This window comes from Meleagris gallopavo, chromosome 26 (assembly GCF_905368555.1).
Source record: "Meleagris gallopavo chromosome 26, MGAL_WU_HG_1.1, whole genome shotgun sequence".
In the NCBI taxonomy this organism is placed as follows: Eukaryota; Metazoa; Chordata; class Aves; order Galliformes; family Phasianidae; genus Meleagris; species Meleagris gallopavo.
Genome location: NC_139429.1, coordinates 5,128,000 through 6,152,723, shown reverse-complemented (window position 1 = coordinate 6,152,723; position 1,024,724 = coordinate 5,128,000). Strand labels below are relative to the sequence as shown.

The window sequence follows — 1,024,724 nt, the reverse complement described above, 5'->3', positions numbered from 1 at the left end:
TGGAATGGGACAGAGCCAGGGCCATGCTGAGTACTGGGGCTCCTTCCCAGCCCCCAAGCATCCCCGGGTGCTGCAGAAAGGTGTTGTGAGGCTGCCAGCCCTGCTCCAGGCATGGGTGGTGCCTTCGCTTCGATCTCCTCCGCATGGCTTTATTGGACTATTTATTTGCTCGAGGTGAACAGCAGCTAGTTGAGGTTTACTGGTCTGCTTTGCAAACGGTTTGTTTGGTAACGGCGGGGTGTTTTATTGCTGCCTGGCTGCTGAGCTGGTTTTGAGAGATCCCTTGTGCTGTGCATGGCGTGTGGCACCTCCCACCTGGCCGTGCTCTGCAGCAGTGTCCTGGTATAACAGCAGTTCCCTGGGGGTCACAGCAGCTCTGGGCTGGGGCTGCAGCACCAATGGGGAACACACTTTGCAGCCATCAGGAGGGAACTATTTCCCTATGTGACCCAGGGTTGATGCAGGGAAACATCTCATGGAAATGTCCTGACCCTCTGCCCCAGTCGTTGGGGTGGGATTTCCCCATAAAGACTTTTGGCCGGCTTGATAGCCTTGGAGGGACTTTATCTGGGCATGAATAAGAAAAGGAAGATTGTTCTCTCCTTTTGCTTCTGAGGGATAAAGTCCTGAAGACCTCTTTGTTATCTGCATCAGAAAACTTGCAGGGCAGGGAGGAGGGAGTTTGCAAGGAAGGAATCTTGTTTAAAAGACAAAGGCTTTGTAAAAGAGCACTTCTCTAATGGGAGATGTTTAACAAGGGAATTTTCCTGCCTAGCCTCTACAGCCTCTCAACACTTCCATATTCCAGCTTTTGGCTGTCTGTTCTCTCCTCTGGCAGGTTGCATTGGTGCAGCTTCCCACTAAGCCAGTCAGAGTCCTGTGACTGCCCCCGCTCCTGCTCTCCATCCTCCATCATAAGTGGCAGCGGAAATTGCAGCTAGGGCATCTCTGCTGCCACCTGCAAGCCCCTGGCCCACCCCTGGCCCTGTTTGGTGTCTGCTTTTGGCACAGCTCCTAGTTGACTTTCCCAGTGCTGCCAGCAAACTGTCTCCAGCCCTGGCACGTGAGGGGTTTCCTGGGGGTTTCACCATCTCCCTCCTGCAAACTTTGCACAGGAAAGGGAAAGCCATCTGCCTGGGGCAGTGCAGGTGCTCAGTGCTATTGCGAGCAGATCTGGTGTGAGGACAGACACCCGCACCGCATCACCTTCCCATGGAAAGGAATGTGCCTGGGTGAGACTGGAGCCCTGCACATCGCCAGAGAGCAGAGCAGGTGCTCAGCTGGGCCCTGTTAGTGCTCCCCGTGCTTTATTTGCCTTGCGAGCAGTGTGTTTGTCCAGAGGCATTATCAGGCTGCACCCCTGTTTGCAGAAGGCCCATGGCCGCTGCAGCTCACAGGGCTTCTGCGTTGTGCTGCCCAGCTCAGGGAGCCCCCGGGAGAAGCAGCTGATGGGCGAGGTGCTGGGCTGCCCAGGAGATGGCAGCAACTTCCCACAGCCCTGGCTGAGGACGTGGGCACTGTTCTGGGTATCCCGGGTGCAGCGGGGCTTGGGCCAGAGGGACCTGAGGATCCCTTCTACCTCCACCAGTTTGTAGTTTTGCATCTCGGCTGGGCACCAGTGTGCACCGACAATTCCGGAAAAGGTAATTAGAGTCAGAGGAACATGGCAGAGAAAGGACATGGCTGCAGCCCAGTGGTGTGAGATGCCCACAGCTCTCATGCTCTCATGTTGTCCGTATCCACATTTCACACTGGGGTGTGCCATGTGCAGGGCAGCTCTGAGGGGTGCTGAGGTTGGGTTAGGGGCTGGAAGGCTTAAGAGGGCTGAAGGTGCCTGCAGGTGTGGGTGCTCCTGAGGGTCTATAAATGAGCTGGGGCTGAGCTGACCTCTTCTGACCCTGCAGTGGTGGGAAGGCTCTTTGAGTTGTTGTGGCAAGGGAAAAGGGGAAATCTGGGCTGGGGGAGGAGGGAGGAAGTGAGAGGAATTTGTATGTGTGAGCCAGGTGAGCCAGGGACTGCAAGGTGAGCAGTTTGGTTGGCTCCAGGTCAGCTCCAGCTGCAGTGTGGGGTCTGGGCGAAGGTTTCTGCAACTTCATTCTGGAAAGACAGCTCCCACCTCTATGGGTCTGTTTGTTTATCCCTGCTGCCTCCTCACTGGAGATTTATCCTTCTGAATTTGCCAACAGGAAGGTGACCTCCGATGCAATGAGAAAGGAGAGAGGATGTGTCCTCTCGGAGTGGTTTAATCATCACTTTCTACTGGCATTTGGAGATTTCCTATTTAATCAGTAATGAAAGTGCCTGGCAATTAATTCAGTAGGGCTCTCAGTGCCCTAAGCACTGCAGTGTTGGTTCTGCACAGACCTTCCTTACTTTCATTCCTTTTTGAGGAGTAATAAGGTTGCTGTGATTAACTGCAGAAGATACAGATTTCTTTCCAGGTTTCCCATGGCAAGAGAGACTCCTTGGTTTTAAACTTGGACGTGTGCACTTTGTGATAGGCGAACTGATGGTGCCTACTGGGGAGAAAGGAAAATAGGGGAGGGCAAATACTAAAAATCTTTGCTTGGGTTGGAGATTCAGCACTTGGCGTGGTGCCGGCTGCAGTTGCAGCAGCAGAACCTCTTGTGTTTAGCCCCAGAGGAGTCCCTAATTAGCGGAGAAACTGCAGAGCTCTGAGCATGTTTGGGAATGCTTTAGTGCAGTGGCCCCCCGAGGTTCATTAAACAAATGAATTCAAAGCAGTCAAACAGCCAGGATGTTCAAAGTGATGAGGAGGTGGGTCCCAGGGAGAGCAGCACAGCCATGAAAGCAAGCTGGCATTGCAGCCAAACTGACTTCCCAAATGGGTGAAATGAAGGCACCTAGATCCCCATGGGACACCAGGAACTCCTGAACTCCCAGGCTTACCATTCTGCTTGTCATGAGAACGTACATCAAAAACCCATTTAGGAGCTGCCTATTCAGTCCTGCCTCCTCCTCCATCCCTCCTCCTGCAGCACGGGAACTGCCATGTGCAGGCACCACAGAGCAGTGGGATTGGGGCTGCCCCCTCTTTGTGCCTTGGAAGATCTGAAGTCTGTGCAAGCCTGGGTCTGGTAACACGTGTGACAGTTATTAATGGAAGTGTCAGCAAACCCGAAGTCAAAGGAGATGAGGAATTGCTCATACTGACACACAAATGGGAAATAGAAAGGATGGGGACAGTGGGAGGCAGGCACAACAGATTGCCAGGGGCACAGCTGCACTCGGAGGGAGAGGTATCAGCAATTTGGGCACTGGGCAGGAGTTTGAATCTCATAGAATTATGGAACTGCTCAGGTTAGAGGGGAGCTCAGAGCCCACCCAGTGCCACCCCTGGCCATGGGCAGGGCTGCCCCCCACCAGCTCAGGCAGCCCAGGGCCCCATCCCACCTGGCCTTGAGTGCCTGCTGGTGTCCCAGTGCCGGCTGCAAGGGAGAGAACCAGACCAGATACCTGCTTCCTGGATTGCCTATCCCAATAATTTGAGCCCTGATTTAAAGAGGAAAGTGTATATTCTTCACAGGAAAAAAAGCCCAGCAGGTTCTAATCCTTGCTTTTAGCTTCCCTCTCCCAATACAGGGTTTCCCAGCATCTCTAACTATGCGAAACACGTCTCTTCTTCAGCTAAAAAAGGCAATTTTCCACTCGGGCAGCAGGAAGCAAAGTGCAGATTACAGTACCTGATGGTGTTTTGGAGGAATGCTAGCATGTCCCTCTCCCCTTATGACAAGGTTATTATTGGTGCATGACAAGGACAAGCAATAGGATGTCTGAGCCATCAGCCACAGTGTGGAGCGAGGGATTGCTGGCACCTGGAGCTTTGTGGGGAGCAGGGGAACCCAAGGACAAATCCATGGGCCTGGGAGGAAAGGCGGGGCAATGGCAGCTGAGCAACAGGACTGATGACTCAAAGTATATTAAGATGCCTGAATGTATAAAGATATGGATGGTGTTCACTTCTTCAGGCCCCTTAGGACACACAGGAGCTGGCATTAACCTCGTTAGCCCAATTTCTGGCAGTGTTAGTAAAGATGGATTTACCTTCCTGAAAGCCCATAGCCTGTCTCGGGGCTGAATGTGGTGCAAGATGGAATATGAGTTGTGATGATATATCTTCTTTTATGGTTTGGCTGAACACACTTCAGCTGATGAAAGCACAGTCATTTCTTGAAACTGTAGTTTAACCATCGGCTGCAAATCAGTCTTCAACAATGGCGAGTCCAGCGGTGGGACAAACATGCACCTCTCAGCCCTCCTGCCTTCCCCAGGTCTCTTTTGCTTCCTCCCTGGGCACTGCAGCGCCTTTGTCAGCACTGATCGAGTAAATTGCTGGAGCAGAACGATGCGTGCTCCCTTTTCCAACCAGAGAACACCTCTGCTTGCTGTTGATAAATTATATGTAAATTACCTTCCATTTCTAAGGTGCTAACATTAAAAACAGTACAAAAATACTCTCCACCACGCTGTGAATATCAATGAGGTTCTTTGTTTTTACTAGCTTGAAACAATGATGTTTGATGAAGGCTCATTTGAGAGAGATGCTGTGTTCCAGAGATACCTTCAAAGTTTCACAAATGGAGCGAGGGCAGCCTGAAGCACTCATTGTCCCTCTCTCATTATATCCTTGCTGTACGGATGTAAATTGGGCACTGGTGTGGTAAGGAGCAGTTTTGTTGGCTATGGGTATGATACAAAAGCTCTTATCAGTACAAATCCCTGTGCTCTGTGCTTGGGACTGTGTGTTGGTAAATGCTGTCCTCTGCATTCAGTTATTCACTCCTCTGTCTACCCCCTCTGTTCCTTCCCTTTATCCATCAGCACAGACCAGTGTTGTAGAAGAAACATAGCATAGGTTAGAGAGGGCAAATTCCAAAGCCTCTGGGTGGGAGCAGTGCTGGGATCCCTCTCCCTGAGCTCTGTGCCATCAATCAGAGGATACGCCACGCTCTGCTGTTTGCAGAGAGCACCCTCTGAGCTGTAGCTGTGGGAACATCAGACTGCCCTGTATTGCAGAGTCATTATGCAATGCTGTATGTTAAGTTAAACAGCCTAGTGCATGAGTGTGCAACCCTACGGCTTGCCTGGGCTACATGCGTGGTTGCACTGAAAGTAATGCCTCCCACTTATCTGACATCAGATGCAAAGAGCACTATTGAATAGAGCATGTTCTCAGCTACAAAACACTGCTTTTCTACCTAGGCACCACCACTAGCTGTGCATTTCACCAGCAGTGAACAAGAGCTGCATACTGCGCATGACAAAACCTGCACCAGCAGAGGTGACCACTGTCACCAGTGCTGAAACACACCACCCACCCCTCTCTGTGCTCACATCCACTCTTTGGTCTCCAGAAATGTTCACCAAGCATTGATGGATGCCACTGGGTGCCATTTTTCTGCATGGAGGAATTCAATTCCACACCTTTGCTTCATCTGCACTTCCATGTCAGACACCACTGTGTCAGACTGCCCCTCTGCTGCCATCTGTCACACGGCAACAACATGGAATGGATATTGGTGGGAAGGTTCCACCTCTACTGCTGTACCACCAGCATCCGCCTCTGATGTGGTGGGCTGATGTCATAAAACAGGAGGCATTACTTTTGGAGCAGCCCTCATTAAATATACAAGGTAGATAATGTACATAACTAATAAAGCTTATTTTAATTTTTAATATTTGCTATTCAAACAAAAAACAAAGGGCAGCAAAGCCATCAAACCATTGGGATGTGTGACCTTGTTGTGAAGCTACACATCAGTGTGGTTTGGTGGCAGTGGCTGCAGCTCTCAGAGAGGTCTCATGGTGTTGGTCAGAGACGTTTGATTAAATCTTACTCTTCCTGTGTTTCATCCTTGAAAGTGGCTCCATCTGAAATGGGAGATAGAAAGAAGAAAACTCCCATTCTCCCTTTAGTTTGCAGAAGTGGAAGCACAGGGCTGACGGGCTAAGTGATGAGTTTGCTCCAGTGCAGTTCTGGCAGAAGGCACAGCTCCTTCTCCCTTTGGGGAAGATATAGCATCTCCTATGTAATAGCAGCACCCAGGAGTGACAAACTAACAGATGATGCTATTTTGAGAGCACATGTGGGCACCAGTGCTCAATTTATCAAAGGTGAAGAGGGACTGTAGTTAATTATATACCGCAAGCAGAGCAGGGAGCCTGCCTTGCCCTTGTCACAGGCTTTCTCTCCTGTTTGCTGTGGCCCAAGGATTTGTAGGTAAATCAGTTCTTTCCTTCTAGTCACACTCCTTCACTGTTTTTTCTTCCTGTTTCGGTGACTATCTCTCCCTGATAGGGAGTTTCGTTACTCTTGGAAGGCAGTGGTTTCCCCGGGTGGGATCCATAGAGGCAGGAGCAGGGACTGCAGGAAAGACATCCACCCAGTGAGTGCAAGTCCAGGTGTCACCCTGCATACATCACTCATATTTCTACCCTAAATACACACAGTACTTAAACACTGCAAATCCTTCAATTTTATAAACTCTGCAGATTGATTTTCCGATGAAATCCTCCCACTGCAAGATCCAGGTTCATTTATATAAATTATACAGTGATTTATTTAATGACCTACTTTGAGTGCTATAAATTCCTCCACCTCCATGCGATTTATTATTTAAACACTGCATAAATCTTGCAGGACAGAGAGAGGGGAGAATGTGTGTGGAGGGGAATAGCTGGCATGGTGCCTGACCTGGAGGAAAACAAGGTGTGTGTTGGTGCACTTGTATGGAGGGTGTGAGTCAACTTATGCTGGCAGAAAGCCTGGCTTAGCTTCTGGAACAGCTTTGAGGGGAATCGTTTGAGATTTCTTCAGCTGCTTACATTGTAAAGGCACTGATTTACTGCAATAGAGCCTTAATAGTCAGTGAGTGTGGCACTAGAGAAAAGCCCACAGAAGAACATCAAAAGGCAGTGCGACATCTCATCTCAGCTATCTGAACCTGCGATCATTCTCTCTCTTTCTCTCCCAGAATGAGAAGGTAATGGGCACACAGACACGTGAGTAATAGAATGGCTCAGGCTGGAGAGGATCTCAAAGCCCACCCAGTGCCACCCCCGGCCATGGGCAGGGCTGCCCCCCACCAGCTCAGGCTGCCCAGGGCCCCATCCCACCTGGCCTCGAGTGCCTGCAGGGATGGGGCACCACAGCTCTCTGGGCAGCAGTGCCAGCACCTCCTCTCCTTGCTGCCACCCCTCTGTTGGTGCAGGCCATGGAACGTCAGCCATGCACACAGATTGAGTGAGAAAGAGCTGTGTTCAGACAGCTCACGTTGTGTGCTGAAGGAATGACCTCCATTTAAAGATGCTCTAAATTAAACAAAGGTTTCAACAGTGTTAATTAGTTAATGGTTGCAAAGAGCTCTGAAAATGCAAAGACCCATATAAGTGATAATTATTATTGTTGTTATTATCAGGTCTACAGCAGCGAAGCACATGTAATTGGTGGTTAAGCTCCCCAGACACAAGCCTAATCCAAAGGCACAACACAGCTCCCACCACCAAGTACTATAAGCAGGATCAGTTCAGCTGAGCTTGAGGGAACAGAGAGATTGTGAAGTCCATTGGGTATTTGGGGCCAGACCCTGTGCTGCTGTGTGGCACTGCCTTCTTCAGGAACATTCATTTTACTGTCATTAGCTGAGCTACTTCCCTTTATGATCCATGTCAGGAAAGGCATCACCTTTTTTTTTATTCACATGTGGTCATCATAGGAGGAATTGTTTTCCCTGGAGATCTTGCAGTCTCAGGGGCAGGAAACTCAGAGATCCAGTAATGAGAATCCCATCAGCTGCCTTAGGAAGCAGAGTGAGGAAAGGAAGAATGCTCTGAAGGAAGGTGCTTGATCGCAGCCTGGAAAAGTGATGTTTTCATCTTCGTGTTGCAAAGAGGAAACTGAGGCTCTTCTCACCCCTCTCTGCTGTTGTTCTTTTCTCCTTATTTGATCAATGAACCCAAATGCCCCATCCTTGGAAACAGCCCAGGTCAGGCCATTGGGGCTGTGAGCACTGCTGGAGCTGTGGGTGTCCCTGTGCACTGCAGGGAGCGGCACCAGGCGGCCTTTGAGCTCCCTTCCAAATCCAAGGATTCTATGGTTCGATGAGATCACCCAATGGAAACATATTTCAGCATTGACTGGACTTGCCCTGCTTGCCATGTAGAGATGTTTAAAATTAGCAGGGATATAAAGGCTGGGTACCATGACCAAGGTTGTCTGAGTCTCATCTCTCCTGTCACTGTTAATGGGCAATACTCAAAGATCACACAATTTTTTTTTGTTTTCCTTTGCTGGTGTCATAGTTTTTAGTTGTATTTCTGCATTTTTGGAGAGTGTTAATTAGCTACCTTCAGAGCTTCTCTCACCTTTGTGGATTTTCCCATTTCAGCACACTCTGATTATTATTATTCTACGCTGGAGCAATGAACAAAGGGAAGAAGATGTCATTTTAATATAGGTTAAGTATTACAATGTCAATAGTCTTTTTTTGTAATTACGGAATATAAAGAGGACAAATGGCTAATTGCAGAACATTAAGAGTGGAAATAGCTGAAGTTTCTGATAACCTATCTAACCTTATTTTTTCAATAGAAACTTACTTTCGTGAGGAAGCTTTTGACGTAAAGAATGTTTTCCTCTGACTACAGGACTAGTGGGCAAAGTCAGTGCCAGCCACAGATTTGGACACACTCATTTGGCCGGAGAGCTGTGGTGCCCCATCCCTGCAGGCAGTCCAGGCCAGGTGGGATGGGGCCTGGGCAGCCTGAGCTGGTGGGGGGCAGCCCTGCCCATGGCCGGGGGTGGCACTGGTTGGGCTTCGAGCTCCCCTCCAACCTGAGCCATTCTATGTTCTATATCTTTCTCATCTCATTGCAATATGTGAAGGAATTAAGCCTCAGTGAGCAAGAAACGAGAGGCTGGAGTGAGTCATGGTGCAGGATGCAGCTGATCTTGCTGACAACACACAAGCAAAAAAACAATAGGTGAGATCAAAGGAAAGCCAGAAGGAGTATTCAGCACAAATGTGGACCCCAGCTCCAAAGGCTTTATACATCACCAGAAAACCTGCAAGCAGATGACCCAGATTTCTGGCATCACAGAACTCCCAGGGCACAGGAATAGTTACGTGCTTAGTGAGAGCAAGTAAACAAAGGAAGGAAAAAACCACAAGGGAGCTTTTTCCACAGCAAGAGTTTGTGCTCGTTTCCCTTAGAGCAATTAAAGTTTTGCTAGAGATAATTGTATTTTCAAGAAAATGGTTAATGAACTGGATAAGCAACAACAGGAGGAAATGCAAAGCCAATAACTGTCCAGCTGTGATGCATGGCTCTGTCTGCAAGTTAAACACAGTGCTTCTGTGTGGTCACATTGTCCTCAGTCTGCATGATGCTGGGGGTCACCCAGAGCTGACACATGGACACGGAGCCTGGCCTCCCTGCCCATGGCAAGCTGGGCACCAGGAAATGGGGCGTACATAAGTACTAAAGCTTTTTTGTTCGGTGATGAAGTCCATCCAATCAGACTGATGCATTAGTTTCATAGCAACAAAGCCATGCATCCCACTAGTTTGATGGCTTTGTTGCTCTCTTTTTTGTTTTAATAAAAAAATATTAATTATTAAAATAAGTTTTTTTTTTTAATTAAGTACATTAACTACCTTATATATTTAATGAGGGCTGCTCCAAAAGTAATGCCTCCTGTTTTATGACGTCAGCCCACCACATCAGAGGCGGATGCTGGTGGTACAGCAGTAGAGGTGGAACCTTCCCACCAATATCCATTCCATGCTGTTGCCGTCTGACAGATGGCAGCAGAGGGGCAGTCTGACACAGTGGTGTCTGACATGGAAGTGCAGATGAAGCAAAGGTGTGGAATTGAATTCCTCATGAATCCATGCTTGCTGAATGTTTCTGGATACCAAAGAGTGGATGTGAACACAGAGAGGGGTGAGTGGTATGTTTCGGCAGCATTGACATGTTTTGATGTGTACAGCATTCAGGTTCTTGTTCATTGCTGCCATTGGTGCTGATTATGTTGAAAACTAGCATTTTGTAGCTGTGAATTTGCACTATCAAGTAGTGTTATTGTGCTCTTTGTGGTGGTTGTAGTTTCCACGCAAATAGATGGGAGGTATTACTTATGGTGCACCCTATGTATATGTGGCCCAAGACAATTGCTCTTCACTCAGCACAGCCCGGGCAAGCCAAACAATTGGACACCCACAGCCAAGTGTGTTTGGTGCTGAGCTGGGTGTGGGGGAGATGTGAAGAGCTGCTCACAGAAACATGAGCATGCATTTGCACGGGATCCTGTGAACAAGAGGTTCAGGAAAGCACATCCTTCAGAAGTGTCTGCTGGGTGTCACACACGAGCTTGGCTCTCGAGCCCTCACTGTGCACCATGTAGCTGGAGCTGCACTGCGGTTTGGGTGGCAGGCAATTATTTTTTATAATGGAGGAGAAATGACTTTCCTTAATGGAGCATGATAAGTTCTTGTGTGATTCACTTTTCCATCTGCATGGTTTCATAATGGGGCAGCAAAGTCTACAGCAGCTCAGGGGCAGGTCTTGCTGAACACAGTGCCCATGGGGAGGTGGGCAGGCAGGAGGGGCAGGTAGGGCTGTACAGCCAGCATGGACTCCGAGGGATGGATGGGCACAGCCACCTGTACTTGCTGATTGATAGGATCATGAGCTGCTTTGTCAATGATGGCAGTGAGCTGCCCTGAGTGGGAGACTTCTGCAGTCCTGACCCTTGCTGAGAGTTGGGTGTTCTATAGGGGGAAGGGCTGTTTGCAGGAGACAAAACTAAATCAGACACTTGCTTTATTTTTAACCAGTCAGCACATCCCTGCTTTACAGAGGATGTGGCTCATCAGATCATAGAACCTTCTGAATCATAGAACAACTTACATTGGAGGGGACCTTAAAGATCATCTAGCTCTAACCTCTAGCCATGGACAGGGCTGCCCCCACCAGCTCAGCCTATCCCACCTGGCCTTAAGTGTCTCCTACAATGAAGTGCTGTCTGATTGAGATGGAGCACACGGCTATCTCAAGCACAGCCATCCTCATTTCTTTGTGCTTTTCACTAATTTAATTTCCTTGCAGCTTCCTCCACAGTCATCTCCATGCTTGGAAATGCCTTTGGAGTGTGCAGAAGGAGGTAGTTCTACTTCAAAAGGGAAAAACTCCATCCAGTCTGGGACCTGGAATCTGGCTGGAGATGTGAGGAAGCAATCCTTTCCTCAAAGGGCAGTGAGGTGCTGACACTGCTACCCAGAGAGGTGTGGGTGCCCCATCACTGCCCATGGCTGGGGGTGGCACTGGGTGGGCTTTGAGGTCCACTCCAACCTGAGCTAGTCTATGGTTCTATGACAAAGAGAGGGAGAGATTTAAACCCTTTTTTCTTTTCAGCAGTGGATTCCCACCACCCCTCAGATCCCCTTGGCTGCAGTCTTCCCACCAGGATCTGGGCACCACACACTGCCCAAAGGCTGCCACAGCCCAGGATAGCCCAGTGTGGTGCTCAGCCCAGTGAGAGCATTGCCATGGCAATCCAGCACGGATGCAGAGGGGCAGTGAAAATGGCTGTAATTAATTTAAGGCATTAAGGATAATTAGCATTTATTAAACCGAGTTCACTGAAAGAAGGAAACAAAGCAAACAAATCAGATTTTTAACCCATAAAATAATGACGCCCGTTCTTTCCAATGCAAATAACAGTCAGTAGAGAAAATTGTCTGCAGAAAGGATAAAGCATATTACTGACCGCGTATAAAGAGCAAATCTCATTCCTCTGTGTTATAATTTATCACCTGTTCATCAGAAATGAAAACTACCACCAGTGATTCCATTTAATCCAGAGCAGCGTTTCTAAGATGAAGAGCCTGAGAGGAGTAAGTTGGTTGCAGATAAAGTGCCTCGGTTCATGGCCATAAGCAAAGATCAGTGTGGCTCGGATTGATAAAGCATTGGGAAGGAGCAGGAAATCCATCCAACAGTCTATCAGTCATCTTTTGCTATTAAATGCAATGGCCCTGAGTGCACAGAGGGCATTAAACCACCCCCTGAAATGCTCTTAAAAGGACTTGGTCTGTTTAATTCCCCAAATCTTCTTCTCAGAGTCTTTGGGCTTAACAGATTTCACCGCATTGATATTTCTCCACTGCTCTGGTTCTGGAAAAGAAGGAGCCCGAGTATCCATGGGATAGTTTCAACTGGAATTTAATAGGGTCACTTCTCAGCTACATCAAACACAGATGTCCATATGATGAGATTACACATTTATTGGGCACTGATTAAATGAAAAATCAAAGAAGAGATAGGACATCACAGCTGATCGCCACAGCCCTGTTCCAGCTCTCCCGGAGAGATCCAAGGCAGGGTGTAATTAACACTACACAGACCTGACAAGTGAGATAAAAGTTCTAGCCGGGCCAGGATTTAATTTATCACCTGTTTATTCTCCAGCATAACTTATTAAATTGAACAAACATTTCATGGGAAGATTTGTAGTTAATACATTACGATTTCCCAACAAAGGCTGTTGGGAGTACCTGGAGCTCGCTGCTGTTTGGAGCCTCTCCATCTCAGAGAGCAGAAAGCACCCCTTCCATCACGAAGCCTGCAGATGGGAGCCCAGCTCCAAAGGGATATGCATATGCAAACTGCCCAGCTTGTGCTGCTGCCCCTCTCTGCAGCTGGAAGCTGCCCAGCACTGAGTGCACTACTGCAGTATGAACCTGGGCCATGCTGCCATCATCAGTGCTGTAGCAAACTCCAGAATTCATGTTCTTGGATCGGTGCCTGCTTTTAACACTGTTAGTGGCTGGAAATTCTGGCTCCAATTAAATTGATGGCAAAAGTCCCACCGACTCCAGCAAACCAGAATTTCAGCCTGGTTCCCATAACCCTGTGCTGCAGCACAACAGATTCTTGGGCAAGACCAGTCCTGGCTTTCAGTGCTGCCTTTATGGGCAGTCTCCATAGCGAACATGGGCTTTGGAGGCTGCTTCTCACAGAGCTGTACAGGAAACAGCAGTACCTGGGCAGTATGCAGCCATCTCATCATAGAACACCTCAGGTTGGAGGGGAGCTCAAAGCCCAACCAGTGCCACCCCCGGCCATGGGCAGGGCTGCCCCCCACCAGCTCAGGGTGCCTAGGGCCCCATCCCACCTGGCCTGGAGTGCCTGCAGGGATGGGGCACCACAGCTCTCTGGGCAGCAGTGCCAGCGCCTCATCACCCTCGCATCTAACTGATATCTCCCCTCTTGTAGGGGAGAAGTCCCTTCCTCAGCCTATCTTCAATCAGAGGTGCCCCAGCCCTCTGAGCATCCTCGTGCCCTCCTCTGGACCCGCTCCAGCAGCTCCGCATCCCTCCTGTCCTGGGGGCCCCAGGCCTGGGCACAGCACTGCAGGTGGGGCCTTCCAGGGGCAGAGTAGAGGGGCACAACCCCCTCCCTCTCTTCTCCTCTCCTCTCCTCTCCTCTCCTCTCCTCTCCTCTCCTCTCCTCTCCTCTCCTCTCCTCTCCTCTCCTCTCCTCTCCTCTCCTCTCCTCTCCTCTCCTCTCCTCTCCTCTCCTCTCCTCTCCTCTCCTCTCCTCTCCTCTCCTCTCCTCTCCTCTCCTCTCCTCTCCTCTCCTCTCCCTGCTGCCACCCCTCTGTTGCTGCAGCCCAGGACTGTCGGCCTTCCAGGCTGCAGGCGCACACTGCTACCTCACATCCCGCTTCTGTCCATCAGGACCCCAAGTCCTTCTCCACAGGGCTGCTCTCAACCAGTTCTTCTCCAGTCTGGCCTCATGTCTGGCGCTGCCCCGACCCAAGAGCAGCACCTGGCCTTGTTGAACCTCATCAGGTTCTCAGGGCCCACTTTCTGAGCCTGTCCAGGTCCCTCTGGATGGCGTCCCTTCCTGCTCTTGTGTCCACTGCACCACTCAGCTCGGTGCCATCAGCAAACTGCTGAGGCTGCACTCCAGCCTATCTCTATCACTATCGATCACTCCATCCTATCATCTGTCACTCACAGAGATGCTGAAGAGCTCCGGTCCCAAGATGGACCCCTGGGGGACACCACTCATCACCGGCCTCCACCTGGACACGGAGCCATTGACAACAGCCCTCTGGCTGCGACCATCCAACCAATTCCTCATCCACCAAATGGTCCAGCCTTCAAATCCATCTCTCTCCAATTTGGAGACGAGGATGTGGTGCAGGACTGTGTCAAAGGCACAACTCCAGGTAGATGACCTCAGTTGCCCTTCCTTTGCCCACCGATGCCATCGCTCCATCACAGAAGGCCACCGGATGGGTCAGGCACACTCTGCCCTTGGTGAAGCCGTGCTGGCTGTCTCGGATCACCTAAACCAAAGATGCTGTGAGTGGGTTTGATTTCGTACGGCTCAGGTTCCTCGGGTTCCTCCTGCAGGGATGGGCAGCAGCAGAGGCGGCAGGAGCGGAGCCGAGCCGCGGGGACGTCAGAGCCGGGATGGCCAGCAGATGGCGGCCCCCGACCGGGCAGCTCCGCCTCGGACAGCCGAGCCCCGCGGCGGTTCTAGAGAGAGGGATGCGGTGGGAAGGGGATGAGGAGGTGCAGGGGTTTCGCTTTGCGGCTCCGCACCTCCTCTCCGCCGCTCGGAAGGGGCTGCTCGGGGCGGCTCCATGCATAATTTACGGTTTTGCTGCAGTGGTTCCAAGCCTGTGGGCTTTGAAGTGCTTGTATGAAAGGAAGAAATGCTGTAATGTTTTTGCTCTTCTTTAATGCTTTGGGCAGGAGCCTTAAAGGGATAGAATTGAGATCGATAAGAAGGAAGATGAAGTGATAGGTTGTCTGTAGCTGTTTGGGCACATAATCCACCACTGGGGCAAGGAAGAGCTTTGACATAAATGGGAAAGAAAGACAATACCAGTGCTTCATCCTTGCTGTGACATCGGCTCCCTGCGGGGATTTGGTCACAATCCTTTGCCACTTCCCACTCTGTTCTCTGGCTGTAGGAAGGAATGCTTCTGCAGATGAATACTGCAGCTCTTCTCCCAGGGAATCCCCCATCCAATGGCACTGTGCTGAGGGAGCTGCCTGGGTTTGATGCTTCTTTTGTGTGAATGGCAGCTGCAGCCAAAAGCAGGAGTCGTGAGGCACTGGCACAGGTTGCCCAGAGAGGCGGTGGTGCCCCGTCCCTGCAGACAGCCCAGGTCAGGCTGTTGGGGCTGTGAGCACTGCTGGAGCTGTGGGTGTCCCTGTGCACTGCAGGGAGCGGCACCAGGCGGCCTTCGAGTTCCTTCCAACTCAAACCATCCTATGATTCTAGGAGTGCTTTTGGAGGGGGTTTTAGGTGGGTACAATGAGGTGGGAATGTTCTATGTCATCCACCATCAGACCCACCCTGTTGTTATGCTGCCCTTCCCCAGCACGGGTTGCTCTCAAATCAGTCGCTCTGCTGGGATACAGGGATACATTCTGCCTCTCTTCCTTACTGTTCTGAGTTTCTTCATGGACCAGTGGCTCTGATATTCACTGCTGCTGTTGTTGGAAAAGCTAAATGAAAACACAGGGCAACAAATCAAGGAGCAATTGCTTCAATGGATTTTGAAGAACTCTTTGCAGCTGAGCATGAATTTTCCCAGTGACTATCATGTGCATGCATTTTCCTGTTACTTTTTTTTTTTTTTTTAAATGTTCAGCATCCCAAGAATTGCAATTATTTTGTCTCTGAAAATCTTTCTTGAAACAGAGTAGCTCTTCCTTTTTTCAGCAGCACACTGAGTTTGCCACCCTGGGACACGGCTTTGGCATTTCGGGGCTACCCAGAGAATGGCCAGGACACTGCCTTCCCCATTGCTCCCTCTACAAAGGCAGACTGCAACCTTCCTCTAGGGGAACTCTCCTCCAGGGACACACCTGTTTCTTGGGCAAAGCCTGTGTTGGCATCGCTGTGTGCTCAGCAGGAGGCTGAGATCCCTGGAAGTCACCCATCCCAATCCAATCACCAAATGGAAGTTTTATTCAGTCCAGTGTTTTGTGTTGTCTTATCTTTAGAAGAGGGATGAATTGTGCACTTTTCTTGTATACACATTTTCAGTTCTGGCTTATCTGGGTTTCTCCAGTCCTTTTTAAAACGGTCTCCATCACAGGGAGTGAGTCTTCCCTGCAAACCCCAAGCCAGGTAACCTTTTCTTGCAGTACGTTTTTGAATTGACTGAAAAGCTGTTGGGCTCTCTTTCATTTTTGTTCAGCCTATGCCTCAAAACTATCCATGAAGGATAAATTGTTTACTCTAATGTCTTGATAGATTGCTTGTCTCATTACATTAAAAACATTTTCCAGGGAATGTGCAGGCAGTAGATCAGCCATTTCTGGCACTGTTATAATTTAAAAGCGGGTAGATAATGTACAATTGCAAATTATTTGCGAAACTTCCCTTGCACAAAAATTCTCTAAAGGCTTGTCTGTCCAGGTTTGGATTAATGGGATGGGATTTTTCTTTTGCCAAATTTCTCTTACAAACATTTTCAGTAGCATTTTGCATCTTGGATCTTCTGTTTTTAGTATTGTGGATGAAATCTCCTGGGCTATTATTACAATTTGTGTGTTAAACATTTGAGTCAGACTTCGATTGCTCAGTGTGGACAACTTGAAGGAGTGGGACATTTCTTAGTGGGTTGTGGAAGTATAGAAAAGACTCTGAGCTCTCTCCAAGCCCCCTGGAAAAAGTAAAGGTGGATAAGCATCTGCAGAATGAACCAGAAATAGCAAAAAAGGAAAAGTAGGAAATCTACAGGACTGTCAGTGGTTCTGTGACGGATCTGGCACTAACCAGGACCTTAGGAGTAAGAGCACATCTCAGCAGCTGGGAGAGCAATTGGATGCTCGCAATGTTGGGCACTCTCCAGCTCAGCAGCTTGCAAAACTCTCATCAGTACACTTGCAGTTCAAAGTAAGTAGAAGCTTCTCTTCCTCTTCCTCTTCCTCTTCCTCTTCCTCTTCCTCTTCCTCTTCCTCTTCCTCTTCCTCTTCCTCTTCCTCTTCCTCTTCCTCTTCCTCTTCCTCTTCCTCTTCCTCTTCCTCTTCCTCTTCCTCTTCCTCTTCCCTTTCCTGTTTAAGACTAATCTCAAAAAAACTGAAAAACTTCATCATCAAAAGCAACCCTGGAAGTGATCTGCATTTATTACATTTATTGCAAGGGAGCCAGGTTCCTGGCTTTGCTTGGGAAACACAGCTGCTGGGAAGTCCTTGAGTTATCCCCTGTGTGCCATCGTGGACATGGACGGCAAGTGGGTGGCTGAGGGTTGATTTAATTAAGTATTTTTCTTGAAATGTAACCAGCATAAATGAAACAACGAAGTGCATCAAAACTTGTATTAAATACATCTCAATCATTACAGTTCCTTGCAGTTCCCTTCATGATCCATATCTTTGGAAAGCTCCATTTCGTCTTCAGTTCTTCCTGTTAAAAGATGGCATTTTCTGTCCTGGAGCCTGAAAATGTTGAGCAGGAGGAAATCTCTATTCTGAAAAAAATCTGATTTTGCTTATTAGTGGGGGTAATTAACAGAATCTAGCTAAGCTGAGGATAGCACAAAGTCTGGAAATGCATGTACACATTTGCCAGTCTAAATACTGCACTCAAATTAATAAAGGAATTGATACAGACAATGGCTAGTGTCTGGGAAGAGCTCTTCAGGCTGTAATGAAGGCAGTTGCCTCCTTGAAGCTTCCTTTTGCTATAATACAGCTAAAAATAGCCCCACTCCACACGTGCAATTGAGCAGCTGTGGTTCAGCAGCACGAGATGCCTCAGAAACACCCAAAATAGATGAGGGTGGAGGGTCCCAGTGGGTATCCTGGGGGTTGGAAAGGAAATAGGAGAGTTTGCTTGAGCTCTATCTCCGTGTAAATAACACCAGCAAAAATGAAGCATAAATGCTATGTTAGTGACACTTCTGGTGAAGGTTCCCAAGCTGTCACAGGGCTGCTGCTTGCCCTGGCTACCCAGTGAGGAACAGAATGGTGATATGGCCTTGGAGAAACTGCTGGAGAGATGAAGGAAGCCTGCAGCAACAGTTAGAAGTGAAGGGTTTTGAACAGCTGCTATTTTAGCAGCTTTTAGAATGTTTCTACGAGGGTAAACCTCTGTAAGAGCTTTTGAAGGGAAGAGAAACTGCTGCTGATAAAAATGAAAGAATTAGCTAAGTGCTCCGGTAATCTGTAACAGGTTTATGTGGCAATGATTTGTTTTACTCAGCATTGTGATTAATCACTTTCCTTGTGCTGTGATGCTGCCCAGTGGTGGAATCTGTCACTGGGTGAACTTTATCGCTTCACTACTCAGCATCACAAATCAACAATGGAAACTAACCAAGCAAGAACTTGCCCCAAATCCTAATAATGCAACAAAGCGAGGAGCTGTACGAATTAAGATGCTTTCAGCAGTATCAGTGCTCAGTGACAAGCTGTTATTAGGAGGTGCTGCACGCAGGGTGAGAAGCTTCCAGTGCTCCCCCAGCTCTCCTCCTGAGTAAGGCTAGTTGCAAAGCACTTCTCCAATTAGGCACTGCTGCCTGCCTGAATTTTCTTCCTGCAGGCTGGTAGAAAGTGGGCCCTCTGCTACTACTTGTCCTTCCTGGCAGCTGCGTTAGCTTTTTCTGCCTTAGGTGGAATGTGGTAATGGAAAAGTTTCTCTTTAAAAGCCCAAATGCAGCAACATCTGACCTACTCAGGATGGAATGGAGAGCAGAATGATCTGGTGGTGGGTTTTGAGTTACTCTATGATAATTTATGAAAGGCAAACTGCCACTTGAAAACATCTCCCAAGGTATGCACTTAGTGATGCTCTGAGGTCAGGAAAGAAACTGGTTGTGAGATCATACCCAGAGACTGGTGGTCAATAGTTCAATGTCCAGATGGAGATTAGTGACAAATGGTCAAGGGGACAGAAAGAAGGGGACAGGCTCTTTAGCAGTCTCTGTTGTGATAGGAGAAGGAAGAGGGGAGACTGAGAGTGGAGATGAGGCAGAAGGTTTGGCACTGAGGGCAGTGAGGCACTGGCACAGGTTGCCCAGAGAGGCGGTGGTGCCCCGTCCCTGCAGACAGCCCAGGTCAGGCTGTTGGGGCTGTGAGCACTGCTGGAGCTGTGGGTGTCCCTGTGCACTGCAGGGGAGTTGGCCTTTGGATAGATGTGCTGAAGGGATGTATCTTTGGTTAAGATTTGACCTGTATGTCGGTGTGATTTGCTCACCTGTTGCTCCCAAAGCCCTGAGCAAAGACAGTGCTGGTTGGGATCCAGGGCTGTGGTCCTGCTCGGGTGGGGCTGATGGATGGATTGGGCTGGGGCTGGCAGTGCTCTGTGCCATAGAAGCTCTGAGCAAAGTGCTGTCAGTGTGAGTAATTGCTGGGTTGAGAGTAAAGTTCCCGGTTACTTTCTGATTTTCCAAGAGAGGGTGAGGCTAGTGTTGCAGGAAATGGAGTTTTATGGCTTCAAAGCATGAAATGGCCACAGAGGTCCTGCCCGCAGGATGCTGTTCCTGCAAGCAGAGCACTGCGTGCTTACTGCTGCTGGGCCTCAGCATGGTTGGGAGGCAGCAGGCAATCACAATAGCAGAGAGCTGTGCCTTGCTCTGTGCTTCTGGTGAGGTGACTGCAGGCATTACACCTCCCTCTGAGTGCTCCAGCCAGGACAGCAATGGCAGTGGAGGGCTTAGCATGGGGTCTGAGAACAGAACCACTATTGGGGCTCATCTGGCTTGGGTTTGCTGAGATGATGATGATGCAGACATGGGTAAGGCAGGCTGCTAATACCCAGATATGCAATTACACTCAGCAAATCTGCCTCTGATGGGAACTTCAAGTGTATTAAAATGCTGATCTCCGCTGTGTGGAAGGAAAAATCCAGCTGTAATGACTGCTTGGTAATGCTGAGCATGAAGTCGTGATTAAGGAACTGAATTCTGTTTTTCCATTGCTTAACCCAGAGGGCAGAGCAGCAGGGGGAGGGATCCCTGGGCCAGCAGGGTGCTGGAGGTGGCTGCAGGATGGCACGGAAGCACCCAGTAAAAGGCTGGGGTTGGGTGTGTGCAAATGTGGAGGCTGGTTTGGCTGTGTTCTGTACTGGTGTGATCTGCAGTGAAGAAATCTGACCTTTCTGCTCCTTCCCTTTCCACTGTGAGAAACTCCACATTCACGCTAGTCATCCCAGTCGCTTAAATGGAGATGTAAATGGTACCTGTACAAAATGGAGATCTCATCCTTTCTTTCTAAATTTTTCTGATTTTGGAGATTATCAGAAATAGCCTTTTGCTCCTTCTGCCTTCTCAGTTTGAACTTTCCGGAAATCCAAGATAAAATTCAAGTTGAACTTGATCAAAGAGGATTTTCATTGGAGGAAAAAGAAGTTTTTCTGCAGAGTCTATCCTGATTGAGGTAAATAACCAAGTGGTATACGGGGAATGAAAGACAGTTTCTGGCTGTGTTAGCTGTTCCTGATTTAGCTGGAAATTAAACTCCTGCTTTATTTATTTATTTTTCATCCAAAGTCCCTCATGCTCCTGAAATTATAGAATTACAGAGCAACAGAACGGCTCAGGTTGGAGGGGAACTGAGAGCCCACCCAGTGCCACCCCCGGCCATGGGCAGGGCTGCCCCCCACCAGCTCAGGCTGCCCAGGGCCCCATCCCACCTGGCCTTGAGTGCCTGCAGGGATGGGGCACCACAGATCTCTGGGCAGCAGTGCCAGTGCCTCACCGCCCCCTGGATAAAAGGATTGCTTCCTCACAGGTAACCAAAGTCATGAGATGGCCACACATCTTAATACCAGAGCCACACAAGTGCCAGAAATTGGACAGTACTGGGGGATTTCCATCCTGTCCTGTCTTTCCAGACTGACGAGAGTGTTGGGAGGAGCAACCTGGAGGCCTTGACATTGAATGCTTGCCTTTTCTTCTTTCTCCTCTTAATTCAATGCCATAATCCAGGAATGATTTTTGAGCCTTTCATTGTGTTGCAGTGACTGATGAGACATCTACTCTGTAAAGAACAATTCATTACCACACAATGGACTTGTAATTATTAGCCCAGGAGCCTGGAGCTTAATGTGGCATTTTGCAGTGCTGCACATCCTGCGGGGTTCTGAGGATTGTGCTTCATGTTTTATATCAGTTGTGAAACCTGAACTTGAGGACAATGGACATTTAACATGTTTGGCAATTTAGTTGACATATCTACTTTTCCTGAATGAGTCCATTTTGGAGATGAGCACTAAAACACTCAGGCTCATTAGAGGAGATTAGTGCAGAGCTGCATTGCCTGAGGATATCATCTGAAAAGTAGGCCTTGGGGAGGGGCTGTGGGGCACAGTGGTGCAGGAAGTCACCAGATCACAGATCCTATTGAACAAGAAAGCAGCTAGCACTTGGAGGGCAGTGCTCCTCACTGGAGAGGCACCGCTGGACAGCAGGCGAGCAAACAGCAATGCTGGTGCTTCCTTCTCCCCTCCCCCTGCCCTTCCTTTTCAGCAAGGGAACATGGCAGTCCCAGACTGGGCTTGTCACCACCCCTCCATGGAGCTTCCCAGTGCTGGGCTGCTCTCCTGCTCTCTTAACAACCAACTTAGAATATTTTCCCAAAGTCCCACTAGTTATGTATTAAGCAACAATTGTTCTAGGCTGCTCAGATGGGGGCTTTATCACAGCCCTCACAAAAAGGCAGCCTGGTTTCTGCTCTTTTTTTTCTTGCTTGCCCTTTTATGCAGCTCAAGCAATCCGCTCTAAGTGAATTGCGTGGTTGTTTGTTTGCATTGCTCAAGTGCCTCTGCTGGGCTGGAGCCTGGTGATAGCCCCCTGAATCCAAACCATCCAAAGACTCTCTAATATAATCACAGAGCTTTGTGCATTGCTCAAAATCTCAGCTAATCTGTGTCATCATGAGATATAGGCACTGCTGGTTTCTAGAGGCTGTGATTTAATGTGAAAATGGGGAACGGGAAGCACTAAACAATGCTGTAGCTCAGCCTTAATGCATCTCACTCCCTGTGTGATGGAAAATTACAGATAAACTCATATTATTAAGAATAACTCTAATCCCAGGAGATTTTCTTTGTTACAAATAAGTATTTAATGCAAGATTTTTCCTTGCCACCTGTCTGTAGGTTTGTAAGGTTTTTTTTGTTTGTTTTTAAATATGGGGAATTACCTATGTGACAAAAACAACAACAAAAAGCCAAGCCAATCCTCCCAGCCCGATGTGAATCTAGGATTTTCATCTCAGCCAAATGGTGGCACAGCCTTTCAACTCCATGGACAGGGGCAGGCTGAAGAGGTACATCACCCTGAGGCAGTACAGTGGGGATTTCTTCACTCCCATGATGGGTACCACTGTGGTTTCCAGCCGTGGTGGTGACTGAACCTCATCCACTGTGGTAGAGGATTTCCTGGAGACCTCAATCAGCTCCAGGTGAAAGGAAGGAGCAAACGGCCTTCTGAGCCTATCTTGTGGCAAAGAGCCTGATCCTCTCAGCAGCCATCAGTCACAAAAAGATGGCAGAGCTATTGCATCCTGTTGGGTACGAGGGTGCTGTATGTCCCTGCAAGAGGTGGCTCAGAGACAGCTGTGTGACAGCAGCTCCCAGATGGTGACAAGGATGAGGGAAGGGCTGTAGATGTAGTCTACCAGAATTCAGCAAAGCCTTTGACACTGCCTCCCACAGTATTCTGGAGAAGCTCAGCCCTTGGCCTGGACAGGTGCACTCTTTGCTGGGTAAAGACTGGTTGGATGGCTGGGCCCAGAGAGTGGTGGTGAATGGAGTTACATCCAGCTGGTCACCGTGCTGTTCCCCAGGGGTCGGTGTTGGGGTCCGTCCTGTTCAGTGCCTTTATTGATGAACTGGATGAGGACATTGAGTGCATCCCAGCAAGTTTGCAGACAGCACCACGTTGGGGGAAGCGTGGATCTGCCTGAGGGCAGGCAGCCCTACAGAGGGACCTGGACAGGCCGATCGCCGGGCTGAGGCCAACGGGACGCAGTTCAACAAGACTGGAATAAAAGAAGCTTGAAGATGACCTTGCAAATAAAATTATTTACACAGAGGCTTATGAAAGAGATGTTCTTGCTTGCAAATTCCTTCCCATTCAGCCTGTACATTCTCACCAAATAAGGTTTCAGTTACAAAGTTCTATAAGCAACTTGAACTTTGGACTTACTGCACAGACTTAATGCATCACATACAAGGGAGAACATGTATTAGGAGGACCAGGAAGTCTGTAAACTCTAAGTATGTCAGCCAATAAGGAAAGGAGAGGAGGAGGGACAATGCACTGGGAAGTTAGGAAAAAGGAAATCTGCAGAGTCTGAAGCTTTGAGAGACCCTACAGGGGAAATGCCCCTACTAGGCTTCCTTTATTCAAATAAAGAAAGCTAAAGACTCTCTTCTACCTCTGTGGAAAAAAGACAATTGATCAAGCCTATTTGAGCAAAACATTACCAACAAAGACCAAATGCTGGGTCCTGCAAAAATTTTTGCAAAAAAGTCAGGCTGAAATTTCCTAATTGCCTGTTCCCAGTGCAGTAATGCCTGTGAACTGGCCAGTGTGTGCATTTGACTTATTTGGCATTGCTTATTTGTCTGTGTGTATCTCTGCACAGTAAGGAGGGGACTTCCTTACAGGAGCTATATAAAGAGCAGAGCCCAGAGCTTCAGTCCCATGCACTAACAGTGCATGCAGGAAAACAACAAATTCTCCATGCCAGCCTTACAGAAAGAAGCCTCATCCTCCCCTTTGTTAGGAAACATAAGGCAGATGGTAGTAGTCAGTATACTGACAAGTGGTGTGCAGAGCTGGTGCATGGTGCTGGCAGGGGGCTGAGGTCAGCAGAGGTGAGTGCTGATGGAGGAGGAAGCAGTCTGTAGGAGCTGTGCTGGGTTCAGTATTCTTGAAGTGTATCTGGTCAGACAGCCCTGCACAGCAGCACAGGAACATGGAACAAAACCCTCTCCCCTGCAGCTTCTGACTGAGATAGCAAGCACTGAGCTGTGCCACGCTCCCAGTGTGTGTGCCACCCTGGGGCCAGCAGACAGCAGGAAGTGTGTGCAGGGAAGGCAGACAGGCTGAATGCAGACAGGGCTGCACGAGTGCAAGGGTGCATGCTGTTATGCTGATAGATGGATGACAGCTTTTGGGAACATGGAATAGAAAGAATCCATGGGATTGCGTTGGGCACTGGTGTGGGAGGCTTGAACACATGTGGCCAGCACAGGTGTTGCTGTGTAGATGTGTTTGTGTGTCAGAGCAAGCAAAGGTGTGGGCACAAACTGTAGTGAGAAAATAGATTTCTCTGTCAGCAGTGAAGTTTGAGCTGCTTTCCCATGTACAAGCCATGAGTGCCAGTCTCCTCCTGCACTAGAAGGGGAGCAGATGTTTTCTTTGCCAGGAATGGTAATGCTGGAAAGCTCTGGAGCCCTAAAAGGAACAAGGACAACTACCCGTTTGAAGGAGAGTGCTCCCGATCCCACACAATGTGGCCACCCCATTGCTGAGCTGAAGCTGCTGGGTTTTGTTCAGAAATTGATGTGGTTCTTCAGCTGGGACACAGCTCTGCTCCCACCTCGCATTGCACACAGGCTCTCCAATCTGCATTTGCAGAAGTGTGGCCATCCCCGTGAAATTGTCCTGGGACTGTGCCAGCACACCCTGCCCTGCCACCAGGCGGCCCCGGCACTTCTCCAGCTGCCTGGATCTCTGCATTCTATCACATTGCTCACAGGGATGGTCCCTGCCTTGTGATCCATAGGTGGATGTTCCCCACTGTGTGTTTATACCAGAGCTATGATAAATCTAACTCATCTGGGTGAATACGCCAGGGAAGGGATTTAAGAAGCAGCAATGCCGTGATGATGCTTGGCGTAGCTTGTTGCTATGCAGTGCTGTGCTGTAACCATGGAGACTGCCTTGTGGACCCTTCTGATGCAAGCTGCAAGGAAATCCAGCAGGCATCCTTGTGCTGCTTTGCACAGGGAGGGAGTGGGCTGCCATAACTGGGACCCCACATCCCATCCAGTACCTTGTGGGTTCTCTCTTGCAGTTGCCATTGCCCAGAGCAATTGCTTTCTGCAGTTATTGCATCTCAAAAGAAATAGATTTCAATGCAAAAATAATGGGAAATCAGAGATGGGGGAGAGGTCAAACCAAAGTCTCCCTGGACAGCTGTCTCAGCAGGGCACCTCTGCAGGAGTGGAGGAGGGCTGGTTAGCCATGTCCTTTGTGATGGCTCCCTGATAGGCTGGGAGCACAGATATCTCCTTTGCATCTCTTTGAAATGTGGTACCTGTCAGAGCACGGCTCGAGGCACATTGTGGTTCAGAAAATGTCATAATTATCCCTTCTCACTGCACCAGGAAGGGGAGAGTTCTTGCCCCAGAGGTCTGGTGCTTCTACTTGGGCGAATGCACAATCCACAGGATAAAGTCATTGACGGTGCCAGCTGGAGGTGCCTCTGCAGAAGATAATTGTAGGATGGTTTTAAAAGAAAAAGCAGCTTTTGGGAAGAATGAACAGGCACAGAAGTAGGAGGCTTGTAGTGGAATATGATAAATGTTTGGGATTAAGCATTAAACTCAGAAGGAGAGGGCAATCTGGATCATTCCTGAAGAGTAGGAGTGACTGACTGTCCATCTGGAGCGCCTCATGGGTGTGTGGGTGCTGTAAGCTGGTTGCTGTTGCAGCTCATGTGTGCTGATATGTACTGCAGTGAGGATGTACAACCTCCAGCCACGAGCTCTTGAGGATCTCAAACCTGCTGAGCTTAAACAGGAAGAATCCTGCTGCTTGGTCTGCTCCAAGCAGGAAGGTTTTCAAGTTGCTTCACAGTAGCAAAATAGAATAAGAACTTTGAGCTTTAAAGCTCTGTGTGAGAAGTCAGGTTTTCAGTGGAGAGGGTTTTCCAACTGCTTTCTCAGCCTTTTTTTTTTTTTTTTTTTTTGGCAGGTTATATCTGGTCATTAACTTTTACTGCCATCATAATTTTTTTATGAACTTCGAGGAAAATCTGTTTCCTGGGCGATCACTCTTCCGCAGAGTTCCAGCCCAGCTGCCCACAGCCCCGCTTGTTACACTGAAATTCCTTGTGCCTGTATTTCGCTGGCAGTAAATCCATCCTTGTACCTCGTCCTGCTTAAAAAGCCGTGAAATCTCATGCATCATCAGTGAAATAACTGCTGAAAAAGACATATTAAACAGAGGCTGAAATTCAGTCTGAGTCATTTGTGTTAGACAGGTTGAGATAATCAACCTTTGGTCCCAGAAGAATGGGGTTTACACCATTCCATGGGCACCTATCGCTTACAGAGAGCAACACAGTGAGAGAACAACAGGTTGTGCTTTCCTGCAGGCAGCAGGGCTGAGCTGTGCATGGCAGTGATGCTCTGGGTGCCACTTTGGATGAAGCCATTATGGGCCCTTCCCTTATGTTCGTGCTTTGCCGTGGCTCCTTGTTGTTTTTGACATTTGTGCTAAATAAATAGCTTTGGGTGTTTGATATTTTTTTTTTCCCCTTTAAACACATTTGTGATGACATTAAATATAATTTCTGTGTGATGTTGGACAAATGTATTTTTTCTATCTTTCTTACCCACAGAGAAAGATTTCAAACTTAAAACAAACAAACAAACCCCCAATGACAAAACAAAAAAACCCCATCAGCTCCAGCACGCAAAGAAGCACTTGACAAAGTGCATTTTATGAGCAGAATGAAATTAGATACCTGTCAAAATACATTTGTCCTCAAAATAACTATTCATACATTTCATTTTCCTGCATAAATAGATATTCATCTGTTCCCTTCTGCCTGTCATTTGCTACTCACATTCCAGCGTTGACTGTAGGAGGGAAATATTTAAAGTCACTTCCAAAGCAATAAGCAGGCTGGGCTTGGATCATTTTTTTCCGGCTTTCTTAGCACCGTTCACTTTATTACCTATGAGAAGGCAAACATCTATTTAAAATCAATCCAATAATATTGTGTTCCGAAACATTAATTCCTTGCTGCGATTCCTGTCTGGTTACAAGCAATCTCTGCAGCTGAATGGCTCTGGCAATGTCTGCATCTGCAGGGCAGAGCCTTGGGAAAGAGGAGAGAGGAAGGAGAAAGAGGAGAAGAAGGATTGATATCAGAGGGTCTGGGCTGGGTGTGCAGGTTATTGGTGGCCTGGCTGCTGGGAAAGGCAGAATGGAGATGCATGGTAGAAAACCCAGGACAAGTGGGATTTTAAATTCAAAATGGTTTGGATCCCAGTATAAAGCAACTTCTTATTTTTTAATTTAAAAAAAATGGTAAACTTTGACTGTAGAATCATAGAATGTCTTAGTTTGGAGGGGCCTTGTTGAACCTCATCAGGTTCTCAGGGCCCACTTTCTGAGCCTGTCCAGGTCCCTCTGGATGGCGTCCCTTCCTGCTCTTGTGTCCACTGCACCACTCAGCTCGGTGCCATCAGCAAACTGCTGAGGCTGCACTCCATCCTATCTCTATCACTATCGATCACTCCATCCTATCATCTGTCACTCATAGAGATGCTGAAGAGCTCCGGTCCCAAGATGGACCCCTGGGGGACACCACTCATCACCGGCCTCCACCTGGACACGGAGCCATTGACAACAGCCCTCTGGCTGCGACCATCCAACCAATTCCTCATCCACTGAATGGTCCAGCCTTCAAATCCATCTCTCTCCAATTTGGAGACGAGGATGTGGTGCAGGACTGTGTCAAAGGCACAACTCCAGGTAGATGACCTCAGTTGCCCTTCCTTTGCCCACCGATGCCATCGCTCCATCACAGAAGGCCACCGGATGGGTCAGGCACGCTCTGCCCTTGGTGAAGCCATGCTGGCTCTATCAGACCACCTCCTCATCTGTCCTATGCCTTAACACGTCTTCCATGAAGATCCACCCCATGATCTTCACAGTCACTGCTTCTGAAATTTGGTGGCTTCTCTCTCCCCTCTGTTATGTGACACAGGCAGCTGCTCTTGCTGAGCCCTGCAGAGAGATCAGCAGATGGCTTACAGGTTTCTCTGGAGCTTGCTGGCTGTATTAACGTGATGTTTGCACTCAAAAGAGGGGCTGCCCAGAAGATTTCGTATCTTGTTAAGTCTTTCAGTATGAGAAAATCTGGAAGATAAAAGAGCCTTTTTACCAAAAGGGAAAAAAGATGTGCATTTTAAACACTGCTGAACCAACAACACTCATTAGCATTTGTTTTTCTTCAGTAATGGTTCTCATGGGCAAAGCAAACAGATTTTACTCTGTGCATTAGAGAAATTCGATGGCAGTCCAAGAGGAATATGGCTGCTGTGTCAGAGCCACGGCATCACCCAGCACAGGACATGTGTGAGCATAGCAGAGATGTGCTAAGTGCCAGTATAGCTGTGCTGTGCAAGGCTGCAGAGCTGCACTCTGGTGGTTCACCTCCTGGTAGAACTGAGAGGGCAATGGGCATAGTTTTGTCCATAAGAGGCCTCCAAAGGGTAAACTCCTTTCCTAGAAAACTCATGGACCTTAATGAGATTGGAAATTGGAGAATTAGTGAACTACTGTGGGTAATGATTGTTGTTCATTAGAATAGGCGCATTTCCATTCATTTCATGTACAAGCTGAGGAAAATACTGAGTTGTGGAATTCAGCCTTGAATTTTTAAAAATCTGTTTACTGTTTTTTGTGTGTTGATTATTCCTTTCCCTCCCCTGTGGTTTAGTTCTGGGCTCTGTGTCTGGCAGCCCCTGGAGCAGCTCTCCTGGTGTAACAGAGATTTGCTCTTCAAGGCAGAGACGGGCACCAAGTAGGCAGCACCCAGCAGCCTTAATATGGGCTTCCCCGACCTCATGGGTATCCAACATTTGGCTTACCTGGGGCTCACTGAATGAAGAGGAATTGTTTTGCACCTTATATACTTAAGTTGCACTGAAAGTAATGCCTCCTTTTTATTTCCATGAATGGATGTCACTCTGATGGATGTCAATGGGTGCCATTTTGTCTGCATGGAGGAATTCAATTCCACACCTTTGCTACATCTGCACTTCCATGTCAGACACCACTGTGTCAGACTGCCCCTCTGCTGCCATCTGTCACACGGCAACAGCATGGAATGGATATTGGTGGGAAGGTTCCACCTCTACTGCTGTACCACCAGCATCCGCCTCTGATGTGGTGGGCTGATGTCATAAAACAGGAGGCATTACTTTTGGAGCAGACCTCATTAAATATATAATATAGTTAATGTGCATAAGTAAAAAAAAAAAATTTAATCATTAATATTTCTTATTAAAACAAAAAACAGAGGGCAGCAAAGCCATCAAACTATTGGGATCTGTGACCTTGCAGTTGTGAAGCTACACATCAGTCTGGTTGGATGGCAGTGGCTGCAGTGCTTGCTGCTGGGCTGCTCAGTGGGACATAGCTGACACTGTGATGGTGTAGGGTGGGAGGGGGGTGGGCGGGACTGCTTGTTGGACATTGCTGCCTTACCCTACAGCCATTTTGTACAAACAAAACCCTTCAGGAGGTGACAGGAATATAGAGAAACTTCGTTCTTATAGAGAGGCTGCTCCACCTCCATATTATACAGTACGATTGAGAAGCTGTTTGAAGTACAAGAAGTATGGATCTGAATCAAAATAAACCATGTGCTGCTAATCCAGAATGTAAGAATTTGTACCGAGGTGCTCAGGGAGCTCCAAAGAAGAAAAATTTGAGATCGGTTTGTTTATAGACTTCCTTTTGTTACTTAGTACTGCAAAATCTGAGCACATAAACAATGATTATTATGGGTATTTTGACTTTATTTTTGTCTATTGTTATTAGAGGGAGCAGATGCCGTTACAAGCTTTGACTCCCACATACTACTGCAGCAGAATGCAGGACAGGTAAGGATGGTGATGGGCAAGCAGAAAGGCAGCCTGCAGAGCTTTGGGAGAGTTCTTATTGCTGACAGCCCATCTGTGTAAGGAGGTTGGGTGATAGAGATGGTGGAATCATCAGACTCTGGAGAACTTAAGAGGTTTAGTCCCCATACCTAAGTATTAACTGAATCTGTTGTGAAACCTGGAGGCAGCTGTAGATGCTGAGCTATTTGGCAGGTTCAGTCATTTGGGAGAACATGACCAATGAGTTAAAGGCTGTTTTACATGCAAGGATTATGTCTGTTTATGCTGATCTTGACCTGCACAGCACAGTTATAGCAATAGAGATTTGCTTGTGTAAAAATAGCAACTCCTTTGTCAAAAGAAAAGTATACACATCTGTGCCTGTGTGTACAAATGCCTGCATGTGGGGCATCTCCATACCACTGTAGCAGTGATTGCAGTGTGCCATCAGAGAATCACTGAATCATTTGAGTTGGAAGGGAGCTCAAAGCGCCTGGTGCCGCTCCCTGCAGTGCACAGGGACACCCACAGCTCCAGCAGTGCTCACAGCCCCAACAGCCTGACCTGGGCTGTCTGCAGGGACGGGGCACCACCGCCTCTCTGGGCAACCTGTGCCAGTGCCTCACCGCCCTCAGTGCCAAACCTTCTGCCTCATCTCCACTCTCAATCTCCCCTCTTGTCGTCTGAAGCCATTTCCCCTTCTCCTATCGCAGACCCCACTATGGAGTCCGTCCCCTCCCTTCTCACAGCCCCTTTAGATGCTGGCAGGCCGCTCTCAGCTCTCCTTCTCCTGCCTTCTCTTCTCCACGCTGCTCAGCCCCAGCTCTCAGCCTGTCCTCGCAGGGAGGGCTTCCATCCCTGCCACCATTTCTGTGTCCCTCCTCTGGACACAGCGCTCCAACAGCTCCACGTCTCTCCTGCCCTGAGGACTCCACCTGTGGACGCAGTGCTCCAGGTGAGGTGTCACAGCGCACAGCAGAGGGGCAGGAGCACCTCCCTGCCTGCTGCCCGCGCTGCTCTGGCTGCAGCCCAGGGTCCGCTTGGCTTTCTGTGCTGCCAGGGCACACTGCTGGCTCATGTCCAGCTGCCACCCACCAGTAGCCCCGGTCCCTTCTGGCAGGGCTGTGCTCAATCCTTACGTCCCCCAGCTTGTACTGACAGTGGGTGCTGCCACGACCCAGGTGCAGACCTTGCACTTGGCTTTGTTGAACCTCCTCAGGTTCCCCTGGGCCCAGAGCTCAGCCTGTCTGGGTCTCTCTGGATGGAATCGCATCCCTCAGGTATGTCAACCACACCACACAGCTTGGGGTCACCCGCAAACTGCTGAAGGTGCACTCTTGCACTGTTGGTACCATTGATGAAAATATTAAAGAACACCATTCCCAATACTATTTGCATGTTCTGCTGAGGATGAGATATTTCATCCCCAAGTGGCAGAGTGGCAGTTGCAGGTGCAGAGTGGTTGGAGGATGGCTCAGGGTCACCAGCCCAGCAGGACTCCTTACTGTGATGACAGACTGTGGCTCTGGGGACCGGCCCTCCTTGGGGTCTTCAAGTGCTGCTGCTGTCATCTTCTTCCCAAGGCTTCCAATGAAGATAAAGTAGATGATCAGTCACTCCTACGTTGCAGCTACTTTGCTGCCCTGATGCCTGTCTGAGCTTATCATTGTCCCTTATTTATTAAATGTGAGTACTGCCTGTTTACATGCCTGTTACCTGTGCCACAGTGCTGTATAAAATCACACACAGCCAGCTGGGGGGAATTCAGCCTTTTCCCTCAGTTTTTTCATAGCAAAAAACTGCTGTTTTTGCTCTGGCTGGAGATTACCTCCTACTCTTATTGCTGCAGGCACTGCAGTTTCAATCCCACCATCACCACTTCTGGATTTAATGGGCTGTCGGGTTTCCTTTTGTTATCTCCAGCCGCAGCCAGAATAACTTATCCATAAACATTCCCCCCAACCTGAAGCAGGGTCCAGCAGGGAACAGAAAATTCTCTCTGGTTTCCCGTAAGCATGTGAACACTGCCTCAGTATTAAGCTGAAGATGCTGAGCTGCAGAACAGCTGCTTTGCATTGGTCGGAGCCATGGGTCATGAGCTCTGTGTGCACACCAGCTGCACTGAGCTCCCACTGCTGCGTGCTGTCACAACCATTTCTCTCTCCCCAGTGCCATGTCAGCTCGGTTGTTCCCTGCTCCTGTATGGTCTGTGTAGCATTGGTCAGGGTACCTAGGAGGGTAGAAAAAGGGGTGAGGGGACAGACGGGATGGATCAGATAAAGACTTTGTTTCTCTCTCTCCCACTATCTTCCTGTTAGAGTTGGGAATTCAGACTGCTAACTCACCAAGCAGTGCTTCGGACATGTTCCTTTTTCACTTCTCTGTAGTACCTAACGGAGCGTTTGAAGAAAGGAAGAAAGAGGCTGAGGCAGGAGCTGGAGGAGGTGGAATCGCAGTGCTCAGCTGAACTGCTCCCAGCTCCCCTGGCCATAGGTGCTGTCGTATATTTGGTTGCCCTCTGCAGTGACTTGTTAGGCTTTGGGTGTCCAATCTTTTTGCTTGCCTGGGCCTCACTGAGTGAAGAGGAATTGTTTTGTGCTGCATATAATATACTCAGAAAATAATAAGTTGCTCAGAAAATAATGTCTCCTATTTATTTCCATGGAAGCTACAACAGATACAAAGAGCACAATAACACTATTTGATAGAGCACATTCTCAGCTCTCAACAAACTGCTTTTTCAACATAGTCACCACCATTAGCATTACATTTTCACCAGCAATGAGCAGAAGCCCACATGCCATGTTCGTCAAAACCTGAACCAGCAGAGGTGATCCACTGTCACTGTTGCCACCCACCTCTCACTGTGCTCACACTGTTGGGTCTCTAGAAACCTTCAGCTAATGTGGATTTATGACAGTGGGTTCTATTTTTTTCAGCATGGAGGAATTCAATTCCACACCTTTGCTTCATCTGCACTTCCATGTCAGACACTACTGTGTCAGACTGCCCCTCTGCTGCCATCTGTCAGATGGCAACAGCATGGAATGGATATTGGTGGGAAGGTTCCACCTCTACTGCTGTACCACCAGCATCCGCCTCTGATGTGGTGTGCTATCATAAAACGGAGGCATTACTTTTAGAGCAGCTCTCATTAAATATACAAGATACTTAATATATGTAATGTAAAAAAAATTTTTGATCATTAATATTTCTTATTAAAACAAAAAGAGAGCAACAAAGCCATCAAACTATTGGGATCTGTGACCTTGCTGTTGCAAAGCTAAAACATCAGTGTGGTTTGGTGGCAGTGGGTGCAGCTCTCAGTGAGATCTCATGGTGTTGGTCAGAGATTTGTGATGAAATTTTGCTCTTCCTGTACTTCGTCCCTCAAAATGGTTGTTCACAAGTGTATATACTGCCAAAAAGTGATGACGTGAATAAGGTGTGATTGTGAAGCAAGAGATATCTATCTCTGGTAAGAGAGGTCTTATCTTAAGAGTGGTCTGGTAGAGAGATGCAATCAGACCTTTGAGTTGAATTTCTGATTGCAACTCTATACATTCCATTTGAAAGTTCTCAGATGATGTATGTAAACTGAAAAGGAACTTGCAAATACACCAAGAAGTGCCCATCACACACTGCATTGTGGGTGCTGTGAGGGATGAGTAGTTCCCCAGGGCCATGCTGAGCCATTTGTTTGGGCAGAGCTGACACCATGAAGGCACTGCAATCCATGCCAGGGGAAGAGCTGCACTGCAAGCTGTGCGAGGCTCCATGCAGCCCGTGGGCTGTGAGTTGGGCATGTCTGCATTAGATAGAGGCACCAGCCAGGACTTACTTTCTCTCCCTCTCTCCCCTGTTCTCCTGATGTTCCAGTTCTGCACTGGTATTTGAATTCACTGGGGAAGTGAAGCTGACTGTATTCCCAGCACTGACACAGCCTGTGGTGATGTGCTGTGTGCCTGGGGGGCAGCAGAGACTGGGGGCCACTCTGGTGATGGAGGGGATCTGAGCCCTGGGCTCTGCCCTGCGGATGGGTGGAGCACTGCAGTGAAGGCACCGTTAAATGTGCAATTTGGAGCTGAAATATCCTTTATCAGAAATTTATAACCCATTTTAAATGAATCCATTCCGGGCCCAGTGAGGGTCCTAGCTGAGGGAGGAGGTAATTCCCTGGGTTTATTAATGCAGTTTGATAGCTTTTATACTGGACTAGTATAAAAGAGTCTGTGTTGATAAAATACTTTGTAAAACCAGAAAGTTTTATCTGCAGTGCTGGAACTGTGCTTCCCCAGTACTATGCATGGTACCAGCTCACGGGTACCTGCAGCAGTGGCTCCTTTGGCTCCTTTCTGCTTTCTAACAGAAAGAAGTAGAATAGGTGGGTAAGAAAAAACCCAAAGTTCCAGTCCCCAAAGGGCAGTTTTAGTTCCAGTTCCTTGTGCTAAGCTCTTACCAGACTGAGTTTACTGCTGGTGTAATGAGCACAGCTCTATCATGGTAGTGATCGTGGGATAATAACAGCTGTAACAACAGCAGCTCTATTGTAATACAATTTCTGCAGCAAAAATATTGTTATTACGGAAATTGGTGTGACTGGATCGTAGCTGGGGAAAGGCTGAGGAATCCCACGCAAAGAGAGGAGTGGGATGAGGGGCTGGAGTGGGGCAGCAGGGGAGGGTGAGAAGGGGAAGGGGTCCTTGTGTCAGTGTGAGGGTTATGTGTGAGTGTGAGTGAGGGGGCAATGAGGAGGGGTCTGTGTGTGCCTGGGGAGGGAAATGAGTCTGTTTGTTTCCGTGGTGCCATTCTGGAGCCATTTTGGGGCTGTTTTTTGGGGGGGATTATTTTGGTTCCATTTGGGGGCTGCTTTGGAGCCATTTGGGGCTGTGCTGGGGTCATTTTGGGGCTCTTTTAAATTATATTCCAGACAAAACCTTTGTGCAGTGGGTGAGCAGTTGGCTGATGGGTCGGGCCCAAGGGGTACAGTCAGTGGGGTTCTATCTGAAACCATCCCAGCTGATGGCACTGCTGTGGGAGAGCTCTCCAAAGCTCAGCATCAACTTCAGAGTGAGGAGATAAGGCAGTAAGTATGTTAACACCGAGGAGAATGGGTTGCAGGGAAATTTGTAATTGGACATGCTGTTATATAAGGAAGTTTATTCACGCTGCACCCAGATACACCACTGCAAACAGATGGATTAATGGAGGAATTTATCAGTTATACAGAGAAAAATAATGTGATCAAATCAGAACGAATTTTCCCTTCCTTAGAGATAGGAGAGCAATTACAGCACAATGCTGTCTGTGGAGAACAGAGAGGGGCCATTGTATGCACACAATAGAGAGCAGAGCGAAAACTACAAGGAGATGGTGGCTGAGAAAGAAACAGAATAAATGGCATTATCTGTGATAAGGACATGATGTAAATGTGCAGCATCACAGCAACATCTTGGGGGAGTGGAGCTGGGATAGGTGTGGGCAGAGGCTGCACTTTTAGTTTCCTGACCTTCATATGCTGCTCTTACACCCCAATTAAAACCCTTTTGCAGCTGCTGAAATCTGATGTAACCAAAGGTGAAGTGGTGGTGGCTCTTTGGCTGCTGCTTTGGGGCAGTTCTGGGGATATGTTGTCTGCTCAGGTGTGAGGGATTTCTGACTTCTCCTTTTTCCCAGGCAGCCAGTTTTCTTCTGTACCCAGAAATGGATCCTAGATACTGAAACAAAAGAAGCTCACAGCAAACGCATGGGGAGCAGAAGCTGAAGCATATTGTGCCCCAACACTGTTTTTTATTCTGTAAGTCATTTCCTGCCATACATGCACCCCATGAAAGAATCCAGGAAAGCACAATTAATGTAATGAGCTCCAATTTCACACCGTGGAAAGCCATCAAAACCAAAGCAGAATGCAGTAAAGCTCTGTGTTACTGCTATTGTGGCCAACACTTGAACCCTTGAGCTCTGTGCACAGCAGCCCATGCTCCAGGCAAGCAGCTGGATGCAAATGCCCCAGTCATTTTGCTTCCACTGCTCCCTAATTGTATCTAAAGCTGTTTTACAGACTTTCAGATATTGAGAGAGAACAATGCAGGGTTTGCTATGTGATGAAATGCACCTACTGTGCTGGGCTATTTGCGTGGTGCTGCTCATGTGGTTTAACAAGATGGGTTTGGCAATACTTTTTTTTTTTTTTTTTTTGGGGGGGGAGGTTAATTAGTTGCAAACTATTTTCAGCACCCCAAATACAGATCTGTGTAATAAAAGCATGAAGGTAGTGTGATCATTCTGCTGACTTAAAACAAGAAGTGGTCTCGAAAGGGCAGCAAGGCTAAGGTGGTGATGCTGATGACCATAAGGGCTTGGCAGCAGGGACCTGCAGACGTGTTCCCATGGGGCTGTGCATGGCCCTTCCAGAGGAGCAGAGTGGGGTCTGTGCCAGCTTGGCCTGCCAGGCAACAGGCAGCTTGCTGTAAAGTTGTTCTGAGCTAAACATTGATGTGGATATTGAGGAATTACTGACGTGACAGAGAGCAAAATGAGTCTGGGGCTTTCTGCAATCCCTGGACAATGGCTTCCAGGATGGCAACATTGCAGACACTGATATTAAAAAGGGGGAAATACAGAATACAGATAGAGCAGTCATCTCCCGGAAGATATTCAGAGAAGCAGTGACATTTAAAAGAGTCGGTAGCGCCAGCAGAACCATTACAAGTTGTTTATCATGCGAGCTCATCCAGCATTCGGGAGATTTGGGGTCAGCCATTTCATTTCCATGAGAATTTGATTTCAAGGTGGCAAATTCACCCTACAGTCAGATTTGTGCTGATTGTACATTTTGTAATGGCTCGGGGAAAAGCAACCTGAAAAACTGTCACTGAACATCATCCTGAGTTCAGTGGGACACCCAGACCTTATTGGTGGTAAGAGAGAAAGGGAGTGGCGCAGCAGAGCCCTTGGGAAGGATGTGGAACCCCTAATTTCTGCAGACACCCATGGAACTGCTGTGAGTGCAGCAGAGATGTATTTGATTGACTCCTTTTTGTCCCAGTCTGCAGATCTGCACTGTAGGTATCATTTGGGACCCTAGAGTGCCCAGCACCCTTCTGCTTACAGCCTCATCCTGGTGTGATGGGATTCAAATGAGTCGTCCTCATCTGATTAATCTGATTTCCTGGGGAAAAAGAATAAAAATCCATTACAGTCCCAAGGCAATACTCAGTAATGAACAATTTAAATACATTACCAAGCAGCTTGTGTTTTATAATAAGCTTCCTAGAAAACATGATATTGTTTTTCTAATAATCTCCTTATTGAAGCGTTATTGATTTACAGAAAGGAATACTCACATATTCTTCTCAGGCCTCGGGAAGTGGATGGATTGTGTCAGCCAGCTTCTCATAAGCAGGTTAGCAGTGCTTGGGTCTGCTGTTCAAAGAACTTCTATGTCTCATTCGGGTGTTAGTGGCCTCTGCATCTGCACACAAATAGCAAGCACACTTCCTCAGCTATTTTGTGACCCATGGTTCTGTTATTTGTAGACAGAGATAACAGTGTAGGATGATGTAGTACCTACCTGTAGAGAAGCCCTCCATGCAGCATTAGTGCAGCCTGCAGTGACCAGGAGGGCCCTGGTGGTAGCACACAGAGCCTTTCTCCCAGTGACCTCTAATTACAGCCTCATTATTAATGGATGTTACAATCAGCCTCTTCCCATTGCACTGCTTCTCAATTACAGAGGCTCCTCTTAGCTTCTGTGTTCCTTGCATCTGCTTACTGCCATTCACTGAGTGTTACCAGGTGTGAAAAATGCACAGAGCCCCAGAAGAGCAGATATTCGGTTTCCTTATTGAAGCCACATGCAGTTCCATTATTTTTCAGACTAAAATTGCAGGCTGGTCTTGAGAACAATGACTGCAGGGAAGGTGGACCAAGAGCTCATTAAGAAACATAGAGGACTATTTTGCTAATAGCATGTTGAGACAGCAACCCTGCTGTAGATAAGGAGCAGGAGTTTGTGCATGGGCTATAATGACGTGGGTGTCCCATCCCTGCAGGCACTCAAGGCCAGATTGGATGGGATCCTGGGCAGCCTGAGGTGATGGGGGCAGCTTTGCCCATGGATGGGGGTTGGAACTGAGTGGGCTTTAAGGTCCCCTACAATCTGAGCCATTCCATGGCTCTATGATAGAATTTCAGAGACTTTCACGGTAAATTAGTATTAAAAAAAGGTGGAATACATTGGCCTTACCCATCCGTATACTTGTATTATAAGTCAGTTGCTCCTGAAATCTGTGCCAAATAAACGTTGTCATTGTATTCCTGAGCTCTGAAAGAGACATCCCCATCCTCTGTGGGCTAAAAGCAGAGACAGTCTCAGCTCCGATAGCTTTAGCACGTATAGAGGAGATAGAGAGAGGAAAAATGCCCATATTGTACAGAAGCAGAATTGAGACACAGACAAAGCCATGAGCTGGTGGGAAATTGTGGTCAAATCTCTCCTTGGCTGATGACTGGTGCTTGGATTTATTGAAGCATTTTGGAAACGCATGTAAATTCTGTCTATTTTAGTTCATAACGCAGCATAAAAATAAAAGCACTTTGCTTCGTCTTTTTAAAAATGAATCATTGCTTTTTAAATTTTGAAATGATGTTTCATTTCAAAGTTAATTTGAGTTGTATTAAAAAAAAAAAAAAAGGCTTTGAAAAATGAAACGTTTATTTCCAGATTGAACATGTTTTATCTGACCCAGTTTTCTGTCAGGTTTCCTCTGCTGCTGCTGCACAGAAGAGCCAGGTGTCTGCAGAGCTGTGCGAAGGATCTGCCCTCGGCTGGGCTGGAGCTGTGAAAGTGCAGAGAGGGGAAAACACAGACAGACTTCAGGAGTTCAGGGACTGCTGCTCCACAATGCAGCTCTTGGGGCTAAATGGTTCTAAATGGCTGTCAGTGAAAGCATGTGGCAAGTCAGCATGGATCTCGCACGCACTATGTGTTATAATATTCATTTTTCTAACTATTAAAGTAATAACTATAATCAATCTACTCATTGCCAAAGAACAAGGGTCCCTGTAAAATCAATTCTCAGCAAGTAGGTGCAAAATAACTGATGTCAGTAGGATAAACATTGCTTTAGATTCGCATAATGGCACTGGCTAATGGCACATTGTACTCCTATTAAATGACTGTTTGTATTTATGTTTGCCATGGCAGTGATGCATGTAGCCCTCCTCCATGCCCACCTCCCATGGTCAGGTCCTGGTCCTCTCAGAAGTTTGCATCCTATCTCCAAACAGATGGCAGTTAGAAGGCAGAAATTTTTTCTGTTGCTGCCACCCATGTTAGCTTCAGTGAGCAAGTAATTGGACAGTAAGATGCTAATTGGACTTTGCAATGAGCATTTACCGATTACAGTTTGCCTGATTCTCTCCACTGCTCTCTAGTTGTGAGCACAAATGCTCATCATCTTGCATGCGTTTAATTGCTTTGTGTTCCTTCCATTGATAGTTGCTCTTGATCTGAGTCCTCTTCTCCCAGGCATTATTTACTGATAGGAATGAATCATCTCCTCTATGTATTTAAAGCCACTGGAAAATTAGAAACGTTTTATGGAAACAGTTCATTATTGGACACATTATAGCAATGCTGAACAGGGGCTCCTAAGACACCGCTCTGAGCAGAGTAGGGCAGTAGGGCTGATGGATGTTTCTTGGAAGGCAGTCTATCTTAGAAGTCAGCACATTAAATGAGGAATTTAAAATGGACTTCAGTCCTAATTCTGCTGCTGATCTGGAATACAAGTTTGTCCCTAGCAAAGCTTTCTGTGCTTCTCTTTCCATTCCAACTGCTGTGTGATGCAGCTATTTCAGTTGCATGCTCTTCAGAGGAGAATTTCCCATTGTGTTGCTGTTGGCAGCCTGCAGGAGATGCATCAATTGCTGCTCTCCCTCGCCAGGCTTTTACCTCTGATATTTGTTAATCCCCTAAGAGATAGGGCTTGTCACTACCATATGCTCCTCACTCAACCATCTCATTAATCACAACCAAGGCACGTCATTGCATATTCTTTAGCATAGATAACAGCTGTAGACCCCTGTTTTGGCCTGTGGAATTGGGCAAGCTATTTGACCTCTTTGTCTCACCTCTTGAGAGATGACATCGCAATTCCACTGCAAAATTGGATGCAATCTATCTGCTTCATGAAGAATTCATTAGCTAATGTTTGCAAAGTGCACCAAACAAATAAGTTCTAAACTCCATTTGCACTACTTCATCACATTGGCTTCTTTCATCAACATAATTAGTTCCTGCATGAATAATGTCACCTTCCCCAAATTAACTTTTGGATTTAACCAATTGTGACCTTACACTTAGAGAAGCCCATGAGCTTTCCTTGGCTCAGTTTGTGCCAGCTTTGCTTTGATTTCTGGGCTTGTGTAGCTGAGAGTGCTGTACTGATGGATGCATCATTCAGTTCAGGGCAGCTTCTGTCTGTAGAGGTGAAAGACATGAGATGTAGAGAACAGATGCACCGACCCACTGCAAATAGAAACTCAGAGTTTACTTATTCATGGGAATGAGCTGGCCCTTCATTTTACTCAAGCAGCTGGAACCCCTGCTGGGGCCGTGATTTGCTGCTGAGACACATTCCTTGTCTGAACTAATAGAAGCAGAAGAGAGGCAATCGATACTTTGGAAATAGCCTATTTCTTCATGTGCTGTTTGAGAAGCAGTGCCATTTCTGCACCCCCATTCCCAGCCCAGATGCGGCAGCTGCAGCGCAGTGCATGTGCTGTGCAGTGTGATGGTGAATGTGAGAGGCCCCTTGCAGGCATGGGCACAGGGTGCTGTGTAACCCTCTGAGCCGAGCGCTTGGCTCTGGCGAGACTCACGTGGTCAGTGGCACGATGCCTCTCATTGGGAATGGGGTCGGGACTGTATTTCAGGATAAATGCTGTAATTACAATTGGCATTTCTGAGGCTCCTGCTGGCAGCAGCCAGCCGCCGTGCTGACAAAGCGCTGTTATTTGTGACACCGGCCGGGTGGGGGATCCGTGGAAGAGATGCTCCACCAGATGCACCTGTTTACACAACATCGAGCCATCTGTTAGCAAGAATTCCTGTGCCCTCTACAGTGATGAGGAAGGGAAGGAGAGAGCACTAACCTTGCCCATCCATTCTCCTTTAAAGCTGTAGTGTGGACCATAGCCTCAGCAATTGGTGTTGGGATGCTGCTGAAGCCCAGCGCTGGATTTGATGTGGAGCAGCCTGGTGTGGGACCCAGACGCAGCCTGGGTTTTCTAGTGCTGAGAATTAGATCAAGCTGCATCCTTACCGGAGGCTCAGCTTCACGGTACTCTGTTGGCCAGGAGCTTGGGAGCCCAGAGCCCTGCTCAGTCGGCATAGGGATGCACCTTCCACTTGGAGGCTCTTGGAGGGACACGAGGTGGGGTGGGAATGTGGGGTTGGTTTCTGACCCATCAGCCCCCATGGCCAGCTCCTTTCCCTGCTTCATCACACAGCTGAGGGCAGCAGAAGTCCTGAAGCCAAACACCCCCATCCTCCTCCAGCCGAGGCAGGGACTGACAGCAGTGCTCAGAGCCAGGGCAGCAGAGGAAACTCTCCAGTTGGTGATATTTGCAGTCTCCCTGCATCCCTCTGCTCTGCTTGGTGCTGTCTGGATGGTGCATACAGCACACTCGCCTTTGGCTTTATGTAGGGACCTTTGCTCGGAGTCCTGCATGGGACATCCCTGCTGCAGGGACAGTTGTCCCAGTGCCATAGGGCCGGGTGTGGGCACAGGGGCAAGCTTGGCTCAGTGATTTGTTTACACCCAAAATTAGAAAGGAAATGAGAGCGTTATGTGTGCAAACTTCAGATGATTACAATTAAATAAAGCCTCTTGCTGTGGTGCTGAGCAAGTGGGACATCCTTGTCGTGCTGTGGGAGAAGGCAGTGCATGGCCACGAGCTGGCTTGGGGATTAATGGCCCTATGTAGTCTGAAAGCCAGGCTGGGAGGAGGAAGAAAAAGCACTGCTTTTTTCCTCCTTTCTACTATTAGACTCTAAATAATTAACAGGCGAATCCTGCACAGAGGTTTGACGCTGTGCTGCAGCCCAGGCGGCCCCAAAGCACACGAAACCCATGACTTGCAGCTCTCAGTTCCCTAGCAACCAGCCAAGGCAGGGAAGTGTGCCTGGCCTTACCACAACAAGATGTTAAAGCAATTAATATTCATCACCAGCGGCTCCCTGAGCTGAAGTGCCCAGAGTGCAGACAGGGGCAGCCCTGGTGCATTTTGAGACAAAATTGGGTTGGGCTGAAAATGAGGGTGCACATGTTCATATAAAAGGGAATGTCCAAAAATGAGGGTAGCCACACCCTTACCTATGGGCACCCCTGGAGATTAGGGCTTTCCTAGCACAAGCGGTGCTTATGCCTACGAGAGCATTGCTTACCTTGCTCTGGGATACGTAGGCAGCTCCTCAGGGAGATGGATAACCCGACAGAAATACATTTTGCTTTCCTAAGAAAGCATGAAGCAAATAATGGTGTCTTCTTTTCCTTTTTTTTTTTTTTTTTTTTTTCTTCATTGGAATTCCAGTAGAAAACTGGGGCATGACAATGTTAATAAAGAGGAAAAAAAAAAAAAGACCAGCATCACCACGAGCCACCTGCTCTATTTTCTTTTTCTCTCTTGTTGCTCTAGATCTAAGTTTGTCTATATGTCACAGCTGCAGCAAGAGGCATTTTTAATAATCAGCACTCAGCAGCAGAGGTGCATGAGCCCCAGCCTGCTCCCAGCCCTGCTCTGGTGGTGTTTCCTCTTGGATAACCATTGAAGAATAGAGCAGGAGAGTGTGAGAAGGAGGGAGAGGTTTCCCTCTTCCATACTCCATTTGACAGTGTAGATTTCCAGAGTCCTGTCCAAGTGAGATAGCAGAAGGACCCTGAGGTGCACTTACACGTCCTGAGCTTTTCCACATCCCTGCTGTGAGAATGAGTTCTGTCATTGGGCTGAAGCCGAGCAGAGACTTTGTGGCACAGCACAGAGCTGCAGATCCCTGCATGGCCAGCTTCAGCCGCAGGGGTCCTCATGCCTTTCAGTATCTAAAGGGGGCCTATAAGGAAGAAGGGGAGAGACTCTTTTGTGGGGTCTGCTGTGATGGGAGAAGGGGAAATGGCTTCAGACGACAAGAGGGGAGATTGAGAGTGGAGATGAGGCAGAAGGTTTGGCACTGAGGGCGGTGAGGCACTGGCACAGGTTGCCCAGAGAGGCGGTGGTGCCCCGTCCCTGCAGACAGCCCAGGTCAGGCTGTTGGGGCTGTGAGCACTGCTGGAGCTGTGGGTGTCCCTGTGCACTGCAGGGAGCGGCACCAGGCGGCCTTTGAGCTCCCTTCCAACCCAAATAATTCTACGATTGCATGACACACCAGGCCATCCTGGAGACCTATTGCTTACTTGCTTAATTACTACAAGTGCAGAGTTTGTGGTCCCGTGAACTGCCGGCTCTGAGTGAGGGGAAAGGCAACCAGATGCTCCATGTCAGAAATGGGCTCGTGGTGCTTTGGTTTTGATTTCTTTGGATGTAATAAAGCTGTTCTGCATTGCCATACCAGCAGACGGGGACACAGGTTAACACACACTGAATTGACCCTGGCTCATTACTTGCTTACATGGGGAAACAGCAACAGGTTTGGAATATGTAATCAGTCCATTAGAAGGCACTTTCCAACCATTAGAAATTCTCAGGTAGCGACAGGATGGGTTTTTAAGAGCAATCAGTCTCGCTGGGTGCTGGGTGCGTCTGGGACGTGTCATCTGATGACTGAATTAGCAAAGGCTGTGCAGAGGTACCTTACAAAGGGATGTGTTTGCCACAGGACTTGAGAAAAATGTCATCTTCTTGATCCATGTTTGGAAGGCTTTCAAGGCCTCAGGTTTTAGAAATGCATCAACATTTTATTTGATTTTAATGGGAACAAATGTTCCTGAAAGTCTTCATTCTATGAAAAATTTGCCATTTCTCAGCCATGTGCCATTGCTCAGTTTTCTCTTGGTTTGGAAATACAACAGTGATTTCATGTTTTAAATTCTTTGATACTTTTCTTGCTTCCAAGCCCTCAAGTCAGTGGTGTGCCCAGTGCTGAAAGAGCAGAAGGACTTGGTGTATAGGGACAGCAAAGAAACCCACTGCTACTGTGCTTTTAGCTTTCAAGAGCATGAGTGCCCCAGGCTGGGTGTACCAGGGATGCTCCGAAACTGTGCCTAAATCTACTCAAGCTCTTGAAAAGCACAACAGGAAAGAAAATAACATAGCACAAGGTTTTAATGTGTTATTAAGGGCTGTTATAAATTACAGCGTATCACCGAGACAAAACATTAAATAATAGATATAATACAGTGGCAGCTCTAGGAAGACAAATTCTCACCAAAGCTATAAATAAAAGGAGTTTGTGGAGTGATGGCAGTGGCCCAGGGAACGGCTGGCTGCTCAGCCATGGAGCAGCAGTATTTATGTCCTCTGGTCTGTGGGTTGGGAGCACCTCTGCTGGAGGAAGTTTGCTCACTCCCAGGCAGGGGAGGCAGGGGGAAGAAGGGGCACGCAGCATCCCCAGCCTGCTGTGCACCTGTGCCCTGGGGTTGGTCACAGTGCTCCTGTGGTAACAGTGCTTTTCTACATTGGAGTCACATCTTTGCAAATCCTTTGCCTTTTTTTTTCCTGTGAATTAACAGGAAAGCTCTTCAGTGTTTCACTAGAAGTATCTCTCGTGAGCAGAACAGAACACTTGGACTGGCTGACCTTGGAGCATTGTCCTCTGGGCCCAATGGAGTGCACCATACTGTGGCTGCCCACTTGCTTTTTCTCTTGCAAAATGACAGCCCATCAGCAACCTATGGTTGTTTTTGTATCATAATGAAGCTTGGACTCGCCAGCACAAAACAATGAAGTGCAATAATTCCGGCTGTAAAATCCATCTGTTTGAGTACACTGAGTCTTTCCATGGCGTGGAATTGCTTGTGCTTTCCATTTATATTTAAATTCATGCCTGTGGAGAACCTTCCTTTGCCAAAGCAGCAGAGCCTCCAGTTGTGGGAAATGAGGAAATAGCTGTGTGCAAGCACTTCTCAGAGCTGAGATCAGTGGTGCTGATGATGGATGCATCAAGCTTGTTCTGCACCTGGAGGAATGCAGATAGCTCAGTCAGTGCTGTCACTTTCAAAGCCTGAAATGAACCTTACAAAAGTCTCATAAGACTGCAGTAAACTCTGGGGCAAAATGCTCACTGGTCTAAGTGGTCATCACATAATGAGAGCTGATCTGGAAGTGATGTGTGGAGTGATGGGTGCTTCTTCTGTCCCTGTTATGTTAATGTCTGAGATGTTACCGTTAGGCAATAAAGGCAGTTTGTATGAGTGACAACTGAAGAGCTGTTAAAACTACAGGAATATTCCTCTTTCTCTGATGCAGCTTCTCATGGAGGTCTGCCAAACAGCTGTAGGTTTGTGCCACTCCAGCCAAACGTATCCACAGCCTCTGTGTAGTGTATGTGTGTGACCAGGCTTGGCCCAAGACCTTCAGTTTGTCCTTGGTGTGTATAAGAGGCACAGGGCACCAAGCCACGCCAGCTGTAGCACTACAGGACCTGGTGATATATTCAGTGAAACACAGGGTAAGCAGGGTGGGCTTGCTGCAAGCCGTGGGTATGCGGAGTATAGCTCATAGGAAGGTTTATGCTTCAGACTGTTCTTTGGAGATAGCTTCTTTCTCCCTGCACTGCTGTTTCTTTGAGCAATGCTTTGTTGGCTGTTTATCTCTGAGGCAAACCCACTTATCCTCTTAGGATGGGTATTAGGAAGAATTTCTTCTCATAAACAGTGGTCAGGCACTCGCACAGCTGCCCAGGGGGATGGGGAGTCACTGTCACTGGAGGTGTTTAGGGAAAGGGTAGATGGAGTACTGAGGGACACGGCCAGTGGGCAACACTGTTGGTAGGCAGATGGTTGGACTGGATGATCTTAGAGGTCTTTTCAGCCTTCATGGCTCTGTGATTCTATTCTATGGTTCTGTGGTTCTTATTCTGAAGTTTTCTGCATTAAGCATTGCAGTGAAACCCATCACAGCTCGCAATGGTGCAGGCTGCTGCTGTTTGGCTCACCACAGGTGGCTGCTTACATTCAGATCTTTTTTTTTTAATCAAAGAAACCACGAAAGTCTTTCTGTTATGCGGCAAAGGCAGATCCATCAACAGGTAGACAAGGAGGAAAGGAAAATGTGTGGATGTTTTCACATGTGCAGAAGCAATCAGCAAGAAGATAATTCTAAGAGCTGGAATGTACTTATAGGAGCAAACTCAGAAGGATCAGAGACCAAAAATTCCTGTGTGACCATCAGATGGGCCTGACAGTGTGAAAAACAAAACCAAACCACATCACATTTTTCAGCAGTGTATTATGTGCTTGAGAGGACATAAGGGAATGCAGGGAAATGCTGGTGCTGGCCCAAGCTGCTTTCACATTGGTGCAATTGCGCTGTTCACTGCAGAATTACTTGTGGTTTTTGCATGGGTGAAGGAATAGAGATGCACAAACGTGGCCTGGAAGTGAAACTTCCATTGGTTTGGTCTCCAAACCTGGGTTCTGGGGGAGGAAAACACGTTTATCCTCGTTAATGCACCAGAGCAGAGGTAGTTCTCGGTAGAGCAGGAAGGTGGTATCACGTGGAGCTTTCTCTCCTTAGCAATTACTTGGTTTTGAAGATCTGTTAGGGATACAAAGCAAAGCCCTGAGCACATCGCAGCAGTCGGCACTCCTTGCCTGTAATTATCTCTTTCGCAAGCACTTAAAGTGGAGCAGGAGCACTCGGCTCAGAACGAGGGGAACAGCTTCCAGTTGCTCTTCTGAACACGAGGAGCCCCTCAGCCACTGCCTGGGCAGTGTGTTCCCCCCAGGCTGGGGAAGGGCTCCTTGGGCAGCAGCTCCTCAGGCTCTGCCCAGGAGGAAATTGGCTCCTCAGCTCATCAATCTGAAGTAACCACAGAGAAAGAATTAAATAAAACCAGAAGAAAAGCTTTTCTAAACCCTTCATTTTGTGCCAATAGCACAAGACAGATGTGTCTGCATGCGTTCTGGTTGCTGTTACTGTTTTTCATTCTCAGTGGTCTGCAGTGAGAATATTTTAGGGAGACTTATCCACACAACACATTCTTGCTCCTAACAAATTTTGCACTCCCAGAGCCACAGTGCAGTGTCCATTTCTGCATGAGAGATTTCTCCTCATACTAACAGCCAGCTAAGATGCAGTTTACATGGTTTTAGAGACATTGTGAGCCACAGTGGATGCTATGTGATAGCTCACTTTAAAGCTAGGTGGACAGCAGATTCTTTGATATTCTTGTCTGATGTGTATCTTGTGTACACAGTTTCCCTTCTGTTTTCTTACCTTGGTTGTGTTGGTAAAGGCATCTGCACCTTGGACTGTAAGGCTGAGATTGTCATGTGCAGATGGGCTGGCAGGGAATTCCTCTGCAGTGAAAGCCTTGTTCAGAGCCACAAAATGTCTATGGAAGGGGACATTTCCATATGGCTTGAGCTGTATATTTCAACAGTCAAATATGTAACCCAGGGATGAATCTGCATTTTAAAACCAACACAGAAAGTGTGAGCTGATGCCTCAGAGCACTTAGATCTGTGCTGTATGAGATGCTTTTAGTAGGAGGTCTAGTTTGCCCTGAGAGATCACACGGCAGTAACTCATTTTTGAGAAGAAACTGTCACTCTGTGCAGCACGCAACATAGACTCATAGAACGGCTCAGGTTGGAGGGGAGCTGAGAGCCCAGCCAGTGCCACCCCCGGCCATGGGCAGGGCTGCCCCCCACCAGCTCAGGCTGCCCAGGGCCCCATCCCACCTGGCCTGGAGTGCCTGCAGGGATGGGGCACCACAGCTCTCTGGGCAGCAGTGCCAGCGCCTCACTGCCCCCTGGGTCAAAAATTCCTTCCTAACATCTAACCTACATCTCTCCTCTTCTAGTTTAAAGCCATTCCCCCTTGTGCTATCACTGTAGACAGTCTGAAATCTACTGCAATATTGAAGTAAAATAATATCATTGATAAAAGACAGTTTACTCATGCTGCTTAAATTCAGTCCTTGTTACTTCAGAGAGTTTGACCTCATGTTGAATAACCTTCCTTTTGTGAGCAATGCCCTACAGGAAAGAAGAGATTTGCTCTGCTTTGGGAGCCAGAGTTCCAAATGATTCATGGTACCTGATGAGTGCAGAAATTATGCAACTGGCTTATGAGACTAATCAGGTGCTTCACAAGAGCTGCTGGCAAAAGTTGATGTAGGTTTGGATACTTGTTCATAAGTCAGCACTGATAACTGTCACGAAACAGATGCAATCAGTAAAGAAGGAGCTTAATTGCTGCTTAATTTAGTGTTCAAGGCTTAAAGTAGCATTTGCGGAAGTGTGGAGGAGAATACTGCCCTGTGGTTTGCAACAGCAGCACCAAATTGGTGCCAGAGTCAGCAGTCAGATGTAAAATAGCAGTGTGGGTATCTGATAGGCTCAATGAGTGCGAGTGGTAGTTGGGTGTGAGCAGAGATGCAGTTGAAATAAATCTTTCCATCTCCAAAAGGCTTCTGCAAAAATTTCACCATTATTTGTCATGTGGCAGCAGAGCTCTGCTGTGGATTTCTTGGTGTAAAATAAACAGCCAAGGGTCTTGGCAAAGTAATGCAACATGGGAGCTTTGGGTACGCTGCATCCATCCCAAATCAACTGACAACTTTTATTTCAGGGGTCGGTGCTGAAGATCCTCAGATTAGACAAAGCAGGGGATTTGCAAAGAGCATTCTCGGAGGAGATCTGTGTTACAAATCCCATGTTCTCTTCTCATTGCGCCTTTCAGTCATCAGCAGTGAGTCAGCTTTCAGCAGGAGCTGAGAACTGATCAAAGAGCTCTGAGGGAGGAACGTCACACTGGGTGGCAGATCAGGCAGCTGTGCCACCTGGCAACTGCACCCTTTGCATCTCATCTGCTGCTTTAGGGACAAGGCTGAGAACTCTAGAGGAGGGCAACTGCCCTCACCAAGCACGAGGTGAGCTCTCCTATTAGGATTGCTTCCCCTTTGGTGCTCAGTTCTGGCCCCCCTAGTTGCCTTCAGCAGTGTCCTGGTAGGGCTGCTCAAGCTGAAGCCACTTGCTGGATTCAGAGCTTGTGCTGATGCACATGGGTTTATTTTTAAAGCCATGGATGTTTGTAATTATCTTGACTGCGAACACATGTTTTCTCCTTGCGAAAGGAAAGCACCAGCCCTTAATGAGATTTATTCTTCCAAGCCTGAAATAAATTAAATATGGCAGCATGAGGTTTTTCTGCAGCAATGCAGTGAAGCTGTAAATATTTCTGTAATGAGTCAATACTCTTAGACTCTTCTTCAGGCAGTAGTAGCAACTCCAAACATTTCCCTTTAAAGGCTCCTTCTCCACCCAAATCCCTTTCCCTTTTGGTCACCCATTCTGGTCCTCTGTTGGCAGGAACCAAAGCTGTTCCCCCAGCAAAGTCTGAGAGAACTTTCAGTCTGAAACTGCTCTTGTATACACAAGGTCCTTGGGATAGCAATCTGGAGAATGGGCAGTGCTGCTGTTTGTTCTTGTTGCGTGCCTCTTCCGTTCAGGTTTTCAGGCTGTAGGGAGTCTCCTGCTCTCACATAGTGCTCTCCCACCAACTGCTGCGTCAAGTAGCACATCCTCATGCAGCACGAGGAGAAGCTGGGGCAGGAGACTGAGTGCTGGGCATGGCCTTGGCCATACAGAGTGTGCCATCACTGCACCAGCCTGGGGCAGCCTGGGGCAAACTGGGCATCAGTCTGTGCCTCTTTCTGGTCTCGTCCCTGTCTGACTGCTCCAGCTGAAAACTCCTCAGGGAAGGGATTCATACCACAAACCAGTGACATGCTGGGAAGGTGACAGGGAAGATTAATGCGAGCCTGCAAGGCTTGGGTTTCCCCTCCAAGTCAGGAAGGCTCCCAGCTGTTCGCACATTTGGGGTCTGTGTATGTGGTTAGAAGTGATGCTTGTTCTTCTGTATGAAATAGCTGGAAAATAACTGTTTATGCTCTACTCTCCTGTTGAAAGATCCTATGTGCCATAGCTGCTCCAGGACTTGTCAGGCTCTGAGAAACCTGATTGAGCTGCAGATCTCCAGCTCCCCAGCAAATAATAGGGACTAGATGATCTTTAAGGGTCCCTTCCAACTCAAAAGGTTCTATATTCTATGACTTAACTTTTTAAAATGTAAGATTAGATTCTCTGAATGCAGCACTACCCCAGGGCCTGAGTGCCCACTGTATCCGTGGGGTGCAGAGATGTTCCTCATGAGCAGCAGAAACAGCTGAGGTCCTCAGCAGCCTGCAAAACAGTGCTTATTTCAAAAGAATTTGAGGAAAAGTTCTGGGTCAATATTGTCTTTAGTTGGGCTGTTTGCTGTAACAAGGGAAGAATGAGACCCCCTGGTGCTGACAGGCTGCAGTCAGACCTTGCAGCTGGGTTAATTTCTGAGCTGAATTAGACGGATGAATCCACCAGAGTGAACAGCCAGCTTTTCATCTGCCTTTTGCTGTAAGAACCTTCCTTTTTTTTCTTTTTTTTCTTTTCCTCTCCCTCTAAAACTCTTTCTTCTAGGCAGCCCTAAACTCTTGTGAGCCTTTCCAATGTGGCTGTCGTTTCTCTTGGCTGACCATCTCCAAGTTGGCTTTTTCCTGCAGGTACAACCCCTGGGATGCTCCTAGTGCAGCTCTTTGGAAGCAGCACTCCTGATGGTCAGTGCTGACCCGGGCCCCACAGCATGGCTGAGCTGTGCTAATGGGAACGTTAGCTGAGAACTATGCTGTGCTTGCTTGCTGACAAAGATTCTTTATAATTTGTTCGGCTTTTTTTTTTTTTTTTTTTTTTTTTTTTTTTTGCGAACAGTTGCTAATAATCTGGCACTCAATTTCCATTTAAATGGAGGCATTAACCTCAGGAACCCCACAGAGGCAGGCTGCAGTTTGGAGTTAAACACAGTCCTTACCATCCACTGTTTTAAGCTGCTGTGTAGTTGGAGGTAAATAAATCCTGATACCTCTTAATGAGTCATTTTCTTCTGTGATGCCTTTGTCCTGCTCCTCTCTACGACAGGAGGAAACAAACTCAGTGTGCACTCTCTGCCCATTCCCTTGAACTTTGTTCCCTGCCCTGGGCTCCAGCACTCTGCAAATCTCTCCTCAGAAATCTGAATCTATCTCTCGGTTGCAAAGAAGCTACTCGTGTCCAGGGTGGAAGTCAGTGCTGGTAACCATTGCACACCATTCTCCAGCTGGATGCCCTGCATCACCAGTGTGTGACATCCCAGGGCAGGGCAGCTGCTGTGCCAAAGCCAGGAAGAACTGTGAGTGTCCCAGGATATCCAGTGCGTGATCCCAGTGGAACCAAGGCAAGTGCAGACGTAGAGCAAACGGTATAGAATGGTTTGAGCTGGAAGAGACCAGCAAAGGCCATTTGGTGCCAAATGAGAGCCCTATCCAGCCTGACCTGGGCTGTCTGCAGGGACGGGGCACCACAGCTCTCTGGGCAACCTGTGCCGGTGCCTCACCGCCCTCAGTGCCAAACCTTCTGCCTCATCTCCACTCTCAATCTCCCCTCTTGTCGTCTGAAGCCATTTCCCCTTCTCCTATCACACAGACCCCATTAAAGAGTCTGTCCCCTTCTTTCTTACAGCCCCTTTAGATGCCGAACAAAGGAAGGGGACCACAGGAGCTGCCTAAATCTTGATCATGTGTTTGTTTTTTTAATCCATTCCTGCCCCAGATGCTCTTCCTCTGTAGGCTGGGATGTGCTGGTGGTCTGGCTCACCTCCATAATCCCACCCAGCCCATTCTCACAGGGCTCTGAGGCCCTTCAGCCCAGCACCCCCTGCCAGAAGAGGTTTGTCCCACAGGATCTGATGTGGCTCTGCAGCATCTGTGGGGCAGGCTGTGCTGACAGCTCCCTCATGGCAAATCCCATGGCTCCAAATTATGCAGACCAGTGTCTCCACTTGGGCTCATCTGTGCTCAAGGGAGCTTGCCAGTCTCCTTTGAATCCCTTGACAGATGTTTTCTAAAAATAAGGCTTTAAATGGAGCCAGCTGCTTGCCCTTCCCATTGGTTTTCTCATTCCAATCAAATTTGTTTTGCTTTGGCACAAGTTTGCATCCCATAACCACTGGCTTCTCTGCAACAGAGGCCATGTAAGGAACTAACAGACCACTGAGAAGATGACTCCAAGCTCCATGGTTGCTACAAACTGTAAAGTTAGCCTGGGGGTACAGTCCTGAGGCTGCAGGGGAGGAGGCAGTGCAGGGATGTGCCTTGGGATCTACAGAGGGGCTCTGAGAAAACACAGGGTCTTGCTGTGTGGAGCTGAGCTGCCCATTGTTTTCTTTGATAGGGAGAAGTGACTAAGTTAAATGGAGCCAGGGGAGCCATTGCTCTAATTGCCACATTTCTTGAGTCGGTAAGATGCAATGGTCTGCTTACCTGGAAAATTGATGGCTATTATTTTTACTGCAGGAGCACTCAGAGGCCCTGGTGCATGAAGTGTTGTGCTGAGCCAAAAGACAGCCAGGCTCAAGAAACCTGTGGTTGCTCCTCACAAGCACTGTTGCATCCCTCTGCTTGCTGCAGGAGGACTCTTGTGCTCCTGTTCTGGAGCTGGGACCTGCTGCCGGCCATGCACTAACAGTTGGCTGCTTCTGCTTGCAGGATTCAAGGTGCAGGCTGGTGAATTACAGAATGATTTATGTTGGAAAAGATCTCTAAGATCACCAAGTCCAAACATTGGCCTACTATGATCGCTTCCCCATGGTGGTGTTACACAGCACAGAGAGATAAAGAACAGTGGAAGTGGGATTTTTATCTTTTTTGAAGAAAATTTCTCAAATTGTTGAGCCTTCAAGAGATCAGCTGCTTTCAGCACATGGGAAATGGTCTTGGATTAGACTGTGTTTAAGAGACAAGTTGCAAAGGGGGAAAGGTACAGAAACTTTCTCACCTCTGAGTAATGTTAGTAAAAAGCATTTTGCTAAGGCTGGGGATGAAAACAGACTTTGGGACAAAAAACATTATTTAATACAAAATATTTGTTTCTCAAATAGCCAACAGAATAGCCAACAGAAGTCTCCCCATACATTCGGAAACTGCTGTCATCTAAATAGCAAAGGGCCTTCTGAGGTACAGAGAAGTGTGGAGGAAGGGAAGGCTCTTTCTGGAGGGCAGAGAAATCGACCTTATAGATCTTTATAAGTGAGGCACTGTAATGTCTTCATTTTTAAACAAATATTCAGCAATTCACAGTTAAAGCCTTGAGAGCGCAGCAGGCAGTGTTGTCTGTGGCACTGTAAAATCCATCAGATAGAAAGATTTTGGCATGAAACCTCTTGGAAAAGAAACAAAAGCACTGCACTGAAATTCTCAGAGGTTGGGTTTTTAACTCTCTCCCACAGAACAAAAGGCAGCTTTGATGCAGAGGACAAAACAAACAGGGATGTGTGACAAATGAAACTTCTTGACCATGCTCCTGTCCTTCCCAGCTGCAGAACTCAGTGCTCATCAGTCTTTAAGCATTTGCTGCCTCTGTGAGTGGGGACAAATCCACTTCAATGGCCAGCAGTGACAGGAGCTATGTTGTACCCCAGGCTTACCTCGGTTACCCTTCTTGCTGATTCTCTTGTTCTGCTTGTTCTGGAGAAAATCAAGGCAGTGTACGCCCGGGGGATGTGATGCTGGGATGGCTCTTAGGAAGGCAGCTCAGGGCTGCAGCCAAGGACTTCTGCAGGACTTGGTGCCAAGAATGGCTTTAACTACTTATATCCATTACCATGGTGTGTGGAAACATGGGTCAAAGCAGGTTGTGTCTGCAAATAGTTGAGCTCACTCTGGTTTCAGAATAAATCCACCCATCCCAGGGACCCTCCTTTGATGCACTCCTAATTCACTCATTTTTAAACCGGCCACCCGCTCAGTGACTGGTTTAAAAACAATGTTGTATGAGCAAATGGATGTTTTCTATTAGGAATTCTTGAGACAAACTACTTGCTGCTATCAGCCCCAGGCCCATGTGACGCAATTAAATGGGACCATGGCAGTCTATATCTTGTATACAATTCATTCTTCCTTTGGGAACTGGAAGATCTAATTTTATTAGATTCATTATCCTTTTCTCAAGAATTAATAGCTCCTGAGACTGTTGGCCTAATGTGGCTGATTTTACATTGTAATTGAATGGAATCAGGAAAATTGCTGTCTTGATCAAAAGTATCTACCAGCCCTTCTTGCCTGTTAGTAAAGATGCTGTGTATGCACCAGGAGTTGCCTTCCAGCTGCTTTGCTTTTCACAGTGCTGTTACATGTGCTTGGGAAGAGATTAAAATAAGAGGAAAGAACTGGAGATGGTAGTGAGGGGAAAAGGCAACAAAACTCTCCCCTGAGACCTGGGGTCTCACATCAGGAACATTTGCATGATCTTCAGGCAGAGAAGTTTATCAGGTCTGATGCAAGCCAAGAATCTGCCATGAAGTTTCACGAGGCAAAATGCCACAAGCTGCAATTAGATATCTGAAGTTAGATTAGGGTGAATCCAGACTTTGTGTATCCTTTGGATGGAATCCTCTGAAATGTTGGTTACAGCACATTTGGGGAGAATTGTGTGGGAGTTTAGAGCTGCTCTGTGTAGATTACATGGGGCTGAGATAAGCTGCTCTTGCTGATTTTACTTTGAAGGAGCTGCTTGTGGCTCTGAGCCTTTGGGTGAAATCCTAACATCACAAAAAGCTGAGTTTGAAAAGCCAGAGTGAGTACAGGGACAGCATCTCAATAATTTCTGAATCATAATGATCTTTGCCTGAATATTTGGGTTGAAAAGAAGAGGAATACTTAAAGGAGAGCAGGAAGGGGAAAGATTTGCTGACACTGGAGGAGTGAGGACACTAAGCAGGGAGCTGTGCCTGATGAGTCACAACCAAGGGGAACAAGGTTTTACAGAAGAGTAATGGGGAAAAAATTATTTTAAAAACCCAGCAGAAATAACTGTCAGCTAAGATTAATCAGTTTTAGTCTTGGAAAGGACAATACCACCACCTGAGCTGCTCTGTCTCACACAGGCTGTGGCATTCAGTCTGCTGAGCCCTGCCCTGAGCATGTGCAGCTGTTCTACAGGGACACCTGGGCTCCTTCAGCCAGGATCTGTGCAGGAGAACCCAGTGCTATGAGAAGCCTGCTCATGGCTGCCATTGTGAGAACGGGTTTCTTGACATCTATTTTCTTGATGATACCGAGCTGAGTGGTGCAGCGGACACAAGAGCAGGAAGGGACGCCATCCAGAGGGACCTGGACAGGCTCAGAAAGTGGGCCCTGAGAACCTGATGAGGTTCAACAAGGCCAGGTGCTGCTCTTGGGTCGGGGCAGCGCCAGACATGAGGCCAGACTGGAGAAGAACTGGTTGAGAGCAGTCCTGTGGAGAAGGACTTGGGGTCCTGATGGACAGAAGCGGGACGTGAGGCAGCAGTGTGCGCCTGCAGCCCGGAAGGCCGACAGTCCTGGGCTGCAGCAACAGAGGGGTGGCAGCAGGGAGAGGAGAGGAGAGGAGAGGAGAGGAGAGGAGAGGAGAGGAGAGGAGAGGAGAGGAGAGGAGAGGAGAGGAGAGGAGAGGAGAGGAGAGGAGAGGAGAGGAGAGGAGAGGAGAGGAGAGGAGAGGAGAGGAGAGGAGAGGAGAGGGGGTTGTGCCCCTCTGCTCTGCCCCTGGAAGGTCCCACCTGCAGTGCTGTGCCCAGGCCTGGGGCCCCCAGGACAGGAGGGATGCGGAGCTGCTGGAGCGTGTCCAGAGGAGGGCACGAGGATGCTCAGAGGGCTGGGGCACCTCTGATTGAAGACAGGCTGAGGGAGCTGGGCTTGTTCAGCTTGGAGAAGAGAAGGCTGTGGGGAGACCTCATTGTGGCCGGCCTGTACTTGGAGGGAGCTTACAAGCAGGAGGGGAGTGACTGTGTACAGAGCCTGGTTGGGACAGGACAAGGGAATGGCTTTAAAGTGAAAGAGAGGAGATGTGGGTTAGCTGTGAGGAAGCAATCCTTTTATCCCGGGGCGGTGAGGCGCTGGCACTGCTGCCCAGAGAGCTGTGGTGCCCCATCCCTGCAGGCACTCAAGGCCAGGTGGGATGGGGCCCTGGGCAGCCTGAACTGCCAGTTTATGGTTCTGTGTTACTGAAGGCAAGAAACACAATGGTGCTGGAGAACGCATTATCTCAATAACCTCTGTCAGCACCTGTGTTAACGCCCCATTTGCGCTCAGCTCTGCAGCAACGAGCAACTACAGAATCAATTCCCGGGCTAGAGCAGCAGTGGGCAGCAATGCAATTAATTCCCGTGGTTGGAGCTCCAATGCAATTAATTCCCTGGCCGGAGCTATTGCCCCGCGGTCCTCCCGGCGCTGGGTGGCGCTGCTGCTCTGCGCAACCGCATGCGGACCGCGCGTTAGGTGCAAGGTGAGCTGGGGAAAGGACGGGCATTGACGCCTCCTTGAGTTGCGCTCAGGGAATCTGCAGGTTTCCCTTGCCTTGGTTGGCTCTCCTTCCCAGCACAAATGCAGCTGAGGGAACTCTGTCCCTGAGAGGCAGAACAATGCTGCCAAGAGGCCAGAGACAGTTCACGTGGAGAGAGAAATGGATAGAGAAACTTTGTATGAGATCAGCGAGCAAAAAGTCAACCACTTGACCTTCCCTGAACTTATTTCAGATCCATCAGGCGTGGAGAAAATTGAGACCATAACTCAGGTTGCTCCTGTTGGTCGCATTACCATTTCCATTACACTGGGCTGTTTGTCTTAATTGAGATGGAGACTGTCCTATGACTAATTGCCAGGTCATGCTGCCCCTAAATTTAAAAAGTATTTTTTACTTTTTAACAACTTGAAAGTCCAGTTATTGTCATGCTTCCTCCAAAAGTCTGTCCTTTTCCAGGCAAGCTAACTGCAGTGTCCAAGTTCAAACTAACCCACATTTTTTATTGCAGGGATGATTATTTGTATTTCAGTGCCTCCGCTTGAAATAGCCTGGGAGACTGCAGACTGAGCCCTAAGACTTCACAATATGGATAGAAAAAGTCAAGAAAACATCTTTCTTCCTGCTCAAACAAATACACATAGGTTCATCAAGAGCAGACCATACCAAGTCAGCCAGCATGCTTCCTTGGGGACAAACTGGAGGATGCTCTGGGGAAATATGTAGAGTGATTTGGCAGGGAAAAGAAGCAGATTCTGAGGGGGTATGGGCTTATCCTTCTATGCTGGTCAGTATTTCTGGGGTCTTCCATACCCATGGTGGACAGTGCAAAGCCCATTCTGTGGAGCAGCAGTGCAGCCTCACTCCTCTGCCTTCTTTCACGACTGAAGCTGGATGTATTTCAGACCTATCCTTCTCAGTCCAACTGACAAATCTTGCAGACTCAGACTGGAGCACAAGTATGTTTCCTTAGACACTTGGCTTTAAGTGTAGTTTGAGTTTAGCCTGTGTCACCATGGATGTTCATGCCTAGGACATTGCTGTAGGCCTGGAGTGCAGAGCCTGTGTCACTCCCAGTGACACTCTTTATTAGTGAGCTCATTAATCAAGCAGCTCTGCCATCCTAGGGCTGCAGGGAGTTCTCATCACACGGGATGCTGTCAGAGGCTTTGTCATATTGAGGCACCTCACACGCAACTCCTGAGCCTCAGCCACCTCCTGCTCAGCACCAATGGATGTGTGGCCTCCGGCCATTGGAGATCATCATCATCATAGGATGGTTTGGGTTGGAAGGGCCCTCAGAGGCCGCCTGATGCCGCTCCCTGCATTGCACAGGGACACCCACAGCTCCAGCAGTGCTCACAGCCCCAGCGGCCTGACCTGGGCTGTCTGCAGGGATGGGGCACCACCGCCTCTCTGGAGGAGCGAGGACCAGGACTCCATGTGTTCTGTGTTTCCCAGGGGGTTATTTCTTATCAGGTGTGATCCTGGGGTGGGAAACCCACTGGCAGAGAGTCCAAGGGCAACAACTGACTTTCTGGGCGTGCAGCTGTAGGAAGGCACAGTGCAATGGTTGCACATTACACAGAGTTCCATCTCCAGTAGTGGGCAGGGCAGCAAGGTGGGATGCAGCATTTGTGCATGTAATGTGCAGCAGCACTAAGTTGTCTGTAAATCTGCTAGCTGGGCTCTCACAATAAGCATCTTTTAAAGGGCAAAAAACAAGCAATCAGAGCTGGCAGATTCTGTTCATAAATTAAGTCTGGGCTGCAGGATGTCGTTACCAATTGGCCTGCTTTTAACGTACAGTCAGACAAAGGGCAGCGGACAGGGAGAAGCTGTTAAAATGGAGAAGGACCGTTTAATCCAGTGATATGGATTATTCAGTTCGGTAAACAAATATAAGGGCCCCTCAGTTGCTGTGGTGGCATCTTCATGCCCCCGTGGATTTGTGCTCCACAGCGGTTACTGTGATGTCAATGAGAAAAGCAGAGTGGGGCTGAGCAGTGGGAGGCTGTTAGAATGGGGTGGGCTTGGGCCAAGCTGCAGGAGAAAAGAAAAGGTGCTTCCTTCCTGTGTTTTATGATGTACATGTGTTGTGGGGCGGACTGCAATAAAGCAGTATTGCAGATCCCCTTCATCTGCAATTGAAAGCCTGCAGGCATTTGGTAAGCAAAGTTGTTGCTTGTCAGTATGTGGGGTGGGCATGGGATAAAAAAGGGATGGGGCATGGTTATGGCACAGTGCTTTGCACCCTGAGAGCACAGGACCAAAGTAAGAGCTTGGGCATTCTGCTGGAAGCACAGGGGGATGCAGGAGGACAGTTACACCTCACCAAGACCTTGCAAAGGGATTTTGACAAAATTGTCTGTCTTCTGTTTGAGCAGCCAATTTGCAGGAGCAATCACTACCACAGCAGGAAGCAAATTAGGTGGGCAATTGTGCCCTTGTGTTCTTGACATATTATCCTTATGGTTCTCACCTCTCTTCGCTGACATCCGTTATCTGTACTGCCAGCTCCACTTCCGTACTCCAGTCAGCCTGGCTGATGTATAACAGAGCCATTACAGTCTCTCCCGAGCAGAAGTTGTGTGCAGGCTTTGACAGAGGCCTTGCTGATGAATTTCGTGCCTTGGCAGTCAAATTAACAAATGGTGCTGTCAGAGGAGGGGTCTCAGCTTGATGAGGAAACTAATACTGCAGCACTGTCTCCACTAATAAAATAGCTTGTGCTGAGCTGTGCTGCAATTGCAATGCTCTGATAAGTAGCTGCGTGTGTTCAGCTTGATGCATCATTATTGATACTTATTAGCATGATGGAAGCTCAGACACCATCATTGCTCAACCGCTCTGCGTTGTGAAGGGGTGGCATCAAAGAGTATCTGCAGAAATGACTAATGTCACTGTGACTGATTGTGGTGAGTTATGAGCTGTAGTCAGAGGAGAAATAAGATAATGGTTACCTGTATTATCATATTAATTTGGAGTTTGACCATTGCAGCTGTTTGCATTAGGCACTGGGTCAGGGAAGGTGGGAGCTGTCTCCCCCCAGCTCTGCTCATGCAGCTCACACCCCTGGGCTCTGACCTGGACTTCCAGCTCAGTTTGTCTCAGGTTTTGATAGCTGTCAGCTTTCTTCAGGGGACTTTGTCTGAAGCTTGCACAGTGCCTTGGTGAGGCACTGGCACAGGTTGCCCAGAGAGGCGGTGGTGCCCCGTCCCTGCAGACAGCCCAGGTCAGGCTGTTGGGGCTGTGAGCACTGCTGGAGCTGTGGGTGTCCCTGTGCACTGCAGGGAGCGGCACCAGGCGGCCTTTGAGGTTCCCTTCCAACTCAAACTGTTCTATGATCTGTGGCAAGGCATGAGTGGCTGTAGGAAATCCTCTCCCCAGTCCTGCTTAGTCTCGAGCCTGCATTGGCTGTAGCTGTAGATGAGTAGGCATCAGTTCTTACTGCACAGAGTCCCTGTTGCATGGCAGCTCCAACAGCACTCTGTGGTGTTACAACCACTGAATTCTCCAATCCCTTCAGTTCCCAGATGACCCTGGGATGAGCTGCCCCCTGCTGCTGTGAGATTTCACAGACCTGTTTATTATCTAGGAAAGCCTGGTGTTATGCTTGGACTCAGCCTTGCTCTCCACTGGGAGCAAAAGGGAAGAAATGTGCAGCTGAAGATAGACAAACTTCTGGCAGATTGGATGCTGAAGGTCTGCCTGAGCCTGGCGCGTCCCCTGGGACTTGCAGTGCTTCAGCCTGGCCAAGCTGGGAGGCAGGCTATTAATAAGAAGTAGCTCCAAAATGGAAGATTAAGTCAGTAGTATTTAAAGCAAGCTGCTTGCCAGGATGAGCAGCAACCCGACAGCTGCTGCATGAGACAGAGGTCCTCTGCTCCTTACTTCACCTGCTTCATTAGGTTCTATTAGGCAGTCTCTCTCTGAGATTGATGCAAGAGCTGCTGCTGTGCCTGGATAAGCCACTCTGGCCATGGTTAGAGGTTCCTGTCAGTAGGCAGCAGAGGCAAGCAAAGAAAGGGAAACTATGTAACCTGCATCTTGAACTGCTTGTAAAAGATGTTGGCAAGCTGTATGCTTCTGAACACCTGGTCTCTTTTTTCTGCATTCCATCCCTGAATGAGATTTGGTCTCTGTTACTCCAGAAGTGCCCCAGTGTGTACCTGTGCAACCTGGGCTGGTCAGCTGATGAGATGCAGGCGCTCAAGGCCAGGTGGGATGGGGCCCTGGGCAGCCTGAGCTGGGAGGCCTGGAGCCCCATGGCCAAGGCTTGAATCTAGATCTCTAAGGTCTCCTCCAATTTAAGCCATTCTATGTCTCTGTTCTACATGGCTCAGCTCATGGCCCTGCAGGCTGAAATCCCCTCTCTGCCATGGAGACCAGGCTACAGGCTAATGCCAGTTGCTACTCAATTTGCTACACAGGGTGGAGGGCCTGACTTTGTTGCAGTGCTCAGCGCTCAGTGCTGCTCTCTTGGAGCTGGCCTTGAGCTGCAGCCATTTCCTGCCCTCTGTGCCCTGGTGGCTTTGCAGTCAGCCCTGCTGCATTTGCCTTCGTTGCCTGAAAGCTTGTCATACTGGGACGAAAACACAGACTTCCCCAAGGCAGGGTTGAACCTGCAGGTGTTACCATTATCTGAGCACATTCATTATGGTTAAAGGGCCTTGTCTCATAATTATTCTCTCTATAAATTACACATTCATTTAAAATTATTATTACAGGATGGTTGGCTAATGATTCTTCCCCTTTGATTATTTATAGGGCATTTACTCTGCATTAGCTGTGGCTGCTAGGATGGATTCCAGCACTGGAGTGAGGGCTGCAGGGCCCTTCTTGATTGCTTTCTATCCCTGGGAACCGAGGGATTGAGTGGTGCAAAGGAGCAAAGCTCAGCGTTGCTGCCTCTCCCATGCAGGGGTCGGGATGCTCAGCAGCAGCATCCTGCTGCCATGGGTCCCCAACACCCTTTGGTCAGAACAGAGTCCAGGCTTGTTGAAGGTCTAGCACCTTCATTTCTAGGCTGTGAAATGGGGATAAAACCCTACCCTACTTTGCAGAGGTGTTGCAGAGTAATTAATAAACATGAGAAGCAGTGCTTCTGAGCAGCAGGGAGGGCTGTGTTTGCCTCGACTAAAGAACATCTGTCATCTCCAGCACTGAAAGGCAACAGTCAAATAAAAGCAAGCTTCTAATGCATACCTAGGTACTTAAGGAGCTATCTACCTCTTCACACAAAACAAGTTAACACCTGGTGTGTGAAGCATAGGGACATTCTTTCCAACAAACAGATTTTTTCATAAAGGATATTGCTTAATAGATGCAAAAAGTCACTTCCACAATTAAGCAATTAACTCTGCCATTAAAAGCGAGTTAGTTTACTGAGCCAAAATGAAGAGCACCAAAAAAGTTGAAGTTTGATGTGACAGCCCAGGGCTGTGACAGGCTTTCCATCCCCAATGGATGGTGCTTGAGCTCCCAACTCCTTCCCATCTCCTCTCCAAAATACAGGCCCTGACACTGCTGTGGATTCAGCTGCTGAAACATCTGCTGTTCTCTTGCACTTTGCAGTCAGTGGCAAACACTTCGTGTAAGGAAAAAAAGCACAGCCACATACTGGATTGCGCCTGTTCAGGCATCTTTCAGCATCCTCCTCGTATGTTATCTGTTTCTCCAGGAACTCCTGCTCCTTTCACACATGGCTCTACCCATGCTTTCCAGGCTTGCTCTTCCTGCTCCTCTGAGGTGGTGTGTCCTCTTCAACCACTTCCCAAAGTGGAGAAGAAAATATGCTAACAGTCCCCTGGGCTGCAGCAACAGAGGGGTGGCAGCAGGGAGAGGAGAGGAGAGGAGAGGAGAGGAGAGGAGAGGAGAGGAGAGGAGAGGAGAGGAGAGGAGAGCAGAGGAGAGGAGAGGAGAGGAGAGGAGAGGAGAGGAGAGGAGAGGAGAGGAGGAGAGGAGAGGAGAGGAGAGGAGAGGTTGTGCCCCTCTGCTCTGCCCCTGGAAGGTCCCACCTGCAGTGCTGTGCCCAGGCCTGGGGCCCCAGGACAGGAGGGATGCGGAGCTGCTGGAGCGTGTCCAGAGGAGGGCACGAGGATGCTCAGAGGGCTGGGGCACCTCTGATTGAAGACAGGCTGAGGGAGCTGGGCTTGTTCAGCTTGGAGAAGAGAAGGCTGTGCGGAGACCTCATTGTGGCCGGCCTGTACTTGGAGGGAGCTTACAAGCAGGAGGGGAGTGACTGTGTACAGAGCCTGATGGGGACAGGACAAGGGAATGGCTTTAAAGTGAAAGAGTGGAGATGTGGGTTAGCTGTGAGGAAGCAATCCTGTTGTCAGAGGGCGGTGAGGCGCTGGCACTGCTGCCCAGAGAGCTGTGGTGCCCCATCCCTGCAGGCACTCGAGGCCAGGTGGGATGGGGCCCTGGGCAGCCTGAGCTGGTGGGGGGCAGCCCTGCCCATGGCCGGGGGTGGCACTGGCTGGGCTTTGGGCTCCCCTCCAACCTGAGCCATTCATTCTATCATTCTGAGAGCTCAATTGCATTCAAAATGAGACCAGATTTGGCCAGAACATCCTCTGGTGCGAATCTTCTCTAATTACAGCCATTAGAACGATGAACTTTCAGAACAGACTTTCTGCAGAGCTGTGCCAGTTTCCACAGGCTGAGAATCTTGCTCCATGAGTGCATATCAATTAACACAACCAGTCTGCAAGTTGTTGAGCACCAGCTCCTTCTTTCATGTTTTAATAATATTCACCTGAAGGAAGATAGGTCCTTTATAAAGCACATAGCTCAGGAATGGCTTGCTGCAGACATTCTGTGAGAGCCTTTGTTGTCCACCACTGGCGATCTCAGCCTCAAACAAAGCTCTCCCCTTGTTTGTTCCCGTTGCTGAAACCATCCCGGAGCCAAGTGCAATGCTCCAAAGCAAGAGCGCGGTCTGTTGAAAGTGAATGTGAGGGAACAAAATGCTCTGCAAGAAGAAAGGTCAAGAAATTGTCAATAGAAAAGTCTGCCAAGGTAGCAGCTTCCTCAGGTTTGATTTCTGTGAGTATGTCTTATTTGATTAGCTTTACATCTTCCATCTATTATAGAAGTGTATTGTGTTGGAAACCATTCTCCAAACTGAGAAAATGCCTTATTACTTCTCAGGCCCTTTGTGAGAGCCAGGGAGTGGGAATGTTTTGTGTCTGGGATGAACCATGGCCTCTGCTCTCTTCCTGATGCCTGGCAGATTGTTCTCCCATTTGGGCACACTTCAATGGACACTTTTTAATCTTTTTTTTTTTTTGCCGTCCATAGGTCTCTCATACATATTCTTTTTTTCCTTTTCAGTTTTCCTTTTCAAGCATTAAAGATAGTTAAGTGCCAGAGATGGTTTTGAAGATAACAAGTCCCTTTGTCTCCTGTTTTTTGAAGTATATATAACAATTTTAAGTTTATTTCCCCTAGTCAGCCCGGTTTGCACCTGAAGTCAATGGAACAGATGAATAGGGCCAGAGAAGGAGACTGCCATATCACCAAGGAGAAAACTGGGCTGGAAAGCTGCTGGCACTCACAGAAGATGATTTCAGCTTTTCCACCTTTCTTAGGTGCTACCAGCAAGTTTTGAGCAGATATGAGAAGCTATGCTGGCTTCCCACAGTGCAGTGATGCAGCGGTGTTCAGTGCAGGCTGGTGCTCTTAGTGCTGTCCATACTTCATATTGATTTTTTTCCCATCAAAGTTTTTTTGTTATGAAATTCAGCCCAAGTATATAAGTACATTCCTTTTGCAAGTATGTGTTGGGGGATATTTTGGAATAATGTGAGATTGTCTTTATACTTCATAAGAAGAGGTGCAAGGAGAAATATAAATAAATCATAAGATGATAATCAGCAGATGCTAAGTGACACTGTGTGTCTGAGAGGACAGAAATTTTTGTGTGTTCTTGCCAGGTGCAGTAAAATAACTGTTTTTTTTCATATCAGGTGTGCCAGGTTAACTGTCTGTGTAGAGCTCTGAGCTGAGTACAGTACAGAACTGCTGGACAGGAGGAGGGGCTCAAGTGAGTTTTTATGTTGGATGCCTTTGGCAATGCTTGTGTAGTTATACTGGAGCAAGACATCTTTCTGCTGTAAATCATTTCACACGTGGAGATATGTTGCAGTGGTGAAGTATCCACGTAGGTCAGTGTAGCTGCATGGCATGGTGTGCTTATGCCATCCGATGGTTTGTTTTTGTTTTTTTTTTTGGTGAGGACTTCGCTTTGAATGTTTGGGTCTCTGTCTCATCGTTTTGGTCCCTGGGAGAATTTTCCAAAGAAATACCCTTTCCTCCTGAGAGATGGAGAAGACTGTCTGCACAAGAGGTGAAAACATTCTTCTCACACATAAATGTTGCAATCCTGAGGTGAGAGGAGGTGAGCTATCATTTCACACCTCTTTTGCCTTGGATATGACACTTTAACAAAGCCATTGCAGGCTCTGTGTATATGTTTTTGTAACAAATGTGATGAGCACGTTAATAAGATGCAAATGGTGTCTAAATATTTAAACTAAAACAAAAAACAAGCCACCTCCTCTGTTCTGTACTGAGCATCCAGCTTAGCCATGGCACAACAAACATCTCCAGAGGCTTGAGGTGGGGGGTGATGTGTCAGAAGGGATGTGAAAGGGTGCAGAGAACATTGCTTTCAGCATGACCTTTAAAGATTAAAAGCATTTGTTCTGCACATCATTTGAATGTACAAAGCAGGCTTGACAGCTCTATTATTGAATTTTTACAAACTGTTGCTCCATATTGAAGTCTTATCGTGGCTTCATTGTGTGATGCCTTGTGCACAGTTGTTTGCAGCTTGTTGCTTAGAGAAGGAAAGAAGGGAGAAGAGGTCAGAGGGAGCTGGAGCAAACTGCTAGACCCAGTCTGCTTCCCCTTCTCGTGGAATAGAATTATACAATCATAGGATCATTAAGGTTGGAAAAAACTTCTAAGATCATCTAGTTCAACCATTCACATACAACCAATATTGCCCACTAGCCATGTCCCCTAGAGAAGGGCAGCAGAGCTGTGAGGGGTCTGGAGCACAACGGGGTGTGATGGGGAGCGGCTGAGGAGCTGGGATTGTTTGGTGTGGAGAAGAGGAGCTCAGGGGAAACCTCGCTGCTCTCTACAGCTCCCTGACTGGAGGCTGTGGGGGGGTGGGGGTCGGCCTCTTGTCCTGAGTAACAGTGATTGAATGAGAGGGAATGGCTTCAGGTTGTGCCATGGGAGGTTCAAGTTGGATATTAGGAAAAAACTTCTCCAAAAGAGTGGTCAGGCAGTAGCACAGCTGCCCAGGGAGGTGGTGGAGTCACTGTCCCTGGAGGTATTCAAGAACCATGGAGATGTGGCACTGAGGGACACGGTCAGTGGGCAACATTGGTGGTAGGTGGACGGTTGGACTGGGTGATCTTAGAGGTCTTTTCCAAACTTGACAATTCCATGATTCTATGATCCACAGAGATGCAACAGCAGCTTTGGATTTTTTTCATCAGGATGACTCAAATTTAATTAATCTGGAACTCCAGTTCTTGTGCAAACTATCAATTTATCTGCAATTAACTTGTGACTCTTACAGAACTAATGATTTTTTCCTTGGGAGGAAAAAAAAGGGAGAAAAGGAGTAGTGAGTAGTTCATGGTGTCCTGCGTATGTAATTCTACAGCTCAGGAACTGCTGACTTGCTCTCTTTCCGTGCCTGCTAACAACAAGATCTCTTCCTTTGTTATTTTTATTGCTTATGCTGGATTGAACAACAACAAAGATGTCAGAGTTAAGGCTGCAGGTGCACAGATCGAGTTATTGCCACTTAATGAGTAGCCATGTGTCAGAGGAAATGCAGTGATTGCATGGGTCGTAACCTCAGACAAGCAGAAGGAATTGTCAGAGTCTGTCTTACCAGGAGAAGGGTTTTCGTGAAGCTCCATTAGCTTTTCTTTGCAGGGTGCACACAGACAGGTGCTGTGGTTCAGCTAGGTTGTGCCAATTTGGTATAGCTGGGTGCTCACCTCACTCATGGGCTTCCATGTGACGCATGAATTATTAAAGATAGAGGATTTAGGCTCTGTGTGTCATCAACAGGGAGGAGAAAGCACTTATTTACGGACTATATGAGGCACCAAGGTTCACAGTTTAGACACCTGAATTCAGCACTGCTGTGTGAAATAAAGTGCCTTCCAGGGAAATCTGGGGATTGACTTTTCTACTTTAGAAAAATCTCCAACAGTGGACTTTCACACATCTGAATATCACTGTTAGTCTGGAGCCTCACAAGAATTTAAAAAAGAAAAAAAAAAAAAAGAGAAGAAAAATCAAAGTAAAATCAAATGGTTGGGGTACTTCACTTATCATCAGAATTCATCTGCCAATCACGGTCAGCCAGCTGGACACAATTCTGCAGCTGGAATAAGGGAATGCTTCATGAACTAGGTCACTCCATTTTAATTAATTATTCGACATAAGAAAAAAAAGAAAATAAAGGACAGCTCTCACCCCAACCCAGCGAGTCCAGAAATGCACTGTTCTGTACAAAGCCTCTCACTATCCTGGCTGTGACATGAAAGGCATTTGGGAGTTTCTCCTGGGAAGGGAGAAGGAAATTCTCTACTGGATTTTCAAAGGCTGCATTAGGTGCATGTTATCTATGTGGCTCAACAGTGAGTAAGCAGCATTTCCATAAAAAAGCTGTCCCAATTCGTGGTAATAGGGCTCTTTGGAAAGATTCTATTTCAGTCTGAAAGAGCTTCCCCTTCTTTCAGAGCTATTCCTTTTGAAGCTAGCAACCTAAAATGATAACAAATGTTCTTTGTGCAAGGTACCTTTTCAATATGTGGCTGCACAGGAATAGCAGAGAAACCAGTCATAGCCTCACAGAACAAAAAGCCATTCCCCATAGGTTCTGCAGGATGAGCTAACAGCAGGGTGAACCTCGCAATCCATCTTGCTTTCACATGTCATCTTTCTTTCTTATTACACTCTGTTCAGAAGGTCAGAAGATCAGGATTACATTGCAGTTTTGTGATTCTCAAGACTGACCACCTTTAATATTTTTTATCTTTAGAAGTTGTTTTTGTATTTAGTTTTCTCATATTGAGTCAAGAGAAGGGCATCTTATCACAGTGTGCAGATCTTGTTATGTGCATATCTTCTAATCCCTTAATCTTTAATTACATTTAAAACTCTAATTACCATTTAACTCAATCATAATCTCACTATTGCTGCTATGTTTTCTCTGATACGATGAAGACTCCCTACCAACTATGAGCGTCATTAACAAAGTTCATCTGCTCTGATCTTGACACCAAGTTACCTGAAGGCTGGACCATTCGGTGGATGAGGAATTGGTTGGATGGTCGCAGCCAGAGGGCTGTTGTCAATGGCTCCGTGTCCAGGTGGAGGCCGGTGATGAGTGGTGTCCCCCAGGGGTCCATCTTGGGACCGGAGCTCTTCAGCACCTCTATCAGTGACACATGCAGTGAGATGGAGTGCACCCTCAAGCAGAGGGCGGTGAGGCGCTGGCACTGCTGCCCAGAGAACTGTGGTGCCCCATCCCTGCAGGCACTCGAGGCCAGGTGGGATGGGGCCCTGGGCAGCCTGAGCTGGTGGGGGGCAGCCCTGCCCATGGCCGGGGGTGGCACTGGCTGGGCTTTGAGCTCCCTCTAACCACAGCCATTTTATGGTTCTATGATGTAATTCTATGATGACCTTGCCTGTTCCCCTTCCAGTGGTGGAAGTGGCATCATGCTGGGTAGGAGAGTGTAGGAATGCAGCTTTGGTGACAGCTGCTTGTTCTGCAGCTACGTTCCCAGTGTTCCTCTTGGAAGGACACACACTGCTCCTGGGTCGTGAAAGCTCAGCTGCTCTTTTTCTACAGACCAGAGCAGTCATTAAGGCATGAGCATATCCCCTCTGATTTTCAAACAAGGTCAGTGTGTTTCATACACTATAACTGGCTAAAGAAGAGGACTGAGCCCTACAGGGCATTTTTTCCTACTCTTAATTGCACGAGAAGTGATTGGTAACAAAGAAAGGAGGGAGTGAGACAGGGTGAGTATGAGACAGTGGCTGCGTGCAGGGACAACTGTGCTGAGACAGGGAGAAGTGCCAGGCTCCATTCATTTCCTTGGGCTGACAGTTTTCCTGCATTACATACCACAGTGCTAGCTTATTATTCTTTCTCAGTACTAATGGAAATAACTTAGTCCTACAGATGATGATAACGAGCAGGAAGAAGCTTTTACCACTTGGCTGTAACACTGCAGTGCCTCTTCCCTGTGGCAAGAGTCTTTGCAAATCATAAGGAAGGTCCTTTTCATTCTTCATCCCCCTTCATGAGTGACTTAAATGCCCTATTTAGACGAAAAAAAAGCATTACAGGAAAGAAAAGGAAGCAGCAAAAAAGTGAGATCCCAAAGGAACTTCCCAGCTCCCAGAAGGAGGCAGTGGTGGAGCAGAAGGGTTATGCCTCTATGCTGGTATCCACTTCTTGCAGGGGCAACCTTCCGTGGTGTGCGTGTATATCTAAAAATGAGGCTCAGCTGCAACAAGAGAAGATTGCCTCCTTGTGATTCATTCAATTAAATGGAACGTCAGCAGCTGTGACAAGCAGCTATGGAGATCCAGATTCAACTTGGAAGCTTCTTCCCTGAAATGTTCTCTTCCATGGCTGTATAGCTGAGTCTGACTTCTGCTGCTGCCACTCGGCCCATGGCTCTGGCTTCTTGCTACACACACCCTGGTCACGGTGGCTATCGGGATGTTGCAACAATCGGAGCACTGCTTTGTGAGCAAACAGATACCAGCTGGAAAGCAGGCAAAGTTTTTATCTGTGATTACTGTCTGCTCCCCATGCCTCTGACTCCATGCTACTGCCTCAGCTCTGCTCTTTTGAATTCTGTCACTATTCAGTGGCCAGGCATTGACTGCTTGTTTATTTTTGCCTTCACGTTTAGTATTGATTAAATATTTATCAACGTTAAAAAAGATTCTGCACTGAAAACAAGAAAAGAAATCCTGTCTTCCCTGCGATGGTTGCAAAGCCCAGTGAGGGGTAATTCACACAGAGTGCACGTGGGCTTGGCTGTTGGGTGCTGGTGGTCAGGCTCTGGCTGTAGGGTCTCCCAGTTAAGCTGTTTGTATAAGAGGATGGGTCTGTGCCAAGGTGTCTGTAAGTAAGGACAGGATGCATATGGTGCTGGCCACACAAATGATACCCTGAGCTGCAGTGTTTACTGAAGAAAATGTAGCTTTTCAACACTATTATTTATGCAATTATAGCCAGACAAGAAACCCAAACAAAGGCTCTGTTCCTACCAAAGTTGACTGTGACCCCAGCCTCGATGCTTGCAAGTGTCAAACTGAAGACACAGCGTTTTGACTGGCCTGATGCCATCTCTATAGCCACCAGTTCTGCTTTTGTGTGGACTTTGGTATTAGGTGCTTTGTGCCTTAGCAGGAGCTAGTCACCCTTTGGAACTTCATGGCTGGAAAACACAAAAGATTGCAAAGAGAAGGAGACAGATCCTCAGGGAAGCAGGAAGTCCTTTCCTTCCTAAGCTTTGGGGAGAGGGAAGGGATGGCTAGTACGCTGCTGCCCAGAAACTGTGCAGGGCTCAGCCCAGTGGGGCAGCTTGCTCCCTTTCCAGCAGGAGGATTTCTATCTACTCAAAGCAAACAGGAGCTGGGAGAGCTCTCTGCACAGCCAGGAGACTGTCAGCATCACCTGCTCTGCCACAGCTGGAAGGAGCTGCCCTGAGCTGGTGATCGCAGACTGGGTGCGGATCTCATGATTGGTATCTGCTGCAGGTAAAGGCTTGGGTCCCTCTTTCTGCTGCCTGGGGACTGTTTTCTTTGCTTTTTTTTTTTTTTTTTTTTTTTTTGTCTCCTGCCTTTGCAGTTTGATTTTATTTGAAATGGAAACATCTGTGGCTGGTCTCTCTCCAGAGAGCTAAGCCTGTTTATTCTCTTTCTGGACTGGATTGAGCAATCACTGTTTGTGCCAGGGCATCGAGTCCGTATAGCTCTTTGGGTGAAGTCCCAACTCCACAGACATCGGATTTCTCAGTGACTTCAATGGTACAAATATTTTCTGAGAGGTTTGGTATGTTGCCTAATTTTTTCACACACTTAGTGGAGAAAATAAAGCTAGAATCAGAATCATTAAGGTTGGAAAAGACCTCTATGGTCACCCAGTCCAGCCATCCACCTACCACCAATGTTGGCCACTGACCGTGTCCCGCAGTGCCACATCTCCACGGTTCTTGAACACCTCCAGGGACAGTGATCCTACCACTCCCTGGGCAGCTGTGCCACTGCCTGACCACTTTTTTGGAGATGTTTTTTCCTAATGTCCAACCTGGTGCTCTCCTGGTGCAACTTGAAGCCATCACCTCTCGTCCTATCGCTGTTACCCATAAGAAGAGGCCGACCCCCACCCCCCCACAGCCTCCAGTCAGGGAGCTGTAGAGAGCAGCGAGGTTTCCCCTGAGCTCCTCTTCTCCACGCTGAACAATCCCAGCTCCTCAGCTGCTCCCCATCACACCCTGTTGTGCTCCAGACCCCTCACAGCTCTGCTGCCCAAGGGATGGAGGAAAAAGACAAACTTTGCTAAGGGTTCACAAGGAGCATCAACACTGGGTTCCTGCTCTGCTCTGCTTTCTGCAAAAGCTCCTAGTATGGAGTTGTTTCTAGCTGTTGGGCTGTAAAAGGATCTATCCAATGGGCAGGGGGGTACAAAACCCACCTAACTCTATTAGTATCCTAATTTCGCAGAAATGTATCTTTTTGCTTGTCATTAGTTTATTTTGTCTTTAAGAAAGGAAAGAAAGAAAAGAAACAGAAATGGGCTGAGTACTTTTTCTTCTTGGGGTTCATTGTTCTCCTGGCTTGGTAGGAAAAGTTTGTGCCTAGAAGGAGATTGCACTGCTCTTTCCTTGACAGCTCTCCCCTCCCTCCCTCCACATCTCCATCCTTCCCCCCTGCTTCATATCAGAACTGCCCGGGGAGCTCAAGCCAAGCAAATATTGTTTCCAGAGGATTAGATTAGTTATGTCATTCCTGCTTGTCATGGGTCGATTCTTTCTGAAAGGTCAGCCCAGGAGTTGTTTGTGGAAGCCAGAGATAACGGGAAGCATCATGCTGTGAGTTTGCACAGGCTCCTGCGTGGTGGTGATGGGGCCAAACAGCCCCACAACACTGGGAGCCCCAGAAAAATCAAAGGAGACATGTCCCTAAAATCAGCATGCGGTGGATGCTGTGCCAATGGGTGGTGAATGCTTGCTCTGAAGTGTGACACACAACAAGAACATTTTAGCACAGTCTTTAAATGTTGTCTCTGCCTTGAAAATAGTAGGAATGACATAAATTTTGTATGACCACTCATGCTAATTGGAAGAAACGTAAATGTTCCCGTCCAGTGATTTTGTATATGTTCCTGTAAACATTTTTATGACAGTGAAGCTGGTGTCCTTTGCTTCTGGACACCGTGGTCCTGTCCAGGATGCTGCTGCCAATGAACATTCATAAATCAGGAAAGCCAATAAACCAACGTTTAACTGTCAAGAGAAGATTTGTAGCACACATTCAGGGATGTTAGGATTCTCTTCATGATCCCATGCACAAAGAACAGCACAACCAATGGCAAAAAAAGCTGATGTCCATCTTGGGTCACTTTGACTCTGAAATCTCTGGATGACCCTTTTGTGAAAGGGGAGAAACAAGTCAAAAACTCAGCTCTGTAGCAGATTTCATGCTTGTACCATCACCAGTCTCAGGATTTCGATAAGTAATGGTCAGGAAAATGATGGTTCATTCTGGAATAAAAATTCTTTCATTCCAAAATGAGCTCTCTTTCAACTGGGGCTACTACCCTCTTCCTGGGTCAAGAGCAGTCAGCCCTGTCCATTTCCTGAGCTACTCAAGTGGGCATCTGGGCCTCTGGTGGTCTCAGCAGGAGCTTTTGGAGGGAGACAATGAGTATTCAAATCCTGTAAAGCATTTCTAGCCTTCTTTAATCCTGAGAAGACAAAATCTACCTGGTGTGACAAGAGGATTGCAATTCTTCCTACTTGGTAATTCGGAGCACTAGATAATTAGGGTGTAAAGAAGGGGTCTCGTGCTGGCAATCACTGATGTTACTTAAAGCACGGTGTTTAGCAATGTCTCCTCCCTGCATTGTTAACATCTTTTGCATGCAAATGCACCCAACCGCACTTTCATTGAGCATCCCTTCGCATTGGCTCAAAGTCAAAGAATTTCATTTCAATATCCAAGGATGTAATGGCTTTGCCGACAGGCTAACGGGAAATCAGAGGGAAAAAAAGAGATGCAAAACACATCTTTGGAAGAAACACAGCATGCAAGGAAGGAAGCGTTTGTCATGCTTCCATTTGGGAGAGGCGCGTTGGTGAGTGGGATGCAGTGATTCGCCCACCCAGGCTGCTGCTCCGTGACCCAGCCGTCACCTTAGCGATGCTCCCTTGGAAGCCCCGTGTTGGCTCTGGGCTGCTCGGAGGGAGAGCCCGGGGACACTGCAGGGGAAGGGCAGCACCGCCGCTGAGGGCAGTTAGTGCAGATTCACTGACTTTGCGTGAGTTAATATGGAAACTGGAGCGGGGCTGTGGGTCTACAGCATGCTGGCAATCGTTTGGCTTGCATGGGCTGCTCTGAGTGAAGAGGAATCGTCCTTGGGCTGCATGTATGTAGGCAACACCAAAAATAATGCCTCCTATTTAGTTATATGGAAACGACAATGGCACAATAGCACTGTTTGATAGAGTAAATTCTCAGCTACAAACATGCTCAAGAAACCTTTAGATGTTGTACAAAGGGACATGGTTTAGAGGGGAAATATTGGTGGTAGGTGGATGGTTAGACTTGGATCTTGGAGGTCCTTTTCCAAACTTGGTGATTCTGTGATTCCATGATTCTACAACACTATTCTACAATATAGCCACCACCATTAGCTGTGCATCCTCACCAGCGATGAACGAGAGCCTGCATACCACACACATCAGAACCTGCACCAGTGGAGGTAACCTGCAGTCACTGTGACCACTGCTGAAACACAGCATCCACTGCTCACTGTGCTCACATCTCATGGCCTCCAGAAACCTTCAGCAAGTATGGATTTCTGACAGTGGGTGCCATTTTTCTGCATGGAGGAACTCAATTCCACAGCCTTGCTTCATCTGCACTTCCATGTCAGACACCACTGTGTCAGACTGCCCCTCTGCTGCCATCTGTCACACGGCAACAACATGGAATGGATATTGGTGGGAAGGTTCCACCTCTACTGCTGTACCACCAGCATCCGCCTCTGATGTGGTGGGCTGACATCATAAAACAGGAGGCATTACTTTTGGAGCAGACCTCATTAAATATACAAGGTAGATAATGTACATAAGTAATAATTTATTTTAATCATTAATATTTCTTATTAAAACAAAAAAGAGAGATCAGCAAAGCCATCAAACCACTGGGATGTGTGACCTTGTTGTGAAGCTACACATCAGTGTGGTTTGGTGGCAGTGGCTGCAGCTCTCAGTGAGGTCTCACGGTGTTGGTCAGAGATGTTGGATGAAATCTTACTCTTCCTGTGCTCCATCCTTGAATGTGGTTGTTCACAAATGTCTGTGCTGCCAAAACGTGATGATGTGAATAAGGTGTGATTGTGAGGTGAAGGATGTTTCTCTCTGTTAAGAGAGGGCTCGTAGACAAAGAGAGACGATCAGATCTTTGAGTTGAATATCTGATTGCAACTCTCTACATTTCATTTGAAAATTCACAGCTAATGTTTTTATGTTAACTGAAAATGGAATCACAAATATGCAACAAGAAAATTGATTTTTTTCAGCAATCTTGAAACCTCTTCTCCCATTCCTGTACTGAAACAGAAAACACAGTGCATATTTTTTGCTGCTCACAGCACTCTGTTCAGCCAACGCATCACAGAGCTATTGGCCATCGCTGGGGTCAGCACTGCCCTGTGCCCTCCCCGTGCCCTGGGCTCAGCACACAGTGCCCATCAAACAGCGCTGTGCGGCTGCTGGGAGCGATGGGTGCCCACCAGGGCTGGGCTGCTTGATGGGGCAGAGCTGACATTGGATGGCGTGGGGCAGGGGGTTGGACAGGACAGATAAGTATTATCACCTTTTAGTTGCAAGTTAGGCTCTGATATCTTTTTTTTTTTTTTGGCTGCAAGAATCTCCAGTTATCACATTCCTGTTTTATACTGATTGTAATAGCTCATTCCTCCTCGTGAGCCATTTAGGCTGAAGTTTGAAGCATCTCAAGGTAGGTGTGCGTTATCTTTGAGGAGAACCATGGAAATGCATCAGATTTGGGGAGCAGAAGCTGTGTGTTGGACTCCGTAGCAGGGGGAGAAGCAGATGCTCAGCCCTTTAGCTACGTGTGTATCTTCAGAATGGGGATTTCAAAAGGAAGATAAACTAACATTCTCTAGTGATCAAAGCTTTGAATAATTTTTTTCTGAATAATCTTGAATCTTCCTCCTGTATTTTTAATCGATTGATTTTCTCAGCGCTGCTGCCCTAAAGGCCGGTGAGGCAGCAGGGAGATTTATAGCTGATATTTTCCAAGCTTTGATGGAACTTTTAAAAATGCTTAATTAACTTTGTATCAAGGCATTCAAATCTTCCTGAAGTCTGAGCTGTTGAAAATCCAGTTCTTATTAGTTTATACTCAGGACCTATAAAATCTGAAGCTTTACTTTGCACACCTCTGCTCTCCTGGGTACCCTGTTGGTGCTGGAGAGGCCACCAATGTCACTGCTCTTCGTACTTTTGCCTTTGTATGCAAAGATTTGGGGCTTTCCATATGCTATGTCATCTTGTGATGGAACATTTAGGAAAGTGTGAAAAATGAAATTGGTTGTGTGGCTGAGATGGATAACAAGCATGTGTCTCCTTGGTAGGGTATGTATCTTGTCTGCTTTTAGATAGTGAGGGGGGAAGACTGAGCCAAACATAAACAGCTTTGGGAAGCCGGAAGCACTTTCAAGCCCTCAAAAGAACAATATTTGTGAAAAAGCTGGATAGTTTATACACAGAATGAGAGTATGTGCCTGACCATCTCCTCCAGAGGAACAATGCAAACATCACATCTCCAAAACGTTTGTTTTTATACAAAAGCCACCCAGAGACGTGAATTATGGTTTGAGGCTTTGGCTTTTCTGATGGACTGCGACTGTTTTCAAAGCACGGTGGTTTCAAGGCATTCTCAGGAGATAAAGGCCTTTCGGCTTTGAAGCTGATACTGCAATTAGGACCATATTTATATAGAATAAACACTGGGAATGAGAACTCAGAACTTCCTCCTTTCCTACTGTTGATGTATGTGGCAGTGGCACAACAAGTATTTTGCTGTTTAGTTCTGAACTTGGCAATGGATGGAGTTCTCTTTAGAGGCCAGTGCTCATGGTCAGTATAGATCATAAGTGCTCACAAGAAATGTGACTGACAAAGTGGTTGCTCATGAGGCTCAAGGCATCACTCCTGCTGAATTCCACAACCCTCCCAGGATGCTTGGGAGGAGACTCCAAGAGTTCAGAGTCAGGGCATTTCTTCTAAACATCATTTAGAAGCTATGTTTCACTAGCAGCCACGAACTCTGTCATGTAGAACACTGGAGCAACAGAGTAAGGGGCAGGCTCTTCCCAAAGCATTTGCACTGTGTACTGCATGGGAGGAGGGAGTGAGATGAGTGAGGCCCTAAAGAAGGGCAGGACGGAGTTCTAAGGTTCTGAGTTCATGAACCTTAATCCCATGTTTTAGTCACTACTGTACTACACTGTTCCTCTGGCTCTTCTTTAGCTTCAGGTTGGATATTATGTAGAATTTATTCTCTGAAAGAGTGGTCATTGGCACAGGCTGCCCAGGGAGGTGGTGGAGTTGCCATCCCAAGAGTGTTTATGGAAAGGGTAGATGGGATATTTAGGGACATGGTTTAGTGGACAATATTGGTGGTAAGAGACAGTTGAACTGGGTGATCGTGGATGTATTTTCCAACTGGAATGATTCTGTGATTAACAGGAGGACAAGCTGACCCTCAGTTTCTGAAAGGCAGACAGACTGCACTTGCCTGCACACCCTGAGTACACCCAGCTGGAGTTCTGTTTGAACACCTTCAAGAAGCATTTTGTGCTTCTCTTGAAGTACTTAAAATGTATTGCCTCTTGTGACTATTAGAAAGTGGTGCACCATGCTAATAAGCTCTTTCTGCAAGCACCATTTATTTGCCTTCACTTCAAGTGGTTATGTATTTTCCAGGTCGCAGCTCAGCTCTGTCATATTAGAAAGTGAGAGGTAAGCACTTACAAAAGTAGCTTGATTCTTGGCAGGGAAAGAGAAGGAAAGTAGTCCCCAAATCTTCCTAGCAAATTATTTACTTGCAAGAGGCACTCCAGTGCTGGTGGCACTGCACCACACAAACCTGTTGCAAAGCATCAGAGCATCATGGTCCAGCTCATAATTGGCACATTTTTCTTCTCCTTGCAATCCTGAAGGGTGTTGTCATCATATTCCATTGCTCTTTGCTTGCACCTTCCTTCTACACTGAAGAGGGGAGCTAAAAACACTGGGGAGGGACAAGTTGTTTATTCTCTTGCAAACAGGAAAGTGAAGCAGAGCATCAGGCAGGAGGTGTGAGAACCTGCGGTGGGTTGCAGCTGGGCTGTATGGATAGAGCTCGGTGTGAGTGGGCTGAGGGGAAAGGCTGTTGCCTGTTGATGCGACCTTCAAAAAGAAGGGAGCTGAAGGCTGGAGCATAGGCTGGAATGACAGCTTCCTTTCATGTCGTCTCTCATGAAAGAAACACAGGAAAAGTTGAATTAAGTGATGTATAATTCCCTAAGGGAGTGGAATTTTATTAGAGGAAATGACTGCCAAAAAAATCTTAGAATAATTAATACCAGCACTTCCAGTTTTTAAGAGCTGTGAAAGATAGAAAAGGAGGAGAATTTATAATCCAGAGCACAGGAGCTGAATTCAGGGGGCTGTGTGTTTTGAACAAGCTGATTCTGAGAAGCACGTATTTTACTGTTTCAATTAGCACAGATTACTTTTTTGCTTTCTAGGCCACCAGGCAGTAATTATTTCTGTGATGGGAAAGCTTTGCAGGTTTTCTAATTTGCACTGTACATACTGAATGAAATACAATAATAAACTGTAATGAAATGGAGTCGGATCTTTAAGAGCTCAGTGTCTCAGAATGGATGGATGGTTCAAGAACACATTGGTGAAAATTAACAGCGTACTAATGTTGTAAACGTATCATCAGGCAAATTAATAAAGTGTTTATAAGCAAATAGGAAGAGAGCATTTCTAAATTCCTTTCATTAGGGGGTGTGGTTGGGGAGTCAGTGAGCAGCGTGTGATGCAGCCGTTGTTAGAATGCATTTTGGAAAGGAACCAGCATGGGTTGGAGGATTAATGAGTCTGTGTCTCAGGCTTCTGTGCCTGCACTCAGCCTGCCTAATTGCAGATACTTAAATCAGACATCAATTCTGGCGGCGTAGGGCTTCCCGGACCCTTACTGGGCTCATACTGACCTTCCGGTACAGATGCGAAGGTCCTGGGTCTGTCTGTAGTCTGTGATCCAATCTACAGTTAACCAGCATGGCTAGTGGAAGGTGATGAGCATAGTGGGTAAGGGATGCTGCTACCTCAAAGCCTACCTAGAGACAAGAAGCTGGCTGCCTTGCAATTGGCAGGCAAAGTGTTTGTGTCTGTAGTTTCAGAGGATGAGGAGAACGCTCCTCGCTGTGGTGGTGCAGCAGGACAGCCCTCAGTTGCGCGCTCTGCTTTGCCCAGTGCTGGGAAGAGGATGAAACTCCGGAGCAGAGATTTTGCTTGGATGAGCTGGTGTGAATGGACACCCACACCCCATCCTGATGGCATGCTGGGATCCAGCCTGCTTTCACACTGGCTGACGAATGTGGGTATGCCAACTGGGCTGGCAATGAAAAAATAGATCCAGCCAGTGACACTTTCCTAAAAGAGCAATTAGAATAAAAAAACTCTTTCGTATTGTTCTCCACCCATCTCAGTTGTCTTTGAAAAGAGGCTGGAAGTATAAAGCTTCTACACTTTGGTACAGAGAAAGCAAGCCAATTTAAAGGAAGGTGATGAAAGGGAAGGCAATTCTATTTTAATTTTTTTTTATTATTATTATTGTTTTTTTGCATCCCCTCGTAAGCTTTTTTCTTTGGAGCAACCTCTGTTCCTCTTTCCAATTGCATAATCAGGATCCAGTTGGGTTTAACAAGCTCACGCTGTGACATTGTTACTGAATTCATAATGCTGTCTAATGTAGGGTGCTATCTTCAAGACTAATTGATAATAATAACAGCTTCATACACATAAAGAATGCCAGTCACCAGCCCTCATCAAACAGCAGCAGATTTTCCACTTCAGCCTCCTTTGGTTGCCATCAACTGGAAGAGCTTGTATCTGCTGCCAAAGTGGGACGGGGAGTGCTGCCTCATACATTCATCTCTGCAAAGGACCTTGAGCCCTTCAGAAGGAAGGAAATATGAGCATATAAGGGTTTATTATTTATTTTGATGATATCACAGTCAACGCTGGTGGTAAATGATTTAAACAAAGCTGCCAGAGGAAAGTCATCTCTTCAAGTCATCGCTCCAGGACCAGATGCCTTGTGGAAAGATCCGCTTTTGTCCAACACAATTTGTCAGGCTCAGTAAAGAAGTTACTAAAAGGAATTATTTGCCCTGCATTAGATGGAGGTCAGCTTGAATGATCTGAGAGTCCCTTTTGGCATCAAAATCACTGACTTGTGTTCATAAAGCCTAGAGCAGCAGCAGACACTTACACAAAGACAGCTGCAATTTCAAAGCGGCATTTGGGGCTGTTTTCAGCAGTTCCTCTTGGTTTCCCCCATCTATATGACCTTACTGTTTCTGGGTGGAGTCTGATGATAACTGTAACTGAGTGGAGACTCAGACACCCCAGTGGGCCATTGGAAATAACCCACACTGGAGGGAAAGGAAAACACAAATATATGCACAAATATATGCAGAAAATCTCTTGGCAACTTACCAAGTAAGCACAGGAGCGAGGGACCGGAGCACTGCCTGTGACATCTTTATAGCTCTGAAAATGGTTTCATCTGCAGATCACGTGTAAATGCAGCTCTTAGCACGACTGTGTCGTCATGGACGCCAAAATGCATTTTCACTTAAAGCCGTGGGGATGAAGGATGGGGTTCTCCTGGTGATATTTATTGTCCTTTCGATTCGGAAGCCTCAAGTTGTTGCTGTTTGTGCTGCGGTGGGCAGTGTAGTGATAGATTCTCTAATGCTTGCTGGATTACACAGTGTGTTCCTTATCACAGCTGTCTCTCATTATCAGTTATTAATTTTCTGCAGTGCCCCTAATGTTCTCCAAACTTTTTGATTATAATCTGCTGCACTAGTTCAGGCCAGTTCTTTAGCATATGTATAAGCTTAACTAAGCAAGCAGTGCCAAGATACTGCTCCAAGTTGGAGGCTGAGTGTGTTAAGGACAAAGCCCCAAACAGCACTAGGGGAGAGGCTAAAGCTGGGAGAGGAATGTTTCTATTTCAAGAACCATTTATTTTCTTCTTGGAGAGATTTTGGTTGAGAAGAGAGTAGAGTTATGTCAAAAAAAAAAAGCAAACCCCAAACCATAAACCAAAACCAACCCAAAAAACCAACCCAACAACAACAAAAGCCCCTCAAAAACAAAACCCACCAAGAAAAAAAAAAAAAGGAAAAAAGAAAAAAAGGGGAAAAAAAAGAAAAACCCAACCCAAGAAACCAAAACCAAAAGCCAGGCCTACAAATAGTCATAGGAATTATGGCCAGGAAGAAGCTGCTCTGCCCCTTCCCTGTTTTCTATGCTCAGGCAGAACGGAGTTTTATTTTGCTCTAATACCAATCCATAACGCTGTGATTAGGATGTCTGGCTTCAAAGCTGCCATTCAGCAGATGTGCCCATTGTAAAACTAGATCTCTTTTTGTTTTGTTTTGTTTTTTTATTCCCTGCCTGTTGTTTCCTCCCAAGCATATCCATCGCCCATGACCGCAGTGCCAACACGCACGTGGCACAGCAGGCATGCTATGAGCACCTGGGAAGGATGGATGAAGACAGAGCCAGAACAAGTCTATCTGCTTGTCCTGCGTCTTGTGCTGAGCCACTACTCTTCTCCAAGCAAACATAACTGAGTGGAGTCATAAGTCTGGTTCTACATGGCCATTGTGCACATCCTTATCAGACTCTTTTCAGTGATTATTTTCTTGGCTCCCAGGGAGGAAGGGAGCCCCTCTTCTGCCTGCCTAGCTCAGCCACGTGGCTGCACACTTCTGCACAGAGTAAGGAAGAAGCAGTTCAGGCACTCTGTATCCTGCTGCATATAATCCAGTGGAATTCCACTGGTTTCATAAACTGCAGTGATTTATATTACCTGGTGGCTCTGAGGTGATTCTAACCTCTAGGCAAAAAATTCCATCCTGTGTGGGGACAGACTTGCAGGCACTGATCTGGCTGATGCTGCTGCTCTTTGCCAAGTGTTATTTCATTTATTTATGAAACAGAGCTGGATTTGCCAATAGTTCTGATCCTCCTAAAACTCCCCTACCGAGCAGTAGCAGCATTTGTTATAGGAAGAGGTGTTCCCCAGTGACACATACCATGCATGCTTGGACCGTGGACTGGGCTGCAAAGAGCTGCTGCAGAAAACCTAAAATTCTCTTGTCGATACAAAGCCTCCCTGCCAAGGCTGAGCTTGTGAGCTGAGCTAATGAAGCTGTCCATGAAATGATAGCAGCAGGGAGCAGATAATTCATTCCCCTCATTGCTCTGCAGCTGGCAGTGTGTCAGAAAGGCTCTTCCACCCTTTGCCTGGGAGCGTGGCTGCTGGCAGGGCAGGGTCTGCCGGCCCCTGTGATGTGCGGGCAGCTCTGGGCTGTGAGATTTAGCCTAAAAGACAAAGCTTTGTCTTTCCCGACTTTGGCTGCAGATGAAATGGATCTGTTGGCAGATGAGGGCTGTTGGTGTGTGCAGAGTGAGGCTCCAAGCGCTTCTTGTTTCCTTTCTCAGGTTGTTTCCAGGTGTGGGATGGCAGTGGGAGCCCTTTTTGGTGGCAGATCTGTCCCCTGGAAGTCAGCTGCCGATAATTAAGGGTTGAGCTGTTCTTGCTTTGTCTTCCCACTTTGAGGCCCAGGGAAAAATAAATAAGAATCCTCCTAAGATCAACTCTAAAATTGTGTCCTCAGAAAATGTGAGGTTTGAAATGATTGTGGTCCTGCAGCTCTACCAAGGCCCTGTCCTGATTTCAGTTAAGGGAAGCGCTATAAATAAATGAAAATTGCCATCAGTCTCTGAGTTGTGGTTCTATGATATTTTATGGCATCTGAAAAAGAACTGCAGCCCTGGGGCTGACCCTTTGATGGGATAGCAGTGAGGCTTCTGCACCTCACACCCATTCCTGTCTGGAGTTGGTCTCACTCAGTGCTTTCAATGCTGGTGCTTCTGTCTGATCCATCACTGCACACAGAGGTGCAGGGAAATCCCAGGGCTGTGTAAGTGCACGAGAGCTGCACCCTATAGGACAGGGACAGGGAGGTGATTGTCCCCCTCTGCTCTGCTCTTGTGAGGCCCCATCTGCAGAATCTGTCCAGGCCTGGAGCCCCCAGGACAAGAAAGACAGTGAGCTGTTGGAGAGGGTCCAGAGGAGCCACAAAGATGAGAAGGGGGCTGGAGCACCTCCGCTATGAAGACAGGCTGAGGGAGCTGGGCTTGTTCAGCCTGGAGAAGAGAAGGCTGCTTCTGATAGGACAAAGAGGAATGGTTTTAAACTGAGACAGGGGAGGTTTAGGTTGAATATTTGGAGGAATTTTTCCACTTAGAGGTGGTGACACACAGGTTGCCCAAGGAGGTTGTGGATGCCCCATCCCTGGAGGCATTCAGGGCCAGGCTGGATGTGGCTCTGGGCAGCCTGGTCTGGTGGTTGGCGACCTGCACATAGCAGGGGGTTGCAACTAGATGATCATTGTATTCCTTTTCAACCCAGGCCATTCTGTGGTACTGTGATTGTATGATTCTATCATATGTGATCTTGTTGTTGTGAAGCTACACATCAGTGTGGTTTGGTGGCAGTGGCTGCAGCTCTCAGTGAGGTCTCATGGTGTTGGTCAGAGATGTTGGATGAAATGTTACTCTTCCTATGCTTCATCATTGAACACGGTTGCTCACAAATGTCTGTGCTGCCAAAACGTGATGACACGAGACGTGATTGTGAAGTGAAGGATATCTGTCTGGTAACAGAGGGCTTCTAGAAGTTTGGTAGAGAGACCTGATTGTATTTTGAACCAAATATCTGATGCTGAGTTACTGATCTGACTGCAGCTCTATAAATTCCATGTTGTGAGCTGGACATGTCTGCTGTGGGATCTACAGGGGGGCATATCCTACAGCCTTGAGTTCATTCTACAGAAGCACACTTTGTGCCATGAGAATTAACTTATTGCTGTAAATTACCAAAATAGATGATTAATTGCCTTGCATTAGCACCGCTTTCTCCACTGAAATTAGCACTTCAGCCATCGAGTAAAAACATATTTCATCTCTTCTTCCAAAAATGAAAACAGTAGCACCTTCTTATCTGTTAATCAAGCCTTCCATTAATCAGTATAACACACCATAATTGTGATTACAGTTAGAAATCAATTAATGCTCACCTTAAAATAACATGTAGAGAGGGAAGCAATTAACATAATAGAGCCTGCGCACCTGAAAAAGACAAATATTACTGACGATACCCAAAGTGCGTTTGCACTCCTATGGATTCCTATCATGGCACAGAGGAGCCGAGTCCTGTGCTGTCCTGCAGGGCGGGGAGCAGTGCACAGGGGCTGTGCTGAACATCACTCTGCTGTGGGGATGAGTATGGAGGGCATTAGCATAGAAGCCAAATTCTGCAGCTCTGAGCCCTCCCTTATGCTGCTCCTGTGCTCACTGAGCTCTCGCGGGGCAACGGCCGCAGCCTTTGGCAGACGGCCACTCATGCGCCTATGAGGCCCCCAGCATCTCCTCAATCCCTGTCTCTCTTTGTTATGGAATGGACTTATTTGTTGTCCTTTCATTCCCCCATTTGAAAACATTCTGGCACTGCTTCCAGAGCAAACATTTCCCCAACTCAGGGACATAAACATTCCTCAGCGGCACAGAGATTAGCTCTGCAGCCGGCGGAGTGAAATGTTAAATGTGTTTTTTTTCTCCCTTGATCCCTGGAACTAATTCTGGTTTTTGGCATCCTGCTTCCCCGTCACTGCTTTTGCCTGTCGATTTCTGCAGCCTGATTAATGCTCCGACTGCCCAGGCTCCAAATTCTGTTGAACCTTTCTCTGCAGTGCAAATATTTACAGCGTGATGGAGTGGGTCTGGTACTGACCATCCATTGCACCAGTCCAGAGCCTCATGTCAGGCTCAAGGAGATGCTAATATAAGGAAGAAGGTTGGGCACTGAGGAAGGTGAGGCACTGGCACAGGTTGCCCAGAGAGGTGGTGGTGCCCCGTCCCTGCAGACAGCCCAGGTCAGGCTGTTGGGGCTGTGAGCACTGCTGGAGCTGTGGGTGTCCCTGTGCACTGCAGGGAGCGGCACTTTGAGGGCTCCTTCCAACCCAAACCATTCTGTGATTCTATGCTGCATGTCCTCAAACCTCTATGAGGTCTGGTGATCCTGGTTATGTTGAACTTTCTCTAGCACCAGAGATTCTATCCTGTTCTCTTCTAGGCAGAGCATGGAATAGTAAGTGATTTTTTTTTTTTTTTTTTCCAATTAAAACCCACCCAAAAGCAAAACAGATTTTGTTTATACATAAAAGAGCTTTTAGTGTGTAAAGCTGTGGGGGTGGTAAAAGCTATACTTTAAGAAGGCAATTAACATTTGACAAAATAGAATGGATGTGCAGTTTTCATGGCAACGATGGGAATTTGCAGGGCTTGTCTGAGAGCATCACCTTCTCTGGAGACTCGTCCTACTTGCACAGACAGGGGAAGCACAGTTTTCAAAGCTATTTTTGAACAAGAAAGCTGGGTAGGATGGGGAGAGAGTCCCAAAAAGCTCTGCCTTCAGGGCTCAGCAGTCTGTATGAATCCTGTACAGACTCCTTACTGACGTGTTTGCACTGGGTTTAACATAGGTTGTGCAGACGTCCCTCAGGAAGGGTTTGTACAGAGCACATCACAGACTCAGGAGGTTCTTCCAAGTCCTCTGATTGTCATCTCTGAAGACAGTCTCACGTGATGATTTGACAAGGAGATCCGACAGTAGCAGTGGCTGTAACATCACCTAAAAATGAAGGGGCTGGGAAGAGAAAACAAGGAAAATAGGAGGCAATGTCTATAAGGATGAACTGAAGAGTTGCTGGAACAAACGGAAGAGAGAGAAAGGCCAAAAGGAGAAAAGATTGTGTAAAACATGAAGGCCAAGAACAGAATCAGGGATGCTGAAGTGAACTGTTCAATAACTGAAGGAGGAAAATGTCCTGTGATTCTGGTGATCTGTTTTTATCCCGAGCAGAAATTTGGACATGAGAACATTGATATAAGACCAAAAGTATCCTTGGGTAAGACATAGGTAATGGTGAGGGGGGGTCTCTTCAGAAGCCATTTCCAGGAGCTGCCCGTCCACTCCTGGTTTTGGCTCATTATGTAGGGGTTGGCAATCCCATACTGTCGTGGCAAATGCATTAGTTCTGACACAAATACACTGACACAAATGCAGTGAAAACTTACTAAAATAGACTTACTAGGAGTGGTGAAGTGCTGTACTGTAAATGAGTTGAGGAAGCGCCTTTCTGTTTTTGAGTGGTGAGAGAAAAGACATGATAAAGAAGAAGAGTATTGAACTAACCTTTCCCCTCTGGAATTTAAGTTTAGCTCACCCTCTGACCAAAAGGACTGCAAATCAATTAGATCTGACAAGTCCAACTTCATGTGCATCAGCAGGGCAGATAGTAATGTCTCAGCATTAAGAAAAATTCCTTGGCCAGAAAAAATTTTTGACCTTGGATGAAGTGAAATGCCGTGTGCTGAACTGCTTGTTTGTGCAATACTCACAGGTTACACAGCATAAGTGAAAAAGGGAGAAAATGAGTATTAGTGTGCATGAGAATTGGAAAATAGTCTTCCTAGAGGTTTTTGAATGAGCTGCTGTATTACTTTGGCTGCGATGTGGCCACTTAGAAGCCATTTGGAGAAAGAAACTCAATTTACACTATTGCTCATCTCTGCCCTTCCTACAAGAAAGTACATAGATTTTCTCTGATACGCCCAAACTTAGAGGTCATTCCTCCTTGGGAAAATGATATCTGGTCAAGGTGTCAAACGTCAATGTGCCAAGGAGTCCAAAGAATAAATATAAAATGTGGTGTGTCTCTCTCTGGAAAGCATTCGCTGTGGTGCCAGGGAAATTCAATTCTAGCGTTCTTTCTTCTGCAGCTTTTTAATACTGCAGCTATTATAGTGGAGGAGGAACAGGGCAGCAGGGGACTGAATCACAGAAATGAGAGCTGAAAGTGGTTAGGCCCATTTATTTATACGTCTGAGGATGGGTTTGCTGTAAACTTTTTTTTCTGCATCTCAGACAATAACAGTTCTTCCTTTCATTTGAGAAAACAGATCAATTTTATTTTCTGAATACTATTCTTCTACACAGACGGAGTTCCAGGCTGCATAATCCCCACTTTGACATCCACAGAAACCTTTCTGGAGTGCTTGTGTAAGCATGAACGTGACTCTCAAAGCATAACCAGAGGGACCATAATTCAGCTTGGGACGCACTGTGTCAGAGCAGCTCATCAGCATGCTCCGGGGTCATTCACTCCAAATGTTTTCCCAGGCCTAATTCCATCCCATCATGCTTTATCTTGTTCTCTGTCTGGCATAATCCATTTCTCTTTCTTTTGATGTCTGGACTTTGCACATTTATTAGGTTTGCTGCCTCTTCATTGCTGTTTGTTGGTTGCATGGATAGGTTTACTTTACTAATAGGAAGCAGCCTCCCATGTCGCTGTTACATAGAACATAGGATGGCTTAGGTTGGAGAGGACCTCAAAGCCCACCCAGTGCCACCTCCAGCTCAGGCTGCCCAGGGCCTCATCTCACCTGGCTTGAGTGCCTGCAGGGATGGGGCACCACAGCTCTCTGGGCAGCAGTGCCAGTGCCTCACTGCCCTCACATCCAACTGATATCTCCCCTCTTGTAGGGGAGAAGTCCCTTCCTCAGCCTGTCTTCAATCAGAGGTGCCCCAGCCCTCTGAGCATCCTCGTGCCCTCCTCTGGACCCGCTCCAGCAGCTCCGCATCCCTCCTGTCCTGGGGGCCCCAGGCCTGGGCACAGCACTGCAGGTGGGGCCTTCCAGGGGCAGAGCAGAGGGGCACAACCCCTTCTCCTCTCCTCTCCTCTCCTCTCCTCTCCTCTCCTCCTCTCCTCTCCTCTCCTCTCCTCTCCTCTCCTCTCCTCTCCTCTCCTCTCCTCTCCTCTCTCTCTCTCCTCTCCTCTCCTCTCCTCTCCTCTCCTCTCCTCTCCTCTCCTCTCCTCTCCTCTCCTCTCCTCTCCTCTCCTCTCCTCTCCCTGCTGCCACCCCTCTGTTGCTGCAGCCCAGGACTGTCGGCCTTCTGGGCTGCAGGCGCACACTGCTGCCTCACGTCCCGCTTCTGTCCATCAGGACCCCAAGTCCTTCTCCGCAGGACTGCTCTCAACCAGTTCTTCTTCAGTCTGGCCTCATGTCTGGCGCTGCCCCAACCCAAGAGCAGCACCTGGCCTTGTTGAACTCATCAGGTTCTCAGGGCCCACTTTCTGAGCCTGTCCAGGTCCCTCTGGATGGCGTCCCTTCCTGCTCTTGTGTCCACTGCACCACTCAGCTCGGTGCCATCAGCAAACTGCTGAGGCTGCACTCCAGCCTATCTCTATCACTATCGATCACTCCATCCTATCATCTGTCACTCACAGAGATGCTGAAGAGCTCCGGTCCCAAGATGGACCCCTGGGGGACACCACTCATCACCGGCCTCCACCTGGACACGGAGCCATTGACACCAGCCCTCTGGCTGCGACCATCCAACCAATTCCTCATCCACCGAATGGTCCAGCCTTCAAATCCATCTCTCTCCAATTTGGAGACAAGGATGTGGTGCAGGACTGTGTCAAAGGCAGAACTCCAGGTAGATGACCTCAGTTGCCCTTCCTTTGCCCACCGATGCCATCGCTCCATCACAGAAGGCCACCGGATGGGTCAGGCACGCTCTGCCCTTGGTAAAGCTGTGCTGGCTGGCTCAGATCACCCCCTCGTCTCATTTGTGCCTTAGCACTGCTTATGGGAGAATATACTCCATGATCTTTCCGGGCACAGACTTTTTTTGTCATGTTCTTTACTTACCATACTAAGAAGCCTTGGACAGCATGCAGACTTAGGGCTGGATTCACCTCATCCGTTGGGAGGCAGTGGAAAATGGCAAAAAGGCCTTAAGTGCTGCAGGCAGCAACTGGGAGCCACGTAACTGTGCTGTTGTTGGGCTGTGATTCTGACAAATTGCTGCTCGTTGGTATCGCTCTGATGAAATAGGGTAAGCCTTGGAGAGCCCAAAACTTCTATTTAATTCTACTTTTTAATATGAGTAACTTTAATAGAAAGGTTTAAATGTTTCTCTATATTGCAGAGCCTCAGCGTTTCTACAGTCATAAATTCTTCTCTCACCAGTCTGTTATTACTGACGTATCAATCCTTTCTACTTCTCTGAACAGTAAAATTGAAAGAAAACAAGGTTTAGGCTTTATGTATTTTTAATTTAATGGAATTCAACTTAAATTTTTTAAAAGCTGTTCTTGGCATTGAATGCTGCAGCCCATGGAAAGCCCCCAACAACCCAAAGCAGCAGGATGAGCAAATTGTGGATTCATAGAACCATAGAATGGCTCAGGTTGGAGGGGACCATAAAGATCACCCATTCCCACCCCCCTGGACATGGGCAGGGCTGCCCCCCACCAGCTCAGGCTGCCCAGGGCCCCATCCCACCTGGCCTTGAGTGCCTGCAAGGATGGGGCACCACAGCTCCCTGGGCAGCAGTGCCAGTGCCTCACCGCCCTCTGACAACAGGATTGCTTTGGAGTTTTTCTTTAGTCTGTGCTCATGTCTGAGGCTGCCCCGACCCAATGCAGCCCCTTGCATCTGGTCTTGTTAAACTTCATTGGGTTCTCATGTGCCCACTTTCTGAGCATGTATCCTCTCCTTCTGCCATATCAACTGCACCACTCAGCTTGGTGTCATCAGCAAAGTGCTGAGGGTGCACTCCATCCCACTATCTATATTGTTGATAAAGGCATTAAAGAGCATCGGTGCCAAGATGAACCCGTGGGGAACATCACTTATGAGATGCAGGACTGCTCACCCCTGGAAATCTGCATGGCTGTCCTTCCAATGTTGCCTCCAGAGTTGTCTCTGGGCCTCTGTGAGCAGTGCTTATCACCAGTGCAAAGTGAGCAAAGCACTTTGTTGTTCCACTGCCAGGGAACTTATACTGAAAGACCTATAAATCAACACTGCCAAACAGAAGCAGACACCTAGCTCCCATTCATTTTAGTTTTTGGAAATGGTACTTTAAAGCCTGTAAGAAGCTTTGGAAATCTAAATCTTAATCTCCAGATATATTAGTTGTATTGTAGTAAGGAAAGCTTAACAATAGCAGTCATAGCATAATTGCAGCCTGTGTGCTCTGTGGTTTTTAGCAGAAATCATAGTACTTAAAACAGTATGGAGTGTTGTCCTTTCTTCTCTTTAGTTTAGAATAATAAACTAAACATTCAGCTCCCAGAAAGGCATCCTGGCAGCTTGTTCAGCTGGTTTTTACAGTTGTAGCTTGTCTCAGTTTTCCAAAGACAAGGAGATAGAAACTTTATATTTTAATAAGAATTCTTTTTTTCTGGAGAGAAATTATGTTCTCTTGCAATAGTTAAGCAAACAGTTGAGCTGAATTGCTGCTGAGGCAGAAACTTCCTATTGCATTCCATGTCCTCCAGTGGACCAGCAATGTGATACAAAGTGCTGAGGGCAAATAGTTGACCCCAGGCATGGGCAACAAGCTGGGAGTAATGTCTGCAGAAGGTATCTGGGTGGTGGAGAAAACCTCACCTTTTTACAGGAACAAAGCAGCAAAAACAAAATATGTCTTTGCTTTTCTGAATGTCTTCAAGACTTTTTTGTTTTGTTTTGTTTTGTTTTGTTTTGTAATGTGAGTGTGTGTTTGGATTTATAGGGTTAGGAGACGGTATCTGGGATAATATGGGAGTGTGTGTGTTTTGGTGGCTGATCTCGTGAGCTCTTCTCCAACCTTCCTGGTGCTTCTAAATCTGATTAGAAGTATCTTTATGCAGTTACCACTCATCCCCTTCAGTATCCCTGTGTGAAAGTGCCAGCAGATTCCAGGACTGTGGAGCGGCTGGAAGACTGAGAGAAGAAAAATTAAACAGGGAGAAATATATACATCCAAACACAACATGCTAACAAGTAGTCCACAGGAAAGATCCTGCATTCCGATGACAAAACCAGCATGGAAGCAGCTCACTGATGAGAGCAATGTTCTTTTTAATGATGCTGAGATCCAAACTCAGAATTTGTGAGGAGCATTTACGGACACCCAAATGTTAATTAGCACATGCAATGGTATCATTACCAGCTTAACCAAAGAGTCATGGACTTTTCTGGCTGCCTGTTAGGAGAAGTAATCAAACAAATTAAATTATCGGGAGGACAGTGTGCTGTCAGGTAATGGCTGCAGAACAGAGTCATTAACAGTGGCCATTTGGGGATGGGAATTGGGGCAAGGAAACAGGGCAGGGAACCAGGGCAGGGAACAAGAGCAGTGCCTGTGGGAGGTGGGGGTATGTGGGGACGTGTGCAGGTCTCAGCCCTCAGCTGATGTGGGTTGGGAGGGGTGGTCAGCCATCTGCAATGGAGATCCCTGCAGAGTCAGGGCAGTTGCCCCAGTGATCCCAGAGCAGGGTGACAAGGGAGAAATTCTCTTCCCTTTTTGAGGCACTGGAGATTCAAAACCTCCCAGGGGGTTTATTCTCTCCATCCATCATTCTCCACTCACCCAAAATGTTATAGCTCACCCAAGCCCTTCTGTCCACCTGTTCTCAAGACCCTTAACACTTGTTGCCACTGAAGGAAAAGCCAAACCTTCAGTGTTCCCTGCATGCACTTGGAGTCATCTCTGCACACAAAGATACCCTTTAAACTGACAGTCAGCAGCTTAGCATCCCCAGCCCTGATGTGATGTAAATCTACCAGCTTTAACAATCAAATTATGAAGGCTCAGCATAAAAAATGACTGCCACTCTGCAGCCACCCTGACCCTTCATGCATCAAGCCTTGGCAGAGGGCCAGCCTACCACTTAGTGTGACACTTCTAAAAAAAAATGGGGCTAAATAACATTTTTTGTATTACATCTAATCCTTCCCCTCACCCCAGCGTATTAAATTCAGCTTTGCTCCAGGCATGCCAGTCCAGGCCTCTCTCCAATTCCTCGCTGAGTTTTGGAATGGTATCAAAAGGAAAAAAAAAGAAACATGAATATATTAGTCCAGAAACAATTAAATAAAGTCCCAATGCTATCTGTTAATTATAGGGAAATGGGGAGTTATTTCAGTAAGCCTACCATTGTGCTCTGGTTTTGCAGATCCTTTCCAATGCGACTGTGGTGCAGGAGATGCTCAGCAATATGTATCCATGTCTGTAGATGCTCTTCTCAAACAGGAGCAGGGAATTAAGAGCAGTGGAAGAAACCATGGCAGGCAGGAGCTTCCCGACCCGTGGGATCCTTTTCCTTTAAGACTAAACCTAAAAATTCCGTTTTAAAATTATGCTGGCTGTGCAGTGCCTTTTTTGAGCTCCTGTTTCATTTGGCAAGTTCAGCAGCTCATTAGGGCCTCTTTTTGCTTTTATTTTGACTTGGGTGTTGAACACTGTAAGGAGATGTGAGGCTATATTGGTGCTGATAAACACTACAGTGTGAAGGATGGTGCAGATATTCCTGTGCTGGCAGCTTCCACCTCCACTCTGTGCTTTTTTTGGGGTGAGTTAGGGATAGAGCAGATTGCCATCCCCAGTTCCTTGTGGGCTGCCCATGTCCATGCGCAGCTACACCGCTGAGCCTTCCCCTGCTCTGACCTATGCAGAGGGTTTCACAGCACAGCTGTAGGGCAGTCACAACCACAACTGAGCTCTCTGATGTCATCTGCTATCCCTGTGCAGCATCTGAGCAAATAGAATCCATCCTGGTTAAGATCATTACTTATGATATGGATGAAGGAACTGAGTACACCCCAGCAAGTTTGCAGACAGCACCACGTTGGGGGAAGCGTGGATCTGCCCGAGGGCAGGCAGCCCTACAGAGGGACCTGGACAGGCCGATCGCCGGGCTGAGGCCAACGGGACGCAGTTCAAGCAGCCGAGTGCCGGGTCCTGCACTTTGGCCACAACAACCCCACGCGGCGCCGCAGGCTTGGGGCAGAGCGGCCGGAAGGCCGTGCGGAGGGAAAGGAGCTGCGGCTGTCGGTCGGCGCTCGGCTGAACGTGAGCCAGCAGTGTGCCCAGGTGGCCAAGAAGGCCGACGGCATCCTGGCTGTGTCAGCAGCAGCGCAGCCAGCAGGAGCGGGAGGTGACCGTCCCCTGCACTCGGCTCTGGTGAGGCCGCACCTCGGTGCTGTGCTCGGCGTTGGGCCCCTCACTCCAATGCAGACGTGGAGGCCCTGGAGGTGTGCAGGGAAGGGAACGGAGCTGTGAGGGGTCTGGAGCACAACGGGGTGTGATGGGGAGCGGCTGAGGAGCTGGGATTGTTCAGTGTGGAGAAGAGGAGCTCAGGGGAAACCTCGCTGCTCTCTACAGCTCCCTGACTGGAGGCTGTGGTGGGGTGGCAGTCGGCCCCTTATCCTGGGGCAATAGCATGAGAGGTGATGGCCTCAAGTTGCTGCAAGGGAGGCAGACTGGATATTAGAAAAAACATCTCCAAAAGAGTGGTCAGGCAGTGGCACAGCTGCCCAGGGAGGTGATAGGGTGATTGTCCCTGGAGGTGTTAAGAATTGTGGAGATGTGGCACTAAAAGTGGGCAACACTGGTGGTAGGTGGCCTCTGAGTTACCCTGGGAATGTCCCTACTCCAGGTCAGCTCCACATGGGCTCTGTAGTGCTAACCACTGCAAGCCACCCCTCTTGCACCCACTACATGGTGAGAATGCACTTGGTTTATCCAAAGGAGAAATAAACAAAACACATGGTAATGCCTGGCAGAGCTCCTGTGGGGGTGCGTGACAAATGCTGTAACGTGTGTTTATGTTTGAGCCTTCTGCTGACTTTGACCAATGTTGCTCAGGCTTTGGTCTGCAGGTCCTATGGAACATGGCATCTCCTGTTCCTGTGGTAATGGGATGCAGCACTCTGTCATCCTGGGACCCAGTTCATCTTTAACATGACTAAATCATGGGCACCGTTAAGGAGATTCAGCAATGAAAAAAGGGTGAAGCGGTATTGCTGCCATCTGAATCACCTCTCATTAAGCAAATGAAGTGAAATCTGAGTGGGATGTTATGCTGTCACCATGAGTTTTCAAGCAGTTGATTGCTGGACCTGAAATCATACAATTCTGAAGTTCAACAAAGTAACCAGAAAGTTAAAAACAAAACCAAACCATTTTAGCCCTTAATTAGGTCTTGCATTGCATGGACTGATCTGATAGCATAGTGACACCTCCTGTGCAAGGAGGGGGCTCACCATCAGGAATCCAAAGGTGGGTTGAAATCCCAAAGCAAGGAAAGAATCTGCTGAAAAGTGGTAGAAAGGTTCCAGCTCTCAGCCTGGTTCTTACAGTGAATTATGCATTCAGAACCTATTGGAATATCATGGCCCAAGCTCTGATGGACTGACAGCCTCTGGAAAAAAATTACCTTTATCTTCTGAGCTCGTAAAATAAATGATTTTCCAAGGCTAGGAAGGATAATGCTGTGGCTCTAATGTCACTCCAGTGGGAGGCGTCTGAATGCAATTTGAATAAAAGAAAGGAGAAATCCAGTCTGTGCCAGTGATGGAGTGATGGACAGGTTGTCCCCACCAACGTGTGACTTTTTTTTCTTTTCTCTATCTAAGTGAAACTGAGGATGAGAAGCAAAGAATAATTTCAAGTGATGGGAGTTTTGCTTCGTTTTTAGTATGCAGTCTGCTTCTCGGAACTGAAAATCTGAAAAATCTCTTTTTTTTTTTACCATCCAGGGGGGTTATCAGAACATCTCACCTTGGCTTTGGGGTGGAAGATGAATTAATGCGAAAATAATCATATAAACTCTGTTCATTTTCTCAGTTCATTCTCATGGAGATACTGGGTGGAATAATTACTGTGAATGAATGTGATTCTAAAGCCTTTTGTGGATCTGGGTCACTCTACACCTCTTCAGGATCCGGCCAACGAAATTCCATTATATGACACTTTTTAATCTCCCCCAAATGTGCTGTGAAAGCAAACATCTGTTTAGAGCTGCTCTGCTCAAATGAGCCTGCATAACCCCCAACTTCATCGTCCTGGAGACCAAATGGATTTTATCTCCTGTTATATTTACATTCAATCATGTTTAAAGCATTAATACCCAGGGTATTTAACTGGTTATGATTCCTCTAAAAAGCATTAAACAAACCCGACTGTGTAAATGTGCTCGGCTCCCTCGTTGTGCTGGGTAAATGTGTTTGAGCTGCAGCATAACCGCAGAGAGGATTCCCGGCTGGTTAACTCCTTACCTCCTGCCCCCCATCCTTTCCAGTCCCAATGGGGAGCTGCATCTGCTGGAGGGAGAGGGGGGATAATAGCAGAAGATGGTGGTGAGGCATGGAACAGACTGCCCAGAGAGCTGTGGTGCCCCATCCCTGCAGGCACACCAGGCCAGGTGGGATGGGGCCCTGGGCAGCCTGAGCTGGTGGGGGGCAGCCCTGCCCATGGCCAGGGGTGGCACCGGGTGGGCTTTGAGCTCCCCTCCAACCTGAGCCCTTCCATGATTCTATGGTAAGATGTAGCAGACCCAGATCCCGAGGGCACACTGTTGGCTCCTGGCTAACAGTGTCAGAGCATCCCCCTGAGCCCTGCCCCAGTGCCCTGTGTGCCAGAAATGCTCGTGTTCCGTTGACAATCAGGCGTAATTCCTGCAGCAAAGGTGTTGTTCCTGGAGTGTTCTCTCAGATGGATGGCAGCAAGGCTGCAGAGAACTCCAATTTGCATTAACCCACTGATTGCTGGCACTTAATGAGGAACACATAGCTCTGAAGCTGCAGTGGTTGTGCTGGCTGCCAGTGAAGTGGCAGATAACATTTTCTTTGTGGGGAATTGGCCACTAATTTACAAATTAAACCTTACTTTCTGAAATCCAAGTACCAAATGTGTGAGATCACCAACCAGGTGCATTATTTCAAACATTCCACACAGTTGCAACACCTAAACAAATTTTTTTCTGGCTTGCAAGTGGGAAGGCAAATGGGGACTGTAAGAAAGAAAGGAACAGACAAGGGGAAATGTCTTCAGATGACAAGAGGGGAGATTGAGAGTGGAGATGAGGCAGAAGGTTTGGCACTGAGGGCAGTGAGGCACTGGCACAGGTTGTCCAGAGAGGCGGTGGTGCCCCGTCCCTGCAGACAGCCCAGGTCAGGCTGTTGGGGCTGTGAGCACTGCTGGAGCTGTGGGTGTCCCTGTGCACTGCAGGGAGCGGCACCAGGCGCTTTGAGCTCCCTTCCAACCCAAAGCATTCTATCATGCTATGATTTGCATTACTGTGAAGGAGAGATTCGGGTTTGTATGAGACCTATGAGCTGTGCTCTCTATTTTTGTCTTTCTATGGCAAAGATCTGTTGCTTTCATTTCCTTCTACCCACACCCAACTGCTCCAAAGGCTTAGCAGGGAACACCGTTCAGCTTTCACCCAGCAGCACTCACTAAGCCAAGGATGTATACAGCAACTGGGGTGCTGATAGCTCATCAGAGGCAAGAAGATGTTGAGCAAGGAGGAGAAATGTGCATTTAAGAGATCCCATGCCATAATGGAGACAATGGAACCTGACTTGGATGCAATATCCCTTCAGAGTGAACTGCTGCTGTGAGGGAGCTGCTGGGCAGGGTGCGACCAATGTTTCAATGAGAAATTATCACCTTTAAATGGACTGATCTCAATCCCTGCAGTCACACTGGTTGTGCTCACATCGAGTGTCAGTGAGACATCTGGCTGACTGGTGGCAAAGGGAACAGGCACAAGGACAGTCTGGACGCCATTCCTGGGAAAGCTACCTTTTTGGAGCTGTCTTTGACTTGTCCTTCAATTGGCCACGGTGGATGGAACTGTCAGGAGGCCCAGGGAAGGCACAGGTAGTTCAGAACATATAAAGATTATTATTCTCTTGGTTTGTTGCTCATTATCTGCCCACGCTCTGCCATCCTGCATCTGTCATGTCATTTCTCTCTGCATCTTTGGCACTGACCTTGATGCCAGGCATCTGTTCAGTCTCTGGTACATGAAACATGGCTGAGTGGCTTTTGCCAAGCTGGAGTTAGGTCTGAATATCTGAAGCCATCCCTATACCCACAATGTTCCCTCATTCCCAGGAGTTTCTGTGACATTATCTTCATGGTGTTGGGGAGATCTTTGCACAATGGCTGTGCCCTCTTCTCTCTCTGGTGGTTGATCCAATCTATCAGAAGTTTTTTAATCTTCTGTTAGAAAAAAAATTACTAATTCTCCCTGCATTTTCTGTCATCTTTAAAGACGGGGAACGGACTATTGTCACAGAATTGTAATATCCAATCTCTCCTTGTTCCCTTTGTGCTAGGTATTATTATTAATACTTATCAGTCTATTGTGCCTAGGAAATTAAAAGGCCTGAAGTAGCCTGATGGGGCTGAATGTGTTTTATAAACCTTAGAAATGCAGCTTGGGGAGATTTGTGTCGTGGTAGCACATATGAGAAGCTGGAAGTGATTACACATAAGTTTGAGAACTGCATTTCAGACTGATTTCTAGTCTTGGAAATAAGCACCGCAGAGCCCTCAGAGCAGCAAACAAACAGAGGAAGCTGCTGACTGTGCCTGAAACGTGACCTGATCGTTTTTTGCAGTTATAAAAATAGTGCAAGATTCATGAAAACTGTGGTTCGGTTTCAGCATTTGACCTAAAGGTTGGAAAGGATTCATTTCAAGAAGTGAAAGGCAAGGAGAAGGGCTGTGCTGATCCTGCCCTCATCTGCTCGCATTACTTTTCATGTGACTCCTGAGCCAGGGCTCTGACTGTGCTCGCTGCTTCCACGTGGGGAGGGCATTTCAGCAGAACAGTTTTGGAAAGTTTCTTCCTCTTTCTCACTGCAGCTGCAGATCCCCGGTGCCTCAGATGCGGTTGGTCTCTTCCCAGGGGTGTCACTTCTTCTTCCGCCTGTATGTAGTTTGCAGAAAGAAGTTACTCATTGCTATTAAATTATGCATTTCAGACATCATCAGCAACTAATTTTTCCTTCACAAAAAATACCCAGAGCGTGTGTTACTCTAAAATGGTTTAATTACTATTTCTCATTCTGAATTATTTGTTATGAACTTTGTCTTCTAGCATCAAATCCTGCTAGATTAAATCTCGTTTTTCCACTCAAATATTGTATCTCCGAAAAGAATGGAATCAGCACTTCTGTATTTAGAATGAATCATTTCTTTCCTGTTATTAAAGTGCGATCAAATAGGAAAAAAATGTTTCTTAGGAATCCTGCAGCATGTTCGAATGTTCTGTTTCTTGTTTACAAAGGCCATAAATGCTTCTTGATTTAGACCTATGCAAACACAGCAATCGGGCTAAAATTATTCCTCAGCTGCAAAAAGAAAAGTTCCCTCAGTGCCATGCATGAGCTCACCCTGCACAGCTTTGTGCACCGGGACCGAGGCCATGGCTGCTTCATATGGGTACCTATTGATGGTGCAGTACTGCAGGGTTTGACTTATAAGGCTAATGTTGGTGATTCACTGCCTTGAACTGGAATCTGCTGGAGCACAAATAGAAATCAACATGAAATACCCAATGCTGTTTTTTTGTGAATGTATGAACATAAATTAGCAGAAATAATAGAACAAAGAAGCAGCAAATCCAGAGCTGTCCTGATGGACAGAAGCGGGACGTGAGGCAGCAGCGTGCGCCTGCAGTCCGGAAGGCCGACAGTCCTGGGCTGCAGCAACAGAGGGGTGGCAGCAGGGAGAGGAGAGGACAGGACAGGACAGGACAAGACAGGACAGGAGAAGGAGGGGGTTGTGCCCCTCTGCCCCTGGAAGGCCCCACCTGCAGTGCTGTGCCCAGGCCTGGGCCCCCAGGACAGGAGGGATGCGGAGCTGTTGGAGCAGGTCCAGAGGAGGGCACAAGGATACTCAGAGGGCTGGGGCACCTCTGATTGAATACAGGCTGAGGAAGGGACTTCTCCCCTACAAGAGGGGAGATATCAGTTAGATGCGAGGGCAATGAGGCGCTGGCACTGCTGCCCAGAGAGCTGTGGTGCCCCATCCCTGCAGGCACTCCAGGCCAGGTGGGATGGGGCCCTGAGCAGCCTGAGCTGGTGAGGGGCAGCCCTGCCCATGGCCGGGGGGTTGGAACTAGATGATCTTTAAGTCCTTTCCAGCCTAAGTCATTCTGTTTGCAGACCAACTCTTGAAAGCAAATCTAATGTGAGCAGGATTGCTTCTGCAGGGTTCTGAGGCTGATGGAGCGGAGCTGACTTCCAAAGCGATACTGGCTTCTCCCCCTTCTTGCATGCTGGGAGCAGCAATGCTGGCTGTCGGTCTCACACATCCTTTGTACGTGTAATGAAATGTGTGGGCTGTGGGAAGAGAAATCCTGTCTGTGCGAGGCTGAGTTTAGAGATGGGAAGGATGGTCTTAATAGCACGCCTCTCATAATGACTCAGTTCTCATTCCCAGCTGTCAGAATCTCCCCAAGGGAAGGTCATGTAGGCTAGGAATAAGAATCAGAACTTCTCTCTACACTTCAACAATCTCACTTTTAATTTTATCAGCATGGGGAATGTGATATACAAAGTATTTAGGGCCAGCAGCTCCTCTTTCCATTATTGCTTCTGGATATGACTTGTATATAGAGAGCCATTGCTGTCTGGAAAATCAGCACACACACACACACACACACAAAAATCCTTTTCCCCAAGAATGAGTTAATAGCTCTTTTCTTCCACAAGGGATGATAGCATTTAGCTGTCCCCAAGTAAGCCAATGGTTTTCAGATATGGCCTCATTCCAGATACCAAACAGAAGTGGAAAATTTCCCTCCCTTTCAAGTAAGGGCCAAACTAGTGTAGATTGTAGCAGCCTGGTACAAAGGCGGGGAAGGATCCATTAACTTCTGTCAACTGAAGATCTTCTCTCTGTGCTGCAAAAACCCTCAGCCTGCAGCGTTTGGTGCTCAGCTGAAGGACCTCAGCTGAAGAGGTTTATTTTTTCAGTGGTGAAACAAGCAGTCTCACAGACGTGCCGTCTGACATTGATTAGACAATAGTTGTGCTGAAGCCAGTACATTCAATCAAAGGGTTTGTGTCTTCCAGTAGAGCAGGAAATGTAAAGCACTTTATGTGTAAAAAGAAACATTAATATTTAAGCTATAAGTCACAGAAAAAAAATATCTAATAACCAGAAACTGCTTTAGATGCATATTCTTTTTTTCCTGAACTTGCAAAAAGTTTAGCGGCTCCATTGCATCTTGCAGTTATTAAAAGATAAGCACTTACAGGTCCATAATGTAGCACAGACTGTTGTGTTTGGGGATAAGGGATGTTTGCTCACTGCTGTGGGAAAGCCTTTGTCCCAACTGCCCCATGCAGCCTGGAGTTAGAGCTGCACTTGCTTTGCTTGTACACTCGGAGCCCATCAGTGAGCTCTTTGTGAGATATCCACCCAGCAGCAAAGTTCTGTGGCTGACACGATAATAATCAGTGCTCTTCTCAAGTGCCTTCAGCCCAGATGTCGTTAGCAAACCTCCGTAATGCACCTGGAGTAGAGAAGGCATTCTGGGACCTGTGCACTCACAGTGGCTGAGCCTGGATCCTGTCTGTGCCATCAGCGTGTGACCAGAACAGCAGACTCACGTTAGGACAAATTTACCTCTCAATCCTTACACATTCCATCTCAGAGAAAAGATTATTTGTCCTTGAGTTATTTTTGGCTAATCCAAATGATTTTGAATTAGGAAAAAGTATTCGTGTGCATGCACACAAAGCACTGCGCTTTGTTGCAGCCCTTATTATCACAAGTAGGCTCAGCGGAGAGATCCCTATGAACCACTATTCGAAAAACACAGTGAGATTTCTTGATTTGCATTTGGCTTGCAGTAGCATTGCAAGCCTAGTGGGAGTGGAACTATAAGACAGTACAAGCTTTCCTCCTGGCTTCACTGAGTTTCAGGTGAAAGTGGCAGAGAAGAGTGAGCAGACATTCATTTTCCTAAAGGCAGTTACTATGGTTCTGAGCAATTGCAGGGATAAGAGCTTAGATAGTATCCATCAAATTTGATCACTGCATCAGCAGAACCAGGCAGAGCTCGAGTATTTTATATCGCTCCTCATTTTGTAAGTGCCTACCCGAGGAGACAAATTCCCTTAACAAGAATAGAGGTGTGGGGTATATCCAGAAAAAAGCTCCAGCTACAATGCAAAGGACTTCATAAAAACAGCTTGCTGCTTTTTGCATCAGTCTCCGGAGGTCTGTTGTTACTGCCACTGTGCTGCACTGTTAAATTATAGTGTGGGTCTATAAGCAGTCCACTAAGAAGCAGAAATCAAGATGTAGCCATCGAGTTATAGAAAGACCATGAAAAAGAGACAGATTCAGCTGAGAAGACAGAGTTAAACTGACATCTCATTTCAAGCAGAGACCCAGAGGCACTGGAGAAAAAAGGGACAAACTTGAAGGAAGTCTGAAGTGAGGTGGGTGAAAAATGTGCCTGAATGAGACTGCTTAAGCCAACCTCTGTGTGTGCACTGAGCCAACCTGGAGCTTCTGTTTCTCCTTCCAGGCAGCAGTAGCTCCCCTGGCAGGATGGGATGAGGCTCACAGCATCCATGTTGTGAAGGCAGAGCAATGTAGGGAAGATGCCATTGTTTCAGCTGCTGGAAACATGTATTTTTCCTCTGAAGTTTTGTTAGCTCATCTCCTCCCCTTTCTCTGTTGGCACTGACAGTCATTTCACATTGCATCTGTGATGCTGGATACTAAATTACCTGGTAGCAAATTTTCATTAACCCTGCTGTTAAACATGTCTTTGTTAGCATACATTCAGCCTGGTAAACAGATTAAAGCTCCATAAAATGCACTACCAAGTATGTAATAAAAAGAGAAGTGAAGGGGAGGAGTAAGCCTGTCCCTGAAAACAGGCACTGAGCACTGCTTTTCTGCCATCCCTCATCTCTCTATCTCATTCTTCTGCAAGGAAACTCCTTGTGAATGAGCACGTATAAGCAGCAGGGTGGGAAAGGGCAGATGAGAGGGCTGATGGTGAGAATGGCTTCATATTTTTCCTTATTACTATAACCGTTTACAGTCCTGTTCTTTTAGCAGTCAGCAGGCACAGCTCAGATATATCACCAAGCATTTCCCCAGTCTGTGTTCAGCCTACAGGTCTCAGAGCAGATCACGCTTTTCCCCTGGCTTCTCCAGCTGTGGGTGTGTAGGACAGGGTTGTGCCATAACATCCTTCTCCTCAAGTTGTGTCCCTCCTCAAGGGTCAGTGCTGGGGCCGGTGCTCATTAACATCTTCATCAGTGATATCAACAGTGGGATTGGGTGCATCCTCAGCAGTTTGCAGATCACCCCAAGCTGTGTGGTGTGGTTGACATGCCTGAGGGATGCGATTCCATCCAGAGAGACCCAGACAGACTGAGCTCTGGGCCCAGGGGAACCTGAGGAGGTTTAACAAAGCCAAGTGCAAGGTCTGCACCTGGGTCGTGGCAGCACCCACTGTCAGTACAAGCTGGGGGACGTAAGGATTGAGCACAGCCCTGCCAGAAGGGACCGGGGCTACTGGTGGGTGGCAGCTGGACATGAGCCAGCAGTGTGCCCTGGCAGCACAGAAAGCCAAGCGGACCCTGGGCTGCAGCCAGAGCAGCGCGGGCAGCAGGCAGGGAGGTGCTCCTGCCCCTCTGCTGTGCGCTGTGACACCTCACCTGGAGCACTGCGTCCACAGGTGGAGTCCTCAGGGCAGGAGAGACGTGGAGCTGTTGGAGCGCTGTGTCCAGAGGAGGGACACAGAAATGGCGGCAGGGATGGAAGCCCTCCCTGCGAGGACAGGCTGAGAGCTGGGGCTGAGCAGCGTGGAGAAGAGAAGGCAGGAGAAGGAGAGCTGAGAGCGGCCTGCCAGCATCTAAAGGGGCTGTGAGAAGGGAGGGGACGGACTCCATAGTGGGGTCTGCGATAGGAGAAGGGGAAATGGCTTCAGACAACAAGAGGGGAGATTGAGAGTGGAGATGAGGCAGAAGGTTTGGCACTGAGGGCGGTGAGGCACTGGCACAGGTTGCCCAGAGAGGCGGTGGTGCCCCGTCCCTGCAGACAGCCCAGGTCAGGCTGTTGGGGCTGTGAGCACTGCTGGAACTGTGGGTGCCCCTGTGCACTGCAGGGAGCGGCACCAGGCGGCCTTTGAGGGCTCCTTCCAACTCAAATGAGTCTACAATTCTGTGATACTACAGCAAAGGAAAACCACCAGAATGCACAGCACACTTGGAGCAAAGCCCCGAGTCCTGTAGGTGGGGAGTAAAGCTCAGGGGGTGTTCTCCAGGTATAGGGAAGCTCTGTGGGACAAACTATCACAATGCCAGCCTTCCAAATCTCACACTCCCTTTTGCTGCAGCCTAGGAGCATGAACTGTGCCCAAAGGATGGGTTTTATTTATCGGAAGCCATTCCTGTAGAGCGGGGAAACGGAGTTATTGATTCACTGATGCATGTTTAGTTGGAACTCATCCATGGAACAAGAATAACCACAGATAATAAAAGCCCTGGTGAATGGTGAGGCAGATGCATTTGTCACAGTGAAGAACTCAGTTAATATGGAAATCTATAGGGTAACTCTCTAGGGGAAATTAAGGTTATTTTAATTAGAGACAACAAACCTTGCTCTGACTGGTCAAGAGTGGTGTTACTCAGAGGATGGTATTGGGGCTCTTCTTATTTAATAATTTTATTGATGATGTGGATGAAGGATCTGAGTGCATCCCAGCAAGTTTGCAGACAGCACCACGTTGGGGGAAGCGTGGATCTGCCCGAGGGCAGGCAGCCCTACAGAGGGACCTGGACAGGCCGATCGCCGGGCTGAGGCCAACGGGACGCAGTTCAAGCAGCCGAGTGCCGGGTCCTGCACTTTGGCCACAACAACCCCACGCGGCGCCGCAGGCTTGGGGCAGAGCGGCCGGAAGGCCGTGCGGAGGGAAAGGAGCTGCGGCTGTCGGTCGGCGCTCGGCTGAACGTGAGCCAGCAGTGTGCCCAGGTGGCCAAGAAGGCCGACGGCATCCTGGCTGTGTCAGCAGCAGCGCAGCCAGCAGGAGCGGGAGGTGACCGTCCCCTGCACTCGGCTCTGGTGAGGCCGCACCTCGGTGCTGTGCTCGGCGTTGGGCCCCTCACTCCAATGCAGACGTGGAGGCCCTGGAGGTGTGCAGGGAAGGGAACGGAGCTGTGAGGGGTCTGGAGCACAACGGGGTGTGATGGGGAGCGGCTGAGGAGCTGGGATTGTTCAGTGTGGAGAAGAGGAGCTCAGGGGAAACCTCGCTGCTCTCTACAGCTCCCTGACTGGAGGCTGTGGGGGGTGGGGGTCGGCCTCTTCTCATGGGTAACAGTGACAGGATGAGACGGAATGGCCTCAAGTTGCTGTAGGGGAGGCAGACTGGATATTAAAAAAACCATCTTCTGAAGAGAAGTGATTGGGCACTGGCACAGGCTGACAAGAGGTGGTGGAGTTACAATTTCTGGAGGTGTACAGGAAATGTTGAGATGTGGCACTGAGGGAAACGGTCGGTGGGTAACATTGGTGATGGGTGGATGGTTGGACTGGGTGATCTTGGAGGTCTTTCCCAAACTTAAATATTCTATGATGCTATGATTTGCAGACCACAGAAGTAACAGCCTTCTGATAAGCACCTCCTGCACCTGCCCTGTGACACATTTCTGTTATCTTGGCTCTATCTGTCATAGTATTGCACCTGAACCCGGAGATGCAACTTACTTATGGCAATTTGCAAAGGATGGTCTGAATCCGGAATGGAGATGTACTTCACAGACTGTGACCTAGAAATTTCCTGATATCTGTGGTCCAAATAGGTTCTAAAAAAATGTGAATTGCTCATCTTGTTGATAGAGGAAGGTGACACGTGGGTGGCCCTGCCCCCGCTCTTTGCCAGCCATGGGAACAGCTCTGCTGCCTGCGGTAACCCATTGGACCTGAGCTGTCCAGCCCTGCTCTCTACCTCACTTTTGTTTCTGGGTAATTGCATCTGACAGTGAATGAAAACACATGGCACATGGTGAGCTGCTGCTTTAGCAGAGGTCAAGCAGGCACTATTTCCCACCTCTCCTAACCTAACGGAGTTTTCACACACAGAAAGTCTGCTTTACTCTGCTATGTCTTAGAATTGCATCAGGTGGAAGAAACGTGCTTTCCAGCAGCACTCATGGCATTCTGCTGAGTACCCTGTTCTGTTTGGAGCAAGTGCTAATCACAGTCCTGATTTGTTAGCACAGTGATTTGCCTAGACTAGAAGTCCGGGGAGCCAAGAGCAAATCATTTATTTTCTGGAAACACGAAGATCCACAAATGGTTGATATTGCACAATGTTTCTAACAGAACCACCTCTATATCTGTCCAGCTACAGAGGTGAAGTGAAACTTCTTGTTCAGCCAATGGCATAAACTAGATCATATTATCAAGGATATATATATATATCCTTGCCTCTTACTAGTTTCCATTCATTGACTGGATTAGACTGAAGCATTACTGGTGCAAATTGCCTAAACTGGAGAGCACAACAAGGAGCTTATCAACATATCAGAATTAAAATCACTTGTATCAGGCAGAGGCAGAATATCCTGTCCCAAATTTCATCATGTTTATACAGCAAAGGGGTCTGGCTGAGTGCTGGGCTTCCTGCTGGATTCAACGAGAATTTTTGGAGTAGGAACACAGGAAAAGATGAAACTAAATGATCTTTAGGGTCCTCTCCAATCTAAGCCAATCGAAAAGTGTGCACATGCATTAATTAGTTTTGAGTCACAGCCCAAGGTGCTTTAACTGTTATTCCACAGTAGTAAAGAGCACCTCAGAATTATATCTGTTAATTTTCCTGAGGCTTCGAGAATTCTGAAGCATCTAGCATCTCAAGTTTGAAAGCACTAGATCTAAAGGGGCTGTAAGAAGGAAGTGGACAGACAGTTTGGCAGGGTCTGTGCGATAGGAGAAGGGGAAATGGCTTCAGACGACAAGAGGGGAGATTGAGAGTGGAGATGAGGCAGAAGGTTTGGCACTGAGGGCGGTGAGGCACTGGCACAGGTTGCCCAGAGAGGCGGTGGTGCCCCGTCCCTGCAGACAGCCCAGGTCAGGCTGTTGGGGCTGTGAGCACTGCTGGAGCTGTGGGTGTCCCTGTGCACTGCAGGGAGCGGCACCAGGCGGCCTTTGAGGGCTCCTTCCAACTCAAATGATTCTACAATTCTGTGATACTACAGCCTTTGAGCTCCCTTCCACCTCAAGCCCTTCTATGATGCTATGAAATACTTCAGCCATTTAGAAAATGAAATAAAAATCGAATGCAACACACCTGAAGGATTTCACCCGATGGGCACTGCACTTTTCCCTGGCATTGCTACCCATTTACTTCAGGGTGGAAAGGCAGAGACCCAGCTCTGCTCTCACCTCCATCCAGGTCTGTGCACAGTTCTGCATGCTGAGCACTCGGAGGATGATGTGGTTAATGAGTTGGGAGCCAGCAGCGTTCTGTAGAGTAAACAAAAAGAGAAGTTGGTATTGCTGTTCCCTGCTAGAAAGGCAACATCAGCCTCTTTTATGAACTTTTATCTCGTTGAACTGAAGGCTGCTTCTGAAGTGTTGCTGGCACGGGTGTTGTGCCATGAATTAGCAAACACCCACTCTGACAACAAGCCATTGTCTGTGGCATCTTTGTAATGAGATTTAACAAAATGGCCAGCAACTTAAAATTAATGCAAATGCGTGAAACTTCACACATACCAAATGGATTAGAATATCATTAATGTGAGCATTAAATATTTAAACAATATCAGTATGGAAGAATTACGAGACTTCAAATCTTGTCTGTGCTTTATGGCCATGCTAAAACACTCGTAATGACATTTTCTATGCTGAAGTTAGGAATTTTTTTTAAAGTAGCAGATTATTACCATTCTACACAAAGGTTCTGGTTTCCCCATCTGCTGTTAGTCAGATTTCTCCCAAGCAGATGTGTCAGGTTGGATGAGACAGGGGAAAAGCCTGCATTGCTGTGAATGTTCCACTGTTGCTGAAGAGCTGTCAGGGCTCAGTCTGCCATGGGTGCTGGAGTCAGAGGTCACTCGTGTGAGTGCTTGGTGCGTATTGTAGGATTCAGCCTGCTGCACAGTGGATATTTTTTGCCTGGCTAAAGCAGATCCTGTCCACGTGCAGTATGAAGGCCTCTTGTGTCTCGTGGAAGCCTCCTCAAATCTTAATTTCAGCTGTCTTCCTCTGCTCTGCGAACAACTGCTCATCTTGTGCTGGGTCTCCAGAGGATGCCTTCAACCAGAGCTCTGCATAGGAAGAGGTGCAGTCAGTGCCAGCTGCTGGTGCAGCCAGGCAGCAAGAATGCTTGCTCAGTCTGGGGATTCCTTACTCACATAATTAGTCTCATTATGCCTTATTTATGTCTTCAATTCTCTGTCCAAGTTGTCTGATATTGTGCTTTCCTACCTAGGCCAAGGTTAACTAAGCAGTCCAGGTGCTGTTGAAGTACAGTCACACACCACAGCCTGCTGATGGTAATGTGAAAGGCTTTGATTTTTGGAAACACTGCATGTGAACCTGGTGGAAATGATGCCCTTCCTCCTTATCTCCTCTGAATGTCTTTCCGTATTCAGCCACAAGTGCCAGGAGGACGAATTGACGACACATGAATAGGAGGATTTGGAGAACGTCTCAGCTGATGGAATAGCTTGCAGAAAAAGCTGTCTGTGATCAGTCCCCAGGACAGCTGGAGCTCAAGCTAGTTATTTAAATGGAGGATGTAAAATTACCATGAACTTTGAAGATATTTTTAGCCTGAGAAGTTCATTTTAAAAACTTCCCCTGCTTTGCATAAGCAATATACTCTGGGAAAACATATCTCCTGGATGTATACATTCAACTTCATTAAACCTCTGTTGTTTTGTTTGGTTGGAATATTTTTATTTAAAATCCTTAAGGAAAAAAGTGATTTGCTTTTGTTCCTGAGAATCCTGACAGCATAGGAAAGGGTGGAGCAGCTGCAGGGTGCTTGTGTGTCACACTGCAGAGTGGTCCCCAAATGAGGCTCTGAGTGTGTCCATCCTGCTCCTGCCTCCCTGCAGGGACTGCAAGTGCTCCTCGTGAGCTTACTTAGCCCATTGAATCACAGCAACATTCAGGTTGGAAAACACCTCTGAGAACATCCAAGCCAACCATCCCCCCATCACCGACATTGTCCACTGACTGTGTCCCCTATTGATCAGCCTGCCCAGATCCACTGTGTGATCTGACAGCGATAGCTGACAGATCATTGGGAGTGTCTGAGGTTGTCCCAGTGCCTGCTACAGCACTTCTAAACCCATGTCAGGGTTCTGACACGGAAGTCTGCAATGGGATCTTGTCACAGCTTTCTACTTTTGCTGCAGAGCGTTCTCCATTACTGCGCTGTCAGTTCAAGCAGAGCCATGTGTGACTAACAAATGGAATAATAATAAAAAAAGGGAAAGCGGAGTGGATCACGACAGCAGTGAAAATGATGAACAGTATTATTCTTTGTAGGCAGAAGAGTGAGAAGTGGAGAACCCACTTGTGCAGCTTAATGGAGTTTCAAGGAGCTCTGATACTACACTGGGGAGGATGGGAAGGAGGAGTCACTGGGAGATCTGATGCCTGCCAAGTCAGTGCCAAGATTTTCACTGATGTGAGTGAATTGCTTTCGAGGCCCTCGAATCTTTGCTGGCAAGGCACTTAACTGCACAGTGCTGAAAGCTCTGCAGTGGGAAGCACGGAAAGATGCGGTGGGCTGTGATTGTTTCAGAACTGAAAGCATTCTGCCTTCTGTGCCTCAAACCCCTGCTTGTCACCGGGCTCTGATAGCTTGTTTTAAGTGCTTAAAATAAACCGACCTAGTAGCAGGCATTTGATTAAGGCAATTGCCACTGGAATGAGGCAGGTGAGCAGGCAGTGGAGCTCCCCAGGGAGCTCAGCCTAGCCTCACAGGGAACTGAGGGCTGGCAGATGTTACATGTGAGGTGATTGCTGTTTTTCAAGAAGGATGCCTTGCTCTGCTCGGCAGCTGCAGATGAGAGGAAGCATTGGGACTGCAAAGCACTGACTTGAACACCAGCTTTGCATCCTGTGAGTCAGCACTGCCTCCTTAATCGGGGCTGGGGGCTTGGCTGCTTTCTCCTGGTACCCCATCCCTGCAGGCACTCGAGGCCAGGTGGGATGGGGCCCTGGGCAGCCTGAGCTGATGGGGGGCAGCCCTGCCCATGGCCGGGGGTGGCACCGGGTGGGCTTTGAGCTCCCCTCCCACCTGAGCCCTTCTGTGGTGCAATATGATTCTACGTCCTGGCAGTGCCCACATGTCACAAAACATGAATGGTGTGGTGAGAGGAATTGCCTTGGTGTGAAACAGGAGAGAGTGCAGTTGTAATGTGGTTTGGGAGTGTGGGGCTAGGAGGCTAACGTTACTGCCACTTCTTTGTGAGCCATCCTCTTCAGCAGCAGGTCACTGCAGGATGTGAAGGATGAGGCCTGCATCCCAAAACAAGGACAGGTCGGGCTGCTCAGACTTTTGGCTATGGTGAACAAATGAACTGCATATCTGTGTTCCATGGTACTGAAGTGTTTCCTTGGGGTAGACAGGAATTCAGCCTTGCTGCATTCCATGATTTTGCTTCTGACATGAGCACAAAACAGAGCAAGATATAAAACTGCACAACCTATCCAAGCACTTAAGCTGCTTTTTAAAGTTTATTTTTTACTTGTTTGTAGATGGTAAGATGCTATGGAAATCAATTATATGACTAATCTCATCAGTTTCTGAATTTATTCCTTTCCGTCAGCAATCTGTTTTCGGTGACTACAGGAACCACTAAGTGACCGGTACACGATGTAATTACATACAACATATTAACAATTCCCTGCATCAATTTGTGATCCTTTAATGAATGATGGAACTACATCACAGACCTGCTTGAGTTGGTTGTCTTTGGATTTAAAGAATATTTTCTCTATTTAGTGGCCAAATGATTAATGATGAATCAGTGCATGACACTCCTGCTAAATACTTGATAAAATCTGCTACAGCACCTAAGAAGGACACCAGCATAGCTCAGCTGAGGTGCCAAAAATAATGATTATTTCATCTCTTGCAGAAGGTAGTTGCTAGTAGGTACAGGATAGAGCTCTGTTCTCACTTTGCCAGCTATAGGTCTCCTGTTCATCAGCATATCCACATGTACAGATATCAGTGAGGATGGAGGATAAAGCATGGATGGCATCTGAAAGCTAGAGGGTAATTTACTGCAACGTCAGCTGTGAGATTTTATGTGATCTGCAGCATCCCTCGTACTGGGTAAGGACAGAAAACGGAAAGGTTAGAAGCAAGGCTTGATGGAATGCGACACAAGCGCATAAATATTTATTTGTGCGTATCTGTTCTTCCTGTGGGTGGTGTGCAGATGTGTCCATTAGCCATCCCAGCCCTCCACCAGTGGCCATTTCTCTCCCCTCACTGCTCAGTATGAACGCCAAGTTTGTCACTTCTCTAACCACTGCTGTCTTCACAGGGCAGTGTGCAAATCCAGCAGCATTTGGTTTCAAGTTAGCCATTAGGAAAAGGTTTCTAGCTGCAGGATAGTTCAGAGAATAAATTGTTTGATGGATTGGTAGGGTTGTTATCACACTAGGTAACAGACTTTGTCGGGAATGGTTCAGGCAAGGCTGATCCTGCCTTGGGGCACCAGGGACCAGATAAGCTCTCAGAGCTCCCTCTTGCCCTAGTTCTCAGGAATTCCTCAAATGTTTGTTGAATTTTCTCAATTGGGCATGTAAGCTTGACAAATCCACTTCTGAATCTTGAACCACAGAGATCTCCAGAAAAAAATGAGTGACAATCGCCCCATAAAATAAGCTTGAAAGACTGCATCCCTCATTCGAGTGGGAATCACAATTTTAGGCACCATAGAGCCAAGAGATGTGTTTGGCAGATCTTTTTAGCATGTTGCAAAGTTTGATGATTGGATTGGGTTAAATTTTCTATTGTTTTTGGGTCGTTCTACTGCAGGAAACCTTCTGCAAAATACTTGATGCTTATACCTTGCCTTCAGAAACTTGGATGCCCAAATGTGAGGTTGGCTGCATTTTGCTGATTCCCATGTGCAGCCTGCTAATGACTGCTAAGGCAGATGTGAAGGAAATCTAAGTGCAAGTCTGTCAGAATCTGAGGGGGCTGTAAGAAGGGAGGGGACGGACTCATTATTGGGGTCTGTGCGATAGGAGAAGGGGAAATGGCTTCAGACGACAAGAGGGGAGATTGAGAATGGAGATGAGGCAGAAGGTTTGGCACTGAGGGCGGTGAGGCACTGGCACAGGTTGCCCAGAGAGGCGGTGGTGCCCCGTCCCTGCAGACAGCCCAGGTCAGGCTGTTGGGGCTGTGAGCACTGCTGGAGCTGTGGGTGCCCCTGTGCACTGCAGGGAGCGGCACCAGGTGGCCTTTGAGGGTTTCTTCCAGTTCAACCGATTCTCTGATTCCAAGTCAGCAAAATATGGCTCCTGGCCCTGTGGGAGTTGAAGCCGCTCAGATATCTCCTCTCAATGAATTTGTCTCAAGATGTTCTGTGTGTCCCAAGGGGAACTGCTGGTGGTTTTCAGGTTTTTGTTGTTGTTGTTGTTGTTGTGTTGTTGTTTTTCCAGCTGAGTGCAGATAGAGCTATTTCCATCAGGAAAGGTTTTGGTGAACATGCAGAGGACTCACACAAACTCATCCTGATCTCCTGCACTTGTGAAACCAGGAGTTGCTCAGCCCCTGCTCTGCACAGCTCCTTGCACGCTCATCATCCTCAGCATCCCTGACACAGAGCTGAGGACACCCTGCATTTCAGGAACAATCCCCACATCACCACTGCTGCTAAGGGAGAGCAAGCCTAATTCCCCATTTCTGTGTGTCTATCTTGTTTGTTTGGAGTGCAGCATCTAAGACAGAGACCACGTCTTTAAGTGCTCATGCATCACATAGCAGATGGGAGGCTGCTCTCTCTAGCACTATGTATTGTACCATAACATGTGTTGCTGATGGATAGCAACAACTGCTTCAAAACACAGGAGACATAAAGGCTATTTTTCCTTTAAGGTTAGTAATGCCATTTTATACTAAATTCACTGTGCTTTAGTTCTTCCTTTTTCAATTTGCAATCTTTCTTCACGGAGAGAAGCTTCTCTTTTTTGTTTTTACATGTACTTGAGAGCTAGAATAAAACAGAATCATGGAATGGCTTAGGTTGGAGAGGACCTTAAAGAAATCATGAAGATCTTGAGTCAGAAGAAGGTGAAAATAACCCTCGGTAATAGTGATTTCCAGTGCTGTGTCATCTCCTTACAACTATACTTTGCCTTTGAAGAGACTTTCTAGAATTTCCCTCATAGCTCAGCAAAGCTGTTGGGAGTGTTAGGAGAGTAAATATGCCCTAGTAAGGAATCTTTGGTGAAGGCATTTATTTGCTCCCTTGCTTGCATATCATAAACAACCACGCACAAGGAACTCAGCTAGTTTCAAGTTATCCCCGCTCTGGCTGCAGCACGTAGGGCTTAGTGTGGGTGTGGGGCTGAGTGAGAGAACACTGTTGCTGCGGGATCTGAGCATCTGAAGCCTAAGTTCTTACAAAAATGGAGTCAAGTTCTCATGCCTGATTTCTGTCCAAAAAAAAAAAAAAAAAAAAAAAAAAGGAGTTGAAGCAAGATCTGGAGGATCCAAGCTCTGCATCTGTGCCAAGTCAGTAATACAGAGGAGACTTCCAAACACTGGTGATGAGTGAAACTGGGTCCCACCAGGGTGAGCACAGGGCAGGGCAGCAGACAGACATGGGATTGTTCAGCAGTTTGTCAGTATCAAGTCTTTCTTACTGGTTTCTTCACTTTCCTACTGATAAAAACTTAATTTACTTTGCATATAGATGTATGAATACACATAGAGAAAAACCAGGACACTACATGCTGTCTTTCTTTTGCTTTGATCGGGATGTAGTTTCTCCAGAGCTGTCCTGATTAAATCAGAATGATGACAAATTGAAAGGGCTGGTTTCTAATTTGTAAGACTTCTTAGGTGTTAAAGAAACAGAGAGAAAAACATCTGAAAAAATCCATTTTCATTTTCAGACTAACAAATGCATCAAGTGTTTAAAGACAGCCAATGCCACGACTGTGCCCCCACCTCAAGAAGAGTTTTTCTCTCACCTACTCATCCTTGTTTTGACTAATGCCACATCAAAAGAATTCCTGCAAAGACTGAGGAAATATGGCTTGCTGTTTCATTATCGAATAATAATGTCTTGCTAATACAGAGAGGGCACTGCTACTGGAGAGAAGTGCTGTACTGGGGAAAGATGCTGGCACTGCTGCCCAGAGAGCTGTGGTGCCCCATCCCTGCAGGCACTCCAGGCCAGGTGGGATGGGGCCCTGGGCAGCCTGAGCTGGTGGGGGGCAGCCCTGCCCATGGCTGGGGGTGGCACTGGGTGGGTTTTGAGCTCTCCTCCAACCTGAGCCGTTCTGTGATTCTATGATTTCATGATTTTGTACAGTTAGGAGGGAAGAACCAGTCCTTCCTTACTGAGCTCCTTCCTGAGCCCAGCGTGGGATTAATTCTTCACAGAGAGGTCACAGTATCTTTTTGAGTGTCCTCCACCAAGTCCCCCAGCTCTCAGCTGCCAGTGGATGCCAGGTGGCTTTGTGTCAGCTTGAATGAGCAGAAAGAACTCGTCAGGAGAGAATCTGAGGGCTTAAGCAAGTACGAAAAATCAGCTCAAGTCAGAGGCGTAATCTCAGCAACAGCTGCCCCAGAGTACCCTGGCTGTTCCTATTAATAACCACTGCATCTGCAGAAGGAGGAAGATAAATCTGATCCCACTGAGGTTTTTGATTCTGTAAACACCAGGCTTCTGTTCTCTCCATACCGCAAGCAGTTTCTCTTGCAGGCGGAGCTGCGGGACTCCCTATTCCTGCCCTACAGCTGCTGGGACCTTTGCAATGCTCAGCATCTGCACGAGATCCTGTCTGACTGGGACCAGTCCTGTAATAGAAAATAAACCCACATGCTAGATCCTTAAATTATCATCAGAGATGCAGCTAATACTGTACCCAAACTTGTCAGCCCGTATTTTTCATTCCAGATGTGTGCAGCAACAAGATCTATCCCTGGACTAAATCTTGATAGTTTGCTAATGTTCACCATTACTGTGGGATGGAAGATTAGTCTCAAATTCATCATTCTGTATTTTTCATGAAGAGCCCTAGGAATGTGTATATTTAGCCCAAATGAAATTCTCTTTGAAACTAATGAGCTTTGCTAATTAATTTTATCCTCATAAACTGGCAAACACTCCAGCAAATCCAAGTGTAATGTACACTTCTCTGTGTATTACCTACTGTGCAGTATCAAGGCCCTGAGCATCACTTGTGCAGGCTTGGCTGGGAAAAGCATATTGTCTGCATGTAACTCACACTGAGGTAATCCATGGAGAGCTGATTTCTCAGCCTACATCACTGATGGTCTGGAGCCCAGCATACCTCCAGTGCCAGGAGATGATGCAGGATTGAGCACAGACACAGCACCCACAGAATGTGGTAAAATTATGTGTGAGAAACATGGGAATGAAAGCAGAACAAAGCAATTTTACTTCTCCCACACAGTCTGGCTCTCCCAGCATAGACTTCACGAGCCATAGGTGGAGTTATCAGCAATGTTACAGTGTGATGCTGCAGGTCACTCCATCAGCATTAACACGTTTACCCACAACATGAATATTGAAATCACTGGGACTGCTCACAGTCATTAATCTCACTTCTCCATTGTGGACAAAAGATGTTCTATTCCCAGCTATAAAAAGGCTCTGCGGGGATGATTGAGTTACCAGAGTTGCTTAAAAGCTGCCTGCATCAGTGAAAGCCAACTGACAGGAGGGGAGGAAAGGTCAGAGGTGGAGTTCATCACCTCTCTAACAAAATTAATCAAGGGGAGAAAATTAGAACACATTTTCTATTGAACGCTGAGTCAATGCTCACCATGTAAAGTATCTTGGTGTGGTCCCAGTTTAGAATAAGATGGGAATGAGGAAGGCTTAGGAGAGGTTGGAGGAAGAAGAAGAAAAGAAATCTTTGTTTTGAGAGAGGGAGGAGAAAGAGAGAAGGATAGGTTTGGGAAAACCATGGAAAGCAAACCCTGCTGTCAGATCCTGCTGCTCCTTCAACCTCTCAAGACTTTGCTAACTGTTTCTAAAAATAATGAGGAGAACTAGAATATGAGAAGAAAGTACCAAAAATAAAGGAACAATAAATCATCCTTAGAAGGAAATCCTCCAGGGGGTTTTCTTCAGCAAGACATTTGGGTTTTACTGTGAAATGGAGGAGCAAAACATCAATGTCAGCTTCTCAGTGAGCCTTGCTCCTAGAGTGCTATGCAGTGAATCATAGGATCATTAAGGTTGGAAAAGACCTCTAAGATCATCCAGTGCACTAAACCATGTCCCTAAGTACCACATCTATCCTTTCCTTGAACACCTGTGGGGACAGTGACTCCACCACCTCCCTGGGCAGCCTGTGCCACTGCCTAACTCTTCTCTTCTGGAGAAGAAATTCTTCCTAATATCCATCCTGAACCTCCCCTGGTGCAACTTCAGGCCATTCCCTCTCATTCTATTGTTATGTGGGAGCAGAGGCTGACCCCCCTCACCACAGCCTCCTGTCAGGGAGTTGTAGAGCGCAATGAGGTTTCCCCTGAGCTCCTCTTCTCCACACTGAACAATCCCACCTCCTCAGCTGCTCCCCATAAGATGTGTGTTCTGACAGCCCTCTCTGCATGGCTATCCCATTCCTTTCTGCATCCTACCATCATTTGTGCCCCAGATTTTCTCGTTCTCCCAGGATAAGAAAAAAAGTACATTTTAAAAGAAAGCTGTTAGAGGGAGTGTGTCTCTGCAGTGTAAACATTCATGCTCCTTCTAAAGCCTATTTTTTAAATGGGGAGCATATTCCAAGCTTATTTGCTGACTGTGTGATTCTCAGCTTAGTCCGTCTGACTCCTGAAAGCAACTTGTCCAAGATTTCAAGACAAGGCAGTAGGCCAAGTTATAGTTAATGTGGTTATTAGGAGAGCATGTAGAAGTTACATTTTTTTTCTTCCCCTTTTAAAAATGCATGAATCTTTTACACCACGTTCAAGAAATGGCACTCAGTGATGTTTGCTATGCATCAGGGTCCTGCTTTCAAAAGAGAGCATAGCTCCAGAAACAGTGCAGCAGGAGGCAGAGCTTTTTAGGTTTGCTTTGGTAGCTAGCCATAAAGCAGGCTTGTTGCAGAGTACTGAAGGCAAGGTAAGAGCAGGGCAATGAGCACTTCCTCGCTCTTCCAGGAAAAGCTGCCTTAAAATGAGGCCACATCTGCTGATTGCACCCAGTAGATGAAGGGAAATAAACCTGGACAAAGACTCTGGGGGCTGTTCAGGTTGGGTTTTCAGGCAGGCTGCACATTGCTTGAATTTCCTCTTCATCCCCCTCTCCCACCATGAAATCTGACAGGTCTGTGGAGGAGAGCAGCATGGAATGGAGCCTCTAGCTGAAAAAGCTCATAAAACAATGCTTGTAAGAGCAGAAAAAAAATTACCAGACCATGGGTTCTTCAGAGGGTTTACATTTCAAGTAACCTTCCACAATAATAACAGCATTTAGTAGGACTACTACAACAGTGAGAAGCTCTAGTCTCGCCTCTCCCCACTGCTGCAGGAGGGCGGAGAGGTGGGGAGTAGTAAAATATAGGAATAAATTTTTCAGGAGGAATACAGGGAAGCACTGTGCTGTAACATCTGGAGCCAATACTTGAGAGGAGTATGAGCTCTCCTGTTTTCTCTGCTAATGGTTTGCAGCACATCTAGGCAGCAGGCAGGGAGGAGCAGGGCTCGTGCCTGTGTGCAGAGGCTGTGGTGGCTCTACTGAGTGCTCAGCCAGGGGGTTTGGACCTCAGTGATAACCATGTAATAATATATTGTGCCAGGTCTCGGCACAAACATGCTATTTAATAGCATAATACACGGGAGTCTGGAGAATATGTTTACCAGACATGCAGTCCTGGAAACATTTGCTCCTCCGGTTGCCATGGCTACGATAGTCTGACAATATTAGGAGGAAAATGTTCACATCATTTTTTGCCCTTTTCTTTCTGGAATAAAATATGATACCTGAGGAAAAAAACCCCGCTGGTATAACTGCAGCTTTGTTTCCAGTATCATACCTGGGATGTGTACATACATGGAAGAATTATTCCTCTTGGATATATCCAGCTCAAAGAGTTACCCACAGACCTCTGTTCCTCCCTTAACCCTTTGGCTGCTATTGTGCATTCTGTAGGAAGAATCAGGCCATGTGGACGGAGAGGATTATTGATTTGTAAAATCATATAAATCATAGAATTGAGCTGGGAGGGACCCTCAGAGGTCTGGTGCCACTCCCTGACCTGGGCTGTCTGCAGGGACGGGGCACCACCGCCTCTCTGGGCAACCTGTGCCAGTGCCTCACCGCCCTCAGTGCCAAACCTTCTGCCTCATCTCCACTCTCAATCTCCCCTCTTGTTGTCTGAAGCCATTTCCCCTTCTCCTATCGCAGACCCCACTATGGAGTCCGTCCCCTCCCTTCTCACAGCCCCTTTAGATGCTGACAGGCCGCTCTCAGCTCTCCTTCTCCTGCCTTCTCTTCTCCACGCTGCTCAGCCCCAGCTCTCAGCCTGTCCTCGCAGGGAGGGCTTCCATCCCTGCCACCATTTCTGTGTCCCTCCTCTGGACACAGCGCTCCAACAGCTCCACGTCTCTCCTGCCCTGAGGACTCCACCTGTGGACGCAGTGCTCCAGGTGAGGTGTCACAGCGCACAGCAGAGGGGCAGGAGCACCTCCCTGCCTGCTGCCCGCGCTGCTCTGGCTGCAGCCCAGGGTCCGCTTGGCTTTCTGTGCTGCCAGGGCACACTGCTGGCTCATGTCCAGCTGCCACCCACCAGTAGCCCCGGTCCCTTCTGGCAGGGCTGTGCTCAATCCTTACGTCCCCCAGCTTGTACTGACAGTGGGTGCTGCCATGACCCAGGTGCAGACCTTGCACTTGGCTTTGTTGAACCTCCTCAGGTTCCCCTGGGCTTATTAGCTGAGTGATTGATTTTTTTATTTTTTTATTTTTTTTATTTTTTTATTTTTTATTTTTTGTATACAAGAAGGTCAATATGATTTATCCAAAAGCAAAATTTTAGCACAGTGTTGCTTCATTGGTGCTCAGAGGAGTGTGGGTGCTCTCATTTCATTTTATACCTACAATTCAGACCAAGTCAGCTGGGAATAAATTTAAGGAAAAAAAGCATTAAGGTGACTTGCCCTGCTGTAAAGACAAGCACTGTCATAGTAAATGGAGCTTACCCTTTCTGGCCTGGTAGCGTAACACTTACTCATGTCTCTCATGCTCCAAAGAAAGAGCACCCCAATCTTCTCTTGTCAGAGTCCGGTAATCCCTAAAGCTCCAGCAGTGAATGGTGAAGAGGAGGGCTTGCTGGCTGCAAAAGGCTATTATTTCTGATCCATCCCACCAGCTGCCACTTTGCAAACCCCCTATAAAAGCAGACAACAGATCATGAAATGAACATTTCTGCTTCCTTCACCCTCCTCCCAAAATTGGGAGTTTCATTTCTGCAGCTTAATTCTGAAATTAACAAACCACAAAGATGAGGATGGGGTTGCTTAGCAATGCTGCACAAAGATGCCTTTGAGTCGGTGCTTAGCTCCAGCACTTCGGCTCAGATAAACCCAATGCTTATGTCACAAGTTGGCACATAACTCCTTCAAGCATCACTTTATTGTGTAATTTAACTGTTAAATATTTAGATACAAACATCTCACATGTAGAATGCCTAGTGGTTTAATTTCTCCTTGATCTTTGTCCTTTAACACTATGAGATCCTGCTCCACAATTCATTCCTTCTATACCTATTGGACAACTCAGGCAGCAATGGAGGATTACAAATGTATTGATGTGGTTTTTATCTTCGCTGAGTGTTGCAGAGAATTCAAATCACCTGCAGGAAGTAATCCTTGGCTTAAAGGTGCCTTAAACTCTGCAGCTGGAGTTTTTGGTGCTTGATACAATTATCTACTGATAAGTGGATCCAGGAGAGAAAAAGAGAAACAATGTCACTGACGATTCAGGAAGGTAAAAGAACAGTAGAAGCTATTAAGCTGTTGTTCCTTCGGATAATCCTTGAATTGATACCTGCCTCTGCAGTCAAAATTAGGTTTGTAAAGATAACAAATAAAGCAGTCATCCCAAGGGGGCTGCTCTTTTGTGACGGTGGAAAAAAGCACTAGGAGACAGATACAGGGGTTACAAAGAGAAGACACTGACACTCCTGGAACAAGGTGCTTCACTGCATCCATCACGATGTACATTGCCTTTCAGGGCCCCGCAGCTTTCTCCTTGGTCAGACCTCCAGCTCTGCATGGACAGCTGCCCTCGAACTTTTTCTTTGTGCTGTTCCCCAAGGGGGAAGAACACCAAACCACCAGGAGTGCTTCCTGCACCAGGGATGCTCTCCTCCCACAGTGCCAAACCCCACGTAGGATATCTGCTCTACCAGGAAAAGGCATTCCTGCTAGAGAAAAGTTCTTTGAGGTTTCTCCTTCAAAAGTATCTGAGAAGCATTAATATGAAAACCTGCTGTGTTTTTCTCCCCCCTTCCTGTGATATTTAAGCTAATAATATTTCTCGAAGCAAAGAGAAAGGTATTTTAATGGAACATGCTCAGCAGATGGGATTTCAGTGGCTCTAGCTGATCTAATTACTCTCCATCTCTGCCATAGTTCTATGGCATACTTCATAGCCTTACATATTTCTTATAAATTTTGTGACTTTACAGCCCTAAGAAATGAAACAATAACATTAATTGATTTGGAAAGTTGCCCATTGACTGCACTATTACAAGTAGCAAGCGGCTAGTTGTGTCGGTAAATGAACACCAAGAGGAACAGAGAAAATTGAAGTCCATAATTCCAGTGACAGCCACTTAACTCTTACAGCATTAGCACTATCCCCACTGCTTCTGGCCAGCAGACATCTCCAGAAGCCAGAGGTATTTCTAAAACACACATTTTTTGTATGAGTACTTCTGCCCCTGAAGACAACAAATCCAAGGAAAGAGCACAAAGATTAAAAACTAAAACAAAACAAAAAGACAAAGAAATAAAACAGGACAAAAATCAAAAATCAGTTTGGATGAGTAGTCCTCAGAAAACTCAGAGCAAATTTCTGAGTGGGATCACTTTGCCCTTGTGCCCAGCACGGAGCATCCTTCAATGCCTGGGTTGACTACATCCCACAAGACCCTTCTGCTCGCTGTCGGCTTTGCCAGTTAAACAACCACACAACATGCACTGCACTGCAGGAAGCAGAGTGCCTGCCCTGTGCAGAGGCCATCAGCTCCACAAGCCCCATTGACAACTGACATGATGGAGAAAATTGCCATGTCACCACTTATTAGGGACAGCAAATTTAATGACTGCGGAGGAGGGCTGAGAGGGGCTGAGCAGGCTGCAGCCCAGAGAAGCGGGGATCCCTGGGGCTGGTGGCCCAAGACTGTGCTGGGCGCTCGGTGGGAGATGGCTGCACCCAGAGGCCTGCAGGGCTGCTTCCGTGCTTCTCATGCTTGACCTGTGCCTCACCTCCTGGTGCCCAGGAGCAGGGAACAATGTGCTCCTTTCTAATGATGGTGCTTGGACTTTTTTGTCTGTGCACAAGGGATGAGATCACAGAAGGGACTAGTGGAAAATAATTCTTTTTCTTCCTAATTAGGAAGCACACCCTCTCTCACCCTGTCTGGGTGTTCCTCTAGCTCTATTCAGCTCTAGCTTGTGTGGCCAAGCCCCACACAGGACTTGTTTTTAGGCACAGCATTAAGCTGGCTCCAGCTGTGGACTTTGGGCCTTCATGAGGGTATGGCTGCTTCTCACCAGGCCTGGCATCTCATTGCCATCCCCTAACTGGGGCTCCACTGCCTCCACATGCTCCCTTTTCTCTCTTTGGCCTCTTCTCTTTGACAGTTGGACTAAGGTGATCTTACAAGTCTTTTCCAGCTTAATGAGTTCACGAGTCTCCCAGTTAACAGCAATAGATTGAGAAGTGATGTCCTTAGGTTGTATCAAGGGGAGGTTCAGGTTGGATATTAGGAGAAACTTCTTGGAAAGAGTGGTCATTGGCACAGGCTGCCCAGGGAGGTGGTGAAGTCACTGACCCTGGAGGTGTTCCAGAACCGTGGAGATGTGGCACTGAGGGACACGCTCAGTGGGCAACATGGGTGGTAGGTAGACGGTTGGACTGGGTGATTTAGAGGTCTTTTCCAATCTTAATGGCTCTATGATTCTGTGCAAACACTTTGCACATGGGGTTGTCTTCTGTAGGAGGCCAAACTGAACACTGAAGTCTGTGGCTGGATTAGGCCTAGGAGGGCACTACCATAAAAACATGTTAGCTCCCCACCTGGTGAGTACCATGGGCAGCTGCCACAGCGATCAGTAGGAGAACAAGAACCTTTTGGCTGCAGAGACCCTTGGCAGAGGAGCACGGGGAATTGTTTGCACTATGGGAGACAGCTGTCACTGATACCTGCCTTTGCTTTCCCTGCCTTTGTATCTTCTTTCTCCTGGCTTGTGCCACAGAACCCTGAGGACAATGCAGCCAATTTTCTTGTTTCTACAGACCCAGCCTGCGGAAACGGATAATCACCGTCAGCAGACCAAACGAATTCAGAGGAATCTTTAGTACTGGGAAATGACACTAACAATCTCTGCCATTAGCAGAGGATGACTCCTCCAGGAAGACCGGCGGCAGATGCAGTGCTGACAGACTGATGTTATATCTGTGGTGAGGGGAGAGAGAGCTTTAAAAATACAGATTGCTCTGGGAAGAAATATTTGCATAAATATTTTACTTCTAGCTGATATCACATCTCCCCAAATCCAGGCCTGCCTGGGAAGTGAAACGAGCTTTTTTGCATGCTATCCACAGCCAAGGTAATGGGAGATGTTCTGCTCTAAACTGAGATAGTGGAACCATATTCAGCAGCTGAAAAATTGCCTCTTGCTTCTTTGCAGCCAGTTTCACTCTCACAGTTCTCATACAAGGATTGTGTGTTTGTACAGGGAAATAATGTCACCAGAAAAGTGTAATAGCACTTCAAGTATCAGCCCTGGGAGGATAGGAACCTCATAGGTAAGAAGAGTGCAATGCAACATAATAAATGCAGATTAATATTAAGAAGAAGCAATGAATGTAACCAACTCTAATGCTGCATTTTTCTTCAGAACATATTTTTTTTTCTGCTTTCTTTTCCTTCAGCTCAGTGTGAACCCTTTGAAAACAGCTCAGATGATTGCAGGCGATTCTCTGCAGACAAATGAAATGATAGAGTTTCTTTGTACTCATATTTTTACACATATAACTGATGGAGCAGATTGCCCTGTTGATACAGCTGGAGCTCCGAAATCCTTGCAGGTATTGTGTGTCTTGAAGGAGTCACTAAAAATGTGTCAATTATATTACATATTTGTTGGGGTTTCAGTTCTTTCTAAGCTGTCTGGGTGTTTTTTAGTGATTTTGGTTGTTCTGGTTGGAACTTAAATGTGTTTTAATTAAAGTAAGAATGTGAATGCTGCACAAGCATCCAAACAAACAGCTGCTACCCAGCATGCAGCAGTTATTTCCCCAATGACCCACCTAAGGAGAAAAAATGCATCAGGTTGCAGGTTGTGCCTTTACACTAAAGTATGCCAGAAGCTTTATTTAGTGTTCACCCAATTTATTTTTCCAGTCCTGCCTGACATTCCCACCCTTGGACTGGACTGGGACTGAATGCTATCCTCACAGATCAACCTCACAGCCTGTTATCCAGGAAGAATGGAAGTTAAATTGCTCAGTCCTATGCAAATTCGATAAGGGAATTGTAAGGGGATTGTAATCAATATGACAGCACACCTACATTCATTTGAATCTGAGTTTATATCTTTTGCTATAATCAATCTGAATTCTTCTTTCAGTGCAAGAGTATAATCACATGGCATCAATAACACATTAATATATTCCTGTGTACAAAGCAGCTCTTAATAATTATCCCAAACCTTAATTTGCTGAGACTCAATTACACTAGCAGCTCATTGACATTGTTAAGGTTAATAACTCACTGATTCATAAGACAGGACACATTACAAATCAAATTGATCGTAGTAATTGTGGCACTGAACCATGAGAACAACAGGCAGAGCGCTATTTAGCGACACTGAAGCAACAACTTTCCATGACATCCAACACCTCTGGAGAGCTACAGTGGTCCTTAGCTTTGGGCAGGTCCTGTTACAGCAAGGTTCCTGCAGCTTTGGCCACGCAAGTCTTTTCTGCACAGGGAATTTCACATCCTGGCTTCTGTTTCTGCGAAGGAGGACTCACATCCTCAATCTCAGCTGTACTCATCCAAGGAATAAAATCTAGATTGTTTGATGAGATTTGTCACCTGTGTATAACTGCAGAGCTTAGCAGAACCCAGGCAGATATTTTTGGTGGGATGCAGAATGATGGTGACTCTTCTCCTGCCCTGCCTGGCTGTGATAGGGAGCTGCTGAAACTGATTTGTTGGTGGGAAAATCACAGTGATTATCAGTGTATCGTCTCAGTATTTAAAGGGGCTGTAAGAAGGAGGTGGACAGACTGTTTGGCGGGGTCTGCGCGATAGGAGAAGGGGAAATGGCTTCAGACAACAAGAGGGGAGATTGAGAGTGGAGATGAGGCAGAAGGTTTGGCACTGAGGGCGGTGAGGCACTGGCACAGGTTGCCCAGAGAGGCGGTGGTGCCCCGTCCCTGCAGACAGCCCAGGTCAGGCTGTTGGGGCTGTGAGCACTGCTGGAGCTGTGGGTGTCCCTGTGCACTGCAGGGAGCGGCACCAGGCGGCCTTTCAGCTCCCTTCCAACCCAAACCATTCTGTCAATCCTGTGATCAGTGGAGTGACCCTGGCACTTTTTCTCTTAGGATGCCCATCTCAAGCATTTGTGCTTTTCCATTGTGTAGCTGGATGGAGATAGGACTGCTCTTCCTAGTCATCGTCATCAGAGAGTAAAGGAACGATGGTTTTATGTATGTATTGAAGTGACTTCTCAAATGAATCTTAATCACATGGACTAATTAGAGTCTGTGTTTGTTAATCAAATGTGAATAGCGGTCTGATTTCTCTATTTAGATAAATGTCAGCTGGAAAACCTCTTGGCAGATGGGCAAATGTTTGCTACCCAGCAGCCTAAGTGGGCATTTTAGCAGGTTGCAAACATAATTTCACAGCTAATTGAGGAAAAATGAAAACAGCAATTCTAGTGTCCACCATAGGATCCCAGACACTTTCCCAAACGCAATGGGAGCCAGGGAAATGTTATACATTAGGTCTGCATTTGGTGCTCCTGGTTGCTCCTTGGGCCAGTTGGCAAGAATGGAAACAAGAAGACAAGTGTGCTCAGCCTTAGCAGGTCCTCAGGTCTGTTCCATGGGGAGCAGATGGTTGCAGTGCTTTCTCTTTGGCCCAGCTGTCCCCTCTCTGTCACCTTCACAGATCTCATCTGGTGCAGTGAGCGCAGTGCCTCGCAGGGACATCACCATCCTGCTGAGTCCTGCAGTGAGCAGAGCTGGCAGCTGGAACTGGAGTGCGATTTGGAGTGTTTGGGTTCCCTTGCCACTGTCAAGAATTACCCTGAAGAGTACTTAAATATTTCTCTTAATGATTGCATTAAGTTTCATGCCACCGATATTCCTGGCAGTTCCTCTGCCAGCTAAAGTGCTAAATATCCTGATTTTATCGTGCATACCTATGGATTACAAATAGATCTTATTAACTGCTCAGAACTGACACATCTATTTGAATAAAGGGGCTCATTTCTTTGCAGGCAGTAGAACAATCTTCCTGTTATGCTAATAAATATGGATATTTGCATAAATGTAATCAGATGTTGAGTCTTTCTGCATATGTAGTCCTGCATTATGTGCTTGGCTCTTGGATGCTTGGAGGTTCAGCTCCTGCACTGAGGCTGCAAGGGCACGCTAGGAAATGGCTACAAAAATCTTGAACTGGGCAGGGACTGCAAAGAAAGAGGTGAAATCAGAAATCAGCTCCAACTTCTTCACAAAAATGTGCCATAGAGACACTGTATCATAGATCATATATTCTGTTATTTATTGTATTGCAGATAAGAAGAAAAAAGAATTATCTCAGTGTTGTCTGGAAGAGCTCAGATTGTGCTAGAATAGTCCTTTTGATGAATAATGCACCATGTCATATCACAGCTTTGTACATTGGGAAAATATGCAAATGCAGCACCCCCAAAACCATGTGGCATCTGGCAGTGGCACGTGCTGCTGCTCTGTGTGTGCAGGAGGGAACGGGAGGGAGAAGTTCGAGCCTTTACAGAACTGGTTTTGCTGTTGTGATGAATAACCACTTGCCTTCACCTTCAGCTAGATAAGGAAACAAAACCTCCTGCAAATGTAGGGAGATGAGCATCTTGAGCGCTGGAGGGACTCGTGATGACCATGCAACTCAAACTTCTGCATAGTAAAACAATTTAGGGTCTTATAATCCTAGAATCATGAAGGTTGGAAAAGATCTCTGAGGTCATCTAGTCCACCTACCCAACCCCAAGAACCTGTCCCCATGTACCCCAGAGCTACATGAGGAGCTCTGCACCAGGCTGAGCTGAAGCAAGGTTTTACAGGGCAGCAAAGGACAGAGTTCCTGCAGCCTCCCTTCTTAAGCTGACTTAGAGCTGTAATTGCTAGAAAGGTGCAGCTTCTTTTCAGCTGCAAGGGTATTTATAGCATCCATGTATATCCCTGCTTAGCTGCACTCTACTGCTGGTTCCCTCAATTTCACTGTGCTCTGCCCTCCAACAGTACTGAACTTGCTTTTGGAGGGCAGAAAACTGCTCTCTTCCCATTTTAACACATGCAAACATTTAGCAGATATCTGCTTCCCTCTGTGAAGCTTTATTTGGACTGAAAACTAGGATACAGTGCTTTTTAATAAGGAGAAGCTCTCGTTTTGACAGAGGTGCGTACAGTTGACAGGTGAAGTCAAGGTACACTTTCAAGACAATAACAGATGCACCCAGAAGAGAAAGCCACCTCCCCCACATTCCTTAGTCTAGCTCCCATCCGGACTTCTGGCTTAAAGCACTGATAATGAGTCCTTCCTCTCCTGCTCTTCTTTCCTTGCTCACTGAGCAGGGGCTTGGAATATGGGGCTGGGAGTGCCAGGGCTCGTGCAAAGTAATGCCCATCTGCAGGCAGAGCAGTGTCAGAACTGCTATTTATTCATTTCAGTAACACTCCATACATTTCTAAATGCTTTACAGGCAGAACATCACTACAGGTTCACTAAGGCACTAGCTGGCGACATTTCACGCATTTTCTAACTTATCTCTAACCACAGTTTATAAAACTCTCTTCAAATGCCTTCAGACTCACTTCCCTCTTCCATTCCCCATGTGAGCACTTGAACTGGCACTACTAGTTTGCCACTGTAGGGCTGCACACAAGGCTATTTACCTCTGTCAATATTTCTTCCTCTCAATACAAGGTAAGGAATTCCCAGCACAGATGCTGCCAGAAATCCCAGCTGAGATGAACCTACATGAGCACCCATCAGCCTCACTGTGTGGTACAGACTCTGCTTACATCCCAGCATCTCCTGTTGCTCCTTCTGGTCTTTAGGACAGAAGAGCCTTGTTAAGAGAAACGTGCGCTGTGCTGACCTGGGCAACCGGCATGGACTCTGGTCTTCTGGAGGAGCATTGGTTCTTATAGGAATTGAGCACCAAGAGATAATGTGAGTAGTGATAAGGAGGAGTGAATAATGAGAACAAATTACACCCCTCTCCTGAGAAGGAGAACCACTTTCCTATCAACTTCTCTTACTGGGTTCACTACTGCTCCCAGTTAATAAATATAATATTATACATATATAAAGAAGTGTATTTCATTGAAGGCGGTGAGGCACTGGCACAGGTTGCCCAGAGAGGCGGTGGTGCCCCGTCCCTGCAGACAGCCCAGGTCAGGCTGTTGGGGCTGTGAGCACTGCTGGAGCTGTGGGTGTCCCTGTGCACTGCAGGGAGCGGCACCAGGAGGCCTTCGAGGTCCCTTCCAACTCAAACCATTCTAAGATTCTATTATTTCCACTTTCCTCCCCAAAAGTAACTTGGCTGCAGGCTCTTGCTTCTCCTCAGGTCACCAAGAGGTTTCCTAATTAGAGCATCTCTTTCCACCTTGTTATCTTCCCTTGGTATTGGTACTTTTTCATTAGTATTAAATTCCCACTTTCATCCCCTTGGAAGGAGTTTAACCGAAGTGCTCTGACAGCAACAGGCTGTCCTGCTTAACTAGAGTTTGCTTTTTACCTCCACAGCTGAGCCCTCTTAGATTCCAGGAACTTCCCTGAGTATCTCTTTGACTGATGCCTAAAAATAGCTAAAACACTCACAGAGCCAAAGCAGACTCTGCCAGTTGCTACTAGAAACTTGCTGGCATCCGGAGGAGCAGCCTGTGGCTTTGCTGAGGGCATTGGCTCAGCACCATGCCTGGGAGCCTCTGAAGGTGCCCCTGCCCTCCTGATGGATTGCTTTCAGTTCCCATCTTGCTTAGTGCAGGCCTGTGCTCCCAAAGCAGAGTGCAGAGAGCAAACGTGCCAGCACTGGGCTTCCATATGTTGGAAAATTATGTCAAAAACTCAGTGCAAGATCTGATGGATAGGGAAGGTGGTCTAATTTTTTAATACAACATCTCTGAGCATGTTGACTCACTTTCATACTTCTGTGCGAGTTGGAAGGGACCATTAAAGACCAACTGGTGCCGCTCCCTGCAGTGCACAGGGACACCCACAGCTCCAGCAGTGCTCACAGCCCCAACAGCCTGACCTGGGCTGTCTGCAGGGATGGGGCACCACCGCCCTTCTGGGTGTCTTCACTTTGTGCTAATGTAAAAGAGCATCAGTGTTTTCAATGTGCTGCAACCATTTTTTGCTTTCCTTTGGCTGTCAGAAATCAGTGTCTGCAGCTGGCAGCCAGCTGTGCCGCTGCCTTAGCAGGGAGCAGCTCTCTGGGGCCTTTTGACTGAATGGAAGCCCTGTCCTTGGCTGTCATTCTTGAAATCCTCACACATACACCTCCGCTCACACTTCGCTCCTGCCAATCTCAGTACTTCTGCTGCACTCCCTACACACATTGTGCCATGCTCAAGCTGATGGTGGCCACTTGCCAGGATCCTGAGTCACAGGGAACAGGGCTCACAGAAAACTGGCTGCTACTGCTTCTCACTTCTCCATAAGTTGGTGCGGCAGCTCCAGGAGATGAGAGAGCTCACAGAGCCATCCATAAAGCTTCTTGTCTTGCTGGAGAGGGAAAGGAGACACCTGGTAACCCAATATACCAAGGCTCATCCCAGTAGTGCAGACCTGCTGCTGTTTCTTCCTTGCCATTACAGCCCCAGCACAAGAAAGCTCAGTTCAATATCAGCAGTACTCCAAAGATCTCAAAAGATCTCAAAGAATCACATTATCAACTGCTTCCCTAATTAAAGCTTTCTCCTAACATGCCCTTCCGTAGCCAGCCCCTTGCAATAACCATAGATGAGGATGTGGGCCCCACAGAAACATGCAGATCTCTGGAACCTTTACTGATTCTATTCCACCCACAAAGCTCTCCACTGTTGCTCTCAGCTCTTCTTTGCTGAAGCACTGTCATGGATGGGTTCCCTTTGCTCCACAGAGTGGAAAGAAGCTTCCTTCACTTAAACAGCCAGTGAGCTCCTGTTGGCACAGCAATGCAATGGAAAAGAGGGTTCCTCCTTTTAGGATTTGATTTCCACCTGCACGGAGGCTCTCCTTGTTATGATAGCAGTTGAGGTGTTCCATAAAGGAGTTAAGGAAGGCTGTTTGCGTTCCATTTCAGTAGGGGAGAGGGTACAATTCAGTATGTTCTAGGAGCTGTAAGTATGTTTCACTTAGAAAAACTAACATAGGATTTCATATTCTTGAGATTTACCCAGCTGACCTGTAGGTGGGCACCAGTAGCAGTAATTGAGGAGAAAATCCTGAATCCAAAATGTGGTTTATTTTTTAAGGAACTGCAAATCACCGGGGATGTTCAGATACAGCAGTTGTTTGACCTTAGGAGAGGACTCTTTTGTCTGGGTACTTGAGATCACGGTAGCTCAGTTGAGGACTGATGCATAACTGTGCCTGATCTCCGAGATGTCAACTAGATTTATTTATTGGCTCTGCTCAGTGTTGTTTTTGTGTTGTAGGGAACTCATGGGATTTTTTTTCACAGAAGAATTTGAGAGGTTGCTTTCTCAGCTAATGCATTTTTCTACTGCACAAAACCTCTCAGTTTAACTCCAGCCAGATGCATCTTCTCTTCCTTCTGCAAACCTCTTGTGAAGGAAGATCATAGCATCACAGAATGGTTTGGGTTGGAAGGGAGCTGAAAGGCCGCCTGGTGCCGCTCCGTGCAGTGCACAGGGACACCCACAGCTCCAGCAGTGCTCACAGCCCCAACAGCCTGACCGGGGCTGTCTGCAGGGACGGGGCACCACCGCCTCTCTGGGCAACCTGTGCCAGTGCCTCACCGCCCTCAGTGCCAAACCTTCTGCCTCATCTCCACTCTCAATCTCCCCTCTTGTCGTCTGAAGCCATTTCCCCTTGTTCTGTCACACAGACCCTGATGAAGATTGTCTCCTTCCTTCTCATCACCGCCCCTTTAGATACTGAAAAGTCACTATCAGCTCTCCAAGATGTTGTCACACATTCAGTGTCTGGTTTATACCACAGATCTTAAAGCACTTTATGAATGAGATGAGAAGCTCTCTTCCCATGTCTCAATTAGCGACTGAGTAACAAAATGAGCTCCTCAGTTTTCCTCCATGCACCACTTGCAGTGAGTCCAGGTCTCTTCAAGCTCTCTTGGGAAAGATGGAGCAAGACAAGAATGGTTGCTGTAAAAAGAACGACTTTCAAGCATCATTGGAGACCTTTTCCCTTCCAAATACACATTCCTCTTCCCTTGCCATTCCAAAAACAAAGATAGCATGGAGTCAGGAGTATCCATGCACCCTAAGAGTAAGTCCTTGCTTGAAGGTTTCTATGAATCTTTAGGGGGGGAGGGGGCTCTAGGGGGAGAAGAGGGGAACAAAAGAGAAATGGTGAAGAAAATAAAGGGCTGTGATGTGATGCCTTCCATCCAGCCTACAGGGAGAGCTGCCCAGCAAAGGATGGGATGTGGTGCTTGGGAGATGCTATGAAGGTGGTGCTTTGATATTGGAGGCTGCCAGCTCCCAAATCCTCATTGGTGCCCACTGGATTGCCAGAGAAGTAAATCAGAGGTAGAGAGTGCCTTGAGAAAGCAGAAGGAGGATTTGAGGCACTTGAGGTATTGCAGAGCAGGCTGTGGGGAAGGGTTGCTGGAGGAAAGCTTGCTCCCAGCCTGCTCTTCCAAGGCTGTCAGCTGCTGTGCTGCCTTATGGGTGACGTGCAGGGAGTTCTGCCAGGCTGGTGGGTTAGAAGCCTTATGCAAACAAGAGCATGGTATCAACCCAAGCTGAGACTGTCAGCATGCACGTGTTTTGGAAAACAGGGAGAAGAGAAGAAGCTGCTCTGTGCTGCATCCTGTTGGCTCTCCCATGCTTACAGACCCTTGTTAGGGCCACGAGGCACTCAGGGATGTCCCCCTGTGGTGCACAGTCCAGGGCAGGTATTGCTTTCACTTGCATGAGGATTGAATTCCATCCACTTCACTGCAGCCCCCAGTGCCACTGGGTCCTGAACACCATAGGGAGGTTCTACCTGACAGTGTCTGATGATGCTGTTGTGGCTTGTTGGATGTATTTTGGATCTTAAAAGCATTTATTTTCCCATCACTCCTCACCACAACAGCGTTTCCTGTAGCAGTTACAGGTCAGGCAATAAGTGCAGCATTAATGTATGTGAAATAAAAGCAATCCTGGTCCCTGTGTCCCTACAGAATTCATTTAATACCAAGCCTGATGGAGAGGTAATTTATCCTAGAAATGATGACTCAAAGTTTGGCCATTTGGTATGGTTCCAAGAGGCACACAGTACATTTGGCTTGGAATTAATGCAGGAAAGGACTTTCAGACATTTTAACAGGGCAGAGCATTTGGAGGAACTGGAAAGTATTCTTGTGAACATTCAATGTCGCCCTAAATTAGACCATAAAAAGTAAGTGCTTTTTAAAAGCAATTTTGCACAGTAGGGTCTGCATTGTCAGTGCTTCCTCTTGATTTAGAAGCTCCCTTTCCTTGCAGCTCCTGTGAAAAACATAAGAAATGGCAGTCTGGCTGCTGTGAGAAATATCCTTGTCTTTAAATTCTGAAGAAAATATGTGTGTGTGTATAGATATAAATATGATTAAACATCTATAAACCGAAGCCCATAAAACTGAGAGTCTGACAGCAAAGGTGCAGTCATGTGGGAGCAAAACCTGGACTTTTATCCTCTTTGCTGTACGTGATACTGAGTGTGATGCTGGCGCTTGGATAACTTCCCTCATTTTTGGCTGCAGTGTTTGCTTGTTTGGGAGGGTTGTGATGAGCAAGAAGAGAGCTGCAGTGCATAGAAGAAGCTGAGTTATTTTTCTTGTCCTTTCTAGTACATTATTTGAGTCACCCTCAAAGTTGGCACTGGGTGACTTTAAGCATTTCCTGGGCACTTTTGAAAAACTCTTGCGCCAACATGGAACGTTTGAGAGAAATAGAGGGAGACCCAACCAGAAGCAGACAGTCCTGCCCAAAAGCAGCTGAATATTGAGGCTTTGGTCACGCAGAGGGAGCAGAGCTCCTGGCATGCCCAGAGCAGGCAGGGATAAACCAGGGCAGCTAAATGGATCTGATGAAACCACATAAAACCAATGAAGTGACAGGCAACTGCAATTATTTTTGCTCCATAAACTCCACATAAGCTGTAAATGCTTATGAATGGAATGAACAATCTCCTGTGTGTCTGGTTTAAAAGACCTGAGGAGCACCACAAGCTCGTCTCCCAGTCAGCACGTTCCGTGCCAGAGCATTGGGACACTAAATGCCATCTGTATGATGCTGCTCATCTCCGAAGAGCTGCAGCTTTATCACCACTCTGTGCTTGCTGCTGAGTCAGAAGATGAATGGGAATGGCCAGGAGTCATATTTTTTTGAGTGCATACAAATTGTCTGTGTGACTATTTCCTTTGTGCTCTTCATGTTCTATTGTGTTCCATATATCAGTGACACTGACATGGGGATGCTGTGGGGTGCACTGGGATGCACCCTCAGCAGTTTGGATGACTCCAAGCACTGTGGTGTAGCTGACACTCCTCAGGAATGGGATGCCATCCAGAGAGACCCAGGCAGCTTCTCTGGACCTAGTTTATTGGGAAGTGCGGAAAAGGAAAAGCAAGCTTTGTTTCTCTTTGTCATTAATAATCTAGGAGCTGTAATAGGTGTCTGTATATACATACACAGCCTATTATAAGATCCTGCAAGTGCCTATCCATTGGAAGTCAGGCTAAAATCATGGTTAGACTCTGTTCTATTACCTTTTATATGTTCAAACTAAAGAGGTTCAATTGTTTTGATTGCACCACATGTACACACCCGTGATAAATCCATAACCAACCCTCTAGATGCATCCTGACAGCGAGGCGCTGGCACTGCTGCCCAGAGAGCTGTGGTGCCCCATCCCTGCAGGCACTCGAGGCCAGGTGGGATGGGGCCCTGGGCAGCCTGAGCTGGTGGGGGGCAGCCCTGCCCATGGCTGGGGGTGGAACTTAATGATCTTCAAGGTCCCTTCCAATCTAAGTTGTTCTATGATAATCCTCATCTCCTTTCCAGTCCTTCCTCATCTCTGTTCTTACCTGTAGGCACTTCTCACTGCATCTTCCTTCTCTCCGTGCCTTCCTCAGGTGTTAACTATTCCAGTTTCGAACTCCTTAACTCATACTTGCCTTCTATGATCAGACCTGCATTACCAATGCAGTCAAAACATTTTTCTGATGGCCTGAGAAATTATACGGATAACTGCAGATGGAGCCCATTCCTCCAAACATCGCTAACAACTTTTCTGTGATCCAGCAGTTCCCATTCAAAATGCCTTGTTTCTCTGTGGAAATAAATGGGTTAAGAAAACAATGTGGAGAGGAATTAGTGCCGGGCAGTGAAGTGCTGGCCTTTCCCAGAGCCTCAATGAAAAGCCCTTTCAGAGCCGTTTAGCCTCTGATCAGTGGAGGGACCGTGTGACCCAAGGGACTTCGCAGCTCGTCTATACCTTGTTGCTTTGGGTCAGCTTATGGTTCTCAATTTTTTTTCTGATAGAGAAAAAGGAAAAAATCAGCCTGGTAAATAGTGCTCTCTTCCCCTCAAAGTGCTTAAGAGAGGAGGAGATGACACAAGCACTGCTCAAAGAGCCTTATCCTTATCTCTAATGACATATCAGGCCAGCAGCATGCAGAGGAGGAGCTCTTAAACAACAGCCAAGAGCAAGAGAGAATAGAGTCATTTTTCATATCTCTAGTACTTTTGTCATGTCTATTAGGCAACTCTTAATTGCTCCAGTAGTAGCTGTGCCTTATAGCCCCTTCTGAATTGGGATCTGCTCGGGCTAGATCTGCAAGTCCCAGCTATGGTCTATGCATGAACTTTGTAGCAGCACAGCTCAGCTGGTGCAATCAGCAGAATTCACTCAGGCTCTACTTAACCACGTGCTACTGACTTCAATCAGGAAATGGACTGATGCTCTTTAATATCTTCATCAGTGACATCTATAGTGGAATTGAGTGCACTCATAGCAGTTTGTAGATGACCCCAAGCTGTGTGCTGAAGCTGACACTCCTGAAGGACAGGATTCCATCCAGAGAGACCCAGACAGGCTGAGCTCTGGGCCCAGGGGAACCTGAGGAGGTTCAACAAAGCCAAGTGCAAGGTCTGCACCTGGGTCATGGCAGCACCCACTGTCAGTACAAGCTGGGGGACGTAAGGATTGAGCACAGCCCTGCCAGAAGGGACCGGGGCTACTGGTGGATGGCAGCTGGACATGAGCCAGCAGTGTGCCCTGGCAGCACAGAAAGCCAAGCGGACCCTGGGCTGCAGCCAGAGCAGCGCGGGCAGCAGGCAGGGAGGTGCTCCTGCCCCTCTGCTGTGCGCTGTGACACCTCACCTGGAGCACTGCGTCCACAGGTGGAGTCCTCAGGGCAGGAGAGACGTGGAGCTGTTGGAGCGCTGTGTCCAGAGGAGGGACACAGAAATGGTGGCAGGGATGGAAGCCCTCCCTGCGAGGACAGGCTGAGAGCTGGGGCTGAGCAGCGTGGAGAAGAGAAGGCAGGAGAAGGAGAGCTGAGAGCGGCCTGTCAGCATCTAAAGGGGCTGTGAGAAGGGAGGGACGGACTCCATAGTGGGGTCTGCGATAGGAGAAGGGGAAATGGCTTCAGACGACAAGAGGGGAGATTGAGAGTGGAGATGAGGCAGAAGGTTTGGCACTGAGGGCGGTGAGGCACTGGCACAGGTTGCCCAGAGAGGCGGTGGTGCCCCGTCCCTGCAGACAGCCCAGGTCAGGCTGTTGGGGCTGTGAGCACTGCTGGAGCTGTGGGTGTCCCTGTGCACTGCACGGAGCGGCACCAGGCGGCCTTTCAGCTCCCTTCCAGCCCAAACCATTCTACAATGCTATGAAAAGTCCTAGGTGATTTTTTCTGGCCTGAGTTGCTGCAGGTCAAGCTATTGGAACAAAATGATTGCGGTTGGTTTTTTAGATGGTGTCTCAGGACAAACTGCAAAGCAGGAGATCGTACACCCTCTGCTTCATGGATGAACCACGCAGCTCACTCACAATGCACTGGCTGCTATGGGTAACCTGCTCTGCTCCCATCAGAAGCCACTGCTGACAAGTTATTGTAACAAGGTGGTAAAGGGTAGTTAGAAAGGCAGTGATTTGCATACAGAGTGTTTAGAGTCATGGAAAAGTCAAATTAAAAGCATAAATTGAGTACCTCATGGTTTAATCATGAGGGCTGGCAGAACTACAATATCCCTTACAACAGCAGATGTCTGCAATGGAAGTGCCTTGGAGGATATCTCCACTGGAGGGATCAGAATGAATTCTGACATCTCACACAGTCCTAGAGGCAGGATTTTTCCTTTTCTTTGCCTTTTCTGAGCATCTTAAATTAGAATCAACATTTGTTTCTGTATCAGGACTGAGTCCAAGGACGATGTCAGTGTTTTGTGGCTTGTGCCAGCTTTGCAATGCCTCGATTGCAGAAGCTGCTGTCTTCCAGGTTTTCTATATCTCTGCTTCAGGAGTTCTTAACTGGAGGTGAGCCCAGCACAAAGAGAAACTGATAGCAACATCGTGAAAGTAGGGCCCACTAAGAGACACACAAAGCCAAACTAAAGGAATCCATGTGTTGATAAGAGCTTTAAAAAGAGTTCTTTACAAGACTGGACATCTATTCAGATGGCACAGAATACAGATTTGATTAAAAACTATCTGCTTGAAAGTGATTCAGCTTTAAATTACGGCTCTGTTTTTCCTGCAATGCTATTTTTATTAATGTGAAATAAGCAGCACAACAGGAAGGGTTGGTGGGCTTATACTAGACACAAGTCTATTAATTCTGATCCCCAAAGAATGATGTGGGTTCATGTCTTACGCCTGCCACAGTCTAAAATTACCAAGAAGGTGATGCTCCCTGGCCTGTGCTATACATCACAACCATCCCTCCTGGCACCACAATCCATTATACAGCCGTGCCTGTTATGTGGGGACACTTAAAGATGATTCTGCCTTGAGATTTCTGGGCCAAGTGAAGGACATAAACCCAAGGACAGAAATTCTATTTCAGCACACCTTACACACTCCCCACCCACCCCAGTGATGCTGTACTCTACCATTTTAGAATGTGATGGTGACTCATTGTTCTGAAACTTTTTGTCACTCGATTAAAAGGAAGTTTGCAATTTTAAAGGCATCACTTTCTCTTCTTTTACTTTAATTAGTTATTTTTCATTCGAAGTGTTGAACTCTTCCCTGTTGCAGACCTGAGCTTAACTAAAGTTCCTCTATCTTGATTGCTTCCATATAATTCTGCTCTGCCCCTGATGTTCTTGGGACGGAGCATCTTAACCACAGCTCAGAGCAGTTCGGTGAGCTGCACCCATCCCCAGGGACATCTTTCTTAATGCAGGAACACTTCTAGCCACCTGCAGCTCCTTCTTCTGTTCATTCCTTATTGCTGTGGAGGATCAAATCTGGCTCCTGTTGTAGTCATTTCCATGCAGGTGCCTGTGCTCTCTGCAGTTTGTGGCCAGGACAGTTGGAGAAGCTGCAATCCAGATGTGGAGTTGGGTTTTGGTTAAGAGGAAGCATAAATCACACAGAATAGTGGTGAAGGTTCATAAAGGTTGGAAAAGATCTCCAAGATCATCCAGTCCAAACATCCACCCACCTCCAGTATTGCTCACTGACCGTGTCCCTCAGTGCCACATCTCCATGGTTCTAACACCTCCAGGATGGTGCTTCCACCACATCCCTAGGCAGCTGTGCCAGTGCCTGATCACTCTTGTGAAGAAGTTTTTCCAAATATCCAATCCCAACTTCTCCTGGTGCAACTTGAGGCCATCAGCTCTCATCCTATCACAGCTACCTGAGAGAAGGGACCAATCTCCACCTCGATACAAAATAAAGCAGTCATAGAGAGCAATGAGGTCTCCCCTGAGCCTCCTCTTCTCCAGATTGAGCAATTCCAGTTCCCTCAGCTGCTCCCCATCACATCCTGTTGTGCTCCAGACCCCTCACAGCTCTGCTGCCATTCTCTGGAATTCCAGCACAGCTGACACCGGAGCGAGGAGCTCAGTGCTGCTGTGTCAGTGGTGACTTTTGCTCTCTGCAGGAGCCCTCTACCTCTTCTCTCCTGGGAGAGGGGCACTGGGGAAAGCCATGGACAAGCTTTCTCATGCAGCTGCCCCTTCAGAATGTCTTTTATCTATATTATTTATTATCATATTACTTAATGTGAAAGGCCAATTCAGCTCTGGGCTCTGGCAATTAGTGCTAATAGATGATTACACAGCAGAGCAGTACATGAAGACAGCGCTCGTTATTTGCAGCCATGTTCACCACAGAGATTTATCTGCTGTCTGCAGTGCTGCGCTGCTGCTGATACATGGACACCACCAGCCCTGTGCTGTGGGCAGCTTGGCTTTGTTCAGTGCTGTGTGTGCAGTGTCAGAACAGACGTGGCATAGCAATGGGAAGCCTCACCCAGAGCTGGATTTCACACTCAGTGTTTTGAGTTGTTTGCTGGAGCAAAATGCATCTTTCCCAGCTCCATCTGACCTGCTTGCTCATCTGTCCGAGGGAACACCAAGCAGTGACATACAAATGCAGTGCTACGCATCCTTCCTGCCCCAGAGAAATGTGGCACCAAGCAGGGGAGTGGCTGTGTGTGCTCTCTGGATAAAATAAATCTTTCTGATGGCGATACTCATCAGTAAGGCACTCCTTGGCAGCTCAGGATTGAGCCATAAATATCTGCGCCAAACGAAGCAGAAGGCTGTTTGCTGCTTGGGGTAATGCAGGAAGCACAGAGGGAGGACTTTTCCCTGACAAATCTACTGGGAACAAGATCAGTCTCCTTTCTTTTCTCATGTACACCCTAAGATGCTCACAGAACAGAGATAAACCCTCAGAAAACACTGTGTGCACAAAGATGACCAGAAGCTGCATTGTTAATTCCCTGTTTTGGCCATAATCTATTGGGAAAACAGGGAGCAAAGTGTCTGGCAGAGGTGGTCCCCTCAAAGGAACCATAACAGGGACAGTGGGAGCAATGAGCAGAGCCCATCGCAGTCTCCCTAGCAGGGAGACATCTCATGCTCAGCATTCTGCCTCACATTCTGTGAAGAGGCAGAACTCCAACCTGCGCTATGGATTGGCCTCAGCTGGGCTATATCTGGCTTTGGATCCTCAAACACCTGCATTACGCTTTTTGCTCTCAGGATGCAGTGAGGCTCCTCTGCTCTCACAGCCTCTCCTCATCTCCTGTGGTTCTTGGAGCGCAGCAGCAGATGTTGCATTTATCCGGTTCAGCCAGGTTCAAACCTTGATAAGAATATCCATTGTTTTAACCAAATCTCTGTTCAGTATGACTTCCTCTTATCGGGTGTTTTAGCGACTGTCAGGATAACCCTGGTTCCGATGCCTGCCTTATCAAAACCCCACACTCCAGCGTTTAACTGCTCTAGAACAGCAATGTCCTCTTCCTAAAGAGAGCAGATAAGCGAGCGCATTTCATCTTTACTACATTCAGATAGGGCTGCACGAGGACACGGAGGCAATGCCTGTCCTGGATTGCTTAAGATAATGTGGTTTTTTCTTATAGGAAGTCATTTGGGAGTTGCACAGATCATTTAATTTCCTTCCTCGATGTTTAGCTCAGGATCTCCTCTTCTCTTCACTGCTGTGATTGCACCTCTCTGCAGAGAAGGCATAATGGGAAGCAGCAAAGAATAAAGCAGAATATTAAGTGATTCGGGAATCCTCGGGGGATCTCTCTGCTTTAACTGCAGAGTCATCACCAGGAAAAAAAAGTGTAAATCATTTATTCTCTCCCTTCCTCTCAATGTCTTTCTATTTAAAAATGTAATTAGATCTGTGTGTTCCTTGTTTTTTAATTTTACTTTTAATTAGGTGCCTGGAACTCTATTGTTAAGGTCGTTTGATGTCAGTTTCTGGGTGAAAATAACTGTGTTGTATCCTGAATATCACCATGCTTTATTCCATTTTAGCTTAGGGAAACAGATTTAACAGAACAACAAACCCCCAAACCCTTCCAAGGCAACATATTTTTTTCCCAGACTTTTTTCTATGATTTTCTACATACTAAAGCAGTTCATATTACATTTAGAATTTAATAATGGGCAGAAATGGTGACCCTCAGCATTTCAAATGGAGAACACTGAGGTTGAGCAAAGCATTTTATTCGCTAATTCACATAAAGATGGTGCAGGAGGGGCTCACAGCAGCAACTCTGATCTGGGAGCACAAGGTATGAGATGCTCTACGCACACAGAGGGAGAAGATGTGCAGCTCCTGCTCTCCTTGCAAAGAGAGGCAAGCTACAGATGTTATAGTGTGTCCAAAATACCTCTCTAAAACCTGCCTTGCAAGCTTCCTGCTTGTTTTTTGGGCGCATTGACGCAGCAGAGACCCAGGAAGTCAGCAGCAGAAGAAAGGTTCTTTGAAGTAATCCAAATCTTGAAGTTTATTAGACGTTAGCAAAGCTGTGATGCTGGAAAGCAAGAGCTGAAGATGAAAAGCTGTCAGCATTCTGCAGGTGCCACGCCAGAGGCAGCTTTTAAGGAGGAGCAGAGGAGCTCTTTCCCATCTCCGTGATTTTGGCACAAATAATGCCACGCTCCGGTGTGTCCGTCTGTCTGCTGCTCCTGGCCTCCGAGCCCAGCACTGCATTCCGGTTATTTTATGCTCCCTAATGGAGTTCAGGCCAGGTCAGCAGCTACGCCCAGAATTAAATGCGACACACTCCACGTCGCCGCGGGGACTTCAGCTCCTGACGAAATACTGCTCCATGCGGGGCCCTGGGCGGGTGGCACGCTGCTTCCCGGCCATCTGGCCACTGCTGAATAATAAATATCATCTGCTCATCTACTTTAACAACCACAGGCACATGACCACATGTGTAACTGCAGGTCCCCGAGCACCAGGCTCAGCTCAACGCAGGGCTGGTGGCTGCGCGCCCTGCAGGCAGTGCTGTGCTGGGTGCCTGCAAACCAGCACCATCGCATCCCCATGGATGCAGAGCACTGCAGAAATGCTTAATGTCTCTAACTTCCAGAAACGGGTTCTTCTCAGCTTGGATGCAGAAGAAAAATAGAGCTGCTCTGTTCTCTCAAAAGCATGGATTTAGGATAACCGGAATGGGGAAATCTGCCAGCACGTTTAGTGCAAAGCTCTGTGCTTGCTCCCAAGCACTTTGGCTGAACATCCAAGTATCTTCAAAGGAGCTGCAAACTCCATTAACACTACAAGTAAACGGGGCACCTACATCCCTGGAAAACTGGTGTCAGGGTATTAATTACAGGGCGCAGTGCCAGCTGAAGCACATTTCACTCCAAGTGCAGTGAGAGGACTAAAAGAGAATCACTTTAACAACAATTAGGCTGGTAAATAAAGCCTGTAGACATGCCAGACAACTACTGCATCCCTGTACCAAAGCGTTGCCTGCACCAGTGCCACTGCAGTCCATCACCAGTCCCTTGCTTACCCCACGTGTGGCAGCACAGCCTTCACATGCAGGTGTGCTTTATTCCTCTGAATGGGATTTGCTGCACCCATTCATCTTGAGGGGCTTCCCTCTGCAGCACAGGCACAGTTTGAAGGGAGTTAAATGGTACTTTGCAACTGTGGAACAAGTTTGTTCCAGCATCATTCAAGCTTATCTTGGGAGAGCCTGAGGAACACAAGGTGACTGTGGCCATGTGTACAATCAATGAACATACAGGCGATATAGAATAACCAGGAGCTTGGCAAATGTAATTGTTATACTGGAGCATAAAACAAAAAAAAAAAAATAAATATATATATATATATATATAAGAAAAAAAGGACACTCACCCTATAGTGGGCTTGTGTGATAGACTCCAGTAGAGTGGATCTCCAGCAGAGATCCTTCCCCACTGGCAGTCAGCTCTTAAATGGGTCTGGGAGAGGTGCAGCCAGGCTCCACCCCTTCCTGCAGCACAGCTGAATTGCCTTCACCTGTGCTCCCGTGGCTGACTCACTGCTTGCCTCAGGTGATCAATCAGAGGTTCAGGCCGTGATTCAGCAGCCCCATACACCATGGCTCAGCAAAAGTGCTTAAAGATGGGGCTGGCTTGGAAAGGCTTCTAGAGACTGCTTTGAAACAGTGACAAAGGTAAAGGGGCTGTAAATGAGCGTGTTGCATAGTCAGGGACCTTTTTTTCCTTTCTGCTGCTGAAAATGGTGTAGTGTTTTTTTTTTCAGTAGTGAAATAGAAAATTGTCAGAGAAATTGATATAAGTCATCAACTAGAAAAGTTATGCCAACTTCTGTTTGGATATCAGCTGTTTGGTCACCAAGGGGTGTATCCTGCTGCCTTTGTTCCCTGGTGGATGAAACAGACACAATGGTCATGCACTGGTAGGTTTCAGGACCCAACTAAACCCTTTGTCCTACTTCTTAGCCCTGCAGGGAAAAAGAACTCAGGATTCTGGTGTGATCTTTCTGTGCAGTTTCAAATTTGGGACTTCTAGGTTACAGGACCAAGCTGTGGACAAGCGAAAGGAAAGCTCATTTCTCATCTTCACAGCTTCAGCCTCTTCCCTTTGCCTTATTATTTTGCTCTAAACCCTTCTATTCATGGTAATAGGAGCTCTGATGCAGCTCTCTAGTCTTTGTTCTGCTGTGTGCCTGACTTGCATTGGTTTTCCCAGCAAGCTGCCTTAGGGAAATACATCTTAATGTTTCCCTCTGCATGACCCTAGAGTTATCTCAAATCTTCTTCTTGCCCTGTGATGCTGGTTGTATGCAAAGCCCTTTCTTAATCCTTAGAGCCTTCACAGCTTGGTGAGATTTCTGAATTTACCTGCGGGATGCCAAATGTGGGTGCATCCTCTGATTCGTTCCCCTTCCCCCTCTTCAATCCTATCCATACAGATGCAGACAAAAATCTTCTTAACTCTCAGAAATCATGACCTAGGAGATGGTCCAAGGTCAGGCTGGATGGGGCTCTGAGCACCTGGTGCAGCTATGGGTGTCCCTATTCACTTGCAAGGGAGTTAGGCTAGATGGCCTTCAAAGTGCCCCATCCAACTCAAATGATTTTAGGACTTTATGATTCTGTGTAATGATGGCTACTATAGAGTCTGCATGTGAAGTTTTCAATGAGAGTCAGGTCAGGAAAATTCCACTCTCACCTCTAGTCATGTCAGTGCAGCTGAGTAATCTGGTCCTCCTTCTGAAACAATTCCTTCCTTATTTATTTTGGTTCCTCCTCTTAATGCCCCCATACTGAATCATAGAACCACAGAACGGCTCAGGTTGGAGGGAGCCCAAAGCCCACCCAGTGCCACCCCCGGCCATGGGCAGGGCTGCCCCCCACCAGCTCAGGCTGCCCAGGGCCCCATCCCACCTGGCCTGGAGTGCCTGCAGGGATGGGGCACCACAGCTCTCTGGGCAGCAGTGCCAGCGCCTCACCGCCCTCTGACAAAAGAATTTCTTACTGAAAAGGCAAGATGTATTCCTTTTTGTAAGGAAGACAGTTGGGAATGGAATTACAATGAGACAAATTCCAATCTTTTCCAAAGAAGGCTAACTTTTGTGAAGCAGGAAGCCTTGCTTACAAAAGGAATAATCCTTTGAGATCCAGGTACCTCCAGCTTAATAAATTTTCAGGGTCAGAGGAGCACTGACATAGAAAATCAAGGATTTTCTATACAGGATGCAGTATTTGGAGCCATGTATATGCTTCTGCAATTTGCATTCATCAGCCACCAAAAGTTAAACAGAGCATTGCTCTTTTCTGCTTTGTATTCCTTAGGAGCCTGAATGCTTGGGAAGGAAGGGACTAAACCTCTTTATGGAAAAAGATTACAATCCTGCCACTGGAATTTTTAGTTCCACTTTTATCCTGGAACAGGACTGCGAATACAAAGGTAAAATGTACAGCTCCATGAGGCAGCTGCTGCTTTGCATTACCGTGTGTCTGGAAATCATTAGTGTACACGACAAGAGCTTCAGGACCTGAGTCCTGCTTGCAAGTCCTTCCCCACCCCCTCTTGTTATGAGGAATTCTTTCTACACGGCTTCTTGTGTTACAGATCGTCGTTTGTTTCGTGTTTCCCCAGCTCTGGGCACGGACACACAGATGCTGCAGCTCTGCACAGCTCAGTACAGCTCCCCAGGAGATGGGGGTGTGCAGTGCACGTCCCTGCCTCCAGACATGAGCTGAGGCAGTGGGGACGGCCCCAAGGCGTGCTGGTGGCTGTGGCTTCAAAGAGGCTTTTCTCCCAGTTTGCTGTAACACAGGGAAGAGGGAGACCCAAGACATCCATGCCAATCTGCACGCTGTATTATCGACTTCTTTATCTGCCTATTTACATAGTGGCTTTAGTTTAGTTTACCTACTATTGCTCGGGGGCTCTGATTTATCAGCTGCATCTCGGTGGAAAAGGGAGCTGGCAAAGGCCTTATCATTTAATTTTGCTAACGTCCTTCATTTCTAATTTATACACCCAGCTCTGTGACAAATTGAATTTGTATAACACAGTAAACAAAAGCACTCCTAACTCTAGTTTCCTGTAATGGAATAACATTGTTGGAAACAGACATTAAGTGGAACAGACAGAGCTGGGGAAAGGGCTTGGCTTCCTGGCTGCGATTCACATAGGGTCCAACCTGGTTATTTAGCAATAAAGCTAATAGGAATTTGTAACAAGTGTAATTATTCCTAATGTTATTATCTCCTTCTCAAGCCCCAGGCAGCCTCCTGGAAGGAAAGGGGAAAAGAACCATCTAACAACAACCTAGCAGCACTCAGTATTACTCTGGGCACCCTCTGGGGAGGGGGTGGCAGGGAGGAGGTGGCCTTTATTGCTCTCACCCTCTGCGTGTAGATTGCACAGAACAGAGAGAGGGTGCTTGTCACTTCTGTGCATCAAAATACAGAATCCTAGGAGACAAAGTCTAAAATTAGAGTGCATCGCAGACAGCAGCATCTGAGTAAATTCATTTAATGTCACTCCAGCAACGGCCCCTGGGGAGGCTGCAAATATACCTGGAAGCAAATGATAATAAATAACGTATGAAGTAGAAACAAAAATAAGCAAAAGAATCTTTGCTGTGTGTGCCCAGCAGCAGCCTCTTCCCCAAGCAGTCACTTCTGCAGGATTTTTGGTGGCTGAGGACAGAGCACAGCTTATGCACCTGAGGTGATACTTAAAGGAACAAAAACATGTGTTGCCTGCAAATGGCAGCAGTCTGAAGGCCCATTTCTGCATCTGATCAGGAGAACAACACATGGTAGCCTACCCCTGAATTTCATCTCTGGTTTTCTTTTCCATTTCAGGTGTTGATTTCAAAGCAAAAGTAAAAAATATTCTCAGAATGGATCAGAGCCATTTCCAGTCTTTCTACATATCTGAACACTAAGACTGATGTTCAGATTGTCTGGAGGCACTCCAGGCCAGGTGGGATGGGGCCCTGGGCAGCCTGAGCTGGCGGGGGGCAGCCCTGCCCACGGCCGGGGGTGGCACTGGGTGGGCTTTGAGCTCCCCTCCAGTTTGAGCCAGTCTATGATTTTATATATAAGCTTGCTTTCTGACCAGCATGGAGCTGGAGGGCGATGCTGCCAGCAGGCTCCTTGGGATGCAGAATGGAAGCAGCCCCTGTGCAGCTCTGAAGCTGAGCACTGTTCTCTGTGCAGCTGTTCCAGAGCCAAACTGGGAGTGGTTGCAAATATATCTTTGAAACTTAAGATTTTTACTACAAATTCTATTTTATGCTTTTCCTATGCTACTACGCTTTCATTACATGGGTAAATGAAGTATACATCGAATTTCATAGTTTCAGTAGGAGAACAGTCTATAGGTCTGACAAGTTGTTAATGTGTTGTCAGCATACAAAAAGGGATACCTCGTACCAGCACTGGCTGATTAACAAATTGCCTTGTCTGGTATTACCAGGAACACCACAAAACTGTCAGGGAACAGCCAAAACTGTTATCTTTAACTGAAAAATGAAGCTTGAAATGAGCTGGCCTTTGGATGATGGGGCAATATAAGAAGCATAGAATGTGTGTCCCTTCTGCCAGCCGAGGGGCAGCTTCCTTGCAGCAGCAGCAGTAGCCTGGCCTTGGCACCTCCAGAGATGGGACACCCACAGTGCCCTGGGCATCCTGTGATGCTGCATCACTGCCCCTTTACTTTCACCATATAAAAAACAAATTTCAGCTTCCCTCACTTCCTTTAGTCACGTTTATTTTAAGGGTAGCTGCAGACGGAAACTGTACTACAGCATATTCTGCAATTTATATTTCTTCTGGAGGATCATTTTCCCACTGCGTCATCCTTTTATTAAACAGTAATCCCTAAGAAACTGTTTGCTTGGAGCAATGGTTTGTTAGTTAATTGCTGGAGAGTAAATGTTGGAAGAGTTTCATTTCTGTTGACAAGACAAGCTTGCTGGGCTGTGTTTTCAGGAAGTGTTTCCTAAAGCCTGTAGCTGCTGATAGGGAACAACAGCGAGGCAGTGGAGGAGGGCTGCTGGCTGCTCTCGGCCATTGCTCTCAGCTCATTTAACCAGCACAAAGCACACAGACGTGATACCTCAACGAGGCAGCACTGTAATAATGCCGGATGTGCAAGTTCAGTGCATAGCTTGAAAGGTAAATACTGTAAAGGTGAATATTTGTGGCACAGTGTCTTGCAGAGATCAGGGAAAGGAGGCCAGTGGCGAGGTGGTGCAGTGTACTGAGATCTCTGCCAGGAAGGCACAGATGTGATTGCGCTTTGGCAAATCTAATTCTTACAGCTTAGCACAGGTGCTTGAAAGCCTCTTGTCTGCACCCCACATCTGTGTTGTTCCCAGGAAATGGGCTGAGATCGCCCTTAATCAAATCTCTTCCCAGAGCAGTCTGTTACCGCAGTCGTTACACAGAAGATAAGGTTCTAACTGAGTTATGCCTGAAAGCTGCACGATGTAATTACGGATGTAACATTGCTTCTGGAAAAAAAGCAGAGATCGTTTGTCTGCCCCTCATTCCTCTCGTGACTGCAGAAAGCAGTGCCATGCAGTGTTAGTGCAGGTGGGCTGCAATGGGGCAGTGACAGCACCTGTACCTGCAGCACAGGCAGTTACAGCCAAATCCAAATGTCAAGTCAAATGCTAGCTGCAGAAAAATCCCTAGCAGGAGCATTACGTACAATGGATAATTTAAAGCAGGATTGGAATATTATCTGCATTATTATCTCCCTGGATGGCACTTGGAAGACGATGACATTTCTGCTGTTCCCAGAGTGAGGCTTTGCTCTTAGGACAGGTAGGAGTTTCCAGTTTGGGGCATGCAAATAAATCTGTTGGTTGGAATGATGCTGCAAAGCTGCCTGGGATGTTTCCCTCCCCTTTTGCAGCTATCAGGGTATCAGGGGCTTTCAGAACCCTGTCTGGAACCACCCTGCGATCCCCCAAGGCCTTGTGTCTCACTGTGCCTGGCTCTGTGATGTGGGCCAAGGTAACAGGGAGATTAATGGCAGGCCATGAGCTCTGGGAAACAAAGCCAATTTGGAGAATTGTTTTAAGCACACATGGGAATTTCGGCAGAGGCCTTTTTAAAGATAATCCAGTGCCTTTCCATTGCTGTGGGCTGCGTACCGACCACACAACAGCTGGAAGCTGCAACGCCAAAATAATCACAAGATTAATGAAGCTACTGCGGCTGTCTGACACTATTTCTATCAGAGGATGCTCTTGCAATTGCAGTACTGGATTATTCCCTTTCTGATCTCTGTCATGTTAAGGCATCCACATCTCAGTGTAAGCACACCCAGGGTTTAAGAACAACTTTGGCTGTTGATTCAGCTATAAGTAAATGGATAGGGAGTTGTTAAATGTGTCAGAGAACAGCCCCATGAGTCTGGTCAGGATTTTCTCTCCAAAACCTGGAAAAGACTGTAGCCCTGATGTAAGGGACGACCTATCTTGAGCAGAAGGATGTTCAGAGATGGGGCATTACCCACCTGTCCAGAGCCCTTCTGACCTGCATGGACACCCTGCTCCAGGAACATCCAACTCGTGGCCTGTAGGCTGCGCACAGCCCAGCCCATCAGTGAATGCTTCTGGTGACCAAACAGTGGATGTGAGCACAGTGAGGGATGGGTGGTGTGTTTCAGCAGTAGTGACAGTGACAGTGGTTACCTCCACTGCTGCACATTTTATGAACATGACATGCAAACTCTCGTTCATCACTGTTGAAAATGCACAGCTATCGGTGATGACTTTGTTGGAAAATAGTATTCTGTAGCTGAGAAACTGCTCTATCAAACAGTGTTATTGTGCTCTTTGTACGGGTTGTAGTTACCCTGGAAATAAATAGGAGGCATTACTTTCAGAGCATCCTACTTATATGCAGATGATTCCTCTTCATTCAGTGTGGCCCAGGCAAGCCAAAATGTTGGACACTGATGTTCTGGTCCTTGATTCTCCACAGGAAGATTCTCCAGCATTCCCAAGCCCTGCTGAACTGCAGGTAAAGCTGAGCAGTAGTTTTGTTGCATATGACATCACCAGTTTCTGGTGAGATGTATTTCTGGGAGATGTATTTATGTCATGCTTTTAGTCCTCTCTTTTCCTTATATAAAAAAAAAAAAAACAAACAGTTTTTTGGTGATGTCTTGCAGGTGCCCACCAGCTGTGGCTAGATGTTGTGCCTGTGCCCTTGTCTCAGGACATTGCTTTGTACAGGCAGTAAGCACCGACTGGTTGATTCTCCTTTCTTCTTTTGCCTTCTGCCACTCATGGCAGTGCCACAGAGCCTGCCTTCATTTTCTGGAGTCCCGCAGAGGTTATGAGAAGGGCTTTTTTTTCTTCCTGCTGCTGTTGCTGCTCACTTGTTCCCATCACAGACATGGTTTAGATGGGCAGCTTGCGTCCAGCATGACCATGTTTCTGCCTGATTAAGCAGCACAGTCTGTGCTCATGAGTTGCTGGGATGGCTGGCAGAGGAGTGTTCTCTCTAAAAGCCTCTGGCATTGAGCCTGGCACAGCAATGGGAGGGGAAGGGGCAGAGGTGAGCTGAGCGGGGGAATGCAAGGAATCCTGACCCTCAGCTTTGCTCTGCTTGGCATCCCTTTAATCTCTGGTGAAAGCTTTGGAAGGGAAACCTGAGCTGAATGCATCAGCGCTATTTATTTAGGAACAGGAGTTTCAAGGCTAGTTGGGCTCACCACATGCTATAGGATTTCCCTGTATTCCCCTGTACTTACATCTCTCTTGGCAGCCACTAACAAAACCCAGAGCTGCAGCAACTTTCCTCTGCAGAGTGCTGAGTGTGAGCAATGTCACTGTGTACTGCACAGCCGCTTGTGGACTTTATCCCACGGATTTATTAGGAGGAAGTTTTTCACCCAGAAGGTGGTGAGGCACTGGAACAGGTTGCCCAAGGAGGCTGTGGATGCCCCATCCCTGCAGGCATTCAAGGCCAGGCTGGATGTGGCTCTGAGCAGCCTGGGCTGCTGGTTGGCGACCTGCACACAGCAGGGGGTTGGAACTGGATGAGCGCTGTGGGCCTTTGCAACCCAGGCCATTCTGTGATTCTATAATTCGGTCACTTCTATCCCATGTCTGGGCACCACAGCCATGTGAAGGCTGCTAATCAAAATGAAACAAGTTCTGTGCTTTTTTCAAGCAAAGCAACTAACTGGAATTTGTGCAGACAATATTCAAGAGCTGTGACTGAATACAGCGCTGAAGTCAGTGCTCAGAGATGACATTTCTTGGTCCTGCCCTGCAGAATGATCAGTCCACCACCCTGGGGCATCAAGCAGCCAGCTGGTCTGCATGCAAGCACTATACTCCCTAGCCTCTAGCAAGCTGCAGCACTCAGATCATTCTGTAGATCAGGAGCCCATATGGGCTCTATCATCAGGTTTGCCTCTTGCAGGCAGAGGAAATGAGTGTTTTGTCTCGGAAAGACATCCAGCCCTGGTGTGCAGACTGCAGGAGGTGGGGGATGTACCACATCCCTTCATAATCGTTACCACTGCTTAATTACCCTAAAATTTGAAAATTCTTGTGCCTCTGCCTATTAAACTAAAAGGCTTTCTCACATTTGAAATCTCCCACTTGAGTGCTTGCAGGCTGTGGTTAAACCACCTTTTCACTTTCCAGCTGAAGCCCAGATGAGAACTATCTCTGTGCCATGACTCAGCCTTAGCAGCTTCCTGAGCCCACCCTTCTTTTTATGAATATTTTTGTAACGAATTATAGATACTGGCACAGGAATTAGTTTCCAGATATGGTCTTGTAGAAAGGGCACTGCCATCCGCTCCTCCATGTTTTGTTTTCTTGAAGATCCTATTTTAACCATGGAAGTGCTGAAAAATATTAGTTGAGGACATCTTAGAACGATGGAATTATTTCAGTTGGAAGGAGCCCTCAAAGGCCGCCTGGTGCCGCTCCCTGCAGTGCACAGGGACACCCACAGCTCCAGCAGTGCTCACAGCCCCAACAGCCTGACCTGGGCTGTCTGCAGGGACGGGGCACCACCGCCTCTCTGGGCAACCTGTGCCAGTGCCTCACCGCCCTCAGTGCCAAACCTTCTGCCTCATCTCCACTCTCAATCTCCCCTCTTGTCATCTGAAGCCATTTCCCCTTCTCCTATCACACAGACCCCACTGAAGAGTCTGTCCCCTCCCTTCTTACAGCCCCCCCTAATAGCTCCAGTTTGAAAAGGGCCTCTGAAACACTTTGGGGAGTGAACAGTTCTAGCAAGTTCAGGGAAGTTCTGCTGAGTATCAGGAAACAAAAGAGAAGTAATGGCTAATGGTTCACTTTCCATCTATAACAAAGGAGAAAGGCATGGGGTTAGTGGGAACTGCTTGTAATTGCAGGTTTCAAAGGGTGTGATTACAATTTGTCTCCATTGTGAAAGCTCAAGTTTGGAAATAATTGCTTTGTTTAACATCAGCTTTGTTCCTTTTGTGCTGCATTTAAACACGCTCAGGAATATCTTCAGCACTGCACCTCCATCAGCAGCACAGAGCTGTGTCTCTGAACAGGGATACAACAGCTCTTTATGGGCAGCATTGCTGCGTGAGGCATGGCAGCACCAGACAGCCCTTGCACAACAGCACAGCATAGCTGAGATAAGGACCTAAGTGAAACGAACAGCCCCAGTGAAGCATTATGTCTGACGAGCTCTCCTTTCTCTTGAACTCTTAGGAAGGCAAAGTGTTCTGGTAAGCAGAAGAATCTTGCCATGTTCCTTTGAGAGATGAATCATAGATCTTCAAAAGGTTTGGGTTGGAAGGGAGCTGAAAGGCCGCCTGGTGCCGCTCCCTGCAGTGCACAGGGACACCCACAGCTCCAGCAGTGCTCACAGCCCCAACAGCCTGACCTGGGCTGTCTGCAGGGACGGGGCACCACCGCCTCTCTGGGCAACCTGTGCCAGTGCCTCACCGCCCTCAGTGCCAAACCTTCTGCCTCATCTCCACTCTCAATCTCCCCTCTTGTCGTCTGAAGCCATTTCCCCTTCTCCTATTATTTCTGGGACCTTCTTCTGGCTTTGGAAAAAGATGAGACAAATTGTTCTTGCTCTAAACCTCAGCTCGCATTCCCTTTCCAGTAGAACAGTACAGTAAATACATCATTTGCTGATTAATTGGGCTGTGCTGGCTATTGACTAAATACCACATATGAGTTGCACTTTCTCCCTTTGCAGTTTGTCATTTTGCTGCATGTAACAAAACAGTTCTCTTCTGCAAGGCTTACTCCTAGTCATAGCCCTAGCACAAGGCCTGTCCATAAATCATAGAATCACCAAAGCACTAAAGTTGGAAAAGGCTTCTAAGATCATCTAGTCCAATTGTCCACCTGCCACCAATCTTGCCCAGATGTGTCCCACATATAAACACCCTGTATAACTGATTTAACTTAATTTTTTCTAGTTAAATCAACACAGAAATGCTCTGAAAACTTTGATTACCTTGTTAGAAAAACAGAGAAATCACTGATGCTTTGTTTTAGAGGTGCCAGGACCAACACTTCCCCTGCAGGTGATCCAGTACCCTGCTGCTCCCAGGTTTGTAAGCTGTGCCTGCACTCACTTCATACACATCTCTGGAAGCTCAGAGTCTCTTTAAAATCTCAGCCCAAGACACCGTTATAATTTGCAGTCCTTCTAATGGCCCTTCTTCCCTCCCTGCCTTTCATCACTCACCTGAGAGCCCACATTTTATTGTTATTGCCTGCTGCATATCAGCTCTCCGGGCCATTCAGTGCTGTGGCCCTGTACCCATGTAGCTCTGTGCACAGATCCTGCTCAGGACACAGCAGCCAGGTGCAAATAACTGCAGCCCAGGCAGTTGGCTGGGGGGATTTATCTGTGTTCTTTGCAGCTGGGCTTGTTTTCATCACTGAGGACTCGTTTGCAAATTTAAATCCCATTCTCCAGCTGAGTGCCCAAGAGGAACACAAGCCAGCAGCATCGAAACTGATTAAGCACCTTCCTGCAGGATGAGCTCTGGTTGTGTAGTGGAGGTGCAGGAAGAACATCGAAGCCAGAGGCTGAACCTCAGCACCAGCTGTCAGCTGCTGACAGGTTCCACAGTGGGAGGATGGGCTGTACCGATATATATACATACATAGATCTGCTGCAAGGGGCTGCTGCTGGCATCTGGAACCACAAACAGCTTCACTGTGGTTTCAGCCCCTTTTGTGCCACAGTGCAGCTCAGTGTACTCCTGCAAGTGTTAACAATGGCTCAGGACACCCCTCGTTTATCTCAGTTTTGCAGATGGGTAGGACAGAGCGAGACCTTTCAGGACTCCCTTGGGGCTGCATAGAGGCTCAGCAGCATAATCAACATGAAAGCACTCACAGCCTTTGTTTCAGTCACAGTGACCCTGCTGGAGCAGGCAGCAGAAGTAAGGACAGGTTTTCAGCCCTTAGCTTTTGGGGACTCAATAGGTGCCTTGCTTATAATCAAGGGTCATTGTCTGTAAATTCAGGTTGTAATTTACTACACTCTCTAGTGTAGATGGTTTTACCACAGGGTTTATGCTGTCCTCTGAAGACAAACTGGAAGCCTGGCCCTGCTTTGCTCCAACTCCTTATTATTGTCTATGCCAAGGATTCCTTTAACACTTGGTCTTTTTTGGGGTCATAGAACCATAGAATGGCTTAAGTTGGAGAGGACTTCCAAGACCACTCAGTCCTTGCTATGGGCAGGGCTGCCCCCCACCAGCTCAGGTTGCCCAGGGCCCCATCCCACCTGGCCTCGAGTGCCTGCAGGGATGGGGCACCACAGCTCTCTGGGCAGCAGTGCCAGCGCCTCACCGCCCTCTGACAACAGGATTGCTTCCTCACAGCTAACCCACATCTCCTCTCTTTCACTTTAAAGCCATTCCCTTGTCCTGTCCCCATCAGGCTCTGTACACAGTCACTCCCCTCCTGCTTGTAAGCTCCCTCCAAGTACAGGCCGGCCACAATGAGGTCTCCCCACAGCCTTCTCTTCTCCAAGCTGAACAAGCCCAGCTCCCTCAGCCTGTCTTCAATCAGAGGTGCCCCAGCCCTCTGAGCATCCTCGTGCCCTCCTCTGGACCCGCTCCAGCAGCTCCGCATCCCTCCTGTCCTGGGGGCCCCAGGCCTGGGCACAGCACTGCAGGTGGGGCCTTCCAGGGGCAGAGCAGAGGGGCACAACCCCCTCCTCTCCTCTCCTCTCCTCTCCTCTCCTCTCCTCTCCTCTCCTCTCCTCTCCTCTCCTCTCCTCTCCTCTCCTCTCCTCTCCTCTCCTCTCCTCTCCTCTCCTCTCCTCTCCTCTCCTCTCCTCTCCTCTCCTCTCCTCTCCTCTCCTCTCCTCTCCTCTCCTCTCCTCTCCTCTCCTCTCCTCTCCTCTCCTCTCCTCTCCTCTCCTCTCCTCTCCTCTCCTCTCCTCTCCTCTCCTCTCCTCTCCTCTCCTCTCCTCTCCTCTCCTCTCCTCTCCTCTCCTCTCCTTCTTCTCTCCTCTCCTCTCCCTGCTGCCACCCCTCTGTTGCTGCAGCCCAGGACTGTCAGCCTTCCGGGCTGCAGGCGCACACTGCTGCCTCATGTCCCGCTTCTGTCCATCAGGACCCCAAGTCCTTCTCCACAGGGCTGCTCTCAACCAGTTCTTCTCCAGTCTGGCCTCATGTCTGGCGCTGCCCCGACCCAAGAGCAGCACCTGGCCTTGTTGAACCTCATCAGGTTCTCAGGGCCCACTTTCTGAGCCCGTCCAGGTCCCTCTGGATGGCGTCCCTTCCTGCTCTTGTGTCCACTGCACCACTCAGCTTTGTCAGCATCTTTCTCCCTTCTCTTGCTGTGTTTGGAAGGAAAACGAATGCTTCTTTAGAGTCTGTGCAAAGCAAATGTGCATTTTGAGCACTGTGGTCCCCGGAGTGCTGTCTCATTAAGGGTTAGCTCAGGCACTCATTCAGCTTTGCAGCTCAGTGGCTATCACCCCTGGCTAGCGCCTGCTGCACCTCAGAGCAGATAGAAACAGTGAGAGAGGGCTGTGCTGCCTTTGATGTTCTCACATCACAGCTGTTGCTCTTAGAAAACTCCATAATTATTTTTCTTTTTTTTTGTGGATTAGGGCTATTAGGGCAATGCAGTTTCTTTACATCTTTTCCTGTGAATGGCCCAATTGCATCAGGAGAAATATTATGGAAGTGGCTCTATTTGAAGCATAGATGCTGCAGATGACCAGAATTAAATTGGCAGAGCAGGGAGTATACTTGCAATTGGGAATGCAGCCAAGTGCTCGCATTGCAAGGTCAGTGCCATAGGAGTCAGCAGGTCAGGCTGCTGCAGACTGTAGCAGCCCATTTCTGCTGCCTGCCCTTTGTCTGGCTGCTGTCATTTGACGTGTTTCTGTTGCTGTCTTCTCTCTGGGCTGCCACCATTCTGAATATAATGAAACAGCTTTTGAAAAATGAAGTTCTTGCTACATAAAACATTCACAAAGACACCACTCCCCCAGCTTCTACAGTCACTCCTTACCAGGGGCAAGCATTTAGAAAGCTGCTCTAGATGGGTGAGCTGAGTTTGATCAGGAGAGAATATTTTACTGCCCTTCTCTTGTACTCCAGAAACAATCCAGCAACAAGGGCAGGTGTCCCCAGCACAGTGCCTGTGAGTGACCCTGTGGCTGAGCAGCATCTCAGCACTGGCAGCATCTGTCTCAGTCACAAGGAGGAGCACTTGGCCTCACTTCAGTTAATAGAGATGCTGCAGCACCAAGGGAGGTATGTTAGCTGGTGTCTTCCTTCCCAAGGCCTTGTTCTGGTTTGATTTCTGCTGGTAGGATGTGTGTTCTGTCAAAGCACTGCAGGCAGGCCAGATCACTGCCATGAACCAGCATCTGGGTACAGCTTGTATCTGTCCACCTAAGGAAGGCTGAGTTGAATCACAGAAATGCAAAGGCCCAGAAATGGAGCCAGGGATGGAAGCCTTCCCTGCGAGGACAGAATGGAGAAGAGAAGGCAGGAGAAGGAGAGCTGAGAGCGGCCTGTCGGTTTTGAGAAGGGAGGGGGCGGACTCCATAGTGGGGTCTGTGTGATAGGAGAAGGGGAAATGGCTTCAGACGACAAGAGGGGAGATTGAGACTGGAGATGAGGCAGAAGGTTTGGCACTGAGGGCGGTGAGGCACTGGCACAGGTTGCCCAGAGAGGCGGTGGTGCCCCGTCCCTGCAGACAGCCCAGGTCAGGCTGTTGGGGCTGTGAGCACTGCTGGAGCTGTGGGTGTCCCTGTGCACTGCAGGGAGCGGCACCAGGCGGCCTTTCAGCTCCCTTCCAACTGAAATGATTCTATAATTCTGTGGTGCCCACAAAGTGTCTTTCAGCACCCTCTGGTAGAAGCATGAAGAAATCCCTAGGGAGACCCAGAGTGCCAAAGAGAGCCTGGAAACACATCAAGAGAAAATAAACTACTGAAGGCATGAATGAAGCCCAGGGAGGAAGGCTGGAGGGCTGGAGGGCAGCCAGCAGCAGGTGGGTGCTGGGCCCAACCCAGAGGGACACGACCTCTGTCCCCACCATGTACAAACTTATGTTTGTTTTTGTTGGTCAAAATTGGCTTTGTTTTGATTTGATCATAGGATGTTTTCATTGTAAGGACCAAAAACGTTTGCTAAAAGAAGAGATGACAATTAAAAATGTCAGTTTTCATCTAAATGTTCCACGGGAACTAATACACATCTAACGACCATTTTTGAGGCTTTACTGGAGCCAGTTCTGCCTGTCCAGAGCACGTAATTACAGTCATATCTGTACTGAAAGGCAAAAATAAAGAAAGAAGCAGATCACGCTTCTTCCCTATGCTTTGTATTTGGGCCAAGAACATCTCTGTTCTACTCACGCGTGCCGTTAAACAGGCAGTTCCTTCCTTTAGCATACTGAATTTTTCTGCAAAGCCGTCATGGAAGTTCAGATGGGCTCATCCAAACTGAGTTATAAAATCCTCATCTGCTTTAGGGTTCATGAGTATTTGTAGGCTATGGGCTGTTTAACATTTTCTGCTCCATTTCCCAAAGGCTGCAGAATCCTGGTCCACCCCTTTAGCACTTACTGTGTAGAGCAATTTCTTAAAATGTTAAATGAATCCAATGTTTATTTCTGTGCCCCTTTTGTTCTGCCCTCTTAAACCTTAGATAGTAAGATGGTTTACAAGAAACGTGTACTTTCTACACTCTATTAAATCTATTTGGAACAGAGTAGTAATGAAGCACTGCAGCCCTATAATAAGCCACGGCGAATTATGTCTGAAATACGCAAAGATGCATGCAGAAGTGGATGGTCTATTGATCTTAAGCTTCCTCAGTTCTTTTCAAGAAATCTCTCCTGATTTCTTCTTGTTGTTGTAGGTGTACCTGTCAGTTTATTGTCACCAATCTTAACCCTACTCTAGTGCCCTTTCTGCCCCTCTTTTCAATCCCATGCATACCAATGGAGTCCCTTCCTTGACACAAATGCAGAGAAATCCTCACAGATTGTCTGCAGGCTTCTCTGTGATGCCTGAAATGCCTCGTGCTGGAGAAACTCCAGGGAGAATTGGAGCAAACAGTGCTGAAGGTTTCCATTCCTGTATCTCCCAGTTACATTGTGAGGGCTTGGAGGATCCATCCTTACAGTGCTTTGGTTTTATCCCACTCTCCACCCACCGCAGAGATTTATGTGTGCACCACAGGCAGGTCCAGCAGGCACAAAGAATGGAAGATGTAATTAAAACTTCCTCTGCTAAAGGCAAAGGCTGCCATGGCCACCAGGTAGGTGTCATGGTCTGTGTGCCTAGGAGAAACACGTGCTGCTTTAGACTAGATTTGCCTTATCCAGGGGTCAGGCAGAACATTTTCATCTCTAAAACTGATGAATCCACCACAGAATTTCCTGAGAATATGGTAATGAGAGAAAATCTGAGTAAACAGCAGAGCAGTAAGGAGACAGGTGCAAAAACAGCAACTGCCTTTTGACACACTAATCAAATTATGAGGCATGAGTTTCTGTTTGAACTAAGCAAAATAAATACTCTTAACCCAGAAACACTTAGGGAAAAAAAATGCCAAGAGACTCATAAAGCCATTGCTCTACTATTTGCATTGATAATTTTCACTGGCACTTTACAGTGTGGCATTTCATTCGTGCGCTCAAGGCAAAAAACCTATCCCCAAGTCAAAAACATTAAAGTAAAAAATGGATTTCAATAAAACAGGATATAAAAACAAGAAATAACTGTAAATGGAATTGAAAGCAAACTGCATAAAACTCCAGAGTGAGTCTTTCATTTCTGTTCCAGAAACTTTACCTCTTGCAGCTGCAGTGTGATCAGTATTCATATCCATTTTCCCAAGAATTTACTGCTTATGGTAATATTCAGTGGTCCTTCAATCACAAGCATTTGTCTGCTCATTTCCATAGCTCCTGGAAATTAAGCAGGAGCAGAAATTAAGCTTTCCTCTTCTCACCTTCTGATCTACCACTGCTGGAACGAACGGAACAATTTCTAGATTACACAAGTGATGAAATGTGGGAAGTGCAGAAAGGAGCAACACAGGTAAGGGAGACAGAAAACCTTTCTGAAGGCTGAATTTGGTTTTCATTCCAGAAACGACTTTTCTCCCCACAGACACAGACTGCTGTGCACAAGCTGGCTCTGCCTTGAGCTCAGCCATCCAACCTCTTCCTTTGGTACACTCCTCCCCGAGCTGCAGTTCTGCTGTCACCATTTACAGAGACTTCCCCAACACCTGTTTCACCAGCAGCTGAATAGTTCCCTTAATTTCTAGGCTTGAATATAAACCTTAATATGAATGATTGCTTAGCTGGGAAGGGAGGTGAGTGTAATGACAGTGAAGAAGCGAAAGCAGTAAATGAGTATCACACGCAGGGAGAAAACAGCTCTGATTTCTATTATCTCAGTAATAGATGGCTGTTTGACATTCTTCAGTGTTACTATATATGGTGTGATATTACAATACACACCGTATAACTCAGTTACTCAATACAAGGGGTTGTGGCATCTTTCCAATTTCTAATGTAAGTGAAAGAGCAATTCATGCAGGGAACCCATCTCTGCCACTGTCATGGGTTTGCTGAAAAAAATGGTTGGCAACTAGTTATTGAGTGAGGTGGGTTTAAAGAGTATAGATTTAATATGATTTAAATATAGATTTAAGGGTGGTTGGGCATGGGGATAGGCTGCCCAGGGGGGTGGTGGGGTTGCAGTCTCTGGACATGTTCCAGAACTGTGGAGATGAGGTACTTTGGGACATGGTCAGTGGGCAATACTGGTGATAGGTCGGCAGTTGGACTGGGTGACCTTAGAGTCAAATTTAATGATTTTCCATATTTAATGATTCTATGACTCTATGAATATCTAATGATTTTACATGGATCAAATCACAAGCTTAGAGTAAAGTCGCTGCTATTATTAGCCTATGAGAAGGTGCCAAATTTACTGGGAGAATATGTTAGATCTCAAATTGAAAGAAGTGGCTGCTTTGCTGGGAAAGAGCTGCTTTTCAAGTTGACTCTTGATTTTACTTTCTTTCTTTTCCATCTAAAGATGTACTGAAAGCCAGAAATGAGAGGCAGGAATGAAAAGCAGATCCATGGGAGATTGTGTGTTTCTTAATACCATCCTGGGTATAATATTTGAAAGTAGTAGAAGACCCTGTGTAAATGAAAGATGATGCATAAGTCAAGGAGATCTTCTGTAGTTAGTAACTGTTTCATAAACAACTCATTTCAGCCTTCAGTATGAGGAGTGGCTCTGCAAGGACATCCCTTCGGACCAATGCCCTGCCATTAGTTGTGTCAGCCACATCCCTGTTCCTCTGTCATCCTCCTGAGTCTTGCATCATCCTCACCTTTGCTGCAGATATATGTTCTGTGCCATCACCCAGGTCTCTGGATCTTGTTGGGCAACATGGGCCCTGATATGGATTCCCGGAATCCGTATTCCCATTATCCTTTAAGCCTGGTGAGGCAGCCCAATTTCGACTCACCTCCTTGCCTATCCATGGGGCTCATCCTTCCTTAGCTTCAACATACAAATCCTTCAGGAGACAGTGTAAAAAGCCTTACTACTGAAGGGCATCTACCTGTCTTCCTTCATCCTTGCTGTCATGTCCTCCCATTTCCCCAATACCTCTGGTGCCTCCCACCCAGCCATGCTTTGGGTCACACAGCCACCCCAGGCATGTTTCACAGAGGAACTCTCCTCTTCCTGTCTTCCCTGTTCCATTATATTTAACTTCCCAAGGCTCATTAACCACAAGCCTGTACCTTGTTACCACGTCAAATCAGAGGAGTTATTTTTCGACTGCAGTTATGCTTCAATTTGGAGTATTAATTTCCTTTAACACTTGCCCTATTAATCACCTTAACAATCAAATTAAGACAATTATTATAATGAGTTAATGGATTATAAAGAGCAGATGATACACATTTATAACCACTTACATACTTTTATAAAAGTCAACCTATTCAATAATATATTAGACTGTAAATGTACTCCTATAGGGTCAAGGTAAGGAATGGGGAAGTGTTCTGTCTGACTGATTTTAAGTATGTCTGCCTCATCCCTGTGAGAAATTTTATGTGCTCTGGCCCTATAAAAACCAAGTGCCAGACAATTTAAAGGATATTCCCTTTTAGATTGCCCCTATTTTGACTATTTTGCATATGTCATCAGAATGAATCTCTTCTTCCCCTCAGTCTTTCATATGTGTTACCAAGTAGGCATTGCATGACCAAGTTTCACCATCTCTCCCATGTTTTACAGCTCTCCATGCCTCATGTGGAAATTCTGGTCTGAGAAAATGGGGAAAAATTCACATATTGAGCCCACCACACCTGTCTTATTTCTCCAATTCAAAGCATGGTTTCTTGTGGGATTCCCTTATATTGACATTAATGTGGAAAGACAGCCAGGACAAGAGTGGTGGGACCAAACTCAGCCTGTGCAGGAAGATGTGGGCCTGCTCTCATCCCATGAGTTATTGTGATCTCGCTCATCTTAACTCCTCCTGAAGCTGGAACAGATGCACCAGCACCTACCAGGGAAACTGAAACATGATGGATTACCTCAGACTTAACCACTTTATTTCCTTTGAGCCAGTGTCTGGGCCACAGTCTCTTGCCTACAAGTAGCAGGTGCCTGAACAACTCTTTTTAGCAGAAAATACACTTCTCTGTGTTGTGCACTTTTGCACTTCTGAAAGTGGTGTCCTCATCAGCATAAGTCCTCATCAGCCCTCATCTGGCTGGGCTAGCAAAACGCTTGCATCAGTGTTTCCAAACTCATGACAGTTCAAGATAGAAAGCAACTGTTTAAAATACCTTTCTAATGGCAGAGATACATCAACAAGTCTTTGCTTTCTGCAGCTGAATCTTATGATTGATTGTACCATTTCACTGCGCAGAAATCCATCTATGTTCGTGAAGCAGTTTCTGCTAAGATAATACTTCAGTTATGTGGCCATCTATACCAATAAACTCTGGGGCTTACAAATCTATTGGAATCTTTACAAGGAGTACGGTGCAATGCTGTCTAGATAAATGACATCTTTCCAGTTTAAAGCATCGATTTCCAGAATGAAGGTATGTGCTTGTGGGTGGGATGGAAGAATAAAGTTCAGGAGGAGTAAATCAAAATGACCAGGATGACTCAGGAGGACCCAAAATATTTATCATTGTGACCATGGTTAGAGAGAGTCCCTCTGCTCTCAAAAGTGCTGAGAACTCACCTTCCACCAAGAGGCAGGGATTTAAAGGCAGTGACTTTGCCCTTCAGCTTATTGAGTGAAATCTGAACAGCAGAAAAAAAAGCACCCAAATAAAGTATTTAGCAGGAAAGGGATGTCCCTTGCCTTCTTACCATACCACGATGAGGTCACTGGAGATCCATTCCCTTGAAACATTTTGATGTCATTGGAGAAAAGTGCATTAGAAGTGTGTAATTTCTACCCATGAACCATTAATCTATGTGCAAAAACAATGTGTAAATGTGAAGTATTTATTATTTGCCAACCATACCTTTTTTTTTTTTCTTTCCCTGTTAACATCAGCAAGAGTAAGTGATGTTATTCTCTTCCTGGTTTGCTGGGCAGTTAGGGAGTTAATGGGGTGAGGCAGGCAAATAGGCAGTCCATGAATCTTTCTCCTAAAAAAATGGAAAAGGCAGTGTTGGTCTCATTGCATTTATACACGTGGCTCTTCCTTGGTGCGAGTGGGGACCTCTGGAATTTTATTAGCCTTCATTTTAAATTGATGCTGGGAAGACATTATGTCCTAAATCTGAGTTGTCAGCTTATGAGTGCAGAAGTTCGGAATCATTTAGGCGGTTCATTAAATATTGTGCTCCAAGACAATGGTCCTTTTCGTTTTGAGGATTTGGAAGTACATCTTTCAAAGCTGCTGCGTTCAACACATAATTTAAGTTCCAATAGAAAACCGTAATATGCTTATATTCAGATACATTTTATTTTCTACTTTGCTCTTTCACACCTATTACTGTTTCAAATCCTAGCTACTTTAGAGTAACTTTTTAACAGCAAAATCAATTTTCCTCAACCAAAATTTCATTATCACAGACTTCTCATTACAAAGGTGTCTGATATAAAAGAGGATGAGGATGAACAAAGTGCAAATTATTACTGTATCTTTCTTCCAGATTTGTTTGCGTTCTGAAGGAATATCCAGTACTTGCACTGTTACAATAAATAGTGACCTCATGGAAAATTTGGGGTACATATTTGGAGCTCTGAGTTGGATAACACTTTGGCGTGCGGCTGCTGTCAATGGGATTCAGCATAGTACTTGGGAGGCCATGTCAGCATTAAGAATTCAGGCACAAAACCAAATTAAGATGAGATGGGCAAAGCTGTGTGCTAGGAATCCAGAAATGCTATTAGAAAGCCAAGAGCATTAAACATTGCCTCTTCACTTTCTGTCCCAGATTCTCCCTTTTTCCTATGACGAGCATCTGCTCAAAACATTATTTCCATGATTTATATATATTTTTTATTTTTATTGACACTTGCACAGGGCTCCTCTCTGAAATAAAGAAGATAATAAAAAGTTATTGCCATGTTCATCACAGGTATAGGAGTAAAACCGAGTTGTGACTTATTTCCTGCTACCCAGGAAAGTCATGCTGATTCCTTTTCATTCTTGGACCTTAACTGCATGCTGTTGGATGCTCTGAAGACAAATAAAAATAGCCTGGTTGTTCTGCCAAACAGCCATGTTGCTAAAGGGACAACAAAGAACTACATATAATTTCAGGGGTGTTATGTGAGATCAGAACCATACGGCATTAAATATTGTGTATAGATTTGATGATAGTGTCAGGAGAAGCCTGAGGGGTCCTTCAGGTGGTGGCAGGGTCTGCTTGGAAACAAGGTGGGAGAGAAGCTGTCACTTCTGCTTTCCAGTGGAAAAGCTGAGGAATGAAGCAAAGAGCATCACATCATTTTAATGTTTTCTTGAAGAGTGAAACTCCAGGTGAGTATATAGAGCTGGTCTATGGGGAATCATAAAATCATAGAAAGGTTTGGGTTGGAATACATCCTCAAAGGCCGCCTGGTGCCGCTCCCTGCAGTGCACAGGGACACCCACAGCTCCAGCAGTGCTCACAGCCCCAACAGCCTGACCTGGGCTGTCTGCAGGGACGGGGCACCACCGCCTCTCTGGGCAACCTGTGCCAGTGCCTCACCGCCCTCAGTGCCAAACCTTCTGCCTCATCTCCACTCTCAATCTCCCCTCTTGTCATCTGAAGCCATTTCTCCTTGTCAGAGCTACAAGTTCACACTGTGAAGCACATTTACTAGCAGACATTATCCATGGTTTAAAGCAAGATGAGTACATCACATATCTAATGCTCTCATCCTTTTGAATGTAACGCAGTTATGAATCTCTGGGGAGGGGATTTCTGCTTGTACCTCCATGAATTTTTCTAACTGACAACAGTAAGTAAGCAGATTCAGTGAAACAAAATGTGTGTTCCCCTTCTCCATCTCCATCCAAGTTCCTCACCATGCCCAAAGCTCTGTTTCAGTGTGCGAGTGCCTTCCTGTGATACTGTCACGATGGTGGATGGAGCAGTCACCAAGGTCAGCCCATGTGTGTCCCCAAAAGACCCCTGGGTTGAGCCCAGAGGGTGAGGTGAGGCAGAGGAGGGTTGTTGGACAGCCACAGGAACAAGTTTGCTAACAAATACAATCTTCCCACACTGCACAAACTGACTGCAATGCCAAGAAGCTTCCCAGTAGTACCTCCCACACTCCTACAGTGATTCAGATGGTGGGCAATGAAGGCAAGAATCCAGAATGAATTTCTTGTAAATAGGTGAAGCATTTCATCACTGTTCGGCCTTAAATCAGTGTTTAATAATAGTTGCCATGTCTTCCACGTTTTTGCGGGTTTCTGTTTGATTGAGTTTTTTCAGGATGGGTTGAGGTTGGACTCTCCCTCACTTGGCTGGCAGTGCCTAGGAAACAAGTGGTCTGTTTCACTGCAGGCCATTGTTCTGAGCAAGGGAGCAGGAAAAAATTGCACTTGAGCATATAAGAGGTCAGATAACTGTCCATAAAGGAAACTGTTTTTCAAGAGTTAGGTCTAAATTGGAAGGGCATCTTTGTATGACAGAAATTGGGGTTTGCAAAAACCAGCACTATCTCCTGGCAGATGGCAGCAGCCCAGGTGCACAGACTCTTGTCCTTTTGGGATGTTCCTTGCACATAACCCATACTTCTCAAATAAATTATTAGCAAACTCTCTCTTGCTCCTCCCCCTCAAAGTGCTCTATTAAGCAAATGAAATAGAGGCATTCAAGCTCTCTCCCTTTTTATTCTTCCTTGTGATTAACTGCATAATAAAAATGATATTAAGTGGCTATAAATTTTAAAGAGGCCCATCTAAATGACAAGCCATTATAACTACAACAATAAACAAGGGCCATATTTTTTTCATAGTGTTTAAATGCAGCCTTCCCAAGGATCACAATTAACAGCAACACTGTAAAGAAACTTCAGCCAGGGAGTTTTGTTCCTGGATCTTACTGCAGAGCAGGGGTGATGGATATTACTGGTGCCACTTCTGCTTCCCTATGATCTGGATATGTTTTTTCACGAAACCAAGGCAATTCAGGTGCAGTTTAAGGAGCACAGAAGACTGCTGAAAAGCCCTGATGGATGCAACAATTGTTTCTGTGCATCAAAAAGGTTCAAGCAGGCATCTGTCCCAGTGCATCTCTTGCACTAAAAAGGAAAGAAAAGCCAATATCAGCCTAGAGCCATGAATTTATGGAGGCATAAATACACTGATGAGGATACAAATCAATTACAGAAATAATGCTTCTGCCTATACAACAGACTCATGAAAAGTTAGCAGAACAGAAGAGTTGCACTGAGCTGATGGGCAACATGCGTCTGTCCCTGCCTGCATACAAAGGTCAGGACAAAGGAAACCATCATGGAAATCAGGACGCATTCATCTTACATTCTCCTTCAAAACTGAAGTTGTTCTCCCTACCATTCCTGCTGTTACTACAGTCTGCATGAGTGCTGCTGACCCACGCTAACAGTGTCATAAAAATAAACTTGTGGTTTGAAAATATGCAAAGTCACCTTCTCACCCTGCTTCGGAGAAGACCTTGGCTGTTATGCTTGGAGACACATGTATAGATCGCACATAGTAATTTCATTAAGGCTGCAGAGTCTTGTTATCAATTCCTCATTTAGTGCAATTTACAGAAAAACATCAGTTATGCTAAAATCAAGAGAAGAACATTTTTCTCTGTTCTTTTTGTTGGTCATTTTCCAACTGGAGGTCGCAGTTCAGCTCAAACTGCTCGTGCTTGCTCATCTGTAACAGATCAGCCTGGCGAAGAGCGTGTCCCACTGGGGAGAGGGCTTCCCAGAAGGGCGCTGCAGGAGACAAGTCATTCACAGAAATTACTCTAAAAGGTCATTTTGGCTAAATATCATCCCGTGAACTAAACTGTAATCATCCCATGCTGCTCCTATATATGGTCTGAGGAACCCAGGCTCCACTAAACAAGGAGATATCTGTCCTGTTCTTTTATGAGCTCTGTCTGAGACTCTTAATCATAGAATCATAGGATAGTTTGAGTTGGAGGGGACCCTCAAAGGCTGCCTGGTGCCGCTCCCTGCAGTGCACAGGGACACCCACAGCTCCAGCAGTGCTCACAGCCCCAACAGCCTGACCTGGGCTGTCTGCAGGGACGGGGCACCACCGCCTCTCTGGGCAACCTGTGCCAGTGCCTCACCGCCCTCAGTGCCAAACCTTCTGCCTCATCTCCACTCTCAATCTCCCCTCTTGTCGTCTGAAGCCATTTCCCCTTCTCCTATCGCACAGACCCTGTCTGTCTCCTTTCTTATAGTCCTCCTGTAGGTACTTTAATACAGAGTTTAGTATCTAATGTCTTTTCAGGGAACGTTGTAAAGGTTCAGATCCTCTTGCAAGAGACCTCACCTGCGAGTATCGGCAGAGGTAAATCTTATCCTTGAGCTGTAAGGTAGAGATAAAGAAAAAAAGCAAACCCCAAACCAGACTGTTTTAGGCTGATTAACATTTTCACCTCCCGCAGCATTTACAGGAGACAGTGTACTGTCTGTTAGGACATGTTCTTAGTATAAAGAATAAAGTATGACTCTGCTTTAGTACACAGCTGGATGCTGATATTCCTTGTATTATTCCTCAAAGCAGCCCTGGTCACACATCCATCACTCCCGGCACCTTCACACTGGTGTGTGATGGGCACTGTGTGCCCTGAACCCAGGGTACGGGGAGGGCACAGGCCAGTGCTGACCCCAGTGATGGCCAATAGCGGTGTGCTGTGTGATGGCTAAACAGAGTGCTGTGAGCAGCGAAAAATATGCATTGTGCTTTGCATTCTGATAAAGGAATCTTATTTTCAGTTGACATAAATACATTACCTGTGCATTTTCAAAGAGTATGTAGAGTTGCAATCAGATATTCAACTCAAAATCTGATCATTTCTCTAAATCAAACTTTGTGAGCCTCCTCTTACCAGAGAGATATCCCTCGCTTCACAATCACATCTAATCCATGTCATCACATTTTGGCAGCACAGACATTTGTGAGCAACCGTGTTCAAGGATGAAAGACAGGAAGAGTAACATTTCATCCAACATCTCTGACCAACACCACGAGACCTCACTGAGAGCTGCAGCCACTGCCACCAAACCACACTGATGTGTAGCTTCACAACAACAAGATCACAGATCCCAATGGTTTGATGGCTTTGTTGATCTCATTTTTTATAATTAAAAAAAAAAAAGAAAATTAAATGTTTTGTTACTTATATACATTAGCTACATTAGATATTTAATGAGGGTGACTCCAAAAGTAATTCCTCCTCTTTTCATAACATTGGCCTCCAACATCAGAGGCGGATGCTGGTGGTACAGCAGTAGAGGTGGAACCTTCCCACCAATATCCATTCCATGCTGTTGCCATGTGACAGATGGCAGCAGAGGGGCAGTCTGACACAGTGGTGTCTGACATGGAAGTGCAGATGAAGCAAAGGTGTGGAATTGAATTCCTCCATGCTGAAAAAATGGCACCTAGTGGCATCCATCAGTGCTTGCTGAATGTTTTTGGAGACCAAAGAGTGGATGTGAGCACAGAGAGGGGCAGGCGGTGCATTTCAGCTGTAGTGACAGTGACAGGGTATCATTTCCACTGGATGCAGGTTTAGATGAGCATGGCATACAGGCTCTTGTTCACTGCTAGTGAAAAGTCATAGCTAATGGCTGTGACTATGTTGAAAAATTGAACTTTGTAGCTGAGAATTTGCTCTATCAAGTGGAGTTACTGGGCTCTTTGCGTACATTTTATTTTTCATGGAAAAAGTCATTACTTTTGGAGCAACCCAAGTTCACACTGCCTAAATCAATCTGCTCTTTACTCAATGTAGTACAGGCAAGCCAAAAGGTTGGACGCCTCTGGCCTTGGTGGAAGCTCAGGTATTTGCTAAGTATGTTTCTCCCAGACCAGAGCCATGGTGGATTAGGAATATGGGCCCCTCTGGACCTGAAGGATGCAGGAAGGAGTTTTCTGTAATGAAAAGACAGAGCACTTGAAGCTCCTGCCATCGTCCCTTAAAGAACTGTGGACAGTTTCTATGTTTAGCAACAGAGGAAATGAGGCTTCAAGCTGCAGATTAAGTCTAGAAATCTCTGGCTTGCAGCCAGCATCCAGGGAGCCACGGAGCACAGCCGAAAGGGAGCTTGACTGAGAGCCAGAAGAATGGGCTTGGATTCCCCAGATAAGGATTTCTCTCTTTCTGGATGACTTCTAGACACACATGCTGACAGCCGTACTAGCAGTGCTTCCAGTTACCCTGCTCTATAATGCGTTCATGTCACTTTGTTTTGTTTTGTCTTTTTCTTTCTCCAACTGCTTGGATTCCTCTGGGTGCAGAAGGAGTGCTGAGTTCAATGGGAGCTGCTAGCTGAGTGCTTGCAGAAATCCATAGGCAGCCTTCAGATGTTCAAGATGCATCTGATGTCAGTCCCCGTGCTACCTGTACATAACATGCTTGTCATAGGAACAAGAGTTGTTTCAGTTTCACCAAGCAGCAAAGATAAATAAGTCACGTTGGTGTGTAACCTCCATCTTCCTTTTCCTTTATAAAGTGTTTTGAGGTCTGGCTTAAGAAGCACTAAACTTACAAAGCATTTTTCAGAGGTACAAGCTATTTTTATTGAAGTTCATAATTGCATTCATTTGTTTTCAATATCTTATTTAACGGCTCAAGGAAATAAAAGACCAGATTTTCCAGAGAGGGCTAACAGTTAGGAGGTTAGTTACAGCAGTGGACACAAATTCATCACCATAGAATCATGGAATGGTTTGGGTTGGAAGTGGCACCTCAAAGTGTCGCTCCCTGCAGTGCACAGGGACACCCACAGCTCCAGCAGTGCTCACAGCCCCAACAGCCTGACCTGGGCTGTCTGCAGGGACGGGGCACCACCGCCTCTCTGGGCAACCTGTGCCAGTGCCTCACCGCCCTCAGTGTAATGCACTTTGTTTCCTTCCCTGTATGGTGAGAGGGAAGTTAAAGCATTACCCATGCTCTATTTTAACCAAACTAATAATCGACAGACCAGATGCATGGCCCACTGGCTACTTCTTACACTGCCAGAAAGGCTTCTCTGGTAATTTGTTTAAAAACCATTTTTTTGGCTTTTGCATACATAAATGGGGTTTGGTTTACCTTCCCACGTTTAGTAAAAAACATCTGCAGAAGACATTCAGTGTAATTTCAAGGAAAATCATCTCGAAACAGATTGGATTCTATAGCTTTGTATTTACTGAGTAACACTTATTTTCAGAAATAAGCTCAGCAAATTCATTTCCCGTTGCTTTACTACTGTGCTGGTTCCTGGGGGCATGGCTGGGGTGCAGGCCTCGTTGTCAAGATGCTGCACAAACACACACAGGTAGGGAACAAACAGAGGGCAGTGCTGTTATCAGCCATGAGAACATGGGCAGGGCTGCACGTCTCCTTTTGGTGAGAGCTGCTGACAACCCAGAGCTTCCACGCAGACACAGGAACATGCTTTGGTGCAGGATTTCTCTAAAAGTAAGGAAAATGTTATGCCAAGAAAATAGGAAGGTTTTTTTTTTTTTTTTTCTGCGAGTATTTTGGAGCAGCTGTGTTTGTAATCCTGCAGCTGCCAGCAGTGTAAGGCAGTCAGTGCCTGTGCACCCCAATTCAGAGCAGTGCTCTTAATTTTCCACGCAGTAAAGCCAAATGTAAAATAAGTGTACCTGCAAGTTCTTCGCTTCAGGAATTAAAAACTTTCAGCAATGAACAGAAGGAAAGAATGATACACATCCAAGGGCTAAAAGCAGCACTGGTCTTTGAACTGCACAAGTACAAGATGAAAGCACGCCAGCTACAAACTGCCCCCACAAATCACAGCTCTCAACCAGCGTTTGTTGCACATGTGAGCACGCTTCTCACTGGAGCTGAGAGAGCTCTCCTGCAGCACATAATCGATAGGAGGGCAGGGGAGCAGAGAGAAACCTGTGTGACTACAGAGCTCAGCAGCGTTTTGCCTGGCAAACCCCAGCAGCAGGTCTGTAGGATGCCAACTGTTCTCCCATTTGATGATGGCACGAGAAACGGCTGACTGTAATTTGGAAAGTAGCACACTGCTCCAAGAGAATTTATGCAGTTTTGTGGGGTTTTCTTTTTTTTTCTTTTTTTTCCCACTTGGAAGAAAGCAATTGTGTGTCTGATGCTCTGATAGCCCTGCAGAATCATAGACAGACTCAGGTTAGAGAGGACCATAAAGCCCACCCAGTGCCACCCCCGGCCATGGGCAGGGCTGCCCCCCACCAGCTCAGGCTGCCCAGGGCCCCATCCCACCTGGCCTCGAGTGCCTGCAGGGATGGGGCACCACAGCTCTCTGGGCAGCAGTGCCAGCGCCTCACCGCCCTCTGACAAAAGGATTGCTTCCTCACAGCTAACCCACATCTCCTCTTGTCGTTTAAAGCCATCCCTCCTGGAATATCTCTCTGGATGGTGTCCCTTCCTGCTCTTGTGTCCACTGCACCACTCAGCTCGGTGCCATCAGCAAACTGCTGAGGCTGCACTCCAGCCTATCTCTATCACTATCGATCACTCCATCCCATCATCTGTCACTCACAGAGATGCTGAAGAGCTCCGGTCCCAAGATGGACCCCTGGGGGACACCACTCATCACCGGCCTCCACCTGGACACGGAGCCATTGACAACAGCCCTCTGGCTGCGACCATCCAACCAATTCCTCATCCACCGAATGGTCCAGCCTTCAAATCCATCTTTTTCTAATCTAGAGATAAGGATGTGGTGCAGGACCATCCATTGTAACAGAACAGAACTGGTTTTTGCCTGCCTCTACATTCAGAACAATGAGGATACTTAACAATATTTCCCTAAGACCCTTTGGTTAGCAATCAGAAAACTTCCTGAAGCTGCTGCAGCCCCTGCAGCTGGACACATTCTGGGGATAATCCCATCCCTGTTCTCAAATTACGCAGCCCTGTCTCTGCTCCAAGCAGCTCCCCTGGGAGGCAGGGGGTTAAGCACCAAGTATCAGATGATTTGTGAGGGGTAATGCTTCTCCATTGCTTTGGGGTTCTTGAGGCTTAGATCACATTAGATGAGCTTTGATATTGAAGTCCATATTTTTTCCAGCTTCTGCTTGTAATTTTACTTCCCATCTCAGGACAACAAGACACAAATAAAACCCAAGACTTTTATTGCAGACCTCCATGCACGTTCATTCTGAATCACTGCATGTTATCACCAAAACAATTCACTCTTACTAACTCGAGATCAGATTCAAGTGCTCCTGCTCAGGCTCAGTGTTTTCTTACTCCCATTTGATGAAGCCATAGGATGCAACCCCATAGCATCTGAATCAGAACAGCAAGGCTTGCTTTTATTACGGTACATCAAAATGAGAAGTTTTACAGGGTTTTATTAGCTTAGAATGGCTTCTTAAGGCCTTGGTGTTTGAGAAACTTGGATTTCGTAAATATTCTGTGTTTACTCCTCTGAAGCTGGGCTAGATACCCTAAAATCAAGTTTGTAGTAAAATATCATTTGTAAAGGAGTACAAAGAGAAGTGATTTCAAGGTATTTAAGGAAAAAATTTAATCTTTAAGCCAGTGGTTCTATACACCATAGCATGGAGTGCGGATGCTCTAAAGGAGTTTTCTTGCAGTGTGCTCCTGTGAGGTGTATGAAAGACTCCTGGTTACGCCTGCAAGGGTGAGGGAATGGCTAAACCATGTCTGCAGCATCCTAGTTTGTTCCTTATTGACTATTTTTAAATGAGAGCAGGCAACAAGATTTGAGCAACACGCTGGATACAGATGCCAGCAGCAAGTGCTAGGAATTCTTGATAAAGGTACTGGCAGAGGAATAGGACAGGACAGCTCAGAGATGCTCATGCACAGTGAGGAAAAATTGTCCTTTCCCAAAGCACACAGGGAAGGCCATTGAACCACCAGGTTCACCAGGTCTCAATAAGCAACCCCTGTCCCTATGGGAACAAACCCACAGGGGGAGAGTGGCTTTCTGCCTTCCCTTCTCCTGCCTCACCTTTACTGTAACACTCTGGTTTTGCTTCTAATTGTGTCTAATTGTTTTTACATAAAGGTTAACTGTTTCCATGTATTGAAGGAGTCAGCAAACATCCATGGGAAAGTAAGTGCTGAATGTGTAACTGCTGCAGAGCTTGTATGGAGTGCTTCCTCTCCTGATGGGATCTGCTCACAGACCTTGGAGCTGCTCCCTCTGGTCTGTCCTGGTCTCCTGTTCATCTCCTCCTTATTTTCATTCTTAATTTTCCAGTCCCAGTGCTCTACCAGAGCCTCATTGCAGCAGCCAGCTTTTCCTGCCCTCTGGACACAATGCCCAAAGGCAAAGGGACAAAGGGACACAGAAAGGGATGAGAGGAGTGGGGTTCACATCCCAACTTTGCTAACTAGGAAGAAGGCTGGAGAAGCAGAGCAGCTGTTCCAATGCCATGCAGAAATACCATGGCTAGCAGCTGAACCCAGGTCTCCCATTCCCCTCCTGGTGCCACTCCCACAAAAACACCCTTTCTTCTAGGGCAGATGTTTCATCAGAGGAGAAGGTCTCCTCAGACAGTGGGAGGATAATGAGCCCTTTGCATGGATGTTTGCTCATCTCCATGGCAAGTAGAGAGGCTGCTGGAGTAGAAATAGCACAGCTTTCTGGACCTTTCAGCAACAGTAACTATGTGGAGGGAAAGGCATCCTTCAGGCATCTGAGGGAGTGGGATTATGCTGTGGATGTGCATTCTGCAGGGTTTTATTTTTAATTCATTTATGCAGAACTTTAAAAAACTGTCTTAAAGCAGCTTTGGGTTGTGGGAGATATACAGTTAAAGGCGGCCATGAAAGAGTGGTGAGAGGGGAGGAAAAAAGCACAAGAGGAACAATACTGTAAGATGCCTGACTTCTGTTAGCATTTAGAGCTGCATGTAAATGAGTGATTACTTCATTCTGAGCGATGTCTAGCAACCTTTCCATTTGCTACTGTCTCCATGGCAAATATTTGGTGCCTGACAGAAAGCAGTGGAGACCCTTGTTTTCTCTGTACATAAGGGAGATGCAGAAAGTCCACTAGTGGCATGAGCACAAGGATTCTGACTGCCATCTCTGCTTGGCTCCTATCTTCCCATTTGGGTTCTCTTTTTGGAGTTCATCTGAATAAGACCAAGAGCACCCTGCTCAAACCCTGCTCAAACTTCCACTTAGGAGCAGCTTTGAAACAAATCCCACCGTAACATCTCTTTGCTCCATCAGAATTTCCCATTTTTAACTATTTTGGAGAGTTGTTTCACTTTTGTTAAATTATATAAATGAAGCAGTGCTGGAAGGAAAGTTGATCTTGTTTCCTGTGAATAATGCAGTCCTGGGAGCCTGGAAATTCCAGGAGTTAAGGCCAAAGTCATACCGAATTATGAGATTCTCAGTATCCCCCAAGTTTTTTTCAGTAGCTGTGAAAATAAACCTGTGCCTCATCTGTGCACTTTACTTTAAAACAGGGAGAGAAAATCAAAACAAAAAGAAAAGTAAAGCAAAGCCAGGTGTCATGTTGAGTTCTGCAAGTGAAAAGCTCCAGTTTAACAGGAAATTCCCCAAATAGCAAGTATTCGTTTCCAGATGGAGTATTTTAACATTTCAGAATTGCCACGGAATAGGGAACTCTGGCTTCCATCCACCTGTATTCACATTAATGTCTCAACAACTTCGTGGCTTTTGTATCAAAGGAGCTATAAAAGTGTAAATCACTACTGCACTTTTTCAGTCATAGAAAGGTTTGGGTTGGAAGGGAGCTCAAAGCGCCTGGTGCCACTCCCTGCAGTGCACAGGGACACCCACAGCTCCAGCAGTGCTCACAGCCCCAACAGCCTGACCTGGGCTGTCTGCAGGGACGGGGCACCACCGCCTCTCTGGGCAACCTGTGCCAGTGCCTCACCGCCCTCAGTGCCAAACCTTCTGCCTCATCTCCACTCTCAATCTCCCCTCTTGTCGTCTGAAGCCATGTCCCCTTCTCCTATCACACAGACCCCACTATGGAGTCCGTCCCTTCTCACAACACCTTTAGATACTGAAAGGAAATCCACATTTTGCATTTAGCGTGACACTGATATCCGACTTACAGATAAAACTCTTCTTGGATTAATGCCACAAAAGCAGCATACATCTATGCACACTTGTACACCATCATCAGGGCATGTTTGGTTCATTTTCAGGGTGACTGAGGGAGACAAAGAGAAAAAGAAATCTTAGGCAGGGTGCAAAGAGGATGGAGTCAGATTCTTCTTGGATTTGGGACATATTTGAGCCTATGCCATTGTGGAAATATAAAGCAAGACATTAAAAATACATGTGGCACTGTAAAGCAATCCTAAATATTTATACTGCCTACTGACATTCTTTTGTTTTTTTTGATCTTACACAATATAATGAAGCAGACTTAAGATATAATAACCTTGCTGCATGTTAGGCTGTCAGAGAATGACAGTACCATTACAGGTCATGAAACGCCAGGATGTTTGGTGAATTTACACAGCTTAAGATTTTAAAGAATGTGTCATCAGCCTCCTTTCACTGTAATTCTGCTCGGGGGATGACTTTTGTCCCCATGCAGACACGTCATGGTGAATCCAGTCTGGGATGGGATGCAGCATTTACTCCCTTTGTTCATCCTACAGTGCCTGAGTCTCACCTCATTGCCATCCTTTGGGCTGTTGGCCCAAATAGCTAATGGTGGTGACTGTGTTGAAAAACTGGATTTTGTAGCTGAGAATTTGCTCTGTCAAGCAGAATTACTGAGCTTTTTGCATATGTTGTATTGTCCTTGGAATTAAATAGGTGGCATTAATTTTGGAGCAATGTATAGGCTGCCCAAGACAATTCCCCTTCAGTCAGTGCAACCCAGGCAAACTAAAAGATTGGGAATCCATCAACTAGAAAACAGCAATGCAACACTCATTCCTCTGCACTGCACAGCCTCCACCTCTGCCTCTCTCAGCTTCTGTTGCAATGAGCTGCTTGTTTACTTTGCATCCTCTCTGCAAACCGACGGCAGGCAGGGTATGGCCAAAGATCGTGGCAGTAACTGTGGCTGAAGGATGCGTTGTGTGTTTCTGCTGTGCTGGGATGGCAGCAAGTGCTGCACAGTCTGAGGGGAGCAGTGCCAGGTGACAAGCAGCACTAGGTGTGACAGGGCTGGCTCCTGGGGTTCATCGTTTGACATATTTCTCAACTCCTCCTCTTTAGAAAACAGAAAGAGAGTTAGTTTCTAGCTTTCAGAACTTGGAAGAGAAGCCCAGGCCATGTAGGACACATCTCATCTGCATTACAGCTGCTCTCTTTTCCCTATTTGGAGGTCAAGAAAATACATTTTTGAATCCAAGAGAGGAGAAAGTTGCCAAGAGAAACTCAGTGTTCTAGAGGGAAAATTGTTATTACATTTGCAAAACCTGAAATTTCTGCAACAACTAAATGTAAAACAAATGTGACATAAGGAGGAGGAAAGAGTGGGTGGGAAAGCAAGGAGATGAAGCAAAAAGTCACATCAGGTTTAGCACAAAACCTTGATGTCAGCTCTGTCCCTTTACAGCACAGGATTTGCAGCACTGAGCTCCCCAAAAGATACACGGTGCTTTGGGCATGGACTGTGTGTTGGTATGGCTTCGTGCAGCAAAATGCACTTGGCTCCACTCTTATGTCATTGCAGCAGTAATGAGAAGCCACAGCAAAAATCTATGGGGAGTCACAGGCTCAGATGAGGGGCTATTTCAGGTCAAAGTTGTCAAACTGTACTGAGCTTCTAAATATACCACGAGCACTTACACGCTGTTTAGCAAGCAGACATGAGCTCATGCTGCTCATGTTCCAGATTGAGCCTGCCCCAATCCACAAATTAAGCAGCTGCATTCAAAGGTGCTGAGCTCACGCTAATATCCCTCGTGTGATTCCTGCTCTGTAAGCCATCTCAGGAAATGCTGTCATCAATATTCATAGATATATCACTAGTTTTCCATTTTCTTCTTTTAAAAATTGAAAGTTGTAAAAACAGATGAAAGATCATATGATGCAACTTGGAACAGGTAATGCTCCCTGTGCACCCGTATGTAAAGTGCTCCCATGCACAGGCACTGAGCTGCTCTGGACACAGAATGTGAGAGATGGGAAACAAGAAACATGCGTTATGTTGCAACAAGGCAGGCTCTGCTTCACTCCTGTTCTGGTGTTTGCCAGCAGCATTGCTGGTCAGAACAAATGTGCAGCGCAAGATTACCTGCAGCACAGCAGCACTGCTGGGCGGGTGGCACAGTGCTGTTCTCGTGGCACTTCTGAGAGCCATAGAATCACAGAATCATTAAGGTTGGAAAAAAACTCCAAGATCACCCAGTCCTACCATCCACCTATCACCACTGTTGTCCACTAAATCATGTCCCTCAGTGTCACATGTCCATGATTCTTGAGTACTTCCATGAACAGTGACTTCACCACCTCCCTAGTCAGCCTGTGCCAATGACCACTCTTGTGGAGAAGTTGTTTTTCCTGATGCAATGATGATGATTCCCCTGGAGCAACTTAAAGTCATTCCCTCTCATTCAATCTCTGTTATCCAGGATAAGAGGCCAACCCCCACCCCCCCACAGCCTCCAGTAGGAAGCTGTAGAGAGCAGCGAGGTTTTCCCTGAGCTCCTCTTCTCCACGCTGAACAATCCCAGCTCCTCAGCCGCTCCCCATCACACCCCGTTGTGCTCCAGACCCCTCACAGCTCTGTTCCCTTCCCTGCACACCTCCAGGGCCTCCACGTCTGCATTGGAGTGAGGGGCCCAACGCCGAGCACAGCACCGAGGTGCGGCCTCACCAGAGCCGAGTGCAGGGGACGGTCACCTCCCGCTCCTGCTGGCTGCGCTGCTGCTGACACAGCCAGGATGCCGTCGGCCTTCTTGGCCACCTGGGCACACTGCTGGCTCACGTTCAGCCGAGCGCCGACCGACAGCCGCAGCTCCTTTCCCTCTGCACGGCCTTCCGGCCGCTCTGCCCCAAGCCTGCGGCGCCGCGTGGGGTTGTTGTGGCCAAAGTGCAGGACCCGGCACTCGGCTGCTTGAACTGCGTCCCGTTGGCCTCAGCCCGGCGATCGGCCTGTCCAGGTCCCTCTGTAGGGCTGCCTGCCCTCGGGCAGATCCACGCTTCCCCCAACGTGGTGCTGTCTGCAAACTTGCTGGGATGCACTCAATGCCCTCATCCACATCATCAATAAAGGCACTGAACAGGACGGGCCCCTACACCGACCCCTGAAGAACAGCACGGTGACCTGCTGGATGTAACTCCATTCACCACTGAAAATCTCTCCTTCAGAGAGATCCAGATCATCAATAAAGGTATTGAATTGAATATGAAGGGTCCCAGTACCAACCCATGGGGAGCACCACTCCCTGTCCCAGCATTGCTGTGCACTCAGTCCAGGTGAGGCTGTCCAGGGTGGAATCTTGAGCTGAGATGTGTCTCTGTGCTTGCTGGGACTGAGGTCCCAGAGCAGGGGCAATCTTCTCCCACAGGAGATATGTTGAATGCACGACAGGATTTTCCATTTTGTCACATAGCCCTCAATTGATTTTTCAGTGCTCTATGTTGGGGTTGCCATTAGCTGCAGATCGATCAGGTTTGAACATCAGCAGGGGGCTGGATAATGGTGTGGGGCTGCTCCAGCCATTGCACGTGCTCCTCTGGGTTGAACAGAAATTTTCCTAGTGTGACACAGCTCCTGCAACACTGTCCGTGGGTGCTCTTCTTCCTGACGTGGGCTGAGTGAAGAGGCTTTGGGTTTCTTGCTTTGTTTGTTTAGTTGCTGGGTTTTTTTGTTGTTGTCATTTTTTATTTTTTTTTCCCCCTTACTAAGTACACTAACAAAAGCTTCTGTGTTTGAAATTGATGTGTTTGGGAAATATGTGTCAATTCTGACAACATTTACATTTCATATGTACACAATTGAGGCAAAGTGCTTTAGTGTCAAAACTTCCCACAGTGATGTTTTCACAGCAGTCGGGGGGGGTTGTTTGAAAATGAAATTGATTTTTTTCAATACCAAAATCACCTGAAAAGAATGTGAAAGCCTCGACTTCTACACTGGATTTTTGAAGTACTTTTATTCCTTTAGTGTAATACTTTAGAACGTGAAACTTGTAATTTCCGCCATTTCCAAGGAAATGGAAGATGAACCCACCTGCCTGCTTCCCCCTAATCTGGAGGTGGCTTCATTACAGCAGTCAGCTTGCTGCCTGCCCTCTGCAAACACAGGCATTTTCCTCTCCATCTTACAGCATGGACTGTGCCATCGATGTGAACAAATTTCTCCTCAGATCTTCTGAGATGCAAAGAATCTCAGAATTATTCACGTTGGTAAAGACCTCTAAGATCACCCAGTCCTACCTACTACCAATTTATCCACTGACCACAACCCTCAGTGCCACAACTCCGTGGTTCTGGAACACTTCCAGGGACTCTTCCACCTCCCTGGGCATTTTGTGCCAGCACCTAACCACTTTTTCCAAGAAGTTTTTCCTAATATTCAACCTGAACCTCTCTCAGTGCAACCCGAGGCCATGGCTGAGGCCCCACTTCACCACAACTTCCTGTCCGGGAGCTGTAGAGAGCGATGAGGTCTCCCCTGAGCTCCTCTTCTCCAGACTGAACCTGCCTACCCTCAGGCAGACGAACACTTCCCCCAACTTGGTGTTGTCTGCAGATGTACCAAGGGTGCACTCAATGTCCTCATCCAGATCATCAATAAAGGCACTGAACAGGATGGACCCCAACACCGACCCCTGGGAAACAGCACGGTGACCAGCTGGATGTAACTCCATTCACCACCACTCTCTGGGCCCAGCCGTCCAACCAGTCTTTACCCAGCAAAGAGTGCACCTGTCCAGGCCAAGGGCTGCAGCTTCTCCAGGAGAATACTGTTGCAACTTTTGGCAGCTGGGAACTGGAGAGTTTTAGGTACCTAAAGAACAGGTATGTGAATAATGTTCCTCGTAAGAGTGCCAGAATCAAGCTGTTTCCTTCCTCAGGATCTGTGCCTGGCACCAAACTCCATAGTCAGGCTGCATGCTGGAAGCAGACACTTCTAAGCGCACAGATTTAACCAGCTAAGCATTAATCTCTCTTTCCTTGCACGCACCAGTAATTTTCAGGCTATAGCTTAAAACAGTATGACACTTCTGTCACATTGGAGGCACTGGAGGAGTCACGCCAGCTCCAACCTGGGAGCAGCCTGTCCCACAGATACACACTGTGTTCTCCTGGCCCGGCTGCACGCACATGGATTTGGTTTTAATACAAGATATTAAAAAATCCTCCAAGGTGAAACAGTGCCTGCATACAGTACTTCACCATGTGATTGCACAGGTGGGTTGATTGGGAGCATGCCAAGCAGCACGTGAGCAGGGAGACCACAGAACAAACTCGGGACATCTGGCTTCACTTCTGTAAGGCTTTGAGTGCCCACTGACTTGGCACACTTTGTCAAAGGCACTTTGTGAACTATTTACAATATGCAATCCCAGCTTGAGTCCTTCACTTGCACAAAATAGTGTGATGGGTCTGTAAGGAGTGCAGTCCCCAAGTATCGGCCAGCATCCAGTTGTGTGTGTGGGACAATGCCCAGTGCCGCATAACGTGTGTGAAAGGCATTATGAGAGGGTTTCTGGAGAGGGAAACCATAAGACAACAAGAAAGACCCATTATGTTTCGGTATTTTAGTACAATAGCAATTTTAAGAAGGGATTGACCAGTTATAAGTGCAAAGAAATTAATGGATGGTTTTAAGCAAGAAATAGAGGGTAGGTAGTACTGCCCCATAAACACTTCGTTTGGGCACAGAGAGACTATTAATTTTCATGATTCTTCATACCACAAGACAGAAAAGTAATAGTTCAAGTCGTGTATGATGAAATCTAATGCTGTGGTATAATTTTTTCCCATTGATCTGATCCTAGTCTATCTGGGGTGATTTATAGAAATAACCAGGGACAGGAACTTACTGCAGTACTGCAAGGACCAGTTACGTTTATGTGCTGCACTGATGTTCAGAGTTAATAGATTTTAAATTACAGTCTATGGAGTGCTCCCACTGATGCAGGCTTCCCTTGGGGATCTGATAAGGATGGGAAGAGTTGAGGGAAGGGCTGCAGAGAAGTGTTGTCTTACTTGTGCCACCTTTTCACTGTTACTGCTCAGAAAACAATATCCTTAGCGTCTACTTTAATCTAACTCAGCCAGTGGCAGTGCAAAATTGCCTGGAAAAAAATCATAAGCAGACCTGAAAAATGACTTTTTTTTTTTTTTTATTGGCAGCTTTCTTAGCGTTTAGCCATGCTGAATTCATAGAAATCGAAGAATAAAATAGTTCTTTCTTCTGAGTAGAAGCGAGGCAAGATGTTCGTTTGAAGGAAGATTAGGTGCAGAAGTTTTGTTTTTCCACATGCTTTGATGAATTTTGAAAAGAAACAAGGAATTAAATCCCTTCAAAAGGAAATTGTAACAATGGAACATATGCTCTAAGCAAGAAGAAATTAGGCTTCACTTCGTGCACCACAGCATTGCAATGGGCCCAAGCGCACACCTGAACAAGTACACACCTGAAGAGAGTGTCTAGGAGAGCCTTGGGTTGGAGCTGTGGAATTTAGGGTTTGGCACCTCTATCATTTCATTTGTACAGTGAGAATGGTGTTTACTCCTTGCAGTCCTAAGGAACGACTCAGCCTTGTGCACAGCCTGAAGAGCAGAAGGCCCTGATTTCAGTGCTATTGGAAATAGGAATAATGGCCAATGGGCTGCGTGTTTCTCCCAACCTAAAGGCTCTAAGTTCAGCAGAGAAAGGAGAGGTCATTGTTTTCCCTATTCTTCCAGTTTTTCTGCCCCATTTTCTCTGCCTTTGTCCCTGTTTTTTTGGCATAGCTTTTATCTTGATATTTTCTTTAATGCCAAAGCCAGAATTTCAATTACTTTCCCTTCACTTTCTCCCTGTTTTGCAAGGTGTTGCTATGGGAACAGTACACATCCATTCAGATACCTGATCCCAATGATTTTTTGAAACAAAAAAAAAAAAAAAAAAAAAAAAGAACTTTTTTTCATTAGTCTCCTGGTCCCATCCCCTGCCTGTTGTAGCCTGGCCAGATTAATATGTTATTTTCGGAAGAGTAGTAGTATTAAAGGAACCTGCTAGGAAGCCATGCATGATCACACAACAAGGAAGATTTCTGCTTTATGATTATTATTTTATTATTCTGCCAATGCCCGAGCACACCTCGAGGCTCTGCTGACTCCATTGTTCCATTCCCACACTTTGCAGCCACCCCAGTCAATGACAGAAGCCCTTCAGCCCTTCCTCCCCTCTGCCCTGCAGCAGTGGCACCCAATTCTCTTATATTAGGTGAGGGATGTACAACAAAATCAATTCAATTAAAACATACTTGCTAGAAGAACCAAGATCAATTTCCAATATCATCCTGTACACGGACCCAGTATGGCAAAGGGACTCCTGCAGTTCAGCTACATTCAAGTGACATTGATTAGTTTGATGTTCTGTGGATTGCAAACCAATTCCAACTGTTGTTTTTGTTTCCATATGGTTCAATGGCAATGTTAGGCAACCTTGTTCCTTGCGTTGTTGCTTCATGTCTGAAATATTTGCAATACCTGCTGGCAACGTCATCAGACAGATGCCTGGAAACATTGCTTGTTTCTGCTACAACACAGAGTGGCATTAAGTATGAGCAGAGTTCACCAGGGACAAATTTTTTTTCCAGGCACAGGGAAAGCTGCTGCCAGAGCCTGGCCAGCTGCTGACCCCCTGCCAGTGAGCATGCTGAGCACAAAATATTTTTAAGCATCTTGTAAAACTCTGCTCTGAATGAGAAATAAATGTTTTACTCTTGTCTGTCACTTTGCCAGAAAGCTCTTAAGGATTATGGCTGTCAGGCGAAGTCTTTGTGGCTGTCAGGCGAAGACCCTGGTGATGAGAAAAAAAGGGAAACATCATTCCTGTTTTTAAGAAAGAAAGAGAGAGGAAGACCTGGAACTGCAGGCTGGGGAGCCTCACCTCTGTGCCTGGGAAGATGGTGGAGCAGATTCTCTTGGAAGAGATGTTAAGGCACATCGACACAAGGGGGTGATCCGAGACAGCCAGCATGGCTTCACCAAGGGCAGAGCGTGCCTGACCCATCCAGTGTCCTTCTGTGATGGAGTGATGGCATCAGTGGACAAAGGAAGGGCAACTGATGTTATCTACCTGGAGTTGTGTCTTTGACACAGTCCTGCACCACATCCTTATCTCCAAATAGGAGAGAGATGGATTTGAAGGCTGGACTATGGTGAATAAATAATTGTTACCCCACAACATCCTTCTCTCCAAACTGGAAAGATATAGATTTGATGGGTGGGCTGCTTGATGGACAAAGAACAGCCTGTAGGATTCCATGCATGAGAATGGTGGTCAATGGCTCAATGTTTGGATGGAGATTGATGATGAGTGGTGTCCCATAGGGGTCAGGGCTTGGACCAATAATATCTTCATTGATGACATTGACAATGGGGTTGAGTGCACCCTCAGAAAGTTTGCTGATGATAGCAAGCTATGGAATGTGATTGACACACCAGAGGGATGGGATGCCATCCAGAGAAAATTAAACAGGCTGAGCAGTGGGTTCAAGTGAACCTCATGAGGTTCAACAAATCCAAATGCAAGATTTTGCACCTGGATTGTGGTAACCCCCACTACTAATACAAGCTGGAGGATGAAAGGATTGAATGCAACCCTTCCAAAAAAGACCTGATTAACCCGGTAGATGGCAAGCTGGATATGAGCTAGCACTGTGTCCTCACAGTCCAGAAAACCAACCATACCTTGGGCTGTACCAAAGAAATCATGGCCAGCAGGTCAGGGAGGTGCTCTGCCCCTCTACTCTGTGCTGGTGGGACCTTGCCTGGAGCATTGCACTCTGATGTGAAATCCTCATTGCAGGAGAGATGTGGATTTGGTGGAGCACTTGCAGAGGAGGGCCACAAAAATGATCTGAGAGATGAAACACCTCTCCTATGAGTATAGGCTGAAATAGTTGGGGCTGATCAGCTTGGAGAAGAGAAGGCTCTGAGGTGAACTGAGTGCAACCTTTCAATATTTAAAGGTGAGCTACAGGAAAGAAAAGGACAGACTCTTTCACAAGGTCTGTTGTTATAGGACAAGGGGAAATGGTTTTAAGCTTACAGAGGGGAGATATAGATTAGATATAAGGAAAAAGTCTTATACAGTAAGGATGTGAGGCACTGGAACAGGTTGTCCAGAGATGTGGATGACCCATCCCTGGAGACTTTTAAGGTGAAGCTGGATCAGGCCCTGGTCAACTTGAGGTAGATGTGTATGTCCCTGTGCATTGGGAGTCGGACTAGATGTAATTAAAAGGCCTCTTCCAACTGAAAGGATTCTATGATTCTATGGTTCAAATTGGTTGGATGGTCGCAGCCAGAGGGCTGGTGTCAATGGCTCCGTGTCCAGGTGAAGGCCGGTGATGAGTGGTGTCCCCCAGGGGTCCATCTTGGGACTGGAGCTCTTCAGCATCTCTGTGAGTGACAGATGATAGGATGGAGTGATCGATAGTGATAGAGATAGGATGGAGTGCAGCCTCAGCAGTTTGCTGATGGCACCGAGCTGAGTGGTGCAGTGGACACAAGAGCAGGAAGGGACGCCATCCAGAGGGACCTGGACAGGCTCAGAAAGTGGGCATTGAGAACCTGATGAGGTTCAACAAGGCCAGGTGCTGCTCTTGGGACGGGGCAGCGCCAGACATGAGGCCAGACTGGAGAAGAACTGGTTGAGAGCAGCCCTGTGGAGAAGGACTTGGGGTCCTGATGGACAGAAGCGGGACATGAGGCAGCAGTGTGCGCCTGCAGCCCGGAAGGCCGACAGTCCTGGGCTGCAGCAACAGAGGCGTAGCAGCAGGGAAGGGAGAGAGGAGGGGAGAGGAGGGGAGGGGAGGAGATGGGGTTGTGCCCCTCTGCTCTGCCCCTGGAAGGCCCCACCTGCAGTGCTGTGCCCAGGCCTGGGGCCCCCAGGACAGGAGGGATGCGGAGCTGCTGGAGCGGGTCCAGAGGAGGGCACGAGGATGCTCAGAGGGCTGGGGCACCTCTGATTGAAGACAGGCTGAGGGAGCTGGGCTTGTTCAGCTTGGAGAAGCTTGGGGACTGTATGGGGCTGCTGAATCATGGCCTGAACCATCGATTGATCACCTGAGGCGAGCAATGAGTCAGCCACGGGAGCACAGGTGAAGGCAATTCGCCTGTGCTGCAGGAAGGGGTGGAGCCTGGCTCCACCTCTCCTAGACCCATTTAAGAGCTGACTGACAGTGGGGAAGGATCTCTCTCTGGAGATCTGCTCCATCAGGAGTTCATCTCATGAGCCTAGGACTGGGTGAGTGACTTTGTCTCATTTCTCCAATATAAATTATATTAGCCAAGCTCCTGGATATCGATCTATACCATCTGTATATCCATTGATTAAACAATTGGCGAGCCAGGCAATTGTTTGCCGTAAATCCACTTTACATCATGTCTCTCTTATGGAGTTTCTATAAATGGGTCAAGGGGAAGAACACCATTCCCCTTGATAAAATGATCCCTAGGCAGATTCCAGGGTCTCTGGGATCTCCTTATTATCAACTGGCAACTATAATTGAGAAATGGGCTCCCCTGTGTACTTTGGGGAATATTTCCCCAGTATGCTTAACAGAATACTTTCAGGGACTGAACAAAAATGTCTTAACTACGAAAGAAAGGTAATTAGCTGCATCCACAGTGGCATGGCCACTGTTGAATGCTTTAAATCAAGCAGAGACAAGATCAGATAATTTAGAAAATGAAAATCAGCTACTAAAAGCTCGGATTGACAAATTGGAGCAAGAACTTAATGTATTGACTGGAAAAAAAACAGTTTTACAGTCTCTAGGCCAGGTCCGTAGTATTTCAATAGATGATAGTCATACCTCTGAAGTAGCGGACCTGGTTCAAGAGGAAAACCGGAGTTCCAAATCAGACCTAGAGGTTCCAGTTATGGCGGATCCCCTGGAACTCCGTCCTATTATAACTCAAAAAACGAAAAAGGTGCAAGATAGACCAGCAGGGGTGCCCCTGGACCAATGGCCCCCTGCTGAAACGCATTTGCATGTGACAGCCAGACCATACACTCCTACTGAATTAATGGACCTGGTGCAGCGATTTTGGCAGAGGCCGAGAGAGAGTATACCTGCATGGCTGCTCAGGTTATGGGATTCAGGAGCAGAAAGTGTTATGGTTAATGGGCCAGAAATGGCAAAGCTGGCCACCATAACATTACATCCTGCTGTCAGGCAGAGACTATACGCTGCCATCCAGTATAGCAATGAGAACCACTCAATAATAGATTGGTTAATGGCAGCATGCCGGATGGTCTGGCCAAATAAAACAGATATTCCATTAAACATAGGACTATGGTCCTCCATGGAGGACCTTCAAAACTACATTCGCGACTTAGGCATGAGAGAAGCAATATATGAAGACTTGTATGATAGCCCAGATATGATCAAGTTCTCGGCGGGCATGCGAGATTTAATCAGGCCCCTTCCCACCTATATGGGACCTTGGTTTCAATATTAAACCCTCTGGTGACCTCGGAAGCCGTAGTTCAGCAGGCTGCTCAGATAGTTGCTGATCTGGGGGAGACAGAACGCCTACGGACCAGGCGCAACATTCGGATGTTAGAAGAAGCTGAGGTCCTGCTTCCGGTGACTAAAACCAAGACGTCGGCTATTCGAGCTCCTCAATCGGGACCCATAAGGGTTTCCCAAAAACAAATGTTTAATGACCTAATTTGCGCTGGGATCCAATTTGCTAAGATTGACCGCCAGCCCAACCATGTCCTTCTCCAGCTGAGAAACTAAAGGACATCAATTTGGCCCTGTTCATGGCGTGACGAGGGATGTTAGTCCCCCTAGGGCCTCCAGACGGGACCGGAGGCCCTATGTAGAATTAACAATTTATTGGTCCCGAAAAAATATTCAGAGAGTTATGGCATTAGTGGACACTGGAGCAGAAACATCAATCGTTTACGGAGATCCAAACAAATTTCATGGAAACAGAGTGATGATTGGTGGTTTTGGGGACAAACTATTCCTGTCACCCAAACATGGTTAAAACTGGGGGTTGGGCATCTCCTACTCCGGGAGTATAAGGTATCTATTGCCTCAGTCCAGGAATACATCTTGGGCATAGATATTCTATGTGGTCTGGCTCTCCAGACAACCGTGGGAGAGTTCAGACTCCGACAGAGATGTATCAGTATCCGGGCGGTGCAGGTAATATTAAGAACCCATGCGAAACATGGGCCAATTTGCCTGCCAAAACCGCGCCGGATTACTCATGTGAGACAGTACAGACTCCCGGGTGGGCAGGACGAAATATCAAAAACAGTGCAGGAATTAGAAAAAGTGGGCATTATAAGACCTGCCCACAGCCCATATAATTCCCCCATATGTGCGAAAGTCGGATGGCACGTGGAGAATGACAGTAGATTACAGGGAATTAAATAAGGTCATGCTGCCTATTCATGCAGCCGTACCCAATATTGCTTCCCTAATGGACACATTGAGTAGGGAGATAAAAAGCTATCATTGTGTCCTAGATTTAGCAAATGCGTTCTTCAGTATCCCAATTACAGAAGAATCGCAAGATCAATTTGCATTCACATGGGGAGGCAGGCAGTGGACCTTTCAGGTCCTGCCACAGGGGTACGTGCATTCACTAACATGTTGTCACAGTCTAGTGGCGCGTGACCTGGCCGACTGGAAAAAACCTGATAATGTTAACTTGTATCACTATATTGATGATCTCCTGCTGACATCTAACTCACTGGAGGCAGTGGGACAGGTGGCGGATTCATTAACCGCCTATTTACAACACAGGGGATGGGCTATAAATCCCCAAAAGGTGCAAGGTCCAGGCCTGTCTGTAAAATTCCTGGGGGTGGTTTGGTCAGGAAAGACCAAAGTACTGCCCAGTGCTGTCATCGATAAGGTTCAGGCGTTCCCAGTCCCTACAACATCGAAGCAGCTGCAAGAGTTTCTAGGTGTATTGGGTTATTGGCGTTCTTTTATACCTCACCTAGCGCAGCTGCTAAGACCACCGTATAGACTCACAAAAAAGGGGCAGCTTTGGGATTGGGGGAAAACAGAACAGGATGCTTTTCAACAGGCGAAACTGGCAGTTAAACAAGCCCAGGCATTGGGTATATTTGATCCTACCCTCCCAGCTGAGTTAGATGTTCACATCACTCAAGATGGCTTTGGTTGGGGCCTGTGGCAACGCCACAGGTCTGTTCGGACCCCCATTGGTTTCTGGTCTCAGGTTTGGAAGAAGAGAGATACAGTGTGATTGAAAAACAGTTATTGGCTGCCTATTTGGCATTGCAGGCAATAGAGCCAATAACTCGAACGGCTGAAGTTATAGTCAAGACCACTCTGCCGATTCAGGGGTGGGTAAAAGATCTGACCCACCTTCCGAAGACAGGGGTGGCCCAAGCACAAACAGTGGCACGATGGGTCGCCTATCTCAGCCCAAGGAGCAGTCTGTCTTCATCCCCTTTGAAAGAAGAACTCCAGAAGATCCTAGGCCCACTAACATATCACAGTGATGCACCAAAAGGAATACTGGTCGCTCCACCACAGAAGAGTCCCGTTCAGGAGGGAAAATACCCTATCCCTGAAGATGCTTGGTACACAGATGGATCCAGCAAGGGCAATCCGAGCAAGTGGAGAGCAATAGCATACCATCCTTCTACTGAGACTATCTGGTTTGATGAGGGGGATGGTCAGAGCAGCCAATGGGCAGAACTGCGAGCCGTGTGGATGGTTATAACTAAGGAACCCGGTGATGGTATCCTGAACATCTGTACGGATAGTTGGGCTGTGTACCGAGGGCTCACTTTGTGGATTGCACTGTGGGCCACCCAAGAATGGACTATCCATGCCTGGCCAATCTGGGGCAAGGACATGTGGTCAGACATATGGAATACAGTCAAACACAGGACTGTACGTGTCTACCATGTTTCTGGTCATCAGCCCCTACAGTCACTGGGAAATGATGAAGCTGACACACTGGCCCGAGTTCAATGGATTGAGAATTCACCATCCGAGAACATCGCCCGTTGGTTACATCAGAAGCTACGGCATGTGGGACAAAAGGCAATGTGGGCAGCTGCTAATGCATGGGGTCTGCCCATACAGCTACCTGACATCGTCCAGGCATGCCGGGATTGCGACGCTTGCTCAAAGATGAGACCGAGACCGCTGCCCGAAACAACAACCCATCTTGCTAGAGGACATAATCCTCTAGAGCGATGGCAGGTCGATTACATCGGGCCCCTTCCTCGGTCTGAGGGGGGCGAGATATGCCCTGACCTGTGTTGACACTGCAAGTGGGCTACTGCAGGCTTATCCAGTACCGAAAGCAAACCAGGCATATACCATCAAGGCACTCACCAAACTGATGTCTGCCTACGGGACACCTCAAGTCATTGAGAGCGACCAAGGAACTCATTTTACTGGTGCACTGATACAACGCTGGGCAGAAGAAAATAACATCGAATGGCGATTCCACCTGCCATATAATCCAACGGGGGCAGGCCTCATCGAATGTTATAGTGGTATTCTTAAGGCTGCCCTGAAGACAGACTCCCAGTCCCTGCAGGGGTGGACAAAGAGACTGTAGGAAACCTTGCGAGACCTGAATGAAAGATCCCGAGATGGTAGCCCCAGTGCCCTGAGAATGTTGCAGACAACGTGGGCTACCCCGCTTAGGATCCAAATGACGGGCACTGATCATCAGGTAAGACCCCTGATTGGTAATGAAAATGATCTTCTGCTCCCTGCCCCTGAGAATTTAGATCTTGGCACCCACAGAATAAAATGGCCATGGAAGGTGCAGGTAGGACCCAAGTGGTGTGGCCTACTTGCACCTTGGGGGAGATTGTTGGAGGTGGGAGGCTCAGTAGTCCCTCCAGTAATAGGTACATGGCCTACTGATGTTGTGGTCAACACTCCGATTTTCATTGCTAAAGGGACCACCATCATGTCCCTGTGGCAGATCAGGACACCTCCTTTGGTGCCTGATATTATTATGCAGCTGCAGACATCCGGCCAGAAAGTGTGGTACAGGCGGCCAGGACGTGCCCCTGTACAAGCGGAAGTGTTGACCCAGGATAGAAACACGGCCTGTATTTTGTCCTGGAGGGCAGACCTTCCCCTCTTGGTACCTCTGAAACATCTGTATTTCTCCCCGTGAGTCTTTGAGCCTTCAGGATCACCGGAAGGAATGAAATGTCATCAAAACGTTCCAGTGTTACTGTCAGATCATGTGTAACACCCGGTGATGGTCTGCATGGGACTGATGGAACATAGGATGGATCTGCACCTCACGACCGTATGCCTCCGGTAACATCATCGAGCGCTGGCCCATAGAAGGAAGTCAACTTTCACCGATCGTCACTCATCTTGAAATTTACCAACGTGTCGCGATGAAATTGTATAAGCGTCGCGGTGTATTGGATCTCTGCATTAGGGAAAGCTCACCCTTTAGTCAACCTAATCATTGGTTTACGCCATGAAGGGGTGGAGTGTATGGGGCTGCTGAATCATGGCCTGAACCATCGATTGATCACCTGAGGTGAGCAATGAGTCAGCCACGGGAGCAGAGGTGAAGACAAATCACCTGTGCTGCAGGAAGGGGTGGAGCCTGGCTGCACCTCTCCCAGACCATTTAAGAGCTGACTGCCAGTGGGGAAGGATCTCTCTGGAGATCTGCTCCATCAGGAGTTCATCTCACGAGCCCAGGACTGGGTGAGTGACTTTGTCTCATTTCTTCCAATATAAATTATATTAGCCAAGCTCCTGGATATATATATATATATATATAATATAATTTTATATATAGATTATATATATAGATATATAGATATATATATAGATATATAGATATATAGATATAATATATAGATATAGATAATATATATAGATATTATAGATATAGATATATAGATATAGATATATATAGATATAGATTAGATTATAGATAATAGATATAGATAGATAGATATAGATAGATAGATATAGATAGATAGATATAGATAGATAGATATAGATAGATAGATATAGATAGATAGATATAGATAGATAGATATAGATAGATAGATATAGATAGATAGATATAGATAGATAGATATAGATAGATAGATATAGATAGATAGATATAGATAGATAGATATAGATAGATAGATATAGATAGATAGATATAGATAGATAGATATAGATAGATAGATATAGATAGATAGATAGAGATAGATAGATTAGATAGATAGATAGATAGATATAGATAGATAGATAGATATAGATAGATAGATATAGATAGATAGATAGATAGATAGATAGATAGATAGATAGATAGATATAGATAGATAGATAGATATAGATAGATAGATAGATAGATAGATAGATAGATAGATATAGATAGATAGATAGATAGATAGATATAGATAGATAGAGATAGATAGATAGATAGAGATAGATAGATAGATAGAGATAGATAGATAGAGATAGATAGAGATAGATAGATAGAGATAGATAGAAGAGATAGATAGATAGAGATAGATAGAGATAGATAGATAGAGATAGATAGATAGATAGATAGATAGATAGATAGAAAGATAGATGAGATAGATGATAGAGATAGATAGAGAGAGATAGATAGAGAGAGATAGATAAGAGAGATAGATAGAGAGAGATAGATAGAGAGAGATAGATAGAGAGAGATAGATAGAGAGAGATAGATAGAGGAAGATAGAGAGTAGATAAGAGATAGATAGGAGAGATAGATAGAAGAGAGATAGATAGAGAGAGATAGATAGAGGATAGAAGAGAGATAGTAGAGAGAGATAGATAGAGAGAGATAGATAGAGAGAGATAGATAGAGAGAGATAGATAGAGAGAGATAGATAAGATGAGAGATAGATAGAGAGAGATAGATAGAGAGAGATAGATAGAGAGAGATAGATAGAGAGAGATAGATAGAGAGAGATAGATAGAGAGAGATAGATAGAGAGAGATAGATAGAGAGAGATAGATAGAGAGAGATAGATAGAGAGAGATAGATAGAGAGAGATAGATAGAGAGAGATAGATAGAGAGAGATAGATAGAGAGATAGATAGAGAGAGATAGATAGAGAGAGATAGATAGAGAGATAGATAGAGAGAGATAGATAGAGAGAGATAGATAGAGAGAGATAGATAGAGAGAGATAGATAGAGAGAGATGAGAGAGAGATAGAAGAGAGAGAAGAGAAGAGAAGTATAAGAAAGTAAGAGAGAGAAAGAATAGAGAAGATGAGAGAAGAGAGATAAGAGAGAGAAGATAGAGAGAGAGAGAGAGATAGAAGAAGGTAGAAGAAGATAGAAAAGAGAAAGAGATGAGAGAAGTAGAGAAGAAGAAAAGATAGATAGGGAGAGAGAAAGAAGATGAATAGAAGAAGAAGAAGAAGTAGAGATAAGAGAAGAGATAGAGAGATAGTAGAAGATAGAAGAGAAGAGAGAGATAAGAGAGTAGAAGAAGGATAGAGAAAGAATGAGAGAAGAGAGATAGAGATAGAAGAAGATAGAGATAGAAGGAGATAGATAGAAGATAAGAGAGTAGAAAGAGAGAGATAAGATAGATAGAGAGAGAATAGATAGAGAAGAGAGTGTAGAGAGAGTTAAGAGAAGAAGAGAGAAGAGAGAGAAGGTAGAAGAAAGATAGAAGAGATGAAGAGAGAGAAGAGAAGAGTAGAGATAGAGTAGTAGAAGAGAAAGAGAAGAGAAATAGAGTAGAAAGATAGAGTAGAGAGAGAGAAGAAGAGAAGATAGAGAAAGAGGAGAAAGAAGAGAGAGAAGAGGAGAGAGAAGAGAAGAAGAAGAAGATAAGTAGAAGAGATATGAGAGAGGGGAAGAAGATAGAGATAGAAGAAAGAGAGAAGATAGAGTAGAATAGAAGAGAAGAGAAGGAGATGAGATAGAGATAGAAAGAGATAGAGAAGAGAGAGTAGAGATAGATGAGAAGATAGAAGAGAGAGAGAAGAATAAGAAGAGAGAGATTGAGAGAAGTAGAGAGATAGAAGAAAGAAGAGAGAGAGAGGAAGAGAAGAGATAGAAGAAGAAGATAGAGAGAGTAGAGAGAGAAGATAGAGAAGAGATAGAAGATAGAAGAGAAGGAGATAGAAGAGATAGAGAAGATAGAAGAGAAGAGATAGAGAGAGAAGAAGAAGAAGATAAGAGATAGAGAAGATAGAGAGTGAGAAGAGAGAAGTAGATAAGAGAAGATAAAGAAAGATTAGAGAATGAGAAGAGGAGAAGATAGAAGAAGAGAGTAGAAGATGAGAAGAGAAAGAGAGAGAGAGAGATATAGAGAGAGATAGAGTAGAAGAGAAGAGATAGAAGAGAAGTATGAGTAGAATGAAGAAGATAGAGAAGAAGAAGAGAGAAGAGAAGATAGAGAGAAGTAGATAGAAGAAGAGATGAAGATAGAGAAGAGAGAGATAAGAAGAGAAGAGAGAGAAGAGATAAGAAGTGAGAGAAAGAAGTAGAGAGAAGAAAGAGAGAAGAAAGAGATAGAGAAGAGAGAAGAGAAGAAGAAGATAGTAGATAGAGTGAGAAGAGATTAAGAGAGTTAGAGAAGAGATAGAGAAGAGAAGAAGATAGAGATAGAAGAGATAAGAGAGAAAGAGAGATATAGAAGATAGAGAGAAAGATAGAGAAGAGAGATAGAGAGTAGAGAAGATTGAGAGATTAGAAGAAGTAGAGAGAGAGAGAAGAAAGAAGAGAGTAAGAAGAAAGAGAAGAGATAAGAGAGATAGAGAAGATAAGAAGAGAGATAAGAGAGGAGATAGAGGAAAGAGATAGAGAAGAAGAAGAGAAGAAGAGATAGAGATAGAGATTAGAGAGAGAGAGAAGAAGATAGAGAAGAGAGAGAAGTAGAAGATAGAGGAAGAGAAGAGAGAAGAGAAGAGAGAAGAGAGAGAAGAAGATTGATAGAGAGAGAAGAAGGAAAGAAGGAGAGAGAGAAGAGAGAGAAAGAGAGAAGAGAAGATAAGAAGAAGAGAGATAGAAGAGAGAGAAGAAGATAGATAGATAGAGAAGATAGAGGAAGAGAAGAAGAAGAGAGAAGATAGAGAAGAGAGAGATAGTAGAGAAGAAGAGAGAGATAGAGAGAGATAGATAGATAGAGAGAGATAGATAGATAGAGAGAGATAGATAGATAGAGAGAGATAGATAGATAGAGAGAGATAGATAGATAGAGAGAGATAGATAGAGAGAGATAGAGATAGATAGATAGAGAGAGATAGATAGATAGAGAGAGATAGATAGATAGAGAGAGATAGATAGATAGAGAGAGATAGATAGATAGAGAGAGATAGATAGATAGAGAGAGATAGATAGATAGAGAGAGATAGATAGATAGAGAGAGATAGATAGATAGAGAGAGATAGATAGATAGAGAGAGATATAGATAGAAGATAGATAGATAGAGAAGATAGATAGATAGAGAGAGATAGATAGATAGAGAGAGATAGATAGATAGAGAGAGATAGATAGATAGAGAGAGATAGATAGATAGAGAGAGATGAGAAGATAGATGAAGAGATAGATAAGATAGATATAGATAGATAGATATAGAGAGATAGATATAGATAGATAGAGATAGATAGATAGAGAGAGATAGATAGATAGAGAGAGATAGATATAGATAGATAGAGATAGATAGATAGAGATAGATAGATAGATAGAGAGAGATAGATATAGATAGATAGATATAGATAGATAGATAGAGAGAGATAGATAGATAGAGAGAGATAGATATATATCCAGGATATATATATATATCCAGGATGTATATGTATATATATATATACACCATCTGTATATCCATTGATTAAACAGGGACCAACTGTTTACATGGTCTGATAGTGACAGGACAAGGAGGAATGGCTTGATATGACAAGAGTGGAGATGTGGGTTAGCTGTGAGGAAGCAATCCTGTTGTCAGAGGGCGGTGAGGCGCTGGCACTGCTGCCCAGAGAGCTGTGGTGCCCCATCCCTGCAGGCACTCGAGGCCAGGTGGGATGGGGCCCTGGGCAGCCTGAGCTGGTGGGGGGCAGCCCTGCCCATGGCCGGGGGTGGCACTGGCTGGGCTTTGAGGTCCCCTCCAACCTGAGCTGCTCTATGATTCCATGATTGTATGATTCTGTGATCTCTGCAGAACTGTCTGGCTCCTGCTCAATGTCTGCACTGCAGAAGGGATCTCAGATGTAGAAGTTCTGGAGAAGCATTGTTTGGGATGGAGTGGGCACATGAGCTTTTCTTCTGCAGGGCTGCCTGATGCTGTTCACTTGCAAAGTGCCACTTCAGTATCAAATGCAAAATATTTCACAGGAAATATGGGAATTAATCTTGCAATGGGGAAAAGTCAAGGTGAACCTTGACATTCTTCTGATTTTATTTCCATAGTGGTGGGATTTGTGCTACCTGTTATAGGCAACACTTCCTGTATTTCATTTCAAGTTTTTACTGCTATTTTAGCACCTTTTAAGCAGAACCATTTTCAGTGGTCCCAAGATAAAAGTTTTCCTGATTTGTAAGAAATTTGTAAGAATTTCTCCCATTTGTTTATTTGTTGAAATTCTTAGGAAATGTTGATGTGCTAATTCAGGACATCAGTGCAAAACAAAAACAACAAAACCAATAAAGTTGAAAATATTTGAATTTCCTGCCAACCAGCACTCCAGTTCTGGCAAGCTCTATTGATTTCCTATTGCATAAGCCACTTTCTTGTAGTCATACCACAGGAGAGGAACAATGTGTTCTGAGGTCAGATTGTGTTTCGATGGCTTTGTCCCTGTGTAAGTGCAGGCCTGGTGTAAGCCCTCATTGCTGTGGTGCACTCACAGTGTGCTCTGGTGCAGTCCCTAGGAGATGATGGGTGCTTCACCCCCCCACACTTCTGCCCTGGGAGTTGAAATGCAGATCATGATGTGCATCTCCAATGTTTGGGCTCGGTGCTGGGTCCAATCTTACTCAGCATCTTCATCAGTGCTCTGGTTGATGGGATAGAGTCCACTCTCAGCAAGTTTGCTGATGTTACTGTTCTCTGTTGATGTTAATGTTCTCTGAGGAGAAACGGCTGACACAGCAGAAGTCTGTGTTGCCATTCAACAGGGCCTGGGCAAACTGGAGGGTTGGGCAGGGAGGTACCTGATGAGGTTCAACAAGGGCAAGTATGGAGTCTTGCACCTGGGGAGGAATAACTGCATGCATCAGAACAGGTTGGGGGCTGACCTACTGAAGAGGAGTTCTGCAGAGAAGGACTTGGGTGTCCTGGTGGCCAACAGGTTGGCCATGAGCAGCAGTGTGCCCTGGTCGCCAAGAGGGCCAGTGGTACCTGGGGTGCGTTGCACAGAGCATAGCCAGCAGGTTGAGGAAGGTGATCCTCCCACTCTGCTCTGCCCCTTTGAGGCCACATCTGGAGCACTGTGTCCAGCTCTGGGCTCCCCAGTTCAAAGAAGACAGAGATCTCCTAGAAAGAGTGCAGCAGAGGGCCACAAAGATGGTGAAGGGCCTGGAGCATCTCCAGTATGAGGGAAGGCTGAGAGCCCTGGGGTTCAGTCTGGGGAAGAGAGGGCTGAGGGGCATCTCAGCACTGTCTGTAGATATCTACAGGGAGTCAAGACATTGGGGCTGGGCTTTTTTTGCTGGTGTTTAGTAATAGGACACGGGGCAACAGGCAGAAACTGGAACCCAGGGAGTTCCATATGTACACAAGGAGGGACTTCTTTACTGTAGGAGTGACAGAACACTGCAACAGGCTGCCTAGAGAGGCAGGAAGAGTCTCCTCTGGAGATACTCAAGACCCACGTGAGCACCCACATCTGCATCTTGCTGTAGGGTACTGTCTTAGCAGGGGATTGGATTCGATGGTCTCCAGAGGTCCCTTACAATTCTGTGATTCTGTAATTCTGTGATCCCAGATGGGTGCCATGTTCCAAAGGGACACAATGTGAATTCAGAGTATGTGCACAGAGGGAAGGGGAAATTTCAGCTGCAGATCCCTGCACCACACTACTGAAAGCTTTCTCTCACAGCAGTCTTTAAGAGGAGCTGGAAGATGGAGATGGAATTTCATCTGAGCGATTTGGGATGTGCCATCTCCAGCAAGCCAGGTTGTGCTCATCCTCTTCCTCTGCAGAGGGAGATGCTGCTCCCCTCCTTCTCCTGCGTGCCCATTCCCCTCAGCAGCACACTGCAACCCCTGGCCCCTCTGCTAGGAGAAGGGAATACTGATTGCTTGGAGACACTCCACAGAAAGTGGACATTAAGTGGACTAATGCTGAACGGCCATGGAAATTACAGCACGGACGCCATCAGAATCCATCGCAACTAATGCGATTAGAGCAGGCAGTGTAGGAATTCATAATGATCTGTGTTGTGCCCTTAAGTTGTGACAGTGCATCTGAGCCATGCTCTGCTCTTCTCCTGCCCTCTACTTGCACACTTTGAAGAGCTATAGACAAGGGAGACCCCCCAGGAGCCTTTCATCCCACCCTGTACCTCTCTCATACTGCCCTTGTTTCTAATTGTATGCAGAGACAACAGCAATGGCAATGACTTCATAACAAACCCTCCTAATGAATAAATCATCCTAATTTCAAGGCAAAGTTAGCACAGCCATCCACTGTGTCATTTCCATGAATCACAGCGATAAAGGGCCATGCTTGTTGAGACATTGCCTATGCAAATGCAGTGCAGCACTAATGAATGTAAGCAAAGTCCTGCAGTGCCAGGACAAGGCGAGTTTGTGCCAAAGCTCCCAGGAAGTGGCTGCTGCTTTGTCCAGAGGAGTAAGTGATGGGCTGAGGGGAGGCTGCAGGAGTCTGGCTCCATCCTGCATAGCTACTGCTGATCCCAGGTTAGTATCTTTGTTCTTTAGAGAAACGTATTTGGTCTATTCCTGATTTATGAACAGTGAGGGCCTCTCTGAGATCCTGGAAAGTGCAATACAGAAGGGGGCATTGTGCACCAGGGCAACCCAAAGCTCAGCTCCATTGTGCGGGGACAGCAGCATACTGGGAGGGCAGCGCAAGGTGCTGCTGGAAAGAACCCATGGCACTTTGGATTTCCAAAGCCTATTCTAATTTAACACCTCACAAAGCAGGGTTTTGCTGAGGAGGTATCTCTGCTCTCAAGCAGATTTCGGAGCTATTGTGTCTGTGCCGATACTCAGTACCTTGATGTTATTGTTTGTATTCCCTAGAAGCCTATGAAAGAGGTCTAGAGCCAAACAAGGGTGAGTCCTGTGGAGAGGGATGATTTATGGCAAGGAGTACAAGAAGGCCCTGCCATGAGCAACCAGGATGACCAATGAGGGACCGGCAGCAAGAGGAGCAGCAGCTCTGCAGGCACTGTGCAGCACTGGGGTGGCCATGGGGAAGCTGATGTTTGTCTGATATCCTGACTAACACACCACCAAGAAATTATCTCACACTCTGGAATCCTCTGGCACCAAGTACCAGCCAAAAAATGTCTAAAACAGTGAATGTAGCCCAATATACAACACCAAAGGTTTTCCATTCACAGTGAGTGCCAAGAACAATTGATTTTTTTTTGACAGCTGCTTTCTTTGTTAGATGATGTCATGGATTATTTATCTCTGAAAGCATTAAATGATACAAAGCACTTGATGAGTCACTGGGAAGAACAATCCCCAAGCCTGGCTGGTGTGAGAAGAAAGGAGCAGTGGCAATCTGCTCAATGGGCTGCTCCAGCAAAAGGCCCATAAATTCCCAAGTCTGCTTCCAGCACTTGACAACAGTTGTGTTGCTCCCACCACTCCTGAGTCCTGTAGCCCAGCAGCAAGTGGTTCCCTGCATGGCCTTTGGGTTTCAGAGCCTCTTGTACACCAAGCTCTGTCCCAGTACCTTGGGCTGACTGTGCAGCTCTGGATTTTGCAGGGTCCCTGCAGTCCCCCTCTGCAGCCTGGTAACGAAGGCAAGGCATGCCTTGAGCACACTGATAAAGGGCTTTTGAATGGAGACAGCTGAAGCACACATCATTTCACAATTAGCACTTTAATTTTGAACATTAATTAGGACGCTGCTGTTTGTAGAGTTTAGTTCTCATCGACCCACTTACATTGTTCTGAGAAGGACTAAAGAGATACTGAAGTTTGCAAATAAATCAATGGGGAAAAAAAAAGAGTAAAAAGAAAAAAAAAGAAAAAAAAAAAAAAAAGAAAGAAAAAAAAAGAAAAGTCAGGACCAGCTGGAGCCCATGGGCTGAATTCTAGTGACCTGGGAAATTCTTCACAAAAAGGTTTGCTTGCTAGAGCATGGGAAGAAGCAATATTTCAGATACAATATCATGGCACTGAAGAAATATGGGCACACTGAAAAAAAGTTTTCATTGCAAGGTGTAGAATGGGCTATAGATGAGAGTTCACAGCTCCGCCTGCGTTCGCCAGATAGTTCTTCTAGGGACTACTGCAGTTATCCTATCCATAGAATCACAGAATCATAAGGGTTGGAAAAGACCTCTAAGATCACCCAGTCCAACTGTCCGCCTACCACCAGTGTTGCCCACTGACCACATCTCTCAGTGCCACGTCTCCATGTTTCCTGAACACCTCCAGAAATGGTGACTACACCACCTCTCTGGGCAGCTGTGCCCAACAACTTTCCCAGAGAAGCAATTTTTCCTAATATCCAACCTGACCACCACTCCATCTCTAACATCCTTTGAAAACCACATTATTCTTGTGTGAGTCAAAAAAATGTTATCTCTTTGGAGGTGTGAATGCAATAAAAGCCCAAAGATGCTTAGATATGAATTCATTATGAATATGCTCTGACGAACTTAGATTTACTGGCTCTTTGTGTAAGGAGTTGAAATGAAACATGGAAATAAAAACAGATGTAGATGGGCATGTCCCAGCACTATTAAGCAGCAGCTACAAGTGAGGTAACAAATACAGTTATCCTGAAGAATTTGAGATAGTGAAAACACCTGCTGCTTTCCAGGAATATGAAAGCCTAGAGAAGGTAGTTCCTCCAAAGCCAGAAAGAAGAAATGGAATTACTATGAGGTCAGTTGAAAGATAAGCATTTATCACAGCATCAGTGGTGCTGAGGTCACCTGGTAGCATGTCTCACTCATCCCCTCCCCTCTTTGTGTTCCTTACACAGAAGGGACAGCAGCTCAGACTCCAGCAATTTGCATCAGAGACCACTGCTGGAAAACCACAACAGATTGGAGAGTTGCATGAATGCCATTTGTATTCCTTTATGGAGAAAAAAAGCTGCTGTGGCAAATGGGGTCCTATTACTCAGTACTCTGTGGCATTCTGTTTGATTTAAGTGGCAGAAACCTTAATTAAACAGCCTTCTTCATGCTGCAGTTCAAACGAGTGGGAAAGAAACATTGGTATAGTCACAGAGAAGAGTTTTGATGGGTTCCCTGAGAGATAAGAGGCACAAACAGGAATAGCACAGAGGAGACATGGAGTCCAGCAGGATATGGCTGGGTTATTCCTCTCATACCCTCTATATTTTTCAAACCATCTGTCCGAACTGCAGTGAGCCTTGTAGCCTGCAGATGTAACTGATAACATGCAAGTTAAATCTGTGGAAGAAATCAAAATTACAGCCTATATTGTCCTTGGGCTCCTGTTCTGTATGAGAACAAATCCATCAGCACAGAGGGGTTGCTTCAGTTACGTGAATCATAAAATTATATCATAGAAAGACTCAGGTTGGAGAGGATTTAAATGCCCACCCAGTGCCTCACCGCCCTCTGACAACAGGATTGCTTCCTCACAGCTAACCCACATCTCCTTTCTTTTAGCTTAAAGCCATTCCCTTGTCCTGTCCCCATCAGGCTCTGTACACAGTCACTCCCGTCCTGCTTGTAAGCTCCCTCCAAGTACTGGCAGGCCACAATGAGGTCTCCTTGCAGCCTTCTCTTCTCCAGGTTGATCAAATCCAACTCCTTCAGCCCTTCATTAGAGCGAAAGAAGCTGTGAAAGTACTTGGAAGAAGACTCTAAGAGCAAAATTATCCCAGATCATGGTCATCGCAGAGGCAAGCACTTACTGAGAGGGGAGTAATGAGCAGAACAATTGTATCTGACTCATGCTCTCTGAGAGCCCCGATACCAATGCAAACAGGTCTGTTTACTTTACAAGTGCCTGTACACATAATATCAAAATCAAATATTGATTCTGGAGTAGGGACTCATCGTGGGATCGTTTCTCACTTCATAAGTAGCTGAGTTGGTGTGGGGATCCGTGTGGGCTCCATACAAACAATTCTGAAGTCAATATTTGCCGTCGCGCTTGCGATGCCGCCCACCTGCACAGCACAGCTCAGTGACCCCACTGCACTGCAACCATCCAGCTCCACGTGCAAAGACAACAGCAAAAGTCTTACCATTGTCCTAACTCAGGCCAACCCAAACTCAGGGACCTTCGGGTTAATTAAAAAATATATGTCTTAAACGCCTCTCAGCCTTTCCAAAGAGATCGCGGCATTACTCGTTCTCGATAACAAAGTTGTCCCTGAGGATCTGAGCTCTGCAAAGAAATGGGCTGGAAATAAATGGCTGAAGGTTGCAAAGGGGATCTGTTGCTGCCTAAAACCAAACTGCTTCTTCATTCCTAAAGATTGCATCCATTGAGCTGCCTCCTCCCACGCGGCATCTATTTTCCTATACACGGATATATAAATACAGTTACTATTTTAAGTGCTCGTTAAATACAAATGTTGCCAATTAGACCATGTTTTGCACTCTGCCTGGAAAATATGAAATCAAAGTATTCGTCTAAACCCACATATGGTCAGATCCATAGTTGGTGTCAATGTTTGCAGCTCTGCTAATTCTTTTGGAGCTGGGCCATTTTATGCCTGCTAAGGATATGGCTCTGTAGGATCCAAGTGAAAGATGCTCTTTGGCTCCTCTAAGATACAGCTCTGGACCATTGTTATTACGAGCGCTTTAAAAAATCTGGAGTGTGTTAAATGTTGGGACTGCTGCTCCGGTAAACAATCATACGCTGGAATATTTTCCTGCTACCTCCAAGCCCATAAAGCAGAAAATGCAAAGTCTGCTCTCCCTCCTCCTGTGTGTGCTGGGACCAACGATGGTAATTTTCAGTTTTAATTTAACATATGCCTGAACATTCCCCGATGGCCCTGGCCAAAACCTGTGCTTGGCAGCCTCAGTTCCTGCCATAGCTGAGCTCAGACTGTCCCTGCAGGTTCATACAGAGCAATGGGAGCTGCAGTGCTGGGCCATGACCTGAGCCCAAAGCACAGCCTGGAGAAGGAGGGTGAAGGGAGCACGTCTTGCTGCATGTTTGCTAGGAAATGATAAATCACCCTGCTTCTCTTCTTACCAGGAATATCCTCAGGGCAGCATCACTGGTACAGAGCTCATTATGAGACCACAAAGCAGAAAGCATCCTGCCTGGCTTTAACCATGGGCAGGAATAAATGAAATTGAACAGTGATTGAACTCACCAAAGGGCCTTTAAAAAATTGAGAGAGGAGGGAAAATGGACAACAAACAGAGTAGCAATGGTCCCAATGAAGTGCAAACAGCCACGTGGTGGTAGGTGCTACATTGAAAAATACTTTCTGCATTCTGAAATGGAGCTGCCCTGGCATTCTCCCTGCCAATGGGGCTGGTTACTATTGTTGAATTCTGCCTGCTGAGATTCAAAACGTGGCTTCTTTCAGTGCATGAATGCAGTGCTTGTAATCAACAAAGAGAACTCCCTTTAAATAAGAGCTGAAGAAAGAATGCTTGAGGCACAGAAAACTTGCTGTTTATTAACTTCCACTCTACATTATATGGAAAGCACAAGAGTTTGTGGTACTCTATTTGGGGAAGGGGTGGTGAGTGGAGCTTCCTCAGACTGTGGGATTTCTCCCTCCATCCCTCCCACAGGCAGTGCATGGGGACAGAGCTGTGCCACTGCAGGCAGCTCACAGCTAAGTGCCTTGTAAGCTCTTCAATCAACTCATTTGTAAGACCAGCTCTTACTGCCACTATTTAATGACAGATCCAATGGAAATCATTTGTTTTTCTATTGAGATTTGGTGATTGCTGCAATACACTGGTGCTGAGCAGGCTTCAGGATGAATTCCAATGAAGTCCTCATTATATAATCATAGAATCACAGAATGCTCAGGTTGGAGGGGAGCTCAAATCCCACCCAGTGCCACCCCCAGCCATGAGCAGGGCTGCCCCCCACCAGCTCAGGTTGCCCAGGGCCCCATCCCACCTGGCCTGGAGTGCCTGCAGGGATGGGGCACCACAGCTCTCTGGGCAGCAGTGCCAGCGCCTCACCGCCCTCTGACAACAGGATTGCTTCCTAGAAGGTCTTCTCTGTCCTTTTTCTTCCATTTTATGAGCTGATTTAATACGTTACCAAAGCCCCTGAAAGCTCCAAACAGCTGCATTCCTGTTGTGCACAGTACCAACCATGCACAAGGTTGGGAGGTGCAGCAGCAAACAGTGGACAATTTATAAACTGTTTCTGCTCATTCTGGCCCACATCACCAGAACGATCCCAGCTAGATCCAACAGTATCACACTTTGGCTGGGATACAAGTGGGAAATCTTCCACGTGCTGATTATGTGGTGAAAGAAAACACCTATGCAGAGAGTGTCAGAGCTCGATCAGGGACCTAAATTCATAGGGCTCCCAGGTGGAGAGCAGATGCCATGGAAATGACACAACCCAGCAGCTGGCACACCTGGAGGCACTTCAGAAAGTTGCAGCTCCAAAGGCTGCCTTTACTTCCTTCGTGTTCAGGTCCAGAGCTGAAGCGAGGTTTGCAGACCATGAGCAGAGCAATATCTGCACAAAGGGGCTGTGGGGAGAGAAAGGAGAGAAACTGAGTCCGGGATGGGGAGAGCCGTGGGGCTCCATTCTATGGAGCATTCTGGGGGATGCTTAGGGAGCGTCAGAGAAGGCTCAAGGAGACATTCAGCACTGAAAGAAAAGGAATTTCCACTGCATTGAGCAAAGTGCTGGCAGTTCCTATTTTGAGACAAGTGACACAAATAGGAGATGCCAAGCAGATCCACAGCCAGAGCATCTGATTAACCGGTCTGCCGTGCCCCTCCTTCTCCTGGCTTTACATCAGGCTGGCACCAGTGACATCAGTGCTTTTACCTCTTGTTTACAGCAGCACTACAGAGAGGAAAAATCAAACGTGCTGCTTTCAGAAACCAGCCCAGCCTCATTAACTCTCATCAGCTTGCTCCAACATGTCCAGAGAGCATTTGGCTTAGAAAGAAGGTGGTATTCACTCCTCTACAGGAAGTGAGTGCAGCCCTACTGGCAGGGTGTGCAGTGCTACAGGCAGTGTGTGCAGCCCTACAGCGTGCAGGTACACAGCACACCCAGACGTTTGGGCTGTGTGCATCGCTCCCAGGAGGTTGCTGGGAGGGCTGCAGGGAGCAACTCGCCCTTGGAGCTGGTATCTTTCTTCAATCCCAGATCCAGCTGGTGGCACAGTGCTGGCTGCAGGCATGGCACAGTGAGGCTAAAAACAAGCTCACTGCATCTGCTCCACAAAGCACAGGAGGCTCCAGCGGAAAGGTCAGGCTGAGCAGTTCCAGCATGCCGGGTAGGTAGGAGCTATTTTTGGTCAGATAGTGAGATTCCTGCACATCTCCTCCTCGTTTCTATAGCAATGCTGGGCCAGGCTTTGCTGGGCTGCGCAGGGAATCGGGCAGCAAACATAGATCAGAACAGCACAGAAAAGGGAATGTCAGCTGCCCTTTCCTGTCCAGCAGCCACAGCCCTGCTCCCAAGGGCAGAAAGCAGCACCCGTTCCAGCTGATAACATTTAATTACATGACAGTCAAGACAACCAAGATATTTGCAGGAGACTGTGAACATGCATGAGGTACTGGGAAGGAAAAGGCCCACTGAGTGCTTTGCTTGCCTACTTCTGCCTCACTCCAACTGTTCCCCACGATGTGTCTGGCAATGCAGACAGTTCTCCCTATGTGAGAACAACAAACTCTCATGGGGCAGCGTTGCAACAGTTTCTCTGTCTCACCCCTCCTGAAATGACATTGACAGCCTTCTTAGTTCCCCAGGGCTTAGATGCTGACATTTCTGCCTACCAGACTGTCTTTTCAGGAACATGCACTTTCTTGAGCTTTGCGTATCGCACAGTTGATGCCACAGACTTTCAGCTTTTTTGAACACCCAACTGCAAAACCATGAATAGTATGAGCAGCAGGGCCCAGCTGGTCTGACAGCACTGAGATGTTCACCACAAAGCACATGCAGCCCTCTCCACAGATCCAAACCCATCTCCAGCAGGAATCATAGAATCTTTAAGGTTGAAAAAGACCTTCAAGATCACCCAGTCCAACCACCCATCTACTATCAGTACTGCCCACTGACCGCGTCCCTCAGTGCCACATCTCAACATTTCCTGTACACTGCCAGGAATGATGACTCCACCACAACCCTGGGCAGCCAGTGCACTGCAGGTGGGGCCTTCCAGGGGCAGAGCAGAGGGGCACAACCCCCTCCCTCTCCTCTCCTCTCCTCTCCTCTCCTCTCCTCTCCTCTCCTCTCCTCTCCTCTCCTCTCCTCTCCTCTCCTCTCTCCTCTCCTCTCCTCTGCCCTCCCCTCCCCTCCCCTCCCCTCCCATCCTCTCCCTGCTGCCACCCCTCTGTTGCTGCAACCCAAGATACAAATCTAGACCTAAGCTGCTTAATAAGATTCCCTGTGCAGTGGATGGGAAGAAATAGATTCTGAGGGATGGCTTGGGCCTAATTTCAATGCTTTAGATGATATGCATCTTAGAAGCAACTGCCTCTCTCAAGTGAAAATAAAGAGATCACCAACTGCCTCAGATGGAGACATCTGCACACATGCATCTGTGTATCGGCAGCTCACTGCCATCTCATTGCAACTACCTTGGCTTTGCTGCCCTTTTGTCTCAGTTTTGTAGCAGCTTCAGTTGGTTTCAGCTTATCCATAGGCTGCAGTGGCCTTATTGTCTTTGGAAGTTTTTATTGAATATTACTGTCCTCTATCCAGAAATTGTCATTGAAGTTTAGTTCAGTAAAACAAGACAAACAAACAAAAAGCAAACAAACAAAAACACAAGGGAAGACATGCATGAAGTAAACTCTTGAGAAACATCTTCCTTTCCAGCAGTGTGGTAAATATAAACGTTCTTGGGCATAATGACAGGATAAAGTAGAAAGAAGGAGCTGAGGGATGGCCTCTGCTTCTGAACTATTCCAGAGCAGGAAAGGAGCACTGAGCTCATTGGGACCCACTACAGCAGTAGTAGGAACTGCTGGGGAACAAACTGCAATGCTTTGCAGAAATCAGGCAGTGCTGTTTCCTCCCTGAACAGTGCAGCTTCCCCCAGCCCTGACCCATTCCTGCTGTGCATCCCAGCCTTTAGGTTTCTTTAGGTCTATTATTATTGCGACCATTTCCCAATCATTCCTTTTTTCATCCACTTGAGAAAATAATTCAGTTCTCAGTCAGCAAGCGATAATGTTGGCTCTTGCATCGTGGCCTGATTTCCTATTAATCCTCTCTCCATGCCATTAACCTTCAACCCAGGCCCTCAAATTCCCTAATAATGCAGTGTCACTGTTAACAGTAGCAGAGCAAGCTTTGCGTTTCTGTTAGGAGGAGGGAAGCCAAGTGGCACTGGGCTTCTAGCTGCTTCTTCCCTAATGCATATACAAAGCGCAGCTGTCATTAGGAGATAATTCAATTAGATAAGATCAGCTATCAGAGCTAATAAACCAATACAAAAACGAGCTTGTGCCAGCCGTCAGCAAAGCCAGATGAGGAGGTGGCTCCATCCTGTTAATTAGTTTAAGCAAATGTGCATTTGTGAGTCTCTGGTGTGACATCACCACTGGGCAGCCCCAAGCTGCATTCCCCCACCAAACCCACGGGCAGAGCCCACCAGATGTGCCCTACACACCTTTGTCCTCTCAGCTCTCATTGTACTGGGTGCCAAAGCAGCGCTGGGTCCCTGCAGGGCTCTGCTCCAGTCTGGTAATGGCTGTCTAGAGAACAGGAGGAGATGAGGACGGACCTTTAAAGTCTTTAAAAGTTTCACTGAATTTCCCCAGCTGTTTTAAAAGGCTTTTCAGTGATTTGAAATGGCCTTGCAGCACAGCCTCTGTGTGCTATGTGGGAAAGTGATTTTCTCTGGGACAGTGGGATCCTGAGCTGTGCCTCCAGGCACTCATGTAATTACTTATTCACCATAACAACAGCTACCAAGCTGACAAGAGATGGGCACGTGGCAAGTTATAATTAACGTTCCTTCTTGCCTGAGAGTTGTGCATGTCCTTTTCTTGGTCTAATGTCTGCTGGCCTGCCCTGTCACATGCCTTGTCCCCAAAGTGTTTGGGGCAGGGACTAGCACTTGATCACTTTTAGCTGTCTGGGTTGGCTGTTTTGCTATGCTAAAAGTGGCAACGATTAAGAGAATAAATAGTGCCATCACTGACTTCCCTAAACCAAAGAAAAGTTTTCTGCAAGAATGTGGAATTTAGAATCACAGCATCATAGAGTGGTTTGAGTTGGAAGGGAGCTCAAAGCGCCTGGTGCCGCTCCCTGCAGTGCACAGGGACACCCACAGCTCCAGCAGTGCTCACAGCCCCAACAGCCTGACCTGGGCTGTCTGCAGGGACGGGGCACCACCGCCTCTCTGGGCAACCTGTGCCAGTGCCTCACCGCCCTCAGTGCCAAACCTTCTGCCTCATCTCCACTCTCAATCTCCCCTCTTGTCGTCTGAAGCCATTTCCCCTTCTCCTATCGCAGACCCCACTATGGAGTCCGTCCCCTCCCTTCTCACAGCCCCTTTAGATGCTGACAGGCCGCTCTCAGCTCTCCTTCTCCTGCCTTCTCTTCTCCACGCTGCTCAGCCCCAGCTCTCAGCCTGTCCTTGTAGGAAGGTGTTCTATCCCTGGGTTCATTCTTGTGGCCCTAAATTCTGAGGTCCAGACCCTACTCGGGCCCTGGTTGGTTGTGTTTGTATTTCCTTTACCAACAGTAGTTGCAGTCTCTGACCGCAGTTTGACTGCCCACACAGTTGAGGGATGTTTCACTTATTTCATCAGTTAACTTGGTAGTGAAAATACACAGAGTACTATTGATGGTTGGGGTGAGATGCTCAAAGTACCCTGTAGCAAACAGCTTGTGCAGAGAGCTTCTGTGTTCAGAGGAAATGCTGAGACTGAACCTGCCCCAGATTGCTATCCGTCCTTAGTTCACTTACATGATGATTCTCATTGCATGGGTCTTCTATGTGACAATGCCAATTAGAAAAGCTTCAGTGTTTCAGATGATCATTCTTAGTATCTTTGTATCCCTCCCCACACTGTGGACCTTCTTGCTTGCAGAAAGCAGTGTCTGTGTGTTGCAGTGTGCTTGAAACTTCATTTAGGTGCTACTGCCCAAGCCTACCCTCCTGCAATGGCACCCTCCAGGAGCTCCTGGTGTTGTTGGTCTCCAAAGACTTCCTCTGGGAACCTGCTTATAATTACTTGGTAAATTTCTCTGCAGAAACGCATTGTTGGTTCCCCTTGCCTACCTGTGTCACAAGATAGGGAAGCAAGAAACTTAAAGTCTGCTCTACAGAGCAGAACAAGCTGGATGAAGTGGCAGTGGGAATTGATAAGACCTAAAAGTAGATCTGCTCCATTACACACTCCACATCACCAATGAGAGCTACTGAGAGAGAGACAACCCAAATACATGAAGGAGAGATTTTCAGTGGTGAATGGAGTTACATCCAGCTGGTCACCGTGCTGTTCCCCAGGGGTCGGTGTAGGGGCCCGTCCTGTTCAGTGCCTTTATTGATGATGCGGATGAGGGCATTGAGTGCATCCCAGCAAGTTTGCAGACAGCACCACGTTGGGGGAAGCGTGGATCTGCCCGAGGGCAGGCAGCCCTACAGAGGGACCTGGACAGGCCGATCGCCGGGCTGAGGCCAACGGGACGCAGTTCAAGCAGCCGAGTGCCGGGTCCTGCACTTTGGCCACAACAACCCCACGCGGCGCCGCAGGCTTGGGGCAGAGCGGCCGGAAGGCCGTGCGGAGGGAAAGGAGCTGCGGCTGTCGGTCGGCGCTCGGCTGAACGTGAGCCAGCAGTGTGCCCAGGTGGCCAAGAAGGCCGACGGCATCCTGGCTGTGTCAGCAGCAGCGCAGCCAGCAGGAGCGGGAGGTGACCGTCCCCTGCACTCGGCTCTGGGGAGGCCGCACCTCGGTGCTGTGCTCGGCATTGGGCCCCTCACTCCAATGCAGACGTGGAGGCCCTGGAGGTGTGCAGGGAAGGGAACGGAGCTGTGAGGGGTCTGGAGCACAACGGGGTGTGATGGGGAGCGGCTGAGGAGCTGGGATTGTTCAGCGTGGAGAAGAGGAGCTCAGGGGAAACCTCGCTGCTCTCTACAGCTCCCTGACTGGAGGCTGTGGGGGGGTGGGGGTTGGCCTCTTATCCTGGATAACAGAGATTGAATGAGAGGGAATGACTTTAAGTTGCTCCAGTGGAGGTTCAGGTTGGATATTAGGAGAAACTTCTTCTCCACAAGAGTGGTCAGGCACTGGCACAGACTGCCTAGGAAGGTGGTGAAGTCGCTCTTCCTGGAGGCATTTAAGAAACATTAAGGTGTTGTACTGAGGGACATGGTTTTGTAGGGAAATACTGGTGTTAGGGAAACAGTTTAACTGAATGATCTTGGAGTTTTTTTCCAACCTTCATGATTCTGCGATTCTATGACAACAAATGGAAGGGAAGGGGCAGCAGATGGAAGTGGGAAAATTCCCCAAGCCTGCAACAAGCTGATCAAACAGAACTGGTTGTGTCCTGGGCTCCTTCTCTTCCTCTGGATTCCTCACATCTCCAAAGTGTGTCTGTCCTTGCCAGGAAAACATCCCTGTGGATCTGAGCTCCGAGAAGCATTCTGAGCCTCTGCAAATCTGCTCTATGAAGGTGGAGCTGCTGTCAGCCAGCAGAGCTTCTCACCAAACAGCTGATACCGGCAGCTCCAGAGAGAAACATTCCTGACCCACCGATCTCCAGAAGCTCAGAGCATCCACATGGAAAGCAGCCAGGATTAGTCCACTCGACTCATTTTTAACCTGGACTAAACTGCCTTGGAACAGTTTAAAAGGTGAATCTAAAGGAAATGCAACACCCCCAGACTTTCTCTATGCATTTGCCACCATTTGAGAATGCAGCTTGACACAGTGCAGAAGGCTCAGCTGGAAAACAATGGCCACTGCTATAACATTTCAATTGAAAAAAGAATGCCCTTATCAACTTGGCTGTTCTTCAGTCATGGGCAGGGGAAATTGGCAACACTGATTCATTTAGCTCAGGCACATTCAGGTCAAAATCAATCATGTCAAAAATACATCACCTGAATTCAATAAGTTTTTAAAAAAGGAAAGGAATATAGACTACAGGAATAAATCACAGTGAAACGGGGCTTGGTTTGAAGCAAACCTATCATTTGCTTTGAAAGGATAAACATGCTGTTCACTTTGAACATTTTTCCCAATATTTAACAGCTGACTTGGCAAGGAGACCAGGCTCAGCTTGGTCATATCCCCAGGAATGGGATTGAGAAAAATCAGGGGGCCAGGATCAGAGCACCCCTTCTCCAGACACAGGTCCCTCCTGCTGCTCCCCAGAGAGGCTGCGTGGCCCCTTCCATGGGCAAGGCTTGGAACTGGAGAGAAGAGATGTTGTACTTTCTGCTGTTGCTGTGGCACTCAGTGGTGTAGAGACCCCAGGATTCTCTCCTGCCTGCTGAGGCCGGATCCCACAGAGCCTAGCCTGCTGCTGCCATGCCTGCTGGTGTCAGCACGTCTCACCACAAGGATCAGCTGTCAGGACTGCAGCCAAAATAACTGCGGTGTGATTCACCTCTGCGTGTCTCCATTACACAGCAGGCGTGCTATCAGAGATTGAACCAAAGTGTAACTAGCTGAAAGCACTCTTTTAACTTGCAGCAGCCGTGGATGCAAAGCAATGGTCACAGAATGCTCCAGCAGACGTGAAACAGTGAGCCACTGTAGATATTCATGTTTGGTCAGAGCTGAGATTATCACTGGATAAACACAACATCATGAAACCTCAAGAGAGAGAAAAGCAACTGAGCCGGGGCTACAATGAAAGCAATTGTTCTCAGACAGAAATGGTTAAGTTGAAAATAAAAGGTGGGAACTCAGACAGGGGATGCTGGAATGGTTGCTGAAAAGCCAAGCCCACCGTGAAATAAGAGATAAGAGGCTGAAGACTGGGATTTGCTTTTCTGAGGACCAACTGCTGAATTCACAGCCATTAATGGGTACCCACAGGTATGGGTAGGGTGGAGAGCAAGGCAGAGGTTAGGAAGAATTGAGGCTGGAAAAGTATCATAGAATCATATCATAGAATCATAGAATGGCTTAGATTGGAGGGGGCTTCAATCCCATCTCATTCCAATCCCCAGCCATGGGCAGGGCTGCCCCCCACCAGCCCAGGCTGCCCCATCCCACCTGGCCTCGAGTGCCTGCAAAGATGTGGATCAGCAAAACAACATGAACTACTTACTGCTCTTGAACTTTTTGGCAGCGCTCTGCTCGAAATAAATGCATTGCAGAGAAAATGTTGGTGCACACAGAGACAAATGGTAGTTCATTACTCTTTACAAAGAGTAGGCAGCTCCTAATGGGGGGGACTCAGTACTACTGCTCTGCTGCAGACTGTCCCTCCAGAGCAGCAGCTATCAGGCAGCTCTGTGAAAATCAAGCAGCTCCTGCTTCATGCTTTGGAAATCGTAGGTTTTTTCCCCTCTGTGAGAGTGCAAAATGACACATTCCCCTGAAATCTGTTCATTTGTTGAAGGCAGCAAGAGCACTGCCCATTGGCACGCCCTGAGGTCTTTGAAAGGCCATGAGCTCAATAATCACAGAGCAGAATGAGGTGGGATGGGGGAGATCTCTGTCCTGTCTCACTTTATACTCTTGCACAGTCCTGGCAAGTGAGAAGCAGATCATCTGAGTGCTTGAGACATGCCTGCTGGCTCAGCTTGCTGCCTGGGTCTTGCAGCTTCCCAACAGCAGCACCTGAAGCACAGATCTGCATGCCATGCAAGTGCCCTCAGCTGCCCTGTCTGATGCATGCAGGGCAATATCCAAAGCAAAGGATCAAAACCAACCTCTTACTTGCTCTGTATCAAGTACAGTCTTTTTTTGAAAGCTTTGAGTCTAAGCACCATTCACATCCCCTGAATTATTGTGAGCTTTGCAGAGTGAGGCTGAAGCTGTAGCCCAAGGCTGGCAAATGACAGCGAGTGAAAAACACCTTCATGGCTGCTGTGAGAGCATCCTGTCTGTAAGCAAAGAACACAGTTTTGCCTTGGGAGCTGTGAATTACAGCCACGCTTGGCAGGAAAGCTTTCTTTCTCCTGTACATGAAGCTGTGATCTCTCAATGGCTGCTGACATCGACCTCCTGCCCAACATTTTGAGGTGTTTCTTTGCTGAAGCAAAACCTGTTCTCTCAGTCACAGAATTATGTCAGACCTCCTCTCTTGCGGATTCATCTCACTAAAACACTGTAGTGGCAAATTGTCTCTGAGAAACATTTACTCTTTTTTGTATCACTTGGGGATGTGGATGGGCACAGCCTGTGCTCAGAGGCCATCTCAGTGTACAATGCTGGCAGTTCAGCTGCAGCCATCCCCTTCTTCCCATCAACAATTGATACACAGGTCTTATCTCACAGAATATTTGGAAGGAGGATGCCTCTGTGAGACGAGCAAACATTTGTGGCAAGGGTTAAATTTCCAGAGGAACAACTGATGGAAAGTGCTCCAGTTCTGGCATCTGAAACTCGTTGTCACGTGGAGATGTCCACATGGATTCAATCAGAGGGCTCCAGGAGGAAACATTTCCCACCTCAGCATTCCTCTCTGCTTAGGAGGTGTCAGGAGCTCCTGCGAGAATACTTCTAATGTTCTTAATTTCACAGATGGCAGAGTGAGTGTTGCACCAGAGGAGATGGGTTCTGCCACACAAGCACTCAGCAAGAGCTTGTCCATCTCCTTCCATCCAGTTCAATCACAGGGAAAGTTCTGCAATGAGTAATGTGTGCAACTGCAGGGGAAAGAGATGGTTTTTATCACCCATACGCCACAGATTCCAGTTCTTGTCTTTTCTGTTGATGGGATGTTTTGTTTGCTCAGTTGCTGCCACATTTCTGTTTTTAACAGGTTTTCTCACCTCATAAATGAAAAGCGACTCATGCAGGCAGAGCTCTCCTGGACCTCGGGTCACCGAGCGCAGCATCAGCCCAGAACCAAAGAGCCTGCAGGAACCACCTCCCTGCTTCCCAGCACACAGCCTCGACTCACTGCTCAGTCCCTGGACTCAGTGCTCATAGATCCCACTGCTCCTTCAGCAGGGGATGCTGCAGAGCAGACAGCAAGCAGAGGCATGCATGCAGTAATTCAGCACTGCTTGCATCTGCGGGTAGCCCTCGCAAAGAGTTGTAACATTCATGGGAAGTGTCCCAGTTTCTAATTTGCAGTCAAGAATGGGTTCGTTGCTTTGTTTTGAAGTAATTGCTCGTGAATCAGCTGATGTTTCTGGCAATATGTGGGTGAGCTGGCACAGACGATCCCTCTCAGGATAAAGAGGAGTTTTGTTGTATGTGAGCAGCTCCTGGGTTTTCACAGAGCTAGCAAGTCACACTATAGAAGCAAATGGCCAAGTGATCAAAATATGTGCTTCCAAAGCCCTTCTGTAACACTAAGCTCGGGAAAGAAGAACAGGTGGTTGTGACAGATGCTCAGTGGTTTAGAAACACTTAGATGTACCGAGCACCACCAGGATCCCACATTTGCTATGTTCTTGAGACCATCTTCAGATAACTGAAATTCCACCTCAGTCCCTATGTTTACTGTGTTAAGTGAATTACCCTCTCACTTTTAAATAGTAAATCAGGAGCACTGAACAGGATGCTATTTAAGCACAAGGACTTAGAAGTCACAAATGCTGCTAAAAATTCTCCTTTCAGTATAACAGTCACAAAGAAAAAAGTTAAAGGGAAGTTTACAGTCAGCTTGGCAAACAGTAGAAAAATCACTTACTGCCCTGGACACCAAGTTGCCCACATACTTTCTTCTTTCAGGTTAAAGGAGAGCCCACTGGTCTGTGCGTAGACATGGCCATGGCCATGCAGACCATGACCTGTGAACCATGGGGCCCAATGCTTCGCGTAGCCTTAGTCCATCTATGATCCATGGCTTTGTGACACCCATGGAGCAGTCACTTGTGATGGAATGAGTGGCCAGCACCACACAGGAACATGGCAGCACAGGCACAGATGCGTAGGTGTAAATATTACAGTGTTGCTTCCAGAAGGAGCAAAACCTGGAAGTGATGAACCAGAAAATTTTATGATTGAGATGCTCAGCCCTGAGAGTTGTTCATCCTAGATATTTAAAAGATAGATATTGGTTGCTTTGGGCCATGAGAGAGAGATGAAGAACACACTCTAAAAATGGAAATTGGCCTGGCACTCCATTTATCAAAGGGACAAAAGCGGAGGTTACCTTGTCAGAATTTTGCACCCAGCCTGGGGAATATGAACTGCATTAACATGTTTCCAGTGGAGGAAACATCAGCTGCAAGCAGGGCAAATATTGCTCATGACCCACCCCACAAACATCCCCCAGCCCTGCATTCCAACACAGAGCATCCGAGACTCCTTCCCTCTCAGAGAGCAGCCGGCGGTAGCACATCTCTGACATGGCCAGCTGCCAGCTGGCATGAGGTGTGCTGTGTAATGCACGTTGGCAACACCAACCAGGGCTCACCAGATGGTGCCCTGCCCGTCTGGGTGCTGCTGCCTTGTGTGGTCACCCAGATGGTCAGGGAGTGCAGACAGCATAGCATCATCATCCCAAATGGGGCTGCATCAGGCTCCAGACACAGGGTGGCATTGCCCAAACTCATTTATAGAATCATAGAATTGTTTGAGTTGGAAGGCACCTTAAAAATAGTCTAGTTAAATTCCACAGCTTTGCTTGTCCTGTGAAGGCCCATAGCCCATCCAGGCCCTCCCAGCCCCCCATAGACTCTCATAGACCTCCATATTCCTACAGGATCTTCTTAAGTATTCTGGAGCTGCTAAAGAGGAGAACGTCTATGTTGTCTATTGCTACAGTTCAATAAATGCAGATGATTAATTCAGTACATTTAATAAATGTTTAATAATGCATTTCATTGTGTGAGGCTGGTTGTATCTTCAGATTAATAAAAGGAGTTCAGAAAGCAGAAGACATGCTGGAAATACTGGGAAGGGAAGGTCTCTGTAGCTCCTGTAAATTCTTGGATGAGGGATGGGGGATTTGGGAGGACTGAGTGCCAAAATCTCTTCTGCCACCAGGGTGGTGGCCTTGTGACAAATGTTTGTCTGTATCACAATGAGGAGGAGAGCAGTTTGAAGGTGTTCAGTTATTCCCAGTGGTGGCTTTAAGTGGATTTCAGCTGTCATGCAGACTGTAATTCACGTTTGTCAAGAATGGGAATTAACCAGCTTGATGCTTTGGGTTGCACAACGCAATCATGAGGAATTTGTTGCCCAATTGTAGTGCAGGCAGCCAAGATCATTAAGGTTATCTACACCAACAGTCACCCTGAACAGCTGTTTGTCCATAGCAGAGATACAAAGCTCCATCTCATCTTGATCTGGTGGGTGGCAATCCTGCCCATGGCAGAGGGGTTGGAACTGGATGATCTTTAAAGTCCCCTCCAACCTACACTATTCTATGAGTCCATGATTCATCCAGAACTGTGGTGGCAAGAAGAGAAGCCAAACCCCACTGAGTTCTTCCATGGAGGAGAGCAGAGGTGTCTCCAGCACTTAGCACCAAAGTGCCATGATCAGCTCATGGCTTTCCTGGAGTCTCAGAGAACAGCAGAAACTGCCACCTGGCACTGTTAAACCGCGAGGATCACTGGGATGAATAAACAGTGCATTGAAAGAATCAACATAACCCATTCATTTCATAGGAGCAGCCCCCAGAGAGTACGGCTGCTGTCAAGTCCGTGATTTGCTGGGGGTGAATATTTTTAAATGACAGCCCTGTTAAAAACATACAGATAGTCCTTGGCACAGAGAGGATATGGTGAGAGTCCAAGCCAAAAGCTGTTTTTCAAGGTAGGTGTGGAAAAAGCAGTGAGCTGTTTATCACCTTATTAATTAGGGAAATAACTGTGAGTGGCCTCAAAAATGATCTCAGGGATGGAAGCCCTCCCTGCGAGGACAGGCTGAGAGCTGGAGCTGTGCAGCATGGAGAAGAGAAGGCAGGAGAAGGAGAGCTGAGAGCGGCCTGCCAGCATCTAAAGGGGCTGTGAGATGGGAGGGGACGGACTCTGCAGTGGGCCTTGGAGCACCGATGGAGCTGTGGGTGTCCCTGTTCATTGCAGGGGAATGGGACCAGATGGCCTTTAAGGGTCCTTTCCAACTCAAACCATTCTATGATGAAATCAGTCCACCCATGACACATCTCCAGACACCTCAGCCCTTCCTACAGAATCACCCAAAAGGACCCCATGCTCAGCGTAGGGAGTGACTACAAACATGCTGATTTCACTTATTTACTATTGATAAGCTTCGTGTTTATACATGAAGCAGCTGAGGGAAATAATAGAAACTACGTGGCTTAATTTGGGCATAAATTAACTGTGATTTCCACAGCATGCATTTATTAAAAGTAATTAGCAACACAGTTGTGGTTGTGAAGAATGCTGATCACGCTCTCTGTGCTGGGGACTGCGATGCTCACACTGCTGGTGCAGATCCTGTGTGCAGATAGGAGCAGTTCATGGGGGTTCTGATGCACTCCAAAGAGTTCTGTTCGGCTCCATGTCTGCTTTCAGCACCAGTGTGGACATTGATGCTCCATCACAGCAGTGCTTCTTTCTCCCCATCTCTCAGGCTTCCAGCTCCAGGGAAACCATGTCCTGTCCTGTAACTTCTGCATAGTAGTGACAGCTTTAGCAATGGAAGCCACGTAGTGGTTGTAGGGTACACTGGGCACGAAGGGAAGTGGTCTTTGAGGCCTGCAGACCTTTAGGCCACAGAGATTCTTGATTTTCCATTTCACCGGCGCAGTTTTGCTCTGCCTTTTTCCTCCATGTGAATACTGCTGGGTCTGTTCTTGAAAAACCACCTTCCCTTTTTATTTCCCATCTTCCAGAAAGCATCTGCATCTCATAATTAACAGGGTTAGAAGCCAAGGTGCTAACAGCCAGCTATAATTGCAAGGAGGCAGTCAGGATAGGACTGTCATCCTTCAGAGTTTCCTTAGAAATAATAGGGAGGAATTCCTTAAGAAACATATGTGGAGAACTCTGGGTTGATAGAAGTGTGTGGGTGAGGAAGGTGCCTGGGGATGTGAGCAGGGTGTGGATCTGCCTGGGGAAGCATTGCCTTTGGACGCAGGGCTCTGTAAGAACCACCAGCAAAGTAGTGAGAACAGCAATGGTGGCCTGCTGAGTGACTAATCCCATTGCAAACAAAGTAAGGTTAGCGTTTTCTCTTCACCTCAGCAATGAAGCAACACATTCTCGGTGTGGGGCTGGGGATCCCAGCCAGGCTGTGCTGGCTGTGCTTATCAGCCCACTGCGAGCCTCTGACCTTGGGAAGCAGATCTTGGCACAGCTCTCTGACAAGAGGCACCGCAGTCAGCAGGGAAGGGTATTTGTTTTAATGCTGGCCTTCCAGTGCTTAAGAAACCTTTTTTGGCACCTCTTCAATTTTGAATGATTTCAATGATGCAAACCCATTCCCCTCTTGCCTTGAACTCTTTTCTTGGGGCCAGGCTGTTTGGGTGATGTTTTCTGGATGATGCAACCAGCACAACCACGCATCCCTCTCTCCTCCGGGGACCAATTTGTTTGCATCTAGCTTCAAAGCACTGCTTCATTCTGACAAGCAGGGCACTAATTAGCAGCATGGCTCACCTGAAGCCACCTGTATCCAAAGTGAGAGCAGCTAATGGCAAGGCCACTGCAAGGCTGGGTTCCACTTAAAGAGGCATGGCTTCTGCAATGTTACAACCAGAAAAAAAAAAAAAAAAAAAACAACAAAGAAATGCCTAAACGGCCCTGTTAATTAAGAAGAACTGTAGTTATACCTTGCCCTTTGATACAGCTTTCCTTGCAAACACTTACATATAAATATGAGGTGAAACCCATTTCCTTTAGTTTCAGTAACATTTGTGAAAAAAAAAAGAGAAGTGAAGAAAAAAAAAATGTGGAAGAGTCACAGCAAGGGTGAGTAAAAATGATGTAAGAGGAGGATGGTGGTGGTACAGCAGTAGAGGTGGAACCTTCCCACCAATATTTGCTCTATAAAATAGTGTTATTGTGCTCTTTGCATCAGTTTCAGCCAACAGCTCCTTCTTCCTCTATTGCTAGAAGAGTTCTTCTTTGTTTTTATCAACTAGAAAGCATCCAGAAGTGTTGTGTGAAGCCCTGTTACTCTGAATCACTTTGGTTATATCTCTCATGTGATCTATTTCTCATTAATAGTGTAAGTCTGTTAGCCACAAGTCAGACGCAGGCTCTCTAGGGTAACAGCATGCATAACAAGTTTCCCTACAGAAATAGATGGATTGAGCATTATTTCTCCTTTCAAAACTCTAACAAAATTGGGAAGTAAAAAGACACATGTTTTTTCCATGAACCTTTAGTCTATGTAGTTCAGATACATGTGGCTGCCATGTATTCATGCTTCTTTGAAGACTCAATGGGCCATGGAACAAATCATGAGGGTTTATCGGGCTCGTTTGAAGCTGGGCTGTTGGTTTTTTTTTATGCTTAAGGCTCACTTTCTGTGTATGAACTACAATGCTTCACTCTGGCCAAAAATACCTTAGAAGCTCCCTGCAGCAGCCCTCTAATTCAGCCCATTCTGCAGGCAGAATCTGTAAGTGGAGCATGTCTGGATCTCCAACAAGCTGGAACGCAATAAAGAATAGAAAGCAGACATTTACCAGTTCAGCTCATTCCCAATAAAGTATCCAGCCAAGTACAGCGTGTACCTCCCTCTGCACTGCAAGCTCACTCCGTCCTTTCCCATGATGGAAGCGCCCACCCACCAACGCAGACCCGGTGCTGCTGTGTTGGGCACTGCGGCGGCAGAGGCTGCAGGAGCTGTGAGCAGGAGGAGCTGTGAGCAGGAGGTGGGCACAGAGCTGTCCCCAAACACGGCCCTGTGCACCCATCGCTCCCAGCAGCCGCACAGCGCTGTTTGATGGGCACTGTGTGCTGAGCCCAGGGCACGGGGAGGGCACAGGGCAGTGCTGACCCCAGCGATGGCCAATAGCTCTGTGATGCGTTGGCTGAACAGAGTGCTGTGAGCAGCGGAAAATACGCAGCCGTGATTTCTGTTCTGATAATGGAATCTGAAAACAGATTTCAAGATTTCTGAAAAAATGATCAATTTTTTGGTATATCTGCACCTCCATTTTCCGTTGATATAAATATATCACCTGTGAATTTTCAAATGGAATGTATAGAGTTGCAATCAGATATTTAACTCAAAGAGCTTACCAGACTTCTATGAGCTACCTCTTACCAGAGAGGCTTCTACAAAAGTAATGCCTCCTGTTTTATGATCCCAGCCCACCACATCAGAGGCGGATGCTGGTGGTACAGCAGTAGAGGTGGAACCTTCCCACCAATATCCATTCCATGCTGTTGCCGGGTGACAGATGGCAGCAGAGGGGCAGTCTGACACAATGGTGTCTGACATGGAAGTGCAGATGAAGCAAAGGTGTGGAATTGAATTCCTCCATGCAGACAAAATGGCACCCAGTGGCATCCACTGATGCTTGCTAAACGTTTCTGGAGACCAAAGATTGGATGTGAGCACAGAGTGGGGCAGGCGGTGCATTTCAGCTGTAGTGACTGTGACAGTGGGTTACCTCCACAGTTTATGACAATTGTGGCATCCACCTGTTCATGGCTGTTGAAAATGCACAGCTAATGGCTGTGACTATGCTGTAAAATAGTGTTGTGTTGCTGAAAATATTCACTATTCAATATACTGATACTGTGCTCTTTGCATCGGTTGTAGTTCCCATGGAAATAAACAGGAGGCACTATTTTTTTTTTTTTTTTTTTGGTGCAACCTATATATGAACTGCCCAAGACTATTCCTCTTCCAAGGGAAACCAAAAGTTTGGAGATTCATGCTGTAATCCCTCAGATCAGAAGTGAGGAGACATGAAAGCAACCAGCCCAAAGCTGCTCAGAACCAACCAGTGCCAGGTTCCTTTGCTCCATCAGGAGCATCAGAAGGCCACAAATGCTGAAAGAACAGAGGAAGACTGAGACAAGAGCAGTGCCAGTGGGTTCAGCTGGGTGCTCATTCACAGCCATCCTGTAGTAACACAGCGAGGGAGCGGAACCAGCAGATGAGTCAGTGACAGGAAACCCAGCAGAGCCTCGAGGCGTGGGAGAAGTTTGGCATGAGATGGGCTCTGCTGCACCCGGAGCAGCCACCCACTGCTCTGCCAGCGTGCTGCAGCTCGCTGCTCCTGGATGGGACACACACAGATAGGATCTGCTCCACTGTCTGTGCCTGTGACCATTGCAGCTCTCTGCCTGCACACAGCTCGGCGATACTCCAGCATGAGGGTTCCCTGCTTGCTGGCATCTTCCCTGTCCTGCTCATATCTGTGTGTCTGGCACTTTGTGCTGCGTGTGATTACCAGCTGAGGGTTTGATTAACACGTCTGCTGAAGTGAGGTGGGTGCTGGGAAGGCTGATGTCTCTGGGATAAAGATGGCACCAGGCAGAAACTTCTCTATGCCCGTGGCTTTTCCAGTGAGAATCACAGAACGGCTCAGGTTGGAGGGGAGCTCAAAGCCCACCCAGTGCCACCCCCGGCCATGGGCAGGGCTGCCCCCCACCAGCTCAGGCTGCCCAGGGCCCCATCCCACCTGGCCTCGAGTGCCTGCAGGGATGGGGCACCACAGCTCTCTGGGCAGCAGTGCCAGCGCCTCACCGCCCTCTGACAACAGGATTGCTTCCTCACAGCTAACCCACATCTCCTCTCTTTCACTTTAAAGCCATTCCCTTGTCCTGTCCCCATCAGGCTCTGTACACAGTCACTCCCCTCCTGCTTGTAAGCTCCCTCCAAGTACAGGCCGGCCACAATGAGGTCTCCCCACAGCCTTCTCTTCTCCAAGCTGAACAAGCCCAGCTCCCTCAGCCTGTCTTCAATCAGAGGTGCTCCAGCCCTCTGAGCATCCTCGTGCCCTCCTCTGGACCCGCTCCAGCAGCTCCGCATCCCTCCTGTCCTGGGGGCCCCAGGCCTGGGCACAGCACTGCAGGTGGGGCCTTCCAGGGGCAGAGCAGAGGGGCACAACCCCCTCCCTCTCCCTACTGCCCTCCTGGTTCCCTCTTTCCTCATCCAGAGACTTGGATCTCATTCCTCCTTTCTCAGTTCCCAACAGGTGGCATCTCCTAGTTACAGCCATCAGCCGTTTCCCCTCCCCTGTCAGAATCCTCCTCGTGCCACCTCTTAAAGGCCATTCAAACAGCCTTTAGACCTTTAGGCCAGATCAGTCTCCGAGGGTGAAGAGGCCACAAAAGCTCCTAATCCACTTAACTGCCAATGGGAACCTCACCAGTGAAAAGAGCAAGCCATTTTGGGCAGGACTTCCCTGCAGTTGGGTACGGGGATTTCCAGCAGCTGCAGCATCCTCCCTGCCTGTGTTGTCTGGTAATGAATACTAACGATCCTTCACTTCTATTTTAATTGCCTGCCTATCAAGCTTTGTTAATCTTCCCCATTTTCCTTAATCTTTCATCAAGTGTCACTTTTTTCTGTGTTTCTCTGTGGTGACAAGGCATTTAAACATTTCACTAATCAGGAAGAAAGAAAGTTAAAAAAGGAAGAAAGAAAACCTCCCCTTTGCATCTGGAACATTCATTTTCTAGATTACAAAACAAGTGGCTGTGGTATCTAATTAAAACTAATAGGTTAATTAAAGAATATTCAGTTTCCCATCCTTCCAAATGAGCTATTGCAGACTACTTTGAAGTAACCCAAACGAAGCTTGCAGGTCTATGGGGCACCGTCACACACTTCATGTTTCTGGAGCTGAAATCATGGCTGTGCACTTACAGAGGTGATAAATGCCATTTGTCTTCATGATCCTGGACTCTGGTTCTCAGCTGTTCTTCCTCTGCATCGTTAGGATCATGCCAGCTTCCTGCAGCTAAGAAATGGGAGTCTTCTCTCCTACTGGGATCAATCGGGCATGACTGCACTGAAAACGATGAGGCTTCGGGTGTGACAGGTTAATTGAGCCCTAAACATCAGCTTTCCACAGGGCCATGCAGGGTATTCATGGCTGATCTCGTGGGCCATGTCACCAGTGTGCTTTTTTTTTCCTACGAAAACATAACATTATTTGAGGAAATAGAAGATTTTTGTTTGTGGGGGAATGTGGAGGAGTTTCAGACAAAAGAACCACTGAAGCAGCCCAGCTCACGTCTTTTGCATGCTCCAGAGAAGCGCAAGAATCCCAGTTTAGAAGGGTATGAGATAGAGGATGCTGCACATCCAGTCCCTTCATAGCTGCTGGGTGAAGGCAGTTGATGTTTTTATATAGGACTGAATGCCCCTCGTCAAATGTGAGGTTATTTCTGATAAGTGCATGCTCTGCTCCCTTGCCAAATATTGCCATGCACCGCTCCTACTGCGAGGAATTCCACAGTCTGGTGTGTTAAAACTTCCTTCTACAGCTTAGTAGAAGGTACAACTTGTTCCTTCATTTGCTGGGCTCTTCTGGAAAGAAAGAAACAGAGATTCAGGGACTCTTGGGCCAAGGTGTGTCACCATCTGCCAAAACACCTTGATTCTGAGCCACGATGAGGTTGAGGGTTACTTTGGAGACAGAAATTTCATAGCAGTAACTGTGCAGATGCTGGCAGGAATGAGTTATGACCACAAAAATGGTCCCAATGGAGAGGTTGGTGGCCCTGCCTGTGGCAGAGGGGTGGAGATTCATGATCCTTGAGGTCCCTTCCAACCCTGGCCATTCTGTGATTCTGTGATTTTGTGAATGCCTCCCTGCAAGGACAAGCTGAGAGTTGGGACTGTGCAGCATGGAGAAGAGAGGCGGTGGTGCCCCGTCCCTGCAGACAGCCCAGGTCAGGCTGTTGGGGCTGTGAGCACTGCTGGAGCTGTGGGTGTCCCTGTGCACTGCAGGGAGCGGCACCAGGCGCTTTGAGCTCCCTTCCAACCCAAACCTTTGTATGTCTCTGATCCTGCCTGTGCCACCCTCTCCTCAGTTTGGGAACACACAGAATGACCCTGCAGAGGAATGGGCACGCAAGGAGTGATCAGGAGGATGCCCAGCACTTCCCTCTGACAGGGAAAAAAAAGGCTGCCCGTGCTTTCTCCCACTCCTTGTCTCTTGCTGAAAAACCACTGCCGCTAATGAGTCGCGTTGGTTGGAGCAACAACCTGCCTCGCTGCGCGCCGAGCCGTCTGCTGCCTGGCTGTTTGCATTGCACATCGCTGTGTTGCACCAACAGCCAGCCCTAGCTCCTGCTGTGCTCGCACGGATGCGCTCCCTCCTATGCGCAAATGCTGCAGCTTGCTCGGTTTCCCAATTCTTGAGGCTTTGGGAATGTTTCCCTGTGAATTAACCCAAGCAGAGAGGAAGTGGGTCACCAGCTCTGCGTTGGCAGCAGCCAGGAGAGGAGTGAACGAGCACAAAGAGGAGCTGTGGGCGACTGCTGTTAAGGGCTCTCCGTGGAGGAATGTGTTGAGGCTGCTGGGGAAGCTCATACAGTCTCTCCCTATGCTGGCAGCAGAGGCAGGGAAGCAGCGTGAGAAGGAGGCACTTGGTGCACAAGTGAGAGGCTTGAAAATCCCTCAGCTGAATGTATAGGCTGTGATTTTTTCTTCTTTTCTTTTCTTTTCTTTTCTTTTCTTTTCTTTTCTTTTCTTTTCTTTTCTTTTCTTTTCTTTTCTTTTCTTTTCTTTTCTCTTTTCTCTTTTCTCTTCTTTTCTCTTTTCTCTCTTCTTTTCTCTTCTTCTTCTCTTTCTCTTCTCTTCTCTTCTCTTCTCTTCTCTTCTCTTCTCTTCTCTTCTCTTCTCTTCTCTTCTCTTCTCTTCTCTCTCTCTTTTCCTTCCTTTCTTCCTTTCCTTTCCTTTCCTTTCCTTTCCTTTCCTTTCCTTTTCCTTTCCTTTCCTTTCCTTTCCTTTCCTTTCCTTTCCTTTCCTTTCCTTTCCTTTCCTTTCCTTTCCTTTCCTTTCCTTTCCTTTCCTTTCCTTTCCTTTCCTTTCCTTTCCTTTCCTTTCCTTTCCTTTCCTTCCTTCTTTCCTTTCCTTTCCTTTCCTTTCCTTTCTTTCTTTCCTTTCCTTTCCTTTCCTTTCCTTTCCTTTCCTTTCCTATTTTTCCCTCCCCCAGAAAACTCTAAAGGAGTGTTTGTAGGCAAACCCTCAGCCTGTGGGAGCTGCGTGCACTGGGGCTGCCATGCATCACTGCAGTCAGGGTTTGGTGCATTGCTGCAGTGCTGTGCAGCTGATGGGATCTGGCTTCTGCTCCCAATGAGATCCAGGAGTTGAGAGCAAAGTGCAGGGAAACAACAGCCCTGTCTTGCTGCATGAAGGCAGCCTGCAGGGAGTGGAGTTTGTTTGTGCACACCCAGCCCGACCTGGAAGGCCCCAGGGCCCTGCAAGTATGAGGGATGCACTCCTACAAACTCCCACTGCTTATTGCCAGTGCTGGGAGCCTTTCTGAGGACAGGCAGCTGCTGCTGTTTTAATTAAACCTGCTCTGACCAGCTCTGTAACGAGGAGTTTAAAGTAGCAGCAATTATAAGCCCTTAATCCATTGCGACGTGGGAGTGGAAGACAGTTTGCTAACAAAAATAGTCCTGCAAAGTGGGGCACAAAGCAGTAAAAGGAGAATGACAGGAAGACCAAAGAGGTAAACGGCTGAATATTGATGTGGAGGTGCAGCTGTGGAATTAACTGTTCGTGCCTGCTTCCTCTCTGATTTTTTGTCAGCCCTGTTTGTCAGCTCTTCTCCCACCTTCCTCTGCTGTGAGCATCAGTAGAAGAAGCAAACACTGAATTCTTGCCTTGTCTGGAGGATGATGTGTGGTGGTGACTGGGAGCTTTCACGAATGGTAGAATCACAGAATCACTGAGCTTGGAAAAGACCTTTCAGAGCATCTACTCCAACCATCCACCTACCACCAGTACTACACACTGCCCATATCTCTCAGTGCCACATCTGCTCAGCTCCCAAACACCCCCAGGGATGGGGATCCCCCCCTACCCCGGGCAGCTGTGCCGTGAGGTGCTGAAGGTGGAATTTTTTGCTTTCTGGTTTGTACAACTTGTCCTTAGCACTGAGAAATGCACAGATGAGTTCATCCTTCAAACGTTGAACACACGGTGCTCAGCAGGGACTGCCCTGCACTCCCTGGGAGCTGAACATCCCTGGGACTTGGGCCACTGAGCAGCAAAGCAATAAAGCACTTGTTTAATTGGAGGCGGAAGTTTTATGTCCCACTGACTTTGTTGGAGTCTCACCGTCCCTCTGAGGATGGGATAAGGCATCTGACAGGTTCTGTGGTTTATTAAATCTGCCTCTCTTCTGTTCATATCGCTTTACTCGAGCACACACACCGCGGATTTCTCTGCTGCCTTGTCACCTGGCTGATAGCTCCAGCTCTATTTCTTTAAGATGGATATCACCTGCAGCAGCAAGAAGCATTTCCCTAACTGGAGCATCTTGGTGACTATTAATTTATAGCTGAGCCCTCGTGTCAATTGTCTCCTTCACAAAACCGAGTCAATATGGCATTCGCCAGGCAAAGTGTGTTGGTTCCTGGGGGAGGTGAGCGGTTCGGAGCAGTTCTGTTTGTGTTTCAGTTATCTGGAAGCCATCCAGAATGTGTTTGTGCCAATATTTAAAGTTTGTACCCACCTCTCCAGAAAGGGAGGGGAGAGAAAAGAGGATTTGGCTCATGTTTACCTTATCTTGCTTTAAAACAGCAAACATTTGTAGAACAGTAATTGGCATTTCATTTTATCTCATTGATACATTGCATTTTAATAGAGAAATGCACTCAAATAAAAAGAAGTCTGAAGCCAGTTCATATAAAAATGTAATGGATGGGTCTCTGTTGCACCCATGTCAAGAAATAAGATCAAGTCAATAGTCTTAAATCAGAGGGCCCTGCCAGATGCCTCCATCTAATCATCTAAAAGCAATGGCACATGATATACCGCCCATACGTACTGCTTCCCTGCTCCTGCCTCAGCTATGAACCAAAACCACACTTCATTCAAGGTGGGAATTGAGAAATGGCTGTTAGCACAGTTTTAGCATTAGATACCATGTATCCTGGGCTCTGTTGCTTCTAAAGGAAATTCTGCTACTGTTGCTAAATAGGAAAACACAAAGCAAGCTTATAAAAACACAGAATCATAGAATCATTCAGGTTGGGAAAGACCTCTAATGTCATTTACTCCAACCATCCACCTACCTCCAGTACTGCCCACTGTGCCCCTCAGTGCTGCATCTCCATGTTTCCTGAGCACCTCCTGAACACCCCGCACCCCTGGGCGCTCTGTGCCACTGCCCCAACCACTCTTCTAGAGATGTTCACCCTCATACCCAATCTGAGCATCCCCTGGTGCAACGTGAGGCCGTTCCCTCTTGTCGTAGGCATTTGCATTCTGCAAAGCTGAAACAAGAGACCAGAAACAACCCATCATAGGGGGGTGGTATCAGGCAGTTCTCTGCACCAGGCAGTGTTTTATAGGTTAGAGTTTATGGGAATTAGCATGACCGTCATTCTAAATATTGCTGCTTGAGTGCTGCTGAAGGTGTCACATCCCCACAGCAAGGCTGCCAATGTTCGATCCCAGGGGATGGTGGAGGATACAGCAGTCTGGAGACCTTCTGAAGTGCTGCCATCATTTCTGAGGAGACATTCATTAACTCCCCGCAGGTATAGCTCAGCCCGTGTCACCAGTGCAATCCAAAAGCTTTGCGCTTTTAATACTATGGGCCCACGAAGGTTGGAGCTCTACCACAAAACACAGAGCTCAGAACAGCGAAGGTTAGATCTGAAAGCCAAAAAGTCACCTTTGCATTTCACAGTTATTCTCCCAGCGGCTGAATGTCAGCAAAGGTCTTGTAGCAGTGTGTTACTCCCACTGCTAACCTGCTCCACTTCAGCTCCTAACATTCCACATCAAATAAATTACTTAGTGCCACAATTAAATCCTTACTAGCCCCTCTGGGGCTGTCACAGCTGCTTTAGGAAAAAGGAAAATTACCTCGAGCTCTTCTTTAAAAACCAAATTATGCTGGGAAGTAATTGCAAATGATTGTTGTTATTTATTACTTGTGTAACAGCGGAGATATGCAGGATCTGAATGCCTTCAGATCTCCCCTGTGCTGACTGATGGGTGCATGGCATTGTGGCTCTGCAGAAGATGCAGTCTCCACTCTAAATTCGGAAAAAAATCAAAGAGCAAAACTGAGGGCTGGGAGCTGAGACATGCAGGAAAAGGGCTCCACGCTCACAGACATCAGTGGGAAGGGCAGTGCTGGGTGGTTTCTACCTGGGAAGAACATGTGGAACAGCAGGAATCAAGTGCTACAGATGATATCAGAGCACGTGTTCCCCTACAGAGGGCTGATAGGAATAACTCGTTCTCGTATATCACAATATCACAATCCAAATATGAAATTAATATATGAAGATGAGGCTGTGGATGCCCCCTCCCTGGAGATACTCAAGGCCGTGTAGGATGGGGCCCTGGACAGACCTGGGCAGCCCTGCCCATGGCCAGGGGTTGGGACACAGTGGTCTTTGAGATCCCCTCCAACCTGAGCCATTCTGTGGTTCTATGATGTTAATCTGATGAAGAAAGCACATCCCTTCCCACATGGAAGAGATGCTCAACAAAGTTTATTTTTAACTCGGAATGGAAGCAACAGAAATAACTCCCACCCTCATATTTATTTTTGGGAAGAAACCTCCTAGCCCCAACCCCTTCTCAATGAAGTTTAAGTGGTTTCGATTACAAACATGTGCCAGGAGGAGCTTTCTGTAGCCCTGAAGCCTTATTGCAGGGAACTGCGTCCTGTGATCCCCACCCAGGAATTTATGAGCTCCGCAGCAGGGCACACCACAGAACAATGCTGAACTATATTGTTGCTGCGTCCCTTCTGACTCCACTTGCATTATGGAGATAAATTAGAGCACGGTAAGGTACAGTGTTCTGCCTGCCTGATGGCATGCATGCAGCAAATATATTAAGAGAGATACAGGGCTTTGAATCACTTGTACAACCACATTCGCTTCATAAATCCATGCCAGAGGATGGATTAAAGAGAATTTCTAATTGCAGAAGCTACCCAGAGGCACCAGCACTTCGCTCAGTAAGTGCCCCCTTCATTACTGCTGAAGTGCCGTATATTTATCATGATTGCGATTCCTGGATACAAATAGGGGAAGGATCTGCTGTGTCCATCAGGAGTTCTATCCACTCTATCACTTTTCTTGGCCAAAAGATCTCTCACCTTTATCTTCAACTCGAAAGACTCTTCCAGTTAATGACTGAAGCAAAATAAGTTTAGTGACAGGATGACATCCATGCAGGGTGACATGAACCCTGCCCCATCCTGCAAGATGGAGATTGGACTTAGAGTCCTCCAGAGCTCTTATAACCACTAAAGAAGCTGTGGCTCCAGATTTGTTTTTCTGCTGAGACAATGAAGAATCAGTAAGTTTCATAACATGGGCATTGCTGGTAGCTGGGTGTGCTGAGAACTGCCAAATGCTGCCCTGGGCTGGAAATGCTTGGAACCATCTCAACTTGCAAAAGGCAGCTGTACCATTTTCCCATGATAGCTGTTCTCCAGACAAAAGAAAACAAAGTGTTATCAAATCTCCACCTCTCTATGCAGACGTAAAAACCGCAAACCCAAAAGGTGTGGGGAGTCACATTCACACATCAACTGTTTGAAATGTTTGTGATGTGGAGGGCCAATTGGGTCTCAGCTCAACGTCTGAAAGCTTCAACCCTCTGTATTCTCTCCATGGATCTCTTCCTCCTTCCCACAGGTATTGCTTACGAGGCCTGGCACTGGTATGTATCTTCTAGGTCAATCATTTCCAATTCCAGGGAATTTGTCCAATAAGTTTTTCTCTGGCAGGGCACAAATGGGATGCATATTCCTCTATGTCCTATATAGCTCTGCCAGTTACTTCTGAGTTTATTTATTTCTAAACAGAGTTGCATTCACTTGATTCCTTAGAGCAATAGTCATTTCTACCTCCTAGCTTGCCAGCAGCATTGCTCTCACCACTATAAAGCTCCCAGAAACTTTTCTGTCTCCCCCGTTGCTGCTGCAGCTGTTGCAGATCTCGAAGAGGCATCTCAGCTCTGACTCAGGTCGGTTTCTGATGTGCCAGCAGATTTTGGCATGTGAGCTAACCCTTGCAGTCAAGCACGCCTCATCGTCTGAGGCTGCAGCTGAACCCACAGTGACAGCACTGCAGGGTGAGAACAGAGGGGGCTTCCCAGCACCCCCCCATCCTGCTGTGCATGTGCCAACCAATGTCCCCATTGGTGCCACATCTTTATGACAGTCAGCCTTCTACCTAAGCTCCAAGCCTACCCAACCCCTGTCATTGTCCTTGATCGAAAGCAGCAAATACTTTCCATTTCCTCCACATCCTCTTGTCACACCATAGAGCTAGAGAACAGCTCAGGTTGGAGAGGACCATAAAGCCCATCCAGTGCCACCCCTGGCCATGAGCAGGGCTGCCTCCACCAGCTCAGGCTGCCCACGTTCCCATCCCACCTGGCCTGCAGGGATGTTAAGCGAGTGTTACGATGTGCTCGGCCCATTCTTGCCTCAGAAGATGCATCAATTCTTGCTCTCTCTGATCTCAGTAGAGGTGATGACCCTTTCCCAGTACAGGAACCTGCACTCAGTGACTGGTCAGAGTACTGTTGATGCCTTTAAGCACTTTCTAAATTCCTCATGTAAGGACATGAGCACCCCTCACAGTCTGTGATGCTGCGTTTCTGATCAGATTCATGATAGAGGACAGGGTTCCCCAGCAGCACAGCACAGTTCCTTGCCATGGGGATCCACCACGGCTCCAACAGGGGAAATAGCAGTGACCCTGTCTGCGTCCTCTGGGAGCCAGGTGAGGGCCATCATCCCACCGGATGGATGTATCAAAGAAAGGCACAGGCGCAGGAGGAGATGGGGTTTGCTTCAGGTCATGCAGTGATCAGTGGCCAGGAACAGAGCCGGCTCCCACGGCCCTTCCCAGGCCCCTCTCCCCCCGCACTGTGCTGAGGCACACTTTCATCACCAGACCGTGTTTGTTTGCACAGCCCCGTGATCCCCAAACAGTGCTCACCCCCGTGATATCGAATGCCTGGGGCCGTGCAGGTGGGCGCACAGTGAGGGCAGCACTCAGTTCCCACAGCCATTCCAAGCCAGAAGCATTCCCTCTGTTCTTGCTGGGCTCCAAGCACGGCTTTTTGTGGGAAATAGAGCCTCGTGCAAACACATATCTTCTACCGCCTGCATGGCAGTGTGCTGCGTCCTGACACAGCAGCTTGCAGTGCCAGGAGATTCGGGGGAACAGCACAGGAACAGCTGGCTTCAGCCCAAAGCAGGGAATTACATGGCAGGAGCAGGATGCCTAAGAACAGATGTGCTCTGCCATGGAGGAAATGGAGTAGGGCAGTAAACTCTGGGCAGTGACAGGCGCTCTGCTGCTGCCACTCAAAGGGATGATGAGCACAGAGTGCCCAGCTGTGTGGCCAGCTGTGCCCTGCTGCAAGGAGCATCTGACCAACACCATTCCCTGAGGAGACAGACCTCAAGAAGAGGCAGGGAATGCCCGTGGCATCACTATCAGCAGCTTCCCACAGGTGCTTGCAGGCTGCTTGCCCAAGCATTGCTTGCATTGCACACTTTGAAACAACCACACAGCAGCAAAAGTATGGCAATGCCGTGGTGCAGCCAAATGGGGTTTTCCTTGCAATGCTCAGCACCAGCATGGAGTGTCCTTTGTCACCCAACGCTGGCACACAAGCTGTCTCACCTGTGTGCAGTGCCAGGGGCTGAGCAGGAGCTGTTGTGATCCATCAGATCCTGGCTCCAGATAGGCCCTTCAGGCTCCTTGTTTTCTTGAGATGCACATTAAAAAAACCTCCAGTTACCATGACATCGAGCCCTGCGCATTTTGATCTGTCTCTGGGATGATAATGCCAGCAACCCGTTGCTGCTAATTGCAAGTGTTACTTGTAGACTGTAAATGGTGAAATCTCTCTATTTTTAAAAGAGACTTCTGATGTTGGGTACCATGTAAATATTTATGTTATTCCTGTAAAGGAATGCCTTGCAATCAGACAACCCACACAAAGGCAAACGAACTCATCAAAAGAAACCACAGCTGAAATGCGAACAGTATTTAAAAAGAAAAAAGATGTACAGGAGCCCTCTGAGCACACCTCAGCCCAGGTGGCACGGGGTGCTTTCCCAGGAGCCACCGTCTCAACTGCAGATGCCTCTGGATTACTGATGAGTCTTTATTCAGTCGCAGCAGAGAGAAAAATCTGTGTTCTGTTCAAGTGGGTTCCTTCTTTTGTTTTATTTTGGATTTTTTTTTATATCAACTATGCCCAGCACTGAAACAACATGAAAACTTTGTAGGAAGTGTGCTGCTAGCAAGAAATCCAGTTACATTTATGTATCCAGAGGGGAATAGAGACTTAACCAATGCTACAGGCCTGGGGTAGGCTTCTCACAGCACAGAACAGCTCTGATAGCTCAGCACCACCTCTTCCTCAAAACTGATCTGTTCTCATGTGAACCACTCAGAGCAGCTTCCATCTAGATATCTATTCCTAATTAAGTTACCCTTTAACGAGCCCTACTTCCATCTTTTTTTTCGAAGCCTTGTGAAGTTATCGATCATTATTCCCATGCACCAGGATGCAGTCTGCTTGCAACAAACTCTGACCTTTTCCAGGCTGGCCTATGTCACTTTCCACAGAGAAAGACAGTGAAAGCTTTCGATTTTAGCTCTGCTCCTCTTTACTTGTATTTTATTTCTTTCTCAGGAAGGTCAGATAACTTTGGATTCATCCTAATGGGATTTGGAGCACTATAAGTACTGAAGCAAGTTTGCAAGAAGCTGAGGTAATGAAAATTGTAAGCCATTATCTGTCTAAAACTTGAAAATACGTTGTCTGCATTAATGGTTGATTTCAGTGACATGAGTTTCAACGCAGTATGTCAGGAATTATACGCTAAGTTGTCAGCCATATTCCTACCAAATAATTGGAATGGGAACATTTTCCAGGCAGGAGCACAGTGCGGTCCTGCAGAGGGTCACAGCAGCCGATGAGTGAGCACTGAGCTCAGCAGCATTGCTCTGCTTGGCCACAGGATCACACTGCTTCCACAGTCAGAAACTCGAGCTTCCCAAGTGCCTTTTTTCAACCCATAACTACGTAAAATAAAAATGAAATCTCTCATTTTATGTTGGTGATGAAGAGCATGGCTTTTGCTACTGCTGCCAGTCATGCTGGCAACCAGTGGCATTTGAGCCGTGTTCCATGAGGACAACCAGCTCAGCAGGCAGCGGGAGCCACGTGCTGTGGGTTACAGACGCACCGCCCTCGAGCAGGGCCACTGCACATCAGGTTGTCCTTGTGGAATAATAGGATCAGTAAGATTGGAAAAGACCTCTAAGATCCCCGAGTCCAACCCAAACCCATCCCCATCATGCCTGCTGACCGTGTCCCCCAGTGCCACATCTCTACAGTTCCTGAACACCTCCAGGGACGGTGATACCATCCCATCCCTGGGCAGCTGTCCCAGTGCCCGACCACTCTTTCAGAGAACAAATTTTTCCTAGTGCCCAAGCTGCTGCTGCTCCTCTTGCCAAGAGGCACAAGGCTCCAGACAAAGTGCAGACCCCACGCTCTTATCTTAATAACTGACTGTAATAAATTAATCCCATTAAAGATCCCATAATGTTGTACACGACAAGAGTAGCACTGCAACGGTTCTCCTGGCAGAGTTCCAAAGCAGGTAATTATCCTCTGCCTCCTTCGGTTCCCTCTGCATCACAGCGGTGTGAGCAGCACTGCGCATGGTGCTTTTGGGAGCCGTAAGCTGTCGGCACCTCACGAGACACCTGAACCCCAAATGTGTTTGATTTCAAATGGCATCTTTGCCTAAACATCAGTATTCAAGGGAGAAGCGCGCTGAAGCGCTCATCTGTGATTGTTTACAGCCAGCACTGTCCACGTCTGACAAGTGCTCCTTGTTCTGCAGCTGCAGCACTGCACCGTTCTGCCAAGCGCTGCGCGAAGCCCCAACACCACAGACAACCTACCATCAAGTGTGAGGTGTTCTTCTCAGGCTGTCTAAAAAGGTGAAACTCAGCCTGTGTGTACAAGAAATCATAAACTGTGCCAAAGAAAAAAAAAAAGATGGCAAATCCTTGTGATGGCATTGCAAAAAATTCTGGTGAGTTTTACTTTTAGTCATAGAATCACAGAATCGTTTGAGTTGGAAGGGATCCTTAAAAGTCACCTAGTTCAAATCACCAACTCTCAGCCTGTCCTCGCAGGGAGGGCTTCCATCCCTGCCACCATTTCTGTGTCCCTCCTCTGGACACAGCGCTCCAACAGCTCCACGTCTCTCCTGCCCTGAGGACTCCACCTGTGGACGCAGTGCTCCAGGTGAGGTGTCACAGCGCACAGCAGAGGGGCAGGAGCACCTCCCTGCCTGCTGCCCGCGCTGCTCTGGCTGCAGCCCAGGGTCCGCTTGGCTTTCTGTGCTGCCAGGGCACACTGCTGGCTCATGTCCAGCTGCCACCCACCAGTAGCCCCGGTCCCCTCTGGCAGGGCTGTGCTCAATCCTTACGTCCCCCAGCTTGTACTGACAGTGGGTGCTGCCATGACCCAGGTGCAGACCTTGCACTTGGCTTTGTTGAACCTCCTCAGGTTCCCCTGGGCCCAGAGCTCAGCCTGTCTGGGTCTCTCTGGATGGAATCGCATCCCTCAGGCATGTCAACCACACCACACAGCTTGGGGTGATCTGCAAACTGCTGAGGATGCACCCAATCCCACTATTGATATCACTGATGAAGATGTTAATGAGCACCGGCCCCAGCACTGACCCCTGAAGGACACCACTCGCCTCCCATCTCCATCTGGACACTGAGCCATTCACCACCACTCCCTGGGTACAATCTCCCAACCAGTTCCTCATGCATCAAACAGCCCACCCATCAAATTCATGTATTTCCAATTTGGAGAGAAGGATGTTGTGGAGGACCGTGTTAAAGGCCTTACTGAAGTCCAGACAGGTGACATCGGTGGCTCCTCCCTTGTTCACTGATGCAGTCACACCATCAAAGCCACACGGTCGGTCAGGCAGGATCTGCCCTTGGTGAAGCCATGCTGGTTGTCCCATATCACCTCCCTTTCTTCCATGTGCCTTAGCACAGCTTCCGGGAGGATCTGTTCTGTGATCTTCCCCAGCACAGTGGTGAGGCAGACAGGTCAGTACTTTCAAATGAAACTCATTTCAAACTCAGATTGCAAGAGGCACTCCAGGGACAAACTCCAGAAGTATTTTTTCCCATGAAGTCTGTAAAGAAAGAAAAAAAATCCATCACAGCTAATGATTTTGTCATCTGGCTAACCACAAACTTGGTTATAGATAACATTATGGAAAGATATCCAAATGTCAGCTCACACACCTAACTATGTATATCACCCAAATATTTAATTACAAAATAATATGAAAGTTCAAATCAACACAGTTTAAAGATATTCTAACCATCTCAGGTGACAGATGTGCTAATTATTCAGTACCTGTGGTAATGTAATGTCTGGAGGCTCCTATCAGTAAACCTCATTGTTAAATACTCCAAATGTTAGTCAAAATTTGGTTCCTAAGCTCAGTAACATATATATTCTGTAAGACCAAATTGCACAAGGAGAGGAAGCACAAGATAATGGAGATAATCACATGTGGGTGAAGAATAACAGCCACGGAGTCCCAGAGGCTGACATCACCCCTGCATTTGCCACTGTATCACTCCATTAATTTTGTTTTACAGACTCCGCTGTAGTTTCATGCCCTGTGTGTAAGAGAGAGACCAGGGGACAAAGCAGCACATCAATAACAGGGCTTAGCACTTGAGCAGCATCCTTCCAAAAATAACTTTTGGGGGTGTGCTAGCTCAGAGGTACAAAATCCTTATCTTCCATGAATTACTATTTATTGAAATTTTAATAAATGTTCATCTCACTGGCTACAAGAGAATCTCACACAGCAAGAAAGTAAAGCTTATCTAGAAGGAAGAGTCTGCTTATCTTGTGCTGCTCATCCTCCGCAGATTTGTTGAAAACACAGGCTAAGAACTTCTGCACGATCAACTTTAATTTCATCTTGTGAGTTGAGTTTTTGAAGTTAATGTGATGAGCGCTATGGCACACAAGGTCATTCTCTGCATGCGACTCCAAATAACAGGAACACACAAACAGCAGGAGTCTGAGCATGTGCAGGGGAACATTTTGTAGAAGCATAGGGTGGTTTGAGTTGGAAGGGACCCTCAAAGGCCGCCTGGTGCCGCTCCCTGCAGTGCACAGGGACACCCACAGCTCCAGCAGTGCTCACAGCCCCAACAGCCTGACCTGGGCTGTCTGCAGGGACGGGGCACTACCACCACACCTCTGTAGGTTCTAAGTGTGGCACGGGTTTCATTTTCAGACTGAAGAGCTCTGAACTGGAAACAGACCACTGAAATGAGAGAAAGAATCTTCTGCTATTGCATTTTTGTTTTATTTGCTCAATTTGTTCTGTGATTTATACGGGGAAGGCAATTTGGGAGATTGCATTGTTATATGAGCAATAGGACCACACGATGTTCTTTGACTCTCTTACACTGAGATGTATTACTTTGCAACCCTGACCATGCTGTTAAAAACGTAAATGGGGGCAATCGGTAGAAAATGGATCTGTGATGAAACCAGATTTTCTGTTTTGTGTGGGTTTTCAGATTTTGGAATTTTTTTGTTACACACTAGAATGTACTCAGGGGGAAAAAAGCAGTAATTTACTACAACAACATAATTTCTGAAGAAAAATCTAGATTTTAGGAGGTACAAATTCTCATTTGAAGAACCTCTCTCTCCGTTCAGAGAGACAGAGATAAGTGCTGGACTTCACTGCCTCAGTTAATTACTGAAACTTTGATGAGCTGAATCCAGGTTACAGACCATGAAAGATAGCATTCACCTTCTCCAAATGCCCCTTTCCTTGATAAAGAGCAGAAATTAATTGCACAAGAACGCTGAAAATATATTTCCACTGATGTGAATTCTCTGGACAATTTACTGGAGTAAAAAAAGAGCAAATTTTCCAAAATAACAACTTCCGAAACAGCAAACTTCTGGCAGTCACAAATCAATGCCCCCAGTGCCCCCATAAGGGATTTTCCTCCTTTGGGGAACAGCTGGGAAGGGGAGGTAAGGGCCTTAGTCAGTCATGGAGATTTAAAATCCCTCCTGATTCTGAAGGCATCAGGATCACTGTCTACAGCAAAGGCAAAAATGTGACACTCCTCATCCCAGCTGATGGGCTATTTCTTCTTAATGACACAACTCCGGGCAGATTAGTCCTTGCTCACTGTGACTCAGCCGTTCTCACGTAAGTTTCCTAAATAAACATAGGACAGAAGTTTGCAGCTGGCACTGTGATTTCCCTGCCCAGTGCAACAACTTTCAGAACTGTTTTACCATTTACAAAACAAATGCTGACGATGAACGTAAGCCCACTACAGATGGTCATATTTAATGGCCTGATGATGCGGACGTATCTGACTCTCAGTCATGTTGTGAAAGAAATGCATTGTGGATATTGATTGCTTGTGTAATTGAGTCATTTCCTCTGATACAGTGCGTGTGCCAATGGAGGTTAGGATGCCCAAGGGACTGTTCCAGGCTAAAAAAAGGAAATAGAAAGGGAGGGTGCCCTGTAGTGTGGCAATAGATTTCATTCAGAAAACATCCTAGGGGAGAGCTTGGCTTTGGGTAGGGAGAGGTTTGCATCCCTTCCACAGTAGAACAGAAAAAATGGGAAATCAAGGTACCAAACCTCCAAGGGCTCTGTAGCATTACATGCACTTGAAAGAACAAATCATGGTCCAGACTTACGATATTTAACAGTCATTAATGTGGTTTCATCTGGTACCATCAAGAGGGCACATATGTTGTGTGCCACTGCCCTCCCAGAAAGGGATTTTCGCACATAAATCACACATGGTATGGGCTCTGCTTGCTTATATGGGGTTCCCCATGCCTGTCCTAGCTGTGGTGTCAGTGGGACGGGGTTCACGCAGCTCTGTGGCAGCCGTAGGGAAGTGACAGGCCTACACTCACTATGGGGACAGCAGAGCTGCACGAGACTCCAATGTTCTGCTGTCAGCCTCTTAATTACCGACATTATTGCTACAGAGCCCTCTGCAAAGTGGGGGAGGGGAGGGAGGGATAATCTTTTGTTGTTCCTGAAAGCAGGAGGATGGAATTAAATGCAAGGCTGGCCTTTTGGTTAATGGTTTAAACTGAGGCCCAGGAGATCGCTTCTCAGTTTCCCATTGGCCACAGACCCTACACGGACACACAAGGCACATCACTAAATCTAATTTCTCAATGTATTCAGCAAGTTGCTTTTCTTTGTCTCATCCGACCAGGCCATGTGCTGTCCTGAGCCAGGGACACCTTGTATTTTGCTTTTACACATTACAGTTTTGTTCAGCTGACTGATCCCCTGAAACAAGAACTCTGGAAAAGCCAGGTTCTAGGTTGGCATTGCTCAGTGAGAGTAATAATAGACAGAAATACGAAGTAACAGAAAGGAAAATGTTGAATCACAGTATTGTACCGATACAGCTAGTGGAATGCAGTGTCACCTACCCCAGATTAGCTGCATTTAGGCACAATGAGATGCATATCCTTTTCCTAAGACTTGAAAAACCGCCTTGTATCTGCCTCCCATAGTAAGTATGGCCCTTCTCCAAAAAGATTTGGTGCTGCTGTGCAGATGGCAGACATCTGCAGAAGAAATGCCTCATCTTACACGATGCGGTGTTGCTCACGTCGCTGCTATAGGCACAGAGCCATTTGTGTGTTACCTAACAACCACCTCATTAGAGATGAAGCTTCCTCCTGTGAAGGGAGCTAGTGCCACACGTCCAAGGAATTGCCTTAATCCTATTTTGAAGCCTTGATTAGCGTTTATGCTAGCGTAAGCCCTTTCACCTGTAGGTATAGAGACACGAACTGCCACAGACACTAACGTGTAATGCTTTATAAAACAGGCAGTGTCTGCAAAGGGAACAAAGTGCTTGTCTACATCCCACCATTCGGGAGATTACTTAGTATCATGTCAACTTGGACTGCAGGTTTGTGTTATAAAACCAGCAAAGATGAAATCTGGCTTTCAAAATCAAGGAAAGATTCATCAGACCTTTGAAAATCATCCTCTGGATCAAATGGCTCCAGGATGCCTTGATCCAGTCTTCATTAACAAACTGAAGAACAAATTCAGTCCAAGAACAATGATTCTGCCTCAACAGCAAGAATTTTTTAGGATATTTTCTTTCTCACTGCATTTCAGCACCATCTTAAGACCATCACATAAAAACAGAAACATGACTTTCCCTCATTTTTATCTTCTCTAAAAGATTTTTAGAGACATGTAGGGCTAGGATAATGCAAAATAGGGACCGACATTCCATTACTAGCCTTGTTCTTCTGTGCCTTAAACTAAAAATGGTGAGGAAATGGAAGACATAACCCTGAAAGACTGAAGGAAAATATGGCATGGTTGCAAGTTGCCTTAGACTATGCTCTGGGCTGATTTTTAGATGGATTCTTCCTTCTTCTGTTTCAGTAACTGTCTACCTGTGTGTTTTAATGTAGTCAGCACAACCCTATCTAGCTGGCTTGCAGCTAGAGGAGAATTGAAGGTATGATGTTGCTCAAGTTGTGTCAGATGTGGGTGCAACACTTTGCCTGGTGATACGTGTGCATTTTTTGTACAATACAAATCCATTGTGTTATTCTCTCTCCTACTATGTCACCTACTTGCACATTTTATTCTGGAGAAGTAGGAAGACATGTCTTGCATTGGAAAATGGAAGCATCTTTTCTCCTGCCGGGGTCTTACAGGAATTAGAGAGCGAACCTAATTTGTGGAACTCATGAAATGTGCTTGTCCAGCCCATAAATTCCAATGCTTTCTCCAAGGACTTTGTTTACTCATAAAGCAGCTCAGTCTCCAGTCCTTTAAAGTAACTTGGGAAGCGTAATTTCTTTACCTTCTGTCAGCTCGTAGCTTTATTTGCTCTCCTAAAAGTCTGAGCCTTATGTTTGAGCAGTGCATGACTGTTTAATGGCATCCTGACAGAAGGGTCCTAAAGCACACGGAAGCAAAACAGAAGCCCGTCCTGCATTTAGTATTTGCAATATATTGGTAATGTCGCCCAAGAACAAATAAATGGATTTCCTTTGCTACGGGGTCACTTGGAACCCTCTCCAAGCAACTTTAGCATTAGGAGGATTTAGAAAAGTCTTTTGATAATTATAACCAGAGACTTCTTTGTATTTCTATTTGCATAAAAATGGCCAAAAGAAACAGCCAACTACTATGTCACTGCACAAAATTTGACCTTGTTTCATGTTGCTGCCACAGAGGAGAAAAATCCCTTTAATTTTCCCTATCTGACAAGGGAGCGGTTATATCAAGGGCCAAGCAACTGTTGCTAGTGTTACAGAAAGCAAAAGAAAAAAGCTCTTGAACAAATTCTTAGATTTCCTTCACATTGGAATTGTGGATAAGAGCAATGGGGTTTTTGTTTTCTTTTTTTTTCCTTCCTTTTTTCTTTTTTTTTCCTGCCTTGCAGATGTGTAATCTTTGACCCAAAAGATTTCTGGACTCCAGAGGCACTGCTGGGAGCTGACAGACGAGAGATTAGCGATGGTGAATAGGGTCTGGGACTCCTTGGGCTCTGGCTGTAGCTGAGAGTGGTATATATCAGAACACACAGCCACCCAAGTTAGCCAGCAAGACAGTGCTAAGGGTACAGATTTATCCAGGGGCGTCCCAACACTGTAGTCTCTTCTAATTCTGTGTGCACTGGTTTTGCACATACATTACTCCATAAAATACAATGGTGAATCCTCCAATTAATGTCAGCATAAGTAACGACTCAGCTAGGATGGCTGTTGTTCTCAAACAGTTAGGTGATGATAGTGATGGCTACACTGCCATCATTGAGAGGCATTGGGTGATGTCCAGGCTAATTAGAATGCTCCCAATTAAAGCAGCCAGTACTGATGGCATGGGAAGAGTGTGAAGAACAGGCGATTCGTCCTGATGAGGTCTTCACAGCCCATTTCTGACTGGGGTTCTGAGCAGCAGACAGTCTTTCTCCTTTCCAAATTGAAACATCTGCACAGATTAAAAAGAATTAGGACTATTAAAATGAGACATGTACTGCACACGGTAAGTATAATGGTTTTCTATGCAGAAGCATGCACATTAAATTTCAAATTTTAACTTCAAGGATGGAAGAGCTTTGGAAATTATTAAAAAAAAAAAGTGGAAAGTAACTGCCAGATAATTTCTAAGAACTGCACAGGTGTGCCAAGCAAATCGCAGAGCAGGACAAACATGGAGATCAGTGTTGGAGTATGTGGGCAAGACATGTATGCTTTTAATGCCAAGATTCAGAATTTCTGGACTGCCATTTTCTCTCTCAAATTTAGATTACTTCATCTTCATTCTTGTGGTTGATGACATCACCAGAAGGGCCTTAACAGTTTTCTGTGACATATTGCTGAAAGGAACCAAGGCAGACACTGATTTTACTCTTCGGTAAATCCTCCTACAACAAATTCAGCTACAAACAGAAGGGACATCGCTGCCTGCACTGCCAACCTGAGAAGAGCAGCACAGACCTGAGGAGCATTTTGCACAGTGTTGTTAACCCAGCACAAAGGCAGAGATGGAATAAGGCTGACCGGACAGTGATAGTGTGTTCTGTCAGCATGCCGCTGAGGTAGGCTAAAAATGCAGTCAGCAAGTCCACTTTGTGGTTTGTAACCCCGAGCTGAGGAGATCACACAGAAACAGTAGGATTTCAACAGTGTGATGGAGTGCAGCCTCAGCAGTTTGCTGATGGCACCGAGCTGAGTGGTGCAGTGGACACAAGAGCAGGAAGGGACGCCATCCAGAGGGATCTGGACGGGCTCAGAAAGTGGGCCCTGAGAACCTGATGAGGTTCAACAAGGCCAGGTGCTGCTCTTGGGTCGGGGCAGCGCCAGACATGAGGCCAGACTGGAGAAGAACTGGTTGAGAGCAGCCCTGTGGAGAAGGACTTGGGGTCCTGATGGACAGAAGCGGGACGTGAGGCAGCAGTGTGCGCCTGCAGCCCGGAAGGCCGACAGTCCTGGGCTGCAGCAACAGAGGGGTGGCAGCAGGGAGAGGAGAGGAGAGGAGAGGAGAGGAGAGGAGAGGAGAGGAGAGGAGAGGAGAGGAGAGAGGAGAGGAGAGGAGAGGAGAGGAGAGGAGAGGAGAGGAGAGGAGAGGAGAGGAGGGGAGAGGAGGAGAGGAGAGGAGAGGAGAGGAGAGGAGAGGAGAGGAGAGGAGAGGAGGAGGAGAGGAGAGGAGAGGGAGGGGAGGAGAGGAGAGGGGAGGGAGAGGAGAGGAGAGGAGAGGAGAGGAGAGGAGAGGAGAGGAGAGGAGAGGAGAGGAGAGGAGAGGAGAGGAGAGGAGAGGAGAGGAGAGGAGAGGAGAGGAGAGGAGAGGAGAGGAGAGGAGAGGAGAGGAGAGGAGGGGGTTGTGCCCTCTGCTCTGCCCCTGGAAGGTCCCACCTGCAGTGCTGTGCCCAGGCCTGGGGCCCCCAGGACAGGAGGGATGCGGAGCTGCTGGAGCGGGTCCAGAGGAGGGCACGAGGATGCTCAGAGGGCTGGGGCACCTCTGATTGAAGACAGGCTGAGGGAGCTGGGCTTGTTCAGCTTGGAGAAGCTTGGGGACCAACTGTTTACATGGTGTGATAGTGACAGGACAAGGAGGAATGGCTTTAAGCTAGAAGAGGAGAGATGTGGTTTAGCTGTGAGGAAGCAATCCTGTTGTCAGAGGGTGGTGAGGCGCTGGCACTGCTGCCCAGAGAGCTGTGGTGCCCCATCCCTGCAGGCACTCGAGGCCAGGTGGGATGGGGCCCTGGGCAACCTGAGCTAGTGGGGTTGGCATTTTGACGGTCTTTAAGGTGCCCTCCAACCAAAGCCATTCTACGGTTCTGTGATTATCGCTCTCTACAGCGTCCTGAAAGGAGGTTGTGGTGAGGTGAGGGGTCACCTCCTCTGCCAGGTTACAATGACAGGACGACGGAGAATAGCCTCAAGATGCTCCACGGGAGGTTCAGTTTGAATATTAGGAAAAACTTCTTCTCCAGAAGAGTGGTCGGGCACTGGCACAGCTGCCCAGGGAGGTGGTGGGATCAGCATCCCTGGAGGTGTTCAGGAAATGTGGAGCTGTGGCACGGAGGGATACAGTCGGTGGGCTTCATCGGTGGTAGGTGGGTGGTTGGAGTGGGTGATCTTAGATTCCAGCCTGAATAATTTTGTGATTTTATTTTTTGCCTGAACGGTTCTTCCTCATCAGTGTTCTGTTTAAGAGTCATGAGGAGTCCTTACACGCAGAACTGTCTGCTCATACAGCATTAATGATGGAAATGGTCATTGAGCAACTGAACCGTGTTATTTTGCACTTTATGACAGCGATCAGCTCCGCGCATTTCCTCCCCTATGAAGCACACCCCGTAGTCGCTTCGCTCCGCACCGCGTTTTGCGGGCGGCCGCCAGCGCCCACCGGCGCGGCCTATTTGAGGCGGGCGCGGGCGGAAGGACACGGCGGTGCCCGTCCGATTCAGAGAGCGGCGCGCAGGGATCCGCGCGGTGCTGCGGCGCTGTCAGTCACGGCGGCGGCGCCGGGAGGCGGCCGGGGCGCAGCGGGCGGAGCGGGGACACGCGCGGAGCGGAGCGGCGCGAAGGGGACGCGGGGCAAAAACGGGAAGATCCATCCGGAGGGCCGCGTGGTGCTCCGCCCGCACGGAACGGCTATTTCGGAGCGGCCCCTTTTCCCCCCCCTCCGGCTGCGATGCTGCCCGCCGCCGCGCTGCCCTGGACGTTGTTTTTCCTCGGAGCCGCAGGTACCGGCGGGGCGATGCCGGCTGCGGGCGGGGGCTGCGGGGCGGGGGGAAACCCGGGCCGGGGGCTGCGGGAGCGCAGACAATGGGCGGCGGGGTGCGGCCGCGGCGGGCGCATTGTGAGCGGCGGGGGGAGCGGCTGCACGGGAATGGGTGCGACTGCACGGGAGGGGATGCGGTCGGAGGGGATGCGTCGCGAGTGATGCGACCGTGAGGGAAGGGATGCGATTGTACGAGACGCGGTTGCAAGGCAAAGGATGCGATCGCGAGGGGTGTGATCCTAAGGGAAGGGATGCGATCTCGGGGAAGCGGATGCAATTGCAGGAGATGCAGTTGCACGGGAAAGGATGCGACCGCAAGGGATGCGGTCGCAATTAAAGAGCGGCTGCGGGGAATAAGAAGGAAAAAAGGCGAGCGGCGGAGCAGGGCGGCTGCGGCGGGGGAACGCAGCCGGGACGCGGCGGGGGGGCGCGGGGCGGCGGCGCGGGAGCGTGCGAGGGGCGCGCGCCGCGGCGGCGCGGGGAGCGGCGGCCGTGCACGAGCGGCGCTGCCCGCGCGGGAGGGGAGGGGTCGGCGGCGGCCAATCAGCGCCGTGCTGGAGCGGCCCCCGGGTCGCCGACGGCCCCTGCGACCCTCGGGGGGTGGGCGCGGCCCCGGAGCCGGGCAGGTGCAGCGGGAGGTGCTGCCGGAGCCGAGTCCGCCCCACCCGCTTTCCGAGCACCTGAAGCCCCCCCGCGCTTTGGATCCCCCCCCCGCCCCGTCTTTAACGCCCAGCATCGTTTGCTGCCCCGCTCCTGCGCGTGTTTATCCAATAATAGCAATTAAGAATGCAGAGAGAGCGCCTGGGGAGCTGCGCGGCTGGGACTGGGCTGCTAAAGCTGCATAAAATGATGAATCCCGAGCCCAAATAAAATATTAAAAAGCCAGAACAAAGCGGCAGATGCTGTTGCTGGTAAAGGCAGCCCCAGCCCGTCCGTTCGGCGCTGTGTTATGGGATGCTCCAGGCTGGCACCGACCTCCCCGTGCTGTGATGGGGGAACGCCGTGCTGTGTATTCCCGTTGGCACAGTGATGGTTTAATTTACTGCTAAATTAAAGCGATGTTCTCCCGTAACATAGAACTTGATTTATGGGTCCAGCAGATGGCTCGTCTCCTTTCATTTACATCCCGAGGGCTACGGTTTCATAAATAATAGTCTTTTATGTGAACCTTTTATGTGAGGATACTCTTGACCTAGGCAGAAGTCCTGGCTGGCGTGGTTTTAGGTTGTTGTTTCTTAAAAGACACTTAATATAGCAGTAACTGAATGAATACCCGGTGTTTTAGTGTTAGGGATTGTGGCTGCTCTCCAGGCTGGAAGTGCCTTCGCTCCTCGGCTCATCTCCAGGAGCACATTTTACAGCCAGAGCTCCTTGCCACTGGGAAGCAGCGATTCCTTCCTTGTCGTGGGATTTGGGGTTGGGTGTTTGCGGTGGTGGTGTTTTGTTGGGTTGGTTGGTGGTTTTTGTTTGGCATCACCATGGGTTTGCCTTGACCGGCTGTCAGAAAGCAGAACCAATCGGTGGGGGAAGGAGGAAGGAGCGCCGCATCTGCTGCCATCAGTCTGCAAGGAGCAGAGAAAAGCGTCAGTAAGAGACAAAAAGCACGCTTTATTTTCTCGTTTAAAAGGTCGTCCTGCGTTTTGCTCGTTATTTAACACATCTGCTGTGATCGTTTGTGGAGAGAATGTATGATTCTGTTGTTCCTCTAACCAGCAGCTTGCAAATAGCAGGAGATATTCTGAAGTTAATGAAAGTGCAAGCAGAACCAGATTGGGGAGAAGCTGTTCTTCAGTGGTTTGTCGTAGCTTTTATCCAGGGGACTGTTGGGAAAAGTAGGGCTGTGTCAGCTTTTTCCAGGTGGAGTGAAGAGGTTGTGTCTTTGTTTTCCTGACTTTGTACCCTCACAGAGATTTGCAAGGTGGGTAGAAATAGTGGAGCAGTTGTTGTCTGAGGGCTGGATTGGGATTTTGGAGTCGTTTTCAGTGTACAATGTGGGTGCCTGAAAGGAGACATCTATTCCCAGATACAAAGCAAATAAAAACTATATGTTAAAGTAATTAATTTTCCCCACTTATGGTCCGAGTCTGATGGTTTCCAGTGTATCTAAGAGGGCAAATAATGGCAGTCCATGCAGCAGACAGATGTGCAGCGTCCAAACCTTCCACGAGAGATGAGAGAAAAGCGTGCGCTGAGCTGTGCTGGGCTGTGAGCAGAGATGCTGATGTGTGTGAGAGTGATGGAAGCGAGCGGACAGCTTTGGTTGTGGCATTTTTGGGCAATGGGATACGAATGGGCTCGGACGTCTGAGGTGGCTTTTGTTTTATCACTTGCAGTATGTGTATTGCAGATACTTTGGTGAAGCTGTTTGGACAGATGCAGAACATCAATAATGGCCTTAATCCTGGTAATGTCAGATCTTTGGGCAGCTGCTGATGAAAAGCTTCTTTTTGGGAACGGCTGACAACTGAAGGTTCACCCAATTTAGCAAGTGCAAATTGCTTCAGAAAACCAGAGTTGTAATTTACTGAGTTTGGACCATAGATGCTTCCAACTACATCCAGTTGGACTCAGTGATCCTTATGTGTCCCTTCTGGCTAGGGATATCCTGGGATCTTTGTCTGCACGGTGGGGAAGGTTTGATGGGCCAAGTGGAGATGATAACATGGGTGAAGATGGATACAGCAATACAGCTCTGCGTGGTGGCATTTTGAGATTCTGAGCTCAGTTGGTGATGTCCAACCCATGCCTTGAGGAGATGTCTTGGAAAGTGGAGTGAGCTGAAATCCAGACTGTAGGAGTGCTTTTTGGAAGACGTTTTTTGGCTCCAAAGGGAATGGCAGGAACGCACCCCAAAGCTGTAGGAGGGGAGTGGATGGGTTGTGTGGAGGGATGTTGGTCGGGTGGTGAGTGAGAATTGGTGTCTCCATGGAAATAATATTTTGAGTTGTTATTGGAATTGTGTAATACATCCATACAGATGTTAGTTAATTGTCACTGTAATAAGTTTCTAATGAGGTAGTGAATATTATTTAAAATATTTCAAGTTTTGTAGAATTTATTGCTGTATTTAAAAAAAAAAAAACCTGCTACTAAAAAAAAAGCTATTATTTGTATTTTTAAAATGTGATCTTTTTAACAAGAAGATTGGGATTTATAAAACATTCAAATTTCAATTCTTTTTTTTTTTTTCAACATCTTTGTAGCTGGGATATCCAGGGCTGCATTTAAATATGACACAAAAGATGAACGGTCAATTTGGCGTTGTTTACATAATATTGGTAAATTGGTGTTAACGTGTGGTATTACTGTTAATCTTATGTTTAAAATAAAGAGTGGAAATAATTGAAGGAACCTCGGAATTTGGAAATGCCCGTTGGTGGTTCTTCGCATCCCACAAAAAGCGGGCTGTCTTTGCATATTAATCACTCTTTCAAAGGAAGTTTGCCTTATTTGCATTGTGCATGCACTGAGGAGTCCCATAGTGCGCCTGAGAAAAAAAGGGGGGGGAATCGGAATTGTTGTTCTGAAAAGGGTTTTTATTCCATTCAAGTGGAGGGACTGAATGCAGGAGAATTAGCGCAGTGTTTTGTAGAAGAACAGTCCCATTTGGTCGCTGCGTCGTATGCGGAGCCGGCCCGGCTTTCTGAGTGCTGGGGGTAGGGTTGAGAGGGGAGTGACTCCTCCGCGTGCAGTGTCATCTGTAGGGTGGGAGATGCCCTCAGCTCACCCTGTGTGCACTCTGTGGTGCCTGCCTTCTGAGTGCAGTGACCAAACCTCCAGGCATTTGGAAGACGTACAGGAGATGTAAAGGCTGGGAGCATCTTCAGGTTGCTTCAATTTTGGAATAACAAGCTGTCTTAGGGGTGATCTGCTCCTTTGGTGCTGTGGTTTTAGGCTGTTGTGACCGCTGCTTTGGAGGAAAGTTGGGTCGATGCATACGAGTCTTGCTGTCTTTTCTCCTTTTGACGTCCGTTGGCAAATTCAGGGAAGGTAAGCTTTCCTGTTACAGTAGGCATCCTTGCACAAGGCAGGATCTAAAGTTCAAACTTCAGAAATTTGAACTTCAGGGAATGGTAGAATGGAAGAGTTGTAGAATATCCCAGGTTGGAAGGGACTCCCAGGATCAAACCTATAGAACGGCTCAGGTTGGAGGGGAGCTCAGAGCCCACCCAGTGCCACCCCGGCCATGGGCAGGGCTGCCCCCCACCAGCTCAGGCTGCCCAGGGCCCCATCCCACCTGGCCTGGAGTGCCTGCAGGGATGGGGCACCACAGCTCTCTGGGCAGCAGTGCCAGCGCCTTCTGGCTTCTTCATCATCATCTGGCTCCACACAGCACCGGCTAAAAGTGAACCGGCATGTCTGAAGAAGTGTGCTGGAGAGGATTCGGTGAGTGATGGCTCTCAGACTGTTTTGCTTGGTATCCTAAATGAGAAGATGTGCAGATAGAACACGTGTAGGAGCATTGGCCTGCTGGTTGAGTTTGTAACTGCGGTTGTTCAGAGCGGCGTTGCCAGCACCTGTTTTCAGAACAGGTGAATCCAAATGTATTCCTTTGCTGATATTATTCTATTGGTGGCAATGAGGAAATAAGGCAATCTGTGAAAGGGAGAAAATGTAGCTGGGATAAGTGATGTAGTTGCTGTACTTTCCGAACCCAGAGACGTTACCATATGCTTGTGTTTAATCAATAATATTGAGCTCTGCTGTTTGCTAAAGACTCTGCTATCTCTTTTCTTTTGCTTATCCCTGAATTATCTACTAATTGGGCATATTTTCTTACACGGAAATAAGTTAATTTTGTGTAGTTAGGAAAACATGAGGTACTTCTCTACTAACATGGATTCCATAAGGTTCTGGCCCCAGTGTGAGCCAGTGGCAGTTTGGGATATTCAGCCTGGGGTGAATTTGCTGCGATTTATTTCTGGAAGTTGCTTTTCAGGAATAGAACTGTTGCTGTTTTGGTTGTCTTCTGTAGCAGCAAATAGCTTTTTTTGCTGTCTGGGCAGTAGATGGTTGGGTTTGTGGTTGGTTTTGTGACTGTGAGAAATGTAGGTGTGCACTGGTTAATGCTATTGCTCCGTTACGGTAAAACAGTGTGCTCGGTGCACTTGGAAAGCCCTTTAATAAGCAGTTTAAAATCATCGTAGCTGAGAGTTTAAATAGCACTTGTCAGTGTGCTCACAGCATTCATTGGTGCAGTTCGTGATCTGGAATGCAAACTGTATGCTGACAGTATCGGCTAATTACAATTTTTCAAGAACTTGATTTTGTGTTTTTTTGAATGTGTTAATACTGAGAGAAACAGTCATCAGGCACTTGTGTATAGCATTGCAGAAAATATAATCAACAGCTGCTTGTCCAAGTAACTTATTAAATTATTACAAGCCTGTGGAATTCAAAGGAACAGACAACTGTAAACATGCTTCAATTGTGGTGCTTTCAAGAGATAATCTCTTAGACGTATAACATGCATCCAGGGCTGGGATAGACGTGCAGTGCTGCTCTGCAGTCTCCCAAATGCTTTTGGAGTTCAGTCTGCTCATGGTCTGTGGATGCAGCTTGAGGTGGGCAGTGCCCGCAGGAAGGGAAGTCATGTTACAGCAGCATTAAGGAAACAAAATGTGGCCGTGTGCTTCTGTGTTATGGCACCATGTTGTTCGTGTGCTATTTTGTGAGTGTAGTCGATTTATTGGTACGTGCAGAAGTACCTGTAAGCAGTATTTTTAGGGGAAAAAAAAGAGGAAAACAAGGTATTTTCTTATCAGGTGAATGGCTTTATCTTATCTCCTCCTTCCTAAGGATGGCAGTGAGTTTAGGTGGTGAGTGAAAGCAGTGCTGCTTATTCCTGTGGAACTTAGCACTTTAAATGGATTAGAACTATAAATATCTCTGCCTGACTTCGTGTCAGATCCGGACACATTTGGAAGTACCCACATTTACTTATTTGATGTACGTTTAACAAGAATTCCACAATTCTGCTAAATGATGAAGTAAATGCAAGCTCCTTAGGAGTCACCAATTCTTTTGTTAAAGAGAAAGCAAAGCAAAAGGTCTGTGATGGGTTGGGGCTTTCTTCTGCATTGCATTTCTTCTGTGTGCCCACGACTGGGCGAGGGTCAGCCTTGCATTCCTTGTGCTTTGTGGGTGCAAGGTATTGAAATCTCTTTATCCACACATCAAACCCATTCTGAGCTATTCTGTGCTAACAGAGATCGCATGCAGCACTACAGCTAGACTTACTGTAGGGTGGAGAGGCACAGGTTGCCCAGAGAGGCGGTGGTGCACCGTCCCTGCAGACAGCCCAGGTCAGGCTGTTGGGGCTGTGAGCACTGCTGGAGCTGTGGGTGTCCCTGTGCACTGCAGGGAGTGGCACCAGGCGCTTTGAGCTCCCTTCCAACCCAAACCACTCTGTGATGCTATTTTCAACTTACTGTCAGGAAGTTTTGATATTTGTAAACGAGGTCATAATTTAAGGGCAGTGTAGTGGGAGGAATGGTTTGAAGCACTGTGCCAGGTTAGCGCCCTGAGCTCCACTAGGTGGCACTCAGTTGTTGTTCTCTTTGTGAAGTTGCTTTCTCTAGGGGGAAAAAACAAACACACTGTGGATAATGGAGGGGATTTTTGATTTCGTTTGGAATAATAATCATAAATAAATCCTTGGAGATAATTAACACACAGCTATTCACCTTGTGTATGTGGTGTTCTTCATAACCCTGCGCTTTTGAAGTAGAATAATGAGCTGAAATTTCAGGTGAGATCTCACAGTGAGATTGAAGCGCATCACAACTAAGGTAGGAGAAAAGAGAGGGGCTTCTGTGACACTGGGGGGAAGAGCACAGGTAAATTCATCATTAGTCCTGAACCAGCAGCTGGTGTTTGGCTGCACACAGGCCTGATCTCTGTGTTTTCAGCAAATCAGAAGAACTTGATGGGCGGGCAGATTAACTTTCCGTAATTCTGTCTCAAGACATCTCTGTGCTCAGAAGCTTGGTTGGATGAAGGCAAGAGTATTTCCAGCACGCTGTAATCATCTTTAGTGAGTGTCAAAGTGATTCAGACGTGATGGTGCAGAAGGGCACTGGTACGACACGAGCATATTTTATTCCCACACAAAGGGTAGAAGGGCCACGATGGCTGTTCTTGTCTATCTGATGCACAAAGGATTCTCAGCAGAGATCTCCATATCACACTGAGCTGAGCTATAGATCTGTATGTGCTCTGTGCAAAGATAACAGCTTTATCAGATGGCTCAGCTGTGTGTCACTCACTGGCCTTGAGTGCATGCTTCCAAGAAAGATGTCTGGAGCTAGTTGCCTTTGATTCAGTTAGCTGTTGATTTGTGGCTTGCTCGGGGGAAATTTGTCTTTGCTGTTGGTAAACTGGCTGAGGAAGAGAACCTTCTACCACAAATACCATCCCGGAACACCTCCAGCTTGTGCTCAGAAGGTCTCTCGCTCGGTAGAGCTCGTACTTGGGGACGTGCAGTAAATTCTATTCTGTCACCTTTTTTCTCTGTTGCCAGTGCTATCAAACAGTGTCTTTGATGGCACTGTAAATACGTGAGCTTCATATGGACCCCGGTTTCAAGATAGCATGGGAGATTTTTAGGATGCTCAGTGAGAATACATGCTGAATAAGGCTTTGTTCTACCAAACAGTAACTTATTTTGTTCATTTAATCTTGTTTTCCACCAAGCTGAGGGAAGCCTTAAGCAATGTTGTAGTTCTGCATCTGTTGCTTAGGATCCAGAATGGTGGATAACTCAACTGAGCGCTGGAGAAGAGAAGTGCAGCTTCTCTTCAGATCAGTGTGTGGACTACAGAGCCAGGCTGTTGTGTTTGCAGCGTGTATAGGTCCTCTGGTCTCTGTCCCTGCATAGAGAAAACTGTGCTCTACGTTCCTGGGAAATGATTTGCAAGTGAGTGGCTCTTTCACACAAAACAGACTTTTCTTTTTGCTGTTGAAAATATCTGTCTTCTGTCTTCTCGGTGTTGGAGGGGATGAAGGCTTTCAGGAAAACATCCGACAGCAGTTTTCAGGACCTCAAATCTTTCTCTCATGTTAAGCAGCTCTTTCAGCCATGTCGTTTGGGTGTTAATCTTTCAAAATCTGTCAATGTTTGCACTGACAGTGGTTTAATTGGGCAAGGCTGTACTGATGCATGTGAGGGGGTTAAGATATTCTTGTTCAGTTGGCAATCTACCTTCTGGCATTTATCTTTCAGGTGCCACGAGACAATCCAATTCATGTTTTGATATTCTTTGTTGGTTTTAGTTGTGTGTTTTTTGTTTTTTGCTTCCCCCCCCCCCTCCCCCCGTTGAACTCTAGATTCATTTGTTAGTCTGGCTTCTAATATTTAATTACAGTTATCTTTCACCAGGTATAGCACACCAGTCTGCACAGATTCCTCCCATCAAAATGGCAGGCTTTTAAAATACAGTTTGCTGTTTATTTCCACTTGATGCCATTTATTTTCACAGGAATGTATGTACATCAGGCATTCAGAGCCATAGAGTCATTAAAGGTTGAAAAAAACCTCTAAGATCATCCAATCCATCCATCCACCTCCCATCAGTATTGACCATGTCCCTCAGTGCCACATCTCCACGTTTCCTGAACATTTCCAGGGATGGTGACCCAACCACCTCTGTGGGCAGCTGTGCCAGTGCCTGATCACTCTTTGGTATCAGGAAAAGCTTCTCCAACAATGTACAGGCACCTTTCAGGCAGTATAACCTGAATATAAATGTATAGCTGATGTTAATTATTTGGATCTTATTCAGGCATATGCTACTGAATAAATTTTTTATGGAATTTTGTGAAAATGTATTACTGCTTGTTTATAATCATGTTCTCCAATGACTCTTCCCAGTGCCATTTGTCTGTTCTTCACAGTATCTGCTGCTTGTTTGCAGCATATGGTTGACCACTTTGCAATTTTGGTAGGACTGTATGAGTGCAGCGTGCCAACGTTGTTTGCTGGGAGGAGCTGTGAGCTGTAGGAACACCTCTGTGTGCTGTCCCAGGCCGGGGCATTGGGTGCCTGCTGTTCTTTGGACACCCAACCATCCAACTGTAAATTAACCTAAAAGGAGGAAGTTTGGCAAAGCGTGTCGGGGTCTGTTTGACTCGTTCTGGTGGACGGCCGTTGGGGGCGGTGGGTTGGGACACGGCGGGGGCGAGAGCGAGGCCTGCCTGCCAGAACAGAAGGTGGAATAGTAATTTATTATCTTCCATTCTTTGAAAACAGATGGAAAACACTGTGCTCATAAATTTGCAAGGGAAAGAATTTTGGAACCAGGCTTTGCATATGCCTTCTTCCCCCCTCCTCCCCCCACACACCTTTTTGTTTTTTGCTTGCTTAGAAAAACAGAACAGTGAGATCCATTGGTGGGAGGAAACTGCGTGGTGTTCAGCTGAGTGCTGCTGGGATGGGCAGTGCTTCTAAAGATCCCCAAAGCATCCAATAGGGCTGTGAAATAGAGGGAAGGTGTGTCAGTAGTGTCAAAAGGTAACCTGAAGTGTGGGATGAGGCCATGGAGGAGATGGCACTGAGAGTCTTAGGGCTTCTGGACACGTGGCATTACATGAGAAGTATGTTTGATTTGGACATCTCAATTTGAGGTGCCTGAAGTCAATGGCTTTCTTTTGTTTGTCTGGGTTTTTTGTTTCAGTTTGTCTTTTCCTAATAGAACTGAAAAACAGCATGAATGTCAACAGTAGACAGAGGCTTTTTTTTTTTTTTTTTTTTTGATGGAAGACTTGGGTACCGACCACTTGTCCCCCATCATTCCTCTTTGTAATGTATTGACATCATCCGATGGAAGGATTAATTTTAAACTCCGAAGCTGTGACTTGCTTCTTCCATTTCCTGGTATGAGAGCTTACATTTCTTTTTTTTCCTTATTTCACAAAATAAGAATTATTATAACGCCATTATTTTCGGTTAAAAGCTAAGCAGGTCCCACATGAGCCTCGTCTGATTCATTATGGATTACTGCTCTAGAATTAGAAAATTGCATTATAAATCATGATGTCATCCCTAGCAAAGCAGCTCATGCACAGCCCCTGGAGCTGCCCACCTCCGGCAGCTGCGCTGCGTGCTGTGCTGTGCTGTGCTGTGGGGAGGACAGGTGGGTCTGCTCTGCCACCAAACTGCTTCCCAGCACTGTTTCTTTGCTTAGCGCTGAGCTCCCAGCGCTGAGCAGGACGCGATGCAGAGCACTTCATGCGAGGCTTTGGCTGGAAATGGCTTAGGAATTTAAACTCCAGCGCTATGTCAGAATTTTAGCAGCGCTGCGTTTTATAAGCAGCAGCTTTTCATGCTGACTGGTAGATGAGAAGGGAAAAATTGGCCTTCTTCAAGGGGAAAAATCTAACTTAATTGAGGGGGAAGTGCACTTCAAAGGGGAAAAAATCCTAGAGCTGAGAGAGAGGCTGTGGAAAAACTTCTACTTGAAGTGACTTTACATTTTGGCAAAACAGAAGCAGCTATTTCTGCTTAGAATTTGTGAATTTAAAGTTAAGTTTGGGGCTGGTGTAAAGTAGCTAAGATTTTTCTTTTACCTTGCCAACTAAATGGTTTCCTTACTTACTGAATATCTCTAAAACTTGTGGCAGATGTTTCAAGATGAACTAAGCAATGGGAGATGGAGAGCTCTTTGCTCCTTATGGGTGCCTATCAATGAAAAGATGGAGTAAGACCTCATGTTGGGGTGTTCAGATGGGCAGCCTGATGAAACATAACTGTAGCTCTCAGCTTCCAGAAGCAGCGATTTGAGGCTGCTTATTGTTGGCCAAGTGGAGGAGCTGCATCCACAGTAGGGATTGGAGACTGCGTGGTGTTGGGGTGCTCCTGTATTGCTGGGGGTTCCTGTGGTCTTAAGGTGCTGCATATCTTCAGGTCTGCTCAAATTCCAGAGAAAGGAAACACCGGATGGGTGTGAGCACGTATAGCAAGAAGAAACTTCAGAAATACCAATCAGTGTGTGGTTATCTTCTTGCTTGTTAACTTCTAACCCCATAAACATATTTGGTTTTATATTCAGAGTTTTCTGTATGGGATTGATACATGGGGTTTTTCACACACAGCATGGTGAGGCACTGGAACAGGTTGCCCAAGGAGGCTGTGGATGCCCCATCCCTGCAGGCATTCAAGGCCAGGCTGGATGTGGCTCTGGGCAGCCTGGGCTGCTGGTTGGTGACCTGCACACAGCAGGGGGTTGGAACTGGATGAGCGCTGTGGGCCTCTGCAACCCAGGCCATTCTATGATTCTGTGATTGAACAGTTGTATCTGACTGCTAGGTTGCAAGGAAGCTTACTAATACAGTCTCATTTATATTTTCGATAACTTTTATTTCCGAACAAGTCATGTTCTCACAGGGCTTTTGTTGTTTTACTGAGTGACAGAAGTGACTAAATTCGTGCTTTATGCATACATCAGACACCACATTCTCATACCATCTGTTACCAAACTTTGAGATTTTGTTTTTTGCCAGTTTGCAGCAATTTTAGGAGGAAAAGGGGAAATAGAACAGGTGATTAAGAGTAAAAATCTAATGGGATTTGGGCAATACAGAGCATTTGTGTGCGTTTCGTTGTTAGTGTAATGGTAGGAGAAGTATCCATGTTGGGTTTTTAAGCTGTTCATTAGCCTCCCACAGAAGATACCCTGTCATTAACCAGTCGCTGTTTCTTTTTTTTTCTTTGAAAAGTGTTTATAGTTGTGATTGTGCTTCATTATCTCTGATGAACCAAAGGATGTCCCGGGAGGAAACAGCCGATAACAAAATCACCTGTGGGTTGGTTCCAATTCACACCACATCCTGCTGTGTACGCGGTTTAATGACTTACATAATAGAAAGGTACCTCATTCTGTATATTAACAACTCCTAGTTTGTCCTATTCTGGAGCTTCCCGGTTGGACGTTGATGTTTGCTTGCTATAGTAGCTGTTATTCGGGTTTGGTTTGGTTTTCCTCCTTTCAGTAAGTGCAAGAGGAAAAATCATTGAAGTGCATATTTAATTATTTCTGCGTTGGTGGTGTAAGGCTTTCAGTTTGCTGTTTGACACAGAAAGCCTTCAGAGCTGTCTTTTGAGGAGATGGAATCAGCATGAGAACAAGCAAAGCGTAGTGTTCTCCATCAAGAGAAGATGGGTCTCGACAAGACCTCGTCATTTAGGAATCAGTACTGATCCTGTGTAGGCAGGGCTTTGTTTAGAGGTCAGAAAAATTTCTGTTCCAATGGAAGTCCTATCCTGTCACCACAGTGAATTCCTGAAATTTCTAAATCTCTGCAGGGTTTAAATCTGATATTTCAAAGCTGTTCTTATCTTACCAAAACATCTCAAAGTGCTCAGTAGTTTTTTGTTGGCCGTCTTAAAAAAGGATGTTCAGGTGTCACTGGAACACCAGCTTATAATTAATTTCCTCATTGACTTCATTGGCTTTCCTAACAAATGTGCATAAGTGTAGGAGTTGCAGTTAGCTTCATCAAGAGGAGATTTGTCTCTGCAGAGCATGTTTTAGAGTTACGGAATTGTACAAAATGTTTGTGATGAGCGAAGGACCTGCAGATCTTCCATCATTTTGTACTGCAGCCATGTTACGACCAGTGCTAGGTTTGTAATGTTAATGAAGGTCACTGTGTCTTACATGCACTCACTATATTTCTCAAGTGTCTTTGATGCTTTGGAGTGTTTGTCAGGATGCTGGACCGTGGGAGGTGTTTTCCACAAGGAGTGGCACAGATGGGATGCAGTCTGCTGTGGGCTCACCCTTCCTTGTGTCGTGTGTAGGATCAGCATGGTGTGCACACTGCTGTTCTGCTGTGTGCCTTCCTGTAGGCTCTGGTGGGACTTTGAAATACTGTATCATCATCAGAAGCAGAAATAGTCAGGTACATAAAGTCATCAGAGGGCTGGAGCAGCTCTTCCATGAGGGCAGGTCAAGGGAGCTGGGCTTGTTCAGCTTGGAGAAGAGAAGGCTGTGGGGAGACCTCATTGTGGCCGGCCTGTACTTGGAGGGAGCTTACAAGCAGGAGGGGAGTGACTGTGTACAGAGCCTGATGGGGACAGGACAAGGGAATGGCTTTAAGCAAGAAGAGGGGAGATGTGGGTTAGCTGTGAGGAAGCAATCCTGTTGTCAGAGGGCGGTGAGGCGCTGGCACTGCTGCCCAGAGAGCTGTGGGCTGTATGGTCTGTCTGTCCAACCTAAGCCACTCTGTGATTGTGATTACTGCATGCTCATTTCACTACAGGAACAAGATGGGGGTAAAATTCAGCTACCCACAGAAACAAAGTAAAAGCTGTATCAGACAAGGCAAAGTTGAGTGCAGTTAAATCTAAAAGAAGCAAGCTATTGATGTGTATGAAGAACGATATAAAATAATGGCTGTATTTTAACACCAGCCTCTTGATCGTGGAATTGTATGAGCTGGAAAGGACCACGAAGGTTGTCTAATCAGCCATGTGCTTGCAAAAGGAATACTGTGCTTATTGCTTAGCAGCATCCTCTGTGGCATTGAGTTTTTTGCAGTCTTTTAACTGTTTCTACTGAAAAGTTGTCTTAATTTCATGTTGCTTTCTATTTGTTATATTTTAGCAGAAGGCTGTAGATAACTGCAATTCAGACAGTGGTTTGCATGTCTTTGAACTCAACTGTTTCTCTCCATGTGAAATGAACATTAAAACACTGTTCAGTACAGATGCCCTTTTACACAGCTGACACTGCTTGTACAAGCAAAACTATCATATGCAGCCAAAGAACAGAAAAACGGAAATAATCAGATGCCAGCAGCACGAGCTGTATAGCGATCTATTCAGCTGTCTCCCCACAACGCACTTCCAGAAGAAGTTAGAGCCAAGACTTCACTTGGCAATGGTTGCTTGATTTTTAATTCATTTAAATGATCATCACCTCCTAGAAAACACTTGACTAAATTTTCATGTTTTAAGATGTTTTAAGACTTGTCAAAATTATATGGATGAGATCTATTTCATTTGATATGAAGGGCTTAAAAGCATGTGAATTCTCAATGGTGGCTGAAATTCTGCTGGTGCTGTAATTCACTAAGAGTGTGATGATGCTGAATTTTTCCATGAAGGGGAAAGCTCTCACATTTCTTTGTGTGGTGAGAGGACTGTGAAAATGGCTTTACCTGTCAGCATCTAAAGGGGCTGTGAGAAGGGAGGGGACGGACTCCATAGTGGGGTCTGCGATAGGAGAAGGGGAAATGGCTTCAGACGACAAGAGGGGAGATTGAGAGTGGAGATGAGGCAGAAGGTTTGGCACTGAGGGCGGTGAGGCACTGGCACAGGTTGCCCAGAGAGGCGGTGGTGCCCCGTCCCTGCAGACAGCCCAGGTCAGGCTGTTGGGGCTGTGAGCACTGCTGGAGCTGTGGGTGTCCCTGTGCACTGCACGGAGCGGCACCAGGCGGCCTTTGAGGCTCCCTTCCAACCCAAACCATTCTATGGAAATAACCCTGTTCATGTAAATGCCAAGTGCTATTGGCTCTGCTGCACCCAATGCATCAGGAAGGCCGCAACTGGTGGAGCAGCAGCTCTCCCTTCTTCCAGCACTGCGGCTCTCGCTGCCTCCCAGGAAGCACACAGAGGTCACTGCTGGCTCGATACACAGGCTTCCTTCTTTCTAACGGGAGAACAGCTGATTTTATCCAGTTTGCTTTGCTGAGAGGCACATTCCTGAGTGATTACAGTCACGCAAAGCAACGTTACTGGAAGTGGAGCTCTCTGGTGCCTGCTTCAGAGCAGCCTGGGTCCGGCTGCCAGTGTGGGGATGAGGGTGGAAATGGGAGTTTGAAAGTGATGGGGGTAGAAACAAAATAGCCATTGACCTGTGAGGGAAGAAAGGACCCTTGTTCTGTTCCTTCAGCTGCCTCTTCTCAGTGGGGAACTCACATTTGGTTTTCTGGTTTAATTGCCATAGGCGGTGCCTTGTCTATCTGTAGGTGTGATCTTAGATATCTTATCGTATTTAAATGAACTTCTTCAGAGTTCTTTAGAAACTTAGAAATTAAGTTCTGTAGAGTTTCCAGCTGATTTCTTTCTTTGTATTTGAATGACTCTGCATGACACCTCATTTCATTGATGAGGAGCACAGTATCCTTAGGACAGCATTGAAGGGAGTACTCATTGATGGTGCTGTCCTGAAATCTGTCCTTCTGTGCCATGTAAGCCTTTAGGAAGTACGGACTGCTTTATTCATGTATAAAGTGTTCATCTCAAGGCATGTATAGTCATCTCAATATTTTTCCCTTTTTAAGGATTGCTGCTGTGCAAAGAGTTCATGAGAACATTTTGTACATCTGCTCCTAAGGAAACTCATTTGAGGTTTTTCCTTTTTTCTGAGGGGTTCGTAGACTTGTAATTAGCGGCAGTATTGTTAGTGTGACTCTAATGAACGGGGCAGTGTGCTGGAATGAAAAACTCTGCTTCCTTGTTGTCTGTCCCCAGTTGGTGAACTTGGCCGGACACTTCATGATGCCACAGGATGAACAAGAGTGCTATTCATGATCACAGTTTTCTTATGAAAACAAATATGGAAAATTCACATGCTGGTCTCGCTTCTTGTCCCAAATCACATCTCATAGGTTTGACTTTGTGCAGAGTTATTATCCAGGAAGAAGAACAGGGCCTCTCGTTGGTCGCTCCCAGAGTATCCGTGACAGGTATTTAAGGAACGGAATGCCTTTGTGCCATGAGTGCCGTGGTGTTGCTGACTCCTGTTGGTGTGCTCTGCCACGCTGTGCTTTGCTGCAGTTGCAGATGAAGATCTCAGCTGTATTTGGCCGTTTGGTGAACACAGTGAGGCAGTGCTGTTGGTCAGGAGCTGAGTGCTACAGACAGCATCGGCAGCGTGAAGGCATCTCATGTAGTCAGTCTGTAGTTTTTTTCCTTTTGCTTTTTTTCCAGGGCTTTTGGTGGTCTTTTTTTTTCACTTTTTATTAGCAAAGTAAAATCCCTTGTGGTACCCTGGCCCACATACTGTGTTGTTCCTTCTGATTTTCATTTTATTGCAGCTCTTCTTTTTTCTTAGTATTCCACCTTTGCTTACACAAAATAAATAAGAAATAAAGCAAAATATGATTTCCTGCAATTAGTTTGCCCATTAGAGGCAAGCAGAAATACGCACTGTTTGCCTGGTTTCCTTTGGTGTTTATTTGCTGAATCAATAAACAGCACCAATTTCCCGACACATTCATTCATCTTGAGCTTTTTCAAGAGAATCTGATGTGACATGATGAACAAAGCACCAATCAAACATACCACCACGTTCTTCTTCCTCTCTTTCATTCCTATAATTCTCTCAGTTGGAATAATGCATATTGAATGGTTTTTGTGGTGGTATTTCAATTTGTGAGGATAAAGGCAGATATGAGTGTGTTTTCCTCCCTTTTTGTGAAGACATTTCAAAATAATACAGAAGTGTATCTAAATATGAACTAGGCTGCTCGTTTCCTCTAGAGGAAGATTCTTGGTATTGTAGCTGTATTCTTTTCTAGAGCACACAGTCTTTTTCAGTAAGCAGCATCTAAAATACTGATGTCACTGTCTGCTGCCAACGCAGTGATTGATCTGCATGGGGCACTCGGGTGACTGAAGACAGCCTGAACTTCGATGTGGTCTCACGTATTTTCTACTGTGTAGTTTTATTTAAACACAACCCAAGGGAGGAAGACTAGTCCCCTTGCCTCTCGTAAGGGCTGAGCAATTCTGTCACTCATTTGGTGTCCATGCAGGTGAGGCCCTGTGTCTTTGTTTACCGTCACCACATAGATGCAAAAGCAAATATCAGCAACCTGAAAGTCAATTTCATACTGTAATGAGTGGAGCACCTGAGTTTATACAAGAGTTTGTTTAAACTGGTGTTTATCTTCATGTCTGCTGTTTTAAGGACAGGTTTTACTGCTGTCAGAGATCAAGTAATTGCAAGGAAGTTGGGATTTACTGTGCAGGGTTGCACTCCCTTCCTGCTTTGATGTTTGTGCCATTGAGTTGGATCTCACCCGCCAGCTGAACTAGTTCACATCCTATTTCTGTTGTACGATAGAAATTGTTAAAATATGTCAGAACTCAGAGGAGGTGTCATAGAATTCTGATTTCCCATGAAATCTCTGCTGGCTCAATCCATCAGTCACCTTTTGTTTCTTTTGGAACTGTTTACCTGCTCCGTGTCATTTCATCTTGCAGTGAGAAATACAGGTCTCTGGAACTTGTCTAGCTCCCTCGGATTTGCAGACAATAATTAAGCAGGTATTAAAATCTCCTCTGTGTACAAATGGCTGCAGAAGCCCACGTGTCCGAGCGCTCGTTGGAGCAGTAATGACCATCCCTACTCATGCTTGGTAGCTAAGCTCGTGTCAGGACTTCTCTTTCAAACACCCGTTGTGGCTGTGTGGAATTTGCCACTTATGAAGTGATTCCTTGGAGAAGATTGGTTTATGTAACTGCATGTTGCTCGCCATTAAAATTTCATGGGGCTTCTGTTAAACAGTCATCCTGACCTTGTTTATATGGGACTTGATGAAACTAACGGGGTTGCACTGTGCAAGCCTTGTATAATCCATTCCCTGGGGATGTCTGAAAGGCTGCTCCCTTATCTTTTTTAAGGACTGTGCATCCAGCAATCCGTTCATCCCTCTGATTGTTTAGGAGAAGAGCATCTTTGCATTTTGTGCAAAGCAAATTAGCATTGTTTTAGTTCCTTCATACAAACTCCTTCTAGAAGAGATCGCTGCCGTTAACATATACATCTTTTTTCACTGTTTTGTATGTGACGGAGGGTAAGTGTACTGACAGACATGTTTAATGGCTCATCTGCTGCACAGAAACTGTGCAGCAGTGCTGTGTCGTGCAGGTTTGTTCCTGACTGCCCATCAGCCGCATTGTTTGTTCTGCTTTTGTTAGTCCAAGCTTTTGTTCCCCATTCCCTTGTTTCTGCCAGTTTGCTGTGTTTGCCTCAGGTAGGAACTGCAATCAGTTGCACAGCATTCTGTAAAGTGAGAGCTGCTCATAATAATACACTTAATGTATATTGTCGATATATCAAAATTAAGCTTTTCATTATGCTTAATTCTGGATTAACATCTTCAAAGTCTAATTAGATCATGAAAGCCTCGTCATTATGCCGTTATGAGATGCAGTTGATAACACAAATGCCATCATTCACTATTTATTGTCTTATGCTCTAGCATCGGTTAACTTTGACGTGCTGATTATGAACAGGGTAAGAGTGATGGATATGGAAGTGGAAATTCCCATTTCCTTGGGAATGAAAAGGACGTGGCAGCGTGTTTTTGCCATTAGCTGAAGAAGTATGCAATTCCTCGTTCCACATCTGGAGATAGGAGGCTGCTTAGCTGTCCTGCTTTATTGGCTGACTGTGGGGATGAAGCTCAGTAATACCAGCAGGTCGTACTCCGGAGCCACAGCACTGCTCTGCGAGGATGCATCTGGGCAACTCACAGCTACCAGTGAAGTACACAAGTTCTGACCTTCTGCAGTTCTCTCTCCAAAAACTAAAATGCAAACGAAGTAAAAGCATTTTAATGTAGAAAATCCATGTAGATTTTAATGTAATTGGATTCTCCGACTGAGGGACTTTGCAGATTTCTGCCAGATGAGATTTCATCTTCGCTTCCTTAGGCAGATGTAGGTGCTGGAAGTTACAGCCTTCTGGAATTGGTTTAAATTTAGTAAATGTAACAGCAACCTCACAGTGCCAGGAGACTTGTGACACTTCCTGAGAAATGCAACCTGGGCTGGACATGGGCTTCCAGGACTTTGTTTGAGCAAATGGAGCTGCTTGGTTCTAGAGAGATGACTGCTATGAGAACGCTGCTGTGCCCAGTACTTCTGCATCAGACTTTGCTGCTGGCCTTCCTGCTGAAGAGAAAAGCAGGCGCCCAGGGGTGAGTGGGAGAAAAGCACAGCTGAGGTACTCATAAAAAAAAAAAACAACCAAACCAACCCTTAGATGCACATGGGCTCCTGCACCATTTTGTTTCAGGTCTTTAAGCAAGCAGGTCATGGTGGAAATCCAGGAGTCACCCTAAGATCCTATCCTTTTCATGGAGCATTCATTTAATTTTATGGCACAATTCATTCCTGAAGCAGCAGGCAGTTAGGTTAGATGAAGGACTGGAGGTTTCCTGAAGACAGCCAGTTTGCAGTCAGAAAAGCACTGTAGCATCAGGCTGCAAGCAGGAACGCCTGGCAGCATGTCTCCTAAAGGCTGGAGGTAGCTGGCAGTGTCCATCTGGCTGCTAGCAAACAGCCCAGCTTACAGCAAAATGACGTCCAGCTGCCATCTGAGCATGCTCTTTTCCTTTGGGAAGGAGCACTGAGGCTGTGCCCATGCAGTACGAGTTCAGCTGCTTCACTGCCACGTGATGTAATGAGCGGTCAGGGCGTGTGCTGATAACCGCTCCGTCTGTAGCACTGAACAATGCTGATCATCTCGTGGGCTGTAATTAATGAGGGATTCAGTTCTAGAAAACTGCTGCATCCATTTTGAAGATCTTTAATTATAGACACCAGCGTGCGGTGTCAGAGAATGGGGTAATTCATTTCTTATTAGAAATGTTCCCATTCCTACACAAACGCACCTTTTTAGGGAAAAAGAAAGGGGAAAAAAAGCTGTCGGATGTTAAATGCAGCGTGGAAGGGTGTGGTGGGGGTGGTAAAGCATGGACTGTTTCGGTGTGCAGTGTGGGCACAGGGGGTGGCTCTTCTCTCGACTGCTCACGCTTGTCAGCTGTATAAATGCCTTCCATGGCCCATCTGCTAATTGCCGCTGTGGCATTTTACATTTCGGCTCCATTCTGATGCCCTTGGCTTTTTGACTGTTTTGTTGTTTTTTTCCATGCCTATTTCAATGGCTTTGGTTCAGTGGAGGACGTAGAGCCGATCCTGGGGAGGACCCAGCTGTGCTGGTTGTGTTCCCCACTGGCCTTGTGTGAGCTCTGGGGATATCCTCAGTTCATGACGGAGTGCCAGCAGGTAAGTCACAGCACAGAGGGCTGTCTGAAGGTCTCTGTACCGTTCCCCAATTCAGCACAGACGTTCTCATGGCCATTCAGACACATTCGTGCTAGGAGCAGTAGTTCCTCATGCAAGATGAGGTCTCTAGTGCAAAAAAACCACTGTGAGATTTGCAGGGGAATGGCAGCGATCGCAGTGGGAGATAGCACAAGTGCAGCATCTCCCTGTGGCTAATTTGCAGCTCTATCACTGGCGAGTGTATAATCTGCAATGCTAATGAAGATGGAGTGACTTATGTTTTGTGCTTTTCTTCTGCTGCTTCTGTGCTCCCCTGACTTTCAAGGTGCAGCAGAGCTCTTTGGAGGAGCTCTTTGCCACTGCAATAGCACACACTGTTATGTGTGTGCTCAGGCAAAGGTTAATTGTCAGTTCTATCTCTGCCGGGTTTTTTTTTTTTTTTTAGCTGTTTTACTCTCTGAATGGTGATAAAACAAGGCAAATAAAATAAAAATCCAGAGTCATTTTCCTTTCTAAACCTCCTTTCTCTGCGCTTCTGAAACCTATTTATGCACAAGCCTCCATCCTAACAAAGGACTCTTTGAGGGTTCTGTGTTAGTCTAACATTCCCTTCTTTCACGTGAAATTAAGGGCTGTGATTTACTGCCATGACCTGAGTGCTCTCCTTTACAGCTTTTTTCTTTCTTTCTTTTTTCTTCTTTCCCTCTGGTACTTTAGTTATGCTAACAGGCAGTGGTAGATGTGAGGGGTGGGCTTGTGTCAGCTCACAGTGAGGGTCCTGGGGTTACTGGGTGGACTCATACGTATCTTCATTCTGTTATCCCTTAAAGATGCTCAGTTCTTTTGCTTTCCGTTAAGTGAGGAAGGGGGACGTATTTTTTTTAACTTACATAGGTTTGTCTGGGATTTTCTTAAATGATGATGGAGGGCATAGCAGCAATTGGTCAGACTCTGAATGTCGCTGTTTGTTGCTTGGAATTCTTAGGAAATAATCATTTTCTTATCAAAATTCAATGTTAATGTCCCACTTAGCTGCCCAAGCCCTTTGAGGCGCTGGCACTGCTGCCCAGAGAGCTGTGGTGCCCCATCCCTGCAGGCACTCCAGGCCAGGTGGGATGGGGCCCTGGGCAGCCTGAGCTGGTGGGGGGCAGCCCTGCCCATGGCCGGGGGTGGCACTGGGTGGGCTTTGGGCTCCCCTCCAATCAGAGTTCTGTGATTCTAATTACCATGGAAAGAAATAGCATGGAGCTACTGATCAGATGTTTCAGTACTCAGGCATGGGGCTGTGCAGCTCATCACTTGTCGTCCTGTCCCTTCTGACACATAGCTGCTGTCCTTGTCTCTTTGCTGTGATTTTGCTCACAAACTTGTGGCATTTAGTGGTGGACTTAAATAAAATGTACTAAGAGTTGTACTTCATTTCTTTACTTCCTTTAAGGGTGCCATTTCATGGAGTATGCCATTTACAAAAGGGCCCCTGCTATCTTTATTACACTGAGCACAAAACCCACTAAGACTTTGGTTTTTTCATAAGAATGCTGTGGGATTAACCAGAGAGGAAACCCTGCAATGCGGGTGATGCGTGAAAGCTTGGAATACAGCAAAGATTTGGCTTATTCTGTAGGACTGCCAACTGAGCCACCTGTTGGGTCTGATATGACTTCTTGCAGGAGAATCTTGAGGGAGGGATTTGGCTGGAAGCTCATATCAGTGTGGAACTTCTTCCATTTTCATTGCTCCTTTCTCTTCCTCCTCTCACAATGTTTCTTCCAGCAGGTGGTTGCTTTGGAAATCTCAGGACTTTTTTCTTCACTCAAACGATGGTGTTGCTTCTTATTGCAAGGAATCGGAGCTGCACAGTTTTTCTTCAGTGTCCTTCTGAGGTTTCCTTCTGGGAATGTTTCAAGACCAGAACATGGTCAGACTGAGCTGGAATCTTGCTTTGGGAGGCATGTGATGGTTGTCAGACCTGCTATACTGCCATGAATGATAGCCATAGTTCAGGGAGCACTGCTGGAAGCACATCGTGCATGCCGCTCAGGGTTTCCTGAGTGTTGGTGGTTATTTTACTGCAAGATTTTACAAATCAGTAGATTAATAAATTAAAGGAACTTCAGAGTGATGCTTCTTTCAGCGCAACAATGCGCTTGCATTGCTCTGTCATATTCTCCCTCTTTTTCATCCTCTTGTTTTTATCTGTCCTTGTCCTTTGTTTTACCAGAAACAAAACATCTCTTTCTGTTGCAAATTCGGTGTGCCAAATAGTTTGAATAACTGTAACCAAAAGTGAATGTAAAACATGGCAGTGGCAGTAAATTCCTTTTAATGTCCTCCTATAACAAGAATTCCCACTTCAATAACTGGGGCAGCAGAATGGTTGACCTTGTTGTTTGATGCAGCCATTAGCTTGCTTGGCTTGGTTCAAAGTCTGCTTGCATTCTGTGTTTAACTCTGCAGCCAGTAATTTAGTGTTAATGATGCAGCATTCATTAACATCCCAATGAGACCTTTCTCTTTCACGGTTTTCTTCATAGGGCAGCTCATTCAGTTACCTGCCTCCCTGGCTTAATAAACGCTTGCATGAAGCGTGGATTGTTTTACTGCCTTTGTTGGGTGCTGGAAAGAAAGGGTCCCAAAAGCAAATCAGTTTGGTGTTTTTGTGCTTGCACTTTGCATTAACGCTTCTAGCATGCTCATAGGTGAGTAGATAATTGGGTGCTACCACATCGTTGGGAGTGTTACTTAGCAATATTCTTAAGAAGATCCCCAGATTGAATCTGGGGTGTCAGAGCATTTCTAGATCATAAGGTAGAGTTCTGCAGTGGAATACATGTGGCCCAGCTTCCTTAGGATCTGTATAATTCAGTCTGTTAACTTTCTGAACGTTCCTGCAATGTCTGTTACGTATTTCTGAACTGGGTTGCTTGATGCCAGGTAATTGCCAGGCATGCAACAAGGTATTGTTTTCTCTGAATTTGTGTTGGGGTGAGGGGAAGACAGCCTGAGTAAGCTCTAGGGATTCAAGTTAATAATTTATGTGTATGGAAAGCATACTGCACTCCAGGATAGGCAAGCACGGTTTGATCTCGGGATCAAAATCAGCCCTCCTATGAGTGAGATTTTGCTGTGCTGGTGCCAGATGTCCCGCTGCAGAGACGACTCATGTGCCCCCAGCTGGCACAGCCACCCAGACAGCAGCTGAGGCTGCCAGACAGAGCCTGCTGGCCCCAGCCCGGACATCAGGTACCAGCCAGCCTCTGCAGATCCCGCCTGAGTGTGCTGCTGATGGAGCAGTGGCAGAGGGGGAACACACTTTGTTTCCTCATTCCTACTTTATTATTATTGTTACTATTATTTCCAGGTCTTGGCTTTATTAAGTGTTCATTTTTCTTCAGAGCAAGTATTGGAAATCTAATTAAGTTTTCAAAGAGAGGTAACTACCCAACTGAAGTCACTGAATGCAAGTCCCAGAACTCAGCTGACTAGCTGGCCTGGAGGTATTGGGTGTTCCACCACTTTGCAGAATCCTCGTAGTAGTGAGCAAGCAGTGACCAAGCTTTATTTGCCTTCTGATGCAGCCCAGGACTGTCGGCCTTCCGGGCTGCAGGCGCACACTGCTGCCTCATGTCCCGCTTCTGTCCATCAGGACCCCAAGTCCTTCTCCGCAGGGCTGCTCTCAACCAGTTCTTCTCCAGTCTGGCCTCATGTCTGGCGCTGCCCCGTCCCAAGAGCAGCACCTGGCCTTGTTGAACCTCATCAGGTTCTCAGGGCCCACTTTCTGAGCCCGTCCAGGTCCCTCTGGATGGCGTCCCTTAACATTTCTTCCAGGAGAACCTACTCCGTGATCTCCCCAAGCGCAGAGGTGAGGCTCCCCAGCCTGGATCTCCCTTTCTTAAAAATGGGAGTGATATTTCCCTTTTCCCATCCCTGGGGCCTTTGCCTGACAGCCACAGTTTTTCAGATACGACAGAGAGCAGCTTGGAACCACATCAGGCTGTTCCTTTGGAACCCTGGGATGCTTATCATATGGCCCCACAAACCTGTATACATGTAGCCTCATGAAGCGGTCTCAGCCTTGAACAATGTACAGACAATGTAAGACTCTGCTCTTACATTGGGACGGATTTTTGCTCCCTGACTCTCTTTTACATTTCAGGAACACAAGAGACATGGGAAGCCTGAATGGCCATGAAGACCAAGGCAAAGAATGAAGTACCTTAGCTTTCTGCATATCTGAGGAGTCCACCTCTTCCTTTATGTTTCTCAGATGGAGTACTTTCTGCTTTGTAGATCTTTGTTTCCAGCTCTTGGCAAAGATCTGCTCATTGCTGGAAGGAACTCATTGCTGTTGGTGAGAATCACTCCAGCTTCTTCCCTGCTCTGGGAACACCAGTTTTGAGTATTGGCTTTTTTCTAGGTTGATCCGAGCAGAACAGAAGCAATTTAGGGTTAGTGGGCATGTCTCTCTTTCTTCTGTCAGATGGCCCTTGAGTGAGAAATGCTGGTTATTTCACTTTGGTCTGTTTGTGGGCCCATTGGCTTCATGCTTCTTGCAGACTGTACTGGTCGCTTTTGGAGCAGGGAAGAGGATTTCTGGCATCTGTTCATAGAATTTCATTGTGGAATACAGAAATACACTGTGGCTCAAAATAAACCCATCAATGGCTCTTGACACTGGAAGAGAGCTTTCCAGACCCACTATGGTCTCCTTTGCAGCGAGGAAAGCAGTTGTTAGTAGCAGGAGAAATTTATTCAGGAGATTGCTATTTCGGCAATTTCAGAGCAGCGCAGCTGTGCGGGGAGGCTTGATAATATAATAGCCAGGGGCCCCATCTGTTCCTAATAAAACATGTAGGCAAAAACACGCAGCAGTGGCAGGCAGGAGCAGTTGGGTGGTGTGTGCTGGGAGGCAGCTGTCTGCTGCAGCATCCCCTCCCTCCTCCCTGCCTTTCCCCGAGCAGAAGTGAGCACCAAAGCAGGGATGGGAGTAGCGGCAGCGCTTCTCCCTGCATTGTTTCTGCTGGGAATGCACGCTGTTGCATTGAGGGTAGAGGTGGCGCTGAGGGATGTGGTTAGTGGGCAGTACTGGTGGTTGGATGGGATGTCTAGTGATCCCTCCCAACCTTATTGATTCTTTGATTCTGTGATTATGTGTTGTCTGTAAAAAGAGTTGGCCCCGCAAAATGCCTGCTTGTAGCCAACATGTAAGCAGATCAGGTGGGGATGGTAATGGAACTTTTTTCACCTCTATGAGAGTTAAAGCATTATAATTGAAGGTATTTCTGTAGGATTTTTTTTTCCTTGTTAATAGTTTTTGGCACTGATAGATTTGTAATGGTGTTCAGAGACCCAGCAAAAAACTGGCATTCATTAAAAATACTTCACAAAATGCACAAAATAGCGCTGTTACGGGGAGGTGGGTGAGTTGGGTGGGAATGCTGCATTCTTCTGCTCCTGTGGCGGGTGTGAGCTGCCCTGCTGTTGCTGCTGTTGCTGCTGTTGCTGCTGTTGCTGCTGTTGCTGCTGTTGCTGCTGTTGCTGCTGTTGCTGCTGTTGCTGCTGTTGCTGCTGTTGCTGCTGTTGCTGCTGTTGCTGCTGTTGCTGCTGTTGCTGCTGTTGCTGCTGTTGCTGCTGTTGCTCTCCGCGGTGCAAAGCAGGCAGCAGTTGCGCAGTGCGTGCCGTGCCGCTGAGCGCCGGCGAGGCGGGACACGCGCGCCCCCTGGCGGCGGAGAGCGGCGCTGCAGGAAGGCGGTGCTCCGGGAGCCGCTGTGGTTTTCAGAGGAGGTCGGTAATGGAAGTTATTGATCCCCCCCGACAACTTTATTGCATCCATTTGGTTTTTATGTAACACCTCGTGCCCGCTGCTTTGTGAGAGATGGCCGATACCGCCCATCCCTGCAGGCTCTGGAATGCTGCTTTGGCACTGTGCTGCTTGGCTGCTTCTCAGGCTGAAATGGATGCAAAAATTGGATGGGTTGGGATTGACCTGTGTGAATCTGTGATTATTTGCATAGCTGTGGTGCTGGTAAGGTTAGGAAATGAAGCGCTGGGACTTTGGCTGCAACAATAAACATAAGCTTTTGATGATGGAGATAAAAGGCAGGATATTGTAGCTGGGAGAGTCAGTCACTCGTGCATCTCACTGCTCCCTGGGGGCCTGTAGAGCAAAGAGCAATTAATAGTGGTAACAGTTATTATAGAAGCTGCTTTTTAGTGGTGCAGTGTCTTTTGCTATTTTTAATCATGGCAGCACAGTGACACTAAAGCTTATTCTTTCAGCAGGACTCTGGTTGTTTTACTCCATTTTTTTCCTGTATGTTTTCCTTTTCCTTCTCTGTTTGAGGACACTTTCATTCTTCTCGTACTCCCAGAGGATACTGATCTGATTCCTTCTGCGTTTTCTCTTCTGCTGTTCCATATCACATAACAGCAGTGTTCTCGATAGGCCTTTATTTCATGGTCTGGAAAGTGGAGGAGGGAGGAATGCTCTTCAGGACGGGATGCTTGAGTGGCCCAAAGGTCTCTGCCCTCAGAGCAGCTCAGGCAGAGCACTGAAGCCTGGCATTCCCTGCAGCCCTCCCTGCTTTCTTTCATTGGAGTTCCTACACTCCAGCGTGTAATATTGAATATCATCTAAATAGAAATGAATTCTTGGCATTCATTTAGCTGACATTTTCTTCCCTGAGCTGGCTAAGCGGACAGGAAATAGGTTCTGTTGAAAACTCTTCTAGCTAAATGTCACTGGGTTCAATATATCATTGCTGTCTGCCCCTACGCAACACCTCCTATCAAGCCCCATTTTAATGCAGTGGCAATAAACTGTTTTATTAATGTCAGCACCAAAGATTTACAGTCTTAATAGTATTGCATTGTGCAACTCAGGGCTACTTGCATTCGTGTTTTTGATGACAGAGGGTGGTAGGAAAGATGGCTGAAATGGGAAACTTACATTTAGAGAAACAATTTGCTGTTCTGGCACTGAGGAGTGTCACAAATGGATTGGTTGGGAAGTTCATTCTGTTGTTTGAGGTCATCGTTGATTGTTTTTTCCAAGTCAAAAACACACCGGGCTGTTTGTTGTTGTTTTAAACAGGAAAAAGAGAAGATATATCTGCATTCAGCAGTCGTACCTTGACTTTGGAAGTCATAGACCTTTTAGTGACAATTCTGCCAGTGAGGGCTTGATGGAGTTAGAAAGGGAGTTAGTGTGTACAGGAGAGCTTTAGGAGACAGATAAAGGGTACGCCCCAACCAGTAGCAGATGGGGTTGGGTAGAGTCTTATGTTGGTTACACGTTATCCTGGAGATACCATGCTTGTGTTTCAGGAGCTGGTGCTGTGTGTGACACTGCACCCAACTCAGCTGTGTGGTGGGAGGGCACCGGTGCTGTGGTTACTGATGGGTTTGTTGTGCTGAGGGCTCTTGAAACCAGGAAGAAGCACAGCCCTGAAGAGCTCAGCTGCTGTTCTGCTCAGTGTAATCCCTTGTGACAGTCTCTGCTTTCCTCTTTAGGGAATGCATCTCAGTGGGGGAGATGTAATGTTTGGAAGTGCAGAGCAGACACGGGGCATCTCTTGGCCCCAGGTGCTCTGTGCTTTAGCTCATGGTATCTTGTGATTCTCTGACTCCTCATTTAAGCTTTGCTGTTCTCAAAGTCTTGGTTGCCACTCACTGCGTGGTATTGCCACAAATTCCAAGCCTTTGCAGTCAGGCTGGTCAGCAGCTGCTGAGCTTTCTCCAGTTATCAGAGGAACCCAGTGAGTGTTCCCCTTTCCTGCACCCATGACGTGACTTTTTAAAAGCAAACATTGTGCCCTATAACAGCTCAAGGCTGGGTTGTCACTGCCTTTATTCAGATGTACTCATTTAGTCTGGCTACAAAATAAATCTATAAGCCTGCTTTATTAAGAGCCCTGCTGGCCCCTCACGTTATTGCAGCAATCAGGACGCTTGCAGTCTTGCAGCTTGTGCTGATTTATTCTACTGAGGAGATAAACTTTAGCCAAGGCACGGCCATTCCGTGGTCACAATCAATGAAGAAGGAGGGTGGGCAACTGGCATTGCTATGGAAACGACCGCTGCATCCTGCAAAGGACGTGGAGTGGTGCAGGGAATAACAGCAGCACTTCAGAGAGGAGGAGAGCAGAGAGCAGTGAGTGCTGCATGGAGCTGTGCAGCATTGCTTCTGGAAGGCAGTGAGCTGACAGCACGGGGTGCTCAGCTGTGAGTCCTGCAGGGAGGAGCTTTAGAGGGGCAGGGTGAAGTGGAAGCAAAAATGTGAGCGTAGCCAAGCGACAGCTGGAAAAAGTGCAAGTGGTACTGATGTATAGGGCTGCACCGGGCTGATTTCACCTCCCTAGGATTGTGGATTTGTGCTTAAATTTTGATGGGTATCTTTGGTACAGTTGCAGTTGTTTTAGCACAGATTAGGTGTGTCCTGCTTTTGTCTTGCCTTTGTGGGTTTAATACGAGGCTGCCTAGTTGTAATCTTGGCGATTAGCTGTGGCTTAGGCTGAGTGACCATGGTTTACAGCCTCCACCTGTTTGTTTCCTTTCCACGAAACCGCTGTAGCAGAGCGTTCATTTTTATGGACTATTTTGTGTGCAGAATAAATTACACACACAGAATGCTTGATGCCTCAGCTTCCTCCATCTCCAGGAGGAGGTGCGGATCATTGCACGGTGCCAATGCATGCCATCAACCTTCTGCCTGCATGGGACAGGATAGCAGGGAGGGCACGGGATGGGAGGATCATGCTGTGTCACACGGCTCCCAGGGCTCCAGCTGGACACCTGCTTGGGCGAGCACAAGTACAGGCTTTTCTGTGTCATGTCATTCAAAATCAACGATCCCGTGTGACTCCTGAGCACAGTTTCTGGCTGTGGAGGGAGCTGAGCCTTTGAGATCATGCTGCGTCTGAATGTGGAGTGCCAGAGCACCACATAACGCCTCAGTTAATTGGCCAAGAGTTTGGGTGAAATGAGGTCACCTCTGTGTTGAGATGAATAGGAACCAAAAGCAAGAGCTGATTTCTGTGATTTGCACCAAGGAAGAAAATGAGCGTGATGTTGTGTGGGACAGCTACTGAATTGTGTGGAAAGCTGACTGTTAAAGAATCACAGAATGGTTTGGGTTGGAAGGGAGCTCAAAGGCCGCCTGGTGCCGCTCCCTGCAGTGCACAGGGACACCCACAGCTCCAGCAGTGCTCACAGCCCCAACAGCCTGACCTGGGCTGTCTGCAGGGACGGGGCACCACCGCCTCTCTGGGCAACCTGTGCCAGTGCCTCACCGCCCTCAGTGCCAAACCTTCTGCCTCATCTCCACTCTCAATCTCCCCTCTTGTCGTCTGAAGCCATGTCCCCTTCTCCTGTCGCACAGACTCCACTATGGAGTCCATCCCCTTTTGTCTTATTGCTGCTCTTTTAAAGAACAGAGCTCAATAATCAGAAGTGATGGGCCATTTTCTAATTAATATTATTATAAGGTGCATTTCAACAGCAGTTTCTCTGTAGAAGGAGACATTCAATGTTACTTCTCCAGGAGAGGAGGAATTGGATCTTAATCTTTGCAAAAGTGTACTGTCTTTGGAATCTTGGCAAAAAAAACAGCAGATTTTATGGTAAAATTGTAGGCTGAATTGAATCCCAGAGTTGTGGGATGGCTTAGGTTGGAGGGAACTTACAAACCATGCTCTGCCCTGTGCAGGGACACTGCTTACCTAGTCAAAGTCTGATTTTTCAGCTCTTTATAAACAGAAACTTGATAAATTGTGATTCTTGCTCTGCCTTGAACAATGGAATTTTCTTCCTCTTAAAGAAAAGATCCACAGGTAATAAATACATGACCTGTGGGTTAGAAATGCTGTATGTACAGCTCCTCTTCCATGCTGTTGTCAGCAAATGGGTGTTACTGCTGTAGTGCTGAGTGCTGCCCTGTGACAGTGAGTGTGCACAGCTGCTGGGATGGAACAGCTGCTGCAAGATTGCATCCCAATCGTGAGCTTTTCAAATCCATTTTTTCCCTCTTTCTCAATATACCTACACTGCAATGTCATCCACATACGTATCTATTTAGCAGAGGATGGTAGCTTAGTTTTTAATTAAAGTTGTCCATACCCTGGTTTGATGGATCCATAAAACATCATGGCTTACTCTGCCTCCGGTAACCAAAAACATTTGCTGTGGCAAATAGGGCTGTTAGTTTTATGATCCAGAGCAGTAAAACGTGTTTTATCAAGAATGCCATCAGAACAGGCATAAAACTATTCTGTGTAAAAACCATTGGTATCTCTGGGAAGCTGTATGAAATCATTTTGACCTGAGTTCAGCTTACAGGAAATCCTGAACTCCGTCTTTGTGTTTTTGTGGTTACACATCCACTCCCTCTGCCAATCTTCCTATTCCCCAAAGGTACCACAGCCCCCTCCTCCAGTTGGTGGCAGTGCACGGTTGTCATGGCGACGGGGAGATGAGATGGGATGGGATGTGCAGAGCAGCTGAGCTCCATCCCTGCTCGCCTGCCCTCGTGGCACAGTGGCCCTGCGCAGGAGGCAGCGCTTTGTCCTGTTGGGCCTTTGTTGTGCGTTGCATCTTGAGTCATCCGCAATGGGTCTCTGTAATCTGCTGGATTTCAGGCCTTTACACATCCTGTCCTTAGCCCTGTCTGCTTTGCTTTCTGTGTCTGCTGTCCAATCAGTTCTGCTTATTTCTGGAATATTGCGTGAGCTTCAGAAGTGTGCCAAATGAAAGGTATAGTTTGCAAGAAGTGAACTTCAAGTTCATAGAATCACAGAATGGCCAGGGTTGGAAGGGACCTCAAGGATCACAAATCTCCAACGCCCTGCCGTATGCAGGACCACCAACCTCCACATTTCAGAGCAGCCCAGGCTGCCCAGGTCCCCATCCAACCTGGCCTTGAACATCTCCAGGGATGGACGGGGCATCCACAGCCTCTCTGGGCAGCTGTTCCAGCACCTCACCACTCTCATAGCAAAGAACTTCTCCCTGACATCCAACCTAAATCTTCCCTCCTTCAACGTAAACCATTTCCCCTTGTCCTGCTGTTATCTACCCTTTCAAAGAGTTGACTCCCCTCCTGTCTGTAGGCTCCCTTTAGGTACTGAAAGGCTGCAGTGAGGTCACCCCACAGCCTTCTTTTCTCCAGGCTGAACAAGCCCAGCTCCCTCAATCTGTCTTTGTAGGGGAGGTGCTGCAGCCCACTGCTCATCTTTGTGGCTTCTCTGGACCCTCTCCAACAGCTCCCTGTCTTTTTTGTACTGGGAGCTCCAGACCTGGATGCAGTGCTGCAGATGGGGCCTCACAAGCACAGAGCAGAGAGGGACGATCACCTCCCTGTCCCTGCTGGCCCCCCCTCTGCTGATGGAGCCAGGATCCCATTTGCTTTTCGAGCTGTAGGAGCACACTGCTGGCTCATGTTAAGCTTTTCATCCATCAGGTCCCCCAGGTCCTTCTCTGCAGGGCTGCTCTCAAGGACTGCTCCTTCCAGTCTGTACGGATGCCTGGGATTCCTCTGGCCCAAGTGCAAAACCTTGCACTTTGCTGTGTTGAACCTCGTTGGGTTCGTCTGGGCCCACCATTCAAGCCTGTTGAAGTCCTTTTGAATGGCATCTGCACCACTCAGCTTGGTGAGGGTGCACTCAATTCCGTCATCGATGTCATTGATAAAGATGTTAAAGAGCACCAGTCCCAAGACAGAGTGGGAAGGGAGCTCAAAGCGCCTGGTGCCGCTCCGTGCAGTGCACAGGGACACCCACAGCTCCAGCAGTGCTCACAGCCCCAACAGCCTGACCTGGGCTGTCTGCAGGGACGGGGCACCACCGCCTCTCTGGGCAACCTGTGCCAGTGCCTCACCGCCCTCAGTGCCAAACCTTCTGCCTCATCTCCACTCTCAATCTCCCCTCTTGTCGTCTGAAGCCATTTCCCCTTCTCCTATCGCAGACCCCACTATGGAGTCCGTCCCCTCCCTTCTCACAGCCCCTTTAGATGCTGACAGGCCGCTCTCAGCTCTCCTTCTCCTGCCTTCTCTTCTCCACGCTGCTCAGCCCCAGCTCTCAGCCTGTCCTCGCAGGGAGGGCTTCCATCCCTGCCACCATTTCTGTGTCCCTCCTCTGGACACAGCGCTCCAACAGCTCCACGTCTCTCCTGCCCTGAGGACTCCACCTGTGGACGCAGTGCTCCAGGTGAGGTGTCACAGCGCACAGCAGAGGGGCAGGAGCACCTCCCTGCCTGCTGCCCGCGCTGCTCTGGCTGCAGCCCATTAGAACTCATTTGAACATTGGTGTGTTTTCTCTTAGCTTCCTGGGCACACTGCAAAGTAATCCAGAGGAAAAGCACTGGGCACACACAAGTGGTGTGCTTTTGGCTGGTTTACTGCTGGACTACCGTAGGGGTGAGTTCTTACAAATACAGCTGTTGGTGTCACAGCTCTGTGTTTCCAGACTTGTTTGTTGCAGTCCTGGCTGCTGAGCTTCTACAAAGGGATGAGTCCCTTTCTTTCTGAATCTCCCCTCTGCCTGCTGCAGGCACTGTGCTTGCTGAGGTCACAGCAGTTCTTTCCTGCTAACCACAAAGTGCTCCATCAGTTTTCTCTCTCGGACTATTACTGGAACCGCTGCAGAAAAGCAGATGAGAATCCTGAGCGTTTGGGGAATTGTTCCATCAAGCTCGAGGGTGCTGAAAGCTGCTTAGATCCAGTTGATCCCAATAATTCCTCATCTGGATGGATTGAAGCAGGATTCTTGGCAAGGATATAGCGGAGGCAACGCTTCATTCTGTGCTTGCTGTCACAAAAGCAATTCATCTGGCTCTCGGATTTATGGCTTGGGTCCGTGTGATGAAAGGTTCAGTGTTACTGTGTGCTCTGATTCAGAAAGGCAGCAGTGTGGGCATCAGCCTTCCTGCATGTAAGATGGAGCGGTGCCTGTGAAGCCAGAGGGGTGCAGAACCAATTCCCAGCGATGAGCACACGCACCTCTGCTGCTCGTGGCACGTTGCTTAGCAGGTGCAGCCTGCCGTGCTAGCCTCAGTCATAGCCCAGCAGGGAGACTTCCCTGCCTTGTACTGAAATCATGGCTTAATTTGGGCTCATTTCTTTGTTTAAATGCAAAACTAATTGTATTTAACCGCAGATGAATGTGAAGTTACATTAACAGTTTTTCAAATCAAAGGGGAGTTATTCAGTGTTATTTGGGAGCTGGGAACTTTGCAACCAGATAAGAGATATGGGGGAGGGCAGACCTATAAAAAGTGTTATTGTGCCATTATGAAGAGCCTTTTTAATGCAGTTATTATGCAATGCTAAAAAGGCCCTTATTTCTGGAAGTTCGAAGTGGAATATAAATGGCCTTACGGTGTCTGTTAAATGAAGAGTGGGGAAAAACAGTCTCTGTTCCTCTGAACGGCAGAGCAAAAATAATAATTAGTGATTACAATCCATGTTGGTGCTGAGTTTGTTAGCCTGATCATATACCAAGCAACGAAGTAGCAGGTAGGGAATAATTGTTGGTGTAATTTAAGGCATGTTCGTTGTTAGGATGAACCCATTTATCCAGGTTATGAGGTCAACAAATTGTTTCAACCTGCCTTTATCAGTAGAACAATTAGAGTTGAATTCTCCCTGGTGCAAAATAAAGGCTGTAGATGAGCTGAATATGAATAATTCAGAGGAACGTTCTGCTCAGGTAGTGCCTGATTTCCAGAAGTGCCTTTCAGTCTCCCTGACTCGAGGGCTCCTGGATGCACTCAGCTGGGTTCCTGTGTGCTTAGTGGTATTACTGAGGGTCTGCAGGGCAAGTGAGCTGCATGGAGTGTCCCTGCAGGGCAGAAGGAATTGGGGAACAGCTCTCTGCTGAATAATTCACCCTTTGCACAGGAGAGACTGAATCAGCAGAGCAGAAGGGTCAGCCCAGCAGTGCTGCTGTTCTGCCCTGGTTTTCCAGCCTGCTTAGTACTGGGGCACTGCCTACCACTGGCTTTGTAGTCACACAGTCACTGTTTAATAGCAGCATTTGATGAGACACTGACATGTTTAGAAGACAAATCAGTGCTTCTGACAGCAGCAGTGTGCTCAGTGACACCAGTGTTATGCAGCCTTCCTGGGGAAAGGTGGGTGTGTGAGGGGCAGGGATTCATGTGTCAGCACTTCCTCTCTTATAGTGAGCATTTGGGGGTCGGCCTTTTCTGCTTGTTTTAAAGCCTGTCCTGCGAAAGGAGTGAATGTGTGCTAGAAAGGAGATGAAAGCAGGGAGAGCAACCTAAAATAGACACAGTTCATCAAGCAGTGTGAGGCTGTCCCAGAACCAGAGACACAGCTGGTGGATTGTCACCTGTCTCACTGCTCCCTCTGTTCAGATGCTTCATCAGAAAATCCCGCATCTGTTCTTGTCTGTTTATCAGGAGTCCTTTGCTCTGTGTACAGCTCTGCGCTTGCTGTCCCAATTCCCTGGTTCATGCTTGTTTCCTGAGCACTGCAAGGAGCGTTGCCCCTGGCACGTAGCTGCTCGTTTCTGAAGCAGAGCGTGTTCTTTGAAAACCCAGGTGTGTTTGGCAGCTGGAGGAATGCCTCTGTGGCCTGGTGTGTGCACGGTGGCATGGAAACACCCAGCACAACAGACAAAGCACTTGCAGTGAAGTTGCCAAGATGTGCTCTAGCTGCATGGGAGAGAGGAATAGCTCCATTAATGGCCGCAGTCTAGAAATAAAAACTATTCGCTCAGGCCTCTTGAGATTCACACTTGAGCTGGACTTGTTAGGCCACAGCAATGCTGCAGCATCAGGACCTAGCTGAAGGAAATCCAGAAATTGATTACATTTTCTGTCTAATGTATGATTGTATATGAACAGGAAAATGGGGAGCTATCGTTGAACCTCAGAACGGCTGAGGTGGGAGGGGAGCCCAAAGCCCAGCCAGTGCCACCCCCGGCCATGGGCAGGGCTGCCCCCCACCAGCTCAGGCTGCCCAGGGCCCCATCCCACCTGGCCTGGAGTGCCTGCAAGGATGGGGCACCACAGCTCTCTGCTTTCCTTTTTCATTTGCTTAGCACTAGTATAATTCAAACCATAAAAGAAACAGTCACACGGGATATGCAACACAGGCCGGAAGTTTGAGTAGCTTTCATCTGGGCTTTTTAACTTACTTTGAAGTGATTGTTGATTTCCTATCCTCAATGTATTGAAGCAGGATTGTTTTGATACATGTAGCAACCTTGGATTTTCTTGTGCACATGCAGAAAATGGTTGAAGTTGTAGGGGAACTTGTGGAGATCATCTGTTCCAACCTTGTGCTAAAGCTGTTCCACCTAAAGCATGTTGTAGGCTGAAAGGATTTAGGGAACAAGAAATGGACACCAAGAAGTATACCTGCAAAAGGAGGCCATTTAGTCCTTGTTGCAGTGAACCTAATAAACCTTAAGTCTTTTATTATATCTGGTTCTTTGTATTTGCAGCTCTGTCTGGGAGTGAATTATACTGAAGTAGTATAGTTGAGAGGAATTAGATTAGCCAGCAATAAAACAGGCTGAATGCAAGAGCTGAAAGGGCAACTGCGCTTCATTGAAAACAGCAGGGAGAGAGAGAGTGCCCTCAGACAAAACATATGAGTTAAATAAAGATATCCTAAGGGAGATTTCAAAGGCCTAAGAATTATTTTCATTTCTTTCTGGAATTATTATCTAACTTAGATTGTTTTTAAGTGATTCTTTAGGGATGGAGCTGCAGTCAGTTGCAGGGAGCATAGAAGTGCACCATCTTTTGCTGAGTCCAGGTTACAAGCAAACAGGTAATAGATGCTTCACCCAGAAGTGTTAATCATAGACTCACCAAGGTTGGAAAACACCTCCAAGATCACCCAGTTCAACAGTCTGCCTGTCACCACCATTTCCCCACTAAACCATGTCCCTTAGTACCAGATCTAAATGTTTCTTGGACACTTCAGGGACAGTGACACCACGACTTCCATGGGCAGCCCATTCCAATGCCCAGCCACTTTTTCCTGACATTCAGCCTGAACCTCCCTCAGTGCAACTTGAGGCCATCTTTCCATGCGGGAGAATTATTTCTGCTGCCACAAACAAAAGCACAGCCCCAGCCTAAAAGCCAAGAGTTGATGATCTCCTGTGAGAAGACGGCAAAAGAGACCAAAATATTGCTACTGCTTTTCAGTAGGACAAAGTAAGGGGAAGTGTGCCTGGATTAATTTGGAAGCAAGTCTCAGCCACTTCTGTAAAGGCAGAAAGGACAACAGTCAGTGGTTGTTGTCAGTATTTTGGAGATTTCTTTCTTAATGCAGGCATGCTCTGGCTGCTGTAGATATCCATCTGGGGTTCATTGGCTGTTTGGACTTGGAAAATGCTGCAGAGAACCCAGAGTATGCCGGTGGCTCCCAACCATGACTGATGGTTGGGCTTGTAAGAATGTGGTGTCGGAGCAAGAAGTCAACTCCAAAGCAAAGAGAATGGCTGCCAGAACAGGTTTGTGAACCAGTTCCAATCAGTGTTCAGGGATGTGCTTAAAGGCTGTGTGCCATCACTGCTCCCAGTGTTGTACTGTGGATAGGGATTTGAAGGGAAATCGGCGCTTTCTGTATCATTTGATGTGGCTTTATGTTGGGCTGGAAGTGACTCTGAATGTTTGCAGGTGTCCCAGAGGTCTGTGGCACTGTCTGCTCAGATACATATTGATAAAGAGCCAAATGTGCTCCACCCAATGCTCTTCAGTCGGATGAGTTGGAATCCTGGCCAAGCTTCTTTGCTGAAGACAGCTGCTGTTGTCTAAACCTCTTCTGTGTGCTCCTTTCTTTTGCAGCCTCTCTACAAGTGGATATTGTTCCAAGTCAGGGAGAGATCAGCGTTGGAGAATCCAAGTTCTTCTTATGTCAGGGTGAGTGCTGGCTTATGGCATAGGGTGTCTGCACGTCTGGGTTTGCTGGGAAGGCTGATCTGCATGTTAGGTCTGAGATAAAAGGTCTGCTGCTTAGTCAGGCTGTAGGGTTTCTTGCTTTCTTTCTCATATGCCCTCAGATATGATAAGATTTAAGTGTAAAAGGCAACGTGTGGTGTTTGCTGGGAAGAGTAAATACACTCTCCCTTGAGAGCTGGCAGCAGAAAGCAGCTCCAGTAAACAGCTTTTAAAATGGGAAAAGAAACAAAACAGCAAATTAAGTGTTGCCTCTGTGCTGGAGCAATAGCCACAACAATGACACTTTGCATCGTTCCACAGCTCCTTGGTCTTTTGAGTTTAGAATTAAGCTTGATTTTTGATTGTTAATTTTTTTCCAAATTATATCTCTAGCCCATTGCTAAGAGAAGCAGTGGGAATTTCCAGGTCACTTGAGAGTCATCACCTCAGCAACTAAGGATTTTAATGCCGCTGAAAATCTTTTTTTGTGACAAAAGTTTGTGTTTGAGCAGCTCCCTTACTGCACCGTGTGCTGCAGTGCTGAAACATTCCCTGCGCCCCAAAGACGTTTTTTCAATTTGATGATGTTTTTCAAATTAGTACTTGTCCTGTTCAAAGCAGCTGGCCTGGTTTCTGATGGGAGGAACTGCTGTGTTGGCACCCCAACGTGATAGCATCCTGGGGCATGACATATAGCTAAAAGGTGATTAGTGAGCTCTGGGAGCAAAATGCCATCAGTTCCTCGAGAGCATACCAACAGGAACAAGTGAGGTTGTCTGATCCAGGGATGCTTCACTGCAGAGTAATTAGTTAATGCCAGAGCTTTGAAAGCAAAAGCATACTCTTAATAAGTGCTGTTGTGATGATGCATACCTTCAGAAAAGTTTGAGATCAGTTAAAGCCCCTGCAGTAATAGGAACCTGTCCCAAATAACGGAGCCACATGGGGGAATGCAGAGGGATGAGCTGCAAGAGGGAGGCAGCCTGAACCAATTAGTGACAATACTTGCTTACATTGAATGCAGTAAAAGGTTTAACCTGATGAACACCAGAGCTGCTGCTACGGCATCATCACAATTTTGATACACAAAGCAGCAAATACACATATCTGTCAAAAATACGGCAGAATTGGAGCAGAAAGACGTGGTTTGGTTTTTTGCTCTCAAACTGACCAATGTGGGGCTTGCACAGTGGAGGGGCTGGGACATAAAATTCCAGGATGCATAGAAGGTCATTCTGAAATGAAATGAAATTGTTCCCCTTTAGATTTCAAGAAACAACCTAATGTAACTTCTGCACAATAGCAGCTGACCATTCACAGTGCTGTGAGAGAATTTTCTCGGTTTGCTTCTCGGGTACCAGAAGCCCTTCTTCCCTTGGGTCAGTTTTCCACAAAGTGCTACTGGTTGTATTCAATTCCCTACTGCTGGTATTTAATTTCCTTTGTGCATGTTAGTTGGGAACTCACTTCAGTTTGCTTTGTTTTCTTTTATTCTCTGCAGTGGCAGGGGAAGCCAAATACAAAGACATTTCCTGGTTTTCCCCTAATGGTGAGAAGCTGACGCCCAACCAGCAGCACATCTCAGTGGTGCGAAACGATGACTTCTCCTCCACCCTCACCATCTACAATGCCAACATTGATGATGCTGGCATCTATAAATGTGTTGTCAGCAGTGTGGAGGAGGGAGACTCTGAAGCCACCGTCAATGTGAAAATCTTCCGTAAGAGAACAACTCCAGGGCTACTTTCTGGGTTTCCCTGCACATATATGAGGCAAGATTAGGCAGGGGGAAACACCTTACCTTCCTACCAAAAGCTATTATTGCTGAAGGGGAGAAATGAGGTTCGAAAAAGAGCATTAAGAAGATTCTCCTCCTTTCTTGGTTTTGAGGAGGAGGTGGATGTTGAGACCTTTGTTTGTCAGGTGTTTACCAGCTTGCCTACTGCTTAAATTCTTCTGAAGGATCAGAGAGCAAAAGGCAGAAGGAGAAGATTCTAGTGCATCATAAATGTGTAGGAGGAGGAAGTGTACATGGCAGTTCCGTGAGTGACAAACACACTGTGAGAGTTGGGCTGTTGCTCCCAAGTTAAATGGGGTTCTGATGTTGCAGTGCAGTGTGTTGAGTCAAGTGCAGCTGTATCCTCCTCTCTGGGGCATGCAGGTTTCCATAGAACAAGCCCTCTGGGGTTTCATTGCTTTTTTTCAAGCTTGAGTTGGGTTGAGTTGGGAACACAGCTTGATATGTGCTGAAAAAGCTGCAGCAACTTTCTCCTTCCATTGCTTTCAGAAAAGCTCATGTTCAAGAATGCCCCCACTCCTCAGGAGTTCAAGGAAGGGGATGATGCTGTGATTGTGTGTGATGTAGTCAGCTCGCTGCCTCCTACCATCATCTGGAAACACAAAGGCAGGGATGTCATCCTAAAAAAAGATGGTAAGGTGCAAGATATACTGGTGCTTGTCCATTTAGGGGTCAAATATCCATCTCCCAGCAAGTTCATACCTTCTTGTTCTCCTGTACCCCTTGTACAGTCACAAGGAAGAAGGGGAAGCCATTTGTATGTTACCCAAGGTCTTAGGATGTGAACATCATTATTCCAGGTGCTTTGATTTGGGAATGGTAGGAATATAATGTTCCCATGGGGATGACCATCAGGCTTTGATGCTGCAATAAAAATGCTAGAAGCATTTTTTGGATTTAAAAAATGAAAACAAAACCATCAGGACAGAAAAGCTGTATGTTGTGATGCTCTACTCTACAGTATTTCTAAGGAAATGGCTGAAAGCTCCTAGCAAGTATTTCCCTTTCATTCAAAATGCTACAGACTGTCTTTCCCAGAGTGGCATTTCACTGGCAGTGAGGAGTCCAGTGCTTGCCTGCAACTGAGCACTGGTACCTCACCTCTCTTTCCAACATCAGCTTCTTACAGGCACAAGGGAACTGTAGTAAGACTCAGACTCTTCCCTCACTCAGCAAGAGGGGCAAGTGTTAACGTGATTCTTGTTTGATATTAGTTAAATGTAAATGTGTTTGTGTATCTTTATTTATCTCTCTGTACTTTGAGTGTAAAACACAGAGCAGTTTGTCTGCTACCTTTGTCTGATTTCTTTCTTGGTAATGTCAGATCTGACTGCAGCAGTATCTCCATTTTAACGTGATGCGAAAGGAAGTTTCATTGCATTCAGCCTTCCCTCCAACTCAGGAAGGGTGAGGGGAGGTGGAGAACCTGTTTTGTGCAGTGAGCTTTCCCAGGGATCTTTGGATGAACCTTCCTTTTCTCTCTTCTAGTTCGGTTTATAGTGCTGTCCAACAACTACCTGCAGATCCGGGGAATCAAGAAAACAGATGAAGGGACGTACCGCTGTGAGGGCCGCATCCTGGCTCGTGGGGAGATCAACTTCAAAGATATTCAGGTCATTGTAAATGGTGAGTGGCAACAGAGTTAAGAGCAGTAAGTGACAAAGGTCTGTACCATCTGCACTCCAGACTGCTGATGGAAATGTTATCCACATTCACACACAGAGGTTACTATCTATCAGCTTACTAATCTTTCTCTGCTGTGTCAAATAAAAACATCCATGGTTACCAAATGTGTACTGGAAATGATCATATCCAGAGTAAGTTTAAGTGCCTAACGACTTAGTGAGGTGTTGAGGCTTACAAGTGGTTTTGTCGACAGCACAGATTTTCTGTGCATCTCTCCATCCTCACACCAGTTGCTTTGGAGAGCTCATCCATCAAACCTGACAGTTGAAACCTGCACGTGGCAGCTGAAAGGGTTTGAATCGCTAGTGACATCTGTCTATATTGCTGAGATTTAGTTAGACTTCCAGGCCTCGTTCTTGCTCACATCTTCTGTCTCCCCTTTCTAACTTCAGTGTGGTTTCCTTCTCTTCTAGTACCTCCTTCTGTGCGTGCCAGGCAGAGCACTATGAACGCCACTGCCAACCTCAGCCAGTCTGTCACCTTAGCATGTGATGCTGATGGCTTTCCTGAGCCAACCATGACGTGGACAAAGTAAGATGTTATATGCAGTGTCCTGATTCTTTGTGAGCATGGATGTTTTCAATAAGGCCCTGGAAAACCAGGCAGGAGGGAAAACCTTTTAACCACAATGACATGAATCCATTTTTCTCCCAAGAGTAGGAATGACCTCCTAGCAGGGAATTGCAGTTAGTTTTGGTTATGAGTTAATGTTGATAGGCAGCGAAGCACCACACAGCAGCTCTTCCCTCCCACTGTTGGAAAGAGGTGGAGATACCTCTGACACTGAGTTTCAGTGTAGTAACGCAGTTCTCATTAACATAAAACCTCACAAGCAGCATTTGACTGCTTCTCCTCCCCATCACAGCCAGTGTGCTTTGTGCCCTGCAGGGATGGAGAGCCGATAGAGCAGGAGGATAATGAAGAGAAATACAGTTTTAACTACGATGGGTCTGAGCTGATCATCAAGAAGGTGGATAAGAGTGATGAAGCAGAGTACATCTGCATCGCTGAGAACAAGGCTGGCGAGCAGGATGCCACCATTCATCTCAAAGTCTTTGGTGAGCTTTTGCCTGTTCAAAAACCCTCTTTTCCCTTCATGTTGCTTGTTTCAGACATTGCTGTTTACAGACGGGCTTCATTATGAGCAGCAACTGAGTGAAGGTTGTTTTTATTTTTCTTTCCAGCAAAACCCAAAATCACGTATGTGGAGAACAAAACAGCTATGGAGCTGGAGGATCAGATCACACTGACCTGTGAGGCATCTGGGGACCCAATCCCTTCCATCACGTGGAAAACTTCCACCCGGAACATCAGCAATGAAGAGAAGGTACCACCACTCCCAAGACCCTGGTCTTTTGGGCAGGGGTCAGTGCTGCATGATGGCAACAGGCAAATGGAGATCAAGGTGCTTCCCCCCTCCATAGTGAGAATGCTTGCGGTCCTGCAGAGTAACTGCTGGAGGCCAGCTCTGTAGCTGAAGTAATCCCATGGGTGTCCTTTTTACAAAGAGCAATCACAGTTTGTAACAAAACTGAGACTGTGCTTTTTAATTCCTGCTTGTATTGGCCTGAGCTGAATTTGTTTGCAAAGCAATAAGACCTGGACCCTCCTTGGAGGAGTTTCATGGTGGACATAGAGATACAGGACTTCTGAAAGGGTTTCCAAGCTGAGACATGGGAATGAGCGCCCTGATTCCAGTGTTGTCCATGCTGTCATCATGAAGATGATTTCACTGGGGAGGGTGGCAGGTGAAGAGGTGTGGGATATTCTTTCAAAAATGCAGTGGACCAAAATGAACCTGTTAATTCATTCTTGCTCTTCTTTATTGTATGCTAACTCTACACGTACTTGAAGCACAAAAGCCTGGCTGCCTTTGTGTTCACTTGTTTTGTTGATCACATCAAAACCATTTTGTTCTTAAAAGGCAAAAATAATTAGCAGTTTTTCTCTTTTAGAAGGGTGCTGTTTCATTTATTTTATTATTATTGGCTGTAATTCCCTTTTACCAGAGAAGATTAGGATGCACTTTGTTACTCTGGATATTACATAATAGTTATGTAAGAAGTTGACTAGGAGGCATAGTATAGAGCTGAAGGAAGCTTAGACACGAGTTAGAGTAGGGAGTTACTGCTTATTAATAGTCCTATAACGACAGGATGCTTCAAGGCTCAGCTCACGTGGGAATGTCAGGGGCCTGACTTGGTATGAAGGTAGCAGCTGACAGCCTGCAAGTCTCAGAGGCAACGGCTGTCAGTCATTTGGAGGTAACCACTCTTAGTCATCCACATTCTGCTCCGTTCCTCCTAAATGAGCTTTTTGTATTGCCCCCATGATGTCAGCTCTTCACTGTGTTAATGTGGAACTTTTTCAATCAGGGTGCCCTCTGCAGAGAAATGTTAGTATCTTCTGTATTCAGGAGTTTGTGTGGATCCCTGCAGCATTTCGGGAGAGATTCCTGTTGCCTTTGAAAGCCCTTGGCTTGGTCTCTTAGCACAGCCTGTGGTCTTTTCTCAGTCTAGAAGGGTGATGGGAAGAGTTAAATGCCTCCTTTGCTTCCAGCACTAGGGTTTGGATCACAGCCAGGGAGAAGAGCTTTGTCAGGAAGAAGAATATAAGACCTGAAATAAGGCTCAATCGAGTAGAAGTCTGTAGGAGTGCCTGTTTGCAGGGAGTCCTGTCTGTCAAGCCTAATTAAGCTAACAAGACCTCAGTGGCAAAACTGCTAACCATTTTTGAGACTCATATATTCTATATCCTTTTTAATGCAGTTGAATCAGTGATCAGTGTTAAAGAATGACATTATATGTTCTGGTAATATCTTAGTAGATGGGGAGAAAATCAAAGGTTTGAGGTACCACCGTGTTGTTCATGTATGGATTCAAACCTTTAGGGCAAAGATTTGCTGTCATACAACATTCACTTTCTAGGCAGGATTTTCTTCCCTTTCTCTCTCTTTTTTTTTTTTTTTTTTTTTGGTTGTTGTTTTCTTTTTTAATTTAAACTTTTTCCCATTCTCTGTGGGTAAATGGTACAGACTTCCAGAAAATTCTCAGGACAAAATAGCTCTATTGGACATTCCATGCTGTGTACAGCCTTTGTGATGCACTTTGATTGTGAATGTAGAAATGTGTTATCTAGGAGAAGTTTTATCCCTGTCTGAAATTCTTGTTTGTCCCTACTGCAAAAGATAGCAAGAGCTATAAGCCATAGGAAGTCATTAACATAAATGTCAAGCCATTTAAAGTCATTTTATCTTTCCTCAACTATTTATTGCTGTGCCGTTGTGGGGAGGAAGAATGTGGGGTTTTTTTGTTACCAGATGTAATGCTGATTAAGCCAGTATGCCATATTCCTCATCACCTCCACTACATTTCCTCCCTTTGTAAAAGATGTGTCAGTGTGCGTAGTTTGGATCTGTTGTACATTGGTGTTCCTAAGTTTTAAGATTTCCGTGGCAGCAGCTGAACCTGTGGTGTGAGCCTCCCTGGCCTGCCATGCCAGCTCTCAGTACCTGCATCACATTTCTGTTTTCACAATAGCAAGTCATCCTTCCCAAATGGAAGGGAAGATGTGTGAGTTTCTTGATTTTCCTCTGGGGAACCCACATTGAACAGATTGGAGCTTGTATGTCTCTTGGCCTTGGTGAGGAAGGGTTAAGATAGAAACTCTTCAGGATGGAGGCTCTGTTTCTGCCTTCTCCCCACACCCACCAGCCCCAGTACAAAGAAGCAGCAAACTGGGGGAATGTGGGAACTGGCTTCTTCCCTCCTTCATCTTCCTGGAGCCTGACAGAACACAGTGTAAAGGCACGTCTGCTCTTTTTACACCTCTGTGCTGGTGCTGTAGAACCTCATTGGAGAGAACTGAGAGGAGACTTGCATGGACATCAGTGAGGTGGTCCTGACTGGTTCTGGTAGTGACTGGTGCATGAAAAGGGAATGATGCTGAGACCTGATGATCCTGTTCGGTTTTCAGGGAACTTGTGCATAAGAGGATATAGATACATAGAAATTAAGAGATATGGAGTTTCTGGGCAGAGCCCCAGCCCACACGTGTGTTGGTGAGCTTTGTTTTTTCCACTGGAGAGCCCACCTCAAGCCTCCAATCAGAAGTAAATAGCCTGCTTTTGCCAAAGACTTCATAGAATTGTCTGTACCATTTGTTAATACTGAAGTCTCATAGTTTTCACTGCAAGCACTGTGGAAACAATACTGTGCTTTTTCTTCTCATTTCCTTAACTTTCATCTCCATTTCTGTAACATCACTCTTGTGTATGCTGTTATATCCACATGCCAGCAGTGCTTGTGCTATTGTGACTGTGATATTAGCAGGTGATTTTTGACTCCTGAATTGAAATGGATCAAGTTGTGATTGAAATAGACACTAGAATTTAAAACAAACAAAAACATTTGAAATTCATAGAGAAAAAGGGAACTCTGCAACTTTGGTCGTTGTGAACCAGAGTGAATATGGTCCACAGTGTTGCTGTGTGTCTCTGAATGGCAATGTGTGTTTCTTGGTAAGGTTTGTGCATGTTTGACTGATGCCTGTTTGCTTAGTTGCCCCAAGTTGGATTGCAAGGATTGGGTGCACGTAGCCCTAAGCCTGATGAGCTGGGTGTGATGAACTGGAGGTGGGGGTCAGACTGTTGCAGTGCTCTGCAGTTCGAGGGCTCCCACTCCTCACAGTGTGCATGTCAACCCACACAAATGCATGAGCACATGAACCAGACAGGAGTTAATGGTAGTCGGTGTGTCCAGGTGGCAACCAGATCAATAGCTTATCTTTCAGTTAAGTGACCTTGGTTATCAGGATTATTTCCCTTGGATGCCTAGATGTGTTTCCAGAAAGGATGAGATGTGACAAGGGAAATAGTCACTCAGTTTTTAAAAACAGAGGCAGAGAAAGGGTTTAGGTATTGTTAGAATAATTTTGAGGATATTGAATTTTGAATGCAAGTCTAAATGCAAGTTCTGTTGGGAAATGGAAATTGCAATCACCCCACACACGAAATACACAGCTCGGAGCCTGCATGCACACAGACGTAGCGTGGTGCTTACACTGTGATACCTGAAAGCAACCTTTGATAAACTTGTATTGCTTTTTTTTTCTCCTGTTGTTGTGTTCTATATCTGCTCTCTCCAGGCTTCGTGGACCCGGCCCGAGAAACAAGAGGTATAATCTTATACCAGACCTTTAATAAACTTCCTAGTTGTTCTTATTTTTGTTTTTTAAGCATTACAGATTAACAAATCTCTAGTCCAGCAACCACGCCAACTAAACCAGCATTAATAATACAAATAAATTAAGTACTGGTACTGAAGAGAAACAGCTAATAGTGTTAGAAGTTGCTTGGCATGTAGTTCTGCATCTCTGGATGAGCAAACTAGCTGTGTTGGGAGTGAGTAATCCTGGTTGTCACTTCAAAAAAGGAAAAAAAGTGCCGGGGGAGGGAGAAGAAAGGGAAGGCAAATCTGCAACCTAACAAATACAGCTTCGCCATTTCCTTCAGTGCTACAAGTGTGGATCATGCCCCTTTTCTGGAGTTTTAAGAGTTAGCTGCTGTGTGTATTGTGGGATAGTACCTTTTTTCTGAGATAGCCTCTTCTGCTCCAGCCAACTCATCTGTTTGCTCATGGCACCTCTTCAGTTTGGCCTTCTTTTAGAGGATAACTGCATCCTATTCTGTTTCAAAATCAATGCAATTAAATCTCTCCAAAGTTATTTTTTTTCCAGAAAATGCTCCCACTTACTGAATCATTGTCACTTGCCTTTAATTTTCAAGGGTCAGTGAAGGGGAACAGAAAATACAGTATGGTTTGTTGCTGTTTATGTTTCACATTCATTACTGTGTTGTAGAAATAATACTCATCTGCCATTAAGTGCACCTCATTGGTTTCAGTCATAAAAACACTGGATGCTTAAAAACTCAGTTAAAAGCAAAATTGTACCTCAGTTACATCCCTGATCGGTGCTGCCTTCCTGCTAACTGGGTATTAGCTGAGCTTTGCAAGTATGAGGAGCTGCAGATGAGTTAGTGAAATGCAAGCACAGGGCTAGGAGAGGTCACCTCACTTTCTGTCCCTGGAGTTTGTGGCTGTGGTCAGGATTTCCAGGGGCTATCTGTAATGACCTCTCCTGTATGGAAAGTGGGCAAGGAAGACTGTGTTAGATTGGCATGGATGCTTTGGCTTGTGAAAGGATTGAGAAGTCCTACAGAGGGGAAGGGGAGGGTGCATTCCCTGCCTATCTCGTCTGTTCCCCCTTTTCACAGAAGCATTAACGTCTACTCAAGTTGTTGCTGCAGTGACTGTGCCACATGGCATGGCTGGAATTTGAAGAAAAACACCATTGTGCACCTCAGCCCCACCTGTAGCACTCAGCAATGTGGAACACCATCACACACTTCTCTGGAGAGGAGAGCGGTACCTGCAATCACAGAACTATAGAATGGCTTAGGTTGGAGGGGACCTTAAGGACCAGCACCCAACTCCCTGCCTCGGGCAGGGCTACCCCACCAGCTCAGGGTGCCCAGGGCCCCATCCATGGCCTTGCGATGGTGTGAGTTGTTGCCTGTGTCTCGTAGGTTGTCCCACCACTATGGGAAACATTGCTATGCAAAATTATGCAAAAATCTAAGCCAGGGCAGTTAGGTGAAGGGATTACAGGTGCCCACAGCTCTGGCTCACAGGTTTCTACCTCCTCCATGTCTCTAATAGCCTGGGATTGTTGATATCTGATGGTCTGAATCAGGAATGAAGAGAAGCAGCAGCATGATTTCTTGCGTGGAGATTATTCTCTTTGAATATTTTTTCCTAATCTTCCTTTTCCTTTACACATGCCTTTTGTACTAAGATACACAGCCACATCTTCAGGATTGGTTATATTACTGGTTAAGTTATTCATTTATCTGAACTGCCTAGCACTGTTCTGTTTGTATCGAATCCTGGAGAGGCAGGTGACTCGACGTGAAGTCATCTTTGCTGTAGCGATCGTGGGCTGCTATTTTGCTATAGGTATAGATACACTCCTGCCTGATTGAGTCAGAGACCAACAGAGTGGTCACCTGCATCGTGAGCTAAAAGGCGAGGAAGCTTTGCAGATCTGAAGTCTTTACAGTCATGGATCCTCCTGCAGTAGTTTCAGAAGAGAGCTGGATCTTGGCTGTGTAAGATACCACAGTTATGGGGCCCTTCACCACTTCTAGGAAATGTGTTCTTGAAATAAATCAGTTTCCAGCAACATAAGGGACCACGGACAGAGAGGGCATAGAGTTTGTACCATGTGGCATTGGCTGTAGTGGTCCTGTGTGCGTGGTAGAAGAGGTGCACATACTAACTGCTTTTGTGTCAAAAGATAATAACTTTCTTCGTTTGAAATTTGACTAGCTCAAATGGACTAGTGTTCAGAACTAGCAGAAGTAATGACTTTTTCTGTGTAGAAGCTTAGTCTCGCAGCTGTAGGCCCCCAGCTCAGAACAGAAGGATGCCTCAGGCCTGCAGGATCCGAGCACTTGAGGTATCAGAAACATATTTGGTGCTACAACTCAGTGCCTGTCTGTGTGATTTCCTCGAGGTTTATCCTCATAATCTCAGTGCTTGTCTCACATCCTTCAAGAAGCATCGTGCTCTTGGGGCTCTGATGGTCTGAAGAGTGGCAGCAGGGCACTCAGTTTGTTGGAAACAGGATGAGAAAGCTTGTCCTTTAAAGCTTCCAAGCTGACCACATTTGCACAAGGATCAGCATGGAGGCTGTTTGCGTTGGATCCCTGAGTGGTTGCAATCCCTTTGGACAGATGACAGCCTGGATTTTACATTCCTTGTCTCTCACTGATGTCCCTGCACTCTCCTGCTTGTGGGAGCAATTTCTGAACTGGTTTACAATCAACAGAGTTTGCTCTAGAATTTTCTTAGAGCATCACAAGAACTTGAAGCAGGCTGTCTTTAGAAGGGTCCCACAGTTTGCTTGCCCTGTTTGCTGTACCTTGCTCTGTTTGGTGCTGTGCTCAAGTGAAAGCTCTGAGCTTTCATTTTGCCTGATTCAGCTCTGAGGTTTGGATCTGTTCTTACTAATGTCACTTCACGGATGCTGAAATAAAACAAGTATCAGTGAGAGAAGAGTAAGTCTCAAATTCTCTGAATGAAAACGGTACTAGTTACAGAGGTTTTCTGCAAAAGCATCCTGGCAAAAATGCTTTAACCAGAGCTGGATCTCCGCAGTTGTTAAGCTAAGAAGCAGCTTGATGTTATCCAGCTGTCCTCAGTTGTGTAGCAGCATCTGATACTTCAGTCCCTCATTTCTTTTCTTTTTGTTCCCGTTACCCGAGTGCTTTAATATGCTGTATTCAGATCTGTGCAACAAGGCTGAGCTGCTTTAGGAAGTGCTGTGCCCATGGTTTCACCTACCAGGTGATCGCTTCCAAGTGCTGAGCACTGGAGAGCTGCTGTGAGGTAGATTTGTGTTTTTTCTGTCCCTGAGCTGCAGCGCTGCCCAGAGCCCAACCCCTGACTCTCAGTTCCTTTCCTGCCAGACCCTGGATGGGCGCATCGTGGTGCGCAGCCACGCACGGGTTTCGTCCCTGACTCTCAAAGAAATCCAGTACACAGATGCCGGAGAGTACGTGTGCACAGCCAGCAACACCATCGGGCAGGACTCGCAGGCCATGTACCTCGAAGTGCAGTGTAAGTGGGTGAGGGGCAGGGCGTGTGGGATAGGGACGGGTGGGCAGGAGGGGATGATGTTTTCTGATGAGGTGGAGGCACCTACGAGTAGGGAAATCTGTATTGTTGTTATTGTTGTTGTTGTTGTTGTTATATGCTGAGGGCGTGGGAAGCAGCTCAGTCTGAAATAATGCTGTTAGAGTTGCGTTTTGCTGTGTGCACACGTGCAAATGGTTGCACTAGTTGACTCCAGCTGAGACACTGTTTGCAACCTGGGAAGATCACAGGCCATGAATCTGCCGTGGGCTCATTCATGGAGGATATCAGCGTTGCACTTCCCCAGGCGTGTAGCTTGCTGTCTGCTTGTCCTCCCACTCTGCATGAGGGACAGCCTTTGGTTCTGGGCAGATTTTTCCTGTGTCCTTCAGCAAAAGACCACTACCAGCAGCAGCCCCCTGGATGAGAGGGCTGTCTCCTATCCCCACGTTAGGTTCCTTCTCCCACATCAGCCTGGGTCTCAGCCAAGGAGTTCTTGCGGTGAAGTTGGCTGGGCTCCTTCAGGAGTTTTTCTAGGTATTGTTGCCTTCACAAGAATGTTTGTTTCAGATGCTCCCAAGCTTCAGGGCCCTGTGGCCGTCTATACCTGGGAAGGGAATCAAGTGAACATCACCTGTGAGGTATTTGCTTACCCCAGTGCTGTCATCTCCTGGTTCCGGGATGGACAGCTGCTCCCCAGCTCAAACTACAGCAACATCAAGATCTACAACACTCCATCAGCAAGCTACCTGGAGGTGAGGAAAAGCACTAAGGGATGCGCAGCCAGGAAGTCTCAGTCCTACCAAGTATTTTGTTTCTGTTGCTAAAGCCCAGTCTTTCATCAGGGTGCCGTGTTAGTGGGCAGCAGGTTGTGCAGTATTTCTGGCACACGAATGCAAGGGGCATCAAGTCATGGAAACACCACCCCCTCCTTGCTTTTGACGTTCTGCTCACTGTAGTTCTCCCATCTGTGGGCAGCCCTCTGTGTCAGCACATGAATTTTATTATTACTTCCTTCCCCAGTAAAACGCAAATGGCATTAGCAGAATGAAAAGTGCCTTCTGATCCAAACATGCACCTTAATCTCTTCTGTAGGTGACACCAGACTCTGAAAATGACTTTGGGAACTACAACTGCACTGCTGTAAACCGCATTGGCCAGGAATCTTCAGAGTTCATTCTTGTGCAGGCGGGTGAGCATCCCAGGCAGGGACATAAGGAAATGCTACTCTTCAGGTTGTCCTTTTTTCTTAATGGAAATATTTGATTTGAGAAAGTACTTTGAGTCTCTGACCTCTTATAGAAGACACAAGAATGAGGTTTCTACATTGCTTAATTAGTATTCTTAAAAGCTCTTTAAGGACTGTCACAGGCTGCCCTTGTCCTCTCCTTTATCAAGCCATGACTAGAGCGTTCTTGGTGTTCCTAGTTTTCTGCTTTCTCTGCCAGGATGGGAGCTGGTAGCCCTTGCTTCCTGCTGTCTGATGTATCACTGCTTGTTTCCCCTTCCTCCCCCAGATACTCCGTCCTCTCCTTCTATTGACAGAGTTGAGCCCTACTCTAGTACTGCCCGTGTGGAGTTTGATGAGCCTGAAGCTACTGGTGGGGTGCCCATCCTCAAATACAAAGCAGAGTGGAGAGCACTGGGTGAAGGAGAATGGCACTCAAGATTGTATGATGCAAAAGAAGGTAAGATGGTAAAGCAATATTAAAAAAAAAAAAAAAAGTTACCTTCTCTATCTGCATCTCAAAACATCTCTTCTTTCCTTTTGGGGAAAGCTAGTGTGGAGGATTCTCAAGCTTTGCAATTTCAGTAGCTACATTGAGGCCCCACACCTCAATGTAGCTTTAATGTTCTTTGTTTTTCAGTAACAGCTTGGTACAAGCAGAGTGCTGATTCCCTTTGATGTCTACTGTGAGCTCCACTATATCCCCTCTAGAAAGGCTGTGGCTCTGTCCCCCCCTAATCAATTCTTTCAAACAGAAATGGTAGCTCTGACCTTTATACTTGTCTTCACTGTTTATGTGTCTTTGTACATGGTCTAGATGTGTCAGGAGTGCAGTAGGAACGCGGCATTGATGACTTGACTCGGAGCTTGAGTGTCTCTTTGCTTTTTCTCGTTTCTGCAACAGCAAATGTGGAGGGCACAATCACTATCAGTGGCCTGAAACCTGAGACAACCTATTCGGTGAGACTGTCTGCAGTCAATGGCAAGGGTGTGGGTGAGATTAGTCTGCCATCCGACTTCAAGACACAGCCAGTTCGTAAGTAAAACTGAGACCTCCCTCTGCTTCTCTGGTTTCTCTCTCCTTGCATCTTTCCAAGGACTCTGTCATGCATGGACAATGCCTTTTTCTCCTGCAGACCTTGCTGCACCCTTTGTTTTTGTTGTGTTTTTTGATTGTAGTGAATTTCCTCGCTAACTAAAGATCTTATTTAAAGGTGAGAGGCAGGGAAGTTATTCACACTGGTCTGTGCCCTGAGTTACAAGTATAAGCTGTGTTCTGTCAAATAGAAGGGACTATGCAATGGAGAGTTGTAATAAGAACAAGCAGCAATTTGAGAAGGGCATGGTAATAAAGAAAATGAGGTTCCTTGCAAATCAGAAATCAGTAAGTTCAACAATGAGCTATGTGAGGAAAAGAAAGAGGGCGATTTCTTTTTTCTGCACATTACTTGTTAAGGATGTCCACACAGTGCATGAAATGATTTCCATAGACTCTTGTCTGCCTTACTTGGCCCCTACTTGGGCATCCTCTGATGGCAGGATGCTCTGCTGTGCCATAATACTTTTCTTCCTGTTTCAGCCCTTCATGGTTCTCTTGGTTCTTCTTCCCCATTCCCTTTGTGTTTAGACCTAGAGCATGTTTTTCTTCCCTCAATCACACCTGTACTTGTGAACCCAGTTCATAGCTTTTCTGAAAACACTGTGCAGGATTGTCTCCTGAGCTCAGAGCCAGCAGGATTCCTATCCCATACATATATGCATGCTTGGAACCCCTGAGATCTGTGCATGGTCTTGAATTTGTCTCCCAACTTCTCCGTCACCAGAACTGAGCAGTGTGTGGCAGTACACTTTCCTTGCTGCTTAGAAATCCAGGCCCTGTGCAGGAAGCCACAGTACACACCAGCCCTCATGCTTGAAATCCAGTTCTGTTGTAATAACTCCTATTGCCTCCCCCACTCCCTAGGGTTGAATTTGGGACATCTGGTTGTATTCTGAATTTCCAGCTCCGTATTCATTGTCTACTCTTCTCATCTCTTCCACATTTTTTTTTTTTTTTTTTTTTTGTGTGTGTGTGTGTGTTTATCTCTGTCTCTTATTTTTGTCTCTGTTCCATCCATGGAAATACTGCAGGTATCCCTCACTCACGTAAGTGCCTCTCTGCATTTGTTTTGTTTTTTTTTCTGTTCCTAGAGTGTTCCTTTAACACACATAGCACTAGCTGTTAATCTAGTGCCTTTTTCCTCCCAGGTTCATTAGAAATGAAATAACTGGTACTGCCTGTTTCCTAACAAAACTGACACTAGAATAGTCATCCTACTCTGGGTAACACTGGTCTTTTATAGAACAGATCTGTGGGTTAACATCTGTCTTTCTTGTACAGCATGTGATTCAAATAGTTAACTTAGAGTGCTTGTCTAATTATTAATTAGTGGTTATGTAGGCTGTACTTCTTTCCACGCGCAGGGCTGGCCAGCATCTCCACTGCCCTTATGTGGCATCGGTTCGATGGGAGTGCTGGTGAATGACAGTGTGCTCAGTGATCCTACATTATGAGGAAATTGCTTTAGAACAAGGATTCAGAGTCCAAAATGCAGGTTTAACAAAGTGCCAAGTCCTGAGTTAGGAGGCAGTGCTTCCGTTGCTCGTGCTTTGTGTCCAGAGAGGCTTGATCTGATAGTCTTATTGTTTTGCACTGTAGTTGCCCTCCTTTGGGCAGCATTTAACAGGACTCCCTTCCTCACCTTCCTTTCTTTCTTTAGCAAGTGCTGCTGCCCCCACCTGTTTAGCAGAGAGTGAGTATGGTGGGAGAGGTTGTCTGTTGGATTTGCTCTGCATGCATCTCCTCACTGAGTGTGGTGCAATCTGCCTAACATCCCTGGGTGCTTTCCTTCTTTTCTATGCTGATGTTTTTCCCTGATTAAGAACTGAGTCTCCTGGTAGAGGAACTGCAGATGAGCGCAAATTTGATTTCTAGGAGAGGGAAATATCACAGACGACTCCCAGGTGTGCTGCCCTGGTGCAGAGTGCAAGCCTGCCTGTGTGAAAGCTCTTGTCGTTGGCCTTTGATTTTAAGATTCCTAATCAGCTTGTGTTCCACTTCATGGGATGTGTTTGGCTTTTGTGGTGTGAGGTTGAATTTCTTGAAATCCTCACAGCACAGAAAACAAAATGGACTGTTTCTTATCTAAACAGGGGGGAAATGATCAGCAGCAGATGGTGCTTCTGTAGAGCAATAGAGAAATCATCACAACTCAGGTTTCTCATGCTGCATTCACCCCAGGGCTTTTGGAATTAGTGACATTCTTCTTTGTGCTTATTTCCTAGTAATCCTCATATTTGGTGCTTATACAGTCTGTCTTCTGCTCTTGGAAGGGAGCTGCTTAGCAGCACTTCTAAGGGGCTTTTCATTCTGTTACCTCCTCAAAAAATGCCGTATTTCTTCTTGAGCATCCTAGTGCTTAGCAGTCTGGCAACTGAACCAGGTTACTATTTGGGCCCAAATTAGTCAGAAACACTGTAGCTGTCTCTGAAGTTAGATTCAGAGCTTCAGAATTCCTCAGGACAAAAAAGCCTCAGTGGAGACCCTTGGAGCCTGGCATGCTGCAGGACCCAACGAAGGCTGGCTCCTTTTCCCCTGGCAGGGCAGCACAGTTCTGCAGTCTCTCCAGGTAATCCATATCTGCCATAGGGATTCAGTGTCATTCTCATTCTCTCTTTGTTAGGCTTTCTCTTTCCTTCCTATCACCCCTGCTCCCTGCCTCTGATAACTTATTTTCATGCTGTGCTTCACCTTTACATGTCTTATCTATCCTTCATGTTTCCATAGCAACTCAGCCTCTCCCTGCATCCGAAAGCACAGAGCCACCAAGTGAGTAGATGGGAAGTGCTCCCCTTTGGTCCAGAGTGCTCTTTGTTATGCTGTAGCCCTTCTGTCAAGGGAATTAAGGCATGAGGCTTTGTTGGTTTGATGTCTGTTAACCAAGAACCAGGCATTAATCTGTTACGTGAGCATGTAACTGTTAAATGCAGCATGGTTCCACTCTGACTCTTCTCCTTACTGTTGTCCTGCCAAGCATGAGGTAAAAAATTGACAAGTGGGATTTAGAAGAAATGAGGGGAAAAGAAAGGTGCTCATTTCCAAAAGGAATGTTTTCCATTTGTGATTTTGAGAGGTAAAGCTGCCTTCACAAAAGGGACACGGAATAGAGATAATCTGCTTGATATCCTGCCTTGGTCTGTTCCCTGTGAATTTGGAGACAGGTGTTAATATTGTCGCTCTCAGTGCTGCATGCTGAAAGAAGATGCACATGATGAGTATCTACAGGAGAGAGGACTGCAGGAAGAGCAAGCATTGCTCCTATCTGGCCCGCATGAGAGTGTCTGAGACTTCACAAGAAGTCAGCATCTCAGCTGGGAGTGGGATTTGAATTCCCTCCATCCTTGCTCTAGGCCTTCTTGGTGAGATTCATTCTGGTACTGAATCAGGTTTGGTTACTTCAGTGCTGGATCTGAGCACTCTGTGAGAATAAAACTTGAATTATGTAGTGAATTTGGAGGCAGAAGAGCAATTGTGAAAAATCGGATTTAGGCTAGCTGTACAGAGTTCAGTGGTAGAACTTCCTGACACAGAGGAGACATAGAAATGGTGTAATTTTAGTCACCACCCACAGAAATAGGGATTTCTCCTCTAAGGGTAAAGCTGCATGCCGTAGGGAAATCAAGCAATTACTTGCCATGTAGTCCTGGAACACAAAAAAAGCAGTTCAGAAAGACACAGGTTAACGTGGTGCATGTGTGTGTTCTCAACTGATCATTTCTACAGACTCCAGTTTTCTCTTTTGATTTGCAATAATAAAATGTATGTCTGTGAAGATGGCCTTAAAGTGAATGAGCCATTTGTTCACGTGTCGTGGGTTTGAAATGGCCCACGGCCTCTAAATGGGAAATAATAAAAGCATGAAGCGTGTGATTATTTTTGTGTTTGGGGAGAAGGGAGAGTTAGTTTAGAGCTGCTGAAGGAAGCTTTAAAATAGATCAAAATGATGTGTATGATTGGCACACTGCATGGTCTTAGACATAACATGACTTGTGCTTCCAGCTGCTGGTGATCACAATGAAGACTCTTCCATTTCCGTGGTTTCAATAAGGCAAACTTTAACTCCTGACACATCTGAGGTGACAGCAGTTCTGTGCTGCTGAAGAGAACTTTTAATTCTAATTGGACTTTGGGGCTGGGTGGAGAAGGAGAGGCAAGCGAGTAGCAAGGCTGCAATAGTCTTTGGGATGTTTTAGGAGGCAGATGCTCCTTTTTGGCTGTTCATCTATGGGGCCAGGAGGTAGCATTAACTGTGAGGGAAAATACTGTGTTGCTGTTTTGTAGGACGTTGTTTAGGAGGAGTGGATCCTTTTACCCAGTAGCCTCTTTCTTCTGAGGCAAAGGAACACTCATGAAGAAGGCAAGCTAGAAAGCAGATAGCAAATTAGGAAGGGAAGCAGTGCATGGAGTTAGCAGTGTCCTCCATTCCACCAACTGTTTTTTTTTTCTTATTTTTCTATTTTATTCCTGTCATGCAGTCTTTGGGGTTTCTCATCTCAGTGAGCAGTCGCTGCCATCCTCACACTGTCTTAGTCAATTTCCAGTGCACCACGTTTTGTTCCTCACTGGCAGAGAAAATCCTTGCACACCTGAGCTCATCAGTGGAAATCACTGCACATAACTCATCACTATTCCTGAATATGTTGGATGGAGCTTGTGTGCCTCGGGTGGTAATTGTCAGTCTGACCAAATCCTGCTTGCAACTCTTTGGGCAAAAGCTCTGTCCTTGGAATGCAATGCGTTGTAGGTTTTCCTTTTTCAGTTACTGTCGTTAATAAATAGGAAGACCTTTCTTTTCTGCAGAGGGGAGAACACATCAATGTGAGATGCCAAGTTTTGTCTCCACTGAACTGCGTGGGCTGTGATTTTGACCATTTCACCTCTGATGCCTGGACTGTTTCTGAATAACAATGTGTTCCCTTTTTCTTCCCGACAGTCTTGTGGATTCCTTCAACTGTCCAAGTTCTGGGGCACAGTCCTTCTCTTGAATAACTTTTGTTCCTTCCCTGACTTGGTATTAATGAGCAGTGACACAGCTGTGCCTAACGTTCCCAGGGTCATAACCCAGCGCTTTAATATTCCTGTGTTTCCAGGCAATTTTACTGTTTCCCCACTGTTTCTGATATTACTGGCTAATTCAGTTTCTATTTTATTTAGTCTGTAATTCTGTTGTTGATTTTTTTCCCTTGCCCATTGTTTACATCAGTTTTTAATTTTTTTTGTATTTTCCATGTGACCTCCTCCACTTTCCTTTCAACCAATCATGTCCGTGCCTATCATGTGCCTTTGTCATGTGGCTTGCATGGTGCTGATGATGTCGTCCTCGCTGGTGAACAGAAGGTAAAACACTTTGTTCTGATTGGTTGCCTAGATCTGGGGGGAGGATGCCCTGTGGTCAGTGACCAGGGTCCTCCAAATTCCACGGCTCCAAAATCATTCTGCAGCTTTTTGGAGAAGTTGCTCACCGCTGTCTGCATGTGAAGAACTAAACTTCAGTCGTCTGCACTGAGCTTGAAGAAATTTCATAGAACAGAATTACTGAGGTTGGAAAAGACCTCTAAGATCACCCAGTCCAACCACCCACCTGCCACCAGTACTGCCCACATCCCTCAGTGCCACATCGCCATGGTTCTGGAGCGCCTCCAGGGACGGTGACCCCACCCCCCCTCTGAGCAGCCTGTCCACTGCCCCATCACTGCTGCACGACTTTTTCCTCATACCCAACCCAAACCTCTCCTGGCACAACTTGAGGCCATCTGAGAGAGGAAAAAAAAAGTCAGAACCCACACGGGTCAGTCATTTGCTTCTTTCCCTGTCAGAATTACAGTCAGCATCCAAGTAATGCTTGAAAACTGTCTGCCATTAGCACCAATGACTAAAACCCTTTTGCATCTTATGGGAGCAGAGTGCCAACTACACACTACTGGGGTAATTGTGAGCTAAAGTGTTCAGATGATGCAAATCACCTTATTTCTTGTTGAGCAACTCCCTTCTATATATGTCTGTGTACATACATTTATGCTGTCCAGGTTCAGTAGCTTATCCAAAGGATGAGACGTTCCTTATCTCTGAAATCAGTTATTGGTAAGCATGTCACGTTATGAGTTAAGAAATAAATAATATCAAGCACAAAACTTAACCACAGCTAGTGCAGGAGATACACTTTTTTATAAGTTGTATGGACACATATAGGCACACCCAGAGTAGGTGACAGGAACTACACGTAGCATAAATACATGAGAGGCACTATTGCACTGTTCTTGCCAGAGCAGTTCACCCCTCCCACACGATGTCTTAGAGCCAGGCAAAGGAATTGATCCAGGTCTGAACTCCTTTAAGAGGAGCAGTTACAGTGGCTGGGGATGTCCGTGACACCAAGAAGCAAATGATTGACCCTTGCAGCTCATGGAGATGGAATTAGTCTCTAAAACACAGTAGGAAAAATATTTTCTGTAACACTGTGTTTTTGAAAACTTCACTCAATACTCTGTGCACAGTCTGAAGAGAGGAGGGGAAGCCCTGCTGCTGCCCCCGTTAATAAATCACTTTGAAATCCAGAGAACAAATGGATTTTGAGTTTTTTTCCCTCAATCAATGAGTTTTGAAGTGCCTAATTCGTGGACCACCACCAGGCCAGTGTTTGAGCAGGGATTTGCCAGGAAAACAAAACTAACACCAGTAACCTTCCTGCCTGACTGCATGCACCGAAGCAGCCCCTCTTCCAGATTTTCTTCCCTCTTTAGGCAAAATCCTGGAGGGCTGAAGACGTGGTTGTCTCGTTTTTGCATGTTATGTTTTTTGTTCCTTATTTCTTACTGTTGATACTCATTTCTCGTGTACATTCTGAAGACTTCTACCTACTCTTTCTCACCCTGCTGCATTTATCCTGGAGACTTCGATAGCTGTGATGTGTTTGTTAGCTTCAAGTTGTGACACTGTAGATCACAATCTAATCCCATTTACACGGCGGTCAGAAATGCACAGATCAGCTTTTTTGTTTGCGTATTGCAGAAATAACTGCAGACAGTTTGCAGCTGTATTCTCTGAGCACAGCAGGGATGCAGGATTGTCCTTTGCTGCCAGCTGGACAAGGATTTAAGCTCCTAGTCTCCAGTGCTGCAGTTGTCTGGTAACCAAATTGACCTGCTTTTTGGTAGCTGGGAGGAAAGACCATGTTTGGTGAGAGAAGAGAAGTGGTGAGAGGCTCCAGTGTAAATGGGAGACCCCCCCCCAGGCATGTAGCACACCTTTATAAGCACTTTTGTTTTTCAGCCCCTTTTCCTGTAGGGAGGATGCATGTCCTGTGAGCATGAGTTCCTTCTCTAACCCTCAGCTGACAGCCTTTTCTCTTCAGCTACTGACACTGACTCACTGTAGAGATGCTGACTCTGCTGGACTAAACTCCTCCCACTAAACTTCTTCCTCCTCTGTTTGAAACTACACACTAACCCATTTTTAATTTTTCAGCCCTGTATCTGGATTATATCTTCCTGACTGAGGTCAATTAAATCCTGTGTACTTAAGGAGAATATTCGTCACCAGGTTTCACACCGCTGCAGCTGTGTGTTTCAGCAGTTAGGAATGTCCATGTTCTCCTTTTAGAAGGGAATTTTCTTGAAGCAGAAGCACACTTAAGCCATGGGGAAAAGAAGGAATCAGGAGCTAGAAACCATGCAGCTCACAATGAAGAAATTTCAGCAGTGAAAGCAATTAATGCTTGGAATGGCTGCATGTAAAGTGCAGCAGTACCTCAAAGTTTCAGAATCTTTGTATCAGAAATGAGCATCTTTATAAAGGATGTTCATTCCCAGTGTAGTCTTGGTACTCAATCACTGGAAAAAAATTCTAGTCTTGTTAGATAAGAGGACGATTATTTAAGTACAGTATTCCCTTATCACTTCAACATCTGTTTACCTATTAATAATTTTCTCTCTGAGATAAAGTTGGGAAAGAGTACGAAGGAGATGTAGATCTTACACTGTCTTGTTATCAGTGAAGTCATTTATCAAGTCTGTCAAAGTAAGGCAAAAGCCAAGTACTGCTGCTCATGAATGTTTCAGCACATGCAGCTCAATGCCTAGCAGAATGATGGCCTGTGAGCGCTGCTGGGATTTGGTTCCTTGCATGAGGAAAACGTTGAGCAGGACATTTGTTCCTGCTTTCATTTAGCTGTTGGGTGTTATTCCAGTAACAGCTTCTTCAACTCAGAATTCAAAATCAATAACCTTGACAGTGATCTTTTCTTTCAGGACTGAGGGAAGGAAGATGACTTTGGGGTTAATCTGGTATTTCTGTAATCTGGTATTTTCAGTATGCCTGACTGAGGTGCCTCCGTTCATCCAGAACTCACCTGTTCACATTTGATTTCCAGTCTGTAATGTGTTCCCTGCTTTCATCATTCATAATTCCAGGAGAAGCATGGTTTGGGAAGAGATTCTCAAATATGCAGCCTCAGTAAGCTCACAGGAAAGACAAATCCCCAACTTTGTACAGTAGATGGCAGATGTGGTCACTGCTTACTGATGAAAAAGGAGCGTTCCATCCTTATTGCTTTAAGAAAAGTAACTACTCTGTGAAACACCAATGTGTGTCTCTTACATCCAAGAACTGTGCATCCATGGATTGTAAATGCCTTCTTGGAGCAGCTGGTACTGGAGCATGTGTCAGCCTGTAAGGAGATGGAATTAATCTGAAATTACTGCTTCAGTCTAGCTTTTGCATTTTTCTTACTGATGTTTATAAAAAAAAAACAAAAAACAAACCCAACTCTACTTGATTTCTTTCTTTAGAGGATTTCTTCAAGTTACTTCTGAGGATCAGCTTTAAAAGATATTGGAAGATTAACCTTTTTCTGGCCAGTTCAATGCTGCACGTGCTTTCCATCAGCAGCTGAATGCATATCCAGGCAGAATAGATTTAGAACTGGGGATGTTTGTTGGGCTGAAAGAAGGCCCTCTGCATTCCCATAGCCTGTGTTACTGGCCAGTGTTGATCTCAGTGCAAGTACTGCCTTACTGTGTCCTTTTAGTCTAACAGCAGAGCTGGGTTTGAGAAGCCTTATTCCAGGCAATGGGCTGAGCTCTAATGTCACAGTGTGATTTTGGTGGCCTGGTTGTGGTCAGGCTCTGAAGCTGCAAGTGACACAGTTTCTGAGTGTGGGTGTTGTTCTCTTTGGGATCTATCTAGAATTGATCCATCCCTTAATTGTATGTTTCACTGCACTCCAGGGTGTCTGTCAGCATGTGCTTAAGAGAGACATTGTCCAAGTCACAAGTGCTCTGCAAGTGAAGACAGAGGTGCTTTGTCAGAGCCATAAGTCGCCTTGAGTTAGAATGGTAAAGCGTCTGCTTGTCATTCACAGGCCTGTACAGAGGTTTGTGTTCTCTGTATTTGAATTTCCTGTGGCCAGCTGTAAAACACACTCAGATAAACAAATGGAAATGCTTTTAAAGTGCCTGAAGTCTGATTGGCAAAATAGAGGTGCAGGAGGTTTGTTGAGTTGGGTTTTTTTTTTGCTTTTTAACATTCAGCCACTTTAATTGATGTATAAAATACTGTAAGCATTATGAGCCTGCAAAGAGAACAACCAACAGAGTGCAATTAATCTTAGGAGTTGATTGGAAGTGCCAACTGCAGGTGATTTGAAAGCTTTAATTTACAAATAATTGCAGTGTTGGTTTTGCTCAAATTACCTGTAAAGAAATGAAGCAGATTATTCTTCAGATAATAACAGCTGAAATGGTCAAAAGTTCCTAAAGAGCTTTTAAGCCCAGAGCTCATGGCTGAAGCAGTGGGACTGCATCGCAGAGCACAGTCAGGAGGTGCTGCAAAACAACCTGGCAAGCTTCAACAAGATTTACGATTGCATTTGAGTTCTTGGGATATTTCAGTGCTGGAGAAATAATATCTCCAAGTCCAGTCTCAAGTTGGATCGATGTAGGGAACCCATGCCTTCATCTTGCATGGAATGGAGCAAAGCAAGCATCGAGGAGCTGATAAAGTTTAGCAGGATCTGAGCTTCTGGAGTCCGTGTCATTTATTAAAAGAGAGCCCAGCACTCTTCTCGTCTCAGTTCTTTTGCTAATTTGATGCATAGGTTGTAGTGGTTGTTTGATGGGTTTCCTTTTCCACAGAAGCAAATAAATAGGTGGACATGTCTGTTGCACAGTGAGTTCCCAGGCTAAGAAGAAGAAAATGTGTCTGTTGAATAGTCAGCTGCATTATTTCTGAAAAGGAGATGCTGTAAACATATAATGAAAACATGGGTTTGATTTCTGTTAGGAGAGGTGACAGAAGTTGCAATGTGAGGGGGGAACCATCCTGCAGGCTGTGTGTGAAGGTTATGGGGCAGCTGGTGAGGAAAGGGCAGTTGGAGGCATGGTATGAAAAGGATATGGATGTAAATCAGTGTGCCCTGAGGAGGAGAATGAAACTGCGATTTCCTGCTGATGTCAGGGGTGCAAATTTGGAAAGGATGGCTTTTTCTTTTAAAGGTGGTTATTACAGAATGATGAAATGGGTCACATTCTTTCCAGCCTGTATTTATTGCCATTAGGTAAACCAGTGAAAAGTGTTGTTGCCCTTCTATCGTTTTCTCACACCCATTCAAGTGACCACAGCAGTCAGTCTGTGGTCCAGGGACTATATAAAACCTAAACAGCATGCAAAGTACAAACACAGGTCAGTGTGACAAGGATGTCAGTTCTCAGTAATGCTTCTTACATCCATGTTGTAGAGGAGAATCCTGCCTGTTTGCTGTATGCTCTAACTCAGCATTTTCCAGATGACTCAGACAGGCGTTTTTGAACAGAAACAGTGAAGAACTGGGTTTTGCTCCAGGGTGTTCTCATGGAATGATGGTGTCTTTTTCACTTAACTTCTGACTCCATTCAGCATATGCAACGATGATAAATTACATCAGTGAAAGCAAACTACCAAATGCAAGCAGAACTTGGGTCTTGCAGGTGTGTCTGAGTAAGGCCAGTACAATGTAGCAAAGTATTTTTTCTGGTTTTGAGTACGTTTTTTCCTAACAGTTTATTTTTTACAATTAAGCATAAATCCACCATTGTTTCAGGGGAACCCAGTGCACCCAAACTGGAAGGGCAGATGGGAGAAGACGGAAACTCCATCAAAGTGAATGTTATCAAGCAGGATGACGGTGGCTCCCCAATCAGGCATTACCTGATCAAATACAAAGCTGTAAGTATGACCGATGCCTAAACCTTATCTGTCTGTAGCCTGTTCAGTACTCGTGCATTACTATGCAAGCAGATACCTTAGCAGACTGAAGCTGAGATCTTGTGGGAGCCCCCATCCCTGCAGCCACTCAAGGCCAGGTGGGATGGGGCCCTGGCAGCCTGAGCTGGTGGGGGGCAGCTCTGCCCATGGCAGAGGGGTTGGAACTGGGTGGTCTATAGGGTCCCCTCCAACCCGAGCAGTTCTGTGGTCTTGCAGATAGATCTGAACAGAATATCAAAGAGGATAATGTAATATCAAAACTGTAAATTCCAGCAGAGATTAAACAGCTTGTAAGCCTACCCCACTCTGCCTTTGTCTCAAGGTCCCTTGGAAGTAGGTTTTTCAAAGTAGTATAGGCAGAATGAACATCTGCATTTCCTGAAACTGGAATAGGAATCATCAAGTTGCTGGTTGCGTACCCTGTTGAAAGTATTTCTTAAACACTGCCGAGAACGGTCCTGATAAGCTAGGACAGATGCAAGGTCAGAGGTAGGTCTGTCTTGCAGAAGATCCAACTTCACACTCTAAGGGTTGTAAGAATGCTCTTAATGTAGAACCCTTCCTGCGTTTTCCCTTTGTTAGTTAGCTTTTACCCTGCTCTCAGAGCTAAACACTAACGTTGTGCTGTTTGTTTTGCCACATCATTGTCCTGCAGAAACATTCCTCAGAATGGAAACCAGAGATCAGACTGCCTTCTGGCAGTGACCATGTCATGCTCAAGTCTCTGGATTGGAATGCAGAGTATGAGGTTTATGTGATAGCTGAAAACCAGCAAGGGAAGTCCAAACCCGCTCACTATGCTTTCCGGACATCTGCTCAGCCTACTGTCATCCCAGGTATGGCAATCATAAGCTTTACCATTTTTCTGCTTCCAATTAATGCAACAGTGCTGCATCCTTTAATGTGCCTGAGTAACCCTGACAACTTGCTTGCTTAAAGCCATTATCATAATTGGTTACCCATCTAAAGCTTGATTTTTGCCACGTACATACCTGCAGTGTAGCCCACATTATGGTATGTACAGCATTAGCAGTACACTGGTAGGAATGCAACATGGCAGAGCTGTCTGACTGCTCGCAGGGAATGGTGGCTTTAGCATCAGGGTAACAGCATTGCCAGATGTGAAAAGCAGTGGACAGAAAAGGATTTCTGAAAGCAGAAAGTAAGAGTCAAAGCTTAAACTAAAGCAAAGGAGACCACTTACATCTCTGGTGCAATGCTTTTCACAACTCAGATTTCCCTTCCAAACCTGCTTTGTGCTTGCTTTCTGCCCATTTGTCCATCCAGTTCAGCCTCTGGAGGAAAAAGACACAAGGAGTTTGCTAGCAGTCATAAAGGAAGAGAGGGAAAATCTTTCTCTAAAGAGTTTTTATTAAGTAAAATGGAGATTAAATACAAATGTAATTGTAAAGTAGCATTGTTTTCATGTCTGGCAGGGAGTTAGAGAATGGTAACCAAAGTGCATCAGAATGCTGTTGGAGACTTGTTTCAGACAGACTTTTCTCCTCAAAAAGTGAGGTAAAAACATAAATGTTATGAGAAACTGGCAGGCCCTATGAGCTGAGGTGCCAGCAATCCTACACTTTGCTGGCAGGCATTAGAAAGACAGACAGTGTTTATTGCTATGCAGGTGTCGTCTTGAGCCATTTAATAACAAACCCCAAAGCTGAGGGTTGGAATTGCTGGACCAGCTGTAAATTAAAGCTCAGACTGGCTGGAGGCAGATGGGCACACTGCAGGTCAGCTCCTCACTGCACAGCCTGACTTAAGCAGCTCCGTGCCCAGACGGTGCTGACAGCCCAGGCTGCAGGGAGTGATTAGGTTGTATTCTGTCCTCTAGGTTCTTAGGTCAGTCTTGTGTTTTTGCTCAGAATTATCTGTTTTCATCAGTCTTCCCTTTGCATTGAGAATTTAATCCTTAATCTGCCATACCTCTGTCCTGTCTGAAGCAAACAACTGAGAGCTGGTGCAGTTTGTGTGCTGAACCTCCACTCAGTCAAGCCAGATAGCACTGTTGAGCGTCCAGATGAGTGCCCTGGATGGCTGGGGCTTGAAATGTGTATAGCAGCAAGCATGACGATGGGGAGGGGGAGAGATATGGGGCAAAAGAAAGATTGGGAAGTGTGTTTGAACAAGGCTGCAGTTTGCGTTGGAACGACACTCCGTAACTCATTAAGCAACTTACCCTCTGATTCTCATTTTCAGCAGCACTACTACTACTTACTACTCTCATATATTTGAAGGACAACTGTGACTAATGAGGCAGAGGAAGGTGGGGATAATTTGGCAAAGAGTGCCTTAACTACAGGCTAGAGCAGTAGAACACAGAGTGGAAGCAGCAGACAGAGTGTTCCTTTACTGTTGTGCATCTCCTCGGGGAAAAGTTCCAAGAACTGATATGCAGTTTTTTTCTTCCACGCTGCAGTGCTGCCTCTCTGTGCTGGTGCTCTCTCTCAGCCTTTGTTGCACACTTGTAGGGTACCAAGAGGTACCTGGGACAACTGGGATGTCTTGCATAGGGTATTAGCAATCTTTAAGAACTCTGTTTCCTTTGGAATACACGGTTCATGCTGTAGTCCATGGCAAAGGGAAGAGCAATAATCTCAGATTCCACTGAGCCCTTTAAATGCAACAGAAACATGGGAAAAGACTCCCTAAAAGAACAGAATTTTTTAAAATGTCCACTTTGTTTCCATGGGTGCAGTTTCCTCTCAGGATTTACTCCTCACTTGATCTGATGCGAAGCATGGGAGAGGTCAGGATCTCAACTTGCTCCTTCCAGTGTTGCACTTGGAAATGTGGAAGCACTTTGAAAAATGGTTGTTTTCACTCTGCAAGCTTGCTCAGGATTAACAGAGCAAATGAATGCAGATGTTTCTTGGGAAGAACATGTCTTGGTTCAGGAACAAGTAGAGCATGGTGCAAGGAAGTGGCTGCTGCTGCCTGTGCTGCGTTGGTGACTTGTTTCTCTAGCTTGTTTCCTTTTGTTCAGACCTTTGGCTTTTATTAGGCCCTTCGAGGTTCTTCCAGATGCTTTGGTTCCCTGAGCTTTCTCCAAACTAGCATGTTCAACAAAGTACTTCCAGAGGGCAGCCTAGATTTCTCTGGCATGCAGTCACAGGGCTCTGTTGACATGAAGGCTGCTACACCAGATTGCAGTGGCGAAGAGGCTCCGTGCATTTCTTTGCTTTGTCACCTCTGTAGAGTGTCCTGGAAGGGTGAGAGAATTAACAAAAATCTGATCGCATCAGTTCACAGGCAGTTGGAAGGTTGAATGGAAAGACCAGCCGTGCTCCCAGGCCTCCCATCTGCAGAGGTTTTACTCACCCAGGTCTGTTATGTGAAGCCCCGTACAGACGGGGCAGACAGGCGGATCATTTGCTGTGGAAAAGCCGTTGTTCTTTTTCTTTCTCTCTGGAAAAGGCGGTGTTGTCCCTTCAAATATCAGACAGGCTTCTTCTTGTGTTGATTGCTGAGCCTTCTGTTCCATCATTTTGAATCCCATTTGCTTGCTAACCTCGTAACCTCTGCCTTGAACTCTGCTCTGCGGCTTTGACTTTGCTGAGCTTCTGGACCTGGCCCTTTTGTCGCTGTGAATGTGCTAGTGCTTTTTTCTAACCTTTAGCCATTTTAGTTTACTTAATTAAATAAACCTTTGATTCTTAAGTTTTCTGTATTTATGACCTAATTTTTTTTATCTATTTTTTCTCTGTCTCTCTTTTTTCTTTCTTTCTTTCTCGTTCTTTCTTCCCTCCCCTTTTCCCCTTATTCCTTTCCTATGTCTGTCGTCATACATGTCACCTTGGATCTCACGGGACACATCCACGCTTGCCACATGCACCAAATTTGCTTTTTAAACAACCATATTTTCCCCTCCTGGGAACCATTGTCTGGCACCTGCAGCGACCTTGGGAAGTCCATCAACGTCGTCCTCCTTTGTTTCATTGCTTCTTTCTGCAGTGACTCTGCTTTTGCTCTGTTAGAAACTTAAAATAAAGCAATATTTGCTTGAAGAGGCCTGGGTCCTGCCGAGGTGTTGAAAGCAGATAACTTTGTTTCAGAGGATCCCGTCAGTTCGTGGGCGGGGGGGAGAAAAAAATTGTGTCATTTGAAAGAGTTAATATTTTGTAACAAGGAAAAAAAGTTTAAACCGAGTGTTTTATCTTTAACAACTTTTGTTACTTGTAATGAATTTGCCCTTTTTAATGAATGTAAAGGAAGAATTTTTTGCTTGCTCGCTTTTTTCATCGTAGGAGAGTACAGTATTGAAAGCCTTTTAAAAAAGTCCGCCATGCACACATGCACATAAAAAGCCCCAAACGGATCTTTATTGATTTGCTGATACATCTGGTGCATCTTGAGCACAGAGTTTCTGAAGCCCTACCCGCAAATGTCAGCCAGGAGAGTGAAAACAGGGAAGCAAAATTGCCAGAGAGAATCCTGAGCGCCTGTATTCCTCTGTGAGCTTTTGCAAGTGGGTTCAATATACGGCCATTAGGTTGTCCTGGTGTGGTGGTGTGAATACAAACATCTGTGGGAGTTGCACTGAAGACATTTCTTTCCTTCTCCTTTCACTGGTTGATCCCTTGGGACTTCATTGGCCCCTGTGTGCAGTCAGATATCCCATGACCCATAGTGGATCTGAGGCATCGTCCTGCCCAAGAATAGACAGATTTGCAATGGATGTTTGTCTAACGTTGCTTGGTTCTCTACTACTATACTGTCAACTTCATAGAGAGATCTCTTTTCTTGCCATTTTAACAGAGAAAATTAGCTTGAATCAAATGACCTGACGATCTAAATGGTTATTACTACTGATCTTTAATCATATTTGTGGTAACTGTGCATGTGACACTGTTAGACAGGATTAATCCTTGGTGTAAATATAATGCAGCTTTGTTACTGAGCTCTGTGTATTGCGTTTCGTTGAACAAATTGCAGGTGATTTTCTTTTTTTTTTCCCCTTTTTTTTTTTCCACCTCAAAAAGAAAAGAAAACAAAACCCTATGCACCTCATGAATTGTCTTTTGTGATGGGAAATCCATTTGGTTCTCTAGCTCTTCTAAAAATGGGTGTCTGTCTCTTCTCTTTCTCTGTAAGTGGGCCTGGAGTGGAAAAGAATGGAATTGTCGGTGCAGTTATTGAGCTATCTGTACAGAATGTCTCAAAAACTATCCGTTGTGCAGAATGAGCTTCATCTTTCTACCCAGATGCTAACAGGGACAAAGAACAAGCCCTGCCATCATCAGTCTTGTTTATCTGTGCATTTGATGCTCTGCACATAAGACTCTGCTGTGTTTATTCAGACCTTGTTCGTGATAATTTGTGAACTTCTTTTCTGTCTAAATTATAAATGAGAACTTTTTACGAGCATTGCATTCCAACCATGCGGATATTTTTTTAACCAAACAAAACAGACAAAGCCATGCTCTCACCTCCAGTGTTCTGGAACAGCAGATTTGTTTGGCTTCCTGCATTTACACTTTACTATAATGGAAGTAATCGTAATCCTAAAAAGCTGAGTTTATTAAACTCATCCATAGATCTACTATCAGCTTGTATTCACCTTATCTGTAGGCACAGGTTGAGGCATAGGTGAGGTTGAGCACCCAGCTCTGGAGTATTAAAACCAACCTGCTGAAGTTATTACTGGTCATAACTGGTGGATGAAGAGAGAGCAGCCCCTCTGGGAGCCATTCTTCCTCCACGGTACTGGGAATGCATTACCTTCCCACAGGCTGCTACCTGCAGAGAGCAAAGGCCGGGTCACTTACATGGTGAAAGCTGTATTAAATGGTCCAGTTAACATGGAATATATACAAAAAGAGGTCCTGTCCCTGTGTTTGAAAAAATAAGGAGCATAAGTGATATTTTCACTGCCTGTTTACTTGGGTTTGTAACATGTTAGATACACACATTAGATCCTTGTTCTCTGACAGTCAGTGGTGGACAAGATCTCAGGCCTTATTCCTGAAGTCAGTAACATTTTAAAAAGCCTGCAAAAAAGCTAGCACTCTTTTTCTGTACTCAGAGGTGAGACAGATGCAGAGCTGGAACCTGAAGGGGCTCAAATATTCAGATTTTCAGCACACACAACTTCACAAGTACATGTTCTGTGGAATGTCATACCTCCAGGAAGGCTGGGATCTGGGTCCTCTAGAAGAGATGATTCCACGTGCAATGAACTGCAGAGCTGTGCAGGATCTCCCCTGGCCCCTAGGATGCCAGCAGCTCTATTCTTAGTTTGTCGTTTAGTTTCTACATTCTTGGGGAGATATCTGATGATACCATTCCTTTGGCTGCATGTCAGATGGGAGAGACCTTGTTTGGTAGGAGGGAATGGCCTCAGGTTGTGCCAAGGGAGGTTCAGGTTGGATATTAGGAACAACTCTTCCAGAAGAGTGGTCATTGGCACAGCTGCCCAGGGGGGTTGTGGGGTCACCATCCCTGGAGGTGTTTGAGAGCCATGGAGACACAATGGGCAACGTCGATGGTAGGTGAGCAGTCAGACTGGATGACCTTAGGGGTCTTTTCCACCCTTAATGATTCTTTGATAATTTTCTCATTAAAAAAAATCAGTTGCAATTGCTCACACCTAATTTATTTTAGATAAAAACAAATTTTTGAAGCTTTCCTGATTCTTGCAGCTAGCGGAGTGCAGTGAGCAGACAGGTGGCACGGGGGTGTGCACTGCAGTAGTGCAGAGGAAGGACATGCTGTGGCAGGGGTCAGACTGCAGATCAGATTGTTTTATTCCTGAAGGCAGGATCTTCATATGACTTCCCCTGTGCTTGCAGTTCTTCCTTTTGTATGCTCATTACCCTCATGTTCATCCTTGCAAAGGGAGACAGTCGTAGGGAAATACAGAACTTGGTGCTGGGAGCCAACTGCTGGAGGAGCCAACATGTTGGTGACAGTCTGAAGAGTTCAGTTGTGTTTCTGGAAAGTATCTCTTGCCTTCTTGGTGTGAAAGGAGTGTTTTCAACAGACCGCTGGGCTTTTCTGCTTCATGATATTTAAGGTTAAAGCAAACATGAGCTGTTGGACCTAATTCCATGTGGAAACAGATACTATTGTCACATGGAATAGATGATTACTTGCGTTCTGCATTTCTCCCCTGTAAGTTGTGCAAGGTGTTTGACAATGCTAATATAAGCTGTGCAGGTGCTTGCCAATGGCTGTCAGAGAGCTAACACTGCTTCCAAACATTGGCCATAGGTACACACAAACACAGGAGAACCTGCTGCTGTTATTTGAAGTGGAATGGCACGTGTTGTTTGGAAAGCCACCCATCTGTTCCTTCTAGTCCTTGTTTTCTGTTACTAATCCTAAGTAGAGAAAGGTGAATGTTCAGACAGTCCTTTTCTGCAGCAGCACTAAATAACCTCTATATCATCCCTCCTTAGAAAGTAAAGCAAATATGTTCAGTCAGATGGGTGGAGGAAGATGTGACGTTTTGCTTTCGTGTGGGGATTTCTTACAATTTCATACCTTATTTCTGGCCTGAAGTCATCCACCTCCTATTTGCAGCTTTTGGAATTTATGGTATCTTTGCTAAATAAAGTGCCTTTATTGTATGTACTGTTCTGCTGCATGTAGGTATTTATAGGGCTGCATTGACCTAATCCATCCCTGCACATTTATTTGGTTGTGTTATATTGACTGCATTTCCCAAGTCAGTTTTTTTTTGTTGTTTCAATTCTTCAAACTGGGTTGTGGTGTTTCCCTGTGTAGCCTTCTTCCTCAGCACTGTTTTTGAGCAGCAGCTCTGCGTGGTGCTTTCCCACGGGGCCCTCCAGCAGCTGCCAAGGAGCTCATTCCCAGGGAGATGCTGTAAATGAGAGAAGTTTAACACAGCCTTAGTTTTTCCTCCAGGAGCTGCTGTGATCAGGACTCTGTTAACTATTGCATCATCCATGCAAGAATCCTGAATACATTAGGAGTCAGAAAATATATATCCTCCTCCCTCCCTGCATACACTGGAGGCTGATGAATTCATTTAATTACACAGCTTGATGCGAGGTGCTGGCAGGGGCTGTGGCACAGTCATTCTGCCAAGCACTCGCTGGACTTGTGATCCAAGCGTCAGAGTTGGGCACCTCAGAGTGACTTTCAGATAAAGTAAAATGCAGGAAAAAAAAACAAAACTCTTTTCTGTTGGAGTGCCAAGTCCCTCAGTACCTTGTCTCAAAATGAAACGTTTACCTCCCTCATGCTAAGGATGTTCTGTCTCCTGTTTTTAAGTAATAAAAGAATGGCAGAGACCAGGAGGCTTCCCAGAGCTCTGGAATTAATCTTTTCACATGCTACAGTCAGCATGGATCAGCCTCAAGGGCCAAGGGCTGCTTTACAGGGCTTCCCAGCAAAGAGATTCCAAGTGTTTGGGGGCTGTGACATCCGATGGTAAAAAAATGGTAGTAGAAATTGCATCTTAGTGAAAGAGCAATGCAAGGCTCCTAATGACAACAAGAAATATGCTCATCCTTCTCAGCTGTCTCAGTAAACTTGAGTGACAAGCTCTACCAAATGCACAGCCCTTGCTGAGCATGCAGGCTGAGAAGCAGAGCATGGGATGGCTGAGATCTGCTGGTCTGAGCGGTGCGGGACCTCTGATGGATGCTGAACTCTGTCTGAGCTCAGCGGATTGCTCTCCCTGCAGAGCAGCAGCTTGGGAAGAACTATTCTGAATCAAACGAGGGGAACCAAAAGTGGGTTGTGTTTAGGGCATGGGAGCAGGAGGCTGAGAAGCCACAGCTGATAGCTTTGAAGAAGAGTTTCCTTTGCCAGGGATCAGTTCTTGCTCGAATTACACAGACTTAGTCCTGTCAGCCCAGTATACTCCAGCCCCCATCAGCCTTCCTGCAAATAACATGGAAAGTTTTAGCTGATAGCAGAGGAATTACTGAGCAGCTCGGCCCAAGCAGTCCTGTGGACGTCCTTTCTCTAGTACGGGTCAGTGAGGATGTTGGCCTACACAGGCAGTGTTAGTGCTGCTTGGTTTGCAGAGCGCCTGCCCTGACGGTGCCTCACGTCCGGTCTCGGGCGCACTCACACCCTCACACTGCCCGGCTGCACTGCCTTGGCTGTCGTAAATTTGGAGGCCGGTCTTACTTGTGCAAGTACCTTTGTATTCGTGTTCTGAAATCAACAAAGATTGTAAGTTTCAGAGAGCAGCATGAATTTGGGCCAAATTCTGTGCTGCAGTGCATGTGAACATACATTTCTGCCTGTGGATTTTACTGCTTATTGCCTGGCTGCTGCCTTAAAATCACTCTAGGTTTCATTAGTACAACTCCTGCTGCCATGTACACCGTGTTTTGAAAGACACCATGGAAGAAGTTAGCAGATCTTCCCAGCCTGTGCTGGTTGGAGGAAGGTTGGAGGATCTTGGCAAGTCTGGTTCCTCCAGCAATTTCATTTGCTTCCTGGAGCGAGTCCCGGCTTTGCTGCATGCCTCACTCACATCCCCAGATCCTGGGAGACGCTGATCTGTCCCTGCCAAAGGCCACTCTTCATTTCTTTCATGCTGCTGAAAGTTGATGGCAAAGCTCATGAGTCCCTGTTCTGAAAAGGGCTTGCTTGGGAGCAGCTTTGTGACACCCCTGTAAGAGCAAAGCTTGTCGGCTTCTCGAAGTGGGCTCATTTGCACCGTACAAGGGGCTAATCAACATTCAGGCCTCTCTGGTGTTTCCCAGCATTCAGTGTCCCACCAGAGAACGTTGTGCTACAGAGCTTCACTTCCAGCCATGATGCTTGTCCTTGTTCTAGACTGGCAGCATCAGAGTCACTGTGTGCCCATTGGGGCGGTGGTGAAAGAGGACAGGAACCATTCAGAGTTCCAGCTGGGTATACATTACAGTGGAAAAGTTTTCCATGGTCTGCTTTTCCTGTCCTTAGGCCAATAGAGACTGGAAAGGCCCTGTGAGGTCCCAGCAAACCTGCCTTTTCAGGTAGATTGTCCTGCACGTCTATACGACAAAGTACTGATTATTACACATGGCTGCCGGAGAAAAAGTGCATGTTTTGTGAGTTTCCCATGCTTGCAACCTATAGCCAAGTCTGAGCCATAGGTATCCCCAGCTCACCTTCTAACTGCAATGCTTTCTTTTCTTCTCTTTTGGTCTCTAAAGCCAGCACTAGCCCTACGTCAGGCCTGGGGACTGCTGCCATCGTAGGCATTCTCATTGTTATCTTTGTGCTGCTCCTGGTGGCTGTGGATGTCACCTGCTACTTCCTGAACAAATGTGGCCTGCTGATGTGCATTGCTGTCAACTTATGTGGCAAGTCTGGACCAGGAGCCAAGGGCAAAGACATGGAGGAGGGCAAAGCTGCCTTCTCGTGAGTACCATCATCACTTCTTCTACTCATTCTGTTGGGAGTGACAAAAAGGAATCTGCTGTCCAGGGCAGCTTATTTCTCACAGTCGCCATCAGTATTTGAAGCGTGTCTTTGCAGGAGAATACCTACTGTGAACTCTAAGCAATCTCTATGTAATCTCTGTGATTCTAATTAATTCCCTTGTTACAGGAAAGATGAGTCCAAGGAGCCTATTGTGGAGGTGCGGACTGAAGAGGAGCGGACCCCCAACCACGATGGGGGAAAACACACAGAGCCTAACGAGACCACACCACTGACAGAACCAGAGTATGTTGCTATTCATCAGTCTTAGCACAGAGTCAGTACAGAACCCTCATTTGCTTTAATTGCTGATCACTCATGCACATGCCACAGGGCAGGAAGAGAGGAAGAAAGCTAAAATCTTTGCATTTGGTTTCTGATATAGCAACGAGAAAATGCTTCCTCTCTTCCCTGCCCGATTCCCACCTGCTTTGATGGCATTTGCAGTGGAGCCCACTGGTAAAATGGCTCTGCTGGAAGTCTCTTTAAGGTGAGAAGAGAAAGGAGGCTGTATCCACAAGCACACTGAAATGCAGAAGCAAAGCACAGTAGAGTAGCTAAGATCTATATGCTTGTGATTTTCTTGCCTTGTCTTACTGGGATTTTATCTTGATTACCTTCCTTTACAAAGATTTTCTCTTAGTTCATAAGCCTGAGGTGGTGTTCTCAGGCATGCTGGCTTCTATTGGAGTAAACCAATTGTTGTTTCCAACCTCTCATCCGTGTACTTAAGCAATCAGTGCTATATTGTGGCAGCAAAAGCATAATTACACTGTCAGGCGTTGTCCTAAAGCAACCCCTATTCCAGCTAGAACAACAGGCAGAGATTAATCTAGTCAGAAGGGTGGAAACTGTCGCCTCTAAGCTGCATGAGTGTATATATATTATGTGTGTGTATATGAGGACAGGAATTAAATTACGTGTGGTTTGATGGAGGCCTTAGACTTGTTGGCAAAAGCAGAGGGCCAAGATAAGAGACTGAATTCAGGAGTCCTGCACTGGGATGTTGTTGCATGGTTACAGATGGCACAAGGCTGTAAGCTCTGGGAATTGGTAGAAAGCTTCCTTGTAAAGCTAGATCTAAGAGGATGAGAAGGAAGTTAGCCTGAAAGAGAAGACTCTGTACAGGGTTACATTTGACCAAGACTTGAAGCATAATCTGTGTGAGCAAGCCACTCCTGAAGGTTGTGTCCTCTCTGCTCTTCCTAGTTGTCCTTCAGTCACCCTGCCAGCCCTTGCTGCCCTTTGTGTATTTCATCTCTGAAAGCTTTCTCCTTCTCTGCCTCCACGCTGTGTTTGTGTTGTAACACCACGCCATGCTGCTGCTGCTGTGCCACCCACTTGCCTTCTCATGCTTACGCTTTGCTTCCCTTTCCCCATGCTGTCGTTTATGGGCTTCATTGTCTCTATTTCTCTTCTACTCCTGCCCTCTTCACAGGCACACCGCCGATACCGCAGCTACCGTTGAGGACATGCTGCCTTCTGTAACTACGGGCACCACTAACTCTGACACTATCACTGAAACTTTTGCCACTGCTCAGAACAGCCCCACCAGTGAGACCACCACCCTGACCTCCAGTATTGCCCCACCAGCCACGGCCATTCCTGACTCAAACGCCATGTCGCCTGGCCAGGCTACTCCAGCCAAAGCGGGAGCTGCCCCGGTCTCTCCACCACCACCCTCTTCTACGCCCAAAGTGGCTCCCCTTGTTGATCTCAGCGATACCCCAAGCTCTGCTCCAGCTACTAATAATTTGTCTTCAAGTGTCCTGTCCAACCAAGGTGCAGTGCTGAGCCCCAGCACTGTTGCTAATGTGGCCGAGACCTCCAAAGCGGCAGCTGGTAACAAGTCAGCTGCCCCAACCCCTGCAAACCTCACTAGCCCTCCAGCTCCATCAGAGCCCAGGCAGGAGGTCTCAAGCACCAAGAGCCCCGAGAAAGAAGCTGCACAGCCCAGTACAGTGAAGAGCCCAACAGAGACAGCCAAGAACCCAAGCAATCCGAAGAGTGAGGCTGCTTCAGGCGGCACCACAAACCCTTCCCAGAATGAGGACTTTAAAATGGACGAAGGGACCTTCAAGACACCAGACATTGATCTTGCAAAGGATGTTTTTGCAGCTCTTGGCACTACTACTCCTGCCAGTGTGGCTAGCGGGCAAGCTCGTGAGCTTGCTTCTTCCACTGCAGACAGCTCTGTACCTGCTGCACCTGCAAAGACCGAGTATGGCTGCCTTTAATCTTCTGTTGGTTGTGTGCTGTGTCTCTCGTGCACTGGTGCTTGTGCTGTGTTCTTGTTGGGTGTTCTCTGAACTAATCTCATTGTTTCCGTAACAAACTAACTCACCAGTGAACTAACTAAGCAGGGCTTGGCTTTAAAGGTTCAAGAGGAAAACAGGAATAGGCTGTGCAAGGGCAACAAAGACAAATGTAGGGATTTCTCATAAACGTGATTCTTTAATTTTTTAGCAGCTTTCCCTATCGTAGATTATTCTTTCCTAAAAGAGATTAGAAACAGTTTGGTTTGCTGCAAAGGAAGTGTTGTCTACAGAGGCAATGAGTTCCTCCAGTTCAGTGAGCACAGGCACCCAAATTCAATTTCCCAGCAGATCAGTGGGACCATTCAGAACTTCTGTCTGCATAAGACAGGGCAGAAACTAGAGCCATGTGAAAGTGTAAAAGTGTGAGACCTCTGGATTTGCCCAGAGAGGTTGTGGATGCATCATCCCTGGAGGCATTCAAGGGCCAGGCTGGATGGGACCCTAGACAGCCCAATCTGACCATGGCAGGGATTTGGGAGCAGATGATCTTTAAGGTCCCCTCCAACATAAGGCATCCTATGGATTTGTACCTAAAGTAACAGGTCAGTGCAAAAGGGTAAGGCGTTGTGCTCCTGTCTGTGCATTGGTGAGCACTCAGTACGTTTGGGTCAAGATAACTTGTAGTGTGTTTGTTGTCCTGGTACATCTGGGATGAGTCTCCATCCGCTATACTTCATCTCCTGTATACCCAGCTGAGAGAGCACCAGCATGCTCCTAGGCAGGACAACACTAGAAGCCCTTTGGGAGCCTTTCCTCAGGTGAGATGAATCCACAGCTTGTGTTTGGCAGAGACACCATAACTGAAGTGAAAACAGCATGAAGTTCTCACCTGCTAACTGGGAGAAGCATCCCCAGCTGTTACACAGATGCTGGACAAGAACATCTTCTTGCTCTGTCAGTTTGGACAGTGGTTGGTGGCAGAGCCATTAGAGCAGAAGCCTGGAAAATGCTGATTGAAACAGATAAGCTTCTCTTTAGGAAACAAGTACTGCAGTTCCCCATTCCTTCTGGCTTCCTATATGGACACTGTTGACAGAGGCAGCTTCAACTAGGAGGAGCACCTCCTGCTGACTGAGCAAGGCCTGTGCTTTATTGCTAGAAAGACTCAAAAGGGCAGCTCAGATCTGTTGTGAAAGCAGCTCCCAAAAGCAGGAGGCTGAGACCACGCCAGGACTTTGCCTTTTGCTAAGGAAAGCATGTTGGTGACACAGAGCTCATTCATGATGAACATGAATCCTTGCAGCTAAAAGCTGCTGCCCCGTCATGCTGGGTGCTATAGAGACAGAGAGAACAGAGGGTTGTGAGCTGGTGCTGAGCTGAACAAGGAGGTAGTGAGGAAACATTTCAGCTGAGTGAGTGCAGCTTGGTCTGCACCACACAAAGGAATTCCTGGTGTGGTGGAACACAGAGTGGTGTTCCTTCTGCCAGTGCAGCCACCTTCTCCCTGTGCTGCCCATCTGCTTCCCCTTCTTGAAACCAGTTTGGCAACCGTAGGCTCGGGGTCATCTCACCCACTGGTCAGAGTGCAGTGGGGTTCCAGCTGTCTCATGCTGACTTTGCAGCTAGTGGGATGGAACAGGAAGGCTACCAGGAGTGCCTGGTGTGACACTTCCATGGCTGTGAAGAGTGGTGGACCAACAGGCTTCTCTGATTCTGCAGTAAGTGCCAAGGACAGGTGAAGAATCAGCATTAGGTGATGACCTTCCATATGCTTGTGAAAATGCATTTGACTTACTGTATTTTCCTTCCTGCTGCATACTGTGAAATTATGGAGATGGCTTCCTATAGGAAAAGGGATCTACTGCTAAAGTGGCAGTGTGTTCTAACAGGACGCTTAGGTGGCATAAATGAGTGGTGGTATAAATCAAATTCATTTGCAACTGTGTGAGTTTTGCTGTTTTGCTGTGGCATTCCATACTGCTGCACACCCTCTGTGCTTCTGCTGCAGCCCAGTGCATCCTCCTGCTATAGTAGCCCAATGCAGGAGGAAATTCCAGAAGGATTTCAGTAGAGCTAAGTGAGCTGGGGGGAGGTGAGTCTGGTTGTCCTTATCTTTGCATCTGTCATTTTGCTCTGTCAAGGAGACACATTTGAGTGTTTCCAGCAACGTCTTCTTTCCTGATCGCTCATTTACCACAGATGGTCTGTATTTCTCTGTCTCTAAACTGTGCCATTTTGGTGATTCTTCTTCAGGAAAACCCCAGTAGAAGACAAACCTGAAGTGCAAGCAACGGAAACTAAGACATCTCCAGCAGAAGTGAAGACGGTCCCCAACGAAGCCACACAAACAAATGAAAATGAGAGCAAAGCATGATCAGCAACAGATGAAAAAACATGGCAGAACGACTTCACCCAAGCATTTACAACACGAAACACAACACACATCTCATTCCTCTAGTGTCTGTTGCCTTTTTTAAAAAAAAAAAACAAACAAAACAGAAAATGCATAAATGGGGAGGGGGGGGTTCTCTCTTTTTTTCTTTTTTTTTTTTTCTTAAGATTTTTAGAAAGGTTCTATTTGTTGTGCACTTGCTTTTAAAAAGTAATACATTTTAAAAACAGGGTTTAACCCATCACCAAATCGGGGGCTCAGCTGTCCCCTTGTATGCTCAAACAAGCAAAATTGCAAAATACCACTTACAGCATTGCTGAGGAGCTCAGAGTCAACCAGTCTTAGATGAAAGGAAAAAAGAGAAAAGAAAAAAGAAGACCCTGTTCTTTCCTTGGTTAGAATAGTAGATACAACCACTGTACTGCTTGCCTACCTGGTACAGGTGGTACTTAGTGAACAAAGTCCACAATTTATTTTTATACTTTTCAGTCGAGTTTGAAATATGTAAAGCCTCATAAATAAGTTATAATTTCTGTTCACCTTGTGTTCAGTATGCAAAGTGTCGTGAGCATTTTGTGGCTGAATTCTGTTCTCCACTTTAGACATTGATTTGGGGGTTTATCCTTTTTGTTAGGAAGAATGCCAAAATTGCAGCTTTGGGGGATGTATTTCAATTTGCAGTATTCAGACTCTACATTTCTTTAAATTTTATGTTAATTTTTGCCAACTTTTGTTCTCTCCAGTGTTTACAATTGACAATTTTTTTTTTAACTTTTGTTGTGTTTAAATGTATTTGTAAAATAGCTGCCTTTTTTTTTTTTTAAAGTAAATCCAGATTCTAGCTACTAGGTTAGCAGCATGCTTGCTTTGCAAAGGGAGACATTTTAAAATATCGATGTTTACAGTAGTTTCCCCTTTATCTTTTTTAATTATTATTATTATTATAATTATTATTATTATTTCTTACTGAAGTAAGAAAAAAGAGTAATGCTGGTCTTTGGTTTGTTTTTGGGGGGGTGGGGCGTGGGGAAAATCCCAACCACTTGTCACCAATTGAGGTCTGTATCCAGCAATCCACATAAACACGCTTAACTTCGAACAAGAGAGTTGCTGGTGAGAGTTTCCTTATATACTTAAATTTATAAAGAGTGTAAGTCCCTTGCTGGACCTGGGCCTGACTGCATAAGAAAAATATCATCTCTGCTTTTTTAGGACATTCTTCTCTTTCCTTCATGGAACCCTCCCAGAGCTTTGAGAAGCAGAAGAGGGATTGTACAGTTAGGGCTGGGCTGGTCTTGTCTCCACCGTTTGACTACATCCATTTCTCCTTAGAATGTTGATAACTGCCATTTCCTTTGACCCCAGAAACTGATTTAAAAGCATTGACTTTCTGCACTTAAATAAAGTTTCCTTTTGAGGAGTGGAAACACTAAAAACAGAACGTCCTGCTCTCATGTGGGTGATGTTCACGAGCAGAGCAGCATGTAGGTGCCGCTACTCATTGCAGGGGAGTTGGACTAGGTGACCTTTAAGGGTCCCTTCCAACCCAAACGATTCTATGACTCTCCATAAGACCCCTTCTGCAAAGACTGCTCCAGCACATCGTATCTGTTAAGTCATCCACGTATGTAACCATGGCTGAGCGCTTGGGCATCAGTGCCAACACTCCCATTGATGTCCCTGCTCTTTGCATCATGCCTTTAGCAGTCAGAGAAAGGGGCTGATGTCACACGCATTGTTGTAGTCATCACTGGGAGTCATGGAGTAACACTAAGAGTTTGGAGTGGGAAGAAGAGAAGGTTGAGCAGAAGGAAGGCAGAGGAAGGCCAGCCCGTTGTATAGAGGTGCTCCTTCTCTGGGGGTTTTGCTTTGTTTGTTTTTCCTTTGTTTTCCTTTTTTTTTTTTTTTTTTGTTTTTTGTTTTTTGTTTTTTGTTTTCTACTTTAGATCTGCAAGCTTGTGCACTGTGGGTGCGTGACTTTTAGTGTGAAACGTGTTTTTTGTCATAGTATTGAAATAATTGAAAAAAAAAAAAAGCTTCAACATAGTTTGGATGTGGAAGGTGTAGCGAATAGTTCAGATTTCAAATATATATATTCAGGAAAAAAAAAAAAAAGAGAACAACTCTTAGAAGGAACACAAGCCTTTAAATGACAAACCTGAGCTGACGATGGCATCTGTTGCATCATGCCATGAGGACGAGCAGAAGGGTGATGGGGTTGGGGAGATCATGCTTGGCTTGGGTGAGCTGAGCCACTCTTGTTGGTGTGTCCTTCTGATATGCAGTCTTTTACAGTGACATCACATGATTTCAAACAGTGAAAAACAGTGGTTTTGTCATTTGCTAAGTGTGGGGTTTTTGCATTTTTTCCTCAGCTCCTGGGGATGGAAGTGGAGGATGGCTGGATGTGCAGGCACAGACACTCAGGCAGTACCGTCCCAGGCAGGACAGCAGGGCAGGACAGGTCCTCACTTGAAAGCCTTGTGTCAAATTCGACCCATGCTTGCCCCGTCACAGCAGTGTTAGTGTAAGTAAGGCGAAATTTGGTCCGTGGTCCCTAGACCTTACATGTCATGCCTCCCTGAGCAGCAACAGGAGCAAACACTGCTCAGCACAGTGACCCAGAGTGGCATGTCCAGTGCCACTGCTCAGCACCCATCGGCTGGCACTGTGGTGGCTGCCACCCAGACTGGCATTTCTGCCACGTAAGGCCACCAGCCAAGGGCCCCATCCAGCACCTGGCCATGGCACAGTGCCCAGTGTGTGCTGGGCTGTGTCTCATGGATGGAGCCTCTATCCATTAGTACCCCTGACCTCCCCATCCTCAGTACCCTTAGATTAATTTTGGAGAGCGTTTTTATACTTGCCCTTAATGGAGAATAATTTGTTTTAATTTATAAATATCCCATTCCCAAGGTAGCTTAGGCTTCATTGCTTTTATTTAAACCTTTTATAGAGGGACCAACCTGATGCCGTTTGCGCTGTATATGTTTATATATGTATCCATGCCATACATATATATATCTATATGGCAACTCAGACTGATCAGCTTCTAGTTGTGGAGTGACTACATTTCATGCTGCACCATACGTAATGATGATGAGGTAATAGTGCATCCAGTTGTTCAGCTTTTAGAGTGGAGTTTTATTTTCACACTTTTCTATGGAGCCTTCAAACCCCAGGTTTTCACACTAGGCTGTTTTGATAGTTGTTCTCAGACCTCCACTGACATCCTTACCCAGCATTCCCTACTTTTGGGGGCCTTCTATCTTGTTAAAAAAACAAAAAAACAAAAAATCTTTTTACCGAGTGAAACATCAATTCCACCTTTATTCCCATTCTCACTGGTGTAAATACTGATACTAACTGAGGATTTTGACTTTGCATTCTGTCAGAATACTGTGTTCAAATAAAAATTACAAAAAAAAAAAAAAAAAAAAAAAAAAAAAAACCTCATGCCTGCAGTCTGCACTTCTTCAGATGTCAGCAGTTGTGTACAGGGCTCTTCTGGAGTGCCGGGTGCCACAGAGAGGAGCATTGGTCAGGTCTGTCCTTCTGTCCCACTCGCATTACTTCCTTGAGATGACGAACACACCAATGCTGCTGGATGTTGCTGTGAACCCGAGTCAGCTGGGTGTCCCATAGGGAGGCTGAGTGGTGTATGCATTTGTGTGAGTGTTGGCTTCAGAAGGTGTCAGTAACGTATCCCAGGTTGTGTCCCTGAGCATGGATGATGCTGGAGTAATCAAACTGCATTTAATTCTATCTTAAGCATTGATTTCTCCTACAGTATTCTGGACAAGCAGCAGCCCATGGCCTGGACAGGTACAATCTGCTGGGCAAAGAACTGGCTGCACTGCTTGGGCTCAGAGAGTGGTGGTGAATGGAGTTACGTCCAGCTGTGCTGTTCTTTAGGGGTCGGTGTAGGGGCCCGTCCTGTTCAGTGCCTTTATTGATGATGCGGATGAGGGCATTGAGTGCATCCCAGCAAGTTTGCAGACAGCACCACGTTGGGGGAAGCGTGGATCTGCCCGAGGGCAGGCAGCCCTACAGAGGGACCTGGACAGGCCGATCGCCGGGCTGAGGCCAACGGGACGCAGTTCAAGCAGCCGAGTGCCGGGTCCTGCACTTTGGCCACAACAACCCCACGCGGCGCCGCAGGCTTGGGGCAGAGCGGCCGGAAGGCCGTGCGGAGGGAAAGGAGCTGCGGCTGTCGGTCGGCGCTCGGCTGAACGTGAGCCAGCAGTGTGCCCAGGTGGCCAAGAAGGCCGACGGCATCCTGGCTGTGTCAGCAGCAGCGCAGCCAGCAGGAGCGGGAGGTGACCGTCCCCTGCACTCGGCTCTGGGGAGGCCGCACCTCGGTGCTGTGCTCGGCGTTGGGCCCCTCACTCCAATGCAGACGTGGAGGCCCTGGAGGTGTGCAGGGAAGGGAACGGAGCTGTGAAGGGTCTGGAGCACAACGGGGTGTGATGGGGAGCGGCTGAGGAGCTGGGATTGTTCAGCGTGGAGAAGAGGAGCTCAGGGGAAACCTCACTGCTCTCTACAGCTCCCTGACTGGAGGCTGTGGTGGGGTGGGGGTCGGCCTCTTCTCACTGGAAACAGCAAGAGGATGAGAATTATTCCAAGGAAGGTTCAGTTTAGATATTAGGAGAAACTTCAAAAGAGTGATCATTGGCACAGCTGCCCAGGGAGGTGGTCACTGTCCATGGAGGTATTCAGGAATTCAGGAAATGTGGCACTGAGGGACACGCTCAGTGGGCGACATTGGTGATAGGTGGACGGTTGGACTGGGTGATCTTGAAGGTCTTCTCCACCCTAATGATTCTATGATTTCCCAGGACATGGATTGAAAAGCTGAGAGCTCTGCTATACGTCAGTCCTTTATTGTTGGAATTGCACACAGAAAATAACACAGGTACGTGTACTGAGCTGCAACATTTTTTATCCCACACAGAGATCTGCCATTCTTGCATCCCCAGCAGCGCCGTGCTCTGCTCTGAACCAGCTCAGCATGCTGTGCAGCAGGGCAATACTGGAGTAGAGCTGCTGGGAGTGACCACATGTGCTGCAGCTTTACACAAGTTTGTCCCCATCTCCTGGAACACAACAGCGAGCTGAAGCAGTCACAGTCGATGTTAATTGGCAGCGTGGCTTCCATAGGAAAACCACTTCTTCGGGCTCTGGGAACGTCCCCTTTCGGGGCTAAGCACCAGCCCAAAGTAACACAGATACACTTCCCTCCATTGTTTCTTTTCCAACTGAATTCAGCTGAACAAAGCCTCCTGCATAAGCTGCGCTTCATGGTGCATCACTCGGCTTCCTTCTCCCCTCCAGCCCTTCCTCAGCTGCTCCACGCCAGGCGATGTCAGCGCAGTCAGCGCAGTCATCCCGTGACAAACGGCACCGAGCACGCGGTGACAGCAGCGGGCAGTGACGGCATCAGCCGGGGTTCTGCAAGCTGTCACTCACCCGGCACGGTGTTTGTGGTGTTGATTTAAATGGCAAAGCGTAGAGCAAACAGCATCACTGCTCAGAAGCTGAAATCTGCAGAGCCGAGGAGGTAAGCACCTCCAAAACAGCCCTAGCTTAGCAACGAGCCCGGCTCTTTGTGCTGTGTGCGGCTTAACTGCAATAGCTTTTACTCTCTTTGATCTTCCGGGTGGCTTTATTCCCTGGATTTCCCAGGACAACGAATACACACGGCTCCACAAGGCAGCGCTGCAGGCGCAGAACGCGAAATGGCGGCCTGGGAACCCCGGCCGCCCTATGCGTAGCCACGCCCACTCTTCGCGTAGCTACGCCCCTACGCTCCCTTCGCGTTGTCGTTACGTCAGCAGAGTGGTATCCATGGCAACACCGCAGACGCTCCGCAACCTGCGGCCTCCCGCCATGGCCGCCCTGGCCGATCCGCAGCAGGAGGAGGAATTCCAGCGCTTCCTCCGCCGTGTGGACGACATCAGTGAGTGCGGCAGCGGGGTGGTAAAACGGCCGGGAGATGGAACGGGGAATGAAACACTCCGCGTCCACATCTTCCCTATCGGGTCTCCCCAGGCCGCCTGGTGCAGGGCTTGAGCTCTGCGGACGCCGCTGTCCGGGACGGAGCGATCGCCGAGGCGGACCGACGGCTCCGGGAGCAGCGGGGCAGCGAGCAGAGCGCGGCCGGGGCAGACAGGACGGTGATCAACACGCGCCATCCCGTACGATTTTGTGCCCCATTCCTGTGGCCCTGCCTTCTGCGCGTGGTGCTCCTTCACCTCCTGCCAAGCAGAAAAACTCCAACGATGCGTAACTGGAGCCCAAAGCCCACCCAGTGCCACCCCCGGCCATAGGCAGGGCTGCCCCCCACCAGCTCAGGCTGCCCAGGGCCCCATCCCACCTGGCCTCGAGTGCCTGCAGGGATGGGGCACCACAGCTCTCTGGGCAGCAGTGCCAGCGCCTCACCGCCCTCTGACAACAGGATTGCTTCCTCACAGCTAACCCACATCTCCCCTCTCGTAGCTTAAAACTATTCCTCCTTGTCCTGTCACTCTAATACCATGTAACAAGTCAATCTCTTGCTGCTTGTAAGCTCCCTTCTGGTGAAGGCATACTTCACCACCTGTTCCAGTGCTGGTATAGGTTCTACTGAATTATCCATATGCAAACCTACATGTGCTTTACTTCTCCTTTTTTTTAGGATTCTGTAAACACAGAGGCAGTGCACACAGGTAAGGCAGTGCAAACAGGTAAAGCGGTGCTCCCTGCAGCCCTCAGCACCCCTTCTGTCTGCTGTAGCAGTGGTGCACTGAGGATTGCTTTCAACTCACATAAGACCTTGTTCCACTGCCACTAAAGTGGAGGCAAACTCTTTGGACACATCTAGAAATGCATTTGTGGCTCATACCTGTGTGGCTGAGCACGTCCATTGGTGTAGTTTGTCACTGCCTCATGTTAAAGGTTGTTCTTTTGGATTCAAAAAGAAAGAAATGCCTGTCTGGAAGTGAGCTGCTTTGTGGAAAGCACAGTCCTAAGAGCTTAGATGTGTAATACATTCCCATTCCAGTTTAATTTCCAAAGTGTTTCCTTCAATGTGGTGGATGCCCCATTCATGGAGACTTTCAAGGCAGAGCTGGATCAGGCCCTGGGCAACCTGATGGAGTTGTGCATGTCCCTCAGCATCGCAGGGGAGTTGGACTAGATGGCCTCTAAAGGTCCCTTCCAACTCTAAGGATTCTGTGATTCTTTATAGAGAAATGGCTCAGATGTACCTTAGAAATGACTTTTTTTTCTTATATGCAATTCAATTTTTAATAAAGTAAATTTTTCTTTTTTAATTTTTCATAACAAAAATGCCACTAACTCTACTCCTGGCTCCAAGAGGGCTTCCTGGCTGCTTTGGAGAAGGATGCAAAAGAACGAGCTAAACAAAGGAAGAGAAATGAACGCTTAGCAAATGGTAATCACCAGGGGCTCTCACAGCTAATGCCTTGGGGAGGTACCCAGCTGGTGTGCTTAGAGATGTGCATGGGGACAAAACAAATGCCAAAGCGTTACTTGGAGTGTGTGTGTATTGTTCTGCAGCTCTGAAGGAGAAAGGAAACGATGCCTTCAGGAAAGGGGACTACAACACAGCTGCCCAGAGATACACTGATGGCCTGCAGAAACTGAAGGATGTGCCGGAGCTGTACACCAACAGAGCACAGGTCAGTGTGGGAGCTGCTGGCGTGCTGACCAGAATAATGCTCTCTGTGTTCTGTTAGTGGCACAGGGCCTGAAAAGGATGGTTCTGCTTCCTGTGGGAGTTTCACAAAAAGTGATGGATGTTGCTTGATTCCGAGGCTTAGAAAAGGGACTTTTTTGGCTGTATTTCAGGCCTACCTGAAGATGCATGAATATGGAAAAGCCATTGGTGACTGTGAATGGGCGTTAAAGGTACGTTCAGTGTGTTGTTCTGTGGTCAGGGTCAGTATGGAGATGGCATGCTAATGGAAGTGGGAATATGTTGGGGGGAGATATTTGAAGTTTCTAAACACTTTGTGTAAAATTCCTTTTTTAACACAGTGCAATGCAAAATGCATTAAAGCCTATTTTCTAATGGGGAAAGCTCACCTGGCGCTTAAGCACTATGATGAGGTGAGTTGACTAATTCTTGTCTGCTAGACCATTCCTGTGATTTTGATGTGCTGTTGTGGGTGAAGGGACTAATCTGTTGTCTTTTGCATCAGACAGACGTGTACATGGAGCTTGAAAGAAATTCTGTTTTCCTGCAAATACAAATAATTTTAAAATCTAGTCTTCTTTCTACTTCTTGTGTCCTTTCTGATGGTTTGCTCAGAAGGTGTGGCAGCTGCACTGGCAGCCTGCAGGCAGAGAGGCAGTGCTGTGTTCAGTGGCCGTGCTTTATCTGGTGGGGGTGGCGACAAATGAGCAAAGTGTATTTCTTCTTTTTTATCCTAAATTGCTCCACACAGAGCAATTAAACTGCAAAGCAATAAGAAGTGATTGTGGGTCACCTCTGAAGGAGAAAAGCTCCATGCATTTCGGGTTAAGTGAACTGTTAAGATGAAAAGTGCTAATGGGAGTGAGTGTTTCTTTTTCTTTCTGTGATGCTGAATGTCAAACAAAAGATTCAATTCCACATTCGTGTCTGAAGTCCTGATGGGAGCTAAAAACTGTTAAAATAATGGAATATCAAAGCTTTGGTTTGCCTCGTTCTGTAAATATTATTCCTCAGACTTTTACAGTTGTGTAGGCCAAGCACTGACAGCCAGGAGTGTTAGCACCTCCTCATTCCTCTTTAAACATAAGAGCCTGTTTCTTTTCTGAATTAAGTCCAGGCAGTGCTACCAGAAGCTCTTACAGCTTGATCCCCAAAAGAAAAGTTTATTTAAAGGTAAGGAGTGTCAGTTTTGCTACTCTTGTCACTTGGTTTCTGATCAGAACATTTTGTTAACTTACTTTGATTTCTTTTGCTTTCCAAGATTGTATGAATGAGGTTAACTTGGAGGAAAAAAGAATGCAAGAGGAAGACAGAGCAATGAAAGCATTTCAGTCCGGAAAAGATGCAGCTCTGTCCATAAAAGATCTGCTGCAGAAACTCAACAGGCCAGACCAGAACATCCTCTACTATACAGGAGGGATCCAAGTTCTGATAGGAGTTGTGAAGGAGTGTGAGTGTTTGATGCAAAGCTTGTTTCCGTGGGGGGTAGTAACCCGTGTGGATGAAAACAATTGCAGTAGTTTTTGAAGGACCAAAAAGCCATTCCTCTGTTAAAAAAATATAACCAAACAAAAAGGTGTTTGCTATTTCAACGTTTATGTACAGTGGATGTTTCCTTTTTTTTTTTAAATAACTAAACCAATTCTGTAGCTGAGCTGTTGATACTTCTTAAGGATTTAGTCATGTCATAGAACCTTAGAATGGCTCAGGTTGGAGGGGAGCTCAAAGCCCACCCAGTGCCACCCCCGGCCATGGGCAGGGCTGCCCCCCACCAGCTCAGGCTGCCCAGGGCCCCATCCCACCTGGCCTCGAGTGCCTGCAGGGATGGGGCACCACAGCTCTCTGGGCAGCAGTGCCAGCGCCTCACCGCCCTCTGACAACAGGATTGCTTCCTCACAGCTAACCCACATCTCCCCTCTCGTAGCTTAAAACCATTCCTCCTTGTCACTATAATTTAAGAGGTCTCAAATTACTTTTGAAAAGTTTGCAGTCCTCTGTTGAAGAACAATGATTTGCAGGACCAGTCTCCTGCTTAAGTCCTCGTAAAAACCCTTGAACATGAAGTCAGTCTTTCTCCACTGCACCAGGCATCAATTAGAGTGGTCTTCCACTTCAAAGCTGTTTCTGCTTCAAGTGCTCTTGAAGTTTTTCCCCTCTTTTCACATTGCAAATCTCCTTTCCCCAAAGCTGTTGATCCGGTGACCTTTTCCTTCAACGCTGTGTTGCAGCAGAGCAGGTGTCTGCCTTCACCATGGTGCATCAGCCAGATGGCTCACAGAGCTGACTTGTTTCTCTCTGCCCCTTTTCAGGCACTGAGCAAACTTTATTTAGAACAAACAATGGGTTCAGTATCATCAATGACAACGAGGTCATAAGACGGTAAGAGCTCTCCAGAAGAGAACAGTAGCACGTTACAGCATGAGGAAGTGACAGTGTTGTTTTCAAGAAACTCAATCGCCTCACAAAACGCAGATGAAATGATCACAAGATAATGAAATAACTGGTTGTAATGTCTGAATAGACTGACTTGTATTGGACCCAAACAAGTAGGGCTCTTTTGGATGCAGTGGACTCACGAGTTTCTGCTTCTATCTCTGATCTCCTATTTCTGCACAGTTCCTCTATCTCTAATGGTGAGAGCAAGGCTGTAAAAGCTTACTGTAAGAGAACAGCTGATGTAAAAGCGTAGTTGCCTGAAGTATGTCTGTCTGGACACCAGTAAATGTCTCACCTCAGCTCTGCAAAAACTCTCCTCAACCTGTAAAACTCTTCAGTCCTGTAACTGAGGAGGGAGATTCCCTCTGGGACCTGTGTTCTCTGCTGCTATGTGTTCTGGGCAGCCATTAGATTGTGTTTTGGTAATCAAGAAACAAATCCAGTTCAATTGCTTTCTAAACTTTGTTCTGTAAGGGATCTCTTGCCTAGTAGATGATAGACGCAAACAAGATCCATAGGAAAGATGTGATCTGAAAATTTTGCACAACTAAGTTGGTTCGGAACAGTGTGATCTGGTTGGAAAAGGGAAGACCTGTTCTGCTGTTGCTGTGTGCTTCCAGATTTGCCCCAAGCTCTCCTGCCCTGTCTCACCACAGTCATGTCAGTGCAGAACTGAATACATTACTTGTGCTGCATACTGATTGTGGGTGGTCTGTGTGTGCTTAGGGTGGTGTAGATTCAGTAAAACATCAATCTGGCATTGGAGGAGGTCATCTGGAAAGCACATCTGGTTAAAGTTGTTATTAGAGCTTATGAGCATAAGTGTTTGTGTGGCAGATCCTCATTGCTGTGAGGCTTTCCTGATGTCCCCAGCCAAAGAGCTAACCCTCATTGTTTCATCTGCCCTGGGTTCCTTTTGCAAGCTAATGTTTCTCATTTAGGGGCTTCTGTGCAGGAAGAAAGAGCACTGCTGAAGTGGATCTGTGTGTTTCTCTTCTCTCCCTTTGGCAAGCTGTGTGCGCTGGGAACGGTAAAAATGTGATCAACATTAATCATTGTTCATGTTCTCTTAATATGGCACACACTGGGTCTAAAATTGTTTTTTGGCACAAGCATCGCTTTCCCAGAGCACTTGGGTCTAGGCCTTGCTGTCAGCAAAGCTTTATGAGGGTTGGAGCTATTCTGAGCGGTGCTACAGCACGGGGCTGAGTTTCCAGTCTGTTTCTGTGCACATCTTACATATGCTGAAGGGGCAGAAAGTCAATTCCCTGTGATTATTGCTGGCTCTTAAGATAACATCATGTTTGTTTTGTCTTTTTTAAGCAGTTCTACCTGTAAAAAGCAGAAGTGCTGTTAGAGGAGGGTGAATTCCTTTGGCAGTAAGGGGTCACTGGTTGGGCAGCTCGTGCCTCTGTTTCCCTGAGGTTCGCAGGGAGGTCGGGAGCAGAGTGGAGTGGTGAAGTGCTGCAGGCTGCCGTGGGGAAAAGCAGAGTGCTTGGTGCCTGCACCTGTGTTCACTTGTGTGTTGCTGGGTCCAGCTGATGCATGAGGAAGTGTGTAGTTAGTGAGAGAGCAGGAGTGATGATGGGGATTTCATCACCTGTGACGCTGTACTTAGATTCCTCTTTTTTCAGAAGAAAATCAGCGACTGCTGTTGACTCACCCTGATGTGAATGCACAGCTGTTGGAATTGCTGTGTTCTGGTGTATTGGAGATCCAAAAAGAGACGCTGGCACTGATTGCTCTCTATTCAGATAATGAGAATGGGAGGAGACTGTTGATCAGGCACCAGGACCTATCCAGGTAATAACAAATACAACTATAATTTGGTAGAACTCCTTTAACCATGGGCTCGCAGAGGTCCAAAGCTTGCTCTGCTGGCACCAAGCAGAGCACTAGGTGGGTGACAGGCTTCTGAAAGGGATGTCATGATGTTGAGACCTAGACCAAAGTGAGCAGAAGTGGGAGTGAGGTGTATGAAGAAAGCAAACTTTGCCCCTGGAGATGTCTATGAAGCTAAGCAGGAGCTACTCCTTTCTGAAGAGGTGTAACTTTGAAGCATAGTTATGCTTTTTAAACCAGTAAGGCTGTGTGCCTAGCACTCCCATAAGAGCTCACATTGTTGCCTCTTGATATAGCTCATGCTTTCAAGAGCTGCTCTCTCCTCATCTGACAAATGGCATTTATGATGAGTCGGTGTTGCCAAGGCTCACTAAGTGGAGAAATAAAAAGCCTGTTACCTCTTTGCTCTTGTCCTGCCATTTCCTTCTTAGAATGGTTTGGGTTGGAAGAGATCTTTAAGATCATCTAATTCCAACTCCCCTGCTGTAGGCAGGGACACTTCCCCCTAGACTAGGCTGCTCACAGCCCCATCCAGCCTGGGTTATTCACAACCTCACTGGGCAACCTGTTCCAGTATCTCACCAACATCACAATAAAGAATTTCTTCCCAATATCTAGTCTAAATCTACCTTCTTCCAAGTTTAAAACTATTCCCCAGTTAACCTGTTAAGCAGAGCAGAAATTTTTAATGTGCTACTTTGCACTAAAAGATTTAAACCAGTGGATGAACAGAACAGATTCTCCAACAGATGTGTGCACTTCACTGTGTTACGTACAGTGTTCATCCCAAGACCTGTAAAGCTTCTTGGTTAAAACACCCACCCCCAAAGACTGTTGGGTTTGCTCACCACGTCCTTCTAAACCACACAGTCATCACCAGTGATCTTCCCTGCAAATGTCTTCAATAATTAGGCCAAAATTGACATGCAGTTTTTTTGTCTCTTTTTTTTATTTATGACAGATGGCTGCAGATATTGATGATGTTCGTCAACAGCACTGATGCAAGGGCCAGCAGTGCCATGAGTATACTGTCGGATTTAATTCAAGAGGAAAAGTAACTTGCATTTTTTCATTTTTTTAATAAGTTACAATAATATATACTAAATGACCTTGTGATAGAGGCTTCCAGCCTTCTTTACTCATTTTACCTTCTCTATATGTTGCTGTTTTGTTGCTTTTCTCTGTTTGTTTGTTTGTCTGTTATTCTAAAGCTCTAAGTGTCCAAACATGGCTTTCTTTATCCTCACAGGTTCAAAGCACAGTGTCGCCTCACGTTTTCCACATCTGTTTTACCATTGTTCATCCAACTGCTGGTATGAAAGGTCTTAATTTCTGTTTCCAACATATTCTTCTGTAACATGTCTCATGACAACTTCTTCCAGTATCAAAAGGGACTGTAAGAAGGAAGGAGACAGACTACTTAGGGGGTTCTGTTGTGATAGGACGAGGGGAAATGGCTTCAGACCACAAGAGGGGAGATTGAGAGTGGAGATGAGGCAGAAGGTTTGGCACTGAGGGCGGTGAGGCACTGGCACAGGTTGCCCAGAGAGGCGGTGGTGCCCCGTCCCTGCAGACAGCCCAGGTCAGGCTGTTGGGGCTGTGAGCACTGCTGGAGCTGTGGGTGTCCCTGTGCACTGCAGGGAGCGGCACCAGGCGGCCTTTGAGGATCCCCTTCCAATTCAAACCATGCTGTGATTCTATGAAAGATTCTGAAATCTCAGTCAGAGAGATAGGAGCATCTGTATGTTGTAATTTGTTCTTAATGTGTCCTTCTACTCTTCTGTTTTTAGGCCTCAGCCAAGCTGGTGGACCAGACAGCCCTCTCATGTTGCATTGGCATCATGGGGAACCTGTGTGCAGATGCAGCCATCCGAGTGCATATGGCAGAGTGCAAGGAGTGCTGGCAAGCCTGCTTACAGCTGGTGGTAAGGAGGCTTGGTGGCTCCCTATAGCAGCATTTTCTGCCCTGCAGTCTCTGAAAATGGCACCTGTGTGATGTGTGTGTGCCTCCCCCAGCGGCACTGAACCTCTGAGTTGATCACACTTTTCTCTCCTTTGTGCATAGGATGGATGTGCTGATGTTGGCACACCCAAATATCGGGAGTGTGTGTTTGCAGTGCTGGGCCTCATGATGAACTTACTGCTTGAATCAAACTCTGTCATCCAGGTAAACGAGACCAGAGATGTTCTTTGGTAGTTTTCTTCTTGTGATCACTTTCTTGGTGATACAAAATTTTTTGAGCAGTTTGAGCACCTTGTTACTGTAAATGGGCCTCATGAAAGTTCTGTAGCTAAATGGGAACATTTTGATAGAATGAGAGAGGGGATGGCCACAGGACAGCGCGAGCCTCACAGTCTGTAACCAGGAGAGGAGCACAGCTGTGCTGTGTGGATGTAGAGCCTTCTGTCACAACAAATGTGCTGAGATGCTCCTAAGGCTCCAACATCAGATTTTGCTGGTGTTTGGTTAATTGTTAATTTTTGTTGGTGTTTGAGGTTACCAGTCAGGGTCCTTGAAAGGAGGATGTAAGAAATGTCCATTAACGCCACCCTGTGTAAGCATGAAAATGTGGTACTGAGGGACATGGGTTAGTGGTGGTAGGTGGATGGTTGGATGAGATGATCCTAGAGGGCTTTTCCTACCATAACTATTCTGTGATTCACCCACAGACACACAGTTTTGACAAAATGCAGTGTTAGGCATAGATGGCACCATGCCATCCTGTTGCAAATGGTTTGTTTTGCATCAGTCTCCAATTCTGGAATGTTCCTAGGTGCTTGGCACATCCCAAAATTACTTTAAAGTAAAGAAACGTTAAAAAAGAACAACTGCTGAAGAGTTATTAACAAGGGCCATGTGTGCCCCCATTATCTCCATTTGTAACATAAAATAATTTGTTAACGCATTTCTGCTTGAATGCTTTCTGGCAGTCAGCTGTTCCTGAGTTCTTGGCTTTGTTTTGCAGTGCCTTGCTGTGGACATAAGTGGCAGATGCATGTCCCTCCTCAGGGATCAGGATGGAAGAACTGTGACAGTAAGTAGACATCTCTGGAGTAAGAAAAGATCACATTGCTCAATCAGACCTGAATACTTCAGTGCCAACTCCTGACCTGTGCAAGCTTGTGGGAGCCTTTCTGCTAGGCTTTGAAGCCAAAAACAAATGTTGAGTATTAGTAGTAGCAACAACAAAAAATAACATGGCACATGGATTATTTATATTCTGGTTGATGCAAGAGATGCTCAGTGTTTCCTTGAAACCTACAAAGTAGAAGCCTGCACAAGTCGTTTCATCCTTTGGATGGTTTTCAATGCAAGGCATTAAATCAATTCTGGAAGCAAAGAAGCAAGAACAGTTTGGGTGTTTAACAACTGTTCCTTTTTATAGTTCCTGTTGTGAATCATTCCTAGGACATTGTACTCCTACTAATGGTGTGTAACTCCCACATATAGTAATTATTCAAGGCAAATGGGTGGAAGCAGATGTGGTCTCAGCTGGGAGTCTCTTCACCTCTCTGAACTCACATGAACTGTTCTGATCTGTTTTATGTGCAATTAGAGACTCAAGTTGTCACTGGTGGTATTTGTTTCAAAAAATAAGTGTGCAGAGTGTCCTTGATCATACTTTGATATCACCCTCCCTATATTGGAATCTTTAGAAGCTGTGCTGAGCTCACTTTCCAGTAAGTGACAAAAAAAGCCACGTCCTAAAGATGTTCTTCATTATATTTCTACAAACTTCTCCCTTTGTCATTTGAATGACTTCAGGTTTCTTCTGCCATCTGCAAAACCAAAATAATTTGAAAACTCTTTAAATAAATTTGTCTGTACAAATAAATGTTGGCTTTTTTTTCTTTTCTCCCACACTTTTCTTACTCAGAGAGCCATTGGAGTGCTGAGTCGCATCCTGGCAGCATCCTCACTGGCAGTAGAAGAAGCAGTGAAAGGAGGAGTGGTGAAGAAAATGATCAAATTCTTGAAGGTAAAGTAATTCCACTGATTTCACTTTGTTTTTCCTTTCGAAGTCTCTAAAGAAAACCTAAATTGCCCCTGCATTCAGCCTCCTTTCCCAAGGAGAAAGACCTGTGCAGTCACTCCGCGTGTGTTTGCATCCATTCCATCAGAGTGCTGGGGCTCTCTAGCGCAATGTCAACAAGTCTGGAGCATAACTGCTGCCTTGTAGTCTGTATCCCAAATTTTTGAGTTGTTTCTTCATGTGCCAAATGCCCCTACAGCTCTACTTGTGGAGATCTGCAAATGCAGGAATCCACTACTGCAGGCTCCATTGCAGGATTAAAGCTTAAGATAGGGGTGATGAAATCTGGACCACTGAAAAGGCAGTGGAGCCCTTTGCCCTGATGACTAGCGGGTGCTGAATCAGGCCAGAGAGGAATATATCCCTAAGTATATACATGTAATAGTCTGTAGGCACTACTTGGCTGTGTATCTGTGCACCTGATGGGATTTGTATCCACGCAGCCTTGTGCAGATGCCACAGATTTGCTGTCCTGCAGATTGAAGCAGCCTAAACAAAAGATTGTAACAGTCTAACTCTTGTAACTAGCAAGCACCAGAGCTGTTTGAAAGAAACTGGGCTCCAGAGATTGAGAGAATTCTGTATGTGTGGTGCTGGCAGGGAAGAGTAGTTTCTATTCTATTTTTCAATCTCTCTTCATTCTGAGATCTTTATTTGGGATATGGTTTTAGGCATAGTGTACGACTGTATCCGTGGTACCTAAACCGTTTTGTAACCTTGAGTAAGTTGGGGCATGGACTGTATGTTTATTAGTTTACACTTTGTTCTAATCCAAATCTAGGCTGGAGGACAGACCACATCCAGTTATGCTATAAAGACTCTTTCCATCTGCACAAGAAGTAGCAGACAAGCCCAGGAAGAGGTGGTGAAGTCAGATAAGAGTAAGTGACAGCTTCACTAATTAGAGAGAGAATGCAAGAATCTCAGCATTGGCCATGTACCTTCTTCCCTTCTAGGACAGAGATATACACTTGTTTTACTCTTGCAAGACTTCTGTCATGTTTTCTAAGTAATGCTTAATGAGCCTTAGTTTGTGTGGATGCAAACGTGCATCAAATAGAAAGCTTGAGTTAGAGAAACTGCCCTTTACATTCACAAAATGGCTTGAAATACTTTTTTTGGCAGAAATCTCTGAAAATAGTACTTCTGGAAATGTGACCCAATTTCTGTTACACCTCAGAAGTTGGTGGCCAAAAGATGAAGCTGTATTTAGACAACTGAATTCCACAGGTTGGGGTTGCTTACTGTTTCCTTCAACTTGTGTGTGGACATTTGGTCTTATGTTAATATATGAGATCTCATATTAATAAAATAAATATTAATAAAAATTAATATTTGGTCTCATATTAATATACTAATAGGAAATGGGTGAGGAGGTGGATTGCCAGTATCAGACAGGTGGGTGTCTCGGGGTATTTTTGAGTTATTAATATTTGCTCTAGTTGTGCGGTATAACACTACTTAGATTGCTTTCAAATCCAGATTCAATTAATGCTTATGTAATTACCACAGAGAATACTTAAGTGTGATCTAAATGGTTGAACCTGTCAAGAAATTGTCAGCTCATGCAGCTCTGCTTGAACCCAAAGGATTTTCACTCATTAAAAGCCTCTCAGAGCATCATCTTCCTTTTGTACACCCAAATTAGTTTCACTGTCATCTGCAGGTGAAGCTTCCGTTTCCTCAGATAGCAAGAGCAATTCTCTCATTGTTTTCACCAAAATTCTGGATCTTCACCCTGTGAAAAGTCACTATTTTTGTCATCATTTTGCTAACACAGACTTAGCTCTGCTGCTAGGAGATTCATTCCTGTTGGAATTGAGCTGTAAAACCCATCACAGTGCAAGATGTCTTAGTCAGCAAGCAGCAACGGTGGCACGTTCAGATTCAGGGGAATGTGTAACAAATGGAGAAACACAAAGTCTGTACTGAAGAACCTCTTGGCATGCAGATGCAATTTGCTGGGACAGATGTCTTCACGGGTGATGAGGAGAAAGCATATGGCATCCTGAACCTGGCAAAACAATACTTTTGCTCTTCCAGGTTTTCTAGGAAAATACTTCCCCATGGAACAGTGTTGGGAGTTCTGCTCTATTGTTTAGATAAAAGCAGCAGAAGATACTGTTCATTGCAGGCCAGTTGGACTAGATGACCTCTAAGGGTCCCTTTCATGTCAAAGGATTCTATGATATCAGTGCTATTTCAGCAAGTCTAGGTGCATTGTATACATGAAATCTTTCTTGTTCACAGAATTCAGCGTGCTGCTGAAGCTCTTGGACTCAGAAAATGAAATGATTGTGGGAAATGCTGCTTTCTGCCTTGGGCAGTGCCTCGTTGTTCCTGGAGCAGCAACATCCTTACTGAATTCCAACATTGTGATGGCTCTATTGAAACACGCTGGTGGTGATGCTGCAAGAACTTCAGTGCAGGAGAATGCAGCAATTGCTCTGGGGAAGCTGTGTGTTGCAGAACCAAGGTATTGCAAAAAACCAAAAAAAAAAAAAAAAAAAAAAAAAACCACCAAAACCAGTGGAAACAAAACACTGTTGTTCTCCTGCACCATCCAGATTAAACTTGTCGGTAATTCTTGGAAAACTGACATGTGAACCTATATGGGGACTGGGACGTGGTAGGGGGAGGAAAATGAGGAATCCAGTAATACCAAACCAGTGTGGGTCAATTCCATGCAGAGAGGCAGCAGTACAGGGCAGATGAGCAGCTTGTTTAAGTGTTCTATGAAATGTCACTCTTCCAGTTGGAATTCCCTCTTGCTGTACTGTCTGCCCCATCCTGCTTTAGGATTTTTTGTTTCTCTCACTCCAATTGCTTGCAGGAGCTCATTTTGCATTGTTTCATGTTACTTGTGCTGGAAGAATGGACAGAGGAGGAGTGATCAGTTAAGCTTGTTGAGGTCAGAAATGAAAGCACAACAAAAGTATAAATGTCAGCACAGAATGTCTGTGCTGCTGCCTGCCAAGAGCGTGCCGAGCCCCAGGTGGCTGCACGCTGCCAAGTGGACACAGAGATGTGTTCTTACTAGAAGAACTGAGTTCCAGTACCTATGTTTCTGTACCTCCTGAACCACTGCAGAAAACAATGGGTAATGCAAAGGGTAATGCTGAAGTTCCAGAAGTGCTTTGTGTTTCTTGGAGCTCCCAAATGAGCAAGAAAGGATCTGCTCTGAGCTCTGCAAAACACTGCGGAGATGTGAAAACCTTATTAGGAGTGTCACCTATATGAACAGTTGTCAAGTATTATTTGGAACTCTGGCTTTCCTTTTCATGGGGAATAGTCATTTAGAAACCTTCTGTCATGTTACTTCAGGAGTTAAGGTGTTCAGTGTCCTTGATGGTTTGGTTGGGGGGCATAGCAGAGCAGTGGGAGCTTAAGAATCTTGTTGTTAGTCACTTCCTATCCTCTCAGCAACCTCTCCCTTTGTCTTTTCAGGCATATTTTTCAACTGCGGGAGCTCAATGGCATGGCCATCCTCAACTCCTCTATGAAATATGTGCACAGCTCCTGACGTCCCCCAGAGAGCTTTGATAAATGCTGTTCATATCCCTTGCTGTTCCGTGTTTTCTTCTTTTCTTAATAAAGCTCATTCAAAGCAGATAACCTTTTCAATCGCTTTCAAGTGTTTGCTCATACATAGAAGCCAGAGAAATGATATCAATATAAATATCAGGAGAAAGAAGATAATTTATTATCTAGGCTAACAACTAAAAATAACAACTTCTGCTCTGTTCATATTCACTTCAGTAAATGATGCTGCCCTTTCTTAGGGCCAAGTTTCTTGTTGCTTAATCATCGACGATTGGGTCGTCTGCCTTGTGGTGTGAGTCAGTGCCCAGAGCTTAGAAGAGAACAGAAACAATCCCTTGCCTCCTGGGGGCTACTTTATGCTTTGATATTGCATGTGTGATGTCACCTGCTTAAATACATTGATTTTAGCATACTAATTTACTGAACTGTGGGTCTTAGTGATAACTTATGGTAATGAGGTTAATGAATGAATTAGGGCCTCATTTAGCAGCATTACTTTTGTAAATTTGGTCAAATCCCTTTGGCCTTTATATTTGAGTGGAGTTGATGACCTTCTTGATCCTAAGGACTTTGTCATGGCCTCTTGTGTTCACCTCTAATTGTTAAGAGACCATAACACAAATGGTTCATCCTTTCCATGTCTGTGTTTTCTGGAGAGGTCAATAACGAATTAAGAGCAGTGCCAAGTTAAGTGTGACCTGCAAAGAAAGGCAGTAACGCATTGCTCTTCTTAAGTGCCCTTCCAAAAAGACATTTTAAATCATATAAAGAGGAGCTTAGTTTGAAGAACTGTCTTTCTGCACTGAAGTGTAGCAGTTTTATTGCTAAAGTTCATTGCCTGCTATAAAACAGAGCTTTAGCATGAAGGCAAAGCACCAAAAGTGTGCTTTAATCATCCATGAATCAAAGCCCCACGGCTTTAGTGGATGTCTTCAATGCTTCTGAAAGGTTATCCGTTGCAGATTCTTCATGGTGAGCAGCAGTAGCACTGCTGGTTAAAGCTATCAAATTTAACAAATGTTTGAAAATAAACAGGTGAACCTACATACAAATCTCTGGTAAAAGCTTGCAGAACTTCACCTAAACAAGGACGTGACCATAAATGCAGTTCTTTTTGGTCTTTGTTCTGAGCATGGAAACCAAGAGATGTACTGCATTTACGACGAAGCATGGTCAGTCGTATTTGACTATGAAATGGCTTTTCCAGTTGCCTCCGTGACACTTGTGATGGTCTGTGTACATAATCTCATCCCTTTAGAACAGTAGCCTATAACTTATATATCATCTCCTTTTTGATATCATCTTCCTTACAGAACAGCAGCTGGATCTTCTCACTTTAGAAAAAAGAAACTCTCTTGCCCCTGCTTTTCTTCCCTGAAAGTGAAAAGCATCTGATCGATAATCTCATCGTGTTTTATAAATCCCTACCATTACATTGCACCCAGCCAAGGCAAATAGGTAACACATATTTGATACCTTTGTGCAGCAGTCATGTCCAAATAAGCAGTACTGCACTTCAAGCTTGGCAAATGCCAACAATGTCTTACCAAAAAACCCCAAAACATTAGTTCTGTGTTCCAGAACTGGCTGCCCATGTGCCAGTCAGGATACATGCCTTTCCCAAACAGCTGTGGCAGTGGGAAGGAGATGACCTTGGTGAGCGATGGGGCGGGATGGGCACAGATCAGGACTATTGCTGGGCTGTGTTTCATCAGCCTGCTGCAGGACAGATAATGCCTCATTGTTGGTTTCCCTCAAGAGCGATCACCTCTTCCTTGGTGTCTTTTACAGAGCTCTTCTGAGCTGTTTTGTTCTGCTTATCTGAATGTTGCTCATTTTTTAAATGTGATTTCCACTACACTCACGACATTCACGGCTATGTAATAATGTTCTCTCTTATCTCCTCAGCCTGCACTGTTCCAAATTTCCTGTCTCCCAGAGTTTCTTTTGCTTCTGTATGTGTATGGGTGTCTGGTGCTACCTGTGTGATGCTACTCTCCAGCTCCAGGTCACTGTTTGCAAGGACAGGAGGGCCTGTTAAAGAAAATAGGCATGTACAGAATTGCCAAACAAGCCCCCGGCCTTCTCTTCTGTTGTTACGTGAGTTTAAATTGTATCATAATCACAGAATGGCTGAGTCTGGAGGGGAGCCCAAAGCCCACCCAGTGCCACCCCCGGCCATGGGCAGGGCTGCCCCCCACCAGCTCAGGCTGCCCAGGGCCCCATCCCACCTGGCCTCGAGTGCCTGCAGGGATGGGGCACCACAGCTCTCTGGGCAGCAGTGCCAGCGCCTCACCGCCCTCTGACAACAGGATTGCTTCCTCACAGCTAACCCACATCTCCTCTCTTTCACTTTAAAGCCATTCCCCCTGGAATATCCCTCTGGATGGCGTCCCTTCCTGCTCTTGTGTCCACTGCACCACTCAGCTCGGTGCCATCAGCAAACTGCTGAGGCTGCACTCCATCCTATCTCTATCACTATCGATCACTCCATCCTATCATCTGTCACTCACAGAGATGCTGAAGAGCTCCGGTCCCAAGATGGACCCCTGGGGGACACCACTCATCACCGGCCTCCACCTGGACACGGAGCCATTGACAACAGCCCTCTGGCTGCGACCATCCAACCAATTCCTCATCCACCAAATGGTCCAGCCTTCAAATCCATCTCTCCTCAATTTGGAGATAAAGATGTGGTATGGGACCACGTCCAAGGCCTTGCACAACTCCAGGCAGATGACATCAGCTGCTGGCTCAGAATGCTCTGGGCTGGACAGTTAGCATAGTGCTGGGATCCACTTCCATTGATCTGAGCCTCAGCTCTGTAACTGGAGCACAAACCCTGGTGTGGCTCTGCAGACCTGGAGCACTGACAGAAGCAGAACTGTGGCCTCCTTCCTGCCACTGAACACATCTAGGGGGTCCCGTGGGGAGAAAGGCTGTTATTTGGGCTCACAGGGCTGGGCAGCTTGCTTTATGAGGATCCTCCATCTGAGACTCAGGCTCATCCATCTGTGTGTGGCTCACAGACATTGTCAAAAGCTTTGGATCTTGGCTCAGGTAGCATGTTGAACTTTTCTTCAGAATAGAAGAGCTGCCCTGCACACTGCCTCTCACACTCACAATCAGTTTTTCTGTCTTTGCCATGCACGTGAGCACAGTATCTTCTTTTGTTAAAAATCAACTGATTCCCATTGGTCCAGGCTTCAGAATCTTTCTTTTGTTTTTTTGGGGGGGACCAAGATTATTGGTTGTGGCCTGACCTAAACTCTTATAAAGTAACCCAATACTCTGCCCCTCCAGAACAAACACTGCTGAGAGGCAGCAATGGCTGCTTAGCAAGTTGCCTCCTCTGAACACATTGTTATTGGATTGACTGCTGCTTCACAAAATGCAGGACCTGCTTCCCATTTTTGTTCTGATTGCATCGGAGCTGCTGGATCTCTCTGGTGAGTGATGCATTCTGTCCCGATGTCATTTGCCTTCTTTCCGCCTTCTTTCCAGTTCTGGATGTGGTGCCATGGCTCTCAGGTGTGTGATAAGGGGACGAGTGAGCACAACCTTCTTTGGAAACAGCTGTCTGGCCGAATACTATGGACAGTGTGAAAACAAATTGAGTTTGTAACGCTGTTGTGCCTCAAGCAAGTTCCTAGGGCTGCTGCCACTCACAGCAGAGACTGGTCCCCATAAAGGTGTGCTTATGTATATGTGTCACTTTCCTTGTCTGAGACTTTGATTCATTAAAGAATTTGAGTTCATGCGTATCCATAGACACTTGTATTGCTTTGCTGAGTTGAGGTTAAGCTATGGAGGTTCCATCTATTTGTACAAAATCATAATTCATAATTTTTGTAGACTTAACATCCCAGTCTCCATCATCCATCAGAATCCATTTTTTTGCAATGTCTGCTTTTTGGTTTCCCTTTACTCTGCTCACTATTCCCAAAGTAGTTCCCTAACTTTCCACTTCCCTCTCAGCCTGTTGTAAAGTGCTGCTGCAAACTGTTGGAAGTTGATGGACAAGGAAGTAGACAAAGCTCCATTTCTGTCTGTTAGGTGCCCCCAGAGCCAAGCACCAAGACCTGAGCTTTCCTGGAGAACCCCAACCAATATCTGGGACCAGTCCGCTGTCAGTCACAGAAGATGACTTGGGTGAGGCAACCAATTCTGTTCAGACTCCAGCGGCCGATCCTGCAAATGAAATGACAGCACACTTCATCCCCAGCCACACAGAGGTGGCTGCAAGAGCAACAGCCACTCTGCCAGTGGAGCCAGTGAGGGATGTGGAGGGATCTGAGCGGGGGCACACGGCATCTGCTGTAAAGCTCCAGGACAGACAGCCATTTCCTTACAAGCTCTTGAGCAGCACAAGCAGCCCCATTTCCACATGGGGGCCACGGGCTGCCACCCACCCACACCCCTCAGGAAAGGCTGCCACCATTACCAGCCCGGCCAGCTCTGGCGCTGGCACCCCTCAGCCCATTCCCAGTGCAGGGGTGCAGCAAGGTGTTCCTGCCTTGTCCACCCCGGGCATCCAGCAGAGGGAGGCACCAAGTCTTGAAGCATCTCCTCTGACTTCAACAGCACATTTCCATGCTCTCAAAAAAGAAACAGCATTTCCATTTTCCACCAGAGAGAAGATGGTGACCAATCCACCATCAGCACCTCCCACCAGCAAAAGGCCGAGAGATGCGAGCCCCCAGGCACAGCCCCACAGCAGAGCTGCACAGCCTCGGGGTATGGCTGCTAAGGTCACCACTTCTGCATTCCTACCAAAACCAGCTTCAGGAGGCCCTACTGCAGTTCCTTCCAGAACAACACAGACAACTGCTGGTCACTTCTCCCCTACGAAGCGAGGGACGGTGGGCAGCGAGGGCCAGAACTCTACAACAGCCATCATAAGTGGGTCTGGACACACAGCCCAGCTGCCTGCTCTGCAGGATGTTCTGCAAGGCCATGCACACTCCTCTTCCCTGCCGATGCCTCTGGAAGCCCTGGATCGTGGTGATTTACTCCACTCTCCATCTCAAGAGCCCACTAATGCTGCTGATGGACCAGAGCCTCTCCCTTTGCCCTGGACTCTCAGCTGTACCAAACACCACTCTTCCCAGGAAGCCCACAGGAGCTCTCAAGGAAGCGCGGCCCCAGTCTTGAAAAAAGATGCTGATCACCAGATGACAAGTAAACCTGAAAAATCCAGATTTCCTGAGAAGCCACAGGTTCCTGCCAGTGCATCTTCAGTAAGCCAGTCCCAGATGTCCACCTTAAACATTTCCCAAACTACTACAGGGACAAAAGAAGCTACATCTGCACTCTCCCCAGGCACACCCACCCTGGAGCACGCAGCCCTTAGAGCTGTGAGCACTCCTGATGTTGTTCCTGCAGCACTTCAGCCAATGGGTGTATCTGCTCCTTCTGCTGGACCCCAATTAGTGGGCATCCCCACTTCTGCTGGGCAAGGACTTCACATACCAACTTCACCCACTTCAGCTCATTCCAGGTCTCTGCACCCACCTTTTGCTCAGGAAAGCCTGCCCAGCACAACTGCACATCTCAGTGTGGTGGAGGCTGCTGTTTCTGATGGGATCCCAGCACACCTGGCACAGCTGCTGGTGCAGCAGTTGGGTACATCGCACCACACACCTACCAAAAACCTCAGTGCTATCAGAACTGATCACCTTAGCACATTACCATCATTCCCATATTTGTCCTTCCTGCTTAGAAATACCGATGGCATGCTATGCCTGCTTCCCACACAGGATTCCCCTTTGCCTATGCAATTCCCAAATATCAGCATTGGGACTCTGGTTTCCGCTCAGCAAATCCTCACAGTGTCAAATTCTTCGTTATTAGATCTAGGGGACTTACCAAACATGAGTCTTTCCAGCTTAATCCTGGTTAAGCCCATATTTATCCTCTTTCCCACCGGCAGACCAGGCTTACAGGGGGGGCCCTCTCCTGAGGGTGAAGGCAAACACAAAACCCTCTTGTTCAGCAACCAGCAAGGTGTGAATGCAATTACTGCTGAGCACAGCCATGACATCCCCGCGGTGTCCGCACGCATCCCCCGCACTGCCCCCCTCATAGCTGGGAAGTTGCTTTCTTTATCACCGCCAGCGGTAGGACTGCCCGATCCCCCACTCCCAGCCCAGCCTCCGTTTGCAATCACAGGGGCAGTGGATCCGACTCAGCCCAGCAAGGAGGCAGCGCTGCAAGGCACCGGCCTGGTCTCAGCTCCCGCACCGTCCTCTGCCCCTGCACAGTGCGCTGAGTGCCTGCGCTCAGCCAGGACCACGAGTTACCCGTTGAGGCTGTCCGCAAGCACCGTGCCTTTGCAGTCCACACCGCAAAGCATTCTCAGCTCCGAGCCGCTTCAAAGGCTGCCGTCACCAGCTGGGGTTGTGCCCAGCACCGTACCAGCATCCCCAGCGCCTCCCATTGGCAGCGAAAGGAGAGCTTCAGCTGCGGGCAGCACCGCCTGTCCGGGAGCGGCTCTGCATCCCAGGGCAGCACCAACCTCACCCTCATCTCTAAGCCCCGACCTTCCCAAGCACCTGGAGCTCACACCCACCGTGCCCAAGCCCTCTGCAGTGATGGAGACCCCAACACCAGTGCTGTCACCATTTTCAGCAAAGGTTCACGTGAAAACAACGTCTGGGAAGTTGCTGGCTGCAGTTACCCGTCCGAGAACGTACACCGGGTCCCCTGCAAGCCCGCCTTCCTCTGTGGCCATGCACATCCTCCTGCCATCAGCCACAAAACACGACCGGAGCACCCGAGCACAGGGCAGTGTGGGAGAAGATGCAAAGCCAGCTGAAGTCAGCACGAGTGCAAGGAAAACAGGACTCGCGGGAAGCAGTGCTCCTCTGCCAGCTGTGTTTAACTCGAGGCCGGAGCAGCACCCCGCGGCAGTGCAGGACAGCGAGGCTGCTTTAGCCCCAGTGCAGTCTGCGTCTGCAGAAGCTGTGATTAAGACACATAGCTCCGCTGGGCAGCACCCTGGACCGCCTACAACAGGATCGGCTGTGGGGCTGCCGCTGAGCACTGAGGAAGAAGAGGAGGTCGGACCCCGCGAGGTGACAGAAGAAGCAGCCGAAGGCTCGGTGACCGAGCTCACAGCGCTGGGGTCACAGCCGGGAGACCCCCGCCGCCGCAGCGCCGTGCAGCCGGAGGGCACCGTGCTGAGCGGGTAATTGGGTGCAGGAGGGCGGAGGGGTCAACATCTACAGCGCTCCATGGGCTCAGCTGCACGGGCTGCTGGTTTGAGAGCACTCAGTTCATTCTGTAGTGACCTCATAAATGTATTTAAAAAAAAAAAAAGAAATCTTTCTACATGTCAGATGTTAGCGCTGTCCTTCCAGACCCAGCTTTCTTTTGCACAGCAGCCTTTGACTCTCTGCCTCTCCTCCTAAGCAGCTCTATGTGCATCTCTGTGATGTGGGAGCACCTGACGGCACAATGAGACATGCCAGCTAAATGTGGACGTTCCCCACATGGTTATGCAGAGGCAGGAGGTGGTTTTGGTCACACCAGGGTCTACTTGCTCTTCATTTCATTCAACTTGCTTGCAAACATCTTACAGATCTGTTTGGTTTCACCAAGGAAACCGTCTCTAGCACTAAGCAGCTGCATAGCAGAGTTGGGCTCAGCTGGTTTCTTCTTTCCCCTGCAGCGTTGCAGTTGTCAGCGATGAGCTCTGTGGCTCCGGGAACTACACGGTGCGGATGACCCTGCGCCCTGTGGAACGCACCAGCCTGGGGCTGCAGGGCTCACCCCCCGCCCAGGACACCTTCCTGGCTCTTGTGGCTGTGCAGAGCAGCCTCCAGCCCGTGTTGCAGCTCCGTTCCTGCTGTGTGACACCATCCAGCAACCTGCAGGGCCCCAGCGCCGTGTGCTGCTCGCTGCCCAGGTATGGCACTGGGAGCTCCAGGCGGGGCCGGGGGGGGGGATAACATGTTCTGTGATCAGCACCATAAGACACATGGCTGTCCTTCCTTCACACGTTGACTCGTACAAATAACCTGTCCCACTTTCTTGTGTAGTGTTATCATTGTACAGCATCCTCCTGCCCTTCCTGCTGGAGGAGCACACAGCCTGGGAGCAGAGCAGCCCAAAGGTGGGAGAGCCTGGCTACAGTGAGAGCTCACCTCTGTGTTGCTGCTGCATCTGAGTCAGGCAATGAGAACCACACTACTGCAGCTGTTTTAGAGGTTTTAGCACAATAAACATCCAAGAAACAACAGCAGGCAAACATCCAGGCTGGAACACTGAGATTCTGGGGATTTTTTTGCCTGGGGCCTGGCAGACAGCCTATGCAGAGCAGTGTCTGCCCTTCCCTGCCCTAACCTGGGAAGTGCTGGAAGCTGAAACTTTTTTCTGTTTGCCCTTGCCAGGCTGCCAGCTGAATGCAGACACATCCAGCTACTGCCGAGCAGTGAGTCCGGAGCTGCCAGCTTCACCATCCAGCTGTTCCAGATGCTAAACCACTCCGTGGCCTACCTGCACTGTGAGCTCAATGTCTGTCTGCAGGGCCACACAGGCTGTGAGCAGGTACATGGGCAGGGTCTTCCTTCACTTATCTGAGCACCTTCCAAAGATTGAAGTCTTCCTTCCCCAAGCTTGGCAAGGCTCACGGATGGGGTGCCTGCCAAACCCATGCCAGTGCCTCGTGCTCAATGTGGGTCGTGCCATGTGTTTAAGAGGCACAGCGCTATGAGGCAGGCAGTGCTGGGCTCTGCTCAGTGCTCCCCATCTCTTTCCAGGATTGCTTTGTTGGTGCAGAGCCACTCCTCCTGCCAGGGGACAGGAACAGGCATGGGAACCCACACAACCTGGTCTCGTTCGGCCCAGTTCTGAGAGCAATGGACAGCTTAGAGTACAAACCTGCAGAAGGTGGGTCTCCTGCTTCGCAGTTCTATCCTGCAGAAATCTCAATTTATGGAGCATTTTTTTTCTTCTTCCCATCCATAGTTGAAACGTAGCAACTGATTTCTGTTAATTAGATGTTGCCCGGGCCGTTAGAATGGAGAGGGATTCAATTTGGCACACCAAGAGCGTGACAGACCTCCAGAGCTCACTGCCACCATCTCTGAGAGTCATTTAATTTCTTGTATGTCTGGTTGTTATTATTTATTTATTTATTTATTTTAACGAAGAATATTTACTGTTGAGATCTTATGGCAAAGCAGGCAGTGTGTCTGAGGGGGCACCACCCATTCATAGCATCACAGAACCATGGGATGGCTCAGGTTGGAAGGGATCTCAAAGATCACTTAGTTCCAACCTCCTGCCATGGGCATGGCTGTCATTCAGACTGCTCTGTGGAAAGAAGCAGCCACCCCTGGTTGGCATGCTGGAAAGAAGAAGGGATTTTAATCCCCTATTTCCTCTCCCTTAATGCTATTCACAGCTAGGTGACTTTTCTCTTTCCAGGTCCTAATTCTGCCATGCTGGTGCCCATTCTGCTGGGATTCCTGACTGGCTTTGCTGTCTTGGGCAGTGTTTTCATCTGCCTTTTGTTGCATCACAGACAGAAAACCAAAAACCAAAGTTATCCACAATTTGGAGAAATCTGTGGTCTATGAACTGCACATAACTGCCTGGTCCTGCCTATCCCACTTCACTGCTACAGTAATCAGAAAAGCAAACACTTTTGAATTGCACGCTATATTGTTTTTGTAGACCTGTTGGCCCCGGGAGCAAGATCTCTCTCCTTCCTTTCTTTCCTTCTGCACGCATGAGCCCACAAACTGCAGAGTAGAGGACTGTAGAAGCAGCCCACCCAAAGGGGAGAATAGATCTGCCAGGTAGCTAAAACCTCCGGGTCAGGGTTCAGTGTCTGTCTTGCAGAAGCACTCATTATTCCTTGCGCTGCAGTAGTGCTGTGAAAATTAGCACCACATGCCATTTGGCATCGCCTTACCCACATAGCTAGTCCCTGTGCTGAGCTGTTAATGCCGTTTATGCCCCAGACAATTGTCATTAAAACCTGCTGGAGAGTTGAGGCATAGAGCAAGTCCAAGTGTGTGTGCATCGAAGGTGACATAGCTACAAAGGAGCAGTGCCCCAGCCCCAAAGGTTTGCCCTCTTCCCTGCGACACATCTGTAATCACAGCAGGTTCTGTGCAAAGCTGCAGCTTGAGGGACGCTCAGTGGTTGTTGGTAACACGCATCCCAACCTTCCAGAGCTATGACAGGGCACTGGGCTGCCGAGATGTGTCAGCAATGCAGCTGTGCTCTTGGGAAGAAATCACTGCAGCTGTGTGTGGCCCTGCAGTAGTGCTGTGTGGTGCTGGGGCAGTGCCTGCACTCACTGCTATCTGCAGAACTCAGCTGCATCCTGCAGGGCCCGGCGCTGTGCAGTGTTGTGGTGTCTCTTACAAAGGTGGGCTTCAGTACCTGCATGCATTGTAAAGGTGAAAAGCTGTAAATAAAGAGCGGGCACCTCTGTGCTTTGTGTGATGAAAGCTTGTTTCTTAAAGTGGTCCCTTTCTCAACTAGGGTAAGCTGGTCATAAGAGATAAATAAGGATGAAGTCGACTGGAACAAGGCAATATAAATCCCATTTATTGAAAAAAAAAGGTAGAAAGGATGACCTGAGGAACTACTGACCTGTCTGCCTCACCACTGTGCTGGGGAAGATCACAGAGCAGATCCTCCCGGAAGCTGTGCTAAGGCACATGGAAGAAAGGGAGGTGATATGGGACAACCAGCATGGCTTCACCAAGGGCAGATCCTGCCTGACCGACCGTGTGGCTTTGATGGTGTGACTGCATCAGTGAACAAGGGAGGAGCCACCGATGTCACCTGTCTGGACTTCAGTAAGGCCTTTAACACGGTCCTCCACAACATCCTTCTCTCCAAATTGGAAATACATGAATTTGATGGGTGGGCTGTTTGATGCATGAGGAACTGGTTGGGAGATCGTACCCAGGGAGTGGTGGTGAATGGCTCAGTGTCCAGATGGAGATGGGAGGCGAGTGGTGTCCTTCAGGGGTCAGTGCTGGGGCCGGTGCTCATTAACATCTTCATCAGTGATATCAACAGTGGGATTGGGTGCATCCTCAGCAGTTTGCAGATCACCCCAAGCTGTGTGGTGTGGTTGACATGCCTGAGGGATGCGATTCCATCCAGAGAGACCCAGACAGGCTGAGCTCTGGGCCCAGGGGAACCTGAGGAGGTTTAACAAATCCAAGTGCAAGGTCTGCACCTGGGTCATGGCAGCACCCACTGTCAGTACAAGCTGGGGGACGTAAGGATTGAGCACAGCCCTGCCAGAAGGGACCGGGGCTACTGGTGGGTGGCAGCTGGACATGAGCCAGCAGTGTGCCCTGGCAGCACAGAAAGCCAAGCGGACCCTGGGCTGCAGCCAGAGCAGCGCGGGCAGCAGGCAGGGAGGTGCTCCTGCCCCTCTGCTGTGCGCTGTGACACCTCACCTGGAGCACTGCGTCCACAGGTGGAGTCCTCTGGGCAGGAGAGACGTGGAGCTGTTGGAGCGCTGTGTCCAGAGGAGGGACACAGAAATGGTGGCAGGGATGGAAGCCCTCCCTGCGAGGACAGGCTGAGAGCTGGGGCTGAGCAGCGTGGAGAAGAGAAGGCAGGAGAAGGAGAGCTGAGAGCGGCCTGCCAGCATCTAAAGGGGCTGTGAGAAGGGGGGGGACGGACTCCATAGTGGGGTCTGCGATAGGAGAAGGGGAAATGGCTTCAGATGACAAGAGGGGAGATTGAGAGTGGAGATGAGGCAGAAGGTTTGGCACTGAGGGCGGTGAGGCACTGGCACAGGTTGCCCAGAGAGGCGGTGGTGCCCCGTCCCTGCAGGCACTCCAGGCCAGGTGGGATGGGGCCCTGGGCAGCCTGAGCTGGTGGGGAGCAGCCCTGTCCATGGCCAAGGGTGGCACTGGGTGGGCTTTGAGCTCCCCTCCAACCTGAGCCATTCTATAATCTGTGATTCTGAATAAAGATCTGTTGGTAATAACTGCAGGAGAGCCCTCTGGAGCTGCAGGAAGGCCCATTGCTCACTGAGCCATCACATCAATGTTCCACAACAGTTGCTGCATGCACTATGGAGCATGGGAGCAGCCATTGTGAGCGGGGTCACCAACCACCATCAAAGCAGCCAGCAGCCAGAGCTGGCTGACCTGCCTCGACCAGCTCCTTGCTGTGCTCTCCTGACCTGAAATGCCCCTCCAGTCAGTCACCAGCTCCTTCATCCCTGCTCCCTGCCTCTCCGTGCTGCTTACATTTATTTTCAAGCAGTTTCTCAGTTTTACGTGCTGATGTTCCTTACATTCAAGGTTTGGAGACCCACCCCTTGGCTCACCACGCACCTCCCCATTCACACTGGGAGTGGAGGAGTTCCCCAGTTATTCTCACACACACTCAAGCAGCTGGCAGTGCCGGGCTGCCTCTGATGCCATGGCTTTGGGGACAGAGCAGCAATGTGGCAGCCTCACTGTCTTCAGCAAGGAGGACTTCGAGGAGGACTGGGTGAAAGTGGCTAGTGGGGGCTTTGGGTGTGTGTACCAGGTCAAGCACAAGAAGTGGAGGACGGTCTATGCGGTGAAATGCTCCCCATACCTGCTGCAAGACCCCAGCGCAGAGAGGTAACGCCTGCTCTCCTTCAGCATTGCAATCTGGCGTGTATGTGTGTCTTAAACTTAATTAGCAGAGAAGTTTCCAGTGGTTGTTGCTGGGCTCACTGGGTTGATGAAGGTATTTATTCTAAATTTTTATTGCATTCAAGCTGAATTAATCCTGCCTGGTCCGTAGCCCCACACTGATATTTCTTTTCCTGGGATGTTACTGACTCCTGTGGAGGTGGCTTAATTTGGCAGTGACCATGCCTTTGGTTTGCAGTGCTTATGCTCTGCATATTGCATTTACTCTTTCCATTCTGGGGAATAAGTGAATCAAGTTGATCAGTTTTACTTTTGTATGTATCAGTTCAAGAAAGTTTAATCTTAAGGATACTCCCAAAGCAAGAGGGCAGAGGCTAAGCAGTGCTGTGCCAGCACCCACCATCCTATGCCCTGTGCTGGAAGGGAGTAAGTGGGGGCCATGCCTTGCAACTCTGCCCCGGAAGGGAGCCAGAAACCACACGAGTCCCTCCTTGTGCAGCACTCCATGCTGCGGGTTGTGCCTTTCTGCAGTGAGCCTTTCTACTGCAAATAACACACCTGGGGTAACCCAGTGTGGGGTCCGTTCCACTGGAAAAGTCTGGCAGAGGGTTTTGCTCAGCTGAACTGTATTTAGATATGTGGGTGGCCCAGCAGGATGTCATTGTGAGCTCAGATTCATTCCCAGGGTGTGCTTTCTAACTTCTAGAAGTCTTTATACTTGTACTGCTTGATGTCTGTCAGCACACTCTGGGCACCCTGACTTGTTCAGCAGGTCGGGAAATGCAAAGATTTAGTAAAGCAGGTCTGGCAGAGCTGGCAGCAAGGGGCAGACTTGTCTAGACTGCCTCGGGACTAATTCAAGGGGAAATTTGAATGTTTTAGGGATGTACGGGGCTGCTTGGATAGCCCTAAGCTGCTGTACAGGAACTCCACCTATGGATCAGCTCTGACACCATCTCTTGGTTCTTTTTCTTTTTGACCCAGAACTAGTGTGAACTGTCTAATGGAAGAAGCAACCAAGATGGAGAAAATAAAATTCCAGCACATTGTAACTATCTACGGGGTCTGCAACAGCCCTCTGGGCATAGTGATGGAATACATGGCCAGAGGGTCCTTGGAGAAAATCCTGCCCACTCACAGAATGTCATGGCAGCTCAAATTCCGGGTTATCCATGAGATGGGCTTGGCTATGAATTTCCTGCACAGCATGACACCTCCTTTGCTTCATTTAGACCTAAAGCCAGGGAACATCCTCCTTGATGGGAATATGCATGTCAAGGTATGGCCTTATTGTTTGCAGGGACAGGTCATTTCTCTTGGTAGTGCATAGGTTGTTTTGAGTCCAGAAGACCAATACAGATCTTCAGGAACACTCATCATTAAGACTGACATCTGCAGCTTGCAAGAAGCAGCTGGTAAACAAATTGCATGATATATTCCAGATTATGTAGGAGATTCATAGAATCACAGAACGGCTCAGGTTGGAGGGGAGCTCAAAGCCCACCCAGTGCCACCCCCGGCCATGGGCAGGGCTGCCCCCCACCAGCTCAGGCTGCCCAGGGCCCCATCCCACCTGGCCTCGAGTGCAGGGATGGGGCACCACAGCTCTCTGGGCAGCAGTGCCAGCGCCTCACTGCCCCAGTTGTGCCAGAACTGGGAATATAGAGGAAAATGCTGATCTGCTGGACTCGGTGAAAAGCACTGACTTTGGTTTTAGCTGGGTTTTCTCAGGTTTATCAGACGCCTCCTCATATTCCTGATCATGAAGGACAGAGATATCTCCCAGCTAAAATAAGGAGAAGTGTGATTGTGAATGCTAGAGAGAATGTCATGTTCTCTGCTTGCAGATCTCAGACTTCGGGCTGTCCAAATGGATGGAGCAGTCGAGCCGAATGCAATATATTGAAAGCTCTGCTTTGAGGGGCACTTTGAGCTATATCCCCCCAGAAATGTTTCTGCAGAACACCAAACCTCCAGGAATCAAATACGACGTGTACAGGTGAGGACTGCCTTTCTGCACATGGGTGAGACAGCATTCAGATATCTTTGCAGCCCACTTATAAAAGCTATATTCTGGATGTCTGTCAGCTCCTTCACTACTACACTGCAATGTACTGCAGATCACTACAGTGATCTGAGAGAAATAGCAAAGGAGTATTCATGCGGTCACATGCACTTGCACCAGTCAGGGACTCTATAACCCAATAGGAATAAAATGGGCTCTATAGGGATGTAGACTGTCATGAGAAATGCTATAAGTCACTCATCTGCTACTCAAGGCCTGTGGCAGACATCAGAGATGTATGTGATGATTCATAGCATATTGTCCTCTGGGGGAGTGGTGGGTGCAATCCCAGTTCTTCCGTCATGAAGGACACCTTTCCTACATTTCCCATTTCTTGAGAAGACAAAAGTAATCAGTGGATTTTATGTTTGTGTACGATGAGAACTCTATGGAAATGATTGCTCACAATCTCTCATTGCAGCTTTGGAATTGTCATTTGGGAGGTGCTTATGCAGAAGAAGCCTTATGCAGGTAAATATGAGAGTGAATGCACTTCTTACATGCTCTGTACTCATTAAAAGTTTATTATTACAGCCACCTACACAGAGAAAAACCCCAACGTATGCTGCTGTGACTCTTTCAGGAGCCAACATGATGGCCATCATCGTCAAGGTAGCAGCAGGCAAGAGGCCCTGCCTGGAACCCATCAGTGACGACTGGCCAGGGGAATGCCAGCAGATGGTGGACTTGATGAAGAGGTGCTGGGACCAAGACCCTAAGCAAAGACCGAGCTTTACAGGTGTAGTAGCTGAACAGGGAATGGATTAGGCAAAGGTCAGCTGCAGGAATTAACAACTGGGGGATAAGCTTGCATGTAACTGGCTGCCAGATAAAGTGCCTGTCGCCTTGGCAGTGCTTGGCACCCATCTGCTGTCAACACATCCTTTTTGTCCCTCTTGCCTTCCTCCCCATGCGGAGGATACACAGAGGAGTCCCACAGCCCTGGGTGCTGACGGGGTAATCTGCACAGCTAACAGTCTCCCTGCTCCTGCAGATATTCCTGTAGAAACAGACATGCTGCTGTCACTGATACAAAGCCTTGTTGTGGATCCGGAGAACGAGCGCCTTGTCAGAAAGATGTCCCACAAACCTGCCATTGCTGGGAACCAGCAGGTGAGCAAGGCTGCTTAGTGCCTGGGGAAGTGCTCTGAGTCCCTCCCTCTTCTTACTAGCTCCTGAGGAAGTATTTCCTCTCCCGTCATTATTTATCATCAGAGCACCTCAACATCCTGTGTGTGCTTGCAAAGGTGCACATCTGTCATTCATTTATGGGGATGGGAAAAGTCGAAATAAATCTAGGAAGCTGTCCATTGTGCTAAACGATAGATGGTCCAACAGAAAGATCCTTCCTTCTAGCTCTATTGTGGTGGCTTTGTCATATCTAAAAGTTGGAGCAAAGGAGCAAAGTCTCATGATATCCCAAGATATCTTCAGGCTCCTGCATGCCCATTAGTGTCATGACTTGCTCTGCTCACGGGATTGGATAAAAAAACACATGAATAACAGCACAAAACTTTGGAGCAAAGACAAAATCTGTGCAAAAAATATATAATGCAAATAAGCAACCTTCTCTTATGTTTTTTTCTTTTCCCCCCTCCCAAAAATGAGAGTGACAAAGAAGAGCTTATCTTCTCTCAAGACACCAGAGCCAGTGGTAAGTAGGGAACTCTTCTTCATCATTTAAAGATAAGGAAGAGGGAAACTAGATGAATAGGCTATTTTGTTGCTCTCTAGAGATAAGGATATGGCTCAAGGAGGTTTTCTCTGTTTGTGACTTTTCGTTTTAAATTAAGCAAAGTGAACTATATGGGAAATAAGTTCCCATGATGTAGAGACCAAACATCTCATGGCTTTGAAAGAGACATTTCACATTCCCTATCTCTAGGATGCTTTTATTTCATCACACAACATAAGGAGCCGCATACTGTCCCTCCTATTTTGTGCATACTGAGCTGTTCCACTCTGCCTTTCTCCCCCTGATGTTCTGTTTCCCCTGCCTTTAGGAACTGGTCACCAGGAGGTTCGTGTCCCACCTTTGCACAGTGAGATGGAAAGCCCAGAGGACATCCTGTATCAGCAGATCTGGAGAGTTCATGAGAACGGCCTCACACTGCTTCACTTTGTGGTGATCCAAGGAAACGTGGAAAAGGTGAAGTTTCTCCTGAGCTGCAAAGCCAATGTGAACAGCCAGGCAGTCTGTGGCTACACCCCCCTCATCGTGGCTGTTCAGAAGAGATCACCAGAGATCTGCTCAGTGCTGATAGAGCACGGTGCGGACACCAACATGCCTGATGAGGATGGCTGGACACCTCTTCACTTCGCTGCTCAGAATGGGGATGACCGAATTGTTCGCCTCTTGCTGGACCACCAGGCTCGTGTCAATGCTCAGGAGCACGACGGGTGGACCCCTCTACACTTGGCATCCCAGAACAACTTCGAGAACGTGGCCCGAGTGCTGCTCTCTCGCCAGGCTGACTCCAACACCCAAGAAGTGGATGGGAAAACCGCCCTCCATGTGGCAGCCTGCTTTGGGCACGTCAGCTTGGTGAAGCTCCTCGCCAGTCAGGGAGCAGACCTGGAGAAGAAGCAGAAGAACCACAGGACTCCACTCCATGTAGCTGTGGAGAGAGGGAAGTTCAGGGTAGTCCACTATTTGCTGAAGAACAGGGCCTCTGTCAACAGCCTGGACCAAAACCACTACAGTGCCCTGCACCTGGCCGTGGTGAGGGGGAAGTATCTCATCTGCGAGAAACTCATCAAGTATGGAGCCAACGTCGAGCTGCGGACGGACAAAGGCTGGACCCCCCTACACCTGGCTTCGTTCAAAGGACACATTGAGATCATCCACCTGCTGAAAGACAGCTGCGCCAAGTTGAATGTCAGGGGAAGCATGGGCTGGACACCGCTGCATTTGGCCACACGCTACAGTGAAGAGCCGGTGGTCTGCGAGCTGCTGAGGTGTGGGGCAGATCCCAACATTGCCGAGAAGTCCGAGTGGACCCCCCTGCATTTTGCAGTGCAGCGGGGCTCCTTTCTGTCCGTCATCAATCTCCTGGAGTGCAGGGCAGACGTCAATGTGAAGAACAAAGTGGGCTGGACACCGCTGCACCTCGCCGTCCTCAAGGGCAACATGGCCATTATAAAGACTTTGATTAAGGCTGGTGCTCTGCTCAATGTGGAAGATATTACTGGCTGCACAGCACTCCAGTTGGCAATTAGACATCAGAAAGAAAACATCATTACGTTGCTCCAAGGCAAGGACTTGCAGATGAATACATTGCAGAATAGGACCCTGGTGAACGATGTTCAGATTTCAAGACCCAGAACTGTTCCAAGACGGACAGATTTGTAGATTCATTGCACCTGGCATTTATCACTCAAATTTTCCACTATCAGGGCCTTAAGTCACTATATCCTGTCACCTGGTGATTACAGGGGATTTTTTTTTTTAATGGCAATTCTTCAGTATAAACACTAAAGGAATAAAAGAAAACAGAGCTATAGAGGGAAGATGACAAGTTATTTTTGAGAGTGACCAAATTTATAGCCTCTTTTGGCTTGGTGATGCTGGCATTAGGCTGTGCTTCTCTGTTCTCATACTCACTGCACGGGAATGGAAAAGGATGTGTGTACTCCCCTTTAAAATGGACACTGCTGAAATCATGCATAGCAGTGCACATATAGATATCTTCCATATATTTTCTTGGTTTTATTCTTTGTTTTCTGACAGAGCAGATTGGTGTAAAACAGCTTGTGCAGGTGGGAATTGAGTCTTCTCACCTGCTGCTGGAAATAGACACCAAGCAAATGGTGCAGTGATGTGTCAGATTTTCTGACATCTCATTTTTGTAACAAGAGCCTTTATTAAAAATAAATCGAGTAAGAAAAATCTCTGGTGAGAAGTATTTAAACGGATGCAATGCACTGCAAAGTAATTCCGCTCCATCCCTTAAACACTGAGGCTGTCATTCTGAAGATGGCTTGAGGGATAAGCCAAGAAATAGGTGCAGTTGGTGGATGCAGTCAGGAGGGGTTCCTTCCTGCCTTAGCTGAGGGCTATTAGTTTGCAAGGCTGCTCTCAGGATCCTCTTCTCTTTGACCAGACAGGCTTGTCTGGAAAGTGTTGCGCATGGTATTGAATGAAATTGTCTAGATTCAAATTTTTTTTTGCTGATAGTATGTTTTTGTGGATGTTTCTGTGGATGTGTAGAAAAAGCGTGATGACAAATGCATCCTATTTATGCAGCTGGTCCTACTTTAAGGGTTGTTTTTACAGGCAAGAAATCAGTGGGATTGTCCTGAAGCAAGTTAGGCAGCAGTGCAGGTGATGCAGTGTGGCAGCTGGGAGACTTTGGGGTTATCACAGAATCATAGAGTGGGTTAGGTTGGAAGGGACCTTGGATATCATCTAGTTCCAACCCCTGCTGTGGGCGCCAGATCAGGTTGATACAGAACAGAACCTGCTATTTTCTACTGAAGGCTCAAGTCATGTCACTGGTGGGAAGTCATCTTTTAGGTCTATTGGGAAGATTTTCTAGAGCTTGACAACGTTTGTGGAAAACATGAAGCCTTTAAGGATTTTGTTGCAGTGAGCAGCATTTTTGTGCCACTTGTGATAATCCCACTGTGATCTGCCAAGGCCTTCCAGACTCATATGCAATGATGTCTTTCATTTTAGCTAGAAAGATGTGGCAATACAAATAAACAACCCACAGCTCTGTTTACAATGTACAGGGTGAATGCCACAGGGCAGGGAACTCCTTTTCCACCCCAGACAACAACAGGATCTGCCCTGTATAGGGAGGATCTGCTAGTAGCTCATTCCAGGCATAAGAAGTGCTCATTGTCCTGGGAAAGCTGGCAGCTGCTTGATCAGAGCAGAGCAGAAAGACAGAACAGAAGCATCTTTAAGTGCTCTGTGAGACTGAAGATATATTGCCATATGTGAGTCATAACTGTATTTCACTGCTTAATGCAGCGTACATTTCCCCTTGCCTGAGCTCCAACCTACTGAAGCTGTCTGGACTGCGCTAAATAAAAAGCAGGTGGGGTGGCTGCAATGGCTGTGACTGCTATAAAACGTCCCTTTGTCCCTTCTTGCACATTTATTTTCCTTTTGAAATTTGACAAGCTGAACTCATAACGGGGTATTGCCAAACGCAGAGCAGGAGGTGGGCTGCTTCCAGGCAGGGAGAAACTGGGAAACCTCCTCCAGCCGCGGGAGCAGAGCTCTGTGTGCTGCTGGTGTGTGGGCACTGTTTGCAACTGAGCCACATTCTGTGGGGAAATACACAATGTTACTTTGGAAAAAATGGAATTGGCTTGGACAGGTACACTCTTTTCTGGGGAAAAAACTGGCTGGAGGGCAGGGTCCAGAGAGTGGTGGTGAATGGAGTTACGTCCAGCTGTGCTGTTCTTCAGGAGTCAGTGTAGGGGCCCGTCCTGTTCAGTGCCTTTATTGATGATGTGGATGAGGGCATTGAGTGCATCCCAACAAGTTTGCAGACAGCACCACGTTGGGGGAAGCGTGGATCTGCCCGAGGGCAGGCAGCCCTACAGAGGGACCTGGACAGGCCGATCGCCGGGCTGAGGCCAACGGGACGCAGTTCAAGCAGCCGAGTGCCGGGTCCTGCACTTTGGCCACAACAACCCCACGCGGCGCCGCAGGCTTGGGGCAGAGCGGCCGGAAGGCCGTGCGGAGGGAAAGGAGCTGCGGCTGTCGGTCGGCGCTCGGCTGAACGTGAGCCAGCAGTGTGCCCAGGTGGCCAAGAAGGCCGACGGCATCCTGGCTGTGTCAGCAGCAGCGCAGCCAGCAGGAGCGGGAGGTGACCGTCCCCTGCACTTGGCTCTGGTGAGGCCGCACCTCGGTGCTGTGCTCGGCGTTGGGCCCCTCACTCCAATGCAGACGTGGAGGCCCTGGAGGTGTGCAGGGAAGGGAACGGAGCTGTGAGGGGTCTGGAGCACAACGGGGTGTGATGGGGAGCGGCTGAGGAGCTGGGATTGTTCAGCGTGGAAAAGAGGAGCTCAGGGGAAACCTCGCTGCTCTCTACAGCTCCCTGACTGGAGGCTGTGGGGGGGTGGGGGTCGGCCTCTTATCCTGGATAACGGTGATTGAAAGAGAGGGAATGGCTTCAGGTTGTGTCATGGGAGGTTCAAGTTGGATATTAGGAAAACCTCCACAGGAGTGGTCAGACACTGGCACAGCTGCCCAGGGGAATGGTGGGGTCACCGTCCCTGGAGGTGTTCAGGAAATGTGGAGATGTGGCACTGAGGAGCACGGACAGTGGGCAATATAAGTGGATGGTTGGACTGGATGATCCTAGGGCTCTTTTCCAACCTCAGCAATTCTGTGATCCTCTGATTCACTGGCTGCTTCCTTGTAGCTTTGGAATATCCAGTTTTGATAAGATGTAAAGCGAAGGCAAACAAAAATCCTTAACATCTACTAATTTCACTTTGATTCTTATAATAACTATTTGGTGCCAGTTTTCAAAGGGAGGAGGAAGAAGGCTTACAGGGTGGGATTAGAGGCTGCTGCAGGTGAGATGAAAGAACTTTGTAGCCTGGATTTGTGTTACAGGAGAATGAAATAGACAACACCTATATTACATTCTTATGCCTCCACTGGCATGCTGAAGGAAAACTCATTACATTGTCATCAACAACAGTAGAATTAAGAATAGATGCTTGGCCAACACCAAGCATTGCCTCCATGTGGAGTGTCTTTCAGCACTGTAAACCTGGATGTCCTCAGGATGTACCTGGTGTCACCACATCAGTCTCTGGGGACAGACATTGTGCTGCTGCCCACAGCAGTGCCAGGACTGGATCCATGCAGCTGCAGCGCTGCTCACAGCCTCGAGCAGACCAGTGCTGCTAGCGAGTTGGAAGCTTTGCCTCTAATTAAAATGCCTTGTTTCTCGTTCTCATAGAGCTTGGAGATCTCTTGCTGAGACCTAAGCTGTTTAGCTGTTGTTAAGCTGTCAGAGGCATTACATTAAATATGAGACACAGACAGATAGCTCTCCCTTGGTGTGACATTTTTACTCCAATACCACTTTGAAGATGTTTTCTTAGCAGCGATGCTTGAAATTCTGCAGGATGATGGATGTGACTGGCAGCAGGAATGTCTGTCTGCCTGAACTTACAAATGAAGAAATACATCAACCCCAAGAACAGCTCAAATCCACAGCAGTAACCCAAGTCAGTCCAGGGAGGGCTTTTGTTGATGAGTGCTCACAGGGGCTTGGATTTCTGACAGAAACTTCTGGTGCTCATTTCACATGCTTTAACCTCCAAATAGGAGGAGAAAACAGTGAGGCATGAGGGACTGTCTTCTGCCTGTTTCCCAGCCTGTCTGGGCTGATTGCAGTCATTGTTCACACTGAGCTGTAGGACATCACATGGTCTGATAGTGATGGGATGAGAGGGAATGGCTTTAAAGTGAAAGAGAGGAGATGTGGGTTAGCTGTGAGGAAGCAATCCTGTTGTCAGAGGGCGGTGAGGCGCTGGCACTGCTGCCCAGAGAGCTGTGGTGCCCCATCCCTGCAGGCACTCGAGGCCAGGTGGGATGGGGCCCTGGGCAGCCTGAGCTGGTGGGGGGCAGCCCTGCCCATGGCCGGGGGTGGCACTGGCTGGGCTTTGAGGTCCCCTCCAGCCTCAGCCGTTCTATAATCTATGACATGGGAGTTGGAAGCACCACTGCTCAGCTCCTCACTTCTCGTACATACATCCCCAGGAGCACAGCCATGATGCTGAGTTGGAGCAAAGCTTTCAGCACTGCTGGGGGAACATGAGCATCTCCATCACTTGAAATATTTACACAAAATAAAGAAATCCAATTGCCACATAATTCAATGGCTCATTTCTATCATCGCTCTGACAGAAAAACAAAACTCAGCTCAGATGTCGTGTAGCGCTCTCCAGAAGAGCTTAATTAAATTTATAATGAAAATAACAGGGGATTAAGAAGGCACAAGGGAAATGTATTCCTCTTGCAGAACATTATGGAGGTGATAGAAGCAATTTTCAGAGAAAATTACCTGTTTGCTACTCAGTTTCTTTAGAAATTAAATGAGTCTTTACAAACTCTGGAAAACTGCATTTCAGCCCCCAGTTTCTTTGTGACTGCAACTTGCTGCTTGTTATTTCTATAATTAATCGTGGGTCTTCATCTCAAACCCCCCTCTTTCCCTTCTTCAGATATGTTTTAGTCTTTTGTCCCTGCTGATAACATGACATAACCATCCATATATCTCTTAACCAAGAGCTGCCAACGCTGACAGTGCGTGTCAGCTGTGCCTGCTGTAAGGAGCAGGAACAAGACCTAAATCTTCCACCAGCTCACGTGCACCACTCAGATTCTTTGAAAGGCCAGCAATGGCCTTTTGGCCAGATTCTTTAAAAGGCCAGCCTTAAGTCTCGTGAAAATCCTGTCTTTACGTTATTTTCAGTTGCCTGGGTGAAACCAGAGCAGCACTCCTCACAGCTTTACTCAGGATGCTGTGTTCCTCCAGCACACAGATTTGCTTCTCTCCTTGGCATGTTGCATTTCTGATTTTCTTCCATTGCCTAATTTCTGCAACGAGATTGGGAAGGTCATTAGTAGACAGTATCTGTAAAAGGCTCTGAGGTCTGTGGATGGAAAGCAGGGATAGAGCGACAGGGTTCAGGAAACATGGAGATGTGGAACTGAAGGACACAATCTGTGGACAACATTCGTGGTAGGTGGATGGTTGGACTGGGTGATCCTAGAGGTCTTTTCCAAGCCTCATGATTTGATGATTCTGTGATCTCACATCAGCCTACATAGGCCAAGCTTACCTGGCTTGGGAGTGCTACCTTGCATCTACAGCAGCCCCAGCCGACGTGCACTGCTTGAGCAGCCCCAGGTCATTGCTCCTGAAAGCCTTCTCTTGTTGCTCAAATCCCTCTCGAAATGACATGCTTTACAGTGCCAAGGGGCAATGTTCAGATGACATCACTTCTGTGCGTGGGACAGAAAGGACTTAATGCATCTGAAACTTGGGTTCTCTGTGATTTGTGCTTGTGAAACAGAAAAACAAGTTAAAGCCAGGCAGGCTGAACCTCTGTCATCTGGCACCTTGAAGAGTTATAGACGTGTATGTGCAATGAGTGTAATTAACTCCTGGTCTGATTTTGCAGTCTTTTCCACTTATTTAGCTCTATGCATTGTGGAAGATGCTGGAGGATCAGTTCTAGAGACCATTGGGTTCTTTTGCAATTTCAGATGCATTTAGTTAATTAAATGCTTGCTGTTGAAACAGACTGGCAGCAGGGGTGACATAAAATATCTCTATACAGATATGGCTGGGAGACTGAATCCGAGCAGCTCCTATTTATTTTTTAAGAAAACAAGCAATTGTTCTGTTCTCTTATTTATTCAGATTGCTATTGTTTTTCCCCTTGCATTGGACCAAAAGTATCACTGACTTCAATTCTTCGAGCAGTTTTTCAATCCCTTGCTCCGTTAAGCCACAGGAGTATAATGTGGGGATGCTGGACCAGCAGTCTGCATTTGATTCCTGTTGCTCCCATCAAAGAGACCCATAGGGAAAAGGCGAGGGTGTTAAGGGTTAAAATTACATAACCTGGGAAAGAGCTATTTGCGAGCACTATCCGTGCACTGACAGCGTCTGCATTATGTTTGTGGGTGTTCAAGTGACCAATGGTTTCTACCCCCATTACCATATCTCTGTAGCATCTTTGAAACCTTCTAGATCTTTACAGGTTGTTTATATAAAGGAAAACAGCTCTATTCATAGGATCTCCAAGTCTCCAGACATTCATGGAGCATTTTGGAGTACGATGGATGCTATCAGCATTCTGCTTCTTGCTTCCCTTCTGACTCTTAACATACAAGGTTCTCAACCAATATTGCATAAACAAATCCAGTGGAGAGTAAATATATCTGGGGATGCAAGGAATGGTCCTGCCACATCTCACATTCATACCAGAGAAGTGAAAGCTGTGACTGTTATTGATTTCTTAAGTGGTTTCTTAGTGTCACATCTGTCTAGAAATAATTTTTCACTTGAGAAATTTACAACCTAACTAAGGGGAAGTGAGCAAGTGGGGTTTGTCATGCCTATCATGGAATGATGGATTTTCTGCTTAAAAATTTCTTTTCAGAAGAAGTGCTTTTGCCTTGGTGAAAGTAATTTGTGAGAATTTCAGGGAAAGATTTCAGTTTTCCATGTTAAACTCTTTAAAGGAGAATATTTGAAAATCAGATAGACACAGAATGGCTGAGGTGGGAGGGGAGCCCAAAGCCCAGCCAGTGCCACCCCCGGCCATGGGCAGGGCTGCCCCCCACCAGCTCAGGCTGCCCAGGGCCCCATCCCACCTGGCCTCGAGTGCCTGCAGGGATGGGGCACCACAGCTCTCTGGGCAGCAGTGCCAGCGCCTCACCGCCCTCTGACAACAGGATTGCTTCCTCACAGCTAACCCACATCTCCTCTCTTTCACTTTAAAGCCATTCCCTTGTCCTGTCCCCATCAGGCTCTGTACACAGTCACTCCCCTCCTGCTTGTAAGCTCCCTCCAAGTACAGGCCGGCCACAATGAGGTCTCCCCACAGCCTTCTCTTTTCCAAGCTGAACAAGCCCAGCTCCCTCAGCCTGTCTTCAATCAGAGGTGCTCCAGCCCTCTGAGCATCCTCGTGCCCTCCTCTGGACCCGCTCCAGCAGCTCCGCATCCCTCCTGTCCTGGGGGCCCCAGGCCTGGGCACAGCACTGCAGGTGGGGCCTTCCAGGGGCAGAGCAGAGGGGCACAACCCCCTCCCTCTCCCTGTTGGTGCAGTCTAGAGGACTGGCGGCTGCTTGAAATAAAGTATTTCAGTTTGCATTTGTGTTTTGCATTAACATCAAATGTTTTTGTTTTGATATTATTGGAATCAAAGTAGAGGTTGATAAATGTAAATTGGAATTACATCTGCAAAATTTCCAGACAAAAATCTGGAAAGGAGCCAAAACACTCTGGTCCTTTCTTCCTTTCTAGTACAAGTCCATTCCTGGCATTACCTATGTTCTGAGTTCTATCTCATTGTGTTTTCTATCAGTGTTAATCTGCTCAATAGATGATAGCACGGTGCCATTCAAATCCCTGCAGGTCCTGCTTGTGATGCCATTTGTCTGCCTGTGAATGCATGCTGCTGTTCTTCCCTATCTCCCGTTGTTCTATTCTTGCTCTGAGGATGACTTGTTAAATCTTAGGCTCCCCACTGTCCAACCCATTCCCACCCTGCTCTAATCCATTATGGCTTGCAGTGATCCAGACTTGGAGGCAGCAGGGAATGAGATCAAGGCTGTGACAAGTCTCTTGCCATGTTTTATCACACAAATGGATCTTCAGAGGCTGTCTGCATATGATACTGCACTTTACTCAAACTGCACCGCTCTTTCTGGCCGTGATGGGTGTTACCAAGAGTGTTTTGAATAGGGCTGGGAGGAAATCTGGAATGGGATCCTGTTGTCTTCAGGAATGGTTTTATGCGACACATTTCTCTAACTTGTCCTTAAAAGCCATCTGTTACAGAGATCGCTTCCCAGAGGACTTTGTTCCAATGCTGCACTGTTGTTGCTGCAACTAAATCAGGTTGCAAATAACTGCACCTGACAATAAGCAAGTCCCAAATTAGAGACATACAAAACATTTATTGTTTTTGTTACTGCACTGCACTACTACTGCACTACAACATGGGCCAAGTTCTCCTGCAAATGTGACTTACAAATAGAATAAAACCCTATAAGAACAGAATGAAACATCATGCTTCAAAGAGGCAGTAGCTCATTGTACCCATGTTGAAAAGCTGTGCTTTGGTTCACAGGTAATGCTGCTGATGCCTTTATGAGTCACTCATAAGCATTGCTGCATTTAATCAGTTGCTCTCCTTTTCAAGAGGGTGAGGCCAAAACTTTTCTTTGGGTGAGTGTCCAACTTGTTGGAGTTGGAACTTCCAGGCACAGATTGCCAGATGGGGGCTTTAGGTCCACATCTGAAATGTGCACCCATTTTGTGCATCCATCTGCACGTGTGTTCAGTCTAAGGCAACAAATTTCCACACAGGATCAGCGTGAATAGCTCACATCTGGTTTTATAACAAATCTCTCCATCCAATGCCACTTGACAAGGGGGAGTTCTGGAATAAATATCCCAGAGCTTTCCTTGGTTTCTTGTCTGAAATAGCTCCAGAATACAAGTACTCACTTATGATATACTGAGTTGCATGAGTGCAAGTCAGTTACTAGAGGCAGTTTGTGATCCAGTGGCCAAAAAACACAGCCAGCCCCCACAGAACAAGACTTACCTCTTTATCCTAGAGACATGTGATCATTGTTCTGAATTAAAAACCTTACTCATCAGAAAATACTGGGTTAAAGATTCCATCTCCCTTTGGAGCAATTATGCAGAGGAAGATCTGGCCAGGATGGACCAAAAAAGATGCAGTAATCAGATGCAATAAAGGAAGGTTGGGCTCTGAGCACCTGATGGAGCTGTGGGTGTCCCCATTCATTGCAGGGGAGTGGGACCAGATGGCCTTTAGAAGTGCTTTCCAACTGAAATTATTCTATGGTTCTATAAAATGAGCCTTTCTCTGCTGCTGTTAACCCAGAGGTAAACTTCTTCAGAAATGCAAAAACGTGGATGCTGACAGCTTTTGGCTACGGCCAGATCTAAGTCTGGGGCACAGCTGGACTCATTCCATGGCACTTGTGCTGCTGCTCTCCACCAGAGCTTGTTTCTCAGAGAGGCAGAGGAGAGTTTCTCTGATAATCGCAGATTTTATTCTTGTTCTTTGGACAAGCTTATCTGCCTTCTCCAAGCAGGAAAAAAGTAACTCTTTAGAAGAGATTTGGGGAATTGGTCTCTTTGGGAATGACGCAGTTTGCTACAGGGCTTTGCTGAGCCTGACCTGCCTCACTTTGCTGGAATATTTGTTGTCTCCCCAGAGAGCTGAGTAGGGCCATTTGTCGGCTGGCTTGTTCCTGTGACTGCACACAGTTGTGCTCTGCTGAAGGCTCATCCCCAGAGACACCAGTGAGTGCAGGGAGATGTCAGAGGACAGAAATAACGGGAGGGGGAAGCAACAAAACAGCCATCATGAAACAAGCAGCAGCAACAACAACAACAAAAAAGAGAGAAAAGGTGGAACTTGTCCAAAACCTGCTGAGACTCTTGCAAAAGTAGTGTCTTCATGTTAACAAGATGTTCAGGATGTCAGAGCAACTCATATTGCTGAAGGGTTGGTTAAGTGGGCTCAAGGGCCAAGCAGGTAACAGCAGCAGTGATACTGTGCAACACAGTCCTAACCCATAGCAAGTGCAAGCTAAGGGAGTTACTGCAAGCATAATGAAAGTGTAGCCCAGAGCAGTTTACTGCATGTCTGCCACCAGCTGAGAACATGCCCAAACTCAATTACCATAGCACAGTAAATTGCCAAGCCTCAATAATTCAGTCATAAATCTCCGTCCCCAGGTTAATTTGGTGTGACTTTCTCATCTAGACTCCAGCCTTCATATGTACTGCAGGAGCTGGATCCCCGTTGTTCTGGACTTGTAACATCCTTTATAACAAAACAGTGCATAGAATAAGCGTTGTTCAGGTTGGAAAAGACCTCTGAGATCACCCAGTCCAAACATCCACCTGCCACCAATATGGCCCACTGACCACATCCCTCAGTGCCACATCTCCGTGGTTCTGGAACACTTTCAGAGATTCCAGTATTTCCCTGAGCAGCCTGTGCCAATGACCACACTTTTGGAGAAGAAATTCTTCCAGATGTTCAATCTGAGCCTCCCCTGGCACAACTTGAGGCCGTCCTCTCTTGTCTGATAGGGGACAAGAGGGAATATGTGCTGTGCTACAGATGAATAAGTGCATTTCTCAGTGTCCCTGCCTTCAGCCAGCCAAGTTGTTAGACTTGCATTCTGCAGCCTATGTGCAAAATCACCAGTTTTGTTTTGGTGTCATAACCCATCTTGTTCTCATCACATCCCATGTTTCTCTCTGTACCCCTGTACATTTTGCAGCTTATGGTTTGACAGAGCTTATGAGATCTGCAGAGATTCTCTCAGTTGTCAGCTCCTTTGTCACTGTTAGTATTTGCAGACAAGATTAAATTTCTTGCAAACATTAATTTTGTGGTTCCTTGTGGTCTGCAAAACCAGCCTCATGGCTGCATTGCTAAATGAACGGCTAGTAGCAAATACTTGGTGCAGTTACAAAGCCTGAAGCTATGGCCCCATTTTCTCCCAACTGAGGTTTGTTTACTTCTGCTTTTTAAGTCTCTTTAAAGTAATTTCTAGGTCTGTTAATTATTCATTATACCTTAATTATATTTAGTCCATCATCACCGCTCTTCCTTTGGTGAATGAAGTTGTTATTTATGAGTCAAAAGCTATTTATGAAACAGACAGTCTGGTATCCTCAGAAAGATGTGAGTTGAGGGACCTGTTTTAATTATTAAAGCCTTGATTACAGAGAATGAGTTAATTTAACAGGTACAACTGGTATTCATTTTTCTGCTGTGTGTATATCCTGCTGCTTCTTCCTGGAATCTCTTTTACTTCGTTGGGTTAGAATGGGGACATTGTCTGAGTTGAACTTAATAGCTTTGGAAATGCTTTTCACTTTGTAAATTGAAAGCTTCAATGTAGAAATTATCTTTTTGCCCTGTTTTGACTCAAGACTGAGTAGACTGAGGCCTTTGGTTCATGCCAAGGAGCAAAACGCCATCAAGTGGAATTCCGTGTTAGCTCTACCCTGGCAGTGTTAGCTCTACCCTACCCTGTGGTAGCTCTACCCTGGCAGCAGGAACGGCTGCTGGGTTTTTTGTGGTTGTTTTGTTGTATAATGAAAGCTAATCCTGGAGAGAACCCCAGTGGTGTGGCAGCCAAGGCTGAGGCTGAGGTCTTGCTGTTGTGCTGAGCCTGGCTGAGGTTTGTGTGCGTCTATTGGATTGATTCTTGCATTAGTGTCAAATATCTCAGCAGCTGGCACGAGGAAACAGTGTGGCATAAGCACAGCACAAGTGTGAATGTTCCTAAATGAACATCTCTCGCACATTCTAGCAGTCTCTAGCATAAGACAAGAGAAAGGCAGGAGGAGAAAAGCTCCCCGTGAGCCCTTCCTTTGTCCTCAGTAGTGCTGCTGGTGGTGGGAATTCTCTCCTCGGGTGGGCTCAGAGCAGTGAAGTCCAGAATTAGGTTTTCTAGGCATTTGCATTCCTACATAGCTATAGTGCTAAAAATATTGTACCTACACAGATTGCCTGCAGTGCCGTAGTGCTCTGACAGCTCGTGTGTGTTTTCTTCGTGAGGAGACTGAGAATCTGTTCATTCCGCAGAACTGTTTATTGCTGCACACCAAACTGGTGGCAGGTTGGTGGATGAGTTTGGCTCATTTGTCTGTTTTCACGACTCATGCAGGCCAGGCAGATGAATGGTGTCCTGGTGAGAGCGGGGCCTTTCAATCACCGCCTTCAGCCTGTGCTGCTGCAGGCTGGGCTGAGCAGAGCCATGAAGTCAGTGCAGGCGGCTGCTGTGCCAGCAGTACCAGTGCGACTGCGCCCGGCTGTTTGTCATCCCTCCCTCCCCTGTCTGCCTCTGTCTAGACCAGAAGAGACATGGGGAGATTTAAGAGCTTTTTCTGCCTGGGTCTCTGTGCACGCTTTCTTTCCCACATCTGAGGCTTTGTCTAGACAAAAGTTGGGATTCCTGGACAAAAACTGAGATAAAGGAGAAAGAAGAAATGCGACTGATTTGCAAAGCAAGTCAGAAAAAATACAAGGTCTCACCTACAGCCCATCCTTTCCTGCTGTGTCTGTATGGTGTATGATATAATCGGACTGACCCATTACAGCAAAGCAGCTTTGTCACAGCTTCTGGTAAAAGAATGAAACAAGCAGATGACATCAGAGTAGCTTCTGCAAGTCTCTCTTTAATTACAGTGCTGGGTGAGGACATTTGTTGCCGTCACATGTACTGGTGATAGGTAATGTACATTCCTGACTCTCCATGAGCCGTGTTTTCACTGGAGATGTTCACCACAGAGGTAGTGGCTTTTTGTTTTTTTTGTTGTTTTTTTTTTCTGCTCTCCTTTTTCTTTCAGCAAGATTCAATAAGCTGGTCAGGAGGATCAACAGACCCATAGCTGCAGTGGGAGCAGGCAGGGAAGCATCAGCGCAGGCAGGAGGTCCCCCAGCTGCTTTGCTACACCACAGCATGGGGCCGTGAGCCACGGAAATGCAGGAATGGGAAGACTCCATAAGCAGAACTCAAGCTTCAAACACAAATACTGAATCACAAAATAGGGACTGCAGCAAAGGGTTGTAACAAGTGTTTCTGAGCAGATTTCGCCTTGCAGCAGAGAAAGAAACCTTTCTCATATTGTGTTCAATATTGTGCCCAGGTCTGAGTCAAGAGACCTCATTGCTCCGTGCACTGTAGCTGCCTTATTGCTGTGAGGAGCTGCCCAGCCCAGGGCTGGATGTCGCCATGCCAGGTGCTGTGCCAGTGCAGGCTGCCCTTGCTCTTAGCAATTGTTCATTCTGTGTAAAGCCACAGGTGATGAGCTCTCATCTTCTCACAGAGCTCTGGAGGCTTGGTTCGTACACGGGAAGTGCTATAGCTTGTTCGCTAAGAGTGGGTACTTTTGGGAAAGGCAAACCTGCCACAGAGGAGATGTGCAGACATGGCATTGCTGCCTTCCCAAGGACAGCGGAGATACAGATATTCCCATAGAACACCTCTGAGTCCAGAGTGTTAGGAGCAGGTGGCTTAAAACCTCACTGGGATTAATGGTCATCACAGAAATGCTCAGGTTGGAGGGGAGCACAAAGCCCAGCCAGTGCCACCCCCGGCCATGGGCAGGGCTGCCCCCCACCAGCTCAGGCTGCCCAGGGCCCCATCCCACCTGGCCTCGAGTGCCTGCAGGGATGGGGCACCACAGCTCTCTGGGCAGCAGTGCCAGCGCCTCACCGCCCTCTGACAACAGGATTGCTTCCTAATCCAATCTAGATCTCCCCTCTTTTATAGTCCCATGTCCTGTCACCATCAGCCCATGTGAAAAGTCATTCCCTTCCTGCTTGTAAACTCCCTTCGAGTACTGGAAGGCCTCAATGAGGCCTACCCATGATGATGGGTTGTGGGTAATTCTTTTTCAAAAAATACATAATCTCTATGAAAATATACCCATCCTTCTTTACCCTAACTAGCAAATTTATGAAGAACACAGACTCCTTCTGAGAACTTCTTTCTCCCCATGGTGTTTTGGAAGAGCTGTTCATCACCAGATGAACCTAAAATTGGATGTGTTGAGCTGGATTCAGAAAGCAAGTACAGATGGTGGTTTTGTCCCATCCTGAGTTAACACTGAACAGAAGGTAAAGTTATGGCACAAGGTTGATATTTTATCCACATTTGGGTAATTTTCAGGGCCCACACCAAGCGTTAGTAAGGAGGAAATATCACCTGTAGCGACTTCCAAATGCTTTAATTGTTTGGGTTTTTTTTGTTTGTTTTGTTTTTGTTTGTTTGTTTGTTTGTTTTTTGGTGTACATGCATATTATTTTCTGTTTTGATTCAGCTCCTCACCTGGGAATTCACAGAGTCAAATGGCACATTTCTGCTTTTGTAAATGTGATAGAAAAATAAGCATTGGCTTATCAATGTTTTTTTCCTCATTCAATGATTCTTTGAATCTTTTAATTAAGACCAGTCTGAATTGATTCCCATCACTGCATGCACATACCTGGTTGAAACTTCTCCAGCTTCTGTGCCTGAGACCTCTTGAGTCACACATTCAGGCATCTGTAATTTAAATTTATAGCTGTGACCAGACCTTGAAGAGCCATGTTCAAATGTTATAAAAGCCCATGGGCAAAATACTAATAACACTGGTTATCAGCTTCTTCCAGGAACAGAGGATTAGATGGGAAAGCTTCGGATCAAGGTGGGACTCCTGCCTTGGTTTCAGAAGACGACTGAGAGCATGTGTTACAGCCACCTGACACAGTCTCTCCTTGATGTACAGCTGGAACACATACAGCCTATGCAGCCCATCCCATGGGAAAACACTTTGTTAACTATATAGGGAAACACATAATAAAAGAAGCGCTGCTTGGCAGCGGTCTTTGTCTGATCTAAAGCAGAAACTGAGTGGATATTCCACAAACTGCATAGAGAAAAAGGGGATTATATTGCTCTCTGGATTGCTTTAACATCTTCAGGAAACAGTGGGTAATTGGAATGAGGGAGCCTGCCTCTGCATATGGCTATTGTCATCATGAAGCTCTCCAGAGCCTACATCAGTTTTTAGCCAGACCTGTTTCCATGTCATTTTATTCATCTTACTGTATTTTATTTACAGAGATATTACAAAATATATTGTGAACTGAGTATGATAAGCATCAAGTGGATTTGGCAATGCCAGAGTCATCATGGTGACATTATGCTGTTAGGGATTTCCATTTGTTTTAAACCATGAAACATAGCAGAGGGTGAGGGATGCTGGAAACATCCGGACCCATCCAGAGTCCCACCTGGACACAGAGCAGGTCTAGCTAGGGACATTCTTGGGCTTTTATTCTGGCTTTTTTTTCCAAAATTCACAGTCTCAATCTCATTTGCTATTAATTTGTAGTAGGCACGTGTTACACACTCTCTGTTAAGAAACATAGGTAAACCATATCTGAGGTGATCCTTGGCTTTATGGTGCCTTAAAGTTAGGTGGGAAGAACTGGACCTAACTTGTCCTGTCCAAGTTCACTTCTGAAATGGATGTGGCCCCAGATGCACAGCCTCTCCTGGCACAGTCTTCATGTCTCTACATTCATCATGCTACCACTCCTCACCTGGCTTTAACTTCTTGGGAGAGTCTGGAAATGAAATGCTGGTGGGTAGAAATTGCTGCTGGGCTGGCTGAGAATCAGTGATGGTTGGTGTCTTGTTTGGTGCGAGTGCATACTTTGCAGTACACAGTGTCACTTCTTTAATTTCTCTCTCCTTTTATTTTTTGGCTTGGGCTTCTGTTCAATTCATCCTATTTACTCGTATTTACATTGATGTAGTGGTCCTGCATGAGACTTATGCTCCCCCTTCTCCTTCTGCCCACTGCTCGTTGCAGGGGTTGGATCTGTAGGTGGCAGAGACTTCCTAACCCACCCGGGGACCTCTTAAATTCGTGTGTGTGTTTTCCCTCGGAGCTGCAACAGTTTGATACTGGGTAAGTCAGCTGAAGGTGAAGGCAAAGATATTGTACGGAGTTTCTGCAAGCTCTGTCTGGCTCCTATTGCAAAGCAGAAAAGATGCTCTTGTCTTTGGTGAGAATCGTATCGGTGACTCCATGCACGAGCCAGCAGCAGTGACTCATCACTGCCTGCACGCGGCTCTGCGAGTGTCTGTGTTTAATGCACTCAAGGTTAGATGGCCACAGGCAAGAATCAAGCGAGTGTGTCTCGATTTTTGCTTCCACTTCAAACACAGTGTGAGAGTAACTCTTAGACATGCCCCTGGGATGGATGTCCCGGAGCCCAAAGGTCGCCCCAAGGAGTGGGAGAACCTCAGCATGAAGGTCCCCATGATGTCCCTGCCAAGAGGTGTGTGGGCACGGCACTCCATCGCACTGCGCTCCTCATGTCCAGCACAAGAGCTCAAGATCTCTTCATGGCTGCCTGTTTGTGCGCGTGAATGGCATTGGTTTCTTTTTCTCATTCGTAAAATTGTGGTTAATGTTTTTACTTTTAACAGTGGAGGATCTTCATGAAAGCCTTGCGAAATTCAATATTGAAGGTGGTGTAAATAATTGGATTGACAGCACTGTTGACATATCCAAGCCACGTAAAGGCGCTGTACATTGCTGGGGGGATGTTGCAATCGCAGTGCATGTTCAAGATGTGAGTGATGAAGAATGGGAGCCAGCAGATGATGAAAACACCTGGGGGGAAAGGAAAGAGACAGATCTTGATTGCCAAAAACTGGAAAATTTCTGAGATGGAGAACAGTAAACCTTCTGTTTGTTGCTATGTCTCTGACTATATCCTAAGTAACCAAGTGGTAAAGAAATTTTTTGCTGCTGTAAATAGACAGGCTACATCAAAACCTCTGCCCTTCAGGGGCACCGGTTTCTTACTGAACTATGCTGCCTCTTGTGCTATAAGCTGTATTAGAAAGCATATGAGATTTCTTGCCCCTGTCTTTTGGCACTGCAAACACTGGACAGCAGGACGGCTTCCTGAGCCTTCTTACAGCCCCGTGCCACATTCCTGGCTGCAGGGATGCAGCCTTCCTACTTGAAGCCTGCTGCCTGTTTACACAAACACATTTCTGATGTACTGAATGGAACTGTTCCTTTAGGGACCTGGGAAAACAGCCTGTGTCAAGCATTCAGCCTGGGTGCCTTAACCCTGAGTAGCTGTTGCCTGTCTTGAGGAATACAGGGTGAAGCCAATATGCGCTCTCACCAAGTACAATGGCTAGCATCTGGGTGGCTTTCTTCTCCTTCTGCTGTGAGAGTTTCCTCCTGTTCATAGCCTTGAGAAGAGTGCTCCTCGTCTTGCCATTAGGCATGGACTGGATCTCAAAGACCTTGGCTGTGTGCAGATTTTCTTTGGCATGTCCATTCTTCTCTACTTTCCCAGGGCTGTCCAAGGTGCACCGGCTTGAGGCAACGGGCACAACCAGCTGGTGGTTGCTTGGTGCTGCTGCCTTGGCAATGGTTCTCTCAGGGGGACTGGTACTGGACACCATCTCCATTTCCATCTCTATGTGACTTTCCGCCTCCTGGGTGAGAAGCAAATGCCCACATCATAAGGCAGGTAAATATACAGGGAGGAGCGATGAACGTTTCTTACAGTGAAGCTGGATGATGCTGAAGAACAATCAACACCTCTTCTCCCTCCCTGCTTTTTGGGAGAGCCTTGGAGAAAGGTCTAGAAGTTGTTTACACGTGAGAATACATTTGGGTAGATGGGTTTGACAGAACTGCAGGAAATGACTCTTGCTCCTTTATTGCACAAGGAGGTTAAGAGATGGGAGAGACACTGTCTTCCCTCCCCATATATTTGATTTGAGTTTTAACAGTGTAAATAAAAACAAAATCTACAAAACCCAACACAGCCAATGCAGTCCAAGACTTAAAGTAAATAATAGAGAGGAGAAGAAAATCAAAGAGACAAAAATTGTTAAAATGTCATGGCTTTTATAGCTGCTCTTTAGGTGATCTTAGTCTGGCTTTTTGAGCTCTGTGGTGTTAAACCCGCTGCTTCACGCTAAGGAACAGGAAGAATATTTAAATTTTGAGATTGAATGGTAACCTTTGCTCTTAGCTTATTTTTCTCCCACACTGCATAAATTCATTTTGAGCCCTGAGAAGGGAGAAAAGGGGAAAGCTGAACGCTCTGAAAAACTACCACTTCTCTTTAACACTCACCACTTTGCGCTTATTAACTTGGAAACTCCCATTGGACTTCACAATAACTGTGCAGAGCTTCACGTCTTCTGGATGAGTGCATTTGTCCTAAGGGGCAAGCACCGGCTCATAGGTTACACAAGCAGATAGTAATTAGGAAGGGTTGCTGGTAGGGGAGGCACGTGGAAACACAAGCACAGGGCATGAAGCAGAAATTAATCGATGTGACCAGGGTGCTAAGATGGAGAACTACTCTGGAGAGGCAGCAATGGAGGCAAGAGTCCCTCATGGTTTTAGTGAAGGAAGGAAGCCACAGAGTTTACCTTCAGCGGTGCATGCGTGTCCGAGTCCAGGCCGTGGCTGCTGCGCTTGGTGGTGACGCGCTTCCTGCGCCTGCGGAGCACCATGTAGATCTGCACGTACACCAGCAGGGTGACGATGAAGGGGACGTAGAAGGAGACAACGGAGGAATACACGACGAAGGCAGGATTGGCAATGATGCACTCCCTCTCATCTGGAAGACAGAAGGTTTCGGGCTCGCTGACCCCACTGTTGGACCTGCACCAACATCCCCCTGCTCCATCTGAGAGCACCCAGAGTGGAAGGAGCACTCTACCTCGCAGAGCCAGGTAGATGCCAACAGCCAGCTGCAGGTGGCACAACTCACCTGCCTTGTTGAGGCCAAACAGGATTGGGCTGGAGATGGCAAATGAGAGCACCCAGACCACGGCAATCATGACGGTGACCCGGCGCTTGGAGCTGTAGCGGGTGTTGTACAGCATTGGCATCGCTACGGCCGTGTACCTGCAGCGGGAGGCACAGACCTGCATTACTCTGCAAGAGCTGCCCTGGGTTTGTCGCCGCAGAGCCCTCACCTGTCAATGCTGATGGCACAGAGGTTGAGGATACTGGCGGTGCACATCATGACATCGAGGGTGACGAAGATATCACAGTGGATCCGACTGAACCTCCACTCCCCAACCACCTGCAGAGAGAACGCAGTCAGTGCAGGAGATCCCCTGCTAGGAGTGCTATGGAGGGGTCTGACAGGACAGGCATTGATTGTATATTCCAAGCAACGCTAGTTGTACTTGTAGCTCTTATTAGACATGCTTTAAATTTAATTACACCTGGCAAAGATCGTAACAGGGAAGAAGGATCCTTCCTTTTGTGTCTTTGTTTATAAAAACGGGGAAGAAATTTAATGTGGATTAATTTTTGTGAATTAATTCAGAGTGAAAATCCTTTGACACGTTACTTGTGATAAAGACAAAGACTGAGAGATAACGCTTCTAGCTACCAGTAGACTTTTTCTCCTGTATTACGCTGTTGAAACTGAACTTTGAAAATTAAGTTTAATAGCAATTATTAGGACTACTGTATTTGGCATGTGATGGAAAATGTATATTTCCCTCTAATAAAAATAGAGTCCTACTGCATTTGAAAATAGAATGAATAAGATAACTATTCTTCAGTTATTTCTGCTCTGACATACATAACCATAGGGAGCATGAAAAAGAAAGAATGACTGCATTGAAGCTTGAGTGACAGATGAATACTCAGTGATTAAAAAATCTCTTAAGAGACAAAGTCACATCAGTAACTTCAACTAGAGTTTGCCCGAAGGCAAAGGTTCCCAGTCAGATATAAGGCTGTGCAAAGTCACGTTCCTGAAATCATGGGTTTGAGTGTGTGGAAAACACTGCGATCCCCATGGCTGGCCCAAAGAGAGCCAGGGCTCCTCGCAGCATGAGCGCTGTGGTCAGACAGAAATACAATAGATGAGTGAAACTAACCCCAGAGGCATTAACTACAGTCACATCCAGCCTGTGGTCATGTTAATGTGCTTCAGCACACGCACAATGCTTTACATTTTTAAAGTGCCACACAAACAGTAATTAACTGGAGTGATAATTAGTATTGTGGCTTCTCGACAGCCCATGTCACATCAGCGGATTTGTTTTGCTTTGCATTAATACTTAACGAGCTGATTGATTATGGCTTCTTCCACTGCTTGCCTCTGTTTTATCATTTCCTCTCCTAATGAAATGCCTGAAAATGAATTGCAAATTCAGTGTAGTTCCAGTCTTATGCTTTCTCTGTCGGTCGCCAGCATCCCAGCTCTCGGCTGCTTGAGGAATGCAGCCATCCCAGCCAAGGGCAGGGGGAAGCTTCTGCTTCTCCACTCTTTTCTCCAGAGATGTATTTCATTCTTTTGTGCTGTTTACTGATGCAAGAGTCCTTTGCTGCCGGGTAAACAGTATTTTGGGAGTATTTGGCTCTCTTAAAACAATGTGCCACTCAAGTATGGCTCTGTGCTGCAGAAGCATAGAGCTCTTTTGTACCGAAGCGACAGGCTAACGGCAGTAATGTGACAAGTAGCTCACTTGTGAGTCTGCTTCTCTTATATATTGTGACATAAAAGCTCTGGATTTACAACCTACTTCTACAACTGCTTGCTCTTCTTACTACTCTAGTCCTTCAGGAATAGGTTTCTGATTACTGCTCGGTGCAGTTGTAGTGTGACACCCATGATGTTGTTTCAGGATCATTCTTGTGCTTGGGAACGTTCAGTTTGTTGGTGCAGTCTTGAAAACTTACTTGAGATCTTTCTCTCTTGATCCCTGGATTTACAGGCCAGATTTTCAGTGCAATTGGGTGGTAATTCAGACTTCTGAACAGTAGCGTATTTTCAAGTAAACCTGTCATATACTATCATGTCTGTCTATTGAATAACTCGATTATTAGGAAATTTAAAACATAGAATCATAGAATTATTAAGGTTGGAAAAGACCTCTAATATCATCCAGTCCAACCTGCCACCAACACTGCCCACTGACCATGTCCCTCCATACTACATCTACCCTTTCCTCAAACACCTCCAGTGATTGTGTCTCCACCACTTCCCTGGGCAGCCTGCTCCAATGTCTGACCACTCTTTCTGGGAAGACATTCTCCCTAATAACACTCCTGGGGAAGTTCAGGAGGTCTGGAGATAGCCGATGTCCAAGCTGCTAAACCTTCCCCCTTGGTACTCCTATACCAGAACCATTCAGTACTGGGAGGCAAAGCTGGGCCACCTACCTCCAGATAGACCACCCAGGGCATGACCAGTGTGGCCACCAGGAGATCCGCCACCGCCAGGCTGACGATCAGGTAATTGGTGGTGGTCTGCAGGGCTTTCTCCCTGGACACAGCCATGCAGACCAGCACGTTGCCAAACACAATGACGAAGATGAGGAGGGTGAGCAGCACGGCATAGTAGTTATACTGAGGCTTCTGGTCTGCACTGGACTCGTTGAGCGGCTTGCTCCAGTTCCTGTCCCCGGTGTTGTACCAGGAGAGGTTTAGGGGATCCATGAAGGTGAACTTGCCAGGTCCCAGCTCCACCCTGCACAAAGAAGGTGTTGGGAAAACAGTCAAATGTTGACATGTAAAATAAAACCAAAATGACCATGCGTACGCGGCCTTGCTTCTGAATTCCCATGTGCAGATAGCTGCTGAACAGGAGTGCTACGGACATCCAGAGCACAGCTTGAGCTGATGGTCAGGTACCTGGGCAGGGATTTGGGAAGTTCATTTCCATTTTGGGTTAATTCCCCCAGATTTCTGCAGTTTGGGCTATCAGTTGCAGTCATTACATAAAGAAAAGGGGACATGCCAGAGGTTGCAGTCAAAGAGCTGTTTAAAAGCAGCTGGAGGTTTTGGCTGCTTGTTTGGGGTTCCAGGTTTGAAACAGACCTTGTTTCACTTCTCAGCACTTCCTGAGATCACCCATTTCATATTTGCCAAGCTTCACCTCCATAAAGACCACTGTGATTTGAAAATCCGGCCACGTTCTCAACAGACCTTAAAAAAGGCCCTTTAATTTTCTCACTAAAAGACAAAGCAAATTAGATTTATTAAACCACGTAAGTGATCAAAATAGCAAAACATTTGCAAATATCAAATTCACTTGGGAACAATGGTTTCTTTATGTTTCACTGAGCTTTTGTGCGCTTTTTTCATTCAGAGAACAATTTGTATAATAAACCCTGGAAATTTGTTGCATATGGGTCCTTAATAGCTGATAATTCAAAAAGTGTCTGTCTGACAGTGCTATCAGCGGCACTTGATAGCTCTACAAATGTCTTCTTAAAAACTGTCAAAGTGTCAGAAATTAATTAAATGTTAGCTTATGTGACTCAGAGTGAAGGGGGAAAAATCAATGCTAAATGCAGCGACAATTTCTTCTTTTCTCCTGTTGCCCTTTGATAATGCAAAGCTATCTACAGAAGGCAGAAACATGCATATAATGCAGGATGGGGAAAAAAATAAAGCAGGAACATAGAAAAGTATCTGGAAAGTATAAAAGGAGTTGAATGATTTGGTACGTGCAGCTCCTTGACTGTTCCAGCGCCTGAGCTCTGACTGCGGTTCATTTCCAACTCAATAACTGCACAAAATTACAAAGCCATGGGTCAGATTCATTCTAGAACCCAGAAAAAGAATGGGCATGAAAGGGTGTTTGGTCACCAGGAGGTTTGGTAAAGTCTGGGCTCTGGTTTGGGGAACAGAACAGCTCGAGGCCAGCCCACTTCCCTTCTCCCACTGCCCTTCCCACACCCGATCACGTTCCTGCCTGAGAGGCACAGCGATGTCCCATGTTAGTGCTGTTGTTTCCAGCACATCTTGCACAGCTGTTTCCAAGACCATTTTGTGCAAGGCACAGTCACATCATATTGATGAACACCAAGGTTATTTTCCAGAGCAGAGTAATAAGCTGACCTTGTGCTTCTTGTAACTCAGTGTAATGGCTTTGGTCTGTTTCAGCTTTTAGTCTGGTGGAAAAAAGGGGAAAAGCATAAAACTGGCTTATGGTTGCAAACCCAACTGCACCGCCATCCTTCTCCTGTATTTTCATTTCAGGAGAAAGTCAAGAAGGTCTGGTGTCAGTTCACAAGCAGGAAGGGAGGACCAGTGTCCCTGACCAACTGGGAAATGCCTCTTGGTGCTGCCTGGAATAGGACGGTGCTTCATGGTCCTTCACTGCTGATGGTTTCTCAGCAGAGGACAGAGCAACACCCAGAAAACTGCCCTGAAAGGAGGGGTCTTCAGTGCTTTTATCCAAATAGCTGCATGGAGCTGGGGGATGGGATCGTAAATGTAGGGGAGAGGGAGGACGGGCCTGCGGGCACTTGTGGGAATGGGGTCGGAGCTCTGCACACCGCTGCCAGGGCAGCACAGAGCCAGGTCTGCCTGTGCAGGGCCGTGGGACGCAGGTGTGGGCAGAGCCCTGAAACAGAACAAATTCCATCCTGAATTAACTGCGGCAAAGCCACCTTAATTCCAGCTGGGAGCCCACACGGATTGTTAGCGTGCCTGAGCTAATCCAGCTGCAGATTTACCGAGCGGTCAAGGGCAGGATGGAGAAGCAAGGTCATAGCCCTGTGCCCAATGCCAGCCCTGGTTCCTCCCCACACTTTGCAGCTCCAGTCTGGCCCAAGGCTGTGTGGGAAAGGTGTTCAGAGACAGATTTGCTCCAAAGGCATTTCTGTTTCCCAGAAATCAATGTCTAAGTGATGTTTGTACACTACAGCGCCTTCCTGAATATTGTCATTTTCTTCAGAAGATGTGGAATCGATGGGCCACAGGAAAGCTGTCAAACTGACAGCCTCTCTGTCCTACAGATGTCTCCTGGTGCTGTTTACTGGGCTCCACCGAGAATACAATGCAGGCACCGCAATTAAGGGCTATGGTGTTGTGCTGGAGGAGGGAGGTGGAGGAAGAGGAGGAGGAGGTGCTTTGTTTCCCTGTCCAGGAGCTCTGTGTGAGGGGAAGCAGCTCCTGGAGCAGTTGTGTTGTTCCTTGCATATTAGCCCTGAGCTGCTGTGCGTGGTGAATTGCTGGCCCAGAGAGCAAGGAAGGCAGCAGGCAGGGAGCAGGGAGCTGCAGAGCATGGGGTCCACAGGCACTGAGGAGGAGGCAAGGTCAGGAATTAGGAAAACATTGTGAATTTGGACTTGGCTGAACCTGCTGCTGCTGTTGCTGCTGCTGCTCGTGCTGATGAAAAATCTCTTGAATTACTCATCATAGAATCACTGAGGTTGGAAAAGATCTGTAAGACCACCCAGTCCAACCGTCCACCTCCACCAATGTTGCCCACTGACCGTGTCCCTCAGTGCCACATCTCCACGGTTCTTAAACACCTGCAGGGATGGTGAGTCCACCACCTCTCTGGTGCAGCTGTGCCACTGCCTGACCACTCTTTTGGAGAAGAAATTTTTCCTAATATCCACTCTGAGTCTTCCCTGGTACAATTTGAGGCCATTCCTTCTCACTCTATTGCTGTTACCTGGAAGCAGAGACCAACTCCTAACTCACCACAGCCTCCTGTCAGGGACTTGAAGAGAGCAGTGAGTTTCCCCTGAGCTCCTCTTCTCCACACTGAACAATCCCAGCTCCCTCAGCTGCTCCTCATCACACCCCATTGTGCCCCAGACTCCTCAGCAGATTTGTTGCCCTTCTCTGGATATTCTCTCATTGCATTTCTTAGTGGTTCTCTCTCTCCAGCAATAAGATTATGCAAGCAGCAAGTTTAGTTACTTGTGCACCTCCAGATATAGAGATGAGAGACAAAGATTTGGGTTTTTTGGAACTGAATTTTAACTTCAACGTTGCACAACCTTCACGTCTATAAGATGTAACAGTTCTCCCTATCAACTTCTTGTAAAAGCCTGAGGAAAAGCTTCCTCTGTGCCCTTTCTCTAGGGGACCCCTTTAGAGTGAGGGCCTTTAGGGGTGTTCAAACACTCTGTTATTCAAAGCATGACATTTTCTATGCACAGAGTTTTGCTTCTCAGCAGCACTCAGAGCTCTGCACTAACCCCGTGTCTGAGCTACTGATCCAACAGCAGCTCAGGGAGGAGAATCACAGCAGCCCCAGCTCCTCTCCCTCAGTGATGAGGAACCCCCAGCACTATTCACACCCCAATCAGGTTTCCAAGCTCACAGCATTGGTCCCAGCCAACCCAGCATCCCTTGGAGATGCCAGTCCTGCTCAGAGAAGGCTTAGCAGGTGCCTAGCAGGAAAGACAGGAGGGCTCTTTAGGCTGCAGATCAGTGGTTTTCCTTCCAAACTGCTAGGATGTATAAATAGCTTCCTCCAGCAATAATCTCCTTCTAGAAACCATCCTCATTGCCTTTACCCATGTAATGAAAAGGGTGCTCTGGCTCCTGCCTGGCAGGCTGCTGGTGCAGAGCCATTGGTTCCTATCAGTCCTGGAGAAGACGTGGGTACAAGGCAGGCTGTACCATGTTCAGCATTTGGCAGATGAAGAATTTTGCAAGCTGGAGCTGCTCCAAACAATCACAATTCTGTGATTCTGTGATTCTGATTCAAACACAGCCCACTTGAACAGTGCTCAGCCTGGTGGAAAGGATGGGCAAATAAGGACTGTTTTTCACATTGTTTTTGACTGTGTGTGCTCTCAGTCTTGGACTTCCAGCCAGACCATGGAATCACAGAATGGTTTGGGTTGGAATACATCCTCAAAGGCCGCCTGATGCCGCTCCCTGCAGTGCACAGGGACACCCACAGCTCCAGCAGTGCTCACAGCCCCAACAGCCTGACCTGGGCTGTCTGCAGGGACGGGGCACCACCGCCTCTCTGGGCAACCTGTGCCAGTGCCTCACCGCCCTCAGTGCCAAACCTTCTGCCTCATCTCCACTCTCAATCTCCCCTCTTGTCGTCTGAAGCCATTTCCCCTTCTCTTATCACACAGAACCCACTAAAGAGTCTGTCCCTTTCTTATTTTCAGTGTTTAAGGATGAAGAATTTCTTTCTTAAAATCAAGGATCCTTCTGTTGGGCACACATAAAAGCCAATTGTGGAAATAACCATGTTTTGCACCTCAGGATCTCCTGAAATCTGTAATGGCCACAGTGAATGCTGCATTGGTAGGGTGAGCATCATATGTGTCATCATTCCTGTGTTCTCACATGAAGATGGCTGCTGTCAAAGGCAGGCCTTCTTACTAGGAAGACATTCCTTATTAACTATTGCACTGCAGTAGACCTAACATCCTGTTTTGTACAAAAGACCATTTTCCCTAATTCGTTAATATGTAAACTAATGCTAGATCTCTCTGAGCAGAGCCTCTGACTAATAGAATAGCTCCCCAGCCTTATGATGCTGCTAATCCATCTTTCAGATTTTGTTCTGTATTTGAGATCATCCACCAATGTCTGCAAATAACTTTTTAATCACTGGTAGAGCTAATTATATTATTTCTCAGGAAATGAAGAGGTTGAATCCTTTCCCTCCCATCCCCAGCAGTTGTCTATAAAAGTAGTTGAAATTTGAGCAAAATATTTATACAGGCTGCCCAGAGAGCTGTGGTGCCCCATCCCTGCAGGCACTCGAGGCCAGGTGGGATGGGGCCCTGGGCAGCCTGAGCTGGTGTGGGGCAGCCCTGCCCATGGCCGGGGGTGGCACTGGCTGGGCTTTGAGCTCCCCTCCAACCTGAGCCGTTCCATGAGTCTATGATTCACTTTTTAGTACTGGTTAAAAAGTGGAAACTGTAGAAAGATTTAAAATATGCTTTGGTTTGGTCTGACAAATGTTCCCCCTACGTTTTGATGCTTGGTATTTGAAGAGTATAACTTAATTTGATTGCAGAAATAGATTGTGCTAATTCCTCAGTTGAATATACAATGTTCCCTCCAGTCGGGCTCTCAACATGGATGCAGCACCTAACACAAGGACATCTTAGCACTGAGGCCCTCAGCCATACTTTATTAAAAGTAAATAATAATAATTCACATTGAGGATATCAAATATTTGCCTTCCACTTATTCCATCTAACATTCATTTAGCAGCTGCTCTTTTCACTGCCACTCCTATCACTAAGCTTGTTTGCAAAAATGTTTGCCAAAAGAAGCAAATTCCAAAGGAAAGCAAAGCAGCCCTTTTTCCTCTTCCCTTTCTCACTTCCCCCTCTATGTCCCAGGTTTGGTGGGGTTTGCCCTGAGCTGTGCATGACTTTTATTTTCCACAAAGTCTCTTTTAGTGGATGCTCTGTGCTTCGTGGTGAGTGGGGACCAGAGGTGGCTGCAACCCATGGAGGTGGGGAGGCTCCCTGTATTCCTCTGTAGAGATCAGCCAGCACTGCTCAAATTTCAAATCCTAATGATCTTTAATCATTTAATCCCTGACCCAAATCGGCTCCACTGTTCTGCCTAAATCCTGACTTCCAGCACCAACCTTTGTCAGCTTTGCAAGTGAACTGGAAGTGCAAGGACACATATGTGGTCCGGGATGTATCCTTTCCATCTCCTGCCATAGTGTGGGCACTCAGCGTCGAGCAACTGAGCTCTGCAAAGCAGCAGTCATGGCCACAGTGCTGGGAAGGACTCGGGGAGACCCTGTTGTTCCTGCTCTGCACTGTGGCAAGTGTTTGTCTAAACGTCCCCACCCAGCTTTCCAGATAAGCCCAGCACTTCTTTACTCTTATACCAGCAGCATACATTCAGCTGTACTGCTGCTACATTCTTGTGTCCCCCTCCTAACTCAATAATTTGGCCCATGGGCACAGATTCACTACACAGCAGATCCTTTTAGCTCTTACTTATGACACAGAGGTGTGAGTTCTTGGAACTTCTATTGCTGCCAGGCACAACTTTCTTCCCACTGGAGATTCTGACATTATTACAGATGGATTTGGCCCTTAGCTTGGGTAGCAGGTTGGAGATTCATGATCCTTGAGGTCCCTTCCAACCCTGGCCATTGTGTGATTCTGTGATTCTGTAGCAGAAGAACCATGTGTATTTGGGTCTCAAAGAGATACATAAGAAAGATGTGCAATATGGAGACCGAACCTGTTTGAGAGTGCCAACAAGATGATTTTTCTGAACAAACAAACAAAACCAATCCACCAACCAAACCAAGAGCTTTACAGTAAATCAGCCTGCAGAGAGCCACCAGCACTGCAACCCCTGGCCAGACTTCCCCCTGCTGCCCTTCACACTGCAGAGGTTAGGAGGGAATTTGTAGCCATGCCCCCATGACAGCACTGCAGTGACACTGTGCTGTCACCACTCTCCCCCCCGGGCACCTGAGGACAACTCCCCCTGTTCACACACTGCAGGGAAGCAGTGCAGAAGGAGCTGGGCGTCTCTCCCCCATCCCTTGGTCTGAGCTGACGGGAGATGCAGTGTGACAAGGAGTGTCACACGCGATCAGACAGCACCATGAGACAGCTGTGCTGCCCCACCTGACTCACCCAGCCCCTCACTGCTGTCCCCGTGCTCTCAGCCCCACCGAGCACTGCAGAGGTGGTGAGGGGAAACTGCCTCTGTCCTGCCAATGGATGGGAAAAAGAGAGAAACCATCTCAGAGCCCAGGTGGATGGCATGAGCCGTGGGAGAGCAGCGGCCATGTCCCCATGGTGCAGGGCACGCTTGTTTTCCAGCACACAGATGTTTTGCCAGTGCCTGGTAATCTGGACCTGTTTAGTTACAACTTTCCTATCATTTGCATATCCATTTAATCCAGAAAGTCATTAATGGGGCTCCGGATAGTCATGAATATTTCCATCCTATTTGGGAGGAGCAGGTACTCTTTCCAGTGAAACACTGCAAGGAGTCACTAATGTTTTTAATTATGGAGTGCTTGGTACAAGTAATTGTGGAAGTTAAAGTTGGGCCAAAGCCAGCGCTACCTCCAGTGACAGTTTTATTCATCAGCATTATAAATAAGGGGGCAGAGGTGTCCAAAAGCAAAGTGTGCATGGCCTGAACAAATGTTCCCTGTCTGCTGGAGGTGAAACAAGCAGAGAAGTGCAAGGAAAGCCTCTGCCTGGCACTCACCTTCCTAAAACAAATGCACTGTAACACTGCAAAAAGGAGCATACTCTCTAACACACTCACCCTGCAAAGTTTCCTTCATCCTCCCATCAGAGCTCAGTCTTCTCATCACATTTTGAAGAAATTACTTGCAATGAGGTTCAAAAGAGGTTTTATTTGCTGTTTTCCACTGTATCTGTGTCTTATTTTTCTCTGCAAACTGATGTGTAACAGTACTGAAATAACACCGAGTTCCCTCTCAGCATTAAATGCTGTTCCAGCAAACAGAAACAAGAAGAGAGTAAAGACTCAGGGATGTGTGAATGTGATATCCCTTGCCTATATATGCTGGCCCACCTCCACTGCCTCTCAGTGCTGGTGCCACCTGTGCCCTCCTCGAGGTGTTTTGCGAAGTGCAAGGACCAGACCTACAGTTTTGTTCCTAACTCAGACATGGGGTGGGTTGGACGGGAAAATTCTTATGATTTGACTTCATCACTCAGAAATGAGATTTGTTCTTAGTGATCAATGTGCTCTCACACCGGATGCACTGGGAATGTCTTCAATGTGATGCTATTAGGATGGAGTGCTGAGAGAAACGACCCAAAGCTGAGATATTTCCTATTCAGTCATTGCTTTACTTCAGTGTTTCCTCTGAGTGCCCTTTTCGTTTTCTTATTCCTTTCTCCTGTAAACCGTCTCACATGGAGGCTCTGTGATCTGAGCCCTCCTGAATCAGAAATTCAGCAGTTAACCACACTGCAATGTGAGGACCCAAGGGATTTTTACTTTATTATCATTATTTCTTTTCATCGTTTTCTGTCACTGCTGTAATTTCCTAATTGATTCTTCTTCCACACTAGGGGAAAAAAAAAAAAACCTCCGGATAAATAAAAATAACAGTTGGAAAGGAAATTGCAAAGCAATACACATCATATGTAGGCAAACATCCTCCTACATAACGAATAATTGCACATTGTTATCGCGTGGAGCTCTTTTTATTAGTGAAGCACCTTTCAGAAGAAATACATATGCTTCTATTCTAGAAGGGATATTTGGAGAATATTTTGGCTTTACTGGTGGTGTGGAACAGGAATGGCAAAATTCCTCTTCCAGAAGCACTCACCTCTGTCGTAAGCACTGAACCCAGAACTTTGCAGCTAAAGAAGCTGTGATAGCAAAGACAGATTATTGAGTTTGTAATGAGGAAAAAAGCCAGCACAAAAATTTGTGGGAAAATTAGCTGCATTTTGCAGAACACTGATTCAGTTCAACTGCCCATGGAAATAGCTTTGGCCATTAAGTTTTTGGCAAGTCCAAGCTCTTAATGCTCTGCAGAACCAAAGTCGTGACTGGGGGCAGCAGTTACCCCTGAGCTGTCCTGGGAAATCCCAAAGCCTTCTTTACTGCTGTTTGACAGCAAAGAACAGACTGCTCTGCTCATCTTTTTTGTTTTCCAGAGTGGAACACCAAGAGAAGCCCAAAGGTTGGCTGTACCTTCAGGTGCAGCTGTAAAATAATAACAGCAATGTTTTTGTAGAGTCACAGAATGGTTTGGGTTGGAAGGGAGCTCAAAGCGCCTGGTGCCGCTCCCTGCAGTGCACAGGGACACCCACAGCTCCAGCAGTGCTCACAGCCCCAACAGCCTGACCTGGGCTGTCTGCAGGGACGGGGCACCACCGCCTCTCTGGGCAACCTGTGCCAGTGCCTCACCGCCCTCAGTGCCAAACCTTCTGCCTCATCTCCACTCTCAATCTCCCCTCTTGTCGTCTGAAGCCATTTCCACTTGTTCTAGCACAACAGATCCATCTGAAGACTCTATCCCTTTCCTTCTTTCAGCTTATGTACACTGGAGGAGGTCTGGAATCCTGACGTATGGATCACAACTAAAGTGACATACATGTTGTAAAGCCAAAGACAAACCAACAGTAACGACATGCAGAAATCCTGGCTAGCACACAGATTTGGATGTTGAGTTGGATTCTCCTGTTAGTCAGATAATTAAAAATCTCTGATTATTAGCATCAGATTGCCATTAAGAAAGTGAAAATAAGGAGCTTACGCATTCACTCAATCACAGCATGCTGAAGTATTCCTGTACAGTCACAGACATTTTTATAGCATCCATAACCTCACAAAGATTATAAATGATTCACGCAATGGGACGAGGGCCGTTCTTAGTGTTCAGTCATATTGATGGCTTTTTAAAAATATATATGTTATTAATGATTTTTGAATTAATAACCTTTATAACTGTGGCTAATCTAGCATGGACAACTAAACTGGGACTCCTCCATCTGTGTGTAGGACGGTGAGCTGCTTGGGGGCAACCTGTTCTCTATGCTGCTGGGAGATGCAGGATTTCCAAGCAGGTAGACAAGGCTCTGCCTGGACTGGCTTGTCTGGGCTGGTCACCAGAGAAAAGAGAACAAGGTTAGAACTCCAACCTCAGGATCCTGCAGTCCTGCAGATAATCACACTTCTCCAGACTGTGCTCAGAAATACGTGAAAGCTTGAAATATGCAGATAAGGAGGTTACAGGAGGTCAGGAGAGTGCCTGTGCCAAGCAGAATCTTAATTTGTTAAAACTCCAAACTGCATGAGAAATCTAAATAGTGCTTGGGGCCAGTGCTCAGATCAGACAAGTAATTTGCAAGGTGTAATGTATTGGGTAATGCATTTAACTGTTCTGATGTCTTTCCTCAATTCTAGTGTTCAGGAGAATGTGATTCAGAAACCTGAGATGCTGGTGAAGGGTTCATTTCTCTACAAAGCTGCAGATTGCGCAGTGCGTTCTCAATAGTGTTGATTTTGCTGATGCATCCACAGCGCTAGCGGTTGGCAACCTGAAAAGTGAGTAAAATCAGATACTTGTATTTATCAACTAATAAGTGTGTTTTCAGCTCTCAGACAGAAACAGCTGAGGCTACAGATTCTGAAATTTGGGATAAATAATGGAACACGCACAGAAAGGAAGATAAAAATCAAACTGAATGGTAAGTGCAAGGGCTGCACAGCCACCGTGGATTTCACTTAGTTCAGCAGGGCTGGATTGCACTCTGATTAGCCTTTCCCAGACAGCCGTACACAGGTTTGGTGTGTTTATTCAGCTCCATTAGAAATGTGAAGTGTGGACGTCACTCTGATCATCCAGGCCTTCTGACAGGGCTCGCCACTGTGTTCTATTATTGACTGCTTTTATTGCTCCTTCCAGTCTATCCCTCTTTCTCCAGTGCTACAGAACACATAAGGCTACATTTACATTTTCTGAATGGACTAATCATGGCTCTCTGCTTTGATAAAGATTGTGCAGCCTCCCACATAACCACATGGAAACCAACAGGGAAGAGTAAACCAGAAATAAACCCGTTCCAGGGGGCTGAGAGAAAAATACCCACCAAGATAATTGGGAGGGATGTACAGCAAAGAAGCAGTTGAACACAGAGTCACATCTTTTAAAAAATTATAATGCTAAAAATATCCAGATGAAGGACAGCAAGAGAAAACATGATTGAAGCGGAACAATTGGTAGGGGAGTTAATACTTATTAGCAACCGTTTTAGATTGAATATAGGTTGGTTTTGTAACAGCACAAGGAATGATGCATCTGACAGGACTTAAACAATTGCCTCCCCCTTCCCAAAGAATCTAGTTAGCAACACTGCTGCAAATTAATCGATCTCAGTTGTGTGCTTCTGAATAGTTAGCCAAAGCAAATCTACCTACTGCACATTTGTCTCCATAAAATTCCGTAAAAAAATTTGTTTGTCTCCAAACAAATCCTGGCAAACCTTCTACCCCTGAGTTCCAAACCTCATTATGGTTCAAGATGTAGCCCACCGTATTTTTTCCTGTAGCCTTATAAGAATAACCTTGAGGAGTTGGACAGATTTCCTTTAGTCCATCGCTGCTCCTCCAGCAGAAGCTGAAACGTATTGCCTGGGAAGGAGCATGAGAACGGGGCAGTGTGTGTGATATTTCTGCAAGCTGCCACTCATCAAACAAGAGTTTGTATCTCAGGCTTTCACTGAGTAAGTTTCCTTCCTGTACATTTATTGCCCCTGGGAGAATTTATTTCTTTTGCACTTGAAACTGCCTAACCCAGATTAGCAGTAATCTCCCCTTAAATCTGGGTTAGCAGTGTTTAGGAACATTTCGCACCCAGACATCCTGTGCCAAGAAGCTTTACAGCTAAATTACCTTTGTGTGAACATGCTTCCCATCCTATATCTCTCAGCCTTGAAACGTTGGCTATGTCCATGTCAGAAAGCTCCTTTCCAGATTCCCTGATAGTTCACAGGAAATTTCTGCACGCCGGGTGAAATTGCAAAAGAGTTGCTATGAGATGATTGTGAGGTTCACGGGCCAAATCCTTCTTATTCGTATCTGAAGAACTGCAGACACTTGTGCACTTGAAGATAAGTATTCTTTTCAAAGTTGCTTGCATTAGAGAATTCATACGTGGTGTTTGTCAAAAATATGGTGACTTACATAAAGAAGTGTGTGAGAAAAAGGGCAAGCCTGGCAAAAGCGGGTTAAAGTCAAGCAAGTAAATGCTTTTTGTAAAAACACAGTAGGACCTAGACCTTCATTCCACCACTTCTGCACACAGTGGAAATAGCAATGTCCAAATGTTTCCAAGTAATATGAAACCCTACTTTCTTCTGGGGGAAGCTTGATTTATTTTCCTATCCAAATACTCCCTGCACTTTCACAGGTAGATAATTCCATACAACACACTGGATACCCACAGCTAAGGCAGTTCGCATCGGTCCTCAGGGTCCTTATGGCCATGGGCAGTTTGGTTGTTACATAGAGTGGATTCAGCTGCCCCATAGGACTGAAGTGATCCATCCAAAATGTAAAATTCTCTCATAACTATTTTTTTAATCCAGCAATGAACACAGGAGCATCCAGGGTAATTACTCCTCCTGAAAGGTTTTGCTGTGTCCTTTTGAGAGGCATCAAAATATCAGCACTATAAGCTCTTAAAAGGCAAATTTGAAGTTTAAGCAAGCACGGCAGGGGGAGTGTGGGGGGGAGGCGGAGTGTTTTTTGTGTGCGTGTTTTAATGCTAAGGTGGAATTTTAGAAGAAGGATGCACAGGAAATCATACCAATCATTTATGGTTGGACTGGATGATCTTGTAGGTCTTTTCCAATGTTGGTGATTCTGTGATTCTGTTTTTCTGTGATGCTGTATGTGCTAAGCCTTTCTGCTCAGTGGTGTCACGGGTCCTCGCTGTCAGTGCCATTGCTCAGCACTTTCAACTTGATTACAAAATGCTGTTGTTCTCTTCCAGTTGCATTTAACAGCAAGTTTGTAACTTGTGCTGTCCGCTGACCAGTGCCTGGAGCCTTTGCTAAGGGTAGCAGCAGCCTGAGTGTGCAATCCCAAGAGCATATGGGGAGGAATACACTGAACCTGCAATGAAGTGCCATTAAGGGAAGTGCTGAGTATTTCTCCCAGGCAGGTGCCTTACACTTCAGCAAAGCTGGGAAGGATTGAAGAGCAATCTTTGTGCTTGCTTCCTTGCATGCATGCAGTGCATGCAGAGAGAATGGATGCCAAGCTGTGATTCCTTCGTGAGAGCTGCGCGTGTATCCACACCGCCGCCGCTCCGCGCATTCACACGGTGTAACCTCTCAGCACAGAGGGTGCATGGTGACATGGGGCTGCTCAGGGGACAGCTGTGTGGGTGGGAATGCAGGACAACATGTGACCTCTGACCTAACTGACATCACAACCGAGCCTTTCACCAATGTGAAAGTGGCGCAGAAGGAAAAGGAAAAGGAAAAAGGAGGTTCTTTGCTGCTTGATACAGACCACGTTTGCTACCAGTCAACCTGTACCATCAGCCCAGCCTCACCTGGCTTCAAGTTCATGTGCCTCTCTCTGAAGTCTGAAACTTGCAATCTTGCTTTATGATGCCGTGACACCTCACATAAGGCAAAGCACTTAATTTATATCAGATAATTGCAGCTCTGTAGTTACCTCTAGAAACATTAAGGCAAAATGTAGGATCCAAACTCACACCTATGTAATCCTGCCAATGCACAGTTGTTTCTCCCAATGCTATTATTTCAGATATACAGAAGATCTGAACTCGGCCTTTCTCTTTCTCTCTCCATCAGATTTGCCTGGCATACATGCCCTGCCTATGTAAGCAGAAGATAACCACACAGATCAATAGAAAGTGCTTTTACAACTCTGCTCTAAAGAATGAGACATAAGGAATAGATTCTGAAGTAGCAGAATTTCTGGTGAGTGAAAACAACAAATGGAGAAAAAGTACACAAAAATTACAGATGGTGCTATTTCCACTTCTTTGGTAGGGTTCTTCACACAGCTTTGATGGAGTTAGCAGTATTGCCAATAGACTTCTCCTAGATTGCTGCAAGCAAGTGACTTTTACATAATTTCAAAAACATAACCACAGGATTCTGTGGTTCTATGATATACTTATGAATTACTAAGACCATTCTGTGGTTAAAGGAACAACTGAATGAGACACTGTACATGTACGAAATATAACACATGCTATTTTGCAGTGAACTGTGTGTGCAATCTATTTGAACATTTATATCATAATTTTCGGGTTGGTTACTTATAAAACAACGATGCTTTTTTCCCCATCTTTTTTACTTTAAATCCTACTTGTTGAACAGTGATTCATGCTCCACATGCTGTTAACTCTACGGCTTCATGCTTTGCATGGGTAAGTCAGGCTGAGAGGGACTTGACAGTTAATGTGAGGATGTGTGATCTGTGTAGAAACCACCTACAGTCAACAGCTTTGAACAAAAATACTTCAGTGCTGAACTGGACCCAACACAACCCTCTCGTCTGCTTCCCTGCCCTGACTCCTTGGTTTCTTCTGGTTTCAAAAAGCCAGATGAAACTTACAGCTGAAAGACAACTGGGAAATATTAAAGTAGAAACAGGAATAATTCAGAGTTCCTTCACGTCACAAAGGTTATTATAAACCTTGCAGGATTTTTGAAAGCTTGCCTTACAGGGCTTGTTCTGGAAAGGGTGATAGAAACCAATCTGGTGTCCTTCACTGGGAAGAATATCTCAGCATCACAGCTGGTACTGAGAAGTGAGTTGCGAGGTGTGTGAACTTTGCATTGCGTTGCATTGCTTTATGTAAAATAATAATAATAATAATAAATTAAAAATCAATGTAATGAGAGAAAAAACAGTGTTTTACCTAAAGCAATTTGATTGAACAATCTCTTTCTTTGGGGAAGTGGAATATACCTACATTATACTCTATCTACACATCCTCCTCCCACAGTTTTCCCTGACACTTTATTTCCATTCTGTGTATGTGAAAGCAACGCTGAGTATTAAACTTCTAAACCCAAGCCTAGTTTCTTAGCATCTCTGCACGTATCTTTAGCATTTAAAAACAACTTCTTATTGGTTTGCAGTGTTTTAGAAGAAAAAAAAAATCAAGATAGTCTGTGTTTCAGATCTTGCTTTCACCTACTCTATTTCAAGAGAGATCTGATAGTACAATGACAAATATTTTGTCTTTCCATTGTCTTTATTTACACTGCTAGGCAGTGGTGAATACACCATCTACTTATCTCTCTCTTCCATTACTGCGATATTCACAGCATTTGTATTTCTTGCAGAAAAGCATCGAGATTTGTCTCTTACCTTCAAGCCATATGAATTTCTCGAGCAGAGGCAGCAGTACTTTGTGCCAAATATATCCAAAACACCACAACTCTCCACCGTGGCTTTTCCTGAGCTCTCCCGGGTTTCCAAACAGACTTTTCAGTATTCAGATGCACTTTTCCTGACCGTGCGCATGCAGAGGAGCAAAAAACAAGCTGGGTCTCGTGCAAATGAACCTTGCTGTGGTTAACCCCAAGCCAAGCTAGGAACTGCTGGAACTTCAGGAGCTCGGGGAGCGCTTTGGCTTCCCGGGAAGACGCGATCTGGGAGCAAAGCCTGCAGAAATTCTCTGTCCATTTCCTTCAGCACATCGCTGGGTGTAGAAGCGGCAGCTCCATCCCCGTTCCAAGAGCCCGCATTGGGCTCGCCGGCAGCCAGAGCCGCCCCTTCCTCCCACGCCGAGATGCACACAACCTGTTTCCACTCCAGCTGCCGGGGCTGGCCGCGAGATCCGTCCCCTTCCCTCCGCGTCCTGCCTGCCGGGGGCAAACTTACCCCTCGAAGCCCACCGGGAGGCGGCTGGGGCAGGCGAGCGGCTCTACCGCCCAGGGCTGCGGAGCGAGCGGCGGATTCAGCACCGGCAGCCGGACAGCGGCACCGGGCGGGGCGGGGCGGGGCGGGGTTCGGCCGGAGGGAACCGAGGAGCCCCGAGGAGCCCCGAAGGCTCCGAGGTTTCTCTGCTTCCCCTGCGCCCGCCCGGCTCTTTGCACAGCTGTCGGGTTTCACGTGGAAGGCAGGCAAAATGCGGAGTGACCCCCGATACGGGTAGGGAAGGGAAGGAGGCTGGATTTTGTGGGTAGGGGAGCTGCCTCTAAGTGTTATTTCTGCTGTACTTTCTTTGTAAAGAAGCAGATCGATGACAAGGAGAGAGATCGCTGTTCTGCATTCTTCCCCGTAAGAAAAGTCCCAGCACGGTCCTGTGTTTGAGAACCAGACAGGCTGAAATTCTCAGCAGTGCTCCTGCTTTGAACACTGTAATGGTGAATAGATCTCTCTGCAATTGAAACACTGCCAGAAACCATTTCCTGAAAGGATGATGAAAGTAAAGCTGCTGTTGCAATATTTTAACATCTTCTTGTATATGAATATCTAACTTTTAAAGTATTAGAAGTCCCTACATTTCAAGCATTTCATAAGAAAGCTTTTCTTTTGACAGAAATGGCTTAATTTTCATTTCTGAATGTGTTTTGCATAACACAGTAATTGCATATTACTAAATAACACTGGGCAGAGAAAGGTGAATGAAATATTTTTGGTTAGGCTTAAAAAAGGTTTGATTTCTGGCAAAAGACAGATCTCAAACAGGGCTTCCAACCTCTTCCCTAAACATTTTACAGCAGAGCTACTGACCCCTTTAGGATATGGCATACATCACTGCTTTGAAACTGACATACACTCGTCTTTCTGATTCATCTCAGTCAAACCAGATCAGTTTGACTTTCCAAGCATTACTGAAATGCTGTCCTTTTTGTCCAAGTGATGCCCTGCTGTGAGTTCTGCGGTGCTCAAGAGGACGGATGAACACCAGAGCTGACACCTTTAGCACAAAACCCAGCAATGGTCAGAAGAAGAGCTTTTGTATTGCAGTAAACTGGAAGTTTTCATCTGAAAACTCAGTCCCAGATCAGGAAAAAGCAGCTGTTGGAAACTATGAGGGGTGTTAACTGGGCTGTGTGTCTCTCCTTGCAAACTTTTAAGTGAGATTCTATCAAGAATTTCAATAAATGCCTTCAAGCTAGATGAATCATTGGAGAGAATAAAACACAATAACAACAAAAACTGATGCATTAAAAAAAAAGAACATCCCTGTACCCGAAGCCAAAATAAAATGAAACTTCAAAACCACGACTATAACCTCTAATAGAGTTTTGTCCACAAGCAAAATCTCTCTTACAGAGAGAGTTTGGTTTTTTGGTGCATCCCTGGTTGTGATTGCTTGCTGAGGAGGCCCTGCGTGCTGCTCTTTGGTTAAAGGTTGTTCAACAGCAGCTCTCTGCAAGCAGGCAATTCCAACCTGGTGGTACTGGTTAATTTGGAGCGCACAATTCTCTCCCAGAACATATCTCCTCTTTGATTTTAGGAGTATAATTGGAGTACATTTCCGGAAGCAAATACCATGAGCGTTTTGCAGTATTTCTTCTACATGTGTTCTCTCTTTTTGCTTCTCCAACAGAAAACGTGGTCGTCTGATCAGCACTGGAAGCATATGAGGATAAGACACATCCCGCACTGCACCACGGCACTGAAGAAGTAAAATGGCAGTGATGTATCAGTCATCAAGATCATCAGGGCGAGATAGCGTATTATTTTACTGTTCTATTACGTGCTGCTGGTGTGGAAATCTCTGAAGAGAAAAACCTTTGACTGACAGCTTTATTTTTCCAATGCAAGGAGAAGCTGGCAGCAAGCACAGAAGGTGAGGTGTTTCTGACCCCACCAAGTATAAGAAAGAGGTTTCTTAGGGTCCAGACCAGGACGTTATCGCCTTTTAAATGGTGCAGAGATTTCTCCTGAAGTGTCATGTAAAAACTAAGGGCAGTGCAGAAATCCCTTGGTCACAGTGCAGGGCTTGTTGGCTCACAGGGGTGTTCAGCATCTCACAAAACACGGGTTCTGCAAGTTCCTGAAATGCCATTCTTCCAAAGGCCTTTGCTGTGCAGGCCAGGGGGAAAGCTAGAGAAATACAAGTACAAGCTCAGCAACTCCTGTCCTGATGACTCTTACAGTGTCCTGTAGCCTATTCTACCCTCCAGGTTTAGCAAGTGAGATCCCAGACAAGGTCTGAAATGCCGGGTTGGTTGGTTGGTTCGTTTAACCAGAAGATGCTCTCCTTCAAGGTAGACCTATGTCAGATTTCTGAACAGAAGACCAAAATCCCAGGAGGGCAGGTTAGTCCTACACGCATTCTGCTCTGCATTTGTTTACTCCATTTACCAAAACTATTAGCATTACCAGACTCGTTCTTGTATCTCACTTTGGCAGTACAGGAACTCCTTGCCAAAGACCTGTTGCATTCTCAGTGCATTTGAGCCATCATCCAGTCTGTGACACTGGAAGTGACTGACTTGGTTTATTTCAAGTTAAAGTAATCAGCTTTTTTTCTGCCCAAAATACCTTCAGAAGCCAAGATGGATTCTGATATCTCTCTGGATGGGAAATGTAGATCTCTCATCTTCTCACATCTTTTGCAAAGGAGGCCTAGAAGAATGCTGGTTTCTCCCGTGAATAAAGAGTAAACATTGAGTTCAAAATACTTCCAAAAGTAATGTATGAGAAATAATATATATATTATTATATTATTAATATTATTACTAATATTAGAGAGAATGCTGGGAAAAGGGAGCTCTGCCCTGCCTTCTGCTGCTTCACCTCAAATCATTTAGTATTCCTACAGCTGCTTTTTCCTCCAAAGAGGTCCATTCTATTCCCACAGGGTTCTCGACTGGGGAGATGCTATTAGTGCACATCCAAATAAAACAACGTTTGCTGTAGCTGTTCTAAAACATTTGTTTTCGTTCTCTAGGGAGAAAATCCAGGTTTGAAGCAGGCTGTCAATAATAATTGGTAACCAAAGGAGGGGTTGAAATATGCATACTGATGCTCTTGGGGCTGTGGAGCACACACTTCTCCTTCAGAGTGACTGTTTGGGAACTAAAAGGGGACTTAATTTGCTTCTGGATAATAAGAAAAACACACTGCTGAAAATGGACAAGATTTCATGGTGTTACCCTTGTTCTTCACCCACTGGTGTGGTGGATATTCATCTCACTGCAAGCAATATTTTTCATGATAGGTGAGGACAACTCAGAGTTTAGAAGCGCCAATATAGCTGTGATTTATGAATTCTGAATAATTTTGAGAAAATGCAGTACCTAAATGTTTTGGTGCAGAGGGAGTTGGTCGAGTGCTGTCAGACAACCAATGTCACACATCCTTCACATGGGGAAATAAGAGAGTTGTTAAACTGTGATGGCCCGCATTCAGCTGGACACACTCGCAGAGCACAGTCTAAATGTTCCAAATTTTGAATGCTAACCAGATTATCTTACAAGAGAGAAACTCTCCCTGTTCAATCCATCTCCTTGTCTGTTGCCTTTGCTATGCTAACAAAGGCCCTTGGGAACTTTGAGTGTTCGCAATCAGTTTGGAAAAATTCACCTGGATTGCAAGATTTTTTTTTCACCTCCTTGTTATTTTTCCAAAGCTCAGCAGCCAGTGAAGATATGTAATTAAAGTAAATTGTGATTGCTCAATGATGCACCTGTCTCCCCCCTCCCTACTGACATGGCTTCAGGGTGCCTTTGGCTCACAGCTACTTCCCATAGGCATGAGTGGGCACACTTCATCAAGGGAGGTGGCAAGCCTGGTCCTCCACCACCTTCATAGAGCATAACCATCCAGCCTCTGTGTTTTCTGTACCTCATAGGGGGTGGAGGTAGTAAAGCTGTGGGTCTTTATGGTTTTGTAAGATAAGCAGTAGCATGCTATGGCAGTATCAGGAACTAGAGAGCTCAGCTTTCTCAAGGGTTTTAGTGTCTGCCCAGCATGGTTGTTCTGTGGTTGAGCAGCTAACTTGGGGATCAGTCAGTGGGGATTTCCTTAGCTGTACTGCAAACGTTAGTAAAATGGGAATAAAGGATCTTTCACCTGTTGTTGCCTTAATCATGAGCTTTTCTGGGCACAGGTTATCTGTACGTGATGGTATACTGTTCTTGACTGTGGTTCCTAGATGTTGTGTTACAAAAAGCGCTATCACTGTATTTCAGCAGAAAACAGTTTAAATTTGTGTTATTATTAAAATTGAATTGAAAGTAGTTTTCCTATCACCTAGAGATAAGATCTACACACTAAGAGAAGTATGGTTTAGAAGCTTGCTTATCAAAATGTCTGATTTACCCTTATTATGGTCTGGTTGTGGTGGTTACTCAGTGCACTGCAGTAAATCATAGAATAGCTTAAATTGGAGGAGGCCTTGAAGATGATTTAGCTCCAACTCTGTGTTGTGAGCAGGGTTGCCAACAACTAGATCAGGATCCCATCCAGCCTGGCAATGTCCCATCCAATGCAAGTCAACATGAAGACTATCAGTGCTTTGCTGATAGCACCTGTATGAGCTCCTGCTGCTGGATGAATTAATTACTTGACTCTTGGGCAGCACGTGTTCTGAAGGAGGTACACAAATATGATATAAATCCCATTCTGGTGTTATAAAGAATGTCTGATGGCGATGTTAAATTGCTGCTAGACAGGCTATGCATAGCATCAAATTCAGCCTTGTAAGGGGGTTGTCCTGGAGAAATACTCCATAATAAGCTATTTATTCCTAACTGAAAACAGGGTCAGCACCAAATGTGAAGGAGCTGATTATACAGAAGTCACTGGTCAGGGAACTATCACCGAGTCCATTTTGGTGCCACATGTGTCCCCTAATGCATGAAAGTAGTGAAATAAATGAGGCTGCAGCTCAGGAAATGTAGAGCTGAGGGTGCACAGAAGCACACGAAAGGTGTTTTCACAACAAAGCAGGAAAGCTGCAATTTCAATATTAGCAAAAACTCTGGGGATGGAGATATCCCCAAGGGATCACGATCATGTTCCTAACATGATCAGAGACAAAGCCCATCAAAACTGTGAATACTTCATGGATTTCAGGCTCCACAGCAGATTCGGCTGATCATCCTGGAAGTTCCTGTTGCACAAGGTGAGCGTCAGTTGCAAAAGGTACTTTTGTGTTCAAGAAACATTCAGATGTTGGACATGGTTTAGTGGGGAAATATCACTGGTGGGTGGCTACTTGGACTGGATGATCTTGGAGGTATTTTCCAGCCTTGGTGAGTCTATGATTTTAGGCTTCTCTGAGATGTCTGCATGCTGCTGCTAGATCAGACTTAAATAACACACTTCCTTATCCTGGCTAACTTCTAGTTGCTGGACTTTATTTCCCCAAAATGGCTCTTCAGCAATTTCCCCTCAGACACTGCAAGCGTAAAGTTTCTATTAATCATGAGGATTAATGATTATTGGTGCAGGAACACCTTGTAAAGGAAACAAGTTTGCCTTGATGTTTTGAAATTAACAGTGAATCTGTTTAATTAACAGATTGGCTTGGCAGAAATCTATTCCTTCCAAACGTATGCTGCTAATTAATCAAGGCAGCTCACCCCTTTCTGGGTTACAAAGGCCTTTATATCCTTAACTCTGCTTTCCTATACCTTACACAGAGGGCGCTCCGCCAGCTCTTTTTTCGGAAATCAGATTCACAAGCTACCTGGATCCTCTTTGCAGTTAGAGAAATAATTACTTTACGCAATATAATTTGCTTAAAACCATGACAGTTTTAACTATAGTTTAGGGCTAAATGACTGCTCAGCAAGACAGCTGGTAAAATTCACCCTGTAATAAGACTGAAGCAATGTAAACAAGCCCAGCCCATTTAGGGCTTTGAGTTAATATAGATGTCAAATACTTCTTTCAATATCTCTAAATTTCCCAAGCCATCAGACTTTTTCCTTCTTTATAAATGTATTTAAAACAGATCTTATCCTTTGTCGGCTAAATGCACAACATAACTGTCCCAAATCCAATAATAAATTATGTTTGAGTATAAATTAACCTCCAGTGAAACATCATGAAATTTGTTGAAACACTATAGGGAGACATGACACAACATTGCAAAGAACTTCTGCTGAAGTTTAGTTTTGTGGAGCTCTAGGCCTGGCTTTCTTTTTGCTTGGAAATGGCTGTTCCAAAGAAAAAGCAACCAGAAGTTGACCTTGAGTTCTCTGATAGCAGTGGAAAGGCTGTTTCAATATGCATTGATCGGGTCATTTGTTTAAGGTGTCTGAGTTGGGAAGAGAGCGGAGCACCAGGCAAGTGGAGATGGTGGCTGTAAAGAAGCTAAGTTGTGGTTGTAAAGAAGAGCCCAATTTCAGAAAACTAAAGCCATTTATTTGCAGCTTACCAGCAGGCTGAGTAACATCAACCAATTGAAATGATACCAGTAAGGAATAATCTCTAGAGCTCGATGTCCTCTATCCTACTGAGATAATAACGGGGATAAAATGGTAATTATGGTGATAAGGCTCAAAATTCATTTGCATTCAAGTTGTGGTGATTTATTGTTTGGTGATTATCTTGCTGGAGTTTTCCCCTATTTACGTAATCAAGGCATCAAAATCTTCAGAATAGAGCATGCTATCGACAGCTGGCTGTGCTGCGTGTGTTAGGATCCCTTTGATTTTATAGCTTGTGCTGCATTCAGTCTTGGTGTCTATTAACCTATAGTGAAAAATCTACTGTCTTCTACTAACTATGTTTAATTTGCATCCATATATGAGGTTGTTAGTGTGTTACGTCAGCTGTTGAAGCCCACTCAGATGCAGTCCTGTGCCTCCGCTGTGGCACCCAAGGTGTGGTTGGGAAGGACAGTTAAAACAATACTTTTGTCAAATGCTGGTGAGAAATTGCATAAAGAATTAAATTCACAGGCAGAACAGGTCTGTGGATGTTCTCCATGATGCATGTATGGCTGTAATCTCAGAAACATGCGGTGGGTGCAGACCTCACCTGGGGGATTATGCTCCACACCTCATCAGCCACAAAACCTTTGTATTGAAACTTACAATTTTTCACTCAATTACTCCTACAAAGCTTTTAAAATTAGTTGTATTTCTCACGACAAAGAGGTGGTTTAAAAGACTCATTTTCATAACATCTTTTCCGTAAAATGAAGTGCATCTTACTCTGCTGGATGTCAAACCAGGTGGGATGACATTCTGTGAGAATAAGTGAGATGGGGCTACCAGTCATCAGCACTGCCCTTTTCTCTCTGTAATAACATTTCTGAGTTCAGAAGGGATTTTTCCCTTAGAGGAGGGGATGTGAGGAGTCACTGAGAAGAATTCATTAACAAAAATATGATTTTAATTATGTTTGGATATCTGTTGTGGAAAGAACGTCTAGTGCATGGATGTCCAACATTATAGCTACATTGAGTGAAGAGAAACTGCCTTGGGCTGCATAGATGTAGGTTGCTCCAACAGTAATGCCTCTTATTTCCATGGGAACTATAGCAAATACAAAGAGTACAATAACACTATTGAATAGAGCACATTCCTAGCTACAAAACACTGATTTTCAACATAATCACCAACATTAGCTTTGTGTTCTCACCAGCAATGAACGAGATGCATGCCACGCTTGTCAAAATCTGCACCAGCAGAGGTGACTCGTTGCTGCCACTGCTGAAACATACCATCCACCCCTCCCTGTGCTCACATCCACTATTTGGTCTCTGTAAATGTTCAGCAAACTCTGACGAATGTCAGTAGGTGCCACTTTTTCCCCATGGAGGAATTCACTTCTCAGCTCACTTCACTGTCCATTCATCTGTGCATGCCTTCTAAGTTTTATTATCAGGATGATGTGGGAGACAATGGCCTTGCTGAAGTCACCAATGTGTGCTGCTGGGGACAAGTGTGAGCACAGAGGAGCAGCACCTGTCATAGAAACATAGACTCATGAATTTGGAAAAGATCTCCAAGATCATCCAGTTCAACTGTCCACCTACCACCACTAAACCATGTCCCTTAGTATAACATTTAAATGTTTCTTGAACGCCTCCAGGGAAGGTGACCCCACCATCTCCCTTGGCAGCTGTGCCAATGCACTCTCTTTTGGAGAAGTTTCTCCTAATATCCAACCTGAACCTCCACTGGAGTAACTTGAGGCCATTCCCTCTCATTCAATCACCGTTATCCAGGATAAGAGGCCGACCCCCACCCCCCACAGCCTCCAGTCAGGGAGCTGTAGAGAGCAGCGAGGTTTCCCCTGAGCTCCTCTTCTCCACACTGAACAATCCCAGCTCCTCAGCCGCTCCCCATCACACCCCGTTGTGCTCCAGACCCCTCACAGCTCCGTTCCCTTCCCTGCACACCTCCAGGGCCTCCACGTCTGCATTGGAGTGAGGGGCCCAACGCCGAGCACAGCACCGAGGTGCGGCCTCACCAGAGCCGAGTGCAGGGGACGGTCACCTCCCGCTCCTGCTGGCTGCGCTGCTGCTGACACAGCCAGGATGCCGTCGGCCTTCTTGGCCACCTGGGCACACTGCTGGCTCACGTTCAGCCGAGCGCCGACCGACAGCCGCAGCTCCTTTCCCTCCGCACGGCCTTCCGGCCGCTCTGCCCCAAGCCTGCGGCGCCGCGTGGGGTTGTTGTGGCCAAAGTGCAGGACCCGGCACTCGGCTGCTTGAACTGCGTCCCGTTGGCCTCAGCCCGGCGATCGGCCTGTCCAGGTCCCTCTGTAGGGCTGCCTGCCCTCGGGCAGATCCACGCTTCCCCCAACGTGGTGCTGTCTGCAAACTTGCTGGGGTGCACTCAGTGGAGAATTAATCAGATAATCAATAAAGATATTGAACAAGATGGTCAACAAAAACAACAGAATTTATTTTCATTTTAAATATTTTCTATTAAAACAGATTAACAAAAAAAAAAAAGGGCATCAAAGACACAAAATTGTGGCATGTTTGACTTTTTTTGTTTGTGAAACTAACCCATCAATCTGGTTCAGTGGCAGTGGCTGCAATTCTCAGTGAGCTCTCAAGGCGTTCATCAGAGCTTTTTGATGAAATATTGCTCTTCCTGTGCTTCAGCCTTGAAAGCAGTTGTTCACAATGTATGTGCTGCCAAAACACTGCCCTGGTTTCAGCCCACACAGTGCCCATTGCACACTGACGTGTGGGTGCTGTGAGCAATGGGTGCACTCTGCTCGGAGGGAATGGGCCTTGCCCCTGGGGTTGGGAAGCAGCAGTATTAGAGCAAACGCCCTCCCTATCGGAGGGATGGCCAATAGGGATTTTATTTTTACCTCTCACAAAACAGTGGTGGGAATGAAGGAGCAAACCTCTGGGCATATCCTGAGAGGAACCAATGGTGAAAGGAGGAAGTACCAGAGATGCGCTGTAGTGGTGGAGAAGGTAAACGAGGGGAAGAAGCTCCACAGGAGGGAAGAAAAAGTAGGAAGCAAAGAGAAAAACTTAGCCTTTGCATAAAATTCTAGTTGCTAATCCATAGAAGAGTTCCATAGGATCTTAGACTCACCAAGGTTGGAGAACTTTAGGCTGCCCAGGGATGTGGTGGAGTCACTGACCCTGGATTTGTTCAAGGAACGTTTGGACGCTGTGTTGAGGGACATGGATTAGTGAGAATTATTGGTGATGTTTGGATTGGAGGGTCTTGTAGGTCTTTTCCAATCTTGGTGATTCTGTGAAGCTGATTCTGAGAAAACTTCCAAGATCACCCAGTCCAACCATCCACCTACCACTCGTACTTCCCCACTAAACCGTGTCCTTTAGTACAACTTCTAAACCCCTCCTGAACACGGATAGTTTCAGGACTACCCATGGCACTAGATGTTTGGCGCTGGCAGTCTCACTTCTGACTTATCACATTACCAAGAACTGATAGAACAGAACAATGAATTTGTGCGAGCCTGAAGGATGAATCCCAGAGATCAGACGAGGTTTCCACAGGTGTAAGTAATTACTAAAATTGCCTTTCACTTTAGATCTCACATCAGCACTGCATTTTTTTTCCAGAGAGACATAACAATATCTCAATAAAACTGGAGCCTAGAAATTTGTCTAACTTCTTTAATGCTCTCTTTTTGAGATGTTATTCTCTATTTTTTATTTGGTATCCCATTTCTAGATAGCAGTGATGACCACGCATTTTTAGAATTAAAAAACAAAAAATATGTAAGTTTTTTATCTCTTTTCAAAGGCGATTTACATTAGTATGATAGTAATTTTTTATTCTTGCAGATAAGAAGAAACTAGATACAAAAACCTGATACATTTTCTTTAAGAAAGCTGTTCGTCTTGGTGCAGTGTTCCAGCTTGTCAGTAGTTTGAAGTAGCACATATAAAAGGCTCAGAATTGTATTTCAAAATGAAATTTTGACTTGACATTTCTGAGCCTTGTAACTCTGCAGAAAAAAATGACACCAGCACTTTTCATCTGCTTTTAACATTGGTTTTATACCAATAATTACCATACCTTGTAATTAGTTGCGTGTTCTGAATCTCTCTGCCTGTCATCACATAAGTTGGGCTGTTCCCATGTAAGTGTGAGCGCTCATCTTATTTGTCTGAAGTCCTTGAGTTTTTCTTTCTTGATTCAAATGGCCATTGCGTACGAAGCAGTGATCACCACAAATTACCTCGGTATCAATCTGAGCTCTAATTCTTGTTTGTGGTTGGATCCTTGATTGACTTATGAGGTTTGTGCTCCGAGAAAAGACTCCCCCGTGTCTGGGAGTTTGATGTGGATCCCTCTGGAAAGGTTAGGCAATACCAATGAATTTATATAGCACTTTTATTCACTGGGATGATGATTCGGGGAACTTTACTGAGCTTCGTACTGTCATAGATATATAGAACCATTTTTTGAGAACTCTTTCCATTTGATAAATTAATTTGAATTTCTCCAGGGAAGTCAGAGATTGCTGAAGGAACACCCCATTCTGAGGATGGATATGTGGATGTCCAGATCACATTTTCCTCACCAGCAGGGAAAGAGTTAAAAGCAAAAGGAAGCAAAGCAACAGTGGTCCTCAAAACAGTTGGAGCTGAGGCCTGCCCAAGGTTTTGCTGCCCAGACTGCAGATGGGGACAGTCTTATTTTTCTTTGTATTATCAAGGTTGACCCGAGAATGAATTTGTTCTTACAGAACCAAATGTTGTTTCTACCATCTCCATTTCTGTTCTAATTATGTAACATTGTCATAGGTGCCCAACTCGCACTTGGTTGGGCAAACTCATTGCTTGAATGTGATACAGTAGTTTTTGCCTCTATTTATCATTGAATTCATCCCTTCTTCCTCGGTATTAATTCACAGTGCATTTCTGGATTCCTTCTGAAGAGAGCAATCTATGAGCATCTGAGAAGAGTCCTAGAATGATTTCTCCAGAGGTTGGGATATGGATATGTGTGCCACGACCTTGAAGGATCAACTACTGAGATTGGTCAAGACAGCAGTAATTCAGCTAGGTGTGTTTCCAAGAGGCTTATCTAGGCACTCACTGTCACGCAGTTTTGCCTTTCAATTGATCTTCAAAGGATTTTGATCCCTTAAATGGCAGAAGAGGAAAAAAAAACAACATTTTTTTCAAGAGTGATTTTTAATTATGTTTCTAATTAGGGGAAAAAAGAAAAAACTGACACAGAAATTACGCCTTTGAATTGTCACAGAAAGAAAACCAGGTGCCAAGTTCACGTTCCTTTTGTTATTGCATTCATCTTATAATTTGGACAGCTTTCGTACAAGTGCAGCATTTTGTTGTGCTAATGCAGCCTGTGAAATGCAAAATATCAAACTATCTATGCTCAGGACCTGGAGATGCTCTGAGTGAGAGAAATTCAAAGCAGAGTTTAGAAAGCCTTTGCCAGCTTTTCACCCAGCCAGCCTTAAATAGACCCAGCCAGGTCTTAAATATGGCTCAGGCTGTCATTTGAGTTGTATAAGGTAGGTTTTCTGTATGGAGTTCTTCATTATGGTCACTGTCCGTGGAGGTATTCAAGAAAAGAGTAAGTATGGCACTCAAGGAGTGGGGATGGGCTGGGGTTGGGCTGGATGATCTTGGGAGTCTTTTCCAGCCTTGGTGATGCTGTGATTTGAAATACAGTAGAAATTATGCAGCTGATCATACAGCTTTAACTGCTATAGTAGTTTAGATCCGTGTATGTCCCACTATCCACTAGCTTTGCAAGCAAAGAAGACACATGACCAGGAAGAACCATTTTGCTGCTTCAAAAACATCACTGCAAACAAAAATGCCATTGTGTCTGGTGCCAGTGTGCTGTACTGGGGAACTCATATGTGCTGTAGAACATGGTTAGTGGGCAATATTGGTGGTAGGTGCACAATTGGACTGGATGACTTTAGAGGTCTTTTCCAACCTTAATGATTCTGTGATTCTATGACCATGACACCAAGAATTATAGATTGGACACGCACTACAGCAGCCATTGATTTTCGCTCCCTAGATCCTACTGCACATGTTACCCAGGCCAAAGGATCTTCCCTCTAGAGCCAAACCTAATAGGGGGGAAAACCAGTTCCAGAGGTATCATTTGCCATGTACTTCTGAGATCCTTTATTTAAGGCCTTACAGGGACTTAGAAGTTCATCTTTTGCGTTAGCAGCAAATCAAAGACTTAACAATTAGGCTTAAAGACAATCTAGGTATTTTCTCAGGATCTACAGAGCATTTCACATCTCCATCTCCACTCATGCTTTGAAGCATGAGTGACAGATCGCTGAGTGCAAATGGATCCTTTACGGAAGTCTCAGTGCCATAGGGCTGATGGAAGCTTTCCCTGGCATCCTTCCCAGAGCAACAGGTAACATGACAAGGTGCAGCACTGGGGTAGGAGTGCCAAGGAGTTCTGCTCCTCGTGATCAGAGTTTGCATTCAAAAGTCATGCAGCAGCATTTGCTTGTTTTCAGGGCTTGCAAGAAGGGGTTACAGAGCTGGAGTATGCATTGCTCACATGAGCCTTTTTCTCTCTAGCAGAAGCCTCTGCAAAGTTCACTAACAGGCTTCCCTGTGTTTGCAGAGAGCTCACCTGCCACGATGAGCCCAAGCCTCTATCCTCTAGGAGAGTCTCCACTCCCATTAAATAAAAGCTGGTAAAGGTCAGCACTGCATGCCTGATAAGTTGGGTTGGAGCCCGTAGGATCCTGCCCAAGAGACAGGAGTTGACTTTGGGTCTCCTGCTTTTGAGGATGACATCCCAGAGGCCTGGCTTTCTTGTATTCTCTCCCCTAAGTTTTGCTGAAACTTGCAGATCAGCTGTAAAATCTAGCGTTACAAAACAAGCAAGAATGTTCCAGCCATCCCCACTCACTGCCTCCTGCCCCGTCTGCTCCCCATTGCTGGCAAAGTGTTGTTTAGGGATCAGTAAATCACCTCTAATAGGCAAATTGGTGCCTGGAGATTATCTGCACTTCTTTATTTTTCCTTCTAGTTTGCATTCACTTCAGGTCTAAGCACCTCGTCTGGAGCATGTGCTGGTGCTGCAAACAAAATGCTTACATCAATAAAGAAGAGAGGGATTTAGCTGCTAACTGGACAGAAAAACTCGTTAGCAAGAATGGTGTTTCTGATCAGAGAACAGGGGATCTGACCCGATCTGAAAGCTGGCTCTGGTGCTCACTTCCTATGCATTCTCAGGAAAGTCAGTTCCTCTACAAGCTCCACTCTGCATCCCACAGTGCTCAGGTATGGTTTTCCCTGTTGGAAGGGCTGTGTGGGAACGGGATGCTACAGGAACAGCTGGGAAAACATCGAGAATGGATGGAAATCACTTCAGCACTGCCACTATTTGTTAGAAGATAGGATGTGCTGGTGCCACTTTCCAGGCATCCCTTGCATTAGGTTTTGCCCATACGTTGGGAATCTCAGTATCATTAAGCAATACATGTACCAGGCTATGTGCACGTGCCACTGCCTGTAATTAGGAAGGTGCCTTCCTCCCACATTAGGACTCTAAACTGGGGACTTCCATTAACCCCAGAGCAGCCCATTTCTGCTCAGCCATCAGTGAAAAAAATATCCGCTCGTTAAACCCACAATGGAACTGTTCTAATTATAACTGTTGAAGTGTGAAGCCATCCTGCAGCACTGCGCACGTTGTTAGGATGATTTAAAGTTATTACCAAGTGCTTGGGGCACTTCTTCTGCAGACATGTTCCAAAGGACGGGGAAAGCAAGGAGTCAGCCTTGGAAGTGCTGCTTAGCAGCTGGAAGCGCTCTCAGGAGCCGAGCACAGCACTGCAGATGGCTGCAGGCTGACACTCTGCTCACTGGCCTGGCCATCTGACATTTGTGACAATAAGGCAGGGAAGTTGTCAGATTTCCCCATGAAAAAAAAAAATTGAATGTAATTATGTGGAAATCTTTCTACAGGTCCAGTTGTTTGAGGAAAACACACAGTCCTCTGCCACGACAGAGTTACTTAAGCAGGAAAAGTTTATCCTTGACCTTGTGGAGGACTGACGTGCTGAAGAAGAGAGGCTGTTAACCCTTCTGAAGCATCCAACTGTTGAACCTGTGTTCAGAGTAAGAAATCATAGAATCACTAAGGTTGGAAAAGACCACTGACATAGCCTAGCTCAACCACCATCCCATCACCACCATGCCTTCCAAGCCATGTCCCACAGGGCCTGTAAAGCACCAACAAACAACACTTTCTGACTTTCTGGGGTGTATTTGGTACGTGGTGCCCATCTGAACATCCCACAGCTTTGGCAGTCCCCGTTCTCCACTTGCTCTACTCATCCTGGACCTGTGTTTACTCATAACAGTTGCTGGCTCATTCTTCTCCAAGTGTCTTTTCAGCACCAGGGGAAAACACAAAAAACTACAGCAGGATGGAAAGCAAACCATTCACTTAACAAGATCTAATGATCAGGGGGTTCTCACAGGGAGGACCTCTCTGGGTAATTGCCACTCATTTTTCAGCTGTGAATAGAAGAAAAAATAGATTTAAGAAGCTTAATCAAGTCCTTTTAAAATCCTGTCATCATCCAGTGGCTGAACCCTACTTGACCAGGGCTTGAGTGGGGGCAGTGAGAAGAAGCTACTGAGAAAGCATTCTTGAAAATCTCACTGAGCAGCTAATTAATCAGAATTCATGGAGTCATAGAATGGTTTGGGTTGGAAGGGAGCTCAAAGCGCCTGGTGCCGCTCCCTGCAGTGCACAGGGACACCCACAGCTCCAGCAGTGCTCACAGCCCCAACAGCCTGACCTGGGCTGTCTGCAGGGACGGGGCACCACCGCCTCTCTGGGCAACAATTTCCACTGGCAGCTCTTCCAAGACCTACTTTCTTGTCCTTCTGTGAATACTCAAACCCCAGCTGAGCACTTTCAGTGGTTGTGCTTTGGTTGGGGCAGTTGGGGAGGACTCCTCTGGGCAGGGATTGCTCTTGCAAGAAGCTTCAGGGCTGTACCTGAGGCGCAGAGCAGCCCCCAGCCTCAGCCCACTGAGCTCAGTGCTGGGAGCAGGGCGCTCGGCTGCATCACAACAAATGTATGCGTTGCTCCTCCAGCAGAAGGGCTGCACAGCTGTGCACACAGCTCGGAGCTGGCTGTTGTCTGCTCTGACCCCAGGTCTCGAGGATCTGATCGAGTTGGTTTGCCTCTTGCATGGAGGCTATTTTTTGAGGTGCCAGGCAAGGGCTACTGCAGGATTTGCTTCTAGCACCTTCTGCCCTCTGTTCTCATCATCCAGGTGTCAGACACTGCTGCCCAGCAGCGTCTCTGGATCTGTAGCACAAATGCATTTTCTTTTAAAATACCATAATTGGGTTTGAATTAGCACCAGAACTGCTTCTGTGCTAGCAAGGACAGCCCTCAAACTGCCAAACAACGGGGCTTTCAGTGTCTGGCAAAAGAGCCACTGCCAGCATCCAAGCCATCCATGTCTGACTGCTGAGATAACAAGATACCCCACCCAAACCCCAACCTTAACACAAACACTAACCCTAAGCCTAACCCTCTTAGGGTCTTTTCCTTTGTGCTTCTGCTCCCTGCAGAACAAACCCAGCAGTGCTACAGCTGCAAAAGGCTGTGTGCTCCTGCAGCTCATGACTCTCACCCTGCGAGCAGCTTGTTCTGCTGGCACGATAAACACATGCTGCAGAGGAACAGCACTAATTATGACCCTGTCACCTTCATCAGCTCCCCACTAATTGTTTTGGCTTTTTTTAATCTCACTGTTCGGAGATGAAACATGATGTTTGGTTCTGAAAAGGAGCTGAAAAGAAAAGAGATGAAAGAATCACATTTTAAAATAGCAGCATCAGGTAGATCTTTCAGTTGGATTTGAAATTCAAATGACAGAAATTATAACTATTTGATGTGTTACTGAAATCAGGCATGGCAAGTTCTTGGAGGACTTTCTAGGGCTGCCCATCCCAACCTGCTGCGTGCTGGGTGCTCTCAGGTTTCCCAGCCCAGAAGAAGGGTTTTCTGTGTCACACTGTAATGAAGTTTCCCAAATCTCTCCAGGCGTTACCAGCTCAGAGACCTCACATGTTGTAACTTTCTTCCTAGGTTTTGAGAATGAAGAGTGAGATCTCTGACTTCTTACATGGTCTGATAGTGATAGGACAGTGGGGGATGGCTTTAAGCTAGAAGAGGGGAGATGTGGGTTAGCTGTGAGGAAGCAATCCTGTTGTCAGAGGGCGGTGAGGCACTGGCACTGCTGCCCAGAGAGCTGTGGTGCCCCATCCCTGCAGGCACTCCAGGCCAGGTGGGATGGGGCCCTGGGCAGCCTGAGCTGGTGGGGGGCAGCCCTGCTCATGGCCAGGGGTGGCACTGGGTGGGCTTCGAGCTCCCCTCCAACCTTCAGGTCCCTGTGGAACGATCTGGGTGGGACATCACCTCTGCTTTGCAGAGCCCTGTGCTCTGAAGGTGCCTTTCAGAGCTCCTTGCTGACAGCTTCGTGTCCTTGCAGCATGTAGACACTAAGCACTGCTCGATCCCATGGGTGATGTGCACCCAGTAAGTGGGTTTTTATATGCCAAATCAGCAAAGCAAAAACATCAGAGGAAGGCAGAGCTCTCTCCACGCTCATGAGATTTGCTGTGGCAAATGACTTAATGGCTTAATCAGCATGTTCATGGCCTTGCTACAAGTGCTTACATGGAAAAAGTGCTACGATGGCTATAAAGGAATGAAGCCAGCTATATCGATAATGATGAAAGGCGTAAGTGTAATCCTCCCACATGAATCCAATCACTCTGGTGCCTGATTTCCCATGGCTGCCTCAAATAATTTCCACAAGCTTTCTCTTCAGCAGCCTATGAAATAAAAATATCTTGGTAAGCACACCCAGTGTTCTTCAACTACATGAGTTTCCATTTTACCCCATCTTTCTAACTGAGAGAAAATGGTTGGGCTTACTGAATGTTGCTTTGGATGTGTGTGGGTCCACCCCAGAGAATCACAGAATCACCAAATCACAGAATGGCCAGGGTTGGAAGGGACCTCAAGGATCATGAATCTCCAACACCCTGCCACATGCAGGGCCACCAACCTCCACATTTCATACAAGCCCAGGACCCCATCCAACCTGGCCTTGAACACCTCCAAGGATGGAGGGGGCATCACAGCCTCTCTGGGCAGCTGTTCCAGCAGCTCACCACTCTCATAGCAAAGAACTTCTCCCTGACATCCAACCTAAATTTTCTCTCCTTCAAATTATCACCATTTCCCCTTGTCCTGCTGGAGGATCAGCTCCACATTCTGGGATGGTTTGGAGGCAACCATGCAGATCCACCACGTGCTCTTCCACTGACACACAGCAATCAAGCACAACTCATTAATATTTTAAAATGCGGACTTTAATTGCGAGCCCACGTTTCTCTACATGCGTGGGCAGAAGGGAGAACTCTTCACCCAGCTGCATTGGGATGCTGACTTTTGGGGGGATGAAATGTTGGGAGCTGGCTCCATCCAGTGCCGGAGCTCTCTTTGCACAGAGCTGTGCACGGCGGTGCCGGCCCGGTGCTGCTGCTGTGCCTCATGCCTGGCTCCTGTCAGGCTATGTTCTCAGGAGGGCTGAGCAGTAACTGAGAGCGATTTGCCAGCTGCTGAGGTGCAGTTCTGTGTGCTGCACCGGGGGGTTCGGCCTTTCTTTTATTCATTCACACCAGAGCAAAGCTGTTGTTGATGGCTTCTGTTCATTTCCCATTCCAAATCAGTAAATAACAGACTCAGGGTTGGGGAGAGGAAGGAAGTGGTCACATTCCAGCACCACGAGCAAAGCTCGGGTGAGAGGCTGTGTTCCAGGGATCAGGGAGCTGCCCCTGCAGCAGGACTGGCTGCACACACCTCCAGCCATTGAGAACAAGGGCTTCTGCTGCACATCACCATTGGTGGCATCGATCCTCCTCCTCCATCAGAGCAATCGAACTGGGATGGGAGATGCTCTGAGTCTCGTTTGCTCAGATTAATTCCACTCACCTGCCTCCCTATGGAACCTGGCGGCACAGTTTCGTTCACATGGAAAACAGGGCCTGGTAAAGCCATCCATGGTTATGTAACACCACGAGCTTGTGTGGTGGAAGCTAATTTCATACTTCCTATAACGTCCTTTTCATTGCCTTTAGCATCCAACCAGCAAAACAAACAAGCTGTCCCTGATTGATTTTCTAAGAATAAAACCATGGCTGTGCCTCTGACAAAGCCCTGCTCAGCCCCGACTGCAGCCCAGGAGAGGGAGGTTCCTGCACATCCCTGCTCACCCCCTGCGCACGATGGGTGTGCACCCACCAGAGCCCCATCACAGCGGGCAGCCCCCAGCCAGGCTGCTTCTTTAGTATGGGGTCACACCATTTGGGAATTCACCAGTAGCTTTGCTGGGCTGCACGCTCACCGTGACCCCATGGGCAGCACCTGCAGCACAGCAAAGCACAACCCCAGCAAATGGATGCGAATCCGCTCAGCACCACGGATGAGGCATGGGGAAGATTAATTGAAGACTTCATTTCTTCTATTTTCATTTGGTTAGCTAAGTGGAAGAGGCACGAGTCCCTGTGCTCATGGAGGCTCGGTGTTGGCCATAAATCACAGCTCCCAGCTGCCGAGCTCTGGCTGCACGTCAGGTTAATTACGATGCTGTAGTAAATATTCTCGCAGGCAGAACCCATCCATTAGAGCCTCCACATGGGAGCTGCACAACTCTGCTTTCCATCACTCGCCCCAGACAGGACAAGGATGACGAAAAGCAGCTCAGGGAGGGGGGGACAGACATCTCAGTTAGAAATTCTCTTTGCCAGTGCTGCTCACAGGTGCTTTGGGCTGCTGTTGGCCTAAACCTGGCATGTCCCACAGTGTCAGCTCTGCCGCACCGAGCAGCCCGATCCAGCCCCAGTCATGCAGCCATTGTTCACAGCACCCACACACCGCTGTCAGATGAGCACTGTGTGGACTGAGACCAGAGCACAGGGTTTTGGCAGCACAGACATTTATGAGCCACATTCAGGGATGAAGTACAGGAAGAGTAACATTTCATCCAACATCTCTGACCAACACCACAAGTCCTCACTGAGAGCTGCCACCAAACCACACTGATTCACAACAAGGTCACACATCCCAATAGTTCCACAATTTTGCTGCTGTTTTTGTTGTTGTTTTAATTAAAATATATTTAAAAATAAAGTAACTTTTGTTACTTCTGTATGGGAACTTTATTTTATGAGGTCTGCTCCAAAAGTAATGCCTCCTGTTTTATGATGTCAGCCCACCACATCAGAGGCGGATGCTGGTGGTACAGCAGTAGAGGTGGAACCTTCCCACCAATATCCATTCCATGTTGTTGCCGTGTGACAGATGGCAACAGAGGGGCAGTCTGACACAGTGGTGTCTGACATGGAAGTGCAGATGAAGCAAAGGTGTGTCACTGAATTCCTCCATGCAGAAAAAATGACACCCAGTGGCATCCATCAGTGCTTGCTGAATGTTTACGGAGACCAAATAGTGAGCGCAGAGAGGGGTGGGTGATGAGTTTCAGCAGTGACAATGACAGTGGGTCACCTCCATTGGTGCACATTTTGACAAGTGCAGCATGCAGGCTCTTGTTCATTCCTGGCAAAAAACGCACTGGTGGTGACTATGTTGAAAAATTGTGCATTCTAGCTCTAGTGTGCTCTATTCAGTAGTGTTATTGCATTCATTGTAAATGCTGTAGTTTCCATGGAAATAAATAGGAGCCATGATTTTTGGGGCAACCTACATAAATGCAGCCCAAGACAATTCGTCTTCACTCAAGGCAGCTGGGCAAACCAAAAGGTTGGACACCCATGATCTAAATGTTGCTCACATGGAGCGTTCGCTAGAGCAGGGTCAGCAGTGGCTTCAGAACATGGTGTTCTGTGCTGTGCCGCATGAACCCACCAGCCCTTACACCATGCCACAGAACAGCCCTTCTCTGTTAGATTGTTGATTTCTTTCTGGCTTTCATTCTTCTTATCTTAGCCTTAGAACCCTAAACATCGCACAAAGTACTCGCTGATATTTGAGACAGATGGAGGGGTAAAAAGATGCAATGAGAAGATACCACCCGCTTCCCTTTCATTATTAATCCTGCAATGAAATCAATTAGTCATCAGCACTTTGCTAGCATTTGAACATGAACTCATCTTGGGAAACAGCTTTATTTCAGTTTGCACACCAAGAGCCCCATCCTGAGCCATTTTGCCTTGGGATCTCCTCACTGCTTTCCCACTCCCAGCTTTTCACCTTGCCCTTCTCTTCCCAGCACTGCAGGGCTCTGCAACCCATGAGGGCAGAATGGAATTTGGGCTGGGAATGAGATGGGAGTGAGATGAGAGATGGGATGGGAGTGGGATGAGAAACAGATGGGAGATGAATTGGGAGCTTGGATGGGAGATGGGATCAGTGATGGGATGGGAGGGGGATGGGGGCGGCTTAGGAATGGGATGGGAGTGGGATGAGAGTAGGATGAGACTTGGGATGGGAAATGGGATGGGAAGTGGGATGGGAACGGGATGGGAGATGGGATGAGAGAAGGTTTGAGAGCGTGGATGGGAGTTGGGATAGGAGGAGGAGGAGAGCTGGGATGGGAGCCAGAATCAGAGGTGGGCGGGGAGCTGGTTTGGGAGCTGGGATGGGGTGGATGGAAGCCAGGATGGAAATGGGGATGGGAGTGGGATGGGATGGGATGGGATGGGGGTTGGGAGATTGGACAGGAGCTGGGATGGGATGTGGGATGGGATATGATGGCAGTGGGATGGGAGCATCATGGGAGCTGGGATAGGAGCTGGGATGGGAGTCCTGGAGAAAGGAATGAGCACAGCCTCAATTCCAATGACAAGGCAGGGACTCCAGCTGGCAAAGAAATCCAGGCTGAGAACTGCCTAAGGCTTTCCTGGAGCTTTGGAGTAATTACAGGGAGCAAAAAAAATCATACTTTAAAATGTCAAGCAGTGTTTATCTGAAACTCTTCCCAGCTAAGGGGAAATGAAAGAAGACACCGCAATAAAGGAAAGGAACACCAAATCCACTGGTCTGCCTGCCAGCCTGATCCTGGGGGCCCAAATCCATGGGGCCCCACAAACCTGTCCCATTCTGGGGGCAGGGATTCCCTGTTTATCCACAGACTCCACAAATGGCCCTCAGCACAAGAACAGAGTGCTCAGCTTGGTCTCAGGACGATGCACTGGAGGCATCCCACTTCTATTTCCTTTCGTGTGAGTAATCGGAGCACCTATTGATTACATTTGCATACACAGGCAGGTAGTGCTTTCAGCAGTATATTTGCATATGCAGTTGAACTAATGTGCTGCTGTAAGAGCGGCGATTACAGCTTGGACCTGGCAGGCTCTTGGGTTCTGACTACGGGAATTTCAGGCTCCCCGTCTCGCTGAACAGCGGCTGCTGCAGTTTGTATGGAAGCTGTAACCAGATAGTAATGATTTCCCGCAAAGTCTGATTAAATATTGATACACATAATTGGCACTCATAAACCTTGGTGTCTTTGACCTTTCTCGAGTCAGAACGACATAAAAGCAGATCTGTTTAAAGAAAATATCAGCACATAGGCTGGGAAAAACGGCACTGCATTGACAACAACCTGTCATTACTGATGCTATTGACTAGCAAGCTTAGAGCAGAACGTTAATGACTCCAGCAACAAATAAATCAGCTTATAAAGCCATTCACCACATTCGTTGTTTGCAGGTCTTATTAGCAGCTGTGCTCATGGCTCTGAGCTGGGTGACACACAGAGCCTCCAGGTAAACCCAGGGCCATGTGGAGGGGTGTGGAAGTTTGCCTCCTCCTCTACCTGCCCTGGGACTCCCCACAGGGTCTCCTCTCTTCCACTTCCAACCCTGCACACAAGAATGGATGTGGTACCTCTGCTTGCTTTGCCTGTTGCCAAGTGAGAAAAAAATTGAAACATTGAAAACAGATTGTCTAGAGATGCCCAGTGGAGGTGCTAAGCTTCATAAAGACAAACCTAATGAGCTGGAAGCCAGCAGAAAGGCGAGGCTTTGCCAAGTTGCAGCCAAAGCCATTTCTAATAAACAAGTTCTCCATATGCAGGGATAGAAGTCCCATGCAGAGAGAGAAGCCTGTATCACTCTGTCTCACAGCAGGAACTTGAGAAGGAATCATAGAACCACAGGATATCTTAGGTTGGAGAAGAACTTAAAGATCAGCCCCTCCCCTCTCCTCTCCTCTCCTCTCCTCTCCTCTCCTCTCCTCTCCTCTCCTCTCCTCTCCTCTCCTCTCCTCTCCTCTCCTCTCCTCTCCTCTCCTCTCCTCTCCTCTCCTCTCCTCTCCTCTCCTCTCCTCTCCTCTCCTCTCCTCTCCTCTCCTCTCCTCTCCCTGCTGCCACCCCTCTGTTGCTGCAGCCCAGGACTGTCGGCCTTCCGGGCTGCAGGCGCACACTGCTGCCTCACGTCCCGCTTCTGTCCATCAGGACCCCAAGTCCTTCTCCACAGGGCTGCTCTCAACCAGTTCTTCTCCAGTCTGGCCTCATGTCTGGCGCTGCCCCGACCCAAGAGCAGCACCTGGCCTTGGTAAATCCCACCACCTCATCCCTCTGCCACTGACCCCCTGAAGCAAGGAACGCTCAGCATCACTTCACACCACTGTGGGAAGGTCATCTGTCCTCAAGTGCTTATAATTCTTCCCATGCAGCAGCAGCATAAGTCATTAGCAGCAACTTCAGGCTCTAATCATAAAGCTGCTATTTATGTTTAATCCAAACCACATTAAATATGAAGTTTAGTCCCCTCAGTAGCTGGCAATATTGCTCTATTATTATTGTACGTTATTATTATTTATGTGACACGGTGAAAAACAGAGCACAGTAGTAATCTGACCCTTATTTATTTACACTTGTGTGCATCTCTTGCCACCCTGGGCCAGGCAGTGTGGTGCACTGGGAGCATCCCACACCCTCAGAGCAGTGCAGGTCCTGGGTATGGGCAATGCCTTTGGGAAGGTCCTAGCAGGAGGGCTGGCAGCACTGCAGGGTGCAGCTCTTGCTCTCACATCCCTGCTATGCTTTTCTCTTTCTCTCTCTGGAACCAACAGCTTGAGCTGAACTGTGATTTGATGTCTGTAAACGGTTTGCATGTAAACATCACCGCAGAACAAAAGGACCCAAAGCGAACCTGTGAGGCTTTCAATCAGGAAGCAGCAGTTCATCAAACGCTGCAAACTTCCCCAACAGAAAGTGTCAGAACAACTCAGAACACTTCATGGAACAGCATTATTAACAAGCAATTATCTGCTGGGATCAATAGAGCGATTTTACAAATGAGACTTAAGAACCCCTTACTAACAGGTGAGAGAGCTGCTTTCAATCTGTGGGCTGTGCTCAGCCAAGTGAAATGCCTTGATTTGCCCTAAAATGAGAGAGAAAAACTTCTTTGTGATGTGATGATGCTCTGGAGATGGGAGTTGGTTTTCTGCCCCTCTTCCAGAAGTGAAACACACGAAGGGCTGTGCAGGACAGACCTACTTTAGGCTGAGTGCATTTCCAGCTATATTTACTATCAGCAGACACCAGAGCAATTCCTACACCATGGGAAGTGTTTGCTCCTCCTGCAGCCAGGAATGAGAACACAGCACTTCATACCTCATTTCATTCGCTGTGCAGAAAAACAGGAATTTTCTGAGCCTCAGGGAGCGACGCAGGCTGTGCTGACTGCAATGCATGGATGGCTCTTCTGTGGTTTTTTAGGGAATTTTTTTAACCTGGGAAGGAGAAAATCATCCCCATTCCCAACACTGTCTGAATTTTGAGTGTGTAACTTTGAATGCTTCACCGCATTCCTCCCGCAGTGCCTTTCTGTTTGTGTATACTTGGTTTATTGTTGCTTTTTTTGCATTCACTCATTTCACTGTCAATTTAAGCTTAATGTCATTAAAATTGCTCTGGTTTGCTCTACTTAAAATTCTCCAATTAGAAGGCATTTTTTTTCTTTGGCAGGAACTGCTAAGTCAATTACTTTCTCCTATTTTGTATTTTTCCCTAATGACTCATTAGATAAGCACCTTTGCAATTGCCTGCAGGAAGCAATCAGCCCGCTATCAGCAAACGCCTCGCACAAATCAGTGGCAGAAAGCTCTGCAGGTTGAAGGCCGGGCATCAGACCTGGGCCAAGACAACAATCTTTTCCCAAGGCCTAAGCACCCCCAGGGATGTACGCAGAGCATCGCTGCCTTCCCAGCACAGCGCTGTGGATGCAGGAGCAGTGGGTTGGGACTTGGTGGAAACATCCTCTTCAGACTGAATTCACCTCGGGTAACATTTCCATGTGCTTCATCTCCCCACCTTTCACGGCCCTCCTCCATGTGCTGTGCTGAGCAGCAGGGGAGCCTCACCATTTGCTGATCAGCTATTAAACGCTTGAAATCTAATTAATAGCATCACTCTAACTTTAGTCTGCTTGCAAAGCTTTGTTATCAAACTATGCCTAGAGAAACAAACGTGCTAATTAGCCACATTGGAAATAGGATGGAAGTAATAGCCTATTATTGTAAAATTGTGCTATTTATGCCCAACAATAACCATCCCTTGCAGGGATAAATGCTGAGTGCTTGTTACTGTCTGGATGGGGGCTCAGTGCTGTGGAGATGGGGACAGACGTTCAAGGCACAAGTAGGGATTCATGGTGATGCAGGATGACAGGGCAGGGAGGTTTCCTTCCCTCAGCCTCTTCTGAGGGTGAAGGGGTGTCTGTTAGCAGAGAATGGAAAATTGCTCAGTGCTTATCAGGGCTGTGGTTCATTGCTGGTATTGACCATTAGCAACCTGACTGTGTCTCACCTAGATGTAGCAGTTAACAGCACATGTTCCAAGTGCAAGGTCTGCACCTGGGTCATGGCAGCACCCACTGTCAGTACAAGCTGGGGGACGTAAGGATTGAGCACAGCCCTGCCAGAAGGGACCGGGGCTACTGGTGGGTGGCAGCTGGACATGAGCCAGCAGTGTGCCCTGGCAGCACAGAAAGCCAAGCGGACCCTGGGCTGCAGCCAGAGCAGCGCGGGCAGCAGGCAGGGAGGTGCTCCTGCCCCTCTGCTGTGCGCTGTGACACCTCACCTGGAGCACTGCGTCCACAGGTGGAGTCCTCAGGGCAGGAGAGACGTGGAGCTGTTGGAGCGCTGTGTCCAGAGGAGGGACACAGAAATGGTGGCAGGGATGGAAGCCCTCCCTGCGAGGACAGGCTGAGAGCTGGGGCTGAGCAGCGTGGAGAAGAGAAGGCAGGAGAAGGAGAGCTGAGAGCGGCCTGCCAGCATCTAAAGGGGCTGTGAGAAGGGAGGGGACGGACTCCATAGTGGGGTCTGTGTGATAGGAGAAGGGGAAATGGCTTCAGACGACAAGAGGGGAGATTGAGAGTGGAGATGAGGCAGAAGGTTTGGCACTGAGGGCGGTGAGGCACTGGCACAGGTTGCCCAGAGAGGCGGTGGTGCCCCGTCCCTGCAGACAGCCCAGGTCAGGCTGTTGGGGCTGTGAGCACTGCTGGAGCTGTAGGTGTCCCTGTGCACTGCAGGGAGCGGCACCAGGCGCTTTGAGCTCCCTTCCAACCCAAACCATTCTGTGATTCCACGATGGGACAGACGGGCGATGGCTGCAGGACGCTCCGCGCCGCTGTTCTGCAGAGCCCGGGCTGCCCACGAGGAGGCGGAGGTGCTGCTCCCCGCCGGGCTGAGCGTAGCTCACGTCTCTCAACCCCTCTTTTGCTGCGGTGCTGCTTCGGGGCAGCGTTCTCCCCTCGCGCTGCCGTCCCGAGGCGCTGAGCTCCTCCCTCTCTGCAGCGGTGCCGGAGGGGCTCGGTGAGGAGCTCGGGCCGATCCTCCCGGGGCTGCAAACCTTCGGCTAACGCGCAGCGGCGGTGCAGGAGCGCTCCCTGCAGCGCTGAGCTCAGCGGGCGCGGCCGGGATTCCTCGGCTCCCGCAGGAGATGTTTTTGCGGCTGATTTATGCCGATGTTTTTTGCCGGGCGCGTTGCGTTACCCCAGCAACCGCGATGCGGCCTCCGCCACCCCCTCGGGGTGGGATGGGAGGCGGGGGAGGGGCTGCCCCACGCAGGGACCGTCGGGGCACCTCGCTGCCCGGAGCTGGCGGCCTCCTCCTCCCGCACCTCCGCCAGATGAGCCCGCCCTGAACACCGGCGTCGAGGGGCAGCTCCGGGCTGAGGGCGGCCCCTCCCGCCCCGAGTGCCCCCTACCCCTCCCGCCCCGCTTCCGCCCCCTCCAGCTGCGGGAGGAAGGCCGCTGGTTGCCGGGGCAGAGGGTGTGGGAAGGGGTGAGAGCTCTCTGAGCGCGTTAGCAGCTGCGGTGGGAGCAGGCAGCCAAGTTGGACGGAGGCTGTGGATGCTGCGCGGTTTCCTCCCCTGACTCATCCGAGAGGCCGGGCGGAACGTCGAGCACCGGGCTCAGCTGCAGGAAGGGCTGCTCCGGGCTTCCCCAGGGTGGGGCAGAGCTGCCTGGTGCCCGTCCCCACGAGCAGAGCCCTCGGACACCGCAGGAAGGAAACGGAGACCCGCGGGGTCCGTGCTGCGGTGCACGGGGAGAGCGCGGAGTCCCCCGCTGTGCCCCATCCCGCAACGCTCCGCCGCTCCGCACGCGGCCATCGGACCCCCGACGGCTGGCACTCTTCTGCGGCCGGGCCCTGGGTGCCACCGGCCCCGTTTTCATGCGGGCAGGGCTCGGCTCTGCTGTGCCTCCCTCCGTGCAGCCGTGGGCCGATCTTCCCTGTAAGCAGCTGCGGTAGTGGGGTCACCCCGCAGCCCGCTGGGTGGGGACGGGCTGGAGGGGCCACGGGGCTCGGCGTCCTCCCAGGTGAGGCCCCGGCCCTGCACGGCAAAGAAAGGGACTTTTGTCTTCGTGCCGGGAGCCGCCAGTCCGAGGGCAGCCCTGCACGCAGGGGGCACGGGGACTGCTTGCTATTTGACGGTAACTGAGCCCGACCCTTTGGCATTTGCTGCCTCTGCCTCTTCCCACGGCGGGAACAAGCGGCGTGTTTAGCAGGCTGCGGCGGGAGAAGAAAGGCCGCCTTGTCCGCGCCAGAGGTGGGGCGCCGGCCGGGGCGGTCGCACTCCCGCCCCGCATTCCTCTGCCTGAGGCTGCGTGTGCGGGGCTGCGCGGGCCGGGGGCTGCGCTGCAGGCGGAGGGCCGGGGGCCGGCGGGCATCTCCTCTACGGGAACCGGTGAGGAGCGGGCAGGACGCTGCTGGGGGGAAGGAGCCGTCCCAAGCAGGGTGGGCGACGGGGAGAGATGGAGCCCGTGATGGGGTCCAGCGGGGGTGATGAAGCGGAGGGCAGCGGGGTCGAGTAGGGTCGTGCGGCAGGTGGGGGCGGGAGTGCGGGCAGATCCTAACGGGAGCGGCGGGGCCGGGGCTGCCCCAGTCCCCCCGGCGGAGCTGCATGCCGGTGCGGCGGGGCTCTCCGTGCTGGGAAGGGGTTAACACCCGCACAGGATCCCACCCTGGCTCCGCTCCCTTCCTATGCCGGAGCCCAGCCCCTCGCTGGCTTTTCCTCCGGACGTCGTATCGGGGCCTCGGCGCTGGCGAAGCTGCCGGCGGGCTGTGTCTCACGATGTTGGGGAGCGTGACTCCCCTGCCCATGAGCAGCGGTAGGAAGCCCCGCCAGCATGTCGGGGCCTTGGGGATTTTGCCGCGGAGGCTCCCTCTCAGCGCCCGCACCAGGACCGGGTGGCAGGTAAGGGAAAGCGGAGGCTCTGTGTGTCTGCATCCGACGGGGACCGTGGAGCTGCTCCAGGGTATCCAGGGGCTGTGCCTGTCCTCTGCCCGTCAGCTGGCACAGCCCTCCTGTGCGGTGCTGCTGTAGCACCGCTGAGCCCTCCTCGAGCGGAGCAATCTGGGCTCCGTCCCAGCCCTAAATCTGACGCCTGCTGTTTTCCAACATTTCATTTTTTCCGTGGTGTGTAATAGCTGCCCGCTCGCCCCCGCAGCTGCGTTCAGGGCCAGCCGGGCTGGGAGTGCTGTCCCTCTCCTCGTGTGACACTGTGAGCGATGCTGGTGCTGCGGGGAGCCGAGCCCGGGGCTCACACTGCACCCCATGTGCCTCAGTTGCTCTGCACAGGCCGTGGAGCCGGGAGGGAGAGGACTCTGTCACCGTGAGCAGCAGCTGACCTCGGGGTCCCTAGCAGGGTGATCCCACTCCCATGGCGGGGCCAACCTGTCCAGAAAGGGTTAAGCTGCGTGCAGCCAGCTTGGCGGAAGGGAGGGACGTTAGGAGCAGACGGTAAATTCAGTAACCAGAGCGTCCCGGCACAACAAGCGGTGCGAGCGCCAGGCAAGGGAAATTGCCGCTCATGGGCTGCGTTCCTCCCCATGCACAGGAAGGCCGTGGGTGGCTGCTGGCCTCGTGCTGTGTCTGTGCGTCATGTGGGCCAGGACTGCTGCTGGGGGCTGCCCTCGGGGGGCAGGAGCGGGTTAGGGTTAGGTTGGGAGGCAGAATGCACGACCAGAAAGCCCTGGGCTGCACGGAAGGGTGGGCAGTGACAGCTGTGTCCCTGCTGCCCCGCTGGCTCTGGGTGCTGGTGGTGGGAGGGGACGCCGCGCTGAGTTCGTGCACCCCCAAATCTGGCTGCTGCTGGCCTGTGAAGAGATGGGGATGAAGGCATGCAGCTGGGTGCTGGAATCAGGCGTGTGTGGGTGTGCTGGGCTGCACTGTGAGCTGCTGTGTACGGAGGCAGATGTTGCTGCAGACAGCTGGATGCTGCTCTGCTGTGTCTGCCTGTGGCCATAAGGGCCCAGCTGCCGACCACTCCCAGTGTGTAGTGGGGTCTGTTTTCTACAGCATATGTGGGGTTGTGCCAGAGTGGTGGCCGCTTCCTATGATTAGCATGCATGCGGGTGTTCCAAGATGCTGGAGCCTGTGCTTGCTGGGCAGGGATGTGTACCAGCTTTGGGCAGCTGCTGCAAGGCTGGAAACAAGAGTTGACACAGGTTCTGCAGCACAGCCAGAGCCCTGCACAGTTGTGCCCATACAGGCACTCATACCAACACTTCTCTCTCCCAGCCCGTGCCCGACATCACCAGGCACCTCCGTGCGAACACAATGGAGGCTCCCAGCAGGACCACCACCAGCCCGACCCGCAGGGTGCAGACCATCATCCAGGTGAGGCTCAGGGCTGAGGCAGGCAGGGTGAGTTGTGCCCACCAGCACTGTCCCAGTGTGTGGCAGGGTCCTGCCTTGGTGGTAGAGAATGCAGGGAAGGGTGAAGAATTCTGGCTGCAGCACAAGTATCGAGCCTGTGTGGGAGCATGGAAATGCAGCAAGGAGCCCTTCTCCTCTGTACCAGCCCTGCTACAATGCTCTCCTCACCCACTCCTCACCCCGATCCTATTACAGGATCGGCAGTAAAGCCAATTGAGCTAAGTGGCTGCTGCCTCAGATCCTCTTAGAAACAGCCCAAGCTTCGGGGATCTTCCCTGTGGGAACTGACCTGGGCACACTCCTGCTGCAGCTCCCCAGGGCTGGCAGCATGGGAGTGAAGGAGTTCTGGGCTGTCTGCATCCTCTTGTTTGTCCTGCCTGGCCTCCACCCCTCAGTCTGCATGGCCATACACACACAGGCAGGTTAGAGGGCACATGGTTCTTGCAGGAGAGGTGCTGCAGAGAGCGGCCCAAAGCAGGCAGCACAAAGGAGCAGGCTGCTGCCACAGGTGCTATGTGCACCCCTCCCTTCTCATCCTGTGCCGTGGAAAGATAAGGAGCCTGTAAATATTTATGACCTGTTACTGCGGGGCACGGCAAGAACAGAGGCAGCTTCTGTCTCTGCTTGCTCCAGGAGGGGCCCAGCAGGACACATGTGAGGGCTGCCCCTACTCACAGTGCTGCACAGCCCTGACCCATCCTGCTCTGACCCTTGCAGAACAGCCCCCTGGACCTGATAGACACAGGCAAAGGGCTGAAGGTGCAGACAGAGAAGCCGCACTTGGTAAGCCTGGGCAGCGGCCGCCTCAGCACTGCTATCACACTGCTACCGTTGGAGGAAGGTGAGTGCTGACTGCTGGAGCATCCCACCTTTGGGTGCACCCCAACCCAGGTAGCTGCTTCTTGCCTGGGGCGGCTCCCGGAGGATCCCCGTGGGCATGGCTGGGAGCCCATCTCACCACAGGACTGCGGGGATGCTCAGCCTCTCTCTCTGCAGGGAGGACCACAATTGGCACGGCTGCGAAGGACATCGTCCTGCAGGGCCCTGGGCTGGCACCCGAGCACTGCTACATCGAGAACGTGCGAGGGACACTCACCCTGCACCCCTGCAACAATGCCTGCACCATCGACGGTGTGATGATCCAGCAGCCCACGCGCCTCACTCAAGGTAGGGCTGTGGATAGATCACGTTTAGCAGCTCCTGGGCAGGACCCGGCCATCCAGGGCACGGCCGTGCAGTCAGATAGCACACACGTCTCCGGAGCTATCCTGCCACTGCCTGTCCCACGTCCGCAGCTCCTGGCTGGAGGTGTGGCAGTTTCGGGGGTTGTATTTGCTCCGAAGAAAACCATCTCAAGACCTGTTGCTGATATCTGCGAGGAGCAGAGGGCCCGGGTACTCAGAGGGCCCTGTGTGACTGGAGGGGCTTGGACCTCATCGTCCCTTCACAGCCCCCCGTGAGCGTGGGGGGAGCTCAGGGCGGTCCCCGGGAGAGGAGCGGGGACCCCAAGCGGCCACGACCGCGGGCAGCGCCGAGACGCAGAGCGCAGCGGGTGGCTTCGCCACGGCCGCTCTCACATTTTCCATGCCTGCCCATTTTGTCCGTGAATCACTCTTTCTGGTCTCGGGGTCCCCACGCTGCCGCGCCGGGAGCGCCGTCCGTGCCCCGCGGAGCCGCCCCGCCCGTGCGGCTCCTCCCCGGGGCGGTCCGGTGCGCAGCTCCCGCTGCCCGGGCGGCGGCTGCGGCCAGCGGGCGGCTCGGGCTCGGTGAGTGCGGTGCGGCGCGGCGTGGCGGTGGGGGGGACGGCCGCGCGTGTCCGTGCCCGGAGGGGCGGGGGGTGCAGCGAGGGGGACGCCTGGAGGGGCGGAGGGCACCGCGCCGGTTCTGGGCTTTGTTTGGCGGCCCCGGGCTGCCGGCGCCCCGCGGAGCTGCCGCCTGTCGCCTCGCCGCCAGCGCCGTCTCGCTCGTTTATCGTCCTCCATCTGTCTGCATCGGTCTGTCGGGACCGGGCCGTGGGGCGGGGGCGATGCCGAGCTGTCACCGGGTCGGGCTTCGGGCGCCGCGCCTCCGCGGGCAGCCGGGGCGGGGGCTTCGGGCGGGGGTCGGCTCCGGGCAGCCCGGCCCCTCCGACAGCGGTGGCTGCTTTCAGCCTTTCTCCATCCGCCATTTCATTCATCGCCCGCGGTGTCGGGTTGCGCCGGAGTTAGAAATCCGGATCCTGCGCTCCTTTGACAGCCTCTCATTAGCGACGGTGATTTATCCGAGGCGCTCCCGGGGCGGGGAAGCCGCACAAAGGCCTGGGAGCCGCGGGCCGGGGGGCTCCCGCACTGCCGGGCGGGGAGGGGCGGCTGGCGGCGGGGCTCGGCCGGTGCGGAGCCCCCCGTAGCCGGGCCGGGGGCCATTCGGCCCCGCTGCTGCTGCAGAGAGAAGGTGTTCCTCTTACCTTCCCTCGCTCCCCCCGCAGGAGGCGGCTGGGTGCTTCGGGGGGAACCGGGTGCTGCAGCGGGTCACCCCAAGGGAACAGTGAGAGCCACGTGAGTGGACGAGAAAAGGACCCGATGGGCAATGGGTGCAGGCGCTGTTGACATCCCCGTGTCCACACTGTCTGGACAGCACACACAGATCCTACGGGATGGGCACAGGGGGGTCACGGAGCAGGAGGTTGGTGGCCACTGCTCTGGAAAGAGCAGCTCCTGGAAAAGCATGGGTGAGTTAGACCCATCTGCACGGGGACACATCGGTGTGCTGAGTGGCTCTGCCAACTGAACCCAACACATGCAGGACTTCTCTTAACCTGGTGCGATCTGTGTTGCCTGGAGCTGATTTGCGTGTTGGTGTCACACGGAGCACCAGGCTGCTCTTTGCCAGCTCCCTGGTGGGACCTGGGATCGGCACGTGCTCTCCTGTTATTTTTGCTCCCCCATACCTGGCATAGGGTGATCTCTGTACATGCCCCCCCACTCCGTGCTGTCTGCCTGGGGATTTCCCAGCCCAGCTCTCTCCATCCGGACCCACCTGCTCTGCTGGGGCTGAGGCTGGGGCTGCACTTGAGCTGCACGCTGCCAGCTCAGCTGCTCCAAAAAATGCATCCCCTCCAGCAAGGGATTTTCAGCTGCAGCTGACAGCGAGCAGTGAGCCTCTCCCTGGGGCCCTGGAGGCGCTTCAAAGCGGGGTGTGTCGGCAACACGGCTGCCAGGCAGGAGCCTCGCACCGCTGGCTTGGTGCTGGCTGGCAGCAGCCCCGTGGGGAAGATGGCTGGCTGTGTGTTGCCCGCTCCCAGCACCCTGCGCTTGCTGCACGTGTGGGACTTTTGCACCTTGGCTTCCGGATGCTGTTGTCTTCACACACCGGTGTGTGCCTCTGAGTCGCCTTTTACAGCCCTTGCAGGGCGGGTGCAGGCAGCACTTTCCGCTGCTGCACACTGAGCTGCATCCGGGTGGTGGCAGAGCAGTGAATGCAGCTCTCAGTGGGGCTGCTGCCCTCCCTGTGCCACCTGGCCCTACTTCCCTGCCAGTCCCCCAGCATGCAGCAGTGCAGGGAGCAATGCACAGCGTCTGAGCCGCCTGCGCTCAGCAGGGACCATCTGCAGCCTCTGCTGCTGTTCCCTGGGGCTGGCGCTGCCTGGCTTCCATCCCTGCATTCCTCCCCGATGGCGAATCGGCAGCCTTCTCTGCGAAGGCTCCGGGTTTGGGCCAAGAAGCAGCATTCTCCTACAGCAGACAGGAGCTGTCTTGTCTGCAGCTGGCGGCAGCACTGGAGTGCTGCCAGCCCTGCTCTGTGCGTGGCCCCAGCTGTGCGGGATGCACCCGGCTGTGGGGATGGCGGGCAGTGACCTGGATTCCATCCCTGCCCCCCCCACCCCAGAGCTGAACCTCCTCTCTCCCCAGGGTGCACCATCTGCCTGGGCCAGGCAACCTTCCTCCGCTTCAACCACCCCGCTGAAGCCAAGTGGATGAAGAGCATGATCCCGGCAGGAGGAAGGAGCCCCGCAGCTCTCTACGGACTGCCAGCAAGTACGTGGCCCTTCTTCATCCTGGTGGGGCTGTGGGGATGTTAGGAGTCTCCAGAGTCTCACTGCAAGGTGCCTGCAGCAGGCATCCCCCTGACCTTGTTTGGAGTTCGCCTGGGTACGGGTGGGAGTACACAGCTGTGCAAGGTCGTCACAGTGGGATCTGCATTCCTGTGATGCCCATCCATGGATGCTCCGTGGTGCCTTCATTGGCTGATGACTCAGCCTGGTGGCTATGCTGATGTCTGTTAATTATTAATGGTGCCTGGGAAAAGTGTAACAGGTTTCTGCTCAACCCGAGCCCCATACTGTGTGTGGGTCTGGGGGCTGTGCTGCTGCTGAGGCAGAGCTCTCAGTCCTCGCTCAGCCCAGGAGTGTAGGGCTGTTGGGTGCACGCAGGCCCCCCTGCTGCCTGAGAGCTGCTGTTTACATGTAGGGCTGGCTACAAGGAGGCTATGAAGGCCGTTTCCCTGGCTGCAGCACTTAATTGAAGCAGCTGCTTATCTCGCTGTGTCTGTCTGTGAGGCACGAGGTCCCTGCCTCCAGCCTGGCTCCAGGGAGGGGGATGAGACAGGCCCTGTGCTGATCCAGGCTGGCAGCTCCCACGTGCCATCCCCACACTGTCTCCATGGCTGTGCATCCCTGAGCAGGACACAGCTGGAGCTTTCAGCAGCACTGTTTGCTGCTGGCTGGCTCTCAGTGTGGTCCCTCCCCATTGAGGAGGTGGCAGGGACCTGCTTGGTGCTGGGACAGCCCCCTGCCCTTCCCCAGTGGCAGCTGGTGCCAGGCACGGGATTCTCTGGGTGCTGGAAGTCACCAGGCACTGGTGCTTGTTGGGTCTGTGCAGCTGCACCCTGCTTATTATTACCAGGGCAGGATGCTGTGAACTCGTGGTGTGATTTGTGCCATGTGCACAGTGCTGAGGGCCCAGAAGACATCAGGTCCTACAGCTGGGAACAGGGAGTAGGAACCTGAGGAGGTGCTGTGTCCCCTGAGCAACCTGCAGCTGCCCACAGCTGCTGCCCTGCTGGTCCCTGGTTGTGTCTTTGTCCCTGTGACACCCAGCAAAACTGCATGTGCAGAGGTGATGCTCGGGGTCCCACCCGGGCCATGGGGCTGATGGTGTCTCTCTCAGCAGGGATGCACTCTTGCTGTGCACGAAGCAGGGGTCAGGTCAGTGTCAGGTCTCATGCTGGTGTTTGCCTGCTGCCTATCTGTTTTGCTGTGGCACCTCAAGATCTACCAATGTGGTGCTGCTCCATGGCAGCGTGGTGACACCGTCCTGGCCAGGAGCAGCCACTGCTGTTATTAGCATGTCCTTTGAGTGACAGGCACATCGGTGGCACGCAGAGCTGTGTCCAGACACACCACGGCCTCAGGCCGGGCTCAGGCAGGGAGGCTGCATGCCAGCATGCCTGTGCCCTCCTGGCTGGCTGTGCGCAGTATGATTTTGCAGGCAGGAGCCTGTGGGGAGGGAGAGTTTAATGGAAGTGAACTGAGCTTTGGTCTGCCAGCTGGGTGCCAGCCTCCATCTCCTGCCCCATCAGTGTGCCCTCTGCAAGCCCTGCAAGGCAGCGTGGAGTGAAGCTGGGCTGGGTGAGGGGCTGTCTGCAGAGCTGTGCTGCTCAGGAGCTGCAGGAGCAGGGCTGTACGGTGCCCCTGCCCGCTCTGACTCCTGCTCCCACGTCTGCCCACAGAGCCCGAGGCCCTGGTGAATGGCAGCTGCCAGCTGCCGGCACGGGAGCCCAGCCACAGCTCCCTGGTGAGCTCCATCGAGAAGGACCTGCAGGACATCATGGACTCGCTGGTGCTGGAGGATCCGGTGTCCCCCAGCAAGAAGCCGCCGTCCCGCGGGCAGTCCCCGCTCTGCCCCATGGTGAACGGGGGTGGGCGCTGCCTCCTGTCCCCCCCGCTGAGCCCCGGTGCCGCCTCGGGGGGCTCCAGCTACGAGAACGCCTCGCCGCCCTTCTCCCCGCTCTCCTCGCCCGCCAGCAGCGGCGGCTACACCAGCCACTCGCCCAGCAGCCAGGAGCAGGGCCCGGCCGTGCCCCCCGTCGTGCCGCTCCGCTCCTCCAGCTACAACCATGCCGTGCAGCCCCCCCCGCAGCGCCCACCACCGCCACCCTACGGGGGCCCCAATGACACTCGGTCGGCGGAGAGCCCCCGCGCCTGGCGGGGTGCCCTGGACAGCCCGGCGGTCCCGCACCCCCTCCAGGAGCACAGGGCGGGCAGTCCCCGCGCCCAGCCGCCCGGCAGCCCCCGGGCAGCCCCCCGGACATTGGGCTCCTCGGTGCCGCGGGTTCGGGCAGCCCTGCAGGAGCGGCCGCCCAGCCCCTTCCGAGAGCCGAGGGACCCTCCCGCTCCCGGCCGGCAGCCCGCACCCAGGCTTCTCCCGGACGCCGTGGGACCGGCGCACGGCAGCCAGAGTGGCCGTGGGCTGCAGCCCCCCGAGAGCCCGCGTGCGGCCCGGAGGAACGTGGAGAGCATGCGGGATCTGCCGCCCCTCAGCCCGTCCTTATCGCGCCGAGCCGCCAGCCCCCGGGCGGCCCCGGATGCCCCGTCCCCTCAGCCCCGGCTGGGCAGGGAGATTCCTGGGAGCCCCCGAACCAGGCGCAAGGGCCACGAGGAGCCGAGCCCCGCGGGCGGGAGGAGCAGCAGGGCCGGGAGCCCCTCGTCCCCGCTGTCGACGGAGCCGTCCGCACGCCGGCCCAGCTTCAGCTCCTGCCTCAGCCCCGCACACAGCCTGGGCTCCCTGGCCGTGCCTTCGCCCCGGCAGAGCCCCCGCGCCCAGAGGAAGCTGTCGGGGGACGTGCGGCTGCCGGCGGGCGTGCGGGAGCGTAAGAACAGCATCACCGAGATCAGCGACAACGAGGACGATCTGCTGGAGTACCACCGGCGGCAGCGCGAGGAGCGGATGCGGGAGCAGGAGATGGAGCGCCTGGTGAGCCGAGGGGCGCGGAGGGCTGCTGGCTGTGGGAGGGGGTCCTGACCTGGATTTGGCAGCTGGAGCCGAGGGTTGGAGGGCCCGGGGGAAGCCCCGGCCAGTGCGAGGTGGCCTCTTTGCAAATGGCTTTGAGCTTCTGTTGTTTTCAAAATGTAGGCCTTTTCTCTCGGAGATTTTGCTGACGGCAGCTTATGAATGATGTGAACAGGCTCCTAGGCTTGAGCTTATCCGGAGAGATTATGGCCAGGAGTGGCAGTTGGTGCCCCTGGTGTGCGGGGAACTGCTGCCTCACATCAAGCTCCTCTGCTTGCAGCAGCCAGGGAAGTCTACAGGCTCAGCCTGTGGCAGTGTTGTTCTGATGTGCACGGCTGCCTTCAGTTGTGGACGTGTAATTTTTAGTGCCTCTGGGTTTGCAAAGTGAGGCGTGCCTTGCCATGGCTGCGGCTCGGCAGGGGCACAGTGGCTGCTTGCGCGTGGTGTGCAGATGCTGTTCCTGGCTGGCGACTGCTGGGAGGCTCTGTGGGCATTGCATCTCTATATTTAGGGATGGAGATAGAGTTTTTATAGAGCGAGCAGCTGCCTGGGTGGGGCTTGCCCTGTGCATCTGTCTCTCCCTGTTGCCCAGTGGATTGCTGGGAGCAGCCGGGGACTGCAGGGGCAGCGGGGCCAGGGAAGTGCTCTTTGGGGCCAGGGCAGCACAGCTTGGCCCTGGCTCACCCAGATGGGCTGTGCAGTGCAGGAGATAAGTGTGTGTCCCCACCAGCATTGCACCCAGTGCTGCCCAAGTCTGCTGTGGGGTACCACTTGTGTTTCCCCAGGGAGGGCCCTGGGCTGATGGTTTAGCACAGCCCGCACCCTCGAGGACTTGAGATGCCCTGCAGATGCCCTGGCTATGTTCACTTCCCCAGGTGCCATCCAGAACCCTGCTGGGTGCTTCCTGCCCTCTGCCCATCCCCATGTTGTGGCACAGGCAGCAGAAGCCCTGTTTACTCAGTCCTGAGTCACGGCAGGCACAGACAGCCTGAATCACCACCTACAAATAGCCCCTTGCAGAGGCAGCGTGGCGTTCAGCCGGGGCTGCTGTCTGTAATTAGTCTGTCTCCAGCCTTGGGCATGCCACACACACTGCAGGCCGATGCTCTGACTGCTGCCCAGGGCTGGTTGAGTGCACTGGGCTGGGCATGGAGCAGCGCAGCCCCCGGTGTGCAGAATGCTGGAAGTCCATCAGGGCAGCCGGGATCTTCCAGACATGGGCGATGTGCCCAGAGCTGGAGGAAGCGCTTCCTGTGTGCGGAGGTGGTGATGACCCGGGGTGCGTGGGAGTGGGACACGCAGGGCAGGGTGACACACAGAGGATGCTGCTGGGAAACAGGGAAGTGCCCTGAGTCCTGCTGCTGTGGCTGTGGTGAGCTGCTGGCAGCCAACGTTCCCCAAGAAACAGTTTTCCTTCCTCAATGTGGGGATGTTGGCCCTGGCACCGTCACGAGGCGGTCTGTGTGTATGTGTCCTGCTGCCAGATGGGCACTGTGTCCCCTCCCTGGGCACAGCAGCGATCCCTGTGCCCCGCAACAATGCAGGCAGCCGTGCTGGTGAGGGACGCTGGTGGGCACTGGGATGGGAGCTGCAGGTCTGCACTGACCAAACCTCCCTGCAGGAGCGGCAGCGCCTGGAGACCATCCTGAACCTCTGTGCTGAGTACACCAAGACGGATGGCTCTGAGCTGCTCCCTGGCCATACGGATGCCGGCCGGCGGGCACCAAGGGGCACAGCAGGGCTGGGCCGTGCCACAGAGGAGCTGGGCGTGCTGCGGCAGAGGGAGAGCCTGGAGAGGTCGGATGAAGAGAACCTGAAGGAAGAGTGCAGCAGCACCGAGAGCACACACCACGAGGTGAGGGGATGGGGATGTCTGGGCTGAGCCGTTCCGTGCTGCGCTGTGCTGACCTGCTTCCTCTGCAGCATGAGGAGCTGGCGGGCCCACGCGCCAAGGAGGCACAGCGGCTGGAAGAGGAGCGAGCCTGCGTGTTCGGCCGCCTGGATGAGCTGAAGGGCCGCGTCAAGGAGCTGGAGCAGCAGCTGCAGGAGACATCGCGAGAGGTGAGGATCTGGGCAGCACCCGAGTGGGCACTGGGTAGCGGATTGGACCGGAGCGGCTGTGCTGACACAGCTGTGTCACCCCAGGCAGAGATGGAGAGGGCACTGCTGCAGGGCGAGAGGGAGTCAGAGGTGGCACGGCTGCAGCAGGAGCAGGAGGTGGTGCAGCAGCTGCAGGAGAAGCTCTCCAGCCTGGACGCCAGCATCCGGAAGGAGCGGGACAAGGTGAGCCCCGAGGCAGGGCTGTCCCCTTGGGCTGTGACATGCTGTCCCCTGCCCTGGTGCCCGCATGAGGGCTGACGCTGGTGGGGTTCTCCCATGCTGGAACATGTGGCTGGATTCTGCAGAGGCATTCGGTGACAGCTGCTGTGTCAGCTCCATGGGGTCTTCCCAGGTGTCTTCATGTGCAATGGGAGCACCGGTGTTTGTGCAGAGAGGGAGGAAGAAGAATGGGCGAGCGAGCTGAGCAGTGCCTTTCTCTCTCCTCTCTCTGTGTTCACGTTGTGCTGGGCTCTGTCTGTCTGTCTGCTTGGTATCAGCGTGATGTCCCTCAGGGAGGAGGGCAGAGGCGGATGCTGGGGTTGTGCTGTTGATCTCGCTGTCAGGCTCGGTGCTGCAGGGCTGCCCCGGCACTGACCATGAGGCCTCAGCACTGCCCAGCTCACTGCCTTCCTGCAGGCTGAGGTTTGCAGCAGGCCCACCGGCTCTGCTGCCCATCGGGATGCTTTGGTCACACACAGTGGTGGTGACTGCTTGAGCATCTGTCTTGCTAGAGGTGGCCGGGTTGCTCTCTTCTGAGCATTTTGCAGCTTTGTCCAGGAACTCCCTGCAGGTTGTCGAGCAGCAGCTCCGGGCTGCAGGGTGCACTCCTGCTGTAAGCCTTCCTGGGCCTGGATTCTTTTTGCAGTCCTGGTGGGAGGGCAGACCACGTCCCGCCTCCCTGCGATGGTCTCAGGCTTTGAGACCCCGACGTGCATTGCTCAGTGCCTGCGTGCAACTGGGGCCGTGTGGGGCTGAGCTGCCACCAGCACATCCCAGCAGCACTGCTGCAGCGCTGGGGATTTGTGGTTTGTCTTTGATTTTCTGACTGTTTGCAGGCGTTTTCTCTAGTGAAAGACTGCGTTGTGCAGCGCTAGGAGAGGAGCAAAAAGAAGCCCCTTTCCCAGAGTCTCAGTTGACTTAACCACCTGCTTTCCTATTCAGTCTGCACTAACTGGCTCTAACAGTGGCTGCTCTGAGCGCTGTCACTAACCTCTGACACCTCTGCTCTCCCCACTCACAGCCAGGCCCAGAGCGTGGGGCAGCAGCACGTCCCATCCACCTCTGCATCCTCTGTCCGCTTTGCCCCCACGTCTGTGCCCAGGAGGGAGGGATGGCCTCTGCTCACCGTGCTCCTGTGCTGGAGGGAGCAGGAAGCAGCTCCCAAAGGGGGTGGGGGAATCCTGCACCACTCCAGGGATGTGTCTTCAGTGCCGGGTGGGAGAAGGGCAGGGGCAGCTGTGGGACATGCTGGTGCCACCAGAGCCATTGCCGCTGAGATGTGGCTGCTGTTGTGTGTGAGGACAGTCCTCAGAAGGGGATGGTGTAGGCACACACACAGACAACACAGTGCTGTTACCTGAATGCTGGGCAGCAGCAAATCCAATAGAAGCCAAGCAAGCAAAGGTGCTTGTGAGACAAGACCTTGAGGCAAAATATTCATGGACAAGATTCCTTCCCAGGATTGCAGGAATTTTTGGAGTTTCTAAGTAATGTCCCAGCAAGGATGGGGCTTTCCTTGTTTGAGCAATGCACAAAAATGCAGCAGTGCACAGTCTGATGTGCCAGGGGGTTGTCCTGGCAGAGAGCCTGCAGGCGGAGAGCTGGGACTCCCAATCCTTTCTGTGCTCTCTGCTCTCAGCAGCTCAAACCGGGGTTACATGTGGGTGCCCTGCCAGCCGGGTGTCTCTGGCTGCACAGACTCTGGACAGAAGCAAGCATTTGTTGTGCATCTGCCCTGCCACTAACGTGCTGAAGAACAGCCCAAGCAGCTCCACAAGGACAGCACAGACCTTGGTCTCCTATTGCCCAACAGGCAGCCACGCTGCTGCAGAGATGCACAGCAGCCACATCGCCGGCACATTAGAGCTGCTCTGGCTGCCAGCAGCACCCTGGGTTTTGGGCACATTAACAGAAAGCTCTGGTGGTGGTTGTGAAGATGGCTGTGTGGTAAATCAGGGGCCTCTGGCAGCTCCTGGACCTTTGGTGGCAGTGTGCAGGATTAGGATGACTTAACCCACGTTGCAAAGCCAGGTCAACATTGATCTTTCCACTGCCCTTAAGTCTTTGGCACGGAAAATGAGACAGAGGTCCAGGGCTGGTCATAACCTCTGTAACGCTGCCCAGCCCAGGGTTCTCACGGCTTTTGCTCTCTCAGTCTCTCGGTAAATGCCCCTCTTTGGCTGACCCCTGTCTAATCCTGCAGCTTCTGCATGGCGCGGATTTGAGAAGTGTGTTTTCTCTCTTTTTTTTTTTTTTTTTGTTTCCCTTTTTTGTTTGTTTTGTTTTCTTTTGTTTGTTTTCGTTCTGTTTTGTTCTCCCCTAATTCAGGAAAGGGCAAAGATTGATGCTGAAAGGAAGGAGCTAGAGAAACTCCGGGCGCTTTACAATGAGTCGAAGAGCCACCTTGATAACTGCCCTGAGTCAATGCGGGAGCAGTTGCGGGAGCAGATGCGAAGGGTCAGTGTCTCACCCCCACCCCTCCTGGACCATGGCCCACCTCCCTCCGCTCCAGCTTAGGCCAGCTCTTCCCTGGCAGCTGGGGCCGCACTGAGAGCATCGCAGCCGGGCCGGAGGAGGCTGGCGCCGTGTTGGTAAGCTTGCTGCTCACCCGGCCCCATGGCACGGTGCTGGCTCCGGACCGGGCAGGGCACGAGCACGGATCTGCCCCAAGCATGCTGAGGAGGAGCCGTGTGCCCTGCAGCACAGCCCCACGTTGAGCGTGGTGTCCTCTACTGGGGTCTTTCTTGACCCCATGCAATGGGATCTGCCCCACACGTGGGCTCAGAGAGCCGGGCTGTGCCCTGCCCGCCTGCCCACAAGCTGCAGTGCTCTGCGTCCAGATGCTGAGCATCTCTGAGGTGTGGAGGCGTCGCTGTGTCCGTGTGTCCGGCTGGGCACTGCCTGTGGAAGTTGGTCCCTGTTCTCCCAGGGTGCCGTCCCCAGGCTGCCTCTTCAGAGGGGAGCCCCAGGGAGCTCTGTGTCCCTGTGTGTGTGTGCTTACAGCTATTTCCTGCGAGTGTTTATTTACACAGCACTGTCAGTTTATGTTAGCATCGGTCTGCAGCATTTTTTCCCATTATCTGGTATTTTCTGGTAGCTGCTGGCTTTCCCCAGTCTGTGGCCGGAGCAGCCCTCGCTGCACAGCTCTAGCACACAGTTGCTTGCATCCCCTTTCCAGGCTGGTGGTGGATGCTCCTGCGTTTGACATGGGTCTGGGTGACAGCAGGTGCTGCCCGCAGAGCGTGATGGGATGCTCAGGGATGCTCAGTGGTCCTGGTGTGCAGGAACCCCGGCAGCTGCCCTGCACGCACTGCACTCTGTGTGGCCGCAGAGTGGTGGTGGTCCCATTCCTGGTGCATGGGAAGTGTGTTCTTGCAGTGAGAGCACTGGCAGGATGGTGTTTGCAGACCCTGAGTTGCGTGCCAGCATCCCAGGATGCTACCATTATTTAAAGGCTGGGGGGCCAAGGGCATTTGTCTGTTGTAGTGCTGGTCTGTGGTGGATCTGCCATCAGCTTGGTGACACGGGTGCTTGCCATGCTCCCTGCGTGCTGCTTGGCAATGGTGATGCTGCTAGCACGGGGCATTTTCTGGCTCTGCAGCCTAGCAGAGCGTGGCCATATGCTGGATGGGATCAGGTGGGAGCAGCTGATCCTGGATGCAGCTCCCAGCCACTGCGAGAAGCTCATTCCATGGGATCTGTGCCAGTGCCTCCTCCACCACCTCTGCACTGAGGCAAGGGAGTGAGTGGCCACCCCATTGTGTGTCTGAAGGAAGCAGAGGCCCTGGAGACAGAAACCAAGCTCTTTGAGGACCTGGAGTTCCAGCAGCTGGAAAGGGAGAGCCGGCTGGAAGAGGAGCGTGAGAAACGGAGCCAGCAGCTCCTGCAGAGCAGGGCTGAGTACCACCGCAGCATCGCCCGCAGGAAGGTAGGGACACAGGGCAGCAGTCCCATGTGAGTTGCTCCTCAGCACCCCGTGTTCCCAGCACCCCGTGCCCGTAGCACCCCATGTCCCCAGCCCAGTCACGTTGCCGAGCTTCCCCTGTGGCCAGCTCAGCCCTTGTCCATCCCCAGGAGCGGGTGGCTGCACTGGATGCTCAGGCTGCCCAGATCCGGCTGCAGAGTGCCCAGGAGGCTGAACGCCTGGCCCAGGAGAGGAATGATGTCCTGCGGCTCCTTCAGAAGGTAAGGCTTACATCTAGGGCCAGAGGGTCGTCACACACTCTCTGGTCTTGCATGCTTGCACCACAGGTGCAGGAGTGGACAGTGAGGTGGGTTGAGAACTGGCTGACTGGCAGAGCGCAGAGGGTCGTCGTTGGTGGTGCAGAGTCTGGCTGGAGACCTGTAACCAGTGGTGTCTCCCAGGGGTCTGTGCTGGGTCCGGTCTTGTTCAACATCTTCATCAATGACCTTGATGAGGGGATAGTGACCACCCTCAGCAAGTTTGCTGATGATACAAAGTTGGGAGGATTGGCTGACACGCCTGAAGGCTGTGCTGCCATTCAGCGAGACCTGGACAGGCTGGAGAGCTGGGCAGTAAGAAACCGGATGAGGTTCAACAAAAGCAAGTGTAGGGTCTTACACCTAGGGAGGAATAATTGCATGCACCAATACAGGCTGGGGGATGAGCTGCTGGAGAGGAGCTCTGCAGAGAGGGACCTGGGCGTCCTGGTGGACGACAGGTTGGCCATGAGCCAGCAGTGTGCCCTCGTGGCCAAAAAGGCCAATGGCATTCTGGGGTGCATTAAAAAGAGCGTGTCCAGCAGGTCGAGGGAGGTGATCCTCCCCCTCTGCTCCGCCCTGGTAAGGCCTCATCTGGAGTACTGTGTGCAGTTCTGGGCTCCCCAGTACAAAAAAGACAGGGATCTCTTGGAAAGAGTCCAGCGGAGGGCCACAAAGATGGTGAAGGGCCTGGAGCATCTCCCCTATGAAGAAAGGCTGAGTGAACTGGGTCTGTTTAGCCTTGAAAAGACGACTGAGAGGGGACCTGATCCAGGTTTATAAATATCTGAGGTGTGGCGGCCATAGCGGTGAGGCCAGTCTCTTTTCAGTGGTACGTGGAGACAGGACGAGGGGAAACGGACATCAGCTGCAGCACAGGAAGTTTCGCACGAATGTGCATAAGAACTTCTTCACGGTGAGGTGACGGAGCACTGGAACAGGCTGCCCAGGGAGGTTGTGGAGTCTCTTTCTCTGCAGATATTCAAGTCTCGCCTGGACGCCTACCTGTGCGACCTGGTGTAGGGAACCTGCTTTGGCAGGGGGTTGGTCTCGATGATCTCTAGAGGTCCCTTCCAACCCCTACAATTCTGTGATTCTGTGATTCTGTGAGTGTGCAAAGTGCTCCCAGGGGGTCAGAGGTCACTGCAGCATCCCAGCTTGCAGATGTTACTGATTAGGCTGAGAGGGGATCCTGCCTCCTCTTGCAGCAGAGGTTGGTTGTTAGGGTGTCAGATGGGGCCTGGCCACCACGTGATGATAACCTTCCTCCTCTTTCTGCTCTTGTTGTTCTGTGCTCAGGAGAAGGAGAAGCTTGCATCTCTCGAGAGACGGTACCAGCTTGTCACAGGTGGCAGAAGCTTCCCCAAGATGTCCTCAGCTCTCAAAGAGGTAACTGGGGAGATGGGGCACTGTCCTGATTGCTGCTCTCCTGCGTGCTGAGCTGCTCCCATCCCCAGGGACAAGCCTGGGACACTGCAGTTTATGTCTGCAGCAGTTCCTCTGCTTCCCATTGCCATCTGTCTGAAGCTGGGCACTCACACTACTCCAGGCTTGTCTGTGGGCTGCAGCGACTGTCATCAAGTTGGCAGGGAGGGAAATGCAACAGAACCAGGCTTGGGAGCAGCAGCATCTCCCCTGTCAGACTGCTGGGATGCTGCAGGAGGCCTGTGCCAGCCCGTGTTGTTAGTGGGTGGCATGGCGGGGTGCCCTGAGGAGAGGGGATAGCACAACTGCAGAGCATCTCCCAGTCTGGCTCTGACCAAGTTGGGGCTGCAGTGTTTCCCAGCCTGCTGCTGCTGGGAAGGGATGCAGGATGGTGGGGTGCCCTCGTGCCTCAAGTAGTCCTGCTGCCTACCTGGGCATGTGGGCTGCTGCTGCTGCTGTGACCCTTCTGCCTCTGCGTGCCTCGCCTATGTGATCTTTGCCTTCCCACAGGAAACCCTCCATATTTCAGAGCCTTATGAGCTGCTGGAGGGAACTAAGCCCCTGAATCCCCCACTAGGAGCAGCTGCCTCCTTAGCTTCTCCTTCTGCCCACTCCTACCCCAAGATGCAAGAGGTAATGGCACTAACTGCATGTGCTTGCGTGCTTGCCTGGTGCAGGGCGGGCTGATCCTCTGTATGGATATCCTTGCTGGCAATGGGGTGGGTGCAAGACCCCTAATGATGCCTTGGGGCAGCATGTCACACCCTGTAGCAGCAAGCTGAGGCAGTGCAGACAGGTTCTTCCCCATTTAGCTATCTGACACTTGAGCTTGGTAACACCAGCTGCCTGTCCCTGCCATGCTCCTCCTGCTCCGGGCTGTACCCGTCTGCTTTAATCCTGTGCAGTGTGGATGCCCGCATTTCGCCTTTGCTTAGCACTGGCTGAGGAACTGCCTTCCTGCAGTGGTGCTGGGGCAGCTTGAGGCACCTCCTATTGCCATGGTGCCATCTTGCCATGGATGGCTTGTGCCTGGGGACCTTGGGGACTCCTGGCTCAGGCTGATGGAGCCGTGGCAGTGCAGGCTGGAGTCTTCTATCCCTAGCATGTGGTGATGCTGCATGTAAAGCAGCAGAAAGGCATCGTGCTGGGACTCCCAGCGCTGCTTTCAGGTAGCTGCAGAAGGGGACGATAGCAGGCAGGGAAGGGTTCGGCTGGCGGTGGTGGGTCACGTGCATGCATGGGGAGGTTTGCTCCTGTTTTGAGGTCAATGCTATGAGGCCAGCACATGGGTCTAACTCTCCTCCTTCTCCGCCGTGGATTTCTAGGAGTACATGAGGCTGTCTGACGTTTTCAGGTTCTACAGCAATGCATACGGCTCCAGCCTGGACACTAAAGCTTCTGCTGCTGCTCCCGCTGCTGCTCAACACTCTTTCTTGCTTGCTGTGCCCCCTGCAGCCAACGAGGTACCTGCCCCAGAGCATGCTCGGGTTGCCTGCTTGGGGCTGTGGTGGGCTGGCCATGTGGCCGCCTCCTGCTCCCAGTGCTCAGAACTCACCTCTTCCCTAGGCTGGGCAATTTCTTTTGCTGCAGCTGAGCAGGGAGGAGCGGTGGGAGCAACCCAGCTAGGGAGTGCTTCTTGTCTGCTCCATGCAGGGCTTGCCCTCAGAGTGCTGGAGCAGAGCTCAGGAGCAGAGCAGGGAGCAGGTAGATCAGTGTGGCAGCTCTTTGCCTTTTGGCCCTGGGGATCTCTCAGGCTGTGGTCATCGCACCTATGCAGGGAGGATGCGAAGCAGGGGGGAGCAGAGCTTTGTCCATGATGCATGCTGCCTGGGCTGGGGGCATGATGAGGGAATGGAGAAGGGATGTCTGAGGTCCATGCTCTGCGCTCTGCAGCATCAGCATCACCACCTGCTGCCATTACTCCTGGGGATGCTGATACCTTTTCTGAGGGCTTGTCCCCATCACTGTTTGCTTGCTCCTCTGTACCTATCTCTGCCTGGCTGTCCCACAGTCCTCCTTCACAGCACACTTTGCTTCTCTCTGCCCAGTACGTGACCATTGAGCAGCTCTCAGGGATCCTGGGCAGTGTCAGTGCCCCTGCTGGTTCCCCACTGGGCCGTGCCCCTCCAGCTTCTTCATCCTCAGACTTCACTCCTCTTCCTCCTTCTCTGCCGGCTCTCTCTTCTCCCTCCATCTCCGCAGAGGTTTGTGTCCCATTTCCCTCCCTATATCCCCAAGCATTCCCTGGGCAGAGAGAGGTGCTGGCAGGCTGAGGGGCACATACAGAAAGGGATGGGGTGCTGCTGAAACAGCCCAAACAACGCCATGAGCTGCAGCCCCACTGCCACCTTTGCTGTTCTGCTACCTGTGTGGCAGCAACCCGAGCTCTGCCCGGCATGTGCTGGGCTGCTGATGAGCAGGGGTGTCAGGAGCTTCTAGGGCTCATCCAGTGGTCACCAGGGTCCCTGGGGTCTGTACCTCACCTGCCATGCCCCTGCTACCTGGGGCCAAGCACCACACAGGGCAGTGATGCTCTGACCTCTCACTCTCTTTGTCTATGTCTTTGTCTGTGTTTCTGTCTGTCCCTCCCATCTCATGCGGTGTCTCTTCAGATGGAGAAGCAGCTTCCAGGGGGCCCAGTATGGCTCCCGGCTCTTGATTTAGAGAAGTGGTACCAGGAGGTCATGGCTGGCTTTGAGACCTCCTCCCCTGTCTCTCCTCCTTCTTCCCCTCCTCCACTTCCAGCTAAAGCTCACTCTTCTCAAAAGCCTCTCCAGGTAATGCCCTGCTCCCCCTGCAGCTGCATGGGGCTACAACTCAGGCCTTGGGGACCACATGGTGCCAATGTGTTGGGGGAGGCTTATGGGCCAGGGGAGCTGGCAGGTGCTCAGCTGGATACTGGAGCCTGCAGCAGTGTGGGACCACTCCCTCCAGCACCACTTTGTGCTGGTGTCTCAGCTGTCACCGTGGCAAGGGCACTGTCAGGGTTGTGCAGCGTGCACAGGGCAGGAGTGGTGTGGGAGCTGATACCAATGTTGGAGCTGAAGCTCTCAGCCTGATGTGGAAATTTGCAGCTTCCCTTTCCTTTTCTCACCTCTGCATCTTTGTGCCCAGGTCTATCGTGCCAAAATGGAGGGTGATACTGGTGCCCTCAGCCCTCGGATGAAGAGTGGCACCCCGTCATCCTCACAGCTCAACATCTCCATGCTGGGTCGCAGCCCGTCGCCCAAGGTACGGCCATGGTGGGAGCTGTGCCTCATGCAGGGCTGCTGCTGCCCGACGCCAGCCCCATCCTGAGTGCACAGGGTGGTGCTTAACACATGCTGTATTGCTCCAGGGTCCCCTGCATGCCCCGAGCCAAGCAGGCAGCCTGCCACGCAACCTAGCAGCCACACTGCAGGACATCGAGACCAAGCGCCAGCTGGCCCTGCAGCAGAAGGGTGAGTGCCAGCTCCACACTGCCGCAGCTCCATGGGGCTGTGCTCCCACTGGGCATGCCTTTTTTCCCAGACACAGAGCAGCCTGGGATGTGGTGGAGGTCCAGCTTCTCTGCACAGCTTGGCAGAGGAGGGAATCTGGCTATGTCCCTACCCACCCAGCCAAGGGCAGCGGGATCAGCCAGGGCCATGGCAGCCCTGTGGGTAGCATGGTTGGAGGCAGCAGCCAGGCTCCAGCAGGACACAGCGCCTTGCTCACGGTCTCTTGCTTTTCCCCTCTCTCTCCCCTTCCCTCAATCCCTCCGCCTGATGGTGCATCTCCAGCCGACCTGCTCCCAGCAGAGCCCTTGCAGCCAGGCGATGTACCAGGTAGAGACGTGGAGCGGCTTGGATTGCCTAGAGTAGCCCCAAGGCAGAAGCATGGCTGTTTGCTGATACCTTCTGTGTGGATGGGGAGGGGGCATGGCTAGCCAGGACCCTAGGGTGCCTGTCAGTGTCTGCTTATGGACAAACCCCTCAACCCCTGCAGGCATTCTGCACGACACAGGAGCCAAGAGAAGCTCAGTGCTCCCACATTCCCCAGGGACATGGGAGCCCAGGTCCTGCCTCATCCTCCTGAATGCTGTGCTGCATGGACAGACAGTGCCTCTGGGACAAGAGGCGAGAGCAGGCATGCTGCAGGGCTGCGCCATGGCCAGCACTTCTCTGCAGCGTTCTTTAGGCCAGAGCTGCTGCTCTCTGAGGCAGGGGAGGCACGATCCCAGGCTGTTCCCCTGCCAACGCTTTGCCAGCCTGCTCCCGCCAGCCTGACGCATGCGCCCCTTGGCTGCCACCACCGCGTGTGTCAGAGCGCAGGCAGGGCCCTGTGCCAACTGCTGGCCTGGAACAGCGGCTGCTGCGTGTCCCTGGGGAGGGCTGTGCCGCATGTCAGTCCTGCGCCTGGAGAGGGGCACTGGGGGAGCTGCTGCAGCTCTGGCAGCTGTGAGCGCAGCAGGGCCTGGCCACTGGGTTGAACCTCCCAGCCCTTCTGTGGGGCCAGGGCCAGCATCAGGGCACTGTCTCTCACTGAGCCCTGGGCCCAGCTCCTCCTGACGGGTGCTACTGCTCACAAACCAGAGCCACAGCTGCAGCCCGCCTCCATCTCCCCCTGCCCCACCTCAACCCCTTTCACTCTCAGGGATGCTGAGCCAGGAGTGCAGCTCCTGCTGGGTACAGTCTGCACACCTGTTGCATGCGGTGCTCAGCAAGGCATGGTGCTGCTGCAGAGCCAGAGCTGGGCTCTTGAGGACAGCCCTGAGTGGGGCTGTGGCAAACTCTTGAGTGCGGCATTCCTTTGCAGCAGCTCTGTGCCCTTCCATGCCCAGGCAGCAGAGCCTGCAGGCCCACAGCTGCCTGCCGACCTGCTCTCTCCTTCTTCCCGGGGCGCAGGTCAGCAGGTGATTGAGGAGCAGAAGCGGCGCCTGGCAGAGCTGAAGCAGAAAGCAGCGGCTGAGGCTCAGTCGCAGTGGGAAGCCTTGCACGGGCAGCCTCCCTTCCCTCCCTCCTACCCTCCGCTCATGCATCACTCCATCCTCCATCACCACCATGCCCACGGTGCAGGCCCACGGGCCGAGGAGCTGGACCACGCATATGACACCCTCAGCCTGGAGAGCTCGGACAGCATGGAGACCAGCATCTCCACAGGCAACAACTCAGCCTGCTCACCTGATAACATGTCCAGGTAATCCTGGGACTGGCTCTAGGCCCTAGGCTGAGCAGTGCAGGCTACGTATCTTCTTTGGCTCAGAGTCCTTGCTGTAGGCATTGTAGCTACCTGCTGAGCCAGGATTCCCTTCACACATGAGGGGCACAGCTTGACTGCAGAGACAAGAGGGTCTCTTTGTCACTGCTGCATTATGCAAGGAGGGGCTTGAGTGCTGCATGAGAGCTGGCTGCTGCAAGCTGGCTGCTGTGGCACTTTCATGGCACCATCCTCCATCCCATGCTCACCTGCAGCTTCTGTCAGCACCAGCTCTGCAGGGCTGACCCTGGGGGCATCTGTTGGAGGGACAAGGCCCAGCATCCTGTCCTTGCCCCAGCCAAGCACTGGGGCTTTGCTGCTGCATCCTGAGAACCACCAGCAGCGTTGAGTTGTGCTGAGCCAGACCCTGGCACAGGCAGGGCAGCAGGAGTTATGTTGTGGGTGTGCGTTGACCCAGTGGTGCTCAGTCATCTGCAGGATGGCAGCTGAGCTTGTCTTGCAGTGCAAGCGGGATGGACGCAGGGAAGATAGAGGAGATGGAAAAGATGCTGAAGGAGGCACATGCCGAGAAGTCCCGGCTCATGGAGTGCAGGGTGAGCAGATGTACCCCTGGAGCAGGCTGGGACAGGGGCTGCATCCCCGATCCATTGGGTCCCCAAGCCACTGGCCTGAGCACCTCTACACCTGCAGGAGCGGGAGATGGAGCTGCGCCGGCAGGCGCTGGAGGACGAGCGCCGGCGCCGGGAGCAGTTGGAGCGCCGGCTGCAGGACGAGACGGCCCGCCGGCAGAAGCTGGTCGAGAAGGAGGTCAAGCTGCGGGAGAAACATTTCTCGCAGGTGTGGGGCTTGGGGACAGAGCTCTCAGCTTCTCCTGGGATGCCGCAGCTCCCTCCCCAGGCAGGGACCTGCCACTGGGCTCGGTGGTGCTGATGGGTGCACAGCGCTGTGCCCACACAGTGGGGTTTGCAGCACGGTGTTGCTTTCCCAGGCTCGGCCTCTGACGCGGTACCTCCCCATCCGCAAGGAGGATTTTGACCTGCGGCTGCACATCGAGTCCTCGGGGCACAGCGTGGACACGTGCTATCACGTCATTCTGACAGAGAAGATGTGCAAGGGCTACCTGGTCAAGATGGGAGGCAAGATCAAGTCTTGGAAGAAGCGCTGGTTCGTCTTTGACCGCATGAAGCGCACCGTCTCCTACTACGTGGGTGAGTCCCTGTGCGTGCCAGGCTGAGCTCAGCCCCAGCACCACGGCCAGGTGGCTGTCCCCCACCCCTTTCCTACGTCCCCGCTAACATTGCTTGTCTCCGTGGGGCAGATAAACACGAGACAAAGCTGAAAGGCGTCATCTACTTCCAAGCCATCGAAGAGGTGTACTACGACCACCTCCGCAGCGCCGCTAAGGTGAGCCCGGGCTGCGGCTGCCGCGTTGTGTCGCGGGATGCGGGTGGGTGGGAGGGGCCGGGGGAGCCCACGGCCGTGCTGACCCTGCGCTCTCCTCCGCAGAGCCCCAACCCCGCGCTGACGTTCTGCGTGAAGACTCACGACCGCCTCTACTTCATGGTGGCCCCGTCGGCTGAGGCCATGCGCATCTGGATGGACGTCATCGTCACGGGGGCCGAGGGCTACACGCAGTTCATGAACTGAGGGCTGGGCTGGACAAAGCTGGGCGGCACAGAGCTCTGCGGGCGCGGCCACGGGCCCGTTTTTTGTTTTTTTATGTTAACTTTTTAAAAACAATTTACTGGAAACGCGTCAGAGCACTGAGATGTGAAACCGGGCAGCGCGGGGCCGGGGAGGGGCGGCGTCCTCCGGCCGCCAGGGGGCGCTCGCGGGCAACGGACGGCCCGCGCCTTTGTCACCGCGGAGGTACTTCCGCACGCACGCGCATCGCGCCGTCACGCGCGCTTCCGCCCACCCCTGCGTGCCCGGCCAATGGCGGCGCGGCTCCCGTCATGCCGGCTTCCGGCTTTCCCCGACGTGGCCCAATGGGGGCGCGCGGGCCGGCCGGATTGGGCGTGTGGCGCCCGGCGTCGCCGTCCGCGCCAATGGGCTCGCGCCGCGTCCGGGCCGGGGGTTGCGCGAGCCGCGGAGCCGCGGACGCAGCAGCGGCGGGAGGGAGGGGGGCGGCGCGCCGCCGCAGCGGGCCGGGAGCCGCGATGGCCGGGAGGATGGCGCGGGCGCTCCGTTGGATGCTGGGCTGGATGCTGCTCGCCTGCTGCGTGCCGCATGCAGGTACTCGGCCGGGCCGCCGCGGGGGCGGGCGGGATGTCGGGGGCTGCCGAGATGTCGGGGGCTGCCGTTCCTCCGCGTGCCGCCGGGCCCGGCTCGGGCGATAGCGGCCCAGAGGTCGCGTTGGGGCCGGCGCAGCCCCGGCCGTTCGGGGACGGCTGGTGGCCGTGCGGTGCCGAGCCGCCCCCGCCCTCGGGACGAGCGCTCACGTCTGTTTCCTGCCGTGCCGCAGAGCCGCTGGCTGTGATGTCCGTGGATATGGGCAGCGAGTCCATGAAGATTGCCATTGTGAAGCCCGGGGTGCCGATGGAAATTGTCCTGAACAAGTAAGCTGCTGTCCTAGGGCACACCTACGTGCTGCTGTCGGCTGTGGGCTGCCGCTCACGTGGGGGTTTTTAGGGGCCGGAACTTCGAGATGGAGAGGGGAGCTCAAATAATTCTGTTCCTGTGGCACAAGAGGAACATCCGCTTCCATCTAACACAGAGTGCTCTGATTTCAGCACTCGTGCTTCCTGATGTGGCTGTGGAGCACACACCTGAGCAGTAGGGTGGCAGCTCGGCCTTTACCCTCATCTCGGGGTGCTTGGTCCCTCTTTGTAAGGAGGGGAGGTGTTAAACGCAAGCAGCCCGCAGTCTGAGTAATATCTTGTGCTACAAACTCGAGAGGATGTGGTATCATGTTTCTGTGTGTAGAGTTAAGAAGCTGGATTATCACTTCTCCATAAGGGAACACGAAGGCTGGTTCGTTTTCCTGCACCTGCCACAACCCGCAGTCACTTGTGAAGTGAATAAAACCCTCCTCTCACTCGGGTGCTATCACAACTTCCAGTCCTCAAGACAATGAATGGAGAAACTGCAGCTTGGAGAGGATGTGTACTCAGGCCTATCCTTGCTTCATAGGAGTCTAGGCTCAGACAGATAATAAGTGCATTTCTCATTCTGAAACTTGGCAGGCATTGGCAGAAGCTGGCTTGCTTTGCTCACTGGTGGAAGAAAGCAAAAATAAAGCAAGTTTTGTCTAATTATGAAGTAGCGTGTTCCAGAAAATGACTTGCGAGTCTTTGCTCTTCAGGGCAAGTTGTTTTCTTGTAGCTTTGTTAGAGAACTGCTGTTACGTTACAAGGCATTCAGAAATGGATGGCATGCAGAGGTATTTGTGAGCTTAGTGGACAACTTTGAGCCATTTGGTAGTTGTTGTAGTGAAATACTCTTCCTAGAGCCTTCGTGCTGGATTTGTAGCAGAGAGGATGCGTCCGTTCTGAAGTTCTCTAATGCTATGGGAAAAACAGTGATCTGTTCCACAGCTTCAGTTATTAATTTGAAAGATTTCTGTCCATGTTTCAGTCAAGCTTATCGTAAGGAACATTAGAAAGTATGAAAGTTTTCTAGAGAGGTGTTACTGCAGCGCTTCCAATTAACGGAGTTTGTCTTCCTCTCAGTAGGTGGTATCTGAGCATCTTGCTGTACTCTTTCTGAACTGAAAATGTTGCCATTTGTCACAAGGACTTCTGTTTTGAGTGTTGACATGTGTTGCTTTTTTCCTTTCTGTACAGGGAATCACGGAGGAAAACACCTGTGGCTGTTGCTTTGAAGGAGAACGAGCGTCTCTTTGGTGATAGCGCACTAGGAATGGTAAGAATTCTTGTTACTTACTATGCCAGTTGCAATTCACATTCACAGAATGCATGTTCCTGCTCTTGAGAGAGGTTTGTTTGACAGTAACAAAGCCAAAGAGATGCAGTTGGGTGATTTTCTTTCTTTCTGTAGTCTATAAAGACCCCCAAGATGGCCTTCAGATACTTTCAAGATCTGCTGGGTAAACAAATTGATAACCCTCAAGTCGCACTGTACCAGTCCCGATTCCCAGAGCATGAGCTGGTGAAGGATGAGAAAAGACAGACGGTTATCTTCAAGCTGTCACAGTAAGTGACTGCTTGTGGGTTCCTGACGGGTAGGACTTCTGATGTTGGACTTGCATAGCTGACTGTATTTGCAAACTTCTCTTTCTTTCTTATAGAGCATTACAGTATTCTCCAGAGGAGATGCTTGGAATGGTCCTGAACTATTCACGTGGTCTGGCTGAGGAATTTGCAGGTTGGAAGGATTTATCTATTTCTTGCAGTATCTACATATGTTTATCTATTATAGGACTTAAATAGCTGCTATTGTATTAAAATGTATTTGCATGTGGTTGCTCTAATGGAACAACATGTCTGTTTCAGAGCAGCCCATCAAGGATGCAGTGATCACTGTTCCTGCCTACTTCAACCAGGCAGAGAGGAGAGCAGTGCTGCACGCTGCTCGCATGGCTGACTTGAAGGTTCTGCAGCTGATCAGTGACAACACTGCTGTAGCTTTGAACTATGGAGTTTTCAGGAGGAAAGACATCAATGCCACTGCACAGGTAGGTGTAGCTGGGAGATGCAGAGTACCATACAAGTGTGTGCATGCAGGGGAGAGAGTGCTATTGAGTGAAAAGTCAAAATACCATAACAGTGAGGAAACAGACCTGCTGTGCAGCTAGTTTCCTCAGTCTTCATGTGTCCATCAATGAGATGAAGAGATTAAACTTCTCCGTGTATGGGGTACAGCCGTAGAGGCCACTGAGCTTCTGTGGTGAAGGCCAAGTGGATAGGAGTTCACATCTTGTAAAGCTGTTTGTTCCTTGCCCATCAGCTGGTGGGGAATAATACCAGCAATTTTTTGAGGTTTTGAAGGCTGGCTCTGAAGTAGTTCATCTTGCTGAGGTTTAAGGAACTTTGAAAGAGCAAAGTTTTGTTTTCTGATTTATAGAATGATTGAAAAAGCTTTCTTGTCTACTTGCCGTATATGATCCTGAGCATCTCCTTAGTTTGATTGAAGCACAAGTTCTGCATCGCTGTCATATGGAGTAAAGCCATTCCAGGGAATGGATAAACTTAGTGTTATATCAAGCTTGGAAAGCCGTGGGTTCTTTCCTTGTTCATGGGGGATATCGAGGTGTTTCTGCTTCACCGTCCCAGCTTCTCTTTTCAGAATATCATGTTTTACGACATGGGAGCAGGAAGCACCGTTTGTACTATTGTAACCTATCAGACAGTGAAAACTAAGGACTCGGGAACCCAACCTCAGTTGCAGATCCAGGGCATTGGGTAAGAATTCAACACGAGTCTCACAAAACCTGCAGGTCTCAGGAAAGAAATCTTCTGTTTCATGGTCTCTTTTACACAGGTTTTTTCAGTGAGACTTCAGGATGATAATTTGGTTAACAAAGTGGAAAACATTTAGAGTGAGATGGTTATGGTTATTAATAATTCTGACATCACTGTCTTGTGCAGAAGGTAGTTGAGAATTTGCAGGAGCCCAGGAGGTAACATTGATACTTAGTCTATTTCAGACTGCTGCTTTTTACTTTTCTTGTTTTTTAAAGAGCTTCAATCCATTTTTGTTCAATTCCATTTCATACAGTCTTACAGAAGTAGAACATGAAAGTGGAATATCCTTCTGGAGAGGAGTGAAAATGCACTGCAGTTAAATGTTGCCAAATAAGAAAGGGGAGAGTTGCTTTACATGTTCAGCTCAGCAATTTGAACTCTAGAACACAGTACTGTCTCTGAGAAGATACCTAGGACCTGGCACAGTCATCGCTTGGCTTCTCAGCTGTTTGATGTGCTTAGCAATAAGGCCTTTGCCATAAACATCATGATGTTTCTTGTTCAGTGGCTACTGTGGTGGTGAATCTTTCTTTTCTTGACATATAATATGTTTTTGGGGGGTAATTGTTACTCTTTTGCAGTCACTTACAGCTGATAGTACATCAGCTATCTTTGACCGCTTTCTGCTCTGAAATAATACGTGAGGTTTCTTTGCTTTCAACCCGCCTTAGCTTATTATATCTTGGTTCTTTCTTTTGCTCAGGTTTGACCGTACTCTTGGAGGTTTAGAGATGGAGCTTCGTCTCCGAGATTATTTGGCAAAGCTCTTTAATGATCAGCACCCCTCAAAAGATGTCCGAAAGAACCCCCGGGCCATGGCCAAACTGCTGAAGGAGGCCAACCGCCTGAAAACTGTCCTGAGTGCAAATGCTGACCACATGGCACAGGTAGGACAGGGTGCAGAATTCCAGGAGTTCTTAAGGCTGAGAGTGGGATAACGTTATTTAGATTAATTGCCTAGTATAGACAGAATTAACTGCTTATAGTGTAGATAATGTCATTAAATGCCAGCTGTTCTCTGCAGTGTCAGTATACTGAAAAGCATCACCCGTAGTATTTCAGGGGTGGTGGCACTGGCAGTTCCTTTAGACCTGTGCCCACTTCATAGCTGTACTGATCAAATGAGTGCGTTAGATGAAGGTTAGTTGTGTGGAGCTTGGTAACTAAACTTCCATGGGGTTTGAGAGAAGCTGTCTGTTGTGCCTGTGTTCCGTCCTTTCGTAAGAGCAATTACAGGGTTCAGGTGGAATGCTGTAAGGTCCTAGGTGCAATAACAACACTGGAACTTTTGCATGTTAGGCAAATGAGGCAGAGATTCTGGTTGTAGAATGCTCTGTGAAATTTTAATTCTTATATTTCTTACTGGGCAGATTGAGGGGCTGCTGGATGACATTGACTTCAAAGCCAAAGTCTCAAGGCAAGAATTTGAGGATTTGTGCTCTGACTTGTTCCAGCGAGTCCCAGGACCTGTGCAGCAGGCTTTGAGCAGCGCGGAGATGAACCTGGTATGTTTAGGAATGCATTAGGAAGTCAGAAGGTTTCTGTTGATAGAGCTGTTGTCTCATGATCAAAGCATCAGTGGCTGTGGCAAGGCACTAGCACTGCTGAGAGGTACAGATGCCTGCTGTTGTAAAAGGGAGTGGTGTTGGTGCTGCAGAAGTTATTTCTTGCGCTGTCAAGCAGGAGTCTGTCATGGCTGTCTGCACTTTCCACCTGAAACAAGGTAGCTGAAGGATTGATTTGTTTCTGTTACTAAATTTGTACTCTTGGGGTGTAGATTTTAAAGACTGCCCTTTCACTGTTTTGTGTGGGATGACAGTTCTGGTCTCTCTTCTGCAGTTTTATCTTAAAACTGCGTGGAAGCTGAGTTACTGCTGTACAGGCTTCTCCTTTGGGCACTCCAGTTAGAAGCCCTTTTGCTGACTGTAGTTGAACCAAATATGATGCAATCCTTTGGAGAAACTTATTATACTATAAAATGTTCACATTTTGGCATTTCAGCCAGGATGCTCTCGAGCATCATTTGGCTCTGATACTCAGAGCAACACACTGATTCCCCTCTTAAGATGCTGTGTCTTCATCTCTTCGGGTCCAGCTCGCTCTGTGAGTCATTGATCCTCTGGTGTAAACTGTAGTCTGTTTAACTGATTCAGATCAAAGTCCCGTGTTTCAGGTGACTGAGCAGTGTCTGTATCAAAGCTTTTTGCTAGACCTGATTCCTGTTGCTGGCATGGCTTGTGTCAGTCTGTCTGAGACCTCTCAGGCACTGATCTGCACTGGGACTGCAGCATGTAGCATGGTTACTCTCAAAGCACCACATTGCTGTGTGGTGACTAGGGAAGGAGCGTAAGGAAACCCTGAACTTAGCTCTCCAAAATTGCTTTCTCAAAGACAAGGTGACTGTTTCCAATCCCTAGGATGGAATTGACCAGGTGATTCTAGTTGGCGGTGCCACACGGGTCCCCAAAGTGCAGGAAGTTTTGCTGAAAGCTGTGGGCAAGTGAGTATGTGAGGCCCCCTTCTAGTATGTCTCCTATTGACTAAGTGCTGCACGTGGCAGTGGCTGCAAAGCTCATATCTCTTGCTTTTCACTTCATAGAGAGGAACTGGGCAAGAATATCAATGCTGATGAGGCTGCTGCCATGGGTGCAGTCTACCAGGCAGCTGCTCTGAGCAAAGCCTTTAAGGTGAAGCCTTTCATGGTTCGAGATGCAGCCGTGTTTCCTATCCAGGTAATCCTTTGTTCACCTTTTGTGCATGGTATAGGTAAGTGGACTGTGCTGGGAGGAACGTTTCGGGTGACCTGTTAGATTTTTTTAGTGGGTAAAGAAGTTAAGCAGATCTTTCTGCCAATCATAAAAAGAAAACCGAAGAGAGTATTCAGGAATGTAGAAGGGACTTCTATAGTCAATATAAGTCAAACATGCAAAAATATGTGTTGAAAAATGTTTGTGTCCTCCAACATTTACGTGAGGTAGAACATCCAAATGCTGTTGTAAATCTCTTAACGTAAAATGCTGTGAAGGAAGCTTGTAGTTGTGGTGTCTTATTTTATATTTGTGATGCAGGTGGAGTTTACTCGTGAAGTTGAGGAAGATGATAAATCCAAGAGTTTAAAGCATAACAAGAGGATTTTGTTCCAGCGCATGGCTCCTTATCCGCAGCGTAAAGTGATCACTTTCAACCGCTACACTGATGACTTTGAGTTCTATGTCAACTATGGAGATCTGTCTTTCCTGAGCCAGGATGACTTGCGGTGAGTCGAGGCAGCTGAGCAGAGAGCTCTGTGATGGTGCAGTGTGCCCAGTCTATGGATGGGACTGGCCACCAGCACGTACTTAGCACACCAAGCAGTGGTAGTTCCTTACTCTGTGCAGTTGTCCATCGCCGTGAGTGTGAGAAGTGATTGGCTGTTCTGCAGCTGATGTTCAATCATTTTCTCTTTTTGTCTCTATCATCAGAATTTTTGGTTCTCTGAATCTCACTACCGTGAGGCTAAAAGGAGTTGGGGAAAGTTTTAAGAAGCACTCAGATTATGAGTCCAAAGGCATCAAAGCTCACTTCAATATGGACGAGAGCGGAGTGCTAAGCCTTGACCGGGTAAGCACTGCCCTGTGATGTTTGTCAGCCTGTGTGTTTCCCCAGTTCTGTCCCTGTCTATGGCAGTGAAGGTCCCTGCTTAAAACTAATTCTCTGCTTGCTTCTCCAAGGTGGAATCTGTGTTTGAGACGTTGGTGGAGGACAAGCTGGAGGAGGAGTCGACACTGACAAGTAAATGCTGAACTTTGATATTCATGCTCACTTGTTTTACCAGCAGTAGCCGGGTTTACTACGAGCGTGCTGTTTATCTGAGCACAGCAAGCACTATGTGTGGGAGGAGAAGGAGGTTAAGAAGTTAACCATAGCCTCAGGTTGTATGTACAGCTCCAGAAAACTTAAAAGCCCTTTGCAGGAGTCTTCTGCAAGGAGGTCTGAGATGTCATCTGCTCCTGTGGTGACTGGCATGTATTGCAACTTGAAAAATAGGTGTTCTCTCCTTATTGATCTACAATTGATCATTTCAGAAAGCCTGTCCAGAAAGCAAGCCCTGCATTCACAGCCCTGCATTGTTCTCCCTTCTATTTGTGATATTCTGATCTTTGCTTTGCACTGTTTGGATTTTAGAGCAAGTGCAACTACCATATAGAGAGAAGTTGGAAATGTGCATGTTTGGCAGTGAAGGAGAGATGCAGGGAGGGCTGATGCAGGCACAGGCTGAAACTTGGAGCTTTTTAGCTGAAGTTACAAATTTCAGGTCATATTCCTGCAGAGGTGGAGACCAAACTTCTGTGAGCACACAAAATTAAGTCAGGAAAGAATGAGCTTCTGTAGTGTATGTAGCAAAGTAGTTAGGAAGCTCCCTGGTGGTTATCACAACTGGAAGGAGAACTGAGTGCTGAAGATGGCTGTCATCCACCTTTGCAAGCACTATATTCTGCAATTTTTGTCTCCTGTTGACAGAACTTGGTAACACCATCTCAAGCCTGTTTGGGGGTGGTGGCCATGCACCAGAGGCTGGAGAGAACCTGACAGATTCAGTTCAGGTGAGTCACCTGGGCTAAGTGTCCTGATGCTTAAGGGCTGGGGAGCCCCTAGGTCTTGCTGCAGCTGGTAAAGAGGCAGCAACTTATGTGAGCAGGATTCAGGATGACTGGCAGAGCATCAGGACATTAAATCTGTATTTTTCAGGAAGTGCAGTATTATTCCAAGTTTCATGTGGTATGCATTTAAAGAAATTCAGGGGGCGTTTTTTGCTGGCAAGTCTAGCAATGGTGGACTAACTTTAAATAATTTGTTTCTGAAGAAGTCTCTCATTTCTAAATTGTTCTGGTGGCATACAAATAGGTTTCTGCCTGTGCACTGTTAGTGCAGGTCTACCAGGCTCCTTGCATCCTCGTGGGTAACATAGGCACAACTGTAGTTACTCTGGCAGTACTGATCCAATTTCCTTCCAATGAGAGGAAGATTCTGTGCCATGGATGCATGTCCTGCACTGAATTATCTCTTAATCAATTATCTGGCTCTGGTCCTCCTAGAGCATTCCCTCACCAATGACTACAGTCACTGTGAATGCTTTGTTTATGCAGAGAATTTTCTGTTCTGTGAAAAATTTGCATGGAATTTCTACTTAAAAAGCACTTTCTTGGTTTCCCACACTGACCAGGAAGAAGAAGAAAGCCTAGCAGAAGCAGCTAAAGAAGAGCAGGGGTTGAAACAAGGCCAGAAGAGTAGTGCAGAAGATGCTGGTGAAGAGCAGGGAGAGGAGAAACAGCAGTCACCACCTCCAGATCAGGCAGAAGCCGTCCATCCTAAGGAAGAGTCTCAGAAAAACGAAGAAGGCGAGAAATCAGAGGCTCAGGTAAGCATTGTGTTGAAGGAATGGGACTGAGATTTCGGTGTTTGAGTAGTATGTAAAGTAGCAAATACAATTCTTATAGTCTTGAAATGTTCAGTGGCATTCTTCTTTCTCTATAAATGCCCTGCCTTGGAAAAAGTTGCTTAGTTTGTCTTCAGTTGCAGTAAATGCATTTTCTCTCTCCTACACAAGCCTCTCTTAGAACACTCTGAAAGGATAAAGGACAATGTCTTCTCTGCATACAGAATTCCACAATATTCCTGTGGAAATGTCAGTGCACACTTCCACTTCTGTCCTGCTGACACACCTAAGTTTTATTTTTGCTCCCTTGTCCAATCTTGGGTAACCAGGTCCTTCGAGTTTAGCTGCATTAAAATGTCCTTCAGACTATTTGGAATACAAAGCAAATCTGTCCCCTTACCTGAAAATTCATTCTGTCTGTTATAGGATCCTAAAGAAGATAGAGAAACTGTGAAAGAGGAAGAACTCGCCAAAAGTTCTGGTGCAGGCACTGCTGCCAAAACAGAGGAAGAGAAAAAAATCAAAGCACCCAAAAAGCAGAAGCTCGTCCATGAGATCACGATGGAACTGGATGTAAATGATGTGCCTGACCTGTTGGAGGATGAACTGAAGAACTCAATGAAAAAGTACGTTTTAAATGTCTCTCTTTGGTTAAAGTTTTAGATGAAGGAAATGAGTTGCTTTGGGACCAAACAAAGAGAAGGCTTAAAAAAAAAAAAAAGTAGATTTTCCTGAATTCTGTTCCCCATGCAAAAGTGATACCTTTACTACTCCCTTAAACTGATGTGCTTTGAGTGAAAATTGGGTTTCACAGACTGAAGCAGCTGTCTGGTCTTGGATTAGCTTCCTGTCTTTGGCAACTTGAAGTGAACCAGAGGAAAATATCTTTAAAGTAGCTGTTGGCAACCTTGTTGTGTCAGTGTTCTGGGACTGCAGCAATCTGCCTAGAGGTGGCTCTCAATCTAACAGAGATCTTGGAGGTACAGGAGGTGGCAGCAGCCAGAGAAGGGCTATGCAAATAGTAATACTTTGTGCTGTGTTTCTTGAGTCAAGAGTGTTTCAGATTTTAAATTGTCAGTGCTCTTGAGTTTGGTAAAGAGTTGAACTTAGAGTTCTTTGCTCTTTATTATTTTTCCTTCTTTTGCTAGAAATGGAGGACTGAAGGAATGGTAATTGCTCACATGGTACAGATGTGCACAGGCACATGTGTGTATGATATGGTACTCAGCTAAAGGCGTTGCTGCCTTCAATTTCTGTTCTGTTCACTTGTTAGGCTCCAAGACTTGACAGTCAGAGATCTGGAGAAACAGGAAAGAGAAAAATCAGCCAACAGCTTGGAGTCATTCATCTTTGAGACGCAGGTAAGAGGAATATATGGGAATAAGAATTCCTGGAATGTTGGTAGAAGTGACTTGTGTAGCTTGGCTGATTTGGATCTTCTCTGAACTGATTAGAAGAGCTCAGTTCTCTTCCTTTAGTCACTTTTTCTACTAACATTAGGCCTACCAAATACATGGAACTGAGAGGGTTCTTCAGCACAGAACGACCACTTCGCTTGAATGTTTCTAACATGATAAATTTGTGTTTCCAGTACCCCATATGTATGCTTATATGTGTATTTTGGATCAGTTGCACCCAGGCTGGAAAGAAGCTACAGCTTCTCAAAGGCTGTTGTACGGAAGAGGCAATTAGCAACAATCTTATTATCATCATGTACCTGGTGACTCCCACTGCCTGCCCACCCCACATCCATCGTGCATCTTGTAATGCTGTGAGCAGGAACTCAGATTTGGGAGGCTTGAAGGAGAATCTCTAGTCAGTGAATGCAGCACCCTTGGAGATCAGGGTCCAGTCCAATTAGAAGCAGGTGAACGCCAGTTTTTCCTTCCGGATTCAGTGGTATTTGAAAGAAGTCCTTTATTCTTTACAGGATAAGCTTTACCAAGAAGAGTACCTGTTTGTCTCAACAGAGGAGGAGAGAGAAGAAATTTCCAAAAAGCTTAGTGAAGCTTCAAACTGGATGGAGGAGGAGGGCTATGCAGCTGCAACTAAGGTATTGCAGTTGAGATACCAGTCTGCTACAATTGACATGGACATAACCACATGGGCTGATAGATCCAACTTGATCCTTTCTAATGTAGTTCTTGAGAATGTCTTGCTTCCTCACTGCATTATGCACGGACATAATGTGTATTAGGTCTTCCAGTCACAGCTTTGTAAGTGATCTTGAACAGCCTCATCAGTAACCTGTTGACTTAATATTTTTACTATATGGAAATAATGTATTTGATAGAGAACTACACAGCTGTAGTTATAACTTCTGGAGTTGGCACTGGGCAAGCTAATTTTCTCCTTTCTGCTCTCCTCCATTTACAGGAGCTGAAAGACAAGCTTGCAGAGCTGAAGAAGCTTTGTAGGAACCTCTTCTTCCGTGTCGAGGAAAGGAGGAAATGGCCAGAACGGCTGGCTGCCCTGGAGAGTCTGCTTAACCACTCAAACATCTTCCTCAAGTAAGACAAGCTGCTAGGAAGAAGAGTTGTGCAGATGATACTGTAAGAGATGCATACAAAACATGACCAATATTTTCTGAAAGTCACTAATGCCTGCGAGGAGAGGTGGGCAAAATTCAGCTTCCCTAGAGCTTAGTTCTGCACATTGTGTTAACAGAAGCTTGCAAACCCTGATTAAAGTGGAAGGAGGAGAACCATCCAAAGCTATATGCACCGTTTCCAAGCAGAGTTTTTTCTTTGTCCTATGGCCTCACACAGTTGTGATGGCTCTGTCTGCTGGCCTTGCTTCCCATTCCTAGCACAGTCTGTACATGGTCTGTTTGGCTAAGCAAAATTAAACTTTCTTTTTAACTTTAAGGGGAGCCCGAATGATCCCGGAGTCTGACCAGATATTCACAGAAGTGGAACTGGGTACACTGGAAAAAGCAATCAATGAAACAATGGTAATGAGGGATGCAGTGATGGGGCAGGTTGGGTTGTGCTGCTTGTTCTAAGTGACAGTGTGCTTTCACTCCAGGTTGGGGAATAGAGAGTGCATGTCTTCTTTCAATGGGACCAGAAACCTTTCATGTGTTCAGTGTCTTGTAATCCCCACTGTGACCTCAGAAAGCACTGGGGGATAATCGTTCTTGTTTTGCATGTGGACAGTTGTCTCAGCCCATCATCGGCCTATATGTAGTTCTCCATTGGGTTTTGAGAGTTCTGTTTCTTTTTGCCCTTTGGGTAACTAAGAAACTAGCTGAAAGGAGCAGTGTTATCCTGAGCAATATTAGAAGGCTCAGGAGCAGTGACTTCAAGATGGTTTGATGTAGAGTGATTCCTGGAACTAAGAAGTGTCCAAAATGTACTTTTCCCCACCCATCCCACAGGCATGGAAAAATGAGACCCTGGCAGAACAGAATAAGCTGTCTCCTGCTGAGAAACCTGTCCTGCTGTCCAAAGATATAGAGCTGAAGATAGCAGGCCTGGACAGGGAAGTGCAGTATCTTCTGAACAAGGCCAAGTTTGCAAAACCAAAACCCAAAAAGGAGAAGAATGCCACTAAAACTGATTCGGGCAAGAATGCTACAGCAACCTCTGAGAGTGAGAACACTATCCCTCCCACGGAGGGGAAGCAAGAAGGTAAGGAGCAGTTGGAGAGTACAGCCTTACTATTATACAATTACTATACAGTAACACTCATTAAAGGCAGCTAAATCCTCTGAAACCCTGTATTTCCTAGGATATGTTAGCTATATCCTTTATAAGAAAGATAAGCTGTCAGTTGCCTTCTGGATGTCAGAACAAGTATTCACAGTTGTGTTCTGTGTCAAGGAATAGATAGATGAGAGAGGTTTGTAGCTTAGGGGGTACTCGTTAAAAAATAATCATCATCATCAAGACTTGGTGTTTTCCTAAGTTTTTTTTTTTTAAGATCCTCAAATTCTGAGTGCCCTGTTAGTCTTCAATCTAGACTGCTGTGTTTGTCAGCACAGTTCCTCTTGCCTAAGATGTTCTGCTTATAGTCACAGCCCCTAAGGCAGCTGTGTGTGCAGTAAGTGAACCTCCAGGGCTTCTAGGGACTGAAAGCTCAGCAGAGAGGCACTGAGAAGATGAAGTTTTCTTTTCTTTTGAGTGTTGTAAAGAGATCCACTGTCAGAGTGAAGTCCTGCAATGTACTGCTGAGATACCACTGCTGGTCACCTGATCTCCTTGCACCTAATCTCTGTAGTTTCACTTCTGTGATGTTTCTTTCTGCTTGAAATGCAGAGAAACCTGAAGATATCAGTCCAGCCAAGGAACCCCCTACGAATGAGAAAGTAGTGATAGATGATGAGCCTGGATCAGACTCCGGTGAGCATGTTTGAATAATGGTCTGGAACTTGGGGGCTGTGAGTGCAGGCTTTTTGTCTTCATGTTCTCGATGTAGGAGGGGGTAATGTGGGAGAACTCCAGATTATGGAGTAGATTTTAGGATGAAAATCTTTGGTTTCTTACTGCTCCACATTTTCATTGTTCAGTGCAAAACTGTTTTATGCCTTTGTGACAGTGGTTTATAGCAGTTTATGGCCAGAGCTTTTGCTTAAGCCTGTCTTTATCAAAGCACTTAAGGAACTGATGTGCAGGTGTGTGTTTTTCTGCCATCTGTTCTGAAGACATCCAGTTTTCAACAGGTGGGGGGGGATCACGTGTTGAGCACTCTGCAGCTGAGTATCAGTTTCAGGAGCATTCCCTTGGCTTATGTACCATAGATCAAAAGTTTAATTGAATAGTTAATGAATGTCAGTGACTTTTGATTCTGCACTGTGTGCTGTTAAAGCTGTTACAGCGTGTAACAGTGTTTACTTCATTGCACAGGGTCCAAAAAAGAGAAGAAAGCAGAAGCTGGAGGAGAAAGCAGGAAAAACGATGAGCTGTAACACCCCCTGAAATCCCTCTAGTGTCAACATCTATTTATTTCATCGTTACCTTCTTGTTTTTATAATGGACTGGGTTAGTTATGTAAATGGAACACAACAAACAGTCTGAAAACACAATGGGATAGAGATGTACATTTTCTTCTTTCTGGGGATTTTGCCGCTACTAACTTAGTGAATTTGGGTTGTTTTTTGTTTCTCTTTCATGTTTGAAGGTGGCAGGAAGGTGCCCACCAGGAGTTGTTTCAGTACAGAAGTCACCGCCATGACTCTGCTATAGGGAGAAAGCGATTTAAGAAATGTTTGAAGCAAGTTGGAGCGTGTGCTGTGTGCCACAGCTCAGCTGGAGGAGAGCAGTGGGGTGAATGGGAAGGGTGTTGCTGGGATGGTTGGTGTCTGGGCAGCAGACCTTAACTTGGAGCGTGGTTTCAGTGAGGGGAGGCGTGTTCTCCTTTGGAGCTGTGGGAAAGGGGGGCAGGAGCGGGGAGGCAGATGAGAACGAGATGTGTCTATTTCCACAGACTGCAATTAAAACCATTTCTATCCACGCTCTGTAGCAGAGTCTGAAAACGATTAACTGAGCGTTTAGTTTCCCGAAGCCAAAAGTTCAGAGACTGCAAGAATGAATGACAGCAGAATGAAGGCGTCAGTGCAGCTGGTAGTCAGACCGACCCCTGCAACGGACTGTGGGCCGAACCAGACCTTCCCGGCAGTGTGTGAACTCTGCTCCCTCGCTGTCCGTGTGCCCGCACTGCTCGCCGCGCCCCGCCTGTCCCCGCCCCGAGCTCCCACACACCGCGCGTCGCTGTGCATCCCGTGTTGTTGTCCGTTTTCCTCCGCCCAAACAAATTAAAGCGACGCTTCCTGCCCGTCTCTTTAAGGAAAAAAATAGGTTCTGTTTGCTTTGAGAATTAGAAGCTGGCGGCAGTTCCGCGCGCAGGAGCGGAGCCGCACCGCGACCTTCGGCAGCGCGGGAAGCCGAGCGCGGCGGAAAGGAACGGAACGGAACGAGGGCGAGGCGCGGGGAGCGACGCCCAATGGGAAACGCGGAGGGGGGCGGGGCGCGAGGCGGGGCGCCCAATGAGGAAGGCGGGGCGCAGAGCGCGGCGTCCAATGGGAGAGGCGGAGGGGGGCTGGACTTCCGCGCTGGGCGGAGCCGCCGGGGTCGCTCGCGGCCGCCGGTTCTTGGCAGGGCTCGGCGCTGCTGGCCGCTCCGCTCGGCCCGGCGGTCCCTGGAAGCGCGGCGCGATGGCGGTCGGCGGGTACGGGCGGTACCGGGCGGTCATCTTCACAGCCATGTTCGTCGGGTACACGCTATACTACTTCAACCGCAAAACCTTCTCGTTCGTCATGCCCGCCGTCATGGCCGAGGTGCCGCTGGACAAAGACGACCTGGGTGAGTGCGGCCGGGCGGGGAGCTGCGGGCCGGGCTGCGGGAGCGCTGACAGCGCGCCGTGCCGCCGCAGGTCTGATCACCAGCAGCCAGTCCGCCGCGTACGCCGTCAGCAAGTTCGTGAGCGGCGTGCTGTCCGACCGGCTGTCCGCACGCTGGCTGTTCGCCGCCGGGCTGCTGCTCGTCGGGATCGTCAACGTGCTGTTCTCGTGGAGCGGCTCCGTCGGCGCCTTCGCCGCGCTGTGGTTCCTGAACGGGCTGGCGCAGGGGCTGGGCTGGCCGCCGTGCGGGAAGGTGCTGCGGAAGGTGAGCGTTCGGGATCCAGAAGCGCTGTGGGAAACGGGGCGAGCGGCCGCGGCGTCCGGCTCCAAGCGGAGCAGCCGGGCTGAGAGGAGCCGTCGGAGCTGCTGTGAGCGCTGCGAGCCATCCGCGCCCTGGTTCTGAAGGCGTTCGCGAGCGGAGCTTGCAGCCGTTCTCGCGTCGCCGACAGCCGAATGGCTCCGAGCGCACCTTTTGGTGAGGAGCTGACGGTTAAGCCCGGTGCTTAATCACAGAATTGCTGGGGCTGGGAGGGATCTCTGGAGATCGCCAAGCCCACCCCCTGACCACCTGCCCAGGTGGGCTTCCAGACGGGTCTTCAATATCTCGGGAGTGGGAGACTCCCCCGGCTCTCTGGGCAGCCTGTTCCAGGGCTCCATCACCCTGACAGTAAAGTTCTTCCTTGTGTTAGCGTGGATCTTAATGCGGCGGTGAGTCCTAAAGATCCCCCCAGCTCTCCCCTTACTGCTCACAGCGCAGCGCCAGCAGACGTTTCCAGGAGGACGCTGCTCCTACCCAGTGAGTACACAGAACTGCATGCTCACAGATTTGCCTTTCCCATCCCATGGCTCAGTTTCATCGTCTGTAAATGGAAATAGTCCTGAGCTGGCTCACGGTACGAACACCTGTCAAGCTCCTGTGACTGACACTGGCATAACATTTGGAGCTTCCTACATGACCGGGGTCGAGAGGAGAGGCTTCCACTTCCTTTGGGCTTGTAGAGCTGTGCTCGGGTTGCCCAGAACGCTCAGACTGGACTTATATTGAGGTTTTTCAGGTACAACGTTGCATTCTTCTTTCACAGCCCTTACTCCATTTTTCTTGTTGTTGCACAGTGGTTTGAGCCTTCCCAGTTTGGGACTTGGTGGGCAATCCTGTCTACAAGCATGAACTTGGCTGGAGGCTTAGGCCCCATTGTCGCTGCTCTCGTGTCTCTGAACTACGATTGGCGCATGACTTTGTCCTTCTCTGGCTTCATCTGCGTGATTGTCTCTTTTGTTTGCCTTGTCCTGATTAAAAATGAGCCAGCGGATGTTGGGCTGCCCAACATTGACCAAGGAACCAAGAAAGGGAAGAAAGGTGAGCAATAGATTCAGCTGTAAGTGAGCAGTGAGTGAGATGCTGCTGTGCCTTCTGTGTGTTCTGGTACACGTGTGTCACCCTTAGTGGACAGAGCTCTCAGTCCTTCCTTCTTCCTGAAGCTGCTGTTCAGGAGGATACATTTAAAGGAATGCTTTCAGCAGCTTTATTCTGCTAAGTGCCAAGCTGTTGTATTTTACTTTAAAATCATACATACACATATATATGTGTGTGTGCTTTATTTTATATGTATGTATATGAAATAATATGACTTATAGCTGAAACACACACACATATATAAAAATCATACACCAAACCACATGCAGGTGGGGGCTGATATTTCTGAGGCTGTGGAATCGACATGCAGAGGGAGGGCCTGGCCACCACTGCAGTTCTGTTGCTCAGTCCACCAATCCATGTTGTTTCATCTCCCAGTCCGTATTATTTCCTCATACTGAGTACCACCCTGCTTTCACAGGACCTTGGTTTTTATGGATTATGAGCTGAGCCTTCCAAGGGGTAATGGAGAGGAAAAAGTGCAGCAGCAGGAAATGGCTCCTTAAGCTTTTCTCCCCTGTTGCAGAGCTCTCCCCTCTGCAGCTCTCCCCTCACCCCTCCACGGTTCTCCTGACCCCTGCCTTGTGGTGGACTCTGCTCAGTGTTTTTCTGTCCTAACTAGGACATCTGGTTAGTAAATGTTTGTTCAAAGCACTGAGTGTGATGCTTCTCTGAAAGCAGAAGAGGTAGAGGAGAATTGCAACATAGGTTTGCTGCCGAATTTTAAAGACTAGTGGAAACTCATCCATCACCTGCACTGTCCTGTGATGCTTGTGTTGCTGGACTGCCTTTCTTAGTGTAAGAAAGCAGTGTTGCTTCCCCGGGGTGTTTTTTGGGGAGAATATGTCTGCAGGGTGTGACTGATGCAAAGACCAAGGTACAACCTGAAAGCCAGCATCTCTGGATGAATATCTTCCCTGTGAGGGTGTCCTTATCAGAAATCCTCCTCTGACAGCTTTTCGTGCTGCCCCTGAGTTGCTGTGGTTCTGTGGCAGTGCTCAAGCAGGAGTAAGGCTGATCCTGATCTTTCTTACAGGTTCCCCCAGTGACAACAGCACTTTGGCAGAGCTGCTCCTCTCGCCATACCTTTGGGTGCTCTCTACAGGCTACCTGGTGGTGTTTGGTGTCAAAACCTGCTGTACTGACTGGGGACAGCTCTTCCTGATCCAGGAGAGGGGACAATCCATGCTTGTGGGTAAGAGGCAAAGCTGCACTTTTAGATGTTGTGGCTGTAGTTTGAGAGGTGTTCAGAGAGCTCAGCTGGGAACAGCAAGAGAACCCAGACGCACCTGGCTGCTTTGATGCACACAGGTATTGAGATAAGTTGCTGATACAGTTACTGCTTGTGCTGAGTGCCTCGGTGCTGTCCTGTGCCCTCCTGGCAGACTGTGATGTTCCTGCACAGCTGGAGGATCTCATCCAGCAGTGCTGCTTGAAGCTCACAGTAAGCTGGCAGCACTGAGCTTGGTCTAAAGCACATCAACCACAGCTGATGGACTGTTGTTTCCTTGGCTCTGTTCTAGGTAGTTCCTACATGAGTGCCTTGGAGATCGGGGGCCTGGTGGGAAGCATTGCTGCTGGATACCTTTCTGACAGAGCAGTAGCAAAAGTAAGTATACAGGTTGCATGCTAGCTGTGTGCTAGCATGGCTTCAATGTGAGCTGCTTCTGAACTTTTTTTGGCTTCTTTGGGGAGTGCTTAAAGGTATATTTTTTTTCCTCCTGTAATACCTGCATCGGTGCACACAGACCTACGCTTTTCTTGTGCACACATTTATGTTATTCTGGAGATTCAGGATGTCTAGAATGCATAGGCAGAGCATAGCTGCTTTGTGCTAGAAAATATTCAGTTTCACATCATCTTCTGCCTTCCCAAGCTCTTCTGGATGTAGCTGTGTCTAAGTGACCCTGCTTTGAAATGCGACTTATAAAAACCAGACCATTCCTGGTTTAACCCCTCTCTTTCCCTTCACGCAGACATAGTTTGAAGGCATGCAGCCCATCTCAACAGCATAACAGAGGTGTTAAATGGGTGCAGTCAGGTTGGCATTGCCTCTGCAGGACACAGCTGCAAGAAGTAGACCCGTTCCCAGTTCTGCTTTGTGCTTTCTGAATTTCCATGTTAAAAGAGATGCAATGTGGTTGTTGATAGTTTTGTGGTTTTTTTTTTTCCAACCTGAAGAAACTAAAACCCAGCTCACTGGGTTCTTCTTCAAACGAAGCCAGAAGTCTTGCTAAAAGATGTGCTTCTGATGCACCACTCGTGTTTCTGACAGGGCTGTGAGGATGGCATTCGTGACTGTGAATATAAACTGGCAGGAATCCTTGCAGGCTCTCACCCTTGTTTTTCCTGGCTGTGTCACAGGTCGGTCTGTCGAACTACGGGAACCCTCGGCACGCGCTGCTCCTTTCCATGATGGCAGGGATGTGTGTCTCCATGTTCCTTTTCCGAGTAACAGTCACAGGCAACTCTCCCAAGGTAATCCATGCCCAAGCAGTTGGGCACCAGTTATGTGCAGGGTGTAGGTGTGGGAGGGGTGCCTTCGTGGCTTGAGGGGAACCACGCAAATGCAGTGGGGTGGCAGGGTTAGGTGGTGTGTGTTTGAAGGCTGATCAAGTGAAAATGTTTCCAGTGGTGGCGATGGATGAGAGGTGTAAACCAAGAGAAAAGATAAAAATTCGTTATGGTGGAGAGTAACTTTAAGCAGTTCTTGTCAATGTAATGTCATTATGTTATGCTATGAGAAGAACTGCCCATGCAGAGAAATGTAGGGCACTTCTGCTGACATTTGATCAGCAAGGAGTTTGGTGCAGCTTTGAAGCTTCAGTGTGAAAACTGACTGTAGTCCTAGATGCAGGATCTGCCTAGCAATGACAAATGTGTTGATGTTTTGCAATAGGTGTCTGTCAGGTTCAGTGATTTTCAGCATTAAAACTAGCTGGCAGTTTTTTCTAAGCATAGATCTGACTTGAATCTGACACTGATTGCTAAATAACTGAAATGCATTTTCTCCATCTTACTCTTTTCTTCTTCAGGAAAATCACTTCTGGACTGTAGCCTTCCAACCTCTAGCTGATCTTACAGGCCTAAAAGAACACGAGGTTTCTGCCTTGCATTTCTTTCTCCCTCTGCCTGTTTCTGCTTTCACTGATCTGCTTTTTTCCAATCCTGCAAGGTTGGTTAGCACTACAGACCTTAGAACCAGGGCATTGAGAAGATTACTGTAAGTTTTGTAAAAGAAATCTTTTCTTATAACCATTTGATAACACTAACTGACTGTAAAAAGTCTGAATTCAAAACTCTCAAGTTTCATATAAGAAGTTCTGAGGATATTTGCTCATTGGGTGAAATTTAGTTACTTAAGGGGGTTTGAATGTGCTCAGAAGGAATGATCCTTCTCCTGCAGGTGCTTTTCTGTGTAACTTTGGCAAGTTCTTTCCTAACTCTGTTTCTATTCCCCACCTGGAAAATACGATGTACTTATTCCCTCCTGAGCATCTTGAAACAGTGTTTATTGTTCATAAAGCATGCTGCAGTCTGGAGACTGGACAGTTACTTACTCCTTGTTGTCTTTCCATAAGCGATTAGAAAGAACTACCTGGTTCGGAATTTTTCAGAGTGTATGCTAACACCGAACTGAAAATGTTGAGCTTTTGTTGTTGTGTTGTTTCTGTTTAGTGACAGCAAGGTTGTTGGATAGTCTTTATCACTATCTGATCCATTGCTTGCATCTGAACTGAGAATGGCTTTTTTAGTCAGGTGTCCCCGGAATCATTTTTAGAGATGATCTGAGTTGCAGCTCTCTGTCATTTCACAGACCCGTTGCCCAAGCCCATCTGTGTTCTGGTTCTTCCTTACAGAATGGGGCATGTCGTGTGCACACAGCTTAGGGGCTGATCTGCAGGACAGTGGGAAGCTCGCCCTTGCTAACTGGTGTGTTGGAGATGCAGCTGGGTTGTGTGTCTCAGGCTTGAGCTCTTCTGTCTGCAGATTAAGGAATCAATGTCAGCCAGAAAATGTCAAAGCCTCTTCCTCGTACTGTGCACCTATGTAGCTGCTGACTTGGCAGTGGCAAAACACAAAGATCTTGTTTGTTTTGACAGCTGTGGATCCTGACTTTGGGAGCTGTGTTTGGGTTTTCCTCGTACGGGCCCATCGCCCTGTTTGGGGTTATAGCCAACGAAAGTGCCCCTGCCAACCTCTGTGGCACCTCCCATGCTATTGTGGCTCTGATGGCCAATGGTGAGTAATGTCCAATTTCCCCCTTCCCAGAAATTGACCGCCACTCGTGTTATTGGGGAGGTACGGCATGACCCCTCAGTGCCAAGTTAATGATCACAGGAAGGCATCTAACAAGCAGACATATGAGCTGGGAGTCCCAGAGACATTTTCTGGCATATGTGACAGGTTTTTGTCGTGCTTTAAGCTCAAACAACACCTAAAACAAAAAGTTAAAAAGCAGTATCACCAAGTGAAAGTGAGAAGTTCAAGTGTTGCTAGCTTTCTGTTTGTTTTCTTTACAGTTGGGGGATTTCTGGCTGGCCTGCCCTTCAGTACCATTGCCAAGCACTACAGCTGGGCCACAGCCTTCTGGGTGGCTGAAATCACCTGTGCTGTTAGCACTGTGGCTTTCTTCTTACTGAGGAACATCCGCACCAAGATGGGGCGGATTCCCAGAAAAGCTGACTGAGGATAAACTGCTTGATGAAAAGGATGCTCCTGCACTGACACGAATGAATGATACTTGTTTTTTATTTAACTGGCCTAAGAGTGAGTTTACCTGTTGCTGCAACCTAGATAAAAATCTCAATTTCTCATTCATTTTCATGTGCCTGAAGACACAAGGTTCCTGCTACTGATGGCTTTTTCCCTTGAGATGTGATAATTCAGCTAGTTTACACGTGCAGTGATTTTGCTGTACCTCCTTTTTACAGCACTATTGGTAAAGCAAGCAGGTCTCACAGCCTGAGGTACTAAGCTAAAAGTGCTGTAAAATAACTGGCTTCAGGTGCTGTCACATTTCATTTTGTCCTTCTTGTTGTTCTCAGCCACTACCTGTCATTTTAGCCTCGTTGTTAGGAGCACTGACTTGCACCTTTGCTGCGTTCATTCATCTCTTGTAGCTGCTGTAAATGCAGCTGTCTTAATTGACTTAGGCCAGAGCTCCCTGCTATCTCTGCCCTTGAACTGTGACAGAACAGTGAATAATGATTATTACAGTACAGCTCCACAACTGATTTGAGAGCGGTGTTGCTTTAGCTTTACCTTGGATTGGTTTTTATAAAGTAGCGTTATGTTCTGGCCAAGTGGAACACTGATGTAGTGCTGTGATGTGGCTCTCCACAGCCACTTAGAAATAGGCAGGTTTCCAAGAAAACTCTCAGTACTTCAGGGAAAAGCATTTAGAGAAGCTCCTTCTGTTAACTGATTGTGCCCAGTGTGATTCCTGTTTACGATGTTAATGATTTGCAAGGTAGGCAGCTGCTGCCAGCACAGCTTGCAGTGCACACTGCAGAGCAGCTAGGATAACAGAGCAGCAGGTATTGCACCAGCAGTTGCCATGGGCACACATCTTCTGCAGCTAGGTTTTACGTAAGCTGGTATTTCTAGCATTGGGTTGTGTTTTGTCATTAAAAGATGCATAATATGGAATGTTTTCAGCTCCAAACTGCATTTTTTTACAGTTCTGAAAACCTGAGTGAGGCTACCGCTGGCAGTGGGCAGCACTGATCACTCTAACCCAACGCTCTTGGCAATAACTAGACTCAGGTTTTTGGTCATAATTTTGTTGAATAACCTCACCCTTTCCCCAGAGGGATTTATTGCTTTTGGATCCTGGAAGAGGAGAGTTCAACTCATGAAGAATCACAGGTACTTAACTGCTTGGTTGCAAGAGCAGATGGTCAGCCTTAATTAAAATAATGGAAGTAAACGACATTTTGTACTTAATTATATCTTGTACTATCTGTGAAATAAAAATGGAGCAGTGTCTTTAGGGTTCTGGTTGTCTTGAGGAGAATGGTAAAAGCAGAACTGTCCAAAACCCCTTATCCTCGTGAGGTGGTACTGGTGTAGACTTTTCCAACAGAAAACAAGAGGCCATCCACCTCTCTAAGGAACATTTATTATTTCTACACAGAAACCCTTTGTAAAATTATAAATTAGAGCTATACAGAAAAAATTCAAATATACAGTCGTGAAAGGAAACAATTGTAGTAGAGCTATGCTGCGTCTTCCACTGTTCACTCACAGGTCTAGAAGCTGCAAAACCAGAAAAAGTTTCTGTGGCCCAGAAGTAAAGAGCAGCAATAAATCTGTTTAAGGTCAATTTTACATGAGAGGAGCAAAACAAAGTATCCTGGGAGATAGGAAACGTTTTCAGATTATGAGGTCTCTGCTGTGGTGAAGAGAGCTCTGAGACACAGCTGCCAGGGAAGAAAAAGGCCCTGCTCTTCATGGAGAGGAGACCATGCAACAGGCAACTCATTTTCTATGATCCAGGTCCGAATGGTCCAGCTTTCTCAGCCACCTCCAAAGCAAGCTTCAAGTTCTGATCAAACAATTCACATCTAAAATTGAGAAAATCAGAAGAGGATGGATGGCTTTACTTATAGAAAGGCTAAGGCAGACAGCACCTCTACAACGCCTGGCTGTGCATCCTTCAAGGAGAGATCCTGTAACTTAAGAGACAGCAATCTGACTGCTGACAACCTTGGACTGACTGTCTGCTAAGAAGAAAGCTTCTCACGTAGGCTTTGACACTATGGTAGGACTGCAGGGATCATACCAAGGAGACGCAACTCCCATTTCTTTAGTAGTGCAGCACTGGAAGAAGCACTGCCTCTGCCATGTAGAATCAGAAACGTTATGAGTTGGAAGGGACTTTTAAAGGTCACGTGGTCCAACTCCCCTGCATACCTGCAGCAGTCACTGTTTTCCCTCTTCTGTCATCTCCGTATCTGCTTTGTGACTTCAGGGCTGCACCAGCACTTGCTACTGCACAGTCACAAAGCAAAGCAGGGCTGAGGCTGATTTACTAGCAGTAGGCTTCTCCCTTACCTGATGGGCATCTCCAGGGAGTAGAAAGGATTCTTCAGAGCAAAGTCAGAGTAAATCTCATAGATCTTGCGGAGTAGAGCATCTATCCCTGCCTGCCTGGGGTCAGCAAGCACCACAAATTTAATCCCTGGAACCACAAAGAGGAGCATGAGGAGGGCCGAGCCCCGGGTAGCCCTGCAGAGCAGAGCAGGCCGGGCAATACCTGTCAGCGTCTGGAAGCAGTGCAGCTTGAAGGTGTCGGTCTCCAGCATCTCGATACCTGAGCTGCCCACCTCTGGGGAGAGCTGCGAGCCAATAGCGAACAGCCTGCAAGGAAACGGCCTTGAGGCCGCGGCCCGCCCCGCCGCCCCCATCTCCTTCCCCCCTCCCGGCCCCGCCGCCCCCGGCTCACGAGTGAAACATGGAGGCCAACATCAGCTTCTCGTTGGAGGAGAGGCGGTGGCGGCCGAAGCGGATGGACACGGGGTAGTTGGCGGGGTTGCTGAGGAACTCCAGCACATCCTTGCCGTCGGCCGTCAGACGCCCGTTGACCTCGGCGCCGTTGATGGCGAGCACGGCGTGGCCCACTGCGGGGACAGCGCGGCGTCAGCGGGGCCCGGCGCGGCCCGGCGCCCCCCCCGCCCGGCGCGCACCGCGGATGCCGTCGCGCTGCCCGAACGCCACGACGACGCGTTCGTCGCGCGGGCGCAGGACCAGGTCCAGCGGGAAGCTGAACGTCTTCTCGGTGTCGCTGCGCGGCGCGTAGTGATCCAGCTGGTAGATGAGGCCGCCCGCCTTGTTCACCACGTACACGCTGAAGATCGCCATGGCGCCGCCCGCCCGCGGAAGTGGCGTCGTCGCGTCTGTCGGCGGAAGTGACGTCACGGCACCCGCCCTCCCCCGCGGGGTCTTCCGGCTGCCGCGCGTGCGGAGCTTCCTTTCTCGGCGGACATCTTGGGAGCAGCAGCAGCCGCAGCATGGTGAGCGCGGGGCCGGGTGCGGGCGGCGGGGGGTCGGAGCGAACGGCGGGGCGCCGCCGCCTTCCCTCATCGTTCCGTCCCTTTTCCCGTCTCGCAGCCGCCCAAAGACGATAAGAAGAAGAAGGACGCGGGCAAGTCCGCCAAGAAGGACAAGGATCCGGTCAACAAGTCGGGCGGAAAGGCCAAGAAAAAGGTAGGAGCCCGCGGGGGGAGCGGGGCCGCCGGCCTTACCCACACACGGCCCGAGCCGGGCTCTGGCTGCGGGCTGTGGGAGCCGCTGTATGAGGGGTGAATCGTAGAGCGCGGCGCTCAGTCCGAGTAACGCGGCGCTGTGCTCCTGTCTGTGTGCCTCGTTTGTTCTGTTTGAGGGGCGAGAGGGAGCCAGCTGAGGGCGTGGTGCGTAGGACGTGCCGAAAGACCGAGGCCAGTCTTTAGAGATTGCTTAGAAGATGGATTAACGGTTGGTTCCTCTCTTTTTGAGTAGAAGTGGTCCAAGGGGAAAGTGAGAGACAAGTTGAACAACCTTGTCCTGTTTGACAAGGCCACCTACGACAAGCTGTGCAAAGAAGTGCCCAACTACAAACTCATCACACCAGCGGTGGTCTCAGAGAGACTGAAGATTCGAGGCTCTCTGGCCAGGGCTGCTCTGCAGGAACTGCTCGGTAAAGGTAAGCCTTCAGAACTCTGGAAGAACACCAGGCTGCTGGAATTGGGGATTTTCACCACTACTTTACACCATTTCATGCTGCACCTGAAGTACACAATTTGTCATGTTTTCAAAAGCTGCTGCCTTCATCTATATTTCAAAGGCTTGATGCATTTAGTAGTAATGCTGTGCTAAGGAATTTCTGTTAAAATAGGCTGTAACGCAGCCACTCCTGGTCCTGAACAAAAGCTGCATGCGTACATGTGCTCAGTCATTATCCTGCTAACACCAATTCCATTCTTTCTGTGGAAACAGTCTTTAATCTGTAATGTTAAGTATCATGAACAGTAGGGGTATTTTCTTTTAGACATCTTTTGGCTCACTGCATTAAAATGACAGCACAGCATCCCTGGTATCATGCAGTAGATGTGCACTAAAACCACCTCTTTCACAGGTTTGATCAAACTGGTGTCTAAGCACCGAGCCCAAGTGATCTACACCAGAAACACAAAAGGTGGCGATGCTCCTGCTGCAGGGGAGGACGCGTAAGAAGGTGAGACAGCAGACTGTTCATATACTGTTCATATACATCCAAGGCTAGCAAACAGCTGCAGGAAGCATGTGATGTGTGGTTCCATATTGCTTGGGGTTGGTCAGTTCTCCAGTCTGTTCAGAGACTTTTACTTGCTCTCTGACTTTCAAGGTGGAATTTCTGGAAAAACCAGACCTTGGGATTAGAAGGATTAGCTGTTTTGTCTGCATTGCCCTTTGGATGGGGAAAGCAGCATGATCTCTCCCACCATTATGGACTGTAGATCATACATCCTTGCTGCCAAAGCATGCCATGACTGATTGCCCTCGTGTAAGCAGAAACTCCCAGAAATTTGCTTTGAGCTGCTGGTCTGATTTGGGACTTCTTGCTTTGCAGGTTCTCCAGTGACCTCCTCAGCAATGTCTTATACAGATGTATACAATAAAATTATTGAAATAATTACTTTGCTTCTTTTTCAAAAATGCGTATGTTTCATTATTCATGTGTTACTCGATGTAGATTCTGGTATAAACTGGGGTTTATCTTGTTATACCAGCCACTTTTTGACAGGTTTTCTTTTTTTTTTGCTTTCATAAAGCACTGCAAATGCATCATAAAGTTTCCCACTATAAAAGAATGCTTAACGTCAGTAGCTGCTAGAGGTGATGTGAGACACATTCAGTTTTAGTAAGAAGAAAACAGAAGCCTCTTTCTTGCATAGGGTAGGATATTTTGATTATTTGTTTCAACTTCTTCTAACCAGCCATGACCCTTTGTTTCTTCACGAGGAAACAAGATTGATCAGGGCAGGGTAAAGGGAGATAACAGACTTAAAATAAAGCAAAAGAACATTATTTAGAGGGATAACTGCGCATACAAAAAAAACCTGAGCCTTCCTTTCTCCTGCTGAAGGTTAATTAGTTACCCTTCATAAGAGGCAGAACTGGATTTTTTAGTAAGTTTATTTAAAGAGATACTATGCTAAAATGCAACGTAGGACACTGGCAAGAGATGCTGTGTAAGGTGGAATTTCTGTCTATGAAGGCACTGTCTGGGCAATGGACTATCCCTGCTGGCAGGATCTGTCTTTGTATTGTCTGCGACTTCAGAAATTAATGCCTAGATACATGGTACATGCTCTTGAGAGAGAGTGCATCTGCTGCAGCATCCCCTTGACGTGTAGCTTTCAGTAATGGTGCTCAATTCATCACTTCCATGCTAATATGACCTTTCAAGAGACTGAATGCATCTAGATGTGTACATACATACACAAGTACTGAAAACCTTGGCACTGACAGAAGGTACAGCTATCTCTAGTCCACCTTTTCGCAGAGATCGGAGCCTGGTTTCTTCCGTGTTCTTCTGATCACCTTTTTTTCTTCTTTCCTCCTGATTCAGCTCTAAACTGATGTCTGAAAGAGAGCACAGATGTCAGCATTGAATAACCTTTATGAAGAGGTAATGAGAACTGCCTCATCTCATAAAATAGTGCTACGTGTGATAATTTAAAACAGGAGCTCCCCTCAATTTGTTCAGTTATTTCAGTGAACCATGCTTCAGCTACTTGACAGCCATCATAGAATGGCTTATGGGGTTGGAAGGGGCACAGCACTGCAGGTGGGGCCTTCCAGGGGCAGAGCAGAGGGGCACAACCCCCTCCCTCTCCTCTCCTTCTCCTCTCCCTGCTGCCACCCCTCTGTTGCTGCAGCCCAGGACTGTCGGCCTTCCGGGCTGCAGGCGCACACTGCTGCCTCACGTCCCGCTTCTGTCCATCAGGACCCCAAGTCCTTCTCCGCAGGGCTGCTCTCAACCAGTTCTTCTCCAGTCTGGCCTCATGACTGGCATTGTCCCGACCCAAGAGCAGCACCTGGCCTTGTTGAACCTCATCAGGTTCTCAGGGCCCACTTTCTGAGCCCATCCAGGTCCCTCTGGATGGCGTCCCTTCCTGCTCTTGTGTCCACTGCACCCCTCAGTTTGTTGTCCTCTGCTCACACTCAACTCAGCATCAGTTCTGTGCTATTCAGGCTCACCTTGACTGCCACCTCCTGCCATGATTCCAAACCCGGCCGAAGGAAGGAAGCCAGCTGTCCCCCGTCTGGGAGGTATGGTCAAAATTGGCACCAACACGCTCTGCTGGGAGCTTTTTGAGCTTCTGCTTCTCCTCTAAAAGGCAATTCGGGGAGAATTTTTCAGTCAAATTCCTTTTGATGCTTCAGTGCAGTACTGGACCGTATTCAAAGGTAAATGTATACAAGCTGCTTACTTTGCTTGAGAAATTCCTCATATGAAGGTCCAATTTGTTGTTTGCTTCCATCTTCCTCATCTTCATCTGTTAGCCACGGAGGTTTTGCTCCTGGAAGGCAGAGGGAAAATGCATTCAATCACTGCAGTGAAATTAGTGGCTCAGCCTGAGAGAGGGAATATTCCCTCTTCCCCTGTACCTGCACCTTGCTCTGTAAAGTAAGCAGTAAAGAAAAAGTCAAGTTTATGTTCTGTAAATCACACCGAGAGGCAGATACTTTGCACAGCAGTAGCACAGATGTTTGTAGCACTGTCACATTTCTCACAATATGAAAGTGTTCTATTTTAGCATATTAATACTGTAGCAAAAGAGTGAGCACCTTTGGGTATGCTGTAATTGCTTTAAGTTACCCCTCCTGCAACCCTGTGTTTTTGGGGTAGCTGGAAAAGGAGCTGAGAAGCAAGTAAGATTACCTGTATGAACGTTTCCTTTCCCTTCTGTTTCCTGTTAAGGAAAACAGAAAACAATAATTAGCAAGTGATGCTTTTAAGTGCCTCTGTGAACAGGGGATGACACAGTGTGTGCTGTACACAAGGAACACCTGAGAAATTCCCTTTCAGTTCTGCTACAGAAAGGGCAACTATTCTCTCTCTAAGGAGAGCTCTCTTAAAGTGCATTTTAAACAAAGTTTGCTTCAATGGAAGTGTGACCCAGTGGTAAATCTCAGCTCATTGTCTGCTTGACTGCAAAGATGCCTTTTTCAGCTTGAGGTTCACTGGGGTGACTGTAACCCCTCGTTTTGTTTTGTAACTCGTAATTTGTAGCTACTTAAATTGAATTCATTAGTAACATTGCGCTCCCACCTGGTGGCCAATGAAGGTCAAAGCCTGGCCTGATTCCATCCAGCTTAAATCTGGTCCTGTCTGCATTGCGCTTGGACCGGGCAGCTCAGCACAACCAGAGGTGTCCCTGGAACACAGGAACCACAAAGCAGGCTGAGAGATGAGCCTGAAACAGTGCTGAAGTGGTGTTCAGTGGGTTCTGTGATAAGAAAAAAAGGAGAGTTGGTGTTTGGATATCATAGAATGGCCTGGGTTGCAAAGGAGCACAGCGCTCATCCAGTTCCAACCCCCCGCTGTGTGCAGGTCACCAACCAGCAGCCCAGGCTGCCCAGAGCCACATCCAGCCTGGCCTTGAGTGCCTGCAGGGATGGGACATCCACAGCCTCCTCGGGCAACCTGTTCCAGTGCCTCACAGTGCCTTCTGTGTGGAAAAACTTCCTTCTAATATCCAACCTAAACCTCCCCTGTCTCAGTTTAAAATCATTCCCGTGTAAACAGTCATTCCCCCTCCTTCCTTCAAGTACTGGAAGGCCACAATGAGTACACACAGTGCGTTTTTATGACAGTTGCTGATCACATACTTCTTTGTGGAGGGGAGAACAATTTGCCTGGGCGTTTGTTGCCTGCTGTACTTCAGGTAAAAGTTAATTAAGGACATGAATGAACGGCGGATGCTGAGGCCCGGGATTGGGGCGGGGAAACGGCTCTTACCGGGCAGATCCCACAGCGGAGCTGCAGCCGGGAGGTCCAACACAACGCTCTGTCTCTGTTGGAGGCTGAGTTCGATTCAGGAAAAAGCAACGAGATTTCTGGTACTCAGCGGTGCCCGCCAACTCCCCCCCCCCCCTCCCTCACCCCGCCATCCCGTCCCACCCCCGTCGCTCGGCGCAGCAGCGCTGGATACGGCTCAGCTCCGCGGCACCAACCTCGAGGGCCGCCCGCACGATGTCCCGCTGCCTCCGTTCCGCCTCCCGGATGCGGGCCGCCATCTGCGGGGACAGAACGGCGCTGAGGGGCGGTCCGTTAACGAGCGGATGACGGATGGCGGCTTGCGGGGGCCCCGCATCCCTCACCTGCCGGATGTTTTCCTCCTCGCGCTCCTCGTGCGCTCCCACCGCCTTTCGCAACGCCGCCGCGAACCGCTCGTATTCCTCAGCCGGCACCACGAACCGCTCCCGCAGCGCCGCATCCGCGCGGTTCTCCCTCCAGAACCGCACCGTCTCCCGTCGGTGCTCAGCCCTGGGACGGGAGGAGCGCGGAGGGACGGCGGTCACGGCCAGCACGGCGGTCGCGGCCGGCACCGAGCCCACCGCCCGCTCCTACCCGGCCAGGTGCTGCAGGAGCCCGGCGTGGGGCAGAGCCAACGCTCCGCTCCTCCCGTCCCTCCGCACGCCTCTCCCGCAGCACAGACACCACACGCGCCGCTCGTGCTCCGCCGGGTCGTAGCGCCGCACCGCAGCGCCGTCCATCGCCGCCCGTGCCGCCGCCACCTCCTCCTCCAAGCGGCCCAGCGCCTCCTGCAGCCGCCGCCGGTGCGCGGTGCTGTACAGATGGCGGCGGCCGGTGAAGAACGTGCGGCGGCACAGCGAGCAGCGATACACCGCCATGGCCGCCGAGCGCCGCGCGGAGGAGCCTCGGTTAAACCCCGCCCACAGCCGCGTCCGCGGGGCTTAACGAGGCTCCTCCCGTCGCTTTAGGGCTCCCCCTGGCGGCAGAGAGTTGTACAACCATGGGAGTGGGAAGGGAGCTCAAAGGCCGCCTGGTGCCGCTCCCTGCAGTGCACAGGGACACCCACAGCTCCAGCAGTGCTCACAGCCCCAGCGGCCTGACCTGGGCTGTCTGCAGGGACGGGGCACCACCGCCTCTCTGGGCAACCTGTTCCTAATTTCAGTTTTCCTAACAGAAAACAGCCTTGCGGCGTGCTGCCCTTAAGCCTGCATGGCTCTAAAGCACAGACATGCAGCATGTGGGGCTGAGCTGTGGGAAAAAGAAGAGGCTGCGAAGGAGGTTTGGCTGCTCAGCATTGCTCCTGCTCACATCACACTCTGGCTCTGTGCTCTGCCTGCACAGAGGTGTATTCTCCAGCACGGGCAGGGCTCACTCGTACCCCCCACATCTCTCAGTTCTGTGAAGCTGCAGTGAAAGAGCAGAACTCGGATCCCTGCCCCTCCTCTCAGATTTCTGCTCCACTTCAAAGCAGGGCTGGGGCTGATTGAAGCAGTGCTGGGCTGTGCTGCTGCTCACCTCCATCTCTGCTCCCCCACGGAACAAAGCGCGGCGCTCCGCTTTGATTTCCTCGTTTGAAAGCAATAGGGGACGGAGTTTGAAATGTTCTGTGGCTGTTTCAGTGCGTGCTGGGCCTCAGATCAGGGCGGTGGGGGGCAGGCTGGCCCTGGGGACACCTGGGCTGTGAGCACTGGGGAGCAGAGCGGTACCAGTGGCTGTCACAGCCTTCATGGCTGGAGCTGTGGACACTGCCAGGCCTCTGGAAACCATCAAGTCCAACCCCCTGCTAAAACCGTTCCCTATGGCAGGTTGCTCAGGTGGGCTTCTGGATGGATCTTAAATGTCTCCTCTTCCTGCCTCTCTAGGCAGCCTGTTGCAGTGTTCTGTCTCTCCTACAGTAAAGAAGTCCCTCCTTGTGTACATATGGAACTCCCTGGGTTCCAGTTTCTGCCTGTTGCCCCGTGTCCTATTACTAAACACCAGCAAAAAAAGCCCAGCCCCAATGTCTTGACTCCCTGTAGATATCTACAGACAGTGCTGAGATGCCCCCTCAGCCCTCTCTTCCCCAGACTGAACCCCAGGGTTCTCAGCCTTCCCTCATACTGGAGATGCTCCAGGCCATTCACCATCTTTGTGGCCCTCTGCTGCACTCTTTCTAGGAGATCTCTGTCTTCTTTGAACTGGGGAGTCCAGAGCTGGACACAGTGCTCCAGATGTGGCCTCAAAGGGGCAGAGCAGAGTGGGAGGATCACCTTCCTCAACCTGCTGGCTATGCTCTGTGGTACCCAGGTACCCCAGGTACCACTGGCCCTCTTGGCCACCAGGGCACACTGCTGCTCATGGCCAACCAGGACACCCAGGTCCTTCTTTGCGCTGCTGGTCACATCCCTCTGAGCTCTGCCAGTCACCAGTCCCCAGCTCACCTCGCTGTCCACTCATCTATCCCACATTTTCTAAGTTTTATTTCACAGAGACAATGTCAAAGGCCTTGCTGAAGTCAACAATGTGCACTGCAGGCAGGGACAGGTGTGACGACAGAGGAGCAGTTCTTTACCCAGCAAAGAGTGCACTTGTCCAAGCCACAGGCTGCAGCTTCTCCAGGAAAATACTACTGGAGATGGTGTTAAAGGCTTTGCTGAAATATAGGCTACATCTACAGCCCTTCCCTGACCCCCTGGTTGTCCTGCACGTGCTGTGTGATCTCACTTAAGATGATCTGTCACTGTGCTGTTCGTTGGTGTGCTGCCTGTGGTACCACTGGGGCTGAGATGTTTGGAAATCTGCAGCCATAAGAATGACCCTTGCAAGCAGTGCATTTGTTATGCTTAGTGATGCCAACTACAGGTCTGGCCACATGCTATGGGATTTGGGGCTCAGGGAAGACTACCTGGTGCTGAACCAAACAGCTCCACCACGTTCTGCCCAGAGATCTCATCAGAATGCAGACAGAGGTTGAATCATAGAACCACAGAACGGCTCAGGTTGGAGGGGAGCTCAGAGCCCACCCAGTGCCACCCCCGGCCATGGGCAGGGCTGCCCCCCACCAGCTCAGGCTGCCCAGGGCCCCATCCCACCTGGCCTCGAGTGCCTGCAGGGATGAGGCACCACAGCTCTCTGGGCAGCAGTGCCAGCGCCTCACCGCCCTCTGACAACAGGATTGCTTCCTCACAGCTAACCCACATCTCCTCTTGTCGCTTCAAGCCATTCTCCTTATCCTCTCACTACCTGACTGTGTAAGAAGTCACTCCTCCTCCTGCTTGCAAGCTTTCTTCAAGTCCTGGTAGGCTGCAATGAGGTCTCCCCACAGACATCTCTTCCTCCAAAGGCACAACTCCAGGTAGATGACTTCAGTTGCCCTTCCTTTGCCCACCGATGCCATCACTCCATCACAGAAGGCCACTGGATGGGTCAGGCACGCTCTGCCCTTGGTGAAGCCGTGCTGGCTGTCTCTCCCCATTATCCCAAAGTGCCTTAACATCTCTTCCAGAAGAATCTGCTCCACAATCTTCCCAGGCACAGAAGTGAGGCTCCCTGGCCTGTAGTTCCCAGGTCTTCCTTTCTTCCTTTCTTAGAAACAGGAGAGATGTTTCCCCTTTCCCCATCACCAGGGACTTTGTCTGACAGCCATGACTTTTCAAATATGGTGGAGAGCAGCTTGGCAGCCAAGGTTGTCTCTGCTCAGCTGAAGCTGTGGCCATGCCACAGCACAGCAGTGAGCCGTGCTGCCAACACGTGCAGTGCTGGGTTGGAAGAGATGCAGCCCATGGCTGTTGTGCCTGGCAGCAGTGGGATGCTGACTGTCTGTGTGTTCGGGCATAAGGCAGTTCAGTGTAATTCAGCCTCACTGTTCTTGTCAGTTCAGAGTCAGGAGGACCATGTCACTACACGTTTCATCTAAAAAACCCCAAACAAATCACCTTTTCCCTGCAGCTTGCAAGGGGAACGTTGTATCTTTAAGGCACCCCCCTCCCGTTCCCCTAATACCTCAAGGCCTCTGAGTGATTCTGGAGGAGAGGATCAGTGCAGGAGTTTCAGGCATCTTTCCCTGCCCTGCTGCACTGCTCACTTACCGCTCTGAAGGCTGTGCTTTGCCATTTCCATGGAAACCATTAGTTGCTAAGCAACTGGAGCATCATCTGTGCTGAGCCCTCGCATCTAATTATCCCATCACAGTGGCTGAGAGGGGCTGGGGGGGGATTAACTCTTCTACCATGGCAGATCCATTGACAACACTTTAGTAACATTTAAAGCGACATCATCACCCTTCTCTAGCATTTACTGCAGTGTTGCTCAGACAGTGACTTGGTTTTCTTGCATTATTTGAGTATAAGGAGAAATAGAGGTTTCTGCAAGCAACCAGGAGAAGCTGGCAGTGCTTGTGGCATGCTGGCTGCCCATGCAAGGAGCTCTGCTGAGAGCTGTTGGTCTCCTTCCTGGCAGAGGTGTGCACACCCTGCTTATCCGTGTGCTTGCATAGTGCACTCCGTGTCTCATGGACGCGGGGGCCACACTTCTAGTCTTCATATCTCTTCTTTGCATCGTGTGCCTTGCAGAGATTCCTGTGGTATGAAGTGGAGAGAATGGTGCAAAGCAAAAGCTTTCTTTCTTCAGCTGTGACTGGGAAACAGAAAAAAGGAGCAGTGCTCACAGCCTTTTGCTTTTGTTTCTTCGGTGTAAGTGGGCTCAGTACCCGCTCACAAGATGTGAGGTCCCAGTGAGAAGGTGGTGAGCCATGTGAGCACAGGGGGCAGGGGATGACTCTGCTTCTTGGCAAAAGCGAGAAGGTTGTGCACGTGCAGAAATGAAAGGAACTGTTCAGAACAGTGTTTGCCATGTGCTGGGGGCTTGCAGAGATTAGGAAAAGCAAATGTGCAAACCTATGACTCACGCATGAGGTCCCAGAGTCAGGAAGGAGTAATGTAAAAGCTGCTTGAGCCATGTGCTGAATGCTAATGAGGCAAGCAACGCTCACAGAAGTGCTGCAACCCGCCGTCGCCGTGCTTTGCCACCAGTGTGGCCGATTCCCTGCAAAGAAAGAGCAGCTCGTGCTGCAGGGCACACAGGATAACTGCAACTTCTGTGGCTTCATAGCAAGGCAGTCAGAGGCTGCAGAGCTGTTGGCTCCCATGTGAAACAGCTGGAATGTCCTCTTCCAGAGTTTGCAGTCCATGCTGATCCCAGGGCAATCTCTGAGGAGGAAGCAGGCCTGCCCCTGGGCTCGGGATCTTTCTGCAGAAGCAGACCAGTGATTGCTCTCAGCCCTTGGTAGTGGCCGTGGGAGGTGGGACAGAAACGCAGGGTGGTTTTCTGTTGTTGTTTTAAAGTAAAAAATACTTAAACAACTTTATATGTGAGAGAAGAGCCCTTTATATTTTCAAGAACATTTGGTTTCTAAGAGCCAATCTCAACAGATGCACTGTCAGTTCTGAGCAGTACAACCTCATATGGAAGAACTGTGTATGAGGAAAAATGTATCGGCTGTTACCAAATGCCTCCCACTCAGATTGACATCCCAGAAAAGTGGAGCAGCTTTATCTCAATTAATGTCCAGAACTGTGGTCCTCAATGGAGTCCCTTAGTAGGAATCCAGCTCCTTCCTCCTCTTGTGAGCCCTTTTGTGCAGGGGGGACCTCACGACAGGACTCTGCAGTGCACACAGGCACGGAGCTGGAGAGGGAACCGGGTACCTGTCTGATACACACACAGGTGCTATTCAGCCTGGTTGATGCACGTGGTTCATCCCTCCCTGTTCATCCCCTCTGTAATCCAATTTGCATTCCCTGTTCTTCCTCTGGATCCGGCTGTTACCATGGGAACTATGTTCACAGTTGCGTTTCATTGGCTTCTGGAAAAACTCCTTTTTCCCTTTCCCCTTTCCCACCTTGGGCACGGAGCTGTGGCTGTCAGGGGGTGGGGAAACCAGTAAGGATTCTGGTAACCAGCAGGAAGGCAGCAGTCAGAAGGAAGAACAGGGAATTACAGCAAGGCCTGAAGGGGCTGGAGGAAGTAATTGTGCTTGTGTGGCCTGGAGCTCGGTCACTGGTGTGGCACTGATGTACGGGTGAGAGAAAAAAAGGGAGGAGATGCTGCTCAAGTCTCCTGTGCTGTCTGTGCTACATCTTGCTCTGCCCAAGGAGGAAGGGCATGCTTTGAGGGCCTTTTCGAGAGCATGCACAGAAAGTTGCAAGCAGCTGAGATACCACATCTTAATGAATTAACACTTGTTGGCTTCTCTGGTTTTCTTGCTCCTCACGCAGCTGCATGATGTGCCTCAGTGCTTCCAAGCGCAACATCTCTCTTTAAACTGGGAGAGAAAGAGAGAGAGAGCAACAGGGCTGTGCTCCACTGCCTCTGGCCCTGACTTTTCCCATCTAAACAGATCCTGCCTCGGTTTTTGTCCTGTCAAAGCACCTCAGCCTTCAGTGCACCTGGATACCTGCTGCCAGATGCACAGCTCTCCTGCATTGCCTTCTACCTGAGAGAGAATTTTAATGATCAGTTCTGAGTATTCACAGCTGTGAACTGCTTTAAGGTACCTGTTAGGCAGATATTAAAGCATGGCACGCAGGAAGGGATGATTCAGTGTTTCCAGCACCAGCTTTCAGCCGCTGCTGCTCGTGGAAGGGGGTGTTTGCTTGGCAGGAAGGAGGACACGCCGCATCCATTCACTTCCTTCATTGCGTGGCTGGATGTAAAATCTCCTCTTGGCATTTTTTCATCGGAGCCACAGTTCCTCCTTCTCTTCCCTCAGACCCCCTCCCACCCTCCCGCCACGCCGTTATCCGCTCTCGCGGAGCCACCGCCCGGGGCGCCCGCGGCCGCAAGGGGGCGCCATAACACCCGCTCGGCCCTCCGCCGCGGCGGCGCCTCCCCTGCGCTCAGCCGGCGCTCCGCGGGGCCCCGCGCGGTTCGGGGGCGGCTCCCGGTGCCCCCCGGCGTCCCGCACCGTGAGCGGCTCCTCCCTGAGAAGCTGCCCCGAGGACACGGGAAATGTCAGGATCCCGGGCCGGCCCGAGAGTCGGAGTGCAGTGTTAGGCTGCCTCGGAAGCCTCGCGCGCAGAGCGGGTTTGCGAAGAAGGGAATCTTTCTTTCTTCTTGTGTTTCTGCCAACGAAACGGAGGGATACGCACGTATTCCTGAGGCCGGAGGAGCCGGCCGCCTGTGTGCAGTTCTGTGCAGCCGTGTGAGTGGCGGTTAATAAGGTGAACGTTTCATAATACCGATATTGTGGAGAGCTGCTGTTGCCAGACACGCTGATGCCGCGCCTTTGGGCGTCGAGCCCGGGCTGCCGGGGGCCTGGGGCAAAGGTCTGCGGTGCCTCTGCTCCTGCTGCGAGCTGCCTAATCCTCCAGGGGTCAGCCTGGGCGAGGCTGGGCGCTGCTGGCACATCTTTCTCATCCTGCCTGTGCCGTGGGATGCCCCCCCAAACCTCACTATTGCCGGAAGAGCACTATGGCTGCGAGCTGTGCTTCTGTGATGCTGCGTGCTGGGAAGACAGCGTGCATCCAGCACTGAGCTGCTGCACTGCAGAGATGGTGCTCTGGGGTACGGTGGTGCCCACGCCTCTGTGGGAGAGCATGGAGCGAGATGGGGTGCTGGGAACATGGGAGGGACACGGATTGAGAAGCAGCTGACAGGTGGCTGGGCAGGAGGACCTTTGCCTCGTACCAATTCCCAGAGACCTGCTGGCAGCCGGCTGAGGTGCTGAGCACCTCTATCAGGGAAGCACCATCAGGGATGCATGTCTCGAGGGCCTGGAATATGGATGAACAAGGGCAGTGTGAGAGGTGAAGGAGCAGCGACCCCAAATCCTAATAGAGATATTGAATTAAATTGTATTTGTGTTGGGTTTGTGGCCTCTCTCAGAGCAATCCTGATCTCTGCTCCAGGCTCGCTGACAAAGGGCTCACGTATCCGCAGCGACAGAGCTCCCAGCGTTCCTCGGGAGATGGAGGGACTGAGTAAATAACGGCGGGGAGGGATTGCTCCATGCCCGCTTCTGCTTCGCCACGAGACTGCAGCAACAGGGACAACACGACCCGTTCTTACGCCTCGCTCCCCGCTACAACGCGCCGTGCTGAACTTCGGGGCCGGCAGCCACAGCTCCGTGCACCGCCTGCTACTTGTGGCTGTGCACGCACGCAGGACGTCCGTCTGTCCGGGCAGCCCCACGCGTGCACGCTGATGGAGGATCGCACCGTACGGAGCGCTGCGGGCACCTGCGGGCGGCGGAGCGGAGCTCAGGAATGCGATCGCGGGCAGGCAGACAGCGCCGGAGCCGCCTCTGTTTGTACAACCCCGAGATCCCCCGCAGCCCGCGCAGGGCCTGCCGGTGCCTGCGCAGCCAGCCAGGAATGTCACACGGAAATCTCGGTGCTGCGGGGGAGCCGCGTTCCTCCTCGCCCCGCTGGTTCATCCCGCCGCCCTGCGGCACCCCGAGCCCAGAGCCTCGGCCCACCCGGCTGCCGGCCTCCCTCTGCCTCGCGGGGGGAATCTGGCTGGCTTTGTGTCACTGAAGCGCTGTGATTTCAGAGCCAACCCTGCCTGCTCAGTTTTTCCAAACCCTCACTTGGAAGGAAGGAGCCATATCAGGATAAGAGTCCTCCCCACCCACCCCGTTCCCTGCCACCTTCCCGGCTCCCCGGCCAGCCCAGGCACTGGGTCGCAGTGGGAGGCGCCGGCTGTGCTGATTGCTGCATTTATTACACCGGTGGCCTCGCTAAATGGTTTAACCCTTTGCTCCCTGCAGATGCTGCCGGCGTTGCTTTGCTGGCGGCAGGCTCGGGTCCGTCCCGCTGGCGGCTGCCCCGGCCCTGCAGGCTGCCCTGGGGGCTCCCATTTCTGTGTCCCTGCCGAGGTGACAGGCAGCCCCCCGCCCTGCTGGGCGGCAGAAGCTCCCCCCGAGCTCCAGCGCCGGCAGCCCTGAGCTCCTGCTGCCGTTGTCACCAGAGACCAGGCTGCTGCAGTGGGAGTTAAATTCATCCGCTGTGCCAGAACTCCAGCGGCACCAAGGCTTTGTGCAGAGCACAGCGGGCCAGGATGAATTCTGAGCTGCAGTGATCATCTGAGACTGTGGGAAGATGAGTCTGCCACGGCCATGGGAGTAACAGTGAAGGGAGAAGGCTTGGAGAGTTGTGCCGTGCCATGTATGCATGAGGAGTGCATCTGATGTTGTAAGACATCCCAAGCTTTGGTGCCTTTGTGATCCTGAATTGTGTCAGCAGTTTAAGTCTTTGCAAGAAGGTCATTTGTCAGCAGTGTATTTTCATGTGGGGAACTGCTTAGCCTGATTAAATTCTCCTCTGGTACTCCAGCACAGGTGGCATTTTGGCTTTGTAACTGCAGCATAGAAATCACAGACTCATAGAATGGCTCAGGTTGGAGGGGAGCTCAAAGCCCAGCCAGTGCCACCCCTGGCCATGGGCAGGGCTGCCCCCCACCAGCTCAGGCTGCCCAGGGCCCCATCCCACCTGGCCTGGAGTGCCTGCAGGGATGGGGCACCACAGCTCTCTGGGCAGCAGTGCCAAGAAAATCCCACAGGGTGTGGAGGGAGCTGCAGGACCCATCCAGTCAGACAGAGCAGGTCTCAACCCCAGCAAGAGAACCCTGAGCTGGAGACCGAGGCTGATTGCATCCCTTCACGTGTTGTCTTCGTGCTGCCCTGTTTCTTCTGGCAGCAGTGGCTGAATGGCCTTGGCCTGTCGGATAGGGGTGGTTAATGAGTTAGCATGAACACAACGGCCTGGAATCCTCCTTTGAAAAGAGTATAGACGCCAAGCTGGATGCTCCTGATCCTTTCCAGATCCATCTGGCCGATGGCACACTGTGCCTAGGCAGCTGCAGGAGCACAAGAGGGAGCACAGGCTTCTCACAGCTGCCTGCTGCTGGCTGCAGCACTGCTCAGACTCTAATGAGCACGTAATGAGGGAGCCCATTCTTCCCTGTTGGCCACAAGGCTGGGCACAGACCCGGGGCCTTGCCTGGGTTGGCTTTTTTCCCCTTTCTTTGAGCAACAGCTTGTGGTACCATCAAAACAGAAGTGGGATTGAGGGCTCACCGTGCAGCCTGGGAGAGACGGAGGCATGACAGGGATCTGCGGGATTGTGGGATAGAATCTGTGCCAGTGTCTGAGGGAACTGAGACACGGTGGCCAGGAGTCTGTGTAGAGAAAGATTGGAGGGCAGGACCGAGGGCAGCATCAGGAGAACAGAGGTGTTTTTAGGCTGGACTACCTCTGCAGCTGAAATGTCACCTCTTCCTTCTCCTCTCCTGGGGAGCAGCGGATGAGTCCAAGCCTCCACTGCAGATTTAGTGCTGGAGCTGCCATGATTTCCCTGCTCTCCCTGCCCAGGCTCGTTTCCTTCATCCCAGGTGATGTGTGCTCTTCCATCCCCTGGGCCTCAATGAGGGGTTGGTCTGGGACTGGAATGGGCCACCGGGGAAACCTTTCACAAAGAGCTCCAGCTAACTGTGAATCACATCGTTAATTCCAGTGTAGTTAATTGGACCTAATTAATCATATTCATAAGTGTAATGAGAGCCTTGCCCACAGGGGTCTTGTGGAGGTCTGATCTTAGGGATGGTGTTCTACAGAGGCAATAGGAATGAACACATCCCTGGATTCCAAATGTTCTCATCAGTGAAAGTGAGACAGGACAAGGCTGTGGCCTTGCAGCCCGGTGTCTCCTGTGCTCCACCTTTAGCTCCCTCTTCTCCTGGCTACTGCTTTCCACTCTGTATGGCTCAAGCTCTTTGCCTAAGCGAGTTACTCAACAGCACCACCAGGAACCTGCTCAAGCTCCTTAAGAAAACAGCCACCTCCTTGCATGGACTGATCTGAGCCAAACCGTGACCTCGACAGCGAGCGCTCTTGGTCTTTGGCCCAGGGAACACTAGTTTGGAAAGGAGACTCTGGGCTTCCTAGGTGTGTGTTTTTCTTTTTGTAACTTTCCCTTTGAGCAGGGGTCATCATCTGGGAGAGCCAAGGAGATGATGGCTCCTGCCACTGGGAGAATGAACGTGACAGCAGAAGGAAGGACTGGCGTACTTGTTGGAAATGCCCAGCACAGGTTGTAACCTGGAACAATTCCTTCCCCCCCTATCTCTGCTGGTGTGGGTGTAATGATAGAGAAGGGAAGGGGAGACTGGGAGTGTTAATTAAAAGCAGAGCTGAGCACAGAGCCCACAGGGCCAGGCCTCCCACTGCCCTTTCCCAGTCTCACTCAGACACTTGCGTGTGCAGAGAGATGTGAGGGGCTGTGATGTCAGAAGCCTGGGAGCAAAGGGGAAGGGAGAGAGGGAGAGGTGGCGAACAGGTGGCTTCCCGGATCCTCTGTCCTCTCTGCATTGGGCTGAGATGGAGCCCTCGGGCTGCTCAGGTCGCACTGTGCCTGCTGCCCAGCCTGCCCACCAGGGCTGGCTGCTGAGAGAAGCCTGGGGCAAGCAAAGGCACATCTATACATCGTTCCTTTTGTCTGCTCCGGCCTCCGATGTTTTCCCCAGGCACTGCTTTGGATGCGCCTGGGGGAAGACGCCTTCGAAGGGGAATTACCGATCCTTTCTGTTTTTCCCTTTAGGAGCAGCGAGCTTTCGTCTGCCTTCCGTTCCTCGGCTGTCACTCGGCTGCGGCAGCCAAAGTTTGCTTTGCCGAGCTGTGCGTCAGGCTCACACCGCTCGCGTTTGCTCACACCTCCACCCGGGTTGAGGACGGGGCGCGGCGGGGGCGGCCGCACTGCGCGTCCCCCGCGGGGGTCCTCCGCCGCCGCTCGCCGCCAGGGGGCGCTGCCGCCGCGTCCCCGACCGCCCCCCGCGCTGCGGTTCCCGCGGGGCCGCCCCGGTGCGGGCAGCGCTGTGCGGGGGGTGCGGTTCGGCACTGCGCCCGATCCGGGAGCTCCGTGCCGGGGCTCCTTGCTGGGGTCTTTGCTGAGGGTCCTCTCTGGATGCCGCGGTGGCTTTCTTGCTGTGTCATTCCTCGCCCCGAGCCAAGTCGGTAACCGAGGCTCTGTCTCCGGCCGTGGCCGCTGACTTGCGGTCCCGGCGGGCAGGAGGGAGAGACGTATCTTGTCAGTTAAGGCCCCTGCTTCCCGGCAGCTGCGATGCATTGCTTGTTCCTGGATCCCCTTTAGCTCTGCAATGCTTTAAGATGCTGTCGAGCGGTCCGTGCCGCCAGCCCACCCCTGGGCGATCTGGGCACTGCAGACACGAAGGTGACGCGGCCCTCGGGGACGCTCCCAGGGAAGCTGAACTGCCGTGCCAAGGAGGCTGCGGGGCTTCATCTGAAGCGCACCGGGGGATGGGAGCGGGGCGATGAACCAGGCTCGAGGGACAGCACTGAGAGAGGGCTGGGCAATGTCGTGGGGAAGCCCGGGCCGTGTGAATCCACGGGTGACGTTGCCCCTTGCAGGCAGCACAGAAACCCGCCGGTAATCGCATTTGTGCGAGATAACCGGGCGTGTAATGTTGCACAGGCGGACGTACAGCTGTGCAGCCGCTCGCAGGCAGGCAGCCACCTCTGCTGCATGGGCTGCGGGCGGCTTCAGACCGAGCACCGCGCGCCCGGCGCTGCCTTTCCTCGCCGTCGGGTCGGAAATCTCCCCGTGTCTCAGCGGCGGGTGTTTCCTCGCTGCTCCGCGCGCTGTGTGGCGGTGCCCGGCCCAGCTTCACCGTGTGCCCGACGGTGCCCGGCTCCGTCCGGACGCGCCCTGCGTGTTCGCACCGCGCTCTGCGAGGAGGAGCCCCGACGTTCCGCGAGGTTCCCCCTCTGTCGCTTTGCACGCAGCAGCCGCTCCGCCCGGGGAGCTGCCGCGCCCGCCGCAGGGTGCGACGAGCAGAACCCCATCCTGCAGCCTTTTGTACTTTTGGTGGTGGAAGTCTTCTCCGCCGCAGGCTGCTTGCAGAAATGAGGCCATTTTGTCCGCGTCCCTCGCCAGGCGACGGCGTCTCCTTCCTCGCAGTAATCGCAGAGCCGAGGCCCGCAGCTCGGCAGTCCCGCCCGGGGCTCCCAGGGGCCGCGGGGCCGGCGCTCCCCGTTCCGAGCCGGGCGGCGGTGCGCGGGGATGCGGTCGGGCTGCGCGCCCCGTCCCGGCGGCCGTGCGCCTCCAGCGCCGCCCTCGCAAGGTGCGCGTCCCCGGCAGGCCGCTGGGAGGCCGGCGGAAAGCCCGAGATTAGGAAGCAGTTAATCAGCGCCGGAGCGAGCGGGGCTTTTATTTTGACAGGGCAGCGCTTGGCTCCTTGCACGGAGGAAAGTGAATGATCCTGTTTCTCCAAATGATTATTCAGGCTCCGGCGGAGAAAGGAGCACTCGGCACGCAGCGCTTCGCCCCTCGCCACGGCGCCCCCGCCCGCCCCCGGGCTGCCGCGGCCGCCGGCACCGGAGCCGCCCGCCCGGCGGGGAAAGCGCCCGCAACTCGCGGCCGGGAGGGAAGTTGGTGCTCGCCGCGGCCGGACGCCGAGCTCCGCCGGCGGGCGCGGGCTGGAGCCGCCGGCGGCGAAAGCGAAAGGAGCGGGGCGGCGGGGCGCCGGGCTCGGAGCGCCGCCCGCCCGCGGCCCGGCCCCGCGGCGAACGGCGGTGGCACGGCCCGCTCCGCGCCATGAGCCCGGCCTGCGGGGCCGGCCCCGCGCCGCCGGCCCGCGCTGAGCAGCCCGCGGAGCAGCGCCTCGCCGCCGCGGGGAGCTCGCCCGGCCTGCCCTGAGCCGCGCCGCCGCCGAGGTGAGTGAGCGAGCCGAGCCCAGCCGAGCCGAGCGCTCCGCGGCCGCGCCGGCAGCGCCCCATTGTTCCGCCGCGGGAGGGAGACGGCACCGCGGCTGTCAGCGGCGCCGGGGCGGGACGGGACCCGCGGGCCGAGCCGCGCTGCGGGAACGGCGGAGCGCCGGGCAGCGACGAGCCGCGCCGCCCCAACGAGCCGCGCCGCCGCGGTGCTGCTGCGGTGGAAGTTGCCGCTGAAGGGCCCGGCGGGCTGCAGCAGGTGGTGGTCCCGCACCGCTCCGTCCCCTCCCGGCGCCCAGCCCCCTTCCCGCCCGGCCGTGCGCGTTGCTTTGCTGTCAGCGCGCTCTGGGCACGTCCCGGGCATCGCCCGCGCTCTGCGTGGCCCTTCCGACTTCGCTTGTACGTTCTAGAGACTGCTTTCCTGGCGTCCTTGCCGTCCGTCGCGTTGTTGCTGGTAACTGCACGAGGAGCAGGCGGCCTGAGCCGGGCTCCAGGTGTGAGGAACTTCTTATTCGCGATTCGCCCGATTTTCCCTGTGCTGCTCCAGATCTCCGCCGTTGTTAAAGCCCCGGGGAGGACCGAAATGGGGATTCCTGCGTTTGGTGTCGTTGCGTTTCACGTGGGGTTGAAAGAAGCGCTCCCGGAAGGCTGAGCCCGCAGGAGGTGTCAGGGCAGAGCTCTGCCCTCTCTCTGGCCGTGCTGCCGCTCTTTCCTGAGAAAGAACGAATCGATGCAACAAAACCTTGGCTGTGCCGTGTTAGGGACATGTCTTCAGCAGGTGGTGAACTTGTCCCGGCCCTGCGCTGCTAACAACCACTTGCTGGAGTAGAAACGTGAGAAGGATGCATATCTGAACACATAAGTAATGCTGCGTGACGGGGCACGCTGTGTTGTGTTGTTGTGTGCAACGTCTGCCAGCCTTGGGGGCAGCGCTGTCAGAGCACAGGGCTGTGCTGTCACCTGGCTGTGTCCCACGTGAGGAGAAGGGCTGCTGCCCACCCGGGGTGACGGCTGCACACCTTTGGGGTTTGGCTCCGCTCCCCATCCGAGCACAGCTCTGCGGCTCCTCCCGCCCGCCAGCTCCCTGCTGAGAGGTGCACGCGCTGCTCTGCTGCTTTCGCACAGAAAACTGAGTCACAGAGGAAGTGATTTGCACAAGGTCATGTTGTGAGGAGTGTCCGTGCTGAGCAGCGTGGCAGTGCCTGTGATAAGGCCGGCTGTGGCACACATGGGTGTGTAACACGCCCGGGGTGGTACCGACACAAAGATCACCACGTCCACATTGCTCTGCGGTTCTCTTTCTCTACGATTTCTTTCTTTGCAGACTCCTCACACCCTAAACGCTGTAGAGCCTTTTTGTTGTTGTTTTGATGTGTATTTTGTCGTTTCAGCTGTGCAAACAGCGTGATCAGTGCTTCCCTGCCACCCTGAGCCCTGCCTTTGATACCCGCTGGCTGCTGTGGTGCTGCTGTGTGATGGGACAGTGTGCAGAGCTGTGGTGCAGCTGGACATGGGAGTTCCTGCTCCATAGGAGCAGCCTCTGGAGTTAAACCACTGCACAGCTCTGGTAGAACTCAGGTCCATAGAGCTGTGCACCTTGCTGGTGCATGATTGGAACCTGTGTGGTCCGTGCGGCTGGCTCTTCAGCACAGCTAGAAGGAAATCTTGCTGGTTTGGGAGGAGAAGACTTTGGTTTTCCTTCTCTTTGCTGTTCCATCCTGCTGAGATGTTTTGGGTGCTCTCCTTCCCCGCAGTGCTTGCTTTGGGAGGAGGTGCAGATAAGAACACCTGGGTGCACCAGCTGCATCCCTACAGGTGGCTCCTGGCTGTTGTTGTAGCACTCTTCGTGGCTTAACCTTGTCTGTTCACTTTAACAGAAAATGTGGTGTTTTAGATATGTGGATGTATGGGTGGACAGAGATACTACAGAGATGTGATGTACAGATAGAAGGGTGCTTTGGTAGTTCAAGCTGCAGGAAGATTGCTAGCATGAATCAAGCCCTAATATAGGTCCGACCTCAGCTCTGCCGGACTCTGTTTCATTCCTCCCAGCGTGAAGTTTTCTGACAAACAGGCACTCTGTGGATCTCACGCATGGTTCATTGTTTTAGGGGGTGCTGGCGCTTTGCTGCTGGCTTGATGTGGTTTGTTGGTCTCCATGAGATTACAGCTGCCCCAGGAGGTTTGTGTGGCGATGAAGAGAGGGCAAAACGCACGCCTTGGAGCAAAGAGGCTGGGAAGCATTGCAGCTCCTTCGCTTCTCAGTTCTATGTTTCCATCGGTTTTGAGATTAGGGTGAGGGAGTGAGGATGGCAGAAAAAGCATTCCCAGGTTTTTCCTGGCTCGTGAACTTGTGTACACGCTGAAGCTGCACACGCTGGCTCTGCCTGCACAGGGGACCACGATGCTCTCTGCCCTTCCAGCATCCGATTTCCTGAGGAGAACAGTCAGCCCCACACTTTACCTTTCAAGTTGTGAGTCTGTTTTTCCAGCGTTCTGCTGGAAGATTGAACAACAGCTGTTCTCCGCATGCTTTGCAAACTTTCATCCTTCAGGTCCGTAGTGCAGAAGCTGCAGACTTCACCTCTTAGTATGTGACCTGTTCTGCTCCAGCCAAAGGGTGGGATTGCTTCGTCCCCATCCACTGGGTCTCTGTTACCTCCAGGAATCCTGGAGCTGCTCAGCTGCGGACTTAGCTCCCTCTGAGAGCAAGAGTTAGGTTGGTTGGTTTGTCTTTTCTTTCCAGTTTGGCACACGAGACCTTGAATCCCAGTTAAGGAATGGTGGGAGCAAGATATCCTCAGCCTGGCTGTAAGGCTGCGCGCTGTTCCCAGAGGTGGGGCGGCACCCTGTTTGGTGAGGAGCTGTGCCGGAGCCAAGACCTGGGCCAGGAGCCAGGTTTGTGCTCCGTGCCAGAGAGGGAGAGACTTGGAAAGTGAAGCAGAGCTCCTCCTGTGCGAGAGATGGCCTGAAATACCGAGAGAAACCACAGAGTGCTCCTTGTTCCTGCTGTGCCTACTGGTCTTCCCTCTGCCCCAGTGCGTGGGACGCGATCTGCCAGGAGCAGGAGGGCTGCGCTGAGCCAGGATATGGTTTGTGTGAGAGATGCTCCACCACGTTGGCTGTTTACAGACTCTGAGCCCCTTGAAACGTAAGCACAGGAAATGCCAGGCTGCGGCGGGGCGGTGTGCGGCTCTGCGCCCTGTGCTGCTCGGCCTCCGGCATAGCAGAGTTTTGCACCATCACAGGCTGGAGGAGCTGCAGAAACAGGGACTTGGTTATTTTACCTCCGAGTGAGGAGGAAAAGTGAAAGGAAGTGACTTAACTGAAGGCAGGAAGTGAATATGGGGCAGAGCTGGGGATGGAAGCCAGGAATCCTGATTCTTGCTCATCGTTCAGGTCCTCTGTAGCTGCTGTGTTGGGTCTCGGCCTCCTGTTTGAACCCAGGTGTAAGCAGGCTGTTCCAGAAGCTGGCAAAATAGTTTTTCTTGTGAAGCGTCTTCAGCAGTTGCTGCATTCATGAATTCTCCAGTCCCTGAGTGTCTGAGATCTCAAAGATGTGCCCAGCTGAAGTTCAGAAAGCTGCACTTGGTGTGGTTGGAGCTGCAGGCTGGTTGGTGCCTGGTGCCCAGTTCTGCAGGGAGAGCTGTGCTCCATGAAGGGACCGCTGTGGCTCTGGCAGAATGGACAGGGAAATGGCTGTTGTGACTCAGGAGTCAGGGCGCTCTGGTGAGGTCAGAAATGAGCGGCAGAGGAGGAGGACTGCAGGCGGTGAGTTCACTCTGCTGCTGCCCCTGCTCTGTGCATGGGAACGCAGAGCCCTGCTGTGTATCAGTTCTCCAGTTCTGCAGAAAGGGACTCTATTTGAATCACAGGATCCTTGGAGTTGGAAGGGACCCTCAAAGGCCGCCTGGTGCCGCTCCGTGCAGTGCACAGGGACACCCACAGCTCCAGCAGTGCTCACAGCCCCAACGGCCTGACCTGGGCTGTCTGCAGGGACGGGGCACCACCGCCTCTCTGGGCAACCTGTTCTTAATTTCGGTCTTTCTAACAGAAAATATACTCTTCCTATTTTCTTTAGGAAAGAAATTGGGTAGCTGTGCATCAGTGTTCTCACACACCTTCAGTGGCATCTGTGTCCAGCAGGGAAGGGATGGCTGCTTCGTTGTGTGCGTGCAGTGCTGGGCTTTGGGCTTCCTCGAAGAGGCACGGTGAGGCTGTGGGTAGAGGAGGGTGCTGGCTCACGAAGCCCATTTGCAGGGGTCCTAAGAAGCCGTGCTGTAGGTTTCCCACAGCCCTGGCAGCTCATGTGCACAGGGCAGTGAGGAGTTGGCTGGGAGGCTCCGAAGGGCATTGACTAACAACAAGAGATGAGTCTCTGGGCAACTGTTCTCCACAGCAAGCTGGCCAGGGCTGTGGAAACCCCTCCAGCACTGGAGCTTTCACCACTTCCTCGGTAGGATGTGTTCCAGCACTGGGTTGCAATGGGAGATTGGGCCAGACGGGGCCTGAACGGAGCTGCTCCGGCCACAGCCGGGCCTCGAGCAGAGCTGGGCTGAAAGCTGCTTGTGTCCTGTGTCTGTGCAGCCTCGATTGAACTTTTCCCTGGCAAGGAGCAAAAGGAACTGGGGAGACCTAGGGCTGGTCCAGGCAAGTTTCCTCTGCTCTCCCCGCCTCCAGATGCAAGTGGGGGAACGGCAGCAGCTCCAGACTGCAGTCCAGGAGCTGAGCAGTTTGGGGGCTCTGGTCCCGACTGCTTTTAGAGCAAACAATTTTCGCCTCTGATGTTCTCTGCCTCTTGGGCTGCGATGCGGGGAGAAGGCGGGGGGGGGGAAAGTGAAACTGTGGTTCAGAACAAGCCCTTTGGATGGCAAGAAAATTGCTGAGTAGCTGGTTTCCAGGTTGCCGAGGTCCTAGCCAGGGCCTAGTGCGGCTGCCAGAAGCAACAGGCTTGGAATTTCCTCTGCCTGGTGCCAGCTCTGCTCGGGCTGCCGCAGCACCTCTGTGGGGCCGGGGCTCCTCGCGGGCCCTGCGGACGGGGTTACGCTCAGAGCTGAGCGCTGCCCCCTCGTCCTCGGTGCCTGGTTTCTATTTTCTTTTCCAGGGTCCAAGCTGTTTTGAATTATGCAGCCTGCGCCTCCCGCGGGGCTCCTTGAGCAGCCGCCTAATGAGCTGAGCTCCTGACAAACTTTGCTCTGGCTCTGGCTATGCTTGGAAAATTTTACAGCCTTTTCAGAAAAAGGAAATGCCAGGAAAGGCCTGTCTCTTCTTATTTTTATGAGGGGGTCCCAGTTGAGAGAGGACCGAGATGGGCTTGGAAGAGAAGACAGGAACGATTTGGAATACTGTGCTGGGTGCTCCCCCTCCCTGCCGCATGCTTTCTAGTGATGTGTGTGAGACTGGTGTGGTCTTTCCCCAACATGGCTGTGCACAGCGTGGGGTGAGACCTGCAGGCTGCACTGTGAGCACGGGGAGATGGCAAAGAGGTGGCATGCGTGAATGGTGATGGATGGAGGCCAGCTCTCTGCAGCACCAAGCCTCTGCTCAGAATCATAGAATGGCCAGGTTGGAAGGGACCACAAGGATCATGAATCTCCAACCCCCCTCCTCGCCCCGCTGCTGGCTGCCTGCTCCCAGCACTGTCCCCATCCCCAGACTCAACAGCAGAACCTGGCACTGAGTGTCAATTTCTGCCCTTCCGGCTCTGGTTAAAGGATTCTGCTGGTGGAGAGTGTGTGGGGACCAGATCTGAGGCACTGTCACCTGGGAGAGCCAGTGCATCTGAGCTGACATGCCAGCATCTATCAGTACTCCATCTGCAAGGAAGTGCTGGGCTGTATCTTTCCTCCCAGCTGCCAGCGTAGTTACCGGCCATTTAATACTTGCTAATTGTATTTTTCTGAATGTCACTGTCTGTTTCTGCTGTGGGAGCAGGCAGAGGCTCCTCCTGCACAGGGATGTGCTGCACATCAGTGCACGAGGCTTTGCAGGAAGGGCAGCAGCATGGCAACGTCTGAGCAGCACCCAGAGGAACAGAGAAGCAGGAATGAAGGTGCTGCTAGCTCCTGTAATCTGCAAGGGACAGCCCTGCTGAATTCACCCCCTTTGGCTGAGGAACCGCATTACAGTAGGAGAAACTGGGGCACAACACACACTGTGACTTTGCCCACCCCCATCATAACCTGTCTCTTAAGATCAGCAGAACCTTGTGGCCATAGCATAGGGTCAGTGTGAATCCTGTGGTCTGGAATCTACCTGTGGCCCTTGGCCAAGGCGTTTTGTGTGGTTCTGTGTTGGTGGGGCAGCAGCTCACCCTCTTCTCAGCCATGGGTTTTGCTTCTTAGCCTGCCTCCTCAGTGTGTGCTCTGATCTGAATGCTGCTTCAGTGTCCCTAATGGTCAAAGACATCCATCTTTGGGGACAGAGCTGGGGGTGTTGGTTGGAAAATGTGAAATTGCAGCTTGCCTGGGGAGCCATAGAGCTTCTCCAGTGGGAGGGACTGAGATTTCTGTGTGATCCGTAGGCATCAGCTGCTGCCAGTCATAGTCAATGAGCATCAGATGTGGGCAGTGATTGCCCTGGGTAGAAGGAGCCCTGCGCCAGCCCTGCTTTGAGGGCTTGTCCTGCTCTGTCTGTCAGAAGGGTGGCTCTGGATTGCTATTTGATTTGGCAGCCTGTGCAAGCCTGGCAGCCCTAAGAGTGGGAAGCGGGCACCAGAACCGTGCTCTCCTCTCCCTTTTCTTTGTCACTCCTCCCATTGCCTGCTTTCTGCTGCATTGGGCAGGAGAAAGCACCTCCCTGGGGCTGCATCCCCTCCTCCACCTGGAAAATGAGTGATAAGTCCTGCTTCATTTCTCAGGGCTTACGGGCAGAAGTGGAGATTGTATGTGACAATAGAGGCCAAGCTCCTTTGCTTTGCTGCTCAGAGGTATGAATGTAGCTCTCCTGTTGATTTTCTTGCAGAGTGAAGCACTGGGTCTCCTCTTAAACTGTATCTGCTTTTGCTTTTCAGGCATGGCTGGGGCACTGCTGCCCTTCAAGGTGCTGGAGGTTGTTGGGGGTTGTGGCCTTTGTGTGGTGATGCTTAGGGACCTCTGAGCTTCAACTCAGAAATTTCCACCTCCAGCACTGCGTATGCAGGCAAAGGACTTCAACTGTGCATCTAGTCTTAGAATCATCATAGAGCCCAGCTCCCTCAGCCTGTCTTCAATCAGAGGTGCCCCAGCCCTCTGAGCATCCTCGTGCCCTCCTCTGGACCCGTTCCAGCAGCTCCGCATCCCTCCTGTCTGGGGTCCCAGGCCTGGGCACAGCACTGCAGGTGGGGCCTTCCAGGGGCAGAGCAGAGGGGAACAACCCTCTCCTTCTCCTCTCCTTCTCCTCTCCTTCTCCTCTCCTTCTCCTCTCCCTGCTGCCACCCCTCTGTTGCTGCAGCCCAGGACTGTCGGCCTTCCGGGCTGCAGGCGCACACTGCTGCCTCACGTCCCGCTTCTGTCCATCAGGACCCCAAGTCCTTCTCCACAGGGCTGCTCTCAACCAGTTCTTCTCCAGTCTGGCCTCATGTCTGGCGCTGCCCCAACCCAAGAGCAGCACCTGGCCTTGTTGAACCTCATCAGGTTCTCAGGGCCCACTTTCTGAGCCTGTCCAGGTCCCTCTGGATGGCGTCCCTTCCTGCTCTTGTGTCCACTGCACCACTCAGCTCGGTGCCATCAGCAAACTGCTGAGGCTGCACTCCATCCTATCTCTATCACTATCGATCACTCCATCCTATCATCTGTCACTCACAGAGATGCTGAAGAGCTCCGGTCCCAAGATGGACCCCTGGGGGACACCACTCATCACCGGCCTCCACCTGGACACGGAGCCATTGACAACAGCCCTCTGGCTGCGACCATCCAACCAATTCCTCATCCACCGAATGGTCCAGCCTTCAAATCCATCTCTCTCCAATTTGGAGACAAGGATGTGGTGCAGGACTGTGTCAAAGGCACAACTCCAGGTAGATGACCTCAGTTGCCCTTCCTTTGCCCCCTGATGCCATCACTCCATCACAGAAGACCACCGAATGGGTCAGGCACGCTCTGCCCTTGGTGAAGCCATGCTGGCTGTCTCGGTTCACTCCCTCGTGTCGATGTGCCTTAACATCTCTTCAGAAGAATCTGCTCCATGATCTCCCCAGGCACAGAGGTGAGGCTCCCCAGCCTGCAGTTTCCAGGTCTTCCTTTCTCCCCTTCTCAAAAAATGAGAGTGACATTTGCTATAGTCCTTCAGTCAGCCTGGCTCTGAAACACCCAGAGCAGCTCTAGACACCCATTAAGCAACTGGGTGAGACTGCTGTGAAAACAAAACATCATCCTGGATCAGCTGTTGTGGTGCTTCCTACAAGGTGACAGACTCTATGATATCTTTCAGACATGTCTTGTTTGCCATGCTTCCACTAAGTGTTTTTTTTCATGAGATCTAAACATTTTGTTGGTTACAAAGGAGTTACTTTGCCTCAATCCAGAACTTCAGCAAAGCATTCTGATTTCGCAAGTGCTTGTGTTATTTCAGTGAGAAGAGTGATCTACCTGCCCAGTAATTTGCATGGTCAGGACTTGAAGCAACTGTTCCCCACCCCACATGGTGATTTTGAAGTATGAAGAGAGGCTCAGGAGCTGGTGGCAAATGTTTCTCATTTAGTTTATTATGCTATTTAATCCAAACAATTTCAGCCATCGTTGGATGTTGTGACACCCAGGCTCCCTTGTGCACATGGCATACGTTGTTGGGACCCTCTGCTCTTGAGCTGCTGTCGAGGGTTGACTCCAGGCGTGGGAAGGATGCAGCAGTGCTGGGATTGTAGCTTGGAATGGTGGGGAAGCTGAGCATTGCCCTTGGCCAGTCGACTAATCTAATGCCTCATCTTATTTGCATATCAATTAATTTTTATTTTAAGAGGACTCAAGTGGACCCAAGTGCCAGACTGTGTCTCAGTATGCTGTGGGAGGGGACCAGGAGCTGCTCGATTTGATCTGAACAACAAGCCCTAGGGTGGTTTTGCTTAATGAGCCAAAGGCCCCTCTGGCTTAAGTCAGTTCCTTTCCATCCAAAATGGGAGATGGCTGATGTTTCTGGGTGTCCCAGGGCCTTTTTGGGCAGGTAGGAGCATGGTGTGCTTAGTTCCTGCTGCACCCTCCATGTGCTGGTGGCACAGGACACAGTTGCTGAGGTGCAGCTCCCATCACCCACCTTCTCTGCAGAGCATCCTGGATGCGGAACAAAACCTATGGGAGAAGCCTGACTCCAGGCAGCCCACATTACTGCGTGGCTGGTGGCAGAGCTCCTCTGATCAGGCCTCATTTATTGCGGGGAGGAAGCAAACCTCCTCTGCCCAGAGACAGGAAACTGGAGCCACGTGGGCCGTCCAAGAGCCCAGCTGACACCTCACGCCTGCACAGAGCAGTGCTGCTGGGTCTGGGCTTGCTGGCTGCCTGCCACAGCAGCGGCGGTTGTGTTCTTCATCATCCACTTTTACAATGAAGGGGAAACGCAGAGCCTCGATCTGCACGGGGCTGTTGCAAACCTGAGCACTCCCTGCCAGCTGCTGCTGAGGGGAAGCAGCTGTGAGCCAGGGCACCTGGGTGCTGGGAGAGCTGGTGCCCGAAGGGGGAGGCTGGTGGGCTGAGCCCTGTGTTCTGCTTCCTGCTGTGCGTCCTTGGATGCTTACTGCCTCTCCTTCCTGCACTCTGCTGTGTGTGCCAGGAGGAGAGAGAACTCGTGGGCTGCAGCAGGACCTTTCCAGCGGTTCTTGCTGGCAGACACAGCCCTGGTGGCTGCGCTCGGCCGCAGATGGGTGTGCAGCTTGGGGAAGGGCCGTGCAGCATTCCCTGCAGCAGCATCCTGACCCCAAGTCACTGTCCCAGGACTCCCGCTTCCCATCTCTAAGCTCGCAGTTATTGGAGGGAAAGGCAGCGTAAGCTTTCTCAGCAGACTCTGTCATGTTTGTCCTGTTCAATTACAATGCAGCAGCAGTGGCACCAGCCGCCGCCTTCCTCCCCTCCCTGGGCTGGAGTGCTGCAGGCTCTCAGCAAATGCTGTCTGCGGACATCTGCTGCCTCCTCCCCCCACCGCCTCCTGGCAAGCAGCAGCAGCTTCCAGCGAACAGCCTGCTCTGTGCATCATTTCCCCCCCACACCCCCCCCACGCCCAGTCAAAGCTCCCTTCTGCTCCTACAGGCTCCTTCACAGGACCTTGAAATGGTGGTTTCCCTGGTGCTGGCTCAGCTCCAAGCAGCCTTCCGTCTCACAAGACCGTAGCTGGAAAAAAAAAAAAAGAAAAAAAACAAAACAGGGTGCCTGACGGAGGGAAAAGGCTTAAATGCGATGCTTACCCTGCTCTGGCTCGTGATTCAGGCAGGCAGCCCTCTGCTTGGCAGGGCTCCAGCTTGCGGCTGGGGCCAGAGACATGCACCGAGTGTGGGCAGAGAGCTCGGAGCCATTTGGCTGGAGGTGCTGCAGCCAGGTCAGCTGGGAGCTGCAGCCCCGGTGCCAGGAGAGGATGCTTTGGTCTGATGTCTGCCTCGCTCCATCCTGTGCAGCTGCAGAGGGCAAAGTTTGCTGTTCCAGGTACTCCTCTGGGCCCTTCTGGGAGAAGGGAAATGTGTTTCTTTCTGCTGCAGCCGAGTAGTTGGAGGATTTGGTCATAGACCCTGCAAAGCAGCATTTTGGTAGCTTCAGTGATTCCAGTGTGAGGAGGTGTGTTTGGTACAATAAAGGATGGAGATAGCCTGCGAGGACATCCTCATCCCGCAGCCAGCTGCTGCCCTGGCTCCCACATCACAGGGATGCCCTGTAAGGAGCTTCTGGCATCGGGTGTCCGTGGAGATGGGTGTGAAGGAGCCAGGGGTGAAGGATTGGATGGATGGATTGAAGGGGGCACGGCAGGCTCCTCTTCCTGAAGGTGGTGAAGCAGTGTCTGGGAGCGTGAAGGCAGTGCTGGGCTGTGATTGCAGGGAGAGCCCAGAAGGAGGGCTGGGGTGTGTGGGCTGGGGAGGAGTGAGAGGAGAGGGAGGATGAAAGAGGGTTCGGTAGCTCTGAGTGTAAAGGCAGGTCAGGAAGCAGGAGCTGGAGGGACTGCAGGTGGGATGTGAGAACGGCAGCTCGGGAAGATGGGATAAACAGAGCCCGTGGGGAAATGTTGCCATTTTGTACCCGCGTGGAAAGCTGCGAGAGCAATTCAAAGGGATTTAGACAAGAAGGCACAAGTCTTTGTTTGGAGGGAGATGGATCATCTTCAGTGTGACAGTCTTTGTGGTGGAGTGCAGAGGCACAGCCACACCCCCTGCCAGCTCGCAGGAAGCGGTGCTGTGCACGGCGGGGCTCCCACACGGCGTGCTGCTGCTGGGCTCTACTCGGGGTTCTGCTGGCCGTGCCAGGCAGGGTGCCGAGCTGTGTGGCCTTCAGGGTGCGAAGAGGGAGAGAAGAGTATCAGCAGGGCATGGCGCGGCTGCGGAAGGAAAGCATTGCTGTGCCCCAGTGCCAGGGATGGGGAGGGAGGGAGGGCATCCTTCCTTTTGCCCTGCCCATAGGAGAGATGCCTTCTAGAGGTGCCCTGGCATGTGGTCAGTGCTGTGCCTGTGCCTTGGTGCCTGCTGCTGCTCAGCAGTGCTTTGGTGGGGTGAGGGTGAGCATCTGGGCTGAAGGAAGCACAGAGACGGTGCTTCTGGACAGTTATTCTCTCTTCTGAAACGGAGCAGGTGATGCTAAGGCTGCATCCCAGGCAAAAGGCCCTCGTTCTGCTTGTTTTCCCTCTGCTCAAAGGCTGACTCCCTGCACCAACCTGCAGCACGGCTCAGACACAGCACCTGGGCCGTGCTGGGAGGTGCGCCCCTGGAGGACCACCCCATGCCCCCTCTCCTCTGGTGCCCACGTCACGGCCCGGCAGCGGAGCGGACGCCCTGCAAAGGGTTAAGCAGGCTGCAGCTCGCTGGGTCGGCTCCTCGGGCAGCCTGCTCCGTGCTGCAGGAGCGCTGTTTCGCAGCTTGCTCCAGTTGGCGTGTTTCCCAGAATGCTTTGGAAAAGCACTGACCCCTGACCCCCAGTACAAACTGAGCCCAGCACGTGGGAGGGAGAAATTACTCCCAGACCTTCAGGCTCCAGGGTTTACAAGCTGCCTGCAATAAAGCAGCCATTTTTTCCGACAGTTACTAAATCTCCCTTTTAGCTCCACGGTGAACCTCTACTGTCACTCCTCTCCCCAGCCCCCAGTCCCCTTCTTTCTCTGTTCTTTCAAACCAGGAACACTGCTGAAGGAGCAGATGGGTGGTCAGCGCAGGGCACAGCGCGGGGCGGCGCTGGTGGCGGTGGATCCCATCCTTGGCAGCTGTCCCATCTGCCTGCCCCGTTCCTGCTGATCCCACACTCTCTGCTGGCCTCCTGCAACCCCTCAGAGCGGCCCTGCACCTGCTGCCCTCTGGGATGCACATCTGCAGCTCTGTGGGTCGAGGAAGGCGATTCCTTGTGCAAAGCGACTCACAGGTGACCACATTCCAGTGCGAAGAAGTGATGTTGTCTCCGTGCTGAGGAGCCAAAGTGCAAAGGCTCTCGTGGAGCCTGAGCCTCGATGCCGACACCTTGATAAGAGCCCAGGTTTGAGCTCTATGTCATCAGCTCCTTAGGTAACTCACACCAGGGATTGGTCTCCAGGGAGGCCGGCCAGTTTCTAGGGGAGATGGCTGCGTGGGAGGCTCACGAGGCTTCGCCAGATCATGCTTGTAATGCCTGCTGCGATGTGAAGTGCCAAGTGCTGCTTGTTCACACGGGGTTTCACGGCGGTCCGGTTGTGCTGGGGTTCGGAGCCGCGTGCTGTGCGTGTCAGTGTGCTGCATTGCAAAGGGAGTGGGGAGTGTGCAAGTGTTTGCACAGCGCTTTGGGAACGGCGAGCGCTCACTGAGAGTGGCTGCTGTGCCGCAGGCACTGTGGGATCCAGATAAATAACATCGCAGTTAGTGTTTCAAAACAACCTTTTCCCCGCTCCTCCCAGCCCTGTGCACATTCCTCCAGCAGGGAGCAGGCGGAGGTGGGGAAGTGCCTGCAGACAGCAGCTGCCCTGAGCTGGGGATGGTGCTGGTGGTGGCTGGCACCTGCTGCAGGCACGGGCAGCAGAAGTCCTGAGCTGCGCCTCGCTCTGTGCTGAGCTGTTGGCCAAAGTGACAGAGGAGCCATTTTCTTAAATATGGTCCAGGCCGCTGTAGGATCACGCATCGGAAGAACGCGTTCGTCTGAATCCCCTTCTCTCCCCTCTCGGAGAGCTCGGTTTTGTTTTTACATCTCTATGGCAGGCGACCAAGCTGGCTGAGTCAGTCAGCTGGCTGGCCACCAGGAGCAGAGATGTGGTTTTGTCCCCTCCCTCGCCCCCCCCCCTGCCCCCCCCGTATTTTTTTTCCTGCACTTAGTGACAGTTTCATGTATTGACAACAAACCTCTCATTCTGTCTCAGGGCTGGGCCTAGTGGAAGCTGGTTTTTATTTTCTGCCCTAAGTGTGGGGCTGGGTTCAGGCTTGTATGTCAGTGTTGGGGGCAGGAGCACCTTGTGTGCCCGAGGGAGAGCTGAGCAGGGTGCAGGAAATAGTTGGTGCTGAGAGTTAATGTGAGTCCCTGCAGCAGGGGACGTTGCATTGCTGCACTGAGCACGTGGGTGAAGTGAGGACTTTGTACGTTGATTCTTTACTCTCTCCAAATGCATAAATCCCAGTAAATGCTTCGGCTCTGCTCTGGCTCCTGTGTGCTTCAGTAAGAATGCTGCATGAGGGCGAGCAGCTGCCTGGCTGCTGTGAGGCATGCGGTTATCTGAGGATACCTGCACTGCTCTGAACTGGTTTGCTGCTTCCTCTGTCATCTAGCAGCACTCAGCTGCAAGCCATGCTTCCAGGGCCGCAAAGGCAAGGATGGGGTGCAGCTGGTTCACTGAGAAGGGCTAAGAGATGTAAAAGGCAAAATTAGTCCTCCTGAAAGAGTCTGGGCTCCGGTTTACTGGGCTCCATTGAAACGAAGGGAATTTTCCTCCCTCCTCTCCCAGTCTCTTAAGTGCTTGTGCCTGTGGGCGTGAGGAGGTGTGAGCAGAGGAGTGCTCTGTAGCAATGTGTGAGTGTCTCTGGGATGGAATCACAGAGCACAATGTAGCCACACTTCTTTCTCACCAAATGCAGAGCCCACCAAGCACCTGAGCTGCTGGAGGAGATACTGGTGTGCTGCACTTTTGGAAGCTGTTTTTAGCAGATACCTGTTTGACCTCAATCCATGCAAACCCCAAACTCCTCAGTCCTACGCTGAAAGTGCATCTGCAGTTTGATTGTAACTGATGCTGGCAGGAAACCTGGGGATGGTTTCTAAAACCCGTTTTGGCCCCAGCTGCTCACCTGTTTGCTTTTGTTTTTACTGGAGAGTAGAAAGCAAGACTTGTCAGTTCCACATTGTCCTGGTTAGCACTGTTAGCACAGTTTCTTTTTAACCTAATCACCAGGAAAGCTGCTTGTAACAAGGTCTGACCTGTGGGCAAACTTTTAAACAAGCACCAACTCCTGCACCAAATCAATACCCAGATCAATTCCTCCCACCCCCCGTCAGAAATACAGTATAGCTGAGTTGGCGTTGCCTGCTGAGGCTGTTTCCCAGCATATCCCCATGCAAAAGCAGCTTGGTGGGAAACTCAAAGCCCACCCGGTGCCACCCCCAGCCATGGGCAGGGCTGCCCCCCACCAGCTCAGGCTGCCCAGGGCCCCATCCCACCTGGCCTTGATGGGGATGGGGAGCTCCACGAAGAGCATGCATGAAGACCTGCAATTTAAAGCTCTCTCCACAAATATTGTCACCAGGGTTTCGGAGGTGCCTGCCCTTAGAACCTCATCCCAGAACTTCGTGCAGCACTTGGGGAAATCCTGCAAGCCCCGGCTGGATGTGAGCAGGGCGGCCTCGCGCAGAGATCAGGCTTTACTTGCTTTTGCAGCGAGGCTCTGGTGCCCGGAGGTGGGGCTGGCTGAATCGCTCTTCCACGAGCCAAGCATTGAAGAAGAGAACCCGCGTCGTCCCTGCCCTGCTGGCTGCTGGGCGGGCCGCACATGGCCGCAGGTTGGTGCTGGTGTGAACATGCTCCCACCGAGCCGCGGTTAGGCAGGCACACCCACGCCGACACGGATGCAGGCAGCTCGGTGCCGGTGCGGGCCTGCCTGCCGTCACACACACAGACTTGTTCCTATCTGCTCGGCTTCGGGGCTGTGCTGACACAGACGGCCCCGCGCACACTGCTGTGCGCACAGACACAGCGACGGCGCAGCCACGGCACTGGGCTATTTTTGGGAGCGCTCCGAAGAATTTTGAGCGTGGTTCAGATGTTAGAGTCTTAGATGGGGGAAAGCTAGAACAGATGGCTGGAGGGTTCGGAGCAGCAGCCCTGCTGAGAACAGATATTTATAGGCAGGTTTAACCCTTGTGTGGTCTTCAGAGCCATGCTGAAAGGAACAGCAGCTGAAGGGAACGCGGCCGTGACCTCGGAGCGTGTGCTGTCCTGTCTGTGAGCTGCGTGTCAGGGTAGTCTGGAAATCCTGCTGGTGCACTTTCTCAGGCCTGGGGTCACCGCTTTCCCTGGGCCATGAGGTCCTGCCCCACTGCTGGCAGTGCCTGAGGCCGCGGGTGCAGCCTGCAGCATCCCTGCAGCTGCTGGCCCACAGCAGGGCTTGCAGCTTGGGTGGTCCTTAAGGTCCCTTCCAACCCGACCATTCTGTGGTTCTATGATATTTTTTTTCTTCTTTTTGTGGAGATTGCACAGATCCTTCCTTTTCCTAGTTGAAAAGAAGAAGTGTGTTTTGTTTCCTGCCTGCTGCCCTGTACAGATGCAGAGATTAGACGCTGCCCTGTGAGACTCACCTGCTCTCATCTTGGGCTCTCTTGCTTGAATATTTAGAGAACACCAAAATCTGTGGGCTGTTCTGGACAGTGCTGGCTGCAAAGTAAAGAGCACAGTGTGTTTGTGCTGAAGATCTGTCTGTAGCCCTTCCTTTGGAACGCCAGCCTCCTGTTTGGGACCTGAAGTAGTCCTGTGTTTAACTTCCATAGTGCAGCTCCAAGTGGGGTTGGCTGAGATGAGCAGCAGCAGTAAGGGGATGTGGAGGCTGGGAAAAAAATGATGCCCTCAGGTGGGAAATGCAAAGCTCCAGTGCTGGGTTGGCAGTTAGTCCTGCAGGGATCATGCACAGCAGCATGTGTGGAACACTGTGCTCAGTCCTGTATGCATTTTGAGTCTTTGCTGAGCTGCATCTTCCCCCATCGAGGCTTAGAGTAATGCAGGTGCTGGGAGCTGAAATCTGCAGCATCACCTCCAGGTCCCTGGGCTCATTCATCCCAATTCCAGACCGTTGCTGTTGCCCTCCACCCATTCAGCCCTTCCCTGAACTTGATTCTGTTCTTACTGCTCATGTGTGAGTTGAGTTGAAGAGCTCTCAGGTTTCCCAGAAGTTCTGATAGCCAAAAGTTCATGTTCTCCTGTCATCTTCCTGGCATCTCAGGATTGTTTTACAGTTCCTGAGCTGGAAAGAATACATTTAGACTGTTCTCTATCTAAGAAATGCAACCTTGCCCGTGGCAGGGTGGTTGAAACTAGATGATCTTTAAGCTCCCCTCCAACCTAAGCCATTCTGTGTTCCTACGATGTGCACTATAGTTGGTGGTGGTGTACATTATGATGGGTGTCTACCCTTCCAACCTCGCTTTGTCCTTTCCAGCTCTCTTAGCTGCAGGTACAACGTGTGACGGTGCATTTTGCACCCAGGTGGATTGGTGGGAGCCAGGCTGCGTGGCATGCTTATGTCTGGGCCGGCTGTTTTCCTCCAAGGCTTGCAGGAAAGACAGCAGCCACTTCTCCCCTTCTACCTGCTTCTCCTGTGGAGGAGGAGATGTGCGGTGCACCAAACGGGCTGGTAACTGCCAGTCCCAGGGAGCTGCCCACACTTGCCCGGCCTCCACAACAGCCCCATTGTTCTGAGCAGGCAAGGAGGAGGCTTCCTGCAGCTCCCTGGGCAGTTTTAACCCTCTGTCTGCCAGCATCAGTCCATGGGCACGTGTGGAGCAGGAGGGACAGTAGGTGAGTTGGAAGGCACCTGGCACCTGTGAGCATGCACAGGAGCAATGGCTGGGGGAACCGAGCTCTGATCTCAAGAAGGTGTAAATGGAGAGCCAGAGCCACGCTGAGCCTCCGTTTCATAGAATCACAGAATGGTTTGGGTTGGAAGGGAGCTCAAAGGCCGCCTGGTGCCGCTCCCTGCAGTGCACAGGGACACCCACAGCTCCAGCAGTGCTCACAGCCCCAACAGCCTGACCTGGGCTGTCTGCAGGGACGGGGCACCACCGCCTCTCTGGGCAACCTGTGCCAGTGCCTCACCGCCCTCAGTGCCAAACCTTCTGCCTCATCTCCACTCTCAATCTCCCCTCTTGTCGTCTGAAGCCATTTCCCCTTGTCTTACTTGTCAAACAGATCGCTGAAGAGTCTGTCCCTGTCTTTCTTACAGCCCTTTTAGGTGCTCTTCCATCTCTCTAGGCACTGTGACCTTGGTTTGGAAGCATCCTGCATCCACCCTGGCACAGCCACCAGCAGCTGCGCCGCTCCGGCCCTAACACACATGCTGGAGCAGGAAGTGTCTTTAGGAATGGGATGTTTGGGGTGTTGGGATGCTAATTCCAGTGGCTGAGATATCGGCGTGGAAGCTGTGTAAAGCGATTCCAGCCTGATCAAAGTGCCTTCTTCCTTCCTGTCCTGTAATGTGATCATGGGCCAGAGAGTTGCTCCCGATCCTGCTTCTAATTCCTGTTGTAAATGCACAGCCTTGGAAGGAGCACTCATGCCTTACCAGTGTGATCATACAACCATAGAAGGGCTTAGGTTGGAGGGGACCTTAAAGAGCACTCCGTCCCAACCCCTGGCTGTGGGCAGGGCTGCTCCCCAGCAGATCACGCTGCCGGCACGCAGGCTCAGGTCCAGGGGTCACAGACAGCCAGAGATGCACTGTCTGTGGTCAGGAGAGCGCGAGTAACCCACGGCTGGAAAGGGTCCGGTCATCTCTGTGCTGCTTTTTGCTGGCTGGGTCTGTGCTGCCTGTCTGCCGAAGGACCTGCAGCACGTGCTGGTTTGCAGCACAGGCTGTACGGAGCTGCCATCTCCATCCCTGCTGTCCATGATGCTGGTTAGTCCCCTGTAAGCTGACTCTGGGGGATTTTAGGGCTGCCTCAAGCACCCCTGCCCTGTCCCAGATTTTCTCTCCTGAATCTGTGGGATGAGGGAGAGGAACAAACATTTGGCTGGAATGCCAAGGGTGTGCACGGGAATCTTCTGGCTGTTGGTCTTCAAATGTGTCGACCAAGCCTGTCTTGTGCTCGCTCAGAGGCTGCTGAATCGGCTTACTAGTAGTGTTACTGGAAACCCTGTATCCCATTTGCCTATATGAAAATGTAAACAGCCATCCAAGTTCCAAGAGTGATGTTGTTTCCAGTTCTCCCACTAGATAGCCTCTGTGCTCTTTCTCCTTACTTGTACCCAACTCTTTGTCAACACCATCACTCTTCTCGTTGGTGCATTCTGTGTTTTGTAATTGACAGAATAAGTGGAGCTGAGTGTCCGGGCTGAGCTGGGAGTGCTTAATGCCCTCAGTTACTGTACCAAGTGTAAGTGAAACTGCTCTGGAGCTTTATCTGGCTGCAGAGAACAGGGCTTTGGCCACAGAGAGAACTGTAAACCTCAAAACTTGGGCCTCCTGTGAGCCTCAGACGTGAGGGGCTGGAGGAGTTTTGGAAGCCCTTGCCAACTCTGTGCACCATAAATCAATGAGGCATCTCTCTCCTGTTGGAGAAGAGGGGCTGGCTGGGGGCAGCCACAAGGAAAGGTTGCTGCTTGGCCCCTCCTTGCGGTGTCTGTGTTTGGCTGCTGTTAAACATTCATCCTGCAGCCCTTCCAGAGGGCTGCAATTAGTGAGATGGGCTGATTTCTGGCACTTTCTGCCTGTTTCTGCTGTAAGTTGGCAGCATGGGTCAGGGTTAGATAATTATGTCTCTGCAAGAGCTTGGAGAACTGTGGGAGGGTTTGTACAAGGGCAGAGCAACCCCTGGGACCTTGGGCTGCTTCTGCGGGACAGGCCATGCCTTTCTGCAACCCTGACGTGGGAGAAGCTGGGAAATTTCAACTTAGGATGTGGAGGAGGCTTCTGAGACGTGGTGAGGAGGTGGAGCAGCTGCCCTTGCAGGGTGCTTGAAGGGGAAACCCCCGTGCCATGCCCCCAGCCCATGTAAAGCCCTGTGCTGCTCAGCAGCGGATCCTCACTGCCCACCCCATCAGTGCTGGGGAGAGCGAAGGGTTTCCCAGGGTGGAATTTCCTGCAGGGCAGATGCACGGCTGCTTCCCCTTTGACCTTAAACCCCAATGTGCCTGAGTCATGATGGCATGCAAATAAGAGCGAGCAGGAGTGGGGGTTGAGGGAGCTGCTGGGAAAAGGAAGTGACCTCAGCCAAGGTTTAAATATAGAGCCAAAGCTCTGCTGTGTGCTGGGGCTGTTATTTATAATCGCGGAGGAGAGCTTGCTGACTTCTTGCATCCCTTCTGCAAGGCAGTGCAGATGGATAACGATTTCTGTGCAAGGTGCTGAGGCAGCCAGCCTTGCTCTCCCATCCCTTTGCTGCCTTTCTGCCCCAGGTGAGGCAGTGCACACGTGAGGTGTGCACTCAGATGCAGTGATTTGGGCAGTTTGCTATCCAGCACGCACTGCAGCTCTGCTTTTGTCACCTCACAAAGTCCCAGTGTGCCCTTTGCTCATTGCACTTAATGCAGGGACAGGTCACAGGAAAGGAGCCCAGTTCTGCCCAAAAATGGGGCTGTTTTCAGAGCAGGCCATGAACTGTAGGACACCAGAAGATATAAGCAATACAAATGAGCTCCTTTCCAAACCTTCCTGCCTGTGGCAGATGTTGTTTCTTCATTATGGAGCGTCCTTGAAGGTAGCCGTGCTTGTTGCACACTTGCAGCACAGGTCCTGCTGTGCAGTGCAGTGGGGAGCAAGGCATTGAGGGGTGGTGGAGGTGCTCTTGTTCAGACAGATTTGCGTCTTAGACCTCAAAGGGTCACCACCTGGCCAAGTTGTTTTGGAAGAACTTTTCTGCAAGGTGCAGTAGGATTGCCAACCCGTGCTTGCAATGTGCAACAGCCACCTCCGTGCTGTGTTTCTCTGCGAAATGGGAACAAATCTGCCAGGACTGCGTGGCTGTGGCCTTCAGGACAGCTGTCTGCATCCCGGTTTGAGGGCTGGGATGCAGAAGGAGGGCTTGGTGTGGACATGAGACCGGTTGGGCAGCGTTGGGCTGAGGATGCCCTGGGTGAGGGTGACACCTAGTGGCTTCACCCCTCAGTCGATGGGGCAGCCGGTGGGTTGGGGCACTCGGTCTGCTCCCCAGTGGCTGGGAACCATGCTGGGTTCTACTGGGATAAAGGTGGTGGGGTGCCAGGAGTTAACTGCCCTCTTGTCCTGCACATGTAGCATAGCAGAAACCCTTTGGCAGTGTGCGGGAAGGGACCTAGTATGATTTTTAAGAAAGGAAGACCTGGAAACTGCAGGCTGGGGAGCCTCACCTCTGTGCCTGGGGAGATCATGGAGCAGATTCTTCTGAAGAGATGTTAAGGCACATCGACACGAGGGAGTGATCCGAGACAGCCAGCATGGCTTCACCAAGGGCAGAGCGTGCCTGACCCATTTGGTGGCCTTCTGTGATGGAGTGATGGCATCGGGGGGCAATGGAAGGGCAACTGAGGTCATCTACCTGGAGTTGTGCCTTTGACACAGTCCTGCACCTCATCCTCGTCTCCAAATTGGAGAGAGATGGATTTGAAGGCTGGACCATTCGGTGGATGAGGAATTGGTTGGATGGTCGCAGCCAGAGGGCTGTTGTCAATGGCTCCGTGTCCAGGTGGAGGCCGGTGATGAGTGGTGTCCCCCAGGGGTCCATCTTGGGACCGGAGCTCTTCAGCATCTCTATGAGTGACAGATGATAGGATGGAGTGATCGATAGTGATAGAGATAGGCTGGAGTGCAGCCTCAGCAGTTTGCTGATGGCACCGAGCTGAGTGGTGCAGTGGACACAAGAGCAGGAAGGGACGCCATCCAGAGGGACCTGGACGGGTTCAGAAAGTGGGCCCTGAGAACCTGATGAGGTTCAACAAGGCCAGGTGCTGCTCTTGGGTTGGGGCAGCGCCAGACATGAGGCCAGACTGGAGAAGAACTGGTTGAGAGCAGCCCTGCGGAGAAGGACTTGGGGTCCTGATGGACAGAAGCGGGACGTGAGGCAGCAGTGTGCGCCTGCAGCCCGGAAGGCCGACAGTCCTGGGCTGCAGCAACAGAGGGGTGGCAGCAGGGAGAGGAGAGGAGAGGAGAAGGAGGGGGTTGTTCCCCTCTGCTCTGCCCCTGGAAGGCCCCACCTGCAGTGCTGTGCCCAGATCCCCTTGTCTGAGGCCATTCTGTGATGCTTTTGTTGGAATACAGACCAGCTTACCCACCAACGTCCCAGGGCTACTTTTCTGATTACTTGCTACTTAAGGATCGTCCTGCAGGGCAGGGTTCCAAGTACTCCCTGCATCTTAGCACTGCTTTTGGCAGCAGAAGTAAAGTATGGGTGGAGGTATATGAATCTGCATTTGTAAGAGCTCAGAATGGCATGGGTGTTGGCTCTAAAAACATGAATTGTCCTAGAGAAAGTGGTGAAAAGCAGGGCCATCTGTGAAAGGGTTGAAGAAATATGGGAGACTTTTTTACAGGTCCGGGACAGAAAAAGGACTTGAAACATCATTGCCTTGAAACTACATGATGATTTGGGGATGGTTGTCTGGACAAGGTACTGGATAATCTCATTTAGGCACCATTTTCCACGCAAGTTTGGATTAGATGATCTTTTAAGGTCCTTTCCAATCAAGAGTGCTTTGTGATTCAGTGGTTTTATGGCTTACACATCAGGCCTTACCTGACTTGCATGACTCCAGGCAAGACTTGACTCCCTTGTGAGTCTTGTGGGAAAGTTGGGTATTCAAGATCTCACCTCCAAACCTGCTGCTCGTAAGTGTCAGTGTATTAGAGGGCAGTGTGGAGCACGGCTCCAAGTGGATTTCTGAGCATTATTTACATGGGGATGTCTCTATATAGGTGGAAGGGAAGGTGAAGCTGAGATTTTATCCTCCTTTGAGACCTATGAGGCCTGTGGCCAAGCAGCCCTACTGAAATGCATTATTTCCAAGGCAGCTCAAATGACAGGAGAGCAGTAGGATCTACCAAATGACTCCAAGAACCACTAGGATTTGACAGAGCATTGAGTTTTCTCTGCAGGTCTTTTACAACCCTTCTATAGAGGCTGTGAGGCTGTCACCTCTTCTGCCATTGAAAAAGGCATGTAAAGGATACAAGAAGTGAATGTGCTTCTCCAGGCTATCCACCTGACTCTATACAAGCAAGATAATTTCCTGATGCTTGATAACCATGAGGCACTCCTGTAGCTGCACAGTTGCTGCATGGCATGCTGGCGCTGAGCTGTGCTTGTTGGGCTCGGGTGGCTTTCAGGGCGCCTCTGGCTGCTGATGCTCATCGTGGACTCTTGGCTGGAGATGGCAGGATGACAGTTATACAGTTTTCCTGCTGTTTGGGGGGGGGGTTGTTTCTCACTGGAACAGAATCAAAGCCCACTGGATGGTCTCGCAAAACAGATTGTTTTGGAACGATCATTTTTGCATTGAAAAAGGCAATTTCTGAAACTCGTTCTCAAATCAGAAATGAATCAGGAATCTTAGACATCAGAATCTTGCTTCTGGAAAGCTTGTCATAGCCCGTGCCTCGGTGAAATGCTTTGACTTTAATGAAGTAGTGTGTTATCTCTTTGAAAGTGTGCTGTCTACTGCTAACCCTGGGACAGCTGCTGCTCTTAGGGTTAGGCAGTGTGAGGCAGTGTGCCATGGTTTCATCCAGACTGGAGGTAAGAGAGACTTTTAGAAGATGGCAGCAGCTCTTTGGGGTGTCGCTTGCCGACCCATGAGCACTTAATTCAGGAAGCCTCTGAGCTTGCCAAGGATCTCATTGTGGCTCTGTGTCCAGGTGGAGGTTGGCAATGAGTGTGTTTGTGACGGGGGGCTGGAGATTCATGATCCTTGATCTTTCTTCCAACCCTGGCCATTCTGTGATTGTGTAATGAGTGTCCCTGCAGTGCTGTGCCCAGGCCTGGGGCCCCCAGGACAGGAGGGATGCGGAGCTGCTGGAGCGGGTCCAGAGGAGGGCACGAGGATGCTCAGAGGGCTGGGGCACCTCTGATTGAAGACAGGCTGAGGGAGCTGGGCTTGTTCAGCTTGGAGAAGAGAAGGCTGTGCGGAGACCTCATTGCGGCTGCACTGGGTGGTCTTTAAGGTCCCCTCCAACCTAAACTATTCTATGACTGAGATTGTGGTGATATCCATGGGACATTTTGGATCAGGGCTGTCTCAGGATCAGTGCTAAAAGGCTGAGCAGCTGTGCTGCCAGCATAGGTGATGTGCTCAGCACTGTGCAGCAGCAGCCTGCCCTTGTTACTCCCTGAGCTGGCTGGCAGAGCAGGGCCTGGTTGCTCTCTGCTTGTTGCATCACTTCATCACAACGCATCTCGTCTTTGCTGTTGGTGGGGCATGTCGGTGCAGCTCAGGAGGCTGATATCCACCGTGTGCAACTCTGCAGTTATCCACGTTTCATTTCTGGGCTGGCAGAGTGCTGCTAGGAGCTCTTCTGCCCTGCGCCACGCGGTTCACACTCTGCATACTTGTGGTGGTGTTGGGAATCTGTGCTGCTGTTCAGAGAGAGTGGGAGCATGATTCACCAGAAAGTCCTCTGGGAAGGCATTGGGGTTTCAGGTTTCCTGAACTATCAGCTATCAATTCCGGGACGGGGAGTTTGTCAGCTCAGTCTCTCCTCGCTCAGTTTCCTCCTCCCCTGCTGTTGTTCAGAGTGTAGTGGAGCTTTGCTGAAAGCAGTTTTGTTGTTTCCATGCGAGGTTTATCTTCTGCCCAAGTCTTTGATTTAAAGCTTTTCAGACGTACAAGACACAAATATTCTCCCTCTGCATTTAGATACAGCACATCTTTCAGCAGTGCTATCGATTGAGCTTTGTGTGCTCCTTCCCCTCATCAGGTAGGTTGGCTGCCTGTTTTCTGATGGGGAAATCAAGGCAACCAGACGAAACCCGTCATGCTCAGAATCACTCATGGATCTGGTGGCAGCAGGGCTAGGACCCAGGAGTCTTGGCTCCTCGCTGTAGCCACTGGGAATTAGATTTTCTATTGTCTTTAAAACTGCTGGGCTGGAGTGTGTGTGTTGCTAAATTGCAGAGGGAGCCACATTTCTATGCAATCTCCTTTTTCTCGTGTTCTTTTCAAGACGTTTTGGATCATTTGTCTGCCTGTGTCAGTGTATCTTCTTTCTAATTAATTCTCTTCTGTGGCCCAGATGCGTGGCATGCCTGCTGGAATCTGGTTGGAAGGGGTGTATGCAAGGAGCTCGCAGCAATCAAGATGTCTATCAGCGTGCTGCAGTCAGACAGATGGGAGGCTGGGGTGGAGTCCCGCCATGCCTCTTCAGCAAGATCCAACTGTTGCTGCTTCTGAGAGCACAGTAGAATCTGCAGGCAGTTGCTTCTGGCCTTTCTCCTGTTAGGATTTGTGAGTGTGGTGTGGCTGGACTCAGTTAAGAACGGCATAGGATGGAATAGGAGAATTTCCCTGGGTTACAGTCAATTCTGCGTGGCTTTCTGTGCTATCATCAGCTGAGGCAAGGTATGGGATGTCCTCCCTGGAGCACCCAAAATGAAAGGAGGAGGAGCACTAATTAGATGCCCTTAGAACACAGTGTTCTGTAGGGAATCTCACAGTGAGTGAGGCTGCTCTGCTCCTCAAGGTTTCATTGGGATGGCTGCTGGGTTCTGTAGGGCTGACAGCTGTCCTCCCTCGTGGCACTTTGAGGGATGTCTGTCTTCCTGAATGGGGTGAGGTTGTCCAGGCTGCACGAGGTGGGTGGCTGTGTGGTATCTGTGAGCGAAGCACCTTTCATGGTGAACTTCCACAATTAGCTGCAATGAGAGGTTGTACGACAGGGGTGTAGCGTGGTAGGCATGTCTGTAGGAAAGAATCTGCTTTTATATGATAGGACAAGGGGGAATGGTCATAGGACAAGGAGGAATGGCTTTAAAGTGAAAGAGAGGAGATGTGGGTTAGCTGTGAGGAAGCAATCCTGTTGTCAGAGGGCGGTGAGGCGCTGGCACTGCTGCCCAGAGAGCTGTGGTGCCCCATCCCTGCAGGCACTCGAGGCCAGGTGGGATGGGGCCCTGGGCAGCCTGAGCTGGTGGGGGGCAGCCCTGCCCATGGCCGGGGGTGGCACTGGGTGGGCTCTGAGCTCCCCTCCAACCTGAGCTGTGCTGTGGCTCCTTGGCTGCTGAAAAGGCTGTGGTTACTACTGGGCCTTTTGAAGGGACCTGCCAGCTTCTGACTCGTTGATGAATGAGCTTGACGTGAGAAGCAAAGGGACGGTGGGTGCACCTTGACCATCAGACTGGAGCCTGCGGGCACGGCCTTAGCAGGGACCTGGCTTTCTCTTTCCTTCCTCAGCCGCTCACATCTGTGCTGTGCTGTAGCTCGTGTTGTGCTGCAGTGCTGCTGAGCATGTTTGGTGAAGCACTTTGGGATCTGTTTTGAATGAAATACTGTGTTCATGCAGATGTGCCGCAGGCGGCCTCGCGTCTCCTCGCCGATCGCAGCAGTGGCGGTAGCTCCTCTCTGCTAATCCAGCGGCATCTGGGCGTGCATCAGATTGTGACCCTCAGGACAGCCCTGCAATGTGTTGCACAAATTGCGTGGTGCGGGGCTGGTGGAGCAGCAGGCAGGGCTGGGGGCCATCGGTGGCACGGGCTGCTGCAGGGCTCGCTCTCTGGAATGCTGTCTGGCAGCAGCCTCTTCAGCGGGGTGAAGGCTCCCCGAGGCTGGCCAGACTGTGATTGCAGGCAGCATGTGTGCTTAATGCCGCAGTCTGTGCCATATGGACCTTCTCCTCCTCCCTGCTTGCCCTCTCTGTGTCTCCCTTCCCACTCCGCTCCCCTCCCCCTGCAAACGCTTTGACAGAGCAATTGGGCAGGCACTGGGACCGCGGCTCTGACATAAATCTCTCCTGGTGTGGAATGAGGGGTATAAATATCCAGAGAGTGATGTGATCTTTCCAGCTGCTATTAATAGGTCCCCAGAGAAGGAGAGCGCGCGAGCAAGGCTGGCTGATGCTTAAAGGGCTAGCAACTCCCTTATGTGCTGTGAAAATTAATCAGCACTGTGGCTCACCATCTTCCTCCGGGCTAAAGCGGAGCCCTCAGAGAGGTGTGCGGGAAGGAGGAGGGAGCAGCTAACGAGTCGCTAGTTAGGGAGCAGTGATAGGGCAAGCTGTGCGCAAATGATGCTGCTAACTAGGCAGGAATGCCTGGGCGGGCTGTGCAGTATGGCTGTGTGCAATAGGGCTGTGCTGTAGGGCTGTGTGCTGTAGGGCTGTGCAGTATGGCTGTGTGCAATAGGGCTGTGCTGTAGGGCTGTGTGCTGTAGGGGTGTGCAGTATGGCTGTGTGCAATAGGGCTGTGCTGTAGGGCTGTGTGCTGTAGGGCTGTGCACTATGGCTGTGTGCAATAGGGCTGTGCTGTAGGGCTGTGTGCTGTAGGGCTGTGCACTATGGCTGTGTGCAATAGGGCTGTGCTGTAGGGCTGTGTGCTGTAGGGCTGTGCAGTATGGCTGTGTGCAATAGGGCTGTGCTGTAGGGTTGTGTGCTGTAGGGCTGTGTAGCATGGCTGTGTGCAATAGGGCTGTGCTGTAGGGTTGTGTGCTGTAGGGCTGTGTAGCATGGCTGTGTGCAATAGGGCTGTGCTGTAGGGCTGTGCTGTAGGGCTCTGCAGTATGGCTGTGTGCAATAGGGCTGTGCACTGTAGGGCTGTGCAGTATGGCTGTGTGCAATAGGGCTGTGCTGTAGGGTTGTGCTGTAGGGTTGTGCTGTAGGGCTGTGCAGTAGGGCTGTGCAGTAGGGCTGTGCAGTAGGGCTGTGCAGTAGGGTTGTGCTGTAGGGTTGTGCTGTAGGGCTGGGCAGTAGGGCTGTGCTGTAGGGCTGTGCAGTAGGGCTGTGCAGTAGGGTTGTGCTGTAGGGTTGTGCTGTAGAGTTGTGCTGTAGGACTGTGCAGTAGGGCTGTGCAGTAGGGCTGTGCTGTAGGGCTGTGCTGTAGGGTTGTGCTGTAGGGCTGGGCAGTAGAGCTCTGCAGTAGGGCTGTGCTGTAGGGCTGTGCTGTAGGGCTGTGCAGTAGGGCTGTGCTGTAGGGCTATGCTGTAGGGTTTTGTTAGTAGAGCTGTGCAGTAGGGCTGTGCAGTAGGGCTGTGCTGTAGGGTTGTGCTGTAGGGCTGTGCAGTAGGGCTGTGCAGTAGGGCTGTGCTGTAGGGTTGTGCTGTAGGGCTGGGCAGTAGAGCTCTGCAGTAGGGCTGTGCAGTAGGGCTGTGCAGTAGGGTTGTGCTGTAGGGCTATGCTGTAGGGTTTTGTTAGTAGAGCTGTGCAGTAGGGCTATGCTGTAGGGCTGTGCTGTAGGGTTGTGCTGTAGGGTTGTGCTGTAGGGCTGTGCTGTAGGGCTGTGCAGTAGGGCTGTGCTGTAGGACTGTGCAGTAGGGCTGTGTTCAGTAGGGCTGGGCAGTAAGGCTGTGCAGTAGGGCTGTGCTGTAGGGCTGTGTTCAGTAGAGCTGGGCAATAGGGCTGTGCTGTAGGGCTGTGCAATAGGGCTCCTGCCGCATGCTGCTCTGCCAGGCACTGCTGCACACTGCTGCACACCAACCAGCCCTGGTGCAGGGAGCAGGTGTGGAGAAGTCCTTTTTACTGGCAGGGAACTCCCTGGCAGTCGGTTGCAAGATGCAGCCTGTGCCTCGCAGCCATCACCAGCAAGTTGGAGGTGGTGTGCACGGTGCTGCTGGGCACTGTGTTCTATTTAGAGCCACAGAGTTTGGTGCTGCTTGTCCCAGGGTGGCAGAAAAAAATCTGTGCTCAGCATCTGGGCTGCTCAGTCCAGATGGGAGGAGCGTGGTCCCAGTAACCCCTGCGTGCTGGGAAATGCGTCTGCCTATACAAGGGAAAGGTTCTTGCCTGTGTGGAGGGGGTGTCATGCAAACAACATAGAAGTATGCAAGCAGACAGGGATACCTCAGCTTCCCCAAACACGTGGTTTGCTTTCCTTCCCCAAACTCGCCTGTGGCAGGGAGAAGAGTAATGACAGGGCTGTGGCAGGGCAGTGTGAGGCCCTGATGCAGGAGAGCTGAGGAGCGGTTCTCACTGGGATGCTCTTTGTTCTGCACGAGCACTGTCAGAGTCTTTAGCAGTGAATATACTACAGGTCTTTGTTCAAGTGCTGCATCCCTAAAGCTGGAGATGGGCACCCTAAGCAGCCCATTCTGGTGCTCCTGAGATGAGGTTGGCTGTGGTCCCGCAGCGCCTGTGCCAGGCAGGAAGTCGAAGGCAGTTGTAAGCCATGAGGGATGCACACAGCAGTGCCCAGGGCTGGTGCTGAGCTGCAGGTTGAGCGATGCTGTAAGAGCAGCTCTGGGTTCTGCCTTGCTGCGTGGGGCACCGTGCTCACCCTCTGCCCTCTTCTCTTGCAGGTTTGTGACTGAAGGGCCTGGGAGCTCCCTCCACTGGTGCTGTGGGACGCTTCAGCCAATCCAATGCACCCTGACAACAAACTGCCCAGCCATGGCAAGGCAGGCAGCAGCGGTGCCCCGGCCCAGCACCACAACGTGAGCCAAGCACCCACCTGCAACCTGGGCTCGAAGGGTGTGGGTGCAGGCAGCCATGGCGGCAAGGCCACCCAGATCTCCCCTGGCAACTCTGGACTGAAAAACAGCCAGAACACTGTCCCGAACTTCAGCTCCTTGAAAGGCAAGGTGAAACGGGAACGGAGCATCTCAGTGGACTCTGGAGAGCAGAGAGAAGCTGGCACCCCGTCGCTGGACACAGAATCAAAAGGTAATGTGCTCCTAAACTGTGCTTCAAAAGTTCTTCTCTCAGTTGCTCCAAGCACTCGGGCAGGAGCGGAGATGGGAGCAGCTGTAGGCAGCTTGTGTTTCTATGCTGCCCTTCTCTTTGGACCTACCTCAGCAGCCTGTGCATCACCACATGTCTCATCTGCAGTTCTGGGACCAGAGTGGCTGAGCATTGTCATTTCTTAAACTGCTGGTTACATCGAGAGTCTGGAACTGTGGGTTGAATAGGCTTCTGAGGCCTGCTAAACAAGAGCCTGCTTCACCTACGCTGTTCTGAGCAGCTCTGCTTTGCAACGTACAGACTTTCAGCTCAGGACAGAGTTAGTTGTTTTGTGTCTTCTCCCTGCTGGCAGAGAGCTGCCGTTGTGTTCCTGCAGCTGCCCAGCTCCTTACCTGGTTAGTGAGGAGGTGCTGCAAGGGTCGCTGTCTGAGCAGCTCTGTGGTTTCATTAGCTGTGGATGAAACTCTTGTATAGAAACACTTGGCTTCTAAAAAAGGGCTGAGTCAGTACTTCCAAATCTTTTGACTTTCCTGTCCCAGCCAGCCTTCCCTGTGCTGTCCTGCATCTCACAGAGCATGGTGCCCAACGGCTCCACGTGACACAGGAAATCTACTGAAATAACACAATCAGGAATGCCTGAATCCTTCTGCAGTTCGCTGACACTTTGAATTAATATGGCCCATAAACCTCTAGATTATATACAAAAGAGTGATCAGACAGTGTTACGTTGGAGTTAACAGAGCTGGAAGTTATCGATCATAGAATCCTTAGAGCTGGAAGGGATCTTGAAGGTCATCTGGTCCCTGTTCCTAACCCTAACCCTGGGACAAGGGGAAATGGTTTTAAGTTGAAGGAGGGAAGATTGAGGTTGGATGTCAGAGGGAAGTTCTTTGCTATGAGAGTGGTGAGGTGCTGGAACAGCTGCCCAGAGAGGCTGTGATGCCCCGTCCATCCCTGGAGGTGTTCAAGGCCAGGTTGGATGGGGCCCTGGGCAGCCTGGCCTGGTATAAAATGTGGAGGTTGGTGGCCCTGCATGCGGCATGGGGCTTGAAGCTTCATGATCCTTGAGGTCCCTTCCAACCCATGCTATTCTATGATTCTATGATTCCTGGGTGCCTTCAGGCAAGCTGTTTCCTTTCCAAGCTGCCCCAACCTGAGCTATGAAATCACGGGAGCATGTGAGTTTAGAGAGGGTGTAAAGTCCCCTGCCTAATGAATGGCTTTGAAAAGCAGAGTCTGTGTCTCTTGTTCCTACCAAGGATGTGAACATCTTCAGGTTTTACTTGTCTTTTAATGACCTTTCTCACCACTGATTGTTCTTTGAAGCCCTTGTCTAGGCAGAAAAACAACAAAAACACACAAAAAAGAGCCTTTGCTCAGTACTTCGTCAGGAGAGCCGTGCAGCCCCGTGTCTGGGAGGACGGATGGCTGTGCATGTGGGAATGCAGACCTGTGGAGGAGCAGAGCCAGTGCACGCGTGGAGAAAGGGAGGAGGACAGGGATGAGGCAGTGATCTCGAGCGCTGACTGCCAGCTTGGTGGGGAGCTGCAGGATTTAGTGCTCTGCTGGTACCAGGCAAGACAAGTACCTGGGAGGTCTCCTCGCAGGATCTGACTTGTGGGAGTTGGCGAGGGAAAGGGGAGGAACCCAGCAGGCCTCTAACAAGCTCCCTGTCTGTCTCCTGTGCCAGACTGAGTTTTTCTGAATAGCCATCTAGCACTGACTGTGCTTTCCCTATAGCCAGTGCTGTGCCTCTCTCAATGAGCGAGCATCTGGGCTGTGCCCACAGGATAATCCTTGGGTCCAGCAAGGTTCCAGCATCCTCAGCCAAAGGGTAACAGCTTGGGCCCGGCGTGGGCTGCAGAGATGTCCTGTGAGCGGTGCCTCAGGCCAGGCAGTGCTGCTAGTGAAGGGCTTTCAGCCCGGGCCTCTCACAAGGCCTTGCTGGAACGGATTGTGTTGCAGCTCTGGCACACTGCTCAGAGTACAGGAAGCCATGTCTGACAGCACGGCTGAGCCCTGCGTGGGTCCCACTGCCACCTGGGGTCTTGGCTCGCCATCCCCAGGCTGCCCATTGACCACCACTCAGGGGATGATGTCTCAGTGCCAGCCCAGATACCTGCAGGACATGGTTGCTGAGCCTGGGCTTTGGTGAGCTCCAAGCTAAAGAGCCTGGCCTTGCACACCGTGCTTCCCCAACCTCCTTCACTGCAGTCAGGCAGAACCCCAGCCCTCTCAGCCCCTTGGCAGCTCTCCTCAGCTCTTCTGACTCTTGTGTCCTTTGCAGGCGAGGTGGCTCCCCGCAGCAAGCGGCGGTGTGTGCTGGAAAGGAAGCAGCCATACAGTGGGGACGAATGGTGCTCTGGGCCAGACAGCGAGGAAGACGACAAGCCCATCAGCAGTGCACACAGTGAGTGCCTACCTCCTCTCCTGCCCAGAATCTTGAATAAAGCCAGATCTCTCCTGGGAGTGTGGCTGATCATTGTGCTCTGGGAATATCTGCAGCCATACAGTGAGGTGTGGGATCACAGAACAGCTGTGCAGATGCACTGAGATGCTGGAGGGGGAAGGTGTTGAGGTTGGATGTCCATGCTGCCCAGATATCTTCAAGTGTGCAAATAAGGCTAAAAGTGTCTCGACAGTGGTTCAGGCAGGCCAATGTGAGCAGGGAGTTCTTCTTCCAGCCATTAGTGAAGCCCAGCTAACTATTCCTAAAGTTCAGGCTGATGTTTTGAGGTTATGTAGGTGTAAAGATTTTGTGAACTTTCAGATCTGGTTGCTTTAATTTCCATCTCTTCCTGTCCACCAGAGTGCAAGATGTTAGAAAAAATATGGCTGTTTCTTTCTCTTTGGAAGAAATACTCTCCCTTGTGTGGCAGTTTGGTATCACTGTGAGTCAGCAAACATGCCCGTAAAGCAGTGTGACGTGTGGCCTCAATGCCTGCCAGTGCACAGCAGCCGTCTTCCCTGAGATGTTTATCTCTGTGTGGTTCACAAGGGCCAGGATGGAAGGCAGGACTAAAAGACTTTCCTGCCAGCTGGTCAGAATCATAGGATCATTGAGGTCCAACCAATCCAGTGCAGCTGTCCACCTACCACCAATGCTGCCCGCTGACCACATCCCTCAGTGCCGCTGCTTTGCCCCAGGCTGACTGCTGGTCTGTGTTCACTGTTGGTAAGAGAAGAGCAGGCCTGGCTCAGTGGCTACAGTGTATGGAGCTGAGCAAGAGGAAAGCAATGAATGCTGCTGTTAATTACAATGCTTATTAATATTAATTAGGAATATTACTCAATAATTAATGATGATTAATAATTATCGCTGGTGAAAAGCATCTCCTCTTTCCCCTGCTACCCGAGTCCCTGTTGTTAGCACCATGGAAGGGAGATGAGATGAGCCTGGGGCCACCCTGAGATGAAGGAGAGACCAAAGGAGGAGTCCGGCCGCTCGGGTGCCTGGGGACGTTGGCCACCGAGAGGCAGGGACTGCTGGTCGGGTGCTGCCATCTGGTGGTGCCGGGAGCCTTCCTGCTTCCCTCCACCTCTGTCCATTCTGCTCCACACGGCAGTGCCGTTCAGCAGCTGCTCTGCTTCTCTTGCAGCGCTGGCCTCTAACTCCTGTCCTGTGCTCCCACAGATTGTAATGTAGCAGATCCTGCAATGTCCACGGCCTCGCAGCTTGGCCCAGGGTCCAACCCGCTGCCAAACCTGAATGAGACCAGTTCTTCCAGCACACCTCATGGTACTGCGCCAGGCTTACGGTCGGATGGTGCGGGAGGTGGAGGTGGTGGAACAGGAAAGCAGCCTTCTCAGTTCGTCTACGTCTTTACAACGCACCTTGCTAACACGTAAGCAGTAGATCTTGTCCATTCACCCAAACCAGTGTGGACTGCTGATCTGGGGGCATCTGTGGGGTTGGGTTGTCGCAGGGAATGCCATGTAACGCTTGGTGTTCTCCACTCGGTTCCTCACTTCTGTTCTGCATTGTCTCAGCCATAGAGTCTAGCAAGACTGAATTTTAGGGTTTTTTGTTGGATCATATATTGTGCGTGGTAGAGCATCTTGGAAACAGCCACCTGTAGGGCAGCATGGAGCAGCAGGCACAAAGCAGAGCAGAAGGCCCAGCGCAGGTCATGGGAAGAGGGAAATTCCAAGGCAGGTGATCTTCAGTTGGAAAACCTCACTGTGGCCTGTGCAGGACAGGTGGGAGGACTCTGAGAATATTTCCCCCATTCCTATTGACCTCCTAAGAATTCCCTGTTCCCATAGGACTGAAGAGAGGAGGTGGTGCCTGGGGCCCGGGATGGGGCACAATGTCTGATCTTGAGTGGTTGATTCTCTCTCCCCAGAGCTGCGGAAGCTGTCTTGCAGGGCCGAGCTGACTCCATTCTGGCCTATCATCAGCAAAACGTCCCACGGGCAAAGCTAGACCAGGTATACTGGCCATGGACCAAATGCTCCTGTTGGCAAGTGCTGCTGCTGACCATTCCGTTCTGACATGGCTATTTCCCCCAGCTCCTGGTTTAGCTGTGGAGGAACAGGGAATCAGAATTCCCTTTCAGCAGTGTGGGAAGTGCTTTCCTTTGAAGCCACTTCAGAACGAGTCTTGGTTACTGTAAATTGTGAAGAATTTGGGCTGGAGCACGATATGTGGCCCCGCAGATATGTGGGCAGAATACATGACTGTGTATTTCCAGGCCATGTGATGGGGCCTGCTTCTTCCCCATGAGGAATGAAGGCAGAGCTGCCATGTGGCGTGTTTCAAATTGTTTTCCTATAGGGTATGGGAAGAATAGCTAGAGCATTTTCATCCTCACTTTGTCTTCCCTTTTCTCTATCAGGCGCCAGCTCCTAAAGTGCTGGGAGTTGCTGAGCAGGTTCCGATTAACCCTCCTTCTGCCAACACTCCCCAGTCTCAGCCACCAGCACCTCAAGCAAGTCAGCCACAGCCGCAGCCTCCTCCACCGCAGCCTCCTCCTCCACCTCAGGCCATCAGTCAGACAGCCCTACCTGCACCCAACAACCTGCCCCAGGAGGGCACGAGTGAAGATGTCCGAAGAGAACTGACTCCCAACTCTCTAGGAAACAACGGCGGCAGCAACCAGCCTGGAAGTAACCACCCCAATACACCCACTGCATCCACCACCACCATGCAGCCTGGGCAAGTGGACTCTGCCACGTCCAGCTCTAGCCTCCTCGGGGAGGGCCCGGGCTCAGGGATGCAGGGGAATGGGCAGGCAGGTCTGGGTTCCAGGAACTCTATGAACTCAGAAGGGCTCTCGAAGGAGCAGCTGGAGCACCGGGAGCGCTCTCTGCAGACCCTGCGGGACATTGAGCGCCTGCTGCTGCGCAGTGGGGAGGCTGAGCCGTTCATGAAGTCCAGCCAAAGCACTGGTGAGGGTGGGACAGCCCCTCAGCCACAGGCTGCCCCTGCCCAGCCCCCCGCACCTCCTGCAGGCATGAAGAAGTACGAAGAGCCTCTGCAGTCCATGATTTCCCAGACCCAGAGCCTTGGTGGCCCCAGCCTGGAACACGAGGTGCCCCACCACCCCGGCACTGACATGGGGCAGCAGATGAACATGATGATGCAGCGGCTGAACCAGGACAGCTTGACGCCAGAGCAAGTGGCCTGGAGGAAGTTGCAGGAAGAGTACTATGAGGAGAAGCGCCGAAAAGAGGAGCAGATCAGCATCCATGGCCGACCCATGCAGGAAATCATGATTCCACAATCTATGGGCAGCATGATGATGCGTGGCCCCCCCCCACCCTACCACAGTAAGCCTGGGGAGCAGTGGCCGCCAGGCATGGGCAGCCAGCTGCGGGGACCCATGGACGTGCAGGACCCTATGCAGCTAAGGGGAGGGCCACCCTTCCCAGGGCCACGATTCCCTGGAAATCAAATACAGAGAGTCTCTGGCTTTGGGGGGATGCAGAACATGCCCTTGGATGCTCTTGGTCCCATGAATGCCATGCAGAGACCGGTCAGGCCTGGCATGGGATGGAGTGATGATCTGCCTCCGATGGGAGGTCCCGGCAACTTCCCACAGGGTTCCCTGCCCTACCCGTCAGGGCAGGGGGACCCTGAAAGGTTCATGAATCCACGTGCCAGGGAGGAGATTCTACGGCACCAGCTGATGGAGAAACGCCCGGTGGCAATGCAGAGGCCCATGGGGATGGCCAGCAACTCCATGAGCCAGGGTATGGAAATGGAGAGGATGATACAGGCTCACAGACAGATGGATCCATCCATGTTTGCTGGGCAGATAGCAGGGGACAACCTCAGCAGCAACCCAATGGGAATGGATTTTGCAGGAACTCGTGGGATACTGAGTCCCCCTATGAGCCAGTCAGGCCTTCGGGACATGGACGCACCCATGGGCCCTGGCAACCTCAACATGAACATGAATGTCAACATGAACATGAACATGAACCTCAATGTCCAGATGACCCCCCAGCAGCAGATGATGATGTCGCAGAAAATGAGGGGGCCTGACATGATGGCCCATCAGGGTATGAGCCCTGAGGAGCTGGCCAGGGCAAGGGCTCAGAATGGCAACGGCAGTGCAATGCTGGGGGGACCGCAGAAAATGATGATTCCCTCCCAGTTCCCCAGCCAAGGACAACAAGGTTTCTCAAGTGGGCAAGGACCTTACCCCAACATGCCTCAGGAGATGGGCAGTGCCTCAGACATGTTCAGCCCCGAGCAGGGCACCATGCCTGTCGGAAGCATCAGTGGTACCACTAGACTCAGCCACATCCCTCTGCCTCCAGCCTCCAATCCCGCTCCTGCACAAGGAGGAAACCTGGCCAATATGCACCCAGCACCTTCCCGGGGGTTGGGCCGCCGGCCCTCCGACCTCACCATCAACATCAGTCAGATGAACTCCCCTAGCATGGGTCACCTCAAGTCCCCCACCCTCAGCCAGGTGCACTCCCCACTGGTCACTTCGCCCTCTGCCAACCTCAAGTCCCCGCAGACGCCATCGCAGATGGTCAGCATGCCACCTTCTAACCAGTCTGGGCCCCTAAAGTCTCCCCAGGTGATGAGCTCCTCACTTAATGTCCGCTCTCCGACTGGCTCACCAAGCCGCCTGAAGTCCCCTTCTATGGCTGTTCCTTCCCCGGGTTGGGTGCCATCTCCCAAACCCACAATGCCCAGCCCAGGAGTCAGCCAGAGCAAGCAGACACTCAGCATGAACTCCTCCACATCCATGGCAGGACTGGATCAGGGTATGTCAGTGTCTTGTGTGCTAGTGTGCCTGCGTGTGTTCTGGTGAGTGTGTGAGCATCCAGAACCCTGGAACAAGCACCCTGCGATCAGAGCTCCGTAGGATCAGCACTGGTCACCCATCTCCCAAATCCAACCTGCCTGGATTGGCTGTAGTCCCATTCTTCCTGTACCCTGTGAAGCAGGTCTTGCTCTCCTTCCTGCTCTGCTCACGTGGCTGCTTGTTGCAGGCAGCCCAGAGTGCATTTGCAGCCTCTGCCTACTGGCATAGCAGAGCAGTTTCTACCCTGGCAGTCAGCAGAGATGTCAGGCACAAGAATGGATAAGTGCTACCTGCAGGACTTGGGGTGGATGCCGTGGAAGTGATGTATTGGAATGATGCAGGAGTTACATTTGTTGTGGTCTGTGTTTGCATTCTGCCACCCCTTTGCCAGGCCATTTTCCCCCATGTCTGCATGCTCTCACAGGAGTGGGGAGACACTCGTGCTTAATTTTTGAGGAGTACTTTTTTTCCCTAGGGGTAACAATAAGGGCCTTTTTGAGTAATCTGAAAGGCAAATGGTGCAGCCTGTAGTTTAGCTCGTGCTCTGTAATACAGGTAAAAAAAGATGTGTTTGAGTTGGGAAGTCACGGGCAGTTTGAAGAGGAAGTCCATCACAGTTCTTGAGTGTGAGCCTCGTCAGAGTCCTGAGGACTTGCCAGCTGTTTGGTAGCTACTGTAAGGAAGGAACAGGGCTGCTGTCTGACAGGAGAAGCTGCTAAGTGTGTGCAGTGCTAAGCTGTGCTCTCTCTTGCTTACAGGTTCTCTCCCTTCTGGGCCCAGGAGTAGTTCTTCTGCACCAGCCAGCAACCAACCAGCCTCTAGCACCATGAACCCCAACATGCCTTTTACTTCCTCTCCAGATCCATCCCCCTCCCAGAACCCCCTTTCTCTGATGATGTCTCAGATGTCCAAGTACGCCATGCCCAGCTCCACACCACTCTACCACAATGCCATCAAAACCATTGCCACCTCTGATGACGAGCTGCTGCCAGACAGGCCTATGCTTCCACCTGGAAGTATGGCAGGTATGTGCCTGTAGGGCTGGGCTGCTGTGTTGGTGTGTTCTCTCATCAGCTTCCTTCTCAAACAGCTGAAATTTCCCCTTGTTTGTTAAGAGTTGGCTCACTTCTCCACAGTGTCCATCAGCTTTTGTCTTGTCTGTGCTGCCTGGATGGACATCACCCAGTCTGGCACACTTCTCCCACGAGCTCTGGAAGCTTTCAAAACATCTTTGACACAGCATGGATGTGTTGGCCCTGGGTTTTCACTGCAGGTAGAGAGATCTCAGGCCCAGGATGAGGCAGAAGGCCGCTGCTTGGAACCTGCAGCGGGAGAGGGGTGCTCAGAGCAGGGCTTGGGAGCCTGTGGCTTTCAGTGGAGGCCAGGTGCCCGCTCAGGCAAGGCTGTATCTTAGCACAGTTGTGATTTCAGTAAGCGACAGCCAGATACGCTTCGCTAGCTGGTGGCAGTGATGAGGACAGCTAGGCAAATTATTGTCTTTCATCATTCTGTGCTCGGTATGAAGGGGAAGGGGAATTCCATCAGGCTGTACCACTTGATTCTGGGGTTTGAAGCTATTTGATACATATTTTCAGTGTTTTTCAAAGTGAAAGATCAACTTGTTGACTCTTTGATTGCTAAGAAGTCATTTGGTTTGGCCACGAGCATGCAAATGCACATACTGCCTTTCAAACGGAGCCTTTTTGTGAACAGTTTGTTCTGCTGATGAGCCTGTTTGTCCCTCCTGGATAGCACTTGTGTTGGGATGCTGGCGCTTCTGTCTTGTTCCTCCTTGCCACTCAGCAGTGTGTGATCACAGGAGGAGCTGGAAGGCTGTGCTAAAGGCTCACTCCTTTGTGCGGAATTGCAGTGAGCAAAACTGGAATCGTTCTGTGCTGTTTGTGGGCTTGGGGAGCTGAAGTTTGGAGCGCTTCTTTTGGATGTTGATGCTTTGCAAGTCCTGCTGGTGTCCCCTTCCTTGGAGCTCAGGGCTTTCTGAGCAGTAGGTCCCAGCGGGCTCCACAGGGTGGAGGTCTGTGGGCAGAGTTAACCCTTCTCTCTTTTTCCTCTCCTTAGGTGTGACAGGGAATCAAACAAATCAGCTGCACTTAAACTCCGTGGGACCTGGATCCTCCCAGAGCCCCATGGGAATCAACCTGCCTGGTCAGCAGCCTCTTTCCCACGAACCACCCCCTACTTCTATGATGTCCTCCCCAAACCCACTAGGCTCCAACATTCCTATGCACCCGAGTGCGCCGGGGCCAGGTGTGCCCCCCCAGAACCCCATGATGCTGCCCCCAGGGCCCCAGGACTCGCTGAACCAGCAGTGCGGCCCCGTGCCCAACAGTTCACAGATGATTCCTTCCAACCAGCTCGTGTTCCCCCGCATGCAGCAGCCCCACAACGCCATGCAGTCTCCTGCAGGAAGCATGCCCATGGCCCCTGGTGGGGCAGGTGGCCCTGGCATGCAGCAGCATTTCCCACCGGGAATGTCACTGCCTCCCGAGGACCTTCCTACCCAGCAGCCCGGCCAGATGCCTCCTCAGCAGCACATGATGGGCAAGAACATCCCTCCTCGGATCGGCGAGCCCTACCCAGCTGTGCTCCCCGGGGTGGCATCGGTACTGAACGATCCTGAGCTCAGTGAGGTCATCCGGCCCACACCCACGGGCATCCCCGAGTTTGACCTCTCCAGGATCATCCCGTCGGAGAAGCCAAGCAGCACCTTGCAGTATTTCCCCAAGAGTGACAGCCAAGCACCCAAATCACAGCCTTCCAACCTCCACCTCATGAACCTGCAGAACATGATGGCTGATCAGCCCCCCGTGAGGCCAGGTATGAATGCCCCCAGCCTTCCGGGGCAGCAGGGCGTGCAGAGGGGACTCGGCATGCCCATGTGCCATCCTGGACAAGTGCCCATGCTGGGCAGGACAGGCATACCGCCCCAGCAAGGCATGATGGGCAACAGCATGCATCAGGGCATGATGTCTCCGCAGCAGAGCCTGATGGCCCAGCAGAATTTCATGCTGATGCAGGCCAAGCAGAGGAGCATGTCTGTGTCAGGGGAGATGTATGCCCAGACAGGACACATCATGTCACCTCAGGGCTCTCTCATGGGACCCCCACCGCAGCAGAACCTAATGGTCACACACCAGATGAGGCAGAGGAGCGTCTCCCTGGACAGCCAAATGAGTTACATCCCCGGGCCGGGGAACATGGCTAACCTGCCTTTCTAAAGCATGGGCCTGATTGTACAGATGTTTTTAAACCTTTCGTTGGGGGCGGGTTGGGGGCCGACGCCAGTGGAGGACACCAAGTGGGATGCTTTTCATATCGGATTTGCCTCTATACAGAAAACCAGATGTGCAGTAAACTTGATGTGAATTGGGTTTGTTTTTTTTTTTTCTTTTTCTTTTTTCCTTTCTTTTTTCAGGGGGAAGGAGAGGGTGGAGGGACTGGGAATGGGGCTGTTAATTTTGAACCCTGTGTGGTGACCAGGGACTTCCAGACTCCGTGGCAGTTTATTATTTTCCTCCTTCAAATGTTTTTCTTTCCTTGTTTTTGTTTAGTTCTTTGTTTGTTTTGTCATTTTGTTTCCTTCTCTCTCCCGTTTTTTCCTTTTAAGCAACCAAACTGTGTAAGAGGGTTTTGGGAACTAGCTGTAAATAGGTCGCTGAGAAAGGCAAAACTTGTGCTGGTTTTTAATTGTTCTGTATTTCTGTGTTTTAATAGAAGCCTCAAAACATGTTTAAGAAAAAAAAAAAAGAAAAAAAAAATGCTAAAGGCAACAGTGTACAAGGATTGAAAGCTTTCCTTGGTGGGCCAGGAGGATCCTCCAGGGTGTGCAGGGCAATGGGAGATCCCACTGTAGAGCGACTCTTTGTGTTGGAATGCTTTGCTCGTGCAGGGTGTTCGCCTCCATGCAGATCTCAGGCCCCTGTGGAGGCTGTGCTGGGCACGAGAACACAGCTGGTGGCTGAGGACCATTGGGCAGGTCAGAGCTGTGGCCCCGGCCACTGGAACAGTGCTCATATGGCTGCAGCTTCTTAGGATACAGCTATCACTGCTGCTTTGGCTGTGAAAGGGAGGATGCCAGCCAGCTGACACAGGCAGCAATGATCCAGGCTCTGCTGGTAATCACGTGCTGGGCCTGAAGGTCTCCATCAGCCGTGTTGTCTCTGGGCCTTTCCTTTCCCGTCATGCAGGCCAGTGTGTAGGGATGGAGAGACTCTGAGCTGAGCTGGAACTTTCATTCCTGTGCTTCCAGGAGAGGCTAGCTGGGAACCCTGCTCTTTTGCAGCCTTCCTACACCAGTCCTTCACCACCCATCACCCTCCATGACCGTGCCACATCCTCTCTCCCTCTGCTGTCAGTTGGTCTCCCAGGTCTTCCTTCCTCACACTGCCTTCCTCCAGGCTTTCACAGGGGTCTTCTGCCCCTCCTTGCCCTGAGCTCTCTGCAGCAGCCCTGCACTGCTGTTGAAGGTCATAGAACGGCTCAGGTTGGAGAGGAGCTCAGAGCCCACCCAGTGCCACCCCCGGCCATGGGCAGGGCTGCCCCCCACCAGCTCAGGCTGCCCAGGGCCCCATCCCACCTGGCCCTGCATGCACTACTGCATTTCTGAATCAGAGCTGTGTTGTGCGATGCCAGCTGCGTGCCATGAGCTGCCCACAGGCTGCCCTAAGTTTCTGATCGAAGAGGCTGAGGTTCTTATTCCCAGGCTGGTGGGAGCTGTTTGAACAACTCAGGCTTTTCTGGATGTGCTTCACCCTCCCCATCCTCCATTTTGTAAGGTCTTCCTGCACGCAGCACTGGTGTTCTTTCCTGTGTTTGTTCACTGAAGGGGCTGTAGGATTAAGTACGTGCCCTTCTGCACTCATAGGGTCTCTGGATCTCTGCAGGACCCCATTCCAGCATGGTGTACCCCATGGGTATCCCACTGTGAACTCAGGGCATTTGATTGCCACATGAACACCAGTCGGAGGATAATCTCTGCAAAGCCAAACTTTGCTTACTACCTCTCTTGTAGCAGCACTCACTTTTCCCTATTAGATACCACAGAAGAAAAGGGAGATTGTCAAGTAGGGAGGGAATGGCAGAACTTTTTGTCATCTTGCAAGCTGCTAGAGAAAGCTGTTGGGTGCTGAAATGTCAACCCAGTGGCTGTGTTGATCAGATCTGTAACGAGATGTAGCCACATAACCTAATCTAATGAGGAATACCTTGAGCCAATGGGATATTTTGTAGAGAGCAGTACGAGGTTGGAAGTGCAGCTCTAGATTTGAGAAAGGACTTCACTCTGCTCTCGTGCTTTGTGGTGTTTGCAATCTGACTGAGCATCATTTTCAAAGGAACAAAGTGCTCATCCCTGCCTTGGCATTTAGAGCAAAGAGGAATAGTCTTCAACCCAGGGCTAAGTCAGCGTGCTTTGGACCTGATGTTGTAGCTGTTTGAGTTCTCCATCCTTCCAGAGTATGCATTTCACATGGGAGAATGTGGCTTAAATGTATGCAGCTTTTTCTCAACTTGAGTGGCCTGAATGGCTGTGGCTTCTCTTGGCTGCTCCTCGGGGTGTTGGCTGCCAGTATTTGCTCGTAGACATCCAAATACCACTGCCAGCCCCCTGCCCTGCTCATCACCTACCAGCTAGTCTCAGTTAATTTTAAGCCATACTATTTTCTATACAAGGAAAGTTTTTTGTTGGTCTGTTCTATTGGCCCCGTTGAGATCTCTGCCTGCCGGTACGTTCCTGCAGACCCTGGGCAGCCTGACAGCAGGAGGGACACCTGTCCTCCAGTGATAAATAACTAAGAAGTAAAGCCTTTCAACTCAGCAGGCCTGTATACAAAAGGGAAATCCTGGCATTATTACAGAGCTGTGGACTTGCAAAACAGCAGTCAGGGCTCTTCTGCAAAATCGTGCTGCCCTAAAGCCAGCCAGCCCTACCCTGACTGCTGTGATGGGTGAAATGTGGGGAGAGGAGGTGCTGTGGAGCACCTCTGCCTGGACATTGCTCCCAGCTGTGCCCGAGAGCAGCACTAACCCTATCAGGCTGGGGCAGATTGCCTTCAGCTGGTTGCCCGCTGCTGTGAGCTGTGTCTGTTCTCATGTCTTGTAGTTTATTGCTCAGCATCTCAGCTTGAGTTCTGTGTACTGACTCCACCTAATCACAGTAAAAGGTTTGCCCATGTTTTAACCATGACGTTAATGTTTTTTCAGCTCCAAAAAGTAATCATTGGGAAACGGCATTTTTCAGTCGAATAATCAAGCACCTGGAATTAGCTTTCACATTGAGGTAATGGTGACTGACCTGTTCTCTATCATCCCATGGAGAAACTTCCCCAGTCATTTTGTACCATTATATAAATATATATATAAATATAAATATATAAATACAATATGTGAAGACATCTTATTGGTTTTTATTTGAAACAATTTTTAGGCTTGTTTTTGGGTATCTGTGCTGCCTGTAATGTATTGACCTGTTTTATAGGTGCCTTTTTATTAAAAAGACAAATTTCAAAACCTGATCTCTTGCCTCTCGTCTGTGGTCTGTGTGATGTCCTGCAGGGTTGTTCACCTCAGCTGGAGCTTCCTTGCTGTGAGATTCTGCTCTCAGCAGTCAGCAGGAGATGCTTGCCATAGTCTGCATGGAGTGGATGGCCCGACCATGCAGCTCTGTGTGGTTCCTTGTCCTAAGGAGGATTTTGCTGCCTAAGTCTGGGCTGTGCTGTTGTTCTGTCCCATCCTCTGCTGTACCAGCCCATCCTCTAGCCCATGGGTGTCCAACCTTTTGGCTTCCCTGGGCTGCATGTACATAAGTCACTCTGAGAGTAATGCTTCCTATATATTTCCATGTAAACTACAGTTGATACAGTGAGCACAGTAACTCTGCTTGATAGAGCAAATTCTCAGCTACAACATGCTATTTTTTCAACATAGTCCCTACCATGAGCTATGCATTCTGTTTGGTCTCCAGAAACTTACCAAGCATCAGTGGATATCAGTGGGTGACATTTTTTCTGTATGGCGGAATTCAGTGACACACCTTTGCTTCATCTGCACTTCCATGTCAGACACCACTGTGTCAGGCTGCCCCTCTGCTGCCATCTGTCACACGACAACAGCATGGAATGGATATTGGTGGGAAGGTTCCACCTCTCCTGCTGTACCACCAGCATCCGCCTCTGATGTGGTGGGCTGACATCATAAAACAGGAGGCATTACTTTCGGAGCAGCCCTCGTAAAATACAGGGTGTAGTCAATGTATGTAAGTAACAAAACTTATTTTAGTCTTTAATGTTTGTATTAAAATGGTAAGAAGAGCAACAAAGCCACCAAACTAGTGGGATATGTGACCTTGATGTGAAGCTAAGGCATCACTGTGGTTTGGTGGCAGTGGTCTCACAGTGTTGGTCAGAGATTTTCCATGAGATATTACTCTTCCCCAAACGTGGTTGCTCACAAACGTCCGTGCTGCCAAAGCCCCACGGCCTGGTCTCAGCCCACAGGGTGCCCATGGAGCGGTGTGGGCAGAGCCGCCACCATGACGTGGGGCTGTGGGGCGGACATGGCTGCTCTTGTCTCTGTGGCTCGAAGCAATTCTTCTTCAACTGCTGTCAGTGAGAAACAGCCTCATTTTCTTCTGTTCCCCGTTGCTGCAGATCCTGTCCCAGCGCTGTTTGAGCACACCTGCTCCCAGCCACCCCTCCTGGGCAGCGGTGGGTGACGGAGCGGGGCCCAGCTGCAAGCACTGGGGGATCAGGGTGAGGATGCAGGTCCTCTTCTTGATAAGGAAAATGAAACCCTGTGTGAGTCACAGCGAGCTGCACGAGGGCGTGTGGGGAGCCCCAGTTCTGCAGCACTCCCAGGCACACGTTCATTCATGCATTCACTGGCTCGCGCTTTGTGCACGCTCTGCTGCCTGTCACGGCCCCACGGCCGCTGTGTGGGGCAGGGTGCTCTGCTGAAACACCCCAGTGACGTCCCCTGGGCCTCACGGGGAATAGGAACAGCGTGCTGCTGTAGGAGATGCTCTGCAGGGCTGGGCTGGGCCCTGGGGGATTGTTCATTCTGTGAATGCCTTACATTTCAGGAGTTTCCTTGTCATGTCAGAATCTGTAAGCAGCTCATTCAGACTCTGCCTGAGCTGGGATAGTCTGACGTGACCCACTCTGTAATGCCTGCTGTCTGCAGGGTGACTCTGGGTATGGTGAGGATATGGTGATTTAGACACAAAAATCCCTCCTGCAGTGGCAAAACTGGTATTGTGCCAACTAAGCATAAGCAGTGAGGTGAGTAGAACAGCAGATTTTAATGTGTTCCAGTGGTTGGGGTCATTCTCGTATGACAGTGTGTGTGTGACTGTCATTAAGTGGAGGCCAAAGCAATGCTTGGCTAATGAGAAAAATGTAAGGAACAGCACTGTGTACCTGCTGACACATTTCTCTGACAAGACTTAGTAGGAAGCAGCAAGCTGCACAAGTCTGTTGGGGCTGCCCTGCGTGTCAGCTTGCAGTGCCATCATTAATGATGGTATAAAGCAGCCACTCTTGTTTTGGACCAGCTTGTTATTGAGAAGCCCTGATATTGCTGGATGCCCATAGTGCAGGGCAAAATCAGCACTTAGGATTGTTCTATGTGAACCTGGATATTGGATGCACCCCATTTCCAAAGGCCCTGTGTGTGCAGGTGGAGCATGGATACCTGAAAACACAGTTCTAAGCAAAATGCAGCACTGCCCCTCAGCCCACTGAAAACAAACAGAAATGATGCAAATTAGGTCGTCTTCTGTGTTTTACCATACTGTGGGGCAGAATGCACAAAGCGATGTACAATGAGCTGCAAAAGGAAAAGGGGGGAAAAAAATGGTTACACCGTCAGCCTCACAAAGATGTGTGGTTCATTTTCTCCGTGCTCAGTCACAAGACTGAGCCATCTGTTCAGACAGTCATCTTTAAAAGACAGCTTTTGCATACTCAGGCATTTGCTTCAGCAAATGTAGCTGTGAAGAAATCAAGTGAACAGGGAAGGATGTGGCTGATGTCAGGAATTTGCAGCAGTCAAAGTCCAAGGCCTCCTGGAGTGAGCTGCGCTGGGAAAAGCGATGTGCTGTGACTGGATGGCAGGACGTCATGCAGCAGGAGGAGCAATATTCCATCCACAGACCGTGTGGCCTTTGTCACTGGGATGAGCTCTGGGTACCCTGATGGTCTTACCTGCATCTCTCGCTCTAGCTACCATGGCAATTGTCCCCCACTGCTTTCTTTGGGCATGTCTTCAGTGACATGAGCAGGTGAGATGGGAACCTGCTTTGTCCTTTCCTCAGCCCTCACTCACTGATGCAGCTTCCACTTGGCCGTGCGTTTTTCCTGCCCTCCCCCTCCCGCCCTGTGACTCAGTCTTGCATCTGGCTCTGTGCACAGGACTCCTGCAGTCAGTTTGGTGATGGAGATGTGGTAACAACAGGTTCAACCTGCTTTGGTTCCTCCATCCCGGCCAGAGTGACAATCGGACAGTCGGCATTTGCCAACAGCTGCCAGACAGATTTTGGTACATATGTGAACCAGAAGGAACCACAGAAGCGATGCGGTGGGATTTGGGTGTTAGGTGGCTATCAGACCTCGGTTTCCCAAGGAGTAAAAAGAGTGGTGGGGACACTTGTAAAACTTAGGACTGGGACACAGCACATATGCTACTGGGCAGGCCATTTTGGTCCTGCAGCAACCTTTCTGAGTTAGAAAGTGGAGATAGAGGTGGTGTTGTCAGACTCGATTCCGCAGCCCTTCCTTGTCACCTCTAGGATCTCTTGTAGGGTCTCCTGGCTTATGCAGCCCAGCTCGTGCAGGATACGGAAGAAGTCATTACGGAACTTGACCCCTATAAAGGCATAAATGATGGGGTTGAGGCAGCAGTGTGTGAAGCCGATGGCCTCTGTCACCATGATGGCGGTGTCCAGCTGATCTTCTAGCAGGCAGTTCTTGGTGAAGGCTTCTAGCTTGGTAAGGGTGTTCAGAAAGATGACGATGTGGTATGGGCTCCAGCAGAACAGGAACACACCGGTGACCAGGATGGCTACACGGACAGCTTTCTGCCTTTGCAGGCGTTGGGAATGACACAGAGCGCGGACGATGGCCATGTAGCAGTAACACATGACCAGCAGGGGCATGAAGAAACCCACGCTGTGGTACAGGAAGCGAGTTGCCAGCCACGCGTTGTTGCCATGAATCCCAGCCTCTGGAAAATAGCAGATGCTGCGGTTGCTCTCATCTGTCCAGACTTCCATGAAGATGAGATCGGGTAAGGTGAGGAGCAGGGAGCAGAGCCAGATGGCCGTGCAGGTGAGGTGGATGGAGCGAGCTCTGCGTTTGCGGTAGGTGTGGATTGCGTACACGATGGCCAGGTAGCGGTCCACTGCAATGCAGCCCAGCAGCATGCTGCTGCAGTAGAAATTGATCTTGTGGACCGCACTGAGGATCTTGCAGAGGAAAGTCCCAAACACCCACCCAGCCAGGCTTTCAACCACGCTGAAGGGGAAGGTGAGCAGCAGTGCCAAGTTGGCCAGGGTGAGGTGGAAGAGGAAGTTTTCAGTGGTTGTTCGAGACCGCTTGAACCTCTCTAAAATGACAAGGACCAGGGCATTGCCCACAGTTCCCAACACGAACATAAGCAGATAGGCGAGCGGTATGAAGACCTTCCTGAAGGGGTCTCTCTGGTTGCCAACCACAGATGAAGCCGAATTGAAGCAAAAGTAGCCTTCCAAAGGAGGAGTGCTGTTCTCAGCCTCGTAGAAACCGCTCAGCTCCACCTGGCTCTGGAGAACAGAGGGTCTGGTTACAGGAGGGCAGTTTCTGAACAGAAGAACCCAATCACCGAAATCTCCCACTGGGAGGGGCTGCACACTCCCTAATTGCCAGTTAGCACACTTGGGGATATTCTGGCTTCCAGAGAACCACTTTCAACTTCTGTTTTTTGGTGAGCTATTTGCTGGAGGCATTTGATTTTTTACAACACACAGAACTCTTCTCTGACTTTTTTTCCCTACTTGTAGCACAGCCCGTCCTGCCTGCTGACAGGTACAAAACGACTGGAGGAGTGAATGCATCTGAGGAACTGGGATGCCACAGCTACGAGGATGATTTCGGGAAGGGAAACCTGCTCTGCTGGTGAACCCCGTAGTTCTGAATTAATTGCAGTCAAAGCCAGAAAGGGAATCTGAAAACATCACTCAGACCTTGGGCTGACAGCCGGTAAGGAAAGCGTGGCAGAGCTGCTGCAGATGGTGGGCATGCTCTGTCCTTGGGCACTTGGCAGAAACTTGCTGCTAACAAAAGCAAAGGGCTCAGATGTACACTCAGCACGGGAGGCTTGTGGCAAGCTCAGCCATCACTGACAAAACGGGAAGAGCTTCACAATAGTTGTTTTGCACTCCCCCACCCACAGCCTCTCTGGAGACCAGCCCTGAGACTTCAGCATCAACCACAGAGGAAGTCTTTGCTTGCTGCTTTCATACCTTTCACTGCCAGCTGTGGCTGTTTGCACCTGCTGCGCCTTCACTCGGCAGCCAAAGTTCCCATCTAAAAATACTAGGCCTGCTTTAGACAGCTTTAGAGCTAATTTGGGGGGATTTTTTGCCCTTTCCTCCTCTCCCTGCGTGTGCTAAGTCAAGTGACTGCAAGTAACCTCAAGTCCTGCACTGTACCTCGTTAGAAAGGGTGATTGCATTTATTCTCAGTTAAAAGCCTTCCCCTCGTGATGTGCTGGATGCCTCTGCAAGCAACCTTCTCAGGTAAGGAGCTGATGTGGCAGTGCTCAACTCAAACTGCTGCACTGCTGAAACCACGTGTGTGGGGAGCCTGGGGGTGTTGAAGAAGCCGAAGTTTGCAAAGCATTACTGAACGTGTGCAAAAGGCTTGGGTGGTTCTCAGGTAGTGGAAGGTAGCAGGGTAAGCAATTCCTTGGGGAAAATGTCAAATCATAGGATGGTTTGAGTTGAAAGAGACCCTGGTGCCACTCCCCAGTGCACAGGGACACCCACAGCTCCAGCAGTGCTCACAGCCCCAACAGCCTGACCTTGGCTGTCTGCAGGCATTTGGCATCTGCCACCTCTCTGAGCACTTTGACACAATGACCAAACTGGGCTGCTCAGGACTTGAGTGATCATGCTGGAGAATCCCAGGGGGAACAAGTTGGAATGGGTATAGCTTAACTGGAGAGAGGTTGAACAACTCCAGTTTCAAAGGGAAAAGTGAAACGATGGGCAGCGGATGGGTGTGCTGGCCAGAATGCTGCAGCTGCAGGTGAGAGGTGTGTGTGTTGTTAAACGGCTTTGGCTGCACAATGGTTTCCAGTGTCACCCTACAGTCAGAGCTGGAGGTGCAGAGGCCACTATCAGCCACCATCTGATTGCAGATAAGATGGCAGGTAGGGCTCTTACTGTAAGCCACTCGCTGCGGGCAGAGGAAGTGTGAGCAGAGCTTTATCTGAGGCATCCTCTCATGTGCATCTCCGAGCAACGAGTGTGGGTGGGAGCAAGCAGAGATGAGTTGAAGATGAACATGAAAGGATGAAATGTGTGTATCCAGGCTCAGATTGGAAGGGCAGATGACCAGAGCTGCAGGAGATGCACCGAATGCAACAAGCCAAGGCTTGTGCTGTGATTGCTCCTTTCAGACTGGAAGCATGTGGCCACCTGACCTGGAAATAGTCCACACATGGGCACCTTTGCAAAGGTAGTAACAGCCAGAGCAATTTGTGTGTGTGCTCTGCTGGGGAAACACAAAAGTAAAGTGGGGCCTTTTCCTGAAACTAAGCAGTAAAATGCATGCCTGCATTTGTGGCAATGGGAGGCACGATCCTGTCACACTCTTTGTTCAGGGATCCCCTCTATCCCACACTGCAGAGTCACGCAGGCCTCCTCTGCACATCAGCTGCTTTTCTCAGTTCTGCACCACTGCCAGCAGTCAAAACATTTGCCTGTAAAAGAGCAGCAGCAGTCTTGTGCTATTAGGGATTTTCCAAGTGACTCATTCCCTTTTAGCCCATCCAGGGCCAGGAGAAGCATCTCGCATTCCCAAAGCCTTAAAACAGAAATGCCCACATTGGTGTGCAGCTCTGCAAGCTATTGACAGCAATCCTGTTCCTCAGCTCTCTAGGGGCTGAAGGAGAGAAACACATACATAAGAGCACACACCACGCTCCTGCCATGCTGATGCCTGTTTGCCTCTTGAGCCACATTTGCCCTGTGATAAGAATTGGCCTTCAGTACCACGGGAGACCACATGGAGATCTCAGTGGTCCTTCTGCAGCGTTTTTCTTTGTGTAGTCTGCAGCTAGGGAAGGTTAAGCAGGCAAAGTTTTCTTGCTATGGAGAATTGGGGTCATAATTTTGCAAAGCTTGGTCAGGATTCCTGCTGCACTTGCTGGGCAATTCTGAGATAAATGCCCACTCAGTGCAAACATTCCAATTGTTTTCAGCCTGCATTTGTCCTGTTGGTCACCTGGTCCTCTCCTGTTACTGCAGGTTTGTGTCGCTGCTTTGTTAGAACAGCATTGAGGCCTTTTTTGCAGATCTCTCTGGACATGCTGTTGATGCAGTCACTGCACATGGCAATGTGTGGCACCCCCAAACCACACGTGGCACTGCTCTGTATGATCTATGGCCTGTTCCATGGAAGAACAAACCCTGTTTGCCATAGATTTTTTGTGCTGGATAAATTAGAACAAATAAAAAGGATAGGGAAGGCCCCTTCCCACCCAGTTCTTCTCTTTTTTCCTCAATGTATAGGAAAGAGACAGAAAAATAGGTAAAAATTAAATCCAGCACTTCTGAGACAGAAAATAAACAAAAACTGAGGTCTGCTGCACAGAGTCACGATATGAAAACAGAAATTCTGAGTTGCAATGTTATAGAATCTGGCTAATGATAGCACTGCTGTGGACTTCCCCTCAGACAGCACAATGCGCTCTAAAAGGTACAGCTGCTGTCTCTGACCTGCAACCTTAGCGCAGAGAACTACAGGGCAGAATATGGTGTCATCAGACTCAGTTAGAAGAAGTGTTTGCAATTTATCTTCCTCGTTTTCTAATTCCCTTCTCGTAAGTTAAGTGCGTATTTCCCTCCCAGCAGAGCCTCAGGCAGCCTCAGTCACAGGGAAGGCAGGCTTTATCCCTACGCTGTGTCCATGCCAACAGCTGTGCTGAGAGCAGAGATGAGTTTCCCTATGGGATCCCAGCTGGGAAGCATTTGGACCAACGGGCAGCACGGAGCAGAAGATGGCATCGGTCGTGCTGTCCTGGGGAGGCTCTGGCCATTCCCACAGGAGCTGGGGATTTGGGGGTTTCTGCACGGGAACATTTTGCACCTCCTGACTGTCAGGGGTTGCATTGCATTAGCGCTCCACAAACACAACAGTGTCACTTTTAAGTTCCTCCATCCTTCAAGTCCAGAATTAAGGGATATAAAGGCTAATTGCATGGACGTAAGTAATTGCTCAGGTCCTCTTGCTTCTAACAGAAGCCATTAGAAGACGGTGACATTGCAACCAGGTCCTTCAGCCCACCCGCAGCTCTGCCAGCTCTACCTCCTCGTTCTCTCCAACAAGCAAAGCCAGGCCAAACTCACCAAGTCATAGGTGTCTGATGAGTAGCTGACAGGCCCCATGGTGTCAGGATCTGCCTCTCCTCCAGCAGGTCAGAAAAGTTCTTCTTTTTCGGGGTGGAGTTAGTCATTTAAGTGAGCAGGGAGGGACCCAGCAAGTAACAATACAGTATTTGCAAGGCAAATGAGCTCCAAGTGAAGGGTGACCTATATGTTGTAAAGATTGGCCTCTCACTTTATCACTTTTTCTTAACTGTTTCGATTTTCACAGTGATGCTTGAAAAATCCACATTCCTTTGGCCTGTAACAAGAAGATCCATGAGGTCCATAATTCCATCCTACAAACCTCCAGGGTTCTTGGCTGCTACTGCCCTAGTCCAGGGCAATCTGAAAGCTCTGTGCCCCACCGAAATCTCACCAGGTCTGGATGCCCTCTGGAGCTTTGTAAGACTTTGCAGACACCATTAATCACATCTGCATAACCTTTATCCTCTGCTGGTGTCTTCCTGGCCTCAGCCTCAGGGACCTACAGCCGTTCTCCATCTCCTCCTGCCACTTCATCCCTTGCTGCACTCACACTGGAGTGCAGACCTTGCTGATGGAAAGCTCTGCCTCAGTGGCTGCACTGCAGTTCTGGGGAAGGGCAGAGGCTTCTAACAAATTGAGAAGTTAACTGAAAGTTTCTAATCTGAGGAAGCATGCTGGAGCCTCTGTTCGAGCAAGAAGCCCGGCAGGAGTCACACCAGTGAGAAAGGAGACACTACTCTGGCAATCACTATTGGATTTTGTCTCTTTGTGGTTCTTAGCAGGAGGCATCTCCCAGGCTGTGAGTCCAGCCCTTAGAAGTGGGCTGGGGATGAACAGGTTTCAGGGAACACACTCTGAGGTCACAGGCAACAATTTCCCTTGCAAGTACATATGCACTATGTGATTGCTACCACAGATGAAGCACAGGATCCGTGTGATGCTGTCCTGTTAAATGTAGGAAAAGTGACGGAGAGGAAAACATGGACAAAAAATAAGTTGAGATAAAATACAGTTAAATTAAAAACAATGCCGTTTTACGGGATACTAGCAGGTAAGCGATCCATAATTGAATACAACTATAATTAAATTCAACAATAAAATTTGAGGACTGTTTTGGTGCCTGTGCATAGCAGCTCCTTGCTGAACTCTGACATTCTGCTGCAAGTACATACTCTAGCTGATTGTATATTATGACTAACAAAAAATGTTAACTTGTGTAAGGTTTCCTGATAGTAGGAAATCAGCTGTACAAAAAGATGACAAAATGCATTCCTTGAGGATGATCTACTCTATAACTACCAAGCATTTCAACTGACCAGTTTGACACTATACTTTCTGAGCCAAATCTGTCCTGACTCCTGGATCGTCTCTCTGATGTTTTCAGTCATCTCATTTGTTGTTATCATCACAAATAGAGCTTTGCAAACCCAGTCAGATTTACCCATCTGTTAACTTCTGCTGTCATTTGCTCTTTTAAGGTTGGTGCATCAACCTATTTCCTGCACCTCTCTGTGCAAAGCACGATGCCTAGCTCTGCTGAGAGCTGAGAAAAAGCACCCAGGCAGCACAGATGTAGCAGAGCAGAGACCTCTCCAGCAGTGATTGCTGTGCCCAGCAGCCAGCCAGAAGCACGGCACAGGTGAGACGTTCCCCTAGCAAAGGAAGGCACAAAATCTATCTTCAGGTTCCTGCTTCTCTTGTCATGCATGGAAGGGAGGGTTAAAAAGGACATCATGTGGGAGAGAGGATGAGAAAGGATTTGGAGAGCTCTCTGCCTTGGGATGATGGCTGACGTGGCAAGCGGTCTGCAGCAGAGTGAGTGGTCTGGGGGTGAATAACTTAATAATGAGGCTTGTTTTTGGTGAGAATACACAAACTGACTACATGAGAAGGATTCTAAGCGTGACAGAGATGATTGTGCTGTCTCTAGCAGAAAGTGTAATTGCTTTCAAATTAAATGGAATAACTAAAAAAAAATTATTAAGATTCTCTGCTTCTATCTTCAGTGCTTTGTTGGAGGTTGGACTCCGTTTGGAATCACTCAGCCGCATCCAGACTTTGCAAAGAAAAACAACCACAAAAGAAGCCAATTCATTCTCATCTATTCTGGAAAACAGAGCAGCAGCATACGCTGTGTGTACGTTGGTTTCGAGGTAGAGATAAGACAATGATCTAAAATTGGTGGCAGATGTGAGGAGCAAGGAGAAAAATAAACACCATGTGAGAAAAACAAATGGATTTCCCTTTTATGGGGAAAAAAGGGAAAAGGAAAAAAAGGGAAAAGGGAAAAAGGGGGCGAAAAAAGGGAAAAAGGGAGGGAAAAAGGGAGGAAAAAAGAGGGAAAAAGAGGGGGGAAAGAGGGGAGAAAAAAAAGGAAGAAAAAGAAACCGTGAGTGGGAAGAGTCAGCGCTATAGCTCCACCAGCGCCACACCGCTGTCCAACCCGGCCCTTTCCCCGGAAGTCCCACCCAGAAGGCGGACCGGAAGTGCGCCGCGAGCCGTGATCCCGCCCCGCGCCTCAGCTCTCCGCACGTGACCGAGGGAGCACGGCCCGGGAGCCTACGCGTGGCGTGCGTGCGGACGTACGTACGTACGTACGTGCCTGCGTGCGAGGCGGGGCGACGTGCTGTGCCCAACCCTGCCGGGAGGGGGAGGGCGCACGGGAGGAAGGAGGAAGCCGCCATCTTGGAGCGTCGAGTCGCCATAACAAGGCACCCAGTGGGAGCGAGAGGATTTTTTTTACCTGGGCGAGGGGGAGCGCGGCTGGTGGCGGTGAGGACGGGCCGGAGCGCCGGGGCGGGCACGGGCCCGAGGGAGCGGGCGGGGCGGTCGCCGCCGTCCAACCGGGCCTCGCGGCCTGCGGGGCGCCGCGGGAGCGCCGAGGCCCGGCGGCGCCGAGGGCCCGCGATCGGGGCTGGGGGCGGCGGGAGCGGCGGGGCCGCGGGGCCGGAGCTCGGGGCGGGGCGGCGGCGGCGCTCTCCGGCGGCCCGAGCGGCGAGGCCGCGGGCGGGGGCCGCTCCATTGTTCGCGAGCGGGGGGTGCCGCTGTGGCGCAGCTGCCTCGGGCGGACCGCGCCGCTCCGTGCCGCGCAGGGAGAGCCGCCGCAACGCGGCCCGGGTCCGGAGCACGCGATGGGCGCCGTGCGTCTCCCGGTGGCGCGGCCGCTTTGCGCGGGGCCCGCCGGCACGGCTCCGCGGCGATCGCGGGGCGGGATGGGGCTGGGGGCGGCCCGAAGGGAAAGTTGTTGTGCGGGGCCCTGATTCCGTCGGGCCGCCTGTGAAATGGTGGCGCTTTTTGGCGAGCGGGGCGGTGATTCGCTGCGTTTGGCGAGGTGTTGTTTTCTGCTTTGGTCTGCGGCCTTTTAAAGCGTAGCTGTGAGCCTTAAGGAGCCGGGAGGTTCTCCGTCTGCAAAGATTTGAGAATTTGCTGCTGCTCGGATCAGGGTGCGATCGGTGCTTGCCGTTACTTTCCTGGTTCGCGCGGTTTTTACCAAGTTAATGGGAAGGAGAATCCTCTTCCCAGAGAGAATCTGAAACTGGTTTTAGTCTGGAAAGTAAGCAGGCCCGATTTTAAACTTTCACTGCGAAATTACAATTGATGCACATGGAAACGGCTGGGCAGTGTGAGAGGAATTTGAGTTCCTTTTCCAATCTCTTGAAATACTCTCTAATACATCTTTTATTTTCCATTGAAATGCTCTAGGGCAGTGGGGGGAGGGGCGAGCAGTTTTTCCCTTGCATTTTCTGTTCGTGGGGACAAATTGCCCGGGCCAGCAGCACCACTTTCTATTCCTCTGGAAGGTTTTGAACCAGAAGTGAGTTGGCTCCTTAAACGTGTTGTAAGGAGCTATCAGTCTCTGGGCTGTACTTGCTTTCTGTCTGTAAGGTGCAGACTTTGTGTCATCTCTGTGGCTTTAGCAATGTTTTTGGCAAATGCAGCATCAGGGTTAAGTCGTGTACCAAACCATGGAGCGGTTCAGGTTGGAGGAGCCCTCTGAAGACAATTGCTTCCAGCTCCTGTGTGCAGTTTGTGCTGGCAGCTGGAAGAGAACGTCACGCAGAACGTGTGAGCAGGGAGTTAGATACATGCTATAAATGTATTTTACCAACTGCTTCATTCAGCTATGGTTGCTTAGATTCAGCGAGAAGCTACTGTGTGTGTTCAGCTTGATGATACCATGGGCTTCTCTGTTTCAGATGGAGTTAAATCAATACCCAGTTTAAAAGTTTGTGAATAAGCTGTCAGAACTTGAGAGCTGGAGGAAGTTGGTTGAGAGTTTTCTTTCTTTTTTATTTTTAAATTTTCTATTTTATTTTCACTTTTTATGTGAAAAGAGCATTTGGAATCAAATGTTTCCGCAAGCCCAACGTTAATTTCCATTTGATGCTGTCACTTAGCCTTGTGTCACAGCCTTGTGCCTAACATTGTTGCTTAGAATGGTGGTTTTTCTGTGTCCCAGCAGTAAAGGAACTTGAAGAACAGGCGAAGCACTTGAGATAATTTGTGCCTAGGTAGTATTTTTCAAGCAGTCCCTGCAAGGCTACTGAAAGCACAGCTGTTTACAGAATCATCTCTGGTGACCTCAGCTCAGCTTCTCAGAGGGGAGAAAAGGTTTGATATGTGTCTAATTGTGCTGAGGAAACAGAAAAGCAAGAACTGCGTTGTGCTGCCTGCAAAGAGGTGATGTTTGGATACTATGCTGTTTTGTGGGCTGTTTGAGAACGCAGAGGCAAACTGGAGGATTTGTGTGTACTGAAGTCCATGTATTAATTGTGATTGTCTGCTTCTCTTTCAGATTGAAGCAAGTGAATTCTGATATAACTCAGCTTTGTTAGAGGGCTTTTTTTTTTTAAAGAAAAAAAAAGTTGATCCACAGTGCATCAGAGCAAGTTACTACTTTACTTTTGAGTGACTTACAGGTGCTTGCCTGCATTGCAATAAAGGACTCATATATTGAGCAAGACTTATTTATCTCTTCATTTTGGAGAGTCTAATAAACTGTTATTACAGTTTCTGTACTGACTTTCAAAGTTTTGAAGTCTAAAAAGACATCTTTAAACATAGAAACATGAGCACGGCCAGAACAGAGAACCCTGTTATAATGGGTCTATCCAGTCAGAACGGGCAGTTGAGAGGCCCTGTGAAACCCAGCGGGGGCCCAGGAGGTGGAGGCACACAGACTCAGCAACAGATGAACCAGCTGAAAAATGCCAACACAATTAACAATGGCACCCAACAGCAAGCACAGAGTATGACCACCACTATTAAGTAAGTATTCGTATCGAGTGCCTTAAGAGTAATGCTTTCATGAGTAATGCCTTCTTGGGTGCTTGCTTTTAAAAAGTTTGGCTTCTGTTTTATGGTGTTGATGACAGAAGTGTCCTGGAATGTGTGATGTGAAAAGAAAGCTGTATTTCCAGGTGTGAGCTTCGCTCTGACATTTACCTTTGCAGTTTATTTGTTGTGAAAATTGAACTTGATGCTTTGCTTTTTCAGGACATGTAGCTGCCTGTCAGTGGTAGCCCACTGAGCAGCAGCATCCTGTTTTCTTTGCTCATTTTTAACTGGTGTGGGAAGGAACAGAAATGTAAGACAAAGGAGGAAGCACAGCCTAATCTTAGTCCAGTTTTGCTTGCTTTGGGTTTAGTTGTTGCAGATCTCTTCTGTGGTGAGAAACTCTTTCCAGTTGGTTCTCTTTTGTCATAGAGCTTAAATGGTGGTGTGTGTACTCCCTGGTGTAACACTCCAATTAGTCAGAGCTTAAGCCAAGATATGGTGGTATCTTTATGACACTCTTGTATGTCTCTCTTCTCCCGTCAAACTGCTGTTGGAAGTGTGCTAATAATACGCACTGGTTGGAAATTCCCTCAGATCTGTGAGATTTGAATGTTACAATAGCAGGTCACTTTTTTCCTCCCACAGTTGCCACTCCTCCCAAGCAACATGAATTTCTGTTTTGCTGCTCAGTTACTGGTGAAGAAAATCTGTGCCTGAGAGAGTGTGTCATGGGATGCTGTAGCTCTTAGTGCTTGCTTAACTCATTTTCAGTTGTGGTGTTTTTAAACTGGGTTACTACCCAAACCGAGGAGTAGAACTTGTCAGAAGTCATCAGAACTTACTTCTGACTGGGACTGGGGAGGAGGAGAACTTGTTCTCTTCCATATGGGGTCTTTTCAGAGGGGGAAAAGTGTCTGAATCTCACTGAGAGTCAAATTGAGAATATGTTCAACATATATTTTGTGTGTTCACTTAGTTTTCTCCCCAGAAATATTTTCATCTTATATTACCCATGGATATAAAATAGGCAGTTCCTGAACTCAGAAATGTGGGTCTTTTTGTTTTTGTTTTTGTTTTTTGACACCAGTAGTAGAATATACCTGTGCGCATTTATTACTTTTCTTTAACATCACTCTGTCAGTGCTCAGTTTGAAATCTGATTTCTGGGTTGATTCAGTGGCCCAAAAATGGGGCTTGAATCCTGACAGGATAAAGATTTCCCAAGTTTGCTTTGCACTTGGCAGGCTGCTCAGTGCCTTTGTTTACCATTTCCTGCCTGTTGCATCCCACTTTGCTCAGAAAAGACTTGAGCTTGTACTTGTAGATGCTTTTAGCATACAGGAGCTGAAAATATTACATGTTAATCACTGTTGCCAAGAAAATCAGAATGCAAAACAGAGTTGCTAAACCAGCCTTTGTTTTTGTTTGTTTCTTTTGCTGTAGACCTGGCGATGACTGGAAGAAGACTTTAAAACTCCCTCCAAAGGATTTGAGAATCAAAACTTCTGTAAGGATGCTTGAATTGCAGGAATGGAAGTTGTGGGAGAAGCTACAGTGAAGCAATCGTATAAGATTCATAGGACTTAAACTTTTGCTCAGCTGTTTTAAATGAGAAATTGCTTTGTAAAATTAATTTGGTCTCTTAAAATTAGTTACTTCCTAGCATTAGATGCTTCTTTGGTGAAGCTCAGTAATTTAGTTTAATGTATTTCTTATTACTCCTGCAGCTTGGGTCCAGTGTCTTCTGCAAGGCAGAAATCAAAAGATGTCCTGTATATTCACAGGATTGTATTTGGGTTTTGGAAAATGGATATTCTCTACTGTATGATATTGCATAGATACGTGAGAACTCCTGTCTAGTAATGGAACATGCCTTCTGGTCTTCCTGCATAAGCAGCCTCTCCTCGGGTCTGACTGATGTGTGCTGTGGTTGTGTGACCTAATCTTATGGATGTGCTTTTTCTGCTTATCCAGGACGTGACCTCCACAAAAGGAAATGAGTTTGAAGATTACTGTTTGAAACGGGAGTTGCTGATGGGAATTTTTGAAATGGGCTGGGAAAAGCCATCTCCTATTCAGGTTGTTAAAATAAACAGACTAGTTCTAAGCAGCAGCTTAATTTTTATAAACTCACTGATGTTACTTGTGCTTAAATGGTGAACACTTGTGTCATGGCTTGGGGAACTGGGGGGTTTGAACAGTAGGATTTTGTGACTGTAGAAGAGAAGAAACATTGATGTCCAGGTAAATCATAGCTGTTGGCTGATGAAGAGATTGGGATTGACTGAGATTTTAGAGAAACTAATTTCATTTTTCCTTTTCACTGTGGAGGCATCAGTGTGTTCCTCATTCAGTAGCATCAGCGGTGATAGCAGTCACAGTGAGAACAGGGCTGTTCTTATACATTTCCTGGGAAACTTTGATTTGCTGTAGGTTGCATATCTTTAGTTGTTACAGAGGTATCTGTATGGCTTTATCACCCGTTCTTGGCTTTTTTTATCATAAGCATCTGGAAGGAGTCATAATGGAGATTATAGGAGAGAGATTAATGTGTTAGTAAGTTTTCTGTCCCTTCCTCTTGCTTTTAAGGGTTGTTTTATGAGTAACTGTTGATGTGTGTGAAATTGCTGTTGGGGGGCAAGATGGTGTTAGTTTTGTTTTTAACTGTTGCTTGGAGAGTTATCATTGACAGCTGGGCCACTTTGTAAGGAATGGAGAAAGCTATGGCTTATTTCTAATATATCTGCTTTGAATCAGATTCTAACACGTCACCTTTTCCAAATGAAAAGACTGTAGATACTTGGGTTGTTTAGATGCTGCTGTAAAAGTAAGCAAAATAAAGAATACATTTGGCCTGTGCCTGAATGGCTGAAGTCTCAAAACCAGCAGGCTTTCCTTTTCAAAAGTCTGTCACAGAAGCATGCAGGTTGGAAATTACATGGACTGATACATTTCCAGTGTTAAGAGATGTGTATCTTTTTCTATTGGAGGAGTTTGCAAGTGTCTGTCGCTGTCTCCTCAATTTTTTTTCCCTCTGATTATTTTTTTTATTACTTTTGGCCTATATGTCAGTATGGGTTTCCCATGCCTGCAGTATCCAGTACTGGGCAGGATAAGAACTTTATTTGGGATATTGGGAGCAGAAGTATTGCATTATGTTGGAGAACTCTTTGCTGATAGATTTAACTCCTTCCCACTGTGCGTGCTCAATACTTGCAGGATATTCTGTTCAGAATAAACATGTAATGTTATATTGTTAGTGAGGAGAGGTATATTTTGCTCATCCCTTTAGTGAGCCTCGCTCATGATTGTTCATGCACTGGCTGTCGTTTCAGGAGGAGAGCATCCCCATTGCTTTGTCTGGTAGGGATATCTTGGCTAGAGCGAAAAATGGAACAGGCAAGAGTGGAGCCTACCTCATTCCCTTACTTGAACGGCTAGACTTAAAGAAGGACAACATACAAGGTCAGTTGGGATGGGTCTGCTTTAGATGATGGTATTGTTGCTCACTGTCTAGACTTGAATCTAAAACTGGTTGATGAAATGCAGTGATGTAGGTTGTCTGCTTGTACTTGCGAAGCAAGTGCATGGGGAATGGTGGAGGGAAGGTGGAATTGTAAAAGTTGCACGGTTCATTTAAGGAACTTGAATGGGAAGGTATCTTCCAGACTTTACCTTCCTGCCCCAAAAAGTGGATTTGGATGAATGAACAAGTGTGGTGGCCGGGAGAGCTGTGTGTGGCATTTATCTTGTTTTAAGCAGCTTCTAGGACTTCTATAAGTATCTATCAGGATATCTACAGTAGAACTGCAACACTTTGAAGTGTGGCTTTTGTGAAGCTTCCGTGTTCTACAGGGAAGTATTTAAGACTGTGTGCTGATAGTAATTCATGCTGATATTTTTAACTTTCAGCAATGGTGATTGTTCCCACCCGTGAACTAGCCCTGCAGGTCAGTCAAATCTGTATCCAAGTCAGCAAACATATGGGAGGTGCCAAAGTGATGGCAACAACAGGAGGAACCAATTTGCGAGATGACATAATGAGGCTTGATGATACAGGTTGGAGCACTTTGCTGCATTACAGTTGCTGTTTGTTTGGGGCTTTTATCCTGAGTCAGAGAATTTGTACTTTTCTCTTATGCCTGTGTTACTGTTTGCTTGTTAGAAAATAGTTTGCGATGTGTCTGTCACAGTATATAGTTATTTTCTCAAACCCTTGGTGTGAAACATGTCTCTGAATGCTGGAAACACTGAGTTGCCTTAACTTCTTTTTGCTCTTCTAACTCCGCAGTGCATGTGGTGATAGCTACCCCTGGAAGAATTCTCGATCTCATCAAGAAAGGAGTAGCAAAAGTTGAGCATGTCCAGATGATAGTATTGGATGAGGCAAGTTGCTCACCTTAAAACATTTTTCACTTTAATAGGTTAAAGCAGTGATGTGTCTTAGCCAGCCAGCTCATTATGCACAGCAACAAATAGCTTTGCTTGAGGATACCAGGCTAACTCATTTCTTGGTGTTTTGAGAAGGTATTTTGGCAGAAGAAGTGAATTTCCTAGGAAAGCAACCTAAGAAAGTTTTACTTCTCTGTTTACTTTTTTGTTGCTGTGGAACAGATTAACAGTCACTTCTGAATGGAGGGAATGCATTTTGTTTAGTTTCAGTGTATAACAAATGATTGGTGCTTACCACAAGTTCATATAAACTGATTTTATAGAATCACAGAATGGCCTGGGTTGAAAAGAACCACAGTGCTCATCCAGCTCCAACTCCCTGCTATGTGCAGGTCGCCAACCAGCAGCCCAGGCTGCCCAGAGCCACATCCAGCCTGGCCTTGAATGCCTGCAGGGATGGGGCATATGATTTGTGAACATCTGAGAGATCACAGGCTTCTGAGTGAGAAGGCTGAGAAAATAATTGTGTGAAAGCTCTTGGAATTTATTTATTTTTCTTTAATTTGATTCTGTTTTGAAAACAGTTTTGAAAACCAGGAAATGTAAACTTCCTTGAAGTGGTGAATCCTGTTTCCAGCAGCTAAATCAGATATCTCTTAGAGTGTAGTATTTACTCCAGAGGGAGTGATCCCATCATGAAGCTGGAGAGGAGACTATTCCTGGTGATTTTTTCCTTCTCCAGTGTAACACTGTCACAAGACTGGAATCTTGTCCCATCTCTTTAATGTCTTATTTTGTACTTCTGTTGTTACAGGCAGATAAGTTGCTGTCTCAAGATTTTGTTCAAATAATGGAAGACATTATTCTCACGCTACCTAAAAACAGACAGATTTTGCTCTACTCAGCCACTTTCCCTCTGAGTGTACAGAAGTTCATGGTGAGTGCAGCTGGAATCTCTTGCACACGATTGTGGCATTGTACATAGGGTGCACGAGTGAGTGGTGTGTGGTTGTTACTATTATTTGTGCACCCATGCTTTCTTGGTTTAATATATCAGCCTAAATATGGGATAGAAGGTAATTGCTTTTAGTTGGTCTGATGCCTCGGAGTTATAAGTAATCTTTCTTGAAATTTTACCCGCCCTGTCTTATGGCAGATACGGAGTGGCTGGGAAATGCATTCTTGCCTTGGAGGAATTTAAGTGTGCCAGAGGATAAGGGTGTCTTTATGCTGATTTGCATGTAGATACACCTGCTTTATTTTTCTTTGTCTTTCAGAATTCCCATTTGCAGAAACCCTATGAGATTAATCTGATGGAGGAGCTGACCTTGAAGGGAGTCACCCAGTACTATGCCTATGTAACTGAGCGTCAGAAGGTTCACTGCCTCAATACGCTGTTTTCCAGGGTAAGCGATAGGGCTAAGAACCTACAGAAGCATTTTGCCCCTTCAAAATGAATAATAAGACTTCAGGTGACAGAGGTTTTTCCTTGACAGAATGTACTAATGGTACTGTATAAGCTGAAATTAAAAATGATTTTTGTCCTGCACTTTTGTGGTACAGAACCTCGCAATTCTTTTCCCCGGTTGTTCAGAAATATAGATGGGATGAATTGCTTGCAGCTCCTGTTCTCCCTTCTTTTTGAAAGGAATTTAGATGCATGCCTTAGACTTGCTGTTTAAAATTCTGTGTTTACTGAACACACTGATTATATGTCCAGCTCCAGATCAACCAGTCGATCATTTTCTGCAACTCCTCTCAGCGGGTTGAATTGCTAGCCAAAAAGATCTCCCAGCTGGGCTATTCCTGCTTCTATATCCATGCTAAAATGAGGCAGGTAAGTATGAGGTTACTACAGCAGTTGCTGCCTGGGTTCTTCTCAGCTGTGTAGCTGAACGAAGTCTCAGGCTTGCTTTAAATTTACATGTCCTGTAAAAATGTATTTTGTTTTGGTTCCACTTTGTGTCCAGACGTTTTCTGCACTTAGGTCTTTCCAAACTGATGAGTTGGTATTCAGGAATACAAACAGAGCAGTACTTGACTGATGTGTGCACCCAGCATGACTGCAAGCAACATCTTGCTCCATGGCTGTAGGGGAATCTGAGAAGTCAGGGAGACAGCTTTGATCAGAGCTCTTAGTGGAATTGCCAACTACTGCACAGCAATTTAGCACCCGTGGCCTTGCTGTAAACCATGAAAAACAGCAATGTGGCTTTGATGCACAAGGACTTACATTACTTGTAGAGTAGCTCACATCCTCAAGCTTCATACTGTAGCTTTCCTTGTTGTTAACCTTGTTGTGAACTGGGGCATTGACAAGAGGTTGAAGTGATGCACAGAAGGCAGTAGGACTTGGAAATATTTTTCATTTTGTATGTAAGCTAGAACAAATTAAAACAACAGCTTTAATGGTAACCTAGCTGTTCATTGGACTGGCAAATAATACAAACGTTTGCTGGGCTGTGTGTGGAGCAGTAATTGAAACAGAAGTGGAGGTGATGTCAGTGTTGAGGATGCAGATGTGCAGATGGATTGCTTGAGACCTGATTTTTCATTTCTCTGATTTGTCAGTAGTTCATCTTTCGGGTAAAAATGGAGGTTGGTTGTTTGGGACGCTGCAACTTGTTCATTTCAGTCTGGAAATGATACAACTTAATCTGTGTGTGGTCCAGAGCGGCTTGTTAGTGAGAGAAGAGTCTGCACAGACACTTGGCTCGTACCGTCACTGACTGATTCAGTGGTGGAAAATACTCTGCCTTGGAAAACGGACTTACTTCCAGTTTTAAAGGAAGGATGTTTTTGGATTTTATGTAAATGCTCACAAATACATTTTTAGGATGTATGATATTAGTATATAGAATTTGGCATGGGGCTAGGGGAGATGATAGTCAAAACATAGAGAATGAAGATACGCTTTGGGCACCAAAAATTTTTGGTGTTAAGAAGTAGCTTTGAGTCAGCTGATATTCCTGAGGAGGTGAGGGTGGGATTTGTGGTTGTAAATTGAGTAGTCAGCTGCAAGTTGTAGCTGTTCTTAATTGTTTTTTTTACTGATGTGTTTCCAGGAGCATCGCAACCGTGTGTTCCATGATTTCCGAAATGGCTTATGCCGCAATCTTGTTTGCACTGGTAAGAGTTCCTATGCATTTTTCTGTTTCTGAAGGTTCTGATGGAGTGGCCATTAGCCCAGGTAGAATAGATAAACTGTTTAGTGATAAAGCTAATCTAAAACGTAGGAGAATTTTTGTCATACTTGTGTGTAGTGGGCTGCAGTGCTCCTGAATCACAGAATCACAGGATGGCCTGGGTTGGAAGGGATCTCAAGGATCATGAATCTTCAACCCCGCCTCCCACCCCGCCACACGCAGGGCCACCAACCTCCACATTTCAGAGCAGCCCAGGGCCCCATCCAACCTGGCCTTGAACACCTCCAGGGATGGACGGGGCATCCACAGCCTCTCTGGGCAGCTGTTCCAGCACCTCACCACTCTCTCTGTAAAGAACTTCCCCCTGACATCCAACCTGAATCTTCCCTCCCTCAACTTCAAACCATTTCCCCTTGTCCTGCTGTTATCTACCCTTTCAAAGAGTAGATTCCCCTCCTGTCTGTAGGCTCCCTTTAGGTACTGAAAGGCTGCAGTGAGGTCACCCTGCAGCCTTCTTTTCTCCAGGCTGAACAAGCCCAGCTCTGTCAGCCTGTTGTTGCAGAGGAAGTGCTGCAGCCCCCTGCTCATCTTTGTGGCTCCTCTGGACCCTCTCCAACAGCTCCCTGTCTTTCTTGTACTGGGGGCTCCAGACCTGGGCACAGTGCTGCAGATGGGGCCTCACGAGAGCAGAGTAGAGAGGGACGATCACCTCCCTGTCCCTGCTGGGCACCCCTCTGCTGATGGAGAGGCATACAGGCTTTCTCTTCTAGTCAAACCATGGTGGTGCAGCTTGTTAACAAATCCTTTCATTGTGGTAATACTTTGCATTTCAGTTATGTTTTCTGTAGGTTCTACCATTTGAGTGTTCTGTAAATTGCTGGATATGAAATAGTAGGAGAACTGTAACTGGAACTGTGGCTAGGATTATTGAATAATGATTTACTGATTCCATAAATGTTTGTAGTTCATCTTTTCTAAATGCTCTGTAGCTCTGATTGGTCTGTATATGACCTGAGTTATCTTAGAGGTGCTAATAACACTCAGTTGAAATGAAACAAATAGTTACGTTAGTGGAATGTAGCTCACATTTCAAGTCAGCTGTGATAATGGCAGTGCATGCCTTATTTGATGAGATGCTTATATAAGGTGACCAGCTCAGAAATAGTCTTCATGTGCAAAAACTGGCTTGATGTGAATTACTTCTTTTGACCTAGGTCTGAAGATATGATGTCTTGATAGTTCTTCTTTTATTATGCTTAAAATGGATAAAGAGCAGGAAGAGTCTGTAACAGAACTGTATGTAAAATATCGTGATATACAGAAGGCTTATCTTTAGAAACTAGTCCTAACCAATGTTCAGAAATGCTAAATGTCCTAGGCCAGCATTAGATTTCATGGAAGTTAATGTTCTTCATGACCTGGGTTGTCTTTCAGATCTGTTTACCCGAGGTATTGATATCCAAGCTGTGAATGTGGTGATAAACTTTGATTTTCCAAAGCTGGCAGAGACTTATCTCCATCGTATTGGCAGATCAGGTGAGAGGAAAAAACATCTTGTAGGGACGGCTGTGCTGATAACTGTAACGTTCCTTAGGCTTTGATTGGATTCTTTCTGTTACTGTACTTGGTAATTATTTTGAGTAGCTTTGTTCTTTTTCCGATGTTTACTTACAGGCACCATCTCTTAGGATTTTCTTCACAAATACCTGAGTAAATGGCTGTGCTCCTTAAACTAGCCTGAAGAGCCTAGTCCAAAAAAAGAAAAGAACATGAGGGGAAAATAAAAAACACCTCTTGCTTTAATTTCATGAAACTTGCCAATGTTTATTGTTTGCAGTTTGGGAAGATTCTATATTGACAACTTAGTTTCCATGGTTTTTAAGCGTGGTGGGTTTTGTTTGTTGGTCTGCACATGCTCCAAGGTGTGTTTGTGGTATCTGGACAGCTGCCAGACACATCCCTGAGAATGGCAGTGAAGAATGGATCTCTGTTTGCACAGTTCCACCCTGCAGTGGTGGAAGACTTTTATTTGGTAGTAGAAAGTCCTTACCAGATGTTGATGGGAAGCTTGCAGGGGTCCAGGTTGACGTTTATAATCAGAAAGCTGTGTTAATAACACCTGCAGAATCTGCAGGCTTTTCAGTTGACCTTCTAATACTCAGTTTAAATTTCTTTTTTGAGGTCGTTTTGGACATCTCGGCCTGGCCATCAACTTGATCACCTATGATGATCGATTCAACCTGAAAAGTATTGAGGAGCAGTTGGGAACTGAAATAAAACCCATACCAAGCAACATTGACAAGAGCCTTTACGTGGCAGAATACCACAGTGAACCTGTAGAAGATGAGAAACAGTAACCATGTGCGTATGTGCTGACTTAGTTGTGTTGGAACGTCATTGTGGGGGGAGAGAGGAAACTGATGTGCTGAAGAGTGTTGGAATGTGAAAACAAAGGTTTGAAATAGGCTGTCAGAGGAGATGGGGAGAATTCTGTTTAGAGACAGGATGGCTATGAGCAGCTTAATGAATTCTTTCTGTATTTCTTAGCTAAGAAGAGAAGTAGAGGCAGAAAGAGAAGTGATAATTAGAAAGGTGAACAGAGAACATAGATCTCTTAAGAGCGTAGCACCAACAGAACAGCCTGATCACCCCAGCAGCTGAGAGAAGCACGTTCAAGCCATAAGTGCCTCGTATTTGTTTTGCATCCTTTGATTCATAGAACTTTTGCAAGTAAGCAAAGTAGGTAACAGAGCTGTAATTCATCTTCATTGCCACTTGAGGTCTACATAGCATAAAAAGAAAATGAGGTTTCTTTGGCAGGGACTTTGGAAGTGTGACTTTTTGATTGCTGTCTGAGGAAAGAAGGCTGAGTCGATTCACAATCCAAAGAAACTGTTGTTCTCACAGTCACAGCAAATAGAGGGTAATGTTTGATCTGTTACTAGTTGAGATGCTACAAAGCATTTGGGTTGAAAGGAGTTCTGTAGTGCATCTTCTCTTAGAGATCATGAATTAAGAATTCTAATGAAGCTGTTGAAATTACTCTCAGCTGACAAAAAAATTGCCAAAAAAACAGTCTGTTAATTAAAATGAGAATTAAAATAAAGCCTGTATGTCTTTGAAATAACTCAAGGCTAGCCCTAGCCAGCTGGTCATGTCAGGGTGACTTGTGGCCTCTACTTTGCTGGCTGAGCTTTCTCCATGTTTTAAAATAAATAAAGCAAATCAAACTGTGAACCTGGGCAAGGTTCTTGGGTGGCTTCCTTGGGAGAGAAGCTGGGTCACAGAGGCACATCTGAGGGACAGTGGTTGAACTGCACCCGATGCCAGTGGCTTTTCTGGAGCTGCCCCACAGTCAGCATGATTCATTTCTTAGGTTCTGGTTTTGCACAGAGCTGACTTAATTGCAGGTGTTGTTATTTATGTATTTATTTATTTAGGCTTTGACTACATATGCCAGAAGGTGAAGCCCTTTGATCCACATCTGTGACACATCATTTCTCTGGGGATACCCTTCTCTTTGTGGGTTTTTCTTCGTCTTTTCATTTTGGAACTATGAAGACTAAAGAGCTCGGCCTTTTTTCTTTTTAAATTTGGCAGCAAGGAAGAAAGAAGATGAAAGGAGGAATGTCTTTTTGTTTTTCCACTTGTTTGCACTGTGTGCTGATTGAACATTAGTTGCACTAACTGCTGGTTTTAAATTTTTTTTTCTTTGGGTGGGAGGGGCAGCAAGGGAAGAAGAGAAACCCTGAAAAGAGAAGAATCTTTGAACACGAGCTTGTCTGCGATTTCAAATTCTCCAACCATCGACTGAGTGCATTTCAACTTCTCCCTGGTTACTCATCTGTTTTTAAGCTAAAGAGCTTGTTACTTATTCGTGCAAAGTGCCTTATGCTATGAGACCATTCAGAATATCACCTTTCCGACACAGCCCGAGGAATCAACAGCCGTTTTTGGTTTCAGGTCAAAGTTCCCCTCTCTTCCCCCTCTCTTCCTCTCCAAGTACTCGAGGCCAGGGCTGTGAGGTGAAACTTATTGGTAATACTATTTTGTCTTCAACTTTTTTTTTCCTTTTTTTTTTTTTTTTTTTTAGTTGGAGGAGTTGATATGCATCTGCAGTTCACCCACACTGTAAATACCTGTATTTAAAACAAAACCAACTTAAAATCTGGGCTGATTAGGTGCAGCATCGTAGCTCCAGAAGGAAAGAGTAGCCTGTCATCTCTTGCAGGAGCCATAAGAAAACCCCTATGCTCTAGCAGAACACTAAAGACTGGTTACCATAAGTCTCCATTAGTAGTTCCAGCACTTGATATGTAGACTTGTTTCAGAGCCGTGGCCCTCTTTCCTCTGGTGCAGTGTGTCCCATAGAAAATCAGATGTGTATATTGTACAAACTTTGTAAATATTTTTTTTTTCCTGTTTGGGTTCATATATAACTTCTTGTTCTTTTTTTTTTTTTTTTTGATGAAGGTTGCTGGGGTTAAAGGGATTTGATTGATTATGGGAGCAGCTAAAGATGAGAGGGGCTCAGTTTTCTGCAACACTAAGCGATGAGAAATGCTCTGAGCAGGGCAGGCTCCACGTGTGCCCCTGGTCAGGGTGGGCTTGCTCTGGTGTTAGCAACACTGTCTGTGCCACTCGTGTGGAAGAGATTATTTGCAAGGCTCTGAGGTCTCAGAAGTCTGTTGCTTAGCTTGTTTGAGACGCTCTTCAATTTTCCCCTTAGAAACTTCAGGAACTTTGCAAGCTCTGAAGGGTGCCATGAGCTGCGTTCTGCGTGGCACGAGGGGGATCCAGCGGGTGTCAGCGTTGCTGAGCAGGACGTGCATAAGGTGTGGATTTGGGTTTAAAAGAAACCATAGGAAACTGAGATGCATAAACGGACAGTTCTGGAGCTCGATGGGAATGATTGATTTCCTGCAGCATTGCGTATTTTCTGCCCAACACGACCTCAGTACAGACTTCTGGTGAGCAGGAAGGGCAAAGCCCTGTGAGTGTCAGGAGCTGCAGAAAGCTGCTTGCCATCTGCTCTGTTTAGGCACGAATTGCTGTCTGTCACTGCGTTGTATATTGCTGGAACACGCTTTCTGGTCAAACGGTGTTGCTTTAAATTGTGCCCCTCCCAACATGCTTGATGTTTGGCCTGATCTCCAGGCAAAAGGAGTGAGACAAATCAAACTGTAAACTTTTAAAATTCCCTTTTAGCCTGTTCAACAACAGCGTCAGGAGGCACCTGGACGAATGCAATCCCTTTTGCTCATTTATTGTGTATACAGATGCTGCACTCACACTATGCTTGCTTACTTTGAGGCAGGAATTAATTGTCTTAATTTCTCCCTTTTTTTTGACCCCTCCCACACTTTTTTTTTTTCTTTTGTTTTGAGTATAATTGTTTGGAACCAAAAGGCAGACTTACCTGTCCTTTTCCTCGAGGAACACACACACCAAACCAGGTGCCTCCTGACAACAGCTTTACAAGATGATGGAAAGGGTGTTTTTTTATTTTTTCTTTTTTTTTTTTTTTTTTTGTCAGCAGTGACTCCATAACTGTAGCAAATGCTGCACTAGAGTACAAACTCAAGAGCTTGGTCACAGACACTCTGTGAGCCACACAGCTTACATTTGACTGGCAGGTACTAAATGTAAACAACTTTGGGGTGCTGGGAGGGGGGTGGGGGTGGGATTTTGTGGGTGATAACTTTGACCAAAAGTAAAATCTTGCTCTTGTACTGCAGCCAGCTTATGATTTTTCCAGAGAGTCAGAAGAGGGATCATTTTAGTGCAACAAAGACATGAAAAATGTAAATAAAAGTTTGGTATCTTGCCAGGGCACACGCTTGTAATAAGAACAGGATAGCAGCGTTGAGTGAGGTGCGTGTGCTCTGCTTGGATGTGGGGTAGGTGAGCCCGGTGCCATGCTCTGATGGTCCCTCTTGAAGCACAGAACTTTTAAATGGAAAGTATTACTTTACACTTGGCCTCTTATTGAGGATTGGCACTTACCTGAACTATCGGGGGCACCGTTCTTAGGTGGCTTCCAGTACCGAAGGAAGCAGCCTATTCGTGGTGCTAATAGGCTATCTCCAACAGATGCAAATGGAAAGATGCTCCAAATGACTAGGGTAAGCCTAGGGTTTTTTTTTCCTTTGTTTGTTTTTCTCCCCGAGATTAATTGTGCATCAATCTTGGCTTCTTGAGATTCCTTGTGACACCCTGTTCCTTTTCTAGTCAGACGCCAGCCTTTACATTTATGCATTACTTGGGGCCAGTCTCTTCCTTCAGCGGAGGAGCCCTTGGGCCAAATACTTCCTCTGACAAAGATGGCATCAATAATAAAATGATCAATTCTGCATTTTTTCCTCCCAGAAGTCTAAAACTCCTTGAATTGAGGTGAAATGGCTGCAAAGAGATCGACACCACTCTGCAGCCAATTTATTCAGATGAGCTGCAGGCTGGCCTCAGGGTGCGCGCTGCCAGGAGTGCAGTGCAGTTCTGTAGGGCTTTCCCTCAGCGGGGGGTGGGGGGTGGGTTGGTCTCAGATATGTATTTTAATTTCCAGAATGAGATGGGAGCATCTTTCCTTTGCGCTCTGGGACTTTTTGTTGTTGTGGGTAAGAACACGGAAGCTCGATATGAATTTGTTGTATTCACGTTGGTATCAAATCATCTCATTCTGATTTTGATTTTGATTTTTTTACTTGGGTTGGGGGAGGGTGTCTGCTCTAAGGATTTAAAAATGCTTCGCATGTTGTCGTAATGATTGAAATGATGGTGAAAGCCTGGAGCAGAGGGCTGTCCTGCAATGGCTCCCGTTCTGCAGGATGCCACAGCACGTGGGCTGAGCTGCATCACAGCTCCCTTATCCTGCTGCTGTGCTTGGCAGCGCTGCTGGGAAGGTTGGGCACAACAGGCGTTTCCAACTGCTGTGAACTTGCAGTCTCTTGAATTGGAGTTGATAATAAATGAGGGCTCTGGACCAAAGAGCATCTGGCCTTCACGTGAAGGCTTTGCTGGATCATCCCCTGTGTTTTGCTCAGTTCACTGCTGTGTTGCTGACGTGTCTACATGGAAGCATTTTTAAATTCTGCTCTAGACAAAGTGAGGGAAGGGTAAGGAGGGGTGGTGGGAGGGATGGGTTTATTAAGATACAGCCTCGCTGTATTTTAACCAATAATTAAAGGGAAGGGGTGGCAGGAGAAGAAAACAGTCATTGTTCCCGTTACAGAAAAAAAAATAAAAGGAACTTTATTTGAAGAAAAAATTATTGCAGTTCAGTGGGGTATCATAACCCACCGGTCCCTAGTCAAGAAGTTGAATGTTACTGTTAATCAGTGAACAACACGGACAAATCATTGCAAACATTTGGGGGGGAGGGGAAAATTGGCTTTCGGTTAAATTGGTGATTGGCAAACTCTCCGGCGGAGCTGAGAATTGGTTGAGGATGTATTTCTCTCTGGATGCGTGTGTCACAGCACCGACTCGGGGGGAGTTTCACGAGTTCAGAGTGCAAAAATAAGACATGATAAAATCCTGATTTTGTTGATTTAAACTCAATAAAAGCTCCCTGGAACACCAGCGTGGTCTCACGTCTTTCTTTGAGCGGTGCTGAGCCCAAACCACGCCGTCCTCCTGCCTTGCACACCACAGTGACACACGAGGGGCATCCAGCCCCACGGTTTGTGGTTTTGTGTGGTGGCAGCGTGCATGGAGATCTCTTGGGCTGCACTGGGAGCTGTGAGGGATCTAATGAATGAGCGACAGAACCGGGGGGTTGGGATGGACTCGGGGATCAGGGAGTCCAACCTCCCTGCTGGAAGCTTCCATAGGGGAGGAGCTTCGTGCCTTCAGCCATCTCTGGTGCTGTGCTGGGCCATAGGAGATCCCGTCCTCCTTCCTCTCCACTCAGTTCATAGAGGTCATTGGTCACAAAGCCATGGTCAGCACTGCAGGGGGAGAAGGCAACCTTTGTTCCCTGATCAGTTCCTAATGTAAATATCCCATCGTTGTGGATCCTGCAGCAAGAGTGTCATGGTGCTTTTTCTTAGCACGTACGTTTCATAATAAAGTACTCATATTAGAAGAACCTTTCTGGGTCTACTTACACTTCAACTGTTAGAAATCAGTATCCTTCATCCCACGTTCTTCATCCTGAAGCTCACATCCTCAGCCCACGCATCCAAACCCATCTCGTTGCACCCTGCGTCCCTCAGCCCTTCTGCATCCCAGAACCATGGAATGTCCTGAGTTGGAAGGGGCTCATGAGGGATCATTGAGTCCACCTGCCTCTGTGCAGGACCACCCCAGACCCTTCACCCTCCTTTTACTGCATCTCTCATCGTGCATCCTTCATCCCACCCCAGCACCACATCCTGCACAGCCAGGTGGCCGCCTGGCCATGCAGTGGGACATCCATGGGGACGTGTGGTTGGTCTGGGTGAGCCAAGGCCCAAGGGCAGAGTCTGGGGTGGCTCTAATGAGTCCCAGCTGTGCTAACAAAGCAGTGACTCCCACCTGCTGTGGGGTTGGGGCTGCCTGGGTCCATCTGTGCCTTGCTGGGAGCCCAGGGCAGGGATGGTCCCAAAACCTCTTAACCCGCGCTGGGGGCTGTTGATAGGTTCCTGCTATTGGGCTCCCACCCTGCTTTTTCTGCTCTGCTTCCTGAAGCTGAGCACAGCCCTGGGGTGCCCTCAGCTCTGCAAAAGGGAATTGTGGGTGCTGCATCCCCCTCTGCTTGCAGCAATGGGGGTGAGCAGGATGCAGCCATGCTCCTCCAGCCCCAGTGCTTCTTTCTGGGGATACAAAACAACACAAGAGGCTGCTAGAATAGAAGAAATGCTTGAAATCTGTTTTATCTCACTTCCTTTTTTTTTGGTCTCCTGTTGCAGGGCGAGTGAGGGCTGCAATAAGGATCAGCCCAAACCTGAGAGCAGTTCTAGAAACAACAGGACCACAGAGGAGGTGTGTGCCTGCTGCTCCCCTGGAGGATGGGGTTCTTGCAGTGAGAAGTGTGGGAGGTGCTGGTGGCGGTGGTGGGGGGTTTCCAGCAGCCCTTCCCTGCTGGAGTTGGGGGTCCTGGTGCTGCTTCCTGCTCTGGGCCACTTCCTGCTCTCCTGCAATGGGGTGCAGGGGCTCAGCACCCCAGAGTTGCTCTCTTTGCTCCCTCCTCATGTCCTGATGCAAATCTTCTCCCAGAGGAAGGCAACCAGCTCTGTCTTCGTCTCCCTGTTGAAGAGCTGCAGTGATGGAGCTTTGCTGGAGGATGCAGTGTGCCCTCCATGTAGAGCAGAGGCTGAGCTGACCCAACAGATGGACCTCAGCTCTTCAGGTGAGTGCTGCATGCTGGTCCTTGGATGCAGCAGAACCTCAATCCCCTCCACCCTGCCTGGTGTGGGCTCTGTTCTCCCCAGGGCTCCATTCCCTCTGGCTGCTGGCAGAAGCATTGGCTTCCCTTGGTGGTGCTGCTTGGCCAAAGGCTGCCCCTTTGGCTGGGGTGTTGTGTGGCTGGGGTGCAGCTCCTCCAGCCTGTTTTCCTGGGTGTGGAGAAGCAGCGTGATGGTGAGCAGTGCTGTTGAATCGTGCAGGTGTGGCAGCTTAGTTCTCAGTTTATTTGTGTTTCTTTAGCATCTTCCTGCGGGAAGGAGGTGGTGGCAGATTCCAGAGAGAAGCACCGGAGAAGCACCTCTGGGCTGTGGCTGTGAGGAAGGTGGGGGCTGCTTCTTGGTGGTACTCTACCCCCGTGTTGGAAGGTGGGAGGCAGAGCTTGGAGGGGCTGTGCTCAGTGTTCTGCAGCTCCTGCAGTGCTCCATCGCTCAGGCAGAGGCCTTGATGTGATGCTGCTGCTGGGTGAGGAAAGTTTTCTTTACAGAGCTGTCCCCTCTTGGCCACTGGGGGTGGGCTGGCTCCTCTCTGATGCTGGCCAGGTGTGGGCTGGGGGAACTCATCTTTGGGGTAGGGGGTGGGAGGAGAGCTCACTATATACTGCTTTGAGGAAGGTCCTGAGCTCCGGCGCCTGGCTGGCTGCATTTCCAGCTACCCACATGTCTCAGTGAGGCTCTCTACCTTGGGGTGCTTGAAGAGCTTGTAGGTCCCACCCTTGTTCTGGATGAAGCTGTGCGTGATCTCCAGCAGTGCTGCCAGGAGCTCAGGTAGGGAGCTTGGTCAGCGTGCAGCAGTGCTGGGTGCTATCTGCCTTCTTTTCCTCCTTACCTGGGGCATATCAATGATCTCCTTGTCCTGCAGGATGCTGATGTACTTGGTGAAGGTTCCCACAGAAAGGGTAACTTTAGAAAAGGGGGAAGAAGAATGCAATTGGTGGGGGAGAGGGAAGGATGAGGCTGGTGGTGCAATTTTTCTTTTCTTGGCAGCTGCTACTGTGAGAGAGCCTTGCCTTGGCTGAGAGGCCAGCCCTATGCATGCTGCTTGGCATGTGCTTGTGGACTCTGCTCCCAGTCTCTGTTAAGAGCACAATTATGACTTAATCCAGTGTAACTGGTGCTCCTGTATGCCTGACACCGTGCAGAATCCAGCTGAGCGCCCTGCATGGGTGCTTGAGCTTTGTCATACAGCAGCGTGAAGCTCTGCAGGGAAATGCTTGAGCAAGTGCTCTCTGTTCCACTTGGATCGAAGGCAGCAGCAGAGCTGAGCGGAGGCTGCAGGGAAGACACGGTTTGCCAAAGGCCCTGCTGCATTTATTCAGCTCTCACACCAGTTACATGGTTACAGAGCTGCTACCAAGGGCTGAGCCTGCAGCTTCCTGCTGTGCTCCCAGGGGCTGCCTGCAGCAGGCTAAAACGGCCTGAGGATGTGGAGCACATCATGCACCTCCTCTGCCCTCTTGTGTAAGAGCAGCACTGCTGCTTCAGGAAAACAAAAGCAGCTGGGGTGCATGGTTCTTGTTTATCCATGCTCCCTGCTGGGGCTTTAAATATCTCTCTAAGTGGAGACCATGAGTTGTCTGTAACAGCAGTGCCAATGTTTGACCATCAATAAAGTGCTCTGTGCTTCCTTGGTGTTTTGGTTTGTGCCTTTGACCTCCCAGCCTGACAGAGCCTGGTGCTGTCAGCTTCATGCCCTCCCTTCACATCCATCCCTGGGAGAGGGAAATCAGAGTCCCCATCACAGAGTGAGGAGCAAAGTCAGATCAACAGTAATGGTGCCCATCCCAAGGCAGGGCGGGCTGCCCCATGGGTGCTGGTCACCTGTTTCCCATTTTACCTTCACCTCTGTCCCAAAAGAGGCGATGGGCTCTGCTAAATAGGGCAGAAGGGTGGCAGAGAGGGCAGCAGACAGAGTAGCTTAGGACTGAGACACATGGACAGCTGCTCTGGGGAAGGAAATCCACCTCCTCCAACCTAGCAGTTAGAGCTTGGCTTGTTTTCAGCTTGACTTGAAAGGCAGAACATGCACATGTGCCAACCACTGTGCTTTGAGTCCTCACATCCCCAGGAAAACAAAAACAAAAAACAGACTTCCTGTGCAAAAACACCCAGAAACTGAACCAAGGGGAAAAGAGTGAGAGGTGAAAGGCCCCAGGGAGACCCAGCCCTCCTGGGCTGCAAGGGGAGGTGGAATGGGGATGGACTGGAGCTGAGGGGGCACTCGCCCTGCTGCACTCCCAGCGTGGTTCCTGCTGTGTGCTGTCTCTGGGATCAGAGGAGATGCTGTGGATTTCACACCCTGTAGGCACTGCTCCCCCAGGCAGAGCTGGCTGGGTCCCTGCCTGGTGCTCTGCTTGCAGGGCAGGAGGAGGATCTGAAGCCTCAGCTGAGGAAGTGCCAATAGGGAGCAGCTGTGGGGCTGCCCTCACCCCCAGCCCAGCACTGGCCATGGCTCACTGCAGGACCCCGCTCCCCTTGAGTCCCCATTCCTCCTCCCTCCACATCTCCCCACCCAGAGGACTCTGCATCCTGTCTTTAAATCAGAAAAAAAGACAAAGTTCGTGCAAAACATTTAGATTTGATGTGAAAATGAGAGGCAAATGTGTCATGCCTTTATGGAAGAAAATCATTCAGCATCTGAAGGAGAAAGGCAGCACTGTCGTACTGCAGTACACCTGGGTAACACTATCACTGCCCAGACTTCTCTGCTGGGTAACTTTCCAAACAAATCACAGACAGGGAAGGGAAAGGGAGGAAAGGGGAAAAAGAAAGGGAAAGGGAAAAAGGAAGGGAAGGGAACAACACTTCCAAGCATGGCATATCCATGAAGATGACCATTTTCACCATTACTATTATCATATGGATTGAATACAAGGAATAACTGAGCACCTGAACTGACACGGCCTGGATTTAGGGCTGAACGTGAGCCTTTGACCTGGTCTTAAAGCTCCACCTACGTCGGGGTTCTCAGAATAGCACCCAACACAAAGGAAATCATCTACACCAGGATGCACGTCTGCTGAATCCATTGGAAAACATTTCTGTACTGGCTCTGAAGGAAAGAAAACATTGGAATACATCCATGGCAAGCAGCAGCATTATGTTTTCTGCAATTACTGATGGGAATCTGTAGATTCTGCTACTTATATTTGGTCTCTTCCAATAGAAGAATCCAACTGGGAACAAAGTGCTGTAGGACACAAAGCGGTTCTGACATGGGAGCAATAGAGAGGGCTTCCAAAACCACCACCAGCACAACAGGGCACCACAGCTCAGAAAGTTTTCCAAACTAAGTGTTCATTTTAACTTCAGCAGCACGGAGAAATTTGGGCTAGGTTGAGAAGCTGCTGCAAACCCATCCCAGTGCTGTCAGTCGTGCTGTGTCTCGGTGTGAACAAGAAATGTGACCAAAGCAGGGATGCCTGAGCAGTGCAGGTTGTCACCTCCAGGATTGGGCTGAACTATCTGAGGGCCTTTACTGCTTCTTGATCCTCACGTTCTGCTTCAAGTGCCTTCTGCCTGCTGCAAAGAATAGAGATTAGTGAAGCTCTGCATTGACTTTAATGGTCCCTTCCAACTCAAACGATTCTACGACCTACTGATAAACAAACGGAGCACACATGAAGTAAAGAACAGAACACAGCAGCACTCCCCTCCTTTCCACTTCTAAGTTTTGTCATGACAAGTGTTAATATAGGATAAAACCGAGTTATTTTCACACATGAAGAACAATTAGAACATCTCCCAACATAGATCCTGACTATTCAGACAGGAAAGCTTTGGTGTTTTCGTTACCTTACTTGGTTACTTTTCATCTTCGGTTTATGTGGACGAGAAATCAGCTCTTTCTGAAAAGACAATGACCCTCTGATCATCATTAGTTCTTTCCACTTCTATCAAATGTAATTCAGTTGTATTAGTTGGGATACGTGGCCCTGCAGAAGGACAGAAGTTTAACCCTGTATGGGATAAAACCTCACCCATCTCTGCTCCATACTGTGTGACTCAGACCTGAAGGAAACGATGGTGGGAGAAACGTCAGCGCTCAGAGCACAGCAAAGGGGCTGTGAGGATTCTTTCAGCAGATCCAACCAAACCTGGGAGCTGCACTGTAAGGATGCACACACCTCAGGGCACAGCTGGAGCACGGCCCAAAGCAATCAGAACACGGCCCAAAGCAACCAGAACATGGCCCAAAGGAACCAGAACATGGCCCAAAGCAACCAGAACATGGCCCAAAGCAATCAGAACATGGCCCAAAGCAATCAGACGTACCGCAATTCTTTCTTCTCTCTGTTTCCTCAGCAAAGCCAGTATTTCTTCTTTCTTCTTGGCCTGAGAAGAAACGTTTACCAAAATGAGCTCAGAAAAAAAATGAGCTCAAAGCACGCGATGCTCATGGTGTAAACCTGAAATTCTTCACTGAAGCTGAGAGCCAGCCTGAGCATCTTGAGTTTTCAAGGGTAAGGCAATGCCAGGGCTTCCTCTTTTAAATGGGTTACACTGATTTCTCAGATTTACGGTGTTAAGAACTCTGAAATTTCATTGCTGACCATGAAATGCTCTACAAAGCCCATGAGAATGACTGACGTGCAGCTCAGCCTGGCGAAAGGAACGCTCTGAATACAATGGCCATTTTGCCACGTGCATCATTCAGCATAGATTTTCATTTTCTTATTGGATACCTGAAGCTCATAGCATGTCCTGTACCAAAAAATAACATGGTATAATTGCAGATTCAGGCCACGTTATTACGTATTTAATGCTAGTTGTCTTCGTTTCTACTAGTGTGCATTTGTGATACATACGTGGGACATTAATACATGGGTTAGAGTGATGTGGCTTCAGTAAAGGGCTCTATCCACAGATCCCATCAGTGACTTGGAAGCACACCCAGCTGTCGTCTGCACAACTGTTAGCCAGGACCAGGCTGCTTTTGGAACTGCTCTTCATGTCATTTCCAAAGTTCCAAAGCTCCACCGAAGGACGCACAAAGATCAGGAATGGCGACGAGAAGAGAGTTGGGCTGAGCAGCTCTTACCTGCTGTCGGTATTTTTCTTTTGCTTCGGCTTTCTGCACGCCGTGAGCTGCTGACGGGGTCCGTCTGTGGGCCGGGCTCAGCCCAGGGGACGAAGGTCCCTCACGCCGCAGGTTGGTGGGACACAGGGAGGACTCAGACAGCGGCGGCAGCACGGCTGTGCTCCAGAAGATGCGGGCAAACTCCACATCAGCTGGGCTCGATCCAGCAAAGACGAGGGGCCCATCAGGCTCTGTGGGGCCACGTGGGGCTGCGCTCTGATGGCCCCTCTCCATCTGGTGGCTCCAATCCTGCCCCACAGCCTGAGGACGGCGCTGCCCGCTCTGCTGGCACGACCCTGTCACCTGCTGTGCAGTGATGATAAAAACGTTTGTCTTGATTAAAATGCTCATGGGGCTGAGCATTTCTTCAACACGTGTAGGCGGATGCAAAGTTTGGGAAGCCCAAGGCTGAGATGAGCACAGGCCACGTCTACAAACTTTGGGAAGAAGAAAAGATTTGCTGTGAGATTTGCAGAAGATGAATTGCTGCGTGCTCCCACTGGGTGTCTCCCCAGCCTTTTTACCTGGCTGTGTGGTTAGTGATTGGTGCTCTGGCAATCAGCTAACTACACTGCCTAGTAACCAGGCTGATGGATGAGCTCCTCCCTTCCTCTTCCTACTTGTATGAAATTTGGGCTTTTCTAAAAAAGAAAACAAACAACACCCTTCCCCCCAACATTACAGTAGTATTATTAAGTTTGTATTTTCCCCCTTATTATAATTACTGAACGTTAAGCAAAGTGGGCAGGGTGAAAACCACTTGTAGGTTCACTTAGCTTTGTATTTAATCAGTGCTTAAAACCCTCTTGGCTTACTGGCTTGTTAAGTCAGACATGAAAGCTGAATGCAAATGGTTTTCTTTGTAGCTGACAGATCAGCTGAAGGCAGAACAGAACACGTTCTCAGCCCATTCCTGTGCATCAACAATCGAGTCTACCAAAATTCTTCATGCAACTCAATGACTTCAGCATAGCAGACAGCATTCTTGTCAGGAATGTCCCAAAGGATTTTAGCACCAATTTAGCATAGAATCATAAAACATTCCAAGTTGGAAAGGACCCGTAAGGTTCACTGAGCCCAGCTCCCAGCTCCACACAGGACCACCCAAAAATCAGACCATATATTTAAGCAAATCTAATATTTCACTTGATATTGGCAACAGATACCAATGTCTGTTGGGCAGCTAACATTACTGGAAATAAGGATGTAAACAAAGAAACATTAACCCTTTTTGCGCTAGGAATAAGGATGCAGTGAGGCTGTAATGCGGGGTCCTGTGCCTTGTTTTGATGGCAGTGAATTTAGTGATTGTGGGGCACTGGGTACAATCAGCTAACTACACTGCCTACAAACCAAGCACTGCTCTCGTGATGGTGCTGTGGAGTTCAAACCTGGAAAAAGAGGAAAGCACTTCCAATAATATTAAAGTACTCCATGTGTTATTATAGCAACAGTTGGCATTGTCAGAAAACATTGGTCATACCACCCTTAGAGCTACTCCACTAAATCCAGAGCTCTCTCTTTTCCCCAGAGATACAGAAACAGAGGCAGAGGTGGTTGTCAGCCCCCCAAACGTTGCAGTGCTACCAAAGAAATAGGAAAATCTGGTCAGCAGAACAAGGTGGAATAGGCAGAAGTAGTTATAATTAATTGTGCCTCGTGTCTAATGAATGTGTATGCAACTAGTAATAGCATAAAATTATTTTATATAGATTTATCAGGCTGCTGCTAACTCAGCAATGAGACAGAGCCTGTAAGCCAGGGAGAACTTTGCCTGCAAATTAGACTTTTTTTTTGCTAGCTTTCAACCATAACTGCCATATTCTTAAAATGCAGAAAAAAAGAATTCAGGACTTACCCTTAAGAAGCTTACCTTGTGAAAATCCTGCTAGGGGCTGAATTCGTAATAAAATGCTCAAAAAGAATTAACGGGAAGAGAGAAACGGCTAACTTCTTCTTTCCTTTCTTTCCATCCACAGGGCACCACTTTCCCAGGCAGACATGGGGATGGCATGGACCCTACAGGGGCACCTGGTCCCCATCTCTCCCCATGGATGGCTGTGCTGGAGTGGCCCCAGCCGGCTGTGGGTCAGCCCTTTGTGTACATTCTGTCACCATGGGCACTCAGGGCTGGTGCCTGGAGGATGGACCCAGCTCTGAACCGACCGCACAGCTCTGGGATGGGGAGCTTTGTTGCAGAAGAGGTTTCTATGGGCAAAGTCAATACGGAGCACAAGTTTCTCCCTTCTCTTGTGGACAAATGGCTGCGGGTTGGGCCAGAGCTGCAGGGGGTGTCATCCAGGCTTGATGCTCCATCTGACGGTCCAGCACATCTCTGGGGTGATACCCGCAGCCTCAGGCTGCTTTTAAGTCATAGAGGAGCTGAGGTGGCATAGAAGGAGGCCTCCGCACAGACAGACCCACCCTCTGACAAAGCAGATGGAGAGGCCTTTTCTCTAAGGAGATTGTCATCTGGGATGCTTTCCCAAAATGAAGCAACTCACGCTCCTTGATCTTACATCAGTAGTTGTGACTTCAGCTGCTTACCTGAAGGTGTCCGTAGTTGATCATCTACAAAAAGCAGGCGGCGTGGAGAAGGAAGGTTGCCACAAGCAAGCTGCCCTTAGCTCTCTTGGTACTCGATATGAAAAATGCAAAAACTTCTGCAGAGCTGGCTCCTGCCAGCAGTGTGCTAAGGGAAACTGTTTGCTCTAGGTTTGGCCTGCAGTTACTAGAGAAACTACATCTGACTCTTCCCTTTGCACTTCATGCCTAGGCTTGCCTGGTGACCAGGAGACCCACAATTTAATCCAGCTAAGAATGCTCCTGCTGAGTTCAGGCCTGACCCGAATTCTACTTCAAGCCTTTGGACGGATTTCCATTGATTTCAGTGAGCTCTGAATACATCCAGAGTTGGAGGCTGTGGATGCCCCATCCCTGCAGGCACTCAAGGCCAGGCTGGATGTGGCTCTGGGCAGCCTGGGCTGCTGGTTGGCGACCTGCACACAGCAGGGGGTTGGAGCTGGATGAGCACTGTGCTCCTTTGCAACCCAGGCCGTTCTGTGATCCTATGATCTGATTCCATGACCCCATGAATATCCAGGGATAATAATGCAGTGTTTTCTAGTATTGTACCAATATTATTATTTTCTTCTTCCCTGTAATGATTAAAGAAGCCAGCAGCCCCCCTTGGCCAAAGGCATCCACGTGTGCTCATTTATTTAACTCATCAATCAGAACTCCTGGCTGTTCATAATGCTCTTTGCAGAACTGCTGGGATGCCAACAGATCCAGCTTGGACACAGCTGGGAATGGGTGGGAGCACAACTGGTTGCGTTGCTTTACAAATCTCACATGGGGACGGAGGGCTCACATTTTCTCTTTGACACTTCCTTTATTCTCCAAGCAGGAGAGGCTGTATTTTGGAGGCCGTGTTTTCATGCGTTCAGTGACAACTGACAACAGAATGAAGGATTTTAGTTCAGTCATTAAGCCTAATTAAAAGAGACAGTTCTACTCGTCAATGAAATGGGAGCTCAGAAATGCCCACTGCCATTCTGGCTTCTCTGTCACTAACAGAAGTTCTGAATTCATGAATGACTGTAAAAACACCAAGTTAAAGCATTCTCATAGCCTCGTTTCTGTGGCAGTATTAATAATTAGAGCCAGCCAGACAGGTTGCCAAGAACTTTGCTTAATTTTTCTTTCTTTTTCTTTCCCTGTCTGATGCAGGAAGTTGGTGTGGTCCTGGGTTTGGCCCCTTCACGTGCAAGAAACAGCACTTATGGCATGACCAGCCTGGTTTCTCAGGTGAAGAGTTTGTTTAGGGCTGGCTCACAGCACTTGTTGGCTATGGGAACAATGAACTCAACACGTAAAGGTGTTGCAGGCATTCAGGCCTCTCTGACCGTCCTTTGTGCCATCTGGTCACTTCTTTTACCACAGAATTTCCCAACTCACGGGGCCTGCCTGAACAAGTTGGAGCTGGAGGAAGGAGGAAGGGAGTCTGCAAACCATCAGTGGACGCTTTGCTCAGCCCCCAAGCAGCCCTGTGAGCGCTCGAATTGCTTGGCTACAACACCTACAACCACATCGAGAACCTGTTTAAACGCTCAGCTCTTTTCACCTTAATTTGTCATTTTGTCTGAATGGTTTCTGATATCCGGCGTTGGTGGCACAAATTCCACAGGCAGAAGGGGAGGAAGAGAACACATCAGCTTATTGCCTGCCTTTAAGCAATGAAGCATAGAATCATCGACTCAGCAAGGCTGGAAAAGACCTCCAGGATCATCCAGTCCAACTGTCTGCCTACCACCCGTATTTCGAACTAAGCCAGGTCCCAGTGCCATGTCTAAATGTTTCCTGAACACCTCCAGGTCAGTGAGCCCACCAGCTCCCTGGGCAGCCCATTCCAGCACCTGACTGCTCTCTTGGGGAAGAAATATTTCCTAACATCCAACCCGAACCTCCCCTAGCACAACTTGCAGCCAGTAAGGAAGCACTCACATTCCAGGAACTGCCCTGCTTTGAACTCTTTAAAAGAGTCATTCACATCCTCTGTGAAATACCACCACAACAAAAAACAACTAGAGTCAGCAGAAAACGTGAACATTGATAAATGCAATAAATACAGAGTCATCCGATCTTTAGAATTGATTCACAGAATCACCAAGGTTGGAGAAAACCTCCAAGATCACCCATTCCAACACCCACCTACCACCAATAGCTCTCACCAATCCACGTCCCTCAGCACAACATCTAAACATTCCTTGAGCACCTCCAGGGTTGGTGACTCCACCACCTCCCCAGGCACACCAAACGAGGGCTTCGTGGGGAAAGGAGCAATGCTGCACAGATTCCACCAATGGCAGCAAAATGAGTTTGTGACAACTTATTAAAATTACTCACTTAAGTATTAAACTGGTGTTTAACTAGCAGACTGATAGAGATGAAAATCTGTTAAACATACCTTAGCAGAGGAAGCTGATGTTGGGATAAAACCACCTAGAGTGGATGTAGCCTGGAGCCCCGCATGTTGATCAACTAATGGAGCACACCTGAATGCTGCTACAGCCCTCAAGGCCAGCTGGATATAAAACCTGAGCAAGATATGGTGGTGCAATGGTGAGGGAAGGGTTGGGTGTTTCTGGGAGGAGTTTTCCTATGTTTTTCTTCTTTTTTTTTTTTTTTTTTTAATAAAAAAAAAAGGCAAGCAAAAGCTGCATAGGTTTTTGTAGCATTAAATCTGTTTCTTGTGTGGCTATCTGAAGTTGTACATGAAATATATCTCAGGTTTTCAACAACTTTGGTCTGAGAAGGTAATGTTTGTGGTGTGTGAAGTAGCTCTGTAAGTACTGCTGGATGTTGACTGCAATTCATAAATGCTGCTAGGACTAAGACCTTTTAAGCTTTTACATTTTAACAAGTGCACTGTGAGTGCTTTCTAGAAATCTATCGAACTGCTGTGGTACCTGAAGTATCCACGTATTTGGTACTTCGGCTTATTTAAGCTTTATCTGATGGGTTATGGGTTTTAGCATCTCTCCTTGGAACCTGATAGCACCTTAATGCCATTAAATTGATCCAGTGTAGTGTCTCATCTCTCCTGATGACCTTCCAACAGTTAAAGCACTTGGATTTAAAATGAAGGATGAAATTGCTGCTACGGTCTTCTTCATCACGAGGCTGATAAAAAGGGAAGACAAGCTGAGCAAGCACAAAATAGAGAGATTTGCAGCTAAGCTGACAACACTGCTGTTTGAAAAGTACAAGAATCACTGGTACTTGGACAATCCATCCCGAGGACAGGCCTTCAGGTAAGAGGACCCTTAAGAGAAGGGGAGAGGGCCTGACTTCTTGAGTGCTGGACAGGTGGCCTTAAACTGACTTCTATAATAAATTAAGCTTCTGAAAATGGTGGAGTTGCTGTCTAACTTTCTGATAGCCTCTATAAATGAAAGTTTGCACCACCAGGCCAGCTGTGTCATAGATGAAATATGGTGGACTTTATCCTGTTTCTTGGAGCAGAACTGCAAAGTGGCAGTGAAATCTAATGTTCCACCTGCACTGGTGTTCTTACCTAGGTGTATAAGGATAAACAAACATCAGGCAAGAGATCCGCTGCTGGAGCAAGCTTGTGTGGAGAGTAACGTGGACTTCAACAAGCTTGGTTTGCCAAAAGAGATGACGCTGTGGGTTGATCCATTTGAAGTGTGTTGCAGGTGAGTTGAACCTGTGACTGACACCATCATTTGTCAAGTGTTCTGTGGGAACCTCATCCTCTCCAAGCCCATTAGTAGAGGCTGAGAGTGTGCTTCCTTGGTAATGTCAGTGAGTAGCATCCGCACTGCTGGTCCAGAGCTGTGTGGCACAAACACAGTTGCTTCCAGGTATGGAGAGAAGAACCGGCCGTTCACAGTTGCTAACTTTGAAGGAGAGGAGAACCCAGAGCTTTCGCAGCAGATCAACTATGCTGTTGACAGAGCAGCTCTAGACTATCCTTCTGGCACCTCTTCGGACGAGGAGAGCTTCAACAGGGAACCAAAAGCTATCCCTACCGTCAGCAATCCCAACAGCGTCTACCAGGTAAACATGTGGTAATGGTCTGTCCCTCTTGGTGAAGGCCACCGTCTGTGTCCTGGAGGCTCCTTCACGAAGGTGTGATAGACTAACAGCTGTTGGCCAGACTTATCTCCTTTTTCTTGCCCAGACACATCTTAATGCCATCTCATTTCTTGCTGTCTAGTTTGACTACTGCAAGACACCCATACAGTCCTGGTCTCAGTATCTTCATAGGAAGACACACACGAGTGGCTCATCCTATGCCCAGCACAGGGCTTACAAAGCCTTCAGGCCAACTGTTGCTTTCCCAGGACCACGTGTTGATAGATACCACTGGATCAATACCAAGCGGTAGATCTGTGGCTTCTCTGTTCCAACAGCCTCTAACACTGAGCTGTGCTGTGGGATGAAGGCTGGTGCTACAGAGCTTCATGAGAAGAGAATGTACTTACTGTCTGTTCCCTATCCTCTTACTCTGTACTACTGAAACTCTGGGTTTTTAAATAACGTTTTAATATTTTAACAATGTTTACAAGACTGAAAATTAATGTGAGATGCTACTTGTAAGCTAAAAAGGAAATGCATATATATCAATAAATCTAATCATGTTTTCTTTTAAAAAGCTGTCCAATCCCCTCTTGGTGCCTGAAGGGAGTTTAAAAAAAGCTATTTGGTCAAAACATGAGTCAAGGAAGCTTGGTAATAAATAAATACACCCTTAGAGCTGAGGATGAGCAGACAGTCTGCTTCCTTCTGGCAAGGTAGCAAGAGCAGCAGCGTTAATTGCACTGGGAGCAAAATGTCTGCACCTCACAATGTGTGAAGCTCTGCTGTGTGCAGCTGTGAAGAGTGGTCCTGTGGCTCCATCTGAGCTTCTGGTTCCTAGCCTATAGCTCACCTGTCAGAAGAAGCCAGCCCATGGACAGGAGAGGGATGGATAGATGATGGTGTAGCTCTCCAGTGAGCAGCACAGCAAACATCACCTTCTCGATGGATGGAGTATTTATCAAAGGATGCCTGTTCTGCAGTGCTGGTCCCCCAGGAAGCTTTTCCTATACCATGTGAGTCACTTTAGCTGTCTTCTCACTCAGTCAGAACTCTGGAGAGATGGAGACTATGCTTTCAGTAAGAAAGGGCTCATTGGAATGCTACTGGGCTTCTGAGCTGTGCTCTAGGATACCTTATTTAACTCAGTTGTGGCAGCCACTCAGCACGATGGCTTTGCTCTGACTTTCCTACTGACTTGTCTCCTAGCCCAATGCTTCCTGCTCCTTAAACTGGGCCACGAGGGTAAAAGGAATGGTGGTAGCTTGTCTTGCTGCTTAATCTCTTGAAAATGCTCAACAAGCTTGTTGTCAAAATAGCTTGTGTAAATACATATGACTGCTTCCTGCAGTCATTTCTTCTTGCTGTAGTCCTCCCTTGCTACCTCGTCAGCAAATGAGATGAAAATGACTAATGTGCAGTCCAGAAAGAGAGGCTTTGTAAAAGAAGACAACCAGGAGCTATTTAAAGCCTTGAGGGCTGTCTGTATAAATAAAGTCAAATAAATGATTAAAATTATAAGTGTAGATTTCAGGTAACTTTGTAGTTGGAGTTTAATTTAAAAAAAAAAAAAAAAAAGCACAGCACATTTGTATTAAGCCACAGTTACTCAAACTGGATCCTATCTTAACTTTCAAATACAATGTGGATGGTGATAACTAATAAGGCTGAGTTCTATATTTCTCTTCTCAAGTAAGGTAACACCTGTCATGCTTCACCACAACTTGCTGTATTTTTTTCAGAAAAAAATCACATTGCAAGTCAAACTTGATATTAATAGAGTTTAGTAGATGATACAAAAACCAAAACAACAATTTTGCTCATACTATAGAGGCTTTCCTTTTTAAAAGACTTTGTTTTGAAGTCGGCTCTTTGTGCAAATGCTGTGATCTGTATGGCACTGAATAAACTGAATAAAGGAGAAGACGTGAGGTGGGAGGCTTCTTTGTCACAGAGAGTCAGCAGTAGTGTTTCCAACTAATTCTTGCAGCTTTGATGACTGAGCTCTGTCCTCCAGCAGCGTAACCCATTCATTTTAATTTTTTTTTTTTTTCCTAGTGAGATCTCAGTGTAGGGTGAAGATGACAGAATGAGTGCATAATTGAGAAAGCAGTAATAACCCACCCACTTCTCAGTGTTGAAAACTTCATGTTGAATGATTCAACAGTGATTTAACAGCGTTAATGTGAGGCTGCTCAGTGGTCATGGCATAATTTTAAAGTTCTTGTTCTTTCATAGATTCCGGTATGAAAAGTCAAAAAGCAAATGTTTGCTTTTATTATTGAAAAATGGTGTTTGTTCTCTATGGTATCTTTTCAGTTAATGCATCTACTTTATCCTCAAGTTCTGAAGGAGATAAGTAAGTACAGATTTCCTCTTCTGAGCTAAAGGCATTGAGTGCTTAAAATCAGCCAGTAGAAATGCTGCTGTTAGTGACAGCAGTAGGCTTTTCATGAGACCAAGTTAGATTAATTTCACTGAAATGTAACTTCTGTTATCCAGAAGGTGGTGATAGTTTAGGGAGAAGTAATCAGTCTTTCTGACATTCTCAGGCAGCAAATCTTCATACAACCTGCCCAGATGTAGCAGAATGTGTAGATGTGAAGATTGGCTTTGTAGTGTAAAGTGAGGTCATAATGAAAAGGTGTCATGATTTGCTTTGTATTCAACTACACCATCACAAATCAATCCTCCACCCAAAGCTGCCCTTTTTATAGCTGCCTAAGGCATGGAGGAAATGCTTTTTTTTCTCTTCTCAAACAAGCTGTCGTTTGGTGGTTCCTCAAACTTGTCATTCAGTGAGCACAGAAACGCAGAGAGCAGATCAGTGTTAACTTTAAAACCTTTAATAGACTCTTTACTTAAATTTTCATAGTACTGCTTTTTTTGCTGTCCTAGTGATTTGTATGAGGCCAAGTAATTTTTTTTCTGATATGAGGGTCTTTTCTCCAGGTAAAAATGGTATTTTGTGCTACCACTTGTGAGGCTGTTAGATTTGAAACAGATGTTTGTTGGGAATTGATGGCTGCAAATGTGGGAGCCCTAATATCTATAAGCAGCTTTTAATTGCCATTTTGTAATGAAGTATGGAAAAAAAGGATGGTGAGCTTTCAACCAGACCAGGACTCAGTCTGTCTTATCTTCTGAAAGGCTTCAATTTCTGTGAGGTTTTTCCCTTTCACCTCAAAAAGCTGGGAGATCAGACTTATTTCTTCCTTGGAGAATGGCTCCTCCTTCAGCAACATCTGAGTTATCCCAGAGGATTTATTACCTTGGAGAACTGCTGACAGCTGGAGTCTGAGAGAGAACATCTCAACAAGGCAAGTCTTTAGTGCCTAGAAAGAGAGAGAAACAGTTTTGAATACCTGGAAGCAGTTGAACGTGACATTTAAAACTACCCACTGATCAGAGATTAGTACAGATGATGAGTAGAGCAAGTCAAACAAAAACTTGTCTTGATATCCTAATAATCACCCCCAAAACATTACTGGTCTCGTAGGTATTTGATGTAGCCTACAAATATATTCAGCAGTGTGGTTAACATGCAGCTGTTCAAGATAGAAGCAGGATGAGAATGTGGTACCCAGCAGAAGCTGGCAATGTAGGTTGTTCTTGACAATCATGAGGAAAATCACCTTTTACAAAAGGCAGATTTTGGCAGGGGCCTAAAATCACTTTGTGCACAGTAGGGATATCTTTGAGGAAAAAGATGACTGTGCATCTCCTGCAATACCAAAGTGCACTCTTTTGAAGGCTGGAGGGAAAGGGCTGCCTTGTATTGAGAAGTTAGGGGAAGAACGCTGCTGTTCCATTCTTATTTCTCAATAAATCCATACGTATATAGCTGGTGTATGTTTTCCAAATATCACTGTAATGTAATTACAGTTGGAGCACACAGAGCTACCTGATAAAAAAGCCTCAGAAAGGTTGGGTTGGTGTCTTGGCTGAAGTCAGCAGCTGTGATATGAGCAAAGCAGTGCACAAGGAGCAGGAGGAAACTTCCAACAGAACCCAGACAATCCCTCAGGATGAACAGTTTGTTCTTCGAAGTCTGAAAAAGAACAAATATCCTGAGCTGAGCACAGCCAATGGTCAACTGAAGAGATATAATTCTGGCAGGGGTTTGGTTTTGATTTTAGAAAAGTTATTAAGATTCAGAGAATATGGGGAATATCCATGTAATAAACAACACAGCATTGTCATAAGACTTCATTTTGGGACACTTTCTTATGCGTGAAATCTAAAGCATTCTCACACTGTGTTTCTAGACAGTTCTATCTCCGTGTATCATGAACATTAGAAAGTTTTTCTCTCTAATATTTCACTTTTAGAATACAAAAATTATTTTGTGTATCTGATTATAGCAAATAAAATGCTGATAAAGGTAACCTATAGAAAATGTAGTAATCTGAACGTGAGAGACTGGGTAACCACAATAATGTGCTCTGGGTTTGACCCCCACATTAGACACTTATTAAATCTCTGTATTTTGCAGTGCTCTATTAAGTTCACATTCAGAGAAATCCAGAGCATGCCATTAACCTTTAAGGGTCTTACATTCATATCAAACATATAATGATTTAAAAATATGAAGCCTTCCTGCAGTTCATTTCCTAGGTCCATAACTTAATGTATATAAAAGCATTACGTAGGCTGGTTAGATGTGAAGTTGACAAACCTGATAAAAGAAAGAGTTCCTGAAGGCATTGCCTGTGGCATTACAGAGAGGAATACTGGAGGCAACACACAGGTTAACTTCTGGAGCCTGCAAAGGGAAGGCAAATTGCTTCTGTAAAAACTGTGCATGCACATCAGACCTGCAAAGTCAGAGGGGTTAGTGGGATATATAGTCATTTAAATGTCACCTTTGTTTTGCAGTGCCAACAGAGCCAACAAATGCCACAGGGAAATGGGAGCTGTTTAAAAAAACCCTCACGTATTGCAGCAATTCATCTTGCCAGTTTTCTAATGAAATAAATTAAGTGTACTCTTGTCCCAGAGCCCTGACTGTAGGCATCACTATTTTTATGATTATTTATTTTATATTTCTATGAAAGACCCTGGACAGTCTACCTTGAATGAAGCCTTACTGTGCTACGAACTGTGAAATGAAAATAAGAAATGCCTTGCTCCAAATTATAAAAGAAATATGCTTTATCCTAATATCATTCAGTATGCAACAATTAGGTAATGCAAGATCTGGGTGATGTGCATAGGAGGGATTACACAGCAAATACAAGAACGGACCGTGGATCTTGGGCAACAGAAATTTGATCTCAAAACAGTCTACATCACTGTGGAGAAAACACAAATTCTATCTCCTGCTGTTTGCAGATCAGTCTTTTTCAACTTGATTTTACTTTATAATTGGCAGATGCTTTGCAGCTTGTTGGCTGAAGGATTTTTTAGATAACTGTTCTTTTTGAAGAACTGATTACTAAATACCAGCATCTTAAAAACTTACATCAATGTGAAGTCTGAGAAACTGCAGCAAGGAGATGCCATACTGATATGCGACAAACTCCCTCCTGGAGAGGGCTGCAGAATCCACTACTATTAGTTCTCCTTCTTGACTCGAGAAGGCATCTTGTTTACTCTGAGAAGAACTTGCTGTTTCTACAAAGAACAACAGAATCTTGTTAGACTAATTCATTTTGTTTCAAGTGTCTTCATTTCACTGCATTCCTCACTTCATAACATTTTTGTCATTCTTCAGTATAGAACCAAAGCTGCTGATGAATTGTCAGTTCTTTCAAGAGTGGTGCAGAGCTCAGGGTTCTTCGGCAATCCCCAAAGCTTCATTCTCCCTAAACATTTCAAGTAAGGCCTAGAAAAGTGATGACATGTGTGCCTCAGGCTCAATCGACAGCCAAATTGGTGTGATTCTGTATTCTGAGTCTGTCCTTCACTGTTACAGTGTTTCCTCCAAAGAGGACAGTAAATTTAAGTTGTCTGCTCTGCAAGGTTTTATAACAATAAAAACAACCACAGGCCGCCCTGCTTCAAAAAAGAATGGCTATTTAATTCTGTGCACCAATTATTTTATTGCAGTCTCATCTAAAATAATCACAGATTAGTTCTAAAATGCTGATGAATCTGTTGAGTATGGAGGTTGGTGGCCCTGCATGTGACAGGGGGGTTGGGGTTTGATGATCCTTGAGGTCCCTTCCAACCCAAGCCATTCTATTCTGCAGGCTTCCCATTGTAGCTAAAATCACCAGTGCTTTCTAGAGTGATGGAAAAATGGTAAAAGCAGTAGTGAAATTACTGTTACTTTAGCACAGATTCACTGAGGTATCTGACAGCTGCTGCCAGAAGGGAGAATCCTCTTTCTATCCTTTCGAAGTTGAAAGGTTCCAATATGTTTTTAAAGGCCAGAGTAAAATAAGGTAACTGACAGTACCTTTAACTCCTCTCTTACCAGGTGTCTCAGATGATACGTAACTTCTGCTATCTTCCTCCAGCATCTGAACCATGGACTTGAGCAGTGGGATCACACTGTGATCCATGGCCTTGCACGTACTGTGTGAGATCCCACTACTGCCATAGTATCTGGCTGTCTCATAGTTTTCAAAACAGTGTTGTGACCCACAGAAAAGCATCTGAAACATCACAGGACAATACATGTAACTTGTGTTTTATGCATGTTAAAAATCTCACTGGAAAAGCATCCTGGCATTCTTTGCCTTCTGGTGAAAACCTCGAATTGTTGGTTCAGACATCCCATGCAGATTGACTGGTGACTCAATAGGATTCTACAAGGAGCCTGTCTCAGCAGCTTGAAGTCTGTTCCAGTGGTTACAGTCTTGGAGCACCCAACTCTGATTTTTCTACATCCTTCAAGCTGCTGTGGATGTTGTAAGACAAATGATTTGAACTGAATTTCTTGCATTTAATATCCTCAGCTTCTCTGGAATCCATTTCTAGGTGTCATACATGTAATAAAAAGCTTTCTGTTCAACGTTCTGGTCTAATAATTCTATCTCAATTATATTAATAAGCTGAAATTCAGTCAGTGGTTATTGTCTCATGGGGATGGAAGAGTAGAAGAGGAAGACAAAGAAAAGGGAAGACTATTAATTTTATGCTTTTTAATGTAAGAAGACTGAAATGGAATATGGAATCCAGGTAATATGAAGAGCAGATTCTGAGTCTATTGACTTAATGGGAAGACTCTCTGTCAAGAGGATGTAGGTCTACGATTCATGAGACATTGCAGGTCAAAGGATGGGATGTGAAAGGTCCCTTTAACAGAGGGGAACTTGTGGGCTTTTTTACTCAAGTGTATTTGAACATTATTTTTGCACTCTCAGGGATTATTCTCAGAACATGGCAACTGTTCAAACTTTTGCTAGAAAGTAAGTAGCATGACTGCTTCTCATCTGCCTGAGAGAGAGGTCAGTACCTTTGCCTGATGGGTTTGGATGTCTGACAAGTCCCTCAAAAATTCCAGCTTAGTGTATGCAGTCTCCACGTTAGCTTGTTGTTTCAGCATGCATTCCTGAAATTCAGAGGCTAGAGCGACTATAACCTGGAAGAAATGAGACAAATATGAGTACTTCAAGTCCCAGCTTTCATTTTCTGTTGCATACTGTGGCTACAAACTAGTGTGACAGCTACATGGCACTGGTGTCTGGGTAGTCATCACAGAACTGTCACGAAACCTACAGCTGATGACAGGAAGGGCCAAAAACTCCACCCTAAATGTAGTAGTTCAAAAAGGGAGGATTTAAGAGAAACAGTGGAGGAAATAAATGGGACTGTGTGACCCTGGGGTGCAATATGTCTGTGCTTCTCAAAGGTTAACAAGTCCTCTGACCCCAGGAACATTCAGCCTAACCCAGCAGTGACCTCACCTTTCTGAGCACCACATTGGTTACTGTTTCTGTACTTGATGTGCATCCCCTCTGCTTCTCTCTCTGTGTAATCTGCACACACATTCTCTTTTCTTCTTCTTCTATCTTCTTAACAAACTGCATCAGCTTTTCCAGTGCCTTTCTGATCTCCAGCAGAACCTGTATTTCCTGTTCTTTTTCATCTCTGTCAGCTGTAAGCAGCAAATATTAGCAGAAGTGCCCATCTGATAATGGAAATTCACAGAGCAAACCTGAAATAATATGCTTCCTAAATATGTTTCACCACATCTCTGCTCTTTATCTTTTAGAACAGCCCAAATAACCAGATCCTGTATCTTGCTTCATGGGGGCATGAGTAGTTCCTGAAGTTTAAGCTAACATGCTGGGAGGGAGCAAACATCACACACCCTGCTTCCCCTCTTTTCTGTTTGTAGCTTTTGTACCTTTGAATAGTAAGGGTAATGCAGTGCCCAGCTGGCTGCTGAAATACTTTGAAGCTCTTCTCTCAGCTTCTTGCAGAGAGGACCCTTCAAGAAAATGACACATTTCCTCAATGTCTTTCACTTCCCCCCTGTATTTTATCTGTAAGAAATGGGAGAGAGCATTTCAAGATAACGTTGCAAACTTGTACAACAGTGACTTCTTGTGAAGCTGTTTCCTTTGACAGATGAAAGCAAGAGATTGTCTAATTTGAGCTTTTTCCTAGCCTTTTAAAAATTTTACTTCATTGTGCAGACCTCGAATACAGTTCATCTGTTTCTGATATCACTAAGAATAGTTGTCCCTACTGTATAGACACATTCTGACTTGAAGCAGTGGTTGCTCTATTATGAGACTACACACCAAACTTCGAAGGTGGGAAAGGCTGCAGTGAAGTAACAACACATCAATTCACATTTTGGATTTGCACCGTATTGAGAAGGGAAGTAATGTGAATTCAGACCACCACCATCCTGGGTGCAGCATCAGTAATCCTTCAATTGGATGCCTGTGGGCAGTCCTTCATACAGAACTTTATAGAAGCCAGCTGTAAAAACAATGCACATACCTTCTGTGCCTTTCCCTCTTTTGCAGCATCAAGGACATGAAGAAATAGAGAACTCAGTTCCTTAAGGAGCCCTTCTTCCTTTTTTATTCTGCAGTTCCAGTATATTTGCCTTGAACTTATTTCCTTCTCTAGGAGGTCCAGCTGAAATGCAATGACAGAAAAAAAAACAGTTTACATTTGCAGGAAGGTGAAAGATTACAAACTTAATTGAACCTTACTTACGAAATCTTTATTCAGTGCTTTCAACAGCAGCACATATCCAAATTTGCTGTCACAGGGGATGAGAAATTTGCAGTCTGTGCATGTTATAACTCCTGTTTGAAGTTACAATGCAATGTGTACTTTGGGATAGAACATAGAAGAGGAGGTGTGAAGAGCAGCAGCAGAAGATACAGATAGGAGAGAGAAAAATGGATAATGAAAAGAAGAGGCAAGTAAAATGACATACATGTACTTCAGTTCATCTTGTACTGTAAGAAAATATTATTTGTGGGGCATAGGAAGAGCTGAAATTGCCTAACAGCAGTGGAAAATCATGAGCAAAGAGTTTTCCAAAGTTATCAAACCTGGAACAGAAATTACCAGCTCTGAATCCGTGGCTCTCGGTAAAGCTCTGAAGGACTGAACAACAGGAATTACGTTGTGTGTCTGGGGGTGGGTTTGAGCACCGATAACAGGTCCAATTTCACCTGTAATTGGACTTATGGTCCTGGCACCAATAGCGATAGGGACGAGGCCTGTAGGTAAAGAAAGATCAGATATAATCCTTAGAATGCACATCATGAATACAGCTGTTCCAGCTGCAACCTTAATGATCACATCTTTTTAATGGGTGAAAGCTGCAGTGTGATTTGGTCTCAGCCCTAGCTCCTATTCACCATTTTTCTGGCTCTGCTTGTTTGGAATGTCAGCACCATGCACACGGATATTTTCCACTCACTGCTGAGACATTAACTGATCTGCTCTGGTAGGGTGATTTCTTGGCTCTGAAAGTAATATGAATAGAGGTGATGACAGAGAAGTCCTTTCCTCTTTACTGTTAAAATAATCAAATTCAATTCCCCACTCTACCTTTTCCATTTCCATCTTCCATGGTCCCTGCGAGTGGGGAAGGCTGCCTGCTATTCCAGTCAAAGTCTATTCCCAGAATTGGCACCATCAAACTGGACCCACCGGGATCTGGGATTTTCATTCCAAACACTGCAGGGATCCACATCTCTGTGCCCGGATATTTGATCATACCTAGTTTGTCCCCCAAAAGAGAAGATGAGAAACATAAAATATCAGACTGATGTTCTGTGACGGAGAGACCTCCAGAGGCTGACAAATGCAGGATGGATGCCGTTACTTCTGCTCCAGCTTCCAAATAATGTTGGCTGAGCTCATCATAATATTTGTGGCTTGGGGTTGGAACTTGGTGATCCTTGGGGAACCCTTTCAACCCAAGCCATTCTATGAGTCTATGATTTGCTTAAAAGCTATTTTGACAAAAACCTTGCAAAGGTTTTAAGTACTAATATTTTGGCCAAATCCTGTGATGGAAACATGTTCATTTCTGTAGCCATAATTGTAATGACACCCCTTTACTCTGTAACAGACTGTTGTACACCTACCCAGATTCCCACCATTACTCTTGACATTTGAAGCTATTTCTTGTTTTTTCTTGAGGCTTTTCAAGCAGTGCATTGCATGATAAAATCTAGCAGTGAAAGACTTCTTCATATCTTCTACCGAAGCCTTTAGCACTGCCAATCTGTCTGCTGCTAGACAGGCATCTTCCAAAACCGATGCCTTAAGCTTCTTTAGAGCATCCACCACACGACTTTGGGATAGCAGCCACTCAGCTTCCAGCACTGCTTGGTAACTGCCACCGTGGGGCAGCACCTTGTCTTGTTGCAGGTGAGCTCCCTGTACTCGGGCAATTTTCCCACTCAGAGGCTCAATGAAGGAATCTCCAAGAAGCATTAGGTTTCCAGAAGGATCCGTCAGCCCACCCAGAGGTATAACTTCTCCTGTAATTGAGAAACAGGAAATAAAGAGTCAGGACATCACCTGGGATCACCTGGCAGCTGGTCATGACAGTCTGGTCTTTCCATTCAGAAAAAGGTACAAGAAAGCAGTAATAGATCGAATGAGATGGGAGAAAATAAAGCAAAAACATTTGTGATGCTGATTACAAAATAATTTGCCCACAGAAAGTTTTTAAATAAAGTATCCTAGCTTCTGCTTTAGAAGATAAAGATTCCCACTCCTTTCTCTGTGCGTAGTGTATCTTCTGCAGTGAATCATAAAGAATACATGTATGTGGAAATGCTCTTAAAAAATCTAGAACTTCAGCCACCTCAGCCCCTAAATTATGTATTTCTTACTGCTTTTATTATTTTAACAGAGCAACTGGACCATCTCTGAGTCAAATCACAGAATCTCAGGGATTGGAAGGACCTCAGTTGATCATCAAGTCCAGATCAACTTCAGTCTCTTGTGTCACAGCCGTATTCATTAATGTAGTACCTCAAATGTCTCTCATAGTTTCAGCAGTTTTACTGACTTTTAAAGTGATAAAATACAACTACAGAAAAGAGAAGGTTTTCTTTCAGTAAAGACTAAGGTGTGGAGTTGTCCTGACAGTACAAGGCAAAGGTGGAAGGTGAAAGTGACGGCTTTAGGCTCCCTCTGTTCCATGCCTGCAGGCAGTGAGTTAAGAGCAGGTTAAATGTACAGTGCATACCTCATTTACCAGTTCATAAAGAATTCACCTACCAGTGTTACCATCCAAACCAACCCCGAGGATCGGAACTATCTTGCCTCTCTCTGGCTCTGTCATAGGACCCCCGATCTCCAGCGGTGTCAGTGTGCTGGTGATGGGGTTGAGGTATGTCCCACCAACAGCCAGCTTTTGCCCAGTGTGAGGATGGATCGTAACCCCGAGCACTGGTACTTCTATTTCCGTCACTGGATCTGCCATGAGTCCTCCAAGACCAAATATTTGTTCAGGACACAGGACTGGAAGTTTTGTCTTCACAGGTAAGCCAGTGTCAGGACAAACTGGGTAAGGAATGTAAGGAAATATGGGCACTTCAGGCTTCTGACGCTCACCTGCGTGTAAAACCAGAAGAAATCCAGCATGGTTATGCTAATGCTAAAGGCAAGGAGGCATTAAAGCTCAGAATGGAGTCTATGGAGCTTTCAGAGAGTGATCATACTAAAGGCTTGCAATGTTTAGGCCCAGAGTTAAATGAATGACTGTAAGCCCTCTATACCAGCTTTATGGTTGTTCTGTTGTTTGTTTTTAGACTTAATTTGTACTTTGGCCTTTCCTTAGAGTAAGGCATGTAATGGTTTTTATGGTTTAAAGAGCAATCAGACAGAAATATGTTGGAAATAAAGAATACTTCAATACTTTTCTGTATATAAGCATTGTAACATCTAGTTCTTCTTATTCACATTGAGTCTTGCATTTAGATGAAGAAAAATATCTTCCAGTGCCATGCTACTGAGAAGTTTTCTCAGATTTTCTTTAGTTTTAGATTTTGTTAAGGTTAAAATACATGCAAGGTGTTTCGTGTTGGCTTTTTTCTTTCTTTTACACCACTAAAATTGTATTCCACAAATACCAATTTGCAATTGAACCAATTAATTATTTCATAGTAACTCTTACCTGAAACAGAATCAACAGTACAGACCAGCCCAGATCTGATGGGATCATAACCAACGTTGCCCGCTATGTGAAGCACCTTCCCAGTGCCTGGATGCAGGAAATGGTTGCTGGGTACTGGCCCAGAGCACTGGCTGCTCAGCAGCATGGCACAGTGTGGGCTGGGAATTAACAGCCCAGTGACAGGATCCACAGAGACAACATCGGGTGCTCGGGCACTGCCGTCTGGGTCTAAAAGCAACGCAAAAATAGGAGAGGAAGAAAACAGCAGCCTGTTATCCTCTCAGACATCCACTCTTTTTGAGAAAATGCAGAAGGAAGTTCTACTGATGACTTTGCTTTTGGAGCAACCCCTGAATTCATGAGTTGTTAGTGAGAACTCAGTGAGGACACTTTCTTCAAAGTACATCTCTCTTCACTTTGCTATTGGTGCTTTTGTCACCTATTTATGAAAGCATCAAAAGGAGCAGATGTGCACCTTCCTGCCCACACTTCCTTACATTCTAGGATCATTTTGAAAAGAATTTCTAGAGGTTGTAGTTACCCACAAGCTCTTGTTTGGTAAGGATCCTGGCTTTAGCTTTGTTAAGAAGGTGAGCTCCTGTTCCTTCACCCAGCACTCCCCATGCTTTGAGGCGGTGGCTCTCTGTTATTATTAAGCTTGACATCCTGTTGCTTGCAGCATCTATCTGGGCTAACAGCCTGGAATTTAAAAGATGGTTACTTGCCACATGAAGTTAAGGTAAAATAATTTCAAGGGAGCAGCACAGGAAGAGCTTGGAAGGACATGCAAATGATCTCTGCACTTTGGCACTTAGAGAGCTCTATGAGTACTTGCTTTGGCTACTGAATTAAAAATACCAATTTTTCTTTTTTTTCTGTTTTCTCCTTAATCACAGAATTCTGATTCTGAACATTCTAAGTCCTGACAGAGCATGGTTTGTACACCGACCTTAACTGGCACAATGTCACAATAGAAATCATTTGACAGTGAAAGAAAACACCCTCAGAAGATTGTTGTCCTCTAGATTCAGATGGGGGTCTCTTCACTATATGGCTGTTTGAGATTCAGAACAGCTGTTCATAATCTCTGTTAGATTATCTCTTCCTAGTACAAGCCAACCCGATCACCTGCCACAAATGCTTCCAGCTAGGAAATACAAAGCTGTAGCACAAGGTTTCAGTACATTTATTACCTTTTACAGTCTGGCTGGGACCAAGTGGTTGGGCTTCTTTTACAAGCCATCTTATTTGTCAGCATCTCTGCCAACCTCACTGCCTCTCGCAGGGCGGAATTGAATGTGACATAATGCTCTTCCTGGCATTTCAGATCATGCTGCAGTAACTGCATCTGTTTGTTCACACCTTCCTCATACTGCGCAGCCAACTGCTTCCTGTGCTGCATCTCTTCTTCTGCCTAGGTGGGACATAAGATCCAAATGTGTCTTCTCTTGCTTTATCTAAATGTAAGCAGAAATTCTAACTTTTCTGCCTTTTATTAAAATAACAAAAATCAGAAATTACAAATAATTTTGTTCTACTCATTTGAATTGCAGGACATATATGCTGATAACTCTAATATGCTGAACTGCAATTATCCAGCACGTAGGTGATAAGTATCCAGATCTGAATAAGGTAATAACTTAAGGTATCCTTTTAACAAGATGCAGAACTTGTAGGAGTCACTTAATAAAAGTGACTTTTATAACTACTTACTGTGTAGCATACACATTTTCCCAAGTGAAACAATGAGTGTGTATCTGCTTGTAAGGCACAAAATCATTTCATTCTAAGAACTTTTGTAAGAACGTAAACAAACAAAAGTGGAAAAAAGATGTTACACATGCTAATGCAGACCAATGTGTGCTGTTCTCAAAGCAGAAAGCTCTGCTACTAAAGAGACTCCAAAAGAGCTGAGATGTATGGGTCCATCGGACAGATCAAGAAAACAAAATAAGTGAGCAATCTTTCCAAGGTGTTTCTGTGTTAACATGAAGCAATAGCAGCAAATTCCTTAAAAGGACCAGCACAGCCTGTTGTTTGCTGGGTTAACTGCTTTGCAGACTATGACATATGAAATGTTTACAGCTACAAAAACGATGTTCTAAATGACCATACCCACACTTATGGAAAGGGAGTGCTGCAGATGTCAGCTATTTGCTATTCCACGTGTTAATGGTGCTGAGCTGAGCTCTACCTGCTGTTTTGCTTTCAAGTAATTCTCCGTCATTGTGCTCTCATAAGACTCCATCTCTTCTGGGATATTTAGTGTCATGATCCAAAGGCTTTTCAGTGCAGATATTTCACTTGTAAGCTTGCGATAAAACGTTTTCACCTAAGGCAAAAAAAAAATAATAATAAAATAAAACCCAAAGAAATTAGGACTGTAAGAGATAATATGAAGGCAGCAAATTTTCTCTATAACATCGGTGCCTTTTTATGTAACAAAAGTTCATGGCAGCCCCTGAGTCCTCAATGCAAACCATTTTCATGCTAGCATTCCGGAGGTTACGGCACGACGACCTCTCCATGCCAACTGCGTGCTGCAATGCAGCTCCCTCTGCTGTCCCTGAAGCCAAACACGCAGTCAGATGAGTGTTCCTCAGAGATCCATCATAGTTTCTGTAGGTCAGTGAAATGCTATCCCATTGGTTTCAGCTGTGAGACTGTTATGAAATTCAAATGACAGAGCAAGACTCCATTTCTGTGTTGCCACATATTCATTTATATTTACTTCTCCTCAATTTAATCTACGGTTCTCAGATGTTAGACCAGGTAATCTGTATTATTTTATTTTCCAGATGAAAAATGTGCAGAGCAGATTCATAAGAAAATCAAAATGTTCTGCCTTAAGGTCACTATGCTTCACACTGTATGACATGGTATAAACAACATGTTTAAGAACATGGATACATGTCAGTGTTTCAAATTCTAAAAGTTGAAAGAAAGTACATACAAAATAGATAATGGGAAGCAGCAACAATCCCCGTTTTAGACTCTTTCTGTATAAATTAGTAGCCCCCAAATACACTTTACCTCTTCTTTGAAATGGCCCAATTTGGCTGTGACTGACTGTGACTGCCTCAGCAAAAGTTCAAAGAAGACGTTGGTGTTAAACGACTCAAGGTCTATCTGTTCTTCAGGTTCCCAAACACCACCCTTTTTCATGGAGCAGGCTGAAACACGAATGTTCATTTATTAGTGTTTTTCACTCCATGACTGTTTTCTTTATGCAAATCAATAAATCTGGGCCACTGCACATTGCTAGACATGGGATCCTGGCTCCATATATACAAGAAACCAGGCAGCCCCACTGTTATTTAGCTTTTTGTTATCTGACCTGTTCCACCAGTGTTGCAAGAGTCAGCATCCATGCTACCCTTGTTCTGCAGCCAGGGGTGATACTTTTTGATGGGAAAGACTGTTGGTATATTGGAGGAATATCTGTCCAGACTGTATTTCAGCTGCTGCCTTCGAAATGGAGGGCAGGCAGTGCCCTTCTGTGACCAGCTAAGTCCCTGACAAAGAAACTGCAAGAAACAACAAAAATGAACACATAAATTCCTTTTCTCATTGTGACAAGTTGTATTTTGTGATTCATGTGTTAGTCACTCAAGCAGGATGCACCATTACATTTGCCATCAGGCAAAGACCCTGAGAGTCTGTTTTCTAAGTACCTCTCTAGGATGGTCTGTTCTAAGGCAGAATTACTAATCTTAGCAGATAAGGCTGAAATCAAGGGGAAGGAAGTACAGTTATATGTTGTTTGATGATAGATGAATAAATCCCATCTTCTACCACAGTCTGAAGGACCATTTCATTTGCTGTGAAGCTCTGATCTCAGGTATGTTGTGCTCACAGGGCCTTCTGTCTGAACAATTAGTGAAGAACTGGAAGCCACATGAATGAGCACTGCAAAAACTCATCAGCAATTGACAGTTCTTTAGAATAACTTTACAGGACTTACTTATGGTTTCTTTATTTTAAAAATTGTCATCTCATCCGTCCTTCCTGAAGGGATGCATATCCTGGAGAATTCCATTATGTGGTTATATTTAATGAACCAGAGAACAGAAATGAAATTCACCTGTACCTTAAGTGTCTCCAAGTGGCCTATGCATCAGGTAAATATCCTGGGGTGTCAGTGGGGCTGGATAAATTCATAGGGATGATTTTACCCCATATATAAAACATAAGGTTGAACCAAAATTTTCAGTTTTATAGGGGATGCCTGAGGAAACAGGTGGCTAGTGGGTTCATTGCACAAAATCTTTCAAGAAGAGACTTTGTGTAACTGTTACTTACTGTCAACACCACGCAGGTAATAAGCAATGTGAGAAGTCCTGTGATTACTCCAATAATGGCTGTCCAGTCAGGTTTCAGTAGGAGGTCTTGCTTTCTGGCAATGCCCACCTGCACAGCATATCTGGGAGTTGTGGGGAAGAATGGCCCCTCTTCGTAACATTGTCCTCCAAGTGGCATGACCCTAATGTACTTCATGAACATAAGTAGAAATGCCAGTTACTGTCACTGTAAGTTATTTAAGAATGCATAATGATTTAAATCTGAAGTGTTATTTTGGCTATGACACTGAGTCAAATCTTTGCAGTTGTACCATTCTGCACTTGTATGTAATGCCCGTGCACAAAAACACCAGCATTTGTTGCTGTATTCACCTCTGCAGCATGGCAGGTAAAAATGAAAAGATGCTCAGTCGTATTTTTAACATTTCCTTTCAATTCCAAATCATCATTTGGAGCATTTAAACGCTTTGCTAAGAAGGATATTGTAAATGCAAAGACAGCATTCCTCAATACAAACCATTTTTTTGTGCTGATTGCTGCTCAGCTGTAACACATAGGTACCAGGGTGCTGGAACTGGAAAAGGAAGAAGAGGAAGGTTTGGGAAACAGCTCTTATTTCCTCTGCAAGTCTTCGAAAGTCCCCCCAGTCAAATTCGGTGTTTGTGTTGTACAAGTTGTTCCTAGGAGCAAAAGTACAAGAGTCTGTTCTTGTCGCTGGACTGTGTGTGTGTGTGTCTGTGTGTGTGTACATGTAGGTTTATTTAGCAAGCTTTGGTTGCTGCTTAGGATTCATCTACACCACTGCATACCTGAGCATTAGCTAGAGTTTAGGTGCTGAACCTCTAGTTTTCCACACAGTGGCACTGTGTTTGAGGCTGTTCCAACCAGCTCTCCCCAGACTGATGTATGTAATGCAATGCAGTAGGAATTAACTCTAAGCAGAATAGATAGTTAGAAGTGAAGAAAATAGCCACTGGGACCCTTTGTAAGTGTTTCAACACCACAGATGCCAACATGGAACCCACACGAAAAGTGCTGTAATTCATTACCTGTCCCTTCTGTTACTTCTTTGCTTTCAAGCTGGATGAATGCCAGAAATGAAATGAAAATAGGCCACAGGGGAAGAAATCTCCAGAACTGCCCACAGAAACAAGAGCAGCAAAGGCAGAACTCCTAAGGTTTGCAGTGCACTAGGATGTGCTTGTTCCTACTTGGATGAGTTTACCAATGATTACAGAAAGGGAAAAGAAATTAGGATGAATGAGAGGGAATATAAAGCACAAGCCAGTGAGAAGTCAACTTGCAAAAGTACTAAGACAGGTCTGCCTTTTAGTGGGTCAGAAATAGCACCAGCAGGGCAACAGGAACAGCTACATTCTATGTTGAGAAAAGTGAAAACTTGAGCCATCTTTTCTGTAGCTCACCTAAAAATGCATTAGCTAAGTTCTACATTGTACTTACACATCATAAACTGGGTAATGCTCCTTGGAGACAATGAACACAATGGTATCGTTAGCATTAATGCACGTGGTAGGATTTAAGATGCCACTAAATATGATTTTTGATGTGGAGGTTGAAGGTCTCAGGCTTTGTATCAGGGAAGATCTGGGTTCTTCATGGTCAGAATTAACTGTAAAAGCACAGGTTTGGATCATTATGTTTGGATCATTACCAATGATTTTCCATCTACAGAACTGCTGCAGGATACACTATTTCCTATTTGCTTTTATGACTAAGTTTTATAGACACAAATCTGGCTTCCAGAGTAAGGCATACTGTCAAGACAACAATGCCACTGACATCTTCCTGACATTGGATAATTTTGCCCCACATTTTCTTATCTTTTTTGCAACGGCTCTGCTGAAGCACATTTGGTAAAGAAGCAGAACTTCTTGCAAAATCTGCAGCCTTTTTAAGGAACCTATCCCCTTGTATGGCTTGGCTATGGATTTGAGGATAACTCTGGAGGCACAGAGGAACTAAAGTCCTGTTCTCCAAGAAGAATGCAATGAACTAATGAGAAAGCAATCTGAAATGCCAAAAGTTATGCAGATGATGGTGTAAATCAGAATTGCAGAATGAACCAAAAGAGTGGATCAACCAAAGGAGAGATGTGAGAGGAATGGAAGAGAGCTCAGCCCTGACATTTCTTCCTGGGCTCTACTCTCCCTGCAGACCTGTGGACATGGTAGCAGTGAGGGGGCCACGTGCCAGCTCTGTGCACCCAGATGGAGGCATCCAGCTACCACCTGGCTGTTCCTCATCACCCCTGGGGAAGAGGCAGGGGCCAGGAGGATGTAACTGCTGGCTCATGGGCTTGGGTTGCAAAGCAAGAGGCTCTGATGTGCAGCGCAGGGAAGTCAGCTTTTTCTTTCACTTCACTATACTTAGTGTGAAAAGGTTTTCTGGCTATTTGAAGATGGTAAGATCTGTTGGTTTCTGTTTCTTATTTAGTTTGGTACTGGAGATGACTGAAGCACAATTAAACCTTAGTGAAACTGTATTTAAATATATGCTTTGTAGCCAAATGTGAGAGCTTACCTGGAGCTGCTGGGGAGGAAGACCTGTTTTTGTGAAGTGACGAAGCCTTGTTCAGCATGATGAAGTTATGAAACATCTGTGGGTCAGGATTATACACTCCTAAAAATCCTCTCCCTAAAGCAATATAAAAAATATCAATTACTTCTGGTTTTCAACAAGTTGGACTTTAGTTTTACTTCTAGTTTATCAGCTCACAAACTCCATAAGTTAAGCTTACAAAGCCTCAAACCAAGTTACATGTTTTTCAGTCCATTTCTCTTATTCTAGGGCAGTGCTTTAAAACACTTGGGCCTTATCCAAAGGCTTTAGGGTTTGTTTGGTGTTGCAAGACCTGTTCCTTAAGCAGCAACTGGTTTAACTTGGCTGTAGTCAATGAAACTGTGTCAAGGTACCATAGGGAAAGGACTGCATCCTATTGTTCTTATTAAATTTTCATGCAGTTGTATAAAAAGCTTTTGGCTCACAGCTTAATTCTAGAATATTTTAAAAAAGAATGTTTAACTCCTTCTAATTCTACTTGTTAAATTCACATTAAAATCTGAAGCCCAAAAGAAAATCTATACAGATAAAGGATTGTGAGAAGGGAGCCCTTTGAAATGCATCTCTTTTTAGAAAGTGAGACTGGGAGGGAATCTCTGAGTATCTGTCCATTCCTGGAATACTGGAAATGTGTAGAACTCAGATCAGTGTTTTAGGACTGAGTAGTGACTTGGCATAACTTCTTCATGCCAGGATGTAAGTATCAAAATTTCTTGTTGTTTGTGTTAAAAACAAGAAGGAAAGGCCAGCTATTGATAAAAGCCATTTAATACCTATTTAACAACATATCTCTATACCCAGCTAACACTTTTGTTATCCTCTTCCTTACCGCTTGCTTTCACGATGTATGCTGGATGAGAGCATTTGCTTTGTTCTGAAATGCAGACATTTTTTAAAGGGAAATATGATCCTAGTAGAACTGTCCTTAATTCTTCTAAGAGAACGGCAGCCTAATAGAAAAAGAACTCAGAAAATGTATGTGAGTTTTTCACACTATTGCAGTGCAAGGCCAAGTATAAAAAATATGCTATGTGTTTAACAGGCTTGTGCCTGGGGTTTTTGTTGCTTTCTGTACTTCTCTAAGGAAATTAAAAAAAAAAAAAAAGATGATGTTATTTGATAAAATGATTACTCAAAGTCTAGAAAGTTGAGCAAAAAATAGGTGGATCTTGAAAATAACAGTAGCTTTTACCTTGCTTCCATTTCTGTAAGTGATAAAAAGCTGAGGATTTTCCTCTGCACAGGTGATTTGCAGGGTTTCTCTTTGTTGCCTCCTACACTGAGAATCACAGATGTTATCCAGACGGTCAGTTTGACAGATGCAGAGGCCAAGAACCTTGTCATAGCCTTGATAATCCTTGGGAATAGTGCAAACCTGCAGGTAAAAAAAAAAGAATAAAATAGCAGCTTGAAAGAAAAATAATGACCCATCCTCCTTATGCAAGGATGGAAATCTGGGCTTCCTGTTAGGCTTCTTATTTCAGTTTGAAGAAGAGTTAAAGCCTCCTGTGAAAATGCTATTAATGCTCAGTTCTCATGCTGCCTGTACCTAGCAAAGGCAGAGCTAGGGAGTTTGCTTTTAGGGCAGTGTTTGCATGGATCTTGGATTGGACTGATGGAAATCACTACACCTTTTCTGAGCAATAGTGAGTCCATTCCTTCTTGGTTAGACACCGTCCTTCCTGATTTCGGGAGGCTGAATCTCGACAGATATCATATGTTCTTCTGACACAGTGTCTTCTGCCATCCACAGAGCTCTGATAACCCAGAGGGCATGTGCAGTGAGCATCACGAGCCTGGAAGAAAAAAACAGGGATTCATTTAGAAACCTGCAGCCTCATGAAGTTACTGTTATGTACCTTGCTACATTAAGCATCACACCTTATTTGGCTGAGAACAGAGGAAACCTGAGGGTCCATTCACACCATCTTTACCTTCCCTCAAAAAGAGGGATGGATGTAGCCCTGAAACTCAGAATATGTGTGGATCTGCTATGCTACTATCAGCCTGGTGAATGTATGTAAACGGAAATGAGATGCAGGACTGAAAGATGCCAGTGTGAGAGAGGGGTACCCTGCATTAGGGCAGCACATTTGAGGTAGAGAATAAAGACCAAAGTCTGAAGTAATTAATGGTGATCTCCATTAGGACAGAACAGCTGCTACAGAACTGTCCGAGTACCTGAAACACCTGGCCTTTCCCAAGACAGATGCACGTTTCTTGTCCTTCTGTGGGCTGTGCTGCCTCTGAGCCGCATGGGAGGCACGCTTTTTGGCCAGGCACGGGGTTAAAGAAATCCACTGGGCAAGCCAAGCAGCTGTGTGGTGTCAGTGCTGCTCCTTCGGAACGGAAAGTGCCTCGGGGACACGGAACTGGTGTGCTGCTTCCTTCGGGGCAGAAAAAGCCTGTGAACAACAAAACCAAAAGATACCATCATTTTTTCTCGTATAATGCGGCTTTATTATGTACATTAGATGGAGTTAGTGCCTCTACAGTTTAAACAAAGCGTGTTTTTTTATTTATATTATAACATCAAGACCAATAAAATGAACCATGCCTCATTTAAAAATATTGCCTGGTTTCAGTGCTGCTTTTTTTAATGCAGTACAAAAAGGAAGTCCTCAGATATGTGAATCCTATAATAATATTGAATGCTCTACAGTAGCTGATTAAACCTACTTCCTTTTATTATATTGCTGCAAGACTAAGTCATTATCTAAGGGCCTCTCTAGCATTCAACACAATCAGTGTCTGGCTACATTTGCTGTTGAGCTGTATGTGACAGAAAAGCATTCTAAAGAAGGTAATGATCTCTGGTATGTTATCCCCAAATACCTGCTGGACAGTTTGTCAGATTCTGTTTTCTTCTGCAGTGAACTCCATTTTGACAGTCCTTGTGGTGTGGATGCTGCAGCTCCCCATGGTCACAAGCAAAGCTGAAAAAAATGGTCAAAATGAAGAAGAGGGCCATCCATGTATTGCACCTAGTAGCATGAAGTCTCCAGTGTGAATGACAAAGGCATAAGGAGAGCTTTCTTTTCAGCCACTGAATATTTAATGGTGGGTGTAAGCTGAAACATATTAAAGTGTAAAATATTCATGGCAGCTACCTGAGTCTATCGTGTTCCCCTACAGGTTGTGTAACAGAAACTGTTCTCAGACCAATGTAAAGACTTTGCATATGAAATACAACTTTTGCAGCATAGATAAGCATTTATCTATAGTTACAAACAATTTGTTACTGTACTTTGTAATCTGAACTTTTCAGGGTCCCCATAAGAGCCTTGATTTTTCCAAGACTATGCATCTTCATTTACTGCAAGGAATCATGAATATGTGGGTTATATGCTTTTCTATCTTTGGAAAGGCTGCATAATTTATGATGAGCATAAAGCAAGAACCCTGCTGAGCACTCTGTGTCTTTTTTAATATAGAAAAAAAGTAATTATTTGTGGTTATTTTGTCCTGTTTTTCAAGATCTGTGGCAGATTTTAGTACAGAGTTCAAGGATCTTGTTTTGAACACCTCCTTTTCCTTTCTTCATGGGGATTTTAAAGGTTGCAACACCAGCCAGTGGCTCACCCTGCTGAAATCTGTGTAAATGGAATCTGCTGTATCTTAGACTGAAGGGTTCTTAAATGCTTCTGAAACCTTTGCCCTTGTGATATAAAAGACAGCTGTCCCAGCCTGCATGTGTCATGAAGGAGGCATTGTGTACACAGCAGAGACCTCTGTTGCCTTGTGAAATATCTAACCAAAAATGCAAAAGCACTTAAGGATAACACTCCTCATTTCTCTCCTCTGCTTGTACTTTAGTGGCACTATTTAACACACATTTCTTAAAGGTATTTCCAGTAAATATTAATTCAAAGAGTTGGGTGCACTTCTTAGAAGTGCAATAAAAAAGTTTGGTTTCCAGATATATTTTGTACGGCAGTCATTACTGCACTGGATCATCAGCCTGGAAAAAAAGCAGTGGAGAGGGAGGGCATTCAGGGAAAGATCAGAGTGGCCTGGGTTAGAAAGGACCTTAAAGATCATTCAGTTCCAAGCTCTGCTGTGGGTTGGCTGCCAACCACCAGCTCAGGTTGCCCAGGACTCCATCCAGCCTGGCCATGGGCAATTCCAGGGATGGGGCACCCACAGCTTCTCCGAGCAGCCTGCACCAGTGCCTTACCGCACTCTGAGGAAAGAATTTCCCCTTGATACCTGACCTAAACCTCCCCTCTTTTAGTTTAAAGCCATTCCTCCTTGTCCTATCAATATCAGAATTAGTAAAAAGTTGCTCTTCTCCTGTTCATAAGCTCCCCTTTTAGTACTGGAAGGCTACAATGTGGTCTCCCTTGAGCATTCTCTTCTCCAGGCTGCAGAAGTCAATCTCCCTCAGCCCTTGCTTAGAGGAGAGGTCTCAGCTAACCAAGACCTGAAGCGAGCAGAAGCTGCAGCACCTGCTTCCTCATGGACACGTTAACACAGGGAACTTAAGGCAGGGCTGTCCCACCCTGGGAGCCAGTTGGGGTCCTAAAGGCCTACACACTGCTGCTGGTTTCCTCTGGGCCTCACGGGGCCACTTCCAAAGTGACTTTGGTGTTAGATGGAAACCCACACACAAAAAACCACAAACTGTTCACTGTCAGCTCACCAGAGCCCCACGAGATGCTGCACAATTCCAGGCTACCTCCTAAATTGACTGCACTGTCCTGGTGAGCTCACTTCATCAATTCCAAATAAAAGGCAACCATCCCAGCGCATTATTTAAGAAATTAAATAATTTCCTAATCATCACCATCATGCTGACCATGACTGGGCTGTGCTCTTGTCAACAGCCGTACTGCCGCTTTTGGCCCCTGAACTTCTGCAGACTGCGCTTCTTTGTGGAATTACCAGAGCAGGCCCAAGTCGCCCAGGCCTCCCACGCTCCCCGTTGGGCCGCCCCAACAGCGCCGCACTGCCCCCACCGCGCCTCGTCTGCTCTGGATGAATGGATTGACTGTTGCGCATGCGCACTACGCGCAGCCATACCGGCAAGTCCTCCAGGGCAGACGAGGCGCGGGACAGAGCGGAGCCGAGAGGTTGCACGCATGCGGACGCCTTCCGGCCCTGGTGGGATCGCTTCCGGCCGTGGCTGCGGTGTTCGGCCCTGAGGTTCTCCCGCAGGCCCGGAGCGTCCCTTGACCCGCAGCACGGTGTGCTGCAGAACAGCGGAGCTGTGATTTTTAATTCCACGTCGGACAGCTTAAGAAATGCCCTTGGAGGTCCCCTACAAGATGCCTGGGCGCGGCATTAGGCACCAACGATGGCCCTGCTGGAGCAGCGTGGGACCAGAGGGACCTGGAGAGAGCATCTGAGTTGTGCACCGTATGGGTTGCCGCAGCTTGTTGAATTTGCTGTCTGATTTTACAGTGAAAGGATCAGTTGGTATTCACTTGTTTACACACAGTAAAAAATACACACAGCCTTTATGTGCGGTGTACCTAGCAAACATTGTGCTTTACAGCAGAATGTGCAATAGAGCATCCACTCAGGTATTCTGGTTCTTAAAGTGGCCCCATCTGCAGCACTGTGCCCAGGTCTGGAGCCCCCAGTACAAGAAGGACAGGGAGCTGTTGGAGAGGGTCCAGAGGGGCCACAAAGATGAGCGGGGGGCTGCAGCACTTCCTCTGCAACAACAGGCTCAGGGAGCTGGGCTTGTTCAGCCTGGAAAAAAGAAAGCTGCAGGGTGACCTCTTTGCAGCCTTTCAGTATCTAAAGGGAGCCTACAGACAGGAGGGGAATCTACTCTTTGAAAGGGTAGATAACAGCAGGACAAGGGGAAATGGTTTGAAGTTGAGGGAGGGAAGATTTAGGTTGGATGTCAGAGAGAAGTTGTTTGCTGTGAGAGTGGTGAGGTGCTGGAACAGCTGCCCAGAGAGGCTGTGGATGCCCCATCCATCCCTGGAGGTGTTCAAGGCCAGGTTGGATGGGGCCCTGGGCTGCTATGAAATGTGGAGGTTGGTGGCCCTGCATGTGGCAGGGGGGGTTGGAGATTCATGATCCTTGAGGTCCCTTCCAACCCTGGCCATTCTGTGATTCTGAGATTTAACTGGAATCTGAGTTGAGATCACAGTCCTGAGTGTTTCTGCCCTGTGGCTGCCTCGTGCTGGGGGTGCTCAAGCTCACTTTGTTGGAGTCTGCATTCCCCAGGCACCCAGCTCTGTCTCTGAGCATGCCTGGAGCTGCCCCATTGGAGAAATCTGTGCGTAGGTCCTGCCCAAAGCAGACTGGAATGCAGGAACTGGCTTTGCTCCTGCCTATTCTGTCCCCTGCAGGGCTTTGCTTGGTGCTTAGTCACAGAGCACACCCAGTAAGTTCTGGTACTTGCCAAATAAAACAGAACTGTTTTGTTGTCTTCTCCTTCCTTTTGTTTTTCCCCAATATCCCTTACCTCGCAATGCCTTGCTGCCAGTCAGTATCTGTGAGTAGGAGAGAAGAAGAGGGAGTGGAGAGGAATAACTTCTTAACCTGATTACTCTGTTCAGCTGAAGCTGCCAACATACTCTAAATAAAGCAATTAATAGTTCTGTGGTTAAGCATTCAACTCCTTGCTTTCAACAGTTCTTCTATATTTCAACCAGCTGCTCCGTAGCTCTGGACTCCATTGTAAATCTCTGAGTTCTGGTGCTAGAATATTCTCCAGGGAAAGTCGGGTTGGAGAGGGTTCCCATCAGACAGAGCACAGATGGAGCTCAGCTGTGGGAATGCAGTGTGTGTGGGGTAAGGAAATGGCACCAGAGTCTCCCCGAGACATCAGGTCTCATAGCCAAGGAGCACGAGAAGTTAGCAGCTTTCCTTCATACAGGGCAGATCTTATTTATTTGACTGCTCTGTGCCGTAGAAACCTGTGTTCAGTGCTGATGGGTCTGGGATAAGGAAATGGCTTGCAAAGCTTTTTCCCTGTGAAGTCTTAGGTTAAAGATTGCTGCTGTTCTTAGCAGATGTACAACTTCCCTTTTCCACAGAACGGATGCACAATGTTGCTCTGTGTGTCAGGTTGTCATTTGCCTGGCAGAGACTGGAGTTGAACATCCCCATAAAATGTTTCGTGACTGTAATCAAGGGCCGGAATAGCTGGAGCCTGAGTCATCCGCAAAGCCCTGCCTGACATGGTGACAGAGGCAGGTAACTTTTAGTTGTTATTTAACTTTTCAGTCCAGCAAAAGGACACAAAAAAAGAGGGAGGGACCAAGTGCAACAAACTCCTTGTTTTCTCTTTAATTTTTGAAAAAAGATAGAAAAAAAAAACAAGCAGGCTATTGTGTGAGTAATGTCGAAAAGCAGCATATTATTGAGGACAGAAAGTGGAGGTTTCACACCTTCTCAAATATTGACTGAAGAGACTCGAGTGTTCTTATCTGATATGGGAGTGAAAGCATCCCTGGTGAACAAAACAGGTGTTGGATTTTTTGTGGGTTTTGTTGTTGTTCTTAGTTTGTTTGTTTTAAGATCGTGTAATTATTTTGGTTAGGAGTGTTATTTTTTCCTTCTAGAACATAACCACTGGTGTTTCCAGTGTGTGGAAGATCCACTTTACAAACAGGATGTGATGCTTTACTGGTTTTCTTTCTGGTCAGCGGGGTTTGAGGATTGATTGTTATTTTAATGACATGCCGTCTGAATTAAGAGGCACCGAGATATTTTTAATGCACATAGCAATGCAGACCAGCAACATTTTCATCTTTTTTTCTCCCTAAAATCGAATGAAGGTTTTCTAAATGAAGGAAATGTGTTCACACAGACACAAGTGGCATATATTCTTCTGCAAATATTTGATCAACCAACTCCATACCACGTTATTATTTTTCAGTATAAACATTATTCTCCAGGTAATGCTCTCTCTGTGTCCTCTGATTCTGCCAAAGAAGGTCTTTAGATACCTTTAGATAATGTTTCGTTTACAGTTGCATGGACTTTCTTAAGAAAAGATTAAGCAAAAGCTGAAATACTTTTAAAACCTTCCAGCGAAAGGCTGGGCTTTCACAAATGTACCCTGGGTCAAAGCCAAGGTTGTCGATGGCGTTACCCCTGAGTGACTCTTGGAAGATGGCTGCTCTCAGAACTGCAGCTTTCCTCGAGCAGCTCCATGTAGCGACAGGCTGAGGACGTTTGGGCAAGCAGATATTTGGGGTGCTCCCTTTCAGTTTCCCAGCTGGCTGAATTGGGAGAGGAGGGTAAAGTTAATATCCTTCCTTTTAGAGGAGAAGATCTTGCTTTGCAATGCAGTGTTGTCTCCTTGTGTGTATTTTGGTTGTGCTGTTGGTTTTTATATTTATTTCTAGAATGTACTTTATCCTGCAAAAGAGGAAGGAATCTTTTTCTGTACAAAATAGGAACATGTGACAGCATAACCTGGAGTTTCTCAGGGCGATTTGTCATCATCAGAGAAACAACACCCATTAAATTGCAGTGGTGAAAGTGACAAAACAAATACGAGATTCTTATGCATATACCTTCCTCTTTCTCTGGCCTTCCTGATTTATTTCTCCCCGTTCCTCAAGATTTACCACTGTTCTAATTCATTCCTTTTGGGGAATCAAATGAATGTGAGATTTCTGGCACTTGGGACTCAACGATTGTGCTGGAAAACAAAACACCTAAAGGCTGTTTATTTTGAGATATTCTTGAATTATTAATTCAAGTAAATGAGTGCAGATTTTTTCAGATCCCAGGGACAATGCAGACTAGAAGCTGTGCTTTTAGTGGTTTTTTAGTTTTTAGTCATATATATTTTTTATTTTTTATTTTTTTTTGCAACTGCAATGTTAAAATCTTGCAGGGCATAAATTAATGCCTTTGTAACTGATCTCTGTTTCTGGATGAGGAGATGGGCTACAGTGGAGTGTATGGAACACAGTGGGGCTTAGCTTTGGTTTCCTCAGGGATTTAAGAACCAAAGCTCCATTTCATTGTAAGAGAATGTAGCTGATGCTTTTGTATGACAACATTATGCTATTGAAAATAGCTTACCATGAACAAATAAAACAGAAATCCAGTATTAAGGTGACCTCCATAACATCCATAAATACCATCAGGATGGACTCCAGCAGTGAACGTGCGTCATGTGAGCAAATAAACTCCTTGGCTGCAAACAAGCGCTGCTGGATTCTGCAGAAGCTTATCTTGTCTCATATCAGAAAAGAGATTGCCTTTGTGTGTGAGTAATGATTCCAGTGAAATTGAAAGGTTGTTTTTTCTAGGAGTCGAACCATGCACACCTGGAAAGTTACAAAATGAAATCAGAAGCTGAAAAACTGTTTAGATTCATAGCAAAATAATGTATGTTCCTAGCATTTCCTGGAGTTTTTCTCCTGCTGAATTGAAATGGGATTTCATGGCAGCAGTGTACGCATACCTCTTGGTCCTGTGCTGTGGAGCTGTGTGGGATGTGGAGAATGAGATCCAGAAAAGCCCGGTGAGGATGATGGGAGCTGAAGTTGGAGGGGGCTGTACTTGCAGACAGTGACATGCCCTGTTAAGCCTCAGTGTTGGTGAGGATGGAATTTGTTTGGCCTTCAGGGCAGGTTGCTGTGGTGAGCAGCTTATATGAATTGCTTTCTGGAAGTAGTGGTGAGGGGTTCAAAAATGGACTTCTTCGTCAGCAAAGGGCTTTAGAGGGCTTAATTTAAAATGAAGCAAAACCCAATGAATCTTTACATTTAAATCTGTCACTGATGTTTTTGTATCAGCCCATGCTATATGTTTTTCCTTAGATCCAAAGGGAGTATTTATTCTGGCTTATATAGCAAGCCTCAGGTAATGGTATTATGATTTCTGCATGTACCTGTTACACCACACAGACTTCAATATTTGTCTTTGGAGGTCTTGTTACGTTCCAAAACATGAGACTTCTGTAAACTTATTGGGGCAGGGATGATGGATAGAGATGACAAATGGAGATAAGTAAGAGCTGGGACAGACAGGCTTCTCGTGAGTGAAGCGGCTTCAAAACAGATGACAAAATATATTTATATTTTATATTGTAGCATGGAGACCTGGAGAAGCAGGGTGTTTGTCTGGGCATTGTATGGAGCTCATGAAGAACCCTGTTACCGTCATCTTCCTTCAGGAAAAGCTTTTCCTGGTAACCTCATTTTAAACTTCTTCCTTCTCGTAGAAGCCGTGTGGGATGAAGGATGGGGAAAAGGCAGGAAGCTGAGAGCACTGCTCCCTGTGGCTGGCTCCTCGTGGAGCAGGGAGCTGGAGCCCCAGCACTGCCTGTGGGACAGGAGGGGTTTCTTGCTTCTGGGCTGATCACGAGCCAATGCCCTGACCTTCCTTTTCCTACCTCTCCCCACTGCGACTCTTTGTTGGACTGCCTTGGACACCATGTGCTGCCGTTGCTGATTCTCCCTCCTCTGTGTCTGTTTCATCTGCTTGGTGCAGTTGCAGAACAACTCTTGTTTTGAACTGAATCGTTTTGTTTCCAAGTTTCTCCAGCTACAAACAGAGCAGGAAAAATAAAACTCAATGGGTGAGACTGTTCTAAAAGAATCTGAATCAGCCAAGAGCCTCTCCCTCCTGCTTGGCTCCGAAACTTGGCTCCTCCAGCTCTGCTTGCAACTCATCCCAGTTGTCATCACGTGGAGGGATGCAGAGCTGTGGGAATTGGGATTCAGAGTGGTGAAGAGGAAGTGCCGATGCTTCTTCTGAAATTGCAGATATACATCCATATTCTCAGAGAGCAGAGGGCTTTCTTCACTGCCTTCCATCCCTCTCCTCCCAACGCTTTCCTTAGCTGGGATTCCCTTCTATGAAACTTAGTGCTGTTGTCCCATTTGGTGTAACTGGTGGGAGGGGAGAACAAAAAACCTTCATGCCATCACCACTACTGACAGCAGCACCCAGAATAGCCTTCTGCACCCCCCAGAGCTGCAGTCTATGACAGGCTCTCTTGCTGGCTGCAGAATTATGTGCTGCTGAAAACCTGAGCCAAGATCCCTTCTCTGCTCTCTTTTTCTTTCTCCTATGTCCATGTACAAAGAGCTTGTGTACAACTTCACGTTCATCTTTTGCACATCTGTGATCATGCTGTATTTCCCTGCTCAACCTTATGGCACTGATTTTGTGGGAGGAGGGTCTAACATGCAGCCAGAGCTCTGCTGAGGTAACAGGGAGGATGGAGTTCCTGTTGTCTGGCCTCAGGCTGTTTTAACAAAGATGTTGCTGCAACTTGCAACCTGTTTTCAGGATAACTTGAGCTTGTAGGGCTCTGGCTCAGATAACCTTTTTCACCCAGCCCTGAATGGAGAGGCTTAGAGCTGGCAGCCCTGAGAAGTGATGTGAATTACCGTAGGATCCTGCATCTCCATTAATGACTCTGGTTGCTCTGTCATTCACTCCTAAGTGCAGGGACTGCAGCCTTGCAATTATCACTGGTGGTAAATGTGTGCAGTGAGAGCTACTGTCTTTGTAGGACCTTCTTCCAGCCAGTCTGCAGCAGATCTCTCGTTTATCCTTTCCTCATCAGGAACATCCCAGAGGGCTGCTGGGAGCACGGATCTGGTCTCATTACCTATTTCTGTATTCCTGTGCTGAATTGTTACTAATTCAGTGGTGAAACTCTTACGCTGCACTTCAAAATAATTATGCATGATGGTGCTCATGTATCTTCAAAGGAGCAGGGAATCAAAATAACCACGTGAGCCAGTGCGTGACACTCATTTTGTAACCCAGGGTGAGAAGCGAGGTGAAGAAGCCAAGCATTTCTCTAAGTATGCCTTGTGCCACAGTTCAAAGGCAGTGACTGCAGCCTGGGGGAGCACGGGGAGCTGGCTGGGGATTCATTAGCTGGAGGACGCCTGCTGCACGCAGCCTGCTCCCTGTGATGCTGCTGGGTGGCACAGCACGGTGCTGGGTCCCACGCTGCTGCCCGCGGCTGTGGCTCATGGATGGGACCCAGGGCTGGGCAGTTCTGAGCCCAGCTGTAACGTCACTGCGGCTCAGGTGGCTGTTAGCATCCTGTAACCACTGCTAGCTGAGCGTGTTTGAACTGGGACCAATGAGACCTGTGGGCAGGCTGGTGTTGTGTTAATTCAGAGTGGTGTCCTTTCCTTTGAGACGGCCCTGAATCACTGACACTTCCCACCCCAGTCGTGACATCCATTGCACACACTGGGTGGAAAGCCTCAGCCCCAGAACTTCCACTTGATAATAATTATTTCTCCTCTTTCAGCCCAGCTTTGAGCACAGCTGTCTGTTGTACCACTGCAGCATCAGCTTTGCTGGCAGTAGGGAAAACGCAGTGCTTGCAGAGCCTTTGGGTGCTGTCAGGTCTCTTTGCCCTTCTGCCCACCCTTACACACTCATCAGCTTCTTACCTCCTCCAATTTCTCCACCACTTCTGCACGAGTGTGTTACAGCAAGAGCGGTTGATACAAATTAGAAAGCTTCATACAGCATGAAATCATGTATTTATTGACAGGAAGGAACAATGAAGCAACGTAAAGCACACCTACTAATGGTAATGCAATTAAGATATAACTCATAGAATATATTTCATAGGCTAGTTCAGTTCAGCATATGTTGAATAAACGATAGGTTAAGGCTCCTGTCCTCCTTGATTAAAGTTGAATTCTTATAGAGTAGATTTCTACACTTCTTAAAGATATCCCATAAAAATAATCATTATTTTTTCACTTAAAATGCTTATTGATGCTCTTCTATGTTCACTGTTTCATTTCATTCTTCATTTTGTTTGTGATGAAGCATCTCTTAGTTTTTACTTTACATAAAGGGTCTTCAATTTCACTGAGTGTTGGATCTGATCCTTAAATCCACCAATGAAAGCCGAACCACTTAGAAGATCCTCATTAATTCTCATCACATGAGGAAGGGCTGTGAGCTCAGATGTGAGTTAAAATGCCAACATGAAGGAGGAATGAGTGGTAACAGAGGGGTAATAGAGGGGATCTTCACCTCAAAGCACAAGAGGAAAATCTTTGCATTTCCATGTGAAACCCAAAAGGAGAAAGGATTAAAGCATGCAGAACATCTATGGGAGGAGGGGGATGTTCAGTGCTTTACAACCCATTATGTGAATAGCAACGCAAAACTGTAAGATACACATAAGAATCCTGATGTAGGTCTCATTCAGACCCAAGAATCTGAACATAGATGAATGCAACCCTGATCAGCAGTTCAGAACATGAGAAACACAAGATAGGAGGACCAAAATCCCACTGCAGTTAACTTAAACACTGTCACTTTTCAGTAAAACTTGCTTCATGTTGTGCAATGTAGCTCTTGGAGCTTAACACTTAAGGATACCCAAGAAGAAATAAAAGAAATCTTTTGACAAGAAAATTCAAAGAGATCATTAAAAGATCAGTTCCCCAAGCGTGCTGAGTACTCAGTGCTGGATCCTGCAATGTTACACGTGAAAAATCTCCCGATTTACTTTAATGGGAGGTACATCTGTGAGTTGATTGCTGGATCAATCATTTTGTAGCTAAGTAAATGTAGATTGCTCCATACGTAGCAAACAGGGAAGTTTCATAGAAACCAGCTAATTCACAATCAGAAGTTAAAATTAAATGATATTACATCTGGGAAGAGAATTTTCTTTATACTAATTACCTAATTTCTAGGAATCCCATTGAATACTTCCATATCTGGCAGTTGAAAATTTTTTAGGCAAAGCTGCTCGGTCCAACAACTTGTTGTTGTGAAGTGTTCTTACAGACCTACATTTTATAAAATTGCATTCCTCTGTTAGATCACCACAAATAAACCGATTCAAAATGTTTTACATCCCAGACTTCACCTAAAGTCCATTACTGGTGGCAAATTCTGATTGCATAGATAATCGGCTCGACTTTTGTTGAAAAAATCTGCTCAGTAACAGCATAGCTGTGTGTTGTGCTTTGGTTTTTGGTCTTTCCTTTTTTGGAGGGGGGGGGATTTTGTTGTTTGCTGTCTTCTTCCAGTGCCATTGAATTCAGACTGCAGAGACTGACCTTACATTGGTACCATCAGGACTAGGTCCCTAAGGGCTAAAATATAAGGTTTTCCTCTTAACCAATGATAGCTGCATAAAAAAAAGTCAGACATTGGGAAAGTAGAACATCTACAGTTCCAAAGGACCTCCAAAAAGCAGTGCTAGTGCTCAGCTTCATGAGAAAATGAAGACCAATTCATTGACTGGAGCATCTAACACTGAGTGTCTGAGGATTTGCCCTGAACAGTTTACTCTTTAATGCTGGGTACTGAGGAGATATTTTCAACAGTCAGTTCAAGCTATAATACTTTTGAAGACTTTTACTGTCTGTTCTTGGCCTATTCTTCAGCAACAGCTGCAGCACACGTACCACGAGATGCAGATAACGAGCCGTATCAGCATTTCCCTGGAAGGTAATAAATGAACACATACTCAGTTCAGTTTACATGTGACTCTTTCTCATGCCAAATACACACTGCCCTATTTTCAAGCTAAAGAGATTCTGTGCGGAACTCTGGACTTAATCCAAAGTCTGTTGTAAATCACTGGGCATCTTTTCCATCAGTTCCCGTGAAGCTCATGAATTATGGTTATACAGCAGTGCAGGGGATGAACCAGAGCTTGACACTACATTACAGCTCTCATATTACTGAGATTCTGACTAGGAGAAAACATTCTCTCACAGAAAATACCTTTAAGAATGATGTCAACGAAGTCCAAAGGTGAAACGGACAGAAGTTCAGAGAAGTGATCTGGTGGTGAGGGACATGGCACCCCTGGAGCTTCCAGCAAACCATTACTCTGTATGGATGAGGAAAGCAGAACAGTAAATTTCCAGCAGAAGTCTCCGTGTTAAGACCATGCTCTGGTTTTGACATTCCAAACCTAGATTCTGCTCCTTGCCATAAAAAAGGAAGGGGTGGCAGAGTTATCAGTTCAGTCAGAGATGAGCTGAGCTGAAGTTATTTTCATTGCTTCCGTTGTGAATTATCTCTTACAGAGCATGGACTGGATGATCTTAGAGGTCTTTTCCAACCTCGGTGATTCTATGATTCCCTAAAGGACCTGAAATGTGGCTTTAAGTCTATTTTCCTAGTTCAAATCTTACATTACCAATTTCTATTTGTATGCATAAGTGAGAGCTCATCTCTGATAATCAAAAGACACTAAAAAAGGTGGAAGGGCTGTTGTTACTTTCAAACACTGAATATTTGTTTAATATTGGACAAGAATACTGAAATCTGTGCTGGGTATTGCATTATTTCAGCTAAACAGGATTTTGAAATGGAGCCCAAAAGTTTTCACTTCTCAGTGCTGGTGCCTTGTGTCCTTTACCAAACACAGCAAGAGCCACGGGTACCCATGGGATCATCTGGATATTTTGGGACCTTCCACGTGCTTTTGGTGCAGAATGGGTGTGCTTAGGGTTGGAGGAAAGGATACAATTCAGCTCTTTGTCTTTTAAGGAATTGCTGAAGGTAAGGAGACACTGGCAGTGTTTGGGGCAACGTTTGCAGTAAGAGATCCTTTGGAGCCTTTCCCCTGAAGAGGGGATTCTCTGCCCTGTGCCATCTGGGGCAGGGCTGGGAGCATCTCCTGTGCTCACTGTAGGGCTTGTGTTGATCTGGGTTCTTGGGTGTGAGGTCAGAGCCTGTGTAACAGGTGCCGTACGGTTACCTCTTGAAGAATGTCCTGTTCCTTGGGCTTATGAGTCTGGAGCAAACACATCAGCTCGGTGTTCTCCTCAATTTTTAAATAGGGAGCAGTAGTTTGACACGAATGTAGTACCTGCAAATTGCAGTGAGACCTGTGATTGCAATCAAACAGGAAAACGTAAGGTCGCAGTAAACAGCCTGCTGCTGATTCTCACCTGCAGCTCCGGTTTTCCTCCCATGTGCAACAAGCAGCTAATTCCCTCGAGAATTTGGTCCTTGCGTAGTTTGAGGAACCTCCCCATGTCACTGCCACTGTCGGTTTTTTGAGATTCCATGGCCAAGATGGTGTGAGCAAGAGCAGCACAGTGCAGTGGTGTTAAACCTGAACAGAAACCACGGAGCAGTCAGACACATCCATCTGCACTGCAGGAGCCACCCCACACCGCGCTGACAGCCCCCACGAGGGCAGACTGTTCGAATGCCAAATTGATCATCCTTTGGCCCGGGTAAAATCTGTTGTTTGAGGCTTCTGACACAAAGCATCCAAATGGTGAAGCGTTTCCTCTTACCGCAATGGTCCGTCAGGTTCACTGCCACACACACACCGCTGTCTTTGCAGTTTTTCAAAACCTGAAATCAAGAAGATCTTGAGACGATAAATCTAAGGCCCAGATGCCCTTATTCTATCTCACGTTAACCACATCAGACCAAAGGTAACTTGCAGGTTTCATAAAACCCTTGTCTATTTTGAACAGAAGAGCACGCATCTGACTTTTGCTCTATCTTTGCACATCCGTTGCACAGCAGCAATGATCAACGCACCTCCAAGACCCGCAGGTACCCGTTCTCTGCACACAGGTGGAGTGGGGTTTTCCCCCGCCCGTCCTGCTCGTTGACGTTTGCCCCCAGGGATATAAGGTCACTGACCATCAGGTGCTGGTTCTTTTCTGCAGCGAGATGTAGTGCTGTCTGGGGAGAGAAGAACGAGAGAAACTCATTGTTGCTTTAAAGCCAATCCTACATTTCACAGTGCTCGTTAGAGAACGAGATGGGGAGTGGGGATGCTGGGCTCCCTGCCCAGCTATGCTATGACTTGCTCAGCTCGGAGCACTGCCTCCATCCTTCTGTTTTCCTCTTTACTAGAGGATAGCAGCCACTCCTTCCCAAAAGGAAGGTGTTTATCAGGGTTTGAAAGGCATCTGCGTGCCATAGGAAATGACTCTTGGCAAGTCAGCATCCTACCCGTTTCTCTGCATCCTTCTCGTCAATTTTATTTAGGGATGCAAATCTCCGTGCCAGCGCGTAAGTCAGAGCTCTTCTTCCCTGAGCAACAGCCTTGTGCAGCAGCCTGGAACAGAAGATGTTTTAAACAAGTAGAAGATAAAATAATGGCTAAATTACTCAAAAGTAACGGAGATTTCAAAGCATGAAATGTTAGGGGATCACAAACACCAAAAACTTGAGATATTTAAGCATTTAATTTATTTAGTCTGTGTTAATAAAGGAGTTGCTGATTTTCAGCTTTGTTTGAATTTATTGTCTGCCAGGATTTCTTGGTCCTCCCTTCTCACCATTACCCCATTCCTCTCCTATCCAGGAGCTGCTGCACCCTTCCTTCTAGCCACCAACCAGACCTGATTTCCTCCCTTTTTTTTTTTTTTTTTTTTCCCCTTTAGTACACAGAAAAAGCAGAGGAAAACCCAAAGAAGGGAAGCCTCTTTCCTGCACTTAAAAGAAGTATTTCCAAACCATAATTCAGTCCTATGTAGGACCGAGTACCAGGGTATAACTCCAGTCTCAGCAAGCTGCTCAAAATAGTGTTTCTCCTGAATCTCATACTGGAATTCTTGTTAATTTGGGTGAGCCTTTCTTTCTGCCTGGAGGAAATACTGACACAGGCATTGGTGGTATTTTTCCCTTTATTTTTTCTTTCTCTTATCCCAGAGCACGATAACTGTGCCTCAGGGATGGTGTATTTGGTGTGTGGTCTTGCCTTTGTATGTTCTTCTGACCTTGTCATCTGGAGCTTATGTGCTTTGTAAATGTGTGTTTGCTGCAATTGTTAGCTCCTGACATTTACTTAAATACAGTCAAACTGTCTTAATTTCTTAACTGTAATTAGTTTTATTCACATGTGAGAGTTTGATCCCAATGTTTTCAAGCTAGCTGAACTGCACAGAACCCAAAAATAATTTTCCTTAGAGTGCAGCATGGAAAAGATCTCTTTTGCAAATCTTCTTCTGTAGCAATGACTAGCTTTGCTTGATTTCATTTTCTTGTGAGCTTACATTTACAATTTAGTCTTGAATATTGTTCCCACTGAATTTGTCCTATGGCAATTGTAGTCTACAATACCACCACAGACATGAAGTATTTCTAATTTTACTAATGGAATGTTGATTTGGTCTAAAACTGGGGGTTCTGGAGCACATCTGAACATGCCATGGAGCTAAAAGACCTTTGCCACAGGCATGCCCTGAACTAGCAGTTGAAGTTACAGCGCCAGGAAGTAGAAATCAATGTATTTGTATAGGAAAAAAAGCTGGAGACCTGTTGCCATTTTCATCAGGTGCAAGCAGTTTGTCTGCAGGAATATTCCTCAGCAAGCTTTCCTCCCTGTGTAGCTGGAACTGGAAGAAAGAGATGGCGGAGAGATCCTGCTGTGTGAAAGCAATCGAGGTCTGCCTCGAGCATCCCCTGGAACCCAGAGAGTCGCTGTCAGCCTCCACAAATGGCTCTGGATGGGCGCCTGGTGGATCGAAGCAGGGAGATGTGCTCTGTGCAGGCTGTGCCCAGCAGTCCTTCTGGGTGCTGCTACCCACGCCCTGCATCCACCAGCTGCTCTCTTTCTCCCTTGTCCTTGAGAACGTTCCTGGTAAATCAGGCTCGTGCACGTCTTTCTGACCATCACAAAAGGAGCTCTCTACCTCCTCCTGCAATGCCGAGCTGCAGTCTGTAAAGCAACAATGAGAACGCAGCTTGGTGAAGCTTTGGCACCTTTCCTGCACGCTGGCAGCTGCCTGCTTGCTTCCTCCAGCTCCCCACCAAGGGGCCTGCAGCTCTGCAGGGAAGCCCTGCCAAAAGCCATCGGGTGCAGCACGCAGAGATTCCTTCTTCAGCTGGCTTTTGTTCAGGTCTTCCTGCAGCACCTCCACCAGGATATCCAGGTCCTCTAAGCCTTTTAGCGTTTGCCCGATGCTCTGCTTGCTCTGAAACAGCAACAAAAGTGGGGAGGGTGGAAGATGGGGGAGGGAAATCAGACATGAAGTGTCCTGTTCTTGCTGGGTGATATATGTGAAATGCGCCTGGGGAGGCTGGCAGCGCGGCGCTGAAGGTGTTATGCATACCTGTCTAAGCTGCTTCTCTGTATAAGGGTGAACTCTTCTCTTTTCTGTTGAAAAGAAAGGAAGAAAAAAGCCATCTTGAGTTTGGGGCGGGGGGGCCAACACAGAAGTGTTCTGTCCCAGATAACTCATCCACGGGGAAGGTGCATGGCCGCCCTGCTCCTGCCATCGGAGGGGCCCTAGGGATGGCGTGGGGCTCCTTGGTACTCAACACTGATGTCCCTATGTGCAAAGGAGGTGGTGTCACTGAGAGGAGCCTCCCGACCTGTTTTTCCTGAGGATCCTTTGCTTGCCGTCTTCACTAATGAGGCTTCCTGAGGAGACAAAAATAATAATAAAAACAAAGCTACATTTAAGATGCTTGCATGTTAGAAAGTGAAACAATGGCAAACTGTGTGACCTAAGCTAAGAGAATTGTATTTTGCACTGTGTACTTTGCACAGCAGGGACTGCACACGAATGAATTTCCACGAGCAGGCAATTTGCAGCAGCCACACGAGGACAAGGGCACAGCCTTTTTGGAAGCCTGGGCTGTTAGAGCCAAAGGGCAAAGTTGTTTCTTTGGGCCATCTTCGGATGGATTGCAGGGCATTATTCAGATCACAGATGGCTTCTTGCTGCCCCACTCTGAGGGCCGCCCTCCCGCAGCCCTTACCTGGCTGGCAGCTGGCTGCAGCCCCCTGGAAAGCCGGACCTTCCTCAGCAGCTCCCGCACTGGCATCTTCACCCTCACACCCATGTAACGCCTCCGAGGAGGGGGATCCGAGCTCAGGGCCGAGTCTGGAAAAGTCACCACACGATGCTTAAAGGAACAGAATTCTCTGAGCTGTTAGAGGGCAGCGGGAGGATGAGGTCACCCTGCGAGCTGTGATTCTGGTGTTCATCATCACTTGTGGGAAATTTCCACACCACCCCACGTCTTCCTTAGCTCTGGCCTTTTATTAAGACGCTTCCTGCTCACCAATTACTGTAACACATCGCTTCTTGGGCTGCTCCAGTGAGCTGCAGTAAATATTTTGGTGCAGTTTCCTGTCCCGCAGTTTATTTTATTGACATTGGTTAAAAAATATAAGGAATAGAATTGTTTTGGAATTGAGATAGTGATGCCATGTCCAAAGTCTTTCTGCAGTGGCTCTTGGTGTATAGAGAAACATGATTTAGGGGAGGGTTGTTAGAGTTAGGGTCGTATGGTTAGGTCGTGGTTGGACTCGATGATCTTTAAGGTCTTTTCCAACCTGAGTGATTCTGTGATTCTGTGAGAGGTCAGTGCAGTGTGATGCAAAGGGAAGCAAGGGTTTTCTGAAATGAAATAGTTATTTGAGAACATATGTAATTGTCCAAACAAGTTTGCCATCATCAAAACAAGCTGCTCTGTAATTGTTTGCTAGTTCTTCTTGCATCTTAGACTTGAATCCCCAAACTTGAAAGACTTGCCCAGATTAGGAGTTTAAATGCATTGCTTTTGAAACACCTTTTATATAACACCACGTCCCTGACCCCTCTCCCCTTCAAGATGATCAACCTTCCCATAGCACACAGTCAGTAACAGCTATCATCATTGTGAAATGACAGTTTGATTGCATTGGCTCAGCAGCATCCCACTAGCTAACACACGACATGAGCAGACTGAAGGACACATGCTGGGGTCAGCATGAGGCTGCAGCACAGCCCAGCAGGCGTGCATGGTGCAGCTGCCCAAAGCAGCAGTGCTGACAGGAGTGCGGCTGCACGAGAGGAGGTTTCTAGTTGTGTGATGCTGTTTCTGTGCCCCGTTCCAGGCAATGAAAGCTGACACCCCTTTGTCCCCAGCACTGAGGATGCAGTGAATGCTTGGTGCTGAGGGCTGTGCTGTTTGTGCCTGCCCAGCCTGTCACTGAGTGCTGGGACTTCTAAAGTGTAGGTTATTGCTCAGACTGCTCTAGAAGTGGGACTGATTCCTATGTTAGGCTGATGTTTTGAAGAAGAATGATTTAGTCTTTGTAGGGTATTTCCTTCTTGTACCTGAAGGGAGCTTCCAAGGAGGAAAAGGACCAACTTTTTACGGCCTGATAGTGACTGTAGGACAAGGAGAAATGGCTTTAAGTTAAAAGAGTGGAGATGTGGGTTAGCTGTGAGGAAGCAATCCTGTTGTCAGAGGGCGGTGAGGCGCTGGCACTGCTGCCCAGAGAGCTGTGGTGCCCCATCCCTGCAGGCACTCGAGGCCAGGTGGGATGGGGCCCTGGGCAGCCTGAGCTGGTGGGGGGCAGCCCTGCCCATGGCTGGGGGTGGCACTGGGTGGGCTTTGAGCTCCCCTCCAACGGGAGCTGTTCTGTGGTTCTATGATTCTGTTTCAAAGGACTCTGTGAAAAGCAATATGAAAAAACACAATTGCAGGCGTGTTATTATCTTTCAAGCTATTCCTCAGTAAAAATGCCTGATAGTGGGTTACATTACATGCATGGTTGTATCCTTGAAAGTGAAAAGCACAGCAACAATTGACCAAGCACTTTCACCTGATTTTGTAAGATTAACAACTCAAAGGTTGTATCTATATTACATTGCCATTAAATTCAGAACCAAACTTGCAATTCAGATTGTGAATGAGCAGCAGAACGTTGGAGATAGGCAGAAATAATGGAGTACTGAGCTGCCCTTCAGCAAGAAGAACAATTTCTGACTTCAGCATGGCAGAGCACAGCCAAATAACAACAAGGTGTGAGCAGCAGCACGCCATGAGCCTTTGTTTGACGATGCTGCCACAGAAGCTGAACGCTGCTGGCACAAACGGAGTCACAAGTCAGTGTATGAACCTCTTCACTTCGCAAAAGCAGCATAAAACAGAAAATGTCAATAAAGGTTTGATCTTACCAGTGGGAGCAGACATCGCTGGAGGTTTATGTGGAGGAGCTGGGTAGATCTCAGGGCTTGCGACATTGAGTTCAGTTAATCCAGAGTCTGGCAGCGATGGGCTTTGTTGAAAATGCCTTTTGGGGCTGGCAGTTTCCCCAGGCTGCGGAGATCCCTGGCCTGGACTGTAGCCACAGCTCTCATTTTCAGTGATGTTTTGGTTGACCAGTAGTTCAGGGCTCGTGCAGACTGTTTGCAGCATTACTTCTGGTGTGAGAAGAGAGATGAGAAAGGAAGGGTGGGAATAAAACCTTGCTGAGCTGCAAAAGAAAGAAGTATCCAGTTTCACATCAAGAACATGACAGTTGTATTTAATTCTCCATCGTTAGGCCCAACTCCCTCTTCTGTTCCTCAAAGCGAATTGTAGTGGCTGCAGAATAAAGGCAGTCCCTGCAAACTGCCTGGCAGAGTTTCTTGGCTGCAGCACTGCCTCGCTCTTTATAGCCAGGCACGGCCCAAAGGACGTCAGCATGAAGGTCCCACCCTCTTTCCCAACGATCTGCAGCAGCAGCTGATGAAGAAATGGCTTTTCCCAAGAAGAGTCTGAGCACAAGTAGAAAAGAGCTTTTCCTTAGGTAGAAACCATGAGAATCTATTTGATTTAATGCAAATAGCATGGGGAGGGAAAGAGACCTCTGAATGGACTAATAGATTGGACAGTGCAAGTGAGCACTGGATCCAGTGTTTTGTCAGTTCCTTTGTCAAAAACAAGAAACAAAGCAGTTTTTCCAAATCTGCAAAAGAGGAACTTACAGAAGCCAAAATAATCTTCCCTTAAGTACAAAAATCCAGCTAAGGAAACACCCCCCCCCCACCCTCTGCGAGCTTTGAGTCTATGAAGAGAGAGAAGTGCTGCATCACAGAATCACAGAATATGCCCCATTAAGGATTTTGGTGCTTCTGTCTGCGAGGATTTGCCTGTTGCATTTTTGGCAAGGAGGGATGCTTAAGTATGTGATGGGCACAACTACTGGAACTCACGTTAAGAATCTACTTGGACGGATCCTCTTCTTGCAGGAAGTCCATTTCCTGAGGTCACAAGGAGACCTCAGTGCAAGGTTTAAACTCTGCTCTCGTGTCCCTGGGAAATCCCTTGCAGTTCACACACCTACTTGAGGGCAGTGACGCCTCAGTTGAAACAGGTACTTCCCTCAGGTAGTTTGTCTGGGAGGCTGCAGACCTCGTCCGAGGCAGCAGCTCCCTTAGCTGTGTCTTGGGGAGCACTCCAGCTTTACTCCTAAGCAGAACCACCCTGTATGTGCCTGATCAGGAAGCAGACAGACTTTCTGCACCAAGTTATGAGAGCTGTGTTACAAGCAGCTTTCGTTTAAATTGGGTACTGGCTGCTCTCTACAGACTTGCACAACCCCTGTGTCCCATTTCCTCTGTGCTGTTGCAACACCAGACTTAGGAATATTGGCAGAATTATTCAGGCAGTGCTCAAAACCAGATCTGGTGTTTGTAAAATGAGCATGGAGTCAGGTACCAAGATGGTGGCGTTGCTGCATCATAAAACACGATTGCACAGGGGGGAGGCACGGCTGACAGCCCCATTTCTTTGCTTGGCCCATGGTCTCAGCTAACAGAGCAAAGCAGATCTCTTGCTGTGAAATCCTTAGGTTCCTGTAGGTGTTGTTTGGAGCTTAAGGACACATAATGGGCCATTGCTCCAGTCCCTTAGTGGACTGTAACCAGTTTGCCCCAGGGAAGTGATCTGTAAAAGGATATTTCAGGGGTTAGAAGATTATTTATCTCTCTAACATTGAGACAGCCACAAAAAGTAACAATTATTCTTAACTAAGGACATATTCTGCTCCGCCTCAGTAAGTATTTCCCTTCTGTCTCACCCAGTTTGCCTTGTAGGTTGTGTGAGCCTAGGACAAGCTGGAGCTAGGATCTGCTCCTGCCTTCCTTACTGACAAGAAGCAGTATGTTCTTGTGTGAACATCAGTGCCCTCATCAGAGGGATGAAGCATCACTAGAGAACTGATCAACGCTTGTATAGGTGGGAAAATTTGGCTGACTGCAAACAGGAAGTTGCTGCAATGAATCATTGCGTTTATTGGGTTGTAAATCATACTGGAGATTTCTCATCTTCCTATTCTCTTCCGTACTCCGATCCGTGTATTGGACAGTTTTCATGCTTATTTATAACATGCTATTGCATCCACAGTGAAGACAGGAATTAGCTTGGTTTTATGACACAGAAAGGACCAAAACATATTCCTGTAGCCGGGAAAAGAGAAGCAGTTTTGCATAACGAGCAACAGAAACCTTGGAATGTGGACCCTGCAAGAAACTGTCTCCAAGGCTTTGAATTTAACTGGGAATCTTGTGGTTCTTTTGCTTCCAAATTCAACAGGTACCTGATATTTTATGCAAACACTTCAGCATTGCAAATTCATATACCTCTTATGAGTATTATTCTACAAACATTACTAAAATCAGCCCAAACTGGAGACCAGCTGTCCATTCACAGCCGCACTGCTGTCCTGTCTCACTCGTGATTTTGAATTTGGACTCACTGAGAATGCCACTGGTCATGTTCTCCTGCAAACACCATGGCAAGGCAAGTTTCAGCATGCACAGCAAGCAGAGAAATTGTAAATAAGGCTTTCTAGGATCTGTCAGTACTTCTTCAGTTGGTACCTCTTGATTCTCACGGCTGCAGGCAGAACTGTTCAGCTTACAGCCCAGTAAAACCTGCGTTGGAAAAAATATTTTCTAGCTGGGGCATATTTGGTTTTCATCATCTTCCATAGTTGGAGTGATGGATGTAACCTATTCTGTACCGTTCAGTTAAGAAAGGGGGAAATGTCTAGCAGTGAGGTAGCATGGAATGAGGAGGAGGACGTAAGTATGAGCAGTGGCCACGTGGGGAAGGAGATGAGGTCAAAACACAGCTTTGGTTGGCCGTACTTAGAGCAGCCCTGCTCTTTAGGAAGGACTGGTTTGCACTTCTTGTCTTGCTTCCCCTCCTCATGACAAAAAATAGCATGCTGGATCTTTGCCATGGGGATTTTTTCCCTTTCTAAATGTACGTATGTCATGTTCTTAGATAAATGGCCATCGCCATTGGGAAGTTCCAAGTGAATAACTGTACTTAAATTGATTGATTTACGATGGGCAGCTCTGCCAACTTCTTTCCATGTAAACTTTCAGGTTATGCTGCCAGTGGGTGCAGCTCCTTTTATACCTTTGGATGCAGGATGAATGCTCTGTAGCTTCCTTCATCCCTTGTTGCTACATGTCTCATTAGTGCACACACCCACTTTAACAGCATTTGCTGGGTTAGGTTTTTGTCTGTCTTTCCCTTTCGATGCTGCTGTTTTGCCAACTGTTAACTTGCCTGAGAAATCCTTTGTTGCAAAGATTTCCTCTATTAATACTATTTTAAATATGTAGGAATCAAGAGATGGTGGGATAAATTTGCACTGCTGTAGAAAGCAAGCATGGCTCTTTTTCCTGTATGTGCTTTCACGTGCTTGATTAGAATGTAAATAAAACACAGCCTTCGTCTATAAGTCTCTTTAAAAGTGAACAGTTTACTTTGTAGGTAGGCCTTGAGCTTAACAAATGCCCAGTGATTTAAAAAGTACTCATATTCAGAACCAGTGCAGAACGTGTGCAGGGTTTCTTCTGTTGAGTATCTCTCATGGGAACTGTGCTCTGGTGCAGAGGTGCTCTTAGTGAAAAACTGAAGTCATGCTGCACTTCAGATGTCGTTCTTGTAAAAGCTTCATCCACGCAGGCGCTGAAACGGCCTTTATGACGTTGCTACCCAGTCTGTCTCACATTTTCAGAGTAAACAGGAATACCTAATTTGCTGTGCCGAGACAAGCCACTGGGTAATTGCATCTCGGATCTCTGCTGACGATGGCTGGCATACGATGCTTCAGAAAGAAACAAACTTATAATGAAAGAGGTCGGTGCCGTGCAAGTGAACCCGAACAGCCCTTAGTCATGGTGATGACGACGAAGCATGAACTCACCTCACCTCTTGCTGCAGGACAGAACTGTGTTGCAAAACAAAATGAATTTGTCTTTGCAATAGCAGTCATTCGGATCTCCCTGAAATCCTTGCTCTAGTAACTGATGTCCTGCTCTTGTAAGGCTCTGAAATCTTTAGATGAAAGATGGGTGTGTTTTCACTTAGTGATTATTTTCTTTTGATAACCATTCCTGCTCTTTTCTGCCTTTAGGTGGCAGAAATAGAACATAAGAAATAGGCAAGGTCTATTTTCATCTATTGTGAATTCTAAACGCTTTCCATCTTTCCTTAGAGATGCTGTTTATTGTGGTCCCCTCTATGTTTTCCCTAAGCACAGATGAGCACTCTAACTGGCTTTCACCAACTCTTTCTGTACAAGGGATGGAAAGCAGTGATGCTGTTTGCAGCAGCAAAGGGTGTAGAGAATAGAAAAAGGGGCTCTGTAACAAAGGGCAGAGGAGACCTAAAACCCCCAGAGCACATCAGACCTTGGAACACGCTGGGCAGATGAGAGTTTTGTGTCAGAGCATGGAATTTATTCCTACATGCTGTAGCATACACTCTGTGAGCTTCTGCTCTGCAGCATCTGTGCCACATGGAGTCTGTCATTTGGAAAAGTGAGTTTAATGCTTTATTCCCTGGGGATGAGTCAAAATGTAGCTATTAGGCAGCGTCTGCTATAAATGTGAAAAGTACAACTCTGCTTACAAATGGAGAATAACTCATCAGTATCTATCTAAGGGAGGCTTTTGAAATGCTGTGTTGCTTCACAGGTTGCTTTGGTCGAATATCTATGTCCAGCAGCAGACGTCGATCTGAGAGATGAGGTTTTAAAGTGAAGCTTCAAGTAAAGCTTAATACTTCTGCTTCTGCTGACTGTGGAAGTGTGTTGGATGGAGGGCTCCTGGCCTTCTTCCCTTCTGCCAGAGGCTTGAAATGCTGCAGGAGAAAGAATGCATTAGTGCAAAGATCAGACCCATTGATTAGAGTACATGTGTACCTGTAAATCCAAGCCACTTCAGCACCATATGAGCTGTGTGCTTAGCAGCAAAACTCCCTTTGTCCATGTTCTGTCTGTGCTCAGCACAGTCACCATGACTTTAGTGGGAAAAAGCATCTGGACTCATGCTGGTTTGCTAAACAATGCCAGGCTTACAGTAAGTCAGAGGCTCCTTGTGTAATATTGCAACATCAATCCTGGGCTTTCAAGATACTAGGGAAATTAGAACCTTAGAAAATGTTCTGTGGACACTTTTTATGATACTTTACTGTTTACTAGCTCTTCACAAACACAGAGAGTACAGCAAGCCAAATTTAAGGACAGAATGTCCTTTGTAATGCTTCCAGCTGAGTGACCTGTCTGGGGTTGCTTACCTGGGAGTTCTTGAACTCTGAGTAGAGTGAGAAAAGGACGTGCAGAGGCTGGATCCAACTCTTGTACACAGGGATGTCCAGAATGGCTACAAAAAAAACCAAAACAACAGAAGTGTACAGGACTGCTCTGCTCTGCATGGAGTGTTGTAGGTCAGCCCTGAACTTCTCACTGCCTCCAATTACTTGGCCCTTTGCTCATAATGACTGCATGCGTCTTTGCCACAAGAGTCCACTTCCTACTGAAGACAACAGAAAATGGTCTTGACTACTTAGGCCTGAATCTGCATCTGAAAGTCTCCTTTTTAGTAACAGTGACAGGCCAGCAGTACACTTGTGTCTTCAGCAGTGAATGGTATGCAAGACTAGAGCTGGACTGTCCTGAATATCCAAAAGGACCAAGTGTACCTACGAGGACTGAGTTTTTTGTTTTTTCCTACCTAAGCTCTTAAAAAGTTGACTGCTCACTATCATCAGCCTGCTGAGCAGAGCAGACAGAACCCAAGCCCATGAAGATGAATAGCAAGAAGCTAACAGTCAAAATTCTTTGGACCAGCCTGAGAAACCTCAGTGTCTCTCAAAGCTGAACATTTCCTTTCGTTGTTGGTTTCCGTGCTAGGGACAATCAGATAATCTGAGGGTAAGAGAGAGATCTTCCCTGCTTACCACATATCATGTCAACGTATTCAGCCAGGTCACAATTCATTTCTGCAGTTGGGAGGCCCACCTGGAAAAGAAGGAGTTGTCAGTTTTCCTCTTGTATAGCAAAGGCCTGAGAGCATGCACTAATCTTGAGCTGAGAACAGGGGCTACCTGGGCAGCAGCCAGGCATTCAGACTTTAGGCTGCTCCCATTGTCTGGTCAGAAGGAAATGATAAGTGAAGAACAAATCTGAACTGAGCAAAGAGGAAGAGAAATCCAGATTTCAAGTGGGATCATTTTTAATGCTGTGCCCTGAACTAACTGCCTGACACTTGGATGCCATACCTTTCCCAAGAGCTCCTCAAATTCCGGTGACCACTCCTGCATGAGGGTTTCTATGTCAGGCATGGGCCTGTAAAGGAAGAAAGAAAAAGAGAAACTTTAGGATCACAGGCAAGAAGCTGAAATGGCTCCCTACTGCAACTGCTGTGAATGAGACAGACCATTTTAACCACTGAGAGAGATCTGTATGTCTGCAAAGTATCATTTTATTCATTAAAGCAGAACTAAGTTTTAAATCTGTGCTTAGCACTATGCCTAAAGAAACGTTCTAGAACCATCACTTCCTTTGGAGTGAGGCTGAGCTGCTGTGAATTGGAAGTCTGGGCAGAAGGGTGTGCCACAACTGCTGAGACTCAATCCAGGACGTGGTAAAGAATAAGTCTTGACTCCTCTGATTTGTCCAGATTTTCTTTTTGAAGAGTATTGATTGCAAGAAGTTGGATGTTGCATATGGGAACTGTTAGAATTGTTTTGGGGCATGAAGAGAAAGAGAAGTGCAAAGAGAGAAACAGCATCCTGCACACATACACGGTACAACTACCCTGAAACTCAGCACATCTTCTCCCTCTCAGAGACATTTTGATCATTCTGCTCAGTGCTCCTGGACTTTGCCACCCCCTGACCTGATGTTCTGCTGACATAATGGCTCACCGGCTGTAGTGGACAGTGGCAGGAGGTTTGCAGCGGTGTAGTTCACTGATACTTTCAATCCAGTTGTCAATGACTTTGGGGTTCTTCTCTGCATTCTCCACACTTTTCACTTTTATCTGCTGCTAGAAACAAAAATATAAACCTAGAAGCACTTTTGTGGTGGTTTTTTTTTTTTTAATACCCTGTGTTCACTCCTGATGAACCATGTGGTTTCTCTTTTGTAGTTGTATTTATTTCAGGAGATTTCTTCAGACAGAACAGCAAGTGGGAAACAAAACCAGGTAGGGAGAATAATAAAAAAAAAAAAGCTTAACCAAAAGGAAATCAAAAGATCTTAAGTCTGTTCTGAAACTTTCCTGAGGCAGGGCTTAGATACACTTCAGTTTAAAGCTATAGGTCAAAAAGGGTTATTGTTCTGCTTTTAAAGCCAAGTTATCAGTTGTGTTGTGTTGCTATAGTCCCACAAAGAGTAAAGTGCAATGTCTTCATTCTAGCCAGAGTGCAGTAAATGCCTCTCTCTCTCCATGACTCACTGTAATGTTGTGCTGTTTGGAATTCTCCGTTAGCCAAAGAGAGAGTACTGTGGGATCTGACTGCTTCGTTGATGGCTCATCTAAGACCAGCAGACCGAGGTTATCAGGCTTGCCATCTGGGCGTGGGACCTGCAGGTAAAACACAGAAGGAATCCTCAATGGGAGTAGCAGGGGATGCTGGAACTATTCCGTACAGTGCCTCCCTTTTAGAAATTCAGACTCAATTCAGAAGGAATTTGTAAGCATGCTGCTTTGAAAGAGCAGAAAATATGAGTTGTTAGCACAGTAGTACCTGAAACGCATAAGGTGTTGGACAAAGAAATAGGCAACCCTTGCACCAAATTATGTATGTGCTATGTGGGATGTTACCAAAGTGACCAGACAGGTCACAGCATTGCTACGTGTGATCTCCTAGGTGTCTACAACAGGATCTTCTACAACACAGGGCACCTCACTGCCACCTGGACATTGCGGCTGAAGTCTTGGTTGTACAGCCTGCCTGCCAGGCTCGTACCAAAGCCATCTGCTGTTTCAGCCTGTGTGGCAGTAGGTATGGGGATATCCGAAAATACTGTACCTTTAGGAAGGCATCAATGTCTCCAACAGCAGGAATGAAGTCTGGAATAAAAGGCTGCAGTTTGTGCTCAATCTCTATTGTTTTCGGAGTGTACCTGGAGTGAGAAAAACAATGTTATTACACAGTGGGCGACTGACATTTCCTGCCAGACTTACCCTTGAGACACAGGAGAGCCTAAGGCAGGCAAAAACACCTTCAACTCACCTCCTTATGTATTCAAACAGTTCTTTAATTTCAGCAGATACTGGCAGGTAGTCATAATCTGCTAGGTTGTAGTCACTGAAGAGAGGAAGAGAAAAATTCATGCAGACATTATACAGCTTCAAGCTGCACCAGGGAAGATTTAGGCTGGTCATTAGAAAATACTACTTCTCTATAAGAGTGGTCAGGCACTGGAATGGGCTGCCCAGGGAGGTGGTGGAGTCTCCAACCCCGGAGGCGTTCAAGGAATGTTTAGATTTTGTGTTGAGGGACATGGTTTAGTGAGAACTATTGGTGATGGGTGGATGGTTGGGCTGGATGATCTTGTAGGTTTTTTCCAACCTTGGTGTTTCTGCGATTCTGTGATTACTTCGTATTAGTTTTTGCTCAAGAACAAAGGCACGAACACCGATCCAGCTGTGCCCCAAAGCCGCGAGGGAAGCAGAAGCAGGACGGCTCTCTGAAAGAGGCTTCCCTGCGCGCACAATGACGCTGAGCCCTTTTTAGCCACGGGCTCCCGGCTCCCCCCGCTGCTCACCCCTCCAGCGGAGCCCCGCGTTCCTCCGAATCGTCCTCTGAGTCGCTCTCGGAGGAATCCTCATCATCGTCGTCATCGTCGTCGTCATCGTCGTCCTCGCTGGCGGCGGAGGGTCCCGGCCGGGTCGCCGTTTCCTTCACGGCCGGAGGGACGCGGTCTCACCGTGCCGCCCCGCCCCGCCCCGCCCGCCCCTCGCGGCCCGGTTCCCCCCTCACCCCGTTACCGCCGCCCTCCCCGCCGTCGCTCCGCTCTCCCGCGCCGCCGGGCCGCGCTCCCGGGCCGCCGCCTCCCGACCAGGGCGGCCCCGGCCGGCGGGAGCCCCGCGGGCGGTTCGCGCTCCCCGCCGCCTCCTCGGTCTCCGGCAGCTCCAGGCTCTCGTCGTACGGCTGGTTCTCCACCGGGCGAGGCCGGGCGGAGGGACGCGGGGAGGCGACGGAGCGGCCCGGCCCGTCCCCGCTCCCCTCGGACGGCAGCCGCTCCGCCATGACGCCGACCTCCGTCGCCGTGGCGACCCTCTCTCGCTCGCCTCTGCCCGGCTAGAGCGGCACCCGGGGCCCGGCCTTGCGGACGCGGGGCGGTATCGTCCCCTGCCGGTCGGAGCGGGTACTGCCGGGGGCTGCCCGCGGGGCCGCGCTCCGGGTCCTCCCGCCCCGCCCCGCCGCGCGCGCCGTGCGCGGCGCCGCTTCCGGCTGGGGACGTGGCTCGGCGCCGCCATCTTGTGGGGCTGCCCGAGGGGACGCGGAGCGCCGAGGGAGCGAGCGCCGAGCCGAGCGCCGCCGCCATGGTAAGGGCGGGCCCGCCGCCGACCGTTCGCCCGTGAGGCCGCTGCCCGCGGTGCTCGGGGGCCGCTGCCGGCCGCCCCGGGATCCTGGAAGCGCGCGGGGCCCGGCCGGGTCTCCCATCGCTCGGCTTCTCCGCTGCGGTTCCCCGGCCTCGACCCGGCGGCCGCCCGCCCGCCCCGCAGAGCCGCATCTCCGGGCCGCGGGTGCACGGCGGAGCCGCGGGGCTCTCGGACCTCGCCGCAGCTCTGCGAAAGGCCCGGGCCGCCCCGAGCCATGCAGCCAGTAGGGCAGGGCTGTGCTCCGGCCTCACACGGCGACGGCGGGTTGGTGGGCACGGCCTGCGGTGCGCTGGGTGATGGCGATGCGAAGGCTGTCATCTTTAGCCAGGCCTCGTCCCTTCACGCCTGAACCGGCAGCTCGGGTGGAGGTCATTTGCGTCCCGTTGTCTCTGGGTGACGTGGAGCTGTGAGCTTTCCCTCCCGGAACGGGACCTGCTGCTGCTTGGTGAGACAGCAGAGGCCGAGGTGCTGCTGGGATCAGCAGTGCCATCCGGGCCTGAGCAGTTTGGGGATGGAGGCTCGTGCCTGACCTGCTCTCCAGGATGTCCCCGACTGCAGGGTCCCTGTGGCCACTCACTGTACAGCCGTTGTGCTGGGTGCTGGCTGCTCAGCTGGCCGTGCTGTTGGCTGGGGTTCGTGCTTGAACTCTGCATGCGCTGAAGAGCTTCTGGTGCTTTTCTTGTTGTTAAAATGCTGTGAATAAAATTGACTGGGAAGTTAAAGGATATTAGCTTTAGAAACTGCCTTATCTTGACTATGTTAATTAAGAAACTAACCTGTGAGTGAAGTATTTCAGGAAGAAGTCGAGGTGGAGAGAATGAGAAAATGTAAATGGGCAGTTGCCTTACTGCCTTTTTATTGTTAGTGTGATAACACCGGTGAAATGCCCAAGAGAGTCATCCACATGCTGTAATTAATATAATACTCAATATTTTATTAACCTGGTTTAGAGTAAGTGTGGCACTGGGAAGAAATGTTGCATTTCAAAACATTCCGGTATTTATTGTGTCTTTTCTGCTGGGGCTGAACTAACAGACAATTCAGACCTTTGCCTAAAGCACTGTTGGGGTTTTGTCAAACCCTTGCGTATGGAAGAAGAGGTGAATTTGCTGCATTTGCCTGAATGTAGGACTGAGAGCTTTAAATGCTGTTAGCACAGAAGGTGGGCTGGAGAGCGTCTGCAGAGGGTAACAAAGGTGGATCTGCTTGTGGAGTAGTTAAATTCTTGGTGCTGGTTGCAGAAAGATGCTTAAAGTCGTGTTTTAGGGAAATGAGCTCAGTGAGAAGGTAAAGTGTAGTTGGCAGTGATCCTTTCTTTGCACACGACGCTGCGTCAGCTCTGTGGAGTGTCCGAGATGGGCAGAGCTGAGCTGTGTGTGTCCCCATAGGTGCTGTTGGCGGCAGCTGTCTGCACAAAGGCAGGGAAGGCCATCGTCTCCCGGCAGTTCGTGGAGATGACCCGAACCCGCATCGAGGGGCTGCTGGCAGCTTTCCCCAAACTCATGAACACTGGGAAGCAGCACACTTTTGTGGAAACAGAGAGTGTGCGCTACGTCTATCAGCCGATGGAGAAGCTCTACATGGTGCTGATCACCACGAAAAACAGCAACATCCTGGAAGACCTGGAAACACTCCGACTCTTCTCTAGAGTGGTAAGGATCTACACATCGGGTCGCTTATGGCAAAATGCATGTGGGTACCCTGAAACTGTGCCATGACAAGGGAAGCTGGTGGTGAGCTGTTGCTGAAGCACTGTGCCTCCACCTAACAGCTTGATTTTCTACAGCCTGTTCCTGACCTGAAAGTAACTTTTGATGTTTTTGCGGTAATTTTGAACTATATCTGAGAAATCCGTGGTTGCCATTTAACTGGTGAGGCCAAAGGGGTGATGCTGTAAACACAGTGTCAAATATTCTCTATTTTCTTTAGGTGGCAACTGCATTCCTTCTAAAAAGAATGTGGCCTCACCATATGCGACTGAGAAGTGTAGCAGTACTCTAAACGGATTTCTAAGTAATGAGTTTTTGCAGTTGTTTTTTTTAATTAACTTCATAATCTATTTCTGTGCAGCTGAAGGATCTTCAGGAAACTGACTGGCATCACAGGGTGTGTTTGTTTTGGTTCCTGTGAATTACAAAGTTAAAACTGTGCTAAAAGATTCCATAAGTTTTAGCTGAGGAAAATCAAATAGTCACAAAACTCCATTTTGTTTATCAACAATGTAAAGGAATGAAAAGGAGCTTCATGGGTGCCGATTGTCACACCTGCATCTGTTTTCAATGTTTTTCCCTATCTAGATCCCTGAATACTGTCGAGCTCTAGAGGAGAATGAGATCTCTGAGCACTGCTTTGACCTGATTTTTGCCTTTGATGAAATTGTTGCCCTGGGCTACCGTGAGAATGTGAACTTGGCACAAATTCGGACCTTCACAGAGATGGACTCGCATGAAGAAAAGGTGTTCCGAGCTGTCCGAGAGGTGAGTGGGAGTAACTGTGGTGCACGGTGCTCGGGGCAGCACTACTTTGTGCAGAGGTGCTACTCCACTTTGATAAGGATTTTAAAGATATTTAGCTTTTCTGTGCACTTAATGCCTGTTCTTGGTTCTTTCAGGAAGTGTTTGTAAGATGACTGTTAGCTGCTGTACAGACTGAGATTGCAAAGCTTTAGCAAGTTTCATCTTTTATTTCAGACTCAGGAACGTGAAGCGAAAGCAGAGATGCGCCGTAAAGCGAAGGAGCTGCAGCAGGCCAGGAGGGATGCAGAGAGGCTGGGCAAGAAGGCACCTGGCTTTGGTGGCTTCGGCAGCTCGGCTGTGTCTGGGGGCACAACAGCAGCAATGATCACAGAGACCATCATTGAAACAGAGAAGCCCAAAGTGGCACCAGCGCCGTCCAGGTAGGTGTGCAGTTGGCAGCAGTTAGTGTTGTCTGAAGGGTTTCAGTTGGCTTCTTCCTGAGTCTTCATGGATAAACGGGTGCTGAAGTAACTGGTGTGTGTGTGGGTACATAAGGGAGTGGTCACACATGGCTGGCGCTGCTATGGTCTGTTAGAGCTTGTCAGGTTGGTGCTACGTTTTGGGAATCAAGAGCTTTCTCTCTCCTGGTCATGCAAGGAGCATTTTGTACTGTAATTGTGGGTTATATGTATGCCTCCATCTCTAGAGGAAGATAGGGAAGGTGAGGCCTCTCCTGTGTGTACTCTCACTGAAGTGAGCTTAATATTGTTGGGATAGTCAAGTTACAACTTGATCAGACTGAGGAAGGATGAAACTGCTGTGCTGAACTGACTTGGAGATGTTTGTACATTTTGTTTAGACCATCAGGTCCCAGTAAAGCTCTGAAACTTGGCGCCAAAGGGAAGGAGGTGGACAACTTTGTGGACAAGCTGAAATCAGAGGGAGAAAACATCATGACTTCTGTAGGCAAACGCTCTACAGAAGCAGCCAAAGTTCTTGCCCCACCCATTAATATGGAGAGGTAGGTGTTATGCTTCTTCTGAAAGCAGTCTTCTCACTGCTTTGTGATCTGTGTGCTGCTTTATTTTAAAAGATGACAGGTAAAATCTGGGAAAGCACAGCAACAAAAGAGTAGATAGCTCATTTGATTTGAAAGTGTCCTAGTTAAAATGAGATGCACATCCTCTGTTCTGCTCAGATTGGGAATTTTCCTATGCCTTCTGGAATGTGTCTCATCTTTTTTTTTTCTTTCCCCAACAGATGAGTTAAAGTAGCTGTCATTTTTTTGGTTACCCAGATACAAATAGCTCCTGTCCTACTGCATCTTAGAATACAAGTATTCAGGATTTCTTTGACGTGTAGCAAATCAGAAGCTCTTTTCTGCTGTGAGCCATTCTGCTGTGTGGTAGAAGGATTCTGAGTGAACAGCACATCAAGATGCTGTATTGCTGATATGGGTTTCCATTCATTCCAGACTTGTATTCATAGATCCACGTTCCCCTCACTTGACGTGTGCATCTGTTGAGCTGTCAGTGTCATTCTGTTAGGGACCATCGTGCTTTTTGGAGCATGTGCTCACTGCACATGGACTGTCCTTGCTGAACATCGATTTCTTGTCTTGCTTATTCAGTGTGCATATGAAAATAGAGGAGAAAATTTCCTTGACTTGTGGCCGTGATGGGGGCTTACAGAATATGGAGCTGCATGGCATGATCATGCTGCACATCTCTGATGAAAAGTTTGCACGAATTCGCCTGCATGTAGAAAATGAAGACAAGAGGGGAGTGCAATTACAGGTAAAGTTATTGGTGTGCCATCCTTATGCTGCTCTCTGGGGCAAAATGTCAGAAATGCTTGAGTGTGTTACTGCGCTATGATCTTATCCCAACCTTTTCAGCTAATAAATTGAAAGGGGGAGTAGTCACTGCAGACTGCAGTGTAAATACTGGGCTAGATCCTGCTGAAAAGGTTGAAGGTCACTTGAGAAATCTGGACAGAATTCCAGGCTGATAAATACATGTGCTATAATAGGGCTGCTGAGCCAGATAGAGAAACAAGATGTGCTTTTCAGAGGAAGGTACTCGGGGATGTGTAGGGCTGTCTTACTGGAACGTGGGTTATCTGAAATACTGGTCAGCCTTAGGCTTGAAGTCACTGCATAGCTGACGCAGCCTTGGTTTTTGTCCCCATTTCAGACTCATCCAAACGTGGACAAGAAGCTGTTTACTGCAGAATCACAGATTGGTTTGAAGAACCCAGAGAAATCATTCCCTACTAACAGTGATGTGGGTGTGCTGAAGTGGAGGTTGCAGACGACAGAAGAGTCCTTCATTCCATTGACAAGTGAGTGCAAGTGCGGGGCAGGCGGGAGCTCAGTTGGAAGAGCTTGGTGTCCATCTGTGAGCTGCCTGCTTGCACCTTGCCTTGCAGCAGCTGGGGTGGCTCTGCAGTGAGGTACTTTGTGAGATTGAAGGGGTGAAGACTTCTCTGTGCCTTCCATTGGATAAAACCTGTTGTTATTACCAATGTCTGTTTTCCATTCTCGAAGAAAACAAAGGTTTTATTTGACAGAATTTTTTGGTTAGAGTTTTACTTTGCTTTTCAAAGTAGGTAGCCTTTTGAAAGCCTGTTCTTCCTACAAAGATTGTGTATTTCAGCACACTGTTTTTCTACTCTCAGTTAACTGCTGGCCATCAGAAAGTGGGAACAGTTGCGATGTTAACATTGAATACGAGTTGCAGGAGGAGAGCCTAGAACTGAACGATGTGGTCATCATGATCCCTTTACCGTAAGTAACGTCCTGTGCCTGGCCCTTCATATATCCTGTCAGCTCCTGACCCTCTTGGGTTTGTAGGCCAGGCCAAGCTTATGTGCTTGACAAGTGTTTCCTTAGCTCTGTGCAGACGTGCTGTTGTAACTCCTCTTTGCCTGCTCTAGGTCTGGTGTTGGTGCCCCGGTGATTGGGGAGATCGATGGCGAATATCGCCATGACAGCCGGAGAAATCTCCTTGAGTGGTGCCTGCCAGTGATAGATGCCAAAAACAAGAGTGGCAGCCTGGAGTTCAGCATAGCAGGGCAGCCAAATGACTTCTTTCCAGTACAGGTCTCCTTCATCTCCAAAAAGAACTATTGCAACATACAGGTATGGTCACCTGAGAGCCGCACTCACTGAGGAGTGCTTGCAGACTGTGCTGTAGCTGCAATTAGACTGTCTGTCTGTGCTTGAGCCATACGTTTGCCTCTGTCCTTGATGTTCTTTAGCTGTGCTGTTGTTTTCAGAAGAGCATGTCCCCCCCGGACAGTTCTTTCTTTACAGTGCTGTGATTTCTTGCTTTGCTTATGCTCAGTGTGTGTTTGAGACTGCCCCTTCCTCTGCCTGTCAGAGTGAGAGCAGACAACAGCAGTATCTGGTTCCTGCAGGGGCTTAGTGCTTCACAGCGTGATTTTTACTTCTGTAAAGCTACCTCAGCATCCTCTGGACAGAGACTTTCATAAACATTGACCTGTGGTTCACAAGTTCTGGGTTGGTTCTGTCCTTGACCATGTCAGAGTTGGGAAGTCGTGCTTCTTGTGTTGGGAAGTGATGTTAAATGCTGACCTTGCCATATGTGTTATCTCCACAGGTTACCAAAGTGACCCAGGTGGATGGAAACAGCCCCGTAAGGTTTTCTACTGAAACCACCTTCCTGGTGGACAAGTACGAAATCCTGTAATGCCAGCTGTGGGGAATTGGAAAGGAAATTTTTAAATTAAAAAAAAAAAAAGAGGCCGAAGTTTATTCTGAATGTTTGGAACGCCACAGCCCTCTCTGCTGAGACACATGGCTCTGTGTGCCATCTGCAGTGTCCTGGGTCACAGACATTTTTGGCAGAGAATTGACATGTTCATGGGGGGGAAAGGCTACAAATTTCTTTGGCAGATTTTTACTGGCTAGCAGGAGAACAAGATCTCTGCAGAGAACCTGGCTTTGACACTTCCCCATCTCCCATGAAGATGACTGGAGCTCAGTCCCAGAGCCTACTTAGACATCACACTCGCCCGTTTTTAATTATCACACACTGTTCCATTGTTGGTGCTGCCATTTTAATTTCTCCTCAGCCTTCAACTCTTGCTTCTGGTGATGAAAACAGGCATAAAGATAATACATTCAGTGATGCAGTGCTTCTCTGGACCCTTCCATCTGGAAGAAGTGGACTCGCTGCTCAGACCCGATTGCAGTGTTCCTTGCTGTCCCTCCAGCCCTGCTGTACAGCAGTGGAATTCAGCTCCAAATCTGTAGGAGTCCTTTGGGCCTCTCCTGGTGTCTGGGTCACAGTGGGCTTGGAGGTGGCGCAGGCTGCGGCTCTGAACACTCCAGTCTGCCCTGCAGGGAGAACAACACCCAGAGGTGGCTGTCTGAAGGTTTGCTGCGTTGCAGTAACTCTTGGCCAAGGTTCATGTCCTGGCTCAGGCTATGGCAGTGTCTCTGTAGGCTGAACTGTTTTACCTGGCAGGGTGCAGGTGTGCTTGCAGCCTGCTTTGCTTCACCTGCACACAGTAGAAGTGGGGTTAGACCTGTCACAAACTAATGTCCTTTCTTGGTGCTTAGGAGTGGAGGAGAGGGAAGTGGTAGTTTCCTGAAAGTCTGCTGGGTTGGTCTGAGCATGAGCAGCACCCAGAGCTGTTCCTCCTCTGCTTGCATAGCATCACTTTGTCCCCCAGAGCTGTGCTCCCCCCAAATCCATCCCACCCACTTGTTCGGGGCAGTCACCAACGCAGCGTGCGGTGTGCAGGGGAGCTCCTGCTGTATGGGAAGGGCTGCTGGGCTGAGCGTGCCCCTGAAATCCAAGTGGTGTCCTGTCCTCAGAAGTCCTAAAACCATGCGCTGTGCACCAGAGAGCGCAGTGAAAGCGTGTTGGTTCTGCCAAAGAAGTTAGCGGTCTCTCCTCTGTTAACAGCGCCAGTGAGGAAATAAACTGATTCTTTCCCTGGGAGGGTGATGTGTTCTGGGGGAGGGAAAGCAAACCCTGTTCTGTAGTGAAGTAGACAATGAATCTTATTAATTCAGTTGTGTTCAGGAGTTGCTTGTCTGTATGATTTTAAAATGGAGTCGAGTTTAGTTCAAACATCAAAGGAGCATTTTTATTAAATTTGTTGGAGGGTAATATTTAAAAACCAGAACCCCAGTTTTTGTAACCCTGTACAATAATGGCCTAGGGAATAGAGCACATTCCAGTGTATACAAAGAATACAAATTCTTTAATCAAATAAAAAGAGTATTATAAAAGGAATCTGGCTGAGGTTCTTCTGCCTGGCTTAAGTGGAGTTGTGTGGGGTGGCCTGCAGAAGACGTGGGGGTTGCAGAATACGTGGAGAACAACAAATGTGGCACTGGCACTGCGTCCCTGCAGAGATAAGGTTCCAGGCAGAGCCAGCTGCAGCATCCAGGCCCCAGGCTGGGATTTATGGCAGGATGTATGGGAATAACCAAGGAGAAAATGTCATCGAGTCTCCTGAACGTGTCATCCTTGCCTGGAGTTGAGCTTCCCAGCAGTGCAGGCAGAGCAGATGGCACAGGGACAAGATGAAGTGTTTGGAATTGGCTCTGCTGGGTCCCCTGCCAAGCCTGAACCTGCAGGACGGAGCTGTGCTGCAGTATTCATGGGGCTTTCCTCGAGTAAACAGCATTAAAAATGCAACGATCGTTTGAGTAACAGCCATCAGCTGTGCCTCCTGGGCTGGAGGAGTGCGTAAAGAAGAGAAGTTTCTTTTCAAGCTGCGGGGCTGGGAAGTTCCCCCTCCTGCAGGGCAGCAGTCATCTGTCATTCAGCAGCAAGAAATTAGATGGAAAACCAGCCGCTGCTGTTTGACCTTTACTCCTCCCGCTGTGCTGCAGCCTAAAGCCCGAAGGGGCAGCCCGGCACGGGGCTTTGGGGCTGTTCCCCTGCAGCACCTGGGCATTCTGCACCTGGCTGCAGATGGGCTGATGATAAGCAGCAGCTGTGGGCTGGCCGTTCTGGTCTGCCCAGCTCAACACAGCTTGGCTGCTTGTGCCCACAGCCGTGGGGCTGCTCTGGGTGCTTCTCACAGAGGAGCTTTGGGGGGGGGGGGGAAGGGGGATGGCAGCTGGGAGATGGTTTGGAAGCTGAAACAAGGAGCCCCTTCAGCACACCCTGAGCCCTGCGGTGCGCATGGCACGGGGAGGGAAACCCAAGCTGCTGGGGGAAGCAGTGGCTGTGTGCGCGGTGCTGGCATGGTGAGCAGTGCTGCTGAGCAAAGCTGTCCTCTTCTGTGGCACCCGGGCTGTTTGCTGATCTGCTCCCTGCTCCTTTCCCCAGGGTCCGGATGCAGCTGAACACCGTTCCCACAACCTGCCTGGCATTGGGGATACTGCACAGAGCTGTGAGAGCCCCACAGCAGAGCTGAGGATGGAGCACGGTGAGTTGTGTGTGGACAGGGGAGCGAGGGGCCCTGCCTGGGTCTCAGCCTCCTCCAGAACCCACGGCTTCAGTGCATCACCTCGGGGCAAAGAGTGGGAGGGTCCCAAGTATAGGGGCACAGGGACCTGAGGGTGTATCCAAGGAATGGAGGGTGAGGGATGGAGGAGGCTGTGATCATCTCTCTTTGTTTCCTAAAGATTCTGCCAATACATCAGCCAAAACTCTCTGCACCACCTGGAGGCTGCTGCTGCTGCCGCTCGGGGTCATGGGGCTGCTGGCGGCAGCAGTGACTGGAGCCTGGCTGCTGGGTCAGTACCTGCAGAGCAGCCCCAGCACCCTGCCCAGCACCCTGCCTGGCCGCACTCCTCACCTGCTGCTCTCCTCTCCCAAAGGATGGCACCTCGGGGGCCCACAGCCACACCAGGGCTTGGCCAAGCCACAGGCATCAGACACTGTGACAGCATGCAGTGAGGGCGAGGAGGAGGAGCCCGTGGTCCGCGGGGCACCTGGAGGAGGTTTCCCCCTTCCCACTGCCCCTGCTGAACCTGAGATACTCCTGGACAGCGAATCTCTGCTGAACCTCTCTCTTAGCTCAGCTGCATGCTGCAATGGTTTCACTTTGCTTTTGCATCCCCGTGTTGCAGTGCACGGCGTGGTCCCACCTTTGCATGCGCCCTCTCAGCAAAGCCGGGCTGAGAACGCTTCCAAAGTTTTACTTGCAGTTTATCGTTCACTACAAACAGATTGCTTTGCAGTTTGCTTCGCGGTAGGCCCGGCGTGAAGCATTGCAGGGAGGTGAGGTCGGTGCTGTCAGTGTCTTTCAGGATCCAGGCAGGTGCCTCCCTGCTGGCGGTGCGGCCGCAGGACCGGTCCCGATGGCTGCTGGCCTGCCACGAGCGCTGGCAGCCCACGCTGGGCACACGGCTGTGCCGGCAGCTCGGGGCGCTCAGGTGGGTGCTGGAAGGGGTGGGGGCGGGGCGGCAGCCCACCGCTCCCTGGGCTGCTGCTGCTCCTTCCGCAGAGCCATACATCAGAAGGGGGTGAACCTGACGGACGTGAGGGTGGAGGACGGGCAGGAGTTTGCTCAGGTGGGGGCCGGCCTGGACGACGCGTGGCAGATCAGGTGAGGGCAGGCCTGGGCGGAACGGGCGGGCGCCGCCTTCACCCGGCGGGCAGCTCCCTGAGCGCCGCCCCCGCGCACAGGAGCAGCTGCGAGTCGGGCCGCGTTGTGGCGCTGCAGTGCTCAGGTGGGTTCCCCCTCCCTTGCGTGCCTGCGACCTCCAGCCCTTCGCGCCCGCTGAGCCCCGGCCCTGCCGCAGCCTGCGGGCGGCGCCCGGCACCCGGGGGCCGCGTGGTGGGGGGCGTGGATGCTGCCCCCGGGCGCTGGCCCTGGCAGGTGAGCATCCGCCACGGCTCCCGGCACCGCTGCGGCGGCTCCGTGCTGGCGCCGCGCTGGATCGTCACCGCCGCCCATTGCGTGCACAGGTACGGCGCTGCCCTCAGCACGGGACCTGCAGTGGGGGCTCGGGGTCTGTGCTGGGGGCTCTGGGCTGCCCTGGGACCCTTCTGTCCCCTCAGCTACCGGCGGCGGAGCGCGTCGGGCTGGACGGTTCGTGCTGGTGTCACTCGTGGCTCGGCCAAACAGGAGGCCGGGGTGCCAGTGGAGAGAGTTATTTCTCACCCGCTGTACAACGATAACAGCATGGACTACGACATCGCTCTGATGAAGCTGCGCGTTCCCTTGAATTTCTCAGGTAAAGCGCTGCTGTGAGGCACCTCGGCCCCTCTTGGCGCGTGGGGAGCAGAGTGCACAGCTGGGCTGTGCTTTGGGTGATGCCAGAGCTGCACGTTGCCGGAAGGCACGTGGGGCTGTGCTACCAGCAGTCCTGGGCCCAACCCATCCCCTCACCACCAGACACCGTTGGAGCTCTGTGCCTGCTGCCCTCCCACCAGGACCTGCTCCCAGGCACGCCGTGCTGGGTGTCGGGCTGGGGCTACACCAGGCCTGACCAAGGTAAGCCTTGTCCCTGCTCCCCGCCAGCCCTTCCTGTGCTGTGTGCGCAGTTCTGTCACTGCTTCTCCTCCTCTTGAAGCCCCACGAGTCCCTCGATGTGACCCCATCTTCACAGAATCATAGAATGGCCTGGGTTGCAAAGGCCCACAGTGCTCAGCCAGTTCCAACCCCCTGCTGTGTGCAGGTCGCCAACCAGCAGACCAGGCTGCCCAGAGCCACATCCAGCCTGGCCTTGAATGCCTACAAGGGATGGGGCATCCACAGCCTCCTTGGGCAACCTGTTCCAGTGCCTCACCACCCTCTGCATGAAAAGCTTCCTCCTAATATCCAACCTAAACCTCCCCTGTCTTAGTTTAAAGCCATTCCCCCTTGTCCTATCACCATCCACCCTCGTAAACAGCCATTCCTCCTCCTGTTATATGCTCCTATCAAGTACTGGAAGGCCACAGTGAGGTCTCCCCAGAGCCTTCTCTTCTCCAAGCTAAACAAGCCCAGTTCCCTCAACCTTTCCTCATAGGAGAGCTGCTCCAGCCCTCTCACCATCTTAGTGCCCTCCTCTGGACCCTCTCCAAGAGCTCCACATCCTTCCTGTACTGGGAGTCCCTTCTGACCCCTCCTGCTCCCTAAGATCACATTCCCTTCTTGCTTTCTCTCTCCCTCCCCAGCACAGCTCACTGAGACGCTGAAGGAAGCCCTGGTACCGTTGATCAGCACCCAGAGGTGCAACAGCTCGTGCATGTATGCAGGAGAGCTCACGGCCAGGATGCTGTGCGCCGGGTACCAGCAGGGGAAGATCGATGCCTGCCAGGTGATGGGCGGCCGGGGGCAGGAGCACAGCAGAGGGGCTTTGTTGGGGCTGAGCGCTGCTGTGCTCCATCCCTGCTCTGCTGCAGGGTGACAGCGGGGGCCCCCTGGTCTGCCAGGATGAGCTGGTGTGGCGCTTGGTGGGCATCGTCAGCTGGGGCCAGGGCTGTGCTGAACCAAACCGCCCGGGGGTTTACACCAACGTGGCTCAGCTTCTGCCCTGGATTTATCACGTCACTGAGGTATGGCTACAGCAAACAGCAGCATGCCTTCAGCCTCAGTTCCAGCTGTGCACATTGCATAGAGAAACCCCACCGCCAGCACTGCTGTTAGCACCCTGCCCTCACCCCCGTACATTCCTTTCCTTTCTTTTACCCAGATCTACTAGAAGCAAGGAGAAACCTCCTGCATCAACGCATGTCCCATTGCACATCTACGTGAAGAAAAGCCTAGGACTAATTCCCACTGTTCCTATAACCCCTAAAGGAACGGCCCCAGACACCACCAGAACACGTGGCCAGTATAAATAGTTTATTAAAGAAAATAGCAAATTGTATTTCTGTGAACGATGCCCGTGGGAGAAGTGGCGTTTGGTTTTTTATTGATTGTTATGTGTAAAAGGACAAGGACTCCACAGGAGATGCAATTGGTGTGGGAACCTTCTGAGCCCTTGGCTGAATTGCTTAGAGGGGAAGGGGGGGAAATAATACACAAGAAAAAAGGAAAAGCTGGAGGTCCAAGTGATGCCTGCCATCCCTGCTGCCTTCCTGCAGGCTGGATGTGGTGTGAGCTGCTGAGTTCTGCAGCTGGGAGCCAAGGACTGCACCCATGGTCAGGAATGCAAAGAGAATTCAGATCAAAGTCCAAATAAAAAGGATACATGGTATTAAAATATTTAGCTCTCAAGGATCGAAACTTTTGTCTGCAAGCATTATGTGGTAGGAAATAGTTTTTGTGCAGCAAGTGGTACATTGTGGCCTCGGGGCTACGGTTCAACAACAGCTACTGATTAAAATAAACATATGTTTCTCAAAGTCTTAAACGTGGCCTTCTGTAAAGTAAAAGACAATGCTATGAGTGCACATTTAATTCCCTTCTTATATGATCTACATTTATCTCATTCTTAAAGGACAGAAAAGTTACTACTGCAAAGACAACAGATGCCAGACCTACTGCTTCATCAACAGAAGGGGAAAGGAAGGAGCAGAACTGGCTTTCATACTGGCAGTGAGACTGAAGACAGAAAGTCAGGTTTAAGACATTTGCTATGAGAAATAAAGCCATGAGGAATTTTGCCACTTGTGCAAAACACTCTGACCTGGTAAACAGCTGATGTGGAATGAGGTCTCCTCTTCCCCACCTCCAGTTTCACTCTTTCACAGTCTGCTCTGCAGGGAAACCTGAGCAGAACAGGTGGGGAAGAGCAAAATTTGGCACCTGAGCACTCTTAGGAGACCAAATGCTACCACCAGTGGTGGGTTTCATCTGTATTTTGCAGGGACAGATGAGGTAAGAGACAAAGGGGCTACATGGCCCCTGATGTAAAACTGTGGAGGTAAGAAAGACTGATGAGTGAGAAATAGAAATCCCTCTATAAGCCCCTCAGGCAAACAAGCTTGAGATGACATACAGCACACTGCATGACAGCCCCATCTGCCAGCACTGCTCATTCTCACAAAGAAAAGCTGGAGAGAAGACTTCTTTGCCTACGCTGGGCTTACAGAAAGATGAAATTCAAGAGGATGGGATTTAGCAAACACCACAGAAAGCACCTCTTCTTTACCAGGACTGTACAACCACCAGCTCAAAGCAAATCCTAGGATCTGTGCTTAATACCTCCAGGGAGGAAATGGCACTTTCAAGCCCAAATTCCACCTGCCTGGCAGATGGAGCAGAAGCAGTTAGTGTTCATGTGCTATTCACCTTTGATTTCCTGGTCTGAGACTCACAGAGCCAAACCATTTGCCCTAAATACAGGGAGGAAATACAGGAAACCTCTCCCTCAGTCAAGCCCCCAGGAAGCACATACCCAATGCTATGCCTTTTATAGTCCAGAACAAGAAAGGTCAAATCTAAAAGAAATAGATAAAAGATTCAGTTCTGTCACTTTATCAGAAGATGCAACATGTAGGAGTTAACAGAGCTATTTGATCTTGGCCAGTGCTGCTGCTCTCCTTTCTGTGTTCTGGAACAAGGCTCGGATCAGACTCTTCACTTCTGCTGGGGAGAACTCAGCTGCAAGAGGTCCCTTCCCATCTGCCCACCTACAGGGGAGAAAGAGCTTTGGTTAACAAAACTGCATGGTAACTTCACAGTAAAACAAACCTTTGGGGCATTCACATCAAGTCACAACAGTTCTCCAACTCCTGTAATGAATGGTTAAAGTAGACTGAAACGCATCAAGCGTTTACAAGCATGGAACAGTATTAAGTCTGAAAGCAAAATAAGTTAGTTGCCTATTAGCTGCATGCAATCTGAGTCCAGAATTACTTAATTAGGCATTTAAACCAGACTTTTCAGTTTAGCCTGCAGATACCTACTGATCTACTATTTCTTGGAGGTTGGCCTGCAGGATAATCATCAGCTCTTTGAATGTCATCCACTTCTGCACGTAGACTGGAACCTCCTCTTGATATTTCTTGTTTTTGTCCTCTTCAGGCAGTGGAGTGAAAACTTGAGGTCCCTCCTCCACCATGATCCTACAGAGCGAGTACAGCCTATCCGCATCTTCTGCAGAGATATCCTAGAATTGAACAAAGAATATACATGAATTGAACAAGAATATCCAAGAATTGAACAAACTGTTAACAAAAGAGCTGTTAGATATGATTTTGGATCACTAAACAGTAAGTGAAATGAAAGCAAAAACCAACTTGAACCCCAAAATGGGGCTGTGTGCATGAAGGCAAAAAGCCATGGTTTGGATAGCATTTAATATTCTCAATGTATTTCACAAATAGCTATTTAATCGAGTTCTCTGCGGCCACCTCAGAGCAAGGATTGTGCTTCTCAAGAGCAGATTCACTGCGAGGCAGAGTGGTTATGAAGAAGGTCTGATTGGTTTATGAGGAAACCGGCAGGTAATGCCAGCACAACAAAGAAGGCAAAGCTTTTTGGAGGCACAGCATAAGAAAGCATCCCAGCTGCTACAGGAAAAGAAGCCCTGTTCACCTGACAGACAGTGGAAGGGCCCTTCAAGATACAGACTAAAACTGGCTCCCCTGAAACCTCAGCTTGTAAAGAGCTTCTGGAGGTCATAAATGCTAGCTGTTTAGACCATGCTTATGCTTGGCATGTCCACATCATGCAGTTACCTCCAGGGCAGCAATCCTAGTGACGATTTCGGAGAGCGCTGTGTTCAGTAAGGTGCCCATAGCCTTGCAGTACACGTTCACTGGAAGGACATCTTGCCAGACTTTCCCCAATCTTTTCAGCTGATGCAATACCTGGAATGTAACAGCCCCACGTTATCAACGTGTTATCAAGAAGAATGTTAAAGAAGCACAAAATGATAAGGACACTGAACACAGACCAAAACAAGTTTTAAAGAAGCATAAGGCAGTGACGTATCACATACAGCAGATGTTCCTTAAAAGAAAGCAACGTCTTCAGTTTGCATTGCAGCTTATCAGCAAGTTGACACCTTTTCCTTGAACAGTGAAACACCCTAGATATGTACTACAGAAAAACTTCATGATTAAGAAATTGCTGTCTTGGTGCAAGCAGACTTGAACTCAGCATCCCACAAAATGAGGCACAGCCCAAGGACAGCATCTACAGACAACAGCACATCCAGCTTCAGCTTTGCCTTGCCTACCTGCCTTATGGCTTTGTTTGCTGCAGAGTAATTTTCCTCATCATCCATATTAGAAAAATTCCTGGCACTTGACAGCCTCTCTAGGATTTCTCCTTTCTGTACTCGCATCTGGGCCAGAAAACACTCCATTCCTTTAGGAGAAAAAACAAGCAGAGAGAAGCAATTAAGCAATTATTTGTTTGCTCTGCTGATTTAGAGACTGTAAGTGCTGAATAATAAACCTGCTATATGTTATATTTTTAATAGAAGTTTCCAGTCTCCGATCATTCTCGCAGAGCCAATTCAATCAGGCCCAGCCACTGCATTCAATAAGCTCTTGCACAGCTTGGATTGCTACAGCACTCTGAGAAAGCTGAGTAGCAGGGCTCACTGTGGATGACAGGTTCCTGTTAAACTAATAGCAGCTTATTTCAGAACTTGTTCCCAAAGAATAACCTAAAGAAAGTGTCAAAAGAGCGGCAGATCCCCAAATACCTGGGTGCCACAACACCTCACTGGATAACAGTCTGCTCTTAGAACTATGCACCAAAGTGAGCCCTGTTTAAATAGCCCAGTCCTATGCAGCTGTACTGCTTAGAGCCAGGAGCTCCACCAGACCACCCTACCAAGATTTCCTTGCCCAAAACTCATAAATAACAGATGTCTACTTGAGTCAGTAGATACATTCTGAATCATTCAGCAACAAAAAACAGGATTAACTACCACATCATCTATCAAGGTACTTCAACACTGAAAAGTAAAATTACCAAGTCTCCTAAAGCCAGGCACCAGGTCTACAAAAGTGGCTGCTCCATCACACAGGATGCTGGTCAGGCGGTACCGGAACTGATGTCCCATGGTGAGCAGGTGGTGAGCGATGTACATGCAGTTGTTGTGGTGAATAGCTGCCAGCTGGGGAAGTTTCTGGAGGTTCTCTCTGTCTCGGGAAGAAGAGGAAAGGAAGAAATGTATGTATTTAGGCGTGGCTCTGTTAAACTGACATATGGACATTGCAGAAATCTCTTTAAGTCTGACTCAAAGAGACGCTGCAAATAAGTCACTGCAAGCAATGCTCGATAAAGCCACCAGCTGGAAGAAAAGTATACTTTCAACCCTCATTGCTGCTCTTTCCTACAGGGAAAGCAACATGAAAAATCTTAAAGGCCACCCCATGTCAAAGCCAAGGGTGAGGGCTCTATTCTAGTTACTCAACAGCTGAATATGATAGAGGTTTGTAAGATCCAGGTTACAAGACTCAGTTCTATATTGAAGACGCAACTTCAGCTCATGCTGCCTGCGCTCCCACCCATGCAAGGGCAGCAGGCACAGAACCAATCTCATTTGTGCCAAAAGAAATATTAAAAACCATCTCCTTGATCATAAGACCGCCAGCTAAGAAACTCCCAAGCAAATAATCTGCAACAGGTATGATTTGTTTATGGGTTAAAAGCATGAGCTTTTTCCCAGTGGAGGAAGTCCTCAGTAACTTTTGGATTTGCTGGACAAAAGAGAGATCAAGTGGGATGGTCCCAACAGCACTGTGCTGACTGCAAAGCAGGCCTTAAGTAACACACATCACACACTTACTTGTGGTATGTTGGTACTACGTCATAAAACAGCTGGAATATATTCCGCACAGAGTAGAAGAGCTGTATGCAGCTACAAAGAAAACAAGGTTCACGTCAGTTTGTCTGTGGAATTAACATCTTGTGTGCCAAGTGACTCTCACCCCTCTCTTAAAAAAACACTTTTATTAGTGGTGAAGCACATTCTCCTTAATGAACAAATTGTCAAAATCAACCAGGGAATGGCAATAAAGGCAACATCCTCGACAATTCACAAAGGCTTCTCATAAGAGCTGTGATGACCTTGTAAGTTCAGCGTGGAAGAGATGAGCTTCAGACCACATGTCAGAGCAGAGATATGTGAAACCCCACAAACAAAGGGAGCAGTGTCCTTTCTCCCAGTAGGTATGCATATGTACTCAGCCCTCTCTGCCACAGTACAGTGCAGGGCATTCAGTACCTGGGAAACTCTCCCTCTTCAGGGTTGTGGGCTCCAGTTTTTAAAACTGGTTGTATGCAGCTTCTCAGAACACTCCACTGTTTTCTTTCAAGAGCCCTGACAGATGCAGAGCTGGAGTTTTTTGCTTGTACTCAACACACATGCAAAAAGAAAGTAAGAACTCACCTCAGAACCTTAAGGTGCCATCTCTTATTGGGTTGGAACTAAAGAAATGGCTTTTATCCTTTTAAACAACAGAAACAGACCACACGATAAAGTATTGCAGTGAACACAGCAGTAGCATTTCTCCCTAACAAAAGACTGAGGCTGTGAACTGCTCTGTGCACTGCCCTGTGCACTCTATGGAGTCACCGTGCTGTCACTGCTGCAATAGCTCAGGTATGGCAAAGCCCACCTGAATGCTCCCTGAAACACAGAGCTTGAAAGGTTGCTCTGGTGAACCAGTGCTCCTGCTGCACAAACCCAGGCACGCAGCCTTTAGCCAAAACACAGCATAACTTTAATGATTAATTCTAATTTTTAAGTACCCTCTGCTCTTATGAATTTCTTCTAATCTATCAGCAGATGCTTAGTGTTGCCAAAGGCAATATATATCTGACTCTCAAAAGTTACAGGCTGAGATATAATTCCTACCACTGATCTGTGCTGGCTGTAGTCTCCAACAGTGTCTGATAAGCCAGCTCCATCAGCTTCTCCACTGAGGCACTGATACGGCACGTGGGCAAAGAAAACGTGTACTGGCTCAGTTTAGAGTCATTTTCCAAACTGACCATCTCGTTAGGAAGGAGTTTAGAAGTCTTTTGCATTTTAACGTGATCTCCAGATCCAGGATCAGGAAGTTTTGGTAGGGCTACGCAGGAATCAGGTGTGATCTAAGGGAAAACGAAATAAAAGTATAACTATAATTAGAGCCCAGAGAAAGGAGATTGCGTGAGGTTAGAAAACACTGATTTGAGCTTCAAGGTAAGCATTAAGCTGCAGAAATCCCCTGAGACTGCTGGAGGTCTCATGACATATGAATGACACAGAAAGTCATGAAAACCTACAGTTTCACGCCCAGAATCAAGCCCTGCAAGTGAACCTCTATGTTTTCTTTTCTTTTTCTAACCCTGCCAGAAAAACCTACAAAAGTAAGCTTTGGTATTTTAAGAAATACCTAGCTGGTGAGATAACCTACTTGAGTACCTTCTAAAAAGATTCTGAAACTCTTGTTTCCCAGGATCACCAAATAGTAGTCCTCTTTAAAAAGGACTCAGCTGTCCTAGACAAGCCTTCTTCAACAGCCATGTTATTTTCCCACAGAGAAAAACAGGATGGTGCAACAGCAGTACCTTTACAGTATTGTGTATTTCTGAGGTCATCAGGTTTCTGGCTGCCACAATCACATCCTGGCATTTCTTGTTAGCAAAGTGGGAATTGACATTCCGGGCATATTTCAGTAAATCTGTTGTGTCTCCATTCAAAAACTGCATCTTCTTCAAGGATTTTTCAAATTCCTCTGTGGATTTAATCACCTGAAAAGAGTAGACACATTCTCCATCGATACCCGTGGACTGCAAGTTTCCTAAAATCAAATAACAAAATTAAAGCTGGGTAGAAATTCTTCCACTCAGCTGGAAGTAAAGGATAAAACCTGTCTGTAAATATCAGTGCCTAACAGCTCTCAGCAACCCTTTGGAAAAAGCTGGCTCAGGTGGAGGCCACGATCACACAGAAATAGTCTTTTAGCTGCAGCTTTCTGTTGAAGATAGTCATGTGGTATTTCCACTAAATAAACCTGAAAGATGTTGAGACCTACCTCTATATACTGCTCTAATTTGCTGCTGTTGGTTGGGATTGAATTCACCAGACAGTTCTGAATGAGGCAGTCTGACAGCTCTTCCCATATCATATCACCCAGCAGTTCTGCCAGTGTAACTCTGCACTCCTTTTTATCTTCCACACACTGCTCAACAGGCACATCTGAGTTGAAGAGAACAGAAGTGAGCTTCCTGGATCAGACCCTTCACCAGTTCATTCAAATCTTCCTGTCTTTTAAAAGAGTGCACTTCAACTGTTCCACAATTTCATAATGAAGACATTCTTCATATCCAAACCACGTGCAGATCTGATCAGTATCTGAATTTACGTTATTTTTTAGTATTAAAAGCTGCTTGGATCTTGCAGACAACTGCTTAAAAACCAGCTCCTGCTCCAACTACAAGAACAAGGTGCTGATATGCAACTCAGACTAAGGCCAAAAGGGAGACAACTTACTCAGCAGGTATTTGTGGAGAACTTCAAGAACAAACTTTATCTTGTCGAAAACCTCCACAGGAGAAGAATGATCCAAGTCAGGCTTCTCTGACTTGAACTTGAGGATGACCACATCTGACTGTTCTTCTACGAATGGCTGAAGAAATGGGTACGAAATCAGTGGCTTGAGGATGTATTTCAGCAGCAGCTTGCCTGAGAAATGAAGTAAATAAATAAATGTATGGTTTCGAACAGCAGGAGGCAGGCAGGTTTATTTCCAGGGAAGCCCACCTATTTTGGATTCAGAGATTCCACATGAGGTGGAAGAAACACCACCTGAACTAGCTGTACCAGAGAACATTCAAGAGGCAAAAAACACTGGGTCTGGTTTCACTAAAGACCATTTTACCTATATAAAACTCATGGAGGCCCAGCAAAGAGTAGCATCTTTAATGCAAAACAAAGAACAACAGAAAAAGCCAGGTCTGCCTTACCAAAAGTTTTCAGCTTGGTGCGCAGTTCTCCAAGGACAGCAAAAGCCTGCAGCACAGAAGCAACAGGTGGGCCTGCAATCTCTTCCTCTTTTGATGGCAGTGTGCATAAGTGCAATTCTGAATGCATCACTGACTCCGGGCCGATGGTTTCTAAAGAAAAGGAAGAAACAATTCTCTGGTAGAGCACATTCTGAGATGCAGCAGATCTGAGGAGCTACTGCATCTCTCAGCTGGTGGCTAAAGCAATATTCTACCTCTCTCCATTTCCACAAAATGGCTCCTGTAAAGAGCATCAAAAGTGAGAACCGAGCATCTTGTGTCACCACGCAGGACAATGGAACCAGAATCAGTCCCTTATTAGAACTGTGAGTACCTTTAGAAGGAGGAAGCTTCCACACAGCCAATTTCTGCCATTCCTCTCCTAAATGATAGAGCATGTTTTGTGTCTGCACCGTGAGCTCTGTGCCCAGTGCTTTCAGGATCTTTAGCTCAAAGCCCTTGCGGGATTCCAGCATTTTCAGGCTGCTTCGTGCCTGGTGGGAAAGGTCAAACACAAACCATGGGTAACTGCAGGCCTTGTGAAACCTACTGAAAGTATTTCTCCACAATTTTGCCATATGTTTAAGAAATCATTATCACCTTTTCCAGTTGTTGAGCTGCTTCAATGTACTTCTTTTCCAGCAGTGCAGTGTTGTATTCTTTCAGAGCCGTATCAAACTGCAATAATCAAGGAGGATCATATATAACTGTGTATCTGCTATCAGACTACAAGATTTTTAACAATGTGGGTAGAGACAGAGGAGCTGCGGTTAGCTCTTCAAAAGAGAAGGCCAGCACGGTGCCACAGGCAGAGCAGCAGACTACTGCTCAATGACTTGAAGCTGCACTCCCAACTCCCTCCTCACCTCCTGCAGCTTCTTCAGGATGCTCAGAACCAGCGTGTCCTGCTCCAGCTGCTGCTTCAGTTCAGTGAATTCAGCCACAGCAACATTTAGGTCCCGCTGAACCTGAAATAAAGAACTTCAGTTACAGCAGCCAGACGTTAGCGGGCAGATTTCCTCCTGATGGTGACGGAAGCACGAGAGAGAAAATGTCTGTTACCAGGCTCATGGCTTGGGTTGGAAGGGACCATAAAGGCCATCTGGTTCCATTCCCTGCTGTGGGCTGGCTGCCACCCAGTGGCTCCATTGCCCAGAATGGTTCAGGGAGGAGGACGGGAGGTTGGTGTTAGCAGCACACCTGCTGTGCCACGTGATAATGACCCTGTCTGTAATTCCTACGGCCCTCCATCACGTTCTCTGCCACAAGGATCCTTATAAACACTAGAAACTCCACCAAACTGCTTCTTTTTGTGTACATCAGAGGTTTTTTCAAGGCATGGGAAGGAGATGTGGCACCAAAGGCTGTCAGAAGGAGCTCAGTGCTCCCGTTGTGCTCAGCCACGGGCCCAGCACCACCGGGCTGCTCTGCACCGTCTGTCATCAAAGGAACCCCGCGGTGCCGCCGCCCCTCCGTGCCCTCTGCAAACACCGGGGTTGGGGGGAAGGCACAGTTTGGGGTTAAACCCGGAGAAAACGGATAAAAGCGGTGACCTCGTTCTCCACGCCGGCCCTCAGCAGGTCGATGTTGCGGGACAGCCCGTCCACTCTGACCACCAGCTCCTCGGCGCTCTGCATGCCGGGCAGGAACTCGCTGTACTTCTTGGTGATCATGGCGCACACCTCGCCCTGCGGAGAAACGGCCGTCACCGACACCGAAACCGGCACCGCCCCGCCGCCCGCCCCGAGGCCCTGCCTTCAGCTCCTCCACACGGCGGGACAGCCGCCCGATGCGGGTGCCCAAATCCTCCTTGTCCAGGCGGCCCGAATGGGCCAGCACCGCGGCCACCAGCGAGCCCGCGCCCGCCGCCATCTTCCGCCCCGCGGCACCACGGGAACAGCGGAGCCACAGCGCCATGGGGCGGCCGGGAGGAGACACAGCAAGGCGGGGAGCGGCTCCGCGAGTGCGTGCAGCCTGGGGGATGGAAGTGGTTTGAGTTGGAAGGGAGCTCGAAGCGCCTGGTGCCGCTCCCTGCAGTGCACAGGGACATCCACAGCTCCAGCAGTGCTCACAGCCCCAACAGCCTGACCTGGGCTGTCTGCAGGGACGGGGCACCACCGCCTCACCGTCCTCAGTGCCAAACCTTCTGCCTCATCTCCACTCTCAATCTCCCCTCTTGTCGTCTGAAGCCATTTCCCCTTCTCCTATCGCAGACCCCACTATGGAGTCCGTCCCCTCCCTTCTCACAGCCCCTTTAGATGCTGACAGGCCGCTCTCAGCTCTCCTTCTCCTGCCTTCTCTTCTCCACGCTGCTCAGCCCCAGCTCTCAGCCTGTCCTCGCAGGGAGGGCTTCCATCCCTGCCACCATTTCTGTGTCCCTCCTCTGGACACAGCGCTCCAACAGCTCCACGTCTCTCCTGCCCTGAGGACTCCACCTGTGGACGCAGTGGCTCCAGGTGAGGTGTCACAGCGCACAGCTTTGGTTGCAGCCCAGGGTCCGCTTGGCTTTCTGTGCTGTGAGGGCACACACAGAATCACAGAATGGCCAGGGTTGGAAGGGACCTCAAGGATCACGAATCTCCAACCCTCCTCCATCTCCAACCCCCCGCCACACGCAGGGCCACCAACATCCACATTTCACAGCAGCCCAGGCTGCCCAGGGCCCCATCCAACCTAGCCTTGAACACCTCTAGGGATGGACGGGGCATCACAGCCTCTCTGGGCAGCTGTTCCAGCACCTCACCACTCTCTCTGTACAGAACTTAACACACCTTCCCCCCATACCCCCCTGTGGGCGTTGTGGTGGGTTGGAGGAGGCTGTTGTTGTTGGGGAGCCTCAGCCCTGTGTTTCCGCTGCCTGACGAAGCTCCGCTCTTCACGATCAGAGCTCTCCCCGCCTCCTCTCCCCTGAGCAGCACACAGAGCTGCCATCGCTCTGAGCCATGTGGAACGGACGGGCCCTGGGCACCTGGCTGCTGCTTGCCAGCGTGGCTGTGGCCATGTTGGGCGCCAATGGTAAGTCCCAAAGGCATTGGGTGCTGCCCACTAACTGCTGCCTAGTGGGGCACACAGGACGTGGGGATGGCAAAGGGGCCAAAGGAGCAATTCTGTGGGTTTTTTTGCATGGTTTTCTGTAGGAATGTTTGTTTCCGCTATCATCCTCCATGTTTTCTTTTGCCTTGCTGTTTGGGTTTTGCTCCTGACTTTGCATTTAAGGGAAAGGTATCACTTGCTGTTGGAATGTCTCTCTCGTAGTGGCACTCTGTTACCGACGTGCTCTGTGTGCGGATGAGGCTCACGTGTGTGCAGACTGAGCGGAGCCCAGGCAGATGCCTGGTTCCAGTTAGTTTTCATTCTGAGAAGGATTGGATATATACAATAGAGCTGCATTAAGTAACTGTCTATTGAATGTTGGACTGCTTTTCCACTGGGCAATTTGCTTTTTTGCAGAGATTTCTGTCTGCAGCATCCTTTTCACTGCTCAGGGAAAAACTTAATGCAATGCTTCTACAGCAGCCATCTCTACGAAGGACACTCAGGAGCACTGCACTACTGTGAGGGCTGAGAATGCAGCCATGAAATCTGCTGTTCTCCTTTATTTTACAGAACTGAAAGTAATTGTGAAAGAAATCAATGGGAAGGCGTTCCTGCAATGTCAAGCAAACAAAGAAGAGGAAAAAGAAGGAATTAAATTGTTGAAAGGCGAAGAAGTTTTAGAAAACACGACACAGGTGGACTTGGGTGCAATTTACGATGATCCCAGAGGCATCTATACATGTTCACTGGGTGACAAAAAAACCTCCATTCTCCAGGTGCACTATCGAAGTGAGTGTTTGAAGCTCAATTTCTAGAGCCAGGACTGCTCTAGAGTTTTCATGTAAGCCAGTTTTTAAGGGAAATACTGATTTCCCAGAGCCTGAGGGTGGTTCCATTCCTACCTGTGCTGTGGCTTGCTATTCCAGCAATGGCTGGAGCACACATGACAGGTTGTGCCACTGGCGTGGGCCACGCAGGCAAACCAAGCTTAATCTCTGGTCTCTGCTGTCCTGAGAGTACAACCTGCCTGAGCTGGCAGAGCAATCTGGGCTCAGATCAACCCAGGTGGCAGAACAGAGACAGCCACTGGAGTTGGAGGCCAGGGGCAGGTTCCTGGTACTGATCTTGTTCTCAGTCTTTGTGTTCTTTGTGTTTCCAGTGTGCCAGAATTGCATTGAAGTGGACGCTCCCACCATCTCAGGGATTGTGATCGCAGATGTTGTTGCCACTGTCTTCCTGGCAATTGCTGTGTATTGCATCACCGGGCAAGATAAGGGACGCACGTCACGAGGTGAGGGGAGAGCCTGCTCATGGGTGGGGATAGGAAGTGCCTGGGTGCCTGGGCATCTCTGGGGCTGCATGGTACCTGGGGACTTCTATCACTGCCATGTATCTCAGTAACTGCGTGACACAGCCAGCAGCCAGCTTGTCCAGTGCAGCCCTGGGAGAGATCACTCCGTGTACCCTTTATGCCCCTAGCTTAGCTTCTTGGGAGAAGCCATCAAACATACAATGCTCTCCAAAACATCATCCCCAGGACAGCAGCTTTCTGCCATGAGGAAGTCAAGACAGCCAGCTACTTGGGTTTGTTTGCAAATGCTCACCACATTGCCCATGGTTCCTCCTGATCTTTGACTGTAGTCTTTCTTTATTTAGCTTCTGACAGGCAGAACCTGATAGCCAACGATCAGCTCTACCAGGTGAGCATGCATGTGCACGTGTGTGTTTTTTTGTGTGCATTCATAGGTGTCAGCAGCTCCACTTGGCTGGAATGACATAGCCATGATGGCACAGCTGCTGGGAAGGGGGGTGTGGTGCTGTCACTCTCTGCTGGGAGGTTCACAGCGGCTTCCCCCTGAGCGACCTGTAGGATGGTGCAGGCTCAGCTGCCATCTGCCCTCTCTGGGGTTGTTAAGCTTGAGGGGAGTGGAGGGAGCTTGCCAGAAGCTTGGCCAGCTCCCCCCCGGAAGACTGGACAGACACAATTGTAACTTGCTTTGCCTTTTTTCTTCCCTAGCCCCTTGGTGAGCGGAATGATGGACAGTACAGCCAGCTGGCAACTGCCAAGGCCCGCAAGTGAAGTGGGAAGGCACTGAGGACAGTGACTCCTTCACATGATGAAACCATAGCCAATGCCAAGAGCACCAGCACCCTGCCCCTGGCGCTGCTTTGTGAACTTGCTGCTGGCAGAAGTCAGTGTGGGTTTTTGCCTGGAGAGCCCTCCAGCTCCCTGCCAGGATGGGCTGCTTGTAGCACTCTGCTCTCTCCATGATGCATTGCATTTCTGTATTCCTCTCATTAAAGATGATCTTATTCTATGGCCTCCCTGTTCTATCAGTTGTGTTAAGGCCTGGGGAACCATGCAGTCACTGGAGAAGGTGTGCACTGGATGTGATCTGCTGGATCCCTGCAGAGCTGTGAGGTTTCTACCTGCTCTGATAGAACAACTGTTCTGCCAGTGCAGGCAGGCATCCAAGGCTGTGCCACCCCTCTGTGCCCGCATCCAAATGGCATCCAGATCCACTGCTGAAGCTGAAGTGTAGGGACCTTGTGAAGGGAGAAGCTTGCTGCTCCTGACTCATTTCGCTCCATGCTGGGGATCAGGGCCAGCAGAATGGTTGACAACAACACTCAGCAGAGCTGACTTGTAGGATGACTGGCCAAAATTGGAGGCTGATTGCAACCAGCACCAGGTAGCAGTTTGAAACCTCAGAAACCAGGTCATCTTCCATGTGCCAGCTGCACACACCTGTAGGTTTTGTTTTGCTCTTTTTCTAAGAATCTGTGTGCTAAGAATCTAAGGCTTTAGAGAGCAGTAGGCTGCAAATTGATTTGCGAGTCAGTGGTTTAATACAAGTACCAAAAGGATTCACGCTCAATTCACAGTTTCACAGTCAATGAGAGCTGGCCTCCAATCTGGCATTTGTGGCACAGATAACAACTTATAGGTCGTGCAAAGCTGTGGGTGCAACCTTCCAGTCAGTGAACAACAAAGTGACCCATTTTCCTTTGATGTCAGCTGTTTGTACAATATTTTGCTTTTTACATCTTAGTGGCTTTTCCCCTCCAAACTGCTCTGGTGAAGGGTGAGATTGATATGGCAATCACAGGCAGAATATGCCAATGTCCTCCTTCCATCTACAAAGGGTGAGCCTTACAAAAAAAAAAAGTGACTGGCAGATTGACTGGTTCACAATGCTTTCATCACCATCAGATTTCACATGTAGCAAAGGCTTCTATCCACACCCAAACAGCAGGAGAAACCCATGGCATGGTGGGCATGCTCTGCACAAATCAGAGAGAGAGCAGGAACAGCATTTCCAGCTAGTCTGTTTGTGGGAGGCTCTTAGCACCTCACCCTTGGGAAGACGCAGAAATGCTTCTGTAGCACTGCTGAGCATGGAGGGATGCTGTCACCGGATTTGTGCTGATTCCACTGAGGTAAGGAGAAAGCGGGGTGGCACTGGTTGAGGCAAACACTAGGCAAACATGCAGCCCCATAGATGGTAGATGCACCAGGGCACAGCTTGAAGCAAAATTGAGTTGTGCTTCTCATATCCCATCTGTGGCCGTGGTCCATTTGGCTGGGCCAAGTAGGCTTCCTTGGGGCAGTGCTGATATGCTGGGGATGAAAATGTGACCCAGAGTGGTTTCGGCCAGCTGGGGGTTAGTGCTGGCTGGGTCTTGCAATCTCCCTCTTAGATATTTAGAGCTTTGTATGGTAAAGCCCGCTGTACTGCCTTTAAAACCACATCCTGCAGGGTATGTACAGCAGTCTGAAGCACAATCCTTGCTAGGGTGTTCATCCCCTTGTGCTGAAACTCAAGCTAAACCACCCACAACCCCCACCACTGCTGCTGTTTCCTCTCTTCAGAGCTGTTGCTCTGCAGAGCAACAGAAATGTGGCTTGCTGAGCCAGTCTTAAGCCAGAAATGTTTCCACACATCAAAGCACCTCTTGGGCCTTTCTCCTTTCGTTACTACCAGTCCCACCATGCTGCTTTGGAAACTGCAGCTTTTCAAATCACTCAGTTGAGAATTGCTATGTTGAGTGTTTGGGGCCTCAGCTATTTATCTTGCCCCCCAAAAGCACACCCAGTCCCACTCCCAGCTCCTCTTCATCCCTGCCCTGCTCTGAGGCTCAGCTCTCCAAGGCATGGCAGTGCATTTCTGTGTGTGTAGGTCTCTCCCCCCAGACCCACAGAAGCACAGTCTCAGTCTATTCCTGAGCTGGGAACTCAACACAAAAATGTTTTTCTTTAATAGAAGTAAAAAAAAAACCAAAAAAAAACAAACCACACAAGAAATCTTTTCCACTGCATGTCTGGGGATGTTGGCTCTCATTTTATTAATATATTACAGGTTTGAAATGTATATAAAAAAGAAAAAGCTGAAACTTTTACCAATGGTGAAGTAGTCTGAATCTTTCTGATAGAACCTAAGCAGAGCTCAAGTGCCAGAGCTGAAATGGAGAGGAAAAGGGAAGCAATAAAGGATAGATCACATAGATCACAAGAAGCTCTAGGCAGCTGTAGCTCTGGTAAGTGAAGCAGCACCAGCAAATGCAGCAGCCTTGGGAAGCCTTTAGGATGCAGCTCACTCAAATAGATGTTGTTATCTTACATGACAACATAGAATATCAGTAAAAATGGAAGGACAGCTTCACAAAAGAGTTAGATGCTGTCCTGAATTTGTGTTGAGGCCACTATCTCTATGGTCCCAACACATTCTTTTCAATTCCAGCTGTTGCAGAATGGAATGCTGGTGCTGAACCCAAGGGTCCAAGTTTCAATCTGGGAAACACAAAAATCCCTGGTGTGCTGTCTCAGTCAGACTGAAAATGTGATACTCATTTCTAAGTGGGGTCAAATCTAATCTGAAATGTCTAAGAGCCCCATCATTTAATAGTAACAAAAATCTCACACTCAGCCAACCACTTAAATTTCCTAGTAGGCTTTCAGGTGACTTGGGAAAGTGCCAAATTCTCATCTAACCCTTAAAGGATGTTTTAGTGAAGATGTGAGACATAAAGGTACCCAGATGCAAAGGGCACTCAGCCTTACTCATTTCCCACAGAAGAAGGGCTATGGGTTGGATGGCCCTATCTGCATGTACTGGTAGCAATTTGTCTCTTCTTTTAGAGAAGGACAGCATTAGAGGCCAATCCCTCTGAGAAGAACCCTCATTTCATGCACCAGCTACCCAGAGAGAAAAGAGTAGCAAGTGCAGGCACTTGGGACAGAAAATGAAATTGGAGGGAAAGTCAGAGCATGCAACTGAAGCAGAGAGAGAGGAGAGAGGGGAAAGGAGATTAGAAACCATGAGTGAGGCTCCAGGCCTTTAGTGAGAAGGAAAACTTCTCTGCCAATGGGCTCAGAGATTTCTTAGCCCTAATGTCAGACTGAAGGAACACCATGGGGTGGGACAGCATAGGGCAGCAGGACGCCTGTCCTGTCTAGCTGCTCGGCTGACCTCAAGGCACCTGGGCTCAGCGGGTCTGCAGAGAGCCAGCAGCAAGCTAGCCAGAAGCGCTCAGCTCTTCTGCCTCTGTTTTCCATCCAGCCTGGTATCTGGGGGAATTTCAGAAGCCCCTGTGTTCCAGGCCTGCGTACACTTCTCGCTGGCCTTTCCTGATGGGCTGTGGAACAGAAGAGATGTTAGTTCAGGTATCCTTCTTAATATTCCTTCCAAGACTCCAGGCTCTTAGTCCATACAGTACTCAGAGAAAACCACAACAGAGGGACCAGGAACAAAGTGATGCTTTGGCAACAAGCAGTCTGCAGGAAACTGCATTTCTGCTTCTGACTCCCTGTGTCATCAGAGAAAAGGGCCTCCACCCTCCCCAGCATTTTCCTCCACACCCTGCAGAGCTTGGAGGTGAACTGGATGTTACATCAAAGGAGAAAAACAGGACAAATGCTATAGATCCCCAGCTCTGGCTATCCTTTCCCAACCAGCAAAGAGAAGTGGAAAAAGTGCAGGTTGTCCATACCTCGTAGTCTGGGTTTGGAACGGGGGGAGGACGCTGCATCTTCTGAGCTGCAACAGAGGCAAAGAGGGGTCATCCATGGTGATGGTTCTTCTAACACAGCATGAGAGGCTTTCACTGAGATGATCCCAGGGTAACATGTACCATGGGTAAACTCGTGTGACTTCGTTGTGAGCTCAGAGCTCTTAAAGATCCAACTGCTGCAGCTCTGAGGTCTTACAATCATTTAGGAGGAAATCAGCTTTCTTTTTCAGGAAGAAAACATGAGGGCCCCGTGACCACAGGCATCTGCCCCACAGATGGATACCAGATCTATACCCCCCTGGCCTAGGAAGCTGAATAGATGAGAACACATTGCATTGCATTTGAACCCATCACTCAGCAGGTATGGTGAGCACACAGTAGGGGAATTCCATCTGCTGAAAGATTTGTGTCAGCTTTGTGGGCACTATTGGAAAAGTGGCAACATCTGATCTGCACAAAGCCAGAGTGGTGAGCACCCATTTGATCCACAGGCAGCCCCCTGATACAAATATCATCATTGACACTTCTTGAACAAATCCAAAGTGGCATCATGAGGTCACAACCCGTCATCACTTTACCCCAGCATTTATTATCCATCAGCCCCACTGCTGGACTCACTGGGCCATCAAAAGAAGGACTCAGAAGCCAGAAATTTGAATTTAGTGTTTCAGTAAGTTGTGATGCATCTACTGCATGTGTTCCTGATTCTGGATCTTTGAATGCCTGAGACAGATGCGGTGTTTGCTTCATCACAGACTCAATGCTGCTTCACAGCAGCCTGTGAAATGGTTTCCTATGAGGGAGAAGCCTCTGTCACAACATGGCAGCCCATACAGAAATCAGTCCAGAGCATCAGATGTGGCATCAGGAGTGGGGTTTGGCAAGGCTCTGGGGGTTCTGTGGGAGGCAGAGGGTGCTCCCTCCATCAGCAAGGACAAGTGCTTAGTTTAGCACGTAGCGCACACTGCGGAGAGCAGACATCTGAAATGGCTCTTACCTCGTGGCCGACTGCCAGCAGCAGCTCTCGATTGCCCCTTCTTGTTTTTGCTGAAGTAATGGACCAAAATCAGTACCCCCAAGGTGATGAGAAGATCCGCAATGATGATCCCTGTCACAGTCAAGGTATCCAGCTCCTCACAGTTTGTGCACACTGCCAGGAGGGAATACAAAAGTGCTCTTAGCCAGGCAAGCTGCCTTTGCAGCAGTGGTGAAAGGGAAAGGCCACGTATCCAAAACGTCAGTAAAATGCTTTCTGTTCATTATGTTCATGTTTGTTACTCATCCACTTAATGCTAGCAGAAAACATACAGCTTGGGGTGAGAAGGAGCAAAGAGCAAACAGAAAGGAAAGAGGAAGGCATGGGTCATTCTATCCCCACTCCATTTCAGTCTTCAAACAGTCCTAGGGGCTGATGTGAGTACCATCTATACTCTGCTGTTCTGCATTGCCTGCAATGTAAATCATCTCCTAGATCGTTACTGCTCTTCTCATGCTGATCTGACTTTAAGCTACCTATGCTGAATTCTACACAGTGAATGTAGAGCAGCTGCCCAAAGTACCTCTGCAGAACAGCATTCACTCAGCCCATCTCAACATCCACCTCCGAAAGGTGTTTGCTTTATCTTTAGTCCATGCAGGTTCTCACAGACTGAGTGCTTTTTCACTCACCTCTGGCATTCAGGTACAGTGCAAGCTTTTTATTACTTTCTTCACAAGTCACATTGAGAGGAGAGCTGTCATGATTCTCTATAATGCACTTATTGCCGTCTGTTTTTAACTTATCTGGCTTCCATTTTACTTCTCCAGAGAAGGGACATGTGATTGTCACTGTGGTTCCAGAAATCTCCACTGTGAATTCGTTTTGGACTTAGGGACAATGAGAAGAGAAACCATAATTACAAGGAGATTCTGTCAAGCTTCCCTCCCATTCCATGATCCCACCCAATTTGCTCTGCTCTATCTTTAACCTAATTATAGAATATAAATTCCCTGTGCATGCAAGCGTGCTTTCTTTAAGTTTTCACACTGACCACTTTGCGACGCTAAGCAGAAATCATCACAAGATGTCATCACAGAATATTCAACTTTATGTCGGACAGTGTGGCCACACAACACTGCTACTTTAATTTTTTTAATTAGTCATGAATACTAGTAAAATACACTTACCCTCCTGAGCTGCTGCACCAGCTACAAAAGAAAGAATAACGTGTGTTAATCAAATTAGATCTTGATATTATATGCCTTTCCCACTTTAAGGATCTCCTTTCAGAATTCAGCTGCTTGAGAAAGATCTTCACACTCATATTTGTGCTAAATTAAATTCTGTTGGCTAAGACAGGATGTTGTTTTGAAATGAAGCCCCTTTCTTTGGAAGCCATTTTAAACAGACTACGACTGAACAGAGGTTGGAATGATTTTTAGAGCCTGCTTGGAAAACGGTTTCTTGCAAGGAGTACGCTCAGCAATTCTGCTTTATTGCCATGGATCAAAGATCAGTGCAGCTCAGTTCAAACCAGTGACATGGAAAATACTGCTGTTCCCAAGATAGCAGTGGATCAGTACGCAGAGTGGAAGCTGTATACCACGATCACAAAATGGTTAAGAAAAGTGCATGGATAAAGTGTAAAAATGAAATAAGAATTTGAAGCTCGGACCCTTACAGTTCACACTGCTGAAGGAGGTTGTGTCTCATCCTCCAGCTCTTAGCTTCACCCACTCTGCTGCCTAAATTTTGGAGACCACATGCTTTAGCGGATCAGTGAGCAAGCAGAAACTGAGTGGGGAGCCAAGCCTGAAAGGGTTGGATCCTCATTTTGCTCTCTGAGAGGAATGCTCACTCTGGAAGGCGGCAGCTGCAGACACCAGTTTCAGAAGATGTGGCTGCAGGTACCAAAGCAGCCGTGCTGCCATGCATCGTGCCCTGCAGCCCCTGGAGCCCCTCCCCATCCCTGCAGGAGTCCATCCAGCTCCACTCACCCACACACAGCAGGAGGCCCAGGAGGGGCACCTCACACCTCATCCTTGTGCTCCTCCTTCTCTCGCTTTTCTCTGTCGTTCCCGATCAGATTGGCATCACTGCAGCTGGCTGCGAAGGAAGAAAGAACGCATTGACTCTTCAAGTTCTTGCTTACAAAAAAGAGGCCCAAGAGTTTTTCCCAGAACTGTGTATGGCAGCGAATGGAGCAGTGCCAAGGAGACTCACTGTTTCCAGTGAAACCTGCAAGCAGCCCAGAAAGACACAGAGCACATGTGATAAGAAAAACTTCTCAGGAAGTGCGGAGGCTCAACATGTCTTCAAATAACGTCATTGACAGCAAGGGGTGGCTGCTCTGCACCAGCCCAGCTGGAGACCTGTATAACTCAGCAGCAGGAGGCACACACAAGCCTGTGTTAGATTTACCTTCAGGACGTTCTTAAGAACTTTTCAATGTATTACTGAAGTTCAAATTTCTGGACGCAGCCTAACGTACTGAGGGAATAAACAGAGGAATCAGAAATCATAAAATGATTTGCGTTGGAAGGAACCCTAAAGATCTCCTAATTCCAACCCCTTGCTGTGGGCAGGAACATCTCCCACCAGTCCAGGTTGCCCACAGCCCCATCCGTGGCCGTGGGCACCTCCAGGGATGGGGCACCCGCAGCCTTTCTGGGCAGCAGTGCCAGAGCCTCACCACCCTCTTCATGGAGAATTTCTAACTAATATCCCGTCTAAATCTATCTTCTACTTAGAGCCATTACCCCTTGCCCTGTTACTACACTCGTAAAAAGCGCGTTGACTTTTGAAAGGCTTTTTACGACTCTGGGCATTACGTACCCGTGTAAAAGTGGCCGGATTCCACTAGAGGGCGCTCCAGCCCCTGCGACACACCGTGCTCTCACCCCAGCTCTCCCCTGCCCCCGCTGCAGAGCACAGCAGAAGGGAACTTTCTCCTTCCCAACCACCCAGAGATTCCCGTAGGGTTGGGGCCGCCCCAAGCACTGCTCCCAGCAGGGATGCAGACACGCAGAACGCACCATCCTTCTGTTTTCCTGTGCTTGAAATGTAGCAGAGCTGCTCATACAAAGGCACAAAGATGCTGGGGATTTTTTAGGGTACGTGTCCAAAACAGACACTGCAAAACCAGCCAAAGCTCCCTCCTTCCACAAGGGTGCACTTTGTTCCTAAGTCTGCCATTCAGATCTCAAGGCTCTCCTTTCTGGGCGGGTGAAGCTGGCTTCGTGCTCCTTGCGAAGAGCTTATTTATTTACATGGCTAATCACAATGCTGGGAGCTTTTGTTCAATTTACTGAGCTGCTCCCGTTAGCTGTCAGCCCTTTCTTTTACTAATTTCTGTTTCAAAATGAAGAATTTGCATTACGAATAATGGTGCCTTGAACTTGGTTCTCTTAACAGTTGGAGGCAGTATGTTTTGAAACAAGAAGTTGAAGGTCAATAAAAGATTGCAAATAAAGACTGGCACAGACCCCCCTCCACAGTGCTGTGCATTACACAAATGTGGCCATGAAAGCCGGTATTGTTGCTGAGTGGCCAAAGGGCAGCAAAAGGAGGAAATACACTTGTCCTACTGGAATCTGCATGGGTTGCCTGAGGATAAGTTGCTGCTGTGCAGGACAGGAGTTAAGAGTTGCCAGCCTGATCTGTGGGAAGACATGGAGCTGATGTGACGCCTTGTCATAATGAGGCACAACAAAGCACAAAGTCTTAAATTGAAAATTCCTACAGCTTGACTTCTGGATGAGCCGATTACCTGTAACATAGATGTACTGATCCAGGTGCTGCTGGGGATGCCCCAGGCTTTCAGTGATCAATATGGAATCGGTGACATCTTATTGCAGGGAAAGCCATGAACACCTTTCAAAAACCAGCCCAGCAAGCCTCTGTGAGCCAAAACCAAATGACAGGCTGAGAAAGGAGCTGTGGAGTCTTGCTGCTCTAACCACACAATCGTGCTTCTGCCTGAACATGTGTGAGGGAAAGCTGCGTACCTGGATCCACTTGGCTCTGGAAATCTAAAGAGGAAATCCTGCTTGATTGTCTAGAAAACATGAGTTAATGTTGAACGTTTTGGTGCCTTCTAAGCATGAACTGCAAGTTATATATCCTGGAAGCAGGGTGTATTTGGAGTTCCTCTGCACTGAGGAGAGCCAGGGGAGACCCAAACACTCACTCTGAAACCGCTGTAATGACAGCAGTTCAGCTTCTTCCAAATCGAGAAAGACTGGACCTGTCTCTCTCACCCGAGGAAAGAATCCAGTGATTAAAAATAAGAGCCTGTGCCAACACTCTTCAAGTTCAGACCTGAGACAATGTAGGTGAGTAGCAATTACCTCTCCCAGGACTGTAAGAGACCTGCAAGCCAAGCGATTCTATGGAGCTATCAACCATAGCAAGAGCTTACCCTTCCAGCGTTTGAATGGACTGAATAGCATGTGCTCAGATGGTGCATACAGTGTGAGCTCAATGGGTCTGAGATACATCAGTCTTACAGGTGCTAAAACGCCTCATTCCTGCTTTGGCACCACTGCAAAGGCAATTAGCACCAGTCAAAATGAAAGTTCATAATCTGGGATGGCTGCTTTGGAAGCTGGCCAAGGATCAGACACAAGCCCAGTCGCGGCCAGTAGCAACTTCAATGCTTTTATCTGATTTATGGTCTCTGAATGCAAACACCCTGCTATTGCTAACGCACATGCACAACTCAGTTTCGTGCTCTCACGTGTCACTGGGAAAACATTTTGTGTCCCACTGAGTTTCTCCAGCTCCTTGTGCCATGTTGTTAAGCATGGTGGGGCTTTCCAAGCAGTGCCTGGACTAGCACTGGGTTTGACTCATGTCTGAGGCTGTTGTCTTCTGACTTTTCCAAGAACTTCACCAGCATTAGATAATGCTGTTGCCCAATTCTTCCACGGGACAGCTGCAACAAAAAGCAGAGTGATTGCCTCTCTTCACTACAGGTAGCTGTGTTTCAGCAGGACCCTTCCACGATCTGAGCGCATGCCCACAGTGCTGCCACAGGCTGGCTGTTCTGTTATCTTTTTTTTTTTTTTTTTTTTGGTACTGTTTGCAGCTTTCCAATCAAACAAATAGACTTCATTCCTTCAGGCTATCTCTAAACACCTCAAGGCAAATCGATGTTTAGGTGCAAAATGCCGTCCCCCAAGAGGGGAGTGGTTTCAACTGGAAGCTGGGAGGGGAGATGATTGCAACACAAAAGAGCAAGGGAATATGGGAGGCAGAAGAAATTAATCTTACCTTGAAAATCTGCCTGCTTTACACACAGAAGTGAGCTGTCTGACTGCCGCACCTCTCGTTCAGTGCAGGGCAGTGACTCAAGCAGGAAGACGTGTTCACATTGCCTGCCAGGCCAAGCTGAGAGAAAAGCATTTGCTCAACCGTCCCAGGACAGCTTTGAGAAACTCATTTCTTATCCAGTTATCAAGAGCCTGAAACAAACTTCTCCCTGTGCTGCTCAGCCCGCAGAGCACGGACTTGTTTTCCCGATGCCTAGCCCCACCTGGCTGGGGGCTGTGCTCATCCTTGGGGTACAGCTCCGAGGTAAGGAAACCTGGCATTGTGGCCTCTGTTGCCATCTTGACTTTCCTCTTCTCATCCCTTAATTATCATCCTCATTAAGGCAGCGACTTTACAGGAGTCTCAGATATTGGTTGTGGATGATTGCTGTGATTCTTTCGGTCCCGGATTGAATTTCTGTGACAAACAGGCTCAGGTGTGTTCGAGTGGAGGAAGAACACTGATCTAATTCTGAGCTCTGGTTACACATCTTTTCCCCTCCTGCCTCACTCTTTGATCTTACCAGGAATCCGGACTTCGGTGTTTTTTCACTGTCTTTGTTACCAGACAATCAGTTTGTTAGCAGCGCTGTTTAGGTCCTTTACACAGCAATAAGTAACTATGGCAAAAAAGCCACTTGAATTGTCAGTGGTTGGTATCAATGTAACCAGAATCAAAATTCAATCTGGGAACACCACGACCTCCTTATGAGAAGTATTGGAACACAGATACTCTCAATAATCTGCCTTATAAAAAAATGTATGTTTTACCCTTCGTTCCCACAGTTGTTCTTTTTAAGAAGTTTGAAGTGAAAACAGGAAAATTCAACGTGGGATCTTTGGGAGAGAGTCGTGATCTCTGCCAGTGAAGTTTTGAAATACAATCTCCTTCGGTGTTTTGGTATTTCAAATATTTTCTCCTCTGAGGAAAAAGAAATTCTTTAGCTATAAATTGTATTGAAATACAGGAGTATTAATTGTCTTTGCTATGACAACCCCCGATAAGCTCTTTTTCCTTGAGTCATACTGAGTGGGTTATATCACTTTCCTGATGTGATAGAAAATCATTCATGTTTTCTTTTTCTACTTTGTAAGGATTTTTTCTTTCTTTCCTTTTACCAGTGGAAATTGACTCATTAACCCAGAGGACTGTGCTGGCCGGTTCAGAGGTCTGAAGCAGTGAGGGAAGCAATAATGTGATCACAGGGGGAAAAAGAGGGAAATGAGGGCACCTTCTTTCTGGGTCTTTCGTGGTCACCTTTGCTGCTCTTCTCTATGTCCTCTGCCTTGATGTTAGCTTATTTTGAAGCAGCAGCTGTGGTGGTTTTCTTAACAGAGGATGTTTGTTTGACAAACAAATGTTTGCAGATTTATCTTGAGGATTTCCTGTGTAGATTCTCAACCTGCTTTGCCTACAATTGTCTGGTGGTGTTATTAACCTCCTCAACAGACTGCTCTTACATGAGTAAAAGCAGTTTTCACCGCAGTGTGCGTGACACTCAAAGTAATAAGGCAAAGTGGATAGAAGAAAGTTCAGGGGTGGGAGGTGGTAACTGTTCATAGGTGCTTAGCAGTGCTACTTTAAGGAACAGAGCTGCTTTTCTGAAGAAATCTGCCTGAGGAATTGAGTACAATAAGGTGTAATCACCTGTGATAATGTGAGCAGGACAAGCACATGAAGTTATGTGACATCTTTTGTGCCTGTCAGATAGAAGCTTCTGCAGCGAGAGGGCTGGCATTTCCAGCAGCATTGCACCTCCTAGGTGTCACTTGCTCACGCCTGAAAAGAGACGTTTCCTTAAAAAACCAAACCAGTGTCTTTTCCTGCAGGCGAGGGAGGTCTCTCCTCAACTCCTTATTAGATCTGTCAGTATTTAACTGCAGTCACAAAACTACAAAGGAACCATTGTCCTGGCAGTGCGGATGAAAGCAAACTCCCGTGAAAGCAGCAGGGTGCAGCTCACACATCACCTACAAAAGCCATGAAGCACATGGGGTCTTTTGGGTTCTGTATACACAGGACTGCCACACTCAGTAATTAAACCGGTGTGCTTTTAATTGTTAGGTTAAACGTTAATAGGGCAGACAGGGCAGGCTCCTGCCTAGACCAAGCACAGATAAGTGATGAGATTATTCCAAGGCAGTAGTTTTGTTTACTTCTAACCCCTTCCTGTTTTCCCTGCAGCACTGTGGCCTGTTGCAGCCATAGAAGTTTATACTTCTAAGGAGGTGGATGCTGTGAATGGAACTAACCTACGGCTGAAATGCACCTTCTCCAGCAGCAGCCCTATTAGCCCACTGCTGTCAGTGACCTGGAACTTCCAGCCTGAGGACCTAAGCTCTCATGAGCCAGTGAGTGAGACCCTTATGCTCCATTGCATCGACGCTTTGCTCACATAAACCACTCCCAGGGCCCAGCACTGGCTGGGTAACAATGCCAGGCGTGGGTCTGGGCATGCACACAAGTATGTACATCTCAGAGAGCCTTTCTCTGCCGTTCATCAGGATTACTCTAAGCAAGAGGTTTTGTTTGGATAACCTTGTTCAAGAAAGCCCCTTTCTGCTTAGTTTAGGGTAAGCAGGCTAGCAGGAAATTTCACCTGCTGACAACAGAATCCCATACCTTAGCTAACATCCTGCACGTGATGACTTATGATTTTCTTTGGCCAACATGTCAGGACAGGCAGCTCAACAAGTACTGTAGCATAACTGAAAGACTGTTGAACAGCCTAACAAAGCCTTAGGCCTGAGAGGACTGAGGTCGTATGGCTGCTGGAGCATTTTGAAATTGTTTTAGATTCATCTGAGAGAGACAGCTCTCCTCAGCTCAGGCAAGCTTTCTGAGCTAGTGCTGCTCCACTTTCACTTCATAAGCTGCAGGAGTGACAGTTTCCTCTCTTTTTTCCAGGTATTTTATTATCTCAAGGAGCCCTACATGCCGTCTGCTGGACGGTTCAAAGGGCGAGTCACTTGGGATGGGAATATTGAGCGTTATGATGTCTCCATCATTATCTGGAATTTACAGCCCACTGACAATGGAACATTCACCTGCCAAGTGAAGAACCCACGAGACATCGATGGCACCATTGGAGAAGTGCGACTCAGAGTTGTGCAGAAAGGTGAGAGGCCAAGAACACCACAAGCAGCCACGCGAACTTAGTGCAAAACGGGGACGGGTCTTCCTCCACAGATGGAAAAATGCATGGAAGAAAAAGGATTATAAAGTGAAAGCATGAGGAAATGTAATGGATATAATGGAAAAAAGTGCTTAAGAAAAGGTTATATTCGTGGGAATAGGTATCCAGCTTCATACCAAAAGCCCTCAGCGTGTCCCTCTTGTTCATTCACCTATTTCTCTCCATGCAGTGAATTTCTCAGAAATCCACTTCCTTGCCATAGCCATTGGGTCTGCCTGTGGTTTGATGATCATTGTGGTGACAGTTGTGATTATCTGTCGACATCATCGGAAGAAACAGCAAGAGAGGACGATCGAGGTGGCAGACACTGAACTGTAAGCACAAGAGGGGAGAGGGAGAAAGGCTTCTGGGAAAGCTTGTCAAATATATCTTCATGGACATTCTGAATCACTGGCTTGGGCCCTATATTAAGCATCTACAATGAAAAACTGCCAACATAATTAGCAATAATTGGCTGCTTACTTGCAGTCAGAACAGAGCCCCAGGGGTGAATGAACTTCGGAGCCCTCATTTTGCTCTTGTACTTCGAGTTGGCTCCTTACACAGTAGAAGCTCATACAAATTCCTATTATATATTATGTATGTAAATCAGAACCTCGCTGCTGCTCAGGACATCTGATGCTGATTTTCTTTTTTTTCTTTTTTTTTTCTTTTTTACTTTCTTCATAAAAGTAGAGAAAAGGAGAAGCTGAAGAATATAGAAGAGAAGGAAATCACTCCATTAGAAGATTAGAGGTCTCTGATAGTATATACAATGCAGGTATCTAATCAAACATTCTCTAATTAATGTCTTGGTGTTACCGCAGACTTTCTAGATTGTTTTATTTATGTATTTCACTTCCATTCTGCAGTCAGCAGGCCGCAGTAGCCATAAATATGAACAACTAAGACCACAGACACACGTTGCTCTTGAGGAACCTCCAGAGAGAGACTGACGACTGAAAGGCAGTGGTGACAGAGCTCTCTCTTAACCATCAGAGAGATTTCTCCACCTTATCAATGGGGATCATTGCAGGAAAGCCATTATTACTGCTTTCCACGTTGTGCTTGTTTTGTGGAGAGGAATGAATTCCCTTTCATTAGTTTTGAATATGCTTTTTGATTAATTTAATATTTATTTCCTTAAAATCGCTACAGGAAGACTGAAACTCTTTCCAGATTTGCTGGCTTTGCTGAAATATTTCAGCCCAAGTTTTCCCCATTCAATTTCTGAGGTGAACAGATGCTTCTCCTATGTTTTCAACAGTAATCATGAGTAATGAATCTGTTTTGTTTTTCTTCTAATCCTCCTTCTTAGGTACTTCTAAAGCAGATGGTGAAAGCTTGTAATTTTGGATCTTAGAACAAAGCTGAATTACAGACGCCTGATGCTGGAAGTGTGGTATCCCTGCTCAACCTGAAATTCTTGCAAGAAAAGAGAGTGGCCTTAACATAAGTTGTAAAGTGTTATTTCCTTCACCAAAGAACAACAGGAGGTCTTTGCCCCGTGAACGAGGAACTGCCCTTAATCTCCACAGCTGCCAAATGTGAACAAATTGGTTGTGAGGATGAAATGTCAGCCGATTTGAACAAAGCACCAAGATGAGTGACTGGATAGATATTTGCTGTGTCTGAGCAGGCACACGCTCATGCACCTTAAAAATCCAAGGGTACATTTGGGCTGCCAGATTATTGTGCCCCGTCTGGGGTCACCAAAAGGAAGACCATAAGAGGGATCAGAGGAGCTGCTACGAAGTAATTTAAATCTCTTTGCTACTTTAAATGGAAAGTTACAGAGAAGGAATGTCTGCTGTTTCTTGTTAGGGATAACTGGACCAATGGGTGTGTTTTTCACTCCAGTAGGCTTTGCCCATGGGATAGCTGACAAAACATCCTCCCACTGGCACAGCACTGTTTCTCTGGATGCTGCTCAAAGCCCCACGTACCACCAGCACATCTTACTCCTGTAAATCCATCTGTTTAACACATACCCTGTATTTCCATCCAACCTCAAGCAAACTAGGTCACTAAAACCACTGAGCTATTCTGGTGTTTAACCAACACTAAATCAAAATATCAGCCAGTTTATTTAAAAGGTAACTTTATGGCTTTATAACTCTGCGTGTAACATGCTGACCACGTTATCTGTTTGTACAGTTTTGTTTTCTATTTTGTCCATCGTAAATAAACGCGGTTTGTGGGTAGAAGTGACAACATTATGAAAGCGGTGTGACACCGGAGAAATTCACATCGCACGCTGGGCTCCCTCCCGAGGCACGGATGCCCTTCGGCCTACTGGCCAGCGTCTGCAAGGCGGCCCAGGTGAGAGGCGCGGCCCCGTTGCCATGGAGACACAGGGCGGCCATCTTGGGGCCGCCCCCTCCCTCACCTGCGCTGCCCGCAGGTGTGCCGCCATGTTGCGCTCCTGAGAGGAGCCGGCGCGGCCGGGATGCGGGGCGGCGAGGCGGTGTGGGTGGCCGAAGTCGGCTATCTCGTTCCTCGGGGGGTCCTGCTCCTGCTCGGTAACTAACGAGGGGTGGCGGCGGTCGGTAAGGCCGCTGCGGGGGTTGGGCGGCCGCGCGCTGCAGGCACTGGGGTGGGGCGGTGGGAGAAAGCCTTTCTGCTGGGCGCTGCCGGCGGCCTTCGCCTCTCAGCGCTGTGTGCCCAGCTTGTCCGCGGGACAGACCGGGGTGTGTGGGGGGGTGGCTTTGAGCTATAAGGAGGGGCTGGGGGTTAGGTTAGATGTGAGGAGGAAGCCAATCCTGTTGTCAGAAGGCGGTGAGGCACTGGCACTACTGCCCTGAGAGCTGTGGTGCCCCATCCCTGCAGGCACTCAAGGCCAGGTGGGATGGAGCTCTGGGCAGCCTGAGCTGGTGGGGGGCATCCAGCCCACAGCTGGGGTTAGAACTGGCTGTAAGTCCCCTCCCAACTTAGTCCATTCTTACTAAGGGAGTGCTCAGGTTGCTGAGGCAGGTTTCCTCCTTGGCTGGAGCACTGCAGTAAGGAAATAGAGCAGGAATTGCATGGCACCCTGAAAATTATAAGTGAAGATTGTTTGCCAGTATGGTGTGACTCTGAACCCAGTCACCAGTTCCATCGCTTTGGTGCAAAGCATCAGAACCACCTGGCAGCAGTCTAAGGCCAGCACCGTGTGATTCCTCTGAGTTAGCTGGTACAGTTTTTTGGCTCTAAAAACCTCTTCTACCTCAGAATCACAGAATGGCCTGGGTTGGAAAGAACCGCAAGGATCATGACTCTCCTACGCCCCTGCCACAGACAGGGCCACCAACCTCCATTTGTAAACATCCGTAAGCTTTTGGTGGTATTTTCCAGATAAAGGCTTTTTGGGATAAGTTACAATCCCATAGAGAATATAAGTTAGGGGTATCATCTATTTTTCTTTAGATTTTATTATGGTGATGGTAGTCACTGCTGGGCTTCCATCTTTATATTGCACATGCATCAGTATGTCTGGGGCATCATCTCTTCCATGCCTCACAAATAACAAGAATGTAATTCTTGTCTTTTGGGTTTCTTCCATCAGGTATCTGTGGTGCTCTTTCTCTGGATATTAAAACCAGTCCGGAGGTGCGAGGTTATGTGGGTGAACAAGTAGTGCTGAAATGCTCATTCAAATCCAGTTTTCCCATCACTGAGAGTCTGACGATAGACTGGACATACCGGCCCCTTACTGGTGGTCAGATGGAGACAGTAAGTGGGGCAGGGAGTCTTTTTCAACTGGATGTTGATCTGGTCCCTGCGCACAATGAAAATCTGGTGGTATTTTCTGTTTGCCTTGCTGTGCTTCTTCATCACTTTAAAGGTTGGGATTGTCCTTGTTGTCTCCTTTTCCATCTGAAATTGCTTGTGCGTCCTTTGGGCAAGAAATAGTTTATGTAAGTGCATAGAAATGATTAAGTGATCCTTTGGATTTTGACACAAGAGCTAAATTGTACCCTACTGCTATATCTAGAATGACTGTAAAGCATTCGATTGAGAGCTTGCTTGGAGGCAAATGTATCCTAGTAATTTGGTGCTGTAATCTACTCTTGATATACCTTAGAGTAGTAAAAATGCTTGCAAAGATAGGCATCACTGTCTTCAGTCTTTCTCTGAGGTTTACGGGTTGCTGCTTTATCTTGGTGGTAACCCTTTGAAATCTAAGTATAAATATAGAAATCTGAACACCTGCTGAAAGTCTCTCATTCAAGGCAGAAACTGAAAATGTTTATCTTTACAGTTAATTAGTGATTAATGCTTCCTGTAGAGTTTGAACTCTTCATAATGTTCTCATATCTGGAATAAAAGGATGCTGCCTGTATGAAACGAGGTCTGCTAAGTCTTTACAGATAGAATGGTAAGTGCAAAAGTACCAAAAGCATATTCTGAAGAGCTGTGATGCTCTGTTGTGTGAGAGAAGGAACGTGCTCTACTTCTTGGCTGCAGATCTATGGAAGGGAACAATATGGTCAGAAGGGTAATGGTGACACATACGAGTGCTAAGACTGCAAGATAGAAGCTTTGGAGAGATAGTGAAATGCAGCTGATTCAAAATCAACAAATAGGAACTTAGAGAGCTCTCCTGTATAAGTATTATTCTTTCTGACTTGTTAATGCATATTTCTTCATTTATAATCCAAGAAGTGCTTGACTTTGTTTTCTTAGTAGACTGTTTTATTAGAGTAATTATTGCTTTTCCCTCCTTTCAGGTTTTTCACTATCAGTCTGTTGCATACACACCATCAGTGGGACGGTTCAAAGACAGAATATCCTGGCTTGGGAACACTGCTAAGGGCGATGCTTCCATTGCTATCCAAAGTCCGTCTGTGAGTGACAATGGGACGTTCATCTGCAGCGTGAAGAACCCTCCAGATGTATACCATAACATTCCCCAGACAGTGCTGATTGTTACAGAGAGGGGTAAGCCTTTTTTTAATCAACATTCTGTTAATTAATCACACATACCTGTGTGGTACAGCTGCACTGTGGCTCTGTCTGAACCATAACAATCTGAGCATTGCATGTGAAGTTGTTCCCGAGAGTTCCCTGTAGGATTTTCAGCAAGAGCTACCTCAGCTCTGTTCTTTCAATGCTAAACACACTGAGAACCACTGAATTTACTGGAGACAGAGATGGAAAAAGGCAGTGTTGATAACAGAAATTAAAAATGGGCTTTTGTTCAGGAATTCCAGTCTTCAAATATTGCAGTAGTAGTAGGGGAAATTCTGGTCAGACCACAAACACTGACTTTTAGTCATACTTAATTTCATCATCTGCCTTACATGTGAGAACTGCCCCAAATGCGTAGCTTACACAGTTACATCACGACCTGCCTTTCTTTGTCATTTTTTGCACATAAAGCATCCTACTGTGCTGGATATGTGCTAGGAGTCTTACAGATTCAGCAACAAGCTGTTTCAAAACTGCCAGCCCTGTGCTGTGTGTAAAAAGGATATCAGTCTGTCCTGGAACATATTTTTCACAGAGTTTTAAGAAAGCCATATTTAACTAGTTACCATGGGGCTGTTCTTTGTCTATCCTGCAGGCTTTTCTTTCCAACTGACTTCAGTGACACTGCTATCCATTGTAGTATTTATCCCTTCCACTGTTGTGGTTGTTCTGATGTTGGTGAGGATGGGAAGGAAATCTGGACTGATAAAAGAGAAGAAAAAACCTGGCTGCAAGAAATCCTCTGTTGAAGAATCTGAGTAAGTTCTGTCTGGAACCTAAAGCTTGTTCTTCCTTGGCTTCTAGACACCGGCCATTGTTTCTCTACTGTTCTTCGTTGCATAGCTCTCAGCGTCTGCAGTTCAGTCACTGTATGAGCGTAATTTAGCTAGTGAGCAGAAACTCTTTGGGGGAAAAACTCAGTTTTGAAGCATAAATGCTTTACATCTCTTTTCCTGGCTGCGGTATGAGGCCATGGAAGTGAAGCAGTTTAGGGTTAGACAGTCTTTCACTTCCCTACCTAAACTTATTTCAGCTTAAGTTGGCAAAATATTTTGCTGACGTTTGCTTAGTTTTGTTTGTATGTAACCAACACAAACTAAATGCTAGCTGCTCCAGTGATGGCCCGACCAGAGCTGCCAAGTGTTGAACAGCACCTGAAGTCTGGACTCCCTTCTGAATTGGAGAGGACTCTGTGCTGGGAATGTTTCGTGTGATACTGTAGTAAAAGCACAAAAGCAGCCCTGCAACTGCTGGAGTTGCCCCTGTTTTTGCAGAGAACTCACTCTGCTCAGTTGTAGTACTGGTATTTTAATATAACACTCTGCTTATTGTCATAGATTTGTTCCTCCTAAGTGGCAGCTCTTATTAAATGAAATAGCTGCCTTTTGAAATAAGAAACCTGACACTCCCTGTTCTTTTTGGGCTTGCTATGAAGTCAAAGAGATGATGAATAGCCTTAAAATTCAGTAATAGGGGGTGGAAATCATAGTCAATAGAAGAGAGACAGTTTGTGTTTGATGGTGGAAGGTCCAGCCTCATCCTGTACTCGTTGCTTTCCAGGTCCGAGTATACAGACAGCTGCATGGAGAGACTCAAAACCTGGTGTTTGAACTGTGTGGTAAGTGAAAGTTGATGCCTTTACCACTTATTTTTTCAATACCAATACTGAGAGGAGGTGTAAGAACATGACCTCTGTGGATTTCAGAGACTTCAGTCTCATTTGGCTGTGCTTTTACTCCTTGCTATTTTCTACACATGAGGGCAGCAGAGCTGGGCTGTGAAGATGCCAACGCGTGATTACTGTGGTTAGAATGATAGATGGGGATCTGAAAGTTTGTGGATGGTCATAGCTGAAAAACACAGCAGTTTGTGCTGCTTTGGATCCCAGTGTAGGGGGCTGGGATGCCTTTGGAGTTGATGTCTTTCTGCACTGTTTTTCTTTTGCTTAAGTTTTATCTGCTGCTTAATTTAAAATACATTTCATGTGTTAATTGAGCAGTGGCAATTCACCTGTGTTTGTGACAGTCCAATAGATTTAGCTGCAAGTGTTTGTACAACTACAAGTTCTGAGACTTATTCAACCACACCAGCAGTTTGGGAAATATTCGAGCTCTTGTCTGAAGCCTAGCAGAGTCAAATTTTTATCAAACTGATGTCTTGGTACACAGTGTTAATTTCTCTCTCCATTCCCCCTGCTTAGGACACAGATGAGGAAGACCCATACTGACGAAGGATCAAATGTATGGATAATGAACAAAATTACAATGCTGAAAATCATGACTAAATAAGTACAGAGGCTGCTGGATAACAGCACAGATTGGAAGTGCTGCTCTCATCTTGGTATACTGGAACAACAGTGCTTGGATAGTTCACTTCTAAGCACAACATAACGATTTTTGAAATCTCCACAATTTATTGAGGGAGTGGGGGGGAAAAAAAGAAACTCCAAAACCTCCCTACTTCAGTGCCTACAGGAACCTCAGTGCTTGCAGCTGTACAGGCTGTTTCCTACCAGCAGTTTGACAATGCTCTTTTCTTAGTTTACTTGGTAATGTTTCCTTTATGGTTGATGATATCCCTCCTTTCTTGTGTCCTTGAACTCCACTTGAGGAGTTCTCCACTCTGAAGAACAGAGAACTCCAGAGTGATACGTGAGCTCCCTAAGACAATCATCATTGGGCACTGACAAACATATTCTCAGTTTTTGAGCAACATACTTGCTAAGGACTTAGAGCAGTCTGATTAAGTTGTTACATGGCATCCTTTGTCTCAAAGCAAAGAGAACCTACTGTTTTTTAATTGTTTCCTTGCTCGAGCTGCCACTTAATTACAGGATCATCATTTTATTCCTACTGTTTCCTGATTCAACTGCACAGCAGTGTTACCTTACTTTGATTTTTATTTGTCCAGCAGCTGCATTGCTGGGTTCATCTTCTACTTACACGAAGCACAATTCACAAACAGCCTACTTTATAAATCAGAAATGCGAATGGGGACTCTATGTCTGGGGAAACACAACCCCATCTACCTCAACCACTGACTCAAGGCCTTGTCCAAAGGGATGTTCTGTGTTCAGAAGAACAATCGTGTTCCTCCTCTCTTTCAGGGAAACAGTGACTTTTTGGGAAACGGTGAAATGTATCATTGCTGTCTTGTAAGATTGAGAGCACCTTCTCTCACCAGCCTTGTTCAATAATAGATTACAGGGAGCAGTGGAATTCTTCTCTAATAGCTGAAGAGCTGCTGTTTTCTGCCTCATTTTGGTATATGGCATTGGTTGAACGGTCTCCTTCCATGTATGTGGTATATGTTTACTGTCTACTTTGCACTGGTACCAATAAATTGCAATGCTTCATTCAAGGCTGTGGATTTCTTTATTTGGCCACGTATAGGTAAATGTACTGAGCTCATCAAACTGCCATCCTAACTCGTTGCTTGCCGAAAGAAATTGTGATGTTGGGAAAAGGTGCGCCCAGCCTGGTGATGGCTGTTAACCAGAGGGATGTAGGAGTTCTAACTGCAGTGCAAGTCAGCCGTAGATCTGTGTCCCCAGATAATTTTCTTTCCTTCCATCTACAGCAAAATAACGTCTAAAAAATCGTGCTTTGTGATGGCTCAATGTTTCTACCAACAAAAACTATCCTGAGAAAGGATGTTGGGATTTGCAACTTGGAGGAAGTGGCTTTATTGTTCCACTTTCAGCTAGAACGCATCACTCTTCTTTATGGAAATTAATAACTTTTGTTTTCCACAGAATGTTCACCTTCTGCTGCGACTGCTTTGCAAACAGTGTAACAGGGCTGAGTCTTACATAATGACTAATGGCTCAGTCTGCTGTGCTGAAAGGAGTGGGGCCATATCTCTTATCTAGAGTGGTTTTTCAAGCTGCGTTCCCATCTGTAATTCTTCTTGCCTGTCTGCAACAGTCCCTTCTGACTTATCAGTACCCTCAGTCTTCCTCTTACAAGTTCTTAACTTCCTCTTAAAAGCAAAGAGTGACCACCAAACCAAACCTTAATAAGAGACCTGAAACAAAGAGCTGGTGTGTTCCAAGCATCTCACGCACAACCTCAGGAAGATTCAGTATGATTAATTCAGAGACTCCGAATCAGTCACTGAAGAGCTCTATGCACAAGATAAAAAAGTAGGTTGCCCCAAACCACGCTGGGTGAGTATTTTTATTTTTGCTATGAACATTTATTTTGATGTTTGGGGTTTTTTTTTCTCCTTCATGAAAAAGAAAATTACTGAAACATAGAAGTACTTGGAATAAAGATTCCTATGTGCAAAAGTGGGGACAGTGGTATCCATGGTATCCAAAAGCGGACAGTGTGCTATCCATGTATTTTTTTTCTTGTCTTTTTCCAAATGGATTGAAGGAAGTTACTCTGAGAGGCTTTGGAAGGGGTTGGGTGTGTCAGCATTGTGAGAGAGAACAGCCTGGTGAGTGGGTGCTGCCTTCAGCACTTGCTGCTGCGTGTTGTGAAAGGAGACCCTGCAGAAATGGATTCTGAGGTGAAACCAGAAAATATTTTCAGAAGTAGGGTAAGAAGTCTAGGAAGAACTTGTTGGTGAATAAGGAGCAGAGTCTCAGCGAGAAGAATTTCAAAGTTCTGAGTGCTGATACTCCTCTGTGCAGGCTTCTGTGTGCTGAGGGCCTTTATTAAGCCAAGTCCTGTTTTCACTCTGTGATGAGGATGGCCCTGAGAAGGTGTAGCTCCAGCTGTGTTGTAAGGCAGCATGGCTGAAGTAAAACAAGGTGAGGTAGCAGGATGCTTTGGCCTGCTGAGCTGAGATATGCTGCACCAAAACATCTTCGGAGCTGAGTGTGAATTTTGTTGTTTGTAGGTCATGCATGCACAAGCGTGAGTTGTGCTGCAGATTGTCATAGCAGACATGCAAAGAAGAGCATACCCAAACCACAGCTCTCTCCCCTCCACCTCCACAAAGCCCATCCCCCAAACAGATTTTGGTTTTTGAGAGGCAGATTCGAGAGAATCACGGAAGGCTTGCTGCCATTTTCAGGATTTTGCTTATGAGATGGGAGGGCAGGGAAAAGCAGAGTGGTTTTGCATCACCAACCATAGGCAGTGCTCTGCCCAAAAAGCTCTGGGACTGTTTTGCAGTCTAGAATGGACCCCACAGCTGTGGCTGTCTGCCCTGTGGTGCTGGACGGAATGGGATGACAGCATAGGAACAATGCCAGATATTCACCTCACATATTTATCACCTCTCCTAGGGCTGCTGCTTGGAGTGTATCTCTGGTACCTTCATCCATCTCAGGGTTTGCTGAAGCTAATCCAGAGGGCCTCTGATTTTCACAGTGGAGGAAAAATGAGAGAAATTAATGAGACTTGGATATGATTCATTTCTTGTTTCATTTATTCCTACAGCAGAAATGCCAGTATTGAAAAATGTATGCTGGTAATCGGTACTGCTTGCCTTCCTGTGATCTGTGTGAACACTGGCAAGCACTTCCCTGCTGATGGCAGTCAGTTCTTCCTTGGGCTGTGGCATGTCTGTGCTTTGGGGAAAGGAGGCATCAGCGGTATTGAGAGATGTGCAGCAGGACAAACAGCACAGTGACCAAACTCAGCACTGCTTGGGCAGACGCAAAAGGCTCCAGCACAAGCTTTCAACGTGTGTGGTGTTCTGAAGCAAGGAGGTTATCTCTAGGATAATGTGATTTTAGAATCTGTATCCAAACTTCCCCAAGTTTACAGGAAAAAAAACATCCCCTTGTTTTCTCAGCAGTGAATATTTGTGAATGTCTCAAGTTTGACGGTAAGGAGTCAGCCCCCCAAACCACCAGAAAGCTGTATTGGTTAAGGGGAAATGCAACGATGTTCAGGCTGAGCCCTCCCCCCATCTTTCACTCTTCCTTTCCAGGGCTCAGAGCGGTCTCAAACCAGAGGCACGTGTGACAGCTGTGCTTCACTGAGTTGTAGGTTCCCAGGTGGGATAGGGCTAACTTTGAGAACCCAAACATCCAGCAGAGATCACGTCCCTCCCTGAAGGACTGGAGGAAGCCTTCTGCAGGCCTTGGGGTGCAGCTGCAAGCAGTTGCTGTCCTGCACGTGTTACCTCTGTGTTCTCTTTGAGAGAAGATGAAGGTGCTGCTGGGCCTGGCTCTGATGCTGACATTACTGGGTAAGCTGTAAATCCTTCTGGTGGCTTTATCCTTGCCTTTGCCAGAAGACCCTTTGCTTTCTCTTTTCTCCTATGAGAGCCACTCGGAGGCTTGTAGGCACACGGGGCTGAGAGTGTTGAGCGTGCCAGTAACTCCTCTGGCATCCGTGAGCTGCATGATCCCTTCCTGCACACACATAGGCTTGGAATTGTCACAGCATCCTGTTGGAGGCCTGTACTTACTGTACCAGGCTCCAAGGCTTTGGAAGTTGTAGAAAAGCTTTACCACAACTAAACACAGGGTAAGGCTTCCAAGCTATTGATTTTTGGCTCTGCTTAAGGCAACTGGCCTCCTTGGTCTTCTGGGCTGACATACTCTTCTTGTTTGCCTCCACAGCTGGTCAAGCCCAAAAGAAACCTGTTTGGGAAGCTGTAGCACTTTGCATTCATTACTTACAGGGCATCAGACAAGTGCTTGGTGCCTTGCCAGGGCCCAGCCCTTGGTGGTTGTGGAAGGGCTGAGCAGGGCAGCTCAAGTGCTGGGAAAAATGTCCCTGCCCAAGCAGCTCTGAATCAGCTCACCCGGCCCTGACACGCAGTGCTGGGCACTCCGTTCTCCTGGCTAGGATCTGTTGATGCTTCTCTCCGTTCCTTGCAGTTGGCAGTGCTTCCCTGCTGTGCTGCTTCCCATGGCTTTGCTCTGTGCTGTCTTTCAGCCAAGGAGGTGCCTCTCTTTGCCATTTTGTCTCATAGATTTTGGGAGATGGAGGCTTTCTCTAGAGAAACCTCAGGGGTGTTCTCTGCCCTGCGTTCTGTGCTTTGTGGCCCCCTATGGCAGCAGTGCTGGTCTTGGTCAGCTCTGTTTTCACGTCCCTCTGTTTGCTTTGGCTTTGTTTTGCACTGCTCCACTTCTCCAGAAACCCACAGAGGTGGTTATGTGGTTGGACACGTCCGAGCTCAGTCAGGAGCCTGTGAGCAAGCGGACAGGAAGCCAGATGGGCAGGTTGTGAAAGGAGGAACCGAGACATGCACAGGGGCAGAGTTGCCTCTGGCCAGCTGCAAATGAGTGACACTGGTCCTCCCAGCCCGTGACTCATACGAGCCACAGTGCAGGAGCTGCAGCCTTCAGCCCTGAGATGCAGAGAGCTGAGCACTGAGTCCCAAGGTGTCTTCCCCACTTCCCTTCCATGCGGTTTGTTCAGTGAGTGCAGCAGCCCTTGGTGTCTGGCACCCAGGAGGATGTGCTGCCTCGCATCCCCGGCTTGCCGAAAGCAGGGCTCAGGGAGAGGCTTTATCTGCAGGGCCTCCCCGCTGCTCCCCGGACTGCTCGGCGCCTTTAGGCTCATCCAGAGAGGAGACATCTATGGGGACAGGCAGGCTGCACTCGGCCATCCTCATCCTGCTGTCCTTGTGCCTGGCAGGGAGGAGCAGCAGCTTGGCTGGATGGGTGTTCACAGAGCCCTGGCTCCATGCTAGCGCTGGGGATTCCGTCCTGCTGCGCTGCCTCTTCCAAGACCCGGAGGCCACAGGCTGGACGGTGACCAAAGTGGACTGGCTGCGCGTGCCAGTGGCTGGCAAACAGAAGGTGGGTCAGAACCGGGGGGTGGGCAATGGGAGGGAGAGTCAGGCAGCCCCGCTGCTCTTGGAGCACTGCAGGAGGATTGCTCCCCACCTGTGTGCCCCATGCTGAGGCATTCAGTGCTGTGTTCTGGGGCTTTCCAGGGGTACGCATGCAGGAGGGAGCAAGCTGGGCTCTGTGCACGGTGATCGCAGTGTGTGGGGGGGAGAGGCTGCAGTGCTCAGCTTGCTGGGCTTCTCTCACCAGCCGCTCTGTGCCCGGACAGGAGGAGATGGTATTTTATTACTACAGCAACTCTAGCGTCCCTGTGGGCCGTTTCCAAGACCGGGTGCGGTGGCAGGGAGACGTTTCGTGCTGGGATGGCTCTATCCAGCTGCAGGATGTGCAGGTGAATGACAGTGGCAAGTACACGTGTGAGATCCGTCTGTTTCAGCACGGCAGCATCTTCAAGAACCACACGATGCTGCGTGTCAGCCCTGCAACACAGAGAGGTGTGTGCCCCAGCAGCTCCCCTCACTTGTCACCCCCCATCCAACTCCTCGCAAAGGGGTTTCCATACCTACCAGCACGGCTCTGCAGCAGTGCTGGTGTCCCTGTTGGTTGCAGCCCCCACCCTGGTGTCTCCCTGCAGATAGAGGAGCAGAAAGTGCCCAAGTCCTGGGGCGCACTGGAGTTTGGGCTGTGACCGTGTGCTGCAGCGCCGTGGCCGTGGTGCTGGCTTTCCTGGCAGGACTCAACCTGAGGAAGAGGTACTAACGCTCGCTTCGGGTTTATTGAGCTGAGCATCCCCCCGTTGACCTGCTCAAAGCAGGATGCAGATGCGGGAAGCGGAGACGTTCAGCGCTGCTCCTGCTGCCCTCTAGCGTCACTCTGCCCTCTCCTCCCAAAGCGGCTCGGCTCCCCGCTGCCTGCGTGGCTGCACCCCTCTGGCCAAGGGAGGTGGTGGGCACTGCAGGACAGAAGCGAAGCGCGATGGGCTCCCCCTCCCCCAGCGCCTCGGTGGGCACCGTCACCTGGCGGCTGCCAAGGGGCATCTGAAGGGTCTCAGCAATGGGATTCGGGGATGGGAGGAGCAGGTGATGCTTCCTGCTGGACGTCACACCTCTGTTGCTTTCCCTCAAGGTCCGCAGCCACCACGGCCCTGGAGAGAGCCAGAAATGATGGCAGCAAGGACAAAGCCAAGGTGGGAGCTCGTGGGACTGGCAGGCTGGCTAAGCACGAGGCTGTTGTACTGGCTCTCACCTGCCTGTTTGCTGCTTGGTTCCAAGTGTCCTGCTCTCCCCCTCCCCCTCACTCCCCCCCATAGGAAGGGCTTTACTCCTCGATCCCTGAAGCTGAGGTGCCTAAGGCTAATCAGGATGCAGGGAAGAAGAGGAGAGCTGAGGAGACCTACATCACCATGGTGAGGAGGGAGCAGCTCCAGGGCTGTGAGACACCTTACACCACTTCCCTCCTGGCTGGTGATGCCCAATGGCCCCAGTGCCTGCAGATGGACTCACCCTGTCCCTGGTTCTTTGCAGCATCCCTCCATCCTCCATGAGAATGGCATCTACGTGGAGCTGACCAGGGGGGTGATCCCAGCAGAGTGGATGGCAGAAGGCAGACGGGATGGTGGGCACAGCGAGCAGCCCTACAGCCAACCCCAGGAGGAACTTCCTCGTGTCCCAGAGAGGGGGAAATAGCCACTCTGGGGCTGTAAACCCCTTAGCCAGCAGCTACGCGCAAGACTTCTTTGCTCCTTTGGCTGGTCACTGTTAAGCTGATGTCAGCCTTTAACTGATGTTTCCATCCCGAACTGCTGCTGGGACGTGGCTTACCTGGCATCTGCAAGGTGACCTGGGGAGATGTCCCCTCTGGATCCCTTCTCCCTGGTCTCCAGAAAGGGACACAGAGGGCATAGTCCCCACTTTCCAGCGCTTTTCCCCCTGGCCAACTCCAGGACTGGAAATAATGAGAAGAGCCTGGCTGGGGAGGGAAAAGGGGGGGGTGAGTGCAGCCGTGCAGTGGAATCTTCTGCAGTTAATAAAACTCAGCGAGGCCCAGGGAGCTTTCTCCTTTCCTGGCTTCCTTTTACCTCCTGCTTAACTGTGCAATGTCAGAGTGTGCCAAAACCCGCCTGACTCCAGCGAAATGGGCCACAAACGGGATCCCTTTGCAGCAGAAGGGTGCCTGCCTGGGGATGGAGCAGGGCAGGGTCCCCCACGTGTGCAGCTCCCACGTGTGCCCTGCCCACGGTGTGACCACCCCTGCCCGCAGCCCAGCGCCGGGACTCGCTGCTCTGGGTGGGCGGGACAGCAATCCCAGCCGCTCCTCCTCCAGGACTGCCGCCTTGCAATGTGCTGGCTCCCCTCCTGCCACTAAATATAGATGTTTGACACCTCCAGGTGCAGAGCTGGGAGCTGGGGACCACCTCCTCGGCTCTGCTGGATGGGAGACTGCAGCACAGGCTGCTCCAGGCTGCACTCCTTGGTTTCACGTTGCCACCCTACTCTCTTTTTCCTGGGTGAGGAGAAGCAGTGGGATTTCAGGAGGAAGCAGCACCTGGAGCCCTTTTTGGGGAGCTGAGTTTGCATACGCCCACTGCTGCCTTGCAGCAAGGTGGAAACCATTCCAGTAAAGCAGACCCAGCTCTGCCCGCCCGTTGTGCCCCATCCATCCTTCTCAAGGGCCCCTGTATGCAAGGACTGAATTGTGCTCTCCCTCCAGGGCATCCCTCACCTTTCTCCTTTTTGGTGCTGCTTCTGCAAACCGCACATGAGGACGGGGTGCCTGTGTGGCTGCTGTCACCAATTCCATGATCTCCATACTCTCTCCTTGCGCTGTGGATCCAGGGTCAGAGTTCCTATGCCCCTGTGTGCTGACCCGGGGCACCTTCAGCTCCTGCCAGGTCCTGTACAACCTTTGCACTCTGCTTCCAGAAGAGGGTTTCTGTGCTCCCAGAAGGTGCCACATGCTGTGGCCCTGGTGGCATGGGGGCTGCAGGGGCTGACGAATCTCCGTGGCCAGGTCTGTGCTGCCAGGTGCTTCCTTGGGCACTGCACTTTCCATGGTAGCCCTGAGCACTGCTTGCTTGCTGAGAGAGAATCTCAGCAGAAACCCGTTCTGACCGTGGTGCTTTGGGGGGATGCTTGGTCCCAGTGAGAAAAGCAAAGCTGTGCTGACACAGCCGACCCCACACCCTGCAGCATGGAGCAGTGATGTGCTGGGAGCCTCAGCTTCTGTTCAGGGGAAATTTTTTCTGCCCTCCCACTCGCTCTGCTGAAATCCACCAACCATAGCATTTACCGATTTTTTCAGCCCAGCACCGCTCCACCGGCCATATTGGGCTGTGGAAATAAAGCAGCTCTAATGTTATATGTCACCTGCAAATAACCCGGGCGTTCGAAAAAAGCAAACCACCACAACCCACACCAACACCAAGCCCTCTCCACACACCCAACTCCTTCACAATGAGCCCGGATGCCTGGCTCCCTCAGCCTGCCCTGTGCCTCTCTGCCCTCAGCCTGCTGTTCTTGCTGGGTAAGTGCCACCCCAACCCCTTGCATGGGACAGCACCCAGGTGGGGAGAAGCCCCCTCCCCATATCTGGGCCCCGAGAAGCCCCTCTGGGAGAGGAGCAGCGATGAGATGCTGTGCTGCAGGGACGGGATGAAGATGCCCTGATGCCAAAATCCGCAGCCAGGGTGACCTGCTTGTGGGCAGGGTGGGGGTACGCTGCAGCATTGCCTCTCCTGACAGCCGAGCGTCCTGCTTGCTGGGGTTTGCTGCGCACAGGGCTGGTTGCATGCCCTGCAGGGCTGCGGCAGGGATGCTGGCTGCTTTGCTTGGCTGGGGTCAGCCCGGTGGTTGTGGGTGCTTTGTGCTGTGCTTTGGGGTCAGGGTAGCAGTGGGGCATGTGCGGGGGGGGGGGGGGGGGGGGGGGGGGTGGGCTGCGCTCTGCTCTCTGTGTCCCTGCCCTGCAGCCAGGAGCGTGTGTCAGCAGGTTTGGAGCTGTATCGATTGGGAAGCAGGGATGCATCCATCACCTCTTCAAGGTGCTGCTCACCCTGCCCTGGAGCTGCTGGGGGGCTGCCTTGGCTTTAGGAGAGGGAGCATCAGATGGAGGATAAAAGCTCAGTGAGGTCTTCTTCAGAGTCTACGTGTCATTTAACCTCCTGAGCCCTGCGGAGCAGAATATTGTGTGACAGCACTTGGGCTCAAGGAGCACCAAAGGGTACAACCTGGATGGTTGGTCCCAGGGGTTTCTTTTGCCACTGATCTTGTCTCTAGCTGCTGGAGTCCGCTGGGTAGGGCCATTGCTGGGACACGTGCATGTCAGCACTCCTGGGGCAAGAGTGAGCTTCCCATGAGGACCCCTTGGCTGCACCGTGGTCCTGCAGTGTCTGGTGTCTGTGCAAAGCTCCTGCCCTCTGCAGAGCACTGAGGGTGCAGCACAAAGCCAAGTGCAGGCTGAGAGCCTGGGACACAGCACAGGGCTGGGGCATTCAAGCTGCGTGGGGGCTCCTGGGACAAGCAGACACCCAGATCTCCTCTCTGCCAGGATTCCTTGGAGGTGACCATGTTGTGGCTGAGGCAGTAAGGCAGGGACAGCCCCAGGTGTGCACTGTCACAAGGCAATGGAGAAGTAGCTTGGAATTGGCACCAGGTCCCATCTTGCAGCCAGGATCTGTAAGGCAGAAGGTGTCAGTGCCATTATTGCTGTCCCACGGGGTGCCGTGCCCCTTTGCAGCCCATCTCTGCCCTGTGCCCTCCTGTGCAAACTGTGGGTGGGTGCTGTGTTGTGGGTGCTGTTGTGGACAGCTGGAGATCTGGGGAGCTGCATGAGAGGAGTGGAGGTGTGCGCCCATGCACCAGGTGAGCAGTGCCAGCCACACTGGGTGCTGACCCAGTTTCTGTGCCGGGAGTCCAGGGAGTGGCTTTGTCCTCCCAGGGGAGAAACTGAGCTCTTGATCCCCTCTCTCCCAAATGGAGGAGCTTTGCCTGAGCCCCACAGTGTGTGGGGGAGCATCTGCAGCCCTCCAGGTCTGTCCCTGGCAGCTCCCATCCTGTGCTGCTGTAATGCGTCCTGCCTGGAACAGAATCTGATGAGCACAGCCATAAATTTCCCTCCCTGCAGCCGTGGTGCTGAGCCCTGCACACTGATGCTGCATCCACCTTTTTGCATAGCGGGATCGATTCTGCAGCAGCAAAGCCTTGTTTAAGCAGCACGGAGCAGGGATTGCGTGGTGTCAGCAGAATTTGGTGCTGGGAGCCAGCATAGCAAAGGGAGACCTCAGCCATTGCCACAGTGCTTTCTGCCCAGATCTGGGGGTGTCCCCATGTCCCTCCAAGTCACAGCATGCAGAAAGGCTGAAGGGCACCAGGGTGGGAGGTGCTTATGGATGGGAATCTGTGCCCCTTTAACACATTTGCACTCTCATCTCAGTGCCCACAGGGCTGGGAATGGAGGTGATGGCCCCCCCCATCATCAACGCCATGAACGGCAGCTCTGTAAAGCTCTCCTGCACCTTCAACTCCTGCTACAAGGTGGAGAACAAGCAGTTCTCCCTCAACTGGACGTACCAGGCGTGCATGAACTGCTCTGAGGAGCTGGTGAGTGCCTCAGAGCTGGGGGCTGCTGGGAACCCCGGGCTGCATGGGGTGCCCTGGCCATCTCCTCGAATGGGGTGAGCATGGCATGGTGAGGGATGAGGCTTGGCTGGGGGGGACGAGGGCTCGGGGTACCCCAACAACTCTCCCTACTGCGCAGTTCCTTCAGTTCCGGATGAAGATCATGAACAAGCAGCTGGAACGCTTCGGGAACCGAGTGGAGTTCACTGGGAACCCCACCAAGAACGATGTGTCCTTCACCCTCAACAATGTGCAGCTGGAGGACGAGGGCACCTACAACTGCTACGTCCTCAACCCCCCGGACCGACAGCGGGGCCACGCCAGCATCAGCCTGAAGGTGCTCACCGAAGGTCAGTGCAGCCCCGTTCTCATGCCCAGAGGTACCCTGGGGTGCTGGGTGCCAAGGGCTGACCCTGCCCCGTGTCCCTAGAGCCCCCAAAGCGCGATTCGACGGTGGCTGTCATCGTGGGTGCCTCCGTGGGCGGCTTCCTGGCCGTGGTCATCCTGGTGCTGATGGTGGTGAAGTGCGTGCGTCGGAAAAAGCAGCAGAGGCTGAACACGGATGACCAGAAAACGGAGGAGGAAGGAAAGACGGACGGCGAAGGGAACCCGGAGGAGGGCACCAAGTAACACACCCTGCTTCCCCTCTCACTGTACAGCGCGTCCCGTCGGTGTGCTTCCCACAGCCAGGATTGCTGTCTGCCCAGAGTGTCCCTCCTGCCACCCGCACTGCCAACCCGCCTGGAGCAGGGCGCAGGGAGGAGCAGGGAGGGCCGGGGGGGGCTGGCTCCTGCCCCACAGCCGGGCTGGGACCGGCTCATCCCTGCTCCATGGAGCACGGGTGCTGGGGATGGGGTGGGAGAAGGGGGGGAGAGCACCGATGTCCCCATCCCATCCCCGATTCTGCCCGTCCTCCTGCTGGGGTGCCATGGTGAGAGGCTCGTGGCTCCTGGTGTGTCACGGACGTGCCCTTTTTGGGCTGTATTTGGGCCTGAGCACCTCATCCAAAGGTGCTGGGCTGATTATTCAGTATGTGTTTACTTCCCGGGGAGATGACTGTAATGGAAAGTGTTCTGCTGATGTGCCAAACCGCAGCGGTGGGGAGAAGGAGCAGCGCGTGCCGGGATGGAGCGGGCACAGCCATCAACCCGAGCCCAGGACCCAGAACTGCCCTCCCCGGCTCCTGAGGAGCCCTGCACAACTCGTACTGCCACGGCCACGCACTGCCAGCCCGTGGGGCCCCGCGGTGCCGCCCCCAAAACCCACAATCCAGCTCCTGCCCTGCTTGCAGCTCCCTCCGGGAGCCTCTGGGCAAACCCTTGCCCTGTGCGTCCAGTTCCTTGCAGGATAGCGGTGCCAGCAGAGGCAGCAAGCACTGCATCCCCTGCTGCACCGTGCCCTGCTGTCCCTTGTCCTGCTGCGGCCAGGACGTGCCCTGCTCTGCCCCATTCACCCCCTGGGCTCAGCTCGCTGCCTGCACCCACGCACAGCTGCATCGCTTTGCTGCTCCATTGTGAGCAGTTTTTGGGGCCAACTCCAGCTGTGAGCTCACAGCCAGCCCCACATCTGCCTTCATCTCACTCACGCACTGTCCTTGGATTGCAACTTGCCAATGCATCTGTCTGTACATAGCTGTACACAACGGAGAGTCTACAAATATATATATAAATCTATCTATATAGATGGGAGGTGCTGCTATCGGCCATAGCTGCACTTTGGGTTTGCGCCTTCCAATGTTTGTTTTGTTTTTCTTTTTGCCAAACATTCTGCTGGTGGTGTTTTTGCCAAAGCCTGACTGGAGGATGTTTTTATTGCTCTTTGTACAGTTAAACAAACAGAGGAACAACAAAATGCAAAGTGTGTGTTGGGTGCTTTCATACCTCTGACTGCAGAGCAAGGTGGCTCTGAGGAACCCAAGATTCAGGACCAAGCCCTGGGCTGCCCAGAGCCACCCTCCTCTGCCTCACTTGGGCAGCAGTTCTGCTTTGGGTGCTAAAGGAGCGTGGGTCAGGCAAGCACAGCGCAGCTGTCTCTCCCCCTGGGGAAGGGCAGGGGGTCGGTGATGCTGCGCTGCTGGCCCCGCTGTGCTGCAGGGGAGCACAGCACTGGGCGGAAGGAGCAGCCCTCCAGATGGGTGAGCAAAGCTGGAGCAATAGGCACCCATAGCTGGCACTGTGGGGGCACTGCTGGGATGGTCACCAGCAAGAAGGTCATGAACTGGGGACAGCTTTGTCCCCTCGGTGCGACAGCAGCCTGATGTTCTGCATGGAGGGACCTGGGGCAGCGAGCAGAGGGGGAATGGAGCAGGGGTTAAAGAACAACGCTACAGAGCAGGAAGGGTCCAGCAGAGTTTGTATCGAGTCAGGCAGAAACTTTCCCCTGGGACACAGTACCATTGCTTCCGTGCAGCTGCCTCTGCAGTGCCTGTCTGGGGACACCACTCCCCTTTTCCTGCTTGCTTTAAAGGGTCCGCCAAATAGGGACTCGCTGGAGAGCAGGGTGGGCAGCCTGAGGACAGCTCTGCATGGGAGAGGAGGCAGGGGGAGAGAAAAGCATTGCTCAGGAGAGCTGCAGGCAAGGGAGGGCTGGGGATGGCACAGCAGCCAAGCACTCACCGCAGTCCGTGTGCCCGGACCTCCATCAGCTCCAGCCGGGACGCTGCTGCAGAGCTGGCTGCCAGGCCGCCTCGTCTTCTAAAGGTCGCAGCCAGAGGACCTTGCAGTAAATATAAGGTGCTGATGGGAAGTCCTGCTCCGGCGTCACTACCTCCTCTTTTGCAGGAGGGCTCTGCCTGCTCCGGGAGGGTTGGGAGGGGGCCAGAGCATCGCTGCATCCCTGCTGGAGCTGCTCCCTGCTGAAGCTGAAGCTGTGCAGCGTCTGCTGCATTGTGCTGAAGGCTGCTGCCCAACACTGCTCTGCTCAGCCCTACCCTGTGCCCACGTGGAGGGAAGCAGGAGCCCTCCTCGGGTGTTTTAACCCTCCCAGTCCCATTTTTGCAGGGCAAGTAGGAGGAATGGAGAAGCCCGGCAGCTCCAGTTGTGAGCAGCCAGCAGAAAGGACCCCTGAGCCCTGCACACCGTCCCGCTGGGGAGGTGACAGTGTCCGAGCAGGGGGTGCTCGCCTTCCCTGTAACCAGACACGGCAGCCTTGTGCTGGGCTCAGCAAAAAGAGTTTCCTCTCAGCATCAGTATCCCTGCGCCGGACATCTCAGCACCGTGCCAAATTCCCCAGTGCCCTTTCCTGGCCGAGGCACACATGGCTGGCAGGGAGCAGAGCATGTTCCACATCCACGGTGGCAGCAGATGTCTGACAAGAGCAGTCGGCTGAGGATAGTGGCCAGGGCTGCCAAGTGTGACAGCTCCATCACGCCTGGTGACAGGCAGCACCGTGCTCCAAGCCCTGGGACTACAAGGGCACAGCTGGCCCCAGCACACTGCAGGCAGCACCTGCCCTGCCGCTGCAGGGCTGCTCAGTGGGAGCTCAGGGCTGCAGGGGCACAATGTGCTGGAGGAGGCTGGCTTTGAGCCTAAGTGCACCGGATTGTATCACCTGGCTGTATCCATCACCGACCCGTATCTGTCACCTACCTGTATCCATCACAGCCACTGAGACACCTCCTGCAGCATCAGCAATACTCTATGCTGCTCCTGCAGCACCGGCTGCCTGCTCTGCCAGCCCAACCTGCCTGCACTTCTCCTGTCTCTTCTCCAGCTCAGCAGCCCTCACTCCTCACCCCACAGACACTGCTGGCACCCTCGCAGGGTCCCCCAGGATATCCCAATGCCTCGCAAAGCATCCTGCTTTCTCCCTCCCTCCTCCCTGGTGCCCCTGGCTGGCCGGAAAGGAGCGTGGCTGGGACACGTGCCTTGTGCCAGGAAGGAGCCCTGTGCCCCCTCCTCTCCTCCCGCTGTGCCTGGCCTCGCGATTCGTCACCACCTGCAGATTGCTGCTCAGCACAGTGGTCTCACTCCCTAATGAGCCCTGGGTGGGAAGGCAGAGCTGCATCCTCACACTTCACGCTGCTGGAGGCCTCCATTAGCAGGGGCCGCCCCAGCGCATTTTTGGATGCGGTCTGCCGAAGGTTACGTCTAATGGATGGAGGGCGAGCAAGAGGTTGCAGATACATGAACTTATGGGCAGCCAATTATCTCAGAACGCGCTCGGGCAGACAAAGTAAGTTTTCAGAGCGGCGCCAGGCAGACTTTGGGGACACCTGAACCCATCCATGTACGGCTCCGTCCACATCTGTCGCTGCGGGGACGCTCAGTGCCTCCCCGGGGCTGGCAGAGCGCTGCTGGGGTGGGCGCTGGGTGAGAGCCCGGCCCGGTGTGGCTGTTTTCCCGGCTGAAGAAGGGAACCCACCCGCCGCACGGCTGCATCCGTGCGAGCTCCGAGGCCGGGCGGGTGGGCGGAGCGGGGGGCCCGCAGGGTGCGGGGGACACCGATGGACGCGGGGACACGGCGGGGCGGGGCTCGGCGCCTCCTCCTCCTCCTCCCGGCGCGGCTCCGCCCGGTTCGGCTCGGCCTCGGCGGGGGCGGCCGGAGCCGGGCGCTGCGGGCAGTCGGGACGCGCCGCAGCCATGGCCCCGCGCCTGCTGGCCGCGCTGCTGGGTAAGGGCGAGGGCTGCCCGCTGCCTCCGGGAGCCGGGGGGATCCCCGGAGCCCCGCCCGCTTGGGGTACCCCGGGTTGGGTGACCCCCGTCTCGTCTCCCGCCCTTCGCTCGCGGCCGCTTTGCATCCGCACCGCAAGGAACCGGACGCCGCTGCTCGGACGAATGTAGCGAGCGCTAACACGATTACCTCTGCTCTGCAGACGGGAGTCCGAAGCGCTGAGGATAAGTGGTTTGGCCAAGGTGACTTCGCTGCCGAGTCCGAGAGAGGGCTCTGAAGTCCCGGCTCCGGCCCGCACCGATCGCTGCCGGCGCAGAGCTTCCTCCTGCGAGCGCTGCATCCCGCTTTGCCCCGCTCCGCTGCGCTGCTACCTGCCTGCTAACGGGGATAGCCGTAGGAAAGCAATGCACTGCTTCGGCGCAGCCGCCAGCACGCCCGCCGACAGGTCATTCTTTTTACGGTTCGTTCTGTAAAACAACCGTTTGCATGCGCTTCTCCCCAGCGCGACCCCCGTGCTACAGGGCTGCCGTAGGAAGCGTGAGGTTGGGGGGCATCCGAGCCCCCCCGCTCCCCCTCGGCTGCTCGGAGGACGAAGGAGCCCGCGATCGTCCCCGTGCTGCAGCCCCTGGGCTGCTTCCAAGCTTCCCGCATCAGCCCGCACCCACCGGGGCGCTGCGCTGCGTCGCTCATCCCGTTGCTCCCGAAACCAAAGGCTGCTTTTGCGCTGGGAAAAACTCCCTCGGAAGGTGTGTTTTAGAAGGCATAGTTCTTAAGGTTACTTGAAGTGAGCTGGAGACGCAAAAAAGCGTTTAAGTACTGTGTCCCTGCAAGGGTTTGTCTGCCCCACTAAACGTGCCCCGGCTCAGTGCTGCTTGCACAGGGGTGTGGAGATGCTGGAGTGCACGTGGGGGTGGAGGTGGCAGTTTGTCCCACATGCTGTTGGGGGGAGCATCCGTGTGTGCGTGTGTGTCCAAGGATGCTGTATTCCCAGGGCTGGCAGTGGGCTCTGGCTGCACCTGGCTGACCTGCTGCTGAGCGCAGCCCGGAGCTCGAGAGCTCTTCCTTTGTAGCCTCCAGGTGGAGGGGACCCGTGCCACGTTGATTTCTGTGGGCAAGGAACGTTTGTCTGGAGTGGCTTTTTCACAGAGGTTGGAGGTGCCCGGTGCCTTTCTGGATGAACCCTATGAGCTCTTTCTATGAGGGCAGTGATTCCCAGACCAGCTTGCCAATGGAGGGCTGCCAACTGCCCCTCTGGGGAAAGCCTTGCTCTGAGCTACTGCTGCTCTCTTGCACCCCAGGTGCACTCTCCTCTGCTTGGGCAGCGGGGCATTGGGGCTGCTCCCCATCCATCTCTTGCAGTGGTGCTGCTGTGGGGGGTAAGGCAGCCCCAGGCGGGGGCTGATTTTGGCCCCAAGGGGCACAAAGTGGGGCTCTGGTGGCACCAGGTGCAGCTGCATGGGGCACGGTGTCAAGTGGAGCAACAGCTCCCATTGGTGACCTCTCAGTGCGTTTATTTAGTGGCTTTATTTAGTGGCACTTATCCACTTATCGCTTCTGCCTTCCTGAGATCACAAGACGACAGGAACAAGATCAGCTTCCATTTACCCCATGCATGCCATTCAGTTTATGTTTATGATGTTATAACTGTGGCAGGTAGGATTAGAAGTGTCACAAACCAGAAGGAATCGTCTTTCCTGCAAGTAAGTGTCCCCTTGCAGCACCTACCTCCTCAGGCATCCTGCAGAGCCAGGCATCCCCAAGGCTGGAGGCACAGCCCCAGCTCCCCAGGACGCCCCTGCCATACCTAGGGCTGCACAGCTCCCAGTGTTTGAGGGAGCCTCCAGCAGAAGGAGAAACGCTTCTTTGTAAAGTTAAGTAACTTCCCCTGCAGTGCTTTGATGCAGCACTGCAGCAGGGCCCAAAGCCCAGGATGCAGGGCTCTGGGCTTGGCTCGGGCTGCGACGTGCCTGGGGAGCTGTTAGCATGGCATGTGTGGGAGAATAAATCAGCGCGGAGGCGGCTGCAGGGGATGGAGGCTGAGGGCAGCTCCTCTGAGTTGGGTGCCAGCAGCACTGAGAAGCGCCTGTGGGACCAGCAGTGACCCCATGGCACAGCTGTCAGCGCTCAGGGGGAGCTTTGAAGGTGTGGGTGGGTCTTGCTGAGTGCTGGGTTGTGCCATGGCACATGGATGGAGCCTCGGAGCATGGCATCCCCGTGCCGGGGCCATTCCTTGCGAGACCCCAGCACCTCCTGCAGCTGGGATGCTCCAGCTCCCCGAAGTGCTTCTCTCTGCCAGCACAAGGGAGAGCAGTGATGAAGGTCATCCATTGGCAGCAGCAGCTGTAGGCAGGGCACACTGTGCTGCTCTGCCAGGACCCGCTGCTCCGCTGCTGGGGTGAAGGGAAGGGCAGGGCAGGCTGGCAGCCATCCAGGGCAGTGATGCTAATTGGAGTTTGAGCTCTTTCTTTGAGAACAGAGAGCTTTGCTTTGCTTTCAGAGTGCTTTTGCCTTTTTTTTTTTTTTTTCCCCCCCCCCCCCCTTTAAAGCTTAGCTGAAGGCACCGTGGATGACATGCAAATCAGAGCTTCCATTTGCATACTTTATCTGTGGTGATATTATGGATCCCTTTGAACCTGCGCTGTCTCTGGGGGAGCCAGGCAGGGCCTGATGATGTCCTATAGATGAGGGCAGCACTGTGGCCATGCCATGGGATGAGGGCAGCTGGAGGGGCCCTGTGCTGCTCCCTGGCACCGTATTTCTTCCTGCAGCAACTGCTCCTCACACTCTCCTCCCACCAGGTCTGTACATCCTCGCCATTGCCTTCGCCCTGGAGGTGTCGGTGGGGAAAACCAACACTGTGATGGCTCTGAATGGCTCCGACGTCCTGCTGCCCTGCACCTTCACCACCTGCATTGGCTTCCAGGACCTGATCTTCACATGGTACTTCAACTCGACGGAGCTGGTGGGTGCACTCCAGGCTTTGCCTGTGTTTTCCTGGCAGCTCTTTTCAGATGTGCCTCTCACTGCCTGCCTTCCTCCTCCCGTGGGATGCACTCCCTCCGAGCAGGTCCAGCTCAGGGAGAAATGGAATGGTGGGGAGCACCTGTGCATGCCTATGCTTTGGAACAAAGCTGGCCTGGAGTTTCTGCCGCTTAAATCTGATTGTTTCTCATAATTCACAAATTGGCTATGCTTTAGGCAAAATATAGTTAATTTTCTCCTTCTGTGCTTGCTCTGAAATGCAAAAGCTTTGGTATAGATGTGCTTCCTTCCTGCTGTGCACACTGCTCTCCTGCTGGTAAGGAGGAGGATTTGGAGCAGCTCTGTCCTTAGAACCAGGATGGTCCCAGAATAAAGGGACCTTTCCCTGCCCCAGAGTAGTGCAGATCTGTGTGGCCCATCGCAGTGCTGCAGGGTGGTGGCACTGACCCACCGCATCCGTGCTTGGCCGTGCTGCTGCCCTCCTGTGCCTGCATGCAGGAGCTGGGCAGGGCAGGAGTGCTGCGTCCCACCGACCCCACCCTGCCTCTGCAGATCTACCACGGCAAGATCAAGAGCAAAACCTCTGAGCCCATCCTCGTGGGACGCAACCCGCGGGTCGAGTTCGTCGGTTCCACCACCGGGAAGGACAACAACATCTCCATTGTGCTGAAGGACGTGGAGCTCAGCGACGCCGGCAGGTACACCTGCCATGTCCTCAACCCCAAGGAGAAGAAGGCGCAGCACAATGCCACCATCTTCCTCACCGTGGTCCATAAGAGTAAGTGCTGCTGGGGGTGGTGAGCACTGGGCTCACGGTGCCTGGGGGTGTCCTGACTTGAACCCCCTCCACCCCTCCTGCTGGGCAGTGGAGAAGACAGACAACACCGTGACGCTCATCATTGTGGGTGTTGTGGGCGGACTCATCGGCCTCCTCATCCTCTTCATGCTTGTCAAGAGGGTCGTCCTCTTCATCATCAAGAAGACCCAGGACGGGAAGTGAGTGTGGGCACCCAGGGGGGGCTGCTGGGGGGCAGTGGGGCCGGGTGTCAGCTGTGTGCTCCTCGCAGGAAGGAGTGCCTCGTCAGCTCCTCGGGCAACGACAACACAGAGAATGGCCTGGCGGGCTCCAAGGCGGAGCAGAAAGCCCCCCAGAAGGCATGAAGCAGCCCCGCGCCCTGGGGAGGCGAGGTGGGGGCCGGCGGGGAGCCTCTCCCTTTTGTTTCCTTTCCAAACTGCCAACGCTCGAGACATGTTTCTATTACACACGTGCCTGCAACCTGCGCTGCTTCTCGGAAAAGACTTTGGCTGCTGCGGGGACCTGGGGGGCTTCAAGTGGATGGGATGGAGCAAACTGCCTGCCCTGCCCTGCTCTGGGGCCAGAGAGGCCGGGGGTGCCGTGCCGTGCCGTGGGTTTGTGCTGGTTCTGCCCGTACCTACAACCCCTCATCTGAAGGCAGTGATGCTTTCAGGGCTGGCTTTCCAAGGCTTTGCTCGTTACGTGGGTATTTTTATATTAGGCTCCAATGGGAAAGTGGCTGAGTGCATTTCCCTTTCCCCCGAGGAAAGCCGTGGGGGGAGCACAATTGGATCCTACGAGAGGAGCAGGGCCAGGGCTGCCCCGTCCCGCTGCCCGTCCTGCCCCTGGCCGCCGGGGTGACCTTGCGATGTCACCGTGCCTCAGTTTCCCCATCTGTAGAATGGGGAAAGCAGTGCTGCTCTACCTCACAGGATTGCTGTGAGGCTTCTTTGGCTCACTCTTTGTAAAGCGCTTCAGGATCTCTGGGTGAGGGGTGTGCAGGAAGCCAGAGCGTCCCCGCGGAGGGTTTTGGCACTGGGGAGACTTCGCTGTGTTTCATTTTCCCCATCTGCAGCGCAGGGTTCAGCCCTCGGCTGCCTCCCAGGGGCTTTGCACAGTACTCCGAGCTCCCAGGCAGAGGCACGCTGCGAATGCCCCGCGTTACCCTGTCGTGCATGAGAGCTTGGGCTGGAGCTGCCCCGAGACCCCCGGCCCCCCTCACAGAAAGCCTCCAGGGCAGGAAGGGATTTTTTTACAGAACTGTTTTTAGCTGTCCTATAACCCGTCAGCCTTTTTTAGTCGGTATCTGGACACAGTTCCACCTACCCCAGGATATGCAATGCTGTACTATGCATGGATTATTCCTCTGGCTTGATGGAGGAAGTCAACATAACCCGTGTCTGAAATGCAGTTCTATCCATACGCCTATAGATGCAGTGTGGAATGCAGTGCAGGGTGGGGGGAGTCCTGCAGGACCCCTTCTCCTGGGGCCTTCCATGGGCTCTGTGGGATGAAGGCACTGCCTGAGGTATGAGCTGTGACGGACACATATTACACACATATACCAACACCTGTAGGAGATACCTGCAATAAACACCAGGTGTGCACCACGTGCTGCGTGATGACTTCAAACACCTTTTTGCACCCTTAGGGTTTGCCCAGCTTTGCCTTGAGTGAAATAAAGTTTCGGTTTGCCAGGGTTAACTCCCTGTCTTGGACTCCGGGTGCTCATTTGGCCCCTGTTTGCTTTAAGAAGAGCAGGGATGGGAAGGCAGCCCAGCACAGCACAGTGGGCGGTTGCAGGACAGCCTGCGAGCAGGAGGGACAGAGAGAGCCTTCAGAGGCTGCGTGGAAAAAAAACACAAATACTTTATTTTAATGGCGATACGCTGAAGCACAAACATCGTTTATCTCTGTAAAACAGTAATGAGCAAAGAGCAGCATAGACCCTGACGCAGCAGGATCAGCACAGGGCAATAAATTAATCTTTCTCTGGAAGGGAGCTCCAGCTGGGTGCATTCTGAGGCTGTGGCCGCTGCCTGAGCTGCCCTTTGCCTCCTCGTCCGGCCCCTGGCAGGTACCAGTGTTCTGGCAGGTCTCAGAGCTCCGACTGCAAGGGGAGAGAGGAGAGGAATGGTAAAGGGAAGCCGCAGCACAGCAGTGACAGTAAGGTGCAAAGGGCACTGACCCTGAGGACGGTGTAGATCCAGTCGAGGTACATTCGGACACTGGTGTAGACACCGGGTGTGCTGGGGGTGCCACAGCCAAAGCCCCAGCTGACGATGCCCACCACCTGCCAGTGCCTGTTTGAATACAGCAGTGGCCCTCCGCTGTCCCCCTGCCAAAGATCAACGCTGGCTGTGAGCATCACTCTGGGCACGCATCCCCTCCATGGGGCTGTTCTATAGAACAACCTGCCCAGTTCAAAGAGTGGGCACCCCAGGGGGTGGGACACCCGATGCTGCCCCTCACCTGGCAGGTGTCCACCCCGCCCTCGGGCAGCCCTGCACACAGCATCTTCCGCGTCACTTTGCCGTGGTACGCCTCCAGGTTGCAGCTCTGCATGCTGATCAGCCTCACCTCTGCCTGCTGCAGGGTCTCTGACAATTTGCCTGCACACAGCAAAAAGTGGCCGCTCTGAGGTGTCCCCAAGCAGCCCCCACAGTGTGTGGAGCCCACGATGTCCTACTCACCGTTCTGCTGCGTGTAGCCCCAGCCTAGCACCCACAGCGGGGTGCCTGGCTCCAGCTCCTCATCGAAGTAGGGCAGGCAGATGGGCTTGGTGCTGTCTGCAGGGCAAGGCACAGTGAGGTGCTGCTAAGCACCCCAAGCACCGCGTGCAGCCAGCACAGCCCAGGCAGTCGGTGCCTCCATCCCTCTGCACCACGTGCACGGGAGGCTGGGATCCTGGCTGCAAGGTGCTGGGGTGCACCACGTCTCACCTGAGATACGCAGAGGGATCTGCAGCTTCACCAGCGCTATGTCATTGTTATTGGGAGACGTGGGCGTCCCCTCGGCCAGGAAGACCTTCTCCACGGTGAGGGTGGCAGGGCCAGAGAGGACATGGGAGCCGGCCTTCACGCGCCAGCTGGGGATGATGGGGTTGTTCCTGCACACGGACACATTACTGCTGCCACCCCTCCCGTCCGTGGCAGGCACAGTGCTCCCCATGCGCTGCTCGGCACTGTTAGGGGACACTTCAGCCCCGGCTCACCTGAAGCAGTGCGCGGCGGTGAGGATCCAGCGGGGATCGATGATGCTGCCGCCGCAGATGTGCTCCCCGCGGTAACGCAGGCTGACCTGCCATGGCCATGCCTCAATGGCTGCCGGCCGCCCGCCCAGCACACGCGGCGTCCGCACGCTCTCCCCGCAGCCTTCACCGGGGCAGAGCAGCATGTGAGCTCAGGAAGGGACCGCTGGGATGGAGGCTGACACGGCCTCACCCCTCTCCACGCCGCTGTGTCACCCCTCGGCGGCACGCTTGGCACACCCCCTTTTGTTCTCTGTTTGCACATCGTCCCCAGGCTTGCCCAAATCCGTTCACCCCCGTGTTTTGCTCGCCAGCCCACCGTGGGGTTTGTTTAATCAGAGTAATTCATCAGCAGAAGTGAACCCACCCAGAGCCAGAACTGTGCACATGGGGCTGTGCTGGGAGCAGCACGAAGCCCTGGGTGCCGTAAGGCACAGACGTGTCCACATACTTACTGGAACAGAGGAGTGAAACAACCGATCCAGAGAGGCACTTCCTAGAAGAGGGAGGAGAAGGGCTGTGTCCTGCACAGGAGCGGCTCCAGCTCAGCACCAGGAGTGCTCCCACGGGTGGCACTCACCTGCCTGGCTCGGGCAGCTGCAGGCGGCCGCTGCTCAGCACCAGCTCTCGGGGAGGCAGGGGCTGTCCTGCACCCGCATCCACTGCGTAGAATGTTGGGATGCTGGAGGAGATGGGCACGGGTCAGGGCATGGCCGGGGGTTGGATAGGGGCTGGGATTGAGACTAAGGGGTTATCCTGCTGTAAAGATTTAGCAGCAGGTCCCAAATGTTCACCCATAGCTCCAATAGAGAGCTGAGATGGAGAGGCAGCAAGAGCTTAGGAAGGGGATGGGACCCTCCAAGAAACAGGAGAAAGGGTGGAGGGGACAGGGAAAGAGGTTTGGGAGTTGGGCATAGCAGGGACACAGCGCTGGGCTCGCCTGGGGAGCTGCCAGGCTCCGTGGGCACACCGAGTGCTCTGCGTGCTGGGGATGGGCTGAATCCATTAGTGCAGAACTCTGAGTGCTCCGTAAGTAAACAACAGCCCACTCAGAGAGGCTTTTAGGGGAGAGCGATAGATTGAAGCGAGAGAGGTGTGGGGAAAGCAGCTACCTGCTGTAGCCCATTTCCTCACAGGCTGCTTTTGCCAGCGCTGGGCTGAAGTGGTCAGAACAGATGCAGGACCAGGCTCCAGTGTTCCTGTTTAGCACCTGCAGGATCGATCTGTCCTTGGAAAGGCGAGCTGCAGGGAGGGACAGGGTCACCTTTGCCCCGGGTCACCTTGCTGGGCGGGGGGTTGGCTGCATCGTGGGGCTCCACGGAGTGTCTGGCACTCACCAGCAGCCTGCAGCCCCTCGGGGACCTCCTGGGGACAGCTGGCCTCGTCCTCGCCGTGCAGGCAGTCCGCCTCCCCATTGCAAACCTGCCTCAGTGGCACCAGCTTCAGAGGCTGCTTGCAGATGAAGTAGTGGTGGTCCAGGTAAACCTTGACTGGGGAGAAGCAGGAAACTCAGCTCGGGGCAGGATGGTGGTGGCACAGCCACTCCCAGCCGAGCACTGGGCAGGAGCAGGCACAGAACAGAGCAGGAGCCGCACCCAGGAGCCCAACTGCAGCCAGGCAGGCGAGGACGAGCACGATCACCAGGATGGGGATGCCGATCCTCTTCCAGGAGCTCTGTGCTTCTGAGGCTTTGCCTCTCGTGCCGGGTTCTGCAACACAGAGCAGGGAGCCTGGCAGTTCCAACCCATCTGGCTGCCCCCATGGCACCCCTGGCCCCGTGGGCATTACCTTCATCGTTCAATCGCTCGGAGGCTGGGTCCTGTAAAGTGGAAGGGAAAAGCAGGCAGTGAGCTGAAAGGGTCAGCAAAGTGCTGCTGGTGCATGGTGGGATCAGTAGCAGCAAGGCCAGCTCGCCCCATGGTGCTTGCCACACTGAGTTCCAAGCTGACAGTGCCCAGGAGGGCAGCCCAGAGAAATGAGGACCACTGTGCTGGGTGAGCACAGAGCCTGCCCTGTGTTCAGCAGGGTTAGCTGGGAAACTGCCCCAGCAGGCTGCTGGAGAGACACTGAGTGAGAGAACCTGCCTTATCCCAGTGCATCATCACGGGGGCAAGCAGCTGCAGTGCTCCCCAGCACATCACCAATACGGTTCCAGTAATGGGCTATTCATGCCATGCATTTATGATCCTAATTCAACAGAGGCTTAAAACTTCAGGTTTTATGAAACAAACGCTTCCTGGTGCACCAAGAAATGAGTGTGCCTGCCGGGCTGTGCCACTCAGGCATGTCACAGTGAGTGATGGCCTCTGGCTGGCCTGGAGTAGGGCCTGAAACTCTCTGCTCCAACAGGCACGGTTGCTGCGCTCTGCAGGGCTGGGGAAAACCAGCCCAGCCCATGGGAACAAGTGCTCTCAGGTGGGCAGGCAGGGCTGTGCTGCTGCTAGGAGACATGGCAACAGTGCTGGGGCAAGCGATGAGTGCAGCACTGATCTTGCCTGGGTCTTCCAGGACTCTGTTCCTCTAGGAGCTCCCCGTAAGAGAGATGTGTGGCTGCAGGAGGAAGGGTCCCACAGTGCTGCACACAGAGCAGCCCCAGACTCGGCAGGGACCGGCTGGGTGGGCTCAGGCAGACACGTTTCCTGCCCTGCTCGCAGCTGCTGCTTGAGAGCTGGTGCTTTGGAACAGAGCTCCTGCCTTCTGGGTGCTGTGGGAGCAGCACGGTTGCATTTCATCCCAATGCCCTTCAGCCCTGAGAGCATTTCTGCAGCTGCTACTTCCAGACACCGCCACAGCAGGTAAGGGTGGACTTCTTGCACCAAGATAAGGGATATTAAAATGGGAGCTGCCCCAGGGGCTGTCTTTGCAAGGGTACCTGCTTGCTCTCCAAGACTAAAAGCAAGAGCTTCACTGGTTAAATTCAAAGCCAGCGCCGTGCTAGCTCCTGTGTGGAATGTAGGCACATGATTTCCTTGGGAACCCATTGCTACCGTAACTAATTGTGCCCCCATGCCTTACTGTCTGGAAAAACACAAACGCAACTATGGCCGGCCTGCCCTCGTTGCTGCCTGGGCGTAGTGCATCCACTGGGCTGTGCTGGGAGCCTGTGCCACAGCTCCTGGAGGTGGGATGCTCCAGTCCAAAACAGCTTCAGCCTGCGCTAAGGGCTGTGTCCCAAGCCCTGCTGCCTCCTTGGCTGCAGGGAATCCAACCCATGTGCATGCAGCCACTGATCCTGTGCATGGGCTGAGGTCCCCATCCCGGTGCTGCTGGGGGGTTTTGTTGGGCCATGCATTGCTGCTCAGCTAAGGAAAGCTTTTGGTCCAGGATACGGACTGCATGCCAGCCTGCGGGTAGATGGCCGTGGCTTTGCTTGCTAAAAACCTCTGCAGCAAACAGCGCTGAGCTGTCCAGGGGAACAGCGAGAGCTCAGGGGAGGGCTGGGGAGCAGAGCACTCACCATGTTCCTCCAGCTCTTCTGCCAGCAGAAACCCAGCGAAAATCCCAGGCACGGGGAGGCCGTGGGCACCCTCTGCCCCACGCCGCTCCCACGGCCCCGCGCTGCTCCCACCACCCTGTGCCGTGCTGCTCTGCCCCGCGCCGCGCTCACACTGGGGCAGGACCGCCCCAGCACTCCCTAAAACCCACAAGAGGAGTTGTGAAACAGGAATTATGATTTGTATTGTAATATAACACCGGTCTATCAGCAGCACCATCACCTGCAGTAATCTCCCCAGGTTCTGCCGCTGGGTGACTCACCTGCCGAGCCACTGTCACAGAATCACTGATCAGGAGCGAACTGACTGACAGAGCAGGATTTTTTCATGCTCTTCTACAGACGATGAGAGGAAACACAGCCTTCCCGCTCTTTGTCCATCCCTTCCGCATTGTGCTGGGTTGTTTTCAAACACAGATTCTGGTAGGTGGAGGAGGAAAGCAGAAGAGTTTATACATGAGGTTACGGGGCCAGTGCATGTCCCTGTCCCTGGGGTCACTCGCAGCGTGCCTGCAGCTGTGTGACGCAGGGAGGAAGGGCACAGTGCTGGGAGGTGACGTGTGGGGCAGCAGCAGCTCAGTGTCCTGGGCTGGCTGAGCCCCAGCAGATGGATGCAGCAGAGGATGGATGCAGCACGTGGCCCCCAAACTCCCTGAGATGAGTGGATGCTGGAGGATGGGCATGCAAACCACATTGCTTGGTGGAGATGCTGTGCTGTGCTGGATGGATGTGCTGCTGTTTCTCAGGACAGGCCTGGAAGTGGTGTGGGCAAAGGGGTTCCTGCAGGTTCTTGTAAAGGGCAGGATGGTGCTCAGCCTTGGGTTGCAGGAGCTTCTCTGGCATCCTGTAGGCTGGGGTCAGGGAGTGTGCAGCTTGCACAGCTCCTGGCTAGAAAGTTGTGCAGACTCATGCTGGAAGTGGTGGGTGTGCAGGATTTGTGAGCAACTAATTACCTCTCTTCTTTTTGTAACTGAGCTTTCCCAACAGCTGGGGAGAGAGCTGCTGCCAGCTGTGAGCACAGTGCCAGTGGGAGCTTGCAGAGCATCACATCCCTACAGCTCACAGCCAGGGACGTGTGCCCTCCCTGTGCCAGAGCCCTGAGACAAGGACACTGCTCTGGGACGGGCAGCAACACAACCCTGTGGCCTGACCAGGGATCTTGGCATCCACATGCAGGTAAGGGATGCTGCTTCCACACTCCCTGGCATTCACTGGTGATTATAAGATACAGCATGATGGAGTGAGCTCTGCAGCGCATCCTGAGCCCCCTGTCCACTGCCACGAACCAAACTGTGGCTTAAAAGCAAAAGCAGCTCAGGAAGTGGGTGAGGGATGGGGCAGATGCTCTGGACCAAACTCAGCCCCATGTACACAATCACAGCCCTGTGACCCAACAGGGAGAGACCTTACAGTGCTGCCTCCCAGAGCTCCCAGTGCCCAGCAAGTGTTGGTGGGGCAGGGCAGGAGGTGGCACTGAGGGGAGCGGCTCTTCCTCTGTTGAGGTTAAGCAAAGGCTTAAAGGAAGCAGCAGAAGTCTGGAGATGTTATGTCACAGCCCCGCACGCCTGCAGGGCTTTGCTTCCTGGAGTGTGGCTGCTTTGTTACCCCAGCTGCCCTTCCCCAAACCTCTGCCATGCGTGGCCCTGGTGTGACGTGGGTCTGTCTGGGGTCAGGCTGGGGACAGGTCAGCATGAGGCTCTGAGTGGCCACCAGCATGCAGGGCTGCAGCACTCAGTCCCTGCAGCCTCTCCCTCCAGCCCTTCCCCTGACTCTCTGCCCTGGTCATCACCTTGTGGTCCTGGTCCTGGTGAACTCACTCCAGAAAAGGATGCTTAATGCTCAGCTCCTGCCCTGTCCATCTCCCATTGCAGGGTTTCCCCCTGGCTGCCCTCTGTCTGAGCTGTTAACTGATGTCCCTGCTTGCTGCTTCCCACCAGCAGCCACAGCAGCTGCTTTCCTGGTACTTCCTGTGAGTGGGCAGCAGTTCCCACATGGCTCTGCAGCTCAGGCTTTGAGAAGGTGGCCAAACACAGATGTTAAGCGTGCTGCACTGTCCTCCTACCCTTGCAGGCATCCCCAAGCCTTGATTGAGTGGGACCCTGCCAGGAGGAGGCAGTTGGGAGGGCAGAACTGCTCAGGTATGGTGCTTGGGGCTGCACACCTGTGTGCCTGGGGCTGGGCACACATGTCCCTGGGGCGTCCCTATCCTCTTGGGCTCCCAGTGCCATGAGCTCAACCTCTGCTGGGGCTGAATCCTGCCAGCAGCAGGAGGGCAGAGCCGCCTGCATTGCCCAGCCCTGCAAGGAGGGGAGGTCAGGCTGGGGCATGAGGGTGATGTCTGCCAGGGCTCTTTGCTTTCTCCAGTGGGAACCAGTCGAGTCAGCGGGTGAGGAGCAGTGTCACTGGGCAAGTAGGGGACATGTGTGACACACCGGGCTCTGGGAGTGGCTCCCAGCCTGGCCAGCCATGAGCAGCTCCTGCGGGAAGGCAGCAGACACGGGGAGATGGACCCTGAGACAGGTAAGCAGTTGGCACTTTTTCCACATATAGAGTGGAGGTGAAGATGTTTTATAGCACAAACAGGGGGTGGTGACCTTCTTTTCTGCTCTCTTTGGGGATGCGGCTTGGGTCTGGTTTCTGCTTTGCTGCTGTGCAGGGAGCACCTTCCATACGCGGAGGGCAGAGGCTGGGAATGCAGCGGGGCAGCGAGCACACCCTGCAGCAGCAGGCATGGGGACAGGGCAGTTTCGGCAGCCAGCTGCTTCAGGGAAGCGATTGCACCACGCTCAGCTCCCATTGACTCACCAGGCAGCTGCCTGCCCTCATCCTGCGGGGTCCTGAGGCTCCAGCTCACCCCTGGCCCAGTAGAAGGAGCACTATACCCACGCGCCCCAGCACTGCTGGGAGCCCAGGCTGATCCTGTCTGTCCACACTACCATCCCAGAGCTGACGGTGCGATGCTCTGCTGCTCCCCGGCTGTTTGTCGTGCGCCATCAGGCACAGCGAGTGCTGCGGGTGGTGGGATGATCTGGGATGTTACACACTATGTAAACACAGTGACCACAGGGGAAATGCTCTCACCTCACCGGCATCTGCCTAAATTTAGCTGCTGTTAAGTCATCCCTTTCCGCTGGCTCATTCTTGATGCTGCAAGGCGCAGCGCCTGTCTGTGTGCCGGTATCTGCCCTGAGCCCCTGCGCTGTGCCTGCCTGCTCCGAGGGCCCGATGGGGCTGGCAGGCAGCACACAGGTCGGGGAGCACCTTCCCTACTGGGGCCTTTCAGCATCTGCAGGAAAGATAGGGAGAGACTCTATCGGGGGTGCAGTGAGAGGACAAGGGGGAATGGCATTAAACTAAAGAAGAGTCCACTCTGCACAGTTCTGCACGGCTCTACACTGCTCTGCACGTCTTTACACGGCTCTGCATGTTGTCTCTGTGCGGCTCTGCATGGGTCTGCACGGCTCTTGCCCTGACGCCTGCATCCTCTAGAGGGAACTGTGTGCCCGTGCATGGCTGCTGCAAGCCACCTGCACTCCCAAGGCTGGGCGTGGTGGAGCTGAGGGATGGCACAGCACGGGGGCACGCACGCCCAGGTTTCCTCCAGATGATGCTCATAATCCCAAGCCTCCCAGTGGCATTTGTCTGCAGATCCCCTTCTCCCTCTGCTTTGTAGGGCAAGGGCTCATCGGTGTGCTCATCTTGGGCATCGGGCTGGCCTTGCTGATCCTGATCATTTCTGGCTACACCGTTTTCCTTTGCTACCAGCAGGGCTGGTGCTGGTGCTGGTGCAGTGAGTATGGGCAGAGCAGGGGATGAGCAGCTGCAGGGCAGGGAGGGGACAAAGGAAGGGTGTGGGGAGCACGAATGGCATTTGCTGGTCCCCAAAATCTGCATGCAGGGTGGCTGGAGGGTGCATAGGGAGAACGCACAGAGATGTCCCAGTGCTCTGGTCATCCAGGGGGTTGTCCTGTCCTTTCCCTGTGCCACCTCACAGACCTCTACAGTCACTGCAGGGCCCTCTGACACCCTCTCTTTCCCTCCTCCTCCTCCCAGGGCCTGACTTCATCTTCAACCTCTACCATGGCTGGTGAGTGAGTCACACGGGTGCCCTCTGCACTGTGCTGCACACCCTCGCCAGCCCCTAACCCCTGGGCAGGGTGAGGGTCCCTCACAGATGCCCAGGGGTCCAACAGCCCCCTGACACCCCTGCCTTCCCTGCAGCAGGCTGAGGTCGGTGGCAGTAGAGCTGGCACCTCCGTTCAGCATCAGTGCCTCTGTGAGCCAGGCAGGGAATGGCTACGTGCGCTTCCACGAGCAGGGGCTGTGAGCAGCAGGGCATGGTCCTGCTCCTTGTGCGTGGGATCCCAGCCTCATGGAGGTCCTGCAGAGCCTGGAGCAGCGTGCACGGGGCCTTCCAGTGGTGGTGAGTGTGCTGCACCCCAAAGCTGTCTGCACCCCAGAGCCTCCTTCCCCTCCAGTAGCTCTGGCTGTGGCTTTCCCTGGGATAGTCCCGAGGATTTTCCTCTGAAAGTCCTCTCCAAAGCAGTGAGGAAGGAGGGGCTGGAATATACATGCTCCCTGTGACCACATGCCACTAGCAGCTTCTTCCTGCTGCCTCTTCTCCCCCACCAGCAATCACAGAGAGAACAACAAAACTGGCCATGGGGAAATTCCTCTATTCTAGGTTCCTTAAAGAACAACTCCCAGATACGCAGGATTTCTACCAAATTTGGAGCAGTGCTGTTTCTGGCTTTTTTTTTTTTTTTTTTTTTTTTTTTTTTTTTAATTGAGCTTCTCCATTCTCTCTCTGCTGTGTTTCCTTCTCTGCCCCTTTTGGCCTTGGGCAGGACTGGATGAGGGATGTGCTGCTGGGCATGGGCTCAGCCTCCTTCTCTTGAAGTGCCGGAAAAAGGGCACTGCTTCATCCCAAGCACCCACCCTGCAGAGCAAAGCAACCCTATGTTCCCCACTGATCTGACATCCCAGTGCTCGGGACCCTGGTTTGCCCATCAGACCTTGGAGCAGGAACCCAAGGAATCAGCCCAAATATGTGGCAAGGAGCCACAGAAATGGATGGCTAACTGTGCAAGAGGGGAAAACGCTGTAAGGAAATGAGAGAATTTCAGACTTCCCTCAGTCAAGGAACTGCGCCAATATGGAAATTTCTTCAGTCTGTACTGACTGTGCAAGAGAACAGTCCAGAAATCCCCAGTGGGTTTCCTCGAGGCTTTCTGGGTCTCAGCAGCCCAGTGCCGGGCTGTTGGGCACAGCAGGACAGGTCCCCATGAGGCTGAGCTGTATGGGACACCTCTGTGCCCAGCATGGCTCAGCCCCTCTCTGGGCTGCCCTCTGTGCCTCCATCCCCTCAGTGCCTCGCACCCTGGGTACGGGGCTCGGTGGGTGGAGGATTTGTTGGAAATGCTTTGGAAATGTTGGAGCATCATTGGAAATGCATTCAGGCATCGGCGCTGGGGAGGAAAAAGGTATTTACAGGAGCAGCCCCCTCCAGAGCAAGGGGCTGAGACGCGATGCTACGCACTGTGTGGAGGGGGAGGGAGAGGAAAGAGCTTTTTGCAGAAGGAATGGAAGAGAAACATCTCAGCATATTGAGCTGTGACTTCAACGAGGAAAATGTGAGCGCCTGTAGTTTCCCGGAGCCAAAGGGGTTGTCCGTGCTCTCCGCTTTCAAAGCCAAAGCGTGTGGTTTTCTGGCAAAGGCATCTGTTTCACTGAAAGGAGAGCTTGCTGAGGCGGGGAGGGAACGTGGTGTCCCTCTGCCACAGCTGCAGCCTGCTGGAGCCTCCCACGGTGAGTGGGAACCGGCAGCGCCCAGCACAGCCCTGGGGACGGCCACAGAGCTTGACGTCAGGAGCACAGAAACCTCACGCTTCTTTCTGACGACTCCGTTTTTCAGAGGAAGTCGAACCAAAAAAAAAAAAAAAAAAAGATAGAGAGGGGAAAAAAAAAAAAAAAAAAGCAAAAACCCCCAACCTCAAGGAAAAAGAATGTGGAAGAGGAAGGAGGGGGGATTGGGGCACCCGCAGGGGCTGCAGTGGTTCCCCTGCAGTGCGGAGAGTGCATCTGAGCCCCAGGGAAGGCACACTGTTGTTGTCTGCTGTGGGAGAATGCCCGTATTTGAGAACAGAAAGCACAACCAGGCCTTAGAAGAGGAGAAATGATGAGTGGAGCAAAAGAAATAATGCTTCATCCCCTTCTGTATTTACAAATTAAATAGAATAAATAGTATCTGTACATAAAATGGCAGAATATCGACTGTCGTGCTGAGTGCGCGGCGGGCGCTGCTGGGCTCACTGGCATGGGGCTGCAGGCTCTATAGGGCTGAAGGAGTCCCTGGCTCTTTCAGAGGGCAGCTGCAGGGTGGGAGTCCCTGCAGCAGCACAGAGAAAGCTGACGTGGTGCTGTGCTGCACTTTTGGTATCGGTGTTGTGAAAGGTTCGGGTGGCACCGACCATGTGCCTGCAGGAAGGGGAAGTGGAAGATGGAAACATGGAAAAGGGAGCCCAAAGCCAGGGCTGTGCTCTGTGCCATGGAGCTGGTGCATGTCCTCGGTCTTGGTGGTCCAGCACAGCCCATCCCCATGTCCCATTAGTGTCATCAGGGTGCTGGCTGTGCTGGGTTGGTGGGAAGCTGCCCCAGCTGTAGCGATGCCAGTGGCTCTGGGTGAGACTGCCAAGGTTGTGCTCAGGTCGGTGAGCTGACATTCAGGGGTCGGTGGTAGCTTATCCAGTGTCTGCTCCAAAGGAGCCGTGGTGAGAGGTAGTGGTGTCAGGGTCACAGGGGGCTCACAGGTGGCTGTCCTTGCTGTCCCTGCTGAGCATGCTCAGCGGGTTGGCTTGCACTGTGAGCCAGTCGTCAGAGCTGAGGCTGGAGATGAGGGGTAGCGTCCCCATCAGGTCAGTGTCGAAGATGCCCAGGTCGAGGGAGACCTTCAGGATCTCAGGGCTGGCCTTGGAGGCCAGGGGAGCCCCATAAGTCAGCACAGGGGACCCCGGGGCAGCAAGGGCTGGGGTGTGACTGTGCGGACACTCAGGAGAGGATTGCTTCAGGTACCCTTTGGACACCGGCAGCTCTGTGCAGCCCATATCCAGCACAATGTTGGTGCCAGCGGGGCCCCACTGGGCTCCTGCACAGGCCCAGAGTGTCTCCCCATCAGCTTGCCCCTGCCTCAGCTCCACCATGCCCTTGGATTGCTGCAGGTACCCACGGAACTCCACCTCTTGTGGGCTGTCCTGCCCGGTGGTGGGGCAGAAGTCAGGCTCTGCTCCATGCGTAGCTTCCATGAGGCTCCCAGCAGGTCTCTCCAAGCCCACACCACTGTCATCACCAACGGGCAGCTGCTGCTTGTAGCCACGGTTCTCAGAGTGGCACAACTTGGAGGAGGAAGATGAGGATGAGGATGAGGAGGAAGAATGCAGGCAGATGCCACTGTCTGTGCTGGTGCAGCTGCTGTCCCTGCTCCCTGCTGCCTGTTCCTTGGGCCATGCTGGCAGCAGGCTGCTCTTCTCTATTGGTGGCTGGGCTGTGCCTGTGGTGCTGAGGGCACTATGGTGCTGGGGCTCCTTCTGGCACAGGAACAACTGCTGCACTGCATCTGTGCTCCCTGAGGATGAGGTCTCCTGTTCCATCCAGAGCGAGCTCTGCTTTATGAAGGATTTCTGGGTGGGACAGAAAATAGGAGAATGAGCCCTGCTTCATCCCTGCTCGTGGCTTGCCTCTCCCATCCCTTGCAGCAGCCACAAAGGGCACTGTGTGCCCGCTGCCTTACCAGGACAGATGGTGGCCTCATGGGTTTCTTTAGGTACATGCAGACCAGCAGAGCCCCCAGGATGCCCAGAAGGAAGAGTACAATGGCAAAGGAGCTGACAGTGATGGGGATGAGTTCTGCACTTCCTGCAAGAGAGGATGTGCCTAGGTGAGTTTGAAGTGCAGGTCCCACAGCACACATTGCTTGGAAACCCCACAACAAGCACAGCTCCCCCCAGGGTCCACAATGCTCCTCCAGCCCCACTCCATCCTTACTGTCTCTGTGGCCAATGGTGACGCACTGCTCAGCGGTGCGCGTGGCAGGGATGTGCCGGCTGGCCACGTCGGGCTCCACACTGATGCAGTACTCAGTGTTCCAGAAGAGGTTGTGGATGTGGAACTCTGAGGCGGTCTCCCACACTTCATACTGCAATGAGAGAGCACAGCTGGTACCCGAGAGCTGGGCCCCATGGTCTGCTCCCTTCTCCTCCTCCATTCCCTGGAGAAAGCCCCCCAGTGCTTAGCAGAGCTGTTGGCAGCAGCCAGACCCCAAATCCCTCTGGAGGGAGGGAGCTGGAGGACCCGCGACAGTAAGCAGTACAGAGAAATATCTGCAATGTTCTGGCTCTGTTAACTCGGATGGAGGACCGATGCTCACCGTCTGGTTGTCCTGCGCCCTCCGGATGTACACCCGGTACCGCCTCGCGTGCTTCTGGATGTCATCATATTTCACAGTGAGGTTCCCTGCCCGGAGCAGCAGCTGCAGCTTCACATGGATGCTGTTGTCCATCACGGCCAGACTGTGGCCAGACAGGCGCAGGCTGGCTGCAGAGAGGGGAGGTTCAGGAGTATTATGGAGGGTCCTCATGCATCTCCAATGGCTTTGGAGCATTTGAGGATAGGAGTGGGTGCTGACCTACCTTCCTGCGGGGAGAAGGCATTGGTCCTTTTCCAGTCAGATGTCTGGTTCCCAAGCACAGCTCGCACCCGAGCATAGTAGCGCAGGGAGGGATCCAGGGTGTAGTAGGTGAGGTCACAGCTGTGCCCACGGATCTTCATGCAGTTCGGGATGGCGGTCCAGGGGCTGTCGGTGCCATAGCTGCCAGGAAAGCACCCGGGGTGAGCGCAGTGCTGAAGGACTGACTGTCCCTGCTGCACCCCCAGGGCACTGTACTCACATTTTTTGCTCCACATCATAGCAGACATCGCTGGGAGCATCACGGCCTGGCTCCCACTGCAGCAGGTGGTGCAACATCTCCGCCACGAAGCGTACACGCGTGGGCTTTAACTGCAGCTCACCTGCAGGATGGAGCCATCAGCTTGGGCTCCCAAACAGGGCCACCTCACCTGGTCCATAGCCACAGAAACTCTGCTGGCCCCGATGAGCCACAGGCTCAGCCCTGGCACAGGGATTTCCCCAGAACAATCCTAGGCTCCAGCATTTACTCATTCAGTTTCCCTTCCTCTCTCCTACAGAGAGAGCCCAGGCAAGAGAACCTCACTTCTTTCCTCCCTCTTTTGTCTGCTCCCTCAAGTGCTGCTGCTCGCTAGCAAGCACTCTGTTTGGATTCAGCCTTCCTGTTTTGCTCATCTACTTGCTGGGGAAAAAAATAGACTTTTTCACACCTCCTGCCTGAATTTCGGTATTGTAACCTGGCAGCAAAACACCACTCGATAACATCTGTCGCTCTCTCTGTGCTCGCTCCCCTCACCACTGCTGTCAGCCAGCAAACACCGAGCGCCGGAGCTGAGCTGCCCGCAGTGTGCGCCAGCAACCGGGCACCAGTAACACGAGGCCCCACAGCCTGAACGCATTGTGGTAAGCAAGGTCTGAGTGCTCAAAGGGGTCTGAGTGCTCAGAAGGCTTCAGGTTCACAGGTAAGGATGAGAGCAGGTGAGGGGCTGGTGTTCCAAAAGCACTCCGAAGCCATGGGGCCCCACCACAACATCCCCGTGTGCCGCTCCCCCCGTGTGCCTCCCCAGCTGCAATCCCCGGTGCTGTGGGCTCAGCGTGGGGGTGAGGAGGAGCCCCCAGGGCAGGGGCATGGGGCACTTACCATGCGCTGTCTGAGCGAGCAGCAGAGCCACGCACAGGGCCAGGGCAGCGCAGAGGGCCATGTCAGATGCGCATCCTCCGCAGGTGCTGGGCTGGAGAGCCGGGTGTGTGCTGAGCCGGGCGGGCTGTGAGCGCTTGTTTTTCCCCCCGGAGGCTGGCTTAGTGACGTCTCGGAGGAGTTAGCGCAGTGGGAGGAAAGTAGCTGTGCTGTGACTTCCACTTTTCTTCGCTGTCCACCCACTCAGCACCGTTCAGCTCTCTGCGCAAGGCTGGGCATTTCCTGCCAGCAGCCCCAGGCGGGAGTGCTGGGGGCTTTTCCAAATAAGCGGTACATTGCCAAGAAAGTGAAAATAGGAACATGTCACTTGTCTGCCTCCCTGTTCAATTAGATTTTCAAAGCACAGCGCAGCAGCACCTTGACAACACATCACAGGGGCATCGCTGAGCGCAGCAGCAGTCCCACAGTACCCCCAGGGCCAGTGTCCCTCACCAAACAGGCCATGGCCAGTCCCACAGCCGGGACTGCTGCTCCCTCCCTTCCCTACATCTCCTGGCTCCCATTCCCTGTTTCTGGGGGTGGGTGACCATCCCCTGCCTGCTGTGCACCTTGCGCACCCCGATGCATAAGGACAGTCCAGGCACTGCAAGAGACAGGGCTCAGCTCTGGAGCGAGCCATGGGCTGTACCCAGGGCCCAAGGGCTGTACTCTGCCTGGTGGTGACATTGGCCTGAGGGCCAAGGCTGAGATGGCTTTGCTTTCCTTTCTGGCAGGCTAGACGACAGGAGAGCTTGAAGGCTTTTCTGGAGGCTCTGCAAACCCATGTGATGAAGTGTGATTCGTCTTGAGAAGAGGAATTTCCCAATGGGGAGCTGGTGTAAAGGTCATGCATAAAATGTACAAGAGAAACTGAGAGTATTTGGACACCACAAAGCCTTGGTTCACAGAGCACAAATCCTGGGCATCCTGCAGCAACCAGGAGCACCCAGGTCTTGGCAGGGAGGTGGCAGCAGCCCTGCTCCATGGCTGTGCCCAGCTAGGCTTTGTTTTCCTGGGTGGCAGCTGATGCTCCATCACCTGCTGTCAGCCCCTGAGTCACAGCTGGCAGGGACAGAATTTGGAAATGCTGAGATGAGGTGCAGCCCATCACACACAGCCCATATTTCATGTAAAGACATGAAAAACAAAAGTAGTGGGACCAGAAAATGAGGAAGGAGGGAACCTGCTGGAAAAGACAAACTGCAGTCCGTCATGTGGCTTGTGATTTAGGGGAAAACAAAACAGTCTGAGGAGAAAGGACCGCAGCTGGAGGTTCATTCTGAAAGCCTCAGGAGCAGTGCAGCCACCTCAGCACTGCCAGGTATTGTGTTAGGGACAGCACCACGGGGTGCAGACCTGGCACATGTGGGTGCTGCTGAGGATGCTCCTCCTGCTGCTGCTCTTCTATCCCCTCCAAAACACTGCTCGGCTGTGGCTGCTCTGCTACCTTCATCTCAAAGCATTTCGGGGAAACCACAGCTGAGCTCTGCACTCACCCTGGGTGCTGCTGGCCATCAGAGCACTGTGATAAAACCGGAGAGAAAAGAGCAGACTTTCAGCCTTTCAACTCTTGCAGTGTTGGGTGGAGAGGTTTTGAGTTCATAGGTCAAATCAGCACTCAAAAGTACTGCTGAGTTTCCTTTCCATCTTAAAAACAATTGACTAAGCTTTGCATAGTGTTTTTACCAACCTGGAAAGCACCTGAGTCAAAGAAGCACCGCAGCTTTTCTCCAGAAGCTGTTCCTGAGAGGGCATCCGTAGCACTGGGAGCAACAGGTGCCCCAGCTCCACTCCTGCTCTTTCTACAGAGCCACCTACGGAGAGTGAGTTCCAGCAAGGCATCATTCCTGGAGCTGCAGAGCTGCCTCCTGAGAGCTGCAACTCAGAAGTGTCAGAGCTGGGGCACTGGGGGCAACGTTGTTCCCTCTGCTTTACACCCTGCAGGGCATGGCACAGGGCAGCTGCAGAAAGCAGCCAAATGCTCTCAGTTCTGTGTGTGCAAACAGGAGAGGATGGTGCTGCATGCCAGGGGTTGCTCAGAAACCCTAGAAATGAACATCACCCACTGAGAAATTTATGTTGAAAGTGGACTTGTCAGGCAGGGTGCAGGAAAAGGTCTGCTCCAGCCAGGCCTTGCTGGAGGAAAATGGGGAATGTAGTGTGCCCAGGAGCAGGGGGTCAGGTGGGCAGCCCTGGACAGGTGGAGGGATGGAGTTTCCCCACCCCAAGCTGGGCCAATGAAATGGGGAGGGCTTTAGGCTTGGCACGCTACAAGCTGGGATGTCCCTGCTGGTCCCTGCCATCTCTAAGAACAAAGATGACATTTCACATCCTTTCCAATGAGGTATTGTGACACTTCGATCACCCTGACCCCACACACGAGGGTTTTTGTGTTGAGGGACATGGTTTAGTGAGTACATTGGTGATAGGTGGATGATTGGACAGGATGATCTTGAAGATCTTTTCCAACCTTGGTGATTCTGTGATTCTGTGATTCTGTGTTCTGTTGCTGGGGCATACGCCCCCTGCAATCCCCATCCAGGACAGAACTGCGAGTGATCAAGCTGCAGAGAGGAGCTATTGGCAGCCCCAATGCCTGGCTGCCCAGCTGGCACCCACTCTCCCCATGGCCAACCCTCACCTCACCAGCCTTTATCCATAGCCACGTTCCTCCCAGGGCGCAGAGGCAGGTGTTTTGCACGCTGTGCCTGCAGCAGTTGGGAAACAGGCAGCGGTGGAGCTGGGCAGCAGGTCCGACTGGTTTCCTCCGTGCTGGCACTGACGTACAAACCCGCTCACCAAACAGATCCTGCCCCGTCCCCGCGGACCTGACCTCGCTCCGCAGCAGGGAATGGCTGTGCCGGAGCTGTGATCCCAGCCCAGCCCCGCAGCGGCCCATGGAAGGGAAAATCTCTCCGGTAAGGCACGGGAAGAAAATTGGGATCTGGAGCTGGCTGGGGTTTGCTCTGAGGCCTGTGTGAGTCGCTCACTTTGGGTGTTTTAGGGCTGCTTTCTGCCTCCCTGTTCCCCTGGGCAGGGAGTGCTGGTGGGGGGAAGGACCGGGAGGCTCTGCCATGGGGATGTGGAGAGGGGAGGAAGAGGCTGAGTGCCACCAGCATCTTCACTCCATGCTGTCAGAGGGGCCGTCAGGGCCTCTCAGCCCCACTGCTTTCACATGTTTGAGGGATCCGTGGCTCCAGTGGATTTGCAAGGATGGAGGCCAGCTGAGGGTAGGCTGCTGAGCAGGGCAGGATGCAAGAACACCGGCAGCATGCAGGTGGCCTTGGCAGCCCTTCCTGACCCACTTTCTTGGTATTTTCCCCCCATTCTTTAGGGTCTGGGTTGCTCAGGGCCGGGTTGCTAAGGGCCGGCTCTCTGTCAGCTGTTGGGCCCCCCCAAGGTGCAGTGAGCATCCCGTCATGAGCAAAACATCCCCGGCTGTCACGGGGCTCAGCCCTCCCGGAAGAGGCAGTAATTACTGCGCTGAGCTGCGCCGTGATGTCCGCAGGGCTGCAGGGATGGGGCTGGAGAGGACGTGGTAGTGGAAGTGAAGGTGCCCCCAAGGCAGCCTGGGTTGGAGCTCGTTTCCATACAGGGCTGCCTGCAGCTCTGTCCCTTTTTGCAAGGCCCCGAGCTCTGCTTGCCTGCCTCCAGCACTGCTGTGCTGTGTGATCCCGGCTAACCGTGTCACCCAGAGCAGGCAGGAGCACCACGGTGACAGTGGGGCTGGGATTTGGATGCCTGCACATGGAGAATATTACTCAGTACTGGATATCTCCACTGGGTCACCTGAATGTGGCTTGGATTATATGGGCCATCCCAGGTACCATCCTCACTTCAACTGTCCGTGCCTCAGTTTGCCCATCTCTGGAATTGACTGAGCAGTTCTTACTCACCCCCTGCACCAATTTCTGATCTCTGCCTGAAGGGCTCCTCACTCTGGTATATGGCAACCTGGCCCTGGCCCGGTGGGGCTGACTCAATGGCTTGTCACCCACGCTTGCAAAATGTCCCTTGTGTGCTTTAGGATTTTCACTTCCCTATGCTTGCCCCCTGTACAGCATCTGGCTCCCTGCAGCTGGGCTGAGCTGGGGGCTCAGATCCGGGCCGGCATTGCTGTGCGCTTCATGGGAACATGGGGCTGCGTAGGGACTGCAGACACCTGCAGGCACAGGAGGGCTCACCCCAGGGGCATGGGGACAATGTCCCCATTGTCAGCTCTCAGAGCTGCTCTGGCACAGGACACAGCACTCTGCTGACAGGTGGAAGATGATTCCCTGCGCAACAGCAGTGAGCTTAGCTGAGAAAGATGATCTCCTGCCTGGGCAGCTCCTGCCGCTTGGTTAAGGCAGACTGCCTCCAGCCCCTCTCAGTGCTCTGATTTTCTGGGTGGCTGCTGCTCCTCCTGCTCCTCTGAGACGCTGCTGGGCCTCGGCTCCTGTTGCAACACCACAGGTGCCACCTGGCTTCTGCTCTCCCTCCCACTCCGAAACTGCCAGCAATTGCACTCGCTTCCTTCCCCATCCCACCTGGATCCAGCCCAGCTCCACGGTGCTGGGATTTTCCCTGGGATTTGTGACCTCCTGGTGCGGATTTGGCAGTGTCATCACAGGCAGAGCCTCGAGCTGGAGTCAGTGCGTGGAGTCTGGGCTGCAGTGTGGATGGGATGGGATGCCCAAAGATGCGATGCAGAGCTGAGCTGAGAAGGGTGAAGGTGTTGTCTGTGCAAACAGGGTCAGCCATGGGCTGTGCTGCGGGTCCTCTGCTCCCTGCAGCTCAGGCTTTGCCCATGCCAAAGAAGTCACTGATCCCTGCTTGCTTACATGACTTCTAGGCTTAAACCCACAGCAGTGCTAAATGCTCTCACAGCAGGTGGAACATTTGCTGAGAGGACGACAGAAAAATGTCTCAAACCACAGCCACATGTGTGAGAGAGTCATTGCTCTGAGTCTGACTTCTGTTCAAAAGCCGACAGAGGATGAGTAAAGGCTTTGTGGCCACAAGTGGTAGCTTCTGGCAGAAATACCATCCCTGTAAAGCTGCTGCTGTTTGCTCTCTGCTCCAGTGGTCACCCAACAGTAACTAGTTGTTCTGGTTGCTGGGCACCGTGATAAAGGGTTGGTTAGCTCCTGTGATAGAGCTTAAAACAATGTTCGGACTTTAGACTTTTGAGGAAATGGGTAACTAATAGTCCAACAGTATAAGAAAGACCACGTGCTTTCTGCAAAGCAATAGTAAGAGCAATTTAACCTATAGTGTTATGTAGATATTCGTGTGAGATGTTTGTAACCCAGAGCTGGAGATGCTTTCACGTGCCTGGAGTGGGGCTGTTCTGCAGTGCTACGCTGATGTTTGGCCTTGGCTGATCTGATAAGTGAAACATTCGTCTCCCCGCTGGATGGGTTCAAAGAGAGATAGCAGACGTGGTGATAGCTTGCAGATACCCACTAATACAATTGGCACTGGCATTTAGCAGAACTTCATCTGTGTGTGGGAGGAAATTTGCCTGGGAAAGGTCTCAGGTTTCCGCTGTGGGTCAGGGCAGTGGTGGGTGATGCTGTGGGGTGGGAGGTGGCTCCTGGTGGGAGGAGATGTCAGCAGTGCTGTGCTGAGCACCCTGGGTGCTGTGCCTGGGCTCAGAGGGGGCTGTTCCAGAGGTGTTTTCCCCTCGCATGGGGTTCCCAATCCATGGCAGACCCTGTGCGTGGCCACACCAGGTGAGTGACTCAGGGGATAATGCCCAGGAAGTGACACTGCTGCATTGCAAGAAAGGGCACAGCCATATTTACAAAGCATGAGCCTAAGCAGGATCCTGATGTGCTCATTAGGGCCCTGGGCTCCCAGCAGGAAGCACGAGGGCAGGGAGAATCCAGGTAGAAGGGGCAGTGTGGAAGCAGTGCCCAGAGCTCTGCCAGCACCACACTGTGCCCTGCACCCAGGAGCTCCCAATGATGGAGAAATGTGATCCCAGCAGCTGCAGGGCTGTGAAGGGATGTGCTAAATCCCAGCTCCTGATGGGCACAGCGGTCCCTGGAGGTGGGCACTGTGCTGCCAATGGATGCACGCTCCTCTGTAGACCCCCTTGATGGTGCAGTGGTGACGCTGTGTGTAGGGATGCAGTCAATATTCTGCCTGGCAGTAGTTGGTGGGTGGCTTCACTGAGCAGCACAGTGCAAGCTGAGGAAGCTGGCACCAGGAGGGGAGGAGAATCTGCTGGGAGCAGTGCACAGCCTCCAGAAGGCACACGGTCACTTCTCATTGCCAAAGAGGTTTGAGATTTTGCAAATGAAATGACAATGGCAGAGGAAATGACTTTCCTTGCGGGCTGTGTGCATGTGAGGTCTCTGCTTCAAAGGAAAATGAGAGGCTTTGCTTGTGGAGCTGGTCGAAGCTGGGGAAGCACTGGGGGAGAGTATCTGGAGGAACGGAAACAAATACATATTCTTCTGCAAATTCACAGGTCAGGAGTGACATAACTGCAGAACAGCATTCCAGTCTGCAGGATGTTTCAGGGCTTGGAAAACACTGATTATTAAGTATTACTAAATAACAGTTGGAAATTGCGCTGTATTTTTCAAATGGCTAATTAAAGATAGATGCATAAATTGGGGCATTAGCCCCATGGAACTGGGCCATGGTGTGGCTGACCTGATGCCAAACACCCGTCTGATGGCTCCGATGGAAGCCATTTGGAAAATTTGGCCAGCAGCCTCCGAAAAGGGAAAAACTTTGTGGCAAAGAGGCTTTCAGCTGTGCCAGCGGGGTGCTGAGAGCTTTGCATAGGGCAGTGGGCGATGGCCACTGCCGTAACACAGCCCTCTGCTCACATAGACCACGGCATCGCCCAGCTCCCTCCATGCCTCCGCAGCCAGCAGCATCTTCAGCATCCGGCCCCCGCAGCCTCGGGAGAACGTCCTTGGCATCAGCTTCAAGCCCTACAGCCCCGATTCCATCCCGGCCCCGGTCCCGTGCACGGCCTGTGAGAGCACACGTAAGATGATGGTGGTTTGCGCCCTGGGTTCAGCCCGTTCCTGGTCTCTCCTGAAGAAGGGATGGAAGGAGAAAATGCATCGTGCGCTGCTGCGGGCATAGGGGTGGGGTTTCCTGGGGGTGCGAGGGGAGAGCGGCACATGCTCAAGTCCAGGACAGGGTCTGGTGCCTCGAGGAGGCTGTGCTCCCCCTGACTCGGTCCCCGTCCCGCTGCCAGGATCCTCCATGTTCAGAGCTCCCTGCATGAGCCAGCGGCGGCTCGCGCTCATCTTCTGCGTCTCCGTCCTCATCGTGCTGATCGTCGCCCTCATCCTGCTGTGTGAGTGCCGGGCTCATCCCGCTGCGTGAGGCTGGGCGGGGGGGCAGCGGGCTGGGAGGGCGGCTGCCGGGCCGGCACCTTGCAGGGGAGGGCCGGGAGGCGGAGCAGAGATGCGCGCTTCCCATTTTCTGAGTTTTCCTGACATCTGGTGGACGGGAGGGCGTAGGGAGATGCTTGGTGCCGCCAGCCTTGCCCTGGTTCTGCGGCCCTTCGGAATCCAAACCCTGCGACCAAGCTGCTGAGGGCGGGGATGGGGGTCGTCCGTGGCAGTCTGGACCCAGCCTCACCGCAGCACGCGCTCGTCCCCAGTTATGTTCTGGCGGTCGCAGACCGGCATCGTGTACAAGGAGCCCGCCGAGACCTGCAAGGACAACCCGGTGCGCTGTGACGGCGTGGTGGACTGCTCCCAGAGGAGCGACGAGCTGGGCTGCGGTAAGGCAGCAGCACGGGAGCGCCGTGTCCGGGCGATGGGAGCCCCGCAGCGCCGGGTGCTGCTGACCCCCCTCCGTCCCCGCAGTGCGGTTCAGCTCCGACCGGTCCTTGCTCCACGTTTACTCCAGCGCTGAGAGCCAGTGGCTCCCGGTATGCAGCAGCGCCTGGGACGAGTCCTTCTCTAGAAAGACCTGCCGGCAGCTGGGCTTCCAGAAGTAATCCTTCCTGCCCCAATCTTTGCCCCAGCGTTGCAGGTTTACCCTGGGGAGGCTTTGCCCAACGCTTTTGTCTCACCTCCTCTCTCCCAGTGCGTCGCAGACAGAATACATCCCCCTGCACGTCTCTGGCAAGAGCCTCACGGTGACAGATGAGCGGGACACCATCCAGCAGAGCCTCAACAGGTAGTGGGCAGCCCCCTGCCACCCCGAGCTGGGGGTCAGACTGGGGCTGATGTGTGTCCCCCTCTTCTCTCCCACAGCTCCCAGTGTTTGACAGGGAAATTCGTCTCCCTGCGGTGTACAAGTAAGCGGGCTGTCCAGCAAGGCAGGAGGACAAGGGCAGGCAAGGCCAAGCAAATGCTTGGAAGGATTTTCTTCCCATCTTTGTGATGGGTTGGGCAAGGAGGGTGTTCTCCAGCAGAATATTCTGGGTAATACAAAACAATGAAGGTTGCAGCCCCATGCATGCTGCGCCAAGCACTGCTGGTGACTGCAGTGGTGGGGATGCGCTGTGCACAGCCTCTTGGCTTACTCCTTCTCTCAGCCCTCTGCTCTCTCCTGCAGCGTGTGGGCAGAGGATTTCAGGCCGAATCATCGGAGGGAAGGAAACCTCGGTGAGCAAATGGCCCTGGCAGGTCAGCGTGCAGTACGGACCCGTCCACATCTGCGGCGGTACCATCATCGATGCGCAGTGGGTGCTCACCGCCGCACACTGCTTCTTCATGTGAGTGCTGCTCTGCATCCAGCAGCCCTGGCGCTGGGCATGGCTGTGTGTCTCATCCCCACTGCCTCCCCCCCGTGCCCAGGAACAGCATGAAGATCCTCGATGACTGGAAGGTGTACGGCGGGGTGTCGGACCTCAAGCAGCCCATGGAGGGCATCCCCGTCTCCCAGGTCATCATCAACTCCAACTACAGCGATGACCACGACGACTATGACATTGCTCTCATGAAGCTCTCCCGGCCGCTGACGCTCTCAGGTGGCAGGACTGGGTGGGTGGGGGTGGTCCTGGGGGCTGTGGGACCCCACGGGGTCAGCTCGGAGGGGAGCGCTTCCTGCAGCCCACGCTCCGCCCTGGCTGCAGGGCGGGTGACTGTGCTGTTGTTCTGCTGTCGAGTGACTCATCTCTCTCTCCTCTGGTTTTCATCCAGCTCAGGTTCGACCAGCCTGCCTCCCCATGCACGGCCAGCGGTTCCAGACCGGCAGGTCCTGCTTCATCACCGGCTTTGGGAAAACCAGGGAGAACGAAGGTGAGGGAGGGAGGGAGGATGCCGGCTGCTCCAGAGCTCATGCACACCCCACGTGCGCGTTCCTGCGGGGTGTGTGAGGGCCGTGCCATGCAGAGCTGACACACAGCAGGCGCTCTCCTGCCCGTGCAGCTCTGCAGAAGGTGTGCGAGAAGCAGCAGCTTGCTCCCTCCTACAGCGGGGGGCCGAGGCTGGCCCTGCCCGACGGCTCCTCCTGCCTTGCAGATAACACCTCCCCAAAGCTGAGGGAGGCAGAAGTCAAACTCATCGACTACAAGATCTGCAACAGTGACAAGGTGTACGAGGGCTACCTGACCCCGCGCATGATGTGCGCTGGGTACCTGCAGGGGGGGAAGGATGCGTGCCAGGTGAGCGGGGCAGGGCTGTGCCTGGGGACAGGCAGGGATGCCCTCTGCTTGCTCTCATCACCGCTCTGCCCCCTCCGTGGCAGGGGGACAGTGGGGGGCCCCTGGTGTGCGAGGACAACGGCCGCTGGTACGTGGCTGGCGTGACGAGCTGGGGGACGGGATGCGGCCAGAAGAACAAGCCTGGGGTTTACACACGTGTGACGAAACTCCTCGGCTGGATCTACAGCAAAATGGAGGTGAGACTGGGGCGTGGAGGGAGAGGAGTGGGTCCAACCTGGCCCCGTGCCTCATCCCTACCCCTGCTATCTACCCCTTGCAGAGTGAGAACAACTGAAGCCAGGCTGGAACCTGTGCAGCAGCACCGGCTGGCACCGGCCCCTTGCTCCCCCTGCCACCAGGGCACGGTGTACCAGCTGCTGTCCCTGCTCCTCTGGGCTGCTCATGCAATTGGGGACCTGCAGCTGCCTGGACTGTGACAATGCAGCACTTGCAGAACACCTCGGTCCTGCTGAGGACATGGAGATGTCTCTGTCCGGGGCTCAGTCTGTGCTGGATGTGCCCACTTGGAGCTGCCGTCTCAGCTGTGGCCTGCAAACAGAGTTGCCAGGACCGTGTGTCCTTGAATGTGGGCACAACCAGAAGATGTGGGGCTGCTGCCCATCCCTGCAACTGGAAGCCAGGAGCAGAAAGCTGCAGGTGCCTGTGGTGAGTGAGCCCCTTCCTCTGCTCGCTGCAGGCACAGCTGAGCAAAGGGGAGCCCCATGGGGCAGCTGAAGCACCTGCTGGGAGGAGGAACGGTGGTTGCTCTCACATTTGCATATGGATTTAGGAAGTGTTTTTTAAATGAAGTGCTTCCCCAGCAGAGAAACACCCATTTATTTATTTTTCTATGCCCTGGAAGCACACACTGCTGGGACTTTGTGCAGCCACTCTCAGCTCCCTGCCTGCCCTGGGCAGGGGTTGGGCAGCAGTGTAGGGCTGTTCTTATCCTGGGGGTAGCAGGGCTGTTCTGTGACACATGACAGAAGCCAGCAGCAGGTGAAGCTCAGGACAGAGCAAGATATAGAGTAGCACCCAGCCCCATGCTAGCCCCAGCATCTCCCAGCTCCGTGGCCAGTGCCAGGTGCCGGATTTCTTTGTCTCAGCGCTGCACGCAGTCCATAGAGGACACACAAATGCCCGTGTCTCAGAGCAGATGTGTCGAGGTGCGTGCACGCTGGATGGAGGCAGGCTGCTGCTCTGCTGAGGCTGTACCCCAAGCTGCAGGGGGTCCTGGCGCTCTTGGCTACCCCACACTGTTCTCAATAAATGTTTCAGTAGTGCTCTGCGGAGATGGTTCTTTGGGAGCTGCTGAGCCCCAGGAGCTGGGAGCCCTGTGATGAGCAGATGCCTCTGCATCATCCCCAGCTGTGGGGGCTGAAGCTCTTAGCCAGGGCTCAGCAGCACTCTCTGAAATAGCCTGGGGCTGCCCTGCATCCCTCCCAGAGCCCTGCTTCTCTTTCCTGGGCTGACCCCAAATAGAGGCCTCAGTGCTGCAGCACATCCCACAGAGCTCCCTGACTGCTGTGTATGCAGGTGTGCAGACAGGGCTGGGCTGCCTGTTTCCTAACTCACAGCACTGCCGGTGGGACTAGGGCAACACGCAGCCCTTTGTGCAGGGAAAAGGCTCTGGACATTTCTAGATGTTGCTCTCCCCAGCTGTGTGCAGGCAGCACCTGCAAAGCTGAGATGCTGCTGTGATGCACGGGCTGCTGCGGGCAACTTGCTGCCCCATCTCACTTGCCAGAGCCCACTGTATGAAAAAGGTTTGCCACGGTTTGCCATTGAATTTTGGGATAGCAGCTCTGGTCTGGCTGTGTGTGTGTGCAGAAAGCACCCTCAGACCAGAGCTCGGTGCTCAGTGGCTGCTCTCCTCAATGTGATCAGCTGCCTTTTGGGAAACACTGAGTCAGCCCAACCTCAAGGAGCTTTTCTAAGAAGCTTTGCAGAAACCTCCCACGGCCGTGAGCTCCTTCAAAGGGAGCGTGTGGGGGCCAAGGGATGGTTCGGTTTCTCTTTACGACGTCTCTGAGGCTCAGGAAGGGGAGGGACCTGCAGAACCTGGTGATTTGGGTTCCCTGGGCTGGGCAGGGTGTGCACGGTGTGCATGGAGCTGGAGCTGCCGCGTTGCATCCAACAGCTGCTGCTGTTTGGATAGCACTGAAAACCACAGTTAAAACCACAGCTAAAAACAGAGGCTGGGGAAACAATGCTCCTTTTCTGGTCTTTGCAGGCTGTAGGTTATGGAAAGCAATGTTTTTTCATGACAGATGAGAAGGAATAGGAGTAGGGCCCCCGCACGACTCCCCTGTTTTATGCAGGGAATTCAATGGGTTTTGAGTTACAGATCCGGCATGCATTTGTACAGAGGCTCTCTGGGATCTCTGTTCCTCAGAGTGTGCAGCCCATAATGTTTTATTGCCACCTGAGATGGCGTCCTGGAGAAACAGATCTTTTGAAAAAGAATAAAACAAAAATTGGAGGCCAATAAGGGCTGATCTTTTTGGAACTGTATTCCTGGTAATGGGGCCATTTCAGTGCACAGAGGAGCTGCACCTCTGCTATGGATTTCATCTCCTCTCAGGTTATTGCTCTCCTGCTCTCTGAAATAGCCTCTCAAAGCAGAGAAGTGATTGCAGACCCTAATACAAATTTAATTTATTTCTTCTAAACCTGACAGCCAGTGGTCTCCCCGCCAAGCTCCAGAAAGCTGTGCTGTTTTTCCCCAAGGGCTGAAGTTTTCTAACCAGATTAAAAGCGATTAGTTTCTCATGCAGCTGCCTGGCCGTGGCTTTTATGCTCTGCTCTTCCCAGTGAAAACACAGCACAAATGCAGCAGATGCTGTGGGCACAGCCTCACCTCCAGCACTGGGACACCTGAGCAAAGCAGTTCTGCTCCCATTGCCCCCAGCTGGCACAGCGCAGTGGGTGAAGCATCTCATGCCCCGCTTTGGGATGATCCCATTCACTTTGCTGCTTTTCTGGGAGCCCTCAGCTCTTCTGCTGCTGCCCCTGTGCTCTCAGCACTGTTTGCTCCTCTCTGTCTTCCAGCCCACATCTGGCCAGGCTGCTTCCACATTCCTCTGCGCTTTGAAAATCGTCCCCCAGGAATGGAGATTACAAAAACGCAGTCTGACCGGCACCATATGAATCACCACCCAATTAGTGCTGTTTTTCCCAAACTCTCCTTTTAGAGCTCTCTGTTTAGTTGTGTCAAAATGGATTTGTTTATATGGTTTCAGAGGTGATGTTTCTCCTCAAAAATGTTTTTCCCGTAGCTTTGGATTGGTTCCCTCCCATGGTTGGCATCATCTCTTGGCACGGCATCGCTGAACTTCAGCTTGGGCAATACAGAGCTGCTGTTGAGCACAGGCTTTGTCAGCTTTAATGCAGCCTGCTGCCTCCTTGGTTCCTCCCATGCACAAGGAATGGCTTAGGCCCAGCGAAAGAGGATGTTACTGGGTTAAAGGCAGCCATGTGGCTCTGCACAGCCTTCCCCTTTGCCGCTGCTCAGCTCTCCGGTGGCTCTGAGCAGGATCAGGAAGAGTTTGCAGATGTTTTCAGGCTTGGTGTTAGCAAGCAGGGAGGTCTGATGGCTCTGCTCTGAGCTTGGGGTGTGGACCCTCCTCTTCCTCCAGCACTGCCAGGCAGCTCCAGCCACGTCCCAGTCCCCAGCAAACCGAGGTTAAGTTCTCAGACCACAGCAAACTGTTTGCTCTGAGGCTCCTGGGACGGGATGCCTGTTCCCTGCCCAGAGCCTCAGCACAGCTAAAATTAGCACGGGGCTGCTGGGAAAACACACACAGTGTGCAGGGCTGCGGGCGGCAAAGCGGGGAGCGCTGCTGGGGAGCTGCATTTCGGGGCAGTGCTGCTCAGTGACAGCGCTTTGCAAGCAAAGAAAGTCTGAGCTCATGGGGAATGCGTGGCACTGAGGCCCCATTGTACGCTGTTAAATCAAAGGCCAGCTGCATGCAGGGCTCCCAGCTGCTCTGCTGCCCCTTCCCACAGCTCCCACGTCTGTCCTGGGCTGCTGACCCATGTTGCATCACAGATGAAACATCACTGGGAGCGTTGTCTGCACGAGATGGAGAAATGGCCAAAACCCCGAGGAGGATCTTCCATCAGAGGGGAAAGTTCAAGAGACCAAGTGGCTCCTTCCTGCTCTCTGGCAGGACGCCCACTTGCGCTGCTCCCTTCCGATGTTCTCTGCTGAGATGAAGTCATGTCCTTGTGGAGCTGCTGACACTGCTCTGCTGACTCCAACAGCATGAGGAGCTCAGCTCAGCCCTGCCCCTTCGTTACCATAAATCAGCATAGCCTGCCCTGCACCGACAAAAGGGTCGACCCCAAAGAAGTCATTGCTCCTCCAGGCTCTCTCATGCTCTGTGAGCACTCTTGCTGCTACAGCCAGAGGAGCTGCTCATGTGCACAACGCTCTCATCTCACCTGAGTTTAGGCACCAAAAACCTATGGTGCCAATTTTTTATTGTGCTCACCTTGGACAATACTTTGAGTATTTCTGGAATAAAGAAATCCAATGAAGAAGAAAGCACAGAAGCCCAATGCTGTGGGACCTGCAGCCTGCCTGCATCTCTCAGCCGATGCAAACACCTCTACAGATACCCACCAGCCTCAGTGCAGCCCCTGGGCACAGTCATGGCATCAAAATATTTCACTGTGTGCAAAGGATAACAGCTGAGGGCTGCGGAAAGTCAGAGGAGCCCCAAACCTGATTATGGCCGCGTGGTCCCTGCCTCACTTACCACGGTGTGATGGAGAGCCTTATCATGTTATCCCAATGCATTAGGAGACGTGACGTTGTCCAGCTCCTCTGTGCCGGGCTCTATCTCTTGACCCTTCCATGTAATTGCCTTGAAATGCTGGGGCTGCTTTTATATTTTACTGGAAACTGGAAAATGAATGCAAAGTGGGATATGTGCCATTACTGTCTGTAAGGCTGATATCTATCCAAGATGCATTTGAGTTATTAGGGGATGAACCACGTCAGCGTCGATAGCGCCGCCGAGGTGTTTTGCCACGAGGAAATGGCTCTCCAGGGCGGCAGCAGCAGGAGCGGAGCAGACACGGGCGTGCCAGCAGCCCAGCGGTGCCAGCATCCCGCCCGCACCTCCCATCCCATTCCCGCAGCGGGGAGAGAAAGCGAAGCCTCTGCCCTCCTTCACGCCCACCCCCCGCACACAGCCCCTCGGGACCCCCGCCCCAAAGCTCTCGGCCGCTCCGTCCCGGCTCGCAGCCCGGCCCTTGGCGGGGCTCCCGGAGGGGTGGGGGCCGACTCTTCGCAGCCCCCGCCCCGGGCTCCCCCCGCCGCCGCCCCTCCCGACGGCAGGCACCGCCCGCCCGGCCCGCCCCGCTCGCTTTGTGCGGCTCCCTGCTCGCCGCGCTCGCCGCCCGCCCGGCTCCTGCTCGGCACCGCCCGGCCCGGCTCGGTTCAGCACGCCCGGAGCAGCGGGGAGCGCCGGCCCCGGCCCCGCTCCACCCGGCTCTGCCCTGCGCTGCCCCGCTCCGGCCCGGAGAGCTCAGGTGGGTGCGGCGGGCGCGGCCGGCTGGTGGGGAGGGGGCCGTCCTGCGTGGCCGCGGGGCGCTCCTCCCGAGCCGTACCCCGGGAACCGCCGTGCCGTCGGGGCGCTGCCCGATGAGTGCCCGGGGCATCGCCCCTCGCCTCGAAGCTGCCCGCATCCCCGGCCTGGCGGCTGCCATGGCAACGCCGAGTACCATGGTTTCCCTCATCCCACCGTTGCCTGGTTACCAGCCCCCCGTGCTGGGAAGACGCTCGGGCGGATCTCCCGTCTCCGTCGGAGACCACCGTGGGGGACTTGGGCTCTCCCTGCTCGCTGCGCCCCGTGCAGCCGTCGAGGAAAAGGGAGGCGGCTGCTCCTCGCCAAATGTTTGGCAGCGTTCAGGTTCATGTTGTTAAATATTTTAGTAATGCCGTGGCAATACATAAACAGTCGAGTGCTTTATATCCTGGGAAGGCGGACGAGAGGAAAGGAAGAGCGTGTCTCCGGGTGTGTAATTAGTGCTTCCCGAAGAAACAGATATCTGAGTCCATGTGGCGGAACTCGGATCTTGCAGAAATATTTCTGTGGGAGGGAAAGTGACAGGTGGTTTGTGTGGATGTGAATAAGCTCTGCAGCGTGAAGGAGCAGCCTCACAGGAACAGCTACACGTGGATGGCAGCACGCAGCCATCCCCTGCACCCATCGGGATTTTCAGCCCCACGGAGTGATTTCGCTCTGGTTTGCAATGAAGATAACTCCAAGGACTGCCCATGCGTTGGGTGGCAGCGTGAGGCGGAGTGATGGGGAGTGCTGCCAGCAGAAAGTGCAGTCGCTGCAGAGCAGGGCCACCTGTTGCAGTCGGCTTGCCAGGAAACACCCCGTCCCGGCCAGGCGCAGGGCTGCCTGCTGCTGCCTCTCCTGTTGCTCGTGTTCCACGTTCGTGTTTTAATTTTAGTTCCCGTTTGCGGAGAGTCACGCTTTTGTCAGGAGTTCAGACTTCAGCATGGAGGAAGTCTGCATGCACTCCCAGTGAGCTGGGAGCTGTACACGGAGCTGTGCTCTCTGTTTGCCTTTCGGGAGGTTGGAGTGATTCTGGGCTGTAAAAGAGCCTCCAAGCTTTGCAGCTGTTGCGTACACCGCTATGGAGACATCCCATGCCTGCTGTCCCTCCTCACAGCCTGGCAGCACTGGCACAAGGCGCAGGGACCTTGCTCAGTACCTGGCTGTCTGCACACAGTGAGCAGAGCCCAGGATTTGGCCGAGGTGCAGCGAGGGCTGCAGAGTGCTGGGTATGTTTCAGACTGGTGTGTTTGCAAATTTCAGCTCCACAGCACCTGGTTATCTGTTAAGCAAATGAGCAGAGAACAAGCTGGAGGAGGTGACTGTGGGTTTCTGGGTGCTTCAGGGCTGGGTGAAACCCTGCAGGTGGCAAGCTTGGTGAGAGAGCTGGAGCACAGGGTGTGGGCTGTCTGCAGTGATCCCCTGTGACCGTGTGCTCCTGTGAGCATCCAGAGGGTCAGGGCTGGTCTATGGGGTCTGCATAAGTCTGTTCCTCGGGATCCCAGAGAGGGTTTCCTTTGAATATTCCCTGCTTTGGGGAGATATGCACAAGAGACAGCTTGATGTTAGGCAGGTTGGTTTTGTCTTCCACCCGGCCATCACCAAATTTGGGAAGTGCTGTCCATGTTGGAGCGGTGGGGGCTGGAAATCCTCCTTCCTCTCATTTAGGAAGAAGAGACATGACAGGCACATTAATAGCCAGATTGATGCTGACGTGAGATGGCACAAGAGCACATCTATGCGTAGCTGGAAATGTCCATTCACACATGCACACTCTTAAATACTTCAGGCAACTGAGCACTGCTGTCACGGTCTTGGGGGCTTTGCACAGAAACTGGAGATTTTAACTAGGTCTGATCTCCAGGAGATGCCCCCAGGGCTCTTGGCGGAGGGAGGCTGCTCAGCGTTGGGTGGTGATGGCTGAGACTTGACAGGGCTGATCTATGCAAAACAATGAAAAGGGAAAGGGTGCTTCAGTACTAGAGACCATTACAAATGTACCCGCCTTGCCCTGGCAGGGCTTCAGAGAGCTCCTCAGCGAGCTGGGTCTTCTTGCCTGGGATTTCCCCACTCTCTTCTCTCCCCAGCTACACCCTGCCTTCGTACCCCACTGGGTGCTGTGGGAGCACCTTGGCTCTTCCCCAGGAGCAGGCAGAGCCTGGCTCCTTGTTGCTGGAGCCCTGCAGGATACGGGTGCTGAGCCCCCTGCCTGCCTGGCTCAGACACCCTAACCCCTGGGGTGGGTATGGGCTGGCGATGGGGGGGCAAGGATTGGTATTCCCTGTTAAAACGGCTGACCCAAGGCAATGGTGCAGGAGAGCCCTGGGTGCCGCTGCCCCGCTTCCTGTGCTGCTCTCTCTGTGTTATGGCAGATCCATCCGTTTTAACAGGAAAAAAAAAAAAAAAAACAACACATGTTTTGATTCAAGTCACGTGCCCAGCGCTCTGCACTCCCCTACATGGAGGTTTACACGGTGCCTGGCTGCACGGCTCGGTGATCAGCAGCTTAACACCAGTATGGGGGGGACGGAGTGGTCCCCACTGCTCAGTGGCCGTGCTGTGTGCAGGACGCTGCTGGTCTGGTGTGAATGGAGGGCAGTGGGCAGCAGCTTCCAGCCCTGAGCGCTCCAAGCTGGTGGTGCAGGCAGGGAGGAAGGCAAACCCCGTGCAGTGTTTGCTCTTCTCACTTTGCTTCAGCTTCACAAAGAAGTGGGTGGGCCAGCTTGAAAAAAACCCAAAAACCTGGGATGATTTGCAAAGCATATGCTTCCTTGGAGGAGAAACGGGCTCATCTGCACTCCAGAATGTGGTGTTTGTTTTCCCAGCGAGGCCACTGCCAATCCTGGTGGTTAACGTGTGCGGAGCAACGTTGTGCTGTGCAGAAGTGTGCGAATTTCCAGAAGGGAGTTAGGAAAACAAAGAACATATGTGTGCTGTGTGCTTGGCTTGGCGAAAAGCTGAACTCTGCTGTGCTCGAGAAGCCAAAAAGAGAGCAGAGGGCTGAGAGCAGCGCCTGTGCCTGTGTGGGGGTCTGCACCACGTCCACGTGCCCCCAGCAGCCTCCTGTTGGGTAATGGCACTGATTTGGCACCGTCTGCCCACACTGAAAATAGATAAAGGCTGTGAGATAAAGGACATAGGGAAATGTGCAACTAGAAGTTACTGTATCACCAGCTGCTGGGCTCTTTGTACAGGCTTCTAAAACCTGGTGATTATCCAGAGTTACGTGCCTGAGCAAACGAGGGAGCTGCCTGGGCAGCGGCGTGGCAGCGCAGCCCGTGCTGCACAAAGGCAGTGGCAGCTGCAGGAGGGGGAAATTAAACCCTCTGGCGTTCAGATGAAGCGCATTTGCTTCCAAATGACAGGATGTGAGAAGGGAGGGAAGGACGCGAGTTGTCATGGGATGTGACTGGGAATCGTGAATAAATGAGGCTGTGGAAACGTGTGTCCTTGCCCTGACTTCTTGGGATTGTCTCTGGGCACCGTTTCTGGGCACACAACTGCTCCACTTGGGGACATGGGGGCCCTGTGCCCACGCCTGCCTGTCTCTGGAACAGAGGTTGTCCCTAAAGCAAGTCAGGCTCCACAGGGCTGCGTAGCCCGATGCCAGCGATCCGCATCCCTTGAATTCCTGCTCTGCTGTGGGCCCCTCTCTTGTCGGCACTCATCCAGCACAGCAGCTGCGGTGGCTCTGCGGCACGGTGCTATCGGGGCTGTGCAGGGTTGATAACCCCTTCCTGCAGCTAGCTGCTCTCTGCACCATGTATGGCCACCGAGCCTCACTGTGTGCCCACAGCTGGCACCTGGCCCACCCGGCACTGAGGGTGTCCCCTGCTCTGTGCCCCCAGTGCATAACGTGGTGCCACCTCTTCGCTTCACCCCCAGGAGTGTCCCTAATGCTCCCCGAGAGAAACAGAGTGGAGAGGCTGCACTGCTGGCTGCATGGTGACCGCCTGGCAGCAACGGGACACAAGCAAACGGCGTGCTGTGGGGTTGGGGTCAGCGTCAGACCTACCTCTGCCCTCCCAGTCCCTCAGAGGAGCCGCATCCACAGAGCTGAGGCTGCAGCAGTGCTCAGGGTGCAGGATCCCCAGCGTCCCTGTGGAGGTGTGGGAGCAGGAGCCCTGTGCAGCTCCTCGCTGTGCTGTGCACCTCCCAGCTCTGTAAGGCACGGGGACAAGCTCAGCTGTCACAAGGACCCGGGGTTATTCATAGTACCTCCTTACTGCTGTAGGTGAGGGGGGGTTGGCAAATGCAGCCACCAGTGCCGGGGTCACTGGCCTCATCGTGAGAATGTAATTGCTATGCTAATGGGACAAATTAAAGCATGCTCTGGGTGAAGGACACAGTGTTGACCTTGATGGAGGGATTGCCGCCCTCACACTCACCCCATTCCATGTGGCACCACCCTGTGGCTGAGCTGACATCTGGGCCAGGAGTGGGGCCAGCACCCCTGGGGTTCTGTTCTGGCCCCGGTAGCACAGAGGCAGCTCACAGCTCTGCACAAAGCAATGCTCAGCTCACCACTCCCACCCTACTGGCACATCCTTTGCACCTGCTAGGTGTGAAGTGCTGGAGGGTCATGGCACCAGGCATCAGGGTGGGCATATGGTGATGGCATCAAGCAGTGGGTCAGGGTCTGGTGATGACACCAAGCACTGGAGTTGGGGTATGGTGATGGCATCAGGCATCAGGGCTGGGTATGTTGATGGTGCCAGCTGATGGGGCTGAGTATGTTGTTGGCACCAAGCATTGGAATTGGGGTATGGTGATGATACCAGGCGTAGGAACTGGGGTATGGTGATGGTATCAGACATCACAACTGCGGTTTCCGGGGCTTTGTCACCCTTCCCATTCCTGCTGGTGATGGGCAGCCCTTCCCATGTCCCCATCACTGGGCACTGACCCTGCTCCTCCCTCTCGCTTGCAGCCATGGAGGCGGTGCTGATCGTCCTGTGCTCCCTGCTGGTGTCGGCAGCTGCAGCGGATGGTGGGTACGGTGCTTCTGTGCACAGCAGCCTGCAGGGGCAATCCCCTCCCTGAGCAGAGGGGGTGGAATTTTTCACCCTTCAATACGCTCACATTACATCCTTTGTCTGCTTATTTCCAGTGGGTGCCCAAGAGAAGGAGGAAGACCCCTTTAACTATGGTGAGCATTGCTGTGCATATGCGGTGAGGAGCAGAAGATGCTCCCCTTCCCTGAGCCCAGCAGAAGTGTGTCTCTCTCCTTTCCACAGATTACCAAAGCCTGCGGATTGGTGGGCTGGTGTTTGCCGTGGTCCTGTTCACTGTCGGCATCCTCCTCATACTCAGTGAGTTGGGGTGCAGTGCTCAGGGACTGGGCTGGGGCAGCCATCAGGAAAAGCCATGGCTTATCCCCACTTGGGTCACACTCATGGTATTTCTCTCCTCTTGCAGGCAGGAGGTGCAGGTGCAGTTTTCACCAGAAGCCCAGGTGAGTGAGGTGCTCTGCTGCACAGCCCTGGGTGGCAAAGCAGAAAGCAGCTGTGCATGCCACTGGGAGCACCTTCCTCTGTGTGCCTGCATGCTGCAGCCAGTGCCAGCTGCTCTCACTGTGCTCTTCTCCTTGCAGAGCTCCGGGGGATGAAGAGGCTCAGGGTGAGAACCTGATCACCTCGAATGGTAAGGCTGCCTTGTGCCGTGTGTGCTCTGGATAGGAGAATGCCCTTGCTTAGGCTCTGCAAAAGCAACCACTCTGCTCTTCTCTTTTCAGCAACGGGAGCGCAGAAAGCAGAGAACTGAACCAGAGCCATGCAGTGAGTCCCAGTGCGGGTGCTGGGGAGGAAGGAAGGGGGATCTGGGGTTGTGCACAAGGGCAGTTGTGGGGCCCCTACTCTGAGCAGCTCCGTGTCCTCCGCGCGGCGCTGCGGTTGGGGCATGGCACTGTGCAGTGCTGGCGAGCCCTGAGCTCTGCAAGCCCTGGGCAGCACAGCAGGAAAGGGAAGCATCTGTCCGGATTTTCCCCTGGGTTGCACTTCCTTTCCTTCTGTTCCTCCACTGCAAAGTGGTTTTATTTTTAAGGCTTCTAGAGAGCTGAGCGTGAATCCCTTGGGGCACGTCACCTCCTGCCTGCCCACAGACCCTGCAGTCAGAGCTCCTCTGAGCTCCTGGGCTGTGGACTGCTTTCATAGAGAGTCACTGTGATGGTAGGAGGTGTTCTGTCCCCACTCAGGGCAGAGCTGCAGCATGCTGCCCAGCTGACCCCCGCTGTCCTCCCCATGCAGACCCAGAGACCTGAGGACAGATGCTCGGACCGCAGGTGCCAGCGGCCTGCCAGGAAGCTGAACCGCAGCAACAGGTCCCTTGGAGGAGATGCAAAGCTGCTGTGTCTGTGTTACCCTCTGTACTTCAACACCGGTTCTCTATTCACTAACCTGACTTAACTCCACTCACTGTCCTCTCTGCCTCCAGTGCTGTGTATGTTAATGTAAGGTGACCATTACCTCTAGGGCTAGTTGTTGCTGATGTTGTAATAGTGACTCTCTCCTCGCCTTCCTCGTGCTGTGAGTGTGATGTGGGCTGGGCATGGCGGACCCCTGGCTTGCCATGGGTCCTGTGGGGCCCGGGGAGGGGGTGAGCGGCATCGTGGATGTTTGTGAAGCACCGTGTGCCTCCATGGTGCTGCATCAATTCCCCTGCTCCCTCCCAGCCCTGGCAATGGAAGCTGCAGGGCACGGACAGCCCTGGCTGTGGTGCATGCAGCTTACTGCAGCCTGGGCACCGTGGCCCTTAGGAAATTGCTGAGTGCCTACATATGGATGTACATGGTGGGACTGGGACCAAGCACACGTGGCTCCCCCCAGCTGGCTTGCTGGCACAGACCAGCAGCATTCTGGGGGCTTTTCCATCTGTTCCGGGACTGCAGCCGGCCATAGAGTGGCCAGGAGAGAAAGGGAGCACAGCACTCATTGCCTGTTCAGCAATAATCCCCCTGGCCCCAAACCCAGGGCTGGGCTGTGCCGGGTGCCCCACAGTGCTGGGCTCAGGGCTGCAGGGACCCCCCTGGCACAGCCCCCATCTCCTCCGCTCAGCGCTCCCCAATTCCATCCCAGCGCGCCGTGCTGCATTAAACGGGACAAAGTGCAGAGAGGGCTGTGAAATCCCGTGTCACTGTGAACGAGGACGGCTGTGCAGTGGTGACCCCACCAGCTGGCACCAACCGCTCCTCACCGACGCTCCGTGTGCTGCTGGGGTGGAGCTGAATGGAACACACGCTGAGCTCAGCCCCTGTCCTTGTCACCTCCAGTGGGAAGGGGCAGGGATATTTCCTCCCAGTGCCCAACCTGTGTCCGTGTCCCCCAGTGGCTGTGTGTTGTCACCCCTCATGCTCGCAGCCCCAGGACTCAGTAGCAGCAGGGAGCGATGCTCAGAGCTCTGCACGCCCACTGGCACTGTGGGTTCAGGTCACCCCCCGTGTGCAGGAGCCCTGAGCTCCTGGTGACTTCTCCAAATCCATGCAAAGCCTCACTTGGAACCTGCAGCTTTGCTGGCGTGGGAGCAAAACTCTCTGCATCCTGGAGGCTGTGAGAGGGGTCCTGTGTACTGTGTCCCTCCCTCCTGGCTGTCACCGCTCCATCCGTCCCTGGGCACAGCCCCCCGTGCCCTGCAGCCCAAAGCGTTGCTGTGTGCGTGTCCCGGTGTCGGTGTTGGAGTGCCCGTGGTGTCTGTGGCGTTCCGTTGGTGTTAACACTAAACAAAGAAAACCCCGTGGTTGTGTAGAAACAGCCAGACCTTGACTGTTGTAAAATAAACAGAGCTATTGTGTTTCCTTTTAAATAGGCGAGCGTGCTGCTGTGGTGAAGGACTGGTGTGTTCTGTGCTGTGATCTGAGGGGGAAAGGAATAAAACAGTGTTTCTACCAGTGTCTGGCTGCGTAGTGTACAGAGGTTGGGGGCAAGCGTGGAGCAAAGCAAGGGCTGAGCCCTTCCCACACTATGCCCTGTGCTGGGCAGTGAGGCAGGCAGCCTGGCTCCCTGGGGGAGGTGGCAGCGGCCCCCCGGGCAGCACAGACAGGGCTTTGTGTTGGCAGTGGGCAGGCTCTGAGCTTGCTCCGTGCCGCGCTCTTTTCTGCAGCCAGCAGCAGTTTCAACAATAGCCAGAGTCAATAGCTGCATGAACAGTGAGCCCAGCAGCACGGGCACAAGGCCCCTTTGTCCCCTGGCTTTTGGGCCACATCCCTTCTGAGCCACTGGTGCATTGAGAGGGGGGTGCTGAGCGACGCTGGGCTTCATGGCTCCTTGGATGCCTGTTATGGCTCTGTGTGCACCTCCTGGGATGAGTTGGAGCTGAGCCCTGGGTATGTCCAGGAGGTTGCTCTGTTGGGCCAGCTCTTCTCAGCTCCCCCAGCGCTTAGCAGCTCAGGCTCCCACTTGCTGATGGTGAGATTAGGACTAACTGGATGGAGCAGTCTGCTTGGCAGCCAGCCTCACCACCAAGATGGCACAGCATGGGGGGTGCAGCATCCTGGCACCAGCAATGCCACGCTGATGTGCAGCGGGTGCCTTGGGACGGTTTGGTGATGGCTGGGGGCACAGATCGGGCTGCTGCAGTGACCTGGCACTGCTGTCATCCTTCTCTTGCTCCCACCCAGCATCCGAGCCCTCCTCCCATCTGAGACAGGGGCACTCTGCCCAGGCCCTTCCCTTCCTCCCAAAGGCAGTCAGGAGCCCTGGGCCTCCCCTCGTGACCGCGATAAACATTACACCGAGGCCGTTAATGTTTAATGAGGTTTGCCTCCCAATTACCATGCTTTCCCCTGGGTGCCCACTCCCAGTGCCAGACGCCCGTTGGACGGCACGCCGACACGATGGGGGACGGTAAGGGAGCTGCGGGCAGCGGGGAACAAACAGGGACACAGGACCCTCCTGTCATCAGGGTGGGGGCAGCTCTCACTGGGGGAGATGCAGGGATGGGTCCTCAAAGCCCCACAGCCTGCTGGGGCACCGGCACCGGACAGCATTCAGCTCCTGGAGGGGATTTCTGCAGTCAAAGTTCTCCTTGCCGAGGGACGTGCCATCAGGTGAGGTGGTTCGCACAGTGGCACAGCCACGATGACAGTGCCAGCCCATGGGCTGCTCGGTGCTCCGGGTCTCTGTGTGCAGCTTCACCTGAAGCTCAAGTCTCGTGCATCTGCAAACGCATCCTGTGAGCACACGGTGAGTTGGGGTGAAAAACAGGAGTTTGGAAATCCTTTACTGGATCGGGAAGGAAATCAGAGCACTCTCTCTTGCAGCTCTCAGCTTTCCCACCTCACCTCCCTGCCCAGGCACCCACTATGAGCCCAGCTCTCAGGCTCAGGCTCCCACTTCGTTTTCTCTTTTCCAGAGCAAGCACCCGAGCAGGGCCTGGATAGGTTCACCTACGGTAAGTGGGTGCCCATGATGTGTGGGGCTGTGAATGGGGGGGCTGGCAGCCCACTCCCACACACCCAGGCTGATGCTGCAGCTCCCATCCTTCCCCACAGACTATGAGACCATCCGCAACGGGGGGCTGATCTTCGCCGTCGTGGCTTTTGTGGTCGGGCTCCTCATCATCCTCAGTAAGTGCTGCCCTGCACGGGGCTCCTCTCTGCTCCCGGGGTGTCAGCCCTGCTGCCAGGGTGGGCATCGCCTGCAGCAGCCTGAGAAATTTCCACCCAGGCCAACTCCCAGCACAAAGTGAGTTGGGAAGGAGACGGTGTAAATATTTAGCGTTTCCCTGCCAGCGTCAAAGGCTTTGGAGGGAAGGTCAGTCATTAAAAATAGCAGAGAAAAAGTCTGACATTTCCCTAGGGAGAAAGCAGCATTCCCACAGCCCTCAGCAGCTCCCAGGGACGCGGTGCCAAGCGTGCAGGGCTCCCTGCAAAGCTGCTCTTACGACGACATTCCCAAGTGCTTTAGGGAGAAAGATAAACAAAGCTCCTGCATCCCTAAGAGCAGCCTGGGGAGGCAGGTGGGCACCCAGGAGAGCACTCAGGCACTGCTGGGCAGCAACGGGAGCTCAGAGCAAGGACAGCCCTGCAGCCTTCATTAGGGCAGGGAGATGGGGAGGGGGCTGTGGGCACAAGAAGCCTCAGCTGCTCCTCTCACCCCCAGGCCGGCGGTTCCACTGCGGAGGGAAGAAGAAGAGGAGGTGGGTATGGCTCGGGTTTAAGGCAGCCCCATCTCTCCTGCTGGCTGCAAAGACAGGGACCGGCTTGTCCTCCCTCCCCTCTCCCTGATGCTGCCCAGGGTAATGCGTCTCCCCTCACTTTTCCATCCACAGACAAGGGAATGAGGAGGACCTGTAGCTGCAGGTAGGCTGCAGGAGGAGGCACCTGGGACTGCGTGGCTCAGGGCAGTGCTGAGAGCCACACGGGCACCTGCTTTGGGGGGAGCAGTGAGGGGCGAACTGTGACCCCCCCATTCCATCCAGTTCCAGAGTTGCTGTGGGAGGAGAGCTTCATCCATAGCTGTGAAGTCCTTGCCAAGGACCACCTCTTGCCCCGCTCCAGTGCATCCATTCATTATCCTGCTCACCCTGGGCAAGGCTGGGATGCTAATTGCCCTCGTGCTTTTCCCTCTGGTAGATCCACTGAGTGTTTCTTAGCTAATAAAGTTCCAGCTGAGAGAGGTTAAACTTTGTGCCCGAGACATTCTGAATTGCCCACTCTCCTGGCCCAGCACCAATGAATTTCTGCCCTGCAGGCATCTTCCAACACAGACCCAGCATGGCCCAGTGGCACAGAGTAACCCCATCTGCATTGGGTCCCACAGAGGGAAGGATGTCCCCAGGCCCAGACACCCCAGTGCCTTCCTGCCCAGCATGAGGGCTGTCTGCGGGGCCCAAATTTTCAGCACGTGCCCTTCCCGTGGGATGCACTGCCTGTGTTTTGTGGCCGGTGCCATGCACACACGGGCAGTGCTGCTGGGGAGGGGCTGTCAGTGCACTCGCTTATCTCGGACCGCTTGCTCCAAACATCCTTCCTGCGCACGGACAGGAAACGATTTGTGCATCCGTTTCACATCTTTGGATGCAAACCAAAAAATCCCTTTCCTGCAATTGGTGAGCGAGGCGTGCAGCTGGCTGTGTCTGTGCTGGACCAAGGCAGACACCTAGCGACCGCCGTGCAGCGTGCTGCTGCTGAGCCGTGCCCTACTGCTCTGACCCTGGGCTGCATGCAGCCCCGCAGTGCTGCCTCTGTTCTTCTGCCCCTGAGGGCTTTGCAGCTGGGGGTGACGGAACAAGCCTTGAGCCAAGGCAGAAAATAGAAGTTGCACAGAAAGGGGAATAGAGGGAGCAATCCCAGCAGCAGCAGTTCGGGCAGTGAGCACCGGGTTTGGACTCAAAGCTCTTTGTGGGTTTAAGCCCTCATTGCTCTGTATTCTGGAAACTCAAACTCCCCCCCTCCCCATGATGTTGGCAGAGGAGAAACTGCCTCACCTGCTTTGTTTGGGCTTAAATCGAGGTCAGACATTGACAGTAAAATAGGATTAGCAGGGGGAAGGTTATTAGACAAAATCCGCGCAATTTGTATAATCTGAGGTGCTTATTTAACACAGTAAGGAGATTATTTGGAAATATAATTTTGTTTTGACACTGACCCACTAATAAAGGCTCGGTGCAGCTTTGCACGGTTCAAGCAGAAGCCTTCAGAGGGAAGCAGCTCCCGTGCAGCAGCACAGACGAGCCAAAGGCTTTGCTTGCAGCCCCGGCCTCTCTCCCTGCTGCAGCTCCCAAACCCCACAGCCTGGGGGTGTGGTGTGGTTGTGTCCTCCCGCAGAAGGAGCCAAGGGCACAGCAGCCAGGAGAGCAGCTGGCACGAGGAAGGACCCTCAGTTGTGCCACGTGCCCTCCAGGCTCCCATTTCCCTGTGTTGGCTGAGCCATGGCTCATGGGCAGCCATGCCCTTCAGGGCACACATCCCCCAGCATCAGCCCCGAGAGAGAGACCCTCGCACACCCACCCCAAGAGGCACAGTGGGAGCAGATTAATGGGAGCAAAAAGCCGTGTTTGCTCCCCGCACGGGGGGATCTGTGTCTCGGCACCAGATGGCATTAATAGCATTATTCTGCACAGCTTGCAGACACACACGTGTGCACGTATGCTCACACAGCCCTTCGCACGCCCGGCTGGAGTTCAGGGACTCTGCCACGGGTTGGGGACACCAAAAAGCCACAACGTTCAGCCGGGTTGCCCTGCTCCTATGGCTACCCAGCAAAAGGCTCCTGCCCCACTCTGCTCACCCCACTGGGGGAGCCCACAGGAACAGCCCAAGGCACGGCCAGGAGCTGCTGGCCTTGGTGAGCAGGCGCTCGCCTTCTGCCCTGAACCAGGCAATCTTGGGGGATTTCTCTCACACCGCGCCTTGAGCCATTAATCTGCTCAGAGTAAATCTTTTCTGTGACACAAAGGGGATTGGGTAAATAATACAGTGGGCAACTGGAGCTTCCTTTTCCTCTGGGAAGCATCTAGTTCAGAGCAGCTTGGCACCGTTCACCATTTGCTTTGCCAGGCACAGGGAGAGGCGCTCTGATGGGCCGTGGCTCAGACAGTTTTGGTGCTTAACGCACTGTAAATGTGAGAGGTGAGGCACTGGGGCAGCAGCCAGGGAAGCGGGGTGCTCGTCATGCCCAGCCTATCAGTGCTGCTCTGCCATCGCCGCGGTACCGGGGATGCATTTGGCCCGGGAGGGAACGCGAATGCAAAATGTCTCCTCATTAGCTAAAACAGGAGAGCAGCAAATGGTGACTAATGGAGCCAAGGAGGAACACTTGACGATGTGGAGAGACGGGGCCGGGCTGGCGGGGTGCCAGCCACACGCCTCGCTCTGCCTTTGTTCTGCTCCCGAAAAGGCAGCGCATCCATCAACAGCAGCGGATCTGCCAGAGCAGCAGCGGCTCCACGGCCTGAAATGATCCTCCCAAGTGAAACAAATCACGTTTCAGCTCTCGCCTCCCTGTGGGGCACGCTCCAGAGCAGGGCTTATTAGGGTGTATCACTCATACCGGGGCAGCTGCCCAGCCCAGAGCCCGCACGGCACAGGTTCTGAGCCGCACAGCGGGCAGCCAGGAGAGATGGGCTGCGCTTTCCGGGCGGGTTTGGCGGTGAGACGGAGCTGGGAAGCGAAGAGCGGTCCTCGCGACCCCGCTCGGAGCTGATCGGGCCCTGCTGCCTCCCGGCCGGGCCCGCCGCTCCGCACAGCGGCACTAGGGGGAGGCAGAAGCCGCGCTTCGTGCGGCACAGCCGGCTCCGAGCATCCTTCGGAAGGCATGGAGCTGTCGGAGCGCGCTGCCCCGCTGCTCTCGGTCTGATCGAGGTGTTACCAACCTCTACACGCGGCTGCAAGCCGCCGGCATTGGCCCTCCCGCTGCCCGTCTGCTCGATCCATCGGGGAAACTGAGGCACGGAGCGGGGTGGGAACTTTGCTCCCTGACGCAGTGCAGCACCGAGCCTCCCTGGGGGCCCATGGCCTGCAGCCCCCTCCCCATATTGAGAAGACTCGTAGGGCTGTGCCCGTCCCTTTAACACCCAGCTGCATGCAGTTAGCTCAGGTGCAGATGCAGCCCATCCTGCAATTTAGGCACTCAGCTCTAAGAATTCTGTGGTGATGTTGGGGATCTCTAGGAAGGACAGAGGCAGTGCATGGGGGCACTCAGGAGTGACAGGCTGGGGTCACAGTGGGCTGCCTCCCTGGATGCAGGGGTGCTGTGGGGTTAAGCCTCTCACTGCATCGGAAGCATCCTGTGGAAATCCTGTAAGTAGCCCTGCTGTTTTAATGAGTGCTTCCTCTATGGGATTTGTCTGGGAGAGCGGCTGGGGGATGTGGGGTGAGAGGGCTGTGAGCTGGCTGTTTCCTCGAGAGAGGTCCTCTAATGTGGCTGTAGCTGTGAGGCTGATGCAAGGCTGCTTTCCTCAGTGCTCCTCTGTGTCTACATGCAGGCTGTGTGTTTGGCAAAGCACCCAGAGGAATAATGGGATGCATGAGCTCAGGGGTATCCAGGAGCTGAGTATAAATGCTGTCCAACCCCAGAGCAAAAAGTTGCAGCTACATAAGGCTGCTTTGGACAAAACAGTTCCTTCACCAGGATACAAGTGTGCCATCCCTTCTGTGTGTGTTCCGTGCTGAAGTGGAGAGGGGCTGTATGAGGTGTGCGATGCTCACAGCCTGTTGGGGGGGTGACTCTTAGTAGGGTAACAGCTTTCTGGGCTGAGAGCTGACAAAAGGAGACACACCAGTACTTCTGTGAGTGCTCACGTGTGGGGGCCGTGGGAGGTCTCTTTCCCTGAGCGCGGGGGCAAAGCCCAGGGGTGGGCTGTCAGTCAGTGCCCTGTGCTCCCTCCTTCACTGCAGGGGGCAGGAGCTGCACCTGGGACCAGCAGTGTGCTGATAGCAGGAGGAAGGTTCCCATCAGCGGGCTCTGCTCAGCTGCTGGGGAAGGAAGGGGCAGATATGGCTGGTACTCCCCAGGGCCTGGGACTTGCTTGTGGCTTTGGGTATGGGCCTGAATCCCAATTTCCCTGCTGGATGTCAGCGAACATCTGTATATGGGTGGAACAGGAGATGGAAATACACCTCAGTCCCTGGGCAATGCGTGGGTGCAGGGTGGGCGTCAGCCAGCGCTTTGGGGTGCGGGGAGGGCTGCATGTGGGGACACCCACACATGGTGACAGAGTGCTGTGTGTGGGGGGGTGATGGATCCTAGCAGCACTAAGGGTGATAAAGCACTGCCTCAGGGAGGAGGAGGAAGGGCTGTGGTGTCAGCATGCTGCAGGGGGCACCTCGGGGGTAGAGGTGTCTGACTTTCTCAAAGCCCTCCCACGAAGGAAGGGACTGCAATGAGCTGGAGCAGATTGAAAATGGCCAAGGAGCTGCATTTCTAATTGTTTTTACTGGGAGATGTGTTTTCTTCTAAATCTAAACAGTTTTTTTTCTTTAAAGAAGACAGTGCATATTTTTCTCTATTCATTGTTGCTTCAGTCTTTCTGTTTATTTCTCAACAAATTGAGGTTGAAAAGGTTGCTTTGGAAAGCAAAGAGAAACCTCTGTGATCACTCCAAGAAAAGACATCCTGAACACCTCTAATGGTCCAGTCAAATTGCCTTTGGTGTTAGTCAATCAATTAAGCCTTGGATTAAATACACCCCAAAATACAGCACGGCCTGGTAGGTATGTGCTGGCTGGAGGGATGCTGGTGCAGTGAGGTCTACTAGGCCCTATTTGATGGGATCACTGAGTGCTGGTTCTGTTTGTCTTGTAAATCCGATTTTGTCCCTGGGCTGCTAAGGGGTTTCCAGGAGGAGGAGCGCTGCCAGCTGTGAGTTTCAGGTGTGCGCAGCACGCTGCCTTGAGGAGCAGCTCTGCGGCCGGGACACGGCTCACCCCAGGGGAAACCCTTCTGTACGAAGGTGAAGTTGAGGTTTGCAGATGACGGAGCCGTGCTCAGCTTTACGGAGCGTGACGGGCACGGCCCGACTGTTACTTAACCCGATCGCGCACAACCCCGCGCTGCGGGGCGGTTGCGCGCTCGCCCAGGTGTGAGCGCAGCGCCGGGCTCGGTGCGTGCCAGCAGCCGGGGTGGGCAGAGGAAAGGCGCCCGTGAGCACACACCCCCCGCTTGCATAAGGGCTGGGTGTCACCAGCCGCCCTCCCAAAACGCGGCCCGGCCCGAGGAAGCGCGGGGAAGCCATGCGCTCCCTCTCGGACGCGGGGGGGGAACCGGGACGTCGCGGAGCGCTTCGGGCGAGCGGCGGGGCTCAGCTCCGGGCCGTGTCCGCCCGCGGCCGCGGAGGGGCCCGGCGGGGAGCGGGGCGCGGGGGCGGAGAGTGCGCGGGAGCCCGGCCCACCCTCCCGACGCCACTCGCCGGGAGAGGGGAGGAGGAGCGGCTGCGAGCTCGGCTCTGGGCATCTCAACCTGGCTGGCAGCGCGGCGGCAGGGAGCGCGGCACGCCGGGGGCACCGCACCGTCCGCAATTGCGCCGCACCCCGGGGCCATAGGTGCTCTTTATGGCATGTGGCTGGTAACTTTTTTCCTGCTGTACTCTTTGCGGAAAGGTACGTCCGCACGGGGTGGCGGTGGGCTCCCTCGGGCCGCGTTCGAACCCCCTCCTCCTTTCCCTCCCCGCTCCCGCCCGTCCCTCCTGGGCTGCGCGGCGCTCAGGGACTCTCGGGCTGGCCCGGAGGAGCGCACGGTGCGGGTCGGTGCCGCTCCCGTAGGCGCCGGGACCCGCGGAGCGACGGGCGCAGCGTCCCCGCTCCCAGCTCCGGACGGCGGCCCCGCTGCGCTACTTCGGGGAGCTCTGTGCCTCCGTGCCCGCTTTTCCGGGACTACTTAGAGCGATGTTCTAATCCCATCAGGCTGGGTAAATCCAGCGACGCTTTAAAAATCACATCCTTCCCTCTAGGAATGTTGCATTAAGTGTAACCCAGTGGTTTGATATGAATCAGATTGGGAAGGGGGGGCCGATGGGGGGGGGGGGGGGGAAATCGTGGAAGAAGTGTGTCAAGGAGAGATGCACACTTAAAGATTAGAGATTAATTTAAAGTTGGAGATTAAGTGAATGCTATCCAAATCTATGGAGGTAATACTCTAAACCAAGTCTGCTATAGATGCAATTAAAATAGAAAGCCAAGGAGCCGCATGGAGCGCGGGCAGTTAAATCGCAGGGCGTTTGTGACAACAATCAATCGATGTTACATAAAGGAATTGCCCATTTCCAGGTCCGTGGGAGTTTGTAATTGTGCTTCTCTCATCAATTACCTCTCTGGACGTCCATCGCCACATCTGCAGATGGGGGGAAGTGCCCACCTTGTGGCAGGTGGGGTGCTTGGGGAATATGAAATGGCATTTGCCCTAATTATCTTTTTTTTTTTTTTTTTTGACATTTGGGAGCAGAAGTGAGGAGGGGAATTCAGGAAATGAAAGAGAAATAAGGGGAACGGAGCTGCCTCCTTCCATGAGACTTCTCCTGCTGTCTGCTAAATTGCACATCTATCTCAGTGCTAACCCAATGAAAAATATTTACTGAGGCTTAATAGGACGTCCTGTCCAGTTGCCTGGTGATCAATTATTCCATCAATTATTAATTATGGAATAGCTGCTTTATTAGAACCGGGCTGAAACTGCGTTTGGGAGCTTTAACCAAAATTGCTTTTGTTTCGGATCTGCTGTGCTGAATGTGCCAGCGTCTGCTTTGCTTACATTTGCATTTCTTACCGTGCTACAAGGGGAAAAAAACAGAAACAAATAAGCATTGAGGACCCCACCATTCCCTGCCCCCAGCAGCCAAAATAACGAGCTGCAAAGCCAATAAACCCGTGCCTGTTTGCTGCCCCAGCTTCTTGGAAGAAGGATCTCATCCCACAGAGCTATCTCTTCTGAGAAGTGCAAATTAAAAGCCTCCATTAGCACAACTCCTCGTGGCCTCATTTTCTCTTTATTTTTTTGGGGAGGGGAGGGGGAATAAAACATATCTTCGGTGCTGAGCAGCCTCGGTGATGGAAAGTGTTAAAGTGAAACGGTTCCAAAGAGAGGACAGCAATACAATGGGAAGTTTCATTATAATAATGGGATAAAAAAAAATGAATTGCTTAATGCACGATAAACCTTTCAGGCACTTAATATTTCTGGGCACCGGAGCACAACCTTTTAATACATTCCCGCTGTAGAACAAGAGCTCAAGTAGGAGCAGAAAGCAAATGAACGTTTGATCCAGGGGGCTGCTGGAGTTGAGGGATCTCTCGGTGGCTGTGGCTTCTTTCTGCCCTGCTTCAGAACAAGCTGAGGTGGGGAGCCCCCAGGAAGGACAGAAGGAGCTCTGTGGTGTGAGCAGTGCGATGAGGAGCAGAGGCTTTGAGCTGGGAGATCATCTCTTGCTTGGTCTGTCCTGCTTTATTTTGGCACTAGATTTGCGCTGTGCTCTGGGGTTGGGCGCAGTGGATTATGCAGCTTGCATTTATTTTTATTTATTTTTATTTTCTCTTCCCCATCTTGGCCCCCCCAGCGTGGCATGGCGCTCGTTTGTCTCTGAAATGAAACATGGAAGCCTCATTAAATGCACGGAGGAGAAGGCTGCGGCGCTGAGCCCTCGCCGTGCCCGGCGTTTGTTTGCCTGCGGATAGCCAACATTTCCCTGCACTGGGAGCCACGGTGGCAACCTGCCCAGAGCCCTTACCTGCACCTGGCGTAGGGTTAGGGCTGCTCTTGCTTTTGGATGAGAAATTGATGTGGGTAACCCTATATTTCTCGGTGTTTGTTCTCTGGAGGAACAGAGGCTGCGGGTGCCAGGGCCGTGCTGCCCAGCAGTGCTGCGGCCATAGGGTGCCTTTCTGCTGCAGCACTTCTGCCCGTCTGGTCCGGAGTGGAGTGGTGAGGAGCACTGTCCTCGTTTGAAGCAGCTGATGGAGCGGGGATAAAACTGGAAGCGTCTCTTTGTGGCAGGAATCCTTCTGACATGGCAGCGTGTGAGTTCTGAGCTGTGCCTTGGATCGCATGAAGTCATCTCACACCCAGATAAGCAGGCTGCTAACGAGTGTGGCTTCCTAGGAGGGCATGAAGGAGGAAGGGGTTTGCTTGTCACAGTAGATACAAAGCGTGCTGTAATGAGAAGCTGTGCAGTGGCTGCCTTGGGTCCAGAGCGTTTCTTGTCTTTGAAATCTCAGCTACAGCCAGCTATGTATTTGTACGTTATAATGTCATCAGTTTCTCTTTCCCTGCTTGTAGATGGTTAAGAAACAAACCCAACCGTGTACCATCTGCATCTTGCCATCATCACCTGCCAGCAGAGCTGTAGCAAATATTTTGGAAATCCATTTCCTGACTCTGCTCATAGCAGCTGCCTCTTGGAAGGGGCCGTTGGGTTTCATTTCTGTGGGAGGGAAGGGAGCAAGTGAAGCTTAAAGGGGAAGGGACGAGGTGAGCGAGCTGCCTTCCTCTGGCTTGCTTTATGGACATGCTCCCTCATCTCACACCTGTCGGCTGTGGGGCAGAAATCTGTCTGTGCTTAAAGCAAACGTGCCAGCTGTGGTTTGGAAGTGAGGGGCTGCTGGCTCTGCAGGAAGGTATATGTGGCCTCAGTGCCTCTCTGTCCATTGGACCTGACCCACATGCCTGGGGGCACGTTGCTGCAGGTTGTCTTGGTCATGTCACTGATGTCCCCTTGGGTCTTGGAGAAGCAAGGGTGGGCTGTTGGAGGGCAGGAGGAGGTTCTGCCTGTGCTTACTGAGCTTGTTCCCACCTCCTGGAGAAGGTTGGGAGGCTGTAGGGAGGTGATGCAGAGCTGGGAGATGCCCATCTCCGTGCCAGCTCCCAGCAATGACACTCCAGTGGGAAGAAGCAGGAGGTGACCATTTGTACGTTGCAGGGGCTGGGCAAATGAGTGGGAGTGCTGCTCCTTCCAGGCAAGGGTTACAGCCTGCGCCTGGGTGCTGCTGCAATAGCTGGAGGTGGTTCAGGCCTTAATTTCCATGCAGATGCATTAAGGAGCAGGCAGCAGCACTCTGAGCAGGATGCACTCCCACAGGGGGTTGGAAGCTGGGTTCTACTCCAGTGTTCCCTCCTAAGGAAGGTGGCTGTGTGCTCCGGGGCTGCGCTTGGTGTTTGGGGGCACTGCTCTGTGGGGATGGCTGCTCGGCTGAGGTCATGGCTTTAAGCTGGCCTGGGAAATTGCTGCTTTGGGGTGACCTCCTGCATGGGGGAGCTGTGCACCTCCTGTGCGCTGCTGCAGGTGCTGGGGTGCTTGGAGGAACCCTGCTATGTGCATTTGACCCCATGTCTCACCATTCCTCTCCCTTCTGTGATGCTCGGAGATGTCAGTTCTTGCTCTGAGGACTCTCCCTTTGTTAGCAGAAAGATTGTTAGTGCTCTGATGGTGATGGAAGCTCCTTCCAAGCAGAGCCAAAGACTGCTCCATGGATGGGTTGCATGGGATGTGGCTGTCCCACCTCCCGGCAGCAGGGAGCCAAGATCAGGCCATGCCACCTACCTCAACTGCCACCCACTTCACTTTCTCCTTGAACAGGGCAGGTGTCAAACGCCCTTAATGAGGATAATAAATGAGTGGCAAGGCGGTGATTAGCCTGCTGTTCCTGGCAGAGCCTGTCACAGCTGGTGGCTGGGCAGCCCCCATGGCTCATCCAGCTCGTTTGCTTGCCTGGTGGTGATCCTGGGAGGCACCTGGAGCACTGAGCCCAAGGGGAAGCCTTGGGAATATGCTGCTGGTGGGATGCAGTGGGTTTGCAGTTCAGCAGCTGCCTGCTCCACGGTGCTGCAAACTCTTTGCGTGGCAGCAGTGCGCCTGGTCATGGCAAATAGCCCTAAACCCACTTCATATGACAGGAGCAGCTCTTCCCTGTGAGGTCTGGAGGCGAGGAAGCATTGCCTCGCTGGGCTGCCATCGGGGAGGTGAGGGCATTTCTGCTTGTCGCTTCCGTGCAGGACTCACACCTACACCTCAGCTGCCTCCTCCCAGAGCATGTGGCTGCTGACAGACCCTGGGGTCGATTTATGGCTGCTCTGCTTCAGCCACTCGTTAGAGTAAACGAGTGCTTCTTGTACAGCGCGTGGCTCTGCAGTGCTGAGAGTGGCTGTGCTTCCAGAGGGAGTCGAGTTTGGAAAGTCCAGCCATCGAGGCTGGTAACTATTCCTATGGGATGATAGCAAAATGACTCTCTGCTCCCAGCTCAGTGAGAGATATTAATATTTCAATACCTCTAGGTTGTAATTTACTACAATTTAAGAAGATTGCACCTTGATGACTTCAAATACGTGCCTCTCAGAGTGAGCCAGGCAGTGTCCGGCTGTGTGCAGGGCTTTGTGCAGCTCTGGAACCAGCAGCCTGGTGCTGTGCTGCTTCACTGCACTTCCCCCGGCGAAACGCTTCCATTTGGGCTCCTCTGTAGCTGCCTCGTCTCCAGCTCGCGTGAATTAATGCCCTCGATATTTAGGTTAGGGTCAGCACATCTGACCAGATGTGAGCAGTGATTTCTGGTTTAAAAATATTGCGGCGCTATTTCTAAATTTTTAATCTCCCTCGGTGATTTGGAGACAGTTTTATGAAACATGGAATTAGAATGGTGCTCAATGCTAAATGGTAAAGGAGATTATCTGGATTTAACTCTATGCGTCTGTCACATAACTATTGCCAATCCCATAACTTCCATTTTCTATTAAAAATCCGTTTCCCCCTTTGACCTGAAAAAGCTTCATGGGTAATCTGAATTTCTGTTTACGAGGTATTTTTCCACTCTTTGCTCCCACCCTTTACCCTTCCAGCTCTAACCCTCACCAGACAGGAGGATGCTTCCCCGTAGGGTTGCGGCTGCACTCCCATTGCTGCTGAGCAGGGTGTAGGGTGGGTAACATCCTGCCCTGGTGCATGTTGCTGGTCGGGGTGCAGTGACAGTGCTGGATCTTGCTGGCTGCCAGTCCCTTTGGTTGCCCTGTGGTGCAGCTCTGTATATATGCAGCACCTGGGGACGGGTTGATGGTTGGAGGTCTTTTCCAACCTTCATGATTCTACAGCTGCAGTTGGCCTTGGTGTGAGACTGTAGGGCTCTGAGTAGGCAAAGGGGGAAACTTGGTCATTTTGTATGTTTTTAGATGATGGTTCAGTGCAGAGCGAGGTGCGGGTGCTCTCACTGGGAGCACAGGAACCTGGGCAGGGTTTGAGGTGCTTTGGGCTTTCCTTTGTTGACCCGGCTGAGAATGAGTGGAGCATGATGTGGGCACAGATGTGGATCTTGGTGTATTTTCCCCCCTCTGTTCCTGTTCTTTCCTCCCCAGGTGAAGGAATTGGGGTCAGGGGGGTCCCCAGCGGCTCGCTGGAGCCAGCAGCATGGCACGCTCTGTGCTGGCTCTGCAGCACCACGAGTGGTGCTCCCAGGCAGAGCTATTAATACACCGCCGAGGGCCGCTTGCTATATCTGTGTCCTTCTGCCCACGCAGAAAAGCGTGGCTAAAAAAAGAAAAACGGAACCGAGTGACTGGGGGCTGCCTCGTCCTTATTTGTAGGCAGCTTTGCTCACTGTGGTGGTAAAGGGGAGCTCGTGGTCCTGGAGTGGCAAGGGGGGGTGCTGGGTGGAGAGGTCTCCTTTGCTTTTCTGCAGTGATCACGGTGTCCTGGGCAGCTCTGGGCAGTGTGAGCTGTGCTTTGGTGCAAGCTCAGGGCCACCAGTGCATGCACAGCCCCCGTCACCAAGTAGTGGTGTATCTGTGCAGAGCCCACTGCACATCTGAGGCTGCACATCTGGCTGAGGAGCACCCATGCGTGGGGGCATCTGGTTGTGGTGAGATGCTCGTGGTTCCTGAGCTGTGCTTCCAGCCCCTGCCCTGATGTTCTCTCTGTGCTCTGTGGCTGGGTTCGGGGTGATCACGCTGCTGGGGAGCACTGCCATCCGCACTGACCCTCAGACTCTGCTTCCTCTGCAGCTCACACTGAAGATGTTGGAACCAGCCTCTACTTTGTGAACGACTCCATCCAGCAGGTCACCTTCTCCAGCACAGTGGGGGTGGTGATCCCCTGCCCGGCCGCAGGGTCACCCAGCGCCGTCCTTCGGTGGTATTTGGCCACAGGTGACGACATCTACGATGTGCCCCACATCCGGCATGTCCATGCCAATGGGACTTTGCAGCTCTACCCCTTCTCGCCATCAGCCTTCAATAGCTTTATCCACGACAACGACTACTTCTGCACGGCGGAGAACTCGGCTGGCAAAATCAGGAGCCCGAATATCCGTGTTAAAGCAGGTAGGATCTCCCTGGGGTTTGGGGCTTGGATGCGGTGATGGCTTTTCTCGGATCTCCTGGCCTGCCCACCTGGCGTGGGATGGTGACAGCACACTGCTGTGCTCGGAGGAATGCTGAGCATGGGCTGTGCTGCCCTGCTGCGAGGGCACCGATCGATGCTGCACAGCCGGAGAGCAGGGGTTGGATGAACGGGAGGCAGCTGCCAATATGTCTGTGAGCTGTGTCCTGCCTGAGCTCAGAGCAAGCTGTGCGATGCAAGTCCGCTGCTGGCACAGGGAGGGCTGCGCAGTGATGGGCAGGGGCATGGCGTGTGGTTTGGGTGCAGCAATGATGTGGCTGCATCCTTGCACCTCCCTTAAGCAGCGTAAACCGTCGTGTACAGGAGGACCTGGGACACATCCATCTGCAGCTCAGAACCCCACCGTGTCCCACAGCCCCTCTCAGACTCTGTTCCCACTGGAGCATCCAACCTAAGCACGCCAAGGCTTATTAAGCAAAGAAAAAAGAAGGAATATGGCAAAGAGCTGCTTCCAAAAGCCGTTATGGTAAATTATTGACCAGGCTGAGGAGGGCTAATAGCCCAGGAATGGCTTCATTATGTAACCTATTAAAAGTGGGGCTAGCAGAGGGAACATGACAGAAGTGACTACAGGGTTTTTTTATTTTAATACCTTGTACTGCAGAGTAAATGGGTATTAACCCCCCTCCTGGAGTGAATTATTTACCAACATTAGCAGGTTACCTATAAACCACAGCTTAGTGGAGGAGGGACAGCAGCAGGTAGGGGTGCAGTAAACGTGGCTGTGCTGCATGGAGTTGACCCCTCCTTGTGCCAGGGCTCTGTGAGCTCCCTTGCTGCCCAAGGCCCACATCTGTCCTATTAGCAGGTGCAGTCGGTGGGCAGCATGCAGTGGGGCCACGAGCAGGGCCACCAGGATAGCCTCAGCAGTGGTAGCTCCAAGCACTTTGGCTCTGGAACACTTGAAATTGGTTGAAACCTTTGTGTCCCTTGGCTCTCTTGTGTTCTCTGCTTTGTGATGGCCATGTAGAATGAAAAGCCAATGACAGCTGTATAAAGAAAGCAAGTAAGACCCAATTAAAAATAGGAGAAATTGGGAAAACTCTCAAAATATTTAGCAAAACTAGCAGTGAGCACAGGGGGTAAATCTCTCTGGCCAATGGAAAACTCTAAACGTGCTGGTTTTGATTTTAAACTACCTTTGTGGGAACAAGCAGCTTGGCAGCAGCAGGGGCTGTGGGGCTGGGGTTGGGGTGCTGGGAGCAGAGCCCAGCTGGGTGCCCCCATGCTCTCTGCTGGCCTTCAAAGCCTGTGAATAAGCCCCTGCTCCATGTGATTAAGGAGACTTTGACTGATTAAGCTGCTGCAGTGCTGGTGTCCCTTTCTGTGCAGGTTTCTTCCCTTCACCCCATCAATAGGAGGGAGTTGGGGGGGCAGCAGTGCAGGTGGGACCTGTCCTTCAGCTGCTTACCTGTGGCTCTACCTCCCCTGCTACTGACCAGGTGAGGTGTCACCCAGAAGCACCCAGCAATGTACCCATTCTGCTCCTGATCTCTAGCAGCAGTACAGGGTGCCCTGACAGCCAGCAAAGTGTGGGGTTGGTTTTTTTTGGGGGGGGAGGAGATGGAGGATTAAAGCAAAACTAAAGTGGGTTTCCATCCAGTGCTGTCATGCCACCAACCATCTGCCCCCCTCTGCAGTTTTCAGGGAGCCGTACACCGTCCGGGTGGAGGACCAAAGGTCGATGCGTGGAAACGTGGCTGTCTTCAAGTGCCTCATCCCCTCCTCAGTGCAGGAATATGTTAGTGTTGTGTCCTGGGAGAAAGACACCGTTTCTATCATCCCAGGTAAGAGAGACAGCTGCTTGGGAAGCGCCGTGTTCCTTGGAATACCTGACTTGCTTGGTCGTGTTGGGCTGAGTCTTGTGGAGGATGGCTTTTGGTGCTGCCAAAGCCAAGGCTTTTAATGGGGATCCTGTGGCTTCACACCGGAGAGGCCCGGTGGTGTGAGCAGATGTGCTGTGTTGTTGTTTCTGGTGCTGTGGATGGTGATGCTCTGCACATTGCTGAGCTCGTGGCTCCTGTCCCGGTGTCTGCTGCCTGCCTGACCCATCTCACCCCCATGGCTGCGTGGCATCTCGCACTGGGCCAGCAGGAGGTGTCCCATGCTATCCCTATCCTGACCTACAGCTGGTTGGTTTCCCTGGTTTTTGAATGGCACAGAGTCAGTTTTCCAGGATGAAATGGCATTGTGCATCTCTTTCTTCTCCTGACACCTGGCAGCCACGTGGCCACCCTGGCAGGATGTGCCTCCACCAGTGTGACACAGGGGGACAGCAGCACCCAACCTTTTGTAGGGACCCTTGGGCAGTTCCCCATGGCTTTTGATACCCCATGAGAGCAGGAAAGCTCTGAAAGCAGGGCCCTGCCCCAGCAGGTCCCCTGGGTGGGATACAGCCTCCCAGGCTTGGTGTGGGCAAGCAGGAGATGCTGCTGGATATGTTGTGCTGGGTCCTGCCGGGCTGTCACAGGCTCAGGAGCAGCACAGGGCTGTGGCAGGTGCGGTGTGGGGCCACAGTGTCCCTGTGTGCCAGGGTGACCTCCTGGCTTCCTCCCTGGCTGTATTGATGGCTGTGCCGGCTGCCTGGCGCAGCGTGGGTGAGCTGGTAGTAAAGCAATCGATGCTTCTTTCCCCAGGGGATCCAGAAAGAATTAAAGGATTTTGCCCAAAGTGAGCGCTCAGTGCTTGATATTTGCTCACAGGTCAGTAAGTCCCGCTGCTCCCCCAGGGCCACATAGGCTGTGCTGTGCCCAGGGGCTGCCACCAGCGGGGGACAACCGAGGGGACATCCCAGTGCCAGCTGCTGACCGTGCATGGGAGGGGATTTGCTCTAATCCGCCTTGCGGGGCTGTTTCCTAAGGAGCTTAAGGAGCAGAGTGCTTCACCTGGAGGGGGACGAGCAGCCTTCCGGAGGGCTGTGGTGGCATCTCGGGGTGCAGCCCAGCTGCTGGCTCAGCGCTCCCCTATGGCTGGAATGGGGATGGACATTGGGAGACAGCACTCCTTCCACTGCTGGGGCTTTGTAGGGTCTGTGAGGTGATATCTGGGAGCTGTGCTGGCGCATCAAGGGCACGTATCTCCACCGACCCCTGTGCCAATCCTGGTGCTGGCACCAAGCCCACGCTGGGCTGTGGAGCTGGGGCGAGGAGCCAGTTCCCTGCCGTGGTCAGGGCTCCAGCCCAGTGCCCCTCCTCCCCAGCACTGACCCACTTCTGACAGTCTCAGGATGAAATATTGCATGAGACTCCTCTCTCCGTGGTCTTCCCCGGGCAGGAGCTGGGAAGAATGCTGCTCACTGATGGGCAGCTGCTCTGTGTCTGCAGCAGCCTTGTGCCTGGAAAGGGAGATTTCTGTTTAGCAAACAGTCTTCTTGAATACAAACCTATGTAAGCATCTTTCTGTTGTTTCAGGAGGTTTTGCAGCATCATGGAAATGCCTTCAGCAGCAGCTGTTGCTCAGGAGGAGCACTGTTCCCTGATGGGCTGGCTGGTGCATAGTGGCTTCTGGTGCTGCTCTTCTCCTTTGGGTGCTCCCAGTGGTGCTGGAGACCCTGGGGATGGCAGGGTGCTCTGATGGACTTGTGCTGTGCAGTGGAGTTGCAGGAGCAGAGCCGTGTCTGTGCTCTGTGTGAGCAACAGCAGTGCATTGCCCACCCAAGCGCCCATGCACACACATGATCTCAGCCAGGCCTGCTCCCAAGCTCACTGCTGCAGTGGATTTTTTTTTTTTTTTTTTAAATATGATGATTTAATTAGAGTGGAACAATTTTAACATTCTAAAGCAATAATTACCCTAAAGACAGAACATACAAATTGTGTTACAGTGCGGAGTCAACACAAGCAAGCGTGTTTTGCTGTTGGATTACAAATATAGTATCTGCCTGGAGCTGATTTCTTATTGCTCTTGCTAGAGCTGGTGCTGGCTTTGCTGTTACCAAACCGTGGTCACCCCTTGAAATGGGGGGAATAATTCCTGCTCATCTCCATCCTCTCCTGCTGCTGTGCCCTGTGCTCTCTGTGCTCCTTTAGTGCTGCTCCCAGCGGTGCAGTGCTGCTTTCTGAACGCTCTGCCTGACTTCTCTCCTCCAGTTCCTCCACGTGTGCCTTCTCAGGCGCTCCTACTGGGTTAATTTTGGGTGAGATCTTGAAACAATGGTGGAGCAGTGCCTCGTGTCTGTGTCGCGCTGCTGCAGGAGGGACTTTGGTGCTGACTCGCGTGGTTTGGTTCACTTGGCAACGCTGTAACTTACCCTGAAATCAAAGATAAATTCTTTATGGAAGGTTATCCTGCACATAAATCATCATTAGTGCGGCTCATTTTTGTTTAATGCCTACCTAACGGTGCCGTAGTCTAAAAATGTGTGTTTAGTGAAGTCAAGGGTTGCAGAGAAATTATAGGGTTTTCAAAAAGCCATTTGCTTTGCTGGTGCTCGCGTCCAAATCAATCTTGCTGTTCGTTCTCAGCCTGGTAGCACACGTGCAGCAGCACTCTCAGTGTTCTGGCGTGGAACGTGGGCTCGTGCTTATTCAGAATAAAGCAGCAGCGCTCGCGGATCTGGGGGCTGCGTGCAAGATTTGCGCTTCACACCGAGGCTGTGATTTCAAACTCTGTTGCTATTGATGAATCTTGATGTATCCTTGGGGGTGGGGTGGGAGGAGGACCGGGGAGGATGCAGCTGAGCAGCGTGCTTCCGCGTGCCTCTCCCTTCCCTGGAGGGAAACGGGGAGAAGCCGCTGCCCTGAGCGGAGCGAATGGCTCTATTAAAGCGCCGGGTAACGCGAGGTCTGGCAGCACACGGGTTGGATTTGTCAGAGGAACTGTTGCATCCGTGACCGGAGCTGCCTCGGCGTCACCGTGCTCTAGTTGTTGTGACACAGAAATGGAAATGTGCGGCGCTGGCACGTCCTCACTGCAGGTGCTGCCTGGTGGGAAGGGATTTCAGCAGGGCTGGGCGTGCGCCTGTCCTGGGGGGCTGTGCGGTGATGCTGGCAGTGAGCTGAAGATGTTGGAGTGGGTTGGTGAGGAGCAGTCAGCCCTTCTGCAGCAGAGCTCCCTGCTGTGCTTGGTGACTTTTCCAAAACCTCGCTTCCAAACGAGGCACGTGTGTATGTTGGGTGGCCATGAAGTCCTTCTTCTGGAAGCCAACACGTGGAGTTCCGTGCCAGAACCACGGAAATAAATGATGTCTTCTGCAAAGTTTGAATGGTTTCTGTAAACATTTTTGTTTGGAATGTAGGAAGCATCTTTGAGGTCTTTTTCAATCCAGGTCGTTCTATGATTCTATGGAGCACCTACGCTGATCTGGTGGTGCTGGCTCAGATATGAGCTTAAAATTAAGTATCCTTTGCCATGCTGTGGCCAAGTCTATGGATGGGATTCTTGAGCTCGTCTCAGAGACCCTTCAGTGATGTAGAGAATGAAATAGTAACAGCTTTCTGGTGATTAAATACATCCATCTGCCCCAAAGATGTATGCTCTGTTCTGCTATACCTGGCAGCATCTGCTACACACTGCATTTCTCTCTAAAATATTGGAGTGCAGCTATGCACAAATCCCACTTTACTCTGTCTCCAAGCACAGTGAGCCCAGAGGCACAGCGTGGGGCTGCCAGCAGTTCAGCCCAATGGTGTGCATGGGTGTGATGCTCTGCGTGCTGTGGGATGGGGCAGCCAATCCCAGAGGCATGGCTACGGGCTAGGGGAGTGAGGCGTTGACCTTTGGCCAATGGACTTGTTCTGAGGGGTATCAAGCTCCTTGGAGAAAAGCTGGGATAGAATTGACGTGGTGAGTTGAAAGGCAGTCCTTGTCTGTGTGCTTATCCTCAGTGGGATGGTTTGGGGGCCGGAGGTACATTGCTGAGGATGGTCACCACATGTTGGAAAAGACCTCTAAGATCACCAAGTCCAACCATCAACCCATCCCCACCGTGTTCCCAAGTGCCACATCTCCATGGTTCTTTAGCACCTCTAGGGACAGAGATTCTGTCAAATATCCATCTCCCAGTGAATGCTGAAGGCTGGGTCCAAAGATTCCTGAAGTTTTGCATCAGAAATAGTGGGGAAACCCGGTCTCCTCCCTCCCCGTGTTGCTGGAAGTTTGGAGTCTTTGTGCCATCACTGCGGGATGTGTCAGCTCCTGCTGTGTAGCAGAGCCACAGGAAAGCTCTGCTGGCATCTGTGTGTATGTCCACAGCTTTTTAGGGTGAAACACAGAGAAGTAATTCAGTTGGTGCCTCTGAGCCCCTCCCAAACCTCTCCCTTGTGTGGGATAGACCCTTGGCAGAGGGGTTTCATGCGGTGTGCTGCTTCTGTTTGAACACACAGTAGCTCAGGCTGTTTCAGGGCCTGCAGTGGCAATGTGTAGGCATGCTGGGACCTGAGGGCACTCTGGAGTCACCCCAACTTTATGGGATGCCCACGCTGGAGGGGAAGGGATGGAGGCTGCTGCCCCACCTGCCCCTGCAGTGGGACGGAGTGGGGCTGGCACCATCTCACGGGCAGCAGGAAGCCAGGCTGTGACCGGTGGGCATGAGGTGCCCTTTTCACTTGAATTTCATAGCACTGTGGAGTAGCCTGATGTGATTCAGCTGAGCGTGGTCCTGCCCTTCCCTGGCTGGGGGTGCTGCGGAACCTTTTCCTCTGTCGGTCCCAAGATCTCCCAAAGTGTCCCGGTGTTCCCCCGCCCCTCGCACCCTCTCTGGCTGCGACATGTGCCCAGACCTGTTACAGAGGGAAGGAGCTCCAGGCGTTATTCTCACCAAGTGGGGTGAGATTCTGTCTGAAATCATTTCATCCTTCCCCAGAGACTTGGCGTGAATTTTATCTAATCGCCATGGCAACAGATAAAAAAAGGTGTGAGCACATCTCCTTTTGCTGTGATAATTCAGATTTATATATTCAGATCAGATTGGAGTTAGAGATTTTAAAAGGAGCAGATGCAGCAGAAGGTGTGACTGCAAATAATGTGGCGAGAACGTTTGATGCTCCTGCCCTTTAAGAGGGGAGAGCGCTTTCCTGCAGGATTTTTTTTTTTTTTCTGGAATATAATTATTCCATCAAATCCACTTTAACAAGGACTCATTATAGCCCTGATAATGCAGAGTCACGTTGGAGACGATCTCACACACATGCACGCACACAAGAAGACTAAAACAAGTCAATAAGATGCATGTGAATAGAGAGGGGTGAGCACCTATTGCCTCCAGCTGTGCCCGTGCTGCGGTGGGCACTGGTGGCAGTGGTGTGGTTGCAGCGTGCCCATCCCTGCAGCCGTGTCCTCCTCTGCCGTGAGCCCCAGTTTTGCAGTGCGAGTTTTGCTGCCAACCTCACCTCCTGTGCAGCAGATCTCAGCTGCTGATGTTGCAGTGAGAATTGCCTGGAACTGCGTGAGCTCAGCCCATTCTGCAGGAAAGCTCTGTGCCGCTTTGGCCGCACTGTTGGAGCACTTCTCTTCTGCAGAAACTCCATCTGAGGTCAGAGTGAGGAGGTCCCTGGCTGCTGTGGGTATAGAGCAGAGGGCTGCCTGTGGAGGGAAGGTGCTGTTGGTTCAGCATGTGGCATCCCAACCCTCTGCGCCAGCCCTGTGTGACGTCCTTGCCCTCTCCAAGCCCTGTGGGGTGGTGGAGCACGAGCCAAGTGCAGCACAGTGATGTCTGTGGGTTAAAATAGAAGTGTCCGTGTTGGAGCTGCCATCTCTGCACACCTGTGCTTGTTAATCTGCTACTGCTCGAGGAGCTGTGGTGCTCAGGGAATGGATGAACAGCGCACGGAGGCTGGGATGGATGGCTGTACATCTCTGTCTGACACTTCGCTGCTGTGCTCCAGCCCCACATCTGCCTCCAGCACTGACTTCTCAGGGCTCAGGCTGAGCTTCCAGGTGTGGAAGGCTCTGCTGGTATGAAGATGCCCGAGGATCCCTCGAAGCCCAGTCGGGTCAGGCACAGAGCCTGGGAAGCAGCTGGGAATGCAGGGTGAGGACGGGTGAGCTCCACCTTACTGGGATTGCCTGAGCACTTGGTGCTGGTGCTGTTCTTGGCATGGGGGATGGGATGAGAGATGCGGAGTGGGGAGAGGAGCAGGAAACGAATGGAGGAATGTGTTCTGCTGGTGGCAGCAGGGCATGCTGCATGGATGCGAGTCCCAGGGTGGCTCTGAACAGGTTTAGTTCCAGTTGTGCCCTGAATTGCAGATTGTGATTTTGCAGAAGATTTCCAAGAAGCCGAGGGGAGAAGCAAAGCCCTCTGCAGTGCTGTGGGAGAGAGGAGTGTGCTGTCTGCCACTCAAAAGGCGTTTGCCAAATTGTAATGCTTCTGTGTGTTTTGGAGGCACTGCTGCTGAAGCAGAGTTGCAATCCTTTGGGGTCTGGAGCTCTACAGTGCACTGAGTCACCTCAGGACAAGACTGTGGAACCCTTTTGGGTTGGAATCTGCTGCCATCTCCCTGAACGTGCTCAGGCCAGCTTTGGGGAAGGGAGAAGGGGTTTGCTGCACCAGCTGTTTGTTGGCATGGTCAGAGCTCTGCTCTGCCTCAATATTTTCCCTTTTAATTGTTATCTAATGGAATGAGGATGGTGTTGGTTGTGCCCTGTGACCCTGAGGTCTCCAGAGGAGCTGCACCTCCTAGGGCAGCGTGCCTACAATTGCTGCAGCACTGCAATCGTGGTGTTCAAACCATGCAGGTCAGAGCTCTTCTCAAACCTTGTTCTTGCAAGCTTCAGCCGTTGGGGCTGTGTTGGACTGGAGAGAAAGAGAACCCACGGCTGCGTGCTGCCGAGCTCATCCCTGCCCTGTGCCACCACTGCTGACACAGCCACTGGGGTGGCTGACACGTGTGGTGACGAGGATGCGACCACGTCGGGGTACAGGAGCCTCTTGCTGCCCCTGGGAGCTGCAGGGCTGCTGCTGGGGGTGTGCTGCTTCCTCCTCCTTCTCCTCCTCCTCCTCCTCCTCCTCCCTGCGCATCCACAGATGCAGAAACAATCGCGGTCATTATTCCTACCATGGTGACAGTGACAGTGGCAGAGATGCCAGCTTCCTCACACAGACGGCTTTATTTCATCTCCTCTGTTTTTCAAAGCCTCTTTCATTTTGTATGAGGAGACAGATGTGAAGGGCTGCGGGCTGATAAATTCTGCTGTCTTATGAAAAGAGAGGGTGGGTTTGTGCTGTGGGTGCTCCTCTCCCTCCCACCCCAGCCCCCTTCCAGCAGCGTTTTGCTGCAGAGGATGCTCCCTCCTGCTGATGTGGGAGGCAGGGATTTGGTGGACAGGTGATGACAAAGACCTCTAAGATCATCAAGTCTGACCTTCAACCCACCCCCACCACGCCCAGTGAACCACATCCTTCAGTGCCACATCTCCACGTTCTTGGACAGTGACCTGCCTCTCTCCCTGAAACTCATTGCAGCGCCTGGCCCTGGTACCCTCAGAGAGTCCCAGGCTGCAAATTTGCTATCAAGGAGCTGACCTCAGTAAGGGCCAAGCCTTTCTGTGGCATTGCAACCTCCATCTCCTCTTCAAAGCGTGCCAGGATCGCGGTGATGCTGGCACTGCCCGCGGCCCTCGCGCCTGCTCCGGTGACGCTCCTTCCAGTTTAAAAATAAATTGCTCCATCTTTAATTGCAGTTTAAATAACTGCTTCATTTTTATTTAAATCTGGCTCTGTAAGGCTCGGAGAACAATTAGGAGAAAATACAGGGCATTGCTCTGGTGCATATGTTCAAGCATATAATTAATATATATTTTTTTATTATTATACTGATGTTTGCCGAATCTGGAAAAAGATCTCATTGTTCCTCCTGATGCAGTCACGCACAAGAGCTGTGTGTGCACCAGGTATTTTGGGCCTCCATTGCAGCAGCTGTGCACCCAAGGTGGGCTCCTCAGCCCTCCCGTGGGTGCTGGGATGGATGCACAAAACCATGGAGCAGTTTGCAGCCCATGGCACGTTGTTCGTGGTGTGAGCAGGGCGTGCTGCTTCCATCCCAGCCCATCACTGGTGCTCTTCCAAAGGCTTTTGGTAGCCCCTGCTGCCAGGTGCTGCTATTGCACCTCCGCCTGTGGGGAGAGCTTGTGCTTTTTGGCGAGGAATGGTACGGAAAGGCCAATAAATGACTTGAGGGTGTTGGGTGAAACCTCCGCGAGGCTCTAAGTGACCCTCTCACAGCGAGCTGGAGTATAAATCTCATTCAGAGTCGATAGGCATTAGGTTCCTACGTGCCCGACACAGCTAAAATGCCGCTCGTTGGAGGGCTGCGGGGGGACCGTATGTGGTCTGGCAGCTCGGAGCCGATCACTCAGAGGTGCTGTACGTGGTGACAGAGCCGCTCGCAGTAAACAAGCTGCTGCCCCTTTGGATTGGTGACAGTTTTTTAACCATTTATTAAAACGGCGATGAGCTCTTCTTGGAAATGGAATCTTAATAGCGAGCGTGGCAGAGATTTTTCACAGATGGCAGCACTGCCAAGAGCAGGCATTCAAGAAAACATTCATCAAAAACATTCATTTCTTTCAAAAAGAAATTGACGTTTATAGCGTAGACAAATTTGGGACTCATTTGATTTGCCTTTCAGTTCCTGAATTTTTAGAGGTCACATTTTTCTGCACCTTTGAGGGCTGGAAACTGCAGTTATTTTTAACCAAGAACTGAGATTTCTGCCTAAGCACCTGGTACCCAGCAGTGGGGCTGGGATGGTAGTGAGGGGCTCACTGTGTTCCACTTCTGCACCCCCTGATCCTTGGGAGGGGGCAATTCATCTGCAGCTCATCTCCATTCCATCTGAAAGCTGCACCCCGTTGGGTTTTGGCCTTATGTTTTCTCTTGAGCAATACTTCTAATTTCTGTGGTGTTGAATATTTGTTTCCAGTATTTCCATTGCCTGTTGTGTGTCTTCCACTGGTAGCAGCTCTGAAGATATAAGTTGCTGTGGTCAAGCTGCGCCTGCAGGTTGTAGAATCATAGAACAGCTGATGGGGCAGCAAAAATCAGCAACAACTGCAGGTGGGGCCTTCCAGGGGCAGAACAGAGGGGCACAAACCCCTCCATCTCCTCCCCCTGCTGCCACCCCTCTGTTGCTGCAGCCCAGGGGACTGTTGGCCTTCTTGTTGGCAAGAGCAGCACCTGGCCTTGTTAAATCTCGTCAGTGCCCACTTTCTGAGCCCATCCAGGTCCCTCTGCATGGCGCCCCTTCCTGCTCTTGTGTCCACTGCACCACTCAGCTCGGTGTCCTCAAGGTTGCAAGGCATGGCCCCACGATTCCCTCCTCCTGCATTGGATGCTCATGTCCCCATGGGCTTCCAAGAGCAAATCCTCATGCTGAGGTCCAGCCTTGATGTCTGCCCAGCAGACAAACTATTGGGTCCTGAAGAAGGTGACAAAAACCAGCGCCAGAATGGCAGCACTGAGAGCTTCCATCCTTCAGTGGAGGGAAATGCAGAGCTCTGCTTCCCCATCACAGGGGAGTTGTGATCCCAAGTTTAATGGTTCTGCTTTGTCTTCCGTGTTTGCACGTATCCTGGTGTAAGAGCTGAGTGCTCACAAGGAGCTCTATTTGCATTCTCTTGGCTTGTACAAAACCCCATGTGATGCCCCCATTTGTGTTCTTGTATTATTTTGCAGCCTGGAAAGCACTATAAGCATGGGCAGGAGTTGAACTGTTGCGTTGTGTTGGGTGGGTTAAAGTTCCCCTATCGCCTCTGGATACGTGCTGGATGGGATCAATTGCAGGCGAGGTTTTGTGCTGCCTGTGTCTACGCTTTTGTTGTAGTGGGGCCCATGTTTAACCCAACACCACTTTGCTGTGCCCCACGAAACATGAACGGCTGAATTTCTGCTTTATTTGTATATGTACGTATGCTACGCATGAAACAAAGCAGGTAGAAATGATGAATTGCAGCTAATGCTGCTGCGTGATGGAGATAAGGCCGTAATTATTTGTTTGGGCAGCATGAATCAACACCAAAAGCCCAATGGAAAACAAAGTGATAATTTACATCTGTGTGTGTGGGTCTCCTGGGCTGTGTGACCAGGCATGAACTTATGTGAGTTGTGCTCACACATGGCTAGAGCAGGGCAATTTGTTGTCATATCTGTGTGCCATCCTTGCAGGCTGTGTTTGGAGACTCCTGGGCTGCTCCCCAAGCACTGATATGGTCTGGGCTTCTTTTTCCTCCTAAAGGGACGGATATTTTTTTTCCCAGTATTTGAAGGGAGTGTATAAACAGGAGGGAGAACAGCTGTTTACAAGGGTGGATAGTGACAGGAAAAGGGGGACTGGTTTTAAAGTGAGACAGGGGAGGTTTAGGTTGGATATTAGGAGGAAGTTCTTCACTCAGAGGGTGGTGATGCACTGGAACAGGTTGCCCAAGGAGGCTGTGGATGCCCCATCCCTGCAGGCATTCAAGGCCAGGCTGGATGTGGCTCTGGGCAGCCTGGGCTGTGGTTAGCAACCCTGCACACAGCAGGGGGTTGGAACTGAATGAGCATTGTGGTCCTTTGCAATCCAGACCATCCTGTGATTCTGTGATAAAGACACAGATCTTGCAGCCACAGCTGGAGCTGTTCACCATTCCTGTCCCTTGTGCAAACAAAATCAGTGTTGTTGAATTTTGGAAGAAGCAAACTGTGCCGAGTTTGGGTGTTCCTTTGGGTAGAAGATTTTGTTGCAATGCTTTCTCCTGAAAAAAAAGTGTTTGAGGGAAGGGAGGAGCTGCAGAGAAATGGAGCGGCGTAGCAAGGGTCAGACAGGAGGATGCATGGTGGATTGCTGTAGTGCATCCTGCGTTACCACTGTGTATTTATATCTCAGTGCAAAGGGAAAAAATGCACATACTATCAAACGATGCGCTTTTTTATCTTCTTTATGGCTTCTGATGCTATAGCTGGTTCTTTAAAACCACTAAAAGCATAAGCATTAAAGCAATTTTCTGGAGTAATATAGCAAGAGGTCTACAAAAGCTCTGCAACATTTGATAATAGTTGCCATCTTCAGCTGAAGATAATGATGTTAACAAATGTAATGGGAGTAATGAGTGGAGATTCAAAAAGCAGCTTTTGTTTAATTTTTTTGTAATGCAAATGAGTTTGGGAATAAAGAAGGAGAGTGGAAAATAATGAAAACTTCATTTGAAATGAATCTTAATCCTCACAGCCGAGAGCTGGGGAAGGACAGGAGGCTGAGCAGGGCAGGGCCAGGGGAGGGGTGTGCAGAGCTCTTTCTCCCACACCTCTCCTGGATGGAAGCAAAACTTTCCCCCTCCTGCTCCCGGAGCTGAAGTGCTTTGCGTTTCTGCAGCACCTCCACTTTGAAGTGATGCAGGCTGAGTTCAGCCTTATGACAGCCCGGTGACTCCCTCTCCCCATCAGAACAAGTGAATTTGCTTTATTTAGATTGACTCCCAGCCAAAGTGATAGGTACGAGGCTGGCAAATAAGCATCCTTGTGATGAGGACTGGCACTTATGCATGTGCAGAAGATTCAGGTCTGTCAGCTTGTGTCAGCTCGCCTTCTATGGAGTGTTTAATCTGCTAACCCTTGGCCAAGAAATGCATTAAGAGATCCGCGGCAAGTAGGAGCTCAAGAACTGAGCAGCGCTGGAGCCTGCCTCTCTCCTGCTAATCCGCCCTGAAGTGATGGAAGAGGGCAGAGGAGGCACAGCAGCACCAGGTGCTGCGTCGGAGGGAGTGATGGTAGCACAGAGCAGCTCCATCCCAGCGCGGTGTCCTCAGGGAACGGCTGCCCGGTGATCATGGGAGGGCATTGTGATCTCATCTCCTTTCTATTTTTTTCTTATTTTTTGGATGGGTGAAGGTGTGAGTTGTAGCATCTGGCTTCGCAATTTACAGCTTTTAATTAATCTGAAATTTCAGTGTAGATTTTTATGATGAGCAGAGGCATGTCTGCAAGTGAGGAAGGAACCTTAACGATGATCCAAGATGAATCCACAGGATGAAATATCAGTGCAATAAACAAGGCTGTATAGAACAGAAATGCAAAGCAAAAAGATATCAAAGCAGTGATCTATAAATGGGATTTCTTTCTGGAGCCCTTCCCTGCTGCAACGAGGGCTGTCCCTACTTGGGGACATTTCTCAGCTGCTTGGTGCTCTGGATTCAGTAGCACAGCAGTTATCTTTGCAACAATTTGCTGGGTTTGTCAGGCTTGGAGACAGCCAAGGTCAGGCTGTTGGGGCTGTGAGCACTGCTGGAGCTGTGGGTGTCCCTGTGCACTGCAGGGAGTGGCACCAGGTGGCTTCTGAGGGTTCCTTCCAGCTCAAGCGATTTTATGATAACGGTGGAAACCAAGTCAGCAGCACCTTGGCTGTCCCTGTGCATGTGGCTCTGGCACTTGGCTTTTCTTTCTCACTGGGATCCAAATTGTTCTTACTGTGAATTCCAACACAATAATTTGTGTTCACCAAGGGCTAAATTTAGTCCCTCTGGAGGGTTATTTGTGGTTGCTAGATAAAACTCTCTCATTTCGGCTTTGTACCAAACTCCTTTCTGCTTACTTCACCCTTCCTGCTGACCTCTGCTTCCATCCCCAAGAAACAAACCAGTGCCTTTCAACTTATCTACATTCTGTGCTGGGGCTCCCGCCTCTCAGCAGCCGTGTGGGGTTTGGGCGTTGGCCTCCTTCCCTAAGGAAGGGGTGGGCTGTGACATTACAGCATGAGCTGCACCCCAGAGCACACTCCTGCATCACCCCAAGAGAGCTCAGGTTGTGCTCATTGGGATGATGCCCACCAGGAGGATGCTGCATGGGGTAAATTCGCAGCCGAGCCCCAACCCACGGCAGCTTCTGCGCCTGCTCACGGGGCTCCCTGCAAAGCTTGACCGAGCTGCAAATGGCTTAATTTGCCCCGCGGTGGTGGTGAGCATATTAGAAATGTGCTGACATCTACCTTGTTTGCGTATGAACGCAGAGCCTAATTACCGCGCCGATGCCGTGCTGGAGGCTGCGCAGCGAGCGCTCGCCGCGTGCCCAGCATCACTGAAACGCTTTGGTCAGAAGGCTCCAAGTTAGGCTCGCGATTGTTCTCCCTCTGTTTGTTTTTGCAGCTCTCGGAGTGGCACATTATCCTCTGTTTTCTTTCTCCAGCCACCTAAACTCTGGAAAATTGCGCTAATGAAGGGTAATGATACAGTGCGGGGAGCAGGCTTCCATTTAAAGTCTTTTAAAACGGGATAAACAGAAGCAGGAAACATTTATTTACAAATATTTTTGTATGAGAAGGAGAGGGGGAGAAGATGCTATTTTGTCTGGGTTTGATGCACGTATCCCTCCCATCGGCCTTCAGCCCTTGGTGCCTGCAGGAGGGCAGCCCTGGCATTGGGATGGTTTAGGGGGAGGTTGCATTGGTGCTCAGAGGAGGGAGGGGTGATGTGCTGTAGCATCACCCAGAAATAGCGCTGTGCTTTTTGCACAGCCCACATGGGGCTCTCTGACCGGCAGCACCTAATGGCACCTAATGGCACCAGAAACTGAGGTCCTGGTGGCGTGAAAACCTCATTTGAAATGCAAGTGAGGGGCAGGGAATTTGCTTTTAACATCAATATTCAGAAATAGTGCATGTAAATAATAGATGGTGCTGTGAGCTGGGGCCTGTCTGTCACAGCAAACCAAGGTGACAGTGACAGGATGGGGCGGGGGGGGCTGTGCTCCCTCCTGGGGCAGGGTGGGCTCCTGCCCGGCTCTGGGCACTGCTCCCACCACCAGTCAGGTCCTACCTGCTGGCAGGGAGGGGCAATAATCTGCAGCAGGATTTGCCCAGTCTTAAATTAGCTCTCACAACTCGAGCTTAGCTCAAATCTCCACGCCTCTCTGCTTAGGTTTCTCCTTTTTTAATTTCTATTTTTATTCCTCCTATTGTGCGCTCTTTGTCTTTAAGCTGATAGCACAGGAGCAGTTCTGCTCTGAGCAGGCACAGGCTGCTGTGTTTTCTCTGAACCGCCGGCAATTAGACCAGAATAGCCGTCTCCCTAACGATAATATATTGTGCACTATCGCTGCGGTGCTCACAGCACAGTGCGTGATCCATGATCCCTGGGAAGTTTGGGTGCTGCGGGAGGTTTGGGCTGCAGTGGGTCTGGATGCTGTGGGGTTGGACCCGGAGTGTGGTGCAGTGGGGCTGGTGCTGGGATGCTCCATGTCTGTGCCCGATGAGGGACACGATGAGGGTGTCCTGAGGATGTGGAGAACCTCAGGTTGTTGAGATCCTCCGGGTGCAGGGGGGGGAAAGAAGGGATGTGGAGAGCCTCAGGATGCAGAGAGCTTTGGGAAGCAGGAGAGCATCTCAGTTCGAAGCCTCCAGCGCTCACTGCATGGAACAAGGGGAGAAAAATTGTCCCTCCCCCAGCAAGAAGAGAGAGATGGAGGCTTTACTGCACAGCCCTGAATGGGAGGGAGGAGCAGGGCAGGAGCTCCTGCCGGTCCCTCCGAGCTGCTGCACAAAGCAGCTTCCCAGTCCGGCAAACACGATACGGTGAGAGGTTTTAAAGTTGTGACCTTAGCAAATGTATCAGACGGGAGAAAAGAGCTTTTATTTTTTTTCCTTTCCCCCGTTACGGTGTCAGCATAGCTGTGGCTTTTAAACCGCATTACACAGGCTTGTCATCCAAGATAAAACGTTATTAAGATAAAATGCTGCGCGGGGAGCAGGAAGGGACTTCCCAGCGCCGGGGCTCAGCGCAGCCGCAGGACGGGGCAGAAGCGAGCGTCAGGAGCTGGGGCTGCGCAGAGCTGACAGCCAGCATGTGTGCGGCCGGGGGGCAGCCCCGGGCCCCTCCTTCACGGGTCAGGGAGCACCCGCTGCCGCTGCCTGGCACAGCCGCGTGCCCACAAAGGGCAGACGGAGCTGCACGGAGCGGTGCTGAGCATCGCTGCTGCCTGTGCATCCAGCCCGGAGGATGCTGGAGCTTCCTTAGCTTGATGGACAGCACGTCGATAGTATTAATGTACTCCGGGCTCTGTTAATGTCTGTGGTAAGTCTCCTCCTGCCCCTTGCCATCACTTTTCCATGCTGGCTGCCTGTGACATTAATCTGCTGCTCTGTGCTTGCAGCCATCACTGCAGAGGGTTTTGGAGCAGCTCGGGATCCCGGCAGGGTCCTGGTGCTGTGTGCAGCAGTGACTGTTGGTGATAACACAAAACAGATGTGCAGACAACGTTGCATCCCAACTCCAGTGCTTCCTCCTGGGAAGGCTGTGGGGCAGCCCAACTCTGAGTGGCATTGGTGGAATCTTTACACCTTAAAGATGGTGGGCCATTGAGCTTGGAGACACTTCAGAGCAAGAAATCCATCTATGGTTGCAAATAATAAGCCCCATGAATGCCTTGTGGGTTTCCCATTTGCTTTGCTCTGTCTGTTCAAGTACCCATTGCTGAGCCCAGTGTCCCAGCCCACGCCACCCCTGTGCATTGAACAGCCCCATGTGTCCGTTGCTGATCTTCCTGGGGCAACGTGGAGCTGACCCACTGCCCCCTGAGCTGCAGGAGCAGGAGATGCCTCCCACTGCAGCAGAAAGATTCTCGTTTTCCAGGCACTAATGACATTTCCAGCAGCCTGGAACATGCATTTAAAATGCCATCTGCACAGATGCGCTTGCAGAGGACACCCTGGGGCTGCATCCTGCAGGATTTGCCTGTACTGCCTGGTGTCCGTATGACTCTACTATGGGTCTGAAGTGTCTCCAGTGCTCCTAGGAAAGGCTCAGTGATGCTTTGGGAACCTCTAAATCAGTTCAGTCTGTCCCTGCAAGGGAGCTCCCCTGTGGGTTTCCAGACCCATCTGCCAGTGGCAAAGACATTTTCCTGCTGCCTTTAAAAGGACTTGAAACAAATCCGCACCCCGTTCCTGCTGCTGGGCTGTCCTTTCCCAGCAGCTACACAGTGAGGGCAGCAGCATCTTGCCTTGCTCGAGCCAGCCCGCGGCGAAGGAGGGACCCCGAGGCAGTGTCTGATCTGCAAGCAAAGCACAAAACAAAACAGAATGGGAAGAGCTGCTGTGACCTGACACCAAGCAAGGAACAAAAAAGGGAAAGAAAGAGAAAAAGAGGCAAGGGTGTGCTGTAGTTACAAGGCCAGGTAATCCCACCGTTGAGCCCAGTGAATGTTGAAGCTGGAGCATTAACTTGTCCTGGGCATGTTCCGCTTGTAGTAGGGATGAATGTAAAAGCAATGCTGTTAGCTGCCTTATTAAAGGCTTGGTTCTAAGTCAATATGCACACGTCCCAGGTGGCTTAGTGCTGTAATTCCTAAAGCTTCGCAGTTCTTTGGCTGCACTTTTTGCTCGCAGGTTTCTCCGTGTCGTTTAAGCCCCTCTGCTGTGCTGTGTCCATCTCAGGAGGGGGCAGAGGGTGGGCAACCTCTCCCCCCGCCCCGGATGCTGCCAGCACCTCCAGGCCGCGCCTTGCTCCGCCGTGGCCCAAAGCGGCGGCGCTGTCCACCCCTTGTGGTGCTGAAATGTCCCCGTGTCCTGCCTTGCTGTCCTGTACGTGGTTGTGCGTGAGGCTGTGCTTGGCTTGCATCTGCTGTATGTGCTCCAGTGAGCAAATATTTGCAGATAGGAGGAGATAGTCCCTGCTGATACTGGGATTGTGTTGGAGCAGCTTCTTCCCGATTCCCTGGGAGAAGCAGGGAGAGGCCCTCTTGTTGAACTCTCCAGCTCCATACAGTCATGCAGCTTTCATGGTCTGCATTTGTTTGGAATTTTCATCCTATCTCTTATCGTCTTCCATCCCAAAGCCATTGTGAAGTGCTGTGCTGTGCTGTTGAAAACTGCTCTGTCCCTGCATGAGATCTGCTTTGGCGCTGGGATCCCATGTTCTGCTGTCTGGGATGGCTGTGAAACATTTCATGTTCTGATTTGTGGGGGCCAAGGGGTGAACAAAGCCGGCTGTACTGCAGCCCCTGGTTTTGCAGATCAGCATCCAGCTGCTCCTCTTGGACAGGTCCAAAGAGGGTGAATGGTTACAGTATGGGAAAAGCTGCCCTGTTAACACTCACAAGCCCTGACGATGCAGGCAATCACAGTACAGGGCATGACATTCTCCAAAGTAATGGGATTCAGGTTTAACCCAGAGACCTCTCTCAGTGCTAAGGAAAAGCTGTACTGGTGTATCATAGAATCATTAAGGTTGGAAAAGACGACTGAGATTGCCAAGTCCAATCACTAAACCATTCCGCCATGCACACAAAGCCATGCCCTGAGCAAGCAGGTGTCTGTCCTTCAGTGAGGGAGCTGCCACCGCTCGCAGGTGCATCGGTCCCTGGAACAAAGCATCCTCCTGAGCTTGCTCCAAGCTGGCTCCCAGCCCGTATTAATTTAATTTCATTTTTAACTCTCTCTCCTTGCATGCAGGGCAGACCCAGCTGTGAGCTTTGGCATGAGGCGCGCGTGTTGTGTGCTCCAAATGGGAGATTTGCTGTCCCTAATCCTCCAACTGCTTGGGGAGCCGGCATTCAGGCTAAAGATATGCATAATGGGATTTGTGCTCCTTGAAATATATTTACTAGCGGAGACCATTGATCAGTGTATTGATTAACTGCTATTGATTAGCCTGATGTGAGACAGTTGGGCTCCAGCCTGCTGCAATCCATCATAATTGCTCCATTCAGCTATGGGGCTGGTCCTGTTGGGGGTGTTTGTGTGATGGGGTACCTCCAGCTGCTGCTATTCACCAAATCTCAGCTCTGCCCCACTGACTCTGCAGCTATGCCTGCACTCGTGGAGGTGTAGGAGAGAGGGGAGGGAGTGGAGGGACCAGTGCTGAGCATAAAGCTGCCTTTGTGTGAGTGCTTTTGAGATCAGTGGGAGTGAGCAAGAGGCGATGCTGCTGGGCTGCAGCCTGCATGTCCTGAGCATGACAAAGCTGTGGAGCAGTTCTAGATGTGAACTTCTGGACCCTGCTCCTTGCACCCTGTGATGTCAGCCTGCTGCCTGTAGACTTGCTCCACAGAACTGCTGATTTTTCTCCTTGATGGCAGAAAGAGGCTGTGCCGGGAGAGGAAAGAACACCCTGACAGCATCATTAATAGCAATTTTGATGCCTTGCTCATTGATTGATCGTGGAGTTCACTCTTCCAGGAGGATTTCAACTGTTACCTCCATGTACTAAAATACGCATCCATTTGGCGCAAGGAACGCTCACATCACAGCATCCCACACAGTGCTAGCAGGGCTCGGGCCCCTCGCTGCAGTGGCAGCAGGACACAGCTCTATGGAACAGCCATCTCCCGGGTCCAGCAGCAGGCGTGGGGTGTGCTGGGATGCACAGTGCCCACTGCAGCTCACAGAAGCACCGGGCTCCGGCTAGTTCAGCGTAGGAATAAATGTTTCAGTTGCACTATAAATAATGGAGCGAGTAAAGATGTTGTGTAAGTGGTGCTCTGGGTTTTGCCAGAAGGTATGTAGTTTGTTGTTGGGGTTTTTTGTTTGCTGTGTTATGGGTTTTTTGTAGTTTTTTTTTTCTTGTGCTGTGTTTTTACTGTTTTCTCCCCGTTTTTTTCACGCGTCCAACACAGAGAGCTTCACGCCGAGGACCTGAGGGAAGCAGCTCTGCTGCAAGGGAAGGAAAAGATTAAGCTGTTGGAATGAAGTGAATCAATTCTTAGCAGCGTGCTCTGCTGCACAGCGGGTTATCCCTGGGGACAGAGGGGTCCTTTGGGGGCATGGAATTCGTTCTTTTTGCACCAAGTGTGCTGCTAGCTTATGGCAACACCTGTGCTTTTGGAAGGGTTTTGGAGAGAAGTAAGCATGAAGGGGGGTTTGCTGGATGGCTTGCAAAGACAGGGGTCCTGTTGCAAAGGGAGTGAGACCAGGTGTCCTGTTCTGTCTGAGGATGCTTTGGTGCTCTGTTTTTTGCAAACATATTGACTGGCTGCTGCATGCATGTCCTGCAGTGTTTAAAGCGAGGGGCAGGTGTGGGTTGTGGGTGCTCTGAGCTGTGAGCAGGGTGCCTGCTGTGCTGCTGGGGTGGAGGCTGTGCATGAGGTTTGGTGATGCCCGACACAGCTGGCTGTAGTGCTTTGTGGGGCCTTTGAGTGCGACGGGAATATACATGCTTAAATGTAATTACCCCCAAGAAAAAAATACAGCTTAATTGTGGCTGGTGATGCGCTGCTTTTGGTGCCAGGGAAGCCAGCTGCAGGCTGCATGTGCTGGGAGTGTGGTGATGTGGGGCACGTCCAGGGAAAACAAGGGGAACTTAACTTGTTGGGTATACATAAAGGACCAGCCAGCTCCACCTGCATTTCACCTCATGTTGTCCATCAGCCGTGACAAATGGATGCAGATAACACAGGCTGGGCTCTTAAAGGCTCTGCATTCAGTGCGGTGTGGATTAGGAAGGGGCTTTGCTTCCTCACAGATGAGTGCTTTAAGCACTTGTGTTGTTGTGCATCCTGCTGGGAAGAAGCCAAATGTTGGGACAGCTGGCCAGACCCCGGGTTGGTGGGATTTGTGGGTAGGTGTTGTTACAAATAAGATCTCAATTGATTTATTTGGACACATGACCTTTAATTTTATGGCGGAGCAGAGTGCTGCCCCAAATCTGGATAAAAATGAGTCCATGCAGTGTCTCTGCACCCACAAACAGGGTCTGAGTTTGGATGGGGCCAGTGAACATGCAGTCCCTATGGCCTGGGCTCTGTGTCTCCTTCCCAGGTCTGCCTGGGAGTCTTGGAGGAGGCTGGGGAGAACCAAGGGAAGACCTTCCCTATGGGTTACATTGACATAACTATTTCACAGCTCTTCACCCTGGATGGATGTGGTTATAATAGTGCTTGACAGGTGCCATGCTTCCAGCTGTGTCCACCTGAGGCCATGGAGAGGATGAGCTGTAACACACTGTGTGGTTCCTTCTCCATGGGCAGTATAGAGTTTGCCCCTCTCTGCTGGCTGTTTTCCTGCTCCAGCATGGCTTTAGGTTTTTTCCTTGATTTGGTTGCTTCATGCATATCTGTTTTGGTGCATGCTCTGCAGAACACAGCACAGCTTCTCTTGTGAAGGGTCTGGAGCACAACTGTGAGGGGGAGCAGCTGAGGGAACTGGGATTGTTCAGTCTGGAGGAGAGGAGGCTCAGGGGAGACCTCATTATTCTCTACAGCTCTCTGAAAGGAGGTTGTGATGAGGGTGGAGTCAGCCTCTTCTCACAGGTAACAGAAATAGAATGAGAAGGAATGGCCTCAGGTTGCACCAGGGGAGGATCAGGTTTGGTATTAGGAGAAACTTCTCCAAGAGTGATAGAGTAGTGGCAGGGGGCTGGTGAAGTCACTGTCCCTGGAGGTGTCCAAGAAACATGGAGATGTGGCACTGATTGACATGGTCAGTGGGCAGTATTGGCGGTAGGTGAACAGTTGGACTGGATGATCTTAGAGATCTTTTCAGGCCTTTATGACTCAATGCTTCTCCCAGTGGAGAGGCTGCATACCGGTGTTGCGCATGGCAAATGCCTAGTGGGACCTTGGAGAGGTCTGCGGGAGGATGTATTTCTTTCCCTGCTTCCTTAGTAGTGGTCATGGATGCTCTTGGCTCTGATGCACCCTTCTTGTGCCACGCTCCCTGTGCTGCTCCCAGTGCCTGGGCACGGTTGGGGACATGCCAGTGCTGTCAGCTCGGGAGCTGTCACCACTGTGGCACACAGAGCGGGCGGGCTGAGTGCTCCATCAGCCGCAGACAGCACGGCGGGGGCTTCGCTCTGGCCTCCATCACTTCCTGTAGGAAATCACTTCACTTACCCAGATGCGAGCGTACAGACGCGCTGCCTGCGGGCTGCCCTCCTCTCCCCCGCGAAGCCGGAGACTCTTACGCAAATCGCTTTTCACGCTTCCCTAATTGAAACTGTCAGATGGGCTTACCTTATTTATTTATTTATTTATTTTCTGCGGAGTCGGAGAACGCGTGAGTTCCGCCGCGGATATCCCAGCAGCTATGGAGAGATCGATAAGATGAGGTTGTGTCTGTGGAATATATATTACAGGAGCGGCAGTGGCAATATTTCAGCAGGAAAGCGGAGCCAAACCATGCGATCAGAGCGCACGGCTGGCTGTATGGAACATGGGAACGAAACATGGTGACAAGGAGTTTGGCCATGGTGATAAGGAGTTGTTTGGCCATGGTGCAGGGGTTCCTTTGGTCTTGGTGTGAATGCAGCAGTGGGCACGTGGAAGGCTGGGGATGGTGGGCATGGAATGGGGAGTGGTGGCACCGGGGGATGCGCCAGGTTCTGCTGCCACCCCCCACTGCCTCCCTCCAGAAATTCCCGTGGCAGGGATTTGTGCTTTGATTATCTTCAAATACCGGTTTGTGTAAAATTTGATTTGAGGAAACATTTTTCTCCCACATGCCGTAGGATTGAGGGCGTGTAATCCCTCCTAAATCGCATGGACGAGGTTTGTATTGCAATGCCGGTATCAGAGCTAACAAAAGGGGATTAGAAGGGAAAATTCTGCGTGAAAACCTGCCACTCTTTGAGGGCTTTTAGTACAAAGAAGATAAGATAGGTAGAGCAGAGCCATTTTTAACCCAGTTTTTAATGCACTCAGTGCCTCTCCTTTCTGATGCAAAGCAGAAGGGAGATGGGACTCATGTTAACCCTTTCCCAGGGCACTGCCTGCCCAAAAAACCCCATGGGGTTGGGTGTGCCAACCGTCTGCCAGCTCTGCCTGCTTGTCACCACAGAGCTGGATGCTGCCAGCCCTAACCCCATAGTGCGTGTCAACCTCAGCCACTGTGCGTGGCACGGGGACGCTGTCCTGTGGGGCTGTCACACGGCTCCTGTCACATTGCCATCAGTCGGGAGGAGGCATTGTAACGGAGACAGCTGTCAACCTCTGCGGGCGGATCGCCGCCTGCAAATATATTACAGGAGCTCGGCGAGTGCCAAGGCACATCAGACCAGGGGAAGAGATGCTCCGGGGGGAGATGAAAGGATCCCGTCAGTGGAATTCATGTGGAATAAGCTTTCCACAGGAGATATTTCCTCCTAATCCTCCTTAGTGCTCAGCTGATGCCTTGAAGCATCAGGGGTTTATATGCCTTTTAAAAATTCATTCTCTCTGATACAACAGCGGGTGCGCGTGTTATCACCTGGCAGAGCTTGGATGGGCTCTTGGACCACGCTGCAGCAAGTTCCCCAGTTTGGCCATGCGCTCCTTCAGATGCACATCCCAGCAGGGAGCAGGGTCACCCCAGTGCGTGGGTTTGCAGTGGGATCCATCCGGAGGCGGGTGGGAAGTGGCTGCGGGATGGGAGATGCACTTACTGCTGCTTCAGCCCCCATCCATCTGCTCTGCTAATTGCAGCTGGACTTAAAACATAATATTCCACTTATCTGGTCAAGGGATACATGTTCATTATTACAATTGATTACCACTAAAACCTGTCTGATACCCGGATTTACAGTGGGGCTGCAGAGCTAGGAGCAGCCAGGACCTGGCACATGCAGGGCTGTGGGATCAGGAGGATTTTGCCCTGTATGGGGGCCAAGCAGCCATGGTGCTCAGGTCCTGCAGAATGAGTGCTGTGCCTCTGCTCTCACCATACAGTGTTTTATTGTGGTGGTTTATGGTCCTGGACAGGGCGAGGACAGGGGAGCTGTGTGAGCTGCTGGCTGCCAAGTTGTCTTTATTCTGCCATCTGCATGCAAGGCTGTAGATTTCAGTACGCTTGGCCCCATGGTGGGATGTGATCCTGCAGATGTTGCTGCTCGTGGGCTGAGTCTGGCCACAATGGCTGAGTTGAGAACTGCCATCAATCTGCAGCGTGGAATCACAGACTCATTGAATGGCCCAGGTTGGAGAGGATCTCAAAGCCCACCCAGTGCCTCCCCCACCCATGGGCAGGGCTGCCCCCCACCAGCTCAGGCTGCCCAGGGCCCCATCCCACCTGGCCTTGAGTGCCTGCAGGGATGGGGCACCACAGCTCTCCGGGCAGCCTGTGCTTCACGTCTAACCCACATCTCCCCTCTTGTAGTTTAAAGCCATTCCCCCTTGTCCTGTCATTGTCAGACCATGTAAAAATTCAATCTCCTTCCTGCTTGTAAGCTGCTCTTGAGGCTCCTGTAGGGGATGTTTTTGGGTGGTCAAGCAGAGACTGTTGTTCTATTGGTGGCTCTGGGCAACGCGTGCCAGCCCAAGAGCGCAGGGCTGGGTCCCAGGCACTGCTCCCTGCCCGCTTGCATGGGGTGGGAGGAAGAGAGGAGCCTGTGCACCGCCTCGCTTTGCAACAGCTCGATGGCTGCATGATAAACAACTTGACAAAGTGCTAAAATCCTGAAGGCGGGGCTGACAGGGAGAAGGAGAAGGGAGGTCATAATTGCATGGGAAAATAATGAACTGCGCTCTTCTTGGAATATGTGGCGGCCTAACAAGAATTAGAAAATTAATTATCTTCTGTAATTAGTGTAATGACCTACACTATTAGAGGTTATTTACAGCAGGAATAAAACTTCCCCCTATAAATGTCAAGCTGTGCTGCTGGAATACAAAGGCTCAGCCCCGCGTTGTGTCCGGCTGGGGTCTGGGGGTTACCATAGCACAGGCACGGGCTGGCACTGAGCTCAGGGTATGCCATGGGAGCCAGGAGCACCGTGCATGGCACGGGCTATGGGGAACATTGCTGCTCCTTGCAAATCGGCAGCTGCGTGCCGGTGAAGCAGTGCTGCTTCTTGCTCAGAGGCCCTGGTGGAGGCATGCCAGCTGCGCGTGCACGGCTCAAAATGGAGACATTAGGCTGCTATTGTTCCTCTGCCCTGCAGCCTTCATGGCTCTGAAATTCTCCTTTTATGTGACCAGGACGCATTAAATTGGTCTGTGAGCAGCGTGTTTCCAACGTGCTGCAACGGGAACGTGGCTCCAGGGGTGTCTGCAGCAGCTCCAGCACCGCTCGCTCCTTGCTGCATTGGACTTGGTGCTCAGAGGTACAGCAAACAGTGGTCAACCCGAGTGCTGCTGCGTTGAGTCTTGCTCTCATGGGGCTGCACAAGCAGCTGGGCACCACGGCCTGGGGCAGGACAGGGAGGAGGTGTCAGCGTGGCGGGGGTAACCTGAGAATTGCCTGACATTTTAGCACGAGGTATCATGACTCCTGCATTATTAAACATGCGCTGATAAAATGCCATACCTGTCACTGAGAACCTACATCAATAATTTAGGTTGGCACCTGGTGATTAAAGTGAAATAAGCTCTGGCCCAGTTCTCTTCCCATGAAGAGTTCTCTTTCTGCCCGTGGTTTGTGTTGGGTTAAGGGATGCTCCCAGTGACAGAAGTTTGGAGGAGTGGGTGCTGCCCTGTCTGTGCAGTGCCCAAGCACCGAACTGTTCTGGGGAATGGGTGCTGCTGACATGGCTGATGGAAGCTCATTGTGCAAGCAGGCAGAGCTGTGCTCTTGAAACTGAGAGTGTATTCCTTCCAACAGACCCTTAATGTAATTTGAATGTACAATCGAGGGTTTTTATAGCTTAATATTCCAATGTTTGTGGTGCATCCTGGAATTTAAGTGTCTTAAACGTAATTATTGTTAATTGCTCACACGATTCTATAAACTCATCCAATTAAAAAAAAGTTATTAACTTTATAAAATATCGCAGGCATCCCACGGTGCAATATATTTGCAGGAAATAACAGCTGAAGCAGGCAGAGTTGAAGTGCAACAAGGTGGTTCAGGGATATCTTCATTCAGTTTCTCTTCTCTCCTCTTCTTAGCACTCTCTAGAGATGTGTTTTCTGCCCAAGCCATGCTGGTCAGGTCCCAGAGCCCTGGTTGGGGCTGTGATTTGGGAAGCGTTCCCCTGTGTTTTGCCATGGGTTGTGGTGGGGGCCTTGGTTTGTGCTGGAACTGCACTGTCAGGTATGTGGCGATGTTGGGGAGCTCCCAGAGTGGGACACAGATGACTGGAAATCTCAGGGGGGAAGGACTGGGGCTGGGAGGTGGACATAGAATCATAGACTCACCAAGGTTGGAAAAGATCTCCAAGATCATCCAGTCCAACCATCCACCTTCCCTCCAATATTCCCTCACTAAACCATGTCCCTCAGTACTACATCTAAACGTTTCTTGAACACCTCCCTGCACAGCCCATTCCAATGCCTGACCACTGTTTTGGAGAAGAAATTTTGACTAACGTCCAACCTGAACCTCCTCTGGCGCAACTTGAAGCCATTCCCTCTCGTCCTATCTCTAGTAACACAGGAGAAGAAGCCAACCCCCACCTCACCACAACATTCTTTCAGAGAGCAGCGAGGTTTCCCCTGAGCTCCTCTTCTCCACGCTGAACAATCCCAGCTCCTCAGCCGCTCCCCATCACACCCCGTTGTGCTCCAGACCCCTCACAGCTCCGTTCCCTTCCCTGCACACCTCCAGGGCCTCCACGTCTGCGTTGGAGTGAGGGGCCCAACGCCGAGCACAGCACTGCCTCACCAGTGCTGAGGATGGGGCAGGACCTGAGCAGGAACCGATGCAACAGACTGCTCCTCCGACAGCTGGAATTTACAGCTTGGGATTTATGTCCCCTGGTTGCTCTGCACTGCCATTCTGCTCGTGCCCTGCAAGAGTTATTTAACACACAGCAAGGAGAGCTGTCCTAACACTGCTGCACGCCCATACATCTCTGCCTGTGGGATGTGCATCTGCCCCGGGTGGAGGGAGGTGTCCCTCCATGATGCTGGGACCCCACTTGCTCATCCAGCGCCACTCTCCTGGAGGATACAGCCTCATCCCAAATGGTTCTGTCGGTAACCAGGCAGCAGCACACATTTTTAATTCTATGCTCTGCTTCTTGTTCCCTGCTCCTGCCGAAGCACCGCAGGAACACGTCACCACGTGCTGCTTCCCCTTTCCTTCTCACTGCTTTTTCAGTGCAGAAATGAATGGTTTGTGGGAAGGAGGAGAGATGGGGACAAGGGAAAATTTCTCTCAAATGAAGGCAAAATTGAATTCGGTTCGTGACCAAAATGAAGAATTTCCACAAAAGCTTTATTTTGGTGAAGGAGTATTTCCTGCAGGACTGATTTGATGCAAAAGCCCTGGTAAGGAGCTATCAGAACTGGTCAGGTGCTTTCCTTGAAAACCACTGTGATGTCTGCCTCCTCCACCTCTCCTCGCATCCCTCTGGAAGCACTCCCTGCAGCTGGAGTGGTGCGGGGGCTTTGTGCACAGGCACCCCTGGGCAGCAGCACCCGGAGGGTGGGTGGCGATGGACCCGTCATGCACCAGCAGGGCTCTGCAGGTGGATTTTCCATCTGAAGGAGCTGATGATGGAGTGGCTTCTGGGACAGTGACAGAGAGCACGCATGAAGCGGCATTTGTCAAATTAATGAGGCATTATAAATTATATCCACAATTTTCTCTCCCGTTTCCCATCACTGGAAGGGGGAGAGGAGCACGTGCTGCTGCTGCCTGAGGTCCGTTGGTGTCAACCTGTACCCAGGGTTGGCCACGCTGGTGCACCACGATGTGGGAAGTGCATCTGGCTCCCTGATGTGACTAGGAAACTTGCTGTAACTAGTATTGATCTCTTCATTACCTCGGTGAAGGGCAGCTTCATTTTTCAAGCAAAACAACCTTTGTATCTGAAATATAGAAATTGATCTGGGAGTGGGGCTGCGCGTGTTGGCGGGGAGGGGGTGGATCGGAGAGCTGTGGGATGAGGCTGAGCCGCAGAATGAAAATAGAGTCCTTCCAAAGTCATGGGAAATGTCGGGCTTGTCTGATTGTATTACCTGCGATCCGGCCTGGAAATAATGGTGTTTGAAAGTCAGCAAATAAACTTTGCTGCTTCTCCTCACAGCAGACAGCCATTCCCTTCACCTCTCCGTGGTGTTGGAGCAGGAGGAGAGGGGCCGAAAGGGGTGTTCAGTGCTGGGGTCCCATCCATGCTGACGTCAGCTCCCTGCTGCAGCCCTGCTAGGATGGATGGGTGCAGGGAAGGGGCAGGGCAGCAGCATGGCACTGCAGGGAACGCTCCTGCTACAGCTCTGCAAACATTTCTGATCTGATCTGCGCATGCAGCTTCATTTTAGGATTGTTACAGTCCCGCTTAATTGGCTCTCGGGCTCCCAGTGCAACTCGCCCAGTGCATCTTAATGAGGGATTCTCAAAGACTGTTCTTTTTTTTTTCTTTTTTTTCTTTTTTTTTTCCCTGGGATTGGAACGAGGTGGTGTTTAATATTCATGTGTAGCTCTGCTCATTTGAAAGGTAACGAGGGAGTTGGGCTCCCTGCTGGCAGCACATCCTGCTCCGAACTCACCTGAGCGCCGGACCACCTGCCCTGTCCCCAGGCTGTGCCCCTGCACCCTGCTCGGCATGGCTGAAGGGCTTCCAGCTGCTTGGGGCACTCCTCTTCCACCCATGGCCTGGACATGGTCACAGGAGTCACATTATCAGCACAAGGCGATTTGATGCTGATGTGCTGGGAGATGCTGTGGAGTGAGATGATGGCACACATTTGGACAGAGCTGTTTGAGCTCTTGCTGCAGGCTGGGCTTAAGCTGACCTCTGACTGTTGGGGTGAGCCCACATCTGCCCACTCAGGGATGCTGGGTGCTGGGTGGGCAGTGTGGCTCTCATTGGGCTGTTGCCTTCCTCCTGCTCCTCTGGCTTCCCCCATCTTCCCAAACCTGTGAGATATGTGGGGGCACTTCCTACCTGGCCAAGGTTGGTGCAGATCACTGCCTGCAGAGTCCTTTCCAGGGCACAGTTTTGGTGAGCCATCCTGGTTTCATTTGCACTCATTGCCCATAAGCCCTATGCAACCCCTCATTGTCACCCTCTCCCCTGGTCGCCCATGCGCAACCCTTTGGGCACCGAGCAGAATTCTTGTGCTTGTGCTCATTGGAAGATCGAACTCTTATTTATGGAAAAGATGCTTTCTCAATTTCCCCCTTCTTCCCTCCCTCCCTCCTGCTTTCCCTCATTGTCATTTCAGCCTAGATTAAAGAAAATAGGGTGCAGCGCTGTGCGCATGTTCTGAGCTGTGTCTTTTCACAGAGCTGTACTGATGCCAAGCGATAATGACAGGTTCAAGCTTTTCTGCATCACAAATGAACTGCATGCAAATGGCTAGTCCTGACCAGAGCGTAATTGTAACGGGGAGAGCCCTGCCTCAGAGGACCGTGCACCTCACTGCAGAGCGGAGGGGTCCCCAAATAGTTAACGGCAGTGGAAGCGTGGAGATAGCGGGGAGCTGCGTTTCCACTCTGATAGAGCCGAACCTGTTAGTGCAGAGCTGTGTGAAGAATGTCAGGGATTTGTTCCAAGCGTTATCGAGATGTGGCTTTACATCTGTAAATCCCTTTCCGCATCGCAGCCCAGCCGTGAGGCTTCCCCACGTGATGGCGGGCGCTGAGCTGGGCACTGCAGCCCTGGCCCCGCGTTTTGGGCAGTGGGGAGATACTCCTGACGTAATGCTAAGGATCCCCCACTGACTCGTTATCCAAGTGTCTCCCTTCTATTATTGCCCATTAGCATCGCATTGAGTGCGCGCTCTCCCCACCTTGCATGCATTTTAGTGGGATCACGTTTCCAAGAAGCCAGGGGTGAGGCATGTAGATGCTTTCAGCAGACCCCGGGGAGTTTTCCCAGCTTACAGCATCCGAGGATTTGACTTAGTGCAGCTTGTTCTTGCTTGTTGTTTTGTTTTTTATCACCCAAATATTACTAGCGGGACCGGATTTAGAAAATGATTGTGCCAATCTCCAGCGCCATCAGAGAAACATGCTCCATCATTGCCTGTGATGTGTGCTGATGAGGGGGAAAAAAAAGAGCTTGTTCATCCATCAGCAATTCAGTGCTGCTGTCTCTAGGTGAGCAATTTGCCAGCGTTACCTGGTGTCACTCATTAGACACGAGATGTAACGCTCTCATTTACTCCTTGGGTTTCCTGCCACTTATTTACTTCTGTGTTTGACTTTGCATGTGAAACTTGGGAAGAGGTTAAAAATCAGCTTAATTTTGCTTCTGGATTGATGCTTGTTAACCCCAGTCCCAGTGTATGGGTTCCATGCGCAGGATTGGGGTTTGGGAGCCAAAGCAGTGCCTGTTGCCATCAGCCTTACAAACACTGTGTTTCAAAGGCAGGAAAGGAAGCAATTTCTTCCCTTCCGTCACTCTCTTAACTTTCCAAAAAGCCTTGGCTTTCACGGGATTTTGGCTGTATTTTTTATAGATTTGTGGGCGTATAATTTTGGAGCAAATCTACATTTTTTTGCATTGGATTTGATTGAAGCTCTTAGTGCCTTTAGGGCTTTGTTTCTTTCAGAGAAGGGGGTGGGCAGAAGATGCACAGGATCTGGGAAAGCAGGGCTGGGGATGGAAGCAGGATCTCAATCTGGGAGCAAAGACCCCAAGAGCAGTTTGTGCCCTGTCCTGACTGTCTGACATGCCCTTGGGATGGATTTCAGCTCGACACAAGCAAAGGACCAAGCGATCTGAGCGATATTAAGCTGAGCTGTGGGGTGGGTGAGCAGCGCCTTGGGAATGATTCTGCAAGATGCTGAACTGCAAACCAGGAGGAGGAGGACGTCCCTGGGTCTCTGTGTGTGGTTCTGCCTGTGGTGCTGTGCAGGGGCTGAGCTCCTTCCCTGAGCGTCAGGAAGGTTGTGGTGCTCAGCGTGGTGCAGAGCTTGTGCTAAGCACGCTGCTGTTGTGAGAACGCATTACAGTGATAATTCTGCAAATTCCACAGCATTAGTGTTATTAAAGTGTCAGGCTGACATCTTCCTCAGCATTAAAACTCTTAATGCACTTTATCCTTTCAGGCTCATGGTGCTCCAAGTTGGAGCATGAGAAAAAGTGGTTACAGTGCAGAGGATTAACAAGGAAGAAAAGGGGATGCCCAGTCACTGGGCTGCTGTGCAAATTGTTTTCTTGAGCTTGGCGCCCTTTGGGCAGGTTAAACTCCAGCAAGACACTCTGGCCTCCATGGCAAAGGTCTGTGGGCTGCCCCAGGCACCCACAGGGAGTGATTGCAGCGGTGCTGAGCTTCCAGTGCTAGGAAAAGGAGCTGCTGTGCTCTGTCCCCAGGCAGGGAGCCGGGAGCTGCTCGTTTCTCATCTCCGCGATAACAAATCTAATGCAATCATCAAAAAATAAAGCAGCGTTTCTCATGTCTTCGCCATTAGGGAAGTCTCTTGCCGCTGCTCTCTTTTCCCTCCTACCCCCCAGATTATCGAGGCGTCGGCAGTGTTTAAATCTCATGGAAATTTACTTTTGGATGCCAGCGGAGAGGTGGGAGTTTGAATAATCTCTGGTGCCATAAAATTCCAGAAGTGTTGTGTTCTCTTAATAAAAACATTTTTTATTTGGAAGCGTAAACGTTATTTTTCCAAAGGCATCGCCCTGAGCGGGGCTATTCTTTCTTGTCCTTCAGCTTAAGGTATTACAGCTCTTGGGAGACGTTCTCCTGGCTCAGCAGCTATAACCTTACATTTATTGCGGCTGTGGCCACAGCAGCCCCCTCCGATAATTTTGTTTAGGACTGTGAAATTTGCCTTCAAACCTGAAATTGAATCCATTCTCTGCTTTCAGCGGTGTGATGGGTTTCTGCATGTCTCTCTTTCCCAAGGATGTTTGCCGTTATTGATGCTGAGTGCGGCTATTTATCACAGACAATCCAGAACAAAGAAGAATTTATTAATAAGTCCCTTGTTCCCATATGCTTTCCCCAGGAACCTGAAGCATGCTATTTTCTCCTTGCCCCATTTATATCTACATGATTTTGCTCCTGTCCAGTCAGATTAAATGCTCGCTGAGGGGAAGGGGATGCTCGGCAGCGCGTGCCCTGCTTCGGCTCGGTGCCTCGGGAGGGCAATGCAGGCATCGGCCAGCGACAGAGCAGGGGGAGAGCACAGATAGACTGCCACTCTGCTGTGGCACCTGGGCAGGACTGGCATCTCGGAGATGCCACGTTGCTCTGCTCCTCCCATTGCATCTGTGGCCGGGAAGAGGAGGAGGAGGAGGATGGCATTGCTTCCCTGCAGAGAACCCTTGGAGGAGTGCGGCAGCCCCCATGGTGCCATCAGGGCTGGTGACAAGGCATCAGGGCTGGGGTAGCAGTGGGATCCTTGTCCCAGCATCACTGACCTGGGACAGCAGGATTCCTGCCGGGCCTGGCAAAAGAGAAGGTGCCCAGGGCTGTGACTTGTTTTTGCTTTGTTTTGTTTTGCTTTATTTGTTTTTCCTTGTGCCTGATTAAAGGTCAGCCTACATTTACATTCAGTGCTTTCCACTTGTCCCTGGGTGCTGTTTCTCTCTTGGCCAAGCGCCAGTGCTGTCACTGCAGGGTTCAGGGTGCTGCTTCCACCATTGGAACCCCAGTGATGCCACCAATCCTCAGCCATCGCTGACCCCTGCCCTGGTGGGAAATGTCCCCTCTGTGCCGCTCCGCTCAGCTCCACACGACGTGCGTTACGCATTTATAGGCTTTTCTCCATGGATACACATGCAGGCACGTTGGTAAAAATATGCAGGCGTACGAGTATATTTATCTGTAGTGCAGCGAAACCCGTGCAGGCTCCGAGCTGATTCCCCAGGGCGAGCACCACCTCCCTCCCCGCACCTTCAAAGGGGAGCTGTGCCGATAATTAGTGCAAATATTTTGAATACATAACTCATCACGGGCCTTTGTCACGGTGACAGGAGGTGACCTGAGATGCATTTCTTCTTTTGTCATGTACCCGGAATATGTAATAAGGAAGTGACTAAAAGATCCTCATTCAGTCTTTGTTTCCCGATGCGACAGGCTGCTAGGAAATGCTGCTCCCTCCTCCCGTGCCTCCCCAAGTGCCATGTGATGCGCGCTCTCCCGGTGCCATCCATGGAGCTGTTGGACCCTCGTTTCTGCGGTGCCTGGGCGAAGGCAGCCACTCTCTGTGGTGCTGCTCAAACGCATCCCTGGGCTGTGCTGCTGCGGGCGGGCAGCTGGAGGGGTTGGAAGGACTAAGTCAATAGTTGGGTGAAGAACACAGGAATGTCCCCACAGCCCGAGCTGCGCGGCACTGCGGCTGTGCCGATATTAGCGCTGCTCCACTGCGGTAAATGCGGTGTGACAGCACCTGAGCGGGGCTACGTGCAGAACAGATGTCTTCCAACAGGGGATGAGGCTGTGGCTGGAGCACGTCGTGATTTCATCAATTATAGATCGCTTCCCTTGCCATGAGCAGGCGCTCGTATACACGGGGCTGTTAGAGGAGACACAGTCAGATTGGAGGGGGAGGTAGGAACTTGGGGGGAGGGATCTCCTTTCCCATCCAAGCCCTACTCAGCTCCAGCCTCGTGTTGCCAGTGAGTTTGCCCTCCTGTCCCAATGGAGTTGATGCTTACGGTGCCCATGGGTGCCCAACGCGGCCGGTGCCTGCCATTTCTGTTCCACCATTTACTTGTTTGTTTGTGGAATGGTTGGAGCGAGCTCCTCTTACCTGGCAATCCTGATTCATTAAAGGAGATGCGGGGCTTTTGTTGTGACTGTAGAGTGTCGTCTGGCGTTTCCACCAAACGTATAATTTGCCACGTATGAAAACCATTTCCAGAATTAATTTACCTACTGCAAACAGTTTGTATTAATGAAAATGCATTTTTCATGTGGGCTTTCTGGAAAAGCTGTCTGGGGCTCAAGAGCTCACTTCATCCATCCGGCGTGACTAGGAGATGGAATTTGTTTAAAAATTAAATAAATAACACACCCACCCCCCATTTTTAATACAATATGGCCCAGCAATAATCTCCGAGGCAGACTGTGAGGTCTGTGGAAAGCTCCATCTGTGGTATTTTAATATGCAGCATTGTCTCCTGGTTTAATATACCCCCTTTTCCAGGCTCGTGTTTGTGTAACCGAGATGTGAGATGCTGTCATCTTCCCAGGTCACATTTTGATGCTGGAAATTAACAGAAGTGGAGATGAATGCAGCCACGGAGCCCTTCCCGTATTAACACGCATATTTTAGAATAATTGATGCTGAATTCATTTTGCAGCCTGCTTTTCCCCAGCCTTCCCCCACCCCCTCTCTCATACACGCATGGAACAAATGCAGTGATGTGCCCAGATGGCAGCTGGGCACTCGGCACAGCGTGGCCGCAGGGCAGCAGGGCCAGGCACTGAGCACAGTGCCCAATGTGCACCAAAAGGCTGCAGGGTCTGCAGGGTCCCCCCTCCTCCCTGCAGCACAGCCTCACCTTTCCCATGGCTGGAGCTACTTTTGGGGTGCAGAATCCCCAAATGTGGTATTTGTGGCGCATTTGTCAGAGCTTCTAGTGGCTTGGATTTGGATTTGTGGTTTGTTGGTGGTTTGGTTTTTTCCTTTTTTTGTATGGGAATGGAGGAGAATATTTAGGAAGCGTTGGGAAATTTTCTCCTAAAACACAGAGATGCCGAGCATCCACCCAAGGCCTGCAGGACGACCTGCACATCAGCTAAGCCCAGAAATAATCCTTTGAGATCAGTGGACATTTCATGTGCTTAAAGCTAAGCCTGGACTCAGGGGGAAGTGGGTCGCAAGCAGCAGCCAGCACCAGGGGGTGACTCCTGCCCAGGAAGGAAACAGAGACCCAGTGGCTCTCTGCCCTGCAGCTCGCATGTGAAAATTGCAGCTGACTAATTGAGCACCACTGCTAAGCAAACGTATCACCTGCCAATCCACTCCTGTATCATTACAGCCTAACCTCGTGCGTTCTGTTTATCTCATTCCAGGACTACCGTCAGCGGAGCCACTCTAGGCATAAACTTAATTATATCTCCTTGGGTAGCAGCGGGGTGGTGATTTATTGCTGGCTTTTGTTTCCCTCCTCACCTCCCCTGCACATGATTGCATTGTGTGCAGGGGGGGCTGTGCTCCCATTCCCCTCTGCCAGGCACTGACACTGATTCTAGTGAAGCTAAGGGTAAAGGGACAGCAGAGCTCCCCTTGGCAGCGTTGTGTCCTTTAGCATGGAAGCCTGGTTCCTAAGAGGAGTGGCGAAGTTGGGAAATGGGAAGGTGGCCTTCCCAGATCCCCTTCCTCCTGATGCATCCACTTGGGTGGGTGCTTCAGTTGTGCTTGCTTTCTGGGGAGGTTCAAGTTGGATATTAGGAAAAGCTCCAATAGAGTGGTTGGGAATTGGCACAGACTGCCCAGAGAGGTGGTGGGGTTAACATCCCTGCAGGTGCTCAATGAATGTGTAGTTGTGGTACTTAGGGATATGGTTAGTGGGCAGAATTGGTGGTAGGTGAACAGCTGGACTAGATGATCCTGGAGATCTTTTCCATCCTTAATGATTCTATGGCTCTGGAAGTGCTGCCCACACCTCTGTGCTGTGCCCAGAGCCGAGCAGCCGTGCCCCAAACCTGCAGCAAGCAGATATGCTGGAATGCTGCAGGAGTGCATTGGTGGGTTTTGACCAAATTTCTGGTTATTTTTTCCCTCATTATTCCCCTGACAGAGGAGCAGGTTGAGTAATTAGTGGGTGCATGTGAACACAGTTGTGTTTGTATAGATAAAATGTGAGTGGATTCCTGCCCTCAGCACCCATAGTGCCAGCACAGTGCATGGCACACTCATCTCATTTAAGGACTCCATGTGGAGTCCCCCTGCCCTGCTGCTGAGCTGCCCCAGCGTTTCACTGCTTGTTGCTAGGAAATTGCAAATCGTTTCATGGTTGGATTTGCCTAACTTTGGCTTCCAAGTCCATAAGCAGCTACAAAAAGGACAGAAGAGAGATGTCCTGCTCATGTCCCTGACACAGGGGGATGCTGGGATGTACTTGGTGTTGCAGTGATTGATGGCCCAGGGACCAGAGCCGTGCATCTGTTCTGCAGGGTGCACCCCGGCGCTGTTTGTTGGGTGGACAAGCTGCAAGGATTTAACAGGGCTCTGTCGCCGTTCTCTCTCACAGACCTCTAAGTAGGTCGACATACATCCGCCTTGTCTTAATAATTATTGATAAGGCGCAGCTGATGGCGTAGCAGCTCCTCTCCCCCTGCTGCCATTGCTGGGTCCCCGCATGGGGAAGCGATGCTCCCAGCTTTGGGGCACCTCCTTTTTCTTACTGAAAAACATGCGCTCCAACTCTTTGTGCAAGGGGAAATGCAAAGAATAAATGTAACCGCTCTCTCTGAGCCATTCAGACTTCACAGTCAAAGAGAAGGTTATGTCCTGGGGATTTTTTTTTTGCTGCCGCTTTTCCAGTGCTAATGAGCGGGGAAGAAGTTCTGCCCTTTGTTCGAGCTGACTTCACTTGGCTTTTCCCCCGGTGAGCAGCGGGGAGGGATGGAGGGGCTGTGCATGTGCCCGATATGGGACAGCAGCAGCACAGGGCAGCATGGGACCGCCCTGCTCCAATCCTGGTTTTGGCAGTGGGAGCTCCGTGTGCAGGGCTGCTGGCTTTCCTCATCAAATCAAAGCGTGCTCTTGGATCAGCAGGACTCAGCGCAGCCTGGCACAGTGTGCAGTACTCCTGTGCTGTTCCATTTTTTAGCAGGAGCCTCCTGGCCTCTGTGCTTCCTCATGCAAGTCCCAGGGAACTTCTTGCTCCGCTTGGCATGCAGGCAGAGCATCCCAAGCGTGGGGCTTTCTGGTTCCATGTCCCCCCGTCTTGCTGCATCCCACATCCCTCTCCTCCTGCTACGGATACTGTAAGCCCCCCCTGCTGCTGGCATGATGACAAAGCGGTGGCACTGCTCATCCCATGGGACATAAGGCTCTCGAGATGAAGCTGAGCACTGGGGCCCCTGCTTTGTGTTGGTGGTGGATTTCCTAGCGAAAAACAAAAGCTGAAGCCACACTACAGTGTGTGCATGGGCTGGGGGTGAGGACAGGGGGTGGCTCTCACGCATGTTTCGTGCTTCTGCATCTCAGCAAGGCAAGGTTTACTGAGCAAGCTGCAAAAAAATCATTACATATGCTGCTAGTGGCCTGGTTAATTAAGATACACAGTTCTCCGGGTAGGAAAAGACGACCTATATTTACTGTATGTAGGAAGACATCTGTCAGCACGAAGCGGAGATACCCAGCGCAGGTCTGTCCTGCTTTCTGCAGGCTCAGAATTGCTACTGTTGGAGGCTCTGATGCAGACCAAGTTAATTTTAAGATGACTGTTACTATTCTAAACATAAGGAAGGGCATATTTAGACTCTCAGTACTCAAGAAGGCAAAACCCCCTGCATGTTTCTAGTAATTTTCCCCTAACAGTTTATACAAAACAACAACAACAAATCCTATTTGGTTTCCGCAAAAGAATATGTTCGAGGGTGATCGTAAAATAGATTATTTTTAAATCTGCAGATGGTTTCCACATATTCCTCCTCAGCTCACTGCAGCTTTCCACCTCAGTAAACCGGTTTGTAATTTAGCCGAGGGCTGTGGAGCAAGCGTTCTGTTGTCTTGTTTTTCTTCCTCCCGTTTATCCCCCCCTCGCCCCGCTTCCCCTTTTCTGTTCCCATTCTCTTTTCTTTCCCGTTGCTTTTCCCCTTGCAAGAGTGACTGTTGTGCAAAGGGGTGCAGCCAGACTGCAGGACATCCCACCAGAGCCCATGCGAAACCCCATTGGCGCGCAGTGCTCCCTGCAGCCGATGGGGATCTCACTGCTGATGCACGGCCCTAAAGGAGATAATTAGGGAAAAATTGCACTCTCAGCCCTCTGATTGCAGCTCTCCCCCACCCAATCCTTCGAAAAAAAAACAACACACACACACAGAAAAACCCTCACTGCTTTTTTATTTCTTTGTTCTTTCGTGGTTCGGCGTTATAATTATTGAGATTTCACTGCAGGGCAAAATGATCATTTGACAACGTAAGTGGGGAAAATAACTCTCACGTTATCCAGCAGCCTCGCTCCTGTCATAATTGCAACACAACTCCTGCAGGCTTCAGTGGGGGGACACATTCCCTCCTATGCAGGTATTTGTCCTTTCAAGGTTTCTCCAGGTTTGATTGCAAATGTTAGGATTTGTTTCCTCCTGTATTTTTAATAACCCGAATTGCTGATGGATTGGAACGGGCCGAGGAACCTGTTGTTTTCCCCACTGTTTTCATCAAACCTTTCCCATTTCTGTCACTCTCCACGCTCACAACGGCTCTTTATGAGCAAACACCTTGGTTAAAGCTGTTCCACATTGTTTGCACGGGAATGTCTGCAACAGCAGCAAAACCCAATTAAAGAAATCAGAGGGAAATTGATGGGAAAACTGCACCATTTGGGTCTGTACCAAATGGGCCAGCGGGGGCACGGGGCGGCTCCAGGGCACCCCATGGCCAGCCCATTGAGGAGGTCGGTGCTGACATCAGGCTGTTGCCATATTTTCATCCTTTCTTTAAGTGAAGAGCTTCAGTGCATGAGAGGGAAGCAGCACCATGGTGCAGCTGGGGGTCCCTTTGGCACTGCTGGTTCAGAAGGCTCCAGGAGCCCTCAGTCCTTATTGGGGTCATGTTGGGAAGGAGCCCGTTGTCCCCCATCAGTCACCCCAAGGCTGATGAGAATGAGTTGACAGAACGGAGCAGCATTAGCCTAATTATGGCCATAAACGACACCTCGGCGGTGGATTTTCCTTTCTTAGTGACTTCCTGTTTTCCTCTTTGAGATGCAAATTTTCTGCACAGTTCCCGATCCAGATTCCCTTCTCATTAGCATGAAATCTGACGAGGTCCGCGATTTTTTTAAATAGCAAACGGAAAAGAAATTAAAAAAAAAAAAAATTAGAAAATGACAGCGCCGTCACGGAGTTGCACTAAAAACACCCACAGTCGTTGGGGGGGGGAGGCAAAACCAGAGGTGTTGGCTGGGAGCGTGCATCTGGTCAGCTCCATGGCATTGCCAGGCCTGGGGGCTGAAGCGTTTGGTTCACCTCTTCCCATAGAACAGTGCTCATCGGAACGGGAAGTTAAAAAAAAAAAAAAAATCCTAAAAAACATCTTATTTTTCTTTGCCACGAGTGGATTATTTTCCTTTTCCTTTTCTTTTCTAATGCCTGCCATCCTCTCTGCCGAGTGAGGACTCGTTGCAGAGCTGAAGCAGACGGCACTGTTTTGCGCTAAATGTCACTCCGGTAATATTTAGCTGTCTTCAGAAATGAAAATACAGTTTGTGCCGAAGCCATGTGCTGTGGGGACGGGGCTGCCCTCACCCCCCCCACCCCCTGCCCCACTCCCAGCCCGTCCCTCCCCTCCGCTCTGCGCCACATAATGAGTTTGATAAGAAATTGTCTCGTTAACAGGATTAGCCATGGAAATCTCGAGTCCCCTCCTCTTCATTTTGTAATGCTCTTCATCCTGTTCTGTAATTTTCTGCTGGAATTAGGCGTCTCTGGACCACCTGGGGAGACGGATTCTTCCTCAGTCCTCTGCGATGCTGGGGGGGTCGGGCCAAAAAAGCTCAGCAGTGTCTGAAGCCCAGCGAGGGCCGTTCTGCTCCACGTGAGCCTGGTTTGTCGGTGGCACAATTCTGCATTTACTCCTGTGGAAGTGAGTTCTGAGAGTGGCCCTTTGGTAAATAATTACTTTTGATTTAATAACTCCTCGCAGCCCTGCAGGACGTGCTGCTTCCCAGGGAGTTAATAGAAAGAGATCTTTCTTAGCATCTGCTTCCCCAGGTTTGCTGACTGTAAGGCTGGGGGGTGGCACCCAGGTTTTGGTGCACGCTGCAAGCAAGCAAACTGGGGAAGGAAAATGTCTGAAGCAACGGTGCATTGGAAATAAGATATGCATAGCGTATTAAAGTGACAGCAGCATTTTTCATTTTCTCGTGTAAATGAAATTAGCATTTCTGTGATGATTTCCTTAAGCTCCTACTGGGACTGTGGTTGCAGCTACAAACTGCAGCCTTTTGCTCTTTTGTTAGAAAGCTTCCTGTGCACAAAACCCAAACTTCTCCTTGTGCCTCCGTTGCCCGAAGAGAAAGAAACACAGAAAGCAAACCTGTGGCACCAGTAGTAGAATGATGCTGACTGTTGCCTGGCCTGTAAGATTCCAGGAAAGAGGAGGAAATGTGGGGCAGGGAGAGCTGGGCCATGGTGTGTGGGAGCTTCAACACGGTGGTTCTCACCCGGCAGCTTCCCTGTGAGCTGAGTCATTCATTCCTCAACTTTTGATCCCTTGAATTTGGGTGTCTGCAAGCAGTTTATCTCCCAGTGCACAGCTCCATGGTACAGCTCCACCACACAGTGAGCAGCTCTGGCACACAGTGCAGTGCTCCATCATGCAGTGCAGTGCTCCATCATAAAGTGTACAGCTCTGTTGTACAGTGCAGAGCTCTATCATACAGGGCATAGTTCCATCATACAGTGCACAGCTCCATCATACTGTGCACAGCTCCAACATACAGTGCACAACTCTGTTGTACAGTGCACAGTTCCATTGTACAGCATACAGCTCTGTTATTTAGTGCATTGCTCCACTGTACAGAGCAGAGCTCTATCATACACTGTACAGCTCCGTTGTACAGTGCACTGCTCCATCATGCAGTGCACAGCTCAGTCGTGCGGTGCAGAGCTCCACTGTACATTGCACAGCCCCGTCATGCAGAGCCCAGCTCTGTTGTGCAGCTGTTTGCAGGGGCTGTTCCCACACCGCTGCCCCCAGCCGTAAATCCGGTGGTCAGAACCAAACACAAGGCTGGGGAAAACCAGGACGTTTCCTTTGATGCTTATTCATTTGTCCCCTGCAGCCCGCTGTCCTGCAGGTAATTCTGTACCGCATTAAGAGGTAATTCAGCAGAAAATTATCCGCTGCTGTACTGCAGCTCTGGAGGGCATGGGATGGGGTTTATTGGGGGATTAGTGCCAGACCCTGGCCCCTTGGCCCTTTGGCCCGTTGGCCCCTCCTGTGCCACTGGGACACAGAGCAGGGCCGCCTGGCAGCTGTGTGACAGCGTGGTGACAATTACATCCGCTCCTCAGCCGCTCCAGCTTCTTTTTCTCCCTCTGCCTCTCTTTTTTTTGTTTCATCTCTCCTTCTCAGAAAGCCCATTTAAATGCAATTCCATTCTTAAAACATCTCCCTCATGCATGTCTAATGAATGTCAGGCAGGCGCGCTGACAATGGGCCCGAGTAGGATCCAATCTCACCGAGTGTCTACAAGTCATTTGGAAGCAACCCTGGGAGCGCGCCCAGTTTTATTACAGCGTAATTAGAAATAAAATCTTGTTGCAAGAGGAGAATGAGAGATGGGTGTTAATCCTGTAATGGGAGGAGATAGAACCATGCTTATAAAGGAGATTAAGGGGAGGGGGAGGTGGGCAGCTTGCCGTGACTCCCTGACTTCCATCCCTGCTGTGTGGGTCTCAGCCTGGCGGGGGGGGTGTAGATTTTGGGGTGGCCTTGCGTGCTGCTGTGATTCAGTGCTTCTGTGGTGCTCTGGCCAGGAGTGAGCGTGGGGAGGGATTAAATTTAGGTCTGCAAGGGGAGGTCCTGGTGATGCTCTGCAGCTGTCTGGGAGGGGTTTTTAGGGCTTTTGCACAAAGCTCACCGTGAGCTCCAGCTCTTGTGCACATGCTGGCAGCTGGCACCGCACTGGACACTGGTGAGCACACACAGAGCTGGCTGCAGGGCTGCGCCTTCGTCCCAATATCCCCTCCATCATCCTCTGGAGGGAACCATTCTGAAAGCTGCCGCCACCCCACTGTGGTGCCTGGGATGCAGCAAAGCTGGGGTGCAGTGCCGCAGCCTCCCCAAAGCGACGTTTCTAGGACACGGTATTCTCGTTCCAGCAAAGCCCCGTTCCTCCTGGATTGAGGAGGAGGAGAAAGAAGGCAGGGAGCCCTTTGGTGCAAAGCGTGACCCACTTACTCAGCTGGAGTCGGTGATTTTACAGATGCCCACGGAACTTCAAGGTGGAAGCGCTGTGCTGGGTGCTGGGCTGCTCAGCTTTGCATTGGCTACGTAGGAGAAATGTGTTTCCTTTGAAAGGGCTGGGGAGCCTGCGACTGCCTTACACGTCCCCTGGGATCCTGTGTGCAGGGAAACATGTAAATAAATCTGTCAGATATCGTGCAGCTCTTATTAAATTTGCATTGGGCTCGAGTCGCAGCTCCTATTTACCATCTCTGGGATGGATGGATGGATCTTTAATCTTCGCGCCTAATCCGGGCGCCCTCCGCTTTAGGTGTTTGCTATGGCAGTGACCCCGGGGTCAGGCACTGGGATGAAGGGACATGTGGTGCCATGGCCCAGCCCTGGTCTGAGGAACATGGAGTGGACCACGAGTCCCTCCTGGCTCCCTTTGGTGAATGGCATTTGGGAGGCTTCTCATTCCCACGCAGGGAAACCACGGGCTGTGTACTTTGGGGCTTCCCTCTCCATGCCTTTCACCCAAGGGAGGCATTTGTCACTTTAAACGTGGCCACAAATAGCACCAAACATTTATTGAATTTGTCCAGGATGCCTTGGGTTGCATATGCTCCAAGTATGGCTAATTCATAAATGCTGGCACCTATTGATTCTCCAGCAGTTAAAATAGACTGCGTAAGGAAATATTGGCCCCAGAGTACCAAGGGAAAGTTATCTCATTAGTCTCATGAACTATAAAGTGTGCTCTCTCCTGAAGCCCTGACCCCATTGTTTTTATAAATCTATATTGGATGGAGTGGTAACTGGTAACCTGTATCGACAGTAATTTTTCTCTTGGAATTGGAAGGCCCTTGGGACTGACGCTGGAGCTTCATGTCACTACAGGCTGCTGGATGGGGATGGGATTTCAGTAACAGGGAATGCATGTGGATGTGTGTGTGTACAGGGGGAGATCCTCCTAATGTTCTGCATGCAGGAGAGCACCACTTTTTCCTGGTGACGGGTACCCCAGTGATGGGCGCCTCGGTGATGTGTACTCTGGTTATGGGTTCCTTGGTGATGGGTACTCTGGTGATGATTCTTCAATGATGGGTACCTTAGTGATGGATACCTGGGTGGTGGGTACCCCGGCAATGGGTACCTTGGTGGTGGGTACCCTGCTGATGAGGTCTCTGGTGATGGGCGCCCCACAACAGGGAGAGGGGAGAAGGGTATTGCAAAGCCTTTGCCACAGAAGCAGCTGAGATCTGGCTGAAAGAGTTATTAGAGGCACATAGCTCCAGCCTGGCTGTGGATGTACTTAATCCTCTGCATCCTGTAAAGCTTTTCCACCTCCTGGCAGGCAGAAAGATCTGATTTTACTCGGCGACCTTCGACGTTAATCTCGCTGGCTAACTGAGCCATAAGTCACTCCGGTGAGGTCTCCGTCAGACCTGCTTACATCAATTATTGCCCTGCATCTTTCCCTTGAACCAGTGCAGTGCTCCTCAACCAAGTTATTTGTCCCTCGTTGGGAAGAAAAAACAAAAAAAAAGAATTGAGGCTGTGCTGTCAGGTTGTGTAGACCTTACATTTAATGCCATGGCATCATTAAAGCCAAACTTCTGTCTGGCTCTTACCCAACTCACAAGCTTCATCTAGATCTGTGCATGCTGGTGAGCTCCAGGAGCCAAGTGTCCAAGGTGGCACGAGGTCCCTGTGGTGCTGCCGATGCTCCTGGGTCCCCGCACATTGCTGCTGCTCTCCAAGTCTTTGTTTCCAGAGCACTTGTGAGCGTGCCTGGCAGCAGGGCTGCAGTTAGGCATGCACAGAAGTGCGCGCTGTGGGGGAGGCCAGCTGGGGCTGCGGAGCACTTTGCAAAATGCAGCAGCTGTTACCATAGAAACTGACTCCCCCCTTCTCAAATTCCAGTGCAGCCAAAGCTCTCTGCTTACTGGTTTGATGGGAGATGAAAAATTAATGCTTGATTTGCATGTTATTTCAGCTGTGTTTGCAGGACTGCTCCCCCTTCCCTTTTACAGAGGTTTGCATGAAGCTTTTCATGCCACCAACTGATGGTGTGGGGCACCGGCCCCTCCAGTCCTGTGCGGGGCTCATGGGGTGCTCAATTTTCTCCTGCCTTCCATTAAACCACAGCTTGGCTTGCATCTTAGTGAGGCTTCTATTTCCTCTGTCTGGAGTCCCAAATACTCTCAGTTAGAGTCAAACCCACCTGTCCAGCTGAGCTACAGTGGGATTTGGGGCAGTGCCAGCGGGGTCAGGGCTGCCCTCCACTTGGCTTTTGTGATGCAGGCACTCCAGTTCCTGGGTGCAGAACTGATTTGTGTCAATCTGCAGCCTCCAGCGCTGCTTCTGGGGGCAGGGAGAAGTTCTGCCATCCTCTCCAGAGGCTGTTCTGGTGGTTTGCTTTTCGTGCCTTTCCCCCGTGCATGAGCTTACCTGAAGGCAGCCAGGCAGTGCCACAGGACTGTGCTGTGCCACCCGGTGGCCTCGGCAATCTTCCCCCGGTGCTCCACTATCAACTCAAGCCCTTATTTGTTTTCACACGCTTCTAAGTAAGTTAAGCTAATTATTAACTCAGCAGGACAGATTCACTTTTAATTGCAGCGTTGCTATGCAGCACACCAAGATGGGCTTCGTTGCCTGTGCTCCCTTCTTCAACTGCAGCCACAGAATCACTGCAAGCCCAGGGCTGTGCCCTGCAGCATCCTGCACAGCCAGCACTGTGCAGCTGGGCACTGGCATTGGGACCACGGGCTGCAGGCAGGCTGCAAGGACAGCCCACATACCTCAGTGCACGGGCAGGATGTATGCCACAGCATGAGCGATGCTCTGGGGGAGTGCAGTGCCCAAGGACATGTGGGCTGCTGTTGCACACCCATGTGCAGCACTCATCCTTGCCAACCTAAACTGCAGCCCTGGTGATGCCAACCCCGAGAGCAGGGGTTGCAAAAAGGAGAAAAGCACGTGGTGCGAGGACACACTCACCCTTCCCCTCCCTTTCCTCTTTGTGTCTCCAGAAAATAGGTTTTTTATTACTTCTTATGGAGGTTTGTACATATCGGACGTGCAGAAGGAAGATGCCTTGTCCACCTACAGGTGTATCACCAAGCACAAGTACAGCGGGGAGACGCGGCAGAGCAACGGGGCCAGGCTCTCGGTGTCAGGTGAGCACGTGGCTCCCGAGGTGTGCCAGCGATGAGCCCAGTCCCATCCAGCCCTGTGGACAGCACCCAGCCTGCCTGCCCCTCTCTGGGTGCACCCCTACCCATGTCCCAGGGGGGTGCGAGGACCACGGGGTGCCCATGCCGTGCCCCAGTGCCCGGCGGTGGGCAGCCGTGCCATGCAGCACCCCGAGCAGGAGGCGACGGGGCGCGCGGCGATGCGATGTGACAGCCGGCGATGTGAGCAGCCTGACGCGATGTGACGAAGATGCAAGCGATACTGCAGCCGAGCGGCGCAGTCCGTAGTGCCGGCTGGCTCCGGGCGCTCCCGGCTCCGCTCACTGCCCAAATTACTCTGCTCGGGAGCTGCATCGTCTCTCCCGCCCGTCAGCTGCAGCTCGCCCGTGCTCTGCCATATGGTTTTTCTAGCCTCGTGTGCATGGTTCCCGCATTAACTCCTTGAATTAACCCCCGCAGAGGGCTTGGGATGGGGTTGGGAATGGCTGAGATTCCTCGACCCGCCCCTGTTGGATCCCAGAGAGAAGAGTGGGCAGCCACAGGGCACCCCGTTCCCTCTCCCTCGATGTGCCTCTGTCCCCTCCTGGTCGCTGTCATTATTTACACGTCACAGCGTTTTACTTCTGCTTGGGAGTAATGAAAGAGGTTTCTTTCCCCTGGAATTTAATTTCACGCCTGAGACTTGGTGATTAATTTTCTCCTTTCCCAGCTGCCTGATGGGCCCCTTTTGCTTGTAAATTTTGAAATGTGCCACAGAATTTGTGTATTTTGCACCAATTAAGTGTCACCTTGAGTAATTCCTACAGTGCTGAGTTTATCCATCCCACCAGCCGCTCGGGTGAGGCTCCCTGGGGAGGTTCCACCGGGTGACACAGCATTGCCCCACTGCTCCCTGTGTCCCCATCAGCTCAGTGCCCAGGGAGCACACTGCCCGGGAGCAGGAGTGCATCTCCGCTCCTTCTCCGGGTGAGTTGATTTCCTCTCCAAACGCAGACCCAGCTGAGTCCATCCCCACCATGCTAGACAGCTTCCAGTCACGGGAGGTGCGTGCAGGCCGGCTGGTGGAGCTGCCCTGCATCGCTTCGGGATACCCCAACCCTGCCATCCGCTGGCTCAAGGACGGGCGTCCGCTGCCTGCCGACGGCCGCTGGGCCAAACGCATCACGGGGCTGAGCATCGCCGACCTGCGCGTGGAGGACAGCGGGACCTACATCTGTGAGGTGACCAACACCTTCGGGTCTGCAGAGGTCACGGGGACCCTCACGGTCATCGGTGAGTGCTGGAGGGGTGAGCTGCCTCCTGTCTATCTCTGCAAAACCGTAAAGCTTTATGTTTTGGCGTGCCTCGCTACGCAGCGTGTCCGATGTGGTGCTCGGGGCGTTCGGGGGGAGTTTGTAATGCTGCTGCAGCAGATCTGCAGCCATCCCCTGATTTACCGCTTTAATCGGGACCTCTGGAAAAAGCAGTGCAATACCACGGGATGTAAATTGCTGCATGGCAATGTTCTGCGAGGTGCCTCTGTGCTTTGTTTTGCTGATTTACGTAAAATAAGCTCCAGCCAAACAGTAAATACCATCTGGGCAGGCCAAATATTTACTGCCTGTTCTGCTCCTGGGGGTTCCTGCAGCCACCAGCAGCACCCGGGCTGCCCTGGCGCGTCTCCACTCGGCACCGTCCCATCACAGAGCCACATCCCCACTGCCGTCCCAACATTAACACCCATTAAGCAGCATGAGGGAGGACAGGGTTGCCACCCAGGCTGTGTGGTGACATTGTGCATGTAGGCTGGTGATTCCAGAGATGGAAAGGCAAAGGAGGCACCCGCTGCTCAGCATCCCCAACGTGTCACCTGCTCTCACCCTCTCTCGCACAGACCCTCTGCGTGTGACTCTCACACCAAAGAAGCTCAAGACGGGCATCGGCAGCACCGTCATCCTCTCTTGTGCCCTCAGTGGGTCCCCTGAGTACGTCATCCGTTGGTACCGCAACACAGACTTGGTGGTGGTGGATGACTTCATCTCCATCCGGGGCATCAGCAATGAGACCCTCCTCATCACAGCAGCACAAAAGAGCCATTCTGGAGCCTACCAGTGCTTTGCCACCCGCAAGTCTCAGACAGCACAGGACTTCTCCATCATCATGCTGGAGGGTGAGCTGGCTTCCTCGGGGCGGGGGTTGGTGGTGGCTTTTTCTCTGCCCCTTTCCGAGCTGCCTCATCCCTGAATGCTTTATGCAAGGAGAGAGGGAAGCGAGTGCCAGCAGGGTGGGTACCCTGCCTTCCACAAGGCATCTTCTCGCCTTTTTTGTGACAATGGGATGGCGATCATTGGGTGTTGGAGCAGGGATGGGCACCCTTTGAGCCGAGGGCGCACAGGGCGCAGGGGCACGGGCGCATCCGTGCGGGTGACTGCAGCCGTGCCCTAACCCCGCTCCCGCTGGGTGCCCCCAGATGGGACCCCCCGCATCGTCTCCTCCTTCAGCGAGAAGGTGGTGAACCCCGGGGAGCAGTTCTCCCTGATGTGTGCCGCCAAGGGCGCGCCGCCCCCGACCGTGACCTGGGCCCTGGACGACGAGCCCATCCCGCGGGACAACGGGCACCGCACCAACCAGTACACCATGTCGGACGGCACCACGGTGAGCCACATGAACGTCACCAGCCCGCAGATCAAGGACGGCGGCGTGTACCGGTGCACCGCGCGGAACTCGGTGGGCAGCGCCGAATACCAAGCGCGAATAAACGTAAGAGGTGCCTGTCTACTTTTAAATATCAGAATAGGGCTTTTACTGGGCTTTTGGTTGTGTTCTGTTCCTCCTCGCCCCTGCCCTTTCCCAGCCGTGCAGATCCCTCCATGCCTGACCCCCCTGCAGCTCTGCTGGCTCCCAGACCCATGGGATGGATCTTCCCCGTGGCGCAGAGCAGGGCACTGAACTGAGTGCGCATCCAGAGCAACACTTTCCGGAGGGGCAACGCCTCCCTGCTGGGCTCTGCTTTCACCCTTCCCAGCGTTGTGCAGCAAGCACCTCCATGAAGGACCTCCTGGTGGCTCAGAAGTGACCTGTGCTGTCCATTCCTCTGCATTCACCAGTGATGTGTCCTCAAACCAACCCAGGACCCCAGCTCACCCCATCCAGCCCCGATCCCGTTACAAGTGATGATGAGGCAGCACGGGGAATGATGGAAAATGAGCTTGGATGTGTTGTGTCTGTGTTTTCTTTGTCTGCTAAAGCCACAGCTGTGTGAATCACTGCGTTGTCACACTGGAGCGCGTTGTTCTGTGTGTTGTAGGGTGTTCTGCAGGGCACGGGGTGTGCTGTAAACCCCTGCCCATTCATAATCACCAGTTAAAGCTTCTAGGCTCGTAGGTGGGAGCAGAGTCAAGGTAACATTAATTTATCTACTGAGAAAGAGGCTTGAAGAGCTGTGTTTGTCTGTGTCTCAGGTTTGAAATGGATCTAGTGGCTTTTTGGCTGGGATCCCGGGAGAGTCTGAATTTTGCTGCCATTTACTGCTAAATTTGGAGCGAGTTCATGTCCCAGCCACGAGAACCAATTGCAGCGTTTTGAATGAGGATGTTTCATTGTCTTCTTTTTTTTTCCCTCCCTCTTTTGGTCCCTGACTGCCTGTCACTAGATAAGATTCAGGCTTTTTTTTTTTTGCCTTGGAATTGAGCAAGTCCCTCCAACAGGCCCAGGAGACAGTTACAGATGCTAATTTATCTCTCCCTGCTCCCTCTTATGGTGCATCGGGAGGGGGAATCCATGCTGCTGTGCCCTCAGAAACCTCCTTGCTCCATGGGGACAGAGCATCTCCCACCCAAACCTTCCCAACAGCTGATGGGTGTCCGTCATCTGGGGGCAGTGGGACTTAATGTAAGGAAACTCACTAAAGGCAACGTTGGCTTATCTGGGGTGTCTGCTAAGCTGTCATCCTCACCACTTAGAGTGAGGAGCCAAGATGGAGTTAATCTGCAGATGGGTTTGCTATTTTATACGACAGCCACAAGAACAATATAATTACTGAAGCATGAAACCTCTTGTTATAATACTCACCTGCAGCATGCCTCCAGTCCTCCAGCCAGCGTGAGAGCAGCTGGGAACAGGGGGCGAGCTGGCTTTGGGCAGTACTCAGGCAACCAGTGAGAGGCACGGAATGGGCTTTTTCAGTTAAAATAAATAAATGTACAAATGGAAGGGAGGTCCCTGCGTGCAGCTCTGCACCAAGGCCATTTGGCAGCGCAGCTGGGGTGGTTGGGAGCACTCCCCAGGTGTCTCCCAGCAGCCTCTGGTGTCCCTCTGAGGGGCAGCAGCAGCATTTGCAGTGGATCTGTGTGCAAACAAACCGCCCTTCGGAATTAACCTAGCCTGCCTCTTCCTTCCTCCCCACTATGTAGGTCCCCCGAGCATCCGGGCGATGAAGAACATAACGGCGGTCGCGGGTAGGGACACTTTCATCAACTGCAGGGTGATCGGGTACCCGTATTACTCCATCAAGTGGTACAAGGACTCTTTGCTGCTACCCGATAACCACCGCCAAGTGGTCTTTGAGAACGGGACCCTGAAGCTGATGGACGTCCAGAAAGGCATGGATGAAGGGGAATACCTGTGCAGCGTGCTGATCCAGCCCCAGCTCTCCATCAGCCAGAGCGTCCACGTCACGGTGAAAGGTAAGGAGCTGCAGAGGTGGCCTGGGTCAGACATTCAGGTGGTGCTGGGACCATCTCTGTGAAGGGCGAAGGCAGAGAGGCATTGCAGGGGATGCCCTGCAGCCCAAACGCTGTGCTTGCATCGCACCTCTCACCCACCTGTGTGCTTGCTGCTGCACCAGCTCCATTTCTTGCTACACGCGGCGGAGCAAGGATTTACGGTGTAAACACAGTGTATTAAAACATCTAACCTTTGCTCGGATCACCTTCACTGATGTTTTTCTCTGTGTGTTAGCTTTTAAAAAAATAATACTCTCGGTCTTCCGAGCGTATAGAACATCTTAAAAGCTTCTACAGGCCATCAATTATTCAGCCCCATTGAGGGAGCTATCAGTCCTAATGAATTGAGTCGGATGCATTCCCTCCCAGTGACTTGCTGAGATTGTGTTATGAGCACAGTGCTATCGTATCTCCCGTCCTCAGAGTTGTCGGGTCGGCTCTGCCCGTCGCCAGTGCAGTGTTTGCAGTAAATCATTCAGACAAACACAGCCACGCTGGGACAGAGCTGGCCAATTGGCTTTCCCTCTGTCTCTCTGAGCAGGGTATTTATGGACCGGATCTTATGCTGATCCCCCTCCTTCCCCTCCCATCCACCATTTTCTTATTAGGAATCAGGTTAGCAAGAGAGTGCATCAAGCTGATTATAGATGCTGCTACTTGATTAGCTAATGCTCTTCTCCGAGGCTTTGCTAGCGGAAGTGTGGGCTGCAGACAACCTCTGGGCAGTGCCAAGGGGATGGATCTCCCTTGCACCCTCGTTGCTGGCCGCAGCCAGCCTTTGTGTTCCTCCCCTTTACCAAAATCAGAGAGGGATGCTGAGTTACACACTTCGCCTTGTGCCCATTGCTGGGAGGCGGACGCAGAAGTTCATCCATATATCCTGGAAAGTGAATGCCATGCAAACCTCTATGAGCCCAGATTTACTGCCTTGGCTGAGAGCTGCCATGCAGTGCCATCCATCCACCTTCATTCCACGGAGTTGCACCCAGCCCAGCCTGGCTGCTCGTGCTGCCCATTGGACAGAGGGCAGAGGGGAATTGAGCTGCTCTCTGCTACCTTTGGAGTTCACTCCAAGCAGCAGAGTAAGTAAATATGACCGTGTTGAGTTCAGGACGGCATGGAGCACCGTAAAACTTTTATTGCCACAAGTGCCTGGCGGCCACACTAAGTGCCACCAGTGAATTACGCAGGCTTCCCAAGCAATGGCAGTAAAATCTTTATGGGCCCCTCCTGCCAGCACCTCCATCCTCTATCCGCCACCCATTTGCAAGCCCTTGCTTGCTCCCATGGCTCCCAGCCCTACGTCCCAACTGGGAGCCTCCTGCATCCTCTGCTCTCTGCATTGTTGAGGTGCCCTGCAGCTCGTTATTTAGCAGCAGACATCTTGGAACATTTTAATTAATCACTTGGGGCCGTGCTGCCTGGCTGTGCCCAGAGGAAGCGGTGGGAGCACAGTGCTGGGTGATGCGGGGGCTCTGCGTGGTGCCAGGGCTGTGCCATGTGTGGGAGAGAGCCCGGGAAGTGCTGCAGACAGAGCATGCAGCACAAGATTATTTGGGGAGAAAGGATGAGGTTTGAGCTCTGTTTAAGGGGGGATAGAATAGGGAGAGCTCTTCTGTTGAGAGGCTGTGTGCTCACAAGTGGCCTGTGGGGTGTGTTTGGAGACGCACAAGCCCAGCCCTCTGCAATAGACTGCAGTGCATTCCCAATTAATTATTCATTAATTATGGAAAGCGGGCGCTGCTGGCTCCATGACTTCAGCAGCTCAAGCCACGTCGCTGCAGCCTGGCTTGGGGTGAAGATCAACCCGCATTGCTGCCCTTCGCGACTGCTTGGATGGGCTTTGGGCTCTGGGCCACCCAAATGAGGCCAGCCTGGTTCTGGACGATCCCTGGAGCCCTGAGCAGTGCTGCTGGAGCACTGAGAGCCTTGCAGCACGCTGGGTGAGGGGTGGGGTGGGGATGGTGCCGTGCACAGTGGCACGATGAGCCCTGCCTGCCAGGGCTCCATGTCTGTATGAGAGGGCATCTTATTTCTGCCGAGGGGACAATTGGCAGCCTGCTAATTTAATTATGGAGGCTGCGGAAAGAGGATCTCGTCTACCAGGTGCTGAGCCTTGTTAAGCTAATTGTCTCCCTCTCTCTGCTTTCTTCCCCCTCCCACATTGCCAGAGATGCTGCGGTTGCCTAATTAAGTTATCAGGAAGATAATGGCTGGTTCTGAATCCAGAGCCTTCAAGAAAAGCATCCATCTAATAACTGCTTTTCTGTGAGCAGATAAATGCTGAGGTGGAATTTCAGCTGATGCACACAGAGGGGCCGGGGCTGGCAGCTCCCTGTGCTGCCCTGTGTATGGTCATGTCATACTGTCACCTGCTCAGTAGCATCTTCCACTCCTCCTGGAAGTGCTATGGGTGGTTAAAAGCCTGCCTGTTTCTGATCAGCAAATGCTTTGGGTGATGGGGCGATGGGTTATGAACTGCTCTGCTGGCCCCAAGCAGGCTCACTCCTCTGCAAAGCCACGTCCTGCTGTGGGATGGTGCTGGGGCTAAGGTGAGAGGTGATGGCCTCAAGGTGCAACAGGGGAGAATCCGTTTGGACATTAGGAGAAATTTCTTCTCCAAAAGAGCAATCAGGCACTAGCACAGGCTGCCCAGGGAGGTGGTGGGGTCACCACCCCTGGAGGTGTTCAGGAAACGTGGAGGTGTGGCACTGAGGGACCCAGTTTATGGGCATGGTGGGGATGGGGGAGAGTTGGACTTGATGTTAGAGGTCTTCACCATCCTTAATGATTCAGTGGTATACACGAGCCTGTGACAAGCGCCAGGAGCCAGAGACACACTGCTTTTCCTCATCCCCCTCATCCCTCTGCTGGCCTGAACCCTATAGGTGAGGGCTTCCCCCAGCGGGGCTGTACAGCGTGCTCTGCCTCTCCCCTCCGCAGTCCCTCCTCTGATCCAGCCATTCGAGTTCCCACCAGCCTCCATTGGGCAGCTCCTCTACATCCCCTGCGTGGTCTCCTCGGGGACATGCCTATCCACATCACCTGGCGCAAGGACGGGCACGTCATCCTCTCTGGCTCAGGCGTCACCATTGAGAGCAAGGAGTTCATGAGCTCCCTGCAGATCTCCAGTGTCTCTCTCAAGCACAATGGCAACTACACGTGCATCGCCAGCAATGCCGCCGCCACAGTCAGCCGCGAGAGGCAGCTCATCGTGAGGGGTGAGAGCTTTGGGATCCCCCCATTGGGTGGGAAGGTGGGAGGGATGGATGGGAGCAGATGGAATCAGGCTGGGGAACAACAGGCAGAGATAATTTTCAAGAAGAGGAGGCTCAGGTGGACCTCATTGCTCTCTCCAGTTCCCTGGAGGGAGGTTGTAGCAAGGTGGGGGTCTGTCTTTTCTGCCAGAAAACAGCAATAGGATGAGAGGTGATGGCCTGAAGTTGCCCCAGTGGAGGTTCAGGTTGGGTATTAGGAAAATCTTCACTAGGAGAGTGGTGATGCACTGGCACAGGCTGCACAGGGAGCTGGTGGAGTCAGGAAATGTGTAGGTGTAGTACTGAGGAACATGGTTAGTGGGATTGATGGTAGGTGGATGGTTGGACTAGATGACTTTAGAGGTCATCTCCAACCTCAATGATTCTGTGATTCTATGATTCCTTCCTGTTATGCAGTGCCTCCTCGGTTTGTGGTTCAACCCAACAACCAAGATGGCATTTATGGTAAAGCCGGGGTGCTGAATTGCTCCGTTGATGGGTACCCTCCTCCTAAAGTGATGTGGAAACATGCAAAAGGTACGTGGGAGAGGACATAGCAGTGCATGGGGACCTCTGTGCAAGTGGGGCAAGTACTCTTCTTGCTGGGTCACCCCAGCACTGAGCCCCACAAGCACCCTCTGCCTCAGCTGTGCACTCAGTGATGCATCTCTGCTTCCCCCTCCAGGCAGTGGGAATCCCCAGCAGTACCACCCCATCCCGCTGACAGGCCGCATCCAGATCCTCCCCAACAGCTCGCTGCTGATCCGCCACGTGCTGGAGGAGGACATTGGTTACTACCTCTGCCAGGCCAGCAATGGGGTGGGCACAGACATCAGCAAGTCCATGTTCCTCACCGTGAAGAGTAAGTAGCCAGGTCATGGCTGGGATGGAGCTGGGGGTGGGCTGAGATGGACAGACAAAAAATGGATGGACAGATGGATGGATGGGGAATCACAGCCTGCAGCGTGCAGAGAGCAGCCCAGCGCAGCCCCAGCACCACGCAGCCCCGGATCATTGCAGGCATGGAGGGCATTGATTCCCCTCCTACAGGGGAGACTTCCCTTCTGCTATTAAAAACACTTAGTCCTTAATAAAACCCGGCGATCAATCTACATCATACGGCAGGAAAGGAAATAGCTCTGCTAATTTGACAGGGCTGGGCCGGGAAGTGTTGTTAGACACCGTGTTTGAACTGCGCTTATTATTGGATTCCTCTCCCGTTGCTATCAGCAGAATACATAATCTCCAGCGCCTCTCTATTTACTTCGATTGTGGCTGCCGTAAGAGTTCAAACCCTCAGAAGAGGTGCAGGAGGGAGAACTCTCTCATGGCAGTGGGGTTGGCATGCAGCATGCTGTGCTCCCCACCTGCCCCGCGCCCCGGTTTGGCTCCTGCTGGCCCCCAGCACCCCCTGCTTGTCTTATTGCTGCCTTGCCAGCTTCCCCCCATCCCCAGCCAGCTTCTCGTGGGGAGGGCCGAGGGCAGCCTTTCCCCTCCCTGTCAGCTGTTTAATTTATCCTGCTGATTGATGAACTGAAACGAGCGACTTCAAACAACCCACTTCAATGAGGTGCAGGTACAAAGTCAAGGCGATTAATCCCGAGTGAGTGTGCCGAAGTCTTGGAGCTTGAACTGCTGCCGTGTCCCTGCTATCTGGTATAATTGCATCCCAGGACAGGTTGCTTGCTGACTTGAATAGCACATAACCTTATTATGCATGTGCTTTTACATTTCCCAGAGACCTCAGCAGCCTTTGAAAAGGTTCGAATGAATAGGTAGACGAAGCACCGCAGCCAATTAAGCATTATATGGGGCTCTTTGTTTTGTTTCATTTTTTGATTTTTGTTTGTTTAGTGAAATGTCAGGCCAATTAAAGCCAGATCAGTGCAGGCTTGTCCTTCAGGCCAGGCCACTGCGGACGGAGTTAAGTGGGAGTTAAGCAGAACCCAAACCACGGGATGGGAAGTGCAGCCCCATCCCTCGCTGACCGAGGCAATAAATCAGAGCAGCAGGAGCAGCCCCACTGATGCCAGGAGGAGTTAGCTGCTGCTTTGTCAGGTGGTGGCAAACCTGCGTGCAAATGGAATTTCGATGGTGCTGTTCCCTGCTGGGGCACCGCAGGGAGCACAGTGCCCAGGGCGTGTGCTGGCCCTGGGACCTCACTGCCACATCGCTCTGCTCAGCCCTGAGCACAGCACCTGTCTGAACGCAGCAGCATCCCGCTGCTGTGCAGGGCTGGGGGCGTTCATCCGTGCTTTCCAAAGCAACTTGTTAGCATCAGGTCCAGCGCGCTGCAGAACGAGAGGTGTGGGCTGCTGGAGGCTGCGAGCGTGCGCCCGGGGGCTGGCACAGGTGCAGGTGAGGAGCTCGGAAGTGCGTGCTAAATGGCATTTAGCACCTGCCTGCACACTGCCTTGTGCTCCAGAGCAGAGCATGAGGGCTGTCCAGGACCCCCAGGGCAGAGCTGGTGGTTGGGGCTCACTGGGCACCGGGCAGGACCAGAGGTGCTGGGAGGTTCGGTGTCCTCCTGCAGGAGCATCACTGATTGCTTCCATGCAATTTGAATTAATCTCATGCTTCAGGTGGAACTCAGCTAATCAGTGTAGAAAGGATGCTGAAACGGGTGCAATCAAATTAACATCACAGAGCTGGCTCTAAACAAGAAAGAGGGGGGAGAGAAAGGCGGGCGCAGCCCTTGTCACCGCTGTCACCGTTCTCATTCATTTGTCACTGCTGGGCTGTGCAGCTGCTCCTGCCCCAGTGTGGCTGGGGATGGCACGCGGGGCACTGACAGCTCCCTTTGTGGACAGCCTTATCTCTGCCCAGCAAACGGGACGTGGCTCTTGTCGGAGCCGTGTTAACAGGAGCTCTGGCGTGCAGGAGTCTGCCCTGTGCAGAAGGCTGCTGACGGCTGCAGGAGTTCTGGCCACGTGCATCCCTCCTTCCCTTGGTCACCGTGGGCATCACCAGGCTGGTGTGCAGTGGTGGCACAGCGTGCCTCCCAGCCCTGCCCATACTGCCTGCATAGCTGGTCGGGGTTTTCTTTTGGTTTGTTTTGCTGCTTTCTTCCGCTCTGGGCTATGTGCCACTCTCCTGGGACCCCAGCAATTGAGAGAAGTTGATATGTTTACATCCAAGGAGCTGCTTTTAATCAAACATCAATAAGTGCATTTCAGCAAAGCAGAGCCTGAAACAGAGCTCCTCTCCCGGGGCCACTGTGTGCAAGGAAGGGGCTGGCTCCTCTGCAGCCCTCTGAGCCCCAGGGCCATGCTCTGGCTGAAGACTTCCTGCCCTCATGCTCCCCATGCACCCCAATGGGTCGGGTTCTTCCCTGCCCTGCATCAGCTTGTAGTGTTGTACCATCCTGGAGCTGCTGCAGGCAGAGTTCCCGTGGGCTCCCGAGGAGTGGTCATGCAGAGGAGGCGACCCCAACCCAGGCCGTGCCTCATCCCAGCCACGTGGGCACAGGCTGCACCCCGCAAACGGCAGCTCTGGAGGAGAGGTTTCCTTAGCTGCTAATTGAATTACATTGCCACAGAAAGCCGAGAAGTCGTAGCTCATTAGAGCCTCTTGTGTCCCATTATAACAGTGTGTGTTGCCTTTGCGGATTGTCATTATCATATATTACTGCGGGACTCAGCAGCGCTGTTTGTTTATGCATTACATTTTTTTCGGCTTACCCAGGCCGCCCCCGCCCCCAGTCTTGGTGCTGCAGGGGACACGAGGTGCCCTTTGTGCTGCCAGCATCCATCCCAGTTCTGCCACCCAACGCCAGGTGCTCCCAGCGGCAGGCAGTGCTGGGCAATGCCACCTACAGTGCCGCCCTGCAGTGCCACCCCTCAGTGCCACATTGCAGTGCCACCTGCAGTGTCACACAGTGGTGATACCTGCAATGCCACCCCACAGTGCCGCCCTGCAATGTCACCTCCCAGTGCTAACTGCGGTGCCACGCAGTGATGACACCCTGCAGTGCCATCCCCCAATGCAACCTACAATGCCACCCTACAATGCCACCTGCAATGCCACACTGCAGTGCCATACTGCAATGCCACCCCACAGTTCCACCCCACAATGCCACACTGCAATGCCACACTGCAGTGCCACCCCACAATGCCATACCACAATGCCATTCTGCAATGCCACCCACCATTCTGCAATACCCTGTAGTGCCATTTGCAGTGACGCTCCACAGTGCCACCACACCGAGTGCTACGCCAGGGCAGTAGGTGTCCCCTCCCCTCTTTTGCATGTTTGGATGAATATGAAAAAAAAAGAAAAAAAAAAATATCTCTCCAGCATCTGCAATGCAAAGGCTGCTGCCTTGCTGCTGTGGAATCACGCTCTATATTCTGCCCAGGTTTATACGAGTGAATTATGCAAATCTGTGATGGAAAACATTCTTCCTCTCATCCTCGGGAGTGTAAAACCTTAGTCAATAATTCATACTCGCACGTCTCCGACTGGAGGCTTTCTCTTCATTATAGCGTGCGCTTGGTTATTTGTCTTTCACGTTTTATTGTCTACCCCGGTGTAATGCTATGCATTATAAAATTTATCTGCTTCATTATTTTATGATCCTGAGCCGTATAATGCAGCGAAACGCTTCCGCTCAGGGCTGCGTGTCCTCTCGGGGGGCTCTGCACCCAGCACCGCCCCACTGGCTCCAGGGGGTGCCTGGCAGGTGGCTGAGCCCTGCTCCTTCCCGCAGTCCCCGCCATGATCACCTCGCACCCCAACACCACCATCGCCATCAAGGGGCAGAGCAAGGAGCTGAACTGCACGGCGCGGGGCGAGCGGCCCATCATCATCCGCTGGGAGAAGGGTGACACTGTCATCGACCCCGACCGCAACATGCGCTACGCCATCGCCACCAAGGACAACGGCGACGAGGTCATCTCCACCCTCAAGGTGAGGGCAGGGTCATGGATGTCCCCGGGTCCGAGGATGCCTGGGCATGCTCCGCCAGCACAGGCCATTTTGTGCTGCTGCAGTGACTGCGCAGCTGCTGCATTCAGCGCCTTTGAAAGAGCTGCAAAACGACCACTGTCTGCTTGCTGTGGTGGCCCCAAAAGGGGAACCCAATGAGTTGGGTTGTCCTTGCACCAGATTTTGCTTTGCTGTCCAATGGGCCCTTGTTCGAAAGGTGCGTTGCCTCAAAGCGTGAAATCTCCATGCACATCTGAGCAGGCGGTCATAGAATCACGGGTTGGTTGGGTTGAAGGGGACCTCAAGGATCATCCAGTTCCAACCCGCCAGATCAGGCAGTAGAAGGGGATGGGGCCTGGGGGCAGGCTGTGTTTGCAGGCTGTAGGAAACTTGGTTCTTGGGGTGCCTAAATCTGAAGGGGCTGCTTTTCTGTCCCTAAAACACCCACAGCTGAAACCGGCTGACCGTGGGGACTCAGTCTTCTTCTCCTGCCATGCCATCAATTCGTACGGCGAGGACAGGGGCCTGATCCAGCTCACCGTGCAAGGTATTGAGCTCACAGCACCATGACCTTGGGCACGGGAGCAAGCAGAGCCTCACCTCAAGGTCCCACTGCTCCACCTGTCACCCCACGCTCCTAACCACCCCCATCCCCCCAGAGCCACCTGACCCCCCAGAACTGGAGATCCGCGAGGTGAAAGCCCGCAGCATGAACCTGCGCTGGACGCAGCGCTTTGATGGGAACAGCATCATCACCGGCTTCGACATCGAGTACAAGAACAAGTCTGGTAGGAGCTGATTGCCCCTCCGTGTCCCCCAGACCTCCATAGCCCGCGCTGTGGGCTTGGCTGTGCTGTGGGGCAGGTGGGGAGCTGGCCCTGCTGCCTCCGTGCAGGGAATATTCTGCATCCCGGCTGCTTTGATGAAGAAAGGAAAGAGCAGCATTAATGAAATATGTTAATTTATGTTCGGTGGGAGCATTTGAAAGGGAATATTTAAAGAGGCAATATTTGCAGAAAGCCAAGCCGTGAGCAGCACAACAGCAAGGCGGGGGGACACAGCGTGGCAGAGAGCTTTGGGGATCGCACGCTGGCACGGGGTGTGGGTGCTGACTGCCCTTTGCTTCTTCTTCCAGATTCCTGGGACTTCAAGCAGTCAACACGAAACATCTCCCCGACCATCAACCAGGCGAACATCGTGGACCTGCACCCTGCTTCCGTGTACAGCATCCGCATGTACTCCTTCAACAAGATCGGGCGCAGCGAGCCCAGCAAGGAGCTCACCATCAGCACGGAGGAAGCAGGTTCTGCTCTGTGCTGTAGCGGTGCATGTGAGCAGAGCCCTCTTCGGATGGGACTTTTTGTGATAATGTGCAATCCTTCCCTCCCACAGCTCCTGATGGGCCTCCGATGGATGTCACCTTGCAGCCGATGACATCGCAGAGCATCCAGGTCACCTGGAAGGTGCGTGGGGCTGGGGCAGTGGGCTCTCCTTGGCCACCCCCACTGGTGGGACTCTGGGCCCACATTTCCCCTCGCAGCTCAGAGAACAGCTCCTGAGATGTCACAAAACCCAGGGGCCGGGCACACGGCTCAGCCACATCACGTGTTAATCGCGTTTGGTAACGAGCTTATTATCTCATAGGATATCCATGGGGGGCCACGGGGAAAGCGAGGATAAACATGGGAAAACTGAGACGTCTGGTTGCCAGCTGCTCAAGCGCAGATCAATCGAGTTCAGAATCAGATTTATTTTTCAGGAGGTCGAATGAGGAAAAAAAATTGATTATAAAATTAGGAGTTCAGAATGAAGGGGAAGTCAATAAATTTAGGGTTTCAGCTTCTCCCCCCGACTCCCTCCCCCTTCTGGAAAGCGGATTAATGAATGATAAGGTTCACTTGGAAGATAACTCCGTTTGTTCGGAGAGTATTGCAGCGAGATGGATCGCGCCGGCTGTGTAACATAAATTCACAATCAACCCTATCGATTTCTTAATGCTTCAGAGAAACGCTGTTCGGATTGATTTAAAGGCTGAGGGGCTGTCAGCGCTGTGACGCCGCTCCCCTTTGTGTCCCCATTGCTTCAGGCCCCAAAGAAGGAGCTGCAGAACGGGGTGATCCGTGGATACCAGATCGGCTACCGCGAGAACAGCCCAGGCAGCAACGGGCAGTACAGCATCGTGGAGATGAAGGCCACGGGAGACAGCGAGGTCTACACGCTGGACAACCTGAAGAAGTTTGCGCAGTATGGGGTGGTGGTCCAGGCCTTCAACCGCGCGGGGACGGGGCCGTCCTCCAGCGAGATCAATGCCACCACGCTGGAGGATGGTAAGGATGGAGGGATGGTGATGCTACGGGGCGCAAGGCATCCATCCAGAGAGCCTCTACCATTCCAGAAATGAGCAGAAAAAGTTTTGCAGTGCGTTCGCGCAGCAGTTTTTCATACTTAATTAAGGCTCTCGTTAGCCTGTCAAACCGTGATCATTTCCTGGCTGCATTAGCACTCCTCCTGGGGTATTCAAGGGCCCCTGTTTTAGCAATAGTGTCTTTTCCATAATTATATTACCTTCATTTTGTTCAAACGGACTATCTGTATTAGTTTATTATACTCGGTCCCTAATTACATGGTGCTTATATTTTTACACCTAAGTAATACGAAACAATAATCATTTTCAAAGAGGGTCGTTACCGTGATGTATCATCATTTAAATGCTCATAAAAATTAGAGTTACCTCTTATGGGGCAATTGGATGCAATTACCTCGCATCCAGCCGGCTCGCCCCTTGCTGGGAAGTGCAGCATCCTGGCAACCCTGGGGTGAGGAGGAGGAGGATCATGGCACCGGGTTTGGGGAGGGGAGAGAGAGGGCGATGGGGAGGTCCAGCACAGAGCCCGTGGGGTGCATCTCTGGACAGTAAGTTGACCATCCCCTCTGTGCCCTCCCAGTGCCCAGCCAGCCCCCGGAGAACGTGCGGGCCATCTCCATCACGTCGGACGTGGCCGTCATCTCCTGGTCGGAGCCCCCACGCAGTACCCTCAACGGTGTGCTCAAGGGCTACCGGGTCATCTTCTGGTCCCTCTACATGGACGGAGGTGGGTGCTGATGCCCAGGACGTGGAGCGTACGTGGGGGGCGGCACGGAGCTGATGGCCATGTCCCTACAGAGTGGGGTGAGATGCAGAACATCACAACCACGCGGGAGAGAGTGGAGCTGCGGGGCATGGAGAAGTTCACCAACTACAGCGTGCAGGTGCTGGCCTACACACAGGCTGGTGACGGCGTCCGCAGCAGCGTGCTCTACATCCAGACCAAGGAGGACAGTGAGTGGCACTGCGCCAACCCCTTTGTCCCTATGGTCCTGATGATGGGATGGCAGCCAAGGAGGTGTGGTGAGACCCAGGGTGGTGTGGTTCCACACAGATCCTGGCACAGCTGGCGGCTGCTGTACGCTGCAAGTGGGCACACGTGTGCCTCCCTCTTCCCTGGCTGATAAATCACAGTTGCGTGTGTTAATTAGACATAAGAACATGGAGTGTCGAGTAAGAGCCATTGGCAAGGAATAATGAGGAGAGCATTGCAGCCCCTGGAGGAGGCGGGCAAGATTTCTCCATCCTTTTCTCCTTGCTGGGTTTGCAAAAAGCCTGAGCCCAAAGCACAGCTCGTGTGCTGCTGCCGCAGCCCAATCCACCCTCTGCAGCTCCTGCCCTTTGCAGCAGCCCTTGCTTGCAGCCACTGGGGCTGGCGTGCATGCACCCCGAGCTCCACGGGCAATCGGTTTGTGGGTCTGACGCACTGCCAGGGTGCTCCCTGTAGCTGTGGAGCACTGCAGGCTGCAATCTGTCAGAGGTCCTTTGGCAGACATATGTTCTTGGGCTGATTAGGCCGATAGGCACGCGGTAATCCAGGCACGAAGAGCCAAAGGGCCATCGAGCAGCGGGGCTGGGTGCATGTATGGGGGCAGCTGCAGCGTGCGGGGAACCCCCAGCGTGCAGCACGCAGGGCATTTCCCTTTCTATTTTTTTTCTTTTCCTTAAGTGCGGATATTTAAATATTTACACCCTGCCTGCCCTACTTTAATGCCATTATCTCTGTAGCAGAGCAGCTTCTGCCCAGTGCAGCCCTGGGAAGTGGCAGCTGCTCAGCACACAGCTGGGCAGGGCAGGGCTAAGCCAGCGGGCAGTGAGTGGATTAAGGCGATGGCCACTCAATGCCAAACACCATTTCTAAATCAGTGCTGCAATTATCTCTCCTGCCCTCCATGTGGGCAGGAGTCTGGGCTAGCATGGAAGTGGCCACAACCATGCTCCACGGGGTTGGTACAAGGGACCTCATGTTCCTCTCATGTTGTCAGTGCCATCACATACTTGCTCCTTCAGTTCCAGGTCCCCCAGCTGGCATCAAGGCTGTGCCATCCTCTGCCAGCAGCGTGGTGGTGTCCTGGCTGCCCCCAGCAAAGCCCAACGGCATCATCCGCAAGTACACCATCTTCTGCTCCAGCCCCGGCTCGGGGCAGCCGGTAAGGGCACAGCGATGGGGACGGGCTGGGGGTGGGAGCTGGGGAGCTATGGAGCTTGTGGATGGAGACAGAAGTAGGGATACGGGGAACCTGCCCCATATGCTGCCAAGAGGATGATGCAGGTGGTGCCGTGCATACAGCCTGTGGCAGTGCAGGGGTGCCCAGGCCACCCTGGAGTGATCCGTGAGTCACCTGCTGCCTCCCTCCAGTGTTCTCCCATCTCAACGCTCACTCCAGAATGGGAAACGTGCAAACAGCCAACCAAAAATAAAACATAAATTCAACCTGGTCCCATCCCTCCTTGGTGAGAGAGAGGTTGATGGGAGGTCTGCAGACTGGTGCTTATCAAAAGCTCCTTCTCAAACTCATTTCACTATCTGAGCCTCTGGTTTCCAGGGCAACATAATCTTTTCATCAAAGCAACTGGTAAAACCGCTGGGATCCGATATTGTTTTCCTGGCATCTTGTCAAAACTGTCATTTGGTTAAAAAAAATTATGTATACCATGCAATATTCATATAGGTGTCTGCTTGTGGGGTGCGTTCACATCTGCGGGCCCCACCAGGGTGCATGTTTGGAGACGATGAATGTGCAGATGCCCACGCACAGCCCTGTGTATGCACACAGAAGTAACACGTCCATCCCTCGTGATGGCATCTCCATCTCATGCCACGGTTGAGGCAGTGGGGAAGCACGGGAGGATGGCTCTCCCCATTGTGGTGTGCAGGAGATGTGGCCTTGACGCGCGGCACACAGGCAGAGAGGTTGTGTGCCTGCACTGTGGGGCTGGCAGCCAGAGCGCACCAAAGGGATCCCATGGGGCTGGGACATCTGTGGGCAGTGCTGGAGACCCTGCGGGACTTTGGGGACTCCATCTCTGCCACCGCCATGCTGAAGGGTTTGGCTGCCCAGCTAGGGCCTGCCCTGTGCCCCACTGCAGCCCCGGGCGGCCAGGAAGCGTCATTTCTCCGGAACAAATCATGCCGTCGCTGCCATCTGTTCCTCGCGCACTGGCCTGGACTCCCTGGAGAAATTACGACACCAGCCGGCTCACACCGGCATTAAGAAACACCGAGCGGAGCCGAGCTGCTCTGGGGAGCGAACCCACAGCACCTCGAGGAGCTGTGCTGCTGGAGAGCTGGGTGGAGCTGTGGGGCAGTGGGGCAGTGCAGCTCCCTGCCGAGTGATGGGCGCAGGGCTTAAGCCTGCTGGCCCTGGGGATACCTTGGGTATGGGAGTGATGGTGGTGCTCTGAGTACCAGGGCAGTGGAGATGCTGGGTGGTAGCGATGCCCTGAGTATCATGCTGGTGGGGATGCCTGGATGCAGGCAGATGGCTCAAGGATGAATTTTGCCAGCTGACAGCTCAGGTGCTGTTTCGCTTGTGCTAATGCTGTTCTCCCAGTGTCTGTGTGCCCAGGATGAGGGCTGTGTCGGTGAGGCTCTAACAGAGCCATGCCTTCTCCTGCCTCCCCCCCTGCAGGCCCCCAGTGAGTACGAGACCAGCCCAGATCAGCTCTTCTACCGCATCGCTCACCTGAACCGTGGGCAGCAGTACATGCTGTGGGTGGCTGCTGTCACCTCTGCGGGCCGTGGCAACATCAGTGAGAAAGTCACCATCGAGCCTGCTGGGAAAGGTATGTGGGATGTGTGGGGGCCTCTGTGGGACAAGCATGCTGGTCCCATGCAGAGGGTTGGCCACATGCAAAGCCGGAGCCATCGTGCTCAGTCATCTCAGCGTGACCACTCGGACAGTCTCTGGGCTCAGCAATGGTACCAGCAGTGAGGCTGACCTCCTCCTTGCTCCCCAGCTCCAGCCAAGATCATCTCCTTCGGAGGCACTGTCACCACCCCCTGGATGAAGGACGTGAGGCTGCCCTGCAACTCAGTCGGGGAGCCGGTCCCCGCCATCAAGTGGACCAAGGACAGGTACTGGGCACTGTGACATGGGACAGAGACCGCTGCTGGCTGCAATCCTGTGGGGCTGACATTGTTCTGTTCCCTCCCGGCAGTGAGGACTCTGCCATCCCAGTGACAGTGGACGGGCACCGCCTGATCCAGGCCAATGGCACACTGGTGCTGCGCTCGGTGAAGGCAGAGGACTCTGGCTACTACACCTGCACTGCCACTAACACCTGGGGCTTCGACACCATCATCATCAACCTGCTGGTGCAAGGTGCGGGGTGCTGCTGGAACACGGTGCGTGCTGTGGGGTCGGGGTGTGCATGGTGCTCACGAACATTTGTGCTCCTCCACAGTGCCCCCAGACCAGCCTCGCCTGACTGTGTCCAAGACCTCAGCCTCCTCCATCACACTGGCATGGATTCCTGGGGACAACGGGGGCAGCTCCATCCGAGGTACGTCTCCAGACCCATCCCACATGCTGCAAAATAAGGCTAACGCTTGCAGGAGGGGTGCTGCTCTACATGAGTGCCTTTTTCAGCAGGATGCAGGGAGTGAGGCAGCTAACAAAGGGCACGCTGTTAATTACGCAGGTGCTGGTGGCTCCAGTTCTGGAGCTCTGCCGGGCTCATCCCCGGTGTCTGTGGGCTGCAGGAGGGCTGCGGGACCACCCCTGCCTCCCAGAGCCTCATTTCTGCTCTGATTCATCTGATGAATTATACGTGGAAACAGCTGCGCACGGAGGGGGGAGCGGGGAGAGGGGAAGGAGACCTCGCTTACAATTAATTAAAAGCATGAAAGTAATTACAAGCAAATCTCCCCAGCCAGCAGCCTTTCACTCCAGTGGACTCTGTTGATAAATTTGGTTATAATTGGATTAGAAATATTAAAAACATGCTGCATGTACTAAATAAATGAATGCCGGGTGGCAGGCAGTGGGGTGCTGGGTGGGCATAGGGATGGGGATGGGGCAGCTCAGGTGTCCCATGCTTTCATCATGGGGTGATGGAGGCAGTGGTGCAGGAAGCAGAGCTCTGTATGGCTCCTGATGCACACGCAGCGGCAGAACAGCCACTATCTTTGCTTGAGAATTCGCAAAGGGAAACATGAAAATAGCCACATCTGGCGATGTGATGGGGAAGTAAGTGGGGATTTTGCATCACCAAAAAGGTCAAAACAGTCAAAGAGGTGGTTCCCACAGCAACGGGGCCGTTGTGCACACACTGCAGGGCAGCCGTGCTCCGTCCCCGTGGCCAGGAGGTGCCAGGCATGGGCAGAGCAGCAGTGGGTGCGGGCAGCCCCATGGTGATGGGCTCCATGAACTCCCGTGCCAGTTTGGGGCACACGCTCAGCATTGGGTGAGCAGCTCCGTGCTGCGCCGGGCATCGCAGCACCGTGTCCCGACCGCTGTGCCCCTCCATGGGGAAACCCAGAGTGCCCTTCTCTGACATCTGGCTGCTGGCAGCGTAACAGGTTTGCTCATCCAGGACACGGTGCGCTTCCTAATACTCTTAATCATGGGAAAGGAGGCGGCGTTCAATGACAGAAGCAACTTCCGAGCGGCTTCCCAAGGGAGCTAGTTAATTCTGGCTTTCCCTTTATAGCCTCACACCAATCAATCACGTTCCGCGCTCCCCGCTCTCCTGTGCACAACCACAGTAATTGGAGGTGGAGGCGGGCGCAGAGCACGGAGCTGCTCAGCACGGGCTGAGGGCTGCCTGCAGCCGGGCCGTGCTGCGATGGGGATGGCACTGCCGGGGGGCTCTGTGCTGGCTGTGCCTGCAGCCCCCTCCTCCTTCAACCCGCAGGCTTTGTGCTGCAGTACTCGGTGGACAACAGCGAGGAGTGGAAGGATGTCTTCATCAGCTCTTCCGAGCGCTCCTTCAAGCTGGAGAGCCTCAAGTGCGGCACCTGGTACAAAGTGAAGCTGGCGGCCAAGAACAGCGTGGGGGCCGGGCGCATCAGTGAGATCATCGAGGCCAAGACCCACGGCAGAGGTGAGCAGGGCAGGAGGGCTGGATTGACTGCTGCTGGGCTGGTGGCAAACAAACCCAGCACTGCTGCAGTCACCGCCACTGCAGCTGAGTTATTTCTGCCCTGGAACCTCTGCCATCGTACGCCACTGTGCGCAGCCCAAAGAGATGCAGGTGCTTTGGCTCGGGGGCTCCCTGTGTGCGTGCATCTCTGGGTTCACCTGCTGCACCCTTGCTTCCCACATAGCTCCTTGGTTTAAAAACTCAGGGATGGGGCGCATTGGAATGGGGACTCCCCGTCCTCAGCTCCGCGCTGTGACGCTGATGGCTCCCATCCCACAGAGCCCTCCTTCAGCAAGGACCAGCACCTCTTCACCCACATCAACTCCACGCATGCCAGGCTCAACCTGCAGGGCTGGAGCAGCGGGGGCTGCCCCATCACCGCCATCGTCCTGGAGTACCGCCCCAAGGGCAACTGGGGCTGGCAGAGCCTGCGCACCAACAGCTCCGGGGAGGTCTTCCTGACCGAGCTGCGTGAGGCCACCTGGTATGAGCTGCGCATGAAGGCCTGCAACAGCGCGGGCTGTGGCAATGAGAGCACACAGTTCGCCACGTTGGACTACGATGGCAGTGAGTGGGGAATGGGGGGCTGTGCTGTCCCATGGAGGGTTGGAGTGCTGAGCACACGCCTTGTCTGCAGGCACCATCCCACCCATCAAGTCTGCGCAAGGGGAAGGGGACGATGTGAAGAAGCTGTTCACCATCGCCTGCCCCATCATCCTGGCCACGCTGGGAGTGGCCCTACTCTTCATCATCCGCAAGAAGAGGAAGGAGAAGCGGCTGAAGCGGCTGCGAGGTGAGAGGGGCTGGGTACTGTGTGTGGGATGGGGTCCCTTACCTCTGCATGATGTACCACGGTGATGCCTGAAGGCTCATAAAGCTCCCATCCTCTTTCCCCCTCTTTTAACACAGATGCCAAGAGCTTGGCAGAGATGCTGATAAGGTGGGTCCCGGGATGAGCTCCTGGCACAGGGACAGGGGGGCTGGGGGGGTGCTGAGCCCATGGCTGGTGCATGGGGAGTCCCAACCTGTGCCAGGCTCGAGCCGCGGGGGCTCTCCCCAGTAATCGCCGGGTGTGCGTCCCCTCTTACCTCACAGCAAGAATAACCGCAGCTTTGACACGCCGGTGAAGGGGCCCCCGCAGGGCCCCCGCCTGCACATCGACATCCCCCGCGTGCAGCTCCTCATCGAGGACAAGGAGGGCATCAAGCAGCTGGGTAAGCACAGTGTGGGGACCGCAGGGGTGGCACAGTGTCCCTGGGTAGACTCCTTCCTCCTGAGGCATAGGGGTGCTCTGGTTTAGGGGGTTTCCTGTCCCACCCTATCCCCACCCCAGGGATGCTCTGGTGCACAGAGGGGCAGGAGGTGTCAGGGGATGTGGTGGGTGAGCTGAGCACAGACTAGCAGGCCTTGCTATGGAAAGAGATCTGAGCTGCAGCTGCTCCTCACAGGAGACGACAAAGCCACGATCCCGGTGACAGACACTGAGTTCAGCCAAGCCGTGAATCCCCAGAGCTTCTGCACAGGCGTCTCATTGCATCACCCTGCTCTGATCCAGAACACGGGGCCGCTCATCGATATGTCGGACATTCGCCCCGGCACCAGTGAGTGCTGGGCTGGGTGTGCTGTGGGCGAGTGGGCCACGGGGCATCTCCCCCAGTGGGTAAGGAGGTGGTTGGCTCTGGGACTGAGCCCGCATGACGTTGTCATCACTGTGCCATAGACCCCGTGTCAAGGAAGAGTGTAAAGTCTGCTCACAGCACTCGCAACCGCTACTCAAGCCAATGGACCCTCACCAAGTGCCAGGCGTCCACCCCGGCGCGCACCCTGACCTCGGACTGGCGGACCGTGGGCTCCCAGCATGGCATCACCGTCACTGAGAGCGACAGCTACAGCGCCAGCCTCTCGCAGGACACCGGTATGTGATGGGGACAGTGCTCACGGGCTCAACCCAAGAGGATGAGTGCTGGGTGGCGGAAGGATTGGGGGACAGCCTGGCTGCTTGGGGTCCTTGGTGGCTCCTGTGCCCCGCTGCTGGGGACGGGCGGGCAGTCCCACAAGGGGAAGGTGAGGATGGCATTCCCAGTCGCGGGATAGGGATGGGTGAGGACCTGATGCCCTCTCCCTCTGCAGACAAGGGCCGGAACAGCATGGTGTCAACCGAGAGCGCCTCGTCCACCTACGAGGAGCTGGCGCGCGCCTACGAGCACGCCAAGCTGGAGGAGCAGCTGCAGCACGCCAAGTTCGAGATCACCGAGTGCTTCATCTCCGACAGCTCCTCGGATCAGATGACCACGGGCACCACAGACAATGCCGACAGCATGACCTCCATGAGCACCCCCTCAGAGCCCGGCATCTGCCGCTTCACCGCATCCCCACCCAAGCCCCAAGACAGCGAGCGCGGCAAGAGCGTGGCCGTGCCCATCCCACACCGTGCCAGCAAGAGTAAGTTGAGTCAAATAAGGACGTAGAGGCAGGGCAAGGTGCTTCCTGCAAAGGGAGGGCGGAGGAGAAGTCTTTTCATGCTCCCTTTGCCCCTCTGCCCAGTGGCCGCATTTCAGTATCATGCTTTTTGCATGCTTGTTTGCATTAAAACACAAATGGTACACATATCATAATACACACGTGTCAGAAGCTGTTGGGCTGTGTCAGAACCTAATAGATGTTGATACGATCTGTCAGAGGCTGATGCATGCCAGGAGGTTGTAAGAGGTTCTGACACAATGTTTAGAGATTAAGACAGAATCTAACGTGATGTCAGGATTTCCCAGAACGTGCAGTATTTTAATCAATCCTGGAAAACTATTAAAAACTATACCAATAGATTCAAGAGCCTGACAATAAAATAGATGCTGACCGATTCTATTAGATTTCAAGAGATTCTGACAGATTGTAGTAGGCTTTAAACGACTTGTCAGGTTGTGAAAAAATGCATTAGAGTCTGACAGAATCTGAAAGAACCTCATGAAATCTAATAGCCCAACTATTGTTCCAGAGTCTTCCAAATAACAGTATGTTTTAAAAGGAATTTTTCATACCCTATCATGGATTATCAGAATCTGGCAGAACCTGTGAGATTGGGTCAGGTTCTAATAGATCCAATGAACAGAGGCCAGCTGTTCCAGCTGTTGCCAGATGCTTCCAGCTGCTTTACACACATGTTCCAGATGTGGCCAGCTGCTTTACCCCACTCTTGCACACCTCTTTCCAGATGTGCAAGAGGGAGGAACAGCTGGCCACATCTGTTCTAGATGTGCCCACACCCCGTTCCAGATGTGGCCAGATGTTTCACCCTGCTCCTAACTGCACACCTTTGCAGATGCTTCCAGATGTTGCCGCATGCATTGCACCTGTTCCCCATGGCCCAGCTCTTGCAGATGTGCATCTGTTCCCGTGGGGGGAGTCTGCTGCTACAGATGTGGCCAGCTTTTTCCATCTGTTGTACACCTGATCTCAATGGGGCCCTCTCTTGCAGATGTTGCACATCTGTAGACAGATGTTCCAATGATCAGAGATGTAGGAAAAGAGGGAGCCATGGTGCTTGGAAATCAGACACTCAGACCATGAGGGATGCTGCTATCCTGCTCCTTCTCCATCTCTTTGCGTGATGCCAAAAATGGAGGAGAAGGGAAAATGGTTTCAGTTGAAAAGGGGAGATTGAGAGTGGAGATGAGGCAGAAGGTTTGGCACTGAGGGCGGTGAGGCACTGGCACAGGTTGCCCAGAGAGGCGGTGGTGCCCCGTCCCTGCAGACAGCCAAGGTCAGGCCGTTGGGGCTGTGAGCACTGCTGGAGCTGTGGTGTCCCTGTGCACTGCAGGGAGCGGCACCAGGCGCTCTGAGCTCCCTTCCAACTCAAACCATTCTCTGAAATGCAGCAGGCACAGCACACAATACACACCATAGATACAAAGCAGAAATCCATCACAGCAAACCCCCGTGTGGTAGCACAGTGCAATCCGGGCAGCGGCACTCAGCTCCATCCCCAGGGCGCGATGCTCCCCATCCTCACACCCCCCTCTCCCCTCTCTCAGGCGATTACTGCAACCTCCCGCTCTACGTCAAGTCGGACGCCTTCTTCCGCAAGCCAGACTCCCACGAGCCGTGCCCTGTGGTGCCTCCCCGCGAAGCCTCCATCCGCAGCCTGGCCCGTGGTTACCACCCCCCTGCCCGGCACCTGACGCTGGACCCCGCCGCCAAACCCCCAGGCCTTCCTCCTCCCTCCTCCTCCTCTTCCTCCTCCACCACCTTACCTCAAAGGACTCTACCCGTGCCCACCGCGGCCAGCACCGCGCCAGCACCCGCCCCAGCGCCCGCTGCCCCTGCCGAGCCCCCCGCCAACACCACCACCACCACCACCACGCACTCCAAGGTGGGGGGCTCGCGGGACTCGCTGCTGGAGATGAGCACGTCGGGCGCAGGCAGGGCGCAGAAGCAGGGGGCCGGAGCCTACTCCAAGTCCTACACGCTGGTGTAGGCACCGTGGACTCAGCCCCTGCCCGCCCCTATTTCTATTTAAGTCACGGACCTGTACATACGGAACTCTTTTGTATAAATGAAACTATTTTCTTCTTCTCCAGATGGAAAACAAACAAACGAACAAAAACAGGGCACAAAGAATTTGATGTTACAGATTAAAAGAAAAAAAAATATAATATATATGTAAACATATATATATTTCACATCATTTTGAGAGGGGCACAAGGAAAGACTCGGCGACTTTTTTTTGTTTTGTTTTCCCCCCCTGATCTCGTCAGTGGTTTTGACAAAGGAACGTCTCAAAGACATTGCATGCTATTTTACTGTTCTGAAAACAACAGGAGTTGCTTCAATTTGCAAATGCTTATGTGTTAATACCTTTTTCTATGAAAAAAAAACCAGCGCTGTGTGCAATAAAGGTTATGTTTATAGCTGGGTGTTCTGCGGTGGCTGAGCGTGGGCCAGGATGGGGAGGGCAGCAGCGGGGACAGTTGATGCCAATGCTGTTGGCATTGGGCTCTCATTCACCCCTTATTACCACTGCTAGCTGCTGCTGCTCAGCACATCCCCCTTTGCCATCTGCTTGTTGGAGTCCTACAACGCTTTAAACCCAGTGAAGCTGGAAGCTGCCTTGGCAGCAGCGGGTTTTATGGAGGGGAGACCCAGAAAATGAGCTGCAATGACAATTTCTTCTATTTTCATCAGTTTTGGTGACTGTCAGAGCTGCCCTGTGCCAAGGAGCACTGGGGGCAGACAGGAACACCCCTCCTTAAAGCACAAATCCCCAGAGCTGTTGTGAATGGCATTTACTTTTGCACAACTTTTCTCCCTCAGTTTTAACAGGTGGCTGGAGACAATATACAAGTTTTCCAACTTGCATGCAAGGAGGACACTGATTTCATGGCAACTTAATGCTGAAGGTCACATTATGCAGCTCCAACAGGGCTTCTTAAGTCCTGAAATAGTGTATGTGGCTTGCTATAGGGTAAGGAGACAAGAAGGGACAATGTGAAGGAGCCAGTGAGGCTGAGAGTCACAGTGACCAGGCACAGCCGTTCCCATGGACGCACGACACAGAGGCTGCAGCTCTGCCCTCATCAGCCCACCCCCATATCGGGTCTGCCTTGCAGCATTCATAAAATGAAACCACTCCTGCTCTCTCTGAATCTCCCCAAAATCAGCGAAAGCGTGGAAAAGCAAATCAGCCTTTTCCTAGCATGTTTCTAAGAGTGCAAAAACAGCTCAAGCCCATTTTAGACATCACACCCCGTGCAGAGTTTGCATGGAGCCAAAAGCCCATCCCAGAGCTGTGTCACAGCAAGGCAGCCGTGCAGCAGCTCTGAAACGTCAATCCCGGACTTGAAATAGAAGAGGCAAGAAATGGCAAGTGTGTTCTCAGCTGTGAGAGTAAGTGGATTAGCGAGATAAAAAGAACAACAGATTACGAAGTCTTTATTATAATCGGCTAGCACAGATTTCCTTCTACATCTTAGCAAGAATTCTCCACCTCACCTTCCCCACCAGTTCCAGACTGTGGCTTTGCATTCATTAACAGAGGCCAAATTCCTGGCGCTTGGCAAGCATGCCACCCCTTCCACTCCCTGTGACCCCGCTCCACTTTGCCACGGCTGCAGACCCTCCCCGGGACGCCCCAGAGCTCACTGCCTTGCACAGCACAACGAGGCAGGAGGTGAAGGACACAACATCAGCAGCTCTGCACAGAAAATCCAGCATCAGAGCCAGCAAAGAGGTGGTGAGAACACGTTCCAGTCATCAGAGCATCACCGCTCACAGTCAGCATCTCCTCTATTTCCTGGCCCTTCCATTTGTGCCATAGCTCCTGCTCTCCTCACCTGCTTCTCAAACCTTTCCTGGTTTCCCAGTCTGGCACCTCCCACCTCTGCTTCCATTTTCTCCTCTTTCTCAACAATTCTGCAACATCCTAAAGCCAGCACTCAAAAATGGATGCTATAAATCAAGAGAACCTCAGGTCCTGTCCCTGCCAGATGTGGAACAGGTGTTGTGGTCTGCAAAACTCTGAAACAAGAGAGAGGGCAAGACAACAGGCTGACAACAGGCAGCTAAGCCAAAGCTTGGGGTGGTAGGGGGCTGCCTGGGAAAGGAGTAGCCCCAACACAGTCTCATCCCCAGCCCCACTCCAATATTCCAGGACCCCCGCATTCCCCAAGAAAAGAAGAAACCAGGTCACAGCATGCAGCACACCTCCTGCTCCCTCACTGCCTGAAGCACACAGCCTGAGGGACATCCCTGCTCAGGTCCAAGAGCAAGGGAAGGAGAGGCGACTGCCCTGCCTCAGCTCCAGCCCAAAACAGAGGCACGGAGGAGGGCTGAAGCTGATGAGAAAGAACCCCACCTGGATGCTTAACTGCTGCAAATTGCTCTTAGCTGTCTGTGCCCTGTTCCCCCCATCCTAGGCTTGCAGCTCCCAGCACTGTGCTTCCACCAAGGCTGGCAAATGCCAGCTCTGCCACATGGATGTCAGACTCCCACCAGGAGCCCTGTGGTTGCACCTCGGTCTTCAAGGCAACGCTGTCCGGGGAAGGAGCCACCAGGAAAAAGATCTCAGCGACCAGCAGACAATCTACACACACCAAGAGCTAGGCAACAGGGTCACCACGGCCACAAATCTCGCTGGGGAACACAAAACACAAAAGGAGGGGCGGTGCAGGGCACGACGGCCAAGGCAGCTACTTCTTCCCCTGCTTCTGCTGCTGGTATCTCCTGAAGTGGGTCTGGATGGTGAGAGCTGCCTTCTCAGAGGGATCACTGAAGAATTTGCCCTCACTGCTGGCATCGGGGGTCACGTTGCCTATGGTGAGAACCAAAGAGCTCCGTGAGCACAGGGACATCAGGAAGCTGTGAGCCCACCAGCACACGCAGGAACAGAAGAGCAGGGAAGCAGGAGGCAGAGAAAAGCCCAGCCTCCCCGGCAGCTCTAAGCCCTCTATTTACACAGCTTTACTCCCCAAAGACCTCAGCTTCCCCACGTTTAATCACCACGTATGATACTCACTTACTTTCACACACACAAATAAGATTAGAAAAAAAAGCCCGGCGCTGTACAGCAATAAAGCTCTCATGCTGATAAATGGGAGCCCTCCCCACTCCACGCTTAATGTGGCATTAGGGAAGTATTGTGAAATTCAACAGGAACTGAATCAAAGCCACTCAGCAGTGCTCTTTTAACCGACTGTGTCACCGCTAAGCACCCCCCGAGCAGCGATCAGAAATCCTGATGCCAGATGCTGCTGTATAAACTCACCAATGTCACCTGAACCCATTTTTATTCACATCCTAAAAGAAATTGCGAAGTAAAAAGATACATAAAAAAGTCCACGTTGGGAATCGGCTCCCTCCTGCCCTGCTTAACAAGATACATCGTCAGCTGTAAATCCTGCCTGCTGCAAAAATCAAATGCCAGAGGCTGGGGAGCCGCTGGGGGCACTTAGAGCTGTGAGTTTCCAGAACCCAACCCCCAGCTGTGCCGGCTGCTGACAGCTCTGTGAGAAATACACCGGCTGGAGGAGCTCGGCGAGGCTCGGCAGTGACAGAGCCCATCAATAACAGCCCACTGCTGAACCAACACCAGTGCCACCGCCAGCCCAGGAAGCCCTAGGGACCTTCATCTGATCACAGCAATGAAAACCCCAACACAGCGGCCAGGTGAGACAGAGCTGTTAAACTGAGGAGTGTGCAGGGTGAGCAGCAGCACCCACCCCAGCATCGCTGTACCTGCCTTCATCCGATTACTGGACGGGGTGCACTGAGAATAGAAGCAGACAAATCCTATTTGCTGAGTGCTGGAAGTCTTACAAGAGCAGGGAGGAGGGAAAGTGGGGGATAGCCCAAGCCACGTGTTCCAGTGGGGCAGGCTGCATGGGAAGGGGGAGGCAGGGATCAAACACACATGCTGCTGTCTGTGTGGACAGCACTGCCTCCCCCCCAGCTTCACACTCACCTTTATCTCCAGAAATTGAGTAGATGCTGTTGTGACGTGAGCTCCTGCCTCTCTAGAAAGGCACAGAACAGAAACACAGTCAGTGGGAGCAGTCCTTTCCAGCCAGCGGGGATGCACTGAATGGGACAGGGCTCCACTGAGCTGTCTGCTATTCACTCCCTTTGGGAAACCTGAAAATACTTACTGTTCCCTTAAAGAACCCTACAGAGCAGTGATTAATTAATTTGCACTTGTGAGAAGTCCTCCGAGGAGAAGCAGAAAGAAGAGCTGTGTGTCAAAAAAATCTGGTCTGAGAGACTTGCTAGGAACACCTAAGGATGAATACTGGCACAGCCTAACCTCACGAGGGGTGCATTTCAAACCAGCATGGAGCCGGACTGACTGGGTTGGTTTCCTCAGCTCCAGCCCCTATCACAGTGCTGCAGCCCCTGGGACATCAGGTCTGCTAGGGAACGTCTTCATCTCTGTAAGATAACAGCTTGAGTTTGGCTACAAACACCATCCTACATTTTTCAGCATGCCCTGCCTCCCAGAATTACCCCATTCTCTCTCTTTCAAGGGAAAGAACAAATCTCTCCCCCTTGCCCAAACCTTCTGTTCCAAGCAGGCTGTTTGGTTAACAGATGTTTGCTGCTTTTTATTTGAGCTCTGCACCAATCCCTGCCCTCGCTGCAGCCCTGTGCATGCCAGGCACCCTACTTTCCATACACACCAATCAAGGGCCGCCCAATGCCAGCACAGACCAGTGAGGCAGCCTGGCAGCACACTCTGGGTACAAGAGGTGCCCCGTGCTACCACTGCACTGCCCGAGAAAGGCCTAGGGCTGCACAAGGGCCAGCAAACAAGCCCTCTCCTCCCTACCAGCTGCCTTCTCCCACTGCACACAGCACTCACATCGCTGTCCCTGCTGGTGCGGCGGCTCTGCGACACACACTGGATCTGCCAGGGCAGGGGCTGGTACACAAGGTATGGCAGGGGCTCTTCTTGGAACAGGCTGGTCCCGAGCTGGATGGAGAGAGGATTTGCAGCAGGTCAGAGAACGGGGGAGAAGTGGATGAGCAACAGAAGAGCTGCTCCTGCATGCACATCACCACTGATGACACCTTGCTAACAGTGGTGAAGCTCAGCTTGTCATCCCGGCACCACGTTGATGGGCAATTCTCACGGGCTGTTCTCACGGTCCTGGTCCCACAGTGCACAGCCAGCATGGGATTCACAGCCCACCAGAATGCTTGCTGCCCTCTCCTCCTCCTCCCACCTGACATCATGCTTGCCATCAGAGATGACTACAGGGACACAAGCAGCAGGTCAGGAAGGAAAGATACAGAGGCAGCAGATTGTGCTGCTGAGCTCTTAAATGACAAGAACTAAAGCTAAGCAAGTCGTGAAAGCAAACACAGATGTCGTGGATAAAGCTGATGCCATGTGGCACTGTGTTAAGTTCAGGTGACCCTCCTGCTCAAGGGGCTTTAGGACGTGTCCCACCAGACAAGCATGGAATCCTCATCCCCCTCCCCCAGCTCCAAGGTATTGCTGTAGGCTCAGGTGCCCCCAGCAGCAAGCAGGGGGTGGTTTTCTTGCCTTCCCAGCCCAAAGAGCTCCAAGATTCGCTCCCCATTTGCAGTACCAGTGCACGAGACTGGAAAGCCTAGGTACCTGCACTTTGCAGTTCTCTGCAAAGCAGCTGATAAATCTACTTTGCTACAGCCACAGAAATTCAAACGTGCTCAAACTAGCTTAGAGTTGACAAGATAACAACCCCCACACTTCTAGAAATAAGACAGAAAGCATTAAATCCTACCTGCTGCCAGCTCCAACTCACCTGTCCAAATGCTCTCACCACAAAAAACAGTGCTGTCATCAGGGTCCCCAGCATGGCTACAGTCTCCAAAGGTCTCCCACCGTCCTGGGAAGCCAAAGCTCTGGCAGTGATGCACTGTGGTCTCTGAGCAGCAGTGACTGAAGCGTCCCCTCCTCCAGCAGGCCGACTCCAAGCTCCTAAATGAGCTTACAGCTTGTGTTCATCCTGGCACCGTAATCACACACTGTCCTCTTGCTCTTCTAATCACTGAATTTCTCCGACGTATGCAGTACCAGCATTCCAGGAAAAGCAAATCCTCTTCTTTCTTATGTACCTATGCAGACCTATGCACACTCACACACCCCAGACCCACTGTCTGTTTTGGACTGCTTCTCAGCAGGATGACAGCACTGCCTCCCGCACCCAAAAGGCATGCGGAGTCCAGATGTGAATTTGGGTTTCTCAGTACCATCCCATGCTCTTTGCCCAGCAGCTGCTTCAGAAGAGCTTCAGTTATTACCTAGGCTCAACAGCGTGCTGAGGTCTGTGGCTCAGCATTGGGTTCAGCCCTTCCAGTGCTCCATCAAAACAACCTTTGCATTTACTATGGCTGAGCAGGACGACTCAGACTCAAGGTCTGGGGATGGTTTGTGTTTTGTTCTTAAGGACGTGCATCTAGCTATCACCCACCATTTCTACATGGCCAGCAGATTCTTCCTGCACCTCATCTGTCCTTCAGCTTCAGTAGCTCCCCTCACTCCCCGGCACGTACAGCAGCAACTGCCTTCCTTCCTTCCAACCCCCTGCATGCAGAGCACAGCTGTGCACAGCAGCAGCACAGCCCTCCGTGTGTCTGCGTGCCTCGTGCATCCCAGGACCACATTTGTCTTTGTGTCTTGCTGCTGCTGTACCAGGAGCTCAAATCATATTACAGTTGTCAGAGTCCTCCCATCCCCATCCATCCGAACCTGGGATTTCCAGCTGTGCTGAAGTCAGAGGTGGAAAAACAAGGGCAGGAGCTGAACCTCCTTTCCCTATCACTTCTGCCATTGTCTCTGTTACACATCTGCAGCCTCCCAGCACTGGAGCCTTCACTCCAGTGTTCAGAGACAAGACAAGCTGAGCTTTTAACCAGACCACCTTGAAATGAAAAGTCCCAAAGGAGCCAACACGCAGAGGGAAGGGCAGATTGTGGAGTCCCACAGCTGCCGGGAGGTGGTGGGAAGGGGAAAGGACCAAACCATGGGCAGAGAACAGCACAGATCCAACCCTCCTTGGTGGTGAGAACGTTACCCAGCGACACAGCAGCACAGGACCTCCAACAGCAGCTGCAAGTTAACCACTTCTAACCCAATCCACGTTATCCAGGAGCAGCCCCAGAGCCAGGCCCCGCTCCCCAGCAGGGTGACGCATCCCAGGGAGCCAGGGCAGAGACAAAGCAGCCAGGAGAGCACCCGGACCCCTCCTGCACCTCCCGCAGGGCTGGCCTTGCTCTGCAGGCACACAGCCCGGCTCACAGCCTTGACACGAAGCTCAGAAGGGAGACAACCATTGTAATGAGTCTGGATGACAGTTTTATGAAAAGGGCAGGATACAAGCCCATGAAAAGCTGTCCTGCTGGCTGAGAGCCCCGTGAAGAATTGCTTTTGTAGTTTTGTTTTTCAGCTTTCTATCTGCCCCTGCGTTTGCTACCGTGGCCAGACACTTAATAGAATAATAGTAATAAAGCTACAGCAAGCTGAAGTGGTCTTAAAAATTGCCAGAGATGACCTTGACAAGACAAAACATGAAGCAGCCTGGAGAAAAGTGAGGGGAAGATGTGAAAGGTAAGTACGAGCTGGCTATCTGAGGCTACAACTGGATGGCTCAGCAAGGAAAAATAAAGCCGCAAACGTCACCTCATACAAAACAGACTCGTGTTGATTTAATTTGCTTACAAAACCAGATACAGCGATCACAAGTTTCAACAGGAAGAATAAACATGTTTCAAAATGTATTATTGCTAAGAAAGCAGGCGCTTCCCCCACACTACCAATATATGCTTCTCAGAATGCAGCCTGAGCTCAGCTGCACGGCTTTGGGTACAGCATCCACTGCCTCCCCCCACCTTCAGGGAGCCAGAAGTCCAAAATATAACCAGAGATTCTGCCACGTGTTCCACCAGTAGCTGGGAAACCAAGAGCAAAATCCTTATAGACAGGGATTGGCATAATCTGACAGCAGACGGGAAATCTGCATTTCCATCCATCCCTTCCTATGGAGAAGGGATTGCCCCAGACAGCTGTGGTCACACGAGGTCTCCCAGCTCAGCCCAGCTGGGATTTCTTCAGCAAGGACATGAGTGTGATGCTACCCACTGCAGAAGATCCCAGGACAAAGGCTGGCTGAGGAATTTACAAAATATTAAGGAGTTCAGCCCCGAAAGAATAAAAATAAATGCAAATACGGACATTCTTCCTGAGAGTTCTAAAATGTTCATCAAAAATATATTTCTATTTGCATGTAAACATTCCCCTGCCACCCTCACAGCACAAATCGCTGCAATGTTGTGCCAGTGCACAACAGCCAGGAAGCAGAGCAGGAGGGGGAGCTTGCTTTACTCTGCTGCACATCATTAGCCACACTGAGAAGCACAAACAGCACTGAAGGGTGAAGAGCAGCAACTTCGCCATCCTCCCCGCATCAGCTGTCTCCAGAGAGAGCGACTTTGAAGCTGATTTCTCACAGATGGGATCCCTTGAAATGCAGACTTCTCATCAGACAAAATAGCAAATGGTACAGCGTTTTTTTAAAGCATTAAATATTTAAAGTCAGCTCGGAGAAATGACTGATAAAACAACCAAATACCACTTTCCCCACTTAGCAGTATGAAAGCACGGCCTGACTTCTCCCACCCCTCTGGCTCAAGCAGCCCTTCCTACCTCTGCATGCCAGCAGGACGTCGCTGTGCTCTGAATGCAGCCCATCCACAGCACCACAACCACAGCCACCTGCTGAGGTGCGAGCTCACACTGGAGCACAACGTGTGCCAACCCCTCAGCCCTGCTCCCAGCCTTGTTTCAAGGTTCTGGGAGACCTGCTCCAAGCTGCAAGGCCAGCCCCCAGCGCTCAGGTCTGCCACGCAGCCCCGCTGTGCAGAAAGAGCCCCAGCTGCTGAGCTCCAGATCCCCCTCCCCAGGGCAGGGAAGGATGCAGATGGGGCTTTGTCTCCTCGCAGTCACACTAGGCTGAGTTCCCCAGCACTGCCTGCACCAGCAGGCACTGCTCCGTGCTCTCCTGCCATCCCTGCTCCGTGTTGCCATCAGCACATTTGTAATACATGAGCTGAGCTCCCATAGCACAGTTATGCTGTGCAGTTCTGGCCAGCCTGGCAGAAAGAGGAGGACGCAGGGAACTCTTTCCTACAATATCTGCCATGAAAACCACCCTTGGTGTTGTTCCTATTGTTTCCACACCAGAAGAGAGGAACATTTCCCAGAGTCAAAATCTGCTGTTTCCCAATTCTATAGCCATTTTGCTGCCCGTTCTCCCCTGCTCATGCACTCGCCACAGAAGCCAGATGACTTGGCTCATCTGTAATTAAGCATTTGTTGGGCATCAGTGTGGGCTCATTTCCTGATACATTTCCTCTAGCAAAGTCTCAGCTAGATTCATGTCCTCCCCCTTGACCAGTTACTCAAAGTTCTCCATGATTCACAGCTATGTCTCACAGTTTCTAGAATACTAATGAGAGAACTGTTGATTTATTGAAGCCCTGATATTTCACCACTGGATTAAACAGTCTATAAAGTATATTTGGACACATTACAGGATTAGAAGAATCCACCTGGGAAGTTCACTTCCTGCTCCCTCCACTCTCTTGTAAAGAGACTTTATTTCAAGGGCACAGCACAAAGACAGAGATGGCTGGGTATCACCAAAACCCACCGTACCATTAGAGAGACTGCACAGCCCCCAGCTATCATCTCTCCAGGTCCTGTGCCCAGAGTCGAGGGCTGAAAACATCGAGTCCCACCTTTCAGTAACGGTACACTTTAATTTGTCTGTTTTCATCCAGCCCTAGCTGAAGTAGGCTGGAGCTGCTGGCAGGGGGCTTCTCTGCGCCTGGGAAAAGAGGTCTGACAGCTGGGTTAAGGAAAAGCATGGCTTACACAAGAGATTAGCAGGCATGAGCACAGCCAGGAGACAGGGCAGGTACTGAGGGGCAGGAACCAGCCTCACGCACACGTGCTGCCTTCAGCCCTCTGCATCCAAGTCAAATGGAATTAAAGGGGGATTATGGAATTCAAAGGAGCACTGTGCTCAGGACAGCGTGCGCTATCAGAGGGCCTGAGGGATTTGCTGCTAATATCAGTGTACACTGCAAAGGAGATACTTACAGCCCCAGCATAATGCTGTTACAACACAAACCTGGAAACATTCCCATTAGGTTTCACTCATTTATGCATCTCCAAATTGAGCTAGACAGGGCAGCTCCACTAGGGAGCCCACGGCCTCCCTGCACAGCCATGTGGCCACCTCACCTTGCAAGTCACAGCTGCACACACAGCTTGGGCTGTGCTCATGGCTCCCTCACACCAGGCTGCCTGTATCAACTGCACCAACCGCATGCCTACAACAGCAGGCAGAATTCTCACATTACTGTCTCCAACTGTTGTGTTTCACAACACAACTGGGAAAAGGGAAGGAGAATCTCTCAGGTAAGTACAGCTCAAAGATGGAAAAACCAGGTCACTCGTGCTCCAACTGCTAAACAACATTCTTTTGCAGAACTGGACACTAAAATAGAGGCTAAGGCTTCAAAATTGCTGTTCAATCCTTTAGTGGCTCCTGATTCATTCACCTCCTGCTGTTTCCTCCTACCTGCTGCAGGAAGCTGGACTACAATTAGAGACCAGACCCAGGCAAAGGATACACCCTTGAATCACTCTTGAAGTCTTCTAGCCATTTCTTGTTGGTTTCAATCATTCCTTGAATACTCATCTTGTCTGACTCACGGCTCTGGAACACGCGCATCTGCTCACTGTTGTGAGAGAAAAAGATAGGAGAAGTGGGAAACGGGCTCAGACAGAAACAAACTCAGAGATGAGAAAAAGCATAGCTAATGAAAGAGCTAAGGTTAGCAAGCAACCTCTTCTAAGCTCTAAATGTTCTGCACAGCCACATCACGAAGGAGAGCTGTAGCAGCAACAGCCCCCCCATCCCACCAGGCTGCTGTCCTTCCTTCTGCCTGTGTAGCATCAGAAAGGCTCAGGTGGCAGGCAGCCTGCAGTGTCACCCCTCCAGTGTCACTTGCCACAGCAGAGCCAGCCGGAGTTCTGCCTGGAGACAGCTGGCACCCTTGGATTCTGCTCCTGAGATTAGTGTTAGCTGCACAATGCTGGCTTCTGAAATAAAGCTGCTGTCTCAAGGCACGCGGCAGTGAGTAACCAATGGTATCTAATTTATCTTCTTAATATCTAATCTGCTTCACTGAACAAGTAGGTAAGAAACGAAATCATCTAATCTAAAAATTATTCCAGGCAAATAAAGGCAATACAATGAAAAAAAGAACACCCAAAAAGACACTTACCCTGCAGGTACATACCCCAGCTTGTTGTCTGAAGGACCAGAACTTCCACTGGATGATGGGAACCCACCTGGGAAACAAACATTAAATACGGGTCCCCCCTCACCAAAAAAATCAACAGGCTTTATATTCAGAATGCATCTGCTTTCCTGTTATGGATACACTGTCCCTACAAGTGGAGCCATCTGCCAAGATCTCAGTGTTGTTATAAAGGAAACTGAGATGGTGAACCCTGTCTCCAACCCACAGGAGGCTTCTGGAAGATCTGGATTCCTTTTTGCTCAGTTCTTTAATAACTTTTCTCCCGTGTATGTCAGAGGCCAAACTTTTCTAGAGGCAGGATAACATGGTTGGACATACATCGTACTACCTGGAATGAGGTTCTCACTCTTGATCTTATTAACACTACTCTTAACAGAAGTACAGGTTGGCACGATGAGCTGATTAGAACACGCAGGACTGAAATCAGAAGTCGTAAGCAAACAATGAGATGGAGTAAGGACAGGAGACCTACCTGGAAAGTACTTGTGCCACTTCTCTGCCAGGAAACGGTCCACTGACTGCCCAGCCACAAAGGAACGGCTGGAGCTCAGCCCAGTGCCCCAGGCCCACTGGTTGGGCACAGACACCCCAGCAGTGGGCCTCGAGGAGGCACCTGTCTGCAATCCTGCCAAGGTGGAATACGTAGAAAGAGGAATGCTGTCACAGGGAACCTGCAGAGGCACCTGTGTTGAAGTGAAGAGCGGGGGCTGAAGGGTGTTCAGAGAACTCAGAACACCAAGGACCCCATTCAGTTCGTGGGTGATGTGCTGCACAGAGTTTGTCAAGTACTGGATCTTGTCCTGCTGTAGGGCGATCTGTACCTCTGTTCTCAGGTCAGCTAGCAGAGGAGAGAAGGGAAAAAAGATCACTGGAAAGGTGAGGGAGATACCGTCTCCTTATCAGGAGACTCACTTTGTGCTGTGCCACAGTGAGCTGAGTTTGATCAGTCTCTGCTCAGTGAGGCACAGAGCACCAGAGACAAAAATTAATTTGAAAGAAACAGAAGGCAAATAGCACAAGCAGCAGACATGGGAAACTGCACCAACTTCTCCTGACAGATGTGAGGAGGAAGCCTGGACACTGACAGAGCATGACAGCTCCATAGCAGCAGAGAAGGAATAGCTGAAGCCATGTTTTACACTCCACAGTAAAAATAAGGGTAGATTTAAGAGGCAAGTTCATGCACAGATTCCATCCCTCTCACACACCACTTCAGGCAGGAAATAAGTTTTTCAAGCAAAATGTTATATACAGAGCAGCCTCAGTCATAAATAGCAAGGCTGCTTTAGACTCAAATGAGTACAAACAGGAACAGCCTTAGATACAACTGGGAGGCAAAAGGGAAAGTCAGACTGCCAAAAGCACTGAGCACAGAGTATCAAACCAGTCAGAAACTTACACTTTGGCAGATGTATGTTTGCACTGGATATACTGTTTGTGTCCTCAGAGCTGCTGAGATCAAAGGTAACCATCTTCTTGCATGCAACACTCTTTAGTGTATCTTCATCTGAAAGCTGATAAGGGAAACATTGCAAATAAAGCCTGCTTTCTGTCTCTGCAACAGCAAAGCCATTGGACACTGCTTACAGCTCATCTACACAGGCAGGACTGCATGGTCATGCACGGAACAGGTGAAAATAGAGTCTTGAGACTCCAACAGCAATATTTGAAAAGTAAAGAGACTGTGTGGTCTCTGAAAAAAGCACGTGCATTCACTGGAGGCCAAATTTAACAGCTGCATGAAGCGGCCCTTCCACGCCGAAGTCAAGATGTTCTGTGCATCAAATATGCCTTATAGTTCTTGCATGGCTGGGTCATCTCTTTGCACCAACAGAAAGTGCTTGACCACCAGAAGTCTTCTGCATTCACATCGACACTGCTGCTCTAAGGCCACATGCTCACAAGCAGAGCTGGACACATTCCAAGGTCTGTCCTAAACAGGAAAATAAAGTGGATTCTACCTCACATGAGGTGACCTGCCCTCCTTCTCTCTAGGCAAAAATCATGCAGATTTTTCAGGTTGCTTTCTGGGTCATATGCTTAATGCCGAGTTCAGATGTCACCAGCAAAGGGAAATACTTGCCATCTTGCCCAAGTTACAGACCTTGTATAGAATACCTAACAATTCTAGTTAAGAGTTCAGTTTATATTGTAATCTGCATATCAGCGTCAACATGGATTTGCTTCTGATCTAAGAAGCTTTGAGGGCTCATTTAGCAGATTTTTTTCCAACCAACTCAAACCCTGATGCCAGTAGCCTTGACTGGCAAGCTGCAATCATGGGACAAACTCTCCATCTCAAACCTCAGACCCAGTGAATCATGTGCACCATAGTCATTCTCTCCAGCTCTTTGTCTCGCCTACTCTCTCCCACTCTTCTCACAGACCCATCACTCTGCTCTCAAAGCACAACTCTGCCAAGAGCTCTGCAGAGACTCCTGCCTGTGGGAGGAGGCCAACAGCTCTGCAAACTGGGAGCGCAGCTGGGCAGGTCCAAGCAGGATGCTTGTGCTTACCTCCTCCAGCAGGGAGGACTCCAGCTGGCTTAGCTTCTCTTCCTTCTTCTTCAGCAGCACCTGTCCTTTCCGCATAGCCGACTTCATCTTGTCCAGCTGCTTGGCTTCCTGCAGTGGATCAAACAGCAATGCCAAGGAGGAAAATTACCCAAGAACAACAGGAAATTATCTACTTTAGTGGTCACGGTGATTTTCACCATCTCATTTCTACTTGGCACAAGAAATCATGCTGCTGGATTAAAACTGCTCCCAAGTCCTACAGAGCAACAAAAAGGAATATGCAGAAGGGAAAGAACAAGGCTAAGGCAACATCGCTCCAAGGAAAAAGGGGTGTCACTTCCTAATCCTGCAGAGTCAACAGCTTTGCAGCAAGGATCTGCAAATAGGAGTGCTCTGTCAATGAAGGAAATGAAGACCTTCTTCCTGTCTTTGGTTGATGTATCAGCAGAACTGACAAGTACTCAGGGATCAGTTTTCAAGCAAGAGTGAAGCTGCTACAGAGCTACAACTGTGAACTTGTCCCTGCTGATGGGATGGATGCCTGCCAGTGCTCAGTGACTCACCTCTTCCAGGTTCTTGCGCATTCCCTCCAGGAGCTGGGAGTTGTCTGGATCTTGCACCACCTCCTGTGCTTTCTGCACATCTTGGTGCCACTGCTGCTTTGCAGCTTTCAGTGCTGTGTGCCTTTTCCTCATGGAATGGGTCTGACGCACCAGGAATTCCTTAGCTTTTCTGATGGAGATTCCTTCAGCAGAGATGTAACTTTTGACTCTATAAGAAACAGGTACAATTCTGGCTTTCTGTGCTGGCCTTTCCATCCAGTAAGCCTCATGCAGATCGCTCCCTAAAATAAACTGTATGTGCAATGCATATAAAACTCAAGCAAAAACATCTGCTTCTAAAACCCAAGGGAAAAAAAAAAACAACCAAGAGAATCACATTTTCTGAAGTAGCTGGTATACAGATACTCACTGATCAAATTGGAAGTTGCTGTCTTCATGGCTTTGAGAAGGCGGGGAAGCAGGCTCTCTGGATGAATGCTGAAGAGTGGAAACATTTCAAAAACTGATAGATATGCACAAGAAAATGGAACCCTAGGACCCCATTAGAATCAAATTAGGGGCAAAAATGGATGTCTGGATGACATCACTGTATTACTGCCCTGATCCAAGACTAATGCTGGGGATATTTTTTTATGTGCTATTTTAAGTAAGAGACGTTTCCATCTCCGACTCAAGTCCTGCTTTTGACTTCAAGGGCACTCAGGCATCCCACACTCCTTTTCCCCTAATAATAGGCAGAAAGCAACAAGGAGTACAAAACATTGATGTCTTCCGGCAAAGAAGAATGCATCAATGCATCTGAAACAAGCTTAGGCAGAAAGAGCCAAGGCTGGAATTTTCACAAAGTTACAGCCTCAGATCTCACAAGGCAAATGCCTTTGCAAACAGCTCTACTCACAGCATGAATAGTTTCTCTCAGGTCTTCAACATGGAGCTCAGCTTTCCTTCTGGGAGACTCCGCACTTTCTTCTGCCTCCAATTCTTTCAAAGTCTCCTGCTTGCTCCTGACAGCTGCCTCAAGCTCACTGCCACATGAAAAGGCAACAATGGCAGCAATTCATTAGACTGCAGGTCCTCCTAGCCCAGTAAACTACCAGCAAGTGTCCAAAGCAACCTCCAGATTCCAGAAAGGAAAGGGCCAGACATGAAAGACAAGCGGGAACACAAACATGCTGACGACAAGGATTCACAACAGCTTACAGCTGCTGTCTCATACAGTTTCCCACATACAGGAATAAATACAAATAAGAGACTTCATATAGCAGTTTGCAGATACAGACTTCTATATCCAGGGCTGGGGTACATCAGCCACTAGCAAAGCAGTTTGACAACTACCATTAAGACAACCTACTGCCACTGCTCTTAGACACAGCTGAACTGCTTGTGCAACAGCTCCAGACAACACCAGTAACCAGGTAGATTTTGAGCACTAGAGGAAATCTCTCACACATATACACACACCTGATACGTTTCTGCAGCCTCTGGCTTCGAGTCTGCAACAAGTCCACCTGGGCCTCCAGCTCAGCTTTCTGATCCTGGAGCTCTTCAAGAGCCTTACGCAGTTGCCAGATGGACTCAAGAAGGTTGGCGTGCTCCTTCCGATTCTCCTCTAGACGGAGTTGAGAAGTTAAAGCAGCTTCCTAGCAACAAACAAAAAAAATCTCTCAGGCTTCCCTGACAGTGGAGCGAATGCACATTGCCTGCAAGAGATTTTTGCTATCTGGCTCACAGTTCATGGAAGGTCCCAGAGCTACAAACACACATCACACATCAATCCTAAGGGAACAAGACTGCCTGCTCTTTTTGGGAAATACCTCTGAGCTAACCAAACTCCCAGCAGGAAGACTCTCCAGGTCAAGCCAAAGGGGCAGGAAGGAATTTGCAAACTCACAGTTTAGAAAACAACATAGCTTTCATTTTTTAAGCCATGGTTCTATCTAGTGCGTTCCTCTCCCCCTCCCCAAAACCAAAGCAGCACAGATCCTTTCCAGAGCCAAGGCATGCATACATCTCTTTCTCGCTCAGTCCGTTTGTCTTCATCTAGCAGCTGCTGCTTTTTCCTTCTCAGGGACTCCTCCTAGACACAGCAAAAAAAGCAGGTGACTATCAGAACACAGAGATACCAGTAGAGGAGACTGCTGATGCTCAACAACACTTGAAATACAGAGGTCAGGCCTAATTCTCAAGATAATTCAAGATTACCTGAACACTGTTCTCCGTTTTGCTTCATCCCATCCTGTAAGTGACAGGACTCACATACTGCCTCCCAAAACAGAGGAGAACTCCCAAGGCACTGACTTTCACCACAAATACCACTAACTGTGAGACTGTGCTACTAAGAACACTCAGCCCTCACGACAAAAGTTTTTATCTTGAAACCTGGTAACTTGGGTGGCAGATACAACCCATGAGGAAGCAGCTGGGGAGCAGCTCAGGTAAGGAAATGTCTCAAACCCAACACAGCTGACTCACCTGGCTAAGGAGCTGCATTGATCTTGCTTTAATGTTCTTTGCACGTATTTCAAGCTCATTTTCTGAATCCTGGAGTCTTCTTTGCTGCACAGAGATGTCAACTTAAAGAGTGAATGGCACAAGCTCCTCACCCACCAGGCAGAGCTCTGCCACCAGAGCTATTAGCAAAAAATACCAGGAGAGAATGATCTGCCACTTGTATTTCTGTTGGCTACAGAGGGTGGCAGGTGCACGGAGGTGTCACAGGACCCAGGCCAAAGCAGCCAAGTCCCGAACTGCCAAGCAGTGCTCTCCTCACCTTCTCCCCATGCCTGTGCTGCAATGCGGCCAGACGTTCATCCAGCTCTGCCTGCAGAGTTTTCACCTCCACTTCATGAAGCTGTCGGAGGCGTGCCATCTCACCTCGCAGGCCTTCAAACAGCTCTGCTCTTTGCTTTCTTTCCTGTCACAGAATACAAACAAGAAAAGGCGGCTGAGCAAAGCTCTTCAGCAAGCCATGAACACAGAGGACACACGCTCTGTATAACCAGCTCATCACACAACATGTCCTTAGCAAATAACAATTTCAGCAAGATTAAAGCCTGCTGCTTATAGGCACAATATCGTTATGAAGATGGCTCAGGAAAGAAGAAATGACCATGATAGTCTAGGGCTTTGTCACACACTGCTGACTGTGTGACAGGAAGCTTTTCAGAACAGGCAACTAAAAAACCATTAAAAAGCTTCTTTAATACAGAAGTCCACAAATGCACGTGGAAGCTGCTTGCACAGAATGCTTTGACAGGTTAACCTCATAAGCTGAGCCTCACACAGGTTACACAGCAGCAAAACCACTAACACAAATGAGATGTCCCAGTTCTAGGAGTGGCTGAGATAAGCAGCGCTGGCAAGCAGCAGTGCCAGCCCAGGTACAGTCCAGCTGACCAACAGTGATCTCCCAGTCCATTACCCTTCCCCAGAAGTACCTCCTCTTCATACTGATCCTGAATCCTTGCTAGGACCTCCTGGTGCTCCTCCTTCATCCTCTCCATTTTCCTCTCATGGTCTTTTTCCACTTCATGGCGTTTCTCACTCATAAGCTCACTGAGCTGCAATGATGACACAAAGAGGCTTCACTGAATCACTGCACTGGCTCCCCAAGAGAGCAGCTTCCCACACGAACAGAAGGGCTGAGAACCTTGCAAGTGGGATCAGGCCACAGCCTAGATAGCAGCAAACAAGCACTCTGCGAAAGGAGATGCTGCAGGAGTGTCCCTTCCCCGATGCGCACCACTGCCACCCGTGGGCAGGGGACTCTGCATCTCAGACCTCACCAAACATCAATGGAGGACAAAGAACTCTCAGCATCCAAGATGAATACTTGCCTCACGTTCATATTCTGCTACTTGGTATGCTTTCTGCTGCACTTTCTCCTCTGCTCTCTGCAAGTCTTCACGCAACCAAGCCTCCTGACTCCTCTGTGCCTCCGCTATCTGGGTTTGCAGGCTAGAAGTGACCTGCCATGAAAACCACCCACAGAGACTTGTCACCCTTCTGACAAGATCTCTCTAGTGTCCTCCTACAGAGATCAAGAAGCATGGCAAAGATCAATGTGTACAGTCCCACCACCCTCTAACTTGGAACATGCCCAAATACTGAGCCGGACCAGAACCATGTTTAGGAAGTAGAAAAAAAATGAATGCCACCCATCCCGCCCACACGTGGAAATAGAGTGGAACAAAAAAGCAATTTACATTCTGGAGACACCATCTTTTACCTTTCGATGCTTCTCTTCTGCTGCAGATTTCAACTGCTGGAGTTCAGTTGCAAACTGTTTCTCTAGCTCCTCTGCAGCCTACAGGAACACAAGCCAAACAGTCTGCTGACAATCCTTCATTTATAGGGACATGCCACACAAGGTGCAGTCGCAATTAACTTCTATCCACAAGCATCAAAAGCACAGTGAATCCCTTTCAAAACAATTAATACGCAGTATACTCTCTGGATGTTTTCCCTTCCAGAAGATATCAGTGGATCTCAGACATGCCATCCCACGGAAGGACTATCAGCTGCTCTATTCAAGAACCTCAAGCCTCCCAGAGTGCGAAAGCAACACCCAAGAGGTATTCTAGCCTGATAAGGTTTGCTTTCACTTGGCCAAGAAAAATAATATTTTTTTTCCCTTCAGAAGCAATGTAGCCACTCAAATAACTATTTAATCCCTTCTGTAACAAAACAAGGGGAGCACTCCCCAGCCCAGTCACAAACCAGCATGCCAAACATCTTTCCCTTGCGTTTTAACGGAGTCATTATCAAAGCACATGCAGGTGTTACTTAATCTTATTTAACTTTAGCATTGCAGTGCAAGCCAAGTCAGCATAAACAGCAAGGGTCTGGCTCTAGTTGGTAACAAATGAGTCTCACCTTTTTCTTTTCCATTTCTAATCTCTCCTTAAGCTCCCTTAGGAATTGTTCCTTCTCTTTTTCTAGCCTGATTGTTTCTTTCTGTTGAGCTTCCTCCATTTCCAGCTTCATTTTCTCCAAAGCAAGCAGCTTCTTCCTCTCCATGTTCTCCTTCTCCATTACCTGCAAAGACTCCCATTCTTCTCTTAGTTTTTGCAATGCCAGCTCTTGCTCTGCCCTGGTAGGGTTACAACAAGAGTAGAGGAGCCAGTCAGAATTTGGTACTTTAACATTGGGCTCCATTTAGGAACCAGAGCTAAGAGAAGATCAGACATGAAAACTCCAGAAGAAGTTGAGAGCCAATGTACAATTTGAACAAGTGAGTCAGCAAAGGCCTTGGAAATAAACAACAAACAGCATCATAGTTGGGTCCTCATGGTTCCTAGCTTTCTAACAAGGCAAGGCAGCAGGCAGCAGCTACGGGAAGCTCAGGCTGGCTAGAACACCCCAAGTGGATGCTGATGGCATGCAAGATGCTTCCCACTCAAACCCACAGTTTATGTCCCTAGGGATGGCAGCTTCCTGCTTGTTGTGGCAAAACTTTTCACCTGATCTTCTCCTTCTCTGCCTCAGTTTCAGAGGTGATGGCGGCTCGTAGCCTTGAGAGTCTTTCAGTTTCCTCCTTTCTCACACGTAATTCTTCCTCCTCACAAACCTTTGCCAAATCCTCTTTCAGTGTCCTGAGAGACGAGCAGCCAGGAGGAAGAAAAAAAAGAGGGGAAAAAAAAAATAATAAAAGGTTCAGGAAGCTCTAATGTCTTCAAACCACATCCCCAAGGCATACATATCAGCTCCCACTCACTGCACCTGCCTGAGAAATGCATTCCCAAGGTTCCAGACAGTTAATTCCCTTCCATACCTTCACAGTCTGGCTGCTGGTAGAGGAGACACAGCCCCTGAGCAGCAAGCTCCTGTGGTGTATTTTAAAGGCTCACTACATTGTCATCATAGGTGGCACTTTTTTCCCCAGGTATGTAAAAATCAGCTCTATGAAATGAAGGCAGATTCCCAGCCAAGGTAGCTGGATGCATTAGTATAAAGCTTCATGCTTTTGCACAACACCCTTTTTCCCACTGCTTAGACATTTCTCCCTTCAGGTACAGTTTTTGTCCTCTTTTGCACCGAAGGCAGCATTCCCACAGTGCTTCATATCAAGGCAACCTATTCTGGCTGCCTGTGTGCTGATAAGAGCTTATCTGGGATGGCCCTGATGTCTATAATACAGGTTTTGAGAGAAAAGTCCCCCAGAACAGAGGACACCACTCCTATTGCTGTTCTGCTCCCTGGGTTGCCATTAGATCTTCTTGCATTGGCTGGGTTTTGCACGTAGAAATCCATGCCCTATTCCTTAAAGTCTTGTTTGGAAGTCCTCCTGTAATACATGCAGTACCAGAGCTTCAAATAGTTCCTCTGGGGTAACCTCATCTTCTCTAATGCCCCAATTTCCAGCCCTATTACTACCACTTAGACCAAGATTTGAAAGTCTGCCAGGTGGTAAAGCTCCAAGCAGTGAACTAGAAACTTTTCCCAGGTTAACAATAAGAGACAAGTTCACAGCTCTATGAAAGTTGCATGTATATCGAATCATAGCTCTTCTGACAGGACACAAGGAAGATGCTCTCTTGCCTGTACGAGGGAGAAAGCTTTCCTCAGGCAGGCTGCACTCTGCTTTGAGCATTTGCAGCACTGAGAGCAGACCACTACCCATTTCAGGATGTGCAGATTCCTATTATCACTGTCAGGATGGAGCCCCGTGCTCCTTTTCACCTCAAGAGCTCTATTCTTGCCTCCTTCACCCACAGCTCCACAAAGCAGCTCCTGTTTCACGGTGGCCCATAACACAGCACAAACTTGCTGCCACCAGCAATGAATCACACCTGGGAAAGACTCAGGAGGAGAAATAGGAAAAACAAAAGAGTACCTGAGGGATTTTTCTTTTTGCTCATAAAGCTTCTGAGTTTCTTCCTCCTCCCGTAGCCTCATTTCCTCTTGGAATTGCTGGATTTTCTCCTTCTTTGCTTGCAGTAAGCGTGTTTTGTCTTGTTCGACCTCGTTCTCCAGCTCCTTGGCTATTCCCTCCAGGGATTCTTCACTAGTCTGGGTCAAGGACTGCTCTTGTTTTATTTCTTTCTCAGGTTGCCTATCAAAAAGAAAAAGCTCCTTTGGCAAAAGGGTGAGAGAACTGAGTAACACAGTGGGAATGAGCAGCGTTCCCACACACAGCATCACCTCCAAACCAAAAATCTCAAAGCCACCTACTCCACAAGCTTTCCTCTCTGTGAAGGGAAAGGAAATGCAGAATCTCCACTGGATTGCAGCCACTTTTTTTCTTTTTTTTTTTATTTGCTGCTGTGGAGCTCTTGCTGTTTTGCTCACAGGAGGTGAGGAACAGCAGTGGAGGCAGGTGAAGGGCACACATGTAGAAGACAAACTTGGTACAGAACTCATGCTGTCACTGTTCCCTACAACATGCCTGAAAAACAAATCCATTCCCATGCTTGCCAGCCAAACTCACCAGCCTTACATCCTGAACATTCCTGTGCTGCAGACACAGGAAAGCATTTTTTACAAGGCTATTGAGGAACAACAGCTCATCCTCCAAGCTTCAAGCAGCACTTTATCTCAGATAACAGCCTGGGGATGCGCCCAGGCACCACTGACTGCAACTCTCATTGACTTCTAAACTCTGACTGATAAATTAGACATAATCCTAACAGAACTTAGATCCTCAACGACTCTTATTTGGACCTGCTACAGCTCACCTCGTGAGGGAAACTCACCTCACAAAGGATCTAGCAGCTATGAAATCCTACCTAGGACCATAAAAGCAGATGCAATCAGCACCAGCTTCTAACCTAGGGATTGGCAATACGTTTCTAATGGACCAGGTATTTTTCTGCAATTGCAATCTAAAGTGTGCTGGGAGTTTGCCAGCCCTAGGCAACAGAAAGCCCTAAGCTCTCCAAAAATTCAAAACCAATCTGTTTCTAATTAAGTTTCTTTTTTTTTTTTCAGACATAGAGTAGCAAAACTATAAGGTCTGAAAGAGGCTGAAAGGGAAGAGGGAGAAATGAAGATTAGTCTAAGGACAAAATTCTTATTCTGTGCTAGTGAAAGCTGAAGCAGCAAGGTCTTCTCATCGTGCCCCGAGACTGCTAGCATAAGGCAGAGATCTCTGTCTTGCCTGGAATCAGGGAAATAGCAGCTCTAGTAATATAACCTTGAGTCAGAGAGAAAAGGTTACTCGTGCAGCCATTAGCAAAAGAGCAGAGAGAGAGGAAAGGGTAGTAGGGTCCTGGAAAAAATCCTGTTTCACTACATGCTCCGGGCCAACTGCACAGATGCCTACAGGAGGTGTCATTTATCAGGCTGCTCTGCAAAGCACCTTAAGTACTAGCACCTAAAACTGTTCTTTTTGCCCAAATTTTTGTTTAAATAACTATCCAACCAACACATGCACATTTACACAATTTCAAATTTAAAAAAAAAAAGGAGATACTTGTCTTCAAACCAAAGATTGCTACTCCACCACTTTGTCTTGATAGATACATTGCCTATTTTTTCCAATTACTTCTGCTGATCTGTCATTTGACACAGAAAGCAAAGTCAGCATGTTCACCTCTACTGAGAACTTTCATTGCAGTGAAACTGCAGGTACCTATCAGCAAACTCCACCAATTTAGTACTGTGACAGACCACTGGCTTTTGCAGAGAAACTGAGTTCTCCCATCTTCTGCTCTGACCTCATTGTCCCAAACCAACCAGCGTTCCCAGTGACTCTAAAAGTGGGAGGATTTTTTCCCCTCCCTCCTTCCAATCTCAGTACTACTCAGCAAGCAAACTGCTGTGGAAAACTGTTTATCTTAGGTGTGTAAATGCTTAGCCTCATTAGTGATGCTGGGAAGGAGGCTTTTCCAAGTACAAAGCAAACAGATCTTTTTCCATACCACAGAGTCCTGTGCCACAGACCCCAAGGGCTGAGCTGCTGTTCTCACCCTCCGCAGGACAGACTGTTACCTCGGCACTCTTGCCAGGAGAACAGCTGCTTGGATTTGCATGCTGAGATGCTCTCAAGCTCTGCTGTGCCCACCAAACTGCATCAACTAGCGTGCCAGCCTCACGCAGTAACTTCAAATAAAGGGGAGCACAGGAGAAAAAAAAAAAAAAAAAAAAAAGGACAAAAGCTGTTATGCATACAACACTAGGGACTTAAATGAAGCCCTTACTCTTTTTGCAGGGCAGCAAGTTCTTCCAGATCGATTAGGCTATCCGGCAATTCCTCCTCCAGCTGCAGGGCCACAGCCTCTTCTTGATTGGCATTTTCTAAAGCAACACACTTCTGCTCTGATGCTTCACAACCGCTTTGATCCCTCTCACTTTGCAGCACAAAAAAGGTAACAGAATATCAGATTAGCATAGATTAGATTCTAGTGACTGCTCCAAGTAGACAAAGACAGAGGGAAGATGGGATGAGCAGCTGACTCAAGATGGGCAGTCTGCAGCACGAGCTCATGCCTGCCAAGGGGCTTCATTTGTCCAATACGGGGCTGCCAAAGCCCCAACAAAGCTCCAAACCATTCACACCACCTCGAGCACTGCCAGACTAACAGGCAGCTGAGGGTATAATTTGTCTGTCAACCTCAAAATGTCAAATATCTTTGCAGGATTACCTCCCTCTCTTTGCAAGTCCTTACAGAATTTCCCCAAGATAAATCAGCCCTATTAGTAACACTCACATTGTACTCTAAATTAGAGATGGAAATATATTGGCAGGCATGTTTACATCTATGGTTCTACTTCATCTTGGAAGCACAGAGAAGAGAGACTAAGCAAGCACAACGTAGCTGTACAGGCAGAGAGAGTAGAGAGGATTCATAGCTGGGAAGCAGGAACTAAGTAATAAAGAGAATTCCTTGGGCAGAACACATTTTTAGGGACCCTCGTGTGAACATCTCCTCCAAGCACAAAGCTGTGAATCCCAATTGCACACAGCCAGTCATTAAGATGGACTGCAGCTTCTTCTGTTCACAGGTTTTCCTGGCATAAGCAACAGCTTCTTCATTCCCAGTGCCCCAGAATGCTGTGTAGCTCTGTGTGGAGGCTAAGAGTTTTGACACAATTCATCTATAAATGCCACATGTTACAACTCTCAAAGGCAGAGCAGGATGCTCTAGAGACCACAGAGCCCTCTGCTCAGCACAGTATTACAGTCATTTCAAACAAGCTTCCACAAATAGGGGAAAATACCTCCCCTAGATAGTCTAGTCCTCATAGCAACCAAAGGTTGGGAAACCTGTGGTGCTCCTGGGGTTAGAGCTGTTGTGTTATAGAGATGTCCACAAAGCAGGATAACAAAATAGCTTAACATTTGTGCTTGGCCGAACAGAGACCAAGTGGCTCTAAGACTCCTCTAAGGAAGGAAGTGGAACTGAACTGTTCACTTTGGAGCTAAACTCTCCTGCCAAACCAGCACTGACTGGCCCCAGAACCTGCAAGGTTTGTTATCAGGCAATGGCTAGGGCCTAATTCACCTGTGTTAAATGCCACAAGGCAGAACATAATGAGAAAACAGACCATCATGGCAAGAAAGTGACTTCCACAGCCTTAGATAAAAGCCACATAGCTATAAGGGAAATGGAAAAGCCAGCTCCACATCTGGGGGTAGTCATGAGGAAGGGCAAGGCAGGCAGTTCTGCTGTCTTCCCAGCCAGAAGCTGAAACAATGCTGAAATCTGCTGAGGTGATACTAAAGGGGTGGTGGGAGAAAAGAAAGATTGAATGGAAGAGACTCCGTGAGACACTGCAGGAACTCAGAGTGCTCTACAGGGAACTCCCTGTACAGATTACAGTGACCTGAGCACAGCAGGACAGACAAGACAGGAAAGTCACTGGGAGCTAGAGCTGTCTATGCCTCCTTTCTAGTTCTGTTTGTACCGTACCTCGCAGCAGCTTTTGTTCTTTTGCTTTGCTCTTCATCTATACTGGCTTTGCTTTGGTCTTTTTCCTCTTCTCCCAGCTCCTGGGCCTGCAGGTAAAAGCAAATAGTGGGGAGTTTGCTGGTTCCTTTACCATCAAAACCTCCCAGGACCTTACAGTGGCTCCACCAAAAAGCAGGAGCACTCTGGTCTAAAGCACCAAGCCCAGGGACTAAAGTGCATCCAAAGGGCATTCCAGAATGCCCAGCTGAATGCATTAATTTCCTCTCTTGCATGTAACCAAGGTCCTGAGATACCGTGGGAACACATGGAGGAATGGCTCCATCAGCACAGAGACATCAGGGAGCTCAGCTCTCCAGGTTGTGTTACTATTATTGGTCTCAGGGTTGTTTTTTTCAGTACAGAAGATGAACTCTCTGCCAGCACACAGCACTCTCAACATCAGCTTTGGTTGTTTATTTCCCCCCAGAGGTCATCTTACATATCCAAGTAACCATAAACTGTCTGAATAATGTAGGACAAATCTTTTAAAGCAGGAATGTCACACATACAAACATGAAATCATGTACTGTGGCCATAAAGAAAACCTATGCATCGATTGTGATCAGAATTACAATAGTCCTGCTTTGAATCCTGGTTCCCAAACAGACCACGATGGGCACTATACTATACAGTCACACCTACCCAGAGACTTCTGACCACCCCCTCCACAACAGATCAGTCTGGATGCTGCTGACTGAACCGGTCCCTCAATAACATGCTCAGAGTGACTTCAGGTGGCTTACTTATGAAATAGGAAATACTTAAAATAACAAATACTTCAATATAATATAGCCAACTGTTCCTATTCCCACCTGCCATGTACCAGGCACCTCTGTCCCTCCAGCAAGGACACACACACACACACACACACGTGTAATTCACCCAAGGAAGGGGAAACAGGCCTCCTCTCAAACTCTCAGTCCTACATGAGAAAGAACCAACAGCCCATCCTGCCTAATGGGATTTCTGAACACTACATATGGGTCCCCAGGGCCCATCCAGAAATTCCAGGGGACCACACATAGCAGGTGAGCTCAGACCTTGCCATGCAGGAATGTAATGTGGAGCAGGGCCAAAACAACACAATTAAAACAGCAGTAATTTATGCAAATGTTCAGCAGAGCAAACAGCGGAAGGATTCCCTGCAAGTGCTGTCACCTTCCATCACATCAGCCTGGTCAGAACTCTCCCAGCAGCTCCCCACCTCTCCAGCCTAAATAACGACTTCAATTCCTGAGAATTGAGGAGCCCAGAAAACATCACCTGGCTCAAAACAGGATCTGTCACTGCTGCCTGTGAGAGGAAAGCAGCCAGAAAAAACAAAGAATGAGATCTTCTGGGGAATAAAGATGATGACTTACAGGTTACACTGCTGAGCCCATGCCTGGGACCTCTTCCGGATTCCTGCCCAACATACCTTCCCAGAGCAGTCCCTCCCCAGAAATCCCAGACTCTAGGAATATACAGACATATCTGGAAAGGGAAACAGAACACGTGCCTCCAGGGAACAAGGGTTGGATTTTAAGCCCTGCCTGTGAAATTCCCAGAGCCTTAACCCTCTTGTTGTTCCAGGACCACCAGCAGACCCTGGGAAGCACTGAGTACTGCTGGCAGCTTGGTTTTCTGTCCTGCTCAACACCAGGCTGAGACCCACAGGAAAGATGTCACACACTCACAATACAAAGCCAGGATAACAGATAATAGCCTGTCTCCTCTTGGTACAGCAAAGTCCCCAAGAGGCCTTGAGAGGAGGATTTCTATGGTCTCCAGCACGTGACAGCTCCAATGCTGTGCCTGCTTCCAGCTCCTCGCCACCATCACCCTCAGATGGTAACAATGCCAGCAAAGCAGGATGCCAGCACTTTAAATGCCTGCTAAGTGAAGGGTGAAAGGAGCAACCTTCCCATTGCCAGCAGAGAAGTTAAGTCTAGCAGAGAGCAGCCCACACTGCCTCTGCAATCTAACACAGCTCCTGCCAAAACACGCTAACCAAAAGCCTCCAATGTCGTGCATATGTAGCGCCATTGAAGAGATCTTTTTTATATAAAAAAAAAAGAATATTTTGCCAGTATATTCAAAGCAAGGCAAGTTCACTACATGGAAATAAACACATTCCAACAATCTGGAGTCTCATTTTGAAATAGCCTCTGTCTTTTGAACAAAAGAGCAGCTGCAGTTCTGCGGGGGGCACCATTTCACATCCACCTCTCCCTCCTCAAGACAAGGCTGTAAAAAACTCAAAAACGTGTCTGCTCCAACAAGACATTTGTATGCACGATGACTGTGCTGTAGCAAGAGGGAAAGGGGGGAGAACACAGCAGGCATATGTTTTGTTTTCCCTTCACATCTGATTATGCTCATTATTAGGCACAAGAGGACAGGTGTATTCTCCAGACAACCTAACAAACTGGATTGCTCCTCTCTGCTGGACAGGTGGTGAGTTTGCCACTCAAGGTCTCCTCCAATGCAGCTGATCAACTCACTTACAATCAGAGCAAGGCTGAATAAACCCCAGCTGGAGCCTGACCCTCTGCCTCGCTGTGCAGCATGCTCTTCCAGCCAACGCGCTGATGAGCCGAGATGGTGCAGGAGGGGGATAGCTGGGAGAGCTCAATAGGAGCGTGGGGCTGAGAAGGACGACTTGGCAACACGCTGAGAAGACGAGGATAAAAATCTCAAGAGGCACAGCAATCCTCAGTCACAACTGCCCTAACGTAGCTACATATGGGGCCAGCGTGATACAGGAAGCAGATGTGTACGTGCATATGTACCCTCCTTCATATGCCACAGAGTGACTGGAAGGACCCTGTTGTTTCCTCTGCATGAAAGCAGCCAAGGCAAGCAAATGCCTAAAATTAAGTTTCTTTGTCAATGGAAGGTAACCTCCATTTCTTCATTTTCTGCTACTATGCTCTGTTACACAAGTTCTCTTCATCTTTTCTTTCTCTTAAGCAGAACAAATACACACACAACAGGAAAAAAGCCAAACAGACTCTGCTTCCCTGCACTCCCCAGGAAAGCCAGTTATCTATGTGTGTAACTGGGGGCAGTGAAGGCACACACTTGTGAGCTTGCACACGTGTCACTCACAAACCACCTCTTCCCAAGAGAGTGATATCTGTGTAGTTTTTCCTCACAGGAGTGGCTGCAACTGCCTGCATCTCTGCAGACACAATACTGAGCTAGAACTGCTGCTCTCATCCCTTCCCTGAAGTCACAGTGCTCCGTCTGCCTCAAAATCTTTATGCCAAAGCTTCATCCTGCTATTTGTATGCCACAATGCAGTGTTTTAACCTGCCCATTCCAAGATTGGTCCCTAATCATAAAGCACTTACCTTGCATAGGGACTTGTCCATAGCAGGAGACAGAGCATCTACATCCAACACCCGCTCAGAAAACTGGCTCTGGAAAGCCAAGTCCTGAAGAAGAAAGAATAGGATCAGTTCACTGGTCCCAGGAGAGATCCTGAGAAATTAGAAAAAAAAATCTGAACACGCTTAGGAATCCTCACTCATCATCCCACTGACAGCAGTTTGGTTCAAGTATCTAGAGCTACTACAGTTAGAAAGGTTTGTAGGACACAGGAGATGGCTACGCTGAGATTGAGGCCTTCATCCAAGCACAGATTATGTCTGTAGTGCAGTCAGATGGCCCTGGCAGCAGCATGACAGCAGTGAGTTGGGTTTTGTTTCCCAAGCTGTAGGGACACACACAGGTAACAGGTTACTGAGCTACTGGTGTGAGCCATTACAGGTGGGGCACTGGCACTGCACTGCAGCGAGGCTCTCCTCCCCGATGGTCCCAAAGGAAACTCTCTCTGCAATGCCAGCAAACTGCAGTTCCACATAAGGGCATCATGGAACTGCTACAGGCAGTGAGCCTTGCCATACCACCTCATGCGTTCTTCCATGCCACAGATCACAGCAGGCACAGGTGATACAGTGCATCTATAGCCCCCAACCCTCTACTGCTCTATTGCCAGTATTGTTGGGGATCTTCTGAGATATTTTTTCCCTAGAAGTCAGCTCCTGCAAGTTGCCCACGGGCTGCCTGCTCCGAATTCTCCCTACTGGCAGAGGCTGTGGGTTCACACACTTGGCTGCACACACAGCGTGTGAGAGAGCACACACGCATGCCCACAAGCAAGCTCTAGAAAAGGTATTGTTTGATGCAGCAGCCACTTGCCAACACAGGCTCATACTAACACTGATAGATAATGATATTCGCAGCCATTTTCTGGCCATGCTGCCTCCGCTCCCACTGGCAGATGGCAGCAGCAGTTTCCTGCAGAGATGAAGAGATGCTGATGGGCACTTCACCCCTCACCTCAGGGCTACCCTCCTGCATGTTCTCCCCCTGGAACTTTCAGAAGCCAGGACTCTCAGCCATACACATTTCCCTTAGAAAAAGCTGTTTCATCCCTTAAAGCATGATTTTATATCGCTTATTATTTTCCACTTTGCAATTATCCAAGTGGAGTCTCAGCTATGAGTGACCTACTTTGCCAGAGCTATTACCTCACCCCCAGAATGAACCTGCACTTTTCTGCAATTCCTTCTCAGTACAAGTCTCTCACCACACCTGACTGCAGAATTACCACAAGCCTCCTACCATGAACCATACACATGACAGGACCACACAGGCAGACCTGGAAATCCTACTGAGTGCCTGACTTGGGTCTGGCTTCAAACTGGAAAGCACATCTCTGGAGCTAGAGGGCTTTCAGAGTGAGAGCTGGCTCCTGAAGCACTGCTCTCCAAACAGATAGTCCTTGGTCAAGCCACTTCATCTGACACAGCCTGTGCTGGCTCAGGAATTTGCTAAGCACAAGCGTGCTTCAGTATTCCAAGAGCCTTCCTGAATACCAAAGAGAGCTAAGCAGAGGGTGGCACAGGGGATCTGTGCCAGAGCAGTAAGGTCACTGCATGAGTTAGGGACACAAGAGATGGCTATAGCCTTACGCTGGCTGTGTGTTCCCAGAGGGATGCAAAGCCCATACCCAAGGATAAGGAGCTCCTGGCGACTCACCACATGCCGGATCAGCTCCTGGTCTAGGCGGTTAGAAGCCTGCAAGTCCTCCATGAATTCACTGCTCTCAGATACTTTGGAAAGCTGAAAGGAGATATGTACATGTGTTAGCCCTGCAGCTTCGTTTAGGCATTTCCAACTAAAAAGACAACAAATGATAACTGGAAGACAGATCTGGTCTCTGCGTACCATGAGGAAGAAAAACAGCAAGTGTCTGAGGTGAACGAACATAGTAGGAGACACTAAGGGTGTAACCCACAAGACAATCACAGAATGCCACAGAGAAAGGGCTGGGAAAGGAGGATGCACACAGGAGATGGGACTGGGGAAGGCAAAGAAGTGCTCTTTAAATATCCCTGATAAAGGCACTAGCTTACTGCCTCATTCATTCTGCAAGGATCTCCGCAGCTCTAAGAAGCCCCTGGGACACCAAAGTAAATTGTGAAGCCACCAGAACAGAGCCTTTTCCTCCACTTCAAAAATCCAGCATCTTGCTGTCCCTACTTGCAGTGCAGATTCCTATGTTCCCAGTCACAATGAAACGATACAGAACTGTTTAATACCCATGCAGTCCCGCTGACTTCAGCAGATGTAACCAAACAAGTAAAGAGAGCATTTATAAAAGAAAAGATGTTGGTTTTAAGCTCTTCAGGAACGCACATGTTTACCAGAATCAGTCGTATGGTTTATCATTTCTTAGACATTACACACCAGAGAAATCACCAAAATTATCAGGAAGAAAATAGATTGGAGAGGCATCATTTTTCAGGTGTCACTTTAACACTTCTGGAAGACAGGTAACAGAACTGGAAGGTGTGCATCTGACATCGTGGCTGCAGGGTCCAGGCTGTTAACCCACCCTGCACCTCATGATGCAGAACAGTTCATCCCCTGCCAGAGCCTGCACAATCGAGTGCTTTGGTGCAGCTCAGTGCTGACTGCCAGTTCTCCTCCCAGGCAGCACTACAAAGGTACTGGGCATGAGCTGCAGCTCAGGAGCCAGCCCCTAGGTATGGCCCTTCCCCTGACCTCACGCTTCCCTCTCAGCATCCTCCTGCAGAGCTGTAAACATCACAGCTGGCAGCTCACTTTACACTTTAGCCCCATCTCTACATAAGCTGAGAGAAACAACAGAAGGAGAGAAACAAAGCAGTACAGACAGCTGAGCTTGGTGTGAACTTCATTATAAAACCTGCTTGCTTAGTACAGATGGCAGCACTGAAAGCTGAGACTTATTTCTCCTCTAAGACTTGAAACATGCGTCACAGTCCAGGGTTTTTGCCTGTCAGTTGCTTTGGACAGCACTTTGTGTATGCATAGAAGAATATTTCCTAGCTCAGTACTGAAGAAACCAATCTGGGAATTCAGAGCACTCATTGCCACCCCCACCCGCCCCCCCCATAGGAACACACTGCTGATTAGGAAAGCACTTATGCTGACTAAACAGAAAATGAGCAAGTGCTCCAAATGCTTTCCTGAATCAGGGCCTTACAAAGCAATGGGAACAGCCACAGATTCCACACCAAACCAAACCTAAGCAGGCAGGTCGCTTACTTTGCCAGCATCCAGCCTGCTGTCAGCTCTCACATCAGCTGCTTCCTCCCTCATTTCATTTACTATATTTTCATCAACAGACACGGTGTCAACGGTGACAGCCAGGCTTGCCAGCTGATCTGCTTCAGCAGCTTCAGCATCTGGAGATGCAGCTCGAGGTTGCCCAGGACTGCTGGGCACGTCTGTCCCTGCTGCTCTCCCTTCCTCCAGAGACTGTGGCAGCTCATCAGCTGCAGAGACGTCACCTTGCACCTCAGCGGCTTTCTCACCCAGTCCTTCATTCCCAGTGAGTTTCTCATCAGATTCCTCTTTGTTCTGGTCAGACAGCCTACAGTGAGCATCTCCAGAAAGGGCTTTAACTGGAGTTGGAGGGCACGCATCACCAGAATCCAAGGAAGACTCTTCTTCAGCATGTCTTGATTTTAAAGACTCCTTCTAGGCAGCAAGTCAAACACAATTACAGCTATAACATTCTCTGCTCTCTCTCTGGGAGGATACTGGGTGAAAACAACACCAGTAGCAACCAGTAACAACACCAGAAAACAACGCTGGGTTCTTCTACAGCAAGCAAGAAAAAAAAAAAAAAAAAAAAGAAAAAAAATCACAAAGCCTTGGGTGACTTCAGCAAGACCAGCTTGGTTTTATTTTCATACAGGCTCTTTCAAACGAAAAGAGCACTTAAGATAAACTCATTCATTTCCTGGGGCTGAGATTACCCCACTGCTTTCGTAATCACGAGTAGCTAAGTGTGAGCAGTGGCTGCTGTAGGAACCATCAGACCCTGGGAGCTTTGCAGAAGGCTTTTATACTGAGTCTGTCTTGTAAGTGGGAGTTTGCAAGAAATTCAGCACAAAATAACTAGAGAAGGGCAGGCAGGATGCAGCCTCCCCGCTTCCCAGTGGGACAAGCTGAGTGCAGGCACTGATTCAAGCAGCCACTCTAGTCCTAGTTTGGTTCAGAACTCAACTAAGCTATTAGACAAAGAAATTGTCCCAATGTGCTTTTCCCATTGGCCTCGGGAAAAACAATCCCAAGCAAGAACTCAGTCACCCAAAGGTTCAGCTGCACCTCCCAGAGGTGGGGAGGCCCACAAAACTCACAACAAATAGCGTGACAGCCAGGAGGAAGCAGGAAAAGGTTCCCTCGTCGGTGTGCAAACAAAACTGCTTGCACTTCCTACTTTCTCACTGTTTTATTAATGCTGTGGTATCTTGTCAAACATTAGCTGCATCCTGCGTACAGCGTGTACCATACACAGACTGCATATTTTAACGATGTATTTCTATCACAGTGCAACTGGAATGCTGTCAGTTTTGAACGCGGAGCTGCGGCAAACTGGAAGGCTGTCTTGGGCACATCGTTTGTCTGAGACACCTTCTCAGGGCTGAGAAAGTCATCAATCAGACCAGAGGGGAGGACAGAGAAATCAAATCACTGGGTACTTTCCAAAAAAACTACAGTTCAGAGCCTCACCTGCAATCTGCCAAGTAATAAATGAAAGCTTATGGCCTGTTTCCAGTTCAGTGCCTGGTTAGCAGAGGTTCACAAACACCACTGAATCGCTCGCCAGCCACAGGAGGCTCTTGAAAGGCCTGGCTAACATCTCTGTGCCAGAACCCAGAAAAATGTACATGGTGGTGCCATTCCTTTAGTGATACTCCAGTGGGCCCATCTTCATGATGCTTCCTTTCATCTGGGGATAAGAGCATCTGGGACGAGTCACTAGATGTGCTTCTGTTTGGACAGATTTGGTTTGCAGTTTTCATGAGAGCCTTTCCCCAGGACATCTGATAATGTCCAAGAAAAGATGTGCCAGATGAGACCAACCAGGATTCTTAGGCTTATAAACCATAAACAGATCTTTCCCTTTGGGGAGCACATACAACAACATACAGATGTATCTGTTGATACACTGCACAAAGACCTCTCTCCAGTAAAATCTACCTCAGTTTCTAGAACATCCCAGAATAATTTCTTTACTTGATAGAATCCTTTTTTAAGGACAGATACAGAAGATTTTTGTTAACATTACACCTTAATGATGGCAAGTGTAGCTCTCCACAATAGGGAACTACGACACTCAGACACACAGGTGGAAAAGGAGGGAGGTTTTCCTTGTGTAAAAAAAGAGACCATGGATTTGCTACAGATTTCGGGGCTAGGAAGAGCCATCCAGATTATAATTGGCTTTAGCTGATCTTCCCACAAGCTGTAACACATTTCACCTGCAGCTGAGTGACACTAACATGGAATTTCTGCCTATCAAACACATTATCTCCAGACTTCCTACTGATCAGCATAACTGGAGAAAAACAAATAGGAAAAAAAACCCAGCAACCCACACTGATACCAGTGGGATCAGGTTTTTGGAAAAGCATCCAATCCAGGGATGAAAAATCAGTGCAGACAGCAGCCAACAAAACTGCATCTTATTCATCTCCCAAAACAGGATGACTATGCCACTTTGGATTTTAACAGCTTGAACATGAGAGATTACAACAAAAACCTTCACAATCCTTCTATCTTTAAAAGAGAGGGAAGAAAACAAACCACCTCATACTGCATAGAGAATTCCTCTGCTGGCAGAACATGCTCCCCTTTTGCTTCCTGATTTCAGGTTGGTCCCAGGCAGAGAAGAACAGAGTGGGGTAGGTCTGGCAGCATCTGGAAAGCATTTGCTCTTAAGTTTGCACCTCTTTCCATACACAGTATTTAAGCAGCAAAAGAAACAAGCTAAGCAACAATCAGATCCACACCACAACACTGGAAGCAGCAAAGCTCTGGGACATCATGCAAGCAGGGCTGCAATGTCAGAGCCACTCATCACCTCTCTCAGACTGCCAGCTTCCTCCATGGGACTCCTCTGGTCCTGGAGATGAGCTTCAGTGACATCAGCCACGTGACCTCCATAGTTCTCCTCTGCTTTGCTGTTATCCTAGTGAATGGGGTAACATCTGCTAGCCAATACTCACATAGCACCCTTCTGAGCTGTTGAGGTCCTCTGCCTGTGACAGGCTGAGTAAGAATGAGCACAGCAGCTCCTCACTGTGCTTCCTCAGGATGTGAAGGAGCAAGGCTGTGACACATCTGTCATCCCTCCCCTTTAACCAGCCATCGAAGCACTGATATTTTATGGGTGTCTTAATATCCTTGGAACTAGCAACACTGCTGCCTGTGCATACATCTCTGCAACACGTACACTGTATTGCATAATGTTTATTTACAGAGAGAGCTCCCTTTCACACATCTCCATCTGCTAAGAGAGCTTTGCATGTTAATCCCCCATCATATAAAGGTCCCCCTTGACTCCAATTGTTTACCCAGAGATTGACCTGTACAGAAGGCAAAGCAATAAGGCTTCCCAAGCTGCAAGCACAGCAGCCTGTGGATCACTCTTGCTGTCATGACACCCTCAATCCAGGCACTCAGAGGTGCTTCCAGGTCTTTTCCTCCTCTTGTCCCTTTCAGGAGTATCCCTGAACCTCAGCACTACACACTCACATTTCTTTTCTTTAAACATGGATACTCAGCCCTGATCCACAGATTTCACCCCATCACTTCCTAGATTCACCTTCCACAGAGCTTGATTTATGAATTCTTTCCTTCTCTCCATTTTGGAACAAAGCTGGAGAGATGGGATGCAGGATAAGAGCTCACTCATAGGAACGTTTTTCTACTGCCCTCTCATGGAGTTATGAGTGAATTATATTTTCCATGGGGCACTAATATTTTATCAGGACTGAGATATCACCAATCTGCGTTACTAGCTATTGAGACACAGCCTGGCTGTTGGGCAGCAATTGCCATTTTATAATAGATTCCTGAAGCCTTGCCATGTCACTGAAATGCCAAGACAACCCTTTGCTCTCGGACACATTAACTTTTCAGTGACAAATTGGGCTCTGACAGGCTTCTTGTTTGGAGATGAGAGAGTCGAAGTCTTTTTGTTCTGTTTTTTGGGTTTTTTTTTTTTTTTTTTGCATCCACTTTATTACAAACATTTGCAGTTCCTGTCCAGCTCTATGAATGAGTTCTCCAAATTAGTTTACAGCTTAACTTTCTGTACACTGTGAAAAGGATGAGGGAAATAGTAAAAACGTTTTAACAGAAATTAATTTGCCTTTCAATTGCTGGAACAGAATTTTCAAAGTGCTAAGAAAGGATTAACGTCAGCGCAGACAGACTGAATCACTAGAGCTGCTTGCAACGCACTTCGCATTGTCCCTTTGTCATCTTAAGCCTGATCACTGCTAAGAAAGTGCTGGCAAAGAATGCACACCCGCAGGGAAAGCAAAATGTCTGCACAAGGCAACGTGTGTACTGAACTCATTGCTGATGCTGAGAGTCTGAGCAATGTAATTTATCAGCAGTGCAAGATACAAAATGAGTTTTATGTTGTCACACACAGCAAAAGCTGCCGTATCCATTCCGCAGTGAAGTTCCTAAGAGATTCTTATGGAAATGAATGACAGTGTGAGGACGGTGTCTCCAGACTAAATTCCCTCTCCACTCTCCAAACGACAATGCTGCAATTCCTGCTGAGAATAAGCCTTCCTTCTGCACTGACAGAAAAAAAAACAACAATGAGGAAACAAACCATGCCTCTTCCTCATCAACCCTTCCTCCCACAGCATCAGCAGTGGCACCACTCAGATCTGAGACTCTCTTCTTTCTGTCATTTCTTGAAAGAAATGACTTCTGCCTTGCCCGTCACACCTATGTTGCTTTAAGTTTCTCTTTCTTCGCTCATCAGGAATTCAAGCTCCACCTCATGCTCAGGTGCTGTCAAATCAAATGCTATCTATCAGATTGGAAAGCACTCTCCTTCAAGGACAAATCTACCTTCTGATACTCTCTGCAGAGGGGCAGTGATGTGGGTATCTGGCTTCTCATATATGCTGCCCTGCTGTTGTGCATTCCTCTCCATCAGCCCTGATGTAGGCTGTTATTTCTCATGAATTACAAACAGTTCTTTGGGTACTGCTCCTGGGCTCTCACTCCTGCAGCCCACACACAGGCAGTGCAGTGCCATAGCTCCTCTTCTATTTGGGCAGTTCTGCGTTACCTGTTTGATCGTGCCTTTCTTACCTCAGATTCAAAGCTGCATCCCAGGGCACTGACATCCATGTGCAGATTTTTGAAGAGTCCTGTTGTCCTGTGGAGACTCTAAATGTTTTCAAAAAAGGAAATGGCCAAAATTGAGTTCTGATCTCTGTAATGCCATAGGCTGCACAGAAGGAACTTGAGGGTCAGTAATTCATGGAAATAAGGGAGCAGAGCCAGAGAAATATACCACAACCATAAGCCTACAGTCAGTTCATTCTGGAAATGCACGATTTGCATGTAAATGTGGATTTACAAAGAGTACAAAACAGGAGTAGACACTTTTTGGCAACTAAGAGATACACACAGGAAGTGCAGTGCAAATTGAAGCCTGAAGTCAAACTGAATCACCACAGTCATCAGCCATTACTGGAACAGTATCACTGTTTTCCACTCCTTGAGGCTTCAAGCACTGTGGTTACTGACATAAATGAGGAGCCAATACACACCAGCTACCTCATTCTCACTTCCTCTTCATTTCTCCCTTTATCCACAGCCATTGTGTTTAAAGAACTCTTCACAAAAATCAATCCCAGCAACTTCTTGGTCTCACTAGTGGGCTTGCAGATTGTGAAGTTAAAAAGGAAGGGAAATCAGAGGACAGGCAAAGTAACAGGGGAGGTACAAACCCACTGAAGCAGGCAATAGGAAAGGAAGTTTTCTGAATTCTGAGAACTTGCTCAGGATGATGCTGCTATCCTTATAGAGCCATATCAGCTAGGAGATGACATTTCTTATCAGGTTTCACTTTTCTTTACAAAAAAAAAAAAAGAGGCTCCCATCCAAAAGAATCACACCTGCAAAATCTGTGCCTCAGAACACAGATTCAGTCAAGACTGTGCCAGATGTTTTGTTTGTATCACTTTTATTAAAGGAATATTATTTATTAGCTTACACTACCTGTACAGTGTATCATGCTTCATTCGGGTAGAAATCAAAGTTCACTTCAAATCAACAGTTTTTCAACTATTGAAAATATTCTGTCTTTCAAGCTGCTAAAGAAATAAAATTTATCACTGAACCCCCCAGAAACAGCAAAAGACAAGAAACACAGTGGAACAGTAGAAGTAGTTCAGTCCACAGCATTTTAAAACAGAGGACAGGTCACAAACACTGTCTTTGAAATGTTTAAGTAACACCAAACCTGTGACCTCTTGCACAGACTGCTTTTCTGGGCATGCTTCCAGAGAAAACAATCTTACCTGAGCTTCTCCTCTGTCTGCAACACCAGAGTCCACAGAGCTCCCCATGTCCGAGTGCAGTGAGCCACGCATGATGCCAGCTGGAGAAGCCACAGGGCCACGCAGAGGAGCAAGGCTCCCCAGGGGCACCTGCACAGGTGCTAGCAGGGTGCCTGAAGGCTAGAGGATGTGAGAGAAGAACATGAGTTCACAGTTCACACTTGCTTCAGAAAGTATTCCTCAACGCAAACACTGCCGGCTAGCACGGAACCTACCATCAAGAAATTGTTCTTGAGAGCTAACACCAAACAATTACCAGCAAATGACATGTGTAGGAAACAGCAGATGGATTTACTCATCTGCTTCAACTTCCGAAGACCCATCTGAATACAGTGACCGAGTTTACAGCAGCAAGGTGATCCAGAAAACAAATGACTCCAAGATGGGAGCAAGAGCACAACAACAGTCACACTAACTCACACACCTCCCTGCACTCAAGCACAGTACCCTCTAAAGGAGGCTCTTACCAGCACAGCACCCCAAGGAAATTGGGTGGCTTTCCTTCTCGCTCTGCTCTTCAGCACAGTGTGAAACAAGTGAAGGAGAATCCAGCAACCAAGAAAGTCTCTTACTTTCTATGATTAACATCTCTAGATGGAAATCCAGGCTGCTTCCTGACCTTACACCAGTGTGCTTTTTCAGCAGGACTGGAAGTAGAAAGCAGTTCTGCTGCAGCACATCAGTAAGAAGCTCCTGAATATATCTTTACCTTTCAAAGCACATCAAGAGCCCTGGGAACCACCCAACATCCTCACCTCTGAACAATGAAAGCTTGACATCTCAAGTTACCTCCACTGAGAAATGTGACTGTTCTGCTTTACTTTGTGGAATTCAATGCCCAAGAAGTCTCACCTTTGATATACTGCACCAGTTAAATTAGAAGCAAGTGTACTCTAGGGTTTTCTCTACAGCATGCCAGTACAGCCAAGTGCTGTTGCTTCAGCAGAGCACATGCTTATTCATAAATCACAGTCCTGGTACTCAGTGTTTATACAAAATTACAGACTGAAAACAGAGTTAATTCACTTGCACACGGAGGGATAGGGAGAAGGAGATGAATGCATACTGATCCTTCTTCCACCAACTCAGTGCCACATCAATGGTAACAGTACAAATAATGTATTCTAGGCTTACCTAATTATTTTCTGCAGATGGCCATTAACCATGCATGTGGAGCAGTAGACACTAGTTGTCCTTCAGCAAAGATAAACTCACTTCCAGTGGGCTAATTAAAACTTCTTGGATAATCTACAGTTTATCTGATATTTATAGGTATAGTTATTATCAGCTGAGCACAACCACATGCTGTTAATTAGAAATCTGAGCTAGCAATTCGGTGGAGGCACAGCTGGGTACCTGCAGTAGTACAGCAAAGCAACTCATTACCACCACACACAGTGACCTTTTAGTCCCGGGGCAAGTTTTGCTTTGTTTTCAGAACAAGAGATTTGCTAAGTTCTTATTAAATTGAGGCAATTACTTTGGGACAAAGACAAAACAACCCGAAATGTTCTTCCCAGGGAAAGGGGGGCTCTGTGAGTTGAAGGCTGCAGGACATATTCCATAGCACTGATAGACAGTGACAGAGAGCAGCACCTACCTTTTCTACTTTCCACTTTTCCACTTTCTATCACTGCTGCAAGCTGAGTGCCAGGTTTACAGAGCAATGCCTTTTCTAGCAGCTTTTTTGGGGTGTTTGGTATTCAAAGAGGAAGAACATTTACAGAGAGCCCCATCACACCTGTAAACCTTCTTGGTGTCCTAAGACCACTGCAACACTGATCCAAGGACCAGTGTGTTAAGTCATACTGCCTGAAAAACAGTGATCTGGAACCAATGGGAGTAATACTTCTATTTAAGGAAAGAGAATTCATTCAAACATTTTCCTATTTTTCTCATTTAAGAAGGAAGAGACTCCATTTTTCTACATACTAGATTTGTATGCAGCTTTGCCTTACAGCTTCTATGTCTTAACTAACACATTCACTCTGGGCCTTCTTAGGCTCAAAAAAGCTTATTTCACCCTCAGTTTAGACTGTGGGTTTTAGAGAGAAAAGACTGACTTCTCCAGTGCTTACTACAAAGGATCTTAGAGCCAAAATTAAGGACTATTTTGTATGGAATGCTGCAATCCTTTTGCATTCCCTGCCAATCACCTCTTTATTTCTTTCAGAAGACACCTCCCCTAACATAAAACTAATTTGAGAAGAAATTTTGCAGTTTGTCACACTTCCTTATATATCTTCTAACAGGATGCCTTCTCCCTTTGCTCCTGAAAGTTACCTACAATGTGTGGTTTCAATCTCAATTCTCAAGACTCATGACAAAAGTGCCATCACAAAGGACAAAGTCCTACCTTATTTTCACCTGTTCCTTCACCAACCTCTATTTTGCTGTAATTCTCACCAGTTTTTCTGGTCTGGGTCACCCTCACTTCTGTGTGCTCACAGGGACTGTTGCTTCCTTGGCTGTCAGCCATCTGATAGAGACACTCAGGAGGAGCACACGAGTCTTTCATGCCTCCATCCTCCCACACTCTGGGATCCTGATCTGTCCTTCCATTTCCTTTCTTCATTTCTTTCTGTCTTTCAGCAGCACCATCAGAATCCTGGACAGTGGGTTTCTCACAGGAATCCACCACAAACCTAACACATTCAGATTCTAAGCTGGCACTTTCTTCATATTCCTGCAGGACGTGGAACAATTTCATGTTCTTGGAGCTACAATCCCTCTCTGATTTTTGGGTAGGACTGCATATCTGAGGCATGGGTGATTTCAGGAAGGCATAAGGCAGCATAGGCTCCTCCATGAAAAAGTACAGGTCCTTTGGGCTTCCAGACTCACAGTGTGGAGAGGAGAACTGATGGCTCACTCCCAGTATCTGGGGTGCATCAACACTACGAGAACTGTCCCAATCACTACTGTCACATTCTGGTATCAAATCACTTCTTTCTTCATCTTCTCCACAGCCATCTTTGACAGACGGAGAAACACTTTTTGGTGTACGATGGTACACATTAATTCCCCCCCTTGCACCTATTCCTTGCAAGCAGGGTTGCACACCCATGATCTCTTGAGGAACTCTGGATGGGTTCTCTGGTATACCACAGATATTGTCTGCTTTTATATCTGCTCCTAGTTCTATTAGCTCCATTTGCTTTGAATCCTGTCTTTCAAGTCTGCAGATGCTCTCATTATTCTTGCAGAGAATGACAGCTTGACCCAAGGCCTCATCCTGAACTTCTCTCTTACTTCTACTCTGAGATACTCTGCTGTGAAACCTTAGCTGCTCTTGAACCACCTCCTGCAAATTCCAGTCACCCATGGGACTGGAATCAAAGAGAGTCATGTCATGGTTCCTTCTTCCCTTTCTGGCTTGCAATAAGCTTGGATTTCTTTTCATATCCCCAACAGAGTTGAAACGAACATTTTCTCGTACTCCCAAAGGTATATCTTGGCCCTGGTGGATATATACATCAAAGCTGCTGAAAGATGGGCCACTTCCTACAGTTTTCACATCAGTTAAGGTTTGGCATGGCCTGTTGAATGCTGATACAAGTGTGGGATGCAGTTTGTTTGGCCCCATGCCTGCAAATTGTCTCCATGAATCATTTATGTGTGACAGACTCCCTCTGCCTTCATTTCTAATCTGGCTATCTGGTTCTGGCTCAGGATTCTCCTGCCCAGGGGACAGAATGGCACAGGGTATATGACAAAAGGATGTTGAAAGAAGAATCCCTCACTGCGTTTCCTAACTAGATAAATAATAGCAAATAACTGAAACATATCGCATATCTATCTATCTATATCTATCTATCTATCTATACAAACCCTTATCTAAAGTACAGATTTATATGTAATAAATATGGCACATATATAAAGCAGTGTGCAAATTTTGGAGCACTTGAAGTCATCTGTATGTGCACAAAAGAAAGATAATCATATTAAAGGCCTGAGGTTAAAGATGCCTGTGCTTTTAGTGGCAATACAAAACTCTCTTTCCCCACTCATATTTACCTCTTTACAGGCTAATGAAAGGAAGGCAGGAATGAATTCCATCACTTAGAATTCTAAAGGGCATTTGGCTATGCTTCCAGCTACAAAAAGCACAGTGACCAGCCTCACCTGTGTTCCGTGTGTGGATACTACAGCAACAAGCACAGACACCCTCTATTGTCTTCTCCAAAAGAAAATCCCTCCAGCACACCAAATGTAGTCCAGTTTCCCTCCCTCTCTCCACAAAACTGCAAATAAAAGCTCTCTGCCCTAATGAGAGTATGTCATAAACAAGCAACAAATTCAGGTCCAGAGCTTAGTGCTTTTTTTTTTTTTTTTTTTTGATTTGTTTGTTTTTTTACTTTTCCTTAAGAATGGTCAATATCCACAGAACCAGCCACCTTAGCCCAGGTGCTTTTCATCAGTAGCATCACAGGGCTGTGAAAGAGCCACTAAAGGTGTGCACCTCTGGGTGTGTGATCCCATTTCCCTTGGATTTTCATCAGACTCATAGCCTGACAGAATCCCCAGTCAAGTGATTGCTCTTCCCATCCCAAAGCAGCAACTGTACAGCATTACCCCCTAATTCAGCCACTCATCCTCTGCCAGCCTTCTTGCTCCTCCCCAGAATCACTGCATGCAGCAGAGCCTACTTACAGCATGCTGCTTCGGTGACTGCTTATCCTTCTTGTCTTTCTTATCTTTTTTGTCTTTCTTCTTCTTTTCTTTCTTTTTCAAGCTGCCATGTGCCAGCAGCTTCCTCCGTTCCTGAGCAACCAGCTCTCTGTAATAGTCATCACAGGGGTGGTCCCACATGGACTGGCCGTTGTTGAAGTTGAAATAGTAGATATCACCAGTGACATCCTGGCTGTGTGACAAAAACAGTGTGAGAACACAACAGCAACTTTAGCTCTGCACAGACATGGTCTCATTCAAGGGCTTTCAAAGGCTCTGAAAACATTCTTACTGCACCACACAATCACCTCACATTCACTGAACAGCAGTACAAGGCCTCCAAGAACCCAGAGGCTTCAGTGTGGTGAAAAAGCCCTCCTTGGGAATGCTCACATCTTCATTCAACTTGCGAAACCTTTTTTCCTCTTCTTCAACCACCCCAAAAAGAACCCAGGAAGTACCTGCATGTATTTTTTCCCCTTGCCAGCTGATACGCTGCTCTGACAATCATAAACACAGCAGAGAAGGCCAGCAGAGACCAGCAATCTTATAAACCAGCTTCTGAGAGGGTTCTCTCACCACGGCTTCCACTGGGGTGGTAATGGGGCCACAATGCCTTCCCTGGCCAGCCACATCAGCTCAGGCTCCTTCTCTGGGTCAATGCCGATGTCTCTCGCAAAATCCCGGATTTCTAGGGAAACAGAACAGGAATCTGTAGAGATGGTCTACACCAAGCAGTACACAAAGCCAGCTTCAACAGCTAAAGCAATGGACACAATGGGAAATCCCACTACTCAAAACCGTCCAAACAGGTCTGTGTGTCAGTGAATGTGCCAACATGTCTTCCCTGGTAGGTGAAGCAGAGGGATAGAGACTGCAAGATGGCAAATACCCTTGTAATCAAAAAGCTAGTTTTTCAACTCTATCTGACATCTGCTTTTATCCACTATCCTGAATCATGCTCTCCCCAGTTCCCATTTTCGTAACGCTCCTTGAAATAACATAGCAAGCTTGAATTGCTTATTGCAGCTCCTAGGAGGATGAGCATCTATTACCTTGCTCACTGGGAACATATGTCTCATCATAATCTTCTTCCAGTATGATCTGGTCACCAATACGTACGACACCTCCTTCCATGGCTCCCTGCACCTGGCAGCAGGAAGGAAGCAACACAAAAATCACAAGGAGCAACTGCAGCCAGACAGAAACAAAACTTCCCATCACACAGTGCATGGCAGATCCCCACAGGAAACTCAACACTGGAACTGTGGAGGAGAACAAGGTGCACTGGGAGTCACCAAGCATGGATGCAGACTGAGAACAAAGTGGTAAGGCAGCCAGAAACTGAAAGCCCTCACTTCAGCGCCAAGGGGGAAGAAGATACCACAGTTGGCCACAACATTGTCAGCTACCACCCTGCAGACAGGAAGACAAGGCAGGCACAGCTCTGCCCTGCTCACAGCACTCCCCCACTGCAGCACTGATCAAAGACCTGAGGCTGATGCTGACAAGAGGTTTGAGTCTCCCAGGCTTTCCAGCACCTACAAAGGAAACGAGCCCTGGCTTTGGGCACTTTTCAGATAGATAAGGGAAAGATGAAATAAGAGATGGTAAGAAGAGTTTTCCCAGACCGCAGAACTGCTTTTTGAGAAATCCCTGGGCTGAATCTGCTCTGCCTAGGGACAAACTAGCTTCTCTCAGCAACCCAATTGGCCTCTCCCATGTTCCCAGGGGGCATTTTGAAAGCTAAAAGCAGATCTTAATTTACCACACCCCATCTCAAATCTCTGCAGGATCGCTTCAGTATTTAACTTAAACTCCACAGACACAGATTTGAGGCCGTGCTCCTTCAGAGCCCATCACCACGAGCTCAGTAGATCGCAGCACTCTCTCGGGCACACGAACGGTCTCAGCCAACAGCTGAGCCTCCAGTGCTGCTCACCCCATGCCCACAGCCCTGTCGCAGAGTGAGGCCCAAAGGCAGCAATTCATCCGGGCAGCTCCAGACACAGCCGCTAGGATCAGCCTACCCGCTCTTATTCCTCCTCTCCTCTCCCCCCGCCACACACGCGGATAATTAACGCGTTCGTGCAGCCGCAGCGGCCCAGAGGAGGGGCACGCAAAGCTAGTCGAGAAGGAGCCTTTTACGAGCAGATAGAAGCATTCGAGCTGTAGGAGGGCTCGGCAGACCGAGGCCCGCCCCGCTCCCGGCTGTCATCCTCACCCTTCGCTCGGTCCCACCGGGCGCTCATCGGGCCGGGCCCCGCCGCGCCGCCGCTTCCATGGACGCCCACGGGTTGCCCGGGTCCGCGCAGCAACCACATCCGGGTCACGACGCCCTCATCGGCCCGCCCCCCGCCGAGCACTATTGGTCAGCGCTGTCACCGCCCGGCTCTCGATTGGCTGGAGGGCGGTGGCGCGCGCAGTGCATGCCGGGGGCTGTAGTTCGGGGAAAAAATGGGGGGCGCCGCCGCGCGTTGCCGTGGCGACGCGACCCCGGGGCTCACCTGGGCCCGGCCCGAGAGCGGGGCGCTGCGAGGCATTGCGGGGCGTTACGGGGCACTGCGGGGCCGGACCGGGATCCGAGCGCTTCCGCCGGCGGGCGGGGCGACGGCAGCGCGGCCGGGCGCAGGGGCGGGGAGCGCCGAGCCGCCATGCCCGCCGCCCCGCTCGGCCCCGCGCCGCCTGCCCGCCCCGGCGCGGCCGCCCGGCCGAGGCGCGGGGCGCTGCGGGCCCGCTAGGGGCGATCCGGGCACGGGGCCGCGGCCATGGCTGCCTCCGCCTGGCCCTGCCTGCTGCTGTGCGTCGGGGCCGCGGCCTTGAGCGCCGGTCCGGCCCCGCCGAGCATCCGCCTGCCGCTGCGGGGAGGATCGGCCCCGCCGCCGGGCGCCAGGGCGAGGAGAGCGCCGGAGGAGGCGGAAAGAAGGAGCGCTTTCGTGGAGATGATCGATAACCTGCGGGGCAAGTCCGGGCAGGGCTACTATGTGGAGATGACGGTGGGCAGCCCCCCGCAGAAGGTGAGGGAGAGGCGCGGGGCTGCGGGGCCGCACCGCCGCGATTCGTCCTGGTGGCTCTGGGGGTCCTCGAGGATCTGCGGGGGGGTCGGCACGGTGTGTGGGTGCGTGCCATCCATAGCAGCACGGGACGGTCAGCCCAGGAGGACCTTGAGGGCCTCCTGAAATGCGTGGAGGTCTGGATTCGTTGGAGCACTGGGCCGGGATCCTGTGCTGCTGCCGCCCACGGTGTAGGTTGGCTCTGCCAAAACTCTGCTGAGCCCACGGTGGTTCTGAAATAGCAGCTGGCTTTGCTGTGTGCACCTCCAACATGATCTGCCTCCTTCCTCGGGTGCCTGGTGGGTATTGCACGGGTGGTGCACTGGAGAGAGCAACCAAAGGTGAGAAGAGAAGCACAGCCAGGGGGGTTCATACAACCACCTTTGCTCACAGTCGACAAAATGTTGCTTGTGGGAGTGGTCTGATAGTGACAGGACAAGGGAGAATGGCTGTAAGCTAAAAGAGGGGAGATGTGGGTTAGCTATGAGGAAGCAATCCTGTTGTCAGAGGGCGGTGAGGCGCTGGCACTGCTGCCCAGAGAGCTGTGGTGCCCCATCCCTGCAGGCACTCCAGGCCAGGTGGGATGGGGCCCTGGGCAGCCTGAGCTGGTGGGGGGCAGCCCTGCCCATGGCCGGGGGTGGCACTGGGTGGGCTCTGAGCTCCCCTCCAACCTGAGCCATTCTATGGCTCCACAAATTCTGTGTCTTGAGGTGGCTTTGTGTTAATTCATGTGTGTTTAGGATGTATTTTTTTGTTCAGGCAGGGTATGTTTATGGGGAAAAAAAAAAAAAAAGGAGATTATTTCTAAAATCTATCTCTAAATGTGATTTCATCATCCAGTCCTGCTGGAGCTTTTGCTTGGAACATGCCATGTGTCACAGCTGCCAAATAATTTCAGTGAGAACCACCTGTTTCCAGGCACTCGTGGATTTCTGAAGCTGTCACCCTTTTGGGAAGCATCTTCCAGCCTTGGAGTGCTTCCAAGTGTGGATGCAGTGTGTGCATATGCATGTGCGTGTGCATGTTTGTGTGCCGGAGCAAAATCCCTCCAGGCATTTTAATGGAATTAAAAGATTCACATGAAAGGCTAAGTTGATGCCCACACAGGAAATTGGGGAGCGTGGCGGGTGTTTATCTGGGAGGATGCGTGCGTCCGCCTCAGAGGTGCACATGCAGCCCAACGTGGTCTCACTGCCAGCCCCTCGCTCTCCTTGGCTTTCACCTTTGTTGTGCTTGAATTTTGGCTGTGAGCTGGGCTGCACTGCGCAGTCACTACCAACAATTAATCGCTCTCGCACCCCCCGGCTCTCAGCGCGCCTGTGCCACTAGCGCTGATTCACCCGGACAGCAGGAGGAGGTGGGAGCAGAGCAGCCCAAGCCAGCACTCTGGGACAGATGGCAGAGGCTCGGTGCCACCGCTGCGTGCTTGTCCCCCCGCGACCCCACAAGCGTGCTGCCAGCCCCGCTCTCGTGTGCAGTGTGGAGGCAGTGCTTCTGCCAAGCGCCCAGAGGGGCTGTCACATCCAGGGAGCTGCAGACGGGCTTCAGAGAGCATCCCTGCCACACATGTCCCAGCCTCACCGCTGCACGTGTCGTGTCCTGGCCTGAGACAAGGGCTGGGCTGTGCCTGGAGGAAGTGGGGCCAATGCACGTGGCAGCAAACTCGAGGCAGCAGAGCGTAGCCTGCAGGGCAGAAACCCCACCCCTGCCTCCCACTGTCACTGGTGCAAAACGCTGCACATGCCACACAAGGAAGAGCCCAGAAGACAGTTCTGGGGCTGTCTGAACGTCCAAGGGCTTGGCGCAGGTCCTGGGCAGCTGCAGGTTTCCTCATCTTCCTAACATGGTTGTTCTTGACAACGTGGCCTCCAGAGCGAGCCTCCTCCCTGCTGCCTGTGTCCTCTCCCTGCAGTGTCAGCTCAGCAGGTATCTCCCCAGGGAAAGCAGTTCTCACCAGGTACCCTGGAGATCAGCAGCAAGGCGGTGTGCAGCAGATGGCTAATGAACGCTCCAGCAGCCACCTTGGGAATGGCAGGGCTGTGGTTGCCTGGGGGAGGCTCTGGGCGCTCCTCTGAGCGAGGCGTGCAGCGGGGTGAGCGTGGTGCTCCACGTCCTACCTGGAGCTGAAGGTCTCCTTGGAGAAAAGCCTGCCTGTGTCGTGGTGTGGAAGATGCAGGACAGCCACCAGGGTCGGTGCAGGAGAGCTGGGCACCAAGGTGGTCCTGGGTAGTAGTTGCCAAGTTTGTGCTGTGTGCAGGGAGCCATTGCCCATAGTTCATTGAAGAAATTCTGCAGGTGGTAGCCAAGCACCAGTGCGATTAGCACAAGCGCATTAGCTTCCTTCCTCCCCGAATCCACAGCTTAAGGCCCACAGCCCTGGTGGATCACTTGTATGGGTGAGCAGCCCTGTGGCTGCACAGCCCTCTGCAACCAGCGGTGTCCCGCCAGGCCCGGCTCCAGCAGGGCAGAGGGGCCACAAGCAGGGCTTGGCCAGTGGCAGGACAGGGCTGGCCCACTCCTAGCCCGGCTGGTGGGGTGCTTGCCAAGCTCTGCCTGCAAGCTGCTAATCCAGGGCAAGGCAGAAATGAATCGGGAGCAGAGCTCAGCATATGGATGGCTGATTAGCGGACGCAGCAATCCACAGCGGCTTGTGTACCATCAGTCCTTCCCACCAGCAAATTAGATTTCCTGGCAAGGGGGACCTGGAGCCCTTGCCTTGCTGCTGCACTCTCCCACACCGGTTGCAGGGGGCTGAGGTCATGCTGTGCTGAGCAGGGCAGGAGAGCTCATGCTGTGTTTGCACAGTGCCAGATGATGTTTGCTTTTTGTGCAACAGCCTGATGTTGCTGACTCCTGCTCCACCATCCCGTCCTTTCTTGCACAACTGCTCTGAGCCATCCTTGTGCACAGCATCAGCAGGCCCCAGCAGCTGCTGGGCTGCAGCCTCCCTGCCCTACCCCTGACTGTCCCATTGCTGCTCCCACAGTCCCACAAGTGTGGCTGGCACACAGCCCTAGCCAGCAGGGCAGAACTAGGCTTACTGCTGAGATGAGGACCCAGACCTGTGGGTCACTGGAGCACACAGCACAGCAGCCACCATGCAGAAAACACAGGGAAAAAGAAAGCATCACTTGCCTGCAGTGCCACACAGACCTTGGTGCACAGTGCAGCTTGGGTTCTACTGCAGTCACAAACATTCGTTGTCTCTTCCTTCTCCAGCTCAATATCCTGGTGGACACTGGGAGCAGTAATTTTGCTGTGGGAGCTGCACCTCACCCCTTTCTCCGGAGATACTACCAGCGGCAGCTGTGAGTATTCTGTGGGGACAGGCGCTGGGGGAAAACAGCACAGCCACTGGTCCTTGTGCCTGTGGCTCACCTCCAGTGATGGTGTGATCTGTCTTGTACTGGGTCTGGCCAGACGTGGCCCTAAGTCCTGGGCTGGCACAGGTAATGCTGCTCAGCCTCAGGTAGGTCTGGATGGCCCCTTGTGCCTGGAGAAGCAGGGGGCCCCTCAGCTGCCGGTCCACCATCCCACAACATTTAAGCAGCCCATATCGTGCTGCTGGCTGTTTTGCATAGCATACAACAGCTGCAGTTATCCCCTGCGTGCCCTATTACAGCCTCAGCCCAGGCTGCAAGGCACTGTCCTTGTGCTTCACTGACCCTTTGTGGGCTCTCCAGCAACCGCACGGGCAGAGAAATGGAGTGTCCTCACACAGCCATGCTGACCCACAGGCTGGGCAGGGCTGTGCACTTGTAATGCTTGCTTATTGTGCATATGCTCTATCATTGTCTCCTCTGCAGTGGTTTTACTCTCTTTGACACCATTCCAGGTCCAGCACCTACCATGACCTGCGGAAGGGTGTGTATGTGCCCTACACCCAGGGCAAGTGGGAAGGGGAACTGGGCACTGACCTTGTCACTATCCCCCACGGCCCCAACGTCACTGTCAGAGCCAACATTGCTGCCATCACGGAGTCAGACAAATTCTTCATCAATGGCTCCAACTGGGAAGGGATCCTGGGGCTGGCCTACGCAGAGATTGCCCGGGTGAGTCCTGATTGTAGCTGGGGGCCCACATCTGCCTGTACTGCATCCAGCTTCTCTCAGCAAACATAGGCATCATGTCCCAGCACAGCACACCTTGCTCAAGGGTAGGAGCTAAATTTTCTCTCTCCGTAGCTCCACACAGTCCCAGTGGGCCCAAATAGGGTGTGCATTTGCACTACTGACCTTGAGCCCTGCCCCAACAGCGTACAGAGCCAGGATTCCTGGGGCACAGAGGGGACATCTGGGTGTCCTCGACTGACACATCCCTGTCCTGCCTCTGCTTTTCTCCAGCCTGACGACAGCCTGGAGCCATTTTTTGATTCCCTGGTGAAGCAGACCCAGGTGCCCAATATCTTCTCCCTCCAGCTTTGTGGGGCAGGCTTCTCATCTAATGAGACGGAGACCTTGGCATCAGTGGGAGGCAGCATGGTGAGTGCTCTGGAGCAAGGAGCCAGCATGGCAGCAGGAGGCTGGGGATTCTCCACGTGGTTTGGGTGTTCCCATGGGCAGAGATGGCCATACAAAAGGTGCCCTGGCTGGAGATGGCAGCATGTGGTATCAGACACTTTTCTGTCCCCACTGCAGATCATTGGTGGCATCGACCGCTCGCTGTATGTGGGTGATATCTGGTACACACCCATCCGGAAGGAGTGGTACTACGAGGTCATCATTGTCAAGCTGGAGGTCAACGGGCAGGACCTGAACATGGACTGCAAAGAGGTGACAGGGGCACCAGGGGGACCTGCCCTGCAAGGGGTTTGCTTTGTTGCTGAAAGCATCTGTCCTTTGGTTATAAAATCACTGAGTGTAGTGAATGCTACAGGCCTTGGTGCCTGGGGATTCAGTGCCTGATTGGTGATGGAGGCTGAGGGCACCAGGCAGCTTGGCCAAGGGTGAAGCTGAGATGAGCGTGAGCTTTGAGTCCATCACAATAGAAAGAAGGGGATGGGCTCAGCCTCAGTAGCTGTGCAGGGGGAGCCAGAGCAGTCAGGTGCTGGCATGGCGGGGAGCAGGGCTGGGATACCCCCAGGTCATTCCTCCTCTCGCTGTTTGCAGTACAACTATGACAAGAGTATCGTGGACAGCGGCACCACCAACCTCAGGCTGCCGAAGAAGGTGTTTGAGGCTGCAGTGAAATCCATCAAAACAGCTTCTTCGGTCAGTGTGGCCCTTGAAACTCATCCATCCATTCCTCCCTTCTGTGGGCACATCCCCAGTGCCAGTGGAGGGCTGTGGGCAGGGTGACTGCCTGTCACCAGCCTGAGTACCTCTGCCCCCTGCATCTCTGCTCACACAGACCCCTCACCTCTCCTTTCCCTCTGGCAGACGGAGAAGTTCCCAGATGGCTTCTGGCTGGGGGAGCAGCTGGTTTGCTGGCAGGTCGGCACCACCCCCTGGCACATCTTCCCTGTTCTGTCCCTCTACCTGATGGGGGAGGCCACCAACCAGTCCTTCCGGATCACCATCCTTCCCCAGGTGAGCGTTGGCCGGGCCAGACCCTGCCCAGCACCGAGCAGGAGGCAGTCTGGGGCAGAGCTGACAGCTCTTCTCTCCATGCAGCAATACCTGCGCCCAGTGGAGGATGTGGCCACCTCTCAGGATGACTGCTACAAGTTCGCCATCTCTCAGTCCTCCACAGGCACTGTCATGGGTGCTGTTATCATGGAAGGTTTCTACGTGGTCTTTGACCGCGCCCGCAAGCGCATTGGCTTTGCTGTCAGTGCCTGCCACGGTAAGGGAGAGAAGGAAGGCAAGAGGGAGAGAAGGCAGGGGGCTACGGGGAAGAGGTGGATGTGCAGTGGTATCTCAGTGACCAGACGCTTGCCTTTAACTTGCCCACAGTGCACGATGAGTTTCGGACAGCCGCAGTGGAGGGGCCCTACCTGCACTCCAACATGGAGGACTGCGGCTACAACATCCCACAGACGGATGAGTCCACCTTGATGACCATTGCTTATGTCATGGCAGCCATCTGCGCCCTGTTCATGCTGCCTCTCTGCCTCATGGTGTTCCAGTGGCGCTGCTTCCGCTGCCTGCGACGGGACCACGATGACTTTGCTGATGACATATCTTTGCTGAAGTGACACCGGAGCGTGGGGGCAGCCCCGGGACTGCAGGTGAGGCAGCAGGGCGAGGTGAGGTAGGTCCTTTCTTTGGAGGCTAGAGCATGGAGATAGGACATCAGCGTAGGGTGCTCACAGAGTCAGCCCAGGTCCTCCTGGCTGCAGGGACCCTGTGCCCTTTGAGTTAATGGGCCAGGAGCAACCCAGTACCAGGAGCAGAATGCCAGCACTGAGGCTCGAGTCCCTGGGTCACCATCACCCAGGGCAGCATTTGCATAGCAGGACAGGAGAGGCAACACCAGCACTGGGGAGCAGGTGGAGATAAGGTCCCAGCAGCAGGTTAGGATCCTCCTCTGTGCTCCAAAGGCTTTGCCCTGGTTCTGACACCAGCCACCCCTTGCTGACTCACAGCAAAATTTCAACGTGTGCTTACAACCTGTCAGGCAGCAGCATGTGCAAGGGCAGCTTGGGAGCCTCAGGCCTCAGCTGCTTGTGTCTAGGATCTACAGATGTAGCTTGGCTGCTATTGGGTGACAGCACAGCAACCCTGTTTCACCTGTAGCCTCTGGTGCAAGTGTCTGCTCTGGCACAAAAATGAGCTGAGCTTTCCCTAGCTATCCTGCCAAGACTTTCCAAACTGATGAGCCATCACCCCATGTCTGTTCCCCTCCCCCCCCAGTGCTGTGTGTCTGCCCTTCTCAGCCTGCACTGTAGGGAAGCTGCTGGCCTAGGCTCTCCACGTAGTGATCTGTGCGTGTGTGCATGTGCGCTGTAGCTGTGCCTTCCCCATGCAGCTCCCCTCCCCGTGACACCTGTGAGCTGGACTCCAGAGAGTGCATCTCCAGAGCCACTGCCCCCAGGCCTGGGCTTGTAGAAAACACCACACAGTGCCAGCCTGAAGCTGTCCTGGAGTGAGAGAAGGCAGAAGTTGGGGGACAGCTGCTCCCATCCTCCTGCTCCCCTGTACATTGCACACTCTTAACATTTGCTGTGGCATTTCCCCTGTCCTCCCGACCTGCCCTTCCACTGCTGCCAGCCCCAGACCTCTCTGCGCCCACCCTGCCTTGCTGCCTCCCAGGACAGGCAGCCATCCTCTCCTGACTCCATTTTTTGACCACCACGTCCCCTTGGGGGACAGGGAACTGCCTCACCTGCGTCCCAGCATCCACAGCGTTTGCTGCTTTGAAGCTGCTGGCTGCTGCCCTCCAGCCCTGGGGACAACAGCCTCTGCTCCAGAACACGGGGGTTCTCTTCCCTGTGCTTCACGGCCCCTTGGACTGAATGGGAACAAAGGAAGGAGCTTTCCCTGCAGCCTGGAACAAGCAGAAACTGCGTGCCAGGAGAGAGCTTGCCCGTTCCCCAGCCTGCTCGCCTGTTTGAAAGCCATAGGGCAGCCAGCGCCGGCTCGGCGGCCCCCACCTGCAGCTGCTGCCTCACCTCAGCAGCCAGTGCACCCGGCTGCAGACACGCTCGGACCTGGGCTCCTGCCCCCAAGGCAAGAGACACCCTGGCAGCACGAGGGAAAGGAGGTGTCTGTGGGGACTGCAGCATTTCTTGTTTTTCTAAACACATGGTTGTATTTATTGTTTTGTTGGGTTTTTTTTACAATGCAACTCACTGTTAGTACAGCTGCGCAGAATCAGTGTGTATATAGCAGGTCCCGCACTGCACACAGGTGTACAAATAATGGTCTGCCCCTCACCTGTACAATATATACATATAGATATATTTTTAATTCTAGCTCTGAAAGCCACTGTTCCAAACCCAATATTAGGGGGTTTTATCCTGTTTCGTTGTGTTGTTTTTTTAAATATTTTTAGCCCTCTGCTCAGTCCTAGGGCCCCGGCCATCACCCGAGCCCAGGGCTTCCTCAGCAGCGGCATGCCTAGATGGAAGCACTTTATGGATCGTGGAGTGATCTGGAGTTGGTGTCAGAGGAGGTATTGCGTGTCAGTGACCCGGTGACAATGATGGAGGGATGCAGGCAGAGGGCACAGCTGGATCACAGAGTGGTGGTTCACAAACAAAAGGATACGTGTCAGAGGAGGCGGTTTTGCCCTCACTCTGTTCATACAGCAAAAGGAAGATTTCATGGTGTGCAAGAGCAACCTTTCTCTTTTGTACTCCCCTGCATCACAGCTCACCCTGCCGCAAGAGGAGGGTGCCGCTGTGGTCACCTCCCATCCCCAGAGCACGTGCTCTTGAGCTTGCTGACAGTTGATAATGCTCTGTTTCCTTAATTCTCTGCCTCAGACTTGGACACGAAAGTGCTTTGTTCTGAACACTGAGCTTCACTAATGAAAAAGGCAGCACTCCTCCACAAGTGAAAATCAGAGCTACCTGCAGTGCTAGGGCCTGGGCAGAGCTAAGGCACCAGTTCAAGTGGATACTGGCTGGAGCATTACAAGCCTCCAGTGACCACTAACATAAAGCTCATTAACAAAATCCTGCAGTTAAAGATTGCTTTGAAAAAGCTGTGAGGGAGCCAGAGAAGCAGGAGGAAACACAGGGTAGGAGATCAGAAGAGAGGCAAGCCAATCACAGCACCAGGCAATGCCCCACCAGCCCATCACATGCACCCCTGCACCATCCCACTTAACTACTGTATTGGGAAATAGCATCCAGTTCCCATGCTGTGCTCCAAAACTCATCCAGCAATTCAACTCCAGTGCAAGGTTATGCAATTGCAGAGTGCACACAGACCTCCACACCCTCGTGCCTGCCCAGGACCTTCCCCAGGATCCCAGAGACTCTGTTGTGGACCACTGCCTTAAAACATGCTGACAAGCGTGTGTGTGCGTGTAGAAAGATTCAGACTGTGGCCAAATTCAGGCACACTGTACCCCGGCAGCACTTGCACTGACCAACCCCAAAGCAAAGGTGCTTCTAGCAGTGCTGAATTTGTGCCACAGACTGAAAAAAGAAAAAAAAAAAAGAAAAAAGAAAAAAAAAAAGAAAAAAACCTACAGAATAAGTACAAGATTTTAAGTGGTGCTGAGCACCTTGTAATCTCATTGAAATCCACGGAGAAAGGGTTGGTGCATCAGCCCGGGCTTTAGGAGAAAGTACAGGAGAGGGGATACGAGGAACTGCAACAAGTTGGTTATCCCGAGCTGCAGTGCAGCCAAATTTGTTTGCTCCCCCAGTGCTCCCTCCCCAGGACCCAAAACTACAACAGGAAACACCAGGAGAAAGCGTGTGCAGAACTCTGCCCAGAGGGAGGAGGGATGGGGATGGCTACGGCAGGCTGTCGCTATAGACTCCGGTACTCTGTAACCTATTGTCTGTGTGAGAACAATGAATGTTAACACAGTAAATTATTACATTAAAGAAAAAAAACAAAAAGCTTTTCATCTGCAATCTGTTCATTGCTAGGAGGGGAACTACTCAGAGCATGCACAAGGAGCAGCAGACGGATGTGGCACGGCAGGGGATTGCTGGGGCAGATGAGACATCTCATCGAGGGGAGCGGAGTCCAGGCAGGCAGGTTATGCTTTAACACACGTTGGAAAGGAAGCCAGCAAGGCTACAAACTAATAAGGAGCAGCACCAAATCACTGCATAATATACACACTTTATTTATGAATTTGTATGTATACAGACTTTCTATACACACATTACCTATATAATAAAAATGTACATGTGTATACATGGTCGTATAAATATAGAACTGTAGAAATCTTAGAACTGATCCTGTCTATTCACAGCAACTCCTCCCGTGGGACCACTTTGTTCGAGTAGCCGTCATTTGAGACTTGGACAAAAGGGGCAAGTGTCATTTGTGTTGGTTTGTGCCCAGAATTTGATGCACTGGAAGAAAGAGAATTAGTCAAGAGCCACTGGCACAACTCAAAGGTGCTGTGAATGTAGCGTGGCGTTACTTTTCCAGAAGCGATGGCAAAGGGCATCCATGTTATGGAATGGCTTATTTGCTCCTTAGGAACAGCTCAGTCAAAAGGTCACTGGGACTGGGGAGCCCTTTTCAACCGAGCTCCTGTACACAGGCCTGCAGTGCTCCAGGTGAGAGTGCAAGCTTCCTCCATCACCCTGTATTCTATAACCTCCCAGACTCTCCTCCTCCAGGAATGCAAAAGGCCAAGATTTAACCCTCCTAAAAATGAGCACAAGCTCCAAGGCCTTGTTCTTAAAGCCACCAGAAATGGCCACTCAGGGTAGCCCAGCTAAGAGCAGGGAGAAGTGACAGGACACAGAAGTCGATTGATCATACCTTTCTCCTGGCAAAGTCTCCATACAACAGGAACTCACTACATACGCTCAGGGACCCAGGAAAGGAATCTGCACTGGGAACCATAATTAGGGAACACAGAAGACGTACGTAGCAAGGAAGGACTTACCTCCTTGTGCAGCACATGCGAGCAGGCCATGGGATGAAGGTCGCTGGGCTGTACAAGCTTCTGGCACATGAGACATAGCTTACAGGCAGCTGGGGTCTGGGTCGAGCAGCAAGGGAACACAAAGCAGACAGTCAAACTACACAGATACACCCGCACATATTCAGTGTTGCAGCTACTGGTCTTGCCAGGGGCCCCAGTTTGCCCCGTTCTTCCCTCTGCATACCAATCCCGCAGCATTTTCTCTCCCACTCTGATGCAGAGCACAGAAGAACCCATGCTTCTAACCCTTCCCTTCTAACCCACCACCCTGAGTAGCTATGCGAGGAGAAAGAGAGCTCCCTGCTTCACGGGCTCATCCCTTTGGCCACTTCTCAGAAGGGCTCCCTCTCCAGCTGGCTTTCCCTGGAGATGGTGAAGTGCACTCAGGAAAACCACAAAATCTTACATGTGATGCTGTTCCAGGGTAAGCTACCTGGGCTGGGGGCAGGAACATTGGTGTGCTGATCTGAGGCAGCGGAGCAGAAAACATGGGTGCCCTGATTCGACTGAGAGGCTGTGGGAAAGCAAACAAGACATATCAGAAACGTGCAGAAGTAAAGGACGGCTGTGCTACTCTAAGTTACCTTTGGGAAAAATTGCTCCCCTGGCATATATACAACCCAAGCTTGAGCTCTGTGTGGTCCCACCAGTGGGCCCCATTCAGCTCAGTCTGCAGGGAGCCAGGGAACAGGAGCTGCTCGCTCCTCTCTGCCACCCAGGCTCCCTTTCCCTGCAGCCGCCCACCAGGAGCTGGCATGGCCCCCAGCACCATCCCAAGAATCCTACCTGAGCCCCAGCTGCTGCCCGCTCCTGCTGCTCCGCGAGCTTGGCTGCCACCAGCTGGTTCAGCTCCTCCATAGTCAGACCCGCCATTGTCCTCCGAGCTGTCTTGATCTGCTGCAGGATGTTGGTGAGCTGGGCCCTGCAGAACAGAAGCTTGCTAAGAGCTCCCACCCGCCACCAGTGAGCCAAGCAGCCTCCCCAGAAGGGACCCCTCCATCAAAAGACCTGCAACAGTGCTCCATGCGAGACAGCCACCCCAGCACCAGGGGAAGGCTGTGTCACAGCAGAGGAATATGTGCTCTCAATCATCCAAATGAGATGCATCACATGCTGAGCTTCTGTCCCTAAAACAGCAGGAAGTGAGGGAAATCCCAGCTGGAGCAAGAGACAGTGCCCACCTGGTGCAGCACCTCAGTAGAGGAAGGCAGAACTCTCGGCTGCTTTCAGGTGTCAGTGCTGTTTTTAAACTAAAGCTCCAAATCTTTCTTACTGACAGAGAGCACCCACCCCTTGTCTTCAGACTTCCCTTACGTTTCTCAAGACCTCCTAAGCTCCAGACAAGCTTCACTTCCCCTTATCCCAGCTCACACCTCACCCACACGTTTTCATTCCCAGGGAAGAACACCATGAGACACTTACTTGTTGCACTGGGGAAATCGAGTCAACAACTTCTCCAGCAGCTTCTCCAGCTTATCTGCTGGCTGTGACCTGTGAAACTCCGGAGTGACCTTAACTCCTCCCAGGCCTGGTGGAGGAGGGATGGAGGCTGCAGGAGTCATGTGAGGACTGTGTGTGCCAATAAGCGATGCCACGACGGGGCTGTTTCTTCCTTGGGATGCAGGCAGCGGTGGAGAAGGCTGGTTGGGTCTGGAGATCGCAGGGTTAAGGAGAGGAAAGGAGAGTGCCCGAGGATCAGCACTTGGCATGACCATGGGAACAGGAACTGGTCCTATGGGAAATGGGAGCCTGGGAGTAAGGGATGGATTGGGCTGGAATGCCGTCAGCATGAAATCTGTCTGAGAAAGAAAAACGGGGGGGGGAAAGAAAAGGCTGGTTAGAGTAAGACCATCTCAAAACACAGCTGAGCATCTTCCTCCCCAACCAGACAGAAGCTGAACTGAGCCACAGCTGCTGGCCATTACACTTTTCGTGAGGGCCATGCAGCCCATTCTCATCAGGGGCAGCAGGTGAGCCCAGACAACTGCCTCAAAGGACAAGCAGAGAACTCCAAAAAGTATAATCCTACAGAGTCTCCTTTTATGGACTTAGCACAGACATTGCCAGTCACAAGCCAGCAAGCAGGCTATTCCCAGAGCCTCACAGCAATCAAAGCTTGTATTTGTAAGACTGGAGAGGCACTCACTTCTGAGGGTGGAGGTGGCAGTGTTGGGGTTGGGATCTGTGGGAGGCTGCTCAGCTTCGTTCCATTTCTCACCATCTGAATGTGGTCATTGAACTGATCCTAAAAGAGAGAAAAGAAAACAGGCATGTTTATCAAAGCCTCCATTTAAGGAATTTTGGGGCTCTGAATGCCTAGAACAGGCAAATTCCCCTGGCACTGTTGCCTCAACAAAGCACTCAGCCCCAGAATAGTTGCAGGCGCCAAAGCAGACATGGCTTGGTTTTGCAGGACTGAAGAGAATGAGAAAGGACCTGGAAGGAGAAAGAGAGTAACTGCCTCTTTTATTAACCCAACACATTGTTTTTGTTCCACGTGGCTTATCCACATTCACGAGTCTGGATACAGGCAGAGCTCTGCAGCTGTTCACAAATGCTGACTGGCTGTGCTATGCTTTGGGACACAAACCTCTTTCCTGGATCTTACTCTTCTCCCAAAGAGAGCTGCAACTAAGCATGTGAAGTAGCACTGATGGGAACCACACACTCAAGCTGGGAGCTGTCTGACAGGAACTTACTCGGACACTTTCCTTGGTCATTCGTATCCTGTTCAGCCTCATCTCCCACTCCTGCTTTGGCCTCATGGTCTCCAGTGTTGGTGGTGCAGACCTGCAAGAACAATTTAACATTCCCCCTTGCAAGCATGCTGTCACTGGCAGCAAAGCAGGAGAAGCTGGAAGCAACTAACTCCCCAAATCCTTCTGCTTTCTCCTAACAAGGGTCCCCTCTTCTGGCTGGGGAGGAAAAAAAAGCTCAAACCCAGGGGAGGAACCCTACAATAGTGCATGGTGCTACCACAGTACAGACTGATCTGATGCACACAGACAAACACTACAGTCAATACTGTGCCTACACAACAGATGAGCACTAACAGGAAATATGTAAGCACAGCCAAACAACTCCATCCCGTGACATTACTGAATCACATTAGATGAATAAAGGAAACTGAACCACTCCAGTCAAACTGTCAGAGTAAGCAGAGGAAGAGGAGTTAGGCACATAGGTACATTCAAATTAGCCTTTCATTTCTGAGGCTACAGGGACTTACTTGAGGTAGGTGAGGTGCAGCTCTGCTTCTTTTTCTGCTTCTTCTAGTTTCAACACCAGCAGCTCCTTTCGGCTCTCCAGGGACAGGATCTAGCACAGAGGGGCCCCACAAGAAAGCAGTTTCTGTATGCCCTCATTTCCTGCTGCAATACCACGACTGTGATCTCTTCACTAAGCACCACACTGCATGCACTGGGGCATCAATCCCAACTACTGTTTACTGCACTGACATCTGCTTAACCCTTTTCTTGCCCTCGTGCTCAGCTGCTCTTAATTTCACTGAATCTGTCATTAATGATCCAGAATCTCAAAAAGAAACCTGCAAACCAGTTGAAGAGGAAGAAGTCACCTACTAACCTCTGCTTTCCAGGCCCGTTCTGTCTCCTCGAGGATGTTCCTGTTGATTTCATTGTGCTGGTTCTTCAGCTTATCTAGCTCCATCTCCCATAGCTGCCTGCAGACAGAAACAGAACAAGTCTGCTTCAGCACTGGAATCACTTGAAAGCAGAGATCTGATAAACTCCCACAAAGCCAACTGATCCCTGCAACTCTTGATGGAGTGGAACTGTGGAGTATTGGCAGCTTCCAGACCATGACACCAGTCACATTTCCCAAGGCTGTGTGAGTCAGAATCCCAGGAGTGAGCTGTTGCAGAGCATGCAAACAAATACTGTGCAAACACAAGTATACAGCTTAGCAAAGAGGGGAGGAAAAAACTCCCTTCAGCAAAATTCTGGCCAGCTCCAGGGAACAGTGCACAGTTCTGGGAAGCAACCTGAACCAATGCATAGATGAAAGTCACTCTAGTCCTGAAGAAGTAGGAAGATGGCCCTTTCCACCTGTGAGGGGGTTTGGAACTTCTCTGTGCAGCACTAAAATACCTGAAATGTGTCCAGGTTTAAAGTAGCTGGGCAGTTGTAGGAAACAGCACAAAGAAATAGATTTGCCTGATTTTTGGGGAAGCTGAAATTCAGTCAGAAGTAGCAGCTACAAGCTGAGTCAATCCATTAGGCATAAATTCCAATCTCATGGGATCTTTATGCCACGAGTATCAAGGAGTCTTCTTGAGACCAGGATCAAAGAGGATTTAATCCAGAGGCTGTGAGCACAAACCTGCTGGAGGGGGAGATTAAACCTCTAGAATACATAACTGGACAGCACTGTCAGACCACCACCTCCAGCCTCCCATAAGGCACTCCAAGACAAAATGACCAGTACAAGAATGTTCAACATTAATCTGATAACAGATAAGAGCCTTACTTTTCATCAGACTGCTCTGCAATCAGAGAAGCAATCTTGTTTTCCTTCTCCTCCTGCTCCTTCAGCAACCTGCACAAGAATAAAGAACAGATGGAATCACCTACTGCAAAGGTGTTAGCACACAGCCACTAGTGCTGCACTTCTCATCTTTACACTGTGTATTTGCACAGCTGTGTGCTCAATGTCACAACACACTCTGAAGACCAAACTACACGTTACATGTTTGAAAGCAACCACTGCCATCCTCAAGAGCAAAAATTTTGCTGTATCACAACAGTGAGCAAAGACTGTGGCTTTTATCCAGGATCCACAGGGAACTGTGCCTCTCTGACATTGCAACAGTTCATTCAGGGGGAAAGGAGCTGAGTTCTGGGAGTCATTACTAAAGCAGCTTATGTAGAAATGTCACTGAGCCCTCAAATTAAAAAGCCAGATCTCTGAGACATCACAGAACAGCTCCATAAAACTGCCAATTCACCATTCAAAGGAACCTGAAGCTCTCTGCCTGCATCAGAACCCCTCTGAATCTAGTATGATTCTTTGCACAGAGCATGCTGCCTACCTTAAAGCAAAGCATGACTGATGCAGAGCATTTCAAACCATTAGGCACAGGTAAGCTATTTGAGCAATACATTTACAAGAAAACAGGAATTTTACAACAGGAAACAAGACACTGCCACTGCCAATGAACTGTCCTGCCTTCTGCTGAAAGGCTCTGCATTCTGAAAGGCAGAACACAGAGCACAGCAGAACTGCCAAATTCTGTCTGCACATACACCTAACAGGTAAAACAACCACATCCTGCTCAAAATTTCTTTTGGGGAATCATGTTTGCATGCTCACAAAAACACATGCTGCTTCCAAAGGTTGAAAGTGATCCTCTTTTACTTAGTCAGGTACACACCAAAGTTATGCTTTCCTTCCTAAAAACAGACTTGCTTGTTCATACCAGTACCTTCTGCCTTTCTCGCAGAGTTTCTCTATTTCTGCTTTCAGATCCTGCTCTTTCTGCAGGAATTCTTTCTTCTCTTTCTCCATCTTCTTCTTTGTCTCTTCCCGCTTGATCGTAACAGCCTGAATTGCTTTCAGAATCTCCTATAGTAGCATAAGCATTACCCAAGTCAAGAGCAAAATCCTCAAGAAATGGCTTTTGCCATTTATAAAGCCATTATTTTCTTAACAAACTTGGAGAGATTATAAGATTACAGACATCAAAATCTTTCTTTTTAGTTCATAGAGCTTATTATAAGGCAACTCAGGAGACAGACAGAAGGTCAGAACTACAGGTTCCTGTCTCCTTATGAGGACTAGTTTTAGCTGATGAGCCCCCCATGACTCCTTTTGTGTTAATCTGAGCCCCACAGAGCTAGCTGTGAATCACTCATTCAAGCTAGGGACCCATTGGCAACAACTAGAGACATCTAAATAATGGCACGGAGATGCTCACTTCACACCACTCTCCCCACCAGTTTCCATGTGGAAAAACTCCTGCATGTGTTAAAGAGATGTTGGTAAGACCACCAGACATGCATGCAAGATGCTTCACAGTTCTAAACTGCTCAACACCCAGATCTGAGCAGGAGTCAATCCTTAATGCTGTAAAATACACTTTCAATACAAGGGGAGAACTGCCATGCTGTGTGTCGCTGCCACTTCTTACGATGCTTTGCACCTCACTGTGCCCCTCAGCACAGGCCCAAATCAACCCACCTCAACCACATAACTGGCAGGGCTAAATGGGCAGATAGACAGAAAGTAGACTTTGCTAATTACCTGGTGGTTCTTCATCTCTTCTTCCCTCCGCTGCTGGAGCTGTTTGAGCTGCACCTGCAGCTGGTTCTCCACTTGCCGCTGTTTGTCCAACACCTCCTGGTACCGTTCCTTTAACAAAGCTCTCTCAGACATCATTTTGTCCTGCAGCAGAGAGCAGAAATTCAAGGAGAACCTTTCCCCTCCATCACACCACAGAGAGTGTGGACACAAAAAGGAAAAGTCAGCAGAACAGCATATAGAAGCCCAGCAGATGCCAAGCAGATGCTTAATCTGTGCAGAACCACGGCTCAGTGACTCCCACCATCAAAGCTCACACTCTGTAGGTCAGAGAAGATGAATGGCAGCGCTGCCCGAAGCTGCAGCCAGAGCTGCATTTCCTCTTCTAAAGAGAACAGCTCAAGAAGCCAAAGCTGGTATTTAAAAGGGGAAAAAAACATCCTGTGGAAAGTGCAGGGGAGGCAGCACCAGGATGCCTAATGCCAGGAACAACTCTGCTTCCAGCTACCTCCTCTATACTGCTACAATTTCACCACAGGACATTCTGAGAGCAATTTCAAATGGCCTGGGATGCCTTGATAGGCAAATTAGTGAAAACACAGTGAGCGGTGGAGGGAAATGTTTTTGATGGTTTCCTTTTTATTTTTTAAATAAACAAGATATTTATTAAGAAACAGGAGTGTTCCACTTAATGCAGAGTCAGAAACAGACCAAGATTCACATCCTGTATTCACCGAATTACCAAGATGATCTTTCTTGCTCATACATAAGACATATTAGAGCTACCAGGTCCCACAGATGCTACCCCCGCCACCACTACTTGGCAGCCTTTCAGAACTCAGGTCATGCTGCTGACTGCTGAAGCCCCACAAGAACTTGCTGAGCACCCACAAGTTCCCAGAGCTGCAAGGTACAAATCGCCCCCTGCAGCCACACTGTGGGAGCAGGAGCAGCAGAACCCCGACCTACCACAGGGCTTCAGTACCCACCAGGTTCTTCTCAATGTCCTGATCCGTGTTCACATCCGTGTCGGCCGTTTTGAAGTCAGTCTGTAAAGGGCGACGGCTCCCATCAGACCCCCCCCCCAAACACCCCGACCTCCCCCCAGTCACTTCCAGCGCCGGAGGCATCCCAAAGCAACGGCTCAGACCCGTGAGGGGTCGCTCCCCGCCAACACATCGCTTCACTCCTTCACTTACACAGCCGCCTCGGGAGCCCCTCACCGCCAACCCACGTTACACCCCCGGCCCCGGAGCTTCTCCCCGCCGCCCCGCGCCCACCTGCACCGCGATGTTCTGCGAGGGTTTCGCGCTCGCCTCCTCCGCCTCGTTCTCCTCCGCCGCCCCCTCGCTCTGCCCCGCGGCCTCCGCGCCGCCGCCCGGCCCGCGCTCCCCCTCGCCTCCCGCCGCCTCACCGGGGAGGGCCGCGGGCTCCGCCTCTCCACCAGGCGCCGCCTCGCCGGGGCTCTCCGGGGCGGAGAGGCTGTGCGAAACAAACAGGTCACCCGCCGCCGTAGCCGCGACGCGGCCCCTCCGCCCGGCCCCGAGGCCTACCTGGCGGGCGGCGCGGCGGCGGGGCCCTCGGCCTGCGCCCGCTCCAGCGCCATGGCGACCCGACCGGAGGCTGCGGCTGGGCCCGGAGCGGCGCCGCTCGGCCCGCGTACCGCCCGCCCCGCCCCGCCTCTTCCTGCCGCCTCCGGAAGCGCCCGCGGCGACGGCGCCCCCTTGCGGAGCGGAGGTCGCGTCGCGGAGGGGCGGGCGCGGACGTGACGGCGCTGTCAGAGGCCGCGGGCATCCGGCGGCGGAGCGGCGCCGGCGGCCCATGCAGGGTGAGCGGGGCCGGGCTGCGGAATCGCGTTGGGTCCCGGCAAGGCGTCCGCGGGGGGCGGGGAGCGGCGAGCCGTGGGCAGGGTGGGCGTCCGCCCGGCCCCGCTGTGTGGAGAGGGCGGGCGGGGCGGCCGGAGTTCGGAGCTGGACTTTAACCTGGTGCGGCCCGGCAGCGCTGGGTGCGCTGGGTGGCGGCCGGCAGCGAGGCCTTGGGGTGAAGCGGGTGTCCGACGGCGGCCGCAGATCGCGGTGAGCTGGGTTTTCCCTGCTGCTTTCCTGCAGCAGAGGGCAGGGACGGGACGGGCGCTGCCCCGCTCGGGGCCTGCCGGTGCGGAATGTGAATCACAGAACGGCCAGGGGTGGAAGGGACCTCAAGGATCACGAAGCTCCAACCCCCTGCCGCATGCAGGGCCACCAACCTCCACATTTCACAGTCCCTTCCAACCCGGGCCATTCTGTGATTCGGTAATTCTGTGACAGTGCCAGGGACCCGCAGCAAACACAGCTGGGACTGTGGCACCTGCACCGGAAGTGCTGGAAACAGATTTCACCGTTCCTGTTTTTTGTTGCTGTTCCTTCTTCTCATCGATATTTGCCTTTTTCTCTTTTCCAGCCTGCCTGTCTGATGCCGCATCGGGAGTGGAGGTCGCCGCGATGGAGCGCAGGAGTGCAGGCTGTGCGCTGCATCCACACGTGCCTTTGGCTGGGCGCTGCCTGGATCCCCTTCGTGCTGTCCCACGGACTGAGCCGCAGCACGGAGCTCGATGATGGCCACAGTGTGGCCCGTGGTCACGAGGAGCTGGCGTGGGCCGTCAGCTTGGATGTGGCGGAGGAGGAACTGGAGCAGCGGGCGGAGCAGCTGGCCCAGACCGCGGGGCTGGTGAACATGGGCCGCATTGGGGAGCTCAAGGGCCATTACCTCTTCTCGTATCGGCCCGACAGCCACCCGGCACCGGAACCCGAAGCAATAAGGAGATCAGTGGACACTTTGTTTGCACAGCATGACAGCGTGCGGTGGCATTCGGAACAGAAGCTTCTGAAGCGCTCCAAACGCAGCCTGCACTTTAATGATCCCAAATACCCCCAGCAGTGGCATCTGGTGAGTGGTTTTTCTGCCTCTGCCCTGATAGCAATGTGGGGCCCCTTGTGTGGTTACGAGTGAGAAGTCACATAGGCAAAGCAGCAGCTGTCTGTGCATCCGGTGCTGCCCATGCAGTGCTGGTGCTCCGCTCTGTGGCTGAGCAGCTGTTGCACGCTGGCTGTGTAAAACTAACCCTTAGTGACTGTCCTTGACACCTCCCTGCACTCGCCCTGGCCCTGTGTTTTGTAATTGTGCAAAAGGTTCCCGCTCTCAGGGCTGATGCACTGCTCTCACTGTCCTTTCTGCTGCTCAGAACAACCGCAAGAGCCCCGGGAAGGACATCAACGTCACCGGCGTGTGGGAGCGGAACGTGACGGGGCGCGGTGTGACGGTGGTGGTGGTGGACGATGGCGTGGAGCACACCATCAAGGACATACAGCCAAATTATGTGAGTGCTGGGGCTGTGGGTGGGAGGGACAGTGGGCAGGTGGCTGGGCGTGCGAACACCCTGGTGGTGTCTGCTCATCTGTGAAAGCAGATGCCTGAGGAATCCCAGGCATTTATGCAGACTGGAAGGAGCAGTCCTTGAGAGCAGCCCTGCAGAGAAGGACCTGGGGGATCTGATGGATGAAAAACTGAACATGAGCCAGCAGTGCGCTCCTGCAGCTCAGAAAGCAAATGATATCCCGGGCTCCATCAGAAGAGCAGTGGCCAGCAGGGACAGGGAGGTGATTGTCCTTCTCTACTCTGACCTTGTGAGGCCCCATCCACGTCTGGAGCTCCCAGTACAAGAAAGACAGAGAGCTGTTGGAGAGGGTCCAGAGGAGAGCCGCGAAGATGATCAGGGGACTGGAGCACCTCCCCTACAAAGACAGACTGAGAGAGCTGGGCTTGTTCAGCCTGGAGAAGAGAAGGCTGCAGGGTAACCTCATTGCTGCCTTTCAGTACCTAAAGGGAGCCTACAAACAGGAGGGGAGTCAACTCTTTGAAAGGGTGGATAACAGCAGGACAAGGGAAAATGGTTTGAAGTTGAGGGAGAGAAGATTGAGGTTGGATGTCAGGGGGAAGTTCTTGACAGAGAGAGTGGTGAGGTGCTGGAACAGCTGCCCAGAGAGGCTGTGGATGCCTCTGGAGGTGTTCAAGGCCAGGTTGGATGGGGCCCTGGGGAGCCTAGTGTGGTATTAAATGTGGAGATTGGTGGCCCTGCGTGTGGCAGGGGGTTGGAGCTTCATGATCATCGAGGTCCCTTCCTACCCTGGCCATTCTGTGATTCTGTGATTCCGAGTTGTGACCGTGGGTCTGTTTTCAGAGCCCAGAAGGCAGCTATGACTTGAACTCCAATGACCCCGACCCCATGCCTCACCCTGACGAAGAGAATGGCAACCACCACGGTACTCGCTGCGCAGGGGAGATCGCTGCTGTGCCCAACAACAGCTTCTGCACGGTGGGAGTTGCCTATGGGAGCCGCATTGCAGGTAGGTACAAGCTGTGGCAAAGCTGTGCACTGAGTGTCTCTGCTCTCCCCACGTGCTGCTGGGGCACGGCCCCCCGGAGAGGTGGCTCAGCCCAGGTGGCTGTGAATCAGGCAGGGCTTGCTGAGACCGGTTCCTTCCTTAGAGGTAGGGACTGGTGTTTTCCTCAGCTCTCTCCACAGAAGCCTGACAGCGCACTAGGTGTGTGCTGGGAGTTTCCAAAATATTCACCACACAGCTAAGCAAATGTGTGCCACGCTGCACAGACATGTCTACTCCAGTGCAGAGCTACAGGCTGCATCTGGAGGCGTTGGAAAGCAAATGTCCCCGAATACACCGCATTCCCCTTAGGTGCAAAGTGCTGCACATCTACCTTGTGCAAAGCTGGAAATGTGCTTTGATTGTCTCTGGAGCTCTCACTTTCCTTTGCAGAGGGAAGTGAGATCTCTGTGCCTGACATTCTTGGCAGTGCTGCTGTGTGATTCTCTCCACACCCAGCAGATGGTGCCACATTCCTTGTGACAAGCGCCAGCCTCCTGTGACAGCCCTGCTGGAGGACAGGGTGGGCCCGAGGGTGCCAGCAGGGTCCTGGAGGCACAGAGCTTCCCAGGCCACTGCAGGTAGTTTCATGCCCCTGCCCTGCTCTGGCTCCCCTTTGGGATGGTTCCAGAGCAGCCTATGGGTCATAGCACAGCCCCAGTCTCCTACCTGCTAAAGAGACCACAAACAGAAACTGCTGGTGGAACCGGGCTGGTAGGAGAAGAGGTCAGCTCAGTAGTTTAACTGTGGCACTGTGAATGTAGCAGTAGGAAGGGGTTAGTTCAAGCTCACTGTGTCAGAACCCAGCATTTCTTTGACCTTTGGCTCTCCAAATATGCGCCTGACTTTGCAGGGTGAGTTCAGGAGGAAAGCCTTGAGCTCTGGGATGGCACAGGGAGACATGCCACGGCAGCATGGAAGTGCTGGAGCCAGCACGGTGCCAGCTGGAGCAGGCAGAGCCAGCACATCCCTAGCTGGGCTGCTCAGCTCCTCCACAGAGCAAGGCTCAGATGTGACAGTAAAAAGCCACATGCACTATGCCGGGCAGGAGCTGAGATGGGTGGGCAGTTATACTGTTTATAAATAATCTTAATTGAGATGTGTGCCTGGTTTCCATTTGTAACATTCTTTGCCAACCGAAACTATGATGTAAAACTGTAGTTATTAAGGGTTAGGGTCAAGGAAAACTCATCACTGAGCTTTTGTTTATACTGCTGTAGAGGTCCTGAGCACAGTAATTGTGGTGTCTTACGTCTCTTGTACCCTTTCCTCAGTCATCAAGCATGCCACCCATCCCAAAGCAATGCCTGGCCATTTGGTGGTTTGGAAGGGGAAGCAATTGTTCCAGGCAGGGACTAACCCTGAAAAGAAGCAATAACATGGAGCAGTGCTCTGGGCAAAGATGTTCTGGAGCACTTAGGAGTGAGTCTAACTGGTGTTCAGTTGTCCTTTCCCTGTCACCAACTCGATTCTGGCCACGGGACTGGAGTACTTGCTTATCAGAAAAGCTGTGTCTGGCAGAGGACGTGGAACTGAGCGTGAGGATGTGTCTGCAGTTCCAGATCCTGACTTCAGTGTGCCCCTGCAGACTGATCCCTGGTTATAGTTCCAGGAGATCTGGTTCAGTCAGGCTGGGAGTGCAAGCGTCCCTCGTGTGAACCCGCTGAGGAATTTGTTCATGCTGTTTACACAGCTTGCTTTGATCCCCTTCTATCACGTTCATTGTCTTCTGTCTTCTGTCTGCAGGCATCCGAGTGCTGGATGGGCCCCTCACTGACAGCATGGAGGCCATCGCCTTCAACAAGCATTATCAGATCAATGACATCTACAGCTGCAGGTGAGCCTGCAGCACCTCTAGTTGGGAAGCTTTCTTTGCATTACTCCAACACCGTGTAGCTCCTTCTGATGGCAAACCATAACGGGAGGAAGTGTTGCTGTCTGTGACTCCTCTTACATCACAGTGTCTCTCTTTGCAGCTGGGGTCCAGATGATGATGGGAAAACTGTGGATGGCCCCCATCAGCTGGGAAAGGTACAAAGCAGTTCCAGCAGCAGGGTCGCCCCTGGCCTGGCCCTGCAATGCTGGTGGTTTTTTTCCTGCCTGAGCAGGCAGGGCAGGGTGTTGCTGTGGTGCAGCACACAGTTGTTGGCTCCCATCGCTGCCAGTAGAGGTGTCACACGTTTGTGTGGTGGGGAGAGGTGACGTTGCTGTGGGAGGGCAGTGTTCAGGCAGTGCTGGATGAGCTTTCCAAGGAGAGGTTGGCTGTAGCAGGAGAATACTGTTTTGCAACCTGTGGTGTTATTCTGACACCTTTTTGCAACCCAAATGATGTTCAGGGTGCTCTCAGCTCAGACCAGGCATTCCTAGCACTAACAGCTGCCTGCAAACAGCTTCTGCTGCAGGATGCTGCACTGAGGGCTTGCTGCAGGGAGCCCCAAAACGGACTCCACATTGCTTGTGGGATGTGGTTCTGCTTAATTTCTCTTTTGCTTGGCAGCCTCCTGCTGTACTTTCCTAACCATGAGATAGCTGTTTTGTGCCATTCGGAGCAATGCTGACACCTGGGGTATCACCCTGAGGTGACAAATTGTTTCCAGTTACGCAGTTTGTTCTCTCGCTGTGTGCAGATACTGCAGGAGGAAGCTCTGGGGCACAGTCTGTCAGGTGTACATCAGGGCTGAGGCCTTGTAGAGGAGCAGAGAGCCTCACTCAGCAGGATGCTGGGGAAGGCAGCACCTGCAGAACGGTCCCCTCTCCACAGGCTGCCCTGCAGCACGGTGTGATAGCCGGCCGCAGGGGCTTCGGGAGCATCTTTGTGGTGGCCAGCGGCAATGGAGGGCAGCACAACGACAACTGCAACTATGATGGTTATGCCAACTCCATCTACACTGTCACAATAGGTGAGCGTACATGTCTTCTGTCTTGCTCTTTCCCAGGGAACGAGAAATTGTTGCCTGCATTCAGACTTCCATCACCCAGGCTGTGAAACCCATGCTGCCGTGTTTGGGGAATGACTTGAAACGCAGCATTCCCAGTATGTGTGTTAGAAAAGAAACATCTAATCCATTTTCTTGAGGCCAGAAGCTACATGGGGGGTAGAAAAGCTGTTTAATATTAAGCACAGTGAAAGGTTGTTTTTAGTGGCTGCCTTTCCTGTAAATCTTCCAGCCTTGGAAAAATACAGGCTTAGGTCTGGTTTCCTTCCCCAGCTCCCAGGAGCAGGCCCTGTCAGTGCTCTGTCTCTGCTGGCAGTGTTTGCACTGAAAGTTGTCCTGGTGCTGAGGGAGAGCATGTGGGGCTAGGAAGCCATATACACCATGGCCTGACCCTCCTCCTGTCCACCTCTGCACCCGGACCTTTGGGGGGTTAGGATGTGCTCAGGGCTTGTTATTGACAAAGCCAGGTATCTGCCTGGAGCAGCAGACATTGCAAAGCAGCAAAGCAACCATCCTGCCCTCCCCTTCTTCCTCTGTGTCTGGGGAAGGGAGGAGTCCACCTGCAAGTATAGACCACGGTAGCAGATGGGGATGTGGAAGAAGCACAGCTAGCAGAGCAGGTCCTCAGGGGTTCATCACTTTGCAATTTCAGTGGTTAAAATGAGACAGGCTTCATATGGTCACTGCCTTTTGCTTTCCTCCAGGTGCAGTGGATGAGATGGGCTCCATGCCATTCTATGCTGAGGAGTGTGCCTCCATGTTGGCCGTGACCTTCAGTGGTGGGGACAAGATGATGAGGAGCATTGTGAGTACCACGTGAGGCACATGTCTTCCCCTGGGCTCTGCCAGCTGCAGGGCTGTAACAGTCCAGCAAAGAGCAGGGACAAGGCTCTGTCTCTTCCGACTACCACGCAGCTGTGAGGCAGGGAATTATTATGCTTTTTGGCTGGGTCCTACATAAATAATGGTCTGAGCAGGAGATTCCTGTTTCTAGCTATTCCGAGTGCTGTCACTGTCAGCAGGTAACTTGCAGTGCTGTGGCCCTCTCTCAGCAGGGGTGTTCCCTGGGCACGCTGTGTTCCTGGCCCCAGGTGCAGATCCTGTCTGCGTCATTTTTGCCTCCACAACTGCAGGATCCAAAAGGGACAGGATCTGTCTTGTCTTATCTCCTGCCTTGTGCTGCTGGGAGCTGCAGGGATACATCTTCTGGGACAGGGGCCACTTGGGTGACCCCAGAGAAATTCCTCTGCACTGTGTCTCTGGGAACGTCACCAGGAGCTCCTTCGGTGACAGCTGGAAAACAAGCAGCGTCCCATCTGTGTGTGCCCCTTTTGAACAGCAGGGATGGAGCTTGGATCCCTGCGGGCTTTCCTGAGGGCAGTGGCCAGAGTGGTGGTGGGGTGTCTGCTATGGCTGCATCACGTCCTGTCACCTCCGTTCTGCGTGGAGAGCCAGGAGCAACGTTGGTCTCATTAAGCTGCTTGGCCACAGCTCTTCTATTCTGGCACATGTGCCTCTCCCAGCTGAATATTTTTTTTTCTGAATATTTTTATCAGCTTTTCCTTTTTTTGCCAAAAAATGACTTCTTGTCAACAAAATGTCCTTTTTCCCCAAGCCAAGCAGCCAGGCCTGTTTTCACCAGCCCCAGGCCTGACCCAGCACATTCATACCAGGACAGAGATGCACTCAGGGAGCTGTCAGGCTAACCAACCCCTACGGCTGTGTGCTGGCTCTGTTCTGTGGTGTCACCAGGAGCTGCAAAGCCCAAGCCATCCTGGGGTGTCCCATTCCCAGGGCAGGCAGAAGAGAGATGATCCCATGAGCAGGGAAGTGTGGCTGTGGCTCTGTGCCTGATTGAGAGGTGCTGAATCTGGACTTGTCAGACAGGCTTGTCCACACGTTGGGTAAAGTGGGAGAACAGAGAGAGCCTGGGAGAGGAGCACAGGGAATGGGAGAGCCTGGGCTTCTTAGCTGCCTAGCTGAGACTCACAAGCCTTTGTGCAGCTCCTCTCAGGTCCAGCACCAGGGCAGATGTCGCTCACTTACTTCAGCACGGCACAGTCTGCCCAGAGCAATGACTCAGCTCATGCAGCAGGGAAAGTAAAACCCAGAATGGAGCTCATTTTTTTTAGTATCAGAAATAACTTCAGTTGTCCCATGCTGGTTTGGAAATTCGATGCTAGGAAACTAGGCAACAGCAGCCAAGTAAGGTCTGTACTCTGTACAGGAGCTGCTGTGCTTTCAGTTACAAGTCTTTGGGTTTGTGTCCAGCTGCCCACAGTCTGCTGGTGGTGAGGTAGCTTTGGAGGTCTCAGATGCCCCTTCATTTTTAATACTGACAATGATGTGGCAGCTGGTATTCCATCAAGGAGCCAGAAGGAGAGGCTGTGCAGAGCCTGGGAATAAAGTATGACAGAGCCATCCTTCTTCTTTGCATTGATGTGACTGCTCCTCTATGAGCCCCTTTCTTGTTATAACCTGCACACCCCTTTTCATAGTCTCCTGCTCTTAAGTGCCCTGTAACTGTGCTTCAGTGGTGTCAGGGTTAACTTCTGAGCCATCTGCTGGGCTTTTTTCTTTTACCAGTCTGTAAACTTTGTGTGGTTTCCTTAATGGGAAGAATTTAATACAGCTTCTGGCACGAGCTGTATTTCCTAGTGAAAGTTTATGCTGCTCAGGGTGTTCTTTGTAGGACGTGCAGTGTCCGAGTGCTAACTGAAGTTGTTAACAGCTGACAGAATGGTATGGCATCAAACATAGAAGGAAACAAAAAGTGCAGCTCTTGGCAGTGCAGTGTGTCTCCCTGCTGAGAGCAGAGGGAGACAGACATTTGCATTTTGCAAGGAGATGGCATAATTTGGGAACTTCTTTTGAGGCTCTGTGTGCTCCTGCACAGCCCAGTATGATCCCTCTGCAGGCATCCTGTGGTTCTGAGGTTACAGCGTGGTCAGCAGGGAGGATAAACCAGAGTCACACAAGCACTGTATCTGCCTTGAGCTTCTCCCTATGTTGCTTAGTTCAGGCCCAGTTCCTCCCCCTCTCCAAAGGAAGCTATCTGCATTTTTTGCTTTACAACTGCAATGTGTTATCCCTGAAACAAGGGCGTCCCAGGAGTCTTTATGTTGAGTTTGAGTTCCCTATAAATAGTTTCCCTCTTAATCAGCTCATTCAAATTGGTATTTGGGTCCTAATTGCAGCATTTGAGCGTGGTGTGTGTGTGTCTGTCTATGACCAGTGCAGGTTTTCATGCGTGGGAGCAGAGCTGAGAGATGTCACCTCCCAAAGCTCCCAGGGAGGTGAACTGAAGCCATCTCATACTGGTTTCAGTACCCAAGGCCTGGCCAGGAGCTGTCTGGGAAATGTTTGCAGGCTTTTCAGCAACTAATCTCTGACCCTCTCCCCCTGCTGCTGCTGCCCTGCTCTTGTTGTTGTTTTGGTCGAGGCTGAGGGAGGATGATGGGATCTCTGGCTGCCCCTCCTGTCTCTGAGCCTGATCTCAGCAACCACGGAGAGAAGGAAAGCTTGTGCTCTGCAAATTCCTGCCTGCTGGCTGGGGGGGAAGCTGCTGGTGCGGAAGAGACTGCTGGAGACAGGCGGATTAGTGGTGGTTGATGCAGGCAGGGGGGCTTAGGACCAGCTCCCCACATCTGTGTTCTGAAGGGCGAGTTCTTGGGCTTACAAAGATTTTTCTCTCTTATTTTGTGTAAAAGCCTTGTATGTGGGGAGCTGGAGCCTGGATGCTGGCGCTGGCACGCTGTGTTCGTGCTGGGGCACTGCATGGTGCTCAGCAGCATGTGGGGCAGTGCTCTTCTCTGCCTGTGCTGTCATGCTCTGATTCCTGCTCCACCATCCCGATGCCAAAATGTTTTCCCATCCGTTCACCTGGGACAGATGGAGTTTAACAGACATTTGTGGCTGGGCTGGCTACCTGAGAGAGAGGGATCTGCACTCCTGGCTGCACAAAGCCTGCTTGTGACTGCCATGGCATCAGTGCTGCAGGGGCTGGCTTGGTTCCTCCTTTCCTGGGACAGTCTGCTCAGCCCAGGCACAGACACCCGGGGCTGGAACAGGTTTTCACCATCCTGAGCAAAGAATAATCTGGTGTCCCAGTGGACCCTGGCACTGGAGGAGGGGCTAGCTAGGTGAGCCCGTGCCTGACTCTTTCTTCCACTCCCAGGTTTTCTGAGCCCCCTCTTCATGTTCCCAGCCAGCCCTTGGGGGATCTTTTCTTCCTCACCAGGCTTGTGGTAGAGCAATAGCAATTGCATCAGTATTGCTGATGGTAACGTACAAGCAATAGATCAACATTGCAGGGCACTCAAGTAAACCTACCAGCTTGCATGCACCATCCTGCATGCTGCTGGGGGTGCTCATGCAGTAAATTAGGGCTCTTGCTTCCTCATAGTGCCCACGGGCTGCTCTCCCTTTGCAAGCTCTTCACATCTGCCTTCTCTGCCAGGAGCACAGCTGCTGGCCTGTTGTGCTTAAGCATTGCTCATTTCTTAGCTGTGCACAGGGCAGAGCCCCAGAGCCTCTGCCTTTTATGCTATCTCCATAGTGTGAGGAGCAGTGCTGATCTCTGGATGCCCCTCCAGAGCAACTGAGCCGCTGTCCTGTGTCCCCAGGGCTAGTGGCTGTGTCTCAGGCTGAGCGTGGGCTGCCATGAAACAGGTGGCACAAGAGCACGGCTCATTTGCTCCCATTCCCAGCCCAGCCACAGCAGCGTGGCAAAGATTGGTGTGATAGGAGGCATCTCTCCTCTGTCTCTGAAGGTGACGACAGACTGGGACTTGCAGAAGGGCACAGGATGCACGGAAGGCCACACAGGGACGTCAGCTGCAGCTCCGCTTGCTGCAGGGATGATAGCTCTGATGCTGCAGGTGCGGCCGTGCCTCACCTGGAGAGATGTGCAGCACATCATCGTCTTCACAGCCACCAAGGTGAGCCAGCGGCCCTCCCTCCTGCTGCATCTCCCACAGCTTCCCTCCAAGGATGCTTCGGATAGCCGTGGTCCTGCAGTGCACAATCTTGTTATGTCTGTCTGCCCCTTTATAAATCTCTCGGTTGTCTGGCTCCCAGCAAATGGATGGCGTTCTCCCCTCACCCCATGTTCCCTCCAGGAATGCGGCAGAGGCATTTTCCACTGTCATGATAACAAATGAGGTATTTGCTCCAGGAGTGCCTCCATCCATACAGGTCTTCCACGGACTCACCGATCCTCGCCTGCAGACCCTGGGAGTGTGTGAACACGCAGTGTGCCTGACACACGTCCCCAGCGTGCCACCCAGCACTGTGCAGTGGGAAAGCAAGGAGCTCTGTCCTGCTCCAGCCTTTCCTTGTATTCTCCAGAGAGCTGAGCTCTTGGAAACAGACATAACAGAGAGCTCAGTGGCAAACACGGCCTTTGCTTTTGCACAGCCCTGACTCCAGCCCAGCTCCTGCTGACATGGTGGAGCTCCCAGCAGAAACCTGGAGTGGGAACTGTTGGAGCTTTTGATTCCAAAGGACAGGGCTCCTTCACAACCTCCAGGGAGCAGGAATCTGTGTCCAGCTCGTACTGTATCTAAGAGGAAACTCACTTTGGCACAGGGCAATGTTTTCCACAACTTCAGGCCAGCTTTGCCTGTGCAGTGCAACCTGATAAATGATGGAATACAGATCCTTCTGGCCTGAATCTTGTTGATTTAAAGGACTAGGTTCCTTCTCCCCAAGGCTTCTGCCATTCCACAGGCCATGGCTTGGGTGGCAGGGAGAAAGGAGCAGCTGGGATGTTTCAGAGCAGAGGCATTTGTGCCCTTTTGTGCTGTTTGATTTCCTTTCTGAGGAGCTGGGAAGCCTGTTTGTCCTGGGACTTGTTTCAAGCAAAGGTCAACCCATTTCTTTGTAATGAGGCCATATAGGTTTGCCTCCCCACTCTGCAGGAGATTTCTGAGCCTCCCTTCCTTCAGACCCAGTTCTTTTGCTCTGGATTTGCAGGGCTGCCGGGGTGCCCCAAGGTAATGAGTTCTTATTTCTTTTCAGTACGAGGATCGTCACGCAAAGTGGGACGTCAACCGGGCCGGCTTCAGCCACAGCCATCAGCATGGCTTTGGCCTGCTCAACGCCTGGAGGCTGGTTAACGCTGCCAAGGTAATTCTGCCCCCGTCCCAGGGGGCTCCAGAGGCCCCTAGAGCAGACCTACCCCAGCAGCGGGGGCAGTTCCCTGTGCTGGCAGCACGGCGGGGTGACACTGTTGCAGTGCAGGCCAGCAGCGAGGCTGTCATCCTGCCGGCCCTCACTGCAAGGCTGCTTTTGGTATGAAGTCATGAGGCTTTCGGCAGTGCCTGAAACCTGCTGCCGAGCTGCTGCTCTCTCACAACTATATATAGCCATGGGCGAGAACTTTCGCTCGTGGGAGACGACAGCTCTGATTCATGGCTTGGGGAGGTTCGTCAGCAGCCCCAGCACCTTCCCCATGCACACCATGCTGCAGGGAGGGCATCGTGCCCCAAAGAACCAGAGCATTCTGAGCTGGCAGCTCTGTGTCCCGGGGCCTCTGTGGTGTGCTGTGGTCAGAGCAGGGACATCCCAACCTCTACTCCCTCATACCACCAGTTCCATGGAGACCAGAGCACTCTCCTTTGGCTCTTCATCCTCACCCACCTACAGAGTGCTGTGTGGCTGTCCAGGGTTGCTGCCTGTTGCCAGCAATGCTCAATTTTTCATGGGATTGTACGGTATGCTCTTCTCCCAGGACTTTGAGTCCTACCCTGCTGTGCTGCTAAAAACATAACAGCTCCAACTAACTACTCAAAGCCACTCATCGCAAAGTGATGGAGACAAAACCAAAGGTGCTGTTTTCCTGGAGTCACGAGTCTGATCAGCCTCTCTAGCCCACAGGCAGTTCCTTTGCTTCTGCTCTTAGACTCATGGGCACTCTTCCCCAGCCCTGCGCTGCTTGTCACTGTCTGCGTTTGCAAGTTGGGCCCATATCTGCACACAGGAGGGGTGATATGAGTGGCTGGCAAGAGTGATGGGAGATGAGGACGTGGTCATGCAGGGAGGGACCAGGCTTGTACTGAACCCTTTTGCCTTCCACCTGGCAGATCTGGGAGTCTGTTCCATACCTCGCCTCGTATGTCAGCCCGGTGCTGAAGGAGGGCAGGAGCATCCCTCTGCTGCCACAGGAGCTGGAAGCCACGTGGAATGGTAAGGGCAGGCGTGGTGCCATGTGGCAGCGTGTGCTTCTGCTGAGGCCTCAGAGCCTGTCCACCACGTACAGTGCAGGACAAGCCACAAAGGGGTTAAGTGCTGGCCTGCCTGGCCCCTTCCCTGTCTCTTTCCGCTGCCCACAGAATCACAGAGTGGCCAGGGTTAGAAGGGACCTCAAGGATCATGAGTCTCCAACCCCCCTGCCACATGCCCCTCCCCAGAGGACCTGTTTCTGTTGATTTGCACGCCCTGCCTGCTCCCCATGATAACTCCATCCCATAGATTGATGTCTCTGAAGAGCCAGACAGGCTTTAGTGCACTGGGCTGTGCTGGGCAGCAGCCAGACCTGTTCCTCTGGCTTTGACCATTTTAGGTAATGCTCCAGCTCCTGACTTGGCCGGCCGCTGTCCACATAAACAAGGCGATGCTCAAGCTGCTACCAGTGGGAAGGAGAGCTGGGCTTTGCCCTGCAGCCTTCCCACCCCCAGCAGCACCCAGCTCCCTGCTGACCCCCCCACTGCCCTGGCTGCAGCCCCTGGCAGGGGGACTACCAGTGGCCAGAGTTCCCCCAGGAAGGAGTGGGGAGCTCAGCAGCCCAGCACCTCACTGTTGATCCTCTCCCTTCCCTCCTTACTGGCCAGCTGGGAGATGCTGGGTGGGCACAGGTTGCACACTCTCCCTCTGTCCTGTCCTCAGGCTCCCTGGCTGCCCTGCAGGCACCAGCACTGCAGAAACCAAGGGGTGAGAAAGTGACTGCAGGGGTCTGGCAGCAGGGTTAGCCCTGCTGTGCCTCGGAGATGAGGGCCAGGGCTAAAGCTGCTCCTTTTGCCCTAAATGGAATTATGAGCTGAAAGCTGAGCAGCTACAGCTTTGGGAAGAGGCAAAAAAGAGGCAACTGGGAGAAGTATGTGCAGAGGAATGTGCAGCCAGGGGCACTGTGGTCCCCCAGGTGCTGCAGGCTGGCTCAGGGTTAACCCTTTCCCCTTGTGGCCTCAGGGAGCACATTGCAGTCCTGGGCTGTGCCTGCTGTGCCTTTATAGGAGGCTGCAGAGTGCCCACCTGCTTCTTGGGCTGCCTAGAGGGGGCTGAGCCACATGATACAACCTGTTCTGAAGTGTGCCAGGATTTCCTCTTCTATAATTAGTGGCTTCAGGGATGTAAATATCTGTGGAGCTGTGAATGGTTTGAGACTGGAAGAGGGAGTCTGGACACCAGGTTTCTCACCCTCTTTCCAAATCTGGCTCCTGTATAGCTTTGGTTCAAAGCAGCCCCTGGGGCTGCTGAAAGCTTACACAAATCCAGAGGGAGTGGATTGATAAGGAGCAAGGTGTTATTTCATTGCAGTGTCCAGAGCACACTGGGTGGGCTGATGAGCCTGCAGGCCCTGAGTCAGGGCAGGGGAAAGCTGGGTGCCAGCAAGACCCTTCTTGGCTCTGGGGCGAAGGCAGCAATCAGTGTTTGTGTCCTTTTGTAGTCACCACCACCGACCTACAGCTCTCTGGCATGAGAACCCTGGAGCACGTGGCAGTCACTGTCACCATAACGCACCCCCGCCGTGGCAACCTGGAGATCAGGCTCTTCTGCCCCAGTGGCATGATGTCCCTGATAGGAACCACCAGGAGCATGGACTCGTAAGCACTGGGGGAACAGAGGCTCACACCACAGAGCAGGACACCCAGCCCATCTGGCCCTGAGCAGGAAAGTCAGGGCCAGTGTCCAGCCCTGTGTCTCAGGCTGCTTTACAAACTCATGGTTCATTTCTCCCATTCTCTGGCAGGGATCCCAATGGCTTTGCTGACTGGACCTTCTCCACGGTTCGATGCTGGGGTGAGGAAGCACAGGGCACGTACAGGCTGGTCATCAGGGACACCGGTGAGTCCTGCTGCTGGGGTGCTCTCGGGCAACAGCTGGGACTGTGGCTGAGATGGGAGCAACCCCTCTCAGAGCCACTTGGCCAGGGTGTGCACCAGTACCCTGGCTCCCTGCCGTGCCCTGGGGAGCTGCCAGCCCAGCACCTGGGCTGCAGTAGGTTAGCCTGATGCATTGCCAGGTGGGAGTTCCCTCTGGTCCAACCTGTTTCTTCCCCAGGAGATGAGAATCTGAGGCCTGGGACCTTGAAACAGTGGCAGCTCACCTTGTACGGCTCCTCCTGGACCTCAGCAGAGATAAAGGAGCGGCAGAGGTAGGAGACCACAACCCCATCTCAGGGGGGATACAGGAGCTGGAGGGCTAAGGGACGTTACAGAAGTCTCTGAGCTGGAGCAGCTTGACTGGAGCAGTGCCATCACGAGGTACAAGGCAGGGTGAGGAAGAGGGGCTGCAGCTCAGCAGCTGTCACCTCGCACAGGGTTGCCCTCAATAGGTGGCAGAGGCGGGTCTTGGGCTGCATAGAAGAGCCTTATTGAAGAGCAGGAAACCCTCAGTGGTGTGAAAGGTGCTCCAGAGCCTTCACAAGCATGTCAGATGTTCTGTCGGGAGCCATGTCTGCCTGTGGGACCCTCAGCGAGTGCCTCTATCTTCCAGACTGCTGGAAGAAGCCATGAGTGGGCAGTACCTGAACAGCGACTTCTCCCTGCCCTGCCCTCCGGGTCTGGAGATCCCGGAGCAGCAGCACTACACCATCACAGCCAACACACTCAAGGTGAGCCTGCCGTGGGCTGCTGGGAGGTGCGGGGCAGGCCAGGAAGTCACTGGAGAACCTGCATCACTGATCCTGCTGGTGCTGGGGCCTCTGCTGTGGGACGTGCCAGGTGATACCGTGCAGCTGTGGGGTAGTTGAAGGGTTTTGTGTCTAAAGGGATTTCCTCCTTCACAGACCCTGCTGCTGTTGGGATGCTTTGCTGTGTTCTGGACTTTCTACTACATGCTGGAGGTTTGCCTGAGCAGGAACAACGTGGGGCTTGACCTGACCTGTCACAGCTCCACTGCCTGCAGATGGTACCGGCAGGGAGGGAAGCACAGAGCCCTCGAGAACGGGTTGGAGATGGAGTCCGTGCCACTCTACAGGGAGAAGGGAGTTGAGGACATCGAGGTGGAGTGTGAACTGCTGGAGTCTGCCCAGGAGGATACAGGGGAGGAGGGGTCCTGGACCCCCACCCGCTCCAAACTTCCCACTAGCAGCAGAGCTTCAGCCTCCACCACAGCAGGGTACCTGGGCCGGGAGGCAGCAGCTGAGCTCCTCGCAGACGACAGAGAGCTCCAGGCATGCTAGCAGGGGATGGGCTTTGGGCTGTGTCCCCCTACTCGGTACGTCCGTCCTGGGCACGGGCAGCAGAGACTTCCTGAGCCACCAGGGACCATTGTCACTGTGTCCTGCGGAAGGTGCTGTTGGAAGTGGCTCAGAAACATGGAGAAATTCTGCTGGCAGTGGGAGAGGAGCTTCCCTTTCCCTTGCTCTGGAAAACAAAGCAAGCCTTAAGCCCATTCCTCGAGGAGCTCGCTCCCTGTCCCCTGTGCTCTGGCCCCGCCACATTGTCCTCTCCAGCAAGCACACACGCAGTCGCACGCTTGGGGAGGCAGAAGGCAGCAGAGCTTCCTCGCCCATCCTGGTCATGGGGTGCAGTGAGAAAACAGCGCAGAGTGCACTGGGTGCCACCTCTGCCACATCCCCTGTGCCTGTGCCGAGCTGCAGGAAGGGCAGAGGGATGGCATGTCCCTGCCTGGGACCTGCTGCAGCAAACAAAGCAGCCCCTCGCTGGGGTTGTTGTGCTGCCGCTCGCTGGGGCACGAGCCCATGCTGGGAAGGATGGGGTTCCGTGCAGTGCCTGCTTTGGGCTGGGAATGGGAGGATGGAGTTGCTCTGGCAGTGGCTCTTCTGCGAGCAGGGCTGGTTTGTTCACGTGTCTTTGGATTCGCTGGTTTATTTTTTTAAAGCTGGGGGTTGTTTTTTAAACAGGAAAGTCCTATTGTGCAACTTTCCAAATAAAGCCTTCTAAAAACCCTCCTCTCCCCACTCCGTGACTCCTCTGCCCTCCCAAGCCTTGCTTGGGTTGGGAACCTGCATCACGCAGTGCTGGGGCCATGGAGCTGCCTTCCTGGGTGCCCATAGCCCTCTGTACTCTTTCCCTGCAGCCAGGGCTGCTCCTGGCAGGGGTGAGCGAGGGCCTGGGCAGGTGGAAGAAGGAATGGCAGCAGCCATTGGGAGAGTGTAGAGACCCCAAGCTCGGCACCATCCGCCTCTCCAGGGCTTTGGCTTCCCTGGATGCCCGCAGGAGGAAACCTCGGCACGCCGCGCTAGATGAACAACCTTTTAATTTTGACAAAAACGAAGTACAAAACCGAGGCCAATTTTCTTTTCTCCCCATTTGCAAGGATCTCTGCCGGAGTGACTTTTGGCCGGTGTGGGGTGGTGGGCAGGCAGGGTGGCTCCGGGTGCTGGGGCACGCGCCCGCCCCAGGGAGGGCCATGGGGCACCGTGGGTCCCCACGAGCGTGGCTCGGCACAGCGGGGCAGGAGCAGCTCGCAGCGGGGCTCACAGGGGTGAAGCGGGGAGCGTGCGAGGCCGGAGAGAAGAGGAGAGCTCGAGAGGCCGCCTGGGAGCCGGAGCGAGCACGGCAGGGCATGGCCGGGCTGCCCCAGCATCGCCGCGGGGGCTGCCGCTCGGTGCGTGCTGCCGGTCGATGCGCTGAAGGGTCGTTTGGGCTGGCTGGCTTTTTGTTTTCAATAAATACCAATCGGTGAGGGGCGGTTGGAGTCGCCGTTGCCCCAGCAGCTGCGGCACGCGGGGCAGAGGGAGCGGAGACGGAGGTCCTGGCTGGGGCTGGGGGAGGCGGGGGGCTGCCTAGCTGATGATCTGCCGGGGTCGGCCGTAGCTCATCCCCGCCTGTGATGCGCCCTTGTTGGTCCCCATCTGTAAGCCAATGATGTTCTTGCCCTCCTTCAGCTGGCTCTCGGAGAACTCCCGCTTGTGCTCCTGCGCCTTCCTGCAGGGAACAGACAGAGGCGATGGGGCACCTCCACGCCCCCCCGGACCCCGACCCCCCGGGGCCATCAACCTCAACCCTCAACCCCAGGTTTGTGCTCCCACTTACTTCATGAACCAGTTGGGATCCCCGTGGTAATGCCCATCGTTCTTGGTCACCGCCAGGCTCCCCAGGGCCACAAGTGTCCTCTGCACCGCCGCCATATCCTTGGCTATGAGAGGGCAGCGCCGTGAGTGCTGTGAGCCCCCCGCCTGCAGCCTCCCACCCACCTGTGCACACACCTTCAAAGAGGTCGACGGTCTGGAACATGTCTGTCTTGACCACACCGTAGTCCTCAGCCGCCTTGAGGAACTGGGCAATCTGTTCCATCTGCTTGAAGACCATGGTGGGAGGGCTGTCGGGGATCTTGACAGGCTTGGAGCCGTCAGGGTAGAGGCTGTTCACCAGCTGGCTGAGGACCTGCGGGCAGAGGAGAGGCTGAGCTCTGCGCACTGTGCCATGTTGTGCCATGCTGTACCACGTCGCAGCGCTCCCACCCTTCAGCCTTGCACTTACGATGCCGTTCTTCAGCCAGACCTGGAAGCCCAGGCGGCCCCGGTCCGGGCGGCCCACGCTGGAGCCGCACTGAGCCACGATCCATTCCACCAGGCGGTCCTCCAGCTCGTCGTCGTACTTCTTCTCGATCTTGGACTGGACGTCCCTGCTCATGCCATAGGCTGGGCCCTTGTTTGCCATGGCTGCGGTGGGCAGAGACCTGGAACGGGAGGGGGCCGTGAGGGGCTGCCTGCCCCCACACCCAGCGTGCTGCATCCCATGGCATCCTCCCTGAGCTCATCCCAGGGCAGGCAGTGGCCGTCGATGCCAATGGAGATCTGGAGGTGTGAGCACGGCCGTGATCCTTGTAGCACAGGTGGATGATTCCCACCCAGATCTGCCTTGCTTGGGGTGCCCATCTCGCTCAGCCAGTAGCCAGCTCCTGCTGGTGTGGATGTCCCCAGCGTTGGGTGGCCATGGCTGGAGCTGCCTGCAGACACCCAGGAAGGGAGCGGGCAGTGGGGCTGGGTGGCAGTGGCACAGCAGAGTGCCGTGAGCATGTCCTCGTGCCAGCACCAGTGGGGCCAGGCCATGGCAGGAGCCATCCCGTGCCCTTGTAAGGACATGGTGCGGGCAGAGCAGAGGGTGGCTGTGGTGGGCAGCGCCAGAGGATGTCAGGGTGGGTGCCAGGAGGGAGAGGTGCTGGGGAGCCAGCAGCTAAACCCTCACAGAGCTGGCCTTGCTCCTCCCCGCCCGGCTCCTGCTTGGGTTAAAGCCAGCTGGGTGCTGGGGCTGGGCCATGGAGCAGCACGCCTGGTTCCCACATCCACTCCTTTCCTGGGCTTCCCCAGCAGCCAGCTCACCCCATCCACTGGGCAGAGCCTCCCAACTCCTGCAGGACGGCACCGAGCCCTGGCACAGCAGGCAGAGCAGAGCAGAGCAGAGCAGAGCAGAGCACATGTGGGGCAGAGCAGAACATACAGCCTACTCTCTGCCACCAGCACCCACGAGCCCTTCAGACAGCCCTGTGCCCTGTCTCCAGCGCTGCTGAACCCAGACCAGCCCCACACCCACCTCTTGACCTGTCTCCCTGCACTGTGCCATGCCCCTTTCCTGCAGGAACTCAACCACTGGGGGCTGTGTTTGCTTCCCCTGCGCAGCTGGGGTTGGGTTGAGCCAGCACCCACCAACACTGCTCCTGTGAGCCACGGAGCAGTGGCAGCAAAGTGGTGCTGAGTACCAGAGGCAGCAGCATGCCCTGAGCAGCATCTCCAGCCCAGGGAGTTGCAGCCCTCTCCGTGGGAGCAGAACCCCAATCCAGAAAGCATCATTCCCATCCCAGCCAGCAGCATTTCCAACCCAGCAGCATCACTCCCATCTTCGTGGCATCATCCCCATCCTAGAGAGCAGCATCCCAATTCAGGGAGCAGGACCCCAACGTGGGGAGCAGCATCCTCATCCCCACAGCAGCATCCCCATGCCAGGGGCCGGCAGCCACAGCACACCCTCCCTCCATCAACCCCGCAGGACTCACAAGCAGCGACTCAGGGAGGCGAGGGGCGATGCTCGGTGGGTGCCAGCACACTGCACAGTTCGGAGGCCGACGCTGCGCTAAAAGGCCGGACAGTGATGTCAGCAGCCCACGGGACAGCCCCCAGCCCTCCCCCAGCCCCACAGCACACCATGACTCCGGCCCAGGCACCATATTTGGGGAAAGACTCTGAAAACCAGTGACTAAAGCCCGTGCTGGAGCATTCCCCGCGTGCCTCAGCCCCAGTGGTTTTGGGGCAGGGAGGAAGCGGGGCCCGGGGGCTCTGATGAAGTAAATCCTTTTATAGGCAGGCGCTCACGGAGTTTTCTGCCCTGACTTCATGGCTGGCTTTCCCCTGTGCTCACTGCAGGGATGGGAGGCTCCTGGTGGGTGGGGGCACGGGGGGCAGCGGGTGCGAGGCTGGGGTATGGGATGGCCGCGTTGCGCACAGGGGCTCTTGGAGAGCACAGCTGAGCCAGGGCTGGGCACTGCAGGGCGGCGAGGCTATGGGCATCCCATGGGCATCCTGCCAGGGCAGAACAGGTCCCGGGCATTGCTCTGCCCCGGTGGGGTGGACAGGATACAGCAGGGTGGGGGGCAGAGTTGATGTTGGGATGGGGTGTGATAGGGCTCACAGTTTGGCACAGCCACACCGTTCTGGGCTCTACCCGACCCTCTCTGCGGTGCCAGGAGCTCCCACGTGGCACAGCCACAGCTCCAAGCTCATCCTCTGGGGATTCTGTGTGCTCAGCGAGGGGTGCAGCCCCAGGACCCCACACATCCATCCCCCCTTCCCCAGGACTGCCAAACGCCCCCACACCCCAGCCCAATGCCTGCAGCTAACAGCACACAGAACCCTACGCCCGGAGTGTGGCTGACACCCAGCGGCAGGGTGAACCCACTGAGCCCCCAGCCCCAGTCCCAACCCCACTCCCAGTGCCCAGGAGGCGGCAGCTGCTGTAAAGTGCAGAGACTTTAATGCGAGCCGCCCGGAGCCCAGCTGAGTGCTGAGCACTGCAGGAGCAGCGGACGGGAGAATAAAAATCCCGAGAGGCGCTGAGCCCCGTGGCCGCCCAGGGTGCGAAGGCATTGCCATGCCCCACACCTGGGCGTTAGGCACTGAAGGTCCCACACCAGTGTGTGTGGAGCTGCGGGACGGGCAGCCCACCAGCGCCTTTCCAGTGTCACTTATCACCAAGGATGGGCGCAGTTCCAGTGCAGGATTAGGGCCGGGCACCGCAGCGCATCCCCAGAACCGCTTTTGGCGAGGACGTGTGCTGGGCAGCCCCGGGGATGGTACGGTGAGCAGGAGGTACAGAGGGGCCAAGGAACCCCGGCCTGCTGCGGGAATGGCGATGAGGACGGAGCATCCAGTGGGGACCCACAGCGCAGGCACGGCCCATGGGGTCCTGCTGGGCTTTTGGCACAGCCCTGGGTGGTGGCACCGGGGAGCAATGGGACGGCAGGGCCCTGGGTGCCGCACCGTGCTTGGCCCCTCTCCTCCAGGCTCTAGAAGACGTAGATCTTGTCCCGCTGGACGCAGTCCAAATCGTCATCCAGTGTCAGCAGCACCTGCAGAGGGGAGCAGGGCAGCAGTGGGACGGGCAGCAGGGAAGGGGAGTGGGATCTGTGCAGTGGGCAGCACCTACCAGGAACGAACCAAACATGGCAATGGAGGAGAGGAAGTGCCAGATGTCGTGGTCGTCAAAGAAGTCGAGCAGGATGCAGTCACGGTTGTGCTCCCGGGACTCCGCTGGTGTTTTCTGTGCAGGATGGGGCAGCCATCACCATGTCTGCCCCATAGCGGCCCCACACGCCTCATGACTGCACACCTACCTGCCAGGTACTGAGCCCCTGGAAGAAGAAGAAGAGTGCAAAGCCCCAGACCACAGAGGTGCCGATGATGCAGAGCAGGGGGATGAGTTTGATGCGTTCACCACTGCGGAGCTGGAGGAGATGGTGGGTCACTACACACCCTCGAGGGGCCACCCCTGGCACCCTCCCATCAGGCACGGGTGCCCGCATGGCCAGCCTGCAGCTCGCACCTTCATGATGATGTAGAAGGCGAAGTAGAGGAGCAGATTGCAGATGCCAATGGCCAGCAGGTAGGAAGCGAAGTCATTGGGGCGGACAAGGAGCCCGTAGGCAGCGCTGAGGAGGCAGCGGGGTCAGCACAGCCTGGGGACTCCACCCCCATGCCCCACTGCCCACCCTCTGGTTCTGCTCCTCTGGGCACTGAAGGAGCACTGGGGGCTCATGCCGTGCTTGGCTCACAACTGTCACGAGCTGGGTATCCTCAGCCCAGATGGGGACAATGGGTGGGGGTCGCTGAGGCTGAGGGAAGCAGGGTGGGAGCAGCAGTGGGCGTGGGGGGGTTTGGGCACGGAGGAAGCTGTGTGGGAGTCTCGCTTGCTCCTGGTTCTGCACTTACAGGGACCAGTTGATGATGTTTCCCATAACCAAGAGCACCATTCGGTCCTGTGAAGGAAGACAAGAGGGGTGAAGGGGCACAGCCCCTCTCCTGAACTGGTGGCCAGCAGTGTCCCTTCCCCTCTGGTGCCATCACTCACCACGTACATGGGGCCACTGCACTGCCGGACGCAGTCTGTGTACATCACGTGAAGGATCCTGCGCAGGATGCCTGTGTCTGCAGAGAGTGGGAATGTAGTACTGGGGGCACAGAGCTGGCCCTGTCCCATCCCATTGCATCCCATCCCAACCCAACCCATCTGACTGCAAGACATCCCAATCCAACTCAACACCTCATCTCATTTCATTGAATCCCATCCCAAACCAATCCAACCCATCCCATCCCATTCCATCCCAACTCATCCCATCCCACACCACTGCATCCCATTGCATTCCATCCAATCACATCCCAACCCAATCCACGCTATTCTATTGCATCCCATCCCATCCCAACCTAATCCATCCCATCCCATTGCATCCTATCCCAACCCAATTCATCTCATTGCATTGTCCCATCCCTTCTCATCCCAACCCAACTCATCCCATCCCAGTCCAACACAACCCATCCCATCCCCTTCCAACCCAACCCATTGCATCCCATCCTATCCCAACCCAATCCAATCCATCTCATTTCACTGCATCCCATCCCATTCCAATCCAACCCATCTTATCCCAACCAATCCCTCCCCCCCCCACCTCAACCTATCCCATCCCATTTCGTCCCCTCCCATCTCATCCCTTCCCATCCCTGCTGCCTGCAGCACAACCCCCATGCACACCCACACTCAGCCCTCACCGAGCTTCCAGCGCCCCATGTAGTACAGCTGGGTGCTCAGCAGCAATGTGGCCATGATGTGCATGACAGAGAAGATGATCCAGAAGACCATGTTGCCTTTGCCAAAGACCTACAGGGAGAGTCCAATGACCAGCAGGTGGGCAAGTGGCCACCCCACACCGCGCCCAGCCCCGCTGCACACCCGCACTCACCACACCAATGACAGAGAAGAAGATGACAACAGCCAGACAGGCATAGGCGCTGTAGGCACTGGCGTTGATGTCCGGGTGCCGTTTCTGGTACAGCTTCAGCATGCAGAGCCCAGCAATCATGTACATGAAGGAGGTGTCTGCAGGATGGAGCGGTGAGCGGGGCTGCAGCAGCTCCCAGCACAGTGCTGGGATGGCACTCACCGAACTGGAAGTTGGTGTAGTTGGGGCAGACGTGGTAGCAGGCACTGAGCAGCCCCTCCATCATCAGCGCCGTGCCCATGGCATAGAAGAGCCCGAAGTGCTTGGGGATGCCACACTCCTGCAGGGGCAGAGAGGAGGGGAATTGGCACCTGGGGAGCAGAGCTCTCTGGGGACACGGCCTGGTGGCTGCGCATTCTTACCAGGGCGTGTGTGTCATTGCGCATGAGCGCCCTGTTGTAGTTGATCTCCCGCTGCAGGATGATGAGCAGGAAGAGCAAGCCCAGCAGCACGTAGCCCAGGTTGCTGATGATGTTGTTGAAGGCGCTGCAGGGGGGGTTCGGCACGTCAGTGCCCTGGGACCCACATCCACAGCCCCGCCCCGTGCCAGGACCCCACTCTCCCACCTGAGGTTCCCCAGCGGGTGGGCACACAGGAAGTTGTAGTAGCAGATGTCCTGGTTGCCGGTGACATTCACCACCTACAGGTGTGGGTACAATGAGAGGAGGCGGTGGAGAAGTGGGAGGAGATTTGGGAACAGCCAGGGACACGGGCACATCCCCACTGCGGCTGCAGAGCGTGGAGTGGGAGCACCGCCTGCTCACCGTCTGGTAGGTGATGACGAGCTGGACGACGGGCAGCGCGTAGAACACGGCGATGGTGGCAATGTTCCTGGGAGGGGCACAGCAGTGTCACCAATGTCACCGCCACTCACCCAGGACAGTGGGAGAGGCACTGCCGGGACACGTCCCCAGCCCTCCAGCCACCCCCTGCTCACCAGAAGTAGATCTGGTATTTCTTCCGCAGCACCCGCTTGTCCTTGCGGGCCAGGTCGGCCACACAGAGGTATTGCTGGAAGGAGAAGCAGGGTGAGGGCAGCGCCCGGAGCACGGCACGGCGTGGCAATGCACGGGCACAGCACGCACCTTGGTGCGGATGACGTTCTTGTCATAGTCGATGTCGGCCAGCGTGTCGTAGTCGTCCTCTTCAACAGAGCTGAGCGAGTCCAGGCGCGGCCGGCCGGCCACGTTCTCCAGCGACCGCTCTCCTGCAGCAGAGTCAGGGAGGTCAGCAGGGCTGCACTGAGCACCCACGGCTCCTCACCGGCAGCAATCACCCCAATTACACCCACACCTCCCCGCCGGGGCGGGAGGGGCACAGAGCAGATCTACACCCTGGGATGTGGCCGCATCGGGGCCGAGGACACGGCTGGGTCTGTGCCCAGCGTCAGGTTTGGGCAGGGCAGATTGCTTTGATTGGACCGCCCCTGCTCGGACCAACATCTACCCATGGCAATGTACTGGTGCCTCATCGGGGAGGAGGGGATGCGCCGCTTGAACTGCTCCTGCGCTTTAAAGGAAAGCAAGAGTTATTGGGGCAGGATGAGGGCTGAGCCCACGAGCCCACTGCCGGCACCTCGGGAGCTCCCCACGTATCACCGCCTGGCCAGTTGGTGATGCCCAGCTGGAGCCCCTGCTGCAGGCTGGCAACGAGGGGCTGCCATGGATGGAGCGAGCAAATCACTGGTGTGCCCTTGGGGCAGCTCCGCACGCACCCACGTATCCATAGGAGACGTCTGCAGAGCCCATGCTGTCTGTGATGGCCTCAGTGCTGCAGGAGGAACCGTTCTCTGCAAAAACAAAGGGGGTGGGCATGGTGGCATGGCCGCTGGCCCCGTAGGTACGGGGTGAGGGACGGCGTGCAGCACTCACCAAAGGAGCCGTATCCACAGCCCATGTAGGGGGCATGCCCAAGGAAGGAGTCTGGGATGCTGTGGGCGTGCCCTGCAAGACAAGAGGGGACACACAGCACCATCAGCACCCCAACACGGGGCTGCGCCCGCCTGGTGTGCAGCAGTGCCGGCACCTACCCAGTAAGGATGCTGGGGGTCCCAGAAAGACATGGAAAAAGAGAGAGATTCAGTCAGTTGCCCAAGTCCCAGCTCAGCCACGTCAGCCCCAGAGCAGAGAAGACAAACCCCCGGACATCCCTGCCTCTGCTCTTTGGCACAGGAAAGGCTTGAAAGAGGAAAAGGACCCACCAGCCCCAGGCACATCCCCCCTACACGCCCCCAGCCCCTCACCCGTGTCCAGGCTGGGCGAGTCCATGGCAGCCAGGAGCCCTTTCTTCTTGTGTTGCCTGCCAAAGGAACTGGACGTGAGCTGCACTGCAGGGCTGGGACACGATATCGGGAATGGGACATGACAATGGCGATAAGACACGGCACCAGGGCTGGGATGTGGCACTGGGAGGGGGCATGGCACTGGGGATGGACACTGCACTAGGAGGGGATGGGCTGGCAGGCTCCTTGATTGGAGCAGGGTGGGACTGTGGGACCTCACCGGCAGTTCTCCCAGCAGGCGATGAGCACCGTGATGACATAGAAAGAGAGGAAGATGCCGAGGCAGAAGAGCATGCTGTTCACGTATGCCTCCGCTGCAGAGAGCCTCAGGGTGAGCAGCAACCCCCGGTCCCTGCACCACCCAGCAGCCCCCAGCCCTTAACAGCACCCGGAGCCACCTCCCACCCAGGCTTACAGGTTATGGCCGGTGACACCATCACCTCCAGCATCTTCTGCCGGTTGTGCTGATCCACTGGCTTATCTGTGGGAAGGCAAAGCCAGCGGTCAGCCCCACGGCGTGAGCCCAGCCCCATCCCCAGCACGAGCCCCACGGTGTGTACCTGGGGAGGTGCGCTTGGAAAGGGGGTAGTAGGGGAGGGCTCCTCCGCAGGCTTCATCTTCTGTCTTCACCACAACCACCACATAGAAGCTGTTGCTGGGGAAATCCTTCCTCTGCAGTGTCCATGTTGGGGAGAGACATGGGTCAGCAGCACCCAGGTGGGACGTGTGGGACCCTATGGGGTGGGACGTCCCCCCCACACCCACCTGCACCGTGATGGCCGCTTTCTTGGTCATGGTCTGGTACATCCCAATGAAGGCCACGTTGTTGTCCAGGTCGTAGACGGGGCACTGTTGGGCAGAGGGATGGGCCCATCAGTTCAGCTGAGCACCAAGGGCTGCCCGCTGAGACCCTGAGCCCCATCCTACCAGGATGTCCTGGATGGAGATGACGGAGCAGGGGAAGGCCATGGCTGAGGTCACCTTCACGATCACCGAGTCCACTCCGTCAGGGAACTCATACTTGAAGTACTGTGGGCAGAAGGACACCTCGTTCCCCGCGCTGTTCCCCCCGGTGCCGCCCCTCTGCCCCAGCACAGCCCCTCACCTGCGGCTGTGACGCTGTGGCATTGAAGGTGAAGGCTTCATTCGTCCTGCAGAGAGCACGGAGAGGATGAGGGTCACCCAGCGGGGCAGCCCCGTGACAGCAGGCAGGGGATGGGGTGGGGGTCCCTCACCGCAGCACAAAGTTCTCCACGCGGGTGACCCGCAGCTGGTAGGAGGCGTTGAGGGACAGCGTGGAAACGTCCACGAAGAAGTGCTGGGTCTCCACCTCCACCTTGGTCTGCGGTTGGCACAGCGTGCGGCTCACCTCCTGGTAGGCGTATTTCCGCTGGTACCTGGGGAGGGCAGATGGGAGCTGTGCCACGCTGTGCCAACAGCCCTGGGACCCTCAGCCCCACCGATACTCACAGCCCCCGAAGGATGAGTGGCACTTGGAATGAGACCACCGCCTCCTTCTGCCTCACCACGAAGAGCACGGGCAGGTCCTTATGGTCGGACAGGACGTTCACCGACACCCGCACTCCCTCCGTCTGTGGGAAGGTGACACTTTGGCCTGGCAGGACCTTCCCCGGCGCGTGGACTTTGCTCAGCCTGCGCTGGCAAACACGTCGGCCCCTGCTGCTGGGGGGACACCTCCCTTCTGCGGGATTCTGGGCTGTCCCCAGTGCCCGGCTACACTGTCACCCCAGGCAGTGACACTGGTCTGCCTGGTTTCCCTGGGTCAGCGGAGGCACTACTTTATGCCTGGTGCCGGGGCAGCAGGGAATGGGAAATGTGCTCTGAAATGGGAAACATGGCCCCAAAAATGGGTAATAAATCCCGAATTGGGGTAATGAACCCTAAAATGGTAGGACAAGGGGGGAATGGCTGATAGGATGGTGAGGGGATGGCTTAACATGATAATGTTAGATGTGAGGGCGGTGAGGCGCTGGCACTGCTGCCCAGAGAGCTGTGGTGCCCCATCCCTGCAGGCACTCGAGGCCAGGTGGGATGGGGCCCTGGGCAGCCTGAGCTGGTGTGGGGCAGCCCTGCCCACGGCCGGGGGTGGCACTGGGTGGGCTTTGAGTTCCCCTCCAACCGGAGCTGTTCTGTGGTTTTATGATTCTATTACACGAGAAACATCCCCAAAAATGGGAAATAAACCCCAAAATGAGAAACATCCTCCTCCAAAAAAACAAACAAAAAAACCCCACAACAAAATACATCTCCAAAAAGGGAAACTCACTCCAGAAATAGGAAATGCACTCCCTAAGAAAACGGAAACTCACCTCCCAAAAGGGGAACACACCCCATAAAAGAGAACACCGACCCCCCGGCCACCTCCGGTCGCTGCCCACCCCGCAGTGCCGCGGCCGCCGGCTCACCCTGTTCCTCAGCACCGTGTGGTTGAAGGCGTAGATGTTGAGCGTGTCGCCGGCCACCCAGTCCGAGTAGATCCTGTCGAAGACGGCGTCCTTCTGCTCCACGTTCTTCTTCGGCTCCAGGGGGTCGGGCAAGGCGGGCGGAGGGGCGAGCAGCCAAAACAGCGCCCAGGCCAGCGCGGCGGCCCCGGCAGAGGGCATCGTGCCCGCATCCCCGGCTCGGGGCTGCCGTGCCGCGGGTCGGGGGGAGGCGCGGGGCGGTCAGGAGGGGCGCGGCGGGGCGCGCAGCCCCATGGCGCGGTGCGGGGCTGCCGGCGGCACTTCGGATCGCCCCGTTCCGCGGACGGCTGTAAACACGGGGCCGGCGGTGACGTCAGGGCGGAGACACGCGTTCATAGGGCCGGGCCGGGGAAGTGACGCGGAGGGCGGCGGGCGGTGCCGGGCGGTAGCGCTGCTCGGCGGGAAAAACGCGGTGCGGCGGGTGGCGGCGCGCTCCGTTCCCAGCGACGGAATGGGGCCGACTCCCGCCCGGCGCTCCGCAGCCCGGCTCGGAACCACCCCGCTCCCAACGCCTCCCCGGGGCGCCCGGTGCGGCGAGACCTCGCTCTGCGGGACCGATGAGCGGTGACACGTGGCACGGGTGGCTTTCACCGCGCCCCGACCGACGGCCCGGGGCGGCACCGGCACGGCGGCTGCGGGAGAGGTGAGCAGCTCCTGCCCGCATCGCACCCGCTGTTGTCCCCCCTTCCCAACGCCCCCGTGCTCACACAACGCCCTCTGCTCCGAGCGCAGCGCTGGGATCCCGTGAAACAGCCCGGCCCCGCACCTCGCAGCACAGAAAGCCAAGCGGACCCTGGGCTGCAACCAAAGCTGTGCGCTGTGACACCTCACCTGGAGCACTGCGTCCACAGGTGGAGTCCTCAGGGCAGGAGAGACGTGGAGCTGTTGGAGCGCTGTGTCCAGAGGAGGGACACAGAAATGGTGGCAGGGATGGAAGCCCTCCCTGCGAGGACAGGCTGAGAGCTGGGGCTGAGCAGCGTGGAGAAGAGAAGGCAGGAGAAGGAGAGCTGAGAGCGGCCTGCCAGCATCTAAAGGGGCTGTGAGAAGGGAGGGGACGGACTCCATAGTGGGGTCTGCGATAGGAGAAGGGGAAATGGCTTCAGACGACAAGAGGGGAGATTGAGAGTGGAGATGAGGCAGAAGGTTTGGCACTGAGGGCGGTGAGGCACTGGCACAGGTTGCCCAGAGAGGCGGTGGTGCCCCGTCCCTGCAGACAGCCCAGGTCAGGCTGTTGGGGCTGTGAGCACTGCTGGAGCTGTGGGTGTCCCTGTGCACTGCAGGGAGCGGCACCAGGCGGCCTTTCAGCTCCCTTCCAACCCAAACCATTCTGTGATTCTCCCAGAATCCATCCCTGGACTTGAGCTAGAATGTACCACCTCTGCTGGAGGTTTCTGTCTATTCTCTGCTGGACAAACATACGGAGACGTGAGCATTGCTGCTATTGTGCACTTTATTTCTCTAAGTCCTCTCACTGAGGGTCTCAAAGCACTTTTCAGGCAGTCTGTGCGGTGTTTCCAGTTGATGGGTGGTGCTGCTGCTGCCAATGGGTCGAGTGATTTGCTTGGGGACAGACAGAAGTCCATAAGGAGCCAGGAGCAGAACACAGCAAACTCCTGAGTTCCTGTTCAGATGCAAATATTGCCTCCACTGGAATGACTTTAAGGTTGATTTTGTAGTGATGTGCATTCCCTACATTTCAAAGCTATCAAAAATAAACCACAGAGTCATCAAAAGCAAGCTAAAGTCTCGTCTAGGACCAGAAAAGTCAGTTACCTTCACTTGCAGAACACTGTTGGGAGCTTTGGCATTGTTTTCAAAACAGTGAGCAAAAGGAAAAGAAGTAAAGAAAAAGAACCAAATCAGACTGGAAATAAGGACAGATTAAACAAGCAGTGAGGATCCAGATGAGTGTGACTTTAAATATCCCAGGAGGGAACACTGTGAATTCAGTTTGGAAGTTCTCTGCTCTCCCCACCCTGAGCAGCAGCACTGCTCCCAGCAGCACTTCCCACAGCAGAAACAAAACAAGCAACCAACACAGGGGAACGGAAGACGCACGTGCAGATGCACACACACACACACTGCAACACGTTGGGGTGAAACATTTACATTTATATCGAAATATGCACTAAACAGAGTGAGTTCTACCAGCTGATGCATTTCTTTTTTTTTTTTTTTTTTTTTTTTTTTTTCTTCTTTTTTTTTTGCCAAAGCAGAATCACAATTTCTTCCTGGGAAGGTTGAAGTCAGCGAGCAGTGATGGGGCGGGTGCCATCTGACTCACGTACACAGGCTTTGCTCCTCGCAGGTCCCCATCACGCCTGGAATGCTCTCCCCCCCCTCACTGATAAGTTACGAGAGACTCCTGCTGTCCTTTCACATCTTTTCTTCTTTGCTGTAATAAATATGAAACTCGGCGATGCTCACAGGTCACAGCACAGACAAGACATCAGGCTTCAGCACAGAACCGAGAAATGCAGCTAGGTTGTTTACAGAAGGAAAAGGCCTCAAAGGGCCAGTTCTTTCACAGCCAAGCATTAACAATGACACAGTTCATGCTGGCTGGGCAGAGGCGGCCCAACCCCAATCCCAGGGGACATCGGTCACCCAGAGCTGCAACTGAAGCTTTCCTACACTTCTTACAGCGAGGCACTCATTTGTGGTGCCTGCTCAGTGAAGAGGAACAATCCCTCCGTGCCCCCCCACAAAACCTCTCAATTTGAAGCAGGACAGTTTATTACTAAACAGCCACAAATAGAGCTGAAGTCTCAGACACAAAGCTGCCCTTTCTTTCTTTGTCCATCGGTCATAACCAGCAACGATTAAGGTAGCAGAGGGCTGTGAACACTGAAGCAAGCACAGAACATGGCACCTTAGCACACCAAGCTTAAGCAGAGAGCCAGCAGAGCCATCCTCGGTCACACTGCAGTCATGAACCTGCTAAACCTCTCTCACACCACACAGTGCCCCACCAAGAGCAGCTGACTCAGGGCAGGACACAGCCCCAGTTGTAAGGGTGCTTAGGTAAGAAGTTACAGCTTTTTTATTGAAGAAAACATCTAGCCAGCATCTCTTCAACCAAACGCTGTGACAGCAGGGAGCAAAGCAGGGATGCATAGGTTCATCTACCACACTGCCTTATTACAAAAGCTGAAAAGTTGACAGGGAGCAGAATGTGTTTTAACTCTTCTCCCTAAGGAGGGCATGAGGAGGGGGAGAGGGATAATAAACTTTTCCCCCAGGAATCCTCCACTGCAGCGTATTTTTAACATTTCACACTCTCTTATACCAACTTCTCCAGCGAGCATCTAACCAGAAGTGTGAACAACATTACCTTAAAGCCCCCTCTGCAAGGCAGCAGGGCTGCAGAGCACGCAGGCCCGGGGAGCAGCGCATGCCTAGCCTGCTTCGTGGGGTGAGACAGCCATCCCTCCTCTACTACAGCACTCTGGTATTTATTTCTGGGAAGTGGAAAGCTTCATCCTTCCTTCATCTGTGTGTAGATCACATATACTGGAAACAAAACACAAACTATGCATGCAATCCAGGCAGAAATCCTGCTATGATCAAATCTACAGGAACAGGGGAATGTAGTGGGGACGTAAAAGTATTCCTTAATGCTAGGTTATAGACTGCATTAAACACCAGCACCCTTTATTATAAAAAAGGGCAAACAGACTATATACAGTACCTACGTACTTTCATTGCAGCAGGGCACAGCAAGCAACCTGGACACCTAAACACCCCTCCTTAAGAACAGAGTACGAAGTGCCTGCTAAAAAGCTATCGGTTCCTCTCCAATTTACCTGCCGAGATGAGCACGTGGCTGCAGATTCCTCATGCACTGAAAGAAGTGCAGAGATCTGTGCTGGCAGCTCTCCATCAGCCACCACGCTGCGAACCACTGCAGTGTTTGCACAGTGCTACAAGCTCCAGCTCTGGTAGGTAAGCCAAGGAAGAACAGACTTCATTTAAAATTATTTTATTTGCAAGTATATTTATCTATTCCCCTAGGGCTCTGCATTTAGGGTCCAAAACAGTTTCTTTCTGAATAAAGAGAAGCTTTCATTGTAGACGAAAGGCTATCTTCATGTTACCATTAGTAGGCTATAACCAGCTCATAAAAAAAACAAAACAAAAATCCCACCTACCTGCAGCCCCTGTAAGAGAGCACTGCTGCAATGGCTTCCTTGGCTAGAGGTGAGCAGTGTCCAGGGCAGCAAACGGCCACACCTCGACTTCATACTGTAAAGAGGCTGCAGTTGCTTGAATAAAATGTTTATACAAGTAAAACAGAAGCAATAAAGAAATATACACCTTTGAATCTGTAAAGCATCAGACTGTTTTATGCCTTGAAAAAAAGGGGCTATTCATGTGGGTCTTCTTTAGGAAAAAAAAAGGATGTAACAGTCATACTTACAAAAACAAAGAAAGAAAGAACAATGAACAGTACTGCAAAGAGCCCTGGAGCACAGGCATCCCAAAGGAATGAAATGTCAGTTCCATAGTAGCGAGGAAGTGACTGCCTTGTGTGATACTAACTGGAGAATTACAATGCTAAACTGAATGACTTTTAAAAGCCAGCAATAACGTACACAGACAGGACAGCCATCAGGAGCACCTGAATGACACTGCCCACAGGGAAAGCTACATGGAATGAAGGGTGCCCAGGCTACTAGGTATGGTGAAATGAGCACAAGAACAAGCACCTGGGAGTATTAAAGAAGTTAACAGTTTGTTCCCTTAGGTTTCTGAATTCCAGTTTCATGCTGCTTCAGAAATAAGGAGTGAGAAACAACAAGTGTCACTTAAAATACCCCAGAAAAAGGGAAAAAAAAAAAACAAAAAATCAACCAGAAACCTTTAAAAGGTGGGACTGAGCTTGGAAAAATGCATCTGTTCTGTTATTAGCAAGTGAAAGGTAATTCTTGTTCACAGGCTAATAGACAGAGCACAACCCCTACAGCCAGGAAGGGTGGGCCAGGAGCTGCGTGTGGGCTGTCAGAGACAGGCTAAAAAGGTTCTAGGACAACCACAGAGCAACAATACGTGAGAGGGGCACAGAGTGACAGTCCTGTTCTCATTTTAAATGAGGAATGGTTTAAAAGTAAAACTCTTCTTCAGCTAATTTCCTCCTGCAATAAAACCAAACTAGCTGGCCCTCATCTGTACAAGACCAGTTAAACATCAGCCTTCCCCCTCAAAACACTAGATATGAACATCTGTAACATTCTACAATGGAAAGTGCTTTAAGAAAGAAGGATTCTGTAGTGCCAGTGACAGAACTGATCTGATGGGCTGGATGATGTTAACACTGACATCAGCTAATCAGGCCAGGGCAGCTCGCTTCTCCTCAGGGGTCTCCTCCAGTAGCTGCATGATCAGTTCGTGGAGGGGTTTGCAGATCTTTGCATAGGCCCCTCCTGTCAGGTGCAGGAAATCAAACATATCGTGGTACGAGATGGTGCCATCTGAGTGCACGAAGCCAGCATCTACATCCAGGAGCTGCACATTGGGTAGTTTGGGGAGTGAGGCTTTTAGCAGATGGTTCACCTTGGCATTCTTCTGCCGCAGAGGGTTTGGCTTCTCTCCACGAGGTAGCAGGCCCTGACACAAGAAGGAGGCAATGAAGAGCTTTCATTCAACTTTGATGGTGCAATAATGATTTCCCTTTCAATTCAGGCACCCTTTCAAGATTGAAGACGTCTATGATAAAAGGATCTCATTTCTTGAATCAGATTTTGTCCATTTAGATCTAACTTCACATGTGACTGAAGGAGCCAGACGAGCTAGAAGCACAACTGGCATGGAATTTGTTTGTTTTTTTTTTTTTTTTGTTAGAACAAAAAAATCTATCAGTTTGCATTCCTTTTATAAAGTTTCAGTGGTGTGCTGAATGCTTTGGCTCACCTCCTCAAAAAGAGGGAGGCCAGCTGACTTGTTTAAAATGAGGGAGGAAACTAAGACTTCCAAATCCCAGCTCTGATCTATTCCTTACAGAACATCTTCAACAAACCATCTACATGGGATAGCAATACTGCTAATGAGGACGATCACATCTGTCCCTGGAGGGGCTAAAAGGATAACTTCTGCAAAGCCAGGTGAAGCCGGGGAAGCACGTACAAAGCAGAAGACAAATGAAACAACTGCCCTCCCCCACCACAACCATAACTTCCAGTACCACAGAGACAGTACAGAGAACACACAGCTTCCTTGGAGGGCTTTGTTTTTGTAGCTCTCCAATAAACATACCAGTACAATAACTTTGGCCTGTGGCTGCTGGGTATTTATCAGACGCACGATAGCCTCAATCCCTCCTGCTACTTCTTCTGCTGTGTTTTCGTAATTATTTGTTCCAACCCAAACAACAATGACCTATGAGGAGAAGAAATGTTTGCAACTTTTTCAGAACAAGCTGTAATAGTCTTGCTGACCCTGAAAGCACTGCATAAACATCATCTACAGTCATCAAGCTCAATCAAATCAGGTTAGCTACAGGATAAACCAAAAATGCAGGTTTTCAGCTGCCAGTTATGCTGACTTTTGGACTGTATCTTACAAGCTTCAGATTTGGCATCCAGTATAGATGAAGAACTTCTGAAGGTTTTCTGAACAGCATATGAGATGCGAGTCCACCCCTTTTCACAGAGTCTCTTGGTCAACACACTGCAGGAGGCTACAAGAGGGCATTTATACAGCATAGCGTGAGGCCCTGCAGGACAAGGACAACCGTGCACCTCCACTTCTTCACAAAATGATTTCAAGCTGCTAAATAACAGATTGAAATACGAGTGACACTGTCTTCCTACTGGAGTACTGTAGTGGAGCATTCATTGCTTTCAGTAAAGTTGACCACAGCTTTAGGTGTGAAATAGGAAGCTGTTCTTCACTACACATACTGAGCATCTTTGCTCGCTTTTTATCCAATATTTCACCATCTCTATCTGAGAACATACCTCAGTATGAGTCACTGCAACTCCAAACTAATCTAATGACAGCACAAATGTTGATCAGCCTATGACCATAAGGCCATTTCTCTTGATGACTTCCTCTAATGCACGTTAGCAGTGAAAGCCACGTGTATGAAAACTATGGCTCCATTCCCAAGCACTTCTAGCTTAGCCTAACACATTTCAGTACGTTATGCATACTTAGTGGCAACAGCTTTTCAACAAAAGATCTCTTAAGAGTTAATGGCTCACTCAGTTTTACACCACTCAAGGACCTGATGTCTCTTATAAGTCAGCACAAGGCTGCCTTGTTTGGCTGTCTGTTTATACCTTCGGTTTAATGTTCTCCAGTTCACCATTCTTCAGTCTCCACAGAACGTGTCCAGTGGTGTCTCCACCAATCCCAAAATTCAATGCATGAAGTGGTGAGAAGAGCTCTCGCCATATCTGCAATCAGAGGTCAGTTTCCTCTTTGAGAGGAGCATCCTGATCATGAAAGAAAGATACTACACAGACACACAATTCTTCAGTAACACTGGAAGCAGCAGTGAGAAACCCTCTGAAAACTCACTTCCAGAAGTGGCATTTAAGCACAGGATGAAGCTTTACTTCACGGTCCAGAAGAGACAGAATTGCTGACATTCATGCACTCAATCCTGGCACAGAGGAAGGGGAAGCTCTCTTGAATAGCTATTTGGCATCAGAGATACAGAAGGGAGCTGCTGTAGATCACGGTGTCCCTAGCTTAGCTAATTACAGGACTTCTAAAAAAGGTAACCACATTGCCAGGAAACAAAACTAGAAAAAGTGAACTACACTGGGAAGCAGCTTTTGGAGAACAATGTTACTCAGTTACCACCACTGTGGAGCAGCAAAATTCTTAGTTTTGCTCCAGCAGTTTCATAGATTAAGAAAAGGAATACAAGCCAGCTTGTCCTTAATGTAAATTTCACTTCTGAGAAGATCTTTAACACTTTGTCAACAGAAAAGCAGGTATGTCAGTGCACATAGTGCATCAAGGGTTAAACGTGTTCTGGCCAAGGAAGACACACCCACAAAGATTTCACTGGCATGTTCCTGAGAGTTTGGAATCAAGGAACCAGTGAAGGGTTGTGTGTGCATATCAAAGTGAAGGCAGTTATTAATTGCTTCAGAGAATGACAAATGGCTTACAGAGATAAAGCAGCAAGACTCTGAACAGGCACTGGGTGACTAAGGAATTAGGGTGGAACAAACCAGAAGACAGCAGTAAAATCAGAGTGGAAGAAAAAGAATAGCCTGGACAGTGAGTAATTGTACGTTAATGGATTAGAAATTCTAATTCACATAACCCCACAATTGCCTCTTTTTTTTTTTTTCTTTCCTTTTGTTTTGTTTTAATCAGTACCTCATATTGCTGTAGCAACTGCACCATGGAATCACCCACGAAGAGCACATCAGGTTCCTTGTCTTTGCAGTCCAAAACAAATCTATTGTGCTGTTTAAAAGAAAGCAGTATAAGCGTAAGCTCAGACTGATGGCTCCTCATCAGTATCTCTGCTGCAGGACAGAAAGGGACAGTTGCCCAACCAGTTCCCCCTGCTCCCTCCTGTCTGCCCTCCAATGTGCTTCTCCCTGTTAACCCATGAACTCCCAGAAATCCCCTACAAGAAATTACAAGGGACTACACAAACTCTAACAGGGGGATTGTGGCCTTGGTTCTGAGAAGAGCAGTATTGGTCTACTCCATGCCACCCATATGAAACACATATGTTAGGCACCCACTAAATTCAGTAATTAAAGAACAGACAAATTAACAGTGCAGCAAGTATCCTCTGGCTATTTTGCTCTGTCCGTAGGAGGAAGTGTTGCAGAAAGAGACTGGGAGACCAAACACTTCAGCTCTGCTTTTCAGCTTTGTCACTCCCTTGCAGTGGTACACACCGGAAAAGCACTATTTTGCACTTTGTTTAACAATGGGATTGGCAATTTCTCTCAGTTAATGAGCCAACAGGACTATTTTCTGAAAATATTCCATAGTGTAGTTTTCAGGTCACTGCTGCTTTTTGCCTTCTTTCATCAATTCAAGTAAGAGAAGCATCAGAATGCTGCCAGCTGTTGGGAAGCAGAGCTATTACAACCTCAAATCGAGAATGTGGTCAGACAGACACGCGCAGGACTCACCCAGCAGCCCCCAGCCCCTCAGGAAAGAGCCTCCCATCTCCCACAACAGCTCTCTCACCTGTGACATCCATCTGTCATCTCCCTGAGTATCCTCAGCAGCATGTGGGACTGCTGCAGGATTCGAGTCTCCATGGCTCATTCTATTCCTGCGGAAAGAACATTTCAGACAGGCTGCTTTCAGCAGCTAATCCAAGCACAGGGGAAAAGGCAGGCTGGCAGAAAACCACTGCACTTCCTGACATTCACAACGGACAATTCATGACCATTCCGAAGCACGTTGACTTTTAGCTGACAACAAAATCCATTTCACTCTGTGCAGGACTGCCAGACAGACTGCAGGCAGCCCTCCTGAAGCTGTCTACTGACACGTGAAAACAATGCATTTAAAAAGACAAAGAAAAGCTCATTTCAGAGACCGTCCTGCAGAAGCACACCTCAGCCGGGCAAATCCTTAACTATAATAAATGCTGGTAATCCGAGGATTAGCTCCTATTAGTACAGCGATAGCCAGCTTACGGCTACTGAGCCGCGCAGCACAGGTGGATTAAGCGGCTGCAGGAGGCTGCGCATCGCGGCCGAGCCGATCCCCGGGGATTTCGGGCAGGAAGGGCAGCGGCCATCGGGGCAAATGCAGCCCTTCACACCGCAGAGCACCGACACCGCAACAAAACCAGGTCCGAGCGGCGCGCCGTGCAGGCGTTAGGCCGGGCAGCGGGGCTGCACCCTGCGAGCTGCACCCTGCGGGCACGGCGACAAAGCCGCACTCCTCCCTCGGATGGCAGCGCCGAGGGCCGGATCCCGCCCCGCCCCGCGGCCAACGCCTGAGCAGCGCCCGCAACCGCCGCCCGCACCCAACGGCTCCCACGGGCCGCTCGCAGCCGCCGGGCCGGGAGAGGCTGAAAGCACGGCGCCGCCATCCCGCCGCCCCCCACGGGACGAGGCGAGGCCCGGAGCCCTGCAGCCCGTCCGGGGCGGGGCCGGGCGGTGCCCGCGCACTCACGGCGACAGCAGCTCCCCCCGCAGCTCCATGGCTCGCTCGGGCGGGCGCCTCCCTCCCTCGGCCCGGGCTCTCTCCGCGCCTGCGCCAACGCCACTTCCGCTTCCGCCGCCGCCACCCGGCCAATCCCCACTCGCCTCCCCGCGACGCTTCCGGCCGCGCTGCCGGAAGTCCCGCCCAGAACTCCTCTGCGCTCGGCCCTAGGGGGCACCGCGCCGCGATGACGTCGCTATGACGTCATTCTCCAGGCGGTGACGTCGGTCGAGTCACTGCCGGGCCGGCTGGAGGCGGGCCCGCGGCCTGGCGTCGGGAAGTGAGGTGAGGCGGGGTGGCGGCCTGCAGTGACGGCTGCTGTAGGTCAGTGCCGTGCAGGTGCAGCAAAACATGGCGGAGCCACCAGGCCGCAGAGCCATCGCTGCATTGCGAGCGTCCCCACCTCTCTGTGCATCTTTTCAGTCTCACTGTGACCGGTGAGAGCTGCACGTGTTCCTCGTAGACCCTTCTTGCTGGAGGGAGCTGCGCACCGTGGCATTCCCAAGGCCATGGGCAGTTTCTGCAGCCCCAGAGTTCTGTACTTTGAAGTTAAAGCAGCAAAGAAAGGACCGTTTGGTTTCTCTCTCTGCTTTGTCCCGAAGCAGGAACAGGGCAGGACGAGGCAGACCCAGTGGCAAGGAGGCAGCCTGGTGAAAGCATGGGGTAAATGCAGTGGTGAGGTGGTGATGGTTCAGGTTCCCTGCACTCCAACTGCTTGCCAGTGGCTGTCACTGTCCCACGTGATCGGTGCCAGCAGGGCAAGGATTAATGATTATTAAAGGAAGGCTGTGCCGCAAGCAGTCTTTTGCTCTATCACGGCTTTTTAAAACACATAACTAGCACACCTGTCTTCTTTCATGGGCAGCTGCAGCTGAAATGTTGCTCTTAGCAACAGCCAGACCACTTGAGGCGAATTCAGCCGTTTCCCCAGGCAACCTCAACAACAAACTTCTGGGAAGATCCCTGCGGGTGGGAGGCACTGCTGGGTGGAAATTGAGGGGTGCAAAAAGCCAGCAGTGATCAAGTGCAGTGTCTGTGAACCATGGGCGGTGAGCAGAAGAATAGGAGGGATTTGTAGCTCCTCATTCAGGCTTTTTGGAGATTTAATCTCTGAACTACAGTTGTGCATTGCCTGCACCTCCTGCCCAGGCCTCCTTGTTTCTATAGACCCCTTCTCTCTCCTGCTATAGCTCTTAAGGAGGATTGCTCCTGAGGTTGCTGCCAGGAAGCACACAGAGGGGTGGCAATCCCAGCTTGCTGCCAGCACCATGCCCCTGCCTGCTTTATGTAACCCTGCAGCCATTTTCCCAGCACATGGCAGCAGTGCGATGAGCTGAGGGGATGTGCTGGGCTGCACTGAGTCTGGGGTGTCTGCAGACCCACAGCGAGATTCCTATAAGTGTCCTGGAAGGGACTGAGTGCTTTGCTCAGAGCAGCCAGGCCTGCAGTTGCAAATATTTTCGAGGCTGGATGCTTGCTCTTGGAAGAGATATTTGTCATGGTTTTATGTTTTTTGGTTTTCAGTATTCCACATCATAACATTATGTAGTGCACTGGGAGTTAAAGTGTTAATGCTCCAATTCCGGGTACAATACTAAGGCAGTAGAACTTTCTACCAGGCTAAAAGTAGCATTCTTTCCCTCCTGCCACATAAGGAGCGAAACACGAATACGTAACTGCGGTGAAAGATCGTTTTAGTGCGAGGAAGCGAGCGGCTGGAGGTCGAAACGAAGTTTGGAGAGGAGCGGGCACCTGCCCCGCGTCGAGGCGTCGAGGATTCGAACCCGCGACCTTCCGCCCTCTACCGCCGCCCCACGCGGGGGCGCCCTCCCCGCCGCGCCGTCCGGGGCTCCCAGGCCGCGCCCCTCGGCCAATCCCGCGCCTCGGCGGGCGGTGACGTACGGGGGCGTCAGGGCCGCGCTGACGTCACTCGGCCCGCCCCGCGGGGTCGCCATGGCAGCCGCCCGCCCCCCGCCCCCCCGCGGATGAGCTCACGCGGTGCCGCAGCCCCGAGGGGGGGGGTTTGCTCCTCGCTACAAGATGGCGGCGGCGGCTGCAGCGGCGGCGGCGAGCGGTGCGGGGGGGCCCCCTCCGGCCCCGCGGCTGCCCCCGGCCCCGCCGCCCCCCAGGCCCCCGGGACCCGCTCGCATCGGCTACTACGAGATCGAGCGCACCATCGGCAAGGGCAACTTCGCCGTCGTGAAGCTGGCCACGCACCTGGTGACCCGGGCCAAGGTGAGGAGCCCGGCCCGGCCGCGATTCGGGCCGCCCGCCTCCTCCCGTCGGCTCTGCGCCGGTCGGGTACCGCCGGTGGAGCCGGAGCCGCGCCGGGCCGAGCGGCGCCGAGCCGGGCCGTGCGGGGAGAGAGCGGAGCCGGGCCGTGGGCCGCGGCCGGGCGGTGCTGTCAGACGGCAGCGCTGCCCGATGTGGAGCCCGGCGGGGGATAAGAACTGCGGAGCGGGGCGGGCGGCTCGGGGCGCAGCCCGGGGAGCTCGTCGCGATGCTGTCCTGCTTTGCGTTAGCGGCTTGAGGCCGTGAGGAGGGCTGTAGCTGTCACGCTTGAGTTGCCATCTGAATTTTGGGAGTTGCGGTCTGATTTATGGAGCTGTTTCAACGTGGGGTTGCTTTGTTGATGATTTATCTGTCTTTTTCCCAGGTAACTGCGTGAAATTCATTGCAGGGGCTGTTTAGAAATCAGTTGCTAAACATCTACTGGTGCTTTCTGTTCAGAACTGGGATACGTTTGTGTGTGTTGCATAAACTGATGTCGGTTTCAAATGTTCTATGCTACAATTTAACCCGCAGTTCAGCTACTGTTGCCCTTGCACAGGGCTCGGTCACTTTTTTCCCATCGTGATGCTGAGTTTCCCTGCTAGAAGCAGCTTGGATGCTTCAAACGCAGAGGCTTCTCTTAAGCAGAGATCAGTCCTTTGGCTGCCAGGAACGTTGATGTATTCAGCCCTTCTTGTTGAGTCGAGGCTTCTCTTGAGTGATGTTAACTCAAAGTTTGCACGATACTGAAGCAGAGACAGTCTTGCATTCAGGTCGCTCTCTTTTTTTTTTTTTTTTCCTGAAGAATGGCAAAATGTCCACAACCTTAGGAAGCTGTGTTCAGAACAGACAGGACTGAGGTTAACTCTGATGCTTTATTGATGAATGATTGAACAAGGTGGAATGGCCAGCTGTGAAGAAGCTCTGCTGAACAGCAGCTTACTGGTGCCTGCAGCTCTGAAGCTAGAGAAGGTGGTTTGTTTGCTTTAGGAAGCAGCACAGCTGTTCTCAGGGTGGGATGTAGGTGCAGTTGCTGCTATCACCTGTGAGTGAGCCTGCTGGAGTGTGAGCTGCTCCTGAGGTGGTGCTTTGTGTGCCTTGAAATTCCCCTCAGCTGAGTGGAGGAGATGAAGTCCCTCTGAAGGCAGTCGTGCTGAGGGAAATACCTGTGTTGAGAACAGCTGGGATCTGTTGGCTGTGTGAGTGGCAGGGCTGGGAAGGCTGAGGTGGAACAGCTAGGAGCTGAAACTTGACCTGGAAGCTTTCTTAACTCTGAGGTCAGGTTTCCTTTAAAATCCCACCCTGCCAAGCAAATGGGCTCTTTTTGCCTGCAAATCCCCAGTGCTGTTATTTCAGTACTTCTCCTTCTCTGCAGGCGCTGTCATTGCTGACTCCAGGATAGGAGTGAGGAAGGAGGGGAGAGTTATTTGCTTCAAGCTCTGGGATTCTTGAGGTTAGAAGGGAGGTACTGATGTAAAATACCCTGAAAAGGGCGAATGTGTATGGGAAGTATTTTTTGAAATGGCAGTGGGAATAGAAAACAGCCACTAAGAGCTTGGTTTCATCCCAGTAATACTTGAAACAGATTGGCTTAATGGAAGTGACTTAGAAGAAAGTAAAGACTTGGTAAAATGGTTCCATTTGTAATCTGAAAGAATCCTTTGAACACGCTACACAAATGTAGTACAATTGGTGAGTGTGCTGCAACCCCTTCCAGAGATGATTTCTTCCAGTAGTAGTTGCATAGAAGAATTAAGCAGCGTTCAAATATAGCCATCAAATCCCTGTACAAACGTGACCCCGTGTCACATTTTCTTAGAGAAAGCTGGTTTGCTCATCATGGCTGCTCCTTGGGAACCACGCTCTTCTGTTTCAAAAGGAATTCCAGTATGAATATCTATGCTCCCTCAAAAAACAGTGTGCCCTGTCTTTTTACATGACTTTGAAGGTGAAATTAATAACTTGGAAGGTATTCATTGCTGCTCATGAATTTAAAAGGTGGCCTGCCTATTGATAAGGTTTGGGAATCTGTTTTCCTTTCCTATGGACGTTTGCCAAGTCAAGTGAACTTTGATGTGACGCCTGAAGATAACAGCTGAGCATTCCTGGCTTGTGTCCCCTTTTACCTAAAAAAAAGTAAAGCAAAGGATGGTTTGGTGCCCATTCTTATGTTAAAGGACGGGGTTTTCTTGGCTGTTTTGTAGTTAAAGGAGCTGCGTTTATTTCCAGAAAGGAGCAGAGCTTGTGCTGTGTGCTCCTGGCTCTGGTGGTCTGGCACATCTTGCTGACACAGAACATTGCAGTTTACATATAACTGGATTTCACAAGTTGAATGTGGGTCAGCAGTGTTGGGGACATTAACGAAAGGGAATGTTAATCATCCTAAAGGGCAGGAGGCCTGTATTCATAATTGTATTTGCTGGAACTAATGAAATAGAAAGGAACAGTTGACAATTTGTGTTAACCAAGCCAGCAATTTATGTTCAACTCCCAGTTATGCAAAGTTAGAGTCCTGGACTCTGTAGGCGCCCAATTCTGATAGCTGGGAAGGAAGTAGGACTGGTTCCTCTGACTGGGATTAGTTGGGCACCTGCAGGATGTCTTGCTGCATCTCTTCTTCAGGGCACTGTGCGTGGTTGGAATGCAACGGACATCAGGGTTCACAATCCTGAAAGAATGTGGCAACTTCCCAAGTCCAGCGACCTCCTTGCTGTCCAGCCTTACCTTCTTGCAAGCTTCATGGTCTACTTATTTTTTACTTCCTCTGACCTGAGTTGTTGTTTTTTTTCCTCTCTTTTTAAGAAGCTGAGCCTTTCTTGGAGGTGGGAGATGTCTCTGCTTTAACCAGGGGAGGATGGTCCCTTCTGAAAGAACTGGCTTAGTTTCTGTGGTTTGCATTCAGAATTGAGAGCCAGTGGTGCAAATCTTGTGCGGAGTTCTTGGAGGTGGGCACCGCGACTCTTAAAAGCAGGCTAAAATCCAGCTGTGATGGGTAGGTTTCGAGGCTCTGGAAGGAGTTTGGCCCTGACTGATGTGCTGTATGTGGAAGCCTTTAGAAGCTGCCTTGGTTTGTCTGGATTTGTTTCCTTGAGATGAGTGCAGAGCTGCTGGCGGAGCAGTCACTGGAAAAGTCTTGGCTGCTGCTTGTTCTCCTGCTCTTCTCTACCTTTGGCATGCAGCACCAAGGCATGTGACTACAGGATAACCACGGATCACCAGTGTTCAGAGCATGATAGTCCAAGCAGTCTGTGTGCCCCAACACTGTGGTCCTTTCTTGTCGTGTCAGAGGGGAATTATTTCATACTGGTGCTGTTTGTTTCATTATGAGCCACTCGAAGGCCTTGTAAGGTGACCTTTTTCAGTTGTTTTCCTCTGCTTTTTTGGTATTTGTTGGTGCATTGTCTGCCCTGCTTCTTATTTCTCTTGGCCATAAGAAAAGCCAATAGCTGTAATTACTAATTCCTCCGGCATCTATTATAATACTGCTCACATGGCCTTTTGTTCTCATCGTTTGTATGCTGCAAGAGAGTCGTGTTTTAGTTCTCATTTAGTGGAGAGGTTTAGTAAAAGCCTAAGAGCCAGAAATGGTCTTAGGCTGAGCATAGTTGCTGCAGTGGGGATAACAGAGAATATTTATTAAACCCCACAGAGGTATTAACTGTATCAACTACAAGCCGAAATAGAGACATTACATGTTTCATTAAAACATTTTTCTTGCTGTAGGAAATAACATATGGTTACCAGGAGATTAATGTGAGAGCATGGTTAAATTTGAGACCAGGATTCTTCTTGATGAGTGTAACAGTGCAGCAGTTCAGACGGAATACCAGCTACCAGCAGCACTGCTCCTGCAGGGTGAGCAAACGCAGAGCCTGCCCTGCACCCAGCCTTCTCTGCTGAGGGAGCAGCATGACTAGGAAAGGTAATCAGTACTTTTCTGCTGGGTCAGTGGTAGCTTAACTGGGGGCTGAGGGGGCTTTGTATTTGGTATCTCTGCAGCGCTGCAGCCTCCCACTTTCTGCACAGGAGCTCTTCCTCCCAAACATTTGTTGTCGTGAAGCTCTGGATCTGCTGCAGAGCTGCAGGAGCAGATGAATGCCCATGGATGGAGCTTGGTACCCCGGGGCAGGGACAGAAATAGCCCCTGGGAGGGAGAGAGGCTGCTGCTGAACGGGAGTGGGAAGAGGAACAGCAATGACGTAAAAATGGATTGGTGTCTCTTTTCTTAGTAGGTGTCTTGCAAAGGTTTTGTGAATGACGTGGAGGATGAATTAGATGTTCTCATTTGTGTTTGAAGGAGGAATCTTGTTAGAAGAAAATACAGAAATCACAGTGTGCTGCTCTGGACCTGGACTCCTTGGGCATTGGATATTTTCAAAGATAAGCAGCAACTCAACACCTTCCTCCCCTCTGCATACTTTCATTGTGCTATATATCAGCCTTGTACAATTGCCATAAAACATGCACCAGCACATGTAGCATGCTCCTTCTTGCTCTTGTCAGAATAATTGTACCAAGACAGTTTCCTGCCCACCACAAAAGTAAAGCTTTAGGCAGGTGCTCCGAGGTTGACAGGGTAGTAAAGGCTAAAATTGGTAATTGAAATTCCTCCTGGCTGATGAGAAACGTGTGTGAATTCTGCCATCCCATGGGGATCTGGGCTGTGCTCTGTCAGGTGTCAGTCCTGCTGTCTGCATGGCACTGGCTGTACACATCAAGGGTTAAATGGGATCAAGTGTCCCTTCGGAGCCTGTGCAGGTCTAACTCACTTATTGCAGACAGGGCCTTCCTGCTGATCTTAGTCCAGGGGTTTATTATGCTGCATTAACACTTAAATGAAGAAACCACTGAAGACTGATTCATTGTTAGTCATTATGCATCTCTTTTCTAGTAATTCTGACCCCGAGTCTCTGCAGTTGAGGCTAAACCTCACCCTCTGTTAAATGGCCATCAAAGGGGGTTCCATAAAAAGAGAATTATGTGGCTTCAGCCAAGTTTCGAAGCAGTCGAATCATACAAACCCACACAAACAAACTCCCACACCCACTGGAACTGACATGCTGCACCCAAAAATAGCCCAGCGTTTGGCTGTGTGTGTGGGGGGAGATGAGCTGAGCTCGGCTTCACGAGTCAGCAGCATTTGGGGGACAGCAGATATTGGGGCTGCACGCATCTGAACCAAGGTGGGTCTTCCTGACAGCCACCAGCTCTCCCGTGACGTTCTGTGGCATCCCCAAACATAGAATCATGGAATATCCAAGTTGGAAGGGACCTACATGGATCACTGAGCGCAACTGCTTGAGGTGTTTGATAGAATGTAGACATGCTGATGACACTGAAACACTGCTGTTGTTTCTGGTTATCCCAGCAGCCTCATGGTCCAGTGCTGGGAATGTTAGCAGTTTGAGTAGAGGCAGTTCAGGTTCAGGGATGCCATAATGTTGAAGAACTAGGAAAAAAAGGCTTCATTCTTGCCCACTATTAGTTGGTTTGTAGTGACTGGCATGCCTCTTGGGTAGTGCACAGCTGACTGGGAAACAGGCTGAGTTCTGTGCTCTGGTTATTGATACAGCCTGGTTGTCTCGTGCACGAGGCCAGAGCACAGCCTTTTCTCCTGAAAGCTTTGGGTCGCTGGAAGTTTGGTATGAAATCAGAGGTATTGATGTGAATGTTGATTTTGTTGGAGTGTATGAAGGTCATAAAACATTGCGTTGTGCAAAATGATGCTTTGTGCTGTGAGGTGACTGGCCTTTGTTCTCCTCTTGTGTAACACAGGTGATGTCTTTATTGACAGTCACACGTAATGGGTTTCATCATCGTTCAGTAGCTCCTTGGTTGCTTTGCTGTATGGCTCAGAAATTGGAAGCTCTGCCTTCAGCTTAAAATATCAGATGTGTTACATTAATTGCCCAGTTTTTAAGACCATTCAGAAGAGGATTCTCTGCAGGGCATCTGTGTGTGACTGGGGCTGGAGCGGAGCTGCTGCAGTGTGGCAGAGCCAGGCTTGGGGTGGCTGCTGGAGATCTGTTAGGAGGATGAGTGGTTGATGCTGGGAATGAAGGAGAGCACGAGGCTCATCATATGAAAGCATGTCAAATAAAACCTGCATTTTGAAGCTGTGGATATCTGCTGCCTTTAAGCAAACTGATGTTTCTTCTTGCAGAGTTTTTTAAAATATGGAGGAAAATATGGTGGAAGTAGTTTTGAAGAAATGGACCCGGTGAGGTGCTTTCATGGCTGGGAAAGGGCACATGGAATTCTGCAGAAGGAAACAAACGAAGAAACAAACTCACAAGACAAACTGTTGTAAGGTTTTTCCTCCTCTAGACAATTCCCCCTCTGTTTGTGCTCCCTGTGGTTAACTTTCAGCCACGCTGCTTCTTGTGCACCTTGTTTCCTGCACAGGATGTATGTACAGCAGTACATGGGAGGTATTTGTAGAGCTGTGTGAGGGACCCAGGGGCACTACTGGCAGAGGAGCTGGGCAGCCTGCCTGCGAGCAGTGCTGCTGTTCAGCTGTGCTCCTGCCTCCGCTCTGTGCTTGGGCTCTGCATGCGGCTGTGGGTGCTCCCAGGGATCAGGTCAGTCTAGTTCAAGCCCCCTGGCATCGTGCTAGCAGCCAAGGGCAGTAGGATGGGAGCTGATCTTCTTCTAACTGTAGCTTTTGACAACATCTAAGTCTTTTTAATGGACTTTGAAGGAATAAGTTGATGAGCTCCATGTAACCGTGTGAAGTCTGATCTGACAGCGTGCTGGATTGTGGAGGTGTCCTAATTTGCAGCCAGCTGCTGCCTGTGGGATGGCAGGTGATGTTCACACCAGGCCCTGTGCCTGGTGCTGGCCTGCAGGTCCCCTCACTGGGCCGTGTGGCTGCTTCTGAGGGCAGGCAGGGTGTGTGGATCCATGGCAAATGGGTCACGTTCTTCTGAACAGGAGGGAACAGGTTGAAAAAATGCCCCTTGCCACCTGTATGCTTAGGCTGTCTGAGCTCTGCCATGCCTACAAGTGGGAAGGGTGGTGTGCTGCTGGCTGACAGCAGGCTGTCAGGTGCTTGGGGGACAATGGTGTTCTCTGCAGAGCTCCTCTTGTGTCCATCTTCTGTGTCCCTGGGGCTGCCAACAGCTGGTCTTAGCAGTTTTTTGAGGTTGTAGGACTTCCCCGTGTGCCATAGTTAGTGCTATTGGGGAAAAAAAAAAGCATTATATTGTTAAACAAATAGACTCCTTATCCAGTAACCATGAAGGAATATCATCTTGGTGCACAGAGCCCATTGATGTTCTTGCATCTTGTTTTGACACAGTGAGAGGGTTGTCAGTTGTATAACAAGCATTTGTTTTCACTACAGTCTCACTGGAAACCAATGAAAATATTCTCATTCATTCTGTATATGGTGATTTTGACATTTGGCTTCCAGTGTGGTTGCTTTTCACCTGAGCTGCTTTGGAAACTGTAAGATGGTTTGAAGAAAAAAAAAAAAGAAAAAACACACAACCAAAAACCCAAAGAGTTTTCCTTTGTGTCGGTTAGTCCAGCTGTTTTATACTATAAGAATTAGGACACAGTGCTGGTGGAGGAGAAGGAAACCTCGGTCAGTGTGTGTGAGGTTTGCTGCTGTGTGGGTGCTGGGACAGGGTGCACCCAGTGGCTGCTGAGTTACATGGGGAAGCCTATGCTTAGTCAGAACCAGATACAAATACTTTCTCACCAAGCTGGGACTCGCATCACGCAGTAAAAAGGGGAGTGAAGACTGACTATGGGTATTTTCCCACTCAGGAAGCACATCTGCAGTTTGAGTCGTCGTGGGCCCTGATCTCTGCTCTGCGTTGTGTTTGTGCTGCTGGTCCCAGTTTGGAATGGCTGGCAGAACTGGAGCACTGCTTTCACATAGCGCTGACAGCTGGGTGTGAGCTGCTTCCTCTATGGCAGCTCAGAGGCAGCTGTGATAGTTGAGCTGTTCTATGGGGTTTGGGGCTTCAACTCCTGTCAGGCAAGGATGGAACGCAGTGCTGAATTATAGGAGTGGTTGGAACGTTTTTCCCTTTGGTTTTTCAGAGACCTGGAAAACCTGAGTTTCTTCCCCATGCCTTGCTCTGAGCAGAGCCATGTTTTGTGTTGTAGATCAAAGCTTAGAAAAAACCTGTGTTGTTTCAGCATTTTCTCCAAAACAACCACATAAACTGCAAACACTGCACTTAGAAATGTGAGTCCCTGAGCAACTCCTGGGCCAGAGAGCTGCCTTCAGTGGAAGGGGTTGGTAAGGTGACAGTGATCTTGGGGATTTGGCACTAGGGAATAGGAGCAAGTTCTGCTGATTTGGTTCCTAGCTCAGCACAGCACCTGGCTTCCTTTTAATGACTGCAGTGGACCGGAATGTTTTCTAAATGCCCAACAGGTTGTTTACTTTTCCTTGGTAATAGCTTCTAAATAACAGAACAGTTGTAAGGCTACTTTGTAGGCCAGGGCACAGCTTAGCTGTTCAATTCTTGGGCTCCCTTGGATCTCTGAGCAGCCCACGGGGTTGCACTAACGCTGCATCGCTTTCTGGTGGCATGATGTGAGTCTGTCCATGTATTTTCACTTTGGGGAAGGTCTGTGGTTGATGCTTGCTGCTGAATGAACTGGTTAAAGTTATGTCGGAGGTAGAGAAATTTCTGATTCAGTGCCTAAATCATTGGTGCTTATGTTCTCTAACAGAAGCCAGTATCTGTTAGTGTTGTGCAAGTTCCTTGTGATTGCACTGCTGTCCATCCGCAAGTGGGACGAGATAACAACAGTTTGCTCACAATTGCCACAGTTTGATTGAAGTGATGCAAAAAAAAAAAACAACAACAAAACCAGACATTAAATGGTGGCACCTGGCTGGCAGAGCTCTCCTGTAGCTGCATGCTTTGTGCCACTCAGTGCAGCATCCCGGTGACCAGGGCAGTTTGTCCCAGCAGGGAAACGCCGCTTCCTGCCGGATTTGCATCACAAACCCCGAGTCAGCACTTCGGGGTTTGGTACAGTCGGGTGCCCCGGCATGTTGGAGTGAGTCAGAATTCAAATAGTCACCCGCTGAACGTGCTTGTCCAAACAAGAGGTGCTGTGCGGAGCCACCCAGGCAGGCTATTTTAGAGCAGCTTGCGTATCTCTGAGGTAAACAGCCAAAAGCTTTTTGTTCTACCACATGTAGATCTTGAAACTCGAAAACCTGTTGCATTAGTGCTGGTGATAAGACTGTTTCTTGTTACCTGAAACAAAGCTCGCTTCCTGTCCTCGTAATTGAGATAACATCAAGTTGGAGGGGAAGGCGATTTGGGCTCCGTGGATGAGTTTTCCTTACTGATCCCTATAGAAGGGCTTCTCTTTGCAGAACCTCTGATGGTGTCTGTCTTTTCACCAGTGTAAAACTCAGCTGGGCATCAGTGACATTGTTCAGCATGTAAAATGTTGAGTTTATTAGAGAGGGAAGATCATCTTGCAATTAAAATAGCAATTAAGACTGCTACTCTTTTTTTTTCCCTGTTATGTATATTTGGGGATTTTGAACTGCAGTTCCAAGCTGCAGCTCGTTTTGGTCCTTTGGTTTCAATTTGGCTTTGTGCAGAAGAGGGTACGAGCGGCTCTGCAGGAATGGCATGTGTTATTGGAAGGGCTTACTTGGCTTAGCTGCGTCTTCAGCAGAGGGTTTTCAGACTCCTTTACCAACCTGCCATGCTAATTCATAGCTTGAGTAAGAGCAATTTATGATGTGTGGCTTCAGTGAGTCACCTGATATGAGCAGCTGTCAACCACATTGACTTGAACGCATTCCAAAAACCCTGTGCTAAACATTGGGAAATAAACCTTACCGATGTTATCCAGAACAAGGGCACCTCCTTAGATAGCATGGCTGGGGCTCAGCCTTGTAAGCAGTGCTGCTGTCACTCGTGAAACCGTTAGAAACCTGTGGGAAAAGCAGTGCTTTGGCTCTGGGCTGCTTCCTGCTGTGGCTGTGCTGCTGCCATGGTTCCTCCCAGAGGTGCCCTCCAGGCTGCAGAGGAGCTGTCTGATTGATGACCATTGCTGTGAGAACCAAATTTGTCTTTTTTCGGTTCTGTTATTCCTGTGTTGCTACTAAGTGTTAAGAAGCCAGTGGTTTTCTGGCTCTGCTGCTGGGTAGAAAGCCTTGTGGGACACTGTTTTGGCTTTGGGTCGTGTTTGTGTTTGCAATGGGCTCCTTTGTCCTTGGGCTCTGGGTGTCTGTGCCTGGGTATCAGTGTTCCCTTGCCCCTTTTGGCAGACTGTAAGCCGAATGTCCACACAGTTCAGCGCAGTGGCTTGCTGTTGACAACAGTGCAGCTGGTGGTTGTACAAATTGAGCAATGTCCAGCTTTAGGTTTTCTTCTGTCTCCAGTGCAGTGTAAACTTTTGGGACCAAGGGTCTCATTTTCTCACCTCTCGATAACAATTACTTGATTCTGTTGCTGCTGTTTAAAACCTGTGGGCCAAAGGGGAGAGTGGGATGTGTGTGTGCTTTGTGTGTTTACAAACTTACAGATGGTGTGAGTGAGCTGAGGGGAGGTGGAGGAAGGCGACTCAAGGTGATAAATGGCACATGGTGAGCACTCCAGTGGAACACTTACAGCTTGCTCCAGGTGTGACAGTGCTGCTAGGAAGGTCTCCACACAGGTGAACTGGAAAAGGAACTTGGGCCATGTAGGAACAAGGGCCAAAAGTTACCATTTATCAATTAGTTCCTCAGTTCTGTGCTGGGATGTGCCTAGAAATGCTCTGAGGAGCGATGCCAAGTGCAGTGGTTTGGAAGTCGGGCTGACTGACACCTCTGGCAACCAGCTCAAGATCAGCAGGAGCAGATACAAGATACTCAGTTGCTGTTCAAGCTGATAGTGCCAGAGAAATATTTAGCACATAGGTGACACTTTTAATCTTTAAAGTACTTCATAAACATTGGCTAATCGCAGAGCGCAGTTCTTGGTTGGCAACCTGTCTGTCTCTGTCTTCATTGAGGAAAACAAGGCTGGAGGACTATGTGAAGCAGCAACACAACTTGGGCTTGATTTTTGTCTGGGGGCATCCCTGGATGCACATCTTTTCCCCTTTCAGCACTGCCCTGCCAGCAGGGGCAGCTGTGGGCCTCCTGCAGGGTGCAGGGCAGACGGGGTGGGAGAGTTAAACAGAGACCATCACAGAAATGGCACCGGAGCAGTGGAAGCAGCCTAGGAATTGCAACATCAACTTAACTCTACAGATTTTCTTCTCTAGAGTTTGAGGAGTGTGGCGATGAAGAAAAGCAAACTGTTGACGATAGCTCAGCCCCAGAAAATGCAATTTGAAAGGCAGGAGCCATCTGCATCTGGGTGGTTCTGCTCAGTGCAGAGCTCCGTGGGCCCTCGGTGTGAGCATGAACGACCACCAAGATGATAACTTCAGACGTCAGCAGTTTGTTTTTTAGGAGGCAGTTGGCTGCCAGCTTTTGAGTAACTTCTGAGAAGACGCCTAGAGTAAGAGTGCACTTATTTGCTGGCACGGCCACAAGTCAGCCTTTGAGTCACTCGCTCCGTGATGGATGCCTGCTGGTGCCTATGGAGTCAGACTGCCCACACTTCCCTTCCTCCTCTGCCCTGGAAGGTTTCTGGTTATGCAGGGCAGCAAGCCTAACTGCAGGAAAGGCTGCACGAGAGGCAGGCTGAGACTTCATTTTAGTGAGACTTACAGCCAAAGTTCCTGTAAGCTCTTGCTTGCTCTGTGCAGCTGTGATACAGAAATTCACGTAGGTTGGAATTTTGTCTTTCAGCATGCTGCCTTGCGCACCTGTGATGCACTTGAGATCCACACCTGATAAAAAGCAAATTAGAAGTGTAATTAGAAGTCGTTGGAGAAATGCTCTGAAACCACTAACGTAGTTTTAGAAAATGTGTCCTTTGTTTCATGGCTGTGGAAAAGAGTTTCTCCGAGTCCTCACTGTAAGCAATGCAGGGGATGGGTGGCAGTGCCTGCTGTCAGTGTCGCCTGCACCACTGCTGCATTGGCTTCAGCTTTTCAAATTGCCGACCAGCAAGATGTGATAGCAGTAACGCTTCCACTCAGCTTCGATTAATTTTATTTAGAAGACACTGATGTCCTTCTTGGTCACCTCTCTGCCCTCCTTCCCTATCCTTACACCATTGTTTCACTTTCCATCTCCTTTTGAAGGAGTCAGGTTTGCTGTGGTGTGATGTGTGATGTCCAACCTGCTTCTGTTTCAAAGCACTTCAGTAGCCAAGGTTGTGTTTTACAAAGATTTGATGCCGAGCACTTGTTGTAAGTGGAAACAGCTTGAACCTCAAAATATGCTTTCTGTGGATTCAGTGTAAGGGTTTACTCTTGTCTTAGGAACAGGTATAAGGAAAACTCTGGGACCGTGTTGTCAAGAATAGTTCCTTTTAAGGTTTAGAGATGGGTGTTAACTTTTTTCCTGTAAATGAAACTTCATAAGCCCTTTGCTGAAGCTGATGGCCTCCAGTAATAGGAAATAGGTGTCAGTGGGTGATTTGCTGGTGGTCCTTGTAAGGTGGCCCTACTGCACTCCATGTGGGGCCGTGTCGTAGCTACAGGGAAAGCGACTCAACAGGGTGGCTTGGAAGGCACTTACTGCAGCGATAAATATTTCTTTCAGGCAGTGGCCCATACCAATATTTGTCTAAGCTGATGAGCCTTGTCCTTCGCTTTTCCAGATTGCCTCAGATTATCCTGGGAATTTACTGCTGCATGGCCGGAGCTGTGCTTGCACAGCTGTTCTGTGCAAGGAGCCCAGCTGCCAGGACTGGCCCCACAGTGCCCCATCCCTGCAGTCGGGGTGTCTGGGCCCATCTCTGCCTGTCGAGCTGCCCTTTGTGTCAGCCAGCTGCTCTGAAGGCTGAACTTGGGGCTGCCGAGCTGCTTCTCACTGTGCCCACTTAATGATTTATCTTCAGTTAGGTTTCTTTGGCTCTAATGTATTAATTTTTTCATAGATAACAGAGCTATAGGCTCAAAAACTTGGGGAGGGAAAGCTACTTACTGCTTAGAGAGCTCCTAAATCCCTCAGCTTTTTATTGTATTCATCTTGCCAATTTTGGGTTATCTTCATTCCCCCCACCTCTAAATGAGATAGAAGGAAATGTGCTGGAGAAGTGCCTCATCCTGACAGGCTGAATGGTTCTGGAGGCCAGCTCACAGATAACTTCATTAAAGCAGTAGCCCAGGAGAAATCTGCTGGGGGGTAGCTTTGAGTGACAGCATGCTGCACGGTTTAATGTAAGGCTGGTGGCTTTCTCCTGCATTAATGGAAACCTGAGGAGTTCCAGATGTTGTAAGGCATGGGAATGTTCCTGTAGCTTGTAAAGCTGCCGAGTCACAGCCTCCTTCTTGGGTGATCTTTGATGAGGTGCATGAAAACCCAGGTTGCAGCTTGGGCTGGAGCTGCTGAGCAGTATCCCTGGGTCCTTTGGGCTTCACTTAAAAAATAATAATAAAAAAAAAAAGCAGTGGAACGTTTTTCTTCTGGTGCTGGGCGAGCAGCAGAGCAGTGGGGTGGGATCTCAGTCAGCTACACCTTGAGCAGCAGCAGCAGTGTGAATGATAGCTGTGTGCTTGCTGCATGCAGACCTCCTGATTGCATTAGGATGCTTGTTTTGGAGAGAGATGGAAGTGCTGGTGTGAGGCAGATGGAATTTCATCTTGCTCCAAATATTTTGGCTTAAATCTTAAAGCTTCATAAATATGACAGCATGTCTCAATAAACCTGTTTTTTTTTTTTTCTTCCTCATTTGCTTGTTGGTTAAGAGAAGAGTAAATCTGGCTTTTAATGCTTTCTTTTCCTGAGTCTCTCGAAGCAAAATGCTGTTGTGCAATTTTGATTTCCTACAAGGAGGAAAAACTCAGCTTCTGCTGTTGAACAGCTTTGCTCAGCATCCTGCTCCCATGAGAGGGGCAAACCTGAACCTGGGGCAGGTGAGTGCTTGTGGTGTCTGCTCCAGCCTGGAGTCTGCCCGTGGTGGGTGAGCTGGCCCTGAGGCAAACACCAATGCCAGCGGGGAGAGAAGGGAGCTGCGAGATGCTGCTGGTGGGACAGCGAGGTGAGCTGCGTCACTGGGGCCACAACTCCATCTTCTGAGAGTGCCCGAACTGCTGCACTGCAGGTTAATGAGGGAGGGGATGCACTGCCTCTCCTGTTGAAACTGGGGTGCTGTGTAGGAAGGAACGTAAGATTTGTATCATCAAAGACCGAAAGCAAGAGGGAACATGATTTTGTAGCCTAGTGATGAGGGAACTCCCCTGGGAGGGGAGAGGCATCAGTTTCCATCTGTGCTCCAGGGACTGTTTATGTATTTTGTGTTGAGAATTGTTGGATAAAGCACATCCAAAGCTGCTGCCTCACTGAGAAGCCAACAAGTTTCTGAGGAATAATTTAGGAGTGAGGTTGGATAGCTAACTGTATTTCACTGGCACTGTGGTTGCTGTGCTCGGTTTGTCTGCTTCACCTCTTGTTCTTAGGGCAGGAGGGCACTCTGCTTCTTTACAGGGGTTCACAAGCAGTTGAGTTACTACAGCTTAGTGTATGAATCCACTATTTACCAGCCTTCTGCAAGGAAAATGTGTGTTAGTTTGGCCTCCTTCGGGTGGTTGAGGTAGTTGGGTGTCAGGCAGCTTTTTCCAGGAGCTGAGGTGGTTGCTGGGAGCCACGAGCTGACAGAGGACCGGTTTGTTTCGATCTCAGCATTGAGAAGCTTCACATCAAATTCAGTTCTTAGGTATCTAAACTGCTTAATGAAAGAGTATTGTGAAAAACTAGCAAGTTAGGAAGCATGGCTTCCAGTAAAGCTTCAACCACAAGAGGTTTATCAGAACCTTGGGGGTGGGGGAGAATCCTGTTATGTGTTTACAAGTAAAGAAACCAGAATGTGAGGCACAGCTCCCAAGACAGAACATCTTTGTGTTCTTTCAGATTCATAAAAGGTAGAGAAAGGGAAGCCAGGTGATCTCAGAGTTGTACAGAACCAAATGCTGCTATCAGGAGCAGAAGCTCCAAGGGCGTAGGTGCCTGAAACAAGCCCAGTCCTGCAACATTTTGTTTAGATAAAAGATAGAGCGTTGAGTGGTAACCTGCAGTTATTTAAAAGTTCTCAGTAACGTAATGAACCTTTTCTGTTTGCTTGGTGAGGTACGCTCAGCGACTCGTTATCCTCGTGGAAGTAGGATGTATTGCAGCAGCAGAAGGTGGGCTGATGGTGACTGTTGGGGGCTGCTGGTGACTGTTGGGGTGCTACACTGCTCCTCACGTAGGACTCCTCTCACTGCTCCCTGTGCCAGCAGCCCGCAGGCTCTATGGCCCTCACTTGGCATAGCAAGGTGGTTCTGATCCAGTGTGTTCTTTGCAGATGTTGTACAACTGGGCACTGTGTCCACACCAGCGGCAGATTGTTGGACAGGGAAGCTGTTCTGTTTGGTTGTGTGTTTGTCTGTGCAGGGAGTGATGTTTTAATAGCAAATACCAGTCACCAATAAGGCTATCAGCTCATGCAAAAGTGGAAGGGTCTGAGCTTTATATAACAAAATCTGTTCGCTCAAAGGCTTTTCAGAAACAAATTTTGCAACTGTGCTAGAGGCTAATTACAGCAATATATATGCTGGCATTCTGTAGGGAATCAGAGTATCTTTGGATCTATCCATATGCTCCTCGTTGCACTGCTTTTCAACAGACCTGAAGGCAGTTGAGGGGTTTGAGAAGGGTGTGTGGCACGGGAGGGATTCCAGCTCACCTCCATCTGGGGGAACTCAGTGCCTGGCTTCCAGGCTGCCTGCAGGAGGATGGTGCCGAGAGCGTGGCCTTTGTGAGGCAGCAAGCTGCTTCTCTGCCATTCCATACAGTGCATAAAATGGCAAAAATCATCAAATCAAGCTGGAATGGCAAACTTAAAAGCTCTTTGTGTAACCCCCTTTGCATAAACCCCTTTGTTAATTAGCAGTTTGTTTTGATAGCTGCTGAATAAACTCTAATCTGTAACTGTATATCTGCACTTCTTGAGTATAGCTTTGGGAGCCTAGGGAAGCATGTGTGCAATGCAGAGTTTATGCTGTTTTCAACTCAGGCTTGCTTTGTTTCTTTTTCTTCTGCCTGGGTAAATAGAGCACTTCAGATAGCACTTGGAGCTCTGAGGTTGGGAGCTTCTCCTCATGCTTTAGGAAGTGTGTGAATTTACAGCCATGATACAAGATATATCTTCAGATACACTGAGAATGGGACAGAACTGAAAAACCTGCCTCAAATCTTGTCCATTCCAAGACTCAGTGGCTAGGAAGTGGCTGTATTATGCAGGCTTCCCACAGCTGGGGGGTTTGGATCTTGCTTTATGCTTTCTCTGACTCTTACCTCTTGTTTTGTACTGCAGCTGATAGAAGTAATTGGTGCTGTTCATCTCCTTTCTGCACACCTCTGCACTGATGTACAGCTGAAGCAGGGATGAGTAATGCTTTTTAAAGAAACGCTACCCTAACCTTTCTGCTGGGTGCGTAGATTGAACATTTTAATCTCTAGATTTTCCATTGCATTGGAATGACTGTACATTCCTATCAAATGATTCATTCGATTAACATAACTTTCCTACAAACCAGAATATCTCTTCAGACCCTCAGATGGGATCCTGAGTGCAAACACAGACACCTTGTAGTGAATTGTGTGCTTTCCATGGCTGCACACAGACAGGTTGGAGTGTAACGCCGTCCTCCTCACCCAGTGTGCTGAGTTCCCTCACATTCCATTGAAGTGACGCTGGAAAAGTTGTTTCTTTCTTCTTCCCCATAGGGACTCAGCAGAGCTGTTTACCCTCTGCTCGCCAACTTCCCTTGGGCAGGAGAAGCCACACAGCGAGAGGGGTGAAGGATGATCGGGGTTGTGGTGCCAGATCCCCATCTGGTCAGGTCTGCCACCACCACGCTCCTGGCTGCTCTGCTTCCACGGCTGCTGTCAGCGCTCGGGTTGGGTCTGTGTGGGCTTCATCCTTAGGTAGTGGGATACAGAATCACAGAAGGGACCTCAAGGGTCGTGACTCTCCAACCCTCCTGCCGCATGGATTGGTGGTCCTGCTGACTTCAGAAGGTGCACGTGCCGGCCTTAGCCTGTTATGGCTATCTCACATGTCACTGTTACTTAATCCTGAAGACTCTACCATATTTCATAAGCAGGGAAAAGTTCTTGCTTCCCCTGGGGCGGCTGTTGCATTTAAGGAATGTTTGATGGATACTGGAATAGAAACTCCATTTTCCTTCTGTACCTGATTTATAGAGATTCATGTCGATGTGGCTGAAGATCATTTCTGGAAAGGCAAGTTCTCTCCAGAAAGCTCTCCCACTCAGCTCAAACCTGTGTGGCTGTGCCAGCTCTGCTCACCTCTCCCTTCTCCTGGACTCTCCAGCAGTGCTATGCCTGGCAAGCAGGGCTGTTCCTGTGCTCACCGTGCTGCCCGGTGGGGAGGTCGGAGCCTTTCTGCACCCACAGGAAACTCTGTAAGATGTCTTTCATGCAGGGGCAGCAACATAGGTGTTTTTGTTGACATATTTGGAAGTGGTTAGCTTATGCTAATGGATCTGGTTTGTGCTCTACAGGCGAAGCTGAGTGAAACTAGCTGTGTGCATGGGCTGCACTTGCATTCTGCAGCAGTGGGATTGTGTAACTTTGCTTGGGAAAAGGATCCTTCAGTTTTTTAAGGTTGCTGCTGAAACCCGTTTGCCTTGGCTGGAGGCTTGTCATACTTTCAGCCCTTCTCACAGTGAGAGTGACCCGTTGAAAGTGACACTTCTAAACATTGGGCCTCCGAAAGAAAACCAAATGTGTTTGGCTTGGTCGTGGTGGAGAAGTTGTATTTCTGCTCTTAAACTTGGCATCTGCTCACAAGTTGGACACCTGGGAGGGGAAAAATCCAGCATGGAAAGCGATCCTCCTGGAAAGATGACAGCACGCTGTGTGCTGCAGGAGCAGCAATCCTGACCGAAAGCAAGGCTCTGTGTCCGATGCAAGCGAGCACCAGCGAGGCTGCTAAAAGCACATTGGTTCTTTGCGTTTGGGAATATAGCAAAATAAGGTTGGAAAGTAACATTTAAGCACACCGTGGTGTTCTCTGCCTGCACTGCTGCGAGGCTGAACGGCGCTGGGGCTGAATTGAAATAAGCAGAGGGTCTATTTTAGCACGATTATTTGATCTTAGCTGGTTGGGATTTTGATACGTGGTTTTAAATTTACTTGGACGTGTCTAAAGGATCAGAGATTAGTCTGTGTGGCAATACATTTGTTGGGATTTGTGAGGGTGGAAGTTAGAAGGGGAGGACTGGGGGCAGGGAGGAGCAAGGCGCTGCCTCGAAGGCTTCTTCAACAGCCTGCCTGTCTGTCGTGATCTCCTTCTCTTCCCAGGAGGAGAGATTACAGCTGAAAGACAAACTCTGGGTTATCTGGCTTCGAGCACTGAGGCTGGTTTGCTGTTACCAGCCTTGCAGTTGGTAAATAAGATTTTTTTTTTTTTTAATATCTGTATTTGAATAAAAAATAGTGGTCGGCTTTGCAAGATAGCGGCTCTGTTTTCTTGCTGGTATAGCTTAAATTGATAGAAATCTCATTTATCTGCTTCTGGTAATGTGTGTCCCCGGAGAGCAAGGTCATCACGAATGATACAAATGAATGAATAGAGGAGATCGGAAATGTGATCTGAAATTCCTGCAGGCTCGCTCATCTTGCACCCTCCGTGTGTCAAGGGAGGCTGTATTTACGTCACTGTGCCTTACATAAGGATCTATAATGTGATAGCTGCTGAGGTTGTGTGGGTCTTAGGAGGCTCTTGTTTAATTGGTTCAGTATGTGCTCAGCAGAGAGCTACACAGCACTTCTGTATGACTTTGCAGCTGCATGGAAAGATTTTGTATTATGGAACCTTTATGCAGCTCTGGATTCCTTTTTTCTTTAATATCATAATTTCTCTGATGTTGCAGCTGTTTCAGACTCCTTGGGCTTTCAGTGCATGCTAAAAATGCAAAACAGTGGAAGAGCTCAGTTAACTTGTAAATTAGCTACCCATGGCCAAGCAGTCAATATTTGGATAAAAGCTTGATATCAAAGGAACGTACTGTTTGGATTGCAGCACTTCTTCCATGCTTTCTTGTATGGCTGCCATAAATCTGCCTTGCTCAGGATCATTAAATTGCTTGTTAAATCATCTTCCTACCTTCTCTGATTGTGCACTTCAGAAGCAATACTGCATTTTGTAATCGCATTAGCCAGAGGTACGTGTCACTGAATAAACAGGAACAAAGCTAGGTGTGAAGTCAAAAGTTTAAGGTCCTGTGCTTGCTTATGAGTGGGGAGGTGTCTTTTTTTTTTTTTTTTTTTCTTTTTAATTTGGCATGTGAGCTAAATCTTTCCAGGTTGGTTACAGTGATGGAAATGTGTGGTGGAAGCGAGTGTCCCATTCAATGCCAGTTAGTGTTGTGAGGATGATCAAAGGAGGAGATCTGGGGAAGGGATGCCTCAGAATGATCCAGATTGCTGCTCCAACCAGGCGGTGCTGGCAAGTAGTGTGTGCTTAATTGCTTGCAGGCCGTGTGGCACATGCAGTGCTCGGGTTACCTGAGCAACTGGGTGCTGCTCAGACTCCAATAAGCAATGTGCTGTGCGTGCTTTGCTTTGTGGCTGTGTCCTAATGGCAGCCAGCAAGCACCAGGCAGCGCTGTGCCTGACATTTATGTGGTGGTCTTGTGATGGGCCAGGTTTAGAAAGCAAGCAGCTTGTTTTCCTGGCCGTGCCATTCGATACCCATACAGTGTGAGCTCCTCGCTGAAATCCCCTCGCAGCATACAGTGCGAATGGGACGAGTGCTGAGCTGACCGCTGTGCTTCCAGACCCCCGGATTTGGTGTGCAAAATAAAAGACTGAGTACTTCTGCTGAAGCCCATCGCTGTCCCAGAATCTGTGTGATTGAGCTCCAGTCTCCATTTACAACAACACGTGTGCCAAAAAGAATTGGTACGCCCCGACCTCCTGCAGCACCTGCTTTGCTCCGTCCTTTTGAAGGCACCCATAGGGTAACTTTACCTGAGTGGCACTGGAGCAGGGAGCTCTCTGTGTGGGCACAAGTGTGAAAATGCTTTGTGCCAGCTGCTTGGGGAGGGATTGTGTGTTTCTCTTGGATTCTGCAGTGACGTGGGCTATTGAAGTACACTGTGAGAGGGACAAACAGGGCGTGCTCTGTTCGGTGGGTTCTGCCTGCACAAGGCAGAGGGACAGACTGAGATCTTTATGAGAATGAGGCAGTGGTCATGGTGATCTGTTCCATATATAGTGCTTCTCTGTGCTGCCATTTAAGAAAAAAAAATATTTTAAGGAAAATCAAATGCTGACTTGGCAGCCTTTCCTCTAATCTTTGGTAAATGCAGATGTGCATCTTGGAACAATTTACTTCTGGTTGTGTTTAGGGCTACCAGAGTGACTGTTTATTCCCACATATGGAGCATGGTTTCAGAAGGTAATTTAAACAAATGGAGTGCCACTTCCAATTTTTCAGGCTTCCAGCCTGGGAGCCAAAGCTGTTTGCCTGGCTCCAGCTCGCCCACCCTGGCTGTGTCGGCTCCCACGTGGGCTGCCAAGTTTGCAGAGAGCCCTCTGTGGTCCCCCTCCCATTTCCATGTGGAAAAACCCCTTGGCTCTGGATTGAAGCATTGGTGTGTGTGAGGGCAGGCAGAGAAGTGCTGTGCTGCACGGTGAGTGGGGCGAATGCGTGGGGAAAGCCCTGTCCTGTGCATGTGCTGCACTAATTGCCCGTGTGTTTCTGGAGCCAGATGTTGTGCAAGCTTCTGACTATGCCTTCCATGTCTTTATCGTGGTTTAAGTTTGTTTTGAAATAGGATTTCAGCTAGGTATTAAGAGTATTAACAAATGCCATCTCACGCGACGGTTTGTTCTGCAGTCAGGTCTGGTGCTTTTGGTCAGCATTGGATGCTGTCATACAGAATATCATTTCCTGGTGGGGTGCATTAGGAAGGCTTAGTTGTTAACAGAAAATATACAGTATCTGTGTCACATGGGAACAGCAAGAGTTTACGGGAAATACGTATACCTCTGCGTTTTGTGACTGTTGGACTCAACAGAGCTCTTAAAAGAAATCATATGAAGGAAACCTGCCTGCACAATTCCTTCGTATTAGACTAAGAATTTGATCATTTACAAATATTTGACTGGGAGAGGTTGGTAGCTTCTTTTCCTACTGCTGAGTTGGAGAGGATGAGAGGTAACCAAATTTCCAGCGTAATGAAATCAGGCAGCCCCGTTCTGCATTTCCTGGTGGGGCTGATGGGGAGAGCCCTGTGAGGAGCAGCAGAGCACAGCGATGCTGGACGGAGCAAAGCAGCTTTGGGAGATGGCTTGGGCATGGTCTGCTTTCTTCTTTGCACACGGAGTGGGCAGGGAGCCTCAAGGAGTGGACACGCAGGAGCTGGGGTCTGAAGCGCTCCTTAAACATCTGCAGCGATTCAGTCCTTCTTTTCTTCTGTACTGTTGCACTGGTCAGCGATTCCCTGAGTCGGAGCTCCCTGCCCATCTGTGCCTTACAGGGACTAAAAGGCTCGAATACCAACAACTCAGCCTTTGGGAAGCTGTGTGCTGCAGGCTTGTTTTTAAGACCCCCAAACGGATCTGTAGGGTTTGTTTTATTTGTTTGGTTTTTGTTTTCTTGCAGTTCTGCAAGCATAAAAGAAGCTTTGTCCTCTGCAGGGCCCAGAATTTCACACGTACAAGGGGAGGCATTGAGCAAATTCCAGGCTGCGGCTTTGCTTCCACGTGCCCCTGCTGCATTTACCTGTATTTAGTGCCTGTCTCTGACTCAGTGTTTACTCTTCAGTATTTAAACATTCCCTAGAAATTAAATCTTTTAAGAACATTATTCTTCACACCAAGTGCTTGCAGAAGCCCAGTTGTGCAATGCCCACGCTCATGTATTGGCTGCTGTCTTACTCCCTCAGAATATGATTTACAGTGGTAAAGCAGCAGCTACAACTACGAGAGTTTTGGTACTACGATTCTGAAGGCTGCTTTCAAAATAGCAGCGTTTCCTGCTCTAAAAATGCTCCGTTGTCCCTTGTTTTAATTCCTTTATTTAAAAATGTTGGTTGGTTGTCAGGCCTGTGAGGACTACTTCTGAGAAGGAAAATGAGATTCTGTTGTTGGAAATGGCTTGTGTGCTTCTCTAGTGTTGTAAGGTGGAAGGTGACTCCGTAAGGCGTCCTGTGCAGCTATTGCTGTGAGAGGATCTTCTCTCAAGCTTGCATTGTTATGAAATAAATGTAAATGTTAGGCTAATCGCTGTGTTCCTACAGGAAAAAACCTCCTCGAAGCTTGTAGGGGAAGAGGCTGTGTTCCAAAGGCTACAGGTACTTGGTGCCTTCTGCCATCGCTAGCAGCTGCTAGTGGAAATAACTGCAAAGCTTTCCTTGTCCCCAGCAAGCTATTAGTTTGTCCTTGGCAAGAGTGAGGAAATCTCTCACTTTACTTAAGTATTCCCCCTCTCACTGCTTGGTGGAAATACCGCTGCAGAAAAATGTGTTTATTTAAAGCCAAACTTCATGATGATACGTAAGCTGTCAACCATGCTCTTCCTTTTTGCTGTTAGAAGCTCCCCTGAGCACAGAGGGCTGAAGGCAGCTGTGGGCTCTGTCACCCAACAGAGGGCACGGAGGAGACCCAGGGACGTTGGTTGGCTGCAGGCATCAGCCGAGCTGGGCCCTGGGAGCTGATATCCTGATGTGGGGAATCCTTGCAAGGCTGCTCTGTGATGTGAAAAAGTCGGGCCCAGGTGCTCCTTCGGTCCTTAAAGATCAGCAGTGGGTGATTTGGGTGGGAAGAGGATGGGTGGTCTGGAGGGGCGAGGACTGGCTCGTGGGTGACGGACTGCTTGGCCTTCACAGAGCTGCTTATCCTCAGGGCTCTGTGCCATCTGCAGGGCAGGCACCTTCTCGAGGCTGGTGGAAACTGGCTCAGCGATGACTTAGCACTCAGGATTCAGCAGTTCTGGCTCTTCCCCTGGCTATTGCCAACATTTTTCACATAGAAAAGGACTGCTCCCAGAAGGAGCATTTATATGGGTGGGAGAAGCCGCCTGAATTAAAGCCACTATTGAATGAGTTGGCTGCTGCTGGGAGCAGATGAGTCCTGTGGCTCGCACAGCGCCTTGCAGGGCGGGGGGTTTTCATCGTAAATGCTGAGGGCAGTGCACGTGTGTACTGAAAACATCATTGTTCTGGGCCTGGCATCTCGGGATGTGCTGATAGAGGGCGGGTTTGATGCTAAGCAGTAAGAAAGTGCGGTTTACATTTTGTGACGGGGCCGCTGCTTATTTGTTCCCATAGAAACTGCCAGCTAATCACAGCAAACTGCATAAAGGCTGCTGCTGGAAATGCAGTCTCTAAAAATTTCTGAATACATCATCTAGATCTGGCATGTGCTCTGCTTCATCCTTCACTTTCCTGTCAAAATCTTGGTCCCTCCCTGCTAAGCGCACTTGTGATCCAGTAACAGCAATGCATTTGGCACCCTTAATCACAGATCCAGCAGTATCACCTTCTGATTGCTATCCTAAACTTGCCGGCTGGGGAGAAGCATTTATTTGCTCATGGGGAACTAGCAAAAGATGGGAGCGCCTTGCAGGGTCTCCTGCCCTGCTCACAGCCCTGTTCTGTGGCCTCCCGGCACACGCTTGGTGCTCTGCTCACAGCAGGCTGTTGATTCATGCTTTCTTCATCAGAAATACTTACCTTCTAATGACCACGTGCAAAACCTTAACTAGCTGATGGTTAACAGCTGCATCGTGACTTGGTTTATTGGGTGTGGTTTCTACGAAACCAGATATATAAGTATTTCTGGTTGTGTAGCAAACTCTATAGGCAGCGACATGGAGATATTTGCGTTTGGTGGACAAAGACATGTGCCAGGGACCAGTCCCTCGCCGTGTCCCTGCTGTGGTCTCGGTGCAGCTGTCTTTTAGCACAGCAGTGAGTTCTGCTCAGCTCCCTGGGAGCAGATCTAGCTGGGGACTGCAAGGAGTGCTCGTAATTCGGTGTTTTGCACCGAATTATGCAGAATATTGCACAAGTTTCTACTGTTTGGCAGTCTTTAAGCTGCAGCGTTATCATGCCATAATTCCCTTTTCTAACTATTGCTCTTAGCTTAGTTTGAATATCCAAGTAGATTCACTTTGTTGTTATGAAGAAGAAAGGAAAAAAAAAACCAACCCAGCATTTGCAGGCTTAGTCTGTCACTGTGTGCACGAGGAGAGACAAGGCACCAGTGCTTTGTGTCTCCTACAAATCCACTGCTGCATCCCTTCAGGACAAGCACTGGTATCTGTGCAGAGGCACGTCCTGGTGCTGGGCCAGCTGCTTTTCCCCTGGCAGCTTATGGCACACCGGTGACAGAACATAGAGAACTGCTCAGCCAAACCAGAACCACTCCCGGTGCACGTATGTTGTCTTTCAAAACCAGCTGCTGTGGGGCAGTGCTGGCAGTGAGTATGCTGGGCTGAGGCATGCTGTTGTCCTACTGGTGACCTCTGGACCCAAGTAGAGATGGTAGCAATGTAAGTGCTGCTTAAAAGTACTCACAAGCAAGTGTACAGCATGTTTCTGAGCGTTTCATGCACGCTGTCAACTACATTTCTTTATTTTTTCTGCTTTTGCTTTTTAATAAACCAATTCACTTGCACTCACGTCTGAGTTACCCTTTCAGCTGTGTACCTGAAACGTACCACTTTTCCTTGTTTGCTTTTAAGTCGTCGGAGTTAAAGCAAAACGACAAATCCAGGGTACCTTTCAGTAAACAAGTAAAACCTGCCTGCTCCAATATTATCACAGCTTCCAGCACTCAGAAGTGTAGGCTTTGTGTTAGAATTTGAGACGTTCTACAAGTGTGGGAGGAGGCAGCGTGCCCTGTCCTTCTCCACCTTCCCTCCAACAAGTCTCAGCACTGCAGCAAGGATGGCTTAGCTCCCCAGCGGGTGACCAGTGGCTGCTGCCCGGCATTCTTGATGTGAAGCCTGCTGTGACAGATTTCTTCCTGCATGCGACTACATTTCCAAAACTGTGCTGCTAAGCAACTCTGAGAGCCCAGGGTTGCTCTAATGTAGTGTCAGTGAGTAACAGTCTTGTATGATTTCCTCCAGCTCTGCTGACTGCAGGCAGGAGCATTAGCAATACAAGAAACACGATAATTACAGTGCAGGGGACCTTGGGAGCAGGTCTGGGCTCTGGCTCTGACCCGAGCTGGGTGTGTTGGCTGCAGCAGCTCCACTGTTTGGTTCTGGGCAAAAGTGATACGTTTGTTGCAAAGAGAATCTGTACTCCTGCTTTTGCAAGATGCTCATTCTTCAATGTGATGTGTATTAATAAAATTGGACCCAGCAGCCCCTTTTATTTTTAGCAGTATTGGCTCTTGAGCAGCCACTTCTCATTTTAAAATGGGAATCTCAAAAGCTGTTACAAATCAAATGTCTGAATGGTAGTCAGTCAGTTTCTACTAAAACCACCTGGGATGCTGCAGACAAATGGGAGTTAGGTGTTGGGAAACTCAGTCTTGTTTTTGTTGAATGTTTATGTTGCAGTGCAACCTTGAGGCTGAGCGGCTGGCTGTCTGAGCGCTGCTGTGCTGTCCCAGCATTCAGCACCAGTTGGGATGGGGTGATTCTGGCTGTAATTCCTGCAAGTCATGGAGGGCCTGGCTTTCAGCAGCACACTTTTTGATGTACTCAGAACCTGTCTAATTCTCCTGAGATTGTTCCAGCCTGCTGGATGGTATTGGATGTCGCTGGGGAGGCTTACACACGTCACTGGTACTATAAATGAATTCACTGTAGTCTCCTCCCCGTGCTGCCTCTGCAATTAAAATAGCAGTGGAGAACCTGGTGCGTCAGTGCCCTCCAAAGCAAGCTGCAGTGCTTTTGGTCTCACCTGGTTGCAGCTGGGCACTTCCTAGCAGTGCTGAGCTCCGTCCAGTTTGAGCTGTAGTGCAGCATCGGCATTTCTTAAGGCTGTTAGAAGGTGCAAAATGAAGGAACACCTACTGGACATCTGAGTTTGCTAAAACCTTCACAACAAATGCAGTCTTCTGACTGCACCTCAAGCAGCCTTTGGCTGTAGAGCTGAAGACTGATGCATTTCTGCTGAGCCCTGCTGGTGCCAGGCAGCTCCGCTTCCCAGCATCGGCCTTCCCTCCTGCTCCTGCTGGCTCTGTCTCCAGGCAACCTGCCCTCCTGCAGGATCCCCAGCCCCTGACGTCCCTGCTGCTCTCCCCCTCCCACCTCTCCTCCTCAGCTTTTTCCATTGCTGCTGAGGTGCAGAGCTGAATGTGTGCAACTGCTTTTTGTTTCCCTCCTACGTGCAGTTGATGTGCGCTTCTCTCCCTGTGTGGGAAACACAGCAGATAAAAGATGAGAACATCCTGTGTTGTCATCTGATTTTCCCAGGCCTTTCCTCCCTTCTCCTTGATTTAAGTGAGGTTAGTGCTGTGTCCTGGCTGCCCGTGCTGCACGGACGTGGCCCAGCCTTGCTTATCTGTACTGAGACAGAAGTTTAACTATTTTAATTCCTTTATGGAGGAGTGCTGAAAAAACAGCCTGAATGTAGTGCCCTGAAATAAAAGGGTGACCTCTATGGAGAGGGGACCAAGATGGGCAAGTTTCTTCCTGGAGCTGGGTTCAGTTCTCAGCTTCTCTCCCATGCAGACATCCACATGGGCCTGCCTGGAATTGCTGTGTTGCTGTCTGCTTGCTGCAGCAATAGCACTCAAACACTATTTGCAGAGCAGCTCGTGCTTACTCACCCAGGATCTGCTTTTTCACCTTGCATTTGACAAGTTAACCAGCTTAGATAGATTGAAATGTACCACCATTAGGTTCTGCGCTAGCTAAACCAAGCTCATTCAAATACTGGTTTTAATTAACAAGTGCAATCTTTGTGCATTAAGTGGTGTGATTGCTTTTAATTTGCATAGAACCCACAGAAGTAGCTCTGCAGATTGTCAGCAGATCACAAGCTGAACCAGGGCAGGATGCATGTCTGAATGCTCCTTCCTCTTGCTCCAGCAAACCCACATCGTACTTGGCTGCCTCAGTAGATCCCACTGTAATTAATGGAGGGCCACTGCTAATGTTATGAGCAAAAGCTGCTTTCCCATTAATCATCTGTCTGATGTGTTTTGCACCTGCAGCATGGGTTAGATTTGACCAGATAGTGGCCTAATTTGCAACTTAATCTCTGCGAACTGATTAAAGTGTGCTCAGGTTGGGGAGATCTCAATTTCTACAGTGGAAAGCTGCTCATTAGATGAGCTGTGGTGAGGCAGAAATGAGCTGTTAGGAAGGCAAGGAAGAGCTGGCCTGAGGACAGCAGGGGTGGGCAGAGCACCCTCGTTAGCTCCTGCTAACCTTTGCTGCCTTGGGCTTAGGCTTACTTGGTGTTGGTCCATAGATATCTGCCTTTGTAGCCGGGCTGTGAAGTTCAGCTAAATCATGTTGGCATTCAGGTTTTCAGACCTACCTGCCTATGCAACGTGCTGTAATGATCCTGTGAAACCTGGAAGCTGGCTGGTGCAGTTCTTTCTCTTCCCAAGCCTTGCATCTGCAGTTTGAGATGATGTTTTCTGGTGTGTCTGTGTCGCAAACTGAAGCATTTGCAGCTACGGAACTTCTGACTTGCTAAAGAAGTTTCTTCACGTACTGAAATGGTTCATTCATCTAATTAGCATCTCCAGTTATGTTTTCCTTGTCTCTCCCTGGGATCTTACCATTCGTCGTGCTGCTCCACAGGCCTGGATGCAGTTGCTATCAGCCCGCTCAGCAGGCAGCGAAGGTAACTTGGAGTCTGTTTCCTGCTGTTACCCAAAGTGATGAAGTAATTAAGAACAGCTCTCCAGAACTGCACTGTTGCTGATCTATGATGCAAGGAAACAGTGACAAGTGAAGGAGAATACAATTACTGGAAGCCAGCTCTAGCAAGGCAATCAACCCGGCTTGTTCCTTGCAGAACATTATTTCTAACTTACTGGGACTGCAGGAGTATACCTGTTGTCTCTTATTTTTCAGAACAGGGAGAAAAAGAAAAGTAAGGATTTGCATTTGGGATTAAGTCTCTGTTTGGCACTGAAGTTCATGCTGTGAAGCAGCGCGGTGCAGACGTGCAACTCCTGGATGCATTTGGTAGCTTCTTTTTGAAAAGAGAAGCTGCAGCTGCTGGCGTGAAGTCGGTGATCAGCTGGGCGGGGAGGAGCTGGTGCTTGGGCTGCCAGTGTGGCTAAAGGCTGGGCTCCTGGAGGCTGTTGTGGATGATTTTCCTCTAGCTGCGATAATTCAAACAGCGTGTGTAGGCTGTTGTATGTGCAATGAAATGATGAGGTTTCTGTAATAGGGGTTTGCTGATATACTGGGCTGTGGATGTGAGCGTTGTTTTTTTGCCTCTGTCATTGAAATTCCAGTCCCGTTCCCCTGGGGACGAGGAAAGGTCATAGCAGAGTACAGCATTCACACAAGTGGAGTATTAACACTGCAGCAGACCGAGAGGATTTGGGCATATTGACTTTTCTCCAAACACCATCAGTATATTCTTCACCTTGTGCAAGGTACAAGTCACTGCATTGATTCTGAAGAGGGATGTGGACGAGGTGATAACTTCCTTCCTGAGCAAATGCAGCTTTGCTAGACACATTTTGGTCCACAGTTTCCTGCTTTCAGTCGCTGCCAATGTTTGCATTTATGCCACCTCCAAAAGTCTCCGGTTTTGCTGCAGAATGGCCTAGTTTTATCTGCAGCATCACTTTTGGTTAGGTTCATTCTGATGGTTACTTAATTCTGAGGTGCAGGTACCTCTCGTGCCCACAAGCTTGTCAAGGGAGGTTTTTCTGGTTTGGTGACAAGCATGCTGTTGTCTAGCCGTGTAGGATGCTGAAGTGAGTTGGCTTTGTTCTGACCTCTGCATGTCCTTCTCTAAGCAGTGCTTGGCTCCAGTTCCCCACCTATCACACCTTTTTTTTTTTTTTAAACACTTTTTCTGCCCCTTTTTTTGCACTTAATCTGGCCTTCTGCAGCTTATTATTGGTTAGCCCCAAGACCTGTGTGGATGCCAACTTTGCATTGGTTGCACTATGCTGTGGGTGATGGGGACACGTTCATCTGTAGCAGAATACATCTGTGAATGTTCATGGAGGGTTTTCCAGGAGGATTTTGAAGCAGAGGGACCTCTCTGAACAACTCTAGGAACTGTGTTTTTCCTAAACATGCTTTATTATTATTTTTTTTTCCAGTGCAGTCAATTTGTCAGTGCCATCTGTTGGCTCCTGTTACATTGAGGAGATCGATTGCTGACTTATGCTAACACTTACTGGCACTATTATTTTGTAACTGGTTAGATCCATCACATGCTCACAGTCTGAAAGGTGCGTGGTTTTTTCTGCTTTTTAACTTATGCCACTATAGAAACAACTGAGCTGAAATAATGAAAGTGGTTTCTTTGTGGAATAGTCAACCAAGCAGGAGACTTTAATCAGTTATAACTAGATAGTTGCTGAGTGGTAAGAAGTGACAGATGTTAGCCCAGGACAGTGTGATTAGCTGTTTCTTTGCTTGGTACCTGAAAGAAGAAGGAATGATCTCTTTTTATGGCTAGTATTTCCTATCTTTTTTTCTTCTGTCTCTGACTTTCTGAGAAGTTTGATGTTCATTCTCAGTGCTTGGTCTCCCCAGCTGGCTCCCAGTGTGTGACTGTTTTGCAGGGCTCTGGTCAAGCACTTCAGTTAGCAGGCTGCTGGGCACAGGCCTTTCTCTTCCCAGTGAGGCCGAGGGAAGATCAGCCAGCTTAGGGAGGGCAGCAGGGCTGGTTGCCATTTCAGTGCCTGTCCTGCAGCCTGCCAGCGTGAGCCCAACCGCAGGCAGTGTGGTTCTTCCCTTCCGTGCATGTGCAGTGCTGGGAGCTGCTCCTCGTGGCTTAACTTCAATGCAAGGTGGAATTCACAGGCAGACCCATTCTGGTACATCCCAAATTCTTTTTGAGTTTGAGATGTAAGAAATACGGAGGTGACACGGAGGCGTTCAGCACCCAGGTGCCTCCTGCTCCATCCTCCCCTGCTAGCAGGGATTTGTTCTCCTTGTTGGCAGGGCAGCAGTGACTCAAGGAAGTATGCATGAACATGAGCCACGTTAGCTGATAAACAGGATGTCTGGATAACTCTGAATTCCTACAAGTGGGTATTATTTTCTGCACCAAGACTTCTGCTCTTGCCCTTGGCACAATCCTTTAGCTCTCTTCCCAGCCCAGGGATTGTGCTGGGTTAATCAGATGATGGGCACTCTGACTGGATCCGTCACCAAGCTTCTGGGCTTCTTGGGCATAATAAAGTCAGCTCAGGGCTCAGGCTGGGAGGCTTTTTCACTTGGAGTTTTGCTAGTTTTCAGATCTCTGTAAGACTGGCATGTTTATTTTGTACACATGGCTGCTTTTAAAACCCACTTCCTTACTGCAGTCTCCTATTAAGAGCAGGTTGGCTGGCCCCCACCACTCACACACAGCTTTAGAATCAGGAAAACACGGAGCAGTGTTCAGCTGGAGCACACCAGGCGAGGAGAAGCATGGAGATGCCATGGCCAAACCCTCTGTCCCAAAGGGCACAGCCTCACAGTCATCAGCTCAAAAGCCTGGATTGTTGTTTTTAGGAACTTACCTTTTCTTCCAAGTAACAATTTGTCCCTCAAACTACTGGTGTGTTAGTTGGCTCCGAGAAGGAAGAAAATGAAATGTTTAGAAGTGGAGGGAACATTCTGTTAATTGGTAGCAGCATGCATGCCCCAGAGCTGGCATGTATCCTGCTGCCTGTAAGCTTCATTAACTTTTGATAAAAGAACAGTTAATTTTTCAGACTACTTTTTAAAGAGCGTTTCATTGTTTAAGAAATTAGATTATGGTTTTCTTCCACTTTTAATTGTAGCTTAACTTGTGCTTTATTTAATGATGTTTAGCCTTGCTCTTTCCTCTCTGTATTTTTATGTAGAATTTGCAGGGATGAGGGAGTGCACTTAATCGGGGTTGAGTCTCAGTGCTTCAAGAGATTTTGTCCTTTTGCAGAGCCATAGTGCCACAAATGTCAGCGTTCCCCTTGACTGAAGCAGGAAACCCATCTGCCAGCGCTCGTCCCGTGGCTCTGAGCGGTGAGAGGTGTGCTTGTGGCTGCAGCAGCTGTGGGCGCTGTCAGGGCCGTGCCTTCAGCCCTGCATCCCACTGCAGGCTCATCCCCAGCAGCCAGCCTGCCGTGCGTCATTGACACGGATCTGGTTGTTGCTGAAGCTGCCAACGAGGGCGGTGATTGATGGGAATTGTCTTGTGAGTGATGGGAACACTTGTCTGGGTCTTAGCTGGTAGCGGTGACGCCTGGCAGAGGGGAGGGGGTGAAGCAGCACGTGGCTCCTTCAGACACTGCTTGGCACGAGCAATGGGCTGTCCTCCTCTCGAGGTGCATTGCAGCCCTCTGCCAAGCCCAGAGCACTGACCCAGCAGCATTTCTTCCGTCCCAGTGGGACGGTGACCCCACTGAGTGTGCTGTGCTAATGTACGTGGAGGGTGCTGGTGCCTGCTGTGATCCGTCTGCTCCAAAACAGTGCAATGAGAAGACTGGTAAGAAAGCATTAGCAAAAGGATCAGGAATCCTAGAATTACGGAAAGGTCTGGATTGAAAAGGCCCACAGAGCTCAGCCAGTCCCAACCCCCTGCTGTGTGCAGGTCACCAACCAGCAGACCAGGCTGCCCAGAGCCACATCCAGCCTGGCCTTGAATGCCTGCAGGGATGGGGCATCCACAGCCTCCTTGGGCAACCTGTTCCAGTGCCTCACCACCTCTGGGTGAAGAACTTCCTCCTAATATCCAACCTAAACCTCCCCTGTCTCAGTTTAAAACCATTCCCGCTTGTCCTGTCACCATCCACCCTCGTAAACAGCCATTCCCCTCCTGTTTATGTGCTCCCTTCAAGTACTGGAAGGGATCCCAAGCAGTGTTTTATGGAGAAAATAGTTACACACCTGCTTGGGCACTGTTATTATGCAGCTCCTAAGAAGTGCCTGTGTTGGTAAGGGAGCAGGACCCGTGGCCCTGATTCCAGGGCTGGATAACCTGCGGGTCGGTCGGAGCGTGGGCAGGTGTCTGCATCCAGGTGAAGGACTGAACCTCATCCTTTGTGCATTGCTGACCTTTAGATGGACTCATCTTGGGATTTCCACAAAAAGGAGGGCTCACGTCAGCCAAGTCGTCTTTCAAGGGAGGGAGGATAATAGCCAGCTGGGAAATGCAGGAGAAGAGAAACCAACTCGGACTGTTTGGTTTTGTTTAACCACTCGTTCACTCCGGAAAAAAGGCATCCAAGCATCTGACACAAACTCCTCACAGTTCCTCCACCACCCCCAGCCCTGGCTCTCCCTGCGCGGTCCCTCTGCAAGGAGCATCGAGGGGATTTCCTACTTCCACCCGCGCCTGGTGAGGAAGCCTTGAATTTCCTGAAACTGGAGCACGAGGTGCTTTCCCCAGGCTTTTTCAGGAGACTTTTACCTTTTATGTTATCTCTGTCGCTGGAGGCATTTAAATTCAATGGATACGTTTGGAAGAAAATCCTTCAGAAGTGCCCGGCCTCTCCTCTTCCTCACTTCAGAGGACAGACTCAGGTTTACTCAAGGGCTTCCCATTTGATGGGGAAGTAGCAGGTCTTTAAGATGGCAGTGCTTCGTGTACCTCCTTACACAGGGGTGTGTGATGGCAGCGCTCTGCCCTGCGCTATCAGAGAGGAGCAAAGGAATTCTATTCTGCTCCACTTGGGCTCGCTGTCGAAGTTATATCCCTTCACATGCTCTGCCTACCTTGAACTTGGCCAGAAGTGTCAGCTCAACTCAGATAATTAAGCCGGGAAATGAGATTTCCTTTGAGCAAATATACAGCTGTGAAATAAGTAAGGAGCTTAGGAGTGCTCCAGACCTGTGGATTCTCATTTAAATATTTGTGCCTGGAAATGACTCATGTCTCTGGGTAGACATCTTGCCTTCTCTCTTGCAGGAAGCTTCTCACCGTTTTTTTTTTTAAACATCATTGGTTAAGCTGTACAAAAGCTTGTTCAGAAGAAGCAAGTCCTTGGGGAGAGGCACGCGAGCATTCCCAAACCTCTTCTGACTCTGAAGTTTTCCAGTCGACTCCTGAGCACCGTCCTTGAAGCCTGGCGGTGTGGACCTCCAGCAGCACAGCTCACAGCTGCACACTGCTGCATGTCTGCTGGGCCTTGGAGGATGCTGCCAGCCCGGGACGCGGCAGCAACTTGTCACCCTGTTAATCACCACCCATTAGTGCCTGGCAGCGGCATGCAGGGGCTGCTTGTGCTGCTTCACCTTGGGCCTCGGCTCAGCCCTGCTGCTGCCAGCTACTCCTGATGCCGAGTGCCAGCCCTGGCTGCTTTACAGCTTCTGTTCTTGCTGTAGTAAGCACGCTCGGTGACTTGGACGTCTGGAATGATTCCTCTGCTCTGAGTTAAGTGTTTCAAGTGAAAAAAACAAAACACCCAGCTTGTTGTACATAGTGCCTCTTCAAGGTTTTGCTCACGTGCTATTCTTCTGGCACGGATTTTTTCATCAAATACATAGCTTAATTTTCATTTGCTTCAGATCATTCCTTTAAAGATCCTCAACATAGTATTGTTCCCCCCTTCCCTCCACCCAATAGTGCCATGCCTCTTGGAGCATCCTTTGGCATCATTCTTGGGGTTTGGCACCAGAGGAAGAATACCACCAGAACCCAGACCAACTTGCTGCTGGCCATGTCTGCTTTCCTCACTGGGGCTGGCAGGGAGCTCTGCAGAGTGCTCCTAAGCCCCACGGAGCTCCCATGCTCAATCTGCAGCTGCAGGGCCCTGTGCTTGGCCCCGTGCACTCGGGCTTCCCCTGCTGCCAGCACCTGTGCTGGGTGTGAAGGTCAGGGCTATTAGTTTGGAGCTTGGATGCGCTCCAGTCACACGTGGTGCAGTTTCTGCAGGCTGATTTGGTGTCAAGTCCTGCCTTCCACCAGCAATATCTTGTTTGAGGGAGAAAATGGGACTTCTGTATGCTTTTAATCATGACAGACTTCAAAGGTAATTGATTTTTCAAGATAACCATAGAATCGTTTGAGTTGGAAGGGACCTATGAAGGCCACCTAGTCCACCTCCCCTGCAATGAGTAGAGACATCTTCAGCTAGATCAGCTTGTTGTATGCATCGCTAAGGACTGGACTGCAGAAGAAGTGGTGATTTCAGGAGTACTGCTTGAATTTACTGTGCTGAGGAGTGCCAAACCCCAGCCTGCTGGGGTGGTGATGACACAATTTCTGTGGCAGACGGTGTACAGGTGGTGGTCCTGTTGAGGAGGGCCAGTAGCCCGAACTGTTCTCTTTTAAAATTCTCCTCCTTTATGTAGTGCCTTTGAAAAAAGTCTCATCCTTGGGGCAGGTGTCTGGTTGCAAGGCAAATAATGCTTTCCTGGTATCTCAGAGTGTCTCGTTTCTATAGGTGTTGTTTCTGTGCTGTCACAACTGCGAGTTGGTTGGCCGCCTTCACTCCCTGCAGCACGAATGTTGTGCTGTGTGCTACTGCCTGCAGGACCAGGACATGGTGGTGGTGCCTGCTGGTGGAATAAAGGCAGAAAGAGCCTGCAGCTGGCCTCTTGCAAAGCACTTGTCCCCATCACTAGTGAATGCTGGAGCCTGCTGCAAGCTTGCATTTACATAACCGGGCTTCGAGCTCCTGTGTCACGTCTTTCCAATTGTGCATCATCAGCACTTGTGCCCGCAGTGCTGCTTTCAGTGCCCTTCCCCTGATCTTTATGTGATTCTGCAGTCTTCTTGGACAAAAGTCCTGCAAATCACACGCCAGGAAAGCAACCAGAACTTGTGTAGAAGTGGCTCTTTTCTCAGGGAAAGTGCTGTCTCTAAGCAGAACAACTTGCTGGTGGATGTTAATTCAACACACAAATCTTGAGCTGAACTAACAGAATGTAGCTGCTGTCTTGCACTGAGGTTTGTTGGTAGCTGAAGTTTGGTTTGCAAGCAGCAGTGCAACTGTAGTGTTTGCAGCTCACGGGGTGTGCAAGACTTGTTAGCAGCCTGGCATCCCCTCACTGCTAATGTGTGTCCACTCCACTACAGTAAGCAAGCCACGGTGTGGGCAGCACCAGAGCCCAGTGCCCTGCTGCCTTTCACTTTCCTTCACCTCCTTCAGTTCAGAGCCCCTGGAGCTTACTGCAGGTCAGGCTGTGCAGAGCTCCAGGCTCTCTGAGGCACGGACTACAAAGTGTTTAGCACGGCGTAGTCTTACGTGCAGTATTTATTTTAAATGTTCTTCCACATACACGATTGGGTAAATAACCTCTTTTTTAACTTTTCCCCTTCTGCTAGGTTGCTATAAAGATAATTGATAAGACACAGCTGGATGAAGAGAATCTGAAGAAGATATTTAGAGAAGTTCAGATCATGAAGATGCTCTGCCATCCACATATCATCAGGTTATATCAGGTAGGAACACTGCAGTGAGTTTTCCCTCCCTCTTCACTACAGCTTTACAGTGTACAGTAGTGTGTTCTATAGGTTTGTCCCTCTCTTTCTCCTAGGTGAAGTACTGGGAAAGTCTTTATGTTTTCAAGGTCTCAGAGTACTTCAGTGAGAAGGGGACAGGCAAAAAGTGTGGCTAACCCTTCTCTTTTCTGGGGGATCACACTTCCTCTGGGGCTGGCCCTTTGCCACAACTTTATGTTTATTGTCTGCTTTTCAGCTTCCCAGTTGAAGCCGGATGTGGGCTACCCTTCTCAGCTGAAGGGAGAGAGTAATTCTCATCCTTTAGCAGGACTGAGAGCATGTTGCTCTCCTCTGTGCACAGTTCCCCGGGGATTTGTGGACTTGCTGATCTGTTCTGTGCTTTCTTGGAAGGTGATCAATAGCAATGGCACACCTGCTTTTGTCTGATGTTTGCAGACTTTTTGCTTCTTTGGCATTTTTACTCTGCAAACAGAATTGCCAGAGACAAAACCCACGTGTGCTGCTTTTTACGCACGTATTCAGCATGGTCAAACAGAACAGCAGGGAAGTTCCAGCAGGCCAGAAGTGAGAAGAGTGATGGGAGCAAGAAAGTAAGAGAGACCAGCACCTTGGTGAAATGCTCAGTGCTATTCTGGAAACTGATGGATTGCTGAAATATTCCCTCTCTGACTCTTTTTGATTCAAGGCCTCACACAATTATTTGCAACGAAAGAGTGTTTGAGAGCTCTGTACAAATTCTCTTCTGTTGCATGCAATCTGATTTCTGGAAGCTGTAGGAAAATGGCTCCTTATCAGTCCTCTCCCAGAGCTGAGTGCTGCCTGCCAGGCTCGTGCAGGACCACCTGCCATCTGCTCACAGCCACAGCCTGAATTGGAAAGGAAGGGAGCTTCCATCCCAGCTCTGGCTGGGAAGTCAGCTCCTCTTTGGGGAAGCACACACGTTGTCCAGGGCCCTTTATCTTGGGAGAGTATTACAGTGCAAGAGACTAATTAAGTTGAGTAACCTGCTGTTTGTGGCTTCTCTTCACTGATGGCAAGCAGTGGAATGTGGAAACTTGAAATTCTGGGGAAATAGTCAGGGCTTATTTCCTTCTGTAATGGGAGGCTCATGTTTGCGTTTTAAGGGAGAAGTAAAATCCTCAATAATGGTTATGCCATTTCTTAGAATCAAACCCTTGTCCATTCAAGTCTACTTCTGATCTGTGCCGGTGGATGTGAGCAATTATTTGGACTCCAAAGAGTTAAAACTGAGTAGAAGTGAGGGAGGTTAATGTTTAGCTACTCTTGCCAAATAGCCAAAATTGAGACGCCTGCAGCAAACACTGCAGAATTATGACACTTTAAGATACTTAGGGAACGGCTCTTTGTAGATTGATTATTTCAGGCTTTTTTTTTTGCCCCGGAATCCTAAATAAAAGTTACTAAAACCTGGATTTGGGAGTTCAGAGCCTTTCATTGTTTTTTATCAGGAATCTGAGTTTAAAACCATGTTTTGTTGAAAGTGTAACACCTAGAAGGTAAAAAAGGAGAAAGGGACTATAATATTAATAGTCATAAAAGATTTTGTTTCTCTGGAAACAAAAATATGCAATATTAAAAAAAAAAAAAAAAAAAGGAAAGACAAAAACCACCCAATGTTTTCTGGACATGTGTTATACAAGGAATGCAAATTTTCTATCGTGTTTCTTTTTGCATGAAGCAGTCTCCTTTATCTGTGGCTTTTTTGTCCTTATGTCCAGGTTATGGAGACAGAGAGGATGATTTATCTAGTGACAGAGTATGCTAGCGGAGGGGAAATATTTGGTAAGTACATTTATTGCATACTTTAATCAGATAATGCACTCATTTAACTACAGTAAACTGAAAATAGCTGCCATGCTCTCTTGTTTCAGTTGAGAGATGCCCTTCAGCCTGAGAACTTTCCATTGACAAAAGGGGTAAAAAAAAATAAATGATGCCAACTTAATGGAAAAATATCTTCCATAGCCTCTGCTTCTGCTTTGGGTTTTGTTGACAGGTGGTGCTGCTCCTCTTTTATTCTGTCTTTAGATTAAATACGTTGTAGCAGTAACTGGTTGCATAGGATGCTGAGGGCTTTGCTTCCCAGCAGATCACCTGGAACTTGTTGACTGGAGGTCAAAAGCTGGCATGTGTTAGTAGCATCCAAAAACAAATAGGCTCCTGCAGTTCTGTAGTATTTCATTCTCAAAAGCATGCATACATATATATAAAAGATACTGAATGTTATCTTAGCATATATTTGCTACTTTCATTTTAAACTCCATTACCTGCTAACAAGGTTTTGGCTGAGATTTCTTGACCACAGAAGCCATTCTGTGGTGAACCTCTTGGTGAGACAAGAGAACCTCCCAAATTATTAAAAACAGGGCAACTTTAGCTGGGAAGTGCTGATTTCTAGTGAATAGGTCTCCTAACTGTTCTTCAGTACCATTGTTAGATGGTTGCCATCCTTTCTTCTCAACACGGTCCACATCCTTCACCTTCTTCCTCCTTTGGAAGGTGACAGCTGAGGGAAAAGGTGAGTCGTGGCTGGTGTTTGCAGAGCACGGATGGTGTGGTGAAACCTTGCCTTCACCCAGCCGAGTCTCCCAGTTGTTTACTCAAACATTAATCATGGTGCTGGACGCTCAGCAGTTCTGAGGGCTTGTGAAACTCATCTGATGTTGTGCAGCAAGCCATAATTGCAGCACAATCATCTGAATGTGTATCAGACGCTGCCAGTGGTTATGAGACTTCACTTGTATGTGGATCATTGCAGGAAAGTATGAATTCCTTCTGACTTTTTCTCCCTCTTCTGTTGAATTTGGCAGAGACAATTCATCCTTTTTTAAAATCCAGAACTATGTGCAAGCTCATATGCAAACTTGGAATGAATTCTCCTGGTTACAGAAATAGCCTTCTGCATGAGTTGAAGTGAAAAATCTAATTGCTTTCTGAAACATTTTATGCTGTAGTAAATTCAGCTCATTAGAATGGCTAATTCCCATTTTACTGCCCAGCATTTTGTCCTCATTCAGAGCTGGGAGCACACAGCCCAGGCGCTGCCAGTGACGCAGTAGCTGTAGTGTTTTTCCAACCCATGGCTGTGAGGCTGTGCTGGGCTTTTTGCATTTCCAGGTCCTGCATGAGGCCCAGCACCCTGAAGCATTAGAGCAGAGAGAGGAAAACCAAAGTCTCAGGTTTCTGTAATCAGAGTTTCCTGAGTAGCCATTACGATTTTGCTCTAAGAGAGGAAGCAATTTACTGGGAGGAAGCAGCAGCCCATTTTGGAAATGATGCCTTGCAGTCTTTAGCATCTCTAGCACTGAAGAATCACATCCTCATGTTGCCCAGGGAGCATCTCCCTGCAGCGTGGGCTGCCAAGGTCAGTGGGTAGGTGGGTCTGGTGAGGCACTGAGCAGCCTGAAGAGCCCTCGAGCTCAGCTCTCACTGCATGGCCAACAAACCAGAACAGCATCAGCTCACATCCTCACAGATTATGGCAGCGTGTGCTCCGGTGTCAAGGGTACGTGGGAGAAAAATGCCTGTTTTCATTGGATTATCTACCACCTCCTGGGCATGGGATGTGTCCCCTGAATTGAACACGTGTGTTCTTTGTCCTTCGTCTCATTCTTCTCTCTTAATGTCTGTGAGATGGCCTTGATTTTCTGTGCATTGAACGCTCAACGTAAAGTGAGTGCCTCGTATAGTCTGAGTTAGATCATTACAGCACTGTGAGCTTCAGGTTCATTTGAAGCTAATCTAAGTTGTTTCCCTGTGATGCTTTATAAGACCACTGAAGGCTTAAACTGGGCCTTACAGCTGCAGATATTCCACAGGCAGTAACACAGGGTGGAACTTTCAGCTGAACAAGTGGCAGTTTTGTCCCAGTGGCTGCTGTGTGAGCACAGCACTCAGTGCTGGATGCTTGCCTCTCTTGTCCCTTGTCATTCTGAGCTCTGCAGGCTCTCCCCAGCTAGCACCTGAGAGCTTTACAGCTCCTTTATCTGAATTTCCAGTAAAAGGGCTGTGGCAGGGCTGATAACTCCTCTAGCAGCCACACCGTGCCGTAAGTGTCCTTGATTCATCTGTTACTGGAAGCATTCTGATAATTCACTATGTTTGCACCTCACTGTGTGGGGACTGAGGAGAAGACTTGCTCCTGCTTTCACCATGGATTTAAGCAGCAACATCTAAAACTGTCATTTCTGTCACTGTGTGTGATTTGTGTGCTGCTGGATTGACGGTTTGACATTATGAACAAATGAACGTCACCATTTAAACATAGGATGCTCTTTGTCCTGGTCTCTCATGTGTCTTTTTTTTTTTTTTTTCCGAGGTCAAATAGAACAGTCTGTCTGATTTTTGCTGCTTAGCATGAACGCTGTAAGTCATCCCTGGTCTCCACTGCCCAGCACAGGGCTGAGGTTGGTGGGAGTGGGCACTGCCCTGGGGAGCAGCGGGTGCTGGGGATGCACTGCCTACAGGTGAGCCCTGGCCTTGCTGCTCAGCCAGGCTGCTGCTGAGACCATAAGGTCTCCAAGTCACAAGCTTTGTTTTCTCTACCATAGGCTTTCACTTTTTTTTTTTTTTTTTGTTTTGTTTTGTTTCCTAATGCAGAGACTAGCATTGGGTACTTCATAGAAAAACTGCTTTGTTTTTTAAAGCTGTGAAATCAAATCACGTGTTGCTTCCTCTATGGAAAACACTCAGAGGATCAACTCCGTGCACCTTTCCAGCTCCAGGAGGACTCGGTGACAGAAGCATTTGGTGCATAGGAGCCAGCAGCTCCTGGCTGTGGTGTGCCTGAGGTCAGCACTCGGCTGAGCCCACGGCCACCGCTGCACCCTCTTTGCAGGAGGGGTTTGTGCAGACTAAGCTTGCAATGGTTAATTTTGGCATACAGTTGCCCTTGGTGGTATGCAGAGTATTCTGTAGCTTCATTGTTCCTCTCCTTCCTCTGGAGCTTGTGCAGAAATGTCAGCGTGCTTTGAATGCTGCGCCTACGTGCGAAGCTCAGGGACAGACCCATGCTGCGGGTTTCTTCTTTAAATGTGGAATTTCATGTCTAACCTAAAAGGACTTTTTTGCAGCCTAAGCAGCACTGATAATGGGGAAGCAGTTTTCAGACCAAGTGGAGACCAGAGACCAGAGAGCTGGCAGGGAGCGTGTAGCACCTGATGGCAGCAGGGCTGAGCCCGGGGCAGCGCCCAGAACCAGGATCTGCCCAGACCCTCCGAGCTCACTGTGCAGGAACCCATTGGCTCTGCTGGTTCCGTGCTGAAATAGGAACAGTTTCCCTCTCCTGGATGTGAAGTGCAACTCCAGCTGTGTACTTCTATACATCATGATTGTTTTCAGTTTGTCTGAGCCTGTGCTGGGCAAAAATACTCATCAGAGAGCCTTGTAGAAGCGCTCCTGCTGCAGTGGCTGGGTTTGATTTCTTGCCTGTAGGAGAACGTCTTTGAATGATTTCAGAAATGTTGAGAGATTGGAACTTTGCACTTGGTTTTAAGAGCGTTTACTGCATCAGCAGGCTGTGTTCCCAGACTCGAGAGGATTACAAATGTGAATGACCTTGACTTGTTTAGGGCTGAGCTATCTATTAATCAGCAGTAATGCCAGAGTTGGAGCAGTCCCTGTCTTAACTGTGCTTGTCACTGTCATTGCTCTTCTGGGCACACAGAGTGTGACCGTGCAGAGGACTTGGTGGAATACAGTGGGACTGTATGAGAGCAAATGATGCTATCTAGCAGGGTGTTAAGGGGCCACACTGGCATTGATGGTGGACTCCTTTCCTCAACCCTGATTCACATTTGCTCGTGGAATAAGTTTATCCAATGAGTAAAATGAATCTGACAGGTTTTGGAAAGCCAGCTTCACTCTGTTGCACAACAGCAGTACAAGCACAGAGAAGTAGGCTGCTCTTCAGTCAGAAGCAGGCAGAACTGCTTTCATGTGTCTCAGTAATTAGTATTTACTGCAAGTCAATTATGTCACAGGTATTTTAATTAATGGGTGGCTGGGAAGAATACAACCACCTGATGAGAAACCTTCAGAAGTGATTTATTTGTATGATTTTCAAGAACAAATATCCCTGTGGAGCCCTCCAGTTTGAGCAGAGTTTATGGGGTGAAATGAAATCCCTTGAGCCTGGTCTTGGCTGAGAGGTGTTGGGGTCAGCCTAAGCAGAGGGGCCTCTTGAAATGGGTGAGGAGAGAGGCTGGGCATTCGTTCCTTATGTCCTGCCCTCACTTTGCTCTTGGAGCATCATTACAGTGGGCTGCTGGCCGTGGCCTGGTTTTGGGACATTGTGTGAATCTTCCTGCTTGCCTTTTTTTTGCTGCTTTTGAGAGAGACAGGGCACAAGTGGTGCAAGAAGTATCTGTGTCCCCAGCGATCCCTTTTTGAGCCGCCTGCCCATCCAGGTTCCTTCCTGCATGCCACGTGGCGTTTGGGCACAGACAGAACCAAGGGAAGGCCCTTTGTGGAGCTGCCTTCAACTCCTTATTTGCCAATTCCTTTTCCTGGCAGAGCTGTGTTCCTGTTCTGTGATGCTCAGGAGCATGCTTTTGTCTCTCCTTTCTCTGCCACGTTTTACTGCCCATCTCCGCCCTGTTTGCCCTGACTTACAGGGCAGAACGATTAGTGGCTTCTGTAAGCCTGGTGCTTTCCAGCTGTAAGCGGATTGATTTAAGGCTTGTTGCTGTTGGACACCTGTCTTTGTGATCTCTTAGGTCAACTGGAGCCTTCTTCTGTCCATGTTTGCAATAATAGCTTCCAAAGGAAGCCTGTCTGGCCACAGACACTGCCTTCGGGTGGTAGATTTTTCAGTGACATTCTTGAGAGTATTTACATTTTCTTAGTAGAGGTAAGCTCCATTTTCATAATAAAGTGTGTTCAATATTCCAAATATATTTTTACACCAGATATCCAGAGATTGAGAATTTCTGTGCGTATTTTGAAGCGTGGGGGACAATTTTCTTCATTGCATCCCAGAAGGTGCTCCTGAAACAACTTTGGTCCTGGGCTGTAGCACTTGCAGTGGGTGCTTGTGCGTATCAGCATTGAGGCTGGGCCTTGGCCAAGGCTACCTTGTGGAGTGCTGCGTCTCCCAGCAGCAGGATCCTGGGCAGATGTTCAAAGTGCTGGAGTGGGGCAGGCCTGAACTGCGGAGAAAGCAAAGGAAAAGAGTGAAAAAGTTGTATTTTTATTTTGGTGTAGAAGCAGATTTTAAGACCTTAGGCTTCTCACAAAGCAAACCTGTGGTTTCCCAGCTCCCTGTGTCAGTAAGTGCTCTGTTCTCTGCTTTGTCCATCACAGATCACTTGGTGGCCCACGGGCGCATGGCGGAGAAGGAAGCTCGGAGGAAGTTCAAGCAAATCGTGGCTGCTGTCAACTTCTGTCACTGCCGTAACATAGTTCACAGAGATCTCAAAGCAGAAAATCTTCTTCTGGATGCTAACCTTAACATCAAAATAGCAGGTGAGCTAAGACTACGGTGTGGGAGGAAAGCAGCTGCTTTCAGAAGTTAATAAATGTAGGCATTGGCTGCTTCCAGGTATTCAGAAAGAAGGAAATGCAGTGCAGCTAAAGGAAGCTTTGGATTTCTCTGTGGCCTGCTGCCCAGAGCTGGAACTGGCAGGTTATAGCCAGCAGATTTATATCTCCCTTCAAGAACTGCAAAATGATTTTTTTTTTAAAGCAGGTTTGGCTTCGTAGGCAAATATGCACCTGTAGATACTGCAGTGTTTCAATACACCAGGTAATGGCCAAGACAAATAAAGAAACTGACCTTGTTTTGAGAGCTGTTGCCAGGTTAGGATTTCTTCAAAGCAGGTCAAGCCAGGTGAGAGAGAAAGAATGGAAAAGTAAGTATAACAAAATTAGTGGTACAGAAGCCTAAGGGGAAAAAGCAATCTTGGAATAATTTCACTGTCTTGCCAGGGTAGGAAAATAGCCCTGGTGACTTGGGTATTTTGTTCATTTCAGGAGGAGAAGCTGAAGCTGAAAACCAGGCCCCTTCAGTCTGCCCCCAGTGTTTTGCTGGTGTTTGGAGGTTTCTTTTTTAGATTGTCTTCGATTTAGGCTAGGTATTAGGAAGAAATTCTTTACTATGAGGGCGGTGAGGCAGTGCACAGGTTGCCCAGCAAGGTTGTGAATCCCCCCTCCTCGGAGGCACTGAAAGCCAGGCTGGATGGGGCTGTGAGCAGCCTGGTCTGGAGGGAGGTGTCCCTGCCTATAGCAGGGGGCTGGAACTGGATGATCTTAAAGGCCCCTTCCATCCCAAAACATTCTGTGATTCTTTTGCTAACAGCTGTTCTTTCAGAGAGCTACATCTCGGGCAGCTTGTGGGCTGGCCTAGCACGCCTGCTGGTCTGCTCCTCTCTCCATGAGAATGCGCCCTGGCTGCTAAGCTCTGTGATGTACTAACTAGACCTGACTTCATTTAGCTTTGTGGGATTATGTAGTAACTGCTTGAAACAAGAGGATTTAGTAGTGCCCTGGTCATCTCATTTCATGGGTTTTCGCTCTGGAAGAGCCAATACTTGTGTTTAATTCTACTAGAGACTAACACACAGCAGTGTTTTTGGAAAGCACTTTGTTACCCCCGCCCTGTCTTAATAGGTTTCCTCTGAGAGCTTGTCACATGAATTAAAAAAACAAAAGTGCCTAAGACTGTAACTTACTACAAAAGTTTTGGGTATGGCAGAAAGTCTGCTCAGGGACTGTGTGTAAGCAGCGCAGTATCTGCTGCGTGCAAACAGATGCACTCATGATCTGAGGCCATCGTGTGTCCAAGGGGTAAAATCTCATCTGTGTGTATGGGAGGAAGGGTTCCCTGCAAACCAGAGAGGTAAAAAACAACTTGAAAACTAAGCCTGGAAGAAACTGGAGTGCAGCTGCATTTTGTAAAGGAACGGCCACGTGAGCACACGAGTTCAGTGAGTGCCTGAAAATCATGGAGGCTTTTTATCTGGGGAAGGTGGAAACTATTTTCTTTCCAAATCTCTGCTCCCAGAATGGTCTCCAGAAGGTATTTCCCACCCTGGTAGTGGCAGTGTTTTTCTTGGCAAGAAGATGGAGCAGATTTGAATAGTAGCTTGGAAAAGCTGATTTATGGTATAGGATTTTCCGAGTATTAAGTTTTGTCCCTATAACTCATCAATTGCAGCTTGACACCAGAGCTTCCATTGTTTCAAGAGCAAAAAAAAGAAAAAAAGAAGCGATAGCAACTGATTGCTTTCACTGTCGACCTTCCAGAATAAATACTGCAGACATGTACAGAACCTTGTTTTGCAGGGTGGAGGATCAGCGAAGCTTTTACTGCCAAGCCTGTTAATGCTGTCAAACCCTGGCCTCTTCAATAACACACTTAATATATCTGTAGCTTCAAAAAGCTGAACCAGTGTGCCTGACGGGTGCTCTGTTTGGCAAACTGCTCGCATTTTTCAGACCCTTCAGGTTGCCATGCAGATTACCTAGCACAACACTATTGGTCTTTCTTACCTGCGCTTGCAGCTTTGCATGACTTTTACTCAGTGTTAGTTAAGGAACTGACACTTGTAATAAAGAAGCAGGCTCATGCTGCTGTTTCTACTTGGTGGTAACTAGAAGCATGTTTTTTTTTTGGTTGGTTTTTTTTTTGATTGATTGTAACTGTACAGCTTTTCCATAAACAGTACAATACGAACGCTGTGACCCCAGTTCTCGTTTTCCCATGGATGCCTTTGCTCCTGCGTACCTTCTGAGTCTGAGTCAGTAGCTGCTGGCACTGTGCTCCCTTGTGCTCCCAGTCAGAGAGTTCAGCCAGGAGTTGAGATTATTGCTAAATACCCAGGCCTCCCTAGGATATGATTTCAGACAGGAATCTGATCTATGCATTGCTTTGCATTCGTTTGCAAGAGCCTGCTCGCTGCTTCGCCTTCAGAGGATAAAAGTCCTCGCGCACAGATCAACAGCAGCTCCCTGGGCTCTGCTCTGGGGTGATGGGAGGGACTGGACCCTCTGTATTGTAGTACAGAGATGGCTTTTAGGTATTTTCCCTGCATTGCATCATCAGGAGGTTTGAGTTTGTCCCCCAAAAACACCCTTTTCCCTTTGCTCTGTTTGTGGAAAGGGACCTGGCTGCTCCCCAGCTCCCCAGTGTTTGGATTTGCTGTGTCTCTAGACTGGGGTGAGTTGTCATTGTAAGAGCATTTATTTCAATCTGTCTGTTTCCTTTGGGGTTTGGGAGATTTTGTTTTTTGCTCTTTTTTATTGCCTTTTTTTTTTTTTTTTTTTTTTTTTGCTGCTGCTGCTGCTTTGATGTTTCCAAATCCTCCCTCCTACCTTGGTGGGTAGGGGAGCTTTAGGTCTGCCATTTCCACCTCACTTGGCTGCAATTCATTGAACACTGGTGGCTCCCAAAGGAGCACTTCCAGCCCCAAGCTCCACATGGAGTAGACATGGCCACAGCTCCCAGAACCTTTCCTTTCTGCCATCCCAGAGCAGATGCTTCCAGGAGCTGCTGCTTCCATGGCTGCTGCTTCAGCACCTTCCAGCATCCCTGCCTCGGACTGCTTCCCAAAGGAGGCATTCTGCAGAACTGCTCCTTGACTATCTCCTCCTCACTTTCAATGGAAAAAAAAGTGAATCTGGGGCTAATTTCAACCCAGCACAAAAGAGGAGTGAGGTCCACTCATTGCAGAAAAGGACGAATAAAAGTAAACCAGAACAATTTGTTCAAAATATCACTGAGTTGGGAAGAACCAAAACCTCACTGTGTTCTTGCACGAGTTTACAGATAAACTTGACTGTAAATGCTTTGCCACCAGGAGATGGAAATTAATCAGTGCTGCAGATTTTATTGCTTGTTCTGGCGATCATAGCTCAGACACTTGTTAAAAATCCCACTGTAAAAGTAAATCAAAAGCTTACTGAGGTGGAAAAAACAATTGTGCAGCTGTCTGCTACGTCCCTCAAATTCATCCTGCCTAAAGTCGTCTTTTCTTGTGCTTTGGAAATTAAGATTATCCCATTTCCTCCAGTCAAAACCTCCTGGTTTTGATACTGCAGTGGCTTTGCAGTCACTGTGCTCTGATCTGAGCAGAGGTCTGCACCACGTTGCCTGTCCTCCAGCTGGTTCAGAAGGAACACACCGCTCTATGGGGGTCTCTGCAAGCACAAGTAGCCTCTTTGTGAGAGTTTTGCCCCCTGTGAGGATGGGAGGACAAACTGGCTGTAACCTGGTGGCTTGGAGTTGGCAGTCGTGTGAACTGTGCCCTGCTGCAGCCAGCTGTACCCAGCTGTGCTTAGGTGCTGTGCTTGTTTCTGCTGAAGTTCTCTGAAGGAGAAGAAAATAGTCACCTGGAATTAGGTCATGGAAAATCATGCAAGGAAATGGAGGCTGCAGGCAGGAGCACGAAGCAGCCGTTTATTGCCTACCAGCTGGGAGTGCTGAGCACCCTGCACGGAGGGTTTGCTGTGCTCTGTGAAGCTCTAGGTGCTGGTAGGAAGTTTTCCTTTGTCCAGAAGATGATACCTGAATTCTTTTCTGCAGGGTGACATCAAAGGTTGTAGAGCAAACTCACTGTTCTCTATGGTTTAGGAGGGCAAACCTTCATTGATGGCTGAAGAACGCATGATGAGTTCCTTATCTTCTGAAGCATGGGCAGAAGGCAGTAAGGAGAAATAAACAGACTAAATGGAGATGGATGTTTAAGATGAGTGTGAAATGAGGGGAAAAAGGGATGTTGTGTCCTGGTGACAGGTGAGCCATGTCAGTTCCATGTTATTCCAGCTATGCTGCAGTTAGGAACAGCAGTGAAATCAGAAGCAGCATGAAGCTGATCATGAAAGTTCTGTTACTTCCTGCACCCATACCATCTATTTTGGCTGTGGTGGGTTTTGGTTTGATTGGTCTGAATTTGCAGGGTATTTCCAGCTTGCCTTGTTTTGTTCCAGGATTTCTCCTGCCATGAGGATCTGCTGCTCAGGGAAACGCTGTGAAATGTGTCCTTGTTGCTGTGGGTCCCCATCCACATGCATTAGTGTCACTCACCCTCCTGCTGGCACACTTCTAGCAGAAAAAAAACAGGCAAAACAGTCTGCAATAGCTGTTATATAGCTCCTTCTGATAGAAATTGCTTTAGGGCCCTGTCTATGGGCAGGGAAACCCCTCTCTGACCATGGATTTGCTTTTATTCATCTGAGACCAAAAGAAAGAAAGGATTTCTTATTTTTATAAGGAAAAGCACACCTCTCTTGAGTGCAGACAGTTGTTTCTTTGCTCTTCCAGCACAAGTCTCAGCTGTGTGCCAGGAGTGGCAGGTTAATTAGCAGAAAATGCCCTTAGTGCCCACGTAAGGTTACAGCTGACTGCTTGTAAGATTGACCTTTCTTTTAATTTCTGTTTCAGGATTTATTATTTGCTGCGGGTGAATGACTTGAGTTGGTTCGTAGAACTGCCCACCAGAACTGAAGTTTCCAGTTCCATGTAGTGCTTTCTGGAAAATAACTTGATTTACTGTTCTTTTTCCCTTTGTCTGCACTCTGTCTTTATTGGCAACTGCCCTGGTCCTAATGGAGTTGTGAAACTTGTCATCAGAGGAGCTGAGGGTTGGAAATTGATGCTTAGATGTATGTGTGGTCTCTTGAATATAACCTGGAAGCCTCCTTCCAAAGCATTCACCTGGCTTGCAGCATCCTTGGCTGGTCTGATCACTAATTTCTCAGTCCAGTCTGGAAATCGTGTTTGAAAAGTGATGAGCAAACCTTTCACATCTTTGTGTTCTCATAAGCAAAAGCAATATAGTGGTAGTATGTGAAACAGGCCCAACTCAGGGTGTTTTGGAGCAGGTTGTGTAAATAGGGTCGATTTACCCTATGTGAAGTGGGTATGTCATAGAATTATAGAATGGCCAGGGTTGGAAGGGACCTCAAGGATCACGAAGCTCCAACCCCCCGCCACAGGCAGGGCCACCAACCTCCACATTTCATAGCAGCCCAGGGCCCCATCCAGCCTGGCCTTGAACACCTCCAGGGATGGACGGGGCATCACAGCCTCTCTGGGCAGCTGTTCCAGCACCTCACCACTCTCTCTGTCAAGAACTTCCCCCTGACATCCAACCTCAGTCTTCCCTCCCTCTACTTCAAACCATTTCCCCTCGTCCTGCTGTTATCCACCCTTTCAAAGAGTTGGCTCCCCTCCTGTTTGTAGGCTCCCTTTAGGTACTGAAAGGCTGCAGTCAGGTCACCCTGCAGCCTTCTCTTACCCAGGCTGAACAAGCCCAGCTCCCTCAGCCTGAATAACTTATATGAGCTGTATGTGACTTATATGTGACTTCACTAGGCAAATAACATCAATACCATTTGTTTACAACAGTTGTACTGGATCACGTTCCACTAAGCCGTTCTCTTTATTCTTTCAGACTTTGGGTTCAGTAACATCTTCACACCTGGCCAGCTGCTAAAAACGTGGTGTGGGAGTCCTCCCTATGCTGCCCCAGAGCTCTTCGAGGGGAAGGAATACGATGGGCCCAAGGTTGACATTTGGGTATGTGATGAACCTTTTCAACTTGGATTTCATTTTTGGCTTTGCTTCTTGAGTACTTAGAACAAGAAAAGGAAAAAAAGAAGGGTGCCCAAATACTTGGGCTCTTGGCTTGTGTAGCCGCACTTCAAGGCTCAGAAGGAAGTTTAAGTTAGGCCAGAAGTTTAAAGGAGAACCTAGGCTGTCTAAGACTGAGATGTCACAAGGTCCTTTCCAAGGATTTGCTCTTTCTTTGTTATTATCTTTTTATTTAAAGAATGCTTATTGCTGTGAACCACGGCTTGTTGCTGACTGCCCTTTGTGTGACGCAGAGTCTCGGCGTGGTGCTGTACGTGTTGGTCTGTGGTGCTCTGCCCTTTGATGGGAGCACGCTGCAGAATCTGCGGGCCAGGGTGCTCAGCGGGAAGTTTCGCATTCCATTCTTCATGTCCACAGGTAAGGCTGTGTGCCTGCAGTGCTTTGAGTCACATCTCTGCTTACAGATTCTTGGAAACACTTAGATTTTAATATACTGGTTGATTTATATGTCAGGTAAGTGGTATGCCAGGAAGCATATTGGATGGATAGCACATTGTAATGGAAGCAAAAGTGAATTTTGAATCTAGAATTTAGGAATTCAAATGTTCTTATTTAAAAATCTTGACTTCCATGTGTACGTAGCTGCAAGCTGTAGCAAAACATCAGCAAAGATACATTCTTAGTAACATATCTTAGTAAATTCTGGGAAGTGTGAAAGCTAAAAATGGAGTAGTGATGTAGGAATATAGAAGCTTTCACTATATCTGCTTGAGACAAGAAGCTTTTTACAGCATTATGGCACATTAATTTCCTGCAGTAGCCCCACCACAAGTGAATGTCCATGTCCTGTTTCTGCAAGTGTGTTTCTGAATGCTTGAGTAATAAATCTTTTCTTTCTGAAAAACGTGATTAATTGTCGGATAAAACCAACTTCACTTAAGAGCAGCTCATATTTATGGTACCTTTGAGTGGAAAATTTGACGGAGGACAAAAAAGGCACATTTCATTGTGGCAGCTGCCTGGGAGAGCTGTTCCTGCAGGAGCCCGAGCCATGGCAGCTGCGTTTTGCCCTTCAGCCCCACAAGTTGTTTGCATCCCTTGGATGGTGCAGGGCAAGGCAAGCAGGGACAGGGTGACAGCATGCCACCTAGGGGTGCTGGCAGACAGCACAAGCGTACTGTGGCCTGGCTGGCTTCCTCCCTAGCATGGGGAAATCCTGAATGAGGTAAGTGTAAAGGAAGCATGCTGACTTATGTCTGTATTGGCAGTAAAAATTTGATCCGAAAGTAGTTTCAGATCAGATTTGGAAAACTGTACAGCCAGTAAAAACAGGCTCTGAGTTAGGATGATCTCATCTATAGGGGCTGCAGTGGTACTGGGAGCTTGGCACTGAGAGCTGATGCTGCCGTTGCTCTTTGTAGCTTCAGAATGGAGAGATGCTCCTGCGCTGGGCTGGCAGCAGCTACTGAGGTGTCTTGAGAGAGGCTTTTATTCCTGTGCTGACTGATTTAGACCAGAATTTAGCTAGAAAGCTGTGGGTATTCATTGACAAATACAATCCCTTTGAGTATCACACTTTCATTCTATCTGGGAGAGGCTGTGTTCTCTTGTCCCCTTGGCTGCCTACGTATAGCATCAAATTCCTGCAGCTAAGTGGTACATGGGATGGGTGCAAGGTCCAGAAGGGGAAGCAGTACTTTTGCTGCATTTGACTTCCTACAGAGAAGTTGCTCCGAGGGAAAGGCTCGCTATTGATCTTGTAGCACAAGGCTGCCTGCTGAAGTCTTGTTCCTCACTGTGGTTACTCAGCAGTCTGTTCCCTTGCAGAATGTGAACATCTGATCCGCCACATGCTGGTCTTGGACCCAAGTAAGCGGCTCTCAATGGACCAGATCTGCAAACACAAGTGGATGAAGCTTGGGGAAGCTGATGCAGAGTTTGATAGGGTGAGAAGCTGAAGTGAGCCAGCGTGTGAGTGGGACTTGCTCAATGCATTCAGGACTGCCACGGTCTTTGTTTCAGCTGCTTGGGAACTTCTGTTCCAAGCTCTGGTGTACTGCCTTCCCATTTTATCTATTTCCCCCTTGTCTTGCTTTCCATATCATCCTTTGACTCTGATTACTTGATATTTTTTCCCCTTTGAACTGATGTACCATCAGCCTTCAAAGCTCATGCCAGCTTGCAGTCTGAGCCTTGTGAATTGGTTCTTCAGAGCGCTGTGACTCATCTCTGTGCCTTTGGGAATGTAAGCACTGAAGACTGTATCTTTGCTCTTACAGCTGATAGCAGAATGTCAGCACCTGAAGACAGAGAGGCAGATGGAGCCACTGAACGAGGATGTGTTGTTAGCAATGGCAGAAATGGGGCTGGACAAGGAACGCACAATTCAGGTAACGCTCTGCAGCTGACCACGGAGTGCTGCCTCCTGCAGTTGGATAACAGATACCTGTTTGTTGCTTATCGTGCCTGCTAATTGAGCACAGCATGGAGCTCATTTTGCTGCTTGATGGAAAGAATCGATCACTTCTTCCTTTTCTTCTTCTAGTCATTAAGAGCTGATGCTTACGATCACTACAGTGCAATCTACAGCCTGCTCTGTGACCGCCTGAAGAGGCACAAGAATCTGCGCATTGCCCCATCTCCAAGTATACCACGAACAGTGACCTTCCCCACCTCTGCTAACATCCAGGTAGATCCTGCTTGTATAATGCTCTTTCAGCCTGGGAAGGCCAGACAGTCTCTTACCTGTTAAGTTTAGACTTAATTGTGAGTGTTCTCATTGTGCCAAAAGCACAAAGATCTTCTGTGTCTGAGAACCTTGTGTGTATTTTGGGTTCTGTAATTGTGACTGTGGATTTACCAAATATTCTTCAGGCAAAATCTAGTCTTAGTTAACCTTGTGACAGAAAAAGCAACGTGAGGTTTACAGGATGGGAAATAAAGTTTACAGACCGTGACCACTGCATGATGCTCAACTTGAGATACTATCCAAGAAATGAGTATTTGCTTTAGGAGAGGCCAGTTCTCGTAAGAGAAGGAGGAGAGATGCTAGACCTGCCTGAACAGAATTGAGGAGAGAGAGGGAAAATGAGGCAATCCTTTAAGAATTAAGAACGCTTTCAGTAGCTCCAGGGTAATCTCTCTTCCCAAGTGGTTAAGTCTGTTCATTGGTGTTAGTCCAAGCAATATTATATATGAAGGGGTTATAAGAGATGCTAGTTTCTTGTCTACTGATTTTTGATCCTTCTGATCAGCAGACAGAACAGGCAGGCAATACCATGAACATCAATGTGCCACAAGTCCAGCTCATCAACCCTGAAAACCAAATTGTGGAGGTGAGGTACTCCCCTCTATGGCCCCTGCAAGTTCTTTTCCAGGACTTGCGTTGAAGCCTTTAGATTGATCCTCACATTGTGTTTCAACATCTCCCATATTTTGCCTGCCCAGACTGATGGAACGATGAACTTGGACAGCGATGAAGGGGAAGAACCATCACCTGAAGCTCTGGTCCGTTACCTCTCAATGAGAAGGCACACGGTCGGAGTAGCTGACCCACGGTTAGTATTGGACTCTACCTCCTTAATGGAGGATTAAGGGCACTCTTCCTACTTGTAAACCCTCTCTTAGGTAGAATTTGGGGCAGTGCATTTTTAGCTCTCTGTGATCTCGTAGTAACAGGCGGGGATGAGTGTATCTGTATCACAGCTATGTCAAACCTTTGGTTTTTTTGCTCCTGATGTGAGTGGCTTGGAGTTATTCCTGCACACTCAATTGTTGCTAGATGGGGAAAGAACTTCAAGGTGTCTCCTTAACAAAAGTATCTTAAATGCAGAAAGTATTAAAACATCCTAGTCCCATTGCACAGCTTGGTTAGAATTTGAGCTGGAGATGAGGATCTTCTTTCCTCCTTGATTGTAGCTTTGTTGACCATTATGCAAGCCAATTTCTCACCTATGCTGCACTGTTATCGCATCCCAGCTGGAGTCTTTGTGATAAGTGCTTTCAAGGTTAATACAAAGAGCAAATGCTGGAAAAATTTAACCTAGAGGGGCGAAAAGAAAGGACTGATGAAAACTGAAAAGTGGCCTGGTTACTCTCTGTGACCATTTTCCAGTGCAATAACAAGCTTGTTTTGTGAAGGGAAGCTGAATGTACTGAGCCCATGGGTGGTTCTCCATGCATCGTTGCTAAGTCACCTGTCTGTAAATATGATTGCACAGGACGGAGGTCATGGAAGATTTGCAGAAGCTCCTGCCTGGCTTTCCTCGTGTCACTCCTCAGGCTCCATTCCTGCAGGTGACCCCAAACGTGAACTTCATGCACAATGTGCTGCCTAGGCAGAACCTGCAGCCCACGGGTCAGCTGGAGTACAAGGTACTGACCCACGCATGTGCTCCCTGCAGCCTGTACCACACCAGCAAGTGTGTGGTTGTGCATTTGTGCTTGTGCTTGCTCTCTCTCTGTCTGTCAATTCCTTGGACTTCATGAATTACAATCTTGCTGCTGCTTGAGGTGTGATTCTGGCTGGTTTACTTAAACTAAGAATGAAAGAACACTGCAATATGAAATTATGAATGGGCTGGAAAGAGAGAGGATTTTGCTGCCTGGTTTTGGAGGTGCAGATGGCAGCCTGCCAGGTAACTAAAGGAGAATGCTGGGAAATGGAGAGTTAAACACAGCTTTTCCACTGACACTGTCTCTGTCTGCCCCACTTCAGCATGGAGATACTGATAATTCCTCATTTCTCCTGAAGCCCAGAATGCTTGTCTTCTCTCATGCTGATATCCCAGTTTGTGGCCTTGGGGCTCAGGTACCAGAAGGATCTGGTACTCGATTGGTAACTGCACTGTGTTTGCTTCCCAGGAGCAGTCCCTGCTGCAGCCCCCCACTCTGCAACTGTTGAATGGCATGGGCCCTCTGGGGCGGAGAGCATCCGATGGTGGAGCTAACATCCAGCTACATGCACAGCAACTGCTGAAACGTCCTCGAGGTCCATCTCCTCTAGTCACTATGACTCCAGTAAGTAGCCAGAGGAAAGAACAGAATTGGTGGTGTGCTTAAAAATATGTTTTGCTGGAGGCAGATTTGACAGGGTAGTAGACTCGGGTTGTAGTACTCATGGAAGTGCAGCAGGGATTGTGCCTGCTTGCTGCCAAAAGGATCTCTAGAAGCTCTTTGGAATTGGCAGAGGGTTTGTGAACTTTTAACTACAGTTGATTTTCTTTTCTATTGCTGATCTAATAGAGAGAAAACTAAATGTCAATCTTGGCTTTTAATGCATCTTCTTTCTTCCTTGGTGTAGCTGCGTGGATGAGTTTTCCTGCTAGTACCAAAAGAAGCAGCAGCTTTGCGCAGGCAGTTCTGCATGGGGGAAGGAATGTGGGAAGGGGTTCTTGGCTGAGTGCCCTATAGCTGGCATATATCCTTGTGGAAGCCAGTTTGGGAAGGCCAGGTGTCTGCTGTGCGGATGGGACCACGTTGGCTGCCTTCTGGAGCCCATGGCTTCTCTTCTCCCTGCAGGCCGTCCCAGCTGTCACTCCCGTGGACGAGGAGAGCTCTGATGGGGAGCCAGATCAGGAAGCTGTGCAGAGGTAACCCCCAGTCTGTTAATGTTTACCCTTATTACCCTCAAAGAGGCTCACCCTGTGGTGTTCTACTACTGAATTAAGACGCGAGCAACCTCATCACAGGCAGCAGTGTTAATTACAATGGAAGCTTAACACTTTTCTTATTCTTGTGGGTGTTGATTATTGCAGGCAATTACTCCTCTGATGCTACTAGGTGCTTACAAAACTGGATTTCCCCTGAAATTCTGTAAGCTGTTAAAGCAGTAGGTTCTCTAGAAACTCTGGAACTGCTAAACTCCTTTGCTTAGTGTGCACCAGCATGCAATCCACACTAACCTGCAAAATGAGTGCTAAGTGATTCACCCCTCCCTGCTGAGTGATGGAGGTAGGAAGATCTCATCTGTGGCCTTGGGTGTAAATGCAGCTTTTGTATCAAGACATGCAGTAAACATCCAACTCTGATGCCTTAGACAAAGTGAGCTTGCTGTAAATACAAGTACCTCTTGGCTTCTAATTTTAGCAATGGGGCTTAGAGTAGTCTGCTCCAATAAGAAAAGAACTATTAGACATTAGTTTGAAAACTTTTGTTCTCTTTGTCTGCTCCAGATGCATACTGGGAAGCGGGTAGAATACGCTTGTACTTCCTCAATCCATGAAAACACTAACCATTTCCTTGCTAACATTTCTCAGTAGCTTTTGTGTAGTTTCTTCTGTGCTAACCAGCTGGTGCACTGTGTTTTGGGTGTGGTTATGGAGTGCTCCTGTCTCTTACCTCAAACTTGAAAAGATTTCTGGATTTCCCCGAGTTTGTACAGGCCATCACCTCAAGTAAGACAACATTTCTTCTGGGGCTATGCTTGGGTGAATGATTCAGATGAAGGTTGGTTGCAGGCAGAAACTCTGGGAGGGGCAGAGCTCATGCCCCAGAGCCTTGCCAGCTCTTGTCACTTCAGTGCTTCGGAGGATTCAAACAGTGCTGCGTGTAGTGATGGGTTGTGCAGTGTGTGCTGATACTCCTTTTGCCTCCCAAAGCTCAGAAGGATTTCAGGGCTGGTCCATGTGAAGGCACTTGCTTCCAGCTCTGCCTTAGAAGCGGCACAGCCCTTCCACAGAACGCATCCTGTGTTTTCTGTGCAGCTTTACACTCTGGTCCATTGCCACCCTCATCTTTGTGCTCACTCTCGCAGTGTTTTCCAGCTTCATGCACTGCTGTTCATCCACCTGCCCAGGCACCACGAAAGAAATGAGGCCAAGCCGTGGTGTTGAGCAGGTGAAGAGCACAGGCACTCCAGGCTGCATTCAGTCCCCTTCAAGCTGCTGTACCCTAACTGTACACTGTCCTCCCCAGCAGGGCTCAGGAACACCAACTGTCTGTGCTGGCAGCTGTATGCAGTTGTGTGGTTTAAGAACTAGCTCGACTGGAAAGGCAGTAAAACTCCCATGCAAGTTGCAGAGATGTTTGAATCCCACTGAAGAGCAGTTTCCTTGAACTCAGGTCACTTTGCTGCTCTCAGCTGTGTTGTCCTTAGCCCTATCCTGTTCTTCCACCAGATGGCCCATCCAGGTTGTGCCTTAACTTGCTCTCCACCCCATTATGTTGCAACACGTAGCCAGTCATCAGAGAAGGGTAAATAGCAGTAACAAATATTTAGCTTCTCAGAACAGTGTTTCCAACACTGCATGCAGCCACCAGCGAACAGTTTTTTGCCCTTCTTAGTCTGACCTTGAAAACAGCATGCATACTTTTCTCTGCTCCAGGGAGCAGCCACAACTCCTTTGAGCTTTGGGAAACTTTCCTCCACCAGAAACACTGTTACAGCTCATGATTGGATTGTTCCCTGGAGGTCTGAAATAAAATGATCTTAGCAAACCACAACTGTAAAGCTCTTTGGGAAACCTTCCCTGTCTCCATCAAATGATTCTTAAACAGCTAATGGCACAGACTTTGGCAAGTTACCACAATGCTGAGCACTCTTCATTCTGTTAACTTGCTGCCTTCTGCCTAAGTGGCTTTAGTAGCTGGCAAAGGCTGATTTTGGAGGAGGCACCGTTTTTGTTGGTTTTTTTTTTTTTTTTTTTTGCTTGTTGCTTTCCTCTGCCTTACAAGATGAAGCTGTATTTGCAGAGGTTAAAAAACAAAGGTGAGAATCCCCCTTTTGTAGCTCTTGTGTCATTGGCCAGGTGCTCTTTGCCACAGCCGCCTTATTGCTGCTGGTTCCCAAGAGCAGAAATAGTTGAGTTCATAAGCGGCCGTTCACCTGCCTGTCCTTGAGTGGGCAGAGTGCTGCCCTGGTGCTTTCAGGCCGAGGCATTCTGGGTAGGTGCTCTGTTTGTTATCTCTTCTGGCCCTGTGCCCCCAGCTGGTCCCCAGGCATCGCCGCTGCTGCTCACTGCAAGTCCAGCAGGGCTCAGCCGTCAGCACCCTGCAGCCCTCCCTGACGTCCTGGCTGAGGCAGAGCTTCGTAGTGTTGCTCTGCGTGCTCCCCGACTCTTTGGGAGTTTGAAAAAGAGATGGAAGATGCTCATTCCAATGCAGCTTAAACCACCTCAGCTTAAACCACCGGTGCTGAGCTCTGGTGCAAGAGGCATGCTCGGTGCTAGGGCTGCGACCCCAGAGCAGGAGCTGTGTGCTCACCCCCCAGCTGTCCTTGTCCAGTTGCTGAGTGATTCCCAGCTCTGCAAAACAGGATAGGGCCTAGGTGGCGCACTGTGACCGGGCTGGGCTGTGCTGCACTGCCTGCCCTGCCATGGGGTGGCCAGAGCTCTCCTCACCCCTAATCTCCTGTGGGTGCTCTGTGCTGTGCTGGCCTCTGCTCAAGCCCAGGGTGTGATGGGTCCGGTCTGAAGTGCAAAGGGCGGCTGCGAGGGGGAAGCTGAGCAGCCTCTGCACTGTGCCCCTTCTCCTCCTTGCTAAGACTGTTTGTGACTCCATGAGTACGGCACATCTCTCTGTGCCTCAGTGGGGCCTCGTGAGGGGGAAGCAGACCTGCTGCAGTGGAGTGAATCCATGCTGAAAGCAGCAGGTTGCCGTGTGTTCCCCAGGGAATAAACCGGCATTTCCCTGGAGACAAAACGTGGCTTTCCTGATGGGAAAAGCAAATGGCTTCTCTTTCCTTCTGAGAGCAGCATTAGCACACGAGCAGCTGAAACCACGCTTGTCCCCTTGTCCCCTAAGCACTGAAGACCTACTGATCTGACAGGCATGGGCAGCACGTCCATGCTGTGCTTCTCCCCGGGCGTCACTCAGCCCCCAGTCAGTTCTGAGCACTGCAGCAGCATTCTTCCTTCACCTTTACTCTGGATTATCTAACACTCCCTGTTTTTGGAGTATCTTCCCATCAGTCTCTTATAAAATGTGCTCCTGCTTGTTGCAGATACTTGGCAAATAGGTCAAAAAGGCACACTCTGGCAATGACCAACCCTACAGCTGAAATCCCTCCAGACTTGCAGAGGCAGCTAGGACAGCAGTCCTTCCGACCCCGGGCTTGGGCTCCACACCTGGTACCCGATCAGCACCGGTGAGTAATGACACCGGCCCTTCGGGCAGCTTTGCGCCAGGAAACCTGCTCAGATGTCACCTGGAATGGAGCACTGAAGACATCCCGCTTGGCAGGGAGGGGTGAGGAGGAGGAGGAAGCATCAGGAGCAGATCCCCAGGGCAGACGTGTCCGACCACGCTGGAGTTCTGCACTGGCGTGGGCTCTGTGCCTGCAGCTGCAGGCAGTGCTGGGGCAGCAATCAGCTGGCTTGTCCCCTCTGGTCCTGTTTTTGTGGCAGGAGATGGTTTGCCAGAATGGCTGCCATCACTGAAGGGTTGAGAATAATCTGTTCATTTTAGAGAGCTTTCTCTGTTTTATTGGTAGGTGTCAAGTTAGCAGTAGGTAGTAGATTTTCTCTGGAACATTTTGGAGTCAGATGCAAGGGCAAGACTGCACCAAAACTTATCTATGCCACAGCTTAAAATCCTCACTGTTCTGCACCAGAGTTGTTTGTTTTGACTGCAAAGTCTCTTTGCAAAGCTCCTGGAGAGCCATTTTATTTCCCATCTTTAACCCCTGAGGGGAAGGATATGGGGAAAGGAAGCTTGAGTGGGAAGAAAAATTGCAGTGGAAAAGAGGGATCTGCTGCAGATGGTGTCTAAACACACTCCAAATGTTTGAGTAGGTCATTCCTAATTGTGAGAAGCGTTAATTTGACACGGAGTCCTTGGCACAGAAGCAAACTGTAAACACTAATGCCACAGAGAGAGCTTAAAACCTGCGTTCTGAACCTCTCAGTGCCAAGACTGCAAACCAGCTGCAAAGTACAGAGTTTGCTGCCTGTTGGTCTCAACTGTTGAGAAAACAGTTGCCTACCAGGCTAGATTTGCATTAAATCTTTCAGCCAGCTCATGCTGGCGAGCTTGACAAAGTGCTTTTTATTGTAGCCAGATACCTGCTGAGCTGAGCACTGATGTAATCAGCAGAGACAGGTGAACTCTGAGCAGACTGAGCCAGTGTCAGTGCCACGCTGGAACTCTAGACAACCAAGATAAGCACCTCTACACCCTGAAGTTTCTCCCTTAGATGTGCTTGGGGGATGGGAAGAGCAGGAGGGGGAGATTTCTGGGGTCACAGAAAACCTTAATAGGAAGAGAAGTGCAGCTTGCAAAACAACCAGAAGGTGTTGTGTCCTACTTTAAGGACTGCTTCAAATTGTGAAGGTAAGCTGCGTCGCTCATGCACTGCAGGAACTGACTTATTTTTTATAAGAAATTGTTAAAACACCCTGTGTCAGTATGTTGATATCACCTCTGCCTCATGGTCCTGAGACTGTTTCGTTCATTCTGTTCATTCCACCCTTGGTGTTGTAGTGTGCTGTGAGCCTGCCTCACATTTTACCTAAGGAATCATGGAAACTTCATCTGACTATGGCCTAAACAGACTCCCCACAGTCATGTCTGAGACACACACAGCACAGAAACCATTAGCACTCGTGTCATCACATAACTAGACCTTGGCTGTTGAACAGCTGGTGGGTTTTATTTTAGCACTTCACGTATTTTAAGCCATCTTCTTTATATAGAGCACCAGTTTTGGTCATGATAACTTAGTATCTGAAAGCAGATTGAAGTGCAGCAGCCAGCGCTGTTCTGCCTTGGCCATGTGTGTTTGGGAACCTCGATGTAATTTTTACCTGTAGGTTCCGCTTTGCATTGGTACAACAGAAGGTCAAATGGATCAGGATAATGGACGAGATGGTATCAAAAGGGAGTGACATAGCTCTGTCCATGGAAGGAAGTCATGTGAAATCTATGGAAACTGATTTATGTCCTGCTAAGGGACAAGACCTGACCCCAGCGTGCTGGTAGCATTCCACACAGTCATGTTCTGATAAGGGGGAGCCTCTCCAGGAGAAATCATTCTCCTTCTTAGAACAGACTTCAGCAAAGAGCAATCAATATGCATAGTAGCACAAAGATCAGTATGAGCAGTAGCCAAGACTTTGACTAGTCTGCAGTAATGCGGCTGAGGTTCATATCAGCACGAAAGCAGCTGGGGTACTGTTGAATTTAATGCCAGGATGTCACAGGTGCTGAGATTTCATCCCAGTGCAGGCAGGAGCTCAGTGCTTAACTCTGACAACAGGGAGCCCCAGCTTTGGCAGAATCCAGCTCCCCAAAAAAGTCCTATTCTGGCTCCCCCTGGTGAAGAAGAAATCTCACTGCAAATGGAAATGCGTGTAACTCTTTGGGCACAGTTGCCTCGATTCTAGCTGTGTCTGCTCTTCAAAGTTGCCTTTGGGTGGATGAGTTGCTGCCCATCTCTGATCTGATTTGTGGCTGAATCACGTTTATCTGCCCAGCTACTGAGGATACTCAGTAATCTTGCTTCCTCTTCATGGTATTGATGGCACCTTATTTCTTGATCTAAAACATGATTTATTCTGGGTGAGTGGGCAGTAGAACTTGGCGTGGCTGGTTTAAATTAAGTGTCTGTGTTCCGCAGCTTGTTTTTTATCTGGCATCACTAACCCACTTCCCCATGTGTTCAGTTCTATTTACAAGGACTCCAACACTCTGCACCTCCCCACCGAACGCTTCTCCCCGGTTCGGCGCTTCTCTGACGGTGCTGCCAGCATCCAGGCTTTCAAAGCCCACCTGGAGAAGATGGGCAATAACAGTAGCATCAAACAGCTTCAGCAGGTGAGAGGGGTGGAGGACTTAAGGCAGCAAACCCTGCAGAAATCCCTCTAAATGTACCTGCTGCTCAACTGCAATCTGGGAGCTTTGGGGGCTTCCACTCCTCTCTTCCTAGGGAAAAAATGCAGGTGCTGTGCCCACACGTGGGCTGTTCTGCTGGCCTCTGTAGTCCCATCAGCACTGCCAAACTGCGTCTGCTGCTCTCCCACACTTCCTGGGGCAGCAAAGATTTGGTGCTGTTCCAGAATGCCTGGGAAAAGGGCAGTTCATACTGCTAGAACTGGGACTAATATTGCATACTATCCCCTGTGCAACCAGTGCATGTCTTATCATGGCTTGAGCTGGATTTGGCATCAGGAGAGGACTTTCACCTTGCAATAGAGTGGAAATACAAGATGCTCTTTTCACCTTGAAGTTATCGTTACTACAGCTTTGTGCTTGCATTTTTTTAAGGGAATGCAATGCTGCCAGCTTGAGCTTGTGCAGCTTCTCCTCTGTTATCTAAGGCTTGAGCTAGCCATGTTGTTGCACACCCAATTCCATCAAATTAAATGGATTAAGCTTTCTTTACTGGATTTTTCAGGTAGCAGAGTGCCTTTTTGCCCCATAAGTGTGAATCAAACGGTCACTTTTAGGGTGTGTTGGACTCGTTACAGGAATGTGAACAGCTTCAGAAGATGTATGGTGGGCACATGGATGAGAGGACACTGGAGAAGACACAGCAGCAACACATGCTGTACCAGCAAGAGCAGCACCATCAGATTCTTCATCAGCAAATCCAGGTATTAGAGCCTGAGGTAGACTTTCTGATGTCTTAGCCATGTTTTCTGAATGGCTGCAGATAAAACTACAGAGCAGGTCCACCTGGGATTGAGGAGGTTGTAGATTGCTCAGCTTTCTTAATGAGGAATGAACCTGAAGGACTTCAGCCGTGATGTTTGCTGCTGTGGTAGTGAGAGCTGCAGTCAGGGACCAAGTGTTTGATATGTCTCACTTCACTAATCACCGTGTCCTAAATGTATTACTCAATGTAATTACTAAATGTATTGATCACAAACACTTTTTGTTTTCTGATGCCTGGTTCAGGACTGTATCCGGCCACCTCAGCCATCTCCACCCTTGCAAGCTCAATGTGAAAACCAGCCAGCTCTGCTCACTCACCAGCTTCAGAGGTAAAGAAATGGCTTTAGCAAAGCTCTGGGGGGTGGGATTTGCTCTGCCTGACCCAAGGATGAGCTAACGCACTGAGAGTCCGGGGCCAGGCTGGAAGTGTGTAAAATAAGAATGGCTGAGCCAGTTCACAGGTGAATGTGCACGGTCCTTTTTGTTGGATCCTCTCTGAAAGAATTCTGGAATTAGAGAAATGTGATTCAAAGGCACAAATCTGCTTTGAACAGATGACAGACAATTTTGCCTTCTGACCAGCTTGAAAATGCGTTGCCTTCATTAAGCCAATTTCTCTCATGATTTCTGCTCAGAGGTTCCTGGACTTCTCACATCTTTTCAGACTTTGTGTTAAGTGACAGTCCTTGTTTTAATCACTCCTGACTTGTAAATGAGGCAGGCTGAATTCTGGGAAGAAAGGAAGGAAGGGAAAGAGGAAGGGAGGGAGGAAGGAAGGAAGGAAAGAAGGAAGGAAGGTTTTCTCACAGGCCACAGTCAGGAAGAAAGCTTGTGATGTTCTCATCCCAGGGTTTTTGTTCTAGCCAGCAGGTTATGCTCGTTACCTACATGTTTTAGGCATGGCTCTCAAAATAGAAAGCAAGCTGCAAAGAGTTTGGGATCCCAAGCATGGGCTGCACGGTGTTTATCTTACAACAAAAATACAGCCTTTGGCGTCAGCTCTCACAGTTGAAGGAGTGTCTTAATGAGGTGCATGTGTGATGAAAAGGTGCTTGTTTCCCTGCGTAGGTTACGGATTCAGCCATCCAGCCCGCCCCCAAATCACCCTAATAACCACCTCTTCAGGCAACCAAACAGCAGCCCACCTCCTGTGAGCAGCAGCGTGCTGCAGCCCCACGGTAAGTGCTGACAGTTGCCTGAGCCATCTGTGCTTCTCGGGGCAGCAGAGCCGTGTGCTCCTATCCAGCCTCAGGGAAAACAGTGCGTGGGGGAGCTGGGGGCTTTGGTCCCCCCTGTGCTCAAATCCTCGTGCAGTTTGCTGATGATGTAAAAGATTCTCCATCTGGCAGCAAGGCTGGTGTTATCGAGAGCTCGCGAGGATCTGCCAGCTGGAACGTGTTTATACGTTTCTTGTCATGAGATCCTTACTTATCGCTCCCGGAGGTGGGGAGGAAGGGCTGATATTCTTGGGTTGATACAAATCACTGTGAGCTGTGCTTTGTTTCTCTTTCTATGCAAGAGGCTCTAGCTTGACCTTTGCACCCTGACGCAGCGTGTCAGAGTTGCCAGGAGCTGTGCACTCCTTGCCGTGTGTCCTGGGGCTCTGCTCTCTCCTGAGCCTTGCCCTGGGCTGATGTGGGTGCTGAGAGTCTTTGTTCCTCGTAGGTGCAGCCTCCCAGTCGCAGTTCCAAGGGATGCCGTCCCACAACACGATCTTCCCACAGTCTGGTAACTGTTCCCCTCCCCCAACCATGGGGCTGACATGTCTGGCCCTGCAGCAGCAGTCCCAGGCCCAGCAGGTCACCATCCAAGTGCAGGAACCCGGCGACATGGTCAGCAACAACCTCCTGCAAGGGGCCTCTGTGGCCGGGCAGGGCATGTCCTCCCACACCCGGGGTATGTCCATCAGCCCCAGTGCCAACCAGATCCAGATGCAGCACCGCGCCAACCTGATGGCCTCCCTCACCTATGGCCACAGGCAGCTGTCCAAGCAGCTCAGCGCCGACAGCGCCGAGTCGCACAGGTAAGGCCATGGCACTGCTGCACCACATCCCCCCTGAGCTGGGAATGGGGCTGGGTGTGAGGTGGAACTGCTGGCTGTCAGGTGGAGTTCTGGGGGTTCTTCATCAGCCCCTTGTTTTGGGGGTGAAAGTGACTCCTGGCAGCAATTCCTGGCCCAGGCTGGGAGCTCTGGGAGTGTGCAAGGCTGTGGGGTTTTGTGCCTTGGGAAGCACCTTGTGCCAGGAGTGGCTGAGTGGCTGTCCCTGCCTCGTGCCAGGGCAGGGCAGGAAGTGGAAAAGTTAAACAGAAGAGTGCTTTTACATGGAACAGATGCTTTTCCCAGATCATGTTTTCTTCTCGGTGCAGTCAGGGTTCCTGCTTCCCTTACATTTACTAGCTGCACCACCTTACACTGCAGCTGCCCTCGTGGGTGACCTGGAGCACAGGATGATGGGCACTCTACCTTTGGAGTAGTTGTTGCCTCCCTGCCCTCATGTGGGTACGGTGGATCAAACCCTGTGTGAGGTGGAAGCACCAAAGACAGCCCTGCACGCCTCGTTAGCTGGAGCTGACGGTGCAGTCACTTGTTCTTTTCTGTTCTTTGCAGTCTGAACGTGTACAGGAATCCCCCCACCAACTACGACCAGGTGCACTTACACCCCCACCTGTTCCCAGAGCAGCCTCGTGTTTCCCCCAGTAACTACAGCCCATCAGGAGGAGTTGGGTTTCCTCCAGCTCAGCAAGCTCTCAAAGTCCCACAGCTTGACCAGTATCCCAATTTCCCTCAAAATGCACATCAGCAACAACAGCACTACACTGCATCGGCACTACAGCAAGCACTGTTGTCCCCAACACCTCCTGACTACAGCCGACACCAGCAGGTACCGCACATCCTCCAGGGACTTCTTTCTCCCCGTCACTCTCTCACGGGGCACACGGACATGCGGCTGCCCCAGGCAGAATTTGCACAGCTCATCAAACGACGGCAGCAGCAGCAGCAACAGCAGCAGCAGCAGCAGCAAGATTTTCAAGAGTTGTTCAGGCACATGAGTCAAGGGGATGCTGGAAACATGGGCACCAGCATGGGACAGAGCCTGTCGGAGCGTCAGTCGTTGTCTTTGCCTTATCAGAGTGCTGACACCTATCATCCACAGAACAGCCCCCAGCATCTCTTAAAAATCAGGGCGCAAGAATGTATCCAGCAGGTACCTGCGTCAGTGCCACCACATGGATACATACACCAGCCAGCTCTGTTCCACTCGGAGAGCATGGAGGAGGACTGTGCGTGCGAGGGCGCCAGGGACAGCTTTCCAGACAGTAAGAATTCAAACACATTGACCAAAGGTTGCCACGAGACCCCTCTGCTTGTAAATGCAGGAGGGCACGGGGACCCAGAATCTTTGCTAGGAACTGCTAATCACGTTCAGGAGCATCAATACAGACATCAGCCCGCTGCTGGATTCAGTAGGAATAAGGTGCCCAGCAGAGGTAAGGCTCAGGGCCACTCGCACGGCTGAAATGCTTTTCCATACTGGCTGCGTACTGCTTGTGTTCCTGCCAGAGAACACCATCCCTACCTAGTACTGCAATGGTTTCGTGACATATTTTGCATAGCACAGAATTACCTAGATTCTTTCTGGCTTTTGTGGCTATAAATTGCAGGCATAGTCTCTCTAATAAACAGCGTTAAATAAGAACTCTGCTAGATTCTTCTCTTTGGAATGTGACCTACTTCTGTAGGCAGATAAAGGCCAGGACCATGAGAGTGCTGTCTCTGAAGAGATGCTGGGTTCAGTTGACTCATTTCTTCTCGTTGGGGGTGATCCCCCATCAGGTGTAAGTGCCCAGAAAAGATCTTCTTTCTGGAAGCCCTGTAACCTGGCGTATTCCTTCTCTTAGGGGCAGAGCTGTGTGTCCAGGCATTGCTAAGGCTTCCATAAATTTGCAGCAGAAGAATGGTGATAGATGCTGCTAAGTCTGCCTTACACTGCTCAGGCACTTCGGGAAGCAGCAGTGAGGCTGGAGCCCTGCTTTAGCTGGAAGGAGTTGATTCTAAAGACAGGGAGCCAAAGCTTGCCATTAGCATGTGAAGCCCTTTCCTGCTAGTTGGAAGCAGTTGAGCCCTTACTCCCTGGTGGCTGCATTGACAGTGATGTGTTGTAAGAGAAATTCCTGCCCAAGCTATAATTACAGGCCTTCTCTGTAGGAAAAAACACAATCCTACCCCCTTGCTAAGATGGTTTTGAAGAGAGGCTTTCCAGGCTGAGCTGGGTGGATCAGTATTCACTGCAGGACTGAGCTGTACTGGTCTGAAGCCATCAGCTTGCCCTTGGCACAGGGAGCCCTATTGCAGGGGAGCAGTGTCCTGGGCACAGGAGGCACTGTTTTGTTTGGGGACACAGCATGGGTTTGTTGGGAAAGTACTGGCTGGGAACAGAGAGGCGCAGAGAGCAGCGTGGGCATGCCAAGCTGTGTCCCCCAGAGCAGGGGACAGGGACAAGGCCCGGCTTTTCTGAAGTCTTCCTTGATTTTGTGTTACTGATGTGTTTTCTCTCAGGCTTTAATATCCCTATGGTGTTTGCAGCACAAAAGGGAAGAGTAACCTCAGGTTAAGTGGGATTCGAAAGCTGTGGCAGTGCATTTTGAACCAAATCTTGAGTTCACACCATAATATCTTAGTCCAAAATGTGCAAAGTGATAAGATTTAACGAAGTCAGAAGCTAAAGTTCTGCCCCAGTACTGATGGTGCTAAAACAAGTTACACAAGGGAAAAGGACTTTAGACAACAAGACTTTGTAAATGAGTAAAAAGCAAGTAAATGTTTGCAAGTTGCATTGTGTAAGCACTCCTGCCAGGGGCTGTTTGGAGGGCTTGTATAGTAAACTATGATCTGAGATGCAGCTGCTCAGAGCTTTCCTCCCGGCTTTAATAACCCACTTGGAATCTGGCCTGTGTTACTTCACTTCCAAACAGAGCAGACATCTAAGCGGACCTAGGTACATTTCCTACAATTCAATCCTATGAAACCTTGCTGCAGACACCCTGAATGCCCTGGTGCTTCTTGCTTGCCTGTAGCACAACCCAAGTGTTACAGGTGCTGAAGGATGGCAGCAGGAGGTGTGCACCCCAGCTCTGGCACCCCGAGATGGCTTTCTGCAAGGCTGCCATTCTCAGACACAGCTTGGGGTTTTCCAACCACCCCTTCTGTGGGAATGGGACAGCTGAGAGGGCAAATATCTCCTCCTCCTCCCCAGCTTGTGAAATGCATGCTGCTCGAGGGAGGAGTGCAGATTGGTGGGGGCTCAGCAGGATTTATGCCTTCCAAGAGAGTGCATTGACCCTGCTTTAAAACCAGTTGAGCATCTGCCACAGAAGGTAACTGCAGATCATGAGAGTTTCAACCAAATCTGTGGTTAGGGGATGACTAAACCGCATCCGAGCGGCTCAGCTGCAGGCTTGTTCCAACCTGGGGTCGGGAGCACTGCCCGTGGGAAACCTTTCCCCAGTGCTGGGAAGCCGGGTGCCAGCATCACATGCACTGACACAAAGGCTGCCTGGGATGAAAGGGTCCCTCGCTGCCGGAGCGGGGCAGGGGCAAGGCAGGCAGCCTGCACTCTGAGCTCCTTACTGCTGCTGCTCCGCACTGCTGGCAATGCCTGCCCCGACCATTCCCACAGTTGGAAGGGCCCCGAGCGCTGCGTGGGCGGCCCTGCACTGCCAGCACTGCCTTACCTCATGTTTTCCTTCTTGCTTTCCGGGAATGCTGACCATTAACTGAGTTTAACCCCACAGATGTGCAAAAGGAAGGAGGCCGGCTGCGCTCCGGCTGCCGGCTGGGCTCTGGGGGCTCCGAGCTCAATGCCTGGCTGCTGGGATGGATGCTCCAGCAGCGCGGGGTGCTCAGGGTATGACCAGGACTTGTTTGAGTTTTAGCAATGTTAGGGACGAGTCTCTGGAAAGCACACGCGTCTTGCCAGCTCCCAGGGCACAGTCCCAGCCAGGAATGTCTCGCTGCTGGCACAACCAAGGGTTGCTTCCTGCTGACCATTCCCTGCAAACCTGATAACTGCTGTCGGGATCCACCTGCGGCCGTGTCACGTCAGGGCAGCTCCTGAGGGCCCGTGGCCTCATCCCCATGTTTGTGCTCCGCAGGATTGCTCACCGAGAGAGAATTGTTTACGTGCACCACAGCCAGCAATAGGCTTCTCCATAGCTCAGGACTTTATTCAAAACATCGTGTACTTAATGACGATAGGTTCTGCTTGATAGGAATGTAGCCTTTACCCTTGCTCAGAAGAGCTTGCAGTGCAGATGGACTTTGCCAGGCAGAATGCTCTTGTACTCCTACAGCTAGATTGGAGGAGGGCAGGGAGAAGTCATCTGATAACAACTACTATCCTGGCAGCTCTTCCAGCCAGATCTGTTGCATACAATTGCCAAGGGGCCCTGCTAAGAACATCCTGCGTCGGAGGTGGAGGAGACCCTTCTCCTTCTCTTGTGTAATGTGAGCAATGCGTGGAGGAGGATGCAGGGCTGGAGGGGAGGCAGATGGAGGCTGCCACAGGAGCAGAGAGGTCTGTGGGCCATCCCAGGAAGCCCCGGTGCTGCAGTGCTTGAGCCAGAGCAGCCAGCAATTCCCTTCCCACCTGGCAGGCAGCACAATGCAAGTGACATTGGTTTGTGCCGCAGTGGCACGTGTTGTCAAGAGCTGCCGTGGTTCCTTGTGCTAATCTGACACTTTTCTGTTTCATCTGATTTCAAGAGTCCGTCGTAGGGAACTGTATGGACAGGAGCTCCCCTGGCCAAGCCATGCAGGTGCCTGACCACAACGGGCTGGGCTACCCAGCACGGCCGGCGTCCAGTGAGCACCCGCGGCCCCGCACCCTGCAGAGACATCACACCATCCAGAATAGTGATGATGCCTACGTAAGTGGGAAGAGTCCTGGGCCCAGCAGCTCCTGGATGTGTATGGGTTATGGAGGAGGTGACACAAAAGAAAGGCAGCACCCTGCTCTGCAGGGCTGCTAGGGATGAAGTGCTGTTGGGACGCAGCAGTCAGCATGCCCAGTTTGCTTAATACTGAAGACATCTTAGCAGAGACCAATGTGGAAGTTCTCCTTTGCTCATGTGTTGCCTAATTTGTCCCAGAGCTGGCTGCATCTTTCCTTTTGCCCCCAGAGTGGTTCTGATGAAACCATTTGCACTGCCCCAGGCTTGGCTCTGGCTGCAGAAGTTTTACAGATGCACAGAGCCCAGCTTTCAGCTCGCAGTGCTCAGTGACCTGGCCACACCGAGAGCAAAGAGCAGCTGCTCTGCTTTCTGCATTTTGAATCTCTGAGAACAATCAGACCCAGGTTGTGGCATGTTTCTTGCTACAGCTTCCTCCTGCTGTAGAGGAGGGCTTTTCTCTAATTAGTTACGTGTAAGTCTGGAGGGGGTCGAGTTGTCTCTCCATTCCTTGTTGAGGTGACGTCGCCAGCACCTGCGCTGTCCCTGATGTGTACTCTTGTACTCTGAAGCCCTTGCTGAAGGCTGGGGAAGCCGCAGGTGCCTGGCTCTGGTCCCACTTTGATTTGTGTCCCGGTGTCTCCGCAGGTGCAGTTAGATAACCTGCCTGGGATGAGTTTAATGGCAGGAAAAGCGCTCAGCTCTGCTCGGATGTCTGATGCCGTCCTCAGCCAGTCGTCGCTCATGGCCAGCCAGCAGCTGCGTGACAGGGAGAGTGAGGGTAAGGACCTGGCCGGCTGCAGACGTGGCGTGGGCGCTGCTGGGGTGTGGGTCAGGAGCTGTAAGAACCTGCGTTGTTCTGACAGCCTGCACTGCAAAGCCACCTCTGCTGCCAGTGAGCTCTGCAGAGCCGCAGGGATGGGAGGACTGGCTGTCACCTGTGGGATCAAAGCCCTCTCAGTGCAGTTTGCATGAGCTGAATTAAAGAGTCTCTTGGATTTCTCACTGCACTTGAGGCTTGGATGCCATAACCATCTCTGGCTCTGCCATATTTTGGGTCCAAACCTGTGACAGCCTGTAGAGCTCTGTGCTTGGCTGCTGCTGCTGGCCAGTGGCAGTAGTGAGCTGGGCTTCTTGCTGGCCTGACCCACATGCAGAAGCTGCAGCTCTTTAGTGCTCCTAATGCAAACCCTGATGTTGTTCTTTGGTGTTACAGAATGTGGGGAAAGTTTGGAAGGTCAAGAGCATCCCAACCTAGGTGATGGCAACCAGCATCTAAACACCTCTTGTTACCCATCGACATGTATCACAGATGTCCTACTGAGCTACAAGCACCCAGAGGTGCCCTTTGGGATGGAGCAGGCAGGGGTGTAAGCAGGAGGGAGTGAGTATCTGTGTCCTCCTTTTCTCTCCAGCTGCACATCTGGGCTCTCCTGGATGGCAGCCCTGAAGCTGCGTGATTTTGTGCATCTCCTTCCCCATCCCTTTGCTCCAGCATTGGTGCAGGGCTGGAGAAGACATTGTCAGCTCTGAGCTCCTCACTGTTGGCTGTCCCCCCTCTGTTTGCTCAGGGCCCTCCTTCGTGCCTTTGCTGTCCTTCCAGAGCCACGTTTTGTTGGTGGGGGCTCTGCTCTGGGATGTACCCTGTGGGTTTGGACTGGGAATGCGGTGAGGGGCTGTGGGAGCAGAATTGCCACTCTCTGGTATTCCCTAACACACCTCTGCTTCTTCTCTCTGTTGCAGGTTTTATGTACAGCTTTGAAATGAAAAGGTCCATTTTAAACCAACAGTATCTAGCAGCATTGCGCCAAATTGCCGTAGTATTTCTGACTAACTGGAATACCATGGCCCCTTTCCTCGTAATCAGTTCATCCAGTGTGTTGTTCCTTTGGTTTCTTTAATTTTTTATTTTTTTTTTGGCCATATTTGCCTGTAACTCCAGCTATCACTGACATCACCGGAGAACCCCAGTCCTACACATCAGCGGAGCCCGAGCACTGAGTCTGGTTTGGAGGGCTGTGAGCATCCAGGGCTGGGGCTGGCAGTGGGAGCAGAGCCCATGGAGCCTGCAGGGCAGGCAGGAGCCTGCAGTGCATCCCAGCCCTCCTCTGCTGGCTCCTAAGCCCTGAGCAGGGCAGCAGGGTGCAGTGCCCGTCCCCCCACCCCCTGCTGCAATACGCATCTCTGTCTGCTTTTGTTCCTTACTTCATCACCGTGCTAAAAGGATCACTTCTTCCCCTGCCCTCCCCCAACCCCTTTGTAATTTTTTCATTTCTAATCCCCATGCAATTTTTTTTTTCTTTTAATTTTTTCCTCCTGGCTTAATGTAGGGAAGACAGATTTTTTCCTTTGTTTTCTGAGCTTTTCCTCCTGATCATCTAGGAATTTTTTTTTTTTTTTTTGGTAAATGTTGTTTTATTATTATTGTTATTAATAAAAGGCAAAAGGAATTTCTGTTTGAGAGAAATTTTTAACTAGATTCTGTTCTATATGAATTGTGACATGCACCTTTTGTTCAAAGTATTTTATTTCTTTTAATGACATTGTAATTGTGACTGGTTTTCTCTCTCGTGCCTGTGGCAGAAGTGGTATTCTCCTTTATACAGTTCAGACGTGCATAGATCTCTTCTTTGTTCTTCTTTTTGTTCTTTCCTTGGCTGAGAGAAAGCAAAGCACCCCAGCATCCAGGCCATGGGGAGCGCTTGGTGTCATCATTGCCTTCGGGACGTTGAAGCTACACCTGAAATTCTTCTTTAATGACACTTTTGGAGTATTTAAAATATATATATATAATAATAAAAGAATCGACCCAGCCCTCCTGAATTTGCACAGAAGGAAGTGTGAAACCAGCATGGCAGAGGTTAATTCGCTACCCCCCATCCCCCCCATCCCCACCCCTTGGTCCCCAGGAAAATGATGCTCAATGGATTCACAGGCTGGAAAGCTGGAGAGGAGGAAAAGCCCACAGCTGGCAGTCACAGCTCCTGGGCAGGCAAACAGCACCAGGCAGGAGCTGGGGGGGCCAGGAGACCCCGAAAGCCTTTTGCTCTGTACCTTTGGTTTGTTTTCCTTTTGTTTACATGACACTGTATTCCTGGGAGAGTTGGCCACCCTACAGTAAGCACCCACCACAGCAGGGACTCGCTTATAACCGTGCCATTTCGCAGTATCACACTTTTTGTTTTGTTTTGTTTTTTTTTTATCATTGCTTTGTATTGTAGTAATCAATACGCGCAGTATATGTTGAATGTATATTAATATACTTTGCTATTATTTCTGTTTTTTGGAAATGTCAGAAGTATTTTTTTCTTCCTCATTTATGTTGGACTAAAAAACAAAAAAAGAAAAGAAAAAAAAAGTTTTGGTCAATCTTCAGTCCATTTTTTGTTCTTTTTTTTTTTTTTTTTTTTTTTGTGGGTCACTTGCAACTCGTCAATTAGTTGGACAGTGGGATCATGACAAATAAAACCATGATGATGATCTTCCCTCGCTCTCTGTTTGCCTTGTTGCTCAACGCCGGGGGCGGATGGGCCGCAGGGCCGACCAGGAGTGCAGCACATGTGCTGTCCCTTAGGAAGGGCAGTGCTGGCCATCGGACCCCTCATCGCGTGCACCCTGCCACAGCCTGGCTTCCCAAGGAGCTCCAATGGGGAAGACCTGGAGCTGCAGCCAGGGGAGGAGAGCTGGGAAGGCAGAGCTGCCCCTGGAGGTGGGCTGAGGGGGTTGGAGGTGCGGATGTGGGCACAGCAGGTGGGCTCAGGGCTGCTCTGTGAGCAGCTGCCCCATGGCATTAACCAACCCAGCACTAACCAGCCCATCCACTAAGCAGCCAAGTATTAACCAGCCCATCCACTAACTGGTGCATCCACTAACCTTCCCATCCACCAGCCAGGCCAGACATTAACCAGTGTGTCCACTAACCTTCCCGTCCACTAACCAGTGCATCTGTTAACCAGCCCATCCCCTAACCAGAGCAGTCAGTAACCAGCCCATCCACTAATCAACCCATCCACCAACCAGTGCTTCTGTTAACCAACCCATCCACCAACCAGTGCTTCTGTTAACCAACCCATCCACCAACCAGTGCTTCTGTTAACCAACCCATCCACCAACCAGTGCTTCTGTTAACCAACCCATCCACCAACCAGTGCTTCTGTTAACCAACCCATCTCTAACCAGCCCACCTGTTGTTCCTGTGGGCTCTGCAGCATTACCGAGGTGCCGTGCCCACGTCTGTGCCCCCCTCCCAGCCTCCTTTAGGCTCAGCCCTGGCGCTGGGGAGGCATTGCTCATGTAGGGTCGAGGCCGGGATGTGGACCCGATGCTCGCCGTGAGTTCGGGGCTGAGCGGGGCGCAGCTCCAGCCCTCCGCGTTGGGGGCCCGGCGGGACGCGGGAGGGGTGGGGGGCGGGGGGATGGTCTCCGTCCCGCCGAAGGATGCGGTGGGGACCCGCGGCGGCGGCGGGAGGAGAACCAGGGTTTGGGGTCCGGACGGCCAAATCCCCGCGGGTATAAACCCGGTGCCCGGGCTCCGTGCCGACCCCCGGGGGCTGCGAGGGGCCTCGGCGGGGCTCGGAATCTGGGTCACCCGCAGCGTAAACATCTCCTTGGCCAACGCCGCATCCCCGGGGAGCTCCTGTTTGCTCGAGGCTCTGCCAAACCGGCGCTCCTTGGCGCGCTCTCCCGGGCCGTGTGCGCGATCCTTGAACTCTACGCGCCACATCGCCGCGCCGGGGAGCGATTTCTTGGGCTGCAGCGCTGGCTTATCTCCTGCGGGAACTGCCCCTCCTGCATAAATAGCGGCCGTGGGGAAGCTGCGGGCTCACACGGGACGAGCGGTGCGGAGCAGTGGCAGGAGAGCGCCGGTAAGAGCCGCGCCGTGCGCCGGGACCTCCCGCGGCACCGGGCTCTGAACCGGCTCGGGGCTCCGGTCCTACACACGGCTTCCCCGAGCCCGACTTCTCGCTCTGCCCTCAGGTTCAGCCCGAAGATGAGAGGCGTGCTGGTGACCCTCGCTGTGCTCTTCCTGACGGGTACGTCCGAACGGGGCAGTGGGGATGGGCTGAGCCCCGAGGAGCCCGCAGCTCCCCGGCAGCGGGGCTCTGACCCACAGCTCCTGGGCGCGGCGGTGGAGTGGGATCTTCCCGTCTGCCGTCCCCAGCACGCCGTCTGTCCCCGCAGGCACCCAGGCCCGCTCCTTCTGGCAGCACGATGACCCCCAGACACCCCTGGACCGCATTCGGGACATGGTGGACGTCTACCTGGAAACGGTGAAGGCCAGCGGCAAGGATGCCATCGCCCAGTTCGAGTCCTCTGCTGTGGGCAAACAGCTTGAGTAAGTAGGGGGATGCGTGGTGGTGTCTCTGTGTCCCCGTGTCTCTTTGTCCCCATGTCTCCGTGTCCCCACATCCCTATGTCTCCATGTTCCTATGTCCTTGTGTCCCTGTGTCTCCATGTCCCCATATCCCCATTTCTCTGTCACCTCGTGTCCTCACCCCTCCATGTTTCCATATCCCCACATCCCCACATCGTCCCCACGTCCCCACACCACATCTGACTCCGTGCCGCCCTCCCCAGCCTGAAGCTGGCTGACAACCTGGACACACTGGGTGCTGCGGCTGCCAAGCTGCGTGAGGACATGGCTCCCTACTACAAGGAGGTGCGTGAGATGTGGCTGAAGGACACCGAGGCTCTGCGTGCTGAGCTGACCAAGGACCTGGAGGAGGTGAAGGAGAAGATCCGGCCCTTCCTGGACCAGTTCTCCACCAAGTGGACGGAGGAGCTGGAGCAGTACCGCCAGCGCCTGACACCCGTGGCTCAGGAGCTGAAGGAGCTCACCAAGCAGAAGGTGGAGCTGATGCAGGCCAAGCTGACCCCAGTGGCCGAGGAGGCGCGGGATCGTCTGCGTGGGCACGTGGAGGAGCTGCGCAAGAACCTGGCGCCGTACAGCGATGAGCTGAGGCAGAAGCTGAGCCAGAAGCTGGAGGAGATCCGCGAGAAGGGCATCCCCCAGGCTGCCGAGTACCAGGCCAAGGTGGTGGAGCAGCTCAGCAATCTGCGCGAGAAGATGACGCCTCTGGTGCAGGAATTCAGGGAGCGCCTCACCCCCTATGCTGAGAACCTCAAGAACCGCTTGATCACCCTCCTGGACGAACTCCAGAAGACCGTGGCCTGAGCTGCCGGCCCAGGGACTGACCCCAGGCCATGCCGGCCCCCGGGAGTCCTCGGGGACCCCTCCTTACCCTCTTCTCCCCCCTGACCCGGAGACCATCTCAGCTTTGCCATTCTTTTGTCAAATAAACGTGACTTAAGTTATTGGAGCTCACTCAGTCTTTGCAGTGGATGCTGGGGAAGGGGACCTAAGCCAGCAGTGGGGATGGGTCCTTGGGGCAGGGGGCAATAGGGCGAGGGCTGGGGGGCGGCAGGGTGGGGAGCTGGGTTAGGGCTGGGTTAGGGTTAAGATTTAGGGTTAGCTGTTCCCCTTGCCACCACTGATCCCCACAGTGCCAGTCCCAGCTCTGCTCAGGACATGATCACAGTGATGCCGGGCTGGGAGCTCCCCCTGTGCCACCAGCTCTGTGCTGAGCACTTCAAGAACACCATCCTGGGCTGGGGGCCAGCTGGGTGTCAGCTGAACACCAGGCTCACAGTGGGGTTACACATCTCATCACCACTCCACACGCACATCCACGGTGCAGCACTGCACTCAGCACCCCCAGCCCGCCTTCCCCTCTCCTCTCCTCCCCCCCTCACTGCAGTGACACAGCCATCTCACTCCAGCTCCACTTTATTTCAAGAACCACAACAAAAGGGAAATGGTGCTGTGTGTGGGATGGGGGGCAGGACCCGCACCCAGTCAGCCCCGACCAGCCCACAGCTGGGCTACGCGGTCGGCGTCAGCTTCCAGAGTTCGGCCAGCTGCTCCTTCAGCCGTGCCAGGTGCTGCTTCACCAGGTTGGCATTGTCTGACATCCACCTCCTGCAAAGGGACCACGTCACAGAGGGCTCTGGCAGTGCTCAGCTCCGCTCCCCCTACCCCGTGCCATCCCCATCACCAGGGGCACACTGGGGGTCAGTGGGGTACAGGGTGCTGGTGAGGCTCGTGGTGGCACCTGGCTTGCTGAGCTGCCTCTGACTCATGCACTGTGGTGAAGGCCGTCTTGACTGCCTCAGTGGCTTGCTTGACGTACTCCTGCACCTTCTTCACCACCACGTCTGTCTTATCGGGAGCATCAGCTCCTGCAAGCACAAAGAGCGTGGGCACGATGCACCCCAAACCCCATTGTCCCCTCACTCCCCATCACCCTTACGTGCTCCCACCGCCAGGATGGCCGTGCAGACGAGCAGGAGCAGGACGGAGACTTTCATGGCTGGGGAGAGAGCAGAGCAGTGGTGTGGGGTCAGGTGTGGCACCCGGCTCCATCCCCTGGTCCCTGGTGTCGGTCCCGGTCCTGGGGGCCCCACACTCACCTGGCCACGCTGTGCTTTGGCTTTGCTGAGTGGGGGCTGCCCCGAGTTCCCACTTTATATCCTCTCCAACGGCCGCTTGTGCAAAGGTCAGTGGTGGTGCGGCCGCAGGGAGGGGGCCCAGCCTCGGAGCCCTTTCCCCACTGCCAGGTTTGCTCTGGATGGGCTCCTCTTCTCCCCCAGCAGGGGTTGAGAAATCCCCAGGGGCCAAGGCTGGGGGCTGTGCATGTGTGTGCACACGTGTGTGGGGTGAGGGTGGTTGTGGGGACAGGCGTGGGGCCGGCATGGGCACACGCAGCACAAGGGTGACATCCAGTGGCACCCACTGCAAGCATGGGATGCTGCAGGGCTGGCTCTGCTTGGGGTGGGGGCTGCAAAAGCAGGGGGCTGGGCGGCAGTGCCCAGGCTGTGTCCTCAACCCCAAACGCCCAGAGATGGGGCCACGGCCGTGGCTCCCTGCACCTCACCATCACCCTGCAGCCACACACTGCGCCTCAGCGTGGCACGTCCCCTCCTGCCTCCATCCCCATGCTGTCCCCTCCCTGCCCCAATAGGGTCTCAGCCCCTCGTGCCCCCCCTCCGCAGGCCATACCCACGCACCCTGGCAGTGCTGATCCCTGGCACCCTGCCGGGCGCCGCGGTGATCTCAGCTCTTCGCACACGTCAGGCGCTTCCACGTCGCGACCTTGCTAAAGTCCAAGCTGCGGTGCAGGCCTGCGTGGAAGCCGGCGTGGCTGCTTGGATGCATAAATAGCAGCAGGTGCTGCCGGCACAGCACGTCCCACAACCCGCAGCAGCACAAGGAGCCTTGCTGGCAGCACTCAGGATGTCGCCGAAAGCAGCTGCCTTCCTCCTGGTGCTCCTGGCTGTGGCAGGTGAGGCAGCGCGGGGTCCCGTCTCGTAGGGGGTGGTGGGGTTGAGCACGTGGCTGTGCCTCGGGGTGGGATGGAGGCAGCTCTGACCCCGTGCCTGTGTACCTGCAGGGACACGGGCCGACGTCAGCCCTGACCAGGTGGCCACTGTGCTCTGGAAGTACTTCACCGAGCTGGGCAGCAATGCCAAGGAGACCGTGGACCAACTGCAGCAAGCTGAGATCACCAAGCAGCTCAAGTGAGCGGAGGGACCACCGAGGCACTGGGGCTGTGGGCAGGGGTGGGTGCGGGGTGCTGAGTGCTGGGAGATGGATGCTGAGTGTTGGATGCATGGCTTCCAGCGCTGGGCTCTGGGCACTGGGCGTTGGACACAGAGCACTGACTGCCCGCCTTCCACAGCACCCTGCTGCAGAGCAACCTGCAGAGCATGAACTCCTATGCTGAGGAGCTGCAGAGGCGCCTGGTGCCCTTTGCCACGGAGCTGCAGGCACAGCTGGTGCAGGACTCGCAGCGGCTGAAGGAGCAGATCCAGCGCGAGCTGGCCGAGCTGCAGGCCAAGCTGGCTCCCTACGCCGACGAGGTGCACCAGCAGATCGGCACCAACATCCGTGAGCTGCAGGCCAAGCTGAGCCCCTACGCCGACGAGCTGCGCTCGCAGGTGGACCGCGGCACTGGGGAGCTGCGGCGGGCGCTGGAGCCTTTTGCCACCGAGCTGCGGGAGCGGCTGCAGGACAACGCCGGCAGCATCCAGGCCTCTCTGGGCTCCTACACCGAGCGGCTGCAGCAACAGATCGACAGCAGCGTGGAGGGGCTGAAGGAGCAGCTGACACCGCTGGCCGACGAGCTGAAGGAGCAGGTGGCACAGAGCGTGGAGGGGCTGCGCAAGGGGCTCAGCCCTTACGCCCAGGAGGTGCAGGACGGCCTCAACCGGCAGCTGGAGAGCCTCACGATGCAGATGGAGCGGGCGGCCGAGGAGCTGCGCTCCCGCCTGGCTGCCAGCTCGGAGGAGATGCGTGCCCAGCTCAGCCCGCTGGCCCAGGAGCTGCAGCAGGCGCTGAGTGCAGATGCTGAGGCCGTGCGGCAGCGGCTGGCCCCGCTGGCACAGCAGCTGGATGAACGCCTGGCGCAGACGGTGGAGGCGTTCCGGCAGCAAGCAGCACCCATCAGCGAGACCTTCCGGCAGCAGCTGGTGCAACGCCTGGAGGAGATGAAGCAGAAGCTGGACTCGGGCACTGCTGGCGTGGAGGATCACCTGGACCTTTTGGAGAAGGAGGTGCGGGAGAAGGTGGCCACCTTCCTCAGTACCACAGAGCAGGCGGAGAGCTGAGCCCTCCCTGGCACTCGGAGCACTCACGGCTTCTCGCCGTGGCAAAAATAAACTGGCACTTTGTGATGCACCCCGTGGTCTGTGTTCGTCCTTCTGCAGCCATCCTGGCTCCTCCAAGTTTGGGTCCCAGGGAGCCTGAACTGAAGCCTGGGATGTCACCAGATCATAGTCTGGGTGGTACATGAGCTTGCTTGGGGCTCTGGAGGTGAAGCATAAACCTGAGCACCCCACTCCCCAGGCCGGACCTTAGCAGAACCCCAACCCAGGCACGCACTCTGCAGCTCTACACTGCCCTGCTCCAGCACCTTGCCCCCAGCAGAACCCCGGCCCCCAGCTCCAGAGTCCATTGAGGATGGGTGACACACGATGGGGCACTGCACGTTGGCAGAGTGCCCCCAGAGTTAACTCTGCATGCAGTGGTGTTTGCACAGAGCAGGGAACAAGGCCGGACTTTGGCCCCCAGCCCCAGCATCATCTGGATGGAGGCAGTGCTGGAGGTGCCTGGTTCCAGCAGGTCTACTCCTGCCCCTGTTTGCTGGGTTGCTTCAGAGCAAATATTTCAAAGCCGAGGGTCAGCAGCCAGGCAGGAGCAGCCCCACAGCAGCCCGTGCATTGGGCCCTCTTCTGCTAAGAGCAGAGGGTCCAAGATCTGCACCAAGAGCACTGGAGGAAAAATGGTAAAAGAAATACACAGAGGCACGGAGCCTTTGGCATTCTGTAGGGAAGTAGCTGCTCACAATTTGCAATCACCCAGCCCATATCCCAGGAGCGCTCTCTGGCCCAGGCACTCCTTGCTCTGCTCTCCCATTCCCTGCACAACAGACCCCTCATCCCACACATAAGGATTTTGCCCCGAGATACAAAGCTCAGATGGGAGCGAAGGTCAGCTCCATCCCGAGAAGCCCACAGAGCAAACAGTGAGGCCCTATTATCGCTGGGACAACAACAAACACCGACACACCAACAATCCACCCACTGGGAGATGCTGGGGGAGCGGGGAGGGCTCACTGCAGCTCTGGGGGTTAAGGTCAGGCCGGATGGCCGCAGTCCAGATGGTGCAGGGCACGTGCAGCAGTCAGGTGATGGGCACTCACGTCATCCCCCAGGCACGCTGCTGGACCTCCACGTTGTATTTACATGGAGTGAGGTCCAAAAAGCCTACCCCTGTGGATGCGCTTATCTCCGAGCTCTTCTGCTGCCCGCAGATGGGTATATAAAGTGAGCCGTGCCTGGCTGCAGCAAGAGGTGACAGCAGCCAGGTGCAGGGCAGAGGTGCAGCCTTGCTGTGCTCCCCATACTGGGGACACCTGGCCTCTGGCAGAACGTGTCTGACCTCGCTGGGCAGCCCCACGCAGGAGCAGCACTACCCCCGACTCCAGAAGTGAGGTAAAATTGGGGAGTGAAACATAGGGACAGATGGCCCATGGGACAGAGACCAGCGCTGTGGCATGAATTAACGCTCACTTCTCTCTTTATCTTGTAGTGTTGCAGCTTGCTGGCCCAGCAGATCATGTCCCTGAAGGCTGTGCTTCTGCTCACCCTCCTGGCCACTCTGCCAGGTTGGTGTCTGCGTGGCTCCAGGCTGCCAGGTGGCACGGGGATGGGGTGGAAAAGGGGTGTGGGGGAGCTCTGGCAACAGCCACCACAGAGCAAAGGTGGCCACGCTCACATGCCCAGCTGCTCCGGCCCCGTGATGGGTCTCTGAGTTCCTTTGAACCCGCGCCGTGGCCGCCGTGTGCCGACCTGCTCCCATCCTCGCGCTACCTCGTGACTCAGAGCAAGTCATCAGCAGGCAGCTGGTGGTTGCTGTGGGCACGGGGTCCTGCAGGAGCACAAAGCCCCAGCAGCTGTGTCCATCTGCCACTTCAGGGGTGGCTTCCCGGGTAACACAGAACTGGTAAAACATGTGATGAAGCCCAAGAGCATCCCCACCCACACCCACATTCAACCACCCCATCTGCTTTGTGTTTTCCCAAGCTTTGCTTTGTATCCCCAGCTCTGTGGGCTGCTCCAATAACAACTTCTCTTCTTGTAGTGTCACCAGCCGAGCTGGCACGGAATGGCTTCTGGGATTACCTCAGCCAGCTGACCAGTGACAAGGACAGCCTAGAGCAGGCACAGGGCAGCAAGCTGGGCAGGTGAGTATCCCGTTCCTGGGGCTCACACCACACTGAGAGGAGCTGGATGTAAAGCTCATGCCCTTCCTGTAAGTCAGTGGTGCTCTATTAACTGTATCTGCTGTCTTGTACAGAAATCTGAAGGAAAGCCTTCAGGATGGGGTCAGCAATGTGGGGAACTTCCTTGAGAAGCTGGCGCCTCTCAACAGAGGCATCCAGCCACGGCTGTACCATGACTCTGACAGCCTGCGGAAGCTCATCAGGAAGGAGCTGGAGAGTCTGAGAGTGAAACTGTCCCCTTACGTGGACGATGTGCACCACAGAGTCGGCAAGCACCTGGAAGACCTCCGCTATCAGCTGCAGCCCTTCACTGAGGAGCTGCTGGATCAAGTGTCCCTCCGCGCACGGGAGCTGCAGCGCCACCTGACGCCCAGCCGCGACGTGGCGGCTCAGCTGCTGGACGGAGTGGATGAAGTGCAGCGTTTCATGGCTCACTACGCCGATAAGATCGCCTTCCACACGGACCAGGTGAAGGACATCTTCCAGCCATACGCCGACAGGCTGGTGAGCGAGATCCAGCGCTCAGTGGAGGAGCTGCACAGGAACGTGGTCCCGCACAGCCCCGCCAGCCCGGAGCAGCTCAACCAGCACATCCGCGAGCTGTCCGCCAAGCTGACGCAGAACGCACGGGATCTGCACCGCAACATCCAGCGCAACCTGGAGCAGCTGAAGGCCAAGCTCAGCCTTCGCCCCAGCCGCCCCGGGGAGCGCTACGCCGAGGAGATGGCCAGCGAGGTGCAGCAACGCATCGAGGAGTTCCGCAGGGACACCTATCTCCAGATCCAGGACTTCACGCGCGCCGTGCACCAGGAGACGGAGGACATGAGGCTGAAGCTGTCCTCCCGGCCCCACTACACGGAGGAGGCTGCGGGCAGCCCGGCCCCACTAGAGGACCTGCGAGCCAGCCTGGACGCGCTGTGGAGAGATCTGTCGCACAGCCTGAGCGAGCGCGGCGCGGACGCACCCTGACGGCCCGGCGCGGAGCGCGGGGAGCGGGGCCGGGCGTAATAAAGGCTCCGAGCCACCAGGCCTCGCCTCCTCCGCCGCCATCACCGTCCCTCTGGTTCTTCATCACGTGATCTTATCCAGTCACGTGATCTTTTCCAATCACGCGATATTTCCAATCACGCGATATTTCCGATCACGTGATGTTTTCACACGTCACGTGATCCGTTCTCGTCACGAACCTTCTCCGTCACGTGACCGGCCCCCGTCACGTGGTCGCGCGGTGCGCAGGCGCGTTGGGAGCGGCCCGGCCAACATGTCGGCGCTAGGCGCGGTGGAGGCGGCCGGTGCTGGGGGGGCTGCCCTGTTCCGGCCCCTCAGCGCCGAGGATGGCGAGCAGCAGCCGGCGGAGATCGAGTCCCTGTGCATGAACTGCTACCGCAACGTGAGGGCGGAAAGGGGGGCGGTGGGGACTGGTGTAGGGGTGTGCTGGAGGAGTGAGGCCTGTGGGAGGCCGTAGCTGAGGGCTGTAGCTGGGGGCTGTGTGGGGATGGAGCCCCGCAGGGCTGTGTAGGCCGCGCCCGGCTCCATCGGGCTCCTCGCTGCTGCAGGGAGTGACGCGGCTCCTGCTGACCAGGATCCCCTTCTTCAAAGAGATCATCGTCAGCTCCTTCACCTGTGAGAGCTGCTCCTGGTCCAACACCGAGATCCAGTCGGCGGGCCGCATCCAGGAGCAGGGCGTGCGTTGTGCCCTGGCCGTGGCCTCCCGGCAGGTGAGCAGCACATTCCTGCTCCTCTCAGCAAACAGCTGGGTCTGTACCGAAGGGATGTGGGGAGCTGCTTCAGAGCTGCCCTATGCGTACCTTTATTCCTCATGTGTTGCTCTTGAGAATAAAAGCTCCTCTGCTGTTTGAGAAATCACTTTTTTTTTTTTCTCCAATGAACCACTTAATCCCCAAACGTATGTATTACTGATGCACTTGTGTGCATAGGAATTATCTTCCTGCATGTTCCATTTATCTTGCCAGCTCGTTGCTCCCTTGCTCTGATGTCTGCAATGAGCAGTGCCTGCAGTTCTCTCCCCAGAGCTGCAGAGGTTGTGAGGAATCTGCCCCTCCCAAGTGGGTGGATGAGGCAGGAGTTTGGGCTGTGTGTTGGGTGGTCTCTGAAAGTGTAACTTCAAACTGGAATGGGATGTTTGTTTTGTTTCTGCCTCTCAGCAAAGAGGATGGCTGCTAAAGTTGCCTTCAAACTATTGCTGCTGCTTCTGCAAGAACTGTATGCCCCAGTGTGGGCACTTAGGATGTGGAAGCTCCTGGTCCTAATGCTGCTTGTGAACTGTTGTGTGCAGGATATGGACAGGGAGATTGTGAAGACTGACTGTGCCACTATTCGAATTCCAGAGCTGGACTTTGAGATCCCTGCCTTCTCCCAGAAGGGAGGTGGGTATGTGGCCTGTGCCCCTTTGCATGCCTCTGTTATGTAGTAGGCAGTGTTTGAGGAACAGCCCTTCTGTCAGTATGTGTTGTCTGGGCAAGCCATCAGGTTTTGGAACACTGCTGGGGTGTACTTAATGCAGCTTCTGTTTCTTTCCCTGTCAAGTTCTTACCACCATTGAAGGCATAATTGACAGAGCTGTTATGGGTCTGGAGCAGGACCAGCCTGTCCGCAGGGTAAGGTGCTGTGAAAGAGGAATCTTCTGAGAACTGCTTGTTTGGCAAATGCTTACTTTATAACTCCTTCACCTACTGGCTTTACACTCTGCTAAGTGTATCATGAGCTCCTGTTTGTGCTATCAGCGATTTTGTCTTCAGCTCTGGGTTGCCCCTGATATCAGTCTCAAATGTGTCCTCTTGCAGGCAACAGACAAAGAGGTGGCAAGTAAAATAGATGACTTCATTAGTAAGTTAAAGCAGCTGAAAGAAGTACATTCCCCTTTCACATTCGTAAGTATGTCCAGGAGTGCAGACCCATTCTGTTGGAGGAGTGGGCTGGCTTCTTAAGGCTTCCTGTGGCTCTCTTCTCCTATAGATCATAGATGATCCTTCAGGGAACAGCTTTGTGGAGAATCCCCATGCGCCTCAGAAAGATGAAGCTCTTGTAGTCACTTATTATAAGCGGACTCCCCAGCAGGCTGCTATGTTGGGTCTTGAGGTAACGTGGAGGTGTTGTGTTCCCTTCCTGCTCAGCCTTGCCCTCTCCATTGCTGGTGATGTGGTGTCAACTTTCCTTCCACACAAGACCAACTGGCCTTGGTGTGCTCCAATCCACCCCTTGCTACCTGGGAGACCTTTAATTAGAGAGGAGGCACAGGTAGAAGTTAAAAACTTTCTGTTGCAGGAAGAGGAATTGGATGAGAAGCCAGCTGATTCTGCAGAGGATCTGAGGAACGAGGTGGGTGACTTTTGCAATGCAGTGAGGGCTCTGTGCAGGTGACTGGCACATGGGGCAGGCTTGCAGGGCTGGCTGATGTTCCCTGACTGTCCTTTTCATTCCTGTGCTTTAGGTACTGCAGTTCAACACCAACTGTCCTGAGTGCAATGCTCCAGCTAACACAAACATGAAGCTAGTGCGTATCCTTTGAGTGGTGGCATGGGCTCAGATGGGTGTTTTCTGCTGGAGTCTGTGCAAAGGCCAGGGTATGAGCTCCTTTATGAGCTGACCTAGACCTATTCCTGCTGCATCCATAAGGCACAAATAAATTATTTCTAGTAGAAGCTGCAGGCTACTCTTAGATTCTTCTGTTGAATTTTCCTTGACTGTCTGCTCCAGAAATCCCACACTTCAAGGAAGTGATTATCATGGCCACAAACTGTGACTCCTGTGGGCACAGAACAAATGAGGTAAACTATTGACATCTTTTTCTTGTTTTTGGGGTGTTGGGGTGTGTGTTCTTCTGTGCTTTGATGGGTAGGAGTTTCTCAGACTTGCTGGCCATGGTCCTGTGTTCGTTAAATTTGTGAAGGGAGAAAATACTGTCTGGAAAAGCTCCATGAAATGAATGAGGGTAATCCATCCCCAGACCTGTGATGTTCCCTGCTTTTGAGGGGCTGTCCCCAAGCCTGGAGTAACCTTTGCAATGCTCAGCAGCCATGGCAGACCCTCCAAGAGCATCCTGGCCTGACTCAAGTACAAAAGTCCCGTCTGCTGACTGCCACGTGTTCCTAGGTAAAGTCTGGAGGAGCAATTGAACCCCGAGGCACCAGGATTACCTTTAGAATTACAGATCCTTCAGACATGACGAGAGACATCCTAAAGGTAATGAGCCTTCAGGTGTTTCCCTCCGTCCCTCCTTGGCACCTGTGAAGGGTGCACAGTGGCCTGGCTGTTCCCTGAGGAGTGGAGCTGTCAGGATTCACATGGAGGTCTCTGTTGCAGTCAGAAACGTGCAGCGTGGAGATTCCAGAGTTGGAGTTTGAGCTGGGAATGGGAGCACTGGGAGGGAAATTCACCACTCTGGAAGGGTTGCTGAAAGATATCAAAGACTTGGTGAGTGGTTCTTGTTGCCTTCCAGTGGACCCTGCCAAAGGAGCTTGTTTTTCTCAGGGTGGAGCAGCGCACTCCCCTGTGGGCTTCGTGTTATCTTTGCATCATAGTGTGTCAGTTATACTTGTGGATTCTTATCTGCAGCTCCTGTACCCCACTGGTTTGGTGGCAGCAGGGGTCAGACTTGGTCATGCTGTCAGCTTGAGTCCTTGCACTCTGCCTGAGGGGCACTTCTGAACGCCCAGCAGAGCTCAGACCCCTCTGTACTAATATTTAGTCTGCCTGTGGCACAGGGGCTTTGGTGCTGCCTTTCTCCTGCGCTGCACAAATGCCCGTGTCTGCTCTTCCAGGTTGAGAGAAACCCATTCACTTTGGGGGACAGCTCTACTCCAAGCAAAACGGAAAAGCTGCAGGAGTTCATTGGCAGATTGCAGGAGGTAAGTGTCTTCTGAAGTCTCAATAAACTGTAACGTGGTTTTGCCACCGTTTTTGCTGCTTTGAAGTGTGTTAACTCCTTGGCAAGTGTCGCCGTACCTCTGCAAGCTGTTCCACCCTTGCCCTTTGTGCCGTCACATCTTGTCAAGCTATTGCTGTTACTGGGAAAGATGTCAGAACTGTGAAGCGTGCCATGAGTCTGTTGGTGCTGGAAGCAGAAAGGAAGTGAAGGATTAGAAGAAGCCTGAAAGTATTGACATGCTGCTCTCTTTCTGCAGATAATAGAAGGGAAGACAAAGGCTGTCTTTGTAATGGATGACCCCGCAGGCAACAGCTATCTTCAGGTACGGTGGTGTGCAGTCAGACTTGAAGTATTCTGAGCAGCTTGAGTGTGTTTTTTTTTCACGTCCTTGGTGTGTGTTGGCTGTCAGGGTTCGTTTTGGGCTGGAGTACCGAGTGGGTTTCTGTAGGCTCTGCCCAGGAGGAGAAAACTGCTTGTGGCTTTGTGGGAAGGGAGGTGGGAGCAGTGTCAGCTCTGTGATATCAAGGAGTCTGGTCGTCCTGTTTGGATTGAATGATGGAGTCTGTGGCATGAAGAACAGGTTTTATCCTCAGTGTTGGGGCTGGATTTAAATCCTGCCTGCAGCTCTGCAGCAGTGCTGAAGCATTTGTAGCCTGAGGCTCGGGCACGGTGTGCAGGAAGCTTTTCTCTCCCTGCAGAACGTGTACGCCCCAGAGGAGGACCCGGAGCTGAAGGTGGAGCACTACGAACGCACGTTTGAGCAGAACGAAGACCTGGGCCTCAACGACATGAAGACTGAGGGCTATGAGACAGCGCCGGCCTCGGGCCGATAGCAGCACAGTGCAAAGCAGCCCCTCTGTGCTCTGAGGAGCAGAACTCATTCCTTCCCGTGCTGCTGGAAGCGACTCGCAGGCCTGAAGAGCAAGAACTTCCCGGTGGGGGGCAGTCTGGGGACGAGGGGTTATTTAAAAGCTGTTTGTGCGGCTTCTGGATTGCGGGGCTGCGGGCGCTGTGCCGCACGCCAATAAAGCGTTCTCAGCATGCAGGCGCACGTGTGCTGGCAGGGCTGGAGGCCCCGCCCCTCGGTGTAGCCACGCCTCCTTTCGACGAAGCCCCGCCCGTTCATCTACGCCCCTTTCCGCGAGGCCTTGCCTACCGTTTTGCGCCACATGCGGCGGAAGTCCCGCCCTCCAGCGCCGTTTCGCTGCTCTTCGCTTCCGGTCGCGGTGCCATGGCAGCGCAGGGTATCTCCAAAGCGCAGTACCTGCAGCGCTACCTCAGCGGCCCTCCCGCCGCTCAGCCCCGCCGCCACCGCAAGAAGAAGCCCCCGAGCGGCTCCGGCAGAGCCGGGTGAGTGCGGGCGGCACGGCCCGAGCGGGTCGCGGCGTCCCCTGAGGCCTACATCTCCTTCCCCCATCCCGGCGCGGCCTGCGGGCTTCGGGCGGGCGCTGCGCTGATGGCGGCCCTCTGTCCGCCCTCAGGATGCGGATCGTGGATGACGACGTGGGCTGGAGCAGCATCGCCGCTGTGCCCGAGAAGGAAGAGGAGGAGGACGAAAGCGACGTGCCCGTGGTGAGCAGCTGGGCCCGGGCCTGGTACTTTGCAGGGGAGGAGTCTCTTGTGGGGCGGTTATGATTGAACCGCTTACGAACAGCGAAAGCGGGGGCTGGGCGTCGTGATGGCTGTTAGAGCCTTAAAAACGGCCGGCGGGGTGAGGCAGAGGGAGAGGAACGGCTATAGAATGTGCTGTGTGCTGACTGGGAACATAGGAAGGGAAGAGAGTAAGGCTGCAGGCAAAGCCTTTGGATCGTTCTTTCTAGTGCGGGAATAGTTGCCCTGTCCCTGGAGGTGTTCAAGGCCAGGTTGAATGGAGCCCTGGGCAGCCTGGGTTGGTATGAAATGTGGAGGTTGGTGCCCTGCTTGTGGTAGAAGGGTTGGAGTTTGGTGACCCTTGAGGTCCCTTGCAACCCAGGCCATTCTGTGATTCTGTAATAGCTGATCCTTTGGTTTAGAGAGCGTAGATCCTTTTTTTTTTTTTTTTTTTTTTAAAAAAAAAAAAAAAGCTGTGTTGTTTGGTCTGTTCTCTCACCTTCAGGTGGCAGAGTTTATTGATGAGCGTCCGGATGAAGTGAAGCTCATGGAGGAGTTCCGCACAAACGCTAAATGGAAGCTTTTAGGAGGTGAGGATGGATCTTGCTGTCATTTCTGCCTGAATGTTTTTGCAGTTGTAAACAGTGAAATGAGGAGATACAAGGAATTATAAAGAACATTACTGGTGATTGCTTACTGATTGTTTTTTGTTCAGACCAGAATGAAGACTCACAGAACTCGGATATTTCAGTCCCTGCCAAACCTACCACAAGGTATGGATGTCCAGCTACAAACTCTAGCATTGATTGATCCTTTTTTGTGTTTTCATCCATCTGTGCTGCAGTTTCAAGGCCTGCAGCAAAGTGTGAGAAGTAGCTTCCACGAGGATCCCTTTTTCCATGCTGAATCCACTGTGGCTGGGGGAGAAGTGCTTCCAGCTAGCATGTTGTTTGGGTTTCTGTAAGGTCCATGAGCAGTTATCCCACAACCCTTTGATGATATCAGAGCAGTCGGAGTGATGACAGACTCTAGATGTGTAACATAGTGACAATGGTAGTGTTACAACATGCCTCTTTTCTGAGGTGGTTATATGGGATGTTCTGTGATCAGAAAGAGTTTAGACTAAGATAGTGTGATGGGGTGTTATTTTGTGGGAAGGTGATTAGTGGAGGACACAGAGTGGGGTTTATAGTTTTGAATGTTACAAGGGTTAATGAAGACTTGAAGTGATACAGTTAGAGCTTTTCCGTGATCAAAGTTGTCTTGGAGTTCTTCTGGGATCCGTTTTGGGCAATCTGTGGCTCAGTCATGCAGATCACTGTGTGTTACCCTACCGGTAGTTTTACTGGTACCCTTTACTGGTACCTACTGGTATCAAATAGTAGATCCTGTTTGATATCTGTGTCTGTTTGGAAGATGAGAAATGAAAATGAATAAGCTAACTCTTATTTGAAGCTTCTCCTCCTTTCTTAGGCAACAACGTCACGACTCCCCAGATTTGTCCCCTCCCAGACAAGAGAGAAATGATTCCCCCAGCCTCTTACCTCGCAAGCAACAACAACGTGACTCCCCGGACCTGTCACCTCCGAGGAGGAAGCGCCACGACTCCCCGGACCTGTCACCTCCCAGGAGGAAGCGCCACGACTCCCCGGACCTGTCACCTCCCAGGAGGAAGCGCCACGACTCCCCGGACCTGTCACCTCCCAGGAGGAAGCGCCACGACTCCCCGGACCTGTCACCTCCCAGGAGGAAGCGCCACGACTCCCCAGACCTGTCACCTCCCAGGAGGAAGCGCCACGACTCCCCGGACCTGTCACCTCCCAGGAGGAAGCGCCACGACTCCCCGGACCTGTCTCCCGAAAGAGTCAGTTCAGCAATGGGAAAAAAAGGCTGTCAAATGACAGATAAGTCACTGCTGGGAGAGATCCAAGGAGAGCAGCTTCATTTTGGGCACAGCTCCTCCGACAAGCCCTTGTCACGTCAGAAGCAGCAGACTGCTCCAGATCTGTCCCTTCAGTGTAAGAGGAGGTATGATTCTGACCCAGATTCATCACCGCCTCTGAGAAAGAGGGCTGGGTCACCAGGTCAGAAAAAGCTGAGTAAAACAAAAGGTGAGTGTGTGTAAGAATGTGTATCCAAAAGCATGGAATGGTGGTGGATAGATTGTCACTTCTGTTCGTAAAAATAGTTCTTGTCATGCTGTATTTAGTTAGTTTGAGGAGATTTATCCTAAAAGTGGTCTGGGTAACTCTTAAAAAGTTGTCCAAAATGAAAACAAAGCTTAAGTCTTGTCTCCAAGCAGTGCACGTTCAGAAGGAATAGAATTTCAAGGCTGATGTCACATGCTTGTTCTTTACAGTTTGTCATCACTTAACCCACAGACAAATCAAAGCCTTATCTCATATCTCCCCATGTTTGGGCCTCTAGTGGTTCTTCATGTATGTTTGTGTTGCAGATGCTTCCCACGTAGAAAAGCTCCATCGTGACTCTGATTCTCCACCTCCACGAAGGGGTACCCAAAATGCCTCTGAGGCAGACCTTTCTCCCCAGCGGAAGAATCACAGGTTAGGTCTATTCCACAATGATTCCCATAAGCATGGTCCTCTTCAACATGTTCAGAGCAAGTCTTCATGCTCCGATTTCTCTCTTCCACAAAGGGCTCTGCCTACTGGAAAGAGTCAGCGTGGTTCAAGGAGTCCCCCTGATCTCTCACGTCATCGGTACCCTGATGATAAGGGATCTCCCCAAAAGGTAAGGGTTTTGTTTTTCCATCTGAGCTGTAATTACTTCCTTTGATAGAAATCTTTAAAAGCGTGAATGGCTTACAGATGGTAGAGAAATATAGCTTGTAAGTGCAGCTGTGCCGGCCTGTCAATTTGCAACAAGACAAAGTGTGAGGTAGATGAAAGATGAGCTGTGACTCAGTCCTCTGCGTTTCTGGAGGTCTGTGGAAACTGTTCCCAAAAATGGCATCAAAGTGGTTTTGGAACACGGCTGTTTCTCCTGAAACTTCCCCTTATTATACCTGTGGGTCACTGGACAGCTCTCAGCCAGCAGTAAATGTGATTCTGATTCTTGTTTGATTTGCAGGCCAAAATGATGTCTGGGGTCAAAGCTGGCTTGGTGTCAGCTGACGTGCTGCGGAAAGAGCAGCAGGAGCTCAGGAAGCAGGAGAGAAGTAGCAAGCACTTGGAAGGTAAAGGTCTAAAACCACTGCAAAACATCAGCTTTTTCTCCGCTTTTGGCTGCCTATTAGTGCTATATCAGGCCCTGTCTTAGAGGGCTGGTTGTTAGGGTGTTGATGGAGAGCATCCCTGTTGGTTGGCATCTAGGCATGCTGATGAATTCACGTAGATAAGGCCAGTGGGTCACAAATAAAATTTGAGTGGTGATTTCAAAGAAGTGCCAATGAAACAACTGTGAGGCTTTTGCCCCGTCTGCAAGTCCTGAAGGAGCAGGCTGTTACTCCAAGAGCTCATTGCATGAGTCAGTCATTGAATGGTTTGGAAGCCATTCCAATGTGAGTGACTTAAGGTATCTGTTACCCCCAGAGGAATCCCGACACACAGAAACCATCTTCCGTGACAAGTCAGGCCGCAAGAGGGACCTTGAGCAGGAACGGCTTGAACAGAAGCAGAAAGATGAAGCAAAGTCAGAGCGAGATGAACAATATGCCAGATGGGGAAAGGGGTAAGGTGATTCTGGTGACATGCCACTTGCAGGGTTGGGGCCTGAGGGTTGGTAATGGGTTTGCGCCTGGGACCAGGTTATTTTGTGTGGATTTACCCTGTTTTTGCTGGATGCTTATCAGGAATGCTGCGCACAGTGGACTGTGGTCAGTACTGCAAACTGAACAGGTCACAGTAAATGATTCTGTAGTTTTGAGGTGAAGCTTTGTTTGTGTGTTTGTTTTCAGATTAGCACAGGGGAGGCAACAGCAGCAGAACGTGGAAGATGCAATAAAAGAGATGCAAAAGCCTTTGGCCCGTTACATCGATGATGAGGATCTGGATCGAATGCTGCGAGAACAAGAGAGAGAAGGAGACCCAATGGCTGAGTTCATCAAAAAAAGGAAAGCCAAAGAGAACAAGGAAAAGAAAGGTATGGATATGGAGCTGAGCTGGTGTGGGTTTTAAAGCCCAGGGAGCATAGAAATGCAGCTGCTGTTCAGTGAACAGCTTTAGGTCACCGTGGCAGCTGAGTCCTGAAGGACTCCTAGTCTAGCTTTAGTGCCACAGCAACAACATCTCTTACTGACCCGTTAGCAGTTTCTGTTGCTATTATTTGGTAGCTTAGAGTGCAGTATGTGGTGACGTAGGCAGTAAACACACTATGGTTTGTTTAAAGGTATTGTTGGGAGTTTCCACTGTGAGCTCTTCGGCTATTAGGCAGCCGGTGCTTTGGGTCTGAGTAAACCTTCCAGGTTGGTGATAATGTGGTGACAAGATTGCACTGAAATAACAAATGGTTGTATTGCTGTTTCTGTCTCTAGAAAAACCTAGGTACAGTGGACCAGCACCTCCCCTCAACAGATTTAATATATGGCCTGGGCATCGCTGGGATGGGGTGGACAGGTAGGTATTCCTGATACACTGATATCATTGAATGATAGTACAGCTATGTGAGCTTTTGCTTCAGAGAGTTTACAGTGAGTGAGATTTAACACATTCAGCCTTTACATTGCTAACAGTTATGAATGGGTGGTAGAGACATAGCTTGTCTGGGACAGAAGGGAGCCAGGTTCTAATCTGATTTGTCATGACTTGTGGGAGGCACAACCTGCTGTTAGCCATAGATCAGGGTGGAAACTGGGCTGGAGGTGGTGGTGCAAAAGTAGTGGAAAACTTGTGATGTCACTTAAAAGCTTTGTGACTTTAGAAAATGTATGTGGTAGCCCATGGTCTTATTGGTCTCCCTTTGTAGGTCCAATGGATTTGAGAAGCAGTTCTTTGCCAGGATGGCCGACAAGAAGGCGGTTCAGGAGCTTGCATACAAGTGGAGCATTGAAGACATGTAGAAAGAAGAAATAACCATGTGAGACAACATGCCTGAATTGAGACTTGCTTGCTGCCACTGCCAGAGCCATAAGTAATGGCTCCTCTGCCTGGACCAAGTGCAGTCATTGGCATTCAGTATCCTAGTGGATCATCCTCTAGGAAGCAAGGCTGTGTTTAGGGGAGAGCTGCTGGAGGAGGACTTTCCTGGCAGCCAGAAAGGACCAGTGCCAAAGCTGCAGTGGCTGCTGCCACAGGAATACTTCTGCTCCGTGGTGTTCCCTCATGAGGTGCTGCAAACACTGATGTCTGACCCACTTGTTTCTCTTCTATATAAACTATAGAAACTGTGTTGAATTGTTTTATGCCAAATGCTTTGTCCTGTGAATCTTTTTTTTTTTTTTTTTTTTTATACAAATCTTCAAATGTCCTAAATCTCAGGTTTCTTTTCATGGTGGAAATATGCTGGAATCTAAGTCCTGGAGAGTTAACCCCATCCGGTGTGTTGGCCTATTGCAGCACACAGTTGTGGTTGCAGGTATGGCTGAGTTCTTCCAGAGGGTGTTTTTTGCTCTGAAACAGCTCGGTACTGTGAGCTGATTTACCTCTGGGCTTGTGTCAGATCTGCCCCATGTCCTCACCGTGAGCCCAGAGGGCTTCTGTTCAGTGTTGTGTAACTTTTAAGCCTTCTAGTTCTTGGAGTCTTTGGCTTGCAGCGAAGTTAGCACAGCAGAGCTGCTCATAGCCCTTCTTGGAGCTGTGCCTGGTGGGTCAGTATGTGGCAAGAAGCTGCTTGCTGTATATCACTCTGGTTCTCTCCTAGAAAAAGCTGAAAGAACAACACGCCGTGTTATATTTGACAGCAAAATCTTCAGAAGCTCCAGCAGCTCCTTGGGGGTTAATTTCTTGTGGAAATAAACATGCAGAGGCCATTTAAACTGTTTCCCCTGACCATTATTTTCTTCATACCAGCTAATGGTCATGGATTAGACCCCACGGACTTCTCTGGACAGCGTTGCTGATGGCTCAGCAGTTCCTTAGCACTGCTGCCTGGGGGCTCGCTTCAGCACGAAGCATCGCCTCTCTCTTGTGATCAGATTGGTCGGGATTGAAGCTGGAGGCCAAGCAGAGTGCTGCACTCCATTCCTGCTTGCAAGAAAGCACTTCTGGAAATAAACACAGTAGTTCATGTTTACATCCCAGAGAGCAGGTATTAAAGGCAGGCAGCAGTTTCCATGGAGATGCCTTGTCTTCAGCAGTGATCAGGGAGCAGTCATCAGCATTGCTCTTTGCAGCGATTTTCAGGCAGTAGGAGGGCTGTGGGTGAGAAGGATAATGACAAAGTTTTCTCTGCAGTGTGAATGCCTTGGGACTTTCTTCCCTGTTTTTCATTCACTGTTGTTTCTAGCAATCCTGAAATCCACGTGTGAGAGGTAGATTGTGTTTTTTCCAGTGGAAATTTCCAGTCTTTCTGTATGTAACATAGAATAAGTTGTCTTTCACAACAGAAAGCTGCTGAACAGAGTAAAGTTGAGACTGGAGCATTCCAACCTAAGTAAAACTGTCACGGGCACACGGTAAGGTAATTATAGGGTAGAGTCTGGTACAGGACAGAAGCAGTGTGCTAATTGTTGAGAATATTGTCCTCCTATCCCCATAAAAAGCACAGAAGATACCCAAAGGCAATGGGTTGGTGACAGACATTGTATGGAAGTGTAATGTAGCAACAGCATCAGAAGGTTGTGAGCCTGAAATGCTCAACCAGTGAGTGCCAGGAGAGGCTTTACCTGCGTCAGACCCAGGGTATATAGTGGGATGGATGTCACTGACTGGTTGTGCAATTTCTCCCTTGTCAGTAGGGAGTGTGCAGTAATGAATAAACTGCTCTTCAGAGAGATCTGTGCCTGATTAGAAATTGTTGATCTCGAGCGTGTTTCTCACAATAGTGTGTCAGTTATACTTGTGGATTCTTGTCTGCAGCTCCTGTACCCCACTGGTTTGGTGGCAGCAGGGGTCAGACTTGGTCATGCTGTCAGCTTGAGTCCTTGCACTCTGCCTGAGGGGCACTTCTGAACACCCAGCAGAGCTCAGACCCCTCTGTACTAATATTTAGTCTGCCTGTGGCACAGGGGCTTTGGTGCTGCCTTTCTCCTGCGCTGCACAAATGCCCGTGTCTGCTCTTCCAGGTTGAGAGAAACCCATTCACTTTGGGGGACAGCTCTACTCCAAGCAAAACGGAAAAGCTGCAGGAGTTCATTGGCAGATTGCAGGAGGTAAGTGTCTTCTGAAGTCTCAATAAACTGTAATGTGGTTTTGCCACCGTTTTTGCTGCTTTGAAGTGTGTTAACTCCTTGGCAAGTGTCGCCGTACCTCTGCAAGCTGTTCCACCCTTGCCCTTTGTGCCGTCACATCTTGTCAAGCTATTGCTGTTACTGGGAAAGATGTCAGAACTGTGAATCGTGCCATGAGTCTGTTGGTGCTGGAAGCAGAAAGGAAGTGAAGGATTAGAAGAAGCCTGAAAGTATTGACATGCTGCTCTCTTTCTGCAGATAATAGAAGGGAAGACAAAGGCTGTCTTTGTAATGGATGACCCCGCAGGCAACAGCTATCTTCAGGTACGGTGGTGTGCAGTCAGACTTGAAGTATTCTGAGCAGCTTGAGTGTGTTTTTTTCACGTCCTTGGTGTGTGTTGGCTGTCAGGGTTCGTTTTGGGCTGGAGTACTGAGTGGGTTTCTGTAGGCTCTGTCCAGGAGAAGACAGGTTCGTAGGCCTGAAGAGCCAGAACTTCCCGTGGGGGGCAGTCTGGGGACGAGGGGTTATTTAAAAGCTGTTTGTGCGGCTTCTGGATTGCGGGGCTGCGGGCGCTGTGCCGCACGCCAATAAAGCGTTCTCAGCATGCAGGCGCACGTGTGCTGGCAGGGCTGGAAGCCCCGCCCCTCGGTGTAGCCACGCCTCCTTCAGCGAAGCTCCGCCTACCTAGCAGCCCTCCTTCAGCGAGGCTACGCCCACCGTTTCGCGCCACATACGGCGGAAGTTCCGCCCACTTCCTCGCCCCCAACGCCGTTGTACCGCCCTTCACTTCCGGTCGCGTTGCCATGGCAGCGCAGGGCGGTCCAAAGCCGTGGTCTCGTTGCTCTCGCTTTGTAGGTCGGTCGGATTCGAGCAGCATTTCTTTGCCCAGATGGCTGACAAGAAGGTACTCAGGAGCTTGCAGAGAAGTAGAACATTGAAGACTTTCTCTACTGATTTTAAAGGCTACAATTTTATGGTTTTAGATGTCGGTACAGATGTTTATTACTTCATGGGGCCTTACAGCAGGGTTCATTGCAGTACTGAATTTATAATGTGTATTAAAATTTTATTACCAGATACTTTCTTGCTAGGCTATATCTGTGAAAAGAGATACAGGAGAGTTTAGCTGATTAAATTTACACATAAAAATGAAGCCTTTTGTATCGTTGCCCAGATTCAAATTGGCAAATGCCTCGATGGCTGGTGTGGATTATAATGTACTGCTTTGAAATGGCTCTGCAGCTTCAGGAGGGACAGGGGAGCTGCCTCTCTCCATCTGCTGATGGATCTGGTGTGTCTGCAAACAGGCTGGGAGCTTGGCTGGGTTGGAACACCTCCATCCCAGAGCTGCTTTGCAGTGTCCCACCAGCACCAGAAGAGTGGAGTGGGGTGCGGGGGTGGTGGCTCTGAGGGGACAATAAGGTCTGACACAAGTAAAGGAGTGTGAATACTTCTGCCCTGTACCTCTGAGTGACTCCAAAGCTGCTTTTTGCAAATATAGAGCTGAGCTCTGGTATCTCTTGTGACAACTGCAGGGACGTTGGCTTCGTGTGCAAGATGTCCAATACACATCTGATTCGGGCAGTGAGAGGAGGAAAGCTGTCTGCGCTTTGCTGAGGGCTCCCACACCTCAGGAGGGCAGTGAGGATGAGTGCTGCCTCCCCCCTCCGGGCCATGGCAGCCGGCAGAGGGTGCTGGCACACTGGGTTTGGCCGTGCCTGTGGCACAGAGGGGTGCTCCTGCCCAGGGCTGGATGCCCGAGCTATGGGTGCAGCCGTGCTCAGCACTCCTGGGTGCTGCAGCACGTGTGTGCTGGGGAAGGAGGGATGTTTGGAGTGTGCCGCATATCCTGGAGCCCAACCTGAGATCTGAGCACACCAGCTGGTTCCTGTGTGTGCCTTCCTTCCCATGCTGACCCTGTGCACGCACATGTGTTGGCTAGAGAGGGGGGAGGATGGCTTGTCCCGTTGCCCTTGCTCTTTGTCCTGCTTTGGCTCAGCTCTGCTGTCTGACGTGGCTGTGTGTGAGCGGTTCTGGCAGCAGAGAAATTGGAAAAGGCTCCAGGATCCTCTGGGATGAGAGGGGTGATGGAGACGAAGAGAGCGGTGCTGGGAAGCGGATCTCTTGAATATTGTTTCTGGAAGGGCAACAGTCCCGTTCTTGGCATCTTAACAGCAACTTTGATTAGCTTTAACCAAAAAAAATATGAATATTAAAATCTTAATTTAATTTAAAACACTGTCATTCATAGTCATGGCAAACACCAAGCAGAGTAATTATTATGCAAATGAGGCAGATAGAAAAAATGATTAATAATTGCACAAATTAAAAATTATTGTAAACATCCTGTGACGAGTGATAAGTCCGCGAGGAGTGCGTGCGCAGGAGGCAGCGTTGCTCTGCCAGCTCCTGCATCCTGATTTTCTCATTAGTGGGATTTAATTAGCAAATGATGCGGAGGAACTGAGCAGCATTTGAGGCGGGTCAGGGGTCGCTGCGCCCGGTGTGTGGTTCCAGGTGATGGCAGGGAGATGCTGGGATGCAGACTGAGCTTTGCATTCAGCTCCATCCCGACAACTGTGGTTTTTAGGGTATCTGGGCAGGGAGAAGGGGGACCTACAGCTGCTGGCTGGGGTTGACAGTGCTGTGTTGTCCCCATATGCACCCTGCTTGCCCTCGTGCCACCCAGCCCTGCTCTCTGCCATCCCCAGGTCTCCTGGGCTCCGAGCTGCCCCAGCAGCAGGCTTCACCCCTGACCAGCCCCCAAATGGGCACTTGCTAATTACTGGGAGAGTTTGCTCCCTCCAAGAATTAATGAGCTTATTTGTCTGGCATTTTGCTGCTAATTGCATAACATTATTTTTTTCCCCCTGTTTGACTGTTTTGCTTTTATACTTTTGACAGCGAGCACGATAATAATAATAATAGGCTTACACTGGCTAATAGGCTTACGTGGTGCATTATTCATGTCAAGGACAAGCAATTAAGCTTGGCCTCACACATAATAATTAGATTTTTGTTGATGAGCTCATCAGTAATGTGTTTAGTCAAGATTAAGAGCTTAATTCCTGGTGGGTGACATCACCTGCCCCCCGTGACCCCTGGCCATGGTGTGGGGTGCAGGAGGACCGCTGTGCTGGGTGAGCAGGGCATTTTTTTTTTTTTTTGATGTGGAGGGTGGTGAGATGTGTGTCTGTCCGTGTTTCACACCAGGAAACAGATGGAAGTGGTTTCTCTGAAATGCTGTGATTTCCTGCCTGGTTCCCAACAAGTGCTGCTTCCCTGAGCCCTGCAGTGCTCTGCATGGATGGATGGATGGAAATACACCCTCCTCTGACTACCAGGCTCTTTTGCCTCCCCCCTTTTTTTTTCTTAAATAGCTCTGCTAAAGTGGGTTCTGGCAGGTGACATGTTATTGTAACTTTTCCCTGCTGTGATCTCCTATTATTTTTTTAATTAAAAAGAGCCCCAGATTTGTCATTTTAATTTTGCTCTAAATGGCAGCGGCTCTGAGTGGCGGCGCTTGGTGAAGGCTGGAGACCGTGAGTCACCCTGAGCTGCTGGGACAGCCAAGAGATGGGACTAAAGGATAGAGCTGAGGGATAGGGCTGGTGTGGGACCCCTATGGATCCCCCCAAAGGGACCCCTGGGCTCCAGCAACACTTTGTCCACTGGGACCGTGAGTCCATCCCAGCTGGCAGCGGTGCCAGGAGCACAGAGCCATTAAGGCTGCCAGGTTACTGATTGTATATGCACGTGTGCACTTTTCTTAATTGTGGAATAATTAGGGGCACGCAGAGATAAAAATTACTAATAATATTTACTCTAGACTTTTTTTTTTTTTTTAATAACCCCTCTCTCTTGCTTCGTTCTCCGAGTCTTGGTGGAAATAACTTTGCAGATCCCAGTTAATGAATATTTGTAAATGCAAGAACATTCAGTGCTGGAATATCCAGAGGGCATCCTCTCTCCTCCTTGTAATTCTTTTATTTTTTTTTTCAGGAGATATTTAATATTTATGGTTCCATATCCTTGTGAATAAAAGAGCCACCCGCAAACCCCGAGGAGCAGCGAGGCTGCGGATATTTATGGCGCTTCCTTTTCTCCCCTTTCAATTACAAAGACACCTCGCATAATGAAGCGCTAATAACCTTGTTAATCTAGGATTGATACTCTTTCTCCTGGCCGTCTCTTAATAGAATTAAAAACAGATTAATAATCAACGGGAGGCTGTGTGTGATGAAGGGAAAAGGATGGGGTGTGGTATCCCAGGGTTGGGATGTGGGCATGGGGTGAGCTGGCAGTGCTCTGCTAAGGGGGGAGATGGGTTTTCCCTCCTCTTTACACAGCTTAAATTTTTAAGACAAACAGCCGTGTAACGCCATCTCCTAATGAAACTGTTTTATGTTAATTAATTATGTATCAAGGCTCATTTTCATGCGCAGCCTGGCTCTGCTTCCCCTCTGCCGAGCCTTTGATCTGTCAGAGGCTAAACGGGAGATAAATAATCAAATTAAAAAGCAGCCTGGATGGAAATAAACACATTTAAGCTGTGTTATTTGGTGGTTGGTGTGGGGCTCTGAGTTCAGTTGCTCTGTGGGCTCCTCCTGTGCCTCAGTTTCCCTGCAGTGTCCCCGTGCCCCGCTGCCACCATTCTGGCTTTATGGTCATAGTGTTTGAGCCTGCCTGCGATTACCAGCACGCAGATTTCTTCTTTAAGTTCTCTGAGCAGGGAGGGATGCATGGGTAGCAAAACCCACATCTTGCTGTGCAATCAAAGGGAGCACGGAAAGCGCCGTGCCCTCCAGGCTGGCTGCAGGCCCTGCTTTTGGGCTTCTGAAGGCTCTTCTGTGCTGCATCGGTTCTTATTAATCCACACATTGGAGCTGGCTTAGGGGGCAGCACGCCCAGGGCATCGGGTGGGCTTTTAGCTTGGAGAAGCCCAACACGAACTCTGTTTCTCCAGAGCCAACCAGGTGGCAGCCGAGCTGCACAAGGAAGGTGGGAGGTGGCTCTCGCACAAGGGGTGCCCATCTGCAGCAAGCCCTCTCCATCCACCCAAGTGCAAAAGGAGAAGGAAAGGTGCTGTATAAGATGCGTGCAAAGGCGCCGTGCTGGAAGGCTGTGCTGAAAGCTAATCAGGTCACTGCATTTTTAACGTGGCATAGGAAATCTTTATGTTTTTTGTCAGTCTCATTCTTCTCCCCGCTCCCTCTGTAGGGGGGCTGAATTATTTAATGCTGAATATGAAGTGGAGCTGTTTTCCCTCTGCCGGGCTGCTGACGGTGCGTTTTGGCCCGGGAAGATTGGCAGATGGCTGTTCTCTGGGGCGGGTGCAGGGGGAACCCATAATGCTGAGCAAATTACCCACTTATAGCCAGATTTACAAGAATCACTGAGATCCCACTTAAAGGCATCTCAATAAATAGGCCAGATTCGCTCGAGCGTGCAGCACCCAGCAGCTCGAAGATACACCCCGACGGAGCACTCCCAGCCTCTCTGTATGGAGTTTTTCCATTTCTTTGCATGCAGCAGCAAAATCTGCTCTTCTCACATCGTGCCTGGTCTGCCTGGTGGCCTTCTGGGATGGAGTGATGGCACTGGTGGGCAAAGGAAGGGCTCCAAACTGGAGCACGTGGGGTGATGTGTGGACTCAGCCTGTAGTTGGGTGTCACCAAACGTGTGTTGATGGGGCAGTGGTCGGGCATGATGGTGATCACACTACAGGTGAATCAACACAGAGGGCTGCTCTGCGTATCAGGGTTTATCTTCTCCATTAATGGCTTTCTAAATTGGTGGCAGTGGAGCAAAAAAACCCAATTTGAACTCAGAGCATGCATGATTACTATTGTAATAACCTTGGCTAATAAGAATATGATGTGGTGTTAGGCTAGGAAAGAAAACACATTTCTCATTAGCTTTTTGATTAATTACTCCACATAATTTCCTAGGGGGACAAGCCTGGGACTGATTGCCTTTGCTTTTGACGTGCGGAAGTGGTTTACCTTAACTTAATAATTTTCTCAGTGACATTTTAATGGCAACCCTCAGTTCAGCTCTGGTTGGCCGCGGGCTGTGCTCCCACTCTGGGCATGGGGTGGTGCTCTCTCCCAACCCCATATGGCCCCATATGGCCTTGCTGGGGCTCAGCAGAGGTGTTTTGCCTTAGTACCTGGGAGTCTGACAGCTGTAGTGCCGTGTGAGCACTGCCAGGGATCCAGCTGCTGGAAGGCTGATGTTTACATACAAAAGCGACCGCTTTCCTTCTGTGCCTTATAATGCAAATACTTGACAGGCGTGAAAGTATTGGGTAGCTGGGTGATGTTGCCACATGGTGGTATTGAGTAGGGTTGGAAGGAGAGAAAAAGCTGAGAGGGGAGCGAACAGAGATCTGCTGCGTTCTGTTGCTGGAAATTGACTTATGCTTTGGATTTCTCCATCGTAACATCACACAGAACATTGATATTTTCTTGTGGCAGGTGCTGCTTTATCATAGGGAATGTGATGGGGGGGGGCACGGGCAGTGCTGGGCCGTGGCCTCATGTGTCCCACACTGAGATGTGGTGCAAACCGAAGTGACCTGCCTTGGCTGGTGGCTTTTACGCCGTAATTAAAACATTGGCGCGTCCATACAAATTTCCACTAACTGAAATGTCAGGGTAATTCTCACCCTGCTGCCGTGACATTTCTGGGGGCATTGTCTGAGAGTGGATGGCATGCTGCTGGGCGCTGCCTTCCCTCGGTCTTATTGAGCTTTGTGTTACTTTGGTGCTCCCCAGGACCTTTATTCCAGAGCTCATCCGCACCTGGGGGCTCACAGAACTAAAAGTAGGGCCTGGCCTTGCTGGAAGTCTGCCAAGCAAAAGGGCAGAGATGCAGAGAACAGCCTCTAAATGGAAACTGGAGCACAGCATCCTCTGAGCACAGGTGAGGGGCAGGCAGGGGCACACAGAGGATGTGCTACCAGTGCAATAACGCTTCAGGATGAGTGCTGTGCATGCACTGGGGGTTACCTGCAAGTGATGGACCCATGATGTGCACAACTGAGAGCAGGAGGTGGGCAAAGCCTCCCTGTGGGCGCAGGGGGTCGGGGCAGTGTGTCACACCTCAGCACTGCAGAGTTGCTGGCTGGGTGCAGGGAGCGCAAGCAGCAGAGATATTTATGTTTCTGCCTAAAAGCCTGGATCAAAGCAGACACTTTAATCTACTCAACAACAACTCAAGGATTAAAAAGTTGCAGGCAAATCACAGCCCTAAATTGGTAATATATTTTTGCTTGTCAGTTGACAAATCATTCTATAAATCCGCTCTGCAGCTTTCTGTGTTCCCTGTAGCAGGAAGGGATTTGCCAACCCCAACCGCTGTCTCTCAGGAGGTGGCACACTGGAGGGCACTGCTTTCCCACTGGGACCAGTTTTATTTGTTCCCACTGACTGCTTGGTTAGGGAGCAGTGTGCCAGGACCATTCCCTACTTATATTTTCTCTGTTGCTCCAGTTGTTTCTTTCTTTCCACCATGCACATCCCTCTCCCCACTGCAGTTAGGGGCTGGTTGCATGCTGGGGACACTGCTGCCCCATCCCCTCTCGAAACCGCTGCAACTTTTATTTGCCAGAATGTTTCATTTTCAAACAAAGTAATTACTAATTAATTGGCGAGGAGCTTTATTTCTAATCCCTCGGCTCCTAGGAGGGAAATCTGGCTGTTTTCTGGCCGGACGTCTGTGGCGGTGCTTGATAGCTGCACCATCTGGCGGGCTGGAAATAATTAGCAGGTGTCCGATGTGGAAGCAGGTAATTGCTGATGGAGAAATCTGTATATTTCTGCATATGTTTGTGGAAGGAGCAGCCCGGCCGGGCTGCGTGAGGCAGGGATACAGGCTGCAGGATGGGCTGACAGCTGCTTTGCTCTGCGCAAACGTTTGAGCTGGATTTAGGGCTTGGTGCAGCAAAGCTGCTGTTATCTCCAAGGGGTCCTTTGGATAAACACAGGGGCTTGGTGCTAAAGCCTCTGCCCGCTGCAGCAAACTGCTCTGCGTGAGCATCCCCCACTTTGTCCTCGTCCGTTTTCATCCTTCCCCAAATCCCTCCTGGAGCTGGAAGGGGAGGAGGCACTGATTCAAAGGGGCTTCTCCTTATTGGCTTCTTTTTGTTAGGATTCTTCTCTCTCTCTTCTGGCCAGTGCCAGGCGAGTTGATGAATTAGCCCAATATATATTCTGTCTGGGAAGAAAACACATATCATATATATCTTTGACAAGTTATTATTCTTCCTTATCAGAATATGTGTGCATCTCACCATGCTATAACTCACCCTGCACGTCGCTTGTGGGATGAGACAGGAGGAGCACGGCAGGTTCTGAAAGCTGCTGTATCCCTCAGCGTGGTCTGAAAATGTCTGTGTGCTCGGAGCAGGATGAGCCCTTATGATCACAGAATGGTTTGAGTTGGAAGGGACATTTACAGGCCATCTGGTGCCATTCCCTGCAGTGCACAGGGACACCCATAGCTCCGGCAGTGCTCAGAGCCCCATCCAGTCTGACCTTGGCTGTCCCCAAACTCTTGCTGTTTGCTCACACTGCACAAATTAGGGATGCTGGGATGGGGTCTCATTGCCCCCAGGAGAGGAGCAGCTTCCTGCCCCCAACGTGTTGGACAGGAGCTGGGAAGCACCAGCAGCATCCCTGCCAGGATGGGCACATCTAGAAGGCAGAAAGTCCCCGCTGCTCCCCAGCCCTGCTGCAGTGGCTTTAATGTTTAACTTATTAAGATAATAGCTGTTCCATCTGCGATGGTTTGAAACATGATCTAACAGGAATCTTCTAACAAAAGTTGCTAAGCTGCTCTGACATGATTTACTAATAGACTCCGAATGTGCTGTAACTGAGATGGAAATTAATTTAGTGATTAGGAGATTAATATATACAGTAGAGCACATCCTAGTTTTTAAAGGCTAGGAGGAACTGTTGGGATAGGAATCTCTAGTGGCTCCTACAGAAGAGCTACCAGCCCTGTGTGATCTGAGCACGTCTGCTCAAAAGTGTGAGGTCTGCAGGTGTGGAGGGGTGCAGCAGACCTCGGTGCAGGTCTCATACTGCATTTTGGGATGATGATGTAGGGGGATAATAGAATCAGGATGGGATGAGTTGGAGGGGACCCTCAAAGGCCGCCTGGTGCCGCTCCCTGCAGTGCACAGGGACACCCACAGCTCCAGCAGTGCTCACAGCCCCAACAGCCTGACCTGGGCTGTCTGCAGGGACGGGGCACCACCACCTCTCTGGGCAACCTGTGCCAGTGCCTCACCGCCCTCGGTGCCAAACCTTCTGCCTCATCTCCACTCTCATCTCCTCTTGTAGTCTGAAGCCATTTTCCCTTGTCCCGTCACACAGATCCCACAAAAAGTTTGCCTCCTTCCTCCATACAGCCCCTCTTCACGTACTAAAAGGGGATTGCTGCTTTGTTACACTGAATACCATACCATCCTAATGCATTTGTTTGCATTGTTTTGTTTTTGCTGCCACCTGAGCATGATATTTGGGGGAAAACACACCCAGCAGCCCCTCCTACCTGAGTGAATTCAGGGCAGAGGCAGCACTGGGACCGCATAACTGAAGGGAAACACGCGGGGTTTGGAGCCTGCCTCTTTTTATTTGTGTTGATTCCTTTTAACAGCAGCTGTGCATCCATATTTATTGAGGGGAAGGGAAGAAAAACCTCCCGTACTCCCAGGAAAGCAGAACATCTTGTAATTATCTCGCTAGCTTGGCTAGCACAGGCAAACACCGGCTCCCGCGAGTGGATGCTGACCATGAGCACCGCTCTAATTTCCCAGATCTGGGTCATTAGGGAGGGCAAACAGGATGGATCTGATGTCGAACACGCTCTGAACATTAATGGGATGAAAGGAGCTGGCGGACAACCATCTCTCCTGGGAGGAGCGGGGTGGGAGCTGATTGCTGCCCTCCTTTCCAGCCCAGCGCTTGGCACTGGGCAGTGAGGTGCTCACTGCGTGGCATTGGCTCAGCCACGGGCACAGGGCAGCCCATGAAGC

At 49.8% G+C, this 1,024,724-nt stretch overlaps 52 protein-coding genes, 9 long non-coding RNA genes and 1 pseudogene across 165 annotated transcripts; 39 read left to right on the top strand and 23 right to left on the bottom strand.

Annotated features, from left to right (window-relative positions):
* The first annotated feature begins 95,404 nt into the window (after window positions 1–95,404).
* LOC116217456 (uncharacterized) lies at window positions 95,405–161,854 on the top strand. Its single transcript, XR_014879708.1, has 3 exons — window positions 95,405–95,963; window positions 141,784–141,898; window positions 158,257–161,854. It is a non-coding gene; the product is annotated as an uncharacterized LOC116217456 (long non-coding RNA).
* LOC146542776 (uncharacterized) lies at window positions 95,958–139,880 on the bottom strand. Its single transcript, XR_014879706.1, has 3 exons — window positions 139,839–139,880; window positions 105,418–105,593; window positions 95,958–97,020 (listed from the first exon to the last, which is right to left on the bottom strand). It is a non-coding gene; the product is annotated as an uncharacterized LOC146542776 (long non-coding RNA).
* LOC116217457 (uncharacterized) lies at window positions 102,632–124,099 on the top strand. Its single transcript, XR_014879707.1, has 4 exons — window positions 102,632–103,190; window positions 121,282–121,351; window positions 121,478–121,633; window positions 123,729–124,099. It is a non-coding gene; the product is annotated as an uncharacterized LOC116217457 (long non-coding RNA).
* A 20,311-nt stretch (window positions 161,855–182,165) lies between the features above and the next one.
* LOC146542775 (uncharacterized) lies at window positions 182,166–183,267 on the top strand (annotated as a pseudogene).
* A 56,562-nt stretch (window positions 183,268–239,829) lies between these two features.
* NCAM1 (neural cell adhesion molecule 1) lies at window positions 239,830–318,894 on the top strand. 8 transcript variants are annotated; one of them, XM_085209040.1, is made up of 23 exons: window positions 239,830–240,138; window positions 277,021–277,095; window positions 278,615–278,833; window positions 279,401–279,544; window positions 280,400–280,537; window positions 281,011–281,128; window positions 281,486–281,655; window positions 281,782–281,924; window positions 285,743–285,772; window positions 289,128–289,278; window positions 289,864–290,048; window positions 290,389–290,485; window positions 290,811–290,981; window positions 291,426–291,557; window positions 292,652–292,666; window positions 293,281–293,313; window positions 294,348–294,389; window positions 302,695–302,819; window positions 303,514–303,694; window positions 312,989–313,196; window positions 313,386–313,502; window positions 314,695–315,477; window positions 317,768–318,894. In XM_085209040.1, the coding sequence occupies exons 1-23, from the start codon at window positions 240,087–240,089 to the stop codon at window positions 317,886–317,888; spliced, it is 3,450 nt and encodes a 1,149-aa protein (XP_085065166.1). In that variant the 5' UTR covers window positions 239,830–240,086; the 3' UTR covers window positions 317,889–318,894. The 8 variants fall into 8 exon arrangements, with proteins under 8 accessions (XP_085065166.1, XP_085065167.1, XP_085065168.1 ...); XM_085209041.1 differs by lacking the exon at window positions 293,281–293,313; XM_085209042.1 differs by lacking the exon at window positions 294,348–294,389.
* Window positions 318,895–323,705: 4,811 nt separating this feature from the next.
* On the top strand, window positions 323,706–337,532 carry TTC12 (tetratricopeptide repeat domain 12). The gene is made up of 21 exons (XM_031556902.2): window positions 323,706–323,865; window positions 323,958–324,103; window positions 324,583–324,613; window positions 325,264–325,341; window positions 325,467–325,588; window positions 325,758–325,817; window positions 325,947–326,018; window positions 326,718–326,778; window positions 326,867–327,055; window positions 327,915–327,984; window positions 328,983–329,071; window positions 329,676–329,844; window positions 330,845–330,937; window positions 331,133–331,196; window positions 331,674–331,808; window positions 331,949–332,050; window positions 332,850–332,918; window positions 333,762–333,863; window positions 334,699–334,798; window positions 336,168–336,393; window positions 337,365–337,532. Exons 1-21 carry the CDS (start codon window positions 323,754–323,756, stop codon window positions 337,438–337,440), a joined length of 2,166 nt encoding a protein of 721 aa, XP_031412762.2. The 5' UTR covers window positions 323,706–323,753; the 3' UTR covers window positions 337,441–337,532.
* Window positions 337,533–341,384: 3,852 nt separating this feature from the next.
* Window positions 341,385–343,134, top strand: LOC146542774 (uncharacterized). Its single transcript, XM_085209064.1, has 2 exons — window positions 341,385–342,960; window positions 343,053–343,134. The coding sequence occupies exons 1-2, from the start codon at window positions 341,663–341,665 to the stop codon at window positions 343,132–343,134; spliced, it is 1,380 nt and encodes a 459-aa protein (XP_085065190.1). The 5' UTR covers window positions 341,385–341,662.
* On the top strand, window positions 343,120–347,896 carry LOC146542773 (uncharacterized). The gene is made up of 5 exons (XM_085209049.1): window positions 343,120–344,649; window positions 345,133–345,369; window positions 345,854–346,010; window positions 346,223–346,352; window positions 346,893–347,896. Exons 1-5 carry the CDS (start codon window positions 343,196–343,198, stop codon window positions 347,042–347,044), a joined length of 2,130 nt encoding a protein of 709 aa, XP_085065175.1. The 5' UTR covers window positions 343,120–343,195; the 3' UTR covers window positions 347,045–347,896.
* A 1,921-nt stretch (window positions 347,897–349,817) lies between these two features.
* ANKK1 (ankyrin repeat and kinase domain containing 1) lies at window positions 349,818–355,765 on the top strand. Its single transcript, XM_031556849.2, has 8 exons — window positions 349,818–350,062; window positions 351,062–351,356; window positions 351,925–352,076; window positions 352,564–352,613; window positions 352,726–352,881; window positions 353,137–353,255; window positions 353,751–353,796; window positions 354,146–355,765. The coding sequence occupies exons 1-8, from the start codon at window positions 349,875–349,877 to the stop codon at window positions 355,492–355,494; spliced, it is 2,355 nt and encodes a 784-aa protein (XP_031412709.2). The 5' UTR covers window positions 349,818–349,874; the 3' UTR covers window positions 355,495–355,765.
* A 1,881-nt stretch (window positions 355,766–357,646) lies between these two features.
* On the top strand, window positions 357,647–392,166 carry LOC146542772 (uncharacterized). Its single transcript, XR_014879771.1, has 3 exons — window positions 357,647–357,993; window positions 390,529–390,657; window positions 392,038–392,166. It is a non-coding gene; the product is annotated as an uncharacterized LOC146542772 (long non-coding RNA).
* Window positions 371,904–376,954, bottom strand: DRD2 (dopamine receptor D2). 3 transcript variants are annotated; one of them, NM_001303162.1, is given in 8 exon segments: window positions 371,904–372,097; window positions 372,624–372,942; window positions 373,588–373,590; window positions 373,592–373,678; window positions 373,894–374,084; window positions 374,238–374,374; window positions 374,446–374,555; window positions 376,655–376,930. In NM_001303162.1, coding segments are annotated over 8 exon segments (1,317 nt in total).
* A 554-nt stretch (window positions 392,167–392,720) lies between the features above and the next one.
* Window positions 392,721–396,826, top strand: LOC146542771 (uncharacterized). Its single transcript, XR_014879686.1, has 3 exons — window positions 392,721–392,848; window positions 394,257–394,971; window positions 395,607–396,826. It is a non-coding gene; the product is annotated as an uncharacterized LOC146542771 (long non-coding RNA).
* A 23,688-nt stretch (window positions 396,827–420,514) lies between these two features.
* On the top strand, window positions 420,515–444,194 carry PHLDB1 (pleckstrin homology like domain family B member 1). Of its 15 annotated transcripts, XM_085209463.1 has the most exons (26): window positions 420,517–420,850; window positions 422,177–422,275; window positions 423,032–423,155; window positions 423,311–423,481; window positions 426,202–426,327; window positions 428,021–429,264; window positions 430,922–431,155; window positions 431,224–431,361; window positions 431,446–431,583; window positions 433,948–434,076; window positions 435,392–435,547; window positions 435,694–435,804; window positions 437,140–437,229; window positions 437,776–437,898; window positions 438,591–438,728; window positions 439,314–439,469; window positions 439,878–440,042; window positions 440,380–440,496; window positions 440,603–440,705; window positions 441,027–441,071; window positions 442,131–442,422; window positions 442,946–443,036; window positions 443,134–443,280; window positions 443,432–443,651; window positions 443,762–443,847; window positions 443,950–444,194. In XM_085209463.1, exons 1-26 carry the CDS (start codon window positions 420,557–420,559, stop codon window positions 444,088–444,090), a joined length of 4,878 nt encoding a protein of 1,625 aa, XP_085065589.1. In that variant the 5' UTR covers window positions 420,517–420,556; the 3' UTR covers window positions 444,091–444,194. The 15 variants fall into 15 exon arrangements, with proteins under 15 accessions (XP_085065596.1, XP_085065589.1, XP_085065591.1 ...); XM_085209465.1 differs by lacking the exon at window positions 437,776–437,898 and having other exon boundaries at window positions 420,519–420,850; XM_085209467.1 differs by lacking the exon at window positions 438,591–438,728 and having other exon boundaries at window positions 420,519–420,850.
* A 298-nt stretch (window positions 444,195–444,492) lies between these two features.
* HYOU1 (hypoxia up-regulated 1) lies at window positions 444,493–458,739 on the top strand. The gene is made up of 24 exons (XM_085209479.1): window positions 444,493–444,678; window positions 444,908–445,001; window positions 446,229–446,307; window positions 446,443–446,597; window positions 446,693–446,769; window positions 446,898–447,079; window positions 447,691–447,806; window positions 448,573–448,756; window positions 449,240–449,374; window positions 450,287–450,369; window positions 450,469–450,601; window positions 450,938–451,125; window positions 451,331–451,469; window positions 451,580–451,640; window positions 452,370–452,452; window positions 453,073–453,267; window positions 453,712–453,911; window positions 454,559–454,646; window positions 455,216–455,338; window positions 455,662–455,795; window positions 456,154–456,238; window positions 456,665–456,917; window positions 457,545–457,628; window positions 458,133–458,739. The coding sequence occupies exons 1-24, from the start codon at window positions 444,603–444,605 to the stop codon at window positions 458,192–458,194; spliced, it is 3,009 nt and encodes a 1,002-aa protein (XP_085065605.1). The 5' UTR covers window positions 444,493–444,602; the 3' UTR covers window positions 458,195–458,739.
* Window positions 458,740–459,308: 569 nt separating this feature from the next.
* On the top strand, window positions 459,309–467,030 carry SLC37A4 (solute carrier family 37 member 4). Of its 2 annotated transcripts, XM_085209480.1 has the most exons (9): window positions 459,309–459,587; window positions 459,658–459,890; window positions 460,739–460,982; window positions 462,076–462,234; window positions 462,563–462,648; window positions 463,404–463,517; window positions 464,075–464,140; window positions 465,143–465,281; window positions 465,563–467,030. In XM_085209480.1, the coding sequence occupies exons 1-9, from the start codon at window positions 459,440–459,442 to the stop codon at window positions 465,727–465,729; spliced, it is 1,356 nt and encodes a 451-aa protein (XP_085065606.1). In that variant the 5' UTR covers window positions 459,309–459,439; the 3' UTR covers window positions 465,730–467,030. The 2 variants fall into 2 exon arrangements, with proteins under 2 accessions (XP_085065606.1, XP_085065608.1); XM_085209482.1 differs by lacking the exon at window positions 464,075–464,140 and having other exon boundaries at window positions 459,311–459,587.
* A 113-nt stretch (window positions 467,031–467,143) lies between these two features.
* TRAPPC4 (trafficking protein particle complex subunit 4) lies at window positions 467,144–468,905 on the bottom strand. Of its 2 annotated transcripts, XM_085209485.1 has the most exons (5): window positions 468,731–468,905; window positions 468,490–468,664; window positions 468,301–468,404; window positions 468,099–468,225; window positions 467,144–467,608 (listed from the first exon to the last, which is right to left on the bottom strand). In XM_085209485.1, exons 1-5 carry the CDS (start codon window positions 468,903–468,905, stop codon window positions 467,530–467,532), a joined length of 660 nt encoding a protein of 219 aa, XP_085065611.1. In that variant the 3' UTR covers window positions 467,144–467,529. The 2 variants fall into 2 exon arrangements, with proteins under 2 accessions (XP_085065611.1, XP_085065610.1); XM_085209484.1 differs by having other exon boundaries at window positions 468,099–468,404.
* On the top strand, window positions 468,900–470,694 carry RPS25 (ribosomal protein S25). The gene is made up of 5 exons (XM_003212730.5): window positions 468,900–469,057; window positions 469,155–469,250; window positions 469,542–469,725; window positions 470,158–470,256; window positions 470,632–470,694. The coding sequence occupies exons 1-4, from the start codon at window positions 469,055–469,057 to the stop codon at window positions 470,250–470,252; spliced, it is 378 nt and encodes a 125-aa protein (XP_003212778.1). The 5' UTR covers window positions 468,900–469,054; the 3' UTR covers window positions 470,253–470,256; window positions 470,632–470,694.
* Window positions 470,695–471,179: 485 nt separating this feature from the next.
* Window positions 471,180–474,993, bottom strand: CENATAC (centrosomal AT-AC splicing factor). The gene is made up of 9 exons (XM_085209483.1): window positions 474,643–474,993; window positions 474,393–474,558; window positions 474,246–474,308; window positions 474,031–474,095; window positions 473,341–473,446; window positions 472,951–472,981; window positions 472,499–472,588; window positions 472,266–472,398; window positions 471,180–471,647 (listed from the first exon to the last, which is right to left on the bottom strand). The coding sequence occupies exons 1-9, from the start codon at window positions 474,924–474,926 to the stop codon at window positions 471,602–471,604; spliced, it is 984 nt and encodes a 327-aa protein (XP_085065609.1). The 5' UTR covers window positions 474,927–474,993; the 3' UTR covers window positions 471,180–471,601.
* A 12,621-nt stretch (window positions 474,994–487,614) lies between these two features.
* Window positions 487,615–530,646, top strand: BCL9L (BCL9 like). The gene is made up of 8 exons (XM_085209433.1): window positions 487,615–487,753; window positions 516,467–516,830; window positions 519,136–519,258; window positions 520,483–520,693; window positions 521,195–521,279; window positions 521,687–524,075; window positions 524,875–525,141; window positions 526,193–530,646. Exons 2-8 carry the CDS (start codon window positions 516,530–516,532, stop codon window positions 527,350–527,352), a joined length of 4,536 nt encoding a protein of 1,511 aa, XP_085065559.1. The 5' UTR covers window positions 487,615–487,753; window positions 516,467–516,529; the 3' UTR covers window positions 527,353–530,646.
* Window positions 530,029–539,000, bottom strand: CXCR5 (C-X-C motif chemokine receptor 5). The gene is made up of 2 exons (XM_003212747.5): window positions 538,740–539,000; window positions 530,029–534,929 (listed from the first exon to the last, which is right to left on the bottom strand). Exons 1-2 carry the CDS (start codon window positions 538,776–538,778, stop codon window positions 533,853–533,855), a joined length of 1,116 nt encoding a protein of 371 aa, XP_003212795.1. The 5' UTR covers window positions 538,779–539,000; the 3' UTR covers window positions 530,029–533,852.
* Window positions 539,001–541,368: 2,368 nt separating this feature from the next.
* DDX6 (DEAD-box helicase 6) lies at window positions 541,369–559,135 on the top strand. The gene is made up of 14 exons (XM_085209434.1): window positions 541,369–541,514; window positions 543,538–544,010; window positions 545,463–545,526; window positions 545,994–546,098; window positions 547,355–547,484; window positions 547,932–548,078; window positions 548,311–548,409; window positions 549,230–549,348; window positions 549,689–549,817; window positions 550,132–550,248; window positions 551,477–551,540; window positions 552,992–553,093; window positions 553,739–553,918; window positions 554,998–559,135. The coding sequence occupies exons 2-13, from the start codon at window positions 543,811–543,813 to the stop codon at window positions 553,912–553,914; spliced, it is 1,452 nt and encodes a 483-aa protein (XP_085065560.1). The 5' UTR covers window positions 541,369–541,514; window positions 543,538–543,810; the 3' UTR covers window positions 553,915–553,918; window positions 554,998–559,135.
* Window positions 559,136–563,495: 4,360 nt separating this feature from the next.
* Window positions 563,496–568,739, bottom strand: HOATZ (HOATZ cilia and flagella associated protein). Of its 15 annotated transcripts, XM_019622883.3 has the most exons (7): window positions 567,891–568,211; window positions 566,542–566,682; window positions 565,979–566,454; window positions 565,213–565,272; window positions 564,918–565,046; window positions 564,733–564,785; window positions 563,496–564,459 (listed from the first exon to the last, which is right to left on the bottom strand). In XM_019622883.3, the coding sequence occupies exons 3-7, from the start codon at window positions 566,378–566,380 to the stop codon at window positions 564,399–564,401; spliced, it is 705 nt and encodes a 234-aa protein (XP_019478428.2). In that variant the 5' UTR covers window positions 566,381–566,454; window positions 566,542–566,682; window positions 567,891–568,211; the 3' UTR covers window positions 563,496–564,398. The 15 variants fall into 15 exon arrangements, with proteins under 15 accessions (XP_019478428.2, XP_085065564.1, XP_085065565.1 ...); XM_085209438.1 differs by lacking the exons at window positions 566,542–566,682; window positions 567,891–568,211 and adding an exon at window positions 568,565–568,739 and having other exon boundaries at window positions 565,979–566,323; XM_085209439.1 differs by lacking the exons at window positions 566,542–566,682; window positions 567,891–568,211 and adding an exon at window positions 568,565–568,739 and having other exon boundaries at window positions 565,979–566,320.
* A 795-nt stretch (window positions 568,740–569,534) lies between these two features.
* BTG4 (BTG anti-proliferation factor 4) lies at window positions 569,535–575,484 on the top strand. Of its 2 annotated transcripts, none has more exons than XM_085209448.1 (5): window positions 569,535–571,141; window positions 571,641–571,833; window positions 572,101–572,238; window positions 572,407–572,602; window positions 572,763–575,484. In XM_085209448.1, the coding sequence occupies exons 2-5, from the start codon at window positions 571,661–571,663 to the stop codon at window positions 572,931–572,933; spliced, it is 678 nt and encodes a 225-aa protein (XP_085065574.1). In that variant the 5' UTR covers window positions 569,535–571,141; window positions 571,641–571,660; the 3' UTR covers window positions 572,934–575,484. The 2 variants fall into 2 exon arrangements, with proteins under 2 accessions (XP_085065574.1, XP_085065575.1); XM_085209449.1 differs by having other exon boundaries at window positions 569,536–570,393.
* Window positions 575,448–595,037, bottom strand: LOC104914368 (uncharacterized). The gene is made up of 28 exons (XM_010723755.4): window positions 594,902–595,037; window positions 594,248–594,471; window positions 593,698–593,862; window positions 593,259–593,441; window positions 592,896–593,016; window positions 592,028–592,141; window positions 590,948–591,116; window positions 590,004–590,166; window positions 589,488–589,676; window positions 588,523–588,712; window positions 588,219–588,358; window positions 587,380–587,517; window positions 586,379–586,599; window positions 585,727–585,884; window positions 585,186–585,413; window positions 584,288–584,623; window positions 583,141–583,539; window positions 582,599–582,769; window positions 582,110–582,264; window positions 581,528–581,668; window positions 580,923–581,061; window positions 580,480–580,670; window positions 580,029–580,154; window positions 579,045–579,225; window positions 578,088–578,239; window positions 577,302–577,388; window positions 576,528–576,674; window positions 575,448–575,958 (listed from the first exon to the last, which is right to left on the bottom strand). The coding sequence occupies exons 1-28, from the start codon at window positions 595,035–595,037 to the stop codon at window positions 575,734–575,736; spliced, it is 4,989 nt and encodes a 1,662-aa protein (XP_010722057.3). The 3' UTR covers window positions 575,448–575,733.
* A 4,318-nt stretch (window positions 595,038–599,355) lies between these two features.
* On the bottom strand, window positions 599,356–601,972 carry LOC146542770 (uncharacterized). The gene is made up of 3 exons (XR_014879694.1): window positions 601,455–601,972; window positions 601,070–601,317; window positions 599,356–600,255 (listed from the first exon to the last, which is right to left on the bottom strand). It is a non-coding gene; the product is annotated as an uncharacterized LOC146542770 (long non-coding RNA).
* Window positions 601,973–604,493: 2,521 nt separating this feature from the next.
* Window positions 604,494–614,364, bottom strand: LOC104914367 (uncharacterized). The gene is made up of 12 exons (XM_010723754.4): window positions 613,885–614,364; window positions 611,693–611,817; window positions 611,303–611,351; window positions 611,041–611,084; window positions 610,244–610,902; window positions 608,936–609,041; window positions 608,516–608,662; window positions 608,263–608,323; window positions 607,909–608,075; window positions 607,716–607,826; window positions 606,731–606,839; window positions 604,494–606,444 (listed from the first exon to the last, which is right to left on the bottom strand). Exons 1-12 carry the CDS (start codon window positions 614,123–614,125, stop codon window positions 606,434–606,436), a joined length of 1,830 nt encoding a protein of 609 aa, XP_010722056.2. The 5' UTR covers window positions 614,126–614,364; the 3' UTR covers window positions 604,494–606,433.
* Window positions 614,365–618,428: 4,064 nt separating this feature from the next.
* Window positions 618,429–623,358, bottom strand: IFT46 (intraflagellar transport 46). 2 transcript variants are annotated; one of them, XM_085209265.1, is made up of 10 exons: window positions 622,985–623,358; window positions 622,770–622,903; window positions 622,235–622,309; window positions 622,031–622,124; window positions 621,454–621,582; window positions 620,921–621,042; window positions 620,273–620,339; window positions 619,952–620,012; window positions 619,289–619,374; window positions 618,429–618,853 (listed from the first exon to the last, which is right to left on the bottom strand). In XM_085209265.1, exons 1-10 carry the CDS (start codon window positions 623,252–623,254, stop codon window positions 618,758–618,760), a joined length of 1,134 nt encoding a protein of 377 aa, XP_085065391.1. In that variant the 5' UTR covers window positions 623,255–623,358; the 3' UTR covers window positions 618,429–618,757. The 2 variants fall into 2 exon arrangements, with proteins under 2 accessions (XP_085065391.1, XP_085065392.1); XM_085209266.1 differs by having other exon boundaries at window positions 620,921–621,039.
* Window positions 623,359–624,035: 677 nt separating this feature from the next.
* On the top strand, window positions 624,036–631,336 carry ARCN1 (archain 1 coat protein complex I subunit delta). The gene is made up of 10 exons (XM_019622876.3): window positions 624,036–624,055; window positions 624,999–625,262; window positions 625,908–626,087; window positions 626,301–626,506; window positions 626,926–627,087; window positions 627,697–627,862; window positions 628,262–628,409; window positions 628,746–628,854; window positions 629,004–629,208; window positions 629,690–631,336. The coding sequence occupies exons 2-10, from the start codon at window positions 625,065–625,067 to the stop codon at window positions 629,777–629,779; spliced, it is 1,464 nt and encodes a 487-aa protein (XP_019478421.1). The 5' UTR covers window positions 624,036–624,055; window positions 624,999–625,064; the 3' UTR covers window positions 629,780–631,336.
* Window positions 631,337–632,359: 1,023 nt separating this feature from the next.
* TMPRSS5 (transmembrane serine protease 5) lies at window positions 632,360–636,345 on the top strand (the record flags this gene model as incomplete). Its single annotated transcript, XM_085209289.1, is given in 11 exon segments — window positions 632,360–632,483; window positions 632,683–633,218; window positions 633,221–633,435; window positions 633,507–633,608; window positions 633,689–633,732; window positions 633,805–633,970; window positions 634,064–634,239; window positions 634,401–634,499; window positions 635,165–635,307; window positions 635,393–635,545; window positions 635,683–636,345. Coding segments are annotated over 11 exon segments (1,767 nt in total), but the record flags the coding sequence as incomplete, so codon positions are not given.
* ZW10 (zw10 kinetochore protein) lies at window positions 635,820–645,813 on the bottom strand. Its single transcript, XM_085209250.1, has 16 exons — window positions 645,648–645,813; window positions 645,446–645,580; window positions 644,759–644,860; window positions 644,493–644,570; window positions 644,227–644,386; window positions 643,854–644,003; window positions 643,381–643,572; window positions 642,923–643,086; window positions 642,456–642,638; window positions 641,758–641,996; window positions 640,687–640,758; window positions 639,867–640,036; window positions 639,121–639,251; window positions 638,618–638,749; window positions 637,844–638,046; window positions 635,820–637,567 (listed from the first exon to the last, which is right to left on the bottom strand). The coding sequence occupies exons 1-16, from the start codon at window positions 645,807–645,809 to the stop codon at window positions 637,447–637,449; spliced, it is 2,394 nt and encodes a 797-aa protein (XP_085065376.1). The 5' UTR covers window positions 645,810–645,813; the 3' UTR covers window positions 635,820–637,446.
* Window positions 645,814–646,742: 929 nt separating this feature from the next.
* Window positions 646,743–649,246, top strand: CD3D (CD3 delta subunit of T-cell receptor complex). The gene is made up of 5 exons (XM_010723753.4): window positions 646,743–646,907; window positions 647,499–647,717; window positions 648,088–648,219; window positions 648,585–648,628; window positions 648,946–649,246. Exons 1-5 carry the CDS (start codon window positions 646,835–646,837, stop codon window positions 649,006–649,008), a joined length of 531 nt encoding a protein of 176 aa, XP_010722055.2. The 5' UTR covers window positions 646,743–646,834; the 3' UTR covers window positions 649,009–649,246.
* Window positions 649,247–651,252: 2,006 nt separating this feature from the next.
* Window positions 651,253–659,212, bottom strand: CD3E (CD3 epsilon subunit of T-cell receptor complex). 2 transcript variants are annotated; one of them, XM_085209285.1, is made up of 7 exons: window positions 659,194–659,212; window positions 655,917–656,025; window positions 655,107–655,127; window positions 654,609–654,806; window positions 653,938–654,090; window positions 652,920–652,966; window positions 651,253–652,565 (listed from the first exon to the last, which is right to left on the bottom strand). In XM_085209285.1, exons 2-7 carry the CDS (start codon window positions 655,957–655,959, stop codon window positions 652,509–652,511), a joined length of 519 nt encoding a protein of 172 aa, XP_085065411.1. In that variant the 5' UTR covers window positions 655,960–656,025; window positions 659,194–659,212; the 3' UTR covers window positions 651,253–652,508. The 2 variants fall into 2 exon arrangements, with proteins under 2 accessions (XP_085065411.1, XP_003212775.1); XM_003212727.5 differs by lacking the exon at window positions 659,194–659,212 and adding an exon at window positions 656,143–656,288.
* Window positions 659,200–664,614, top strand: MPZL2 (myelin protein zero like 2). 2 transcript variants are annotated; one of them, XM_010723751.4, is made up of 6 exons: window positions 659,200–659,496; window positions 661,417–661,583; window positions 662,140–662,350; window positions 662,598–662,742; window positions 663,101–663,188; window positions 663,726–664,614. In XM_010723751.4, exons 1-5 carry the CDS (start codon window positions 659,442–659,444, stop codon window positions 663,159–663,161), a joined length of 639 nt encoding a protein of 212 aa, XP_010722053.1. In that variant the 5' UTR covers window positions 659,200–659,441; the 3' UTR covers window positions 663,162–663,188; window positions 663,726–664,614. The 2 variants fall into 2 exon arrangements, with proteins under 2 accessions (XP_010722053.1, XP_085065410.1); XM_085209284.1 differs by having other exon boundaries at window positions 659,288–659,496; window positions 663,104–663,188.
* Window positions 664,615–664,761: 147 nt separating this feature from the next.
* MPZL3 (myelin protein zero like 3) lies at window positions 664,762–670,717 on the top strand. Its single transcript, XM_010723750.4, has 6 exons — window positions 664,762–664,929; window positions 665,952–666,118; window positions 667,117–667,327; window positions 667,953–668,115; window positions 668,918–668,975; window positions 669,558–670,717. Exons 1-6 carry the CDS (start codon window positions 664,857–664,859, stop codon window positions 669,582–669,584), a joined length of 699 nt encoding a protein of 232 aa, XP_010722052.1. The 5' UTR covers window positions 664,762–664,856; the 3' UTR covers window positions 669,585–670,717.
* Window positions 670,718–671,341: 624 nt separating this feature from the next.
* Window positions 671,342–677,150, top strand: LOC104914366 (myelin protein zero-like protein 1). Of its 8 annotated transcripts, none has more exons than XM_085209272.1 (8): window positions 671,342–671,525; window positions 673,351–673,507; window positions 674,788–675,071; window positions 675,331–675,556; window positions 675,697–675,814; window positions 676,188–676,248; window positions 676,372–676,467; window positions 676,586–677,150. In XM_085209272.1, the coding sequence occupies exons 2-8, from the start codon at window positions 673,465–673,467 to the stop codon at window positions 676,745–676,747; spliced, it is 990 nt and encodes a 329-aa protein (XP_085065398.1). In that variant the 5' UTR covers window positions 671,342–671,525; window positions 673,351–673,464; the 3' UTR covers window positions 676,748–677,150. The 8 variants fall into 8 exon arrangements, with proteins under 8 accessions (XP_085065398.1, XP_085065397.1, XP_085065396.1 ...); XM_085209271.1 differs by having other exon boundaries at window positions 673,247–673,507; XM_085209270.1 differs by having other exon boundaries at window positions 672,754–673,507.
* A 1,026-nt stretch (window positions 677,151–678,176) lies between these two features.
* On the top strand, window positions 678,177–682,525 carry SCN2B (sodium voltage-gated channel beta subunit 2). Its single transcript, XM_010723746.4, has 4 exons — window positions 678,177–678,584; window positions 680,490–680,656; window positions 680,814–681,024; window positions 681,105–682,525. Exons 1-4 carry the CDS (start codon window positions 678,515–678,517, stop codon window positions 681,302–681,304), a joined length of 648 nt encoding a protein of 215 aa, XP_010722048.1. The 5' UTR covers window positions 678,177–678,514; the 3' UTR covers window positions 681,305–682,525.
* A 2,586-nt stretch (window positions 682,526–685,111) lies between these two features.
* Window positions 685,112–690,767, top strand: SCN4B (sodium voltage-gated channel beta subunit 4). Its single transcript, XM_085209283.1, has 5 exons — window positions 685,112–685,285; window positions 688,084–688,247; window positions 688,820–689,045; window positions 689,134–689,263; window positions 689,335–690,767. The coding sequence occupies exons 1-5, from the start codon at window positions 685,255–685,257 to the stop codon at window positions 689,426–689,428; spliced, it is 645 nt and encodes a 214-aa protein (XP_085065409.1). The 5' UTR covers window positions 685,112–685,254; the 3' UTR covers window positions 689,429–690,767.
* A 145-nt stretch (window positions 690,768–690,912) lies between these two features.
* On the bottom strand, window positions 690,913–695,957 carry TMPRSS4 (transmembrane serine protease 4). Of its 2 annotated transcripts, none has more exons than XM_019622877.3 (13): window positions 695,771–695,957; window positions 694,102–694,132; window positions 693,909–694,022; window positions 693,651–693,803; window positions 693,426–693,555; window positions 692,894–692,995; window positions 692,769–692,809; window positions 692,278–692,437; window positions 692,006–692,151; window positions 691,757–691,852; window positions 691,536–691,675; window positions 691,252–691,401; window positions 690,913–691,173 (listed from the first exon to the last, which is right to left on the bottom strand). In XM_019622877.3, the coding sequence occupies exons 1-13, from the start codon at window positions 695,771–695,773 to the stop codon at window positions 691,162–691,164; spliced, it is 1,278 nt and encodes a 425-aa protein (XP_019478422.2). In that variant the 5' UTR covers window positions 695,774–695,957; the 3' UTR covers window positions 690,913–691,161. The 2 variants fall into 2 exon arrangements, with proteins under 2 accessions (XP_019478422.2, XP_031412761.2); XM_031556901.2 differs by having other exon boundaries at window positions 692,006–692,172; window positions 695,771–695,956.
* On the top strand, window positions 694,736–706,537 carry SMIM35 (small integral membrane protein 35). 6 transcript variants are annotated; one of them, XR_014879690.1, is made up of 9 exons: window positions 694,736–695,108; window positions 696,048–696,229; window positions 696,782–696,982; window positions 697,877–697,944; window positions 698,171–698,326; window positions 699,480–699,596; window positions 699,860–699,893; window positions 700,028–700,229; window positions 706,398–706,537. XR_014879690.1 is itself a non-coding variant. In XM_085209288.1 (8 exons), the coding sequence occupies exons 5-8, from the start codon at window positions 698,311–698,313 to the stop codon at window positions 700,131–700,133; spliced, it is 270 nt and encodes an 89-aa protein (XP_085065414.1). In that variant the 5' UTR covers window positions 694,736–695,108; window positions 696,048–696,229; window positions 696,782–696,982; window positions 697,877–697,944; window positions 698,171–698,310; the 3' UTR covers window positions 700,134–702,065. The 6 variants fall into 6 exon arrangements, 2 of the variants coding, with proteins under 2 accessions (XP_085065414.1, XP_085065412.1); XR_014879691.1 differs by lacking the exon at window positions 706,398–706,537 and adding an exon at window positions 703,626–703,756; XR_014879688.1 differs by lacking the exon at window positions 706,398–706,537 and adding an exon at window positions 700,654–702,065.
* Window positions 700,558–705,749, bottom strand: IL10RA (interleukin 10 receptor subunit alpha). Of its 2 annotated transcripts, XM_003212738.5 has the most exons (7): window positions 705,628–705,749; window positions 704,749–704,869; window positions 704,491–704,669; window positions 704,229–704,395; window positions 703,847–703,997; window positions 703,593–703,717; window positions 700,558–703,482 (listed from the first exon to the last, which is right to left on the bottom strand). In XM_003212738.5, exons 1-7 carry the CDS (start codon window positions 705,686–705,688, stop codon window positions 702,610–702,612), a joined length of 1,677 nt encoding a protein of 558 aa, XP_003212786.2. In that variant the 5' UTR covers window positions 705,689–705,749; the 3' UTR covers window positions 700,558–702,609. The 2 variants fall into 2 exon arrangements, with proteins under 2 accessions (XP_003212786.2, XP_085065377.1); XM_085209251.1 differs by having other exon boundaries at window positions 703,593–703,997.
* A 1,757-nt stretch (window positions 706,538–708,294) lies between the features above and the next one.
* On the top strand, window positions 708,295–716,105 carry TMPRSS13 (transmembrane serine protease 13). 14 transcript variants are annotated; one of them, XM_085209259.1, is made up of 13 exons: window positions 708,295–708,581; window positions 712,532–712,654; window positions 712,871–712,972; window positions 713,282–713,404; window positions 713,490–713,619; window positions 713,713–713,805; window positions 713,883–713,965; window positions 714,187–714,346; window positions 714,429–714,601; window positions 714,774–714,872; window positions 715,002–715,237; window positions 715,321–715,473; window positions 715,557–716,105. In XM_085209259.1, the coding sequence occupies exons 3-13, from the start codon at window positions 712,879–712,881 to the stop codon at window positions 715,569–715,571; spliced, it is 1,359 nt and encodes a 452-aa protein (XP_085065385.1). In that variant the 5' UTR covers window positions 708,295–708,581; window positions 712,532–712,654; window positions 712,871–712,878; the 3' UTR covers window positions 715,572–716,105. The 14 variants fall into 14 exon arrangements, with proteins under 14 accessions (XP_085065385.1, XP_010722045.1, XP_019478419.1 ...); XM_010723743.4 differs by having other exon boundaries at window positions 712,495–712,654; window positions 713,883–713,926; window positions 715,095–715,237; XM_019622874.3 differs by having other exon boundaries at window positions 712,495–712,654.
* A 1,804-nt stretch (window positions 716,106–717,909) lies between these two features.
* On the bottom strand, window positions 717,910–720,636 carry LOC146542768 (uncharacterized). The gene is made up of 2 exons (XR_014879693.1): window positions 720,040–720,636; window positions 717,910–719,485 (listed from the first exon to the last, which is right to left on the bottom strand). It is a non-coding gene; the product is annotated as an uncharacterized LOC146542768 (long non-coding RNA).
* Window position 720,637: 1 nt separating this feature from the next.
* Window positions 720,638–728,652, top strand: FXYD6 (FXYD domain containing ion transport regulator 6). 6 transcript variants are annotated; one of them, XM_085209276.1, is made up of 8 exons: window positions 720,638–720,817; window positions 725,786–725,845; window positions 725,966–726,004; window positions 726,093–726,167; window positions 726,274–726,310; window positions 726,449–726,498; window positions 726,564–726,632; window positions 727,074–728,652. In XM_085209276.1, exons 2-8 carry the CDS (start codon window positions 725,788–725,790, stop codon window positions 727,112–727,114), a joined length of 369 nt encoding a protein of 122 aa, XP_085065402.1. In that variant the 5' UTR covers window positions 720,638–720,817; window positions 725,786–725,787; the 3' UTR covers window positions 727,115–728,652. The 6 variants fall into 6 exon arrangements, with proteins under 6 accessions (XP_085065402.1, XP_085065403.1, XP_085065404.1 ...); XM_085209277.1 differs by having other exon boundaries at window positions 727,049–728,652; XM_085209278.1 differs by having other exon boundaries at window positions 720,640–720,817; window positions 727,101–728,652.
* LOC146542767 (uncharacterized) lies at window positions 721,170–725,011 on the bottom strand. Its single transcript, XR_014879692.1, has 2 exons — window positions 724,871–725,011; window positions 721,170–722,796 (listed from the first exon to the last, which is right to left on the bottom strand). It is a non-coding gene; the product is annotated as an uncharacterized LOC146542767 (long non-coding RNA).
* An 888-nt stretch (window positions 728,653–729,540) lies between the features above and the next one.
* FXYD2 (FXYD domain containing ion transport regulator 2) lies at window positions 729,541–731,472 on the top strand. Its single transcript, XM_010723741.4, has 6 exons — window positions 729,541–729,692; window positions 730,201–730,239; window positions 730,340–730,414; window positions 730,950–730,986; window positions 731,119–731,149; window positions 731,269–731,472. The coding sequence occupies exons 1-5, from the start codon at window positions 729,599–729,601 to the stop codon at window positions 731,141–731,143; spliced, it is 270 nt and encodes an 89-aa protein (XP_010722043.2). The 5' UTR covers window positions 729,541–729,598; the 3' UTR covers window positions 731,144–731,149; window positions 731,269–731,472.
* Window positions 731,473–736,371: 4,899 nt separating this feature from the next.
* DSCAML1 (DS cell adhesion molecule like 1) lies at window positions 736,372–815,825 on the top strand. The gene is given in 34 exon segments (XM_010723738.4): window positions 736,372–736,888; window positions 743,262–743,579; window positions 745,299–745,445; window positions 789,422–789,568; window positions 790,577–790,855; window positions 791,457–791,732; window positions 792,033–792,329; window positions 793,975–794,247; window positions 797,230–797,304; window positions 797,307–797,507; window positions 797,961–798,080; window positions 798,229–798,405; window positions 802,252–802,451; window positions 802,920–803,016; window positions 803,129–803,257; window positions 803,605–803,772; window positions 803,862–803,932; window positions 804,556–804,796; window positions 805,415–805,561; window positions 805,633–805,788; window positions 806,845–806,984; window positions 808,467–808,620; window positions 808,795–808,912; window positions 808,996–809,159; window positions 809,242–809,340; window positions 810,694–810,882; window positions 811,201–811,488; window positions 811,559–811,714; window positions 811,831–811,861; window positions 812,017–812,135; window positions 812,370–812,522; window positions 812,642–812,836; window positions 813,052–813,363; window positions 814,950–815,825. Coding segments are annotated over 34 exon segments (6,123 nt in total). The 5' UTR covers window positions 736,372–736,845; the 3' UTR covers window positions 815,393–815,825.
* A 7,248-nt stretch (window positions 815,826–823,073) lies between these two features.
* On the bottom strand, window positions 823,074–860,728 carry CEP164 (centrosomal protein 164). 8 transcript variants are annotated; one of them, XM_085209080.1, is made up of 32 exons: window positions 860,578–860,728; window positions 859,409–859,502; window positions 858,933–859,044; window positions 858,336–858,546; window positions 853,644–853,802; window positions 852,898–853,001; window positions 852,427–852,502; window positions 850,166–850,273; window positions 847,339–847,773; window positions 845,785–845,868; window positions 844,092–844,175; window positions 840,718–840,803; window positions 839,005–839,154; window positions 836,700–836,918; window positions 835,327–835,458; window positions 834,740–834,956; window positions 834,093–834,170; window positions 833,701–833,832; window positions 833,302–833,424; window positions 832,635–832,778; window positions 832,337–832,420; window positions 831,873–831,941; window positions 831,326–831,504; window positions 830,763–830,889; window positions 830,274–830,341; window positions 829,865–830,072; window positions 829,302–829,409; window positions 828,185–828,299; window positions 827,258–827,623; window positions 826,747–826,813; window positions 826,090–826,197; window positions 823,074–825,292 (listed from the first exon to the last, which is right to left on the bottom strand). In XM_085209080.1, exons 2-32 carry the CDS (start codon window positions 859,488–859,490, stop codon window positions 825,193–825,195), a joined length of 4,335 nt encoding a protein of 1,444 aa, XP_085065206.1. In that variant the 5' UTR covers window positions 859,491–859,502; window positions 860,578–860,728; the 3' UTR covers window positions 823,074–825,192. The 8 variants fall into 8 exon arrangements, with proteins under 8 accessions (XP_085065206.1, XP_085065199.1, XP_085065201.1 ...); XM_085209073.1 differs by lacking the exon at window positions 852,898–853,001 and having other exon boundaries at window positions 852,427–852,504; XM_085209075.1 differs by lacking the exon at window positions 852,898–853,001 and having other exon boundaries at window positions 826,762–826,813; window positions 852,427–852,504.
* Window positions 853,809–858,329, bottom strand: LOC146542766 (uncharacterized). The gene has a single exon (XM_085209102.1). It carries the CDS (start codon window positions 857,266–857,268, stop codon window positions 856,018–856,020), a length of 1,251 nt encoding a protein of 416 aa, XP_085065228.1. The 5' UTR covers window positions 857,269–858,329; the 3' UTR covers window positions 853,809–856,017.
* A 193-nt stretch (window positions 860,729–860,921) lies between the features above and the next one.
* On the top strand, window positions 860,922–871,168 carry BACE1 (beta-secretase 1). Of its 5 annotated transcripts, none has more exons than XM_010723737.4 (10): window positions 860,930–861,370; window positions 864,626–864,714; window positions 865,242–865,458; window positions 865,750–865,887; window positions 866,044–866,178; window positions 866,515–866,616; window positions 866,785–866,934; window positions 867,019–867,190; window positions 867,301–867,575; window positions 870,897–871,168. In XM_010723737.4, exons 1-9 carry the CDS (start codon window positions 861,122–861,124, stop codon window positions 867,540–867,542), a joined length of 1,494 nt encoding a protein of 497 aa, XP_010722039.2. In that variant the 5' UTR covers window positions 860,930–861,121; the 3' UTR covers window positions 867,543–867,575; window positions 870,897–871,168. The 5 variants fall into 5 exon arrangements, with proteins under 5 accessions (XP_085065220.1, XP_010722039.2, XP_010722038.2 ...); XM_010723736.2 differs by lacking the exon at window positions 870,897–871,168 and adding an exon at window positions 869,354–870,866; XM_010723735.2 differs by lacking the exon at window positions 870,897–871,168 and adding an exon at window positions 868,316–870,866.
* Window positions 871,076–880,011, bottom strand: RNF214 (ring finger protein 214). Of its 7 annotated transcripts, XM_085209090.1 has the most exons (15): window positions 879,727–879,863; window positions 879,454–879,655; window positions 879,163–879,222; window positions 878,177–878,317; window positions 877,359–877,498; window positions 876,404–876,472; window positions 875,501–875,597; window positions 875,145–875,233; window positions 874,615–874,705; window positions 874,062–874,160; window positions 873,338–873,714; window positions 872,702–872,837; window positions 872,322–872,429; window positions 871,877–871,972; window positions 871,076–871,331 (listed from the first exon to the last, which is right to left on the bottom strand). In XM_085209090.1, exons 1-15 carry the CDS (start codon window positions 879,777–879,779, stop codon window positions 871,266–871,268), a joined length of 1,824 nt encoding a protein of 607 aa, XP_085065216.1. In that variant the 5' UTR covers window positions 879,780–879,863; the 3' UTR covers window positions 871,076–871,265. The 7 variants fall into 7 exon arrangements, 6 of the variants coding, with proteins under 6 accessions (XP_085065216.1, XP_085065214.1, XP_085065217.1 ...); XR_014879665.1 differs by lacking the exon at window positions 879,454–879,655 and having other exon boundaries at window positions 871,403–871,972; window positions 879,727–880,011; XM_085209088.1 differs by lacking the exon at window positions 879,454–879,655 and having other exon boundaries at window positions 879,727–880,011.
* Window positions 879,866–896,659, top strand: PCSK7 (proprotein convertase subtilisin/kexin type 7). 2 transcript variants are annotated; one of them, XM_085209085.1, is made up of 16 exons: window positions 879,866–880,001; window positions 880,613–881,098; window positions 881,394–881,528; window positions 882,390–882,555; window positions 884,338–884,428; window positions 884,568–884,622; window positions 885,353–885,491; window positions 886,232–886,332; window positions 890,300–890,467; window positions 891,549–891,656; window positions 892,613–892,715; window positions 894,193–894,349; window positions 894,496–894,590; window positions 894,807–894,900; window positions 895,242–895,359; window positions 895,534–896,659. In XM_085209085.1, exons 2-16 carry the CDS (start codon window positions 880,625–880,627, stop codon window positions 895,927–895,929), a joined length of 2,400 nt encoding a protein of 799 aa, XP_085065211.1. In that variant the 5' UTR covers window positions 879,866–880,001; window positions 880,613–880,624; the 3' UTR covers window positions 895,930–896,659. The 2 variants fall into 2 exon arrangements, with proteins under 2 accessions (XP_085065211.1, XP_085065212.1); XM_085209086.1 differs by lacking the exon at window positions 879,866–880,001 and adding an exon at window positions 880,101–880,248.
* A 293-nt stretch (window positions 896,660–896,952) lies between these two features.
* TAGLN (transgelin) lies at window positions 896,953–899,762 on the bottom strand. The gene is made up of 5 exons (XM_003212755.4): window positions 899,709–899,762; window positions 898,196–898,394; window positions 897,922–898,099; window positions 897,749–897,851; window positions 896,953–897,640 (listed from the first exon to the last, which is right to left on the bottom strand). Exons 2-5 carry the CDS (start codon window positions 898,373–898,375, stop codon window positions 897,499–897,501), a joined length of 603 nt encoding a protein of 200 aa, XP_003212803.1. The 5' UTR covers window positions 898,376–898,394; window positions 899,709–899,762; the 3' UTR covers window positions 896,953–897,498.
* A 903-nt stretch (window positions 899,763–900,665) lies between these two features.
* On the bottom strand, window positions 900,666–908,272 carry SIDT2 (SID1 transmembrane family member 2). Of its 6 annotated transcripts, none has more exons than XM_085209081.1 (28): window positions 907,908–908,268; window positions 906,952–907,073; window positions 906,717–906,878; window positions 906,587–906,632; window positions 906,409–906,510; window positions 906,247–906,330; window positions 906,042–906,153; window positions 905,897–905,962; window positions 905,702–905,795; window positions 905,443–905,534; window positions 905,230–905,241; window positions 905,072–905,143; window positions 904,915–904,989; window positions 904,647–904,709; window positions 904,286–904,407; window positions 904,138–904,211; window positions 903,965–904,031; window positions 903,767–903,840; window positions 903,563–903,686; window positions 903,363–903,480; window positions 903,162–903,298; window positions 902,971–903,079; window positions 902,276–902,352; window positions 902,137–902,183; window positions 901,751–901,856; window positions 901,542–901,652; window positions 901,355–901,468; window positions 900,666–901,277 (listed from the first exon to the last, which is right to left on the bottom strand). In XM_085209081.1, the coding sequence occupies exons 1-28, from the start codon at window positions 908,103–908,105 to the stop codon at window positions 901,215–901,217; spliced, it is 2,643 nt and encodes an 880-aa protein (XP_085065207.1). In that variant the 5' UTR covers window positions 908,106–908,268; the 3' UTR covers window positions 900,666–901,214. The 6 variants fall into 6 exon arrangements, with proteins under 6 accessions (XP_085065207.1, XP_031412755.1, XP_085065210.1 ...); XM_031556895.2 differs by having other exon boundaries at window positions 905,443–905,498; window positions 907,908–908,267; XM_085209084.1 differs by lacking the exon at window positions 901,751–901,856 and having other exon boundaries at window positions 907,908–908,272.
* A 47-nt stretch (window positions 908,273–908,319) lies between these two features.
* Window positions 908,320–910,170, top strand: LOC146542765 (uncharacterized). The gene is made up of 2 exons (XR_014879671.1): window positions 908,320–908,607; window positions 908,697–910,170. It is a non-coding gene; the product is annotated as an uncharacterized LOC146542765 (long non-coding RNA).
* Window positions 910,171–911,930: 1,760 nt separating this feature from the next.
* Window positions 911,931–918,227, bottom strand: PAFAH1B2 (platelet activating factor acetylhydrolase 1b catalytic subunit 2). The gene is made up of 6 exons (XM_085209103.1): window positions 918,078–918,227; window positions 917,136–917,223; window positions 916,302–916,391; window positions 915,245–915,361; window positions 914,217–914,339; window positions 911,931–913,571 (listed from the first exon to the last, which is right to left on the bottom strand). The coding sequence occupies exons 1-6, from the start codon at window positions 918,104–918,106 to the stop codon at window positions 913,293–913,295; spliced, it is 726 nt and encodes a 241-aa protein (XP_085065229.1). The 5' UTR covers window positions 918,107–918,227; the 3' UTR covers window positions 911,931–913,292.
* Window positions 918,228–920,088: 1,861 nt separating this feature from the next.
* SIK3 (SIK family kinase 3) lies at window positions 920,089–992,430 on the top strand. 4 transcript variants are annotated; one of them, XM_085209051.1, is made up of 25 exons: window positions 920,089–920,342; window positions 955,842–955,958; window positions 957,719–957,782; window positions 963,303–963,464; window positions 969,392–969,516; window positions 969,825–969,948; window positions 971,359–971,477; window positions 971,811–971,921; window positions 972,077–972,220; window positions 972,789–972,866; window positions 972,979–973,088; window positions 973,752–973,905; window positions 974,395–974,550; window positions 975,052–975,122; window positions 978,473–978,616; window positions 981,132–981,282; window positions 981,936–982,061; window positions 982,366–982,451; window positions 983,191–983,300; window positions 983,788–984,145; window positions 984,731–985,611; window positions 988,886–989,049; window positions 989,719–989,851; window positions 990,287–990,454; window positions 990,814–992,430. In XM_085209051.1, exons 1-24 carry the CDS (start codon window positions 920,148–920,150, stop codon window positions 990,442–990,444), a joined length of 4,041 nt encoding a protein of 1,346 aa, XP_085065177.1. In that variant the 5' UTR covers window positions 920,089–920,147; the 3' UTR covers window positions 990,445–990,454; window positions 990,814–992,430. The 4 variants fall into 4 exon arrangements, with proteins under 4 accessions (XP_085065177.1, XP_085065176.1, XP_085065180.1 ...); XM_085209050.1 differs by having other exon boundaries at window positions 972,786–972,866; XM_085209054.1 differs by lacking the exon at window positions 978,473–978,616.
* Window positions 992,431–993,824: 1,394 nt separating this feature from the next.
* Window positions 993,825–995,384, top strand: APOA1 (apolipoprotein A1). Its single transcript, XM_010723719.4, has 4 exons — window positions 993,825–993,934; window positions 994,047–994,102; window positions 994,251–994,404; window positions 994,647–995,384. Exons 2-4 carry the CDS (start codon window positions 994,060–994,062, stop codon window positions 995,242–995,244), a joined length of 795 nt encoding a protein of 264 aa, XP_010722021.1. The 5' UTR covers window positions 993,825–993,934; window positions 994,047–994,059; the 3' UTR covers window positions 995,245–995,384.
* Window positions 995,385–995,840: 456 nt separating this feature from the next.
* Window positions 995,841–997,233, bottom strand: APOC3 (apolipoprotein C3). Of its 2 annotated transcripts, none has more exons than XM_085209071.1 (4): window positions 997,137–997,233; window positions 996,380–996,439; window positions 996,182–996,308; window positions 995,841–996,048 (listed from the first exon to the last, which is right to left on the bottom strand). In XM_085209071.1, exons 2-4 carry the CDS (start codon window positions 996,435–996,437, stop codon window positions 995,952–995,954), a joined length of 282 nt encoding a protein of 93 aa, XP_085065197.1. In that variant the 5' UTR covers window positions 996,438–996,439; window positions 997,137–997,233; the 3' UTR covers window positions 995,841–995,951. The 2 variants fall into 2 exon arrangements, with proteins under 2 accessions (XP_085065197.1, XP_010722020.3); XM_010723718.4 differs by lacking the exon at window positions 997,137–997,233 and adding an exon at window positions 996,540–996,698.
* A 19-nt stretch (window positions 997,234–997,252) lies between these two features.
* Window positions 997,253–998,805, top strand: APOA4 (apolipoprotein A4). Its single transcript, XM_003212723.5, has 3 exons — window positions 997,253–997,411; window positions 997,520–997,646; window positions 997,808–998,805. The coding sequence occupies exons 1-3, from the start codon at window positions 997,363–997,365 to the stop codon at window positions 998,733–998,735; spliced, it is 1,104 nt and encodes a 367-aa protein (XP_003212771.2). The 5' UTR covers window positions 997,253–997,362; the 3' UTR covers window positions 998,736–998,805.
* Window positions 998,806–999,944: 1,139 nt separating this feature from the next.
* APOA5 (apolipoprotein A5) lies at window positions 999,945–1,001,961 on the top strand. Of its 2 annotated transcripts, none has more exons than XM_010723713.4 (4): window positions 999,945–1,000,121; window positions 1,000,219–1,000,324; window positions 1,000,771–1,000,873; window positions 1,000,987–1,001,961. In XM_010723713.4, exons 2-4 carry the CDS (start codon window positions 1,000,246–1,000,248, stop codon window positions 1,001,879–1,001,881), a joined length of 1,077 nt encoding a protein of 358 aa, XP_010722015.1. In that variant the 5' UTR covers window positions 999,945–1,000,121; window positions 1,000,219–1,000,245; the 3' UTR covers window positions 1,001,882–1,001,961. The 2 variants fall into 2 exon arrangements, with proteins under 2 accessions (XP_010722015.1, XP_010722016.1); XM_010723714.4 differs by having other exon boundaries at window positions 999,948–1,000,121; window positions 1,000,219–1,000,294.
* A 155-nt stretch (window positions 1,001,962–1,002,116) lies between these two features.
* Window positions 1,002,117–1,006,845, top strand: ZPR1 (ZPR1 zinc finger). Of its 2 annotated transcripts, XM_010723717.4 has the most exons (14): window positions 1,002,117–1,002,302; window positions 1,002,469–1,002,630; window positions 1,003,209–1,003,299; window positions 1,003,460–1,003,530; window positions 1,003,717–1,003,803; window positions 1,003,889–1,004,011; window positions 1,004,198–1,004,251; window positions 1,004,364–1,004,430; window positions 1,004,630–1,004,700; window positions 1,005,026–1,005,115; window positions 1,005,236–1,005,346; window positions 1,005,694–1,005,780; window positions 1,006,057–1,006,122; window positions 1,006,499–1,006,845. In XM_010723717.4, the coding sequence occupies exons 1-14, from the start codon at window positions 1,002,174–1,002,176 to the stop codon at window positions 1,006,631–1,006,633; spliced, it is 1,344 nt and encodes a 447-aa protein (XP_010722019.1). In that variant the 5' UTR covers window positions 1,002,117–1,002,173; the 3' UTR covers window positions 1,006,634–1,006,845. The 2 variants fall into 2 exon arrangements, with proteins under 2 accessions (XP_010722019.1, XP_085065196.1); XM_085209070.1 differs by lacking the exon at window positions 1,002,469–1,002,630.
* A 116-nt stretch (window positions 1,006,846–1,006,961) lies between these two features.
* BUD13 (BUD13 spliceosome associated protein) lies at window positions 1,006,962–1,013,322 on the top strand. The gene is made up of 12 exons (XM_085209069.1): window positions 1,006,962–1,007,150; window positions 1,007,282–1,007,372; window positions 1,007,896–1,007,980; window positions 1,008,106–1,008,163; window positions 1,008,864–1,009,501; window positions 1,009,846–1,009,954; window positions 1,010,048–1,010,141; window positions 1,010,481–1,010,586; window positions 1,010,942–1,011,080; window positions 1,011,307–1,011,491; window positions 1,011,883–1,011,964; window positions 1,012,314–1,013,322. Exons 1-12 carry the CDS (start codon window positions 1,007,032–1,007,034, stop codon window positions 1,012,405–1,012,407), a joined length of 1,800 nt encoding a protein of 599 aa, XP_085065195.1. The 5' UTR covers window positions 1,006,962–1,007,031; the 3' UTR covers window positions 1,012,408–1,013,322.
* The last annotated feature ends 11,402 nt before the right edge of the window (window positions 1,013,323–1,024,724 follow it).

Coding starts and splice junctions, on each gene's coding strand:
- NCAM1 (XM_085209040.1), top strand. CDS start 240,087: ATGCTGCCCGCCGCCGCGCTGCCCTGGACGTTGTTTTTCCTCGGAGCC. Junction 277,096..278,614: donor CAAGTTCTTCTTATGTCAGG/GTGAGTGCTGGC, acceptor TATTCTCTGCAG/TGGCAGGGGAAGCCAAATAC. Junction 281,925..285,742: donor ACATCAGCAATGAAGAGAAG/GTACCACCACTC, acceptor TGCTCTCTCCAG/GCTTCGTGGACCCGGCCCGA.
- TTC12 (XM_031556902.2), top strand. CDS start 323,754: ATGGCAACACCGCAGACGCTCCGCAACCTGCGGCCTCCCGCCATGGCC. Junction 327,985..328,982: donor GACAACGAGGTCATAAGACG/GTAAGAGCTCTC, acceptor TTTCTCATTTAG/GGGCTTCTGTGCAGGAAGAA. Junction 333,864..334,698: donor AAATGATCAAATTCTTGAAG/GTAAAGTAATTC, acceptor ATCCAAATCTAG/GCTGGAGGACAGACCACATC.
- LOC146542774 (XM_085209064.1), top strand. CDS start 341,663: ATGACAGCACACTTCATCCCCAGCCACACAGAGGTGGCTGCAAGAGCA. Junction 342,961..343,052: donor CCCACTTCAGCTCATTCCAG/GTCTCTGCACCC, acceptor ATGGGATCCCAG/CACACCTGGCACAGCTGCTG.
- LOC146542773 (XM_085209049.1), top strand. CDS start 343,196: ATGCTATGCCTGCTTCCCACACAGGATTCCCCTTTGCCTATGCAATTC. Junction 344,650..345,132: donor GAGGGCACCGTGCTGAGCGG/GTAATTGGGTGC, acceptor TTTCCCCTGCAG/CGTTGCAGTTGTCAGCGATG. Junction 345,370..345,853: donor GTGTGCTGCTCGCTGCCCAG/GTATGGCACTGG, acceptor TGCCCTTGCCAG/GCTGCCAGCTGAATGCAGAC.
- ANKK1 (XM_031556849.2), top strand. CDS start 349,875: ATGGCTTTGGGGACAGAGCAGCAATGTGGCAGCCTCACTGTCTTCAGC. Junction 350,063..351,061: donor CAAGACCCCAGCGCAGAGAG/GTAACGCCTGCT, acceptor TTTTTGACCCAG/AACTAGTGTGAACTGTCTAA. Junction 352,077..352,563: donor ATCAAATACGACGTGTACAG/GTGAGGACTGCC, acceptor CTCTCATTGCAG/CTTTGGAATTGTCATTTGGG.
- DRD2 (XM_085209039.1), bottom strand. CDS start 376,930: ATGGATCCCCTAAACCTCTCCTGGTACAACACCGGGGACAGGAACTGG. Junction 374,375..374,445: donor TGTGCCATCAGCATTGACAG/GTGAGGGCTCTG, acceptor CTCCCGCTGCAG/GTACACGGCCGTAGCGATGC. Junction 373,679..373,893: donor ACACGCATGCACCGCTGAAG/GTAAACTCTGTG, acceptor CTTGCCCCTTAG/GACAAATGCACTCATCCAGA.
- PHLDB1 (XM_085209463.1), top strand. CDS start 420,557: ATGCCGGTGCGGCGGGGCTCTCCGTGCTGGGAAGGGGTTAACACCCGC. Junction 422,276..423,031: donor GGGTGCAGACCATCATCCAG/GTGAGGCTCAGG, acceptor TGACCCTTGCAG/AACAGCCCCCTGGACCTGAT. Junction 440,706..441,026: donor GCTGGCCCTGCAGCAGAAGG/GTGAGTGCCAGC, acceptor GTGCATCTCCAG/CCGACCTGCTCCCAGCAGAG.
- HYOU1 (XM_085209479.1), top strand. CDS start 444,603: ATGGCCGGGAGGATGGCGCGGGCGCTCCGTTGGATGCTGGGCTGGATG. Junction 446,598..446,692: donor GTTATCTTCAAGCTGTCACA/GTAAGTGACTGC, acceptor TCTTTCTTATAG/AGCATTACAGTATTCTCCAG. Junction 450,602..450,937: donor CAGCCGTGTTTCCTATCCAG/GTAATCCTTTGT, acceptor TTTGTGATGCAG/GTGGAGTTTACTCGTGAAGT.
- SLC37A4 (XM_085209480.1), top strand. CDS start 459,440: ATGGCGGTCGGCGGGTACGGGCGGTACCGGGCGGTCATCTTCACAGCC. Junction 460,983..462,075: donor AACCAAGAAAGGGAAGAAAG/GTGAGCAATAGA, acceptor TCTTTCTTACAG/GTTCCCCCAGTGACAACAGC. Junction 465,282..465,562: donor TGTGGCTCTGATGGCCAATG/GTGAGTAATGTC, acceptor TTTTCTTTACAG/TTGGGGGATTTCTGGCTGGC.
- TRAPPC4 (XM_085209484.1), bottom strand. CDS start 468,905: ATGGCGATCTTCAGCGTGTACGTGGTGAACAAGGCGGGCGGCCTCATC. Junction 468,405..468,489: donor TTGGCCTCCATGTTTCACTC/GTGAGCCGGGGG, acceptor GTTTCCTTGCAG/GCTGTTCGCTATTGGCTCGC. Junction 467,609..468,098: donor TCCCTGGAGATGCCCATCAG/GTAAGGGAGAAG, acceptor TCTCAATTTTAG/ATGTGAATTGTTTGATCAGA.
- RPS25 (XM_003212730.5), top strand. Junction 469,251..469,541: donor GCGGAAAGGCCAAGAAAAAG/GTAGGAGCCCGC, acceptor CTTTTTGAGTAG/AAGTGGTCCAAGGGGAAAGT. Junction 469,726..470,157: donor GCAGGAACTGCTCGGTAAAG/GTAAGCCTTCAG, acceptor CCTCTTTCACAG/GTTTGATCAAACTGGTGTCT.
- CENATAC (XM_085209483.1), bottom strand. CDS start 474,926: ATGGCGGTGTATCGCTGCTCGCTGTGCCGCCGCACGTTCTTCACCGGC. Junction 474,559..474,642: donor CTCCTGCAGCACCTGGCCGG/GTAGGAGCGGGC, acceptor CTCCCGTCCCAG/GGCTGAGCACCGACGGGAGA. Junction 471,648..472,265: donor GGCAGGAGGTGGCAGTCAAG/GTGAGCCTGAAT, acceptor GCTCTCTTTCAG/ACATCAGTTTAGAGCTGAAT.
- BCL9L (XM_085209433.1), top strand. CDS start 516,530: ATGCACCCTGACAACAAACTGCCCAGCCATGGCAAGGCAGGCAGCAGC. Junction 516,831..519,135: donor GCTGGACACAGAATCAAAAG/GTAATGTGCTCC, acceptor TGTCCTTTGCAG/GCGAGGTGGCTCCCCGCAGC. Junction 521,280..521,686: donor CACGGGCAAAGCTAGACCAG/GTATACTGGCCA, acceptor TTTCTCTATCAG/GCGCCAGCTCCTAAAGTGCT.
- CXCR5 (XM_003212747.5), bottom strand. CDS start 538,778: ATGGGGCCTGTCAGCTACTCATCAGACACCTATGACTTG. Junction 534,930..538,739: donor CATCAGACACCTATGACTTG/GTGAGTTTGGCC, acceptor TCTGTTCTCCAG/AGCCAGGTGGAGCTGAGCGG.
- DDX6 (XM_085209434.1), top strand. CDS start 543,811: ATGAGCACGGCCAGAACAGAGAACCCTGTTATAATGGGTCTATCCAGT. Junction 548,079..548,310: donor AATGAGGCTTGATGATACAG/GTTGGAGCACTT, acceptor CTAACTCCGCAG/TGCATGTGGTGATAGCTACC. Junction 553,094..553,738: donor CCATCGTATTGGCAGATCAG/GTGAGAGGAAAA, acceptor TTCTTTTTTGAG/GTCGTTTTGGACATCTCGGC.
- HOATZ (XM_085209436.1), bottom strand. CDS start 566,380: ATGCTCAGCCCCATGAGCATTTTAATCAAGACAAACGTTTTTATCATC. Junction 565,047..565,212: donor AGAGAGAAGAAAGAATTGCG/GTACGTCTGATT, acceptor GCATCCTTACAG/TGCAGCTCCCAGGTTTGGTT. Junction 564,460..564,732: donor ATGAAAAGTAACCAAGTAAG/GTAACGAAAACA, acceptor TATTCTTTGCAG/CAGGCAGAAGGCACTTGAAG.
- BTG4 (XM_085209448.1), top strand. CDS start 571,661: ATGAAGGATGAAATTGCTGCTACGGTCTTCTTCATCACGAGGCTGATA. Junction 571,834..572,100: donor TCCCGAGGACAGGCCTTCAG/GTAAGAGGACCC, acceptor GTTCTTACCTAG/GTGTATAAGGATAAACAAAC. Junction 572,239..572,406: donor CCATTTGAAGTGTGTTGCAG/GTGAGTTGAACC, acceptor AGTTGCTTCCAG/GTATGGAGAGAAGAACCGGC.
- LOC104914368 (XM_010723755.4), bottom strand. CDS start 595,037: ATGGCCCTCTTCTTCATTTTGACCATTTTTTTCAGCTTTGCTTGTGAC. Junction 593,863..594,247: donor GGAAAGGCCAGGTGTTTCAG/GTACTCGGACAG, acceptor TTTTTCTTCCAG/GCTCGTGATGCTCACTGCAC. Junction 587,518..588,218: donor TGGGCCATTTCAAAGAAGAG/GTAAAGTGTATT, acceptor TTTTTGCCTTAG/GTGAAAACGTTTTATCGCAA.
- LOC104914367 (XM_010723754.4), bottom strand. CDS start 614,125: ATGCTGCAAACAGTCTGCACGAGCCCTGAACTACTGGTCAACCAAAAC. Junction 611,352..611,692: donor TGCAGCCAGCTGCCAGCCAG/GTAAGGGCTGCG, acceptor TTGTCTCCTCAG/GAAGCCTCATTAGTGAAGAC. Junction 607,827..607,908: donor GAGGAAAACCGGAGCTGCAG/GTGAGAATCAGC, acceptor TGCAATTTGCAG/GTACTACATTCGTGTCAAAC.
- IFT46 (XM_085209265.1), bottom strand. CDS start 623,254: ATGGCGGAGCGGCTGCCGTCCGAGGGGAGCGGGGACGGGCCGGGCCGC. Junction 621,583..622,030: donor ACATTGATGCCTTCCTAAAG/GTACAGTATTTT, acceptor TTTTACCTGCAG/GTCCCACGCCCAGATGGCAA. Junction 619,375..619,951: donor ATACGTTGACATGATATGTG/GTAAGCAGGGAA, acceptor TTTTTTTTGTAG/CCATTCTGGACATCCCTGTG.
- ARCN1 (XM_019622876.3), top strand. CDS start 625,065: ATGACCCGAACCCGCATCGAGGGGCTGCTGGCAGCTTTCCCCAAACTC. Junction 627,088..627,696: donor CCACCCATTAATATGGAGAG/GTAGGTGTTATG, acceptor TTGCTTATTCAG/TGTGCATATGAAAATAGAGG. Junction 628,410..628,745: donor GTCCTTCATTCCATTGACAA/GTGAGTGCAAGT, acceptor TTCTACTCTCAG/TTAACTGCTGGCCATCAGAA.
- ZW10 (XM_085209250.1), bottom strand. CDS start 645,809: ATGGCGCTGTGGCTCCGCTGTTCCCGTGGTGCCGCGGGGCGGAAGATG. Junction 644,861..645,445: donor GGGCCGGCGTGGAGAACGAG/GTCACCGCTTTT, acceptor TCTTTATTTCAG/GTTCAGCGGGACCTAAATGT. Junction 639,252..639,866: donor GCCTGGCTTTAGGAGACTTG/GTAATTTTACTT, acceptor TTTCTCCTAAAG/GAATGGAGTGTTTTCTGGCC.
- CD3D (XM_010723753.4), top strand. CDS start 646,835: ATGTGGAACGGACGGGCCCTGGGCACCTGGCTGCTGCTTGCCAGCGTG. Junction 647,718..648,087: donor TCTCCAGGTGCACTATCGAA/GTGAGTGTTTGA, acceptor TTGTGTTTCCAG/TGTGCCAGAATTGCATTGAA. Junction 648,629..648,945: donor CCAACGATCAGCTCTACCAG/GTGAGCATGCAT, acceptor TTTCTTCCCTAG/CCCCTTGGTGAGCGGAATGA.
- CD3E (XM_085209285.1), bottom strand. CDS start 655,959: ATGAGGTGTGAGGTGCCCCTCCTGGGCCTCCTGCTGTGTGTGG. Junction 654,807..655,106: donor TGGTGCAGCAGCTCAGGAGG/GTAAGTGTATTT, acceptor ATTGTCCCTAAG/TCCAAAACGAATTCACAGTG. Junction 652,967..653,937: donor TGCTGGCAGTCGGCCACGAG/GTAAGAGCCATT, acceptor CCTCTGTTGCAG/CTCAGAAGATGCAGCGTCCT.
- MPZL2 (XM_010723751.4), top strand. CDS start 659,442: ATGCCTAGCCCCACCTGGCTGGGGGCTGTGCTCATCCTTGGGGTACAG. Junction 661,584..662,139: donor ACCTAAGCTCTCATGAGCCA/GTGAGTGAGACC, acceptor TCTTTTTTCCAG/GTATTTTATTATCTCAAGGA. Junction 662,351..662,597: donor ACTCAGAGTTGTGCAGAAAG/GTGAGAGGCCAA, acceptor CTCTCCATGCAG/TGAATTTCTCAGAAATCCAC.
- MPZL3 (XM_010723750.4), top strand. CDS start 664,857: ATGCGGGGCGGCGAGGCGGTGTGGGTGGCCGAAGTCGGCTATCTCGTT. Junction 664,930..665,951: donor GGGGGTCCTGCTCCTGCTCG/GTAACTAACGAG, acceptor TTCTTCCATCAG/GTATCTGTGGTGCTCTTTCT. Junction 668,976..669,557: donor CCTGGTGTTTGAACTGTGTG/GTAAGTGAAAGT, acceptor CCCCCTGCTTAG/GACACAGATGAGGAAGACCC.
- LOC104914366 (XM_085209272.1), top strand. CDS start 673,465: ATGAAGGTGCTGCTGGGCCTGGCTCTGATGCTGACATTACTGG. Junction 675,072..675,330: donor CAGTGGCTGGCAAACAGAAG/GTGGGTCAGAAC, acceptor GTGCCCGGACAG/GAGGAGATGGTATTTTATTA. Junction 675,815..676,187: donor GGACTCAACCTGAGGAAGAG/GTACTAACGCTC, acceptor CTTTCCCTCAAG/GTCCGCAGCCACCACGGCCC.
- SCN2B (XM_010723746.4), top strand. CDS start 678,515: ATGAGCCCGGATGCCTGGCTCCCTCAGCCTGCCCTGTGCCTCTCTGCC. Junction 680,657..680,813: donor TGAACTGCTCTGAGGAGCTG/GTGAGTGCCTCA, acceptor CCTACTGCGCAG/TTCCTTCAGTTCCGGATGAA. Junction 681,025..681,104: donor CCTGAAGGTGCTCACCGAAG/GTCAGTGCAGCC, acceptor CCGTGTCCCTAG/AGCCCCCAAAGCGCGATTCG.
- SCN4B (XM_085209283.1), top strand. CDS start 685,255: ATGGCCCCGCGCCTGCTGGCCGCGCTGCTGG. Junction 685,286..688,083: donor CCTGCTGGCCGCGCTGCTGG/GTAAGGGCGAGG, acceptor TCCTCCCACCAG/GTCTGTACATCCTCGCCATT. Junction 688,248..688,819: donor ACTTCAACTCGACGGAGCTG/GTGGGTGCACTC, acceptor CTGCCTCTGCAG/ATCTACCACGGCAAGATCAA.
- TMPRSS4 (XM_031556901.2), bottom strand. Junction 694,023..694,101: donor CGAGCGATTGAACGATGAAG/GTAATGCCCACG, acceptor TCTGTGTTGCAG/AACCCGGCACGAGAGGCAAA. Junction 691,402..691,535: donor GCGGGGTGGACACCTGCCAG/GTGAGGGGCAGC, acceptor GATCTTTGGCAG/GGGGACAGCGGAGGGCCACT.
- SMIM35 (XM_085209286.1), top strand. Junction 699,597..699,859: donor CTGGTGCTGGTGCTGGTGCA/GTGAGTATGGGC, acceptor TCCTCCTCCCAG/GGCCTGACTTCATCTTCAAC. Junction 699,894..700,027: donor TTCAACCTCTACCATGGCTG/GTGAGTGAGTCA, acceptor CCTTCCCTGCAG/CAGGCTGAGGTCGGTGGCAG.
- IL10RA (XM_085209251.1), bottom strand. CDS start 705,688: ATGGCCCTCTGCGCTGCCCTGGCCCTGTGCGTGGCTCTGCTGCTCGCT. Junction 703,998..704,228: donor GGGCGCAGGACAACCAGACG/GTGAGCATCGGT, acceptor CTCTCATTGCAG/TATGAAGTGTGGGAGACCGC. Junction 703,483..703,592: donor TGAGGCCACCATCTGTCCTG/GTAAGGCAGCGG, acceptor TGTCCCACCCAG/AAATCCTTCATAAAGCAGAG.
- TMPRSS13 (XM_085209252.1), top strand. CDS start 711,218: ATGCTGTGGGGTGGGAGGTGGCTCCTGGTGGGAGGAGATGTCAGCAGT. Junction 712,655..712,870: donor CACGGCCTGTGAGAGCACAC/GTAAGATGATGG, acceptor TCCCGCTGCCAG/GATCCTCCATGTTCAGAGCT. Junction 713,966..714,186: donor AGGCAGGAGGACAAGGGCAG/GCAAGGCCAAGC, acceptor TCTCTCCTGCAG/CGTGTGGGCAGAGGATTTCA.
- FXYD6 (XM_085209276.1), top strand. CDS start 725,788: ATGGAGGCGGTGCTGATCGTCCTGTGCTCCCTGCTGGTGTCGGCAGCT. Junction 725,846..725,965: donor GTCGGCAGCTGCAGCGGATG/GTGGGTACGGTG, acceptor GCTTATTTCCAG/TGGGTGCCCAAGAGAAGGAG. Junction 726,005..726,092: donor GGAAGACCCCTTTAACTATG/GTGAGCATTGCT, acceptor TCCTTTCCACAG/ATTACCAAAGCCTGCGGATT.
- FXYD2 (XM_010723741.4), top strand. CDS start 729,599: ATGAGGTTTGCCTCCCAATTACCATGCTTTCCCCTGGGTGCCCACTCC. Junction 729,693..730,200: donor CGCCGACACGATGGGGGACG/GTAAGGGAGCTG, acceptor TCTCTTTTCCAG/AGCAAGCACCCGAGCAGGGC. Junction 730,987..731,118: donor GGAGGGAAGAAGAAGAGGAG/GTGGGTATGGCT, acceptor TTCCATCCACAG/ACAAGGGAATGAGGAGGACC.
- LOC146542766 (XM_085209102.1), bottom strand. CDS start 857,268: ATGGGGCCAAACAAACTGCATCCCACACTTGTATCAGCATTCAACAGG.
- CEP164 (XM_085209080.1), bottom strand. CDS start 859,490: ATGGAAGGAGGTGTCGTACGTATTGGTGACCAGATCATACTGGAAGAA. Junction 850,274..852,426: donor GATGCAGCTTTGAATCTGAG/GTAAGAAAGGCA, acceptor CCCATTCACTAG/GATAACAGCAAAGCAGAGGA. Junction 832,421..832,634: donor AGCACAGGCATGGGGAGAAG/GTGAGGAGAGCA, acceptor ATCTCTGTGCAG/CAAAGAAGACTCCAGGATTC.
- BACE1 (XM_010723737.4), top strand. CDS start 861,122: ATGGCTGCCTCCGCCTGGCCCTGCCTGCTGCTGTGCGTCGGGGCCGCG. Junction 866,179..866,514: donor TGAACATGGACTGCAAAGAG/GTGACAGGGGCA, acceptor CGCTGTTTGCAG/TACAACTATGACAAGAGTAT. Junction 866,935..867,018: donor GGATCACCATCCTTCCCCAG/GTGAGCGTTGGC, acceptor CTCTCCATGCAG/CAATACCTGCGCCCAGTGGA.
- RNF214 (XM_085209087.1), bottom strand. CDS start 879,779: ATGGCGCTGGAGCGGGCGCAGGCCGAGGGCCCCGCCGCCGCGCCGCCC. Junction 878,318..879,162: donor AGGACATTGAGAAGAACCTG/GTGGGTACTGAA, acceptor TCTCTGCTGCAG/GACAAAATGATGTCTGAGAG. Junction 873,715..874,061: donor TGCCACCTCCACCCTCAGAA/GTGAGTGCCTCT, acceptor TTTCTTTCTCAG/ACAGATTTCATGCTGACGGC.
- PCSK7 (XM_085209085.1), top strand. CDS start 880,625: ATGCCGCATCGGGAGTGGAGGTCGCCGCGATGGAGCGCAGGAGTGCAG. Junction 881,099..881,393: donor ACCCCCAGCAGTGGCATCTG/GTGAGTGGTTTT, acceptor TCTGCTGCTCAG/AACAACCGCAAGAGCCCCGG. Junction 895,360..895,533: donor TCACAGCCAACACACTCAAG/GTGAGCCTGCCG, acceptor CCTCCTTCACAG/ACCCTGCTGCTGTTGGGATG.
- TAGLN (XM_003212755.4), bottom strand. CDS start 898,375: ATGGCAAACAAGGGCCCAGCCTATGGCATGAGCAGGGACGTCCAGTCC. Junction 898,100..898,195: donor TCTGGCTGAAGAACGGCATC/GTAAGTGCAAGG, acceptor CTCTGCCCGCAG/GTCCTCAGCCAGCTGGTGAA. Junction 897,641..897,748: donor GATCCCAACTGGTTCATGAA/GTAAGTGGGAGC, acceptor TGTTCCCTGCAG/GAAGGCGCAGGAGCACAAGC.
- SIDT2 (XM_085209081.1), bottom strand. CDS start 908,105: ATGCCCTCTGCCGGGGCCGCCGCGCTGGCCTGGGCGCTGTTTTGGCTG. Junction 904,990..905,071: donor CTGTGGATACGGCTCCTTTG/GTGAGTGCTGCA, acceptor TTGTTTTTGCAG/AGAACGGTTCCTCCTGCAGC. Junction 903,841..903,964: donor TCGTCATCACCTACCAGACG/GTGAGCAGGCGG, acceptor CCACACCTGTAG/GTGGTGAATGTCACCGGCAA.
- PAFAH1B2 (XM_085209103.1), bottom strand. CDS start 918,106: ATGGAGCTGCGGGGGGAGCTGCTGTCGCC. Junction 915,362..916,301: donor AGTTGCTACAGCAATATGAG/GTACTGATTAAA, acceptor CTCTGATTGCAG/ATATGGCGAGAGCTCTTCTC. Junction 914,340..915,244: donor TGGAGAACATTAAACCGAAG/GTATAAACAGAC, acceptor TTCTCCTCATAG/GTCATTGTTGTTTGGGTTGG.
- SIK3 (XM_085209050.1), top strand. CDS start 920,148: ATGGCGGCGGCGGCTGCAGCGGCGGCGGCGAGCGGTGCGGGGGGGCCC. Junction 972,221..972,785: donor CCACCTCTGCTAACATCCAG/GTAGATCCTGCT, acceptor CCTTCTGATCAG/CAGACAGAACAGGCAGGCAA. Junction 981,283..981,935: donor GCATCAAACAGCTTCAGCAG/GTGAGAGGGGTG, acceptor GACTCGTTACAG/GAATGTGAACAGCTTCAGAA.
- APOA1 (XM_010723719.4), top strand. CDS start 994,060: ATGAGAGGCGTGCTGGTGACCCTCGCTGTGCTCTTCCTGACGG. Junction 994,103..994,250: donor CGCTGTGCTCTTCCTGACGG/GTACGTCCGAAC, acceptor CTGTCCCCGCAG/GCACCCAGGCCCGCTCCTTC. Junction 994,405..994,646: donor GCTGTGGGCAAACAGCTTGA/GTAAGTAGGGGG, acceptor CGCCCTCCCCAG/CCTGAAGCTGGCTGACAACC.
- APOC3 (XM_085209071.1), bottom strand. CDS start 996,437: ATGAAAGTCTCCGTCCTGCTCCTGCTCGTCTGCACGGCCATCCTGGCG. Junction 996,309..996,379: donor CATCCTGGCGGTGGGAGCAC/GTAAGGGTGATG, acceptor TTGTGCTTGCAG/GAGCTGATGCTCCCGATAAG. Junction 996,049..996,181: donor GAGGCAGCTCAGCAAGCCAG/GTGCCACCACGA, acceptor GTCCCTTTGCAG/GAGGTGGATGTCAGACAATG.
- APOA4 (XM_003212723.5), top strand. CDS start 997,363: ATGTCGCCGAAAGCAGCTGCCTTCCTCCTGGTGCTCCTGGCTGTGGCA. Junction 997,412..997,519: donor GGTGCTCCTGGCTGTGGCAG/GTGAGGCAGCGC, acceptor GTGTACCTGCAG/GGACACGGGCCGACGTCAGC. Junction 997,647..997,807: donor GAGATCACCAAGCAGCTCAA/GTGAGCGGAGGG, acceptor CGCCTTCCACAG/CACCCTGCTGCAGAGCAACC.
- APOA5 (XM_010723713.4), top strand. CDS start 1,000,246: ATGTCCCTGAAGGCTGTGCTTCTGCTCACCCTCCTGGCCACTCTGCCA. Junction 1,000,325..1,000,770: donor GCGTGGCTCCAGGCTGCCAG/GTGGCACGGGGA, acceptor CTCTTCTTGTAG/TGTCACCAGCCGAGCTGGCA. Junction 1,000,874..1,000,986: donor CAGGGCAGCAAGCTGGGCAG/GTGAGTATCCCG, acceptor TGTCTTGTACAG/AAATCTGAAGGAAAGCCTTC.
- ZPR1 (XM_010723717.4), top strand. CDS start 1,002,174: ATGTCGGCGCTAGGCGCGGTGGAGGCGGCCGGTGCTGGGGGGGCTGCC. Junction 1,002,303..1,002,468: donor GCATGAACTGCTACCGCAAC/GTGAGGGCGGAA, acceptor TCGCTGCTGCAG/GGAGTGACGCGGCTCCTGCT. Junction 1,005,781..1,006,056: donor TCATTGGCAGATTGCAGGAG/GTAAGTGTCTTC, acceptor CTCTTTCTGCAG/ATAATAGAAGGGAAGACAAA.
- BUD13 (XM_085209069.1), top strand. CDS start 1,007,032: ATGGCAGCGCAGGGTATCTCCAAAGCGCAGTACCTGCAGCGCTACCTC. Junction 1,009,955..1,010,047: donor CCCCAGCGGAAGAATCACAG/GTTAGGTCTATT, acceptor TCTTCCACAAAG/GGCTCTGCCTACTGGAAAGA. Junction 1,010,142..1,010,480: donor ATAAGGGATCTCCCCAAAAG/GTAAGGGTTTTG, acceptor TTTGATTTGCAG/GCCAAAATGATGTCTGGGGT.